At 46.5% G+C, this 998464-nt stretch overlaps 21 protein-coding genes, 5 long non-coding RNA genes and 1 other non-coding gene across 59 annotated transcripts; 15 read left to right on the top strand and 12 right to left on the bottom strand.

Moving 5' to 3' along the window:
* Window positions 1–2382: 2382 nt before the first annotated feature.
* Window positions 2383–30864, bottom strand: LOC140701733 (uncharacterized). The gene is made up of 3 exons (XR_012080674.2): window positions 30767–30864; window positions 13126–13194; window positions 2383–2560 (listed from the first exon to the last, which is right to left on the bottom strand). It is a non-coding gene; the product is annotated as an uncharacterized LOC140701733 (long non-coding RNA).
* An 8536-nt stretch (window positions 30865–39400) lies between these two features.
* LOC144584072 (uncharacterized) lies at window positions 39401–148605 on the bottom strand. Its single transcript, XR_013538104.1, has 2 exons — window positions 148460–148605; window positions 39401–39607 (listed from the first exon to the last, which is right to left on the bottom strand). It is a non-coding gene; the product is annotated as an uncharacterized LOC144584072 (long non-coding RNA).
* Window positions 105561–107278, top strand: LOC144583998 (uncharacterized). Its single transcript, XR_013537976.1, has 2 exons — window positions 105561–105843; window positions 106839–107278. It is a non-coding gene; the product is annotated as an uncharacterized LOC144583998 (long non-coding RNA).
* Window positions 148606–234042: 85437 nt separating the features above from the next.
* On the top strand, window positions 234043–252990 carry LIG3 (DNA ligase 3). Of its 2 annotated transcripts, none has more exons than XM_078379353.1 (21): window positions 234043–234182; window positions 235013–235089; window positions 235500–236077; window positions 236958–237101; window positions 237569–237766; window positions 238878–239029; window positions 239797–239963; window positions 240622–240699; window positions 242403–242571; window positions 242864–243019; window positions 243850–243981; window positions 244205–244284; window positions 244722–244809; window positions 245949–246026; window positions 246392–246515; window positions 247432–247574; window positions 247799–247873; window positions 249216–249362; window positions 249760–249934; window positions 250813–250904; window positions 252308–252990. In XM_078379353.1, exons 3-21 carry the CDS (start codon window positions 235525–235527, stop codon window positions 252542–252544), a joined length of 2988 nt encoding a protein of 995 aa, XP_078235479.1. In that variant the 5' UTR covers window positions 234043–234182; window positions 235013–235089; window positions 235500–235524; the 3' UTR covers window positions 252545–252990. The 2 variants fall into 2 exon arrangements, with proteins under 2 accessions (XP_078235479.1, XP_072834435.2); XM_072978334.2 differs by having other exon boundaries at window positions 234055–234148.
* Window positions 252991–254775: 1785 nt separating this feature from the next.
* RFFL (ring finger and FYVE like domain containing E3 ubiquitin protein ligase) lies at window positions 254776–280674 on the bottom strand. 2 transcript variants are annotated; one of them, XM_020803923.3, is made up of 7 exons: window positions 280538–280674; window positions 265515–265699; window positions 261745–262131; window positions 259507–259587; window positions 258786–258993; window positions 258323–258346; window positions 254776–257908 (listed from the first exon to the last, which is right to left on the bottom strand). In XM_020803923.3, the coding sequence occupies exons 2-7, from the start codon at window positions 265692–265694 to the stop codon at window positions 257718–257720; spliced, it is 1071 nt and encodes a 356-aa protein (XP_020659582.3). In that variant the 5' UTR covers window positions 265695–265699; window positions 280538–280674; the 3' UTR covers window positions 254776–257717. The 2 variants fall into 2 exon arrangements, with proteins under 2 accessions (XP_020659582.3, XP_072834436.2); XM_072978335.2 differs by lacking the exon at window positions 280538–280674 and adding an exon at window positions 266856–271183.
* A 3474-nt stretch (window positions 280675–284148) lies between these two features.
* On the bottom strand, window positions 284149–297534 carry RAD51D (RAD51 paralog D). The gene is made up of 11 exons (XM_072978332.2): window positions 297074–297534; window positions 295753–295878; window positions 294634–294695; window positions 293343–293461; window positions 291953–292034; window positions 290267–290401; window positions 288295–288390; window positions 287082–287172; window positions 286309–286379; window positions 285294–285461; window positions 284149–284438 (listed from the first exon to the last, which is right to left on the bottom strand). Exons 2-11 carry the CDS (start codon window positions 295829–295831, stop codon window positions 284355–284357), a joined length of 987 nt encoding a protein of 328 aa, XP_072834433.2. The 5' UTR covers window positions 295832–295878; window positions 297074–297534; the 3' UTR covers window positions 284149–284354.
* Window positions 297535–300112: 2578 nt separating this feature from the next.
* UNC45B (unc-45 myosin chaperone B) lies at window positions 300113–326140 on the top strand. The gene is made up of 20 exons (XM_072978324.2): window positions 300113–300244; window positions 306326–306512; window positions 308244–308280; window positions 309279–309454; window positions 310486–310575; window positions 311635–311802; window positions 312774–312942; window positions 314202–314372; window positions 315139–315310; window positions 315853–316153; window positions 316940–317034; window positions 317767–317908; window positions 319328–319468; window positions 319641–319768; window positions 321033–321099; window positions 322064–322177; window positions 322433–322548; window positions 323619–323736; window positions 324293–324448; window positions 325017–326140. The coding sequence occupies exons 2-20, from the start codon at window positions 306351–306353 to the stop codon at window positions 325281–325283; spliced, it is 2790 nt and encodes a 929-aa protein (XP_072834425.2). The 5' UTR covers window positions 300113–300244; window positions 306326–306350; the 3' UTR covers window positions 325284–326140.
* A 557-nt stretch (window positions 326141–326697) lies between these two features.
* On the top strand, window positions 326698–328901 carry LOC140701730 (uncharacterized). The gene is made up of 2 exons (XR_012080672.2): window positions 326698–326852; window positions 328767–328901. It is a non-coding gene; the product is annotated as an uncharacterized LOC140701730 (long non-coding RNA).
* LOC140701814 (Z30 small nucleolar RNA) lies at window positions 328439–328535 on the top strand. The gene has a single exon (XR_012080794.1). It is a non-coding gene; the product is annotated as a Z30 small nucleolar RNA (small nucleolar RNA).
* Window positions 328902–329702: 801 nt separating the features above from the next.
* On the bottom strand, window positions 329703–334726 carry PEX12 (peroxisomal biogenesis factor 12). 2 transcript variants are annotated; one of them, XM_072978323.2, is made up of 4 exons: window positions 334594–334726; window positions 333169–333342; window positions 332144–332706; window positions 329703–331637 (listed from the first exon to the last, which is right to left on the bottom strand). In XM_072978323.2, exons 2-4 carry the CDS (start codon window positions 333292–333294, stop codon window positions 331235–331237), a joined length of 1092 nt encoding a protein of 363 aa, XP_072834424.2. In that variant the 5' UTR covers window positions 333295–333342; window positions 334594–334726; the 3' UTR covers window positions 329703–331234. The 2 variants fall into 2 exon arrangements, with proteins under 2 accessions (XP_072834424.2, XP_078235476.1); XM_078379350.1 differs by having other exon boundaries at window positions 333169–334594.
* AP2B1 (adaptor related protein complex 2 subunit beta 1) lies at window positions 334655–385622 on the top strand. 6 transcript variants are annotated; one of them, XM_072978325.2, is made up of 23 exons: window positions 334655–334762; window positions 342984–343041; window positions 345122–345227; window positions 345881–346016; window positions 346282–346527; window positions 350914–351104; window positions 351290–351511; window positions 351707–351827; window positions 352535–352630; window positions 354191–354306; window positions 355871–356036; window positions 357808–357906; window positions 360396–360655; window positions 362203–362395; window positions 369714–369911; window positions 370407–370448; window positions 371396–371542; window positions 372281–372426; window positions 372934–373063; window positions 374518–374602; window positions 375694–375780; window positions 381119–381273; window positions 382976–385622. In XM_072978325.2, exons 2-23 carry the CDS (start codon window positions 343005–343007, stop codon window positions 383048–383050), a joined length of 3054 nt encoding a protein of 1017 aa, XP_072834426.1. In that variant the 5' UTR covers window positions 334655–334762; window positions 342984–343004; the 3' UTR covers window positions 383051–385622. The 6 variants fall into 6 exon arrangements, with proteins under 6 accessions (XP_072834426.1, XP_072834429.1, XP_072834430.1 ...); XM_072978326.2 differs by lacking the exon at window positions 334655–334762 and adding an exon at window positions 334926–335083; XM_072978327.2 differs by lacking the exon at window positions 334655–334762 and adding an exon at window positions 335194–335260.
* Window positions 385623–390275: 4653 nt separating this feature from the next.
* Window positions 390276–407685, top strand: RASL10B (RAS like family 10 member B). 2 transcript variants are annotated; one of them, XM_078379444.1, is made up of 5 exons: window positions 394553–394753; window positions 396429–396480; window positions 398508–398882; window positions 402538–402662; window positions 404083–407685. In XM_078379444.1, the coding sequence occupies exons 3-5, from the start codon at window positions 398667–398669 to the stop codon at window positions 404351–404353; spliced, it is 612 nt and encodes a 203-aa protein (XP_078235570.1). In that variant the 5' UTR covers window positions 394553–394753; window positions 396429–396480; window positions 398508–398666; the 3' UTR covers window positions 404354–407685. The 2 variants fall into 2 exon arrangements, with proteins under 2 accessions (XP_072834421.1, XP_078235570.1); XM_072978320.2 differs by lacking the exons at window positions 394553–394753; window positions 396429–396480 and adding an exon at window positions 390276–391207.
* A 2264-nt stretch (window positions 407686–409949) lies between these two features.
* Window positions 409950–421545, bottom strand: GAS2L2 (growth arrest specific 2 like 2). Its single transcript, XM_072978319.2, has 6 exons — window positions 420566–421545; window positions 419206–419444; window positions 417991–418098; window positions 417081–417177; window positions 414432–414726; window positions 409950–413258 (listed from the first exon to the last, which is right to left on the bottom strand). Exons 1-6 carry the CDS (start codon window positions 420921–420923, stop codon window positions 411485–411487), a joined length of 2871 nt encoding a protein of 956 aa, XP_072834420.2. The 5' UTR covers window positions 420924–421545; the 3' UTR covers window positions 409950–411484.
* Window positions 421546–433258: 11713 nt separating this feature from the next.
* On the top strand, window positions 433259–448259 carry LOC140701719 (intraflagellar transport protein 22 homolog). 3 transcript variants are annotated; one of them, XM_078379345.1, is made up of 6 exons: window positions 433262–433709; window positions 435294–435373; window positions 437212–437301; window positions 438497–438699; window positions 441117–441217; window positions 443851–448259. In XM_078379345.1, exons 1-5 carry the CDS (start codon window positions 433671–433673, stop codon window positions 441131–441133), a joined length of 429 nt encoding a protein of 142 aa, XP_078235471.1. In that variant the 5' UTR covers window positions 433262–433670; the 3' UTR covers window positions 441134–441217; window positions 443851–448259. The 3 variants fall into 3 exon arrangements, with proteins under 3 accessions (XP_072834396.2, XP_078235471.1, XP_072834398.1); XM_072978297.2 differs by having other exon boundaries at window positions 443179–448259; XM_072978295.2 differs by lacking the exons at window positions 441117–441217; window positions 443851–448259 and adding an exon at window positions 439472–441059 and having other exon boundaries at window positions 433259–433709.
* A 1721-nt stretch (window positions 448260–449980) lies between these two features.
* On the top strand, window positions 449981–464764 carry LOC140701718 (intraflagellar transport protein 22 homolog). 2 transcript variants are annotated; one of them, XM_078379347.1, is made up of 6 exons: window positions 449981–450182; window positions 451768–451847; window positions 453700–453789; window positions 454985–455187; window positions 457605–457705; window positions 460341–464764. In XM_078379347.1, the coding sequence occupies exons 1-5, from the start codon at window positions 450144–450146 to the stop codon at window positions 457619–457621; spliced, it is 429 nt and encodes a 142-aa protein (XP_078235473.1). In that variant the 5' UTR covers window positions 449981–450143; the 3' UTR covers window positions 457622–457705; window positions 460341–464764. The 2 variants fall into 2 exon arrangements, with proteins under 2 accessions (XP_078235473.1, XP_078235472.1); XM_078379346.1 differs by having other exon boundaries at window positions 459667–464764.
* A 1732-nt stretch (window positions 464765–466496) lies between these two features.
* On the top strand, window positions 466497–472739 carry LOC144583073 (intraflagellar transport protein 22 homolog). The gene is made up of 5 exons (XM_078378820.1): window positions 466497–466675; window positions 468257–468336; window positions 470188–470277; window positions 471473–471675; window positions 472457–472739. The coding sequence occupies exons 1-5, from the start codon at window positions 466637–466639 to the stop codon at window positions 472609–472611; spliced, it is 567 nt and encodes a 188-aa protein (XP_078234946.1). The 5' UTR covers window positions 466497–466636; the 3' UTR covers window positions 472612–472739.
* A 1626-nt stretch (window positions 472740–474365) lies between these two features.
* RABEP1 (rabaptin, RAB GTPase binding effector protein 1) lies at window positions 474366–541183 on the top strand. Its single transcript, XM_072978316.2, has 18 exons — window positions 474366–474682; window positions 508080–508205; window positions 509717–509920; window positions 515364–515524; window positions 516523–516642; window positions 521435–521570; window positions 522303–522481; window positions 523147–523269; window positions 525585–526049; window positions 526273–526377; window positions 528441–528557; window positions 529856–529954; window positions 532302–532442; window positions 533891–534080; window positions 535733–535788; window positions 536980–537078; window positions 537185–537301; window positions 537653–541183. Exons 1-18 carry the CDS (start codon window positions 474622–474624, stop codon window positions 537752–537754), a joined length of 2601 nt encoding a protein of 866 aa, XP_072834417.2. The 5' UTR covers window positions 474366–474621; the 3' UTR covers window positions 537755–541183.
* A 403-nt stretch (window positions 541184–541586) lies between these two features.
* Window positions 541587–556260, bottom strand: NUP88 (nucleoporin 88). The gene is made up of 17 exons (XM_020810737.3): window positions 555886–556260; window positions 554388–554557; window positions 553518–553643; window positions 552573–552659; window positions 552252–552428; window positions 551257–551446; window positions 550011–550161; window positions 549521–549619; window positions 548066–548156; window positions 547196–547297; window positions 545702–545860; window positions 544917–545042; window positions 543815–543880; window positions 542809–542889; window positions 542553–542679; window positions 542209–542327; window positions 541587–541772 (listed from the first exon to the last, which is right to left on the bottom strand). The coding sequence occupies exons 1-17, from the start codon at window positions 556159–556161 to the stop codon at window positions 541709–541711; spliced, it is 2211 nt and encodes a 736-aa protein (XP_020666396.3). The 5' UTR covers window positions 556162–556260; the 3' UTR covers window positions 541587–541708.
* Window positions 556261–556809: 549 nt separating this feature from the next.
* On the bottom strand, window positions 556810–601402 carry NOS2 (nitric oxide synthase 2). Of its 2 annotated transcripts, XM_072978314.2 has the most exons (27): window positions 598385–601402; window positions 594054–594226; window positions 590050–590131; window positions 588558–588671; window positions 587906–588054; window positions 586584–586743; window positions 586015–586106; window positions 585784–585925; window positions 583734–583873; window positions 582320–582494; window positions 582078–582179; window positions 581431–581625; window positions 580503–580585; window positions 578510–578654; window positions 576120–576224; window positions 574490–574539; window positions 573422–573596; window positions 572223–572355; window positions 570867–570945; window positions 569899–570077; window positions 568098–568261; window positions 566979–567189; window positions 564271–564358; window positions 561690–561811; window positions 561040–561188; window positions 560380–560574; window positions 556810–559671 (listed from the first exon to the last, which is right to left on the bottom strand). In XM_072978314.2, exons 2-27 carry the CDS (start codon window positions 594170–594172, stop codon window positions 559543–559545), a joined length of 3477 nt encoding a protein of 1158 aa, XP_072834415.2. In that variant the 5' UTR covers window positions 594173–594226; window positions 598385–601402; the 3' UTR covers window positions 556810–559542. The 2 variants fall into 2 exon arrangements, with proteins under 2 accessions (XP_072834415.2, XP_078235469.1); XM_078379343.1 differs by having other exon boundaries at window positions 594054–601402.
* A 9515-nt stretch (window positions 601403–610917) lies between these two features.
* On the bottom strand, window positions 610918–660017 carry LYRM9 (LYR motif containing 9). Of its 12 annotated transcripts, none has more exons than XR_013538101.1 (8): window positions 659885–660017; window positions 644116–644192; window positions 630819–630923; window positions 625515–625653; window positions 624252–624344; window positions 613210–613304; window positions 612792–612852; window positions 611148–611281 (listed from the first exon to the last, which is right to left on the bottom strand). XR_013538101.1 is itself a non-coding variant. In XM_078379339.1 (6 exons), exons 4-6 carry the CDS (start codon window positions 625638–625640, stop codon window positions 623216–623218), a joined length of 237 nt encoding a protein of 78 aa, XP_078235465.1. In that variant the 5' UTR covers window positions 625641–625653; window positions 630819–630923; window positions 644116–644192; window positions 659885–660017; the 3' UTR covers window positions 622623–623215. The 12 variants fall into 12 exon arrangements, 5 of the variants coding, with proteins under 5 accessions (XP_078235465.1, XP_078235467.1, XP_078235466.1 ...); XR_013538102.1 differs by lacking the exon at window positions 659885–660017 and adding an exon at window positions 651586–651694; XR_012080667.2 differs by lacking the exon at window positions 630819–630923 and having other exon boundaries at window positions 625515–625656.
* Window positions 660018–662004: 1987 nt separating this feature from the next.
* NLK (nemo like kinase) lies at window positions 662005–770211 on the top strand. Its single transcript, XM_020810729.3, has 11 exons — window positions 662005–664182; window positions 720929–721058; window positions 727374–727429; window positions 746347–746453; window positions 747836–747921; window positions 749066–749275; window positions 753000–753101; window positions 761230–761316; window positions 764374–764572; window positions 766811–766904; window positions 768230–770211. Exons 1-11 carry the CDS (start codon window positions 663731–663733, stop codon window positions 768282–768284), a joined length of 1578 nt encoding a protein of 525 aa, XP_020666388.1. The 5' UTR covers window positions 662005–663730; the 3' UTR covers window positions 768285–770211.
* Window positions 770212–775359: 5148 nt separating this feature from the next.
* On the top strand, window positions 775360–781609 carry TMEM97 (transmembrane protein 97). Its single transcript, XM_020810716.3, has 3 exons — window positions 775360–776472; window positions 778904–779048; window positions 780850–781609. The coding sequence occupies exons 1-3, from the start codon at window positions 776290–776292 to the stop codon at window positions 781098–781100; spliced, it is 579 nt and encodes a 192-aa protein (XP_020666375.3). The 5' UTR covers window positions 775360–776289; the 3' UTR covers window positions 781101–781609.
* A 452-nt stretch (window positions 781610–782061) lies between these two features.
* Window positions 782062–789332, bottom strand: IFT20 (intraflagellar transport 20). 2 transcript variants are annotated; one of them, XM_020810717.3, is made up of 5 exons: window positions 789186–789332; window positions 786809–786955; window positions 784133–784218; window positions 783427–783530; window positions 782062–782288 (listed from the first exon to the last, which is right to left on the bottom strand). In XM_020810717.3, exons 2-5 carry the CDS (start codon window positions 786933–786935, stop codon window positions 782207–782209), a joined length of 399 nt encoding a protein of 132 aa, XP_020666376.1. In that variant the 5' UTR covers window positions 786936–786955; window positions 789186–789332; the 3' UTR covers window positions 782062–782206. The 2 variants fall into 2 exon arrangements, with proteins under 2 accessions (XP_020666376.1, XP_020666378.1); XM_020810719.3 differs by having other exon boundaries at window positions 789169–789325.
* Window positions 789333–789865: 533 nt separating this feature from the next.
* TNFAIP1 (TNF alpha induced protein 1) lies at window positions 789866–809843 on the top strand. 4 transcript variants are annotated; one of them, XM_078379336.1, is made up of 7 exons: window positions 789866–790268; window positions 794325–794637; window positions 795256–795425; window positions 796701–796790; window positions 798888–798940; window positions 801261–801456; window positions 804530–809843. In XM_078379336.1, the coding sequence occupies exons 2-7, from the start codon at window positions 794418–794420 to the stop codon at window positions 804749–804751; spliced, it is 951 nt and encodes a 316-aa protein (XP_078235462.1). In that variant the 5' UTR covers window positions 789866–790268; window positions 794325–794417; the 3' UTR covers window positions 804752–809843. The 4 variants fall into 4 exon arrangements, with proteins under 4 accessions (XP_078235462.1, XP_072834414.2, XP_078235463.1 ...); XM_072978313.2 differs by having other exon boundaries at window positions 789924–790260; XM_078379337.1 differs by having other exon boundaries at window positions 790124–790264.
* A 14164-nt stretch (window positions 809844–824007) lies between these two features.
* SGSM2 (small G protein signaling modulator 2) lies at window positions 824008–926712 on the top strand. Of its 5 annotated transcripts, none has more exons than XM_072978305.2 (25): window positions 824008–824783; window positions 837159–837234; window positions 873274–873436; window positions 876096–876176; window positions 880307–880471; window positions 884027–884094; window positions 885034–885179; window positions 886542–886676; window positions 888477–888601; window positions 889090–889157; window positions 890942–891105; window positions 892591–892726; window positions 895514–895624; window positions 900428–900557; window positions 902248–902312; window positions 904981–905126; window positions 906214–906342; window positions 908243–908419; window positions 910789–911154; window positions 912753–912877; window positions 913845–913927; window positions 915473–915582; window positions 919508–919604; window positions 921544–921711; window positions 924644–926712. In XM_072978305.2, the coding sequence occupies exons 1-25, from the start codon at window positions 824727–824729 to the stop codon at window positions 924730–924732; spliced, it is 3180 nt and encodes a 1059-aa protein (XP_072834406.2). In that variant the 5' UTR covers window positions 824008–824726; the 3' UTR covers window positions 924733–926712. The 5 variants fall into 5 exon arrangements, with proteins under 5 accessions (XP_072834406.2, XP_072834405.2, XP_072834408.2 ...); XM_072978304.2 differs by having other exon boundaries at window positions 895490–895624; XM_072978307.2 differs by lacking the exon at window positions 895514–895624 and having other exon boundaries at window positions 824009–824783.
* On the bottom strand, window positions 913881–916381 carry LOC144584071 (uncharacterized). The gene is made up of 2 exons (XR_013538100.1): window positions 916081–916381; window positions 913881–914020 (listed from the first exon to the last, which is right to left on the bottom strand). It is a non-coding gene; the product is annotated as an uncharacterized LOC144584071 (long non-coding RNA).
* Window positions 926713–936459: 9747 nt separating the features above from the next.
* Window positions 936460–981360, bottom strand: MNT (MAX network transcriptional repressor). Its single transcript, XM_078379332.1, is given in 7 exon segments — window positions 936460–937349; window positions 937351–937450; window positions 938362–938554; window positions 958989–959100; window positions 961408–961449; window positions 964646–965219; window positions 981188–981360. Coding segments are annotated over 7 exon segments (1764 nt in total). The 5' UTR covers window positions 981261–981360; the 3' UTR covers window positions 936460–936679.
* Window positions 981361–998464: the final 17104 nt, after the last annotated feature.

The following is a 998464-nucleotide window of genomic DNA, read 5'->3' as shown; positions in this document are numbered from 1 at the left end:
CAAGAGAACACAGAGTCATCTTTTAGAGTTTCCATTCCACCACAAAACCAATATGGGAACATAAAAACACCACTAACTAGAAATCGGTCCTCATTGACTGGAATTAGACCTTACAATTAAATAATAGTATATTCAGTTGGTTTTTTATTATTATTATTATTAAGGTCGTCAGTTTTCTTCCGGCTGCTCTTAGAAGAAAGCACAATGTGGACAGATCACTCTGCCGCTAAGTCCCGTGAGAATGAGAGGGATGAAGGGAACCCAGGAGGTCATCTAGTCCACCCCCAACTCAAAGCAAGATGTAACTACAGCAGACTCCGATGGATGGCTTCCAAGCAGTAGTCACTGCTGCCCGTTGTGAATGAGGTGGTGGTGAAGGATGCAGCCTGGTTCATGGAGCTAGAGCTGATATGCAGAACCAGGTGCATATTCACACACTAGCAAGTGTTCTTACACACTGTATACACAACAGGAACACAAGGGGGTTCCTGAACTTCAGCCCCTAGTAAGGAGCCCAGGAGGATCTGGTGGGCTAGTTTGACCCTGAATTCAGACAGTAGACCATGTGGGCTCATGGAGACCAGCTACTTCTGCCCCCTGGCTTCTGCTGGCTTCCCTCTGGGAGCCAGTGGTTGGGAGTTCGATTCCCCCTTGTGACACCTTGATGGGCTGAACTCAGTAATCCAGAGGGTCCCTTTCAGTTCTGCAGTTCTAAGTCTACTTTTAAGTCTGTTATTAAACATAAGGAGAAACCTCTTTACTGGAAAAGTGATTCACCTCCATGAGCTTCCCTTCGTAGCTCCTACCATTACAGCATTTCCTCTAATGTTCAGCCCAAACTTTCCATCCCCACCCCTTCGTTTCAATCCTTTCCTCTGAACCGGAGTGACAGAGAATGACCCCTGCTCCATCATCTTCCTGACCACCCTAAAAACACCGTCAAGGCCCTTAACCTATCTCCTCTTGACTTTCTTTCTTCCAGGGTCAATATTTCCAAACTCTCTTGTTCTCAACGGTCCTGTTCAGCTCTTCTGAACTCAAGGTTATGGCTTCCTTTAGGGAGCCAACCCATCCCATCTTTGGTCTTCCTCTTTTCCTGCTGCCTTCAACTTTTCCTAGCATTATCGTCTCTTCCAGCCGAGTCTTGCCTTCTCACAATGCGTCTCAAGTACAACAGCCTCTGTTTCATCACTTTTTTTTTTACCCCAAACAAGTACTAATTATGTACAAATTTCAGGAGACCCCAGTGCTATGGAGGGCCTCGGGGAAGTCCTTTACTCAGCTCCATCACTCTCTAAGCCCCACATGTTGCCGTAGGCACGGAATGTCCACGGTTACCTCCCATCGCTTGTGGAAGTTGGCAGATCCCCCCTTCCGATGACGCACGGCTCCTTGCCCCTAAAGCCATCGCTTGGCACACAGACCCTCCGTATTTTGCACCTATGAACCAAAACGCTTCATCCCCATCAAGCTGAAAAAACAGTGCATTATTCGCAATTGCCATGGCAACTACGGGATCCCTCTCTCCCCCTCTCTCAGGCGCCAGGCAACCCACGCAGTCAGTTGGTTGAAAATCTCAGCCCGATCTGTCCCAAAGGAAGACCAGGGGATGTCTCCCCGAGCTGTTCGGGCGAACCCTCAGTCACTCCAAATGAGGGCAGAAATTGCCGGATTTGAGGAAGGGAAAGGGAGGCTGAGGAAGTCCAAGAACGCAAGCTGGAAAGGGGGAAAATTGAGTGTGTGTGTGTAGGGGGGGGAGAGAGAGACCAACATTTGGAAAGAAGTACGACCATATGGCGAATCCGTGCCTGCAGGCTGCAAACACATTGCCCATTAATCTCTATAAATAATTTTAGCCACAAAGCCTCTTACTGAGGGGTTTGTCAAAGCACAGCTTTTTTTTAAAGAAAGAAAGAACCACACATTTGCATTTCCTTCCCCCCCCCAAAAAAAAAGTAAGAGAAAAATCACACACACACAGGCACAGGGAGTGCACAAGGCGAGGAAAAAAGGCTGAGTGCGGGACTGCAATTAAAAGGCATGGCTAATTAATATTGAACAAACAGTAATCCCTTAGGGAGGCAGAGGAGGAGTATGAGGTGGGGAAAGGGTGCAATTTATTCTTCATTGCAACTGATTACTCATTATCCTGGCTAGACGAAGATTCTTCACTCCAGGCCAGCTCAGGGGTCAGCTGAGAGTTTTCCCTGCGATCTGTCTTTCCCCCCCGCCAATATATTTTGAACCGGAGGCCAATTCCCAGACCTGGGGTGCCAGGTGAGCTCACCTCAGAACACACTGCCCTGAGTGCGATTCGCTCATTCCTTTTGGCCGGGAGTCGCTCAGCGCGGAGCAACCCAGCAGACGTACCTGCCTCACGTAAACAGGCCTTGAGAGCGTTCCAACTTGGCTGCCGATCTTTGCAATTATCGGACTTGGAAAGTCAGTTCGTCCTGGCGGTAATGACGAGCGAGGCACGGCGTTTCTTCTTCCAAACCCCTTTGGCTCAGGACGTAAACCAGTGCAGGGAATCAAAGCACCACGGGGGCCTAATAGGTACCTGAAAGAGACAGCGTGATGGGGAGAGAAGGGTTTAAACATTGCACCTTCTGTTTTCTAAGTAATCACAAATCACTACCTTCTGCCTTTCCAACCTCCCTGCGTTCTCTCTCTCTGATGTTGCTTCCTGTTCTCTTCCACCTCCTGGTCACGGAGAGGCTCAGCTTCTCCATAATAGCTGAGCAGACCCACAGACACTGAAGCCAGCTTTAGGAGCGTCTGCAGCTAAGTCCAGGGCTCTCTCTCCTGCACTATCCTTACAAGAACTTCTCAAACCAAAGAACTGAAGTTTCCTTAGGTAAAGGTCCTTAGGTAAATTTGTCCAGTTGTGTCCGACTCTAGGGGGCGATGCTCATCTTCGTTTCCAATCCATAGAGCTAGCATTTGTCCTAAGACAATCTTCCGTGGTCACGTGGCCAGCGCGACTAGACATGGAACGCCGTTACCTTCCCACCCTGTTTATCTACTCACATTTTGCATGCTTTTGAACTAAAAGGTTGGCGGGAGCTGGGACAAGCGACGGGAGCTCCCTCCGTCGCATGGATTCGATCTTACAACTGCAGGTCTTCTGACCTTGCAGCACAGAGTCTTCTGTAGTTTAACCTGCAGTGCCAGGATAACTTTATCCAATTACACACTTCTAGCGTAGTAATTACACATTTGTAGAGTAGTTCCCTGGAAAGGACCCTGATGTTGGGCAAATGTGAAGGCAAGAGGAGAAGGGGACGACAGAGGATGAGATAGTTGGAGAGTGTCATCGAGGTGACCAACATGAATTTGACCCAACTCCAGAGGAGGCAGTGGAAGACAGGAGGGCTTAGCGTGCTCTGATCCATGGGGTCACGAAGAGTCGGACACGACTTAACGACTAAACAACAGCAACAGAGTAGTTATTCTTGTTTAACAGCCATAGGCTAGCCTACATATAAATGCCAAATATGTTCATGAGCAAGCTGAGGGAGGGCGTTAACACACAATCTGGAGATAGGACATGGACACTCATCGCAGGCTGTCTCTGCCAGGACCTCTGTCTTTTCCTGGTGTCCTTGAACGCTGCCAAGGCACAGTAAAAACAAAACAAAACCCAGGGAAATGTTGGTTCTGGCTCCTTCTTCTGGAGAGCATGCGCCTAGGAAATGCCACATCCCTTAATTTTCTGCATGAGGATGCTGTTGGGAATATGCCGTTGCTTCCAGTTGGCCTGGTCCCAGGTGCAAGGTCTGTTCAGGTGATGGTATACGGAGCAAGAGGCAGCCAGACTGGCAGAGTCCAGAATCAAGATCGAGAGACAAAGCAGAGTCTAAGAAACAGAGTCATACCAGAGAGTCAGGTACACTCAATGCAGAAGAGCCAAACCCCAAGTCACGCCCGTTCAGTAGCCACAGAAAACAAGCCGTGGTGGTCAAAGACACGGAAACAAGCTAGTTCAAAAGCTAGAGGATTCAACAGCAAAAGTCAAGAACTCAGCCTAAGGGTTATAAGACCATCCACACTTTTGTTTTTCTGATCGCCACGTATGGGTGTGAAAACTGGGCAGTAAACTGGGTTTGTTTGAAATGCGGTGCTGGAGGAAAGCTTTGCAGATACACCGGACAGCCAGAAAGATGAGCAAGTGGACCCTAGATCAAATCAAGCCTGAACCATCTCCGGAGGCAAAAAACAAACAAACATGAAGCTGGGGGTGTCCTACTTTGGGCACCTCATGAGAAGGCAGGCTTCTCTGGAATAGGCCATCATACTGGGAAAGGCGGAAGGGAGCAGGAAAAGAGGAAGATCAAAGAGGAGATGAAAGCTACAGACTTGAATCTGAAAGAGCTAAGCAGGGCTCTGGAGGAGAGGGCTCTGCGGAGGTTGGTTGTTGTGGGGTTTTTTGGGGCTCTTTGGCCATGTTCTGAAGGTTGTTCTTCCTGATGTTTTGCCAGACAGAGCATGGACTGAGTTCCTACTCCAGTTCTCTGAAGATGCCGGCCACAGAGACTGGCGAAACGTCAGGAAGAACAAGCTCCGGAACATGGCCAAAGAACCCAAAAAACCACAACAACCATCAGATCCTGGCTGTGAAAGCCTTCGAGAATACCTTTCTGGAGCTTGCTCATGCCCAGAATCACCATCAACTGGAAACGACTTGACAGCACATCACAAGGTTTCTAGAACTGAGCTGCTGAAGCTGCTGGCAACCAATCAGCTGGTAGAGGAGCGAAGCTGCCAGATTTGGTCCGCAATTCTACCCTGGCTGAAGAGCTTTCTCCTGAGGAGGACCTCTACCCTTGAGAACCTCTTTTCTCCTAAAGAGCCTTTCCCTTTGGTCCAAGCACCCTCCGCTCAGGTATCCACCCACAGGCACCATTCATCCTGAGGCCATTCTTGTGGCTGGAAAGAAGTTTCTGATTTCTTCCCCAATGTGGGCACGGAGCCATTTTTCACCTGGGGTTCAAGACCCCAGATCCCAGAGGGGCAGAGAGATCCCATCCTCTAAGGGGTCAGCCTCTTGGGCGTCGGAGGGTCCCACGGGCAGATCCTGCCCACAAGGAGGGTTCAGAGTTTCCAGCGAGTTCATGCCAACGGACTCGCCCAGTGAGCCCATGTCCTGTTGCACGATTTGAGACTTCTAGGGAGAGGGCGCGAGAGAGGTGGCCCCTCCACAGCCTGGTATGTGGGAAACAGAGGGCTAGAAACTTGTTGGAAGTTGCATTTTGTTTTATTCTGTTTAAAATATTCGTACTCTGCCTTTTCTCAAGGCAGCTTACCTCATTAAAAGAGAATATTTAAAAGTTAACAGTAAGTCTAGAAATAATTTTAAAAAAATCAAACAAATACTGCACAAAAATGGTAATATATATACATTGAAAAACACCTTGTTTATATATATAAAAAAACACAAAAAACATATTGAAAAGCAACAAGGCACAATATTGAAAAATCTGGCCAGTCACTCGGGGAAAGGCAGCCTGAAGAGAAAGACCTTTGCCTGCTTGCAGAAGGACAGCCAAGATGGGGGGCGGTCTGGCCTCCAGTGGCAGGGAGTTCCAGAGTCTCTGGGAGCAGCCATAGAGAAGGCCCTTCTCCTGCATCCCTACCAGGCATGCCTGCGAAGGTGGAGGGATCAAGAGAAAGGTCTCCCCTGATGATCTTAATGCCTGGGTGGACTCACAAAGGGGGATGGGGCCCTTGAGGCAGCTTGAACCCAAAGCCGATTAGGGCTTTATTAAGTGAGAACCATCATGTTGAATTGTGCCCAGAAACGGTGACAGACTCCGTTCCGAGGACACCTGATGATAAGCTGCAAATGTCAGAAGTGGGCCTAAAGGGTGAGGATGGCAGCTATTTTTCGGCGCTTTTGAGAACAGCATTTCTTCCTTTGCCGCAGTGAGGCGGGTCGGTCCCTTCTTGCCAGCTGGGGTCCTCCAACCCGACGTGCACGGCAGGAATTCCAGGATAATGAAAAAAAAAACCTTCTCCAATCAGCCCACCTCGCTGTGCTCGGCAAATGAGAATTTGGTTCAGACGGCAGCCGAGCAAACGAATACAAGCAGCAGGTTGTAAAAACATGATATTAAGAAGTTCTGATGGCAATTATCTCGGGTGGGGGGGGAGGAGAATGGATTTGTGTGTGTGTGTCTGTGTGTCTCTGTGTGTGTGTGTGTTGCTGTGCAGGTAATACCGTGTAGGACAGAAAAGGGAAAGGAGCGGGTGAATCAGCAGACAAGGAGCTTCTTAAGAGACAAGCTGAACCTCTCATTAGAAAGCACCTTGTTTTATTTAATCAGCAGCAAAAGAGAGATTTGCCTTGTGAATATTCACGTGCAGATCAAGCCTGTGCCCAGGTATTTACCTCCACCTTAAAGGAGCACTCTCCAAAATGCTGGATCTATTTCGGGATGTGGGATTCAGCACCTCGGAGAGCCTGGGGTGTGGCTGTCCTACCCAGGCACGTGAAAAGCGGCTCCAGTCTTCCCCCACCTTGCCCCAATTCAGTCCATTTTGGGCACCCCTTGGCACATGCAAATCTTTGGCAGGCGCAAATAGGAGAGAATCTCATTTCTCATAGTAGGGCTTCTTTATCTGCCACATCATTATCCGCTGCTCCAATTATCTATGGCCTGAAAACATTAACAATATTAAAAGAAAAAATCCTAGAAATATGTATTTCCTGGATACATTACCAGAACTGGCCACCAGAGGGAGCCAAAGCCCATGCTGTGTATAGCACTGGTTATAAAAATGATGTTTACTATTATCTGTGTTTTTCAGCATCCACGGGGGGCTTGGAACCAATTCCCCATGGATTCTGCGGTCATCCTGATGTATTTCTAAATAACTCACCCAAGTTGCAAATTCCGTTTTCAAAACAGTGTTTTTAAAAAAATCCAAGCACAGAAGAATAGAAAAGAGGCTGATTTTCAACACTGTCGGAATCTGGGACTCCCAATGAGCTAGACCCCATCTTCTGTGGGCAGAGCATCAAAACAAAGCATCCAAACTAATCAGATCATTCATTATGACTGATGATCTAATCCTTCACCCATCTAATCGTTCGTTCCTCATTCCGTATAAGTCTCTCAAGGAATGTAATCATTCGCTAATCTAATCAGACATAATCTGATCAAATAATAATTATCAAAGCTAAAACAGAGGAGGGTTTGCCGTTTGAGAGAGCATCTCGTTCCTAAAGGACACGTCTTCCTATAGAAACCTGTATATTTTGATTGGAGTTACTCTTCCATTATCTGGGTTCATTCCCTCGCTGCTATTGATACCTCCGGTTTTACTTGAAGAAAACTCCACAAAGTGGTCTCATAACCCAGGGCAACTGTAGGACTATCAGACTCTTGGTTAATAAATCGCCCGTTCCAATCGTGTCTGGACAAGGATGATTACCTTGTTTGTCGATTTATTGACTGCTTGGCCTCGGTGTGGATCATTAGGGGGTTTGGTTGCTTACTGGAGCCTTCCCCCAATATGCAATATCTGGCATCCAGAACAGCTCGCTTTGCTTGTTCCGTAATCAACTCAGGTTGGATTCTGGGTTCATAAGGTTTTATCTCAACTCCAGTATATATTTGATAGATGGCTCCAAATAAGAGATGGGTTGACTTAGTAAAGGAAGTAACAGCCTTGAGTTGGCAAGAGGTGGAAGAGGGCGGTGGATAGCAGGCCCGTTTGGAAACCATGAAATTCATACGTTCACCATAAGTCAGAAATGACTTGATGGTAACACAACAGCAACACCTTACTGACCTCTAATGGTGACTCACCCGGGAGAAAGGCCTTAAATGGAAGGCTTCAAGGCCTTGCTAGGCCTAGCTTGACTCAAGCTTCCTCTTCCTGCCTCAATGCTAGCTGGGGTTTTTCTTTCCGAACAGGAAATCGCTCCAGCAATTTAGTTGTTGTTGTTTAGTCATGTCCAACTCTTCGTGACTCCGTGGACCAGAGCATGCCAGGCCCTCCTGTCTTCCACAGCCTCCCGGAGTTGGGTCAAATTAATGTTGGTTGCTTCGATGACACTGTCCAACCATCTCCTCCTCTGTCGTCCCCTTCTCCTCTTGCCTTCACACTTTCCCAACATCAGGGTCTTTTCCAGAGAGTCTTCTCATGAGATGGCCAAAGTATTGGAGTCTCAGCTTCAGGATCTGTCCTTCCAGTGAGCACCCAGGGTTGATTTCCTTCAGAAGGGATAGGTTTGTTCTCCTTGCAGTCCAGGGGACTCTCAAGAGTCTCCTCCAGCACCACAGTTCAAAAGCATCAATTCTTCGGCAGTCAGCTTTCTCTATGGTCCAGCTCTCACTTCCATACATCGCTACAGGAAAAACCATAGCTTTGACTATGTGGGCCTTTGTTGGCAAGGTGATCTCTCTGCTTTTTAAGATGCTGTCTAGGTTTGTCTTCGCTTTCCTCCCAGCAACTTAGAGAGCACCATTAAATTTCACACCAAAACCTGGAGCGGTTTAGAGTTGTCAAGAGAGATGGTTGGGAGTCAGAAACGACCCAGAGGGCTTCCAGTCCAGCCCTCCACCAATGCCAAAAATCCCCGATCTTGCTTCTTTTTTTAAAGCTCAGGTTGTAAAACCTCTTGGGTCAGCCTCAACGTCTCGCCTCAGAAGGCAAAAACAGAGTATATTGCATGGGGCTGCCGCCTGCCCGCCAACGCGGAAGCGGATTATGTTAAAAGCTTTATGGGGCATAAGAATTCTGACTTGACTTTTGAAGGACAGGAAAGAGATCTGTGAAGGAGGTGGGAAAGAGGACGTAGAGACAGGAGGAGACTTTTGCTGTGGACTTTAAGGAAAGGTAGATGAGCAGGGGGGGGGGAACACACCATGCTTTGAAAGCCAGGACTTCAAGAGAAGAGAGAGCTACGCTCACGATTTCTACACCCCACCTCTTCTCTCCCCAACCTCTAACAACATATCCTCAATCCTCTCGCCTAGTTCTAAACCTCAAACGTCTGTAGCCTAAGCCCAATCAAGGCTGCTTACTGGCGAATTACGACTTAAAGCTCTTTCGGGGAGATTTAGGGCGATTTGGTTCTTTTTTTAAAACCGCAGAAGAGCAACGCAACCGTCTTCGCCGGCAGAGGGGGGAAGCGCTCCCCACTCTTCATTTCCTCTAGCTGAGGGGACCCCTCTAGCCACGGTTTAACCCTTGCAAATGGGCTGGGCTAGATGCAACACATGAACTTGGGGCTGCCCTTGAAGACTTTCCATTTTTTTAACAAGCTGTTCTTTTTCCCAGTTTGGGGTGAGGGCAGGAGGACGGCTTCCTGGGGGCTGCTGTAGGTTGCACACAGCATTCGCGGATGCGCGTAACAGGGCAGAAGGGACAATAGCCACCCTGTAAGGTAGGCCAGGTGAAAAAGAGACACCTGGGCCAAAGTCAGGCAGTGAGGCTGGTGACAGTACAAGGATTTGAACCCGGGTCTGCCATGTCCTCGCAAAACACACAGAGGATCTAACCACTACACCTCCCTGGAACCTTCCTCAAATGTCTGGAACCCCACATTCTGGAGGGCTTGGGAGAGAGGGCTCCAGGGTTTAAAACATCTGGGCAGCTGGGAGGCAACCCCATCCTCTCCTCTCCCAACTGGTTTAGGGATCCCTTCCGTCCGCTTTGAACCCAGAGGACAGGAGGACAGAATGGAATGGATAAAAGGGGACTCCAAACTCAGGCAGGGCCAGTGAGGGACCTGGATGTGATGTGGTCTGGAGATCCCGACAAAGAAGCAAAACGGGGCGCAGACTAGAGGCTCCCCCCTCCTTCCTCTAAACTACATTAGGTAGCACGGTTCTTGGTCCGAAAGGTGGCCAGAGAGCAATTCTCCTTTGAAGAACACGGCAGACCCAGGTTCAAATCTTGGCATGGCTGGATGCCTCACTGGTTGATCTCTGGGCGAGGCATCTTCTTCACAGATTTCCTGTTCCACTCCTGTCACGTGCCTCTGTGAAAGCCATGTGTACATCACCTGTGATTACAGGAGGGCCCTCCAAAGGGCGATTAAGAACCTTGGAACTGTCCATCATCCACACCCAGTCGATCAATTCAGCAGGGACACTCAGGTCCTATTCTCGATGCAAAGTTCTGAATTTCTGGTAACATTCCCTTTCGTTCCATTGTGGAAGGACAGCGACGCGCAGAGAAGAATAGCGACAAGTTCTGCAAATTGTCCACCCCTTTCTCATGGAACTGACACTTCCAAGTCTCAACAACTTCCTCAGAGAAAGAATAAAAACATTTCGTTGCTTACAGTTGGGAACAGATCAACAGCAAGCTAGCCACCTGACTTGCAGCAGAACTAAAGAGAGGGAAAAGAACACTTAGCAGGGAGGCGGGGCTCTCTTGGAATTCAGAGGCGGGGAAGGAATAGATTGGTTAGTGCTGGATAAGATTGAGAACAACCCCAGCCCATAAAGGTCCCTCCCAGCCACATCTAATATAGGCAGCATGCAAGGTTGTAAAAAGCCCAATAATTTGTCCCCCCAAAATGAGATGCATTCTATTTAAGTGGCAATCATACAAACAAATTCTAAGTGTGCGGCCATACACAATACTAGACAAGTTGGCCTTCTCTCCTGTCTTCATTTTGGCGACACAAGAGCACCTCTCTGTTCTGGGGAGGTGGAAGTGGCCACCCATCCTTTGCCGTTCTCCATAGGGGAAAGCGACAGCCCCCTAACCTCGTCCCTGCTACGGTTTTTTTGCATTGCATGTACTGCGCTGGGAGAAAAGACAGCCTGAAAAGGCTCCTCGCACGTCCCTCTTGCCGCTGGTTCTGGTGGCCTTCAAACACTATAATCAGGCGCAATTAGCATTAGGCGCATTCTCTCTTCTAGAGGTGAGGAACAGGTGGCCCTCCAGATGGAGGCTGGCGGGGTGGAAAAAACCCTGTCACAATCCCTCGCTTGCTGGCTTGGGCGGCTGAGAGATGCAGGCCAGCCTCTGGAGAACGGCAGAGTCCTCACCTCTGATCCATCAACCTTCCAATCAGAGACACATGCCCATAGTGAATAATTTTGGCACTGATCATCCCCACAGCTTTCCCTGAGGCTCCCTGCCCTCTTTCTTTGGGGTACATACCTGCCCCCAAGACACCATGGCTGCCTTTTGCTCTTTCTTGGGCATGGCACATAGGACACATGAACCCAGCAATGGGGTGTTTTTGATTTCCTGGACTACACATGCTATCATTCACCATTCTGGGAGTTCCACATACTTTCCAGGCACCTTACAAACACCTCAATGTGAGCACCGGGGAGAAAAGCCTAAACTGGAGGGCCTTGAGAATGAGCAAGGCCACGTTCCGCTCAGACTTCCTGTTCCTGCCCCAGTGCTAGCTGGGAGCTTCCTTTCTAAACAGGAAGCTTAGGTACAGCTAGGCCTAGCTAAGACCCAAAGCTTTCCTATTTAGGCCTTCCTCCCAAGCGAGTCACACTGAGATGTTGCTAAGGTGCCTGCAAGACAGGTAGCAATTCCCTGAATGGAGAATGATGGTATTTGTAGTCCTGAAAAATCCCCAAATCCCATTCTCTACGAGCCACAGCTGGGACCTTCCCTCTCCTTGTCTGGTAGAGCAGAAGACGGCCATGCGGCTCTCTTTCCTCTCTTTGAAAGCATGATCTCTACTGTTCGAGAAGACGTCACAGCAGGCCAGTGTCGGAGCTGGCAGAGGTTGCTATGTTTCGTGCCTCAAGAAGTAGGGGGAGCTTTGGCCACTCCTGGGAAAAGTGACGCCAAAAGTAAATAGCAATAGGGGACATTTGCCATTTTCCCCCCTGGCACTCTCCAGTTCACAATCCCCTTTGCATCTGGAACTTTTCAAAGATAATTGAGTGTCAGGAAAGGTCACCGGAGGCTAAAACCAAGATCATCCACACTCCTGTATTTCCAGTCCCCTCGTCTGGGTGTGAAAGCTGGACAGTAAAGAATCTAGCTGGCAAGAAAAGGCAAAAAAAAAGAAAAAAGGTAGTGCTGGAGGAGAGCTTTGTGGATGCCCTGGAAAGCCAGAAAGACAAACAAGTGGGTCCTCAATCAAATCCAGCCTGAACAATCTTCTGGAGGCAAAAAAAAAAATAATAATAATGATGATGAAACTGAGGCTGTCCTACTTTCACATCATGAGAAGGTAGGATTGTCTGGGAAAGACCATCATGCTGGGAAAAGTGGAAGGCAGCAGGAAAAGAGGAAGACCCAATACGAGGTGGACTGACTCCCAAAAGGAACCACAGGCTTGAGTCTGCAAGATCTGAGCAGGGCTGTTGAGGACAGGACATTTTGGAGGTCGCTCATAGGGTCGTCATAGGTCGGGGTTGACTGGACGGCGCAGAACGACAACGACAGATATTTTTGGCACCCTGGAGCAGAACCCGGCGACCGCTCTCTTATCGCTACCCGGACGCCTCATCCTCCCCCTGTTCTAAAAGTGCGAAACAGGGTTACAGATGCATGTCTGTTTGGAAGTCAAATACACACACATTCCTTCTGCAACCTGCAGGGGACTAATGAATGGGTTTTTTTTTCCCCCACCCCACCCCTGACCTTGTGATTAGCAATTTCCCCTTAATTGCTGATCAAGCCGGGTCTCAGCCCATCTTGTTCCACTCGGGACCCGGAGAGCCTCAGGAGAGACAGCTCAAGCCGAGAGAGAGGGCTGGTGTTCCCTGCCTCACTGTTTTCCATCTTTGTGCTTGTTTCCATGTCTTCCCCATTATGCACCATATGCCAGACTCATTACCAGGCTAAATTTAAACTCATAAATAAAAATAGTGGCGGCTGGGGGGGGGATGCACATGGGGGCAGGAGGGTGTAATTTCTCGGGCTGGATTCGGGCCAAGGCATGGCTGCAGGAGAGGGACACAGGATCTTAATTAGCAGAAGTGGGCTGCTCAGGGTGGAAAGCCATTTCTGAAGGATCAGCCTTTCCAGAAAGCTGGTCATGCGCTCCTGGGCATCCCCTCTTGCGGAGTGCTTCCTTGAGAGGCCAGAGGTGAAGATTCCCATCTCCTGGTGCCCCTCTTCTCTGCAAATACACCTACCCACCTAAAGACATAAACCTAAAGAAGTTTGTATACTCACAAAAATCTTCCTTCTCCATTGTTCTGAAGAGACACCTCAAGGATGAATTTTCTGGATTCCTCCCCTCCCCTGCAAACAACAGGAAATAGAGAATGCTATTGTTTTTTTCCTGATCAAGGTCTCTTTTGTTTGCCAAAGCTAAGGTCCATGCTTTCCTTCGTTTATTCGTTCATTGATGAGATTTTAAATCCACCTTTCTCTTTAAAAGGGACCCCAGGGCACTTACAGCAATCAAAAGACAGTACAGTATTTAAGTCAGGAATAGTGAGTATGCAATACGAAAAGGATCAATGAATACAAGATCAAGAAACAAAAACAACACCAAAACACATCCAAAGCAGGATGGTTCAAAAACAGAAACCCAAACACTCAAGGCTGCCTGTCACTAAGGGAAAGACGGCCTGAAGAGAAAGGTCTTTTATCTGCTGGCGGAAGGAGAGCCAAGAGGGGGTCAGCCCGGCCTCCAGTGGCAGGGAGTTCCAGAGTTTCTGGGAGCAGCCACAGAAAAGGCCCTCTCCTGTATCCCTACCAAATATACCTGTGAAGGTGGACGGACTGTAAAAAAGGTCTCTCCTGGGGATCTTTACTCTCAAACAGACTCATAGAGGCAGCCATTCGGCTGCCGTCTTTTGGACCCACTGAAGTTTCCAAGCACTTTCCAGAGGCCGCGCCAGGCAGAGGGCATTACAGTCATCCAGCTGGGATGTCACTAAAGCACAGGTCCCTGTGGCCAGATCAGACCTCTCCAGGAACGGATGCAGCCGGCGTTTTAACTGTTCCAAGGCACTCCTGGCCACCGCCAAAACCCTGGGCATCCCGGCTCAGAAACGAATCCAGGAGTAAACCCAGGCTGAACACCTGGATTTTCAGGAGGAGTACAACCCCTATTCCTTGCTCTGCCTTTCGACTCACGAGGAGCACCTCCATCTTGTCTTGGTTACATTTGAGTTTTCCCACCCTTGTCCCCTTGGAGAAGCACAGCAGCCACCCACGTTCACAGAGCAACTAGAGAACACCGGATTGACTAAGGGTGGGATTTGGGGTATTTTTCTTTTCCGTTTTGTTACTACGATATCCTAATTCTCTGTTCCGGGAGTTGGGCCTCGCTCGCAGGCACCTTACAGACCCACCTCTCTGTGGCTCACCTGGGAGAAAGGCCTACACCGGAAGGCTTAGCCTTTGAGGAGGGGCTAGGCCTAGTTCCACCCCAACTTCCTGTTCCGAAACAAAGCCCCCAGCTACAAATCAGGAAGGAACAGGAAATTGGGGTGGAGCGAGGCCCAGCTAGGCCTCGGAGCCTTCAAGCTGAGGCCTTTCTTTCATTTCGGTCTTTGAAAGATAGGCTGAACTCCCAAGAACTGGAGAATTAATAATAAAATGTTTTTTTAAAAAATCCCATCTCTATGACTAACCCTTTTAAAAGCCACTCCCCCCCCCCTAATTGTCAAAAGACCGTGCAATGAAGCTGCCCCCACTGCCCTGTGCTATTTGCATAATTTATCTTAAGGCATGATTTGCATTAGAAAGCATTGTTTGCACCAAAAATGTGTCTTGTCTCTTCACCTCTTGACGAATACACCGTCAAAATACTTTGCCCTTGCCAGGGCCAAATTTTAAGGTTCACCTCCTTGCATGCAGAGGTGAGAAAATGAATTAATGTTAGATGCCTACTGTTGGAAGAGACCCCGCACAATGCATCTGCATCACTGGAGAGTAACTATCTCCCACGGTCCAGAAGAGGGAAGAAAGGGATGGGTACGTTTGAACAGGGATGTTGGCAAGCCTTTGGGTCCAAGTCTGAGTCTTTGGTACCAAGTCCTGAGTTTGAGTGTCTATTAAAAACAAGCCTCCCCCCCCCGAATAAAGGGAGGGGTGGGTGGCTTCCGAGTCAAGTCTGACTCATCGGAAAAAACAACAGCAACAAAACACCTGAGTTAACTTTAAGTCAAGTTCCCAATGCGAATTAAGTCCGACTCGACAGCAAGTCCCGCAACTCGAGTCTTGAGTCTTGCATTTGAGGTCCTCCACGTATGGTCAGAATGCAGCCCTTTATCGCTCTCCATCTGCTGGAGGCAGCCATCTCCCAAACCAAATCTGTTCCGGGTTTTGGTCCGAACATCGACGGAGCTTTCCACAGTTCGAAAAGCCCAGCTCTCCCACTCTGTTTCAACACCCTGGGTGCGATACTTCTCTCTCTCTCTCTCTCTCTCTCTCTCTCTCTAGCTTTGCTTTTTTTGTTTTGTTTCACGGAAATGGTTCAGGACGGAGGGACCGAGCGACCCTTGAAGAACAGCAATGCCAGCAAAAGCTCTTCTCGCTTTCGCCAGGTCCTGCATCTCCCCACAAACAATAAATGATCCCCCCCCCAGTTCTACTTTAATTTCTTTTCGAATCCTGGAATGTTCCAAAGTGCTAGAAGGCATCCCTTTTCTCTCTTGTTAGCCAGTTCTAATTGTGTCATTAGTAATTAATGACTTTTTTAGTGGAGACATTTTATTTTTTAATTAAAAGAAAGGAAAAGCAGCGGAGCGGGCCCATTTATGTCGTGGGTTTTCTTGGGATGGACTCTGTAACTCCTCCGCGTTGCTGGGCAGGTTGGATGCTGCCCCCTAGTTAAGGAAAAAAATAAAAATAAAAGGAGGATATTGCAACATTCTCAGTTCTAAAAAGAAACGGTTGTGGCACATGCCACCCAAAGCAGGCTTTGAAATATATTCAGAATTTGGCCAGCTTTTCCATCTCATGCACCCAAGGCTCAGATGGAAAATTTCAGATATGAAGTCTGAATGCTGTCGGGTCCAGTTTGTGTCCGAAGATTTGAGAAGTTGTGTTTCCGTCGCTTTAATTTCCTTTCAAATCCTGGAATGGACGCATCCGTTGAAGAGTTTGTAATTCCTAGCAAAATTCCTCTCGCTATGCAGCAGATGGGCAGGGCTCACAGAGTAGACTCCCCAGATGAGTCTACTCCTTTCTCATGAACTGGCATTGACACTCCAAGTAACTCACTCTGAGACATAAGTAGAAGAAAGAATAAAAACCTTTTTTTTCTTTACTTACAGTGGTGAACAGATCAAACAGAAAAAAAAACATGACTGCTTTCAACCACAGACACCAAAAGACTCAAGAGAGGGAAAGGAATCCGTCAGAAGAGAAGTGGGGCTCTCTTGAAATCAGAGGCAGGATTGGTTAGTGCTGGATAGACGGACAGGCACTCCAGCCCACAAGAGCTCCTCCCAGCCACACCTACTAAAGGCAGCCTGCGAGGTTGCAAAAGACTCCAGGAGCCTCTTGCTCCAGACAATGATTTGCTCACTTTCCTAACCAGGAGGTGGAGAGGTTTGGGAAGGAGCCTCCTCCAAATGGTTTAGGAAGACCAGATTAGGGCCCAGGGTTTGTGAGTCTAGGACATGAGTTCAAACACATAAAAAGCACAAATACTCCAGTCCATGGTTAGCTGAGATCTCCTCACTGGAAGCTTTGTTCCCACAATCTCTACCCATCCTGATGATCTGACCCTACAAAGTGGCAATCTTGAAAACCCACATGAATGCAACTTATAGTCATGAGAAATCCCCCTTCGCTATACAGTAGAAGTACACAGACCCACAGAGGAGAATAGCTACCAGTTCCTCAGATAGTCCACCCCTTTCTCATTAGCCAGCATTTCACATTTCAAGGACTCACTGAGAGAGATTTGCAGGAGAAAGAATAAAATACACATCTTTGCTTACAGTTGCTTGAGGTTACAGACTTGCGTGGGCTGCTTTTATGTCACACGTAGCAACCAACCGGACTGATCAACAGCAAACAAAAACAACTGCCACCAACAGACTAAAGAGAGAGAAAAGAACACTCCACAGAAGGGCAGGGCTCTCTCTGAAATCAAAGGCTGGAAGAAACGATTGGTTAATGCTAGATAGATGGACATTCACCCCAGCCCAGAAAAGTCCCTTCCTGGTCACAAAAACCACAGACGGCATGCAAAGTTGCAAATAAAACTCCAACACAAAAGGCCTGTGACTTAGTAACTGGGAGGCAACTCAAGACTGGTTCTGTCGTTACATCTGATTCTGGAACTTCTGCCCGCAAGGGGTCATTGCAGAATCCTGGTGGCTCTATTTTGAGGCAACATCTGATCCGGGAAGGGGGGGGGGGACTGATCTGATTCACTCTATGCCGTTATCCACACCTGCACTTGTTTTTAAGTAGGACGCCTCATTTCGTTTTTAAGTGAATGCCAAGCCAAATCCATCAATTTTATTGGGATCAACCAGAAACTCACAAAAAAAAAAAAGCATGCTTTTGAGATCTCCAGCATTTGCATGAACTTTCCCGCAAACACAGAGAAAGCCAGCCGGCCATACCTTTAAAATGCTGTTCCTGGAGTGCTTTTCAAGGCTGCTTGTTTACTGAAGGCTGAGCTGTCCCTAGAAATTTAAAAAAAAAATGTTCAGACTGAGGTTGTTCTACTCTGGGCACATCCTGAGAAGGCAGGATTCTCTGGAAAAGACAATAATACTGGGAAAGGTGGAAAACAGCAGGAAAAGAGGAATACCGAGCGTGAGATGTATTGACTCCCTAAAGGAGACCACAAGTTTACAAGAGCTGTTAGTGATATGAACTTTCAGAGTCTGTTTCTTGGTCTCTAAGGGGATGATGGTCAAGGGGTAACTTGTATGTTCATGGATTCTTATTCCCATCGCTCTTGACCAGTGGCTCTACTTTCTAAGGCACATGGGGTTTATAGTCCCATTGCATGTACTGTAGAGGACTACTTCAGGTTCTTAACAGTTGGGACATGATTTTTGCTATTAGCTATGTTATTTCTTTCTGATTTGGTTTGCTAGTCTGTTAATTGCTTGAATTCCAGGAAAAGCAATCTGTGGTGTAAGAAGTAAACAAATAAGGAATATAAATATTTCACACATAGCAGCTGCTGAGATTTATCGTACCGCACTAACATGTCACGGGGAAACTATATTCTCTCTCCCGCATCTCAGATGTAAGAACCACCTTTAAATAAATATTGGACTGAAGTTCAGGTTGGTGTCAGCCAATTTTTAACATTTACTTTTATATAATTTTGTTTTTAATCTTGGAATTCTTCCTTGCTTCACACGAGGAGCTGCAGCCGATAAGCAAATGTCACAAATCCAATTAAAACAGGAAAAACAAAGCTTGCAATTTAATAAATGTTTAAAAGGAGCAAGAAACAAATAACCAATAATGAGCTGAGATGGATAGGAAATCTAAGATCAAACAGAGTCACTAACGAACAAACACATTCAGTGTGAAAGAAATCTAAGCCATAAACAATTACTAAAAGATATTTGTTAGAACAACAGTATTTTTGCCATTGTATTTATGTATCTGCTTTATTTTATTGCAACCTTCTTTGAAGGTAGTGCCGGCTGGATAGCTCAGTGGTTTAGATCTCCGGCTGTGGAGCCAAAGGTTAGGAGTTCGAGTCCTACCTGGGTCTTGCAGGAGAAGAGCCTGCCTGTGTGGCCTTGGGCAAGCTGCACAGTCCCAGGGCGCCCCTAGTGGAAGTGGAGGGTAAACTACTTCTGAGTATTCTACAGTACAATACAGTGGTGCCTCGCTAGACAGTTACCCTGCATGACAGTTTTTTCGCTAGACATCGGCTTTTTGCGATCGCTATAGCGATTCTCAAAACAGTGATTCCTATGGGGGAATTTCGCTGGACAATGTTTGGTCCCTGCTTCGCAAACCGATTTTCGCTAGACAACAATTTTGACAGCTCCCTCCGCGCTCGCAAAACAGGTGTTTTGGGGACCTAAGCTTTGCAAGACAGCAATTTAAACAGCTGATCGGCGGTTCGCAAAGCGGCTTTCCTATGGCCGATCTTCGCTAGACAACGACGATTCTTCCCCATTGGAACACATTAAAAAGATTTCAGTGTATTCCAATGGGGAAATGCTTTTCGCTAGACAATGATTTTGCTAAACAGCGATTTCAGTGGAACGGATTATCATCGTCTAATGAGGCACCACTGTACTTGGAGAATTCTAAAAAGGGTTGCCATAAGTCAGAATTGACTTGATGGCACAAAATTATTATTATTTATTAAAAGTAGTACATCCCTCCTCCTCCTCCTGGCTTTATTCTGAGAACAACCCTGAAAGGGAGGACAGGCTCAGAGGGGCAATGATTAGCCGAAGATCATCCAGCGAGTGAGTTTTATGGCTGAGTGGGGATTATAACTGAGGTTTTTCAAGCCCCAATCAAATGCTTTGAATCAAGACTCCAAAGGACATGAAGTTCTAATTTCCTCTCTATTCAGCACCGGTGAGGCCACATCTTGAGTCCTTTGGTCAGAGGAGGGAAAGAAGGATGATGAGGGGACCAGACACCAAGCCCTAGGAGGAAAGACTGAAAGCACGGCATGTGTTTAGCCTTGAGAAAAGAAGACAGAGAGGAGACAAGATAGCCCTTTTGAAAGACTTGAAAGGTAATCCTACAGAGGAGAGGCAGGGTCTGTTCTCCATCGTCCCAGAGTGCAGGACACGTCATATCGGGCTCCAGCGACAGGAAGCCAGATTTAGGTTCAGCACCAGGAAAAACTTCGTAACTGTTAGAGCAGTAGGACAACGGAAGCCATGACCTCAAGGGGAGATGGTGAGCTCTCCAGTGTTGGAGACCTTCAAGAGAAAACTGGACAGCTGTCTGTCGGATCTGCTTTAGATTCAGTTTCCTGGCTCGAGACGGGGGTTAGACTCAACGGTCTTAGAAACCCCTTCCAACTCTGTTATCCTATGGTTCTGTGAATGCCTTCCGACTGGACATACCCAGGGCCATGTGCTTTGCCCTCAATGTCTCGATTCTGGGGTGGCCTCCCTGCTTCCGGACTCCGATGCTTGTTCCTGAGAATCGATTTCTCTGGAGATCAAGGAACTCCGCAGGGTACCACGACGGGGTTCTCTTCTCTTTCCTCCCCCACACCCCCACACCCCCTACATGGTTTCCCAATTTTATTTTCCGATTCTCCGTGGGAAGCCCACATTAGCTGCCGTTGGAAGGAGGCAATCAAGCTATTTTGGTGAACAGAACTAATTTAATGCATGGCTGGTTTTAGCTCAAAAGGGGAAAAAAAAATAGGGACAATCAGAAATCCTCAGGGAAGAGAATAATGGGGTAATTTGCACAGACCGACCAGGGAGGGAGAAAGAAAAGAGACTGGTACGTCTTTTGCATAATCTTTATAAATCTTTCTGCAGTTCTCCTTTCCTAGCTGGTTGAGGGTTTATGTAATTTTCAGGTGGCCTGCAAGGAAGACACGGTCTGATCCCACCACCGGATGGTCGGGATAGGAGCGTGATTTGCTTCGGGCAGAAGCAGGGAAGGGAAAGTCTAAGCATCCACGGTGCGGCAGGATCAGAAGAAAATAAAAAGAAGAGAGGAAGAGGAGGAGGAAGAGAAGGAGGAAGGAAAATGAGGCAAGCAAAGAGAGAAAGCAGTAAAACTGAAAAGAACCGGAAAGGCATTTAAAAATTAGAATTATGAAGAAAATGCCTGAGGAGAGAGCGTTTCTTCAGCCTCCTAAGATTAGACTCCTAAATTATCCCAAGAATTCCAAGAGTTCTTCGGAAAAGACCATCGTGCTGGGAAAGGTGGAAGGCAGCAGGAGAAGAGGAAGAGCCAAATACGAGATGGACTGAATCCCTAAAGGAAGCCACAGGCTTGGGTCTACAAGAGCTGAGCACGGCTGTTGAGGACCAGAAATTTGTACCTCTTTCCACTATCAGTCAGGCTGAGGGCCAGCTTGCCTCCCTCCCAGCCCCTTCCTATGATCTCTTAAGGACCCACGTCTGCTATCAGGGCTTCATCCCGAAATCTCCAGGCACAGGACACACCTGAGCTGGCAGGACAAGCCATCTCTGTACAGATTTAAAAAACAAAACAATTAACAAAACTCTGATAAGCTTCCAGACATCTTACTCGCTTCCCCATCTCTGCATGCATAAACAGCCAGTGTCTTCTCTACCAAATAAATCCCCAGATATTTATAATGCATTGCTACTGTTCAACGACACAAGCATCCAGGGCTTGCTCTGCATAACTCAGCATCATGTGTTTTTGCACACAGGGTTGTGTGTGTGTGTGTGTATGTTTGCAAGTAGTCACTTATTTACGGTTTTCGTTTCCTTCCATTTAGGAAGGGGAAGAAACCCGAGAGACGCACGTGTTCTCCGTGAAGACCTTGGTAAATAAAACATTCCCGATTTGCTGAGCTTGCTTCGCCAGACCGGGCTTGGCTGCCACTGTAGGGGAGATTCAAGGAGTCTTCCGACAGCGTCATCATAATAAGCAATAAATAAGAACCCAAAGTACAATTTGATACAGCCAGAGCTTGGCCGTGCTTCTTCGAAGAAGGAACCTATTAAGTTACTCTTTGCTTCAAGGCAGCCAGAGGAGATTTTTTTTTTATTATCTGTGCTCGGTTGGTAAAAGTAGTTCACTGCAAAACAGTTATCAGCAAGCCAGAAAAATTATAGGGAATTATTCTCTGGTTCCCTCTAGTGGCCATTTCTGATATTGTACTTTAGAAAGGCGAAAAGGTAAAAAAAAAATAACAAGCAGCTTCGCTTGCCACTTATAGGAATCAATCAAACCTTCGTAAATTCCCATAAAAATGCTTCTAAGTATGCCTTGACGTTAAATTGCAGTTTCTGGAAGTAGCTAGAAAACATTACTCATCATAGCAAAATGTAACTTTGTAGTGATACAGGGTGTAATTTTTGAAATCCACCTTAGTTACCTCCTTGTTACAAAAAACTAACCAGTTACTACCTTACTTGTAATTAGTTGCCTGCAAGTCTTATCAATCAGCAGCCACTATTCATCAGTACCATTCGTCCTGATGTTTTCTTGATGGGAGGAGTTTCTCCACTGCTCTGTAAAATCCTAAGAGGGAATGTCCATGGATAACTGGGTTGAAAGCGGGACAGTGCGGAAAGTTGACAGGAAAACAATGGATTTGTATGAGATATGGTTCTGAAGGAGAACTTTGCAAATACCCTGGACGGCCACAAAGATGAGCAAGTGGATCCTATACCAAATCAAGCCTCAACTCTCTCTGGAGGCAAAGATGTTGAAACTGAGGCTGTTCTCTACTTTGGGCCCCCCAGGAGAAGACCAGATGCTCTGGAAAAGACCGTCAGGCTGAGAAAGGTGGAAGGCAGCAGGAAAAGAGGAAGACTAAATACGAGATGGACCGACTCCCTAAAAGAAGTCTGCAAGAGATGAGCAAGGTGGTTGACGATGGGACATTTTGGAAATGGCTCATCCAGAGCGTCGCTGTGAATTGGAGATGATCTGATGGCACACAAGGCCAGTAACTTCAAGAAATGATACAGAGTGAGGTCGATTTGGATTAAAAGACGAAGGCCATCTTTCCCTGCTTCCTCCTTCAGGCAAGCCTGGCCAGTGTGATTCCTGGGTTGAGGAGAGAGTTCAAACAACGGCAGACGGGGGAGGCTGGTGTTTTTTCTAATTGGGATTCTTGTCCTCCTCCGATGGCTCTCCTCCCTCGGAAGCCCTTCACGACCGTCGGCGCCTAACGAAGGGCTCTCAAGACAGCCTGACTGTTCTGACAGAGAGGCTCGCTCCTCGCTCGGCGTTTCCACGCACCCCAGATCCCTCCATCGGGTTCCGAGTTCGGGGTCCTTCTCTTTCATCCCAGGCTTCCGGCATGCAAGCCACGAGGGAAGATGGGCGAAGAGAGGACGCAGCTTCTCTGTCCGTTTGCTCACAGGATCAAAGGGAAGCAGCAAGATTTCTGGAGGGCTGCATTATCTGGAGCCTTTCCCTTCTCCTCATGCTGCTGTGCATAAAATAATAAAAATAATATAAAAAGCTCTCAGCTCTCCATCCTGTTTGAAGGCAAAGAGATTGGGGTGTGTGTGTGTATTACTGTGGCACAAAATTTCTCCTGACTTATATGGCCCTAGCAGGGTTTCCAGATGATCAGAGACATTCAAGCCATGGTTTTTCCAGTGCAGCTTCCTTCCATAGTGAATTTCTGTGGCTGATCAGGATTCAAATTCAGTTCTCCTAAAGACAGATACCCTACCTTCTATGCCACACTGGTTCCTGGAGAAAGAGAGGGACCATTTCACACAATTTCCCCAAAATTTTGTCAGGGCAAGGAAAAAAAAATCCTCCCAAAGTTTTCTCAAACAAGGTTTGCCGTGACCGGCTCGTGTTGTTGGAACAGCTTAATTCACTCTGCACTTGTTTGTCTATATCTTCCAACTGGCTTAAGAGAGGGGAAAGGGGCACTGAGCCGAGAGGCGGGACTCTTTGAATTCAGAGGCAGGGAAGGAACTATTGGCTAGTGCTGGATAGACTGACAGTCACCCCAGCCCAGAAAAGTCCCTCCCAGCCAAACCTACTAAAGGCAGCCTGCGAGGTTGCAAAAACTCCAACACCTTTGAAGTCTGAGCAGAAAGAGTTGAAGCACAGCTTCGGGAGGGCTTCCTCGGTCCTGACTCTCCATGTTCAAACCTCATCCATCCTAAATGTTTCTCCCAGCAAAAGACGAAATGAAAGTATCGCTTTAATGTGTTGCTCTTCTTTCTCTTCTGCAAGAGAAATTAATTTTGCCTCTGCATAAGCACCTGTCACAGTGAATTAATGTCTGCGATAGGGAAAATGATGAAGAAGCTGGGTCATTAGGCAAATTTTAATTAGAGGCTCAGATGTCCTTTGCTAATAAGATGCTACATATATTTCATTTGTGCCGGCATTTCTCACTGGCTTTCAAAATTTCTAGCTGGACAGTAGACATGTTATCCGTCATGTGGACTGGCAGAGAAATGAAATGGAATGCCTGAACCTCCCGCTTTTCAACTAAATTTGGTTGTTTTGTAACATTGGAGAGAAAGGATTAAAGGGCAGGGCAGGAACAGGAAGCTTAGGTGGAACCAGGCCTAGCTCAGCCACAAAGACTTCCTATTTAGGCCTTACACCCAGGTGAGCCACACTTAGGTGTCTGTAAAGTGTCCGTCTGTCAGGTGGAAAGGAAGGAAGGAAGGAAGGAAGGAAGGAAGGAAGGAAGGAAGGAAGGAAGGAAGGAAGGAAGGAGCTGATGATGGACAGAAGGAAGGAAGGAAGGAGCTGATGGACAGAAGGAAGGAAGGAAGGAAGGAAGGAAGGAAGGAAGGAAGGAAGGAAGGAAGGAAGGAAGGAAGACAAAGCTTCTCAAAAGTTATTTTTCTTTTAAAAGAAGAGCTCCTGATGCTTTTTTTTTAAAAAATGTATCCCATTTTCAGAATTCAGATCTGTTCAGGCCTTTTCTCCCAAGGGATCTACATTTAGGCATCTGTAAGGTGTGTGAAAGTCAGGTAGAACTCTCAGAATAGAGGATGATGGGATTTGTAATCCAAGGCCCTAATGATGAATTACTTTTCTTGAAGTAATGGCCAAGAAGGAACAAATCACTCTTTTTTTTTTAAAGCATCATTCCAGTATCTGGTTCTCTGCCATGTTGGTCTCCTCCACATCTCAGGGAATTCTTCTCCCATCATCTCTCTGCCTCTGGAGGGGAGTGGGAGAGTGAGTTTTTGATCCAGTATCACATTTTGATTCCTGTGTAAAATGTATGCCACTTTCATCAGTGGATTGGGTTTGCATCATTAATCAAATGAGTAGAATTACTCAGCTCAGATTTCTGTAATCAGGCAGCAGCCCTAATTGCTATTATTATTTTTATTAAGACAGTATCATCAGTGGGAAAACAAAGACAGTGTGCTTGACACTACGAGCAAGACAGAAGGGTCTCTACTCTAGGGAACAGACACCGGGGAGAATGACATCAAATCTCTGTATGGAAGGGAGAATGAAATTAACATATTGTCCTATTTTGAAGTTATGTTAAACCAGCTAGAATAGCAGCATTGCTGAATAATTGTCATAATTAACATGTCGCCTCCCTTAAAAAGTAATCTCCACCATTCATTTTTTGGGGGAATGAATATGGAAACATCCCATCAAGCAGAGAGTGCCTGCTGTATAATAAAATACAATAAACACAGACTGGGAGTCTATTAGTTACACCCACAGGCGGAATTTTGTGGGTATAAATCTCAGCAACGGCTCAATGTGAGTTAAGAAGTCGGTGTCGCATTTGCTGTTGTATTTACTGAGTGGTGCGGCTCAGTGCGCACCAGCTCATGGCTCCGCAGACTTCTAAATTCATGGCTGTTTCCTACAGAGATTAGCACCCATTGAATCAACGCTGGCGGAGATATGTGAAAGGATCTTGGCCAGGCAAACAGAAGTTGGAAACAGGGATATTGGTAAGTCCTGAGTCTCAAGTCCCAAGTCCCTATTAAACACAAACCACGCACGCCCAAATAAAGGGAGGAGGGTTCTGAATTATGAGTCGAATCCGAGTCACTGAAAACAACAACAGGGTTGAGTGTGAGTCAAATCACTGGGGCAACTTACCGCATTTTTCTGTGTATAAGACTATACTTTTGTCTAAAATCTTTAAAAATTGAGGGTCGTCTTATACACGGAAGTAAGCTGAGGAGAGAACAAAAACAAGTGGAGGGGAAAGCAAGGATCAAAGCGATCCTGCACCACTTTGATCCCTTCCCACCTACGCTTGCTAAGCCCCACTTAGATTTCTTAATTTTGGATTAGAAAAGTGGGTGGCGTCTTATACATGGGGGCGTCTTATACATGGGAAAATACAGGAAATCCAACTTGACAGTGAGTCTTGTGACTCGTATCCCCGTTCCCATTTCGAAACAAGAACAACCAGCCCGAGGCAAAGTCAAGGGTCTCCAAGATGCAGTTCTCAAACCACACTGCCCATCCAATTTGGTTAACGAACAAATCAACCAGGCAAGACGAATACTCAAAAGGAACCTCCGGGAAGACAGATCCAAGAAGAGAAACTGACCTGACCTTGCTGGTGGTACCTTTAAGCCCACAAAGGAGACCATTCGCACAGGTCATAAATGATCTCCAATTTCTCTTTGACAAGAATACTTCACTCTCCCAAGCTTTTGGTGGCAGGTCTATGCTTGCTTACACAATCCCACAATCACTCACAACGTCTGACACACAACAAGCTAGATGACACTGATCAAACAATGGGGACAATGCCCTCCTCCAAATCCAGGCGCCAGCTTGGCTGCCGTTTTTACTACAGCAACATGATCACAGGACCACCACTGACGATTAGTCGCAATTAGCCACAATTGTGGAAATGAGGTGGAAATAGCCATCAGACTCCCACCGCTATTTCGTTCTCACCTGGGGAGTAAGAATCTTGCAAAAATTAAAGATCTTACTGAGTTGAGGCAGCCTTCAGTCAACCAGAAGGAAGAGTTTGGTGGGCATTGTTTACTAGCAATGGGACTTTCAGGTTAACTAGAATGGAAAGACACATGAAAGAGGCCATATATTTTCTTTTCAGAGTCTTTGGGCGTTTAAGACAGAAGGCCTCTGAAAAATAAAAGATCTGGGATTCTGAAAGGTGGGAGAGGCAACGAAAATTATGGACTTCTTGTGTAGCTCACATTTCGCATGACCTGCTTTGGTTTTTGAAAGGAAAACACCTTGCTTCCATTTTCTTTATTGTTGCCTGAATTGCCAGACAGCCAACTCTTCACCTGTTGAACTACAGCCTGCACTGCTGGGCTGGAGCTATCAAAGTGGCAGGAGGAAGATGTGTCCCCCCCCATGTCTCTCATATTTTGGGGTAGGGTATTTCATTAGATTGTCATCAATATGTGGACTTGTGTTTTCTTTTGATTAAGATCATGATGATGATTTCTGTTTATCAGGTACAGTATAGTGTTGCCTGTTGATGAACCGATGAAGATGAAAGAGTGATGACGTGATGAACTTTCAAGTCCTGTTAGGCCCTGTAGAGGTCTGTGGATGATCGACTTTTTGTTTCTCGTGAACTGTTATTCTTGCCCCATTTTTGGAGTAGATGCTTGTCCGTTGCCTCGCCCCTGCCTTTTTGGGCTTGCTCTGAGGGTTCTGGAGGGGTTTCATCAGCCTTCAGGCCAGGAACCAGGGTGAGGAAACTGTAACGGAAGAACCCGAAAGATCCAGGTATTTCTGGATTTAGGAAAAGAATCCAAAACTGAATGAGGAGCCCGTTAAACGACAGCCAAATGAAAGCAAGATGGACGTTTTCCCCCTTCTTCATAACTCTATTCTGGGGCATAAATGGCTTCCACCTCAGGGACGATCCAGGACGTGGGATCCAACGGAAGCCTATCCATCGAAACCAAAAGGAAATTCTCGATCCCTCATCATAACATGCGATAACAAGCATCTAACCCTTAACCTCCTGAGGAATACACAACTTCTAAAGTATGCTAGCCTTCTTCTCCATTAGCGTGCCTCCTGTAGGGTAGATGTTCTCATTTTCATAACTAATTCCCTTTCGCTGAGTGCTGGCCCTAGACTTAATTACACAGAGGTCAACGTCACCATCCCTTCAGCTGGGAAAGACCCTGCTGGCAATCACACACGGCCCCTTTCCTTTTAAATCTATACACTAACGAGTGCTACGGGGGTGCTTCGTATAGAAACCGAGTGTAATACAACTAATTCAAAAGCCCACCAACCGTCTGCATGAAATGGCAACAGCAAGCGTGAAGATGGACGCTGCCGAACCAAAAAATAATGTTTCAAGAGAGTTCAGATCTTGTCTTGTTTTAGATGTATCAATTATGGCTGCGATGGAGTGAGCCAGTCCGGGCTCAAATAGTTTTCTCTATGACTCTGATGGTTATTCAGGGCCGCTCACAGAGAAAATTAATCAGCTCCCTCTTTCCTAAGCCCCTAATTTGCTTTCCAGTTGAGCCCTCAAGCACGGAAAGGGTTTACAAAATACAGGGGACAATTCCGGCTAGCAAATCTTGGTACCCACCTTGGGTCCTTCTAAGGAAAAACGAGAGGTCACGGTATTTCAAGTAAATACATTTCAATAATTCAACGTTCCCTGGTTCTCCATCGATGCAAATTTCAGCTCAAAATCGTGGCAACTTGAGACACCGGCGAAAGCATTCAGATACAGAGCCGCGGAATTTGATGCGTGACACATTTCACCCTGGTGAGACTGAAACGGATGGAGTCACACGGGTGCAAATATGTGATAGGATTCCAGTCATGGATCCATGAGGAATGAGGAGCGGAATTAGACATTTTGCTGGTGGAGAGAATGTCAGAGATTTAGGGTTTTGGGGACGAGGGACGAAAATGGACATGTTGATTCATCTGTTCCTAGAGTTTGGTGGAAGGGGTCGTTCTTAAAAATCATACAGTGGGGTCTTGACTTCAGAACTTAATCCGTATTGGAAGGCAGTTCTCAAGTCAAAAAGTTCTCAGGTCAAATCTGCATTTCCCATAGGAATGCATTGAAAACCATTTGATCCGTATCTGCTCTTTTCCGTCCATAGAAACTAATGGGAAGCTGCTATTCCGCCTTCGACCACTAGAGGGGGGATATTTTGTTTCTTTTTTTCTTAGGTCAAGAAAGGTTCAGGGAAGGCAGGGAAAATACAGTCCACGCAGGACAGTACCAGGCAGTCCGAAGACTGTCTCCCAATCCACTCTCTAAACGCTGGGAGGAGGGAGGAAGCAGACAGGCACCCTTTTCACTGGCCGACAGTTAACTGAAAGTTCAAAATTTGCACTTTCCTTGCCTCCCACGTGGTTTTTTTCCAGTTCTTAACTCAAATCTAAGTACTTAAGTCAAGTCAATATTTTCCTATGAGAGTGGTTCTTAAGTCAAAATGTTCTTAATTCAAGCCATTCTTAAGTCAAGACCCCACTGTAGATAAGGAAGAAGGTCTCTGCATCCTGCCAACATCAAGGGGTGACTCTGGGTGCAGCAGCCATTTTATTTCATCACCTTCACCCTCATCATCCTCATGGGCTGTCAAGTCAATTCTGACTTACGGCCACCCTTTTTCTAGGTAGAGAATGCACCCTCCCTGGCTGCGGAATGCTCAACCCATTTGGGTTTCAGCCTGAACTTCCCAAGAAGCTGATCCTATATGAGGAGATAGGCTTCAGCAAGACAGAGAGTTCTTGTAAAGTTCAGACCAAAACCCGGCTTTGCTGCTTCATGGACATTCGAGGCCCTGCTCTTAGCCAAAGACCACACTGGCTTCCATCCAATCACAGTGGCTCAATTAAGCATCAGCTGGCTCTCAGGGGGTGCAAACCCGCCCCAGAGCATTATGGGAAGTGATGGGGTGGCACCCATTGTTGAAGGCGGCCATTTCAGTTTCCCACAATGCCCTGATGGAATGTTTCCTGGGGGGGGGCATTATGGGACATTCCAGGGATGGACTCCAAAGGAGAAATACCACCTGATACTGGATCTTTCTCAACAGACATCCAGCAAGTAGTTAGAGATAGTTACTTCTAATTAATTATCGCCCCCACTTATAAAAATGCAACATTATAAGTCTAATCAAATTATGTTCCTTTTGCACAAGTAACATTTAGTTACTACTGTAGTTCCCAGCCTGTGACCTAATTCTAATTTAATTATGTTTCTTTTGACCAAGTACTGTAACTTTTAATTACTACTGTAGTTCCCAGCCTGTGACCTAGCTAAGGTCACGAGGCAGGAATTTCCCACAGTTTTAGCATCAGTACTGAGTCTTACAGTGTTCAATTGATGCTCAGGTATTGAGGAGCCAGATGAGAGGTACCTTATTTGGTACAACAACTAATATACTGTAGCATTCTGATGTTTTTGTATAAAGTAACTAGAAGGAACTACATTACTGTTGGAGAAACTGGAAAGTGAAGAGTTGCTTTTTTAAAAAAAGTTACTGTTACAATAACAACACTTCTCCTTTGAGTCGCACGGATCTAGGCAGCAGAGTTTTTGTTACATACAGATTTTTCAAAAACTTATAAATATTTCAATAAAGAAATACATATTCAATATATAAGTACTCAATAAATTCTCTTTTCTGGAAGGAAAACTTTGAATGTATTGATACACACCGTGGATTGAGGTCTGATTGCAACTGCATAGAATCTTTTTTAGAGAAATGAAAAAGCAAAACTTGGGGAATTATTCCAGTAATTTCCCCACGCAACCTACTCAATATGACGACAGTGAGCATAAAGACTTTCTAAATATGAATGGTAAATATAGTACAGTATTGTAATCATCATCCTGTTTGTACAATTGATACAATAAACTCATCTGCTCTCTTGCTCTCTCTCCCTGTATCAACTGTTTATGCTTTTTTAGTTATGTTTTTTTGAGAGAGGGTATAAGAGTTATACACAGATTTTGAACTATGTGGGGGTCTGGCGCCCTTAACCCCAGCGTTGTTGAAGGGAGAATTTGAGGATGGCCTTGGTACCAGAACAGTAACACATTTATTATAAACATTTCCAAAGCTGCTTCTTAAAATAATAATAATAGTGGAAAAAAACATCTTATGTACGAGGCTCCCAAATGCCATCTGTTATTATTGGCTTGACGAGTATTTACAGTCATCAGGACGCAGAAGGCAAGGAGGGGGAGACCCTCCGTATGAGTAATCCTCACACTTTCTCTCCCGCCACCTTCTACCACTTGGAGAAGAAGACGAAAATTAAGACCGACGCCACTTACAGTCTGGGTGGCTTTCCCAGCCCGCTGAAAGAGGAAAACGATAATCACGCTGGGGTCTCGAGGGGGGGAAGTTGTCACAGTGAGTGGCTGGAGAGGAAGACAGAAGGGGGGAAATTTGTCCTCAAGTTTCCATGGTTTCTATGTTTATGCCATATCATTCTTGCTTCTCTCCGTCTCTCTCTTCAGACATCACACGCTCTCATCCTCCTCCTCATCATCTTAGAACGGCAGAGCTAGAAGGACCCCTCTAGATCATCCAGTCCAGCCCCTGACAAAGAGGCCCAGTGGGAATTCGAACTCCCAACCTCTTGGCTCCCCCACCAGAGATCTAAACTACTGAGCTATCCAGCAGTTCTTATATAACGTATTTTTCTGTGTATAAGACTATACTTTTGTCTAAAATCTTTAGACTCAAAATTGAGGGTCGTCTTATACATGGAAGTAAGCTGAGGAGAGAACAAAAATAAGTGGAGAGGAAAGCAGGGATCAAAGTGATCCTGCAGGGCTTTGATCCCTGCTTTCCCCTCCACTTGCTTAGCCCCACTTAGATTTCTTAATTTGGGTTAGAAAAGTGGGGGTGTATTATATATGGGGGCATCTTATACATGGAAAATACAGTATGAGGATATCCAGCCTCTCTCTCTCTCTCTCTCTCTCTCTCTCTCTCACACACACACACACACACACACACACACACACACACACAGAGAGTGACTTTCAGGGCAAAGTGCTTGGCCCTTGAAATCTGCTCATTGGCAAACCTTTGCATGTATTTCCAAGAAGTTAAATATGCACACGCATACAAAAATTAAAACTCCGCCATATGTTTTACAAAAATGTTAATGGCTGAAATCTCTCTGCCGCTGAAAGCAAACACAGAAGCAAATATTTGTCAGAGAAAGGAAGCCACGGGGGGAAAATGTGTACATTCGGGGTGGGTGCAGAGAAAAAAATCCATGCGCTAGGGAGAAGGCATATGAAAAATGCATATGGAGGTTCATGTGGGAAGGAAAACCAGAGTCTCAAAACCTGAGGGGAGCAACGGCTAGGATGAGCACAGAAGTGAATCTGGAAAAACAACAAAATCAAGGCAGATTTTTCCCCCATTTGTGGCTGTCCCCGGTTTAAGAGTCAAATCCCCACAAGATGCTCTATAGCCTCCCAAACTCTCAACAGATTCAGATTTCCCTCCCTCCCTTTCTTTTCGCATTTGTTGCCCCATGAATGATCAGAAGTAACAAACTGTAATTTTTGTGTATTCAGTTTCTTCATTTTGATTCGTTCCCTTTCGTCCTCCTTTGTGGGGCGCCTTCTCGATCTGAGGAATTCTTGGCAGATGGCAATAAACCCACGTTTCAAATGCTTCTCTCGTTTGTTATTGTCACGTGTGGGGGGGGGGGGGAACCTGTGATCCTGTGCCATAGAGTAGACTCTGCAGGAAATACCTGGCAAAGCCAATTTGATGTTTTGGTATATACAGTAGAACCCATGTATTCATGGTGGATTGGTTTCAAGCCCCACCCCCATGGATGCAGAAAAAACACAGATTATAGTGAATACCATTTAAATAGCAAACACTATATATCCCTCTATTGGCCAGTTCTGGCAATGTCATAATTAAAGATACATATTTGAGGAATTTTTAAAATAACATTTTAAATATTTTTAGACTGTCGATAAGTGACTCAGAGGATAGTGATCCCGAGAATAAGGGGATCAATTACAATATTCCCCTTATTTAGAGAAGATGGTCTGAGAGGGGAATTTGCTCATAATTAATTTGGAGGGTTTTTTGTTTTTAAATTGTGTCATTAAATTGTGTCTACTTTTTGTGGACCAGAGCACGCCAGGCCCTCCTGTCTTCCACTGCCTCCTGGAGTTTGGTCAAATTCATGTTGGTCGCTTCAATGACACTGTCCAACCATCTCGTCCTGTGTCCTCCCCTTCTCCTCTTGCCCTCAAATTTTCCCAACATCATGGTATTTTCCAGGGTGTCCTCTTCTCATGAGATGGCCAAAGTATGGGAACCTCAGCTTCAGGATCTGAAGCTTCCAGTGAGCACTCAGGGTTGATTTCCTTCAGAACGGATAGGTTTGTTCTCCTTGCAGTCCAGGCGACTCTCAAGAATCTCCTCCAGCACCACAATTCAAAAGCATCAATTCTTCGGCAGTCAGCCGTCTTGATGGTCCAGCTCTCACTTCCATACATTGCTCCTGGAAAAACCATACAGTAGCTTTGACTATGTGGGCCTTTGTTGGCAAGGTGATCTCTCTGCTTTTTAAGATGCTGTCTAGGTTTGTCATCGCTTTCCTCCATGAAGCAGGTGTATTGTAATTTCGTGGCTGCTGTCACCATCTGCAATGATCATGGAGTCCAGGAAAGTAAAATCTGTCACTGCCTCCATATCTTCCCCTTCTATTTGCTAGGAGGTGATGGGGCCAGACATTTTACACAGATAAGGGTGCCTATAACTATGTGCAAAGTGCTTTTCCCTCATGGTTTTTACTGCAACCGGTCTGTCAAACAACAAAAATGAAAGGAAATGCTACCCCAGCATATGCTTTCGAGCTTTCTATTCAGTTATGGTGCACTTTTCCTTCATATTAAGAGTCAGGCCATGCATGCGTGCAAATCAGGGATTCCCCACCCTCACCACCCCCCCGCCAAAGAGAAAATTAAATTGAACTCTAAATATCCAGGACCTTCATGCTGTTCAAATGGTAATGAATTAAGCTTTCGCTGGCAGTTATATTGCAGAAGAAATAAGTACCGGTTGAAAGTACTTTTAGAAAAGCATACCTCACGCAGAAAAGTGCTTCCAATTTGCATGTATTTAATCCTTCCATTTACTAATTTTCTGCTGCTGCTCAGAATTCACTCCAGCAGACAGTTGACAGAGCCTCTGACTCATGCGGACTTCTGCCGAGCAGAGAGGAGAAGGAGTCTGAGGACTGAACTGTCCCAGTGCGGACGTTACAGGCTCCCGGTCCATGGGGGCAGTGAATCCATGCCAGGCTTTCACCTGAACTTATTTATTTAAAATAATTTTTTTACTCCTCCTTTCTCTTTCAAAAGGACCCCAGGCGGCTACTATCAGTAGAAGTCAAGGTTTAAAATCTTAAAACAGTATGTGAACAAATTTTTTTTTAAGAACCAGAAAACACCACACTAAAAATGGTAAACAAAACCATCACCAAAAGCAGATTCAAAGCAACAAGTCGCAACAAGCTGTTTGAAAACCCCTCTCAGCCCACTTGTTATTAAGGGAAAGCTTGCCTAAAGAGAAAAGTCTTTGCCAGCAAAGAGGGGGAGAGCCTGGCCTCCAGTGGGAGGGAGTTCCACAGTCTGGGAACAGCCACAAAGAAGGCCTTGTCCTGTGTCCCCACCAAATGTACCTGTGAAGGTAGCGGGATTGAGAGAAAAGGCCTCCCCTGATGATCTTGACACCCAGGCAGGCTTATCAAGGGAAATATGGTCCTTGAGACAGCTTCCAACCAAGCCATTATACATTAGAGCAGTGATCCCCAACCTCGGGCCTCCAGATGTTCTTGGACTTCAACTCCCGAAAATCCTGGCCGGCAGAAGTGGTGGTGGAGGATTCTGGGAGTTGTAGTCCAAGAACATCTGGAGGCCCAAGGTTGAGGACCACTGCGTTAGAGAATCAACCACTTTGAATTCACAGGCGCTCTCCATGGTGCTGAAACCATTTTGGTGCTCCAGTTCACCACTATGGGCAGCTTCTGAGAATTTCCAGCACCTTGACCCTCCACCACATGATATGGGATGCACAAGTCCTTTCCAAGGGTATTCTGAGGGTACTGGGCAGAGGAAGCCCTGTACAACCTCATGAACTCAAGCCAAGAAAAGTAGAATATGGATTCATTTTTGTACTATCTCGTCGTAGGGTTTTCACTAGTCGTTTACCATTGCCACCATGGTGGGGGCTCCTTCCTCCTGATCCTGGATTCTTTCTGGAGGCAAAATTGATGAAATGGAGACGGTCTTCCTTTGGGCACCTCCTGAGAAAGCAGGATTCTCTGGAAAAAAGACCATCATGTTGGGAAAAGTGGAAAGGTAGCAGGACTATGCCTTCAATCATTCCCAGCATGATGTTTTCTTTTTCTAGAGGATCTTGCCTTCTCACGAGGCGCCCCAAGTAGGACAGCCTCAGCGCCAACCTTTCTGCATCCAGAGATCGTTCAAGGCTTGATGGATTTAGGGCCCACTTGTTCACCTTTCTGGCCATCCAGGGCATCCGCAAAGCTCTCTCCGGCACCACATTTGAAATAAATCAATTTCGTTTTTCTCGATTTTCTTTTCTTAAATGTTGCTTCCCTTGCTTTCTAGTTTGGCCTTTTGCCCTCTTGCTCCTCTCCCTGGTCTTTTTATTCCTCCTGGTTTTCATCTGCTCTTTTTCACCCGGCTTGCGCAGCACCGCATAGTCCCTGTGGTATTTATGATGTTCTTACTGCAAATTGCCCTGAGGCTGGTAGTGAAAGCTGGAGTATAAATATTTTACAGTATTTGAGGCATGCGCCTGGGTGTGAGAGTGTGAGTGTTTATTAGTTCATTTACAACAGAATTTTTCTAATTCAATACCAAATGCTTCTAATTCTGCATTAAACAAAGTAAAAAATAAAATAAGGTAAGATAATGAAGCAGAGGAAGGAAAAGAGGGCCTCTCCTCAGGTCTGCTTTGGATTTAAAAACAATGTTTTAATTCAAGCAATGGTTGATAGCAACATCGTCTACAGTGGGTGTTTATAACCAAATCTATTCTTCCCTAAATGAAAAGCCAGGTCCAAATTCTAGCAATTGGTAGGTGAGGCCAGTACTAAAAACAGCCACCAGCCTGTTTTTCCACCCTTATCTTCTGACACTGCTCCCAGACTGTGGAACTCCCTCCCACTGGAGGCCAGGCTGACCCCATCTTGGCTGGCTTTCCTCCGCCAGCAGTTAAAAGACCTTTCTCTTCAGGCAAACTTTCCCCGAGTGACTGGACTGTCTGAGTGGGGTTCTTTAAATGGACGGTTCTGCCTTATGGCTTTGAATGCGTTTTGGGTGCTGGTTTTGTTTACCTTTTTTTTTAGTGTGACATTTCTTTGATCCTTGTAGACTTACTATTTTTTAGCTTTAAATATTGTCTTTTAAGGATGTCAGCTGCTTTGGGTCCTTTTCAAGGAGAAAAGTGGGGCAAAAAATAAATTTTAAATAAAAAATAAAAATAAACATTAGCAGGCCCCCTTCCACTTCGCCGTAAATGGTCCGATTCTTTCCTCCTGTCCTGATGAGCAGAGAGGAAACCTGCTTCCCATGGCCTCCTGGAAGACTTCAGTCAAAGTCCTCCACGTCTGCCATCCTGGAGAAAACAGGATATTCCTGGGTGCTACCTGTTACAGGAAGAGGCCATGATCCGTTTTCCTGCCGGCTGGTGTTGGGAGCCCCTCTGAAGCTGTCATTCAGCCATTCCAAATTAACATCAGAGTTAAATCCCATACCCCACTTATAATCCTGTCCTCTCTCACTGCCTCTGGTTCCAGGGTGGGTGAACATAAGATGCCCTGTAAAAATCAGCTCATTGTTATTAGTCGTGCTAAACACAAAAGGGATGCCTTTTCTTCTGACAGTTACTCCCATCCCACAATTTTACATTGATCCATTTGCATAGAGGTTATAGGATATATTGCTCTGTGATTCCTGACTGGCTAGGACTACATCGCAGAGAAAGCGTGACACTCATTCTAGCCGGGAGTCATTTGCTCGTCTATAATTATTCATGCACATATGTTTAGCCCACCATGTATCTGCAGATCTCATGCCTGGGTGCAATCAAAGAAGCCACTTCAGAACAATGTAAAGCAATTTAAAACTTTTTAAAATGTAGTGGAGTAGAAATTCATCTGTAATTAAACATCCCCCACGACGCATGGAAACATCTGAGCGGTTGGTGGAAATCCTTTAAAATCTGTGTCATGTGGTTTCCAACCGGGTTTTCTAGCCGCTGTATATTGCATGACCTCCATCTCATCTTCAAGGTTAGCCCCATGAAGAATACAGTGGTGCCTCGCTTAGCGACGATAATCTGTTCCAGGAAAATCGCTGTTAAGCGAAAATATTGTAAAGTAAAATTAAAAAGCCCATTGAAACGCATTGAAAACCATTCAATGCGTTCCAATGGGCTAAAAACTCACCGTCCAGCGAAGATCCTCCATATGGCGGCCATTTACAGTGTCTGTATAACAAGGAATCCATTTTAAGCACAGCGGGGAGCCATTTTAAGCACCTGGCGACCATTTTGAAAACCCGACAATCAGCTGTTTTTGATCGTCGTAAAGCGAAAATCGGTTCCTGAAGCAGGGAACCGATCATCGCTAAGCAAAATTCTACCACGGAATTGTGGGGCAATCATTAAGCGGGGCACAACTGTACCCTGCAGTCATCTAAACAGGATGTTACCAGGGCTTGAATTATTGTGGCCAGGTTAAGAAAAATGGAGCCGATCCCCAGGCCCATCAAGCCACGGAATCCACTTGGGTTGATGATGATGGCTCAAAGGGTATTCCCAAGATATGCACCAGCTTTTTCAAGGGGAGTCCAGCCCCTTCTTGGAGAGAAGAACCATTGATCCACAGAGACTCCCTCTTAGTGGTGTATAGCTTTAGTTTTCTGACCTTCCTCCAGACACCAATCCCAAGACCTGCACAACCTCAAGGAGACATAGAGCTGAGTGGCCACGATCCCCATGGCAGCCAACTCCAAACCTTCTGGTGACCTGATCCAACCGTTCCATACACATATTGAAGAGCATGCAGACCTACCGCGGCATAAAAGCACAAAGAAGGGGCTGGACAGAAGTCTCCTTACAACTAGCCCTGCCGGTAGGAAAGGGAAACAGCTGGTCGCATCCACCTCACCAAACAGCTCCCAAGAGGAGGACAAGATGAAGGCTACACAGGAACCACGAGAGAAGAGGGGAAATCAACAGGGTTGGGATCTTCAACCTTCTTTCCAAAGCTTATCTTCCTACCATCAGGTCAACCAAGGCTGTTTCAGTTCCCAAATCCAGCCCTGAGATCTTTCCTCCAAAAAAAGATCTCCTGCTGCCTTGCCACCAGGATTTGATCTCAGTCGGTTCGGGATGAGGAACACTTGGCCTCCCAGAGGTTCTGGACTACAAACCCCAGAAGCCACTGCCAACAGGGACCAAGGGTGAGAGATTCTGGAAGTGGTCACCTTGAACATCTGGAGAACCACGGGTTCTTTCACAGTATGAGATCCCTGATGGGTTGGCATCGACCAAAGAGGAATAAAATAGAGAATTTGGAAAAAAAAGATGAAGAAACTATGAGCTGAGGTGAAGAGCTATAGAAGTCGGGTGAAGAGAATGGGGTGGAGCACATTTTCTAAAGCCAGATGCCCGTAAATTGCTGGTCTAACAAACACAAAGCTTATTTTAAAAGGCTAGCTCTCCAAAATCTGGCACGTCTCCACCAGATGTGGACTCCATCATGTGCAGGGTGAAGGCCATCTGGGGGGGGGGATGATCAACTCCTCCACCTATAGGCTACAACAGTGGTTCCCAGGTTGGGATCCCCGGATGTTTTTAGACCAAAACTCCCAGAAGCCTTCACCACCAGCTGTACTGGCTAGGATTTCTGGGAGTTGTAGTCCAAGAAGGTCCTGGAGACCCCAATTTGGGAACCCCCAGGCTAAGTGAGTGGAAAATCAACACAGCGGCTTCTCCATCAGCACAGCTGAAGAGAAAGCCTTCCTGGCCCTCGCTCCCTCGTTGCACCTGGCTGCTCTAATGTCTCCTTGGAGCCATTTCAGAGGCGTGTGAATCTTCCCCACCCACCTATTTATTTTTGTAATAAATGTGGGCTGCCTGAGCAGCAACAGGGGATTTAAAAGAACATTTCCTCCATCCTTTATCACACATGCAGTAATGAACATCAGTTTGCCCAGAGCGTGCTAATTGGCCTTCTTTCTGCAAGTCATAATTCTGAGCTTTTTTTCTTTCTTTTATTAACATCCCGAACATGGAAACAGAGCAGCAGCTTTATCTCACCACCCCACTGTTATCCAATAATGGGAGAGAGGGGGGAAAAAACCATCATAGAGTCCCTGGTGGTTCCAAAACACCTGATAACGTGGCCATCTGGAAGGACGGCTAATAGCTTTTAGAAGGGTGCGTGAGACTTGACGGTCTAATACGGCTGGCAATTTGCGTGTCCTGAGGCCCGGAACAACTATTTTCAACACGAACCGAGATGTTCCAGGAGGCACGAGAAGCATTATAGGGCAAAAAGCTTCTACCAAATTACAAAAGAGACAGAGCTGGGGAGGGGGAATAATATAGCGGTTTTGAGTTTAACACCAGAACAAAAAAGCTGTTATCTTTTAGGCAGAGAAGGTAAACCGGTATCTGAGTTTGGGTGGTCTTTGTAAGCCCCCGAATCGTCCACCTAGGGAGAGGAACACTTAGGGGGGCTGTTCTGTGCCGTCACATTGCTTCGGAGATGTCTAAGGAGGGGTTTAAACTTGCCACTCCCCAGTTTGAGCAGGGATTTGAACCCAGGTCTTCTGGATTCCCAGCCCGGCACCCTACTCACCACCCCACCCTGTTCCTCTGATGACGTGTGAGAGGTGGATAAAGAAGACCACAAACTCACCAGGCTTAGGATGGTCGAATGCAGGATTGTCAAAAAAGAGTCTGTCGCTGCTCACAGACTTTGGAACTCCCTCCCACTGGAGGCCAGGCTGACTTCATCTTGTCTCTCCTTCCACAGCGAGGCGAAAACCTTTCTCTTCAGGTTGGCTTTCCCCTTAGGGACTGGCCATCTAAAAGACAATAAATGGGATGGATTATATTTTCTTGCTTCTCCATCTGTTTTTCGTCATGCTTTTACCTAACATTTTTAAATGCAATGCCAATAATTCTTCTTTGCTGTTTGAATTATTTACTGTTTTTCACTTTGAAGCTTCTGTTTTTAAGGAGGGTCCCTTTGCAGGAGAAAGGCATGTAGAAATAAAATAAAATAAAATACCAGGTTTTTCTACACACATGTCTACAAAATGGGGGTGCAAACCACGTCTCTGTGGGACGTCATCAATGCTCTGTATTTTTTGGTAAGGGAGAATTCGACACCAACAGAAGTATGAATGAAAAAGCCTGCTGAAATCCATTCCGATAGGAAAAATCAGGGTTTTTTAAAACACACATGCATGCTTATTCATTCTGAGATTTCCACCGTCCCAATCATTCTCCCTCCCTCTGTCTCTCTCTCTCTCTCTCACACACACACTCATTTTAAATATGCCAATTTCCTCCCCCATCATTCCATCTGATTGACTGCCACGGATCACATCTGAGCTTCAAACCAGCTGTGGAGAGAAAGTGGTATTTTAAACCGGCATAAACGTTTACCGTGAAGGGGGCTTAGCTTATTTCATTCCTGCCTCTTCTAGCTTTTTAAAAATAACTATTCAAAAATTCAATCAATTCAGCTGTTCTGGGCAAGGGGAAACCTGTTGGATATTTTTTTTTTGTTTGATTTTTTAAAAATGGAAGCTGGCTGGATGGCTCAGTGGCTTAGGTCCCTGGCTGTGGAGCCAGAGGTTGGGAGTTCGATTCCTCCCTGGGCTGCCTGCAAGTTGAGCCAGCCTGTGTAGCCTTGGGCAAGCTGCATAGACCCAGGGTGCCCCCTAGAGGAAGGGAATGGTAAACCACTTCCAAGTTGTACTCTTTACATGGAAAGCCCTAGAAAGGGTTGCATTAAATCAGATTAGATTTGATGCACATCATTGGGAGACAAGTTCTGCCAAATATGGACCTTCCATGAAATTCCTGGCTTGTGTGGCTAATAATTTTCTCCTATGAAAAGTGGAGGAAGAAATCAGAGAAGTACTTATCCTGGAGTCAGTCCTAACCAACAGAGATGGCTTGGTGGAAGGAGTGGCAGCAAGAGGAACTCTGGTCAAAAGCGACCATGTTCTCCTTGAGTTCAGGGTTTCAAGTGAAACAAAAGCGGAGCTGCATGTATTCACTGGACTTTAGGAAAGCCTGTTTTAATAAACTCAGAAGAACGATAGGCAAAGTACCGTGGCAAGGAATCCTAACAGGAAAAGGAGTCCAAGATGGGTGGGAGTTTCTCAAAAAGGAAACGCTAAAGGCACAACTGCAAACCATCGCAACCAGGAGAAAAAAAAAGATGGAAAATGGCAAAAACGACCAACATGGCTTCACAAAAAGCTCAGAAAGGACCTGAAAAGGAAAAAGGGAAAAAAATGACATTTATAGGAAGCAGAAGGAAGGCTGGACCTCGAAGGAAAAGTAGAGACGAGTAGCAAAGAACTGCAGGGAGGGTGTTAGGAAAGCAAAAGCCGAGAATGAGCTAAGGTTAGCAAGAGATGCTAAAAGCAAATAAAAAGAATCTTCAGGTACGTGCCTAGCAAAAGACAGAGGAAAGAAACAGTGGCTCGTGGAGTAGCTGAATCCCCAAAGAGTTCAGCTACTCCATAGGGATGAGAAAATTGTAACAGATGCCAAAGAAAAGGCAGAAGATGACAGAAAGGCAGAAAGTGACCACGTTCTCCCAAAAGACAGTCTATGCTTCTCCGGGCAAATGTGAAGGGAGGGGAGGAGGGGATTCCAGCTTGAGAGTGATAAACAAATAATCAAGGATACTTTACTACTTTAAATGAGTTCAGATCCCCGGGGGCCAGATGAACTGCATGGAAGGATGTTGGAGGAACAGGTGGAAGAGATCTCAGAACCACTATCTATTTTCTTGAAATCATGGAGGATGAGCGAAGTGCTGGATGATTGGAGGAGAGCTAACACTGCCCCCATCTTCAGAAAGGGCAAAAAGAAGGAACCGGAGAATTACAGACCGGTCAGCCTGACATCAATCCCAGGAATAATTCTGCAGCAGATTATAAAGCAATGGAACCTACGACCTCGGAAGGCGAGCGCTCCAACACTGGAGGCATTTAAGAGAAACCTAGGCAGCCAGCTGGCAGATGTCCTTTGATTTGTATTCCTACACCTGGGGGGGGAATCAAAGGCTCAGTTACAAGATGGGGGCTATTTGCTTCAGTAATACTAAGAGAAAGAAGGATCTTGGAATTGTTGTGGATTGCAAGCTGAATATGCGCCAACAATATGATGTGGCTAAACCCCCCCCCCCCCCAATGCTATTTCAGGCTGCATGAATAGAAGTCTAGTCTCCAAATCCAGTGAGGTATTAGCACACCTCTATTAGGCCTCATCTAAGAGTCCTGGGTCCAGTTCTAGACACCGCACTTGAAGAAGGATGCTGACAAATTGGAAGAAGTTCAGAAGAGGGCGGCCAGGATGATCAGCGGACTGGAGAGCAAGCCCTAGGAGGAAAGGGTGGAAGAACTGCGAATGTTTTGCCTTGAGAAAAGAAGACAGAGGGGAGAGAGGACAGCACTTTTCAAAGACTTGAAAGGTTGTCGTTCAGAGGAGAGGCAGGATCTCTTCTTGACCATCCCAGAGTACAGGAGACACAGCAATGGGCTCAAGCTACAAGAAGCCAGATCTAGGCTGAATGTCATGAAAAACTTCTTAACTGTTAGAGCAGTATGACAACGGAACCCATGGACCTTGGGAGGTGGTGTGCACTCCAATACTGGAGAAAATTAAACAGCCACCTGTCAGATCTGCTTTGATTTGGATTCCTGCATTGAGCAAAGGTTGGATTTGATGGCCTTAGATGGCCTCCAATTCCATTATTCTACGATTCTATAAATAAACTTGGAAGGTTGACTATAAATAAAAACATTTTATTTAGACCATTAACTTCTTCTGCATTGTGGCTCTATAGCAGAGAAAGGGTGGGGGGAGAGAGAAGGACCCTGAGCGTTACATTCTCTGTGTGGGAGCAAGGAAATGCTGAATTTCAAAGGACACCACTACGGCAGGATGCAAGCAAGAGGTGAAGTCTTGAATGGTTGGGTAACTTCTGAGTCCTGCATCCGAAACCCAGTTTGAAAATCCAGCTAACTCCCTATTTGTAATTCACCAAAATGACACCCTTTCAGGGTGTGTGTGGGTGTGAACCTGGTGTATTGTTTGAGCTCGCTGCTGGGGTCACAAAACCTGCTTGTTCAGGAGGCAGAAATTATTCAAAGCAATGAGGATCCAGCTTCCCATCATCCCCTCCCCAGTGGCTATGCTGATGGGACCCATAGTCCCAAAAGCTGGGGTGGGTCACAGGTTTCCCACCTATGCCCTGGATCATAAGATCTATTTATTTAGTATTTATATACTATTTTTAACTTATGCACGGCTCCATAGCGCAACACACTCTCCGGGCGGTTTACAAGAAAGGATAGAAACAAAGACAGATATAAACAAAGATATAACAAGCAATATATAAATACAAATTAAGAATAAGTCAGTCAGTTGATAAAAGCACTGACTAGCTAACCTATCTTTAGATAAGGAAACCATTGGACTTTGGCCATCGCTTAGACGATAACTAATAAAAAGCCACTTAAACAGTTCTGTTTTTAGTAACTGCTTAAAGGCAGGGAGAGAAGCTGCTTGGTGAACCTCTGCCAGATGTTTATTTCAGAGGTGTCGGGCCATATCCGAGAAAGCCCCAATTCCAGATGTTCAGTCTTCTGGCTTCCCTCGTTTTTAACATCCTGGACTGCAAAGGGCGGGTGCGATGGGTTACTGCTTTGTAGGAGAGACATTGAGACAGGTTCAAGGTGCTAAGCTGTGTAAGGCTTTAGAGGTGAGGACCAGCACCCAGTGTTGAGCACGGAAATTAATTGTTATTCATTCACACACACACTTTTTTTTTTGCTTTACGTCTCTTATGAGGATACTAATAAGGAAAATGCAAATTCCTCTCCCTCTTTCCTCAGTATCTTTAATAATCTGAATCAATGGGCTGTGCGTTTGTATATCAACCAAAGGGTTTGAGGAAAATCACAATTTTTCTGGCTTGGTCAGCAGCAATGTGCTCTCCACCCCCCCCCCCATCTTCTCTCTTCCGGTTTTCGTGAAAACCAAGGGGAAACAGGAAACATCTTATTCCCCAAACTCAGAACTCAAATCTGTAGTCTGATATAGCAGCAAACGTAGCCCACGGGACAGGTGAAATTCAAAAATTTCCGTGTCTCTCCGTACTGGGTCTATCCCCACAAAATACAGGAATAGGAAGGAGACCCCCAAGGTGGCTTACAATATTAAAAGCAAAGAAAAAAATTATTAGAACATGTAAAAGAATAAATGGAGAAGAATCTTAAAAACTGGTGGGTAAAAACAGTTTGAAACTGTTCTAAAAATGCAACGAAATGCATAATTTAATGAACAAAATGAAACCAAGCAGCCCTGTTTTTAAGAGCTTAATGAGTTAACGCTGTGGAGCCAGAAGTTGGGAGTTCGAATCCCCACAGTGCCTCCTGGGAGAAGAGCCAGCCTGGGTGGCCTTGGGCAAGCTGCACAGTCCCAGGGCTCCCTCCAGAGGAAGGGAGTGGTAATACACTTCTGAGTATTCTCTACCTAGAAACACATCATCGTCATTATTAAAAAGAAGGAAGGAGGGAGGGCTGGGGTTTCATTCACATCGCAGCATTCACTGGGCCACAACCCTTCATGGGTGATCTTGGGCCTGCTGCTCTCTGTTTCCCAGTCTGGCCTACCCCACAAGGTCGTTGGCTGGATAAAGTGGTGATAAACAGAACCACGTGCACAGATTTGGTTCCACTGGAGAAAAAAAGGATGAGAGAAAGGTAATTTTTTTTTTTTTTTTGCACCACATAGTTCATCTTCCTTTGGAAAGACTTAGGTGGATGAGCAATAAAAAGGAGAAAGGTGTTGTGACAGATTTACAGAACAGTTAAAGATGGGTCTCTTTTCTTTCCTCTGCCATGAAAATATAATGATGATACGCCCTGTTATGTCAGCGGTAGTGACCTTCAAAGACTTGTGCTGTTCATAATTCATGCTTTCTAGCTTCTCCAAGGGATCTTACATGCAGGTCATGCTTGACTCAGGCTACATTTCCAGGTGACCCTGAACTCAGTTTTTATTAAAATTGCTTCTTCTTTTTTTGAACTATAAAACTCAGATTCTTGTTGGGGTTTTTGCAATCTTGCATATGCTGCCTTTAGTAGGTTTGGCTAACAGGGACCTTTCTGGACTTGGGCGACTGTCAATCTATCCAGCACTAACCAATTGTTCCTTCCCTGCCTCCGAATCCGAAGAGAGTCCCACCTCTCTGCTCTGCGTCTCTTTCCCTCTCTAGAGTCTGTTGAAGTCTGTTGTTGAAAGCAGTCATGTTTGCCAGTTTGCTGTTCCATCTGTTCAACTGAAAGTAACTGTGCTTTCTTATTCTTCCTACTACTGTCTCGGAATTATTGAGACTGAAAGTGCCCGTTAATGAGAAAGGGAGGTGAACTAATTTGGGGAATGCAAAAGCTATTCTGCTCTGTGAAACCCAGCACTTCTGCTGCACAGCTAAAGGGATTTCACCAAAAATTCGAATCTCTGCAACGATACTCCCAGTCACTTAGAAGTATCTAAAGCAGGTGGCTCTTAAATCCTTTTTTTGAAAAGTGCTAAATGCTATGGGTCTGGGGTGGAGAAACTATCGTCCTTCAATGCCTGAGACAATAACATGGAGCATAGCCTAAGCTGGCTCCTGAAGGCGGAAGCCTTTGCACAGAAAAATATGTTAGTGACTCAAGATTATTTTAACGAACACGACACCAAAAATACCAGCATGTTCCCCCCATCCATGACAAGAGCATGAACAAAAGAGAAACTTGTCTTTTTTTTTTTTTTTTGCATTTTGCACAAAATTGCATTTTGCACAAATAATCTTATTTTGCTTAAAAAAAAACAGGTTGGCTGAATTTTGGTGGGCCCCAAAAATATGCCAAGAGGCAAAGCACAAAACCCACCCATCCACCCCAATTCCATTGCATGGAGTGAAAACACTTTGCCCTTCATATTCTTGCTGACGGGAGCAAAAAATGAGTGAAGATTTACATCCCTCCTGGAACGGGTGGAGAGGAAGTGGCAGAGGGCGGGCAAATGGCAAATGAAGGGGGATTGTTTTTGCCCAGCCCTATTTATACGCATCCTTCCCCCCCCCCAAGGAATTCTGAGCAAAGAGATCAAGGTGTATAGGTGTCTGTTAATCACCCTCTCTGGAGCCACTGAACTGCAAGAGTCAAATGCTGCCTTGGACAGACGGAGATACTTGAAAGCAACTCCAGTCTGGCTCAAGCTGGTTATCTATCCCTGATTTGCATAACGATTATGCAAATGGCACTTTGCATAATGCCATGATGATCTATCGTCACATTAGACTTTTTTTTTTTTTGTTATTGTGCAGAGAGCAATCCGAGAAACTGCCCGTTCTCCTGCCAACAACTTAAGTCTTGCTTTCTCTGCCCCGGAGGAGGCTGGGAAAATAAGGATACCTCGCCTCCCCGCCGGTAACACCTTTCCAAATGGTCTCGGCTGCCTAAACTCCAAGGTGTCCAGTTTTCAAGGTTTCAGCGCTCTCGGCTAAGGACGTTTCTCCTAAAAGAGGGGATATGGCCATGTTGATCACTGGGTTTCCTATGCAGCTGGCTGGATAGCTCAGTGGTTTAGGAATCTGGGTATAGAGCCAGAAGTCGAGTGTTCAATTCCCCCTCCCTCCCATGCCTCCGGCAAGCAAAGCCAGCCTGTGTGGCCTTGGGCAAGCTGTACAGTCACAGGGCACCCACGGAAGAAGGGAACAGTAAAGTTCTTCTCTTGTTGTTTAGTTGTTTAGTCATGTCCGACTCTTCGTGTTCCCATGGACCAGAGCACGCCAGCCCCTCCTGTCTTCCACTGCCTCCTGGAGAGTTTGGTTAAATTCATGTTGGTTGCTTCAATGATACTGTCCAACCATCTCGTCCTCTGTCGTCCCCTTCTCATCTTGCCTTCACTCTTTCCCAACATCAGGGTTTTTTCCAGGGAGTCTCCTCTTCTCATGAGATGGCCAAAGTACTGGAGCCTCAGCTTCAAGATCTGTCCTTCCAGTGAGCACTCAGGGTTGATTCCCTTCAGAACGCATAGGTTTGTTCTCCTTGCAGGCCAGGGGACTCTCAAGAGCCTCCTCCAGCACCACAATTCAAAAGCATGTATTCTTCGTTGGTCAGCCCTCTATATGATCCAGCTCTCACTCCCATACATTGCTACTTGCAAAACCATAATTTTGACTATGTGTACTTTTGTTGGCAAGGGGATGTCTCTGCTTTTTAAGATTCTGTCAAGCTTTGTCATCGCTTTCCGAGGTTTTCCTATGTATGTAGGGTTTCCTACATACCTAGAAAACCTTGAAAGGCATTTGTTTATTAAGGGTTTGCTGTAAGTCAGAATTTACTTGATGGCGCATGACAATCATTTGCTTAGACAGGCTATGATGCACGTCTCTGTGCAAAGACTCTGGAAGCCTTCAAAATCTCTGTTCCAGAGCCGATATGAACTCTGTCAGCCTGTAAGCTAACCCAAGATGGATGCTTAAGGGAGAGGAAGGCGGACTAGACTCCCCCTCCTTGAGTTCATCAGTATCTCAACTGGAGACCCTGCGGAAACACAGATGTTCAAGGGCTGGTGTTGTTGCTGAATGCACAGATGGGGTTGAGAAAAAAAATCTGCCCGATGGATTTCTGCCTCCCGTGAAGATGTTCTGAAAGTCCAGGAGTCCTACAAAGCGGTGGGGGCGGTGGGGAGGCAGCCACCAAGAGCCCAGGTTAGATGATGGAAGCTCTGAGAATCCTAGGCCAAAATGATACTGCTTGGAAAAACTGTGCATAGGACATAAGCCCTCATGAAGTTTAAAAATAGCTCCTGATCTGTATATCTTTATATCGCAGGAAGCTCTCCCTTGAGATGTCTTGAGGTGTGACCCCCTCGGGTGTTTGAATGTGAGAATAACATTTTATCTATCTATCTATCTATCTATCTATCTATCTATCTATCTATCTATCTATCTATCTATCTATCTATCTATCTATCTATCTATCTATCTATCTATCTATCTATCTATCTATCTATCTATCTATCTATCTATCTATCTATCTATCTATCTATCTATCTATCTATCTTTATGCAGTCCCACCTTTCTCCTTTAAAAAAGGACCGAAGGGGGCTCACATCTTTAAGAGGACCAAATTTAAAAGATGAAAACAAGAGGTAGACAAATATTTTAAAGGAACCGAACCTGTGTTGGATTAAAAATTGCAAATCAAATCAATAGTAAAAACACATTTAAAAGCAACAGAGCGCATTCAAACTGGATCTGCATGGCAAGTGGGTGTGTTTGTAGCGAAACCACACTGTTTCTGAGTGTGGACCCCTTTCCCCACGAAGGTGAAGAGAGGCCAAGATCAGCAGGAGAAAAAGAGAGGAGTAGAAGGAAAGACGAAGCCAATGTGGGAGGATTGGTGGAAAGGAAAACCTCTTAACTGTTAGAGCAGTATGACAACGGAGCCCATGACCTCGGGAGGTGGTGAGCAGTGCTCCAACCCTGGAGGCCTTCAAGAGAAAATTGGAGAACCCTCTGTCAGATCAGCTTTGATAGGGATTCCTGCCTTAAGGAGGGTGTGGGACTCAATGGTCTTGTAGGCCCCCTTCCAACTTAGTTATTCTATGATCTCACAGAGCTATTCCACCCCTTTCTTCAACTCTGTTAGCCTCCCTGTCAATTCTTCTTCTAAAAAAAAGAACTGGTCCACCAGCAAGCGCCCTTCCGGCGACTCTTCCAAATGGCGCTGAGCGATTGATTTGAATGGCTTCATTTATGCTAAAACTGCAACATGGCCCTTTCTAGATTTGTTAGTCAGCGCATTTAATGCACCTCGTAATTGCAAGAGCGGGTGAGTCATAAATACAGACACACACAAAAAACCCAAGCAAGATGGAACAAACGTTCTGGCGCTAATGGCTTTCTGGCATCAACATTTGTCCAGGGTAGCAACATTTGGCTTCAGTAGAGCAGCTATGCTTTCCTGATGACTATTTCTCCCATTCAGAAATGCACTTGGCGCTAAAAAGGTACAAGAATTCAGGAGGATGTTTCCGGTAGTGTTAACAAGCGCCTGACCATTCACTGATATTTCAGAATTTATTTATATACATGCCAGACTGTATCCTCTCAGCCCATTGGCGTCACGGCCCTTAGAAGCATCCTCCTATAGACAAAAGTTGATAAGATTGCACAGGTTAAGGCAACACCTCTTTATTACTTGTCCTGAGATAAGTACAGTGGCCAATTAGTTAATGCGATGCGTCACCACTTGTGATCCTCTGTGGCTCAACCATGCAACTGGCATATGACACAGGAGACAAATGGCTTGTTCACCAGGGTCAATGTGCTTCTGCAATTTCTACCATTTCATTTACACCGGAGGGGCTAATTATTGCCCTGTCCATTAGGATCCCTGATTAGCTGGGCTCACCCAATGTAAAGGAATCGCCATAATTTGACCATAGCGACTCAACAAAAAGCCAATTCTCATTAGCTATCTAGTGTTATGAAGGCACACTACGATTCCTTATTGGTTGTTCTCCTTCGCCCTCAGTGACATCCAGCTGTGTCAGACTTTGTTAGAAACAAACAAATTAGTGGTAGTGGGAGGGAGAAGAGATGGACTTCATGGCTAGACACCCAAAAGAAAGATTAAAAATGCTAGCAGATATACTAATTCATATTAAGGGTCTGTTCTAGCAGATTGCATGTTGACTAAGAGCAGGTTTTTTGTAAAATTAATGGACCTTTAATGTCCATCAAAGACCATGGCGCCCACTGCATTCAGCATTGAATTAGGGATATCACACATCAATACCTTACTGCTAGAGAAAGCTGTCCCACATCACCTTGAAATGGTGAGCGCAGCAGCTAGTCAAAGAGAGAACAGAGAAGCTCAGAGGAATGGCAAATGGTATAATCATCTTTCCATGCTTGGGTCCTGCAACCTCCCGGTTTAACGACACCACCGTTCATCTCCGTGAAACAGACAAGCAAAACGAGAGAGTTCCATGCCCCATTGGACTCTGGAGCAAAGAGTCATGTCGCTCCCTTGCCGATGTTGACACCCAGCAAAGGTTTCAGCACGCCCTATCTGGGAACCTGCGCAAGCTGACGGTTCCAACCTTAGGCCACCGCTCTGCTTTCGGCCTGAACTTTACTGGAGCTCTCCAAGGTCCTGCACCCTGCTCACCAAACAAGTCCAGCCCTTTGAAAACCCAGGACGGATTCCCTGCCCCGCTGCCATCGGAGCCGCCTGCCTGGGCTGCTGAGAAGCCCTTGGGGGAAGTAGGCAGCAGGCTTTATTACAAGATCAAAACTTCCCTTTCCACATAAATTCCCAGCTAATTGGCTGTGACGGAGAAAGGGACTCCTGCCCAAGTGTTTCTGAGTGACAGGCTCCTTCGCTTGGACAACTTCCACTGGAGAGAAAGACTGTCAAGCCCTGGTTATCATATCATCTTTTTGCTTGTTGTCAGTCTGTTTCTGAAGCCCAGAATATATCTTACACTCGCAGGCAGATTTCTGGCAAGCAGGAGCTAGTAAAGGAGTTTTTCAGCAGATTGAAGGTTATGCCAATTAAACAGCATGGATTTCAGAAGGCATGGAGGAGGTTAGGGTTTTCCTTTCCCCCTTCTCCCTCTCTGTGAGTTTTTATGGCACAGTTGGAGTCTAGAACTGGGAACTTCCAAGTTCTAGCCCGAGCTACTCTAATCGCCACATCAAAACCATCCTCATCTGTCCACCCACCCTGAACTACCGTATTTTTCCATGTATAAGACTATACTTTTGTCTAAAATCTTTAGACTAAAAATTGAGGGTCGTCTTATACACAGAAGCTGAGGAGAAAAAAAAAACAAGTGGAGGGGAAAGCAGGGATCAAAGTGTTCCTGCGGGACTTTGATCCCTGCTTTCCCCTCTCCTTGCTAAGTCCCATGGGGCTTAGCAAAAGGAGAGAGGAAGGATCAAAGCAATCATGTGGCTGTATAAAGGGGAAAGGGATCAAAATGATTGTGCAGTCATTGAATTGCTTTGATCCCTTTCCCCCTCCTTTTTGCTAAGCCCCGCAAGGCTTAGCACAAAGGGAGAAAGCAGGGATCAGAGCCATCCTGCAGCACATTGATCCTTTTTACCCTACATTTGCTAAGCCCCACTTAGATTTCTTAATTTTGGGTTAGAAAAGGGGGGGTGCCTTATACATAGGGGTGTCTTGTACACATTAAAAAAATGATATTTTCTGTTGCTCTTATTGTTGTTATGTGCTGTCAAGTCGCTTCTGACTTACGGCTTATGGCCCTCTGAATGAGTGATCTCCAAACTCTCCTTTCCTCAACAGCCTCGCTCTGCTCTTAGAAACTCAAAAGCTATGGCTTCCTTTAGAGAGTCCGTCCATCTCCTATTGGGTCTTCCTCTTTTCCTGCTGCTCTCCACCTTTCCCAACATTGTTGTCTTGTCCAGACAATGTTTGCTTTTTTTCCCTTCTCATCAGGTGCTCAAAGTAGGACACAGACTCAGCTTCATCATTTTTGCCTCCAATATAATTACTCTCCAAAAGTTTAATTTGCGGACTCCAAACCTTCATCCGTTGGAAGTCACAAGCTTATCAAACCCTGTCGGTTCCTGTGGAGCCCACCTCTTGCAGATGTGCTGGTTCTTTAGAAACTCTGGTTCCGAGGTTGTCCTTATAATTTTTGCTGCTGCTTTTAATCTTCATTTAATGTTAATTGCATGCGGTTCAATTCATGTTTGTTTGTGTTTTATTTTCCAGAGGGGGTTGTTAGCTAGAGGAAGATTGTCCTATTTTGGGAGAACCGAAGGCATGATCCAGAGGTTTTAATAAAGAGTAAGTGCCATGAACAGTAACACTTTAAATCGATTTGAGGATGAGGGCTAAGTGGAATAATTTGTTAAGCAAACAGCCTGAAAGCTGAGAGCACCCTAGCTAATTGCTTTAGGTTGCTCTGCCCATTGTGTGCGACCATGATAGAGACTAAAAACTTAATTATTCAGGATAGACTTCCTATTTCATTAATGATTCAGGCTTTGGTGCCTCCACTTATAAATAAATTCAATGGGATTTATTGCCAGGGAAGTCTATATAGTGGGGCAAACGACCACTTTGGCCCAGAGAGTGAATTCCACTTTGGAAAGGCTCCATTTTGAAGGCGATGTTCCGGGATTGGTCAGGATTAAGGGCGGAGGTGGGTGGGGCTGAAGGCAAGTGGGTGTGGCCAAGAGCAGGGGGCAGGGCTGCTGTGAAGTGGGCGGGGCCAGAGAAATAGGAACACCTCCGCTACCAAACATGCAAACCACATGCCTGTTTATGAGTAATCCCAACAACTCTGCAGGTTCCAAAGCACAACTCAATTCTATTCTTGCCTTCTCAGGAGTAAACCTTGGTGAGGCCGCTTTCTGGGCTACTGCAAGTCAGAATCTCAGTTTGCATTCCAGACAGGGTATGATGATCAAAATCTCCTTCCTCCCTCCCTCCCTCCTTTCTTCTATTCTGATTTTGGAAATTGTTGCTCTAAACAACTACACTGCATTACATTTCCATAGGCCTCTCAGGTTCCTCTTCGCAAGAGTTCTGCCTGTACCTCTTTCTGCAGTTGGGGTGATCTAGAACCTTTTTTTTTCTTTCTCAGCCTGTAGCCAAAGAATCCCTCCTTTCTGTATTTTATGGTTTCTTCGTCTTGAGTCATTCACTTTAGTTCTTCTTTATCGGCCGTCCTCTCAGCCCGAGAAATTCTTCACGTCTGCCTTGCCTTTTAAAAATGCAGTCTTGCATGAAAGTCCACAAGCCCGTGTTGTAAAATACCAAAATGAAGATAAAAACCCTCACGGGCAATGGTCAGCTATCCTGAGATGTCTTTAACTCAGATCCTCCTGCGCGATCCATCTCATCGTTCATCCTGAACCCCAGATTGGCTTGTCCAGGCCTCTTCCTCCAGGCTGCACCTTCTGCTTTGTTGCTAAAAATACAGCCGACTTCAAAGCTTTGCAAAAAAACAGACCGTAAAAAGCTCCTTGGGCTTCAAAAGTCATTTCTGTTCCTTTGTGCCCTAAATTAAGAAGCCCCATCGGGACAGCTTCTAAGGAAACGACTTTGAAAGCAAGTTCCTCCAGAAAGATCTTTAAAAAAAAAAAAAAGAAGCACCCCTTAGAAATATGAAAGAAAAATCTCGACTTTTGTTTCAAGCTGGAGGAACTTGCTTGTGACATGGCTGGATGGTCCCGAGAGGGTTCGTGCTTCCACGCTGGGGGAGATGGCGGAAGCCCCTAGAGAGGAATGCCAAAGGTCTAGCGAGATCTTGGGTTCAGTGAGTGGAAACCCGAGGTTCTCAAAGAGATGTTTTATCCATTCCATGTTTTATTCATCCATGGGGTCATCGCCAGAGGTCAGCTCAACTCCCAAGGAGCCACCGAGACCCCGGCCGATTGTGTCACGGAAATGAAGGTTAGCGGCTGAGGTGAGTCCCTGCAGGACCGGCACAGACAGGCTGACTTCAAAACAGGCCCCTGAGGGTGCCGGATTCTAACTTTATATTTTTTTGTGTGTGGCTACTTTTTACCTGTAACTGAAGGAGGCAGAAAGGCTCAGGGTGTGTGTGCGTGTGTTCCCTAGTGGCAGGTACATAAATCCTGCGGGATCCTCTTCAGGAGAAAGTTGGAGGAATAAAGAATGACACGAAAGAAACAGGTGCAGAGCAGTGGAGACTCTGATTTCTTGGGGAAAGGCGGTGGCGACAGCAAACCCGCTCCGGGTTTGAGCCCGAACTTTAGAAGGGCTCTCCAAGCAGTTGGACCTAATTTAGGGGTTAGGATTCAGCACGTTGGAGAGCTCCTCCACAGCATGAATGATACCATCATAGAGTAAATTCAGGACTTCTGTGGCATCAGTATCCCCCGCCCCCCCAACCTTCACTCATGCAGACCACTAGAGGTTGGTAACAACCCCATCCAGACACTGGGAAGGAACCAAAGGAAACCATGGAGCCGAGGCACATTGCCCTATATATGACTCCTAATGACTCAAGTTCCTTTTCAAAAAAGATTGTTTCTTTGAACACAGGGCACAAGCTGGCCTCCCAGCGTTAGGGAATGGGACGTTTGGATTTCCTGGACTAGCCGTCCCATCATTCTCCATTCTGGGAGTTTTGCCTACCATAATGGACAGGATACGGACACCTAAATGTGAAGGACCTGGGAGAGAAGCCTGAACTGGAAAGGGTACAAGGCCCAGCTAGGCCTAGCTCTGCTCAAGCTTCCTGTTCCTGCCCCAGTGCTTTCTGGGAGCTTTCTTTCTGAGCAGGAAGCTTGGAGAGAGCTAGGCCGAGCTCAGAGCAAGTTCCAGTTAAGGCCCTTTAGCCCAGGTGAGCTACATTTAGGTCTCTACTAGGTCAGTAAAACTCTCAGTATGGAGAATTATGGTATTTGTAGTCTAGAAAATCCCTAAATCCCATCCCAAAGGATTTATTTCAATGAACTCAAGCCCAGGTCCATGGCTCTCACCCTCCCAGTTTCTCCCCTCAGGAACCTTATGAGGTAGGCCTGGGTGAAAAAGTGCAACAGGCGGAACACGATGACCTGTTGAGCTTCCTGGAGATTTGAACCCAGTTCCCAGTTCAATTCTCTGCCCACTGTGAGGCACGGCCTCCAAGTAAACTTGTGAGGAAGATATGACTCGTATACACCCCACCCCCAAGTTACAGTGTGGCCACATAGCCCTCCTTACTTGTTTACCCCAGCCCATTTTCGAACACCATCGTTCGTAAAGCATCCATTTTCTCAGCTCATAAGACGCGTCGGGTCTATCTTGCATGTGGCCAACAGGAAGTCTTGCTCTCGCCTCGCCTGGGCCACCCTCGCTTAGCCCCAGACCGCCTTCTCTGCTAGGAAGCCTTCCTCGATCTGACAAAGGCCATCTCCGTTCCTGGCCCCGCCATGCCATTCGGGGCCCCCAGAGGTGACAAGAAGTCGGCAGCAAGACGCACTGGAAGGAGATGTCTCCGATCGGGACTGACAAGGCTGCCAGGGCCATCATGTCACTGTGCGCGACAACAGACCCCCGCGCCCAGACTGCCCTTTTGCTCCGCGGCGCAGAGATCATGTGTCTCGGGCGGCACAGGGATGGGAAGATGCTCCTGGAGGAAAGAGAATCGCATCATCACCCAGCTTGAGCGGAGTTCTTAGTTGAAAGACTGCACAGAAAGAGGGGATTAAGTGAGAAGGCGTGACTGACGGCACTGGTAAGGAACGTGGGGTGTAAGGAAAAGGGTGCCCGAAAGACCTCCACCAGTTCACCCCAGTTGTTGGAAAGTTTTCAGGGCTACCTACGGAGCCCCTTCTCTGGCACCACTCATCGTGAGACTGGTCTCCTTGCCTTTGAGACCCACATCTTGGGGATGGAGAACTTGGTTGAGACAATGGCCAAGTTGCTCTACAGAAAGCACAAATCCCCCAAGTTCCTTGGTATCAGGTGAAGTTTCGGATTTTGGTCCGAAGGCTCTTCGATAATTTCTCTCCTCCTCGTTCTACCGCTCAGGGATGGTACTTGCCACCAGCAAGAGCAAGACAATCATTTTATTATTTTTCTTGAACTTTTGCAACCTCACATGGTGTTTTTAGTAGGTTTAGGCTGGGAGGAACCTTTCTGGGCTGGGATGACTGTCAATCTATCCAGCATTAACCAATCATTCCCTCCTGCCTCTGAATTCAAAGAGAGACCCGCCTCTCTCCTCAGTTGTTTTTTTCCCTCTCTACAGGCCTGTTCCAAAAAAGCAGTATGTTTGTCATGTTGCCGTTTGATCTGTTCAACTGCAGGTAATAAAACCTTTTATTCTTTCTCCTACTAATATCTCAGAGGGAATTATCGAGACTGGAAGTGCCAGTTAATGAGAAAAGGAGCAGACTGCTTTGGGGACCTAGAAGCTATTCCAGTCTGCGAATCCCTGCTGTGCAGCTAGAGGAATTTTGCCAAAAGTTCAAAGCTCTGCAACAGTGTATAGGTAGTGGTGCAAAGGGTAAAAACCTACCAGCCATTCAGCATTATCCCCAGCTTTCTTGCATCATTCTCTGTCCCTATGTGGAATTAAAATGGCAGCTGGCAAAAAACATAGTAGAAAGCATTTGAAGCAGATTCTGAAGCTGCACCCTCTATACTGTATCTGGCAACCAGGGAAAATAAATAAACACATTGCAGGCATTTTCCGGAAAAAACATTGTCTGAGAAATTTGGGCTCGGCTCCACTTGCAGCACATGGTGATTACTCTAGATGGGTTTCCATTTGTCTATTTTCCATCTCCCATGATCAGAAAGGGGACATGCCTTCAAAAGCCATATATTTCTCAGATTTACAACGCACCTATATGTACATTGTGGTTGCGATGTGCCATCAAGTCACCTTCGACTTATGGCAACTGTAGGAATAAGCAATCTCCAAAAGGTTGTGTCTTCGGGACCGCTCAGCTCTTGCAAACGTTAGGCCAAGGCTTCATTTCAGGAGTCTGTCCATCTCGTATTGGATCTTCCTCATTTCCTGCTCCCTTTCATCTTTCCCAGCATTATGGCCTTTTTTGCAGGGAATCCTGCCTTGTCAAGACATACTCAGAGCAGGACAGCCTCCGCTTCATCAATTTTATGGCCTCCAGAAGATTGTTCAGGCTTGATTTGATCTAGGACCCACTGGTTTGTCTTTCTGGCCATCCGGGGAATCCACAAAACTCTCCTCCAGCACCACATTTCAATTGAATCCTCTCTATATAATTAGCAGCAAAATCAGAGATGCATGGAGGGAAGCGCATATTTATCAAATACACGGTTTCGCTGTTTTCTCCAGACCTCTCCAGACCATCCAATTCTTTCCCAGTTCTGTACTGAATCGCAACCCTCTTTTTACCTTCCTGCACAGAAATATATTCATTTCTTTCTGCATATTTGAAAGGTAAGTCCCCTCCCCCCTACTTAGTTTTGGAAAACAGATGCACGTTTTCTTACATTTGTCTCCCGTCAACGAAAGCGCATTTTTCTCCTCTCAGAGAGGTGCACCGTTTTGCATGCGCTGCTTAACAAAATGCCTCATCAGCCTGAGGAAGATACAGCTTTGGAGGAGCAAAATGCACTGCCTGCTTCCCCCCCCCCCGCCTTTGCGTCGTCGGAGGTGAAAAATGAATATTTTGTAGACAAATGGAAACCTAGACATCTCTCTGCAGCCCCTTTTAAAAGGGCAGTGCTTTCGTGGGTGTGCGTGCTTTAAACAGATTTCTGGAAATATGTCCTGTAAGCCAGGGGTCGGATTGAAATGTACAGTTTGTCTCTTCCTTTTTTAATGTCAACACCCCTGTCTGGGACCCTGGCATTAGAAACAGCGGTGCCATTTTGCCGGGCTAGCAACGCTCTTCCGTGATGGGAGACTGGCGAAACCTAGTGTCGGCATGGAAACTGGTTTGGCGGAGAGAGCTTGGCCCCGTGGAGAGCGCCTCCAAAAGTTCGGACCCAAACCCGGAGCGGATGCCCCAACTCCACACAGCCCCCGCCTCCTTGCAGGCTTCCATTTATCTCCAGCCAGTTTGGCCCATCTGGGAAGCTGCTCAGACGGACAAACTGCTCCCTGATAACCTTGACGCTGCTGCTGGGATAGAGAAGTATGGAAAACGTACAAATCAAAAGGTGAAAACCTGCAAGGAGAGATCAGCCAGGACTATGATGAGAACTTTATTCCTCAACCAAACCAAAGAGTTCTGTAGACCCGCTCGTTCTGGCTTCTGGTAATCACACATTTCCGGAACGCTTAGTGGTATATACCAACTCCCTGTTGTTTGCCCCCCTCCAAATCTGGCGCATTAAGATATACTGCTCCTGGATATGGAGGCTCAATTAAATTGTTAGGGCAAAAACAGCCACACTCATGAACTTCCTTGGTTTCAGGCCCATCGTGACGGAGCTTCCAAAAAGCAACTCTCTACCAAGCCACTGGAATTTGGGGGCATGTGGCTCAGAAAGGAACTTTTCCAAGCCATCCCATGTGTTGGCAGGGCGGAGGGGCCTTTTGCTTCTCCCTCGCCCGACGGATGCCAGGGCATGCCGGAAGCATTCCCATGAATCAGCTAATGATTTAATGGATTCCGGTCTTTGGAAAGGTTGGGTTTCAGGCTGGGTTCACAGTAGGTACCGGCTTTTTGGGGGGTTCTTCACCCCTGGCAGCACATCTGGTGAGATTGCCCGTCCTCTTCTAGAAAGCTGGCTCCCGGCTCCAGCCTGTGAGTGACAAAATTATCACTTCAGAAGGAGGGTGTGTGTGTGCGCGCGTCCCATTAATTACACACACAGCCGGAAACCTTTTGACTATGTGGCCATTCCTAAGTGCCCTCCGAGGAGATTAAGTGGCGGCAATTAATCTTAGGAGCATGGAGGAGCAGCAAACCAGGTGATGCGGACCGTTTGTTGGGGCTGGGAAGGCAGAAGGAAGGCAAGGCGCCTGCGGATCCGTCCGCTGAAAATTAATTATTTACTCGAGTGTCGCTTAGCGTCAAAATGATCCCTTACAAAAAATACTAAAGTATTTAGCCACACCAGAAGGGAGGTGTGTCACCAAAGCATTCACCAAACCAGGACCGCAGAAGGACTACACCACAAGGATGTTGGTACTGAAGAAACGCAAACAGTGAAAGGGTTTTGTATACCACGGTTCAATCATCAATTCAATTGGAGATGGTGGACAAGAAATCAGAAGACGACCAAGATCAAGGAGAACAATGAAGGGATTAGAAAAGATCCTCAAATGTAAGGATGTCTCACTGCACACCAAGACCAAGATCGTTCACGTTCTTGTGTGGGTGTGAAAGCTGGACAGTAAAGAAAGCTGGCAGGGGAAAAAAAAAACTGGAGGAGAGCTTTGTAAATATCCGGAACTGCCAGAAAGACAAACGAGAAGGTCTTAGATCAAATCAAGCCTGAACTATCCTTGGAGGTCAAAAATGATGAAATGAAGGCTGTCCTACTTTAGGGTACATCATGTGAAGGCAGTAACGGAAAAGACAATAATGCTGGGAAAGATGGAAGGTAGCGGGAAAAGAGGAGGACCAAATGCCAGATAGACTGACTCTCTAAAAGAATCCACAGGCTTCAGCTTGCAAGAGCTGATCAGGGCTGTTGAGGACAGGACACGTTGGAGATCACTCTTTCATAGGGTTGCTATAAGTCAGAGGTGACTTGATAGCAAGCCACCAAAACCACAACTAGCCATTGCTCTCAGTGGTGTAGAAGAGGGCTGTATAACAGTAGCGCTTCCTCCCTTCCATCTTCCACACCTTGTTGAGATGAGGTCTATTTGTGTTCCAAGCAGCTGACTTTTCCTCCCATCAGTGCAAACCAAGCCTACAGATTAACCCCTCTTTGATCTCCGGTTCACACCACAGCTCCTGCTGCAAGCTCTCCATCCCCCACGTTCAAGCCCACTCAAAAAGAATCAGAATAACAAGCCCATGAAAAGGATAAAAAAATTAAAAACATTCCATTGCTTACAGTTGTGAACAGATCAACAGCGAACAAACACCAGACTGGCTGCTTCCAATAGACTGAAGAGAGGGAAAAGAGAACACCCAGAAGAGAGGCGGGGCTCTCCTGGGATTCAGAGGCACCTAAGAACCATTGGCCAGTGCTGGACAGATTGGCAGTTACCCCAGCCCAAAAAGGTCCCTCCCAACCACACCTACTAAAGGCAGCCTGTGAGGTTGTAAAAATATCAGATGTTAGGTTCCGTGTGTCTGAAGAAACGGATGAAAAGTCATGTACATATGATCATTAAAAGCCATGTTAATGGCCTCAGAGGCAAGACGGATTTTCCCACCCTCTCCTCTCTCTCCCCCTAAGATAAGCTTTCAGGAGATGAAAGCGATTTTCCAAAGCAGAAGGCTTCCTTGGAATAAATAAATTGCAACACTCATCCTCTATTAACAGGCTTTCCCCCATTTCTGATGCTTGTAATGCAACATAAGTGAAGGCACCCACATGTTTTCGGGGCGGTTGCATGGGGGTGGGTGGGAATCTTTTATGACTTGCCACTTATACCGTTACAGCACTCTCTTCCCTTCCAACCACCAAGTTATGAATTAATATTTTAAGACGCTCCAATGTTTCTCCCCTGTCATCCTGCAGCATCTGTTTCTGTGGCATCGTCAGGCGCGGATACGGGAGAGTGATCACGTTCGTGTTGCCTTTTAAAGCCCTGTCGTTGATTTATGTAGATGCCTGGCTGACAAATGCCGTGGCCGGCTCCCTTTGCTTTGCTTTCCTTAATGTTTAAGACGCCATACCCAAATAATACAAACCTCTTCGTTCTTAATGAAATATTATCCTTTGGTGTGATGGGAGATTATTCATTCTTTGGTTCTCTGCACCGCAGAGGCCTCGTTTTCTCCTGGCAGAAAATAAAACCCCATTCATAAATGGAGAGAAATGATCCCTCCAACAGGATGCCCTCCCCTGATCTCAGCAGAAGACAAGTGATGAACAAGAGCAACAACAAAAATAGGGAGGAACCTCCACCCACAAACATCTTTTGCAGTTATCTTTGATCAGGGTTCGGGGAGAATCTTTAAACACCTCGCATGGCATCAAAACCATCCACAGAGATCTTCTAGCCCCTGTAAGACAGCATGCCGAGCTTCTGTGGAGTGGGAAAGTCCATCCTGGCTTTCAAGGCCATTAGCACCGCTTTTAATCATCACGGGTACATCACTTTTCATCCCTTTCTTCAGACACACAGAATCCAACCTGTTGACATTTTTGCAACCTCGCAGGCTGCCTTTCATTTCTTTGGCTGGGAGGGACCCTTCTGGGCTGTCAATCTATCCAGCACTGGCCAATTGTTCTTGCCAGACTCTGAATTCCAAGAGAGCCCCGCCTCTCTGGTCAGGGTTCTCCTTTCCCTCTCTTGTAAGTCTCTTGGAAGCAGTCCGTCTGCTGTTTGTTTGCTGTTGATCTGTTCACAATGGTAAGCCATGAAATGTTTTTATTCTTTTGCCCACCAATGTCTCAGAGTGAATTACTGAGAACTCAGTTGCCATTTAATGAGAAAGGGGTGGACTATCCGGGAGCTTGAAACTATTTCTCTTCTGTGAGTCTCTGTACTTCTACTGTGTAGCACAAGGAATTTTACCGTATTCAAAACTCTGCAATAACATCTGGGCTACAGGTTGAAATCTAGGAACCAGAATCCTAGGAGTATTTGTAGACAAACTGTGTAACTTTACCATGGCAAACTGAAACTTATTGGTGAGTGCCAGGTGCATGATCAGGTGGCACAGCCAGGCATGCAACCAAGAGGGGCCCAGCCCCTTCTCAATTAACTGCATTTAGCTGTGATAAGTTGCAGGACCTCTCAATGAGCACTGATAGGATTCCAGCTGGTGTGAAAGCCATGTGGATGGTTGAGGCTGGAGTTGAACGGAGATGCAAAGACCGAGTCTTGGACCAAGCGAACTGTCATCCATGAAACTTCACACTTAAAATCAATATGGGCTTATCCACATGGTTTTGCACTCTTTCTTCTTGCTGTTTTCCCAGTTCACCAGAATATAAAAGCCTGAATTTGATCGGATCTGTGTTTTTTCTGTTTGACTTCCCTCCTTTTTGGGACACCCCTCCCCACCCTGAGAAAGCTTGTATTCTTTTGTACCAGGCTTCACTGTTGGCAGGAGTTTAGCGCTACAGCGCTGTTGGCAGGAGTTTAGCGCTACAGCGCTTCCTGAGTCATTTTCATTTCTATGTCTGAGTCTTCCACTACAGAAGCCTTTAATTTCCTTGTTCTTAGCTTCAAAAAAATGAGGAAAGGAAGAAAGCTCCAGGGGCAAAAATCAAGGAAAGAAAGAATTTATAAGGGAGATTTTTCCCCCTCTTTGGAAAGTCTAGAGAAAGAATCTCTTCGTTATTGTAGTGTGCCTGGATTAGCCCTTTCCTTTCAGTTCTGGTTTGAGTTGTTGCTGAAAGAGACCAAGGTCGTTCCTTCTTGGAAAACCAGCAAAGGCTGTGCTGTACAGGCAGGAAAGCAGTTGGACGTCCCTCAGCTGTGCTTTGCAGATATAACTTGCTCCTGAATACACAGCACGTGTATAGACTTGGTTCCTGTGTTTGGTAAGCTTGAGGGGGAAAACAGCAAAATTTTGTGGCCGAATTTCGCTGTTCCTTCCTCTCCAGGGCAGCTGTAAGCTTCGGTAAATAACAGGGAAAGGGCCCACAACCCTGTCCAGATGTCCAAACATCTGAAAGTTAGAGCCTGCACATCTGTGGATCAAATCCCAAGAAACCAGAAGCTGTTGACATCTGGAATTTGGGGACCGAAAAGCCCCTTTCCAAATTTCGTATCACTCACTCCGGCTGTTGATTTATGATAAGAATGAAGCTGTTTTCCAAAGATCTTCTCTCGGAGAGAAGTGTGTGTGTGGGGGGAACACTGTGTTGATGCTGAGCCTTCAAAGCTGAAGATGGAGCTGAGAACATCTGTCTCACCTACTCATCCATCGCTTAGCAGCCTTTTTGTAGTTAATTAACAAATGCGCTGTCTTGGTTTCATCGCTTGCCTCATTAAGACTTGCCCCCACTTCCCCTAAGGGCTCGCTTTTTTTGTAAAACCCTCCCAGCCTCTTGGCCCCTTCCTGCCCTGTCCCATCATCCATAACTCAGTGTCACATGGGCACTGGGGTAGAATAGCTGTTAGTCAATCACAGTCCAGGTCGTCCATAAACCTCATCTATTTATCCCATCTGTGCCAGAGACTCTTGGAAGGCTCTGTTTGGCTGGTGGACAGAAGTCCTGATTCCCTGCTGGAAGTTTGATGGATCGTCCCAGTTACAGTTTGTCCCCGGCTTGGATTATATAATGCTTCACTAATAGCAAGAATCAGAGAAAAGCAAACAGCTTATTATTAGTCACTTCTGGAAAGAATTAAGGAGGTTGTACCTCCTTTACCACTACCTTTTCTCCAGTTTGTCCGATGGAAGGGAATTGAATGCAACATTTGCCATTAAAACAGAAGTGAACTCATTCAACTGGCAGCTGAGAAATCTCCCAGATACTTCAGCTAGTTATCCTACTTTGGCACGTCATGAGAAAGCAGGATTCTCCGGAAAAGAAACGGATGCTGGAGAAGGCAGCAGGAAAAGAGGAGGACCAAATACAAGAGGGACAGACTCCCTAAAAGAAGCCACAGGCTTCAGTTTGCATGAGAAGAGCAGGGGGGTGGAGGGCAGGAGATTTTGGAGATAGCTCATTCGTAGGGTTGCCGTTAAGTCGGGGACGACTTGACAGCCCCATAAGAACAACAGAGGATAATGGGAGGTGCAGTACAGGAAAGCAGTGTCACTCAACTTGCTTCTCCTTGCAAGCCCCAGCCATCTACCACTGAGCCAGCTTCCTCAAGGCAAACACCCCCCCCCCTCCGAATAGCCCAGATTAAGGGATTCCTAGGAATGCAATCCAATTTAAACTCAAACCAACTGTCGTTGATCCACCCCCGGAAAAATAAGTTTGCGAATAACCTCTCCTGCATCCCCTTTTCGGCTAAACTCTAATTACAATATTTAAGGCTCGGTGTTTTGGGGGCAGGTTGGATAAGCCATGGCTTAGTAAACCAATAAACTGCTGCTTGGGGGGAAATTACATTGGGGGAAAAAACATTTTGAAGTGATTATTAAAACGCTCAAACTCAGAACAGCTCGTGATATTTGCCGGGAGCCATCCTGCCTTTCGAAATGTGTGTTTTCCTCGAATTTACCCTTTTCAAAATCCACCTGCCCTCTGATTTCAAGGTTTCTAATTACCAGTGGAACAAACATATTCATTCTTTGGTCTGCTGATGGGAATATGGAATATGTGCCATCAGCCAATGGTGGAGGTTTAATCTAGACCCTAGAACATGCCCCAAGAAGGCTCAGGAGTCACGGTCCTGGAGCTCCCCTCCCTGTTTTGCCACCAGATGGCCTAGTGGGCTCACATTCCTGCAGCCACTGCTCCCAGACTGTGGAACTCCCTGCCACTGGAGGCCAGGCTGGCCCCATCTTGGCTGTCCTTCTGCAAGCAGGCAAAGGCCTTTCTCTTCAGGCGTCCGTTGCTGAGTCAATTCATCTCACATTATTTCTTCCTCTTTTCCTGCTGCCTTCAATTCTTCCTAGCATCATGGACTTTTCTTATGAGTGTGGTATTCCCTTAAGATGTCCAAAAGTAGAATAGCCTCCTTTGGATCGGGTTTTGCTCCCACTCAATTATTGGCCTTTTAGGTGGCCCTGGATATCTGTCACACTCCCCCTCCAGAGCTGCATTTCTACTGCCTTAGTTTTTCTCCCCACTTCACGGATTGCTGCCTTGTCGTGGCGAAGGGGCTTGAGTCATTCAGAGAAGCTATGGGCTATGCCGTGCAGGGACACGCAAGATGGACAAGTCATAGTGGAGAGTTCTGACTAAACGCAATCCACCTGGAGCAGGAATTGGCAATGCCACTCCAGTATCTTTGCCAAGAAAACTCCATGTACAGAAACAAAAGGCTAAAAGATATGACGCTGGAAGATGAGCCCCTCAGGTTGGAAGGCGTCCAACATGATACTGAGGAAGAGCGGAGGACAAGTAGGAGTAGCTCCAGAGCTAATGAAGTGTTTGGGCCAAAGCCGAAAGGACGCTCAGCTGTGGATGTGCGTGGAAGTGAAAGGAAAGTCCGATGCTGCAAAGAAAAATACTGCATAGGAACCTGGAATGTAAGATCTATGAACCTTGGGAAGCTGGAGGTGGTCAAACAGGAGATGGCAAGAATAAACATCGACATCCTGGGCGTCAGTGAACTAAAATGGACGGGAATGGGCGAATTCAATTCAGACGATTATCATATCTACTATTGCGGGCAAGAATCCTATAGAAGAAATGGAGTAGCCCTCATAGTCAACAAAAGAGTGGGAAAAGCTGTGCTGGGATACAATCTCAAAAATGATAGAATGATGTCAATACGAATCCAAGGCAGACCTTTCAACATCACAGTCATCCAAGTTTATGCACCAACCACCATTGCTGAAGAGGCTGAAATTGATCAATTCTATGAAGACGTACAATATCTTCTAGAACTGACACCAAAGAAAGATGTTCTTCTTTTATAGGGGACTGAAATGCTAAAGTAGGGAGACAAGAGATAAAAGAAACAACAGGTAAGTTTGGCCTTAGAGTTCAAAATGAAGCAAAGTAAAGGCTAATAGAGTTTTGGCAAGAGAACAAGCCGGTCGTCACAAACACTCTTTTTCCAACAACACAACAGGCGACTCTACACATGGACATCACCAGATGGGCAACACCAAAATCAGATTGATTATGTTCTCTGCAGCCAAAGATGGAGAAGCTCTATACAGTCGGCAAAAATGAAGAACAGATTTAAGGAACTAGATTTGGTGGACAGAGTGCCTGAAGAACTCTGGATGGAGGCTTGTAACACTGGACAGGAGGCAGCAACAAAAACCATCTGAAAGAAAAGGAAATGCAAGAAAGCAAAGCGGCTGTCCAACGAGGCCTTACAAATAGCAGAGAAGGGAAGGGAAACAAAATGCAAGGGAGATAGGGGAAGTTACAGAAAATTGAATGCAGACTTCCAAAGAATAGCAAGGAGTGACAAGAGGGCCTTCTTAAATGAACGGTGCAAAGAAATAGAGGGAAATAATAGAAAGGAAAAAACCAGAGATCTGTTCAAGAAAATTGGAGATATTAAAGGAACATTTTGTGGAAAGACTGACATGATAAAGGACAAAATGGGAGGGACCGAACAGAAGCAGAAGACATCAAGAAGAGGTGGCAAGAATACACATAGGAATTATACCAGAAAGATTTGGATATCCCAGACAGTGTGGTTGCTGACCTTGAGCCAGACATCCTGGAGAGTGAAGTCAAGTGGGCCTTAGAAAGCATGGTTAACAACAAGGCCAGTGGAGGTGATGGCATTCCAGTTGAACTACTTAAAATCTTAAAAGATGACGCTGTTAAGGTGATACATTCAATATGCCAGCAAGTCTGGAAAACCCAACAGTGGCCAGAGGACTGGAAAAGATCAGTCTACATCCCAATCCCAGTGCCAAAGAATGCTCCAACTACCGCACAATTGCACTCATTTCACACGCTAGCAAGGTTATGCTCAAAATCCTACAAGGTAGACTTCAGCAGTATGTGGACCGAGAACACCCAGAAGTACAAGCTGGAATTTGAAGGGGCAGAAGAACTAGAGACCAAAAGGAAATCAACCCGGAGTGCTCACTGGAAGGACAGATCCTGAAGCTGAGGCTCCAGTACTTTGGCCATCTCATGAGAAGAGAAGACTCCCTGGAAATGCCCCTGATGTTGGGAAAGAGTGAAGGCAAGAGGGGAAGGGGATGACAGAGGACGAGATGGCTGGACAGTGTCATTGAAGCTACCAACGTGAATCTGACCAAACCCCAGGAGACAGTGGAAGACAGGAGGGCCTGGCTTGCTCTGGTCCATGGGGTCACGAAGAGTCGGACACGACTTAACAACTAAACAACAAAAACATGCGCAGTTCTCACCGTCTAACTTCCTAGGTCTTGGTTTCTAGTCCACTGATCTTCTTCGTTGAAGCCTTCACATGAAGACACAGCAATTGGGAATCCCATGACATGGATAATGTTGACCTTGGTCTACATAGCTAGTGGTTTAGGTCTCTGGCTGTGGAGGTCTGGGGTTTTGTGTACAGTAATTCTATAGTTTAACCACTGTGCCCCATCCTGAGACATGTCTCCCTACCAGGGGACCTGGAAAAGTACAGGAATTTCACGAGATCTCACCTGGTGCTCTAAGACCTACCAAGCTGGACCCACCCTTGAGTCACAGTGACTAGACCTCCTTCTCAGGAAAGCTGTTTTGGCCCCCATTTCTTGTGATAAATGAAATATCCGGATCCAACCCATCAGGAGGAAGGGAAGCCATGGACATCTTAACTCCTCTATTGATTCTGCTGAGGCCAGCAGATATGGCGCGGCCCATAAACGGCGCGATTACATTTATAGCCGTGTTCCTATTAATGGAGAGAAACGCAGTGAAGATTAATCACATGTGTCCCCTTCCAGCCGTGGAGGCAGGGCGGGCGATGTCAAAGGCAGGATCCTAAATCTACAGAAGCAAATAAAGCCAAGGACCTTCACAAAGGAGTCTATGGGAAGCAGGGGGAGAGACAGAAAGAGAATTGGTGTACAGGAAGACATGAGCGATAGTGCCGCTGACTCAGAGAGAAAAAAGATCTGTTTGGCTCCCATTAAAGTTTGGACTAAAACTGACAGTGGGTTCACTGCCCCAGTGAAATCGTAACAAGCAGCCTCCACTGGCCTAATATGATTGAAAGATACCAGTTTGCAAGTAGACAGAGATATATGTGCATGTATTTCTAAATCCAAGCATCCCCGCGTCATTGTCCTTGACGGCATACAGTATCAAAAACAAGGCAAAATGAAGAATATGTTGGCCCAAAGGACACCCTCCCACTTTCCAGTAGATAAAATAGAGCAAGAAGATCGGCCATTTCTCATAGGATGTACAAAACTCCCATAATTAGGGATGGGTTTTTCTTGACTAGAGATCCCATAATTCTCCATTCTGGAGTTCCACCTTATAGATAAGACATCGCTAGGACTAGTTTAACCCAAACCTCCTTTTCCTGCCCCAGAGCTATTTGGGAGCTTTCTTTCTGAACAGGAAGCTATATGGAACTAGGCCTAACTCAGTGTCAAAGCCTTCCAGTTGAGGCCTTTCTCCCAGGCGAGCCACACTGAGATATCTGTCTCTCAGGTAGAACTCCCAGAATGGAGAATTATGGCATCTGCAGTCCAAGAAATCAAGAAAAAAAATCCATCCCTAAATTTCAGCATGTCCTTTCGCTTTGGAGCGGCGTCCTTTTTATTATTATTATTATTATTATTATTATTATTATTATTATTATTATTATTATTATTATTATTATTATTATTATTATTATTATTATTATTATTATTATTATTATTATTATTATTATTATTATTATTATTATTATTATTATTATTATTATTATTATTATTACTACTACTACTACTACTACTACTACTACTACTACTACTACTACTACTACTACTACTACTACTACTACTACTACTTTAAACTCTTCTTGAGGCCAAATGAAAGAAGATAGTGGGCACCTTCACTCCATCCCAACCAATCTACAAATTGCAGCGTTCCTTTCTTTTCATCTGTTCCTTCAGTAGAAGTTAGTGTTTCTGATTTCACAGACACCATGAAACTCTTCCAGATTTTGCTTCAAACATTACAGGAGCTCTCCAAAGTGATGGGGAGCCTTAGCCCCCCCCCGCACCTCCTAGATTCAGCACTTTGAGCAGATCTTCTAAAGTTCATGCTAAAATGCGAAATGGTTTCACAGCCTTTGCACCAGACTCTGCAAGGGCGCTCCCTACTTTGCTCTCCAAACCCAAAAGGTCTTTCAAAATAGCTCCTGGCTCTGCTATTGAAAGGAAGGGGGGGGGGGGGAACCTGGCGGAATCTTGTAAAGCATCGACAGACAGCCGTGACAGGGGCTTAAAACATGTTTAAAAGCCACTAAAAGCACGAGATGGAATTGGCCTTGCGCGGAACATGTCAATAAAGAAAGGGCGCCTGTTCTCACAGGGTGACCCACCGCTTAGGTACCTCTACCAAAACCATCCATTCGCCTTTAGCCTCTTTGCTAAGGCAAGAAGGCAGGAGGAGAAGATAAATGGCTCACGATAAATGGGAAAGCATCCAGAGAAAGAGACATATACTGGCACTATGAATAGTGGATCTGGGGTCCTTAATATCTTCAGTAGGGCTGCGAAGACATCTGCTAGGAAACTCTGGGTCATGTCGACTTGGGGGGATTTTCACCCCATATCTTGACCAACTAGATATCATCTCCAAGGGTGGATATGGGTAAGGTGTTGGAAAGGGTGTTCTCCAAAATATAGGCATGTACCAGCTTAAGCCAAAGCCCAAATGAGTCACTGAAGCATCTTGATGTGGCCTGATCCATAAACGATCAAGATCAAAGAGGAACAGCCAGAAATGTCTGCCTACTTGGTTGTTTGGTTTTATTTCAAAGAAGCACATCTTCAGTGGGTCTGCAACATATTTTAAAAATCCTACTCTGTCATACTTTGGGCATACCATGAGAAGATTAGGCTCATGCTGGGAAAGACAGTCATGCTGGGGAAAAAGCAGGTAGACAGCAGGAAAAGAGAAAGATCAAATCTGAGATGAACTTCCTAAAGGAAGCCACAGGCTTGAGTTTACAAGAACTGAACCGAGCAGGGCTGCTGAGGGCAGGACATGTTGGAAGTCACTCATTCGTAGATAGGGTCACCCTAAGTTGAAAGCAATGTGACCAGCATGTAACAACAACAACAGACTATTTTGAGGAAACGGGGAGGAGGGTGAGACAGACATTGACCTAGTCTTCATAAAAATCAGCTTTATCAGTCTTGGTCCCCAGCTGACCCCAAACACTCAATTTATTGCTTGACTATCCACTCCTTTTGGGTAAGATTGAGCTCACTTTTTCAAGCGGTGGGTGGGTGGAAAGGGTCTCCCAAGGTACCATCTGCCGGGGCCCTCGCTCCAGCGGGATGAGAGCTGATGCTGAAAGCTGCTTTCAAGATAATAAAGTCATGTCATGCGAGAGGCAAGGAGCACTGTCTGTTTTGCTGATTAAGCCACCAGAAGCTTGCGATACACCCTGTTTGCTAGGAGAGACATGGAGGAGGTAAGCCAAGCATTGAAAGAATACCTAATGGTGGAGGAAGCAACAGAATAAAAATCCTAAGAATGCAAATCAGCAGTAGTAGATTGCCAGATGGATTACAGTACCACACTCTACACCTGATGATCCTTTCTAATTCCTTCATTGCTGCCCCTCCAAAGTCCCCTTTTGATTCCTTGGCTGCAGTCTCCCTTTGGATTGATGGCTGAACCAAGGTATATGAAATCTCTAGTATCCGACTACTGTATTTCAATTTCTTCACTGCCAACATTAAAGTTGTGTCATTCTTCTGTAGTCATAATTTAGGTCTTCTTCATATTCAACTGCAATCCTTCTTTGGCGCTTTCTTCTTTCATGTTCCCTAACAGTCATTTCAAGTCTTTGCTACTTTCTGCCAGGAAGATGGTGTCATCTGCATGTCTTAGATGACTGATGTTTCTTCCATCCGTTTTCACTCCTCCTTCATCTGAATAGAGTCTGGCTTTCCATATGAGATGCTCTCCACACATTGAACAGGTGAGGGGATAAAATGCACCCTTATCTGACCCCTTTGTCCACAGGAAACCATTCTGTCTCTCCATATTATGTCTGAACAGTTGCTTCTTGTCCACAGTACATCAGGAGATTCAAGTGCTGAGGCTCACCTCTTCCTTTCAGAACAACCCACAGCTTCTCATGATCTACACAAAGTTTACACAGCAAATATTAAATTAGATCAACCTTGTACTCCATGTATCCTTATATCCTTATAATGATTAACAATGACATTCCGTCAAGTTGTTCTGACTTACAATTACCGTTTTCTAGACCTGAAGTCCTCAGAGGGGGGTTTACCATCAGGGTCTCCCTCTAGTGGTACTTCCAAATGGCTTGTCATTTCAGCCACACATGCTCCTCTTCGGGTGACCTTGGCTGACCCCTCTCTCAGGAAGAACCTTAGGGGTCAAAATTCTCAGCCCTAGCCCTGCAGCTCAGAGCTCCAAACACAGAGCTTTACCTTAGACAACATAGCTTCTATTAGATTTGCGGGTTTTTAAAAAACAAATAATTAATTTTCATTTTCAAAATAAACTCAACACAGCTGTTATTTACTGTTGTTGTCATATATATTTTAATGTTTTATCATTTCTATTGTGTAACTTATAGATGTGCTATTTTATGATTTTTTTTAATTCTAATTTGATTTTGACTTCTGTTGTTTGTTTTCTTATGTTGTAAACTGCCTGGAGTGGCTAGATGGGCAGTGTATGAATCAAATACAGTGGTGCCTCACTTGACGATGTTAATTCTTCCAGAGAAATCGCTGTAGAGTGAAAACATTGTCAAACGAAACGAAAAAAAAACCCATTGAAACGCATTGAAAACCGTTCAATGCGTTCCAATGGGCTGAATGCCTGCTTGTCCAGCAAAGATCCTCCATACGGCGGCCATTTTCGGTGCCTGTAAAGTGAGGAATCAGCGGGGGGGAGGGGTGTTTTCTTCAGCTGGCGGCCATTTTCAAACCCGGCAATCGGCTTTTTGCTGATCGTCGTAAAGCGAAAATCGGTTCCCGAAGCAGGGAACCAATCATCGTTAAACGAAAAACCCCATCTAAAACATCATTTTGCGATCGCAAAAACCTAATTGTATAGCGATTTCCTCGCTAAGCGAGGTAATCGTTAAGCAAGGCACAACTGTAAACCGAATGAATGAAATGAATGAATTTGCAACAATTTGATGCTGCAATTTTCACAATAGCACTTGCACTGGTGTCAATGCCTAGTGTCACCGTCCCAAGATATCCCAGGCGGCCTCTCACCAGGGGCGAGGGCAACGGGACCTGGTCCGCCGCGCAGAGGATCGAGTCCAAAGGCACTCATAGCTCTTCCCTCCAGCTTTCCAAGGGAGCCTCATGAGTGGCCCAGCCGCTGCTACACAGGCCAGGGCCTGAGTCTGCAAACTCCAGGCATCCCTGGGTCAGGCTGGCCCCGATCCTGCAGCTGCCGGGGCAGGTGCAGGCCAGATCCTGACACCTAGCTGGATTCTGGAAACAATGCTGCTTTCCATAGCCGGGATGGTCCTGTGGCTCAGCGTGTTAGAAAGCTGATAATCATGCAGAATGAAAGCTGAAGACAGAATGTGCAGCTTTTCCTCCCAAATCAGGGTTGTGGTGGATTTTTTTGGGGGTGGGTGGGGGAGAAACAGAGCCAGCAGGAGGAGAAGTTAGGGGAGGAGAAACTGTCTTCTAATCACTGGGTTTCTGCTCTCTAATCCTCTCCAGAGTTGTGCTGGGTGACCCACGGACATGCTGTGGAAACCTTTTCATTTATTTATGGCAATTATTACAGCTCGACCGATGACTCCGCAGTGGCCTTCAAAGATGGTTATTAAAGCTTTTAGTCTTTTCCAACCCCCCAAAAAACACACACATCAAGACCTTCCCTTGTGAGTTCCCCTTCCTGGGCAACTGAAGCTGAAGGCAGGAGGAAGCGGTGGGAGATGCTGCAGAGAGTCCTCATTAGGACGATTAAAAGCGGTCTGCGGTTGCAGACTTCAGACGTTTTCCTTCAGAGAAGCTTCTCAGAAGTCTTTAGGACTTCCCCAGGGCTCCCCCGGAATACACAAGCCGACTGTCAGGAGTTCAGTTCATGTCTGGGAGATGTTTTTCTTCCTTCTCCACGAGGGAGCCCAGAAGGTCCACAGAGTTGCACAATTTCTTGCTTCGGCTTCGGGACGCTGGTGTAACGGCCTCCCTCAAGACTCACAAAGGGAGGTCATCACGTCACTTTAAAACCCTTCACTCTTCTTTACTGCCACCAACCATTCCTTAATGAATAAATCATACAGCAGGCCAGTATAACTTTTAAAAATAAAAACTTGGTTTATTGAATACAAAAAAAAAAAAAAAGGAATGGTAAATTACTGTTAAAGAAATAATCGATTACTGTTTGTCAGGCACTAGCTCTCACAGACTCTTTCACACTGACACTAAGATTACTTTAACTTGCAGCTCAGACACTCATCTCTCATCTATCTGCTATCTCCTATCTTATCTGACCCACTCACACCTCACACACACCTTATATATCACAGCTCCTCCCGCCTCTGCACCACCCTCCGCCATCTCATTGGCTGAGATTTTCCCTCCCAGCTGTGACGGACAGGTAATGCTATGGCTGGTTTGGGGGGGGGTCTTCCTTTCTCCAGCTCTCAGACTTGGGATCTGAAATTTCAGGGCATGAGATGCTGCCAGCCTGGCAACCTTAGGCTTGGGGGGGTCCTTCCAGACATGCTCAGAAATATGTATGTCTTTTTCACCACTTTGCCCGCTTGAGAGCTCTGGATGGCAATCAAAGAACGGCTAAATTTCCTATTGAAAAATTATGGCCAGCTAAATCCACAGGGAGTTGGCTGGTTAACTAAGTGGTTTAGGTATCTGGCTGAAGAGTCAGAGGTTGCATTTCCCACTGGGCATCCTGGGAGGACAGCCAACCTGGGTGACCTTGAGCAAGCTACACCTTGATCCCAGGGTACCCCTAGAAGAAAGGGATGGCAAACCACTTCTTAGTATTCTCTCTCTGGAAAATTCTGAAAGGGGTTGCCATAAATCAGAATTGAGCTTTAAAAATGTACCTTCGCTTCCTCCCTCTCACCACTCCACAGAGGAACAGAGGATGTTTTTAATTTCCCAATATCATTAAGTGGCTAAGTTGTCTGCTCAAGCCACTTCAAGATATTGGGAAAGTCAATCGGAAATGGAAAACAGTAAACCATCCCTTCGGTTCAGTCTCTGCAATCCTATATGCTGGAAGTGAACTAAAACAGAGTGATCCTACCCACACACAAAAGAAGAATAGCTCCTGAAAAGGACCCCAAAAAGATGAGGGTAGGAATGCTCTTGGGAAAGGCCAGTTCACACTGCTACTCAGAACATGTGGTAGTTGGAGAAAAGGAACGAGCCAGGCCATCCACACAGTGGACCAAACAGTGGAACGAATGCTGGTATAGTCACACCTTTATTTTCAGGGAAACATACATACCTTGCTATTTTGGTGCAGATATATTGCTAGTACTATTATTTGCTATTAAATAGTAATTGGGGGAGTCTGGAGACTCGGTCTTGGACTGAGGAAACTGCTCTACATTTTAGTCAGAATATTAAATGACTTGTCCAAAACGCTGGATCTCTTCTGAGGGTTGGATTCAGCACCTCAAGGCAGTCCAACAAAGTCTGGACTAAAAACTGGAGCAAATTGCACAGCCCCACAGCACTGGAATCATCAGCCTTTACTGAAGGTAAGAACAATCACCAAAAATAATAATAAATATTTAAATAAAGTCCAGTATATAGTCTGTTCAAATAATCATTTGGCACACGTGTCACAATCAACACAACAACCCTGCAAGGTAGGGTAGTTCTTATCCCACATTGTAGGTGGGAAGGGAGCCAATGAGACTTCGTCAGTACATTGGATGTGAAATTTCAACCAATTCCATTAGGAGCATTGCTAATTCCTGTTTCTCTCTCGCCACCTCCATCATTACACTAGCAGAAATCCCAAACCACCCAGGAAGGCTTCTGAAAATTAATTAGCCCAATTAACACTCAAATTGATTAAAGAGCCTGCCTTGCAACCCAATGACCTTTTCTTTCTCATCTTGGGCTGTCACAGGGCTATTTACAGTCAAACTGCCTTTCCATCATGCAGGTAGAGAGATTTTCAAGGCCAAAAACATAGAGGAGTTTTATCTGTTGTGAGGTTAACACGACTCAGGAAACTCAGAGGAGAAAAAGCCAGCATTGTGGACAGCTTCTGACAAAGATATTATTCCAACAAACCTGGGCTAGGTGGAAACCATGTGTTTTTCACCTGAGGCTGGTGGCCAATGTCATAGAGGTGGCAATTTTTGTCTGAACTTTACAGGAGCTGTTCCCAGTGCTGAATCCAGTTCCCTAAAGAGCCTCTGGAGGAGACTCTTGGGAGTCCCTTGGACTGCAAAGAGAACAAACCTATCCATTTTGAAAGAAATCAACCTTGAGTGCTCACTGGAAGGACAGATCCTAAAGCTGAGGCTCCAATACTTTGGCCATCTCCTGAGAAGACTCCTTGGAAAAGCCCCTGATGTTGAGAAAGTGTTAAGGCAAGAGGAGAAGGGGACAGCAGAGGACGAGATGGTTGGACAGTGTCACTGAAGCAACCAACATGAATTTGACCAAACTCCAGAAGGCAGTGGAAGACAGGAGGGCCCGGCGTGCTCTGGTCCGTGTGGTCACAAAGAGTCGGACACGACTTAACGACTAAACAACAACAAAGGGGTTCAGAACTCTGGATAGTTACTTTGAAGGTTAGTCTAAAATCTGTGTCAGTTCACTGTCCCTGACACTTTGAAGTCACACGTCTTCACAGTGCCAGGGTTGGGTCACTCTTCCCAAGTTCTACCATTTTCTTGAAAAAGGGAAGACCTGGAAATGTCTCTTGTTAAGACTGGAGCACAACCATCCTTGGACAAATTGCTTCACGTTTTTGCCCTACGGCCAGTATGGAGAAGTGGATTCACTGAGTGGGAAGGTCCTCGAAGAGGAGAGAAGGGGCAGCTTCCAAGGGTATAGAAACCAGTGGTTCCAGGTCATACTATGAAGGCTAAAGTCTTCTTCTGTCACCAGCATTTCTGGTGCTGTTCCCCACCCCTGAAGGATCTGTCTACCTTGTCCTCATCAGAGATGGGAACAGGACCCCATGCTGTGCCCAGAGAAAGTGCCTTGTTACTTGTTTCTACCTTAAAAACCAACAAAAACCACCAGGTCAGCTTTGTGGTATTGATAAATACAGTAGGACCCCCTATTCCATGAGCTCCCTTCTCCTCAGAGGCTGAAAAATGTGGATTATAACAAACACGAATAGCAAATACTATACACAGCATAGTCTATGGCTCCCTCTATTGGCCAGCTCTAGTAATGGCACAATGGAGCTTGAGACACTGACATTGCTTTGGCTTGAATCTTCTGAGCCATCAGCTTTCTTTTGGGCAAATGGGCCTCCCTCTTGCTAGGCTCTCCTCATTATGAGACATCTCACTAGCAGAACTGGCCTCAGCCCTTCTTTGCAAGGCTTCCCCAGTGATGCTGTCAGCTAGACCACCAGGTTCCTGTTCACTACAGCTGCAATCATCTTCGTTTCCTGAAGATGACTGATTAAGGTGAGACACGACATCCGCAGTTTTGGATCTGCTCCAGGCTCTTCTCCGAACTTTACAGGAACTCTTTAGAGTGCTGGAGCCCATTCCCTAAAATAGATTCAGTACCTTGGAGAGCTCTTATGAAGTTCAGTCTAAAACCCAGAGTGGATCCCATCCCCTCCTGCAACAGATCTGACTTGACATGAGACAGCTTACATAGGCAGTGATGGAGCTGCATAAACTAACGATCTGGTTTGTTCCAAATCCACTTCCTCTGTTCTAAGTTCTCCAAAATGCTGGTGCTGAAGCAGAGGGGAAGTAACATTCAGGACCCAGCGAAGAACGAGCCTTTGAAAATGAACTTGCCGAGCAAACTTTCAAAATAAAGTTCGGACATCTCTCTGGCACAAAGTGAACTCTCTGTCTTCCTTCTGTATCTCAGCTAATAAAGCTCCAGAGTAGCCATGGCAACCAGACAGAGCTGCGAAGGCAACTGCGGTCACTCCAGAGGAAGGGAAGAGGAATTCAGCTACAAAAGTCTCCCTGAGTTTTCTTCCCAAGACCCGTCAATCAATACAAAATGAATCTGAGCCTGAAAGGATTCACTAGGCATGCTTCTGAAGGCAAGGAGCAAAAGGCTGAGCTTCTGCGGGCACGTACATTAGGGTTTGCACCCCTTCCAGATACAAGTACCCACAGGGTACTTAACAACTGCAGTTTAGGGACGCATCCCTTAAATCTTGGTGCCTGGAGCAAAACCCAAGGTGTCCCGCCCTCTACATGGCTCTGGGTAGAATTTAGTTTGAAAGAACACCTGTTGTTTGAAAGCTGCATGAAAGAGAGAGAGAGAGAGAGAGAGAGACTGACAACTCTTTTTCATCATTTCAGGTTTTCCACCATGTCAAGGAGGGAGAACCTGTTGGGGATTTTGATGAAAAGGAGTTGTAGGGATTTGGAGATTCCGCCCAATGCGGAAAAATACAGTAACCTGAAGAGATGAGCCCCAGGCTCACTGCCCCCTCCCTGATTATGCATGAATACCTAGCTCTTTCTGTAGTAAAAGCCCTTCTAGAAGAATCTTAAAGTAGAAAAAAGGGACCTTCACTCACAGTCATCATTTGCAGTTACAATCAGAAGAATTTTTTTAAAAGTACAATGGAGTTTCCTAGAAGGGGGGGAAACACCCTTTTTGTCTGGTTCTCAGAAGATGTTCAGGTGAAAAATAGAGCCACACTCAAAAATACAACAGCATTCCAGGAAGAAAAGCCCTCCTCCCTCAAATGCCAGAGCTGGAAGGAGCTCTGGCAAAGAACATTCGTATTAGACTGTAAAATCCCTCTAAGTGATCCTTAGAGTTCGCAAGATTGCTAGGTTTTCCAACAGAACCTTCAACCAGTTGGCCATACGAGGTCCACAAAGGCTTTAGTAAAAGCCCTTCATCTCCCTTGATGGCCTGGTCTATGAAGCATATTCAGCTAGGGAAGAAGAAGCAGGCCCGTGTCCTAAGAACGTAACTCTTGTGTTATTATGTGCTGTTGCCTCCAACTTACGGTGACCCTATGAATGACAGATCTCCAACTTGTTGTGTCCTAAACTGCTCTGCTCTTTCAAACTCCGTGCTGTGGACTTTTTTTATTGAGTCAATCTATCTCACATTTGGTTTTCCTCTTTTCCTACTGTCTCTCATCCTTCCCAGAATTGTGGTCTTTTCCAGAGAATCCTGCCTTCTCACAATGTGCCCCAAATATGACAGCCTCAGTGTCAATTTTTTTTGCCTCCAGAGATAGTTGAAACTTGATTTGATCCAGGACCCATTTGCTTCTCTCTCTGGCAGGCCAGGCTATCCACAAAGTTCTCCTCCAGCAAGATATTTCAACTGAATCATTTCCCCTCCCACCCTATTATTACATCTCACAAGAATCTGAGAAAATAATCCACCTTGTCTTCTCACAACAATACTTTTCTGCTTCAGGTGCTTGCTCACCTATGCCAGAAGTCTTGTGGTATTTCTCCTCTGTTACAAGGTCACCACTCCCCCACACCCCCAAATTATTGTAATTCCTGCCTAAAATGAGATATCATCTGCCCAAGATTTCCTGGAAAAAGGGCATTGAGCATGCACGGAATTTGGGGATTTCATACACAAAAGAATTCCACACCCGTCACTGGGAAGACAATGCCAGGGGTCAGATTCTCCCAGAAAGCTAGACCATGTCACTGGTGCAGGGACACATCTTAGCATGGTGAGACTCAGAAAATCCCAGAGAGTAAGGAATCATCGCTTTGTCCCTAACATCTGCATCTACGCCCGGAAGGTCACACATGAAAGAGTGGGTTGGCTCACCCACTTTGAGCCAAAAGGGCACTGCTGTAAAAAAAATGCATCATGGGGAACCCATCAACAGGTCTAAAGCCAAAGGTTTCCAAGAAAGGAATTCATTCATCTGCATTTAAAATATCTTGCTAAAAACGGTAGCTATTTTTGGTTCGAGACATTTGGCTACAGGCGAGCTTAGGATGGGCTGGAAAATGGCAAATTCCCACAAGAATCTGTACGGAGCAGGTTCTTCGAAAGCAATGACTCCAGGTTCTTCTCTTATACTAAGCCCCTTCCTGTTCTAATTCTCAATATCTCTCTCTCCCCCCCCCTCTCTCTCCCCTCTCCCTCTTTCTCTCCCTCCCTCCCTCCCTCCCTCCCTCTCTCTCTCTCTCTCTCACACACACACACACAAGGCAAACACCAAAACTTGCACCGTGCCCCACTTCTCACATGCCCTGGCTGCTTGCAGTTCGGTTCTGAAAGGCTCATTAATCAAAAGGCAATTAATTCTCTATCATGGGGTAAATAGCAAATAGTCTCATTCACCAGTCTCGTTCTCAGCCACCTTCAGATGCAGGGAGATTTCCTCCATTCCTTCAGAAAATGTATGATTAGACACTTCATTTGTTGTTTTGTTTAGTCGTTAACTCATGTCCGTCTCTTCGTGACCCCATGGACTAGAGCATGCCAGGCCCTCCTGTCTTCCACTGCCTCCCGGAGTTGGGTCAGATTCATGTTGGTCGCTTCAATGACACTGTCCAACCATCTCGTCCTCTGTCGTCCCCTTCTCCTCTTGCCTTCACACTTTCCCAACATCAGGATCTTTTCCAGGGTGTCTTCTCATGAGATGGCCAAAGTACTGGAGTCTCAGCTTCAGGATCTGTCCTTCCAGTGAGCACTCAGGGTTGATTTCCTTCAAAATGGATAGGTTTGTTCTCCTTGCAGTCCAGGGGACTCTCCAGAGTCTCCTCCAGCACCACAATTCAAAACCATCAATTCTTTGGCGGTCAGCGTTCTTTATGGTCCAGCTCTCACTTCCATACATAGTTACTGGAAAAACCATAGCTTTGACTATGCGGGCCTTTGTCAGCAAGGTGATGTCTCTGCTTTTTAAGATGCTATCTAGGTTTGTCATCGCTTTCCTCCAAGAAGCAGGCAACTTTTAATTTCATGGCTCTTGCCACCATCTGCAGTGATCATAGAGCCCAAGAAAGTAAAATCTGTCATTGGCTCCATATTTTCCCCTTCTATTTGCCAGCAGGTGACGGGCCAGTGGCCATGATCTTAGGTGTTGTAAGTCTTCATAGAATTGGTCAATTTCAGCCTCTTCAGCAATGGTGGTTGGTGCATAAACTTCGATGACTGTGTTTTGAAAAATCTGCCTTGGATTCGTATTGAAATCATTCTATCATTTTTGAGATTGTATCCCAGTACAGCTTTTCCAGGTTCCTATGCAGTATTTTTCTTTGCAGCATCGGACTTTCCTTTCACTTTCAGGCACGTCCGCAGCTGAGCATCCTTTCGGCTTTGGCCCAACCACTTCGTTAGCTCTGGAGCTACTCGTACTTGTCCTCCGCTCTTCCTCAGTATCATGGTGGACACCTTCCGACCTCAGGGGCTTATCTTCCAGCATCATATTTTAGCCTTTTGTTTCTGTCCATGGAGTTTTCTTGACAAAGATACTGGAGTGGCATTGCCAGTTCCTGCTCCAGGCGGATCATGTTTAGTCCGGACTCTCCACTATGACCTGTCCGTCTTGGGTGTCCCTGCATGGCATAGCCCACAGCTTCTCTGAATTACTCAGGATGATATATATGGTTCCTTCCAGCTCTGCAGTTCTATAATGATCTTGATGATGTGTGGCCCGGGGTCATGTGAGAATGACGAAAGGGAGCCATAGAAGGACCCATGTGTGAACACAGGAGAAAGCCAAGGAAGGGCAGAAATGTCAACTGTTGGAACTACTCATGCCAGTCAAGGCCATGTTTCTGAGAGATGAAGCCAAGGCGGCCCAAATTCTCTTTCCGCCTGAGGCAAAAAGCAAAGTGCCAAGTTCTGCCAAGGAGACAAAGCTACTATTCTTCTAGACCGTCCAACCCAACGGCATTCTTCTCAGTTTCTAGAACCTTGCACGGAACCTCAACTGAAGGAGAGACTCCGATGGGCTCAGTAGCCTTTCCAAAGAGCAGGCCAAAATCTGGTAGCGTATTCCCTCTTGCCTAAGGCAATTGGTGCAAATCCCACCAGCGAATTTTTGCACGTTAAGAAGTCAGCACAGGCCTTTGCTACCAGACACAGAGGCCTGTCGGTGTAGACGAAGAGGAAGAGATGGGCAGATTGAGAAAGATGTAATAGAAATGGATAAACTCAATACACAGACAGATGCCTCCCGTTCCTGATTTTCCTTCTACCAGGGTCCATTTTCCAGCTTGCTCATGTGATCTTCTTAAAAACTGTTTTAAAACTAACTCTTAGAACCTCCTTATCTAAGGAATCGGTATCTACTGATTCATTTATCCATGGTCTAAAAAAATCAAAAATATTAACAGAAATACTCTAGAAGTATATATTTCTAAAGATGAAGTTACCAGAACTGGCCAGAAGAGGGAGGCAAATACTACGCTAGGTATAGCATTAGTTAGTGTTCACTATAATCCACGTTTTTCAGCATCCGCGGCGGCAGGGGGCAGGGGCTTGGAACTAATTCCCTGCACATATGTGGTCCTACTGGACTTTTCAATTCCTGGCCTTCTTAATGTCATTGTGGCCACTATTGTATTCTTTTACCCAATAGTGGGAACACAATCACACAAAGGACGACTCCATAAACCTACCCCTTCCCAAGTCTGTTCTGCATGCCCGATCTCACACCACATGTGAGACTTTTTGTGAAACCAGTCATGTGAGCTGTGACACAGCAGGAGACCTGATCGAACAGGGGAAATGCTTCTGAGATTTCCCTTACAATCTAAATAGAATTCTGGACAATGTATCTATTTGATTTTAAAAACCATTTTAATCACTTGCTATTACTTAATTATGGGGGAGCCATAATTACAAATGAAATTAATCACAACCATAATTCTAATCATCAGGTTTCCTCGACATCCTGATTTTGCTGGTAGATTTAAATTAGGAGTGCTAGGGCGTGATCAGATCGCACCAGAAAGGGTCACTTTAATGGGCACAATCTCCCTCAAAGCCACCCTTCCATCTATTGCATAGAACTGAATTTCTGGCAAAATCCCTCATGCTACACAGTAGAAGTACAGCAACTCATAGAGGAGAATAGCTTCAAGTTCCCCAGACAGTCCACCCCTTTCTCATTAACTGACACTTGAAGGTCTCGGTAACTCACTCTGAGATATTTGTACAAAAGAGAATGAATAATTCCATCGCTTACAGTTGTGAATAGAAAGACAGCCAAACAAATCAACCATCTGACTTCCAACAGGCAAAAGAGAGGGAAACAGAACGCACAGCAGAGAGGCAGAGCTCTCTTTGAATTCAGAGGCAGAAAGGAATGATTGGTTAGTGATGGATAGATTGACAGTCACCCCAGCCCCTCCCAGTCACTCAAACCAGAGGCAGCACGCGAGGTTGTAAACATTCCTACATCATCTGTCAGGGAATCACTCTTGCCCAGAACAACAAAGCAAAAACCCTTCATCTGAACTAAGAAGCTTCACCCTGAGGATGGATTACGGTGGCCTATGTCACAATTGTGTGATCCCTGGGGAAACAACATACTGTACCGGATCTTTCCAAATCACAGCCTTTATAGCAATAGAGATTGTTGCAAAGATTGCACTCTTTGCTCCAAATCTGTTTTCATGCATTCGTCTCAGTCTCAAATGCTGTGATGCGGCTGGTCTTGGAAAGCTTCCTCCGGGCTCTGAGACGCTGTCAAGAAAAGTGTGCGCACAAATGCACACACACCCTACAGACTTCAGGCGCCCATAATTATATATTAGTCACTGTCAAGTTGCTATGAGGGCATGGAGACCCAAGTATTTCTCAGATGAATTAGTCCGACAGCGGGCAGATTTTCACACGGTACAGCTGCTAAGCCAGCTGCGCTGGCCCGTGGCTGACACACGTCTATTGCTGCCCATGTACTGTAAAAATCTCTCACTAGGAAGCTGGTTCCTGAGTCTATTTACACTTATTGATCGCCAAGTTGTCGGGTGCAGGGGCTTACTGACCTGGAACACAGATAAGAGGAGCTGACAGGGAGGTTTCTGAATGAGGAGGCTGGGAAGGGAAGGCTGAGGAGAAGCCACCGTGAGAAGACAGGGGGTCTGCATCTGTAATCCCCCCCCTCCTGCTTCTCACCAAGAGAATTTGGAAGAGGTGTCAATGGATGGGGGAAGCCAGTCAAGCGAAAGAGCTGAACGCGGGAGACCGTGGATCGAGGACAAACCATCCCCGATGTCACCCAGGAAATGGGCTGGAAGAAACAAGGATGACAGGTAAATGGATCGATGCCAAGAGTGCTCCAATGAGGGAGAACTTCCAAAACGTTTCTCAGAGTCAGGAGTCGGCAACAGGCAGCCTTCCAGGCCAAATGAGAACTGGCTAAGGCTGTTTCTACAACCTCTATCACGCCACCTAAATATAGTTCTCCCAAGGGAGGGAGGGAGAACGAACAAAAGGACGGACAGACGGATGGACAAGGAAGGAAGGAAGGAAGGAAGGAAGGAAGGAAGGAAGGAAGGCTGCTAGTCAACCCATCTCAGGTCTAATTTGACCTCTCATAATTCCCCAGCACAGCTCAGACCCTATACTACGAATGAATGAATGAATGAATGAATGAATGAATGAATGAATGAATGAATGAATGAATGAATGAATGAATGAATGAATTTATTACGGTCAGGTGACCAGCTCATAAAACATATTTATGGCTAAAATATACAAAATGCAGTTTAAAAATGTGCAGTCGGTTCATAAAACATATTACAGTATATGGTTAATATATACAAAATGTAATTTAAAAGGTGTACAAGAACTAATTCATTGTGTGCTGCTTGTAAAATATGGGGTGAATCAAATACAGCATTTTTATAGCTATCCTTTCAACCATTGGATCGAATCAATGTCACTTCTCTCCCCAACGGCTTCCTGTTAACATGAGATTCTGTGCACAGATTGACCACCAAGAGTCTCAAATTCCCTCTTTCACAGATGCTGCCCATGGTGCTGAATTCTACCTCCAAACTAGCTTCAGTACCACGACTATTATGTGCTGTCAAGTCACCTCCGACTCATGGCAACCCTATGAATAAGTGATTCTCAAAACATCCTGTTCTCAATTGCCCTGCTCAGCTCTTGCAAACTCAAGCCTGTGGTTTCCTTTAGAAGGCCGACCCATCTCCTGTTTGGTCATCCTCTTTTCCTGCTCCCTTCTACCTTTCCCAGCATTATGGTCTTTTCCAGAGAATCCTGCCTTCTCAGGATGTGCCCAAACCAGGACAGCCTCAGTTTCAAGTTTTTTTTCCTCCAGAGATAGTTCTGGCTTGATGTGATCCAGGATCCATGGGTTTGTCTTTCTGGCTGTTCGGGGTACGTATCTGCAAAGCTCTCCTCCAGCACCACATTAAAAAAAAAAATCTTTCTTTCAGCTTTCCTCAGCTCTAACAGTTAAGAGGTTTTTCCTGATATTCAGCCTCAATCTGGCTTCCTGTAGCTTGAGCCCATTCTTCCACGTCCTGCACTCTGGCATGATGGAGAACAGACCCTGCCCTTCCTCTGTAGGACAGCCTTTCATGTCTTTGAAGAGTGCTATAATATCTCCCCTCAGCTTTCTTTTCAAAAGACTAAACATGTCCAGTTCTTCCAGTCTTTCCTCATAAGGCTTGGTTTACACTCCCCTGATCATCCTGCTTGCCCTCCTCTGAACTTGCTCCATTGTGTTGGCATCCATCATCATCATCATCACCATCATCATAGTACTGCAGAGCTGGAAGGGATCACTGAGTCCAGCTCCTGTCAAGAAGGTCCAGGTGTTAATTTAACCCCCAACCTCTGACTCTGCAGCCAGATGCTGAAACTACTGAGCTATAAAGTGCGGTGCCCAGAAAAGGACACAGCACTCAAGATGAGACCTAACCAGTGCCGAATAGAGGGGGACGAGTACCTTGTGGGATCTGGAGATCATGCTTCTGTCCATACAGCCTAAAATAGCATTTGCCTTTTCCCCAGCTTCACAACACTGCTCAATCTTCCCTTGGAAGAATGAAATTTACACTCCAAATCAGTAAGGCCATCTTCGTGTGTCTCTGTGCATCTGTCTGTCGGTGTTTGTAATTTAGGAAAATGTTTTAAGATTGCATGTATTACATTTACTCTCCAAACTCTGCATGCAAGTAGATGAGACCAGAATTGTAACCAACACCCTGACCCTTGCATTCAATATAGTGATCAGAGCGTATGCTTGTCAAGAGTGAAAAACCCAGATTTTCCTCAAGTCCCCGTTTACACTAAATCTTTTTTTTTAGGAAGCACCCCAACATTGCTCAAGGATTAACTTGGTTCTCCAATCAGCTGAGGTTTGTGAAGATAAAAATAAATAAATAAGATCCCCAAATGCTTTGCCTCCTTCATTAATCACTGGATATAAGTGGAAATAATTGGGGATTATTAAAGCAATTACGGCATAATCATGGGCCCTAGCAAAACCCCATTAATCTTTATTTGGGCCTCTTGGCATTTACATCCTTCAAGGCCAATTGGGCTAATTTGGATTACTTAGAAGGGGATGAGTTATTCAGATGAGCCCATGGACAACAGTTTTTTCAGCCAATGTGAGCAGTCCCAGCATTAAAGAAACAAAAATTTTGGTTTAGGTGCCGGAAGAAGATCAGACTTAACAGCCTCGGCTTCAGCTGCAAAAGGGCACAAAGAGCTTGGAAATGCCACTTTTAAACTACCACTCCCCAAATCCCCAGACACTGTGGCTCATGGGGCCCACAGTCAAAAGAAAGAAAGAAAGAAAGAAAGAAAGAAAGAAAGAAAGAAAGAAAGAAAGAAAGAAAGAAAGAAAGAAAGAAAGAAAGAAAGAAAGAAAGAAAGAAAATGTTCCCAAGATCTGTGCAAAATAACCACCATGAGCAGATGCTCACCCAAAATAAATAAATAAAAAGTGGAATCTGGCATAGACTGGCTGGTTACATATATTCCAACTTTGATGTTTTTCCAATCACTTCCAGTGATTGAACAAAGAGCACAGTGCAAGGCCTTCTTAGAAGAGATTCTACAGATCAAACTAGAGCCAAGAGCATGTGTAACCCCAATGAAACATTGGCTCAGACCAAAGGGGTGGGGCTAAGAAACAAGCAGGGCTGTGAGTAAGAGATTTGAATCAGAAAGACCAGGAGAACTGAAGAGGCCAGAGCTCTTCAGTTCTCCTGCTAAATTTCATTATTTACAATTGAACAGATCAAACAGCAAACTAACAAACATGTCTACTTTCAGCAACGGAATTCAACAGAGTCACTGCCTGCTCCCCACAGGAGAAAGAGATGGAAGGAGAACTGAGCAGATTGGTGGGTCTCTCTTTGAATTCAGAGGCAAGGAAGGAACAATTTGCTAGTGCTGGATAAAAATAATAATAATACAGTGGTGCCTCGCTTAACAGGCGCCCCGTTTAACGACGAATCCGCATAGCGATGAAGATTCTGCGATCCCAAAAGCGATCGCATTGCGATGTTTTAGATAGGAAAAAATCACTTTGCGATGATCGGTACCCTGTTTTGCTTACCGATCATCACATAGCGATGATTTTCCAACAGCTGATCAGCTACTCCAAAATGGCCGCCAGGTATTAAAAAAATGGCCGCCCGCTGTGTTTTTGCCTGGATTCCTCGCTTACCGGGCAGCGAAAATGGCTGCCGTATGGAGGATTTTCGCTTAAAGGTGAGTTTACAGCCCATAGGAACACATTGAAGGGGTTTCAATGCATTCCTATGGGCTTTTTAAAACCGCATAGCGACGAAATCGCTTTGCAGCGATTTTTGCTGCACGGATTATCGTCGCTATACGGGGCACCACTGTAATTTTAGAACTGAAGAGCTGGAAGGGACCCTATGGATAATGAAGTCCAGCCCTGTCAAGGAGGCCCGGGGGGGGATTTGAACTCCCAACCTCTGGCTCCCCGGACAGACACATCACTCAGAAGGCTCCCTCCCAGACAAACCTATTAAAGACAGCATGCAAGGTTGTAACAACTCCCACATATATTTGGCACCGATCCTTTCAACAACTGCGAACACAGCAAGCACAGGGGGACTCCTTCACCAAACAACAGATGCACCTAGCCCTCTTTGAGCCTTAAACAATGAAACATTTTAAAAAAGAAGAAGCTTATCTGGTTGGGTGCAGTTAAATCAAACAAACTGCTGTGTTTTGTGCTAAAAAACAAAAAGGAAAAATCTTGCAGTTTAGAAAATGTTTCAAGAGAAGCAGAAAATCACAGTCAGGGTGAGGGAGAGAGAGTATATAATGTGGTCATTTCTCACCTGCTTCTATATATGTCTTCCACCAGTTAAGCATTTTAAAGGAATTGAATGGGGGGGGGGGAACGGGGAGAAGCCTTCCTAGCTTTTCTGTTAAAGCTCTGAAAGAAAGAAAGAAAAATAAACACTGCATATTTGGCAAGATCTCCTTCCTGCAGGTAGAAGTGTTTTCTGAAAAACGTAGCAACCGTATCTAAAATTTGCTAATTGCGTCTGCCTCCATCAAAGTAGACAATAGCAGGGTTGGTGGGTTCCCCCCCCTTTTTTTTTAGGAAACAAGTCTTTACGAAGGTGTGTTTTGGAATGATAAATACAACGTGAGTGCCAATCCGTTTGGTCTCATCACTCCAACCTGGTATTTTGGAAACATTCCTGTATAAATATTATTGCACTTTTTGGAAGCTTTCATGTATTAATGTAGCAGCGGGGACACGCATTGTTGTAAAAAAAAAAAAAAGGCCCACAAAAGCGCAGAAACAAAAACTTTTTTTTTTTAAAGACACTCGTGAGAAAAATCACATCCTCTCTGCCAGCAGGGCCTAGAATTCACATGACGGGAAATTCCCAGCTAGGAATGGGGCAACTTCCTTTCTGTACAGGAAGTCAGGAGGGAGCTCGGCCTAAACCAGGCCTCAAAGTCTTCCCAGCTAGGCCTGTTCTGCAGGAGAGCCACATTTAAGTTTCAGTAGGTGAGGCTCTGACAGGTGGAACACCCAGAATGGAGAACTGTGGGATCTGTAGACCCAAAAAATGACAATGATTTCATAACTTAAAGAAACTGGCCACCCAGAGTTAACGCTGTTTGTGTTATGTCAGGGTAACTAAGTATGAGAATTTCAGCCAATTAATTCAGTGATTCGTTCAGTTCAGTTGCCTTTGCAAGTGATAAAAGTCGGATGGTCCAAAGAGATTAAAAATAAGTGCCTTTTTGTTTAGATAGCACACTTCTGCTAATGTCATTTTAGAAGAGGCATTCCCTAGTCTCACATAAAGGAGAGAATGCCTCTTCTAAACATGATTTCGATTTATTATTTCGTTTTTACAGCACTGAAGAAAACTATGGATTGTTCTAAAAGAAATGTAGAATTGTGAAAGTTGGACAAATGAAGAAAGCTGACAGGGGAAAATTATCAGCTCATCTGCAGTGTCATGTTAGAGGAAAACGTTATAGATGCCATGGCCTACCAAAAAGACATACAAATATGTTCTATATCCAGTCAAATCTGAGCTCTCACTAGGAGCCAAAATGACCCCATTAAGGTTACTGTGCCTTGGACGTTCATGAAAAGACAGGACTCACAGGAGAAGCCAAAAGTGTTAGAGGAGGAGAGGTAGAAGGCCGTAGGATAAGAGGGAGAACGCACACAAGATGGATTTACTCAAATGCAGAAGCCACCACCTCAGGTTTGCAAGACATTAACAGGGCTGTCGTTACAACCCTCCAATTGAAAAAAAAATTAAAAATTCAAATTAGCCTATTGTCTAATGACCATCAGGCCCTCCAAGGCTGCCCATACTGATATAACCAATTAAATGGCAAAAAACTGCTCTTACACTCTTGTCTCATGTCTAACTTTCACATTTCCCTCTTTTTCCCCCCTCATGCTGTCTTTATCCTCCCACTGCATACTGAGAAGTCCGCCCTCAGCCAGAGACTCTTAAGTGTCCACCATCATAACCCTCAAATGTAATTCATTCTTTCTTCCTTCCATCCCAAGTGGATATTTTTGGTGGTTGCTGTTGACTTGCTCTGCCGTGCTGGGAGCAATAAAATCCTGCTTGCTCTAAACCTCGTGAGTTACAAAGCCCTCAATACATCACAATCAGAGGCGTGCTGGGTGCTTTATGGCTACAAACTACAGCAAGCAATTAATTTTTTTTTTTTTTAAAAAAAGACCCGTCCAATCCCTATTGTATTAGAATCCCGCAATGGCCCTGGGTTGAATTATTGAGGCAGAGGTAACCATTTTTCAAAGGAAAAGCCCAGACCAGAAAGAGAGGTTTTTGAGCTGGGGGGATGGTGGTGAATTATGCCCCCAAGCTGTTCCAAATGTAGAACACCATCTCACGCCGACAAAGGTCTGAATCATCGACTCCCAGAACATGGCCACGAGGAGCAGTGTGGCGGAGTAGTCTGATACTTATACCAAGTGCCAGCTGGGAGCTTTCTTCCTGAACAGGAAGCTCGGCCTAGATCAGCCTCACAGGCCTCCAGCTAAGGCCTTTCTTCCAGGCGAGCCACATTTTCGCACCAGTGGCGCTGTGGGGTAAACCAAAGAAGCCTCTGTTCTGCAGGGTCAGGAGACCAGCCGTCGTAAGATTGAATCCATGCGGCGGAGGGAGCTCCCATCTCTCGTCCCAGCTCCTGCCAACCTAGCCGTTCGAAAGCATGTAAAAATAAAAGTAGATAAATAGGGACCACCTCAGTGGGAAAGTAATGGCCTTCCGTGTCTAGTCGCACTGGGCACATGACCACGGAAACTGTCTACAGACAATCGCTGGCTCTATGGCTTGGAGACAGGGATGAGCGCTGCGCCCTAGAGTTGGGCACGACTGGACTAAATGTCAAGGGGAACGTATTCACAAAGGCTTTCACGGCCGGGATCTAATGATTGTTGTGCGTTTTTCGGGCTCTGACCAGAGCACAGAGTGCTGTCCTCTGAAGATGCCGGCCACAGAGACTGGTGAAACATTAGGAAGAACCACCTACAGAACACGGCCAAAGAGCCCGAAAAACCCACAACAACCGTCCAGGGGAACCTTTACCTTTTTAAGGGTAGGCCGAACTCCCAGAATGGAGAATTGTGGTATTTATAGTTCAGCAAAACCAACAAACTCCATCCCCAGTTCATATGTATTTACTTTGTAGTTAGGGCAGCTAATCTAATACGGCTAAGTGTGGGTAACACAGACAGTGTCTCGCCAGCACTAAATGCGACTGAATCAGACCTCCTGAAGGAAATCATCTTCTATCTTTGATGAGCTACACAGCGGAGCCTTTCTTCCCAAAACCTCCCACCGAAGATTTCTCATCATTTATTTCTCAAGCCACTGTGAGGCCGGAAAGAGATACCGCTTTGAAGCCTCTCTGTGAGGGGTGAACGCAAGTGTTGTTGGTTTACCACAGCATATTTCTGGACTGCTTTACTGACAGAAGGTCGACACCTCCCCTTCTCTTCCTGATATCCACACACAGAGCTATGCATGTGTGGATCTCTTTGATAAACATTTAATTAATTTATTGACTGTCCGCTGTGTATTTAATTAACTTAATGCCCAACCAAGGAAGCCATGGCAGCTTGCAAAGTATTTAAAAACAGAAATATTGTAACATTTGAAAATATAAATAGGAGGTTCAACCTGACTTACATGTACCGAAATGTGGCTCACCTGGGAGAAAAAGCCTTGACAGGAAGACTTTGAAGCTTAGCTAGGCCTAGCTCTACCCAAGCGCCCTCTTCCTGCCCCAGTGCTACCTGGGAGCTTTTTTTTTTCTGAGAGGAAGTAAGGCAGCTTCCTTTCTGAACAGGAAGTTGGATGGAACTAGGCCTAGCTCAGCCTCAAAGCCTTCTAGTTGAGGCCTTTATCTCAAGTCAGCCACGTTTAGGTGCTTGTTTATCAGGAAGATCTCCCAAAACAGGGAGTTATGGAATTTGTAGCCTGAAAAATACAAAAATCCCATCCTGGTTGCTGCTTTCCTTCTCTCTTGGATGCAGCCACTTCGGATGTCCATTGATGCAGACATGTTTGGATGAGAGGGAACTAAAGGGTGGTACCTCCTAGCTAACAAAATGCACCTTGCTGTCTACCAGATATACCCACGCATTCCACAATTCTTTGTGTCCATGTGCACCCGCTGTGCTATCAAGTTGAAACTGACCGATAACAACCCTAATAGGACTTTCAAAGTACAGTGGCGCCTCGCTTAACGACATTAATTCGTTCCAGCGAAATCGCTGTAGAGCGAAAATGTCGTAAAGCGAAATAAAAAAGCCAATCGAAATGCATTTAAAACCCCTCAATGCGTTCTAATGGGCTGAAAACTCACCGTCCAGCGAAGATCCTCCATAGGGGCAGCCATTTTCGCTGTCAGTAAAGCGAGGAATCCATCTAAAAACACAGCGGGGAGCCATTTTAAGCAGCCGGCGGCCATTTTGAAACCCGACGATCAGCTGTTTTTGATCATCATAAAGCGAAAATTGGTTCCCAAAGCAGGGAACCGATCATCGCAAAACGAAAAAACCAATTTAAAACATCGTTTCGCAATCACAAAAACCTAATCATCAAGCAATTTCGTCGTAGAGTGTTAACTGAGGCACCACTGTAAGTAAGAGAGTTTTTACCAGTTCCACCCTCTTAGTGAGTTTCCATGGCTCAGTGGGGATTTGAACCCTGTTCTCCAGAGTTGTTGTCTATCACTCTGTCCACTCTAGACCACACTGGGAATCCAATGCAGTGTAGTGGACAGAATCTGATACATAGATCATACAATGGCTTTCTTTTAGGCCTGCTATTCTCCCCCTCTAGTGTAGTGTAAGTGGGCAGAGTGATGGAGTAGGAACTCAAGAGACCTGAGTTCGAGTCCCTGCTCAGCCATGGACACTCAGATGAAGGAGGTTGAAAAATGGTTAAACCGTTTCTTAAATACCTCACTTACCTTGAAAAGCCCTGTTAGAGTTGCTAGAAGTCAGTTATGACTTGACAGCACATCACACACATAGCATCCCCCCCACACACACACATACTGCTGTTTACCCAAATACATTTTAGTTCATACTCCTCTCCCTTGGCTGTGGCTGCATGTTGTGTTAATTATGTATGCTAAGTCCCCATCGAGGACCTTGGTGGAAAGACGGAGTGCTCATCTCTTGAATAATAAACCAATACAACATACTATGCTTTTAAGTTCACCATGGATATGGGGCCAGAAATTCACTGAAGCCTGCCTGTCGTCATTTGTCACTGGGTTGATCTGAGGCCAGTTTGTAGAGGCGCCCTCGGTGCAAATATGGCAGTTTGAAGCATGAGACTATCTGGTCTATGAGACTTGTGACAAAAACCGTAACCAGAGGAAGACAACAGAGGGGTGCCCGAAGCTCCTGTAAAAAACCTTCTGATGGAATGGCACAAACCCAGCCTGGTGGTACATGAATACTAGGGATGGGATTTTCAGGGCTACAAATATCCCCATTCTGAGAGTCCTTTCTAATTTACTAACACCTCCTGCGTGGCTTACCTGGAAGAAAGCCTCTAGGCCTAGAAAAGCTTTGCTAGGCCTAATTCCGCCCAAACTTCCTGTTCAGAAAGAAAGTTCCCAGCTAGCACCAGGGCAGGAACAGGAAGCTTAAGTGGAGCTAGACCTAGCTAAGCTTCTCTGTTAAGGCCCTTCACCCAGATGCATTACATTTAAGTGTCTAGATTCTAGAAGGTCGGTAGAACTCCCAGAATGGAGAATTTTGGCATTTGCAGTCTAGAAAATCCAGAAACGCCAACTCTAATGAACACACCCATCTCACAGCCATTCAGCCCTGCAGCTGCTCCTTCCTAACCAGGATAAAACACAAAAGAAAGGGGTTCAGCTCTGCACCAAAGTGGCTACTGCATTCACAGACTAGGCATTCCTCCTCTTTCTTTCCTGCACCCTTCTCTCCTTGTAAGCCATTCATCTCTTGTTCACAGAAGAAAATAGCCCTGCCACCCACCACCCAGGTGCTCCCAACATCCAGTTGGTCTTTGTAAGGAAGAGGGAAGGGCCAAACGGGCTCGCTTGTATGAATTAAAAGGTCCTCAGATCCAAGACAATGTCATGAAGATGAGCACGGCCTCAGCAGCGTTGAGGAGTGTTTACAATCCCGCATGCAAAGGTAAGACAGGGTCGTGGGGGAAGCAGGAAGGACTGTCACTCAAGTAACTTGCTTGCTTGCTTGTTCTTTATTGGCCAGTTATCAACCCCTTTGTGTTCCCAGGCTGAAATGGCCCCTCCTCTGGCTTCGCGGGATGGAAAAATCCAACCGCCCTATAGGAGAAGATGAAACCTCCCAGCTGACTTTGCAACCTGAGTTTGAACTCCTCTCATACAAACAGATTGCCACAGGCCTCTGCTGTGAACGTCTGGGATTCTGACCCACCGTTTTTCTGCATTATCCATGAAGGGAGGGGGTGCCCAGCCTGAGGACATGAGATTTTACCCACGGGAGCTTGCCATTGGTTTGATCCAATAAAGTTCTCACTTTCCTCTTGCATTTGTGAAATCCTGAACCACACGACCCTTTCCTAATTCTTTCTAGACCAGTTAGAATATTTCGAGATGATCTCAGCATGACCAGGAGCATGGCAGCTAAGTAAAATGCTCTGTGCAGGATAAACCCCGAGGATGAGAAAGAAATATTGTTCCTTTTTACTTATTTTAATTTTTTTTTGTCTCCCCTTCTACTCACCTCTGATGCATTCATGGAATCTACAGAAAACAGTGAGTAAACATATATTTTCTTTTCTCTTTAAAGCAATATTTTACTGATTATTTGGGCTGGTCAGTGCAAGGAAGTTGCTGGGAACTTGTTCTGTTCATTCTAACTCCTAGGTTACCGGCTTTCCACAGTGCAAAAAAAGAAAAGAAAAAAAAGGAATTACTGTACAGATATTCCTGCTGCTACTACAAATCTCAATCCAGTACATAGAGCATGTGGTTCCCCCACCTCAAACCAGCCTCTGAATTATGCTCAAAACAAAACTTCATGGGCTTCTCAACTGCCTTTAGGAACCTGGGACAACTTTGGACAAACTTGTGGGAAGGTGTGAAATGAAGTGTGTTTGAGCTGGGATGTTCAAGTGTTTCTGACTCATCCTCACTAGAGGACGTCTCCGATGGAGGCATAAGAACCATAGCATCCTCTTCATACTATACAGAAGTTAGAAAGGAGAAACAGCAGAGGCTGAGGAAACGAATTTTGCAAGGAAGGGGAACCCAACCAAGCTTTAGATGCTACCGTACAGGAGCTGTCCATGGTGCTTAGCTTTAATCCACCAAATAGGTTCAGTACCTTGGAGAGCTCCTTTAAAGTTTGTGCTAAGCCGTGGAGCGGATTTACTGCCCCATGAAACCGGAGTCACCATTTCTCATTGAGGACCAGCCGGAAGGATAGAGGATACAAGAGGCTTGTGTGGGTTTTCTGGAGTTAGCTCAGGTGCTCCTGTTTTTCATCAGCATATCTTTAGCACACCACCATAGGATGATGCAAAACCACTCCTGGAAAGTGACTCCGCTGCCCACTCCCAGTTTAAAGCAAACACACAGAGATGGGCTTCTGCATTATCCTGATTGTGGAGAAAAAGGATTTCTCTGGTGAGGGTACTTTGTCTTCAAAGAACGTGCTGATCAAAAAGCCACTTCTGATCCACCCAAGGTATGCATCCCTGTGTCTTGATTTCTCAGAACAGCAGCTCAGCTAATGGATCCTCAAAGCGGGAGGGTTCCTTTTCAGTCTGAGACGATGATCGTTTAAAAGCAGGCTCCAGACTTCATCAGAATAAAATCGAAGGCCGTCTGTATCTTTTCTGGCAGACTGGAGGAGAATTCTTTTTGATGTCCACTGTCCAGCAGTGGCCTAAGATCCTTGCCATTTTTCCCCTCACATTCTTCCACCTGGGAAGAGAAGCAAAATTGGACCATCCCAACATTTCTGTGCATCTGGTGTCCAAACGACTGACCAGCATGGATGCAGACAGCTGGCCGGGCAGATAAGCAATGGAGCATGGACCTTTCCATCCTGTGGCTGCCGGTTTGAATCCAACCCTGCCTTGGCAACAATGAGAAATCATGACTCAGTGACAGTTGTCTAATGACCTATTGTGAGTCCCCAGCCAGTTCCTTATGAACAAGCGTCCACCCCTTGGATGGACGCCGTGGCGTTTCACTTTTATTGATACCCTTCCTTGGCTGAGAAGCATGGGATGGAATGTCAAGCATCTGTGTGTTCCTCATTTGGAAACTGAACAAGCAAACACAGGAACCTACCTCCCTCAGCATCAGCCTAGCGGGACCTTTTCTATCCTGGCCTGAAATAAGCTTTGTAGCCTCTCAGACTGAGCTCTTCCTGGTTGTATTTAGAAGCAGGTAAGCCTTCTAAAGTCCCAACCTTGCTAACTCAGAGATTTTTTTATGGAAGCCAATGGCTTTCTGGTTTTCTAGGTGGGTGGGTGAGGCATTGCAATAGCCCAGATAGTCTTCCCCATGCCAGTCAGAGGGCCCAAAGTAATCAGAAGCCTCAAATCCCCTCCAAAGGTGGCTAAATCTGACAGAGGGTAGACGGCCCTGTTGCAGTAAGTCTTCCCCGTCTCCATTGACCGGTGACTCCGAATCCACTCAGGATTTTAACCCAAAGGTAGCAAAAGCTATCATCCATGGTGCAGAAGCTAGGGCATCAGGGGTTCTGTGATGAGGATTTTTAGGAAGTCACAATAAATAAAAAAGCAATGTAACCAGTAGCTATGAAACTACATGCTGTAAGGAATAACTTTTCCTAGTTAATTTCATGTTAAGGGTATTTCAAGTCATTTTCAGAGACACGGTAACAGGAAATGGTCCAGTGTTATGCCCGCTGGTTTGCAGGACCTTCTAAAAGACACACAACCGCAGGCTGATGGGGGGTGGCTGATCCTCCAGTATCCTGCTCGTTCTCCACCTCCTAAGGTCTGTTTGGCACGTTGTGATTGGTGGCTCAACCCTCAGCCCAGCCTTGTAACACTGACTTCACAATCACTTCCCCAGCAGGTCATTCCTGCCAAAGACACCCCAGGCCAGAGCAAATTTCACCCTTCCCTTCCAAGAAGTATCTCCTGTGTTGGACCAAGCAAAAAGTGAGCTGAGATGTTGGTAAGGGCCAAGCCAACCCTTTGGATCTCTCCCCCCCCCATTTCTCTTGGTCCAAATTATATCCAGTGGTCTCCGCACCCTGACCCCACACATATTTCTTCTTCGAAGCCAGGCATCGTCACCAGACAACCTTCCATTCACTGGGAAAACATAATCATGATGAGAAAGGTAGAAGGGCAGCAGGGAAAGAGGAAGACCAAATCTGAGATGGATTGACTCCCTAAAAGAAGCCACAGACTTGGGTTTGCAAGAGCTGAGCAGGGCTGTTTAGGAGAGGACACCGTGGAGGTCCTTCCTCCCCTCTTTCTTTGGGAAACTGGACCCCAGCATGGCTATTTTCCTGTTGGAAGGAAGTAGCAGCTCTGAACTGTGATGTCATGATCCATCTCAGCCCGACTTCCAGGTTCTTTGGATGAGAAGCCCTCCTCATTACTGCTTTCATCTTTTCCCATCCGTTTTTTTACCCAGAACGATCAGCTTCTGCTACCTGTACTTTTCATTCCTCATTTGGGGACCCAAGTTTGCTAGCCTTCTGCCCTGTCTTGGTTCTTGGTCTTGAGTCATTGGCCTTGGCATTTCTTCACTGAGTACCCTCTCAACTCAAGAAGCTCAGAGAGGAGCCAACCACTCACAGCTTTAAAGATTACCATGGTCCTTCTAGAGTCGCTGGCTTCAACCCCCCTCTGCCCCAACCAGTAAAAACAATTTGATGAGAACAGTAGTCTAACTAATCTAGAACTGGACAGCTGAGTGGTTTAGGTCTCTGCCTATGGAGCCAGAGGTTGGAAGTTCGATTCCCCACTGTGCCTTATTGACAGGGGCTGGACTGGATGACCATTAGGGTCCCTTCCAGCTCCACAGTTCTAAGATAATATTCTAAGACTATATTCTCTCTTGAATTATAGGGTGTCTGTGCTCTTCTTTTTCTCTCTCTCTGCTGAAAAAGCCACAGATTCTGTGGCTTGTGTTGCAGAGAAACTCTTCCGAGTGCCTGATCCTTTTAATCTGTCCTCCTCTAACATCCTGTCAGAGGCAGGGTGACCGGATCTCCACATTGCGTTCCAAAGGCGCTTTAGATTTATATAATGGCATTGATGCCTGCAATTTTATTTTCGGTCTGTTTCCTAATAACTCCCTATACCAAGCTCCCATCTCATGGATGCTGCTGCTTGCTAGTTACAGCCAATTTCAACTCCATCACTGCATTGGAAAAGGGAAAATTATTATTATTATTGAGCAGCTGGTACGTTGCCATGCGTTCTCCCTGGCCAGATCTGGTCTGTCACTCTGTCGAGAGGGCGCCCACATTGGGAGAGATCCTGCTGGAGCTTTTTTTTTCCCCCAGAGTGTTTTTCGGCACACGCTTTCCCAATTCACTTTGTAAATATTATTTTTTTAAAAATCTACACATCATCTGCAAAGGCTGGAGTATGTATCTGCTCTCCTTCATCATCCTAAAAACGAACAAAGGAGGTAAAAATGCTTCTGGTCCTCATTGCTTCATTCTTAGATCTGTGCCATTCGAATTCCTTTTCAGTTTGCATTGATTTGCAATTATTATGGTTTTTTTTTAAAAAAGGGACAAAATTTATGTGCTTTTAAAGTCATTTATCTCCAACAAAATGTTTCAATTTGTGGGCATTTTGCCTTTAAACATGCATTTGAAGCAAATTCATCCTCAAATACCTATTCATCCTTTGAGTGGTCACCCTCCACAGTGCATTTTACACCCTTTTTCTTAAAGGCGAGCTCTGTATATCCCACAATCTGGATCTATGAAACATGCCAGGACTTAAAAGGAAGCACTCTGGATCAGATCAAAAATCGGCCTGGCTGTCATTCTGTTTCCTCTTATTTTTGACATGTTGAGACCCACCCATTTTTTTTTTTAAAGGCCAACCACTGCAAGATTTGTTAGTAAAAAACTCCAGCCTTGGTAGGGTGAGGAACCTTGCTTCTTTCTCCCCCCCCCCCCAAAAAAAGCTTATATTAGCACACCCAACAAATCTTGTATTTACACACCAAAAAGCCTGGTTTTTGTGTGGTTTTTAAACAAGCTTGCATTTTCTGCACCATCCGAGGGGTTTTGTGCATAATCCAAGACGTTAATGCAAAATCCAACTTTGCTCATGCAAAAACCCATTCCCGCAAACTGTTCACTAAAAAGTTGCCTAAATTAACAAAAACACACAAAGATTTCACACTGGCAGCGATGTTTATGGATGTTTTGCTAAGTAGTAAGTAACTGGAGCACGCCCACTGAATCCATGGAACTTACAGAGGAATAGACTCGCCAAATTCCCACTGATTCAATGGGCCTACTCCAGCTGCAATTTACCGCTGGCTTTCAGCCTTTTCATCGCTCACCAAGAGGAGGCAGGAGCAAACCAAAGCAAGGCGAAAAAGCAAGGTGAGGTCAGGAGACAAGACTAAGACAGGTCAGGGAAGAGAACCATCCAGCAACGTTGGGGAAGGGAGAGAGAGAGGGGAGGTGGGAAAGAGATGATGATGAAGGCCGGCTGCCTTTCTCCTCCCACCTTGGGAGATGGGAAATTTTGAGCCACCGTTGGGTTGATAACAACCCTAATAGGACTTTCAAAGTACAGTGGTGCCTCGCTTAACGACGTTAATTCGTTCCAGCGAAATCGCTGTAGAGCGAAAACGTCGTAAAGCGAAATAAAAAAGCCAATCGAAACGCATTGAAAACCCCTCAATGCGTTCTAATGGACTGAAAACTCACCGTCCAGTGAAGATCCTCTGAGGAATCTGTCCAAAAACACAGTGGGGAGCCATTTTAAGCAACCGGCGGCCATTTTGAAACCTGACGATCAGCTGTTTTTGATCGTCATAAAGCGAAAATTGGTTCCCAAAGCAGGGAACCGATCATCGTTAAACAAAAAAACCCACTTAATGAGACAAGATTAAGTGATCAGAGGAGCCGCCAGGCCGCTTATCTAGAATCTGGATTTGCTTTCAACTGAGTGATGACAATACCATGGGGGTCATCATAAATGGCATATCCAGGGTGATTGTTAAGTATCCCCCACAAACACATTTTCTAAACACCCTGGTCTCTTTGTAGGGGAAAACCGCAGCCATGCCGATGTCCACCCCACAGAGACCGAGGCAGGATGCGTTCTACTATCCATCTGGGTGTCAATCTGAGCGGACACTCTTCCACCCCACCCGGGTCATCAAGTATGTCTTTCTGGACGGGAGTCAGAACATCGTGCCATCATTACACACTTCTTCTTCTCCTGGCTTGGAGACCCCCGTTGGGTACCTGGAGTCGGCCAAGCGCTACTATTGCCCTCTTGCCTGCCCGGACCACGGCCTGGCCAGCGCTTACTGGCCTCCCGACCTGGAGCGCCTCCCCATCTTCGTCACGCTCTCCAAGACCCAAGAAAGAAGCAGCAGGAGCTGGGGGCGGCCCCCGCTTTCTCGGGACCGGCTGCCGGTTTTCCGGAAGTTATGCAGGGAGGCTGCTCTGCGGGGGTCCCAGCGCCACGAGGACTCGGTGGGTCCCAAGACCGCCAAGGATGAACCAGAGAAGACTGGGGAGATGAAGGGACTTGGACTTGGGGGAAAACTGGAGGCTGAGAAAGAAAAGGAGCCGGACAGTTCTGTGTCCCAGCTGACACTCTAAGGGAAAGGGGAATTCAGCTCTTAGGGGATTTTTTTTCCAAACTCACAATGAAATCTGTGGTGCTGAGCATCCTTTTGAATTGCTTATCCTTGCTTCACCGCCTCCAAAGATCCAGAGACAACGTGTGCTTCTCCTGGGATTCTGGATGTGGGCAGTATCCTCACAATCTACAAAAAATGGTTGTGGGGTTTCTGCAAACAGAAAAAGCCCTTGAATGACAAAAACATCTAAGGTTTAGAAGGACACCCCTGGAGTTGAAGATGAAGTGCTGTGGGTTTTCTTCGTAGACTAGAATCGACGGACTAGCTGATCTTTGGGGTCCTTTCCACTTCTACATTTCTATCGTTCTACCAGAGCGGTTCCCAAGCTTGGGTGCCCAGAGGTTCTTGGACTAAAACACCCAGAAGCCTTCACCGCTAGTTGTGCTGGTCAGGATTTATGGGAGTTGTAGTCCAAACGCTAGTCCCTCCACAGAACATAGGGAGGTCGACCAACCTACAGACCCTCCATTGACATGTCCCATCTTGGCCCACTGGCAGTATATGCGCGCGCGCGCGCGCGCGCGCGCACACACACACACACACACACACACACACGAAATAAGGAGCAATGACTCTCCTCTGAGCGGCTCCATTATGTAAAGCAAACTAAACCTCCGGGAACGTTTCCAGATTGCTCGTTAGCTGATTAACTGTGCTTGCTGTCTCCCTGCCCCCACAAGGACCTGAGGAGGAGCGGTGGCTCGCGCCGCAACCCGAAGCGTTGGTCGGGTTGGGAAGCGCAAACTCTCAAGATGGAGGGAGGCACGCTGGCTGGGGCCCAAGGCTGGTTCTGATCAGCGGAGGGGGAAAGGGAGGGAGAGATAATAAGGAAGATGCCGAGAAAGATAGAAAGCACCACCGACTGAGGCTCTTTATGCATTTCCTTTTGCTGAGAAGGCAAGGCTCAAGTGCAAAAGGGGTTGATCTGTGAACAGACCAGGTGACCTTTCTTAACGGAAACCATTTAAATGTTTTCAGCAATTCATATAGAAATGTAACTTTGGAGAGAACGTGGGTTCTCCTCTTCCGTTCTCCTTCCCCAGTTCACTCCTCCCAACGTTTTCCACCCAAGCTTCCTCACTGTGCCCCAGTGCTTGCTGGGAGCTTCCTTTCTGAACAGGAAGTTGGGTGGAACTAGGCCTAGCTCAGCCTCAAGGTCTTCCAGTCGAGGCCTTTCTCCCAGGTGAGCCACATTTGAGGTGTCTGTAAGGCATCTGAAAGTAGGCAGAGCTCCTAGAATTGAGAATCATGGCATTTGCAGTTTTAAAAAAACTATTCCAAAATCACATGCCTAACCCTAACCCGTGAACAGATTCTTGAGCTATAAAATCCCCAACCATCCTTCCGTCTAAGAAGAACAAGGCCACCGAAGAACCCAACAAACCACTACATATCAGGGGTTAGTCATGGTAAATCACTTGGCTATCTGCACCCTGAAAGGTTCATTTTGTTCCATTAGTCCCATAAGAAAAGTGACAAGGAGAGAGGAAAAAATCTCGTCAAGCCTAGGTAACTTGATTTTTTTTTTAAAGCTAAGCCTGATTAGGCCTTTCTCCAAGAGGCATCACGTTCATGTTTTTGCAAGATGCCTGCAAAGTAGAGAGAACTCCCAGAATGCAGAATTATGGGATTTGCAGTGCCGAACATCTGAAAAGGCCATGCTTAAGACAACGTCAATTTCACTTTTCCCATTTGCCTGTTCCTAGCAGCGTCTCATGTATGAACATTCAGATATCACCGCGAAGCTCTCTTAGGCATGCTTGCGAGAGAAACACCACCTTCCAAATGCCACATTTCAACCTGTTCTCAGTCCAAGAGGAAGGTGGCCACCAAACGCATAATTAGGTAAGGGCAACCTCTCCTTGGCTTGATTTCATTCACCCTTCGCGCAAACAAAATCTGATCCTAGGTAATGTCCGCAGAAGGCCGTTCTTGTAAATCCCGGTGTCAGACTATTGCAGATGTTTGCTGCTCTGTTACTCGACATGCAACCACATATGGCGACATTGATGTCTTAATTTCCAAGCTGTTGTTCAATGATTTTATTTAAATCCTCCAAAACCAAGCCAGTTCATTGGCCCACCTCTTTCCTAACCACCATGACATATATTACCCGTGGGATGCAGAAGTTCTCTGGGTAGGATGCTGCATGTTCATCACTATGACTGAGAAAAGAATGCAGGGAGAGGAGAGAGCCCTTTTCAAATCCTTGAAAGGTAGTCCTAAAGAGGAGGGGCAGGATCTGCTCTTGATCATCTCAGAGTGCAAGACACGTCATAAGTGGCTCAAGCAACAGGAAGCCAAATTGAGGTTGAATATCAAGAAAATCTTCTTAACTGTTAGAGCAGTACAACAACAGAACTCGTGGCCTCAGGAGGTGGTGAGCGCTCCAGTGTTGGAGGCCTCCAAGAGAAAAATTGCACCACCCTCTGTCAGACCTGCTTTGATTTGGATTCCTGCCTTGAGCAGGGGGTTGGACTTGATGGCCTTCGAGGGGCCCCTGCCAGCTCCATTATTCTATGATTAAGGATTCACTGTCCATCAGTCCCCAGGTCCCGTAAAGCTCATTACCGCAGAAATCCAGGCAGGACAACGCAAAGTTGCGGTCTGAGAGGCATTTCACATAGTCAAACCAAGTCCAGGCAGTCCAAGGGGGCAAGGGATTCAAGAACAAGATGGAGGCTTTCAGACAAGTTCTTTCCAGAAGCTTTTTGAACCCACACTGAGGGTTTCTGTTCTGTAGTTGCGCCGCTGGAGATCCACCCGGCACTCAGCAGAAAGCATTCAGGTGTCAAGGGAAGACCTGAACTGCAGGGCTCGCCCCCCCCCCCCCGAGTCTCCCTGGGAGAGCACTTACTCATGAGGAGACCTCCCCTGCAGCCAACCACGCTGCCTTGGGACTTCCAATGAAGGGCTGTGTCTTCTGCTTTCTTCACGCCCGAGAGCTGGGAGGTCATCTCCCGCCCCTCCCCAGAATCAGCTCCTGAGGCCCCAGCATCATCCACAGGCTCGGGTTCCAGGACTAAGCAGGTCTTCCGACAACCCCTTAAGGCTTTGGAGTCTCCAGTTCTTCAGGCTCATCCTTGATCCCGTCCTGAGGTCATGACAGTCCTCTTGAAATTGGGACGTACTTCCCACGATCAGGAATTCACCACTGATGGCTCTTTGTCACCATGCCAACAGTAACTCTGGACACTCTGTGTTTCTCCTAATTGCCTGTTTTTGCCGACTGAGAGTGATAAATATAATAAGAAAACACCACTCTCCGTAGACATGCCCTTCTCTGAAATAAATCAATAAACCAATTAATCAAAATAACGGGCTCCGTGTTTCTATCGCATGGAGAATCCGATCCTTTGAAAGTGAGATGTGTGTGATGTAAGGCACATTTCCCACTAAGAAAGTGTCCTGAATTCATCAAAATGCATGAACACGGCAACACTAAGTGGGAATAATTCTGCAAAGGCATCAAATCATGTTATTGCCAGGGAAGTGTGAGGTTTTTTCCCCGGAGTCAATCCAACTCTATCCAAACCACTCTGCGTGAGATCACACAGACAGACAAGAGAGAGAGAGAGAGAAGAAGCAGGGGAGTCTTCTCTGGCTTTGAGCCGAAACTGGCAAGGAGGTGCTCTCCAAGGTGCTGAACCAATCTCAAGTTTGGACTAAAACCCACTGCTTCCCCTAGAAACGCTGAAGTTACTCCCTTCCCCTGGTTGGGTGTCATATCAGGAAGGGTAGCATTATCAGCACTGCTGTAGCTCCGTATAGTTCCAGGAGGGCACGACATAAGTTCAGGCCAAGAAAAGGAGACGACCCCACCCAAATGAATTTTGACACCCTCTGGGAGAGGCACTTTTCTTTTCTGGCAAAATTGCTACCTCCTCTTCACAGGAGGAGGAAGGAAGCCCATACGGCCCAGCAATACACGAGTGCCATTTTCTCCCCCCATTACGAAGCCCGACGTGGCTCTCTCCATTCCAGGAGTTAATGGTGTAATTGCCACTACGGCGGCGTGAAGCTGTGCGGGAGACAAGCTCCATCAATCGTACTCATGGAACAGGAGCCTTTGATTGAAGGTCGCAAGGTTAACGCTTTTCCTTTCGCTGCGCCACAGCTGGGAGGCCGCAGCCGAGAGGGAGGCTGCGGCGCCGGATTGCTTTAGCGCCACATCGGGCGGGTGCAGCTATCAAAAGCTTGGCCCCGTGGCCCTGCAGAGGAACGTGAGCCACTAAGAGCAATGATCTCGGAAAGCCAGAGTCAAGTAGGTTAACAGCAGGGCAGAGGAAATTCAATGAGGCAAGATTTCCGCCACAAAAATCTCATCCAGGGCCTCCTCTCTGTTTCAGTCCCCATCATCCTCCCGCTCTTCTCCCAGCAGATATCTAGAGGCTACATAAGAAGCCAGCATCTCAGAGCAGCAAAGAAGAATTTCATAGAATCATAGAGCTGGAAGGAGTCTACAAGGCCATCAAGTCTAACCCCCTGCTCAAGGCAGGAATCTGACTCAAAGCAGATCTGACAGAGGGTTGTCTTAATATTCTCTTGAAGGTCTCCAGTGCTGGAGCGCTCACCATCTCCTGAGTCTTGGTTCCATTGTCGTACAGCTCTAACATTTCCCTAAATCTGGCTTCCTGTAACTTGAGCCCCTTATTACGAGTCCTGCACTCAGGGATGATTGAGAACAGATCGTGCCCCTCCTCTTTAGGACTACCTTTCAAGGATTTGAAAAGTGCTATCCTGTCTTCCCTCAGTCTTCTGTTCTCAAGGCTAAACATCCTCAGTTCTTTCAGTATTTCCACATAGGGGTTGGTTTGCAATATCGTGATCATCCTTGGTGCCCTCCTCTGAACTTGCTCCCATGCAGCATCCAGAACTGGGCACAGGACTCAAGATGAGGGCTAACCAGTGCTGAACAGAGGAGAACTGGTACCTCATGGGATTTGGAGGTTGTTGTTGTTGTTTAGTCATTAAGTCGTGTCCGACTCTTCGTGACCCCATGGACCAGAGCACGCCAGGCCCTCCTGTCTTCCACTGCCTCCCGGAGTTGGGTCAAATTCATGTTGGACGCTTCAGTGACCCTGTCCATCCATCTCGTCCTTCTCTTGCCTTCAAACTTTCCCAACATCAGGGTCTTTTCCAGGGAGTCTTCTCTGTTCAAAAAATGGCCAAAGAATTGGAGCCTCAGCTTCAGGATCCGTCCTTCCAGGGAGTACTCAGGGTTGATTTCCTTCAGAATTGATGGGTTTGTTCTCCTTGCAGTCCAGGGGACTCTCAAGAGTCTCCCCCAGCATTTGGAGGCTACACTTCCGTTAATGCAGCCTAAAATCACGTTTGTCTTTTTTGCAACCACATTGCATGGCTGGCTCATATTCACTTCTGCCACCATCTTCTCACTCGTAGCATTACTGAGCCAAATATCCCCCATCTTGCAGGTGTGCACTTGGTATTTGCTCAGGTTTATCAGGGTTACGGTTTTGGCCATACCTCTGGAACGTCCTCCACACCCAGCATGCTAGGGACCGACAACATACCAAGGAGAACAGATACCACCCTGAATCCACCAGATCACGGCTGATTTTGGAAGCTGGACAACATTGGCACTGGACTCATACTGGGCTGCAAATCTACTAGAGAATCTTGACAATCACAAGCTAGGAAAAGGTCCAGCCTGAAATCCTGGGGGACCCATGGCTGTAAACCAGAGTTGGCAATATTAAGCTAGATGGACCGAGGGCAGCCACCTTAAATCCCAAGAGAAATGTCCTAGTACAGAGGAGCAGTCTCTGCTCTGCATTGCAGAAGGTTCCAAGTTCTGTCCCCACCACAAGTAGAAAGGCCTAGGAAAGGATGCTGCCCCCCCCCAATAACTGTCCATCAGAGTTAAAGAGATCAAGGCCTGATTCTGTATCAAGCATGTTTGAATGTTCCTATGCCTCCATGTTTAGGAGATAAGCAAGCCAGAGTAAGTACAGGGATGGGGGAACCAGCATGGAATCCCAGGATTTCCAGAGGCGGCTAGGACAGAAGACTGTTTGGAACCTACAAGATCTATTGCTTCCAGTTAGAATTCACAAGACCGGACTAAGTGGATCTGATTCAGGAGATCTGACTCAGCAGAAGGCACCTTCTCGGGTAACGTCCACATGGTCCTCAGATCTGCTGCCTAGCCATAGCAAGAGAAACAGACCATCTCTCCATCAATCCGTCCCAGCCAAAACGCGGAGCTCTGTGTTGCCTGGTGCCCCCAGTCCCCTGGCCTCCCACCCGTCACTCCACCGCCGTTGTGTTGAGCATGCATTGCTGGCTGTAGCGCCCACCTGCATGCTGGGAGCAAGCCAGCCTGTGTTGTGACACACGGGCGGCGGTGCAGAAGGAGCCCTGCGGAGATGTAAGACGGCGCCCACCTGCAAGGTTGTGTTTAGCACTCAAACAACCAGGAGCCCTCGAGGTTTCTAGTGGGCTCGTGTGGGATACTAGTGACACCCAGTGGTCCTGGCAGTGTTGTGGGGGAAGATCCTGCTGGATTGTGTGTGTGTGTGTGTGTGCAGTTGTTTTTTTCCATCCAGGAGATCTGCTTAGAGAAGAAAAGCTGAACAACCCCCCTCCCCGCCCTCATGCCTCTGTGAAGGACCAAAGGCAGATGAACAGATTTAAAGGAAACACATACCAGCTACAGAAAAAGAGGTGGGTGTGAAATTTCCATTTGGTGTACTTAATTTTCTGATAAGTACAACATCCCAGGGTTTGCACATTATGATCAATAGGATTAAACAACATTTAAATGCAGAAGAAAGCAAGCAAGAAGGAGCAGAAAGCTTTTGGGCGCTTAGCTCAGAAGATGTGGGATTTTCCTTGTGTACATCAGTTATCTTTCCAGGGCTGAAATTTTTTAGCGCTCCTGCTTTTCTGATCGGCTCTTTGTTATGCAACACAGCAGATCATCACAAGAAGATGTTCTTGATTCCAGGAATAGTTATAGCTCTTAGCCTGGCTGAGACAAAAGGTGGAGAATTTCCTTACGAGTCCTCTGTGTGGTGTGAAGAGTGAATCTTCAAGAAAGCAAAACTAACAAAAGCCCATTTATTAATAGGGAGGAATAGATAAGGGTCTTTTTTTAAAAAATTGTAGATAAACAGGTTTAGGGGCAGATGGTCAGTTCAGGTAAATGAAGCATTGGCCTGACTCAAAATACTCCCAGATGTCTCACAGCTGTCCAGAGATAGCTTGTGATTCCAGGTTTTCAGGGGCAGGCAATCTGCTCCGGGTTTTAGCTGGAACTTTACTGGATTTATCTGAGTATAGAGACCTGTTGGCCTGCTAATCAGAGATGAAGGATCAGGCGATCTCTGAGTCCCTTCTGCACTGATTCCATTTAGTATCTATAAACTTGCTGCGTTTTTGTTTTAAATGTCGTCTTTGAATGATGTGAGCTGCCTTGGGGGTCTTCTTAAGGAAGAAGGTGGGGAAGAGATGTTTCAAATGAATACAATAAATGTGAAGATTTATTATCCATGTTGGGCGGGGGGGGAAGAATCCATATGCTTCACTTAGGGCCGATGTTTCTATGCACGGTCCCGAGGACTAAGGCATGCTTGCATTTTAGAAAGGGAAGCAGAGTGTTTCATTGCATTTTTCAAATTTATATGTTGCAAAATAGTTTTCCTCTTTTTTTCTGCCAGGGATGAACATATCACAAGCCTGGAAGTGGACAGGCTTCTGATAACAAATGGCATCATTTTTCATGAGACAAGCAGATCAAGTAAATCCTTTTTTTTAAAGAATAAGAACCTTAGTGGAGTGAATTTTTCCCCACTCGTCAGAGAGAAAAGGAGACTTAGCTTTGGTTTCCCCTCACCCTTGATCTCTTCTTTTTGTGAGCAGGGACAGAGGGCGGGCTGGCCGGCAGATGTGAGCCAGTGGAGATGCTAGCCTTACCACCCTCCAGAGGTTCTGCCCCTCGAATGGCTTTTGTAAAGTACATCTTTAAATCTGGAGTAAATTCCGTGCTCCTATGGGTCTGGAGTCTGCACCGTTCACTTGTTCTGGGTTCTGCTGTCTAAGTTCTGATTGGACCACAAGCCATGGGAAATTTGACCCGCCTATTAAAGGCCTTGCCTCATGACATTGTCCATGGTGATGTTCTGGGAAGCTTAGAAGGAGAGAATAAAGGGGAAATTGCTGATTTAATATCTCGTAACCGTTCCCTGGCGTAAACTCTGTCCGGTTGCATGAGAGCTGCCATTATGGATGACCTTCTGATCAACTGTGCCCATGGGCCTGCATAATCATCACACTCCAAATTCCTCTAAGCCCAGGGCTGTCATGGCAACAGGTGCCGACCAATTCAGCTCGTTAACTATGCATTGTATCAAAATGTCCAAGACACCCGTTCTTTTCCTCCTTCTCTTCCACTGTCTATGAAACCAATGGGCCCATCACTCTCCATCCATTGGCTTGGACCCAGACTTCGTCCTGCATCAAACTTGGTGGGACCTACTCCCTGACTAACTAAAGTCCTACCGATTAAGTCCCAGTGACTTTTCTGCAACCGAGCTGCAGGGTGGACACAACCCTTTGGAAAACCTTTATGACAACTCCGTGAATGAGTGATCTCGAAAGGGTCCTCTCCTCAACAGCCCTATGCCACTCTTTTAAACTCAAGGTTGTGGCTTCTTTTAGGGAGCCAATCCATCTCGTATTTGGTCTTCCTCTTTGCCTGCTGCCTTCTGCCCTTTTTTTTTAGCATGAGGGTCTTTTCCAGAGAATCCGGTCTTCTCATGTGGTGCCCAAAGTAGGACAGCCTCGGCGTCATCTTTTCTTGCCTCCAGAGATCGTTCAGGCTTGATTTGATCTAGGATCCAGTTTGTTCATCTTTCTGGTGGTCCAGGGTATCCTCAAAGCTCTCCTCCAGCACCACATTTCAAACAAATGAATTTTTCCTCTAATCAGCTTTCTTCGCTGTCCGGCTTTCACACCCATACACGGTGACTGGAAATTCAAGAGTGTGGATGGTCTTGGTTTCCAGTGAACATATCCTTACACATATCCCATGTTTTCTAATTCCGTCTTTGCTCCCTTCCAAGTCTCAGTCGCCTTCTGATTTCTTGATTGCAGTCTCCATTTGGGTTGATGGTTGAACCAAGATATACAAAATCTCTATTTCATTTTTTAAAAAATATCTTAGAAACCGCTGTCCCTGTGCAGTACAGTTCTAAAATCTCCTTGAGAGTAAGTCCAACAGGTCTCTAGAAAGTTGGACACAACTGAATAGAAGGAACAAAAAGCAAATGGACAGCATTTTAGGATCCTCGCGGATGTTGGCAAGTGGATCGTGGCTATTTCAGCTTCCTGCCCAAGTCAAGAGCAATGGAGGCCGGCGACCCCAGTGTCATAGGGCAGGGGGAAAGCCCTCCAGATCTCTGCTTACAAAGGAGCCGTCTGCTGGGCTGATCCAGTTTTGGGGAATAGGTTGAAGCACCTCAGACAGCTCCTGGAAAGATCAAATTCAAACCAAGAGCGGATTTATTGTTTCAGAGTGGTGGGAAAATTCAGGGTGGAAAAAGGATCTCCAGAACCATGGTGGCCCTTTGGAATCCATTCTCACACGTGGGCTTGGGAGTCACCTGTAAGGTGGTGGGATCCCATCTCATCTAGCTCATGGACTACTCACCCCAAGGAAGAGATGACCTTCTCTCTTGTTTTCATATCTGATGCCTCATGCGCTCTCACAGAGAGCTCTTAATATTGACCCTATTATCATCATCCCATCAGCAGGGGCAGGTTTTATCAATTCCAGATCAATGCCACAAAGCAGGGCATCAATTCTTGTGGCCTGACAGCCAAGGGTGGCTTTCATCTCTGCGCTCATGACATTGACTCCTGGTGGACACAACCAGCCACCTGCTAGGTTTTAGCCATCTCCCTTTAGCCTGGAGGTCCAACCAACCATCAAACCTCTTAGCGGAGGAGGGACGCCCCATATTTCATTATTATTGCATTCTATATTAGTGCCGCTCTGAATAGTCTATCGTTGTGGTCATCGGCTAGAAAACAGAAATGACGAGAGGTCACCCACCCTGAGGGATGGGAGGAACATATCCCAAACCTCACCTGAGACCTCCCCGTCTTTCAGTTTTCTTCCTCCATGGAAACTCCTGCCCCTGAAAAATATGCTTCCATGGAAGCTCTTGACCTCATCCCTCCTGTTATCACTTCCCTCTCTCAAACAACGTCTATACATTCACCCTATCCCATCCTTAATGTTAGGAAATCTCCACCAAACCTTCAAGGTAGTACTCTAGCCCTGCTCCTTCCCTAATTTCCATTAGCTTGAACATGTGGAGGATAGTTACGCAGGGCAGCTGATCCTGGCCAATTAGGGAATCCTAGCTAATTAGGGGTTCTAGCCAACTAGGGACCCTAGCATAGTTGGGATCAGATAGCAAGTAGGACTTCATGACTTAGCAAACCAGAATTGGCCTACATTGGCTCATCAATGGAACTTATATGAATCATGTTGGCAATCTTACCACATAGCTAATGAGAATTTATTGTTTAGCAAGTGACAACACTTAGGTAGATACGGTTGACTAAAAGAGACAGCAAGAGAACAATGCCGCCCACCAAAAAATAAAAAACTAATTTAAAACATTGGTTCCCCGCTCTTTGACCACCACTTCTACTGGAAATAGTCACCCGAAATTGTAAGTAGTTTGGGATCAGTGTGTTCCAGGATGCGTATTCCATGTTTTAAGGTTCAAAACTTACTCCTGATGTCCAGGCCTTCTCTGATCTGGTATACTCTACCTGTGTTGGGGATACAGGACCCCAAAATAGACGCGGTCTGGAAATTTCTGGGTTTGTGTAGCCCAACGCCAAGAGAACAGGAGATTGGGAGAAACAGATGCACAGATCTAATCCTGAAACTGATGCATCTCAAGACCCAGCAGGATTCAGATGGAAGAAAAACCTTCTCAGAAAAGGAAAGGAAACCTTGTGTTGACAGATGAGAATTTTTGAGATTCAAGGACTCCCAGCCTCACAATTCAGCAGGAACGTCCCAGGGATGATGAGTAGTGTTTGGGTCCAAGTCCCAAATCTGAGTCCCTATTAAAAATAAGCTCTCCTCCCCCCCAAAAAAATGGTAGGGGATGAGTGGGTCCTGAGTCACGTCCAAGTCATTGGGGGGGGGGAAACAAGTCAGGTCACAGGTGTGACTTAAGTCCGACTTGATAGCGACTCAAGTCCCCAATCCTAGAACCCCCAAGGCTGAATTATGGGACTGGGGGCCTTCAACCCAGCAGTGGGGAGAGCAGCCCCTTCGAACATTGGAACAGCATGGAGGCCAAGGGGGTTCCCTACCTCCTGCCAGTTTGAGGGAGCTCCTGCTGAATGGTGGGACTGGGAGTTCCTGGAATCCCGAAGATCCCATCCTTACTGAACACTGGAAGGAAGAAAAAAAATTCCGAAACCACTCTGACTAAGATGTTCAAAGAGGGAAACTCAGAGCTTAAATGCAAGAATTAGCATTTCATGTGGCTGTCGGGTAATGAGAGGCCATCGGCAGCTTGACATAACTATCTCTCCCCTGGAAAATCCCAATTGCTAAAGCCAGGAAGCCAACAAAAAAAAACCTCTTCAGTTGAGAGTCCTCTTTACAGCTTGCCAGGTGTGGTCTTTATTTCCTCTTCTCTCTCTCTCTCTCTCTCTCCCCTCATTTTCTGAAAAGCTCTCAGAGAACTTGTAAATTTGTTTTAGGATTAGATTAATGGGTTTTGTGATTTGTAAACCACCGCCGCCACGACATCGCAAAGCAAAGCCTCCCTGGCTGAATCCAGAGGTTTAGGAAGTAATGATTTTTCTCCATCAGTTCGACACAAGTCTGGATCTATGCACCAAGAATTTGGGAGTGGGGGGGGGATCGAAGGAGAAGGATTTAGAAAACCGTGGAATTATAAATGGACATGACGGACAGGGAGAAAATCTACCACTTTCTTTTTCTCAAGCATTCAACTCTTTTTCAACCAGAAGGGTTCCCCAGCCCTACCCCAGGGGGAGTGCAACCCTGTCTAGGGCAGGGAAATGGCCCTCTAACCTATCTGGTGGAGCACCTACCAGCAGCACTTCCGACTTGTCTGGATTGAGCCTCAGTTTAGTGACCCTCATCCAGTCCATTATCGAGTCCAGGAATGAGTTCAGAATGGCGACTGCCACACCTGGATTGGTAGAGAATGAGAGGCAGAGCTGGGTGTCATCAGCATTTTGCTGACTCCTCAGCCCAAACCTCCTAATGACCTCCCCCAGCGGTTTCATGTAGATATTGTATAGCAGGGGGGACAGTACAGAACCCTGAGGAACCCCATGATTCAACTGCCATGGATCAGAGCTACTGTCCCCCACCACCACTTTCTGGACCCAATCAGCCAGGTAGGAGCAGAACCACCATAAAACAGGGGCTCCCATTCTCGTCCAGAAGGACCCCATGGTCGATGGTGTCGAAAGCCACTGAGACCATGTTGTTATGTGCCACCAAGTCACCCTCAACTTATAGTGAATACTTGAATATGCAATCTTCAAAATGTCCCGTCCTCAAGAGCCTCTCTTGCAGACTCAACCCTGTGGCTTCCTTTAGGGAGTCAGTCCATCTTGTATTAGACCTTCCTCTTTTCCTGCTGCCTTCGACTTTTCCCAGCATGACGGTCTTTTCCAGAGGAATCCTGCCTTCTTGTCATGTGCTCAAAATAGGATCGCCTCTGTTCCAACATTTTTGCCTCCAAGGATATATCCGTCTCTCTCTCTCTCTTTTTGGCATCCGAGACCTCCACACACAAACACACTTCAATTGAAGATCGGTTGGCCCTTTCCAAGGATGATTGAACACCAGATCCCCATCAGTCTGGCCAGCAGGAAGGGACGATGGGAGCTGTAAGTCCATTGGTTTCTGCAGGAGCACAGCCTTTTCTCCACCCTTTACCCTCAAGAAACGGCTCAGGAAAAACAATTCCTCTCTTGGAAGCTGGGGAGTGATTACAATGCCACTCCAAGAAAGACTGTTCCTGGACTGTTAATGAATTTAAATGCTGGGGTTTTTTTCCTTTTGATGCTCTGTTGCAAATGTGCCTCTTGTGTAGATCCTAATTAGCCTCCCCATCCCAAAGCAGCAGTGCATGGGTGCGGAGAGGTGCAGACCGGGAGCGCGTATCTATTGAGTTGGCTGGCAGTATTATTCCTCGACTCTTATCAGGCTCTGATAAATGATACACGGAAGGGAGTTAAATAGGCTTATTCCCAGGGTGGACGGAGACTCATCGTTGTGGTTTCACGCTGGAATCTAATTACTGATCTGACTTCCAGACATGAGTTAAATTGGCAAAGGATGCTCTCTTTATATACACACCGAGACGTCTCATTCTTCCGCATCCTCTCTGGCCCATTTGAGATTCTCCTGAGTTAGCTTCTTATAGCAAGCTGCATGCTTAGGAAGCCAAATTCAGGGTGCTGATAAGGTGCTAGTTGGCCCATTCCCTTCGTAGTAGAGCTTCTTCACCATGTATGGACCTGTACCAGGAGCTGAAAGAGCACATGAGCAGGGTGTGTGTCACAATTTCTTGAGGAGTTCTGAGTGAGCACTCTGACATATCATAATACTGTACTTCTGAATTTTGCATCGGGTTTAGCATGCTTGAAATCGATTTAAAATTTTCCACCTACACAACGTACAGCTAAGCACACCTTTTTTTGGGTCAAAAAGTGAGTCATTTTAAACATCCATGAAGGAGTTGTTTATTTTAACTTGATTGCTGGTGCGGCTTATTTTGCATCGTCTTGGCATGTGTGCTTGTCTGTGTTTAAGTAAACTGAGTTTGTGGGGTTTCTTGAGTATTGGACATCAGGATCATGGGTTTCAGGCGGCAGAAAAACCTTGCAGTCTGATCTATTTTTTTCTTTCCCCCCTATCTGTAATACTGATCTAGCACTATGCCACTTAGGAAAAATTAAAACAAAGAATAAAAATCACACAGAGCAGAAAAACATGGCGTTGGACCTTGCCACCCATGTCATCTCAACACGGGGTATTAATTTTTTTGGGGGGGGGACAAGTGGCTGTGAGAGGCAGCTAGCCCAGGGGCAGATGAGCGCAGGACAAAACCCTTGAAAGCAGTTACAGGACGATGCACCAGCAACTTCACACTGCCCTGTAGATACAGCAGCATGAGGTTTTCACTCTGGAAATGCATAGCCTTGGGAGGGTAAAACACAGGGTGCTGGAGTCTTGTGGTGCCCATTCGCTCAGAAATGAAACAATTTTAAAAGCCCGTGTAGCTACCAATAGATAACACAGCTTCCAAAGGAACTAAAAGTTGTCCCGAGAGGATGCACGCAAGAGTCCCCAAACCCTGTGACTTTAAACTGAGTTCAAAAATCCCGTTTCGTTTCCAAACTGTAACTGCATCCATGGTCTATTAAAAAGGATGTTGACTTCTCAAGGTTGATTCAGGAAAGACTGAAAGAAATGGGTATGTTTACCCTTGAGAAAAGAGAACAGAGGGGAGATAGGATAACCCTTTTCAAAGACTTGAAAGATAGTCCTACAGTAGAGAGGCAGCGATGTGTTCTTCATCACCCCCAGAGGGCAGGACACGTCATAAGGGGCTCAAGTGACAGGAAGCCAGATTTTGGTTGAAAATCAGGAAAAACTTCCTGTTAGACCAGTACGACAAGGGAACCCATGACCTCAGGAGCAAGTGAGCGGTCTGACCCTGGAGGCCTTCAAGAGACCATTGGATAACGATCTGTTAGATCTGCTTTGATTGGGATTCCTGCCTTGGGCTCCATGTCCTTAAGAGGCCCCTTCGTGATTTTATGATTCTATGAAGTTCTTCTTGGCAGCTCTGAGATGCTGGCTTTTTAGATAGCCTTTGTTTTGTTGTGGATTCCTGCACTGAGCAGAGGGTTGGGCTCAATAGCATTACAGCAGTGGTCCCCAACCTTGGGCCTCCAGATGTTCTTGGACTACAACTCCCAGAAGCCTTCACCACCACCTCTGCTGGCCAGGATTTCTGGGAGCTGAAGTCCAAGAACATCTCGAGGCCCAAGGCTGGGGACCCCTGCCTTACAGGACCCTTTCAACTCAATCATTCTATGATTCTAAGGTGCTACGACAATTATCCTGGTCTGGATCGCTCTTGATCATGCTATGGGGTTGTTTTGAGGTGCAGTATGCTATTTGGGCTGATCCTTGAATTCACGGCCAGTCCCTCGTCCCTTAAACGCACACACTTTTTAATCAGGAGAAAGAGGCTAACCAAGATAAACAGAATTATATCCATTTTAGCGAAGGAGAATTAGCATTCGATAGGGATTTAGACCCCAAAAAACACAACCCCCAGCATGGGCCTTACATCTTTTCATAGGGTTATCAGCATGGCTCACTAATTTCCATCCACAGCAAGACTGAAAATGGGATTTGGCGTGCAGATGAAGCCATGACACTCATATTACTGTAGAAAACGTTGCGGTCTGTTCCTTAGATCTTTAGATATTCCGTCTGACACAGTCACACCGTTATGCCATCGTTAGTGTACTTACCCAACTATTTTACAGCCTTTCAATTTTAAGATTACAATGTACAGTATATTTATTTCAAATCTAATCATGAAAACCTACCCCTGCAAAAACTGTATCTGGAACAGGAGGAGGCGTTAGTCATAGGTGGAAATTCAAGAGGCCTGCAAAATCTTTGTAAAGACAAGTGAGGAGAACTAAAGTAGGACCTTTGAATCCATGGGGGAATCAGTTCCTAGCGCCTCCCTCCCCGCAGATACTGAAAACATGGATAATAGCAAATGCTATACATAGCATGGTCTCTGTCTCCCTCTAATGGCCAGTTCTGGTAATGATGGTGTGGAAATCTATTTCTCCAGTGGATGCTATACATAGCATGGTCTCTGGCTCCCTCTAATGGCCAGTTCTGGTAATTTCATTCTCAGAAATATATATTTCTAGCATTTTTCTTTTAATATTTTTAATCTTTTCAAATTGGATAAGTGAATCCACAGATACCGATTCTGTAGATAAGGACTCCTATGGTATGATTACAAATAGATCGCACTGGGTAAATCCTGGATAGACAAATGGGCTGTTCTGTTCCTGTTGCTTCTTCTAGATTTTACTTTTTGGGGGTGTGGGGACCCGAAACCCCCTGTTCCTTCTACCCCAAATGTGAATACTTGTACACTTTTTGAGAAATCTTGATTTAAAATGATCCGAGATAAAATTCTCCGTTGTCATCTGTGGAACGTAGCAGATGAAAATTTTGATGGACTTGCCTGGGGGACCTCATAAGATAAACGACTTGCGTCTCCATGTTCATGTTCTTCCTTTGCCTCCCCTTTCCTTTTGTGACACATCTCTGGCGTCCTGTCTTGTCTCTTCATTTTAATGAAGAAGTGTGTCGCTCAGCGAACAATCCGAGCTGCAGATTATAAATTCTATGAATAAATAACATAACCCTTCCTGTCCTTTCCAAGTCGGAGAAGATATTCTGGAGAAAAGGATGCTTTGTAATATATCTAAATATGACAAGCCAGATGAACACTAGGCTGCTAAGATAATTCCAAACGTTGGTCATTTCTCATGGGTTTGGCTCTGGAGAGAAACCCAGAAGAATACAGTTTACACAATTTTCAAGCAAGCTGAGATTTTCTCTTGCCTCTTCTAGATTTTCCTCTTTTTGGGGGGGGGGGTGCAGATCCCAAGCCTCCTGTTATTTCTAAACTCAAATGTGAATACGTGTGTGCCTTTTGGGAAACCCAAAATCTGTAGAAGGAGCTGGTTTAGTAATAACAATGCAGGAATTGCTCAGGGCTGCATAGCTGGCAGGCGATATGAAGTCTGGTAGCCTATAATAAAGAGAATGCATTTGGGTATGTACAGCATGGACCTTATTTGTTCCTGAGTAGCCACAGACAGGAGTATCTCCAAGGAGTGAGAGCCAATGCCCTCAATGGCTTCCAGAAGTGAATCAGGCCATTACAAGCTTTGAATTCCAATCCCTCAGAAAAGTTCAGCACTTAGAGAGCTGCTGCAAAGTTCGTATTAAAACCCAGAGTGGAATTACCACTTCCAGGACATCAGAATCACCACCATACGACGTCCGTGGGAGGAACGAGGAGCCCATTTTCTCCTACATTGCTGAACTACAACCCCTTTCATGCCAGATCCAGAGACCCAAGCAAACTGGGGTTGATGAGCATAGAAGACCCACAACATGGGTAAAGCCGTGCATTCCCTCCATTGCAGGTCCAGGAATGGCCAGCGCCAGCAACTTCTGGGCACGATTCAGGCTTCACGCTTCCTTTAATTTAATATCGAGTGCAGCCATCGTGACCTAATGTCTCCTCATTTAAACCTGAAAGGCAGGATTCATTCCACATAAAGAGGGGATAGGATCTCAGATCGGTAGAAGGTTTTGCTGTCCTGCAAGAGGGGAGCGGCGTCCCTCACCTGATGCCTGGTCCCCAGGAGGCGAGCCGTCCATCTGTCACCACCGACCCTGAAGGGAACAAGCCATCTCTCCGCCATCTCTCTCTAAGTGCACCATCCACAGGAAAACACTGAGCCTTCTCATTTTGCTGGCTGGAAAGTTCTCCTGCCAACGCTCCTTAACATGCGCCCGTGTCATCTCACTCCTGAAGTGCACCTAATAAATGTTTAACTCTCATTCGGAGGGGAAGAAAGCAGTGTAGAGCCGGCTGACAGATCCGATTCCTCGTGCCAAACGAGGCTTGGCAAAGTGGCATCAGATAGAGCTCATGTAGCTTCTCCACGCACACCATGGAGTCTCCTCCTGCACCAGCAGCCAAGACTTAAATGCAAGGATTCTTGACCCAAACACTGCAGCTTCTAGCAGGAGGAGTCCTCCTGGCATATGTCTACAAGAGCGGTGGATCACCGGTTCTTCCATGGGTTGCCAGATGCCTCCAGTCTGAACATCTAGACAACAACTAAACAACAGCAACAACATGAAGGCAAAGTGGAAGTAGTCAAATGAAAAGGAACCACTCAGATGTCAAAAAAAGAGTCTGTCATGCCTGTCTGCCAGTTGGTGGCTCCTCCATCACTATTTTCATATTTCCTCTTAAAAATCTCTCCTGATATACTGAAATGACATTGTTTCCTTAACTCGGGGAACCGGGAGCCATTTGGACAAAAGCATAACTTGGCTGGAACCTTGCAGGCAGAATTATTGGAATTTAAGTCCCCAAACCAGAAGGAATAAGAGCAGCCTTCGTGTATGCCACTTCTTTGCAAAGGAAGAAAATGTATCTATTTATTTTTAATATTTTTTTATTCTGCCTGCAGAGTTCCAGCCGAGTTATGGGAGAGGAATTCCAGAAATCCCATCCTCTAGCCTCCACTTGGGAAGGGCGACATTTGAGGCTTGGCTTAATTGGCCTAATGAGGTTCCTCTTTTCCTTCACGGAGTGCTGGAGGAAACCTCTCAGCTGCGAAACCCCAGCCCCACAACACGCCATGCCAAAGAGCAGCATCCACTTATACTCAGGAAAAATTTCCAAAGTTTTGTCCAAGGCCTCCCCCCCTCCACTCTTCTACCCACAGTTCTATTTACACTTGAGATGCCAGGTGTTGAAATCAATCTGGGCTTTTCTACCCAAGGAGATTAAATCTAATTAGCATGCCAAAGAGCTTACTATTTTCACTGTTTGCCTTAATTGCCGGTTTCATTGTTTAGCAGCCTCCATGAAGGCAAAGTGGAACTAGTCAAATGAAAAGGAGCCACTCAGATGTCAAAAAGAGAGAGTCTGTCACGCCCGTCTGCCAGTTGGTGGCTCCTCCATCAATACTTCCGTATCTCCTCTTGGAGTCCACCAGCACCTATGTTTGTCTGCACCCTCATTCCACACCATTGGCAGGAGAGCACCAAAGGAAAATGCTTTTTCAGTCGTCTCGCATAGAGCAACCATCTGCTGTTGGAACACTGTTATGAAGAAGCAAAGAATCCACATTGGCCAAGGCAGTTCAACATTTGAAGAGGGTTCCAGAAATAAATCCTTCACATTTTAACTGCAGGCTAAAACTTAGCTGCATCCCTTTGACGAGAAGGAGGCCAAGAGGTCACCGGATTAACGCATCTAAGAACTTTCAGTGGATGCCAAAGAGGTCTCAGGAGTCACGGCGTTGTAAGACAAGTCGTAGAATCAGGGGAAGAAAGACCAAAGGCTGGGAGTTAAAACAAGGGAAATTAAGGTTACAGCTGACCTCTGCGTGGTCTTGACAAGAGGGTTAGTCTGGGAAAAGAAGTTAAAGCCTTTGACAGGCAACTGTTTCTCCTTTGTCAGTCAGCAAAAGAGAAGCTGATTTCTGAGTTCTCCTACTTCCTGGAAAGCCCGTCTCGTGCAATGCTTTCCTCCATCACTACCAATCAAAGTTTCTGAGTCGATCAGTCCTGGAACACTCTCTAATCCTCCGCAAATAAGGAAGTATTCGATTTACTTTGAAAGGTCTCAGGAGATCAAGCTGTTAGAAAAGGAGTCCAGAATACACGCTGTGAGAGATGCACCACCTCCCAAATCTGGTCCAGAAAAAGGAAAACAGCAGGAAGAACCTGAATTTCTCAGGTTACTCTTAGGTGGGTTGAATCACAAGGAAGTTGGGCATCATAGATCAAGGAGATGACCAGATCTGTCTTCTCTCTTCTCTCTTCCTTTGCACTGTTATATTTCCTCAAGCAGAAATGGGGGTGGAAGAGGCTCATGATTGGATACGTGTTCAAACCACCACCATGGATGTAACTAATTACAGGTTATATAGCGACAAGTGACTAGTTACTTTGCGTAATGGTAGCAAAACTAAGTACCAATTCAAAAATAATACAAAGTTTTGGGGTCGGGGTTTGAAACTAATGAATAGCATTTATAACAAGGATCTCTCCGGTTTTCAAAAGATGCATTTTAAGCCACCCAGAGTGACCTTGTTGCCAGATAGTGCGGGGTATAAATAAATAAATAAATTTCCTCACGTTTTCCCTACTTTTGTGCTGTTCTCTTCTTAATCCTAGGTTACAAATGTAATATTGTTCCCTTTAGTCTTTTTAAAGCATTTTCAAGAGGCAATATCAGAACTGGCCACTAGAGGGTAATAGGGAGTATCTTCCACTCCTTTTCTGGCATTCTAGTAATGTGACTCATTAATCGTGCCCTATGCAGTAAATTACTTTTGCAGTCAGAGTAAGGATATACACAGTAGGACCCCCATATCTGCAGGATCAGTATCCATGGTTTTACTTATCCACAGCCTGATAATATTAAAAATATTAAAAGAAAAAAACCCAGAAATATGTATTTCCATGCTGTAACTACCAGAACTAGCCACTAGAGGGAACCAGAGACAAAGCTGTATATAGGGTTCGCTCTTATCCAAGGTTTTCAGCATTCGTGGTGGAGCTTGGAACAAATCCCCCATGGATACTTCGGTCACACTTTATTTACAGCATCTCAACCAAGGCAAGAGAGAGAGAGAAAGAGAGATAATGACTGCCCGGGAATAGGGACCAGAGAACTGTAACACTCAGAGTGAGTTGCCGTTTAAGCATTCACCTGATCGCCACTGGTGATGAGGAACAGTATGAATGTGGGTGAACAGGCAGAGAGAAGATAGTGTAGTCTATCTCTTGTCTTCTGCATGTACACGGGTCATTCCAATCCCCAAATCGGATATGGAATTATCTGGACCCATTTTCTGCACAAACCTTCCTGGGCTAAAGCTCTGGGCTGGAACACATGAAACAGAAGCCAATCGAGCATGCATCTGAACATGGGCAGAGGGCTTCCCCTTCTTTCTAATGCCTATCGAAAAAGTTTTGAGGTGGGGGGAGTGTGATGAAGTGGCTCCCCCACCCCACCAAAAAAAACACAACCCTTTACAAGTGCAAAATCTGTTTTCAGGAGAGGGATCAGCCCTTTGGAGAGCTCCTGTAAAGTTCAGGGCAAAACCCGGAGTGGATTCCTTTATGACCTGGATGATCGAGCCACCAGCCAATACCCTTTCTTCACCTCTTGAATCTTGAGGAGATGTCTGGAGATGTCCAGAATTCCCAGGAAAGTTTGAAATTGCCATCCACCTCTCTCTCTCTCTCTGGCACCTCTATCAGTGGGTCATGCTCCACCATTTTCAGCAACATTGTTTTGTGAAATGCGGTCTTCTTGGATATTTTTCCAGTTACTGCTAGATTCCCTTTTCTGGTGGTACTTCTGCCTTTGTCCAAGTGGCTCCTGGTTCCCTGAGTTACAGATGAGAAAGCAATTATCCCGCAGTTACTTGGAAGTTAATTGCTGCTTTTAAAGACCTTTGGGAAGCGCCTTTCTCGATTTGAACTGTTTAAATCCCTCCATTAAAGAGCCAAGGAAGAGCAAAGTATTTGGAAAGTTCTTCTCTTCTCCTAACTGATGTCACCTTTCACTCTTTCCCATCACATTGCGAGTAATTTATTTGTCACAACAGAGCCCGGGAGGGTGGAGGGTTTTTAAAAAGAAGGGTAAAACAACAACAACAACCACCAACTGGAAAACCAAATTGGATTATCTTGTACTGTGAACAGATACAGTGGGATTCTGACATCCCCTGAATGGAAGAGAAGGCACGGATTGATAGAACCCAAGAATTAATAAAAGTGTTATACTGAGTGCATGATAAAACATTGTATGTAAATAATTAATTCACTGTAAATAATAAATAGGCATTCTTTGTTTGCCAAGGCAAGAGAGGCGGGCTCGGGAGATGGTTTCTCAATCGGCTCTCGACTCCTCTTCAAAGATTGAAGAAGATTTTTGAAATGCAAAGCAGTTAATGCAAATTTCATGTTTTCCGGTGGCAATCTGCCATAGCGCTGGTTTAGCGGGGTAGCGCTTCATGCTTCCCAAATGGGTTTCACCCACCCACCAATGTTTGGAATTCTGGGTTGCCAGGCCTTCCCCTTGAGACGCCTTGTTGTCCCATGCAGCCACGGTGTGGGGGGGCCCACGAATTTGCCCCACGGCGCCACACTGCTGCCATTGGGTGTGGGGATGGGAAGCGTCCTTCCACAGTCCCTCCACTTCAAAGATTTGGACGAGATCTGCCTACTGAGCCAGCTCAGCAAGGAGTCTGACAAATGAACAGCACCCCTGAGTGTCAGCTTCCTGAGATCAAAACAAAAACCCGAGAGCCACTGGGATGCAGCGAAGAATCTTGGAGTTGTTTTAGATCACAAGCTGAATATGAGCCAACAGTATCATGATGCGGCAAAAAAGGCCAATGCTATTTCAGGCTGCATTAAGAGGAGTCTAGTCTCCAAATCATGTGAGGTACTAGTTCTCTTCTATTCGGCACTGGTTAGGCCTCATCTTGAGTCCTGGGTCCAGTTCTTTAAGAAGGATGCCAACAAACTGGAGCAAGTTCAGAGGAGGGCAAGAAGGCTGATGATCAGCATGGAGAGCAAGCCCTAGGAGGAAAGACTAAAGAACTGAGCATGTTTATCCTAGAGAATAGAAGACGGAAGGGAGATAGGATAGCACTTTTCAAATACTTACAGCTAAAGCTGCAAGAAGCCAGATTTAGGCTGGATGTCAGGAAAAACGTCCTAACTGTTAGAGTAGTACGACAATGGGACCCATGGCCTCGGGAGGTGGTGAGCGCTCCAGCGCTGAAGGCCTTCAAGAGAAGACTGGAAAACCGTCTGTCATACCTGTTTTGATTTGGATTCCTGCCTTGAGCGAAGGATGGATTTGATGGCCTTATCGGCCCCTTCCAACTTCATGATTCTCGGATTCCGTTCTAGGAGCGTCCGACTAAACGCCAGGAGACGTCTCTTGTGCTATGCCAGGCGAGGCCATCCCATTATCTGGCTAGTAAAGTCAACAAACCATGAAAGGATGGATCAAGAAGCACAGGTCTCGCACGGCTCGCCGTAGCAGACAACCTGTCAGGGGCAATTTGAGATCATAGTCCAATAGGGTCAACATAGCCTCAAGCAAGGGAGCCAGGAACAAAGCAGTCGGCTACCCAGGCAAGAGACTGCCAGGGCTTGGCTGTTCCACCCAACGATTGTTTCATAATTCTGCTGGTGGAGCCCCATCCAGCACATGGCTGCAGGTGTGCAGGGAGCAAGAGGAAGGGATCAGCCACAGGGCCTTGTACTGGGTCTCCTTGGGAGGAATAGCCGGTATGTGGAGACCTCACTTGGAGACCACCTCTTCTTGACAAGCTCTCTTTCTGCAGCTAAGCAATTTCCCTTGGGGCTTTCTTTGAACTGGGCTCATGTCTTCAACTGAAAGGGAAAAATGACTTTTCATCAACCTCCTATCTACATCTCCTCTTCCTTCTGGACCTTCTCTTGCCAGAGCCTTTGGGACCGTCTTCATTTTGGATTCAGCAGCTCTGAACAAGGGTATTGTGTTGTCTTTGAACAAAACTAGGTTGTTTTCAGTTTGAATATCAAGAAAAACTTCCCAACTGTTAGAGCAGTACAACAATGGAATAAATTATCTTCAGAGGTGGCAATTGCTCCAGTGTTGGAGGCATTCAAGAATAATTTAGACAACCACTTGGTAGATCTGCTTTGATTTGGATTCCTGCTTTGAGCAGGAAGAAGGACTCGATGGCCTTATAGGCCCCTTCCAAATCCACAAGTCTGTGACTCCATGTTTCTCTCCCCACTGATTTTTATATCTCCAGTGGCTTTTTTTCTCTCCCCCTTTAACACAGCCTTCTTCAGAATACACAATAATCCTGATGATGATCCTTGGATTAAATGGATCAGATTCCCAGCCACACTTTGCACTGAGATGAAAAGCATTCGTTTTGATAGAGAGCAGCAAGAGAGAAGGCTTGCCAGCGTCCCTTGAAGTGGCCTCAAGAAACATGAAGATGTCACAAAAAGAGGAAATGCAGGCTCTGATTTCTTTACTAGCTGAGTTTACACTTTGAACACACATGTCAACATGTCATAAGACCTGTCAAAAGTGCGACATCCCACTTCTGGAAGAAAAGGTTTCTGAAAATCCTCCCGTCGACTGGCAGCTGTAAGAACAGAGTGAATCTTCAGAATTTTTCTTGTCTCGGGTGGAAAAAAAGGATCATAACACAGTGAGATGCCCCATCTTAAAAAGGGAGGGGGGGGGGTTCTGCTGTCAGATATTTTGCTGCTACAGAGAGTGCAAAAACAAGCACGTTTGTTAAAAAGAAAATCGATAACTGCATTTGCAACAAATAAGAATTTTTTAAAAATCTATGCCTTTGGGTGCAAAATCTGTCACTTGAATTGAAAAACCTACATTTTGCCAAAATTAAGAGCCCCCCCCCTGCAAAAAGCGAGTTTTGAGTTGCAAAAATACGAGGCATGATGATGGTAGTTTGAGCAAAGTACTTTGACACACAAAGTCAAAATATGAAAAATGCAGAAAAATGCAGCCCCCAGCAGGGAGGAAACTGTTGAAAACGTTTGTCCTTAATTGCAACCATGGAGAAAGTGGAGATTTAGCTGCCTATATGGGAATACCGTGCCTCCTTTCTACTCCTACCCTACAGTTTGATTTTAGTTTTGCTGCCATCATAAGCGACAACCACAACAGAAAACCTGGTGTTTTCTACCAGCTATTTTGGAACCCCAGGGCTGCAAAGCTAACACCCTTCTGGAGGACAGAAGGTGCGAAGAGTGGAGAAAATAGCAAGGGGAAGGGGGAAAGGGGAGGGGAATCAAGAAAGTTGTGGGTTTTTTTATTCCTCCACAAAGAGGAGTCCTCTCTAGAGGCAGGCAGCAGTTGCGCTTCGAGTCAGAATTGCAGGCTGTGGTCTTTGACAACCACACAGACCGGAAGCACAGATCCAGTGTGAGGTTCTTAGGTTGGAGGTTCAACCATAAGGGAAGACTCTTCAGGAGTAGAGGGGTTTCACAGGAGTAAGGGGTCTCTTTGAGGGAAGCTCTTCCTCCTACGGAGATCAGCTGCCTACATGCTCAGCGCTAAGTTCTCCATGGGGCCCAGGAACTCGGCCACATAAGCCTCAGCCTTGGGACTGTAACACTGCTAGGAAAAATATCCAGCATCGTTTGCATCCAGGAGAACATTGGATTGATCTGCTTGGACTTGGATTCCTGCCTTGGAGCAGGGTGTTGGACCTCTGAGGCCCCTTCCAAATCCATCTCCAGGCCCTCTCTGCTGTTTTCCTTGTAGCCTGACCCTGATGTGGATGATCTTGGACTAGCCGTACTTTGCCTCCCGGAATCGCCCTGCCTGTTTGATATTTAGACCTTCCTCAGGGTTAGAGCAGTACGACAACGGAACTAATGACTTTGGCCTCTTCTTGAGCCCCGTGTCCAGTTCCGGATACCGCACTTTAAGAAGGGTGCTGACAAACTGGAACACGTTGAGAGGAGGGCAAGAAGGATGATCGGGAGCCTGGAAACCAAGCTCTAGGAGGAAGGACGGCAAGCACTGGGCATGTTTAGCCTTTGAGAACAGAAGACTGAGGGGAGATAGGATACCACTCTTCAAATATCTGAAAGGTATCCATGCAGAGGAGGGGCAAGATCTGTTTTCGATCATCCCAGAGTGCAGGACACGGAACGATGGGCTCAAGTGACAGGAAGCTAGATTTTGGTTGAATATCAGGAAAAAACATTCTAACTGTTAGAGCAGTATGACAGCAGAACCAATTGCCCCGGAAGCTTGAACACTCGAAAGCTGGAAGTATTCAACAGAACATTATAAAACTGCCTGGTAGATATACTGTGGTTTGAATTCCTGCATTGAGCAGGGGGTTGGTCTTGATGGCCTTTTTGAGGCCATTTCAAACTCCATTATTTTATGATTCTATGAACCAGAATGGCTAGAACCTAGACTGCTACCCAACGTTGACTGGGGGGGGGTCTTCCTTCTTTGGCTTTCATGCATGTCTGGCGGGACTCGACCTTGGTTCCAGTTCTCCTTGCCTGGCGCAGCTACTTGTGGTGCAAAACTTGCAGCTGAGACTCAACCCCCTCCCCATGGACAGAAAAACACTTGATGGTGGTTTATTAGCAGAAGTTACAGGCCAGACTCCACTAAGACCTTCTTGACTACACAGCTCACAATTCCCTTATTTAATTTAAAAGAAATTTACCCCCACATTTCCCCACTGGAGTTTGCAAACGTCAGTGGTGAGATAGCTCCCATCCTCAGGATTACTTTCTAAAAGACATTACACATCAAGAAAATGGAAAGAAGCGAGGAGAAGACAACCAACCAACATAGGTCGCTGTTCTCCTCATTGCTCTGTGTCGGGTAACCAGCTGGGATGAAACAACACAAGCACCCTGGTGATTTATTTCTTCCAGATGATTGACAGCTGGGGAGAGCCAAAGGCAGCTGGTATCTCAGCGCGCAGAATGGAGTGTCTGCAGCTCCTCTTGCTTCCTCTTAAGTTTGATGAAACAGTCGGTATTTGGGGATGGCCGAGGGAAGCCAAGACAGCTGGTGCTTCAGTGGATGAAGTGAAAATAGTCCTGCTTCTCTTGCGTCCCTCTCTGGAGTTTCATCTGAGCTTTAAAGGGAGGTGTCCATGGTGCTGAAGTTTGGAGAGCTCCTTAAAGTTCCAGTCAAAACCCTGAGGGGATCCACTGCTCCTGCGGCACTAGAGGTCACCAATCTCTACTGCTCTGGAGCTACGGTAGGTCACACATCAGTTGGGAAGAGATAAAGGAACTTCTGTGTTCAACAGGTATCTTTCTGGAGACTTGAGGCACACAGAGAAGGGGACCTTGCTTTCATATCATCTCCTGATCTTGAGAGAACTCTGCCTGAACCCTGCTGAAACTGGGCTTTGAGTGAGATAAAGCAGTTGCTGGATCCGACCCAGCAAGCCCTTCGCATCCAGACACTCCGCCTTCCCCTATTCTTTGGGCTTGAATCGTTTCATCCCTTTCTGCTTTGTTCGTTTCAGAGACTCGAGCCAAAAAACTCGAAGAAGAGAAAAAGGCAGAGCAGGAGTTGAAGATAGACTGATGGAAAGGGGTAAAAGGGGGGGTAATGAACAGGAAGAAACAGATCTATAATTGCTCGGCATCGTTCCTGGCCGTATCTGCTTTCCCCAGCATCTTTTTTTTCCCCCTTTGGAGAAAAAGAGAAATATTGCCTTTGTTATGCTAATATGCCACTTGTCAGCACAAACTGGAAAGGTCTCTTTCCACACACCACAGCCACCAATTGTGTGAAAGATCCTTTTGGATGAAGGGGTGGAAGTGAAAGTCTTGCAACTCAGCAAGAATGTCTTCTGTGTTCTTTCTGACTCGTCAGCAAAGGTAAAAACTACGCTCCCCGCAACCCTACTCCAGAGTCTCAGGGAGGAAAGTTGTTCTGAAGCTGTTCTAAGAAATCCAGTAATAATGTGGAGTTCACTATACGCTCGGAGCATCAGAAGGCGGTTCCTGGAGGCCTGTTCGTCTTCCCTTGAAGTCTTCTTTTTTGGCTTCCACCCAAGCCCAGTTCTTCCACCAAGGGGAAGCTGGCAGCTCGGAGTGTCGGTGGTGGGATTGATCCTCTCCGGCTTTGTCTCTGAACTCTTGCGACAGCTTTCCAAGGGGGCCAAACCAGGCCTCCAAAAGGGATTCAGCACTTCGGAGAGCACAGGCGAAAACCTGGAGCAGAATCACCCAGTCCAAGGACATCAAATCGCCTGCTTCTGCCTCTTCCACTCCAACCACCCAATCCCCGTCTTTCAAAAAAGTTTCTTTTAAAAAGTAAGGAGTTACCAGCCCATATGTAAAACAGTGGCTAGTTACTCTTAGAGGAACAACGTTTAGAAAGGCAGTCCTTTTCCTTTCACATTTGGCCAAAGCTACTCAACCTACTTTTTAAAGACAAAGAGTGGAAAGAGGTGACCACTTGGCCTTCATACCAACCACATATACCATTCCTTCTCCAACGCTTAGTTATGGCCCTGGAGCAATAATGGAACTGCCAAAGATCCTCAAGTGTAAGGAGACCCAGGCAAAGACCATCCACACTTTTGTATTTTCAGTCGCCTTACAAAGGTGAGAAAGCTGGACCCTTAAGTAAAGCGGGCAGTGCTGGAGGAGAGCTTTGAGAATGCCCTTGACTGCCTGAAAGATAAACACGTATGTCCTTGATCAAATCAAGCCTGAACAGTCTCTGGAAGCCAAGGGATGACCCTGGAGCAGTCCTAGACAAGGTTCACAAGAAAAGACAATCGTGGTGGGAAAAGTAGAAGGCGGCAGGAAAAGAAAAAAGCTGAATAGGAGATGAATTGACTTTATAAAGAACCCCATGGTCTTAAGTTTGCAGGGCTGTTAAGGGTAGGACCTTTTTGAGCGTGTGCATTTACCTCAGCTATTCAGACCCCGGTTTGGTGCTTTGGAAACTCACACTCCTCACCTCAGACAAACCTGGAGTCCATCTGATTTGACCCTGGGTCCCAAATCTAAACCGTGGCTTTCACACGTGGCTTCTAAGGTTGCCCTATCCAGATCATTCGTCATCCTGCACCTTCTCCCCCTCCTTGACAGGGAAGCATTAAATACCAGACTGATATTTCTCTGGTCTATTTTTTTTCCGTTGGTGGCCCTGTTTTAAAATGTCAGCATGTCCTCTCGGTTTCGTGAAAAACCCCACTCAAACTCTCCTGGGGGGGGGGAAAGCCTGTGAGTTTTTAAAGAACGGTTTGGGGAGGGAGAGACAAGGAAAAACTATTTTGAAGCTTGGGTTCTTCCCTTGCGTATTCCGGCTCCTAGTCTCTTCTGCGGTGAACTTTCCATCTCAAGGACAGGACTCAATCCCAAGCTTTTAGCGGCTGTCGGTGGGGTGGTACCTCAGAGCAAAACCTGTTTATGCTCTTACTATTTAATGGTGCAAAACAATCCATTTTACAGCAATGATTAGCCGGCTAATGGTCTGCCAGGGCTCCTCATATCAAAGAAGTGACAGATGGATCTGACAGCATAATTAAGTCACTAAGAGTGTCATAAATTGCCTTACGGCCATAAATAATGGGAGCCTGACAAAGAAGGCTGATCAACAGAAATTCCAGCTGGCCAGGGGTTCGGGCACAGGACTCAATTGAGGCCATGATCTCCTGGGCATCGACTGCATGATGAGACTCCCATAGCCTGAAAAAGAACACATTTAGGAATGGGATTTTGAAATGTATTGGACTACAAGTCCCATAATTCCACATCCTAAGATTTCAGCCTGACGTACATACACCTTACAGACCTAAATGTGGCTCACCCGGGAGAAAAGGCCTAAAAGTTTTGAAATTTAGCTAGGCCTGGCTCCACTCTTGCTTCCTGTTCAGGGTGTTCCCAGCTAGCACTGGGGCAGGAACAGGAAGCTTCTGGTGGAGCTAGGCCTAGCTTAGCACCCCCCCTCAATAGCATTACAATTTAGGCCTTTTCTCCCAGGTGAGCCACATGTATGTGTCTGCAAGGTGTCTGAAAGTCAGGCAGAACTCCCAGAATGAAAAATTGTGGAATTGGTAGTTCAATAAATCCAAAAATCTTACCCTTAAACGCACCCTGTCCCTTAGATTTGCAATAATATACCATGATTCAGTGATGATCAACAGCAGTGTCTGTTGCTTAAATGATTGTTTCCAAAGGGATCATGACACACCGCACGGCACCCCAGCTTTGGCCAAAAACAGATAAACAGAAAACCTGTCATTGATGGCAAGGTGTCATTGATGGCTTAGGTGGAGCAACTGTGGTCTTGCTGCAGGGTCCCCAGATTTAGAGGGCAATAAAACCTCAGGATGAAGCTACTAGGGAGTGTTAGGAAATTAAACATTTTGCGGCATTATGTAGGTTCATATTCCTGCAAGCATAAGCTTTTTTTTCTTTCTTGGGGGTGCGGGAACGTCACCTTAGAATCATAGAATAGTGAAGTTGGAAGGCGCCTCTTAAGGCCATCAAATCCAACTCCCTGCTCAGTGGAGGAATACAAATCAAAGGAGATCCGCCAGGTGGTTGTCTACATTTCTCTTGAATGCCTCCAGTGCCTCTGAAGGTCCCGTTGTCGTACTGCGCTAACACTTCAGAAGTTCTACCTTCTCTTCCTCTTTTTCCATGGGAGCTTCGCACACCTATGCCCCAAGGCAGAGGAAGCAGGAGAAGGTACCACTGTCCCCAAGTTCAACGTTGCTAGCCACATCTCTGCTTGGTGGGGCCCATCAGATGCCACACAATGGCCCCAAATCTTTAAATAATAAAAAAGAGGAAAGAAACTACAGTGGTGCCTCGCTAGACAGTTACCCCGCGTGACAGTTTTTTTGGCTAGACATTGACTTTTTGCGATCACTATACCGATTCGCAAAACAGTGATTCCTATGGAGGAATTTTGCTGGACAATGTTTGGTCCCTGCTTCGCAAACCAATTTTCGCTAGACAATGATTTTGACAGCTCCCTCCATGCTCGCAAAATGGGGTTTTTTGGGACCTAAGCTTCGCAAGACAGCTATTTAAACAGCTGATCAGCGGTTCGCAAACCGGCTTTCCTATGGCCGATCTTCGCTAGACAATGACGATTCTTCCCCATTGGAACGCATTAAACAGGTTTCAATGCATTCTAACGGGGAAATGCTTTTCGCTAGACAATGATTTTGCTAAACAGCGATTTCAGTGGAACGGATTATCATCGTCTAGAGAGGCACCACTGTAGATATTTTGGCATTCTCTTGACTAGCCTCTATCTTAGTCCATGTTTTCCAACTGTGCTGCTCTCCAATGCTCAGAGGAAGAGTAGGTTCATTCGCTGACTCTGGGATTGATCCTTCCCCTTTACAGGGGTGTAGTATTCTCTACTTCTCCCTCAAAAGGCGGAAAGTCTACAGCATCAGCCATGACAAAAGGATTCAGACTCATCCTCCTGAGACGGTCATGACACTGACAGACGTTCAAGTCTATCCCTTGATTCTCAAGATTATTTTTTTCCCCTCACTCCTCGTCAACAGAAATATACGTTGCCCAGACTTGTCAAGCTGACCTTCTTGAGGATGACGGGAACATGTCGTGACAGTCTCATGAAGCTTGCTGGGTAACCTTCGCTGTTTGGGGGCAATGCCAATAAACCAAGGTCAAGTGCTTGACAGACTTCATGAGAAGCCAAGAAAAATCTGGAAGACGCAGCCAAAGGGGGAAGCCACTTAAGATAAGAAGCATCCAAGAGGGATCAGACCAAACACTGGTCTTCTTCAACCCGCTGATTTCTAAAGCTGGCCAAAACAAAGGCTCCCCAGAAAACCAAAGTCTGGATATGAAATTTATTGCTGTTTACTCCCCACCAAAGTGATCACCAGGGCTGTCTCCGTTCTGTAGAGGTTTAGAACTGCTGGATAGCTCGGTGATTTAAGCATCTGGCTGCAGATCAAGAGGTTGTGGATACAGGAGTCCTACTGTAATTGGGGAAAAATCAGCTTCCATCAGTGATATTTTCTTTTCAACTTCCAGTTTGATGTCCTAACATATGTCACAACAAGAAGAGCAGGAAAAGTAGTTTAGCAAACCCACAGTCCCTTGCGTGTCACGGACTTTGGCTGGATTTTTCGGCAGATGAACCAAGGAGGGGTGCAATTGGCCTTGAAAGAATTGCAATGGAGTTACTTGGAGGAGGGAGAGTCTTAAGAACAGGGGAGAAACTGCAGGAGATAACCTCGGTTTTAGCATGTCTGGGGAAAAACCTTGGCTGGCGGAGAGGGGAAAAATGAAGCATTGCATCACAGACTGGAAGGGACAGCCACGCTCTCTATGGCACTTGGAAACCATTCTGGGCGAACACAACCAGCCAGCTCATTTCATTAGCCCCCCTCCGTTGACGTGCGAGACTCAATATTATCTCAGCCAGGGAAGGACGGATAAGTTGTCAGCGGGCAGACAAATTACCGAGCCCATATCTCTGGAAGCTTGTTAATCAGGCAGGAATAATGGCAAATATGAGCGGCATTGATGGATGCAAACACCAGCGATTGCTACTTAATAGTCATAATGAACTGTTTACATCGGGGCTGAGTCCAGTGAGCTCCAGCTGAAGCACAAAGGGCTGCTGGAGGTTCTGCCAACAGGAAAGGATTCTTCATTGATTTGACATGAGCAGGTAGCTACAGACTCGTGGGATTTGTAGTCTTGGGCTGAGAAACAGCGGGCTGTCTCCAAAGGCCTGTGTGTGAGTGTGAAGGATGTGATCATCACACAGGTTTTCCTCTGTGCTCAATGGAAAATGTAATGGGGGTATATTATTTCAGATCTAGGTTTATTGGGCTATGCCACGTCCATAGCCCAATAAAAACATTCTTTAAAAAATAATTGTGTCTGAGCTGTTCATTTAAAAAAATGTTATCAGCCACTAAGGACAGGATTTTCATATTTCTGGGACTACAGATCCCATAATTCCCCATTCTGGGAGTTCTACCTGATTTGCGCACACCCGAATGGGACTCACCTGGGGAAAAGGCCTTAACCGGAAGGCTTTAAAGTTGAGCTAGGCCTAGCTCTGCCTAAATTTCCTGTTCCTGCCCCAGGGTTAGCTGGGACAGGAAGCTAGACTCTTACGGGAGAGCTATTAGGGCAGAGGGAGGGAAGACGATAGTCCCAGGATGTAAAAAATACTGTATAATGATTTCCATTCCAGGATAAAATGCCCAACATGTTTCAGCCTATCAGCATTCTTCAAGGGTGTGTTTATTCAACTCTAATTAAATTATTTAACTCTGATTCTTTTTCTGTTTATCTGAGCTGTGACCAGCTCTACTCAATCAGTTTTGGAATCATCATCATCATCATCATCATCATCATCATCATCATCATCATCATCATCCCTCATGTGGGACAGAAAGGTAATGTGTTACCTATGAAAGCTGAGATGGTGTAGCAGAGGATAGAGTGAGAGGATTCAGAAGACTTGGGTTCAAATCCCCACTCAGCCATGGAAATTCATGGAGGGAGTGGCAGTGGTAAAACCACAGCCCTTGGGCCTCTCACATGCTTCTGGGTTGCCTAAGTTGGGACCGACTTGATGGCACAGAATGATGATGTCACCCCCGTGTGAACCATGCCAGTCAAGTTCAGCTGAGATCAGACCAGTCCAGGTTGTAACCCAAGCATTAAAGGAACTTGGGTTCAGAGGACAGAGTGCTGTCCTCTGAAGATGCCCATGGCCACAGAGACTGGCAAAATGTTAGGAAGAACAACCTTCAGAACACGGCCAAAGAGCCCAAAAAACCCACAACAACCATTAAAGGAACTGTCCAGAGTGCTGAACATCTTGGATTTCAGGAATGTTTGGACCAAAATCCAGAAGGAGACCACCACCTCCACAAAAGCAGGGCCACCAACACCAAAGGGTCAAGGCAGGGAACTCAGAAAGCACCACAGATACCCTCCACCCACTTAAAAGGTAAAAGGTAAAGGTTCCCCTTGACAATTTTTGTCCAGTCGTGTTCGACTCTAGGGGGCGGTGCTCATCCCCGTTTCCAAGCCATAGAGCCAGCGTTTGTCCGAAGACAATCTTCCGTGGTCACGTGGCCAGTGCGACTTAGACACGGAACGCTGTTACCTTCCCACCAAGGTGGTCCCTATTGATCTACTTTCGAACCGCTAGGTTGGCGGGAGCTGGGACAAAGCGACGGGAGCTCACTCTGTCGCGTGGATTCGATCTTACGACTGCTTGTTCTTCTGACCCTGCAGCACAGGCTTCTGTGGTTTAGCCCACAGTGCCACCACGTCCCTTAAGCCCATTGAGCATGGGCAATGTTTTGGAGGACATGGCAAAGTCCCACCTGACACTTGACGGCGTAAAGCAAACACTCACAGCTTGTGAATTCAGGACCTGAAACACACCTCTCTCTCTCTCTCTCTCTCCTGCATCACTTTACCTTTAGAAGGTTCCCTTGCCATTTTTAATGTGACTGGCAGGGGGCATTTATTTAAAAGGCAGCACATTAAAAATATGCAAATAAGTCCAGTAACTGCATCCCCATACTCTGAGGGCTAAGCCCTAAATGTCATCCTTTTTATGTACTACAGTGTTTTACGGCTTTCTTTAGGGGAGGAAATACTTTAACTAAAGAGCGTGGCAAATCTTTAATCTGTAGATATATAAAAAAAATAACTGCAGCAATCATGCTTGTTTTATTGGGTTAAAATATGTCCTGATCTGGGTAGGAGGGAAGCAGAGGAGAAATATCAGGAAACAAAAGAGGAGTAGCAGTGAAGATGTGGACCATAATAATATTTAGAATGAGGATAAGACAAAACTGCTCACAGTGTTTTCAGTATTGTTCTGCCTCCTTTTGACTGCTTTCCAGTACTCCTTTATTGCTCATCTGTCATACTGATCTGGCCTTCATAGGCCTTTCATAATGTCACTGTATCTATCAAACCCCATATAAACAGCATCTTCTCCTGAGCATACATAGTTCTTTCTTCTCTTTACCAAAAACATGGGGTCCTACATCCCACTATTTTTTTTCTGGAAGCCAAGATGGTAAAATGGAGGCTGTCTTATTTTGGTCACATCATGAGGGGATAAGATCCTGCAGGAAAGACAATAATTCTAGGAAAAGTTGACGGCAGCAGGAAAAGAGGAAGAGCAAATACAAGATGGATCAGCTCCCTAAAGGAAGCCACAGCCTTCAGTTTGCAAGAGCTGAGCAGGGCTGTTAATAATACAAACATTTGGAGGTCAGTCAAGAATAAGGTCATCCTTAAATAGAAAGAGCCATAACAGGCTATAACAAGTTTGTTCATTTGTCTTCAAAAGGATGATGGTCAACTGATAAACTGTATGTTGATGGATTCTTATTCCCATCACCCTTGATCAATGGCTCTACTGCTTTGCAGATATCCTGGAGTGCCAGAATGATAAGTTACACATGCACTGGTAACATCCCATATAGATTACTGCAATGCGCTTTACGTGGGGCTGCCTTTGAAGATGGTCCGACGACTGCAACTGGTTCAGAATCGAGCGGCGCGGCTGGTGAGTGGTGTGGCCGCCAGGGAACATATCAAGCCGATTCTCTTTTAAGTTACATTGGCTACCAGTTGCTGCCCGGGCCCAATTCAAAGTGCTTGTTTTGACATATAAAGCCCTAAACGGCTTGGGCCCTGGATACCTGAAGGACCGCCTCCTTCCATATGAGCCTACCCGGCAGTTAAGATCTAGCCAGGGGGCCCTTTTGAAAGAGCCATCCCTCAAGGAGGTAAGAGGGATCGCTTGCAGACAAAGGGCCTTTTCGGCAGCTGCCCCCAGACTATGGAATGCCCTCCCGACTGAGATTCGTCTGGTGCCGACGTTGATGACATTTCGGCGCCAGGTCAAAACCTTCCTGTTCCAGAAGGCTTTTAACTGAAATAATATTAACTGGGGGTCTGATGGCAATTTTATATATATTTTAATTGTATTTTAATTGTACATATCTTTATTGTATTTTAAATGCTGTAAGCCGCCCAGAGACCTTTGGGTAGTGTGGGCGGCATATAAATTAAATAAATAAATAAATAAATAAAATAAATAAGCAAGTGGGTCCAATATCAAATCAAATCAAGCCTGAAGGTAATTAGGATGAAACTCAGGCTGAGTGAGGGTAAATCATGAGACAGCAGGATTCTCCGGAAATTCTTCCACGATGCTGGGAAAGGCAGATAGCAGCAGGAAGAGAGGAAGACCCAATACGAGAGGGACTGGCTCCCTAAAGGAAGCCACAGGCTTGAGTCTACTGGAACTGAGCAGGGCTGTTGCGGTATGGGACATGTTGGAGATTGCTCCTTCATAGGTTCTCCATGTGTTGAGGGCAACTTGGCAGCATGTAACAACAACAACAACAACATGCTCCCCCAGGCATCAGGATTGAGGGATAAGACTGTCCTGCTCACTCAGCGCATAATGTGAGCAAGGTTGGAGTGCACGCCTGTGCAACATGTTCATAAAAAGATGGGTTCTTGGTGACCAGAATCATATCACAGCAGGATCCCTGCATCCATGGGAGACACTATCACGCTCACGGATGCTGAAAAACACAGATTATAGCAGACACTATTATAATAGTGGAGGAATCCAAAACTGGAATTAAGATTGCTGGAAGAAATATCAACAACCTCCGATATGCAGATGATAACCATTCTGATGGCAGAAAGTGAGGAGGAATTAAAGAACCTCGTAATGAGGGTGAAAGAGGAGAGTGCAAAAAACAGTCTGAAGCTCAACATCAAAAAAACTAAGATCATGGCCACTGGTCCCATCACCTCCTGGGAAATTGAAGGGGAAGATATGGAGGCAGTGACAGATTTTACTTTCTTGGGCTCCATGATCATTGCAGATGGAGACAGCAGCCACGAAATTAAAAGACGCCTGCTTCTTGGGAGGAAAGTGATGACAAACCTCGACAGCATCTTAAAAAGCAGAGACATCACCTTGCCAACAAAAGTCCAAATAGTCAATGCTATGGTTTTTCCTGTAGTGATGTATGGAAATGAGAGCTGGACCATAAAGAAAGCTGACCGCCGAAGAATTGATGCCTTTGAATTGTGGTGCTGGAGGAGACTCTTGAGAGTCCCCTGGACTGCAAGGAGAACAAACCTATCAATTCTAAAGGAAATCAACCCTGAGTGCTCACTGGAAGGACAGATCCTGAAGCTGAGGCTCCAGTACTTTGGCCATCTCATGAGAAGAGAAGACTCCTTGGAAAAGACTTTGATGTTGGGAAAGTGTGAAGGCAAGAGGAGAAGGGGACGACAGAATGAGATGGCTGGACAATGTTACTGAGGCAACCAACATGAGTTTGATGCAACTTTGGGAGGCAGTGGAGGATAGGGGAGCCTGGCGTGCTCTGGTCCATGGGGTCACGAAGAGCTAGAAATGACTAAACGATTAAACAACAACAAATATATATAGTGTGGTCCCCCAAGTGGACAATTCTGGTAATGACATTGTAGAAATATATTTCTCCAGCAAATGCTATCCATAGCATGGTCTCTTGCTCCCTCTAGTGGCCAGCTTTGTGGAAGGCATTATTAAAATATATATTTTGGGGATTTTTCTTCCTTTCTTTTTTTAACATTTCCAGACTGTGGATAAGTGAATCAGTGGATACTGATCCTGCAGATAAGGGGGTCCTACTGTACTCTTATAACCAAACCATGTCACTCTTAGTGGTATGTTACCTCTAGCTAAGACGTTGTCGTTTACATTCCTTGTCGTGTGACAGCTGCGTGATGTGGTACATGCGGTGAAATACACGCATCAGCATCTTCACTAGGAGAAATTAACGGTTGCCGTTTACAGCATTTGACTTCCTCTGGCATGTTCAATAAATAAGATTTCCATTGGTATTTAACCAAGAGAGCCACAGAGTTCATTCAAAAACACGATTTCCTGGCTCCTTGGAGAAAAAATTGAAAAGCGAAGACCGCTGTTTATAAAGATCCCCTCTCTCTACCCTTGCTGTTTCCCGCAAGCATCTGAAGCGTAGAATATTGCAATGTGTTCCGTCCAGCTTCTGAGCCCCTGCAAATTTCCGTTTTTCTCTATCTACAGTTTTCCTTCACGCTCAGTGTGCGGCAACGAATCGTGGGGCTTCCAGCAACGTTAGGCTTCACGCTTAAGACATCGAGACCCCAAATCTCTACTTTGAAGCTTGTCCGGTAGGTTCCCTCAGGCAGGCAGAAGCCACGGCGAAGCAGCTGTGGCCAGCCCTTAATTCCAGAAAAACTGCTGCTATCCCGTTTTTTAAAAATCTCAAATCTTTCCCTCAACGCAGACCTTGAGGGACGGAGCTAATTTTCTCTTCCTCTCTCACACAAATCTACACTGACCTTCAAGCTTGCAGAGAGCGCATGCAGCAACCAAGAGCGAAAGGGTAGAAAAATGGAATTGCGGTGTCCGCCCAAACGAGAACAAAGGCACTAGAAATTAACTTGGGCTAAAAGATCAGGGTGGGACGTGGTGGTGCTGTGGGCTAAACCGCAGAAGCCTCTGTGCTGCAGGGTCAGAAGACCAGCAGTCGTAAGATCGAATCCACACGACGGAATGAGCTCCCGTCGCTTTGTCCCAGCTCCTTGCCAACTTAGCAGTTCAAAAGCATGCAAATGCGAGTAGATAAAGGTAAAAGGCATTCCCTAGTCACACTGGCCACCTGGCAATGGAAACTGTCTTCGGACAAGCGCTGGCTCTACGGCTTGAAAACAGGATGAGCACTGCCCCCTAGAGTCGGACACAAGTGGACTAAAAATGTCAAGGGGAACCTTTACCTTTACCTAAAAGATCAGGGTATTTATTTAAATTTAACAGGACTTTCAAGAACAGGGTAACTAACGAACCATTTTGGTTTCTACCTTACAGATCCCTAAACGTGGGTCCCCTGGGAGAAAGGCATCAACTGGAAGACTTTGAGGCTTAGCTAGGCCTAGCTCTGACTAGCTTCCTGTTCAGAAAGGAAATTCCCAGCTAGCACTGGGGCAGGAAGAGGATGCTTGGGCAATGCCAGGCCTAGCTTAGTCTCGTCTTTCAGTTGAGGCCTTTCTCACAGGTGGGCCACATTGAGGTGCCTGTCAGACGGGACTCCCAGAATGGGAACTTAATAGGATTCGTAGTCTAAGCAATCTGAAAACCTCGTCTCTCATGAGTGCCTCAATGAGCTCACGCTTCGTTGGTTAAAGAACATTGGCACACATTTTAGAAATTGATAAAATGCCTTTGCATCTTTCTCAGACAGGGGTGTCCTCTCCAGTGAATCGTTCGCCCTTTGATGGAAAACATCTCAAGACTTGGAAATGTGCAGATTTCTGGCATCCGATCAACTCCAGTTCCGTGATCCATCTGGGAGTCAGTTTGTGGTTTTGTTTGCAAACCCTTAAACGAACGAATTGTCGCACATCGCCATCATCATCACCACTGAACTATCCAGCAGTTCTATAATAATCATCACCTTAGAACAGCAGAGCTGGAAGGGACTCGACAGAACATCAAGTCCAACTTTTGTCCCAGTGGGGAATCGAACTCCCAACTTCTGGCTCCGGATACCTAATTCGTGGAGTTATCCAGCAGTTCTCATGCCTCCTTTGGTCATGTGATTTGGGCTGAGCCGGTCGCTGCCATTCTAGCTCTTGACTATTTCCATGGGTGGCAATGAAGCCCTTTTCTATGCCCCCCTTTTAAAAAACAACACAATGCCGAGCAGAAAAGAAAGGAGCTTCAAGAGGAGCCAAGAATAGAAAGAGGGGATGCGAAAGGTCATATTACATCTTTGTTGGTGCTTTTCCCAAACACGTTTTTGAAATCGGCCTCTCTAAAGGAAGCAAGTCGCTGTTGAGCGGCTTTTGACCCTGCGAAGCGCGTGCAACTTCAACCCTCACCTCCCTGGTGTTCACAGCCTATATTTAGGCATTTCTGTACAAGTGGGATGGCTTAGATGAGCTGCTGGTGTCAACAGAATGTGTCTGTGACCCTTTCGAAGCTCAATGAAAAAACACAGCAGGTGGAAATCGGCAGCTGCCTCTCCTGCGATCAAAAACTCTGAAAGCATTTTGATAGGTGCATCATTTAAAAGGGGTGAGCATAGCAGGAGGCTTCAAATTTTTACATTTTTTTTTAAAAGGACTGTGGGATGGAACAGCCCGGGGGATCTATTTACCTGTCGATTTGGGCATTTTGTTTGGGAAGAAACGAGAACTGTAAATTTATTTATTTTATTCCACGGATACTCTGTCCTGGCTCAAAGCAGAGCAGGCAGCCATCTTTTCTCCCCCTATTTGGCCCTGATGAGGGAGGTTTCGACAGCCTTCCTAGCTCAAGGTCCCCCAGTGAATTCCACGGCAGGTGGAGATTTGAACCCAAGTTGCTTGAGCCCTCCCCTATCCTTTAGCCACTATGCTGTACTGTCTTTCCAGCATTCTAATGTTAGGAAGGAAGGGTTTAGGGAATACTCATCCATTTTCTTGTCTTCTCGCCAAACAGAGGTGATTTGACACTGGAGAAAATTAAGATTTTTCTCTGTTGTTCGTAAACAAAAAAAAATCAGTACAGTTCAGGGGTGTAAGCATCTGGCTTTGGAGTCAGAAGTCAGGGGTTCGATTCCCCCATTGGGTCTCTTTGGCAGGGGCTGGACTTGGTGACCCGTAGGGTCCCTTCCAGCTCTGCCGTTCTAAGATGATGATGATAGAATTGCTAGATCACTCTGTGGTTTAAGCATCTGGCTGTGGAGCCAGAGGTTGTGAGTTCGAATCCTCGCTTTGCCTCCTAGGAGAAGAACCAGCCTGGGTGGCCTTGGGGCAAGCAGCACAGTCCCAGGGCTCCCCCTTGAGGAAAGGAACGGTAAAGCACAACTAAGTCTTCTCTACCTGAAAAGGACCGCATGTGACCGGTAACCCAAAGGGTTGCATTTGGGATCAAAGCCCTGGGCCTACCCCCAAACGTCAACTCTCTACGGGGCTTTTCTGAGCCTCAAAAAAGTTTTCCCTTGCAGTTGCTCTTTTTCCTCGCTAACTCAGCCTCTCACATAATTGCTCTCGGTCTCCGAGGATCTGAGCGAGGATTTATGTAACACGCCAAGCAAGAGAGAAAGCAGCTATTTGAAAGGCTGCATCCGGATATAAGAACTTAATGCGACACCAGCCTTGGGGAAAATGAATTGAAATCCTCCGGTGATGTTTACGCAAAAGTCTCCGGGTTGTTGCACGAACCTCTACTGGTGTCCCCCCCCCCCCCCCGTTTCCTTCCTGATAGGGAAAGGAACCTTGTCTTCCGGCAACTGGCTCGTTCCTTCTCTTTCTCATTATGCTTTCCAGTTTTACCTTGAGGGGGAATTTGAAAAGCAGCTGGTACATCTAAGCAGTTAGGAGATGAAGTGAGGATCGGGAGAGTTTTATATGTCACACGTACACACACACACACACCCGCATACACACCTCCCATCTGCTGGCAGTGGCGTGAGGTTTCCACAGAGATCTGAGCTCCCACACCTGACAGGTTTCAAGAAAACGTCTCTCGGCGGTTGTCAAACGAATGAGGTTGATGGAGTTTTCTGGACCGGCTGGGATTTGGCGTGATTTACTTACAGAGAGTAAGAGGTTTTAGGAGCGCTTTCTATTTTCTGTTCCTCCTGGGGAAGATGGCAGGGAGCAGGAGAAACCTTCTGTTCTGCTCACCCCAGAGCTACATCCATGCTGCCTGAGAGCTGTCCTTGGTCCTGAAGAATGTGTGGCCTTTGCTGGATAAATAACAGACAAAGGTGTGAAGGGTCGCCTTGAAACTCATAGCTCTAGACCAGTGCTGAGGGCAGAGGGCAGGTCCCTCGGCCGTGCAGAATGTCATGTATCAGGTGGAGAAGGCAGAGCAAATGAGGAGGAGATTCCTACAGGACCAAGGACAGCTCCAGGCTGATACAGACGTTGCTCCAATAAGGCAAATCAAAAGCAGCAAGAGAGGGGCCGACCCAACCATGAAGCAAGAAAGGGCAGAACCTCAGGTAGCCGGTCTGAAGCATCCCCTGAGAGCAGCAAATCCTTAGTTCTTTATTTTGGCCCTGTTTTCGTGTCACAACCAGGCATTGGGAGAGGGTTTTATTTTATTTATTTGGTGGGATCTTCTTGTGCCAAAACAATGGGGCTGGATTGGGGTTGGTCTGCATGCCAAAAAAAAAAGTGGGGTAGGCTCCGAGGAACACTTAAGAGCCACAAGGTTTACAAAAGATCCCCCTCCGGGTGGAGACGGGAAACCGCTAGAACTGGCCTGCTGGTGTGGATCAAGGCAGCTGCCTGCATTCCAGAGCTCTCCTTGGGTGTGCCACCCATATTCTAAATTTATCAACACCGTTTCTAAAATATGCTGAGCAGGAAACTCCTCCAGCCCTATCAAGGCGTCTCCCCACCACCCAAGCTTCCATCATTTCATTCCCACCCCTTCCCTTCCCCTCCATGGCCAATGTGGAAGCTGCGAAGTCTGCGCTCTGCCCCACTCCCAACTTGCCACCTTCAAAGCGAGGGGGGGGACCCGCCACTCGCAGGATTAAACCTCAGCTGGCCGGGTGCCGATAAGGAGAGGGTACTAGCAACCTTTCTGTAGAGAAAGCTCAACAGGCATAGCTTATATGATAATCTCCATTTCCTGGTCTTCTCATAAACTTGCTTATTAAAGCTCGGGTATCCTAGACAGAAGGGACGTGGTGGCGCTGTGGGCTAAACCGCAGAAGCCTGTGCTGCAGGGTCAGAAGATCCAGCAGTCGTAAGATCGAATCCACGCAACGGAATGAGCACCCGTCGCTTGTCCCAGCTCCCGCCAACCTAGCGGTTCGAAAGCATGCAAATGCGAGTAGATAAATAGGGACCACCTCGGTGGGAAGGTAAACAGCGTTCCGTGTCTAAATCACACTGGCCATGTGACCACGGAAAGATTGTCTTCGGACAAAAAACGCTGGCTCTATGGCTTGAAGAGTGGGATGAGCGCTGCCCCCTAGAGTCAGACACGACTGGACTAAAATTGTCAAGGGGAACCTTTACCTTTACCTATCCTAGACAGACGTTCTTTTCTACAGGAGCCAAAATAGGGTCAGGGATAGACACTTGGGAGGGCCAGAAGTGGTCCTCTACAGAGCTTTGCTGGGCAACAGGTGGTCAAGAAGAAGACAGGCTGGCTGTTGAGAATGAGGGCTTCCAGAAAGACCCAGAAACACCTGGTGCTGAGCTCTTAAGGTTCTTCCTTGGGTACTTTTACAACCAGGCATTGGGAGTGGCTGCAGAATTTGCCTGTGCTGGAGCCATACAGTTGGCCTATATGGCAGTAGTTCCCACTCTTGGGTCCCCATATGTTCTTGGACTAAAACTCCCAGAAGCCTTCACCGCCACCTCTGCAGGCCAGGATTTCTGGGAGTTGTAGTCCAAGAACATTTGGAACCCAAGGTTGGGGGCCACTGCTCTCTGGCCACCTCGCCTACCAGCTGCCTTCCTCTAAAGGAGGACTTCTGCGTGGCAGGAAAACAGAGGGCTAGAGAAGTAGAGGTTGGGGGCCCAGCAGAACTGTCCACCTGCATCAGAAGAAGGGCACCTTTGCCCCCCCTTGACCACCCACCCCACATCTTCAGGTGTGTCAGGCCCTTCCAGGTGGCTCTGCAAGGTTTCCATGAAATTCTGAAACATGTTTCTATGAGGGTTCATGTCAATGCTCTCAAAGGCTTCTGTGTAACAATTAAGTGTCCCGTCCCCCCAATATTAAACCAAAATCTGGCTTCCTGTCACTTGAGCCCACTCTTACTTGTCCTGCACACTGATGCTTGAGAACAGATCCTGCCCCTCCTTTGTAGGACCTACCTTTCAAGTATTTGAAAAGTGCTATCCTGTCTCCTCTCTTTCTTCTTTTCTCAAGGGTGCACATCCCCAGTTCCTTGAGTCTTTCCTCCTAGGGCTTGGTTTCCGGTCCTCTGATCATCCCTTCTTGCCCTCCTCTGAACTTCTTCCTATTTGTCAGCATCCTTTCTTAAAGTGCAGTGTCCAGAACCGGACACAGGACTCCAGACGAGGCTTAACCAATATCTAATGGAGAGGGACTAGAACCTCGTGGGATTTGGAGACTCTGCTTCTGTTCATGCAGCTTAAAATCACATTGGCCTTGTTTTGCAGCCACGTCACACCGTTGGCTCATATTCAGCCTGTGATTAACGATTCCAAGATCCTTCTCACTCGTAGTATTAATGACCCAAGTATTTCCCATCTTGTAACAATGTTTTCCCCTCTAAGTGCAGAACTTTTCAGTTATCCCTGTTCAACTTCATTCTGTCGTTTTCAGCCCAGTGCTCCAGCCTATTGAAATCTTTTTTGAATTTTGTTCCTGTCTCCCAAGGTATTCACTGTTCTGCCTGGTTTTGTGTCATCTGCAAATTTGACAAACATTCTCTTCATGCTGTTTTGTTAGCCAGAAAATATTTTTTATGTTTCAAAAGGCCTTTTGCTTCTCCTATCCTTTTTTTTTTTTTTTGTCCTTTTTATCTAATGTTCACCATTTGTCGTTCTCGTTTTACACTGCTGTGTTAAGCCGATAATGATGGTGCTGTTAAATTTTTCACTTATGTTTTTATGGATGATATTTCTACCTTCGTGTTTGAAGCTGCTTAATTTTGTAATTGAATCAGATGGCGGTATTGTTTTATTGCTGAGCCTGTTCACTGCCTTGGACAGAGTATAATTTAAAGTATAAATCAATACTAATGTGCACTAGCCAGCTGTTTCTGAGAAGCTTTAAAATGCTCTTTAAAAGTAACTTTTTAAAGTAATTAAAACATTACTCAGTACACCAAAAAGTAACGTTGCAATTGCTTGTTACTTTTCTTCCATTGTGAACTTTGTCACAACCTATTACATTACAGAAACAGTAATCAGTTACAGATAATGGGACTATTTCTAACTAGTTACTACCAAATGCAAAGCAGGATTTTCCCTATAGGCAGATGATTGAAAGCGTTCAGTTCTGGATAGTATTCTTGAAGCTTTCCTGTTTGCTGTTGCAGGTAGGTTAATGCAATAAATGAACAGCAGTTAATACAATACTGTACAGTATTACAGAAAGGAAACCTGTTTTCTTGAGCCTTGTGGTGCAGTGGTTAAACTGCAGTACTTCAGTGAAAACTTTGCTTACAACCTGAGTTTGATCCTGGTGAGGCTCAGGTAGCTGGCTCGAGATTGACTCAGCCTTCCAGGGTTGGTTAACTCAATACCCAGCTTGTCAGCGGGAGGTGTCAATGTGTACCGTGCATAATTAAATTATAAACCACTCAGAGAGAGCTTTAAGCATTTGGGGGCAGTATATAAGTAGCACATTTTGATTTGCTTTTGTGTGTGTTCCTGACCTGGAAAACATGGAAATCATCCCGACTTGTTCAAAGTCCTAAACAGAACTCTTGACATGTTCTGAATCTGATTCATGGGAAGGGAATTCTGATCATTCTCCCTTACTGAGTGTGTGCGTGCGCAAGAGAAGGAAGGGATCAAAACCTCCAAAACAAAATCTGTAAGTGGATGAGAGAAAGGATTTTTTTTAAAATTGGATTTGCTTCATTTTTATGGATGGCAGGACACCGGGGGGGGATATTAAAATACAAATTAGCAGCCTCATAATTCAGGTCCACTGAAATCACACTGAAAGATAATCAGCTCTTGGAAAGCGAGCCACCTTTCACTGGCTGTGCTGGTTCTCACAGGAAGCCAGCCAGGGTTAGACCCCATGTACACAGGTTCTGTACAGAACCTGTGCAGAGACATCACCTTGCTGACAAAGGCCCGCATCGTCAAAGCTATGGTTTTTCCAGTAGCGATGTATGGAAGTGAGAGCTGGACCATATAGAGGGTTGACCGCCGAAGAATTGATGCTTTTGAACTGTGGTACTGGAGGAGACTCTTGAGAGTCCCCTGGACTGCAAGGAGAACAAACCTATCAATTCTAAAGGAAATCAACCCTGAGTGCTCACTGGAAGGACAGATCCTGAAGCTGAGGCTCCAATACTTTGGCCATCTCATGAGAAGAGAGGACTCCCTGGAAAAGACCCTGATGTTGGGAAAGTGTGAAGGCAAGAGGAGAAGGGAACAACAGAGAACGAGATGGTTGGACAGGATCATTGAAGTGACCAACGTGAATTTGACACAAATCTGGGAGGCAGTGGAAGACAGGAGGGCCTGGTGTGCTCTGGTCCATGGGGTCACAAAGAGTCGGACATGACTTAATGACTAAAAAACACACAGGTTCTCTTGACAAGTCAGTGGAGTGAGTTGCAAGGTGGTGGGCACTGGGGTGTCTTTGGGGATCAAAGGCTTTTGTTCACACCAAGGGAGACCCCATCCGGTCTCAGTTTTAGCCTAACTTTTGAAGGAGCTTTCCAATGTCCTGAAAGTCATGCTGAATAGGGTTCCACTCTTCCCAGCTTTTCGGTGTCACGTTTGGCTTGTCCCCTTTGCCTTTGCCCAAAAAAGTAAAGATAGGACTTGGGCGGGGGGAGAGAAGGACCCGACTGTCAAAGCCATCCATTTTATGAGTACTCCGAAAAGACACCAGGCTGTCAAGTTGCTCTCCTGTCTAGGGAATTTTTATATTCATGTGGTAAATAAAAGAGACTAATCAAGGTGGCCACATGTTTTCAGCTAGAAAGGGCAACCCTCAGTTTGAAAGACTAGGCCGTCCACATTTGACTTACAGAGAAAAACATGAAAAGGAGGAGGATCAGAGACCTGGAGGTTACCCATCATCCATAGTGAGAGCAGGACCCGGACAGCACACTCAGACACAGACACATGGGTTACCAGATCACTCTTTCCCCCACTCAAGGGAAGCACATTGGACTTCTGCTTAAATTCTTCTTTAAAAAAAATATTGTAATGATTTGTTTGCATATATAAATCGGTGCACGTCAGTTTCGAAATCTCACTGCCTTCTTTGACCTCATTTTTTTGTGATGTGGAAACAACCACCCTCATTTCTATAAGCACCCATGGATCTTGAAACGTCCAATCTCTGAGTGTCTCCAGAACACACCACCCTAATTAATGCTCAGTGCTAATTGCTAGTAGGTACTGTTGCACTGCCCAAAGAAACCCGAGGGTCACAGAAGGAGGAGGAGGTGGGAAAACCTGCTCAGACCTGTCCTGCTCAAGAGGATTTTCTACGTCTGGGATCAGAAAATAGAGGGCAGGGTTCAGTTGCCTGTCATCTCAGGAAGGAGTCAGAGCTGACAGGCGCCCCTGGTTCTTTTCTAGACCACAAAGCTGCTAACCCTAATTTTTTAAATGAAGCCGTCAAGACGATTTGACGGCGTGTCTGCACCGCTCGGGAGAAATCATGTGGAAAAATTGTGTAATTAAAATAATCAAGTGTCAAAACGGGGGGAGGGGGTGACAATCACAATCCGTTGCCTGGATCGAATCAAGAAGGAAGGCTTTCTCTCGCACTCCCTCTCACGCACACTCACAGTCTTGAGCGATGTCTTGCTGAATGTGAGGGGAAAATACAGGTGCTTCTTAGGAGCAGAAATGGGTATCTATAAAATCATAAAATAATGGCGTTCGAAGGGGACTCGAAGGCCACAGAATCTAAACACTGGCTCAGCAGAGGAAATTAAATTGAAGTACATTCCACTCAGCAAGATCTAGAAAGAGACTTCCCAAATCCAGCTATTTCTCACCAAAAACGGAGAGCCAATGCTCAGCCCAGTTTGCTTTGGAATCTCTTGTGCTCCAGTGTCATCACCAATGAAATGGGATCTGGATGCATCTTCTGAAACAATATGGGGATCCCTGATGGGGTGGCTAATTACATATGACCAAACAGGAGGGCATCACCCATGCGTACGTGCGCACCCACACTCAAAATAGGAACAGACAAAGCTTGAAACGGGGGACACCGTCAAAGCAAAAAAATAATCCTTTGAAAGGAGGACTGTTCTCCCTAAAGAAGGACAGGTGGAGGTGAGTAAGGCCACATGTGGTACCTTCTCAGGTATTCTGGACAGAGACATAGCCGGTAAGCTGGTTTTGTCCCTACTATATAAGTGATCAACTTCTGCAGTTTTACTGAACAATTCTGCACCTCGTTCCAGGCACAACAAAAGCCATAGACTCTAAAAACATGTTTTTCTCCCGTCCTTTCCTTCCTTCCAAACAAGAGGCCACTTGAGGTCTACCCCAGTTCTCCAAAAACACAGAGGTTGTGGGACTTCCAACTTACACAAGGCCCAACCAGCATGGTCGAGCGTGAGGAATTCTGGAAAATCTAGTCAATGTTGGAGACACACAGACATACAGACACAGCTTAGGAACGACAATCTACTTCCATATTATAGCCAGGAAAAAAAAATTTAGACAATTTTGTTGATATGTCCATTCCTAAAGGCAAACGAGATCAACAAAACCTTGTGAATTGTTCAAAGGGAATATTTTACTCCATTTCCTTTGAGGTTCATTCTGATAATCCTGAGGTCCCTTCTTTAAATGTTCTCCCTAATTGTCCTTATTTTCCCCAGTCAGATGTTCCTGAGGAATGCTGAAAATATCAACCCAACAAGAAGATAAGGAATGGTTGCCTGGAGGTCCATCATGAAGTTTTTCATGCACATCCTTAACTTGGGAGTCCCCTCTCCTCATTTCTGTCCATCTGTTTGCTCTTAAAGGATGTTGATTTCCAGTCCCACTGGCATAAAAGACCATTTTGGAGCCGGATTGAGACAAGACAAACCCAAGTGATATGTAAGAGAATGGTGTTCAAATTGAGGTGGACCCTCCACAAAGGAGCACCCTTTTCCAAAATGTCCAGAGGAGAATTAAAATAAACCACAGGAGACAAAATGCACCATAGTTTTTATAAATCAAAAACGGCAAGCCCAGTGCAAGCCCAGTCTAGCTTCTGTTGCAGAGTTTTGAAGTTTTGGTTAGATGCTTCTACTTGCATAGCAGAAATGCATGGATTCACAGAGAAGAATTAGCTGCAAGTTCCCCCAGATTAGTTTCCCCCCCCCCTTTTCTTCTCCTCAACTGCCACCTACGGTCTCAACAACTCACTCTGAGACATTCACAGGAGAAAAAATAAAATAAAATAAATAAAAGCCAGTTTCTTTACTTAACAATTGAACAGATCAAACAATATACTGTGCAGCCACAGGCCTCGACATTTACTCCTTTCAACATACTGACTCCAACAGACAAAGAGAGGGAAAGAGCTCAAAAGCAGAGAGGCGGGACTCTCTTTAAAATCAGAGGCAGGGAAGGAACGACTGGTTAATGCTGGATAGATTGACAGTCACTTCAGCCCAGAAAAGTCCCTCCCCACAAAACTTAGTAGAGGCAACATGCGAGGTTGCCATCACTCCCAACAGTTTCTCCAGGTTGGGGCATCCCATCGAATCCAAGCAGAATGAAATATTTTTGCTGGCCCCAAAACTATACATGTTCAGCTCCCTACAATCAGCACATTTTTTAAAAATATTGATATTCCCTGGGGAAAATCTAGCCTCACCCAATGCGGAGGCGACGACCCTTGTATCAGGATAAAACAAAAGTAGAGGATGACCAAGGATACCCCAAGTCATGAGATGGACTTCCCCAGGCCACTTACACAATTACTCACAACCTACTTCCAAATTCCTGCTTCTTACTTCCCAGCCAACATCCTCGGTGCTGCATGGATCTCCTGCCCAAAAACAGCTTCTTGACCGAAAGCCCATTCCATTCCCTAAGTTCAAGACTTATGTACACATAACACATCCTGGGGAAAAACAGAGACTATCCTCTTACCTTTGGGCGGCTTGGGTTCACCTCTAAAGGCATCCACATTCAGCCCTTTAGCAGGAGGGCTGTGTCTCACGGGGCCAGCCGAAAGGTTCCCGGGAACTGTGACGTTTCTCCAGGTCTCGAAGACATAAGCGAAATCTCAGGGTAAGTGGTACTAAAAAAGAAAGAAAGAAAGTTTGGTTTCAGTAAGTGAGGTGGGCTTTCACATCTGGACCTTCACCTCCGGCCAGGCCCAGCTGGCACAAAGACTCATTCTTTACACGTATTTTGCTCATTTGCCTCTCCAACCCTTGCCTGCTTCTCCCCTGCGTCATCACACACACCCTCTTTCTGGTTTCAGCCAGGAAACGTACAACTAATGATTGTGTGCCTTCGCGTCAATTCCAACTTCTAGTGACCTTAGGAAAGACTGACCTCCAAGAGGTTCTTCTCCTCAACAGCCCTCCTGAGGTCTTGCAAAGTCAAGGCCATTGGATTCCTTTGTCAAGTCAAGCTGTCTCGTATTTGGTCCTCCTCCTTTCCTGTTGCCATTGGCCCTTTCTGAGCAAGTGTGATCTTTTTGTGATGTCCCCAAAGTTATGCTAGCACATCGTTTAACTCTAGAGAGGATTCGGGATTGCTTTAACCTAGCAATCCACTTATTTCTCTTCCTGCGGGCCCACAGTAGCCATAACACTCTCCTTTGACTCCACATTGTGAGTGTATTTATTTCCCTTCCCCCTCCCGCAGCTTTCAGAACTGTAGGTACCGACTGGGAACACCATAATAGGAAAGATCCTGGCTGTGGTTTCTAGTGACTCATCCTTTACACCACATGTAGTAAGGCTGATAAATTGGTCACAACGCCTCTCCTTAAAAATCAGTGGTCTATTTGATTCTTTTCTTGAATTCTATTTTTTGTATGGTTTTTCTTTGCAACATTGAGGAAAGCCCTTTAGTGCTAGCTATGAATACTGATGCTTTCTTGAGACTCTTTTGTTCCCATACTGCTGTTGCCTAAAATCATGGGGAGGGGAGAGAGAGAGAGAGTGAGCAAGAATGCCACTAAACTAAACAATCTTTCTCACCTCCCAATTTCGGGGTGTAGGCATCTGTCTCTTTTGTATGAGCTCTCCAGAAGACATTATAGCAACACTGTGGGCTCAAGATTTATTTTTCGTTGCCACCCATGCCAATTATTGCCTAATTAGGCTGCCTTCATTAGTAAATGAGATTAAAATTAGCACCGTTAATTGCCTGCTACATTAAATCAAGGTAAGCATTCAGCCAGGGTAATGGAGATGCGCCAAAGGTGGCTGACAGAGCAAAAGGACCAATATCCATCCTTCCATCCATCGTCTTCTTTCCATTCATGGAGCAAAAAGAGCAGGGAAAAGGCTTTCCCCCCAATTTAATCCACACCCTAACCCTCTATCAAACAATAAGCTAACCACAGACCCAACCCTAAAGCCAACCTTAACCCTACCCTGGCTTTAATTCCCACCCTAATCTTAAAGGTAACCCTAACCCTTTACCCAACCCTTACCTAACCATAAAACAAATCCTGAAGCCAACCTTAGTCTAACCTTAATCCTGATTCCAAACCGAAAACCAACTCTGGCCTTAATATTCACACTCACCCTGATCCCAACTTGACCATAACCCTCTCCTCAACCCAAACCTGGCTCCATCCTAACCTTAACCCTACCTCTGGCACCAACCCTAATCCTAACCCTACTCTAATTGAAGCAACACGATCACTCATTCAGGCCCACCCAGACCTTCAACTTGGAGAAGCAATCAGGAATCTGATCTGATCCTTCATGCTCCGTAGTATATCAGAGACCCTCATTGATTGGAAAGTTCAGGAGAGGTCTTGAACTTCACTGATGGCAATGAAGCTGTCAATCTCCTCCTGCGGCACTGACTCAGCTTCTTCCTTATAAGGTATCAGTACTTTCTGTTCCCCTTTCCCCCACTTCTAACCACCTGGTGCCTTTTTAAAATTTGAACACTTTTCACCCCATGAACGCCCAAATTAACACAACAGAGCTGTGGTGAGGGACAGTCTGCCCCTTGAGTGCCCTTCTGTCTTTGCTCCACCCATGATCACCACAAGGAGGTGCCGGTGGCCCTACCTCCATCCATGTTTACACATCCATCTGAAGAGGGCACACGTCCCCAGTATTCAGAGACTTGAGGAAGGCTGACCTAAGCCCCAAACTGAAAAATAAAAATAAAAATGGAAGTCTAATTACTTGCTTGTTTTTCTTTCTGAAACAAGGTCAACAGAGCAAGGAAGGCTGTGCACAAAATCTGTGAGGTTTTGTGTGTGTGTGTGTGTGTGTGTGTGTGTGTGTGTGAGAGAGAGAGAGAGAGAGAGAGAGAGAGAGAGAGAGAGAATCTGGCATCATCACCAGCACCTCCTCCTCTTCTATGTCCTCCCACTCCTAATAATTCATTAAGCGTCCTCACCAACTCCTTTGCCAGATCGTACATTCTCGTCTCCCCCAGCAACAAACCGATAGCTCATGTTCACAAATTATCACTTCATCAGAATGACAAATTAGTTTACAGTGTCCTCAGCTCAGACCTGCATTTTCCTTCCCTCTTTCTGCCCAGGCTATTTGGGAGGGGGGTGTCAAGTGCGTGTGTGGAGAGGGATCTAAGCCACGTGAGACAGTGGGGAGAAGTGGACTCCAAGGGGTGCCAGGTGAAAGATATCGGACCTGAACAGTGACACGTTGCATTGATAAGGGGGCAAGAACGCATAAAAGCAGAGGATAGGGTGGAGGGTTTCCCACCCAAGCCCTTTAGAGGAGCAGATCAGGAATCCTTCACACTGTGTGTTGGAAGAATGTGATGCTAACAAGGCTTGGGAATTAGAAAACAAGAATAGCTGTATGTGAGCTACACCAGTGGCGCCCAACCTTGAGTGCCTAGATGTTCTTGGACTATAATATAATAATATATAGTCACTTTCAGCTGAAAAACAATGGCTTCTTTCAGGCATCATGAAGACAAAGAAAGTGGGTGGTTGGGGCTAAGCTCTCTGGGAACTGCAAGGCATTATGGGTCTAGTAGTGTCCTGAGAGGCATGCTGTACGGAGCATAATAGACCGCCAGACCCTTAATGCCTTACAATTCACAAATAATCTAGCCCTACCAAGCTACTTCCTTCATCTATATCCGTGGTTCCCAATGTTGGGTCCCCAAATGTTTTTGGAATAAAACTCTCAGAAGCCTTCACCACTCACTATGCTGGCTAGGATTTCTGGGAGTTGTAGTCCACAAGCTACTCTAGTGTAGCATTATCTTTCCCTAGTGTCCAACTCAACCGCTTCATGCCCAAGTTTCAAGCAGCCATCCGAGGTGCTGATTTTTTTTCAGCACCTCGGATAGCTCCTTTAAAGTTTGGACACACTCTTAGTCACTAAGAGTAGATCCAGGACCTCACTGTGATGATGGACTCACCAGTCTCCCCTGGAATCAGATGCCTGAATGCAACCCACTAGCAAAACACAACTGGAGCAATACACCCCATGTTGTGTCCCCTACCATCTCCAGCTCACATTCCTGGCATATTAAGTCCTCTCACACCTGGTCCAGGGGTGGAACATCTCTCCCAAACAAGAGGGCTGTGTGTGTGTGTGATAGAGAGGAGTAATGCCTTGATCCAAACGTTCTAGACCAGTCCTCGCCGCTATTGTCAAATGCAGAAAATATGTGACTATAAGGATGTCTCTCATCCAGCAATTTCTGAAAAGCAATCACACAGCACTTGACACGCTGATTAAAATGGAAATGATTCAGCCAAGAAGCAAACAGATGTGGCTAAAAAGTTACAAAAACATCAGAAGTCATTGTGTTTTTTTCCTTGTCTTTGATTTATAATAGCAATAATCTGACAGAGCTGGAAGGGGCCCTCTGGATCGTTAAGTCCAGTCCCTGTCAAGGACGTCCCCAAGGGGGGAAAGTCAAGCTCCCAACCTCTGGTTCCACAGCCAGAGCCCCAAACTACTGAGCTATTCAGCAGTTCTAATGTTATGAGCGGTCAAGTCAGAACTGACCTATAGTGACCCTGACAGGGATTTTCAAGGTAAGTAAGATTTTTAAGAAGTGGTGTTACCAGTTCCAGAACCCAGGCCTCCTGAGTCTTAGTCCACCACTCTATCCACTACACCAGTGGTCCCCAACCTTGGGACTCCAGATGTTCTTGAACTACAACTCCCAGAAGCCTTCACCACCACCTCTGCTGGCCAGGATTTCTGGGAGCTGAAGTCCAAGAACATCTGGAGGCCCAAGGTTGGGGACCACTGCACTACACCACACTGGGTCCTCCCGATTAACTGGGGGCATCTTATGCTCAGCCTATTTCATGATGGGTTGCTCAACGCATGATCTTCCATACTTCTGACCAGCATCTCTTTCCCAACATCCTCTTTCCGAAATGAGTCTCAGGGAGAGGGTGGCTTGCAAACCACCTTCCTCTGGTAGGTACAAGTTTGGTTAAGTCTGGATCAGCTGCACACTACAAAGACCATACAAAAGGAAGCCACCGTCGGCAGTCCCTGTGAATCGCCCCAGAGATCGGAGATGTTCCCCCACTTCCTCCGCCCAATACATAGGCACTTTCACATCTGGATCTCTTGTTCAGACATGATTGCTGTTCGCCAGCCTCCCAGGCATGCAACAAAAACCGAGACCCACACCAGGGTCCAGGCGAGCGATAACGCCAGCCACGGGGCTGATTTTCATTCACCTGACAGCTCCATTAATAACAATGCCTAATTAGCAAAGCTTTTAAGCCTCCGTTACATTAATTTAACATGAACGCTGTGGCACGCTGGATGGGAATGTCCCCCCCCCCCACTTTCCCAGAAAATTAACCCAGAGGGCTCCGTACACATGTTTTCATTAAAAATGTTAAATTTGAGGAGAGAAGGTCATTGAGGCCTTTGAATAATAACCTTGATCTTTGTGCTTAATTCCACTCTTCCCTCTCTTTCCTAAGTTATTATGATTAAAGAAGCTTCAGAGGATGTATACACACACACACACACACACACACACACTAATAGCTCAAATATATGAGTCTTTTGGCTTCAATTCTGACTTGGGAATAATTACAACATTTCATTTCCTGATGGTTTTTTTGAATGATGTCTCAGAAAGAACACCGTCTTCTCCTACATGCAACAACACATGCATCCTATACCACCTTAACTTTTCACAGAATCCTAGAAACATGGAGTTGGAAAGGGCCTATAAGACCATCAAGTCTAACCCCCTTGCTCAAGGCAGGAATCCAAATCAAAGCAGATCTGACAGATGGCTGTCCAATTTTCTCTTGAAGGCCTCCAGCACTGGAGTGCTCAACACCTCCCGAGGTCATGGGTTCTGTTGTTGTACTGCTCGAACAGTTGAGAAGTTTTTCTTGACGTTCAGCCTGAATCTGGCTTCCTGTTGCTTGAGCCCATCATTATGAGTTCTGTACTCTGGGATGATTGAGAACTCCTCTGTACGACATGGTAGCGCTGCAGGCTAAACCGCAGAAGCCTGTGCTGCAGGGTCAGAAGACCAAGCAGTCGTAAGATCGAATCCATGTGACGGAGTGAGTGCCCGTCGCTTGTCACAGCTCCCGCCAACCTAGTGGTTCGAAAGCATGCAAATGCAAGTAGATCAATAGGGACCACCTCGGTGGGAAGGTAACGGCGTTCCGTGTCTAAATCGCACTGGCCATGTGACCACGGAAGATTGTCTTCGGACAAAACGCTGCCTCTATGGCTTGGAAACGGGGATGAGCACCGCCCCCTAGAGTCAAACACAACTGGACAAAAATTGTCAAGGGGAACCTTTACCTGTAGGACTCCCTTTCAAGTCTTTGAAAAGGGCTATCCTATCTCTTCTCCTTCTCCTTTTCTCCAGGCTAAACATGTTCAGTTCTTTCAGTCTTTCCTTCTCAAACGGCTTGGTTTCCAGCCCCCTGATCATCAGCCTTGTCGCCCTCCTCTGAACTTGCTCCAGTTTGTTCACATCCTTCTTAAAGTAAGATGTCCAGAACTGGACACAAGACTCAGGATGTGGCCTCATCAGTGCTGAATAGAGGGGAACTAGGGCCTCCTAGGATTTGGACACTATACATCTCTTAGAGCATTTGGCTTTTTCTTTTTCTTGTCAGCCACAACACCCCATTGTTCAGCTTTTGATCTACAACAATTCCATCCAACCATTTCCAAACAAACTCGAGTGGTTAGCCAGGGTGAATTGATTATGGGGTGCCATTCTCCAAATTTCCAGCTGCTTGCTCTCATTAAAAAGAAGTTAAAAGTTGACTTCTAGCTCAATAGTTCCCAAACTTGAGTCCCCAGATGTTCTTGGACTACAACCCCCAGAAATCCTGGCCTAGAGGTGATGGCTTCAGGGAGTTGTAGTCCAAGAACGTCTATGGACCCAAGGTTTGGGACTACTGTTTAGGTTTGCCTAAGTGGTCCCAGCTAATTGTAGCTCATTGAAGAGTTGCCAGTCCCGCAGCTGGGCATGTGACACCAATAATGGCGCCAATGAGCCGCAATTAGCCACAATAAGTTACAGAAGCTTTACCCGATCACCCATAGGACTGTGGACACACATTTTCTTGTCCTTGGCAAATACGGATTTGATTGACTGCAACACACTCTTTTTTTTAAAAAAAAATGGTAAAGCTGTTTCCCTGTTGCACGAGGGTGAAAAGACCACCCTGTTTCCATTAGTGGTAGAATTAGCCAAAAGGAAAGAAAAAAAATCTCTATGCATTTTGAGGAAAACACAAGAGAGTGTTTTGTTGTGGCGGTTGTTGTTTTGCTCAAAATACAAGTCTTTTGATGTCCTTTGGAAAACTCTGCAGCTTAGTTCAAAGGGGAGAGATCTGCCTAATTACAACCCACCCCCCATATAATCTGGATTCTTGCTTCCCGACGGAACCCAGTGCATCTATTTATGATGATTATTAAACAGCTTTTCCCACAAAAAGACTTAAAACACTCCCTTGCTTTTTATGACCCCATGCCGTTTTATTCGCACACACACTAGAGTGACACCATTTTAGATCCCCCCTCCCCTCCCCAAACACATGATCTGGTTCGCCTCTGTTTCACTGCTCGTCTGGGGAATTTGTTTTCTGCCACATAATTATTAGGGATAATAGTAAACATATCTCTCTCTCTCTCTCTCTCTGACCCATATTTTATCTTCTCGCTTTGGTGCCCGCCTTCCATTTATTTACTCCTGCCTCTGCTCCCTGGAATCTGTTTCACGGTCATGAATGAGGATGAACACGGAGGTAACATCACCAAGCAAAGCAACAACAACCAGTTTAGGGGGCTGGGGCTTGAGGGCCCCATTGGTTAAGTTTGGGTCTTGGGAGGTCCCTATAGAAGGGGAGAGAATGGAGAAAAGGGGGCAGTGGCTGGTCAGAGTCCATGAAGGCCATATCTATTTTGCAATGTTTCCTTCCACCCTGGAAGGTGTCGTCCCTGTTAACGTTCATGCCCGTCTTTCAAGAAATACAGTAGAGCCCCCTTATCCACGGGATCAGTATTCACTGATTCACTTATCCATGGTTTGAAAAGCCAGAGACCATACTTAGTATAGTGTTCACAATTAAAACAGCGCTCACTATAATCCATGTTTTTAAGCATCCGTGAGAGGGGCTATGAAAATGTTGGATCATACCCTTTCAGTAATACAGTCTTGCCTGCTCTAAGTTTCACATGAAACAAAAAAAATTGATTTGCTTGAAATGTGCTTTGCGGATACCCGGGACTGCCAGAAAGATGAACAAGTGAGATTAAATCAGGCTTGATTGGAAGCAAAAATGTTTGAAATGGAGGCTGTCCTACTTTGGCCATCTCGTGAGAAGACAGATTTCTCTGGAAAAGGCCATCAGGCTGAGCAAGGTGGAAGGCAGCCAGAAAAGAGGGAATGTGAATACGAGATGGACAGACTCCTTAAAAGAAGCCACAGACTTTGCAAGATTTGAGCAGGGCTGTTGAGGACAGGACATGTTGGAGATTGCCATAAATTGGGGGCAACTTGACAGCACATAACAACAACAGTTCACAGGCCACTGCTGTGGTCCTGCCGTGCAAGGATCTCAAAGTTATGTCATCTGTTGGTTTGTACGTCTGTCTGCCTACTTATCTGATTTCAGTTTTCCTCCAGTTTGGTATTCAAAGTGTCTTACCACGTCATGAACCAAGATATTATAAATCTTAAAAGCACCATTAAATCTACGATCGGATTAATATTGAATGCAAAAGAAAGAAAGAAAGAAAGAAAGAAAGAAAGAAAGAAAGAAAGAAAGAAAGAAAGAAAGAAAGAAAGAAAGAAAGAAAGAAAGAAAGAAAGAAAGAAAGAAAGAAAGAAAGAATAGATCTCAGTTAAAAGCAGGCATTCCAGTAAAACAGGGGAAAAGTCCAGTGAGTTGGGATAGTTGATTTTTCAGGACTCCGGGCGTTCCTGGAAGAATAATTTTCTTTCTTTCTTTCTTTCTTTCTTTCTTTCTTTCTTTCTTTCTTTCTTTCTTTCTTTCTTTTCTTTCTATTTTCTTTCTTTAGTGGGGAAAAGGTATTCATCCCATCTTCCTGAACACAGAGAACGTCGGAGTGTAGAAAGACTCAGCCTCCCCACGGCTTCAGGTCATGCCTGTCTCCATCTGATAAGGCCTTTGCAGGAAATAAAAAGGAGACAAGATAAGCGCGGAAGGAGTCCCGGGTTATTTCATGCCCTCGGCTGAGCCTGGTCTCGTCTCTTGCATGCTGAACATGACAGAACCCGCTGCCGTTTCGCAGTGGGAGATGGTCTCGTCTTTGTTACCTGCTGTTGTCAACTGAGTGACAACACGACACACACAGCAGGGGAAGCTCTCAGCGGTGGGCCTTGAGGTCCAGAGATCCTCCTAATGTCTCTACGGTCTTCTTTATCAACTCACCTTCCTCCGCGTTGTTCCTTATTTTTGTCAGGATGATCTGGGTTGCCTCTCTTCCTTTGCTCATGGTTAGAAGCAGCCGGTGCAATTAATTGCCCTCTCCAACAGACAACAGCCTCAGTTTTACTATATTTTGCTTCTTGAGAAAGGTCACAATTGGGGAAAACAACAGCAGTTGGAACGTTGTTGTTTAGTTGTTTAGCCGTGTCCGACTCTTCATGACCCTATGGACCAGAGCACGCCAGGCCCTCCTGTCTTCCACTGCCTCCCGGAGTTGGGTCAAAGTCATGTTGGTTGCTTTGATGACACTGTCTAACCATTTCATCCTCTGTCATCCGCTTCTCCTCTTGCCTTCACACTTTCCCAACATCAGGGTCTTTTCCAGGGAGTCTTCTCTTTTCATGGATGGATGGACAGTATCATTGAAGCTACCAATGTGAATTTGACCCAACTCTGGGAGGCAGTGGAAGACAGGAGGGCCTGGCGTGCTCTGCTCCATGGGGTCACGAAGAATCGGACACAAATTAACGACTAAACAACAACAATATTACAGTGTCAGGGCATTGGATGTTGTTGGTAATTTCTCCGAAGACAATGAAGTTGTCATTAGAGTCGACAAGTGCTTCTTTAAAGATGTTCGTGGATAAAAATTGAAAAGTAATTATGAGAGTGTACATCCTTGTCTTTCCTGTGTTCCCTTTGTATCTCTATGCCCTTCATCATCTAATACGAAGAGCACACAAGGAGAATAAGGATGTACACTCTCAACACTGCTTTTCAACCAAAGTCAATCCAAGCAATTGAGGAAAAAAACAAGCTCACAAACTGAAATGACCACAGAGTGAGAGAAGAATGCAGGTAGAAATTTGAAAAAAAATGAAACAGAATCAAGGTTGAGAAGTTTGCTTATCCCGAGGTGGCTGTTAAGACTGTATTAAAAAATAGAGATGCATCAGAGAACATAGTTGAGTTAATGTAACTGATGGAAATGTGAGAAGGGCAGGAGAAAGACAACGCAAAAATGAAATTACCGAGGAGCAATCTAAACACCATCTGAAAATCAAAGGGCAACGTCTCAACGCAGCCGGGGAGAAAAAGGGGGTGTGCAGACTATAATGTCAATGAAAAAGAGAGCCTTTTATGCACCAATGCTCAGCAAGCCTGGAACCGTGGCATAGCATCAGACATGACTCAGAGTAGCCCTTGGCATCGAGCAAGGGTAATTTGAACAAGAATGACTCTGAATGGAGTAAGACAGGAAAGAATCTAGGAGGCAGCCGTAAGAATCTCAAAGGAATTGTGTTTTTGCTCACCTCGGTAATTAATTCTCAGCGATTAGCGCTCACCCCGGGGAAAACAGCTAAACAACAAGAAGGAATTTATGCCTCGCTGCGATGCGGATGGAAGGACGGCAAACCATGTGCCTGAGATAAGAGGCAAAGAGACTCAGCTTTCAGTAGCAGCGTTTCTGGGGTGGGGCTGACACGCTGGTCACACCTAACTGGGAGGGTTCCCGTCTTGCTGGAAGAACACTCGCTTTTGCAATCTGCCCAGGGTTTTAGTCCGAACTTTAAAGAAGATGGCTTCCACAGTGTGGATCACTCCACAACACTCTGTTCAAGAGTTGCTGTCCTGATGATCTTGGAACCCTCTGCCTTTGTGCTGTTCATGGTTGGAAAGATGGCAGATTCAATGTGCTTTCCCGAACTCGGTACCTTGTGCGGGGAGGGGAAATAACAACTCTGCTCACCCACTCCTAGAGGCTCTGGCAGCTAGGGATGATGAAAGTTGTAGCTGAAGACACCTCTAGAATCATCCCATTTTTTGTCCTTCAAGGAAAGCTTACATTTCCAGCTTTAAATCTGCTTTCATTGTGCAGAAGTCAGGTTTCATGACTCCAGCAGCAAAAAAACAAGGAGATTTTTTTTTCCTCTTTTGCTTCCTTCTTTTTTTCATAAAATCACAGAATCACAAAGGGGGACGAGGCCTCTAAAGCCATCGAGTCCCACCTCTTGCTCAGTGCAGGAATACAAATCAAAGGATATCTGCCAGGTGGTTGTCTAAATTTCTCTTGAATCCTGCAGTGCTGGAGCACTCACTACCTCGTCATACTGCTCTAACAGTTAAGAAGTTTTTCCTGATATTCCCCCGAAATCTGTTCTCCTGTAGCTTGAGCCCATTATGACATTTCCTGCGCTCTGTAATGATCGAGAACAGATCTTGCCCCCTCTTCAGTAAGACTACCTTTCAAGTCTTTGAAAAATGCTATCGTATCTCCCCTCAGTCTTCTTTTCTCAAGGCTAAACATGCCCAGCTAGATTCCCTCTTTCCTCCTAGGGCTTGGTCTCCAGTCCCCTGATCATCCTTCTTGCCCTCCTCTGAACTTCCTCCAATCTGTTGGCATCCGGAACTGAACACAGTACTCTAGATGAGGCTTAACCAGTGCTGAATTTGTTCGATTTAATTCTGTGGTTTTCAACCCATTGCTCCAGCCTACCAAAGTCTTTTTGAATGTTTTTCCTGTCTCCTAATATATTAGCTATTCAACCCAATGTCCCGTCATTCTTTTTATTGCAACGACAGATTTACTCCTTCCTCCCCCAAATTTTGAAAATAGGTAAAATATAAGGAAAAGTTACTGTTCCTTTCCCACCCCTCTTCTTCTCAATGGACTCTCCTCCTGATTTATACAACCGAGACAGTAACAACAGGACAATTTGTGCATAAAATATAAAATTCACTGTGACCTCCTGAAGGAAGTTGGAACTAGAGAATGCAGTCAATAATGGTTCAGCAGAATTCATTCCATTAAAACGAGAAAAATAACACTCCTCCAGATTTCATTCTTAATAATAATCACATCATGTGCTGTGTTTTTGTTGTGTGCTTCTCCATCAACGCAACTGGGCAAAGAGACAGTTTTTCAAGATGGGCTTATTCAGAACCTGCTGGGATAGCAGAGACGTGTCAGGGCCCTGTAGGAAATCTATTCTTTGAGAAGCATGTTATGTTTGCTGTTTTAAAAAAGAAGGAAAGAACAAGGAAACTAAAGCAGAAAGAGACATTATAAAGAACTGAAAGGACAGTAGTGTTGGAGAGACTCAATCGAGGAAATCTTTCGAGTTTGAGAAATCAGACTTCAAGATTTTCCCCGGAAAATTTTCTGTGTCCCCAGAAGACAGAACACAAAAGAAAGAAAATAAGTGAATAAAGACAAAAGAATAAAGACAAAAGCGAAAACACAAAAGAAAGAATATAAGTGGGGGGGGGGAATCTGAATGTGACATTCACATATAATCAGCCCTCAAGGATTTCCCTCTGGGCTATCTATAACATCTGTTTCCACCCAGAGGCCGATAAGGACTGCAACATTTTGGAGACAGTAAGTATACAGAAGTCAGCTGTTTGGTGATTAGTTCAATTCGTTCACACAATGGGAGAACACAGCTGTATAGATAGATCTATAGGATCAGTAAGGGACGTTGTGGTGCTGCGGGTTAAACCGCAGAAGCCTCTGTGCTGCAGAGTCAGAAGACCAACAGTTGTAAGATCGAATCCATGTGACGGAGGGAGCTCCCGTCGCTTGTCCCAGCTCCTGCCAACCTAGCTGTTCAAAAGCATGTAAATGCGAGTAGATAAATAGGGACCACCTTGGTGGGAAGGTCACAGCGTTCCGTGTCTAGTCACACTGGCCACATGGCCACGGAAATGGTCTACGGACAAACGCTGCCTCAACGGCTTGGAGACAGGGATGCGCACCGCCCCCTAGAGTCAGACACAATCAAACAAATTGTCAAGAGGAACCTTTACCTATACAGTGGACCCTCTACTTACATAATTAATCCGTATTGGAACGGTGGCTGCAGGTCGAAAAGTCTGTAGGTCGAGTTTCCATTGACCTACAATGAACTGAATACCAATTAATCCTGTAACCAGCCGTTTTTGTTCCCTTTTTGTTCCATTTTAGCTTTTTTCTAGTCTGTAGGTCGATTCTCTGCTGCAAGTTGAACCTAAATTTTGCGGCCAGAGAAGTCTGTAACTCAAAAAGTCTGTAAGTCAAGCCGTCTGTAAGTTGAGGGTCCACTGGTAGAACCAGTTATTTCTTTAGGGAGGGGGGAAAATGCTGGTTTAAAACTAGAGTTAAGACTTTGTGACATCAGACTGCATGCTCCAAAGCCAGAAAACTTGAAGCTAAAGCTGATGTCTTAATGTCTTAACAGGCATGCTTCGCAATTGGAAATATGGGGTACCATGCCATAAACTATGCTTGCTGGCAACTAAAGGTGGAGCCAGCTGCTATTCTGCAGCATCATGTCGCTCCCAGCTTGTGGCAACCCAACAAATGGATGACCTCCCAAAACTCCTGCCATTAGCAACCCTGCTCAGATCTTGTAGACTCAAGGCTGGGGATTCCTTTATGTAACCTATCCATTGCATATTTGATCTTCCTCTTCTGCTGCTGCCTTCCAATTCTCCCACCAGGGAAACCTGCCCTCTCATGCTGTGCCCAAAAGACAACAGCCTCAGTTTTACTATGTTTTGCTTCTTGAGAAAGGTCAGGCTTGATTTGAGCCAGCAGCCCAGGGTTAACAGAAGCGAATGCACTCCACAAAAGCTAATACCAAATAAAACATGTTAGCCTTTAAGGTGGCTTCCAGATGTTTTCTTTCTTTCTTTCTTTCTTTCTTTCTTTCACTCGCAACAAGATCACACTTGAAAATTAACAAAATGTGCAGGGACAAAAGGCTATGTCACCTGTACACAGCTAAGAGTACTGGCCTCGCCAGTAGCTGGGCAGGATAGATAGATAAACAAACGAACAATGCAGCTGAAATGTGGTTGGGTTAAAAGAAGTAGTCTAGCCATAACTTTCTTTGTTTTTTGGTAACTTTTACAACATCGAGAATAGACTGCTGTAAATATGTTATCTATAGGGCAGCCATTGAAGACTGTTCAGCAACATCCTTGAGTTCCGTCCACCATTCCCAGACTACTGACTGGATCTGATAAGTGGGACCATTTCTCACCAGCTTGGAAGGAATTTACAAGTTTCCAGCCCCTTTCCAGGTGCACTTCAAAAGGACTGGAGCTAAGTTTTAAAGATCTACACGGCTGAGGATCCAGTTGCCTAAAAGAATTCGGCTTCCACCTTGCACGGAGAGGGATAATTTGCAGCTCAGAACGCAAATCCACGAAACTTTTAGTCTCTTGGGTTGCTTGTTGACGGTTGTGAAGCGTATCCTGAAAAAATTGCTTGGGGGAAGAAAAAAACACACCAAAGTTTTCATTCTTGACTACTTTCACCCTCTATTTTCGATCATTGAGCTCTGTTAGCAATTTGATGAGTTCCTTCTTTTTATTTTTAAATAGATGGACAATGTGGAGCAGGGCGAAAAAGCTCGGGGAAGGCAATTAAGTGCCGAATTATCTCTCCGCTTCTGAATTGATAGGCAGCTCCCAAATTGAACCAGATGTTCCCCAGAATCCATTTACTGCTCATTCAAGACACATGAACGGTTGGGAAGAATTTGATGGATGTTTCCCAAGTTTTGAATGAAACGCTGTGATTTCGGAAGAACAATTAGACGGGCGGAGACAGGCGAACCCTATTACGTGTAGGACAGAAGCTGGCAGTGCTTGCCAGACACGTCTTCAGAGTAGCTGTCCTTCTCTCCTCTTTTTATGGTGCTTCAACACTCCCAGTAAAATTACCCACTTGCTTATTTATCTCTCTTCCAGGCAGATTTTTATTTAAGACAAAATACTGCATTGAAATTGAGTAATTGCTACGACATTTTTAACTGCACAGAAATTCCAGGGGACAGCAGGATAACATAAGGGTTAGAAGTGATCTTACAGTTAGGGCTCAAGTTAGTGGGTCATGTATTCCCTGAACCCATTAAAATTCCCAGTGTCCCCTCAACTCCTCAATGGGGCTTCTTGGCATCACTGTTCACCAAAAACCAGCACGAGACATTGTTGGGTTCAATATATTACACTGGCTAGGATTTTAAAAAAAAGCAATAACCATGGGATCTGCAAAGCACTAGGGGACAGGAGTCTCTCTGTTCATTAGGCTCTGTATGGGGTGACCCTTAATAAAATTGCCAGTCCCCTAATGCTTTGCAGCTCCCATGGAGCTTAGAAAGTTCCACTCATGTCCCCCATGCTGTAATGACCATCACTGCAGAATTTTTTTTAAGCAAGGAACAGGTCTGTAACCTGAAATTCCTCTGAGAACTTGGCATTTTTGGCTAAGCTACCAGAATTCTAGCTGCGGGAATTCTTCCTAAACTGTGGTAGCTGTAGGTGAAAATAAAACCAAAAATCCCATCAGCTCGCTTATGCTAGGCTTCCTCATAATCAAGAAAAATATCATAACCAGCCATGTTCATTCTCCTAGCATCTTTGCCTAAGCCCATTCAGGCAGAACAGAGCTTTTCTGGTTCCAGATCATACTTCAAATCTAAACCGCATGTGATCCTGATTCTTCCCGGACCTTCTTGTCCATTCTGCTATCTAATATAGCTGCTCAAGAGTGCTTCTATATTATTGTGCAGCAGAGCAAATCAACGTTCTGCAAGGCAATTCTAAAAATAGGGGCAGACCAAACAAAACATTATAATGTTGAATCTGGACTTTGGAGCAGCACCAAATTTGGCTCAGCTATAGCAGAAAGTTTGCTCTTGGTCTGAGCTGAACGCGGGGTGTGTGTGCTTGGACCAAGGGGTTTTTTGAGTTACGATTGTTTAAAAGTAAAACTGTTTCAAATAAACCCACACAGAAACAAACAACCCTAAACGCTCCCTGATTTAAAATAGGTAATAGAAAAAGAGCAATCTTGCTTATCCACAAAGTGATTCCAAGCAAAGAAAAATCCCGGAAGCTGGCTCCTTAAAACAAAAAAATCAATTAACTGCTTCTCACCCAAACTCAATGCAATTGCCAAGTTTGTTTTTCGAGAAGTGTGAATGGTAATCAGCACAAGAAGGTATCCCCAGATGTTCTAGGACTACAACTCCCAGAAATCCAGCACAACTAGGATTGTGGGAGTTTTAGTCCAAGAACATCTGGGGACTCAAGGTTGCAAACCTTTGCCGGAGACCCTCTTGACTTGTGGACGCTGGTGTCGTCAACATTCAGGCTGCCCTTTGCTATATGGTCAAGCTTGGCACCTTTTTTTTTCCTGCTAGCAATGCAGGCCAGATATAGTGCAGCCGTTTCCTGGCGTTTTGAGTCACGGACATCCCACATTTGTAAACCTGAGGTTTTCGAAAGAATCAAATTATCTTCAAGAAAAACCGTAAGCCAATGGCTCGTTGAGCTTATTGTTCTACCGAAAGCTTGAGCACGTTTCCCCGCCACTGGGGGGCAAAAAAAAAAACAATCATGCAATTACCTGCTGCTAAAAATAAGTGTGGAAGATTTCCATACAAGCTTTTCAATGAATAGATACCATACGCTTAAACGACGTTATCAAGATTTGATATTTTGCATGTGTAGGGTGCTAAAATACTGTAATGAAGAGAAGTACGGTATAGAAAATGCATTTTTAAGGACATCCCTTAGTGGCTAATCCTTTACCAGGGCCAGTTCTGAAACTTCTGCCACTCAGGACAATCAGTTTGGTGTAAGGGATACAGTGTTGGCCTAGGACTCAGGAGATCCGGGTTCAAATCTCTGCTTAGCCACAGAACCCTCAGATCAGGGTATCTGACATGGCCAATCATCCACACTTAGCTGGACCTGGACAGCAGGCTCAGCAACAGGCACACAAGTTCCTCATCACTCTTCTCCCATTAAATGAGTCTGCCACTCCTACTCCAATTATAAAAATATTACTAATTTTGTATCTGTGGTTATATAAATCAGCTCACACAATGTCCTAGAAGTGAGCCCTTCCTTTTACCCTGTTTTTGGTGATAGGTGAGAGATGCTAGTTGATCCAAGTGTTGGAGTTTTTGCAACCTCGCATGCTGCCTTTAGTAGGCTTGGCTGGGAGGGACTTTTCTGGGCTGGGGTGACTGTCAATCTATCTAGCACTAGCCAATAGTTTCCTTCCCTGCCTCCGATTCAAAGAGAGCCCCGCCTCTCTGCTCTGTGTCTCTTTCCCTCTCTTTGAGTCTGTTGGCAGTGACTCTGTTGGAGCCTGTTGTTCAAAGTCAGACATGTTTGTCAGTTTGCTGCTTGATCTGTTCAGAACTGCAAGTAGAGAAAATGATTTTTATTCTTTCTACTTTAAATAGCTCAGAGTGAGTTACTGAGATTTTAAGGACCAGTTGAGAAGAAAAGAGGGATGGACTACTCTGGGGAACCTGAAGCTAATTCTTCTTTATGAATCCCTGCACTTCTGCTGTGCAGCTAGAAGAATTTAACCAGAAAATGAAAAACTCTAGAACACTACAGTCACGTGCTTGAGCTCCGTGGCCACCCTAGCCGTAAAGTGTAATCACACCTTATGAAGCCACTCAGCTCCTTGCAGACTAACCTTCCTTGCAGGTCACAAAAATATTATTGGAGCAATAAAATATCTGTTGGTCAGAATGCTCTCTGGAAAGGGTGGGATAGAACCCACATCGTACAGATAGACTTTGGGTGTGGAAGATTTATGGATACCCGAGTCGGTGGAGGCCCCTTCAAGGCTGAAAAATCAGCACCCCTCTTACTTGCTACTTCCAGGCAATCAATGGCCATTCTCTCTCTCTTTATGGATGAATGAGTCTCAGATTATTCATTCAAGACCAGGAGAAACTGCACTACTCAAAGCCAGGTATTGACCTTTTAAAGACAATAAACATATCAATGAACACTCGCCAGCTTCTGGAAAACTGAACAGGTTGGGGGCAAGTCCTGCATTCATGACTACCTAGGACTTCTTGAGGACATGACCTGCCTTGACCCTCCCAGCCAAGCTTGCTGTTATTCAGTCACGCCTCCTCAACCTCTTCCACCGTGTTCATTTTAGCAGAGATGGGAACTCAAAGGAAAACTAGAAGTTCCCAGTGTTTTTTGGAGGAATCCAACTTCATGAGAATCCCACAGAAAACGTTTCCAAAGTGGTCAAAGAATGTTCCTGAGCCACCAAAATATGGCCCAATGTGGATTCAAGGACTGGCCAACCCGATCCCACCAAAGGTTGGGTCAATGTCTGTGGTCAACAGAAGCCAGGATGTCTGCCATGAAAATCATCTTTTCAGTGCTCACCAGAAGAGCCTCTGAGGTGGTGGGAGCAAGGAAAGACCTTAAGAGCCAGATAGTCACGTACATAGGGTTGCCACCTTGGAAGCTTCCCATTTCTTGTGATTTGCCAAGCAAAACTTGAGACGAAGAGGTGGACCCTTGCGAGGTGGGCCCAGAGCAGCGTCAAACAGTGGCGGTGAACCTTTTGCACTCCAGATGTTGTGGGCAACAATTCCTATTATCCTTGGCAATAAAGACTGGGGATTCTGGGGGTTATGCCCAACCCATCTGGAGTACCACAGGTTCATCACCTCTGGTCTAGAACTTTGCAAGTCAGTCATAACTTTTTGGTCCCTGGCACCGGGATATTTTTGCCCATCAACATCTGGGGAGCCTTCCATCTACCTAGGAGTGTGAGAGGAATAAAATCCTTATTAAAAGCAGCTTCCTCCCAGGAAAGGAAAGGGTTACCTCAGGGTTGGAACAGAAGCTGTTCTGCAGAAAAACCTACTCTTCCTATGCTCATGAATGTCCTGCTATGCCATACCAACCCTAGTGCTAGGAACACTCATGATCTTGGCTAATTTTAGAAGCTAAGCTAGGAAAGGCTTGGTTAGCAATTCCATGGGAGACCAGCTGGAAAGACTAAGGATCTCTATGAAAGCCTAATGGAAACTCAGAGAAGACAGCTATTTCAATAAAACAGAGGAGATGGATTAAGGACACTAACTTAGGAAATGCCAAACTTCCTATTTTTCTATAATCAGTAAGAGTAACTGTGTGCCGTCAGGTCAATTCTGACTTATGGCAACCCCTTTTTCAGGGTTTTCCAGGTAGAGTACACTCAGAAATGGTTTCCCATTCTCTTCTTTTGGAGTGGGGGAAAATCCCTGGGACTGTGCAGCTTGCCCAAGCTAGCTTTTCCCCCTGGGAGGCATAGTGGGTCATTTAATGTACGTAATTCTTAACCTATGGCTCTGCAAGCCAGATAGGTAGCTATGTAGGTAGGTATAATAATCATGTGCCATCAAGTCCATTCTGATTTTGGTGATCCTTTCAGGGTCTTTTAGGTAGGAAGAAGTGGGTTTTTCATTCCCTTCTTCTGGAGGGAGCCTTGGGAACACTGTGCAGCTGGCCCAAGGCTACCCAGGCTGGCACTTCCCCCAAACGGCACCGTGGAGAATTGAACTCCCAACCTCTGGTGCCTCAGCCAGATTCCTAAGTCACTGAGCTATCCAGCCAGCTGTTCTGACTTAGGGTGACCTTTTTCAGAGTTTCCTAGGTAGAGAGTATGCAGAAGTGATTTACCTTCTTCTGGGGGAGCCCTGGGAATGTGCAGCTGGCCCAAGGCCACCCAGGCTGGCTCGTCTCCGTGGTGGAACTTAGGCCGGCTTTATTCAGAGGGCAAAGGGAGCATTGGCCCTGGGTCTGTAGGGGCCCGCATGAAGGAGGGGAACTTCTTTTCTTATTTTCTTTTGCCCTCCATGCCTGTTGAGACTTTGCAGTCTGATGTGCACTGAGGTCCTATGACGGGACCATGATGCGCAACTTCCCACTCTTTGATCGCCGGTGGCACGCACAGCCTTTTCTCCATCCACCCGCATCATTCAGGACCACCGGCCAGCAGACTCTTATTTTTCCTACAGATTTTACTTTGGATACACTTTTTGTTTCCATTCTAAAGGCTCGCTTATGGTCATAAACGAGACTTTCTTTTCACTGTTATGTTGTGTTTTTGTTTACCTAAGCACTTCTTCACTGCTACCAAGAGCATCTTATTTATGTTATATTACATTGTTCGTGGTGTTTGACCTATTTAGGTGGGAGGTAAGGGAGAGGGAGAGAGGGAGGAAGCCCCCCCCCCACTATTATATTTTTTTGCCCAGGGCCCACCAAAGCCTTGAATCAGCCCCGTTGGCGCTGGAAGGATTTGAATTCCCAACCGCTGCACAGATTCAGCAGAATGAAGCATGCAACACAAGCATGTTTTTTTTAAAAAAAGCAATCACCTTGAAACCAGCGGCACCATGTCCAGCACTAGTGTTCAGAAACCATTATTATTTACACCTCCAGCCTGCCGCTGGCCCCCTGCCCTCCCCTCAAAGAAAGAAAGCCCCAGATCTTTTAATCATCTCCAAGAGCTTTGAATGAGCCTTTGAGAAGATGGAGCCAGCACGTCCCACCCTGGCGTTTTTTTCCTTTCCCCGCTCAATCAGCCGTAAAGTGGATTTTATGCTGTTTTTATTATCTTCTGTAGTGGTGTTTTATGCCAACCTCTCGGGAAGCTAGTTTAAAGTCATCGCCTCCATTCATTATTTATTAGGGATGCCCTCAATATTCATCCAGGGGCAGGTTGTAAGCAGAAAGAACGTCCTAGGCTTCACCTGGCTGGGATTTTTTTTTCCCTGTACCTCTTCCCCGTCTCTCTTTCCCGTGACTCTTTTCATCCCCGGTCGTGGTTTCAGCAGCACATCCACCGTTATCCCTTTCTGGAAATGATCTGATCTTGAACGAGCTCAGCCAAAATCAAGGGGTCACATCATGATGCCCTGAAGCAACCAATCTGAATGGACTCCAAAACATGACCCACCAGAAGCCATTTGAGAGAGAGGGCAGGATACACTGCCCCTCACTCTGAACTGGCTCAAGGATGAAGCCACACAGCCCCCCCCCCAGTTTGTAACCAGCCTCTCTTTAATGATGTCGAAATGGAAGGCACAGTTCACAAGGACAGCAAAAATATTCACAAAAAACACCATGCCTCTGCCTGCCCTCAGTTCCATTATTTCTTGCCATTCTGTCTTTCTTATTCACTGTGTTTGACTATGGAACTCCCTGCCAAGAGGGGTTATGACAGCCTCCCCCTTGCTGTCCTTTGGCTGGCATGTAACGCCATTTCCTAAGAGGCTTCCTGTATGGGGCCTAAGAGACAGAAAGACTACCAGGCCCATAATGCCTTGCATCTCTCATAGAACCTCAGCCCCACTCACTTCCTGTCTCCTCATCATGCCTAAGAGAAGTCATTCGTTCTCCACTGAAAGTGATAGCAGACACCTGAAAGGGCAGACACCTCAAGCCCACCCACCCCAGGACTTTGCATGGGGGTCCCCTGCAGACTTTGTAGGGCTGTAGTCCATGAATTCTGATAATCCCACAACTACAGGGAAGCATCTTTGCACTGATTCATTCCAGGTTCCCCTTGATTGAAGGATTCTGGAAACTGAAGTTGAAAAACAAGGAAGTCCGCAGCTCTGGATGCATCAAAACCTCTCTTTGGGGGCACTTACATTTCCCCGGGATTGAAGAAGCAAAACCTGCAAGCCGACTGCTGAAATTTCTACCTCTCTGCATTGCAACTTAGCAGTGCACGAAGCACAGAAACACATTTGCAAACAGGAGGAGAAAGTGAGTTAAGAAACCCACGGGCTGTGAGGTTTGCTGATGCCATGGAGGCTGCGTTGGAAAATAGCATTCAGAAACCCTAGTATTAGAAACAGTGCTACTGTTTCCAAGGCAGCATTCGTGATTGCTTTAAAAACATGTTTGTGTTGCACGCTTAGTTCGGCTGAATCTGTGCAGAGGTTGGGAATTCGAATCCTCCTAAGGTCTCCCAGGGGAAAAGCCAGCCTGTGTGGCTTTGGGCAAACTGCCACCGCTTCAAAAGAAGAGAATGGGAAATCACTTCTGGAGAATCTCTTCCTGGAAAATCCTGGAAAAAGTTGGCAGAAGCAAGAACTGACTTAGATGGCACCCAAGGGAGCTGATGCCCAAGTGAGTTTTTCTGGTAGCCTTTTTGCTCTCCAAACAAATCCGCATTCAATGGGAACATTTATGGCCATGATTAAGCTGCTGGAGAATGAGGATAACGGCGAGATCAACAAGGCAGATTGGAAAATGTAACAGGGAGAGAATTTAGGAGACTCCCAGTCACACTCACCAGAATTAACAGCACCCATAAACTTCTAGTCAATGTTGTGCTGTTATTCCATGAGGCTGTACAACACATTTTACCCGAGGAGACCAATATACCTACCAGTTACTAACTTGTTCTAGCTGCCACCTCCCTCTGAATGCTTTTTAGGGTATTTAATTGCACTGTTAATTTTGTTTCTACTTTTGGTTTGTCGCCTTCGTGTGTTACCGTTATTATGGTTATTTTTATTGCTGTAAACTGCCCGGAGTGTCCTCTGGCCAGATAAAGTGGCATAGAAGTCAAATGCTTGCATACAAACAAATAAAATTATTGTGGAGTCAAGTCTCCTTAATGCTCTCCTTGGTGTGGTCCCTGTTGTGGTATAGTTGGTAATTTTAAACTCATGACGTAATGGCATTACTGGAGAAAAATTATTACAAATAATAATATGCCTTATTCCTTTTCCTGCCTTTATTAATTAAAGGCTCTGTGACTGGTTGGCCTTACTTGCAAAAGGAGGCAAGGCAGGAAGAGAAGCAACAGTGCAGAGGAAGAAGGATACAGCAAAAAACTTAAGCTTCAAACCCAAATCTGCTTTGTTCCCACCACACAACAAAACTGCCCTTTGTTTTTTACATGCGCTTAGGTTGCTTCTGACTCACAGCAAATCTATCAAGGTTTTTAGGGAAACTGAAAAGTTGAAGAGTGGGTTTAGCATTGCCACACAGCCCTGTGGCCAGCCAGAGATTTGAACCCAGGTCTCTGAGTTGGAGACTCTGTCTGCTATACTCTGCTGACTCGAAGTGCTACGTAAAGTTTAGGGAGTCGGTAGAAACCAGAAGGGAAGGAAATCCTGTAATCCTTTGTGCCTCCTTTGTGATAACACAAGATGCCCAACCTCTTCCCCCTTGGGCGAGGCTGTGGAGATGCAGGTCCCCAGAACAAGGAAAGGAGCAAGAGAACTGTGGAGCTCACCCTAAGGAGCGGCCAGGCGGGACATCCCAAAGCTGTGGTCCGGGAGGCAGTTCAACTGGTCAAACCAAGTCCAAGAGATCCGGAGCGAAGGATTCAGGAGCCGGGCACAAACTTTAGGACAAGTTCCTTCTGGAAGCTTGGAGAACCCCCAGGAAGGCTGTGGGCTGGAGCTCCACCCGATGCACAGCTGTAGGTGTTCTGGTGATGAGCCCAGCTGCATCCATCTCCCTGGGAGAAAGGGCCCTCTTGTGGGAAGAGACCAACTACTCCCAAGGAGACCTCCCCAACAGCCACTGGGTCAACAGGGCCCCAGGATCTGCAGCGTTAAAGCAGGTCCTCCACCCCCGTCAGGCTTTGCTGGTAGACTCCGTCACGGAATTCATAACACCTTGAGTTGTTGTTCTGAAACCTTTAATGGCATTTACAAGTTACAACAACACAAGCAAAATAGGAAAAGTAAAATTACACAGATTTCACAAATTAGGAGCGAGAAGCAGGGGACAATTTCAAAATTGCAGATAAGAAACCTGCAACAGCAACGGTCAGGGCATTACATTCATCGCTCATGAGTTTGTCTGTTTGCTTGCTTGCTTGCTTGCTTGTTTTGGGGGGTGTGTGTATTTTTTGCCATTTTTCTCCTACACTGTTGCCGAATGACTCATGACAAGATGGAGAGGAAGGATTTTCAATAATTTGTTTTTAAATAATATTTTCTCCTAGGTGTCGATCGGCCACCTTGGGCAAGGATAATATCAGCTGTCAACAATAACAATAGTAGTAGTAGAGGAAGGGTTTTCAATACTTTTTTTAAAAAGTAATATTTTTTTTCCCTAGGCGGTGATTAGTCACCTTGAGCAAGGATAATATCAGTTGTCAATCACCATGCATCATCATCGTCGTCGTCATGTGCCACGAAGCCAATCCTGACTGATGGCAACCCCATTTCAGGATTTTCCAGGCAGAGAGTGCTCAGAAGTGGTTTTCCATTCCTTTCTCCTGGGAGGGATCCTTGGGACTACTGCGCAGCTGGCCCAAGGCCACCCAGGCTGGCTCTACTCACGGGAGGCACAGTGGGGTATAAAACTCTGAACCTCCAGCTCCACCAAAAGCCAAGCAAAATGGTCACTTCCTTGGGGAGGAAATAACAGTCCCTCCAGAAAAAAACGAAAAGGAAAGGAGAAGTAGTAATAGCTAAAGTCAATGGGGACAGGATGAACTTTCAGGGGACTGCCCCCTTTCTCCAGGTCTCCAGGCAGGGAGAGATATTTCCAGGTGAGCAATGATGGAGGGGGAGAAAAATGCTCAGGTTAGAGCCTAGGTGCCTATCTCTCACCTTTCCCAGTAGGCGCTAAGGCTCACTCTCTCTCCACACAAAGGTGTTCATTGATGCCGTGTGCTTGCTTCTTTCTCGGCCATTGCCTGCCCTGCCTCTGTGACATCACCAGGGCACGCCCCTCTTCTTGGATTTTGGCCCTGAAGTCTCACAGAATGGGAGGCAGCTGACCCGGAACCCTAGAAAAGAACCCCACTCTTGGCTGCCTCGGGACTAACATCTTCCTCCATCCTTTCAAAGAGTCCAAAAGCTAATTTCTGTTGCTTTCTTGCCGGTTCTAGACACGAACTACCCTGTATCGCCAGAAAGACAAACAAGGGGGTCCTGGATCAAATCAAGCCTAAGCTTTCTCTAGATGCAAAACTGACGAAACGGACGCTGTCCTACTTTGAGATCATCATGGGATTCTCTGGAAAAGGGAATAATGCTGGGAAAGGGTCAAGGGAGCAGGAAAAGAGGAAGAGCAAAGACAAGATGGGCTAACTCTCTAAAGGAAGCCACAAGCTTGACTTTGCTTAGCAGGGCTGTTAAGGAGAGCACCTTTTGAAGATCAGTCATGCAGACACGGTCACCATATGTTGGGGGGAGAATTGATGGCATGTAGCACCTAGACCATATGGAGCAGCCCTATTCTACTGAAATTTTATTGCCACAGATCAACAGTCCCATTCCTTTCGGGCTGCTTATGTTGGGTTATGCATTATACAATCCACAAGCAAGAAAACCTTAATCCAACTGTGCCAGGAATATTTCTGTGTCTCCAGCCGTGTCCAAGCATTGACTGGTGTGTGTTTTGAAGGAGCCAACCTGACGGGGGGACTTGAAACATCTTAAAACTTGGAAGACGCCTTTTTCTAATCAGTTCATTCAAGTTGCTCTCCTGATGGCTACAAAGATAGATATATTTTCTAAAGGATGCTAAACACAAAACCCTATTCTGTGCAATGTACAGATGTTTCTTTCCACCTGTGCTTGAGACTTCAAAGAACACCCACACCAAAGTGTTCGGCTTTCACACCTCTTGAAAGACCTCCATCCCCACCTGCCTGGCTTCGTGACCTCCAGGTCCCAGGCAGAACAACTGAATGTGCCTCGGCCCCCTCCTTGTCCCCTGGATTTCCTGTCTCACAAGTTTGATTTGCCACGGAGAAATATTTGCAGATGGAAGGTGGACGCAGGTGGCTGGCCTCCGGCTGGGGCCAAAACATTGCCTTCCACCTCAAACCAGCTTCCATCTAAATCAAGACAAATCACTTGGCCTGGACCACGAGTATTCTTGGAATATCAATAAGGCTTCTCCTTATTATTTCGTCCATTCTTTCTAGAATCGCTGGTGCCCTCTTTGACTTGAGCAAAGAAAGTCACAGCCAAACTTGTTCGGCGGCTAGCCGTGCCTGTTCTGCTCTCCTGCTAATGTTACTTTCTGTTCCCAAGACAGGCTGATTCTTAAGGAAGCTACAAAGCAGGAGCCAGGAAGAAAGAAACCTGGTGTCACCTATTGTGTTTCAAGTTGTTGTTGTGTGCTGTCAAGTCTCCTCTGACTTCTGGTGATCTTATGAATGAGCCATCTCCAAAATGTTCTGTCCTCCACCACCCTGTTCAGGTCAAGCCTGTGGCTTCCTTTAGTGAGTTAATCAATCTCATCTTTGGTCTTCCTCTTCTCTTCCTGCTTTCTGCCTTTCCCTGCATTATTGTCTTTTCCGGAGAACCTTGCCCTTTCATGATGGGCCCAGAGTAGGCCCCCATTTTAACATATTTGCCTCCAGAGAGAGTTCAGGTTTGATTTGATCTAGGATCCACTTGTGTGTCCTTCTGGCAGTCCAGGGTATCTGCAAAGCTCTCCTCCAGCACCACATTTCAAACAAATAGTCTTCCCTCTTTGTTTCAACAGGCTGGCTTTTTACAAAGTGGCTATATTTCCTCTAAACCTTTATGCCTTCCATTTCCCCTGCGCTGACCTCTACAGCGGGGAGAAATATTTCAGACCACATCTGATGTGAAATACTGAGTTTCCAGGGTCATGGGATGAAAGCAAGGTGTTAATCTAATGCACCCTTGGTCACTGCCAATAAATGCTGGGCTTTCCATTACTTTGGCTCACGGACTTCAAGAGCAAGTGGTTTCCCAAAAAGCAACCAGGGAATGGAGGTACAGAAGTGAGATTTTACAGCTTCAAGTGTTAGACTGTAATTGAACATCCAGTTAGAATCCCCAAAAAGTTTCTGAGTCCATAGCTGAAATCCTGTTCCTTGACGAAGTAAGTCTCAACTAGAGTTGCTCCCTTCAATCCATGGAGTTTATGGAAGAGATGACTCACTAATTCCCCACTGATTCAATAGGCCTACTCTAGTTGAGCCTTACTATGCCAAGGAACAAGATTTCAGCCAGTGACCTGCATGTTGCAAATGTAGAGAAAGTTCATGTTAATTCAAGCAGATTGTCAAGAATAATTTCCTAACCTGGCAGAACAAGGTTTGTGTTAATGAGCATCTATGATTGTACAGGTGTGCAAGAATGCTGAGTAATGCTGAGTCATGGTTGATGCAACATATGCTGAATCATAGATGATGCAACATCTGCTATGATTGGTTATATGCTAATATGTATAAGTATATATATGTGAAGCTGAACCAATGATGTATTTCTCCACCACTGATCCATTGCTTAATGCCATGCTGACAGTTGGAACTGCTATATATATATTGTAAATATACTGTGGTGTCAGGAGAAGCTGCCTGTGTATGTGTGAGTTATTTGGACTGCCTGGACTGGACAAGACTCTGCGCCAGAGACGTCAGCTTTATGTGTTAACACAGATGAGCTGCTTCAGGTAGGGCACCCACCTTGCACGCCCACAATGCAGCATCAAACTAGAGTAAATACTTGCCTCATCAGAATTTCTTCCTGAATTTCCAAGCTTCAAATCACCCAGTCTTTTTTTTTTCTGAAGTCAAATGTTTGCCTTAAGAATCCTCTACTCTTGTGTTTTGGTTTGGTGATTTCCACCACATGCTTTCATTCTTTTGAATGCACATGTCCCTTTGAAAGCTTGGAAATGTTCTTTATCGGGGGGACTACAACTTCCAGAATGCTGACTAGGGATTCTGGGAGCTGTAGTAAAAAAAAAAATCATAATGTTTCAATGTGTGGATCTTTTCTAGTTTCTTTCCACACTTACTTCCAAAAGATATTTGAAGGTGTTTTTAGTGGCAACATCAAAATAAGCCACTAGAGGGCACTAAAGAGTGACTTAAGTTTAACCAAGCAAAGATCAGAGGAGTGGAACTGTTACTGTGTTTCCCCGAAGATAAGATAGGGTCTTATATTAATTTTTGCTCCAAAAATGCAGTATGGCTTATTTTCAGGGGATGTTTTAATTTTTTTTCATCTACAACAATCTACATTTATTCAAATAAAGTCATGTCATCTTCGGATTGCTGTACAAGGGTGAAGGGCGGGGTTTCACTTTGGGGTGGGGCTTATATTACGAGCATCCTGAAAAAATCGTACTAGGTCTTATTTTCAGGTTAGGTAACTTATTTTCAGGGAAACAGGGTACTTACACCTCTGATAGAAGGTAATTCTGCAGAAATGGGTGTAAAAAAGGTTCACATGTGGGGCCTTTGTGTGTGCGTGAGCACTTGTGCACATGGGTGTGGATAGTTCATGAATGAATCAGTGGAGAACTGGTAGCTTCTATTTCACATGGGTAGCGAATCTCGCCTTGGTTTTTTGTCCAAACTTTAGAGAAGCTCTCCAACCCAATCACTAAGATTCAGCACCTTGGAGAGGTCCCTTATAGTTCAGTCCCAAACCTGGCTTGGATCCACCATCACCCCTTATGAAACGGAATCACCCTCCTTCGCTGACATAAAAAGATAAGAGAGAGCGTGTGTAACAGAAAAGACCAAACGGCTCAGTTCAACATCTGTTTCATTAGACCTTAGCCACAGCTCCATAAACTGAATTCTCATTATAGGGACAAAACCCTTCAGTTTCAAGTCAATTTATTTTTCCGTTCGCAAGTTTTTTTAATGGCCTGTTTTGTTTTAATGTTTGCTGTTGTTATTATTATTGGTTTCAATTTTATACAGCATGTTTCATTAAATTTGAGTTACGGGGTCTTGGGAGAAGAAATTAGCCCATTAAAATGACACTGATAACCTCTTCAGAAAGAAATAGTCATTTGGGCTGCCAGTCCAACCAAGCTGCATTTTTTTTTTGTACAAGATAGGGCTACGGATACTGTGTGCAGGGTGATCGCAACGTAGAAGAAACCGAATCAAATTTATAACATAAGGTGACAATGGTAGTGGTGATGGTGAGGGGAAATTGAAATAGAGAGAGAGAAAGGTATAGTGAACCACAAAAAATGACTTTTTCTTTAGTCTTTCTAGGAGAAAGAGAAGGAATTTTAGCCTATAAATATGGCCAACATAGGATTGGAAGCTATCTACAGGCTATTCAAGATTCTTCTTTATCCCCAAATGATATAACACAGTTTACCCTGCATGCGGTTTACATCCCACTTTTTAGAATCCTAGGATCACGAAACTGGAAAGGGGCCTCTAAGGCAGTGGTCCTCAACTTTGGGCCTCCAGATGTTATTGGACTTCAACTCCCAGAAATCCTGGCCAGCAGAGGTGGTGCTGAAGGGTTCTGTGAGTTGTAGTCCAAGAACATCAAGAGGCCCAAGGTTGGGGACCACTGCTCTAAGGCCATCGGGTCCAACCCCTGCTCAAGGCAGGAATCCCAATCAAAGCAGATCTGATAGATGGGTGTCCAGTTTTCTGTTGAGTGCCTCTAGTATTGGAACACTCACCACCTCTCAAGGTCATTATTTTCATTGGTGTACTGCTCTAATAATTAATAAGTTTTTCCTGGTATTAAACCGAAATCTGGATTCCTATAACTTGAGCCCATGGAGTGTCGTGTGCTCTGGGATGACGGAGAACAGATCCCGCCTCTCTGTTGTAGGGCCTACCTTTCAAGTACTGTATTTGAAAAGCGCTATCATGTCTCCCCTCCTGAGTTCATGGTTCCATTGTTGTACTGCTCTAACAGTTAAGAAGAGTTTTTCTGATAGTCAGCTGAAATCTGGTTTCCTGTACCTTCAACCCCTTATTATGTGTCCTGCAGTCTGGGATGATGGAGAACAGATCCTGCCCCTTCTCTATAGGACTACCTTTCAAGGGTTTGAAAAGCGCTATCCTACCTCCCCTCAGTCTTCTTTTCTCGAGGCTAATCATGCCCAGTTGTTCCAGTCTTTCCTCCTAGGGCTTGGATTCCAGTCTCCTGATCATCTTGGTCCCCCTCCTCTGAACTCATTACAGTTTGTTGGCATCCTTAAGTGTGGTGTCCAGAATTGGACACAGCACTCTAGATGAGTACGCTGGAGGGTCAGCTAACCCCACGGGGGGGGGGACAAGAATCCAATTTTGCTTACTTCTCCCTCTTTTTCCACAGGATCTCAACCTGCTCAACTTAGCTACTTTGGAAGGCAAGGATGTGGGAGAGAAACACTCTTTTGACTTATCTCTGGCAACACATAAAAAACAAGGACACACTCTATGGCAGAGGCTGTCAACCCCCGGTCCGTGGTCTGGTGCTGGTCCGTGGCCTGAGCCAGGCCGCCTCCCGCCTCCCGCACGCACCCACCTCCCCACACCTGGAAGGAAGGAAGACCTGAATTTGCTAAATGTTTTAATTCATATATATATATAGGGTAGCTAGAGTATAAATTTTATTTTCTGGTCTGTTTCCTAGATGTAGTCTATCCAGTATATCAAATATTCCTTTGCCTCTTTTTTGTGGGGGCCTTCCCACCCCCTTTTTTTAAAAGAAAGCAGAAATTCGTTGTATTTTTACAGAAGTCTCGTCACTAAGATGGCTATAGCGGGCAATCCTCTCCTAAAAGGAAAGAAAAGGTCACTTTTGCTGAAATGGAATAGATTTGAAAGCTGCATGTCAATTAGGCCCATACAAAAGGACCTAATAAAGATAATCCGTTCAATGGGGGGGAGGAAAGAATGATAAAACAACCTCGTGGGATGGATATAAAAGAAGGTGGAAAACAGCCGTGGAGGAATTTAAAGAACAGATAAAGAGGAAGCCGCCGAAAAGGAACAACAGAATAAAAGCGAACGGAGGGGGAAGATAATATGATACTCATTTATGAAAAAAAATAAGAGCAAAAGTAAATGAAAAAGGAGATTAGAAAAAGGACGCTGCCGAAAGAACTTAGATGGGAAATTCAGAGACGTGCCTGGTAAGATTATTGGGTTGAAGGAAGGGAGGCAGCAGGAACGAGCATGCATTATTTGGGGGTTATTGTAGCTACATGCTGTCAAGATGTGCTCGACTTATGGGGACCCCATTGGCAATCTCCAGCGCCTCCTGTCCTCAACAGCCCTGCTCAGCTCTTGCAAACTCAAGCCTGGGGCTTCCCTTAAGGAGTCAGTCCACCTCGTATTTGGCCTTCCTCTTTTCCTGTGGCCTTCCACCTTTCCCATCATGATGGTCTCTTCCAGAGAATCCTGCCTTCTCATGAGCTGCCCAAAGTAGGACAGCCTCAGGTTCAACATCCTTGCCTCTGGAGATAGTTAGGGCTTGATTCGCTCTAGGACCCACTTTTAAAAAAATCTTTCTGGCAGTCGAGGGCATCCGCAAAGCTCTCCACCAGCACCACATTTCAAACAAATCATTTCCCCCCCCCCCCATCAGCTTTCTTTGCTGTCCAGTTTTCATGCCTATACAGGATGATCAGAAATACAAGATTGTGGATGGTCTTGATCTCCAGGGATACATCCTTCCACTTGATTTTCCTTTCCAATTCCTTCATTGCTGCCCTTCCAAATTTCACTCCTCATATGATGGGGGTCGCTGGATCATATGAAGGGTGTCCTGCTCTTCTGGCTCTCTTTCCGCTCCCTGAGCCGGGCAGTGGCCCCAGCCTGATGCCGAGTCCCGTATGGCCCAAGAGCCCTCCCACTTTAAAAATTGTTGTAGTTGTTAGGTGTTGTTAAGTTGCCTCCGACTCGTGGTGACCCTATGAATGAGCCATCTCCAGAATGTAAACTCAAGCCTTTGGCTTCCTTTAGGAGTCGGATCATCTCGTATTTGATCTTCCTCTTTTCCCGTGGCCTTCCGCCTTTCCCAGCATTATTGTTTTTCTTTAAAACGTACTGGTCTAATAAAACCTTTGTCTATCGAATTTTCCACATGAATCAAACAGCTTTCCCCCCCCCTTTTTCTTTTACTTCTGCTCTACAACATACCTCAAGGCAACTCTGCAACATATCCAGGGCATGTACCTCCTTCAGGTCTCCCATGTGAACGATCAATAAAAATATTTTAAAATAACCTTCAGACCTTTACAGGGGGTGGGTGGGAGGAAGGTAGCGAAAGAAGAAATGGGGAATCTTTTGGAAATCCTCCCACAACTGCTCAGCCCTTCCTTTCGGTGTCTCTGCTGTTTCTCGGCCTTAAGTCTTGTGCGGTTTTGTGCCACGGCAGTTAACAATCCATGTCCTAAGCAATAATCAATACAAAAAAAGAAACGCTCAAGCGCTTACAGAGGCAGGAAGGGGAGGCGCCGATATACTCCTCATCGCAATTTATGGCGGACTTCCGCTTGGCCTGGTTGGGCATGAAGAATGAACTTATTGTTTCATGAATCAAGGGAGGCAATTGGCATAGAAAGCCGGAAAAAGCCACATGGGGCCAAGAGCTGCGCATAGGTGTTCATTTCCTAAGGACTTTATGGATGCATTCATTAAAACCCGAGCGAAGGAGAGCGAAGGGACTTCTCATCCATTTGCAATGGACCGTTGCAATGCTAGAAAGCAAGGTAAGGTTTGCTGGGGAGCTGCCCATTGTATCTCTCGGGGCCGGCTCTGCCGTTAGGTAGAGGGAAGCAGCCGCCTCAAGGAACAGAGAGGCTTTTGGAGCAGAAATAGCTGTGCCTTGACTTTTGGTCCTGAATCAGAGGGCCAAGTTTTATCGGGATGGCCGCATTGTAGCAGTCAGTCCTTCCGCATCCTCCTTTTCCTGGGGTGCCCGGTTCAAGATCAAGAAGTACAAATACTTTGCTATTCCCCTCATGAGTTTTCTTTCTTCTCGTGCAGGCTTGGCCTGCTCGGAAGGCAGAGTTAGGCTGTGGAGGTAGACGATGCCGATTTTTGTGTGAGCCATGAGTCCACTCCGTGTCTGCATCCAAACTACAGAGGCCCTCTCCAGGGTGCAGGACCTATTTGGATTCAGCACCCCGGAGAGCTCCCTGAAAGCGCTGCCTTCCATACGCCTTGCCTTGCCAGTTCCCCAGTGGGGAGACTGCCAGGAGTGATTTTTAAAAGGGTCAAGTTCTTAGTCCTTTTGCCCTCAAAATTATTCATTTATTTATTCAAAAATATTTTGGCCCTACCGTTCTCCTTAAAAGAGCATCCACCATCCATACCTCAGGCAGCAAAATGTGTTGGGCTACCCTGTAGTGTATTAGATTGTTATCTAGCCTGCCTACACAGGTAGCCGCCTCCTCTCAGATTCATTCATTCATTCATTCATTCATTCATTCATTCATTCATTCATTCATTCATTCATTCATTCATTCATTCATTCATTCATTCTTCTTTCCTTCCTTCCTTCCTTCCTTCCTTCCTTCCTTCCTTCCTTCCTTCCTTCCTTCCTTCTCTTTCTCTTTATATTTTTATCAACTAGTAGCAGAACCACTGATTTATTCTATTCTATTTAAAAGATTTATTCAATTTATTATTTCTTCTACATCTGAGTACCTAATTGTGAGTTTTTCCAAGGCCTGCGAGGTGTTTTCTCCACTCCAGAAATCAGCCCCCCCTCCCCTTTTATGGTATCCGGCAGTCTATAGAAAAGCAGATATTTGCTTATGCAAATATCTTCTTTTTACACAATTTATTCAGCTCTACATTAAACCATCTTCGTTTTTATGGAAATAAATGCTATCTCTGTGCTCTCCCCCCCCCCCAAAAATACCTGGCTGCTCTCAAACGGCGTTAATTGCCTGCAACAAGCATAAAAAACCCTGGATTTCTCCTGTAGATGCACGCATCTCTTTCATCAGCTTGTGCATTTATTCTAAAGCGCTGGGTGTCTCTGTCTGCAGGAAACCGGAGGGGTGGCGGAATGCTGCTCAATATGATTGTGCCTCACAGTGCACACATTTAAGCAGTCAGACGCAACAAAATATGCCTTAGAGTGGGGGGTTAATGTACCTAATTTCATCAGCAGCACAATGCTGCCATGATAACCATAATCCAGTACAAATAGAGAGCTTTTTGGCTTCAGTAAATACATTATTAGAAAGAGATGCTTAAGATCGGAGCACAGCTGAGCCTCCCGACATTATCCCACAGCTTCACCGGCATGTGTTCGACGTAGAACAAGCATCCATATTGGAGGAATGGGTTCAAAATGTGAAGAGTCCATACGAGAAGTAGTAATGCAGACACTTGTCCTGCTTTGGTGTCATCTTTCGGAAAGGTTGTTAAGAGTCCAGGATCTGATTTTTTTAAAATCTTAATTATAAACTGCAGAGGTGTAGGTCTTTTGGAAGGGGGCGTTAAATAAGATTATGTCCAATGTTTGCCTTCTGAAGATTATGGTCAAACACATCAATAAGTAACATAACTAGCAAAGTTACTTTTTAGATGTAACTAAAAGTGTAACGCTTCAGTGATTTAGAGATTGGGAGTTCAATTCCCCACTGTGTATCAGGTCCCTTCCAGCTCTGCAGTTCTTAGACAATCATTATTATTGTGGTATTAACAGCACTACTACTAGTAGTAACGCGTCGTGATCAACCCTAAGCGATAAAAAATGTATTTTTTGGCTTTGCCCTTTGTATCTGTTTTTTTAAATGTCCAAGGTGCAATATCAAAATTGGTCACTAGGGGGAAGCAAAGACCGATTCCCTCTATTTTTCCTGCCTTAGTTAACAGCAAACTAATCCAAAGAATTACTTGTGAAACTGGAGTACAAGAACAATTGATCTCCTGCAGAAAAAATAATAAAATCAGTAGGGATCTTATGAGGCAACTCCTCCATAAGCTCCATTGATTCAAACAGGACTATTCCTGCTGTAAGTTGCAACCGAAGTAGACCTATTTTAATCAATGGAACTGACAGAGGAGTTGGCTTATCACATCCCCATTGATTCAGTGGGCCTCCTCTAGCTGCAACGGACTACTCTAAGCAAGAGAATTTCAGTCAATGAGTAACACAACACAGAGGACATTTTTGAAGTCCTGAAAGAGCTTCTTCCCACTAACCATTCCTGTGTCTTTCAGCCACATCCATCCCTTCCAACCATATCATCGTTTCTAGTTCCATCAACATCTTGACCAGCCTTCTCTGGCAATGTTCAAACTGGCCAACGTCCTTCTGAAAATAGGCTGCCCAGCACAGATGAAATATTTCCAGTCCTAAAGAAGGAGAGCATCTACAGGAGAGAACAGCCACCAACAGCTTCATCAGCCATTCTGAACCTTAAAAACCATAAATAATCATCATCCTGTGCCGTCAACTCAATTCTGACTTACGGTGAGCCTTTCCATGGTTTTCTAGGTAGAGAATGCTGAAAAACGTGTTACCTTTCCCTTCCACTAGGGGCAACCTTGGGAATGTGCAACTTGCCCAAGGCTACACAGGTTGTCTCCTCTCCCAGTAGGGGAATCGAACTTCCAACCTCTGGCTCTACAGCCAGATGCTTAAACCACTGAGTAGCTGGGCTTTTCTAGTCTAAGTCTCCAGCGCCATCCAACCCTGTCCCTGTCATTTAGACCCCACATTCAGAAACTCTGGATATTTCACAAACGTCTCAGCCATTCAAGAGGCACATTTTTCTTTACGATACCACCACGGCTGCTTGTCAACCTGGGAACGAGACAGGGACACCTGCCTGCTTATTTGCGGAACTAAAGATGGATCAGACCCCCAGTCCCCTGGGTCCGATGAGAGAAGGCAAATCCTCTCAACCACGCAAAAACTCTGTGCTGTGTTTGAAGGACAAACGCAGGGCTTTGCAACGGCTCTTTGGCAACAGCCACTATATCACAAGCCCCGCCGTGCCCAGCTTGTCACCTTAAATAGCTCTGTTTGTACAATAAAGAGGTCTACAGGAACCAGTTATCTGGGGAATGGAGAAGCCATTTTGGTGTAGCTACGAGCCCCTGGATTTATGGCTTGGACGCTGGATGTTTCTTTTGCTGTGACAAAACAAGGGAGAGTGTCGGAGGTGAGCTGCGTAAATCAATATGAACCCACCAGCTAAATCTTCCCCATTTTTCACAGTCCCTAGATGGTTTCTTGCAGTTGATCTTTCAGAAATACAGGAGGCTGGGCTGGAAGAAGACCTGCCTTTTGCAAAGGGAAACCCGGTGGCGCATAAAAGTTAAGTTAGGGTTTGGCTACACAGCGAAACAGGGCTACTTAGGGGTCGGGTAAGCCATTTGGTGGGATCCTTGCATCCACATGCACCCTGCAAATGAACCAATTTAGCCTCCCTCCCTTAAGGAAACTAAGAACACATACACACATATTTAAAAAAAAAACCAACCCCTCTTCTTGCCTCCTCTTCCTCCTTCTGGGAGGAAACTTTTCGTTTTTAAAAGTTTTATTCTAAATAGTAGAGCCTGTCAGCTCTCTTCTAAAAGGCTTTTTAAAAAAATGTGCAGAGGAAGATTTTCATTTCCCGACATCGTGAAGTGGCTAAACTGCCTTCTTAAACAACCTAATGATATTGGGAAATTTACAGCTAGAAGATCCATTTCGATCCTGTGTGCTGGAAACAAGCTAAAAGATCCTATCCACACCTAAAAAATGGTAGCTCCCATCAGGAGCCCAGAAAGGAATGCTCTGGGGCTGGTTCACACTAGCATGTACGTTGTGTGGTCACTGGCATATATTAGAGTGCCCAATTACACACACACACACACATACACACACACACACGACCAACAATGGATTATAGACTAATGTCTGACATGTAGTAGGCATCCTTCAGTCTCGAAAGACTATGGTAGCGTGCTCTGTATGGAGGACTTGGAACAGCGTCTAGTGTGGCTGAGGAGGCCAATTCGAGAGTGACAATCCCTTCCACACTGGAGACAAATCCAATCTGTCAGGGTAAGGTGTCTCAAATGCATGTTCGGTTTCTGTGCGGTACTGCCAAACCTATTTTAACCAGGGGTGAGAACTCTTGCTTCTTAGAACTATGTTGGCTCTACAAAATTTACACCTGCAGTGGATTAATAAACTGTATATCACACCTAGAATTTAAGCTGTATTAATTACCACCTGTCCCTGAGAGAAGCTGGCTATGTTCTTGAAAAAGAAATGCTGTTTTGAACACAGTTGCCAAGTTGCTTCATACAGATAGAGATGGTGGTGGCTGGTAGCTCCATCTTGGGGGTGCTGTACATCCACTCTGGCTTGATGATTTATCTTTTTTTTATTATGTTAAAATGTATTTATTGCTGAAAAAAATATTGATATAAGATATTTATATATTATTTGTATCCTGTATTTTAAGAGAGCTGGCCAAAATGGTGAAGCCAATCCCCCCCCCCCCACAATAGTTTCAGCACACTGGAGAGCTCTTGTAAAGTACAGGCTAAAACCCAGAGTGGATTCACTCCACTCCCCAAAACTGGAGTCACTAACTGCCACCAGTTGCAGCTAAATAAGAGAAAAAGACCTATAAAAATAGACACCCCATTCTGAGAACTGTATTATTTTATTAAAACACAGAGGCAAGCACAAGTTCCACATGGCTTCCAGAACCAAAAGTCAACTCTTCCAACAAAGCAAGAATTCCTAGCAGCTAAACAAATTTAGTTTTTGCATTTCTTGGACTACAAATACCATAAGCCTCCATTCTGAGAGTTCTGCCTGACAGAGGGGACAGACATCTTACAGACAACTGGGAGAAGCGGCCTAAATTGTAAGGCTTTGAGGCTCAGCTAGGATTAGCTCTACTTAGCTTCCTGTTCAGAAAGGAAGTTCCCAGCGAGCACTGGGGCAGGAACAGGAAGCTTGGGCAGAGCTAGGCCGAGCTCAGCCTCACAGCCTTTCAAGTTGAGGCTTTTCTCCCAGGTGAGCCACATTTAGGTTGCCTGCAAAGTAGGTAGAACTCCAAGAATGGTGAATTATGGCATTTGTAGTCCAAAAAATATATATCCCCAAATCCCATCCTTAGTTGTTGCCCCAAATGCTCTCCATTTTTTAATTAATTAATTAATTAATTAATTAATTAATTAATTAATTAATTAATTAATTAATTAATTCAGTTTTTACCCCGCCCCTCTAGACAACGTCTACTCGGGGCGGCTTACAAAAATTAAAACACATTTTTCTGGCTAGTCAGCCAGTATTCTACTGTTTGCCCCATATACAGCTGACTCATTAACTCCATGGGATTTCGGTAAGGGTTGAGGTACCATTCAGGAAGTGATTCAATGGGTCTGCTCTGATTAGGGCCAGCATCGGATTAGATTAAGTAGAGGACTATCCCCTGTAAAGTGGGAGACCCAGCCACACGAAGGGTGTCCCCTCTTCTGCCTGAGAGTCATGGATTTTGCTCACACTGGGCAACTGTGTGGTTGCCTCATAGCTCTCAAAGCTTGGTCTCCTTTTCTCTCTTTCCCAGACTTCACATGGAAAGTATTTATTACATGTCAGGATGATAAATGAAAAGTCATATTTTACTGTGAATTATTCTGGCCTGGTTCTGTGGCCTCGGAGAGTTATTAACTGTATAGCACAAAGAACTGTAAAAACCTCATTCTTTTTCCCTCCGGGTTGCGTTTCTGTCAGGGAGGAAGGAAACAGCCATTGGGGAAGTAGGTGTGGATGTTGGGAAAGTGAGAAAACACATTCTGCATCCTATGGCTGAACCAAAAGAAATCCTCTAACCCACTGGTTCTTAACCTTGGGTTACTCAGGAGTTTTGGACTGCAACTCCCAGAAGCCTTCACCACCAGCTGTCCTGACTGGGGTTTCTGGGAGTTGCAGTTCAAAAGCATCCGAGTAACAAAGGTTAAGAACCACTGCTCTAACCCAGTATTTCCCAAACTTGGGTCCCCAGATGTTCTTGGACTACAACTCCCAGAAATCCTGGCCAGCACAGCCAGGGGTGGAGGAGAGTTTTAGTCCAAGTTCTGGTTTCAGACACAGCTTTCCTTTTGCACACACACAAAAAAGAACAAAGACTTGCGCGCACGCGCGCGCAGCGCGCACACACACACACACACACACACACACACACACACACACACACACACACACACACACACACACACACACACACAGTTTCTGGGCACAATTCAGTGTTGGTTCTAACCTATAGAGCCCCAAAGGCTTGGGTCCAAGCTATCTAAAAGACCGCATCTCCCTCTATGAGCCTGCCCGGGTGTTAAGAACATCAGGGGAGGCCCTTCTCGGTTCCATCACCCTCACAGCTGTTTGGTGGGGACACACAAGAGGGGGCCTTCTCTGTGGCTGTACATGTTGCTACAAAACATCTTCGCGAACTAATTTTGCTGACTGCGAAACAGGTTTAACTTTTTAAAAACTTTTCTTTAATGGAGAAAAGCCCTCTTGTGCCCTCTAGTGGTGAAATAAGTTTTTTTCAAATTAATACTGGGGGTCTGGGGCAGTGTTGCTGGGGGCCCCTCAATGCATGGCAAAATTGCCTTCATGCCCCCTTGAGGGCTTAAAAGTCCTTTTGAGCCCCAAAATGTTTTTCAAACAGATTTAATTTGGGGTATATTGGGACGTGGTGACACTGCGGGTTAAACCACAGAAGCCTCTGTGCTGCAAGGTCGGGAGACTTGCAGTTGTAAGATCGAATCCATGTGACGGAGTGAGTGCCCGTCGCTTGTCCCATCTCCTGCCAACCTAGCTGTTCGAAAGCATGCAAATGCAAGTAGATAAATAGGTACCACCTTGGTAGGAAAGTCACGGCGTTCCGTGTCTAGTCGCGCTGGCCACATAACCATGGAAACGGTCTTCGGACAAACGCTGGCTCAACGGCTTGGAGACGGGGATGAGCACCGCGCCCTAGAGTCGGACACGACTGGACTCAATGTCAAGGGGAACCTTTACCTATAGAATCAGTTATTTCTTTAGGGAGCGGGGGAAAGAGTTAAGACTTGGTGACATCAGACTGCTTGCTCCAAAGCCAGAAAACTTGGAGCTAAAGCTAATGTCTTAACAGGTATGCATTGGAACTGGAAAGATGGGGTACCGTGCCATAAACTATGCTTGCTGGCAACTAAAGGTGGAGCCAGCTGCTATTCTGCAGCATCATGTCGCTCCCAGCTTGTGGCAACCCAACAAATGGGTGACCTCCAAAAACTCCTGCCATTAGCAGCCCTGCTCAGGTCTTGTAGACTCAAGGCTGGGGCTTCCTTTATGTAACCTATCCATTGCGTATTTGATCTTCCTCTTCTCCTGCTGCCTTCCACTTCCTGCCCTCTCCAACAGACAACAGCCTCAGTTTTACTATACTGTACTGTATTTTGCTTCTTGAGTAGATAAGTAGGTACCACCACGGGTGTAAAGTAACGGCGTTTCGTGTCTAGTTGCGCTGGCCACGTCACCACGGAAGATTGTCTTTGGACAAAACGCTAGCTCTATGGGTTGGAAACTGAGATGAGCACCGTCCCCTAGAGTCAGACACAACTGGACAAATTGTCAAGGGGAAGCTTTACCTTTACTATATTGGTCAAGATCCTGGAGGGTGAGGCTGAAAGGCCACATTTTTTGGCCACTGAATAAGACTCAGGAAACCTGGGTTCAGTTCCTCGTTTGTCTGTGAAATTTTCATGGGTGACTCTGAAGAACAGCCAAGGGTTGGTAGAAATACAGGTTATAACTGTGACAAATTAAATCTGTAAAATATCATAGGCATCCCTGACAGGCCTTATGTGGTTCAAACCATCTGCTCTTCAAGATAGAATAGCTATGAACTTGATTTCATTGTAAAACTGAAGATAAATTCCATTTCAAAGAAGTGCATTTCGCTTTCTTTATTGATTTGAAGCCATTAATCTCATAATAAATGTGCATTTTTTAAAATTAAAAAAAATCTGTTTTCCAAAATTTGGCTGGAATAGCAGCTGAAAAGTAGCAACGGGTGTGTGGGGAATAAAGACACCATCAATAACTCCCCAAGCAATTTGTAGGTCTCTCCTCTAACCTTCCAAATCGACCACTGGGGTCCTTAAGTCAGACCTGGTGAGAGTTTATTTCACTGGGATTTACAAGAAGCTTTGGAATGGATTACGGGAGGTTCGTGGCGAAAGCGCCTCAAGGACAACATGAAACTTATTTGGAAAACGATCGCGGCCAGAAGACAAAAGGGACTATAAAAATTTGCCTTGGTCTGGCCAGCAGGTTCATGCACTGAATTTGCACAAATGCCTTTCCTTCACACCCATCTTCAAAAGTACAAGGACTAGGATATACATGAGGATGGGGTTTGGGGGTTTCTTGGATGACAAATCCTATAATTCTCGATTCTGGGAGTTAAAAGTGTCCGATACACACCTTAGAGACACCTAAATATGGCTCGCCTGGGAGGAAGGCCTAAACTGAACGGCTCTGGGGCTGAGCTAGGCCTAGTTCCACCTAGCTTCCTGTTAAGAAAGAAAGCTCCCAGACAGCACTGGGGCAGGAACAGGAAACGTAGTGACTTCCAAAATGTCCCGCCCTCAGCCAGGCTGCTCAGCTCTTGCAAACTCAAGCCCGTAGCTTCCGTGATGAAGTCAGTCCTTCTCATATGTAGTCTTCCTCTGTTCCTGTTGCCTTCAACTCTTCCTCACATAGAAAAGTTTACTATGCATATAGTGAGAGGAGGAGCTATCCTGAACCCAGTTGTTATTTTATTAAGCCTGGAAGAAATTACTCTGCCTAAAACTAAGCCCTAAAGCTACATATATTCTACATTTGCATAGCACTATGCCTTCTAATTGGCATAGTACTATGCATTCTAGTATGAAGTTTTTTTTAAACCCCCCCCCCCCAAATGCAATGGAAGGGGAAGGGGTGGAACACAGAAAGCCTGTGCAAAATGTAAAGCAATCCTGAAGCATAGCCGATTTCCCATCTTTATGCAAATATAAAATTAGGGAACTTTAAAATGCAGACCAAGCAAACGCATCTTAACAGAGGGAGGTACCAGAGTCAGGCCAATGGGTTCCATAATTAAGAGAGGACATCAAGTCAGCAGAGGTACTTTTGGTGTTTGGGGGGGGGGGGGGGTTTCTACTCAGCACAATGTGGGAAATGATCTGCCTGCCAGTTCAGGACTTGCGCGGAAAAAGAAAAAGAGGCAGGCAGACAGAGAGGGAGACCTTGAGAAGCACACCTGCGTCTCCAGATAAAAGAAACAGCACGGCCCCCAGGAGAAATCATCAGCTCAGCACCAGGAGAAGAAAGCTGAAATGACACGGACGCCCCTCGTTCTTACTGCTTGACAACCAGTATAAAAAGCATGGTAGATCTACATGCTCCATTATTTATTTATTTTTTATAGAAAAAACAGTTTTTTTAAAAAAAGAAGAAACCTTTTCCTAATAAGGGGGGGGGGGAGAGGAAGGATGTGATCATTCTTCAAAGAACTTGCTGGATTAGATCACTACAGGAGGATCCCCCTCTCCATGGGGGATCGGTTCCAAGCCCCAACCTCAAGACCTTCTCTGATCTTGGTTTCCACCAGCTCTAAAGAGGACTCGGCCATGTAGGGCATGACAGGTTGACTTCCCCATAGGGGTGGCAGATGGTTTTGAAGTCACATGGCCCATATAGGACTACCTTGAAACACACTGCCGTCCTTCACCTTCTGCCACTGGAGGCCAACATGGCTGGATAACCACAGCACCGTTTTTATTTAAAATCCCCCTCCTCTTGCCCCCAAATTAATCCAAAAAGGGGTGTTGAGGGTGTGCGCCTTCTGAGCTCAGAAACAAGAAGATCTCCAAAGTTGCAGGGAAGTTGAAGGGATGACCTTTTCGTGACTCCTCTCTAGCTTTGGAAGAAATATTCCCCATCTCCAGCAAAACAACCCCCCCCAATCCTCTCTGCCTCAATGCCTCCGTGCCCTCCCTTTCCACCAAGACGGATGCGCCAGACTCTTGACTGCTGCGATCTGAAACGGGTGATAAATACCTTAAGTGCTGGCGAGGAGAGCTGTGTAATGGAACCGCTGACAGAAGCTTAATTAGTGCTGCGCCAGAGCTGCTCAGCAAAAGATATGCTGCCGAAGAGGTATGGCGGGGGGGGGAGACACTCTGAGGATAATACGCTCAGGTTAAAATAAACATTTGTTCAAAGCGGAGGTGAAGCCTTGGAGGGGGTGGGTTTTCCTTCTGAACAACATGGGTAGCTTTCACTTCCAGCCAGTCTTAGATGCTCACTGGGGGGCTCCCATGAGCTATGGAGGAGAGAAATGGCTGTGTTGCCCAACCCCCACTGAGATCAGTAGCTTTGGGGCGTCCCTGAATGGTGCTTGGCAACATCAGCACTGCTGGAAGGAAACCACACATCTGCTCCGGATTTGTGCCTGACCTGTATGGGCATTCTCCAAGGTGGCAATGTTGGGGATATGGTTCAGCACCATGGATAGCTCTTGTAAAGTTCAGACAAAGATCAAGATCCTCCAGCTTCAACGGGCCCTTTCTCAACACCTAGAACACTGGTTCTTAACCTTGGGTTACTCAGGAGTTTTGGACTGCAACTCCCAGAAGCCTTCACCACCAACTGTGCGGCTGGGGTTTCTGGGAGTTGCAGTTCAAAAACATCCAAGTAACAAAGGTTAAGAACCACTGACCTAGAAGATACCTAAACCATTTTCTTTCAAATTGATCTATATTAGAACTGGACACACATCTCCCCACTTTTCCTTCCTTCTCCCTTCTCCCTTCTGTCTCCACTTTAGGTTGCAAGATATAGGGGCTTTCATGCTACAGTATGGCTGCTGTACCTGTGGGGGGATCGGTTCCACCACCCCCTGCAGATGCTGAAAACTGTGGATAACAGCAAATGCTATACATAGCATGCTCACTGGCTCCCTCTAGTGACCCATTCTGGTAACCTCTTCCTTGGAAATACATCTTTCTTGGATTTTTCCTTTAATAATTTTAATATTTTCGGACCGTGGATACGTGAATCAGCTCATATGGATCCTGCAGATACAGGGATCCAACTGTACTTGCTTGGGAGTGGTTTTGAGAATCTTTTGAACAAAAATGTGTGGCATAAAATGTTCAAATAGAGCAGTGGTCCCCAACCATGGGTCCCCAGGTGTTTCTGAACTAAAAGTCTAAGCCGCCCAGAGTGGTCGAATAGACCAGATGGGCGGGATATAAATCAAATAAATAAATAAATAAATAAATAAATAAATGAATGAATGAATGAATGAATGAATGAATGAATAAATAAATAAATAAATAAATAAATAAAGTGCCAGAAGTCTTCACCACTAACTCTGCTAGGAAGGATGACTATATAACAAATGCTATTGCACGCCAGAGATTATTGCATGTCAATTTTCAGCTGCTGTTGTGTGTTTATTAAACACATCAATCAAATGAAGAAGTAAATAAGAATATGAGCACTTTCTAAATAAATAAAGGCATTGCCTATTTTAAAATCAAAGTTACTGGACACGGATAACTAGGAAGAGATGGAATACAAACAGAGCTGTTTCAATTGACAGAAATCATTTTCTGAGAACAGGCCAACAATAAATATGTAGGGTGAAAATGTCAGATGTTCAAGCTGAATTGAGAAAAGAAAGAGGCCCTAGAGATCATACTGGAAATATATGTTGGCTACTCAGGCATGGCATCTCCCCTCATCAGGAGAAAGGCAACCCATAGATGAGAACTGAGAAGAAAGAAAAGAGAGAGAGAGAAGAGAGTAGAAGGAAGGAAGGAAGGAAGGAAGGAAGGAAGGAAGGAAGGAAGGAAGGAAGGAAGGAAGGAAGGAAGGAAGGAAGGAAGGAAGGAAGGAAGGAAGGAAGGAAGGAAGGAAGGAAAATAATCTCAGAAGATACCAAAATACCTAAATGTGATTCACCTCAGAGAAATGCATAAATGGAAAGGCTTTGAGGCTTAGCTAGGCCAAAGATTCACCAGAAGCTTCCTGTCTTTGTCCCAGTGCTAGCTGGGAGCTTTCTTTCTGATCAGGAAGCCAGACAGATTTGTAGTCCAGAGAATCTGAAAATCCCATGGTAGGTGAAAAGAAGTCAAAGGTGGAAATCAAGATGGGAGACTATGTTTTTCCTTCGAAGTCCCTAAAGAAGATGGAAGAACAGTGCTCAGCATATATACACTGGGTATTGGACATTATTTTTAAAAAAAGTTTTTTGCCGTGGCCTCTTTTTGATAAAAGCGGTATTTAAAATGCATGATTAATTACCTGGCACAAAGAACCTTTTTTATGGGACCTGTAAAAAGTAAATGATTTTTAATGCAGCCGAGCGGGCTGTGTTCATTCTCGTCCTCCCTTTTAAACGATTAATCTCTGTGCTGAGGTGCCATTTTTCACGGGCTAGATTATTATTAGGTGCCACCGCCACGAGAGGCACAGGAGCTATTTGTTAAAATATTTACCAGCAGTTTTATCATGCGCAGAAAAAAAATAAAAACTTCAGATCGAGCTCAACAGGAGCTAGGCGGGAGAGGGAAAAGCTACAGATTCTTTAAAAAAAACCCATATGGTGGTAACCTTGTGTGTTTACAGTTTTGAGCAGTTTCTTTCCTCTTCATTATCATCATCATCATCATCATCTTAGAACTACAGAGCTAGAAGGACCTTATAGTTCATCAAGTCCAGCCCATCAAGAGAGCTCACAACCAGAGACCTCAGCCACTCAGCTATCCAGCAAATCTATAATAATAATAATAATAATAATAATAATAATAATAATAATAATAATAATAATAATAATAATAATAATAATAATAATAATAATAATAATAATAATAATAATCTTAGAACTGCAGAGCTCGATGGGAATCCTATAGATCAATGGGGGAGCATATGTCCCCCTGCGGGAGGATTTGAAGGGGACAACAGACTGGAAACAGTTCTTCACAACATGGTTCGTTGTGTGACTTATACCATCCTGATTTGGCCTTTTATTTCTTCCATATTGTGTCAATGGCAAAACAAAAAATAAAAGGTTGAGAACGGCTGCTAGATCATCAAATCCAGCCCCCTATCAAGGGAGCGCAGTGGGGAATCGAACTCCCAACTTCTGGCTCCACAGCCCAATGACCCACTGAGCTATCCAGCAGTTTTTCCTCCTTCCATAGGCCCCCAAACCCTGGGGTCAGTCGCTGCCACTGCTCAGCTGTGTCTTCTAAAGGGAGGTAAATCCCAAGGTTAAGGAAAAACAGTGGGGGGGGCTGGACCCCGCCGCTCGCATTATCTGCTGTCTGAGGACAGGACCTCACTCTTCCTAAGATAGATCTGTCCACGTGTGGATCTTTTTACCAATACAAAACGAAGAGGTAGGGAACTGCTTTCCACGCTCTCGTCCCTTCTGAGTCCTTACAGATCCTATTAAAAAGAGAGGAAGAGGGTGTGTTTGCCGTCAGGAGTTTGAAAGCATGCTTTTACGGTGGATCAAGGACACACAGATCATACGGATCAATGAGCTTCTGTCGGGGAACCTAACAGGGGCGGCCACGGGCACTCTTTGAAGAACCAACACAGCTAATAAACCTTTCCTCCTTCCTTCAGGTCTGACCTTATCTATATGCAAATATCAGGAGTTTTCCTCTCTCCCTGGAGGTAGAACACGCTGGTTAAAATACTGCCGATAACAGATTTGCATTACATTCTGGAATGAACTGAAACTTTTGATCCGGAGGACGGCTGCCTTCGTTAAGCCCTCCCTCCCTTCACGCCCTGTGTGACCGCAGCATCAAGGTACGGCCAAGTCACAACGTTCCTGGGAACGTTAAGAGTGATGGACAAAGGCTGCTATAGCTCAGTGAGTTGAAGTCTCCAGCGATGGAACCCAAGGTCAAGAGTTCAAATCCTCCTTGTGCTTCTTTCAAGGAGGAGGGGGCAGCTGGGATCACTCAGAACCTACGTGGCTGATGGAGAGACAGCCCAGGGGGCCGCCAGAAGGAGGGGCTGAGAAGCCGCTTCTGAGTACAGTAAGGACCCCCGTATCCAAACGGCCAGTATCTTTAGTTTCACTTATCCTCAGTTTGCCAGTTCCTATATATAATATATAAAGGGCACCCCTTGTGGCCTTTATCCCTTCCCTTTGTGTGTATGTGTATATCATCATGAGCCATCAATTCTGACATATGGCTACCCTTTTCGAGGTTCTCTAGTTGGAGAATACACAGAACTGGTTTACCCTTCCCTTCCTCCAGGGGTGCCCTGGGATTGTGCAGCTGGCCCAAGGCTACACAGGCTGGCTCATCTCCCAGGAGCCACCGTGGGGGAATCAGATTCCCAACCCCGGGCTCTGCACCCAGAGACTTGCTCAAACCCTGAGCTACCCAGCCAGCTGGGCAGGATTGAGGGGCTTAATAATCATTTTAGTTTAATATTAGCATCCCCTTTTCATTCCAGAGAAGCAGGATGGATAAAGGAAAGAAAGAAAGAAGGGAAGGAGGGAGGGAGGGAGGGAGGAAGAAAGAAAGAAAGAAAGAAAGAAAGAAAGAAAGAAAGAAAGAAAGAAAGAAAGAAAGAAAGAAAGAAAGAAAGAAAGAAAGAAAGAAAGAAAGAAAGAAAGAAAGAAGGGAGGGACAGAGGGAGGGAGGAAAGAAAGAAAGAAAAGAAAGAAAGAAAGAAAGAAAGAAAGAAAGAAAGAAAGAAAGAAAGAAAGGAGGGGAGGGAGGGAGGGAGGAACGGAGGGAGGGAGGGAGGAAGGAAAGAAAGAAAGAAAGAAGGGAGGGAGGGAGGGAGGGAGGAACAGAGGGAGGGAGGAAAGAAAGAAAGAAAGAAAGAAAGAAAGAAAGAAAGAAAGAAAAGAAAGAAAGAAAGAAGGGAGGGAGGGAGGGAGGGAGGGAGGGAGGGAGGAAAGAAAAAAGGAAGGAAGGAAGGAAGGAAGGAAGGAAGGAAGGAAGGAAGGAAGGAAGGAAGGAAGGAAGGAAGGAAGGAAGGAAGGACCTATAACAGATAGGTGAAAAAATCACAGTGCAGGCGCAGTGGTGTATACAGATGGCAAGGGGTAGATGAAACAGTAATTAACCTATCTTTGAGTGTATCTTCATGTCAGTGCTGTTAAGAGAAGATGGACTGATTAGGAAGATCTAATACAGTACATATTAAATACTAAAGCATACAAACCACAAATGGGTAGCTTTTTGGCCACGTAAGACGTAAGGCCTGACTCGACAGGTGTTTGTTTCTTCCCCAATTTAAAGGAAGCAAACACATTGTTCCTTTTAAAATTTAACTTGGGCGCCTGTCTGCCCGCAAATGGGGCTTAGCGCTCGAGAGCAGAACAATGGAAATGAAACCATTTCATAAAGCTCGCCTAATTCTGTTGGAACAGAATTTTAATTTAAATGTTCAGTACCGCTTGGGAGGCCCTTTAAAGATGAGGTACAAAGGCCGGAGAAGAAAGGAAGGCAGAAGAAGCACATGCAAATCAGGCTTTATTACCTGCCTCAGCTTTCCTCTTTAAAAAAAAAAATTAAACAGTTTGGATAATCAGACATTTAGCGGAAAATTCAGCAAAGGAGGGTTTTCAAAGACCAGATCCTCAAACACCTGTGAATTAATAACATTATTGACTTGTTTGCTTGTTTCTGGATTAAACCTAAGGAAGCAGTTGTGTCTGCCTTTCCACCTCACCCAAGTCACTTAAAAAATTCACAAATAAGCCTTGATCTGACCAACATTTACATATTTGGCTAAAAACAGTTCAATACCAAAACAGCATGGGCCCAAGCTATCTCCAGGACTACGTCTCCCTTTGTGAGCCTGCCTGGTGTTAAGATTGTCAGGGGATGCTTTTCTTCCAGTCCCACAACCTTCACAGATGTGCTTGGTGTGGACATGGGACAGGGGCCTCCTCTGGTGCTGCTCCCAGTCTTTGGAACTCCCACCCACTGGATGCCAAGCTGGCCCATCTTGGCTTCCTTCCACAAGCAGGCACAGTCCTTTCTTTACAGGCAAGCTTTCCCTTAATGACTTCAGTGGGTTTTGTTAATTGATTGATGTACCTTACTGCTTTGAATATATTTTGATGTTGCTTATGGTTTTTAATGTGATATTTGTTTGATCCTTTTTAGTATGTGTACACTTACTGTTTTCAGCTTTTATATATTGTCTTTCAATGATGAAAGCTGCCTCGAGTCCTTCTTAAAGACAAAGGCAGGGTAAAAATATTTTAAGTAAATAAAATTAAAAAAAAAATCTCTCTAGCAATAGGTAATTGGTCCTGGAGCTCTCCGTGGTCCTGACGAAGCTTCCACAGAATGCAACAGGAACCGTACTGGATGCCAAATAGCTTCCAAAATCTGTATACGGAAGACATCTATCTCACAATCCTACCAGCTGGCGTTTATTTGCATTAAAAACCAGACACATTTCAGTTCCAACCATATTCCAAGGCTTTCTTCCAGGGGCTATAAAAACATCTCAAAGACAACACATAAATACACTTCCATAAACGTCACGGTGAATAAGGAGCCTCCAGTGATTCCCACATGGCTTTATATGGTGATCAATAAACATCACTAAGTTTGTGTAAGTGTGTTCACGTATTGTCGTGTATAAGTATCTTACACATCCTTCGAGACATGGTTGAGCGGAAGCGCATCAGCATTTTCACATAAACCAGCCTCTACTCAGTTGCCGTCATTTTGAATTAGCTACAACGCCAGGTCTAAGAGCTTACTCTTGCCTTTTAAAGCCCTAAATGGAGAGCTGTCCTCTCTAATAAAATATACACAAAGCCACCCACTCGCTGCCATCAGCTAAAGACCCTTTATTTCCCCCAGCGGTCTTCTGATCCTTAACCTTTTCTGTGACACTAATGAGATATTTTATTTTTTCTTGGTTAGCAAATTATTCTTTTGCTGATTGGCTTTATTGGGTTCCATTGTAAACCGGCTTTTATTGTGCTTCGCCGTTTCAGGATTATTACTGCTTTGAAACAAAAAGCCCTATAGAAACATTCTTAATAATCATCATCATGTGCCATGGAGTCAACTCGTTGTATTTTATTTCTTTATTCAGTTTCTCTACCGCCCATACGACCGACGGTCACTCTGGGTGGTGAACAGCCATGGCAATAACATATCATAATATCAGCACAGTTAAAGGTGAGGAATTAAACTGAAATTAATTCTGACTTACGGCAACCTTTTTCTGGGTTTTATGGGTAGAGAAAACTCAGAAGTGGTTTACTTTTTACTTTTTCTACAGGGGATCCCTAGGGCAGTGCAGCTGGCCCGAAGCCATACAGGCTGGCTTTACTTGCAGGAGGCATAATGGGGAATCGAGCTCCCGCCCTCTGGCTCCACAGCCAGATACCTAAACCACCGAGCTATCCAGCTAGCTAGAAATATCCCTCGTTCGTTCATTCGTTCGTTTAGTCGTGTCCGACTCTTCGTGACCCCATGGACCAGAGCATGCCAGGCCCTCCTATCTTCCACTGCCTCCCGGAGTTGGGTCAGATTCATGTTGGTTGCTTCGGTGACACTGTCCAACCATCTCATCCTCTGTCGTCCCCTTCTCCTCTTACCTTCACACTTTCCCAACATTAAGGTCTTTTCCAAGGAGTCTTCTCTTCTCATGAGATGGCCAAAGTACTGGAGCCTCAGCTTCAGGATCTGTCCTTCCAATGAGCACTCGGGGTTGATTTCCTTTAGAATTGATAGATTTGTTCTCCTTGCAGTCCAGGGGACTCTCATGAGTCTCGTCCAGCACCACAATTCAAAGGCATCAATTCTTCGGCGGTCAGCTTTCTTTATAGTCCAGCTCTCACTTCCATACATCACTACAGGAAAAACCATAGCTTTGATGATTCGGACTTTTGTTGGCAAGGTGATATCTCTGCTTTTTAAGATGCTGTCAAGGTTTAATATTCAATTTTTTTTCAAGCGTTGTAACAACAAAAGGTACACAACTGGTTCATAACCTCAATGCACCAAGAGGTCAGAATTGTCATCACGCCATGATTAAAAAAAACACAACCCCCCCCCCCACACACACACATACGGAAACAGTTACAGGATACCAGAGAACCATTCTGGCCCTCCTTCTCCTTTTGCTATCCCGCCTGCATTCGAGGAGCCACAGTCGAACTCCCCAAGGATCAGAGCTAACACCAAATGAAGCCCAAGAGTCACCCGAACCCTTTCAGAACATGGGAATGCTGGTTGAGGGGAACCTCCGTTCCCATAATATCCTTGCCAGCACTGGTCAATAGGTCTAATGTGGGGGTTTAGGCCTGAGCAGAAGAGCAAATTAAGCTACCCAGCTAGGGAAAAGGGAGAAGCCACTTTGAATTACCAAAGTAGTAGAAAGCAGGGGCGTTTCACCAAAGGTAGATGAAGTGTGGTACATGGGCATGCACTCACTCTGATGAGACCCAAGGGCAACCACCTAGCATCACCCAAACCCCAAACATTTAACAATATAGTTGTTTGTTTGTGAAACAATCATGCTTGCTGCACTGAAGTCACCACCTAAGGATGGGAGTTCTGGATTTTCTGGACCACAGATGCCATAATGCTCCGTTCTCAAGGGTTCTACCTACCTGCCTTGAAAACATTTTACAGACATCTCAGGTTGGCTCACCTGGGAGAAAAGGCCTAAACTGGAAGCCTTTGAGGCCGAACTAGGCCTAGTTCCACCTAACTTCCTTCTCAGAAAGGAAGTTCCCAGCTAGCACCTGAGCAGGAACAGGAAGCTTGAGTGGAGCTAGGTCTAGCTCAGCCTTCCAATTTAGGCCTTTCTCCCAGGTGAGCCACACAGAGATGTCTGTAAAATGTCCCCCAGAATGGGGAATTATTGTATCTGTAGACAAGAAAATCTAAAAATTGCATGCTACCAACACTTGTGAGATGAGCATGTTGTATTTGGCTTTTTGTAACTGCAGCCCAGATGAGTTGTACTTACTGTGTATATTTGTTTTTTGCTGGAAACCAAACCCCCCCTCGCTATATAAGAGGTGCAAATAACTCTTACAAAAAAATTAAAGGAAGTGGCCAATTAAATCTAAACATCTTAAAGGGCATAGAATCAAAAAGGGGGGGGGTGCTGGGTTAAGAAGAAGCTGTGACACAGACAAACACAGGCAATGCCTTTCCGGAATGGGAACAACCCACAATAATTATGCTGAGACACATTTTGAAAACAATGTCTATGAATCAGAGGTGGAAGAGTTGTTCCAAAGCCCAAACTAGACTGGTTCAGATAAAGCCGATCCTTTATATACTGCAAATCTGGAAAGATTTGGGCTTAATCCTGCCCAGTCCATATAAATGTAGCCCCTGTCATAGTCCTGACAGGAATGGAGCAGGATCCAGTCTTGATTAACTCACCTCCCCCATCTTCCAAAATATTTTAATTGCTAAGAACAAGCGGGTCCTAGATCAAACCAAGCCTGATCTATCTCTGGAGGCAAAAATGTTGAAATTGAGGCTATCCTACTTTGGGAACATTAAGAAAAGGCAGGGTTCTCTGGAAAAGACAATAATGCTGGGAAAAGTGGAAGGCAGCAGGAAAAGAGGAAGACCCAATACGAGACAGACTATCTCCCTAAAGGAAGCCACAGGGCTGAGTTTGCAAGAGTTGAGCAGGGCTGTTGAGGACACAACATTTTGGGGATCCCTCATTCAGAGGGTTGCCTTAATTCTGTGGTGACTTGACAGCAAACAACAACAGCCTATGATAATAAGCATTCTTGCAAATTATCTCTCATCGGTGAGGAAAAGGTGAGAAGCCTCATAAAGGTGAAAAAATGGCAACCCAAATTCAGTGCCAAAAGGCTAGCTGAGAACATGGGACTTTGAAAAAAGAATTGTCCTGTAATTCTTGTTAGGATGGTGTCCATTTCGGTTTCCCCTAGAATCATTTAAAAAAATTCTTTAAATTCTTCCCATCCTGAACAAGAATGTGTGGATTGGTGTGGACTCTTCTAAAAAAAAAACGAAGCAAAACTAAATTCTTACCTATCCACAGATGTGGGAGAACCCTACCTTTCCAAGAACCTGGGGGAAAAAAAACCTCCATTACTTCTGTTAAATGGAGCAGGACTCCCTTGCTAGTAATCTGTCATCTCATATAGGTAGCGTAGGCTACACCGATTAATTAACACCCACTTGTGTTTGATGGTTTAATTGTCTTCGGCGAGGCACATTTCTTGACTTTGGTCGGGACCCAAGGAAAACGGCGGATCGTGCGATCTCGGAAGGCAATACAAGTTAATTGGTTTCTAATCAAAGAGCAATAATAAGAAGTGAATGTTCTTCATCTTTTTACTGTTTAATTGTAGGGAATGATCGCAGCTCTGCTCCTCAAGGCAAGAACACCTGTTCAGAGGTATGCGAAAAGACAAGAATTCGGCAAGGAGTGGAATTTTTATAACCTTGTGTGCTACATGTGCTTTCAGTGATGGGCGGGGGGCTTTTCAAGGCTAGGGTGAATGACAATCTATCTAGCACTAATCAATTTTTCCTTCCCTGCTTCTGACCTCATAGAGAGGCCCCACCTCTCTGCTGAGAGGTCTATTTCCCTTCCTTACATCTGTTGACAGTCAGTGTATCTTGTCAGTTCACTGTTGATCTGTTCACAACTGGAAGCAATTCAACTTTTTTTTATTCTTTCTTCTACAAGTGTCTCAGAGTGAGTTATTGAGACAGTAAGTGCCAGTCGATGAGAAAGGGGGGAAAAACCTATCTGGGGAAATTGTATCTCCTCTTCTCCTTTGTGGATCTCCGTACTTCTGCTATGTCGCAAAAAGGAATTTTAACCAGAAATTCAGCACTTTGTGATGAGAGGAATGTCACATGAATTTCCAAGTACTTTTCTCTGCACAAGAAATCTCTGAAAACCCTGCAAGAAATATTGCTAGATCAATAGACATTTTGGGCTTAATCCAAGTTTATCTGATATTTTGTTTGGAGAGAAACCCTCCCCCCAAAAACCAACCTAGATTTTGCTGAGGGCAACATTTAGAGGAGAGCTTCACAGAAAACATGGATTTCAGAGCAGTATCGCTTTGTTCTGAGTATGTGATTTCAACCATGAATTGCCTTCCCGAATCCCTGTACCTATCATGACCATGAATGTGAATTGTCACTCCTTCCTTTTTCATCCATAGAAATGAAAAGTTCTCTCTTCCCATGGTGCTGAAAGTCCGAAATATTTTTGTGCATTCTTCATATCTGACACTGGATTTTGGGGGGAAAAATCAAGGAATTGCCCTCCTAATTTTTTTTTAAAACTTTCATTCTTCATACACACACATTTTTGCTTCCAGAGAAAGTTCAGGCTTGACTTCATGTAAGACCCACTTGTTTTTCTTTCTAGGGGTTCAGGGTATCTGCAAAGCTCTCCTCCAGCACCACATTTCAAACAAATCAATTTTTCCCCCAATCAGCTTTCCTCACTGTCCAGTTTTCACTTCCCTACAGATGAATCACGAACATCATAGGGCAGATGATCTCAGCCTTGGTCTCCAGCAACCCACCCTTTGGCTTCAGAATCTTTTTTTAGTTCCTTTACAGCTGCCCTTCCGAGTCCCAATTCTCATTTTCGAGAGAAGAGTGCCTAATGAGACATCAGGGTATCTGCAATCTGCAGTCGCAATGTATGAAGCCTACAGTTCTTTTTCGACAGTCAACGCCCAAGAGTCTTCGCTGCCTGAGGCAGAACAGCCCATGGCACCCTGCCGACTCATCTAAATCAAGATGGATAACTCACAGCCACTTGTCTTGCATTCCTGGCAAGAAAAATATATATGCAATAATGGTGAATGAAATAACCATCTTTTTCCTGCCATTTTCTGATACCTAATATTTAGCCTACGTATAAATACTGAAAAGACCAAGCTTATGCAGATTGGAGGAGTCCCAGATAGCACGCCTATAATTGCCCACGACCAGGCTATAGAGCAAGTCCAACAATTCATTTATCGTGGCAGCATTATGTCTGCTGACGGAGACAGAGACGAGAACATCGACAGCCCAGCTGGAATGGTGTTGGCTGTATTTCAGCACAGGCGTTCGGTTTGGTCAACAGCAGCCATAAGTATCACCACAAAGATAAAACTCTTTTAAAAGTATGGTTATACCTACTTTAGATGTCTGTGAAACATGGAAATGCACAACCAAGATGATGAAATGATTACCGTATTTTTTTGCTCCATAAGATGCACCTTTCCATAAGACGTACCAAATTTTTAGGAGAAGAAAACAGGAAAATAATAATCTGTTTTCTTCTTCTAAAAATTTGGTGAGCCTTATGGAGAGGTCCGTCTTATGGAACACACCCTAGGACCCTTTGGAGGCTCACCCTGCCCCCCGGGGGCCAGAGGGGGTGAAATTGCCTCCTTCAGGGACTCTTCTGAAGCTTCCCAAGCCTCAAAAGAGTCCCAGAAGGTGGCGATTTCGCCCTCTTTGGCCCGGTGGGGCAGGGTGAGCCTCCAAAGGGTCGTAGGGTCTGTTCCAGGACCCTTGTGAGGCTTCCTCCACCCCCCACTGGGCCAGCGGGGGCAAAATCACCAGCTTCTAGGACCTTTTCTGAGGCTTGAAAAGCGCTGGCCCCGTGGGGGGTGGGGAGAGCCTCGCAAGGGTCCTGGAAGGCTCACTCGGACCCTTGCGAGGCTCCCTCCATGGGGCCAGTGGGGGCGAAATCGCCAGCTTCTCTCCATAAGACGCACAGACTCCCCCCCCACTTTTTTTGGGGGGGAAGTGCGTCTTATGGAGCAAAAAATATGGTAAATGTTTTCCAACAGCGTTGCCTTAGAAAAATCCTCCGCCTTTCATATTGTGATCATATCACTAATGAAGAAACACTGCAAAGATCAGACTCGAAATATCTGTCGACAACTGACAACAGACGTCAGATGCAATCTGTCAGCCACATCCTACGAAGGCCCGAAGATCAGCACCTGAAAACGATGCACTATGGTGGGCACCTCTTGAAGGAAAGAGAAAACGAGGCCGGCCTCGAAAAACCTGGCGCCAACCACTCAAGGATCTTGAAACCACGAATGTTCCTTGGGACAATGCCGAAAATGTTGCGAACGATCGAGTTCATTGGAGAACGCTTTGCTGCCCAATGTGCTCTGCCCAGGACTTAATGATGATGGTGAATATCTACCATTTGACGCATTGGCCTCACGCGCCATCCTTATTTTGGAAAGAAGAGGATATCTGAAATCGAAGAAATACCAAAAAAAAAATGGGGGGGCAAAATATAATGGGCAAGCTGCCCCCATCTCCCACTCTGTGGAGATACATCAATCAGAGTCCAGTGGGCAACCGTTGACACCTCTTGTAAGATTATGATCGGACAGCAAGAAAGAACCGTGTTTGACCACACTGGACCGAGTTGTTTAGCTGGGAACAATCTCTGTTCAAGCAACCCATCCCTACAAGAATCATCATCCCTATGGATCATCAAGTCTTGCCCCTATCAAGGAGGCACTGTGGGGAACTGAACTTCCAGTCTCTGGCTCTGCAGCCAGATGCCTAAACCACTGAGCTATCCAGCAGTTCATAATCATCTTAGACCTGCAAAAACTGGAAGGGACCCTCTAGACCAGTGGTTCTCAAACTGGGAAACCCAGATGTTGTTGGACTGTGCTGGCCAGGATTTCTGGGAGTGGCAGTCCAAGAACATCTGGGGACCCAAGTTTGAGAGCCACTGCTCTAGATCAGTGGTCCCCAACCTTGGGCCTCCAGATGTTCTTGGACTTCAACTCCCAGAAATCCTGCCCAGCAGAGGTGGTGGTGAAGGCTTCTGGGAGTTGCAGTCCATGAACATCTGGGGACCCAAGTTTCAGAACCACTGCTCTAGATCATCAAGCCCAGCCCCTATTAAGGAGGCACAGTAGAGAAGGGACCGCACAGATCGAGTCTCAAGTGGAGATTTGAATGTCCAACCTCTGACTCCACCGCCAGAGACCTAAAGCACTGAACTGTCCAGCTAGGTCCTACCACTGGACCAAAAAGTTTATTTTGGGGGGGCAGAGTAGGGTCGGAATGATTTGCAGTCCCCTGTACATCATTAGATCGCTGGAAAACAGGTTGTACCAGACTATGATGCAACATGGTCTCAACCACAAGCTATTTCCCTGTCTACTTGCACCCTACATCACCCTAAACAATGGTGCATCAGACAGACAAAACACAACAAACGCAATGTTTAACCAGAGAGAGAGAGAAACACACCTCAGTTAACCCCAGCAAACTGAGTTAAGCCACTTGAATTCCTTCCCTTTTTTGAAACATATTCTTGATTCATTAAGCTAAACTCTTTTAATCGGTCAGGGAAGAGTGGGAGGGGAAAAATAATTAATTTTCTCTTGAACTAATTCTTTTGCCAAATCAGCCCTTTCCATGAATCATCCAGACCCATTTTCTGTTCAACGTGTTTCACGGCTAAATTTTTCTTCTTCAAAAAATGCACTTAAATCATGCGCGGACACCATCGCTCCAGTCCAGCCTTCAGCACATTTCCCTTGTCTCTGCATTTCATCATCCTTGCCTCACCCTCTCTTGCTTTTTTAATAATTAAAAGCCGAGATCTGAATTAGGTCACTGGATGAAACAATTTCCTGTTGCTTTGGAGGAACTCCAGTGAGTGTAAAGGAGGTTGGAATTTCCTGCACTCACAGAAAAGATTTTTAAGTGTCTCCAAAAGTTATTTCATAAGGGCATTTGGGAGCCATTTTATCAGAAAATTTCCAGTTTGAATGCCATTGTTTTATCAACACAAGGGAATTATTCTTTGGTTTTGTTGTTCGCATTTCAAAAAACATTTCCAAGTTACAGTATCAGATTTGGCCACTAGGGGGAACCAAAGCAGTCATTATGTCTCTCGATTTTTCTGGTCTGTTGATAAGGACCCCACCACATGTTAACTGCACAAGGAAGAATCAATGCGAGCTGAATAATAAACTGCAACCCAGCTCCAAAGAGTAACAAGTGAAGTAACACAGTCCTTTAAAAAAAATTAACTCCAGATGTTCCTCAGAGAAGCAGCTTCCTCCCATCTCCAGTTCTGACCACTATGCTTTACAACCATGGAAGATGAAACCAAACAACTCATACCTGAATCGAATCTAGAGGTTCCTGGAACATCACAGTTCAACCATTTTATGAAAATAAATGCAAATAAAGGAATATGCCAATTTTATTCTCCTTCCATTTTTCATGTTAAAATCTATTTTATCTCAAATTTTTCTTTACATTTTTCTTTTAGAAAAAACTGGAAATGAAGTAGGTTAGCATTTTTGTTCATGTTTCCATAACACTGAATTCCCCCCCCCACCGTTTTGTCCTTGCATCTCTACATTTTTTTTGCTGGCCGCTTTTGTTACATAATGCCATTTTAAGTATGTTTTGCACCAATCCATGCAATCTGGGAAGCCAATTTTCCAATAAAAGGCAGTTTTAAGCATTGGGTTGACCAAAAACGGTATTGTTCCAAGAAATATTCAAGGGAACCCTCTCTGAAGTCAAATCCTATCTGTGTTTCCCTGAGTCCGCCATCATTTGGGGTTATAAGGATTTATTGCATATGTTCATTTGGGAATGTCTCAATGTGGGTTTGCTGGGTGGTTGGTTATTGTTTTATTGTCCTGTTGTAAACCTATTAAAATAATGCTTTGTACTACACCAGCAGCATATCAACCAACCAACCAACCAACCAACCAACCAGCCAGCCAGCCAGCCAGCCAGCCAGCCAGCCAGCCAGCCAGCCAGCCAGCCAGCCAGCCAGCCAGCCAGCCAGCCAGCCAGCCAGCCAGCCAGCCAGGCAAGCAAGCAAGCAAGCAAGCAAGCAACCAACCAACCAACCAACCAACCAACCAACCAACCAACCTCTGTGTTTTGGGAAGCACTTTCCCCTCATCCTGAGATATTTGCACACTGACCAATCCACTGCTTGCAATCCGCATGTATGTGTGGCATGCCAATGGTGGGAGAAGGCTCCATGATACGAGGAGGGGCAAACCAGGCACGACCAAGCACAAGATCAGCTCCAGTAGCTTCAGCAGTTGGAATCCTTTATAAATAAAAGTTGCAGAGGATCCTGGCCACTGATATATTTCAAGTGATGAACTCCAACGCAAAACAGGGAGGTTTCATAGGATAACTCAGTTCACATTTCTATTCAGAAGTCCAACATTCGATAGCTCAGTGGTTGAGGCATCTGGCTGTGGAGCCAGAGGTTGGGAGTTCAATTCCCCCACTGTGTTTCCTTGACAGAGGCTGGGCTGGACGATCCATAGGGTCCCTTGCTCTACAGTTCTAAGATGATGATGATGAGGTTGGTTCATATCAGAATCTGGACTAGGCAACGTTCTGCCCAACCGCTTATTCTTAATCCAGTTGGATCTTTGAAGTCTCCACACCCATCTACTCCTCCCAAATATTCAAAGTTTTTCCCCCAGTGCCACCTTACTTCAACCCCTCTCACTTTGGAAACTGCCGCTCCAAACACTTCCAGCTTTTTCAAATTTCTAGACGGCCCTCGGCAATTGCTTCATATCTCATTGACTGTGCCGTCCTTTTATCTTGGAATCCCCGCTGCCATTCTTTGGTGTTTGCCAGCTTTCCGCTCCCCTCACTCCCCAGCATGTGTACTTGAAAATGCTTTCATTGTCAGCTTGAGATACTTGCTGCTAATTGATGCTTATTATTCCTTTTGAGCCTGTAATTGCTTTTTTCTTTCTGAAACTTAAATTGCCTTCCTGCGCTCCCCTAATCAGTTCAGTTCCATTCCTGGTCTTTACCCGGACGTTCTGAGCTTCAAAACACTCTTTCTTTCTATTTATTTGCCAAAAAGGAGAGCGCCACTAAAATACGGAACAAGTTACCTTTGCCAGAGATGCTGGGTCTTCTGCCAAGCTTACAAAGCGACCGTCAGCCAGGTATCAGTAGATCCAATCACTGGTGTTATTCTGTTTGATCCCGAGTAATAGATTATTCAGACTAAGTGCAAGTCCACCAGAAATGTTGGCTTTTATAGGCCGGGTTAGAACCTTACTTGTCCCTGGCACTTTATAGAATCCCTCTTGAGTGGATAACATAATTCCACCATTTAGTCACTAGATGGCAATGTAGACACCAATCTGGTCAATGTGGGTTGTGTAGAGCAGTGGTCCTCAACCTTGGGCCTCCAGATGTTCTTGGACTTCACCCTCCAGAAATCCTAGCCAGCAGAGGTGGTGGTGAAAGCTTCTGGGCATTGTAGTCCAAGAACATCTGGAGGCCCAAGGTTGGGGACCACTAGTGTAGAGTGATGAGTTTATTGTAGCCAGACTGGTTCTTGATGGAGATACACAATAAAATCTTCGCTGGTTTTCTGAACATTGTATTTTCCAAACCAGCTGGGACAGCCATGTTCTTTTGGGGTGGGGGGGCATTACTGGAGTTTTCTCCGGTTTCTCGTTCTCTTCTAGAGGCCCGATGAGAATGTAATCTCAAAGTTATGCTGCGGAAGAGTGATATCAGCAGCACTTTCTAATTAACCAAATTGTTATCAGAGGGCGACGCAGCAAAACCATGCCTGAAGAAAATCAGTCAGGTTTGATTAATTGAAAAGGAAAGGAAGAAGGGGAAATGCAGTAATATTAAATGTACTATTCCCCTCAGGCTGCTCTGACACTCAAATGGAAACTTAGTGAGTTTGAAAGCATGAGCTGATCTTTCAAAGTAAACAGAGTATGATGGTGTTGTCATGTTTATTAGGCTCTACAGAAAATGGGCCTCCCCCCTCCCCTCGGTCATACCTGCCAATTTTCTCCTTTTGAAGAGAAGGCAATGTACTTTAAGATTAATCTGTGGCGCCTTTCTTCCCAAACCTGGTAGCTTAGATTGATATTCACTCCAGTTTTTTCCAGCCTCATTGAGAGATGGAGAATGATACATGCAGCTTTTTATATTTCTCCACTGGAGAGGCTTGAGGTGTATTTCGGAGAAATAAAATGCACACAAAAACTATGAACAGGTTTTTAAAAAAACAACCCAAAGTGCTAAAAGAAAAAAGCACACTATTGAGAAATGCATACAAAAGTGTGTGTGTGTGTGTGTGTGTGTGTAATACAGAGAGTTTTTAAAAATGCAAAAAATCAATATGTGTGCATTTTCTTGAGAAAAATTAAAAAATCCATCATAGTATATAACAAAATATGAATGAAAAGCAGAACAAGAACTCGGGCAATATATGATGAAATACAATGCAATAGAGATGTACTTTTGTCATCTAGCAGCTCCGTACAGAATAATGGGAGTATAATGTTTATTTCTCATTCTTAGGCCATTCTGTACCTTTTTCATATTGTGCTGACTTATTAAACATTCCTGAATTTTGTGCACCTATTTGTCTGTGTGTGCATATGCTCACAGACACATACAGTCCTTAAAATTCATCCTCAGTTTATCTAGACAAGCTATTAATCCTGTATATAGAAGTAGTGCTCCCTCAACTGCCAAAAAAAGGTTCAATTTTGAACGAACGAGTATGACTGTCATGGGAATAACCATTTCAATAATTATTTATTTGCAACTTCCACTTGCTACCAATTGAGGGAGCACTCCTTCTAGACTTGAGATCAATGGTTTGTCTAGATGAGTGGTTCCCAACCATGGGTCCCCAGGTGTTCTTGAACTACTGCTCCCAGGAATCCTGGCCAGCATAGCTAGTAGTAAAGACTTCTGGGAGTTTTAGTCCAAGAATATTTGAGCAATCGAGGTTAGGATAAACCTAGGTTGAGCTGTGAATGTGTGTGTACACGTGGAGACATGTGTAACAGAGAGGATTATATTACTGGAGAGAAAAATAAGAACATAAAAGATAGGGTCCTCCCAAGCTTCCTCTTCCTTCCCCAGTGCTAGCTGGGACTTTTCTGAACAGGAAGCTGGGAGAAACTAGGCCTAGCTCAGTGTCAAAGCTTTCCAGTTTAGGCCTCTCTTCCAGGTGAGCCACATTTACATGTCTGTTAAGCATGTGCCTGACAGGTAGAACTCGTAGAATAGAGAATTATGAAATCTTTTCTCCAAAAATTCCATCCCTAATGGCTAATATTCTTCATTAGCTTGATATCTGCTTCTTCTTTTTAATATAATTTGGGAGGTCACAGATTTGGAAGAACAAATCTGATCCTCAAGTTTCAGGATACAGGAAAGCAAAGAAGAGTTAGAGCTGTGAGTAGAGAGTCCCTTGGAAGTAAAGGACTCCATGCACAGAAGTTCGGTACTGACAGCCGTACAGCACGGTATGGATGTCAACCCGCCAGCATCTGCATGAGAGCACTGTTTGCTATCTAGATACATCTTTCGCTCTCCTGACATATGGCTTAATAACACACGTTGTCCCTGTCTCCTTTACATTAGGCTAACCCACAACCTGGGAGAACTTCGTTTGTTGGGACCTAGCCTTGGTTTCTTGGACTCTGTTCTTGGGCTGCTCCTTACCTGATGTGTTGGTTACTATGGTTTTAACTTACCGTATTTTTCCATGTATAAGACGCCCCATTTATAAGACACACACCCCTGACTTTTCTAATCCAAAATTAAGAAATCTAAGTGGGGCTTAGCAAGTGTAGGGAGAAAGGGATAAAAGCACTGCAGAATCTCTTTGATCCTTGCTTTCCCCTCCACTTGTTTTTGTTCTCTCCTCAGCTTACTTCTGTGTATAAGACGACCCTCAATTTTTAGTCTAAAGATTTTAGACAAAAGTATAGTCTTATACACGGAAAAATAAAGTAACCTTGGCTTGACTTCACAGAAACAGTGCTGATTCCTGCTGCTTGGCTGCTCTGTCCTGCCCCGTGGGACTTCTCCAGCCTACCTTGGTGACCCTGTGTTTGGCATTGGAACTACAGGGGTGCCTCGACTTACGAATATCCCGACTTACGACCATTTCGAGTTACGCCCATCTCCTAGAACGGATTATGGTCGTAAGCCGAGGCACCACTATACTATGGCCACTCCAACCTGTCTTCTTTGCTTTGAGCTCATCCTCTTGGCCCCGCCTTCTGTAGAAATGTGGCCTGGAAAGTGACCGCTGGGTAGATAAAGGGTCTCCATCCTCAACCAGATTGACCAGTGCCACAGGGCTTTCTGTGGAACAAGCTGACAGCAGACTCATCTATCATGACCTGCTGCTGGGGTGTGTGCGAATGTTCCAGCTCTGGGTTAACCACATAGGATCTAAGCATGATATCGCCCCATTCAGAGTGCAGATTGTGGGGGACTTTGCCGAGAAAAAACAGTGGTGGGAGTTTAAACATCCCTTGTTGTGGTTTCTCATCTGGTTGGGATAACATACATGGACGAGAAGGGAGAACTCGCCACATGTTCTTTGCCATCTGAGGGAGGGCATGGAATACCAGTCGGGCTTTGGGTTTCATCCTGTGATCATGCATCTGGTTGACTCTCTCATCTGGATCCTCCGTTCCCAGATCTCTCTGCCCTGCTCCAGTTTGCGGCCGGCGGCTCCCAACAAGAGAGGAATCTGTTGCTTTTGTGGCCTGTGGGTTAGCAGCCTGAGAAGAGAAAACGGAGTCTGTTGGGCCAGCAAATGCCCTTCTGATGTTCTTAATACCTCCTCCCAGTGCACAAGGACCAGCTCTTCTCCAGACCACAGATGACAGCCACGGAGGCAGGGTTGGAAAGCAGAGGATGCTTTAATTTTGATGCTGCAAACCTTCCACATCACTACCGCCCTTGTGCTCCCTTCTGGCACGAAGCACTCCGTCCGACCAAGATCCATACAAAATATTATTTATTCATCAAACAACGGTTTGGGCAACACAGACTTGAATACAAATTTCTCCAGGAAATTCCGAGGGGGCGGAGGATTTAAGTTATTTATAAAACCAAGAGCAGCCTGATATTTGTTCCTAGCCTTTGCTTAGGAGGCACGAAGGAGGTTTTTCTGAAGAAGAAAAAAGCAGAAAAGTCCATTTCTAAATGAGGTTTCTCCCACAATATTAGAATGAAAGGGTTAGGGTTAATACTTCCAGACTGGGTATTCATGCCCCTTTCTTCCACCTCCCTTTTCTGTGGCTCAGTGCCAAAAGACTATCATGTTTATCAGGTTTGAGTCCATCCTGCTGTCTATCAGACTGCAAGTGGCATAGCGCTAATGAGATATGGGATTTTCAGAGTTCACAGCCTACAACCCCGAGAAGACTGCAGGAACTCCTCAGCCGGGATCCTGTAGGCTTTAGTTGGGGAGGGAGGAAAACAACCCTTTCATGTATCTGTAATACTAATTACTTTCAGCTGAGAAGTAATGGCTTCTTTCAGACAGGATGAAGACAGAGGGAAATGAGTTGTGGGGGCTAAGCCCTATGGGAATTGCAAGGTGATATGGGCCTGGTAGTTTCCTGAATAGAGCATAATAGGCTGGGAGTCTATGAAGCCCATAATGCCTTGCAATTCTCAAATAACCTAGCCCTAGCAAGCCACTATCTCAGTGGTTCTCACCCTTGGATCCCCATATGTTATTGAACTAAAACTCCCAGAAGCCTTCCCCATTTGCTGTGCTGGCCAGGATTTCTGGGAGTTGTAGTCCAAGAGCAACAGCGGTCCTAAGATTGGGGACTACTCTACATCATGTCTAAGAGGTGATGTAGACATGATTGCAGAAGTGATTGCAGACATCTAAAAGTGTTGAGATTTTTTTTTCTCCCACCACCCTTCAAAATCTGATTGGGTGAATTCCTGTGGACTATTGGATGCCTTAATCCATGAATTCAGAAATGCCCTATGCCTGGCACTGATCCATAAGGCAGTGAGCTTTCTGTAGGAGGCTTAGGGCTGCTGGACTGTTTTCCTACTTCTGTAGCTCCCACGCCAACATCAGTGAATTCTCCATTAAAAGCTAACCATGAGTATAAAGCTTCTGATTTGGGAACGGAAAGCTTCCAACTGGGAGACTCCTGCCATAGACAGCCATAACAGAACAGATGCACCATAGCTCTAAATGCCACACTAGGAACAAAGCAATACAAAGCATAAACTAGAGACTCTGGAAAGATCGGGGGGGGGGGGGAATGTCCAGAAACTTATGAGAAAATAATAGTATAAAGAGAAATAAGAGGAGAATATCTGTTATGGGTAATTTGATGGAGTGCAAACACTGAGCATGAAAAAAACCCAAGGTCACTATTGCCATATTCAGACATTTGCTGTATGGGAGAGTGCAAAAGCTAGAAAGAGGGGGTAAGGATGACAAGAGTGTGAAATTCTGAGGCTTAAAAACCTCTAACTATGCAGCAGAAAAAGAATTAGCTTCAAGTCTCCCCAAAGTAGACCACCTCTTATTGCTTTTGTTCTCAACTGGCACTTACTACCTATGTATTTATTTATTTTATTTACTTTAAAATGTTTGTTGTGTTTGTTGATGCCACCCATCTAGCTCAACCATAGGTTGCAGGAAAAAACATAGCATGTCATACAAATCCAAATTTTACTACAGTACTAATAATTACTGTATCTGATAATGTCATTACATCATGAGTTTAAAATTACCAGTTACACCACAACAGGGACCAAACCAAGGAGAGTGTTAAAGAGATTTGGCTCTACATTTTGTCTCTCTCTCTCTCTCTCTCTCTCTTCTATACTACCCATCTGCTACTCTGGCCAGTTTCCAGCAATACAAATAATCATAATAACAAAAACACACAAAGGCAACAATCAAATAAATTTATTGTCATTGTAAGTATATACTGTACATAGTACACACATACAATGAAATTAACACAGACACCCAGAGACCAGACCCACATGCACACCCATAAAAAAATCCCCAAACACTCCCTATCCACTAAAAATCCCCCACTAAGAACACAAACATCTGCACCGCAGGCTAAATAACAAACCAAACATTTAAGTAAAAAACAAATTAACTGTGCAATTCAATCCATTAAAAACATTATGAGGCAGGTGTCCGTTAAAACAAGTTAAGAGCAAATAGATCCAGAAGTCTCCTCAGGTGAAACATGCTGCATGAAAGCCTGCCCGAACAGCAGAATTTTTAATGTTTTTCTTGAAAAATCACCTAGAGGATTTCAGGTGGCGATTCGTTCCAGAGCGGAGCAGCAACCGCCGAGAAGGCCCCGTTCCCTGTTCTCTCCCTCCAGGCCTGGCGTTATAAGAATACAACGAGCCAAACTTGTTGGAAACATTTTTACCTTGCCTTTCTCCTTAAAAAGGACCTGAGGTGGCTTACATCAATAAAAAAAATTTAAAGCTAAAAACAAGTATATAAAAACATTGAAAAGGATCAAATGAATGCCACTCTCAAAAACAGTAAACAAAAGCCACGCCAAAACACAGTCAAAGCAAAAAAAGCACAACCACTCATTAAAAAAACCCAAAAACCACACGGCAGCCAGTCATTAAGGGAAGGCTTACCTGAAGAGAAAGGAGTTCGGATGCTTGCAGAAGGATAGCCAAGATGGAGCCAGCCTGGCCTCCAGTGGGAGGGAGTTCCAGAGTCTCTGGGAGCAACCGCAGAGAAGGCCCTTTCCCGTATCCCTACCAAACACACCTGTGAAGGTGGAGGGAGTGAAAAGAAGGCCTCTCCTGGGGATCTTGACCCCATAACCAACCCCTTGAATTCATGCCAGAAATAGATAACCATCTCAATAACTCACTCACAGATTCTGGTAAGAGAAAGAATAAAATTGTCTACTCACAGTTCCGAGTACTTCAAAATAAAGAGTGTTGTGAGGAAAAATACTGACTTGGTTACGGTACGAAAAGAGCTGAACTAACTAGCTTCCTACGGACGACTCAAACTGACTAGCTGACTCCTGACTGGAAAAAAGGAGGGAAAAGACTTCCCAAGTAGAGAGGTGGGCTATCTCAGAAATTCTGAGGTAGACAGGGAATGATTGGTTGGTGCTGGATTGATTGACAGTCGTCCCAGCCCCAGAGGTTCCCTCTAAGCAAAAACACCTCTTAATAGCAACACAGGAGGGCGCGATCATTCCAACCGACTTCACAATTCCCCTTTTGATACGTTCCATGTATTGTGAGAAAATGTCAGCAGCACAATGTCTTTGACATCTGCGCGCCTTTCCTGCGGTTTTCTTAAAAGCAACAAAAAAAAAAGCCTACCTCAAATATCATCCAGAAGGCAGGGGATGAAAGACATCTCAAAAGAGGCTGACATATCAAAAGTACGCCTCATATTTCACTTTCAAATGTGGAATTTAGACCTCATCCTCAGAGATGATTTTGGGGACTTTTCTGGACTACAAATCCCATCATATTCTGTTCTGCCTTACAGGCAGACACCTTACAAACACTTAAAATTTGGCTCCCCTGGGAGGAAGGCCTCAACTCTGAAGACTGTGAGGCGTGGCGCTGGGAGCGGGCAGAGATCCATAAAATTCCTCATCGATTTCCTGAGTCCCGCCATGTCAAGATCCCCAGTGAGACTTCCAGCAATCGCATCGAGATTCCCAGCTCCCCATAAAAATAAGGCCCTGATCTTAATTCCCCATCTTTCCATCCCATTCTGATGTTTTGTGCCAGAAATAGCTAAATCCTGTACCGCTTGTGGCCCTTTCTGGTGAAAACTAGGCAGAAAATATGCCATTTGGTGTGTGTTGAGGGGGGGAAGTATAGTAGTTCTGCCTGGCTTGGCCACAAAACTTTGAATCCTATGTGGGTTTCCGCTAGATTTCTCCGAGGAGGAAAAAGCAATATTGTCCAGAGAAATCCCGTTTGGAGGAGAAAAGAGGATTTTTTCCCCTCCCCACTCCATTTCCCTCTGTGAGCAAAAGGCTGCGAGATTCGCACATCGAGAGAAAATATTGTTCCTTTATGACCAAATATTTACCCTGTTTCCCCGAAAATAAGACCTAACCTGAAAATAAGCCCTAGTATGATTTTTCAGGAGGCTCGTAATATAAGCCCTATCCCCAAAATAAGCCCTAGTTAATTGAAATCCTGCCCTCCACCCTTGTGCAGCAACTAGAAGAAGATGACATGACTATAAAATAAAACATCCCTTGAAAATAAGCCCTAATGCATTTTTACAGCAAAAATTAATATAAGACCCTGTCTGATTTTCGGGGAAACATGATATACACAGACACAAGGTACGGGACACAAGTTTGAGGCATGGAAACCCATATTCCCAGCAAGCATCAGATCTCGGCTTCTCTTCCATAAATTAGAGATCAGACCCAAAACCAACATCCAACCAGGTATCTCTAAGGCCCGGCCTCCCAAAACTTTAAGCCACCTTGGAGAGCCTTATTTTTAAAAGGATTTCTGGAACAGAAACAATCCTATAGGACCCACAGGAGCTGCTTAGCCTGAGCCAGCAAGAACCAACACAAGAGCCTATAAACAGCATCTGTTGAAACATACAGAGACGGGTTGTGGTGGAAATTAAATTTAAATGGAACCCGAGTGGGTTTGGATTGGTGTTTCCCCCCCCTTGGGGGGAAAAAATAAAATAAAATAAAAATAAGCATACAGCGCTTCCTGTTGGCGGCCATTTTCGATTTACCGCAACCTGATTTGGACAGAGATGCTCCCTTATATACAGTATTTGTGTCTCTCCTGTGACAGAAGTGTTTGTGTGTGTTAAACACACACACACATGTACACACATGCAAGATAAGCTTGAGCAGATTTCCTTTGTAGAATTATTATTGCAAACCGTTCTTAAACAATGCCCTGAGCTTGTTTCCAATTCCCGAGCCTCCCTTTCTGATTTCAAATCAGATTGTGTTGGTGTTGTTTTTTTAAAAAATCTCGCTTGGGAGAAAAAAAAAGGAAAAAGAAAACAGCTTTGTTACTGATAAACAAGGTGTGAAGAAGTGAGAGGGTTTTCCGCCTCTGGATCCTTTGGCTCGCCAGCTGCCATTTGGGGGATGAGAGGAAAGGAATGGAGCGAAACAAGCATTTCCAGATGGCTTCGGTTTTCATTAGCATTGCAATTAATAATTGCAAGCTATCAAGTCAATCATGGCTTTGGATGATCCTTTCCAGGGCTTTCTGTGTGGGGGGGTTGGGGGGTGAAACCATTCAGAATCGGTTTGCCCTTTTCTCAGAAGCCAAGATAGTCCTCAACCATGTCCAGTTTGAAAGAGGTTCTACCTCATCTCCTTCAGATCCATCCTCCAGTAGGGTCACACAATTGTGTTTGAAGGACAACGTTCTCCAAAACCAGCTGTTCTTTTACTGCCATGGTCCAAAGACCTGCCAGAGCCTCCCTCTCAGACGAAGGAGAATTTCCTTCTGGAAATATTCGTAGTAAGTCTTTCAAATACTGTACAGTGGTGCCCTGCATAGCGAGGTTAATCCGTTCCGGATTAACCACCGCTATGGGGAAACATCGATATACGGGACAAAAAAGCCCATTGGAATGCATTAAACTTTGTTTAATGCGTTCCAGATGGGCCCAAAACTCACCGTTATGCGATGTTCCTCCATAGCACAGGCATTTTCGCGCCCTCGGTAAGCGAGGGCAAGGCGTGAAAACGCTGCGTGCGGCCATTTTGGGTGTTCTGGCGGCCATTTTGGAACCGCCGAACAGCTGATTTTTAAAAAATGCTATGCGAAGATCGGTAAGCGAAACGCTTATCGATCGTCGCAAAGTGAGTTTTTGCCTATCTAGGCATCGGTATGCGATCGCATTAGTGATCCCAAAAAACGGATCACTATGCGAATTCATCGTTAAACGGTGCGCTCGTTATGCGAGGCACCACTGTAACAACAACAACAACAACAACAACAACAACAACAACAACAACAACAACAACAACAACAACAACAACAACAACAACAACAGGGTCTAAGAGCCGCTCAGCACTGAGAAAACATTGACTCCAGAAAGCTACCCAAAGATCTCTAGAATGATCAGGATGATGCATGGATGGGGAAGTTTATTGCTTGAGGTGGCCACCTCACTTTGGCTAATACCAGGACCGGCCCTGGGAGCTTTATGGAATCATAGAACAGTGAAGTTGGAAGGGGCCTATGAGGCCATCGAGTCCAACCCCCCGCTTGAAGCAGGATCCCAAATCTCAAGGTTCCATTGTTGTACTGCTCTAACAGTTAGGAAGTCTTTCCTGATATTCAACTGAAATCTGGCTTCCTGCAACCATTTGTTGCATCTCCTGCACTCTGGAATGATTGAGAACAGATCCTGCCCCCTCCTATGTACGACAGCTTTTTACGTATTTGAAAAGTGTCCAAGGTAACTACCTTTAAGCAATAAGTTAATTACAAGTCATTCCTTTTTTGAGAGTTATTTTGGAATTGAGGGTGGATTTGTGTCTTCTTGAACCACTGTCCTGTAATATGTACCAGTAAGGTACAGTATTACAGTTTAAAGGGAGAGGCGCTCATGCCAGGAAGTACTGGCAGCAGCAGGAGAAGAGGCAGACTGCATGTGAGATGGATTGACTCACAAAAGGAAACCACTTCCTTGAGTTCGCAAGAGCTAAACTGGGACCTCAAGGACAGGATCGTTTGGAGGTCAGGAATGCATAAAGTCATTGTAAGTTGAATTGAGGGCACACAAGGAGAGCAGTAGCAACAACAAAAGTGATTTTTCAGAGGTGGAAGAGTAAAAAGGTAACAGTAAAAAATTATAGCTGTAATAGTAACTAGCTACTTTTCAGAGGTGCAGAACTGTTATTGCAACTAATTACTTTAAAAAGTAATTGCACAAGATCCGTGCAGAATTTGGGCCAGCCGAGCTCCTGTTTTTAAATCTGTCACTCAAGGAGAGACAAAGCCTTCTCCAGATGTGACAAATGCAAGCTTCGGAGTCTGCTGTCCTGCTGTCATGATGGACAAGTCTGCTTTTATGATTTGTTCCTAATTATCGCTAACCTTTGTCCATGAGAGAGGAAGACAACAGCCCAAGGCCTACCAGATCTCACTCCTCGTTAGCTTTTAATTGATACGTTATAGGCTCTGATTCTGAAACTCTGGGTCCGTCTTCTTTTGGAGGGTGTTTACACGGATGACAGCCCCCTTCCATCAGCTGAGAGGCGTCTCCTGCCCTTTCGTTGTCCTTCAGCATCAGCCGTCATTGAGAAGACAAATTGGGGCATGCTGGGGAAGCCAGCTTTGTTTTCCTGCAGAAACTGGGGTGAATGGGAGGGAAATATGGGGGTGCCAGAGGGTGGGGGAAGGAGAAAAGAAATGAGAAAATGGAATAACAGGGCCAGGAGGAAAGCAACTTAAGCTTCTGAGATGGGACTCTGCAGGCTTCATTTGACCTTAAAGGCTTTCCCCAATCTGCCATTTCCATATCAAACTGCAGCCACAGACCTCGGGCTGTTACCAACCTGTTCTCCGTTTTGCCGATCTTCGGGTTTTCTTCGGCTTGTGACAGAGTTTGGTCTGAGCAAAACCGAGTGTCGTTATTAATTAAACGAACTTTCCTCCTTGAAGATGGGTCTCTGGAAGGCACAGTACATTTCTGCTGTTCGAAAATGATCACTGACTCACAATGGAAGCTGGCGCGGCCAAGGGCACGGGCGTGCGGGAATCCGTTCTGGGTTTGAGTCCGAACTTTACAGCAGCAACCCAAGGTCCAAAACCCTCTTGTCAAGATGGGTTTAACCCCTTTAAAGGTCCAAATAAAGCCTGGAAGGACTTTCCCCCAATGCAACAGCGGGGTCCCCCGTCAATATGGGAACATCACCCTTGCTCGCAGATAGAACCAAAGGAAAGAGACTAGGCAGCCCATCATGCTGGACAGCATCTCAGCAGCAGGCAGATGGGCTCCCCAGTCATTGCCTTCCTGACTGTGCCAAGACACACTGCCGTTCTACTTGAATCCTAAAAAGCATTCCTGAGCTTGCATCGGCACCTATAAACTAGCCATTTGCACAAACCGAAGTTTCTTTCTATTTCTGCCTGTGACCACCACGAATGGTCCCTTCGGCTGGTGCTGGATGCTTCTATTTCTGAAAGGCCATTTCTCCTGAGAAATGTGTTTGTTCTATGTTGGGACGTAATAAATAGCCCCTGGCAGATCTTCAGGGAGAAGAGCAGAAGGAAGAGACCAGTCATTGGCTCTCACAGTCCCCATTTTTTTTGGTTTATGGAAATCATCTCTCTTAAATCCTCTAGCTGGGACCAATCAGCATATAAGTATTATCATTATTTTTTAAAAGCCTTCACATGACCTGAAGCTGCCATGATAATTCACAACCCCCAAACAATGTATTTTTTGAATAGAAAACATCAATCCAAAGAGAAGTAGCCTCGAGAAGCACACCTCGTTTAATCACCGGCTGTAAAGAAGGGGAGGCTAATTTTTGATAAAAGCAGAGCTCCTCAGAGCCACAACTGGAGCTACCTTCATTTTTTTGCAGGGGACGACTGGGAGGCAGACACCCAGAAGGGTTGGTTGGGGGAATACAGGGCAGAAAGCATCATTTCCCTGTTTGACGTCAGATTTTGGAACCTTGGTGGATGATTGGAAGAAACTGTATGGACAGAGAAATTCCAGATATGGTAAAATATTGGACTGTTGAGATCTCTGACATAACTAGTAGCATCATAGTTACTAGTATGTAGTTACATTACAGGCCTGGCATAGTTACAAGTAACATAATTTCGGAGTAAGAAGTAATGTCATAGGTGGTTATAAGGACAAGAAAAGGTAATGTAACAAAGTAATTACATTGATTTGATAGGCGTGTCGAGTAATGTTTTAAGTTACTTTCACAAGTTATTTTAAAATGGCATTTTAGGGGCCTTTTGAGACGATTTCCCCTCCACTTTTCATGCTGTTGTGTCATCGCTCCTAAGTGGCAAGGGATATATTCTTTGGCTGGGCATTTCCGAAAACATTTGCAAGGTGCGATATCAGAATTGGCCACTAGAGACAGCATCTTAAAAAGCAGAGACATCACCTTGCCAACAAAAGTTCGCATAGTCAAAGCTATGGTTTTCCCTATAGTGATGTATGGAAGTGAGAGCTGGACCATCAAGGCTGACCGCCGAAGAATGGATGCCTTTGAATTGTGGTGCTGGAGGAGGCTCTTGAGAATCCCCTGGACTGCAAGGAGAACAAACCTATCCATTCTAAAGGAAATCAACCCTGAGTGCTCACTGGAAGGACAGATCCTGAAGCTGAGGCTCCATTACTTTGGCCATCTAATGAGAAGGCTCACTGGAAAAGATCCAGATGTTGGGAAAGTGTGAAGGCAAGAGGAGAAGGGGACGACCGAGGATAAGATGGCTGGACAGTGCCATTGAAGTGACCAACATGAATTTGACCCAACTCCAGGGGAGGCAGTGGAAGACAGGAGGGCCTGGCGTGCTCTGGTCCATGGGGTCACGAAGGGTCGGACACGACTAAACGACTAAACAACGACGACTGTATAGCATTCGCTATTAAAACAGCATTTGCTATAATCAATGTTTTTCAACATCCCAGGAGGGGCTTGGAACCAACCAACCCCCCCGTGGGTACTGGTGTTCCCCTGTACCTAACTCTCCAGTAGCATAATGGATTAGCAACACCCAGCACAACACATTTTTGGCACAATATTTTCACCCATCCATAAAGCAGCGAAGTATTACAAAAAGACATCCGCCTTGTCTCTTGAGCCTGATGATTAAGCAAGATAAGTCCCTTCCCTGACCCCATGATGGGAGGCCAGCCCCCTACTTGTCCTCTCTCGTCATCTCTCTGGGCGATAACAAGTCCCTGGCCATTAGGTAAGACTTAGTTTTCTCTGTTGCTGAGGCTGCCAGGAAACATAAAGGGACGACTCTTTCCTCGATGAGTTCCCAGCTTGATTGAACTGATCGGCGACAACGGGGCCCTTTGATTTTTATTTTCATTTTAGCAGCATGACTAGCACCCTTTCAGATGCTCGCATCAGGTTTACTCTTTAATTGCGCAGGACGCACTCAGGAAGAAGCGCAGAAGCCCTGAAGCTGTTCAAAAGACAGAGTGGAAAGAAGACTTTGATCTTTTTTTTCGGGTTCATCCAGGTCTTACTCTCTCTTTTTCACTCGCTGGCTCGCTCTCCGTCTTTAGGTTTCTTTTTGTTTCATTTTCAGATCACCACAAGACCAAATTGGATAGGTGGGAAGGATAAAGCAGATAACATTAAAGCCAGCAACGTTGTGGAGGGCACGGATTCTTATCCGGGTTTTAGTCTGAACTTTCAAGAAGCCATTTCCAGGTGGAAATGTGCAAAGGGGGTGGTGGTGGTTTGCTTTTATTTTGAGGTCTTTGCGGGGGAGGGCATCTCTCAGTTTTGGGTTCTTTCAAGCAGAGGTCCTTTCGGTGAACCAGAAAACACAAGAATCTTTGAGTTCTTTCATTTCCTTTGGGTATCTATCCTTCCAAGGTCGGTAAAATGAGTACCCAGCTTGCTGGGGGGGCAATGTGTAGCCTGTATAATTAAAATTGTAAACCGCCCGAGAGTGCTTGTAAATAAATAAATAAATAAATTGCAGCAAATTAATCCTACGGAATGCTCAAAGATGGTTCAAAAAAAGGGAAGGGAGAAGTCAACGGAGAACTATCCACTCCAGAAGTAAGCAGCAGCAGCAGCAGCACAGAGCATGGACAGAGTTCCTACTCCAGTCCTCTGAAGATGCCCATGGCCACAGAGACTGGCGAAACGTCAGGAAGAACAACCTTCAAAACACGGCCAGAGAGCCCGAAAAACCCACAACAACCATCAGATCCCGGCCGTGAAAGCCTTCGAGAATACCAAAAAAATCATTCGTAGGTCCATGGGGTCACAAAGAGTCGAACACGACTTAATGACTAAACAACAACAAAAACTCAAAAGGAGGCCTAACCAGTGCGGAATAGACTAGTTGATTCTGCCCCTTGAATGTCCCTATTGAAATGGAATATCCATTGTATTATCTTGTTGGGTGGGAACTGTCCTGCCGCTATCAAAATATTTGGGGAACTCTGTGCTTCTTCACACTGTACTTCCAAAATTGCACCTGATCAGCTCCGACTGAGAGTGTTGATCATCAAAACCAGGGGAAGGATCACATCCCGGTCAACAGATGGAGTTTAATGAAGTTGCTGAAAAGAGAGAGAGATACCGAGTCGTGTCGAGGTGTATAAAATTTGAAGGTGATCAAAGGTAGCGCATCGAAAGCAGGATTAAAGATGTTTAATACAGCTTATTTTCCCAATAAGCCGAAGCAAGATGAAAGAGCTGCCACCAGGCACGGCTGGAGGCGCAGAAATTGCTCTGCGGAAAAAAAATCGACTGTAGTTGATAATTAAAATAGGATCCTACCGGGGAGGGGGAAGGGAGAGGAGATGCTTTTGAAAAAAAAAAGAACTTCATCACGACTCACGACAGGAGAAGAAGTAATGTGTTTTTTTTTCCCCTTTACAATGAACAGAGATTTAATCAAGATTTCTCTACCCTCCGTACAAACCTGTTGGCTCGTTTTTTTTAGGGTGTTGCCACGGCTGGAGAGCCCGCAAGCCAGCGTGGAAGAGTGGATAGAGTGTGTCAGGCTGAGACTCAGTAGGCTTGGGTTCGAATTCCCTCTTGGCTACAAAAACGCACGTGGAGAAAGAGGTTGGGATGGTAAAACCACTCCTTGAACCTCTCACATACCTTTATAAACTCTACTACGGAGCGGGGTGTAGCAGGGACAATGTCAGACGGGGACTGAGGAGACCTGAGTTCGAATCTCTGCTTAGCCAGGGAAACTTTTTGGGTTTGGGGGGGGGTAGCCATGGTAAGTTAAAGGTTCTCCATCCTCACTGCAAGAATCCAAATCAAAGCAGATCTGACAGATGGCTGTCCAATTTTCTCTTGAATGCCTCCAGCGTTGGAGCGCTCACCACCTCCCAAGATCATGGGTTCCATCGTCGTACTGCTCTAACAGTTAAGAAGTTTTTCCTGATTATCATTTAAATCTGGCTTCCTGGGGGCTTGAGCCCATTGTCCGTTGGTTTCCTAAACCCTAAATATGATTCCTTAGCGAATGGGCCACCTAATAGTATCCCATTTTCCATGCACACATTGAGGTATTATTAATTCCATCCGCCGGCGTTCGTCCCGTTAGAAAACAAACAAGATATATCCAACCGCTTGTTTTCTCCAGGGAGGGAATCCAAAAGGAGGAGGAAGGGGAGGGAGGGAGTCCGTCGCGGCGGTGGCGCAGGGAAGCAAAAGACAAGCACACGCAGCAAACCCATTTAATGCCTTGCGGTTCCTTGTAGCGTTTTGGTAAATTAATGGCACAGAACCGGCCTCCTATGGCGTCTGCCTCGAATTCTATTATCACCTAATCGGGTGTCATGCACAGCACTGCGATCGGAGGCAATTTGTCAGATTAAGCCTTTACATGTTGTGTTTGCACGACTGTACATTTTACAACGCACCAGGGCACCCGTGCAAAATGCAGATAAGACAGCAGCCTGGGGCTGCCCTCCAAAGTCGATGGAAAGGAGGGGTTCCACGACTGGCTAATTGGCATGCTTAATTTTGATTTTTTTTTAAAAAAAATCCATGGGTTATGTTCTATAAAGGCTGCTACAGTAGGCTCTCATTAATGGGAATGTTTAGCATGGATAACACAACACTTGAGAGGATACATTTCCTTTTTTTTCCCTGTTTAATGTGCGCTTTTAGTTTCTCATCATGTGGCTTAAGTGTTCTAATTTTTCTGCATTTGATGCAAGTTTAGGATTTCTTAGTCTTTACTCATTTACCTTAGTACCTCTTCAATGATCACCCTCTCGATACAGGAAATTTCAGTATTTTAAATTAAATATATATTTTTAAGAAGACACGAAACTTTGGTCTGATCAGCGTTTGGATGAACAGGTTTTCTGTCCTACAACCCGTTTCCCTTCCTTGAATTCTGCTAATTCCCAAAAGTAATTTTTCCAAGCTTCGAACTTAAACCGGCATAGCATGGCTTGCAACCCTAAGTCTACGATGGTCCCATATACTCCTCACTCTTGTCCCGTGATTTTACAGTTCCTTGATATTACAGTGATAACACATGCCATCCTGTAATCAGATTTAAGCCTTCAATGAATGGATTAATTGATTAACCAACTAATTAATGCCAGAGGGGGGTAACTCTATGCGTACGTTGCATGCGTAAGGATGCTTCAACCTGCTAATGGAGAAGCTCGGGAGAATATTGTAAGAAAAGCAGATCTGATATGCGATCCCTTCGGATCCGAGACTTTTTTAATATTAGGATTTACAAGGGATGAGTTTTTATCAGGAAGGCAGGGAATTTAATCATCACGGCTCTCAATTTCGTGGCTGCCGGAGACTGGCGACGTGCCAGCGAGCTTTTTGTCGAAGAGTGCTTAAGAATATCGGGAAGATTAGGGTAAATGATAAAAGCTGGCACACTCGACTCTGCGGAATGACGGTTCTAAGAAGCTGTTTTGGGGGGGATCCTCCCGCCTCTTCTGATAGGATACTTGAGCTAACAATACACTTTGGCTTTTGGGAAGGCTTGAGTTTGTTGTATTTGGTTTATTTCCACTTTCTGCTCTATACAGTATTTTATTCTTCGATTTTTTTTCCGTGGCTGCCCCCATGAGCTGGGTGATCCACGGGTAAGGTTTCTTCTCTTCCTAGGAGGTAAGTCTGCAAATGCACTAAAATTAGAGACGGCCACGGAATCAAACCACCAAATTAAAAAAAAAAGTGAACTGGGCTGGTTCAAGGCTTGTTGGGTGGCAGTCATCTTCCTGTGGACTAGTCTCCTTAGGCTAGCTGGAGTTTCAGAGGATTGTTTATACTTCATAGCCTATGTCCTGTTTTTCTTTCTTTCTGATCAACAGGATAGGTGCAGGCACAATACATGATAGGTGCTCTCTTATCTCTGGTCCATGATCACTGATACGAGAGTGTTTAAACTCTCCATAGAATGAATCACACTTGACACGCAGCAACGGCTGTTGCCATTAGGACTGGCCTAAGAGTTTTTACTTCTCAAGCTTAAATCCTAACACCAGCACCACAATGAGGACGAAAGAAGCAGCCAGCACCCATGTGGAAGAACAAACACATCTGTAAATTATTGGGCTTCCATCATTCAATTTTCTCTGCTGTCGAATGTTTTAGCAGACAATAGATTCCTTACAGTTCCTTTTGCTTAACGTAACTGTAAAGAGCATTTATGAATTAAGCGTAATGGCATCAGTTAATTGCTCCTACGGAATAAGTCACGGCTTGCACTCGTAGCTGTGTGCCAGTCCTACGACTTGGCGCAGGACTGGACATGCAAGTGGCAACTTGTTAATGAGTGTAAAATCCTTGCTGCAATTTACACTGGTAGATTTCCACCAGTGTAAATCTTCAATAGGATTCCCACCCTCAACTGTCAGGCTGCTCTTACAGACTTACTAAGTCATAAGAAACAGCTCCATCCAGCTGGTTATAGATGGATTTAACATTCAAGATACTGTAAAACTCCTGTCCAGGGAAAATTAGAAATGTTATTTCCCCCCCTTAAAATAGGGGGTTCTGTAATTTGGGGTACTTGCATGGTTATATTTAAAAAGCATATACCATACCATATACTTATTGCAGGCGGGCACATTTTATATTCTTTTTATTGCATCTATAATTCTCCAAGGCAAGAAGAGAAGGGGATGACAGAGGACGAGATGGTTGGACAGTGTCATCGAAGCGACCAACATGAATTTGATCCGGGAGGCAGTGGAAGACAGGAGGGCCTGGCGTTCTCGGGTCCATGGGGTCACGAAGAGTCAGACACGACTTAACGACTAAACAACAACAATAATTTTCCAATATGCTCTCTCTCTTTCTCAAGGGGGGAATTTTTGAGCAGAACATCAACATCTTATGGGGGCAGATTTATGCGTAACACCCAGTAATATATGGGGTCTGTCTATTTACGAACTAGGCTTAAACAACCATTCCCTTTTCAGCGTGAGTGGGTGTGGGTTCTTTAGAGATCCATGCAGAAGTGGATGGTAGAACCTGCTGTGATCTTTACAGTGAACCCACATTAATAGGTTGCTACTTATTTTTGGCCTTTTTGATTTATACGAAGGCTTTCAATACATGACATTATCTTAGGTTGTGCATTAAAAGGCAGTCTTTGTTTTCTCAGCAGCGGTGTGTATTTGTTCCTTCACTTCAAAAAGCAAGACATTTCAAACACAGGGGAGGGGAGCCTTTCGGGGGGGGGGAAGCAAAAGAGTTGTATGGCAGAGACGATATGTTAAAAGGCAAGGGAATTTTGAAAGCTGATTTATGAACAGCTCAATATGTAAAAGCAGCAAAGGACTAGCTCTTCTTGATTCTTATTGCACCATCATTTTAAAAAAAATCAGTGCAATATAATTACGAGTAAAGCTTAAATGTTGTCCTCAATTTTTTTCCAATCAGACGTCTAACCTTTAAATCTCACCATTCTTTAATTCACTTTCTGTTCGCCGACAAGACCCAGATTGGATTTCTCATGTAACGCGAGCACCTCCTGGTGGCAGAAAGACAAAAACGGAACATTTCGTGGCCTCTCCGGCAGATTTTCTGTTCTTAATTCATGCAAGATGCCTTTAAAGCCCCTTCAGTTTCCTCTTGCTCCCTGGGGTCTGGAAAATACCCCCAAAGTGGGTTCCCCGATTCTGCCTGGAGTCTCCTAGTCCTTTACAAATGTGATACAAATCCATCTTTTGAGGTCTCGGAGCGGCCAAGAGCATTCAATTAAGTGAAGACGGGAGGGGGGAAAAGAACAGCTGTAGGTTTTTTTTTTTAATTAGTTAACTGGTTGATTATTTCATAGAACTGGGGAATCACAGAGTTGGAAGGGCCTGTAACGCCAGTTAATATAATGAATTAACTATTTGGTTTATTTGTTTACTTAGTTAATTGCTGCTGTTGTTGTTATGTGACATCAAGTCACCTCCGACTTGAGGCAACTCCAACGTGTCTTGTCCTCAACAGCCCTGCTCAGCTCTTGCAGACTCAAGCTTGGGGCTTCCTTTAGAGATTCATTCCATCTCACATTGGAGTCTTCCTCTTTTCCTGCTGCCTTCGACTTTTCCCAGCATTATTGTCTCTTTCCAGAGAATCCTGCCTTCTCACAATGTGCCCAAAAGAGGAATGCCTCCGTTTCATCCTCTTTGCCTTCAGAGAAAGTTTGGGCTTGATTTGCCCCGAGACCCCCCGGTTTTGTGGGAACACAAATATATATGTGCCTTCCATCTATAGCTCTCACTCCCCCCCCCCATTACCCAGGGATGTTGGACTGAATCCTAAGTCTTTGGTACCAAGTCTTGAGCCCTAAACCTGAGTTCGAGTCCCAATTAATAACATACTTTTTTCCCCAGAAAAAAAAGAGAAAAGGTGGGTATTTATTTATTTATTTATTTATTTGATTTATACCCCGCCCATCTGGCCTAAAAGGCCACTCTAGGCGGCTTCCAGTGAATACAAACAGTAAAATAAAACAAAGAGTTACATAAATCATAATTATAACATACACAATACAAAAGTAGAACTAAAATAAATAAAGGAGAACAAGAGAAAATCAAGTGTTAGCTGGAGGGAAGGCCTGAATATATAGCCATGTTTTTAGTTGTCTTTTAAAGGTGCCCAAAGTGGGGGCTGCGCGGATCTCAGGAGGGAGATTATCCCAGAGGCGAGGAGCCACCACCGAGAGGGCCCAGTTTCATGTCTTTTCCTTCCGGGTAGGGTTCACCTTAGTCACAGTCTCTCAACCTGACCCACCTCACAGGGGTGTTGTGAGGAAAAAAAAACAGGGGGAGGCGTTCAAACGCCACATAGGCCACGTTGAGCTCAAAGGAGGGAAGAAGGGATAACGGGGGGCGCCAATAAATCGTTGAAAAGAAACACGTCCTAACACAACCCTCATAAGTAAATTATCATCTTAAGTAAATTGATTCAGGGAGTCTATTCACCACCCACCCACCCTCCCCGTGAAACCATCCCAACCCATGAGGGGATGAAAAGCTTAGCCGGCGCTCATTAGAAGGAACGCAACCGTGTTTTGTAGTCTCACCGGTACATGTTTTCAGGCCAGGCTCGGCGTTGTTTCGCAATTTATGTTAAGCAAAGCTGAAAATATTTGAAAGCTTTCAGAGCCTTTGTGTAAAAACACCCCAGGTTTGTACCGGGACATGCTACGCTAGAATGGAAGCTTTCCAATTAATTGAGGCAACAGCGAAGATAATGGGTTTATGGAAATGGAGGATTCCGGCTGGAGGCTGCCGATGCCGCCACTTTAATGGGATTTTCTCCTTCCTTTCCACTTACTTTTTTGCTGAGAGGAAATTATTTGACGCTCTCAGGCCTTTCGGGTGGCTTTGGAATGGCGAGCGCGGGGAGGGATGTAAGCCGTCCAAAAGGGCAAGGTCCGCGGGTGGAGACGAGACGTCCCCAATGCCGTGTCCACCAAAGGTACAGTGGTGCCTCGCTTAACGATGTTAATTGGTTCCCAAAAAGCATCGCTATGGGAAAACATTGCTAAGCGAAACACCATTTCCCATAGGAATGCATTTAAAACCGGTTAATCCGTTCCAATGGGAACGGATTACCGTCCTTAAGCGAAAATCGCCATTGGAAACATCGCTAAGCGAAACAATGTATCCCCCATTGGAATGCACTGAAGCCTATTCAATGCATCCCAACGGTTTTGAGATGTCCGTTTTTGCAATTTTAAGTGTGTCTTAAAAGGTTCAAAAACGGTTTTTAATGCTTTGGATCGTTAGTGGTCCTAACCAACTAGATAGGCGGGATATAAATAAACAAACAAACAAACAAACAAACAAATAAATAAATAAATAAATTAGTGCACCTTCTAAAACCTTTGCAAACTTAATTTGGCTTTGTTCTGAATCTTTGTTAATTTTTGGTGAAATTTTTTCTCCCCCATTGGAAAGCACTGAACTGCAGGTTTGACAGCTGTCAAATTGACAGTTCAATGCTTTCCAATGTGGGAGAATAAAATTCACCAAAAATTAACGAAGACTCAGAACAAAGCCAAATTAAGTTTGCACAGGTTTTGCAAGGTGCACCAATGAGCCCAAGCATTTAAAACCGTGTTTGAACCTTTTAAGACACTTAAAAAATAGCAAAAACGGAGCATCGCTAAGCGAAACAGGGGACCTAAAACTGTCATCGCTAAGCGAGGCAAGGTCCCGAACATCGCTATGCGAATTTTCCCCATAGGGAACATCACTAAACGGAGTGCAAAATTGCTCCAAAAACCTCATCGCTAAGCGAATACATTGTTAAACGAGGCAATCGCTAAGCGAGTCACCACTGTATTCCCAAATCCAGGAATCGGCGCGGGTCTGGATCAGTGAGCCGGTTTCTCATCTATCTCCCCCTGGAGCAGGTCTTTTGTAAAGCTAAGGGTTTTAAATTGCCCATTCAAAATCCTGCACTCCCAACCCATACAAAAACATATTTTGTACCAGGGATTCATCACAAACCTGACTAAATCGTGTTGCATCATTACACAACATTAAGACATGAATTGTTGCATCTTAGGAAAACCGATCATCATGTGTGGGTGTGAAAGCTGGACAGCTAAAAAGGCTGACAGGGGAAAATTGGATTTGTTAGAAATTTGGTGCTGGAGGAAACCTTTTGTGGATACCCTGAATGGCCAGAAACACAAACAAGTAGGTCCTAGATGAAATCAAGCCTGAACTCTCTCTGGAGGCTGTCCTACTTTGGGAACATTAAGAAAAGGCAGGGTTCTCTGGAAAAGACAATAATGCTGGGAAAGGTGGAAAGCAGCAGGAAAAGCGTAAGGCCAAATACAAAATGGACTGACCTTCTAAGGAAGCCACAGGCCTGAGTTTGCAAAAGCTGAGCAGATCTGTTGAGGACGTCAACTGAGAACTTCCAACATGCCTTTAAAAAAAAGAAAAATCCACTTTTAGGGGATATCCAGAAAACTGGCCCTTCGCATCAACTGAAACTGCCTGCTTCTGGAATGAATAAAAATAATTTCCTCATTCTAACACAATCAACTTTCTGAGATGCTCAGCAGTTTAAGTCCCTGGCTGTGAAACCAAAGATTAGAAGTTTGATTCCCCCACTGCACCTCCTGGGAGAAGAGCCAGCCTGGGTGACCTTGGGCCAGCTGCGCAGAGATCCCAGGGAGCGCCCCCTCCCCCCCGGAAGAAGAGAAAGGTAAATTATTTCTGTACATTCTCCACCTGGAAAACCCTGAAAAAGGGTTACCGTAAGTCAAGGTGGACTTGACAGTGCATTATTATTAACACAATCCATCGATCAGTCAGTCAGTCAGTCGAGCCTGTACAAATGGTTAGGATAGTGTTTGTCGTTGAGACTCTGGACTCATGACCTGAGTTCGAAACTCACGGATCCAGCTCAAGGTGGAGTCCTTCCAAGGTTGGTCAATTGAATCAATGGGGGACAAAATGTAGCCTCCATAATTAAATGGTACTGCATTAAGCCCTATGGGGGGGGAGTATATAAGCATCACCGTTTACTTTCTAAACCCCGGATATCTCCTTTGAAGTTTATATCTGGAGAAGACGGACACGCACGTACTCACTCCGGTTGGTTTGCGGCCACTGGCTTTTCTGTGGTGGCCCCCCAAGTTACGGCATTCCCTCTCTGGGGGTGTCCATCTCTCCCTCTTTCCGTGGTGGTTTTGGACAGCAGGGCAACCCAGTAAACGCCCTCCACCGAAACATCGGCCGCAGGGACTCTCCCCGGTTGTCTTCAAGGGCCAAATTTATTTATTTATTTATTTATTTATTTATTTATTTATTTATTTATTTATTTATTTATTTATTTATTTATGTATGTATGTATGTATGTATGTATGTATTTATTTATTTATTTATTTATTTATTTATTTATTTATTTACCCCATCTTTCTGCTTGTAAAAAGGACCCAAGGTGGCCTCTCAGGTAGCCAGGTATACTGTGGGGAGGCCCCACTGCACCCATGTTGAACTTAAGATTGACAGGTGCCAATCTAGATGAGAGAGAGCGAGAGCAAAATGAGGGGACAGAAGCAGAGAAAGAAAATGAAGTGGCTTTAAAAAAAAATTTATTCAGATTATGCTCTGGGATCTGCTGCCTGTTACACCCCCATCTACGCATGACCAAAAAAACCAGAAGGACCAGTGAGGCCAGCTCTGAGCAGAAAATGTGCTGTGTTAATACATCCATGCAGCTAAAGCATTAGAAACAATGCTTTTATTTTACTCTTACAAAGCAGAGCCCTCTGCTAGAAAGCAACCCTTTGTTCGAAGGGTTATCAAGTCTATTTGAAGGGTAAAGAAGCATCAGCGGGGAAAACAAGAGGGAAGGGAGAGCTAAGAGGTTTCGTGGCTTGGTGGGTATGTTTATATCTCACTTTTCCTTTTAGAAACAGGGCTCTGCTTTTCACAACAAACCTGTGAGGTAGATTAAGCTGGTCCGGGGGCGGGAATCAGTAGCCTGAGGTCACCCAGGGTGACATCATCATCATCATCTTGGTACTGAAAAGCTGGAAAGGGACCCTGCGGATCATTGAGTCCAGTCCCTGTCAAGAAAAAGACCCGGTGTGGGAATCGAACTGTCAACTTCTGGCTCTGAGACCTAGCCCACTGAGCTATCCGGCAGGCCAGATTTACGGCTCCCCAAAGTGTCTCGAACCCTGGTCTCGGGGTCCCGTGTTCCAACCACTATACCAGACTCCCTAGCAACGCTGATGTGTGACTGAGCCTCCCCCCCCATGACCGTGCTTGATGTTTTTATTTCAGTAAAAGTTTTTAGGCCAAGGTATGTGCCAGAGATGCAATCATCACCCAGATTGCTTCTCTGCACAGACACTGATTGCGTGTTAATTTTATGCAGATTATTATTTTGCTCCAGGGCTTGGAGGGGCTGTGTGTGTGTGTGTGTGTGTTGGGGGGTGGCAAAGAGGGGGCGACCATACAGGTACTTTCCAGGAAATTCACTCAGTAGCCATTCTCCTTTTTTGCCTGTTTGCATTTATGATTGTATTTTATTTATTTATTTATTTATTTATTTATTTATTTATTTATTTATTTATTTATTTATTTATTTATTTGATTTATTTATTTATTTATTTATTTATTTATTTGATTTATATTCCGCCCATCTGGTCTGGTCGACCATTTTGCATCCAGAATTTTTTTATTGTTACTATTTTCCCTTTTTTTCCCCTTTTTGCTATTGGTTGATTTATTTTTAGAGATTATAGGGGTTTTTTTTGTACGCTGCTTTATTGGAATTTTATTACTGCTTCATTATATGTTTATACTCTTGTCATTTTAATTTGTTCGCCACCCACAGTGGCGGCCCTGCCACTAGTTGGGTGGGCTAAAAAATATAATTAAACAAATCAATAAAACAAATAAAGCTTTGCACTGTAGTATAATAAATCTATAAATTGAAATTAAAATGCAACTAAATAAAATTTAATTATGAATACAAAAATAAAACATTTATTCATTGATTACTATTACTATTAGGATTTATTTATTATTTGTTTCTTTGTTTTATTTACAGGCCGTCTTTCTCCCAAAAAGAGGATCCAAGGCAGCTCACAATATTAAAAAGAACAGAATTAAAAATCTTATAAGTTAAAGAGTAAAAAATGTAATTAAACTATATACTAATTAAAATACAGTTAAAAGCAAGGAATCCATTACCTGACACATTATTTTTCACCTTAACTTTCTGGCACCCACGATGTTGAAAAATAAGTGCAAAGTAGTCGTAGCAGCAGCAGCATTATAATAATAATAATAATAATAATAATAATAATAATAATAATAACAACAACAACAACAACAACAACAACAACAACAACAACAACAACAACAACAACAACAACAACCAGCACCGGCCAGCAAAACTTAACGAAAGGCGTAGCTAGTTTGGCCAGGGGCGGGGCTCTAGCTGCGGAGGCGTGGCTTGCCTTCCTGCATCCGTCACGGGAGGGGAACCAATGGGAGATGAGCGGGCGTGGCCACGGGGATGGCGGAAGCGAACGAAACGGCGCAGGGGTTGCAGAGCTGCCATTCGACGGAGGGCGCGTGCGTGGTGCACATGCGTCGCTTTGTCCGTACGTCCGTACGTGCGGGGGAGGGGTCTGTAGCGTGGTGGGAAGATGCCTAGATGTAAGTGGAGGGACGCCGTGGCAACGGGAAGGAGGTATGTTTGTGTGTGTGTGAAATAGCAGAGGGGATTTTTTTGTGTGGGGGGGAAGTAGCTCAGCGACCGGAGAGAAGGGACCGCCGGTGACCGGGGTAAGCAAAGGGGTGCTCAGGCCCGAGGCGTCGGTGGGGGTGGCGGCCCTCAGACTTGGGGTGCAGGTGGGGGCTTCCGATCTCCCCTCAGAACCCCTCATCTGGAGACGGTCTTGGGGCGCTGAAAACCTCCAGAGCTTGGAAAAGGTGCCTTTTTGGGGGGACTACAACTCCCAGCATCCCCTAGCAGGGCGGCTGGGGGATGCTGGGAATTATAGTCTCCCCCCAAAGGCACCGTTTCCAAGCTCTTCTTAACGAGGCCCGCTCGACCTCGCGGTTTTCCTGAGGCTAAGAAGGTGGGCGCCCCCGTGTGTGCTGGACTACAGCTCCCATCATCCCCAGCCTGGCTGTACCCAGGACGTAGGGAAAGCTGGGAGGTTTCATTGAGCTAGGCTTACCTTTTGGTCACGAGTCTAAGGGGAGAGGGAGGTCTTCCCCACAACGACCCTCCAAGGTAGGTCATGCTGACAGAGGAAGAGGAGGAGGAGAGGATCGGCCCAAGGTCACGGGGGGGGGGGGGAGGCTGCTTTTTCATGCACGTAGGAGGTGTGAATCTCGACACAATTGTAATTTTTAAAAAAATCAATCTAATGGATATCTAAGGCTTTTTTCTTTCCCCCCAAAATATAGGTGGTCCGGGATGGAGCAAAAGTAGTGAAGGGGGGGGGGAAGAAATAATTTAGCACTGTCTATTTATCGCCTTTTTAAATTACTCTATATCCTTTTTTTTTTAAGGTCCTAAAGGGAGCTCAGCCGCCAAGCACAGGCTGTGCCTGAACAAGGTCTGAGAGTCAAGAGTCCGGCGTCTTCAGGTAAACTGGATCGCGAAGCAGCTCTCTTGCTTCTCGGCTGCCAGTGGGGTGGGTGGGTGTGTGCTCTAGGGGGGTAAACCTCTTTAACAAATTTGCCTCCACATTGGGTGAAGTGGTGTGCCCAATTTCTCTTCCCCAAGCGGGGGAGGGGGGGAGGAATCCTTCTCTTAAGTTGTAGTGTTCCAAGAGTCTAGCTGCCGAGCGACTGCTGGAGAGAAGAGAAAGGCAAAGCTCATTTAAGGGGTCCTTCATAGGGCTGGTGGGTGGCTCTGCCTTCCTTCCCTGCCTCCTGGAAACCTCCTTTGTTTGGGGGGGGCGCGCCTCCTTCCCTTGCTTGGGTTCGCTGCCACAGACTAAGCCAGCTCTCCTCTTGCAGCTGAGCTGCAGTAACGGGCCTCTCTCTCGCACAGCGCTGAATAGAGCTCTGGAAGCTGTATGCCTTTCCCTCTCAAGGCACTTCTGCTACACACTGCCAGGACCTTCAGCCGACGGGAGAAATCTGGATTCCTGCGGACACAAACCACTCCAGCACACCCGGGCCTTCTCGGTTGCCCAGATTGTGCTCTCCGCCCATTCTTTGGCCTGCGGCAATATACTCCACCGCCTTTGGCTAGCCAGTGGTACCGGCCTCGTCCCTGTGCCTTGGCTCCACCCGCACCGTTGTATGCCAGCTGTCAGGCACCCCTGTGCACAGCCTCCGAGATGGCAGAGCAGCGGTACTGTGTGGATTACGCCAAACGAGGCACCGCCGGCTGCAAGAAGTGCAAAGAGAAGATCCTGAAAGGGATGGTGCGCATTGGGAAGGTGGTGCCCAATCCGTTCTCGGAGTCCGGCGGGGACATGAAGGAGTGGTACCACGTCAAGTGCATGTTTGAGAAGCTAGAGAGGGCTCGCGCCACCACTAAGAAGATCGAGGACGTCACTGACTTAGAGGGATGGGAGGAGCTGCAGGAGGCCGAGAAGGAGCTGATCAACCAGCACATCTCAGGTGAGCAAAGAACGGGGGTGGAGGGTTTTAGCCCAAACATTTGCCCACTTTAAGAGTCCAGAGCTCCACACAACAACCAGGTGAGGTAGTCTTAAGAGCCACAAACCCTGATCTGGACCCTTGATTTGGTTTACAAACCATGGCTCACTTAAACTGTCATTCGTTGTGACCTCTACACCTCCAGCTGGTTCTCGTCCCTCATTCTTTTTCTCAGGTGCCCCTCCACAAAGAAGAGCAGGCAAAAGAGAGGGCAGGGACTCTAGTCAGGAATGGGAAAGACTAGCCATGGTTTGTCTTGTTAATTTTCATCTGAAACGACAAACCACCACTTTTGGTGACATGCAGACAAGTTCATAGGATTTCCGACTTTGCTATCTTTGCACCGCAGAGTTGCAGCGGTTTTGAAGGTTTGGTATTTGGTGTGGTTTTTGGAGTTGTGTGATAGAGAGCCTTAATCCGCCCCCATCATCCACCCCAGAACTGCAGCCGGGAATTCTCAGTCCCACCCCAGACTACAGGATTCTATGGGAGAGATAAAGCTGTAACAGGAATAAAGTGGGATCAAACGGCTATAACCATGTTGTGTGGATAGATGCCCTGTTTCCAAAATTCCATTGTTCTACCAGTACAGCCCCATTAGAGGCTGCCTCTGCTAAATTTTTATGACTTGGCACGCTTCAGAATGGGTTTGAGCCCACTGAGGTTGAGAGCCTTGGTTGGCTGCTTCTAAAACATTTCTCACCATCTTAAATAGAAGTCAGAGATTTTGTGGATCCCTGTGTTTCTATGGCAGACTTGTCGAGGTGTAGAAGAAACTGCACGTTCGGAAGCCTTGTCAGGCCAGTGGTGTGACTCCGGTTTCCTCTCTCTCTCTCCACAGACCTTGGCTGCAAGCCCGCAAGCACGCCAAAGAAAAAGGCTGTCGTCCAGGCCAAGATTTCTCCCGGTGGACACATCACATCCCCCAAGAAAATGCCGGCAGCTTCTTCTGACCCATCACCAAAGAAATTTTCTGGTTTCACAGGTGAAATGGAACACGGCTTGCTTTTACTGGTCATGTATATGACTGGAAGTTCAGTTCACAGTTGTTAGGCTGGGGAGTGGGGAAATTCTGTAGTATTCTTCATATAGTTGATGGTTCAGGTCTATAGTTCCGTAATTCAGGACTGCAATGGCATTGGGGTGTGTGTGTGTGTGTGTGTGTGTGTGTGTGTGTGTGTGTGTGTGTGTGTTGTAAATACTGCCTCCCTCTCTCCGTAATTCAGGACTGCAGTGGCATTGGGGTGTGTTTGTGTGTGTGTGTGTGTGTGTGTGTGTGTGTGTATGTTGTAAATGCTGCCTCCCTCTCTGCCTAGAATCTAAATAACATAAAGGTCATGTCTTCCATTCTCAAAGATAAAAGCAGGACAAGTGTTAGCATGGGAAGGGGGGGGTTAAAAGACACCCCCCCACCCCACTGATGCCTCACCAGAGTTCCGTGTCTGTTCTCAGCAAAGCCAGGCAGTTCCGAAGAAGGCTCCCCCAGCTCTTTGCACAAGCTGAGTCTGTCGGCCGAGAAGAGCGACCCCAAACACAAGGACTGTTCTCTGCGGGAGTTCAGGAAGCTTTGCGCCATGGTGGCCGAGAAGGCCAGTTACAACGTGAAAACCCAGATCATCCAGGACTTCCTGGAGAAAGGAACCAGTGGAGGTGCAGACTCTTTCTCTCTCTCTCTCTCTCTCTCTCTCTCTCAAATTCATCTTTAGCATTATTACTATTACTGTTATTATTTGGCTTTTATTAAACATGTTGCCCCGAGATTCCCGGGCCCACAGGTGGCTGTGCTGTCTGGGGATTCTGGATGTGCATAAGCTTCTCAAAGCAACTCATCAGTTGAATGAAAAATGGTAAATGGTTGGGGGCGTTTGTTCATCAAGAGAGTAATCTCAGTTATCAGTGTGTCACTAGATGAGAAGCAGAGAGAATACTGTTAGCTGCCTTCTTCCTGACTTGGGCATCCTGTGTTTAGAAGCCTTCTGTGGATTCCAAAGATGATTCAAGTCATCTTTTCTCGCTGGACTAATTTAGATCTGTTACTCATAGGTTATGTTTATATTGTACTCCTCTTGGCTGCCGCCGAGCTTAAAGCAGCACATGTGGCTCTCCCACCACCTTACTTTCACCTTCTCACCAACCTGATGAAGTCGGTTAGGCTGAAAGACAGGGACCAGCCCAGGGCAAGCTCACTGAGTTTCGTGCATCAGGATGGTCTGGAACCAGAGTCCCTCAAATCCCGGATCAACTCTCTAATTTGCAAGCATGCAAAATGCGGCCTATGGCAGGCCCTCACAGTTAATTTTTGGAGGTTGGGAGGGGCTCCCAGAGTCTCTTCGACCCCCCTGCTTTGAGATTCCCCCCTAGCAAAAAGCAAATGGGTGCCTGCAGGAGGCTGACCGGGACCCCTGCATAATTGAACCCTAAAAAATCCCATTCCTTTCCTCCACCCCATTGTCTGGCTTTCTATTTGTGGGCATGATATGGTGGTCCCTGCGGTCTCCAGAAGTTCCTTGGCCTGCCAACATTTCCCATTCCTGCTCCAGGCCCCACAACACACTTTATCATCCATTAACAGACACTTCTGGAGTTTTAACTTAACTTAAAAAAAACCAAACCCACATCTAAGATGGGGGTTCCTTGGCAGATAGCATTAGCCTACAGCCATGATTGTTCTGATCAGGGAACACAGGAACCAGCAGCCTGTGGCAGCAAGACCCAGCTTCTGTCTGCTCACAGGCCCCAAAGATTTGTTTTTTTGCTTCAGACGGCTTCCGTGGGGATCTCTACCTGACAGTGAAGCTGCTTTTGCCGGGGGTGATTAAGAGCGTCTACAATTTGAACGACAAGCAGATTGTGAAGCTCTTCAGCAGGATTTTCAACTGCAGCCCGGAAGAGATGGTCCGAGATCTGGAACAGGTGAGGGCGACGGAGCAGGGCTGGCCGGCCGAGAGCTTCTGTAGGTCGCCTTTTGGCTCCCTGTCCCATTTGGTTGGGGGTCGGCAAGTGGCAGCCCTGGGGGCTGCACGTGTCCCTCCCAATGTGTCTTTTCATTTTGGCCACTTGCCTCCACATGGGGGCCGTCTGTTTGGGAAAGAAAAGACGACACCCAAGGGAGTTTCAGTTCCCCTTTAAAACCAGTCATAGCCCCCTATTGTGCACAGCTAACCCTGCAAAATTCAAAGGTTTTAAAACCTTTGACTTTTAACTATGGATTTCCAGCTTCAATAGCAAGGGGTTGGGTGACTTTTGGGGTCCCTATTGTACGATTCCATGAGAATTTAGTTGAACATCTTCTTAGTGTGATGAGGTTTCTCAACCTGGCAGAACAGCTGTTGGAGAGGAGCAAGCCTGCGGAGCTGGTTTCCTGGGGAGAGACGGCAACCTAGCTTTTTCTCCCTCCCTCCCATGAAGGAGTCCCACATACTTTACTGCAAGCAAAAAACTGCCCTTAAAAACACCAGACTGCCATCTGGGTTTGCCTGTTGGCTCAGGTGTGAATGGCCTGCTTGGATCAGGCCCTCATTCAAACTTCCTTCTCTTGCCCAGTCAATTAAAAAAAAGGAGGATTTGTTTTCAATAACTGTCTCCTTCTGTTTCATTATTGTTGCTGCTGCTGTTGCTGTTCTTTTGTTGTTGTTCCTGTTCTTTGTTGTTATTGTTATTATTATTATTATTCCAACAAGGGAGATGTTTCCGAGACGGTGCGGATCTTCTTTGAGCAAAGCAAATCCTGTCCCCCTGCAGCCAAGAGCCTCTTGACCCTCCAGGAGGTGGATGAGTTTCTGACGCAACTGGCCAAGCTTTCCAAAGAAGATGACCAGCAAAGCCTCCTGCAGGATATGGCTCGCAGGTGGGGGGGAAAAGAGAGAGGCTGCGTGAAAGTCAAATTGGGGGGGGGGTGTCACACCTAAGATTGGGTCCCTGTGGCCCTCTTGAGGACAGAACCATGAAAGCCACAGGCCCCCTGTCTCCAAGTCTCCAGAACAGCACGTACAGTACACCCTGAACAGGGTTGGGAACCAGGGATTTTTCCAGTTTGTTCTGTGGGGGTCTAGTCATGGACAGTCCCCCCAAAGTCCAGGAGGTGGCAAAAACAAGGCCTGCCTTATAGTGTTCTGTTCACACATGACGTAGAGATGTAAAATTTTGGAAATCTTGAAGCCATATAAAATGGCTTTGGGGGAAAAATTCTGTTTTTCCCCCAATTTTTCCAGTCCCCCCCCCCCCCGGGCCTTCCCATCTCTACTCATGGTTCCTCCAGAGTCAGGGTTATGTTATCAATACAGATGTCAACACCTGTTGTGGGATCAGCCGCCTGCAGCATAGAGGCCAGGTTTCAATGGGGCCCCTCCCGTGTTTGGCGCCTTGCTTTCTTGGTGTGCCCTAAAGCCCCTGGAACAACCCAGTGGATTCCTTGCAGGCTGCGACTTTTTTGGCTGCCGAGACCTTTTGGGAAAGAGCCGTCCAGCCCACATTTTCCTGCCTCACCAGCCTCTTTTCTTTTCCAGGTGCACTGCCAATGACCTGAAGTGCCTCGTCAGGTTGATTAAACACGACTTGAAAATGAATGCTGGAGCAAAGCATGTGTAAGTTGGAGTCCTTTCCAGGCAAAGAGTGCATGGAGGAGGAGGGGGAGAGTTTCATGCTTATTCTGAAAGAGATTCATCCCGCTGCACACCGGTTCAGAATTTATCATAAAGAATTGGGGTAGAAATAGCCACGGATGAAATATTTTCATAGAATCATGGAGTTGGAGGGAGCCTCTAAGGCCACTAGGTCCAACCCCCCCCCCCCCCGGTCAAGACAGAGATCCACATCAAAGCAGATTGGACAGATGATGGTCCAGTTTTCCCTTAAATGCCTCCAGTGTTGGAGCACTTGCCACCTCCCGAGGTCATGGGTTCCACTGTTGTACTGCTCTAACAGTTAGGACGTTTTTTTCCCTGAGATTCAGCTTAAATCTGACTTCCTGTCGCTTGAGGCCATGATGACATGTCCTGCAGTCTGGGACGATGGAGAACAGATCCTGCCCCCTCCTCTGTAGGACAGCTTTTCAAGTAGTCCTACCTCCCCTCAGTTTTCTTTTCTCGAGGCTCAACATGCCATTTTTTTTTCCAGCCTGTCCTCATAAGGCTCGGTTACGATCATCCTCCTTGTCACCCTCCTCTGAACCTATTCCAGTTTGTCAGCATCCTTCCTAAAGCATGGTGTCCAGAACTGGACTCAGGCCTCAAGATGAAGCCTCAGCAGTGCTGCATAGAGGGGGAATGAGTAGCTCATGGAATCTGGAGACTAGACTTCTGTTAATGCATCCTAAAATTGTTAGGACAACCCAAAGCCGTTCACACAGTGGATAGTCTGACTCTGGAACTCCCTGTCACAAGAAGGGGAGAAGGGCTGTCATTAAAAGAAGGACAACCCGCACGTTTCTTTCTGTGCCTTCCATCAGATCCATCGATACCAGAGTGGCCCCTGCGGTCGGAAATCACAACGATGTTGTTAAGAAACGCAGCACGCAGGAAACGTGTCTGTTGGTGGGCTGTCGGGACCCCCTTTTGGCTGGGGAAACCAAGCATAGCTTCAGCATGCCCGGTTTCCCTGCGGCATTGGTGGGGTTTTAGAGGCGGTGGGAGGTGCAGCTATAGGTTTACACTGTGAAGCTCCTATAGGATTCTGATCACAGCAACTGTTAGCATGATTGAACTTCCACTTCCAGGAGCAGTATACCTTTGCCTACTAGTTGCTAGGCTGGGGAAAAAACTGAAAGAGGCCATTTCCTTCCCAGTGCCACTGGCAAGCTTCCCAAGAAGCATTTGTGTCGTCTGTTGGGGCAACAAGGGGCTGATTCTTGGGGAACCCTTGAGTCTCATCCTGCCAAGCGCTTTTTCTCTGAAACCGCATGTGAAATGTTTTGAAGGATTTTGCGGTGAGAAGAACACTGGCACTCTTTTTTTTGGAAGTCCGGCTGCAAAGGGGGACGCTGCTCTCTTTGGAGGTGGGAGGGCTCTGCCTAAAAAGAGCCACAGCGGCGGCCATCTAGCTGCATTCCCGAGACCAGCCAGCCTCTGGCTTTGTAGCTCTGCACGCTGACTCCCAGCAGCCTCAGCCGACATGGCCAATGGTCAGGGATGATGGTCTTTGTGATTCATAAAATCTAAAGCATTACGAAGATTGGGGATGGCCACTCGAGACAGATAAGTAGAATCCAGCAAGGGTGTGCCTGCTTCCTTCTTTCTTGCTCCGTTTCACAAGCGTTTCTTCTTCTTTTTTCCCCCTTGTCCTCCTCCAGCCTCGATGCTTTGGACCCGAACGCGTACGAGGCGTTTAAGGCATCGCGCAACCTCCTGGACGTGGTGGAAAGGGTGCTTAGGAACCACCACGAGTCCCAGAAGGTGCCCGGCATGAAAAGAACGCTCAGCGTCCAGGCCACCCTGATGACCCCAGTTCAGCCGATGCTGGTAAAGAACCGCTGCTTTACAGGCGTCCTGTGTAGGGCCTTCCTGAGGGTGGTAGCCAAGCTCTGGGACCTCCCCTTGGAGCCTTGCTCAGCCGCCCCTCTCTTTCGTTCTTTGGGCTGCTTAGGAAGACGGTGATGTTCAAACATATTGGCTGAAATCATCTTATTCATTATAACGATCGGGGAGAGAAGCGCGGACGGGGAACCAAAGGTTCTCGCCTCCTCGGGTCACACATTTTGGCGCTCGAAATGTCCGGTGGGACTTCCCTCCCCTTCTCCGTTCTTGTTTCGAGGCGGAAGCCTGCAAGTCCATTGAGTACGCCATGAAGAAGTGCCCCAACGGGATGTACTCAGAGATCAAGTACGACGGGGAGCGTGTCCAGGTGCACAAGAAGGGGGACCACTTCAGCTACTTCAGCCGCAGCCTCAAGCCCGTCCTTCCCCACAAGGTGAGTGGAGCCCCTCCCGGCGGCTCACCGGCAAAAGCCCAGGCTGGCATCATCTCACACCTCCCTGGTGGCTGGTGCTTGCGCGCTCTCTCTCTTAGTCCTAGGGATAAGGGGAAAGCCACTCTTTACAATATTGATATATAATACATATAGAGAGAGATTCATTGCATCCAACTCATGGCAGAGCCACTAGTGTGGACAGCAACCAAAAAAAATCACAATAATACAACAAGTACACAGCAAACCCCACAACAACTAAAATCACAGAAACAGCAAGCAGGGGACGTAATGTCTAAAAATAAAATAATACAGAATAGTGGCTATAAAATGGATAATATTGAATGCAATAATAATTTGGTACCAAAAACAGGGCAGTGTACCCGGTTATCCTCCCATCTCCCCTTTTATTCTCCCAACGGCCCTGTGAGGTAGGTGAGACGAGAGGCGGAGGCAGAGACTGACCCGAAACCGCCCAGGGAGTAAAAGTTGAATGGCTCTGTGGGGATCGGGGTCTTTTGAAGTCTCAGTTTGGCCCTGCAACCACTACCCCAAACTGCCCTTCTCCTTTAGTGCAGGAGATTATCCAGGAATGAGGGGCGCCTCCCACTTCTGGGAAGCCCAGTCTGTGTCCAGGAAGCCAACGTGGATGGCGCCGCGTCATCCTTTGTCTCCAGGCCTCCTCTGGTGGGTCTTGGGCATCTTAAGAGAATGGGCGGCTCTGCCCTGGCCTAAAAAGGAGGGGAGGGGGCTGGACCACTCCAGAAGGGGGCTGAGCGAACTCCGCCGGAGGGTCCGAGGTCAGCTGCCTGTGTCCGCTTGCCTTCCGCCAGGTGGCCCATTTTAAGGACTTCATCCCCAAGGCGTTTCCAGGAGGGCACAGCATGATCCTGGACTCTGAAGTTCTCCTGATCGACACCAAGACCGGGAAGCCACTGCCTTTTGGGACCCTCGGGGTGCACAAGGTAGGTGATGGGATTTTTTGTCTCTCTTTCTTCCCCCCCGCCCCCAAATTCCTCAGCAGAAGAAAAACTGCACAACTGTGATTTGTCCCTGTGGGCTTTGTAAGATGGAGACGGGTTGTGGCCGAAGGAAAGTAGCCCGAGGGTGCCCGGAGCCTCCGGTGAGAGAGTGGCTTAGGAAAAAGGGGTCGTCCCTCTTTCGTGGACTGCTATTTCTCTTTTGCAGAAAGCGGCTTTCCAAGATGCCAACGTCTGCCTGTTTGTCTTTGACTGCATCTACTTCAACGACGTCAGCCTGATGGACAGGTGGGTGGGGAGGGCTTGGCGGAGGGAACGGGAGCCTCTTCCGCTCGCCCTGAGAAGTGGATCACCCGGGAGTGTGAGACCAGCAGTTCCTCTGGTGCCCTGGCAGGGGAGGGAATCCGAGACCTCTGGCCTTTATCCCCATGGCCGTGGGGAGAGGGGCTGTCTTCCCTCGGGCCTTCCGTGGGTTCATTCCGCTCAGAACTTGGTCTGATCCTCAGCATGCTGGGTCACATCTGTAGAGGCAAGGCGGTGTGTTTGGAAGAGGCATAAAACCTGATCCCCACAAGTCTTGGGCTCTCGTCTTGGGCCGTTCTGCAGAGAATCTCCGTCCAAACACAGATCTGTTTGATCCTAGAGGCCTTGCGTGCTTCTTTCTCCTCTCTTTCTCTTCGTTCCCTCCCCTGGGGCCGCTTGTCCCGTGCCCTTGCCTTCCTCAGGCCCCTCCGTGAGCGTCGCAAGTTCCTCCACGACAACATGGTGGAAATCCCCAACAGGATCCTCTTCTCGGAGATGAAGCACGTCACGGTTGGTACCGTTCTGGGCGGCGGCCGGGCAGTGACTCTCCAGCAGGGTTGACTCCCGAAATCCATGTGCGCTCCCACCTCTCCCAAAGGGACCGAGGAGGGAGCCTCTTTTGGGAGGTGGGCAGAAGAGGGGAACAGCATCCTTCCAACTTGTAAAAAAAAAGGGGGGCATCCTGTCAGGATTCTGCTGCTCACCGTCCATGATGTGACCTGGTTCAGGAAAGTAATTTGCAGCCTCTGTGGCAGTAGAGTGGCAGCAAATGGTGCCCCCAAAACACACACACACACGCACGTGTGCACACACAAACACAAAAGAGAGAGAGAGGTGCACCATTCACAACTCAGCTCCAAAAAAAAGGGAAGAAAGTCCCTTCTCTGGCCAGGAGAACATGTCGAGGACCGGGATGATAGGCTCAGATACTCCCGGTGCAATCGTTTCTGACTATGTCAGAATTGCTGCACTTGTCATCTCCCTCCCCACATGGATCCCCATAAGGCGGCGAGATGATTGGTTGCATGCAGTGAATTTCCCATCCAGTACAAGTGAACCCTACCTCTCCCCCCCGGCTTTAACCTTTGACTGCCCAGGCCCTGTGGGTGACACGTCTGACTTGGAAAGGGGGCAGCTCCCTTTGGGCCTGCTTGGAACACAAGACGCTTTAGAGGGAGGAGCTTCCCCGTGAAACCTCTGGCAGCCTTTCGCCAGTTCTGGAGGTTCTTGGGGGTGGTGGATGATGTTTGGGGCAGGGGGTTCCTTCTGGGCCCAGCCTGATGATTCTCCCCACCTTCAGAGGACTGGGCTCAGGAGGCAGAAATGATGATGCATGAGCTGGCCGTGTCCTCAGAGCCTCTGCCCGTGTTGTAAAATGCCAGGGCAGGCCAAATCTGCCTCTACCAGAGCAAAAGTGGCTCGTTGTCCTAATGTCAGCTTCTCGTTTTTGACACGGGCTAAATAACACTTTTTAAAAAGAGGGCCTCCTAAGGCAAGTGGTGCACAAGAGAGCCTGATTTTTAGGCTCTTCTCGGCTCAGTCCCTCTCTTTGTTCTTTTCTAAGAGATGCATACCCTATGGACCATTCAGTGGGTCCCCCTCTTCTTGCCTCTCCTTTGTAAGCGGGCATTTCCTTTTCTCTGTTTCAGAAAGCCTCGGACCTCGCCGATATGATCAATCGGGTGATCCGCGAAGGACTGGAGGGATTAGTGCTGAAAGATGTGAAGGTAAGGAGGGGTATGCACCATGGCCATGTAAAAACCAGGTGGTTTTCAGCAGGAAAGGGTTCTTCCTCGCACCCACCCACCCTGCCCTCCAACTTCAGAGATACCAGTGGGGCTTCTCTGTGCGCTTCCATGCATGCGTCTACAGCCCCTCAGAACTGGAGCAGCTCACTTGTTCGTCTTCGATAGGACACAGGCGGAACCCAGAACATGATAGACACTAGTTGAGCCTCGCTGGCTGAGCATGATGGGCGCTGTAGTCGAGCGCATGATGGGGGAGGGCCTTCCTGCTTGGAGGAGGGCTTTGATCGGGGGTTCATGTTTCTGACCCTTCTCTCTTTCTTTCCTTCTCATTTTGGGACATCTAGAGTACCTACGAACCCGGAAAGCGCCACTGGCTGAAAGTGAAAAAGGACTACCTGAACGAGGGCGCGATGGCCGACTCGGCCGACCTGGTGGTCTTGGGTGCCTTCTACGGCCAGGGCAGCAAAGGTGGGGGGGATCTCGTGAAACCGGAGTGAGCGATCCCGTCACAATGGGCCCCCTTTCTTTTTTGCCCCTCGGAGGAGGAACAATCCCCCCTCCTCTGATATACTCTGTTTCTTGTTTTTTTTTCTGCATGGCAGGGCTGCCAACATTGGACTTTAGGAGTCCTTTAGGCAAGGGGTTATCCCAGCTCTGTCTGGGAACTGAACCCGGGACCCTTACTTTTCTTGTGAAGCAAGGACTGTGTCTTTGAGCGTTGTGAAGCAAGGACTGTGTCTTTGAGCGATGCCCACAACCCGCCCAGTGTATTCGCCATCCTTGGATGCGTATTCAGTTTTTGAAGGATGCCCTTTGCCTCTCTGCCCCCCATATGAGCGATTCCTGGAACTGTATCCACAGGTGGATCGAAGTGATCCATTCTCCCCCTCCCCCCTTGAAAACAAAGCTGTCATTTCCAAAAGTTGGAAGCCACGGATGGCTCAGAGTGAATAGCAAGGCTGTTGGGAATAACCTCGTGGTGTGGCTGGCCCATAACGGGAGTTGTGTGCTTCTGGGGGAAAAAAGCAGATTTTGTAGAGTGCGGCTAGTGTGAGCTCCGATGGCCCAGTGGTTTCTGGGAGGGATAGTCCCCAAATGTGCCTTTCCCAAGCTTCGGCTGAGATCTTGACATTGAGAGAGTCTTGCCTTTCACCAAGAGACTCGCGGAGCGACCTTGGATCAGACAGGCACACACAGCCGAACCTACCTCGCAGGGCTGTTTTGAATATAAAAGCAGGGTGGGGGATCCCTGTGTGCTCCTTGAGGAAGTAAGCAAGATCACAATTTAATACAAGCCACGCAATCGGCGAAGGACACGGCGGTGATAATTAATGCGAGCTCTGAGAAACCAGAAGATCTCAATCGCTTCCTTTGTGGGTCCTAGGTGGGATGATGTCCATCTTTCTCATGGGGTGCTACGACCCCGACAGCCAGAAGTGGTGCACTGTGACCAAGTGCGCGGGCGGACACGACGACGCCACCCTCGCCCGGCTGCAGAAGGAGCTGGACATGGTGAAGATCAGCAAGGTGGGCCTCTGAGAAACGTCTCCCACCTTCCATCCTCCATCAGGGGTGTGCTCTGATTCCCATCAGCCGTGTTTGGGCAAAGCGGCCAGGGCTCCCTCGAGGGTCCCGACTCTCACTCTTCGCAAGCATGCATGCACATAGCAGTGCATCGTCTCACTGTTCCGCCTTGCCTGCTTGTCTGCTAGTGGATTGCTACGGTCATTCCTCTGTGTTCTGTTTCATAGGATCCTGGAAAAATTCCAAGCTGGCTGAAGATTAATAAGAATTATTATCCGGACTTCATTGTTCCAGATCCAAAGGTGAGTCTGCCTTGGTAGGACTGGAGGACGGGGGGCGGGAGTGTCAGTGGAAGGGGCCTTTCCTCTGCTCAAGGACTCGGCAAGACGTCTGTGAGCATTGGATGCTGCAGGCTTTCCGAAGCAGAGCTAGATGTGGGTCACTTTGGCCGATTACGGCGATTTAACGGGGCAGGCGGCAGGTCAAAGGACCTGGAAAAAGAAAAGTACCCTCCCGAAACGTCTGTATCCTTCTCTCTTCTTAAAATCAGAGCCTGCTGTTCTGCTACCTCTGTCATTAGAGAAAATTTACTGTATATACTTGAGTATAAGCCTAGTTTTTCAGCACATTTTTTTCGCTGAAAAAGCACCCCCTCAGCTTATACTCAAGTCAATGTCAAAATTACACGTTCTTCCCTGCAGTGCGGGTGTTTTCCAAACTCCCCCGCTCATTTATGGGCGCCTGCAGCCTCTGTGGGTGATCCGATGACCTGGGTTAAGTACACTGCATTTCTGCTTCCAGGACGCTCCCATCCTCCTCCTCCTGCTTCGTCTATGTACCCACCTTCCTCCTCCATCCTCCGTCTCCCTCCATCTTGTTACGCAGCAGTAGATAAGCGCAGCATCTGGTATGAGTCCTCCCTCCACAGGCAGTGAAGTGTGTCTCGCAGCTCAGAAGGGCAGTATCTTCAAAAACATTTAACCTACTGATGCCTTAATTAATGTAATTTTATTGGTATCTATTTTTATTTTTGAAATTTACCAGTAGCTGCTGCATTTTCCATCCTCGGCTTATACTCGAGTCAATAGGTTTTCCCAGTTTTTTTGTGATAAAATTGGGTGTGTCAGCTTATATTCGGGTCAGCTTATACTCGAGTATATACAGTAAGCAAAAAGAAAAATTGTTGGGAATGTAAGGCAATAGAATCCCTCAACTTAAAGGAAGATAGCCTGTCCACATACTAGTTTTTGTGTTTGATACATGTATCTGATTTTATATTGGTGCTACGATAACCAGAATTGGACCTGGTATGAATTGACGCTGACCTGCAAGCCCATCTTTCTAGCTGCAAGGGTTGGAAGGTGGTTAGCTTTCTTCTGGCAGCAAGCAAACACAAAGAGGCTGAGAGGCTGAGGATGGGAACAAGGATACATTTTCCCCCAGAGGTCGTTGGACTACAGGCCCCATCAGTTGCAGCCTGCAAGAAGAATGGGAACTGTAGACCTCTGAAGGTCCACGGATACTTCCTGACCCCGAGATCTCACCCTGAGCCATTAAAATTAATGAGCGACTCAGCTCAGCCAATCCGGGGTCACCGAGGGTGTTCCTTTGCTTATTCGGGTGCTGGTTGCCCTTCTCTTTTAGAAAGCCCCTGTCTGGGAGATCACAGGGGCCGAGTTCTCGAAAGCGGAGGCACACACGGCAGAGGGGATTTCCATCCGCTTCCCCCGGTGCACACGGATCCGCGACGACAAGGACTGGACAACGGCCACCAACCTCCCCCAACTCCGAGTGAGTGTCACATATGGCCAGCCCTGCCGTTGGATAGAGAAAGGAGCGGTTCCCCTCGGGCAGCAGAGGCCAGGAGAGAGCAGCCTAAGGGTCGGAGGGGAAAGTTCTGGGCTGCGGAATCCATCCCGAGCAAGCCCACTGTCTTTGGGGAAACGAGGGACGCTGCTGCGCTCTCACTCTCTCGTGCGGAAGAGGGGATGCTGTGGCAAACCTGGGTGCGCGTTTTCTTTTTAACGAGGAAAGCCGGGCGGTTCTTTTCCTGCCTTTTGCACAGAGGCACGTACGGCCTCCGGAAGCTGCACGCTGTGTTCAAGGTTGCCTCGGGGGGTGGGGGGTGGCTCGCTGTTAAGGTTTTGGCAGGTTTTCTTGACGAGGGATCCCTGTCGTCCGAGGACAGGAGCTCTACCAGCTGTCCAAGGTCAAGGCTGACTTCACCGTGGTCACCGCGGAGGAAGGGGACTCCCCCGCGGGCAGCAGTGGGGACAACGAGGGGCAGCCAGCGGCGTCCACGCCACGCCGGCCTGCGAAGCCCCAGGCCGGCAAGTCTCCTGCCAAAGTCAAGAAGCTTGAAGGTGAGGTTTGATGGGGAGTGGAGGAGGGAGGCTGTTGGGAGTTTTCGGGGTTACCCGCCTGGCTCTGGCTTCGCCCCGCTCCTGGTTCTAGCGCTCGAGACGTGCGGAAGCCAGGCCGAAAGTTCCAATCCTTCACTTCGTTTCAAGCCGGCTAACGGGTGTGTCCTGAGGAAGGAGGTGCCCTTCTGGAGTGGCGAAATGGCAGCTGGCACGACCAATTTTAAATCGTTTGCCCTTTTATTTTGATGCTTATTAACGGGCATTTCCGTAGCCCTAGTTATTACTTCTTTCCTGCCAAAAACAGGCCAAACTGTCGTTTGGAAAAGCTGCACAGGCCTTTTAAACAATTCTACCTTGCTGGACCATGTTAAGTTTCCCCTCCGACACCTCCCAGTTTGCTGTTTAGAGGTGATATTATAAAGGGCAATATAAAAGATGAGGCTCTATTAGGATTATCTTTCTGTGACATGGGAAAAGGAGGAACTGAAGGTAGCAAAAACGGTTGCAATAAGATTTTAAACTGTCATTCAACCTCAGTCTTTAGAATAAACCAGGCTGTAAAAATATTTGTTTTATTAGATTTTGTTAATAAGTGTTTTCCCAGTGGAAAACAAACAACCCACAACCTCTGTTTTATTTTTAAAAGACTTTTGGAGAGCTCAGGGGTTGAGGTCTCTGGCTGCAGAGCCAGAAGTTGCGAGTTCGATTCCTCCCAGTGTGCCTCCTTGTCAGGGGCTGGACTGGATGACCCCACAGGGTCCCTTCGAGCTCTGCAGTTCCAAGGCTATTATAATTATTATTATAGAAAAGGATTTCTTTGTTTCTTCCTCAGTACATCCAGAACCTCTGTTTTTCAGAAAATCTTTCTCTTTTTCTAGTGAGCAAACCAGCTGAAAAGGCCCTGTTAAAGAAAACAGAGGAAAAACGAGGAGAAAAGAGGAAAGCGCCGGAGCTGGAGGGAGACAAGAAGGTAAGAACCCTGAATAAGTTGGTGCCACGTCCCCCACCCTTTTCTGAGTCCAAGGACTACCCTCTTTCCCTGAAAATAAGACCTAACCTGAAAATAAGCCCTAGTCTGATTTTTCAGGATGCTCGTTATATAAAGCCCTACCCCAAAAATAAGCCCCAGTGAAGTGAAACCCCACCCTCCACCCTTGCAAAGCAACCAAAAGGCGATGACATGACTGTAAAATAAAACATCCCCTGAAAATAAGCCCTAATGTGTTTTTTGGAGCAAAAATTAATATAAGGCCCTGACTTATTTTCGGGGAAACATGGTACCCTGGCCTCTGCACTAGGGCTGAACACCTGGTAAGGTCTGAATTAGAGGTAGGGGTATTTGTATATGAATATCGCCGTACAGGTGGCGATCGCGAGGGTCCAGCCCCATGGGGCCGGATGGTCCACTCACCGATCTGCCATGGATACACAATTCTGCCAGTGGCTCCGCAGCACACAATACACTTGCCATTCCTGGCAAGGAGGTGGGAGGACAAGTCTCGCTGCAAGGTTGAAGAGTGGCGAGCGGATTGTGTGCTGCGGAGCCATTGGTAGAATCGCGCCGTTCGTGGCGGATCGGTGAGCGGACCGTCCGGCCCCATGGGGCTGGACCCTCGCGATCGCCACCTGTTTGGGGATATTCGTATACGAATATGAATACCCCCATCTCTAGTCTGGATGGTTCTTGGATTTTGCCACTCCCATCATCGCTAGCCCAGATATGTGATGATGGAGGATCCTAAGAGTTGTCTTCCAAGATCTAAAAAGGGCCACAAAATTCCCAAACCCCTGAGAAACATAAACTTTCTAAAATGTTTTGCCCACCCAGCTTCATCCAGATCCTGCACACCCTGCCGTGCAGGAGTCAAAGCGCTTCGTTTCTGCCTCACCAGCCCGTTCACAATCTGTGAGGTCAGCAAGACAGATTTTAAGTTGTGCCTTTTGGTTTTGTTTTAATACTCAATTCCTGTCCCACCTTCCGATGGTTTTGTTTTATTCGGCAGTACCGTGAGCCCCCTTGAGCCCTGTTTTGGGTCCAAGAAATGCCCAATTTAAACCTAAGAGTTTAGATCCAACAAGCAAACCCAGAAAGGTAGATTCCTCCATGACTTGGGAGCTGATGGTTGCTTCACCCCTCCGGTTTTCTTTTGTAGTGGCAGTGCAGGAAACGATTCCACAGCCGTACTCTTCTGCTGACTCTCCAGGGCCCCTGCGGTGGTGATTCCCACTCAGGTTTGGCACGGTGGAAGACCTGGCCATTTCCTTGGCGGAAATGTTAGGTTAGATGTAGCTTCTTCCTAGCAAGGACTGAATCTTCCTCCAAACACACACACACCCTTTTTCCTTTTGTGGTGTTTTCTTCTTCCCAAACAGCAAATCCTACTGGACATCTTCACTGGGGTGAAACTCTACCTCCCCCCTTCCGTCGAGGGCTTCAGCAAGATCAGGCGGTATTTCATCGCCTACGACGGAGACCTGGTTCGGGAATTTGACATGGCCTCGGCCACCCACGTGATGGGCGAGGCGGAGGAGAACCTGGCAGCGAAGCAGGTCTCCCCGGACTGGATTTGGGAATGCATTCGGAAAAGGCGGCTGGTAGCCCCCTGCTAGATTCCATCCGGACCTGGGGGGGGGGGTGGAGGCAGGAGCTGGTCAAGGGCGGTGAACCAGGCAGTGGAAAATCAAGAACTCCCAATCTTTTGGAAGAACCTTTCAGAAGCTCCGCTCGGACGGGTTAGCTTCTTTTTCTGAAAAGAACCCGTGTTTTGTAGAATGAAGTGAGCTGTGGAAAAAAACACACTAACGTTAAAATCAGCTTCATCAGCCCAGGTTAGTGTGGCTTTTTAATGATACTTTTAAAATACAGGAATAAAAGAGGACAGTCTTTTCCTGCTAGATACGCTATTATGTCCAGGCCGTTCTAGAAGAGTTGTCCATTTCCTGTGGTGCTAAATTCGGGCGTTCAGATGTGTAACCTTCAAATTCAGTTCTGTGCTGAATGAACTTCTTTGTATCGCATTCCCTCGATCCTGGGAAATTAAACAGGCTGAAAACTCCTCCAGAAGGCATCGCCCGAATGCCCCAAACCCCCTTTGCTTGTTGACCTCACCTGTATTTGTGTCCTTTGGTTTCTGTTTTTTTTTTTTTTTTTTTGAGAAAGAGAGTCTAATATCCAGGGAAACAGCTGGGAGTGGCCACTCACCACTGAGTGGGACCTTTTATTCATTCATTCATTCATTTATTTATTTATTTATTTATTTATTTATTTATTTATTTATTTATTTATTTATTTTGCTGCTTTCAGATAAAATGTGTAGAGGGCAACTTCGAATTTTGGTTGCAGGGGCTCCAGGTGTGTACTGGCAAGAAGGTGGCACCAGAATTCCCTTTCACAGGTCTGAAAGAAGGGCCTTGGCTCAGTTCACAGGACTTGTTCAATCAACTGTAGTCAGGAAGCAAACTGGAGGTAACTCACCCAGCCCTACCTCCCCTGAGATTTCCTGCATCCCCCATATGTTCATCACAAGCGTACACTTTTTGTCCAAGGATGCGCAGCCGTGCTTAGTCTCATTCTTGCACGGACAGATGAGGAATTGCACCACATGCCTCGCTGCTGAGGAATTATTATTTGGTGCTTTCAATATAATTCTTACCATAATGCTTATGGATCTGCTTAAGAACGGGAAGCAGCGGATGGTTTGTTTGAATCCTGTTTAATGGTCCTCCAGTCTTCCTGTGCACGTGTGGTTTTTGAGAAGACGGGAGAATACAGATGTTTTGAGCAAATTACAGGGAATTTTTAGGGGAAGGAAAAGCTTTGGTGACTCGCTCTTGGTGGAGAATTTTGCAAGGTTTTTAAGATTTCCTCACTGAGCCGAATCTTCAAGAAGAGATTTTTCAGAGGGATCCATTCCGTCCCTCCCTCGTTCTGGATCGATTTGGACGATTTTGAGATGCGGAAATCTCGCTTCCCACCCCACAACATGAAGGATCTCTGATCAAGGAATAAATTCCATTTCAATGTATTCTCAAAGGCTTTCATGGCCAGGATCTGATGGTTGTTGTGGGTTTTTCGGGCTCTTTGGCCTTCAGAACACGCCCAAAGAGCCTGAAAAACCCACAAAAACCATCAGATTCCATTTCCTGTGGACCGCAGGCAGCTGCCCCCAGCTGCACAGCCAGCGGTAAACGATGGGAAAGTGCAACCCAACATCATCTGGCAGGTTACAGGCTCCCCAGCCCAATCCTAGCTGAATTTGGAGACAAGCTGTACCGCCTTAGAGAAATCAGCCTCCCATCGTGTAAAAGCAGATGTCTCAAAGCTCTCCTTTGTCATACAAGGCTCACCCGCGCTATTTGCACAATCTAAGGTGGTTTGGTTGCCCACTGATTCAGATTAGTTTGACAGATCGGCATGACCCTCGTGGAGACTTGAATCAGTCCCTTTGCTCCTTCACCCCCATTTCAGGTTTATGACTCCCCCCCACACACTTTTGGGCCGCCTGGTTTCTTCCAAATCCCTTGCTCCCCAGATGAAATTGCCAAAGCCCACTGACTTTAGGAGATGAACAGAACAGACAGCTATGGAAGCCGGGAATTATCTTTGGGGGTGGGAGGGAAAGGGACTACATCAGTCTGAGCCCCACATGCCATGTGATTGAGCCTACGGAGGGTTCCTCGTTTCGTCCAAAAGTGGAGACGGTGGCATTTCAGGAGCCCATGAATACAACAGGAAGGCCTGCTCACGGTTACCAGATGCGAGCAACTGTGTTCTGAATGCTTCGTGCCCAAAACTTACCCTCTGGGTGTGGATTCCGTTGGAAAAAAAGCACAGGAGCTGGTTTTAGGACACATTTGCATTTTATTATAAAATTAGAAAGCAAGAACCTGTATGAAGAGGGCTGCTTAAACCACACAGATCCTCACAGACTGTAGTTACTCCCACAAACATATATTGCTACGTATTTTTAAAAGGGACGGCGGGGGGGGGGATGGGGAAAAATTATCATCTGAAGCTTAAAGGCAACAGCAGTTCCCTCTCTGTCAAGGAACCAGTATCTCTTTGTTCATATGTTTTGCTTCGCAAGCGCCTCTGGGTCACCCACCACTTCACCATGAAAGAAGGTGGAGTCTTAATTATGAGATCTATTAATGGGTGACATCTTGTGACTTCTTATGGAGCAAGAGAGGAAACAAACGAAAAAGATCGCCTTTGCTGTCCTCTTGCTCTATAGCCTGCCTTATTTTCCAGATTTCACTCCAGAACGAGGTCGGACGGTTCTGGTGACATTGAACCAGGCAGGGCAGGACCTATCAGGGTGGGCCAGACCCAATGAATGGTTCAACAAGCTCGCCTCTAAAACACCTTGGGCAAGACTGGTTTAAAAAGGCATTTCTGTGCAGATTATTCTCCTCTAAGGAGGACTAAAAGCCTTTCCTACAAAAGGCAAGGAGATTTTTTTTAAAAAGTGTTTACAAACCAGCACAGACAGCTGATAACTTCAAGCAAACAGAAACCGAGGTTGCTGAGAAACCAGGATTAGGGAAGGTTGGTTCTACCCCAAGGGAGACCCCGTTGGGCAGGGAACCTGGGCTACTACATGCCCACAGTGTCATCTAAACCCTGGTTCTTTGGAAATACTAATGGGGGGTTGCAATATTGTAAATTTCTAGAAAGGCTTTCCAGCAGGTACCTCTGGAATTCACAGTTTCCTACGTATGACTGTGCTTTTGGGGTGGGCGCTGGCTACCACAGTGAGGATGTGGCCAACGTCTTTGCAATCTCTAGGACCCATGCCACAGTGTGCTCCTCACCTGGTCGGATGCGCCACCTGGCCTGCTCATACCATACACAAGACACAAAACACTAACTCTAAAAAGTTTTAAGGCAAGCGAAAGCCTGAAAAGGTGCAAGGCATTTAGTAATTGAAGAAAGAGAGGCCGTGTGGCCGAGACGGCCACCAAGTCTAGCTGATAATTAAGACACGAGCGTGAAAGAAGCAGCTGATTAGAAAGTACCCTGACGTTTCAAGTTTTTTGAACCACACGGGACAGGATAAGAGAAATGAGCATCTCTCAGCCTGTCCCTGAGAGACTGGGGTGAATAAGGCACCCCAGCTTCTGCACTTCATTCCTCCGTCTTTGTCAAGGAGGCGTTTATTCCCTCCTCTTAGCCCTTGCTCGGCTGTGAAGAAAGCACAGGGAGTCTACACAGGCCGGGGAGAAGGGGCTCATCTCACCTGCTCCAGCATCACATTGAAAGCAGAAATGTGGTCACCTACCTCCAGGGAAGCTCGGGCACCACCATGAGAACCAACCAACCTCCCTCAGAATTGGGATTCTGGCACCAGCAGGGAGGTATCCTGAGTTGAAGAGCCTCCCCCTCCTCAGATGACCCCCCCTCGCTTGTGTTCTACGCTATGACACACAAGGCGGATATTCTCCCCTTGGCAGGCGTGGGCTCCATCACATTTCCTCTACAGTTGAATCGGGTCCTCTTGTGAATGTTGGCCTCATCCTGAGACCCCTTCCTCCACAGGAACGTCTCAACTGTAGTCTGATGGCCAAAGGGAATGGCTGATCTTTGTGGATAATAGGCAGAATCCCCTCCACACCTTGCCCACCAGTGGCGGATTCAGTGCTCTGTCCAACCACGGGCCTCCAACTTTGACTGTACCTCAGTGTATGCCAGACAGACTTTCATTCTCAACCAAGTCAAACTTTGGCATGTTAAGGCAAAATAGTTGTTGTTAAGTCGTGTCTGACTCTTTGTGACCCCATTGACCAGAGTAAAATAGACACTGTGTCTTATTAGTCTGTTTACAGCAGACTAGTACACGGTCTATGGCCAAGGGATGGTTTGTTCTTCCTGTTAGGAGAGATCTTAGCGGAAAGTCACCGGATATCAAGAGATCCCAGAACAATCAAATGAACGGACTCGTGAACCGAAAGACAGATTCTGACCCGTCATCACTAAGCAACCTTTCGGAATTGCATGAGTTCCCAAGCCTGCTCTCTCCATTTTCCTCAAATCGAGCAGCACAAGGAAAATCCAGACCAGGTTACTGGAGACCTCTCAAAAGTTACTGAACCTTCTACGTGTCAAGAGTTACCCAAACAATTTTTAAAAAAATCTAAAACTACGAAAAGTGACACCGGGACCGCCCCCCCCCCCCACGGCTGCCTCGAATCCAACTCAAAATCTCCTTTCACATTTGCAGATTCCCACCTCACCCTCCGCCCTGTGGGTGTCAGAATGGCCTTTTCCTCCACAGCCGTCCTGACCTTAGCGGCCTAATCTCGAGAGGCACCCCCAGTAACCAACAGAACAACCTTCAGCTTGACCCGCAAGACGAACTGAGAAACCAAAGAGGTAAAAAACAACAGCTGAATACTCGGAACGCGTTTCAGAGGCGGGGCGTTTCAAGAGCCCCCATCTGATAGAGGAAGGACGTAGATAGCAGCGACTCTCTCTTCCTCTATAGACTTGGTTTTATTCACTGCAGAGGAGAAGAAACTCTCCATGTCCGGGCAAGGCAGAGAGCGTCTTTTCTGCCCCATCGCAAACAAGGCAAGGAAAGGCTTGTCGGTCTGCGGAGGACTCCCTGCTTTCCAGGCACTGCGGTATAATGCACGGTCATAAGGCAGGGGACCCAGCCAGATCCCCGCCAGAATCTCCATCCCACCTCTCGCCGGCGGCTCAAGAGCTTCTTGGGAATGGCAGCTAGCTAGCCAGGGCTGTCTCACCGCAGTGGATGCATCTTCAAAGACCACCATTGCTCCATTAAGTCCTGAAGACATGGACGGCCCTGATCACGTACTGTCGGCAGATGGGGCATTCGTTCATGCGCTTCCCGCACTTGGTGCAGGTGACCATGTGGCCGCATTCCAGCAGGACACAGTCGATGACCGAGTCCATGCAGATCTTGCAGAGATTCTCTTCTGAGCCCGGGAGCGAGGTGTTGCCGGATGGCGCTGGAAGAACAAGGAAAAGAGAGTTTGAGGGAGCTCCAAGGAGCATCGTCCCCTACTTTCTTAAGACGCAAATTCAGAACAGTACAGACAGAAGAGGATCTAAGGGTTAGTTAGACCAACCCTCATGGAGGGCTCAAAACCTTCCCGGTCCAAAACGGTGACCAGTTGGCTGAGCCGTGGAACCATGCAAGGTCAGCTTCTGAAAGGATCTGCAGGAGGGTCTCCCGTCAACAGATTACCACACTAGGATGTTCAGGACACTTCTGCTTCTACAGGACCAGGCACAATTCTGCTAATCTGGGGGAGATTTTTTTTAAAGCCCCTCTGACTCCCAGAAAAGAACGCACGGCAGGGAAAGGGGTTTCCCCTCCCCAAATAACTCTAGTTTTAGAAGGAGGTGGAGAAATGGCTTACCGGGTTGGTCGTCTGTATCGGTAACTGGAAAACAAAGGGAGAAAGCGGTGAGTCGAGGGGGTGAGCATTTGTAGCAGGGTGCCAGACGATGCTGGTGGCAAGGGGAGAAGGTTGGGGAACCATTTCAGGAGGAAAAGGAACAAGGCGGGAAGGAAAGAGCAAGGCCACCGTGTGACCCGCCAGATACTGGGAAACACATTCAGAGAGAGATAGAGAGGGAGGTAGGGCTGTTTGTCTGTCCCTCTTTCTGCAGGGCCCCTGAAGAGAGGCTATTTGTCTCTGGCAGGCTATCCAAGGTGGGGGTTCTGTTCTCGGAGCCCCCCAACCGCTTTCAGCCCCAGCAGCCTTCACCTTGGGACCCCCTCCCCTCCAGGGAACCTTAAGTGCCCAAAGCAGCCCTCTGAGGTTTGCTTTCGCGAATGTTAACATTCGGTGCAACCCCTTCCAAAGGAAGAGACCGTACCGAGCTGCTGGAGGTCCTTCTCTTTGTAAAGGCGGGTCACTCGCTCCATCAGCTCCCACTTTTCGCAACAGCCCTTATAGTTGACGAAGTTACGGGCCAGGATCTCCTTCAGCTGCCGCACTGAGAGGGCGCCGATGTCTCGGACGCTGGTGAGGTCGGACAGGGAGGCCCTCCGCCCGGCAACCAGGTTGTCCTCCAAGTCGATGGACTGAAACGGGACACGGGGGAGAAAGGAAAGGGCCAAGTAAAGCATCACGCCGACAGAGTAGGCTCCTTTGAATCAGCAGAACTTATGGCGGGGTTGGCTCCCCAGATTCCTATAGATTCAGTGGGCCTACTCTAGTGCAACTTGCTATACTAAACCACCGGGTTTCGACCCGTGTATTATTACCAGCACACAGAAAAACCTAGGGGTGCTGCTTGCCAGTGCCCCCTACTGACCGATTCTGAGAATGAATTTTGAAAATACAAAAAAAATGACACAAAACTTTTCCTTTGCCACCTAGGATGGATAAGAAGGGCGTAACTATTCCCGTCAAGCAGTGTTTGAAAGCAACACAACTCACTACATACCCAAAATATAACCTTGTTCTACTTTGCTACGTTGCTTTTAAGAAATGTCCTTGGTTACTCCTACCACAACCAAGTAACTAGTTACAGGCAACTACAAGCACCTTCCCTGTTTCCAGTTTTAGTCCAGAAGGCAGCACCTTCGGCTTACCTGCGTCTCGTCCTCCATCACGTTCTCCCCTGCGTTCTCGATGTCCGCCATGTCCCGGTTTGGCAACACAGGCCCATTTGCCTGAGAGGAGAACATGCTGTTGAATCCCCAAGAAAACAGGGAACAGAGAGAGAGAGAGAGAGAGACCCACCAGCTTTCTTAGGCCCCTCCTGCACTCCTCAAGGGAGGCAAAATTGGTGCATGAGGAAGGACGGGAGTCAAGTCAGAGAAATGACCTAACCTATGTCCCATGGGGGCCCAAAAATGTGGTCTGACACTCACTTTACAGCTGCTTGAGTCCCGTTAGGACTGCCCGCGTGCAAAGAGGGAGGCCTGGGGGTGGGGTCTCCAAGGACATTGACTGGGGACGGTCATGATTGAGCTCCAGAGAGCTGCCGGGAGATTCCCCCCTCTGAAGGCAGGCTCTGGGGACTTCCATTATGACACCGGCTGACATCACGGAGAATGCCCGGGCAAGTGGCCGGCTCTTTGGGGTGCCCAGGGTTGCAATCCCAGGGACATGCTCCAGAGCATGGCTGAGCAGTTCCCCGCCCTCGAAGGAGGGTCTCAGGCATCTCGCCTCAAGCGGTACCCTTCTGTTCTCCCACCGGGAGCAGCTGGATCCCGCTGAGATGCTCCGCAGCCGCAGGCACCCTCCAGAAAGGACAGGATTTGCTGTGGCTTGGCACAAGGAAAGTACCGCAAAAATTCATCCCCTTGGTGGTGACAGTGGGAAGAACAACACACAAGGGACTCCCGACCGTTTGCTTCGGGTTCTGCCTGGTGAGGCGGAGAGAAGGGAAAGGACTCCTTCCACCATGGAGCTGGGATCCGGCTCCTTGGCTTTGGAGTCTACTGGCAGCAGCTCTAAATCCCATCATCCAGTCAAAGAAGACATGAGCAGAAGCCCCACCAGGCAGATTTCCCCACATCCTGAATTATAAGAGCTAGGCAACTACAGTATTTGGATGATGGGGAGACTGGAGCCTTTGGTTCTTCTCATGCTTTACATTTCATGAGCCTCCTTGGACCCAACAAAACCCCCTAAACTGGTTTGGAACAGCTGCAGGGGGTGATGGAACTGTGGTTTATCCCCTCCTGATCTTCCACGGGCCCCTCAAAACCTCTCCCTTCAAAGAGAGAAGTCTGTTCCGCAAAGACTTTCGGAACGGGAGGCTCAGAGAAGTTCTTGTCTAACATCTCTTGCCGAGACCCACTGAGCGCACCTAACCACCCTTCCGATCTTGGGCCATGCTGGGGAGAAAGAGCAGCTCTGAGATAAATAAATGTCTTTAAAAAGCCTAAAGAAAGCCTTAAAAATGTGACAGACCTCATGACCTGGTCCCCTCGGGTCATTTGATCCATGCTGGTATTATCCGAACACCTCTGCTAATGGAGGACGGACCCCTTTAAAAGTTCGCCGAGGAGGTTGGAGGGGAAGCAGCTGAGGGCTTTCTGATTACCGCATGACCTGTATCAGCCTCTCGGAGATGGTTAAACCAGGGCATCTACTATCCAGAGCAAGGGGCCGGAAGGAGCTCCAGCAGCTTGATCTTGGCAAGTAATTTAGGGATAGGGTCGTCTTGTGAGCACATGCAGGGACCTGTAATATGCCAGGAATCTCTTGCATAGAAATCCACTCCTGGTTTTCTCCTTCGGTGTTCTTCTGTTTCAACACTTATACAGTGGGGATGGATGGAAAGGAGACCTTTAAGCTGCTCTTGTTAAGATGAATTAAGTTGCTGTTAAGATTAATTAGAAGAACCCTTTGCTCTCTAGAGATCTGCCAGGAGATTGCAAAAGAACTTCAGCCCCCAATCATGGTCTACCTGCTGGGGTCTATCAGTCTCGCTCAGGTTCATCCTGACTGGGGCTAGGATGCACCTTCCCAGCACTCATACAGGATGAGATCCCTTTCGGTTGGAAGATGCCAGAAGACTCAATTTAGGATTCTGCATTTGCTCCAAATGCTGCATTATATTGCCTGCCCCATGTGTTCTCGTACGATTATTGTAAACCCTGTGTTATTTCAGGCACTGGAGTGTTTCAGAGGCCTTAATCTCAAACCGGCAGACCCGTGCCCCCGCAAACCTTTAAAAATGCAGGTAGGAGACGTGCGAAGTCACTGCAGAATGAGGGCAAGCCATCGCAGAGTGAGGTCAAGCCATCACAGAGCGAGGGCCAGCGAGCAAACTTTTGACAAAGAGACCGGAATGGGCTAGGGTGTACAGCGAATACCTGTGGCTCCTCTTCGGGCTGCGCGGCAGGATCCGTCGAGGGCTGCTCAGGAGGAACACACTCTGGTGAGATGGGCACAGGCTGGTCCTGAGCGTTGAGAGCGGTGGCCATCGGAGGGACCCGAGGCGTCCGGTCCCCTTGAGGGGTGGTCAGCGGCTGCTGGCCAAGGATCAGACCCACCAGCTCGTCCTTCTCGCGGCACAGGGCTGTGGAGATCCCCCGGAGTTCGAGGTAATCCCTCAAGTCCTTCACCTTCATTTTCAGCAGCTCCTCCCGCCGGAAGCCTGTGGCGCGGAACCGCTCACAGAGGCAGCAGAGGCAGGGCCCGCCTTCGGGCTGGTACGAACAGGCAGGGCAGAAGATGTTTTTGCAGTCCAAGCATATGCACTGCTCAAGAAAAAGAAGGGAAACCGGAAACGTCAGAGCTGTCTCCTAGATGGTCTCTTAACTTTGCTCCACTGGCTTGTTAGCCCAGTGGTTTAGGAATCTGCGGCTGCGTAGACACCAGCGGTGGAGCCAGAGGTTGGGAGTTTGATTCCCTCCACGGTGCCTCCTGCAAAGAAAGCGAGCCTGGGTGGCCTTGGGCCAGCTGCACAGTCCCAGGGATACCCCTGGAAGGAGGAAATGGGAAACCACTTCAGAGTATTCTCTGCCTGGAAAAGCCTGAAGAGGTTTGGCATAGGTCAGAATTGGCTTGTTGGCACACATTATTATTTTTCCCTGCACCCACACAGATTTTGCAAGGGTTTTGAGAATTTTAATGGTCTAATAACAGTATTGGTGCTGGAGGAGGTTCTTGAGAGTCCCCTGGACTGCAAAGAGAACAAACCTATCCATTCTGAAGGAAATCAACCCTGAGTGCTCATTGGAAGGACAGATCCTGAAGCTGAGGCTCCAATCCTTTGGCCCTCTCATGAGAAGAGAAGATTCCCTGGAAAAGACCCTAATGTTAGGAAAGTGTGAGGGCAAGAGGAGAAGGGGGTGACAGAGGACGAGATGGTTGGACAGTGTCATCGAAGCGACCTACAGGAATTTGACCCAGTGGAAGACAGGAGGGCCTGGTGTGCTCTGGTCCATGAGTTCGCGAAGAGTCAGACATGACTTAACAACTAAACAACAACAATAACAGTATTACCCACCCTTGTATGGGGGTGTTGAACAAGGCTCGTATGTCTCCCCACCCCACCCTCCATTTTTATCCTGCCTCCTCCCTGTGCATCGTCTAAAAACCAAAGAAGAATTCAGTATTTTCTTCTTCTGAGTTAATTTTGCTTTACGGGAAGAATGTCAGAAAATAATTAGCCGGTCCAACAAAACTTCATACAGTGGTGCCCCACATGATGATTACCTCGCAGAACGACGAAGTCGCATAACAATGACTTTCTAGCTTTGAACAAAACGATGTTTCCTATGAGGGATTTTCATTTGACAACGATTAGGTCCTTGCTTCACAAACCGTTTTTTTGCAAAACGATGATTTTTCCGGCTCCACAAAATGGCTGCCCTGTGTTTTCCGGACCCATGCTTCGCAGGGCAGCCATTTTAACAGCTGATTGGCGCTTGGAAAATGGCTTCCCCTATGGCGATCTTCGCTGGACGACGAGGTAATTTCCCCATTGGAACGCATTAAATGGGTTTCAGTGCATTCCAATGGGGAATTGTTTTTCACATGGCGATTTCGCTTAACAGCAATTTTCCTGGAACGGATTATCGTCATGCGGGGCACCACTGTACATTTATGATTGAGTAAGATTTCCCTAACGGCCCCCAAAATAGCAGAAAAATCACAAGACTGCATTCATTCTCCAAAGAGCCGCGTGCAGGTCACACAGAGCAGCAGAAAACCCACTCTCCATTCCCAGATTCCCAAATGTTTGGCTCAAAACACGGCAGCAGCTGCACTGGAACCACAGAGAAGAGAAAGATGCAAGAGGATCCACTGATGTTCAATGCGCCTCCCTGTGCGCCACGACCCAACGACGCCCTCTCTTTGTTTATCCACTGGACTGAAATTAATGGTTGCATTCATGCTCGCTCTCCCCACTTTAAATAGCGCCTTGTTCTAGGATGACCCCCCGCCTTGTAAACAGAAAGGAAAGCTTTCAGCAGAAGCTGGAGCATCGCAGCAGAACACAAGGTCACCACCCAGCCGATGGCCAATCGTAAACGCTCACAGGGGAACTTCCCAGAAGGCTTCTCCTTTTCCAGGAAGTCGAGAGCAGCGTTTTTAGAACAGGGGACCAGGGGATCAACTGCTGGGCCTGGAAGATTATTTTTGAACAGGAATTGATTAGACAGCTGATGGCTTTTTACACAGCAGTCAAGGCTCCTTTTCCTGTTGCCCCCTGGGTGAGAGTAATTCACAGCCCTGGGCTTTATGGACACACAGTGTTGCGTGTCATTATCATGCCAAAGGGCAGCCTGAAGAAGAATCCCGCTGGACTCAAAAGCCTGCCTCGTTTGGCTATGTTGGGGAATCTAATAAAGACACAGCCCACTCTTGCAGGCTGGAAAACCGCGGCGTGTGCTCTTTGGTTCCCTCTAGTGGCTGGTGTTGATACTGCACTGTGGGTGTATGCATGGGGTCAACGGGCGGTTCCCCAGCCCCCAATTTAATATCATTTTTTTGCCACCACAGTATAGGTGTGCTAAGTTCTCCAGCAACAGCCAGGATATACGCAACCTGCTTTGTCAATACACCCTGGGCGCCTGTGTTGTTCATCTGGGCCACCAACTTAGGGTGATCCCACCTGGGCTTTTCAGGTATGTGAGATACAAGAGATGGTTTACCCTTGACACCTTCCAGTGAGCAAGATAAATGCATTCAACGAACACAGCAGTGACTCTGGAAATTGCTTTCACTGACCTGGATGCCAGTTTCCCCACGTCTGGGAACCCTTTGTGAATCTAGGAAGGTCTTCTCCTCCATTCTCCAGAAAGAAGACAAGAGAGGCAGAAGCCGCACCGGTGACATACCGGGTATTGGTTGTTGTGGGTTTTTTCGGGCTCTTTGGCCGTGTTCTGAAGGTTGTTCTTCCTAATGTTTCGCCAGTCTCTGTGGCCGGCCTCTTCAGAGGACAGCACTCTGTGCTCTGGCACCCTCAGCCAACTACACCAGAGCACAGAGTGCTGTCCTCTGAAGATGCCGGCCACAGAGACTGGCGAAACGTCAGGAAGAACAACCTTCAGAACAGGGCCAAAGAGCCTGAAAAACCCACAACAACCATTAGATCCCGGCCGTGAAAGCCTTCGCGAATACATACCGGGTATTGCTTACGGCAAAAGGGCAGGAAGACATTCCAGGTGGGACCCCAGAATCCTAGAACGATGGCGTGGGAAGGGGCCCCTAAGGCCATCGAGGGGAACCCCCCTGCTCAAATGCAGGAATCCCATTCATTGTCTCTCTGATGGTCGTTCAGTTCTCTCTTGAATTCACCAAAATGCAATGAAATCCAGAGAGATTATCACACCCCCCTCAGCTCTGCACTCCCTTTGGCCCACTTCTGCCAAGAACCTGTTCAGTCTCTCTCTTTTGGAATCTAAAAAGATCTGCCCTACGACGCCGCGGCAGAACAGATTTTTGAAGCACTTCCAGCCCTTGCTTTTTGGGAACTTTTTCACCCGGTCAGGGCACCCTCACCATTTCTGCTGAGCCACCCCCGTAGGGAAACACCCTGTTCTCTGGCCATTCTAGGTTTGCAATCCGCTCCGCGGCAACCACACAGCGGGGATCTGGAAAAAACATGGTCTGGCCCCCGGCCCTCGCTTACCTTAAGAGAGGCACTCTGGAAACGCACCCGGCAGGCTCGGCAACTCTGCTCCAAACCGGTGGGAGAGGGGAAGGCACTGTAGCCGGCGTTGGCGTACGCCCGGGACCCCGCTTGCGGCCGATGGGGCAGGTCCTCCGGCTGTCCGTTCAGGCAAAACCAGTTGCAGCAGGCCGCCCACATGATCGCTGTAGGAGGAAGGAAAAACACAGGTCATCCCCACTGGCTTTTGACGGCCAGAGAGAAACGGGTTTGGGAGCAGGAAGAGAGGAGGGACAGGACAAAGCGCAGGTTCCCACTGTACACAAAGTAGACCCTCCAGGGTATCGGCTGAAGTCGGACGGCGAGCGGTCTTGCTTTACAGCGAGGTCAGGTTGTCTCAGTTCTCAGAGAAAGAGGGTGCAGGTTCTTGACCAGGCCATGGCTATTGATTATTGATTTATTTAAAGTATGTTTACTCTGCTTTTGTCCTTAACAGGGACCTAAGACAGCTTTCATCATGGAAAGACCATGTTCAAAGCTAGAAATAATAAGTATACGCATAAGTATTTCTCACACTTTTGAGAAACGGTAAACACAAGCAGGACTAAAAACACAATCAAAGCAGGAAGACATAACCATCCAGTTAAAAAGCCCACAGTTAGTCACTCAGGGAAGGCCTGCCTGAAGAGAAAGGTCTCTGCCTGCTTGCGGAAGGACAGCTAAGAGGGGGCCAGGCTGGCCTCCAGTGGGAGGGAGTTCCAGAGTCTCTGGGAGCAGCCACAGAGAAGGCCTTGCTCTGAGTCCCCACTAGACGCACCCTCGTGACCTTAAGAGCCGATCAAGCTCATACAGAGAGACACCGTCCTTGAGAGAACTCGGACTCAAGCCATTTAGGGCTTTATAGGTGAAGATCAGAATTTTGAATTGTGCCCGGAAACAGATCAGAGGCCAGTGGAGCTGCTGTAACAGGGAGGGGTAGAGTGGGCGGCATATAAATCAAATAAATAAATAAATAAATGTGATCCCTGTAACTAGCGAGAAGGTGCAGAAAAAAGATTATTTTTTTTTAAAAAAAGAAAAACTTTAGTGGAAAAGTTGGGAACTTGGTGAATTCTCGAAAAAACACTCGGAGGCCCGCACGGACCGAAATCCAAGATGGCGCAATGGCTGCTTCCTGTCTCATGATGGCAAAGGAATTCTTGTGTACCTGCTTACTAAGTGCCACGGAGAAGCGATTCCAGAAAGAAAGAAAGGAGGCCCAGCCATCTCTCCCGGGGGTGAAGCAAAAAGAAAGACCCTTGGTATGCAATGCCTTGTGAGCCCCTTCCCTCTGTGAGGTTTGGGTAAACCTGATTTGCTTACAAAGACACCGGCGGTCACCTTCACACATTCCCTTTTTTAGACGTGCCCTGGAGGTGGGGGACCAGGGTGCCCTTCGTCCCTCGCCCCAGGCGTTGGAAGGCTGCTAGATTCTGATCATGTTGAGGATCGCGGGCTGGCTGTACCCCCAACGTTAACGCAGTGCTCCTGCAAGGAATGTGCGATTCTGTCTGAAGTCCAGCCTGTACAGGAAACATGGATACTAATCTTAGAATGGCCGAGCTGGAAGGGATCCTCCGGATCATCCAGTCCAGCCCCCTGTCAAAGAGGCCCCATGGGGGAATCGAACTCCCAACCTCTGGCTCCGGAGCCAGAGACCGAAAAGCGCCGAGCTGTCGTTCAAATACGGGTGTCGTCACCACTCTCGCCATCAGGAACTCTGGTTAAGGCTCAGCTCCTGAACCCGGGTCCTTCTGCCCAAGCACAGCAACTCCTCAAGCCTTTCCCACTCACGGCACCAAGACCCTCATGGGCTGATTTTGGCAGGCAGGGGTGCCATTCATGCCCGTCCCCCATCTACCCTCCGGCCAGGAGCCTTCCACTCTTTGGGGCCATAACTATACGGGCACGGCTGATGTTTGGGGCAGCACCAGGCAAGAGGACAAGAAGAGAAGGATCTGTTCTCCATCATTCCAGGGCACATCAAAACGGGCTGAAGGGCCAGGAAGCCAAGATTTAGGGTGAATATCAAGAATAACTTCTTAATGGTGAGAGCAGTACAACGACGGAACCCCATGACCCCGGGAGGTGATGAACGTTCCAACGCTGGAGGCCTTCAAGAGAAAAATGGGAAAACCCTCTGTCCGATCTGCTTTGATCTGGATTCTTGCCTTGACCGGGTGTGTATGTGTGTGTGTCAGACTTGATAGTTGTATTTCGGCTCCTTCCAACTCCACGGTTCTACGAAGAAAGCCACCCCCTTCGAGCAAACAACTCCCCGAAAAGTCATCAAGGCAAGCTAGAGAGCCTGCCAGCTTCCGCTCGCCCTTGAGCCAAAGTCTGTTTCCTTGAAAAGTTGGAGAGGGACTCCCCGTGTTCCTGGAAGAAATTGTGTTTCTTGGTTGTTGTTTTTTAAAAGGTCTTCCCACCCTGCCAGCCCGCTCTTCTCAGGGCAAGGAGGCCAAAGTGAAAGCAAAGGCAAGACCACCTCCTCCTACCTTGAGCTCCGGAAATATTTTCAGTAGGGAAAACATAATTGTGCAGAAAGGAGAAGTGACCCAGCCGGCAACGCACAGGAAGTTGGCGGCCGGCCCAGAAAAGGAGCGTGCCCTCGGCCTGCGTGATAGAAGCTCAAGGCTGTGGGTCCAAGTTGAGGCTTTAACCTAGCCTGGCTGGCTGCTCAAAGCAGAAAACAGTGGTTGATCTTCCCGATGAGCTGTTTGGTAGATCACTATACCTGCCTTTCCTCTCCTTCAGCGCATAGACACTCTCTCTCTCTCTCTCTCTCTCTCTCTCTCTCTCACTCACACACACACACACACACACACAAAGAGAGAGAGAGAGAGAGAGAGAGGTATTCCATTTTGAGAAGCGTCCTCCATAGGAAAGAGAAAATGCAGCAGCATAAAAACATTAACATGGAAACTGAACTCCGAAAGACAAGCAGAGAAGGATTTTTTTATATATTGGTGGAACTCAATTGGCGTAAAATTTTGTTGGAGAATCACCAGTTCAGTTACTCGAGCAGGTTTAACTATAGTTGTTGTTGTTTAGTCGTGTCCGACTCTTCGTGTCCCCATGGACCAGAGCGCGCCAGGCCCTCCTGTCTTCCACGGCCTCCCGTAGTTGTGTCAATTTCATGTTGTTTGCTTCGAGGACACCATCCATCCATCTCGCCCTCTGTCGTCCCCTTCTCCTCTTGCCTTCACACTTTCCCAACATCAGGGTCTTTTCCGGGGTGTCTTCTCTTCTCATAAGATGGTCAAAGTATTGGAGCCTCAGCTTCAGGATCTGTCCTTCCAGTGAGCACTGAGGGTTGATTTCCATTGCACCAACTTAAAATAAGAGAAGATGTATCAATGCAAGTCCTTTTTTTCCCATTCTGGAACTGAAATAATTGATCTTTGTGCTTATAAACACCCATAGGTTGTCCACAGAGAGCGCTGGCCCTGGGAATCCTAAATGGATTGATTATTTTAACAACTCCGAGCCACACTTTCATTGAGGTGGCGTGTGCTTTGCGCCGGAAGCCCGTGAATGTGTCCGCTCTGCCATTTTGCCCCACCCTGGAGAAAGTCCTGCAGACGTCCTTGTAAAAGCCGGCGTCCATTTCTCCAGCATCCCCGTTATGGAAGCATCTTCTTTCGACGGCACTCTTTGCCCTCCTCGCGCTAATAAAAGGCTTTCATTTACGCAACTGGATATAAAACAGTGCTCGGAGGCTGAAGCGTCCCTGCCCATAAAGGGAAGAGCGCCCTTCCCCTGGTTTCTTTGTAACCCGCAAAGCCCAAGCCGGCTCATTCTCCCCCGAAAGGACGAGACCTCCCACTTCAAAAAAATAAAAAGAGCCGCCCGAAGTATCAACAATTCGGAGGGCGAAGAGAAGGTGCCACTTGCAACTCGGAGGGAAAAAAAACAAGTCTGGTTTCTTCTGGAACTACGGAAGTGTTTCTCCGCCATGTCTGAACCTGGGAGTAGTTTTAAACCCTACCCTACCGACAAGCTAAGATTGCAAAAATGCATTTTCATCAGGGCTACAAATACAGGCCGAAACACTCTCGCATCATCAGCCCGCGCAACGGGGTGATGTCACCGTTGCAGATAGTTAACCATGGATGGGAAGATCGTACCGTACCTGTGAATAGAGAACACAAGGAAGCCAGGTGTGCTTTTACACACCTGCATCGGCTTCTGCCAGTAAACCAAACCCTGTCCTGGAGCGGCCTTCACTCTGAACACCGTGGGGTTCTCCTGCTCAAACGACATTATATTGCATTTAAACCTGACAAGGTGTGCAGGCAGGTGGACCTAAAATCATGCAGTGAGAAGGAGCCCCGTGGCTGTTTCAGCATGAAACCCAGGTTCAAACACGTTGACGTTGGCCAACGTCAACGAGCAAGAGGGATCCGTTTGGAAGCCGATGACAGAAAGCACCACAAGTAAAACTTCGGACTGACCCACACCATGTGTGTGCTCCGCATTGTACAACCAATGGGCTTCTCCACACCTGCTCTAGCAGTTACAGACGCTTCCTTTCAGAGAGCATCATGAGCAGATACAATGCAGTCATTCTTCAGCGTAAAGTCTATTCCACTCCCCCCCGCCCAAACTCTCTTTGACGCCCAGCCTCTTCGCCGGGACCCACCCCAGCTTGCATGAACTGCCAAAACAAATGCTCATGGAAAGGGGATGGGGAAATACATATGCATGAAGTTTGCATTTCCTGCAAGAAGATCCACGTTGTACCACCCAACCACCCCCGACTCTGACAGACGTATCTCGCTCGCTAGCGCTGTAAATTCCCAGATTTCCAATGTCTGCTTTGGCAAAGAAAAACGAAAAAAATGCACGCAACTTTTAAAAGCAAACTCTTCCACAGATACTCAAAATCCGTGCACACACATGCTTCAGTCAATGAGAAAAAGATGTGTAAAAATTAGTCCATTTGGCTAAAACGTACACAAATCTCCACGAGACAAGGAAAATTCTTGCGACCAGGGAGAGAACTAGAGTAGAATGGGAACTCCAGGGACAGTCTGAGCAATGGAGGCAAAATTAGATTTTAAGGCTTTCATCATAAAGGATCAAAGCCACTTCTGTATGAGTCTGGCACCATCCTATAAGGCACCGTGTTTTCTACAATTAGGAAACATCAACGAGTTTCCTTACGCATTGCGCCTGATTTCAACGTTCTCCTCCTTCTGAAAACCAGACTCCTGTTCAGATTTTCAGGGGATTTGAAAGAAAATACAGGCAAATCCTCACACATATGGCACTCCTTGCCACCAGAATTCTGACTCCCGCACTTAAACCAGTCGGGTCTTTCAGATACCAATTTAAAAAACCGTGTTAGGACAAGCTTTCGAGGAATAAGCTAACATACAACGATTGCTCTTATCCTGATCATCTGATGCATTTTAAAGCTGTATTTCTATTACCAGCGCTTAAGGCAGCAAGCAATTAATACTGACCGTAACAAAGACAAACGTCCGATACAGAATCATTCAAATACAACCGACAATTCATATCAAAAAACCTTTACATGAAATATTAAATTCATTTAATATTAAATGAAATATTAAATTCATTTAATATTAAATGAAATATTAAATTCATTTAATATTAAATGAAATATTAAATTCATTTAATATTAAATGAAATGTTAAATTCATTTAATATAAAATTCATTTAATATTAAATAAAATATTAAAATAAAAAACTATTAAAATGATTTAAAAACCCATTAAAATCGAATCAGGCTCGTAAGTAGAGTTAATTGCTGCCACCAAAGGAACAAACTTTCACGATATTCTCTAGTAATTCAGCCCTCTTAGGTCCTCTAAAGGTAAAGGTTCCCCTTGACAATTTTTGTCCAGTCGTGTTCGACTCTAGGAGGCGGTTCTCATCCCGTTTCCATGCCATAGAGCCAGCATTTTTGTCCGAAGACAATCTTCCGTGGTCACATGGCCAGTGCGACTTAGACACGGAACGCTGCTACCTTCCCACCAAAGTGGTCCCTATTGATCTACTTGCATTTGCATGCTTTTGAGCCGCTAGGTTGGCGGGAGCTGGGACAAGCGACGGGAGCTCACTCTGTTGCATGGATTCGATCTTACGACTGCTTGGTCTTCTGACCCTGCAGCACAGGCTTCTGGGGTTTAGCCCGCAGCGCCACCATGTCCCCTCTTAGGTCCTCTAAACCAGAAGAAAGTTGGTGATCCATACAATAAAATAAAACAAACAGAACACCCAGGTAATATATGTACTTGAGCAAACATTTGCAATTCATTGTTTCAGGTCCTTGCCGTCCGTGGTTCGGAAGGGGGTGTATTCCCAATAGATTGTTCACCTCCCTGCGTTTTCTGTAAGGAAAGGAAAGGACTACGCCGGATAAATAGCAGTGCCGTCGGCTGCTATTTATATTCTGGCAGGAATGCCTCTAACAAGAGACGCAACGCAAGAGACAGGTTGCGTAGCATCCTCCGGTTTGCACTACGGCATCCATAGCATCAGCGGTTCACCCTGCCCACCCCTGGAATCCATGGACTCGGGGGGGGGGGTTGCGGAAGCAGGGCTAGGTAATTTGAAGAGGAACAAGGTTCCTGGGAATATGAAAGCAGACAGGAGACACGATGCAAGACCACGGAGCAGAGATCCCCAGGGAATTCTGGGGGAGAGGAAAAGGGTGGGGAAAAAGCAAGATTGCAACCCCACCGGGAGAAATAAAAACAATAAAACAGTAGAAATTAAAAGCTTCTGGCTGTCGAGCCAGAGGTTGGGAGTTCATCTATAGGAATACGACAAAAGCCGGACTCCAAAATCTGCCTCTGGGCAATTCTTATCAAATTGTAAAAGCGGAAGATGCACAAGATTTGGGGTGTTACTTGACTCTTCATTAGGCTACAAGCTTTCTTTTAAAAAGCCCCAAATCCTGCTGCTCGGTAACACTACCCTGTTTTCCCGAAAATAAGACCTAACCTGAAAAGAAGCCTGAGTAGGATTTTTCAGGATGCTTGTCATATAAGCCCTGGCCCCCAAAAATAAGCCCCGGTGAAGTGAAACCCCCGCTCTCCACCCTTGAATCAATGTAGATTGCGGTACATGAAAAAAAAATAAGACATCCCCTGAAAATAAGCCCTAATGTTGTTGTTTGGAGCAAAAAGTAATATACGGCCCTGTCTTATTTTTGGGAAAACATGGTAGGAAAGGAACGGTCGCGTAATGGAGTACTGCGTCATCAACTGGAAGCCCTTGTCGCACCTCAGTGGTGGATGGCTCAATGCACAACCAGAATTTCAGGCTGTGATTTGTTAACAAGGGGCAATTTGCTACCATGAGTTGTGCCCATGGGGGCGCAACAGGGTTTGGGCAAAGAAGGGCAGTGTCAGCAACCCTGTGTGTGCCCCCTGGCTCCACGGTGGGCATCCCTAGTGGTCCCCAACCTTGGGCCTCCAGATGTTCTTGGACTTCAGCTCCCAGAAGTCCTGGCCAGTAGAGGTGGTGGTGAAGGCTTCTGGGAGTTGTAGTCCAAGAACATGTGGAGGCCCAAGGTTGGGGACCACAGATTAGTTCGGTCAGGAAGGGAACATCGAGGACCCTGATTCTGATGTAAAGACAATGCCGTGCAAATGAGAAGCCCAAGATCGGGTAGCAGGATCAGGGCCATCAGCGCGTGACTGCCACTGAAGGCAAGCAGGGCCGAAGAGAGTGCGATGGTCAGAGTCGAACAAAACAGCTGCTTATCAGAGACTGCGTTTGGCCGATGACAGGTTTTGGTTTCATCCTTCGGCACCTCCTGTTCAAGCCAAAAAGGAAAACGTCAGCCTGGGGACCTCACCCAGCCGGAGGAGAGCTGGGATCCAGTCTGTCCGTCGTCCGCCAGAATTTTTAGCAAGGAGCCAAGCTGGAAGAGACCCAGCTAGCACATGGACCAGTTTGCCAACGCAGTGTGCAAGCGTGCATGGAACTGAGCGCCCGTTTTGGATGAGCACCGTTTTTTCCTAATGGGGAGCTCACACTTGCAACAAAGCCTGGGGCCAGAGTTGGCTCCAGCAGAACCCCCTTCCTGCTTTCTTCATGGCCACAGCACCAAGCCACCTCTTTCCACCTCGGTTCAGACACACGGCCTGGCTTTCGGCTCCTTTCCCAGAGTTTCTGAAACTAAGGATATCCAGCCTGGTGGTATCAGCTTCTGGCTGTCGAGCCAGAGGTTGGGAGTTCAGTTCCCCACTGGGCCTCCTTGACGGGGCTGGACTGGATGACCCCACAGGGTCCCCTCCCAGCTCTGTAGTTCTAAGGTTTATTTAGCCAAGGTTGGGCGCTAAAACAGGGACTCAAATGGTTCTCAGCCCAAGACTGCAGAAAATAATTCATACAGAGGAGATCTGGGGTCTCTTCGACTTTTCCTTTTAATTAAAGCTGCCCCTCTAATTTCCAATAAGAAATTCACAGAATATTCCAGGTGAAGGGTCTCGACAGACATGTTTTTCCTGATTTTCAACTGAAATCTGGCTTCCTGTTGCTCTAGCCCTTTATGCCGTGCCCTGCACTCTGGGATGATCAAGAACAGATCCTGCCCCTCCTCTATAGGACCACCTTTCAAGTCTTTGAAAAGGGCTATCCCATCTCCCCTTTAAGGGGGGGGGTCTTATTTTTTTCAACATTAAACATGCCCAGACCTTTCAGTCTTTCCTCCTCGGGCTTGGTCTCCAGTCCCCTCATCATCCTTCTTGCCCTCCTCCTCCAATTTGTCGGCATCCTTCTTAAAGTGTCCAGAACTGGAGACAAGACTCTAGATGGAGCCTAACCAGTGCTGAATTGAGGGGGAACAAGTACCTCGCGGGATTTGGAGACTCTTCTTTGGTCAATGCATCCTAAATTCGCACTGGCCTTTCTTGCAGCCGAATCGGCTCCTATTCAGCTTTGGCTCTACCACCATTCCGATATCCCTTCACACTTGTAGTATCACTGGGCCAAGTATCCCCCCCCCCCATCTTGTAACTGTGCATTTGGCTTCTGGTTTCAATCAGACATGGGATATTTTTATTTGTATCCCTGGGAATACAAATAGTGACATCACATTCGTTCGTTCGTTTAGTCGTGTCCGCCAGGCCCTCCTATCTTCCACTGCCTCCCGGAGGTCTGTCAATTTCATGTTGGTTGCTTCGCAGACACTGTCCGGCCATCTCATCCTCTGTCGTCCCCTTCTCCTCTTGCCGTCACACTTTCCTAACATCAAGGTCTTTTCCAAGGAGTCTTCTCTTCTCATCAGATGGCCAAAGTACTGGAGCCTCAGCTTCAGGATCTGTCCTTCCAGTGAACACTCAGGGTTGATTTCCTTTAGAATTGATAGGTTTGTTCTCCTTGCAGTCCAGGGGACTCTTTATTCTCCTTGCAGTCTAGGGGACTGACATCACAGTTGCCTGTAAAGTCCAGTCTCTCTCCCCCTCCCCAATCAAAAACTGGCAGGTTCAATTACTGGTCACCGCACGTGGGGCGTGCAGCCGGCCCCGTTCCCATTGCACCAATTGCAGAAGTAAACCGGCCGGCACTTCCCCGCCTCCCCACACATCTGACCGTTCAACAGCTGAGCGTGGAATCTTGTCATCCCACCTCCATGCTGGAGTAGTCGGCTCTGCCGGGAAGAAACCAACCAGGGTACTTCCGGGACGGGAATGACACTGGTTGCATGCGCTGTGTGGTGAACAGCCATCAAACCTGCCGGTTCATGGGGAGTGTTTGTTGGGGGGGGGGGAGAGAGAGACTGGACTTTCCAAGCACCTGTGGTGCAGATATTCACATCCCCCAAGGATATTAATAGGAATATCTCCTGTCTAGTTTCAATACATGGGGAATGGAAAGCAGTAGATCATCAAGGGCCCCTTAAACTCTTAGCGATTACAGGTAACAATGACCAGACTCTTTGTCCCATTTCTCCTGAACAATTCCATCATCAACTGCAAACATCAGATTTTGGGTGCGATGCATGGCATGTCTCTTACAATGCCTCCTAGAGTTGGTTCATCCCACCAAACCAACAAGCAACTCAACTGCTTCCTCCTTGGGGGAATCTCTCACCTGAGTGAGGAGCTCGGCAATTCCCCCCACCCCCCACCCCCGAGGAAACAAACGCCGCATGTGCCAGGCTGCCTCCCGGCTAAAGATCAAAGTTGAAACGAAAGAGCCCGGCCTTCCCTCCTTCCTTATTTATGTGACACCGAAACCCAAGGAGGAACTCGACTTGATCGTTCGGAGGGCAAAGCTCGCAGCAAAATTACACCACGTGCTCCGCAACACGGATACGTCGTAAACATGTTCGGATCCTGGGGGAAAAGGAAAGACAGAAAGGCACCGTGCTGTTGCTTCGACTGTGCAAGTATTACCAGCTGCGCAGCTTCGTGTGTCCCCAGCCGGGCTAAAACGATAAAGCATGATTTTTTCAAAAAAAAGACAAAAGCCCTTCCAGCAACACTCTTTTAAATCTTTAGCTCTCGCATCCCTACACTTTCCGAGTAAGGAAATGCAGCCCTACAGCCTTCCTGTCTTTTCAACTACAATTCCCATCCTCTCTGAGCCAAGAGTCCCGCTCACTGTGGCTGATGGGGAGGAAGGGGGTCCAGAATAAGAGGGGGGACGGGACCGATTACAAGCTGAAACAAAGACCAGATTGGCACCTTTGGGTGGGATATTATTACTAAAAGCGCTCAGCACAAGGCGAACCGACCCACCCCTTGCACAGAGAAGGCTTAGCATCTAAAATTTGACACGAGGAATAGGGGGCAGGATAAACCAAACGGGAATTTTTTGACTGCATTCGTGACACACAAGCCAGGCAAAACGTCTTCCCGGAAAAAAAGTTAAAAAGGAAAAGAGGTGGAAAGACACAGGAAGTAATGCTATGCAACAGCCAGTTTTTGCTGGCCCCGAAACCAGGTAAAAAGCTGGCACAGAGATTTAAGGAGAGACATCCCACCATTTTTATTTCTTGTGTCCCAAGGTGGATTTTTGATTTAATTGAAAAAAATAAACCTGGATTTTCTGGGCAGCGAGCTAAGCAGACGTCTACAGATATGTTTAAGAATGGGAAACAGCGGATGGGTGGTTTGAATCCTTTTAAACCCTTCTTTTTTTAAAAAAAAAATTACTTTTTAAAATTAAGACTTTGGGACTTTAATAAAAGCACATCATTTTGGAACCGTCCCCAAGAACTCAGTGCTCAGCCTGAGGACGATGAATTATCATCCAAAGCTCGCTGTTTCTTTCTTTTGTTTGGTCCCATAAAGGTATCACCTGCTCCTGCATTTTTTACTGAAATCCTGATGGAAATCAATTTAATTTTTCTTTTTTAAATCACTGATTTTTATCCACTCTGCTTAGTGCAAAGGATACAGAGCCGTGCAATGTCAGTTACACCCCCGGCCACTCAATGCCGAACTAGAAAATATTAACTCTCTGCAAGCACAATTTAGAGCAGGATGACTCACCCAAGGCAAGGTTTCACCAGTTCCTGGAGAAATCGTGAACCACTTTTATTCAACTCTTACTTTCTGAAACCTCCCTCTCTCACTCTGAACAAGAGGCTTCCTTCCGGGCCCCAAAGCTTGTGTGAAATCAAACCCGGTGGCCGAAAGAACGGCTGGGCTTCTGAACGGAAGCCCATCGTCTTTTCTCAAACAGTATTTCAACCGCAATTAGAGGGCAGTGGCAACTAAATATGCAGCAAGAAAGATCCTGAAGTCAGATACCGGCACAGTAAGAGCAAGTGGACCAGAAGGAAGGTGGGCTGGGCTGTTTCGGCAAAAACAATTTTAAAAAAAGAGAGAGATCAAGAGAGAGAGAGAAGGGAAGTACCTTTAAGAACTGTGGCATCTTTAAGGCTAACACATTTATTCAGAGCACCCCCCTCAAACTCAAATCCTTCAGAATGAAGTCGGACTAAAAACATGACCATCATCCAACTTAAATATATGTTTTCCTCTTAAAGGTCCATACAGTATTTTTTTGGGGGGGGAGGGTTACGGCCGTTTCGCTTTTGCAATAATGGAAAGCCAGACTCGACCAAAACTTCCTTCCTTTGCAGGAAACGGGGCCGGTTGAAAATCCCAACAGGCCAGGTCTTCGCTTCCCAAAAACACCCAGTGCTCTCTTGTCAGCGCTGGATCACAACCCCCATCGCCCCCAGCCAGCAAAACCCACTCACCAGCCTGCCAGCTGAGGATGATCGGCCTTTGAGGGTACCAGATTGGGGGGAAAGGTGGAGGAATTTGCCTACAAAGCAGTCCTTACCCAGGACGAAAAGAATTTCTCTAATCAATGTTTGCCTTGAGTGATATCAGAGCAAGAGAAACACGAGACAAAAGGGGGTGGGTGTTTTTCCCCCTTACAACTCACTATAACCTGATGAGTCACACAGCCACACCCCTCCTCAAAACTCCCAGGGCGCCTTGATGGGCTTTCTTTCCTTTTTTAAAGAAGCTCATTTCTTCACCGGCTCCTGAAACGGAAATGGCAGCAAAAATATTTTCATTTGGAGCCGGGGACTCATTCTAGCAACTAAAAACATAGTTTGAACAGAAGAGCGAACTAGAAAGTTTTCACAGTGGTTTCCAGATGAGTCTGTTTCTTTAGCAAGGAGAAAGGAAGAAAGAAAGAAGGAAAGAAGGAAGGAAGGAAAGAAAGAAGGAAAGAAGGAAAGAAAGAAAGAAAGAAAGAAAGAAAGAAAGGAACCTTAAAGACTTAATTCACTGTGAAAGTCCATGGATCACAAGCCAGGTCTCTCAGATGCAATAAAATAAGTGTCATATCACATATGACAAGCCACACAAAGGCAGCAGGAAGCTGAACCAACCAGCACCGGGTAAATAACAAGCACTATCCAGCTGTTCCAGGCAATGCCAAATCAGGATTTCACACGTCATTCCTTAACCCACCCGTTTTGACTGTGTGTGTATGTGTATTCGGCAACACAACAACAAGCCAGGCCCCCCAGGGGCCATTCAGATCACCCTGATGCAAACCCAGGCTGCTGCAGCAGCCGGGACACAAAGCAGACGTACAACTTCGGACCCCCTCCTTGCACGTTGTCAAACTTTTCTTTCTGGCACCCGGAGGCCGAATGCTCAGCTCTCTGGAGGTGGAAGTGCCGCGTGGAAGAGGGGAAGGCAATGAAAGCTGGCATCTCAGGCCCTGCTCCGGAGGGTTCGCGCCTGCCAAGAAATACACACACACTGGATAAACACTTCCTTCCAATGTCACAACATGAATCATCTGAAACCTTCCCGGTGCAGCACATAAAACGGCCAGGGATCCCCGGGAAAAGGAGAGAGGAGCTAAACCTCCCATCGATATTTCTGCCTTCCTGGTGGTTCCTTTTCCTGCCCCCCCACTCCAAAATTCCTGATTTAAGCCCTGATTGAATGGGCTTCTCCCTTAACTGGGGTTCTCTCGAAGCCCCCTCTCCTGAATCCGAGCCTGACGATGCTCCCAGGGGTAGCTTCCATAGCTCCTCGCATCTCTCAGGGTGCCTTTTCCTCTTGGCCCCAAATCCCGGCCTGGGTTTCCTCGCTCCTCACCCTCCCGACCCCTTCCTAGGCATCTTTTTTTTCTTAGCCAGGATTTTTTTTTCCCGCTACTGCTTGCAGCCCCTCCAAAAAAAGCTCTGCCGTGACCAGCCTGGCGAAGAGTCCTGTCGGATCTAAAAGATGGCCCTACTTAATGACATTTTAATGGTTCCATAAAGTAACCGCTTGTATTTTCCACTTGGATTGAATACACAAGACGGGGTACCTCTTTCCTCTGTTTAAAAAAATTATCTGGCTGTCTGCTTTCTTCTATTCCCAAATCTCCCTGTTCAAAGCAGTGGTTCCTATTTTGTCCGTAAACCTCTTCCTTCGCCATCCTTAATGATCTTCTGTTCCCCAATTAAAAAATAAAATAACATTTACTCCCCCCCCAAAAAAGGGGGTAAAATTTAACTTTTTCCTGCAACAAACTTCCCAGCTTCCCCACCCTGATTTAGCACAACTAACCAGACAGTTTCTTCAATGCCACCCCATAACCCCAGCCCCATAAACTCTGCTCAGCTTTTCCCCTTTTCCAAGGAAAGCTTAAACCTCCCTAAAACCTTCCATAGAATCACACACTCTTTCTGCCTCCACCACCCCAAAACAGAAGGATTCCCCCATAAAATAGAAATATCCATAATTGCATCACCCCTCCATATTTCCTCAACGTTATTTGCCGCTTTATTAATTACACTGATAGATTTGCACCTCCAAGCAGCACGGTTACGCCCCACTATCCTCTCTTAGCTCACAACAACTTGACAAGGCGGGACAAGGCCAAAGTTTTGTGCGGAACAGAAGCAAAATTCTGGACTGATCAACAAGGCAGTTGTAGCCTTAACTGCTACACAACACTACCTATCTGACATAGGAGATGCTCCCCCAAAAAGAGCACCCAGTTCTAATTAGCCCTCTCCCTTAATTACCGCCTTAATTCACAACCACAGCAAAACAGATTTTGAAGTCTCTCCTCATGAGAACAACTCGGACGTTAAAATAAACCCACAAATTTCAAACTTCCTCCAAAAAACAAACCCACCCATACATAAAAAAATTTGATTAGCCTTTACACCTACCTCATTACCACGGGCATTACTATGGCCCTACACACCAAAGACAGCTGAACTACAACACCCATGTGCCCCCCTCCAAAGTGGCCAGCAGGAAGGCTGGGGTTAATGGGGGGTTGCAGTCCAGCCCTGCCTGATGGGACAGCCCACCATGGCCCTCCATGAAGCTTGCCATTTGTGGCCGCAAGGAACACTGGGACTACAACCCCCACAATCCCCCCACAGCAGGGCATTCTAGGAGTTGTAGTCCAGAAAGCAAATTTAAAGCCTTCTCTTCGCCTGAACTTGTCCAGTTTAAGAACCCTCTCTCCAAGATCCCCCCCCAATAACACCCCTTTTAGGGCAGCAACCCTTACCCCACCCCAAAACTCACCCCTGCTTCCCCCTCCGCGGCACCAGGCCGCGCGTCCTCCTCCGCCAACGTCTCGGCTTCCACTGACCCAGCGAGCTACATGTAGGGGCGGGGCTTGAGGTACGCCCCGCCCTTTCCCCGAGCTCCCGCCCCCTCCGCTCTCAGCAAGCGGCACCCGCTGCTGTGGCAACGAAGGGGACGGGGCTGTCCGGAGAGGGGGGGGGAATGAGGAGAGAAAAACGAAGCGGCACCTCATTGGAGGAATCCTCCTCACCGCTACCATGGCGACGGGAGGCAGCCATAGAGTCGGGAAGGCTAGCAAGGCGCGCGAGGAGCGGAAGTAGCGGCTCCCCTCACCTCGGAAGAGGGGAGATGGCGGGAGGGAAAGTTAAGAGGTCGCGAGTTCGAATCTCACCCTGAGGGAAGGAGCACTAGAAGTGCAAGAAAATAGAATATCGATGTTATTTGTTGGAAGTATGGCTGCTGCGCTCCTCTGCCTGACCATGATTCTTTAAAAGCTCCCAGAGCGGCTGGCATAGAAGGAATAAAAACAAAAAACACAAAGCCCTCCCAGCCCCTTCCTGGGCATCTTTGCCTGCAGGGTCAGAGTGGTATAAATATACCAGATGGGCGGGATATAAATCAAATAAAAAATTAAAAAATAAATAAATAAATAAGGCGCCTCACAGAAGGGACCAGGCGGGAAGAGGTCGAAGCAAGCAAGCAAGCACACTCAGGCCCACCTTTACTGCTTCAAGATTTATTTATTTATTTATTTACAGGCTTCCTGCCTTCAGCGGAAATACAGTGGGGCCTCGACTTACAAACTTAATCTGTATTGGAAGGCAGTTTGTAAGTCGAAAAGTTTGTAGGTCGAATCTGCATTTCCCATAGGAAGACATTGAAAACCATTTAATCCATATCTGCTCTTTTCCGTCCATAGAAACTAATGGGAAGCTGCTATTCCACCTTTTGCCACTAGAGGGGGATATTTTTTCTTTTTTTCTTAGGTCAAGAAAAGTTCAGGAAAGGAGGGGGGAGGCGGGGAACAGTTTTAAAAGCACTTTTGAAATCTTTTTTTTCCAACGAAGCCAATTTTAAAGCATGTTTTAAAGCATGTTGTGCTGACTGACCCAGGCTTTGCAAGCCAGAATGCCTCTCCCACTTTTTTTCCCCCTTTTCGGTTCGTCCCGTGTGTTTTTTTCGGTTTGTAACTTGAATCTAAGTTTGCAAGTCGAGTCAATATTTTTCTATCAGAGCGGTTTGTAAGTCGAAATGTTTGTAACTAGAGCCGTTTGTAAGTCGAGGGTTGACTGTATTTCTTTCCTTGTTGCCACTCATACCCACCCTCAAAAAAGGCCCCGGAGAGAAAGAGAGAGACAGGGAGGCCAGTCATTAAACCAAAGTATTGTATTTTGTCAGCTTAAATACACACCAAACTGGCAAAAACTGAGAAATAAAATAATTGCAAGCTAGTAAATATGGAGAGGGACTTAATTTACAGGCTGGGATAAAGGGTAAGATATTATGAAAGATATATACACACTTCCCATGTGTATGTATATATCTTATATAAAACTAATAATATGTGTGTGTACACACACACACACACATATGACTGGCCTCCCTGTGTCGAATAGTTTAAAGGTTTTATAACTCATGTAAACTCCAAAAGGAAATTATATCTATCATGGAAAGGGAGCTGTAAATAATCGTGAAGGGATTACATAATAATATGGAGGGTGGAGTCGAAACTAATGAACAAGTAGTAAAGACAGTTTAGGTTTCACGCAAAGACAGTAGCACTGGGTCCACATATCCGGTGTGTATCCACACAGTCCTCTATTTCAGCAAACAGTTTTGCAAAGATGGTTGTAATAATGGTGGGCATGTGACAATGAAAGAAATCATTAAAAGCTTACTTCTTCATTTCCCTTCTTCTCCTCCTAGACTATGGCTTCGTTCATACGCGAAAGGACGCAGATTTGTAATCAGGGGAAACTCACAGGAAACGCTGGCCAGGATTTATTTAAGGTAAGATTTCTGTTTTTCTTCTTTTCATTCCTCTTGTGCTGGAAATCAGGCATCCTCGTGGCTATTCCAACTCCTCAGCCAGCAGGATTAAAGAAAACTGTGGCTGCTTCCAAAACGTCCTCGAAAATATTCCATCTCAAAAAGTTCATCCCTCCCTGTTTGTCTTACCTTTCACTGTCAGCTCATTATTATTATTATTATTATTATTATTATTATTATTATTATTATTATTATTATTATTATTATTATTATTATTATTATTGATTGTATTTATACCCCGCCTATCTAGTCATTTCGACCGCTCTAGGCGGCTTACAACACAAAACATAACAAGTTCAAGAAAAATTTATAACAATTAATTAATTAAATGATTTTGCAATGGGAAAAATACAAAATAAATCAAATAAAGAGAAAAAAAAGGAAAGAGGACAGGAATTAACTGGAAGGGAAGGCCTGCCTATACATCCACGTTTTTAGTTGGTTCTTAAAAGTACCCAGCGAGGGTGCAGCGTGAATCTCCAGAGGTAGGTTATTCCAGAGGCAAGGAGCCACCGCCGAGAAGGCCCGGTATCTAGTTCTTTCCTTCCGGGCCTCCCTTGGCGTCAGGCTCCTCAGCCTCATCTCCTGGCTAGCGCGGATGACACGGGTAGAGCTAGTTGGGAGTAAGCATTCCGCCAAGTATCGAGGTCCTAAACCGTTTAGGGCTTTATATGTAAGCATTAACACTTTGAAGTGGGAATATTCCAGCTTTCTACACATTAGGTGTTTCATGATTTCTTGGTCTTTGCTTATTCACCTGGAATATCTGCTAGCCAGCCTGCATGGTCACCATGCTGGATAACAGAATCCAGAAATTGTAATCTACAAAATGTAATTTTTCCTGTCTGCCCTCACCGGTGGTTCTCAAATAGGGGTCCCCAGATGGCAATCTAGAGATCCCCTTCTAAAAGAAACTTGGATTTTATACCTCAGCCACATAGAAAGGGAAAACATAAAGTCTTTCCCGATGTTGAGAAATCTAATAACTTTGATTTCTTCCGCTCCATCTGGCGAGCTCGTCCAGCATGTGAAAGTTAGATTTGGGCACAAAACGATAATTAAATACCCAGCACATCCTCTGGCTTCTCATTTGGTGGATCTGTAAACAAATACAGTGGTGCCTCGCTTAGCGACGTTAATCCGTTTCGGGAAAAACGTTGCTAAGCGATTTCATCGCTAAGCAATATTAAAACACCCATAGAAACGCATTAAAACGCGATTAATGTGTTCCTATGGGCTAAAAACTAACCTTTAAGCGAAGATCCTCCATAAGGGCGTCCATTTTCGGTGCCTCTAAAGCGAGGAAACACAGCAGGCGGCCATTTTGTTTTCCCAGTGGCCATTCTGAAAGCGCTGATCAGCTGTTAAAAAAGGGTCGCTTTGCCATGATCGCTTCCCCGCGATCATTGCAAAGCGGGAAAAACCCATAGGGACTATCGCAAAGCGATCGCTTTTGCAATCGCAAAAACTCAGTCGCTAAGCGATTTCGTCGCTCAATGGAGCGATTGCTAAGCGAGGCACCACTGTACATATTTTCTGGTGACATAAATACACAGACATATTTCTCATGTTTTAATTTATCAACAACCTGTGTTTTTGACTTGAACAAGAGGCCAGCTGCCAGCTCTTCCAAAGAGGATCACCAGATTGGAATCCACCAAGAACCAGTCCCAGTTTCCCTCTTTTTCCCAAAAGTCCGACAGGTGTCTCCACTTCAGTATTGGCAACCTGCTGCATAGCCAGCTACACCCACCAGCATCTTCTGTTACGGCCCCTCACAGGAAATGTACTGAGTGTCTTCTGTCTGGTCCCGCATCTCGAGATTCAACACCACCTGAATCCCAACAGGCTGTAAAAGGCAAAGGCAGAAGGCCGTGAGGTTACTTGTTTCTGCCAGGGCCGGTCCTATCATGATGGAGAGCGGAGCAGCCACATTAGGTAACAAGCCGTGGGTGACAACGATGGCGCCAGCCCCAATGGGGCAGCACTTTCAGGTCCCCACCCATTTTCCTTTATTGAGGAACAAAACAGGTCTCTCTCCTGCACCCCATAAACTGCCCTGCAAGCTAGAAGGACTGTCTATGACGCAGCCCTTGAGATTGTCAGGGAGAAAAATCCCCTTGTCCTGCCAACCTTACAGGTAAGGTTGTGGAACTCCCTTCCACCACTGCTGGTTCCTTTCCATCAGCAAACAAAACGTTTTCACTGAGTCTGGCTGGCTTTTGGGCCCTGAATGTCTATTGGGGAAAAGGTCTTTTTTAATATTTTGGGGTATGAGTGTCTACATTTTCTCTTTCTCTTCCCGTGCTTCTAAAGGGCTTAATTTTAATGCTCAATTTTAACATGGTAATTGTCTTCTTAGCAGCATCTGTTTTTAGCGCAGGTTAAAAGCAGCTACCTTTTCTCCCCAGTGAGCCATATTTAGGTGTCTGTCAGGTAGACATCCCATAATGGGGAATTACGGGAACTGTAGTCCAAGAGACATGAAAATCTCATCTTGACCTATCAGATGCTGAGTTGCAAGTCTGGCTGTGCACTCGGTAAGAAACCTTGATCAGCCTTACAGGCACATGAAATCACCACCATAATTTTTAGGCCACCCATAACTCATGAGCTACACAATGTTTTAACCAAACTGCCTCCATGTTGCCCGGATTGCACTTAGATCTACGCAGGGGCACCAAAAATGGCCACCCGTTCTTACCTGCCGGGGGCTTTTCATCAAATAGGCTTTTCGGAAGGTGGTGGCTTTTCCAGCAGAATCCTTGCTGCCCTCCAGCAAAATTCGGGTGCTGGGCACAAAACTCCAGGAGCGCCCCAGGGCCGGCTTAAGGAGGCCGTCGCTGGCGTCTCTGGTCACGTAGTTTGTCAGCTAAAAGCAGAGCGGGCAGGTTTGAGTGACCCCCCCCTTTCAGGATGGCTGCCTGGGATGGTCCAACCCTCAGGATGAACCGTCTCTCGGCTTAACCTCCTCTGCAGGGCTGTTGTGAGGGAAAAGGGGAGAACGGAAGCCGCCAGAGCTCCCTGGACAAAAGGGGACTCGAAGTAAACAAGAAATGAAAAGTCCTCTGGTTTCATGGAGCAGGTTGGCCGCTGCGTGGCTGAAACCCTTAGCCCCCCAACCAACAGATCCCATGGTAGGGGCTGATGGGAGTTGCAATCCATGAACATCTGGGCAAGTACAGTACAAGCTGCCCCCTCTGACACAGAGACCAGCAGCTCCTATGTCAGTGTGGTGACGAATCCACTCCAGATTTTAGCTGAAACTAGATACCGTCATGAAGCTTCAGATGAATCTTTGGATGGTTGGTGGTCCCCAGCCCTGCCTCCTCCAGCAGGCACCCACTCAGAGGCAGTGCCCTGAATTCCCCGCCCCGCCTCCTGAGGCAATGCCTCTGATTGGGTGCCTGCCAGAGGAGGCGTGGCAGGGAACTCCTGAAAGGCGGTTCGCGCCCATTTCTAGCTGAAACATTTAAAAAAAAGCTCTCCAAGGTGCTGAAACTGTGGGGGGGGGGGGGAACAGTGTTCAACAACCTGAAGAGCTCATCTGAAAACCAAACTAAAACCTGGAGTGGATCCACAGCCCCACTAACACTGGAGCCATCCACCTCCACGACTGCACACCAGGGAAGACACATACCCTCCTCTTCCTTATCACTCCATTCCGTACAGCTAGGCCAAAGGTAAACATAATGCAGTGATAGCTCTCTGACACTTACCACAACTGCCATTCCAAAATCTTTGGCCAGCATTTTAAGGTCTAAAGCCAAATGCATCATGAGGGCCATGCCTAGGTTTGGGGAGTGGGTGGAGAAAGGAGAGAGAGAAGTTAGAGTAATAATCCAGGTTTTGTGATTAGCTCACATTGCATGTCACTTACACAGCCCCTTGCCAGTTGTTAGAAGGGGGGACACACACGCCCATCTCTGGACCTGAGGAGAGCCCACGCCACTCCTACACAACCCACAACCCCTTAAAAATCTTACAAAAATAATTTTTTTCCTGAAAAAAAGCCCTCTTGCCCCATCTAGTGGCCAAAATGAGTATTTTTTAAAAAACTTTTTGAGAGCAAAGATGTTGGGAGGCCTTTAAAAAAATTGCCTACCATGTCATTAAAGCCTCTATTTAAAAGCATAATTAATTGGAGGCGGGGCCTGCATTTTGGGACAACGGGGGGGCTGCACACAGTCCCTCGGCCACACGGTTGAACTAGAGCTGGGCACATTTGGGTTTAAACTCAATTCACTGAGTGACCTTTAACCTTCTCTCGCAGCCCGTCCTACCTCACCAGGATGTTGTGAAGATATAGTGGGGCACAGGAGAGCCACGGGAATCCGTGGGTCACCTTTCCCTCTCTCTTTCAATCCACATTTCCTGCCTCCCCCTCTTGAAATGTGAGATCAGCTGTCTCTGGCACAGCACTCTCCAAGGGTTTGGACTACAGATCCCATCATCCAAGACCTCTGGTAAAGACGGGCCAGGTGCTCCTTACCCTCCGGCTGCCGGCTTCCCAAGAGAGGATAAACGACTGCAGAAATAGAGTCAACCACCAGAACCTTGGCTGGCGTTGATGCATTCATGATCTGTGGGGGGGGGGGGGAACACAAAGGAAAAAAGAAGATAAAGCAAAATTTAATTTAAAAGAGACAGATGTGCCCTAAATGGAATCTCATTGGCAACATCGGGGGGGGCTACAGGAGGCATATCCCCCCCCCAAAAAAAACAACTTAGCTGTACTTGGCACTACATGCAGTTTGAAACCCCAGTGGCAAAAATCTGAATTTAACACCGGGAAAACATTGTTTATTTCTTTAACTCATTGTTAGACTCATGGATATTCCACCTTTATTTCTAGAACTGGGACTCAAGGTGGCTCCAAATGAGATTTAAAAGGTTTAGGCAAATAAAAATGCAGTCAGTGACAAAAGCAGAGCATAAAAAGAGAAATTAAAAGAAAGGATTCAGTTTAAAACATTTTAAGATCACAACAGAGGCACTACAGATGTCTTTAAGCGTTCTTTTTAAGGAGAAAGGTGAGATGAAAATATTCAAAAATAAATCTTAAAAGGTGGTCAGTTCTGTTGTTTTGATGAAAGCATCTGGATCTGCCACAATAGCTGGAAAATCTTACCATCTGATGAGACTTAAAGCACATACGTAGTTTTAGTGCTCAATTATTTTGGGTCCCCCCCCCCCCCGTTTCCTTTAAGGAAATCTTTAAATGGCCCCAAAAGACAGAAAATGGAGAGAAACAGAATGGGAGAAAGTTGTGGCAAGTGGATCCAGCTCTGGAATCTGTTTCTCAGGTCAGATTTCAAGGGATGCACGGCTGCAACAGAAAAGAGTGTGGTTGAGCATGTACCGAGTGCTGTTCCTTCACCGCTAAGAAACAAAGCTAGGGTTATAGAGAAAGGCATTCCAGGACAAAGATTAGAACTAATACGGCTTCAAAAAAGAGATTGACTGTCTTCATATCTTCCCATGAGCTGAAGGCTCATGAAATTACATAGCTTTTCTCCATCTCATTTCAGCCCTCGAGATAACCTGGTGAGGTCACCTGGTCAGTTTCATGGCAGCCTGGGAATTTGAATCTGGATCTCCCGGGACTTCAATCCAAGCCTGAAGCACAATCTCCCCAACCCCTACATCATGCTGGCTTTCTTGATCTCTGGCAAGCGGGTATGATTTGAGAAGCCCCTCCTCACCTGCTGGGCTACGTTGCTTCGAAACTCCTGGAATACAACTAGCATTTTGTACGCGTCGAACACACGGACCACCTGAATCCGCCGTAGCGCTTCCGCCTGCAGTGTCAGGAGTGGAAAAGCCAGGTAAGGCAGAGACGCCCAAGTCCTTGTTCTAATGTGTACAGAAAAATACTTTCGAAGGTTGACTTTTGAGATCGCCCAAAACTTCTCATTGTTTCATCAATACTGTATTATTTTTGTTTCAGTGCTAACAACCCTAGAAGGTAGACTGGTGGAATCAATGTACGGTAGGAACACACACACACACCCCAATATCCGCAGGGGATCAGTTCCAACCTCCCCACAGATGCTGAAAAACGAGGATTATAGTATTTTAATAGTGAATACAGTACTACACATAGCATGGTCTCTGGCTCCCTCTAGTGGCCAGTTCTGGTAAATTCATCTTTAGAAATATGTATTTCTAGGATTTTTCCTTTTAATTTTTTAATTTTTTTTCCAGACTGTGGATAAGTGAATCAGCAGATACCGATTCTGCAGATAAGGGGCTCCTACTATAATAATGCCTAGAATTGTAGAATAATGGCAAAGGGGCCTATAAGGCCATTGCATTCAGCCCCCTGTTCAATGCAGGAATCTAATTTAAGTTCCACACCCCTGAGAAGCACAAGAAATAAGCATGACTGGCCCAAAGTCACCTGGTGATCTTCATCACTCTGTGGGAACTAAAAACCCCTAAAATTCTCCTAAATTCAAGTCTCATTAATAGAGCTGGCCACTAGAGGGAGCCAGAGACCATGCTATGTACAGCACTCATTATGATTACAGTGGGGTCTTGACTTGAGAACTTAATCTGTATTGGAAGGCAGTTCTCAAGTCAAAAAATCTGTAGGTCAAGTCTCCATTGACCTACAGTGCATTGAAAACCCATTAATCCCGTAACAGGCCGTTTTTGTTCCATTTTGGTTTTTTTCTGGTCTGTAAGTCAAATCTCAGTCTGCAAGTCAAACCTAAATTTTGCGGCCAGAGAAGTCTGTAACTCAAAAAGTCTGTAAGTCAAGCCGTCTGTAAGTCAAGGGTCCACTGTATCATAGTGTTAGCTATAATACAGTGGTGCCTCGCTTAACGATGTTAATTGGTTCAAAAAAACCCATAGCTATGGGAAACATCGTTAAGTGAAACACCATTTCCCATAGGAATGCATTGAAAACCGGTTAATCCGTTCCAATTGGAACAGATTAACGTCCTTAAGCGAAAATCCCCATGGGAAACATCACTAAGTGAAACAATGTTTCCCCAACGGAAAGCCATTCAAAAGCACTTCAGTGCTTTTGAATGGCTTTCCGATGTCCGTGTTTGCTCATTTTTAAGTGTCTTACAATGTTTGGAACATGTTTTAAATGCTTGGAATAGTTAGTCCACCTTGTGAAACCTATGCACACTTAGTTTGGCTTTCTTCTGAGTCTTCGTTAATTTTTTGTGATTTTTTGTTTTTTCCCTCATTAAAATCCATTGGACAGACAGTTCAATGGATTTCAATGAGGGAAAAAACAAAAAATCACCAAAAATTAACGAAGACTCAGAACAAAAACAAATTAAGTTTGCACATGTTTCAGAAGGTGCACTACCGAATCCAAGCATTTAAAACAGGTTTCAAACATTTTAAGACACTTTTAAATGAGCAAAAACGGACATCGTTAAGTGAAATTCCCCCATAGAGAACATCATTAAACGATGGGGAAATTTCCTCAAAGAAATCCATCGCAAAGCGAATACATCGTTAAACGAAGCAATTGCTAAGCGAGGCACCACTGTACTCATTTTTCAGCATCCATCAAGGTGGCAGGCTTCAAACTGGTTCCTCGCAGATACAGGGTCCTCTTGCATGATCGAAACCCATCAATTTCTGCTTTGGGGGAGGCTTCCAAGAAAAATACATTTAACATTTTAAAAAAAAGTAAAACATCTGCACCTGCTCTTCCTCATTCTCAGTCTTGCCCTGAAGCAACTGTAGTAAGCGGGTGGCCGTGAAGCCACCGGTGGAGTCAACATACAGGACATCTTGCTGGAGACTGTGTGTTACGTGGGCTGCTATGTTGAGGCAAACCTGGAAATATAACAATAGAACAGAAAGGAGAGAACTTGTGTGTGTGTGAGAGAGAGAGAGAGAGAGACTCTTCCAAAATGGTTTCTATCAAATCAGCATAGAATTGCATTCAGGTTTTTTGCTGCCGCATCACCCTGCTGGCTTTTGTTCATCTTGTCATCTACTGGGACTTCTAGATCCTTTTATCCATTCATATGTGGTGGGAATGCAAACTGGTTAAGAAATTTTGGGAATTAATTTTTAAGGAAATGTGTGATATATTTGGTAAAGATATTGATTTTAATGCTAAAATCTATTTTTGATAACATAGATTTGGATTATTACTCGAAAGAATTGGTCACTAATTTTATGACAAGTGCTAGAATATTAATAGCTAGGTTTTAGAAAGACAAAAATGATATTAAATTAGACGATTGGTATAATGAAGTCTGGGACATTGCATTAAATGATAAATTGACTTATTGAACTCAAAATAAAAAGAGGGGAAATAGGTTCTAACAATTTTTATGATATTTGGGGTAAATCTGTGGAATTTGCCTTAGTGAAAGGAAGGGGGAAAGTCTTTAAAGAATATTTTATACAATTTTGGGAAGGTAGTTTGTAATAAAAATATTGTTAAATGGGGTCCCGTGGCTATGGGGTGCATGTTAGAATTTAGTATGTAATAAGCAATATTATTTGGATTTTTTGGATTTTTGTTGTTAGCCCAATTTTCTAATCTGTTGCAGTCCTTTTGAGCTGGCTGAAGAGCTCTGTGGTTTAAGGATTTGGCAGCTAGAGCCAGAGGTTTGGAATTTAATTCTCTACTTAGGCGCCCAAAAAAAAAAAAAAAAAACAGCCAGACTGGGTGGCCTTGGGCAAGCTGCACAATCTCCGGGCTCCCCTGGAAAAAAAAAGGACACAGCAAACCAATTCTGAGTATTCTTTTCAGGGAGAACCCAGAAAAATGTCACCATAAATCAGCATTGACTCAATGGCACATATTTATTGATTAAGGTCATTTTGAATCCTGATTCTCCCTTCTCAAGGAATTAACTACCCCTCTCAATGTGAGGTCCTCAGCAAATTTGATAAGCACCCCATCCATGCCCTCATCCAAGTTACCTGTGAAATATAAGCACCTTGCTTATTGTTTTTAGTGTGGTATTTGATCCTTTTAAAATATTTGTCTACTTACTGTTCTTTAGCTTTTAAAAACTATCTTTCCATGCTGTAAGTCCTTTTTTAAGCACAAAGGCAGGGTAAAAAAAATAAGTTAAATAAAGAAATAATATGAATCAACACTAAGCCCAGGACATAGCCCCTGCTCTCTGGGGAGGAGGAGAGCCACTGATTTCAGCTTCATACAGACATGGCGGCAAGCAAGAAGACGTTCACCGATATGTACAGCAGAAACAGAACACACGCAAGGGCTTGACACTTTTGATAGGGATGGAGCCCGTGAGGCCTGCCTAGGGTTAGCCTGAGCAGAAGGTGTGGGGGTGGTGACCCCTTAGAGACCAGCCGCCCCTGGCTGTTGGACATCTTACCCCAGATCTCAGAGAGACCTACCTGAGTTTTCCCACTGCCAGGTGCTCCCACGAACTCGGTCAATTCCCCAGTATACAAACCGGAGTCGAGCAGCTTGTCTAAGCTAAAACAGATTCCCCAGTGGGGAGAAAAGGAAATTTCAGGACACGTTGATTCTCGTCGTCTCAAGAATGATGTAAGGGTCAATTCAGAAACGTCAAGGGCTCATGGTGACATTCCCTGTAGCCACACACACATTCGGAAGAAGAGTTCAATTATGCCAGCTGTTGAATGGGGCCATATCCGTTATTTAGGAGCAGGTCTTTTGCAAGGCTCATGGCTCTTCACTGCCCACCCAGGAGCAAACCCCTCACCCATACTTTGTCTGAAAGCCGTCTCAGTTTGCAAACAATACCCTGTTCTGGAGGAAACTCACTTGCTTATGATTTATTTCCTTAAATCATTTCTATCCCACCTTTCTCTCCAAAAGGACCCACACCGGCTTACATCATTAAAAACAGGATTGAAAAGCCAAAAACGTTAAGTACACAAATATTTTGAAAGAATTCAACATTCTATTAAAATGGCAAATAAAATCAATGTTTAAAACACTTTTAAAACAACTGGGCACAGCCCCTCTCAGACCACCAGTCACTTCTCTTCTGGCTGCTGTGTGGTTTATAGTGAAGTCTGCAAAAACATGGGGTAGGGGCCATCCACCCTGCTGCTTAGAAAGTCTCAGCATGCCTGGGCTCCTCTGACTTCTCACTGCTCACCTTTGTCATCATAACTGCATTTTAATCGCCCTTGTCAACATCCCAAACGCTCCAGAAGTGAAACTGCAGCTTCTCCAAACCTCCAAGCACAGCGATTCATCTTTTAAATACATTTCACTGGCGTGTGACTCGTTTCATACCCCCCCCCCCAAAGACATGCCTTTTCCAAAACTGGAAGCCCACATCCAGCCGCTTCTGGGTTCACGGACGGGTGTGTGTGTGCCCTGTACCAAATGCAATATTTTTTTGGCATTTTTCCCCGCACAACAGTCTGGGGAGGGGTAAAACCCAGGCCCCTGGCTCCACCAACCTTCGCAAGTCCCGAATTAAAAGAAGCAACAAACAGGAAGCTAGAATGAATCACGGCCGTTTGCTAGAGGGGTGAGACACCTCTAATGATCTAGTCAACAGCTTGCACGCCTTCTCAAGGCTAGTCCTGCTGAGTGGAGCTATTTTGGGGGGGGGGGGGTTGGGGAGAGAGAAAGAAAACAGCAAGCCAAACAGCACCCTTGCTCCCTGGGGGCTGAGGATCGAACATCTTGAAGGCCCACCATTGCTTTAGTTACGAGCCCTCCCAAAACTAGTAACCAAAGCACCATTTTAAGTTGGAAGACACCCCACCCCATAAGACCTGCTTTGGGACTGTAGCCCCTTACCTCAAGATCCCCGTAGACAGGATGGCCACGGAGGTCTTGAGCTCTTCGTAGAGATCGGCCCCGTTGATTGGAAAAGAGGAGAACTGGGCCAGCAACACCCGCCTGACCGCCACCAAGCCCTGCAACAAGAGCAGAGGAAGAAAATGCATCCTAAACGTGGGGCAGATTCAGCCCAACCCTCCGGGGGGGGGGGAGAGGCCAAGAGGATCTCCCCCCCACGGCCCATCTCTACCCACTCATCCACACAGCCCTTGGATGGCTGCTCTCCAAGAGAAGCAAACCTGGCTGGGAAATGTTCGTTTCTGTGCCCTACAAGGTTCTAGCACCCTTCCCAAGCTTCATGATGCTCTTGGTAAAAAGAGATGCTCCCGGGACAGCTTCTCTAGAAGAGTTTCAGTGGTGGATGGACCGGCAGGAAGCCGTGTTAAGCTGGTGTGGGGTGGGAAACAACAGCCCTGATACACCTGAAATGTTTTATTTGGTCTATGTTTTCACAAACACAGCTCACGGGCTTTTAAAACAATACCTATAGCCCACGAAGGCTTATTCCAAAAATAGATATAAAGAGACCTTGTTCATGTTTAAAATAACACAAGATTGTTTGAGCACATCTTGAGAAGGCAGGGTTCTCTGGAAAAGACCATCGTGCTGGGAAAGGCGGAAGGCAACAGGAAAAGAGGAAGGTTAAATACGAGATGGACGGACTCCCTCAAGGAAGCCACAGGGTTGAGTTTGCAAGGCTGCTGAAGACAGGACATTCTGGAGATTGTTTGTTCATAGGGATGATTTGATGGTTTATAACAACTTACAACGCAGTGCGATACACCAAAATCAACTGTATACAACGCAGTTGTATTTTCAGTTATTATGTGCAGAAGTGAAAGCTGGATAATGAAGAAAGCCAGATCAAATCAAGGCCAAACTATCCTTAAGAAGAGCAAGATCGTTTGGGCTAGGAGAGGGTCCCATTTAGTTGCTTAAAGTCACTGCAACTTCTTAACCCAGCCCAAATCCCTGCTCCCGTTCTCAAAAAGATGGCAGGTTCAGAAAAGACAAGCAGCTTTGGGATCACCAAGCGAGACGTGGATCGTTTATCACCTGTTTTGTGCGCGGAAAAGAAAAGCCACATGAAATCTGTCTCTAGGCATGCTCTCTGCCTCCCTTCATAAGAGATTACTCTTTAGGAACATTTAAAAAAAAAATAAATTAATGCACAGTATAGTGGGGGGGGGGGGGATGGAACCAAGAGGAAACATTCAGTATTGATCACCAGAAGAAATCAAAAACTCACCTTGTAAGATAAGGAGCACTTCTGAGCAAGTTCTTCTACATCAGAGGAGACAAAATCCACCACTAACAAAATATTTGAGAGACAAAATATTTATTTACCAGCCAGCATTCACACACTGCATGTCTCACTAGAATCTCAAATAGAGAATTCCCCTGCTATGGTTAAAAAAAATTTTGTTCTTTTCAATCCACCCCTGCCCTCTTGAGTCTATTAAAGATGCTTTTTATCAGACTCCAAGTGCAGATTTATGGTTGGAGAAAGGAAATCGCACACATATTGCTGGCAAATGTCCATTTATTAATGAGGTGCCGGTTGTATTCTTGGTTATGTGCACGGATCGACTGAGCACACGCCCAGGAATGCAACCTGTGCCTCAATACAAGCAATAAATGGTAGCCTGCCGTCAAAATTACCAATTTTCCTGGGAATCGGTTCCAAGCACCACCAGCAGATGCTGAAAAATGTGGGTTATGGTGAATGCAATTTTAATAGCATGGCTCCCTCCAGTGGCCAGTTCTGGTAACTTCATCTTTTAGAGATACATTTCTAGGATTTTTCTTGTAATATTTTTAATATTTTCGGACGGTAGATAAGTGAATTGGTGGATATTGTTGTTCTCGCAGATATGGGGGTCCTACTGTACTTTATTGCTTTATAGACAACAAGGCTGCACACAAGAGCACAGATGAAACAGGTCTTAAAAATAGTAGTTGGCCTCTAAGTGCATCGGAAAAGCATAAAATAAGAAAATAGTAATAATAAAATAATTTGCCATCAACTCCCTCCCAACTTCAAGTTGGGTCGCTCAGTTTCAAGACACAAAAGTAACTTTTCTAAACTCTGCTGCAGGCCAGCGAGCAGCCAGCCACCTTCTCTCTCTCTCTCTGTGTGTGGGGGGGTGAGAACCACATTCACAGATAGTGTCACAGAGAAAGAATTCTGTGGATCTTGGGTGACCTTACGGATCGTTTCCAAAGCCCCATCTCTACAGAGCAGCCATTCCCTTATTTTAAGGCTCTCTCGGTCTGCCACGCTTGGAAAGGTTCAACATTCACCCTAGGACCCTGCACAATGTCGCTCTTCCACCCCCCCCCAACCCAGTAGAGGGGCAGTCTTTACCTGTCTTGACGCCGTGAGTCTTCAGGAGGGCCACCATCTCCTCTGTGAGGCCCGGGCACAGCCCGACACGCAAGATCATCTCAAACCTTGGAGGCTAGAGCAAGACAAGAAGGCTGACTCGCTTTTCTGGGTGGAAAAAATAAAGAAGCAAAGACAAGCCATCACATATTTGGCCCAGTGGCCCATAAACGAGCACTTACCAGATCTTCACTAAAACACCACAAGGAATCCGGACTTAATTCATTCAAATGTTACGAAACTGCATCCCCTTCCTCAATTCCTCACGAAGAATGCCACGCTGTAGCTATAAAAAGGTGCTGATCCACCAAAGGTCGTGATGGCAGTTCATGCTAAGCGATATTTTCTATTAGCCCCCCCGTGTTGCTGCAGCACCATGTACGGGTGTGAAAGTTGGGCAGTCAAGGAAGCAGACAGGGACAAAAATGATTTGTTTGGGGGGGGAAATGGTGCTGGAGGAGAGCTTTGTGGAAACGATAGACAGAAAGAAAAGCAAGTGGGTCCAAGATCACATCAACCTTGAACTCTCCCTGGAGACAAAAATGTTGAAGCTATCGGACTTTGGGCACATCCTGAGAAGGCAGGATTATGTAGCGGGGGGGGACAATCATGCTGGGAAAAGTGGAAGGCAGCAGGAAAAGAGGAAGCCCAAATGTGAGATGGACTCACTCCCTAAAAGAAGCCACGAGCTTGGGTTGCAAGAGATGAGCAGGGCTGTTGAAGGACGGGACCTTTCGGAGATTTCTCATCCATGGGGTCACCATAAGTCAAAGACTGTTATGTCTGTTATGTGTTGATGGCACATAACAACTACAATCCACTGTAGCCACCTGCTATTCTGCAGGTGACAAAAAAAACACAGTTTATTTTCTCCACTGCCAGGCTGCTTTTCTCCCATTTCTTTCAAGATTCTGGGTTTGGCTGTAACAAGCCGTGATTTAAACAAGCCAGAATTCATGCTCCACTAATGAAATCGTGGTTTAAACAAGCCAGAATTCATGCACCACTAACAAAATCACAACTTCTTAATTTTGCTTATTAAATTATGATAATGAACTGCAGAGCCGAGTGCTGGATGTATATGGGTTACTGGGCCTTCACGGATTTCTAAGAACCCAGTTGAAAGAAAAAGAAAGCCCCAAAACAAGTATACTTTGGGGTGAAAGAATGGAAATCCCAAAGCAGGTGGGAATGGAATGAAATAAATAAAAAGACAGCCACATCCGGCGGGATGGAATGCTGAACAAAAGCACTCATTTCTGCCACAGCGTGTGCTTGCTCCAGGTTAAACTGCGGAACTCACCGCCACAAGACAGAGTGAGCTGCGAATCAAGAGAGCTGGAACGATTCACAGAACATGGATCTCCTCCCAGGCCGGCTCCTGCTCAGGAGGATGTCTCTCCCGGTCTCAGGATGCTGGACTCAAGTTGTTTCCGCGACAGCAAAACCAAAGTAGTAAAAATAAAAACCATCGGCAACCGAAACAAAAACCTGGCGATGTTCAGGGAGCCTGAAATAAATATTTTCGCTTCCAAAGGGCCCCGAAGGCTTGCACTTTTTGCATCCTGGTTGCTTTGGGGCAAAAATCAGGCACAGCGGTGCAGTGAATCCTTAGCGAGGGAGGGGAGGATGCACGGCAATGCACGGCCAGTAAGAACATTTCCCGCTTTGACTTACGCCAGGCGTGCAAAAAAAAACTCCGCTTGCAGCGAAGTCCCTGGGATTTCTCTCTGCTTTTTTTGGTCTCCTAGAGCGGACGGATCCTCCGCCTCTCCTGAATCTGCGCTTTTGCTCCACCTGCTGGCTGGACCGAGAATTTATTGGTGTATTTGTTTCTTCCCTGCCTTTTTCCTTACGTCATTAAAAGACAATATACAAAAGCTAAAGAGAGCGAGCACACAAATATTTTTAAAGAATCAAAGAAGCCACGCTCAAAAAAAAAAAAAAAAGGCAAAGAAAATCATCACCCAAAAACGCATCCCAAGCAACAAGGCAACTAACCAAAGCTTGCCTGGAGAGAAAGGCCTTTTATCTGCTTGCAGAAGGAGAGCCAAGAGGGGGGCCAGCCTGGCCTCCAGTGGCAGGGAGTTCCAGAGGCTCTGGGAGCAGCCGCAGAGAAGCCTTCTCTCCCAGGTGCCCAGGTGGCGGGACCCAGAGAAAGGCCACAAGCCAGATGATGGCCACAAACGATTTAGGGCTTTATAGCTTAGAACCGGCACTTTGAATTGTGCCCGGAAATGGATCGGCAGCCAGTGGGAGCTGCTGTAACAAGGAGGGGTTTCTCTGTGATCCCTGTGACCCACCCCGGTTAGCAATCTGGCTGCAGAATTTCGGACCCACTAAAGTTTCTGAACACTTTCAAAAGGCAGCCCCACGTAAAGCACTTTGCAGTAATCCAGCCGGGATGCAATGAAGGCATATGACACGGTGGGCCGGATCACACCTCTCTAAGTTACTATTTTTTAAAACTAGAAATAGGCCTTCCAGATGTTGTCTTACTCCAGCTCCCATCATGCTGGCTCAGGCTGATGGGAGCCAGAGTCCCTCAAGATTTGCAGGAACACTAATATAAAGCATTCGTTAATCGGACGGTGGATCTTATCGCTGTCCCCACCATTTGAACACGTGGCCTATAAAGAACAACAGTAAATGGGTACCTGTATTTAGTCATCTTTTATGGAGATTTGTGCCCAGGGCGATATTGGGACTTTATCTGCTATTACGGTACAGTAGGAGCCCCTTATCCACGGGATCAAATATCCACTGATTCACTTATCCACAGTCTGAAAATATTAAAAGTATTATTTTTAAAAATCCACTCAAAATATATTTTTAACGATGACGTTACCAGAACTGGCCACGAGAGGGGCCCAGAGATCAGGCTATCGATATAGCCTTTGGTGTCCTCCAGCATCCCTGGAGGTGGGGTTACTTGAAACCCATACCCTGCAGAAAGAGAAAAACATAATAATTTATTATGATCAATGACCAGGAAGATAAAAATGTATCTTAGATAAAATCACGTAATATCAGAGACCTTGGGGTCAAGTGCACCCTCTGGCACTTTTACGACTTTAAAAGTTAAAAAATAAGTTCTAAGTCAGCCAGTGGCGTGGAAGGATATAATAGTTTTTGAAAACATCACGCTATGAGATGAATTTAGGAGACACGTATAACCCTCAATCCCCCCCCGGCTCTCCTAGAAAGTAAAGTTAAACAAGACCTCTCTAACCTGGGCAGGGGGACTCAGAAGACCTCACGGGGTCAGGAGACGGTGGCACGCTTCTAGTGGCAGTGCAGGATTTGGCCACTTCACTAGGAATGTAAGAAATCTTATCGGGGAGCAGCAAATAGAATATCCAATTCGTTGGATCTCCTCGGACATTTTTGAAAAACCTGGTCCGTTTCTCTCCAAATTGAGATTGTTTGCTTCTCTTTGGAGGGGAAGGTGTCTCCTCACCCACCCCCATCTATTTCTGTGCTTTATGTCACCCCACTCAGGTGCAAAATTTAAAGAATGGATGGAAAAATAAAATAAAAAGAATATAATTTTAGAAAGCTCTTTCGCTAAGTCTCCTCTAGGAGAAACCTGTTAGATGGCAGTAAGTACTGTATAGCAACCTTTTCCATGGTTTAATCATCATCATCGTTGGCAGCGTACTTCTGTAAATAACCTTCTTATATAGATATAAAGGTTTTTAACCTGCCAAGACATTTTAATGTCAACTTGCTTCCCCCCCCCCCATGCGATGGTTTTATCTGCCTCCTGATTTTTATTTTTATTTTTTGGTCGCTTTCTTTTTCTATCACTTGAGCTGGTTTTTCTAAACCTTGGCATGCTTTCGTCTTAATTTGACGTGTTGCTCTGGGGTCCGAGGGGGATAACGAACACCCTGCGATTATGATCCATAAAGTAAACAAAGAAGGAAAGCGATTCTTGAATGGTATCGCAGCTTCTGGAAGTTACTGGAGGCGGCCCGTCTGTGGCAGCTGGTGCCAGTTGTAGGTCTCTGGAATAAAACCACTTGTGGCCGAGTTTCAAATGCCTGACACTTCCTTAAATAGAAAAGGGAAGGGTCTTGGCTATTCCCCAGAGTGGGTCAAGGCTCTTTGATTTTTTTTTTCAATTAAAAAAAAATGGTTATCATTCAACTTTGCCCAAGGATTCTTGCAAATTCCGAATGTGGGGTTCAGTGGATTTTTTAAAAAAATACTTGGTCTTCATGCCCAATCTAAAACCACGGACCCCTTTCAGACGTCCGACCTCCACACCCACCCCCCTGACATCTTGTCGCTAGTGCTCCGGTCCATGGCTCGTGAGCATTTCATTGAGCTATATATATCTTGGTATCTAAAGCCGAGCCAGGCATAAGAGTTGGTTTGTCTGGAGAGAGAGATTGGAGAGAGATCAGCCCATCGAAAGGAAGAAAGCACCAAGCTGGTGAACATCTCAAGAGCTTGAAGACCACGAAAGGTACGGCAAGCCGGGGCCCCCCACGAATCAGGATCTAAGAGCTAGTGGGAAAATGAAAATAAATATAAAGTTTTGTTTCAGAGTTACCCATGTATGAGTTCCCCCTCCCCTCTTTCTCATCAGAAATGACAGGTGATGGTGACATATGCCAGAGGCATTGTAAAATTCCCCAAATAGGGATACTGGAGGTAAAGGCATGTCATTCTGTGACAGGATTGGTTGGTTTCTTTTTTAAATTACCTCTTTGGACTCTGATGTCCCAGGCACATGGGAGTGGTAGTCCTGAAATGGAATGTTTCCAAAATCTAACCTGTCTCAGTCAAAAAGCTGATGTGGCAAACAATAGCTATACACTTTGGGAGGTGAGAGTCAAAAACGCAGACTCAGACGGAAACCCTACCCCATTTCATTGAGGTGGAGAGGGTGGCGGATCGCCCCTGGGTACATGGAGGCCGCGGGCTACTAGTTACTTACTTACTTAAAACCTTTATTGGCATTAAAAGGGGATAAAACAGCAGTAACAATTTATGTCATAGTGTTACAAACCAAGAAGGACGGGCGTGAAGGTAAGAACTGGGAGGGTGATGCGGGGGGAGGATGGGGCAGGGGTTTTGACTTGGAGACCGCTAAAAGAAAATCCGCTACCACGCTAGTAATGGTCGCCGAGTAATCGCTTAAAAGGGTGGGGAGGGGGTCAGCTAGGGAAACAAAAAGGGACGACAGAAGGGGTTCAAGGTTGTTGTTTCTTAAATGTTGATGAGTCGGGCAGCGGAATAATATGTGGTCTAGGGTATCGGGCTCAGATGAGCAAGAGAGACAGAGTCTATTGATGTGTGGTATGTTTGCAAATCTTCCAAAGTGAACAGCTGATGGGAAAATGTTTAGTCTTGCTAGCATAAAAGCCCTCCTTTTACTTGGATTAATTAATTTACTAAAATAGTTTGAGGGTCTACCGAGTGAAGGGGAAAGGCCGAAGAAGTGAGGGGAACAAATAGGATTTAAATTGGGGAGTAATAAATTGAGTTCCTGTTGCCAGAGTTTAGATTTGATGATTTGATGGGCTCTGTGAAGGGTGGTGTCTGAAAGAGATTCAGGGGAGAGGTCCAAGGATGCGAGCTTAGCATCAAGAATATTGAACCACTTGGATGAAAAGGGATCTTTTAGTAGGTCATTGAGTATGGAATCTGGTTGGGTATTGAGGTGTAGTCTAAGCCAGAACTTGAAGGTTAGGGACCAAGCGATAGTAGAGGGAAGGTGCATGCCTAATTCGAGTATCAATGTGGACAATCTAATTAGGTTTGGGACTCCAAGAATCCTTCTGAGAAAGGAGGCAGCGACTTTATCAAGGTCTTGATTAGCAGCCTCGATCCAGATTGGGGCTCCATATAGCAGCTGGGAGAGGATTTTGATTTGAAATATATGGAGAGCAGCCGGAATGTACTGGTTGCCACTATTGAAGTGGAAACGGGCGACTGCATTTAAATGTGGCATGGCAGACGAAATGGCAGCTTTACAATGGTGAGTCCAGCTGAGTCGGGAGTGGAAGGTGATCCCCAGATATTTGAAAGTCTGGACTTGCTGGAATGATAGATTACCAATCTTCCAGGCTGTCGGGGCCCAGGATTTCGAGAAAACCAGGATTTTTGTTTTCTCGGGATTGATTGATAATTCATTGGAGAAGCAGTATTCTTGGAAAGAGGATAGCAGAAGTCGGAGGCCAGGTTTAGTGACAGACAGCAGCACTGCGTCATCTGCATAAAGAAGAATAGGTACAGGGACACCATTGAGAGAGGGAGGGGAGGTTCCAGAGCTAGGAAGAGCGGGAGGCAGATCTGCAAGGAATAGATTGAAAAGTGAAGGGGCAAGTATACACCCTTGGCGGACTCCTTTGTTGATAGGGATTTCGTCGGTCATGGAGCCTGTGCCATCGAGGCGAATCCGGCACGAGTTGGAAGAGTGGAGGCATTGGATCAGGAAGAGAAGGCGGGGGTCGATCCCCCAATTGGACAGTTTCTTCCACAGTATGTCCCTATTGATTGAGTCAAACGCTCCTCTAAGATCAATAAAGGCCGTGTACAATCTAGCTCCATAATGAACGGAGTATTTTTCTGCGAGAAAGGATAGTGTGAAGGCGTGGTCAAGTGTGGAAGCACCTGGGCGGAAACCTATTTGTTCTCTGCCCGGGAGGGCTTTTGAAACTGCCCAGGTTGTGAGTCTGTTGAGTAGTAGTTTGGAATAAAGCTTCCCAATGGATGAGAGGAGGCTTATTGGTCTGTAGTTATTCGGTGAGGCAGGGTCGCCCTTTTTGTAAATGGGTACAATAATTGAGGATAGCCAGGCGTGAGGGAAAAGACCTGAATGGTTGATTAATGTGAATAGGTTGGATAAAGGCCCCGACCACCATGAGGGGTTGCTTATGAGGATTTCGGATGGAATGTCATCAGGACCTGGCGCTTTCCCAGTTTTCAAAGTATTAATAAGTTCTTCCACCTCATACGGGGTGACCGGTGGCCATTCCGGTAGGTCTGGGGGATGCAGGATCGGGTCGTTATGTGTAGTTGGAGCTGCAAAGATTCTAGAAAAGTGAGTGGTCCAAGTAGAGGCAGGAATGGGAGGTGAAACATTACGAGCTAAGGGGGAGTTAGTGCGGGAAACCAGGGACCAGAAAGCTTTATGGTTGTTGGAGTGGATTGCATCATGGAGTAAATTCCAGTTGTGTTGGGCAAATAAGTGCTTCTTTTCTTCTAGGAGGAGTCGGCAAGTTTTCCTCAGATGGAAGTATGATTTTAAAAGGGCCGGAGAAGGGTCGTGGCGGACTAAGAGGAAAAACTGCCTGACACACTTCTTGGCATTCAAGCATTCTGTGTCAAACCAGGAAGGAGGGTGTTTATGGGAATTGGTAGAAGAGGATGCTCTAAGGGACTGGACGAGTGCCTTGGCAAGGGACTCGTAAGTCGCAATCGCTGTAAGGGGGGAGTTGGTCTCAGTCAGTTTCAGATTAGAATTAGTAGAGTCTGTCGTACTCAGCCAAACGTTGAAAGCTTCCTCCATCTTAGGGGACCATTTGAGACGAGGTGTAGGTATTGGTCGAGGGTCCTTTGATCTCATGTTGAGGATTTGAAAACTTAAGACGAGATGAATGGGTAAATGGTCACTTTCAGAACGAGAGTCAATAGTGAAGTCTGAAAGGTAAGGCAGGACGGCTGAAGAGGTAAGTGCATAATCAAGAACGCTAGACCCCCTAGAAGAGAAGTGGGTTAATCTGCCTGGGATGTCGTTGGCGGTGGAGCCATTGAGTATGGTTAAATTGAATTCAAGGCATAAATCAACCAATTGTGAGGTGTAGTTGTTGAATGCGGAGTCTAAAGAAAGTCTAGGGCCTTGGAACTCAGGTGGAATCAGCTCTTCTGAGTCCCAATTCATATGTAGAGACAGGGCTGAGTTGTTGGAGCCCATTCTAGCGTTAAAGTCGCCCAAGAAAAGAAGGGGGATGGATGGATCGGACACCAGGTATTCTGTTGTAAAGAACTTGACCTCGTCCCAGGGGGAGGGGGTATCTGTATAGGATGGGGGAACGTATATATTAAAAACTAATATCTTAAGGTCCTTGCATGCAAGCAAGAATGCTTGGAAGAACCTAGATTGGGAAACAATGGGAGTTAAAGAGTACCCAGAAAAGGGTCTATACAAACAGCAGAGGCCGGCACGAGGGCGGCCCATTTGTTTAGATTTGAAAGCTGGAAGATGATAGGGAGTGAACCCTGATATGTGTGGAGGGGTTAGGGACCAGGTTTCTTGAAGAAAGATGATATCGAAGGACGAGAGATAACTGATGAGATCGGGATCCGTTGTTTTTTTCCCCCAACCCGCAATGTTCCAGGAAACTAACTTAAGACAGGCTGCTGGATTTAAGAAGGTCTGCGAGAGTGCAGGTAGTCAACAGGGAAGGTTGGAGTTAGATGAGCAGGAAAGGGAATCGATATGGGTTGGGTAACTGGGGTCCCCATTGAGAACTTGATTGTTGGCTAAAGAGGAAGCTCTCATGTGTGTTCCGCCTGATAGGTGGGAGAGAGATTTGGCAACTAAGGCTGGCGAAGAGTCAGGTGGGGTTAGTGATATGGTCTCGGGCTCCTTGGTGCAGACCGAGTTATCCCCCTTGGGGTCGGGGTTTATGAGATTAAAGTTAAGAGGAGGGACAAGTTGTGTTGAGGCATCCACTGAGAGGAAGGAGCCATCAGGGGAGTGTCTATTCACAGTACAGGTAGGGAATAAGGAGGTGGGAAAACCGTTGTTATCAGGGAGCAGGGGAGGGATTGGGTTTTCACAGTCAGGGAGAGTCCTTGGGGGGCAATTGGGGATCCAAGGTTCAGGTGCGGGTTCCAGAGTGAGGGGGTGACAATTAGAGGTAATTCCAGTCAGCCGGTCGACTGGGTTCATCTGTAGCTTTGTCTTGCAGTCAGGGTTCACATTGGCAGAAATCGGAGGAGAAGGAAGGACGGTTGGAAAAGACAAGCCCAGAAGACAGTCCCTGGAAGCGGGAGAAGTATTGGGACCCAGGCCAGTATTTGAAGGAGGTTCTGGTGCAGGGGCCGGCGTCATGTTGTCTTGCAATTTAGGCTTGACCGGTAAAAGGCTCGCAATGGTAGTGTTCCTAAAATGTCTTTTGGGGAAAGATGCCGGCTCTTCTCAGGATTCCTGCACGTGAGAACAGCAGACCCGGGATGTGCTTGGAGTTGAAAAACAGCAAAAGACGGTCCATAGAGTGAGCAGAAGGTAGTTTCTCAATTTTAAGCAGGTCAATAGAAGAGAAGGCTACTTTTAGTAGTATAGCCAGATAGGTTTTGGCCTGCTACTAGTTTAGAAGTGGGGTTGCCCAACACATATTGCTGCCTGAGGCAGAACAGCCAACAGCCCCTTCTCCGTTTAAAACACAGAAAGTACCAACATCATGCTCCTTCTCTTTTAGCACGCAAGGAAAGGAAATCCCACCATGATCTTTCTTTCAACTGATCAGTGAACAAATGATTTACTGTATTTGTTTCTTCTTTTTGTATGCTGCTTTTCTCGTCACCAGCAACCTGAGGCTGCTCCCAACAACTAAAATTATAGATACTGTATACTGTGTACATGATCACTGTGTTTTCTTTTTCTTATTACTTTACTGTTATTTGTAGGTGGATGTGTTAGTTAATGTTTTGCTTATTTGTTATTATATTGCCGAAAACTAATAAAAATATATTTAAAAAACAACTAAAATAAGCATCAATTCTAAACATACTATGTAAATATCATATTTTAAAAATTTTAACATACAGTGGGACCCCCGTATCTGCAGGGGATCAATTCAAAGGCCCCCCTGCGGATGCTGAAAAAATGTAGATGATATTCCTACCCTGAGACCTCTGGGTAGAGTGGTTGGCATATAAGATAGATAGATAGATAGATAGATAGATAGATAGATAGATAGATAGATAGATAGATAGATAGATAGATAGATAGATAGATAGATAGATAGATAGATAGATAGATAGATAGATAGATAGATAGATAGATAGATTATTTATTTATTTATTTATTTATTTATTTATTTATTTATTTATTTATTTATTTAAATAGCCAACACTAAGCAAAACATGGTCTCTGGCTCGCTCTAGTAGCCAGTTCTTGTAACTTCATCATTGGAAATATACTGTATATTGGATGGATTTTCCCTTTAACGGTTTTTAATATTTTCAGACTGTGGATACGTGAATTGGCAGATGCTGATCCCATAGAAAGGGAGGCCTACTGTATATAGAGATTAAAGACTGAGATTAAAAACAATTTTAAAGCATTTAAAAACCATTAAAGCCTTCCTGAGACACTTCCCGCTTAGAAGCCTCCTCTGCGTTTTTTTTGTTTTGTTTTGTTTTGTTTTTGCTTTGGATGAAAGCAAACGGCGTAATTCACCGAATTTACAGGTCATGAAAACCCAAAGGGTGGAAGCATTCTCGCTTGGAATGGCCTCCATCCATAAAACACGAAGGTTAGAAATTCTGTTGATGTGATTGTCCCTCAAAGGACCTGCTGTTCTTCCTCCAGGGGAGACCTTGATTTCTTTCCCAAGATGGACGACCCGGTCCAGTTGAAAGAGGAAGGGAATAAATATTTCCAAGCCAAGGACTATGACAACGCCATTCAAACTTACTCCAAAGCTCTGAAACTCACCAAAGACAAACCCCTCCAGGCTGTGTTGTACCGAAACCGGGCGGCGTGTTTCTTGAAAAAGGTGAGCGAATAGGGCGGGATGGGTCCCCGACAGACAGGCTAGGAAAAAAAAGAGAGATGCATTTATGCTTCCTCTGAATGGATCATTGGGGTGGGAACCGCTCCTCCTGCTTCGTTCTGTTTTGGTGGATCCATTAGAAAAGGCAAACCCAAGGGTTTTACGGAAGAATGGACAGCTATAGGGGGCTGATCACCATCACCCTCCTTCCCTCTTAACAGTAACGTGGGGTGTTGAGTGCCTACGGTAACTGAGGCTATGGAGAGATAAAAGGGAGAAGCTAGCATGTTTGGGAGAACCATGAAATTGGCCAAAGTACACTGTTTTTTAAAAGAATGGAACTAAAAATGCACAGCCAAGGCTGGGAGACAGGATGACTGAATTAGGTGAAGTCTAATATCCCGTTGAAGGGACGTGGTGCTGCTGTGGCGGGTTAAACCGCAGAAGCCTCTGTGCTGCAGGGTCAGAAGACCAGCCGTCGTAAGATCAAATCCATGCGACGGAGTGAGCTCCCGTCGCTTGTCCCAGCTCCTGCCAACCTAGCAATTTGAAAGCGTGCAAATACGAGTAGATCAATAGGCACCACCACGGTGGGAAAGTCATGGCGTTCTGTGTCTAGTCACGCTGGCCACGTGGCCACGGAAAGAGTCTTCGGACAAACGCCGGCGTTATGGCTTGGAGACGGGGATGAGCACCGCGCCCTAGAGTCGGACATGACGGGACTCAATGTCAAGGGGAACCTTTATCTAATATCCCGTTGACTAAAATCCTGCTGCTTAGCCTAGCATATTGCCACTAGACTAAGCTCATTGAATCAGTGGGGATTTAATGAGTCGTCTCCTTTGTAAATGCCATTGATTCAATGGGCCTACCTTAAGTGGGGAAACATCCTTTCAATCAATCAACCAATAAATACAATGGTAAGATTGATAACAAATGACAGTGTGGGAAAACACTGGTAGTGCTTAAAGTTACAACATCAACATTTCAAGCTAACATTTTAAAATTCACATTTGCATCTTAAAGACTTAATTGAGGTCCAACTGGTTTATTCAGTTATTAGTCAGTTACATTGCATTCTTCTCATGAGAAAAAACACACTATCCTTGGGTCTTTTCACCTTCTCTGCTTTCTCCTCGCAACAGCCCTGTAAAGTTGCTCAGGGTGAGGCCCGGAGTTACCCAGAGCATATCGGAGCTTGGTGGAGAACTTGAACTCAGCTCTCCCCAAAAAATGTTTGAGTATTCCACCTACACTCTGCCAAAGTGGCTCTCAGACTTTGAATAAAAGGAGTCCCACTTCATTGAGCTGCAGAATCAAAGAGTGGGAAGGGCATCAAGAGATCATAAAGTCTGCCCTCTTGCTTATGAAGCATGTTATTTTTTGATACAATTTTTGCTTTCCAAGCCAGGATAGTTTATTATTGAAGCATAAAGTAGGGTAAAGATTTGCAAGGTAAAGAAATTCAGGTCTTGTGGTCCTGTTGCCAACCTTCTTAATTGGTAACACAAACGTTGTTTGTTGTTGTTGTTGTTGCTGCTGTTGTTGCTGCTGTTGCTGTTGCTGTTGCTGTTGCTGTTGCTGTTGCTGTTGTTGTTGTTGTTGTTGTTGTTGTTGTTGTTGTTGTTGTTGTTGTTGTTATTATTATTATTATTATTATTATTATTATTATTATTATTATTATTATTATTATTATTATTATTATTATTATTATTATTATTTCCAAATACACAGGAGAGCTACGCTCAGGTGGCATCGGATGCATCAAGGGGTGAGTTAAACAACAGTTCCAGCTTTTCTCCCCAAACCAGAATGTGCTCTGGTGTGGTTTGGGCTGCAATGGTGGGCATTCACTACAGTAGGACCCTCCTATCCACAGGATCAGTATGCATGGATTTACTTGTCCACTGCCCGAAAATGCTAAATAAAAAAAGCCAGGAATGTGTATTTAAGCCTATTTCCAAGGTGAATCTACCAGAACTGGCCTCTGGTAAACAGGTGTATAGTGCTCACTACTTCTGCATTGTTTTTTTGGCATCTGCAGGGATCTTGGAACTGATCCCCCACGGATACTATGGGTGTATTGTACAAACGATGGCTGGGATGTTGTCTGTCACGCAGGGCTCACCATCAGAGGAGATTGCGGGCAAAGGAAAAGGTGTGGGATGTGGGTTGGGCCAGGAGCTGGCGTTTCAGCCACCATATCTCTGCCTCTGGCTTCCATCCTTAAAATGGACCGGAGGACCTTCAGCCAAAAGATCTCCCAGATCAGCTGACAATAACAAATAGCCAGGTTACAACCTTAAAAGATACGGCACAGAAGGAAAAACACAAGAGGAGGGAAAAGGAAGACACAGGCACGCATTGCTATGCCTCCCAAGTTCTTGACACAGCCTGGTGAGATGGGACAGGCTCTCCTTCTCATCTGTGCCATAACGCCATGGATTGGCTATTGCTGCTACTAGATCTACCACCCCCCAAACCTCTACTTTTAGTTGGCCCTAGGTTCCTTAAATTAAATTGTTTTTCCATGCAAAAAAAGGGGATGGGAAATTATCCCCCAGGAATATATCTTAGTCCTACTGCACATGTTATTGTATGAGTCAAACACATCCTCTTAACCTTCTACTTTGCATTTGGGACCTGGCAGCTTGCCCTTTTTAAGCAAACTGCCTCACCTGCCCCCGTGGGCCCCAAACATCCCCCTCTGGCTGTTGGGTGAAACCTGTCGTTTGCTGAAATTGTGGTGTGTTTTTCCTCCAACCCCAGCTATTGATATCAATCCCGCGGATGTCAAGGCTTTGTACCGACGGAGCCAAGCTTTGGAGAAGCTGGGCAAGCTCGACCAGGCCTTCAAGGACGTCCAGAGATGTGCCACCATCGAGCCCCAGAATAAAAACTTCCAGGAGACCCTTCGGCGCCTGGGAGCCAACATACAGGAGAAGGTACGGTAGATCTAAGGCAGGATCAGTGCATTGAGTTGGATCGTCAATTATTGTCACAGGAACGGAAAAAAGGGGGGACATCAAAGTTCTTGGAATCCCCAACCAACCCATAAATCAACTTCTGAAACAGTGCTAAGCCCCAAATGCATGCATGCTTTCTGCCCGTCGTTAGGGTGAACTGTTTCCCCTTCTCCTGGCAATCTCATCTCTGGCCACGAGTGGGAGGAGACAGGTGTTCTTACCTCTGGATTTCGTCCACCATGAATAATGTTACAGAGTTTTGGATTTGCGTTAAATCCTTCTAGCTCTGATGCAGAAGTGCAGGGGTTCACAGAGCAGAATCACATCAAGCTCTCCGGAGTAGTCCACCCCTTTTTTCCTGCATGAACTGGCACTTACAGTTTCAAAAAGTCACTCTGGGATATTCGTAGGAGAAAGAATAAGAAAAGGCTTCAATTATTTACAATGAAACAAATCAAACAGCCAGCTGGCAAATGTGACTGCTTTCAGCAGCTGACTTCAACAAACTCTAGAAAGGGATAAAGCAGCCAACAGAGAGGTGGGGTCCTCATTGAAATCAGAGGCAGGGAAGGAGCCATTAATTAGTACTGGATAGATTGACAGTGGCAGTGGAAGATAGGAGGGCCTGGCGTGCTCTGGTCCATGGGGTCACGAAGAGTCAGAAACAACTGAACAACAACAACAGATTGACAGTCCCTCCAGCCCAAAAAGGGCAGCCCGTACCTAACCTATTAAAGGCCTATTTTGTGAGGTTGCAAAAATTTCCAACAGATAAGAGGTTGCATAGGGTAGTCAACAAAGCCCCACCAACCTCTGATTTTATAAACACAAATCCTTCTTTTAATTGGGAGGGGGAGAGAATCTTTGGCCTTGAACCCCCAGAAAGCCCCAGATATTGTGTCCAAAGGATTATGGGAACTGTAGTCCAATAACCTGTCAGACCAAGGATTCCCCACTCCTTCCTTAGTTGTTCTAACCCATGCCTGTATTCTCCACCTTTCCCATCAAAGCTCCGTATCCAGTTCTCTACCGATGCCCGGGTCCAGAAAATGTTTGAAATCCTTCTAGATGAGAACAGCGACAAAGAGAAAAGAGAGAAGGTGAGAATCTCGAAACGAGACTCCTGGTAAAGATTTATTTGAAAAGCAGAATACAACAGGCAGACGTCTCTTTAATTCTTCCTTTCCTTACTCCTGGATCTTCCTAAAAATTTTCAGAAGGCAAATTGGGGCTTTCAGCTTTCTGCCCAAGCTTTCTGTTCCTGCCCCAGTGCTAGCTGGGAGCTTTCCTTCCGAAAAGGAAGCTAGGCCGAGCTGAGCCTCAAAGACTTCCAGTTGATGCCTTTCTCCCAAGTGAGCCACATTTAGGAGTCCCTAAGCTGTGTGTCTGTTGGGTGGAAGTCCCAGAATGAAGAATTGTGGGATTTGTAGTTCGCAAAATCCTGTCCCTATCATTTTCCTATCGGAAAACTAACAGGGAACACTTTCCCTTATTGTAGCCGATGCTGCAAAAATAGTTCAGTGTTTCTTTAACATGTTATTACATTATTTAATGGTTCTTTAACCACTACATTTATGTGAGGACTGGCTAGAATGTCTATTGAGGATTTATACCAGCACAAATATCATTGCATACACAGCAATTAGAAAGTTGCTGCTAATTCATGAGCTGCTCCTCACATCCTTGCCTATGTGCAAGTTACGTGGTGTGTTTCTTGACCAGAAAAGTGAGCAGCAACTTGACAACGAGTGGCCCTTTGCTGCCACGATTTGCACAATTATACTTATGCTGGCACAAATCCCAACAAGTCGCTTTTCTTACCCCTCTGGTTGAAAACCAAGATTCCTCTAGTCAGCTAGCATGGCCATCCAGTATGTCCGCAGACCCTCCTGCGCCGATCTTCTGTAGCACCTCCTATTATGAGATAGACTAGATCTGAAAATGGAAGTCCTCTGAAGTACAGAAATTGACAAGCCAGTTGGTTTGCTGTAGATCATTTTTAAAAAATCTTTCTTCAACATGGAATTCTGTGTGCTTTGAAAAGTGTGGTTTATAATGTGACTTCTCCAAAGGGAGGGACCAAACAGTTTCTTCCTGTCTCCGCACCTCCAGTCCGGCTATCACGAGTTCCTCCTTTTTTGCTCTCTCTTTCGCATCAGGCTGCAAATAATCTGATCGTTCTCGGTCGGGAGGAAGCCGGAGCGGAGACAATATTCCAAAACAATGGCGTGAACCTGCTCTTGAGGCTGATAGACACCAAAACCCCCGAGCTGATCCTGGCTGCAGTGCGGACGCTTTCGGGGATGTGCACGGGGCACAAGGCGCGGGTAAGCGAGAGGGGGCTTTCCGGTTCTCCATCGGACCTTCGCCGCACCTCGACTGTCACACTACGTGTGGCCTTCAGACCATCCTGGACTAAAAAGCAAGCTCAGGTTCTCACCTGGAATTCAGAGCATGGTAGAGACCCACAAAAGTGAAAATATATTTAGACAAAAGATATCGGAAACCAAGCCCTTCGAGAAGGGAAGACGGAAAGCACTTGGCATGTTTCGCCTTGAGAAAAGAAGATGGAGGGGAGATAATATGGTAGCACTTTTCAAAGACTTGAAAGGACTGTCCTACAGAGGAGGGGCAGGATCTGTTCTGCTCCCTTCCCACTCCGTTGTTCTATGCCACTGTGATTCTGTGAACAGTTACAGTAGGATCCCCTGTATGGATCAGTATCTGCTGATTCACTTATCCGCAGTCTGAAAATATTAAAAATATTAAAAGAAAAATCCTAGAAGCATATATTTCTAAAGATGAAGTTACCAGAACTGGCCACTAGAGGGACCCAAAGACATGCTATTGATCGTGCTTGCTATTAAAATAGCGTTCATTGTACAGTAATCCACTGTCATTTTCAGTATTTGCTGAAGGGTCCTGGAACCAACCAATCCCCCTGGAATACAGGGGTATGACTGTATAGCACTGGAGAGTGTAACTGAGCTTGCCCTCTTGTTTAAAAATAATAATAATAAAAGAGCCCCAAGTCTCTAGACCTCATGGTTACTAAAGTAGTGGCGAAGGTGAGAATCTTGGGAGCTAGAAGAAGACGGCTCCCATTGAGAAAAAGGTGGCTGGGTAATTTTATATTGGATCCAGCCTTCCTTTTGACTTCGGGTAGAAAAAGGGGGGGATTTCGGAAGAATCCTTTGGTCAATAAAACAAAAGGTTGGATGCAGTCGTCCTGCTAGACAATCAGACCCCCAACCCACCCAAAAAAAGATGTGTCTTTCCCTCCCACTTTTGATGATAGGCCACGGCCATCCTCCACGCCTTGGGCATCGGCAACATCTGCCTCTGGATGTCCATCAACCACGAAGAGATTTCCCTGGCCGTCTCCAGCCTCTTCCAGTCCATCATCGACTCTTTAACCGGGGAGGGCAAGAAGGAGGATCACGGGAAGGAGGACGCCTTGGTGCTGGGTGAGTCTTGTGGCCGATGGACGGGCAGCTGCGGTTCGTCAGGTGGACTCGCAAACGAGGGCAAGAACATGGCACACACACACCCCGGTGCCACTGCAAAGCATGGGATGTTTTCTGTGTCCTTGGGGATAATCTATCATGGGGGAAGCCAGTGGTTTGGGGGGGGGCATAGGAGCAAAGTTGCAAGCAGTCACAGACAGTCTTTCCTCTTTCTCTGAGTATTTCTCATTTTTTGTTTTCCTCCTTTTTTTTTTCTTCTCTCCCTTTGTGGCGTCCCTTTTTTAAAATCTCTTTCTCTTTTATACAGTAGGACACCACTTGATCAGGACCCACAGGTTCACTTAGCCGCGGCCTGAAAATATAAAATTTAACACGCAAGAAAATGTGTGTTTCCAAGGTGTATTAACAAAACTGGCCACTAGAGGGAACCATATAACCTGCTGAGAGAGAGAGGGAGGGAGGGAGGGAGAGAGAGTTTGCTATATCTTTTAAGCATCCATGGGGGCACCTGGAACAAATCCGTCGTATATATACCACAGTCCTCCTGTATTTATATTTTTTCCTTCCACTTTTGCTGCATTTTCTTTCTCTCTCCCGCCTCCTTCTCTCCAAAATAATACCCCACTTTTTTTCCCCATTCTTGCCTTTCCCTTTTCTCTTGGGGTGTGATCAGACAGCCAAATTATCCTGGGCCAGTTCTATCTATCTCCTGCTAAACAGGGTCCTGGGCAGTAGGTCCCCCTTCAAGGATCAACCACATCACACTACAAGGGACCAGTTGACTGCAATCAAGACTTCTTTCCCCTTAATAAAGAGGAAGCTTCCTGTTACTCAAAATCATTCAGCCACTTAGGCAAAGCACAGAGGAAGGAGCTGGTTAACGATTTTGAGAAACGGGGAGCTCTCCCTTTAAACTTTCCTTGCTGCTCACCTTTGGAGAGGAAGGTTTGCCTTTCTTTTGAATTCTTGCAAAACCACACAGTGGCTCAGTGATGCTTTGGGAGGACTTTTTTTTAAAAAAAAGCATTGCGGAGGCGCTTAGCTACAAATTAAAAGAAGCACAAAACTTCCTCTCTCTTGCCCTAGTTAAATGCCTTCTGAAAAGGGCTGGCCCAGCCTCTGCAGTTCGACCCCAGCGATCGCAAACATGGGGACCAAATCCAAATGCAGCAATCCTGTTTTGCACTTTTAAAAAATTGCTGCAGCAATTCAGCGCCTCTTCAGATCTCACCCCCCCATTGCTTTCGTCTTTTGTCCAGATCCAAAGAAGGATTTGAGAGCCATCACCGTTCATCTCCTGGACATGCTCCCCAGTAAAAAGGTGTCTGGACATGGCCGGGATCAGGCGCTCAATTTGCTCAACAAGAACATCCCAAGGAAGGACCTGAGAGACCATGACAACAGCCGCACCCTGTTTGTGATCGACAACGGTAACCACAACCATAATGGCTGAAGGTTCTGCAAGAGGGATCGGCCTCTAGAAGGAGCCCAGGAAAAAGCTCGTGGCCGTCTATGGGTTCCCTAAGAAGGACAGCTCGGTGGTTTTGATCTCTGGCTGCAAAGCCAGAGGTTGGGAGTTTGATTCCTCCATTGGGCTTCCTTGACAGGGGCTGGACTGGATGACCCCACAGGATCCCTTCCAGCTCTGCCGTTCTAAGGTGATGATGAAGATTCCTGTGGAAGAGGGTGTGGGTGGTCAGTCTTCAGGCCGGGAAGTCATTCATTACAAGTAATGTAGTAGTTCCAACTACTTATCATAACAAGCAATTCAGCTATCTAGTTATAGAGTTACTTTTTAGGCAGAATGAGCAACACTTAGTTGCTTTCAAAAGTTACCATTGTGTGTGTGTGTGTGTGTGTGTGTGTGTGTGTGTGAGAGAGAGAGAGAGAGAGAGAGAGAGATTAAAAAAACTATGAATTTCCTGCACTACATTCTAAACAAATATTATGAAAGCAATGTGCAAAAACTGGTACAGTGAGCCAGTGGGTCCTGTTACCAGCGGGAAAGGGGCAGCTAGACATTGCAACTACACAGACCTACACACATGCAATGAAGATGAGCGTTGTGCTCCAGGGGCACCCCTCATGCTGAAACGGGTCTCCCCAGTCGTAGGGAAGCCCAGCAGCTCCCTGGAATTTCAGCCGAGGCTCAGACCTACTGTACTTTGCTGATCTCCTCCCTCTGCAACCCCACAGGTCTGCGAAAGATCTTAAAAGTGGCCAGCCAGATTCCTGACCTGCCTGAGTGTCTTCCCTTGACGGAGAACACCCAGCTGACAGCTTCAGTTCTCCTGAACAAACTGTACGACGACCTGCGTTGTGACCCAGAGAGAGATAATTTCAGGCTGATCTGTGAAGATTATATCAAGTGAGCCTTGTTTTGGGGGTTTCCGCTCTAGGGCCGTAAGCGCTGCTGCCTTGTTTGTCCTTTAGATAAGAAAGAAATATGACATGTCAAAAATGGTTTTCTTCCACCTAAGGAACCGGTTTCAGCTCAGGCTCCCTCTGAAAACTCTTTGGTAGGATTCATTTTGACCCACGTTTCAGCCCTGACCAGGAAAGCATTTCCACACTTAAAAGGATGAGCCGCGGCTGTATCCATTCCTTGAGAGGTCTGATCTGGTGACGATATAGCCCGTGCTTTTGTAACGTTAGATTACGGTAACACTTTAGTAATGCTTAGACTACTGCGACTGACTCTCCTTGGGGCTGCCCTGGAAGATCCTTCCCAGCCAAACCTGCTACAAGCAGCAGGTGAGGTTGTAACAGCTCCCATCAAAAGATGCATGGATTGCAGGTCAACACTCCCGACCCATTGAGTTGCAAGAAAAATAGGATCCTCGTTTCATCCTGAGTTTTCCAGGTGCTCTCCCTCTCTCTGATCCTTCTCCGGCTTTTGTTGGCTTCTAGGAGCAAAATCGACCCCCAAGACATGAACAAGACATTACAGGCCATCCAGATGGTGTCCGGGATCCTTCAAGGCCCCTTTGATTTGGGCAACAAGCTTCTGGGCATGAAGGGCGTCATGGAGATGATGGTGGCCCTCTGTGGCTCGGAAAGAGAGATCGACCAGCTGGTGGCCGTAGAAGCTCTCATCCACGCCTCGACCAAGCTCAGCCGGGCCACGTTCATCATCACCAATGGAGTCAGCCTGCTGAAGGAAATCTACAAGAAGACCAAGAATGAGAAGATCAAGATCAGAGCTTTGGTGGTGAGTGGTGAACCTCCGGGGGGGGGGAGCCTTAATTACAGCTTGCGCTACGGCCAGGTTACCAGGTGGCCTGGCAGGGTGGCCATGAGCTGGTGGCGTTGTATGTGAACCTCTCGAGAACACCCATTGGATTCTGGCCAATGAACTTAAAAAGTGGGGAAAGGGGAACCGTAAGCATCAATGCCTTATTAAGAGGTTTTTAAAGAATGGATTCCTGGAGAAAGTGGAGTGAGGATCTCTCTCTGCTTTTGCAGGTGACAGAGGAGAGTATTTTTGGAAGGGGAAATAAATCCTTGGTGTTGGTGATGACACAGGCCCAAGGGCCTAACTATACATGACAGGCAGTTTGTTCTAAGAAGCTGACATCTATTGTTGTTCTAGGGACAGCATTTAGTCTGGCCTTCATGACTAAGCATAGCTCCCAGAGGGCAATCACAAAACAAGGCAGACTGTTTTGCAACCACAGGAGGTACAAAAAACTGTGATAATTAGACGTCTTTCATCCGTTGAGGAATTTCTTTTCTAATGACAGCTTGTCTATAATGTATAGTTATTTTTATAAATGGGAATTTATTCAAAGGAAGGTAATGTCTTTATCTCCCACACTTTCTTACTACCTCAGACCATTATGTTGTAGCAGGAAAGCCTATAGGGCTTTTTAAAGTTTCAGAGTGGGTGGTAGTGCAGCCATAGACATCTAAGTGAAGTTTCAGAGTAGCGTGCCACACCTCTTCTGCAGTATGGAGCAAACACTTCCCCTCTTGATTCTCTTACCCCCCCCTCCAGGGTCTTTGCAAATTGGGCTCAGCCGGGGGCACCGACTATGGACTGCGGCAGTTTGCAGAAGGATCTACAGAAAAACTGGCGAGGCAGTGCCGGAAGTAAGTGGAAAAAAACAGGGAAGCGAAGGAGTTAGGGCTGGAATGGCATGGTCTCTGACTCCCTCTACTGGCCTGTTCTGGTAATGACACCATAGAAACCTATAGCTCTAATCTAATGAATGCTATACACAGCATGGTCTCTGGCTCCCTCTACTGGTAACTTCATATTTAGAAATATATATTTCTAGGATGTTTCTTTTAATGTTTTTAATATTTTCAGACTGTGGATAAGCGAATCAGCAGATTGCACAGATAATAATACTGAATTAACTTGTTTTGACTGCTGCTTCTTTGCATGGCTTTGATCGCATTATTCTTATGACTACTAATACTGTATTAATATCAATCGGACTCTGTTGGATATCTGTTGTTTTTCAACATGTTTATTGTGTCATTTCACATTTCTGCTTTCTTAGATCTTTTGATTTTAGAGATTTCAAGTGCAATTTTTAACTGCTCCCCAGCAGCCTTTAATAGTTCTTGAAAGCTAAACGGGTAGCTCTGAATTGAGCTTGTCACAATTGAGCTTTTAACACATCTGTTCATCATGGCTGTTCATTAATACACTTTATTCTGATCAGACCTTTAAATTACCTTGACAAAGATCACCATCCTCTTCCTCACCGCCATCATCATCCCCATGGAAACAGCCCAGAAATGCAAGGGGGGGCAATACACCCACTCTGGGTTTTAGTCCGAACTTTACAAATTTTACTCCTCTCGTTTGTTCAGATGGCTGTGCAACCCAGCCATAGACACCCGTACCAGGAAGTGGGCTGTGGAAGGCCTGTCGTACTTGACCCTGGATGCTGATGTGAAGGATGATTTTGTGGAGGATGAACCAGCCATGCAGGCGATGTTTGAGTTGGCCAAGGTAGGCTCTCCAACGGCACCCCACCCAAATGGCGCCCCTGAGATGTTTGATGCTACGGCTCCCAGCGTTGCAGACCTTTGTTCCTAACTAGGGGGGACTTCTCGTCAGGCTGAGCATGACTATCCGGCACAGACACACAATCCCACTCCTAGCTAAAAGTTTACCATCACACCCAGAATAGCTGTGCCACTTTTTCTTTCTTTATTCAAATCAGAGCATTGCACAATTTAAAATTACTGATGTAGATAAAATACAGTAGGACCCTTGTCTCCATGGGGGATTGGTTCGAGACCCCCCACCCGCAGATACTGAAAACCATGGATAATAGTACAGTGGTGCCCCGCATAGCGGCGATAATCCATTCCGAAAAAATAATCGCTATATGGATTTGTCGCTGTGCGGGGCAAAAAACCCCATAGGAACGCATTAAAACACGTTTAATGCATTCCTATGGGGAAAAAACTCACCATTCTGCGAAAATCCTCCATGCGGCCGCCATTTTCGCTGCCTGGTAAGTGAGGAAAGGGCGCGAAAACACTGCGGGCGGCCATTTTATTTACCCGGCGGCCATTTTGGAACCGCTGATCAGCTGTTTTTAAAACATCGCAATGCGGAAATCGGTAAGCGAAATGCTTACCGATCATCGCAAAGCGATGTTTTACCATCTAAAACATCGCAATGTGATCGCAAACACGATTGCAAAAAACACATCGCTATGGGGATTTGTCGTTAAACGAATCGCTCGTTATGCGGGGCACCACTTTAAATGCTGTACATACCACGCTAAAAGGAAAATCCAGAAAAAAAGTATTTTCACATGTATTACCAGTACTGGCTAGCCAGAGACCAGGCTATGTAATTTTCAACAAGAAGAATACATAGCATGGTCTCTTGCTCCCTCTGGCGGCCAGTTCTGGTAACACATCTTGAAAATATGGATTTCTAGTTTTTTAATATTTTTGGACCACAGATAAGTGAAATCACGGATAGAGATCCCACGGATATGTGGGTCCCACCATGTAGGTCAAGTGAGCTACTTCAGTCGTATTCTCTCAGCCATTTTCTAGATCTTCTTTTGTCCACATCAATGGTATGCGCGTAAGTGCTGCGTTGATGGAATTTTTCCACAATCCCCCCAAAATCTGCCCTGTATCCAAGTAGCCTCATTTTACTCGATTATTCTTGGCTCTCCTTCCTTCGCTTTGCAGCCTATTAACCGGTGGCCCAGCTAGAGTCTTGTCCTTAGGCCACCGTGAACACACTTGAGCTCAACAGATTTCCAGACGCATCGATTCTTGTCTTATTTTAAAGCGGATCTGAAAGGGCGGCTTTTCACTCGGACATGCCGACGGCTTTTGAAGTCGCATCGCCTTAAAAGCTTTTGCTTCTTCTTCTTCTTTCTTTTTTTTCTGGGTGCAGACGAGCGATAAGACCATTTTGTACTCGGTGGCCACCGTCCTGGTGAACTGCACTAATAGTTATGACGTGAAGGAGCTGGTCCCGGAGCTGGTGCAGCTGGCCAAGTTTTCAAAGCAGCACGTCCCTGAAGAACATCCGAAAGTAAGCCGGTTTGGCGCCCTTCCTCTCACCGCGAGCCAAATCCTATAGATAACTCTACAAAGGTCGTAAAGTCACTAAGGCAGAATACAAAAGCTGAGCTTAAGGCCTTCCACCATTTTCTCATCCCCTTTTTCTCTTCCCCGCTTTTTCGCTCCCTCCCTCCCAACCTCAGGACAAAAAGGACTTTGTCGTCAAGAGAATAAAACGCTTGATCAAAGCCGGTGTCACCTCGGCCTTGGTTTGCATGGTGAAAGCGGACAGCGCCATTCTGACGGATCAGACGAAGGAACTTCTGGCCAGGTAACTCTGGCTCGGTCTGTGTGTGTTTCCTCTGAAGCCTGAAGGATAACAGGACACAATGGGAGAACTATGTCAGTAAAGGCAGAAACATCAAGTACAGTGGTGCCTCGCTTAACGAGGATAATCCGTTCCAGAGAAATTGTGTAGAGCGAAATCCTCATTAAGCAAAATAAAAAATCCCATTGAAATGCATTGAAAACCCATTCAATGCGTTCCATTGGGCTGAATAACTCACCGTCCAGCGAAGATCCTCCATAGGGGTGGCCATTTTCGGTGCCTATAAAGTGAGGAATCCATCCAAAAACACAGCCATTTTACACAGCGGGCGGCCATTTTGAAGCCGCCAATCAGCTCTTTTAAAAATGTCATCTAGCGAAGAATTGGTTCCCGAAGCAGGGAACCGATCATCGGGAAGCGAATTTTGCCTATTAAAACATTGTTTTACGATCGCAAAAGTGATTGCAAAACAGTCATCGTATAGCGGTTTCGTTATTTCACGAGGTAATCGTTAAGCGAGGCACCACATAGATCTGTGCCGGTTGGGTGTTTGGGATGGCCAATGTCAGAATTCTCCAAGAATTCTCCAGACAATTCTGGCCCATTTTCGTTCGCCTGGGAGAAAGGCCAAGTCTTCTTCCTCAGCCTGCCTCTAAGCCTTCATTTCCTGCTGCAATGCATCCTGGGAGTGGTAGTTCTTCAGAAGGTGCTCCCTGCAGAGCATAAAGGGCAAAGCAATTACCACCTCCAGGAAGCACTAAAGCAGGATATAAAGTCACCACATCACGTGTGAAGGAACCAATGTATGTGTGTAACAAGAGCAACGATGACTGCAACCTAGCAGCCATGGAGCAATGAGTAACATAACAAGTTCCTTTCAAAATCCTGAGATTCTGGTCTAAAATTTAACCTCCTCAGAGGGCTAGGCAATGTGTCACCTTTCTTCATTACTCCGTAAAACACCGTGTACATGCATGACACGGCGGAGAGTGTTATTGCTGGCTTCTAATGTGATGGCTAAATAGAAACTCCAGTTTCAGGAGCACTCTATCTCAAAGTGCCAACCGCTGGGCCAAACAGCCAGAGGGGAGTGTTGTATTTATGGCTCCTCGTGGGTGCTTTGGGAAACCTGATGTCAGACTAAAGAAATGCTTCTCCTGCTCCAGCCGGTGTCTTCGTATGGGACGTCATCATTGTAACCGTATTAACTGTAGATGTCAAGAATCACGAACCGAATCCACATTTCTCCTCTCTCTTTTTTTGGTAGAGTTTTTCTGGCTTTGTGCGAAGATTCGAAGGACCGTGGTACCATAGTGGCTCAAGGCGGCGGAAAGGTAAAGCCACCTCCCGGCTTTCGAGCCTGAAACATTCAGAAGCACTTGATGAAATTAATCAGGGTTTTATGGCTGTTCTTTAGGGGAGCTTGAAAGCTACGTTTCAGAGGCTCGCTCTGCCATCAGAAGCCTTTGGGAGCACTTTTGTAAAGCCCACCGACTTACATCGCTTCCCAGAGACTGTGGTTTAATTACGTTTACACCCATGGATGACCTGTGGCATCCCAGGGCCATTTTTGCAAGTCACCCCAAAGTTGTCCTGTTAAAATAATAATAAAAAAACTGGGTACATTGGATCAAAATGCCCTCGGTATTCCCACAACATTATTGATGCCCGTGAGGATGCCAATATATTGTGCGGACTGCAGGACTCAACATTCCAGGAGCCAACTCAAAAAATAGGCGAGCCCAACAAAAATGTATAACTTGCTCCACTTGTTGACAAGCAGCCCTGGCAATTGCTTTGTGTTTGGGTAAGAAGTGGTGAAACGGTGAAAAAAGGAACTCCGCTTCTGGGACCTTCCCTTGCATGCGGTCCCTTTGTGAATGGCAGTGAGCACAAGAGGCCATCCTGTAGAGACCATCTTGACGGCTGCCATGGGTGTTGTCAATATTCAGGCTGCCCTTTGCTAGATAAAGCTTGGCCTCCTTTTTAACACTGGCCATGCGGGCACGATACGGCGCAGCCCTATCGGGCGATTTCTTGGCATTTTGAATCATGGATGCAGAAGCACAATATCCCACATTGATAAACCAGAGATTTTTTTAAAAAAGAACTGAATGTTAAGCCTATGTCTCAGTTTCGCAACAGGTCATAGCGAATGCACATCACGCTTCCCCCTTCCATGTGGTGGAAATGTCTATTTTCAAAATAATCAGGAAGTGTTTTGTTAAATTCTAGTTCAGTTTGGTCAAACGATGACTGTGATCCTTGGGTTTTGTTCCTTTTCCTGGTCGTCTTTAGGCGCTGATACCCCTGGCTCTGGAGGGGACCGAGGTGGGCAAGATCAAAGCCTCCCATGCTTTAGCCAAGATTGCCGCCATCTCTAATCCAGACATTGCATTTCCGGGGGAGAGGGTGAGTCACGGCAGGCACCCCCGAGCACCTTCGGGGGTGGTGGAGGGCATTGGTGGGGGCCCCCCAGAAGCTGCTCAGGCCCTTTGAGGTTGGTGCATCGAAAGGCACATCAGCCAGTGCTGGTCAGAGTTTGGGTGATTTATTGGAAGACTAGACGCTTAACGTGTGGGGTAGAACAAACCAGGAAACGAGATCAGGCTCCAGTCCCTGGAGATGAGATGAACAAACCATCTTCCTGCTCTACGCCTGTCGCAGGTCTACGAAGTTGTGCGGCCTCTGGTCAGTCTGCTCAACACCGAGCGAGACGGCATTCAGAACTACGAAGCCTTGCTGGGTCTCACCAACTTTTCAGGAAGAAGCGACAAACTCCGGTGAGTTGGACAGGCAGAGTTCGCCTCGGTGCGTATGTCACGGTGTAGCTGGTTTTTGTCCCTGATCTCTGTTGTATTGCTTACGGCTATATTACGGTTGTCATATCGGAAAGAGGTTGAGGTCTAGCAGCCTTTTTCCTTTGTCCCTATTTAGCCTGATGACCTGCATACATCATCGTATTAACCCAAAGATTTTCTTTTATGTACTACAGTAGGGCCCCCGTAACCATAGGATCAGTATCCCCTGATTCAATTATCCATGGTCTGAAAATATTAAAAGAAAAATTTCGTAAATCTAACCATGGTATTATCGAAACTGGACACTAGAGGGACCTAGAGACCACACTATGTATAACGTTTGCTACAATCCGTGTTTTTCAGCATCCACTGGGCCGGGGGGGGGGACTTGAAACCAATCCCCTGTGGTTATGGGAGTCCTACAGTATTCAATATTCTCTCTTTTTTCTCCATCTCTCTGTTATACCTGAGCATATATGTGCTAAAAAGATTTGCTTTTTTTATATTTAATATTCTTTCTTTCAAACCCAAAAGCTCATGCCTTTTTCTGGGCGCGGGGGCAACTTTATTACATTTTGGAGCCCTTTGCATTTATTTTCCCCATACCATTTTTAAAAAATTACTCTTATTATTATTATTTTTGGGGCCCAGGGCAGAAGCAGGCTTCTCCGACCAAACCTTTGTTTCCTTTTCTTACAACCTTATCCCTTCTGGCATGTAAACCTTCCAGAGCTCTGTGCCTGAGGAACCAGACACAGAAACAAAGCCGTCCTTGCTTCCTGGTGGCCAGTTATACAAAACGAAAAAGGTTGATTGGCTCAAGGCAGACTGAGGCCAACTCACGTGAAAACAAACAAGCAGCCCTTCCTTCATCAGGGAAGGTCTGTTTCTAACGAGGTGCTCCCTGAGTTGTTTAGTTCAGTCTTTAGAGGCTGATTAGGGTTCTTGTTTATCTTCGTCACCTTCTCTTTACGGAGGAAACCCAGTAAGATGAACAACACTATACTAGCGTGTGTTGCCCTGTGTCCTGTAATCATCCCGCTTCTTCTCAGAACAAAAATCATCAAAGAGAAGGCCCTGCCGGACATTGAGAACTACATGTTTGAAAACCATGATCAGCTCCGACAGGCAGCCACGGAGTGTATGTGCAACCTCGTCGTCAACAAAGAGGCAAGCGGCTCCTTCTACTGTTGTGGGAACCCGTGGGGTTGGTGGTGAATCTGGCACTGCAGGCTCTCATTTGGCTTGTCCCCGTAGCTATAGCCCACCTTCAAAAGGCATCTGGATTGGCCCATAACTGTAATAGAGGGGCAGGTCTTTTGTACAGTGAATGGCTCCTGTTTGCTGATTCAAGAACAAGCCATCCTCAAAATATTTCACAAGGGGACAGGGGCAGCTTGCAAGTGTAGGCTGTTCTTCGGAAAATCCGTCTCTCTCTCTGCCATCGTGAGGCTAAACTGGGGGGGGTGGGGACAGGGAAGCCTGGAAGATTAAGGTTGGGTGTGGATGTCATAGTCTCTCCTGCACAGAAAATCCCAGATCTTTGACCCCCTGAGGACTGGTTCCACTACACCATACGTCGTGGAATCTGTTGCTTTCCGGGGGGGGGGGGGGGAACTAGGCTCCGATTCTCAGGGTCCCAGTGGGGAAAAATGAGGATTCATCCTTGTCCGTCTTTTTGACACTTCCGTTTAACTCCTCCTTGTCCCCCGTCTCCCCGGTGTAGGTTCAAGAGAGATTCCTAGCTGAAGGGAACGACCGACTCAAACTGGTCATCCTGCTGTGCGGAGAGGATGATGAAAAGGTCCAAAGCGCCGCAGCAGGAGCTCTGGCGATGCTGACCGCCGCACACAAGAAACTCTGCCACAAACTGACCCAAGTGGTAAGCTCCTTCCACCCTTCCGTCCACAGCCGTGTGCCTGCGGGAGCCGAAGACCGAGGTTCCTGAAACCGCTGGTTTCTGAACAACTTTTGTCAGAGGAATCTCAAAAATATTTTTCATAACTGCAAGCCCTTTTTATGGAGTCATTCTAGATCAAAGAGAAGGGCGGGTTTTGCAGACCCCAGAGAGATCAGAGACACATACCTTGGTTTCTTCCTGCTTGGTTACTACAAAGCACTTCACATGGGGCTGCCCTTGGAAGCTTCAGACTCTCCAGTGAAAGGCAAAGATGGCTTTTGTACAGACAGACCTTTGGCCACTGACAGGCTAAAGCTGAAAGACCTTTTAAGGGGGTGTTGCGTTTTTTTACACTGCTTTTTTTTAAAAAAAATACCTTTACATGTATCTCACATAGAAGTAAATCCCTGTCATAAAATCTGTGTCTTAAATGTTTACTGTTCATTCTCATACATCTCTGTTAATGAGAGCTTCCTCAACGTTCACATGTAGCAGATGTTTGGTGTTTTTAAATGATCCAGACCTATCTTATGGCATCTGATTTTTGCAGACGACTCAGTGGCTGGAGATTCTGCAGCGACTTTGCCTCCACGACAACCTGGACCTACAGCACCGTGGGGTCGTGATCGTTTCCAACTTAATCAACGCAGACCAGGAGCTGGCAAAAAAGCTGGTGGAGAGCGAGATGCTAGAGATCCTGACTGTCCTTGGCAAACAGGCGGACAACCCGAAGAGACAGCACATCATCAACGTGGCGCGGGAATGCCTTGTGAAGTGCATGGACTACGGCCTGATCAAGCCGCTGTCTCAGACCTAATGCTGCTAGAAGTGGGGAAAGCCAGCAGGCGGAGCTGATCTCAGCATGGGGTGCTCCGCTCCAGATTTTAGTCCAAACTCTATGGGTGCTGCCCAAACTTGCTGGATCTGATCCCCTTATACGTTTAGGCTTGGTTTAGGTTGAAAATCCGGAGCAGATTTACCGTCCCCACTGATCCTGGAAAGGACAGAAATCTAAAGCAAAAAGGACTAGAGGAATGTGGGGGAGGAAATAAAGTAGGACCCTTGTAGCCACGGTTTCTTTTATCTGCAGTCTAAAAAGATTAAAAGAAGAAAAAATAGAAAATGTATTTTCATGGTGTAGTTACCAGAAGTGGCCATTAGAGGGAGCCAAAGACCATGCAATGTAATCTTGTTGAAGAAAATACTAGTGAAAATATTTTTTATGGTGCTATATACTGTATATATATAGCATTCACTATCATCTATGGTTTTCAGCATGGACAGGTTTGGAACCAATACCCCGTGGATACAGGGCTGCTACTGTAACTTTAGTATTCACAGAATGCCTACAGGAAAATCTAAGTGCCATCATTGAAGCTGATGTGCTCACCTGTTTTTTTATTTGGAGAAATACCTACCTAATTTCCCAAAAGTGTTTTGTGGGTGTGAGTGATTTTCTTATTATTTTAAAGTAATTGTCGATTAGGGTTCAGTTGAGCACAAAAGATTTTTGCTTGTCTTTAATACACGTTTCTGGTACTGTATATCTAAACTCATCTGCCCTTTCAATGTGTTTAGTGTCAGTAACTCAGATTTTTCTATGTAGATTCACTGATAATTATATGTATGTGTTGTAGGATGATGGTTTACGAATTAAAAAGTGTCTAGAGATTCTTTGTATGGCTTGTATGGAAGTACCTCTTCCTAGCTCATGTTTTAACATATTAGATTTTTTTTCAAAAAATAAAATAAGACCACGCCGACGGCAGGGTAACAAATAAAATATAAAGATTTCTTTTCTGCCATGTTTCCAGGCGAGTCTCAGAGTCCTCCGGGTCATGGAGGAAAGCTTGAGAAGGAAAAGGAATACTCCAGTCTATGATTTATTGATTATGTTCCTGGAGCGGAATATCAGGGCTGCCCCTTTGGAATTTTTAAATTTATTTTTTAATGTGCTTGCATCATAAAAAGAACAGAAGCAGAAGTACATAGATAGATGGGGTGTGTGTGTGTGTGACCCCCCCCAAAGGGTGCAAGGAATAAAAGAAATGCGTTAAGATGTGTCAGCCTTGTGCCTTCCACGTGTATGACGACAACACCCATCATCCCCTAAGCTAGCCTCTTCGTCTCCTCCTCCCTCCGTGCCCCGTTTCCACTCTTGCGGCGTTCAAATGGGAACCGGAGGCGTCGCTGGCACTCAAGCGCTTCTCTTCCTGATCTTCTATACGAATCGCAAGCGGATCGTGATTGGGCAGCTGCTCTCAGTCTCACGTGGTCTACCAACGGAGAGCTGCGATTGGCTGGATGGGAAGAGGGGGCAAGACGCTGCGGCAGCTGTTTTTCCAGGGACCAAGATGGCGGCGAAGAGCATGTGGGGAGCGAGCGGGTGAGTCCTTTTGGGGGCGAGAAGGGGGCTGGAAATTAGGGTTTTTTGGGGGGACCCTTTTGTCGTGTGGGGGCTATGGGGAAGAAAGGGACGAGAGAGCAAAAGAAAATAGTTAAAAATTGAGTTGGAGAGGGGAGAAAGATTTTGGACTACAACCCCCAGTACTTTGCAAGGGGCTGATAGGAACTGTAGTGCAATGCTTTAAGGAGGCAAACGAGTTTGGAGAGACAGTGTGGTACAGTGGTTACAGGGGTGGCCTCCTGAGGAAACCTCCTGAGCTGTGGACCCCTCTGGGTGCCCTCGGGCCAGGCCTGCTTACTCTCACCTGGACCTACCTGGCAGGGTTGTTGTGATGCAGCAGGAGGCAGGGCTGCGTTTGGCACCATGAAGATCTTGGAGTTGCAATAGAAACATAATAATAAGCAATTTTTGGTGAGGGTGTGAAGTAACAAATGAACATTGAAGAAAAGATGCAAGACACCAGGGAGGCATCATGATTGATAAACAAAGCCCCCCATCAATAAGTCAATCAATCTTGCATTTTTCCTCCAAAAAGTTCAAGACAACAGGTCTCTGAAAGAGACTCTGAACAGCCCAGGAATGCCCTGTAAATTTCATCTTTCAGTAAGAACTCGAACCCAGATCTCCAAAATCCAGCTCCAATACTCTTTAACTATACAAGCACACAGGCAAGATATTTTAAACCACGATTCGGGCACGCTCCTCTCTCATCCCTCGCGGGCGGCTAAAGTCTGTAGAAACAAAAATATTCTATTTTTTACTGCTGGGCTTTCGCCTGCCTTTTTCCAGTTAGGTGTGGGTGGTCAGTTTTGCTCAGTGGAGGTGGAGAAGAGGACTAGGTATATGTGGTAAAACTGTTGAATGCTTCTGGAAAGTGCCTGGCTAATCCTGACTGCGATGCTAATTTTCTGATGATGCAGATAGATTTGAAATGTTATCATTTCTTACTACAACAATAGAGGAGAGAATGTCTTTCGCCTTCTCCCCCTGCTCAGTGTTCATTCCTGTGATGTTCCAGGTTAATGGGGTTGGAGATTTTCCCCCTTTCTCAGGGCATCATCAGCATTTCGGAGCCAAGCGCCTCTATCCTCAGTTTCTGGAAAACCCATTTCCAGGAGGCTGGAATGCAGCTGAAGGACAAACGCAAACTGTAGTTTTCCATTTATAAGACTATACTTTTGTCTAAAATCTTTAGACTAAAAAGTGAGGACCGTCTTATACACAGAAGTAAGCTGAGGAGAGAAAAAACAAGTGGAGGGGAAAGCAGGGATCAAAGTGATCCTGCAGGGCTTTGATCCCTTTCCCCCTACACTTGCTAAGCCCCACTTAGATGTCTTAATTTTGGTTTAGAAAAGCAGGGGGTGTCTTATACACAGGGAAAATGCAATAACGTCTCGCAGCTAACAAGGTGCACTGCCCGGTGGTGCGATTGAGCATGAGGCCAGGCGCACAACCCAGCGTCTCGTCAGCTGGCCCCAACACTTTGCCCCAACCTCATTTGAACCCAGTAGGATTCCAGCTGTTGAACTGGATTAACTGAACTAAAAAAAAAACATTCCCAGAAAAGGCAATGATGAGCGAAGTATAGTCTGACCTGGTACTGCCATGGCGTCCGTTTTGGCACTGACCAGGGTGTGATCACGCAATCTTCTCTCTGAGCTGACGTTGGCTGCCGCCACCGAGGGCAACCAAGGGGAACCCAAAGGCCTGTGGATAAAGCCGTATGAAACAGAAGCTCCCTGATCACCCCTTGAGGCGCGGCCCCAAAGCCCCTCTCCAGCCAGCTTGGCTGAGGATTTGATTTCCCCCACACCCCGACAGACTGCGTTTTGCAAATACATGGCTTTCCCAGGAGAAAGAACCACCAGCGTCTCTCGTTTTCATGTTTTGCAGGTCCGTGTTTGGTGGATGGAGAACGAAAAGCATTCAAGAGGAGCCTGTGACCTGCTCCTAGAAAAAAATGCTGCTGTGGTCAGGTCTGCTGAAAAAGAAAATTATTCCCATAATAATAATGTGCCATCAAGTGAATTCTGATTGAAAGTGATGTTTTTCCAGGTAGAAAGTACTCCGGGGTGGGTTTCCCATTCCCTTCTTCCAGGGGTGCCCTGGGACTGTGCAGCTTGCCCAAGGCTGCCCAGGCTGGCTTTACTGGGGCACAACTTAACCTGCCAGCCTCTGGCTCCACAGCCAGAGCCCTAAACCACTGAGCTGTCCAGCCAACCAGAGTATTCTCTTAAGGAGTCCTGCTTTAATCCCAGGGCCCTAAGCAGACTCTCGTAACGGGGTGCAAGGTGGGGTGGGTGACAGGAGAGGCAGTGAATATAAACAGGAAGGAGATCAGCGTTTGAAAGAAGCCCTTCAAAGTTAATAGGCAGCGGAGAAATACTATCCTGTGTTTTAATCATGGCTAGCAAAGGTGGGAGCCTCCCCCCCGCCCCCCGTTGTGACTACGATGAGCTTCCTTCCACCCGATCCGAAGCCACTCGGGCATTGCAGAAGCCCATAGGTGGTGCAGGACATTCAAACATTTACCAGGTCTCGCCGGTGAAGCTCTGCGGTGACTTTTAGATGTGAATCCAGCAGGTCTTGCCCGTGCTCCTTGTACGGACAACAACTCTCAGACTCCCCCACCCACTGGGGATTCGGAGCACTGTATTCCAGCAGAACATCTTTTCTAAAGAAGCATTCATTCCGGCTTGGATTCAGACAGCATCTTTGGTCAAGCAGACATTTTTTTAGACTACAATTCCCAGGCAGAAACCATGCCAGGTATGGGGATTCTGGATTCTTGTAGTCCCCCTCCCCTCAAACATGTTTGCAAACCCAGGATTTCTGCAGAAGTATTTTATTTCAGACTTCCAGCTGCGTTGGGCGACACACCTCCCATTCTCTTTTTGCCTCTGAGCCTCTGGCATCGGGGGGGGGGAAGCAGGAGGGGGGAGGGAGAGACAGAAAATGGCCACCACCCTTCTGCATAACACTAGGTAAAATTGAATTACCAAAGGAGCCTTTTATGGAATGATGGTGTTTCCACAACCGTTGCAAATAAATCGACGGGAATTAATACGTGAGTATTGATGGTGCTGTATTGACACAAAGACGTGGCTCAGTTATAATCAGAAAAGTGGGGAAGAACATGCCTTTTCATTTCTTTGTGGATTGGGATTTTAGAAAAGATTACCTCTGTCCCGTCTTGACAGGATTAGCAGAGGAGGACGGGTCAGTAAAAAAGGGAGCTGGCTCTTTTTCTCCTCCTGTGCTTTGGAGCATCATCCTAGCTCTCTTGACTTTGCAGTAGCAGCTTTAAAGAACATAGCTTTGCAGCACCCAAACCATTCTCTAAGATTTTTCTCCTCTTTCCTCCATTTCTCGCATTCCACCTAGAATGGCTGGCTGTAACAATCTCAGTTTTCTGTTTACCCGTTACGTAGTCTGCCTTTCTGCATGTCACACTTTCTGAGACTGGACTTGTCCCCTTTAGTATTTCTTCACTGGCCACCCTAGGGAGCCCAGAAATTCTTAGTGTTCTGAAGTAAGTCTACATTTCAAGAATGTCTGTCTTTCAGGTAGCAGCATCGGGGAGCAAAGTCCCTCGCCTTTTGCCTGCTCTCTGCATTTTCATCTTGCGGGATGCATTTGAAGGTGGCAGAGCCCTAAAAGAAATGCCTTCATCCTTGCGGTGTCTTTTCCAACACCCTGGGACATAAAATTCCTAGAGCCACCTTACATGCAACCCCCCGCCGCATGAACAGTAGCTGGCTCACCCAGAAAACGTTTTCCCAGCAGCTGTGGAACAGGAAAAAAAAGTAGCTGATTGAGACTCTAGTACAAAAATCACATTCTTTGTGATATTTATTCCACAGCCTTTCCTCAAGGGCGGGAATCCTACACTAGGTTTACGCTGCTGTTACGCTGATCATGTTATCAAAGCAGCTACGAATGCGAGGAACAACTTGCGAATCGGCACTCGCCAAGGGCAGCCTGTGACCTGATTTGACCTTCTGGTTTCTCCCTCCCATTTTAAAAACGGTCCATAGAAACATATGAGAAATGGCCCTGCTGGATTTAAAGGGTCACCCCACATTGGAAATGGCTTCACAGGATGTAATTACATGGGATCAAATTAAGTGTGCAGTGGGGGGGGAGAGAGCTTATTTTTTTCTTGGTTTCCCCCCATTTAGGAAAAGAAATAGGTGGGTTGATCTGGAACAGGGGTGAGTTTCAGAACAGAGGTGATCTGCTGGCAGAACGGGTGAAAATGGCCGGACGCTGCTGCCTTAATCTCATCACCAAACTGGCTGTGTGCCACTGGCAGGCACGTGGCTTCCGCACATCAAGACCAAGGAAGCCGGAGGTGCCCGTCAGTTTTCAGGGGTGTATAATTTCACCAGGTGTTGAAGTTCAGTGGCGTAACCGGTGACGGGGCACCGCTGGTGACTCTTGACGTACGTGTAGGCGCATCGGTAGCAGAAGACGAAGCCAGAGGTGGAGAGGGCGGTGTCGTTGGTGCGAATCCTGCGGCACAGCGGGCAGATGGTCTTGAGCCTGGGCAGGAGAGGGGAGGAGTCCGTCTCGTGGTCCAGGTGGATGGGGGGTGGCGGGGCGGGCAGGGCGGTCAGCAACTTGACGGCCTCCTGGTTTTCGGAGGAATGCCACCATTCCAAGAACTGGAGGAAGAAGACCCCCACAGAGAGGCCGGTGGATAGAGAGAAGGCCAGGCCGCCCAGGGCTTTCTTCGTGGTGGACCGAGCCCATTCTTTGACGCTGTGGCAGGTTGAGAAGAACAGGGAAAACACTTAATATTGTCTTTCACAAGAAACAAGAGCGTTCAAAATTAAGCCCCAAAGGAAACAGATCCCCTTTCCTTAACCCCTGTTTCCAGCAATGCTTAGCCTGGGAATCTCAAGAAATGAGTGCCAAGGTTTCCTCCCAGCTTGTTTCGAACACTTGGGTATTTAAAGAGAAACTATTCTTGGTCATGGAGGCTCCATGTAACAATCATAACAGACAGGGGAACCTATCTTTTAAGACACCCCACCCACGAAGCTGCTCTCTTAACTATCCCTTTTGTTCTGCCTTGACCTAGCATTAAAAATCGAGGGCCCTTGCCGATCAAGGCACTCTGGTTTATATGTACGCTTTCCCCACTAAACAGTATCTGTGATGCTGAGCATGCTTTTTGAAAACGATGTTTTGAAACACCATAAGCAGGGGATTCGCTGGCATGGCAGTGACCCTCAGCTTGCTGGTGCGTTTCCATTTCAGCTCACCTGCTGGGGGACCGCAAGACTGAACCGGTGGTGGTCAATTTCTCCTCCATGGCCCGCAGATCTTCTGCCGTCAGCCGGCTCAGCTGCACGCCTGCCAAGCGCAACAGGGGGGAATGGTGCCGGGCCTTCCCCAGGATGTAGCCCAGCTGCTGGCCCAAGATCCAGCCTTCCCAGGCCAGGTTCACATAGGGGTAGGCTGCCAGGAATGCCTTGTAAAACCTCTTCCAAGAGGACGAGGGGAGGTGGATGGAGTAGTCGTCCTCATCCCGGAGACGGGCGACCAGTTTCTCCAGTTTGGTTCGCAGGTAAGGCACAAGGACCAGCAAGCCGAGCGACCTCCAGTGGTGCCTTTGAGGCAGGCCGGCCGTGGCCAGACGCACCTGTGGCGGGCGGCTGCGGTGGCTTCTCGGGACCACCCTCTTCAAGCCGTAAAAGTTTTCAGAGAAAGAGGCGCTGCACCGGGAGAGGTAGTACTGCTGGAGGAACAGATCCAGGAGGGTGTAGAGTTCGTCAAACCAGCGCCAGAGGAAGCCGTAACGCCCAGGGTTCGACTCCGCCAGGACCTAGATCACAAAAGACAGACAAGGCTTAAGATCCGGAGCATCGCAGGCCAAAACCTGGGACAAGAGAGGAGTTTTCTACACCTGGGCAATCAATTCCAGATAGGCTCCTGAAGTACATTTTCCATCACCAGGCACTGAGGGGATCCACGCAAAAGTGTCGTGGACTGCAAAGCACAGCTTAGTTTCCCGGCTTCAAAGCACAGTCCATGATCAATCATTTATTTAGATGGGGGGAAAACTCCAATCCCTTGGACTGTTTCATCCTGAACTGAGATGTCGACAAAGACATGCACACACCATCCCTAGAACTGTTCTGTTTAGCCCAATTCACAAAAGCGACGATAAATGACTTTTTCTGAACTGCTGCCTTTCCCGGCTGACACAGCCACTGGTCATCCCGAGAGCCACAGAGAGAGGGAACGACAGCCCTGACAGTGGCTGCTCACAGACCTGATGTCTTACCTTGGCCACGTGTTGAAGGGCGGGTCTCACCGCCGACATCAGACTATCTTGGGCCACCACCTCGAAGATGGAAGGCCTGTCCTCGTAGCCGGAGGCCGCGGCGAGATGAGCCCCGCGCTCTGCCATGGCTTCCTCTCCAGGAGGAAAAACCTAGCCGTTGGGCAAAACCTTTTGCTGAAAACACAACAGAACAACAAAAGCCTTTGTTACTGAAACATTCAAAGAGTTATTTCTAACAAAAAGGAATGCAAAACATGGGGGCCGTTCAGATATTGATGACCTGAAACACTGTCCATTGGTTTATTTTATTTATTTATTTAATTTATATCCCGCCCATTTAGACCATCACAATGGTCAGAGAGGATGAAAGGTTCTGCCTAACAACACCAGGTGGGCCAAAGGTTCCTCACTTTTAAGGTAGACTCTAGAAGTTAGTAGGGTGATGCTTGCTTTGCAATCCGATAATGAGCAGGAAAACAGGAGATTCCCCATAAAGCTATGTTTTTAGCCATAGCAAGTGGCTAGATCTCAAGAATCCAAATCCTGTTTGCTGCCCTTAGAAATGTTGCCTTTCCCCAAACTGTCCAACAGTCTGCAAATATTCAAATCCCAGACTTCCAGTAAAGCAGAGGATGGTAACTTCGATGTGTCAGGGGCTTCAAAGATAGGCCGTTTGTTCTTTTTCCCACCCCGAGGGATGGCAGGGGCAGAAAGCAGAGGGGCCAGAGGCCACCAAAATAGCCCCAGAGGAGGGGTGCAGGTTGACACACTAATTGACATCCTAGCTGACCCATCGTCTGCTACAGGAAATGCATTGCAGTACAATTTTGTCTCGGGCCAGGAAAGGGCTACTGGGCCCCATAGATGGAAGGTGTCGGTTGATGGGCTTTGTTGTAAAAGTGCTTTGATGATGATAAGGATGAGTCGAGAGACTGCCTCGGCCAGTAGCTTGGTCTCATACAGTACTTGCAAGGATGATGCCCCAGAATGCCTTGCACCAACACACGGGGAGTCAGTCTAAACACTCTCTGGCCCCAAACCCCTGGAAGATGCTGCTCCCAGAGATCCAGGTGGGGTGGCTCACCACTCGCCTGCCCATGGGCTATGCTGGGCAGGGGATGATGGGACTTGCTGCCTGACCACATAACAGGAGAGCCACCGGCCAGCGCTCCCCAGAGCACTACAAAAAAAAGGAACATGTTAGGTTAAAAACTCGACAAATTTTTCTTTTTTGAAATGTAATTTCGTTCCACCCGCGTTGCCTGCAGGGAGTAACGACGTTCCTCGCACAACTCGTTACTGCCCCGTTCTTCGAAGAAAACCTGGGTTCAGGTTTGGAAGGGGAGGGTGCGGAATATGTGTGTCCACCCCACAACCGTATTAGGGGGAATGAACCCCCCCATCCCGACAAGCAGCCCCACCTACCAGCCCAGCCAGGAGCCCCTCAAGTCCAGTGCTGCAGAACTCTATGGTGCCATAGAGAGGAGAAGGAGGAAGAAGGACCCCAGAGGGGAACTTCCGGTGAGGAACGGAAGTGTGGAAATAAACCGGCCGGCGCGGTAAGGGATTTCGGTCGGGGCGGCCTACAGAACAGGTAAGGTCCTTTCAGACCCGTTGCCGGAGCAACCTGAGGGCCAGTCCTTCTAGAACGTGTCCGAGGCCTCTCTTTCCGCTCCGCTTCCGGGCTACGGCCGGAAGTGGGTGAACCGGCGGGGCGGGGGAGGGACGCTCTAGGCCGGAAGGCGTGGCGGGCCTCTGTGGTCGGACCTCCCTGACCGCCCGGTTTCCGGTCGCCTCCCGAGCCAGGCGGTTGCTCCGGACTCGCCGCCGTCGCCGCCGCCGCGGATTCGCTTTCTTTCTCTCCCCCCCCTCCCGCCCCGCGCCTCGTCCTCCTCCCTTCTCCTCATCCTCGCAGGTGAGCGGGGGAGGGGAGGGGCCTGGACGGAAGCTCCGCCCCCTGGAAGGGCGGGGTGGGGTGGGGGGAGGAAGGACCCCTCCCTTCCCTCACAATTGGGGGGGTCTTCAAAATTGGGGGGGCATTAAGAGGTGTGGGGTTGAAGAGACATGCCCTTCCCCAAATGGGGCCTCCAAGGTGGGGTAGTTCTGAAGGATGAGGGGGGTTGAAATTGGGGGGGGCGAGGAATAATCTTTCTTTCCTCGGTGGGGCTTGAAATGGGGGGGCATCATAAGGGGGGGAGGAAGACCGCCATGCCTTCCCCCCCTCCAGTGGGGCTTGAAAGCTGTAGGGTTTATTGGGGTGTGTATGTAAGGGACGAGGAACAACCTGCCCCCCCTCCCTAGGTGGGGTGTACGGTTGGGGGGGGGTTGTGAGAAGGAGGAGGAATGACCCCCCCTCCCTTCCTGCCCCAAATTGGGGCTTGGATGTGTGGGTGTTTGGGCCCCCCGGTTAGTTCAGAAATAGGGCAGGGAGGATCCCCTTTCTGGCAGGTTAAGAGCTGGGAATTGGGGGGTGGGGTGGGGGCCTCTTTTGCAGCACTTTCTTGGGGGGGGGAGACACCAGTCTCCATGTGGGACCCTGGAAATAATAAGGGGATGCCCATGGCAGGAACTTGCTTTCTCTTATTTTTCCCTCCCTAAATGGGATGGGGACTCCGATTCCGGGGTTATAGGATGGATGGCTCAGTGAGTTGGCCTCCTGGCTGTGGAGCCAGAGGTCGGGAGCCCAGTTCCCTCTGCTGATGCATGGAAAGATGCGTTACGTTCACTAGTAATACCAGTGGATATGCTTCCTGAGCAGAGTAGGATGGATTATAACTCTTTTATGCTTTGTGCGTGGTGGTATCTTATTAATTTTTAAAATTAAATTTGTTGATTTATTGAAAATATTTTTATTCTTCCTTTCCCCTTAAAAAAAAAAAACACCCAGGGCGGCTTACATCATTTAAAAGACAATATTTAAAAGCTAAAAACAGTAAGTATTTATTGTAAGTAAGTGAATTTAAGGAAGGCCACGTTAGGGGGACATTCCTTGGAAGGACCAGAATATGGCATTTATTGCTTTGTCTCTTCTGTTTATATTTTGCCTCTTGCTAAACCCGGGGACCAGAGAAAGAGACAAACCCAGAGGATTCTAGACCCAGAGTAAGCCGCCCTAGAGAAAGAAATGAGGTGGAAATCTGGGGGTGTGTAGGATGAATAATAAGAACTTGCGGGGGGTGATGCAGGTGGCAGAATATTTTCTTTCAGCGCCCTCCCCCCCCTTTCAATCTGGGCTTTCCAAAGGACAGTAATCTAAAATATGAAGGGCGGTGGATTAAGAGAGTGAGGATGAATGTGGGTCGATCTGGTTGAGGAGAAAATCTTGGTGGTGGGGGGAACCAGGGAGGTACAAAGGGGTGTTCCAGGTAAGGGAGGGGTCATCAGGATAGAATTTGGGAGTCAGAACAACTCACACCCCAGAACTGTTTTATCTGTGGGAGAAGCCATATTTTTCCAGAGGAGAGACATGCTTTTTTTTCTCTTAGCAGACAGTAAGGGATATATTTTGGATGGTTTGGGGGCAAAGGTGTGTGTGTTTGGGGAGGGAGGTCTTTATGGTACAGCATTTGCATAGGAGCCCCCAAAATCAGGTGAAGCAGCACACCGGGGGGGGGGAAGGAAGGTGAAGGTACCATGTCAGTTTAACCGTGAGCAAGCTGGGATGATTTGGATGGCCCCTTTGGATGGGGAGAGGGCCGTATCATCAGTGGCCTCTACGGCAAAACAGCCCAGTGAGTGAACAAAAGATCGAGAAAAGTATGACTGTTTACAGAAGGGGAAAGACCTATTTGTTGGCTGGTTGGTTTAAAATATTTTTACCCCATCTTTCTTCTTAAGAAAGACCCAAGGCAGTTTTCATCGTTTTTAACTTGGCTACCGAGGGCAGTTAGGTGGGAACAGAAAATATGTGAAGTTCTGTTTTTTTTTTCCTTCACTGGGGTGGGGTAAATCAGGGTAGGAGATTAAAGTGAGGGGGGCATGTGATTCTTGTGATCACACCCAGAATGGATGCTCTGTGGGGTTTTTTGGGGGAAGGGGCAGCAGGTGGGTAGGGTGGGACGATCTTTACAAGCTTCAGATTGTGCCATCTTTTCTAAACCAGCCCCCCCCTTCATTTTTCAGGACCCCGGAGCGGGCAAAGCTTCGTCCGAAGCCTCCCGGGCCCCCTTTTGCTTATTTAGTCTCCCCCCCCCCCCGCACTCTTATTTTTGGATGGGAGAGCATGAACCCACACCACCGCTGTTTTGAGCAGATCCAGAATGGAGCGTGTTCTTCTCCGGTTCTGGCTGTTCCTTAGAAGCGGCGAGATTCGGTTCTCTGCCCCCCCATCTCCCTTTTCTCAGCTTAGAAGCATAACCTGAGAAATAGGTGCTTTTCTGCTGCTTTAGAAAGCAAAAAGATTTCCTTCATGGGTGCCAAAACCCAACTCAAAACAGGCTAATTTGGGTCAATGCCTGTCATTTGAAGTTTGCTCCAGTTTCTCTCTGGACTTTCGTCCGAGATGCACAGGACACACCTTGCGTTGCTAGCGTCTGGAACATGTCGTGGGTACCAAATGGCATGATGTCACTCTCTAGCTTTGTGTAAAGCCGAAGAGGTTCATATCCACCAATATCCGCTTTAATCTCCAGGATGGATGTTGGTTTCCACCTCCAGGTCATTCATTTCATTTATTTAAAATATGTTCACTCCGCCTTTCCCCTTAAAAGGACCCGAGGTGGTTTTGTTCTGAGCTCACGGATCCCTCTTTACAATGCTCTGTGTTTCTGTTCGCTTGCGTGCCTGATGTGAACGGCTGTCGTACACAACAGTGGTTCGGAAAAAATCTTTGCATGTATTTTTTTCTTCCTCTAAAATGCAAACAGAGTAAACGTCTTGGAATAAATGCAGGGTTTATCTGGGGGGGGGGCAGGTTTCCCTGTGCTGCTGGTTGTTTGTAATGGCAATGTGTCATGTTTGCATTTGGAGGATAAATAATAATTTTTTAAAAAAACAGCTGCAAAGACATTTCAGTATGGTTGGAATTGATTTTTTTTTTTTTTGGCATTCAGTCTCCATATGGAATCTTTGCAAACATCCCCACCTTTCGTCCTGCAATAATCCATGCGTGCAAGTTCATGATCACAATAAAATCATCATATTTAACCAGAGGCTCCCCTTCCCGTCAGGAGGAATCCTGAATCAACAAACCATTCTCCTCGCCCTGCATTTTCCTAGAAAGGCACTTTGGCGTTGATACGCTCGGCTTTCCCGGGCACCAGGGTGGCACTGCCCTCATTTGTATTGTTAAAGCTTTTCGGGAGAGATGAATCTGAGATTAGAAGCCACATGGCGGGTGTTTTTCCACCTCTCCCTGGGGAGGGTTCCTGAACCAATCCATTGTGGAGTGTTATTCTGCTCTGTTTGTGTGTGATTTTGTGTGTGTGTGTGTGTGTGTGTGTGTGTGTGTGAGAGAGAGAGAGAGAGAGAGAGAGAGAGAGAGAGTCAATCAAAGAATGAGGAGGAAGACATTTCTGAAGCCATGACTGTTCCCGTCTTCCTGCTTGTCTCCTTGAATCAGAGGAGGGCCTTGCAGATTTTAAGCTCGAGAAGAAGAAAAATCTACATTTATTTCTTTACATTTTTGCTAGAACCCTGAGATTCACCAGCAGGATCTGGGTGCAAAAGGCATGGAGTCGGTCTTAGCTTGGACCGGACAGGAATTAAGTATGTCATTCTTAGCTTACGTCCCTTTTATTCAAGATCGATAAATAATAATAAGAAAGCAGGTTCAAAGACTTTTCAGTATGATTGCAACTGTTACTGACTCAATTTTTTTGGCATTTACTATGCATCTGAATTTAAATCAATTTAAATTATTAAGTTATTTTGATTTAAATCAAATTGATTTAAATCACAATTTAAATTTTGAAAGACTAGGTTTTTGATGATTTTAATTTTTAAATCTCTTTTTTTAAATTTTAAATCAATTTGATTTTAAAAATTATTTATTTTTCACCTGCTCTGCTTTTATTTTAAGGGGCCTGGTTTTGTGTCTGGCTGAATCTGGATCCACCCCATCAGGTCGAACTCTTCTAAGAAGTAGGGGCCTGAGTCCTGCAGTTGGTCTCAGCTAGAGTAGACCCATTGAACCCATGGAGGTTGCACAAATGTTGCCTTGCCGGCTGCCACTGATTTGATCCCTCTGCTTTCGTTCGGACAGACGGTTGGGGGTAATGCTTGAATGTTGTTGATGATACATTTCCGAGCCTCAGCCCATTTGCTAGTTTTACACATACCCTAAACAAGAGTTTGGGGTTTTGATGCTAACAATTTCAGGAACATGTTTGAGCTCCCCACTGGACTTTTGGAAAACATACAGGGATCTGCTGTTCGTCCCTTCTCTTTCTGTCAATCCCTCAAAATCTGATACAGTGGTGCCTCGCTTGACGATGTTAATAGTTCCAGCGAAATTGCTGTAAAGCAAAAACATTGTCAAACAAAACAAAAAATCCCATTGAAACGCATTGAAAACCCGTTCAGTGCATTCCAATGGGCTGAAAAACTCACCGTCCAGCGAAGATCCTCCATACGGTGGCCATTTTCAGTGCCTGTATAGCGAGGAATCTGTCCTAGAAAACAGCGGGGGGCCATTTTGAAAGCCAGCGGCCATTTTGAAACCCGACAATCAGCTGTTTGCTGATCATCATAAAGCGTAAAATCGGATCCCGAAACATGGAACTGATCAACGTGAAACGAAATTCTCCCATTTAACACATTGTTTTGCGATCGCAAAAACGTTGACGTAATGCGGATTTGTTGTAGAGTGGGGTAATCGTCCAGCGGGGCATGACTGTACTCCCTCTTTCTCACTTTTGTGATGTCTAAAACTTGTGATGTCTAGAACGTAAGTTTGGCAGGGAGCAGCCACATTTTCGTACTCCCCGTGAAGAGTTCCTCTTGCAGGCCCAGATCTAATGTGAGAGACTGTGCTGTCTAAGGGTTGAATGGGACTGGAAAATGCCAGTTCACTGGGTGAAGCTGGGCCAGTCCCTTTTTTCTAAGCTTGGTCTACCTTGCAAGATCATTGTGAAAGCTAGGCAAAAAAAAAAAGCCACTGAGATGCCAGCTTTCTAGCCATGGGATTTTTCAATATGGTTTCTCCACTTACAGCTACCAGAATTCAGCAGGAATCCCCACCGCTAGAATTTCTGGAAGCTCTCGCCAAAAAAAATCCAAGCATCAAGATATCCAGACTCACCGTGGTTCGGTTGAGTAGGTGTCTTTAAAATGATGTAAGTCGCCTTCAGGTCCTTTTTAAGAAGAAAGGAGGGGTTAAAAATATTTTACATTAATAGATATTCTCGTCTGAATTGGGGCACTGCTGTGCCTACAAACGCACCACCCAATACAAATCTCCGTAGACTTTTTTTTACCCCTTTGTGTCCCTAGTCTCTTGGGGATATTTTCTCCTGCGCGCACATCGATTCTCCTTCTGCTTCCACTTTTCCTCCGAAGGGGACTTTTGAGGAGGGACGGCTCGCTTTGACCTAGGAATCTAGGGAATTAGTCCATATCTCAGAAAAGTTCTCAGTAGAGACAGGTGGCTCCAGTTTTTCACGGTAGAGAATCCACGCCGGGTCTTAGCCTCAACCGGAGCTCTCCCAGGTGCTGACCCCTGTCCTCCCATAGAAGTTCTGAACCTGGTTTGATCTCCTGCACAGTACAGATTAAAACTCGGAATGGGTTCGCTGGCCCTGTTGGGTTTGCGGCGCCAGCTTCCCCGGGAGCTGGAGCTCCCAGGTCCGCCCGCCCACCTCCACGCCGCATGTCCCGTGCTGGCTAGAGGATGCTGGGACCTGTAATCTGAAGAAGTACAGGATGGCTGAGGTCTTGTTGACTCCCTTTAACTTTGAAGGTAGATGCTGTCTTCCTCATTAAAGTTTCTGTTGCAGCAAGTGTATTTTTCAGGATTTAAACAGGAGTGTCACTTAAACTAGATCTGGTTAATTTGTTTGATGTCTGTGGGTATGGTAGCAAATGCAGTGTTTTTTTCCTTCCTGTTCCAACCTTCTGACAGAGTGCCTCCTAGACTCTGGAACTCACTGCCACTGCATGCCTGGCTTGTCCCTTCTTTGCTGGCAAAGACCTTTCTCTTCAGGCGGTGATCGGCTGCCTTAGCTGGGTTTTTAAATGGATTGTTGCACTCTGTTGCTTTCAAATGTGTTTTTAGTATTGGTTTTATTTACTGTTTTTAATACAATATATGTTTTGTTTTATTTATTTATTTATTTATTTATTTATTTATTTATTTATTTATTTATCTTTTTGCTATCTGTTTTACTTATTGTTTTTAGCTTTTAATTATTGTCCTTTTCATGATGTAAACCGCGTTGGGTCTTTCTAAGTAGAAAGGGAGGGTAAAACTAAAGAAAGAAGGAGATAAACAAACCCAAAAAAACTCAGCTTATTTTATCTTAGGAATCCTTTGGAAGATACTTAAATTCCTTTCTTCTCTTCCATAGTTATTTTGGGAAGGAGGGGTGTTTGCGCACTGGATAAAAGCAAAAATAACATTTCTAACTAGGAGGCCCTCAGCATGGAAATGAGTTTAAATGAGATGCATGCCAGTGCTAAACTCTAGCCTCAGAAACAAACCAAAACTAAAAATAAACCATCCTTATAAGGGGACTGGAAAGCATATCACTGGACTAACTACTAAAAGGAGAATTTCGTATGGATGGCAAGATCAGATATATTAAGGAAAGTAATTGTTCTTTGTGGAAAAGGCCGGCAGATAAGATAATAATGTGAAAAGGAGTCACTTCACTTCCTTTGCTGTGTTTAGAGCTGTGATGGTTTGTGGCCAGGCTGTGTGTGTAAATGCTTTGTACCAGGAGACCTTCTACATTCTGGGGTTTTTCAAAAATTAATTGAAGTTATTATCTCAGTTACTTTTTAGAAGGATTTTTTAAAAAAGTAACTAAAAAGTAACTGTTTGGCAATGCGAGTACAACTGTGACAAACTACATCAGTGTCCAATGTCTAGATTTAAATTGAAATTTTTACATTTTAAATTTAATTTTGTATTTTATTTCTCTAAGGAGTTTCTTTTGGAGTCCAGTGCTGCCAAGGTAAACCCCAGTTTACCAGGTCAACGTCAGTTACGTTTGGGCTCATAGAATTAATGTCTCGTTCTGACCCTTCACTAATTATTGAGCAGGTTGGCACCGGATTCCCATCTTCCAGGCTTCTAACCTGTCATTGGTTCTTCTGAAAGAAAGCAGAGCTTGGAAATGAGGCGTTTGATTTAATGCTTGAACGTTAACATGATGAACTTCATCCTGAACGGGGAGGGATGCCTCAGACCTGGAGAAAAATAATATTTTGAGAGCAGTGTTAAAAATGTCTTGGCAGCTGCTTTTAAAAAGGTTGGGTATTGGATACATCCTGTAAGGCCAGCTTGTTCTCCTGTTTATCCTTCACGTGTTATTTGCGCTTCTGGAATAAGTGGACCTCTAAAGCAGGGGTGGAGAGATCCTGTGGTCATCACAGTATGGAGGACCGGCTGTTCCCCAGGTCCTTCTTCACTGGCCAGTCCTCGGGTCTTCCTGGACTACAACTCCCAGAAGCCTCCCCCATGGGCTGTGCTGGCCAGGATTTCTTGGGAGTTGCAGTCCCAGAACATCTAGGGATGGAAGTTCTGGGGAGCTGTGTCTTTGATGGCCTTCAAGACTTCAAAAAGCTCAGCCCTATCCCTCATCTGGGTTTGCGTCTCGGTTGGCATGGAAAGCGAGGCGGCTCCGCTCCCACTGATCCGTCGTTTTTCCTCCCAGGTGACCAGAGGGACTGCAACCATGACGGACTCTAAATACTTCACCACCAATAAAAAAGGTGAGCGGCGTGACGTTGGGGGGGTCCCGGCGGCCGGTGGGGAGGAGGAGAACGCTCGCCCTCTCGAGGCGCCTCTTTTTCAGGCGGCACCTGGGCTGAATACAAAGAGGAGGGAGGAGTTGGGGTTCAGAAGCCTACGCAGGATGCTAGATCTCAAGGAGGTGCTGCTTCTTGTAGCAGATAGCTCGTGTCTCGAGTAACCAGGACGGCTAGTCTCTGAGGAATATCTCCTGCCCCTCGGAGGACCATAAAGCTGAGGAGAAGCCTGGGTAGTCATCATCATTATTGTTATTTAATGATTAATATTCGTTGTAATAATAAGCAACAGTAATCAGACCGGGTCGAAATCCTCTCAAAACCCAAATCTACTGAAAATGAGCGTTGGCGTGGAGTCCGTAGTGTGGCTGGGGAGACAGCACCCACCCCACTATCCTCTTGGTCTCCGTTTCCTGTCATCCCTGGCCGGTGGGGATGATGGAAGCCGTCACTCCTCACTGTCCGAAGGCCCGGCTTCCCTTCCGAAACAGAGATTGGCCCTCATCTAACGTGCTTCTGTGCTTCAAATCCACCCTGGGACATGATTTAAATTTTAAAAACTGGATTAAATTTTTTTAAAAAAATAAATTTAAACTGTGATTCCAATCATGATTTAAATCAATTTTTTTCTATAAAAAAACAACAATTGTCATCCAGTGATTACCCTATATTCCTGGGGCCAGGTGCCCGATCATCTCTCTTCTGCCGCAGGGGCTGCTTCTCCCTCTTGGGATTTGTCCCGTCCAAATTCACCACCCCCCTCCAGAGCCTCTTCCCTGCCTCGTAATGGTACACCTGGCTTGTGATCTTTGTCGGTTTTTATTTTCTTTTTTTATTTTGATTTTTGGCTGATCTCCATTGACTTCCTGTGCTGGGATAATTAAGATTCTCGACATCGAGCGAGGCTGTTTACCGCCAAGCCCTGACAAGATGAACCTCCATTAAGTGCCTCAAATCTCTGGTGTGCTAGCCTATCGAGTTCCTCTTTCTCTGCCATTTAGCCAGAGACCATCTTGAAAAAATAATGATTTTTGTAGGCTTGTGAGAACGAGAGACAAGCTGTTTCATGGCTGGAGGCCCCTGACTTCCGTCTTTTTTTTTTTTCCGTAGAACCGTAGAATAATGGAGCTGGAAGGGGCCTCTTAAGGCCATCAAGTCCATCCTCCCCACTCCAGGCAGGAATCCAAATCAAAGGAGATCTGCCGGGGGGGGGGGGTGTCTAAATTTCTCTTGAAGGCCTCCAGTGTTGGAGTGCTCACCGCCTCCCCCTCAGGTCATGGGTCCCGTTGTCGTACGGCTCTGACAGTTAAGAATTTTTTTCCTGGTATCCAGCAGAAATCTGGCTTCCTCTCCCTTCCTTGAGCCCACGATGACGGGTCCTGCACACTGGGATGTTTCTTTAGCCTCATACTTGAAATTAGATGATGCCAGGGCGAGAGAATGACCTGATTGATTGATTGATTTTTAATTATTAGCTTTAAGCTACTTTGGGTTTGTTTTTTAAAATCAGTTGAGGAATGGGGCAGAATATTCGAAATACACCAGTGATCGATCAATAGCGAGTGAATCCCCATGGAATCATGGTGTTCTCCTCTCTCATACAATTTGTATCTGGTGGCTCTGTGTCCATCTGTGGGTGACACTCAGCGCTAACACGTGCCGGAGAAAGTTGGTTAGTTTTCCAGGGGACACGGAGCTCCTAAGTCATGGGCCATTCAGATTCCGAAGCTTGGAATCGCCTGATAGATTAGAGCGCCAGGAGATTCCGGAGGGACAAATTTATGCTGCACTGTTAACCGGTGGAACTCCTTGCCACAGGACAGCAGCTTTGAGGAAAGGAGAGGACTCCCGTTTCTGAAGAGTTGGCCTGATTGGTTGTCATTGTGAAGGGGGGTGCCGTATTCAGGGGCAGCTTACCTGAGAGGACCAGATTCTGGGAAGGGAAGAGTTTTTACTCTCTGGCCACTCTCGTCGTCTTCCTGGCTCGGCTCCGTGGGCCTGATCCGGTGTAGGATTTTTCTCACCACCCCTTCTTCCTCTCCAGGGGAGATTTTTGAGCTGAAAGCGGAGCTGAACAATGAGAAGAAAGAGAAAAGGAAGGAAGCCGTGAAGAAAGTCATCGCGGCCATGACGGTGGGGAAGGACGTCAGGTGAGGCGCCTCTCCCCGTAGGACAGGCATCAGGCTCTGCTCGCTGGTCTTCCAAGGTGCCACAGCAGGCCAGGCCAGTTGCCCCACTGGACACTTCAAGCCGAAGCCGATGGTTTGTCCAGGCATGGCCTAGATTCTCCCCTTAGAAGGGCCGGGAGCAAACCGGAGGGAGCAGATATTTGCCCTGAGATTCGAGAAGGGCCAATTCGGCGATTTGTGCTGGTTCGTCCTTCGAACGAACAGGGGCTTGGCAATTCCAAACCCCGCCTCCTCCAGCACATGCCCACTCAGAGCAGTGCCCAGAGGAGGCGGGGCAGGGAATCCAGGGCACTGCCTCTGAGTGGGCATGTGCTGGAGGAGGCGGGGCTGAGAACCGCCAAGCCCCTTTTCATCCAAAACTGGCACGAACCGACGAACCGGCAGTTCGTACCCATGTGAGACACCAGGGAGGCGGCTGTCAGTCAAGAATCGCCTTCCCTAAGCTTGACACCCTTGCACCGGATAACAGGTCCAGTCAGCTTGTTCAGTGGGATGATGGGGGCTGCGTCCCGGCTCATCTAGACCCTTGCTGGGTAGGGGAAGGTGGCCCACTAGGAACCAGCCGGCCAGCCTGACCGTCTCCCCCACCCCCACCCCCGTTCTCGCTCGCCTAGCTCTCTCTTCCCAGACGTGGTGAACTGCATGCAGACGGACAACCTGGAGCTGAAGAAATTGGTGTACCTCTACCTCATGAACTATGCCAAAAGCCAGCCGGACATGGCCATCATGGCCGTCAATAGCTTTGTGAAGGTCAGTCCTCGCGGGGGTGGGCCCCCGGCTCGGTGGTTCCCCTGAGCCTTCCGTAGAACGGCTTTTTCTGCGGTGTGGCATTTCCACCTCCTTCTTGGCGTCCCCCTCCATGCCGGCCCATGCCTGTGGTTCCTCCTCTCGTTCGAGAGGGCTCGTCGTTTGGAGCTCAGGCGGCACGTCCTCCTTGCAAGAGAGGGGAAGGGGAGCCACGCCTGCACCAAACAGCCGCCCGTCCGACTGTCCCTTCCTTGCTTGACCCCTCCAGGACTGCGAGGACCCCAACCCTCTCATCCGCGCCCTGGCCGTGCGCACGATGGGCTGCATCCGTGTGGACAAGATCACCGAGTACCTCTGCGAGCCGCTCCGCAAGTGCCTGAAGGACGAGGACCCCTACGTGCGCAAGACGGCGGCCGTCTGCGTGGCCAAGCTCCACGACATCAACGCTCAGATGGTGGAGGATCAGGGCTTCCTGGACTCCCTCCGGGACCTCATCGCCGACTCCAACCCCATGGTAAGGCTCTTCCCCTATGACGGCCAAGAAAGACCCCGGGGGAGAGGTTGGACCCCTCTTACGGGGGGGGGGGGTGGGGAGGAGCAGGCGCTCAGGACGGAATGGGAACCCTCCGCCACTGCGAATTTCAGGTCCGTTCCCCGGCACGGCTCAAGTGGAGAGAGGTTCCACAGGGCAGGACTGAAACATGCTTGCTACGTGTGCATTTTTTGCGGAGCAGGTAGAGAACGGAGGACACAGGACGCCTTGTTTGCTTGAGAACCACCTTTATTTGTTTGTTTGTTTGTTTGTTTGTTTGTTTGTTTGTTTATTTATTTATTTATTTATTTATTTATTTATTTATTTATTTATTTATTTATTTATTTATTTATTTATTTATTTATTTATTTAACAAATGCCACCCACACAACCCAAAGGTCTCTGGGCAGCTTACAATGATTTAAATACAGTAAAAAAAAAAGAACAGTTAAAATACAATTGCGTCGCATGAAAGCTGTGTGCTTTTTTTTTGAACTTCGAACCAGTCCTGTGCATTGTGATTAGATGAATTGTCCTGATGGATCTCCTTATGACTTTTTGAGACACACCAACCCAGAAAAAAAATTGCCTGGCTTCACTCTCTTTTTTTTTCACCACCATCTCCTTTTTCTCTCTCCCCCCCCCCTTTCCACAAAGTAACGAGACGCCCATCAGGGCTCCTGCCGGGCACCTTTTCCAACATGCCTTTATTTAGACTTCCGCGCATGAACACGGATGGCTTCTCGGGAACGTTGTGTTCTCACCGGAGCGGACGGGCCCGCCTCATGGTTACCGAGCGGGAGAGCTTTCTTTCATGTGCTTCGTTTTATCTCCCCCTCGTCAGAACTGGAGCTTAAAAAGGGGGGGGGGGGACAGAAACTCAGACTTCTGTTATCTCTGTGGAAAACAACTGATCCTGTTAAAGGCGGATGTGTTTCTATTTTGATATTCTTCTAAAGAGCAGTTTTTCTTTAAATAGCAGAAAAATGTAAGAAGAGTTCAGAGTAACCAATTAATGGGTTATATCCATGAATTGCTGTGATCATCTTCTGTTTTTAGGCCCTTGTTCATCATCATAGCTATCCTGGTGCTGTAGGTGGGAGTCCTAAATAATTCCAAACAACCTTTCTAGGTTCTTTACCGGATGAATTCTGTTCCTTCTTTGTTTTACCTTGAATAATCTGCCTTTTTGTTTGCAAATAGTCTACCTTTTTTTGCTTTATTTCCCCTTCTTCCTTAGTCTTTACTCAGTATTCTAGTGTTCCTTTTCTGGATGAAGTATTAGAACAGGTGTTGGCTTCTCAGCGCCAGGTGTTCCTGGATCCATTCCAGTCTGGTTTAAGGCCCGGTTATGGGATAGAGTCTGCTTTGGTGGGTGACCTATGCTATGAGCTAGACCAGGGGATCCATATCCCTGTTGGTTCTGCCGGACCTCTCAGGGGCTCTTGATACCACCGCCCATGGCCGCCTTCTGGGCTGTCTCTCTGTCTCTCTCTCGGGGATGGGACTCGGAGGCCCCCTTTGAAGGAGTCTCCAGTCCTTCCTAGAGGAGAGAATCCAGGAGGTGGGGCTGGAGGGGGGGGATTCCTCTTCGAGACCCTGGCCTTTTGGCCCGTGGGGTCCCTCGGGGTTCTCTTTTGTCCCCTACGCTATTTAGCATCCACAGGAAACCGCTGGGAGAAGCGGTCTGGAGTTTTGGGGTTCGGTCCCACCAGCATGCGGATGACACCCAGCTCGGTCCCTCCTTTCCACCTAAATCCAAGGAAGCTGCCTCCGCTCTAGATCAGGGTCCGGTGTCAGTAACAGACTGGATGAGGGCGAATAAACTGGCACTTAATCCAGGCAAGGCGGAGGGCCCCCCCGCTCAGTCGGGAGGCGGATCAAAGCATAAGGATGCTGCCTGTGCTGGATGGGGTTATGCCCCCTCTGAAAACACAGGCGGGCAGTTTGGAGGGGGGGTTGCCCTTTCTGGCTTCGTCTCTGAGCCAAGATGCCCAGGTTTCAGCAGTGGCCAGGAGTGCCTTCGCCCACCTAAAACTAGTGCGCCATTTCTGATTCAGCTATATAATATTTAATATCAAATTTAGGGGTAGCTAGCTACCCTAGGCTTGCTGCCAGTCCTTTTTAATCTGCTTTTAAAACACTTTTATACACTTCAATCTCTTTTTCTACAACGATTTTAATATCCCCACATTGATTCATTTTAAATACAGCTTGCCTATTGTTTTTACTCCTCCCTTTCTCTTATCAAGATGCGACCCACCTTGCGTCCTGTCGAGAAAGGCAGCGCATGAGTGCAGTAAATAAATTAAAAATTAGTCATTCACTTAAGTACTTTTCCATTGCCGTCATCTTTTTAAAAATGCATATATTTTTGCATCCTGGAGGAAGTTTGCATATACGTATCATGTGCTTTTGTCTTTGTGTGTGTGTATGTGTGTGTGTGTGTGTGTGTGTGTGTGTGTGTGTGTGTGTGTCCTTGCTTGCATTAAAGTCTGTGATTCCATCCCACGCGGTAGGAACCGAACGTACAGTGTGCCGTACAATTAAGGCCTCTGCCGATCCTCGAGATCTGTCCTGCGTCATTTTCTACCGAATAATAATAGGGCCCCTTTCACTGAAACTTACCCCTGTAATTTTTTTGCTCCTCCTGCTGGGCTGCCGCTGGCTACCTTTTTTATTTTAAAATTTAATTTTAGCACACAGCGAAGGCTGATCTTTGACTCGCGGGCTACAGTTCTCTTCCTTTCGCTCGCCTCGCGTCTGCGATCGCCCGCTGTGAGTTCCCTTCCTCAAAAGAGTTTCTTTTCATTGCTTCCTTTCCAAACGTGGCCTTCACTTCCTCCGCTTTCCTGGCATTCTCGATGCAAACGCTTTAGAAGCGTGTCTGGTTTCTGCGTTTTTCAGTCCCCTAAATTTTGTCTTAAGACGGAAGAGGACAAGGGTGGCATAATGGGTGTTAATAATAATAATAATAATAATAATAATAATAATAATAATAATAATAATAATAATAATAATAATAATAATAATAATAATAATAATAATAATAATATTTCTGTGACTTCCTCTTGCTAATCATTAAACCTCCCCCAATAAAATCCTAGCAGCCCCAGAATATCACCAGAGGTGTTTTTGATTGCCCTCCACAATTCCAAAAGATCAAAAATGTGATTTTTTTTTTCTGTGCAGAGTCTGGAGTGTGCGATACAGATTTAAAAAGAAAATTGTAAGTTCCTTTGTGCCCTGCTCAGTTCTTGCAAATTCAAGCCTGTGGTTTCCTTTAGGGAATCAATCCATCTCACACTGGGGCCTTCTTCTTTTCCTGCTGCCTTCCACCTTTCCCAGCATGAAGGTCTTTTCCAGAGATAATCCTGCTTTCTCATGAAAGTGCCCAAAGTAGGACAGCCTCAGTTTCAACCTTTTTGCCTCCAGAGATAGTAGACCAGTTAATAGGGTGATCTCTACATGTCGTCGGGCCTGCTCTGCCCCCTTTCTTGCCAGCTCAAGACTCCTTCAGAAGGGGTTTCATTTTTATTTTATTTATTTTATTAGATTTCTACCCCGCCCATCTAAACCAAAGGTCTACAGAGGCACCCTTCCCAAACCAGATGTTTCAGTCTTACATTCCTATGACATAAATGTAAAATGAATCAGTAATAACAAAAAGCAGAAGCAGGGCCGTAACATTTTATGGAATTAGTTTTTCTTGTTTTAAAGATTTCAAGACGCCCAGTGGACTCGAAAGACGGCTTTCGCTAGCCAAGATGATCAGAGACTAGGCCAACAAGCAGCCAACTATCCAAACCCCGTCCTCCTTGCCAAAGGATTTTGGAAATGATTTAAGAATACCCTCCCCTTGGGCCGACTCTTGGCACAGGTGCCGTGTCTACGGGTTGGCGGGCGTCTCAGACCAGGTCCGGCTCAGACCCTCCCACTCCCGAGCACAGCTGTCCCGGCAGCAGATTTGGGGGGGATAGACCTCAGCCGGCCAAGACTTTCAGTTGGCCGATCATAGTCCAGTGGTTCCCGATCTTGAGTCACCCAGCTGTTCTTGGACTGCAACTCCCAGAAATCTGGCACAGTGGGGTGTGTGTGTGTGAGAAGGCTTCTGGGAATTGTAGTTCAAAGAACACTTGAACCCCCAAGATTGGGTACCGCTGAGTTAGCAGATCCATAAGAAAAGGAGGTTTGGCCAGCGGGAATGGGCTTAGCCCTTCTCACGGATCCCCTACCTAATTTCATTTTCCCCCCCCGACGGTGGTCTTATTCCAAGGGGTGTGTCTGCCTTGGTTTCCCCCCCCAAAAATTTCCAGCATTCAGTTCCACCGCTGGCTAACAAAGCCCTGTTCCCCCCCCAACCACTAGGTCGTGGCCAACGCCGTTGCTGCCTTATCGGAAATCAGCGAGTCGCACCCCAATAGCAACCTGCTGGACCTGAACCCCCAGAACATCAACAAGCTCCTGACTGCGCTGAACGAGTGCACCGAGTGGGGCCAGATCTTCATCCTGGATTGTCTCTCCAACTATAATCCCAAGGACGATCGGGAAGCCCAGAGGTAGCTCAATTTCGCCCTTTGGTTCGGGATGGCACCGCTTTGGGGTTGTTGTTTTTTTCTTTCTCCTTCTCGGCTTCTGAAATCTAGCCGATAACCCTCCCAGTAAAGCCCAGTATATTTTTATGAAAACTTGGAAACCCCCCCTCCTTATAGCTTGACCTTCTTTCTGTTCTCTTCCCCACCAGTATCTGTGAGCGCGTGACGCCCCGCCTCTCCCACGCCAACTCCGCCGTGGTGCTCTCGGCTGTCAAAGTGCTCATGAAATTCCTGGAGCTCCTTCCCAAGGAGTCGGATTACTACAACATGTTGCTGAAGAAGCTGGCCCCGCCGTTGGTCACCTTGCTGTCCGGCGAGCCCGAGGTCCAGTACGTCGCCTTGAGGAACATCAACCTGATTGTGCAGAAAAGGTCAGAAGCTGGGGGGGGGGGGGAAGGGGCCTGTGAAGCTTTCGGGCAAATGACGTGGGCCCAAAATAGGTTCAGCGCCTGGAACAGAACCCTAGAAAAGTGAAGTTAAGAAATGCATAACAAGCCAACCTTTGGCTGGAAATAGAAGATTTCTAGGGACTTGCTGGCAATCCTGGGTGTCTTTTCTTCTCCTAGACCTGAAATCCTGAAGCAGGAGATCAAGGTGTTCTTTGTGAAGTACAACGACCCCATCTATGTGAAGCTTGAGAAGCTGGACATCATGATCCGCTTAGCCTCCCAAGCTAACATCGCCCAGGTAAGTGCCTCAACCGGTCCTGTCTGCCTTCTATGAGATGAGAAACATGGGAATGAAACTGGCATGAACTATATTTTTTAAAAAAACAAGTGTCTTCATTTTACTCTATGGTATAGTAAGCATACATTTCCGGGGTGTCTTTTCCCCCTCCAATGAGGACTAGAAACGTTTGGGTTTTTGGGTTTTTTTAAAAAAAGGAAAACTGCTTTCTTTTGATTAAATCAAAGCCAGGACATTCCAAGGAGAAGATGCACCTATAAATACACTAGGACCCCTGTATTTGTGGCGTTGGTGTCTGCAGTTTCACTTATCCACAGTCTGAAAATATTAAAAATATTAAAAGAAAAAAACAAGAAATATGTATTTCCATGATGTATTTACGAGAACTGGTCACTAGAGGGAGCCATAGACCATACAATGTATTTTTGTTGTTGAAGAATTCATAGCATGGCATGTGACTCCCTCTAGTGGACAGTTCTGGTAACACATGGTGAAAATAATTTTTTTCTGGGTTTTTTGTTCTACTGTGCTATGCATAGGGTATGCTATTATCTGTGGTTTTCAGCATCCATGGAAGGCTTGGAATCAATCCCCTGTGGATAAAGGGGCCCTCCTGTATTGGAAGAGTTTTTTAGCTTCATTTTGTTTTTTCTAACACATAAGATAACTGCTACAGCCCGGTTAAATCTCTGATGTTTTTTGCACAGGTCCTGGCAGAGCTCAAGGAGTATGCCACAGAGGTGGATGTGGATTTTGTCCGCAAAGCTGTGCGCGCCATCGGCCGATGTGCTATTAAAGTCGAAGTAAGGAACACTTTCTCTTTTTCCTGCCTTTTTCTGTGCCTTGTCCTTTTCAGCTTTCTGAAAGTCAGAGCGATTTGATCAGGTTTGGATGCGGTTTGCAGTTAGACGAACTCTCTGGAATCCCCATTCTTTACAACAAGGGACAACCTTAGAGAGAATGAGCTGGAGGATCGTAACCAGGAGGCCACTGTGTCTTACGCTGGTATATCTGAAGCGCAGTACGAAGCGACCCGGCCGTGTTTCTGGGTGTCCAGCAGGAGTCAAGCCCTGAATCACGGAATTTTTACTGAGCTGCAGCCCGTCCTCTAAAAATAGAAATAAGAGTCTGGTCCTCATTGAATAAATCGGTGCTAAAAAGGGAGATCATAGGTGTCCTCCTCTGTTTTCCTGCAATACTTATAATATTCATCCGTTCGTTCATTCATTCATTCATTCAGTTTGTATCCTGCTCCCATTAATGTCACAGCCCTACTCTGGGCAGGTTACAGTCTCATGAAATAGAAAACACAAATGAAAATAGAAATAATTAAAACTGATAACAAACACACACACACACCCCAAAAAGAAAGAAAAACAGTTTCAATGTCTTCTCGAAGGCTTTCACGGCCAGGATCCGATGTTGGTTGTAGGTTTTTCGGGGTTTCTGGCCGTGGGGAACGTCGGGAAGAAAAACCTCAAGAACACGGCCAGACAGCCCAAAAAGCTTACAACAACCAAAAAAGGCTATTTCGTTAGAAGAATTATAATAGTAATAACCTTAGAACAGCAGAGCTTGAAGGGACCTTATAAATCATGGAGTCCAGCCCCTGTCTGGGAGGCCCAGTGGAGGAATCGAATTCGCAACCTCTTGACTCTGCAAGCCAGAAGTCTAAACCACTGAGCTATCCAGCCATTCAGTCTAGCTATGGCCCTCACCCTGTTATTCCCAGCAACTGTATATTGCAACCCCGGATGTCATGGAATGTGCCTGGAAGCTGTCGAAATCTTTACAAGGAGCATCATAAGGCTCAGCGGAGCTGTTCCTGGTTTCGTTGATACGGGATTCTCCGTGGAGATATTATTGACATTTTGGAGGAGGGTTTGCAGGCCAAATTTGGAAGCACCTACAAGGAGAGATGTGCATTTTTCTCACCCTATTTAAACATCTCAGATACCCAGTGCTGTGTTAGGGATAGAGTAATGGACCAAGACTCGGGAGGCCTGAGTTCGAATCCCCACTCAGTCATGGAAACTCACTGTGTTGGTAAAAGCACTCCTTAAATGTATCACTTATTTTGAAAGCCCCGTTAGGGTTGCTATAAGTCGGTTCTGACTCCATGGCACAGAAAAACAGGAAATTTTCAAGGCTCACCATTTGTGACATTGAGCGGAAGGCTTCTTCGGGATGGCCAATAAGTCCAATAAGTAAATAAATGGCCAACCCAGGTTAGGGATGTTCTGTTGGGCATAAAACTCGGGATGCAGGAAGAATGATTTGCGGAGTCGCGAGCTTGGATCCTGAACTGAGCCTCCATTTTAAGGGGTCGCCTCTGTTTTTTCTCTCTCTCTCTCTCTCCCCAGCAATCCGCCGAGCGCTGCGTGAGCACCCTGCTGGACCTCATCCAGACGAAGGTCAACTACGTGGTCCAGGAAGCCATTGTGGTGATCCGAGACATTTTCCGCAAATACCCTAACAAGTAAGAGACTGTCCCCCCCCCCAAATGGGGAAACCTTGCACCGTTTTATCTGAATTTGTTGCTGCAGATGTGACCATGCGCAGAGCGCAGGAGAATTCACTTCTCGGGTCTCGCTCTCACAATCCTGGTAGGAGCGGTGGTTCTGGGAGGAGGGACTCCCCCCCCCAAGGAAGTAACTTTTCCAAGCTCCCACATCGCTGATACTACTAAAAAAGGTGGGAGTGCTGGACGTTGCCTGCAGTGAAGAGTTTGGAGAATCCAGAGCTGGAAGAGGAGAAACGAGCAACAACCGTTTGATGTGCTTTGTGTTGTTACAGCAGGAGCCTGTATCGGCGGGATCAGTATGCACTGATTCGCTTATCCATGGTCTGAATATATTAAAAATATTAAAAGAAAAAAATCAAGAAATACATATTTATAAAGATGAAATTACCAGAACTGGCCCCTAGAGGGAGTCAGAGACCATGCTATGTACAGTGGGGTCTCGACTTAAGAACTTAATCCGTATTGGAAGGTGGTTCTCAAGTCGAAAAGTTCTTAAGTCGAATCTGCATTTCCCATAGGAATGCATTGAAAACCATTTAATCCGTATCTGCTCTTTTCTGTCCATAGAAACTAATGGGAAGCTGCTATTCTGCCTTCTGCCACTAGAGGGGGATATTTTCTTTCTTTTTTCCCCTTAGGTTCAGGGAAGGCAGGGAACACTAAAGGCAGCACTTTAGAACTCTTTTTTTTTTAAACAAAGCCAATTTTAAATAATGTTTTAAAGCATGTTATGCTGATTTTTTCAGCACAAAGGCACTCAGGCAGGCTTTTTAGGTGCTGAGCAAGCCTCCGGAAGCCTGCTCAGAGCCAGCCGATCAGCTGTTAGGCGGGGGGGGGGAACCACAAAATGGCTGCCAGGCTCTTTCTGGGTGTCGGCTTTTAGCTCTTTCCTGCTCTTTTTCCTGTGGTTTGGGGGCTACCAAGGCCTGGTAAGTGACTTTATTTAACAGTACAGTGTTTATTTTTAAGTTTCTGACCCTTTTCCCCCCTCCAGAAGCCTCTAAGGGGAGGGAGGGGGGACTTTTTTCCCTGTTCGTAACTCGAGGGAAGTTCGCATGTCGAGTCCTTACTGTCCCTATAGGGCAGGTTCGTAACTCGAATTGTTCGCAAGTCGGGTCGTTCGTAAGTCGAGACCCCACTGTATAGCAATCACTATAATCCAGATGTTTCAGCATCTGCGAGGGGTTTAGAACAAACCCCCATGGAGATGGGTTCCTACTGCAGTCCTGCCACAGGACCGAAAAGCTCCAGTTTGGGCACAGATCAGAATCCAGCTGGTTCCCCATCTTCCATGTGTCATGTGATTCCCTAGGAAACAGCTCGCACCGGCTGATGCCACGAGCAGTCCGAAATGCGAGAGGTTTCTGCCTCCGGCTGCAACCTGGGTAGAGAGTTCAGGGGAGAGGCTTTTGAGCCTGAGAACTAGAAACATGGAAAGGCCTTCCGAGGTGGTAGAAAAAGTGTCGCCCAGTGAGGTCCGAGGATCAAACCCCAAGCTTCTTTTAAAATCTGCCTTTAGGTACGAGAGCATCATTGCCACCCTCTGCGAGAACCTGGACTCTCTGGACGAGCCCGACGCCCGAGCCGCCATGATCTGGATCGTGGGCGAATACGCGGAGCGCATCGATAACGCGGACGAGCTTCTGGAGAGCTTTCTGGAAGGATTCCATGATGAAAGCACTCAGGTACCCCCTCGGTCTCTCTCTCTCTCTCTCTACAGAAGAAAAAGGATGATCTGTATTTTAGCTACTGGCTGTGTCCGGGTAGCTCCGGTCACAGGGCTGTTCAGTGGGGGGGCCCTTATCCACAGGATCAGGATACGCTGATTCACTTATCCACAGTCTGAAAGAAGGATCCTAGAAATATATATTTCTGAAGGTGGCATTGCTAGAACTGGTCACTAGAGGGAGCCAGAGACCACGTGATGTAACAGCGTTCGCTGTAATCTACGTTTTCGAGCATCTGCTGGGGGCCTTGGAACCAATACAGGGGTCCTACTCAAATGCAGACTTTCTTGTTCCTTCTGATTTTCCACCAATTCACCAGATCAAGACACCAAGCCTGAGGTTCTTCACATGTTAGTGGACTCTAGTTCTCATTATCCCTAACCAGCCTGTCCGGTGCTGAAATATGATGGTAGTGGTAATGGTAGCTCATGAACAGCTGCGAAGTTCTACAGTTCTCCCTAGCGAGTCTAAAGACTTAAGTTTATTGTCAGTGGCCCATCTGTAGAACGGTGAGAAATATTTATAGCTTCAGTATAAAGAAATACATAAACGTTGTGTGACCTTTGTTTTCCGTAGCGCTTAAGGACAATCCGGTAAAAAAATATCAAAATCTTGTTTTGTAGGTGGCCCTTTTAGTCACTGGATAATCATCCTTTCTGTGGCAGTCATTGCCTTTTTGGGCATTATTTGTGTGTTTATAGAGACAAGCAGAGGAATAAGACTGATCTTTCTCATCAGCTGTCAGTTTTCGGGTGGACTAAAATAACCAGTTACAGTGGTGCTTCATTTAACGATGTTAATTGGTTCCAAAAAAATTGCTGCTAAGCGATTTCATCGCTAAGTGAAATGCGGTTTCCCATTGAAATGCATTGAAAACCAGATAATCTGTTCCAATCGGAACAAATTGCCATCCTTAAGCGAAAATTGCCATAGGAAACATCGCTAAGCGAAACGCAGTTCCCCAATTGAAATGCATTGAAACCTATTCAGTGCATCTCAGTGGGGGGAAAATACAACAACAAATTAAAAAAGAGTCAGAACAAAGTCAAATTTGGTTAACAAAGGGTTTATTAAGTGCTCTTTATGATTTTAAACATTTTAAACAGTAAACTTTAACTTTATAAATAGCAGAAAAACATTTAAAAAACAACAAACATGAGGCTGTTTAAACCATCGTTAAGCAAAACAGGGGACCCAAAATTTAATCGCTATGCGAAGCATGGTCCCAACCACCGCTAAGTGAAAATCGCCCATAGGGACCATCGTTGAACGAAGCATAAACACGCTCCGAAAAAGTCATCGCTAAGCGATTTTGTCATTAAACGAAGCAATCGCTAAGCGAGGCACCACTGTATATCCAAATGGATTGAACCTAAGAATACTGTTGCCAATTTACTTGTGAATAAGGGAAGTCACACAGATTTTTTCAGCCAAAGGCTGGTCACAATGGAGGGCCTGACTGTGTTTCCAGTGCGCACTGAGGACGGCAGCCAGCACCTTTTGGACAAGGGGCAAATTGCCACTCAAGACTCAGTAGCAGGATTCTGGCTGATCAATCTTTTTTGTCTACTCTTTTCAAATTGACTTTTCTGGGTTTGGGATCCTGGCTGGTGCTGATGAAGGAGGACTCCCCTATTTTTCGGCTTCCTGTTGCTGGATTTTAGGAAGGCGGGTGGTGGAAGGATCAGCCGGAAGCCTTGATCTCAGTCTTCTCTGGGTTTTATTTTAGGTCCAGCTCACTTTACTCACTGCAATTGTGAAACTGTTTTTGAAGAAGCCCTCGGAGACGCAGGAGCTGGTCCAGCAGGTGCTCAGTCTTGCCACGCAGGTAAGCCAGACTTCGGAGTCCCTCTCCCCCTCCCAATGCCCGGTCTTGGAAAAGGAAAGCTGTAGAATTGTCAAATTAAGACCCCCTGCAACAGTGTCCTGACAGGGCCAGCCAAATGTCCATGTTATTCGAAGAGGTGGCCGTGTTAATCTGTGCAAAATGGAAATAAAAGGTTTTTTTAAAGGCAAAAACGGGACGGCCCCTTAAAGACCTAACTTTTATATTTTTAAAATGTGAGCGAACGTGAAAGTTAACAACTCAGAAAAAGCTGTGTTTGGCGAGAGACCCAAGGATCTTAAGACATGGATGGTAGATCCTTTTAGCCGTTTTACGGCCAGTGAAATTGGCTCTTTGCTCCGTGGGTGCGTGAAAGGGTTGAATGAGAATGACTGGGGTGTAGCCGCATCACCGCCCCCATGTGCCCACCCCCCAGAAATTTAACCCCAAGGGAAGGGACGTTTAAGGCACGCATTGCCTTCCTGTTTCCCCCGCTGTTATCGGGTGGTCATTGCTCTTGGCGACGGTCAAGCTGATCATGCCCAGGGACCTCTTATCTCGGGGGCCTTGACTCTTCCCCTTAAGCCCCCTCCTGGGGAAAAACCCTTCCCGTTTCCTCAGATTTTCAAAGAAGGTAAAAATGTTGCCAACAAGTTGATCTCATCAGCCTTTCAGTTTTTGGATAAAAGCCTGAAAAATATTTCCCACTGTGGCACGATGCATGCTGACCCATTACATAAGAGGCTTTTTAAAAAGAAAAGGGGATTACACAGCTGTTAGCCAGGCCTGAGGCTGCTTTTCAGAGGTGACCTCTCTCCGATTACCACGGGCGGCGAGAGTCCGGGTACGAGGCCGTTTATGCGCCTGCAGATTCTTTCACGCTTACCGCCTCCTGCTTGCCGGGAATTTGGCGACGGAGATTCGGGGTGGCCGAACCTCTCCGGCTCTCCTCGCGCAATCGGAGCGATAGTTTAGAATCCCCAAGGCTGGATGGGACGCAGGCAAGAGATGCCGGCGGCTGTGTTGTGCAAGCCGACCGATGCGTCCCATAAGGCTTTGCACCCTCAGCTCAAAAGTGCAGAATAATTTAGGGTTCAGGGGGTGGGTCTGACAGCACTTGTCCCTGCCCCTGCTCGTCGGCGCATGAGACGGGCGTCCAAACCCGTTGCGCCTCACCTCCCATGCCCGCCATTGCTGCGGAGTGCTGTGATCAGCTGCCTAGTTTCACCCATAGAAATCATTACCCAGCCTGTGTTATTTTATTGAGTCTCATGGATTTCCTGCTTTTTTTTTTTTTTTTTTTTTTTTTTTTGCACAAAACCTGCAGAAATCCCACTTCGACCCCCTTCCCCGACCCTTTCCACCTGCCCGTTCCACTTTAGATTGCAGGAATCTCCAGGGCAGAAGCCCCATCTAAGACGATTCTCCTTTTCTTCCTTCTTTTGTTATTCGGAGAGCATCACTGTGGTAGACTGCTCCTGGCACATTACCTTGGGCCCTGTGGTTGCTCGGTTGTTCTGCCTTCAATGTTTTTTTTCCTACGGCTCTTTCCAAACTTCGAAGTTTTTCCTTTTTTTGGCTGACGGTTGCTAAACTGTATGAGATGCAGACAAAAAAAAAACAATTATCAAAATTAGCTACACTGAGCCTATCGTCCTTCAAACGTAGATCATGAAAAGACAGAGACTCCCAGAAACAGACAGGAATGCTGGGAAAAGTTGAAGGCAACAGGAGAAGAAGAGGACCAAATGTGAGATGGGTGGACTCAGTAAAGAAAGCCACCACCTTGGCTTTGCTGAGCAGGGCTGGTAGCACCTTTTTAGAGTTGGCCGAAGTCGGAAACGCCAACGTGTCACAGCAGTTAACGAGTGACAAGACAGTGGGGAGAGCAGGATGGCTGGAAAGGAAAGCAGAACAGAGAAGCACCCAGGCTGTAGCAGTTGTCAGAGAAAGCTAGAGGCCAGGGGTTGGGCCTGCAGGGCCCTTGACTACATTGGAAAGGTGCTTTGGTGGGACAAAGAAAGGAGTCTGTTCTCTGTTTCATTTGGTAGTTTTTTTTTGGGGGGGGGGTTTCAGGAGGAAGCTGCTTCCTTAGTTCTGTCCGCCCGTGTGGGCAACTTCCCCAAAATCAAGCCGGGAAGGTGTTTTTTTTCGCGGGGGGAAAAGTTGCCGCTGTGTCTACTAGACCCGGTTCAGGTCCAATTCTGTTTTGTAGCTTTGGAGAAAGGAGATTTGCGTCCTCCGAGACACCCCGCAGACACCGGTGGCTGTGATCTGGGATATTTTGTTGCCCGTAGGGGGATTGTTCCCAAGTTTGGGTGGACTACAGATCCCAGAATCCTTGGGACTGGGGCTTCTGGGAACTGAAGCCGGACCAGCCCCTGGAAACCATGTCAGCTTTTCAACCAGGGTTGCAGGGATCTTGTTGGAGCAAAGAAGGTGTTGCGTCACGCAGGAGGCGTTGACGGATCGCCCTGTGCTTTTGCCGGCAGGACTCGGACAATCCAGACTTGCGTGACCGTGGCTACATCTACTGGCGCCTCTTATCCACGGACCCGGTTACTGCCAAGGAAGTGGTGCTGTCGGAGAAGCCCCTGATCTCGGAGGAGACCGATCTGATCGAACCCACCCTGCTGGACGAGCTGATCTGCCACATTGGGTCTCTGGCCTCCGTGTACCACAAGCCGCCCAACGCCTTCGTGGAGGGCAGCCATGGCATCCACCGGAAGCACCTGCCCATCCACCACGGGAGGTAGGGCGTTCGGTATGGTCTCACCGAATCAGGGAACCTCGGGGTGTTCGATTACAGCACAAGCAGACAAGTGTGTGGGCCCCTGGCTGTCAAAATGTGCCCCCCAGCACCATACGAAAAGTACGGTAGGACCAGTATCCACAGTTTCAATTATCCATGATCTGAAAATATTAAAAGATAAAAACTAGAAATAGGCATTTTTATAGTGTATTTACCACAACTGGCCACTGGAGGGAGCCAGAAACCATGCTATGTATGCATGATGTTGTACAGTGGTGCCTCGCTTAATGGCGATAATCCGTTCCAGGAAAATCGCTATTAAGCGAAAACATCGTAAAGCGAAAATAAAAAGCCAATTGAAACGCATTGAAAACCGTTCAATGTGTTCCAATTGGCTAAAAACTCACAGTCCAGTGAAGATCCTCCATACGGCGGCCATTTTTGGTGCCTGTATAGCGAGGAATCCGTCCCTAAACACAGCGGGGAGCCATTTTAATTACCCGGCAGCCATTTTGAAACCGTTGATCAGCTGTTTTAAAAAACATAATTTTGCGAAGAATCGGTTCCCGAAGCAGGGAACCGATCATCGCAAAGTGAAAAAACCCTATTTAGACCATCATTTTGCGATAAACCCTATTTAGACCATCATTTTGCGATCGCAAAAGCGATCACAAAAACCTCGTGAAGCGGATTTGTCGTAATGCGGGGTAATTGTAAAGTGCGGCACCACTGTAATTCGTAACATGTTCTTTGGCCAGTTCTGGTAATACATTGTGAAAATATTTTTTTCTGGCTTTTTCTTTTCTTTTAGCATGTGATGTATACTGTTCACTGTTATCCACAATTTTTAGCATCCGTGGGGGCCTTGGGACCACTTCCGCCTTTGGATACAGGGGTCCTACTGTATTTTAAATTTCAGGGACGTATCCTTGCCTTCTTTCAGTGAAGTCAAGCCAGGTTTTCTCTGCCAGCATGCCAAGGGGGTGGGAAAAAAAGAAGTGACTAGGCAGTGATGTGTTTTGGGATATTTTTAAGTCTTTAATAGAAGCCTGTGTGTTAGACGCTCTTCTGTTTTGTTTTTCCTTTCTTTAATCTTTCCCCTCTTTTTTGGCAAATATCATTTGGTTTCTAGGCCTCTTCTGTAGTACAGCCTCCTCTAGGATCAGTATCCGCTGATTCGCTAGTCCGTTGCCCGAAAATTATTAAATTAAAAAACCAGAAATGCATATTTATATGTATTTCTATGATGCCTTTACCAGACCCGGCCACTGGAGGGAGCCAGAGGCCATGCGGTGTATTGTGTTCGCGGCTTCTACGTGTTGTTCCGTCATCTGGGGGGAGGGCATCGAACCAATCTCCTGCAGACACTCTAATCCCACGTGATTTCCATTTGAGCAGTTAATGTGTTTTTTTAAAAAATATAAGTATTTTAGAATATTTTTTTGATGCCTAAAAGCAGTTTTTAACGAGTCTTTCTAGGAAGAGGCCTTCTCTGCAGGTAGGGTGTCTAGCCGCGGTACAGGGCTGATTCTCCTTGTCTTTTGCAGCACCGATGCTGGAGATAGTCCCGTGGGGACCATGGCCGCCCAGAACCTCGAGCAGCCTCAGGTGATCCCCTCCCAGGGCGACCTCCTGGGCGACCTTTTGAACCTCGACCTTGGCCCACCCACAAACGTCCCCCAGGTGTCCTCCATGCAGATGGGCGCTGTGGACCTCCTCGGGGGTGGCCTGGACAGCCTGGTGAGTCGACCGCGTCCTTTCGGTGCCGATGAGCGGCTGAAGCCCGTGGTTTCTCTTGCACACGCTTCTGGCCTCGAACCCTGAGCTTGGTTCTTAGATGGCGCAGGATCTGGCCACCAGGATCCAGTTGCCCACCTCCTGTCCTTTTTCATGCTAAGGAGAGAGAAAACACACACACACACACACAAAAACAAGGAAACGTGGGGTCCAATCTGTGGCAGAGGGGCAGGAGTTCGCAGAGCAGAAAAGCTTCAAGCTCCACTAGTCCACCCCTTTTTCCTCCTCCACTGGCACTTACAGTCTCAATAACTCACTCTGAGACTGTCGTAGTAGAGAGAATTTTAAAAAGGTGCTGTTCCTAAAAGGTCAAAGAGCAAACTGGAGTGGGGTGGGGGCTAACGACACATGACTCTAGAGAAGGAAAAGGCCACAGAGCGGAAAGGTGGGGGGAGTCCTTTTGAATTTAGAGGTCGGGAAGGGATGATTGGATAGTGATGCTAGGGACGGACCATCACCCCAACCCAGAAAGGTCCCTTGTAACCAAACCTACTAAAGGCAACATACTAGATTGCAAAAAACAAAAAAACCTCCCAACGCGATCACCTGCCATTGAGAGGACCCCAGGATTTTTTTTCCTGCTCCCTACCTTTCTTTCCACCTTCCACACTGGGAGCCAGAATGGTGTCGTCTGGAGAGTTTTGAACCGAGTCTTGAAACTGGCTCTGGGCTAGTCGCTTTCCTTCCTTCCTCTCTCGCTCAGCCTGGCCTACCTTGCAGGGTGGTGGTTCTATAGGGAAGAGAAGCTGCTTCTGCGACTGGGGAGAGGTGGCGTGTAAGTTTAACCGATAAATGAAACTGGAGAGAAGAGTCCTGTCCCCACCCCTCACCCCCCCAAAAATGTTACTTTGCTCGTGGGCAGAAAATGGTTCGGGGTGGACCCACACCTTAAGAGAAGTGCCTCGGGATCCCTCCCTCTTTAATCGCACGTGGGGAGGCGTCTTTGGGACGTGGATCACCCCTTCCCGGCACAGGACAGGCGTCGTGCGGATGGTGCCATTGTGATAAACCTTTGTAAAACCATGTGCTCTCCGAGAGAAGAGAAGGGGGTGGGAGGTATCATCCCCTCCCCAAATCCCTGGCCAGCTTAGGCTAAGAGACCACCAACCTGCTTGGGTTTAGGCCAGCTTTGACTTTCTCTGCCTTGCTTGCTCCTAGGATAGGGCTGAACTTCCCCCTCCTCCCCAATTCTGCCAACCTTGGAAGGTTGAGGTCTGTGATGAAGGCTAATTTTTCTATGCACAAGGGAACGTGTAGTGTATCTCTATCTCGCCCTGTATCCCATTTTGCTGTGCTTGTTCCACTTCTGTTTTATCGTTAAGGGTTCCACCGAGCAACAAAAGGCCAGCCTGCTTTTCCCAGCTGCTAGAAAACCAATATTTCCCTTTCCGGCCTTTAAGATAGCCATACGAGTCGCCTGTACATTTTTTTTTAAAATGCATTTTCCTATTTCCATGGCCAAAGAGACTGTGGAAGAATCACTATCATGCCCAGATGTTTTTGAGAGGGGGGTGTTGTCCCCCCCGCCAGACATGAGGACTAGCAACTTTAAAAGCTGTGGTTTCCTAGGAAGGTGAAACTGTCATGCCCAGTCCCATCAGGGGGAATCTGCGGCAGAGTGATTCACGTAGGTGCTGCAAAGAGGGTGACATTTTACGCCGTAGCCCTGGTCTGTTTCTGCTCAGAGAAAGGCGAATTATTGCCTGGGGCTGGATCATGTTCCAGGTTAGGTGGTTCTTTCACTGGTGACACTCTGCTTGCAAATAGATTACAGTCTCTTGGCGCTGCATAAAAGCCCCCCAAGTTTCCTCAATCACTTCAACCCTCCTCCCCTCTTCTCTCAGCCAGGACATGGGATGTTCCACGTCCCCTCGTGCGTAGTCTTGCAGGATCTCGGCCGCCCCTTGGCAGGAGAAAACCTGCTTCTCAGCACAAGGATACTCAGGCGGACGCCCGGTGCTGTCAGGAGCGGACGGGTGCGGGAGTTTCAAACAAGGATCTGCTCTCCTGGGAATCCGCCGATGAGGAGCCGGGCAGGCTTATTCCTGAAGTATTTGGCATCTCAGTGGCGGCAGAGCATGGCGGGGGTTTCACCCCCCCTCAAACCATGTGCCCCCCCCAAGATGCCCACGCTCTCCTGTGCCCTGTTCCTCGGGCTCTCTTCAGCCTTGCGTGGATGAATTCTCATGCAGTCCTGACCTGCTAGCTTTCATTCGGGGATTTTGATCGGTTCCTTATTCCAGGGGTGCTGACAGTTCCTGTGCCTCATCAGTCTCAAAACAAAACCATCCTGGCCTCGCAGGACGACCTCACTCAACGTGACAGACGAGGTTTCTAGGTGTCTCTAAAGCGGAACGCGGGTCTCCTTTGTGCTTCAAGGATCCAGACGCTGTGATGGGCAGCGTCGTGCAGTGTGGAAGACTCCTCTCCCCCAAATCCAGGGTTGAACTACAACACCCAGAATCCCCCTGCCAGCCCCTAGCTGGGGGTGATGGGAGTTGTTAGCCCAATAAAATCTGGATTAGGAGAGGCAAAACTATCCTGATCTTTTTTTTCTTTTCTTATTCTTCACCAGATCTTTAAAAAAAATCTCTGGTCCTAACAGACTCCACACTTGGGGGGGGGGCAGAGGAGGGCTCTGGAGGAGCAAATAAAGGGGGAGAATCACCCCCATTTTCTCTCCCAGTGCAAGGGCAGTTTTCTAAATGGCAGTCCGTCTTAAGTTCTCCTGCTCCCTACTTTGTCTTACTCTTATTATTCACTCATTTTAGTTCATTTCCATTCCACCGTTCTCCCGGTGTAAGGACTGAAAGCAGCTTAGAAACACGATGTCTTTAAAAGAAATGTGTAAGTTGTAATACGAGAATGCAGTTAAACTTGCAAGAAAAGCCAACTACATCTAAAATATTTCAGAACTTAGGGGGTGGAAAGAATAATGACGCCTTCTGGACTGAAAGCTCCTTTTTCTGACCTTGGTTTAGTTGCTGAAATCCTGCCCAGGGAGGGACGTTTTTGCTTGCCAGACAGAGGAGGGCAGAGAGCTTCTTGTGGCAGTGAGTTCCAGAGCCATGTCAGCAGCCACCGAAACAGCTCTATTTTGTCTTCACCAGATGTGGCACGGGGGGGCAGTGGGAGAGAGAGAGAGAGCAGGGTCTCCCTAGAGGTCTTCGAACCATAGAATCATAGAAAAATGAAGTTGGAAGGGGGCCTACGAGGCCATCAAGTCCAACCCCCTGCTCAAGGCAGGAATACAATCAAAGCAGATCTGCCAGGTGGTTGTCTAAATTTCTCTTTATTACCTCCAGTGTTGGAGCGCTCACCACCTCTTGAGGGCCACTGGTTCCACTGTCGTTCTGCTCTAACAGTTAAGAAGTTTTTTTCTTGATACTCAACCGAAATCTGGCTTCCTGTAACTTGAACCCATTGTTATGTGTCCTCCACTCTGCGATGATGGAGAACAGATCCTGCCCCCTCCTCTGAAGGACAGGCTTTCGAGTCCATTGAGTGGTCTGTCCACCGCCTCGGTCTTCTTTTCTCAAGGCTAAAGATAGCCAGATCTTTCAGCCTTTCCTCCTAAGGCTTGGTTTCCAGCCCCCTGATCATCCTTATCGCCCTCCTCTGAACTTGTTCCAATTTCTCAGCATCCTTCTTGAAGTGTGGTGTCCAGAACTGGACACAAGACTCAAGGTGAGGCCTAACCAGTGCCGAATAGAGGGCTAGCACCTTGCAAGATTTGGAAACTGTACTTCTCTTAATGTAGCCTAAAATAGCATTGGCCTTTTTTGTAGCCACATCACACGGTTGGCTCCTGTTCAGCTTGCGATCCACAACAATTCCAAGATCTTTCTCGCTCGTAGTTTTGCTGAGCCAGGTCTCCTCCCATATCTTGGAACCGTGCAATGGGTTTCTTTTTCCGAGGTGCAGGACTTGGCACTTCTCCCTGTTGAATTTCATTCTGTTGCTTTCGGCCCAGAGCTCCATCCTATCAAGTTTTGAATTTTGTTTCTGTCTTCTAGGATAGGAGCTTTTCCGCCCAATTTGGTGTCATCTGCAGATTTGACAAGCATTCCCTGCGCTCCCTCAACCAAGCCATTAATGAAAATATCGAAGAGCATCCCATTCATTATGGTGGCATAATTTGGGATGAGTCCCAAGGAGTTGGTTTAGGCCCCCGAAAAATGGCCTCTGAGTGCCCTGGAGGCTGCTGAGTCAGCGGGGTCAAAGATATGCCCTCTCAAGCCATGCAGGGGGCCAGATCCAGAAGGTGTCACCTGCCATCCATGGACCTCTTTCTGCTGCCCCCAGGGATCACCTGGAGCAGAAGCAGAAATCTAGGTTTTCAGCTCCGTGGATCAAAGAGAGGGCCGTGGCGGGGATGAGGATGCAGAAAGATGGTGTGGGGGGGTTCCCGTGGCCCAAACTAGGCAGGAGGGGATTTCTGTGGTGGTGGTGGGATCCACAAATCCAAGAGCTTAGGACCCCATGTTGCCGATTCGCCCAGAAATAACGCCGTGCATGTGGTCACTGTTTTCCCACAATACTCTTCCAAACTCCGAAGTCCAGGCTCCTCCTAGGCAGAGCACCGCACTCCGCCTGCAGACTTCCATACGTCTGCCATCTGCACTAGCGGAGGCCACCCCGCTGGGAAGAAGAAGGCTATTCCTTGCAAGCTGACTTCCCGGGAGGGGGCACCGTGTAGAAGCTCGCCAGGCGCCCCACCGCTTAAGCAACAAGCGAATGTGTGAATCGTTTGGTCAAACAGACTTTCGGCCCCAATCCAAAGCCTGTAAGGTCCTTCTCCGTCTTGAAACGGGGACAGGGCGCTGCCTTGGTGCACGCCTTGTTCCCAACATCCGCGCAAACCATCGGAGGAGGCTTCCTTGCTCCGTTCTGCCTTTGGCCCCATAGAGAATCCAGGACCAGATCTTAATAATCCCCGGCTGTAAGTTGGCGAGGTTTCCCATTTCCCCATCTCTGCCCTCCGGATTTCATCGTGATCCCCGTTACCACGGGCAGGAGAAGGCTTTTGTGTGTGCGTGTGAGAGAGAGAGAGAGAGGTTAAAATCATCAGATCTTTGTCTTTCAAGGTTGACTTCCCAGCCGGTGGCTCTTTTCGCGATACACTTGGCGAGGCGCCGAGGAAAGCAGATTAAAAACATCTGGCTCGATTATGCAGAGTTATTCCCAAGCTGTTTCAAGGCCGTTTTATATAAGATGTTCGCTCGTCTGAGAGCCGCCTCTTCTCCTTTCGAGAGGAAAACGCTCCCCAAAGCCTGGCGGGAGAGCGGGGGGGGGCTCTTGCCTCTTGGACGATCTAGAGCGTTGAATCTGGCAGGGTCGGGCTTTGGCTTCTCCATGCCACCTGGGCACCCGCTTGGCTGGCAGAGAGAGCGATAAATTGCAGAAAGACAATAGCCTCCCGGGGTTCCCTTTCAAATTACAGCTCTCAGCTGGATGGAAAGAGTGGGAGACTGAGTATATTTTTTGGGCAGCGGGCTTGGGCGATAGGAGATCTTAGCTGACACCAAATCAGTTTTTAGTTGTGTTTTGGGGAGCTCCGACAGAGCTCTCGTGATGTGAACAAATTGATCCGATGAAGGAAAATACACATTTGTTTCCTTTTTTTCAGAATCTACCATTCTAGCCACTGTGATAGAAAAGGAGCTGTATTCACCCCACTGATAATTCTGAAATGTAACCATCGACATCCTTAAGGATATTTAACTTCACTGCATCATGTGATGGTCACTCTGAGCGGATTGCAGCAATAAGTGACTTTAAAAAAAAAAAAAACCACACATCCTAAGATTACACAATCAGTGCAATAAAATAAAATACTGGTAGCCTCTCAAAGCCCATTAAAAAAGGCGGCCATTTGCTAGGAAGGGCCGTTGCTCTCCGAGGCTCTTAGGTCGGGAAGTTTTGTAAAGCCTGCCAGAATAAAAATGTTCCTTTTTGTGAAGCATCAGAAAAGTAAAAAAAAAAAAAAAATTACATTTTTAATATCCATTTTTCACATCCCTGCAGTGCATTGGAACATTTTCCTTTTTCTGGACAAAAGAGACTTTATGATTCCTCCCTTTCCCAGAAGTTAGATCTCAATGCAACCGGCTGTTGAGTTTCTAGAAGGAGAAGATTGCTCTCGGTCTTTCACAACTGCTTAACTGCTGGCAATTGATTCAGTTTGGGGTCTTCTTAATAGGACAGCAGAGCTGGTGTATGAAATGTGCCTGTCTACCAACATTTTTTTGGCTTCTCTGTGTCTTTGCTCCATCCCAAACTTCTTTTGCTATCACCTCTCCTGACGAAGCGTTCTGCAGAACCCAAAAGCTTGCACCGTTTGGTAACCTTCTGGTTGGTCTTCATCAAGGCAGGGGCTACCTCTGGAGGGTGGCCTTCTCCCTTTCCAGAGCACCGTGGTTGGTGGTTCATTTGGCTTGTCCATCCCTTTTTTAGAGAAAAGGTTTCACTCGCATCCATGCTTAGGTCCTGAGGTCGAGACTTGGCTACCCACAGAAGCCTGGGAGTGAAGGTTAAGGGGTTAGATGAAATGAAACGGGGTGCAATAGTTCAGGATCCCCCAACACTGTGCTTTTGGAGCGGCCCTGCTAGTATTTTTGGTAGCTTTTTAAGGGCGTCACTGCACACAACTTACCGTATTTTTCAATGTATAAGACTATACTTTTGTCTAAAATCTTTAGACTAAAAATTGAGGGTTGTCTTATACATGGAAGTAAGCGGAGGAGAGAAAAAAAGTGGAGGGGAAAGCAGGGATCAAAGTGATCCTGCAGTGCTGTGATCCCTGCTTTCCCCTCCACTTGCTAAGCCTTAGCAAAAGGAAAGCAGGAGTCAAAGCGCTGCAGGATGGCTTTCATCCTTGCTTTCCCCTCTGCTTACTAAGTCCTGTGGGGCTTAGTAAGTGTAGGGGGAAAGGATCAAAGCAATTCCATGGCTGTATAAGGGGGGAAGGGATCAAAACAATAATGCAGTCAGGGGATTCTTTTAATCCCTTTCTCTCTCCTTTTGCTAAGCCCTGCGGGGCTTAACACAAAGGGAGAAAGCAGGGATCAAAGCGATCCTGCAGGGCTTTGATCCCTTTCCCCCTACACTTGCTAAGCCCCACTTAGTTTTCTTAATTTTGGGTTTAAAAAGTAGTGGCTATCTTATACATGGGAGTGTCTTATACACGGAAAAATACGGTAAATGCGACTTGGCATCAAGTTTTTTACGGCCAACTCTTGTGGGACTCATTTTGCATTAGGCAGAGAGAAGTGATGGCGCAGCTGCGATCTCAGTGCGGTCCCTGCCACCTCAGAATAGAGCCCGGGCCGAGAGAAAGGAGCGGATAGCTTTCCCACGCCGGAGGTACAAGCGTAATGGCCCGTTCCGAGCCGCTAGCGCCACCCCACTGCACCGCGTTGGGGCAAAGATCTGGACATGCAGAGGAGGCCAAACCGAGGTGGGGACGGGTTTGTGACAGCGGGCGACTGCCCGGCCTGCGACACGCGCGTCTTGAGTGAGGTGACGGTGGCGGTTTTTTGGGGGAACCTTGGCGGTCACCCTGAACCGACCGAGGCTCAGTCCTTTAAAACGGCAGCTTAGGAGAGAGTTCTTCCTGGCTGTTCGGGCGACACAGCTCGACTCGAAAGGCAACACGCTGTGCATCGCTCTGCTTTGGACCGAATGTGGCACTTCTCTCTTCTCTCCCCCTTTCCCTGGGGGCTTTTGGGGGTCCTATACTGGGGGCTCTCTGTTCTGGCTGTGGGGCTTGTCCTGCTGGGCAGCTGCTCCCTACCCCGGGGAACAGTGGGGGCCACCTGGCGTGGTGGCCCTCTTTCGGGCACCTCTCTGAACTGAATTTTTACCCTCTCTCACCCCCCACTCCACTCCACTCCCACCCACCCCTTCTCTCCTGCCTTGTCTCTCCCCCCTCCACTCGTTTCTCTCTTTGCAGCTTGGCAGTGACCTTGGAGGGGGAATTGGTGGCAGTCCTGCAGTAAGTGGCCTTCGTTCGTTTTTCTTTTGATTTGGTCTTACACGTCATGCTCTTCTTTCTCCATTGGCACTTTTCCCACCTCTTCCTGGACCCTTTCCGGCACACATGCAGCGGTGAGGCTTTGCATCCCTACGTGGGTCAAAGCGTCGTTGGCGGAGCGGAGACCACGCAGTCCGAGCTTGCGTGGCCGGGCCACGCTGGACCACGGAAGAAGGAAAGAGGGGCTGCGATAAGCCGAGTTCCAACCTGTCAGGATTCGGAGAAGCCGGAGCACAAGCCGCTCGTGGGATGAATCGGGCTGGGGTTTGAGGGCTTTCTGGGCTACAGAGTCCCCTGCACCGATTCATTATTTATATCTTCATTGGTTCGATCCCTGCCCTGCCTTCCTCCCATGTGGAGGGAGTCAAGGCAGCATCCCAGTGCTTGCAAGATGTAGAAATCACAGGATTGCAAGCTGCTGACGGATGTGAGCAGTTAAAAGGCAGAAGGTGGGTGCCCGGTAAAAAACAGTTTGCAAGTAGAGATGATTGCACAGGGGGTAAAATTAAGTTGCCTGAGTTCATTGGCATGCTGGTGGATTTTTTTAGCTTCCTTGATCAATCCGCAAAATGCCGAGTGAAAAGCTTTAAAAAATCCGGAATACAGTAGGATCCTCATATCCACGTGGATCGATTCCAGCGCTTTCCCCCCCGCTTAAAAAAAGTGGAACGCTATACATAGCAGGGTGTTTTTCTTTATATATAAAGATATGGGTTTTGCTTTGAATCATTTTAATACTTTTGGACTGTAGATGAGTGAATCAGTGGATACAGATCCCCCGGATAAGGCGGTCCTTCTGTATTGCCGGCATTCACTGCTTATAGAGTTTTTTAAAAAGCTCCCGCAGGGCAGAAATGATGTTAACTTCATCCCCATTTTTCTCTCTCCCTTTCTGTAACACCTCCCAGGTGGGGCAGACCTTCATCCCTTCCTCCGTGCCGGCGACTTTTGCTCCCTCGCCGACTCCGGCCGTGGTCAGCAGTGGCCTCAACGACCTCTTCGAGCTCTCCTCCGGTATCGGCATGGCGCCCGGCGGATACATGGCCCCCAAAGCGGTAGGCAAGACGTGGCTTGATCGTTTCCCCCATCCCACTTTCGAAACCACCAAGTTTGGATGGATTACAGGATGTAATCCATCGGAAACGGTCTCACCCGTGGGCCGAATTTGTCCCTCTGAGACCCAAAATCTGGCCTGAAGTGGGTCCCTGGCCACACTGTCCTCCCCGTGGCCTCCTCCTCCCCCCTCAAAAAGAGAATCCTCTCCCCATGGACCAGGCACCCACTTTTCTCCCACCTCCCCACATACAGACACCGTGGGGGCACCAAAGCAAGCAGAATCAGCTCCCTCTGGGACTTCTTCCAGGCTGCGGCACCGATTTGCTCTTACCTGGGAGTTTGGGCAGCGTGGGGATCCGGCCTGTGACCTGAAATCCCGTGGAAAATCGGGGCAGGGGGGCAGGCATCCGGGCCTTTGCCCAGTTTCAGATGGGGCGCCGACCTCTTTCTAGGAAAGATGGAACTGCCCAGAAATCCTGCAGCTCTCGTTTCATCAAGGTTGAATTAGCAGGAGATGTTCAGTATTCGAGAGAAAAGCTGCTCGGCGGGTCTGGAACCCCTGGTCTCCTGCACTGAGGTCGGGGTGGGGCTAGATGACCTTGAAGGGTCCCTTCCAGCTTCATTTCTGGAGTTCAAATCCACCTGGCTTGCCTCTTGTCAGTTGGGAGTTGGGGGGGGAGGTCAGTTTCTTTGGTTTCCTCTTCATAGGCTCCCCCTGTCTCCCCCCTCCCCCCCAGGTCTGGCTGCCGGCCGTGAAAGCGAAAGGGCTAGAAATCTCCGGGACCTTCAGCCACCGCCAGGGCCACATCTACATGGACATGACTTTCACCAACAAGGCCCTGCAGCACATGAGCGACTTCGCCATCCAGTTCAACAAGAACAGGTGAGGTCTGGACACCCATCAGCGCCACCGCATGGCCCAAGCGGTTCCCCCACAAATCAGAGTCAGTTCCACCCTTTTAAGTGATTACATACAGTAGGAACCCCCGTATCCACAGGATCAGTATCCACTGGTTCATTTATCCACCGTCTGAAATTATTAAAAGAAAAATCCCGGAAATAATACGTATATTTCTAAAGGTGAAACTCCCTGAGAGAGCCAGAGGCCATGCTGTGTATAGAGTTCACTGTTATTATAGCGTTCACCGTAATCTGCGTTTTTCAGCATCCCTCTTAAATATGAAAGCAAACTATAAATGCCAGCGCTTTCTCACCCGTCCTCCCTGCGAGATCTTCAATTCGCAGCTTTTTCGTAGAACAGATGGTAAAAATGCCAGCCGGGCCAGAAGTGAAACGGAGTCGTGGCCCGAATCTGTTTCAGCAGACGGACGTGCTTTGGCCTGGTTCTCAGCTGAAATGATCCTCTTCTCTCCTCCTCCCCACCCCACAGCTTTGGGGTCATTCCCAGCACCCCGCTGGCCATCCACACACCGCTGATGCCCAACCAGAGCATCGACGTCTCTCTTCCCCTCAACACCCTGGGGCCCGTGATGAAGATGGAACCACTCAACAATCTCCAGGTATGATCCATAGAACTGGGGGCCCGGCGGAAGGCCGGGGTGGGTACCTGGAGGAGGCCCTGCCCAATTCTGAACGGTACACGCCCCTCCAAATCTGACTGGTTCTGTTCGGAATTTGTGGCCGCTCCGAATCTAGTGCGCAGACCTAACGAGGACTCGGGTAAAGACCTCCCACGTGGATTTGAACTGTCAAACCAATGGGAACACACGCCCTAGTTACCTCTCAGCTGGACTACTGTAACACGCTCTACCTGGGGCTACCCTTGGAGAGTGTTCAGAAACTGCAGAAGATCCTAAACACAGCTACCAAATTGCTGACGGGGGCTGGTTACAGGGATCAGATAAATCCCTCTCTTACAGCAGCTCCACCGGCTTGCCAACCTGTTTCCGGGCACAATTCAAAGTGCTGGTTTTAGCCTATAAAAGCCAAGCCATCTCAGAGACCCCATTTCCCTCTACGAGCCTGCTCAGGTGTTAAGATCGCCAGGGGAGGCCTTTCTCTCGGTCCCGCCACCCTCACAGGCGCCCTTGGTGGGGACGTTGGAGAAGGGCCTTCTCGGTGGGTTCTCCCAGAGATTCTGGAACTCCCTGCCACTGGAGGCCAGACTGGCCCCATCTTGGCTGGCCTTCCACAAGCAGGCCAAGACCTTTCTCTTAAAGACTGGTGGTCTGAGAGGAGTTTTTTTTTAATGTTGTACTCTGTTGTTTTTAAATGTGTTTTCCCTACTGGTTTTATGGTCATATTGTGTATCTTTTTTATATATATAATACTGTGCTTGTTTAAGTCTTTTAAAAATATAGGCAAACTTTCAGCTTTTAAATCTTGCCTTCTCATCATTGTAAGCCACTATGGGTCCTTTTAAGGAGAAAGGCAGGGTTAAAATATTTTAAATAAATGATCTCATATTGCCATATACAGTGGTGCCTCGCTTAGCGAGTGCACCGTATAGCGATGTTTCCGTATAGCGATCCCTTTTTCAGGATCGCTGTACGGAAACATACCCGATCTTCGCAATGGGGAAAACCCGCATTGCGAAGATCGGGTATTGCGGCGGCCATTTTGGAGCCGCCGAACAGCTGTTCGGCGGCTCCAAAATGGCCGCCGGAAGCCCGGAAATGGCTGCCGGCAGCTGTTTTCACGCCCTGCCCTCGCTTAGCAAGGGCGCGAAAATGGCTGCCGGCAAGGGGAATCCTCGCTGAACGGGTAAGTAAGCAAGGTATTGGAACGCATTAAACTAAGTTTAATGCGTTTCAATACCTTTTCCCTACCCGTTTAGCGACGATTCCGCATAGCGAGGGTTAATCCGGAACGGATTAACCTCGCTATGCGGGGCACCACTGTATATGGCAACAGGGCATATAGGAGTCACGAGATTTCCATACAGGGAACTATTATGATCCCTTGTTAAGTCTAAAAGGAAACACATTGGGTTTTTCTCTCTCTTTCGGGACAGGTGGCAGTGAAGAATAACATTGACGTCTTCTACTTCAGCTGCCTTATCCCCCTCAATGTCCTTTTCGTGGAAGACGGGAAAATGGGTGAGTCGGTGCCTTGCGTGGCAGCGTGTTTGTCCTTCCGTAAACAGCCAGTACGACGGGTCGAGATCAGCGACGTGAAAGGGGACATGAAAGAAGGGCCAAACGTGGGCAGTCCATGGGACTCGGAGCACCGAATGGGGCTTTTACAAGTTCGGATGAAAACCCTGAATGGGTTCATTGCCTTGTCACGTCAAGGTCCCTGGCTTCCCCTGGCAGAGGGGTGGTGGTGCCCTTTCTAGGAAGCTGGAGCAGCCTACAATGTTGCGCTGCTTGAGGCAAAAGGGGAAGACATCATCATCTCCATCTACACAGACCCTTCCTAGTCCCTCAGACAGAAGCCCAGTGGATGGGCCTCGGGTTTTTCTTCTGCGCAGCTATGGGGTGGAGGCTGGGGGTCCTTCAAGCTGATCAGTGTATGGGGCACCAGGCAGAGTGGCGCAGGCACCACCGGCTGCCCCCCCGTCCCCTGCTGCCTGGGGCTGAGGGACAAGCTATTTCGGAGGGCTGCGCCCACGATCTTCTCACGTTTCCCCCAAATTGCTGTAAAATGGGAACCTCTCCCCTTCCAGCTCCCCTTCCAGCCTGCAAGGGGGTGGTTATCCTTTGCTGTGTGGGTCCCGTCCTGTCTTCTCTCCCTCCAAGGCCTCTTTTAAAAAAGGCCTTTCAAAACGAAACAAGAATGGCAGGCAATCATTTCAGGTTCTCCTTTTTTTTTAATAAGGGTTTCTTGGTCTAAAATGTGGAGTGACGGGTAAGAAAGCCTTTAGTCCTGCAACTTTCTGTTGTAGCGGGCAGCCCCTGGTCTCGGCGTAGCGTCCAAGAAGCACACGCATGGGACTACGCAAACACACACTATCTGTGGCCCTCCAGGAGCTCATCCAGATCCTTGGGACGGTTCTTTGTCATAAACACGCCCGCCTCTTCCGGAGAAAGCTGGTGCTTCCCTGTTTGGTGGCCTCCGCTTGGTTCTCTGGAGTGCTGGGTTTCGGAGTCCCCCGGGACTCCCCTCTGCAGACGTCTGGGAGGTTGGAAGCCGCAGTGCAAAAAAAGAAAGCCAGAAAGCTCACATTCCTCTTTTTTTCCTCTTCCAGAGCGCCAAGTCTTTCTCGCGACCTGGAAGGACATTCCGAACGAAAACGAACTCCAGTTCCAGATCAAAGAGTGTCACCTGAACGCCGGTGAGTGCCAAAGACTTTTTTTTTTTTGAGGAGCTTTCCTTGTAGGATGCGGTTGGAGGGGTGGCTGTCGGGTTCTGCGTGCGAGACCCAGCCGTTTTGGTACACCCTCGTGTTCGTCTCCGCTCCCTGACCCTAAGCCCCACCTCGGTCGTGGCTTTATTCCTTCCAAGTTTGGGAGCGGGACTCTGACCCTCTTCTGCCCCAAAGCTCTTCACAGAGTCCTTGTCGCTCCGGGTGCTTCATATGGGAGGACCAGCACGACGCACTTCACTGCCCCTGAGGGATGTTCAGTTATCTCTGGCGAAGCTGCTTTGGTCATACAGTCCAGTGTTGATAAACAGGCGTCCTGTGACAACGAGGGGTCAGGGTGGGGGGAAAGAATCTGTTTGGAATGTGGAACTCACCACCACTGTATTTTCTCTGGCACATTTTGTCTGCCTTGTGACCTGTCAGTCTTAACTATTTTATGAAGCCATGCTTTTTTTCCCTCTTGCTATGACCGAGGGGGACACTGAAGCCATGAGAGAGCCATTCCCCTAGGTTGAATGAAGGCATTGGGGGGGGGGTCTGGATTACGTGGAACCCCCTTTTCTTTCTGTTTCCTGTCTGCACGGTTATCTCTTTTAAACCAGCTCCTGTGTGACTCCGTAGGGAGCAGGGATTAAAACATCCCTGCAGGGTTCCTGTGGACAGGGCCGTCCGTGATCAGCAGCCCAAGCAAGGATGATGATGCAGGAAGAGCAGTATGGTATAGTGATTAGAGTGTTGGAATGAAGAAACCTAGACATAGACCTATAAACAAAAGGCTGAAGCTTTGCACTACGGCCCACTGTTGATCGGAACAATTCACGACTGTAAAATTTCATACCTTATATGACCTCTTCCCCCATGTTTCCATTTCTATACACCTTCATTTCTATTAAGAAAGCCCTGTGGCTTTCATAACAGAGTTTGTCCATCTGTATCCCCTCCCTGCCCGATTATGTGTTTTCAACTTCAGGCTTCCTGCAACCTTTTTTTTACTATCCCCCCCCTCCTTCCAATGGATTGGAGTTGTTTCTGTATAATTTTTCAAAGCTTACTGGGTCCCAGTTGCGTGCATTTATTTACGCCGAAAATCAAAAAGGGGAAAGGACGCTCGGGTCCCTAGTTTTTCCTCCTGCAAACAGGAACACAAGCAGACGGTCGCGTTCACAGCTTCATAGGATCCAAGCTGGGGATTTTAAAAGAAGTATCTGTTCATGTGAATTCCTTTTCCGTCCCGCTCGGATCTCCCCGGTTCAGAAAGCTGCGCCTCCAAACCCCGGTTTGCCTCTTTTTGCCAGCCTGGGGAGACATCCTGATCTCAACCGGAGCAACTATCATCCTGGCAAGTCTGATTTCCAGCAGAAAAGCAAGGGCAGGGGATCCACGAGGAAGGGCCGGCTGCCTTTATAATGGCTGGGAGAGTGAAGCATCCACTCCAGAGATCAGGGGAGCCGATAAAACGAAACAGGATCTTGTTTATCAGAGATGACCCACTTTCCAGGCACGCAGAACCAAGAGGGAGCACTCTTTCTTGGCAGGATCCTCCCTCTCTCCCTCCCTCTCTCTCTCTCTCTCTCTCTCTCTCTCTCTCTCTCTCTGCCCCACCTCCCTATAGATCTACTGTGTTTCAAGGGTTTACACCAGTATGACCTCCAGAGAGCATTTCCATTGCCACTACAAACAGCCTTGGTTTTGCCTTGTGGGTCCCCGTCCTGCTCCCTGTATTTCTGAGATGCAGTAGGGCCCCCATATCTGTAGTCGATTGGTTCCAGTCCCCCATCATCATCCCCCCCCACCTAAGCCTCAAATGTGAGTCCTCTTAAAAACAAGTTTTTCCTCCCCAGAAAAAGAGGAGAGGTGTGGGTGGAGGCTTCCAAGCTGGGAATCGAGTCTGGGTCATTGAAAAAGAAGTCGTCAGTGCAATTTAAGTCCGTCTTCTGACTTGAGTCCCCTGCCTCTCTCCCCCCCCCCTCCCTTTATCGCTGTGCACACACAAACACCCACACGAGGGCAGCAGTGGTTGAGATGGGATGGCCACACAACCTGAGCGGACCCTGGCTGCCATCTGTACCTGCCGATGTCCATTTGCTTCCCTTTGGGGCTTCCTGGTGGCCTGCTCTTTCATCCTTCCCCATCACCACCCCGGATCCCGGGGCCACCCACTTCCTCCGTGACAGGGTCCCCCATCCGAGGACCGCCAGAATTTTTGAAACGTTGCCCGCAAACTGGGCCCGTAGCCCTCCGTGGCCGGTGGCTGGCCAACGTTTCTCTGCTCCGCGTCGGAAAAGCAGCCTCTAGCCGGAGGGAGTCCGGGCAAGGCTGTGTTCGAAAAACCCCACCGGGTGGCCGGTGGACCCGGGGGGGGAGGAGGCAGTTGTGTTGTGTTCACTCAGAGACTTTGGAACAGCTTCCCACTGTAAAAGGGGAGGCTGGAAATGAAGAATGAATCCGCGCTGGGGTCTGGCCACACCATACCCTGTTTCATATGCAGGAGGGTCCCTGGAGCTGAAGACGGAATGAGTCGGACCCGACTTGGTGGAGGGGAGACAGTTTTTAACACGTGGCACTTCCTGAGTGGGGCGGAAAGTCCAGAGTGAGGGCACCGGGAGGGCGACGGTCCGCGAGGGTGTTAGGCGGTCCTGTCTCGGCCCCTGTGGGTGCTTGTAGGTGAATGCCACCAAGCCTGAGCCCCGATTCTTCTCCGGTGTTGGCGCCTACGTTCGGTCCTTACCCTCGTTCCATGTTTGAGTGATGATTGATCGCCCCTGTTCCAGCGAGGCGACAAAGGTCAAGCCCTACAGAGGGAGCACCGTTTAAGGGTTAGAGCCTTGGGCGATCTGGGTCCCAGTCCTTAAAACTGACCCGTGTCCCCCCCATACGTCAGAAGGTGGTTGTGAACAGAAAAAAAATGGAGAGGAAGCATACCTAAGCAATAAATACAAGCCAGCAGATTTCTGAAAATTGCTGTTTAGAGTCAAGGGGAGGGAAGCAGAGAAACAAGCCGACAAAGAACCGGTGTTTCTTTCCTTTTTTTTCCCTTTTTTTTTCTTTGTGTGTCAGGCACGGCTGGGCGACGTTGCTTAGCAACTTGGCTCCTTCCTGACGGAGCCGCCATCAGCCTTGGCATGGGAAGGGTGATGATGGGGAGGCGAAAGGCTGGCCTCCCTGCCTGCGAACGAAAGAGGGGGAAGTGCCAGCTCCCCAAAGCAACCCCTTTCATTGCAGGAAAAAAAAAGAGGAAGGAAATGGAGGTATGGAGGAGGTGAGGTCTCTGCCCCGGAGAGCCTACAATTGACACTAGGCTAAGTGGGCAGTTTACCTGGCAGAACCAGCCCGGTTGAACCTGCAGGATTCCCTCGGAGGCAGTGGGGTTTTCCAAGTTAGCCCACGGACAAGAAGGGTGGTTCCTGGGACACCACGTTCCCCCAACTGCTGGGTCGAATCCCCAAAGGGCGTGTCGGCCAGCGTGCCCTAAATCCCGCACAAGCTCCACCAGAGCCTCCGGGTGCAAAATCAGCACCCATCCCAAAGCGATGGGGATTTGAAGATAGACTGCCTTTGGATAGGGCAGCTCCACATAGCCCCCACAGTCTGTATCGTGGCTGTGCCGAGTCTTAAATAAGGAAAAGTCCCCATGTTGAGGTCTGTTAGCTCAGTGGTAAACCAAGGGAGAGACATCGTCTCCGGATGCTGTGGCCGTTTGAAGCTTTCGGAGTCGAGCCGAGCGCCCGGACCTTACTGGACTCGGCTTGCGCAGCCACGGAGGACGTGCCCGTCTGCTTGTCAGGTCTCGGAGCCGTCTTCTGAGTCTTTCGAAACTAGCGGATGGGCTGAACCCAGAATTAGTCCTGCTTAGAGGAGAATTGAGATTGATGGTCGAGCCAAGTGAGAAAGGTCCAATAAAACCTATTAATCTAAAACTCTTGCCATTTAGTGAAATATTATTGTGAGCTGGTTTTGGATTTCACTCTCTGGATTCTCTCTGACTGTCATTTCCCACCCGCTTTGCCCAGTCCACCTTCTGGGATAAAATGATAACGGGGGACGACGGTATTTTCTGCCATCACTGTTTTAAAGGTGTCTCGGAAGTCTGCTTTTTTGTTTTGTTTTTGTAGGAAACTAACATAATCACTGTTCCGAAAGTTAAATCTCTTTTTAAACTATTATCACAGTAGGACCCCTCCCATATCAGCAGAATAATTGGTTATCCACGGTCTGAAAATATTAAAAATCTTAAAAGAAAAATCCCAGAAATACATATTTCTACAATGGTCTTACTAGAACTTGACACTAGAGGGAGACAGAGACTGTGCTGTGTACAGTAAGGACCCCCATCTGCCAATCAGTATCCACTGATTTACTTATCCACTGCCTGAAAATACTAGATACTAAATACAGTGGTGCCTCGCATAGCGAGGTTAATCTGTTCCGGATTAACCTTCGCTATGCTGAAGCATCGTTAAACGGTACAGAAAAGCCCATTAGAACGCATTAAACATGGTTTAATGCGTTCCAAATGGGCCAAATACTCACCGTTCAACAAAGCTTCGTAATGGCCGGCAGCCATTTTCGCGCCCTCGCCTCGCTTAACGAGGGCGCGAAAATGCTGCGCGCGGCCATTTTAGGCCATTTCCCGGCTTCCGGCGGCCATTTTGGCCGCCGAACAGCTGATCGGCGGGGGTCGTTTTGCGAAGATCGGTAAGCGAAACGCTTACCGGTCTTCGCAAAGCGAATTTTTCCCTATGGGAACAACGTTGTGCGATCGCATTAGCGAGCCGAAAAAACGGATCGCTATGCGATTTAATCATTATACGGTGCACTCGTTAAGCGAGGCACCACTGTACAGTAATACTAAAAATACTCCCAGGGATATGTATTTCTGTGTATTTGCCAGGGCTGGCCACTAGAGGGAGCCAGAGACCATGCAGTGTAGTGTGTTCGAAATGTCTGTGTGTGTTTTTTAAAAAAATCTGTGGGAGGTTGGAACTGATCTCTCACTGCGGTGCTACTGTATAAGTTTCATTATAGAAATACATATTTACACGATGTCATTACCAGAAACACTACTAGAGGGCACCAGAGACCACGTTATTTATAATGTTCACTATTATCCACTGTTTTCAGCATCTGCGGGGGGCTTGGTGCCAATCTTCCCACAGATGTGGCGGCTCTGCTGTATTTTATTTGATCCTGCTTGCCCCAATCCTGGCTTAAATATGCTCCAGCCGAAGCTGTCCGGGCCAGCCATCCCGAGCCATGCATGTTCTGGCATTAACATATCATCTCACAATGTTCCTTTCTTTCCTCAAAGACACAGTTTCCAGTAAGCTCCAGAACAACAACGTGTATACCATCGCCAAGAGGAATGTGGAAGGCCAGGACATGTTATACCAGTCGCTGAAGCTCACCAACGGCATTTGGATTCTGGCCGAACTGCGCATCCAGCCGGGCAATCCCAACTACACGGTATGGGTCTCCTGGGGAGGAGAGGGCAGCGGGGGAGAAGGAAGACGTGGCCTTGAAGCATCTGCCTTTACTACACATTCCTGGGTGAAGACTTTCTCATGAGGAGAAGGGGTGTCAGCCGTTGCGTTCCGATCCGAAACCGATCCTCTTCAAAAGGCCATAAATTGTGTAAAACTCTGCTCCCCTTGGGGCTGTGAACCGGATTCGGGTGAATCGCATATTCTGAACCCGCTTCGCCCACCTGGAGTCAATTCAGGTGTCAAAATGGGAGTGGTTCGTTCCAGGGCCAAACGACGTGAATTCGCACACCGGTTCGGATCTGGTCTTCGGGTTTGATTGGGATCAAATGGGTTTGATCAGAGCCCAACGGATTCGGCCGCTTTGGTCGTTTTCCCAAACATGAACCTTTAAAAGTGGCTCAGCCCTCCAGTTTCCCAATTTTGGTCGGCCCTTGTGTTCAAAGCCGTTTCTAAAAGGGAATGCGACCCATAAATGAAACGGTCATGGGTCCCTTTTAAGCATGCTGACCCTAAGAACATATTTTATAAAGTCACTGCTACTAAATCTAGTAGGACCCCCTATCCACGGCATCAATATCCGCGGACTCACTTATCCACTCTGTGAAAATACTAAATAAAAAACCCCAGAAATAAATATTTATAGCTATTTCCAGGGTGTAATTACCCAAACTGGCCATGAGAGGGTGCAAGAGACCATGCCAAGTATAGGGTTTGATATTTCCACATTTTTCAGCATCGGCGGGAGGGTGTGGAACCAATCTCCTGCGGGCACTGTGTTCCTATGGTACATAAATGTATCTTCATCCCTGTACCCATCTGCCATTGTGATGGACAACTTTTAAAAGACTATCTGGGCTCCAGTTGCTTGGAGCTTCTGGAAGAGGGCTGCTTTATGGGCTGAGCGCCTTCGGCCTTGAGGAATAGCCGGACTTTAGATCATACTCAGATGTTGGGAAGGAGGAAAGGGAAGCAAAAGAGGGGAACGACAGCGCCTGCTTCAGCCATTCCCACCCAAACCTCACTGATACGGGGGCAAAGGGCCCCCCACCTTGCAGGCAGCGCAGATAAATCTTGTCCACTAGAATTAAGAAAGTATTTTTTTAGTTTGGCCAGTAACGAAAAGACTAAGGATCTGCATTTTATTTTGGAATCTCTGTAGGAAAAATAAAATAAAGGATGATTGCTTTCAGGGGTTGGTGGTGGGGAAGATGCTAAGCCTTCAATGCTTTAATTTCGCGTTGCTTTCATTTTAAATTATGTTCCATATCTTATGTTTTAATACAGTAGGACCCCCTTATCTGTGGGCTCCATATCCGCTGATTTGCTTATCCGCTTCTCAAAAATACTAAATAACGCCCCAATACATATTTATAGGTTTCCATGGTGTAGTTATCAGAATTGGCCACCAGAGGGAGCCAGAGACCATGCAAAGTATAGCGTTTGATTTTTCTGTGTTTTTCGGCCTCTCCAAGGAGAAGCATTGGCACCGATTCCCCCATGGATACTGTGGTCCTACTGTATTATTTTCACAGTTTTGCAACCCACCTGAGATCCTACAGCGGAGGGCGGGCTATAAACCTTCAAATAAAAACAAAATAGCGAGGCCTGGATGTTTCCTCTCATACCCTCTCAGGGGTGCATGCCATCCTCTCAAAGTAACTTCCTCTCTTTCTGTCCTGCAGCTTTCTCTCAAATGCCGAGCCCCGGAAGTGTCCCACTATGTCTACCAGGTTTACGATGCCATTTTGAAAAACTAGCCCTCCGGAGCCACCCGCCACCTCAGCACGGAGGGGCCAGAGGGAACGGGGCCAGCTCTGCACACTCCACCTTCGCCTTTCGTTTGGTGCAGGCTAAGAAAACTCTCTCTCTCTCTCTCTCTCTTTCTCTTTCTTTCTGTGGGGGGAAAAATCCGCTCTGTTATTGTGTCTAAGGCCCCCACCCCACCCCGCGCGGGGTTTCCAAACCGAGGTAGGAAGTCCGTGTCCGTGTGCTGGTGACAGTAGGGGAAATGTCTCGTCCGATCCGTCTAGCATCCGTGAGAAGTCTGTAACCACTGTGCGTCGCCCGTTTCCCCATCCCCCACCCCTGCGGTCCCGCCACCCCGCGGCAAGGTCGCCCGTTGGCTCCTGTCGTCGGCTGTTCTCCGTCTCCTGTGCCAACCGCTTCGTGTTTTCTAAAACCACTGTAGGATTCTAGTCGATATTTTGCAATCTGCACCCTCCGTGGCAAACACACCGATGCGGCCGGTCCACACACAAACACTCTCTCGCTGCACTTTATTATTATTATTGTTGTTGTTTGTTTTTGTATTGGTGTACTTCTGGTTTTCTTTTCTTGATTTGTCGTGAACCGGCTGTTTGAAGGCAGACGGGGCTCAAGGCGGTTGAGGCACCCCCACAGAACGGATCTACTCCGCAGGTTGAACGGAAAAAAAATAGCGTTGGGTCTCTTGCTTTGGGCCTTGAAACGTCTCCCATCTGGTACCTCTTCTTTTGACTCGCAAACCTGGCTCTTTTCCGTGCGTGAAATCCCACCAGCTGGGGGAAAAGGGGTCTCCCGTCTTGCGGGTTCCGTGGAAGCGGCCTCCGGATGGCCGGTGGGACTAAATAGGTTGCCGATCCTGCCTTGCCCGCCCAACCTGTGTCTGCATGAACCACAGATTAATTGCGGGCACTGCGCCCGTTTGAGATGGTTGGCCAAATTGGGAACCCGTGATGTGAAGAGGGGAGATAGAGGAAAGGTGGGAGGAGGAGGAGGCAGAAGGAAGGGGCCTGAGCCTATGCCAGCAGCTCCCAAGATGTGTTTGGGGAGCCCCCCAGAAACCCCCGTGGGCTGATTGTTCCCTGTGTCGTCTTCCCCACTCATGGGTCCAAACCTCCCTCTGTTAGGGGACGGCTGGTTTCCCATCTTTCCCCTCTTTCTGGAGACTCCGGACAACCGTGTTCACAGGAGGCTTCCTTCCTCTGCCCTTCTGTGGTTTCCTTCCTTTAAAAATAGGAAGATTCCGCCTGGTTTTCACGACAGCCCTCCGAGGATGTGCAGGACGGAAGTCAGGCATGCGTTTCTTGTGGCCTTTCCTCCCCCCCCCTCTCTCTCTCTGGAAGGTGGCTGCTTCTTCTTCCCCAAGGGCGGTTAAGGTGCAGCCCTTCTAACGTGTTGGACTACAAGTCCCAGCACCCCTCGCCACCGCCTCTGCTGTCAGGAGCTGATGGGGGTTGTAGTCCACCGACACGGAGACCGCCCCCTCTTCCTACCATACAGCACCTCGGCGTTCTGCAACGAGCCGGATCAGGCGGTGCTCCCCATGGGAACAGCCACCCCCCGCGGGAGTGTTGTCCACCTGAGACCACCATCCAGACCGGCATTTTTAGCCCTCCAACTCCTGTGTCCACACCTTGAATTTTTTTAATGTGCCGGAAGCTGTTGGGGTGTGTGTGTGTGTGTGTGTGTGTCCCTGCCATGATGCCAGATTCCTTGTTTCGATCGACCACCCTGATCAGAAGGTCTCTTTTGCCCAAGGGCTTTTGGCTTGTCCTCTCCCAAATTTTGCACCGCAAATCTGTCGGCTGTGCCCGGCGCCGTGGAGTGCCACGAATCGGTGGCTCCCACGCAACTGAGTCAATAAGGTCTTGTGGCGCAACTTCAAACTGAGCTGCGAGGTGGCCGAAGGCTGCGTTTTCCAGCGAGGAGGAGAGTTGGCACGCTTGCATTTTCCACTCGGGACGGGTCACTCTATGGCATCAGGATCTGTGCGCTTGGATCCAGGTGATTCGCTTTTTCTGCGTTTCAGGGGTCTGTGTGTGTGAGGGGGAGAGAGAAGCAGGGAGTCCCCGTTTCTCCCTTGGTTGAAGGGGGCCCCTTCCGGCCCCCTGGAATCCACATTTTGGAGATAAAGCGGCTTGGAGCGGGTGGCTCTGCCCCCTCCGACTTTTGTCCCGATACCTAAGAACGTTGAAACAAACTGGGAAAGTGTGGCCTTCCAGATGTCAGACTACAATCCCCATCGCTCTCTGCGACGGCTCCAGAATCGAGGAGAGGCCGTTCGCGTCACACCTAACGTTGGCTGAGCAGTTGCAGCCGGAGTCGGTGAAAACGGCAGGGGTGGGCTCGGATCGCTCCGAAATGTCTCCCGTGTCCAGTGGTGTGATCTTTGCATGCTGTGAAACGGGCCGGAGGGTGCTCTTTCTTTCTCTTTTCTTTGCTCACTGGGGTTGTCATTCTGTCATTCAGAGCTCTTTTGATTCAGTGGGGTGGGAGTGGGTGGGGGGTGTCAGGGGAGAGGGAAATCCAGCTTTGCCTTGTCTCACCAATAAATGTAATTTACATGAATCAGCAGCCTCGTTTTTCCTTCAGAAATGGGGGAAGCAAAAAAATGGCTGGAAAAATGGGGGGGGGGGGGGAGGTTTGCAACACTCTCCTGATCCTGAGATCTCCACACTCCCCACTCCCCCCGGGAAGCTGGACAGACCATCGTAATTGGCAAGAAATGATATAAAGTCCACTTTGGGGTTTGACAAAGGGGGTCTTCTTAGTGCCAAGGGACTCAGAGCAGAACTGTCATTGGTGTGCCTTTGAACGGAAAGGTACACAAAGGTAGGGACACCCCCCCCCCTCTGTGGGATCAGTCTCCACAGTGGCACTTATCCATGGTCTGAAAACATTTAAAATATGAAAAAATCTAGAAAAACAATCATCACATTTATTACCAGAACTGGCCGCTAGAGGGAGCCAGAGACCATGCTATGAATAATCATTAGTGAAGAATACATAATGCCCTCTAGCGTGCTCTACTGGCCAGTTCAGGTAATGCATGTGAAAATAATTTTCATGTTTTCCCCCCCTTTTAACATGCTATCTTTCCTATCTATCCAGTGTTTGCTATTTTCTGCGGTTTTCAGTATCTCCAGGAGCTTGGAACCAATCCCCCGTGGATATGGGGGTCCTACTGCATACAGATTCATTCTTTAACAATGTCTGTGCGGGACTGGAAAACTCTTTACCCCGATATCTTTGGTCCCAGTGCTGGCTGGATAGTTCAGTGGTTTAGGACTCTGGAACCAGAGGTGGGGGTTTGATTCCCCCACTGTGCTTTCTTGATGGCTGGATTTGATGATCCATGGGGCCCCTTCCAGTTCTACAGTTCTAAGACAATGGTGATGATGATGATTATAGAACTGCTGGATAGCTTGGTGGTTAAGGCATCTAGTCAGGAGTTCAATCCCCCCCCCCTCTTTGATGAGGGCTGGACTGGATTGTTCCTCGGTCCCTTCTAGCTCTGCAGTTCTAAGATTTATTATTATTTTGGACTTCTCCAAGACTCTCAAACCCAAAGAGGAACTGGAATGCAGCCCTGACCGGGGGAAAGAAAAAGCACTTTCTGGATCCTATTTTAATCTCTTAAATCTTTTTTTTAATGTGAGCAGAAGATTACATAATTTACAAGGCACACAAATAAAAATCTGGTTGCCTAGAAGGAATCAAGCACACCAATGCAGGTTTTCGGGAAGTGGAGGACCGGAAAAAGCATGGATGCTTCACACACACACACACTCACAAATAAAATGGGCTTATGAACGGGCTTCATGGACCATACCTCCCTGGTTGCCAGCCATATGCCTGTTGAAATCCCACTTTCAGATATACTTCCTCTGAGCCTGGAAGTTCTACTTAGCAGCTGGCAATTTGCTCCGTGCTGGAATTCAGCACCAAAGACCCACCAACTGGAGGCAGATGGGGGGGGGAAGTATTTTTAAATGAGAATTCAGTAGTGGGTTCACTGGTAAATCTGTCAGTCGTTGGTTTAAATGCCGGAGCAGCTGGCTTCAGATTGCATTCCGCGCCGTCCGGTTTGTTTTCCGGGGGATAATGGGTAATGTTTAAGAGTGTTGGACTGGGACGTCCAGGTTAAACTTGGATCATCATGCTGGACTGGAGGGTTGAAGTGTGGAAGCCACAACCCTTTGAGCAGCTTTGAGGACAGATGGGCTATAACGCCCCCCCCCCATTTGAATGAACCTCTGTCTCATCCCGTATTGCGAAGCTTTCCTCTATTCTAGGAGAAAAAAGGCACGCAGCTGCTGTCAGGGCCTCGGAAATGCTTCCTTGGTTTGAACCCCAGGGAGTAGCCCGAGAGAAAAAGAGAGGGCTGGGAAAGGCTCTCTGAACTGATCGTGCTACCTATAATTTCCCCGCCAATAAATGAAACCTGTCCCGGAAGGCAGTGCATTGGAATAGATGGTTTGATCCGTCACCATTGCTGACAGTTGCTGTGAGAAGGGAGGATCGCACAGAGTGGGCAAGAGGGCAGGATTCATGACACCGGGGTGGTCGGAGGCCGGCCTGTGCGATCCACACGCCCATTTGTGCCCGCTTGGCACCGGGACTGGCCTTCGGCTTCAGAAGCTGTTACCCATCGGCTGCCCAAAGACCTCCTCCCAATAATCCTGATATGCCGTCTCTGCATTTTTTAGCTTAATCCCCTCGTCTACGAGACTCTGGCTGTCACAGCCGGTTCCAAAACCTTGCCGTGTCGTGCCGAGGTGCTGTGTGATTTTTATAAATTAAAATGGCTTAAATTCGCCATTGGTCAAGGGCTGATGGTGCCGTGACCCACCAGTTCGTGACATTTGCTGGGAATCATGGATGGGAGGAGAAGCTGGAGGCAGTGGGGAAAGAGGAAGGCCGCCAGGAACAGGGACGGACCAAATGATGAAGGAAGCCACACAGCCCTGGGCTGGGAACACCATGGGAACGACAGGTCCCCGGACTCACCCGTTCGTAGGACGGCCATCATATTGAAAGCACACCTCTAACGCAGGTGGGGAAATGGAAGAAAATGATCAGACGTTGAGAATGCCTTCTTTACAAACTCCGGAAACACACTAAGGGGTTAATTCTTGACTGGTACAGCCTCTAATAAAAAAAATATATATGCTTTTAACAAAATGGGCTTTAATTTGCAGATGGATGTCCTAAGAATGTTGCATTGTGTAGGCGAGAGGGTTCTTCGAGATGTAATTTCCAGGTTGCTTCTCAGCCCGAACAGAAGCCCTCCTGCAGTTGAGAAAATGCCTGAAATAACCACTAAAATTGATAAACCGACATGAAACGGCCTTAGGCACCCTTAGAAATTAAAACTACCTAAGCACTCTACCCGTCGGCCGGGCATCACCCTGGTCTAACCTCTTCTGCAGAACATGGAAAGCGCTCTGAAATACAAAGTCCAGAATCCACCACGCCCAAGCCTGCTTGGGGATACTGGGAATCGTAGTCCACAGAAGCAGCTTTCTCTTTTTTTTAAAAGGAGAGGATTCTGTAACTAAAGAGGCCCTCAAGCGACTGAATCACAGCGGAACAATTTCCCCTGCGGAAACCGGGAGGTTTTCTAAAGAAGAAAGTTTAATTAAAAGGACCATTTATATGTTTCTTTTTTTAAAAAAAGGAGAATGGCTTGCTAAGGAAAGGGCAAAACGAAGTTGCAGGTTTGCATAAAATTTGCACCGAATAACAGGTCAGAATGCAAACGGAGGATGAACCAGCTATTAAATGAAGTTGCCATCAGCCTAAAAGTACGTAGTAAGAGAAGAGGCTGATGGATGGAGGCGTCCTGCTTATGCAGTGCCGATGAGCACCTTCAAGGCCAGTATGGCCTAGTGGTTAGAGAGCTGGCTTCTGACTTGAGAGCCAGATTCAAGTTCCGACTCAGCTGGGAAATTTATTCGGGGATGTTGATGGTTCATCCTCCGCCGGCCTGGCCTACCTCGTAGGCTTCTTGTGAGGCTGTAACCAGGGACAGAGAGAGAGGGATGTGCCCTACTGTAGTATAGGGCAAGAGTGCCTCTCTCTGTGTTGTATAAAGACTGTGGCGGGTTCGATTCCCACCATCTCCGGGCCTGATTGGAAAAATCCCTAACCCAAACCCCTGCATCTGGGTTAAAACGAACCACAACCTCCTGTTTTCCAGAATGATGTTCTGGGAGCCAGAGCATCATCCAGGCCACGGTTCAATGGACGGCTTCCGCAGATCGCGATGGATCGGCTGGCAATGCTGACAATCACGGGAGTGGGAAGCAAGCCGGCTCAGGTTTTAATCCGAACTGCAGAATGGTCTCACACCCTTGAATAGCTCCTTTAAAGTTCTGTTGGAAACCCGGTGTGCGTCCAATAACTGCATCTTCTAAAAAATGACTTTCTAGAGTCAATTCACAGTTTTACGTACTCCGAGGACAGGTTTACTCCACAATCTGACAGAAGGAACTTGGTTTTAAAAGAGTTGGTGGGGGAGGGAGCATTCCTATCTTTCTAGGAGCTGTTGATTGTCTTCCACCCAGGACGAAATGAGTTATTTAAAATGCAAGTTATTTTAAAAGGGCAACTGTGAGTCATTTCTGACCTCCGGTGGACCTAATTAGGGTACATGACATTTTCAAGGAGGGTTTTACCCTTGCGACCTGGGCCTCCTTGACAGGGGCTGGACTGGATGATCTCTATAGAGTCCCTTCCAGCTCTGCAGTTTTAAAATGATTATTACTATCACAGAACTGCTGGATAGCTCAGTGGTTTAGGTTGGAGGTTGGGAGTTCGAATCCTCACGGCGCCTCCTGGGAGAAGAGCCAGCCTGGGTGGCCTTGGGGCAGACTGCACGGTCCCAGGGCTCCCCCTAGAGGAAAGGAATGGTACACCACTTCTGAGCATCATCTTCCTGGAAAACCCTGTAAAGGGTTGCCATAAATCAGAACGGAGAGCACATCATCATCATCATCATCATCATCATCATCATCATCATCATCATCATCATCATCATCATCATCATTATTATTATTATTATTATTATTATTATTATTATTATTATTATTATTATTATTATTATTATTATTATTATTATTTCACTGTTTTTGTGCTTTGACATAGCCTGACGACTTGTTCAGATCTTAAAGAAGCCTCATTTTCATTCCCAGATCTATCGCCCTTGGGATGTTCTCAGAAGCTCCTGCCCAGTGTAGGCGATGGTTAAGGACGATGGGACCTGTAGTCCAAAGGGTTGAGAGAAATACAGGTTTCTATCCTTGTTTAGTAGTTCTTGGTTAAGAGAAGGGGAGCTTTCAGCAGCTAAATATTCAAAATGAACTCTCTAATTTGAAAGGCAGGGTTAAAAAAGAATCTGGGTGGGGGTGCCCCGGTTTGGGGGGGTCCTCTCTCTCTGTCTCTCTGTCTCTCTGTCTCTCTCTCTCTCTCTCTCTCTCTCTCTCGGCTCAGCATCCTTCCCTCTCTCTCCGGAGATGCAGGGAACACGTCAGGCTCTGTGACCCTGACGGTTTCTCAGAGGCAGGAGATTTCCTGACACCCCCCCCCAACGCACACACACAAGCCTCGATCCTTCCCTTATACACACACAGAGAGATACACAAACACATAGAGGCACCTCATCTCTCTTTCCTAGCCTGCTTCGCTGTCTTGGGGGGTGAAAAAAGGAGAGGAAGACCACTCGTTCCAGGAACAGCCGGGAAATCAGAGAGAGAGTGAGAGAGATTCTTTGCAAATCTGAGCAAGGATGCAAAATCTGTTATTTTAACCCAGCGAGAGAGCGGCTGTCGCTTCCATCACTGGATCCCTCTCCAGATCCCCTGAGCAGAAATAGCAGCAAAAGCTGCCCACCTCCGGGCTTCTGCAAACACTGGGATCTGACAGCAGCAGCCTCCCCCCCCAAAAAAAGGACACACACACACACAAACATCTGCACGCCGTACCCCCTCAAGGGCCGAGATCTGGCAAGCTCTGGGGGGGCTTACTGGATGGAAGATTCTCCTGCCTCTGCAGCCAGCCGGCCTCCCCGATTTTCACACGGATTCGGGAGACGTCACCCAGCCATTTCGCTCGGGGGAGACGGCGTCCTTGGCCAGCCGCAGCCCTGCCAGGTAAAATTTTTAAAATCGACTTCTGGGAGGGGTGGGGTGGGATGGATCCGGGGGGGGGGAGCAGGAGAGGTGCAGGGGGTGGAGGAGACATCTGGACACATCTGGGATGAAGTGTGAATGGGCACAGAAACCCGGGGTGTGTGTGTGTAAGGCCTGAGGCCAAGCCTGAATGAGGAGCAGGATTGGACCCAAGGGTCAATGTGAAGGCCATGCCTCTGAACATAAGATGGGGCAGATGTTGGGGTGGGTGTCTCCAGTCAGGAAGACCCCTGGGCACGGCTGGCTCTTCCCTTTGGCCGCAGACGCTCTGGGGAGGCGCCGGGCTGGGTGGCCCTGTGTGGAGGGCAAGAGGATGATGCCAATGGGGTCCAGATCCAGCCCTCAGCCTTTGTACAGAGACCGTGGCCTGGGGGGTGGGGGGGACAGTATAAGGCCATCTGGACTCATGAAGGGATTCCACTGGAGGGAACGTGAGGTGGTTTCCACACCGGGGGGGGGCTGTTTAGCTGGGACTTCGGACCTCGGGGTGGACCCCCCCACCTGCCCCACAGATCATGAGGGACACCGCAGGGTCGGTTTTTAGAAGGGAGGCCTCGTCCAACCCACCCGCCCCCCTCCCGAAACGACCCCAGATCCTGAAATACTAAAGGGAGCACAGATAATTCAGTACGGATAACGCTTGGTATCCTGGCTGGCTTTCGATGCTGTCCTGATGGGGACCACGTGGTCGTTTGCATGTGGCGAGGAGCACTCTTAGCATGCTCACGCACGCCTCTCTCTCTCTCTCTCTCTCTCTCGTTTTTGTATTTACACCACTGAGCAGAAATCCACCCCATGCGTTTTAGGGATTAGAGGGCACGGGGGAAGGAAGGGCAGTGTGGCGGAGAGGTCGAAATCTCGGGCAAAGACCCCGGAACCTGGGTTCGAATGTCCCCACGATCCATCCGGGGGGCTGCCAGGTCCTCACAAACCCTCGGGTGGTTCTACCTTCCAGGGTCGTGGGGAGGTTCTAGAAGAAAGCCAGCCCCCCCCCCGGAAAAGAGAGATGGGGGATATCGAACTGTTGCAAAGGGGATAGGGTGCGGATTACGACCCATGAAGGGGGCTAGGTGTAGGCCACCAACACCAATTCCGGGGGGGCAGTGAATCCGCTCCAGTTTTCAAGCCGCACTTTAAAAAGCAAATCAAGGGTGCTGAGTACAGGTTGGGGAAAAGATTCAATACCTCCGATAGCTCCTTTTCACAGCCACCTCTGAACATCACGATATTATAGAGGGTGCATTTCGGGCTTGCCCAAGATAAGCCACAAATCATAATATCTAAGCCATGTACAGACTGGCTCGCTGACCTGAGCCGTTCGAAGCAATGGCCCTAGGCAGACTTCTCCATGGAGCCATGGCCTGTGTTTCTTTTTTTTTTTAACCTCTTGCGGTAGGGGGAATGCTTTGATTTGGGAGCTTCTGTATACATTCATCCAGCAGAGGTGGACCCCATGGGAATATGTGGTCAGGTTTGGATAAGTCCCGCTTCTCATCCCATCCTCACCCCCCCCCCCCAAAATCTCAAGTATACTTTCTAACCAAACCGGGGGTGGGTGGGGGGTGGGAGAAGGACACACATTTTAAGCAAATTCCTCCTATTCACGGCTCGATAAGCCACCCAAGCTCCGTGGGGCCTCAGAGGGCGAAAAATCTCTAAACACGGTCAATTCTTGTAGATCGTCCGAAGTTCAGGTTTTACATAAGGAGTTCGAAACGAAGGAGGCAAGGAAGGACAGACCCTCGGATCGTCCTTAGCCTTCCGGTATCACAAAGGTGCCTTTAATGGCTGAAGACGGCTTGTCATGTTCTGTTTATAAATCCATGCAGAAATGAGTGTATCAGAACTGAATATAGCCACGTATCCATTAACTGTGACAATTATGGAGAAGAATGGCCTTTTTTGTATAGTTAAAGTCTATTATTATTATTATTATTATTATTATTATTATTATTATTATTATTATTATTATTATTATTATTATTATTATTATTATTATTATTATTATTATTATTATTATTATTATCATCATCATCATCATCATCATCATCATCATCATCATCATCATCATCATTATTATTATTATTATTATTATTATTATTATTATTATTATTATTATTATTATTATTTTATTTTATTTTATTTTATTTTATTTTATTTTATTTTACTTTTTGGTTGACTTAGTATGCATTTGAGGGTAATATTATCAGGTTGTCTTTCAGACGATGGCGCCCAGGGTCTTGTGATCCAGGCCTGTAGCCATGCGCCATCCAACTTTGTTGGCACCAGGAGCTTTGGAGGGGCGGGACGGGGGACAGATGTGCGTGTTTACAGGCTGCGCATGCTGGCCAGACACGCACATGATTTCTGGAGATGAGCGGCTGCCTCCCCGTGGGAGCGTTCACGGGCTCCTGGGGTGTGCTCGGTCTCCTTGCCCGAAGGGGGTCCCCTGGCACATAAGACCCCATAGATGGACATGCTTGGCACATGCGCCTGCGCATGCCGAGACCGGACGCCACACGGATGTGAGGGTTGGCTGAGCGGCTGAGCTGCGTTTGTTTCCCAAAGTCGCTCTTCTCTTTAAAGTTATTGTCAGGGAGTCACGGATGGATCGAGGCCATCCAAAGCTGACCTTTCCACTTCCTTCTGAACTACGTTTCCCAGCATTCCTCAGCCCTGGCTGTGCCCACTAGAGGTGATAGGACCAGTCTTCTGAAAATGTTGTGTGTGTTTTTTTACAGAGCTATCAAAGATCAGACTGGAGGGTGGGGGGGTGGGGGGAAGCAAATGGACTCACTATCACCCTTGCGCCTGATGCTCACCAAGTACATGCTCCCACTCCGAAGAGTTCAACATCTGTTATTTGATTTAAATTATTTATTGTTTCTACCTGTATCTTTTTTTTTAAAAAAAGAGAACTCCAGGCAGTTTATGACAACATCATAGCCCAAGCATAGGTATATGTAGATACAATATATGCATATAATATAATATATTCATTTTATGAATGATTGTCTTGTATCTAGTCTTGAATGCATATCACAAACACACACTCAAGAATATATCCAAGACAATCGTACATAAAATGTATATGTAGGTAGGTTTTTAATTGGAATAATATCAACTGTGGGTCCTGATGGCCATTTTTAGAGCACTGTATTTTTAATGGTTTTATCTTTTTATTGCATTTAAATTGTTGCAAGCCGCCCAGAGACCTTTGGGTGGTGTGGGCGGCATATACGTTAAATAAATAAATGTAGTAATATATGTCTCTCTCTCTCTCTCCGTGTATATATATACGGAGAGAGAGAGAGAGACAGACAGCGTGAATGTCACTATTTGGGGCAGCTATAAAATGGAAAAGGAATGTGGAAATGTATTTTTTTTTAAATTATTTTAAAAAACTACAAATCCCATCATCTCCTGGTCTTTCCCAGCTAAGGGATTATCGGAGCTGTCCCTTGAAGACCCAACATGCACAGCTTTGAAGTTCAACAGTACCTAAAGGTGTAATCTAAACTTTATTTTATTTTATTTCAAACATTTATAGACCGCCTGACTTAGAGCCAGTCATGACTCTAGGCTCTCGTTTACATTCAAAAGAAGAAGACATTAACTCATAAACCCACCCCTCCAACCCAAGATTAAACAAATAAAAAAAATAGAACTACGAGGACGTACATAATGAACATCACAATAACGAACAATTAACTAAAGCCTAATGGCGGGATCGGATGGCTTTCTGAGAAATGGACTCGGGAGAGGATGTCCTTAAATGCTTCTCTAAAAAAAATAATGTTTCCAACATCTTTTTGAAGTTTGGGAGGAAGGAGGCCGGATGCAGCCTATAAATAAAACAAATAATAATAGTTATAATAAATAGAGCTACCATTTATGTCTAGAGAAAGGGGAAACCTATTTAAAAGGAAAATGGGAAAGGGAGAACCTATAAATGCCTCAGAAAGATCCTTGGTTGTGTTCTGTGCATCGAGTCAGAGCCTGGATAACAGAGCTTTCAAGATAAGTAAGATATTTAAGGAGTGACTGGATTTGAACCCAGGACTCCTGAATCTTAGTCTGTTCCCACTCCACAGAGTGTGGAGATGACGGTAGTCTGACGTCAGCAAAATCACCTGGAGGACCGACGGGCTGCGTGATTCCGACCCATGAAAATATAGCTTGGAAATACAGCTAGTCCCGGGAAAGCTGCGGAGAGAGAAAGAGAAATTATAGAAAAATCCATTCTTTAAAAAGTCCTTAAGGGCGGTTTTTGTGTGAGTGTCACAGCGGGAGCCTCAGGTCTTCAGCAAAGAGTTCCTAGAGCGATGGGTTTCTCAGGCGCAGGAATCTCCCTGAGCGACGTCTCTCCGACACTTAACATGCTTTCGGCTTGGGAAGACGTTTATTCGGAAGCTCTCCTTCTGCCTTCCGACCCAGACCGCCACGGCTTGAGTTTCCCCATTGTGTTCCATGGGGGGTGGGCAGGGGTTTTCCTCTTCCGATGATTGCTTTCCATGTGAAGGGAGCAACAGGGAAGGGATGGGGGTGTGTGGTGAAAGCTGTTGGCTGCCATATCACCGGGGGGGGGTGTGTTTAGTGGATCCACTTTGGGTTTTCGTCTGAACTTTATGGCCACTGTCCCAGGTGCTGAGCTTAGGTTCTGTGGCTCAGACAGGCTTCTGTGGAGTTCGGACTAAAATCCAGAACGGATTCGTTAGTCCCATCAGCCTCTCTTCCTTCTCTCATACTCAGACAAATCCTTATTTGGTGACCTAGCTTTGGTCACATGGAAGCCCATCCTCCATCGCCAAAGGAGGATTTTGATGGATAGAGGATCAGTCTGATTTCCTCTCCTCTTGTCTGTTGGGGAATTCCATCTTGTCCCCAGTGCTGAGGTAAGAATCATCTGCCATCCTAGTAGGCTTCAATATGTGGAAACAGAGCTTAGAAGTAACTAATTCCAAGTAATTCAGTTCCCTGTCTGCAGTTACTCTGGGATAATGAAAAGTGTAACTAATAATTTCAAAATTACTTTTTAGGTGTAACAAGAAGCAAATAATGTCTGATTTATTTCAAAAGTTACTTTTAAGGGGTATTTTGGAACATTTTTAGAGAGACATTTTGGTTTTTCTGGCCTTTTCTCATCAGTTCTAAGTGGCTTTGTGTTTTCTGTCCTTTCCAGTTACGTCCAAGTCATAGAAACTGTAGTAGCTTTTCAGCGGGACAGATTTAAGGTGTGTTTCCTTTGGTAATTTTTAAAACCTCTTTCCAAGATGCAGTATTGGAACCGGCCACTAGGAGGAACCAGAGGCTAATACTCTGTGTTTGTGTGCCCTGCTGGCAATGATAATGTAGGGCGTTAATAAAGCGTGATGTGTTGGAGAACTCCGATAACGATAATGGCCACCTGGGTGCTGAAAAATAATGAGCACTGTAATTAGTTCCTTTTAATATGCCATGTGCCAAACGGGTATGGAAGGAAGAGATGGCATTTTTTTTTTGCCCTTCACATCAGGCCAGCCTTCCTTTCAAACGCCTACAACAAGGGTAGGAATGGAGAGAGGAATCCCACTTTCCCCCTTCAATGCTACACAAAGAATTTACACCGAGGTAACTAACTACTTGGCCTTAGACTTTGTACTCTGAGATGCTCTTGAGCAAAGGGAGCGCCTAGAAGCGATGGCAAGAAAAATGGATTTATGCCAGTGGGAAAAAGAGGGGAGCGAAATCCTGCCAGCCGCGATCTAAATTAACAGGTCGTTGACTTGATTACGCGGAGAAAAATCTATCTGTAGAAACAGATTGCATTAGAGACAAACGGCAGTGAAGTACTAGAGGGCTTAATGAACTCCAGTGCCGACTTAGATTTCCAGAAGCGAAGCCATCCATGGCCGGAGGGGAGCAGAAGCGAGGAGGCAGCTGAAAAATTGCCACTTCTTTTCTCAGCCGGGGCTCCTCTGCCTCTAACAAGAGAAATGACAGGCCGATGCTCCACAGCGGCTTGCCCTGCAGCGAACAGAGGGGTGGCTCCCGCATTTATTTCTGTATCTTTTACAGCTGTTTCACAGCAGGTTGAAGTCAGGCTGCAGAATTCCTCCACATTTTGTTGTGAGAAATCACCGCGGGCTTGTTCAGATCTTTTTCAAAACGACATCGGCCTCGTTTTTGTTTTTTTTAAAAATCATTTGGCAACAACAGCTTTCTTTCAAAAACAACAACTTTCATAATTATCATCATCCTCATCTTAGAACGGCAATGCCGGAAGGGATCCTGTAGAGATCAAAGAGGCTCCTCAGGGGAATCGAACTCCCAACCAGAGACCTAGCCCACTGAGCTATCCATAAAGACAGTCTCTACTCTGCTCTGAACAAATTCTTTTAATAAGATTTATGTTGTGATACATCCAATGTCTAAGTCAGTCATCGTAGACTACGATTCCCAGCACCCACCAGATAATGGGAGTTGTAGTTGAACATTTCTAGAGAGGGGCAGGCTGGAAAAAGCGAATGCTGGTTGTCCTGCTTTTTGCTTCATTGGTTTTCCACACTGAGGATGCTGCCCACATTTTTGAGGACACAGACTTTGATATAAAATGGCCTTGGATCCATTTGAGGATTTACCCCCTGCATCGTATAACTGCATAAACCGTGGCAGCTAATTGCCATGAATTAAAGAATGGCTGCTCTCCTTCTAAGTACGGTGTTTGCTAGAGATATGCCGTATTTTTCTGTGTATAAGACTATACTTTTGTCTAAAATCTTTAGAATAAAAATTGAAGGTCGTCTGATACATGGAAGTAAGCTGAGGAGAGAGAAAAAACAAGTGGAGGGGAAAGCAGGGATCAAAGTGATCCTGTAGGGCTTTGATCCCTTTCCCCCCTACACTTCCTAAGTCCCACTTAGATTTCTTACTTTTGGTTTAGAAAAGTGGAGGGTGTCTTATACATGGGGGCATCTTATACACAGAAAAATACAGTATGTTTCCATTTTGTTCTTACTAGAATTGGCCACAAGAGGGAGCCAGAGACCATGTAGTGCTTGCTATTCTTTTAGCATTTGCTATAATCCGCATAGCTCAGCATCCGTGGGGGGTTTTAGTCTGAACTTTATGGCCGCATGCTAGGTCGTATTTGCTGTTCTATTAGTGCTTGCTATCTTCTGCATATCTCAGCATCCGCAGGGGTGTGTGTGTCTTGGAACCGATCCCCCGTGGCTAGAGAGGCTTTATTGTAACTCTGACACCCTCCGTCTCGGTCCCCCAGTGACAGGCTGAGCCGGTGGCGAAGCGATGGTTCCTGACTGTGGCTGATTCCACCGCTGCCGGAATATGCAGCCCGGGGGCCTTCCTGGCAGGGCAAAGGCAGCGGGCTGCGCCGAGGAGCCGATCGCCACGTCGCGCACGGGGGCCACGGCCGGGAGGCATGGTGACAACGTTCAAAGTGGCTGTGCTGGGTGCTCAAGGGGTCGGGAAGAGCGCCATCGTCCGCCAGTTCCTTTACAACGAGTTCAACGAGGTCTGCGTCCCCACCAAAGCCCGACGGGTCTACCTGCCCGCTGTGGTCATGAACGGCCACGTCCACGACCTGCAGATTATGGACTTCCCACCCATCACCTCTTTTCCGGTAAATACTTTGCAGGTAAGTCGGTGTGTCCTGAAACACCTGTGTTCTCTCTCTAAGATTCTTTGTCTAGTATCCTGTGAAAGAGGGTTCTGGATTCTTTCCGAAGAATCCTGTGCAGGAAAGATGCCATCCTGAGCAGGACTCTTAACTCTCCTGTGCAAACTGGTGTTTCTACTACCGTCTCCAGGGGAATCCTGTCCCAGAGAGATAGCACTGGGCCCACAATCCTGGTTTGGTTTGGCTTTCTACCCAAATGGATCTCACATCTGGTCTTCCTCTTTTCCTCCTGCCTTCCACTTTTGCAAAAATTATTGTCTCCTCCAGAGAATCCTGCCTTCTCAGGATGTGCCCAAAGTAGGACAGCCTCAGTTGCATCATTTTCTTTTTTACCTCCAGAGATAGTTCAGGTTTGGAAGCTCAGAGAGGTGGAGGGAGATGAGGTGATGATGCACTCATGTTCGAGTTAGGATCCAACTTTCAGGATATGGAAAGGCTGGAGCGTTGTCTTATCTTTTTAAAGACTGCCATGCTGGTGGCTCCCTTGCCAGTGGGGCAAGGAATCTGTACCGGATTTTAGTCCGAACATCACAGAAGCTGTCTGCCATACTGAACCTCCCTCCCTCCAAATGGGCTTGGCACTTCGGAACGCTCTCACAACCCTCAAAATAAATCCCATTTCCCCTTCACCACCTCACTGGCAAGGCAGCCCCCCCAGGCCTCACCCAGGGCTAGGCTGGGCAGCCCCAGGCCTCCCCCAGGGCTAGGCTGGGCAGAGAATTCTGAGCTTTGTAGTCCTTGTCTGTACATTTTTATTATTGCCGTGAAGAGAGGGGGTCAGTGTTCCTTGACTCAGGCATTTGCGCGTATGGTTGAGGGCTTTCTTTTTCCATCCTCGGGCAGCGAAATGTCTTAGCCTGCATTGAAGGGGGACGGTTTAGAGAAAGATATCTCTGTGCGCCCGCGTCCTCTGTCCAGGGTCTGGGAAGGTGGATCGGGGGGGGGAGGAGAATCACTGAACAGCCCTCTGGAAAGGAGGAAGAGGACGGCGCCACTTTGCGTGCGGGAAAGAAAGGTCAGTGCATGAGACAGACGGAAATAGCAAGGGATAAATTGTCATCGCCGCCATACGGGTGGTGAGGCACTAAATTGGGCCCATGCCTTGAAAGGCGGGAGGTGGGGGTGGGTGGGTGGGAAGGAAAGCAGATGGAGGCCGCTGGAAGAAAGAGGGGGGGGAAAATAACTAGAAGGATGGGTGAGAGGCAGAATAGAAGAGAGCAGCGGGAGAAGGTCACATTTAAAACCCGGATTTCCTCCGATGGGCTAGGCAGCCTAGCGGTCTGGCAACATCAATAATATAATTATTATATTAATAATAATTTTAATTATATTATTGCTGTTGTGTGCTGTCAGGTCGATTTGGGCTCTGGTGGTTCTCTAGGCAGAGAGCCCTCAGATGTGCCTTTTGTGAAAAGTAGTGGCATGTAGTGGTTATAGCTTTGGATCGCTCAGGGGGTGAGGTCTCTGGCTGCGGGGCCAGCGGTCAGGAGTTCGAATCCCTCACGGGGCCTCTTTGATGGCCGGGACTGGATGATCATGATATAGGGTTCCCTTCTAGCTCTGCAATTTATTATTATTATTATTATTATTATTATTATTATTATTATTATTATTATTATTATTATTATTATTATTATTATTATTATTATTATTATTATTATTATTATTATTATTATTATTATTAAGTAGTAAGAACCATGAAACAGATTAAGTGACCCTGGGCTTGTCTGTTTTTTGTTTGTTTGTTTGTTTTTTGCTTTTCTCTCCTGGACCACACCTCACAGGGCCGTTGTGAGGAGAAAGGGAGGGAAAGACGACCATCTTGCGTTGTGCCTCAAGTCTGTGGGCGGGAAGATAGCGGACAAATGGAATAGAAAATGAAAGGGTCTTCATTACGTTGCTACTGTCAGCAAAGGAAATTTAGCAGCATGTAACTTTACAGGCATTCTCCACGTTGCTGGACCAATTTTGGGGCGGGGGGAACAGGCTTCAGTACCTCGGACAGGGCTTTGGTGAAGATGCTGGCGAAGAAGGTTGGGAGTTCGAATTAGGCCACGAAAGTGCCACCCATTTGGTGACTCAGGAGGCCCGGTTAGGCAGGGCTGTTGAGAGGAGAGGAGTTTAGTCATTCATAGGGTCACCGCGTACGTTGGAGGTGACTCTACCGTGCTGAACAACAAATATTCCATTTTTCTGTCAGTTTTGTCATATCTGAGTAGGACGGCCGACAGAATGAAAAACAGGATCGCTCCAGGTTTTCCGTTTCCCCTCGGGACAGTGTTTCAATTGAGAACTTAGTTTGAGGATGAGCAAAATTCTCTCCCCCCTTCATCCCCCAGTGAAGAAATGGGGTTACTATGTTGGGGTTTGAATCAGAATCCCACCCAAGAGGTCTGTCTCTCCTTTCTCCCTCTGGTGACTCCCAATGTCATGGGGGCGGTGAATCCATTCCGGGTTTTTGTCTCATCTTTAAAGGGAGTCTCAATAGGGTGGAGCCTGTTGGAGGTTGGGGACACCGTTCAGCATTTACTAGACAGCTCTTGTAAGGTTCAGTCCAAAACCCGGAGTGGATTTGTCACCTCCTTTGACCTCTCATAAGAGCAAACAGCTGCCCCCAAGCCCTAAAATATTAGCTTTTATGATTTTTGTTGTGGCCTTGCTGTTAGGACCAGTGTGAAAACTGCCTCAGGTGGCAATACTGATGGGGAGGGCAGCCACAAAGCTCCCTTAACCATTCCTTTTGGTCTGTCTTCTTTTTCAATAGCCAAAACCATGGGCACCACCAAGCCAATACTATGTCCTCCATAGGAAGACCCCAGAGAGTCCCAACTGTGATTGGGTGGCCTTCTGTGATGTCACTTCACATCCTGTTGATCATTGGTTTAGCTTCTGTGGTGTCACAGATGGGGAGGGAACCTCGGGAGGAGGGGAGGGAGGCTGGAAGAAGCAAATGCTGTTGCCTTAACAACGCCCGGGGGTTGGGTCCAAAGCGCTCTGTCTCCTTCCCAGGAAGTCAGTGATGGAGACAGCAGGCTGGTTTCCTATCATTTTTTTTAAACACGGAATGATCAGTTGTGACAATCCATGTTTTGGATTGCTGAAAACCACCCAAAATACAGTAGGACTCCATTATCCACGGGACCGGTATCCGCTGATTCACTTATCCACGGTCCGGAAATATTAAAATAGCATTCGGTGCTTTGAAGCATCTGTGGAGGGCTTAGGACTGATGCTGCCCAGATACAGAGGCCCTACTGTAGTGCATTGCACTCATGGGGCGGCATATGAATATAAGAAATAAATAAAATATTTTTTTTTCTTTTCTTTTCCTCTTCAAGGGTAAAATCTGCCGAGAGAAACCAGGAGGGTGTGGGTTTTTTCTGCTGTTTCTCTTTCCCCTTCATGTTTTTGGCTAGTTAAAAGCACGGGGGGGGGTGCTTTGCAATCTGACACGTGCATTTACCCTTGCAGAACTGGGTTTCTGAAAGCGAGCGAGCACCTTTTCTCGGACTGAAATCCGGGACGGGGGGGGCAGGGAGCCGCTCAGCCGCTGTGTGTCGTCTGTCGTCCCCCCCCCCCGATCCATCCCGGTCTCTCTGCCATGTCTTTTCAGGAGTGGGCCGATGTTTGCTGCCGAGGCCTCCGGAGTGTTCATGCCTACATCCTGGTCTATGACATCTGTTGTTTTGACAGCTTTGAGTATGTCAAAACCATTAGGCAGCAGATCTTGGAAACAAGGTAAGAAAAAGTGGCGTCTCCTCACTCTTTTAAAGTTCGGACTCGATCCCGGATCGGCTGCCCCTTCCCTCTCCCCCCCACTGAATGGGAGTCCACAGCCCCTGCTCATCCACCCTGGACCTCTGCAATCCATTCTTGCAAGAGTGAGGACAAAAAGCAAGGCCGGCCCTACCACAGGGCAGAGTGAGGAAACAGCTCAGGTAGCAGATGCTGAGCGCTGGGGGCTCTGGGATTTTTCCGCTATGCTCCACCAAGTAGTGCTTGTGAGAAGCTCTGCTTTTTCAGAGCTACACAATCTGACCTGAACTTTCCGGGAGCTCTCCGAGGTGCTGAAACCCTGCCCTGAAGCCCAGTTCAGCCACAGCTCCTCTAAAGTTCGGCCTCAACCCCGAGGTGGATTGGCCACCTGCCCTCCAAGCTTGGAACGGTGTGTGCTGCACAGCTTTGAAAGCAGATGTTCTACTGCTCCTAGCTGTCCCTACTGTTAGGCAAAGAAAGCTGATTTCCTCATGCGCCCATACGTCCGGGGGCAGCTGGCTTTTTCTCCTGGATTTCATAGCCGCCCCTCTCTATCCCACCATGTATCCCCGGGCTCTTAACAACCCGACTGTTCTTACCTTGAAGGATCAGCTGTAACAATCTGCGCTTTTCCGCTTCTCAGGGTGTGACCAAAACCATCTAGCTGTCGGATTTCCTGGTTTTTAACTCATTTGTGTTCGTACTTCTCCATCAACCCCCTCTCGGGCTCAGCTCATCGTTTGCTGATACGAAGCTCCAATGCACCCTCAGAGCAGGCTTGTGGGGGGGGCCAGGGGCCTGTGGGTGGACACGTCTCTCAAAGTGTAATGCTTCAGGGGCTATAGATTAAAACAGGATAGAGAAAAGGAGACAGTAAGACTTCAGAGAATGAGTCACGAGGTCAATCCAGGAGCCAGAACAGAGGACAGAAATCATGTGACCTCCAAGGTTTTTGAGGGGAATGGGTCCCACAACTCCTTTTGTAAAAATCCCACCATCAAAAAGAGAAGACTTGCCACTCCAGAATCCTCTAAGAGAGGGGGCAATTTTCCTTTTAAAACAGACCCCAGTTTTGAGGGTCATTCAACAACTAGTTTTTATTGAATCAGAAGTGGACTCTGTGATCATGGGAGCTGGGGACTCTCACGTCACGGCCACGATGGTCTTCCCGGAAGCTCTCCATGGTGCTGAAACTCCATGGTTTTCAGCACCATGGAGAGCCTGTATAAAGGAGGAGTAAAACCTGGTCTGGATTCCTCGCCCCCAAGAACCCGGAGTCGACACCAACTACCGCTTGTAAGAATAACCAGGTTCTCTTTGGGGTTATATTCACCAAATCACTGGTAGGGTTCTCTCCCCTTCTCCCCCTCACCCCCCCATTTTTTTCTACCCCCACTGGCAGGGTAATCGGCACCTCGGAGGCACCCATCATCATCGTGGGGAACAAGCGGGACCTTCAGAAAGGGAGGGTGATCCCCCGCTGGAACGTCTCCAACCTGGTGAAGAAGACCTGGAAATGCGGCTACATCGAGTGTTCGGCCAAGTACAACTGGCACATTCTCCTGCTCTTCAGCGAACTCCTCAAGAGCGTCGGCTGCGCCCGCTGCAAGCACGTGCACACCGCCATCCGCTTCCAGGGGGCCCTGAGGAGGAACCGGTGCACCATCATGTGAGGCCCTCATGACTGACACACACACACACACACACACACCCCTTTGTATGGGGGGGGGGATTTCCTTCAATCCCTCCCGACCCTTGCCATTTGTATATGGACCTTCTTGCGGTTCGAAAGCGCAGGGGAGCCACCCCCGAGCGCCCCCCGTCTTCAAAGGAAGCACCTGCTGGTCCCACGGAGCCCATCTTGGGTATTTTCTTCCCTCCATTTTGGTTCCATTCTGGTTTCTGTTAGCTTTCGGGAGCAGTCCGCCCAGAGAGGAGAGCCTGGGGTGTCTGATTGCTTGCTTGCTTGCTTGCTTGCTTGCTTGCTTGCTTGATTGATTGATTGATTGATTGATTGATTGATTGATTGATTGATTGATTTCCTTTCCCAAATCCGAGAGGCCTTTTGCTCCGGCCTGGATCACGGATCAGAGGATACTAGGAAACCTTTCCAAAATGGATGTGGATGGGGGTGGTGGTGGGGGGCGCCTCTGGATGTGCTCCAGAAATTTGCCAGGTGGCACAAATAGTTTGGGAATAAGGAGAAAATGTGGAGGTGCAAATGAGGACGAGAATTTTAGAATTTCTAGGTGGAATTCCCTGCGGTTTGCAGTCACTTGCGTCCTGGCTCAGCGATACCGATGACAGAGCCGGCCCTATCATAAGGTAGAGAGAGGCGGGAGACGGCACATAATCTGTTCCTCTCAGGTTCCTCTGCTGCCTGAGCCGGGTTTTCGAGGCACTGTCCCATTGAGGAAAGATTTGCTTACCAGCCCAGTCAGGTTTCACGTGTGGAAAAGGGGTGGGAGGTTGTCCTTTGTGTCAGGCAGCAAAATCTCTTTCTTGGGCCTACACTTGCCAAGGGGTAGTGGAGGGTTAGAGGCAGATGGCGTTGTGAGTCCTTTCCGGATTTTAGTTCAAACTTTGAAGGAGCTCTCCAAAACTCTGGGACTCTTGAGCTATTGAGAAAGTTTGCCTCGCCTCCTGTCAAAGTGGGAGTAAAACCCGGAAAGGTTTCACTTCCGCTGTGGCTATATCGGGATCACCAGCTTCCAGGGTTCGGAGGGAATATGATACGTGAGGGATGGAGAGGGCTTTTGAAGGCCCAGGAGGATGGGAGTTAGATTGGGGGGGGGGGGAGAGAGAAACCTGGACCAAGCGAAGAAGCCATAGAGATGGTAGAAGCTGCAAGCGGATTGGTTTTGTTTCTGAGACGAAAGTACATTGAAGTTTTTCCTGGAGGTGTGCACTCTGGGGTTGTCCTTGGCCTAACACAACAAATCACCGCAGCCCATTTTGAGCACACAATAAAAATATATGGGCGAGGCATTAGAGATGGGTTTTGTTTTGGGGGGGGTTTTGGGGGGCTAGAAAGCTCATAATTCTCCATTTTGATGTCTCTACGCTTTCCGGCATGTAAATAGGAGCTCGCCTGGGAGGAAAGGCCTACATTGAAAAGCTTTGAGGCCGAGCTAGGCCGAGCTGCGCCCAAGCTTCCTGTTCCTGCCCCAGTGCAAGCTGGGAGCTTTCTTTCTAAACAGGAAGCTAGGCCTAGCTAGGCCTCAATGCCTCCCAGCCGAGTCGAATGAGATGTCTGCCTTTTTGCCGGGTAGAACTCTGATAAAGAGAATTATGGGCTTTGTAGTCCAGGAAATCAAAACATCTCACGTTTACAAGGCATGCTGGCTGTGTCTGCATGTTCTTCCCGTAAAACCTGCTGGAGGCATCTACTGTTACCCTTTAGGGGGGTTTCCCAAGGGCCAACCTCTACAGCGGTGGTGACCCTCTTTGGTTTTATCGTCCGTTTCCTATTTTCCTAGTTTATTGAATTATTTCCCTTTTTATTTTCCCTGGGGCAGTCGCTGTGTTAGCTTGGGGCAGCCAAAGGAACCAAGAGCGAACGAGATCGTGGCCTCCATCCTGGTGCTTGTTTGGACTAGAGTAGACCCATTGGATTACTTGTGGGAAGTTGAGCCTTCGGCAAATACTACTTTTTCTTATAGGTTTATTCTTGTGAGACAATCAACAGCTGGATTCAACCATATTGTCCTCTACTCTAGCACAGTCTTTTATGCCCTGCAGCTCATGGTTGTAACACGGTTGAGTCTGTTCCGATCCTGCCTGCCCCCTCGATCCACATCAAGGCCCACACTTCCCATGGGCTTGCAATGGGAAACAAAAGTACCCCTGTCTTTTTTTATTTTTCCACCCATCCGGGGGCGGGCGCACGGAGCACCTTGAAAACCTGCTTTTCAAAAGGAGGAGGAGGAGGAGGAGGGAGGGAACCGAGCCAAAATAATTTATATCCCCATCCAGGTTGACTCGGGCTCTGGATTAAAATAAATTTGCAAATGTGATTTGCTCCACCTTGAAATCAAAGCCGGCCATTCCACTTCGCTCTGGATCTCCCCGGATGGGTCCCAATTAGGCTGACTGCGCGAGTCGTTCAGAATCTGTCTAAATCAAACACACCGCCCTGATTTGCTCCATTTAAGTTCCCGAAGGATATTTTTTGTCCACGACCCCTCCCCCAAAAAATGCATTTCTCCTCTCCCCCCCGGGAATTCTATGTACCATTCCATGCATCAAAAAAAAACACAACCTCATTCCACAGAAATTCACAAAACCTATGAACCGTTATGGTGTCAGGGGGAGATATGGATGTTCTTTTCTGTACAGCACCACCTCATCCCCGAGGGCTTATGGTGGGTGATGGAAAATACAGAACCTCCCACTGAATCCCACCTGGCTTTATGCACCCTATCTCCAGCCACCGAAAGCTAACCAGACCACACAGGCTCAGCTTTTGGGGGACCTCCGTGGCTGAAGGGCTGCAGCGAAAGACAGCTGCCTTCACCACTAGATGGTCTTCCTTGTTTGATGTATAAGACATAAAGTGAAGCCAGCGTTCCTAACTCATTTTAAGAGACGGGATGGGACCTAGGCATCTTAACCCTCTTTGCTGCCGAGGTATAAAGGCTATATTCCGGCTCTATCGAACACTGCAGAAGGGGCCCTTATACAAAAGGATCTCCTTGTCCATAGAAAACTAGCTTGCAAGGGAGAAAAGGCTATCTTCCAGCTTTCTCCTTGAGAGACTAACTTTCCAGATGCAGGGATGTATTTGTTTATTTTTTTAAAAGTTACACGAGTCTCCGCCTGCAGAGGGGAGGGGGGGGGTACGGTTCAGGCACACAGGTTTACCAGCAGAGGCTTTGACCCAATAATGGAGCGACTTACCCGGCTCTTTCAAGAATGCATTTGGATGATCTGATATCGGTTTCCTACTACATCATAGATGAATTATTTTCTGGTGATTCCGAATAAAAGTGACTGATTAATTTTGCTCTGGGCTTCCTGTGTGGGGTTCTTGCTTTGGGGTTCACACCCCCTGAAACCATTCCCGCTTCTTCATCTCTTAAGGTTCGCGTGATTGGAATACGTCCCGTTAAATTGCCCCCCCCCGCAGATGTGTGGTTTGTACACAGTTCTCCCTAACAGGTTGGCAAAGAATTTGATCCTAAGCCGAACCCTGACCCCCCCCCGAACTGTAACCACAACAAAAACCCAACGCTAATCCGACTCCTCGCCCCAGCCTCAATCCATCCAAACACGATCCACGCGTCTTTCCCTGTCTCTGCTTCCATCTGGCCCTTTTCCCTCCAGAGTCATCCCAGCGCCGTCTTCTGCAGAGCAGGATCGGGCCTGGCAGTGACTCACAGAGGATAAGAGGAGAGCTTTCAAAGTTACCCCTTTCAGAGTCACATTTCAGCACAGATTAAAGGAAACGGTGAAGGTATTAGAGCTGACAGCTGACACTGAAGACATGAAAGCTTGCTGCCTGGAGAGAAAATCTTCAGTCCTGCATCTGGAAAAGCAAAGGGGGGGGCACCCTTTCTCCCTGTTGTTTTATGTCCTTGCGAATCAATGCATGAAGGATGGGCAGGAGGTAGATCTCAAACTGTTGTTATTCCCCTGGGGATCAGTCAGAAGGACGGGCCATGGTGAGCAAAGCGTTTGCTGTGCACTCAGATGCTTTCAACCATTAAGGAATTATTTCTTCTAATGACAGATTGTCTATAATAGGAAGGTGCACTGCCTTTGGACAAATGGGTAAAAGAGGACCAAATTCTAAGGTGTCTCCATAGCAAGTCAATGAGCTACTGGTTAAACAAGGTGGAACAATACCCTTATAGATTCTTCACATCCCATTCACCATTAGTGGGGTTTATAAGCCTTATATGTCCTGTGTTTTGCAGTGAGGAAATGGACATCAAATGGGTAGCTTAGTGGCTTAGCCATCTGGCTATGGAGCCTGAAGGTTGAGAGTTTGATTCCCCATTATGCCTCCTTCACAGGAGCTGGACTCGATCCATAGCATCCCTTCCAGCTCTGCAGTTCTAAGATTATGATGATGATGAAACTGCTGGCACAAAAGGAGAAGGTGAGCAACAGCTGAATGGAGACCTAGATCTTCTCCCCCGGACACACCAGCTACTAAGGCATTAAGGAGGGCTAAGACCATTCTCCACTAGCCATTTTGAGGATCTGTCGGGAAAAGTGAAAGAACTGAATAATCACTGCTACCTAAGATACACGTTCTTTAATTTTCTTTTCCCTTCCCTTTCTTCCCTAGCTTCACAAGCCACCTCGGGTCCTCTTGAGGAGAAAGGCATGGTACAGACATTTTAAATACAGTAGGACTTCTATAACCACGGGATCAGTATTCACAGTTTCACTTATCTGCGGTCTGAAAATAGCGAAAGAAAAAAATGTAGAATCTAAAATATTTTTTAAAAAAATCGAGAAAAAGGGATTTCCATGATGTATTTACCAGAACTGGCCACCAGAGGCAGCCAGAGATCATGTTATGTATTGTTTTGTTGAAGAATACATAGCATGGTCTCTGGCTCCCTCGGGTGGCCGGTTCTGGTAAGACATGGTGAAAATACTTTCTCATTTTTTTCCCTTTTACCATGTTATGGTACTACCATGTTTCCCCGAAAATAAGTCAGGGTCTTATATTAATTTCTGCTCCAAAAAACGCATTAGGGCTTATTTTCAGCGGATTTTTTTATTTTTATGTACAATCATCTACATTGATTCCAATGCAGTCTTGTCATCTTCTTCTGGTTGCTGCACAAGGGTAGAGGGTGGGGGTTTCCACTTAACCGGGGCTTATTTGGGGGGGTAGGGCTTATATTACGAGCACCCTGAAAAATCATACTGGGGCTTATTTTCAGGTTAGGTCTAATTTTAGGGAAATGGTATCATCCATCGTTTTCAGCATCCATGGGGCGAGTGGGGATTGGAACCAATTTCTGTGGATATAGGGGCCCTGCTGTATTGTAAGAGTTTGTCCTTTTTAAGCCTCATATTGTTTCTTCTAACACATAAGTTGCCTTGAGACCTCTTGAGGACAAAGGCAGGGTGTAAATATTTTAAATAAAGAAGCAATAAACAAACAATAGTCCCGGATAAGTATGCCATGATTATTTCTTTGTCAGGGCATAAATCCCAAGACCAAATCCAGAACAGCTATATACCCCACCTCTGTAACAACCCTTTCACCCATCCCAAGATGTCATCAGGAGACTTTTTAAAAAATACTTGCAATATAAAAAGTGTTTATTCCATATACAGAAGATCTTCCCCGCATACAAACATGAAAAAAAAATTATCTGAATCGTCATAACAGGCAAAGAAAATAATCAACAAATATACAACTATCTGGGCAACCTTTTGTTGTTGCTACAAAATGCAGATTTAGGAATCAACAGCACCAAAGAAAGAAGAGGTTGCATCTGCACTATATATGTAAAGAGCACCTTGGTCCCGCCTTGACTGTCGTGGGTCCAACTTCAAGGGTTCTGCTGGCTTCCTATGAGAAGGCTATTGGCAAAGAATCTTAAGGCTGCCACCAACCTACGAACCCTAGGACTCCATAGGACCGTTTGACAGGTTTTGGCAACCTGAAGAAATTGTTGAATGCAATTCTATAAGTAATATCAGGATCAGAGCTACAAAGAGATGTGTAACTAAAGGCAATACAGCTGAGCTGATGAATACAGCTGAGTAAGGACCAACATGATTGGTGAAACCTAGAATAAAGCTAGGAGAGCTAGCATTCACACTTTGTTGGTTGTGGGGTTGGTTGTTGGTGATATATGCTGTGTCGGAGTGCTGAAGAAAATTGCTGTATTGGAAGAATTGCTGTTGCTGGAGAAGATCCTGAGAGAAGCCTATCTCCGTGCTTACTGGGAGAGGAACTTGTGGCTTCAGGACTACTCAAACTGGTAACAAACTCTGGACTATTTACCAAAGGACTGTACCTGTGATTTATCCATTGTAACTGCTGGACTGCTGTGTATGACCGAGGACTGTATGACCAAGAGTAAAGCTGTGTATATATGAAAATTACTGTAAATAATACAAGTTATACTTCTGACAACACTACAAGTGGCCTGCTGTGTTCATCTCAGGGAAGTTTGTCTACCAATAGCGCCCCCTGGTGTACCCTGGAAACGCCGCGCCTCTGTCACCGTTAAAGTGCTGTCAAACCGGTATCCTTACGTAGAGCAGAGACACTTCCGATAACTCACATGGAACCTTGAGAACTTGAGGTTTAATTTCTGAAAAGGTTTCTAGACCTCATGATTACAGGCCAAGGACTCGTGACCAGTTTCCCCCAGGGGATCAAGCAGATGAAGACGTTTAAGGAGAAGGTGTCTCCTTAACTCCTGTATTGCAGAATTTCAGGCGCACTCCCCCCCCCCCTGCAATTTGAGACTGAGACACACACACCCTGAAATTTGGGGCTGAGGCACCCTTCCATTCCAGCCCCATAAGCTGCCCCGACCCTGGATACAACACATCACGAGTTAGCACAAACCAGCAAACACACAATGCAAATAATATCTGGAACAGATCCTTTTCATAGAGGCTGAGGTTGATGGCTTTAGAGTAGTGCTCCCGAAAGCTTTCTTCTCCAGATGTTCTTGGACTACAATGCCCAGAAATCCTGGCCAGCCCAGCTAAGGAGGGAGGCTTCTAGGAGTTGCAGTCCAGGAACACCTGGGGGTCCCCCACAATCAGGAAGCACCATTCATGTTCAAAGACCATGAAGAACATCATTTCTGGAACCGTCACACCCAGGATTCCTCGTCGTCTGACACTCCAGCTTCCTCCTCGGCCGTGGTCCTCTCCTCACAGTGTGTGGAAGAGACCTCATTTTGCCCTTCAGCACTAGAGTTCAAAGTTTCCTTTTCTCTCGGCTTAGCCAGGCTCTTGGGGGGAGGTTTAGGCTGGCTTTTGAGGCTGGAGGTCCTTCGGAGATGCCTGTAGGCCACCGGGGTAGGGATCTTTGAAGGCTTCTTCTCTGGCCGGTGGTCTCTGCGTGGTCGAATCTTAGGACGCAGCTTGAGCTTGTAAATGGACGGAACGCGCTCTGGTTTCTTCAGCGACCGCCTGGGTTTACTTGGGAGCAGTTCCACGCTTTCTAGAGTGGCAAAACTCTCTGCGGAACTGGTGGCCGTACTCAATGTGGCTTGAGTGGCATCACCATTTGGTTCGCCTTCATCCATCGAAGGAGATGGCTTGTCCTCTCCTGTTTGGGGGGACCCTTGCTTCTCCTCACGAGGAGGGTCTCTTTCCAGAACCTTTTTTGGCATGGATTTTCCACCCTCCAGAGAGGAACTCGGTGTGGGCAGAAGTCCTTCCCTCCCCACGTGGTCCTGGTGGAGGGCCATGGAGAGCTCTCGAATGACAGCCTCATAGCATGGTCCTGCAGGGTGCCATTTTGTCTCACTTTCAGGGACATAGACACCACTCCGAGGGACACCTTCCCTGTAATCCAAGACCTTTGTGGCGTTTGACCAAAAGGGGAGGGATGGTGTAGACAACCTTCGGTCATTACAGTCTAAGGCAGCCGTGCCTCTTCGTGAGTCACGGTCCATTCTAAACCCTCTCAACTGGCTCTCTTTGGAAAGGTGGTTCTCATCCTCGCCGTCTTCCAACTCCTTGATGTTGGCCATGATTTCTTCCTCCAGACTCCTATACAGAGCCTGTTCTTCAGCCACGTTAATAGGCAATGGAGTGTAGACACGTTCCTTCTCTACTGGAGGCTCCTTGATGTCTCCATGGCCGCTTTGATCATTCTCACAAGGGCTATGCGGAGCACCTCTTTGATCAAGGTTTGTCTGGACATTCTTCCTTTGATGTTCTAGGTTTACCTGGTTGAGTCCAACCCAGGATCTCTCAGGAAATCCATTGCTTGCCTTTCCCTCTTCCTTCTGAGGACTAGCCCCACCCTTGAGCACCCCAACTTGGGTCATAAGGCCCCCTCCATTTCTCGCTTCGTAGTTTTTGCTGGGGGTGGGAGGCCTGGAGAACGTCAGCCTGACCTTGGCTGAACCCTTTGCACTGCTCTCCTCTTTTTGAACAGAGTGCATCTGTTTCACTGGGGAAAAAGATCTCCCTGCTTTGGGGGCCTTTCTCAATCCCTCAGTAGGAACCCCTTCTTGATGGGCCACTGAGCTGTGGCCACTGGTTGGGACCTCCCGAGTCTGCTGAACATTAGAATGAGTTGGAGTTGATGGACGAAGCTTTAGCATTTGCTGGAATCCAGAGGCCAAAGATGCCCCGGCCTTTTGGCCAGGAGTTCCAGGGGATGTGGCATTCTCTGGTTTTTTAATCTGAGAAGCAGCCGTCATCTGGATACTCCTTGCCGTTCTCCCAGGTCGTAGCTCTGGGACACCTTTTGAGCCGAGCAAGTGGTTCTCCATGTTTCCATTCTGCTGAGAGGAGAAGGACCCACAGAACATCCCTCTTCTACTCTGTGTCAAGAAGGTCTGCTTGGATCCGGGCCTGTCGTCAGCAGCTGAAGACCTCCTCAAGGGAGTCGCCGACTGTTCCTTCCCCCTGAAACGGAAAGAAGAAGTGAGCATGAAAACACAAACACACAACAAATCCCGCAGAACAACAGCCTCGGTTTACACAAACCTGTTCTTCCCCAGCCTGGTGCCATCTGGGCCTATTGGAATGCCACTCCCATTATCCACACAGCCAGCATGGTTAATGGGAGCTGTAGTCCAACATAAAGGCACCAGAATTGAGAAGGTGGATTTAACCCAGGGTCCCTGATAGGACAGAAAGCTTTCTTGCAATGATCAGGATTGAATTTATTTGGGGTTTTGATGTCCCATCACATGAGCAGGAGGGTTGGACTCGATGGCCTCATAGGACTTTTCCAATTCAATTATTCTATGATTTTAGGCTTGCTCTGACTTGACATGGAGTCATCACTTGCCCCATGAAAGCACAGCATCTTTGACCTTGGGACATCTCTTTTGGGAAGACTTAAACCGGTAGCTCTGGTTGAGTAAGGGATTACCATACTCGCGAAGGCTGTCGACTAGGTGGAACATGTTCAGAAGAGGATGATTCAAAGGAGTAAAACTAGCCTTATGAGGACCAGTCAAGGGAAGAGAAGATGTAGAGATGCAGACATAGTCATCTTTAAATTTCTGGAGGGAGCAAGCTGCTCCCGAGAGCAGGACAAGAACCAATGATTTCAACTGAAAAGAAGGGAGATTTGGACTAAACATTAGGAGGAAATTCCTGGCAGTAGAAGCTGGTTGATAGTGGAATGGGCTACCGTGCAAGGTGGTCGACCCTCCTCCATTGAAGAGTTTGCAACCAACCTCTCCAAGATGTTTTCACCTTCTGGATGTCCCGCAGCAGTCGGACGTTGGATCCGATGGAGAACCGGATCTTGTCCAACCCTAGAGTTCCATGATTCAACGCAAGGGGCTCCATGCATCTTGAACATTAAGTTGAGAGAACCCCAGCTGGTTCAGGATGAAACTCAAGGTCCATCTGGTCAACCCAGCAGAGAAGCTCATAAGCCAAGAATGAACCGCCTTCCATGCTTGTTGTTCCCAATTGCTGACATCCAGAGGGTGCCACATCCAAAAAAAAAAACCTGTCAATTTTTGGCCCCCAGATATTCGTGTGGAGTAGTGTTTACAGCCTTGGGCTACCACTTTGGAGAGCTGGGTTCTAATCTGGGTTCTAGAATTATTTTCTGCTCACCTGGGTTCAGAGGGATCTCGGAGGTTGCACTGGCCCTCCATCTTCCTCCTGCTGTTGCTGCTATTCTGGTTGGGCCCCTGGGATGATGGGACTTTCCTCCCCATGCTGACGCTGTGGGGTACGTAGGTCCTCCACTCCACCAGGGGCAACGGACTTTGGGACCGCCGCACGATGATAGCCGGCTGAGGCTTGGAGGGGTGATCCGTCCCGGGCGTTAAGCGAGTCGTGATCTCATGCTGGACCTGAGTAGCTTGCGTCTTCTGAGAACCCGCCATCTTCAAGGCCTGCTTGTGAGCTAAAGAAAAGATCAGGGGGAACAAACATGACCAAGAGACTTGTGCCACTCTGAAGGCTTACACACTTTGGAATGCAATAAGCTTTCACAGAATAAAGTCACTCTCAGTTCAGAACCAAGCAAAAGATGGCCCTATTTCAGGTAGATTGTGTGGCCTTCCAGTTTTCCTGGGTGGGGGGAAGGAGTAAATTGCCTTTTTCGAGGCCTCAAGAAATGGTAATCCCTCTTTAAAATAAAGTAGGACTCTGTGGCATCAGTATCCGCTGATTCGCTTGTCCACTGCTTGAAAACACTAAATAAAAATCCCCATAAATAGGTAAGGTAAAGGTTCCCCTTGACATTGAGTCAGCCGTGTCCGACTGTAGGACGCGGTGCTCATCCCTGTCTCCAAGCCATAGAGCCAGCGTTTGCCCTTAGACAGTTTCCGCGGTCACGTGGCCAGCGCGACTAGACATGGAACACCGTGACCTTCCCACCGAGGTGGTACCTATTTATCGACTCGCATTTTGCCATGCTTTCGAACGGCTAGGTTGGCAGGAACTGGGACAAGCGATGGGAGCTCACTCCATCGCGTGGATTCGATCTTACGATGGCTGGTCTTCCGACCTTGCAGCCCAGAGGCTTCTGAAGTTTAACCCGCAGCGCCACCCACATCCCTTGTATATCAATAGGTATTGATACACATTCCCAGGGTGTCATCACCAGAACGTACCACGAGAGGGAGACAGAGAGCATGTAATGAATCATGTTCAATCCCTCTGCATTTTTTCACCATCCCTGGGGGAAGTTGGACCCGATCCCTCACTGATATCACAGCCCTCCTGTATACATCTCGCCCACAACATTTTTAGCAAGAGTCAAGATCATTAGGTACATAACAATATACGTTTAGAATAATGGAACAACATCAACAGCAAGTTCATAACGATATACATTCATAATAAGTTCATAATAATAGATATTTATAATAATAATCATGCATATATTTATTTTTAAAATAATGGGGGTGACATGATGATAGAAAAAAATAAGTGTGTTCGTAATCATAATCATTTTATATCTATAAATAGACTAAAATTGGAGGTGGCATTTTGTTGTGATCCCAACTTTTCTCCAGCGAGTTCAAGGCAGTGTCATGGGTACACACACACACACACACACACACACACACACACACACACACACACACACACACACACACACACACACACACACACACACACACACACACACACACACACACACACACACACACACACACACACACACACACACACACACAGAGAGAGAGAGAGAGAGAGAGAGAAAGAGAGAGAGAGCACAATGTCCCTGTGAGGTAGGCCTGGCTGACATGGTGTGGCTGGCTGAAGGAAACATAGGGAGTATTGTAGCTGGAAAGGGATTTGAACCCAGGTCCCCTGAGTGTAACCACTACCTGCTCCAACTATTAGATCACTCTCGGCTTCCTTTGCCAGTCCCTGGAAGCGTAGAGATTCATGTAAACGGCATTTACTCCTGGACAAATCCTGACCCAGGAACACTCATGGCAGGGCTGAGCTGCCCCCTAGTGGAGAGTAGCTCCCGTGGCAACAGATCAGCATCTCGTTTGTTGTTTTGGGTTGTTGCCTAACTGGGATAATAACTAGGTCTTGTGGTGCAGAGCTTCAACTGCAGGACTGCAGTCAAGATTCTGCTCAGGACCTGAGTGCGATCCTGGCAGGCTCAAGTGGTCGGCTCAAGGTTCACTCCGCCTTCCGTCTTTCCGAGGTCAGGAAAATGAGTACCCAACTGAGGGGGCAACGGGCAGCCTGCATGATTCAATGGAAAAGCGCCCAGAAAGCGGTTGAAGTGCTATGGAGTAGTAGACAAGGAGCACACTTTGTTTTTCATTCGTTTTATACAGTTCAGGTTCTAGTCCTCATTGAACCATGATACCTACTAAGCAATCAAGGGCCTATCTATCTATCTATCTGTCTATCTGTCTCTCTGTCTCTCTGTCTCTGTCTCTGTCCGTCCATCCGCCCGCCCGCCCGCCCGTCCGTCCGCCCACCCACCCACTTACCCATCTCTCTCTCTCTCTATATCCGTCCGTCTATCTATCTACCTATCTACCTACCTATCTACCTATCTACCTACCTATCTACCTACCTATCTACCTTCCTTCCTTCCTTCCTTCCTTCAAGGGTTCTTGTGTAAAACCCTTAGGGGAGAAGAAAGGAAACCATTATCATTGCCTTGAGCTGGCTGGAGGAAAGGCAGAACATAATCAATTGATCAATCAATATTGGTATTTTAAAAAAAGAGACCTGCTGGCAGGACAGTGCAACATGTGGAAGAAGGAAGGAGGGACCTACATAACGACGTGCACCGGCAGGGGTCGTGTTTATCCAGATAATTCTCCAAGGTATCCCAGCCGCCACCCACGCGGACCATCACGTGTTTCCGCAGGATCTGAAGCAAGCAAAACATGCAGGTAAAACATCATTTAGAACCTGCCCACCCACCCCCCCAAAGGTACTCTTTCTTTCCAGCTGTCCATTCCATTGCGTTTCCTTTTTCTTCCTCTTCCCTCCTCCCCCCTTTTCCTTTTGTGCTGTGACGTCCAGATTGTAAGCTTGCAGCCAGGGCAACATTTCTGACTCCCGATCTTTGGAATCCGTTCTTTCTCCAGCCGAAGACGGGAGATAAAAATATTTCATACAAAGACAGGCCTAATTAATGCTTTTCACCTATACCTGAAGAATATGCGCACCCACTTTGTGTACTAATTCATTTATTGATGTACGGGCTGCCCTTCTATGCAAGATTCTAGAACGTAGAACAATTTAAAACAAAAGGAAAAAAATTATGTAGGACCCCTGTATCTGCAAGATTCTTTATCCATGGTTTCACTTCTCTGCAGTCTGAAGAATATTAAAAATATTAAAAGAAAAACATCCTGGGAAAAAAGTTCACATGTTTTACCAGAACTGGTCACTAGAGCGAGCTAGAGACCACACTATGAATTCTTGTTGTTGAAGAATACCTACCATGCATACTAGTGGCCAGTTCTGGAAATGCATGTAAAAATACTTTTTCTGGATTTATTTATTTTTTTACCATGGTATGTATAGCGTTCACTATTATCCACAGTTTCCCACATCCACAGAAGGGTATTGGAACCAATCACGTGCAGATACAGAGGTCCTACTACAAATATAAGAAAATGATTAGTTCTTCACAAGAGAGATTCTCTCCCCCCACCACAAAAAAAGGCTGACTCACCCGAACAAATATGAGTGTATTGGAATCACCCACACGGTATTTCCCCTCTGACACTTTGGTCATGGAGAATTGGACCGGACATGTGCAGCGGCTGACGAAGTGCTGAACCTTAAGGAGAAAGAAACAAGGGAACAGCAGTTGTAGAAACATTAATCCATGGCCAGATCCCTGGCTTTTCCACCCTAAAAATGGGCAGCTGTCAATAATAACCATATAGATAAAAACCAAAGGCTGCTATCCTGTTGCTTAAGCACAGAGCAGAAGAGAAATTATGTAAAACTCACTCCCTTGCTGGCAAACTATTTTGAATTCCTGGTAAAAATTCTTTTTGCTGAGTAGAAGTGCAGAGAGCCACAGAGGAGAATACCAACAAATTCCTTGGATAGTCCACCCTTTCTCGTTAATTGGCACTCAGTAACTCATTCTGATACATTTGTAGGAGGAATAATTAAAATTACAGTGGTGAACACATCAACAGCAAACTAACAACCTGGTTGCCGCAGACGAAAGAGAGGGAATAGGACACTCGGCAGGGAGGCGGGGCTTTCTTTGCATTCAGAGGCAGGGAAGGAATGATTGGTTAGTGCAGGAGAGATTGACAGACACCACAGGAAGGACAACTGCATCATTTCCCTTCCACTCTGCGGTTTAGGCAAACAGGATGGCTAGTCGTCGGCTGAAATCCTGTCGTGCAGTTACGCAAATTTTGGAGGCAAATTGCCGAACATTAAGAAAAATGCCTCAGCACGATGTATTGCATGCCGAGTTGACTCAGCATGCCACTGCTAATGTCTAAAGAGAGTTCTTAGCTTTTAGTGCCAATTGGCCAGAAAGAATTAACACTGTTTGCGTAACCGAACAAGAAGATTCGGGCCATTTTCTTGATCCGAAGCATTACACCAAAATAAGTGAGTTGCGAAAAGGATGAAAATGGAGAGCCAGCGTTGTGCCCCAACCAGACAGTACCAATACTGGGGTATCAACGTACAGGAAATTGTACACTCTTTATAATGCGGAGAGCTAGAATTCTTCGACCACATAACTTTAACAAATATGGGGAAAAGGTGAAGGGAGTCCAAAAACAGGGCCTTTGGGGTTATAAAATTACTCTGGGACATTGAGGGGTTCCCCTCAGCCCCAGGTTGCCTGGCCCGGTTCAAAGATTCCAGTCTTCCCCCATCAAGTTCGTCTCCCCACCCGGAACGGTGTCTGTACCATCTGGTCTAGGTTCTTGAAGTCCGGCGCCTTCCTCTGAGGCTTGGGCAGGGGTGTCTCTTCCGGCGGCAGCTTCAGTTCCTCGCGGATCTCGTCCTCAATCTCTTCCTCCATCTGGATGAGGATGGGGGCCTGCATGCCGAAGCGGGAGGCTCGGCGTGCCACCTCCAGGAGGCACAAGACGAAGTTCTTCTCGTTTTTACGCAAAACCAGGTCATCCGTCTCGAACATCAAGACATCTGAAATAGAACCGGGGGGAGGGAGGGAAGAGCCACTAAGAGATGTTGTGCCTTTTGGACTACAAAGCTCATTATCCGCCTCTCTGGAAGGCCAGCAGCCTCTTTACCAAGGAGGAAGTGAGGAAGGAGATGAAAAGAAGGGAAACTATAGACAGGGAAGTGTGTTCACTTGGACATCCGTGATTTCTCTTCTCATGAAAGCGAGAAGCACGGCCAGCCTCCCTTTCCAACGGTGAAGCATTTGGAAGGGGATCAGAAAACCAGTGCAAGGGAATCAGATGCATTCTAACAGTCAAGGAATCGGACACGCTAGCTATAATGTGCAGAGGAGAAAAGCAACAGCACCATGTCTCTTGCAACAAATATATACAGTTAGTGAGATCCCGACAGCTGGGGAGATTTTTTTGCAAGCCTCTGAAGTTAAGAGTGAGAAAGAATGAAAGTCAGGAACTGAGAAGGTCTTCTTCCCTGCATTTTTTTCAGTTTGGACTTTCTGGGCCTCTTTCTTTTTTTCTGATGTTTTCCTTTACTTCACATCATTTTGTACATGGATGTTGCAATAAATACAATGCATGGGAAGGCAGGCAGACAGAAAGGAAGTGTTGGCAGTGGAATATCTGTCTCTGTTTCATCCAGCATAGTAAAAATAAAAAAAATAAGAGTTATCTCTTCTTAAAGAGTCGTAGGTCTACATGAGCTACCGTGGTCGATAGACATCCAGGAACACAGATTACAACCCACAAAAGCTCACGCTAAAATAGATGGGTTCCTCTCTAATGGGACACAGCTCTTTTATAGTACAAGCCCTGTATCCACATTTCCAAGCCCTCCTGCAAATGCTGAAAAATTTGAATTATATATAGCAAAAGCAAGAGAGAGTGCGAGCAAGCATGATCTTTGGCTCCCTCTTGTGGCCTGTTCTGGAAATGACATAGTCATAGTCTTGCTCCCTCTGGTGGCCCATTCTGGTAAGTTCATCTTTAGAAATATATAGTCTAAAGATGAACTTTAGGATTTTCTTTTAATATTTTGCGACCACGGGTAAGTGAATCAGCGGATACTGATTCCGCGGATCAGGGAGTCCTAGTGTATGCTTTTTACTTTGCTTCACTCCCCTGTACCTTGAATGGCCATCTCCTGACGGCACCACTGAATGAAGTTGGAGACATTATCTCGGGCTTGGAAGGTCCCCGGCTGAGCAAAGTCGTTGCAGGTCACTCCGTGCGTGGGGAGTTGGATCGCGTGGGATAACCCGGGGTACTCCTGGCTGAGGTCTCGCGCCAGCTGGGTGATGGTGTTGGCATGGTGGCAAAGCAAGACTCCGGTCTCCAGGACATCCAGGAAGGACTCCACCTGGATGTTCAGATGGTAAAGGTCCTTCAACCACTCTGCCAGGTCCTCCTTCATGGCGTAGAGGTACTGCTCGCTGGTCCTGTACGGGCGGATGCTTTTCATGCTCGTCTCCTGGCTCCCCAACATCTTCTCCTAAGGTCCCGAGTTCCAAATCTGCTGGTCTGCTTTCCCAGTGTCCTCAACCCATTCCCAACCCTCTACAGCTTCAGAAATTCACGCCAACTCAATCTTTGCAAGTAAAAACAAATTGATCACACGTGCAGTCCATAACCTGTTCTCCAAAAAAAGCCCCTGAATCCGTTAATTCCTTGAGAGAACAGTGAGAAGAAAATAAACCTGTGGGATTTCTAATCGCTGGGCCAAGATGTTTGATTCCTCCGTTCCTTGACAAAATAAACCACAAATCGTTCCCTCCCCCCAATCCACCCACAATTTTGTGTGGAAATCTTACAAAAATTTCAGGTAATCAGAAAGAGACTTTCAAAAAAAAAAAACCAACAAGGAAGAATTAAGAGCACCTTTCAGTTCTGGCTGCTTGAAACAATTCCTAGGGCTCAATTTTTTTTAAAAAAGTGGGATTTTTCTTCTTCTGGGTACCTGGATTCAGGACTGTATTAGAAAAATAGGCACAGATCACCAAAGCATGGAGTCAACCGGTCCTCGTCTTAAGCAGCAAGATCGAAGGGTGTGTCTTCCATCTCATGACCTCCTTGGTCCCAGGGATCTTCTCAGGATCTTCTCTGTGTCCTTCTCCATCACGCCAGGGACCAGCTCCTTGAAAGAATGTTTTCCTTTGGAATCTTTCTCTCTTTCTTTGGAAGGAAGGTCAAGATGAAGCATTTTGTTCTCCATCCTCCGTCCTGGAAACCCGCTCTTTCATTCCCGACTCAAAGCAAGGAGCTTCGGGAGGTCTTTCCACCTCACCCCGTGGTGACTTTTCAGGACGTTCTTGGGCTCCACAGCTGCAGGATCCGAGGGACTCCCCTTGCTGAAATGGGGCCTGGATTTTCTGTGTTGTGTTGTGCTTCCTTATTCACCGGCCCTGTTCTCCTTGGCGACAGGCGCCCTCGACAAAACACTCCCCGGCAGATCGGATGTCGGGCACCCGCCTCCTTTCGTCCCTCAAAGAACCACACTCCCTGTGAGGCTGTGCAGAGAGGAAATACTAACCCGATCAGCTGGAGGGAGTGGAGAACCCCCTTGATGGTATAGGCCAGCCACGGTGTTACTGGGCAGGGTGTAATATGCTGGCCCTGGGTCTTCTTTCAGCGTGGAGCCTGGGGCAAAGGAGGAGAAGCAGAGAGACCCTCAGGAGGGGGGGTGGGACAGGAGGGCTAACCCCGGCTACCTGCTCCCTGTACGCCGAGTCCTTTTCCCCAAGAGGGAAGGAAGCCCAAGCCCCCTCCCTGGGCTGAAGGTGGCCGGCCGGAGGGTGTCCAGGTCTGACATACCAGGAACCCACCCCTTGCAACCTCGCTCCCCCCCCACAAATTGCAGGGGACACCCAGGGAGCCTCCCCTTCTCAGCCGCCCACCTGCCTTTGGCTTTCCCAGCCCTTACAAAATTGGGGTTCCCGTCCTGCAAAGGTTTGGGCCGGCTGAGGTGCTCTCTCCTCCAGCAGGAGGCCAGGGGTGGTGGAAAGGGCCTCTGCCCCCCAACCGGGGTTGAGCGCTCCGACCCCCTCCCTTTCCTCACCTGGTTTTACGAGGGGCTCCAATCCATGGGCTCCTCCTCATCATAGATGGAAGGAGCCCAATCCATAGCCTCCTCGTCCTCGGTGGACGGGCTCCACTCCATTTCTTCAGCTGTCAGAGAAAGAAGTGTACGCATTCTATCAGTGGAAACTTGACTGGATAAGTGACCGCCCTTTGGCGATCGTTTGGGTCCATGGGATCCTTCCACCCCCCCATTCCAGGCTCCCAGGATAGGGACCGTGGATCACGAGGGGGCCCAATGAGTGTGGGGTCTGCCAGTGTGGGGTGGGGGCCCCCACTTGGCCCATTCCCACTCGGGCACCGACACACATGCGTGCCCCCTCCACCCTCGCCCATGGGGCGGCCAAAGGCAGAGAAGGTCCCAGACCAAGCCTCTAGGGCGCCCCACAGCCCCCCCTCCGGAACGACAGGGGAGGGAGCCCAGAGCCTTACAGGGCACCCATCCTGGTTGGGCAGGGAACCCACCGAGGCAGGGCCCGAGGAGGCACCCACCGGGAGACCCACTGCCTCCACCTGCCCCACGGCCCAGGCGGAGGGAGACCACCCCTGACCCCCCTGCCCAAGGCCGTACCTGGAGGAACAGATGGGGCCTGGCTGGAGACGCTGAAATAGGCCAGATGGATTGGGGCCTGAGATATGGGGGCAGGAGGGATCGGGGCAAAAAAGGCTGGGGCAGGAGGGATCGGGGCAACAAAGGCTGGGGCAGGAGGGATCGGGGCCTGACGGGCACGGGAAGAACAGAGCGGGGCCAGAGGGGCAGGGGGAGGAAGGAGAGGGGCAGGAGGGATCGGGGCAGGAGAACCAAAGGGAGGAGGAGGCGCCTCCAGGCAACGCTGCAACCTGTGGGAGAAAACAAGACCCTCAGTGAGCCAGAGGGCAAGTAAAGCCGGAGGGTCCCGTTTCCCGTTTTACAAAGGGAAATTGGAGGATCAATTTGGCAGGGGAGATTTTGTCTCTTGTCCCTAAACAGTCGCCAGAACTTAGAAGAGTTTTTCTGTTTTGCAACTAAAATTATTTCCTCCCATAGGGAATGAGTGTATTCTTTTTTTCTTTTGATAAATTAGATGTTTGTATGCTGCTTTTTGAATCCCAAGCTTCTGTTGGATTTCCTGTCTTTGTTTGTTGTTTGATTTTTTTAAACAGGTAATAGAAAGCTGTAAGGGCTTTTCTTGCTCCTTGACAATCTTTATCAAACCAGGGTTTGGACTTCCTAAAGGATGTGAATGGGTGGTCTTTAGGTTCAGTTAAATTTATTTTTAATTCCTGTATTAAACTACAGTGGGGTCTTGACTTGAGAACTTAATCCGTATTGGAAGGCGGTTCTCAAGTCAAAACGTTCTCAGGTCAAATCTGCATTTCCCATAGGAATGCATTGAAAACCATTTGATCCGTATCTGCTCTTTTCCGTCCATAGAAACTAATGGGAAGCTGCTATTCCGCCTTTGACCAGATATTTTGTTTCTTTTTTTTCTTAGGTCAAGAAAGGTTCAGGGAAGGCAGGGAAAATACAGTCCAGGCAGTACAGTACCAGGCAGTCCGAAGACTGTCTCCCAATCCACTCTCTAAACGCTGGGAGGAGTGAGGAAGCAGACAGGCACCCTTTTCACTGGTCAACAGTTAACTGAAAGTTCAAATTTTGTACTTTCCCTGCCTCCCACATGGTTTTTTTCCAGTTCTTAACTCAAATCTAAGTATGTAAGTCAAGTCAATATTTTCCTATGAGAGTGGTTCTTAAGTCAAAATGTTCTTAACTCGAGCCATTCTTAAGTCAAGCCCCCACTGTATTATAGATCTTAATGGGGTCAATCTGTATATTATGATCCCGCTCTTCACATTTATGAATACTGTGATCTTTGACCTCTGTTATTTCTCTAAACCTGGATTGAATTTGTGCGGACCATCTCACTCTATGACTTAATACTTGTGGGCCTTCATAAGAAGGCTGATCAGTCATAATTTGGGTTGTAAACGAGAATTTAGCCTGAAGCAGTAGGGGGAAATGGTCACTCTCTAAGTAGGGTAACACCTGGAAGCTGGTTATGAGTGGGATTAGAGAGGCACAAACTAGCATATAATCAATAGTACTAGATCCTTGGCCTGACATATAGGTGAACTCCTTTCAAAAGGTACAGATCCAATTTGGTGGCTACTTTGGCCAGATACAATCCTGCAAGGTTTGAGGTTAAAAAGCCTTGGGGAAGGGAGAAATTTATAAGAGTTATCCGGATCATTAAAAAACTCCTTGTACTCAAATTCAAGTCTGGCATCATCAGAGCCAAGACGTGCATTAATCTCCTAGAAGTATCACCTTTGCTTTTGGGTGATCTACTAATAGGTTTGCTACATATATCTCTAGAGAATTCCAGGCTTCGGTTATTTGTTGTTTTAATGTGAATGGGGGAATATATACGTACATTTATTAAAATTAGACTATCTTCCCCACTTTTCAGAACTACAGTGGTGCCCCGCATAGCGACGATAATCTGTGCAGCAAAAATCGCTGCAAAGCGATTTTGTCGCTATGCGGTTTTTAAAAGCCCATAGGAATGCATTGAAATCCCTTCAATGTCTTCCTATGGGCTTAAAACTCACCTTTAAGCGAAAATCCTCCATACAGCAGCCATTTTCGCTGCCCGGTAACCAAGGAATTCGGGCGAAAACACAGCGGGTGGCCATTTTTTTAACCCAGCAGCCATTTTGGAACTGCCGATCAACTGCCGATCAGCTATGCGATGATCAGTAAACGAAACAGGGTACCGATCATCGCAAAGCAATTTTTTCCTATTCAAAACATCGCAATACGATCGCTTTTGCTAGCGCAAAATCTTCATCGCTATGCGGATTCGTCATTAAACGGGGCGCCCGTTAAGCAAGGCACCACTGTACTGCCATAGCCCTTGAGTCAGTGGCCCCTGCACGATGGTCCTGCCACTGAGTAACACATTTGGTGCGGGGGGTGCCACCACCTGCCAACCTGGAATGGTGGTGAAAGGCTGCCCCCAAGTTTTAAATACTTAGGAATATGGGTAACAAAAGATCTTAATCAATTAATCTACAGAAATTATAAAAATCTATTTAAATTTGCAAAAGAAAAAAATGACAAAGTGGGTCAATTTGAACCTATCAATGCTGGGGAGAATTGCTTTGATTAAATCGTATATATTACCAAAATTTCAGTTTCTATTTCAAAATATCCCATTACAGCCAGATACAAAAAAAGCAAAACTATGGCAAGGAAAGCTAGAAAATTTTATTGCAGGAAAAGGAAAGAAGGTAAGATTTATAAACAGTGTCAAATATAGACACGGTCAAAACGGGGGATTAGGGATAACACAGCTTCAAAAATATTATGACGCTTTGCAAATAAACCCAATTATTAAACTTATACAAATTGACGAGACTTGTAAAAATTCCGATTGGGTCAAAATGGAAAGTGAAATGAAAACGGACGTAGTAAATAAGTATATTTATACTACAAAACAATTGGAAAAGGAGAACAAATACAGAACCCATTCATTTCTGAAACATTAAGGATATGGAGAAAACATAGTAAAACATTGTCCCCCCCCCCCCCAGTATCCCCTTTATGACCCCTCATGGATCACCCAGATTTTAAAGAGAAATATGCACAATTTAAGGAATGGAAGCAAACTGGAATATATAGAATTAATGACTTATTCGACTCAGGGGAACCACTTACTATCAGGCAAATAGAAAAAAAAAGCAAATAAAAAGCAATTGGCTACAAATAAAACAAATAAGAAGTTTCGCGACTCACTTACAACAAAAAACTGGCCATCTAAGAACATTAACTGAATTTGAACAATATTGTATACAAAAAGATAAAAATAAAAAGAGAGGACTAACCTCCCTAATATATAAAAGCATTATTGAGAAAGAATATGGAAAAGGTGGGGGCTCTAAAACAGTGTGGGAAACAAATTTAAATATTAATATACCTAAAGAAATTTGGACAGGAATCTGGAAAAAAATATCCATATACATCTATTTCAGCAAGTACAAAAGAAATGGTTCTAAAAGTAGTGCATCGATGGCATCTATGCCCTACAAAACTACATAGAATTAATAAAGATATATCTGATAAATATTGGAGGAACTGCGGACAAAAGGGAACTCTGGAACATACTGTATGTGGATCTCTTGCCCCAAAATAGGAAATTTTTGGCTGGAGGTAATTAAATGGATAGAAACACTGACTAATCAAAAATAGAGATTAGTGAAACATTATTGTTATTTTCATTATTCACAGGGGGAAATGAGAAACTACAATATAAAGAATTAGTTGCAAATCTTATAGGCACCGCAAGATCTGAAATAGCTAAAAATTGGGAAAAAGCCCAAGATCTCTCACTGCAAGCATTCACAAGTAAAATGTGGTATACATTGCTGATGGAAAAATTACTGTACTAATAAAGTTACAGCACATAGAGCAGTGGTCCTCAACCTTGGGCCTCCAGATGTTCTTGGACTTCAACTCCCAGAAATCCTGGCCAGCAGAGGTGGTGGAGAAGGCTTCTGGGAGTTATAGTCCAAGAACATCTGGAGGCCCAAGGTTGGGGACCACTGACATAGAGGACAAATATGCCATAGTAAATTCACGAAACATTGGAAGCCATTATTAAAATATGCTGATAAAATAGACTTTGAGACATGTGGTTTGAAAAGAGACTTATACACTGTTGGTCAATATTTCTTTAAAAGGTGATGGGGAAAGGTATATATGTGATTTGGAGAAATGTGGGGGATAGTTTTGTATTTAATATTTGCAATATGGTCGATTGTCTTTTCATTCTTTAGAAATAGATAAATTTTTAAAAAATAAAAATAAATAAATCATAGCATTTACCAAAAAAAGAAAAAAAAAAGATAGGGAGCGGAGCTCACTACAGACGCTGCCTTCTCCCTCACCCTCTCCCTTTTTTGCAGGGCCCTTCCTTACCAGATCTGCAGGGGACGGAAGAAAGGCTCTTGATGCCCACAAATAGGGCAGATCCGCATTGCCTGGCCTTCTGGTGGCTGGTCCTGATGGTGGGGCCAGCGGCCCAATCGGCCCAGCGAGGGCTCCTTGGGACCCAGGGCGGCAGCGATGGCCACGCTGGCGCCAGCGGCCACGGTCACCGAGAGGGCCAAGCTGCAGGGCCCCAGCCCGACCAGCATGGAAGAGACTAGGAGTGTCCCAGCGAATGCAAGGGACACTCCCAATGTGACGATGCTCCGCCGTGCCAGGAGCCGGTGGCCCCTGCACGACGGTCCTGCCACTGAATAAAGTTTGGTTGGGGATGCCAACACCTGCCAATCTGCCATTGTGGCGAAAGGCTTCCCCAAAGTCGCCGGGGGAGGAGGACGAGGGGGAGGAGGAGGTAAAAGAGGGCCAGGAGCAGGGAGAGGAGAAGGAAGAGGAGCAGGATTAGGGGCAGGAGCGGGACCAGGGGCAGGAGCAGAAACCGGAGGAAGACGAGGAGCAGGAACAGGAGAAAAAGCAGGAGGTCAGAGGAAAAGCAGCTGGACGGCAAAGAGGGTCCGGCGACAAAGAGCAGCTAGCAACGGTCCCCTCGGAATCCCCCAGAGAGTTGGCCAATAGGGGCAGGTTGCCAAGCGGAATGCCTCAGACAGCGGGGGTCACCCCAAGCAACGGTGGAACCCCCTGTCCTGGGGGCGGGGCTTCGCTTAGGCCCCGCCCCAGGCTGTGCACACCTGGGTGCTCTCTGGTCCTGCCCCCTGGGAAAGAAGCGTGCCCACCTGGACTAGAGGAGGGAGGTGGGTGTGGCCGACAGGTGGGCCCCTCCCTCGGCTGAACTGAGTTCCTGTGGACGGCAGAGAGAGGCTCCTTGGCTCTGTGGGGTCCATCCTGAGGATGACCCCTGACCTCTGAAGACCTATAAGGCCATAAGGTCGCTGAGGTTTGTGATTTTCTAAAGGGATCTGATCAAGGAATCCCCCATCCTTGCCTCCAGGTTGGTATACTGGCTAGCGATAGCATCTGTTCTTGATTTTTCCTGCTCCAACCCCTGCTTTCTGTGGTTTTCCCACGTCTACCTATTGAAGCGTTCTGTAAAATCCAGAAGCTTGCAGCCTTTGGTTCAGTAGCGGTTGCTACTAAGATTTGCCACTTATAGAGTTCGGTTTGGTTCAAAATGTAGAGCTGCCTTGTGCTCGCTTTCCTCTGATTCTTTGAAGGAATTTTTGGAAACATTTCCACGCCAATTTTTCAGGTTTGATGCCATTCTCTCATCAATATTAAGTGGTAATTTGAGGTGTTTTTTTTTTATTCCAAGGTACAATAACAGAATTGGCCACTAGGGGGAACTAGATTTTTTTTATCTCTCCCCCCCCTCTGCTACTACAATGCTCCGAGTTAATAACATGGGGTGTAATGAATGAGTTACTCAACAGGAGTAACCGCAGCAATATGGGAAACGTGGCTACTGGAACATAATGATGAATAAATTTAGTTTGAAATGGAATATTCTGAGTTTGGGCTGGCCCTGGTTCATCCCACCTGCACCCCGTTTTGACTCCTCTCAGAAAGCTGGGGAGGGGAGCCGTTTCCCGCCCAGACCACCGCAGGCTTCCTTCACCCATCATTGCAAGGGGGGGGGCATGGCTGTAATTTACAAGAGGGTGGTGATTGAGCCTTTCCCAGAAAAAAAAATTGAGCTAGGAAGCTGTAACCACCACATTATTCTACGTATTCCCCCAGGAGGTCAATGTACTTGTGACATCTGTCCTGCAGCTTCTTAAGTCCCTGCAAATAAAATTCTTCCGACTGCTGGTGTAACCACTCGTTTGAAGCATTAGTTGCCTCCAGAACACTCCCAAATCGTTGTCCCTTTAGCTGTTTTTTTTTTTAAGTTTGGGGAACAGATAATCGTCACAGGGAGCCAGATTGGGAGAATAGGGTGGATGGGGCATCCCTTGAAAGCCTTTAGGACGTCAGTTTTGCCATTGTTTCACCTGCAGTGTGTGACGAGGCGTTGTCATGCAACAGGATGACACCTCTGGAGAGCTTTCCTCGACGTTTTTCCTTAAGGTTTTGCCTCAACCGTCAAGAAAGCACAGTAATATTTTGCATTGGTGGTTGAACCCTGTTGGAGGTCGTCCACCAGCAAAACTCCCTTCTTATCCCAAAAAGCTGTGGCCATTTGCTTCTGCACCGACCTTTGCACTCGGAACTTCTTCGGCCTGGGGGAACCCCTGTGCCTCCATTCCTTAGACTGTCCCTTCGTCTCAGCATCATAACAGTGGATCCATGTCTCATCACCAGTTGCCAGTTTGCCCAGAAACTGTTACTCATTTCTTGCAAAATGTTCCAAAATAGCCACCGAGGACTTCACGCGTTTCCTCTTTGGTTCGGTTGTCAAAAGTTTGGGGATCCACTTTGCAGCCAGCTTTCTCATTTCCATGTCGCTGTGGATAATGGCCCCGACTCTCTCACGTGACATTCTCAGATACTGTATACAGCAATACTTTTGGCTGATATTCGGGGGTCCTCCATGATCATGTCATGGATGGCTGTCACATTTGCAGGCACAGAGACAGAAACAGGCCTTCCACTGGGCTTCTCACTTTCAACACCGAAACGGCCAACCCAACGTTTAGCTGTTGCATAGGAAGGGCCACTGTCACCCCTAGTTTGTGACATTTCATCATGGATCTGCTTTGCACCTTTCCCTTGGAGGAACAGGAACTTGATTATGCTCCTGTGCTCTTCCACACTGAACTTTTCTGGAGGTGCTGCCATGTTCACTTTGGACCCGAACATGACAGATATGTTAAAATCATAGGTAGTTGATTTTTGCACCATTGAATACAGACAAATTGGCCAACACACACTGCAATTTATAGCTTCCTAGCTCAATTTCCTCTGGGAGAGGCTCAATACTTATCAGCACCCCCTGGTATGTTTCCCTTCTCTTCCCCACTCAGCGCCTCTCTGATCATCTCCTGGAAGGGTGACCTCATTGAAGAAGGCCGCCCGCCGTCTGGCCTTGATCCCTGTCTGTGCCACCCGGCCTTGTGGGGAGGTGAGCGGCCGGCCGTGGGTTTGTTTCCTGCTTGCTTTCTTTATTCATTTGGGCCAAAAAGGGAAAATGAATCAATCCAGGAAGATCGCGGAAGACAAAGCGTTGCAGAGGCCGGGTGTCGAGTTATTGAAAGCAGTGAAGCCCCCCCCCCACGGTCACCAGACAGCTGACTTGCCTCCTTGAAAAGGAGATACAGGAGAGAGAGAGAGAGAGAAGCACATTCGGAGCATGGATGCAACCAGCCAGGAAGTTCCCAGCCCATCCAGTCACTCCCGGATGGGGGTCCAAGCAAGCAGCCGGCTCAGCATCCAGCATGCTCCGTGTGTGTGTGTGTGTGTGAGGGGGGGGGGAAAGGACATGAATTGGGGACCAGAGAGAGAGAGAGAGAGAGAGAGAGAGAGAGAGAGATCCCATTCAGCTCTAGTCGTTTCTAAAGGGCTGATGACGGCACAAGCATCACACCAACCACCTGTGGCACCTGATTTTAAAAAGAATGCAAACCGTGAAAAAGTTTTTCCAAACAAAGCTGCAGATTCCTTAAAAGACTCCATGAGGCTGAATGATGCAGACAGCACCCCTGCCTTTCCATCAGGCTTATCCCTTTCAATTTTTTACTTTTTATTTTGGAGGAAAAACAGCTGGTTTTGGCTGAGAAGGTCCCCTTGGGTTTTCTCATGGTGCAGGGGAGGAGATTCTGCCCTGGTTTATGAGTCTCCAGCACCCTGAGCCCTTTCCTGCATCATCTTGATGATATTAGCCAGAAGCTTGTTTAGTTATTTAAAATATTTTTAGCCCTCCGTTCTCCTTCAAAAAGAACCCCAGGTGCCTTACATCATTAAAAAGACAATCTTTAAAAGCTAAAAACAGTTGGAATAAAAAAAATATTTTAAAAAGAATTAAACGAGTATTACATTAAAAAAACAGTAATAAAATCAATAGTAAAGCACATTTAAAACAGCCAGAGCACAACAATCATTTAAAAAAATCTAGTGAAAAACAAGGTTTTCAGGGCACATTACAGGGTGCAAAAGATAAAAAACAGATAAAAATGCACAGGCAGTCTCAATTTAAAAAATATGGCTTTAAAATCACCTTTTTCTACTCTTGCTTCATAGAGAAAAGGGCGCCTTAAAAGCTTTGTTGTGAAGTGCCAAAAAATTGAATGTCTGCAAGTTTTCATGTATGTGATAAAGTTTATACTGTATGAGCAGAATAATAAAGAACCATGTGCTGTCAAATGAATTCTAACTTATGTCGACCCTTTTCAGGGTTTTTTAACATAGGGAACACACAAAACTGGTTCACAATTTCCTCTTTCTGGGGGTGCCCTTGGACTACTGTGCCGCTTGCCCCAGGCCACCCAGGCTAACTCTACTCATAGGAGGCACCGTGGAGATTCGAACTCCCAACCAAATGTAAACCACGGAGCTATCCAACCAGCAGTGTATGAGCCTACCCTGTTCAAAAATCTTAAAAGATCACAGAGCTGAAAAAGACTGCCATGCGGTGAGGGTTCGAGTTTAGGCTCCACATTCAATTTCAAGAAACCGGTAGATCTGTGTTGTTTCAAAGCAGGTGTGCGATTTATTGGGGCATTAAACAAGAAACAAGTGTCTGGAAGAGGATGGCAAGTCCTTTCTCCTTCTGCCAACGGGTCCGGAAGGAGCTTCCATTCGTCAATCAGGAATGGGTTTCTATCACTGTTGTTGTCCCATGGTTTCGGGAGATCCGCGGGGACCCAATCCATATGGTTTCCTCGTCCAGGTCGTCATCCGACAGGATCCGTCCATCGGGGTCTTGGTTCTCCCAGGGCCCTCCCTGTAAACTCCTTCTCTTCCTCTCCCTGTCTCTCCATCCCAACCTTTCTCTCCTTTCTCTCTCTCTCCTTGTTCCTTTTCTTCTCTCCATCTCCTCCTCCACTCCCTCGCCTCCGCGTCTCCCCAGTAAGAGAGTCTAGGGGGGAACCTCCGCTCTCCTCCTACAATCTGCCTCCTCTTAACCTCTCCCATAATCCAGTCCAAGGATCCTGCCTCCACACCCATTCCCAACTGGTATGAGTGTGGATGCAGTAACTGCACAAAAGACCAGTTACTACCAAGCGGTGACTGGTCTTTTCTCCTCTCTACCTCTCCGGCCCCTGCTTCAAACGCCACCCTCCTTTTCTCTCTCTTCCCCCATTTTCTCCCTTTCTGTAGGTCTTCTGTCAGCTCCTCTATGCCTGTCTCCTGCTGAGGTACCACTGCAGGTTCTGGTGCTGGTTTTTGGGGGTCCACGTCCTTGTTGAGGAGAGACGGCTCTCCAGTGAGTGGGGTACCCCCTCTCGCCCTCTGTTTCACACATGCCTGACTTCTTGGGGGGCAGGGGGGATTATATGTATGTATGTATGTATGTATGTATGTATGTATGTATGTATGTATGTATGTATGTATGTATGTATGTATGTATGTATGTATGTATGTATGTATGTATGTATGTATGTTTTCTTCTCTCTTTTTTTGCAAAAGAACTGCCCTTTTCCTTGGAGCAGGTATTGCTCCATGCTGTTGGGGGGGGGGTGTTAAATTAGGAGGTTGCCCTTTATTAGAGGCATGTTTGAAAGGCTGGCCTGAATCTGCCTGAATCTGGTCCCTCAGGGAGGAGAAAAGAGGCAAAGAGGATCAGCCAGGGATTCTTGTTGCCATGCCTGAAATATATGGCTCACCTGTTTTCCCCCCACTCTAGAGCTAGGGAAAATTTCTGTCCTTGGTTTTCCCCTTTCTGGAAATGGCAATTCCCAGAGCATCCTATCCGATGTCGGGAACTGCTTCTCCCCCCCACCCAAAAAAAGTAAATTTCCAAAGCTCTACTTCCAGCATCAGAAATATAAGCAAATAGGTCAACAGGGAAGGCTTCTCGTCTGCGAGAGGAACAAGCTTCTCCTGTTGAATTGAGACCTAGCGTGGAGGCCGCCTCTCCTCCCTCCAGCTTCTCTCCGCCCCTAGCAACCGTCCCTAGCAACGCGGTGCCGCTGAGTTGGGCGGAGCCGCGGGGATTCTTCGGCCCACCGTTCGACCCCTCACATCGGATTCTCTCCCTACGCGAGGCCGAGGCTTTGCGGCCTGGTCCGGAAAGGGATGCTGAAGGTGAAAATCCTCTTCGTTGGCCCCAGCGAGGTGAGTCTGAGATGGGACACACGCACACACCTCAGTTTTTTCTCATTCCTGGCTACCCTTTAGATCTGACGAAGAGGATTTATCCTGTCTCCCCCGTTAGCAAGCCAAGCGCTGGAACGTTACTACAAACGATGCCTCGCTGGAAAAGTCGAAATAAATAAATAAATAAATACCTAAATAGATCCATAAAAAGCCTCTCAGCAAAGTTGCTACTTCGTGTTCCAGAGGAGGAGACAGAAGGGAGAACTAGTAGCCATCAGACTATTTATACATTTATGTATATAGCCATCCCTTTATTTGTGCATTCATTTGTTTATTGCATGTATTTATCACCAGGATTGCAAAGCGAGTTGCACTAAAATTAAAATAAAGCAGAGGGAGAAGTGGTGCTGGCATGCACAGGAGCTGTAAGTAGGCTGAAGGCATGCTTCCCTGGGCTGATCTCTTCAAATAGTGTGGACTACAACTCCCATCAGTCCCAGCCAGCGGTGCCAGTGGCTGGGAAAAGATGAGAGAGAGTGTGCTAAACATTTCAGGGGAAATGTCCTAGGAATGAAGCATTGCAGATTGGGGCTGATGGGAAATAAGAGTGCACCCCCATCCGTAGGGTCTGCTGGTAAGATCCTGAGCTGGGTGAAAACGAGTTGTAAACATGCACCCCTTAGCCGGCCCCAGCTTTTAAGCACTTTATAAGGCAACTGGGGGAAGATTTTTGGAAAGGGGTGCGGGAGGGGAATAACCTGTGCAAGCATCCACCAGCATTAGAACCCTCCCTTTTCCACAGATATCCTCTCTGTTAGGTGATAGTCATGTTTCTCCAGAAGGAAACATGATACTTGGAGCTGGTGATGGTAAAAGAAGACTCATTGGAAAAGGCAATCATGCTAGGAAAAGCTGAAGGGAGCAGGAAAAGAGGAAGCCTGAATATGAGATGGACTGACTCGGTGACAGAAACCACAGCTCTTCATTTGCAAGAGATGAGCAGGGCTGTTAATGGACAGGACCATTTGGAGGCCACGAATTCAAATAGGGACATGGTGGCGCTATGGGTTAAACCACAGATCCCTCTGTGCTGCAAGGTCGGAAGAACAGCTGTCGTAAGATCGAATCCACGCGATGGAGTGAGCTCCCGTCACTTGTCCCAGCTCCTTGCCAACCTAGCCGTTCAAAAGCACATAAAAAATGTGAGTCGATAAATAGGTACCACCTCGGTGGGAAGGTCACGGCGTTCTGTGTCTAGTCTCGCTGGCCACGTGACCACGGAAACCGTCTTTGGACAAACACTGGCTCTATGGCTTGGAGATGGGGATGAGCACCGCGCCCTAGAGCCGCACATGGCTGACTAAATGTCAAGGGGAACCTTTACCTTTACCTAATTCAAATAGTCACCAACTTGATGGAATATAACAAGCTGCTGTTTGCCGTTAGATTGTTATGGGTTTTATATGTGTGTGTGTGTTTGTGTGTGTGTGCGTTTAAATGAAAGTAATAAATAAACCAGTCACTCAATTAATTAATGCTTCACTGTAGCTCCCAGCTGCTCAGATAAATGGTAAATCATGCTTCTGTGCTTATTTATGGCAGGCTGGAAAATCTGTTTTAGCGAACTTCTTATCAGAAAGCACGGAGGGGATTGGCACCTACATCCCAACCCAAGGAGTAAGGTATGTGTGTGCTGCCCGGCCGCAATGCCTAGTCAAAAAACAGGCTTTGTTCTATTCCTGTGTAGCACGGCTTGTTAAATGCAAAACCTCACAAGCAGGTGTTTGGTTTTTCTCCCTCTGCAAAGCCATCTGGAACCCTACAAACTCTGAAAAGTACTTCTCCAGGAAATTGTGCATTTCAGCTTTGTAAATGAGCCCAAATAGGCTCTCACAAGCTGGCTGAGTAGCTCTGTAGTTTAGGTCTCTGAGTGCGGAGCCAGAGGTTGGGAGTTCGAATTCTCACTGCGCCTCCTGGGAGAAGAGCCAGCCTGGGTGGCCTTGGGCCAGCTGCCCAGTTCCACAGATTTCCCCCTGGAAGAAGGGAAGGGTAAATCCCTTCTGTGTATTTTCTACTTGGAAAACCCTAAAAAAAGATCACCAGAAGTCAGAAATGACTTGACAGCACATGGTTCTTACAATAGCATAACAGCTGGCTGGGTAGCTCCATGGTTTAGGTCTCTGGCTGCAGAACCAGAAGTTGGGAGTTTGATTCCTCACTTCTGGGTACCCTCTGCCTGGAAAACCCGAATAAGTCAGAATTGACTTGAGGGCACATGAATTATTATTATTATTGTCTGTTAATATTGGCCTTAGTTTTCTCTCAAATTCCTTCCATTTCAGAAGTTTGGTTTTTCTCTTTCAGTAAATAAGCTACACGGTATCTTGAAATACCATCAACAAAAATTAGGATATATTGTTTCCACCCACCTATGGAACATTAAGCGGTCCACACAGGTTTGAACTGTTTCGATGTTGCATTTCTTTTGTACCGTATTAATTTGCTCTTATATTCAGTTTATAAACATGGTCTTTCATGGGTGTTTCGACCCCTCCCCAAAAGGCCTCTCTTGGGGTTAGCATCCTCAGTTGGCTTGCTTGAGATGCAAGTCCTTCCTGTTGGAAGCAAGGCTTTCTGCCAAGTAATGAGGTCCCAAACTGTTTAGGGCTTTATAGGTTAGAACTGTCACCTTGAAGCTGGCAAAAGAGGGGCACAGCTGGGGCAATCTGCCTCCGGTGGCAATCGGTGGACGCTATTTGAATGTCCACAGACAGTGTTGGGTCCAGTAGGACATCTGAACTACAAATCCCATTCTTCGCAGCGAGAGTTGCACCCTCTTAGGAGAGGGACATCCGGTCTGCAGACAGCCAGAGCACCCACCTGAAAGACCTCCATCTTGTCCAGGTTCAGCCTCAATCTGTTGCCCCCACCCCCGTCCACTCCAGTACCGCAGCCAGGTCGCATTCAAGGGATGGGAGAAGGCTGGAAGGAGAGAGAGAGAGCAGTGTGTCCGTCGGCATATGGGTGACCTCCCCCAGTGGCCTCTGATATTAAGCAGCAACAAGGGAGATGCTGAGCCCTTGAGGGACTCTCGCAATTGAAAGTCAAAGAGGTGGAGACCGTCTCTTCCAAGTTGCACTCTCTGGGGACGGTCTTCCAGGAAGGACTGGAGCCAGGACCGAGCCAGGTCACCGATCCCCAGTCGAGAGAGCCTCCCCAGGAGGATACCGTGGTCAATGGCATCAAAGACCCTGAGGGTTTGAGAAGGACCAGCAGGGACATTTTACCCCTGTTGGCCTCCCTCAAAGGATCATCGTGCAGGGTGAGCAATACCTCTTGTGCCATGACACAGCCTGATCCTTTGTTGTATTTATACAATATTGTATTGAATACTTGTATTTTTTGCATATATGACATTGTGGTGTTAAAGTTGCTCGTACATACATGTATTTCTTGTATTTTTTGCCTTTATTACGTGGGGATGTTAAAGTTGCTTGTATCTGTATTTCTTTCATTTCAGAATCCTAGAATATGAGAATCCCCAAATTGGTGGAAACGGCAAAGGAGCCAGGTGTCGATTTGAACTGTGGGATTGTGGTGGGGATCAAAAGTAAGTGGGCCTGCCACGTACTTTGCCACCTCTCTCAGCATAGGTTCAGTTCAGATGCCCAACGATGGTTCAAGGAACTTTCCCCGGTGGTTTAAATTATATATCTTTATTTTTATTTAATTCACTTAGTGACCAAAAATACCAATATTTTTAAATGCCACAAAGAGATTCTAAAATGTAACATGTTCACAGCAGTGACTGATTGACTGATTGATTAATTGATTGATTTACTTATTCATTTGACTTATCTCACCCAGCTAGTGATAGTATGATAACCCTCACAGCAGGGTTATCATATTATCCATTCTACTCAATAATTAAATACAGTAGTCATTAATTTAGGGACCTATGGAATAAATGTAAAGAACAGAACTAAAGACACAATATGCACACGGTGTTGAAAGATGGGCTTTTAAATCAACTCTAGCCAATTTCAATGAGGAAGCTGCATTTGTTTGTTCCTGCATGTCTAGCAAAAATAAAAACAGAAAAGTATTGATCTCTTAAAGAGTAATCAGTTTATTTCAGTGCCAAGGTGCATGAATTCGAATTCACTTCCTCAGACTTTGCTAACGAAAATGCTCCCTTCAGCTCACTGACCTTCATCTAAACATATCCTTGGTGGCTGAAATCCTGTTGCGCTGTTACCCCAAAGACATAATGTCTAGAACTGAATTGCCCCGAGTTAACAAATCATGCTGCTCATTGTGCAACGGAAAATTTTTAACTTGCATAGTGGCTCAACAAGATTTTGGCCCATCTAGGATGAATAATGACAGCCACTATGTGCGAGTCCTAAATGTTCAAAATTGAACCTGTGAGGTTAGAGATTGGTCAGGCAGCCACCAACACGCAGGGCTCCACCACAGAGTAAAGTCTCTGTTATACCCAGATCTTTATTTCATCCAAAAATGAAACATCAGATGAGGCTCAAGTTTGGGGGGGCCTCACTGAAGAACATTCCCCACAGTATTGTCCTGTGCCAGAGTAGATAATCAGCAATGATTTTAAAAAGTTAAATAACAAAAATTGATTTTTCAAAATTTAAAATAAAAAACCCCTATTTTTTAAAAAATTAAATGTTTGATTTCAATCAGATCCAACTTGATCTGTGCATAAAAATCCAGCTGCAGAACCTCAAACTGGAAGTGCCTTCTGTATTTCCAGCCATGGGGTGTGCCTGTCTTGCTTCCAGATTCGAGACTTGTTGGCCAGCTCTGGTGAAGGATGCTCATGGGGTCGTCGTGGTCTTCAACCCTGGCTTGCCCAGCCACGTGAAGGAAATCGAGATGTGGCATTCATACTTTGTCCAGCAGCAGCAGCTGCTTGAGAGCCAGTGCTTGCTCATTGCCCATCGCAAGCCAGGCAGTGGGGGAGACCCAGAGAACCTCAACTTGCGTAAGGCCATCAAAGTTTTTATTCCTTAACAATGTATTGGGTTGTTTCCTAAGAGGTAACCTTTTTAGTTTGTTTTGGCATGTTGGAGAAGAAGAAAAAAGAATGGACAGGGGAATGGACAATATATTGTGGGATCTTAAAAGATTAAGTTCTGTGTGAGCTGCTGTGGATATACAGTATAGGGTAAATAAAATCAATACTAAAAAGACGTTCAATGCAGTTAAGGTACAACAATCCATTTTAAAAACCTCACTCAGGCAAGCCAGTCACTCAGGGAAAGCCTTCCTGAAGAGAAAAGTCTTGGCCTGCTTGCAGAAGGACAGCAAAGACTGGGCCAGACTGGCCTCCAGTGGGGGGGAGTTCCAGAGTCTCTGGGAGCAGCCACAGAGAAGGCCTTGTCCTGTGTCTCCATCAAACACAACTGTAAAGGTAGTGGGATGGAGAAAAGGGTCTCTCCGGATGATCTTAACACTTGAGCAGACTCATGGAGGGAGATGCAGTCCTTTAGTATTAATGATGCATGTGCCTTTGTCCATTCCCCATATTCCCACTGAGTCCTGACTTTGCCATAATGGGGGAAATGGACAAGCGCTCCATGAGTCTGTGGCAGTGCATTTTGACCCGCAAAAGGTCACACACAAACAAATCTCTTCCTCTTCTAGCTGCCATTGTAGTTTGTCCATTTCTCTCCTGCCTCTTTGACAACACAGGGGGTGTGGCGTGTCTCTCCGAGCAGACCTTCTAATAATGCTTTGGCTCTCCATCTTTGAAGCTTCCCCACTCAATAGGTTGCAGCTGGGCAGGGTGTGATTTGCTGGCCCCAGGTCTTCTTTCATTCAGCGTGGAGCCTGGGGCAAAGGAGGAGAAGCAGAGAGACCCTCAGGAGGGGGGCTGGGACAGGGGCTAACCCCGGCTACCCGCTCCCTGTACCCCGAGTCCTTTTCCCCTGAGAAGGAAGGAAGCCCAAGCCCCCTCCCTGGGCTGAAGGTGGCCGGCTGGAGGGTGTCCAGGTCTGGCACACCAGGAACCCACCCCTTGCAGCCTCGCTCCCCCCCCCACAAATTGCAGGGGACACCCAGGGAGCCTCCCCTTCTCAGCCGCCCACCTGCCTTTGGCTTTCCCAGGCCTTACAAAATTGGGGTTCCGGTCCTGCAAAGGTTTGGGCCGGCTGAGGTGCTCTCTCCTCCAGCAGGAGGCTGGGGGGTGGGTGGAAAGGGCCTCTGCCCCCCAACCGGGGTTGAGCGCTCCGACCCCCTCCCCTTCCTCACCTGTTTTACGAGGGGCTCCAATCCATGGGCTCCTCCTCATCATAGATGGAAGGAGCCCAATCCATAGCCTCCTCGTCCTCCGTGGACGGGCTCCACTCCATTTCTTCAGCTGTCAGGGAAAGAAGTGTACACATTCTATCAGTGGAAACTTGACTGGATAACTGACCGCCCTATGGCGATCGTTTGGGTCCATGGGATCCTTCCTCCCCCCCTTCCCAGCTCCCAGGATTGGGACCATGGATCATGAGGGGGCCCAATGAGTGTGGGGTTTGCCAGTGTGGGGTGGGGGCCCCCACTTGGCCCATTCCCACTCAGGCACCGACACACACATGCGTGCCCCCTCCACCCCCGCCCATGGGGCGGCCAAAGGCAGGGAAGCTCCCTGGCCAAACCTCTAGGGCGCCCCACAGTCCTCCCCTCTGGAATGACAGGGCCGGGAGCCCAGAGCCTTACAGGGCACCCATCCCGGTTGGGCAGGGAACCCACCGAGGCAGGGCCCGAGGAGGCACCCACCGGGAGACCCACTGCCTCCACTTGCCCCACGGCCCAGGCGGAGGGAGACCACCCCTGACCCCCTGCCCAAGGCCGTACCTGGAGGAACAGATGGGGCCTGGCTGGAGACGCTGGAAAAGGCCAGAGGGATCGGGGCAGGAGGGATCGGGGCAAAAAAGGCTGGGGCAGGAGGGATCGGGGCAAAAAAGGCTGGGGCAGGAGGGATCGGGGCCTGACGGGCACGGGAAGAACAGAGCGGGGCCAGAGGGGCAGGGGGAGGAAGGAGAGGGGCAGGAGGGATCGGGGCAGGAGAACCAAAGGGAGGAGGAGGCGCCTCCAGGCAACGCTGCAACCTGTGGGAGAAAACAAGACCCTCAGTGAGCCAGAGGGCAAGTAAAGCCGGAGGGTCCCGTTTCCCGTTTTACAATGGGAAATTGGAGGATCAATTTGGCAGGGGAGATTTTGTCTCTTGTCCCTAACCAGTCGCCAGAACTTAGAAGAGTTTTTCTGTTTTGCAACTAAAATTATTTCCTCCCATAGGGAATGAGTGTATTCTTTTTTTCTTTTGATAAATTAGATGTTTGTATGCTGCTTTTTCAATCCCAAGCTTCTGTTGGATTTCCTGTCTTTGTTTGTTGTTTGATTTTTTTTAAACAGGTAATAGAAAGCTGTAAGGGCTTTTCTTGCTCCTTGACAATCTTTATCAAACCAGGGTTTGGACTTCCTAAAGGATGTGAATGGGTGGTCTTTAGGTTCAGGTAAATTTATTTTTAATTCCTGTTTTAAACTATTATAGATCTTAATGGGGTCAATCTGTACATTATGATCCCGCTCTTCGAATTTATGAATACTGTGATCTTTGACCTCTGTTATTTCTCTAAACCTGATTGAATTTGTGCGGACCATCTCACTGTATAACTTAATACTTGCGGGCCTTCATAAGAAGGCTGCTCAGTCATAATTTGGGTTGTAAACGAGAATTTAGCCTGAAGCAGTAGGGGGAAATGGTCACTCTCTAAGTAGGGTAACACCTGGAAGCTGGTTATGAGTGGGATTAGAGAGGCACAAACTAGCATATAATCAATAGTACTAGATCCTTGGCCTGACATATAGGTGAACTCCATTCAAAAGGTACAGATCCAATTTGGTGGCTACTTTGGCCAGATACAATCCTGCAAGATTTGAGGTTGAGTCTTTAAAAAGCCTTGGGGAAGGGAGAAATTTATAAGAGTTATCCGGATCATTAAAAAACTCCTTGTACTCAAATTCAAGGCTGGCATCATCAGGGCCAAGACGTGCATTAAAATCTCCTAGAAGTATCATCTTTGCTTTTGAGTGATCTACTAATAGGTTTGCTACATATATCTCTAGAGAATTCCAGGCTTCGGTTATTTGTTGTTTTAATGTGAATGGGGGAATATATACATTTATTAAAATTAGACTCTCTTCCCCACTTTTCAGGAATATGGGTAACAAAAGATCTTTATCAATTAATCTACAGAAATTATAAAAATCTATTTAAATTCACAAAAGAAAAAAATGACAAAGTGGGTCAATTTGAACCTATCAATGCTGGGGAGAATTGCTTTGATTAAATCTTATATATTACCAAAATTTCCATTTCTATTTCAAAATATCCCATTACAGCCAGATAAAAAAAAGTAAAACTATGGCAAGGAAAGCTAGAAAATTTTATTGCAGGAAAAGGAAAGAAGATAAGATTTATAAACAGTGTCAAATATAGACACGGTCAAAATGGGGAATTAGGGATACCACAGCTCCAAAAATATTATGAAGCTTTGCAAATAAACCCAATTATTAAATTTATACAAATTGACGAGACTTGTAAAATTTCCGATTGGGTCAAAATGGAAAGTGAAATGAAAACGGACATAGTAAATAAGTATATTTATACTACAAAAAAAATTGGAAAAGGAGAACAAATACAGAACCCATTCATTTCTGAAACATTAAGGATATGGAGAAAACATAGTAAAACATTGCCCCCCCCCAGTATCCCCTTTATGTCCCCTCATGGATCACCCAGATTTTAAAGAGAAATATGCACAATTTAAGGAATGGAAGCAAATTGGAATATATAGAATTAATGACTTATTCGACTCAGGGGAACCACTTACTATCAGGCAAATAGAAGAAAAAAATAAAGCAAATAAAAAGCAATTGGCTACAAATAAAACAAATAAGAAGTTTCGCGACTCACAAAAAACTGGCCATCTAAGAACATTAACTGAATTTGAACAATATTGTATACAAAAAGATAAAAATAAAAAGAGAGGACTAACCTCCCTAATATATAAAAGCATTATAATATATAAAAGCATTATTGAGAAAGAATATGGAAAAGGTGGAGGTTCTAAAACAGTGTGGGAAACAAATTTAAATATTAATATACCTGAAGAAATTTGGACAGGAATCTGGAAAAAAATATCCATATACATCTATTTCAGCAAGTACAAAAGAAATGGTTCTAAAGGTAGTGCATCGATGGCATCTATCCCCTACAAAACTACATAGAATTGATAAAGATGTATCTGATAAATGTTGGAGGAACTGCAGACAAAAGGGAACTCTGGAACATATGTGGATCTCTTGCCCCAAAATAGAAACTTTTTGGCTGGAGGTAATTAAATGGATAGAAACACTGACTAATCAAAAATAGAGATTAATGAAACATTATTGTTATTTTCATTATTCACAGGGGGAAATGAGAAACTACAATATAAAGAATTAGTTGCAAATCTTATAGGCACCGCAAGATCTGAAATAGCTAAAAATTGGGAAAAAACCCCAAGATCTCTCACTGCAAGCATTCACAAGTAAAATATGGTATACATTGCTGATGGAAAAATTACTGTACTAATAAAGTTAGAGCACATAGAGCAGTGGTCCTCAACCTTGGGCCTCCAGATGTTCTTGGACTTCAACTCCCAGAAATCCTGGCCAGCAGAGGTAATGGGGAAAGCTTCTGCGAGTTGTACTCCAAGAACATCTGGAGGCCCAAGGTTGGGGACCACTGACATAGAGGACAAATATGCCATAGTAAATTCACGAAACATTGGAAGCCATTATTAAAATATGCTGATAAAATAGACTTTGAGACGTGGTTTGAAAAGAGACCTGGACTGTTGGTCATTATTTCTTTAAAAGGTGATGGGGAAAGGTATATGTGTGATTTGGAGAAATGTGGGGGATAGTTTTGTATTTAATATTTGCAATATGGTCGATTGTCTTTTCATTCTTTAGAAATAGATAAATTTTAAAAAAATAAAAAAAATAAATCATAGCATTTACCAAAAAAAGAAAAAAATATATAGGGAGCGGAGCTCACTACAGACGCTGCCTTCTCCCTCACCCTCTCCCTTTTTTGCAGGGCCCTTCCTTACCAGATCTGCAGGGGACGGAAGAAAGGCTCTTGATGCCCACAAATAGGGCAGATCCGCATTGCCTGGCCTTCTGGTGGCTGGTCCTGATGGTGGGGCCAGCGGCCCAATCGGCCCAGCGAGGGCTCCTTGGGACCCAGGGCGGCAGCGATGGCCACGCTGGCGCCAGCAGCCACGGTCACCGAGAGGGCCAAGCTGCAGGGCCCCAGCCCGACCAGCATGGAAGAGACTAGGAGTGTCCCAGCGAATGCAAGGGACACTCCCAATGTGACGATGCTCCGCCGTGCCAGGAGCCGGTGGCCCCTGCACGACGGTCCTGCCACTGAATAAAGTTTGGTTGGGGATGCCAACACCTGCCAATCTGCCATTGTGGCGAAAGGCTTCCCCAAAGTCGCCAGGGGAGGAGGACGAGGGGGAGGAGGAGGTAAAAGAGGGCCAGGAGCAGGGAGAGGAGAAGGAAGAGGAGCAGGATTAGGGGCAGGAGCGGGACCAGGGGCAGGAGCAGAAACCGGAGGAAGACGAGGAGCAGGAACAGGAGAAAAAGCAGGAGCTCAGTGGAAAAGCAGCTGGACGGCAAAGAGGGTCCGGCGACAAAGAGCAGCTAGCAACGGTCCCCTCGGAATCCCCCAGAGAGCTGGCCAATAGGGGCAGGTTGCCAAGCGGAATGCCTCAGACAGCGGGGGTCACCCCGAGCAACGGTGGAACCCCCTGTCCTGGGGGCGGGGCTTCGCTTAGGCCCCGCCCCAGGCTGTGCACACCTGGGTGCTCTCTGGTCCTGCCCCCTGGGAAAGAAGCGTGCCCACCTGGACTAGAGGAGGGAGGTGGGTGTGGCCGACAGGTGGGCCCCTCCCTCGGCTGAACTGAGTTCCTGTGGACGGCAGAGAGAGGCTCCTTGGCTCTGTGGGGTCCGTCCTGAGGATGACCCCTGACCTCTGAAGACCTATAAGGCCATAAGGTCGCTGAGGTTTGTGATTTTCTAAAGGGATCTGATCAAGGAATCCCCCATCCTTGCCTCCAGGTTGTTATACTGGCTAGCGATAGCATCTGTTCTTGATTTTTCCTGCTCCAACCCCTGCTTTCTGTGGTTTTCCCACGTCTACCTATTGAAGCGTTCTGTAAAATCCAGAAGCTTGCAGCCTTTGGTTCAGTAGCGGTTGCTACTAAGATTTGCCACTTCTAGAGTTTGGTTTGGTTCAAAAATGTAGAGCTGCCTTGTGCTCGCTTTCCTCTGATTCTTTGAAAGAATTTTTGGAAACATTTCCATGCCAATTTTTCAGCTTTTATGCCATTCTCTCATCAATATTAAGTGGTAATTTGAGGTGGTTTTTTTTTTTAATTCCAAGGTACAATAACAGAATTGGCCACTAGGGGGAACTAGATTTTTTTATGTCTCCCCCCCCCTCTGCTACTACAATGCTCCGAGTTAATAACATGGGGTGTAATGAATGAGTTACTCAACAGGAGTAACCGCAGCAATATGGGAAACGTGGCTACTGGAACATAATGATGAATAAATTTAGTTTGAAATGGAATATTCTGAGTTTGGGCTGGCCCTGGTTCATCCCACCTGCACCCCGTTTTGACTCCTCTCAGAAAGCTGGGGAGGGGAGCCGTTTCCCGCCCAGACCACCGCAGGCTTCCTTCACCCATCATTGCAAGGGGGGGCATGGCTGTAATTTACAAGAGGGTGGTGATTGAGCCTTTCCCAGAAAAAAAAATTGAGCTAGGAAGCTGTAACCACCACATTATTCTACGTATTCCCCCAGGAAGTCAATGCACTTGTGACATCTGTCCTGCAGCTTCTTAAGTCCCTGCAAATAAAATTCTTCCGACTGCTGGTGTAACCACTCGTTTGAAGCATTAGTTGCCTCCAGAACAATCCCAAATCGTTGTCCCTTTAGGTGTTTTTTTTTTTTTAAGTTTGGGGAACAGATAATCGTCACAGGGAGCCAGATTGGGAGAATAGGGTGGATGGGGCATCCCTTGAAAGCCTTTAGGACGTCAGTTTTGCCATTGTTTCACCTGCAGTGTGTGAGGAGGCGTTGTCATGCAACAGGATGACACCTCTGGAGAGCTTTCCTCGACGTTTTTCCTTAAGGTTTTGCCTCAACCGTCAAGAAAGCACAGTAATATTTTGCATTGGTGGTTGAACCCTGTTGGAGGTCGTCCACCAGCAAAACTCCCTTCTTATCCCAAAAAGCTGTGGCCATTTGCTTCTGCACCGACCTTTGCACTCGGAACTTCTTCGGCCTGGGGGAACCCCTGTGCCTCCATTCCTTAGACTGTCCCTTCGTCTCAGCATCATAACAGTGGATCCATGTCTCATCACCAGTTGCCAGTTTGCCCAGAAACTGTTACTCATTTCTTGCAAAATGTTCCAAAATAGCCACCGAGGACTCCACACGTTTCCTCTTTGGTTCGGTTGTCAAAAGTTTGGGGATCCACTTTGCAGCCAGCTTTCTCATTTCCATGTCGCTGTGGATAATGGCCCCGACTCTCTCACGTGACATTCTCAGATACTGTATACAGCAATACTTTTGGCTGATATTCGGGGGTCCTCCATGATCATGTCATGGATGGCTGTCACATTTGCAGGCACAGAGACAGAAACAGGCCTTCCACTGGGCTTCTCACTTTCAACACCGAAACGGCCAACCCAACGTTTAGCTGTTGCATAGGAAGGGCCACTGTCACCCCTAGTTTGTGACATTTCATCATGGATCTGCTTTGCACCTTTCCCTTGGAGGAACAGGAACTTGATTATGCTCCTGTGCTCTTCCACACTGAACTTTTCTGGAGGTGCTGCCATGTTCACTTTGGACCCGAACATGACAGATATGTTAAAATCATAGGTAGTTGATTTTTGCACCATTGAATACAGACAAATTGGCCAACACACACTGCAATTTATAGCTTCCTAGCTCAATTTCCTCTGGGAGAGGCTCAATACTTATCAGCACCCCCTGGTATGTTTCCCTTCTCTTCCCCACTCAGCGCCTCTCTGATCATCTCCTGGAAGGGTGACCTCATTGAAGAAGGCCGCCCGCCGTCTGGCCTTGATCCCTGTCTGTGCCACCCGGCCTCGTGGGGAGGTGAGCGGCCGGCCGTGGGTTTGTTTCCTGCTTGCTTTCTTTATTCATTTGGGCCAAAAAGGGAAAATGAATCAATCCAGGAAGATCGCGGAAGACAAAGCGTTGCAGAGGCCGGGTGTCGAGTTATTGAAAGCAGTGAAGCCCCCCCCCACCCCACGGTCACCAGACAGCTGACTTGCCTCCTTGAAAAGGAGATACAGGAGAGAGAGAGAGAGAGAGAGAGAAGCACATTCGGAGCATGGATGCAACCAGCCAGGAAGTTCCCAGCCCATCCAGTCACTCCCGGATGGGGGTCCAAGCAAGCAGCCGGCTCAGCATCCAGCATGCTCCGGGTGTGTGTGTGTGTGGGGGGGGAAGGACATGAATTGGGATTTATTTTCAGCCACTAGGTTCTCCTGGTGGTCCATGGAATTTTATGTTGGCCATTGCTTCTCTGTGAGGGACCAGAGAGAGAGAGAGAGAGAGAGAGAGAGAGATCCCATTCAGCTCTAGTCGTTTCTAAAGGGCTGATGACGGCACAAGCATCACACCAACCACCTGTGGCACCTGATTTTAAAAAGAATGCAAACCGTGAAAAAGTTTTTCCAAACAAAGCTGCAGATTCCTTAAAAGTCTCCATGAGGCTGAATGATGCAGACAGCACCCCTGCCTTTCCATCAGGCTTATCCCTTTCAATTTTTTTACTTTTTATTTTGGAGGAAAAACAGCTGGTTTTGGCTGAGAAGGTCCCCTTGGGTTTTCTCATGGTGCAGGGGAGGAGATTCTGCCCTGGTTTATGAGTCTCCACCACCCTGAGCCCTTTCCTGCATCATCTTGATGATATTAGCCAGAAGCTTGTTTAGTTATTTAAAATATTTTTAGCCCTCCGTTCTCCTTCAAAAAGAACCCCAGGTGCCTTACATCATTAAAAAGACAATCTTTAAAAGCTAAAAACAGTTGGAATAAAAAAAATATTTTAAAAAGAATTAAACGAGTATTACATTAAAAAAACAGTAATAAAATCAATAGTAAAGCACATTTAAAACAGCCAGAGCACAACAATCATTTAAAAAAATCTAGTGAAAAACAAGGTTTTCAGGGCACATTACAGGGTGCAAAAGATAAAAAACAGATAAAAATGTACAGGCAGTCTCAATTTAAAAAATATGGCTTTAAAATCACCTTTTTCTACTCTTGCTTCATAGAGAAAAGGGCGCCTTAAAAGCTTTGTTGTGAAGTGCCAAAAAATTGAATGTCTGCAAGTTTTCATGTATGTGATAAAGTTTATACTGTATGAGCAGAATAATAAAGAACCATGTGCTGTCAAATTAATTCTAACTTATGTCGACCCTTTTCAGGGTTTTTTAACATAGGGAACACACAAAACTGGTTCACAATTTCCTCTTTCTGGGGGTGCCCTTGGACTACGGTGCCGCTTGCCCCAGGCCACCCAGGCTAACTCTACTCATAGGAGGCACCGTGGAGATTCGAACTCCCAACCAAATGTAAACCACGGAGCTATCCAACCAGCAGTGTATGAGCCTACCCTGTTCAAAAATCTTAAAAGATCACAGAGCTGAAAAAGACTGCCATGCGGTGAGGGTTCGAGTTTAGGCTCCACATTCAATTTCAAGAAACCGGTAGATCTGTGTTGTTTCAAAGCAGGTGTGCGATTTATTGGGGCATTAAACAAGAAACAAGTGTCTGGAAGAGGATGGCAAGTCCTTTCTCCTTCTGCCAACGGGTCCGGAAGGAGCTTCCATTCGTCAAACAGGAATGGGTTTCTATCACTGTTGTTGTCCCATGGTTTCGGGAGATCCGCGGGGACCCAATCCATATGGTTTCCTCGTCCAGGTCGTCATCCGACAGGATCCGTCCATCGGGGTCTTGGTTCTCCCAGGGCCCTCCCTGTAAACTCCTTCTCTTCCTCTCCCTGTCTCTCCATCCCAACCTTTCTCTCCTTTCTCTCTCTCTCCTTGTTCCTTTTTTTCTCTCCATCTCCTCCTCTACTCCCTCGCCTCCGCGTCTCCCCAGTAAGAGAGTCTAGGGGGGAACCTCCGCTCTCCTCCTACAATCTGCCTCCTCTTAACCTCTCCCATAATCCAGTCCAAGGATCCTGCCTCCACACCCATTCCCAACTGGTATGAGTGTGGATGCAGTAACTGCACAAAAGACCAGTTACTACCAAGCGGTGACTGGTCTTTTCTCCTCTCTACCTCTCCGGCCCCTGCTTCAAACGCCACCCTCCTTTTCTCTCTCTTCCCCCATTTTCTCCCTTTCTGTAGGTCTTCTGTCAGCTCCTCTATCCCTGTCTCCTGCTGAGGTACCACTGCAGGTTCTGGTGCTGGTTTTTGGGGTCCACGTCCTTGTTGAGGAGAGACGGCTCTCCAGTGAGTGGGGTACCCCCTCTCGCCCTCTGTTTCACACATGCCTGACTTCTTGGGGGGCAGGGGGGATTATATGTATGTATGTATGTATGTATGTATGTATGTATGTATGTATGTATGTATGTATGTATGTATGTATGTATGTATGTATGTATGTATGTATGTATGTATGTATGTATGTATGTATGTATGTTTTCTTCTCTCTTTTTTTGCAAAAGAACTGCCCTTTTCCTTGGAGCAGGTATTGCTCCATGCTGTTGGGGGGGGTGTTAAATTAGGAGGTTGCCCTTTATTAGAGGCATGTTTGAAAGGCTGGCCTGAATCTGCCTGAATCTGGTCCCTCAGGGAGGAGAAAAGAGGCAAAGAGGATCAGCCAGGGATTCTTGTTGCCATGCCAGAAATATATGGCTCACCTGTTTTCCCCCCACTCTAGAGCTAGGGAAAATTTCTGTCCTTGGTTTTCCCCTTTCTGGAAATGGCAATTCCCAGAGCATCCTATCCGATGTCGGGAACTGCTTCTCCCCCCCACCCAAAAAAAGTAAATTTCCAAAGCTCTACTTCCAGCATCAGAAATATAAGCAAATAGGTCAACAGGGAAGGCTTCTCGTCTGCGAGAGGAACAAGCTTCTCCTGTTGAACTGAGACCTAGCGTGGAGGCCGCCTCTCCTCCCTCCAGCTTCTCTCCGCCCCTAGCAACCGTCCCTAGCAACGCGGTGCCGCTGAGTTGGGCGGAGCCGCGGGGATTCTTCGGCCCACCGTTCGACCCCTCACATCGGATTCTTTCCCTACGCGAGGCCGAGGCTTTGCGGCCTGGTCCGGAAAGGTATGCTGAAGGTGAAAATCCTCTTCGTTGGCCCCAGCGAGGTGAGTCTGAGATGGGACACACACACACACCTCAGTTTTTCTCATTTCTGGCTACCCTTTAGATCTGACGAAGAGGATTTATCCTGTCTCCCCTGTTAGCAAGCCAAGCGCTGGAACGTTACTACAAACGATGCCTCGCTGGAAAAGTCGAAATAAATAAATAAATAAATAAATACCTAAATAGATCCATAAAAAGCCTCTCAACAAAGTTGCTACTTCGTGTTCCAGAGGAGGAGACAGAAGGGAGAACTAGTAGCCATCAGACTATTTATACATTTATGTATATAGCCATCCCTTTATTTGTGCATTCATTTGTTTATTGCATGTATTTATCACCAGGATTGCAAAGCGAGTTGCACTAAAATTAAAATAAAGCAGAGGGAGAAGTGGTGCTGGCATGCACAGGAGCTGTAAGTAGGCTGAAGGCATGCTTCCCTGGGCTGATCTCTTCAAATAGTGTGGACTACAACTCCCATCAGTCCCAGCCAGCGGTGCCAGTGGCTGGGAAAGGATGAGTGGGAGTGTGCTAAACATTTCAGGGGAAATGTCCTAGGAATGAAGCATTGCAGATTGGGGCTCATGGGAAATAAGAGTGCACCCCCATCCGTAGGGTCTGCTGGTAAGATCCTGAGCTGGGTGAAAACGAGTTGTAAATATGCGCCCCTTAGCCGGCCCCAGCTTTTAAGCACTTTATAAGGCAACTGGGGGAAGATTTTTGGAAAGGGGTGCGGGAGGGGAATAACCTGTGCAAGCATCCACCAGCATTAGAACCCTCCCTTTTCCACAGATATCCTCTCTGTTAGGTGATAGTCATGTTTCTCCAGAAGGAAACATGATACTTGGAGCTGGTGATGGTAAAAGAAGACTCATTGGAAAAGGCAATCATGCTAGGAAAAGCTGAAGGGAGCAGGAAAAGAGGAAGCCTGAATATGAGATGGACTGACTCGGTGACAGAAACCACAGCTCTTCATTTGCAAGAGATGAGCAGGGCTGTTAATGGACAGGACCATTTGGAGGCCACGAATTCAAATAGGGACATGGTGGCGCTATGGGTTAAACCACAGATCCCTCTGTGCTGCAAGGTCGGAAGAACAGCTGTCGTAAGATCGAATCCACGCGATGGAGTGAGCTCCCGTCACTTGTCCCAGCTCCTTGCCAACCTAGCCGTTCAAAAGCACATAAAAAATGTGAGTCGATAAATAGGTACCACCTCGGTGGGAAGGTCACGGCGTTCTGTGTCTAGTCTCGCTGGCCACGTGACCACGGAAACCGTCTTTGGACAAACACTGGCTCTATGGCTTGGAGATGGGGATGAGCACCGCGCCCTAGAGCCGCACATGGCTGACTAAATGTCAAGGGGAACCTTTACCTTTACCTAATTCAAATAGTCACCAACTTGATGGAATATAACAAGCTGCTGTTTGCCGTTAGATTGTTATGGGTTTTATATGTGTGTGTGTGTTTGTGTGTGTGCGTTTAAATGAAAGTAATAAATAAACCAGTCACTCAATTAATTAATGCTTCACTGTAGCTCCCAGCTGCTCCGATAAATGGTAAATCATGCTTCTGTGCTTATTTATGGCAGGCTGGAAAATCTGTTTTAGCGAACTTCTTATCAGAAAGCACGGAGGGGATTGGCACCTACATCCCAACCCAAGGAGTAAGGTATGTGTGTGCTGCCCGGCCGCAATGCCTAGTCAAAAAACAGGCTTTGTTCTATTCCTGTGTAGCACGGCTTGTTAAATGCAAAACCTCACAAGCAGGTGTTTGGTTTTTCTCCCTCTGCAAAGCCATCTGGAACCCTACAAACTCTGAAAAGTACTTCCCCAGGAAATTGTGCATTTCAGCTTTGTAAATGAGCCCAAATAGGCTCTCACAAGCTGGCTGAGTAGCTCTGTAGTTTAGGTCTCTGAGTGCGGAGCCAGAGGTTGGGAGTTCGAATTCTCACTGCACCTCCTGGGAGAAGAGCCAGCCTGGGTGGCCTTGGGCCAGCTGCCCAGTTCCACAGATTTCCCCCTGGAAGAAGGGAAGGGTAAATCCCTTCTGTGTATTTTCTACTTGGAAAACCCTAAAAAAAAGATCACCAGAAGTCAGAAATGACTTGACAGCACATGGTTCTTACAATAGCATAACAGCTGGCTGGGTAGCTCCATGGTTTAGGTCTCTGGCTGCAGAACCAGAAGTTGGGAGTTTGATTCCTCACTTCTGGGTACCCTCTGCCTGGAAAACCCGAATAAGTCAGAATTGACTTGAGGGCACATGAATTATTATTATTATTGTCTGTTAATATTGGCCTTAGTTTTCTCTCAAATTCCTTCCATTTCAGAAGTTTGGTTTTTCTCTTTCAGTAAATAAGCTACACGGTATCTTGAAATACCATCAACAAAAATTAGAATGTATTGTTTCCACCCACCTATGGAACATTAAGCGGTCCACACAGGTTTGAACTGTTTCGATGTTGCATTTCTTTTGTACCGTGTTAATTTGCTCTTATATTCAGTTTATAAACATGGTCTTTCATGGGTGCTTCGACCCCTCCGCAAAAGGCCTCTCTTGGGGTTAGCATCCTCAGTTGGCTTGCTTGAGATGCAGGTCCTTCCTGTTGGAAGCAAGGCTTTCTGCCAAGTAATGAGGTCCCAAACTGTTTAGGGCTTTATAGGTTAGAACTGTCACCTTGAAGCTGGCAAAAGAGGGGCACAGCCGGGGCAATCTGCCTCCGGTGGCAATCGGTGGACGCTATTTGAATGTCCACAGACAGTGTTGGGTCCAGTAGGACATCTGAACTACAAATCCCATTCTTCGCAGCGAGAGTCGCACCCTCTTAGGAGAGGGACATCCGGTCTGCAGACAGCCAGAGCACCCACCTGAAAGACCTCCATCTTGTCCAGGTTCAGCCTCAATCTGTTGCCCCCACCCCCGTCCACTCCAGTACCGCAGCCAGGTCGCATTCAAGGGATGGGACCGCATCCACTGGAGAAGGCTGGAAGGAGAGAGAGAGAGCAGTGTGTCCGTCGGCATATGGGTGACCTCCCCCAGTGGCCTCTGATATTAAGCAGCAACAGGGAGATGCTGAGCCCTTGAGGGACTCTCACAATCGAAAGTCAAAGAGGTGGAGACCGTCTCTTCCAAGTTGCACTCTCTGGGGACGGTCTTCCAGGAAGGACTGGAGCCAGGACCGAGCCAGGTCACCGATCCCCAGTCGAGAGAGCCTCCCCAGGAGGATACCGTGGTCAATGGCATCAAAGACCCTGAGGGTTTGAGAAGGACCAGCAGGGACATTTTACCCCTGTTGGCCTCCCTCAAAGGATCATCATGCAGGGTGAGCAATACCTCTTGTGCCATGACACAGCCTGATCCTTTGTTGTATTTATACAATATTGTATTGAATACTTGTATTTTTTGCATATATGACATTGTGGTGTTAAAGTTGCTCGTACATACATGTATTTCTTGTATTTTTTGCCTTTATTACGTGGGGATGTTAAAGTTGCTTGTATCTGTATTTCTTTCATTTCAGAATCCTAGAATATGAGAATCCCCAAATTGGTGGAAACGGCAAAGGAGCCAGGTGTCGATTTGAACTGTGGGATTGTGGTGGGGATCAAAAGTAAGTGGGCCTGCCATGTACTTTGCCACCTCTCTCAGCATAGGTTCAGTTCAGATGCGCAACGATGGTTCAAGGAACTTTCCCCGGTGGTTTAAATTATATATCTTTATTTTTATTTAATTCACTTAGTGACCAAAAATACCAATATTTTTAAATGCCACAAAGAGATTCTAAAATGTAACATGTTCACAGCAGTGACTGATTGACTGATTGATTAATTGATTGATTTACTTATTCATTTGACTTATCTCACCCAGCTAGTGATAGTATGATAACCCTCACAGCAGGGTTATCATATTATCCATTCTACTCAATAATTAAATACAGTAGTCATTAATTTAGGGACCTATGGAATAAATGTAAAGAACAGAACTAAAGACACAATATGCACACGGTGTTGAAAGATGGGCTTTTAAATCAACTCTAGCCAATTTCAATGAGGAAGCTGCATTTGTTTGTTCCTGCATGTCTAGCAAAAATAAAAACAGAAAAGTATTGATCTCTTAAAGAGTAATCAGTTTATTTCAGTGCCAAGGTGCATGAATTCGAATTCACTTCCTCAGACTTTGCTAACGAAAATGCTCCCTTCAGCTCACTGACCTTCATCTAAACATATCCTTGGTGGCTGAAATCCTGTTGCGCTGTTACCCCAAAGACATAATGTCTAGAACTGAATTGCCCTGAGTTAACAAATCATGCTGCTCATTGTGCAACGGAAAATTTTTAACTTGCATAGTGGCTCAACAAGATTTTGGCCCATCTAGGATGAATAATGACAGCCACTATGTGCGAGTCCTAAATGTTCAAAATTGAACCTGTGAGGTTAGAGATTGGTCAGGCAGCCACCAACACACAGGGCTCCACCACAGAGTAAAGTCTCTGTTATACCCAGATCTTTATTTCATCCAAAAATGAAACATCAGATGAGGCACAAGTTTGGGGGGGGCTCACTGAAGAACATTCCCCACAGTATTGTCCTGTGCCAGAGTAGATAATCAGCAATGATTTTAAAAAGTTAAATAACAAAAATTGATTTTTCAAAATTTAAAATAAAAAACCCCTATTTTTTAAAAAATTAAATGTTTGATTTCAATCAGATCCAACTTGATCTGTGCATAAAAATCCAGCTGCAGAACCTCAAACTGGAAGTGCCTTCTGTATTCCCAGCCATGGGGTGTGCCTGTCTTGCTTCCAGATTCGAGACTTGTTGGCCAGCTCTGGTGAAGGATGCCCACGGGGTCGTCGTGGTCTTCAACCCGGGCTTGCCCAGCCACGTGAAGGAAATCGAGATGTGGCATTCGTACTTTGTCCACCAGCAGCAGCTGCTTGAGAGCCAGTGCTTGCTCATTGCCCATCGCAAGCCAGGCAGTGGGGGAGACCCAGAGAACCTCAACTTGCGTAAGGCCATCAACGTTTTTATTCCTTAACAATGTATTGGGTTGTTTCCTAAGAGGTAACCTTTTTAGTTTGTTTTGGCATGTTGGAGAAGAAGAAAAAAGAATGGACAGGGGAATGGACAATATATTGTGGGATCTTAAAAGATTAAGTTCTGTGTGAGCTGCTGTGGGTATACAGTATAGGGTAAATAAAATCAATACTAAAAACACGTTCAATGCAGTTAAGGTACAACAATCCATTTTAAAAACCTCACTCAGGCAAGCCAGTCACTCAGGGAAAGTCTTCCTGAAGAGAAAAGTCTTGGCTTGCTTGCAGAAGGACAGCAAAGACTGGGCCAGACTGGCCTCCAGTGGGAGGGAGTTCCAGAGTCTCTGGGAGCAGCCACAGAGAAGGCCTTGTCCTGTGTCTCCATCAAACACAACTGTAAAGGTAGTGGGATGGAGAAAAGGGTCTCTCCGGATGATCTTAACACTTGAGCAGACTCATGGAGGGAGATGCAGTCCTTTAGTATTAATGATGCATGTGCCTTTGTCCATTCCCCATATTCCCACTGAGTCCTGACTTTGCCATAATGGGGGAAATGGACAAGCGCTCCATGAGTCTGTGGCAGTGCATTTTGACCCGCAAAAGGTCACACACAAACAAATCTCTTCCTCTTCTAGCTGCCATTGTAGTTTGTCCATTTCTCTCCTGCCTCTTTGACAACACAGGGGGTGTGGCGTGTCTCTCCGAGCAGACCTTCTAATAATGCTTTGGCTCTCCATCTTTGAAGCTTCCCCACTCAATAGGTTGCAGCTGGGCAGGGTGTGATTTGCTGGCCCCAGGTCTTCTTTCATTCAGCGTGGAGCCTGGGGCAAAGGAGGAGAAGCAGAGAGACCCTCAGGAGGGGGGCTGGGACAGGGGCTAACCCCGGCTACCCGCTCCCTGTACCCCGAGTCCTTTTCCCCTGAGAAGGAAGGAAGCCCAAGCCCCCTCCCTGGGCTGAAGGTGGCCGGCTGGAGGGTGTCCAGGTCTGGCACACCAGGAACCCACCCCTTGCAGCCTCGCTCCCCCCCCCACAAATTGCAGGGGACACCCAGGGAGCCTCCCCTTCTCAGCCGCCCACCTGCCTTTGGCTTTCCCAGGCCTTACAAAATTGGGGTTCCGGTCCTGCAAAGGTTTGGGCCGGCTGAGGTGCTCTCTCCTCCAGCAGGAGGCTGGGGGGTGGGTGGAAAGGGCCTCTGCCCCCCAACCGGGGTTGAGCGCTCCGACCCCCTCCCCTTCCTCACCTGTTTTACGAGGGGCTCCAATCCATGGGCTCCTCCTCATCATAGATGGAAGGAGCCCAATCCATAGCCTCCTCGTCCTCGGTGGACGGGCTCCACTCCATTTCTTCAGCTGTCAGGGAAAGAAGTGTACACATTCTATCAGTGGAAACTTGACTGGATAACTGACCGCCCTATGGCGATCGTTTGGGTCCATGGGATCCTTCCTCCCCCCCTTCCCAGCTCCCAGGATTGGGACCATGGATCACGAGGGGGCCCAATGAGTGTGGGGTTTGCCAGTGTGGGGTGGGGGCCCCCACTTGGCCCATTCCCACTCAGGCACCGACACACACATGCGTGCCCCCTCCACCCCCGCCCGTGGGGCGGCCAAAGGCAGGGAAGCTCCCTGGCCAAACCTCTAGGGCGCCCCACAGTCCTCCCCTCTGGAATGACAGGGCCGGGAGCCCAGAGCCTTACAGGGCACCCATCCCGGTTGGGCAGGGAACCCACCGAGGCAGGGCCCGAGGAGGCACCCACCGGGAGACCCACTGCCTCCACTTGCCCCACGGCCCAGGCGGAGGGAGACCACCCCTGACCCCCTGCCCAAGGCCGTACCTGGAGGAACAGATGGGGCCTGGCTGGAGACGCTGGAAAAGGCCAGAGGGATCGGGGCAGGAGGGATCGGGGCAAAAAAGGCTGGGGCAGGAGGGATCGGGGCAAAAAAGGCTGGGGCAGGAGGGATCGGGGCCTGACGGGCACGGGAAGAACAGAGCGGGGCCAGAGGGGCAGGGGGAGGAAGGAGAGGGGCAGGAGGGATCGGGGCAGGAGAACCAAAGGGAGGAGGAGGCGCCTCCAGGCAACGCTGCAACCTGTGGGAGAAAACAAGACCCTCAGTGAGCCAGAGGGCAAGTAAAGCCGGAGGGTCCCGTTTCCCGTTTTACAATGGGAAATTGGAGGATCAATTTGGCAGGGGAGATTTTGTCTCTTGACCCTAACCAATCGCCAGAACTTAGAAGAGTTTTTCTGTTTTGCAACTAAAATTATTTCCTCCCATAGGGAATGAGTGTATTCTTTTTTTCTTTTGATAAATTAGATGTTTGTATGCTGCTTTTTGAATCCCAAGCTTCTGTTGGATTTCCTGTCTTTGTTTGTTGTTTGATTTTTTTTAAACAGGTAATAGAAAGCTGTAAGGGCTTTTCTTGCTCCTTGACAATCTTTATCAAACCAGGGTTTGGACTTCCTAAAGGATGTGAATGGGTGGTCTTTAGGTTCAGGTAAATTTATTTTTAATTCCTGTTTTAAACTATTATAGATCTTAATGGGGTCAATCTGTACATTATGATCCCGCTCTTCGAATTTATGAATACTGTGATCTTTGACCTCTGTTATTTCTCTAAACCTGATTGAATTTGTGCGGACCATCTCACTGTATAACTTAATACTTGCGGGCCTTCATAAGAAGGCTGCTCAGTCATAATTTGGGTTGTAAACGAGAATTTAGCCTGAAGCAGTAGGGGGAAATGGTCACTCTCTAAGTAGGGTAACACCTGGAAGCTGGTTATGAGTGGGATTAGAGAGGCACAAACTAGCATATAATCAATAGTACTAGATCCTTGTCCTGACATAGAGGTGAACTCCATTCAAAAGGTACAGATCCAATTTGGTGGCTACTTTGGCCAGATACAATCCTGCAAGATTTGAGGTTGAGTCTTTAAAAAGCCTTGGGGAAGGGAGAAATTTATAAGAGTTATCCGGATCATTAAAAAACTCCTTGTACTCAAATTCAAGGCTGGCATCATCAGGGCCAAGACGTGCATTAAAATCTCCTAGAAGTATCATCTTTGCTTTTGAGTGATCTACTAATAGGTTTGCTACATATATCTCTAGAGAATTCCAGGCTTCGGTTATTTGTTGTTTTAATGTGAATGGGGGAATATATACATTTATTAAAATTAGACTCTCTTCCCCACTTTTCAGGAATATGGGTAACAAAAGATCTTTATCAATTAATCTACAGAAATTATAAAAATCTATTTAAATTCACAAAAGAAAAAAATGACAAAGTGGGTCAATTTGAACCTATCAATGCTGGGGAGAATTGCTTTGATTAAATCTTATATATTACCAAAATTTCCATTTCTATTTCAAAATATCCCATTACAGCCAGATAAAAAAAAGTAAAACTATGGCAAGGAAAGCTAGAAAATTTTATTGCAGGAAAAGGAAAGAAGATAAGATTTATAAACAGTGTCAAATATAGACACGGTCAAAATGGGGAATTAGGGATACCACAGCTCCAAAAATATTATGAAGCTTTGCAAATAAACCCAATTATTAAATTTATACAAATTGACGAGACTTGTAAAATTTCCGATTGGGTCAAAATGGAAAGTGAAATGAAAACGGACATAGTAAATAAGTATATTTATACTACAAAAAAAATTGGAAAAGGAGAACAAATACAGAACCCATTCATTTCTGAAACATTAAGGATATGGAGAAAACATAGTAAAACATTGCCCCCCCCCAGTATCCCCTTTATGTCCCCTCATGGATCACCCAGATTTTAAAGAGAAATATGCACAATTTAAGGAATGGAAGCAAATTGGAATATATAGAATTAATGACTTATTCGACTCAGGGGAACCACTTACTATCAGGCAAATAGAAGAAAAAAATAAAGCAAATAAAAAGCAATTGGCTACAAATAAAACAAATAAGAAGTTTCGCGACTCACAAAAAACTGGCCATCTAAGAACATTAACTGAATTTGAACAATATTGTATACAAAAAGATAAAAATAAAAAGAGAGGACTAACCTCCCTAATATATAAAAGCATTATAATATATAAAAGCATTATTGAGAAAGAATATGGAAAAGGTGGAGGTTCTAAAACAGTGTGGGAAACAAATTTAAATATTAATATACCTGAAGAAATTTGGACAGGAATCTGGAAAAAAATATCCATATACATCTATTTCAGCAAGTACAAAAGAAATGGTTCTAAAGTTAGTGCATTGATAGCATCTATCCCCTACAAAACTACATAGAATTAATAAAGATGTATCTGATAAATGTTGGAGGAACTGCAGACAAAAGGGAACTCTGGAACATATGTGGATCTCTTGCCCCAAAATAGAAACTTTTTGGCTGGAGGTAATTAAATGGATAGAAACACTGACTAATCAAAAATAGAGATTAATGAAACATTATTGTTATTTTCATTATTCACAGGGGGAAATGAGAAACTACAATATAAAGAATTAGTTGCAAATCTTATAGGCACCGCAAGATCTGAAATAGCTAAAAATTGGGAAAAAACCCCAAGATCTCTCACTGCAAGCATTCACAAGTAAAATATGGTATACATTGCTGATGGAAAAATTACTGTACTAATAAAGTTAGAGCACATAGAGCAGTGGTCCTCAACCTTGGGCCTCCAGATGTTCTTGGACTTCAACTCCCAGAAATCCTGGCCAGCAGAGGTAATGGGGAAAGCTTCTGCGAGTTGTACTCCAAGAACATCTGGAGGCCCAAGGTTGGGGACCACTGACATAGAGGACAAATATGCCATAGTAAATTCACGAAACATTGGAAGCCATTATTAAAATATGCTGATAAAATAGACTTTGAGACATGTGGTTTGAAAAGAGACCTGGACTATTGGTCATTATTTCTTTAAAAGGTGATGGGGAAAGGTATATGTGTGATTTGGAGAAATGTGGGGGATAGTTTTGTATTTAATATTTGCAATATGGTCGATTGTCTTTTCATTCTTTAGAAATAGATAAATTTTAAAAAAATAAAAAAAATAAATCATAGCATTTACCAAAAAAAGAAAAAAATATATAGGGAGCGGAGCTCACTACAGACGCTGCCTTCTCCCTCACCCTCTCCCTTTTTTGCAGGGCCCTTCCTTACCAGATCTGCAGGGGACGGAAGAAAGGCTCTTGATGCCCACAAATAGGGCAGATCCGCATTGCCTGGCCTTCTGGTGGCTGGTCCTGATGGTGGGGCCAGCGGCCCAATAGGCCCAGCGAGGGCTCCTCGGGACCCAGGGCGGCAGCGATGGCCACGCTGGCGCCAGCGGCCACGGTCACCGAGAGGGCCAAGCTGCAGGGCCCCAGCCCGACCAGCATGGAAGAGACTAGGAGTGTCCCAGCGAATGCAAGGGACACTCCCAATGTGACGATGCTCCGCCGTGCCAGGAGCCGGTGGCCCCTGCACGACGGTCCTGCCACTGAATAAAGTTTTGTTGGGGATGCCAACACCTGCCAATCTGCCATTGTGGCGAAAGGCTTCCCCAAAGTCGCCAGGGGAGGAGGACGAGGGGGAGGAGGAGGTAAAAGAGGGCCAGGAGCAGGGAGAGGAGAAGGAAGAGGAGCAGGATTAGGGGCAGGAGCGGGACCAGGGGCAGGAGCAGAAACCGGAGGAAGACGAGGAGCAGGAACAGGAGAAAAAGCAGGAGCTCAGTGGAAAAGCAGCTGGACGGCAAAGAGGGTCCGGCGACAAAGAGCAGCTAGCAACGGTCCCCTCGGAATCCCCCAGAGAGCTGGCCAATAGGGGCAGGTTGCCAAGCGGAATGCCTCAGACAGCGGGGGTCACCCCGAGCAACGGTGGAACCCCCTGTCCTGGGGGCGGGGCTTCGCTTAGGCCCCGCCCCAGGCTGTGCACACCTGGGTGCTCTCTGGTCCTGCCCCCTGGGAAAGAAGCGTGCCCACCTGGACTAGAGGAGGGAGGTGGGTGTGGCCGACAGGTGGGCCCTTCCCTCGGCTGAACTGAGTTCCTGTGGACGGCAGAGAGAGGCTCCTTGGCTCTGTGGGGTCCGTCCTGAGGATGACCCCTGACCTCTGAAGACCTATAAGGCCATAAGGTCGCTGAGGTTTGTGATTTTCTAAAGGGATCTGATCAAGGAATCCCCCATCCTTGCCTCCAGGTTGTTATACTGGCTAGCGATAGCATCTGTTCTTGATTTTTCCTGCTCCAACCCCTGCTTTCTGTGGTTTTCCCACGTCTACCTATTGAAGCGTTCTGTAAAATCCAGAAGCTTGCAGCCTTTGGTTCAGTAGCGGTTGCTACTAAGATTTGCCACTTCTAGAGTTTGGTTTGGTTCAAAAATGTAGAGCTGCCTTGTGCTCGCTTTCCTCTGATTCTTTGAAAGAATTTTTGGAAACATTTCCATGCCAATTTTTCAGCTTTTATGCCATTCTCTCATCAATATTAAGTGGTAATTTGAGGTGGTTTTTTTTTTTAATTCCAAGGTACAATAACAGAATTGGCCACTAGGGGGAACTAGATTTTTTTATCTCTCCCCCCCCTCTGCTACTACAATGCTCCGAGTTAATAACATGGGGTGTAATGAATGAGTTACTCAACAGGAGTAACCGCAGCAATATGGGAAACGTGGCTACTGGAACATAATGATGAATAAATTTAGTTTGAAATGGAATATTCTGAGTTTGGGCTGGCCCTGGTTCATCCCACCTGCACCCCGTTTTGACTCCTCTCAGAAAGCTGGGGAGGGGAGCCGTTTCCCGCCCAGACCACTGCAGGCTTCCTTCACCCATCATTGCAAGGGGGGGCATGGCTGTAATTTACAAGAGGGTGGTGATTGAGCCTTTCCCAGAAAAAAAAATTGAGCTAGGAAGCTGTAACCACCACATTATTCTACGTATTCCCCCAGGAAGTCAATGCACTTGTGACATCTGTCCTGCAGCTTCTTAAGTCCCTGCAAATAAAATTCTTCCGACTGCTGGTGTAACCACTCGTTTGAAGCATTAGTTGCCTCCAGAACACTCCCAAATCGTTGTCCCTTTAGGTGTTTTTTTTTTTTTTTAAAGTTTGGGGAACAGATAATCGTCACAGGGAGCCAGATTGGGAGAATAGGGTGGATGGGGCATCCCTTGAAAGCCTTTAGGACGTCAGTTTTGCCATTGTTTCACCTGCATTGTTTCACATGCAACAGGATGACACCTCTGGAGAGCTTTCCTCGACGTTTTTCCTTAAGGTTTTGCCTCAACCGTCAAGAAAGCACAGTAATATTTTGCATTGGTGGTTGAACCCTGTTGGAGGTCGTCCACCAGCAAAACTCCCTTCTTATCCCAAAAAGCTGTGGCCATTTGCTTCTGCACCGACCTTTGCACTCGGAACTTCTTCGGCCTGGGGGAACCCCTGTGCCTCCATTCCTTAGACTGTCCCTTCGTCTCAGCATCATAACAGTGGATCCATGTCTCATCACCAGTTGCCATTTTGCCCAGAAACTGTTACTCATTTCTTGCAAAATGTTCCAAAATAGCCACCGAGGACTTCACACGTTTCCTCTTTGGTTCGGTTGTCAAAAGTTTGGGGATCCACTTTGCGGCCAGCTTTCTCATTTCCATGTCGCTGTGGATAATGGCCCCGACTCTCTCACGTGACATTCTCAGATACTGTATACAGCAATACTTTTGGCTGATATTCGGGGGTCCTCCATGAATAAATTGAATAAATAAATAAATGATCATGTCATGGATGGCTGTCACTTTTGCAGGCACAGAGACAGAAACAGGCCTTCCACTGGGCTTCTCACTTTCAACACCGAAACGGCCAACCCAACGCTTAGCTGTTGCATAGGAAGGGCCACTGTCACCCCTAGTTTGTGACATTTCATCATGGATCTGCTTTGCACCTTTCCCTTGGAGGAACAGGAACTTGATTATGCTCCTGTGCTCTTCCACACTGAACTTTTCTGGAGGTGCTGCCATGTTCACTTTGGACCCGAACATGACAGATATGTTAAAATCATAGGTAGTTAATTTTTGCACCATTGAATACAGACAAATTGGCCAACACACACTGCAATTTATAGCTTCCTAGCTCAATTTCCTCTGGGAGAGGCTCAATACTTATCAGCACCCCCTGGTATGTTTCCCTTCTCTTCCCCACTCAGCGCCTCTCTGATCATCTCCTGGAAGGGTGACCTCATTGAAGAAGGCCGCCCGCCGTCTGGCCTTGATCCCTGTCTGTGCCACCCGGCCTCGTGGGGAGGTGAGCGGCCGGCCGTGGGTTTGTTTCCTGCTTGCTTTCTTTATTCATTTGGGCCAAAAAGGGAAAATGAATCAATCCAGGAAGATCGCGGAAGACAAAGCGTTGCAGAGGCCGGGTGTCGAGTTATTGAAAGCAGTGAACCCCCCCCCCCCACGGTCACCAGACAGCTGACTTGCCTCCTTGAAAAGGAGATACAGGAGAGAGAGAGAGAGAGAAGCACATTCGGAGCATGGATGCAACCAGCCAGGAAGTTCCCAGCCCATCCAGTCACTCCCGGATGGGGGTCCAAGCAAGCAGCCGGCTCAGCATCCAGCATGCTCCGGGTGTGTGTCTGTGTGAGGGGGGGGGGAAGGACATGAATTGGGATTTATTTTCAGCCACTAGGTTCTCCTGGTGGTCCATGGAATTTTATGTTGGCCATTGCTTCTGTGTGAGGGACCAGAGAGAGAGAGAGAGAGAGAGAGAGAGAGAGAGATCCCATTCAGCTCTAGTCGTTTCTAAAGGGCTGATGACGGCACAAGCATCACACCAACCACCTGTGGCACCTGATTTTAAAAAGAATGCAAACCGTGAAAAAGTTTTTCCAAACAAAGCTGCAGATTCCTTAAAAGACTCCATGAGGCTGAATGATGCAGACAGCACCCCTGCCTTTCCATCAGGCTTATCCCTTTCAATTTTTTTACTTTTTATTTTGGAGGAAAAACAGCTGGTTTTGGCTGAGAAGGTCCCCTTGGGTTTTCTCATGGTGCAGGGGAGGAGATTCTGCCCTGGTTTATGAGTCTCCAGCACCCTGAGCCCTTTCCTGCATCATCTTGATGATATTAGCCAGAAGCTTGTTTAGTTATTTAAAATATTTTTAGCCCTCCGTTCTCCTTCAAAAAGAACCCCAGGTGCCTTACATCATTAAAAAGACAATCTTTAAAAGCTAAAAACAGTTGGAATGAAAAAAATATTTTAAAAAGAATTAAACGAGTATTACATTAAAAAAACAGTAATAAAATCAATAGTAAAGCACATTTAAAACAGCCAGAGCACAACAATCATTTAAAAAAATCTAGTGAAAAACAAGGTTTTCAGGGCACATTACAGGGTGCAAAAGATAAAAAACAGATAAAAATGCACAGGCAGTCTCAATTTAAAAAATATGGCTTTAAAATCACCTTTTTCTACTCTTGCTTCATAGAGAAAAGGGCGCCTTAAAAGCTTTGTTGTGAAGTGCCAAAAAATTGAATGTCTGCAAGTTTTCATGTATGTGATAAAGTTTATACTGTATGAGCAGAATAATAAAGAACCATGTGCTGTCAAATGAATTCTAACTTATGTCGACCCTTTTCAGGGTTTTTTAACATAGGGAACACACAAAACTGGTTCACAATTTCCTCTTTCTGGGGGTGCCCTTGGACTACGGTGCCGCTTGCCCCAGGCCACCCAGGCTAACTCTACTCATAGGAGGCACCGTGGAGATTCGAACTCCCAACCAAATGTAAACCACGGAGCTATCCAACCAGCAGTGTATGAGCCTACCCTGTTCAAAAATCTTAAAAGATCACAGAGCTGAAAAAGACTGCCATGCGGTGAGGGTTCGAGTTTAGGCTCCACATTCAATTTCAAGAAACCGGTAGATCTGTGTTGTTTCAAAGCAGGTGTGCGATTTATTGGGGCATTAAACAAGAAACAAGTGTCTGGAAGAGGATGGCAAGTCCTTTCTCCTTCTGCCAACGGGTCCGGAAGGAGCTTCCATTCGTCAAACAGGAATGGGTTTCTATCACTGTTGTTGTCCCATGGTTTCGGGAGATCCGCGGGGACCCAATCCATATGGTTTCCTCGTCCAGGTCGTCATCCGACAGGATCCGTCCATTGGGGTCTTGGTTCTCCCAGGGCCCTCCCTGTAAACTCCTTCTCTTCCTCTCCCTGTCTCTCCATCCCAACCTTTCTCTCCTTTCTCTCTCTCTCCTTGTTCCTTTTCTTCTCTCCATCTCCTCCTCCACTCCCTCGCCTCCGCGTCTCCCCAGTAAGAGAGTCTCGGGGGGAACCTCCGCTCTCCTCCTACAATCTGCCTCCTCTTAACCTCTCCCATAATCCAGTCCAAGGATCCTGCCTCCACATCCATTCCCAACTGGTATGAGTGTGGATGCAGTAACTGCACAAAAGACCAGTTACTACCAAGCGGTGACTGGTCTTTTCTCCTCTCTACCTCTCCGGCCCCTGCTTCAAACACCACCCTCCTTTTCTCTCTCTTCCCCCATTTTCTCCCTTTCTGTAGGTCTTCTGTCAGCTCCTCTATCCCTGTCTCCTGCTGAGGTACCACTGCAGGTTCTGGTGCTGGTTTTTGGGGGTCCACGTCCTTGTTGAGGAGAGACGGCTCTCCAGTGAGTGGGGTACCCCCTCTCGCCCTCTGTTTCACACATGCCTGACTTCTTGGGGGGCAGGGGGGATTATACATATGTATGTATGTATGTATGTATGTATGTATGTATGTATGTATGTATGTATGTATGTATGTATGTATGTATGTATGTATGTATGTATGTATGTATGTATGTATGTTTTCTTCTCTCTTTTTTTGCAAAAGAACTGCCCTTTTCCTTGGAGCAGGTATTGCTCCATGCTGTTGGGGGGGTGTTAAATTAGGAGGTTGCCCTTTATTAGAGGCATGTTTGAAAGGCTGGCCTGAATCTGCCTGAATCTGGTCCCTCAGGGAGGAGAAAAGAGGCAAAGAGGATCAGCCAGGGATTCTTGTTGCCATGCCAGAAATATATGGCTCACCTGTTTTCCCCCCACTCTAGAGCTAGGGAAAATTTCTGTCCTTGGTTTTCCCCTTTCTGGAAATGGCAATTCCCAGAGCATCCTATCCGATGTCGGGAACTGCTTCTCCCCCCCACCCAAAAAAAGTAAATTTCCAAAGCTCTACTTCCAGCATCAGAAATATAAGCAAATAGGTCAACAGGGAAGGCTTCTCGTCTGCGAGAGGAACAAGCTTCTCCTGTTGAACTGAGACCTAGCGTGGAGGCCGCCTCTCCTCCCTCCAGCTTCTCTCCGCCCCTAGCAACCGTCCCTAGCAACACGGTGCCGCTGAGTTGGGCGGAGCCGCGGGGATTCTTCGGCCCACCGTTCAACCCCTCACATCGGATTCTTTCCCTACGCGAGGCCGAGGCTTTGCGGCCTGGTCCGGAAAGGTATGCTGAAGGTGAAAATCCTCTTCGTTGGCCCCAGCGAGGTGAGTCTGAGATGGGACACACGCACACACCTCAGTTTTTCTCATTTCTGGCTACCCTTTAGATCTGACGAAGAGGATTTATCCTGTCTCCCCCGTTAGCAAGCCAAGCGCTGGAACGTTACTACAAACGATGCCTCGCTGGAAAAGTCGAAATAAATAAATAAATAAATACCTAAATAGATCCATAAAAAGCCTCTCAGCAAAGTTGCTACTTCGTGTTCCAGAGGAGGAGACAGAAGGGAGAACTAGTAGCCATCAGACTATTTATACATTTATGTATATAGCCATCCCTTTATTTGTGCATTCATTTGTTTATTGCATGTATTTATCACCAGGATTGCAAAGTGAGTTGCACTAAAATTAAAATAAAGCAGAGGGAGAAGTGGTGCTGGCATGCACAGGAGCTGTAAGTAGGCTGAAGGCATGCTTCCCTGGGCTGATCTCTTCAAATAGTGTGGACTACAACTCCCATCAGTCCCAGCCAGCGGTGCCAGTGGCTGGGAAAGGATGAGAGAGAGTGTGCTAAACATTTCAGGGGAAATGTCCTAGGAATGAAGCATTGCAGATTGGGGCTGATGGGAAATAAGAGTGCACCCCCATCCGTAGGGTCTGCTGGTAAGATCTTGAGCTGGGTGAAAACGAGTTGTAAACATGCACCCCTTAGCCGGCCCCAGCTTTTAAGCACTTTATAAGGCAACTGGGGGAAGATTTTTGGAAAGGGGTGCGGGAGGGGAATAACCTGTGCAAGCATCCACCAGCATTAGAACCCTCCCTTTTCCACAGATATCTTCTCTGTTAGGTGATAGTCATGTTTCTCCAGAAGGAAACATGATACTTGGAGCTGGTGATGGTAAAAGAAGACTCATTGGAAAAGGCAATCATGCTAGGAAAAGCTGAAGGGAGCAGGAAAAGAGGAAGCCTGAATATGAGATGGACTGACTCGGTGACAGAAACCACAGCTCTTCATTTGCAAGAGATGAGCAGGGCTGTTAATGGACAGGACCATTTGGAGGCCACGAATTCAAATAGGGACATGGTGGCGCTATGGGTTAAACCACAGATCCCTCTGTGTTGCAAGGTCGGAAGAACAGCTGTCGTAAGATCGAATCCACGCGATGGAGTGAGCTCCCGTCACTTGTCCCAGCTCCTTGCCAACCTAGCCGTTCAAAAGCACATAAAAAATGTGAGTCGATAAATAGGTACCACCTCGGTGGGAAGGTCACGGCGTTCTGTGTCTAGTCTCGCTGGCCACGTGACCACGGAAACCGTCTTTGGACAAACACTGGCTCTATGGCTTGGAGATGGGGATGAGCACCGCGCCCTAGAGCCGCACATGGCTGACTAAATGTCAAGGGGAACCTTTACCTTTACCTAATTCAAATAGTCACCAACTTGATGGAATATAACAAGCTGCTGTTTGCCGTTAGATTGTTATGGGTTTTATATGTGTGTGTGTGTTTGTGTGTGTGCGTTTAAATGAAAGTAATAAATAAACCAGTCACTCAATTAATTAATGCTTCACTGTAGCTCCCAGCTGCTCAGATAAATGGTAAATCATGCTTCTGTGCTTATTTATGGCAGGCTGGAAAATCTGTTTTAGCGAACTTCTTATCAGAAAGCACGGAGGGGATTGGCACCTACATCCCAACCCAAGGAGTAAGGTATGTGTGTGCTGCCCGGCCGCAATGCCTAGTCAAAAAACAGGCTTTGTTCTATTCCTGTGTAGCACGGCTTGTTAAATGCAAAACCTCACAAGCAGGTGTTTGGTTTTTCTCCCTCTGCAAAGCCATCTGGAACCCTACAAACTCTGAAAAGTACTTCTCCAGGAAATTGTGCATTTCAGCTTTGTAAATGAGCCCAAATAGGCTCTCACAAGCTGGCTGAGTAGCTCTGTAGTTTAGGTCTCTGAGTGCGGAGCCAGAGGTTGGGAGTTCGAATTCTCACTGCGCCTCCTGGGAGAAGAGCCAGCCTGGGTGGCCTTGGGCCAGCTGCCCAGTTCCACAGATTTCCCCCTGGAAGAAGGGAAGGGTAAATCCCTTCTGTGTATTTTCTACTTGGAAAACCCTAAAAAAAGATCACCAGAAGTCAGAAATGACTTGACAGCACATGGTTCTTACAATAGCATAACAGCTGGCTGGGTAGCTCCATGGTTTAGGTCTCTGGCTGCAGAACCAGAAGTTGGGAGTTTGATTCCTCACTTCTGGGTACCCTCTGCCTGGAAAACCCGAATAAGTCAGAATTGACTTGAGGGCACATGAATTATTATTATTATTGTCTGTTAATATTGGCCTTAGTTTTCTCTCAAATTCCTTCCATTTCAGAAGTTTGGTTTTTCTCTTTCAGTAAATAAGCTACACGGTATCTTGAAATACCATCAACAAAAATTAGGATATATTGTTTCCACCCACCTATGGAACATTAAGCGGTCCACACAGGTTTGAACTGTTTCGATGTTGCATTTCTTTTGTACCGTATTAATTTGCTCTTATATTCAGTTTATAAACATGGTCTTTCATGGGTGTTTCGACCCCTCCCCAAAAGGCCTCTCTTGGGGTTAGCATCCTCAGTTGGCTTGCTTGAGATGCAAGTCCTTCCTGTTGGAAGCAAGGCTTTCTGCCAAGTAATGAGGTCCCAAACTGTTTAGGGCTTTATAGGTTAGAACTGTCACCTTGAAGCTGGCAAAAGAGGGGCACAGCCGGGGCAATCTGCCTCCAGTGGCAATCGGTGGACGCTATTTGAATGTCCACAGACAGTGTTGGGTCCAGTAGGACATCTGAACTACAAATCCCATTCTTCGCAGCGAGAGTTGCACCCTCTTAGGAGAGGGACATCCGGTCTGCAGACAGCCAGAGCACCCACCTGAAAGACCTCCATCTTGTCCAGGTTCAGCCTCAATCTGTTGCCCCCACCCCCGTCCACTCCAGTACCGCAGCCAGGTCGCACTCAAGGGATGGGACCGCATCCACTGGAGAAGGCTGGAAGGAGAGAGAGAGAGCAGTGTGTCCGTCGGCATATGGGTGACCTCCCCCAGTGGCCTCTGATATTAAGCAGCAACAGGGAGATGCTGAGCCCTTGAGGGACTCTCACAATCGAAAGTCAAAGAGGTGGAGACCGTCTCTTCCAAGTTGCACTCTCTGGGGACGGTCTTCCAGGAAGGACTGGAGCCAGGACCGAGCCAGGTCACCGATCCCCAGTCGAGAGAGCCTCCCCAGGAGGATACCGTGGTCAATGGCATCAAAGACCCTGAGGGTTTGAGAAGGACCAGCAGGGACATTTTACCCCTGTTGGCCTCCCTCAAAGGATCATCGTGCAGGGTGAGCAATACCTCTTGTGCCATGACACAGCCTGATCCTTTGTTGTATTTATACAATATTGTATTGAATACTTGTATTTTTTGCATATATGACATTGTGGTGTTAAAGTTGCTCGTACATACATGTATTTCTTGTATTTTTTGCCTTTATTACGTGGGGATGTTAAAGTTGCTTGTATCTGTATTTCTTTCATTTCAGAATCCTAGAATATGAGAATCCCCAAATTGGTGGAAACGGCAAAGGAGCCAGGTGTCGATTTGAACTGTGGGATTGTGGTGGGGATCAAAAGTAAGTGGGCCTGCCACGTACTTTGCCACCTCTCTCAGCATAGGTTCAGTTCAGATGCGCAACGATGGTTCAAGGAACTTTCCCCGGTGGTTTAAATTATATATCTTTATTTTTATTTAATTCACTTAGTGACCAAAAATACCAATATTTTTAAATGCCACAAAGAGATTCTAAAATGTAACATGTTCACAGCAGTGACTGATTGACTGATTGATTAATTGATTGATTTACTTATTCATTTGACTTATCTCACCCAGCTAGTGATAGTATGATAACCCTCACAGCAGGGTTACCATATTATCCATTCTACTCAATAATTAAATACAGTAGTCATTAATTTAGGGACCTATGGAATAAATGTAAAGAACAGAACTAAAGACACAATATGCACACGGTGTTGAAAGATGGGCTTTTAAATCAACTCTAGCCAATTTCAATGAGGAAGCTGCATTTGTTTGTTCCTGCATGTCTAGCAAAAATAAAAACAGAAAAGTATTGATCTCTTAAAGAGTAATCAGTTTATTTCAGTGCCAAGGTGCATGAATTCGAATTCACTTCCTCAGACTTTGCTAACGAAAATGCTCCCTTCAGCTCACTGACCTTCATCTAAACATATCCTTGGTGGCTGAAATCCTGTTGCGCTGTTACCCCAAAGACATAATGTCTAGAACTGAATTGCCCTGAGTTAACAAATCATGCTGCTCATTGTGCAACGGAAAATTTTTAACTTGCATAGTGGCTCAACAAGATTTTGGCCCATCTAGGATGAATAATGACAGCCACTATGTGCGAGTCCTAAATGTTCAAAATTGAACCTGTGAGGTTAGAGATTGGTCAGGCAGCCACCAACACGCAGGGCTCCACCACAGAGTAAAGTCTCTGTTATACCCAGATCTTTGTTTCATCCAAAAATGAAACATCAGATGAGGCACAAGTTTGGGGGGGCCTCACTGAAGAACATTCCCCACAGTATTGTCCTGTGCCAGAGTAGATAATCAGCAATGATTTTAAAAAGTTAAATAACAAAAATTGATTTTTCAAAATTTAAAATAAAAAACCCCTATTTTTTAAAAAATTAAATGTTTGATTTCAATCAGATCCAACTTGATCTGTGCATAAAAATCCAGCTGCAGAACCTCAAACTGGAAGTGCCTTCTGTATTCCCAGCCATGGGGTGTGCCTGTCTTGCTTCCAGATTCGAGACTTGTTGGCCAGCTCTGGTGAAGGATGCCCACGGGGTCGTCGTGGTCTTCAACCCGGGCTTGCCCAGCCACGTGAAGGAAATCGAGATGTGGCATTCGTACTTTGTCCACCAGCAGCAGCTGCTTGAGAGCCAGTGCTTGCTCATTGCCCATCGCAAGCCAGGCAGTGGGGGAGACCCAGAGAACCTCAACTTGCGTAAGGCCATCAAAGTTTTTATTCCTTAACAATGTATTGGGTTGTTTCCTAAGAGGTAACCTTTTTAGTTTGTTTTGGCATGTTGGAGAAGAAGAAAAAAGAATGGACAGGGGAATGGACAATATATTGTGGGATCTTAAAAGATTAAGTTCTGTGTGAGCTGCTGTGGGTATACAGTATAGGGTAAATAAAATCAATACTAAAAACACGTTCAATGCAGTTAAGGTACAACAATCCATTTTAAAAACCTCACTCAGGCAAGCCAGTCACTCAGGGAAAGCCTTCCTGAAGAGAAAAGTCTTGGCCTGCTTGCAGAAGGACAGCAAAGACTGGGCCAGCCTGGCCTCCAGTGGGGGGGGGAGTTCCAGAGTCTCTGGGAGCAGCCACAGAGAAGGCCTTGTCCTGTGTCTCCATCAAACACAACTGTAAAGGTAGTGGGATGGAGAAAAGGGCCTCTCCGGATGATCTTAACACTTGAGCAGACTCATGGAGGGAGATGCAGTCCTTTAGTATTAATGATGCATGTGCCTTTGTCCATCCCCCATATTCTCACTGAGTCCTGACCTTGCCATAATGGGGGAAATGGGCAAGCACTCCATGAGTCTGTGGCAGTGCATTTTGACCCGCAAAAGGTCACACACAAAAAAAACAAATCTCTTCCTCTTCTAGCTGCCATCGTAGTTTGTCCATTTCTCTCTTGCTTCTTTGACAACACGGGGGGTGTGGCGTGTCTCTCTGAGCAGACCTTCTAATAATGCTTTGCCCCTCTCCATCTTTGAAGCTTCCCCACTCAACAGGTTGCAGCTGATACACTCCAGCCTGGAAGAAGACCCGGAGGACATCCGGATGGAATTCATTAAGTACCTCAAGAACGTTACCAACTTGGTGAACGAGAACAGAGACCGTGAGGAGATGCAGATTATCAAAGACAAGTAGGAGAAAGACAGTAAATAAGACAAGAAGGGGGAAACCCCCACCACCACCCTGATCTCTCTCTTTCTCTGTTTTTTTTAAAAGCATGAACTTAACATACCCACAATTAAACATGCCGTTTTAGCCCTGTTTGTCTTTGGAAGATATGAATTGTGGAAGTGGTCGTGTGAGGGGACGCAAGCATTCAAATGTCCTGCATTCTGGGAAAATAGCTAAGGACAGGTCTTCTGCAGTCTAAGATCTCACATGGCTTGAGAAGACCCAATAAAGGGTCTTCCCCCCCTGTCAGGGGTGCTCCACAGGCAGTTCATTCAAGGTGAGATGCCTGCCCTCCCAAGTTTGGTCTTCAGTCCACCACTTGGTGGTGCTGAGCACCAAAATGAAAAGCCATCTCCTTCTGCACTCCTCCTACGCCGCTTACGTTCCTTGCAACGAAGTGGGCAGAGAAGGCTTTGCTTGGCCGTAAGAGCTGTTGTCTCCTATGTGAAGCCCTCTAAGAGCCTCCCATTCAATTCTCCTTTTACATCATTCCATGCGCTTGGTCCAGCGGCATCTGGATGCAGAAGGACCATGATGCTGGGGGCCTTTCTCGTCGATTCCTAGGGGGCAGCAAGAGCTGAAGAAAACCTTCCGGCGAGGGGACTGTAAGAAACAAAAGAAAGCTAAGAAATGGGGAAGTCCACAAAGAGGCCGCCGTGGCCAAAAATATAGTGAAGGCAGCAAACCAAAGACAGTTGCATCGTCAATGGGTGGATGAGAGTAGCTGTTCTAGAGACCAGTGGTTCAGTATCCGCTGATTCACTTATCTACGGAAAAATTTCCTAAAATATCAGTGTATTTAAGCACTTAACTGCTGTGGTATGGGAACCCTTGAGAAAGGGTGCGTGGGTGGGAATTTGTACAAAAAGCCAGGAAAGAGCCAAGAAGGCAGGGTGACCTTTTGAGAACCCCAGTGGTTGTTCTGAGGGGACCCTGGATTCTCTGTCACATTGCACAGAGTTGAGAGCATGTCATCCTGTGCGCATTTACTGAGATCTCCTGTGCACATTTACTGAGATCTGTGTGCATTTACTGAGATCCCACAGAGACTCGGGACCAGCAGCCTGCAGCCTTAATGTCTTTGGCGGCTCTGCTACGAGGCACGCTTTGCTTGGAGTAACTGGGGCGCTGATCTGGAAACGCATCCGCCGAACCCGCCCGAGATGCATTGCTGGGTCTGAGCAAAGGGCATCGATGGCTTGACCCTAGTATTGACTGAGCTACATTTCCCCATGAAGGTGGGGGCTGTCTTCTGAGGTTTAAACCCCGGGGGGGGGGCTTTAATACTCTCACCCCGACAACGCACTGCCTCTGGACAGGGAGGTCAGTATCATCCATCGACCCATGGATTCCTGGGGGAACCCCAGTTCTTTATGGGTTCCCTCCGAAGCAACATCCAGTGACTTCAGTCTCCCCACCCCCACCCCCGCCGCTGCTGTCTTGGGGTCCCTTCAACCCCATACTTGGTTTGCATCCATCGGGTTGCTCCAACCCGGGTTGCTCCCCTTCACGTCAGGACGCGCCGGCCTGAAACCCCACCACCACCACCACCCCGGCCTTCCTCAAGAGGTCTCTTCGCGTCACGTGTGGACCCCTTCTTCCTCATCCCTAGGCGGGGTGGGTGTGGGTGGGTGGGTGTGTGAGAGAAAGACGCGTGTCATCCTCGGGTCGCTCGCTCCCTCCCTCGCTCCCCCCCTCCCCTCCGCCGGCCCGGCGCATGCGCAGCGCCTCCCCTCTCCCGCCGCCTGTCAGGATGAGGCGGCCGAGCGCGCGGGGCTGCTTTGCGCCTTCGCCGCCTCACGTCGCGGGCCCGGCCTGGGCGGCCTGACCGGCCAGCAGAGACACCCCCCCCCACACACACACACACGACCTCCCTACGGGAACCGGAGGAGGAAGAGGAGGAAGAAGAAGAGGAAAAGGAGGAGCCGTTGCCCCCCCCAAGGAGCCGGAGCCGGCGGTTCGGCCTCCTCGGCCATGGCCCAACCCGGGCCCACCGCCACCCCCGGCCCCGGCCAGGCTCCGGAGTCCGCCGACGGTGAGCGCCAAGGGGAAGGCCCGGGCTGGGCTTGAGGAAGGGAAGGCCGGAGGAGGGAGGGGGGGCCTTCAGAGAGGGAGCCCCCCCCGTCAGCTTCCCCCCTCCCCCGGCGGCGGCTTCTCCCCCCTCCCTTGCAAACCCCCCTCCCCCGTTGCTCCCCGAAGTATGCCGCTCCTTCCCCCCTCCTTCGCTGCACCCCTTTGTCATGCTCCCCCTTTTCCCTTCCTCCCCCTCCCCCCTTTGCACCCCATTCTTTTGGCCTCCCCCTTTTTTCTTCCTTTCTCCCCCCTTTACAACCTCCCCCTTTTTTACGCTCCCCTCTTCTTCTTCCTCCCCCCCCCGTGCAGGCCTCCCCAATGCTATGCTCCCACCTCCTCTCTCTGCTCCCCCTCCCTCCTTGCACCCCCATTATTATGCTCAACCCCCCTTTCCCATCTCCCCCACTTTGTAGCCCACTCACCCACCCAATTTCTGCTTTCTTTCTCCCCCCCCCCAAATCCTCTCCCTCTCAATGGTTCTCCCCTCCTTGCGTTTGCCTTCTCTTCCTCCCCTGTCTCCCCGCCACCCATAATACCTACATCCTATTCATCTTTCTTTCTGGGCGTTTGAAACACCTTCCTCCCCATATCTCCGTTATTTCTTTCTCTCCACCATTTTTAGGCAGCGCTTTCAGTCCCTTTTTTGAATATAAAAGGATTTTGCATGCTCCTAAATAAACAATGAACAAATTGTCACCACATTAATCATTTATTTTAAGGAGTGTCTTAATCTTACTCCTAAATAAAAAAAAACGAGGATGATAATTAATTCTGCCCTCACACCCCCAACTAGAAGTCTCTTCTGTCACAACCACTCTCGCCATAATATTTTCTTCATAATAATTTCAAATATCTTCTGTTGTGAAATAATACTTTATCTTCTTATAAAGGACCCTTATTTTCCTCCTTCATAAAATCTGATCCTCATTTTATTTCCATCATAGAATCATAGAAAAGTGAAGTTGGAAGGGGGCCTACAAGGCCATCAAGTCCAACCCCCTGCTCAAGGCAGGAATACAAATAAAAGATTATCTGCTAGGTGATTATCTAACTTTTTCTTGAATGCTTCCCGTGGTCCTTGGTTACACTGTCGTACTGCTCTAACAGTTAGGAAGTTTTTCCTGATATTCAGTGGAAATCTGACTTCCTATAACTTGAGCCCATTGTTGCGTGTCCTGCACTCTGGGATGATGAAGAACTGATCCTGCCCCTCTGTATTTCAAATACTATCAAGTATTTGAAAAGTGTTTTCATATCACTCCTCAGTCGTCTTTTCTCAACATCCCTTACTTCCTCTGTTTCCCTTCCTCCATTCCCTCCTGCAGTCACTTCTCCCTAAGTATTAATGGGATATTCATCTCCATATTTATTTACTTTGCTAACTGTTCTCTCTTTCCATCCCAGATTTCTTCCACACACACCCTTGCTTTGATTTGCTGTTAAGCACTCAGTGTTTTCCCTTATTCTCTTTACTCATCACAGTCTGCACCCCAAGAATATTTTATTCCTTTCTCAATGCCCCCTCTTTTGCATTCCCACCACAGCTTCCCTCTCTCAAATCACTAATTTGCTTCAGTCCCTCTTTACTTAGGGAGGGATATTTCTCACAATTCTTTTTTCCCTTGTTTGTTTCCCAGCCCATCCACTCAGATTTATTTAATTGCCCACCTCAGTTGTTTTCTGCTCCTCTTTCTTTTCTTACTTCCTAGTTGCAACCCACCCTCTCAATATTTTTGCTCACAATTTCCTAGTGATGCTAATTTTGTCCCTTGCTTACACAATACCTTGAATCATAGAATCATAGAATAGTGAAGTTGGAAGGAGCCTATAAGGCCATTGAGTCCAGTTAAAATGCTCCCAAGTGAGCTTTTGAGATCCTGGACACATTTTAGCAAGCTGAGTAGAACGAAAAAGTAGGGGTCCTGAAAGTTTGCACACTTCTGTGGTGTCCTGCATGATCCCAGTAAATAAGGTTGAATCCTATTGTAGATTATTTCTTCTCTCATGCACCATCTATTGTTTGTGATCTGTGGGACCTTAAATACTATGATTTGTCATGCTATCAGCTTTTGTGATGCTCTATCAAGTGCATAGATGGAGTTGTTCCTTCATGCATATCTGCTTCTTAAGATAATCACAATTATTAAATAAACCCGACATAAACAATATGGCTAACTGTTATAAACACACCCTCCTACCACAGCTATGGAAATATTTTCCTCCCCCCCCCTTGTGGATTTTTATCTCCGGTTTCTTTTAGCCTGCTAAACTATATGCAGAGAGAAATCAGAAATCTTGTAACACCTTTCAGGCTAACTCGTTTTTATTTTTCTTAAAAGCTTTTGTGCATCCAAGCACACTTCTTCCGAAGACTTCTGGTTTCTCTTGTGCTACGACAGGCTAACACAGCTACCGGCTAGATTACTTTATGCAAAGATGAATCTACTGTAATTTTCTACAGAGTGAGCAGTCCTCCTTCAGTTACCACAAAATGGGCAGCCTTGGGGTTTCCGTTTCCTTTAGCCTCCTGTTGCTTCCTTTGCACTGGCATTTTGATGTCGACCTGTGAGTGGGAAGGAGAAAGCGTGCGCCTGCGTGGAAGTTCCATGTGCTAGGAGAGAGGCTCATTCTGTGAAATGAAAGGCTAGTTATCTTGAGTGGATGTAACAGCTCTGTAGAAAGGTAATACTTTACTGTCTGGGATGTGTTTGTGTGTATACAACTCTAAAAGTTGTATATTGTGGCAAATCATATTTTATTTGTTGTAATAGGCCGTAGAACACTTCATGTATTAATTAAAGTCAGTGTTTATCTGCTGCTTAACCACCTCAGTGCTCTCTCAGAGCAGCTTATGGCAATAAAGGTAAATGAATCTAAAATGTGTAGATGTGAAACTAACAGGTGGAACAAAAGATGTAGCTTGATAGAAGCCATCCTTGCTACACCCAGTCAAAATTCAAGGGAGGGTTTTAACAGTTCTTCTGAAGGTTGGGAGTGGATTAGGCAGGCTTCCTGGAGGTGGGAATTACCAAAAGCACCAAGCTCAAACTTGAGAAAAACCTTACTTCTCAGTGCTGCTGTATATACTTCAGTTAAGTGAACTCATATATGAGTGGGTTCTACCTCTACCTCTACAGGTAAGAATGGGCATGGGGCACATTTCAGCAGTTTGAGTGAAGGCTGGCTGGGGCTGTTAAGGTCAAGAACACTTTGTGTTAAGTACAGAGGCTGAACAAGGCTCCTTAAGAATCGGTGTTTTGTTCTCACTGGCTGTCACACTGGATTGGCGTCACCCTGCTACATCCTAGACTAGCTGCAAATTCTTAACATTTTCCAAGCAGCCTGCTTGGTTTCTCCACTCAGTGTGGAAGAGGGACTTACTTGGCTTCAAAAGATTTGCACGCAGGCCAGTACATGGTATTCCTTGTTGCCTGTGGCTACCAGGTGAGGACTTGAGCCATAAGCTGTTGTAGTTTCAGTTTCTTCTAAAAAATAAATAAATCCAAAAGGAAGCATGAAAAGCATCTAGGGTTCAACCATGATCAAAAAGAAAAAGAAAAACCCTGATGCATTCCTACACTGTTTCAGTATTTGCATCCTGTCTAGATCAGTGTTTCCCAACCTGGGGGCCGTGACCTCGAAGGGAGTCACAAAGTGTTTTCTGGGGAGGGGGTTGTGGGTCACCTTATATGTGTTATAGCCTTTGTTAAATAATTTCTTCCTTGACCTTTCGGAGCAGGATGTTACAGTGAGTGTGTATACAGTATCTATGTAACAGAAACACGCCCTTTAGGGCAGTGGTCCCCAACCTTGGGCCTCCAGATGTTCTTGGACTACAACTCCCAGAAGCCTTCACCACCACATCTGCTGGTCAGGATTTCTGGGAGTTGAAGTCCAAGAACATCTGGAGGCCCAAGGTTGGGGACCACTGCTTTAGGGGAACAAGAAGCCTCTGCTTTCTGAGAATGGATGCCTTTACCCCATTAAAAATGCCTTTTAATGCAAATGCAATAGGAAGGTGTTGCAGGTTACTTAGTTATTATAAAAACCTTTATAATAACTTTATAAAAACCAGTGGTTCCCAACCTCCAAAAAAGGTTGGGAACCATTGGTCTAGATTAAGTGAAGTAATAATACATCTCTGTGCTGCAGTTTTCAGATATTACCTGGAATTCTGTGCCCATTTCTGGACACCAGAGTTTAAGAAAAGTATCAACAAGTTTGGGACATTTCTAGAGGAGGACGAGCGTACATGGTCTGGAAACCAAGCCTGATAAGGAATGGTTACCAGATTTTTGTAGGCATACCTGGAGGCGAGAAGACAGAAATGATATGATAGCTGTTCTTCAGTGTTGGAAGGATGGTCATGTGGGGGAGGGAGCTGGCCCCTGTGGCTCAAGGAGATGGAAACCAAAGTAATGGATTCAAGTTACAAGAAAGGAGCTTTCAATGGAAAATTAGTAAGGGCTTCAAGCAGTAAGACCTGTTCAGTGGAATGGTTATCCTTAGAAGGTGCTGGAGTTTCTTTTACTGAAGGGTTTTAAACAAAGATTAGATGTTGGGTTGCTTTAGGTGTAAATGTTGTGTTTTGGTTGAATTTTGTGATTTTTACAACTCCCTACTAGCATTACATTTTATGATTTCTATGGTTGCAGAGTGTTGCTTATAGAACTGGTCAAGAGGAGCTCTTAAGATATTTGGAGAGTGTTTTACAGAGCCCCACCCCCACCCCCGTTGCTTAGATAAGCAAGAGAGAAGGGGTGTGGAAAAGGATGGCATTTAATATTTTTCCTGATATTTTCTGAGTTGTAGAATGTGAATTAATGAGGGAGGACAAAGAAGATATATCTATTTAATAAATAAATATTTATTCACATATGCTGTCTTGGGCATAAGAAAGGTAGACAAGTTCTTACCCTATTGATCATTTGTAAGTGCTATCATTCTATCTTCATAAACAGTTATATACATCTTCCAACTGCAGTTAGATTGAATTTGGAAGACCTATCTGGTTCTTTGAGGTGTTCTAAACTCTGTGCTAGCTTGCAATCTGATTTAATAAGTAATTATAATTTATTCCATAAAAACCTTGCAGTTCCATGTTAATTCAAAGCACATGTTTTCTGTTCATACAATGTGGGTTTTTCTAATAAAACAAATGTAATAAACAATATGATAAAACAGATCCAGTGATTCAACTCACTTAGAATCTGTGATTTGTTCTAGTAGCTGCAGCAAAAAAACAAAACAAAACCCTGAGTTATATTTTAAGAAATAATTTGATTAATATCAGCTATTAATACTGAGTGGCCAGAACTTCCTGGGAATGCAAAGCAGAGGGAAAATAAAATGAGCTTTGTTGTGCTGGTAAAAATTCCAGGGCAGAAAAATGTGACATAGTGTTTCAATTATACCACTTCTATAGTAATTGATATTGAACCCTTTACAGGGGAATAATGTGGATGGAGCCAAAACATGGGATTTAGTCCAGTTATGTTGCCAGCTAGAGTAGACCGATTTAAATGAATGAGACTTATTCATTCACGCTAATGTAAGTCACATTGATTTGACTGGCTCTCCTATAGTAGGAGAAAGCCAGAGCAACATAGCAGATGGAGTGATGGTCTGGGTTTCTGAAAAACTTGGCTCAAATCCCTGCTTGGCCATGGAAAGTCCCTGGGAAATGGCAGAACTGGTAAAACTACCTGCTAAATACAGTACCTCTCATACCTCGGGAGGCCTGCTGGGGTTGCCGTGCAATGGAGTTGACTCGATGGCACATTGCAGGGACTAGCCCATTTCCAAGTACTTGTGTGTCTCTCTTGTATCTTATTCTTTCTAATGATATTGAAACATAAAATGCAGCCTATCTTGTAAATCCGGTAGCAACCAGCAAAGACCACTCCAGGACAGAACAGCTGAGATGTCAGTCCAAAGCCCCATTGGATAAATCACTGGCAGTTGTAACTCTTTTAACAATAGAGGGAAAGGCAGGATGATCCTACCCTTGTGTTCTAGATAAATGTGGTAGCCCAGATGTTTTCTGTGAAAGTATGCTGAGTCAAAAACAACTGGTCATAGGTTTGTTCGAGGAGTTGTTGAAATCTTGTGGAGGATTTACTGGCATAGGGGAAGAACAGTGGTGAAAGTGCTGTTGTGAGTTATTTATTTGATTTCTGTACCCCCCCCCCAATCTAACCAAAGGTCACTCTGGGCAGTTCACAAAAATGACTAGTTGGGCAGCTTGTGCAAGGGTGTGCTCACATATAGAAAAACTTTTGGGATTGTGTCAGGTTTAGCATACTTGAAATTTTTAAAATATCAGTTTGCACAATGTACAGCTGAGCATGTGGGTGTTTCTTTTTTCCCAGGAAGCATGTGTTTTTGTTCAGGAAGCGCCACAAACTCATTGCACTTGTGGCTTTGTCCCACGGCTGCCCACACTTGCACTGGTTTTCTCTCACAGCCACTTGCGGCTGCTATTGCCACCAGTGTCATGTTTAATAGTTGCTTCGTATTTTTTCTTTCTTTCAAAGTGGGATAGCACTATTTCAGTATTGCGCTTGGGAGAAATACCAGATTGGACTCTAAGGTTTCTCTGCAGCTTAAAGCCTAGAATCTTAGCATCCATGACTTGCCAAACCCCACACAGTTGAGCACATATGCCAGTGCGAGGATGGGCAGTCATAGGACAAAGCCTCAAATCCAACAATTTTTAAAGCCCACATAGCCCCCTTGGCCAATATATAGCACAGCTTCAAAATGGATTAAAAGTTGTCCCAAGAGGATGCACACACTGACCCAAAAACCACTTTATTGGCATGTGACTTTAAACTAACTTCAAAAACCCCAACCCACCACCCAATTTCAGTAGTATAACCACACCGCAAGACACTTATCAGCCTTGCAGAAATTTACTGTTCGGACTACAGGAGTTTATTGCGGCTGGAGGAGTTTAGATATCCCCTTGGGTATAAGGTGAAGAGATTCTTGAACAATTGTGGTTGGGGGGGCATTGACAGGAACAAAGACAACCCAAATCAAAACTATTCTGTAGCACTGATAGTGTTGGCTATGTCGGATATCCTTGAGAAAAGATAGCAGGATAAATGGACTTTGTGTTGATCCTTGATATGTTTAAAGAATGAAATGTAAACATTCTTATTTGAGGAAGGGTTTTGGATGAGCAAATATCTTTATGGAATGTTGCATGGATGTTTTGAAAACTGTGTTGCTTTCCTTTAAAGGTGTCCCTGTATTTTGAATTAAATGTTGAGCAGGACATCAAAGGTGAATGGAAAATTGAATGAAGTCACCATTTTTCCTGAACGGTTACAGGGTTTGAAGTATTTGTTGAAAAACATGGTTATTCCTGCACTGGAAATGGATATTAAACACTTTCAGTTTATTGGCAGAAATCGTGTTGTGTGGCTCCTGTGCCCAGTGGCTATGATGATGTCATCATCAGCACCAAATCAAAACAGGTCAAAGGCAAATTGCTACTGATTAAAGGCTATTTCAGGGTGCATGCCACTCATGCACAGGACAGTGGTACTTTTGACTGACTGCAACTGGAATGGGTCACAAAACCACATCTGAGAAGAGTCTTTACAAAATGTTTTTGTTTCTTTGAGGTTTTGCGTCTTAAAAGACAAGGGAAGAGTAACCTGCTTGTTGTTTGACCATACCATTGCTTATTCTGTACTGTAGCCTCTGCCACTCTGTATAGCTATTGCATTTTCCTTTATAATTTTTGCTTCTTAGTATATTTTATTTAAAGACCAGACTGTGTATAGCTCATTTAAAAGACATTTTCTTTGATAAAGTGGAATTGAAATGAGGAAGCCTGCAATCCCCCCTCCAAGCCCCAGGGAGGACACAGCTGTCTAAAGACTACTGGTTCAGAGAGATCACCCAATTTCAGCTTGCCATTATGTGAGTGAATTTGGGCTTGTACTCCCTTTCCTCCATGTTTTCACTTTTCACAGCCTGTTCGTTTCTTGTTAATCCTTAACTGGCAAAACTATTGTTTAGGCTTGTCGTTCCAGCCAGAATTGAACCATGGTTAAATGGTGGCTTACAATTTAAACTTGAGAAGAAAGCATAGCTTGCCAGTTTAAATGTAGCAGCAAATTATAGTCTGTCGTTGTGCATAGGATGGAATTTGAGGATGTGAGGCTGGAGGGGGGCTGCAAGATTCCCAAGATGCTCTCTAATGGATCTTGCCCCTGTGTTGATGCTGTGGGGTGGGTTGTTCAGCTTGAGAGACCCTAGAGAGGGAATCTCATTAGCATCTCTTGACAGTATGTTAAGAGTAGAAGGGTTTTTAATCTGTTTTTTTTTGTCACTTTTCGAGCATTGGTTTGGATGCCCAGACCTCCCTCTGCTAGATTTTGTGTCTTCTATATTTAACAACCTAAAACTAAGATTAGGAAAATATTTATGGTGATTATAGTTTTTCTTAATCCTAGTACTTGTATTTAATCCAGATGGAAGTTGCTATTGTAATGGTAATATTTTGTTTCCTCTACCTGATCGCACATACATATTGAATAGGTTACCAAGTCTGATGTAGGGTGAAACTGGAATAGTCTTTCTTATGACTGAATGAGAAACAGGTCAGGCATGTAATACTGTACGGTGTATGTCATGTTTTAAAGCAGGTTATACTCTGTGCCTTCGTGTAGAAGGCAGTTTCTGTTAGCTGGAACACACATTTATTACTGTTTATACTATACGGTCACATAAAATGTTATCATAATAATATTTGTAATTGCTGTGACATGTGCTACTAATTTGCTTCCCAAAACTGTGGAAAGAACATATTCTTGAGTAATTCCACTAAAAAATCCTTCATTAAACTAAATTTTGAAGATAGAATAGTAAAGCTTTAACAGAGTACTTCAGATAATACAAAATGATTTGCATAAATCCAGCATGTATTTGAAAATAAAATACTAAACATATATGTACACCTAATGAGGACTTTGAAAAATATTTTTGTAATTCTACTATGGATGATGTACTGTAACTAAATTATATAATATAGTTTTGGCGAATGCAAAATGAAAACTGATAAAAATGAAAAACTTAATTTAGGTCTTGAAGTGGCACATTTACAAAAATATAAGCAATTACCTTGAGTATTATATTAGTCTAGTCACACAGTGGCACATTTACAAAATAGTTAGTGAGGTTGCACAAGCCTTGGGCTAATGCTATTCCCATGAAGTTTATGTAACTTATGAAGACCAGAAATGTGTCTGGGAGAATATTTCACCACACATTGTGTTTTGAGGTTTGTCTGGCATGGAAGAATGAGGTTGGACGCTTCACACTCTAAACTTTCTTTACAGGTTTTCATTTATTTCTTTATTCAATTTTTAATACTGCCCATCTAGTGAAATTGCTACTCCAGGAGGGACAGAACAAAAACATGTAAAAAATAATAATTACAAACTCCACTATAAAGCACTAAAACTTTAGAAATAAACAAACAAGACAGGTGGCCAAAAAAACCCGAAAGCAGTTTCACATCATAAACTATTCCTTTTCTCCTGCTTCTGTCCCAATTAACTAGGTAGAGCCTCCTCAAAAACTTCCTTAAAAGAGCTTTTTATAGGTGCAAAGAAAGACTAAATAGAGGTGCAAATAAGGAGGGCACCCCACTGCTGAGAAAATACAGTTTCTACTAGTTGACATTTTGGGGCTTTCTTGATGAGAGGTCTGTGAGGATTTGGTCAAGACAGACAGACAACCGAACTTGGAAGAAGAGCCTTTAAGGGCCTTCTGTCTAGATAATGCTCCTGTGTTGTTTCCAGATTTCTGGATTAAAAGTTCTTGAATTCTGTTTTGGTGTCTGGAAGAGGAGCCTCTTTATTCTCCCCCCCTCCACCCCAATCTTCCATAAAGGTAAAGGTTCCCCTTGACATTGAGTCCAGTTGTGTCCGACTCTAGGGCGCGGTGCTCATCCCCGTCTCCAAGCCGCAGAGCCAGCGTTTGTCCATAGACCGTTTCTGTGGTCACGTGGCCAGCGCGACTAGACACAGAACTCCATGACCTTCCCACCGTGGTGGTACCTATTTATCAACTCACATTTTTACATGCTTTCGAACCGCTAGGTTGGCAGGAGCTGGGACAAGTGACGGGAGCTCCTTCCGTTGCGTGGATTCGATCTTACAACAGCTGGTCTTCTGACCTTGCAGCACAAAGGCTTCTGCGCTTTAACCCGCAGTGTCACCTCGTCTTTCATAGGGTCTTGCGAAAACAAGACATGGCCCAAACCTTCTATTGCAGACCCCTCGCTTTTATAGCTGGATACATGGAGAGCCAGTGTGGCGTCTGGATTCCTAGGATGCAGGAGATCTGGATTCAAAATTCTACTTGGCCATGAAGCTCACTGGGCATAGCCTGTAAGCAGGGGAATTAAATATTTTCAAGCTTCTCTGCCAGCCATGCTCCATCAGTCTGACTTACAGGGTGGTAGTGAGGATAAAGGTGCAGGGAGAGAGAGAGAGGAGGAAAACCAGATATGTTCATTTGACTTATTGGAGGAGATGATGTTAAAAATAAATGAATACTGTAGTTTTTTCCCCTTAAGGTATCTATATTTTTCGGTGTGAAGGAGCAGATCCCATATTCATTCAAATACAAAAATTATTATAAGTCAGTACAAGAGATCCCATTCTGGCTAAATAGCCCAATAAAGGGATACCCTTTGTGGGTTTGTTTCTTCTTAGATGTTTGTGCGCTAGACGTTCAACTCAGAAACCACCAAACCACCTCCTGCTCTTTGAAACTTTCTTTGTGCCTGTGTAAAGACAGAACTCGCCTCCAGAAGTACTGCACAAATATGCGAATTATGCTAACACGTTTTTTCCCCAGGGTCCGTGGTTGGGAGAGCAGTTGGGGCTTGCTAGAGACAGAGAACCCATTCACTGTGCAGAGTAAAACTGCAACCCCCCTTTTGTTTTCCTCAGTCTGCATCTGAATGACAACGATGTGTGTAGAACCTTGTGCGGTCAAAGGTGTGTGCTCTAGCTCAGCGTTTTAGGTATCAGGCTGTGGAGCGAGAGGTTGGGAGCTGCTTGATGATTCTCCACGGTGCCTCCTTGATGGGGGCTGGGCTCACTGATCCACTAGATCAGTGGTTCTTAACCTTGGGTTACTCAGGTGTTTTTGAACTGCAACTCCCAGAAACCCCAGCCAGCACAGCAGGTGGTGAAGGCTTCTGGGAGTTGCAGTCCAAGAACACCTGAGTAACCCAAGGTTAAGAACCACTGCACTAGATCCCTTCTAGCTCTGCAGTTCTAAGAGGGTGAGGATGATTCAAGAGGAAGATATCAGCTGGCTTGGAGGAATCCAAAGTTTTGTGGAAATCTTTGTGTAGGGAAGGAGGAAGCAAAACAGCCTGGTGAGAACTTGTGGCGTTCACTAGGCACACACTGCTGGCAGGGTGTCGGTGGTGGGAAAAGCGAACAGACTGCAGTGTTGCGCAGTTGTGTGTGGGCGGCCAGCTGGAGGAAAAAGGAGGCGTCTACACTGCCACTGTGGCAGGCCTTTCTTATTTTCCCAAATTGTGGTTACCTACAGGGAATTGAGCAGTGGTGCACAAGAGCCAAATAATAAAAACCTGCCACACAACTTGGCCCTAAAATTGCTTTCATGGCCAAAGCAAATTCTTTGGTTAAATTTTTCATAGAACCAAGGAGTTCGAAGGGGGCCTTTGAGGCCATCGAGTCCAACCCCGTGCTTAGGGCAGGAATGTTACGTCAAAATAGATCTGATCGATGGTTGTTCCAGTTTTTTCTTGAATGCCTCCAACGTTGGAGGGCTCACCAGCCAAGTCATGCTCTTCTTTTGTTTTGAGAAAAGAAGGGAAAGACTTTATGTTGCTTTTTCGTTGTTTTCGTAAAGGAATGGTAACATTTTGTTTGTTGAAAGACCTGTGCTGAGAGAGAGATAGTACAGTATATATGTATACACTCACACACACACACATATATATATTGTAGCCTTTTTTCTAAACTTCCACTCCCAAGAACAGTATCTTTTTTTTCTGTCCAGCAATTTTCAGTGCAACACAATGTTTTGATAGGAGAAAAGATTCAGAGCCAGATTGCTTGGCCTCTTCTGCCAGGGTTTCTCTCTTGTAAGACTGACTAGCTTGGAAGGGGTACTATAAAGACAGGGGTTGCCAACTTCACCGGGTCAGGGGGCCAAATCTGACTCACAGCAGACTGCAAACCCATCATAATTGAGCTTCTAAAAAATTCTTTTAAAGTGGGAGGTTTACTTTCTGTTTTGAACCCCTTCAATCCTTAGTAAGGAGCTACCTGTTGCTTTAGTGGAGAACCACCATTCTCTTTATTTTGAAACAAAATAAAATGATTTTAAAAAAATGTATATATGGTAGTGATGGAAATATGTATCTCGCTTTCTACAACAGCTGCACTGGCTACTAATTTATTTCCTGGCACATTCGAAGTGCTGGTTATAAAGTAAGTCTTATGTGACTGATGTTGAAGCAATCTGGAAGACCATAACCTCCCATACAAGCCTTCTCAGGCTTAAATATTTGCTGGAAAGGCCCTGCCCTCAGCACCCCCACCCCCCAATCTTCAGAGGCTCATTGGGTGGGAACATGAGACAGGATCTTTTTGGTGGTTGCACCTAGGCTTGGAATTCCTTTCCAAGAGCTGACTTTCTCCCTGTTATCCTTTTGGCAACAGGCAAAGACCTTTAAATTCAGGCAGCCACGATGCAGAAGATAGAAGCAGCTGCACAATATGCACTGCAGTATTCTTTGTCACAAGCAGTAACTGCAGGGAAACAGGGATTAAAGTGGCTATTAAAATTTTAACCCAGTGTACTGGTTCTTCTTTTAAAGATAAACTGGTGTTAGTATTTTTAGTTCTAATATTATAATGAATTCAATTCTATTTTTAATGCCTGCAGTTCTATTGTATTTTAATTTTCTCTTGTTTCTAGCTGTTTTGTAAGCCGCTCTATGTTCCAATTCTGAGAGGAAGGTGGAATATAAATACAATAATAAATACGTGTATTTATAGATATTCAGTGGGATGTAGTAGATAAAGTGATGGACTAGGATTTGGGAGTGGGTAATAGTATCAAAATGCATTCCATTATATGTGTTTTGTGTATATAAGATGGAGGTTGACATGTTTGATAATCCTGTGTGGGAGGTTTTGCTCTACCTTAACCGGTTTTCTTGGCCAAGAAAACCTACCCAAGAAGCTTACCCAGGAGTCCTGTTTTATCCTACGAGACAGGTGTGAGAGCGAAATTATTGCTTTCATTTCCAGAGGATGTGCAGGCTATGCATTTAGCAATGATGTGACAAATGTCTAAATGCAAATAAATGCTTTCAAGAATGGAAGTCAAATCTTCACACAACAAAGCCGTAAATAAATGACAAAGACGAAGGTAAATACTGCTGAGTCCTTATTTTTTTCTGGGCTGCTTATTTTCTTCCTCTGTTAATGGTGTTGCAGCTGGCATGTGTATTTATAGACCTCAAAAGCGGGAAGCGTTGCCTGACATTTGTTTTCCTTGCACTTCAGATCCGTGGCTTCTTACCAGCTTTCCTTGTGTACTGCTGTCAGAGTACCTTTTTTTTTTTTTTGATCATCCAGTCATATATTTGGCTTTTAGCAGACAAGATGTGGTGCTGACTGGCTTCTGGTTTGGGGCTGTGATTTGAGAGATGTCTTCAAAACAACTAGAGATTGCTCAAGCACTGAGAAGTGGGTGAAAGGTGGGCCTGCTCTCATAAATCCCAGGAATCAGTCATTCTTAGAATCCTGTTATCTTGGTTACATCTCTCTTCCCCCCTCCCCCCCCGCACTATCCCATCTTCAAGTGTGCTGCCTTAAAGTTAAACTTAAGGCTTCTAGGGCCTGGCTATGGACTGGTTACAGGGATCACATAACCTTCTCTGTTACAGCAGTTCCACTGGCTGCCAATCAGTTTACAGGCACAATGCAAAGTGCAGGTTTTAACCTATAAAACCCTAAAGCTTGGGTCCAAACTATCTCAAATGTTGTATCTCCCAGTATGAACCAGCTCGAGTGTTAAGTTCATTGGGAGAGACCTTTCTCTCGGTCCTCCCACCACCCTCAAAACATGGGTCAGATGGGGACACAAGAGAGGGCCTTCTGTGTCACTGCTCTCAGATTCTGGAACTCCCTCCCACTGGAAGCCAGACTAGCCCCATCTTTGCTGTCCTTCTGCAAGCAGGCAAAGACCTTTTTTCTTCAGGCAAGCCTTCCCTCAGTAACTAGCTACGTGTTGTGTTATTTTTAGATGGATTGTTATGCCTTATTGCTCTGACTGGATTTTTAGTACTACTTCCGTTTTCCATTTCTCAGAGTGGAATTTTAAAAATATGTTTGTGTAATTGTTCTTAGCTTTAATATTGCTTTTTAATGATGTAAGATGCCTCTTTATGCTTTGTTTTAAATGTTGCTTTTTTAATATTGTTAACCACTGTTGTATACTCATTGTTTTAAGCTTTAAATAATGTCTTTCATTGTTGTAAGCCACCTTGGGTCCTTTTCAAGGAGAACAGTGGAGTAAAAATATGTTAAATACATTTTAAAATAGACTCACTATGTACAGAAATCTGTGTTCACAGTGAACATCTGTGTGACTTAACTCTGTTTTCAAGATTCAAGCCTTCCCCCCACTGACAGGTTAAGAGGAAAGACATAGATTGGAATGGATTAGTGGTAAAGAGAAGGAGGAGATACTAAATGTTGAGAAAAAGAACAGTGAGCCCTGGTAGGGATAGCTGGTTTGAAAGAGTTTAGGAGCTTATTTCCCATCCCTGAGAACAACTGGCGCTCTGCACCAGCACAGAAAATGAGCAAGAAATGTTTAAGCTGAAAATTGCTGAAGATTAAAACTTTTATTTTTGTGGGTTTGGAGGCATTCGGGGAATGCAACACTCTTCCTTTGTTTGTTTGTATGGTTTTGCTTTGCTTTTTGTTTTACAAAACCCATCGCTCCTGAAGGATTTAGGAATGGGAAATGACCCAGTTTTGATAGGGAGTATCTGGAGGCCACAGAAACAATCTTGAACTGCGTCTGCTGGTCTGTACACTTGGTCAGTGTTCTGTGACAGTTGAGTTATTGCTTCATTCTGTTCAGGAGAAGCCTAAAAACCTTCTCCATAGCATTGCCCACATTAACACGGTCCCCTATTACAAGGGTGAGTATGAATGAGTGCCACGGAGAAAAAGGTTTTAGGGTTCTCTTGATTGGCTTGTCCTACTTCCTGTGTGAAAATCATTAGTTAAAAAAAAACCAAAACAACCCAAGGCGTATCAGGAACAGTTGGGTAGGTGCCAGATTCTCCTGCTAGAGAAACAAGGACTGAGTTGCTGATCCTTAAACTAAAATTTCCGAACTCATTTCACTCGCTTTTTAGCCTAATTATTACATGGTTAAGGAAAATATTGACTAATAGAAGCCCCTCCCCATTTATTCAGGTCTTCACAGTGTACAGTTTAAGGTGATTGTGGTCATAGTTGCTGAAAGACTGATCCTTTTTTTTTTTAAAGGAAGGCATTGGTGGCTCACCTCTTTGTCTGGAGGCCTCATAAATACACAAGGCAATGCAATCCTTATTTTTTTCTTATCTATAATTAGTTTGCCTAATGACCCAGGACAGTACAACACAGTTTGTACTGGCACAGTTCAACTGACCTGTGCTTCCCGTCATTAGTTCCCATTGCAGGGCTAATGGGTGTGTGTGTGTGGGGGGGGTCAGAACATCTGGACCTTCCCTCCTTTCTCCTTTCCCCATGTTTTGAGTTGGGCAGTCTCCATACCAGATCTCTACGAACAGTTACAAACAAGGGAAGTTTTTGAGTTCTCTTGAGGATGCTGAAAGAGGTGCAGGTGCCCCTGTTCGCAGGTTGCCTCATTTTTACCCAATACCTGTGGAATTAGGCACAATGAGTTCCCCTGTAGACCTGGGTGATGCCCACCTAGCAGACAGCTTGTTCCTCCATGGCGGCCCTTCTGAGTCACAATCTTCTTTGGATTTCTTGTCTGCCGTCTCCCATTTGGATTGAAGATTAAACCGCGGTATGTAAAATCTGATCATTTCAATCTTTAATTCTCAATGTTGAAGTTGTGTAGTTCTTCTGTCGTGATGGTTTTGGTCTTCTTAATGTTCATCTGCAGCCCTACAGTTCTGCTCATAGATCCCACTATTTTTTTTCCTTTTTTTTTTTTTTACCCCAGTCGTTCTCAAGCTCTGAGCTTTGCCATCTCAGTGTGTCTAAGGAGGCTGGGATTTGCAAGATGAAGTAATATAAAATTCATAGTTGGTTTGACATGTTTCTATACTGCACAGCCTTTCTGCACATGACTCCCTGTGGTAAGAGAGGAAGTGTTGCTTTCTTTTCGTGCAGTCTCTGTGGAATATGGTTCAACTTCTTTGCATAACTTTTCCAGACCTCAATAATTACTGTTTTCTCTAGCACACTTATACATTGAGCTTCCTAGGGAAGTGTTGCGGTCTTAGTGAAAGTCTTTCATCTTCTTAGTGTGCCCTGCGAGATTTAGAAGTTGAATTGGGGTAGGGGCTAGACCTCTAAATGTTCTGAAGACTGGATGTCTGCATCACTTTTTGCATGGAAAGAAGAAAAAGTATTTGCGAAACACTTCTTAAGTTGCAGAGCCGTTGTATTGTTCTTTTTTATTGTATTTACAAAAAAATTCAAAAAATTAAAAATCAAACATGCTGGCAAACTTTAACCATTGTTCACCAATCCATTACCTTTATTTCTTTTATTTATTTATTTGATATATATTCCGCCCATCTGGTCTATGCGACGACTCTGAGCGGCTTTATGCTCCCAAACAGAGATGGGCATGAACTGCCAGTTTGTGCCGGTTCACTTACTGGCTTGAACAGGTGTTCCCAGACCCACCTGCTCTAGCAGGCACTCACTCACCTTGGCTTTCCTGCCCTGCCTCCTCTGGGTTCCACCTCTGAGTGGGCACCTACCAGAGGAGATGGGGGTGGGAAGTGCTGACGCCCTGTTTGACCGGTAAACGCACTGTTGAACCAGTGGTTCATGCCCATCTCTACTCCCAAACATAAACTGATCAACTTTGTCTTGGAAGATCATGAACTCAACAATAAAAAGATGAAGGCCATTTTTCTCTAAATTGGCTTTAACGCAGGATGGTTTATGTAGGTCACTTGATTATGCGATGCGTTGCGGGTCTGTTGTGGAAAAGCAAGTTACAGATTTATAGACAGGGCTTGCTAGAGGGAGAAATAGTGTAGAGCAAACTGATTTGGAAGCAAAGCACATCTTTACTACACACAGTCATATCCAGTGCACTCACTCTTTAATTCTGATCATGTTTTTCTCTAGCTGTGTTTATCTCTCTTAGTTAATTAGGCGGAGCAAAATTGCTTCAACGTTAAACTGTGTGTTCATCCAGACCTCTGATGTGATTTCATTCCATATCCTTAGTTAATCTAGGTTTATTTCCCTTGTGGATGGGTTTTAGTTCTCCCATTACCTGTTAGAAAACAGATGGCACCAAGTTACATGCCTTAAAAAATCAATTTTTCTTGTACTCTTTGAAGAAGAGATAGAGTGAGCTGTAGTGACAGATCATAGATAAAGAAGAGAAAAGAGACCATACTTTTTAATGATTGTGTGTAGGTAGTCCTTGTCATTAGGAAACAGTGGAGCAAAAATGAATGTTCCGTATAATAACAAGACTTGTATTAGCATTGGGATTGGGGTTTCAAATACCTCCTCCAGTTACTGTTTCCAGCAGCTGACATAGGAAACTGTCTTTCCACTGAGTCAGATCCCCAGTTCATCTATATTGTCATTTCTGACTGGCAGGACCAGGAGTTATCTGTGGTTTTCAGCAAGATTCTTTCTTCGCTATATCTGGGGATGGTCATCTCTGTTTGGTACCCAACGGCCCCAAGCTTGTGTCACTTTTAAAATTAAATGAGAGAAGTTGTGTTCAGAGCGGTGATGGCATATTCTAACTTTATTAAGTGAAAAACTCATTGAACAAACATCTCCGTGAAGGTTACGATTTTTTTTCTCCCACCGAGGTCATCTTTTTGGTTAAGAGGGTTGTAACGTGTGTTAAGATTTATTTTCCTTCACTTTTGAAAACCTGCCTGGTAACACCACTGAGCTGTGACAGTATTTCTTACGGAAAGGTGAACATTGGGAATATCCGATGATGAACTCTGATCAGCCTAAATAATAACCAGATCTTCGTGGTAACTTACTTCTATCATCAAAGAAAGATGCAGCTCAGGAAATGAAACTCAGAATGGGCGAATCAGATCTGCAAGGCCAGGATTCTGTGGAGTCACTCCACCAAGTGGGAATTTCTGTCAGCATTGTAACAAGATCCTGCTTTGTGGGCTAGCCCAGTGTTCCACCGTTAACAAGCAGAAAGGCCAACTGCCCCGTTAATCTTGGTAACTTACTAGAGGCTATAGCTTCAATGCTATTGTTTGTACATATGTTGAAGTGATATACATCGTCATGAAGTGGTGCATCGGGTGCAAATTTACTTGGAGCGTGAATGGCTCAAACCGAATGTGAGGTTATGAGGGAGATGCGGCTTTGGCGAAAAATCAGAGCCTTGGTCCCTAGGAAAGCCAATGAATGATGCAGAAGGCGTCATTTATCAGCTAAGTTGTTGTTAAAAAGGGGTTAGCTGATGGTAAAGGAGAAGTGTGAGGGTTTCTCAGGAATTAAAAATAAATAAAGGGGGGAGGCATGATGCTGAAAAGTTTGGGAATTCCTGACAGAAACCATGGTTTGCCATGATTTTAGGGTGTTCCTCAAGTGCTTCGCTGCCTCATATCTGGCACAAAGGCAAGGGCAGCTGTGGAAATGTTTGTGTCCTTTGGTTTGTTCCTAACTGACTGAAGTATGGATTGTTTGAAAACAGCCCATTTCACATAGTGAATTACAACTTCATGTAATGTGTTGTGTATAATGCTGTACAGTGGTGCCTCGACTTACAAACTTAATTGGTTCCGGAACTCCGGTTGTAACTCGAAATGGTCATAAATCGAAGCACCATTTCCCGTAGGAATGCATTGAAATGCAATTAATCCATTCCGACTGGAGGAAAAAAATCACCAAACAACAACACTGCAAAATTCATCGGAAATTAATCCGTTCTGGCCAAACGGGGGGGGGGGGGGGGGAGAAAAGCAAACAAACCATGCAAGACCCTTTGGAAATGGAGAAAAAGCAAAGCAGAAAGCAAACAAAACCCCGCAAGACCCGTCGGAAGTTGGGGGAGGGACCCAAAAAGCAAACAAACCCTGCAAGACCCATTGGAAATGGGGGGAAAAACCACCCAAAACAAACCCTGCAAGACCCATCACAGCACAGAAACATAACCCACCCGGCCCAAAACCACGCTGCAGAAACACCCAGAACAGTTTTTAAAAAGCAGAAAGCAGCACCTTACCTTACTAGACAGTCTGAAACTTCCTCCAGTCTCACTCACTCTAACTGCTGGGGCGAAAGAGCTAGAAAGAAGCAACCTCTTCACCTACCAACAGTTAGCAATTTGAATTACCCGCCTTTTCCCCCTGCCTTTTTCTGTTCATAACTGGAAGTTCCGTCCGCAAGTCGAAGCAAAATGTTACGGCTGGAGCTGGTCATAACTCGAAATAGTCGTATGTCAGGACATTCGTAAGTTGAGGCAACACTGTACTGTGGATTGGTAGGTAAAAAACAAATACATTTATTCAATGTGTTCACAGGTTCAAACAAAATTAACCTAGGGCTGCAGTGTATATTGAGCTTTAATATCAGATTTTTTTAAAAAAAATCTTGTATTAGTGATATTATGCTTCTGGTTATGGAAATACTAATTACTGAATTCATTTGTTAGACTCAAGTAGAACAGGAACGTTGAATCAGTAGGACTCCACACTTACGTATGTAAATACCTGTGATTCCTTGAGTCTCCTCTTGTTTGAACTACCACTTGGCTTTTAAGCCCAATAATTTTAATACAAGTACTTCTTTCAGAATTGTAGGTGGTGAGTGCCAAGTTTAGAAGCAATGCTTCCTTCTGTCTCAAGAGAAAGGCAGTGCCACTTCTGAGATGGGTCTGCATTGCCTGAAACCAAAATAGTTCTTCAAATTAGATTTTTGGAACTCTTTATTATTTTATTTAATTTACATTGATATTTAATCAGGTCTGAATAGGAGATTGAACTCATTGGCCTTATAGGCCCCTTCCAACTTCATGATTCTATGATTCTAACTGAATTATCAATGAAGCCTTTTATCCTACAACCTAGGAGTAAGTCCCATTTGTTCAGAGTGTGGGGTTGCTCCTTCAGTAGATAATGCTATAGAATAATGCTGTAATATCTTTGAGTGACATGGACTATGTCAGAGAGTGCCATCAAGTCAATTCTGACTTAGGGCAACCCTTTTCATGGTTTTGTAGGTAGAGAGTACTCAGAAGTGGTTCACTGTTTCCTTCTGGGGCCATTTTGGGAGCATGCAGCTTGCCCAAGGCCACCCGGGTTGGCTCTTCTCCCTGGAGGCATAGTGGGGGAATCAAACTCCCGAGTTCTGGCTCCACAACTAGGTACAGTGGTACCTCGCTTAATGATTACCTTGTTAAACGGCGAATCCGCTTTACACTGAGGTTTTTGCGATGTTTAGATAGGGAAGGTCGCTTGATGATGATCGGTTCCCTTTTTTGCTAGACGATGATTCTAAAATAGCTGATCAACGGCTCTAAAATGACCGCCTGCTGTGCAAAATGGCTCCCCGCTGTGCTTTAGGACGGATTCCTCGCTTTACAGGCACCAGTTAATGGTGCCAGCTTTATGGCCGCCCTATGGAGGATCTTCACAAAACGAGCAGGTATTTAACCCATTGGAATGCATTGAACGGTTTTCAATGCATTTCAATGGGTTTTTTAAATTCACTTGACGACGATTTCGCTTAACAGCAATTTCAATGGAACGGATTATCATTATCAAGTGAGGCACCACTGTACCTAACTCACTGACCTATCCAGCCAGTTATTGAGGTGATGTTAATTCATTCCGCGAAAAACGGTCTTGCAACTGCAAAAACCCATCGTCTTGTGGATTAATTGTCTCGCGAGGCAATCGTCTTGCAAGGCACCACTGTAGTTTGAAGTTCTTCAAAAAAGTTTGGGTGGCTGACTGTCCAGGTCCTTTAGCTGTTTGTATCTTGCTTCTACAGCAAGTAAGCTCAATAAGATTGGGACCTCTACTTCTGTGCTTTTATGGCAGCCCTGCGTTAAGATTTGCCCCAATCATTTAAAGAGTCTGAACATCAATAACTCTGTTGAATTGTGATATTGTCAGATAGAAAAAGGCACTGGAATTCTTTCCCAAGAGACACCAGTGTTGCCCCCTTCCTCCTTCTGGAGGCAGGCAAGAGCCTTTTCGTTCAGGCAGGCCTTCGGAAATTAAGTGCCTCATATTATAAGATTAGGTGCTGTTTCTCTATTGTTAAAGGCAAATCAGTGTTCATATTTTAAGGTGTTTTAATTATAACAAACTTACTCATACAGTGGTGCCCCGCTTGACGGCGATAATCTGTTACGTTAAAATCGCTGTTAAGCGATATCGTCGTCGAGCGAAATAAAAAACCCATTGAAATGCATTGGAAACTGGTTCAATGTGTTCCAGTGGGCAAAATACCTCATCGTCCAGCGAAGATCCTCCATAGGGGAAGCCATCTTCGGTCACTGTCTTCCGGAAACAGGTCCGGAAAACAGCGGGTGGCCATTTTGAAACCCGATGATCAGCTGTTTTTGATCGTTGTAATGTGAAGAATTGGTTCCCGAAAAAGGGAACCGATCGTTGTAAAACCGATTTTCCCCATTCAATCATCAGCGTGAAGCAGTTTCGTCGTGGAGCTGGGTAATCATCAAGTGGGGCACCACTTTACTGTTCTATTCTGTTTTCCCCTCCATAAATTATTGTTTTTAAAGTGTTTTGTGGCTTTATTGCCAATCCAGGGAGAAAAGCAGCAAAGAAACACAACGAATGAACAAATTAACAAACATTGTACAATAGCCATAGGTCACATCAGAGCTTTCCATACCCCCAACCCGCACTTTTTGCTTGGAGGTATATATGAGTGCACAGGGATGTGGTGGCGCTGCAGGTTAAACTGCAGATGCCTCTGTGCTGCAAGGTCAGAAGACCAGCCATCTTAAGATTGAATCCACGCAATGGAGTGAGCTCCCATCGCTTGACCCAGCTTTTGCCAACCTAACCGTTCGAAAGCATGTAAAAATGCGAGTCGATAAATAGGTACCACCTTGGTGGGAAGATCACGGCGTTCTGTGTCTAGTTGCGCTGGCCACGTGACCACAGAAACTGTCTTCAGACAAACGCTGGCTCTATGGCTTGGAAACAGGGATGAGCACCGCGCCCTAGAATCGGACACGTCTGGACTAAATGTCAAGGGGATGTTCATAACCTTACCTATATGAGTGCAAATGTTTGTTTGGATGCAAACAGACTCTTTCTCAACTGATGATTTAGTCCGGGTTCGATAATGACATTTGGATTTAAATTGATCGGCTGCTCTCTTGTTTCCTGCATATCTCAGTTGGAGCTTCCCCATACAACTTGAGAAGCATCTAGCTTTCAGGAAACAGTTTTTGGCATCTTAATCAGTCTTAACAATTCAAGTCTTCCAGCCAACTGGCATGACCAAAAGTCCTTTTTCTGCCAACCCAGATGTTTGAAATCATGAATCAGTTCCTCAAATTCCTGATTTTAGGGGTTGAGTCAGCCACTGTTTTTTGCAGACCTAGTATTTTACATTGCAAGGAACTGTCTCAACTTCTGCAAAATCCATGCTGTCCAAAGCTTGTTGGAAAGGGGCTGTTGGAATGATGGCTTTGGGCATTTAGTGGAATTTATTTGTATCCTTTGTGGCAATGTTTGAATGTCAACTTTTATGGGAAAATGTATAAATGTGTACCCCAAACCAGTGTGAAACACACATGGATTTACATTTACCTTTTGCAAATGTGTGTTGGTAGTGGTTTGGTTTGGCTGTCAGAGAGGCAGATCAGGTTTGAGGCTGTCATAGATAGACAGATACACAGAAATGTCAATTTTTGTAACGCTCTTCATAGCTTTATAGTTTACCAGGACAGCTTCAAGATGGTTAGTAAAGTCAAGAGCAATATGAAGCAGCAGTAAAAACAAACCCGGGGGGGGGGGGAGCTAAAAAGTAAAAATAAAGTTGTCGCATAAACACATTTAAAATGATCTTGGGTGCCGTTTAAAGCCATTAAAGGTGTTGTCCTGCTTTATCCTGATCAACCTTAGGGGTAAATGTTAGAAATGAATGAAATAGGCAGCTAGTTCCTTCTAGCTCACCTCATTATGGCCCAGCTAGTTCTATATGTATTTTTCTTTATATAGTATATGCTGGTTTTTAAATGGAATACGTGAAAGAAAAAAAATCCAAGGTGAGGCCTTCTAGTGTATGATACGGTCACCCTCATGCTTGTTTTCATGTACAGTATCTGTTTGATTGCATGTAATTGATCTTTCCTCCAAGGAAGGTAACCCTTTTTTACAAAGTTAATTTTTTAACTTAGTAATTTTGGAGAATTATGTGTAGCTGTTAAAGGCTTGGACTAAGACTTGGGTTCAAAGGCTTAACACAGTTATGAAATTCACAGGGAAACCTTTGGCAAGTCACACTTTAGAAGCCTATTTATTTAAAATATTTTTGCCTTGGTTTTCTCCTTAAAAGAGCCCAAGGTGGCTTACAACAAATAAGACAATATTTAAAAGCTAAAAGAAAAAAGGATAGAAATATTTTAAAAGAATTAAACAAGAATTATAGTGGTGCCTCGACTTATGAACTTAATTGGTACTTAATCCAGTCGTAACTCGAAATGGTCGTAAGTCAAAGCACCATTTCCCATAGGAATGCATTTAAATGCAATTAATCCGTTCCGGCTGAAGGGGAAAAGAAAAAAGAAAAGCAAACAAACTGTTCAAGACCCTTCAGAAATGTAAAAAAAAAAAAAAAAAGCAAACAAACCATGCAAGACTCTTTGGAAATGGGGGGGAACCCAAAAAGCAAACAAACCCCGCAGGACCCATCAGAAACGGGGGAAAAACCCACAAAACAAACAAACCCCCCAAGACCGATCACAGCATAGAAACATAATCCCACCACCCAGCCCAAAACCATGCTGCAAAACCCACCCAGAACAGTTTTTAAAAAGTAGAAAGCAGCACCTTACCAGGCAGTCCAAAGCCTCCTCCAATCGCACACTCTCTCACTGCTGGGTTGAAAGAGCTACGAAGAAGCAGCTTCTTCACCACCAATGGTTAGCAATATGAATTCCCCGCCTTTTTTCCCTGCCTTTCTTCTGGTTGTAACTTGAAGCAAAATTTTGTGGCTGGACCTGGTCGTATCTCAAAACGGTCGTATGTCGGGATGTTCATAAGTCGAGGCACCACTGTATATCAAAAACAATTAATAAAATCAATAGTAAAAACACATTTAAAAACAACAGAGTACAACAGTCCATTTGAAAAGCCCCACACGGCAGCCATTCACTCAGAGAAAGCTTGCCTGAACAGAAAGGGTCTTTGCCTGCTTGTAGAAGGACAGGAATGAGACAGGGGCAGCCTGGCCTCCAGTGGGAAGGAGTTCCAGAGTCTTTGGGAGCAGCCACCAAGAAGGCCTTCTCCTGTGTCCACACCTGTGAAGGTGGGGCTGAGAGAAGGGCTTATCCTGATGATCTTAATATTCGAGCAGGCTCATCAAGGGAGACGCGGTCTTTGAGATAGCATGGACCCAGGCCATTTAGGGCTTTATGAGTCAAAACCAGTATTACCGCACAAGCTGGATAAAGTAGGGAAGAGGAGAACCAAGGATACTGGCTTGAGCTCGCTGGAGGAGAACTAGGATTTATTTTTCAATTAAATAATTTTAAATAATTGCATTTTAATTTAATAATTTAATTCATTTAAGAAATAAAGTTGCAAAATTCTCTTCCAGAGGATGCCAGGCCAACCACTTCCCTGTTCCTGTTCGGGTGGTAGGCCAAGATACTTTTATTTGGGGCAGCTTTGGGGTAGTTGGGGGGCAGAGAAAGGACTTTTAATGGGTGGATGTTGAACTTTTAAATTATAAGCGTTTTTCTTTATTTGCTTCTTAAAACACGAATTTAGTTGTGTCTCTTTTTTGGGGGTCAAAAATTATACCTTAACTGTATTTGCATTAAAAAAAAATCATTATGCAATTTGTCTTCTGTGTCCCAGTTCTGGGAAAGAGGCTGGATTTTAAGTTGGGCAAAGTTATTCTCATAACAGGGGAACACTTAGTTGGGCAAATGACTCGGGCGTCTCCTTGGGATGTCAGGTGACCTAACACGGATCAGTACTCGTGCGATTTTTTAAATATATTTGCTGCCTAATTTCAAGGCCGTTCTTGTCCTCTTCGTTAAGATCGCCTGGCGGGATAAAAGCTCAAAAGGTTATTCCATGTATGAATAACCAAATAATCATTTTGTTGAGGTTTACAACAAAAGTTCAGCCAAATCCCTGGAGTCAAATACTGCACATTATGCTCTAGGCCAGGGGTTACCAACCTTGGGTGACCCAGGTGTTCTTGGACTACAACTCCCAGAAGCCATCCCCACTAGCTGTGCTGGCCAGGATTTCTAGGAATTGTAGTTCAAGAACACCAGGGTTACTCAAGATTGCGAAACGCTGTGTGTTGTATGCGTGTTTTTCTTCCAAGGTCGCAACAGAACTCCTGGTTTTGGAACCAATCTGTGAATCTAGATTATTGTTTCTGTAGATGGTTCTGTGATCTTCAAAAGTCCAGCTATACTTGTGTTAGTCTAAACTTGTTGCTCGCTCTGTTTTTAATGCATTCAGGAAAAGTTTCTGTGTTGTTAATCTATAAATAGCCTTGTTGCGTTTACCCCGTGGCCCTTGCTTGTTTCACCAAGCACAGAGCTCACTCGGGTACTGGATCCCAACATGCCCTTTCACAACGTTGCCACCTATTGATCTCTTTATCAACGTATATTTCCTATGAAAGACTGAGGTCCGTTCAGTACTGAACTTTTAAACAGAAACAGGTTTATTGATTACAAGTTGTTTTAGGAATAGTTCTTAAGCACATTCTTAAAGTGACATCAAGCTTCAATATTTTACTTTAACCCCTTCTATCTTAATTAATCCAGGTCACATTCTGACTAATCACTCCTTAAGCACTCTCTCTCTCTGCCTCAAACCCCAAAAACTTTATTCTCAAAACTCTGTCTCTGACTGAACTGACTAGACTAGAATCTGACTTAGCCCTCCCTTCTAGTTTCTCTGGCTTTGCCTCCCGACAGCTCTCATGGATGGGTACATGCCAATAATCTTCTACCTGAGCCAAAGCAGGGTGATCGCTACAAGCCTCTTGTGCTAAAAAATAATCTTTCTGATAATCAGCTTTGCCTTAATTCTGGAGCGGTCACAGTGCATAGTTCGTAGAGGCCGAACGTTTTGCATGGTTGCCGTTGGAAACATAGCCTGTTACAAAGGTGTGGGTTTTTTTTTTAATGGTGTGGAATTAACATTGTCCTTGTGTAAATAACACTTTCCCTAGGTTTTCTGAATATGAATGTGAAAGGCGACTTAAAGGAATATCTACTTGTTTTCACTGATAAGGAGAAATGGGCCCAATAAATATGTTCTCATACTTTTCCCCCTAGGTTACTATTAGGGTGGGTGGATTTCTGAAGAGGTGGTTTGAGGCTTAGATATTGGAAAGGGTGGTGCAAAGGAGCATGAATAGGGGGAGGACACGCTTGCATGTAGAACCTGCTGAGAAATTCATAGCCCTGCTTTTGGTTTTTCATTGGTCCTGTTGGTAGCTCACAGTCCTTCCACCGGGTGTAAAAATGAAGAACATTCCATTTCAGAGAGATGCTTGAAACTGACTCAAGCTTTAGAACAGTGGTTCTTAACCTCGGGTTACTCAGGTGTTTTTGGACTGTAACTCCCAGAAGCCTTCACCACCAGCTGTGCTGGCTGGGGTTTCTGGGAGTTGCAGTTCAAAAACACCTGAGTAACCCAAGGTTAAGAACCACTGCTTTAGAATAAGGCGTTTTCTTTGGCCCTCTCAGTGAAAGGGCAGTGGCAGAAACCAAATTCCAAATTTGTATGTCGAATTGAGATTTAAAACGTAGATTTGATGAGCTCCACCTGTCATCCTCACTCCCACCTTGATATGCTGAAAGCAATAAATATGGGGAAGAGACACCTGGGTCTGAATGCACAGCGGCCATAGTAAGCCTTCCCAGAGCCCCGTCTGGCTTGTGTTCTGTCCAGGAAGGAGCAGCTGTAGGAAGCATACCTACACAGAGAAAGAAGGTTTGTGCGCTCCTGGCTCTAGTTATGGCAGCATCTTAGCAATAAGGACAGTGAAACAGATAAGAGGAAACCTGACCACCTGCTCTCTATTCAGGTGCAGCTTAGAGGCACACCCGCTCACTGTCGACAGATTTTTATCATGGAGCATTCAGCTTGCTTAACTGATCTTTCGTAGTTTTCAATTTGGAAGTGTGTGTAGTTCTAATAACGTGCATGGAAACGGGAAATAAACTTAATGGTTGCAACATCAGTAAATCAGTGGTGCTGCGCTGTACAGTTCCACCATAAGGAGTTGTTTTTGAAAGAGCCCGTCACCTTCTGTTGAGTTTGATTTATGTTAATCTGTGTTGTTGTTTTTTCTGGTCAGATCCACCCACATTCAACAAGCTGGCATGCAATGCCAGTTTGTGCAAGGCAAAAGTGATGGATTGCTAAAACGGGAATGCGTTACTGTTAAATGTTTATTTCCCGGGTTTCTTGCTCGTATCTGCAGCCTATACGCAAGCATGAACTTCTTATCTCCAGGCTCATCGCTTCCCGTGTAGCTTTGTTATGTGGTTCTGGTACATGTACTTCAGGGCTCCTTTCCGCAGTCAGAACTGATAATGTGGTCATAATTTTGGACGTATGTGATGAGTTTATTCAAGTTTGCGGTAATCATTAACAAACAAGCTGCCCGAGAAAAGCAGCGTAATAGTCATAATCAGAGTTTGGAGCATGTTGTCAAATGCAGCTACCTTGAAATGTGGATTTTTCTGAGCCCAGGAATCGTTGCCCTGCAGTAAGGATGACCTAGGGCGGCTTTAAAAACCTAATGCATGCAAGAAGGACTTAAAACCAGTTTTGAGAATGTGCACGGTACAGTTTTGTACGTCCTTGTTTCTCCTGGATGGTGAGAAACTGGGGAATGTAACATCAGAAAGGTAAAAAACATTTGAAATGTGGATTTATTGCAAGATGCTAACAGTTTGTTGGACTGAGAAGGGCCACCAGGGAAGAAGGACAGAAACAGATGGATAAAGACCCAGAAACCGTAAAAAAAAACTGGTAAAAATAGAAAACACTGGAATAATTTGGTGAGATGATAAGTGAGAAGGGTAGATTGTTGCGATCTGTTATGGAATGTAACATAAATGGGAAAAGAAACGCCGGAAGAAGAAAAACGCACAGGCGCAAGAACTTTGGAGACTTTTTTGGTGGCAGCACAACATCATTTAGAGGTGTGCAGGAGAACAGAAGTCTGTGGTAGAGCCCGTGCCTTGAAGATACTTTAGGGAGGCGAGCCTCTGCTTTTGGAGAGAAGCTCAGCCTGGTGGTAGTGGAAATCCCTCTTTTTTCCTCAAAGCAGAATTTCTCTGTGCCATAAAATTTTCCCTCTCCCCAGCAAAGGTTGTGGGAAAACTCACAGGTTTTCTTGGATATTTGGAGGTGTCAATTTTTTTCTTCCTGAAAGCTGTGGCATGTTGGGCAGGATTCTTATATTTCTTGTGCAGGAAGACATCTTACCTGAACAGAATTTCCTAGAAAAGATACTAAGCTGCACAGTTTCCTGATCAGAACAAGAGATGAAAAATGAGCCACTGAGAGAGTGAGAGCGAATGAGAGAGGAGTTTTTTTTAAAAAAAACCAAGACATTTGGGTCTCGTTTTTGCAAAAAACAAGGAAATTTCCCTTGTTTGTGGGGTTGAGAAGTTATGCAAGTGCTCCTTTGGTCTTTTTCTGATTGTTACTCCGATTATTTGTCAGCTACAGAAAGAGTGTCTTTGCAGAAGGCCTCTCTGCTTAATTGTGAAACCTGCTGTTAATAATGCTACTTTTTAAAAAAAAGTTTAATTCTTAAGAACAAAGACCAGCAGGAGTGAGTAAAAGTCATGCAGCAATAGGGAGCCCCCATGAGCTGTGAATGAATTTCATGTCAAAGAGTAAATGACAATTTCTTCAAGGAGAACTGTGTTAAGAGTCATATTGGGGAACAGGAGGAATATTTTAGCAGACTATGGAGCCAGCTACCCTCCTCATTGTGAGCTTCTCTTTGGTGGATAGAAGCGCTCTTGGAAAGGCATATGAAGTGATTGATAATGCTCATTTGAGTGGATAAATGAGGTATAAAGATGTCCCTCTTAAAGATGCTTGCTTAATGGACTTTTCTCTGATTTGAATGGGGGCTGATGTACAGTAAAGGAGTCAAAAGACAGTTGCTCAACTGAAGTAACTTCAGTGCATTCGTTATGCTCGGAACAGAAACCGGATATTAGTTGATTAAGTTTTGCGGTTATTCCAGTTGACTGATGTGGTTTGATAACACCTCAGACTTTTTGAACAGTTGTTGCAAATTGTGTGCAAGTGTATTTCTTAGTAATGAATACCACTTTGGAGAACTTTTCTCCAAAATTAGGATGTGAGCACAGCACAGAGCATTCAGAGATACTATCAGAAGTATGTACATTTGTCTGTCTGTCTGACTTCTATACTGCCCCATTAGTGTTATCACTGTCTGGGCAGTTCACGTTAAATCATAGAATAAAAAGACAATATCATAGGTACAATAAAAACACAAAAATTGCAACAAACCTTGTCACTAGCTAAAAACAATGAAACTACCTTTAAATAAAAATACACAGATTAAAACCTTTTGAGTATCTCAAGTCAATATTTGCTAACAGAAAGCCGCTTTTTATCATTCTGTCTTAATTAGCTTCATAAGGGACTGAGAGAGGTGGCTGCTGGCGAACCTCTCTAGGAAGCTTGTTCCAGAGAGAAGGGGCCATGAGTGAGAAAACTCAAGTTTCTAGTTTTGGGTTTTTTGGCCTCTTTAGGTGTCAACAGTTCTTAATATCAAGGACTGTAAAAGGTGGGACTGTTAAGCTATTTTATAGAAGAAACAAAATTGACTGATGTCCTAAACAGTTAAGAGCGTTATAGGTTGTGACCATAATGTAAAATTGAGCACAGAAACTAACAGGGAGCCAATGAAGGCATTCCAAGATTGTTTATTCATACCAGCGGCTACCTGTAGTCAGTTTGGCCGCCGCATTTTAGACCTGCTGAAGTTTCTGTTCTGACTTCAAGGGCAGCCCCTACATAGAGGGTACTGTATTACGGTAGTCTAATTTAGAAATTACCAATGCATGAACCACTGTTGTTAGGCATTTCTTACTCAGGAAGGGGCTCAGCTGGGCAATTAACCGACGCTGATCAAAGGCACTCTTGGCCACAGCAGGTATTTGTGCCTTCATAGAGAGAGCTGGCCCCAAGAGTACCCCCAGGCTGTGAACCTGATCCTTCAGGGGGTGCATACGCCCATTGTGGCCAGGTAAATATCCCTCTAACTGGTTCAACGATCCTCCCAGCAACAGGATCTTCATCTTATTTGGATTCAGTTTCAGTTTATTGGCCCTCATCCAGTCCATTATTGACTCCAGGCAGCACTCAAAGACCCACATCATCACTTGCAGATGGAGAAGGGATAGTGCTGTGCATCATCCACGTATTAATGACAACAAATCTCCATATGACTTCTCCCAACATCTTCTTATAGATATTAAAGAGTACTGGGGAAATGGGGGGGGGTCACTGTGGGACCCTTTAATGGAGGTCCCATGGGGTGGACCACACCTCCCCAAGTTGTATCATCTGGGATTGCCCCCTTGAGGAAGGACTAAAGCCACTGAAAAAGAAAGCCCCTAAGTCCCAAACTGGGTAGCTATCTCAGAAAGCTGACGTGGTTGACAGTGTCAAAGACTGCAGAAAGATCCAGGAGGATCAGCAGGGTTACACACACCCCTGTCTACCTCCCTCAAGAGATTGGCTTGCCAGGCAACCATTTACGTTCCAGTCCCTTAGTGCAGCCTGAAGCCGACCTGAAATGGATCTAGACTCTCCGTTTCCTCCAAGAACACCTGCAGCTGGTCAACCACCACCCTCTTAATCCATTTGCCCAGGAATGAAATGCTGGCAATGGACCTGTAATTGTTAGGATCACCCTTTCTGAACTGGATTTCTTTGGAATGGGCCTTATAATGGTTTCCTTTAGACAGGGAGCTAAATGCCCTCCCATAGGGACCCATTAATGATGTGAGTTGCCCATTCCACAGTCACTTCCTTTCCTGATTCTAAGAGCCACGATGGGCCAGGATCTAGAGAGTTACCGGTGGCTTTGCAGTGTGCAAGTATCTTGTCCACATCCTCAGGCTATATTAACTGAAACTGATCCAATTTAACTTGACTAGACAGTAGATGGGACATCTCTATCAGATCTGCTGGTATCAACAAGAAGTTAAGGTCCCGATGGAAGCTTTCAGCCTTAGGTAGACTGCCTAAGGTAGGCTGCCAGTCACAAAAGTACATTTTTTACTTTTTCATTTGTCAGCAGTCCAGACAGAAAGCCTGCAGTGAGAGATCAAATACAGACAATCACAGCTTGAGATGTGGTCAATCTATGGACCTTTCCCCCCGCCCCCCTTCTATTCAAAATGTTCCCAGCCTGCAACTCCACTCAATGCTGGCAGAAGCATGAAGAATCTTGTGAACCTGGCAGGACTCATAAGCAATTGCAATAATTGCATTATGGTGCCTGGAAATATTCAGTTGTCATCTGCTGTGTCTTCTACTGTGTGCCTCTTCTGTTCTTTCACCCGCACTTAAGAATAAAGCAGGCCACTTTCTACTGAGTCAGTTGGCCCTTGTAGTCTAGCCTCGTCTGCTCTGAACAGCACCGTCCCAGGATCTGGTACAGAGGGACCTTTCCATCTCTTGTTCTCTGATCTGTTTAAATCAAAGTTGGGCAAGGTTTCTTTTGGTGGGGGGCGGGGTGGAAGGATTAAAACGGGTCTATTCAAAATCCCGGAAGATTCCTGGAACTGGAATTCGCCATTTTGTTTGGAATAAAAATAGGAAGCCAGGGAGAAGTTGCCCCCTCCTCCCCCCCAAAAAAAACCAGCTTTACCCATCCCTGCCTTAAATGGAGATGACAGGATTGAACTCAACTGGGCCCTTCTTCATGAAAAGGGTGAGCTGTGAGCATAGAAGGTTATCAAAAAAAATTGCACCAGGTGTTGCTGTTGGTTGCAAGTGTGTGCAAACTTCTGCTGGGGGAAGTTCCATCTTGCAGATCCAGTCCTTCGCCGGCTTCCAAGTGAAGGGTGTAGGTGGACCGTAACACAGGCAGAGATGGTATTCTTCTATGAAGATAAATTCCCTTCCGGTCCCAATGGGGAAAATATGAGAGGGTGGAAGTTTGCCTTATTTATTTATTTATTTATTTATTTATTTACTTACTTACTTACTTACTTACTTACTTACTTACTTACTTACTTACTTACTTACTTACTTATATGCCGCCCACACTACCCAAAGGTCTCTGGGCAGCTTACATCATCCAAAATAGAACAAAAATATGCAACAATTAAAATACAATTAATATATATATAAAATTGCCATCGGACCCTGGTAGTCTGAAAGAGTGACTTTTGCATAAAAGCTCCCCCCCCCAAAAAAAGTAGTATCTGATGTCTATCCAAAAATGCTAAACTGGCTGAGGGAACATCTGTGATGGAGACGGTATTTCTCTTTCTTGTATTCTTATTGGATTTATATCCCACCCTTCTCCCAGAACTGAGATCCAAAGTCACTCAAAAGAGAATTGCAACAAACAGTTAATAAATAAATAAATTCCGGTTCAAACCAAAGAATCTTGTCACACCATAAAGACCAAACCATTTTATTTGGCATAATCTTCCAAAAAAAAGTTATTGAACAATTTTTTAAAGAACCATTGAATGTAAAAAATAAATAAAGTGATAGAGAGCGATTGCATTCATGAGCCAGGTGATGATATAGAATGTTCTGGATTAATAGGCTGATGCATTTTTTCCTCACTTTTTCTTCTTTTTTTTAGCTCTCCTCCAACGAGTAGCAGAACTGGAAAAAACCAATGCCGAATTTTTACTTACGAAGCAGCACCTTGAGCAAGAATTTAATCAAAAGAGGGCAAAATTTAAAGAGCTCTATCTAGCTAAAGAAGGTAATACAGTACTTAAGTATTCTAAGTTACTGAATCACACTTTTGGTGCGGTCCTGGGAGTAGCTGGCTGGCTAGGAACCTAATATGTTAAACATGAGAAAAGGAAGGTTTTCTCTCGTCATGAGTCCTCAGGGGCTCCTTCCTGTCCTCTGTGGTATGACGAAGACCTCCTGTGAACGCAGGACTCGGCAGTGAGTCGCTTCCAGAACACAAAAGGACCCAGAACAGAATATTTTTTAAAAGACAGTATAGCATTTGTATCAGAGACATTTGTTGATGGCCACGAGCCACCAAACACCTGCAGATTAGGTTGGCAACTCTAAGTCACACAAGCAGCTATCTTTAGCACAGTCTGCTTTGTGCATAAGTTTAGCAAACCTCTCAGGAAGTGGCGACTGACTGGAAATCTTGATGCCTCTTCCACCTTGAGCTGAAGGTCCCGTTTTTGTTTGTTTGTTAATGGACAGAGAAGCAAACACCTGCTAAGGAGTCTCTAGATTGTTTTTGTGTTCATGTGAGGCCTTATCACGGTGCTCAAGAGAAGAGATGACCCATGGCCTTACTTGTGCCAAATAGAGAGAGGACCTTTAAAATGTGTGAGGTCATAGTCTCCAAATTTTACTGATAAGGATTTCTCTTCAAGTGGCAGAGCCCATGAAGCTTAGTCAGAGAGATTGACCGTCTGTGGGCCGTTAGTGGCCAGTCTGAATCAGACGCTGAGCAGAATAGGGGAAAGTCCAGCTGAGTCATTTAAAAAGAGCTTGTTGTATCCAGATTCAAGGAGGGGGGAGAAGGGGATCCCTCCCTTCATTCCTGGGCTCTCTTGCCCTCCGTACCAGTGGAGGCTGACTGTCTGAAGTGGAGAAGCTTGCTGATTGTAGGTCCACACATGCATACCCCCCTCATAACCTGAACCATGTTTTTCTAGGCCTACAACTCAAGATGGAAAAAACTTTTTTTCTCCATATGTAGGGCAGTACCAGAAAAGATGACTGATAGGGCTAGAATCCTATCAGTCATCCATACAGACGTATTTTAGGAGCAAAACTCTTAAATAAATCCCAATGAAGTTTGAGTCATCATATGAGTGATGATCATTCCGATGTCGTTTCATAGGAGAGTCTTTCATTTTTAATTTTTTTTTTGCTACTCTGTGCTCCCTGCTTCTTGAGAGGTAGGAAGATCTGGAAAGCTTTTATACAATCAGTTCCTTTGGAAGAATGCAGTTATTCTTCTGTGGGTCATAATACTAGGAATGAAGCTGTCTTTAAAGCGTAGCTGTAGAATAAGGGTATTATTTCACTTCCACTGGTCATGGTGGTGGGTTAAGCAAGTGGTCGGGTAAAGTCATAAAACAACTGCAGAAAATTGCACAGAATTGTTTAAGAACAAGAGAGTATCAACAATAGCATAAATCTGTTCTCTTGAACTCACTGACCCATATTCCTTCCGGGGATCAGAGTTAGGCTGTGCTTTTTAATGGGAACCGTGTTGTTTTGGAAACTCCACAGAGGACCTGAAGAGGCAAAATGAAGTATTGCAGGCAGCGCAGGATGATCTGGAGAAGCTGCGGACGCAGCTCACAGAGGCCCAGGCGGAAATGGAGAACATTAAAGCCGTTGCCACGGTGTCTGAAAACACCAAGCAAGAAGCCATTGACGAGGTGAAGCGCCAGTGGCAGGAAGAGGTCGCCTCCCTGCAGGCCATAATGAAAGGTAAGACGGAAAGAACGGAGTGGGTTTCAGAATTCTCATGAAATAGAAACGCAGGGGGTGGGGAAGGTATGCGGTCCTTGTACACCCTCCAAGGGAAAGGGTGCATGTTCATGTTCAGTAACAATAATCTTGTACCGTCAAGTCATTTCTGATTTAGGGTGAACCCTCTACAGGGTTCTCCAGGTAGAGAATACTCAGAAGTGGAGAATCGAACTCCCAGCTTCTGGCTCCGCCTCCAGAGACATAAACCACAGAGCTATCCAGCTAGCTGTCATCCTATTATAATAATAACATGCTGTCATTTCTGAGTTCTGGTGATCCTTTTGCAGGGTTTTGCTTGTATCAGATGCTCAGAAGTGGTTTGCCATTCCCTTCTTCTGGGACTTCCCTCGGTTTGTGCCGCTTGCCCAAGGCCACACAGGCTGGCTCTTTTCTCAGGAGGTACAAGTGGGGGAATCAAATTCCCAACCTCTGGCTCCACAGCCAGAGACTTAACTGACTGAGCTCTCCAGCTGGTTTCGACCCATACAGGTCTTTGTCGGCCTGGGCACCAGAGACCTGTGGGTGATAAAAGCAAGTTTCATATTCAGCAATATGAGAGAGGATTAAGATGTATGTGGCATCTTAAAGAAAGCAGCTTTGCTTTCTTTTTCCAGACCCTGGCTTGTCTGTATAGAAACCACATCTTTCACATAGCTTTTGTGAAACGGACAGTGCGTTTAGACGGCTCACCGTGATATTTGAGGTCCTTTTTTGACCTCTCGCGTGGCTTTCTTTATTTTTGCTGTCCCAAATTATAGGTAGCTATCTTGAATTCTGCTTTGCTGAATTCACAGTGGGTTAAAACAATATACAGTGGTGCCTCGCATAGCGATGTTAGTTGGTTCCAAAAAAAAATCGCTATGTGAAACCATCGCTATGCGAAACACCATTTCCCATAGGAATGCATTGGAAACCGGTTAATCCGTTCCAATTGGAACGGATTGCCATTGTTAAGCGAAAAAACCCATAGGAAACATCGCTAAGCGAAACAATGTATCCTCCATTGGAATGTATTGAAGCTGACTCAATACATTTTAATGGCTTTGCGAAGTCAATTTTTGCAAAATTAAGTGTGTCATAAAAGGGTCAAAATGGTTTTAAATGCTTGGATTAGCTTCTGCACCCTCTAAAACGGATGCAAAAGTTAATTTGGCTTTGATCTGACTTTTCATTAATTTATGGTGAATTTTTTCCCCCCAACTTTTGACAGCTGTCAAAATCTGACAGCTCCATTATTTCCTATGGGGGAAGAAAAAATTCACAAAAAATTGATGAAGACTCAGCAACTGTTCTAAATTCTTGGGTTCGTTAGAGGACCCCCTAAGTTGTGTGCAAACCTGATTTGGCTTTGATCTGAACTTTCGTTAATTTTTTGTAAATTGTTTTCTCCCCCATAGGAAAGCATGGAGCTGTCAGATTTTGACAGGTCCATTGGTTCCTATGGGCCAAAAAAAAAAATTCACAAAAAATTAACGAAAAGTCAGATCAAAGCCAAATCAGGTTTGCACATGACTTAAGGGGTCCTCTAACGAATCCAAGCATTTAGAACCATTTTTGACCCTTCTAAGACACTTTTTTAATTGAAAAAAAAACATCATTAAGTGAAGCAGGGGACCTAAAATCGCATTCGTTATGCGAAGCATGGTCCCAAACTTCGCTAAGCGAAAATCGCCCATAGGAAACATCGTTATGCGATGCATATTATTTTCTAAAAAAACATCGTTATGCGAATTCATCGCTAAACGAGGCAATCGTTAAGCGAGGCACCACTGTATATAAAACAGTATAAACAGAATCAATACAAATAGAAACAAAGCATCTTAACTACAGATTTTTTTAAAAATGAAAAAGGAGACCCATGTATAGTTAGTAGGAAAAGAAGTCTTCACTTTGTTTTTACAGGTGAGATTATGGAAATTGTTGTAAATTTTTCATGGGTTCCCCCCCCCCAATTCAAAGAAATACTTTTCCCCACAAAAATATATTTCAGGTGGGAAACATGTTTTGTAAAAACCAGGTTTTTAAAACAGGAAAATCAGTGTCATTTATAGAAAACCATTTTGGGAAAATACAGTGATGTTTTTGCTAATGTTGCTAGTAACAAAAAGGTGTTTCTCTTTTTGCTGTCATGCTGGAATGAAAAAACTTGTAGCGGTTGACCTTTATTTCACTAGGATATTTCCATTTATTGACAAAAGTAAGGGCCAGTAGTCTGAAAAACAGCAGAGCCTGGTGAGAAAATGAAGAAATTTATTTATTTATTTAAAATATTTTTAATCCCACCTTTCTCTTCAAAAGGACCCAAAATTAAAATAAACCTCCACCAAGTGTCTGCTGTTATCATTAGCACAGTAGGACTGCTCTACTCATTCATTTATCTGCCGCCTGCAAATCCTAAGTAAAACCTTCAGAAATACATATTTATGCCTATTGAGAAGGAGCCGGAGACCATGCAGTGTGTAGCGTTTTAGTACTTCCATATTTTGGGGGTGGGATTTGTGGGGAGAGGGCTTGGAATTGATCCCCCACGGAGGGGGCTGTTTTGACAAAGGGCTGAAAGAGGGGCTTCCCTGGGGAGGATTTCCTATCCATTTGGCACTCCATTTGAAAAAAAAAAGTATTCCTTCCACCCGCTGCTCCAAGGGAACTGGCTGCAGAACATCTAATCTTACCTGCATTGTGCAGGGGAGTGTATACATAAGAAGGCGTGCCCAAGTCCTAAGCCCTGTAGAGCATCAAAGTTGATAACCAGTTCACTCTAAAAGGCACCCGTGTTTGAAAATACTATGTCATGTTCATTTGTGACCTGGTAAAGGCAGCAGACACAGGGAGAAGGTAACATAAATAAAGCTCAGTTTATCGCTGTGTGTAAATAGGAGAATCCAGCTTTATGGTAAACTCCCAGTCAGTCTTCAAATAAACCAACTTCACCAGGAGAAAGGTGGCATAGAAATGAAATAAAGCAATATATTTCTAAAATACAGTTTCTGGAGCCAGCTTCTTAAACTGTCCAAAGTTTGTTATAAACCCAAAACCCTACCTGGAATAATAAGCTGAGATTCAGGGGAACTGAACAGCGTGCTTTTCTCACCCGAACTGGAGTAATGAGAACGGTGTGCGGGCCTGAGTCTTGCTCCTTCCGGCTTCATCTACGTAGGACTAAATACTGGTTTAGAAGGACATGAAAAGATATCCAGGGAGGAAACTATGCTTATGTGGTAGGAGAAATGGACACATATGGCAAAGAGCAGGATGCTCTTGCAGTATCATCGACTCACAGAATCATTGATTTGGAAGGGGCCACCTTGAGTGCATCCTGTGTTGGAGCACTAATCACCTCCCAAAGTAATTGGTTCCATTGTTGTACTTCTCTAACAGTTAAGAAGTTTTAGAATAGTACGGCAGTGGAACCGATTAATGGCATGGAAGTTAGAAACTTGCTGTGTGTGTGTGGACAGGAGGGGTGGAGAATGTCCCCGTGATCAACTGGATATTTGCTGAACACCATGCTAACTATCTACTAACACCTACTGCGTCTTTCTGGGAATTAGGGTGGTCGCATAGACCAGATGGGCGGGATACAAATCAAATCAAATCAATCAATCAATAAAATTAAAGGCGGCCATTTGTCATTGCTGTGGGAAAATCAGGGAGCTGGAGAGGGGACAGATTGTATTTGTCTTCAGTGTGGAAGGGGATGGTGACTCTCAAATTGGCTTTCTCAGTTACACGAGACGGTGTTCCAAGACCTCTATTCAGACCATGTTACCCTAGTCCCTCAAGACTGAAGGGTGCCTACACGGCTTTATTTACTTATTTAAAGCATTTCCATCCCACTCTTAAGTGAATTGCAGATTAGCTTTTTATAAGGAATCAGATCGTCGTAAGCTTACTTCCATAAATAATTATATCCTGTTTTTTCTTTGCGGTAGTAATTTTGGGCTTGGCTGTGCCACAGCCAGGTGGGGAGTCACCCGATTTTTCCATGTTGGGTGGGTCTCCGTTTTCCTGCCCCTCTTTTTATCCCCAGATTCCATGTGCCTAGAAAACCACCCTTGCCAGCCATAAGGCTATGATAAACACCTTTTGGCTCAGCATAGTGATTTTCTATGCACATGAGAGTCCAGGAGAAAGAGCACTTGGTCACGAGACTCCCCTCCTGCTCCTTACGGTGGTGCAACCAAGGAACACATTTATCACCTCCTGATAATCAGGCACAGGGCTTCCAGCATTGAGACGACTCTGAGCAGATAAGAAAGGCTGGCTCATGACAGCCTCTATCTCACCCTGAATTCAGAACGCTTGTTAGGCTCTAGACACATGGCGCTTTCATTGCACCAGAGAGTGCACAATCCTTTGGGATTCTTTGCATCTCCTTCTGCTGGTGCCTTCGAATCAAAGAGAACCCTTTTGCAACTTCCCTGGTCTCATGGGGACTCCGGACACGTACTACACTTCTCTGGAAGATACTGTATACCGTGCAGGAAGGAGACCCATGCAGGGTTCGTTGTTAGAATCCGTGCAGAACCACTCTGGTCACATTCACATTAACTGTGGGTCTTAATGATGGCAATTTTAATTGTATTTTTAATTGTATTTTAATTGTATTTTAACTGTATTTTAATCATTTTGTTTTACTGCATTGAATTTTGGTTGTTGTGAGCCGCCCAGAGACCTTTGGGTAGAGTGGGCGGCATATAAATCAAATAAATAAATAAATAAATAAATAAATTCTCTGGCCTGTCTCTGTATGCAGCTCCTTTGGAAAAGTAGTTCAGCAGGAGGTTCAGTGGATGCCAGCCTCCATTCTCTCCTGGCAGTTGGAAAACTAGTAAAAGCAGGGCTTTATAAAGCAAAAACCAAAAAGAGAGAGAGAGAGCAGCCTTTAAAAACATATCCCCGGATGTTATCAATATCAGTTTTTAAATTAATATTAATTTTATTCTTTCTTTAATATCAAAATTAAAAATAAAACATTTAAATTAAGCCTTTTAAAAAACTTTGTGTTCAACTTTGTGTATGGTTGTATTGCCATATTATTTGTGTTATTATATGGAGGGGGAGTTGCTGAGGTTTTGTAATAAATTTTACTCTGTAAACCTTCCAGAGTACTGGGTTTTTACTCATGGGGCAGTATACCAACCAACCGAATGAATGAATGACTGAACAAACCAATCAGTTAATTAAAAGAAAAGATGAGGCTGTCATCAGTCAGAGTCCACTGCCTTTAGCTTATTGAGGCTCTGGTTCATCTCGCGGTTAGGCAGCCTCTCTGGATTTTAGCAGGGCATCATTTGATAACTGCAGGTGGGCCGTCGGGCGGTCCGCTAGATTCCTCAGGAAGATGCGGGGCCAGAAAAGCAGCCGTTTGCAACTTGTTATTGTTGTTGTTATTAAACAGAAACTGTCCGTGACTATGAACTCCAGTTTCATCACAGGCTGGAGCAGGAGCGGGCTCAGTGGAACCAGTACCGGGAAAATGTGGAGCGGGAAATACTGGAGCTCAGGAGGCGGCTTTCGGAAGGCCAGGAAGAGGAAAACCTAGAGAATGAAATGAAGAAGGTAAGTCAGAGCCTGAGGTCCTTGAACTGGGAGCCGTGGCTGATGGGTTGGCTGCCCGTCGGTGTCTCTTTTCTGCCGCTTTTGTTTCAGGTACCAAAACATTTCTCTAAAGATTTAGGTGTGTGTCGTGCAGGCCCCTCCCCCTTCCCCTGGTAACCAGGTTGGCTTCCCATTTTACCTGTTGTCAGATCATCATCCACTGTGCTTGCCAGGGATTCAAGCATGGCATAGTGATTGCATGGTCAGATTATGATTGAGGAGACCTGGGTTTGAATTTTGCCACCTAGCCTTCCTTAGGGCGACCTTGGGCCAGCCACCTTCGTACACCCCGATGTTCTTCCTTATGCGATGGTTAGCCTTGGAGAGCCCCCTCAGGGGGTGTGATAAATGAGGAAGCAGGCATCTTGGCTTCCAGCCTCTTTGGCCCTCCTCCTGTGTGTAGTTAGAAGCTCAGGGTCCATGCCTGGACATGGTGTTTTCCTGTGTGGAGCTGTGCTTCTGATCTGTGATGCTGATATGGAGGACCTATTACACTGTTTTTCCAAAAAAATAAGATCTAACTTGAAAATAAGCCCTAGTATGATTTCTCTGGATGCTTATAATATAAGCCCTACCCCCCAAAAAAACCCCAGTTCAGTGAAACCCCGCTCTCCACCCTTGTGCAGCAACCAGAAGATGATGACATAACTGTATTTGAATCAATGTAGATTGCTGTACATGAAAAGAAATAAAACATCCCCTGAAAATAAGCCCTAATGCTTATTTTTGGAGCAAAAATTAATATAAGACCCTGTCTTATTTTGGGGAGAACATGATAGGTCCCATATCTGTGCTTCTGGTATGAGAGTAACCTGGCAGCGTGTTTTTTAAAATGATTTTTTAAAAAAATTTAGTTTCAACTTGTGAGCCATCCAGCTAAATGTCAAGTGGTAGGTTAGTCAATGAGCTCCTCACCTCTGTGCTGACTCTCAGTGCCTCCTTTTTAATGTCGTCGTCAGGCCCAGGAAGATGCCGAGAAGCTTCGCTCCGTGGTGATGCCCATGGAGAAGGAGATCACAGCTTTGAAAGAGAAGCTGACAGAGGCTGAAGACAGGATAAAAGAGCTGGAGGCTTCAAAGGTGGGTGAGAAAGGACATGAAGGACCCATCAGAGCAGAGAATGGACATCGTCAGTGTATCAGGTTGGTCTGTCTTTGCACAGGAAACCAGAACTTGCTTAGACAGACTTCACTGTCTTCGTTAAAGCAGCCAAGGAAGTTTTAAGGTTTGGACAGATGCTTTTTCTTTTCTTTTTTAAGATGGCTTTTCCCAGAATTCTAAACCTTGCATTTTCTGTGTGGTTGCTCGGATGGAGTCCAAAAGAGACTTAAAGAAACATATGGATTCCCTCTATTCTTCTCATCCCTTCCTTCCTTCCTTCCTTCCTTCCTTCCTTCCTTCCTTCCTTCCTTCCTTCCTTCCTTCCTTCCTTCCTTCCTTCCTTCCTTCCTTCCTTCCTTCCTTCCTAAGTAACTAAGTAACTAAGTAACTAAGTAACTAAGTAACTAACTTACCATGATGTCAGAGGTCCAGGGTAGCACCGAAGTTTAAAACACATGGAAGTCCAAACAAAGTTGATCACAGCAGTGGAAAACGATTGAACATGAAAAGTAGTGATTTAAAAACACACCATTAAAAAAACCCATAATGGATGGTTTTATTGGAGGAAACCTGTCAGGGGAGTTTAGAAGTTTGTGTAGATCTGAATTTCTATGCCATAGATTGGCCTCATTTTGACATTCCGTAGCATGCAGTCATGTTATGTCTTCAAGACACACACACAGGCACACACACTAGACTAAAAGCTGTTACTCAGTCCCTAAGTCCGTGTCTCCCACACCTTGTCGATGGGCGTGCAGCATCGCCCTGGCATTCTGTATCTTACAGAAAATGGAGTATTCAGTGCTTCATGGATGCTTTATTTCTTCCGGCGCTTTTTGCAAACAGAACTTCTCCTGCATCATCTTCAAGCTATCCAGCAACATTTTTTCCCTACTGTTGAAAGGCTTTGGGGAGATTTTTGCTGGGTTTTTTTTAAGAAGAAAATCTTGTCAATGGCAGATTGTGAATGATAAGCAAGCAGCCTGCATTACCTGTGAGAGTGTGCCTGGGTTGTGTTTTGTTTTCTTTTAACTTGCACAAAGCACAGAGGTAGATGAAGGTGAGCCTTTCCCGCCACCCCTTTCCCAAGACCTTTAGAACCAGCAGCCCTAGGAGCAAGATAAAAGGTGGAAGAATCATCTCTCATCGCCACTGCTTTAAATAATATGATTGTCTAACTGGCGTATGCTTAGAAAACATGAATAATAAATAATCACAGTGATGCCAAATGGATCAGAGCTGGGCAGGAGTTGTAGCGGATGGCAAGCTTCCTTCTACAGGAGAACACATGAGCCCACTCAGGGCCTGCTGTGAATCACTTCCTGAGAGCTGTTCTACTTTGTAAGAAGGAGAGATGTAGACACCACATTACGCACCTCCCCGATTCCTTTTCAGATCTGAACATCACTCACTTTTGTTGATGTTCAGAGGAGCATTTGGTTTCATGGTGCAATCTTTGCTGTGATCTGAGCCTCAAACTTCTTGTTGGCTGATGATGGCCTCAGCCTGAGTGTTATTGTTACCCTCCCGCCCCCAGCTACTATATCATAGCACCCAATGGGGAAGAATCATCGTTGTCTAGCGAAGATCGGCCATTGGAAAGCCGCTTTGCGAACCACCAATCAGCTGTTTAAATCGCTGTCTTGCGAAGCTTAGGTCCCGAAAACACCTGTTTTGTGAGCGCGGAGGGAGCTGTCAAAATCGTTGTCTAGCGAAAATCGGTTTGTGAAACAGGGCCCAAACATTGTCCAGCAAAATTCCCCCATAGGAATCACTGTTTTGCGAATCACTATAGCAATCGTAAAAAGTCAATGTCTAGCGAAAAACTGTCATGCGGGGTAACTGTCTAGCGAGGCACCACTGTATTCACTGCCCAATATGCTAATTTTCCAGCAGTACACTTCTTTTCTATTTTTCATTACAGTAGGGCCATGGTATCCATGGGGGGGCAGTTCTAGACCCTCAACAGGTGCTAAAACTGCAAAAGGAGCAAATGCTATTCATTGCATGGTCTTTGGCGCCTTCTAGTGGCCAGTTCTGGCAAATACACCTTGGAAATACATATACAGTGGGGTCTCTACTTAAGAACGTCCCTACTTAAGAACAATCCAACTTAAGAACAGCTCCATTTGCTAAATTTTGCTTCTACCTGAGAACAGAAATCCAAGATAAGAATAGGAAAAAAAAACCCTTTCCTGCTCTTTTTTTAACCTCAGGTCATCTTAGGTTAAAAAGAATTCTCCCCCTAGTGGTAGAGTACGTATTAACCAGCTTTGCATTAGTTCCTATGGGAACTAATGCTTCAATGTACGAACGCACCTCTACATAAAAAAAAAACAGCCAGAACGGATTAATTGGTTTTCAGTCCATTCCTATGGGAAATTTTGCTTCAACTTAAGAACGTTTCAACTTAAGAACACCATTCCAAAATGGATTAAGTTCTTAAGTAGAGGTTCCGCTGTAGTTTCTATGGACGGAAAAGAGCAGATACGGATTAAATGGTTTTCAATTCATTCCTATGGGAAATGCAGATTCAACATAAGAACTTTTCAACTTGAGAACCACCTTCCAATACGGATTAAGTTCTTAAGTAGAGACCCCACTGTACTGTACTGTACAGTCGTGCCTCGACTTACGAACTGAATTGGTTCCGGAACTCTGGTCATAACTTAAAATGGTCGTAAGTCGAAGCACCATTTCTGATAGGAATGCATTGAAATTCAATTAATCTGTTCTGGCCAAAGGAAAAAAAATCACCCAGAAACACCATGAAACCACCACAAGACCCATCGGAAACACGATTAATTCGTTCTGACCGGGGGGGGGGGAGAGAAAAGAAAACAAACCATGTAAGACCCTTTGGAAATGCAAAAAAAGCAAAGCAGCAAGCAAACCGTGCAAGACCCTTCGGAAATGGGGGGAAAGCAAAGCAGAAAGCAAACAAACCATGCAAGACCCATCGGAAATGGCAAAAAAGTAAAGCAGAAAGTAAATAAACCGCGCAAGATCCTTTGGAAATGCAAAAGAAGCAGAGCATAAAGCAAGCAAATCGTGCAAGACCCATCGGAAATGCAAAAAAAAAAAAAAAAAAAGCAGAAAGCAAACAAACCATGCAAGACCTATTGGAAATGCAAGAAAAGCAGAGCAGAAAGCAAACAAACTCTGCAATACCCATTGGAAATGGGGGGGGGACCCGAAAAGCAAGCAAACCCTGCAAGACCCATCAGAAAAGGGGAGGAAAGCACCAAAAAACAAACAAACCCCCCAAGACCGATCACAGCATAGAAACATAATCCCACCACCCAGGCCAAAACCATGCTGCAAAACTCACCCAGAAGAGTTTTTAAAAAGCAGAAAGCAGCACCTTATCAGGCAGTCTCTGATCGCACGCTCTCTCACTGCTGGGGCGAAAGAGCTACGAAGAAGCAGCCTCTTCGCCTACCAATGGTTGGCAATTTGAATTCCCTGCCTTTTTCTGTTCGTAACTGGAAGCTCCGGTCACAAGTCAAAGCAAAATTTTGCATCCGAAGCTGGTCGTAAATCAAAACGGGCGTATGCCAGGACATTCGTAAGTTGCGGCACCACTATAAATACATATTTCTGGAGGGTTTATTTAGTATTTTTAGCCAGCGGGTAAGTGAATCAGTGGATACTGATTCTGCAGATAAGGGGGGGTCTTAGTGTATATCCCAATGAATTATGTCCGTGCATTTGTGAAAATGGTGGTGGGATGGATTGCTCTTTCAATTTGGAAAAATGCACAGAAAACATCTCCAGCCACTGTTAAGCGGCCAGAATCCAGATCTTTTTCATGTTGATGAGATTGACACCTGGTGGTCAGGCATCAAGAATCTGGAATATTTTTTTAAATCTGGGAGACCCAGGGTTCCATAGTTCTGCTGCAGCAACACTAACAGGGTTCACCCTTTTTATTCCTGCTCTGTGAGACTACAGGACATCGCTTTGAAGTGAGATGTCAGGGCAGAAGATCATGAAAACAGACTCCTAATATTCTCAGTTCTGAAACTGTGTTTGCTTCTGTTGCTGAATTCCTTTCTTGTTTACTGTAAACAAGGGAAGAAAATATATGTGTTTGTAATTTGGGATACGTACAAACGTCATGTTTGGGTATAAGCCTTCAAGCTGCTGGCATGTAGCCGGTATCTGTGGTATTATAAATAAACAAAATGTCCTAAACCTGTTCAACGTGCTTCAGCCCCTGCAAGTTAATTGTGTTCACGAGTCTCTAAACGATCTGTAGGCAGTTAATTCTCAGCTTCTTGAGTTATATTATTAGTTTTAACACTTTTCAGTTCCACTGACTAGCTAATAATGAGGCAGAATAGTTAATAGTGGTGGTGCCGTTTTTTTAAAAGCGCTGATGTTGTTGCTTTGTGGGGTGTGTACACTGCTGTCGTTTTCCCATTAGAAATTATTTTATTTATTTATGTATTTATGTATTTATTTATTTTATTTATTTACAATATTTTTTAGCCGCACCATTGCCAGTGGCTTCTTACAATTATGGTCTTACAGCGTTATAATAGCCGCCCAGAGACCTTTGGGTAGTGTGGGCAGCATATAAATAAAATAAATAAATAAATAATGGGCTGGTGGTGGAACAGCTTGAATGAGGAGCCCATCCTTTTTTATAGATGGGCCTGAATTCACGAGACGGGTGTAAACCACAGCGCCTCTGCTGCGCAGCAGACGACACTCTGGTGGGATCATTAACCACGAGCCCTCTCTGCTGCTTTGAACTATTTCTCAGGTTAAAGAACTGAATCATTATTTGGAAGCTGAGAAGTCCTGCCGGACCGATCTGGAAATGTACGTGGCTGTCCTGAACACCCAGAAGTCGGTTCTGCAGGAAGATGCCGAGAAGTTGCGGAAAGAACTTCATGAAGGTAAGGGCTGTGCTCTGGGGCTGAACCACCGGGGAAGGGCCCTAATGCTCACAACCCCTTGACGAAGAGAGGGAAGGGACGTGGCTCGGACTCAGCGATGGTTCCACCGTGGTCTCCACCACACCCTGCCTACGTGCGGCGAGAGCCTTGCATGTTGCCAGGGCTTGGGACCGAGCATCACTTCCAGTTTCCCTGCAAGCAGGTTGTGGCCTGGGCTCAGCCTTTCGGGATCCTGATCAGCCAGGCGACTGTCTGTAACAACCACAATCCCGTTGGTTTGTTGTGCTGGTGCCATGGTGTAACTTGGAGCAGAGAATTGTGCCCAGTCAACAAGTTCCTGCTTGTATCCTTCATTGTGCACGCATTGTGGGAGGGTTTTTTTTGGGGGGGGCAGGAAGGATACAACCGAAAAGTCATTCACTAGCAGCAGTTCGCCCGCTGCCATCTGTCCTGCTGTCCTTGTGCCGACCAACAAGATTCTGGCTAGTGTCTTTAAAAACCCCGGGAAAGATGGCTGTCAGTCTGAATCGACTGGGCGGCAAATCATTATTAGGGGAGGTGTTGCGAAATTAAACCTGTAGGCTTTGCTAGGGAAAAAGGCTCTGACGTGTTAAAAGATACGCGAGTGATGGGGAAACAAACGTCGTTGCTATTCGTTAGGCGAGACGTCGGCAGCCACGATTTAGGAATTTCATTAGACCCCGCTGGTCTCTCTCTTTTTTTTGGACGCAGTTTGCCATCTGTTGGAGCAGGAGCGTCAGCAGCACAACCAGCTGAAACACACCTGGCAGAAGGCCAATGACCAGTTCCTGGAATCCCAGCGCCTGCTGATGAGGGACATGCAGCAGATGGAGATGGTGCTCACCTCGGAGCAGCTGCGGCAGGTGGAGGAGCTCAAGAAGAAAGACCAGGTGAGGGTTTTCTGGTTCCAGCCCAGTCTTTTTCACTTCGTGGAAAAAATAACGGTAATTTTTTTGGGGGCGGGAGAAAAGGTGGATTCCTAGAGATGTATGATGACTAGATTGCTATACTCTTAAGGCAAGAGCTGCTTCAAGCTGGTTAGAAGTGCTCGGATGCGTATGTTCACAACATGCCAGAGAGTTTGTGCGTTGCGAGTAGAAAGACTGGAATCCAGGCCAAGAGAGAGAGGTGGCTGTTCTGTCTTCTATGTTGCTGTGATGGTACGCCATCAGGGGAAGACCTTCTTTCAGTCCCACCACCTTCACAGGTGCGCTTGGTGAGGACACAAGAGGGGGGCCTTCTCTGTGGCCGCTCCCAGAGACTCTGGAACTCCCTGCCACTGGAGGTCAATCTTTGAGATTCTGGGAGTTTAGAAAAGAAGCATTTATAAGCTCTAGTTAGTGAACCTTTCCGCTCTGGTTTTTTAAAAAAGCCCATCAAGCCAGCCTGTAATCATAACTTTTGGGGGAACCTAAAGAACCCTTTCCCCCCCCGCACACACACGGCAGGAGAATCCAGCTCACATATCTGTCACATTTAATATACAATAGAACAGGGGACCCCAAAGACATGGGGAGGGGACCACAATATTTTGTTTGACAACTTGCCTTTCTAGGAAGATGAAGAGCAGCGACGGATCCATAAAAGCAAAGCAGGGAAACATCAAGGCTCTGAAGAAGAATCCAAAGTAACGTGTTCCATGGCACAGGATGAATCCCTTCCGCAGTTCCCTGAAGAGGTAAACCCAGGGGTCGAAGCTGCCGATATGAAAGCAAAGAAGCAAAGGCAAAGTGTGATGCTTATATGCTGTCTCATTGCACTTAAAAGCACTCTCTGGGTTGTCCACAATTTAATTATGCAGGCTTCACACTGCCCCCCCACCCCTGTGAACTGAGTACAGTGGTGCCTTGCTTAATGGGCGCCTCGTTTAACGACTAATTTTTTGCGATCGTTTTTGCGATCGCATTGCGATGGTTTAGATAGAAAAATATCGCTTTGCGATGATCGGTACCCTGTTTCGCATACCGATCATCGCATAGCGATGATTTTCCAACAGCTGATTGGCGGTTCCAAAATGGCCACCGGGTAAATAAAATGACCGCCCGCTGTGTTTTTGCCCGGATTCCTCGCTTACCGGGCAGCGAAAATGGCCGCCATATGGAGGATTTTTGCTTAAAGGTGAGCTTTTTGCCCATAGGAACGCATTAAACGGGTTTTAATGCATTCCTATGGGCTTTTTATTTCCGCATAGCGATGAAATTGCTTTGCAGCGATTTTTGCTGCACGGATTATCATCGCTATGCGGGGCACCACTGTACTCAATTTACCAACCTCAGAAAGATGGAAGGTTGAGTCCACTTCTAGCCAATTAACCTTGGCCCTGTTGGGATCAAACTTGGGTCATGAGCAGAGTCTTGACTGCAGTACTGCAGTTTAGCTGCTGTTCCACGGTAACGGTGTATAGTAACTTGCATATACATTTGAATTGGTAAATGCAGGTACACCCAATAATTTGGTTGACGGTGGAATAGGCTCTGCCCTCCCAGCCACCATTTTGCATTGGGCTCCTCTGGACTTCCTCCAGAGAGAAATCTTACAAGCTTGAAGTTTTCCTGTGTTGGTTTAAATCAGGCAGGTTTAAGGTTGTTTGCAGTAGACACTGATATTTAACGTAGTCCCTGTAGGTTGTAAATGCTGCTTTTATTCAGACAGGAAGCTACAAAACGCTGAGTGCCACGTGCTATTCCAATATTAATTTCTCCTAGAATAACCTTTAAGGAGTTTGTCCCTGAAGGTTAGGCACCGGAGCCTTTTAAGATGTTTCACCCAAACATGCCACACCATTTCTTCCAACAAGAATGAAAGTCAACTAGGAAGCTAGTGCGTGCAAGGTGACAGTAAGCAGCTTAGAATGGCATGTTGCAGACACTTCTTGGAAATTAGAAAATGTGCCACTACAGAGATTCTAGACAAGTATTGTGAGCTTCTTCAGATAATCAAGGAGGCTCAGATTGTCTTCTTTCACACCCCAATGCTAAAGGAAGGGCAGGTGAATTTAAAAGGGTATTAAATTTAAAATAATACTCAAGAGTGATCTGAAGCATGTGCAAATGCTTGACAACTCAGCCTGACAACTGAGCGGGAAATACTATGGGTTTTCAGGTGGGCTGATTTGCATTTTTCATCTCCATTGATCACATGACGCAAAGGGAAATGCGAATCGCCTTGGCGTCCCCCACCCTGCCCCACCAAAATCTGCAATTATTCCCTCTGCCTCCGGGACTTCTACTTTTTTAAGCAACAGATTGATTTGCAACAGTTCAGGCATGTGATCACAAGAACTGATGCAGAAAAGGCACAATCAGGAAAGGCAAGCAAAGCCCTTTGGCCAAGATCCTTCCTTCTCTCCCTCAGAAATCAGTTTCCAAAGCCAGCAAGGCTTTTCAAAAAGGTAGCTTGTTGCCAGCGCTGATCTGCTAGCTCAGTGGTCCTCAATCTTGGTCCTCCAGATGTTATTGAACTTCAGCTCCCAGAAGCCTTCGCCACCACTTCTGCTGGCCAGGATTTTTGGGAATTGAAGTCCAAGAACATCTGGAGGCCCAAGGTTGGGGACCACTGTGCTAGCTAGAACACCTAAACTTGGGGGGGCGGGGAGCTAACCAGAGTAGAAAACAATAGGAGAAAAGCCTTTTTTTAACAGCTTGTTGAGGCAGTTCCTTTGAGCGCCGCCACCTACAGAGCTGCAAATAAGATGCAGAAAGGCTTTTCTCCTGGTTATGTGGTCACTGAAACCAAACAGACTCTGGTGCATCTTCACAGCCAGTAAAAAGCAAGTGAATTTGCATTTCCCTTGCTATGTAATTGGATCCAAAGTTACAAGGTAGCAGTTGTTTTTACTATGTAAGTAGTTCATGAACCAGTTCATTCCCTTGGTTGGTTTCAGAGTGGCCGTCAAAAAAATGTAGGCTGGGCCAGTGTGATTCAATCAGTAAATGGCAACTTATCTTTGAAATACCCTGCGTTACCCACGGCATGTTTCCCTTTGAATTTTAGGTACATCTAAACAGCACTCATGGTTCAGTCCATTCGCTAGACACGGATGCGCTGCTGTCTTCGGGAGAATCTCTCAAGTCAGACAACGACCTGTTTAAGGAGGGGCTGCGCAGAGTGCAGTCGACGGACAGCTTGGGGACGTCGGGATCCTTACAGGCCAAAACTCTGGGCTACAATCACAAAGCCAAGTCGGCCGGGAATCTGGATGAGTCTGACTTTGGACCTCTGGTGGGAGCCGACTCTGTGTCAGAGAACTTTGACACGGCCTCTCTGGGTTCCCTGCAAATGCCTGGCGGTTTTATGCTCACCAAGGACCAGGAGAAAGCCATTACAGCCATGACGCCGGAGCAGGAGGAGACGGCTTCCCTCCTTTCCAGCATCACGCAGAGCGTAGAGAACGCTTACGTCTCTCCGAGTGGCTACCGCTTAGTGAGTGAAACGGAATGGAATCTCCTTCAGAAAGAGGTGAGTGAGCCTGGCTTTCAGAAACCTCCTCCTCCTCCTCCTCCCGGGGATTTCTGTGGCATAGGAGTGGTTCCGTTGCCATCTGAAAAAAGAGAGAGAGCTGTTTTTCCCAGTGCAGGATACTTCCCTTGCCAGCCCCACTGTCACTGTGGATCCCATGTCTTGCTTGGGCAGTCTTTTGAACGCCTCTGCAGGCAGGTCATGGCTTGGTGATGTCCTCCAGGTGCAGAACGCCGGGAACAAGCTGGGACGGCGTTGCGATATGTGCTCCAACTACGAGAAGCAGTTGCAAGGCATCCAGATCCAGGAGGCGGAGACGAGAGATCAGGTGAGAGCACGCGGATCTGTCACGTCTTCCTTTAAAGTTAAAAGCAACTCGGGACGCAATCCTGGATCGCTAGAATTCTGGGCTGCCTGGTCCCCTTGCAGAGGCGAAACTGACCTCTCTCCCAGTGAAAAATTGGCTTGGTCCTTGGAAGAGGATAGGCAGAAGCAAGCTACTGCAGGACTCACTGATCCACATGATCACTATCCACTGATTCACTTATCCACGGTTTGAAAATATTAAAAGAGAAATCCTAGAAATGTACCTTTCTAAAGATTAAGTGACCAGAACTGGCCGCTAGAGAGAGCCAAGAGACCCTGCTGTGTCTAGTGTTTGCGAGATCTGTTTTGTTTTTTTTCCAGCATCCGTGCAGGTTAGCTTCTTCCTGGCCTTCAGGACTTCTCATCCCTCCCATCTAGGCCTCTTTAAGCGCTTTCTTCCCAACAAGCCAAAAGAATCTCGCTCGCCTGGCGGGGCTCAGGTTTCACCGTAACTCCTTCCTCTCCTGCATCGGCAGCCTTGGTGGCGGGGGGGGGGGGGCGGCGCTTTCTTTTAAGTATCCCAGAAGGGAGGCGCATAAACCTCCTTTCTGTTGGGAAGAAGGGCGGGCCGGGCGGAGGCAACTTGCGCGAGGCCAAGGCCCAGAGGGGGGTGCCCTTGCAGTCCATGGGGGAGCGCCCTCTGCCTCGGGGGCTGAACCTTCTTTCAGCAGAGCCAAAGGCGGTGGGTTTCCTTAGCCACGTGCAGGGAAGCCTTCCCTCTCTCCTCCTGACCCCTTCCCGTTGCCCCCTCTTTATCTGCTGCCCTCGTCTGTTTTTTTGTCTGCTCCGGTTTTGGTGACCCTCTTGGTGCTAAAACAGCCATGTTGAACAAGGCCTTCCTTCACAGCACAGCCCTCTTTAAAATGCCCTCTGCCTACGTGCCTTTCTTCCTTAAGCCGTTGTTGTTCCTGCCGATTTAGCGGCCTTCCGACCCGCGCAGGTCTTCTCCAGGGCTGGGGCAGAAGGAGCATCAGAGGCCCTGTTACACACACTTGGCTGCTGTCGCGACAAGTGTGGTAAAACGCACACCATGCTAGGGAGCAACAACCCGAGGTGGTCTGAGCAGCCCACGACTGAACCCCTGAGGCGCTCTGTCGTCTCCAGGTCGTGATTTTTTGAAGGATAGGTGTGTTCACCGCGTAAAGGCTCGGTGCTTCTTTCCACCATCAGGCATCGCCGTGGAGTCTTTTTTACACCAGCCCGGTCTGCTGAATTAAAAATCCTTCCGTGACCCCCCCCCCGAGGGATGGCGTGGTGTGTCCATGGTTGTTCAGTTTTTCATATAATTCACAGGTCACACGTGGCTGCAGGGGATCCCGCCCTCCACCCATCTCTCCCCACTAGTGATAACAATTCTGTTCTTGTTTTCATGAGAGTCCAGAGCATCCCGACCTCCATCCGTCCACTCTCTTCCTCTTTTTCAACTCAGTTCTGCCTCTGATTTAGCCCTCGTGCTTATTGGGGTTGTTATCCCTTTGGCGACTCTTCCCACAGACAAGCCCTCCGAGGGATCTATTTCTCAGAGTCCCTCTAGTGGCCCTGATTGAACTTTCCTACAAAGATCTTATGTTTTTTTTTAATAAGGGTGTCTTCAGCGGCCTTATATGCAGCTTACAGCAACAGCTAGCAAATTTCACATCGTTGGGTTTTATAGTCTTTACATAAACTATTTTTTAATTGAAGGAAAATGAAATTGTGTGCTGTTTCCATGGTTGTTCCACAAGAGAAACATGTATTTCACACTTTTGAAAACTGGAAGAGCTGTCCCCTTCCAATGGGGGTGTGTGGGCATTTTGAAATTCCCTGCTCTTCTTCCATTCTGGATCCCAAGAACTGGGTGTTGTGTGGTCTTGGCCACCACAGAGTTCCCCTCGAAGCACCAGCAGTGTGCTAATGAATTCCCTTGTGCTCCTCTTCCATGTCATTGCTTATGGCTTTCGGATGTATTTCGTGCCTTTTGTCCGAGAGAGGAACTGCCCTCTTCTTGGGATGCTTATGAGGGTGTCCTCTGTCCTAACCATGCAGGTGAAGAAGCTTCAGGCGATGCTGAGACAGGCCAATGACCAACTTGAAAAAACCCTGCGGGAGAAGCAGGAGCTCGAGGAAAGCATCCAGCAAACCACGGAAGACTCAGGAAACCAGGTAGAGGGAGGACAAGCGGGGCTGGTAGCTGGGGGGGGGCGCAGGCCTGAGTCAGGGTCTCAAGGAGATTTCTCTCTGGGCAGCGTCCTAGGAGTGCACGCCTGTTTTAATGCAAGAGGCTTAACACTTCCCCGCGCATGGCAGGGCCCTCACGTGCCCCAAGAATTATAGGAAGGTGCCTTCTAAGCTCTGGGGTACCTTTTCCACCGTTGAGGGATTTCTCTTTTCCATGCGGAAGCTCTGAATTCACCAAAATTTGTTTTGCTAAAAAGGGGGTGGGGTGAGCGGGTTTGCATTAAAACGTGACAGCCACGTGGCTTTTCCAAAAATCCTGGCATGGGAGAGCTTTCATTTCCCCCTCCTTTTACTGTGAGGTGCTTCGTGTTCCTTGGTCGATTCAGCAGGTGGTTTCTGCAAGTCTGTTCTTAGTTGAGACCGGCAAGAGGATCGTGGCCCTTGGATTGTTTATGGGAAAGCAAGAAAGCAAAGCAAAGCGCGCAGCTGATAGACCGCCTCATAGCGCTTCAAGCACTTGCTGGGCGGTTTACCACTTAATTACACAGACTACACATTGTCTCTCCCCCCCCCCCCCGAAGCGATCTGGGTACTCATTTTATCAACCTCGGAAGGATAGAAAGCTGGGTCAACCCTGAGCTGGCTCCTTGGGATTGAACACCGGGTCGGGAGCCCAGTTTTGGCTGCCGTGCGGCCATTAAACCCACCGCTTCTCCTCAAGGGAGGGGGCTCTCTTTGAAACAAGCTGCAGGCTGCCCCGCACCTTTGTAATGTTAAAAAACAAAGATTCTTACCAAACTGAAAGCCGCCGGTCTCTCGTTTGGGCTTTCCTTCTGTTTCTTTCCTCCTCCTTCCCCCCCCCCCCGGTTTTGGGGGAGTTCCTTGTAGCTCCTGGGGGCAGGTAGTCGCCACTAAGCCCCCCCCCCGAGCTTGCCCTTGCCCAGAATAAACCAGCTGCAGGTCACAAGCAAGTTTTTGGCTCTGGCGTCAAAGGGTGGAGCCTGGTTTCAAAAATGAGAACTTCTTCTGTGTTGCCCTTGGGTTTCCTGAGAGGCTCCCCATGATGTGTTGGGCACAACTTTGCTCTTGTATCGAGGAGGCTGTTCTGTAGCCATCGGTTAGGCTCACGCTGATGAAGAAACCTAGTTTTACAGAGCTTTTACATGGGACACAGTTTGAAGAGATCAGGTGAAGCCGTGCAGGGGCCAGAGCACCTCCCCTGCCGCCTGCCTCCCTTCTGTTTCGCTTGGTTGATAAGATGATGGTATTCCCTTCTGTGACAGATCTCATCGCTTCTTGCCAGAGCCCAGGAGTCCGAGGCCTTGCTGGGCGTGCTGCAGCAGAACTTTGCACAAGCCAGGAGAGACGTCCAAGACCAAATGGTAAATAAAGAAAGGCGCACACTTTATCTGTCGTTACTTTAGTTTTTCTCTGTCTGATTCTCCAAGGAGGCTGGTTGTGTGAGCCTGTTGGGGCAGAAACAGCAGAGTCCTGAAGACTAACGTGGCTTAATGGTCACCATTTTTTGCCGAGCACCTCCCCGCCCTATCGGAGGCATGGGGCATCCAGTGAGTAGGTTACATGGCTGGGGAGCCAGAGGTTGGGAGTTCGAATCCCCACAGTGCCTCCTTGATAGGAGTTGGAGTCGGGGGGGGGGGGGGGGAGAGGCCAGAAACATCCTTAGGACATTTCTGTGCTGGGAGACTAGCCATGGCTGGGCATAGGACTGCTTCTAGGAACGCAAAGGTGATGGTGTTCTTTACACAGTGTTCCCCCATCCCTCACCCCCCCGATGCATCTGGCAAAGCAGAGTGCACCCTGCGAACACCTTCTGTAACGTAGGGAGTCTTCAGGATCCCTCGAGGTGCCTATATGACTACTCTTGAAATAATAACCCCTTATGTAAAGAAGCCCTCTGCTAGTCCTGACGGTGGAGGGAGGGTTGGATCCAGACCAGTGGGGTGCCACTGTCCCTCTCCCGGTCCCTTTGGGGCAAGCGAAGGAGGCATCTGTGTCCTGGCTCCCTCTCCTGCTGAGCTACAGGAGGTGATCGGTGCTCAGGAAAGGAGGAGTAAAGGAACAGGGGTGGGTGTGTGGGTTTGAAAACGACAGTTCTCTAAGGAGGCAGGGTGACAGAAATGGGGGGGGGGGTTTGGACAGGCAGTGATATCACAGGAAGGACAGCAGAGTCACAATTGGTGGCTGTTCCATGACCAGAGGGACAAAGCAGGATTCAGTGGCATGGAGAGACCACGAAGGTGAGTTAGTCTGCTCCTCTTTGCTCCACGTGGCTTGTTGTGGGAAACAAGGATGGGGGGGACATGGAGCAGCTCTGTCATGGCCTCCCACCCCAAAGGAACACAAAGGCAGAAGAGCTCTCTTAAACAGGGAGAGGTGACAACTCAGGCGTATGTTTTTTTTTCTCATCAGTTTAACGGCTTGGTCATTTCGAGTGCTTACCTGTTGCAGAAGGGCTTAAAACGGTTAATTCAGGCACGAGACCCGTGGAACGTGCGGCGGTAGGAAAGAGCAGCCTGTGAAATGATTATAAAACTGTCCTTAAAATTCATTCAGAAGCTGGCCAGAAGTAGAAAGGATTTTAGATTTTCCTAAAACCAGTAAAAGGAAGTTTAAACTTATCCAAAAGGACAGGAACGGGCAAACCTGAGAATAATAACTCTTGAAGGCATAACTCAGCCCAGCTTCTCCGAGGTGTGTCTCCATTTTGTTCACAGCCGTGTTTGCTTACAGCACAGACTTGGATCGCTTCTGTGACTTTGGATCCCCCTGCTTGCGTGGGTGGAAGAAGTGGGGGAAATGGGCTAAAGATACTGGGTTGAAACTTCAGCTTCATGAGCCCCCCCGCCACCCCCCCAATAGCTTCCCTGCAAGCATGTGCCTTGTTTTGTTGGCACCCAACAAGTAATAATCTTAGAACTGCAGAGCTGGAAAGGGACCCTGTGGGGTCATCCAGTCCAGCCCCCTTCAAGGACTCCCCGTGGGAGGAATCGAACTCCCAACCTCCGGCTCTGTAGCCAGAGACCTCAACCACATACACACACACAAATCCCCCCCCCCCGTTTTTATAACCAATGGTTCTCTCCGTCCATTCCCTTGAAGATTGGCTTCTTCATTTCTGCACCTCCAATGTTACGCAGTAAATCCTTGTGTCCTTCCTGGATTGTGCTCTTGTCAGGTTTTCCATTTCATGCCATAAAATCCCTTTGGGACGCTGGTCAGGAGGAGTTGCTGTTCAAGTGTGCGGCTTTTAATTTATTCTGCCTGTCCTGTTAAACCTGTTAAGGGGCTACGCTGTTTGAGGAAATAAGATAATTTTGACCTTGAAACGGGAGAAGGACCGAGCAAACAGGTCACCGATACCCTTTACTGTGTTGCTTCTGGGAGTAAGCTCCTTACTGAATAGCTAAAAAGTAAGACAGATGTCCTTTGGGTGGATGATTGAGAATACATAGGCTTTGATTCACCCTGGCCCCTTGCATGATGCTTAAAATGACTTATTTCCCACTCTAAAGTGGAACAGGAGGTAAAGGCAAGGAGAGAACAAAGGCGTTAGCCATACTGGCCTCTGCCTTTTCTTTTTCCTAGCAGTTTTATTTCCCTCTTTGTGCGCTTCCAAAAGGTTGAGGAAGAAAGATGATTTTTGTAAGAAGGATAAATTCTGAAGCTGTGATTGTAAAATGGTCTTGCTTTTTGTTCCCCATCCTGAAGGCCGTCCTGATGCAGTCGAGAGAGCAAGTCTCGGAGGAGTTGGGGAGGTTGCAGAAAGAAAACGAAAGCCTTCAAGGGAAACACGGCCTCCACGCTTCTTTGCAACAGGCTGAAAACTTCATCTTGCCAGAATCTGGAGAGGTAGGAGACTCCTGTGTTGATTTTGAAACAGAATAATTGTGTGGTTAATTAATTGGGAGGCATTATTGATAGGAAGGTTGTCAAAAAGGTAGCCACCACAGTTGTGGAGTGTAGTAGGACCCCAGTATCTGTAGGGAATCGGTCTGAAGCCCCTCCACGGATCCTGAAAAACGTGGATTATAACAAACACTGTTTTAATAGCAAACACTTTACATAAGGTGGTCTCTGGCTCCCTGTAGTGACCAGTTCTGGTCATATCTTTGGAAATATATATTTCTAGGATTTTCCTTTTGATATTTTTAGTATTTTCAGACCGTTTATAAGCGAATCAGCGGATACTGATCCCGCGAATATGGAGGTCCTACTGTAAAGGGGTGAGTGGGAATCAACAGTCCTGTTTCATGAACCTGTTTGGATGCCAAACACCAAAATACTTTTAAACCTTTCTTTGTGGGGATGTTTTAGTTCTCCATGGTGTCTTTTGGCCCCAGATTTGGGCCGATGGGCTAATAATATATAGAAAGACCTGTGAGTAAAACGCTCCTCTTCCTCTTTCACATACTATTATATCAGGCAGTGACCCAGCTTCCTCACAGTCTAGCCACCTGTCACTTGAGACTCCAGCATCCTCCCAGTAGTCTGCATCCTCTGTCTGCAAGCTGTCCTGACAGATTTTGAAAGCTGGGCAATTTGTGGTTTGGTAAACGGGAGCCCCCGTGATCTCCAGCTGGCCTGAGTGAAGCTGAGCGCCTAGCGAGTCAGTGCTGCCGGTCAAAAGCAGACGATACTGGGCTTGGCCTGACTCAGCCTAGGCACCTTCTCACGCATTTGGTCCTTTCTTTCTTTTGCTTCTACCCGCTTGCTTGCTGGAAGGGACCGGACGGGGGCTGACCTCTCCGCGTCCATGCTGTGTAGGCCACATCCAAAAGGTCAAAATTCTGGCCCTACCCGGTGGAAAGATTTGTTTATCCCATCAGCCTCCTTCCCTGATTCCACAGTGTTACAAAATGGGGGTTACTCTCTATTGGGGCAGGGGGGAATCCTACTGAATATATTGTGGCTGATCCATCTCCCATGTCCAAGAAGATTGGGATTTGTTGATCGGATCGTCTTAAGTTTTTACAGAGTAAACTAGAGGTTAGTTTTTAATGGCAGCTGTTTCCGCTTTTTATCCCTTACCTCTCAATCCAGAGTCTCCCCTCCTTGCATGCACACACACATTTACTCCTTTTATGAGATGAAGCTATGAATTTTCACAGTCTCAGCGCTTCCAAGCGATTTGCTGCTCATGTCCCAGTTTATTCTCCTCTCCATCCGTCATGTGGACAGTCCGTTTCAAATTCATCCTCACCCGTTTCAACACCTTAGTGGCACCGAGGGCTCTCGGGTGACCTACGTGACTGAGAAAGCAGCCTTGTTCTTCAAGGTGGGAACCTTTCTTCCTGCAGGAACTCCGTGACCTGGCCCTCAAGTACCGCGAAGACATCATTAGCGTGCGGACCGCCGCCGACCACCTGGAAGAGAAACTGAAGGCGGAGATTTTGTTCTTAAAAGAACAGATCCAGGCCGAACAGTGCTTGAAGGAGAATATCGAGGAGACCCTGCAGCTGGAAATTGAGGGCTGCAAGGAGGAAATAGGTGAGAGAGAAGAACCCGCTCAGCACTGGGTGCGAGAGGCATCAGCCAGGTGCTGAGCATCAGGGCGGAAAGAGGCCTTGAGCCCCTCTGGTCGGTCGGTGCAGAAAGATCGTGGTTGTTCGTTGTGTCCCTCCTCACAGCGTGTTTTGAGTTGCTCAACCTGCTGCGTAGAAACTGTGTGTGACTCTTGGAAACAAACCTGTAAGATGTGTGTGATGTGCCCTTCTATTGAGAAGAACATGCCAATAAAACTCTCGACAGCAGGGGCTCCCAACCCTGGGTCTCCAGGGTGTTCTTGGACTTCAACTCCCAGAAGCCTTTGCCTCTGGCTGGGGTGGCCAGGATCTCTGGGAGTTGTCGTCCAAGGACACTCTGGAGACCCAGGTTGGGAGCCCCTGCTCTACAGGGTGGCACCGACACTGTTCACTAGAAGCCTCGAACCAGCCGTAAGATGGCCAGACCTTGCCTTCAAAGAAGTGCCTGGTTAGGTGAAGTTGAATCCGATCCCTTGTTCCCTTCCCGCTCCCCGTGGTCATCACCACTTCTAGACACTCACCTGCCACCTCGCAGTGGCCGGTTGTTCTGCTCCACTGGGACTCGAGACAGGACAGAAAAAGCTCCTCTCAACCTTAACTTCTACGAGGTGTCTCTAGAGGCCTCTGTCTCCTGTCTCAGCTCCTTGTCTTCCCTGTAGTTTCCCACCAAATGCCTTCCTCTTGGCCTGCCTTTCTGGCATCTTCTTCTTCTTTAGAGCCGTATGCCACCTTCACCAGGTCTTTCTATTTCTAGGGTTCACCGTCCTTCTGTGTCCCTGCAAATAGGCCTCGTCCCCAGTCCTCACCTCTCCCATGCAACCATTGTTGTCTTCGGTGCCTGCGCCACACCTTCCTGCCAGACAGACAGAGAACTTTTACCTCCCTTTCTCACGGAAGCTGCTTGCTTTAACTCCTTGGAATGTTTGTGAATATTCTGTAACCACCGGCTCGGCCCTTGCGCCTGTAGAGGCTTCACCACCCCAAAGGCCAGTTCCGGATAGATAATTTGGAGAGCTACCCTGCAAGGCACGGGCCGAGAGGAGCCCCTGCATTTCCACTGCACGTTGGGTCCCCAATCATGGTCCTCTTTCAGATGTGTGCGCAAAAGCTCTGCAGTTAACAAACCGTCCTGCCTGTATCTTCCAGGAACCTTTCCTCCCATTTCCACAGACAGGAGCCCTTCCCTCCTCCTCAGAGGGGCTTCCCCACCAGAAACGGTCCAGAGAGAACGGCAGGCCGCCTGGGTGGGCCGGGAGGTGGACCTGCTTGAAGGGTGTTTTCTGTTTCCCTTGGGGGGAAGACTGATGGCTCAGCCCTCCTGAGTCAGTTGCAAGGAGAAGACACCTGACTGGAGGGATCCTAGGAAAAATTGGAGGAGACAGACAGACAGACAGACAGACAGACATAGATAGATAGATAGATAGATAGATAGATAGATAGATAGATAGATAGATAGATAGATAGATAGATAGATAGATAGATAGATAGATCAAACTAGTTAATTAATTAATTAATTCATTCATTAATTCAGATGAGTTCTGTTCTGGCTCAGCTTCCCAATTCCTGAGGAGGTCTGTCCTGATTCTTAAGATGAAAATTTTTCCCCTTCTTTTCTAGCGGCTGCCTCCAGTTTAAGAGCAGAACTGGAGCGGATAAGAGGGGAGAAGGAGGAGGTAAGTGTTGCACCCCCAACCCCTTAGGAGGTGCTGGACATGCTGTCTCAACTTTTCTCCAGGGGATGGCCCTCCAGATGTAGCTGTGCTGGCTGGGGAGCATGGGAGCTGTAATCGTAATGTCTCAGATTGAGGCAGGTTCTTCTGAAGGAAACAATGGCCCCTCCTCCCATCGTGTTATAACGATCCTGGGCTGTGGTGGATTTCTTTCATTTTTTGCCTAAGGGGAAAGGACTTGGGTTTCGGAGCACACGGGTGACGTTCCCTCGGTTACACCCACGCCTTCTTGGTCTCAGAAACGACCACGTTGGGTGTCCAAGATTAGAATGGATCAGCTGAGGCTGAGACACCTCGTGTTTCACAGCCTCGCAGCCAGGTTTTAGGTGAGAGGGGGGCTTACAAGCGATGCTGTTTTGCAGGCAAGCGGTTCTGTGGACTGGCCTTGGATTTTGCTCTTGGCCCCTCCTTCCTCAGACCTTCCCAACCGATTGGGCTGCGGTTGCCTCCTTAGCCACCCTAGAGCAGGGGGTGGTTCCCAACCTCAGATCCCCTAATGTTCTTGGTCTGTAACTCCCTGAACCCTTCAACGCTGGCTAGTTGGGCCGCCCAGGACTTCTGGGAGTTGTAGTCCAAGAACCTCTGGGGATCCGAGGCGCTTGCAGGTGAGAAGCAATATCTTCTAATGCTATGCCTCAGCGTAATTCTTTGGCCCAAGAGACGCCCCTTTCCACAAGGAAAGCAAAAATTGAAAATGGACATGAAGGATAGAGCAAGTCCTCATTCTTGGTGGTTTTCCAAGCCTCGCCGTGCCATAGATGCTCCACTGAAGCATCCACTTTTATCACTGAGATTTGCTAGCTTCCCGATGAAAATGAGACCCTTGTCTTGTTCTCCCTTTTACTTCTCTCTTTCTCAGTATTTTCCTTTCTTTGCCCCCATTTATGTGCAGGAAAGTTGCCTTTCTCTGTCGGCGTTAATGGCCACAACACTTCCAAGAAAACCCCATGAGATTTCTCGGGTGGGGGTGGGGGAGATAACTCATGCAGAGAAATCTTGTGACTTGGAGAAAATAGTGATTTCCCCCCCCCTCTGCTCCTCTCCGAGAGTGAGATGTTGTGAGATTCTTTTCCTTTCGTTTCCCTTCTTTTTAAGGGAAGACTTAGGTGGTTGTTTCTGCTTTCATCCTTGCAGCTGGAATCCACGTTAAAGGAGAAAACGCAGCAGCTGGAAATCTACCAGGAGAGGAAAAACGGTCTTGAAGAGCAGCTGAAAAAGGAGGCAGCCGCAAAGGTAGCTATTTAAGGAAGCGCGAGTGGGGTGTGGGTGCCGGCAATCTCTACTCGTTTCTGCCCCCTCCCCCTTTGGATGCAAAAACCAAGGCCATTTCTTCTGCCAGGCGGCCCTCGAACAGCTGATGTTTGAGGAGAAGAACAAGGCGCAGCGGCTGCAGACGGAGCTGGACGTCAGCGAGCAAGTCCAGAGGGACTTTGTGAAGCTCTCCCAGACCCTCCAGGTGAGGTTGCCGGCGTTGGGTCGGAGGCCGCGGGGCACAGTGCCCCCCCGGGTGGGGTGGGGGTTCAGAAGAGGGACACGGCCGCCCCCCCCCCCCCAGGTAAGGGCTTCATCATGTCTGCTTAGAGCCGTCCTTCCTTGACCTCTGGTGAAGGAAGCATCCGTCCCCGGGGTCTGTTTTTGCGCTCCACATTGATTCCTCGCGCCATCTCCTCTCCCCCCCACCTCCCAATTAGAGGTAGGGCGGTTTTCCTGGCTGCTTGTCTTTCAGTTGCTTTTCAGTTAGCGCTTGGGGAGGCACGCTGAGCCGCCCGCATTGATTTCGCTTCCCTGTGGCTTGCCTTCCTTTTAGGTCCAGCTGGAACGGATCCGGCAGGCCGATTCCCTGGAGAGAATCCGCGCCATCCTCAACGACACAAAACTGACAGACATTAATCAGCTGCCTGAGACATGACACCCTTGACGAGCGGGGCTCTTAAGGCGGTATTTGGGGGTTTACGAAAGAAAGAAAACAGAAACCCCATCTTTATAACGAAACATTTAATAATTATTATTTAACTCTAACCGAAAGAGTGGAAGATGACACAAGGGAGCTGTGATCCAGGCGGTGTTTCTGGAAAGGAGGACGAGAAGGCTTTGCGTGGGGCACGAGGAGAAAGGGTCAGACCCAGAACAAGAGGTGCAGGACACTTTTTTGGGGGGGGGCAGGGGGATTCTGTTGTCTCTTGGAATGACCGCCCTGTCTTTCCTGTTCTGCCTCTTCCCCACCTCCAGTCACTTTTTGCTTAACCCAGCTCTGGAAAAATGCCCCCCCCCCAGTTTAAAGAAAAATGCTGCAGTGGGAGTCCAGATCTCATTCCCCCCCCCAACAGTCCCCCTTTGTGGAGTAAAGCTCTTGAACTGACCAGCATGTGTAGCCGGGAGCAGGCGGGCAGAAAGGGGATGAACTGTGTGAATATTTTGTATTAAAATATGAATTCATTTGCAGGCTGTTGCAAGACGCTGGGGGCTTTCCATACCTTACCGGTCAAGCTAAGGGAGCCTAGTTTCCACTTGGAAAAAAACACACACCATAAACGGGAGTTGGGGAGGAAGTAGTGAAGGCAGCTACGGGTTGTCAAAAGGGAACTTGATTTGCCAGGAATGGTGGGTCCCTAGAATATGGGAAAGAAGGAGTCAGGCTGTCTTAAATTCATGGGGCAGAGGGCGGCCGCCGTGACATTGTCCAAGGAACGCAATGGCCGAGGGGATCTGCCTCACCCACCCCCTTAGTGAAAAGTGGAGCGGTTTCAATGGGAAGGAACGTTTGTCTAACAAAACACAGGCACACAAATTGTGAGCTGCAGGGGAATATTAATGCAGGCTTGCACCCAACTAAGTCCTGCTTTCGTCTCCTTGAAGCCAACAGGCCTTAAGTAAATCATTTCCGAGTCCTGTTGCTCCTCAGGGGGACTAAATTTGGCCAGTGAGGTCTGGATCCACCTCATATCAAAGAGGCGCTTTGCCGCTTTCACACCGATTTTGGAAGTCCTGCTGGAAAACGGTGCCCTTTCATGTGTGTTTGGCTGAAGACGCTGGGCCCTCTGGGACGAAAATGCTGCATGAAGATCCCGACGCCGCCACCCATGGGCAGGAGGGGCTTGTGCCAGGACATCCGAACCAGGATGCTCCTCCTTGGCCAACAGGCTGCTTGTGGCGCAGCACCCAGAGGGACGTCTGGAGCAAGCCAGGCACCTCTGGAACAAGCCCCCCCCCTCCGCTTTCAACATTTGGATCAAGGCGAGAAGTTTATTGAAGTCCGGCTCTTGTACTCTGGCTCCAACAGCCCTTAGAGAGGAAGGGGGTGACGTTGCCTGAAGGCTAGGAGTTAAACCAGCGTGATCTGTCCTTCCTTGTAGAACCAGCCGTGGCAAGGGTCACCTCATGCGCATGCCCTCCAGTCCATGATCCTCTTGTGTTCCAGTAAGAGCTTTTAACTTCCTAGAAAGCCCGTCTTTGGAAAGGAAGGTTGCTCGAGATAACGGGATTCCTGTGCCAACGACCACCGGCGCCTCTCCTGCACCCAGCCTTTTGCCCCATGATGGCAACAGAACAGATGGACTCGAAGCCAGGGTTGCAAGCAGCTGCCGTTCCTTGAAAGAGCCTGTTTCCTATGAGTGTAGAATAGTCCTCCCTAAGGAAATCATGCCTCCCCTGGATATTTCCCCCTGACAACGACTCTTATTCGCTTAAATCCCCAATATATGCATCTTATCATTGCAAATAAACAACGGAGCCGTCTTAGGGCATCCACAATTCTGCAGCCGATTCCAGCAGTGTGGTTTAGGATGGGGGGGGGCGTTTGATGTCAGAGGTTCCTCTGGATGAACCTCCTCTGGCAACATGGGGTTCAGTGCAGATGCCTGATCTGTCACTACAATGTTAGAAGACACACCATGGGATCCAGTCTCTTTAGATCTGCTACTCTGGGAAAGATTTCGGCAGCAACCGACACCGAAGCAACAAGGCAGGGAAGTTCCCAGAGGTGGAAGACATTAACGGAGTCTAGTATTACTGGAAATGCAGAAATTATTCTACCAGTTGGTGCCGGTAACCTTTTTTCCATCCCTTTGGGGGGGGGGGGGGGTTAGTGCTGAGAGCTGTCAGGTGAAGGCTTTTCTCAATCTTGGTCATGGCATTTCAACCTTACATATTTTTTTTGAGTAAGAGACAGGGGTCAGCATAAATTCTTCAGTTTCCTGTGGTGAAGCATCTTTGCAGTAGCACACCCCCCTCCCTGCTCCTCTTTATTTAAAGTGCTGGTCTTGAAAAGCTGCTAAAATCTAGATGAGCAGGAGAGGACGTCCAGACTGGTCTGACAGTACTGTGGCAAACCCACTTTTATCCTTGGAACGGCTGCTGAATGAAAGGACGAGAGCGTGTGAGGTCGAGGGCTTCGCGTGGCTGCTTTGGCCACCTCATTCTGCCCCCCTCCCCAAAGTCTAGACGAATTGCGAAGACTCCTGGTGAAGAACATGTCCGGCTCCTGGAGCAGTCAGAGGTACTAGGTTTAAAAGCATTGTGTTTGTAACTAAACTTTAATGAAAATTGACAACATAATGCATACCATTCACCAGAATTTAGAATCCCGCGACACACAGGAGGAATGATCTGCGGCTACCCATGCACAGATGATTGCCTTTAAAAAGGGAAAGTAATTCTGCTTAATGACGGGAGGTCCTCGAAAGGAAAGGTGAGCCTCTCGTCAAGAGAGGACTTAGAAGCATTTCTTCTGCAATGAAGCTTTGCGTTTGATTTTCAAAGGGAAGATGATGCCCATCTCATCCTCAAGCTGCCGGCTCTTTTGCTGCTAGGGGCTGCTTGATTCCCACCACCGGCTCTTGTTTCAAACCTTGGCTGCAAGACACCAAGCCGTGTGGCTGGGAGAACAAGGGATGGTGTGCCGAGCCCAAAAGGGAGCGTCTGCAAGCGTTAGCTCTGTTCTGTATATGTGTACAGTCTTAATAATGTGCAAAATAAGTTCTTACAGCATGTATAAATGGTTCCGTGTCCCTTCTTTTATGCCGGTGGCTCCTGTGACATCGCTGTGCCACTTCTCAAACCAGGGTTTGGCCAAGGATCAGGGTGGGCAAGAGGGAAGTTGGCTACATCATCCCTTTTATTTGGTTTCGAACACAGTACCTAGCCTTTCAAAGCCACACAGGAGCCGTCTCTAGAATTACAGTATACAGCGTTCCAACAGGCCAAGCCACTGGGTGTCCCGTGAAAACCGTGGGTGTCAAAATTCTCCTGTCTACCGAATTCAAAACTGTAACCATTTGTTAACTGTATTGGAGGTGTATCCTTAATTAAAGGAGGTGTTCCGAATTAAAGAAGGAAATAACCGTCTTCTGTGGTAATTTTGACCTGCTTGGCTGAAAGCAACAGCATTAAGTTACAGGAGGATTCCCGATTCTTTTCTGACGGACTCCGATTTAAGGAGATGGTCCTGATTCTTAAAACATTCAGGCCCAGAGCCTTGCCATGATAAACCATATTTATGCCACTTCGTATGAAGCTGGCACAAGGCCTGAGATCAACCAGGGTGGTGAGTAATTACCTGCTCCTTGATAATAACTGTAAACTACCTTCTTCCGTTAATCTGCATGAGGCCAAGTCCACAGGGATGGAGCTCCTCTTACACAACCTTTCTTGGCATGAATAGAACTTCCATGGAAACCTAAACATTTAGATATTTTCTTCTCAGAAAGCTATCACAAGTGCATCTTAGAAGGAGACACATCAGCTCTGTGGAAAAAATGTATTTATTTAAACAACAGACTTAGTAAAAATTATGCAAACATGAATTTAACTTATAAATTAGGAGAAAGGCGGCTCATTTTCCACGACATTCTACCCAGGGTCCGTTTTAAAAAGTGACGTGGTTCCTGATGTCGTTTATCTGTTTCACCATTTCCTGGATGTGTTCCCCCCTGCAAAAAAAGAACACGTCTTGTCTTTGGAACTGGCTTGAGGAGAACAAGAAACAATAGCTACGGTGGCTGAGTGAGGCAAGAAAGATTATTAACGAAAGCTTCAATCCAAAACCTCAAGCGGTACAGAGATAGGCGTGTCCCCCATCCCACCCCCACCCCAATTCAGTAAGAAACCACTTTGTGGCTGAAATCCTGTAGCCAAGCACATCGTAAGTAGGCGAGGCGCCTTGAAGGAATGGGGACTGGGTGAGTCAACTCAGTAAATCCCACCAATTCTTTGGGCCTACTCCTGGTGCAACTTAGGCTTGGCAGCTAGATTTCAGCCAATGAGTGTACAAACTGGAGAGTACTGGCCCACCCACTTTCACAAGAGCAGGCCCTGCCACAGACAGGCGCAACACAGATGTGTCGCTCAAAAAGGCGACCCACTTACTCCTCTTTCAGAACTGCCTGGATGCACTTCCTCTGATGGGCGCTGAGGCTCAGGCTGGGCTTCCGAGGGCTGGTTCCTTTCTCCATCTTCCTGTGCTGATAATCCTTTTTCATTTTGACCTGCAGGCAGGGGGAGTGACCAGTCACAACTCCCAAAAGCAGAAGCCGGGGGGGGGGGATGGGGACGTGTGGCCCTGTGGGTGCCAGGGGAACCATCCCACACTCTGCTCAGGAAGGTGATTCAGAAGTCTTAACTCTTCTGCATTTTGAGGGAGGGCGGGGACCGTGGTTTAACTGGGAGGGGAGCACCCCCGTTTCACCCACTGCACAGAGGCGGAGGCAAACCTGTTTGATGGCGCTCCCCAAGTGCCGCAGCTGCTCCTGGATGGTCTGCAGTTCTTTCTTCATGTCCTTCTCGCTGTCCGACAGGACAGGCAGCTGAGCGTGGAAGCTGCGCAGGACCCTCTTCATCCTTGAGGCACAGAAAGATCATCATCAACCTTCTGAAGAGGCTGCTGAAGGGGGTGGGGGCTTCTGCTTGCTGTCTAGAAACCTCCCCTGCGGGTTCTCCAGCCTCCTCGGGGGAACGGCGCGTCCTCACCTGTTCACAATGTCGTCCTGTTTCTCTTTGGCTTCCTCGTACTTGTCGGCCAAGCGCTCGGCCATCTCCCGTAAGCTTTTCCTTTGGGTAAAGAAAATATTGGGGGACCGGGTTGCTGTGCATTTGCTCGCTGGACGTCAGGTTACAAAGAGGGGAGCGGATGCGCTTGCTAATAAAGGCCTCTGTGCCCTTCTCTGCCTACCTCTCCGAGAAGCAGCAGCCGCCACAGCAGCACCCCTGCCACCCTGTTCCCTGGGAGCAGCTGCCCGAAGGAGAGACGCCAAAGAGGAGCCCTGTTCCCATTCAGTCACGTCTTCCTAAAACTCAGTCTTGGACATCAGCAGCTGCTGCTGGTGGGTGGGTGGTCCGTGAAATGCTTTCAAAGGTTCTTTTGGTGATCCCAAAGCATGTGCGCATACAACCCATGCTCCATTTGCTGCTGCCGCCACCAGCCCAGTCAGAACCCGAGTGGTATCCCACAGATCTCACACTTGAGGAAGCCCCGAGAGCCGCCGCACCCAGAGAGCTTCTGTTTCTCAAGAGGAGGCCAACGGGCCATCCAGGCATTCCAGAGCAGCCCAGTTCAAGGTGGTGACACGCTCCTCCCAGGCGACACAGCAGAAGGACAGAGGCCAGAAAAGGGGGGGGCTCACCTCCGTTGCTTCTGCTCACAGACCTGCTTCTCCTTGGCCTGCCTTCCAACTCCCCTCGATGCCCAGGTGGGCAAAGGGGGTCTCCTAGCACATTGCTGGGGTCTAGCAAGACCTTAAAAGAGCTACACGGACCACCCTGGGCCTCAAGGCCACTGGGGCTCCATCCCTTGAGGAACTGGGGGGGGGCAGGCTTTTCTGACCCTCTCCCGCCCTCTTTCTTTTCCCCTGAATGGGTTGGGTCTCCTGGATGTCAAGGCTGGTGGCTAAGAAGCCTTGGTCTGTAGGACGTTCTGGAAAGAAGGTGAAACGGCTTGGAGGGGGTGTCAGGAGAAGAGCAAGAGGGCCCCGCGTACCTTTCTTCCCGACAGTAGCCAAGGTCTTCCAGCTGCTTCTTTTTCTGCTCTCGCAGGAGTTTCACTCTGAGGAGCCGAGGGGAGAAAATGGCAATAAAGCACCAACGTTTTAAGAGTGCAAACAAAGCCACCCAGTGGTAACCCCCACCCCCTCCGCTTCCTCCCCCTCAATTGATTCTTGATTCTTGCCCAGAATGACAAATAGGGAAGGAAAGCAAACCTTCTGCAACCCAGACTCGCACACAGAACAGCGACAAGCAAGAGAAACGGTGGTTCTGCCCCAGAGGCACGGGGACAGGTAATGAATGGGGTGAATGCCCTGGGTGGGGGTGAAGACTAGGACCATTTTCATTTGAATTATTTTAAAAATGGGTTTTAATAGAAAAGGGGGGGGGTTAACTGTGCCCTCTAGTGGCCATGAAAAAGAATTTTCTTCTAAAAATCATCATCATCCATAATAATAGAAGGGTATGCAGGGGTACCATAAAGATGGCCGCACACGGAGACCGCCTGTGCTACAAACCCTGAGTTCCAATCCGCCCTTCTGAGCCCACCTTGTCTGCCCCCCCCCAAACGCACACACACAATATCAAAATTTGGTAGCTTTCCCCGGCTTTTGTCCCAATCTGAGAGTTGAAATCTCTCTCCTAAGCCTTACTCATAACAAGGTCTTTTAAGATAAAAACCGGCAGATATTTTTAGCCCTGGCCTTTTGACTGTGCCTCTCCCCCCGCAACCACCGCCACTGGAGTTTGGGACCCAATAAATTATCTGAAATGAACTGGATCCTTGGGCTAAAAGAGATTTGTTCCCCTTGGCTTAAGGAAGGTGAACCGTGAGCGAGACGAGGCCTTCCCTCCACTCAAGACTGCTCCTTTCATCAGCCCTTTGATAAAACAAATTAGGGAGATGTACTTTGGAAGGGGGAAAAAAGCCAAATATTCCAAAGGGTCCGGAATTCTACTTGCTAGAGATGCTTGTTGGCGTTGGTTTCTGGTGAATTCAGCCAACCCGTTCACTTCTCCAGAGATCTGACCCGGTGAAGTGTCGCTGGAACAGAAAGGTGCCAAGCAGGGCGAACGGTTTCAAAAGCCAGTCATACCTTCGCTGGATTTCTTCTCGGGCCAGATCCTGTTTCAGAATGTATTCTTCCCTGAATACCTGGGTGGCTCTGCTGAGGAGCTGAAGGCATTCTTCCGGGGGAGGAGAAGAGTCTCTGTCGGCGGCTCTGAAAAGACCAACACGGACAGCTGTCTTGGCGTACGGAGTGGCCCCCTCCCTGATCAGAGCCACCACGCACGGCAAGCAGAGGGTAGGGGTGGGTGGGTGGTCCGTGAGATGCTTTCAAAAGTTCTTTTGGTGATCCCAAAGCATGTGCGCGTACAACCCATGCTCCATTTGCTGCTGCCGCCACCAGCCCAGTCGGAACCCCAGAGTGGTATCCCACAGATCTCACACTTGAGGAAGCCCCGAGAGCCGCCGCTAAGAGGAGATGGGGTGTGGAGGAGTTTGGATCACAGAGAAGGGGAGAAACGGCCCACGGTGGCCGCGCTGCATCCTAAAGATGACCGGGAGGTGAGCCACGGACCGGCAGGAGGCCTGTCAAAAGAGCCACCTGAGGTCTTCCCTGGGCTGGACCACATGAATCCAGTCCCTGCAGGTGGGCAGGATCTGTACGGAACGAGGGGCCAATGCCTTTACGAAATCCCTCCACCCTTAACAAGAGATGCTGAGCTGGTGTTAGCTCAGTGAGCGGGAGCAGTTGGCCACAGGGCCTGAGGGTCAAGGACTCTACCTAGAAAAACCCATGAAGGGTGCCCACGAGCCCGAAGGGGGCCTTGTTGTGGCCCGGGAGGGTTGTTGCTACTACAGAGAGAGAGGTCGTACTTCAGCAGCAGAGGGTTGGCAGAGCTTCGGGACAGGATGCTCCGGATCCGTCTCTCGAAGGAGTCCTGCGATTCAGCCAGGAGGCGGAGAGGCGAGGCCGTCGCCACGGAGTCCTCTTTCGTGCACAAGAGCGGAGGGCAGGGCGGGTGGACGGCGGGACTGCCAAAACACAAAGGTCAGGAGTCTCTCCAAAGGCCACCCTCTCTCGACTCTGTCCTCTCCTGCCTGTTGCTTTATTCAAAAAATCAGCACCTCTTGGCTTTCTCTATACCACCATATACCCGTTAAAGCTGACAGTAAGAGACCAAAGAAACCGGAAAGTCTTCTTTTCTCCCTCTGCCCTCCCCCGGTCAGCTTTCTGCAAGACACAATGGCAAGGCGCACTAAAAGCAGGTGCAACGTGAGATGAGAAACTTCACAAAAAGATTACTGCAATGGAGGGATTTATCACACGATTTATCACCCATTACTAGAAGAACAGGCTTGAGTTATTCATCCCGTGCCGTCCAGGAGCTGTAGGAGAATTAGCTGGAAAAAGTGGGACTCCCCAGCAGCTCTTCCGAGGGAAAGTGGTGTGTTTCTAGGACACACTCTCTCTCCCAGCCCCCCCCCAAAAAAACCTGTTCCTCTGATTTCTGTAGGTACAAAACTAGAAAATGCTACAGTTTACAACTGAAGCTTAGTTGGAGACACGGCAGGGAACTATGATTAAGGAAGTTCACAAGCTGAGTCCAGAGACTGGAAAGCCTTAAGTACCATTTGCAGAAACAAGCCGGCTTCATGAACTGAGGTTTGAAGTTGGCTTGTTCCAAGGAACCGCAGGTGCAGTCTGTTTCATTTTAGATGTCACAACAAACCACGGTTCACCAAAAAGTGGAATGAAAACTTTTGATCTCCTCCTGGCAGTTGCAGCCAAGGAGATGAGGGGAGAGGACGGAAGCCAAGCCCTCCGGGAACAATCACCCCACTTTATGGCTGTATTCAGCTATAAAGGTCCTGCGTCTTTAAGACCGAAGAGCCTACCATAAGGCAGAGAAAGTCTATGCCACATGACTTTTGAGGCCCCGTTCGTGACATAGAAGTAGAAAACAGAGAAATGGCTTATTCCATAGGGCCCAATCCACTGGAAAATTCTGCAAGAGCCCAAGTGAAATGAAAAGGAGCTGCAAAGGGGGTGTCACAGTATGTAGGTCTCTATGCTAACTAGCATAAGGGAGGATTGTGGGTTTTCTGCTTGAGGAACCCAAAGAAGCAGTGTTGGCTACTTTGGTAGGTTCTATTAAGAACCAAGCATTCAATGCTGCCTTCTTTAATCTGTTTGGGCCCCCAACAGAGGAAAGGACACCTCTGAACCCCAGCAAGGCCCGGACACAGCCGCTGCCTGGGAGCTGCAAGACAACATCCTCCTTAGACCAACCCCTTCCACCTGCCGGAGACCGGCAGGCCAGAGAAAAAGCAATGCCTGAAGGCAGACGGGAGTGACGGGATACCTACAGAAGAGGCTTGGTGACACATTCGTAGTTCTCCGTGATGCAGATCATTGTGGGACCCAGGATGTCCGAGACAATCGAAAACCCTCTGATGGACGCAGGCTGCCTGGAAGGAAAACGACGACAACCGTTTCCATCGATTCGAGCAGGGCTGCTTGGGCAGGGCTGAGGGCAAAAGAGCCTCCCTGTCGGCCAACCCAGAAACCAAGGGTATCCTGAAAATTCAGGTGAGCAAATCTTTCACCAGCCCCTGACAGGTAGGTCATCGCTTCCCTGGCCCTCCTCTTCTTGCTGACGGCATCCAGGCCAGGCAAGGGCATTCCACAGGCACAACCGTGTCGCCTCCCCAGCCCAAAGCAAGACTCCTCTCTCTCACGCTCCGCTTTCCCATCGGAGGCACCGGGAGGCTCAAGAGGACCAGTCGCTAGCTTCCAATGGGCCTCCTCCTCACGAGTGCCCCTCCTGACCGGGGACCTCTGCCAAAACTTAAGGGTGTGTGTGCGCGCGCGGTGCAATGTTGTGCAAAATATGGAGTTGGGGAGACGTGGAACAGTTGAGGAACTGAACAGTTTCCATGCCTGTATCTAAAGAATTATTTTTTTGGCAGGGGGAGGTAATCTTTTCTAAAAAAATGTTGTAACTCCTGCCTGGGGGTGATGGGAGTTGTACCCATCAACTCCTAAGGATTCTCTCTCTCTCTCTCTCTCTTTGTGTGTGTGTGTGTGTGTGTGTCTGTGTACGCGCCTATGAAAGCTATCCATCTAAGATGTTTAGAGAGAGCTACCGAATGAAAAACACTGAGGCCCAGCTTCCCAGGAAGGAGAGGCAGGCCTGGGGAGGACCCGGGGGGGGGGGCAGGGGGAGGGAGGCTCACCTGCAGGGCAAAGGCTTGGTGCAAAGGAGGTGCTCCGCAAAGCACTTCTGCTCTGCTCCCAGTTCTTGCAAGCTGTCTTTGTCTTCCTCGTCTGAGCAAGAGAGAAAACTGTTATGGGCCAGCAGTGCAAGCCAGGTCACTGGGCGGCCACAGCGCCAGGTCTGAGGGGCAGGACTTGGGGGGGGGCTCTTCCTCTCTGTTGGCATTCCCCCCCAGGTGGAATCTCAGAGGGGCCACCTTCTTCTTTTCTCTCCCCCTCCTCCACAGGGGCAGAACGGACCTCCCTCGTCTGAGAGCTGAACCGATCTCTCGGAATGGAGGCCGAACGCCCCAGCTGCTCGTCCCTGCCATAAAGGTTCGGGGTTCCACACGTTCCTGACCCCAGCTTCAGCACCACACACCACACACAGCAAGCAGGCCTTTGGCTGTGCGTGCAAAGGCAGGCAGGCACGCCACACCGTCCACAGTGCAACAAGACCACCGAGGGGCAGCTGGCATCCTTTCCAGCAGGAGACAAGGCGGGTGATTTGAACTGGCAGAGCACCAGAACTGCAGGCGGAAGGAAAACTTGGTGGCCCACCAGTCCTTGGGAGGCCACTCAGCCCCGCCATCTGGGGGCAGCTGGTTCAGGGCCACCCAAGCCCACAAAGGCTTCTCCTTGCAGCACAAAGCAGCCCCTGTCAGCACGCACACCCCTAACCCCCTCGATCGCTATGGCCGCAAAGTGGAAGGACACGCACCACGTCCCTCCCTTTCTCAGCGGGTCTCATGAGCCACCCCTCTTGTTCACTTTCCAAAGAGAAGAAACCAGGGTGAGGTGAGACAGGGAGACGCCACACCACCAGGTGAGCCAAGAGACAAAGCGTCGCCAAGGTTTGGGGACCTGAAACGTACGTGCAAGTACCTGGGGCCGACCAGATCAAGACCCCGTCCCCATGGAGAAACCACGGTTGCTTCCCGAGGGCCGTCCTGCCGCTTCCCCTCACAGGGTCCCCTCCCCTGCCCCACCTTCTTATTCTGAAGTACGGCAGTTGCCGCTTGGAAGCAACGTGATTTCCAAGGTTCAAAGATTGCAACAAAGCGAGTCGGTGCCAGCCTTCATTCCCAAATGGTCTATCCATATACAACAGCACTCCTGTATCCACAGGATCAGTATCCACGGTTTCACTTATCCACAGTCTTAATCATATTCCAAGTATTAAAAGGGAAAACCCAGAAATACGTCTTTCCATAGTGTAATTAGTAGAACCAGTCGCTAAAGGAAACCAGGGGTAATGCTCTATATAGGGTTCCTTGTTATCTGCAGGTGTTTGGGATCCATGGGGGTTTGGAGCCGATTCCTTGTGGATCCTGCGGTCCTACCGTACATGTCAAGCCGAAGGCAGCTGGGATCTGCAGAAACCAAGTGGGTCTTCAGGAGAACAAAACGCAAAGCTGGAAGGCATCCTTACTCACCAGAGCCAAGAAACTTGTGCAGTTTGTTGATCCAAGGGAGGCCGATGCTATGCACTCCAGCGTCGTGGGTGCAGTGGTACCGGGAAGGGCATCTGGGGTCTGAAAGCACAAGCCCACCAAGGCATGAGGGTGCTTCTAAGTGGCTCAGTCATATCGCCGGCAAGGCAGGGGACACTCACAACTCTCAGGCTCCCCAACAGCCCCCAAGACTTTTCTCTTGCCCTGATCAGAACGGCCGAATTCACTTTGGAAAGGAGGAGAGCAACAATTTGGGCAACCGCCTGGCAACGCAGGGCTCCGGGGGCTGCACAGAAGCAAGCAGTGTGCCCCGTCTGCCAGCTGAGGTTACCCGGTGGCATGCCACCACTTGCAATCAGATAGCCAGGTAGCTTGGTACTTGGTGCTGCTTCCTCACATTGACCCCAAAGCAGCTTTAACCGGAGGTGGAAGAGAAGGGGCAGCCGGCAAAGCAGGGACCCGAGACGCTCACCTCTGTGCAATTTAATGGGGCAGGAGAAGTCCGACTCCAGCGGCTCCTCCCCTTCCCGTGAGGCCAGTCTCAGAGCGAGCTCCAGCTCAACGCATTCAAAGACGTAGAGGGACGGGATGAGGTCCGTTCTGGAATCCCAGGACTTGAGGGACTGCAAGGAAGGTTTGAGGGGTTTTATTTTCAACCACGTGTAGCTAGGTTCCTTCGTAAGTGCACGTTTCAGAATTGGGGTTTGGAGCAGAAGCAACCTGTGGCCCTCAAGAGGCCCTTGGAAAAGCGACGATGCCAGAGTCCAGGCGAGAGCCAGCGGTCTTCCTCTTGCAAGCAATCAAACAGGACAGAAAAAGAAAGGGGAAGGGGCGGAACAAGAGGAGAGCGAAGGCTCCTTTGGGTTCTGGCTGAGCTAGCATGTACCCCCCATGACCTCTCGGGACTGTGACTCCCGAGAGAAGAAAAAAAAAATCTCTGCCTGATCCCTCAAGGCCCCTCAGAATGGGTTAACACATCAACCTTTTACTGGCTAATTTGCTTTTATAGCCCTTGTGCTATGCCTCCCAAATATACGAGGGTCCACCTCTTGACATTGGTGATCTTCAGGCTGGTTTGGCACTACAAGAATGCCCTCAGCTTTCCCTGTAGGGTTGCATGCCCTCCCCAACTCCCCAGGAACCACTGCAACAGGTCTGGAAGAACAGTTTTGCTTCTGTCCTTGATTAATCAGTTTGCCCTTTCATCACTAGTTGGAAAAACTGAGTTAGTCCGGATTATCGTTAGTCACAGTCTAGACTGTTTCAACAAACCACAGTTAAGATTAATCACAGTTTTGGTATTTGTACAACACATTAAAAGCTGGTTTATCGAGCAAAGAAACAAAAGCCTCTGATCTCAGGGCTGCACTGAAAAAGAGATATAGCCTCATAATCTGAAAGCTAGCTTTGTATCAACCGTGTTCAAACATTTCTCCAAGCAGAGCAACCTTGGGGAATTCTTGGAAGTCCAAAACCATGTCCCTCTATTAGCTATGCCAACAGCTCTACTGGTCCATCCAACCCTTTTTGGCTGACTTGGACAGAAAACACCTTCCTGGGGGGTTCTGGTAGAAGAAGGTGCTCTCCAACCCCTGTTGCTCAGATCCGTTTGCCCTGGGGGTGCCGGGGGCCAAAGGCAACCCCTTCTGCGACTGGGCTATGGGACCCAGATTTGGGGAAGGTTTCCCAGAAGGCCCAGCAGTAAGAGCTGAACGTACCGTCTGGTCATCGTCGTCTTCTCCTTCCAGCACGACACAGTGATACAGCATCCCCGATTCGGTGGCGATCACCAAGATGTTCGGAATGCAAGGCAGGCAGAGAACGGCACAAGCATCGTAGCCGTAATTGTCTTCGGCGGCAGGATACATCGGCAGGGGGCCCAGCAGCTTGCCTACAAAACTCCCAGTGCTACGAGAAACCAAACGTACGTAATGGCAAAGCAGATAAAGAGCCTGGCTCTCCCTCAGCCCCTGCCGCCACCCAACAGATGCCTCTGGGACGCCCACCAGCACCCCCTGAAGGCAAGACTCTCCCCGCCTTGGCGTACGGAAGTGTCCAGCCTTAGACACGTCTTCTGTTGATTGATTTACTCCCCTCTTGGTCAGATCTTGAAAAAGTAACTTGGACATGGACAGACTCTATGGCTCTACCCTTTCCTAACTAGTAAGGATGGTGGCTAGTCCGACCCTGAGGGTCCCAAGAGCCATTGAGCCAAAGACATCACTTTTCAAAACTCTCTTCTCGAAGGAATTTAAACCCACGGGCCTGCCCACCACACGCCATGGTTTCATGGTGGATTTCATGAAACACACACGACAGGACACTGGACTGGGTCTATGCTGGCTCTGCCATCCACTTCAGGGACACGGCCTCAGGGCGCTGGTTCCTGTTGGAGAATGACTGCCACCCATGCAAAGGCCAGGCAGGGCGACAAGAGGCACCCAGTAAGGCTCGCCAGGCTCAAAACTTTTTAAAACGGTTCAGAAATTCTTCTGGGCTGCCGTGCAGCAAAGTAAACCGCTTTATTGTTCAGAAACTCCAGGTTTCCTAAGCCTTGGTTTTCCTCTCATACTGGAACTCCAAAGACAACCGTTTTATATATACCAGGACAGCTCTCAGAAACCCCTGCCGCTCGTTAGCTCTAACCTAGCATTGGACAGTGAAAACAAGCCACGTGTTCAGGGTACCCCAAACCTGGCCTTCGGTCCTTTACCTGGACGGGAGTTTGAGGTACGTCAGGAAGGTCTCTCCGTTTTCATAGAGGATGTACAATGGATAGGCCAGGGCTTCCTCTTCCTCTTGCTGCCCGCCAACATTCTTGGGAACGACTGCCAGGGGACCAAAGTCAAAGGCCACCGCTGTCTCTCCTATCAACGCTGTGTAGCCTCTCCTGGAGGAGGGAAGGGAGACAGGCCAAGCCCGCTGGTAGTGACCTTCCGCATATTCCTTTCATCCAGCAACGCAAAGTGATAGGAAGGGGTCTGTGTGTGCGTGTCTTGTGCAGGACACGGACGAGGAAAGCTTCAGACCTTACCCTTTATTAAGCCTCAGAGTCTCCTCGTCTGCCTCTGAAAGAGCGATCACTTTCACGGGTGTCTGGGGGGAGCTCAGGCTGTAGATCCTAACAGGCAAAACAATTTTCAAAGAGAAATAAAACACATCTAGCTTTTCGCATCACAAAAACGGGAGTAAAAGGGACCGGATGTATGGGCAAAACGTTTGTTTGTATCTCAGTTCACAACGTAAACCTATAATCATCTGAGCACATCCCCTGCCTCAGTAATTACAACAACAACCATCAGTCGGAAGGCTGCATTTCAGGGGGGAGACGGCTCAGTGGCAGAGCACCTGCAGAAGGTCCCACATTCAGCACCCTCCATGTCTCTCAGTGAAAACGACCAGAGAGCAGCTGAAGCGCGAGTCCTCCAGCCCAGGAGGATCGATGAGCAGACCATGCTGGGCTAGATCAGTGGTTCTTAACCTTGGGTTACTCAGGTGTTTTTGGACTGCAACTCCCAGAAGCCTTCACCACCAGCTGTGCTGGCTGGGGTTTCTGGGAGATGCAGTTCAAAAACACCTGAGTAACCCAAGGTTAAGAACCACTGGGCTAGATAATCAAACAGCCTGGCCCAGCTTCCCTCTCCCCCTGTAAAAATAATTCATTTTATGCCACAGGCTACATGGCTAAGCCAGGATATGAACCAGAGACCTAAAGATTTGCAATTCCTGCTCTATGCCATGACACTGCACCAACTCCCACAAAACGAGGGATGAACAAACGCCCTACGACACTCCTGACACATTGTAACTTTACAGGGAAACCAGGCTCCTTTAATTGACCTGCAACTCTTCTTAAAGCAGCGTCAAGAACAGGACTGTTTCCCAACAACAGAATAAACAGAAGTACAACGAATATGAAGAGCCCAGCGCTCGCTATTACCTCGGCTTAAAAACAAGCAACTCAGAGCAAGGGCGTTACCTTATTGTGTTGTCCGATGTCAACAGCACAACGTGGGGCTCCAGCGTCTCGCTCGGGAACCAGGCCGCGTGCTTCAGGGTCAGGGAGGTTGAGCTTGTGAAGAACCTTTCCGCAATGGGTACAGTGCTGGAAAAAGAGATTGCGCCGGTGAACCCAACAGTGGCTCAGCTGCAGGAAAGGCAGCCTGGCGACACCCATGCTGTGAAAAGTTTCACTGGCTAATTCTTGTAAAGGAACAGCCGGAGCCCTACGAGACAGTGGGCAACCCTGTCCCAAGACACACCATGCCAACGTTTTAGAGTCCTGCTCCTCCGGGTAACTCCAATATTCATTCCCTTGCTGTCCCCTGATCTCTGGGGAACCTGGGAGGCTCCTTCTCTCTTCAGAACCCCCCATGGTCCATTAAACATTTGATAAAAAGACCCCCACCTCCCCTAGTCTACTTGTGACACATCACGGAAAAAGCCCACAGCTTTTCACTGCCTTTGCTTCCTTCCTCTCCCTCTGTTGCCTCTCCTGTCCTGATATGTACAAAGCTCTGTGAGGTCTGTCCTCTCAGGTGTAATGTTACACGAGGTTGCACTGAAGAAACGAGTAACAGAGACTAGGATTCAGAGGTGGAGCCTGTGGCTTCTCTAAGTGCCGCTCTTTCCTCCTGCAACCTTCCAGCACCCTAAAATCCTTCTCCAGATGGCTTAAGGGACCCGCTGGGAGCAGACTTCACATAGACCTGGGCATCCTGGCAGACACTCCTGTGTCCTGACCTAAAACGGCGGTGAGAGGAGACTGACAGCAAGGGCAGAAATGAAGCAGGGACCCCTTGCAACTCCAAACCTGGTCAAGAAGACGAAAAAACAAGGTCCCGCTCACCTACAATTAACCGTCGCTTTTCCACCTTCAAACTCCGAGTTCTTTCCCCAGCGTTTGGGTAACTCCACCAACATCAGCCCTTTCGTTCCGATCAGAGCCACGTGCTGCTGCGTAGGGCTCAGCACCGTCTGGTAGACCTCGAAAAGGGGCGAATTTATGCAGAGCAGGGTCTGGAAACGAAGGCGGGCATCAGTTCGTAGCAAATGATTGCAACTTTTCCGACGATGAGCGTGTGTCCTTTTAAAACCAGTTCAGACTGCAAGGACCTCACCTGGTGCAGGTGTGAACATGCAACTGCCCTGCACTTCGTTTCCTGCCATCCCGCTGTAGGCTGATCTCATGGGCCATGTGATGTTGCTCTCAACGTACAGGGACCGGGTGGATGAATGGCCTCCAGAAGTCCCTGCTGTTCACAGCCTTGCTCTGGCTTTCTTTCTCTCACCTCCTTATCCCATCAGGGTGAGGCCACCCCGAGAGGTCAGGGTTCACCCTACTTCATGCCATCCGCGCAGGACCTTTTGGGGTGACTGCGGCTTCCCTTCTCAGCCTGGGAACCCAAGAGAAACCTCTGGGCCCCAAATGGGACCCCCTCCACCCACCGGAGGAGCAGCTCCTGCTGTTCGAAAACCTTGGGTGGCCAACATTTTCGCCTCCCAGGAGCAGGTCCCAATCTAGATCTCGTGGCCCAGACACGCGGGTTTCCTCTCTTGCAGGGAAAAACAGCTTCCTTGGGGTGCTTCTGCAGAGCAACATCGGCAAGTAGCCCGAGTGACCTAAACCGGCGGCGAGAACCGAGCGTCCGCCTTCGCCGCAGCCCTTAAAAGCATGGAAATGTTTGCTGGGGTGGGACTACAAACCCTATTCTCCCCTCCCTGTCCAGAGATCAGGCTTGTTCCTACTTTATCCACCTGCATTTCCACAAAATTCCTGCTAAAACAGCCGCTTGCCGGAAGCTTCTGGGAAGGGATCCCTTAACTAGGACAAGCGTGTATGAATGAATTAAGGAATAAGTAAACAGACAAATAAATAAATGTGGATGTCTGTCACTAGGCCAGTCTAGGAGGTTATGAGTGTTGCAACCCCTTCAAAGGAATGTTTCCTTTGGATTTATTTTATTTATTTATTGTTTCGCCCTACTGGTGCTTAAGCGCCATCCTAGGTGGTTAACCACGTTATAATAAAGCCTCTAAAAAGTTAAAAGCAACTCATGAGTCAGATAATAACAATTAAAAAAACCCCAAATACTGTACTTCCCAGCATCCCTCACCTAGACGGACTTCAGCTTGGGGATTCTGGGAGTTGTAGTCGCGCCCCGAGCAACGATTCGGACTACAACTCCCAGCATCCCGAGGCCCTTCTGGGAACTCGTAGCTTCTCTCTCCTCCCCCTGCAATAACGTTTCCTTTGGACTAGGGCTCCCAGCATCCCCTGGCGAGGAGGGGATTCTGGGCTTTGTGGTTCTTCCCCCCCCCCGCAACCTCCCCACCAACACACACACCTGGTAGCGTCCGAGGGCGTCGGGCTCGTCGCCCCCCAGGCGGCGGAGGCTGAGGACGGAGAAGGCGCCCCGCTCGCCGTCCCACAGCAGCAGCTCCGCGCCCACGGCCAGCAGCAGGTCCCGCGGGAGGGCCGGCCGGGCTTGCTCGTCCTCCTCGGAGGGGCCACAGCCGGCGGCGGCAGAGGCGGCGGCCTGGGCCTGCTCCCTCAGGCGGCACAGCACGGCGTGGTGGGGCAGCTCGGCCCACCACCGCTCGCCCAAGGCGGCCGTCGCCATAGCCGGCCTCGCCTCGCCTCCCCGCGCTTCTCCCGGCCCGCGAAACCCCCGGTCGCCTCAGGAGCGCCGAACTACCCTTCCCGTCAGGCCGCTCGGCCACGGGGCGCGAGCGCCTCCGGGCCCAGAAGGCACCGCGGCCGCCTTCCGTTCCTAGACTTATACACTGAAAGAGGAGACAAGAGCATAGAAGGGGTGTGTGGTTGCGAGATGGAGGGGGCGGGAAACCACCACACCTTGTTTTTCTCCACTAACGTGGGAAAAGGGAAGGAAGGCGTTCTTCTCTTTCTCCACTACCACTCCCAACATCCCCCAGCCAGCCCGGGGGAAAAAGTCTGCAAAGTTAAAAATAATAACCTTTTCAGTTTTCATGTCTTCTCAAGGAAAGAAATTGAATTTAAATAAATTTAATTTACGGTCTCATTTCATTTCATTTAATTCCATTTAAGCTGCTGGCCTCTTCAGTGGAAAACTTATTTAAATCCAGAAAGGCTGGATGAAAAAGGAAGGGGGTTCCCTGGGGCCACCCCATAATAAGGATGGCCTCCTCTTTCCGCCTGGCCAGTTCTGTCTATGGCTGCGAAAAAACATTACACACCATGCTCAGAACCACAAGAGAAGAGAAAGAACATGACAAACCAGGCAGGAATCTCACAAATCAGAACAATTTTTTTATCATATAAAACAGCGTACACCATAGGTTAATTGGTCAGTATAAAACCCCGCCCGCCCCCATCATCTGCAATCCAAAGGATGACTCCCAAATCAACTTGTCGCATAAATGAACCATAGGTATAAAATGTCCTATTGCACTGACACAGTTCTTTCCGTCCTTGTGTTCTTGTTGCAGGAAGCGGCGGCTGTCACGCACCCACACAGAGGCAACAAACAAAATGCTATTTCAAGTGCCTAGTCCCCATTGTTTAATTTAATATGGCTGCTGTAGGGTTGACAGGCCCTGCAGAGCCGTGGTCCTGCAAAGATTCAAGAAGGAACATCAGATAACTTTCTGTGCCATATTCTTCTGGATAGGCGTATTATTTACACAGCAAAAGGCACACAGTGAATTCTTCCACCTCCCAAGGAATGATGGAAACTGTAGTTGTTTGTCAGGAAAGGAATGGTGGCTATTGTAGTCCTCATACAGAAAATCCTCATACAGTACTTGTAAGATGCCAGGACCATTAGCATTGCTCAGACGTAAGCAGAGTTCAGAATGCTACACTTTAAAAGGAGCTTGTTGAGTTGCTCATTACTTCTTGGCAGCCAGGTTGCTGTTATAGTCACTCATATCACACTCAATGTGTGTTGCATTGCACATTATTAATGCATTGTACTGTATGACAGCTGAGAACAATAAAGGGAAGTTCTCTCTGGCTCCCCCTACTGTCTGATTTTCATATTGCACTCCAGAAACACAAAAAGACAAAAGACTATTTCCCTTCCCATTTAGGATTGGTAACAGAAAGGCATAAAATCCCCCCTAAGAAGATCCTACAAACTGTCTCTCAAAATGCCCACGAAAGTAACTAGTTATTTCTCATTACTCCTAAAGCAACTGAAGTGTTCTATTAATTCCACCTAAAATGAAACTCTGTAGATTCTATTCCTTGTTACCAAAAAGTTGCTACTTACAAGGAAATGCATTTCTTATAAATAGTTCCTTTCACACTCTGGCCAGAAGTTATGTTTGTCATGTAATGATGTTGTGTAATTAAATTATGGTTGTAACTCATAAATGCCTGCCAACTGATCAGAAGCGAACTACAACTTCAGATCCCATCACTTTGAAGGATTTCCCCCTCCCCATTTTGGGGGGAAAAGCTTTTTCTAGTTGTTCATGTGAGGTGGTGGTGGTTGTTTTTTAAAACAAGACACATCAGGCTTATTTTCAGACTTGTGAAGAAAGTTCCAAGACCACAATCAATGTGGAGTTACGTACCATTAAGGCCTGAGAGCTGAATTGCGCCACAAATCTCATCATTGACAGAATCCTAGTGTTGTTCATGTACGGTTTCTATCATTTGCCCCGGCTAATTGCAACTCATCGACAAGGCGCTGGGGTGTCCCACAGCTTGGTGCCTGATCACGAGATGGCCTGTGAACTGAGATATGCCCAGGCGCCTCATTAATGAGCTGCAATTAACTGTGGTGAATTATGCAAACCTTACATGAACAATAATGCATGTGAGTTCCATAGGTTCTCTTTCTGTTGTCTCATTTCATCCTCCCAAGAGCCCTGCCAGGTAGGCCAGCCTGGCAGTGAATGATTGGCCCAAAGTCAACCAATGAGCTTCGGGTCTAATTCAAGTTTTCCCCGATGTGGTCTGCCACTCAAACCACTATGCCACGTTGCCTGGGGGAGTGGGAGGGGGCTTCGTGGATATGCATGCACTTTTATATGTGTATAAAAGACCCTTTTCCATGACAGGCCCCAGGTTGTGAAAGAGGCAGAGAGCAAGGATCGGCCCCCGTCGGGAAATTTAAGGTGTTCAGAAATTCGAAAGAGGGTCCAAACAACCCAACCGATGGGCTTGATTCTGTGATGCGAACATATTGGCCCTTTTTTCGACTGAGGTTTTAAAAACAGGACAAGGTCTGTGTGAGAGGCTGATGGAAAGATGGCCAAGGAGAGACTGGTCACTGGAACCCCTTCACCTCACAGAATAAAGCCCATTCATGTTGACTTTCCAAAATGTGTTCTCCCTTCCCCCTTCTGGCTTTCCAAAACCTGCCAGCTTTGGTTTATCTTGGTTTGAAAATGGTGCAAATTTTGTGACTTTACTGATGACCTAATTCGGCACAGAAGACCGAGGTTTTGGGGAGGCGGAGGGACCTGACCAGCCTCAATTAACAAACTCACATGTGGAGGAATGGCTCACCTTTGTCCAGACCCAACATGGATAAAGGCCACAAAAGTGAAGTTTTTGTGATATTCTTTACACTTCAAACAGGATATTAACTTCAATCATGAATAACTACAAGGGGTGGGGGTCAGGGCAGAAAACTTTGACTAAGTGCCAATTCCTTCTAAGCAGTAATTTTTACAAAAAAATTTTTAGATTGACTTCTGATTCATCATTTAAATAAAACTGCAAACGGGTCAAGTCAGCTCACCGATGGACGATTATTGATCTGGTACTACCTTCTTTAAATAAACCTTTAAAAAGCAACTGGCCTCTCTCCAGTTTCCCATAAAATAATATACAGACAAAAAAATAAATTGCTAGAATAAATAGAATTAAATTATAAATAGATTATGTCGTGTGTGTTTTTTGGTCTTCTCCGGGCCCAAATCTTGCTTGTTCTCATCCAGAGAGAAAGCAAAATTCACGGGGCCTCCCCGCTGGGGCCCGAAAGCAAAAGTTACGTGCAAAATTATGGCTAAATAGTTAGCTGGGCTTCTGATCCAGATTGGCTTAGGTCCCTTTCTTGCTTTCGTTCGCTGAAGTCTCTTTGGTTTTCGTGTGCAAATACAGCCCCAAAGATGTCCTCGTGGTATCGCTTTTGTCGCTGCAAAAGAAGACCAAAGAGGTCGAGGATTAGTCGCCACGATGTTCAAATCTTGACGCATCTGTTGATTTGATCCCTCATTTCAAAACCTATTTTTAACCGCAGGAAATTGGATCCACAACTAACTGGACAATATTTTCTTCCCAAGTTAATTATTTTCAATACCACCAGTTAGAAATACAGCGTGTGTGTTTTAGGCTCTCAAGTTGCAACCGACTTATAGTGGCCCTATATAGTGGATATTTAAGGAGAGGTTTGACCAGTTCCACTCCCCCCAGTGAATTTCCATAGCTCAGTGGGAATTCGAACCCTGTTCTCCAGAGCCCGAGTCCATCACTCTATACACTACACATCACAGTGGGAATCTACACAGTAGGAACCCCCTTATCCATGAAGGAATTGGTTCCAAGTCCCCCTGCCAAAAAAATCCACAGATCATTGCAAACCCTAACCATAGCATGGTCTCTGGCTCCCTCTAGTGACCAATTCTGGTAACTACATCATGGAAACCTATTTCTGGTTTTTTTTTTCAGACCACAGATAAGTGAAACTGCTGATACTGATCCCGTGAATATGAGGGTCCTACTGTGTGGAGAAAAAGGTTGGCTCTATCTGATGAGAGACAATACCAGTCATTTTCAATGAGTACATCTCAGCTTGCCTGGAAATTTTCATTAAAAAAATGAATAAGGGCTTTGGCTTGCTTACTTTCAGCTGGAAGCAGTAGTCTTCTGCTTGTTCCTCCGTCAAGCCCAGCTGTCGTGCAAACATTTCCTTTACAGTCCTGGCCACTTCCCGGGCCATGCGGACGTCTCCGCAGACGTAGAGGTGGCCCTCCTCCTCGTGCAAAAGTCTGCAGGCTTTGGCCTCCAGCTTGTTCCGAAGGAGGTCTTGAACGTAAACCTGGGGACGCAGAGAGAGGAGCCAGTTCAGACAATGGACAAAGTGCCACGAGGGGTGCCTGCCAGCAGAACGCAACTCGCACAAATCCCATTGGCGAAGGGAAGCCCACTGACATCTGGGGAGCCCAAGCCAGGAGCCGTCGATCTCGTCCAACCTAACGCTCAAATGCAGGAACTTTCCAGCAACAGAAGCTCCAATTGATGGGCCCCCAGGCCCTTCTCCAGAGAAGACACACTCTGTGTGTCAGGCCAATCTACTGCTTAACCCCCTTTTTGGGGGTCTTCCTTTTGAATCAAAGTGGACGTGCTGGGGACTCAACCGGGGACCTTTAGTGTGTTGTCAACCGGGGACCTTCATTGTGTTATCAATGGGGGGGGAACCTTCATTCTGTTGTCTCTGCTCTCATCCACTGAGATGCAGCCCCACCACCACCACCAACGAAGGCAATTTGACGTGGAGGCTTACTTTGGGACAGCCGGGCTCTCTGGAGTAAGCTGCGTAGACCTCCTGAAGGACCCCTTTCCTGTGCATCTCCTGCATTTCCTCTTGGTACAGGTGATCCAGGCTGGCATGGCGACACCCAAACAGCAGCATCATGCCCTTCCCTTTGATCCCTGAAAATTAAAAGCATACACACCCCAAATCAGTTTGTCTCCTGAATTCCAGAGCAGCCGCCCAGAGGATCTTACACTATAGCATCCTGATACTTCAAAAATTAATCAATTTCTCACACTGCTAAGAGCTTGCTTGATCAAGAATTAAAATCCAACCTTCCCCATTCTTCACTAGGTCGCTTCGAATAAGGGTCAAATCACACATCAAGAGAAACATAGATTTCCTGCTATTACAGCGTTTTCCCCCCAGGCATGCATTTCCTTCAAAGCTCCATGCCTGAGCAAACAAGAGTTGCAAATAAAGGATGTGTTTACCTCCTGGTGACCAATCACAAAACAAAACCAAGCAAATTTGCAGAGGGAAACAAGGTTATGCTGACATGAACAGATGTCTTCTATCTCATCAAGGGGATTCCCTCTCTCACAACTTGCTAGGCTGACTTGTCTAATTTGAACGTAATTTGCACGGTAGTTCTGGAGACAGAACGATGCTCTTTTTACCTTTCATTTCCCGATCATAGAGGCGTTGTTGCCAGAAACTTCTAAATGGAGCAATCCCTGTGCCTGGACCAATCAGGAGGCATGGTTTTTGTGGGTCTTTGGGAAGTCGGAACCCCTCAGCACTAGAAAACACCAAACACAACACACACGTGTGCAAAGAAGAGTTAATTGTGGCAAAAGAAGGATACATGCAGAGGTGGGATTCAGCAGGTTCGCACCTATTCTATAGAACCGGTTCCTAAATGTACTATTGGTTCGTAGAACCGTTTGCTGGCCTGAGAATGAAGGAGGAGGGGCCAGGTGACCAGCAACGAGCGGGGGGGAAGGGGCCACAATTAGCTGCCTCCCTTCCTGTGCCACACCGAGCCATCTGAGGTGGGGTGGGGGTGAGAGAGATAGAGCCCTGGAACGAGCAGAGGCATCACTGGGGGGAAAGGGGGGAGGATGACTCCTTGAGGGGGGTGATTGACAAGGCATGAGGGCAGGACACAGAGGGAAAAAGTTTTGGAGTGAGACCGCTTCAGTCAAACACCCAACCATCCTCGATTTACTATGATTTTTTTCAAGTTAAAGGTACCACATAAGACTGTTGCTCTGCCTAGAAACAGTTTTTTTAAAAAATCTGAGAGAATATCCAATGCATGAAACGGTGATGGTCTCACTGATCCACGCAAGCAAGGTATGCAATAGAAAAGTCACTCACACCACAAAGAGATCGAACCTCCAAGCTTCATTTAGAATAACAAAGAACTTTTCCTACTGCCCCAAAATGACAATTTCGGGAGACAAATGGCACACATATGGCCCACTCTGTTAGAAGGAGGAAGACAGCTATCAGTATTTTAACACTAGTAAGATTTACTATTCTTGAAGGCCATATATCCAGGTCCAAGAAAGGAAAACACATAAACATATCAATAGATAAGGGGAATCGAAACTCTTCTCTTGGAAGCGGCTGCCGAGGGTGAGTGTGGGAGGTGCAGCCTGCCAGGGCTCTGAGGGAAGCCATCATCACCACCAGCGCCTCCACCAACACCAACACCAAGACCCCTTAAAGCGACTGGCGAGGAGAAGCAGTGGGTGCGGGGTGGAGGGGAAAGATGGAGGAGGAGGAGATCTCAGAGGAGTCAGTAACTGAAGGACTGATTGAGGTGGTGGGGTTGAGGTGGAGTGGTGACAGATTGAAAAGAGACCATACAAGCAAGAAGAAGCGGGGGGGGGGGGGAATAACTCCACAACAGGTGCATAAAGGCGTCCTCCAGGTAACAACAAACAGGGCTATCAGTCATTTCAGGAGCAGGAAACGGGAGGGATGCAATTTTTGCTGGTGAGCTATAGGGCGAAATAGGAGGTAAAGGGAAGGAGAGATGTGTCAGTTCTCTGTCAAACTTGGTCATAAGCACCCACTGTGAGGTGTGTGTTTGTTTGGCACATGCCCATGGTGAGGGTAACAGCAGCGGTATGCCCAAACAGATACACTGTTTGCGCATGCCGCTGGGAGACCACTGTGGAAGAAACCCTCATCGGATCCCACTGTCCTGAGCATTTATTTATTTATTTATTTATTTATTTATTTATCTATCTATCTATTTATTTATTTATTTATTTATTTATTTATTTATTTATTTATTTATTTATTTATTTATTGATTTATTTGTCATTAGGACATAGAACCTGTTGTTAATTTATTTGAATCCCACCACTGGATACATGGCTCAATGGTTCAAACACAACAACAACAACCACCCTCCTTGCACTTAGAAAAATATCAAGGAGAAAAAATTGTATGCTAAATCTTCATCATATGCTAGTTTTATACATGCAGGGTGGATTATGAGCATGTGCTTTAGTCCGAAAAGGCATCAAATCCTGTACTTGGACTACATGTATGTCAGAACTGAGTGTGGGCTTCCTAATTTGTTTTGTTTGTTTGTTTTTTGTTTGTTGTGTTTGTTTGTTTGTTTAAAATATTTTTATCCTGCCTTTCTTCTTAAAAAGAACCCCATTTATTTCTGAATCCAATTCTGGGCTTCAGAAAAAGCTTCCTATTCATTCCTGGGCAGTTTCTGACTTCCTGAATTTAATCTACAGCCCAGATACTACTTAATATTTAAAGTCTTTTTTCCATGGTTAACCTAAACAGCTGTAAGTTTTCCTTTTTCCTCCCCCTTTCTTTTCTGTTTCTTTTTCTTTTTGTACAGTTCAATAGGAAATTCAGAGGCATGACAGATCCTAAACAGGAGAGTCAACCCTGATGCATTGCAAACAGCTGGCTCCGGAGGTTGGCATTTTAAATGTTTGCTTTAAAAAAAGTCTAGAATAAAGTGCACCAAATCATAAGGGGTTTTTGTGGTGGTTGTTGTTCCAGACCCCGATGGGGTTCGATCCAGGCCAAACTGATCTAGATCAAGTCAATTCAGTTTGGACTGTAGATTTTTGCAGCACGCTTGAGTGCGTAAACAGTCTCGGCAACCAGTCCGTGTTTCAAAATATGTGGTTCTGCCTCTTGGATGTCCTTTGGGGGCCAGGAATTCAGCTGGCCTTTATTTCCCTACCCGTCTCTCCTTGGCCCTCTCGTTACCTGCGAACAAAGCATGGGATTGTCTCGTTTAGGTCAACGGTGTTCAGCCAGGTGCTGCAGACGCCATGGTGTACTGGACCTGTTCCATCTGAAAGGAGGAGGAGTGAAATAAGACAGCGTGGATTAAAACATAATTATTTGGGAGACAACGGGCTAAACTTAGTTCTATCATGTCTTGACTACTGCAATCAGCTTATTGTGAAGCTCCCCTTGAAGATGGTCTGGGATCTCCAGTTACTGCAAAGTGTGGCAGGCCAGCTGTTAACATCTGTATACTGCAAGAACTGCCCTGGTGGCTTAAATGGGTTTGGCTGGATATTTAAGGAACCGCCTGTTTCATTACGAAGCCATCCAGATGTTAAGTTCTTCAAGAGAAGCCCTTTTACAAAGACCAACAGTTTACAGCTGTGTGGGAGAAGGCGTTCCTCCCAGGTGGCTCTCCGACTGTGGAGGATTTTAATGGTGGAATTGGTTTGACTCCATTTTAATAATTTCAGGATTAATTTTGGTTCTACTTGTTGCCGTTCTTTTATGAAGACCCACCTTGAGCAGTACTTTACAGTGGAGAAAAGGGATAGATAAGTCATGAATAATAATCAGTTTCAGCTGACTCTGCCAAAAATGGGGGGGGGGGTCTGTAGAATATATAACGGGTAGGTTTTTAATGTAAAGGGACCCTTGAAAGGGGCCTTATTTCCATTGAGGTTATAAATCCATGTCTGGGATCCAAAATGGTTTGTTTCCATCTCCCAAACTTAAGGAAGGGATTTTTTTTTAATTTGCAATCCTTCGTTTCTCCCTATTATGTGACATTGCTTAAGGATACTGTATACCAAACAGGCATTAAAAAGTGCATTTTTCAAGATAATGTCTCAAAAAAGTACACAATCATAGAATAACTGAGTTGGAAGGGGCCTCGAAGGCCATCAAGTCCAACCCCCTGCTCAAGGCAGGAATCCAAATCAAAGCAGAACTGATAGAGGGTCTGATTTTCTGCTGAATGCCTCCAGCACTGGAGCGCTCACCATCCCTCCATGCGACTGGTTCCGTTGTCGTACTGCTCTAACAGTTAGGAAGTTTTTCCTGATATTCAACTGAAATCTGGCTTCCTGTCCCTTGAGCCCATTGTTGCATGTCCTGCACTCTGGGATGATGGAGAACAGATCCTGCCCCTCCTCTGTAGGACCACCTTTCAAGTCTTTGAAGAGTGGTATAAAATGTATACTGTATGATAAAATGCATGTAAATTTTTAGGTCGATTCTCCCCCCCCCCCTGCACCCTGCTGATGATTATTACAGTGGGCTCTTGACTTGAGAACCTAATCCGTATTGGAAGGCGGTTCTCAAGTCAAAAAGTCTGTAAGTCAAGTCTCCATTGACCTACAGTGCATTGAAAACCGATTAATCCCGTAACAGGCCGTTTTTGTTCCATTTTGGTATTTTTCTGGTCTGTAAGTCAAATCTCAGTCTGCAAGTCAAACCTAAATTTTGTGGCCCGAGAAGTCTGTAACTCAAAAAGTCTGTAAGTCAAGCCGTCTGTAAGTCAAGGGTCCACTGTATTACAGAAACAAATGGAATGGAGGAATGGGGTTATGAAGGAACACCCCAAACTACCATGGATTGAAAATAAACTCATCCAGCCAATTCTAGCCTCTGTGATTGTAGAATGATAATTCAGACTCACAGGGCTGAATTTTCTGCCTTTGGGGAAAAAATCCCTGCATGTAGACATCTAGCATGTCAGGGGGAAAGGGCCTCAGCCGCTTATGCCGTGTGGCTGTGGCCACTCTGCTGTAGAACACCCGCCTCTCGGAGGCCCCGCAGGCGTTGGGTTTGACCTTTCCTCCACGTGGGAACCTGGCTCCTCGGCCATGGTTTTCAGGACCGATAAGATGACAGCTTCTTGAGCTCTGTCCGTGGTCTTTGCCACCATCTACACACCCACGGGCACATCACCGTGGGGACTGGACCCTAGAGTGTCGGGGGTCTTCCACACCTCTCCTGCCACCCCTGAGGGCCGTGGGCTCGCCAGCTGAGGGATTCTGGGAGTTGTAGTCAAAAGAGAAACCTTCTCAGCTCTAGAGACAGGAATCCCTATTTTACGGGGCCACAGAGCCAGAGGTTAAGAGTTCAATTCCCCACTGGGCCTCCTGACATGGGGGGGGGGGGACTCCATGATCCATAAGATCTGCAGTTCTAAGAGGATGATGACGATGACGATTCAAAAACACCAGACACGGTCAATCAAAATCATAAAAGCATTGACTGGTATTCTATAACAGATACAAGTTTTAAACAAAAAACTAAGTATCTGTTAAATATGGACGCAGGATGTAGGCTGTTCCTAACATTGCCGTTTTTTTGTAGCTCTGTTGGTGTGATATCTGAGATCTGCAACCGCTTATAGTACTGCGTGAAATTTCTTGATATTGTTCCCACAGCCCCGATGACAACGGGGACCCCTGATGTGTGTTTCATCCCCAAGAGAGATGTTTCAATGGCCAGGTCTCTGTCCTTGGTTTCTTTTTCCAATTCTTTTTCAACTCTGGCATCCCCTGGAATGGCCATGTCAAGGATCCGGACCTTTCTTTGCTTTATCACTGCTATGTCTGGGATCATCATCGTCATCATTTTCCAAACATGGCCAAGGATTCTTCTTCCAGACATGGCATCTCACCGGGGGGAAGGGGGAATGACACATCCATTACCTCTAGTCCTGTAGGTCACCACAGCGACCGTCAGATGAAGCTCCCTGGGTTCCAGATCTGGGGAAGAACTGATGGAGTAATACCGGGGTTTCAGCAGCGGCAGCTGGGAGAGCAAAAAAGCCGTCGAGACCTGGACGGAAGGGAACTCCTCCAAGACCTCCGGGATGGTGGGGCTGTTAGAAAACTTCCACCGGTTGTACTCTTCCAAGCTCTACCAGGCAAAATAAAAACACATGGAGAACCACATGATGCATGGATGGTGAAGAATGGACCCCCTTCACAAACATGACAGAAGATCTCCCCTTTGAGGAAGATGTCAGCCTCTCTCTCTTTCTCTCCAGCCCCCTAAACTGATATTCCGGCATCTCTCAGAAGCATTTATACCCAACATTGCAGATAGTTTTCTGGACTTAGTACCAAAGAAAAGCCATTTAAGACTTGAAAGCCTAAGGCAAGTGGCCAATTTCATCCCTCCCATAAGGCTAAATAGAAAATAAAACATTTTTAAAGCTGTCTTAGAAAGGGAAAGAACATGTAATGACTAGTTGATTATATCTTCCCTGTTCAGGCCAGTCCTTCCTCTTCCTGAGTCCCTGAGTCATCTCATTAACTATAGATTTAATAGAGGATATCCTACAGAGGATAAAGTGGATCCTGTGATTTTTCTGTAACCAGATTGCACGTGTGTTTGCTTATGAGTATCACAAAAATTTTCTATCTCTTGGCATGCAGGAAGATTTTTCTTTGGGACCAGTCTTGGCACAGTATAAAATAAAGAGAACTCATTTATGAATAAAGGAAGGAAGATGATTTCTTATATGTGTGTTCAAATCTAAAGACTAAATTACAATAGCTGCAGTATGTGGTTGTCTGGCCTTTTAAAAACCAGAAGCACCGAATGGTTTGCTCGCATGTTTTTGATCCATCCAATCAGTCCTTCTGGTCTTGCTGCGTGTGTCAGCATAGCCTCCCGCTGCAAACAACTCAATGAAAAAAGTACTTCTTGTCTTGCTCTCGCGCCGCAGGAATTGAATTTTACTAGGGTTAATGGATTCTAAACAGGCTGTCGGTACATGTCGAAAGGATGTGTCTGGACAGGAAGGTTGCTGCGAAACTTACATGACTTAAGAGCTCAAGTCTCTGCTTCTCACTTCCTTCTTTCGCCAGCTGAGACAGCATCCTGAGAAACTGCTGTGATGGAGGAGTAGTGATGTCCAGGAAGTGACTCAAGGCCTGAGCAAAGGTGCAAGCTGGAAACTTCTGGTCAGTGGTCCAGTAACCACCTGGAATCGAAGAGGAAATGGATTGGGGAGGGGGGGGGAGGAGAGAAATTAAATAAAACTTCCAAAAGAGGAAATCGACGGACGAGTGTCTTCACACAGCTCGGAAGGGGAGCAATAAATAGCCTTGACAGTTTTCCTGCCTCAGTGGGGGTCATTTCCAGGCTTCTGTTGACCTCCGCTGCTAGTTTTGCAGTCTATTTCAACCAAAAAAGGAACTGTATGATTATTCCCCTGCTTTGTTTTAAGGGGCTACATATTCATCTGGGTGGGTCAGTTCTTTCCTAGAAAATACAGATAGATGGATATTTTAAACCCTTCTTAAACTGTTCCAACATTGTTCTGAGACACGATGGGGTGGGCTGGGGGTATTACTCAGGGCTTGGAAAAGGGGGTTTTCATGGTCCGCAGAAAATATTCAGTCAGGACACTGACTAGGGAGTTTGAGCGGGGTGGTGGGGGTGGTGGGGTAAGTAGCCTCTCGAGTCAGGGATTCTGGGAGCTGAGACCTGTTTGGACCAGCCCAATTTATTTTGCTACCTGAGGCACCCCATGCCATCTCTTCAAGACAATATGGAACCGACTAAATTATTTCTGGAACAACAGGAAGTGTGTGTGTGTGTGTGTGTGTGTGTGTGTGTGTGTGTGTGTGTGTGTGTGTGTGTGTGTGTGTGTGTGTGTGTGTGTGTGTGTGTGTGTGTGTGTGTGTGTGTGTGTGTGTGTGTGTGTGTGTGTGTGTGTGTGTGTGTGTGTGTGTGTGTGTGAGAGCCTCGAAAACAGCTCACCCCATTCCTAGCAGGAAAAATGCAATCACAATGGCCAAAATCCTTTTACTTCGCTTGTAAGTTGCACTAGAGTAGACACATTGAATCAGTGGGCATCTGGTGAGTCAACTCCTCTTTAAGCTCCATTGATTTAAAGGGGGTCTGTGACTTACTTTGGCGCAGTAAGTTGCATATAAAGTAGGCCCATTTGAATCACTGGAATTTATGGAGGGGTAGACTCACTAAATCCCTATTGATTCACTAAGCCTTTTCTACTGCAGTTTATTACATGGAACAGCAGAATTTTGACCAATAAATTAAACAGCTAACAATTTGCACCCCCTTTTATGACACCCAGAATTTGCTGCCTAAGGTAGCCAATTCTACTCAATCGGCCTAATAATAGGGCCAGCCCTGTCCTTTGATCTCTGCTTGGCTCCTCTTTGCATTACAACCCATTAAATCCCTCAACGTCATTTGCGAATCACCCCTGGGTCATCCAAACAGCAGGTCTTTTCTAGAGCTAATGGCTCTTAATTGTCCATTCTAGACCATCTTTGGCATTATGGCCGGGACAGCTTGCAACGGCTATCTTGTGAAAACTCTCTATCTAGCTCAGAGGGAACCGAAAAGCCTCAAGAGAAGTTTCTGGGGTTTCACTCTCAGCGCCCCCAGAGCCTGTCAATCATGTTTTGCATAGTGTCAAGCGTATCCTGCCTATGGCAAGATATTTTAGTGGAAGGAGGGTATTAAAGGTAGAACATAAAAGCAACAAGTTCTGTTCTTCTGTTGCATTATAACTTGGTTCAAAGGCCATTCGCTCTATCTAAAGACAAGGAAAGATCAAGAGATAAGATATAGGTTAAAATTACTTACGCTCACTACGCGTTTCCAGCCGAATGATCTCATCGGACGACGGAGCATCCGCCACCCGAGCCAGGATGGCCTCGACGAGGGCTTTCTGGTTGCTGGGGAAGATCCCGATGTGGTCCCCAGGGAGATACTTGGCTTCGTCCTTCCTCTCACAGGAAAGCTTAATTAGGATGGTAGCTCGCCTGAATCGGAAAGGGAAACACAGGGTGGTTTTTTTTCAAAAGCAGCCCTCCTGGGATGCGCTGGATGAAGCCATCAGGTGGGACCCACGTCAAGCTTCTGGCAGGGAAAACGACTGGCCGCCCCCACCCCCCGGTTTCTTTGATCTGGAGAAAAACCTCTTGACTCTCTTGGCCCTTTCTGGGAACCTTGATCCCAGCCACAATGGCCAAACCTCCCTTCCCATCCTTGACCAAATCCTTTAGAATTTAGTCCAACCTGGGGAGGAGAAGGTAGCACCCTTTAAATATCTGAGCAGCCACAGAGAGCAGAGCTGATTCCTTGATGGTTCCCCCCCTCAACTCACAAGGATGGACAGGAACGAACGGGGGGGGGGGGGAACTGGAGAGATCCGGGCTAAGCAAGTGTTTGAAAATATTATCTTTTCAGATACCAGCTCCGAGACCCACCAGGAGAATGTTGGCGGGGGGATTTTATACACGTTTGACCTCTCTCTCTATTATTATTATATATATAACAATAGGCAATTACATTTACTATATTTTAACACTGTTGAGTTAGAAAGCATAACAGGGACGCTTTGTAACCAAGTAAAAACCAAGAGGGTTTGGGGTGTGTTCTGTTTGTTTGTTTGTTTGTTTGCATTGAAAGAAACTGCACGCATACTGGATCAGAGAGATTAACTGCAGAAGTCCACGTGACCTCCGTAACAGGTTAATTTTTTTTAAGTAACTAAAAGTCGTTAAGTCTAGACTCTAGAGGTAAACACAAGACTGCTTAGAGGATAATACCTGGATTTTGCTGTTTGCAGATTCGCTCGGAAGATGAGATTCATCGGCACAACGTGTTTTCCATGGATGTCGCTGAGAGCTGTAGGGAAAAGCGAGATATATTTATATGTCTGTATGTCTATCTTGAGACAGACAGACAGACAGACAGACAGACAGACAGACAGACAGACAGACAGACAGACAGACAGACAGACAGACAGACATTGTATTTGTGTGCCATCAAGTCAATTCTGACCTATGGGAACCCTTTGCTTGATTTTCCAGATAGAGAATACTCAGAATTCGTTGATCTTTCTCTTCTTCTGGGGGGTGGGATCCCTGGGACTCTTGTGCAGCTGGCCCAAGGCCACCCAGGCTGGCTCTTCTTCCTGAAGCCATGGTGGGGGAATTGAACTCCCAGCCTCTGGTTCCACAGCCAGAGACCTCAACTATTGAGATATAGAGCCAGCTAGTGATATACTGTATATATTTTCCCACAGCTAATCAAAGCTCAGAACATCACAAATGAAGCCTTTGCTTCAGTTATAGTTCACCATTAGGGGAGCTGTAAGAGTTTAATATTCACATCAAAATGTCACAACATGGAATCCGTGTGCAAACGAGATCCGGGGGAAATCATCACATCAGAGATTAAGGAGATCATATCCAAAAGTATATTGTGATGATCTACCGTTTCAAGCAATAAAGCTTGTTCTGCTCTGTTCAGTATTCAAAAGTCTGGCTCAGGGCTCCAGTTTATCCTACTCACAAGGATCCTAACCCGGGGGAATTGGGGGACTCTTAGTTTTGGGTCCATGTGTATGTACATGAACTTGCTGCAGGTTTTAGTCTGAACTTTACAGATGCTTTCCAAGGTGCTGAAATCCTGACTCTAATATTCTTCATGCCTTTAGGTCAGCGATAAGCCTTGGTCTTTAGCTGCTCTTGTGTAATGGGAGAGAACAACGTTCCCAAGGCGTTATGAAAATCATCAACACCAAAAATGCTGCTTTCCATATTATTATTTTCACCACTAATTTTTAATGCTTTCTAGTAATTCTACTATTCATCCCCTGCTTTGTTTGCTTACTTCACTGTTACTCTCACGGTACTGTAAAAACAAGAGTGGACAATCTTTTATAGTTTATAGTTTATATATACTGAGGGGAGGATAGTGGGCCTCAGGAAGACGAAGGGAAATTTTGCTGTGTTTATAGGGGGCCTTAGCACCCGAGGTCTCCCCAAAGGGAGCTTTTTTACAGATTTTATACACACACACACACACACACACACACACAAACAAATTGGGATGCAAACAATAATATTTAAAGCAACGACCAGCGCATTGCATTGCAAGAGGAGGGCAGAAGAAGGTACCTCTCCTCAAATCCAGGGGCTGAGCATCGTACACGATCCGAAAATCTTTTGGTTCCCAGGTTTCTTTGCATGTATAGGTTTTGGGTAACTGAATCCGGTGCTTCCCGCGGATCTCAAAGATTTGACAGGCGGCCTTTTCGAACAAGGAGGAAAGAGAGCAAGGGAGAGAAAAAGATAACAGTTGTGAAAAGTGGCAGGCTGTAGGTCCTTAAACCTTTAGGTTACTGTACGTAACTTAATTCATTACTCGTAACCCTTAAAGCCAACTTTTTCTGGGTCTTTAAACCTGACGGTGAGGGTCTGAGCTGCAGGTTTGTCGGTTCATTGAATAGATACATGCAGTGGTAAGCTTTCCTTCCATGAGACAAGCTGGCAGCCCATATTATCAGTTGAACGTTCGCACCCTCCACAACCGACAATCCATACCCTCCACAGGGAATGACTGCATGCAGACGAGACCCCCAAGGCCATCTAGTCCAACCCCACCATAATCGAAGGCTGTCGTTTAGGTCGCCAGCCGGCCATGCCCAGAAAGTGGAAGGAATGAGTGGCAAGTCCCCTAAAACTCGTTACGCAGAATAACGATTGCGCTGTATAAGGTAATTACATCTCAAAAGGAACATAAAGGGTGGGATTCAAATTACTTTACTGGCATGAAAAATCATGCTTTCAATTTCTTTTAAAAAAATCAGCCTCAATTTAAAGGGCCATTTTCAAAAGCTTTACTTATTTATTTATTGATATTCATTATATTATTTTAAGTTTTACCCAGTGTCTTACCAATCTTGCTGTGCAGATATCAAAATCTCAGAAATAAAATATTTTACAAAGTGTGTTTTTTTTTACCCCTAAATTCCAGCCACATGGTCTTTGTGAAAATTTCATTCCAGCTTGGTTGAGTTTTTCCACTTCTCTGGTCTGTAACCACTGGTGTCTCCTGCCCCTCCACACTATGACTATATAAATTCCAGAAACTGTGGAACCTGGGAGGTTCAGGGCCACGAGGCTAGCAAATCCACTGCGGGGTTTAATCCAAACTTTACACCTGCCATCTAAAGTGTGGAAACTATTTTGAGGGTTTGGAGAGCTCCTGTAAAGTTCAGGCTAAAATCCGGACCGGATTTTACTGACCCACTGAAGTCACTAGCTTCCACACTGCCCAGAAAACGTGGTGCCCCATGGCTCTTGTAGTTGATTACCTTGAAGGCCGTGACCGCCCAGGCCCGGAAAGCTTCTTCCTGCCCATTGAGTTCATCCCCTTCACCCATGGAGGTCACCGGAGACGCCCCCAGCTGCGTCAGCTTTTGGTAAACAGCCCGAGCGAAGGCACAGAACTCTGGATACATGCTTGAACCCAAGCCAAAGACTGCAAACCTGTTCCAAGGGAAGAATCGCATTGAGAAACTCTCTCTCGGAGAAATTATCAAAAGATATAACACCCAAAGGTGGTTAAGTGGTTCGGGAAACTAAGCACCTGCAAAAGAGATCAATAGCCACTCAAACACCAGATGGGATATGGGTACAATAAGCTTAACACTGTACTGCTTCGGAATAGCTTTTTCCTCTACTTTAAATAAACAATTAATTAATAAAGAAGCAATTTATTTAAATGGTTGTAGCTTTATCTAAACAAATGATTACTAATCTGAGAACTATTTAAATAGCTGTAGCTTTAAATAAACAAGGCGTGAATAAAGAAACTAAATAGTTGCAGATTCGAATGTCCAATTTATTAATAAAGAACGAAGTTGTTTAAATAGTGGCAGGGCGGAAGGTACAATGTATTAATAAATAACTTATTTAAACAGTTGGAGCTTTAAGCAATTAATTAATTAATTAAGAATTTATTTAAAGAGTGGGAGTGTTAAATAAGCGACCTAATTTTTTTTTTAATCTGGAGATTTCTTCCACGATATCATCCTGGGATATTTAGTATTTCTAATATTCATGAGTTGTACCCAGAGCGAAGTGCCAGGGAAACCAAACCAAATCCTGCCAGCTTCATTCAACTTATGTTACAGCTGGCATAACACGAACACATGAGCACAACTGGCACACTGACGTGCTTATAGCGCATGGATTTCCTGCAACTGGATTCTGGCCTCCCGGAAAGGCAGCTTGTAGCAACATGCTATGCCAGTCACCCCTGACATTGCGCCAGCTTTCTGCATTCTCACAAAGATCTGTGGGCACCCCATGATGTCAGAACAGGAAAGGCCAGGACGATCCAGACCTTGCGGTCAAGGACAAGATCCCAAAATGCTCACCTGAATGGGTTGCTCAGCTTCTTCATCGATAGGAGAGCATTCTGTAACGTCTGGAAGTGAAAGAAGGAGAATCGTCAAGAGATGCTTGTTAATTTTATTCCTATCCTGACTTTTTTTTTCTCAGAAAAGGGAGCAACGATGACATGACATTTTAGGTCCTAGAACTGCAGAACTGGAAGAGGCCCTATGGACCCTCAAGTCAAGGAGACTAGTGGGGAATCGAACTCGCAACCTCCAGCTCTGCAGTTAAATGCCTAAGGCACTGAGCAATCCAGCAGTTTCATATACAAATAAAATCACGATAAATTACAGTACAATACAGCCCCTGTATTTGTGGGGTTTTTATCCGCGGTTTCACTTATCCACGATCTGAAAGTATTTAAAATATTAAAAGAAAAAAAACACCCCAGAAATACATCTCTCCATGGTGTGATTACCAAACCTGGCCACTAGAGGGAGCTAGAGACCATGTTATGGGTAAAGTTCACCATTATCCACAGTCTTCGGCATCAGCTGGAGGGGCTTGAAACTGATGCCTCCTGGATAACGGGAGTCCTATTGTACTAAAATTAAATTAAATCTATGCCAATATTTTAAAGATACTGATAAAAACTAGTTTGTAGAACAAGGAAGTATACTGCAGTCACCACCCCAAAGAGCGAGAAAGGAAAGATTTAGCTTGAGCACGGATCGGGGTTGGGCTAGTTCACACTCACGGTGCGCGTGCCATAAAACAGCTCATCCTGGACTGTCTCACAAGCAATTCCAAATTTGGTCTGTTTCCTCCATCTGTCCGCCCCTGATCACACCCTGAAACTCATTTCCCACCAGGTAAATTTGTTTCCCAAAGAAAACCTGCTTTAAAAGGAAGGGTTTTCTTGCCCATTGACAGAGGAGAACAGAAAGGAGAGTAAACTAGCCTTACTTGGGAGGGAGTTCCGGAGCCTGGGAGCCACCACCGGAAAGGCCGTCTCTCCTGAACCTCACCAAACAGGTCTCTGAGCCGGCAAGGGCCAAGAAGAGACCCTCCCTTGAAGGTCTCAAAATCCCAGGGAGGACGGTCTTTGTTCTAACCCTATAAAGCCCTAAAGATCTAGGGTTGAAGCTGATTCAAGGACCGCCACTCCCTTTATGAGTGTTAAAATAATCAGGGGAGGCCTTTCTCTCAGTCCCATCATCTTCACTGGTGCGTTTGATGGGGATTCAGGAGAAGGGCCTTCTCGGCGGCTGCTCCCAGAGACTCTGGAACTCCCTGCCACTGGAGGCCAGCCTGGCCCCCTCTTTGCCATCCTTCCGCAAGCAGCTAAAAGGCCTTTCTTTTGAGGCCAGCTTTCCCCTCAGACACTAGTTGACTTTAGTTGGGTTTTTTTCCCCCCAAATGGATGGTTGTGCCTTACGGCTTGGAATGCGTTTCTGGTTTGGCTGTTGCTTGCCGCCTTTCTGTGCGGTCTTGGTTTCATCCTTTTTAGTGTTCGTATATTTCTGTTTAAAGCTTCTAAATATTGGGTTTTCCGTGAGTCCTTTTTTAAGGAGAAAGCTGGGACAAAAAATACTGTATAAACGAATAAATAAAATAAATATATGGGGAAAACCGGTCCTTCCAAAGCCCTAAAGCCTGGACTTCAGTTACCTTTCCGTTGCTTGGGGAGTCCCCATTTCCAAAAGTGCTGGTGACGACTAGGACGAGAGTCTCTTTCTCCAAGTCCGCTAGATTGTAATCCTCCATACAGACGACCTAGAAAAAGGAGATTTTCTCAGAATTGACCAGAGGTGGAACGAGGAAGGAGAGAAACGTGCAACTCAGCCTGCCTTATCTATTTCGAAATCTTCTCCAATATGTGGGGCCCTTCTGATTTTCTGAGAACCATTCCCATCATCCTTGACCACAAGCCTGGATGAGGCCGATGGGACATGTAGTCCCTTTAAATGGGGAACTCTGTTGTTCTTTTTTGTTCTTGTTCTTTAAAAATGATTTCCAATGCTACTGATTCAGTACTGTAGGAGCCCAGTATCCACGGAGGATTGGTTCCAAGCCCCCACTGTGGATACTGAAAAACGCAGATCAAAGTGAACGCTATTTTTATAGCAAACGTTATACAAAGGATGGTCTCTGGCTCCCTCTAGTGGCCAGTTCTGGTAATGACATGGTGGAAATATATATTTCTAAGATTTTTCTTTTAATATTCTTAATATTTTCAGAGTGCGGATGAGTGAATCCGCAGATAAAGGGGTCCTGCTATTTCAGACCGTTTTAATCATTTTTAAATATTATTTTTTGAAGCTGCATCTGGTGTGTGTTTGTTTGTTGTGTCTCTCTGTGTTATAAATTTATGCTGTAAGCTCCCTTGTTTCCTGCAAAGACAGGCGGAAAATAAATTAATTAAATAGAAATAAAATAAATTTGGACAGTGCCAAGATAAAGATGAAGGGGCAGGGAACCAGTGGCTCCCCAGATATTCTTGGACAATAAATCCCAATCTCCCTGACTATTGGCTATGGCTGATGGGAAACGGAGTCCCACGAAAAGATCAGAGACATCTTTCAGAGAAGTGGCCGTGTTAGTCTATCTGGTGGCAGTGGGAACAAAAGAAGAGTGTGGGGCGCCTTTAAGCCCTTTCACCAGGAGAAAGGAGGCATAAAAATAAAATAAATAACATAAAATACAGTGGGGTCTTGACTTGAGAACCTAATCCGTATTGGAAGGCGGTTCTCAAGTCAAAAAGTCTGTAAGTCAAGTCTCCATTGACCTACAGTGCATTGAAAACCGATTAATCCCGTAACAGGCCGTTTTTGTTCCATTTTGGTTTTTTTCTGGTCTGTAAGTCAAATCTCAGTCTGCAAGTCAAACCTAAATTTTGCGGCCAGAGAAGTCTGTAACTCAAAAAGTCTGTAAGTCAAGCCGTCTGTAAGTCAAGGGTCCACTGTAAACATAAGTAACAGTAGCAGATTTATTTCATGGATTGCAGCATCCTTTCTCAGATACACCATCTCCAGTCATTTCCCCTGTTCTGGGGTTACTCAGAAAGTGATCTGTTTTTCTGAAGCAAGAAGGTCCACCATGGTAGAGAACTTTCCTCGAAAGGTAGCTCCACAGATTGGCAAAGTACCGCATTTTTTTGTCCGTGTATAAGACGACCCACACTTTTCCAACCCCAAATAAGAAAATTTGATCGCTTGCTTTCCCCTTCCTAAGGTCGCTGCTTTCCCCCCCCCCCACTTCCATGAAAGCAGGATCAAAGGGCTGTGGAAGTGGAGGGGGAAAGCAGCGACCTTAGGAAGTGGAGGGGGAAAGCAGAGACCTTAGGAAGTGGAGGGGGAAAGCAGCGACCTTAGGAAGTGGAGGGGGAAAGCAGCGACCTTAGGAAGTGGAGGGGGAAAGCAGCGACCTTAGGAAGTGGAGGGGGAAAGCAGCGACCTTAGGAAGTGGAGGGGGAAAGCAGCGACCTTAGGAAGTGGAGGGGGAAAGCAGCGACCTTAGGAAGTGGAGGGGGAAAGCAGCGACCTTAGGAAGTGGAGGGGGAAAGCAGCGACCTTAGGAAGTGGAGGGGGGAAGCAGCGACCTTAGGAAGTGGAGGGGGGAAGCAGTGACCCTAGGAAGTGGAGGGGGAAAGCAGCAACCTTAGGAAGTGGAGGGGGAAAGCAGTGATGAAAGGGCTGCAGGATCAAAGGGCTGCGATCCTGCAGCGCTTTGATCCCTTCTCCCTTATTTCTGTGTATGACAACCCTCAATTTTTAGCCTAAAGATTTTAGATAAAAGTATCATCTTATACACAGGAAAAATATGGGAACTTTTTGGGACCCCAACACCTATGATATCCAAGCTAGGTGAGGAAGGATTCTGGGATGTGTAGTCCAGTTCTGATGCTTCTTGCCTGTTCCTGCTGTGCAAAGCCAGTGGCCAAGACAATCAGACCGAGTGTCTGGTAAAGTTCTTATATGCTCCCTCTTCCGCTTTGCTTTTATTTTTTTTTAAAGAAAGTTAATTAATCTTCATAAGGAGGTCAACTCCAAGACTCTTACCTTGGTTTTGAAGGCACAGTTGAACAGATCACCCAGCTGGTGGGCCAGTGTTTCCGACTTTCCTGTTTCAGTAGCATATAAGACCGTAACAGGCACTCGGAGAGCCATGGCGCGCTGGCTGAGGATGGACGCAAACAGCACAGCCCTGGGGAAAAAGGAGGAAGCCATGACTTCCCTATCTTTGTGGTTCCCGACAGTTGCTGTTAATGAAAATGATTTAGCCATAGGGCAGAGCCTTGTCTGCATCAAGTTTGCAGAACGTGTTGTGGTGCATCATCACAAATCCCTGGCAAGGTGCCACCAGGGTACCTCGGTGGCACCGTCTGGTCATGCACTGGATGCTACGAAACAGGCATGTCTCGTCCGTTAGTTCTAGCAAAGTTAGACGAGTCTGATGAGAACGCCAATGAGATTCCAATCACTGCTTTTCAGTCCTGTTTATCCGGGATGCTGCCACGTCTTTGGGCCTGGGTCCCCGAATCCAAGCCTTTGGTACCGAGTCCCGGGTCCCTCTTAAAAATAAGCTTTTTTTCCCCCCCAGAAAAAAAAGGTAAGAGCTGGGCAGATTCCAAGTTGTGAGCCGAGTTTGTATTTCGACCCAACCCGTGTGGTTGTCTTTAAGCACAACCCAGTCCAGTCGGCGGCCGGAGATCATTCTCATCCGGGACCCCTCTAGCTGGGGCCTGCTGTTCAAAGCCCAGCGTGAGAGACGTCTTGCTCCCGGGCCAAAGGGCTCCCCGTCCCGCAGGGCTTAGCATTTTCATCCATGCGGGCCAGCAGGGGCTTCTCCAACAGGCGGTAGCTTTCCGGGGTATCAGATGGGGGATCCCCAGCTTCATCCGTCTACTTAAAAACCCCTGAATACCAGGATTAAACGCTCTGCCCGAGAAGCATGGCCTCCGTCGCTGAAATGACACCCCAGGATTGCCCAAAACTCCCCTGCCTTGAAGGAGAACAAGAAATAGCTACGGAGAATTTCAAAACTGTCCTTTCAAAAATGAGTTAAAGCTGTGCGTTGCTTAGCCTGGATGTTTTCGTTTAAGGGCTACACTTTCAGTCTTCTATCCCACACGGCCGACTTCCGTCAAGAGTAGGGGATGATGGGAAATAAACTCCCCCCAAAAAATAACTTTTCTGAGCTGGGCAAACTACACCCTCCTCCTGGCCACCTGGCTAAATGCCGGGGCAGAACCCGATCCTTCCAGGAACGTCTGTGGACGCTTGATGGCTCGAGGAACCCGGGCTCCAGTTGGTAGCCAAGATGTGTTTCATTCCTAAGCTACATTTCCATCTTACCATTCCCTCAATGAGCTCAAGGTGGGACCCACGGCTTTTCTACCTCCTCATTCATCGACACGACAACCCTCCAAGGTAGGCCTCGGAGTGAATCGCCGAGTCACCCGATGAGTCGGCAGAGCAGAACGGAGAACTGCAAAGTGCCCGGCCGAAATACTAATTACACCTCATACTTTTTTTTTCCTGAGCAGGTCCTTCAGCCAGCCCTGGGTTTGAAATAGTGTCAAATGATGTGCTGAATTTCCTTTGGCATCCAGCTATCCAGGAGCAGCACAGCGATGGCAATTCGGAAGAGGCCAGGCGCTCCTCACGGCGATCTCCGTGGCCCAACCTCCCAACCACACACAAAGAAGAGTCCAAAAATACAGAGGGTTGGATACGCTGATATCCATAAATTCAGGAGCAGGTCTTTGGGGAAGTTAACGGCTCTTACTAACCAATTCCAAACAACCTACCAGGACTTTACATTATAACCGGGGAAACGTTGCCAGCATATTCGGGAAAATCTTTTTCCCTCTCAAGTATTGTAGGGAGGATTTGCATCAAAGGTCAGATGGAAGCACAAGAATGAAGGCGGGAGAGGTCAAAGTCCTTCCTATACAGAAGGTCCCAGCACGTTGACCCTGTGAGCCCCAGCACCACTACACCCCAGTGAACGAGTGGGCAGCCAGAACGGGACAACATCCTTAGCACTTACTTGGCCCAAGTGCGGAATTTGACCTCCCTTTTTCTGGGCTTCCGTTTCTCGTCCTTCCAGACGTGCGTTTTCCAGGCCTCCACCTTGGGAAAAATTGTGAGTTGGGGGTTTATTAAATATTTTTAGGGTTAAGGTCACCATAATGCAGTCTCTCAACTTCCTTGCAGCCTCGCCATGGACTCAGAGGAGGAGATGCTGTGCAGTTTCTCCTTCCCCTTTTTTTCACAGAACTTGGAAAACTGTATTTTTTTGGCGGGGTGGGTAGTGGAGTGGTCATTTTTCCAAGCTTTCTGCCCCCCTCCCCCTTCCCGCTGGCTTCATACCCTCCTCCCTGCTTTAGGATTTGAAAAACCTCTAATTTCCCTGTCATCTTTTGTCCATTTAGGAAGTCTGGAAGACTTTGGTCACTTCTTAGACAATAGAAGGGCAGATCTGACAAATCTTGGGAGGTATTTTCTCCCCTAAGCTTCCATGGACCAAATAGATCATCCAAAATGCCCCAAAATACCAACCCAACCCAACCACCCTCCCTTCCACTTTTTTGAAACAGTGCCATTTGGGTGTAATAAATGTTGCAGGGGACATTTGTAAGCCAAAAACAAGCCGAGCTACCCAGTCCCAGAGCCCACCCCCAGACGAAAGGAAAGGTAAACCACTTCTGACTATTCTCTAGTCAGAAATTCTGAAAAGGTCTGCCATACATCTGAATGGACTTCATGGCATATGGTTGTTGTTGTTACTAATGGCCTGTTTCAATCGTCATCATCCTCTTAGAACTGCCCAGCTGGAAGAGAGTGTCTACGGAGCATCGGCCCTGGTACCGGAGGCCCCATGGGGGGAATCAAACTCCCAACCTCTGGCTCCCCAACCAATAGGGTTTGCATCCTGGCTCCCATCGACGCCCAATCCCTGCCCAGTTTCTGCTCACCTGGTAATAATAGAAAGGCGACAGGATGTAATTCAGCATCTCCTGGTGGAAGACGGGCGTGAGGCTGCCGGAGATGGGGGGCACCAGCCAGACCCAGTCCGCCGGACACCCTCCGCGAATCCGGTATTCGTTCTGCATGTATTTCATGAACGACTCGGTGGCCGAATGGTGGTCCATGATGGTGATGTTTCGTTTCTGGGAGAGTCATGGAAACGTCCGGTCAAGGCTTGGAAAAGTTACTTTTTTGAAGCTCAATCCCACGACTAGTGCCAATGAGCGTGTAGAACAACAACAACCAATGAACCCATTGCCATAGAAGGCATCAAGGTGTGTGTCAATTCCATGGAGTGAATGGGTCTCCTCTACTTTAGAGTGCCCAGTGGATCTAGGGCTCCGGACTACCAAGCCTAGGATTCTCTATTGGCTCCCAAGACCTGGGAGTAAAGTGAGCCCAGCCAGTCCGGTATTATGGGGGCTCCGCTCCAGTTTTTAGTCCGAACCTTACAGGAGCGATCTAAAATACAACCCATTCAATAGCTTCTGTGGCTTCAGATTAAATCCTGGAGCAGGTTTGCCTCCCCCCACAGAATTACAGTCACGAGTTTGAATCTCAGAGACCCTGTTCCTTCTCTTCTCCTCTCGCTTACCTGAAAGCTGTGCAAGACGGCGACATTCACCTCAATTACCGCTTTGTCTTTCCACAGGGAGGAGATTCGGTTTGTTTCCAGGCCCATCCGTCTCCCCACATCCTGCAAACAAAGCCAAGATCCTGGGTTTCAAACACTGGGGTCAAGCTAGCCCACCCTCCATTTATGGGAACAGTGTGATGACACGGAATAGTCACTAACATTCTAACTCATGCTGGTTGAACGACTTGGGGACAGATTACCTGAAGGACATTGTAGCGCTGTGTATCGCAGAAGTCCCGCACCCCAATCTCGGTCCCCATGTACCAGCCATTAAAAGGACAAGCTGGGAATTCCAACCCTCCGACTTCAAGAAGCATGTTAGAGACGGCCGGGAGTGCGTACCACTTCAAGTCCAGTTCCTCAAACCACTCGTAGCTGTCAAAAAAAGAAAAAAATCAGACGGCATTCTCTTAATCCTTTTTTCCCCCGCTGCATACAAGCTGTCAAAGTTGGTTTGTTATTTCTCCACTTATTGCTGCTTCTCCACTTACGGGTTCACATATTATACAACACTGTATTACGCGGTGAAGTATATAATTTGGAGCTGTCTGTTGCTTTATAATTGGTGTTGATTGTGATTGTATTCTCGCCACTTAACGGAGATGAAATGTTTTCCTATTACATTGTTAATTGCTGGAGTGTGATCTCTGGCTGCAGAACCAGAGGTTGGGAGTTTGATTCCCCACTAGGCCTCCTGGATAGGAGCCAGGACGGCATGATGATTCTATAGCCTCCTAAATAGTTCATAAATCCCTGTGAAATGAATTCAATATATGCAAATAAGACGCTCCAAGTGAAAAGAAGAAAGATGGGTGCTTGGAAAAATTTCTTAAACAATCTTTGCTTGTTGCTTTTATGAGGAACAAATATATTGAGATAACGGGGAATGTTTTTTGTAACCTGCTAACTTAATTTGAACAATCGTCTGTACGATCCTAAATTACAAAACAAAGAGTAAGTGTTGGTGAAACTTGGGAAAGTTATATTTTCCCGCCCACCCCTACCCCCGGGAAAATTCTGGACCCTGCACTCCCTAAAAGTAACTCTTCTAGGCTCAGAGCGCCACGTCTAAGCACCCGTGGGCCCCTTGCTTCATTGCTCCGCAGAACCAGGGGCTGGCTGCCCTCGTTGAAAAAATGGTGGTTTGGATTAAGCCAGAATTCCTGGTTCTTTCCAAACTCCCAACCTCTGGCTCTGCAGCCAGATGCTCCAAACCACTGAGCTACCCAACTGGGCGTTCTCCAACAAGCATGGGGAATCAATTAGAACAATGGCCCAACCGAGGTGCAGGATTTGAGCCCTGTGGGTTCATTCGTAGTGCAAGGTGTTCTTATCCTCTTCTTTTGCAGTCATATTTTTGGTGGGGATGAAATCAGAAAGCAAGCAACCAAGCCAAGAAAACAGGCAGTTTTTTGCCGAAATAGAAGGCCGGGAGGCCAGGCAGAGTTCTGCTCACAGATTCCTAATTTAATTTCACCCCAGCCAAAGGGGGACGGAGCCCTCCCAGTCCACGGAGCAGCAGCGAACTGTTTGGCTTCAAATTGACCTCATGCCAGTCTGAGAAAGGGGGGGACGGCAGCTCTGGATGCTGTCATCCCGTGCCAAGGGCCTTACGTGGGATGCTCAATCGGTACTTCGAGGACAAGTTCTGGAGGCAGTTCAAATAGCTCCGGATCCTGGCCGTCGACTTGGAGGACGAGTGGAACCACATCAAAGCGCCCGTATTTGGGCTTCCAACCAAGCTGGACGCAAAGCTGGGAGACGAGAAAGAAATAATGTGATTATTATCGGACTTTTTTCACTCTCTCCCTCTGTCTCATTTGGGGAGGGAGAATTTTCACTCCTAGGGAATTTCTGGGGACCCTTTGGGGCAGATTATTTTTCTTGCTCCTTCTACTTCTTTTTAAAGGCTACCTCAGAGGGGTTGCCCCTCTGTAAGACGGAGAAGCCATAACGAAAAGTCTTGGCCACAAGACTTTTCCTTATGGCTTCTCTGTCTTACAGAGGGGCAAATTTTATTTGTCATAAGGTTTCGCAGATAGCAATCGGCAGAAAAGCTTCGGATTTTCCGAATTTAGGGACTATAGGCCTGAGAAGTCTGCAGGGGTTTCCTCAGCACTCCAAAATCCCAGTCCTTCCAGGGGTGTGTAATCATGGTTAGCTGAGATTGAATAGCTTCTCCCAAAAATGGCTGGAGAGTGAGGAAAAACCAAGGGCGAGCTAAGGTCCCTGGGACATACAAGGCATGATGGGCCTGAGAGGCACTCTGTACCAAGCATAAGAGGCAGAGAGACTACTAAATCCATAATGCCTTACACGGCCCATAAAATTTAGCCTCACTTAGCCGCATCTTCCGTCTTCATCATAACAAAGAGAAGCCATTGTTCTCAACTGGATGTGATGACAGAGGACTGAAAGGACTGGGGGTTCCTTCATAAAGTCACTGAAGTCAGTAAGAAACACAGCCTGGAAATGAATGTTAAGAAAACTAAGTTCGCATGACACATAAAGATCCAGTTGAAAATACAGTAGGACAATAGGATCTTTGGGGAATCACTTCCAAGCCCCCCTGCAGATGCCAAAAACTGTGGATAATAGTGGATCCTATAAATAACATTAATTCTAGTTCCTTCTAGTGGCCAGGTCTGGCAATTACATCATAGACATAAATATCTCTAGGTTTTTCATGTAAAATTATTAATTTTTTCAGACCGTGGATAAGTAATACTGTGGATACCAATCCTACGGACATGAGATGTCCTACTGTAAGGAACATGTTGGCAGTATAAATAAAAATAAAATAAAAATTGAACAGTGGAGTCATAGCCTGGCCACAGAGGTCAGAGTAACAATGAGCCAGAGTGGGCTTGCTGAAGATTAAGAATTTAATACATCAGAAAAATGGTTTTGAGAATGTGCACTGTACAATGCTCAATACAGTAGGGGCCCCTTATCTGCAGAATCAGTATCTGCAGATGCACTTATTCAAAATCTGAAAGTATTAAAAATATTAAAAGAAAAATCCTAGAAATATATATTTCTAATGATGAAGTTCCTGAAACTAGCCACTCGATGGAGCCAAAGACTCCTATACATGCTAGGTATATACATGTATATACAGTGGTGCCTCGCTTGACGACGATAATGCGTTCCAGCAAAACTGCTGTACAACAAAATCGTCGTCAAGTGAAAGTAAAAAACCCATTAGAATGCATTAAAAACCGGTTAATGCGTTCTAATGGGCAAAATACCTCACCATCCAGTGAAGATCCTCCATAGGGTGGCCATTTTCTGGTGCCTGTAATGGGAGGAATCCATCCTTAACATAGCAGGGAGCTATTTGGCACAGCGGGGAACCATTTTGAACCCCGATGATCAGCTGTTTTCTGATCATCGTTAAGCAAAAAATCAGTTCCCGAAGCAGGGAACCGATCATCGTCAAGCATTTTTTTTTCCTATTTAAACATCATTTTGCGATCACGAAAGCAATCGCAAAAACATCGTCGTGAAACAATTTCATCATGGAGCAGGGTAATCGTTAAGTGGCCCACCACTGTACATGTTTTTCAGCATCCGGGGGGGGGGGTTTGGAACCGATTCCCCATGGATACAGGGGGTCCTACTCTAACTTGGTCCTTAATCATTGCTGCTCTTTGGTCTATACCTGCGTGAACTCCACGTTGGTTGGATCGCCTATGATGGAGCCGTCTGGCATCTGGTAGCCTGCATATCGGATGAGCTGGCTGTTCCATATCCGGAAGTCATGTCTCCCGTCGGTCCTCTGGGGAAACACGGTGATGGTCGACCTGTTTCGAAAGGCAGGGTGAATGAACAACAGCCTCATTCCAGAAAGCATTCAAGGAAGCCACGAAAGATGCAAGGAAGCAACCCCTACCTTATGTTCCCTCCATTGGTGGCGTATTCCACATGACGACAGATGTGTTCAAACATTTCCTTAGGAGTGGCACAGCTCCGGGCATCAAAGACCTAAAGGGTGTCCATTTGGGAGCAAGAACAGGGCTGTTAGTCAACTACCCCTCTATTTTTCTGCCTGCCTAAGCTTTGGGACTTCCTAGAGACCCACCTCCTGGCTCCCACCAATGCAATATTGAAGTGAGCAATGTGTGGCCAAGGGGGGGTGCCCCACATGGGTCTGCCCCCAGCATTCATGGGGTTCCCTCCATTAGCTTGCTAAACACAAATTGTAAATAGCAAAGAGCAAAGCCTCTTGGGTCTGGATTTTGCCTGACTAGATGCCAACTGATACCTTACAGATGACCCGTCATAAGAATGCTAAAATTCCTTAACTCTAACAGCATGTGATTCTCATGCAAAGGTTTTTCCCCACGTTGTGTAGCTTGTTTTCGAGACCCTTCAAAGCTCAACCTTCCAGATGTTCTTTGGGCAAAACCTGCTTAACAAGAAAAAAAAGCAGCAAGTAGAGGAAACGGAGAGACTAGCCACCTGTAAGTTCGACCACTGGATCCTGCCGATGCATCGCGGGGCGTTTCTCCACGCCTGCTTCGTGGCAAAGACCAGCTCCTCCCGGGTCAGCTGGTAGGTTCCGGTTGTTTCGATCTCTTGAGCCACCGCTTCCAGACGTGCCTGGTGATCTAATTTGGGCCTACAGGAAAAGGAAGCAGCAGCCACGGTGAACCGTGAACAACACCTGGGACAGATGTAATGCACAGCAGCCGTTTACAAAAGCATCCTGGGGCTGCGTTGCCCAGATTGGGGAGGGGGGTTTCCACCCAGATGCCACTCAGGAAATATGATTTTCGGCTTGGGGCCCACTGGAGAAAGGCAGAGGAAGAGGAGGAGAGATGACAAGGGAGAAGACACAACTTTTTTTACATTTTGTGCTGCTTTTTTGTACTGTGAATAAGCTGAGGACACTTTGCAGATTTTCTTTCGAAAGAAAGACAGAAAGAGAGAAAGAAAGAAAGAAACAGAAGGAAGGAAGGAAGGAAGGAAGGAAGGAAGGAAGGAAGGAAGGAAGGAAGGAAGGAAGGAAGGAAGGAAGGAAGGAAGGAAGGAAGGAAGAGGTTGAAGCTATTTATGTGTCATCTGACTCCTCCAGAACAGGATGCAGCTTTGATCCGGACCTCAAACAAATCAGACAGAATCAAGTAAATTTGGTTCAGGATTTGTCCAATTCCAGATTATAGTCCTAATTTCAAGGTGCTTTTTCAAGGCAAAAATAGGAAGAGACGTACAGGCTAAAAGCACCCGTTTTTGGTTTCTGATATTTAGTTGCAAGCTCCCCTCTTGCGATTTGAATTGTTTTCTGCTGCTTCACACCCTGGAACCCCAAATGGGTTCTAGGGTGTGAAGCAGCAGAAAACAAGTTTCCTTTATTTTCCATGTGAAATTACTTCAGATACAGTGGTCCCATTGTATCTGTGGGATCAATATCTGCGGTTTCACTTATCTGCGGTCTGGAAATATTAAAAGACAAAACCCAGAAAGATGTATTTCCATGATGTCGTTACCAGAACTGGCCACTAGAGGGAGCCGCAAATTGTGCTATGTATAAGATTCACTAATATCCACAGTTTTCGGCATCCGCAAGGGGGCTTAGAATTCTCTGCAGATACAGAGGTTGTTCTGCCGTTAAAGAGGGTTCCCACATTACTTCCGCAGTCTTCTTCAGGGTAAGCATACCCAGCTTCCTCACCCATTCCTCGTGGGGTTTGGTCTCCAGACCTTTTTCCCCATCCTGGCCACCCTCCTCTGGATGCCGCTGGTCCTGCGGTACACAGACAGGGTCAATGAAACTGGCTTACCCTTTCGACGAACTGTAGAACAGATTGATAAACTCAGTTGCTTGGAGTAATACTTCACTTCTCGGAATGGGTTCCTCTCGGGGACCTCTGACCAAGGCCGGGGCATTCATGACAGACCCATGACAAACTTTGGCCCTGCAGTTCAGAAACTGAAATGAACAAACCACATGAGAGAGAGAAAAAGAGAAAGAGAGAGAGAGAGGTCACAGAAGGATCTGTGCCCGGAAGAAATCTGGTTGAACCCACTGGGTCCGAAGGACACGTTAGAGCTTTTCCTTTTGCAAAATCCATTTTTATGCGTGTTGACACAGAATGCCGGCAACACAACGGTGGAGCGCTCTTGTTCAGGGTTCCAATCCGTGAGCTTAGAAGTTGAAAAAAAATTACTTTTGGTTGGCTGCGGCTCTCAAGCACATGGGCTCTGCTGCTTTGCTAGAAGAATTCCAGGAACTGGGAACATCCAACCAGCCGTTCCATCCCCCTCCCCCCCTCCCTTCATTTTGTACACACACACACACACACACACACAGAGAGAGAGAGAGAAAGTGCCACAACCTCTCTTCCGAATGACTACTATTTGACAACACAGTGAGCATAAGAAGACGGATTGTGAAACGTATTCCTGAAGTGCAGAGCCCTCCCTTACCCTTACCTCTTTGGCCTGGTGGTGCAAGGAATCTTGAAGGCTGGTTCCATTTTCCCAGTTTTTAATTTTCAAATGCCTTGGGCACCCAGAGGTTTGCTTGGTGTTACCTGGGAGACATTTCTGCGCAGCAAAGAAGTCAAGAAGGGAAAATAACGATTTGGGTTACTTATTTGCTCATTCGATTGCAATTCCTGCTGGTCCTTCACAGATCAGAGATCAGCCTTTACAATGTTGTCTCCTTTTAGTTTCACAACACGCTTGCTAGGTAGGCCAAACTGACAATGGTTCGATCAAGGCTAGCTGGAACCAAACCACACAACATCATCTATTTTTCTCTCATCATCCCATGTACTCATCCTATTAAAGAGTGAGGCAAAGTAATGTTTTCTGATAAATATTATAGTGGCCGCTTAAACCGAAAAAGAAAAAAAAATACAGGTTTCAAAATAATCTAGATATACAGGAACATTTAGGAGCTAAGCCAATTGGCATGCTCTCTTGATCTTTCAATCATTTATAATTAGTCCTGTCCAAAACAGGAGTGGCCCGAGATATTTTGCCCCATGAGACAGAGCAGGAAATCCACTCTGGCACAGGGTGTATAATATCCAAAGCTGATCCAATAAATGAAGCCTCTCTGTTTATATGGCAATGAAAACATATCACCATCACTACAGTCCTCAAAATAGCAGACATGAGATTCCGTGTCAACTGCCTAAAGGCCTCAATGGACAAGATGCTGGATTCCTTATCCAGAAGCAGTGCTCCCTCAAGTAGCAAAAAAAGGTCTAAGTATGAAAAGATATTATTCACATTTTATAAGCAGGAGCGTGGATTCTACTGGAATTATCACTGAAATATAAACACAGGCTTCTGGGAAGTCATGTTTCTGGGAAGAAAGAGCATGTCCAGTTTTATTGCTAGTTACAGTGGCTACTTTTAGGAGTAAATTTTTATTGAAGAAGTCTACAGACCACTCTATCAATTATTCACCATATATAATAACATTATTGAATTTCATAAACTTACAATGAAAAAAGAAAATTGGATCACATATACCTCATATATAAACCAAATACTCAAAATTATATCAGTCAGGTCCTCAATCTAAGATAAATTACAATCCTGTAAAGCCTTAATTTAAAATCCTTACAGAACTCTGCTATGTAGTTTTTAAAAAACCACACATTTCTTTTCATCATCCTCTTTCTTTCTTAGGGAGGTTGCCTTGACCACATAAAGAGCAACCCTCTATGTTATGAACAGGCCGGATCCATGTAACAAGTCATCTATTTTTCTCTCATCATCCCATGTCATCATCCTATTAAAGAGCGAGGCAAAGCAATGTTTTTAGATAAATATAGTGGCTACTTAAGCCGAAAAGGAGAAAAAAGGATACAGGTTTCAAAATAATCTAGATATATAGATGTCCCCCCATAAACATACAAATAATTGCTACATGGCATGATATGATATGATACCACAAATTCAGACTCACTTCTTTTGCTGCTGCAGCGTGGATTATCACCTCTGGTTTCTGACTTAGGCCATTCGATATGCTTTCCTCTTGTTTTTCACGGCTAGGACAGGAAGGAATGGATCATTACAAGTCACGAAGGTTTTGAGCTTTAAAAGGCAGTATGGCCTAGTGGTTAGTATTTGAGCAGGGCTTGGGAAGGGGGGGGGTTCTAGTTTCTAACCCCCACTGAGCCATGAAACGCCCTGTGCAAACCGACTTCAGACCACAGCATCTCTCTGGGAAGAAGCATGGCCCCAAAGTCACAGAGACGTTATCAGAAGAAGCCCAGATTATTAAAAAACGCGGACTGTTTCGAGGTGCGGATATGAGGCTCCATCTGCTTCACACCTTTGGGGATCAGCTTTTTCGGGAAGCGCCCAAGCACACATTTCAAAGCGTCTTTGAAGTTACTCTGTTCCGAGGTTCCCCAGATCCCAGACCAAAATTCCTGATTCTCCCTCTCTCTCAGCTTCCCTGGCCTACTTTAAAAGGTCGTTGTGTTGCTCTGACAGGAAGGAGACCCGTGCAAGAGACACTTAATTCAAGGGAAAACCAGTGAGGTAGCAAATGAATCCAGAACTCAGAACAGGATCCTAACCACTCAATCGCCTACTGTGAAAAAATCTGCATGGGATTTTCCAAACTGAGACATTCCCCTCTACGACGATTTAAAAATTATAGCTGAGACGAGTCCTGTGGATGTAATTTTGGCCCCTTCTCAGCCTGTCAGAATGGAATCATTCCCATTCATGCGGCTCTGCTTTAAGAAATGGCTTAAAATATTTCGAAAATCTGTCAGAAACTCTTTTAAAATGACCTTCTCTGATGCACATTTTTTCCCCTTTAGTAGTGCTAAATTGAAGGTTTTTGACCCAAGAAGGTCTTTCTGCCTGAACCCTGCCCCAGGGACAAAGTGACCCAGACAGGCAGGAGGGGCCTTCAAAGGAAACCAGGGGTTGGGTTCCACTTTCTCACAGTTTGGACCCATTTAAGGTTTGTGTCTTCAATTTGTGATGATTCATTTAACACTAACCACTCTCAACAATCACCCAAGCATGTTCATCAGCAGGTGTAGGGGGCTGGAAACCCTTACCACCATTCATGCCCAAACATGTAGAATCAAATTTCTTAGGAAATTCAAATTCAACAAATTCATCCGAGAGTGAGAGAGAGAGGGGGAATGGAAGCCCAGCTATTTCAAACAAAGAGAATACAGACTCCATTTGCCACCTCCCATTCTGCACACCAGAATTTGGAAGGTTCCTTTTTAAAAACAAATCACTTAAGGAACACATTACAATGTAAAGCAAGTCACTTGCCATTTTACCAATTTACTTTTCATTACCTTTCTATTACTTTTTTTTTGTAAGACCTTGGAAAAATTAGTTTTGGGGCCTCAGTTGGGTAGAACTGAGGTTTGAATGCCATTGCCCCAGAAAAGGAACTTTCCTAAATTCAGTTGTTGTTGTTGTTGCAAGTTAAGCATACAAATGCAAACCCCTTGGAATGGCTAAGAGAACAGCACAAGCCCCCTCTCTAAATGTCTCTTAGAATTCCTTTAAGAGTAACTTTGAAAAGTAACTTGAAACGGACCAAGGATGAAAGTCCTCACTCGCTTCATTCTAGCACCGTTCATGAGAAAAAAGGAGGGGGGAATTCCTCAGTCGGGAGAAAACTGTGAGGTTTCCAAAGAAGCACAATTAGATCAGGAAGGTTAAATGAGAGATCCCAGGGGTGCCAGCCCTGCTGCAGTGGATGCAAAGACTGAAGAACCCAACCCAAAGGCCAAACAAAGAGCTTGCGTCAAACCGCTTCAAATATAAACTTCTAGCGAGCTGGTCAGAGTAACAAAACAAAAGCAGAGGATGCAATTGACAGAACTAAATTCTTGGGGGAATTCACTAGATGGATATTTCAATTACACCTCAGCTTGGCAGCTTGTTAAGAAAACAGCGGTCTTTTCCTTAAATCTCTGGCATAATTATGACTTTTTAACCCAGCTCTCTACCTTTGGACACTAACCAGGGAATCTGAGGTTTTAAAAACGTGTGTATCACATTCCCTCTCATTCCATTCTTCAGCCTCTTAGGGTTCAGTGAGCCTCTCTCTCTTTTCCCATATTAACTGCACAATGATCCTGTGAGGTAGGCCTGAAGACACCCCCACCCACCCCCACAATATTTTTTATTTATTCCACGCATGCACCCTGTCTTTCTCCAAAGACCAGGCTCCTGGCGACTCATAACATTCAGTTATGGTCGAATCAGTTTTAATATTGGTCAAGATCCTATTACTGGGGTAACACAAATGACATATCTAAGGGGGTGAATTTTCACAAGATATGAAGTCAGCCCTAGACACAAGGATCACATCTCACTTCCCTGTTACAGCAGCTCCACCAACTGCTGATCTGTTTCTGGGCACAATTCAGAGTGATGGTTCTAACCTATAAAGCCCTAAATGGCTTGGGTCCAAGCTATCTCAAGAACTGATTCTCCCTTTATAAGCCTGTCGGGGTGCTAAGATCATCAGGAGAGGCCTTTCTCTCAGTCCCACCACCTTCAGAGTCGTGTTCGGTGGGGACCCGAGAGAAGGGCCTTCTCTGTGGCTGGTCCCAGAGACTCTGGAACTCCCTCCCACTGGAGGCCCGCCTGGCCCCTCCTTTGCTGACCTTCTGCAAGCAGTTAAAAGACCTTTCTCTCCAGGCAAGCCTTCCCTGAATGACCATCTGCCTGAATCAGTTTTTTAAAGGGTTGTTGTTCCTTGTTGCTTTGTGGCATTGTCTTGATCTTTTTTTAAAAAGTGTTTATACATTGTTTTTAGTTTTAAACGTTGTCTTGCAATGACCCCTGGGTCCTTTTTTAAGGAGAAAGGTGGGGTAAAAATACTTATAATAAAATTAAATGGTCACGTATCGAACAGTGTGACAAAATGGCTATGCTGCATCTTGCAACAACTGGCCACCAAGAGTTACACCATTAGAGTCACACCAGCGCTAGGATTTTAGCACAAATGGGTCAAAAACGGGGCAGAGAGGTGGGTGGGGGGAGAGAGGAGCCAAATTCTGCCAGAGCCAAACCTTTTCCAGCCTGGAGGGGCAAGCAGAAGGCAGACACCCAGTTGAGCCCAAACGATTGTAAGTAACTTTCCACGATCTGAGCCTAGAAAAGGTTTGAAGTCAGCATAACCTAGCATGGAACCCAGTGTCAGTTCACCTGGCCCCTGGGTACCTTGGCCAGGTAGAAGGGCATTCAAAAACTACATTAACCCCTGATTTAAAAAAAAAATCAAAAACCAAACAACCCTATCGCTAAATAGCTCATTAGTTGTTGTTGTTTCAACTGCTTCAATAAAAAGAGAAGATTGATGAGTCATTTCGTAGTTTAGAGAATTTGAACCCACCATCTTCTGATGCTGGATCACACATGGATGTTTTCTGGCTCTTTTATAATCCCAGCTTTAAGATCTGAATAGGGTTCTCGGAGGTTCTCGAATTGTGTTCAACACATCCGTGTTTACCAAAGAAGAATAACCCACAGGTGTAGACTATATCATGTGCCATTTTCTTATAGGTAACGAACATTATCATGTGTTGGCAAGTCAATTCTGACCGATGGTCACCCTTTTCAGGATTTTCCTAGGAGAGAATATCCAGCTGTGGTTTCCTGTTTTCTCCTCCTGGGAGGGATCCCTGGGACCGTATATGCAGCTGGCCCAAGGCCACCCAGGCTGGATTCGAACTCCCAAACTTCGGCTCTGCAGCCCGAGACCTAAACTAGTTTGCTCTCCAGCCAGCTTTCATGAACCCCTTTCAAAGCCCTCTGAACCACCGGATTAGGCCGTCTTACCGAGAGGTAAATGGGCTGGTGTGGCCCTCGAGGGGTCTTTTCTTTTCCATTCCATTTAATCTTTTCGGGAGAACACCTTTCTCCCACCTGAGCTTTTCAGAGAAGGAGGGGGGGAAAAAAACCCAGCGGCCTCACCTGCAGACGCGCCTGGTCGCTTTTTCCATGTTGTTGTTGAGGTCCTTGCCTTCTTGGGACTTGTTCTTACCGGTTGGAGGCTTGAACAGCAACTGCCAAGGGCACATCATTTTCTGCATGTTACGTAGGGGGTCGTCGGGCGGCTCTCAGATCCAAGCCTGGCGGAAGCCCTCCTGCACAAGAGAGAAGAGGACCGTCCCCGAAATGAAGCAGAAACGTTCCTTTTGAAAAGGGGAGAGGGAACTCCTTCGGCCGCCTTGGATCAGAAAGGGTCTTTAAATATCTTCCATTAACACATCATGCGACTCGGCCTTTGTACCTGCCCACTGGTGCAGTTCGCTAATTTTAGGCTCTGGACTTAATGGTCTTCTGCCTCGGCACCTCCTGAGATGGGCAGGGAAAAAAAACCTAGAAATCCACTAGACACCCATCACTCCTGCGACTCTGATACAAAACCCCACTCTATTCGCCCTTCCCATTTTTTTCTTGCAAAAAAGGAAGCATTCATAGTGAAAAGGCCTCCTTGTACCATCTACTAGCCAAATATACTTTAATAATAATAATAATAATAATAATAATAATAATAATAATAATAATAATAATAATAATAATAATAATAATAATAATAATAATAATAATAATAATAATAATAATAATATAGTAGGACCTCCATATCCACTGGGGATTGGTTCCAAGCCCTCTGTGGATAGCGAAAACCATGGATAATAGCAAACACTATCTATCTGTCTGTCTGTCTGTCTGTCTATCTATCTATCTAATGGTAAAAGGAAAAAACCCCAAGAAAAACTATTTTACAAGCATTACCAGAACTTGCTACTAGAGGGCACCAGTTCTTCACTGACACGCATGGTCTCTTGCTCCATCCAGTGGCCTGTTTTGGTAATACAGTGGTGCCCCCGTTTGACAATCACCTCGTTAGACAAGGAAACCACTTAACGATGAGTATTTTGCGATCGCTATAGCGGATTATCCTTGTCAAGAGAGGCACCACCGTACATGTGAAAATTGTTTTTTTCCTGGATTTTTTTTTCTTTTAAGGCATTTAATACTTCCAGATAAGTGAAAACTATGGATACTGATCCCGTGGATACGGGAGTCCTATGGAGTTTTGGAGCACCAGGGAAGTGGGAAATATATTAAAACATGGCAAAATTGCTCTCCCCACACCATGTTTTGTCAAGGGCACAAGAGAATCTTCTGAGACAAACGGGGGGGGGGGGGGGAGGGAGATGGAAAAAAATTCAATAGGAAAAAAATGACAATTTGAAAAAAGAAATTAAATCAGTTCTGGATATGAGGATACCAGATTGGGGCACCTCGAGGCCTCATCCAAAGTAACTTATGACCTCAGTTTCTAACTTTAGCTAAAACTATGGTCAGTCAACCCTGATGCTTTGGGGACCTGCTCTCTTCATTCTGTGGATCAGGGCCCTAGATCTTTGTCTCAAAGTCTACTCATGTGGCACCACTGATCACTGGTCTTAGTTAGATCAGTTTAGAGTCAGCACTTTAGTGATTCCCATTTTTAGATTATAAGCTCTATTATTCACTGCCATTGTCTGTCTTTGCTGAGTTTGGGGCTGCTCTTGGCCCGTCTTGCTGAATTTGGAAATCCACATTTATGCCCCAGCCCACACCAGTAGGCTTGTGTTGTGGCCACCAGAAACAGACTGCCTTTCTGTACCTAGAAAGGTGCTCAAAATAATCAAACTTTTACAACATCTGGGTTCAAAAATCAAAAAACCCTTGATTTTGGCAGTTGTTTTGAACAACGGAAAGACAGAGAGGAAGGAAGGAAAGAAGGAAGGAAGGAGCTGATGAAGGAAGGAAGGAAGGAAGGAAGGAAGGAAGGAAGGAAGGAAGGAAGGAAGGAAGGAAGAGGGAGAAAGTAATATCAAAAAATATTCTAGTCCTCTTGAAGGTTTTTGCTTAATTGGAATGGACAGAATCTTACGTAGACCTGTGTGAGTCAAAGGGTATAAACTGAGTCAACAGATAGCTATGAGTTGAGAAAGCTGACGCTTGCATTCCTGATCACACACCAGTCACTTGGTGTGGCACACAACAAGGGGTTTGAGCATCAACAGCTTGACCTACATCTGTGTACGCAAGTAGGAGGATTCACGCCATAACGGGACTCCAGAATGGTTACGAAAACACCATGAATTATGCATGGTAAGGGGGAAAATTATTTTGTTCTCCCTCTCCCGTGGCATGAAAATCCAGGGTCATTCAATGAGCAGATGGTTCAAGCCGAAGAAAAGCCCCAGTAGCAGAACCTCGCACCCTGTACACACCAACTCCTTACTGGGTTCTCTCCCCTCTTGATTTTCCAGCACTGAATTGAAGGAATGGGAGGTTTGGTTTGGTTTGGCTTGTTTCTAGAGGCACGCAGACAGAAATCTCCCTGTGATCTCCAGTGTTGCTTCAGCTAGATCTACGGTTGCAGAGCCGGTCCTAATATTGGGCAGGGTGAAATCTGAGCTGGTGCTCAAGGGGAAACAAGGCTCTGGCCAGACTCCTGTGGGTAGGATGATAAAAGAAGAACCTAATTGATTGCCCCGAACGAGCACTCATTAACGAGGTGCCAGTTGCTTTACAAGGCGTTCACTCAGTTGCACAAGTAAACCCCCATATCTGTGGGGGAATCAACGGAAAACACAGAGGGGTTGACTCACCGAATCCCCATGGATTCAATAAGACTACTCTAGGAAGACTTCCTATGATTTGAGCCGATTTCTCAAGATCTTTCTGTCCCCCTCCCCACTGCCGAGCATGGTCAATGCGCTGGATCGGGACCGGAGACAGTTTTTTTTAAAAATCCTTTTTTTAAAAGTTCACAAAGTTTAAGATTTAAGGATTGTAACAGGACAGGATCAATCATCTTACAATCCTAAACCCACCGACACCCTAAATTCCCCATCGGAGAGGTACCGGCATCCAGGTAAGCCCAGCATCCTACCGCAGGGGCCTCAATCATCTCCTGGTGATCTTGACACATTCTTAAAATATTTTTGAAACATCAGAAGGAGAGATTGCTTTGATCTTCCAATCATTCACCAAAGACACATCCCATGTACCACAACAAAGCCCAATCTCATTTATTCCAGTGATGGGAGGATGATTAAGCCACAATGCTAGAACTCACTGTTATAAACCAGGCGTTTAAAATGCTGGCATGCAAACACAGGATGGAAATTCATCGCTGGGTAACGGACTTCAGGATTGCAACCTGACTTTGGCAGCATGCAGGCTGCTGTTTGATCCTTGTAATCATCGTCATCATCATCATCGTCGTCTTAGAACTGCAGGGCTGGAGGGGACCCTATGGATCATTCATTCCAGCCCCTTGTCAAAGGAGGCACAGTAAGGGAATCAAACTCCCAACCTCGGGCTCTGCAGCCAGAGACCTAAACCACTGAGCTATCTAGGAATTTTAAAAAATAAAATCAAAAGCTAAAAAAAACCCCAAAATTACATTAGTTTATCAAGCAAGAACGCAAAACTGGCCTTTTAACTGGCTTAAGATTCGGATAGAAATAAATTCCCTAGGATAAAAACCAACCACCCCTCCCCATCCTAACCCCTCCCACCACCCCCCGAAATGGGGAAAGGAAAATATAAATGATTTTTTTTCTTTAAAAACATTTTAAATGCCTTACTGCTTTGAAAGAAAGGGCTATTTTTGAAAGAAAGCGTCCGTTTCCAATGTCCACTCCCTAACCCATTTTTACTCTCCTGCAAGCACCACCACCACCACCTCCAGGACAGCGGTTGGGACGCGATCCAGGCTTCCCTAGGAGTAAGTCCTGCTGAACTTTGCGAATGAATTCTCAGCAGGTAGACCTCAGATCCCTTATTCTTAAAACCCTGCCTGCAAGAGCTTTTAGAGCTTCTATGAGAGTCCCTCCGCCCTTCCCAAATATATATTTTTAAAAGGCCGTTTAACTTGGGTTGGAGCGTGGCCGTGAGCTTTAAACCCCAGCTGGATCCTGAGCAAAATGAAGCATGCCAAGGAAAGCGCCCGGCCAGACGTTGCAATGTCCACATTTACGGCTTGGCCAAACCCCACTAACCTGGCACATCTCACTGCTCCCAGACCGGTGCATGCATGAATCAGCCTCGTCTCCCCTGTCTCCGAAGCGCATCCCGATGAGAAATCCTTTCCTTTCCCTGAATCTCGCCCAGATGCCAACTCTTTGCAGAGAGCAGACGGGCCAGATTTTGTGACTCTGGTATTTTGTGACCCTGCCAAGGGGTGCCAAGGGCTGCCTCTTGCCACCGCTGGGCGCCGGGAAGACTAAACTTACCTTGAGCAGAGTTTCAAGCTGATTCTTTGCAGAAGGTCTTCTCCACCCAGCCGGCTTGCCCGTGGCTCTCTGAGAAGACCCTTGGGAGATGTGAGCAACGGGCCGGACCAAAGCATTTTTGTACCTTCTCCGTATGCAAATTCAGAGATGACTAGCACCCAAAAAGACTCAGAAAGCATGAGAAAGCGGGAAATCCCTTTTTACTACATGAGCACCTAATGGGGCATGGGGCATGTGCTACGTTCTCCCAAACATGTGCCCCCTCTTGATCTCCCTCCACCTCTTCTTCCTCCTTCGACACCACCCTCATCTCCTCCCCTCCTGGTTGCTTCCACGTTTCCTCTTTAAAAAAAAAAAAAAGGAAAAAAAGAATAAATCAGGAAATATCTGTTGCTGGTTTTGCGGCTATTTTGGGAGCGATGAGCCAACCTTTAAAACGGGTCTTGTGAAGTATTCCAGGTCCCGATGATGCTATCCTGCAAACCCAGCTGGCCAGAGTCAGTGTTGGTGAATGGAGCCCAAGGACATTTTGGGGGTGAAAAGAGGGGGGAAGCTGATCAGCCTTGTTTCGGACAACCCCGATCTTTCTTTCATCTGTCCTGGTTTGGGCACTGCGTGAGAAGACAGGACACGCTGGGAAAGGCGGACAGTCGCAGGGAAGGAGGAAGACCCAATACGAGATGGATTGACTCCCTCAAAGAAACCACAGGCTTGCGTCTACAATTGCTGAGCAGGGCTGCTGGCGGCAGGAGATTCTGGAGATTGCTCATTCATACGGTCACCATGAGTCAGAAGCGACTTGACGGCACATCGCAATAATGTTTTTTTTTTTAAACAGAGAGATGCTTTAGTGGTGGGCTTCATGCACTGTTAGGGGGGCTGACTAGATGATCCTTTAGGGTCCTTTAGCCCTGGCAATGATCCTATGATTCTGCCATTCATGTGATAAGGCAGGTCACTCACTGCAGCTTCTCCCACTTTTTAATTCTTTATTTCATCGAGATCCAGTCTTTCTCTCTACCTGGGTACTAAGGTGACTTGCGTGGTTCAAAAAAGAAAACCCAGGTACAAATAAAAACCATAGTAAGGAGGGGGTGTCTTCCAGTGATCTGGCCAAGCACAGCTCTCCTACAGGATTCTACCAATGCGATCCATAATTCCCCCCCAACATCTGGATGATGTTCTTTCTAAGGCTGCTTAGTAGGCATTTTCTGTGAGTCTCTGTGCTTTTTCATCTCTTCTGAGTTTATTTGTTTTTTGTCTCACTTTATTCCAGATATACTGTTTGTTTATTTATTTATTTAACAACTTTCCTCTTTTTTTAATGCATTTTTCTTTCAGAGAACTTGCTTTTGAAAGGTTTGGACGTGAATAACAGGAAACACCATGTTTTTTTCATGACCAGGTGTCGTGGGGGGGGGGGACAGATTTTGCTGCAGCTGGGAAAACCCTGAGTCACAGAGAGACACAATTGCACAAATGTTCATATCAATTGCTTGCTGGTTGTATGAACGCAGCTGTTTTCAACAGCACGTCCCATGGTGTCTTTTCCTTGTTGCAAAAGTGCCGTCTCTTACGTTACTCCGTTGGGTTGCCCAAGCACTGGGCATCACGATTTTTTTTTTTGCATGCCAGTTAAGATACCTGTCATGGAAACCAATGCTGATGACCAGCTCTGTTCAAGCGACTCACCGGCTATCGCACTGTGATCAAGTATCGTTGGACTGCAACGCCCATGGGCCTGAAATATGGGTCACACTGGCCAGGCTGATGGGAGCTGGCGTTCAGCAACACTTTAAACTTTGGCAAGTTTCTGGCTCCTCGTCCTTCCTTTGGTAGAGTCTTCCCTGCTGCGATTTCTTATCCCTTGGGGGGGACCCGGAGTTATTTGCACAGAAGCTCAGCTGGACTGGTGATGAACCAAGGCGTCTGATGAAGCGATTCTGCAATGGGAAAGCTTGTCAGAAGAGATTCCAGACTAAAAAAGGGTGGGGAGGTAGAACGGTTGCTAAACTTAGAACCAGGCCCCAAGAGTCTAGAAGGTCAGTTTCAGGGCAAATGAAGGAGGTTCATCTCTTCATCTTGGTGTGATTTTTTTCCACATAAGCTGCAGCCGTTTCATAAAGCATACCTTATACTCAGGCACAACTAGAAACGGTCGTTCCAGGTGAACGGTGTCCTTCCTTAAGCGTCTTCTTTAACTTTCTTTTTCCTGCCCAGCCACGGTGACATAAAAACACCAGCGGACCACTATATTCTTACTATGGACTAGAAACTTACCCTTTTGGAATCCCCACCCCCTTGTTATATGATAAGGGGATTGTAACTTGTTTTTTAAATCACTAATAAAAATTAAATGAATAAAATGCAAAAAAAAAAAAACCACCAAAAAACAAACAAACCAAGTCTTGCTTGCAATCGAGAAAGGCCATTGGTACCTTCGATCAAAATATTCTGCATTTGACCCACTGACGTTTTATGATGCAGAATTCAACTTCAGACGGCATCTGGCCATCAAAACGAAGGCTTTGCAAATTCACCTTCGAAAGGCACCGGAGTTGCAAGATGGTACCTTTTCAGCATTTGGTGGAACGGCTGCGAGCGCGGTCAGTTCTTACCCTTCATCTTTCGGCCTCTGCCATCAGCAGACATTCAGTCTGAGCAACGTCTGTTGAGAATATGAGGGTCCTCCAAATGGCATATGGTTCTCCCTCCTTCTCTATCGCTGAACGAGGGAAGATTGCAAGATTGATCACATCATAGCTGAGAACGGTTAAGCCTGGACGATTTAGCACTTCAGCGCTGGAGTTGCAGCTTTAAAACACGCGACCCACCAACAGTGTCCAGCAAACATTCGGTCTCACTGTCTACACCCGGGGTGTGATGTGTTTTTTTTCCACCAGTTTGAAGGAGCAGCACGAATGCTTGGGAAATGCCATAGCGCTACACTCTTCTCCTGGTATAAGTCCGTACATAAAAAAAATACACGACCCAACCCTTTGTTTCTGGTCATGATGAAAAGGTTCGGAAGCCTTTAAAAAAGGTCTGGACACCGGACACAGTGCTCAAGATGAGGCCTAACTAGTGCCGAATAGAATCCTTTTTCTAAAAAAAAGAAAGTGAAATAAGGGGAATGTTGTTCGGAGGTTAGGAAAATGTCCAATACGAACGTCTCTCTGAATCATGTCTCTCAAACGCCAATGTGCTTCCAGCAGTAATCCTAGGCTAGCCGTAATTTCAGTTTCTGCCCTGAACCAGCCCCGAGGGTCTGGCGATGGCCATGATAACATCTCACTTCTCTTAATCCACATGGATGAGGCATTTCATGCAAGAAAGTCAAAGGTGTTGTTATTGGGCAATTTCTAAGTTAGATAAAGCCGTCCTGGCTTGGACCCAGGCTGTGCTCGAAAGCTTCATCTCCCCTGGCAGTTAAATGGTCAGTTTTTAAGGGGCTGTGAGAAAGCTGTCCTGAAGGTGACAGACGCTCTTTGCCGGGAGTTTTTCGGGGAGCCAAACAGGTTGAAACTGAGGCTGTCCAACCTTGGGCATATCATGAGAACGCCGGATTCGTAATGCTGGGAAATGCAGCAGGAAAAGAGGAAGACCCCAATGTGAGATGGACCGATTCCCTAAAGGAAGCCACAGGCTCGCGTCTACAAGAGCTGAGCTGGGCGGTTGAGGACGGGACACGATGGAGATCACTCGTTCATAGAGTTGGAGATGCATCGCAGTAACTGTTTTTTAAACAGGGGACCGGGGGGGGCACCTGCTGGGATGCTTTAGTGATGGGCTTTGTGCATTGCCAAGAGGGTTGGACTAGATGATCCTTGAGGTCCCTTTGGCCTGATGAGGATCCTATGATTCTCCCGTTCATGGGATTACGGCCGGTCACTCTCCCCAAAGTTTCCATTGAGCCCTGTAAGAGCAGTTCCGTCGGGCTTCGTTCTGCGTTGGGGTCCTAACAAGGCAGGGCCGTCGGCAGCCTGGCTGGGGATTCTCCATCCCTGATGACGGCTACACGACGCGCGCCCTTTGCGAGAGACAAAACAAAGGCGGATCCGGGCTGTTCTGGAAATCGGCCGCAGGGAAAGACTCTTATCGCACGGGCAGCCTTGAGATAAGAGCCTCCCCAGATGCCCGCGGCCCTTCGTTCAGCCATCAGTGGCGAGAACTCTCCTCTAAGTGGCACCAGGCAAGGCCCTCGGGAGACCCAACGTTTTCCCACCCAAAATACGGGACATTCCCCCCCCCCCCCCCCGGTTATCCGTTTGCCAGTCTGAGGGTGACGGCTGGATCTATCTTTCCAGGCGACGCCTCTTTTATCTTTTCCGCCTTTCCATAGATCTTCAGCCTCTCCTTTATAGGAAATACAGGACATATGGAAACAAGAAAAGAAAAAGGCACAAATGGGAAAAATAAAGAAATCTCAGCGATCCATGCATTGCATCGATAGCCTGTTTGAACTCCAGGCAATGCCCAGGTCCCTTCTCTCCAGCGTAGCAGAGACTTTTTCAGAAAGGCCAACGTTAGGAAATGTGGCGGTTCCACAGTTGGCAGCATCCAGCAAGATTCACACCCCCAGCAGGCACTTACAACTTGGATTTCTCAAAATCTCAGACCAGAGCTCTAACCGCTAGGCCACACAATCCTGCATTAACGATAAGCATGTGCTGCCAAGCCAATTAGGGCTTATTCTGGGGACCCTTTCCAGGGTTTCTCCAGGCACTCGGAAGTGGTCCATCATTCTCGTCTTCCGGGGGGGGGAGTAAATCTGCGGGATGGGGCAGCTTGCCCAAGGCTTACACAGGCTGGCTCTTCTCCCAGGAAGCACGGTGAGGATTCGAACTCGCAACCTCCGGCTCCGCACCCAGAGACCTAAACCACTGACCGCTCCAGACAGCTCCTGGCCCCATGACACGACTCGTCCTCCTTTCGTCAAAGAGGACGTTGTGCTTTCTTGACAGGGGGCTGGACTGGATGATCCCACGGGGTCCCTTTCCAGCTCTGCAACGATGTTGACGATTTTCACAGCAGTTTCTCATTTTTCTTTTAAAGTACTGTAGCTTATTCGTATTGCTAAAGGGTGGTGCCTTATCTTCAGTTATTTTTTTCCTGTTTAAAGGGGCACTTAAGATATTAAAAAAAATAGTCACATCATCCTGTGTAAAACTGGGCAGGCGGGCGGAGATCTTGCTGCGGTACCTTTTTAAAGGCCTCCTTCAAAACCAAACATTTTAGGAGTGGGTAAACGCTATTCTTTGGAAAATCTGGACAGAAATCCTATTATGTTTTGTCAAAAACGACTTGTGCCTTCCTTATTTCAAAACACAGCGCATGACTGATAACATTTCTGCTTCTCATGCACTCTCTTACGTCCCAGGAATCAAGGATCAGAACTTCGCCACGGCTCCGATGAAGGCAAAGCTCTCTAAGGTAAAACAAACACTGGGTGCCCTTCATTATTCCTCCCCTCTCCGCCCCAGTTAAAGCAACCTTGCAGGGTTGTTGTGTAGGAAAGAAGCTTGGTCTGTCTTTGAAAGAAAGAGAAGATAGAGACTTAATAAATAAGCAGATTGGCATCGGATTCGAAGGGGCAGAGTTCAGGAGACGTGTATAAGAGTCCACCAAACAACAAGCGGACTACAGTTGTAACTGGAAGCTTGGAAAACCGCTTGAGGGAACTACAAATCCCATAATCCTCCAGCCACCCTGGCAGTTGCACACACAAAACACACACAACACACACCCAAAGCAGCTAACACGCTCAGGCTTCTCAGCCCTTCAAATGTAAGGATGCAAAAGGAAAAAGTGTCGTGTTTTCCATTTGACCACGTGATGATCCAAGCCCGGTCTACTCTCGAGAAAAGCCATCCACGGGAAGGTTAGGAGGAGATGCTGAGCACCCCAGTGGCCTGGCTAGCATCACTTTGAGGAAAATGAGTCAGTTCCTTCTTAGATGTCATGATTTTAAAACACCAAGCTTTCGTTTTCACTTTTCCAGTGGTGGATCGTGCTGGCACACCATGCTTCAGAATTTCCAGAAAGGTTCCTGGGGTGGAGAAGGAGGGCCAACATTTTTCCCTTCCCAGCCCTGCAGAAATGAAACCACCGCTTCTAATATCTTGACAGAGAGTTCACGTATCAGGATGTGAGTCTTGAAAATAAGAAAATGCAAGGGACAGGATGGGGGGAAAGGATTAGGATCAGAAAGACATCTCTCTCTCTCTCTCTCTCTCTCTCTCTCTCTCTCGCACACACACACACACACACACACACACACACACACACACACACACACACAGAGACACAGACACAGACACACACACACCACACAAATGATGTGTATCACTGCTCTTTCTTCCACCACCCCCAACACTGGCTCTGTTCACCCAACCTTCCAGACGCCACCAATTGTAAAAGGTTAATAAAAAACAATATTCTTCTCATTGTTATCCTCCTCAAGGAAGCAAAAAAGGCTTTTTTTTCTTTTTTTGCAAACTCTGCCATTCAGAACTGAGGACGGTGGATTTGTCAAGATCAATTTGCGGAGTACCTCTGAGCTTACGCAGAGCGCTGTTCTGCACAAGAGAGCGGCTGCCTCCTCGCTCACTTAGAATCAAGAGCTGGGCGTGGGACGTCTCCCGAAAAACCGGCTCTTTCTGGAAGGGCAGGGCATGCCTGCTTTTATCTGGCAAGGGGTGGGCTAGATGACCTCTGAGGGTCCTTTGGATGCTACCGTTCGATGACTCTATGATTTAGCCACCCACCCTTTTCATTGGTTATCTTGATAGAACCTAATCACCATCCTAGAATCATGGAGTTGGAAGGGGCCTCTAAGGCCATCAAGTCTGACCCCCCTGCTCAAGGCAGGGATGCAAACCAAAGGATATTTGCTAGGTGGCTGTCTACATTTCTCCTGAATGCCTCCAGCTCTGGAGAGCTAACCAACTCCCAAGGAAAACTGGTTCCATCGTCGTACTGCTCTAACAGTTAGAATGTTTTTCGTGATATTCAGCCTAAATCTGGCTTCCTGCAGCTTGAGCCCATGGTTACATGTCCTGCATTCTGGGATGATGGAGAACAGATCCTGCTCTTCCTCTGGATGACAGCCTTTCAAGCCTTTGAAAAGGGCTATTCCGTTCCCCCCCCCAAATCTTCTTTTCTCCAGGCTAAACACGTCCAGTTCTTTCAGTCTTCCCAGCCCCCCTGATCATCATCCTCGTCGCCCTCCTCTGAACTTGTTCCAATTTGTCTGCATCCTTCTTGAAGCGCAGTGTCCAGAACTGGACACTGGACTCTTGATGAGCGCTAACCTTTGCTGAATAGAGGGGGGGCTAGCACCTCATGAGATTTGGAGACTGTACTTCTGTTAAGGCAGCCTAAAAATCACATCAGTCTCTTTTTTTCCAGCCACATTGCACTTTTGGCTCACATTCAGCTTTTGATCTACACAGCCTTTCCAAGATCCTTCCCACGCGCAGTATTACATCATTTGTCGAAGCATCCAGGACTCCCTGGAGAGAAGATGCAAGCCCAGAAGTTTGGAAATTTGGACTACAAACCCCAGAATCCCCCTTGAAAACAGAAACAGTGTGCCATCGCTCCCCACCCCTCTTCTCATGCCTCGGTGCCACGGAGCGTCACGTCGCCCTCCACTTCTTGACCCAGTTTCGTCACATGTAGACAGAAACATCTAATATTGTTCCCGTCTGGAATGCGGGAGCCGGATGGAGGTGGCTGCTGGTTGCACAAAGTTCCACTTCTCCCCCGACCTCGCTTCTTGGCCATGCAAAACTAGACATTTCACAAAACAGCCGCATCCGATTCCCCGACTGGAGCTCTGCATGCAAGAACTGGCGACAGGATTCTGCCCACGGATCCCCCGATAGCAGCAAGAAATGGTTGCTGAACTTTCTTTATAGTGGCCTGGGCAAAGCTGAGTTTCAAACGGAAAATGCAGGCAAATTTTGTTTAGTCTATATTTTAAAGCAAACTGCCCTCCTGCAACAGACGAAGGTTGGAACACAACGTTTTGCTTAGATTTCTCATTCCCTGCTTTATTTAAAAATTTCAGGATGGTGTGGAAACGGGAATACGTAATACAGTAATAGATTTATGATTGAAGACACGGCAAACGGGTTCAAATATTGGCTGGTCCATCTTTGAGTCTCACTAGATTTCATATAAATCCAGTACCTAGAAAGAGTGCTCCTTCAAGTGGTGAAAAAGGTATGATTGTGGAAACACGTGAGAAACACCGCACACTGATGTAGAGAAAACATTGTACAGAGAAGGAATGACACAGTTCTCTGAAAGTGCAGACAGGGTTAAAAGTTGGGGGGGGGAATCGGTTTATATTTCTTTACTTCCTGGGTTAATATTCTTATTCATCATCGTTTTCCCCAGTTGCTTCATAGATAAAGGGGAATAAAAGCAAAGTTGTTTCATATGATCTGTCATGCTCAGTCGGTGACAAAGTTTAATGGGATTTCGTAGCTCACACTCTGCAAACTCTCTCTCATGTACACACATAGAAGCTCATTTTTTCCACTGTTGAAGTGGCAGGAGCAGCGAAGCCCTCTTCGCCCTCGCGGCTTCATCTTTGGCCCGAAACAGACCACTGGGAAATCTTCCCGACATTTCTCAGAGATCGCCGTGAGCCAGACCCTGCAGCCATACTTCAGCCGGTTGCATCAAAAGTCTTGATCAGCAATGCCACGGAATAGCCATCATAAAAGAGGGGAAAATGCCCTTGTTTATATAATACGATTTGTTGACCAGGTTTTATGAAAGAGCTGGAAAATTCCTGCTTGAACATCAGGTGTCACCGACAGCAAACCGAGGCAGGGCGGCCGACAGTCAATCAAGTAATTTTAGACTCTGGACTTCAGAACCCATTGGGAATTTAACTCTCATTATACAGCAATGGAGATAACTTCGTTTCACTTCAAATGCGATCAGGAAACTATGCTGGAAAAAGTCCCTCTTTTTTTCTTTTCGGACTACAACCCCTGAAGGGAGATATGATAGCACTTTTCAAATACTTGAAAGTTAGTCATCCATCGTTATCATTTTAGAGCTGCCGGGCTGGAAGGGGACCCTCTGGATCACGACGTCCCGCCCTTGTCAAGGAGGCCCAGGGGCGGACTCGAACTCCCAGCCTCTGGCTCTGCAGCCAGATGCCCTAAAAACCACTGAGCTACCATACAGAGGAGGGGCAGAATCTGTTCTCCATCATCCCAGAGTGCAAGACACGTCATAAAGGGCTCAAGTTCCAGGAAGCCAGATTTAGGCTGGGCATCAGAAAAAACTTCTTAACTGTTAGAGCAGTACGACAACAGGACTCATGACCTCAGGAAGTGGTGAGGGCTGCAACGCTGGAGGCATTCAAGAGAAAATTGCTTTGACTTGGATCCCTGCCTGGAGCAGGGGGGTGGACTTGATGACCTTAGAGGCCCCTTCCAACTCCATGATACTAGGATTCTAGAATCCTCCAGCTATCATCGGTGGCATTTATTTCACAGTTATTTCTGTTTCCATTCTTGTTAGGCGCTGCCAAATTGCCTCTGACTTACAGCAACCCTACGGATGATGACCAGCTTCCAAAATGTCCTGTTCTCAAGGCAAGGCTTCCTCTGTGAATCCAATCCATCTCATGTTGGGTCTTCCTCTCCTCCAGCTGCCTACAACTTTGCCTAGCGTTATTGTCTTCTCCAGCAGTTTCCATATCAGAAGAATGTCCTGTTCAGATCCCCCCCCCCAAAAAAAAATTTTGGTAATGCTTATTCAGCTATAAGGCAGGGCACCCACCAAGAAGAAAGACAGAGCTTGAAAATGTTGGGCCAAGAATTACCAGCCAGCAGGACTGTTTCCTTGTTTACACAATGATCGCTCATCCCAATTCCTCTTATGTTTCATTTCTTGGAGTGTTAATATTACTGGCTGCCTGAAACTTACCGCCATTGGAAAAGCCCATTGTTGGACTGGCCTCACCCCTCCAGAAGTACGCCAAGAGATGCCAGCAAATTACAAACGAAATTAGGTAATACAGCACCAAACTTTTCCACTTCGCGGGCACCAACTCCCAAGGCGATGGCTAAGATGGAGGAAAAGTTTCCTGCAGCTATCTTCAGCTCTAAATATTAGAGCAGAAGAGGCTAGTCTGAACCTACGGACTGCCTGAAAGTCATTTTAATCGACTTTGAAGCAAAGTAGGAAGAGGAAAGTATAATCAAGTAAAGTGAGGCTACCTGGATATAGGACACATTTCCTGTGACTGTGGGGAAGTTCAATCCATGCAACAGTCACGTACCTGCAGTGTATGCCCCACCCCACGGACGAAAGAAGAAGACCTAGCAAATGGTTGGGAGAACGCTATTAATGTATCCCATTTCTGGTCAAAAACAGCCTGATCGTGCTAACATTTTAATTTGTTCTTCAATTTTGTCAATATTTATAAACGTCCATCATGTTAAATTGTGTTGACGCTCTGGAACAATTAAAGAAATGTTCTTTCGGCGGGCTGGGAATGGGTATTTCCAACGACTCACCGATGGGAGGTCATTATTTTTATAAATATTTGGAGGAAGAGGGGGGCGGAGATGAGATCAAACCGAGCCAGAACCACAGGGGGAAAATAACACTCACTTTGCTGGAACAACTCAGCAGGAGTAAGATTTTAAGGAAAATCAAAACAGTGGACGGTGCAATTGAGGATGATGGTTGACTCGTCCTGGAAAATCCAGCGGCGTTACCATCCCTTGGGATCAGAGCATCATATACACCAAGTCAGTATTTAAACCCCATTTAAAAAAATAATAATCATATCGCAGGAGGTGAGAAAGAACTCCCCCCAGAGAATGGCTGTTAAGTCAGAAGGGATAATCCCAAATTTAATAGATTTTCTCATTCATGTTGAGCTCGGCTGCTGGGGAGTTTGTCTGGTGTTGGCTCACATTTCCCCACCACCACCCCAAATCTTAAACCTGGTGCTTAAATTTTTAAAAAATGCATTTGGTGACTTGACAAAACAGCTTTCTGGCCTTAATGGAGAGAGCTACGATGTGCTAAGCAGTTAGCAGTATTATGGAGGATTGTGGCTAGAGTCAGCCTTAGGGATGTTAGCAAGCGAGGGAGAAAAGGGTGGGTGGGAAATGAGGACAACATATAGTGACCCTTGAAAGATGAACATTTATTTCAGTGTGAATTTTTGAAGATCCAAAATGTGTTGCTCCAGACCTATAGCCACAGGTCTTCTTGAGATATACCTCCTCTGGCCACTTCTCGATCTATACCTCCTTAATCTCTCTTAGGGTTGTTATAAGATATTGTGGTGATGGTCCTGTGCTGTCAGGTCCCTCCCGACTCATGGTGTTGCCGTAGATGAGACCTCTCCAAAATATCCTGTCTTCAGCTGCTCAGCTCTTGCAAACTCAAGTCTATGGCTTCCTTGAGGGAGTCAGTCTGTCTCGTATTGGGTCCTCCTCTTTTCCTGCTGCCTTCGACTTTCCCCAGCATATCTCTTCCAGGGAATCCTGCCTTCTCAGGATGTGCTCAAAGGAGGAGAGTCTCAGTTTCAGCATTTTTTTACTCCAGAGAGAATTCAGGCTTGATTTTTATTTAGGACCCACTTTTTTTTTTCATCTTTCTGACCATTTTTCAAAGCTCTCCTCCAGCACCACATTTCAAATGAATCATTTCCCCCCCCCCCGTCAGTTTTCTTCACTGTCCAGCTTTCACACCTATACACGGCTGATCTGGGTCATGGACTCCCCCCCCCCCCCCCCAGGCTCCATGCAAGCCTCTGGCCTTCGCCACCGGCGAAACACAGCGGTCCTCTTGTACATTTTCACAGAGGAGGACAGCGATGACGACCGGTCTTTCCTGGTGGACTATCCCAATCTTGAATTGTTCTCACATAGGGATTGTCTGCTCCCTTTGGGATTTTAATCCAAACACCAGGGAAGCTGTCTCAAGTTGCTAAACTTCTTGTAGGGAGAAATGTTCAGCCCTTCGAATAATTCCCGTAAAATGTAAACTTAAGCTTGGACCTAAAGCCCACCCCCAAAAAAAGTTCCTGTGAAATCAGAAACACCAGACTTCTCTGATGTGACATCACTCCCTCTCCCCCGCAGGAACAAAACGGAGAACAGGGCTAACTGAAAGGAAGCCAGATTTAAGATGGATATCAGGAAAAACTTCTTAACTGTTAGAGCAGTACGACGACAGAACCCATGACCTTAGGAGGGAGGGGGTGCTCCAAGGTTGGAGACATTCAAGAGAAAATGAGACATCCACCTGTCAGATCTGCTTTGGGTTGGATTCCTTCTTCGAGAGCAAGGGGTTCAATTCCACGGCCTTATGGATGCCCTTCAACACCATGATGCTACAGTACTATAAAGCAAAATTGGGCTGCATATATAACACCCCTTAGTGCTTTAAACACTCGCTGGGTGGCTTACAATTTAATTATGCAAGCTACAAGCTGTACTCCTGTAGCTGCATCGTACCGGACACAATAAAATGGATGGAAGTTCAAGGACTACGTTTTTAATTCACGTTGCAAAAGCCCTTGGCTGAATTAGAGTTTCTTGTGAGTAAGCATTACAGAAGGGTATTGGTGACATGGACGTTGAATAAAATGTGCGCTATATTGAAAGCTGCAGAGTTTGAAATTTGTTGAGGGAAAACCACACCTCAGCAACTGAGGGCAAAGCAGTTTCACAGCCAAGAAAAGTTAATTCTTTGACTACAACTCCCATAATCCCCCCTGCCAGGCCATGCTGTAAGCAGTCATCCAAAAAGTTCACATTCCCAGACTGTAAAATCTAGTGACAGTACTTCATTCTTTCTTCTCTTTTCAAGTCCCAAAACTGATTTGCCATTTTTATTCAATACCTTTGAAAAGAAAAGAAAATAACTCTGTCTAGGCAACCTACCATAGGTTAGAAATATAAAATATTTCAGCACGTAAAAAAAATCAAACGCTGGCACAAGAAGCCGGTTGCAAAAGTAAGGTTCTGAAAAGCATTAAATCATAACAAAGCCCAAGGTATAAAAGCCAAAGCAAGACCAGCAGCTGGATAAAAATGCAAAGTGTTAAGGAAATTTAAAAAGAAAACACAAAAGCAAAACAGATCAAGACACCTTTCAGATGCAAACCAAAAATGCCACATAATCGCAATGTTATGTAAACAGAAATTGCTCAATCCCAGTCGAAGCACCGCCTGATGGAAAACTAGCTCATCAGGGTGGAAGGGAGTCATAATCTTTGTGAACAGGAAGTTACTTTCTGGGTGGTTAGCCAGGAGAAAGTCCCATGGCACCGATGGGCATTTTTCTTGCTTGTTCTGGGCAGTGACTCGGCTTCTGTCTGGTACTCTCTGAGCATCGGTTGCCAGCCTTTCACCATTTGGGTTTTCCACTTAAAAGTGAAAGTGCTGTTCAGACCTTGCCCGACCGATCGGTAGAGGTGGCTAGCGGCCCTCCTGTCCAGCTGGACAGCTTCCCACGGCCACGGGGAGGACAGAATGCCAGCCTTCGGACGGCTTCACCAGAGGTCATTAGAAGGCAGGTCTAAGTCACATTCAAGCCTTCCTGGGTAGGAGAAGTCTATCTGAGATGACTAACTGCGGCAGGAAAGATGGAAGCGTTGTCTCCAAGCCCCATCTGGTTGGCCACCGTACACACTGAATGTTGGGTGAGACTGAGGTGGGGAGTTCGATTCCTCACTGTGCCACCCTGACTGGACGGAATGATCCATAGGGACCTTTCCAGCTCTGCAGTCCTAAAAGGATGAGGATGATGATGATGGTTGGCCTTAGGTCTGATCCGGGAAAGTTCTTACTCTTTCAACCCCCTTCAAGGCCAAGGATCTATTCGGGAACGACACCTCGAACTCCGTGACACAAATGTGTGGCTTACGAGATTTCTGCCTGCCTCCACACGTGGGGGTGGGGATGTCTGAAATGTTCCTGGTTTCGTTTAATTTGTTAATTTAATTTAATGCACTTGATTAGGCCTCGTTTGTTTTTGTTGTTACAGCCTGTGAACTGCCCAGAGTGATCATCTGTCAGATGGGCAGTATAAAACTCAAATAAATAGAATAGAATAGAATAGAATAGAATAGAATAAACTCTAATCCAGTCCAACTTTCACCCTGACTGTAAAATTACATTTTCCCTTGTCCTTTACCATGAGCATCCCTGAGAGATTATTCAGCATAATTACCATCCATCTTGGCGTAAATCAGGCCAGGGCAAACTGTTGTGGAAATCGTAGCCACCCACGGCGCCTAGTCCACCTTAACTGACAGGGAGTTTAAAAGGGAGTGACGGGGAAGTAGCACCAAAGGTTGCGTGCTTGCGGTGCAAATCATGCAATGCAAGGAAAATAAGATTTTACTGACCTTTTACATCTTTATCTGTTTTGATAAGATGTTAAGTCATCTGCCATGGTGCTAGGAAAACCTGAAAGTAGCAGGAAAAGAGGAAGAGTGAATATGAGATGGAGGGACTTAATAAAATAAACCTTTAGTGTGCAAGAACTGAGCAGGCTGGTACATTCTGGAGGTCATTGGTCCATAAGATGTCCATAAGTCAGGAGTGATCTAGCAGTGCCTAATAATTTGCAGGGCTGGAAGAATTGCTTTTCAATGGCAGTTAGTTATGGTCAGAGAGTAACAAAGTAGTTAACTACCACAAGAGTAATTTTTAAAAGTTACTCTATTTCCCTTCTTTCTCTAAAGTAACTAAATTGTTTACTTCATAGTTACTTTTTAAAGCTACAACATCTGAATACTGGGCTGTACTATGAAACACACTCACCTCGCATTCATCTGTTTGTAATCTCCATGACAAAATACAAGGCACAAGCCATCTCTGGAACCGTGAAGTTCTTCCACTGGTAAGTGAAGGCATGCCTGTAAAAATAAAAGTAACTTCAAAAGTTCCCATTACCATACAAAAACAATGATCTTTTTTTATAATAGAAGTGTAATATAATTAGGGTTGCAGAATCAGTGTCAGAATCATGGTTTATGAGTTGACTTGTTTCAACAAACCACCATTAGGATTAACCACAGAAAGTAAGGTTTGGATGTAACACTAAATCATGGTTTATTGGAAACAGAAACCAAACCTAAGTGTTGATTATTGGAATAAAGATTGATTAGCCACCTTCCTGTAAAGACTTCAAGGCAATGCATGTGGCAGGGTCAAGAGTTTTCATTGGCAGGAAAAGTGAGCATGAGTACCCTATTTCCCTGAAAATAAGCCCTAGTAGTAGGATTTTCAGGATGCTCGTAATATAAGCCCTACCCCCAAAATAAGCCCCAGTTAATTGAAACCCTGCCCTCCACCCTTGTGCAGCAACCAGAAGGTGACAGGATTGCATTTGAATCAATGTAGATGGTTGTACATGGAAAAAAATAGAAAATCCCCTGAAAATCAGCCCTAATGTGTATTTTGGAGCAAAAATTAATATAAGATCCCATCTTATTTTGGGGAAAACAGGGTAGATTCTGTGACACCTTCACCAGTAGACATTGGGCTCCTGCCACAGGCCGATGTGGCACCTTTAGCCCCAGATGAGTAACTCAAATCCAGGAATCGATCCATGCATGCTTGTGAGCATATGATTTATTTTATGCCCCACCAGGTGGACGCAAGAAGATCTAGCCAAGGGCCAAGAGAAGGCGATCAGAGGAGCCTGATTCTGGTCAAAAACAGTTCAATTGTCTCCACGTTTTCATTTGTTTTTAATTTTACCTATATTTCATATAGGTCCATAATTTTAAACCGTGCAATGCTCTGTAGATGTAGAAAGGAGCACATGAAACCAGCGCCCCAAACAGCCCTTGTCAAGGAGCGCACAAGAGGCCTTTTTCTCTTTCCTGGGCCTTCCTCCCTCTCTCTCCCTCTCTTGGCACGCATTACGATCAGCCAGCCTTTCAGCTTTCGTGTTATGGGATTAATTTCTTTTTTTAATCTCACCTGTCCATCACCTAAGCTTGTTTAATGAAATGGCGTGAAGTGATGCGCACCTGAGTCATTTGCGGCGCTCCTGAGCTGGCATCGCCTCCACACACCCTAAAACCCCTTCCTCTCCCGGGCGGGGAGGGGGGAGGAGGAGGAATGTTTAAAAACCTTCTTAAAATAGGGACATACCGATTCTTTCACCCTTGTTTGCACTGCGGGGGGGGGGGGGACATGGGCTTGTTTTCTTCGCCTCACATTCCGGAGACAAGACTCGGGGAAGGGGGTGAGCAAATGCCATCGGGTTTTGGAAACGTTGATTTGGGGAAGGGCTGCCTCTGTGTCTGGTAGCTCCTAATTAGTTAAATCCACTGAATGTTGTGGATTTGATATCCATTCTCTCTCTCTCTCTCTCTCTCTCTGTGTCTTCTTATAATCTATATATCCGTCCGTCTGTCTTCTTATAATCTATATATCTGTCTGTCTGTCTTATAATCTGTCTATCTGTCTGTCTTCTTATAATCTGTCTGTCTACCTATCTACCTATCTAACTACCTACCTACCTATCTACTTTGCCTTTTTCCTTAAAAAGGGAGCAAGGCAGCCCACATCACCAAAAAAGACAAGATTTAAAAGCCAAAAACAGTATACAAATACCTTGTTTCCCTGAAAATATGACCTAACCTGAAAATAAGCCCTAGCAGGATTTTTCAGGATGCTCGTAATATAAGCCCTACCCCAAGAATAAGGCCCCAGTTAAGTGAAACCCTGCCCTCCGCCCTTGTGCAGCAACCAGAGGACAGGTATGACGGCAAAATAAAACATCCCCTGAAAATAAGCCCTAATGCGTTTTTGGAGCAAAAATTAATATAAGACCCTGTCTTATTTTCGGGGAAACATGGTATTAAAAATAAGTGAGCAGATCTAGTATGAAAAACAGTAAATGGAATCAATACTAAAAACATCTTTTAAATCTACAAGGCACAACCGTTCCTTCAAAGGGTTCCCTCAGGCAGCTGGTTACTAAGGGAAAGACAGCTTGAAGAGAAAGATCTTCCTCTGATTGCAGAAGGCCACCCAAAACTGGAGGCCAGCCGGGCCTCCAGTGGCAGGGAGTTCCAGAGTTTGGGAGCAGCCACCGAGAAGGCCCTCTTCCAAGTCCCCACTAAACACACCTGTGAGGATGATGGGACCGAGAGAAAAGCCTCCCATGATGATCCATCAACAGGAATGACCACAGACATTCTAATGAAGTCTTTAGCAAGAGATCGTCTTCAGAAGTAAATGGAACATGGTTAGTCTTCCTTACGAGGGTATCACAGTGAATCACTGAGACTGTAAGTGCCAGTTAATGAGAGTGGGGTGGATTATCTGGGAACTAGCAAGTAGCATTCTGTAAGTCCTTGCACTTCTGCTGTGCAGTTGGGGAAAGTGAACTGCAGAATTTCCAAGCTGTGCAACAGAACTTATCATCCGGAGACACAGTTCTTGAGATAATTCAGATTCACTTTTCAGCAAGCCATTCAATGGGTCTACTTTAGTGGTAACTGGTGGAGGCAAAGACAGGGAGATGTGAACGGTGGACGGATGTCCTGCGTGGGTGTGTCTACTTTCATAAAGTGCAACAGAAATGCCTTTTGCACTACATATCCCAGCATCCCTGATCGTGATCCATAAACTTCTGAAGGTGTCTAACCGGGGAATTTCCCGTCCAATCTTTCTGCATCCCCCAGGCGACTCATTTCCGTCGGTGACTTGCTTTGCTTCTCTTCATCTTCAGATGGAATTTTTAAAAAATGTAATGAGAAAGATTCGACTCAAGCGCAGACAGATTTCCGTCGTGCAAAATCAGGAAAAATAAAAATGGTCAGACTAAAAATTGGGTAGGTGGGAGAGACTCATACCCAAAATATCTGTGCTGATTGTCCGGAGCGGGACTTAATTAAAAAAAAACCAACACATGCCAGCCTATTTATTTTATTAAAGTTATATGTATAGGTTGTTGTTATGTGCCGTCAAGTCAACTCCAACGCACAGCGACCCCATGAATGAGCGCTCTCCGAAATGTCATGTCTTCAGCTGGAGTCAATGTATCTCCTATCTGGTCTTCTTCTTTTCCTGCTTCCTTCCACTTTTCCAAGCATTATTGTCTTTTCCTGCCTTCTTATGCCCAAAGGAGGATGGCCTCAGCTTCAACAGGCTTGGCCTCCTGAGATAGTTCAAGCTTGATTTGATCTCGGGACCACTTGTCTGTCTTTCTGGCAGTCATGTATATATACCACTGCTTTATCCACACAAGTTTTGTGCCACTGGAGAAGTTGGTAAAAACAAAACAAAACAAACAAACAAAAAACAGGCCACCTGCTTCCAAAATGTTACTGATAACATTCTGAAGCTGAAAAGGCGGCTCAACCCTCTTTTTCATTTCCCTCTTAATTTTGGGGGGGAGACATGCTTTTGATATCCTAAGGTTCCCCCAACTTCACTGATCTGCCCCCCTCTTTTATTTTCTCATTGGCCTTCTTAGGCATCCTGTGGTAACATGCTCTGAGCTGGAGTGTCCTCCCCAGAGCACGAAGCCTGGGTAAAATCATATGGAGGATAGGTTGTTACCCAAGCAGCAAATCCCCCCTCTCCACGTCGCTGAAATAGTCCAGTGGAAAGGCAAGAGCCAATACGACTGGTTCCAGCAACGTCGCAGGAGTTGACAGAACGACACGAACTGCCTCCGGGACTCCTGCTCCGGATTTTGCCTCGAGGTTTACTCCTGAAACCTTTTCCATCAGTGGATCTAGCCACAAGGCAGTGGAGGTTTGAAATCAGAGTTTTCCATCTCCTAGATGGGCTGCCTTCCAAGGCTGATGAGCCCCACCTACCCGGGTACAGTGGTGCCCCGCATAGCGAGGTTAATCCGTTCCGGATTAACCCTCGCTATGCGAAATCGTCGCTAAACGGGTAGGGAAAATGTATTGAAACTCATTAAACTTAGTTTAATGCGTTCTAATACTTTTCTTACTTACCCGTTCAGCAAGGATTCCAATTGCCGGCAGCCATTTTCGCGCCTTCGCTAAGCGAGGGCACGGCGTGAAAACGGCTGCCAGCAGCCATTTCTGGGCTTCCGGCGGCCATTTTGGAGCCGCCTAACAGCTGTTCGGCGGCTCCAAAATGGCCGCCGCAATACCCGATCTTCGCAATGCGGGTTTTCCCCATTGCGACGATCGGGTATGTTTCCGTATAGCGATCCCGAAAAAGGGATCGCTATACGGAAACATCGCTATACGGTGCACTCATTAAGCGAGGCACCACTGTACTTGGAATTTACAAGATGTATTTAAAATGAATTTGAACAGGTTAAGAAAAGAGAGGTGAAAAGCCATCTTGAAGCAAAAAAGGCCATAGTACAAGGTCGGTCTGACCCCTGGCTTCATGGGGGTGATGAATCCACCCTGGTTATATCCTTGCATCGGCGTTGTCATGTTCGGGCTGAAACCCAGAACATCACCATCACCTTTGTGAAATCGGAGCCGTCACCCCACCCCACCCCCGGGGTGATCACTGAGAAAACCCACCCAGGGGTGAGCTTTATAAAATTCCCCAGAACTTTTCATGTGAAAATATGCTATGAAAATTAAAAGTATAGGTATATATGGGACGACCCAGAAGTTCAAACATCTGGCCCCATGGATCTGCTATCATACGTCAGTGTCGCTACGAGATGGAGGGTGACTGAAGCAGAGAAGCTTTAAAGCTCTAGTTTTCAGCTTTTTAGGATGCCTGGTTTATGGTTTCTCCACATTTCCACCAAGATGGATCACAGGTCTAGCTGGGACTCCCTGGACCAAGTCTTTGTCAAGTTCAGGCAAAAACCCAGAACAGATACACTGCCACCTCCTCCATGGAATCAGAGTTCAGTGGTAGACTCTGTTCATTTTGAGCTTTTTCAAAGTTCCCAGACCTTACAGGAGTTTGCTTTAGTCTTACAATTGCTGCACTATTCTGTGTCTTCCAGTGGTCTCTGTGGCTCATGGCCTCCTACCGCCTGCGACCCTTCTTGTTCCTGTAGAGAGAAGGGGGTGGAAAGATTCCTCTTCCCTACAAAGGTTTCTTATAAAGGATCTGGAAATCTGGACTGGAAGCAGAAGAATGAAAACGGGTGGAAGACGCCTCGGTGAAAGTAAGAGATGCCGATGACACCATCTTCTTGGCAGAAAGCAGCAACGACTTTTAATAACTTTCATTTGAAAGCGAAAGAAGAAAAGTGTCAAAGCAGGACCGCAGTGGCACACGAAGAAGGCAAGAATCATAAGAGCAACACAACTTGAAGGTTGACTATGAAGAAATTGAAATTGTGAAAGATTTCGTAAACCTTCCTTCAATCATCAAGCTAGAGGTAGATTGAGGCCAAGAAATCAGGAGAAGATGGAGACTCAGAAGGACAGCCATGAAGGAATTGGAGATGATCATCAAGACAAACAAGTGGGTCCTCGATCAAATCAAGCCTGAACTCTCTCTGGAGGCCAAAAATTTTGAAACTGAGCCTGTCCTGCTTTGGGCACATCCTGAGAAGGCAGGATTCCCTGGAAGAGACAATAATGCTGGGAAAAGTCGAAGGCAGCAGGAAAAGAGGAAGACCCAATACGAGACAGACTGTCTCCCTAAAGGAAGCCACAGACCTGAGTTTGCAAGAGCTGAGCAGGGCCGTTGAGGAAGGTGGGACACTTTGGAGATCACACATTCATCGGGTCACCATACGTCGGAGGGGATTTGACGACAGGTAACAACAACAACATAAAGGATCTGGGGGGGGGGGAAACTGATCTCTCCCCAACCTTATCGGTGACTGTGAACTTTCTGCAGCCACTGCAGTCTTACGCAACCATCTTTTCGCTCCCTCGTGGGACCGAAGGGTGTCAAGAGTTGAAGACCATCAACAACTTTCCATTTTGCCCCAGAGCTGATGGCAACCTAAAGTGTCAAGTTTTCATCTCCTTCGTGCGTCCTTCTTGGGTTAGAGAGAAACAAGAGGAGTCATCACCAGGTCACCCTAATTCAATTAAGCAGAGACAATGCAGGGATAGGATCAAGCCACAGGGTTTAGCGGCACGCAACTGATGCCCAGAGAGATCACCCTCCCAAAAACCGACAACTCGCTATTCAAGAATGTAATTATTGCAATTAGGATACTTTGATCCATTCCCACGAGGCAGGCTTGGGCACATTAACTCTGGTGCACACCAAGTTCTTAGTTCTAACGTGAAAGGTGCCCGTTTAAACCCTGTGCAGTTTTTTAGTAGTTTTCAAAAAGCTTTTTTTTGGCAGGGGGAATCGTTCCCAAAACTCCCACAAACATACCTACGCGTTCAGCATGGATCAGCTGCAGCTTGAAAAAGCAGCTATTTCAAGCGATGGTTTTGATACCTCGTAGAAAGGGAAGCCCGATTGAGGACCAGCTGTCTGCAACTTTCTCTGGGCCCTCGGTCCTCATGCGGGACATTCATAAACATTCCACCTGCTCAGGGTGAAGGATGAGTCCTCGAGGGACAAAAAGCAAGGCCAGTGTAAGGAGGGGGAAAGGAAAACTTACCTGGAAGAACAGAAGAGTCCGGCCAAGGTGGACTCAGCCGCATTTCACAAACAAACATTTCACTTGCAGTGCAAAGACCAAAGCTCTTATCCCTCTAGCCCATTCTACCACCCCCATTCCCGACAGCTACGTTCCATCTTCCTTACATGCCTCCCTGGCTGAGGCTACACAGACCCACCGGTTTCAACTCTGTCCTGAGCTTCTTGGATTTCCAGACCCTTCACATTCTTCTGCCGGTTGTCCTCCTCTGGAAAACGCTGCCAATCCATGTCCTTCTCCGAAACTGAGCATACTCAGCGACTCGGGTCCAAGCGGTCACAAGGACCACGTCTCCCCCCATGAGCCCGCCTGGACCTTCAGATCATCCGGGGAGGCTTTTCTCTTGGTCCCGCCACCATCACAAGTGCCTTCAGACCCAGGAGAAGGGCTTTCTCTGTGGCTACTCCCAGACTGTGGAACTCCTTCCCACTGGAGGCCAAGCTGGCCCCATCTTTACTGTCTTTCCCCAAGCAGGCAAAGACCTTCAGGCTGGCTTTTCCTTAAGTAACTGGCTGTCGAGGGTTCTTTTAAAATGGAATATTGTGCCCTGTTGTTTTCAAATGTGGTTTTGGTGTTGATTTTGTTTGCTCTTTTAGTGTGGCATTTCTCTTTATTCTTTTCAGTCTTTTACTACTTCCTGTTTTTAGCTTTAAATGCTGTCTTAAAATGATGTGACTTGCGTTGGGTCTTTTTTTAAGGAGAAAAGTGGGGTAAAAATTATTTTAAATGAACTTGTGTCCTGGATATATTTTGCCCCCAAACACAGAACTTTACCATCATCTTTCCTGAATTTCGCTGCGTTGGCCTCACGGCCCTGAGTTCCAGACTCCTGCAAATTCTTATTAATCTCTCATATAAGGGTGACGCCTTTATGTTCTATAAATAGAAAGCCCTTTTCTTATCGCATGAATGAAGTAATCCCATCGTCCATGGGATCAAACTTGCCTCCTACTTGCGCAGGAGACATCCAAGTACCGACGTAATGTGGTGGAGATTGTGACAGGCCGTGTTCCCATCAGAGAAGAAAAAAAGAAAAAAAATTCTAGCCAGGAGTGAGAAATCCAATTTATAAATATAATAATATATTAGAGATGGAAAATAGGATGTGCTGCCCCCTAGAGGGAGATGGAGGCTATTACCATTGAAGTCACAAGTGCTGAAGTCGTAATAAAATGGAAAACAGAAACTTGGCCATAAATACAGTGGTGCCTCACTTAATGGGCGCCCCGTTTAACGACGAATCCACATAGTGATTTTTTTGCGATCGTTTTTGCGATTGCATTGCGATGTTTTTAATGGGAAAATATTTCTTTGCGATGATCGGTAAGCTGTTTCGCTTACCGATTTTTGCATAGCAATGATTTCCCAAAAGCTGATCAGCGGTTCCAAAATGGCTGGCGGGTAAAAAAAATGGCCACCCGCTGTGTTTTCGCACCGATTCCTCGCTTACCGGGCAGCGAAAATGGCGGCCGTATGGAGGATTTTCACTTAAAGGTGAGTTTTTTGCCCATAGGAACGCATTAAACGGGTTTTAATGCATTCCTATGGGCTTTTTTTCGCATAGCGACGAATTCGTATAGCGACGATTTTTGCTGCACAGATTATCGTCGCTATGCGGGGCACCACTGTAAAAGCAAAAAGCAAAGATAGGTAATGCTGCTATTAGACCACGAAAACACCCTTCAAAAGATAAGCTTTTCCCTGGTGTTTATGATCACCCCAGAGTGCAGGAAACATAATAATGGGCTCAAGCTACAGGAAGTTAGATTTCGGCCAAATATCAGGAAAAACATCTCTCTTAACTGTTAGAGCAGTACGACAATGGAACCAGTGACCTCAAGGGGAGGTGGTGAGCACTCCAACGCTGGAGGCCTTCAAGAGAACATGGGACCACCATCTGTTAGATCTGCTTTGATTTGGACTCCTGCTTTGAGCAGGGGTTAGACTCGATGGTCTTAGAGGCCCCTTCCAACTCCAGGATTCTGATTCCAAATTAGAGCACATGTCAAATCAATCATCTGGATGTATTGCCAATCCTTAAATCTAATTACAGGTTTATTAACACTTCTGCATGTAGCAGCAAGGCCAAAATTGGTCTCAAAACGGGAAGATAGTTAAGAGCTGTTTTTAAATATCTGTTATAAATGGGTTTGCTCTTTCAAAGGCTTAAAATGATAATATGAAGAATTAAAGGGCTAAGAGATATTGAGGATTTTGATATAACGTGTCACCCACTTATTATATTTATGCAACAGAAGAAAAAAATGGAGAACAACCTCAGCGTTCACATCTGTCTGGATAAACCATGGTTTGTTGCTTAAACCATCAACTACACAGCAGGCACCAAATTAAACCATGGTTTGTCTTCTTGCTCTTTTGGTTTCTGGCTATTTGTTCCCTTGTGAGCTCCTGTCTTGAGCAGATACAACAAACCAGTCATAAACCATGGCTTTTTAGGATTTGAATGTCACAACAAACCATGGTTTAAAGCAGCCAAGAGCCTGTAATCCAGCTGGCCAGGGATTGTAAGGGAACTGCGACAGACTTTAATTTCTGTGGTGTTATAAAGAAGCACAGATACAGAAGATCACGTCATCTTTTCATCATCTTTGGGCTGCCACAAATATCATGCCATACAGTATAATTTGGTACATGTTTATTGAAACTGGAATAAACGGCACAGTGCTTGTTTGTACAGGCAGTGGATGTTTAGTTTAAAATCCGCAGTGGATCCATGAATCGTTTTTGTGTGCTAAATTCAGCTCATGCCTTTGTTGTGAACAGAAGTAAGGTGACCGTATGCCGGTTTTTAAAAAAGACTTCTCAGTCTTTACTAGCCATTTCTAACCTAACGCTGACTTTGTGAATTCTAGTCACCCATTCATTACATTCGTTGGAAGATCATAAGCAACCTGTTCAAACCATTTGAAATGCCCTGAGTTGCCACCATTATATCCCGGAAACTCTGACTCCATTGCTAACGGAGCCCAGCATTTAAAGTTTTTAATAAAATATTGGTTGTCCTTAATGATGGATCAATCGCTTGCGGAATAACCAATGATAGCAGACAGTGTTCCTCAAAGGAAGCCAAGGTAGTGTCGAGAGAGCTGACTACCTTCCATTTCCTGATCCGTGAAGGAAAGGCATGGATTTTGTTGAGGAAGTCATCAGTTCTCATGTGGTCTACTCCATCCAGTCTCTTTCATTGCTCTCCAGCGGCTTCTTCCCCCCGCTTCACTTCTGTTTCTTATACTAAAAGAAAGACAAGCAACAGACAGAGAGACAACAACCAAGAAAAAAGCAGGAACCAAATTATTCTTCAAATGGATTCGACCCTTAAAGCTGATCACAGAATCATAACATGCTAGAATGAATGAAATGGAAGGGGCCTGCATGGCCAGAGGGTCCAAATCCTTGCTCAGTGCAAAGGATCCAGGTCAAAGTCGATCTGAAAGAGGGTCGTCTAATTTTCTCTTGAATGAGTTGGAATGCTCTCCAGCTCCAAAGTCATGTGTTCCATTGTTGTACTGGTTTAACAGTTAAGACGTTTTACTCCCTGTTGCTTGAGCCCATTATTGCATGTCCTGCACTCTGGGTCGATGGAGAGCACATCCTGTTCCTCCTCTGAATGATTACCTTTCAAGTACAGTGGTGCCTCAACTACGAACTTAATCCGTTCCAGAAGATGGCAGTAACTCGAAAAGGTCATAAATCGAAACACCATTTCCCATAGGAATACACTGAAATGCAATTAATCCGTTCCGACAGAAGGAGAAAAGATCACCAAACAAACAAACAAAACAAAACAAAACAAAACACCACTGCAAGACTCATCGGAAACTCGATTAATCCGTTCCAGCCGAAGGGGTGAGGAAGCAGGCAAACCGTGCAAGATCTATCGGAAATGCAAAAAAAAGCAAAGCAGAAAACAAGCAAACCATGCAAGGCCCATCGGAAATGCAAAAAAAGCAAAGCAAAAAGCAAGCAAACCGTGCAAGACCCATCGGAAATACAAAAAAAGCAAAGCAGAAAGCAAGGAAACCATGCAAGACCCATCGGAAATGCAAAAAAAGCAAAGCAAAAAGCAAGCAAACCATGCAAGACCCATCAGAAATGCAAAAAAGCAAAGCAGAAAGCAAGCAAACCATGCAAGACCCATCAGAAATGCAAAAGAAGCAAAGCAAAAAGCAGCATCCAGAGAAATGTTAAACTGGGACACAGCTGGAAAGCAATAATTCGCTTTTAGATCTGGACCTTATGCGGTACTCACTTTCTCCATGACCCAGTCAGCATCCTCAATAGATCGCTTGATTATCTGCCGAATCCTCTCTGGATTGTCTTCATCAGCATGAACTTGGAAGCTCTGCAAAACCATTAGTGGTCAAGTTAACAGCAATGGCTGGTCCAGTTAACTAAAGTTGCTACACAGCTTGGCCAGGACAGGAAGTCGGCCATGCTGCCTAGTGGATTCTGAGAGCAGTAGTCCCCCCAAAATACTCAGCAACTTGGATAGCTCCAACATTTATTTTACTATTTTATTTATTTATTTTAATGTATTAACATGTGGGCTAAAGCCCAAAGCAGATTCACTGCTCTGGTGGAATTTGTCTGACAAACCGTAGTTTGTTGAAACAAAGAAGACTGTAGTAATAAGCCACGGTTTGTTGAAACAAGCATTGTCATCAGTGTCTTTCCATCTTCTTCTCCTTTTCCCGTCACAACAGAAGAGTTCTGGGATTAATAAGCAAAACAGCAACAAAACAAAACTCTGACCCTAAGTCTCCTTTCTAAACCAAAATCAAACCTTGGTTTGTTAATCTTGGCTTGCAATCCGACCTTAAACCACAGTTTCCTAGTTTAGATGCTAGCACAGCTATACCGGAATTATAAAACACCTGAAGGTATTTCATTGTTGTGTAACACCACAACTATTTGCATGTTATGAAGCTTTAAAATCAGGATCTAGGGATTGTCCTTTGCCATTGGTCAGGGAACGGGCGTGGCCTACCCTTAAAGGGGCAGGTCTCCTCATACACTGAGGAAAACAGCCATGGATTCCAAGGGACCTCGAAGAGGAGTAAAGTGCCTCACTCCACCCACCGTTTCACCTTCATAACAACCCTGTCATGCAGCCTAAGTTAAGGGAGAGTGTCTGGTCCAGGGTCACCTGGTTAACTTAACAGCTGACTTGGGATTTGAACTGGAAGCTCCTGGGTGGTGCTCCAGCAATTTAAATCAAGGACACCCAAGCTGATGCCTTCCAGATCTCTGGACTACAACTCCCATCCTCCCAAACCATTGCTCGACAGGTTGGAGAGGATGGTGTACGCAGGACAAACCCTCAGGAGGGCCCCAGCTTGGCTGCCCCTAAAGCCATCTCACTTGAGCATTCCCCACTGGTCAATATCCAGACCCCCATGCCCTCCACGGCTGGCTGGCCAGCCTCCGATGCACCCCCCCCAAGCCAATCTGCTCTCCCCTGTCGGAAAACGAACACAGAGCCTAGGATAACTTTGGGGAAATGTTTCAGTACCTGCCGGACGGTGTGCTTATAATGTTCCTGGACGTTTTTCCCCGGCAGCTTCTTGCAACAGCGAAGCAAATAACGGTACAGCTGCAAAGGCTTGGTCACCAACTCTGCTCCTGGGAGAGGAGTCATTGTCTCACCTCAGCTACTTGAAGGAAGGAAGGAAGGAAGGAAGGAAGGAAGGAAGGAAGGAAGGAAGGAAGGAAGGAAGGAAGGAAGGAAGGAAGGAAGGAAGGCAGGCAGGCAGGCAGGCAGGAAGGCAGGAAAGTAAGAAAGAAAGAAAGAAAGAAAGAAAGAAAGAAAGAAAGAAAGAAAGAAAGAAAGAAAGAAAGAAAGAAAGAAAGAAAGAAAGAAAGAAAGAAAGAAAACAATTAGGCACATAAGATACTGGAAAATGCCATTGCATGCATCTGGAACACATCTGTTCAAAAGCATGTCCCACTGAGTTCTGTGTGTCCTCGTAATGAGGGCCTGAGAACCCCTCTTTGCTAAGTGTAGTGTTTAGAGACCCGGGTTCAAATCCCCATTCAGCCACGGAAGCTGATGTTGGGGTGGCCCAGGGCGAACCACTTCTTGAACACCCCTTGAAAACTTAATGACAATCGCCATACGTGGAAGCAACCCAATGACACAGAACAACAACAGGAAGGTTTTGAGGTGGCAATCCAGGGCTTCGTGATCAGGGGAAATCCATAGCTCTCACATAAAATTTCAGTAATCCCAAAGATTGATTGATCTCGCAAATTTATATGCTGCTGACTTAGTGTTGGACACTACTTAAGTGGTTTACAAAGATAAAGTCAACAATAACTGCAACCACCCAACAAAAGCAAATAAATAAATAAATACCTCCCTCAACAAATACTGTACCTTTGGCAATGCACGAAAACCTTAACCCTTAAGTTATTTCTGACAGGTTGCCATCAAACCTATTTAAAATCTCCAGCAAAGGTGATCTCTCCCCGCCCTTGGGATCACCTGCCCCCCCCATCAGACACCTTTTAGTCCAATGATCTCGGGAGATGATGAGGGCTCTAGCGTTGGAGGCCCTCAAGAGAACATTAAGACCCCCCCTCTGTTGGATCTGCTTTGATTTGGACTCCTTTGGATTGAGCAGGGGGTAAAGAGGGTCCTGATGGCCTTCGAGGGCCCCCCCGTTCCAACTCCCTTGATTGTAGGATTCTACTTTCAGCAAATTCACAGCCTGTCTCCTTGCAGGGTGGATGCGAAGATGCAAGAGAAGCCTGAGGAACCCTTCTTTAGGAAAGGATGGAAATTCAGATCTACTACAGAAAAGAGACACAACTCGTTGTGATGAACACAACCTGGAAATGAAGCGTCTTAGGCCTTCGGCTCCCTCCCTCACCTTTGGAAAGCAGAACGCCCCGACGTGCCAGGGCTCGGCCGCTGCCCTCCAGCCATTAAGAAGGAACTCGTCAAGAGTTTCAACTTATTATGTGGTTAAGATTTGCTGTTGCCACCGGTTTCACATCTAAATACGAACCAACCAGAGGTGTGATCAAAAACAGCTACTGATTCTGTCCATCAGGATTGCACAGGAGGGGAAACCACCTCCGCCCGGGGGGCCTGCAGCTCTCTCGCTGTTTTTGCAGCACACAGATGCAATTCCATGCGCTCCGATGCACCCTCGGCCAGCTGTGGTTTCTGGGCAGCAGCCCCCTCCACCTCGGGCTTCGTTTGCTGCGCTAACGTGAGACCCTCTGAAAACACGGGGCTGCGTCTCAGCTTGGGACAAATTATTACACATGACGGGTGACTAGATTCCGGGTGACGATGTGCCAAAGGAGGGGTAAGGCGTGCCTTTCGAGGGCCTGGCGGAAGCCACGCATTCAGGTGACAAGCCACTGTAACAGTTAATAGAGAGAAGCCGGACTCACTGATGTGCGTTTTCTCAAAGGAAGCATAAATGAACCTTCAGGTTAAATTTTTTTTCACTTGTTTTGATGATAAGCCCTTTGACCGCTACTTTGTAAGGGGTTTATAAATGTAGTTAACAAGAACAATCACCACACTGCGTTTCAGCAGACGGTGGCTGCTCATTTGTATGGCACATGCTCTCCACGTGGAAGGTCCTGGGTTCAAATCCTAACATTTCCAGATGGGGCTCAGAAGCACCCTTACCTGAAACCCCAGCCCAATGTGTTATTGTTACTGTTGTTTCAATTTACCGTATTTTTCCATGTATATGACTATACTTTTGTCTAAAATCTTTAAACTAAAAATTGAGGTTCGTCTTATACACGGAAGTAAGCTGAGGGGAGAACAAAAAACAAGTGGAGGGGAAAGCAAGGATCAAAGAGATTCTGCAGTGCTTTTATCCCTTTCCCCCTACACTTGCTAAGCCCCACTTAGATTTCTTAATTTTGGATTAGAAAAGTGGGGGGGCATCTTATACATGAGAGCTTCTTATACATGGGAAAATATGGTACATAGTGCCTGAGGGCTTTAAGCACTTTCTGATTGGTTTGCAATTTAATGATGGAGGCTACATGCTCAAATTGACCAGTTTCAAAAGGATGGAAGGCTGAGTGAACCTCGAGCCGGCTACCTGAACCCGGCCGGATCAAACTCAGGTGGTGAGCAGAGGCTGGACTGCAGCACTGCAGTTTAACCACTGAGCCACAGGACAGCTTCTGGAGGCCCCAAAGGGTCCTTCTAAGCCCCCCTAGACCTCCACCACCAGCAGCCACACATCTAAAAATGGAGTTTCAATATTGTTGGGGGGGAAAATATGCCAAGAATCCACATGAATGTTTCCATTCACACCCGTGCATTAGCGTAACTCGGAGGAATGAATGGCCGCGGATTAACTCGTACAAGTCCAAGGGATGGGCTAAACCAAACAACTGGGAATGCTTTCAGGAACTTGTTCATCAGCAAGCTATTTGCCACTTCGCAGTGCGTACACAGGCATAAATATCTTCTTGGATTCCAGACAGTAAAAACAAACTAATTATAGCACCTTAAAGACTAAGCCATTGCTTTGATGTACGGCCAAACTTTGTTTTTATTTTTGTGACGCACGATGAAACTGATTAACACGGCTCTCTGTTTAAAAACAAAACAAAACAGCTACACAGAGAGGAAAAAAGGGGCTCCAAAGGTTTTCTTGTCTAGTATATATTGAAGGGGAGGTGATTTTGCTCTGAGAGCCCCCAACACTGCAGGATTCTCCCCCTCAACCAAAAATATGGTTGTTGTTGTTTTAATTAAAAAACTTTTTGGCCACTAGAGGGTGCAAGGGGGTCTTTCCAGTTTAAAACAATTTATATAAAACATGGGCTGTGTGTGTTGCGATGGGGACAGCCATACGATGATCTCACGGTTCAGGGATGGGTCTGACCTCCGGCGTTGGCCCATCTTGTTGCAAATCCAGGGTGAAAAGCGCTTTCAGCTTGAGAGATTTAAATTGCTGAGATGTTCTCAATGGCTTTGACTCCTTGGTGGGTGGAATCACCGAGGAGTCGGGTGGGGCCAAAAATCCAAAGCTCGCTGTTGTTTTTCATGGGCACCTTATAACTTTGAGGTAGGCGAGATACTCAGGGTCTGATTTACCACCAACACACACACACCCCTGGGGTTTTCATGGCCAAGCGGGTTTTGAAACCAGGACTCCTGGGTCCTAGTCCAACGCTCTGTCCACTGAGCTCTCTCAAAAGACCCTTGGTAGGCAAGGAGTACATTCAAGCGCAGATAAATTCGTTTCACAACCCAAAGCTGGGGGGGGGGAAGTCTCGGGAGTCCTGTAGGACAAGCAAGAACCAGCCCCAGTTGGATGGGATTCAGTTAGTAAGATTTAAAGACAAAGTGGGTCCCTTCTACCTTCATAGAAACCAGCCACCATCTTAGAAGATACAACACTAGAATAGGCGAGACCTTTATTTGACCACTCAAGAAATCATACAATCTACTCTTGGGTTGTTTTGGCTTTTAATTGCCCGTAAACTATTCAAAATTATCTATCTATCTAATAATAAAGACAATGATAATAATAATATAGTAGGACCTCCATATCCACTGGGGATTGGTTCCAAGCCCTCTGTGGATAGTGAAAACCATGGATAATAGCAAACACTATCTATCTATCTATCTATCTATCTATCTATCTATCTATCTATCTATCTATCCATCTATCTATTTATCACTTGGGAAATGGACGGCCTGCGCTCAGAACTCCATCGTCCTTGTATGTACCCTCGTTTACTCTGCAACCACAGCACCTATCAAGCTGTCAAACCCTTCCAATAGATGGGATTTAAAGACTTCCGCCATCTTAGGTGTTGTGGGTTCATCTTCTTGATCTGTGCTTGCTGAGAAGGCCTCTGGAACGACGTGGGGCCACCACCCTTAAGATCTCTGCCTGCCTGCCTGCCACCTTCAAGGACCCACTGGCTCTGTGACTAAGGCGAGTCTCTCACCCTCCTGTTATATTTCTCGGTGGTTTCTGGACACCCCTCAAAAGTGCGCCCGCCCTCAAGGTCCACCAAGACTCTTGGCGGGTTCGGCGGCAAGCGACCCATCTCGGGTCTCCTTGGAATATCGTTTGGGGTCGCCCTGTGGGGTGGGACCATACCCAGAACCTCACAGCAGCTGAAGCCACACGGACTCAAACTGTGTTTTTTGGGGTCTGATGAAGACCAGAAAAGGGGCCTGCAGCCCATCATCATCATGACCATCATCTTACAACACCAGCCCCACTGGCCGTCCTTGACAGGGGCTGGACTGGACAATCTAGCCAAGAAGGTCCCTTCCAGCTCTGCAATTCTAAGATGATGAGGAGGAGGTGAAACATGCAGATGAGGGTTCAGCAATTTAGCTGGGCTGGATTGCTCAGTGGTTGGAGGTCTCTAGCTGCGGAGCCAGGAGTTCGGTTCCCCCACGGTGCCTCCTTAAGAGGGGCTGGACTCCTGTGTTCCATAGGCTCCCTCCCCGCTATGCAATTCTGAAAAAGGTGATGATGATGATGATGATGATGATCCAATTACATTGCGTGTTGACTGCACTTCCAGCCGGCCAAGCAGTCCGGCAGTCTCCTTCTCCTTCCCCGGCCAGAGCTCGCCCTCCAAGCCTCTTGCATTCCCCCCTTTCGGGCTTACGACTAGCGCCAAGGCCCCCAAAGCACGCACACCCCCCACCAGAAAGCCCCCTTCTCTGCCCTGCTGGCTTACCAAAGAAAAAGCCCAGACCTCCTCTGGCGCATGCGCACTCGGCTCCTTCCCAGGCGCCTTGCCTTCGCCCCCCCCCCCGCCCTTGCCGCTGGGTTCCCCAGAGCCACACAGAGATGAGAACCTTGTAGAGGTGTGTGTTCCCCCTCGGGCAGCAGAGCGCTTGCAGGTTTGCTTTCGTGCTTTCTCAAACCTCTGTTCAGTTTCCACCAGGATCAAGCCAACAGTCCTAAACGGAAGCAAAACCAAAAACACATGCAAAGTAATGAGGCTTCTCAAGCTCCCCCCCCCCGCCGTCCAAATCCTGCTCCCAGTTGCAAGCAGTAACTCTTATGCCCTACTACCTTCTTTTCTAGTGCAAAGTGGTTGCTGTCCTGTAGCTGCGGAAAGCATCATTCGAACATTTATAGCTCTATGTTGCAGTCATTTAACAAAGCAGAACTCCTTGGAGGCCTTTAGGTTGGGAAAAGGGCGCCTCCTGGTGGGCATATTGCACAATTGACTGCAATTATTTAGAGAGAATAAGAATCCTTTTTTTAAAAAAAATCCCAATTAGAAGTTTTATGCCTTTCTGGAACTTGGCTCTGTGTGAGGCCAGCAGATATTCAACAGGAGGGGAGCTCATCCTGTTGGATGTCTGCCTGATGCTTCACTTCCTGATGGGGAGTGTGTGCATGCATACGTATGGGGGGGGGGGGAAGATTCTTACATCCTTGTAGGAGGGTGAACTGTGGCCACTTGGTGTTGAAGGGAAAACTAAGGCACTCTGCACATGCTCACAAGCACGCTCCTCTTGGTTCCATTTGAATGTTTTGCTTCCAAAGTCCGCCTGACAGGTTATGTTCTGAGTTCCTGACTAGGTTAACCATGAGGAATTCGTAGCTTTTCAAGGCTGAATGGGGATGATGGAGCCTACAGTCCAAGCACATCTGGATGGCCACTGTTCCCCCAATTCCGTATTGGAACACATGCATCAAGTTCGACGTCCATCTTCTGACCATCAGTTTCACTGGTGTTCCCCCTTCTGTTCCCCTATTATTCTTAATATTAATATTTTGTTATCCATCATGAGAGCTAATGTACATCATTAAAAAGAAATCAAAAGGAAAGAGTAAATTAAGGAACTTTTCCCAAGATCAGATGAGTGATGCCTCTGTTCTTACACAGTAGCACCCTCCTATCTGCATAATCAGTATCCACTGATTCACTTGTCCCCCGGTTGGAAATACTGTACTAAATTTAAAAAACCAGAAATACTTATTTAATACTGTGTGCATTTCCAGCATGTATTTACTAGATCTGGTCACTAGAGGGAGCCAGAGACCATGCAATGTATAATGTTCAATTCATTCACATTTTTCAGCGTGGGGGGCACTTTAAAAAACCAGAAATACTTATTTAATACTGTGTGCATTTCCAGCACTTAGAACTGATTCCCCCCCCAATAGATACCACGGTCCTACTGTGCACGGCTGGGAAAACGGGCTATCCAGATGTAGTTGGACTCCAGCCCCCATGATCCCCAGTCAGCACTGATTTCTTCATGGCTAACCTAATCAGTTCCTTACTGTATAACATACGGTCAAGTTGACCTAAGAGGTCAAGCTTTCAGCTGGAACCAAGAGGAGCATTCCCATGAGCATGTGCAGAGTGCCTTGGGGTTTTCCCCTCATCCCCCAGTGGCATGTCACCCCCAGCATGTTTGGCATGGGTCATTTAAATTTTCTGAAAGGAGAATGCCCATTCTAAGTTCTCGGAACGTCAGGAAAATGCTGAATGAAATGCCATTAAATTTGTTCAACAGGTGGGCTGATCTCTAGTTTGTCTCTACAGACGTAAGAAAAGGGGAATCGCCTCCTCATCAGATCTTGGGGAAAACCACTTTTTGGTGGGAGGGAGGATTCTGGAATCTGTAGTCCAGAGAAAAAATAACTCCCCCCCCCCCAGGCTCTGATCCCAACCTCCTAGGAGGAAGCCTTTTGGCTCAGGATTCTGACCAGCTTTATCTGGGGGAGGGCCAACGGCAGCCCTCTGGAAATGTTTGTTTGGACTACAGCTCCTATACCTATTGCCCGTGTGGTCTGGGGCTGATGGGAACTGTAGTCCTGACACGAAGCTGTGTAACCTAGGAAAAGCAGGGCGTATTTTTTAACGTGACTGGCAAGCAACGAGCAGCACAGACCGAACCCGGGCACTCCTGCCTGGGTTCCCCCCTCTCCCCGTTTCCCTGCTGGCATTCTTTGGCTGGTGCCCTGCCCCTAATGGCCCTGTTAACGATCCAGTTAATTATAGCAGCCCCTAGCATTCGTTGCCTGGTTAATAGAGACCCTGCTGCTACAGATTCCGCAAACTTTGCCTTTAATGATCAACCAAGCTGTGCTGGCTTTGGGGGATTTCGGAAGGAGACCCGTTTACCCCAAATGCAAGGGATGTTTTCAGGAAAAAAGGAAGCAACAATCCCAGGTTATTTGCACACAAACTCAGGACTGGAGCAATATTTAATGAGCTAATTACACGTATATCCTTCTCCTCCATAAGCTCAAGGCCTCATAGGTCTGGCGCAGACAGAAGGACTGGCCTGAGATCTGCCAGTGAGTTTTATGGCTCCAGGGGAACTCAAACCTGTATCTCCCTCATTCCAGCCCAGTGCTCTAACCACTACCACACGGAGTCTTTAAAAAAAGGATCCACCCCAAAAGGAAATTCAGCACACTCACAAAAAAAACCCTCTGGCTTTCGATGCATCCTGCCAACTCCACCTCTTCCTAGTCCCTTCCTGCTTCATTGCTCAGTATCTTTTTCCAGAACTTGGGAGTAACTAGTTGCAAGTAATTTAGACACCTGTCAGTCACAAAGCTGCAATCAAAGCAATCAGCTTACAAGTTAACTGTTTGGTGCAAGAAAGAAATGCTTCAAAAGTTACTTTTTCAAGGACATCTTAGCGCCTTCTTGCAGACCGCTTGAAACCAATTTTTCAGCTTCTGTGCCATTCTCTTAACAACCCTAAGGGAACGATTCTTTTTTTGTCTTTTACATTTTCATACCTTGGAACAGCAGCTTCTTAAACCATGATTTAAAACTGTCTGGTTTCAACAAGCATAACTAAGACGAAATTACAATGCAGAGAGTCAGTGATACTGAGATTTGTAGTGCCGAAAAATAATTCCGTCCCTGTTCTGTATCCTTGTAAGGCTAAATTGCAGTTTAAGAGTACACCAGATTGAAACAAAGGATTTCCAGTACAGTGAGACCTACGTATCCACAGAGGATTGGTTCCAATCCACCCTGGCACTGATGCTGAAAAATGCAAATTATAGTAAATGCAATTATAATAGCTAATACTGTACATACTGTACTATACATAGCATGGTCTCTGGCTCCTTCTAGTGGCCAGTGCTGGTAATGACATGGTTAGAAATGTATAATTTGGGAATGTTTCTTTTAATATTTTTTAAGACTGTGAATAAGTGGATCAGCAGATATTGATCCCACAGGTAAGGGAGGCCCAACTGTACTTTGAAGCATATGCCCATCAACAAAACAGACCTCCACTTTGGGTGGCAGTCTACCTCTGAATATCAGTTATAAGGAAAGACCCACCTCTCTCTCTCTCTCTCTCTCTCTCTCTCTCTCTCTGTGTGTGTGTGTGTGTGTGTGTGTGTGTGTGTGTGTGAAAGAGAGAGAGAGATTAACCACTTGTGTGCCATCATTTAGTAACATCAGACACCTTGTGACATAAATAGCGATCAAGGAGTAACAAAGAGTATTCAGGACTCTCAGATTTTTTTAAAAAAGGGATTTGACTAATTGAGCAGTTTCTGGGATAGGTGACGATATAACAATGCCCTCCTCCTCGGCAAGCCGAAAGGGCATTTGGGACTTAGATAAAAAGCTTCCGAGTCTTTCCTTGAAGAAGGGAGCATCCACGAAGCCATCCTGCCGTCCCTGGTGGCCTCCTCCAGCCGGCCTCTGTAATCAATCGGGTGCGTTTCTGATCAGAACGGCGGTCACGCTGTGACGCCCGGGCCGTCGGAGCCCCGTCCATCTTTGCTCCCCCGCCTTTGTCAATGGGACAATTCCGTCCAGGGGCCGAAGGGGCGCGGCTGTGAGAGACGACTCTGTTAGGGGCCCGGAGCCTTCCCCTCACGGAGCCAGCTCTGGGCCTTTGCCATCACAGCCTCATTCCAGCTCGACAGCCCCAAACGCAAACCCACTGGTAGGAATGATGACAGAGGTGCAGATTTCGGTTGAACGATGGACTACAGTTCCCATTATCCATCAGTCAACTAGGCCGCTCACTGCCTGTATGACAGTCTGCCTAACCTTTTGGACTGCAAAGTTCCTGAATCCTCCAGCCCACACACCCGTGGTCTAGTTGACCCTCCACCACAGAGCTTGGAAAAGTTACAGGCTTCAACAACAGCTCCCAGTATCCCCTTGCAAGCCAGCAAGCAGGCAAGTGCGGGCAGTGGGTGTGCTGGGTTAGGGACTCTGGCAGTTGTAGTCCTTTAATCTTTGCTCTAGCTTATAACACAACAGAGTGTCCATCAGCACACTTGTTTAAGCAAACACTAGGCAGCCATGAGAGGCAGCGTGCTCTAGTGGGTAGAATATTGGATGAGGCCTCTGGAGTCCAAATTCCTCCCCAGCCATGGAAACTCACTCTGTATGTGTGTGGATGGCAATCCACACCTTGAATATCTTAGCACATCTTAAAAATCCTGTTAGAATCCCTGCTAGTCAGAAGCCATGACGCCACGCCACGTTAGCGGTCTCTTGCAGCAGTTCTTATCGTCTGCAGAAGCGGTCCTAAAGGCATGCGAGGGGTTGGAGGAGATGACCTCTTAGGGACCCCCATTGTTGTGATTCCCTGTCTGCTCAGAAACAAGTTCCACACACCGGCCAGGCAAATGGGCAGAAGACTCGAGCAAACAATCCGAGGCTTCCAGACCCGCCCCCCCCCCAAAAAAAGGATAAAGAGAACCAACAATAAAACCCTGGCCATAATAAAACTTGCACAACAGCTTTTGCTCCTCAGCTGGAGGTTGGGCAGCTTCTGGATCTTGTGTGGCAGATGCTGGATAGCTCTGTGGTTTAGGACAGTGGCTCTCAAACTGAGGCCCCCAGATGTTCTTAGACTGCAATTCCCAGAAGCCTTCACCCCTTGCTGTGCTGGCCAGGATTTCTGGGAGTTGAAGTCTAAGAACATCTGGGGGCCCAAGGTTTAGGCATCTGGCTGTGGAACCAGAGGTTGGACATTCCCAGGGATATGGAAGTACGACTGTATTATTATTTGAAAACACCAGGCACAGTCAATCAAAATTATAAAAAACATTGGCTGGTATGGTATAACAGATACAAATTTTAACCAAAAACCTAAGTATCAGTTAAATATCAGCGCAGGATGTAAGCTGTTCCTAACACTGACGTTTTTGTTTTTGTTGTTCTGATGGTGTCCATTCTGAGATCTGCAACTCAACAGCATCCTATTCCATGGGTTGGAATAGATGACCCTCAGAGCCCCCTTCCCGCCATGAGGCTCTGGTGATTTCAGTTCCATCAGGTGGCCAGCCATCCCAGCTTCCCTCAAAGTGAAATTTCGGTAGGGACTTTTTCAAAAAAAGGAATCAAAATGCTTGCTTTTAAATCTAGTGGGGTTGGGCAGGGTGGAAGGCCCTGCACTGTTCCAAAGGAAGCCGGGAACCGATCCAGGAAATTACTGGCAGGTCTTCCCACACTTGCAGATCATAATCCTGCAATTAAACGTGGCAGATGCCAAGCAGGGCTTGATTATAGCATCAGCAGCAGTCAGTTGAACTGGACCAGAAATCCATGCCCCACTGATTCCCTTAGGTTTGGGAATGGCATAAATGGGGTGAACCGTCTACCACTATGTGACCCTTCTCCTACACCTTGCGCCTCTTAAGTTCCATCCATCAACTAAACTGGCCTCTCTCTCTCTCTCTCTCTCTCTCTCTTTTTTGCACAGTTTAGCTCTTCCAATGAAGCCAGAAAAGAAAAATGTCAAAATCCTACACATTCTCAGCCGAGGCTATAAGGCAGGAGGAGACCTTTTAGGATAGGAGGGCTTTTCTGGGTCCCCCCCCCTCCCGCAGCCATCACCTTGGGCCATCCAAACGTATCTCCTGGACTGTCAGGTCTCTCCTCCCAGTGCTACAGTGGAGCCTGATCGGCAGAGATGATGATGGCATCATCTGCCAGCTACCTCCAGTTATAAATAACAGCTCCTGCTAGCTGGGAGACCAACTACAATAAGTATAACCCAATGCCAGGATTGGACCTTCTCAAGAACATGAATAGAGACTCAGGTCTGAAGAACTCCCTGTCGGTTGCGTTCCTCCGCATTACTCATCAGAACCCGGGAAAAGGCTGGGGGGGGGGCTTGATGGAAATTCAAATATGTACAGAATCGTAGCTTTTCTACATACTAGTTATCAAACTGGTGGTGAGACTCACGTCTGGTTGTCTTTTTAATGTCCTACTTGTGGATGTAATCCTGTTGCACAATTTACACCGCTTAAGGCTGAGGACATAATCAGCTGAGCGGCCTCCAATAGCTCCCCAACAACAAAGAAGCTTCCGAGGGGGTTTGAGAACCTTGTGGGGATGAGGGTGTCAGAAAATTTGAATTTCCCCCAAAATTGCTGGGGCTAATGACATCCTCAGCCTTAGGTGGCATAACTTCCAGCAACAGGATTTCAGCATGGATGTCTTTGCTCATCACATAAGCTTCTACTGATCCACAATTCCAATGCCTGCATTTTGAAACGCCTCTCCCCGCCATTGACTAAAGCATGCTTGTGCCAAATTTAGTTCTCTTTGTGTGTATTTCCAGCAATTTTTGAAAGGGATGCCTGGTTCTGAGCATACGAAACAGACCCCCCCCCAAGTCTTGGAAAAGCAGAGGTACAACGTGGTGGATCATTCGGGGTGGGGGAGATCTGGAAACCAGCAAAATCTTTTTTCCGACCCTCCTCGTGGCAGTGAAATGAAAATAATGATTCGGGGCATTTGGGGAAGCCCCCCCCCCAATGGATCACATGAGACAGGACTCAATTTGATGCTCGTTCAGAGGAAAACAGGGTTTTGTGAATGTCTTAACAGCCGTCTTTAACCACTCAAAATCTCTCCTTTTATTCCAGTCTGAAATGTGTAGTTTGATTTACGCCTGCCCCAAATCCCAAGAGACACCAAAGAGCTGTCCAACCTTTGACGGGGTTTCCATTCCTTACAAAGAACAGAGATGTTAGACTGGCGCCAAGAACAGCTGGTGGGTTCTTGGCTTGTCTGCAGGAAATGCCCTTTTCCTGACTTGACAGGCAAGGAAGAGAGTGTTGGGTACTTAAGAGGCCAAATCAACACCAAGCGTCTGGGGCTTCTGGAATGGTTATTGACAGTTGCCTTCAGAGCTTGTTACACCTTGCGCATGTCAAGCGTCAAACTGGTTCTATCCCCAACTTTAACTCGTGTCTTTATTTCAAGATATTGCCTTTATGCCCTGTGTGAGTGGCAGTGTATGCACTAGAGGAATACAGAGAGAGATCTATTCTACTGGAAAAAGTGGGTCGCTGTAACAAAATGTCGCAGCAACGAAACCCTATTCATGAAATCCTCGTTCCCTGCCAATTTATTATGAAAATGCTGTGCTGTCTCTAGGTTTAGAATCTTTTTATGATTTGATTCTGTCTTGATGATTTTCACTCTCCTTGCCTTGGGTCCTAGGTTCAGTCTTCTTCTGATTTCTTGGCTCCAGTCTCCATTTGGACCGAGGAATGAACCAAAGGAACAATTTCAATTTCCTTACTGTCAGCCTTAAAGTTACGTAGTTCTTCCATAGTCGTGGATTTTTGTCTTATTAATATTCAACTACAGTCCTGCTTTGACACTTTCTTCTTCAACCTTCACTGGCAGTCTTGTCAAGTCCTTGCTGCTTTCTGCCCGTCAGAGGGTGCCATCTGTATATCTTAAATTATTTATGTTTCTTCCTCCAACTTTCCTCCTTCACATTGATACACAATGCAAGAAAGGCTACAAGATTGGGACAGTCAGATCCACATTTTCCCCCTGGGCCACATGATGTAAAAACCAATGTGAATCAGTCTGAACTTCCGCCACCCCATTTTGTAGTTTCTTTCCTCCACTGCTGGGGCTTCTACATTTTTGACATCAGATCATTTGCACCAGTCCAAGTATTGCGATTGATTCAACCAATATAGAAAAATGTGTCCAGGGGTGCAGATGGCACAATGGCGTGGTGGCTGGGTTTGTCAGTGTTAAAACACCAGGAAGGCTGGATCTTTGAAATAATGTCATATTTTAAGGGTTTGATGCCAGTGTTGTTAGGCTATATGGCAAAGGGCAAGGGGGTGGGTGGGAGAACGAGAACATAACATTGAAAGGATTATTGCCACTTCATCCTTCTTTAAAGATTACTTCTCCTGTAGCCATGCCTCCTGCAAATTAGGAAGGCTACTTTAACAAGCTGCAAACAAGGCTGTGTAGTCAGTTTCCTCCTCTCTCCCTGTGTGGCCAATTAATTGAATTCACCAGAGAAAACCCAATTCCCCAGATGCAACTTCACAGAGGGACAGTTTGAATTTTTCAAACAGAATAATGAAGTTGGAGGGGGCCTCTAAGGCCATCAAGTCCAACCCCTTGCTCAAGGCAGGGATACAAATCAGAGGATATCTCACAGTGTAGAACAGTCTCGGTGTGAAGAAGTACCTTCTACTGATCCATTTTCCCAGTCAGTGGGAGAGAAAGAAAAATAAAGCACTATAGGGCTCCTCTCACTCTTCCTGAGTCGGCTGAACCTGTCTCCAACTGGCTTCGAAAAGTCATCTTTCCCAGCTCAAGAGCCTCATGACATTCAGAACTCGGGCCCGAGTGGGGTTTCCTTTTCCTTTTCCTGCCTCATCTCTTTTTTCCTCTTGTGCAATGTCTATTCAGTCCGCAAACCCAAACGGATGGGGAAGGTCTTGCTTTTCCTTCAACGGCTGCTACGAATATAGAAGTTGCAATTTTTTGCTCTCAAAATAGCATCGTCTTGTCGCTTCTGATAGAAAAGGAGGAAAAGTGAAAAACAGTTCAGAAAGGGAGAACGCCGAAGTTCGGAGCACAGACGTTGCTGGATATGGAAAAGTGAAGCGTAACGTCGAACTTGCAAGTATGGCAAGGTCATTGTGTTATTTCCTTGGCGAACTGACAAACGAAATGACAAACTTTCTTTGGCCTTTTTCTCTCTTGTTCCATTTTTAAAAAGTCACCATTTTACATGGCCACCACATAAGGCGAAACTTAAAACGTTCTTAGAGATAGAAACATCCCTTTTCCACATGACGAGGTCTTTTGGTGGAACTCAAAGGAAACAAATGCCCTGTCGTTTCTTCTCGACTGATCTTGCGATATAGTTTAATTAACCGGCGCTCTCGCAGGGCAGCAATTCTACAGGAGAACAAAGTGCCAGAGTTGGAAAGAAAGAGATAAAAGGCCGACCAAGTCGCCATCTTTTACGGAGTTGGCACGACTCTTAAGGTTGTTTCTTGAGGAGGCACAAAAATCTTCTTCTCCTATTCTGGTTTTTTTTTAATGCACTGTATTTTTAACCAACAATGGTTACAAATATCAGAGCATTGCATAATTTAAAATTATGGATGTTATGTTGGTAAAATTAAAACCACATTAAAATGTTAAGCTTAATTAGGCTGTTTTTGACCTGAAATGGGATACTTCAGTAGCGTTCACTCAACCATTTGCTAGGTCTTCTTCTTTTGTCTATGGGGGGGGCATACATTGCATGTACATGAGTGCTGCATGGATTGAATTTCTCCACAGTCATGGAAAATGTGTCCTATATCCAAGTAGCCCCATTTCACTCGATGGTTTTCAAACTTCCTACTTTGCTTCAAAGTCTACTAAAGTGACTTCCAGATGATCCAGCCAGAGTCTTGTCCTGCTGGAAGACGCTCTTCAACATTCATCCATTTGGCAAGGTGTGTTGTTTCTGTTCTCCACAGAGAACAGCCTTACCTCTTCTGGTTTAATATTTAGCGCTTGAGAGGCATACAGAAAAGTTTTCCTGTTTTAGCTACTCTCCAGGGGGGGTCGGTGTCCAACAGATATTGCACTGTAAACCTTGTGAATTAAGTCATCAGAGCATGTATCCCTCTTTGCTCAGACCCAAGACAAGGAAGCCCCGTGCCTTCAAAATCAGTGCTTCCCAACCTTTTGTTCTTGTTGTTTCGTCGTTAAGTCATGTCCGACTCCTCGTGACCCCATGGACTAGAGCATGCCAGGCCCTCCTGTCTTCCACTGCCTCCTGGAGTTGGGTCAAATTCATGTTGGTTGCTTCGATGACGCTGTCCAACCATCTCATCCTCTGTCGTCCCCTTCTCTTGCTTTCATATTTTCCCAGCATCAGAGTCTTTTCCAGGGGGTCTTCTCTTCTCATGAGATGGTCAAAGGATTGGAGCCTCAGCTTCAGGATCTGTCCTTCCAGTGAGCACTCAGGGTTGATTTCCTTCAGAATGGACAGGTTTGTTCTCCTTGCAATCCAGGGGACTCTCAAGAGCCTCCCTCCAGCACCACAATTCAAAAGCCTCAATTCTTCAGTGGTCAGCCTTCCTTATGGTCCAGCTCTCACTTCCGTACATCGCTACTGGAAAAAACATAACTTGGACTATGGTCGGTAAGGTGATGTCTCTGCTTTTCAAGATGCTGTCTAGGTTTGTCATCGTGCAATACCCTCTTATAAAAGCCAAGTAACCTCTGAGGCCCCCCCCCACTACATTTGCATTAAATAGTGGGGACACCTGGATGCATTATGTATTCTGAGTTTTGGTTTGAAATTGAGTTTACGATTTTGTGGTAAGTTATTTTTTCCCTTTCTTTTCTGTCTTATTATTGTTTCTTATGGTAATAAACAAATTTTAAAAGGTATTTTTAATGGGGTACAGTCAACCCTGCTCAGAAAGTAGAAGTGTTTCCCCCCCAATGCCTGTTTCTCATACATACACATGAACGTTGGTCTCTCACTTAAGGGGGAAGAAGTTGATTAACAAGGGGTGTAACACAGAGAAGGTGAACCCCCAGATTCGAAAACACTGTTCTCAATGTTTTTGACGAGGATTCCTTCCATCCTTTAACACTAAGGGAGGTTGTAGTCCAAACTGCCGGAGAGCAACTGGTGCTTTTTAACACCCTTTTAATGTATGAGCCATTGTCTCGTATGAATCCACCCAGGAGATCTCACAACAACACAAAGAGAAAGAATATGCCGTACACCCTCTGTTCGACACTGATCAGCCCTCATTTACAGAGTCCTGTGTCCATATTGGACACCACACTTTGAGAAGGAGGCCAACAAACTGGAGCAAATTCAGAGGAGGGCGACAAGGAGGATGATCAGGGGGCTGGAAGCCAAGCCCTCGGAGGAAAGGTGGCAAGCACTGGGCATGTCTAGCCTTAAGAAAAGAAGATGGAGGAGAGAGACGACAGCACTTTTGAAAAGTTTTGAATAGTGGTCCTACAGAGAGGGGCAGGATCTGTTCTCCATCATCCCTCTAAGCTGGGCGTGCACAAACACATGTCTCGCTGCCTCCCTGCGTGCAGCTGCCTTCTCCGCGATCAACCTGAGAATGGCAGCCATTCACTCAGAGAAAAGTTGCCTGAAGAGAAAGGCCTTTGCCTGCTTGTAGAAGGACAGTAAAGAGACGGGGCAGCCTGGTCTCAAGTGGGAGGGAGTTCCAGAGTCTCTGGGAGCAGCCACCAAGAAGGCCTTCTCCTGTGTCCACACCTGTGAAGGTGGGGCTGAGAGAAGGGCCTATCCTGATGATCCTAGCATTCGAGCAGGCTCATCAAGGGAGACGCAGCCTTTGAGATAGCATGGACCCGGGCCATTTAGGGCTTTATGGGTCAGAACCACCATTGTGCTGAAAGTAAATTTCAGAAAGAGGGACACACATTAGAGGTGTGTCGCTTCAGAAATATATCCTCAGTCCAGTATCTAGAGTTAAATGGCTTTGCTCAGCTGTGGCTGGCGATTTAGGATATCTTCCATAATAACCATCATGCGCCATCATATCAATTCTGATTGATGGTGATCCTTTTCAATGTTCTCCAGGCAGAGAATACTTGGATGTGGTTTCCTATTCCCTTCTCCTGGGAGGGATCCCTGGGACTGGGCAGCTGGCCCAAGGCCCCCCAGGCTGGCTCTTCTCCCTAGAGATGCACCGTGGGGGGAATCGAACTCCCAACCTTTGGCTTCGCAGCCAGAGACCTGAACCATTGAGCTCTCCAGCCAGCTAAATTTATAAATGAATGGCAGTAAATAAATAAACAGGGTGTCCAAAATTCAATTAAGTAACAAAGGCATCGATTCCTATTTAAACCCCTGGATTTGGTTTGGAAGTTAATCTAAAATGAGTGCGGTTGTGAAAATTATGGAATTACACAAAATAATGGCCTTTTTAAAATAAAAGTTACAGAACCGTGCAGCTTCATTCTGCCAAGGATCTCAGCATAGTAATATAATGTAAATTTAAATACCAGTTTGATTGTTGAACACGTCACTCTTTCATAAACATAAGCTAATTAGATTGGGTCCCCCCCCATACTTAATAATTAACTTAATGTGTTATTCCTTTCTCAGCATCTTTTTCAATTCTGGTCACTCCCACACCTTTTTTTTTTTACATAAATTCCATCTGGATTCTGCTCTTAAAAGAAAATCTTTTCCAAAAATGTGTGTTTATTTACATGTGTGTATCTGCTCACAAATGTCAGTGTTAAAACGAGGATTTTAATGTGTTTGAACGGCTCCCAACAGACACGGTGGCATCCGGACATCCCCAGCAGGGAAGTGAAACTCCAGGTGCCAAAGTTGCAAATTGTGGCCCGGTCACTAACCAGACTAGGTGGGGGATTTTGGGACCTGTAGTCCAATGGAACACCCTCCCAAAACTCTTGCTTACAGTTTCTTTATTTGTATATAGTGGTGGCCACTGGTCAAAGCTTCCAAAACTGTACACAGCAGAAGAGGTAAAAAAGAATTCTTTAAATGCAAACATTTAACCCTGGCAAATACTTTGGTAATACGAGACTTGACTTTCGCTTCCATTGGATTTTTTTTTTCCTCTGCTACTGAGGCTTCTCCCTTTTTTTGGCAACAAATGCATCAACACTGGCTCAGCTGACCTATACCCTTTGATCCCTCTGTTGCAGAGCTTTGAATTTCCATTAAAATTTCGCTAGCTGCACAGCAGAAGTGCAGGGATTCACCGTGTGGAATAGCTTCAAGTTCCCCACAAGCAGACCACCGCTTTTTTTCATTAAACGGCACCCTCCATCTCAATAACGCACCCTGAGACATTAATAGAAGAATGAAATGTTTCTTTACTTACGGTTGGACAGATCAAACAGCAAACTCAGAAGACGACTGCTTTCAGCAACAGTCCTCAACAGACTGACTTCCAGCAGGCTAAAACATAGGGAAAGAAAAAAACCTGAGCAAAGTGCGGGGGTGCTCGTTGAATCCAAAGCCAAGGAAGGAACGATTAGTTAGTGCTGTATAGACTGACAGTCGGGGCTAGCCCACAAAGGTCCTTCCCAGCCACACCTACTAAAGGCTGCATGTGAGGTTGTAAAAAACAAAGAAACCAACCCCAACATTTTCTATGGAGTTGTTTTGTTGCAGGTCTATTTCATGCCATTCCAACAGCCGTGAAGAAGGGCAGCCAATGGGAAATTAGCTGCCGTTTGAATCCTCTCTCGTTTCCCTCTTCCCTTCCCTTCTTTTTGCCTCTCTCTCTCTCTCTCTCTCTCTCTCTCTCAATATTTTGTGCTGTTGTATCAGGGGCAAAGGAGATACCAAAGGGGCAAAAAAAATCAAGGAGTCAACGGCCAGGAAAGAGGAAATTGCTAATCAGCACTTATTCGCAACTGTTAAGGTAGCTCTGCTGCAGCCATGCATCCTGCATATCTGGACAGCCATAGCAGAGTTACCTTAACAAACTGCAAACAAAGCCAGCTGCCAATTTCCCGCCCTCTCTCTTCGGTCTCCTGTGTGATCAGATAAAGTGGATTCATCCAGGAAAATCTGAGTACCCGAGAGTGACTTCGCAATAGAGCCATTCACATTTTTCCCCAGTGTAGTAGCACCCCAGCTGGCTGATTGGGCTAATTAGGTTAATCTGTTTCTAGGGTTGCCAGCTAGAATAGTTCCAAGTTTCCTGGTATCAGACCACCCCTTTCTCATCAACCGGCACCCTCAGTCTTAATGATTCCCTGGAAAGGACAATACAAGAGAATCAGCATCTGCAGTTTCACTATCTGTGGTCTGAAAATATTAAAAGAAAAAAGTAGAAATAGGTACAGTATTTTCACAATGCATTTATCAGAACTGGCCACTAGAAGGAGCCAGTTCTGGTAATACAGGGTGAAAATACCTTTTTTTTCTGCATTTTTTCCTTTTACCATGCTATGTATAGCATTTGCTATGAAAGTGCTACTGTAATGCTGGGAAAAACTGAAGGCAGCAAGGAAAGAGGAAGACCAGCTATGAGACAGATTGACTCTATAATGAAACCACAACTTTTGAACTTGCAGGAGCTGAGCCGGGCTGCTGAGGACGGGTTATTTTGGAGATCGTGCATTCATGGATGGGGTTGCTGTCTGTCAGAAGTGACCTGATAGCCCATCACAAGAGCCACAATTAATAAAATAATCATTTCAGTTTGCTGCGCTCCGCCTCAAAACGAAGACAGAAGGCTCTACTTTACGAGCCAAATGACCCCCATAGATAGAAAAGCAGACTACAGTAGCGTGGAATAAAAGCTCGCCTGCGTGGCTTTTTGCCCTGCGTTGACTGTGTGAATGGCGTTGTTTGAAGAGATACGCAAAGGCCAGATCAAGGCCAGACCCCTCTCGTCGCCCCCCCGACTTCCCCCACCTCCTGAAAGAGTTAATTGCCGTGACCCATATATGGAGGCCCATTTTAAAGTTGCTGGAAATTGCTTTTTAATCCTCGCTCTTGAGGATTGTCTCTCCAACCATCTGCCGGCAAGCCACCAAGGGTGGACGGGCCGGATTGTTGTGATTATCAGGAGAGATGGACGTTCTTCTTCTTCTTCGGGCTTGTCTTGCGGGGAGTCAAAAGCTCTCCCAGCAAAAATGGCAGAGGATACAGCGATGGGGCTGTTGCATGGGGGACACCCCCCCTCCCCATCCACTAAACACAAATAAATAAAGTGAGGTCCCTCCCCAAAAACTAGACTCATCAAGACCCAAACCGGTCTGTGTTCTCCTTCTTTTCTACTTCTCCAGTTATCAGGGAAACAATAAATAAATAAATAAACGGGTCAGGGAGCGGGTGTGCATGCAGGGTTTGGAAATGCTATTTTGGGGGACTACAGGGCCCAGCTTCCCCTAGCCAGCTAGGCCCTGTAGTACAGAAATGAAATGCCTGCACCACCACCCCCAAGTGTGTTTTTGTGATGCATGGTGGTAGACCAAGAAATGACGGCAGTTCTTCCATGGAACACTCTCTAAGGAATTTCTGAACTTTTGACGTGCCCGGGGAGGTGCGGCTTTGGAATGGAAATACCCCCATTCCATTGTGGATAATTGCTTCAGGAGGATTTCCCAGTTGTGCCAAAGGCTACAGGGTGGAGGACAATATGGACTCATAGTTTAGCAGGTGTAGCCGGCGGACTGATGGACAATGACTCAGGAGCCCAGGGTTCAAATCTCCGTTAAGTAATGGAAACCAGACCCTCAGGTTGGGAAAAGCAGAAGGAAATACAAAATGCAGGGACTGTGGAGCGTTCTGGGGAGGCCTTATTTCCCATTATGGGAGTCCTTCCTGACAGACACCTCTGTGTGGCTCACCTGGGAGAAAGGCCTCTAACTGAAAGGCTCTGAGGCTGAACTAGGCCTAGCTTCCTGTTTGGAAAGAAAGCTCCCAGCTAGCACTGGGGCGGCAACAGGAAGCTCGGGCAAAGCTAGGCCCAGCTAAGCATCAGCCCCTTAACATTTAGGCCTTTCTCTCAGGCAGGCCACACTGAGCTGTCAAGTGGAAATCACAAAAAGGATAATTATGGGATTTGTAGTGCAAAAAAATATATATTCCCAAATTATATCTTTACTAGAGGGTCAAATTTGGTATACAGGCCAGACTTTTTGCCAGGACTTGAGATCCCTCACCCTTTAACGGCAAAGAAATTGGCGTGGTCTTATTCCATCCCATAATTCTCCATTCCCCACCTGCTCCTGCAGACGTCTCTTGCAAATGCCCCCTATCTCCCTTTTTAATGGCTGTTCTTCTTCACCAAGACCAACAGCTGAGCAGTTTCCCGTTCTATGAGATTTCAGTGGAAAAATGCCATTTTCGCACACAAAGTCCTACCGAAGGCTGGGTCACAACGCCCACCTCCCCTGTTTGACTAGAGATACTGGCCCAAGGTGACCTCCAGATCTAGGGGCCACCAGCCCCACCACCCCCATAACTTCTTGCTCCCACCTACTCATAAGATTCCAGAAGCAACAGATGTATTTAATTCACAATGGGGCGTTTGCAGCCTGGGGGTGGATTCTGACACCTCCCCACCGCCAACAGACATCAGGGAACAGGAGAAAGACTCAGCATAAAAGCCAGTATTTTTTTTTCTTTTGCTAATGTTGAAAACAAGGCCTTTGATGGGAGATTATTATGGGACAAAGGAAGCTAGTAAAAAAGCAAAATGAAACAGTGGCACCAGTCTGGATGAAAGCTGAAAGGAGTGGTAATTTCGCATTGATTGCTGCCTGGCAGACTTCTCTTGCCTTCCCCCCCCCCACACACACACACTAAAAGCAACACATCTGTTCATCTTCCCCCCCCCCCAAGCATCTGCTATTTGCTGAAACAAAATTTTTCGCTTGCATTTTTGCCCCACATTCTCTCCCCCCCCCATATTTGCATGAATCTCTCTTTTTTCTGTGTGTCTGGTGTCATTTTATTTACAGCACTGATTTTACAGCCTTGTGCATTTGTGGAAAAGTAAAAACAGAGGAAACGGGATTTATTCTCATCCTTTGGTTTCAGCTTGAGCATAAAGCGATGTTGTTTCCAGATAGGATACGGGTGAACCCACCACAATTCACGCAGAAATACCTCATCCATGTTTGCTGACATTTGTTCACATAGAACAACAACAACAGGCTTGCCGCTTGAACAACACTTCTTTAGCGGTCTCCCAGATGTGGTTGGACTACAATACCCATCATTCCCAAGCAGATGATGGAAGTTGTAGCTCTCCCCCATATTGACAATTCAGAAATGTGACTTTAAAAACAACAACACCTGATCACTTCCCAAATTCTCTTGCCCAGTGTGGCCAGCCTTAGCCAGCATATCCTAGGGTAAAATGTGGAAAGAGGGGAACTATAATCCACCAACATCTGGTGGGCCATATGTTTCTCATATGCCTAGTTTAAACTTTCCTAAGGTTTCTTCTTGGGAGGAGAGCGATGACAAACCTCGATAGCATCTTAAAAAGCAGAGACATCACCTTGCCAACAAAAGTCAGACTAGTCAAAGATATGGTTTTTCCTGTAGTGATGTACGGAAGCGAGAGCTGGACCATAAAGAAAGCTGACCGAAGAATTGATGCTTTTGAACTGTGGTGCTGGAGGAGGCTCTTGAGAGTCCCCTCGGCTGCAAGGAGAACAAACCTATCCATTCTGAAGGAAATCAGCCCTGAGTGCTCACTGGAAGGACCGATCCTGAAGCTGAGGCTCCAATCCTTTGTCCATCTCATGAGAAGAGAAGACTCCCTGGAAAAGACACTGATGTTGGGAAAGAGTGAAGGCAAGAGGAGAAGGGGACGACAGAGGGCGAGATGGTTGGAGAGTGTCACCAAAGCGATCAACGTGAATTTGATCAAACTCCGGGGGGCAGTGGAAGACAGGAGGGCCTGGCATGCTCTGGTCCATGGGGTCAAGAAAAGAGTCGGACACAACTTAACGACTAAACAACAACAACAACAAAGGTCTAACAGCCAAGATCCTACTGACAATTTATTGTTCCTGTAAAGCCGTGGTTCCCAAACTTGGGTAACCCAGGTGTTCTTGAACTACAACTCCCAGAAGCCTTTACCACCAGCTGTGCTGCCCAGGGTGTCTGGGAGTTGCAATCCAAGAACACCTGGGTTCACCCACGTTTTGCAACCAAAGGATGCATGACTGCCCAGTGAAGAAAACCAATAGGAGGGGAAAATGGATTCACTTGAAATGTGGTGTCGAAAGGGAAACCCACAGATCCCACGGACTACCAGGAAGAAGGAAGGACTCCTAGAGAAAACCGACCCTGAACGTTCTCTAGAGAGGTAGAAATTATTAAGCCAAGGCTGTCATACTTTGCACATATCATGAGAAGACTCTCTGGAAAAGACAATAATGCTAGGAAAAGTCGAGGGCAACAGGAAGAGAGGAAGGCCAAGCATGAGATGGCTTGACTCCATTCAGAAACTCCAGCCTTGCGTTTACAACAGCTAAACAGAACAATGAATGAGAGGCCTTTTTTTGGAGGCCAGAAATTCAGAGGGTCATTATAAGTCAAAATACAATACAAACTAAAACTGGCACAGGTTAAAGAGCAGCAAAAAGCTATAATGCTAAAACACTGTTAAACAAATTATCATCTCAAAACACTTCCGAATGTAAGACCAAAGACTGATGTGTCTGTTTTAAAGATCGTCTTATCGTGGAGCCCTGGATGTCTGTCCTCCAGATGTAGCTGGACTACATCTCCTGTGTTCCTCAATTGTTGGCTGGGACTGATGGGAATCGGAGTCCAGTAACACAGGCACCAGTTTCTCCATTTCTTAAACAAAGAAGCAAAGAAAGAGCAAAGACCTAATCAAGGCAGAGGCTTGGTGTCTTTCTCCCCCCCCCCCTTTCTCAACACAGCCATTGCGACATTTATAACTGCGTCAGCTGAATTTATGAATAAAATATAAGTGAAGCATTTGAATTTCTCTGCAGCTCTGCTGTGTGAGAAGGACCGTCTGGGAGGGAGGGAATCTGGGCAGCCGCAAGATAAGCGTCTTTCCCATTCAACCACTGGCCCGCCTATCTGTCAACCTTGCTCCAAGCATCTGGACACTGGCTTTTTAAAAAAAAGTCCCTGCTTGTTCCGCAAGGGTATTGTTTTTTTTTGGGGGGGGGGGTTGTTTTTTTGTCACGCCAGGCTTGCGATCCTGGGGTAGGCATAAAGAGTCAACAGCCCTTCCCTTGTGGTTGTTCGGCTTGGGAATGATGGGTATTGTAGTCTTGAAAAGACATTTTGCTTTGCAGCAATAAAGGATGTCATCCAGTCAATCCTTTGCTCGCAAGAAAAGGGGGGGAGAGTGCAAGCTTTGAAACTCTACAGAACTCTTCATCAGGCGAGGCATCAATGTAGAAGAGAAGGACCTTGAGCACCTATGCCGAAGCTGACCCCTCAAGCTGGGGCTTGGGATTAGACCTCTCCCAGAACCCCGACACCCTCAGACGTGGCCCCTCAAGAGCGCCATTTAAGGTGGCAACAGCCAGCATTACTCCTGTTAGCTATTTTCCCAGTTGGTGAGTGGAGCAATGCAAGCCTTCATGATCATCATCTTAAAAATTGCTGAGCTGGAAGGGACCTCGTGGATCATCAAGTCCAGCCGTTCAGGGAGGCCCCATGGAGAATCAAACTCCCAACCTCTGGCTCTCCAGCTAGGGACCCAAACCACTGAGCGATCCAGCAGCTTGCACCCTTGAGGTTCTGGCTGAGCCCATTCAGTTTGCTGCTTCCTCTTAAACAGCTGATGTGGCTCCTGCTGCTGTGTTACGTGTGAATTTACAGAGGTGGATGTGAGCATGCACAGTGGAAAAGTCTTCACCTACATCTGTCCAAACCCTCCAGCTAGCTTGACTGATAGCTGTCCACTTTAAGGCATAGTTCCCACCAGCATTGATTGGTATATACCAGCAGAGTACAGATGGCTATGCTGAACTTATGACTAGTCAAGAGAACAAACACCCTGGAAATTGGCATCAGTCAACTGTTAAGAAAACTGTAAGCCCAAAGGCAAGCTGTTTCTCACTTGGGAAAATCCATTTAGATTGCAATCTCAAAGATTCTAAATTTTCCGGATAACAGAGGTAGAAAGATTCTTACATTCAAGTACAGAACCAGCAGAGCTGTGTTCCACGTGCGCTGATTTCCTCCGTAACTCAGCAAACAATCAGAAAAATTGCAGGAGAAAGAAGAGATAGGAGGTGACCTCAGAGAGAGAGAGAGAGAGAGAAGGAGGAATGAAGTTTAAGAGTACCAGTCTACATGGAGATCTAGAAAAGAGAGAGATGCATTCAAGCTGTCATCTAAACGGCTTGGGCCCTGGATGTAAGCAGCCCCTTATCTCCAAAGAGATTTATGGGGGTGCCGGAGACTGGGATGAGTCCGAAATCCAGACAAACCTCTGACTGCTGAGCAGAGCCCTTAGGTCTCAGCAAGGTCCTGTCTAAATTTCTTCCTCAAAAGCCAATCCCCTTTATTAAGAAAGCAACACACACAGACAAATCCATGAGTTATACTCAGAATAATCTGGCTCTAAATCTTTGGTAGCAAACACACATGGCCAATTAGACATTCAGCTAGTCTGTCCAAGAACCAATGCATGCAGATCAAAATCATTACTGCTTTATTGAAAAGAATTGCTTTAGTAAAAGTTTCAGTTGATAGTAAAATATTTCAGTAGGTACATTTTCATATCAAGACAAACGGAATACTCCCCTCCCCACTCCAGCTGGAAAAATAAAGAAATAGAATTATGCTAACTAATAAAAAAGCATAACACAGTCCATCTCACGTGTCTTGGGTCTTCATAGGTTGATGCTAGATGAAATCCAGTTGACTTCCATCAGTCCATGGTAGGAAAAATAGTCCATAGCAAAGCTACAAACCATTATGGGAAAAAGCACGTGTCTGACCTTTCTCAGTCCAACTCCATCTTTTTCCAACTTCTTACCAACTTCCTTCTTCTTCCCAGAATTCTTCATAAGGAACACCCCCTCCTGGGTCTTGTTGTCCCGCCTAACTTTCTCATGGAGCTTCAGTTGTTATCAAGTTTTGTGGCAGAATTATTTTGACTACGAAAGTCTCTGCTCTCTACTCATCTTAGCAATGAGATAATCAGAGAGCGAGGCTTCTCTGAAACAGCATGAAAAACTTTCCTACTACAGAGCAGACTTTAAATCAAGATGGATGCTATTGGGACAATCTTAGGACTACATATCCCATTCTAATACACATAAAAACACAAATCATCACACTGGATACTTGAAGGACCGCCTCCTTCCATATGAGCCTACCCGGCAATTAAGATCTAGCCAGGGGGCCCCTTTGAAAGAGCCATCCCTCAAGGAGGTAAGAGGGATGGCTTGTAGACAAAGGGCCTTCTCAGCAGCTGCCCCCAGACTATGGAATGCCCTCTCAACTGAAATTCGTCTGGCACCGATGTTGATGACATTTCGGTGCCAGGTCAAAACCTTCCTGTTCCAGAAGGCTTTTAATTGAAGTAACATCAACTGTGGGTCCTGATGATGGCAATTTTAATTGTATTTTAATCATTTTATTTTTATTGTATTGAATTTTAATTATTGTAAGCCGCCCAGAGACCTCTGGGTAGAGTGGGCGGCATATAAATAAAATAAATAAATAAAATCTGAATTAGTGGAGGATGCACTGGGCAGTTGACTTGCTGTGTGCCTCGGTCCTTTAATTGAAACAGGTCTCTTACCTCAACCCTGGTATTATATGAAGCCGATTAAGTGAGGTAGGGAGGTGAAAAGCTGGTTTTGGCAGAGTTTTTGGTGCTGGCCACGCTGGTTGGGGGATTATGGGAGCTGTAGTCCAGAAAATAAATTCCCCCATCCTCTGTGTTTGGGTTGCACTTAATAAACCCCACACCTGTTCAGGCTGTGCGTGGGTCAGCTGGTGAGTTTAGCAGCAGGAAACAAGGGTGAGAGATCTTGTCAAGGACGGAGCCAAGAGAAATAAGTCGCTTTAGGAGAGTGGCCATCTTTCGCCGTAGTTTTTGATACCGCTCAGTTGGACAGCAGAGATCAATGCAGCAAAATGGCTTCTTGTCCACTTTGTGGACGCGCGATGGAGCACGAGGCCCTATGACCACGCAAAGCACAGCGTGGAGGTTTTGAAACGCAACACGCTATTCATTACAGATAAGAGCCCTCCTTTCAGCTCCACTTTTTAATCTGTCAGCCTCCACGCCCGCACAAAAGAGGCCCCCTTTGAGCCGGAACCGTGTTGTTATCTCCATTTCACAGCCGAATGAAAGGGTCCTGCTGTGTCTTGCCAAAGGCCACGTAGTAAATCAGTGGCACAGTCAGGAATCGGAGAAACACGGCTCTCTCTCAGCAAATACCAGCTGCCGGATGTGCAGACACTTGGCAGGGGAAATAATTCAAAATCTATTTCCCCGAGAGCTTTGGGGGGGGGGAGAGAAATTACAACGTAATGACTTCCAGAACCCTTCGCCAGTGGGGTGAATGCCACCCCAAGCTATGTTTTGCATGTGCCTTTGATTATATTCCCAGTTTTACCCAAAGGGACAGGCTGGCTTGATGGTGAAGCATGGATCGTAGCATGCAGAGAGTTTGCATTAAGAGTTCTTGACTCCCAAGATCCTTGTTTGCAGTGTGGGACAAACATTGCCAGTCAAGTATACAAGGCAGTTTTTGTTCTCCCGCTCCCATCAGCCCCTTACTTAAAACCATGAGGACTAGAATCTTACTTTAGGGGAAAGTGACAGAGTGGAAGAAATGATTAAAGTATGTTGTTTTGTTAAAACTGCTACTATTACGGCCCTTTGGGCCGTAAGTCACATTTTGATAGAGGCCAGGACGACATCTACGAGAAATCAGGCCGAAATCAGGCCTTTTGGGTTGTGGCACTATTCCTGTGGAATGGCTACCACCTACCTTCCTTCCCTTCCTCCCTTTAAGAGGATGCTAAAAACGAGGCTTGTTGAAGAAGCCTTTAAGGGCAACTGCCATTAAAGGTTAGCTTAGATTCTTGCCACCGCCGGGGCCATTGTTTAGGTTGAGTTAGTTTTCATATCGTCACTTCTTGTGTTTGTTTATTTATTTTAAATATTTTTATCATCCCGTCTCCTCAAAAAGAACCCAAGGAGCCTTACAGCATTAAAAATACACAATTTAAAAGCTTTAAGCATTTTAAAAAAAGAACTAAACCTATATTTAAACTTTTGTTTTTTAATTTGATGATTTGTCAGTTTTGCTGGTCTGTTACATTATATTTATGTTGCTTGTGTGTGTGCGTGTGTGTGTGTGTTTAAAGTAAACCACTCAGAGGGTAAGCACCCATCAGACGGTCTATCAGTTTAGGAAAATAAACAAATAAATGCCTAAGTGCATATTCCAAAGTAGTTCAGAGTATAAAGCCTTTGTATACTCATTCATCTACATAAACAGATGTTTATTTATAAAAAATAATTGTATTTCAGTTCCATGTTCTCAGTCAACTGGCATTTACTTGTTATTGAGATCTCCTTCTCTTATCTTTCCCTGGGCCCCTCAAAGTTCTGCATTTTCCCTGCATTTCCCTTCTCTCTTTCTCCAATTTTTTTTTTTTTACATTTCTCATAGGCGGCCGATGAGGATTTATTCCCTCTTTTTCTTCCCATGTAGACATAATAATAATAATAATAATAATAATAATAATAATAATAATAATAATATTGTCATTGTAAGTATATACACAGTATACCCATACAATGAAATTCATAGACACCCAGAGACCAGACACATGCACACACATAAAATTCCCCAAACACTCCCCACCCACTAAAAGTCCCCCACTAAAAATACAAACATCTACACCGCAGGCCAAGTAACACAGTCCAACTAATTATTCACTACTGGTGGTCTTTAAGCTCATTATTAATTGCAATTATAGCTCTGGGATAAAAACTATTGAGAAAACGTGTGGTCCGAGTCTTAATTGTTCTATATCTTCTGCCAGACGGTAACAGTTCAAAAAAGTTATAAGCAGGATGGGAAGAGTCTCTCAGGATGCTGTGCGACTTCCTCAGACAGCGGGATGTGAAGATGTCATCCAGGGTTGGTAGCTGGAGCCCAATGATATTCTGGGCAATTTTAATGGTTCTCTGTAGAGCTTTTTTACCGCTACAGAGCTACTTCCAAACCATGCCAGAATGCCATAGGTTAGGACACTCTCAATGGTGCTACGATAGTATGACAGAAGTAAATGCTGAGATAAATTTAACTTGCCGAGCATTCTCAGGAAATCTTATGTAGACAAACAGGAAAGGTCTGATGGTTGTGGATTTTTCGGGCTCTTTGGCCGTGTTCTGAAGGTTGTTCTTCCTAATGTTTCGCCAGTCTCTGTGGCCGGCATCCTCAGAGGACAGGAATCAAAACCCTGTCTGTGATCTGGTGCAGTTTGTTTGGATAGATGAGTATTTATAGCTGTGGGATCAGCTTTTGTCCTTTTCAGGAGATGGGTTATTGTGGTGATCAGCGTGTTTTTTGTTGTGGGTGTATTGTTGTGATAAGGGGGAGAGATGATCTGTCACTGAGATTCATGGGTGTTGTTAGCCAGTCTTTTGTGTGCAGTGATCAGTGGTCCTTGTAACTGGATAGTTCGTATACCTTTTGCAGGCTGTATTTTTCAGTGCTGGGAGCCAGGCTTTGTTGAGCTTTAAACTTTCTTCTTTTTTGTTGAAGCTCTGCTGGTGTTTGTGGATTTCAACGGCTTCCCTGTGCAGTATAACATAATGATTGCTGGTGTTGTCCAGTACTTTGGTGTTTTGAAATAGAATTTCATGCCCAGCTTGTTTAAGGGCATGTTCAGCTACTGCAGGGTCTCTTTACTCTTTGTTTCTGGTGTGGATGCTGCGTTTTGTGGTTCCAATATATACCTGGCCAGAACTGCTAGGTATCCAGTATACTCCTGAAGTGGTGAGGGGGTCCCCTTTGCTGACCGTAACATTTGTTGTGTTTTTGTGGTGGGGTTGAAAACTGTATGTTGTGGTTTTTCAAGCTTCCCCATGTGGTCCATGACTTCTTTGGTGTATGGCAGAAACACTTTATTTGTGGGTGGCTGTTTTTCCTCTTCAGTTTGGTGCTGTTTTCTTGGTTTGATGGCTCTTGTGATTTCATTGTTGGAGTAGCCATTTGCCTGTAGGGCAGATTGTTGAGTTAGGTGCTGAGAAATTGAGCTTCATAGTTCCGGCAGTAGCTGAACATGCCCTAAAACAAGCTGGACATGAAATTCTATTTCAAAACACCAAAGTACTGGACAACACCAGAAATCATTATGTTAGACTGCACAGGGAAGCCATGGAAATCTACAAACACCAGCAGAGCTTCAGCAAAAAGGAAGAAAGTTTAAAATTCAACGAAGACTGGCTCCCACCACTGAAAAATACAAGAGGAAGGAATTATTATTCTTTATTTATAACAACAGGGATTAATTACTTTTAAAAAGCAACATTCTGGGCTCTGAAGGAACTAGAGAGAACAGGGTGTGATCACAAAAGCATACAGCTTGCATTTTGGGCTGAGTTATTTCCTAGTGATCACACGCCATAGTGCTCCAACCCAATCAATGCCAATCCACACCTAAGACAGATCTTTTCAGTCCAGCAACGTGCCACCTGTTTTTTGTGGCTTGGATGAGCAGAAGGGCTGATTTAAGGGAGAGCGCTCCCAGCCAAGCAACCCTTTTTCCAGGGTGATGTGGCGCACACCTTTCTTGCCGTCTGATCACACCCAAAACTGAAGGAACTCATGTAGGTTACTCAGGTATCCATTTGGGTTTTAGATCACCTTTTTTTCCTTTGTGGTTTTTAAAGAGTGTAGTTTTTATCAGTTTTAGTCACATTAGCTTTCTACGTACTGTATTTGGGGTGGCAGGTTTTGCTTATTTATAGCTCTGAGTTGTTGTTGCAAACCAGATTGTGAACAGCTTCCTATTGAAAGACTAAAAATACACACATACTTTATATGTGTGCGTGTGTGCATATATGTGTGCATATTCGGAGGAGCTGATTCCAGCCATCGAGGATAAGAGGAGAGCTCTAGCAGCATACAAAGCCTGTCCTAGTGAGTACAACTTGCAGGCTCTTCGAGCTGCTCGTAGCCAAGTCCAACAGACTGCCAGGAGATGTTCCAATGATTATTGGCTTCAGCTCTGCTCTCAGATACAGATAGCAGCAGACACAGGTGACATCAAGGGAATGTATGACGGTATCAAGCAGGCTTTAGGTCCAATACAGAAGAAATCTGCTCCCTTGAAGTCTACTACAGGCGTGATCATCCAGGACCGAGCACAGCAGATGGAACGCTGGGTGCAGCACTACTCTGAGCTATATTCTAAAGAGAATGTAGTAACGGAAGAGGCACTAAATAACATTGAGTGCCTGCCTCTCTTGGAAGAGCTGGACAGTGAACCAACTTTAGCAGAAATAAAAGCGGCCTTGGATTCCCTTGCCTCTGACAAGACACCTGGAAAGGACAATATCCCCGTTGAAGTTTTGAAGTGCTGTAAAGAGATCATCACCACTGAGCTGTATGAACTCTTTTGTCTTTGCTGGAGAGAAGGTGGAGTACCACAGGACATGAAGGACGCAAACATCATCACATTGTATAAGAACAAAGGCGACAGGGGCGACTGCAATAACTACCGTGGTATCTCTCTTCTCAGCGTTGTAGGGAAGCTGCTTGCCCTTGTTGTGCTGAAGAGGCTCCAGGTGCTTGCAGACAGAGTGTATCCAGAATCACAGTGTGGTTTTCGAGCTAATAGATCCACCACCGACATGATATTTTCCCTCAGACAGTTGCAGGAGAAATGCAGGGAACAACAACAGCCACTCTTTGTGGCCTTCATAGATATCACAAAGGCCTTTGACTTGGTTAGCAGGGATGGACTTTTTAAAATACTTCCCAAGATTGGATGTCCACCTCAACTCCTTAATATCATCAGGTCCTTTCATGAGGAAATGAAGGGCACTGTAGTTTTTGATGGCTCAACATCAGATCCCTTTGACATCTGAAGCAGAGTAAAACAAGGCTGTGTCCTTGCGCCGACCATGTTTGGGATCTTCTTTGCTGTCATGCTGAAGCAGGCCTTTGGAACTGCAACAGAAGGTGTCTATCTCCGGACTAGATCAGATGGAAAGCTCTTTAATCTCACTAGATTGAGAGCGAAGACCAAAGTCCAACTGAAATGCATGTGGGACTTCCTCTTTGCTGATGATGCAGCCATTGTTGCCCACTCTGCTGAAGACCTCCAACAACTCATAAATCATTTTAGCAAGGCCTGCCAAGACTTTGGACTAACAATCAGCCTGAAGAAAACACAAGTCATGTGCCAGGGCGTGGACTCACCTCCCTCTATTACTATCTCCATGCAAGAACTGGAGGTTGTTCATGAATTTGTGTACCTTGGCTCAACAATCTCTGACACTCTCTCCCTAGATCTCGAGCTGGATAAACGCATTGGGAAAGCAGCTACCATGTTCTCTAGACTCACAAAGAGAGTCTGGCTTAATAAGAAGTTGACGGCATACACCAAAATACAGGTCTATAGAGCCTGTGTCCTGAGCACACTCCTATACTGCAGCGAGTCCTGGACCCTTTGTGCACGGCAGGAGAGGAAGCTGAACACCTTCCATATGCGTTGTCTCCGACGCATTTTTGGTATCACCTGGCAGGACAAAGTTCCAAATAGAGTAGTCCTAGAACGAGCTGGAATTTTCAGCATGTATACAATATTGAAACAGCGCCATCTACGTTGGCGTGGGCACGTTGTGAGAATGGCTGACGGTTAGATTCCAAAAGATCTCCTGTATGGAGAATTAGTGAAGGGAAGCCGCCCCCGAGGGAGACTACAGCTGCGTTACAAGGACATCTGCAAGCGGGATCTGAAGGCCTTACGAATGGACCTCAAGAGATGAGAAACCTTGATGTCTGAGCGTTCAGCCTGGAGGCAGGCGGTGCATCATGGCCTCTCCCAATTTGAAGAGACACTTGTACAGCAGACCGAGGCAAAGAGGCAGTCCCGAAACAAGCAAAACCAGGGAGCTGGACAGGGGACAGATTGGATTTGTCTCCAGTGTGGAAGGGATTGTCACTCTCGAATTGGCCTTCTCAGCCACACAAGACACTGTTCCAAGACCTCCATACAGAGCACGATACCATAGTCTCTCGAGACTGAAGGATGCCTACACACGTGCATATATATATGCATTATGTGTGTATATATGTATCTGTACATATACAGTCTACATCATCTATATAGCATGTGTGGGTGTCTGAGTGTGTATTCTCTCTGTTTCTTTCTCTCTCTCTATATATATATATAAACATTATGTTTTTCCAAATATATCTTTAATCTGAACAGATATCGTCACGCATGTGACAATGTTACTAATAATATTTCCAAGATCCAGGCAAAGCAAATGTCTGGAGAACTCTAAGCTATCTAACCGTCTGATTTACCTGTAACTTCTTCATCCAATCACTCCCTGCCATCTCACAATACTAAAAAAAAATCCAACTTCACTCCCAGGACCTTTCTCCTTAATTGTGTCCCAGTTATATATATTTTATAAGACCAACTTTTTTCTTTTGTTTTTAACTATAAAATGTTTTTATGATGTCCTGGGACGTGCTTTGTAAATTGATTCGACTCAGGAGGAATTAGGGGGGGGGGAACGGAATCCAATCCAAGCTGATGGGAAAACGTAGCAGGCCATAAATTTGGAGTGCAAGGCATAGAAAATTAGCATAAAATAATAAAGTCCAGCAGAAGCATGACAAATGACTGGCCTGACACGAATACATTGGAATGCAGAAAAAATGCCAGTCACAATTACAGGCAAAAATAAATAAATAAATACACAAAAAACAAATGCACTTCTTTCATCTAGCATTTCTCTTGCATTTCCTATTTTAGTCTTGACATCCATTTTTCAAATATCTTATACACACTCTTCGGAAGTGTTTTTTATGAACACAAAACCCATACTTTAAATAAAAATTCATATGAAGGATCGGGTCTAGAATTCAATAAAAAGACAGAGAAAAAATCAGCAACAATACCTTACTACTCTAGCTGGCTTCCTCAAGGGGCATAATTAACGCTATTTGTAGTTTTTTCTCATCAAACCTGCCTCACTGAGGTCTCTCGCCTTATAAAGTCCTTACCCCGCCTCACAGCTCAAGCCCCGCCCCCTTTCCCAGCAGGCAAAGCGCGACCGAGCCCTGCTGTTGACCCCTAACACCGCCTTTCCCAGTGTCCTCGCCTCACCCGCCTCTTATAGTGCTGATTGGCTCCCTTCACTGTTCATCAAGATGTCGTCCCGCCCTTTACTTAGATCTCTAATCCCGATAGGAGAAGATTTCCTGAAAGACCTGCCTCTATATTGGATATTCCCGTCTCATTGGTCATTATGGTTGTCTATTTTAAGGCAGTCGCCAATTGCTCTTGCCCCGCCTCACCCAGCCCATCAAGCGGACAAAGATCATAGAGATTGGTAGTTTTATTGACAGGCAGGTTCTGCCGTTTTAACTGTGCGGTAATTGTAACTTTAACTCCTATTTTATTTTCCTATGTGGAGCGTGTGTGACATTTAATAAAGCACTTCCGATCTCCTATTGGTCTCTTTACGGGAGCCGTGAGATTTCATTGGTCGGAGATATTTAAATCGGGGCGGAACCAACCAATCCAGAGCGAACCGCCCCTTTTTGCCCCCCCTTTCCTCAAACGAAATATGTAGGTGAAGGTTGCGTGAGGTGAGAGAGTCTCGCGGGGTCTCACTAGCCAAAAGGAAAAAAAAAGGTGAAGGGCGGAGCCAAGGGGTGAGAGATCCCCATTGGCTGGCAAGCCGCGAGGATTTACATTTCTCCTTAAACCCCACCCCTCTGCTTTTGATCTTCCCCACAGAGCCGCGAAGAAGGGGCGGAAGCCGGGGGGGGGAGGGGCTCTCTTTTCTTTTTTTCTTTGTGGGCGGGACTTTACCCTCTCATGATCAAGAACAGCTAGAAAAGACAGATCGTATTGGTGGAGTTGAAAAAAAAGGGGGGAGGCGTGGATGGAGACGCTGCGAGCGGCCAGTGTCAGGAGTGGGGAGGGGAGAAGAGCGAGGGCGAGAAAGAAAGAGGGCGCATGCGCCGGGGGCCTAAAGCGAGTGGGAGGGAGTGAGTGAGGGGGGGTTGAAAGAGCAATGCGAAGGCAGGCGGGCCAGCCGGGCGGGGAGCGCGCATGCGCGCACCCTCCCTCCCTCAGACCGCCGCTTCTTTCGCTCTGGGGCTCCCGTGAGGAGAAGGGGGTGGCGGCGGCGGTGGCGGCCGGTCCGGCGGCCTGAGGGGGACGACGGAGGACGACGACGAGGCAGCGGCGGCGGCCGCCGTGGTGGTGGTGGAGGAGACGGCGGCGGCGGCGGCGGCGGCGTTGGAGCGGGAGCGGCGGTAGTGGGGCGGTGGGGGGGCGCCGTCTTCGACGCCGGGGAGTGTCGCTGTGGGGCCTGAGGGAACCCCCCCACCCCCCCTGAAGGGCCCCCTCGCCCTCCCCGCCCCAGCCCGGCCTGAGGAGGAGGAAGGGCAGCCCCACTGAGGCCAGCTCTCTCTCCACCCTCTTGGCCCCACACGCCCCCTTCTCCTCGACCCCTCCCCACTCAGGCGGCCACGACCAGGAGAGGGAGGGAGGGAGGCAGAGGAAGCCCACCCACCCACCCACTCATTTTAGCTGCTGCCGAAATCCCCCCACCCCACCCTTTGCGGCCCCCTCCCTCCGCTGTGCACCCTGACCATCCATCATCCCACCCCTAGTGGCCTGGCTTAGCGCCGGGTCAGGCTGTCAAGAGCCCGGAAGGAAGGAGAGAAAGAAGGGGAGAGGTCGTCAAGGGGCGCCCCCGGGCACCGTAGACCCACCCAGGAAGGTCAGGGAGGGAGGGGGGGGACAGAGAGCGAGCAAGACCCCTTGAGAAAGAGCTTCCCCAGGGTGGCAGATCCGGCTGCTTTAGGGTTGTGGAGACCTCCTGGCTGACTCCTCTCTGGCCTTCCTCTATTACTCCCCCCCCAACACATAAAATCCACTTTTTTTTGCAAGTCCACCACATTGCCTCTCCCATTTTACTCCCATCGCTTTCGCACATTCCTCTTTCTCTCCTTTCGCCTGATACATTCCCAGCAGCAGCTACTTGCCCTTGCTAAGGTTTTGGGGTTTGTTTGTTTTTTGGCCACTCCCCCCCCAATCACCCCATTCCTCCTTCCTTCCCATTTCTCATTTCTTAACTTTTTGCCTTGGACTGGTTGTCTGAATCTTCTAATTGTCTAGTGCGACTTTTACCTTCACTTCCTGTTTTTTTTTTCATTTAACACCTTGCTTTCTGGACACCTGTATTTTTCATATTGTTATTCATTCTTCTCTTTTCTTCCCCTCTCAGGTATTACATCATCCCTCACCTCATCCCTGTAATTTTTCAATTTTAAAGGGAGCCTCTTTCCTCCATATTTATTATTCTCTTTGCAGTTTTGGACCTGTTTTTGCATATACTCCCACAAAGCTTTAGTCCACCTTGAAGAACTTTTTGCCCCATCCCTGAACACTTTCAGCATCATTATTTAGTCCTCTTTCCATATTTAGCCTTTATTTTTCCTGGCTTCTGAAGTCTATTACAGCTTTCTCTAAAGAAAGCCTATCAGGGTTGTTTTGCCCTCCTCCTCTTACATTTTAACATTTCCATCTGTAAAATTTCACAGTGGGTTTTTTTCTTCCATATTCTCAATCTTTCCTGCTTCCAGTTCTCCTTATCCACTGCATCATTCCCCAGCTTTCATCCTTTAAAAATAAAAACGTCTTTTTTGCCTTTTGTGACATTAAACTCTTATCTCTTTCATGCTGCTTTTTATTCCTTTCCTTATATAAAAGTCTCATTTTTTACAGTTCTCTTTTCTCTATGTTTTTTCTTTCATCCTGATTTTTTCTCAAATGTTTGATTTCCTAAGTTTTCCATTTACCATTTGATTGCTTCTCCTGCAGATTCCTTATTTGCCTACGTCATTCTTTTAGTTACACTGCCCTAATTTTTGCTTGATTTTCTTGTTCTTCTCTTTTCACAATTCTTAGTTATTTTCTCCACCACCAGGTTCTCTCATCTTACATCCTCTCTCCTTAGGTTTTTTAGTTTTGTATTTCTAAAAATTCTTGCAACCTCTTTATTCCTCATCCTTGACAGTTTCCACTGTCTTACTTCTCACTTCCTACACATCTTTTTAAAAAGTCTCTTCTGTCAGTTTTATTTGTTCTCCTTTAATTCTTCCTTCCTGTTCCATTTTAGTTCTGGATCACTTCAATCATTCACTTTCTTCTCCTTTCACCCTTCTCATTAATTTTCTGACATCTCATTCCCCACTTAACGTTCCTTGATTTATCTAGCTACTTTCCATGTCCTTCCAGTGAAAGTTGTTTGTATCCATTCAGATTTAATATTAAAGGTGGATGGATGTACACACAGAACAGAGTGAAGTAAAGTTGTAGAAGGATTTGTGGGAGCTTCCTGCACATACTGAAAGAAAACGATGTGGGAATGGAAGGGGTGGACTTGTCAGTACTCCTAACATTTTCTAGGGGGGTAAAGTCACATTCTTTTTCTGGGGGGGAGGGGGATTAACTTAAATTTCAAGACTGGCGCAGAAGAGGCAGAAGAAGGATGGCGTTCTAGTATCAACTGCACCAGCCATCTTGGGGGGAAGGGGGTTTCTTGCATGCTCACACGCACCCAAAAAAACCTCCATTTTTTCCGACTCAATGAAGATGTAAAAGACCTGTTGAGCTCCATGGTTTTGAAGGTGGGCAGCTTGCTTGTGAAAGTATAGAAAACTTCATTTCTGTGGCCAAATGACAGCTTGACCCAGTGGTTATCCAACGAGAGGGCATCATCTTGAATGTCTCTTTGTGGTGCCACAGCCAGCGCAAAAATGATGGCCGCTTATAATGGCGGTACATCTGCGGCCGCAGCAAGTCACCACCACCATCACCACCACCTTCCCCACCTTCCCCCTCCCCACCTCCATCACCACCACCACCCTCAGCACCACTTGCACCCAGGCTCGGCAGCCGCCGTACATCCTGTACAGCAACATGCTTCTTCAGCGGCGGCGGCTGCTGCAGCTGCAGCCGCCGCAGCCATGTTAAACCCAGGGCAGCAGCAGCCATATTTCCCATCACCGGCACCAGGCCAAGCCCCGGGACCCGCGGCAGCAGCCCCAGCTCAGGTACAAGCTGCAGCAGCGGCTGCAGTCAAAGCGCACCACCATCAGCACACGCATCACCCACAACAGCAACTGGATATTGAGCCAGACAGGCCTATCGGATATGGAGCCTTCGGTGTTGTCTGGTGAGTTTCCCTCTGCGCTCTGGTGGCTACTAAGCGGGGATGGGGTACTGACTCCTGGCCTGTTTTTCAACAGGTCGCTGTGCGGATCTGTAGTAGCTGTTTTGTGAAAAGGTTAGTTACGAATGTCTTATGATTGTGGTGGCCTTCCGTCAGCCTGTAAGTTTGGTGTGGCGGAATTAACCCCGAGGAAGCGTTTTCATTCTGGTGGAGGTGATCAAAATAATGGATACCTTGGCACTGGTTTTTGCAGCATAGTTATCCTGCCAAATGTGCAGTTTAGGTATTGCCTCTAAAAACTGGGGCAGGCCCTGAAGAAATTTTGATGCAGACTTAGCAGTTCTCAGCTGGCAAGCTAAATGAATTTCTGGTTTTATTCTGTTTGCAGTTCTTTAAAGGTTTCTGCATGTACTTATCTCAGTTTTATTTGAGAGCAGGAAATTTAACAACCGGTGGAAACTGGTGCTTTAATGTTTCCAGGTCTTTGACGGATGTGTTGTCTACTCTGGTGTAGCAGGAAGTGGTGTGCTTAATCCTATGCCTTAAATTCTCATTTAGAAGGGAATATCATGGAGTCCAGTGGGGAGATCTGTATCTCTCCTTGAATCCACTAGGACAGCGAGATGTAAGTAGGTGTAGAACTGCCGCCTAATCTGAGTTGGATTATTTCTGAAAAATCCTCCATGCTAGATGCTGATACTTTTCTAAATCATTCAGCTACTGCTTCTGGACTTTGGCTTTTCATGAGACCTCAGCAGACTAGTTTTATGTCAGAATATCAATTTTTGGGGAATAATAGAATTTCACTCACGCCTTTCTTAATTGTAAATGGAAAGACATGGAAATGACCTCTGGATTGAGTAGCTAGCTGGAGTTGGAAGCAGTTTCTGTTTTGGCAGGTGACTAGAGTCTGCATTTCCCCTGCAGTCTAGTTCCTGAAAGAATGATCTCAGCCCTTTGCACCTTACCCAAATGGATTTTTCCATTCTGCTCCTTTGATTTATCATGTTCCTGTCACAGTGATGTGGCCCCAAGAGCACTGAACCTTGTGCAAGAAACCTGTCTTTTTAAACAAGTTCTTGTTTGGCCTTAGGTATGGATAAGTCAGCTTTGCTGTCTCCTCATGTCTTGCATGTTACCTGTTGACATGAACCCAGAAATTCACATAGGCTTTCCAATCTTTGTCTTTTATTTTGTGATGTGTTTAGTAACTTGCTTTTTTGCAGTGAGATATTAAGCCAAACATGCATAAACAGTGTCACTCATGGAAAATCAAAAGTCACAAAATGGGTAAAAGGATTATTTTTCTGTGATCTCTCAAGTTGATCGAGTAGAAACCTTTCTCTTACTTGGGACTGTATTCATTTATACTGCAAGGTTAACTATTCTTGATTCAGCAAAATCCTTTTTTTGTCCTGTAAGCTAGCATTGCTAGCTTCAAATGTCATGCTGTAGTTTTTCACTACGCTGAACTGAAACTATTCTGCGTATTAATGTTGTGATTTACTGGATTAATATGCCCTGGAGTTGAGCACTTTGGAGCAGAGTACTTTAAACTGCTAAAGTACAGCTAGGCTTATACTAGCTACTGAAAGCATCATGCAAGTGTATTGCTTAAACAGGATCCCATGCAAAATGTTGGCAGAAATACTCTTGCTTAGCATAGTTATTTCTTCTAGAGTAGGCCCATTGAATCTGGGAATTTGTTAAGTCAGTTCCTTTGTAATCTCCATTGATTCAAATTGGCCTACTCTTGTTCCTCTGGTGTAGTAGTCAGTCAGTTTAAGTTTACAATATTGTATTAGCTAAAAGCCATCACAATTGTTTACAATACAAATATGTTCAAATAATATAATATCACAGTAGTAACTGCACGAGAGTAGGCTCATCTGTATCAGTGGAACTTACAAAGAAGTTGACGACCAGATCTCTGCTGAGTCAGTGGGCCTACTCTAGTGGGACTTGATTATACTAAGCAACAGAATTTCAGCCATCATTTAATCTGAGAGCACCCAAAAGTTTAAGTGGGGGCTTTGTTTTGTAGATGCTTCCAAGTCAGATTTTTTTTTGTCTAATGTACTTTCAATGTTCCTTGTTCTTCTTCCATAATTGATGCAAAATTTAAAACTAGGACATGTACCTGTTCATCTTCATTCTGGACTGGAGTTTATTGCTGGCTATGCAGTAAATGTTACGACTGAGAACTTCAGGACACTTATGTTGACTTTCATGAACTTTTCCATCAGTGGAAAAAGACTATTGCATGTTTTTCCACATACATAGTTTGGGACAGATTAAAATCTTACAGCCGCTGAGGGCTGTATTCACCGTGACAATAGCAGAAGGCATAACATTTTGCTGAAGTCACAAATGAGCTGCTTTTGCTCAAGTGTGGCCTTTTCAATAGTTGAGAATGATAACTACCACCAACCCAAATGGTAGTCCAGAATAGCTTGGAACCCCGCACATCAGCTACACTTGTTTTACAACAGTGGAGGAAATGTGATTCTCTAAACTTGTTGGACGGAGGTTTCTGTTATCTCTAACCCGCATGGCCAGTTGTGTGGATTATTGGAATTTCTGGCCAGCAACATCTGGAGGGCTACAAATTACGTAAAATTCTACATAATTTGCCTGAGCATCTTTATTCAGAAGTACTGGATTTGTAATGGGAACTTTCCATCTCATTGAAAAACTTAGTATTCAGCCACAGATCAAGATGTGGTTAAAATACTCAGGGGTTTCTTCAGCCCAATGTAAGTTGACTGTTAACCAAGAAAAACAAGTAGTATTGTCTTAGTATGCTAGTAGTATATATAAAAACGGGGGGGGGGGTCCTAGGCCTGATCCGTTACTAACATGGAAAAAATATGTGTCTGGACCTTACTACATGTTTGCTAGTGTGGAGTGTATTGGGCTAAGTGGTAGCTCATGTTCTGGAATCCTACAGATTTACATGGCAATCCTAAATGGCAAATAGCATATGGGGAGGATGTCTTCTCCCATAAATTTGCATTCTGCCATGCAGGGACTCCCTTGCCATCTGAAGTGGTAAATCCCAGGCACATACTGCTTTGAGGTTGTTGTTTTTTAAATTTTGAGCTAATCATCATCTTTGAACTGCAGAACTGGAAGGGACCCTGTAGGTCCCTTGTCAGGGGGGCACAGTGGGAGAATCAAACTCTCAACGTTTGGCTCCACAGACAGATATCTAAACCACTGAGTCGTCCAGCAGTTCTGTTATGTTTCTAACAAAGACGTGCCGTGTAACTTTGAGGCAACTGGTGAATCTCATGAAATCCATTTGAGTCGTTTATTTAGTTTCAAGGTTTTCTTAAACAATAAGTAAAGGGAAAAACATGGAAAGTGTTCCTTTTTTACTGTATATGAAGCAGGTTATAGAAGTTCTCTGTTATGTCACTGATGTCTGTGCAGCAGTACGAACTCTAATCTTTAATTTCCAAAAGTTTCTGCTGGTTCTGTAAGTTAAAGACTTCCTGCTTCTCCACAATGAAAGAGATTCCAAGACTGTCTTGGGACCTTCAGGAAGAATAAAAACTTTTTAATTTTCTTTTTTAAAAAACCACACTTGATTGTGGCTGAGGGTGTGTTAAACATTTCATCCTTACATGGCAGAAAATTGCACCAAGTTCTTTTGAATTCTTCACTGTTGGCCTATTTCATTAAGAACTTACGCTTTCTGATGAAGAGATACAGTATTCTGCTCTTCCTTTTCCTTCTGCCATCTATTGGGGGCGGGAAATGAGGATTTTGAAAAACTGAGCTAGATATTTCTCTTTTTCCTATTTTGCATGATGGTTAGAATGGGCAAAAGTGGCACAGAAGTATATCTTTTTGATGAGCAACATTGGATTTCAAGGTAATTTTGAACCTTACTGTGTGGGCTCCCTGACTAGAAATATAGTCTGGGGCCTTCTATTGTAGACTTTTAGATTGTAATTGAATGATTAACATTTGTAGTATTTTTTTAAAAAAAATAAATTATCAGGGTGTTTGTTGTTTTGAAGCAGTGATGGCAATCCAGTGATTTAGGCAGTAAGAGACTCCGGTGGGTTACCAGCAGTTTTAAAAAGTCATTTTAATTTTGTTGCTTCACGGTAAACCTAACGACATGCAAGCAGGTTCATTGTTAACATTTATCCTTTGATTTGTAACTGCTTTGTGAAGAGTGAGGAATTGTCTTAATACAGTATAACAGCTATGCATTAACAGTGCTGTAACAAGGGTCTTTGCCAATGTTCCAATTAAAATTACTAGAAATTCAGAATCTGGATTTGCTTAAAATGAAGTAAAGAGCTCATTCTTGGGCCAGTGGTGGATTTCACTGAATAGCAAGTGCTTCAGAATCCAGATTTCACAAGCTAGCCTGGTGTTGATAACTCTTGGATTGTTGGGAACTGCTGAAAAGCATTATTCACACTTTGCTCACACTTACAGATCCTTCCGAGTTCAGTAGAATGTATTTGTAAACTCCTCCCTGGGAATTAGCAAAAGGGGAGTTACTTGTGTTATACAGTATTGTTCTCTGGATTGATGAAGTATGTCTATTTTTAGTGGTGTTTAATCTCTCTTCGGGACCACAAGTAGGTTGTTGGCATTATGCTGTACACAGTATTCCCCAGTGAGTATCGAAAAGACATCCTTGGTCAAAATAAGTTCCAGGTGCACTGTAGAGCATGATGCTCTTTATAGAACATGAATTTCCACTGGGGAATTGCCTTCTGATCAGGTGCCTGAAAAAAACAGCATGCAGTTTTGAAATGATGGATGTTGCCGTATATAGCTAGGATGCATCAGTACTGAAATGTGGCTAGGCGAACCTCTTAGCGGCTTGGTTGCGAAATAAAAGCAGAGATCATATCACAGGCCCACTGAATTGTGGGAAAAAGGCCTAACAATTGGGTTGAGGTTATGCAGTATGGCCAATCTTTAGAAACATGAGAAACAGTTTTATATCATGCCAGACTCCTTGACCCTTCCGCCCATGTTATCAGCTCTGGTCAGTAGCAGATTTTTGGAGTCGGAGGATAGTATTCCTGTTAGCATCTCCCAATTCTTAACTGAAGAGGCCACAGTTTGAATGTTGGACTTATTACACACCAACCATTTCATCTGCCATTGTATTCTACCAAATGTCCTCTGATTTTGATAGCCAGAAATATGCCTGAGCAAGGAGAAATAATAAAATAGGTGAGTTATCAAGCCTCCTTTCAATTGAGAAAGAAATTACTGTATTCTTGAATGGCAGGCAATGGAATAGTAGCGTACTGGTGTTGGTTAAACATAAGGAGACAATTGATTACTTTGAGAGAAATAATTCTTGTTTTTGGTTGAGTAACTGGCAGAAAGCTGTCAGTTCTGATCTGGTGCCAGTTTGGTGACCATTAATGGGTAATTGCCTCTTAAAGCTTTTGTAGTATGAAGCGGATTTATGGTCACTTCTAAAATGTCAGATAATGCTGACAATGAAATGGACACAGAACTAATTAAGTGGAAGTATCTATATATGGTTTGGCTTTTCAGTTATGTTTTTTATTAGAGGCCTTGTGATGCAGTGGTTAAACTGCAGGACTGCAGTCAAAACTCTGCTCATGACTTCGATCCTGGGCTCAGGTATCTGGCTCAAGGTTGACTCAGCCTTTGATCCTTCTGAGGTTGGTAAATTGAGTAACCCAGCTTGCTGGAGTGGGGGCATGTGTGACCTGTTTAATTAAATTGTAAATTGCCCAGACTATGCTTGAAACGCTATTGGCATGGTAGATATACAGTATGTTTCTATGTTTTGTTTTGTTTTTTTATTTTATTTTAGTGACTATGTACATTTTATTTTTTCTGTGACCTGTGGTTGGAACACTTACCAGGAAGTCATTTTTCTGTTGGATGTCAGTCTCTCTCACCTCTCAGAAAGGTGAAGAAGTCCTAAATATTTGCAGTTTTGTGTTTTGTTAGGAGGGGCTTGCTAGAGAGCACTGAGAGAACAATTGTCCAATACCACTAACTATACTGTGCACTCGATTTACAGATATTGTAGACAGTGTTTTTCAGTATTAAAAAAAATCATCTGTTAAGATTAAGGAGCAGTCAGAGGTTGAGAAATTGAAGTTAAAAGCAGTACTAGACTAAAGCAGTACTAGACTACATGCCACCCTTTTAAACTGCAGTTTTATTTATTTTCTGTACCCCCTTTCTGTCTGGAACTCAAAACCATTTTGCTAACTTATACTTGGTGCTCAAATCTTCACAAATACTAAAGAGTGTTTTTTTTTTTGCAGTATGTTAAAGATAAGCAACTGATCAACTTTAGACAAAAAGCTATAAATAGTTTTGATGTTCAAAACTGTCCACGGGCCAGACAGGAGCAGTTCGCGGGCCATATGTGGCCTTTGGGCCGCACTTTGCCCAGGTCTGGTCTAAGTCAAAGGTCTGAAGAAATGGATGACATTCTGCAAACCCTGACATGAAAACTTAACAGTTAGTCTTCAAAGTGTCATAGGACTTTTTTCTTTTGTTTTTGTGCTTCTTGCTGAAATGCTTACACAAACACAGCTACAACTCTGAGCACTAAGCTTTTTCTGTGCCCCGTTTCTGATTGTTTAATTCTCTTAGCCTAGTGTTGATACAAGAGCTTAATTTTTATCAAATGTGTTATATTACGTCCATTAATACTTTCATTCCATGTTACAGTTTCATTGCAGTTAATCAAATGACACTTTTTTGAAAAGTCTGTGCTAACAATTCTTCTTTACTGTTACTGGCAGATCTTTCAACCTCCCCACTAAGTCTTAACTGGGACCAGTTGCTGGCCTAGATCCCGTAGCGTCCTTCAGTGTCCTGTGCCTGCAGAATTCAAACTTTGTTCGCCACACCTTCTACCCCCTCTGGTTTCCCACCTCTACGTGAACCAAATTTCTAGGGTGCGTTTCTTGGGAAAATGACAGATTCCCAGAGAAATACCCTTTGCTCATGCTTCCCATAGATAGTAACATCTGTGAGCTTTGCTTGGGGATTGCCAGTCCTTCCTGTGGATTGTGACTTAGTTTGTCTTGCCGTAAAATAAGGTGCCAGGCTGCTTGTACAGTTTGTGCCCTGGCTCAAACAGATTCACATACAGTGGTGCCTCGTTAGACAGTTACCCCGCATGACAGTTTTTTCGCTAGACATTGACTTTTTGTGATCACTATAGTGATTCGCAAAACAGTGATTCCTATGGGGGAATTCCGCTGGACAATGTTTGGTCCCTGCTTCGCAAACCAATTTTCGCTAGACGACGATTTTGACAGCTCCCTCCGCGCTCGCAAAACAGGTGTTTTCGGGACCTAAGCTTCACAAGACTGTGATTTAAACAGCTGATCGGCGGTTCGCAAAGCAGCTTTCCTATGGGCGATCTTCGCTAGACAATGACGATTCTTCCCCATTGGAACACATTAAACAGGTTTCAATGCATTCCAGTGGGGAAATGCTTTTTGCTAGACAATGATTTCACTAAACAGCGATTTCAGTGGAACGGATTATCATCGTCTAGTGAGGCACCACTGTACTTTTCTAAACAAGAACAGAGCAAAATTACTGGTTTGCTGGTCTGTGACACACTTCTCTTGTTTCAACAAACAGAGTTTGCATGAAAAGGAAGAGCAACTTCTGAATTAATGTTGCAGTTCTCTCGTTTCTCTAGAGAAAATTAATCAATAGTGTCATGCAGGGTGGATTAAAAATAAAATATTTATTTAAATCATAATTTAATAAATATTGATTTATTGTCAAAAACTTCAATTTTTAAAATTTAAACCATGTTTTTTAAATTGTTTGATTTAAATCAAATCCACCCTAGTGTCATGTGTGTTCTGTGTTGACAGGAAAAAGAAAACCAAGAAGGATAACATTGTCTGATTTGTGTAAATCAGGCAAATTGCTTGCGTAGGTGGGTCTCAGCCTAGACCAGTGGTTCTCAACCTCGGATAACCCAGATGTTCTTGGACCACAACTCCCAGAAATTCTGGCTAACACAGTTAGTGGTGAAGGCTTCTGGGGGTTTTAGTCCAAGAATATCTGAGTTATCCGAGGTTGAGAACCACTGGTCTAGGCTGAGACCCACCTACGCAAGATAAGCAATTTGTCTGATTTACACACCTCACAAAAACTTATAAATCACGTTGATGTTGTATTTGTGTCCAAATACGGTGGGTATACACAGTCCATTTGGGAAGTATTTCATTTAGATCAGGATTGACAGCTTGGAGCCCACCAGATTTTGTGACATCAGGATTCCTGTCACCCTTGCTAGCACATCCAGTGGGGAAGAGTGAAGAGGTCAATAAAATCTGGGGGACCCCATGTTGCCCATCACTGATCTAGATCAGCAGTCCCCAAACTTTTTGGGACCACGGACCGGCTGAGCCTCTGAGGAATGCGCCGGAGCGCCTGCATGCCCGCCCGCCCACCCCTTCGCTTGGGTGCATGCATGAAGGGGTGGGGGAGCGCTCATGTTGGCGCTGGCACGTGTGCACAAAGCAGCTGTGGAGAGGGGAGTGTGTGCAGGGGGGGGCAGGAGGTCTGATCTAGATGATCTGCTTGTCTGAAGTGCTGTGTCCTTGGCATGGTACCTTGAGGAAAATATATTAGAATGGGTTTAGAGATGAGTAGAGAAGATGGTAAGACGTATGGAAGACAATGCTGTGAGGGATCAGAGGGGAAAAAACACTCACAGGTTTTTCCCCCCACCAGATGTGGATAAGTAAATACTGCTTGTTTTCTTTCTCTCCAGCTGATCCATTTGCAGTTAACTTTAAAGTAATGAGCAGGAGCCTTTTTATTTCTGCCTTCCCACTAAAAAGTGATATGCTAATACCATTATAAATATATATAATTAAGGATAAGAATTAAAAAGTAAATATAAGTGAAAAATAGAACAGGTCAGTAGCTGTATCATCCCTTTTAGTAATAATAACTGCATGCTGTCAAGTAGATTTTGACTTATGGTGACCCTACTGAGTTTCTAGGTATAAAGTACTGGGAAGTGATTGACTATCCCCGTGTTTTGATGGTCCTCTGCCAACAACCTGTTGGCAGCTGCACAGGCTGGCTCTTCTTCCAAGAGGCATGGTGGAGAATCAGAATCCTGACCAGTGGCCAGATGTTCCAAGTCTGAGCTATCTAGCCAGTGATAATTACATGTGGCCAACTTGATTCTGACTTATGGCAAATCCTTTCTAGGTGTAGAGAGTATTCACCCTTCTTCTGCAGGCAGTGTGTGGGGGGGGGGGTCGTATTCCTGACCCCTCGCTCCTCAGCCAGTTGCTGCATTGCACTGACCTGTCCAGCCTCTTAGGCAGCATGAAACTGCAAGAAACAGAAGCAACTTCTAATAAGGAATTTTTTTTTGTCCTTTTACAACCTGGTCCTCTGTGGGATTATTGAAAATCCAGCCTTCCGTTTTCATCCGTATTAGGAGCAAGATAAATAATTTGATAGAAGGAAGCAGATTGGTGATGGAGGAAAGGGTGTATTAATTGGGCAAGAAATCCTGATCACAGAAATTGACATGTTGGGATCAGTTGCTGTACTTTACAACTACGTTTTTAATATAAAAAAAGCCATGCAGATATTTTCTCAAAAATAAATATTTCATCAGCAAACCCTATCAGGGACGATCAGACCATGCCAACTGAAGTGAAGCCTTGCACAGTGATCCCTGTGCAAATTAATGTATTCAGAAGAGATGCTTTTAAAACTTCAGCTCAGTGCAAGTAACCATTGCTTGAATGCCTGCCAACGATCCTGTGGAGCGATACTTCAGAACCAAACAGTTACGTTGAATATCTGTCTGTACAGCATCCCTGTATTTGTATGATAATATAGTGAGTTCCTTTGTTGTCAGCACTGGTAAACAGTGATTTCATCACTAACTGAGTGTGTCGGCTTGATCCCTCTGTTGCTTGGAGGGGAAACCATGGGGGTGCCAGAGGCAAGTGGCACAAGGCTCCTAAGTGGACACGTGACCGAGCAATGTATATATTGAACCTAATTTCGATGGCCGTGCTTGTAAAGATTTATGTGTGTCATCTTTTTGTGAGACTGTTCTGGTCTTCCAAAAGGAATGCCCTGTTTTAAATTCCTGTGGGGGTATGATTTACATCAGTTATCTCCTGCAAGGGAGATCAGAAGCCCATTTACCATAAATGTGACCTAATTGAAGCGCATTTACCCTTGCGCAAGTTTGTGCTTAATGAGCATTGGAAGCCTGTTTCGAGTACGTATCGCAATTCACCACAAGGTTTTTTCTCATGTGCCTTTGTTGAATAAATCAGCTGCTTTGTGCCTTGAAGCATATTAGTAAAACCATTTCCCCAGCAAGGTGGGGGGAACTGATCAAGCCACTCTTTATACTGTATATCTCAGTTACCTTGAAAGCCCTATTAGGGTCGCTATATATTTGACCGCACAGCACACACACACAACTTTTAAGAGGAGTGAACGGACAGTGGTGTAAATAGCAGGGGTTCTGAGAACTGGATATGGAACTCTTCATTATTGTGGCTGGGTTGTAGACGTTCTTAAATGGCAGAGGACCAAAGTGAAAACATGTGGGTGTTTATAGGGGGAAAAAGGCTGTGAGATGAATTGAAGTATTTGTGCCAACCCCATATGTACATTTTGAATATTGCAATCCTTTTCAGGCTAATGTTTATTCCCACAGAGCGACATGAGATATGTTGTCTTGCATATACATGTGCTTGCAGTGGGAAACCTTTAAAAAGAATTAAGAAGCCTGAACCACTTGAAAGGCTTTATATCCCCCCCCCCTCCACACACACACACCCAGTTTCTTTTTAGGGGCTGTAGTCAAAATGCTTCCAGTTAGTCAGTTTCGGAAAATTTTGTACCGGTCAGTCTCATGACTAACCTGATTGTTTTGTTCTGGTACAACTTTTTGATGTCTTGATATCGTTTGCATCTGAGTGGTTGCATGTTGGCAGCCCTCACAGAAGTGAGATAGAGTCCAGTAATTGTCTCAGCTCCTCTGTGCAAATGTTATAGCTGAACAGCTTGTAACTCTATTGGAAACCAAAATTAGCTTTTCTTGAGGTATTTATAGTTGGTCTTTTGGTCTTTTTTTAAAACTTTTAATACTCATACATTCTTTCTGCCTCTCACCCCACTCGCAGCTCACATTTTCTGATGGCACTTGTTGGGTTAGCCTGTTCCCTTCCCGTTGACACATTTAGGCAAAGGTTTTATAACTCTGATTAGCAACTGAATTAGGATAGTGTCTGTTTCAGGAGGGAACTGAGAATTTGGAGCCAGTGCATCAAGGCTGTTAGGATGTATTTGGTGTCTGTGTACATTGGCCCCAAACTCTCCATTGCTCAGCAATTTCTTCTTCCAAACACATTTCTCATAGACTGAGTGTTCATATCGGTGCTTTTCTGATCTTGTGGCCCAGCTAATTAAGGGAAGTGCTGGGCTCGGCCTTTATTTTCAGATTTCTGTGTTGAGTTGTAGCCTTACTTTTGCCGCATTATAAATTAACAAGTTGACAGAATTGGAAAGTTTTGGATGAAGCCCTTACAGTAGACACAGAATTTAGGACGAAAGCAGAACACAGACACACTCCGGGAACTTTGTTCCGCCCCAGTCACACAGGGCTCCATATGAGAGGATAACGTTGGGTTAAAGAAACTTCAGTGAGACTTTCAGGATGGATTGTAGAATGGCAGTGCTCTCCAGAGATAGGAATGTTGAATATCATTGATACATCGTGGAGCTCAACAGTAATAGTTCCTCAGCATGTCTTTTTATTCCAAACAAAATCAGTAGGCCAACTTTTCTACCTTTTTTCAACCGAGGAAAAAAGCATATGAACGTGTCTTGACTTCTTAGGATTGGGGTAGGGTGAGAGATCCAGAGCCCAACTATTTGCAGAGCTACCAACCTTTACAAACTTTTGGTTTTATTTACTATTTACATATTCCCTCCAGTCAACACTTGATTTTTCCTCTCTTGTTTTTCTTTTTCTCCATCTTGAACTGCCCCAAGTAGACTCTGTCTAGAGGGGCGGGGTAGAAATCAAATAATAAATAAATAAATAAAATATAGATGATTGACTTATTTCCCCCCCCCCAGCTACCTTGTTTCTAGGGTTTGGGAGAAAGGTGGAATGTAAATGACATAAATCATGCCATTAAAAACTTGTGTTCAAATGGATCAATCTTAGTCCAGACTTTTCCAGCTGCCTTGGGCAAAATCATTCACATAGATTTTCTACATTAATTTAGCATGTTTCAGCACAAAATGAAATGGTCAAAATAAACAAAGTTGTAGTTCTAGAATTAGATATATATAAGTTGCAGTGAAAATAGTGTAGAGGATTTAGTTTTGAACCATTCCGGTTGGGTTTTTTCCCTGTCTTGCCTAACTTATTTATCAAGCTGAAAATGTGAAAATGTGTTTGCTCTAAGGATTACCCTAAATACACTCCAGGCAAAAAATCAATTGGAAGAACTCTGGATTCTGATTTAAAAACTCCCTAGTACATGGAAGAGCAAATATAGTAAATATCAGGCAGTGACATGATTAAGTCACTTGAAGCTGGTGGGATGAGGTATGTGTGTCATCTCTAGTTCTTGTACTCACTCACTCATTCCATTGTTAAGCTCATTTCCCATAAATAAGCCATTGTTCCTGGCATAATAATCACTTGAATATTTATTGCCAAAGACATTATCTCATCCAAATATATGAATGTCCCATTATTTGAAAATTAGAACTCTTTGCAGTATTTAAACATGCAAATTCATTTCATAAATTATGATTTGGGCAGGCCTTGCATCATTACTGTTTCTACTGGAATTTATTGGGACAGTGTTCATTTGCTTGTGGAGGACATCAACAATTGCACAACCCCACAGTATTTTAGTCAGAAAAACCATGTTTTGTGGTTTGCCAGGTGTTTGGGAAAACATATGTATGTGGGTGCAGGTAGTAAAAACTGTTTGTTTGAGCTGCTGCCAAACAAGCATACATGTCTGATATGCTACATTTTTGTCCTAGTGCGTCATAAGCTCTTTGAGCAACATGACAGAAGGTCTGAAAACCGAGATCCACAAAGAATGGTTGAGAGAAGAAAAGATTGAGAGGGATTATGATAGCCATCTCCAGTCATCTGGAAAGCAAATATACTTATATTGTCCTTATAAAGCCAGCACGCCAAGGTTATTCAATGCTGACTTAAATGTGAATTCAGGCCATCTTGTTTCTAGTACAACACACTATCCAGTCTGGGTAATATAAATCCCTCCCTCTGCACTTCAGACTTGGGTGCAAATGTTGAAGTAGATTTGCTTTGACAAAGATGGCTTGGTCATAACACATATAAATTCTAATAAGATCTTCAGTTATATTTTTATGAACAGTATATAGCATTAAAAAAGAAACAAGCCAGTTCTTGTGACGTTCATTTCTCTAGTGGTCTGGCAGTGACTTGTAGTCTCAGTGGTCTTGTGTGCCTCTTTTTAAGAGGCATTTTTACGTTACCAGAAAGGCTTCCTTGTGTTGACATCATTAGGATCAACTACTTCTGTATGAAGGAAGAGGCTATCATACGTTTTTTGTTTGTTTTTTTACTGATCCTTTCCAATGTGATAGGTTTCAATTGTTGTTGGTAGTCTGCTTAAGGAGACAATGGCCGAAATCCTCTTGTTGTTCACATAAGGTTTGTATAACTTGCCATATCTAATCGGTGAGGTACCAGAGCACATCCTGGTTCTGCATTTGGGAGCATGACCAGGTGCATGATGATGATACACCCTGGCACCTTGTCAGAATTCTGGCAAATCTTGACAGAGGAGTGGAGTGTGAAAATACTTTACATGGGGCTTGCATGAATTAGCTCTCCATGGTTACCGACCTTAGAGGACCTTGAAATCAGATCATTAAAAATAAAGGTGGCTTTATTAAGAAACCAGTATATTTCATCTGTGGCAAAAGGCAGATGTTCGAGTTGCTCCTGGTCTTGTATTTTCAGAGATGGGTGAATACAGCATATTGTCTTCATCCAAGCAGGCATAGCTGATTGTCATACAATAACAGCACACCTACCCATTACTCAACAAGTTTGCTGTCTGCATCTTGGGAATGAATTTAATAGCACACCTCATCACTTAAAATATTTATCTAAATTTTTGGACTTCAGGATTCTCTTCCCTCAATTTTTTTCCATCTCCAGACCTGATGAAAAGTTTTGGAAGGTGAAAACATTGCATACTCTTGTGGAATTATAGTTGGTCCTAAGAAAGACATTGCCCACATGTGGATTTTGAAATTAAATGATGCCACTGTATGACTAAGACCTTGTATAAGCATCAGGCGTAAGTGAATATTGTCCAAGCCATGTTTCAAAAATGTAGCTGATATTCCCTGGGCACACGAAGTTGTAAAATACTGACATATTTGTTATGCCTGTAGTGATATAACATTTCTATCAAGTGTGGAAACTTTTACTGAATTTACTAGATAAGATACAATAATTCTTTTCCTCTTATCACTAGTTGCATAATAAATACCTTACCGGAGGGGGGGGGAGAAAAGCGATCCCATAAAAACCAGAGTTTAAAAAACACTACTTAATGCTTGCTTAGGGCTATAGACTACTCATGTCTTTATTTATTAGAAGCGCCACATTTAGCTTACCTTTATTTGGATTGAAAGGCATGTCGCATTTTCATGTCCTAGTAATGGTGTATGTGGCAAAGGGGTTGTTCCTTAATATCTTCTTTGTGTTTTGGCTTTGTTGTGATCACTTTTGTTTAGCAACATTTTATTAGCCCCCAACACTGAAATTTATTCTTAAAATACATGGCAGCTGTTAACCTCATCCCTGTGCACAACAGAGATGTAAAGCTCTCTAAAACTGCTTAGCTGATGAGTGAAGGATACCACTCGTTCCCACTTAATGGCTGAAGAATAGCACTCATTTCTTAGACTCCGATTCATGGGATCATTTCACTGTAGTGTGGGCAGAACTTTGTTCACAGTGATGGCTTTTTCCAGTCACTTGGCCCTGACAGTTTTCTTTCAGGATTTAGTCCTATGGCAACATTTTTATCTCTTGTGGGCTGAAAGCTTACCTCTGTCTGAGGCACATCAGGTTTGTCTCGAACTCCTGCTTTATGTACAGTGCCTCAAATGTTGTTCTGCTACTGATAGATTCAAGGATGAGAGAGCTGAACACAGATCTTCCAAATACAGTAAATAGGGTCTGGTCTGCTGCCATCAGCTGTTTGGTGATAAAAAATGGCGTGTTTTTGGTCCAGTGCTATGTGGTAGGCGTTCTTCTGCATTTTCTCCTCCTTTTGTTAGAACCTCTATGATTTTAAATGAGGAATAAGTGAGCCATCTAATGTTCTTGCATCTCAGCTCTTGCCACCATAGTTGATGGTGAGGGATTATGGGAATTGCAGTTCAATATCTAGAAAACTGTACATTCGCCATCTGTCTTTTTTTTTAAAGAGTCCCATGTTAAAGTGCTCCATTTAACGTCTCCTTTGTTTTTGTGTTGGGAGGAACCCAGTGGTGCTTCGGAGGGGAAGGGTCAGCTGATGGTGCTGTTGTTGCCCGGAGGATGCCCAGATGTGTTCAGAGTCTTCACATTCTTTCCTTCCATGTTCCCCAAATTTAACATAAGAATTGGTTACAGAACAAAATTGGGAGTGTAGCACTTCAATGACGTTATTTGGTCACTGGGAATCCAGGTGCCTCTTAACGGTAGATAAATTATATAGATAGATGTGTGTACTCCGTGCTAAGAGTTCCTTGAATGTACAGTATCTCCTGTATACTTGCTTAGTTTTGTGTCTTATTTTTTTTCTAGTTGCAGGGAAGAATAAGGCAGTACCGTATTTGTGTCAGTCACTGAACATGTTTTCAAGCTTACCTGTTCATCCATAAAATCTAGAACATTGTTTTTCTCTTTATTCAAATGGAAGCTTATTTTTCCAGATGCTAAAATCCCACTGCTGTTGAATGGTTTATGCATACAATCTGATGGCCACCTTCTGGATGCTTTCTTTATCAGGGGCATGCCATCTAGCAATAAAGACAGTACATGCTTGTGGGGCTTCCATTACTGTCAAACCTAGGAGGACTGACTGGTGCCTAAGTTGTAAACTTGAAAGAAGCTAAAACCTTCCTACTTGTTCTGGCATTGTAATATATTGTCAAATTTTCAATTGTTAGTTGTTTCCTTTTTCCTTTTTCTGTACTTTCTCTTTTTTTGGTCTTGGTTTCTTAGAAATTTGTATCTGCTTTACCCGTTCTGTACATCACTATAATATGAAAGGAGATAAAGAACTGTGTTAAATATATTCATATATCCCTAAAATAATAATAACTTGATGATAACAAATATTACCAAATCAGTTCCAACTTGTGGTAAAGCCCCTCTGGGGTTTTCTAAGTGTTGAATACTGGGACATGGTATCCCAGATATATCCTTGAGCGCACCTAGAAGTTTCTTCTTTTGCGGACAGTCTGGAGCCGTGCAACATGTCCAGAGCCACATAGGCTGACTCGGTCTCTGGCTCTTGAGCCAGTTGGCATATGGCAAAAAGCCACGAAGGCTTTTTTTTTGTACCCAGAACCCAGTTTTGTTCTGAGCTAGAGCTGAAAATATATATATTTGGGGGTGGGGTAGGTTGTTTTGTTGTTGAGATTGAATGTAGAACCCGCTGTCTAGATTGTTTTATCTGTTCTGCTAAATTGCTGGAATCTGCAGCTAGAGGAAGACAAAGAAGCACAAAAGGCTGCAGAGATGTGTTTGTCTTTTGTTCCTGAATTCTGGGTAAAAGGCCTCCCACTTGGTAAAAGTATTATGACTGACATTTGAAATGTCAAGCAGCAGGTCACCACAGACTTCAGTATGTTGAAGGCCCCTGCTGTCATGCAAGGATTTGAATTATTTGACTTACGGGGTTCCAATATGAACAGTATTTCTCCCCCTGGTCCCAGGAAGGGAGCAACGACCTAAAAGCCAGGGCTTTCAGGCCTTGACTGCCGAATTCCTGTGCATTTAATGGTTGAATTATAATTCGTTGGATCCCCAGCTGCATCCTAGAAGCTATTTATCAAGGAACAAAAAAGCAGCACGTTTCTGTTTTGCCTTCATAATAACATCTGGCCATCTTATGAGGTACTGTGCTTTAATCCCTTTAATATTGCTGCCGGGTCTACAGTTGGATTAAATTGCTTGTTTCAGATGTTGTCCATTGTGCTGGAATGATAAGTAACAGACCTCTTAATTTAATCATCTGCCCTAAAATCCTATGTTTCCAGGTTTCAAAATCCAGTCCCAAATAGTGTTAGGTTTAAAAAATGGGTTCCTTTCTTTGCCTGCCAGGCAACATGGCCATTGTTGAAATTTGGCTTGAAATTTTTGTCCAGAGGTGCACAATATGGCATTGGATCTGTGTTTTTATGGCCTGTGTTTCTCCACAGTTTCTAGGGTTGTTGTTGTTTTACTAATCTTGTGAGGTGCTGCTCCTGGGTTACTTCAGGAGAACAAGCCCCTTGCCACCATTTTATATTTTAAAAAACAAGCCCTCCCCAATTGTTTTTAAAAACACACAGATATAGACTTCCAACCAGTTTTGGTTTCATTGTTCTTTTTCTTCTGTGGCTTTGCTCGTTTTTTGCGGCTTCTTGAAAGAGGGAGGACATGGACTCCTGGGTCCACCAAAGTTTCTCACCTCCTTTGGTCCACAAACATACGTGGTTAGGGATGTTAGCAAAGGCGGCTTTAGTGGTAACCGCTGTTCTGCCTTGCAGTATTTTCCATCATTATAAGGAGAAGCTACTACAGCTAAGGAGAGGAAAGAGGTGCTATTGGCTACGTCTATAGATGCAATAGCAGAACCAAGGAGAAAGCTTTTCCTGAAATCTCTTGCATCATGGTTTGAATATGAACATATGAAAACTTCAACAAAAAGAAAAACCTCGCCGTCCTATAAGAATTCAGGATGTTTGGCAAGCGGTTTGCCCTTCTCTTCCCCCCCCCGCCCCATTGCTGTATTTTTGAATGAGGAAGTTGTTTCCCTTACAGCGAGTGAAGAGGCAACACCTCCCGCCCTACCTTTGCCTGTTAAAAAAGGAGGAAAGCAAGACATGAGACTTTTGAAATAGGAATTCTCTGATTTCACTTTATTACTGTTTTGAAGTATTTTTGGTGACCTTTTTCAACTTTGCCTAAGTTGAAAGTTGTAATTTCAGTCCGCCACTTGCAGGACAGAGATAATGCTACTGACCTGCTTTACAGGATTGTTTCCAGTGTTACAGTAAGGTAAAGGTCCTGTTCAGATGATCCTAATTGGATAGTTAAGTGCTACATGAATGAACCACCTTAAATATTCTTCACCCATCTTCTATCACTCACCAGAGGATGAGCTTAGAAGCATCCACTTTTCAGTTTAAGCCAATAGTAGTTTGTTTTTATATCAGAGCTGTGAACTGCGGCTTGTTCATATTCACAAGGTCTAAAGCCCCAATCTTATTTGGCCTATTTCAATAAACTAATCCTTAAATACATTTCTGTTTGTCCTTGCTGGATGGACATTGATTTTCTCACCTCCTCTGGTGCATGTCAAGGAATTAGTGTTCAAGCCCCAGTGTTTCAACAGACTTGATACTGCGTACTAGCAAAAAAAAATCATAATTTGATCTACTGTAGATATAATCTTGTAATCTTAGTACTGCAGAGCAATCCAGCATTTCCAGTAATTATGATTACTGAAACATTTTAAGCATCTCCACATACTGCTTAGTTCATTTCCCTCTTATATGTACTGGAATTCATGGCATCTGTACCTAGCTGTGGTGAATTGTAGTACTGTATCAGCTTAACTAATTGCAAAGAGAGGGCAGGAAGAAGAATCCATGTGTAGTGGTTGATCTGTTCTGTTGATCATACTATATGATTGTGGGGTCACCATCCCCATCTATCAGCCAGTAATCTCAGAATCAGCCAAGGATGCTCATGCAGTAAGACATCATGCTGACATCAAACTGTCTGATATGACACATTGGCTTGAAATTACATTGCTTAGTGTAGTATGTAGCACTAGAGTAGGCCCATTGAATCAGCAGGGATTTTGGTGAGTTAGCTTCTTTGTAGGGTCCATTGATTCAAATGGGCCTACTCTAGTTGCGACTTGCTGTGCTAAGCAACAGGATTTCAGCCATCATTTGACAGTGGAACAAAAACTACACAGGAAGGTAATGGACTTGTTCTCTTTATCAGAAGTTTTTAAAGAGAGGCGAAATAGCCATCTTTTGGGAATGTGGTAGCAGCAGAATTTCTTTTTTTTTTTTTAATGTAAGCTGGGATTGTGGTAACCTTCAGTTACCTTTAAGACTTTTACGATTCTGTATTTTGCAACAGAGGAATAGAAGTTATTATTGTAAATCAGTATATAGTTTTAAGTTGTTTTATCTCGCATGGTGACCTCATCTTTGTCTTCTACAGACAAGTTTTCCTTTTATTATATTCCTGCTGTTGTTGTACTTGTACTTCCCTGAGACTTCAGAAACAGATACTGTATCTTTGTATGCCAGATGGGTTACTTTTGGATTTGTGGACCCAGGCTTTATCTACTTTGTCATGGCAGATGGTTAATGTACCCCTTATCAGGAGCTCCTTAGAGTCCTTCCAAACTTTGCTTCTCACCCTGGGATTAGTTGATCTGCATGGGCTGCCCTCCATGTCCAATGCTGATTAGCCCTTCTGGAATTATGGAAAGTGCTTTGGCTTCAGCTCCCAGAGATTGTCATCTCACTCAGGGTTTGTAAACAAATCAGAGGTTGCACCAAACAATGGCTGTCAGTTTCTATAGTAATAGTAGTTGTTGTTACGAGATTGTGTGCTGTCAAATCATTTCTAGTTTATAAAATACTGTGCCGTGTTTAGAGGCATAATTCTAAACACAGTATATCTCCTTAAAACATTGCTGATGAGGATGAAACCTGTTTGCTAAATGTAGATATTGTACAGTAAATCTGTTGCTGGCTCCCAGTTACTATGTACTTGTACAGCACCCATATTAGTTTACCTTTGTATCCAAAACTAGAGAACTGTCCATGAGACTGATCTGTTTTATGTAAGTAAAAAATTAGGAGATGACTTTAAATAAGTTCACTGTCTGTCTCTAAAGCAGAAATGTCGTTGATTGAAGATGCAAAGGCAAGGGTCTGGGTAGCCTTGGGAAGGCTTATATGGGGGGAATGGGCTAGAGAAAGGCATGTTTGTGCTTCTAGGCATACACGGTATGCTTTTTTAAAAATCAGACTACCATTATGTCTTGTAGAAAGATAAACATGTGTACAATTGGGGTTATAGATAGAAGACGGGAGAAGATGATTTGGTACTGCCAGTTTGCCACGTTCTGGATAGTTATGGTATATAAGTAAGTGTCTGGGAGTTTAAGTGATGATTCCTTTGTTCTTAAATTGCTCTACTAATTAATGAAGACATGATTTTGTTTCAGTAACTTCTCAAATTAGTGAACATATAGATTGCACCTTCTGTTGTTATTGTTATGTGTCATCAGCTTGCCTACAACTTACGTCACCCCTATAAATGAGTGATCTCCAGAATTGTTCTGTCCTCAACAGCCCTGCTCTACTCTTGCAAACTCAAGACGGTGGTTTTCTTTATGGAGTTGATCCATCTTGTATTCGACTTTTGTCTTTTCCTGCTGCCTTTAACTTTTCCTAGTATATTTTCCCAGCTTCTTGTACTGTCCCACCTTCTCATGAGGTGCCCGAAGTCCAGCATTCTCCATTCTGTCATTGTCATTTCGAGAGGCAGTCCAGGCTTGTTTTTAGATTGTTGCTGCTTTCTGCCAGTAATTATAGGGTCATGCACCTATCTTATGTTGCACCCTTTAACTGAGAAACCATATCAGTCCCATAGTTAAAATCTTTCAAACTGCTTAGCACTTTAGGAATTTAAGTAAACAGGTGCTTCTCTGGATGTCGCAAAGTCCAAGCATAATCTAAAGCAAGTCAGAGATATATTGGTGAAGTGGCTTCAGGCTTCAACCAAGTTCTAGAATTTGGACACATTTTTAAAATATACTCAGGCATCAGGTGGAGACCTTTGAGATCTCTAGGGTCATGTTTTGTTGCAGAATCCATCCAAAACAAGGCCTAGAACAAAAGTCTGCATTTGGAAACAGAGTCAGTAATTCTCATTGTTTGCAGTTGCCTAGTTGTAAATACCTTCCCCAGGTGTCACCCACCGGCCATGTACAACACCCCTCCCCAGAGGAATAAAAAGGCTAGGACAAATCTGTTTATCTGCTGGGAACTTCTTTTTGACAACTGGTGTAGCATTAAGAGAAAAAATGGCCTCTCCTCTCCCTCTCCCCAAGAAGATCATGATGTGTCAAAACAAGTGACGCCTTCTTGTGACTAATAGGTTGTCCTCATTCAGGGGCAGTGGAAATTCCTCCACGAAGCAGACCCTGGACTTCATTAGAATGAGGCGATAACCGCCCAGCACATCAAATATGTATCTTATTCTAGTTTATCTTATTTTGCCTGTCTTCTCTTCCACCTAGTGTTTGCTGACTCTTAGTATTGTAAGTGGAACAGACTTGGTTATATGCACACCATCCATTTTTTTTTTTGATATGGTGTGTTTTTATGCTTTGCAATGCATGGGAGTTCTCAGTGGGATCAGAAAATGCTGAACACCTAATAAAATGCAAATTTAAAAAAAATCCTGATACAGTGCTTTTATTGGTGATAGTGTTTGTAAAACATACCAATGATAAGCCACATTCTTACTCTGGAGTGAGATCCAGAAGCATCCCAGTATGATAGTTAAGGGTGTTGAGAAAATGAGGGAAGATACATGCCTCTTTTGAACCACTCTTTTCCTTTGTTTGCATCACTTCTTATGCGGTACATGATACCAGCTGGATGAGACAGTAATTTGACTTAGTATTAAATTACATTGATTTATATGAGAATACAAGTAGATTCCCAAATGGGGTCATAGAGCCTGTTGCTGTGGTCACAATGATACCATTGCAGTATATGTTATGTTGGACTTTTGGACTACGGATTTGACTCTTCTGATTCCAGCCGAGTTTAAGGGCCAAAATGTCATCTAGCAGATGAAAACAGAAAGCCAGCTTTCCACGTCAGTCTAGTTTGTTAAAGCTAGTAGCCTGAAAAAGATGCAGAACTGCTTTTGGAAATAATAGGGAGTTGACAAAAAAAGAGAGGCCCTTGAATAACCTGAATCAAGGGTTTGATTCTCCCACTTCCTGGCATTCTCTGTCATGGCATGATCTCTCAGCGAGGGCAAGAGCCTTTGTCCACCTCTCCCTGGAAGTCTATGCTTCCTTTCAAACTAGGAACATGAAATTTACCATTAACGTTTGCAGAAGTGGTTGTGATTGGAAACAAAACCTTGGATTTCTCAAGACTCAGCTGGCTCCTGAATGTTCCACCTCCCCAGGTCTATCCAGAACATGCTGGCCTCGTGAATGTTGCTTCCACCTTGCCCCAGGCTGTGAGGGATAACATCCAAAGACCTTTGTTGATTACTAGGAATTTAAAGTAAACTCTCACTTGTATGTGAGGGCGGTGGGTAACACACACACACACCATACAGCTATTTTAAAATTTAGGAGGCCGCTTCTCCTTATATTGCAGTCCCTTGCAGTATCTACTGTGTCTGTGCATTGTACATTTTTCTTCTGTTTGACAGATTGTAAATCATGCTTAACTTCCCAATTTTGGGGTAGATTTGGTGTGCTGCTGCAGGAACTGGTGCTTTCACACTTTAAGGAGTTCCTTATTGGCCCAGTGTGTGCATTAAGTAGGCTATTCGGCATTGAGCATCAGGATTGTTTAAATATTGCCCTTCTCCTGAACCCCTGTTTTCTAAAGTATGGAGTAATAGTTGTTGGATTGAGAACAAAAGCTTCCTGGATGAATTGTTTGAGAAACTGGGGAGTACCAAATGAGGGGAACGGCATAGAGTCCAACTCCCGCCATGCGGGACATCTTGCTGATTCATAGGAATAAAGCAAAACTACGCTAACACCCCCCACCCATCTAAATAGGGTTAACTATGCACTGCATTCTTACCAGTGAGAAAAGGAAACCCTTAGCTAAATGTCCCTTTTCCTGCCTCCCCAGTTGGTTGCCATCTTGCTTCATGAAGGAGTTGGAGAAAACTTGAAAGCCTGCCTATATTGTTCATGATCCCAAGAAAGATATTGGCGCTTTGAGGATTGTGGGTTTTGTTTGAGAAATAGTCTCAGTTTAGAGCAAGGCTTCTTCCTTTGAAGCTTTTTGAACTTTGAATAAGAGGGATTTGAAGAATGTTGAAATGGTGTTAAGCAGCAGATTATCATTTTGATTTTGTTTGTTTGTTTGTTTTTCTGTCCAAAGCTCTGGTTGCTCCCAGACTCTTGCAGTGATCATATTGTGCTTTTAAGACTGAGGTTAGTTTTTTTAAAAATAAAGAATAAATGTTAATAGCAGAGCCCAGCCTTGAGGGATGGGATTAGAACACATCCTGAACATGCTTTTAAATGCTAGCTGCAGTTGAAAAGCAGTTCTGGAGATGTCTGCAGTTTGGCAGCTGAGTGAGATGTGAATGAAGGCTAGTGTACAGTAAGTAGTATGGTGTACAGTAAACATTGCTCAACCCATTCAAATGAAAATGTGTATCTCCTATTATGGTTGGCTTAATACTGTGGGTCTTTTTAAAATTCTTCATGTTCATGAAACACCTTTCCAGTCTATTAGTAGGTCCCATCCAGTCCTGCTCTATGAAGAAAATGGCATCAGTTGGATGCGTAGGAAGTAATTCCAAGTTTTGGAGATGGGAGAGCTTGTCAGGAGCATACAGCGTCAAATTAATATTTCTAGACAGTTTTAAATTCTGTTCTAGGGGTTATTATTTGAAATTGTAATGTAATATTTGTGGTGTGTTAATTAGGTCTGCTTTCTTTTAGTAGGCAGTTCTTTTTTAAAGGAGAAAAGGTTTTTCTTTGTAGTTCCTCGTGTTGGCGGCACTGATGGTGATCAAACAGAAATCCCATGGATTATAAAATTCACTTCAGCTTCCTCAATGGCAAGGAAAAAAATTATTTAGCTGGGGAAATGGCAGCATACAGGTCCCAGATGTCTAATTATAACTGCAAGACATTTTTTTTGCCTTTGTGTGTTAATGTGTATTCATCCAATTTCCAGTCTATAGGCAAGATATATAAAGAATGTATAAAGGCACTTTTTTGTGGCCATCTGCAGCTGGAATGTGGACTGTAGTTGCAGTGGAAATTAAGAGTTGATCTCCTAAGTGAATGAGGTATTCAGAGTCATGCTAATAGCGGGGAATTGAGTGCTGGGTGCTTTTCCTATTGAAATCAGTGCAAGGTAAGCAACTCTTTTGTCCAACTGCTTATCTGTCATCAATTAACAGAAAATGAAAGTTATGCATGCTTGGTGTCCTCTGGATTGTGCTCTCATTTAATATTTTGTTTTAAAGCACTACCGCAAGTAACAAAAATTAGTGGAACTGAAACATTGGAAGGGAAAAAGATAAACTACAACTCAGCTACTTTGCGTTTATTTTAAAGTTTTATTTTAAAGGTATCCTTATATTTTAATCATGGACATGGCCTTTCTCTCTCATTGCCTTTATTTTGTATAATTATTCACATTTTAAAAAACATATTAAATATGTAAATTCTAATGTCCCTGAGAAAAGTGTGCGCCTGAACTAAGTTGTATGCACTTTCTAGGAGCAATTGCCCACAAAAAAATGATCACAGCTTTGTGTTTTTGATTCCTGCTTTTTGTTGTACAACCCAGGGTAAGAAAATGATGGCTCTGTTTCCTGAGGCATGGATGTATTCCATCTCTCCAATATCCTTTTTATAAAAAGGTATAATCGTGTTGGAAAGATTAACACACAATTTGCACCAGATGTAAATGTTTCCCAAAACAATCTCTTCCCACTCTACTTCATCTAGTTCGTCTTTTAATTGCTATGTGCATCGCTTGGAGGCTGAAGATGTTGCCTGAGGTTTGCTTTCCTTGTCATCTCAGTAGCACTTCATTTCATGTCTCTGTAAGTAAAGCACACTTGGTCCCCAATGGCCTCCAAAATTGTCCTTTAACAGTCCCCTTCTGTGTTCTTGTGATTTTATCCAGAGCCCAGTTTTTATAACTAACAACCCAGTACGTTACTTTAAAAGGACTGCTGAAGGGGCACTACTTCTCTGTGGTGGGACATTTCACTTTTTAATGAGGTAGCTCTTCACTTTCTAAGCCAACAGGTAAATGGGCACCTGTTGTTATGTGCTGTCAAGTTGGAACCAACTTATAGCAACCATAATAGGGTTTTCAAGGTAAGTGAGATACTCAAAGAGTGAGTGGTTTTACCAGTTCCACTCCCCCCCTCCAGTCAGTTTCCATTGATTGATCTGGGATTCGAACCTTGTTCTCCAGAGGCCTAGTCTGTCACTCTATATGCTGCACCATACAAGGAACCTACCTTTCCTTTAAACAGGATTTGGGAGTGGTACGTGAATCTTTCCTTGTGAAGTCATGTGATGGTCTCCAGATTTACACATTGCACATGCTTTTATTTGCTGGGGGGGGGGAGAGAATATTGTACATTGGAGGACATGGCCATACTCACCTTCCACTTCAGCTGTATATGTTATAGGAGAAAGGGATGATCATTAAATTAGCCTTTTCAGTTTATTTATTTAAAATATTTTTACCCCACCTTTCTCCTAAAAAAGGACTCAAGGCAGTTTACAACATTGTGATTCCCAGAATGTGGCATTCTTTGGGAACCTTGCTATAGATCACTGCTCTTTCAACAAGTATTTCCTCTGTCTGCTGCTTAAGGGAAAATGTCTATGGTTACCTTGGCTCTTTGTCTTGTTTTATTTCCTGCTCTGTAGTTTATTTATTAAGAGTATGTGCTTAAAGTTCAGTCTCTTTGGTGGTGGAAACTTGAAGTGGAAGGTGGATGCAAGTTGTCAAAGTTGTTCTTCCAGAAGATTACAGAATGATCTGCATACATACTTCATGAGGAAAGAAATGGCTGTGTTCATGCATGGTTAGCCATCGTTGAAAATGTACAAGTGGGGCCTTTGGTTTGGGGCTGTTAGTTGAAGTCCAGAACACCTGGCGTGCTGGATGTTTCCCTCTCACAATTAAATGTGATATGCTCATAAGCGCAAGAAGGAACTCAAAAAGGCTTCTGTTTCATGCATATTTTATTCTCTTCTTTGTATCAAGGAAAATTGTTTTGGAAATGTTTGATTCATGGTTATCCATTATGTTATCTGGTGCTCCGGATATGGTGGTTAAAACAAACCATGATTAATTTTGAGCAAGACAGCTTCAAACCGTGGCTTCTGAACACTTAGCTATCCATAACTAGTGTTTACTGAATCCTAGTTCGGGAGGCAGGGGGAGTGCTTGTTTGTTTCTTTATTGTTTATTATTTTCATTTATATGTCTTTCTTCTGCCTGAAGACACCCAGAATGGTGCATACCACAGTACTAGTCCATTTAAATACAGTGGTGCCTCGCTAAGCGAGGTTAATCCGTTCCGGATTAACCCTCGCTCAGCGAATCCATCGTTAAGTGAAACAAAAAAGTCCATAGGAACGTATTAAAACTGATTTAATACGTTCCTATGGACTTAAAACTCACCGTTCTGCGAGTTTTCTCCATTGCGGCGGCCATTTTGGATGCCTCGTTAGTGAGGCAAAACAGCGGTCGCCATTTTGTTTTAGCGGCAGCCATTTTGGAACCGCCAATCAGCTGTTCGCTATGCTTTGATCGCGTCCGCGCGATCATCGCATAGCGAAAAAAGCCCATAGGGGCCATCGCTGAGCGAACGCTCCAGCGATGGCCCGGGACCCATCGTTGTGCGGTTTCATCGCATAGCGAAGCATTCGCTATGCGAGGCACCACTGTACTATTAGAGAAAATGTTGGTGTCATCACCCAAAGTGCCTGTTCACGGAATGATGGCTGCAGGGCCAACCACACACACACCCACACACCCACACCCACCCCCACACCCACACCCACACCCACACACATATATGCCTTGGGTCTCAGGAACTGATTTTCCCTTTATAAGCCTGTCGGTGTGCAACATCAGGAGAGTCCTTTCTCTCAGTCCCACCACCTTCACAGTTGTGTTTGGTGGGGACACAGGAGAGGGCCTTCTCTGTGGCTGCTCCCAGAGACTCTGGAACTCCCTCCCACTGGAGGCCAGACTGGCCCCAACTTTGCTGTCCTTTTGCAAGCAGGCAAAGACTGAATGGCTGCTGAGTGAGGTTGTTAAAATTGATTATTGTACCTTTACTGTGCTTTGGTGTTGCTTGTGTTTCTTTTTTATTCATTGATCCTTTTAGTACTGTATACCAATTGTTTTATATTCATTGTATTGTATTCATTGTATTTTTATATTGTATTCATTGATCCTTTTAGTACTGTATACTAATTGTAACTACCTTAAGTACTGTGTTTTAATTGTTGTAAGCCCCTTTGGTTCCTTTTTAAGAAGAAAAGCAGGTTAAAATATTTTAAATAAATAAATATCAGTGGATCAAACAGTTGAGGAGCAGTGCTGAGCTACATTTGCTGGGTAGGAGCTTTAAGCCTGAAGCTATGTACCTGTTCCATAAAACACAATAAATTCCTGTGAATGACCCTAGACAGGCATTGGGCTCAAAAGCATTTAAGGTGAAAGATGGCATGTATAACCACCTGCTTTGTAGCAGTGTCCGGCAAGTGACGGGGGGGGGGGGAAGTGTTTTGATGCATAAAACAATGAAAACCTGGCTGTGGGGCAGGTGGCCTAATAGTCACTAAGGTCTAGCGTGTCTAGTGATGCTGTGCTGGCCATGAGCACCACTCTGGGTACCCCAGCAATAAACAATGGTTCAATATGATGTGCACACATGGCTATTGTCATCAGTGACCACAGATGTTCCTAGAATTTGTAGAGCAGCAATAAATGCAGTAAGTTCATTTGTCTCCTTCTCCAGAAAAATTAGACTTTTCTGCCTCCAGTAAATCATAGTTTGATTTAGCTTTTTTAGATCATACTCGATGCAAAGAAGCTGCTGTAATTGCTTTTGTATTTTTGCAATGGGATCTCAAGTGACATGAATGTTCATGGCTCTCATTTTCAGAGGTTGGTTAATCTTTTTCAAGATAGCTTCCGACACTAGGTAGAAGGGTATATTTCTGTGCTCCTGTAGCAAAAACAGACTGAGTAGCCATGGAACTTTGCTTTTTATTTTAAAAAAATATTTAAAAAAACCAGACACAGCCATGTCTTTTAAATACAAAGGTTGATTCTTATTTTCAGCCATTTTTTGGACATCTTGTTATTACAGTATCTTGCTTCTAGTATCTGTTGTTTGCTTGGGTTCTGATTTAAAAAAAGAAAAGGCTGTGTTAGAAATGAGCATTTTGTAAAAGTCACTCTTTTTTTAGTAAAGACTTTGGGCACGTATGACCACCACCATCTTTGGTGAATTCCATACCACTTTTTAATTGTTGTGACTTGTAAGTATTGGGAGTTAATAAATAAAAATAGCCATCCATCCATCTATCTGTGCAGCCCTCCCTTTATTTGATTTATATCTCATCTTTCTCCCAATAAAGGTCCAAGGTAGCTTACAAAATATCTTTCAGTGAGCTGAAAATACACCTGCTCGCAGTATTAAAAAACAACCAAGCATATTAAAACTGTTATATAAAAAGAGTTTATAATATTTAAAAGCATGTTTTTAAAAAGATAAAAGGTATCCTGCTCCCTCTAAAACAAAAGCTCCCTTCTCTCACAACCAGTCACTTACTAAAAGCATGCTTGAAAAGGATCGTCACCTTTCAGTGAAAAAAAATGGCTGGGAGGAGAGCCACCTGGCTTCTTGTGGGAGAGAGTTCCACAGTCTGTGAACAGTTACTGAGAAAACTCATGTCCATACCGCGTGTGTCTTTGTGGACAATGCTACTGAAAGAAGGGCCTGCCCTTAAGGATCTGAAAACTTGAATAGGTTTGTATGACAAGATGTGGTCTTTCAGATAACCTGTGTCCAGGTTTATAACTTAACATCACTACTGTACTTTGAATTGTGACAGCTGAGAAGTTTCAGTTACTCTTGTAACCAGTTCCAGGAACTCTAGCTGCAGCATCTCAGTTTTCATTCATGATTTCTTGTGTCCTTAACCTTAGTGTTATTAGGGAGGTGGGTGGGTGTATAATTATTGTTTAACTTGGAGTATTCTCAGTTTTGCACAATTAGTGTAGCGGTTAAACTTACAATAAGCTCCTGAAGTCTTGAAAGAAGTGGGGGCGAAGGCCCACAATCTTGGAAATCTACGTACAGTATTCAAGAACTCAGTGTGGCTTGATAGTGGAGTTGCTGCTTTATATGCATGAAGCTTTGGCCAAGAGAATGTCTGATGACGTATAAGCGTCCTAGAAAGATATGGGCTGTGTAATGAGTAACCATTTTTGTTACTTGACCTGTGCATATTTTGGTATCTCAATATAAGCGAATAGATGTTGTTTGCTAAAAATGTCAGGGGATAGGTAAGTCGCTCCAAATATTCTCTTCTGTACTCTGAGAAAATTCTCCCACTGTTAATATAATTTTTTAATTATTGCCAAAAAAAAGTTCATGAACTTGCTTTCCTCCTAAGAGGCTGGTATTTCAAGCACTAAATGATGTGGATTATAGAAGCGGAAGGAAGAGAAGAGCCACAGTGGCACAACACTGCAGGGTTTAATTGCTGGCTTGACATTTTGTCATCAGCATGGCTGTCGCTTGAGTCTCCTGGGAGCCCTATTCCCAATTGTCATCTAAAATAAACCTAGGCTCTGAAGGCAGGGGGAGGGTCGTTTAAAGTGACTACTGACCCTGTTTCATTGAGCCATACAGTTTTCTGTGCAATTATATCCTTGAAAAGAAAGTGAGTAAGCTGCTTTAAAGGGGAACAGCAGTGTGAGACAGTGGTGGCTCCACCCTGAATCAGTCCCATCAGCCGAAGGCTTGTAAACAGACCCCAGTTCATTCTGCCAGGATGTCTTGCTGGGTTATTTCAGAGGTGAATCCTGTTGAAATCTCTGTCTAATTTTGAAATTTATTTAGCAAATATGACAGCTTTGAGCCTAAATATGTACAGTATTTGTTTTAATGGGGGGGAGTTTAGTCCACCTTCATATAATGTTGCCCACCCCCAACCCTGCGACAAACGAACAGTAATTTATTTATTTATTAGACTTATATGCCGCCCATCTAGACTTGGTGTACTCTGGGCGGCTCACAACAATCAAAGTAAAAACAATTGACATATAGAACAAATTTACCACAATTTACAACAATAATTATTCAAAATGGCTTTGTTTGTCAATAAAAATAAATTATGCAGTAAAAACAGCATCAAACTGAATCATTGTAAAGTTTAGCAGGAAATCAGAGTATTCAGATCCAACACTTGGAAGAATCAAGTTGTTCATAACTTTCATGTAAAAAGATAAACTGATAGATGTCAGCTAGAATTCATTTTTAATAATTGCATGCTCTCAGGTTGAATCTGGCTGATGGTGAGCCTTTCCAGGGTTTTGTAGGTAGACAGTCTTCAAAAGTGGACTAGGGTTGACTTTCTCTGGGAGCACCCTTGGACGTGGTGTAGCTTGCCCTTGGCTCCACAGGTTGGCTCTTCTCCCAAGAGGCAGACTCGGGTGGGGTGGGGAGAACTGAAGTCCCAACCTCTGGCTCTGCAGCCAGAGAGACCTAAACGGTTCAGCTCTGCGACCAGTGACGGAATTCATTAGTGAGGTATTTTAAAGATAAGGTGCCACTCTCAAAGAGTCTGTTAACCGCTTGCCACCCCAGTTCGTGGGTTTTGCAGTCCTCCAGCATGTGGGGCGGGGGACACTGTTATTGTCCAGTCGTTAAGTCGCGTCTGACTCTTTGTGACCCCATGGACCAGAGCACGCCAGGCCCTCCCGTCTTCTACTGCCTCCCGGAGTTGGGTCAAATTCATGTTGTTTGGTTAGATTACACTGTCCAGTCATCTCGTCCTCTGTCGTCCCCTTCTCCTCTTGTCCTCATGCTTTCCCAACATCAGGTTCTTTTCCAGGGAGTCTTCTCTTCTCATGAGATGGCCAAAGTATTGGAGCCTCAGCTTCAGGATCTGTCCTTCCAGTGAGTACTCAGGGTTGATTTCCTTTAGAATGGATAGGTTTGTTCTCCTTACAGTCCAGGGGACTCTCAAGAGCCTCCTCCAGCACCACAGTTCAAAAGCATCAATTCTTCAGCGGTCAGCCTTCTTTATGGTCCAGCTCTCACTTCCATACATCACTACAGGAAAACCCATAGCTTTGACTATGCGGACTTTTATTGGCAAGGTGATGTCTCTGCTTTTAAAGATGTTGTCAAGATTTGTCATCACCTTCCTCCCAAGAAGCAGGCATCTTTTAATTTCGTGCCTGCTGTCTCCATCTGCAGTGATCATGGAGCCCATGTATGTCACTGCCTCCATAACTTCCCCTTCTATTTGCCAGGAGGTGATGGGACTAGTGGTCATGATCTTAAGTTTTTTTTTTTTTAATGTTGAGCATGTTGGGGTGGGGGACACACTTTACCCAAATCTTCTTGGAAATAATAGCTGGGTTCCTACAGGAGAAGACAATCCTTGATTGTTTATTGATCTCAGCCAGTACTTGCTATTGTGTTTCTAAACATACCGGTTCGTTTCGTTGGACTAGATTGCTGTTAATAATTTCGCTACTGCGCTTTTTAACTGGTTGGACTTTTTGAACTATGTTCAAAGGCTGTGTGCATGTGGTGTTGCAGGAATAAGTACCTGAGCCATTCATGTACGGTTATTTAATGAAATATAGGCACGATGTAGCATTCCTTGCGGCCCCCAGGACAGATGTTTTTAATTAAACAAGTCTTACACTCTGTGACATTCGGCACACGGAGCAGCTCTAAAGCCCAGTTTCCCACACCTTTTGCCATCCCGCTCATTTCTCTTACGACCCACTCACTTTCCAGAATGGGATCCCATTGACTTAAGCAATCTGTTCTCCGTATATTTCTGTATCTCTGGACATGAAAGGCCAGTCTGAAAACTGGAGATATATAAAGATTATCCCATATAATATATGTAGAAGACTAAGGATTGATTTACTAAATTTTTGTGCAGCTTGTGGCAGGATGAATTTGAGTTAAATCAGATTGATTTAAATGATGATTTAAATAAGTGTCCAGGGCTTGTAGTAATAGATAAGGCAGTGAAAGGCAAGTTGGTGGTACTGTGTCTTGGATTTAACTACAGTTAATGTAGTTAATTTAACTACAGTTAAAGGGACGTGGTGGCGCTGCGGGTTAAACCGCAGAAGTCTCTGGGCTGCAAGTTCAGAAGACCTGCAGTCGTAAGATCGAATCCACGCAACGGAGTGAGCTCCTGTCGCTCGTCCCAGCTCCCGCCAACCTAGAGGTTTGAAAGCATGCAAAATGTGAGTCGATAAATAGGCACCACCACGATGGGAAGGTAACGACCTTCCGTGTCTAGTCGCGTTGGCCATGGAAGATTGTCTTCGGACAAAACACTAGCTCTATGGGTTGGAAATGGAGATGAGCACCGCCCCCTAGAGTCGGACACGACTGGACAAATTGCCAAAGGGAACCTTGACCTTGACCTTTACAGTTAATGTCATTCTAGACAATAAATGAGTCACTGGCTTCCAAACACTGAGATGTGATATTGAATTGGTTTACTAATTGTTTTGTGCAGCTTGTGGCAGGGTGGATTTGATTTAAAACACAATTTATTTATTTTTTAAAAAATCAGATTTAAATCAGCAAATTCATTTTTAAAATTTAAATCATGATTTAAATCAAATTGATTTTTTAAAAAAAATCATTGATTTTTATCCTGGTTCATGGCCGTTGTGTGTAGAGAATTTGTACTTTTTAAATATTCTTATCCTGCCTTTCTCCTTTAAATGGACCCAAGGCAGCTTACATACTAATTAAAAGCTAAAAAACAGTAAATTATTCAAATATTAAAGAATTAATAACATTATATTTAAAATGCTAGGTAGAAACATTTTACCTTATGTGGCTGTTTTAAAGAAGTTATCCTCATTTGCCATTTGATCTGATTCAGATGGGTCTGGAGGGAAGTACTGGTGCAGAATGTATTATATCACTTGGTGTCTAAAATCAAGGTTCATATCCCATCATTATTTATTGAGTGCAGACAGCACATTTATGTTCACTGTTGGAAAACCTTTCCCTTGTAACTTGTGGGAGAGCATTAAATGCCACAAGAGCTGAAGCTTCTCCTGGATCGTTCAGGAAGTACGACGATACTGGGGCTTAAATCGTTGAGGTTTGGGATCACTCCAGAACTGGAAGATCAGAGAAATGGTGGCAGGTACTCTTTATACAGTATTTTAAGCTATCAGGCAACACACCAGGCTTGTTTCTAGCATGCCTTTAAGAAACATTTCTGCAACCCACAGCACAGTAGAGCAGGAATGACAGCAATCTTTGATCAGTTAAGAAAAATCCTCATTTGCCCTCAAAGTGAACATATCTTAAATTGGATGGAATACGTGGCCATATGTTAACCTGATAGCCATTGGGAGTGTTGTGTATTTTTCTTGAACAGCTTTCTGTGTTACAATTATAGATGAAAAGTGTGCTTTCTTTTAGTTGTAGATGAAAAAGAAGGCTCACCTTTTGGAAAGTAAGCATAAAATATGCCTTGTGGGGAAGCTTCAGAAAGGAAATGTTCCTCATTTTTTTTTATATGACAGATAGAAGCCAGCATCACATCTAGGGACTGGTGTTGATACTGCGGAAAATAAACAAATGCTTCTCACAATGGGTAGAGAATGAATGTCTTTACAATAGAAAGAGCAGGGAGGGGGACTTGAGTCATGGGACTCGCTGTCAAGTCAGATTTAAGTCACATCAGTGGCGTGACTCAGCTTCCCCCCCCCCCCAATGACTTGGACTCAACTTACGACATGGACCCCACCCACCCCTGCCTTTTTTGAGCGGGTTGTTTTTGATAGGGACTCAGCCTTGAAACTCAAGGCTTGGTAACCAAAGACTCGGGCTTGGGACCCAGACCCAAAGATTTGGCCAACCTCCCTGAGAAGCAGTAACCGTTAATCACTGTGTTTAATTTTATTGGGTTTTTTTTTAATGTATTGAAAAGAGGAGAAGTGGACCATTGAAGGCTTCTGTGTCGGCTGCGAAATGAAATTGCTCCAGTCTTTAAACCCCACATAAGCCCCCGAAGGTTGGTAGACTTGATCTACCTGCACTGCTTTGCATCTCAGTCCTGTTGGAGGCAGGGAGGTGTTTGGGCTAGAGATCTCTCTCACTAGTGAGAAGGTAGGACTGCCTGTTGATCGATGGTTTTATGGGAGAGGTCCCCCCCCCCAGACACAATTGGACTGGCTCTGGGTACCACCCAGATCTTAATCTAAACGTTCATCCTATTTCATTCTAATTAATGAAATCCATTAATTAATTAATTGCCCTAATTAATGCCTTTATTTTGTTCTTAAAATAATTGCTACAGGCTTCTATTCTACACATGGATGTTGTTAGGAAGGAGAACAGCTAAGGTCCTTTTACCATCTGGTTCTCGGATGCATGGGTGGTTGGCTGAGAGTTTTCACCTCGTCCTTCTTTCTGTTTAGTGCTGCCTCAAGAAGGAGCCCCAGAAAAAACAAGGCGGAGACAGCAGTTGGCAGCAGTAACCAGTGCTTGCTCTTTCCTGGTCTTGAGGTTTCTGAACATGTAAAAAGGACAGGGCACAGAAAGCCCAGAGAGTTGAGTGCTGTCTTTTACGTCCATTCTCACCAGGCGAAGTTGCGTGGGAACCCCAGAGAAGGAGATTGGCAGAGCAACCCCATACTGTATTCTCGAAGGCTTTCACGCCGGGGATCTGATGGTGGTTGTAGGTTTTTTGAGGCTGTTTGGTCATGTTCTAGAGGTTTTTCTTCCCAACGTTTCGCCAGTCTCTGTGGCCGGCATCTTCAGAGGACAGGAATTAGAACTCTGTCTGTCCAAAACACAGAGTTCTGACTCCAGTCCTCTGAAGATGCCGGCCACAGAGACTGGCGAAATGTTAGGAAGCAAATCCTCCAGAACATGGCCAAACAGCCTGAAAAGCCTACAACAACCAACCCCATACTCTTTCTCCATGCACCCAGCTGAGCCATATATAACTCAGGGATGCAAGAGAATCATGCCCCATGGCTGTACAACTTTCTTCTGGCTCTGTGGGCAGGCCTCTTTTGCTGTGCTTTCTGTCCAGGCACAGAGAGAGGGTCTCTCTCAAGCAACACACCCCATCTGTGAATGACCGCAAAACTTTGCCTGATTTGGTCTGCATTGTTGCAAAGGAAATATAATGCAAGTTTAGATGTGCAACCAGCGCTGCTATATTTTGGCACATATTTGATGGGATTGAGGATTAAAATGTTCTTCATGGGAACACTGGAATATGTATGAGCTATTTTCTGTGGGCCTCCTTTGGAAACATATGCCTTCTGTGTATATGTAGACATACACATAGCTGTCCACGAGAAACTTTGCTTAACTAGCGTTGTAATAAGCGACATCCTCCTCCCACACACATACTAGTGCTTTGCTTTCTGTTGGGTCAAAGTATTTCATAGGAGGAATGAGATAGACTCTGCTCTGACTTTGCGGGGGGGGGGGGGATCAGGAAATTACCAAATAATTGATAAGTGCTTGCTTCAAAAAGTAGCTTGGTGTGCTTTGCACAGTTGCCTTTACATCTGGTTCAATACATGTCCAGACAGATTTCGACACAAGCAGAGCAGGATATTCAGTTTGGTGTAGTGGGTAGAGCAATGGACGTAGGACTCAGGGGAGACCTGGGTTTGAGCTCCCACTTGGCCATGGAAATCCCACTGGAGGAAGCGGTGCTGGTAAAACCACTCCTGAAATATCTTATGTATCTTGAAAGCCCTATGCAAGTCGCTATAAGTGGATTCTGACTTGACAGTGATAAATTAGGCACAAGAGTCATTCTGACCATTGTGGGAGTGAGGTTTTTGAAAAGAAATGGCCATAGCTGTAATCTCTGGCATTAGAGCTTAGTTTGCCCCCCCCTTCTTTTCAGTTGTAGCTCCTGATTTAAAATTAGTGTATTGAACATGTTTGTGTGGCTTTTATGTAGGTGGACAAGACTGTTTTTCTTGTCTTCAAACACTTCTCCCGAACCAACTGTAAGTTTCCTAGCATCGTCTTGAAGGAGCTGACACAGCTAGTGTTTTGTCAAACATAGTTTTGAGTTTCTGTAAGGCAAACAAAGACATTTAGGGGAAACCTAGCTCTTGTTCACATCCAGGTTTTTTAGGTTTTTGTCTTAACAAAATACATGTAAGTGTTCCCATGTTTTATTGATTGGTTTCTTGTACTCGCCAGTCATGCAAGGTAAACCACAAGGCGCATTTCCAAGAATAAACCTTTCTCTTCTCCCTTCTCGTGTTGCCCATTTTTGTAACAGCTCTAGCCCATTAGTTGCTGTGAAATGAACACCCAATTCATGGCAAGATAAAATGAGAGGATCTCAAATAGTTTATCTTTTTCTTGCCCGGCACTGCTGGACTATGTTTTGGGCAAAAGAGTGTGTTGGTTTCTCCTAATCTTTGTTCAGCAGACACAAGATAGGTCATCTGGGAGCCTGCCTTGCTTTTTTCTGATAAGCAGGTTTCTGGATCATCTTTCTGTCAGCTGCTGCGCAGGCCGTATTTCCTCTTGAACAAGAGGAATTTTGGCATACCGCTCCACAATCTTGTAACATCTAGGTTTCTGTTTCCACATGACTGCCCTTGAAGACTGTCTCTGGGAACTTGAGCAGGTGCAACACTGCAAAATCTTGCAGCCAATTTCTGGTTGAACATCAGAGATGGGAAGACTTTCTACTTTTATTTTGTCACCTGTACCAGCTGCTACAGCTCTTGGAGATCCAGTGTGGCTTTAGTATAAACCTCTACCAAGTCTGGGATATGTGTACCTTTCTATAGACTTCCTCCCTGTACCGTACCTCTGTGGCCATCTTGGTGTGTAAAATCAGTTCAGATCGTATGAATGTCCGTTGCTAAAAACGGATCCTTTAGAGCAGAGGCTCTGGGGCTGTGGAACAGCTTATACTCTCATAGGAAGGTAAAAGGTAAAGGTTCCCCTTGACAATTTTTGTCCAGTCGTGTTCGACTCTAGGGGGCGGTGCTCATCCCCGTTTCCAAGCCATAGAGCCAGCGTTTTGTCCAAAGACAATCCTCCGTGGTCACATGGCCAGTGTGATTTAGACATGGAATGCTGTTACCTTCCCACCGAGGTGGTCCCTATTGATCTACTTGCATTTGCATGCTTTCGAACTGCTAGGTTGGCGGGAGCTGGGACAAAGCGACGGGTGCTCACTCCGTCGTGTGGATTCAATCTTATGACCGCTTGGTCTTCTGACCCTGCAGCACAGGCTTCTGCGGTTTAGCCCGCAGCGCCACCACGTCCCTCTCATAGGAAGGACATGCTCTTTTTAGAAGGGAATTGTTTTTGGTCAAACCTTTGGAGTTTCTACAACCCCCTAATCTGATTGCTATTTTAAAATTTGTGATTGTTTATTATTGAAACTATCTTGCCCTTCCTTGTTAGTATGCTGCTTTGAACGCATGTTGGAAAACTGTAATATGCATATTTTAAATAAACACATCTGAGCAAACATTATGAATAATCCAGTGTCACTTTATGTTTTGCTCAATGTGCCTCTTAGTTCCTTGGCTAATCTTTTCTCCCTCCCACAAGTTTCCTAGATGGTTGTCAAGCACAACGGAATAATGGGATGGTTAAGCCACTAAACTTGTGTTTGTTTAGGTAGCTTCAGAAGGCCCACATGGAATTATTTTAAATCTTTGAATAGCCCACTTTAGGATGCTGAGCACAGGGGCAAATTCCATGTATTTTATTCCCTCAGTCGTAAGAAGGCTTTTGGCATCCACTTTGCATTTAAACGGTTGATCTGTGCATTGAGTTGGCAGAGTAATTCTTCTTTACAAGGTTGAGGATCATCAGTACAGTTTCAGCTCTGTTAAGGGCATCAAGATTTGATCCGGTTTTGTTCCACACCCAGCTTCTACATTTGTTCAGAAGGGGGGAACTTCACTGAATAAAAATGAAAGTGTCTCTGTCTCCTCAGCACATAGAGGGGGAGGGCAGACACATAAGCCTGAGGCTCACACAGACTTCTGTTTTCACAGTGACAAACTATGGCTTGTCATTACATTTGAACTAGGCCACTGTCACTGTCAAGTCTTTGCTGGAGGGAGAGAAGGATGAATGAAAATGCTATTTTCTGCAGTCTTCTTGCTGGGCGCATACTGAAAAAGTGAAAATGGTTTCACCACCACCACCTTCGGTGACGCTAGAGAGGAGTTAACTCTCAAATGTGATTATTTTGTGTTGGGACCTCTCTGATGTTCTTCGCTCACCATTGGCCACTCCATCAAACTCGACTGATTCCCTTTTCCTGTCTTGTGGCCTGCTTATTTCGACAATCCATAGGCCTAAAGCAGTTGTCTTCCTAGCTGTGAGACTGTGTGCTCTCCTGAGTACAATTATTACTGCAGCAGGCTACAAAAAAGTGATTATTTGCTTCCTAATAGGTTATCCCTCATCTTGTTGCCCAGGGATCTACACCAGTACTGTAATATTGCTAGTGTTTTTAAAATCTTCCCTGTAGTCCTACATCTGTTCCTTCTTTTTTACCCAGTCTTAACAAGCAAAGAGAAAGTTTTGGATTATTTCTCTGGGTTGTGTGGGCACTTAACACTCCATCATTAATAATAGAATAACAGTAAGATGCTCTGTTCTCTGAGGGAGGCATTTCCATCACTGACGAACTTCTGCTGGCAGGACAAGACTTCTTATTTGGTCAGGCTTTTGGCCTTGGCAGAGTAGATAAAAATTAGATGGGTTTTTACATTTAAAGTGGATTTTTCAAAACGTTCATCAGTTTTTTTAATTTTTTGTTAAAGTGCTTAAAAAAACCCAACCTATTTGATGATGATCATTAAAAAAGTGTTATAGCCCAAATATCTCAATATGAATTCTTTGATTTGGAGATTAGTCATATGTTGGCCAATCTTAGGTTGAATAGTATTCTGTACAGATTATTTAGATTAATCTTTCTCTTTCCTAGTGCTCAGTATAGTAGATACCATCAGGGAAAAAAATGGAGTTCTCAGACTGGGTTTGTGAATCCAGGCATACATACCATATTTGTTAACAGCAAAATATGGAGATGAAAAATAACAGATCTCATCAGCTCTATTTTCTAACAGATGATTAAAATTATTACTGGATCTCCTTTCCCCTTCAATATGGACATTTTTGAAAGCCCTAGGATTGTTTTCAATAGTTCCTTTGAGTGATGTTGATTCTTTTAGAGTGGCAGTCCCAGTCCCTCTGTGGCTGACAGTAGACAAGGTCAAGTCACTACCTCTCACTCTGAACATCCACATGTTCAGACAGTAGATGTGCCACTGGTGGGAGGATTACTGGAGATAGAGTCAATCTGGCTGAGGAAATTTCGAATAATATGCATCAACGTTACAAGCTTAACTTTTTTGTGTGTATGTATGTTGGGGGGTCATCTTATTAAATTAACTCTTTCTTAGTAGAGATTTAAATCATGTGATTTAAATCATATCCACCCTTGAAGCTGACTTATTAGTTGCTGACTTTAATTTTAACTGGTGGGTACCAAGGTTCTGCTGGGGTAGATGCTTCTTTTTATTTTTGTTTTTTATGTTCTTTTTGATTTGTTTTGATTCTAAATTTGCTTTTCATCTTGTTTTTTGTCGTTAGTTGACCCGAGCGTAGTTTGGTGTGGAAAAGTGAGATGGAAACAAAATTAATGTTTCCTTAATCCGAAGGTGATGAAAACCAAGTGCAGATGTGCCTTTTTTTAATTTTTAAAAAATGAGACTGAAGTTCGGAAGCTTTCATACATCTGTTGCATTTAATACTAGATTCTGGTTTGGTAGAGAAAATTTTGAAAAGGCTGCGGAAGATCAGATAGATACACTCTCTAGGTTTTATGTATGTTTGTCACTGTTTAGATCAGAACTTCTGGGGTTTATAAATTGGGTCTTAACATGTATTCTCTCTGTGGCCATAGTTATTGGCTTAATGTTTATTTCATACCTGTGTTGATTTTCAAAGTCTTCTTCAGGTTAAAACCTCTTAATCTCTTATCTCTGATCAGCTTAATTTTTGAAGCTCAGTAAGTGCAAAGCTTTTGCAGGCTTCTCTAGTGACTGAAAAGAGCCACCCCTTGTTGACTGTGGGCTGAATGAAGAATAAGCGTCCCATTTGCTGCCAGCAAAGGGACGTGGTGGCACTGCAGGCTAAACCGCAGAAGCCTGTGCTGCAGGGTCAGAAGACCAAGCAGTCGTAAGATCGAATCCACGCGACGGAGTGAGCTCCCGTCGTTTGTCCCAGCTCCCGCCAAACTAGCAGTTCGAAAGCATGCAAATGCAAGTAGATCAATAGGGACTACTTCGGTGGGAAGGTAACAGCGTTCCGTGTCTAAGTCGCACTGGCCATGTGACCACGGAAAGATTGTCTTTGGACAAAACGCTGGCTCTATGGCTTGGAAAGGGGGATGAGCACCGCTCCCTAGAGTCGAACACGACTGGACAAAAAATTGTCAAGGGGAACCTTTACCTTTACCTTTACCTTTGCTGCCAGCCACCTAGGATGCCACATCCTCACAAATCTAGGCAGGGAATTGAAATCAATGCTTCTGAAAACAGCAGTGACTAAAATTGTTCTCTCTCTGTATGTGTGAGTGAAGCTCCTTGAACATTTCCATACATTTGCAGCTTGCTTTTTGGTGTCTATGCTACAGTTTCTTCTATGCTACAGTTTCTTCTTTTGGTTCTATAAAAGAAGAAGCATTCCCTCTCCCTGGAATCACAGAACTTATAAAATGGCATCTATTTTTTTTTTTTTAAATTAAAAGCAGGTCCATCTCTTTCGGCTTCTGAAGTTAAAAGTTGTTGGTTCTAATGCCAGTTCATCTTTCTAAGTGAGGGTGTGTTTCCGTTTCACTTACTTTGTTCTTTTTAGGACTCAAAAAGACATACTTCTTTAAGTGCTGATTCCTTTGTATTCTTCTTCTTCTTCTTCTTCTTCTTCTTCGTAGTAGTAGTAGTAGTAGTAGTAGTAGTAGTAGTAGTAGTAGTAGTAGTAGTAGTAGTAGTAGTAGTAGTAGTAGTAGTAGTAGTATTCAAAAACACCAGGTGGCGTCAATCAAAGATATAAAAAACATTGGCTGGTATTATATAAAAGATACAAGTTTTAACCAAAAATCTAAGTATCTGTCAAATACTGATGCAGTATATATGCTGTTCCCTACATTGCTAGGTTTTGTAGATCAGATGCTGTTATTCCTGGAATCTGCAACTGCTCATAATACTGGGTGAAATTTTTTGATATTGTTCCCAAAGCCCCAGTGACTATGGGGATCACTCCACAAGTAAGATAATTCAGTTGCCAGGTCTTTGTATTTTGTTTGTTTTTCCAATTCTTTATATTCAACTCTGGCATCTCCTGGGATTGCAATGTTGATTATCCAGATATTTCTTCATTCTATTACCATATTCCTCTGAAAATAAGACAGAGCCTTATATTAATTTTTGCTTTAAAAAATGCATTAGGGCTTATTTTCAGGGGATGTTTTTTTTTCAAGAACAACAATCTATTCAATTACCATCATTGATTTTATTTATTATTATTAACCTTGTGCTTTGTTAGCCTTGCCTGGGCGCATGCTGGAGGGAGGGGGAAGCGTGCACAGTGCAGAGGCGTGAACCCCAAGAGCCGTTGGGAACGTAGCAGCCAAGAAGCAAGTTTCTGGTGGCACACAGCTCCTTCCTCCCTGGCTGCCCAGCCCCTCTGCAAGCGGAATTAGGAGAGAAGGGGAAGAAGTTTTTAAGTCTCTCTTGAGGTCTTCAGAGGATCCCGATGAGTCCCTGTTGGAAGGCGGGGTTTCATTTAACTACGGCTTATTTTCAGGGTAGGGCTTATTAAAATCATATTGAAAAATCATACTAGGGCTTATTTTCAGGGTAGAGCTTTTTTTCGGGGAAACACGATACTATTATGTCTGGTTTATTATGTTCAAGGTGTCTGTTTATCCCACAAGATCTTGAGTTCCTCATTTTCTGACACCTTTTCTACCTAATGTTCCCGTGGGGTTTTGGAGGCTGGCAAGTTATATTTCTTGCATAATGGCCAGTGCACTAATTTTGCCACTCTGTCATGTCTAATTTTATACTTCCATTAAAATGACTGAAATGAAAAGGAAAGGACATTTTAAAAATTCATGTTTACATCACCTTGGCAAAATCATTGTACTGTATAATCCTTTGGAATATCTTTTTATCAACAAATCTTAAGAAGCTAAGAAGAGCCCTGGGCTGGATCAGGCCAAGGGCCCCTCTAGTTCAGCTTCCTGTATCTCATAGGGGCCCCACCTGATGCCTCTGGAAGCACATGAGACCACGAGATCCCTGTCTCCTGATACCCCTCCCCTGCATCTGGCATTTGGAGGTACCTTCCTTTTAAGCGTGGAGACTGTACCTCCCCACCATGGCTTGTAAAATACGATGGACTTTTATTCCAGGAATCAGCCCAATCCCCTTTTAAAGGCACTTAGACCAGGTGTCATCACCGCATCCTATGGTCAGCATGTATTACAAAGCTGTACCCTATCAATTACTAATAGCTCATGGATGTGCATTTCTGAAAATTTGATTCTGCTTTCCCTTCTTTAAAATAAAGTTAGGTGACTATGATAAAGTTTGTTTTCTAAGGAAAAGAAAGTGTCTCAAGACAAATTTCCGACATAGAGACATGTAAAAGCCATTTATTGTTATTATGTGTGGGTATTGTTGGATTGACAGATGATAGCCATACAACTCATGAGCCAGGAGGGTATGAAAGGTTTCTTGAAATATGTACAGTAATCTTTTTGAAATAATTGTCACACAGACCTGCTGACCCACTTGTCGTCTGCCCTTCCCCTGTATTTGTGGAAAGCCATTCCAAGTTTTTTTTCCTTTTGCCTGTCATGGAAATATAGAAACATAATTGATTTTTCCATCAAGCTTTAGCACGGGTGGTACATTTTCCGTGGTGTCTGTAGAAATGGTGTCAGTTTACACAACAGCATAACTGTGTACATGGCACATTAGCTGTGAAACCCTTAACCCACAAGTGAGTCTGTTGGCTTGTTAATTGGCCAGTGGCTATCTTCTCTGAATACAAGTCAGGCACTGTTGATATAAAAATGTGCATTCCTGCATATTCTTCATAGTGTGTAAGCATCTATGAGCCTCAGTGCATCCTTTCTGTTCTCTTTTGAACCGTCTACCTGGCTCATGGCTGTAGGACAGACTGATGCCAGATTACCATGACGTGATTGCAGGAGTAAAATGAAGGGATTCACAGAACCCAAGTCTGAGAGTCACTGTTCCTAGAGGACTGCAGAAAGGGGTCAGTATCCTGTTGGACCCAGTCTGCTCAGTTGGACACAGTCTGCTCAGTTGGACCCAGTTTGCTCAGCTCAACATGACAATGGTTGTTTCCCTATTCTCAGTATAGTTCATTGTATGTAGATGCTTTGGTTTTACAGAAACAGACAACAGTGCTTTTGCTCTGTGTCAGGGTTCATAAGTTGTTTGACAGCTGTCCTGTGTGTTTCCACCTCCTCCTTTTCTAGCTCTCCATGGGTGGAAGTAGGGGTAAACTTATTCATGTGCTCTGGGGCAGGAAATATGCAGTAACTCTTTGTACATATGGCTTGGCAGTGCAGAGGTCATGCTTCAAAAGTGGGTAGAACACATTGATGTTGTGGCGGTCTAGATGTTGTACAGTACTCTGTTTGCAGATAATGTTAGCTGGGAATGGCCCCTTCTTGCAAAGTACTTTCAGGAGGGGATCTTTGGCTTCAGAAGAACGGGAATTGCTTAAAGTAAATTGAGGTTATCATACTTTATCATGAAGAGGCAGTACTCTCTGGAAAAAAAGACATTAATGTTAGGAAGAGTGAAAGGCAGGGGGGAAAGAGGAAGACATGAGATAAATCGACTCAGTAAAGGAGGCCGCAGCCTTGTATTTACATGACCGGAGCAGAGCTGTTCAGGATAGGACCTTTTGAAGGTTATTGATTTATCAGATCAACATACTTTGGAAGTGACTTGACAGCACATAACAACATAGCAAGCAGAAATCAGATCACACCAATAGCCTACGGAGCACATTATGGTCTGCACTGACTAGTACAGCCCTGTTTCGGTGATAGGTGTGTTCCCCCCCCCCCCCCCCGTCTGTACTGCCTAGAGAGGCTGGGAATGAACTCATGGACCTTTTCATAGTAAATACTTACAACACTCTGTTAACTTTCTTTCCCCCCCTTATTGACTCCTCAGAAACTTCCTGGAACAGGAAGCTGATCTACAGATACACAATTTCTGGAAATGTCGAATGCATAAAAATAACGTCTTTTTCTGCACCAGCCTTATTTGTGTACAATTTTATATTAAAGAGACAACTTCAAACTGTGGTATGCTCAGCGACCTCAGTACATATACCCTTAGTTTCCTATCATCTGAGATGTCAGGGAAGACAACAAACAGAAACTACAGATTTTGTACTAATCGAAACAGAATGGTATTATTTGGACAGAAACAAAATCTTCCTTTTCTGTGACTTGGACCACCAAACTAAAATAGTCTTGAGAACAAGGCACACAGCAAACCACAATTTCTCTCGCTCCTCTCACGAGACACCCCTGCTCACTGAGGGCAGAGACGCATCTTGAACTGTGGGTGAGACATGCACAGGAACCATCACTTTCTTATTCTCTGAATTGTCCAATGTACAGATCTTCCTACTTTGGCATTTGGGGCGTGTAAAGCTTTTTCTTAAAAATCTGATTAACAGGACTCCTTTTAATTACTAAACTTCATCCAGTGTGGGCCACATCTTCAGCCCAAGGAATTAATTGTGTGCAGTGCATTCCAGCGGGTGGGGTTGGGGGGGGACCAAGACAAAAGCGGGGAGGGGGAAAAATACCCATATATTTTAACTTAAAACTCTCACTGTCAGTTCATGACGCCTTAAGCAGTAGTTTACCTTTGTTTCAATTTATTAGTGCCCCTTGTTAACCGGAAGGAGGAGCCAGGGCTGCTTTCTCTGCAGCTATCAGGGGGCAGAAACAGCAGCCACGGGCCTTCCATTCACCACCTGTAGGAACTCCAAGGATCTTGCAAACAGGAGTGTGAGTCCTCATCGGTGTGTTTCAGATTAAAGCTGATAAAGAGTGTTCGCTCAAGAGGTGTTCACGTACACCCCCGTTCAGTCCATATGGTGAGTGCAGGGGTGTAAAGTGGAAGAACACCCCCCCCACCCCTGAATGCTTATGAGTAAACAGTGCTTAATTATTATTTTGCTTAGGCAAATCTTGCCTGAAATTATTTCAAGTTGTTATCGTAAGAGGTGCCTTAGCAGATTTAGAAGTTGCCTTTATTTACTCACATAACTGCAGCTAGCAATCTGTTTCTGTGACAGCATACATAGCAAGCAATATTTATGTTGGTCTAATCCAGGGGTCTCAAACATGCGGCGCGGGGGCCATTTGTGGCCCGCCGGATGATAGTTTGTGGCCCCCGCCTTGCCTGCCCCCCCCGAAGTGCCCACGTGTCCTCTGCTGTCAAGAGTAAAAAAAAAAAAACACCTTGCCTCACTTGCCGGCTCTCTCCCAAGACAGCGCCTCTGTTTGTGTGCGTGCGTGTGCACACAACTGTGGGGGACCCCATTCTGTTTAATTTCACAGGTACCAATGGGGGCTTTTCTCCTCTGGCAAGGCAATTCTGTGAGTTTTTTTAAATTTTATGTCATGCCCTCCCCCCGGCTAGGCAGTTGCTGGTGCTCCCTCCCTTCTCCGCTTCTTCATCCTGCTGCTGCTGGTAGTGAAGAAGGAGCCGGGGAGGGGATCGTGGCCGGTGACGAGGGCTCGCATACTCCTCCTCCTCCTCGGAGTCCCAGCTGGGCTAAGGAAACTCCTGTGCGGCTTCCTTGGGCTCTTGCTCCGCTTGGTGGAAAATCTGATGTGGCTCAGCCTCACCCAAACTCTGCCCCCAGCGGCCCCCTGATAAATTGAGTTTGAGACCCCTGGTCTAATCCAGGTAATGCTTTAAGCATCCTTGCCAGATAATGACTGGTCAATGCTAAACCTTTTTGACCAGTCCAATACTCACCTCCGTATGCATCCCACTTGTAACCCTTCTTTTATAATACTCTCAGGAACGCTGTTGTTGATTTGTGCATTTTTCTATAGAGAACAATTTTCTGGCCTGTCCTCTACTTCCAGTGCTCTTGTATCAGATTGTCAACCCTGTGCATGTGGTCAGAAATTCACAAGTGATGCTGTTAAAAATGCATATTCCATGCAGATTTTGCAACAAAAGTCCATTTAAACAGTCTTTCAAGGGTGGGTGGCAGTGTGAGAATAGTATGCAATCAGACCATTTCCATACTGCTTCTCATTTTTTTAAAAATCCAATTTTAAAAATGTTTTCATCAAATACTTTAATCTTTGCAGAACCACAGATGTTATCTCTGTTCACTTGGGAGCACATAAAAAATAGAATTATTCTTGTGATTGGTGATTTTTATCAAGATTTGGTACTTCCTGGAACTGATCATTTTTGCCAGGCTGAATATCTCTTAGAGCAATGGTCCCCAATGTTGGGCCTACAGATGTTCTTGGACTACAACTCCCAGAATCCTTTACCACCACCTCTGCTTGCCAGGATTTCTGGGTGTTCTGAAGTCCAAGAACATCTGGAGGCCCAACGCTGGGAACCACTGTCTTAGAGGCCTTGTTCAGGTGCAACAGAAATCTTGTACGCATGCAGTAGAGATACATGAACACACAAGCACATCAGGCTCAGCGTTAGTTCTATTAAATCCTGATTTAAATATGTTCAAACCCCCGTGAGCCACCAGTGCTGGACTGTAACTTCCAGAACCCCTCACTATTCTAGTTTTGGGGTTCTGGGAATTATGTCCAACTGTTTCTGGGGACTAGAATCTGTGAACGGCCAAGCGAAAATGAGTACCTGGGCTCACCTTTGCAGTCTGAACGTAATTAGTGGAACTCAGCAGGACTTCTGAATAGTCTGTTGGGTTGTGACTTCCAGCTGTGAAGGCAACCAGCTAGTGAAATTCTTTAAGTCTCACAGGCACCTACCTAGCAAAATACACATTTCAGAAGAAGCAGTTTGCAGAGGTTGACTAATATTTATATTTGTCATCGAAGTGACCAACATGGCTTTGACTCAACTCCGGGAGGCAGTGGAAGACAGGAGGGCCTGGCGTGCTCTGGTCCATGGGGTCACGAAGAGTCGGACACGACGTAACAACTAAACAACTCTTAGCCATAAACCACTAGCACCTTTCACTGTACAGTTGCCTACACACTTTTGCTAAAGTGTGTGTGTGTTGCACATGTGCGCATGCACACTCATGTGCACAAATGCACGCCTTTCTAGCAGATTGAATGTCTGTCAGTGCTCACTGTTGGGAATCTTGTTAGAATCACATAGAATCATTTGTATGTACTGTTTGGAACTTGGCCCATGTCCGCTGTTCACAGGATAGCCCTCAGTTGTGCTGAATCATTGGCTTTTAAACTAACAAGAAAAGCAAAGACATTGCTTCTCTTAAATGCCTGTGCCTTTCTCCTGAAGGCTGTTTGAACTTTGAGCAGCAACTTGATCCTACTAACTCTTTTCAACCTTGCATACTTTAGCAAAAGTGTGTAGGCAACTGTACAGTGAATTGTGCTAATGGTTTATGGCTAATAGTTTATATTGGAGGCAAGGAGTGTCTGTGTGAACAAGACAGTTCCTGGCCTACATTCAACTTGATTGTTGTTGTTAATTTATCAATGATCAGGAAGTTAAAAATACATTATTTAGATAAAATCACTTAATATCAGAGACATTGGACAAGATATGTCACCATCAGTGCATGGTCTGCCTCTTTTATGACATTAAAAAAGAAGTTCTAAGTTAGCCAATGGCACTGAAGGCTATAAAAGTTTTTAAAACATCACAGCAGTCACATGATATAAGATGAAATTAAGAGACACATATATCTATCAATATGCCACCTCGGCTGTCCTAGAAAGTAAAGTTAAACAAGAAAGCTCTAACCAGGGCGGGGGCACTCGAAGGCCTCATGTGGTCAGGAGAAGGTGGCAAGCTTCTAGTGGCAACGCAGGATTTGGCCATTTTACTAATAATGTAAGAAATCTTATCGGAGAGCAGCAAAATAATATAACGTTAGTATGGGTAAAATTAGTATGGGTAATAGTACTCAGGGATTAATTCCTTGCTGTTGCCTAGTAGTCAAACTGGTTAGAGAGGTAAAAAGCATGAATATTTCCCCTCCTCTTCCAGAGAGTGTTTATTGGTATTGCAGAGTTCCACAGTCGCTCGTATGCCTGTTGAAAAAGGAAGATCAATCCAGTTTTTTTTTTAAGTTTGTTATTTCTCATACATGAAAAACGCAGGGGTTTTAGTTCTCTGGTCAATTCAGCATTTCAGATAAAAGTATTGGAAATGTGACTGTAATCAATGTATTTTTTGTCTGTATGATGCTGTTTGATACCAGGTCTTGGATTATATAAGTCACGGTTTCGTCCAGCAGTGAAGAGGTTAGATGTATGAACCACTGATCTTGCTCTTGCATGTTACAAAAGACAAAATTCGTTGCAGCCGTCAATATTGATTGGGCTTGGTGCAGTTAAAAAATGGTAAATGGCCAAGATGTTGTGGAAAGGAATAATCTTGTTTGCTAAAGTGTTTTGAGGTAACAGGTAATCAGTTTTGATAGATCTGATTGAAAAATGGGCTCCCATTATTAATTCCTGGAATTTGTACCAATAAGATTGGGAAGAACTTACTTTTATACATATTCAGCCAATAAGTAAAATCAGAAATCCAAAGAAAAATGTTATTTTCAAGCCAAGGATTCTAGAGTTTTATGAACTCTGTGTTTGCACAATAAAACCATATGTGTGTTTCTGTACGATAACATTTTTGGGAAAGGACAAAACCATGGAATCTTGAGACATTCCCAAGGAGATTTCATTTTCCATAGCTGTTTCAAATACATGTTGCATTATTTGAAAGTTCTTTTTTGACTTTATAAAATTGGGTTCTCTAAACTAGTTTGTGCGGTTGCATACTTAAGGATTTTTAGGGACAATGAAAGAAATCCTGTTACTTTATCCATTGAAGCAGGGAGTCTAACCGATAAATTTTCCAGTTCTGGTTCAGCTGTGATATGGATGTTTTCCATTCAGCGTGAACAGAGCTGCGACATTTCTAGAAATTTAGAAACCATGGGAGGAAACGCTGTGGGGTGTTTTTTTAAGAAAATAATTTTATTAAATATATGACAAACTCAAAAAGAAAATTAAACTTTAAACATACTGTATACTAAAATATACTCCTTAGATTCACTATTCTTAAACAATCTCACTCTTAATATTTTCTCTCCACCCAATGCCAGTTCCCCCCCCCCCACAAATTGGGACTGAATTCCAATACTTCACAATTCTTGTCACCCCATTTCTCTCCAGAAATACATTGATTCTTCTTTTGGCCTATACCCCTGCCCTTTAGTTAGGACATGTTCCAGAAGTGGACTCCATATTCCTCTGAAATCATTATTTTTAACATACCTCTTCTAATTTTTTCAAATTAGTAGCCTTGCCACAGTTGCCATTATGATAATTAACTCCTTTCCCCTCCTCTCTTTATTTGTTCGTTATTCACAATGTTCAGTAAAGTGTCATTAGAGATAATCGTATCTCCGTTCCCATTATGTCTCTTAGTTCATCCCAAACCGAACTTTTTTTTTTTTTGCAAGACCACCATGTACGCATATACATCCCTTCATCTCAGGGAGTCAATCCACCTCACTTTTGGTCTTCCTATGTTCCTGCTGCCATCAGTTTTTCCTAGCATTATGTTCTCCAGCAAGTATTGCATCTTCATGATGCACTCAAAATACAGTCGCCTCAGCTTCATCATTTTTGCTTTTACTGAAGTTCAGCCTTGATTCGATCTAGGACCCACCAGTCTGTCTTTCAGGCCAACCAGGGCATCTCCAAAGCTCTCCTCCAGCACCACATTTCAAAGGTGCTTCCCAGCTGGCTTTCTTCATTATCCCGCTTTCACAACCTGGTTCTATTTGAAGTGGATTATCTACAGTAGATCTCTTTCAGTCTGGCTTCAGGGCTGGTTATGGAATGGAGTCTGCTTTGGTGGACGACTTACGCCGGTAACTGGACAGGGGAATTGTGTCCCTGCTGGTTCTGCTGGACCTCTCAGTGGCTTTTGATACCATCAATCACAGTGTCCTTCTGAGGCACCTTTCTGGGACAAGTTTTGGAGGTACAGTGGTTCTGATTCTTCTGGATGGCTGAACTCAGAAGACAGTGTGTGGGGGAATCCTGTTTGCCCCCCCCAGACATTGGCCTATGGGGTCCCCTTAGGTTCAGTCCTGTTCCTCCGTGCTACTCCGTATCTACTGTGTTTCCCCGAAAACAAGACAGGGTCTTATACAGTATTAACTTTTGCTCCAAAAATGCATTAGGGCTTATTTTCAGGGGATGTTTTATTTTATAGTCATTTCATCTTCTGGTTGCTGCACAATGGTGGAGGGTAGGGTTTCACTTAACTAGGGCTTACTTTCGGGGTAGGGCTTATATTACAAGCATCCTGAAAAATCATACTAGAGCTTATTTTCAGGTTAAGTCTTATTTTCGGGGAAATAGGGTACATGGAACTGCTGGGAGAGGTCGTCTGGAGTTTTGGGGTTCAGTGCCATCAGAACGGTGATGATACTGAACTTCCACCTCTTCTTCCAGTCTATTCCAAGGAAGCTGTTCTATGCCCAAACTAGTGCTGGTTGTCAGTAATGGATTTGATGAAGGCTAACTGGAACATAATTTAGACAAAACAGAGGTGATCCTTCTTGGTTGCAAGGCTAATCGGGATAAGGATTGACTTGGATTCTTGCATTGGGAAGGAGATTGGACTTAGTAGCCTTATTAGAACCCCTTCCAACTCCTTGATTCTTCTGTGATCTCTGAAGCATGCACAGGAATTAACACTTTCTGACTCTTATAGCAACCAACATGAATTTGACCCAACTCCGGGAGGCAGTGGAAGACAGGAGGGCCTGGCGTGCTCTGGTCGATGGGGTCACGAAGAGTCGGACACGACTAAACAACAACTCTGTATATAATTTAACTTGCAGATCTTGATACCGTACAATTCCTAGCATTTTGAACAAGGAGAACCTTTTCTCAAAAGCATTTTGCTCCTATTACAAGAGGAAATATTTCACTGAAATCTTTTCTGTGAACATTTCTGACTTGGTGACAAGCAAAATATGAGGCATGGAGGGAGTGGGAGGCAGATTTAAAGATTTTTAGCAGATGGCTGGTGAAGTTGTGATTGGGATTTTTTTTTTTACAGTGCTACTTGTATGCCATTCTGTAATAGAAGACACCTCTGAGCGGCTCTAATCTGAAGTGTTGCAGTATTTCGCTTTCTTATTACAGTAGTGTGGATTCCAGGCTGAATTCAGCCGTTTCTGGGCTGAATTCAAGGTGTTGGTTGTAACCTATAAAGCCCTAAATGGCTTGGGTCCAAGTGGACTTGAGGACTGCATCTACCTTTATGAGCCTTCTCAAGAGTTGATCGTCAGGAGAGGCCTTTTTCTCATTCCTGTCACCTTTACAGATGCATTTGGTGAGGACACACGGGGGGGGGGGGGCTTCTCTGTGGCTACTCTCAGATTTTGAAACTCCCTCCCATGGGAGGCCAGGCTGGCCCCATCTTTGTTATCCTACTGCTTTTTTACCACACATGAAAGGGAAATTGTGGAAGCGATCGTATCTAATTGATGAGTGCCTGTTGCATGCTGGTCATGCACCCGTCATGCTCCTACTAGCAATTTATGAGTTAGCAATGTAGCTTTCTGTAGTTTCCCTTCTATGCATGGCAAAAAGCAATAGGGTTCTGGTCCACATTTTGTTCTTAAAGGAATGTTCTAGATGTGGTTTTATGTATAATAAAGACATGTTCTACTTAGGATTGCCTCTGGAAAGTGTCTGGAAACTTCAGTGGGTCCAAACTGCAGCAATGAGATTGCTGACTGGGGCTGGCCACAGGGATCACATAACACCCCCCCCCCCCTTATAGCAGCTCTGCTGGCTGTTGATATATTTCTGGACACAACTCAAAGTTGTAACCTATATTCACTATTATTAGCTTTAGTATTGTATTTTAACGATGTAAGTCACCTTGGGTCTTTTTAAGGGAAAAGGTGGGATAAAAACATTTTAAATAAATAAATAGTTTCGTTGCACAAATCTTTTGAAGCCCACTGGTAAAATTACTACTTCTAGGAACCCTTTGGTTTATATTCCTAAACCCTTATTCTGCACAGAAACAAAACCAACAAAGTAACCCTTGTAGCTGAACTTGGCAGATAAACCTCTCTCCTTACCTTCACCCTTTTAAATGTCAGTGACCTCTGGTCTGGCTATTTGCATAAGTTAACTGTAAAAATACAGACTGATGACACAGTGTGAATGGGAACATTGCCCGAGCTTCGATGCGTTCTGTCTGACCGTGCAGTCTGTGGCCTGCAGATTATACAGTATGTGCCACGGTAAACCAATTAGCCTGCTAGGTGTCATGTTGCTTTTTGGTCCCTTTGAGCACGACACAAATTAATTTTCCATGCACCACGTGTCCTGTAAAAAAGTCAGAAGTCATTCTTCTCTTAACTGCAATCCTCCGTTTTCCCAGGAAGGATAATGAAGATCTCAGTCTGGTGTGATGAGAATAGTCCTGATTGCAATGCTGAAGTTTTAACACTTTAAAATAACACTCTGCGGGCTGTGGACTTGCTGGACTGCCCTTGTTTGAAAGGAGGCCTGGGGTGGTAATGTCAGAGCTGGCTGTTATCTTCATTGTTGTAACTCATTAGCTCATACAGACAGGGATAACTGGCAGAGGAGTCTGGTACAGCAAAAGCCTTTTTGCCAACAAAGAAAATAAAAGCATTCCTCTGTAACAGCCTTCATCACTTATCTCTGTTTTCTCCTACTATTTGTGCTGAACCAAAGCAGCTGCTAAGCCGGAGTTAAGAGAGAACAAACTCAACATGGCGTGAAATTACCACCCCGCCATTCCCATTCATTAGGGTTATATTGCTACCAGCTACAAGCCCGGCTGATCTTTGTACGAATAATTAAATGAAATGTTGCTTCGTGGTTTTTGTTTTCACCTCTAAAATATTGACATTCCCGGAGTCCAACATTTTGGAGCGTTTTGAGCAGCTGCCCCCATTAAAAATGGGGGTTATAGGTCTTAAGATATGAAAAAAAAACCTCTTCTTTCTAAAAGGAACAATATCTTTTGAACAAACACAGCTTAATGCTAAATGCTTTGGAAGAAGGATTTATTAGGATGATTGCCAGACACAGAGCTGTTGTATCATACAGTGGCTGGGATCCTGCTGCTTAGCATGGTAAGCCACAACTAGAGTAGCCCCACTGAATCAGTAGAGATTTGATGAGTCAGTTCCACTGATTCAGTGGGTCTACTATAATTATGACTTACTATGGTGAGCAATGTGATTTTTTTTAAAGCGTCTTGCTTGTCATACTTTGCTCACTAGTTTTATAAGCTGTGTTTATACACAGGTGGGAGATAGTAGATTACATGTGGTGAAGGAAGTTAGATTTTTAAGAGAAATATTTCTTTCCCAAAAATATTTAAGGGGTAAGCTTACAAGTGTTTGAATGAACTGGTCTTACATTCGAAGCTGTTCTGAAGTACAAAGGACATGTGCAGCAATATCTAGTCAGGGCGGCTCTATGTACAATGTCATAATTGCTGACAAAGTTTGTGTGTAGTGATAGCTCAATGTCACCCTTGTTATTGTTATTGTTGTTGTTGTTGTTGGGTTTTTGTTTTTTGTTTTACAGAAATAAATGGATATACATCAGAAGCAGGACATGATGGGTATATGTGGTGTATAGATGAGAGTATTGGGGTGAAGAGAGAGAGAAATTTAGTGTGGATGGGTGTTGATCCTGGGTGAAATCATGCCAGTGTGTATTGATAGTGATCTGGAGTGAGAGGTGAAAATTTTTGGATATTATTTGTTTGATGAACTGAGTCAAATAAATCCCTACACCTGGGTGACGGGGAAACTATAAATACACAGTTACAAGGTAGCGGATACTTGGGTAATTAATACTATGAGTGAGAAGGATCTGGAAAAGGTGCAGAAGAGAGTGACTCAAATGGTGAGAGCTGGGGCACCTCCCTTATGAGAAAAGGTTACAGAGTTTGGGGCTCTTTAGTCTAGAGAAAAGGTGCCTGAGGGGGGAATGTGATGGAGACGTATAAAATTCTGCAGGGGATGGATCAAGTGGATAGAGGGAAGCCCTTTCCCCTCTTACACAATACCAGAACCAGGAGACATCCACTCCAATTGAGTGGTGGGAGAGTGAGAACAGAAAAAAGATTTCTTTACCCAGCGTGTTATTAGTGGAACTCCTTGCCCCAGGATGTGGTGATGGGATCTGGCTTGGATGCCTTTAAAGGGGGATTGGACAGATTCCTGGAGGAAAAGTCCATTGCAGGTTACAAGACATGATGGGGATGTACAATCTCTACGCTTAAAAGGAAGGAAACTCCAAATGCCAGATGCAGGGGAAGGGGGATCATGAGACAGATATCTAGTTGTCTTGTGTACTCCCAGAGGCATCTGGTGGGGCCACGGTGAGATACAGTAGATGAGCCCTTGGCCTGATCCAGCAGGGCTCTTATGTTCTTAAGGATCTTGGGTTTGTTGTAGATTAAAAGCTAAATTTGAGCCAACTGTGCAATGTGGCTGCAAAAAAAGGCAAATGCTAGTTTAGGATGCATTAACAGAAGTATATAGTCTCCAAATTCTGTGAGGTACTAGTCTACCTCTATTTAGCAAATGGGAGGCCTCATCTAGAGTCCTGTGTCCAGTTTTGGACACCACGCTTGAAGAAGGATGCCAACAAACTGGAGCAAGGAGGTCAACAAGGAGGATGATCAAGGGACTGGAAGCCAAGCCCTTTGAGGAAAGACAGCAGGAACTGGGCATGTTTAGCCTTGAGAAAAGAAGACTGAGGGGAGATGGGAGAGCACTTTCCAGATACTTGCTCCAATGCTTGAGGCATTTGAGAGAAAATTGGACAACCACCTGTCAGATCTACTTTGATCTGGATTCTTGCACTGATCAGGAAGTTGGATCCGATGGCCGTATAGGCCTCTTCCAACTCCATTATCCTTTGATTCTATGAGTGGACACTTTGCTTGCTGTGAAACAGGCTTTGGTTGAAATACCCCACCTGTCGGTACACCCCTTCAGCTTTCAGGTTGAAAAACGTTCTGTTGTTTTGGGTTGAGTCTCAGAGTCCCCCCCCCCCCTTTGCCTTGTACTCATTCTTCCAACCAGGTTTATTTCTCTTCTGAGCTTCGCCAGCTATCCAATGGCAAACGTTTTGTGGTGGTTGTCCAGGACAGTTTCCTCAAAATTCTTAAATGGGGCCCTTGCGGCAGAAAGATTAGACATCCTTTGTATAGGTAGTGGGTGAGCTGGCTATGCCGAGGGACTGGCTTCATAATAAGGCAGCTGCTTCGGTTCCTGCAGATAATTTCCTTCAGTATTGCCGATCTTTTCTTTTAACAGTTCCCTCAGCCTGTTTGGTGCATTTTGCCGAGAAGAGCAAGCCAGCTGCTGAGAGACATGTTTTTTTCCTCTACATCACCGCATAGGAAGCCCCATTGGTCTTATGTCCCAAGGGCGCACGATGGGGAAAGGAGCTAGCTTATAAGAAACTTCCATAGTAAAGCAGTGTATTTCTCTGTGCTTCCTCACTCTTACCTTAATCCTAAAACCACATGCGACGCATCCCACCAGAAGGTACTCATTACGGTCTAATCTGCTGCAAAGGGAGTAACTTTTTCCAGATTTCCATACAAAATTGATCTTGTTAGCAAGTCAGCGTTGACGAGCGACACACTGTAGCGATTTAATAGTGCAAAGGCTTGTAATGGGCAAGGTGTCCTAGATCTAATGGATTAATTGAAGAGGAGAAAAATATAAGCACTTAATTACTGCTATTTATTGATCAGACGTCAAGAAGTAGCATTGTACAGTTGAGGTGAATAGGTTCCTGCTGAGCAGCATGCGGGGTTGTCATAGGCCTGAAGGGCCGTTGGCTTTCGCTTAATTCACAGAGAGAAATGCAGTGAGACTTGCTCAAGAATTGTGTTTCCCTCTCCAGATTTTGCAGCCTTGAGCCTCCAGCTTCTTACCTAGGTCATTCTCAGGGTGGGAGGAGGAACCCATATTTATGCTTAAATCTTCTCCTTTCTTCTTCTTCTTCTCCTGCAGGTCAGTAACAGATCCGCGAGATGGAAAGAGAGTTGCACTCAAAAAGATGCCCAACGTCTTCCAAAACCTAGTCTCTTGCAAAAGGGTCTTCCGTGAATTGAAGATGTTGTGTTTTTTTAAGCATGACAATGTGAGTGGACACATCCTGCTATTAACAGATACTGCTTGCATTCTTCTACAACTTGCAGCCAAAGTTTGAAACCTACCATGGGTATCTCTGAGCTGCTTGTCTAAAGCCAACTGAGACGAGCTTGCTGTATTAGAGACCCGTTAGATATAAGATATTCCCTCCTATTTTCAGGGGCTACTCCATTTTTTGTTTTTAATTTTGTCTGTCATGTGGCATTTTGCCTCCTGTGTTTCATTTGCATTTCTGAGCCAGGTGTCTTGAAATCAATTTAATAAACTGTGTCAGGCTTGTTTCATTTGTGCAAAGTTTATAAAATCATGGCAAGGTCAAATTTTAATTTATTTATTTAAAATACTCCCCCATCTTTCTCCTTAAAAAGTCCTCAAGGTGGCTTACATCATTGAAAGACCATATTGAAAGCTAAAAATAATAAGTATACGTGTACTGAAAAGGACCAAACAGATACCACACTAAAAAAGTAAACAAAAGCAACATCAAAAAACACATTCAGAGCAGTAAGGTACAGATCAGCGTGTAAAAACCCCTTGTAGATGGTCAATGAAGATTGGGCCAGCCTGGCGTACTGTGGAAGGGAGTTCCAAAGTCTCTGGGAGCAGCCACAGAGAAGGCCCCTCTCTTGTGTCCCCACCAATCGCACCTGAAAAGGTGGCAGAACCAAGAGGAAGGCAGAGGATCCTGAGGATCTTAACGTCCAAGCAGCCTCATAAAGGGAGATGCAGCCCTTGAGATAGCTTGGACCCAAGCCATTTAGGACTGTAAGTTACCCTGTTTCCCCGAAAATAAGACAGGGTCTTATATTCATTTTTGCTCCCCCCCCCCAAAAAAAAAAAAAAAAACATTAGGGCTTATTTTCAGGGGATGTTTTATTTTTTTTCATCTACAACCAACTACATTGATTCAGATACAGTCCTGGCCTCTTCTTCTGGTTGCTGCACAAGGGTGGAGGGCAGGGTTTCACTTAACAGGGGCTTATTTTGGGGGTAGGACTTATATTACGAGCATCCTAAAAAATCATACTGGTATAATGGGTTATGCGATCCCTGTAACCAGCTTCAGTCAGCAGTCTGGCTGCTGCATTTTGGATCCGCTGAAATTTCTGTACAGTTTCCAGAGGCAGCCTCACGTAAAGCATGCCCTTATTATACATAAATAACACGTAGAATGTTTCTTGGAAGAATGATATATGGGCCAGAAATTGCAGAAGGCAGCATTGCTAGCTCATAAAGTGCTAGTTGGAGCATGTTGGGTGCATGGCCAGCCATGTTCCCAGCATGCAATGGGCACATTATCAGTTAGATACACTTTCCCTTCCATGCATAGTTTAAAAAGCAGACAGATTTCGGTGGTGATTCCTAAGCTTGAAAACAAAATATCATATATATATATATATAAGCACATACTTAAACACCGTGTGAAAAATAGCTACATAGAATGAACACTTCCTGCAAAGCCAGAGTGGCTGAGGAAAGTTGAATTGTGGAATTTTGGTCAACAGTGAATGCAAGCAACAGAACACAAAATGGAAATCTAGTCACATTTTTAGGGTGAAAATACACACAGAGAGAATACAACTCCCCCCCCCCAAAAAAAAGGCCATCAGTGGTGTGCTTCCCTTCACATTTCTAGAAGAGGAACCCAGCCAGTGGTAACAGCAAGCCTCAAGCTAGCATCTAGCTAGGTATGGGCATGCAAAATTGCTTGGAGGTCTTCGCTTCTGCTTAACTGTAATCTGTTTTGTCATCGGGATCAGCAAATTCTTGTTACCACCAACTTGTAGTTATTTTGGACAAATCCACTCCATGGTGGCCTGTATACGCTTGTCCTATTGAAGATGAGCGGCCATTCCCAAGTCCAAATCAAATGCCAATCTGCATCTAAATAGAAAAGCAGAAGCCAAAATGTCTGGATTTCATCCTCAGGGCTCTGCAGGGATAAAGGAAGGGGAGAGCGGATAAGCCTAAAAGTTTATTGTGGCTTTTTCCTGCTCGTGTATGTTCCACTAAAGCAGCGTTTAGCAAAGCGTGGGCTCCATGCTGCTCTGTGCTCCGCAGATCCCCTCCAAGCTCTACCAGCCACCAAATGGGCCGTCACAACACCTAAGGCTGTGGTTCCCAACCTTGTGTCACCCAGCTGTTCTTGGACTACAACTCCCAGAAATCCTGGCCAGCACAGTGGGTGGTGAAGGTTTCTGGGAGTTTTAGTCCAAGAACATTTGGGGACCCAGGGTTGGGAACTACTTACTGCTCTAAGGGCCGTGGATAGCCATGTTGCCCTGCCCCCTCTGATATTTTATGCCAGGGGAGCATATTCATTTTCCAAAACTGGGAGTGACATTTGATCACTTCCGAGTTTGAATAAATGCCATTATGGGCTTAAAACAGGCTCACGGCGGATAAATAGGACAAAATAGTTCCTTGTGGCCCTTTCTGGAGGCAGCTGAGTTTTCTTTAAGAGGGGAAGGGGAAGGAAAAGAATAGGTGGTCAGGAAGGGTCCAGGGTGGGCCCTCTGAAGTCCCTGGGGAGGGAGTTTCCCTGGAGTTTTTGCTAAACTGGTTCAGCTTTGTGTGCAAATATAATCAGGATCATTCCAGAAGGAGGAATGGGGTGACATTGTACCAGGCTAGGGTGACACAGTATATAATAAGGTTGCAAACATTTCAGAAGGGGCCTGTTTGAAATGTTAAGTTTTTAAACTTTGCAATAGAGCTCCTGGATCCTCGGCTCCTGAAGAAACAAGGTTCCCCCCCCCCCCCGGTTTGGTGCTTTTCAGTTAATTTTGCAAGAGGCCGTTGCAGAAGGTCTTATGTTGCTGCGAGACCACAGCTGCTCATTCTTTTCAGAAGCATTTTTTTTCTTTCTCAATAGCTCTTTTCTGGCCTTGCAGGGTATGTGTAGGGCTGTCTTGATATACGGTGTGTGTGTGTTGTGTAGACCTTGGGCCTGCACCTCCCGATTTAACCAGTATACCTAGCCCCTGCAGAGTCTGGAGGATCTGTGTATTGCTGATAAAGCTGTCTCCTTCAAACACTGGTGGTCTCACAGGCCTTGCGTTTGAAGTGGAGAGTAAGAGGCGCCCCGATAACAAGGCCTTAAATAGCTGAGCATTTCCAGTGAAGATCTGTGTTCACAAGGATCTCAAGCTCACCTCCTCATTTGGCCCCCAAATTTGGTGCTAATTTGAATTGATCTTGCCCTGCTCCCCACAAGTGTCGCTCATTTGTGGTGTTTTCTTTATCCAGGGGGTCATTCCGTGACGTCTGAGCTGAAGCAGTGTGAAGAAAAACAGGATGCTAGGGGAATTGATTTATCTTTGCTTAACACATAAGAAAGCTGCAATTTTTGCTGTAGTTCTCAAATTGTTCCTTTTAGCTTTTTGCCGAATAAGGTGCTGTATCATGGCAGCTGTACTCTGAGTGAACTCCGTTAGCGGTGGAAATGTCTTGCTAATTTTGAAAACAACAACAACCGGGATTGCATACAGGAGAAACTTGTTTCTTTTGTGGAAAATTTATACCAAATGCAATAACCGTGGAATTTGATGATATCTTTATGAAAATTACTCACATGACAGTTAAACTCCCATCATTTGTGTTAAAAGAAAATTCCTAGACTTAATAGAACAGATTCTGCTCCTGTTCCCTGGGAGGGAGGGTGGGAGCAACTGAAAAGTCAGGAGCTAGTGTTCAAAGCCTGTAGTCCCTTTCTCTTTAAGCGGGACCATCAGTTATAGTCATTATTGAGACAAGCAAGGGTTACATGTAAACCATGGATTTCTTGTCAACATGCAGCATAATATGTAAATAAATGAGCAATCCAGTAAGCAAGGAATTTGCTCCACAGAGCTAGTGAGCGATAGGGGAGTAAATACACATCCCCAAGGTGGGCTTATTGTCTGCACAAGCGTTCAGTTTAGGGCCCATTCTAGTTTTGGAGTTCTGAGATTATTTTTTACGAGCTGCTGGATAGCTCAGAGGCTTTTGGTCTCTGGCTGCAGAACCAGATGTTGGGAGTTCAGTCCCCCCACTGGGCTTCCTTGACAGGGACCACTGATCCATAGGGTCCCTTCTGGCTCTGTAGTTCTAAGGTGGTGAGGATGATCATACGTATCCTAACTTTGTGGTTTTTAGCAATCTGTGCAAAACATGTTTGCTTTGGAAAAAGTGCATTACATTACTTTTGATTAGAGATTGGCACAAAGGTGGAAACATTGTGGTTTGGGATGGTTTGTGGAGCCCACGCCCCAGCTGATCTGGGTGATCAGCTGGGAATTGAATGCTTGCACAGAAGGCAAGCATCCTTGAAGGCTTCCACCACTGGAGCAACAATGAAAATGGTGGTGGAGGAGGAGGCAGGACAAGGTGGTGAGGGAAGCAGGAACGTGGTGGGAAGGCATCCATCCATTTTTCCAATGCAAACAAAGTCCCAAGATGAGGGGGGGCAGAAGCGAAGCACCAAGCGGAAAAAAGTTGGGTGTTTCATTTCGGCCGACAGGATCCCCAAAGTGGGCTACAATCTAAACCACAGACCAGCCCGGTTTGTCAGTTTTTCATGATTTGCTTCATGCCCATCTCAACTTTCGATGGCCCTAGTCTCACTCAAAAAAAAGAGGGAAGATAACTTGGAATGGCTTTTTGCGGGTCTTACAGAAGGAGTGCATCTGCTATTCCGAAAGAATACTCAGAGCATGTGGAAACAGTTGGTCTTCCCACAAGGATCAACAGACCCCCCCCCCCCCCCAGAATAACCACTGTCCTCAGTAAAGAAGAGGAAGTCAATCGTAGGTAGCAGAATGCTAGGCTTTTAGGACGGTCATGCTCAAGACCTTCAAAGCAAATAGATTGTGCATATAGAGAACTCGAATCTTTAGGAAAGCTGAACAAAAGAGACACACATACGGGGCTATGAGGACACACAAAACATTATGAGGGATCTACCTGAAGCTGGTTTTGTAATTCTTTCTTGGTTCTTTCCTTCTTCTTTCATTATTAATTAGAATTCATGCTTATCTAATTATGTCTCACCAAGTATGTGAACTGGGTGGTGTGTTTGAATGCTTTGTTTTCAGTGGGGCCTCTAGATTCTAGATATATAAATAGTGGTTTGCGATTGACATGAGTGGGCCTTTCTTCTTCAGATAAACCCGGCTGATCTTGTGAGTTTGAGACATTTTTCTGTTATTCCAAGCATGCTTCCTGCAATAGTTTGTCAGATTATCTCTTCATTTATTTGGATATCTAAGTTATATTTTACTTGTCCTTCAAGCTTTCCAAATGGTTTGCTGGCTGTAAATGTCCTCTGTATTGGATCATCTAACTAGCGCTGCATTTTTCACATCAGCGATAGGTTGCAGAGGCTGGATGCTTTAAAAGTAATTTGGGGCCATTTAGTTGATCAACCCGTTGGAGGAACAGAAGTTAGAAGGATGGAATAAACCCCGTAGACGGCTAGTGCTATTTTAGAGAAACATAAGTCTCTCCTGTATTTAAGAGGGAATGGATAATGTCTCTTCTAAGACAGCATGTACTGTGCTGTAAGCTTGCGTCATTTATAGCCAACCCCGCTTTTTTCTTTTGGAGTTTGTTCCTCCAGGGCAAACAAATGTAGAATTAATCGGTTGAGGAAGGCATTTGCTTACTGTCTTAACTGACTTAAACAGTACCACAGTGAAATCAAAGTTTGCAGCAGCATCTAAGTAAGATACGAAAATGATGATCTGATGGACACTAGCTAATTTCCAGTCACCCAAACAGGCTGCCGATCCTGCTTGCTATCTTGATCAGGTCAGCTGTTCATTGTTGATCAGAAGTGACCAAAGCTTGTACGCTCCATAGCTTGAGGGTGGGGTAAAATCTCTTTGAGGATTTGCTTTCCTTAAAAATACTTTTTTTTGTTGTTTTTAAAGGGAGAATTGATTTGACAAAAGGTCTCCTGTCAGCATGAACCAGCTAACTTCTTTTGCAGAGTTGAATTTAATTAGAAGCATATTTTCCCACATTTGAAGGCATGAAGCATCCCGCTATGGCAGGTTGTAGCAGCAGTTAACTGTTTTTGGCTAGCAGTTGTATCCCTCGCCCACCCACCTTGGACCCAATGAGATCTAAGCCTGAAGCTTTATCCCTCCTTTAATCCACTTTGATCAGATACCAGTAGCATCTTTTCTTTTGGGGAAAACTTAAAATTTTCATTTTCATTCTCTGGGGGAAAAAAATAACGATGTTTTGGTAAGGGTTGCCTCTCTTTGTTGATTTCCTAGTGTTTTCCAGTAACGAAATCCACTGTCCTTTTCTTTCCTAGGTGCTCTCCGCTCTTGACATACTTCAGCCACCACACATTGACTACTTTGAAGAAATGTATCCTAAACGTTAAAGTAAACAATCGTAATTAAGGTAGGCGTGATTGGCTCTAACCTGTAAAACATCCATAGTGGTTTTGAATGTCTAATCTTTGAGATGTCTGGCATCTAGAACAGTGGTAGGTAGGACAGCTGTCCTATTGCCCGTACAGGAAATTATTTGATAACTTGTCCCATGGCTGAGTGTGCAATGGAGAAGGAGCAGTGATGTAAGTACAGTACTTTACTCTTGGGCATTTCTCTACATCCTCTCCCCCCCCCCAAATATAGGTAAAGGTTCCCCTTGACATTGAGTCCAGTCATGTCCGACTCTAGGGCACATTGCTCATCCCCGTTTCCAAGCCGTAGAGCCAATGCTTGTCCGAAGACCGTTTCTGTGGTCACGTGGCCATCGCGACTAGACACGGAACACCATCACCTCCCCACCAGGGTGGTCCCTATTTATCTACTCGCATTTACATGCTTTCGAACTGCTAGGTTGGCAGAAGCTGGGACAAACAACGGGAGCTTCCTCCATCATGTGGATTCGATCTTACGACAGCTGGTCTTCTGACCTTGCAGCACAGAGGCTTCTGCAGTCTAACCCGCCGCACTACCACGTCCTGATTTTTTATTTTCCAGCATATAGGAAGTAGCTAGTAATGTTCCGACAATGGTGGCACTTTGGTTAAAGTGTGTTTTCTAATTGTTGTTTGTTTTTGCCCAGCAAATGATCTTGGTTCCTGAATAACACGGCTAGGTCTTGGTCTTCTGCTCAGTGCTGATCTTGAAGGGCCCCAACTCAATGTGACTCAGGAGGAACCTGGCCGTTTGGCTTTCTCATTGTTCCAAACAACAGCAACACATCTTCAGTGGCTACAGAGTGGGGGGGGGGGTTGTATTCCCTGCTGGAAGAGTTAGCCTTGTCTCACTGCCTGCTTCCTCAGCCCACCCCCATACCTTTCATGAATAACACCAGTGTCATCTGATTTCAGAAGCTAAGCAGGGTTTGACCTTCTTAGTACTGGAATGGGTAATTGCCAGCTAATACCACGGATCTCCACAAAAGTCTAGGAAATAATATTGCCGGAAAACCTTTGGAAGCCGCAGCTGATCACCATTGGCTCTGCCGGTCCCATTTTCTGCCTTTGAATATTGGAGAAGCTACCTGTGTTTCTTTTTTGAGGAGGAAATATTTTGCAGGGAACTAAGACAGAGGAAAAGGATGTGTTCTTGTCAAGGTGCCGATTGAAATCATGTTCTCACAGACCCACCGACTAGTCAAGATGGGTTGGTTGTTTTTTGTAAAAAAATGCACGCAGGAAGTCAGAATTGGGTTTAGTTGAATAACCAGATCTAGGTTGGCTTTCTATTTTAAGAATGTCCAGTTGAACAGATGTACCAGCAAAAGAATCGTGTGAATCCCCGGTGTTAGGAAAGGCTGCACGCTCATGTTTGAACCTCAGCTCCTCAAGTTAAAAGTCTCCAGGCATCTAAGAATGGGACCCCCTAAGCAGGATAAGTGGGGTGAGGATATATAATTGATAAATGAAGCCTGGCTGTTGCTCAAATCGAAGAGCACATCATTCTATGGAGATACGCTTTATGAGTAGAAGTGAGGCATTTCTAGCTCTCTCTCTTGCCTCTTTTGGAATCTTTCTCTGTTTTCACTTAAGTTTATTAAGCTTGCTTAGGTGTGTGAGTTCAAGGAGAGTTTGGGTGGAGTTTGCTCATCCAAGGACAGCGATTTAAATAAGAATCGTTCTGTTCCTTTTGGGTTAGGGAGTTTACCAGCTTATAGATCTAAAGGTCTTAATGGCAGCAGTCTGCCTAGACTCATCCAGCTAATCTATGACTATATTTAGAGCAAACGTAGAACTTTAGAGCTGATAAAAAGATAATTGTTGTTGCAAAACAGTTGGAAAAGTCTTACTCTGTTTGAAAGAAGAAAGTCTGTGTGGCCATGGCTAGATAGTAGATTTTTAGATAAAAGTTGTGCCTTTTTCTAGAAGGGAAAATTATAATTCTGAAACAGAAAGAGTATATTATATAAGACAACCCTCCCCCCCCCGCCTGCAAAAACAAAGAGAGAGACAGACAAAATCATTCGGGCACTTCTAAGACTGCCATATTTTCTTAAAATATAATTCAGTACTTTAATCATTTGAAGCGGTTAGCAATGGCTTCAGACCTGCAAAGGAATTGTGCCCACCAGAGTTTACCCTGGTTCTTTATTTTATTTTACTAGCCAAAGTGAAACTTCATTTGTCCACTGCAGGCAGAGCTGATAATACAGTGGTGACCCGCTTGACCACGATAATCCGTTCCAGGAAAATCGCTGTTAAGCGAAATCGTCGTCAAGCGGGGGGAAAAACCATTGGAATGCATTGAAAACCGGTTAATGCGTTCCAGTGGGGGAAATACCTGCTCGTGCAGTGAAGATCCTCCATAGGGCGGCCATTTTGCGATCCCTATCTTGCAGAAATAGCTCCGGAAAACAGCGGGGAGCCATTTTGCGAACCGCCAATCAGCTGTTTTTAATCGTCTTGTGAACAATCGGTTCGCAAAACAGGGACCTAATCATCATAAAGTGAAAAAAAACCATAGGAACCATCATCACAAAAAACTCGTCATCAAGCGATTTTGTTGTCAAGCGGGGTCATCGTCAAGCGGGCAACACTGTATCCTCTGTATCATTTAGTCTAGCCCCTGTCAAATAGCAAATGGCTGTTTGGTTCTGGAACTAAACTGAAGTTCAGAGAAGTCGATAAATGAAGGATGTGGACTTTTTGCTTATTTTGTTCTTGTGAGTGAGGATTGAAAGAGACAGGGTTCTTTCTCGACCATCTCTCCATATGGCCATCCCATGTTTTGATCCTTGATGTAAGGCATAACGAATCCAGGGCATTCAGTCAGAACAAAAGGGTTGCAACTCTTGGGGAAATTTATTTTGTAGCTTGAAAAATAGGGATTTGGAACTATGGATGGATGGTGAACGGTTGGATGTCTTCTTGTTCCTGAATATTGAGACTCTTTGGGCATACACTGTTCTTTCTGCTAGAGCTGATTAAATGAGACCTGGAATGCACAGAAGATAAGCAAATACTGTATTCAGTTCAGAATTAACCTCTTAAGAGTGCTAGTTAGAAATCTCCAGGAGGATCTGAAGAAGAAGGCTTAGAGAGAAGACTTCTAGTCACGGTGGACCAGGCGTGGGAGCCTATAAATGGGTTCCAGACCCCATCAGGTCCTTAGCCAGATTGACCAGGGATCAGCATCTGGAGAATACAGGGCAATGTCAGTGGAAGAGTGACAGTTGTACACAGTTTCCAGGGTTGTCCCGAGAGCTGCACAAAAAAGATGAGATGTGGAAGCGGGGAGAAATCAGGGTATCCTAAAAGACATTCAAGGAGCCCATTGACCTGCCACCTTCCAAGAATCTGGTCTTTGTTTGACTACAAGGCTGTAGGAAAATCATCCCGCAGCCATCCCCCCCCCTCCCCACATATTTCGGCCAAGGCAGATGATGAAAGATTTGTCACTACTGTCACAAATACTAGCCATGAGGAGTTTCTCTGGTGAAGGGGGGCAAAAATCAGCCGGATAGAAGTAATCCGTTTCACAGAGACCCTGGCTTTTTTCTTGCCTTTTTTTGTTTTTCACGTCATTGAACTACGCTTGTCAGCCATTTGTGGCATAGCACAAAAACCCAGTGTCTCTGCTGTAAGGCTTGGGATTGCTTTATCAGCCACATGTGCTAAAGGGGGAATCACAAATGCTGAGCTGTGCTGTATTGCCAAATGTGTCAGTTCAGATCAATGGAAATGCCCGTTTCTCCATTTTAAGTTGTCTGGAGGAAGAGACCTTTGCACGTTTTAATTCACGAAAGCTTCCTTTGCGAGAAGGATCAAGCGGTTGATCTGAGGCAGGAACCGAATGGTGGCTTATTTAGGCTTTTCTCTCCTGATGACTCAGAACGGAAAAGACACCAGATAAGCTCTGTTCCAGGCGTTGCTTTTTCGGGAAGGATCTCCACACATTCAGGAGGAGCGTTAACCGCTCGCTCTGTCCTCGTGTCCATCACTCTGAACATGTGGAGGGCAAGAAGCCTGAGCAGAACAGCCGCTGCTGTCTTCATAGGAACCAGAAGCCTGGTTTTCCACCGTTCCCATGCATGGGGACAGCCCCACAGAGAGAAAGTGTGCCCCTCTCAGCACGGAGGGCACAAAACTGAAGACTTGAGGGTGGTTCTAGAGAGCAATCTTTGGTGTCTTTTTTCCTACTATTATCACCTGATCTGAAGTATAATGATGCAGCTAACTAGGTAGGCCCTTCTTGGTGGTGGTTCTAGGATCCGGAACCCCTTCACCCAGAGAGGCTCAGTTCCATCCATTGAGCTGTCGGTCTGTGAGCAGGTTCAAGGCGTTGATTCCTATAGTGGTTTTTGGCAACGGACTGACAGATGGGATCAGCTTGTTAACAGATGTGAGATGTTCTTCTCCTAGAGGCGTGTGAATGTTGTTTTTGACGTAGCTTTTGATTTTATTCTGTCTCAGTAGTTCATCTTGTTTTGCATTTTAATGGTGCTCTTTTTTATATACGTTGGAGAAATGCAAGGTACAGTGGTGCCTCGCTTAACAATTTTAATTGGTTCAAAAAAAATCGCTATGTGAAAACATCGTTAAGCGAAACACCATTTCCCATAGAGATGCATTGAAAACCGCATAATCCGTTCCAATTGGAATGGATTACCATCCTTAAGCGAAAATCCCCATAGGAAAAAACGTTAAGCGAAACCCATTGAAATGCATTGAAGCCTATTTCAATGGGGGAAAAAAATTCACAAAAAATTCAAAAAGACTCAGAACAAAGCCAAATGAAGTCAACGAAGGTTTTATTAGGTGCACTAACTATTCCAAGCATTTTAAACATTTTTAAACATTTTAGAATATTTTAAAAATAGCAAAAACGGGGCTGTAAAAAAAACGTTAAGTGAAACAAGGGGACCTAAAACCGTCATCGTTAAGCAAAGCATGGTCCCGAAATCGTTAAGCGAAAATCGCCCATAGGGAAAATCATTAAGTGAAGCACAAGATTGCTCCGAAAAAGCCATCGTTAAGTAAATTTTTCGTTGTACGAAGCAATTGTTAAGCGAGGCACCACTGTATCTATTGTTGGATGGATGGATGGATGGACAGAGGGAGAAATAGTACAGTAGGACTGTAGTATTTGTTGGGGATTGGTTCTAAGCCTATCCCCCCTTGCAGATGCCAAAAACAATGGAAGTATTGAACACTATACAGTGGAACCTTGACTTACGAACTTAATCCGTATTGAAACGGTGTTTGTACGTCGAAACATTCGTAAGTTGAAGCAAAATTTCCCATAGGAATGCATTGAAAACCATTTAATCCATTCTGGCTGTTTTTCGTTCTTATCTAGAGGCACTGTTCACAAGTAGAAGCATTAGTTCCCAGAGGAACTAATGCAAAGCCGGTTAATCTGTACTCTACCACTAGGGGGAGAATTTTTCTTCTTTTGACTTAAGATGAACTTGGGTCAAAAAAAGGGCAGGAAAGGAGGGAAAGGGGAGGGAACACCTAAACAGAACACCTTTTAACCCAAGCACCTTTTAAACAAAACCTTTTAGCTTTAAAAAGGGCAGAAGAACACCTTTTAAACAGAACACGTTTTTTCCGTTCTTAAGTCGAAGCTCCATTCACGTTGAAGCAAAATTCGTAGGTAGGGACGTTCGTAAGTCGAGGTTCCACTACATTGCATGGTCTCTGCCCCCATCTAGTGGCCAGCACTTGTAACCACACCATGAAAAATGTATAAATATGTATTTCTGGGGTTTTTTATTTAGTGTTTTTGGGCAGTGGATAATGAATCAGTGGATACTGATCCAATAGATTGGGGGGGCATCTTATTGTATTCTAAGGGCTACGGGCCAACTGGATTTAGCCACAACAGTTTGGCTCTAATAATCCATACTGAAAACAATTTTAGTTCCGCTTCGATATGGGTGTGTAAAAGAGTTCTGTGAGGACAGGTTCTTTAATATTTTTTTAATAACTTGAAGGTGTATAAGTGCATAAAATGATAAAAGGTTTATTTCTCCCAATGCAACAAACCGCTGGAAGGTGTAAATGCAATAACTTAGTACAAAATGAATTCCGCTGGGATGATTACATTTAGGAAGCTAAGGATAATGAAGAGCCAAAACCTAACTCTTAACCAGACTGAAGAAAACAAAAGAAGGCAACTTTTGCAAATTTTAATGGTTATCGTTGTCTATTCAGCTATTCCCAGCATGCCTTCTGTTTTACACTGATGGACAAAAGTCCTTTATAGACAGGAAGTCCTTGCTTTTTTGTTCAGAATATCCATCTTTATATTTCTTTCTCCTTAGCAAACATATTACTATATATTTGTAAGCCTTAATATTACAGTGGCCTTGAGGATCATAGTGGAACCAATTTTTAAAAATATATATATATAAATATGTACCGTATGGCTGGATGGCTCTGTTACCTCTTTTTTTTCCCCCAACGGCCACAGCCTCGGTTTGTCTTCTTATTGTTTCTCTTCTGGCTTTTGTGGCTTTGAAATGGGTGTGATTTGATTAAATACGGGCAGCCCCTGTTGCTTCTTAACATCTGCTTAGTAATAATACTTGAACCGAGACAAGGCTTGGGCATCTTTGGGTATCAGGAGAGAGAGGCACCTTCACGAATATGAGTGAATGCTTTATCTCCTTTCTTTTTATACTTGCAGCGTTAAAGCCAAGTCAGGCTGGAAAATGCTCCGTGTTGATGTGCCAACCGAATGCACGTCTGAATTTTGCACTGCTTCTGCCATTCAGGTTTCTCCTCCTTTATATACCAATGGCAAGAATAAGAGATCCCCAGTGCACCTCTGTGATGTGGCATGCCTGCCTTTAGTTCAGTTGCTCAACATGGCTAGTCAAATTTCCTCCTGTTTTATTTTGCTGAAGAGCTAACTGGCACCATTCCGAATGCCCTGCGTTGTGATCCCATAGTCCCGTTCTTCTGCTTCCTTCAGAGAATCATGGGAGTTGGAAAGGGGCCTCTAAGGCCATCAAGTCCAACCCCCTGCTCAATCCAAAGGAATCCAAATCAAAGCAGATCTGACGGAGGGTGGCCTTAATGTTCCTCTTAAAGGCCTCCAGTGCTGGAGTGCTCACCACCTCCCCCTGAGGTTGTGGCTTCCATCGTCGTACTACTCTAACAGTTAGGAAGTTTTTCCTGATATTCCACTGAAATCTGGCTTCCTGTAACTTGAGCCCATTGTTGCATGTCCTGCACTCTGGGATGATGGAGAACCGATCTTTTCCCTCCTATGTAGAACTATGTTTCAGGTATTTTAAAAGTGCTATCATACATTCAGAGCTAGTTGGATACTAGAGTCCAGTCACAGAAAAAAGGACATGTGGGTCCCCATTGTAAGGGAATGTATGCGTAATTACATAGAAACCTGATGTGCATGCTTGTTTGTTTGTTTAAAATATTTATATCCTGCCTTTCTCCTAAAGAAGTGGCTTGCAATATTAAAAGAAAGAGTACAGTACCTTTTTTGAAGGAGAAAACAGCTTCAGTCAGTCTTACCCATGGATGTATAGTTGTGCCGTTCCTAGAAATTCCCTTTGGGAGCTGATGGCAGATGATGCGTAGATGCTCCTCAACATTGTACAGTTTTGATTTCTGCCACTCTGTGATAACCGAAGATAAATGTTGCTTTGCAGATGGTCCACAGAGCGCATCTTTTTATACAAGTGGCCAAGACAGGTTGGGCTCATGGAGCCTGCTAGCTGGTTTTGGACTGAGAGCGAATAGGCTGTTGTGGTTATGGACTGGAATATGGGAGATCCAGATTCAAATCCCTTGCTGCTCACAGGTGACGTTGAGTTGGCCAGCTCTTCACAGAGCTGCTGTTAGGGTGGGTTTGATTTCAACTAATTTGGTTTCAATCATGATTGAAATCAAAAATTGGATTTTTGACTTATTAAATTTTAAAAAAAACACACACACAGTTTAAAAAAATTAAATCATGGTTGATTTTTTTTTGTAAACAAACAGTGGTGTTTATTCACCCTGGTTGCTGTGGTGTGTAAGTAGGGAAGAGAACTACGCCTTCCCTGTACTGTAGTTCAAGGCACATTGGAAGAAATAAATGTATAACAAATGAAGAAATACACTCTCACAGCCCCTCATCTTTGGTCCTGCTGCCTTGGATTGGTGAGAGTTTGCAGGCCAGCAAATCTGGAGGGTTACAGGTCAGCAATGTACCGTTTTTGGAACAAATGTACATCTTCTGGACAGGTTGACTTGTGGAATCATACGTAGTTTCTCTTTTTATGGTGGGGTGGGAAGCTAAATACAGGTTATAACCTTCTCAAGGATCCCAAGTGGAGATAACCCCTGGCAATAAGGACTAATTATAATCTGATAACTGTGCAGTAAGACAAAGCACCCGTGATGGTAATTAGCCATGACTCCTAATAGGCTGTGACCACCGTCTGCGTTCCATTAGGAGAAATTGCAGTCCCGGAGTGACTGAAGGAGCTGATCCTTCTCCGTTCTCCTTCCAATCTACTTTAGTGTATGCCATTTTCTCTCCCCTCCCCTTTTTTAATGCATTTCCAATTAATGGATTGTTGAAAGGGTTTAGGTAGTTTTTGCGTTCTAATACTAAGAATTTCCAATAAGCCCTAAATGTTTAGGTGCTGTGGTCTTTTAGAAAGAAATGTGGTATTGATCCCAGCTGGCTCCTAATAATGCCACTTTGAGGGTTGGGTTTTTTGTTGTTGTTGTTGTTTTTAGATTCCTGTTACTGTTTGCCTTTTAACTCTTTTGGTGAGTATTCCTTCCTCCCTGTTAGCTCTGTGAATAACAGAGAAGGGCTTAGAATCCCTTGAATCTGTGTAATGCAATTTTCAGCTGTTGCTTTAAGGCACTGTCATGCTTAACATGCTTGATAGTAATTAGTTTCAACAGCACTGCTTTGCATTTACAGAGTAGCGTCTCTGATGGCTGTAGAACTGGGATGGTTTGGAAAATAAAAATGTAGTCAGAGAGTCAAGAAGCTTGTCCATCAACATTAAAACACGAATTGGTGACATGGATGAAATGCATCTTGCGCTCTGTGGCCGTGTACTTGTTCTTAGCACTTCCTCTGCTTGAAATATGCTTTGGTTCTTTGCATTTTTGTGCATTTCTGAATCCGGCAATTTCCAGGAGAGAAGAACACCGGGGCTCCTTGTGTGCAACTTTGTGTTTTGTTCTCCCCCTCGCCCATAGGTCTTATGGTTAGTCACGTACATCTGTCACAGCACCAGGACCTAGAGAGGTGAGCCAGGGTTTGACCGCTGGTTTTGGGAGGGAAATCTCACACAGCACACAGAAGGAGCCACCAGGAGAGGCTGCAGCAGGTTCGTAGAGCCACAGGGCCATGTTCACCTACTAAAAGGCTCCCATGTTAATCCAAAGGCGAACAACCCTCTTTCTTGAAGGCCTGCTTCCCCTTGTGGTGGTAGGGATAATCCGTTGTGGCGAGGGCCAGCGAGAGGTGTGTGTAGGGCCGCTGAAGCTGAAAGTGGGCCAGGCTACTCCCTGCTCCTGCTCCTCCTGTTTTCCTTTTTGTCTATCTTCCCATCCATTCACCATCTAGAGGGCTGCTGGGAAAACAAAGGAAAAACTGTCTTTTCCGAGTTCTGAATCGAGGGCTTGAAATCAGTCCAAAGCTGACCCTTCCAGACATACCGTCATCTTTGCCTGACCGTATGGAGGGCCCCACAACCTGTCAGGATCAACCAGAGTGCAGGCTTCAGGGCTCAGGGACAAGGAGAGAAGCTAGTTTTCTAGGGTTCTGCTTGGCGGTTTGGAGGTTGTTTAGGGTTTCAGAGGAGTGGCCCGGTGAAAAGTGTCCTGCTGTTAGGGAGTGAAGGCGAAGCCCTGCTCCCAAGCACATCTGCCTAGAGGGGCAGCCGGCAGAGGTGGGAGGGTGAGACCGATTGGCCGACAGGGGCAGGAGAGGTGGAATAAAATGACACGATGCAAGTTTTCGTTCAGAGACACTGAAACGGGAAGCTTTAAAACGAAGGGGCTGGGATCCTCCCAGGGTCCCACAGGAGATTGTTGGCTGGCTCAACAGCAAGGTACAGGTGGTGAGGGCCATAATGAGGAGTAGGTCTGACACAACTTAGCCCAGGCTGTTTCTTTGCAAGAGGGTCTGCCTCAGCCTGCTTGCTTGTGTTGAACCCAAGAGGTGTGTGCCAAGCCTAGCCTAGCCATAAAGCAGTCCGGCTTCACAGCCGGGCTGTGTCTCCAAAATTTTGGAGACCGAGCCGTACAATATTTTGCACACTCTTCTCACTTTAGCGTAACTCCCCCTGCCACTCCCCAGTTCTTGGCTTGTATGGTGGAAGAAGCTGTTTGCTTGCTTGTTTGTTTCCCATCACCCTCCCTCCCACCTCTCCCAGGTTAATCCGCATTTGATGGTGCGTCCTCCTTTACCACCGGCGTACAAAAGAGTTTCTGGGCAGCCTTCCAGCTTGGCTACAAACCTCAGCTTCCTAATACTTGGGCTTTGATGTGGACCGGGTTTTTCTGTGATGATAGGCCTCAATTCCCAGCCAACAGTCAGGGTGGCCTGCCACCCCTTTGCGAAGCGTATGGCCTTCAGCTTGGCCTTGTTGTTGCTTATTGACATGATTAGCACTACCTTAAGGTATCTATGATGGGTTTTGAGGGATGAGTTCATGGAAGGGGCTGCGTCCATCACTTACGGAGGGCTCTCACCCGTTCATCACAGGTCTCAAGGGGAGCGGAGCTCTTGCGATAACACAAATGTCTTCATTTTGTTTCCCGTTTTGTCTGTGTGCGGAAAGAAGAAACTGTTTTGAAGGCTTCTGCAGTGGTATCATATGGAACGGGATATTTGGAACTTGAATTCAGCCATTTTTCTTAACGTCTTTGTGAATCCCTTCTTTGGTAAAATATTATGTAAAAGGATCTTGCAGATGATCACAATGGTGCTGGCAGTGGTTTTCACACACAAGATGTGATGTTACTTGATGGCATGTGAACACGTGTGAACTTCATGTTCCTTGATGACATGTGAACACATGTTCAAGCGATGTACGCAGCCTTCTCCCGGCAACATGACGATTCTCAGTGTGCAGAAACATAGGTCGCCATGAGGGGAGAATGGAGTTTCTGTCTTCTCAACCAAGCCACGCCACACCAGCATGATTCGAGGTTGCCTGAACTACTTTGGCGCAGCCACCCTCGCAAATTGTACTTTGCCTCCGGTACAGTTAATAAGCGCAGCCGTCATTTTCGCTACATCACCAGGCTAATACTCTTAAGCAGCCATAAGCCTTCTGCCTCCTAGGCAGTGTGTTTAAGCTCCTGTTGTTCATGCAGGTTGCACCGTACGGTCTTTCTAGGCCTTCTCGTGTACCGAAGACTTAAATCTGGAGTGCAGAGAATGTCAGGGGATTGAACCTGTAAACTGAAGCGCAGGGCTGACGGAGGGCTCGCCGAGAGCTCGCTTTGTTTAAACTTCGCACGCTTGGGTCTCTTTGAGCAATGCTGAAACAGGGACAAAATGTGCTGATGAGGCCATTCCTGTGTTACAAAATAAAAGCATTTCTTCATACGCCACTGAACAAAAAGCAACGCAAGATTGAATCCCGGGGGTGCTGTTTGAGCGCACCTCCTACCAAAGAAAACAAACCAGGGACAGTTTACAGCTTCATGGCCAGGCACACCTCTTGTATGATGGTGACTTTGTTTCCCTTGTGGACTGTTTTTCTGATCCGCGCAACGCATAAGCGTTGTGCACAATTTGGATCTGTAGGGTGATAATTTAAGAATACCATAAAGAGATGCATTCGCTCCCCCCCCTCCGCCTGCTGAAATTCAGAAGACAGGCATGCTTCATCAAAAGAATGGTGTTGTCTGTTCTCTTAGATAGAAGCTGCCCTTTTTGCCCTTTCATCTGGCTGGATGGTCAAATCCTGCTGGAGAGCTGGGTGCCAGATTGAGACTGGCCTCATCCAGAGGCAACTGAAACCCTCCTGCTTGAGCCCAGTCTGCCTTTGGATGTATCAAAAATGCAGAGAGCGCTAGGTTGGAAAGCCGGTTTTGGATTCAGAGTTTGGACTCGGAGGGCTGTGGCTTTGGTACAGCGTTTATTTATAAATACAATGCTTGTGCTCTCCCAGTTTGAAGAGACCCTTGTCCAGCAGGCCGAGGCAAAGAGGCAGCCAAATCAGGGAGCCGGACAGGGGACAGATTGTATTTGTCTTCAGGGTGGAAGGGATGGTCACTCTCGAATTGGCCTTTTCAGCCACACTAGTCGCAGTTCCAAGTCCTGGACTGAAGGATGCCTAAGAAGTAAGAAGCTGTTCCCTGGGATCAGTGTTTTGCAAACACATCCCCCCCATGTCTCTAATTAAAACATGGTTTATCAGAAAGTCCCAGTTCTCAGTTAAGTGCCTGCAAAAGCCATACCCTTTCGCTCTGTCAGATCCGCCTTGTACTTTGGCTGCTTTGTGTGGCATAGCCTGTTAACTTCAGCAAGTCTCACCGTCAGCCCATATTAAGGCCTGCCTCTTGTCCCCCCCCCCCCCCGTTCCGCCTCTCGGTGATGGTTCAGAAGCAAATTGGTGCATTCCGTGCTTCCGTTTTCTGCTAATTATTCCTGTCAGCCGCATTTTCTCTCCGGGAGTCCTCTTCGGCTGGTGAGGCATCTGAACCGCAGCCAACCTCTCATGCCTTCTGGCCAAAATATTTATGGATCAGAGCGAAAGGGGGGGGGGGAGAGCGACCTCCATGGAAACTGGATTTTTTGTTCAGTGCCTCAGCTTCAGCTTGGGGTGTGTTAGGAAGGGATCTTGCTAGCATCCATCCACCCAGGACAAGTCAGAGAGTACGAACCTGTCCAGGCACCAGAAGGAGAGGCCGCGGCTGCTCTGGCTTAGAGGCCCTCGTTAAATTATCCAGAGAGACCATCATAAGAGAATTGCAGTTCAAGCTAATAACACCTCTGAGCCTTGGGCGGAAAGCGTTCACTTTTAATGCACAACAGACCAGGTGCCATTCCCGGCCCTCCCTTAATTTAAGCTGCTTTGGTTGGCATGGCAACTAGTTGAGACATCTGGGAGACATTATGCTCGGGATTGAGGTTGAGGGGGATTTAGGTGGGAAATCCCAGCAAAGAGGTTGTACATCAGCGGTAAAGGACAGGAGAGGATGCCGTCGCTATTCTGGAAGTGTGCGTGCACGAGGTGGTGGTGGTGGTGGGGAAGAGATGGTCGAGCAAGGGAGAAACTTAGGTAGAAGTTGCAAGAACAGTGAAATACAGAGGAAGGTAGCACGCACAAGTCTTTTGCATAAGGTCTTTGCATCCTGAATAAATAATGTAAGTGCTTCCGAATCTCCTTCGTATCGGACTTTGCCAAGATTTAAAGAAACGTGCGGGGAAAACCCTGCGAGGTCCGACCAAGGTCCTGTTGAGTTGAATGTCCTTTTCCCCCACGGTAGACTGAGACTAGCAGCACCCTCCCCGTTTCTGGTCCTCAGAAGCTGGTATTTTAGAAGACCTCCTCCTGATGGGGATATTACCATCATGACTACTAGCTGCAGTTGATTTTGTATTCCTAGCTTTTTCCCCTCCTCCATAACACATTGGTTTATAAGTCTTACATGCCACAAAGGAAGGGAAGTGTATGGGGTGATTGGCCGGTAATGGGACTAGTAAAAGTAACCACCAGATGATATCTTTGTTAGGGCTAATGGAGCTTTTTTCGCCGGGTTTTGAGCAATTTCAACAGAATTCTTCAGCCAACTAAAAATTAAGCAAAAGCATAAAAGAAGCAGGAGGAAAGGAGCTTATTCCTGGGAACAGGTGTGTGACCAGTTTGTACGATGGAGAGATGAACAGACGTTTTGTGACGTTTTATGGTTTTACAGAGCCACAGGATTGTAATGCTGGAAGGGGATCCCCCTCGGTCACAGAATCTTACTGCTTGCTGAAAGAGAAACTCCGTACCTGCAGAACCCCTGGCAGGTGACTCTCCAACCTCTGTTTAAAAAAACTTTTCCCTTTGTGGGGAAAAAAAATATATATTTCTGGGATCCATGAGTTTAAGTCCCGCCTTCTGGCATCACAGCAAACAACCGTGCTCTGTCTTCTACATGTGGCAGATCTTCAGCTATTTGAAGATATCTGTCATATCAGTAGTTCATCATCATCCTCAGCTCCTGTGCAGAGCACACTGGGCAGCAAGTGTTCTCCAGCGAACTCGATTGTTTGCAACATTTTCGGTATCTCCCTTGGGTGGTTGACGCCAGGTTTTTCAAGGCCACCCTCATTTTCTCTTTCCCTCAGGAGGTACCCACCATAGTGCAGTTTTCAGGTGCTGCTCTTCGGCGCATGTAAGATGTAGCTGGCAAACTGCATCCGATGTTCGTTCATGATTGTCGACAGATCTTTTGATTCTGTAGTAGTTCTTCATTAGTCATATGATCACGATATGAAACGTGGAGGATTTTTCGAAGGCAAAGTTGTTGGAAAACATTTAATCATTTAGTTGTCTTGGTTTTGCATTTCCCATCTCGCACAGGCATATATTGCCGAAAGGTAAAGGTTCCCCTTGACGTTTAGTCCAGTCGTGTCCGACTCTAAGGCACGGTGCTCATCCCTGTTTGTAAGCCGTAGAGCCAGCGTTTGTCTGAAGACAGTTTCCGTGGTCATGTGGCCAGTGTGACTAGACACAGAACGCCATTACCTTCCCACCGAGGTGGTCCCTATTTATCTACTCTCATTTGCATGCTTTCAAACAGCTAGGTTGGCAGGAGCTGGGACAAAGCGATGGGAACTCCCTCTGTCGCGTGGATTCAGTCTTACGACAGCTGGTCTTCTGACCTTGCAGCACAGAGGCTTCTGCGGTTTAACCCACAGCGCTACCATGTCCCAAGGGACTCTTTGTATATATTGCCGTAGGTATAACAATACTTTTAAGAGTTTTATCTTAGTGGCAATACTTATGGCTGCTGTTGTCCAAACTGAGTGCATGCGCTGAAATACAGGCAACGCCAAAATGGTTGTAATATCAATAGTTACAACTTGTTATATCTAAAAAAAATTTCAAGCTGCACCAACAGCTATGGAGTTAGAAGATGCTATGGAGTTAGGAGTAGTTGCATTGGAGGTTCTCCCTTCAAATGCGCAAAAGTCAGCATTTATGTGAGTCTCTTTCTTGTTTGGACTGATTTGCGTAGGGACTCTTCATATAGAGTTGCAAAGGCAAGGAAGGACAGCTTGGCTTGGTGAAAAGGATGATATAGAAGCTCTGTCTGAATCAGAGCTGTCATGGTGCGGTAGCTAGTGGGCTGGCTTGAGATTATGATGGACTAAATTAAAATCAGCATATGGTTTTAAAACTATGGAGCCTTTAAACAGATCTGCCTCAGCTTAGTATATCTCGCTGGCTTGCAAATTCATTTACAGATGAGGTACCTGGCTGTTTAGCAGAGGGAAGAGAAGCTACTGTAGTATGACTCAAGTATGATGAGGGTGTAGATGGGCAGCCTGGATTCATGTAGTAGAGGCATGTGCCACTAACCAGCTCACACTTGTACATATGATCTTCCTCCCTTGGAAAATACTCTTTTTAAAATCTAGAATGTCATCCTGACTTTTGATTGAATCAGCCACTTGCCAGCTTCACAACAGGTTGTAAGAATCCATGCCTGCAAAGTCTAGGCATTCCGACAGCTTTCCTTTCCTCCAGCTAAGATCAGAGGCCAGAATGTTCTCCTCTTCAACTCTGTATTCTCAGAGAAGTTGGGAGTGTTTTTTTTCTGGCAGAGAGGGGGGCAAAACAAGCTACTTATACAGTAGGACCCTTGTATCTGCTGGATCAGTATCCATGGTGTCAGTTAACCACAGTCTGAAAATATTAAAGAGTATTTAAAAAAAAGAGGGGGATTTTTTTACATGCATTACCAAAACTGACCACTAGAGGTAGGCAGATACCATGCTATGAATACTTGTTAGTAAAGAATACGTAGCATGGTCTCTGGTGCCCTCTAGTGACCCGTTTTGGTAATGCATGCAAAAATTCCCCCTTCTCTGTTTCTTCTTCTTCTACCATGCTATATGTACTATATATATAGTGTTCACTATTATCTGCAGTTTTCAGTATCTGTGGTGGGGCTTGGAACCAATCCCCAGTGGATATGGGGGTCCTGCTGTAGCAATCTCTCCTCCAGTTTCCCCAAGAACAAGCAAGGGAGTGCAGTGAGTATGTACATTCCCATTTATTCCTGTGGTTGTGACCCTGTTTTAAAGTTTATGTTGTTCAAATCCTCAAGGGACATCTCCAAAATTACCATCACTACTGTCTCAGTTTTGCTGTGGCATGCATAATCTGGTTCGATTAAAAAGGAATATTTAAGTGTCTGAATACCCTTCCTTTACGCAAAATAGCAAGAGTAGAAGCTACTACAACCTACATCAGGTTTGTGTGCAGAGTTGTGATCATAACCCTTAATTACAAACTCAGGAGGGTGGTTATTAATCATTTCCTCCATCGTGGTGATCGTGAAATCATGTGTGTTGGTTCAAGTCTGCCTCACCCACCCCTGACATTTGTAGAACAAGGAATTAAGGAACTTCAAGGGAATTACTTAAATCTGCCTGTCGTTTATGCACCTATTTTTTAATCCTACACCTTCAACCTAAATGTGTGGGGGTTTTTTCCAAGATAGCTGGCACAGTGGCAGGACACAAAATAAATGAATATATAATAGCAAAACTAAGCCTATGCACGAAGAAAGAAAGTCAAGGGTTACAGTGGACCCTTGACTTACAGATGGCTTGACTTACAGACTTTTTGAATTACAGACTTCTCTGGCCGCAAAATTTAGGTTTGACTTGCAGACTGAGATTTGACTTACAGACCAGAAAAAACCCAAAATGGAACAAAAATGGCCTGTTACGGGATTAATCGGTTTTCAGTGCACTGTAGGTCAATGGAGACTTGACTTACAGACTTTTTGACTTGAGAACCGCCTTCCAATACGGATTAAGTTCTCAAGTCAAGACCCCACTGTACTTCAGCTTTTGAAATTTGTTTGCTACCTGTTCGCCAAATGATGCTTGCATTAGCCAAGTGACTACAGTTTTTACTGCATTTTACTTACACTAGCTTGCTGAAAACCTGTGGGGCCGTCCAATTCAGAGATTCTCAACCTTGGGTCGCCCAGGTGTTCTGAGGCTGCCATTCCCAGAAATCCTGGCCAGCACAGCAGGTGGCGAAGGCTTCTGGGAATTGCAGTCCAAGAACACATCTGGGTGATCCAAGGTTGGGAACTCCTGCTCTGAGGCAGCAACTGAGAGATGGCCATCGTAATCACCAAATGAAAGGATTGCTTGCGAAACAAGTCACCTCTTGGCTAAAATAGGTAATCCTCACAGCTTGGACCATTTTTTTTTCTGTGTCCATCCACCCATCTGCTCAGATGTCCCTTGATGTCTTTCTGTCTGGGTGTCTCCACCACTGGGAATATGATTGGTCACATCTGGAGACCCTCTCCTCTCCAGACAGTGATGCCTTATTTCTGGAGTGCATTTGGAAACTGATGGAGAAACATTCATTCAGTTCATCAGTAGTTCTTAAAGCTGGAATGGATGGGAACACCTGGTGACCCGGGTACCCTTAGTGATAGTACAGGTGGTGCAAAGTAGACCTCCCTAGAGGGGAGGGCATTCCAGATGTTGGAGAGTCATCCTTGAGACAAGACACTATCTACAGTTACTGCCCAGCATATTTTCGATGTCGGAGACAGCCAACAAGGAAGACCTCAAGATATTTTCTTACCAAATGAGCGGGTTGACACAGAAAATGGTGGCCCAAACCTGTGCAGGTGAAAGCTTTTAAACCAGAATGAGTTGTCTTCCACCTCATTCCCCCCCCCTTCCTGTTCCATCGCTGTTACTTGAAAATCAAGAAGCCTTGATTTTGATTTAGGCTGTTGGTTTCTCCCTCACTTGTGTCAACAACCCACATCGTACTTCGGAGAGCTGGTGTGGCAATTATGTTGATACCGGGGGTGGATTTCAGATAGTCCTGTGTTCCCTCTCTCTTTCTGACTCTTTTATTGCTGACAGTGGAAGAATCAAGACCTCAGCTAATCACATATGACTCAGGCAAAGGAGCCACCGCTCAACCTCCCTTCTCAAGGTGCCTTTTAATCTTGCATTCCCACCCAAAGGATGAGTAAGTGAAGCCAGCAGCTTCTCTGATATGATTTCAGTTTAGCATATCGGGGGCTTACACCACCCCCAAATCTCTTTGCAAACGTTCTGTGCTCTTCTGGGGGCTAAATCGCAAGGCTGTCTTAAATGTCAGCAGGAAGAGGGATGCTGATTTTGGTCACATAGAACGACTGCTGTCTATCACCAACAAACAGGTGGATCTTCTATAAATGGCAGTTGATGAAAGGATGCTGTTTTGTTGTCTTTCCTCCCCATGAATCTGCAGCTTCAAAAGGAACCAAACTGGAATCTCAAAGTATGGACAGTGTGAATCGGCAATAAACGAAGAGGTTGTGCTGCCCTTCCCAAAAACCCAAAAACCTCACACGGCCCTCTGAACAAAAACACCTGGCTCATTCCTGCAGAGAGAAAAAAATAGTGATTCATTAATATTGACATTAATTATTCGTTCAGGCTTTTGCTGTCTCTCTAACCATAAACATATTAAAGATTCTAAAACATGAGCGAGAAGAGGCAGCTTCTTGGGATAACTTTTATAGCAACTTGAGGGAAATGTTAAGGGTTTACAGGGTTTCTCTGGTATGCTTCTTGCTTAATAAATTTCCTTAATGAATGTGATTGAAGATACGTTGTCACAGAACTGATGCAGAGTGACCTCCATAAGATTATTGTCTCTCCTCAGCCGCTCAGCTCAGATCATGTCAAGGTTTTTCTTTACCAGATTTTAAGAGGTAAGTTGTTAAAAAGTTTGTTTTCTTGATGTGGCAGAGATGGGATCAGGGCCCCTCACCTAACCACTTCCTCAGTGCCGGGTGCAACTCACTGCCCGGCTGCCACCCTCAGAATATAAACCTGGCCTTCTGGTGACAGAGGAAAGCAAAGTATGAGACTGTCCATAAAAGTGGAAGTCGAACCAAGCTGAAACAGAAAGGCTGCCACCTTGTTTAAAATGGAAAAGCCGGTTTCGAGGAGAGGTTTAAACACTTTTAGGAATTGTGATTTGTTCTGTGGATTTGTTGTGCTCCAATTTTTAATGCATTCATCTGTCCCCCTATGAATCATCTTCCAAAAATGAAAAGGTCACTTAAATTTTTATAACTTTTTAAATGTAAATTTATTGGGGGGTGATTTTTAAATTTTAATCAGGCCACTTATAAACACCAAGGCTCGGTTTTGGCATATAGAGGTAAAATAAAGACTGCCTCTGCTTCCCTAAAGCTCTCCTTATTCTGGTCCAAGGTCGTCAGATGCCCAGCAGATTAAGAGAATAAAATGTGGGTTTAATATCAAGCTTCAGTTCCTTTTGGGTCTGAAAAGCTTTCAGAAACGCTTACAAAATTGTTAGTGCAGTAAAGGGGGTCCCTTGTCATTTGTTGAGTTACGTGGTCAGCTTGTTGGATCTTCTGCATGGAATGATTAAGCACTGTTTACAAACCCGAAGACTTTGGGGTGGTGGGGGAGTGGAGTTTTTTACAAGGACAAAGCAGGTGTGAACAAGTGTTAATGTGGGGAAAAAACGGAGAGCATTGCCACGCTTCTGTAGAGTCTACAGGCCTTCTCTTAAGTGTCTGTGGACGTGGAAACACACCTGCTCCAGAGTAGTGGTTCCCCAGCCTCGTGTCTCCCGATGTTCTTGAACTGCGATTCCCAGAAGCCTCCCCCAGATGTTGTGCTGGCCAGGATTTCTGGGAATTGCAGTTTAAGAACATCTGGGGAACCCCAGTTTGAGAACCACTGCTCTTGAGTTCTGTAGGACTGTGGTATTTGCGGGGGATCAGTCCTAAGCTCCCCCTGTAGCTTCCGAAAAGCTTGGAAGTATCAAACGCTTTACGTTGCGAGGTCTATTTTTTTTTCTCACCTCGACTGGCAAATACATATTTCTGGGTTTTTTATTTAGTATTTTCAGGCACAGGATAAGTGAATTAGGGGATACTGATCCCACGGATAAGGGGGTCTTACTCTATTTATTAGCAGAAAGGTTCCTCTTTCTTTGCACCTCTGGTAAAAAGAAATCCATTGACAAACAGTATTGTGGCTGAGCATCATTTGTAAAAAAAATTTAACTTCTGTATGTTTATTTTGGATCTCTGCTTGTCTGTTTGTTTTCTTCTAGGTCTGAAATACCTACATTCAGCTGGTATTTTGCATCGAGACATTAAACCGGGGAACCTGCTCGTGAACAGCAACTGTGTTCTTAAGGTGTCTTCTTTTATGCCTGTATAAAATAATAATGCATGTGCCAGAGGCCATCCAGGTTTTGCCACTTCCTTTGGGGTCTGGGGGAAGAAAATATATATATTTGCACTGCAAATGCAGCATTAGTTAGCCACTATCTAACTGTGAAGTGTCCTCGTCAGATGACTCTGCCTTATGTTGACTCAAGCAGTTTCACTGAGTGGGAGATTGCAGAAAACTGTGCTTTTCATCCCTACTGGCTCTTGAAACAGACCCTGAAATGCACAAAAGCCAGGAGCACCTGTTACTCTCTAAATGTAATATTGCACATTTGTGCATCAACAAGTCCCACTGAGTTCTGCAGGACAGGCTCCCAGGTATTCTAATGACATCCCACCTATAATTAAAGGGGGCGTCTGAACATTACCAGGAAAGAGCCACATCATGGCTCATGGGCACCGTTGTGTTGTATCCTCTTCAGAGCTTTTACAAAAGGAGCATAGGAACACAATAACAACACAGTACAATAATAAAGTCATATACAGATTGTTAAATAGCTTTCACGGGGCAAACTCCTGTTCATTGTACGAAAAAATGCTCGTAAGTCAGATGGCAGAAGCTGAAATTGGAGCTGAAGAAAAGGAAATCTTGGGAATCAAAGCTAATTCCACTCCTGTATTGGAACGATTTAATCTCGAGCCAGCCATGGGCCAACTCAGCAAATGTAAAAGCTTGCTACCCTTCTGGCAGCTGTGGATTTTAGTTTAAGGCATTTGCTGAAATATTTTGGCCTTTGGTCATTTCCTCCATGGGATGGCACAAGAGATTACACCTGCCTCTTAACATGTGTAGATTTCCACATCCTTTCCGTACTCCAGTGTGTTCAAATGCACATGTAACTTAACGCTTCTTTTCCACCCCTGGTGGTGGTGAGCAATGCCAGCGTCTCCCAAACCCACATGTGCATCAAACCATAAGAGAGTCCTGGCTTGTGTTGGTTGTGTTGGGCATGAAATAAACTCATCCTGAGGTCCCAAATCACATTAAATGTCGTTTGTATACTCCTGTATGCCTGGAGTTGCCACCCATTCAATTTGCTGTTCTTATTTCTGCCTAAACATACCAAGCTTTTACATCTCTCCCCCCCCTTTTTTTTTAAACTCTCCAGATCTGTGATTTCGGCCTGGCCAGAGTTGAAGAGTTAGATGAATCTCGTCACATGACTCAGGAAGTTGTCACTCAGTATTACCGAGCTCCCGAAATCTTAATGGGCAGCCGGCATTACAGTAACGCAATCGACCTCTGGTCCGTGGGCTGCATCTTTGCCGAACTGCTAGGGAGAAGAATATTGTTCCAAGCGCAGAGTCCCATCCAGCAGGTATAAGAAGGGCTTCAGCCCTGACGTGGTCCATGCCCTTGATTTCTGGGGTGGGTGGGTCTCTGAATCTTGGGGCCGACAAAATTACTTTGTGTTGCCTTTTGGCTGTTCTGACTGCTTGGGAATCCATTTGTCTGAATGCAATAGCCTTGTCTTAGAGCAGTGGTTCCCAACCTTGGGTCACCCAGGTGTTCCCGGACTGCATGTCCCAGAAACCTCTGGCCAGCACATCTGGTAGTGAAGGTTTCTGGGAGTTTTAGTCCAAGAACATTTGGGAACCCATGGTCTTAGAAAATGCCTTGTGACTATGTTTTCCTAGCATGGGCAGCTTGGGTTGTCCATTTAACCAGAAACGCCTACTATTTCTCTCTCTGGGCAACTTCAAAGAGCCAGGTGCTATTTTACAGACCTGTGCGGATAAAATTCTTGATACAATTCAGGTAACTGTCAAGGGCTTAAATTGGGGCTGGGCACCTGCAACAGGTATGAAGGGGCAGTTTTCCCCTTCCAGGACCCACCATGAATAGCACCAGACCCACGCATTCCCATTCAGAAAAGGCCTTTCTGGTTTCCAGGTTCTGCTTCTGGTTTGGGAGGCTTGGGCAGTAAACAGTAGGGAGTGAAATGGACCAGTATAGCATAGGCATCCTTCAGTCTCGAGAGACTATGGTAACATGCTCTGAATTGAGGAGTGTCCTCTCCAGAGCATGAAGCCCGGGTAAGGTAATATGGAGGATAGGCTGTTACCCAAGCAGCAGATCCCCCTTCTCCACATTGCTGAAATGGTCCAATGGAAAGGCAAGAGCCAATACGACTGGTTCCAGCAACATCGCAGGAGTTGGCAGAACGACACGAGCTGCCTTCGGGACTCCAGCTCCGGATTTTGCCTCGAGGTTAACTCCTGAAGCCTTTTCCATGAGTGGATATAGCCATAAGGCAGTGGAGGTTTGAAATCGGAGTTTTCCTTCTCCTAGATGGGCTGCCTTCCATGGCTGACGAGCCCTACCTACCCGGCCTGTTCTTTAATAGTGCGAAAGTATAATCTGACACTTAAAACTTTCCTGCCTCCCAGGCTTATGCAAATCTAATTGGCTTTCCTATTTACCTGGGACACGCTCTTTTAAAGCAGAAAGTCCCAGTATTCCTTACGAAAAACACTGTTCCAGGATCATAAAGTAACCATTGTCCCCTCCTCCCATCACTTCTCCTTCTGTCTGTCTCTCTCACACACACGCACATACGGGACATGTGGCGTGGGAGAGCAGGGGCCTTGATAAAGGCCTTTAGGTTACGGGGGCGGGGCTGTCTCTGGTCTGAAACCCTGCAGAGCTGCAGCCAGCAGAAGGGACCAATAATGCTCCCCAAAAGCAGTGATTTATCTGCTTCAGCCATTGGCAGTGTTTAATGGCCAGAATCCTGTTAGTCCATACCTGCTCGCGTAACCTGATTGGCGTAAAGCTCAGCTGCCAATTGCCGCCAGTTGAGAAGTCAGTGCAGGTGTTCATAGAATCGTAGAATCAAGGAGTTGTAAGGGGTTCATAAGGCCATTGAATCCAACCCGATCTCTCTCTCTCTCTCTCTCTCTCTCTCTCTGTGACTTTCCTTCCCTTTTTGCTCTCTTTTTAACTTATTGACAAAATGTGTTCAGTGATTTGATTCATCGAGGCTTCCATTGATGAAAGGGTGGAGTGCACGGTGAGAGTTAAGTGGCACCCCAGCGTGGTGGGCTGGCGGCCTCTTTCCCCCCCACCCACCCCAATCATCCTACCTAGGCTCTCATCTCTCGCTTGAAAATAGCTAGGTTCCGGCTTGCTTATCTGGTTCCTACTCCCAGCAACCTTGTGAGATGGATAGTCATCCTTCCTGGGTAACAGATGGGGAACGGAGGCAGAGAGAATGAAGCTTGCCCAAGGCCGCCCATCTTGTCCGGGAGTTATGAGGACAAATGTGGGTGGTTGGTATGCTAGAAGAGCTTTCTAAAAAATCATGGTTCGTAAGAAAAGCGAAAGGCTGTGCTGAATACTTCCACAGAACGTTTGAACCACGGAGAAGGATGATGTATTTTGGTGGTTACCTTTTGAACTGGGCTAGTTTCTACTGTAGTCCGAGAGTCAAAATAAAATAAAATGTATAATGATTTGCCGATTCATGGGAAGAAGATCATGCCGTATCTGCCTGGATTTTCAGGTTTAGCAATGCACGCTTCTGGACGCGTGTTTGATAGTTGGACAGCCGTAAGAGTTCAGTGAGGCTCTGTATAAATAACGTTAGTTTTCTGAAGCTTAAAATCCTGGCATAGCATTCCTGTTCTTTCACTTTGACACATCTTGCCATGTCCTAAGGAAGAGCAGTTCTTCTGCTTTGGATTCCTTGACGGTTTAAATGTGGGGAACCAGCTACCTTTTGTGAGGTGATGATGCTCACTCAGGGAAGAGCACGTCCTTTTCTGATTCTCTCCCACCTTCCAGGAATCTTCAAGTTCACTCACTCCGTGTGCTGTTTACCTGGTAATTTTGTTGTTTAGTCGTTAAGTCGTGTCCGACTCTTTGTGACCCCTTGGACCAGAGCACGCCAGGCCCTCCTGTCTTCCACTGCCTCCCGGAATTGGGTCAAATTCACGTTGGTTGCTTCGATGACCCTGTCCAGCCATCTCGTCCTCCGTCGTCCCCTTCTCCTCTTGCCTTCACACTTTCCCAACATCAGGGTCTTTTCCAGGGAGTCTTCTCTTCTCCTGAGATGGCCAAAGTATTGGAGCCTCGGCTTCAGGATCTGTCCTTCCAGTGAGCACTCAGGGTTGATTTCCTTCAGAATGGACAGGTTTGTTCTCCTTGTAGTCCAGGAGACTCTCAAAAGTCTCCTCCAGCACCACAATTAAAAAGCATCAATTCTTTGGCGGTCAGCCTTCTTTATGGTCCAGCTCTCATTTCCATACATCACTACAGGAAAAACCATAGCTTTGACTATGCGGACCTTTGTCAGCAAGGTGATGCTTTTTAAGATGCTGTCTAGGTTTCTCATTACTTTCCTCCCAAGAAGCAGGTGTCTTTTAATTTCCTGGCTGCTGTCCCCATCTGCAGTGATCATGGAGCCCAGGAAAATAAAATCTGTCACTGCCTCCATATCTTTCCCTTCTATCTGCCAGGAGGTGACGGGACCAGTGGCCATGATCTTAGAGAGAGCTGGTTAAAGAATTTGGTAAAAGTCATGCTCTTGGTCTGAGTAATCTGGAAACTGAAAAGGCCTCTTTTCTTTGAGTTGCACAAATCAGGTGATGTTAGTTGCCTTGGCACCTCTTGGAGCCCAAAGATGGAACCAATCTAGGTAAATGAAATAAATAAGTAGATTCCAGTTACACTCCTTATCCTAATGATTTTGCGAGTTACAACAACATGTCATGACATAATTTCTTTGCTCCTCAAGTCCATAAGACTCGTCGTTTCTCCAGCAGCCAACTCACAGAGCTACTTTTCAGGAAAACTTATTTATCTTTGTGATCGGGTGCACTTTGCTCCTTTTACACTATAAGCCACCAAAACATATTCAGGGTATTTTTTTAAATGCCATATAATTTTTGCAAACAAGTGTTTGTACCAGCCTAGTTTCAACAGAAGAGCAAGAAAGACAAGGGGAAAGGATCACTGGGCAAAGATGTGCCTCTTTAAATAGAATTGTAGAAATATAAAATCAAGGATAACCCATTAATTTTTTTCCTCCATTTCCACAGCTGGATTTGATCACAGATCTTTTGGGAACACCGTCCCTGGAAGCCATGAGGACGGCTTGTGAAGGCGCCAAGGCACATATACTCAGGGGTCCTCATAAACAGGTAAGCTGAAGGGCCGTCCCTCTTGATTCTGCCAGAACCCCATCTCGCTGATCATTGGGTCTGGATGCAGGCTGGTCTCGTTTCGTCATTCACCTTCTGTGCCCCCCCTCGGTCCCATCCCCTCCCAGCAGGCGAGCAGAAGATGGGAGGAGACATGGCCAAAAGCTTGGAAAAGTTACTTTTGGGGATTACCACTCTACCAGTCTCTGTGGCCTCTGTTCATGGTGGCGGGGGGGGGGGAGTTGTAACTTTTCCAGACTCTGTCAACTAAGCTTTTCAAGGACTTTTAACTGGCTTGCAGTTGCAAATCCTCAAAGACAACTTTAATTGAATTAGTATCAAATCAAGAGATGTAAGCCCAGTAAACAGTTGGGGTGTAGTTCATCATAATTGCATCCTATCCTTCTTCCGTGATGGAGTTTGGTGTAACACAAATAAAGATCCCGGATGCTCTCCCTTCCGGAGACAGCTCCCGTATCAGCAGAATTGCTGCCCCATGCACCACACATTAGTCGTAACTTCATAGCCCGTCTCTGACACAAGATGTTTGGCCAGTAAAGCTTATTCCTCCCTTGGACCATTAGTTAATGTCACAGGGCCTTGCTTTTCTATGGTTCTTCTGACGTTACGAGACTCTTAAACAGATATTGAAAGGATACAAGAAGGAGACCAGAAGCAGTTCTAATTCTGTGTTCTGCTTCTCAAAGTGGCCAATCGCTTGCCTGCAGGAAGCCTGCTCGCAAATCCTGGGTGCAGCGGCTCTTTCTGTACTCCATTGACTAGCCACTGACACACCGTTCTGCTTCAGGTACTAGAGGTGATAACATGGCTCTCCTGCCTAGCAGTCATCGCTGCATCACGCAGCAGCCAGTTCCCTGTTTCCACAGTGTGTTTTCCGAGAGGCCGCGAGGACGAGACTTCTGGGTGGACAAAAGCCGTCGAGCATGGGCTTTTGAGTGTGGCATTCTGGTTCTTTGTGGAAGTCACACTATAGCAGGTCTTGAGAAGTCACACAGGGCTGACAGTGATGCCAAAGGCTATGACGAGGGCCAGTGAGCGAGGCAGAGTAAACGGGGAGAAGGTTCCAAGTCCGTATGTGACCATGGGAGGATATGAACCATACTTTTTGGCCAAATTAGGGTGAATGCAATCCAGTTGCTTGAGGCAAGCCACTTAACCTCAACTTCATTTACCATCGATGTGTTGGGTATTTCAGCAGAGGTTATAAGGAAATCAAGTGTAATATTTGGCGACTGTAAAGCTGACATTTGCATCTATCATATGACATGTGTCGAGGAACCCGTTTCTCATGCTGGCTCCAGGAGAGAACGTTGCTTCTGTGAAGAAATTGGATATGTACGATACCTAGAGAGAAAAAAATGCATCTTCTCCACTTGTAGACATTCCTGTCTCCCCTGTTTAAAGAATCGCTTTGCAGAACAATCAAGGACGGATCCACCGACAAATTTCAAACCAGTGCTGACAATATAAATATAAATATCTCAACGGGAGGCCTCTAGTGCTAGGAAAAAGAGTGCCTACTGTTTCATCTCCCTGTAAAATCCTGGCATGGCTTAAAAACTTTATGTAAAGCTGCCACTTGGCACACAGAGGAACAAATAAAATAACTGGAGGATTGTAAACATATTTTCTTAAAGGTTTGCAGGGAAAGTAGAATGCAAAACCTCCGTACATACAGTGGGCAATCTATGGCCTCCCCAGGTATTGTTGAATTGCTCTGTCATTTTATAGTCTTATAATCCTAGAACTGCAGAGTGGAAGAGACCCTTCCAGTCCCTTTCAAGGAAGCACCAGTGGGGGAATCGAACTCTCAACTTCTGGCTCCTCAGCCAGAGACCTCAAACGCTGAGCTATCCAGCAGTCTTCACCGGGAGATGTTTTTTTTTAAAAAAAAAACCACTGCCAGTCAGAGTAAAAAGTTCCAGGCTTAGACAGACCCACGATCTGGCCTGTTATAGTAAAGGGCTGAAATGACAGGAAGCCAGATATAGGATGAATATCAGGAAGAACTTCTTAACTGTCAGAGCAGTACGACGACGGAAGCCGTGACCTCAGGGGGAGGTGGCGAGCGCTCTGACAGATCTGCTTTGACCTGGATTCCTGCCTTATTTATTTATTTATTTATTTATTTATTTACAATATTTTTTAGCCGCACCATTGCCAGTGGCTTCTGAGCCAGAGGGGGTTGGACTGAATGGCCAGCTGATTCTATAAGAGAGCTTAATGTAGAATATTGTGATGGAAAGCAGTAGCCATCCTATTTTTGTCTACTTTCCCTGCCACTTTTATTTATTTTTCCTTTCCCCCAAAAAACGAGAGGAGCAAGCTGTGGCAGTTGAGAAAGATCTGCACAGGCAAAATGCCATGAAATCTTTTTGCACGTCTTGCCAGATTCTGTAAAGCAATGGGAGCACTTAACCTTTTCTATTAATATGGCCCCATAAATAGATATGGCAAAGGCTTGATGGCTTCATTATATTTTCAGGCAAAGCATGTGCTGGGCCTTGGTTGGCATATAGCATATTCCTCCCACATGCCAATAACAATTAATCATCTACTGCTAATAGGAAAGTTCTTACATAATCTTCCTTTCCCTGCTTCTGATGATTCCCCCCCCCCCCAAATAGCTGCCCATGCTATATATTCTGTTTTAGGCTTTGCTTCTAAAATTTGCATAGGAAAGAGCTGTATTGTTATAGTTAAAAACACCAGGCTAAAGAAACAGTAATGTAGAATAAACAACTTGGTAAGCTTGGAATTTTGAACCATGTGCCTTTTTTTCTGGAGAAAATGGCAGCATGGGCTTGCAGAAAGGGGTCGGGCCTATTTTTATCCTTGAAAATTACTTTTAATTTTGCAGCTTTTCCTTTGTTTCTCCTTAACCTATATTTAAGGGCCCCCTGCAGTCCTTTGGCAGGCTTCCTTGGGAGTAAATCTGATGGCATTCAGTAGGGCTTAATCAACCCGACTGTGATTCAGAAGCGTGACTGCAAAGGTTGTCCTGACTTTATTGTTGGGAAGCAGGACTTAGGGCTGACCTCCTGGAAGACAAGAGTGGGCCAGCATTCAAGATGTTTCCCCTCTTAGGGTCTCCAGAGAGCTGTGGCTCCACTTTCTCTGTGTTCTGCCATGCTCTAATAGGGAATGCCTGGTGGCCGTTAGCATGTGGGGTGGAGAAAAGAGAGGATCCACCTCTCTGAAGCCAGCCATAGGAAATGCCGGACTGTAGGGCCGAGCCCAACCCTTCAGGGGTCCCCCGGTGGCCAAGACCTCACGACTCCAGCATCGGTTGATTTGCTAGCATTTGTACAATTGTTTTATTCTCCCAAGGTTCTGCTTTTATGGCGAAGTGCTTTAAGCCAGTGGTCCCCAACCTTGGACCTCCAGATGTTCTTGAACTACAACTCCCAGAAGCCTTCACCACCACCTCTGCTGGCCAGGATTTCTGGGAGCTGAAGTCCAAGAACATCTGGAAGCCCAAGGTTGGGGACCACTGCTTTAAGTTATAATTCTCTGCTGTCTTGGCTTCCCACCCACTCCGGAATAGTGTCACTGAGGATTTTTACAAATCGGCTCCCAGGCTGAACGAGAGAGTTCTTACCCCTATCCTAAGCAGTCAGAGCGTGTAGAGGAGAGCTTGTTGAAAGGTTTAGCATGAAGATCTAATTGATGAAAAAGGCACAGAAGGAACAAAACAGCCGAGAGGCTGAGGCAGGAGCAAGGAAAGGGGGGAGAAAAGAAGCTGGTTTGTGAGCTACAGACACCCTCTCTTTCCCCTTGATGTCACGGGGACACAAACCTCCACCCATCAACCTGTGAACCTGGTCCTTTTGGCATGGGAGTGCGAGCACGCTCAGGTCTCCTCCTCAAAATGCTGGCTCAGTCTGCGGAGAAAGGCAAGCCACTGCATCCCCTGGCTGCCTGGAAGGCGCTCCAGAGCGTTTGTTAGGATGATTCTATCAAGGCCCCAACGCAATGTGGTCAGTTCCCACCTGTGTCTTTTTGCCCCCTTGGACCGATCTTTTCTGGCTGCTGGACTTCTCTTTTCGAAAAGGGACTCCTGCCCTGCTCCCATCTCCTGCCTCTGAAACATATTCTTATGCGGTTGCGGAGTATCCCGTACCCTTCGGAGTATCCCGTTACTGCTTTGGGTCATAGAACAGGATCTGGACAGACCAGAGGCCGCAACCTGACCGATGCTCAGTAGGACTGGAGGCTGATCAGGCCCTGAAGGGAAGCTTGCATCTCCGGAAGAGCACAGGCCATGAAATATTGCTCTGGCGCGTCCCACAAAATGGAGGCAAAAGGGACCGTCTTGTAAGGATTGTGAAGACATGTTGCTTGTGAGGCCGGGTGAGGGGGTCCCTGCCTCAGGCAGCAAGAGGCCAGGGGTGGGGAATTGTGCCATTCCTCTCCCCCCCCCCCCGGAAAGATGGAGAGGCTCCCCACCAGCAATGCAGACTCCCTCCCGGTCTACCTGGCTGGCCTTCCCCCCCCTCCATCCCACATTCGCTCAGTGATGCCGAGGGGCCTTGCGAAGAGGAGGTGAGCGGTAATGTTTCCGTTGCTGGGGCTGGATTACCGTAACGCCTCCTATGTGGGACTGCTTAGGGGTCACGTCAGGAACTTCTCAGCGGGTCCAAAATGCAGCTGCCAGGTGGCAGACTGGGGCAGGCCACAGGGATCTCATAAACCCACCTGACCTATAATAAAGCCCTACATATCTTGGGTCCCAGCGATCTCAAGGATGGCGTCCTCCCATAATGAGCCTGCTTGGGTGTCAAGGTCATCAGGAGAGACTTTTCTCTCAGTACCATCATCCTCACGGGTGCGTTTGGTGCAGACACAGGGCAGGGCCTTCTCAGTGGATGCTCCCAGAGACTGTGGAACTCCCTCCCACTGGAGGCCAGGCTGGCCCCGTCACTTCTGTCCTTCTGTAAGCAGGCAAAGACCTTTCTCTTCAGGCAAGCTTTTCCTGAGTGAATGGCTGCCTGAGTAGAGTTTTTTAATGGATGGTGGTGCCTTTACTGCTTTGAATGCAGTAAGGTGTTGCTTTTGTTTACTGTTTCTTAGAGTGATATTTGTTTGATCTTTTTTAGTATTTATATCCCTGCTTTTAGCTCATTAAATATTGGTTGTTCTGGGTTTTTCGGGCTCTTTGGCCGTGTTCTGAAGGTTGTTCTTCCTGACGTTTCGCCAGTCTCTGTGGCCAGCATCTTCAGAAGACAGGTTGCTGTCCTCTGAAGATGCCGGCCACAGAGAGAAACCCACAACAACCATTAGATCCCGTGAAAGCCTTCGCAAATATCATTGTTTTTTGATGACGTAACCCACCTTTTTAAGGAGAAAGGCGGGGTAAAAATATTTTAAATAAATAAATAAAATGTGCCAGATCATAACCAGAATCTGTGCCAAGGAGTCTACCTGCGCCTTTTGAGCAGAGACAGAAGGTGTTCTCAGAGTGCTTATTGCTGGCAGCTTTCCTAAAGAAATAAGAAAAAGATCTTTCTTGCTCACTCTGTAAACTAAATTTAATTATAAGTTAAGAAAGAAAAGAGGGAGGTTAATTTAAGCCGTGATGCATATTATTTCCAAAGCACAAATATGAGGAAAGCTGTAATAACTTTGGAGTGGTGCTTTATTTTCAAAAGCCAAATAGTTTTAATGAAATGTAACCAGAAACCATGCTGAAGAACCTTATGAATAACTCACGTGCTTGGAGCTGACATAAATGAAAATAAAACAGGTGGGGGTTTTTTAGGGGAGGGGGAGGTTCACTATATCCCAAAATATTTCCCTCGGACATCTTGAGAGGAGGGAATTCTGCTAAATAAGAAGCGATGCAGGCCAGCACCAGCAAAACGACCCTGGTTTGTCCCTCATGGAGTCCAGCGGGGAAGCCCTGCTTTAATACGGGTTAATAAACCAGGGGAAACCAGTCGAGATCAGAGAAGTTCTGACACACACACGCACAGACGCACACACACGCACACACCGTCGTCGGTGTCAGTGAACATTTGCAGAGCGACTCCATTTCAGAAATCCTGACTTAACAGAAGGGCTGTGGGAGACATTTGGGGACCCGTCAGGTTCCAAAAACACAAGAAGTGACAGAGTTTGGATTTGCAGCTGGTTTTGGATGGGGTTTTGGGGCTAATGCCCCAGAGAGCATGCTCACTTTCTCGATCTCGTCAACACGTTCTTCCCATGTGATTTTCATAGAAACGTGGTCAGTTTGTTGACCTCTCAACATCATACGACTCATCTTGTTTTGGTTTTACTTTCATAGAGCTCGTGACAGCTCCAAGAGAAGTCCGCCATCATTGTGTTGAAGCTTGCAATCCACAGTGGCGAAACCTTAGAATGTCTGTTGCGTTTAATGCCTTTTTGCACACCATGACTGCATTCCCGTGATAAGGCTGGCTTGACAAGAAGCCCGTTTGTCCTCGCTTTGTTTCTCTGCCGTAATGCAACTGCTCAACAACCTAAGTACAGTCTGTTTAGCATTATGATTCAGACTGGGTTTGTTTATTCCTTTACAAGCCAGGATTGCAAACCAAGGGTTATCCTGGTTATGAATCATGGCTTGTTTGGGTGTGGCAAGCTAGATTCCCTGATTCAAGTGGAGAACAAATAATTATTGGTTTTAGTGGTTGTGGGAAGGAAATGGACCTCCTACACCAGAACAATGCCATATCATTCGGTACAAACCCTTTGGATGGGATTCCGTTTTTAATCCGCAAGTAGAAAAGAAGCAGCACCAGTTTTTAATGAGACTCGTCGGTGTTAGGATCTCGGTGAGTTTGCTAAGTTGGGACTAAAGCCAGATTTCATTTTCTGCATTTTATAGAATGGGAGCCAGAATCCAATCAGTTAATGATGCCAGCATCAGTGCAGCAGCATTAATTGTGTCCTCAAAATCCTGTTAGTTTGACAAGGTGCCACTTGGATCATGTGACGGGTTCACAAGAAAGGATGCAAGTGCTGACAAGTGTCAGTTGGCCTTTGCAGTTGGTGCTCCTGCGTTTGCTCAGGCGTAAGCAACCAATAGGATCCTGGACCTAGTTCCCCTGGGAAAAAAGGGCCAGCAAGTTAAAAATAAAAGCTGCCCTCGTCCTACCCCAAACCTATTAATTTGAAAAGCTAAACGGGGTCAAGTTTGGTTAATACTTCAAAAAAAGATGACCAGGGGGAAGGGATCCTGCCTTAAAACCTGGAGACCTCTTCCTGTTGGAACTGATTATATTTGGCTGCGTGGTCTGCCTCTCCATACACAGGTTTCTGGGTTTTTCATTGCGTTAAAACAAAACCTTGAGATTTCTCGAGGATCCAAATTATGCTCCAGGTAACAACTCTATATAGGCTGAGCTTGTGTGTTTAAAAAAAAAAAAAACACATTAGGGCCAGGTGAATGACCCTGGTAGACTTCCCCAAGTTTACCCGGGGTGGTCACCCATGTTTTCCTCTCTCTGCCTGGCTCTGTAGCTACCTGGGTGTTGTAATCAAAAACCACAAGTCTGGATCTGTTGCCAACTTTGGAAAAATACCACTAGGGGGTGTGTTTGGACTTCATCTGTCTGTTAAAGCCAAAGGCTAGGTGTGCAAGAACCCACATGGTTTTTGCTGTGATGGTAAGGATGGCCTGGTGAACATTGAAAGGGGTCGTTGTAGGTTTTTCGGAGCTCTTTGGCTGTGTTCTGGAGGTTTTTCTTCCCAATGTTTTGCCAGTCCCTGTGGCTGGCATCTCCAGAGGACAGGAGTTAGAACTCTGTCCACAACACAGACAGAGTTCTGACTCCTGTCCTCCGAAGAGGACGGCCACAGAGACTTGTGAAACATTAGGAAGAAAAACCTCCAGAACACGGCCAGACAGCCCTGAAAAACCTACAGCAACCATCGGACCCTGGCCGTGAAAGCCTTCAAGAATACATTAAAAGGTTTGGTTTGATCCCGCAGAAACGGACTAATAGATGCCTGGCTGCTTTTACTCGACAAAGAGGTGGTTGAGTAGGTAGCATAGAACAGGGCGTTTGTGCATCTCAAGTGATTCCTGTTTGCCTGTGTGCACGTAGCATTGCTCAATATTTTTCTCTCTTCCTCATTGCAGCCATCCCTTCCTGTCCTGTACACACTATCCAGTCAAGCTACACACGAAGCCGTTCATCTCCTTTGTAGGATGTTGGTCTTTGATCCAGTGAGTCAGCTTTTTTGCTCTGTATTGATGATGGGGGAAGAGGGTCTGGATGGAAGTTAAATTATATGTGTGTTTACAGTTATCCTCGTTATCTCAAAATTGCAGAGCTGGACGGGATCCTGTGGATCACCGAGTCCAGCCCCATCAAGGAGGTGCAACAGAGGATTGGAACTCCCTGTTGTTGTGCCTGCTTGCTTGAAAATGGCATTTGTGAGATGCAGGACCGATTACCAACTCTGTGGTTGGGCAGAGAAAATAGTGCCAGCAAAATAGCGACGAGTGAAAATTAACCCACAACAATCCCGCCCACCTCTGCGGAAAAAAATTAGTCAAAACCGCCACTGCGTGCTGCTTCTCAGGTTGCCAAGCACCTATCCTGAGCAACAGAAGGCGTTACACAGAGCTTGGGAAATTTAACATTTCTGAGCTGTGACTCCTTCCATGGTCCCCTGGCTGGAACGGTGTAAGTTGGCATCCAAAAGGATACATTTTTCAAGTTCTAGCGAAGCCCAGGTCCTAGTTCTCACATGGAAGGCCCAGGGAATGAGTGTAGGAAAGGAGTAAAGGGTTGCCTACCCAATACTTTTGCCATGGGGTCGCTTTTTGGCCTGGAGAGGGGCAACTTCTCCCCAGCATCCCTTGAGAGAAGGGAAGAATGGGAAGGGGGTGAGTCTGTTGAAGCCCAGCCTTCACTCACTCACTCACACACATACACACACGCACATACACAACTGCATCAGCAAAGGGGAGCTGAAGGGGCTCTTCGCCCGCCCCATTGCAAAATCTCTTTTATTACAGAAACACCATCAACCCCACTTCGATGTTACAGCTTCCCCACCACAGACAAACTGTGCCTAGTAGCTTTATCACAACGGGAGCCCAAAAGGGCCTTGCTCTGCCCCAACAGAGCAGGTAGACTATGCTTCTCCACAGAAGCTCGTATGATTTTTTTAAAAATCTGTTCGTCCCAAAGGAGACACACATTGCAACCCCTTGTTATTACTGCATGACATACTAGTAGTTTAGACCATCTTTAACATGCATTTATTGTAGGAAGCTCTGCATTCATGCGTGGCAGGGGGTGAATTTTCTACACACACACACACACATATACACACTAACACACCTTGTCTCCCTCTGCCTCCCTTAAGCAAGACATTTCTCTGAACAATTCCAGTGGGTGAAATACATCCCAGCCATTCAAAATGTGCCCACCCAGCGGTGGATTCTGACCTTTTCCAAACAGCCGAGTGGGATCCTCTCCTCCGAGGGGGTTGGGTGACTCATCCTGCGCTCCTCCATTGATCGAGGTGTAGGTAGGAGAAGGCGGCCTGCCTTTCCCGATGCATTTGTCAGAATGTGGGCACCCGGCATGTTGTGGCAAATGTGACTCTCTCTGGGTGGAGGCTGGATCCCTTGCTCATGGGCAGCAAAGGGGACCCTTTGGCCCCGGAGCCTCGCCCTGACCCTTCTGCTGATGGCCGTCCGTCTTCGGAGGAACCTCGGCAGAACTGGCCGCATCTTAGAAATATGAGAAAAGAAATACGGGTGGAGGAGCGCAGTGGCCATCTGGGGAACACCGAGGCCAGAGGGCAAACTGAGGAGTGGTGGTTTATAAAGCCATTCTCCATTTCCACAGCTATCTTTACAGGACTCTGTGGAATTACAGTCAGACCCCCATATCTGTGGGGGATCAATTCCTAGTCCCCTCGCGGATGCTGAAAAACACAAAATGGTGTTTTAATAGCAAAAGTTATACTGTACATAGCGTACTCTCTGGCGCCATCTAGTGGACAGTTCTGGTAACTTCATCCTTAAAAATATTGGGGGGGGGAACAGGATTTTTCTTTTAATATTTTCAAGCCGTGGATAACTGAACCCATGGTTATTGATCCCGCAGATAAGAAGATCCTACTTTAATAATTTTATGCAGGGTCAGGTATTAGGTGATTTGAGAGACTTTTGCCTTAAAAAGGAGGGCCACTGGTAAGCAATTGGGGAAACTCGCAGTATCTAGAGGCGAGACACACGGATTGTGTTGCAGCTTCCCCTGAAGGATTCTGGGTTTCAAAATGTAGAATCCAGGGTGTTCCCCAAACGGGTGCCCTCCAGATCTTCTGGATTACAATCCCCCAACAGTTGGTCGTGTTTCCCGCAGCCCGGTGGAGGCTGCAGAACCTGCCCGCATCCAGGGTGGGCCAGCCTAGGGGTCGCTGAGTCAGGATTACCTATTACGGAAGTTTCAGGGGAGGCTGCAGCAGCTCATTCACGAAATGGCTTTTTTTCTCTTCCCCAAGTTCAGTTATCCAAATTCATCCAGGGGAAGGGACAGGACTGAGAAACCAGGCGCCACCACGGGCGTCCTCTTGGCCCTCCTCAGCACTGAGATGCGATGGCAGAGGACGCTTTGCCATGTCGGAGTGATTTATTGCAAATTGGTACCCAATTTTTAAAAAAAAAAAAAATCTCCATCCACTATAGAAATCTTTTTCCTTCAGTTGATCCTAGCCTGGTAGGAAAGGGAGACCCGAGTTAAACATCTCCCAGCAGCCTCCTCTCAAAGACTTGCGGGTCAATATGGTCTTTAATCCTGCAACGTTTCTGTGTTTTCTTGCTGCTGTATTTGATCGTTTTATTACCTGGTCGAAATGCAAAAGTAATCAGAAAACATACTCTGTGTAACTTCCAGCCTGCCTTCGATCAGCCTCGGGAGGCTGCCCTGCCAGTCCAACCCTACGGTTGAAAATCAGAGGAAAGCCATTTGTGCAAATCATAGCCTGCCACAGAGCTATTAAACGGAGTTGGAAATTCAGTGGACTGTATCGGTTTTTAACTGGGAAGGGCCAGAGGATAGCACATGACCCAAATGGAGAAAAAGTTGGTTTCTTTTTAAAAGCACTGCTGTTTTTTGCAAGCAAACACTGCCTCCTTGTGGTCAGAAACAGGGAAAATGTGATACAGGGAATTTTTTTTACAGATCTATGCGACTATCTGTGTGAGCAAATAGAATCTCCCCAGAAAAGTCCGTAAATTCGTTATTTCTCTCTTGCATTCTAGTCCAAAAGAATATCCGCTAAGGATGCCTTAGCTCATCCATATCTTGATGAAGGGCGCTTGCGATATCACACCTGCATGTGTAAATGTTGCTTTTCCACTTCTACGGGACGGGTTTACACCAATGATTTTGAACCCATCACAAATCCCAAGTTTGACGATACTTTTGAAAAGAACCTCAGTTCTGTCCGGCAGGTTAAAGGTCAGTATTTTGAGTTTCCATCCTTTGCCTCATTTGTTTGTTGAGGTCTCATTCAAATCATAAACACATGTGTGGAATAAAGTGTTTGCCTGTTTATTAATACAGTGGTGCCTCGCTTAGCGATTGCTTCGTTTAACGATGTATTCGCTTTGTGATGGGTTTCTTTGAGGAATTTTCAGCATCGTTTAACGATGTTCTCTATGGGGGAATTTCACTTAACAATGTCCGTGTTTGCTCATTTTTAAGTGTCTTACAATGTTTGGAACAAAAAATCACCAAAAATTAACAAAGACTCAGAAGAAAGCCAAACTAAGTGTGCATAGGTTTCACAAGGTGGACTAACTATTCCAACCATTTAAAACATGTTCCAAACATTGTAAGACACTTAAAAATGAGCAAATACGGACATCGGAAAGGGCTTCCTTCAAAAGCACTGAAGCCGGCTTCAGTGCTTTTGAATGGCTTTCTGTTGGGGAAACATTGTTTCACTTAGCGATGTTTCCTATGGGGATTTTCGCTTAAGGATGTTAATCCGTTCCCATTGGAACGGATTAACCGGTTTTCAATGCATTCCTATGGGAAATGGTGTTTCACTTAACGATGTTTCCCATAGCGATGGGTTTTTTGGAACCAATTACAGTAACATCGTTAAGCGAGGCACCACTATATAACATGTGCACTACACATAGACTTAATCTACAGGAACATTTAAGCGCTCGGCACATTTTCTTTACAGCATCTGTAAGATGTGCATTTGTTTCTGGGGAGAAAGACACTTGGCATGTGGAAGCTTTTTGTTATCCAGAATTTTATTTCCCAAAAAAAATCCCAAAACACACTGACTTTTTCAGGCTTCTGTATTTTAGAAAAAATGACGTAGACAAGTGTTTGCTTTTGAGCAAAAGGTATTCCTATGAGTTGGGAACCATTTCATCCAATGTCCTGTATCTCATTATATGTGCTTACTTTTAATGTAAGTAAAACTTATACTAAACACAGTAGTGTTCAGTTTGGTGAGATGCATTCTGTACAATGCAACTTGCAACCGATCAGCAACTTGGCTGTTACTGTTTTGAACCAGTGTTCGTCAAACGCTCCTTTCCATACATTGTCTTGTGGAACTCCCTCCACCCCCACCCCCCAAAAAAAGTTGCTAGGCACAGCTAATTGCAGCCAAGCTTTCTTGATCCGTGGGAGGTTTCACTGGGGCGTCTTGCCATCAAGACTTCTTGAAGCCCCTAAAGGCAAGGCTAAACTTAAGTACAGTGGTGCCTCACATTACGAAGTTAATTCATTCCAGTGAAATCGCTGTAGAACGAAAACATCATAAAGCGAAATTAAAAAGCCCATAGAAATGCATTAAAACCTGTTTAATCCGTTCCGATGGGCTTAAAACTCACCGTCCAGAGAAGATCCTCCATAGGGCGGCCAGTTTCGCTGCCTGTCTTGCGAGGAATCCGTCCCTAAACACAGCGGGGAGCCATTTTATTTACCCGGCGGCGATTTTGAAACCACCGATCAGCTGTTGGAAAATCGTCATTTTGCGAAGAATCGGTTCCCAAAGCAGGGAACCGATTATCGCAAAGCGAAATTCCCCCATAGGAAACATCGTTTCGCAATCGCAAAAGCGATCGCAAAAAGTTCATTGTAATGCGATTTCGTCGTTAAACGAAGCGATCGTAATGCGAGGCACCACTGTAGTATTCCCCCCCCCCCGGGTTGTGATCCTGGCCCTTCAGGGTGAGCGCAGCCCCTCTCCAGAACCCTCTCAGCAGCAAACCCCAGAGCAGAGAAACCACCTGCTGTCTCATCCAAGCCGTTCCTTTCTTGATCCTCTTTGTCGGCCTATTCAACGGCAAAGTATGAACGAGACTGCTTGACTTCAGGACTGCATTTCCACCTTATACAAAGTTTTGCAAATGTAATAAATGACTAAAACTCCTAGGATTGATCAGTTAGTATTGCTTTGATGGGCTTCTCATGCGATTGATGGTTAGGAGCCCTTTGGGAAACATTAGGAGAAACATTAGGAGAAAAATCAGACAGAATGAAACCTGGGCGCTTCTTAAACCAGGACACGCAGCCCCCCGAGCTGGTGCCGAAGAAATCCTCCTCCCCATGTGTTTGTACTGCAGGTAGATTTCCTCCCCAGTAAATAGTCTATTCTGTCTACCTTTTCCTGAGCCTGTGTGAAGCCAGGTTCATTTTCTCCCTCCTCCCCTCCTTTTTGTTTTCCAGAAATAATCCATCAGTTCATTTTGGAACAGCAGAAGGGAAACAGAGTTCCTCTGTGCATCAACCCACAATCTGCAGCTTTTAAGAGCTTCATTAGGTAATTGTATGGCATCGCATCTGATCGTTATTCTCCATTCCTCCTTAGCGGTAGGACAACATCAGGGAAAGCAAGCAAAAGCCCCACACTCCTGTATTTGAATGAATCGTTCTGAACTAACTTCGTCTGTGTGGCTGATTCGCTCGGAAGAAACCTGGAATTTCTCCGGGAGGGCGGGGGAATAGGTTTAGTCTGCCGTGAGTGGCTGGCACTCAGAAGCCCACGAGAAAAAACCGCAATAACTGGATGTGCTGTGACCTCCATGCGTTCCGCACGGCGGTGTCGGGCTCAAAGCAGCTGCTTCGCGGCAGAGACCTGTGGGTGTCTGTGGCTCTTTCCTTGTCAGTCACTCCATCCCCTGGAAGGAAAAGTCTGCTCTGCCTGAGCCAGATGCCGCTCCTTTCAAACCGTGAGTCCAGGCTGGTGGTTTTCAGGGCTCCTCCTCTGTCTGCCTTTGGGCCCCCCAGACGTTGTGGGACCACAGCTCCCATCCTCTCTAGCCAGCCGTGGTCCGGGCAGTGACGGAGCTTGCCGATCACAGCCACAGCCCCCCTTTTCAGAGTCTGAATCGGGTGGCGGAGAGAGAAGGGGACCTTTCTCAGCAGTAGAGCGGCTGCTTTTGCCTGTCCGAGGCCCGGCGTCTGTCGTTTGAGAAGGGCCGGCCATCTGTGACGGGGAAGATGCCGTTCTCCTCGAGAGCCATTTTGTGGCACCTGGTGGTGGATGGGCTAGTGGGTCACCTTGCCATAAGGCCACTTCCTGGGTTTTCTGTTGGCCGATGGCTTGTAGCGTTGGAGGAAGAAGGGAGGAACCCACCCCAAGGTCTGATGGCAAGGAAAGGAAGGGAGGTTGAGTCCTGGGAGAGCCATAAAGGGATCTGCCAGGGGTATGGAAATGGCCAGGAGACCAGTGGAAGGACACACGGAGAAGCGGCCAAAAGAGCGGCATGCAGACTCGGGGGGGGGGGGGGAAGAAAGGACCAAGATGGTTAAGGAGAAGGGGTTGAAGGCCAACCCTCCTGGATCAGGGCGGAAGGCAGCTACGCCCCGAGCCAGTATTTTGGCCAAAAGGTAGAAGGGAAGGGTCATCTAACTCCCCCTGAACCATTGCAGGCATCCTTTCGGGATTGGGGAGCAGAGCGTCCCTTCCCAGGTTGCAAAGGCTGACTCCCGTGGGCCTCTTGGTGCTCTCTTAACTCTCCCCCACAAGCGTGTGGGGCAGGGCAGGGCAGGGCGCTAGGCTCGCAGCCTTCGGGCCTTTCGGTGTTCCCGTGACCCCTTGCAACTGGCGGCTGAACTTGCTGTGTGTGTCGTGTTGCCTTCCAGTTCCACCGTCGCTCAGCCGTCCGAGATGCCACCGTCTCCACTGGTCTGGGAATAAAACGTGGAAGAGAGAAACGTACTACTGAAGACTTAATGTAGCTTTTCACTGGATTCTGGGATTTTCAATTCTGGAGGTTTAATCATGCCTGTACTGTACTTTTACTAATGACGTTTTAAATTAACAACCACTATCCTTGTATTATATATGACTAAGAGATGGGGGGGAAGCGTGACCTAGGCTTTTAAATCCTGTCGAGGGTGGGGTTGTGCTTTTAGAAGCAAAATATTTTATCCAGAGTTGCACATGGTCGGTTTGGGTCTGGGGGGGGGGTGTTTTGTTTTTTTAAGTGAATTGCAGTGCAGCTGTGATCTTGCTTGATTTTGGAAAAAAAGATTGAACCAAAATGGGTGGGGAAAGTCACTCCTTCCCTCCCTCCACTTTTTTTTTTTTTTGAAAAAAATTCCCCTTTGCTCTTCTTTTCCTTCACCTTAAAGCGAGAGTGTGTTAGAGGATTAAAGGTATTTTGATCCTGAGCCATTCCTGAAGATTTGGATATTTATTTATTTTTAATTATATCAAAAGAAGTTAGGGAATACAAAACTCAGCCGTGACCAATCATGCAGCCCCCCCCACCTGATGGCCGTGGCTACGTTTCAGTGGGCCACGTCACAGGATAGCCACAACCTCTACATAACTTCTTACTAGCGCTGTGGTGGTGATTGTGTGATGTTTTTTCCAATCAGGTGTTGTGAGTAGAGAGAATGAATCGTGCCTAGGAAAGATTAAAGTTTTTTTCTTTTCTTTTTTAACCCCCTGCCCCCGTATAAATAAATATATATAAATATATATATTTAATCTATTTTTATTAGAAGTTTTTCTGCTCTTTTCTTACATAAACCACCACCACCCCCAGCATGCATCTGCAAACGTGTGTAAATAAATCCATTTCTGGGCAAAGATTTTGAAGAATCTTCATTGCTGTGTATATATATATAGAGAGAGAGACAGAGAATGGGAGAGTGAAAAAGTCGTCTGCACATTTTTAGGTCTGTGAAACTTTGTGATTTTTTTTTTAAATCCTGCACTGGACAGTTGGGTGAAAAAGAAATGAAATGGGGGGGGGTGGAAAAGCACATAGGGAATTATGTTAATTGTATATGTGTCATTAGGCAAAGCTGTGGAAGTCTTGAAATGTCACAGTAGTAAATAACTTTTCTTACTTTGGGGCTAATTCCTTATTTTTGTGTGTTGTTTTGTTCAAACACTGAATTATTCTGTGCATATGTATATATATATATGAACACAAACTAAAGGCCTCCTACCTCCTGGAGTAGACAACTTGGTTTGTTTACCTCCACATGATTTTTTTTTTAAGTCCAGTGTGGAGACTTGAAACTTGAATGTCCCTTCCAACTTTTATATTTAAAAAAAAGGCAAGAAAAATTGAAGACTGTTTTTTTTTTCACCTGTACAAAGGAAAATAATGAATGGATGGTCTTAAATTTTGAACCTTGGTCTGGGATATTTAAAACAAATGAGAGAAACCTTGTTGTTTGTCACGGACAATTAACTGTTAAAGTTATTGTAAGTTATCTGTATTTAGCAGAGTATTTTCAAGAGGAGTGATCTGAGCTGGAATTGAATACAGTTATGTTTTTTGGAAGTTTTAACTTCAATGAAGTCATTATTTTGATGTGAAAGAGACAAAAACGTAGAATTTCTCAAACAAAGATGAGAAAATATCTTTGTTTTTTGTGTGGCTCCTGAGGAAATTTGAAAAAAAGAAAAACCAACTCGAAGCATTTCAATTCACTTGAATGAGAAGCACGATTTTTAACTTAAAACGAGCCCGAGAAGACACTGGTATGAAAGGTAAAATCTCAGAGGTTGGTCTGTTAAATGTGGCACAGTTGCGGGTCACTTTGTACAATGTAGATTTTGAAGTACAGTGGTGAAAACATTAAATGTGACATTTGAAACAAAACTGCGCAGAAACCCTTCGTCTTTTCTGCCCTTCCGTCCTTCTCCTGGGGAGGTGGGTGTGGATTTCCTCACAGATCCGACCCCAAGGAAATCCTTCTTGCCTTTCTGCCCCTTCAGGGAGCTGGCAGAATTTGAATCCAAGTCCTTCAGAGGTTGCGGGTCAGCCGCCAAAAAGCCCCGACCAGAAACGGTGGATGTCTCGAGATGGCAGAGATGACAGTGGCTTCCTTGGGCGCGAGATCCCATTCTGATGGAGCTCAGAATTGGGAAAGGGTGCTCTGCTGCCCGCTTCGAGAGCCCGCTTGCCTCCTATATGTATAGCAGAAGGAGCAACCGATTGGTCCCTGGTTAGATTGGTCCCAGGGGTGGTGGTTTGGGGGGGGGCTTGTCGGAGAGAGGTTGAGCCCCCAGATGTTTTCCAAAGTGCCCCTGCACGAGAGCCCGAAAAACAGCAGCTTAGAGGACCAGTTAAGTGTATGGGTTGGGTGCCTCGTGGGATCCACCCATAGCACCCTACTGCCAGTTGCCGTAGAGATCACATGTGTTTAAAAACACAAAACCTAGGGAGGGAACTAGGACCTCATCCCATTGGGACAGCAAGTATAAAATGCATGGATTCGGTTTCTCCACTTTTTAGGCGGGTGGTCCTCCTTTTAAGAGGAGCAGAGACTTCCCCCCGCTACCCGGGAAGCCAAAGGGACTGCTCTTCCCTCCCTCCCCGATTTTCCCAGGGGTGCTCCTCTTCCTGCTGCTCCCAGACGGACCAAAGTTGGTCGACCTTCCTTGCCGACGGGTGGAAGAAGCCGTGGCAGGAGGTCCCCCGGGGCCAAGGAGAGGTTTTCCCTTGCAATTCCCCCTGCCCGCCCCATGGGATCAGCCACCCACTTCCCTGGACCGCTAAGTCTCAGGACCACCCCCAGCCTCGTTGCTGGAGCCTCGGGTGGTGATCACAGTGGCGCTGGGCAACCACATCCAAACAGACTCCTTTCCTCACGCTGTGCCAAGACAGGGCTGACGGGATCTGTGGTCTCTGTGCACCAGCCAGCCAGCCAGCCCACCTCCTTTCAACCATTTTTAAAGTGAAATAACTTGTGAATTAATTAGTATTATCTGAGAGGCCAGCATGAGGGAAGAAGACCTGTGTGTGTGTTTATGCACCTTTAGTAGACATCCTTAAGTCTCGAGAGACTAGGGTAACGTGCTCTGAATGGAGGTCTTGGAACAGCGTCTAGTGTGGCTGAGAAGGGCAATTCGAGAGTGACAATCCCTTCCACATGGAAGACAAATACAATCTATCCCGTCCAGCTCCCCAATTTTGGTGCTTTCGTGACTGCCTCTTTGCCTCAGCCTGCTGGACAAGTGTTTCTTCAAATTGGGAGAGGCCGTGATGCACCGATGGCTTCCAGGCTGAACGTTCAGAGGTCAAAGTTTCCCATCTGTTGAGGTCCATTCCTAAGGCCTTTAGATCCCGCTTTCAGATCTCCTTGGATCGCAGCTGTGGTGTCCTTCTGGGGTGCTTTCTCTACACTAATTCTCTATACAGGAGATCTTTTGGAATCTGACCGTCAGCCATTCTCACAACATGCCCGAGCCAATGTAGACGTCGCTGTTTCAGTAATGTATACATGCTAAAAATTCCAGCTTGTTCTAGGACTACTTTATTTGGAACTTTGTCCTGCCAGGTGATACCCAAAATGCATCAGAGACAACGCATATGAACGTGTTCAGCTTCCTCTCCTGCTGTGCACAAAGGGTCCAGGACCCGCTGCAGTACAGGAGTGTGCTCTGGACACAGGCTCTATAGAATGGGATCTTGGTATACGCCGTCAGCTTCTTATTAAGCCAGACTCTCTTTGTGAGTCTAGAGAAAGTGGGAACTGCTTTGCCAATGCATTTATCCAGCTCAACATCTAGGGAGAGTGTCAGAGATCGCTGAGCCAAGGTACACAAAGTCATTAACAACCTCCAATTCTTGTGTGGAGATAGTAATAGAGGGAGGTGAGTCCATGCCCTGGCCCATGACTTGTGTTTTCTTCAGGCTGATAGTTAATCCAAAGTCTTGGCAGGCCTTGCTAAAACGATTCATGAGTTGTTGGAGGTCTTCAGCAGAGCGGGCAACAACAGCTGCATCATCGGCAAAGAGGAAGTCCCACATGTATTTCAGCTGGACTTTGATCTTTGCTCTCAATCTAGAGAGATTAAAGAGCTTTCCATCTGATCTGGTCCGGAGATAGACACCTTCTGTTGCAGTTCCAAAGGTCTGCTTCAGTACGACAGCAAAAAAGATCCCAAACAGGGTTGGAGCAAGGACACAGACCTGTTTCATTCCGCTTCGGATGTCAAAGGGTTATGATGTTGAGCCATCAAAAACCACAGTGCCCTTCATTTCCTCATGAAAGGACCTGATGATGTTAAGGAGTCGAGGTGGACATCAAATCTTGGGAAGGATTTTAAAAAGGCCGCCCCTGCTAACCAAGTCAAAGGCCTTTGTGAGATCTATGAAGGCCACAAAGAGTGGCTGTTGTTGTTCCTTACATTTCTCCTGCAACTGTCTGAGGGAGAATACCATGTCGGTGGTGGATCTATTAGCTCGGAATCCACACTGTGATTCTGGATAGACTCGGTCTGCAAGCACCTGGAGCCTCTTCAGCACAACAAGGGCAAGCAGCCACCCTACAACGCTGAGAAGAGAGATGCCACGGTAGTTATTGCAGGCGCCCCTGTCTCCTTTGTTCTTGTACAATGTGACGATGTTTGCATCCCTCATGTCCTGTGGTACTCCACCTTCTCTCCAGCAAAGACAAAGATTTCATACAGCTTGGTGGCGATTATCTATTTACAGCACTTCAGCACTTCAACAGGGATGTTATCCTTTCCAGGTGCCTTGCCGGAGGCGAGGGACTCCAAGGCCGCTTTTATTCCTGCTAAAGTTGGTTCGCTGTCCAACTCTTCCAAGACAGGCAGGCACTCAATGTTATTCAGTGCTTCGGTTACTACATTCTTTCTGGAATATAGTTCAGAGTAGTGCTGCATCCAGCGGTCCATCTGTGTTCAGTCCTGGGTGATCACGCCTGTAGCAGACTTCAAGGGAGCAGATTTCTTCTGTATTGGACCTAAAGCCTGCTTGATACCGTCATAAATTCCCTTGATGTTACCTGTGTCCGCTGCTATCTGGATCTGAGCAGAGCTGAAGCCAATAATCGTTAGAACATCTCCTTGCAGCCTGTTGGACTTTGCTATGACCAACTCGAAGAGCCTTCAGGTTGGCTGGCCTCCCCACCATTGTTCTTCTCAGGCCCCCTCAACCCTTCCGGCAGCTCAAGGGGACTGAGGCCACTGGAACTGCAGGAGCAAAGCATTGTTTGGGGCTGATCCTCGAAGATCTGACCCACCAACACCGCCACCCCTCTCCTGCCTGCCCTGGGAAGCTCTGTCCGCATTGCTCTGGCCCTCCAGCCGGGGTGGAGACCCCATCCCAAAGGACCCTGGCCTCAGCTCCACCCCAGGACCCCCATTTGGACATGCATGGGGGAGCAGACCCCAAGGTTTCTCTTCCTTCCCCCCCCCAAAAAAAATCCCTGAAAGGGCTTGGCCAGAAATTTCCCAGCGCCTTCTTAGATTCCTGTTTGGTTGTAAAGAGTCCCTTTCTCTATTTTCAACCAAGCAGGTCCGGCTTTGGATGTCACCATGAGCTGGGCTGGATCGCGCTGGGTGTGTGTGTGTGTGTGGAGACAAGGGGCAGCTGGCTGCGGAGACATCACGATGGACCATTAACCCTTGCTTTTCTTGGGAGGGGCTGCTTTGGCCAGAGGATGCTACAAGACAGGTGAAGTAACCGGAGTTTCTGTTCTCTAGGGGCCGGGTGGGAGCCTGGGGTCGGGGCTGGTGCCACAGCAGCAGAGTAAACATTTGTCCCAGGATGTTTTTTCGCGGGGGGGGGGGGCGGCTGCCTTGGAGCAGGGATGATGAGAGGCCCGCTCAGTGGAAGGAGGCCCCAGGCTCACCTGCCTGCCTGTCCATGGCTTTTCCCCTATTGGGGTCCCTTCACTTCCAGAGAGGCTCCATCGTGTGCGCCCCCCCCCAATTTCATGGGGTGGGGGTCAGTGTGGGGCCCTTGGTCTGGGACAGGAAAGGAGGCAGGACGGTCCTGGCCCCTCCAACTCGAGACCTGCGGCAGAGGGTCCCTCGAGGTCATCTGGTCCAGCCTACAGCCAAGGGCCCCTTCCTTTAATTCCTCCGCCTTGTCCAGATTCTCCACATCTAAAACCTGAGGGGGAGGGGAAAAACCTTAATCCACTATTTTTTCTGAACTAGGAAGCCCCCCCCCGGCTTCCCTCCTCCCCTTCTGGCAGGAAGAGCTCGTGGGCAGGGCTTGATCAGGGGCCGCCCCCCTGAGGGACCGGGGGTGGAACTACAGCCTATAGGAGGGAGGCTCTCGCTCCCCTCTAGGGCGGGGCAATGGGCGGAGCTCCTGCTTGCCCCGCCCCCTGAGCGCTCACGACGCCATTACGACACATCGGCTGGTTGCCCCGCCTACCTGGCCAAAGGCCTTCTGCGGCCTGAGGTGGCCACTCAGCCCCCTACGTTGCTCGGCTACCTGAGCACAGGAGGTGATGAGAGGCGCATGCGCAGCCCCAGGCACCCCACTTCACTCTCCTAGGTGGGCTCCCCCTTTTCACGGCTGAGCCTTGGGAAAGGGCCACATATTTCCTAACGGCTCTGAAGGAGTCTCCCTCCTTCCCCCCCCCCGTCCTGCCCAGAAGCCGGAAACTTGTATGTGGGAAAGTAACAAGTCCTCTCAGCCAACCCCTTGCCTCCCTTGGGCTTTTATCCCTCCCCTCCGGGCTCAGTGGCAGTTGGTTTTAGCATATAGGCATCCCATTGGCTCCCGTCCTGCCCGTCTGGATGATGGACACATAACCCCCCCTCCCAGGAGTGGGCGCGGCCTCCTGCTCTCCTTTTCTCGCCCACTCCAAATGCAGCCTTTCCTCCACTCTTCCGTAGGCTTTCCCCAAAGGATGCCTGCAACCAATCAGCGGCGCCCAGCATGTCGGCTCCAGCCAATCGCAGTTGGGGCCTGGTTCTGTAGGCCTGCAAACTAGAGGCTGTGCAGAGAGAGAGAGAGAGAGATGTGGTCCTCTGTGGCGTTGCATGCTGGGAAGGCAGGCAGGCCCCCTCCCCTGATACTATGTTGCTAATGAATGAATGAATGAATGAATGAATGAATGAATGGGCTCCGTCCGGCCCTTCTGGGGGGGGGGACCTGGAGTCCATGGAGGGCGGAGGGAATCGGGGAGCCCCACGGTATCGGTCCCCCCTATTTTTCCCCTCCCCTTTAAATTCCTATTATTTTAATTTTTTTCAAGAAAAACAACCTGGCAGAAAAACCAGGTTATTTCCCTTCCTCTGTTTGCATTCTCGTCTCCTCGAAGTTCCTCTCTCTTATTTTTAATTTTCCTTTTTTGAATTTTTCTCTAACATTTCAAGGGTTCCAAATTTCTTTCCTCCCCTCATTCCCCTCGCTTTCTCCAATTCTTGTATTCTGCATTATTGTGCACTGAAGTTGCTAAAGGATTCGTGATTCCTGGGCTGTCGTCTGTGGGCGTAGGCGGGATCTCTGGTTTGAGGGCGGGTTCGCAAGATCACCTTGAAATCGTTAGGATCCGTTCTTCCTTTCATAGACCCGCCTTTTACTTCTTAGCCCCATTTTTGCCTTCATTGGAAATTCTGCTTTTCCCCATCGTGCGGTTTTCCCTTTTTCCTGTTTTTAAGCTTCAAATACTGTCTTTTTCATGATGGGAGTCGCCTTACGTCCTTTTCGGGGGGAGAAAAGCGGGGGAGAAACTTATTTTAAATAAAATACAGAAATGAAAACAACCTGCCTGCCCCTCTTCCAGGCTCTTCAAGATTCATCAAAGCTGGTAAACAAAGCAAAACAAAGACACTTCTGCAAAAAAAACAACCAAAAACAAAAACCCAGAAGCGCATCAAAACAACTCAAACTTAAGGTTTTCCTTTAACACCAAATCCACCCAGGAAGGAGGCAGGGCGGAAACCCCGCCCCTTTTCACAGCAGCCAATGGAGGCTGGGTCGAAGCCGATCCCCCGGGTGGATCAGGACAAGATCCCAGCCGGGAACGAGCAAGCGATGGCGGCCACGCGAGTCCTGGAGTGGGTTTTTGCGCTTTACTTCCTCACCCACATCCCCATCACGCTCCTCATAGACCTGCAAGCCCTCGTCCCGGATTTTTACCCGCGAGGAGTAAGTAACACAAGGCAACCCCCTTTAAAAGGGAGGAGGGGGGGGAGTTGGACTACAAGCCCCATCATCCCCAGCCGCCTGGCTGGCTCGGGGATGCTGGGCTCCGGAGTCCACCCCCTGTCTCCAAGCTCCGTGCGCTCTACCTTGGGAAGGGTTTCCCTCCCTCTCTCCAAAATCTGCACCGCGTTTCCAGTTTTCCACTCGGAAAGGGGCGAATGGGTTAGGGTTTCCCCTCGTTTCCTCTTAGAGGAACGTGGGAAAAGTTACTTTTGCAGCAGCCAGAAGGCCACCAAACCGGAATGGCTAGCGAGCCTGCTGAGGAACCGTCGTCCAGTCGATCACTAACGAAAAAAGTAACTTCTCTAAGCTACTTCTTGTGCGGGGGTGGGGGGGGAACACGCAGACTAACGCATTCTGTGGCTGCTCCCAAACTCTGGAACTCCCCACCACTGGAGGCCAGGCTGGCCCCATCTTGGCTGCGGGCTTTCCCCGAGTGCCTGGCTACCTGAGAGGGTTTTTAAAAAGGGATGGGTATACAATGACTGTTTTGAAAGTGTTTCTACTATTTCATTTGTTTATTGAGGGATTTGCTTGATATTTTCCTCCCCTGTTTGTATATTTGCTGTTTTTAGCTTTCATTGCCTTTAGCCGCCTTGGGGGGGGCAAACTCTTTAAAATAGATAAATGATAAACCAAGCTCTGGTTTAAGATCCGACAGTTCTTCGTTTTCTTTTCCTGCTGGCTGGGTGGGGAGGGGGGGGAATGTTGGAAAGAATTGTCAGCAAAAGTAACTTCTTCACTCTCTGGTTAAGACCTGGCTGCTCTTTCCTCTCTGGTGGTGTTGCTTAAAGAATGGATTCTAAGAGTCCAGAAATGAAACGTTTCCTAGCACCGGGATGGACACATGTTTTCCCCCCACACAACATCTTTGTCCCGGCCGTGGGTCTGAGACAGAAAAAGAGGGGCTGGAAGGGGTCTCATGGCTTGATTCGATTTGTGGAGTTTCTGATCAAAAAGATCAAGGAAGGGTCGGTTTCAGGAAGTCCCTGGCTATGAGAAATCCCAGTAGCGCCCCCCCCCCCAGTCTAGACCACTGGCTCCCCACTTTGCCATCCCTGGACTTTAAGCACTCTCTGAGGTTTTCTGGGTGCCTTTCATTCATACATCTTTTTTTAATTTTGAAAATAGGGAGAAGCCATGTGGTGGAGCCCTTAAAGGCTTGAACTCGGTCTTGGAAGGTCCGGGTTCAAGCGCCCCATGAGCCACAAAACCTCCCTGAACGACCGCAGGCCACTGGTTCTCTTTCAGCTCAGCCTACCTCGGAAGGGTGGTTTTGAGGACGTGGGGGATTGATGTCACTAATTGATGTCATCAATGCACAGGGCATTGATGTCACTAGTAAGTAGTGTAACTAATAATGACTAATGTGCCCTATGACATCGATCCATATCGGTGTGTTTCTATTGCATCCTTCCTAGCAGAAAGCTTCCAAGCAGCTCATGGTTAATATGGTATAGCAAAAATAACCAGGTCCAACCTATTAAGTAAGCATTGACCAGACCCCAAGCCAAAGCGATAGTTAAATATGCTCAGAAATTGTGTCTCTGTCACAGCTTTAGGCATCCGGTCTAGGTCACCAGACTTGTTCTAGCATTTCTGCAGAAAACAGGTCTGTCTTCTTTAAAGATGCTAATTGTCCATTCAAGTCCAAAACATTTTTACTGTTCTAGGGCAGAGCAGAGCAACCCTTCAGAAGTCCAGGCACAGATTTCACCCCTTAGGCCTCCATTCCAAAATTATGTTTCTTCTAAAGAGCATTTTTTTAAAACATTCTTTTGCTGAAAAATCCCACTCTAACAGCCGTTTTTCTATTTAAAAAGTGCTTTTAAAAGCCTCCCCTGTGACCAATTAAAGAAAAAAAATCAGTCGGGACAGAATGAGGCTACCTTATACCCCATATACAGAGTATTTTGCAAATATTTGTGTGATGCCTGGAGAACTGCAATTTTAGACCTTGATGCACGTTGGGGGGGGGGTTGTAATATATTTTTAAGGTGCCTCTGGTTTCTTGCATTATGCTGAGCTATAAAGCCACGTGGAACGGTACCTTTTGACTCTGAACTTTTATCAGCATGGCTTCAAGGCGGAGTCCGGAAATGGCTCTGGGGTTTGTCACGTGATATTTTACGGCTTTTAAAAAATGTATTGATTGTAAAATAAATATTCCCCAAGAGTCGCACAACAGTTCGGCGCTCCTGTAGATACCACGGCCCGGCTGTATTCAGAAGGAGAGCCAGGTTGGGTGATACAGTAATTTACTATCTTAAAAAGTTAACTTTTCCATGCTCATATTCTGGGAATATATGAATAGCAGCGGCTAGCATTTTGGCTGCAGTTAATAACTGGCTGTTTTTAAAATTTTCTCCCCAAGCTGACCGAGTGGCTAACCTGGTACACGGCTGCCTTCAAGGACCCCCTGATGGCCGACCCTCCATCCTGGTTCCGGTCCTTCGTCTACTGCGAAGCTTTCCTGCAACTCCCTTTCTTCCCAGTGGCCGCCTATGCCTTCTGGAAAGGTTCGTGGTTCCCCACCCCTCTTTTTTTGGGTGGAAGGCCCCCGAGTGGACAGCCAGTCAGGGCCAGAAGTAAATTAAGAGGGAAAAAAGTTACAACAATCCTCCACGACCCTAGCATGAAATTCAGAATACATCAAGGTGGGAGAACTCCAGGGTCCAAGAGTCCTTCCAGGCTCCATCAGCCCCAGTAGGTGAAACGGGAAGTACCTGGAAAGTCACCTGTCTATTTAAAAAAAATCCTTCCCAGATTTTGTATATGTGTTCATATACTGGGGCACTTTGGAAGGACAATTTCCCCCATGGATGGAGGGGTACTTACATTTTTTACACCATTTATTTTCCGGGGGGGGGGGAGGGAAATGGCCCGGCTGTGGCAAAATGGGCCACATGGTTCCCGGGCTAGGGTAGCCAGAGGATCCCTGGGAAAGCCGCCCGTTAGAGGAGAAAGGATAGTATTTTGGGATGTAGCAGTAGCACCGGAGCTTTGCCGCAGAGAAGCATTGTATGCCCACCAGATCCCGTTGCTTTGCAGTGGGAAGAAATGGGCAGACACAGGCTCCCCACACCCCTTCCAGCCTCTGCAATCCTGCCCCAGATAGCTTGAAAACCCTCCAGAGCAGGGTTTTGGGGCCACAGAGGGCTGACTTAGGAGGGAGAGGGGAAATTTCTGTTATTGTTGTGTGCCATCAAGACATTTCCGACTGACAGCAACGTCATGAATGCGCAATCTCTGAGATGCCGTGGATTCAGCTGTTCAGCTCCTGCAGACTCAAGCCCATGGTTCCTTTACAGAGCTGATCCATCTCATATTTGGTCCTCCTCTTTTCCTGCTTTCTGCCTTTTCCAACACAATGGTCTTTTCCAGAGATGGGCCCAAAGGAGGACAGCCTCAGCTTCCACATGTATGTCTCCAAAGATCATTCAGGCTTGATTTGATCAAGGACCCACTTTTTTCATCTTTCTGGCAATCCAGCAAAGCTCTCCTCCAGTACCGCATTTCACACAAATCTATATTCCTCCCCCCTTTCAGCTTTTGTTAGTATTAGGATGTTTACATTGCCCTTTTCAATTCCCAAACAGGGTTGGGAAAGATTTTTGTTTGAAACTACCAGACAGCGACTGTCGGTTAGGGCTGGCAAAGCTGAGTGTAGACGAACCAGCAGTGCCAGGTGGCTTGTGGAAGGTGCTGGGTTCAAATTCCAAGCATCTCTAGGAAAGGCCTAAGAAAGAGTCCTGCTGGAAACTGCAGAGAAAAGGAAGGGGTGGAAATGCCCAGGGGCTACCCTTGCCAATCTGTGGGCTTTGGGCAGCTGTCACCTTCTGCCTGAAATGCTTGGGGTTTTTTTAAAAACAAAAAAGCCACCAAGTTACAGAGCACTTGGGGGGAGTTGTGGGGCAGAGGAGGCTCGAAACATAGCAAAACTGCACCATCAACACCCCACAAACCACAAGAGGATGGTGGGATCTCTAGTATTTCCTTGGACTTTTTTTGCGGGGTCTCTGCACCCCAGTCCTGCCAAGGCCATGGCCCGGTCCCAAGGGTTGGGGATCCCGGTTGCTATGCCACGCTGGGTATCCCTCAGTTCCCGAGGCCTTTCCTATTTGGGACTGGCCACTGGATGATGCCGAGCTTCCTTCTTTCTTTTTCAAATGGTGAAAACGGTGGGTTTCCCAAAAAAAGTGCTCGAGTTGCATCCAGGTGGGAGAGGTTCACTTTACATTTCCTCGACACAAAGTTCAGGAAGGGGGGCTCCTGGAGGCTTGGGAAGCTTTGGCTCATTTTGGGACTTTCCCCATGCAGGGAAGCGCAAGTGGATCCGGACACCGGCCATCATCTACGCGACGCACGTGGCCACCACCCTGATGCCCATCCTGGCCCACATCCTCTTCCACGACTTCTCCCACGGCAAGCATGCCGGCCCGGAGACGCTGCCCGAACGCCTGACCCTCTTGGCCATCTATTTCCCCTATTTGCTGATCCCGCTCTTGATCCTCTTCTCGATGCTCCTCGACCCGCAGTACAGCCAGGAGGAAAAAAGGAAAAAACGGTAAACTGACGGCGGTCTCTCCCTTTCGGAAATGCCACCCTTCCATTAAAAAATAAACAAACAGACAAAGCCATTATTTCTTTGTGCATAAGTGGCCCTCCTGGGAAGAGTCTTTTTCCTCCCTTAGCTTTGCCCTCCAGAATCACAGCTCGGTAGCTTCCTTGTTGTAGTTCTCTCAAGTCACATCCGGCCCATGGCGACCCGACGAATGAGTGATCTCCAGAACGCCCTGTCCTCAAAAGCCCTGTTCAGCTCTTGCAAACTTAAGTCTGTGGTTTCCTTTAGGGTGTTGGTCCATCTCACATTGAGGTCTTCCTCTTTTCCTACTGACTTCCGCTTTTCCCAGCATAATGGTCTTTTCCAGAGAATCCAGCTTAGATGTACTTAATAAGTTATAATTCTGTGTTACAATTTTCACTGTACATTCTATTTGAAGTAATTAAATAATTAAAGGTGCTTTCTGTTACTTTTTATAATAATAATAATAATAAAAACCTTTATTGGCATATTAAATTAACCTAGTCAGGCTAGTTTGTTAGCGTTCTGGATTCACTTTTTATAAAAAAATATCCACACACGATACAGCACTGCCTGTGGTATGGAACAGGCTTCCCTGCCTGTTCAACTTATCAGCCATAGATATTTCCCCTCGGCACAACAGATCGTGAGCTGCCGCATATCTTCCGACATCATCACCTCTCATCAGCAGGAATGTGTTGTGATAATATGGGTGGTGGTGGGGAGTTTTCTCCCTGTTCTTGCATAATGTGAATAAGATAGGTTGATGGTGCTTATAGACGTTGCCTGGCTGGCATAATTTCACATACCAAGCGTGGACCAAAATCAAACTGATTTCCATTGTCCAAAAAAAAAATTTAAATCGTGATTTAAATCAATTTCATTTAAAACAAGCCCACCCCTTGCACTTTCTGTAAGTGCAATTTGAAATGGAAACAAGGCATATGGAAAAAGGAAAAAAAAACAGTGTTTATTTCCCTTGGAATTTGCTTTCATGGAAAAGAGAAAGGGGAGTGCATAAACACAGAACTAGCTGATCATTTCCACCGCAAGGTTCCTCGGTCCGTGGCTGTCTGGCTTCAAATCCTCCTGCTACTTCTGGAAGATGAACTGGTCAATGAATTCGGTTTGGTCCGCTTCTATTTTGCATAGTGTTTGGTACTCGACCCGGTACCTGGAGGGGAGGGTAAATCACACCGTGAGCAGGCTGTACTGAATACACCGGGATGGGAAGGGAGTGTGTGTGTGTAACTCATAGAGGTTCAAAGAGAACGTGGTTTCCGCACCGTGGGAAAAGCTGTCCTTGGTGATCATGTGTTCCCTTTAGATCAAAAGTCCCATTTAAATTACTGAGAGGACAACAGGAGATAAAATAGATCTGGAATGGCGTGCACAGGCCTCTGCAGGATTCTGTACCCTCGGGTCCCCAAAGCTGGGCTCATTCCCCCACCCAAAGACCAGCATCTTTCGTGCCTTTTTATAGAGGGTCACACCCCACTGGCACAGCGCTCTGTGAGATCTGGAGATGGCCCTCTCGGAGCACATGATTTGTAGCTGAACCTTGTACACATCCAATCAGGCCTGCAACAGACAGTCATGCATGCAGAGCAGGTAAAAAGGATTGGGGCCTTTGATTCAATGCAGTATTTCCAAAGGGATCACCCCAGGAAGCCTGCGCTGGGACAACTCAGAAATTCACTGCAGCTCATTTCCTAGAAAGCATATGTTGCAGTAAACAAGAGAGACCGAGAGAGACTCACAAGTACCAGCAGATTCTGACATCCATTTTCATGGACGGGAATCCACTCCCTGGTCGTTGATCAGGAAGGTTGCACCTCTTGGTTCTCTGAACTCCGGGTCCTACCTGTGTTTTGGACCACCGTTCCCAGAAAGCATCGGCTGATCTGAGAGGAGTCCTTGTGGAAAGGATTTGGGGGGGGGGGGGGGTAGCAAAGCCCATGTTAACCTGAGCATGATGCCGTGGGGGGGGGGGGGAGGCAAATGATGTTCTAGGCATCATCCACAGAAATCCAGTGCCCAGATCAAGAGAAGTTGTCCCTAGATGTGCTTGGGCGGCATCTCCCAGAGTCCCTGGCCAGCCCAGCAATGGGTGAACGCTTCTGGGAGTTGCAGTCCGAGAACATCTGGGGACCCCAGGTGGAGAACACCTGGACGAGAGGACGTTTTGTGTCCCGACTCTCCACACTGAGGATAATGGTTGGGGATTCTGGGAGCTGAAGTCCAAGCCTTAGGGAGGGCCGCCGGCTGAATCCTGATGCCAGGAAACGGTTTGCCCTGAACTCACTCCCTACCTTTCGAGCTGCGTGGTCTTTTCCGCGATCAAGGCCTGGAGCTGTTGCTGCTGAGCCTCTCTTTGCTTGGCGATAGACTTCAGCAAGTTCCGGGCGCCGATCGCCTGCAGAAGGAGAGAAGGGCCTTTTTTTTTTTTTTTTTTGCTTGGGGGCAATAGAAAAGCACAGCAGCTATGAAAGCAAAGGTGGGTTTTTTTTGCAATGTGTACCGTAGGACCACAGTACCCACGGAGAATTGGTTTCAAGCTCTCCCCCGTGGATGCTGGAAAACACGCAAGTATGGAACGCTATACACTGCATGGTCAATGACTTCCTCTAATGGATAGCTCTGGTAAATACATCCTTGAAATAGGTACAAATACATATGGGGGGGGGGGTCATTTAGTATTTTGAGGCAACGGATAAGTGAATCAGTGGATACTAATCCCGCGGATAAGGGGGTCCTACGGTGTATAGCTCTAAAACAGCTGCAGAGCAAAAGAGAAACTGATTAAGAAAATACAGTACAGATTCTCCCCTTCTCATAAGCAGGCCATCCAGTGATTTTTAATCCATTAAAATAGTTTTAAAAATAGTTATTTAGTTATTGTTCTGTTTCTTTTCCAAAAAGTGGGAGGAAAGGCCCTTGAAATGGAAGATCGCACCATGCTGCGTTGTGGTGCCAACCCAAAACACATTTCACGCAGCTGCAGGGGCGGCGGCTTACCTTAATTTTCTCGCTTTCCGTCGTTTTTGAAAGTTGATCAACAAGTTCAATGAGGCTGCCCACTATTTTTTTAAATTCTGCAATTTCTGTTCAGAGGGAACAAAATGATCAAATATATTCATGCCCCAGATGCGAAAGCGAGCAAGGCAAACCACCACTGTCCACAGTTAAGCTAAAAGGATCCTTTTCACTTTTTGGTAATATTGTTGTTGTTGTGATGTGCCGTCAAGTTGCTTCTGACTGATGGCAACCCTATGAATGAGCATTCTCCCAAATGCCCTGTCCTGAAAGGCCCTGCTCAGCTACTCTAACTCAAGCCTGGGGTTTCCTTTAGGGAGTTAGTCCCTTTCCTCTTTTCCTGCTATCTTCAGTTTTTCCTAGCATGATAGTCTTTTCCAGAGAACCTTGCTTTCTATGGGTGTGCTCGAAAGCAGGACAGCCTCAGTTTCATCCCTTTTGCCTCCCGAGATCGTTCAGGCTGGATTTGATCTATGACCCACTTTTTTTCATCTTTCTGGCTGTCCAGGACATCTTCAAAGCTCTCCTCCAGCACCACATTTCAAATGAATCAATTTCCACCACCACCACCAGCAGCTTTCTTCACTGTCCAGCTTTCACACCCATACAAGGTGATCGGAAACACAAGAGTGTGGCTGAGCTGGGTCTTGGCCTCCACAGACACATCTGTACACTTGACAACCTTTTCTTCACGGCTGCCCTTGCAAGTCTCCGTTTTCTTCTGATTTCTTGGCGGCCGCCTCCATGTGGATTGATGGCTGAAGCAAGGTATACAAAATCCCTTAACTATTTCAATTTCTTCATTGTCAACACTAACATTGTGTACTTCTTCTGCAGTCGTGATTCTGTCATCTTTGTTACAATCCACTAATTTTTTTTCCTAGACTACATTAAGAACTAGTATTCCTTTCCTATTCTGCCTCCCATGGGCTAGGCCATATATCCCCCTTTTCCGATATCATGTATTTTGCCAGACACTTGCCTTCCCAAAGTCATGGAACACAAATTGTAAAATTCCTTTGTAATTTTTTTTGTAATTTTTTTTAATTGTAAAAAAATTATAAAAATCCATTTTTGCATATAATATTTTGGAATAGGATTCTGGCCACTGTTTTACCTGATAAATATCAGAAACATTACTTTTGAGTTACAAGTGGTGTTTGTTATTCCTTTAATTTGTTACTGGCTGCTTTTACTGATATTAAATGTGATTTTTATTCCCCTCCCTAATGGATTGAATGAAACACCAAATCTGCTTTGTAATATTCTAACAGTTCTCTTGAATTGAATGATGAATACATTTCCTTGAACAAATGCAACAGTGAACCAGTTAATATAAGGATGTGTCACTTGGAGACCGGAGCCAAGACTGTCGATTCTGTTTTATTTCTAGTTGCTACGCATGGATGTGAAAGCTGGATAGAGAGGAAAGATCGTATTTTACATTACATGAAGTAATGTAAAATATGGTATTGTAAGAGAGCATTGCAGACACTAGAAAGACAATCAAGTGGGTCCTAGACCAAATCAAGTCTGAACATTCGTTAGGTGCAAAAATTATGGAACTGAGGCTATTGTACTTTGAGCGCAACGTGAGAAGGCTGGATTATCTCTGGATATAACAATCATGCTGGGAAGAGTGGAAGGCAGCAGGAAAAGAGGAAGACCCAATACGAGATGGACTGACCCTCTCTAAAGGAAGCCACAGGGTTGAGTCTGCAAAAGCTGAAAACGGGGATGCTGAGGACAGGACACGTTGGAGAGTACGCATTCATAGAGTCATGCATAAGTCGGAAGGCGCACGAGACATAAAACAACAGCAAAAGTTGGCCCGAGCGCTAACGTTCCTAGAATCTACCAAAACCGAAGGTGGGGTCCGAGCAGACAACGATGCCTCGGGCAAAGTCAAGGCCTTCAAGCATCTTTTGAACCCACCGTTCTCAATGGAATAAAACCTGCATGTTATTTCAAATACTAAGTAACCCCCCCCCAAAAAAAAACACAAGGTGCATTGATGGGCACTTGATTTTGCCCAGAGGCACGAAACTGGCTCCCACATTTCTACTAAGAATGTGATGTCCCATCACCTCCCAGCAGCAGACAATTCAAACATTTACAATGCCCCTGCAAAGTGGAACAGTTGGTGGATGCCTGAAATCCCAAATAGGTAAGCAGTCTGACCCCCAACGAGGGAGTTAACAAGGAACCCCCGTTCTCTCCACCATCATCTTCCCACTCAGATCTTAGGGCAGTTATTTTTTTTGGAGGGGGGGTGTTTGACTCTCCTTCCCTGGGGATTTTTAAGCACCGGCCAGATACTTTAGCTATGGGTTCCCTGCCTAGGGAGGGGGCTGGACCTGATGACCTTCAGGGGTTTCCTTTCAGTTCAACCGTTCTGGGATTCTATGATTTGCTTTCTTGCCCACAAAGTTTGATTCCAGTCCTTTGAGGCTCAATCAAGATCAAGGTTCTCTTTTGAACTTCTGTGATGACTGGAAAGTGAGGCGGGACCCTTCGAATTCCAAAAAAAACGAATTTCACCCCCAATGGGCCCTGCTTCATAAGCAACGGGGGGCGCCGAGTCTCAACACGGTGGTCCAATGCATTGGCGAACCCGCCCTCCCGACCGGACGGGCTCAGCAGAGGGGGAAGACTTACTGTCCACAAAAACTCTGCATTCTTCTTTCAGTTCAACCGTTTGCTGAGCGACCTCCGGGTCCAACACCCTCAGTTTGTTCAGCTCGTCAAAATGCAGGCCTGCCTCTCCGAGGATCTCCTGGGCCATTCCGACTTCTCCTCGGACTCCTACGGAAATCAACCCAAGAAAATTAATTTAGTGGAGGGAGGGAGGGTTGGAGAAAAAGATGAGAACAGCCCGGCTCGCTCCTTCTTTCAAGGCACGGCTCATTATTATTATTTTTTAAATACTAAATAAGGCACCGTGCTTCAAAATCGTAAGTCAGCGAGAATCCTGGTTCCTAGATTGCCTGCAATGAGAATAAAAGTCTCCCTCCGTATTTGTTATTAATAATCTTTATGAACCTATGAAATGTACAGATTCATAATTTTTAAATAAAACTTCACTTTTTGATATTTATCCCCCTGAACGAGTGGCCAACCTTTGGCACGCTGGGATGTTTTGGACTACCATGCCCAAAATCCCCAGTCCAAGGGTTAAGAACAGTGGCATGGTGCTCCCAAACATCTCGGCTGCGAAAGGTTTGCCACCCTCGCTTGGGGGGGGGGGGGTCACTGTGTTTGGGGAGTAGGAAGAAAACAAAGCCCATCTACCACCTTGAAGAGGAACCGCCTAATCAAACTGAGCTCTTTGGGTGCTTTGGAGGGAGTTTAGTTCACACTGAAACAAATCTGGTGTAGTCTGTCAGGGGCTGCCACATTTGTGGTTCTTGTGATGGGCCCTCAAATCGCCTCCGACGGAGGGTGACCTGGCGAAGGAGCGCTCTCCAAAATGTTCTGTCCTCAATGGCCCTGCTCCACTCTTGCAAAGTCGTGGTTTCCTTTCTGGACTCAGTCTATCTCGTATTGGATTCTTCCTCTTTTCCTGCTGCCTTCGACATTTCCCAACATTATTGTCTCTTCCAGGGAATCCTGCCTTCTCCTGATGTGCCCAAACGAGGACACCCCTCAAGGCTGTCCTTTTTGCCTCCAGTGATGGTTCAGGCTTGATTTCATCCAGGACCCCTTTGTATCCGTAAATCTCTCCTCCAGCACCATATTTCAGATAAATTAGGGGTTTTTCCTTCTTCTTCTTCTTCTGTTAGCTGTCTTAACTATCCACCTTTTGCAGCCATACATTTTTGTTAAAGCTGAATTCAACGTTCTGGTTATTATCTATCAAGCCCTAAACCGCTCGGGCCGGGAGCCTCTCTGGGGGCCTGCATCCTCTCTTTGCATCATCCTCTCTTTCCGTTCTTGATCTGTGAGCTACCCGAGTGCCACGGCTGGGAAAAAGGCGGTGTAGAAATGCTATCCATGAATCTTTGAAAACCATGTGGAGTGTAATGCCGTGGGTCCTTAAAGTGCCACAACGTTGTTGGCCTTATTGATGCTTTACTAACAGGAACACAGAGTTATCTGAAGGTACTTGTGGGTGCGAATTTAGCTGCCTGGGCAGCTAATCCGAGCATTGGGCTAGGGCCAGGTAGCCCCTCCCCATTCAGGTCTGAACATCTGGCCTTCCAGATGTTTTGGACTACAGTTCCCAGAAGCCCCAGCCATTGACAGCCAATGGGACAGGGATGATGGATTTGGAGTTCCAAACATGGAGGGTCAAAGGATCCCCTGCCCCAATAGAGGAAAGGGTGCTGAGTTTAGACCAGTCCTTCCCAGTCTTGGGTAACGCAGGTGTTATTGGACTACAACTCCCAGGAATTCTGGCCAGCACAGCTAGGGGTGAAGGCTTCTGGGAGTTGTAGTCCAAGAACACACTGGAAGACCCAGGGTTGGTAATCCCTTGTGTAGCGCCATCTAATCCTGCCTTCTTCCCCCTCCTCCAGCCAGCCAGATGTCTCCCCTGCAAGACACGAGGACAAGAACTTCCACCCCCTTGTACTCCGGGGATACACTGCCACTGCAGCTGGAGGCTCTCTCCATGGCTACCAGGGTTAAAAAAAGATCTGAAGCCCAGCAGGAATGGGGAACGGCGGGTTCATTGAGCAAAGCCTCCCCAAATCTGGATCTTCCCTGGATGCTGTGGGACTACAACTCCCATCCACCCTGGTGGGACTTCCGAGTCCAAAACACACCAGTGGGTTGGGTACAGCTGGAGCCCTTTTGGTGCCTGGCCTTCCACAGTCGGCAGCTAAGCAAGCAGCACCCTCTTTCCCACCCCCCTCGTTATTCACTAAGTGAGATACACTACCTCTGGATAGGGAGGCTCTACCCAGCCCAAATGGATAACAGCTTTCTCTCTCATTCATCTACACACACACCCGAAGTCCCTGCCCCGCATCCCTCGCCCCATATCCGGGGAATTTCCACCCCCGCCCCAAAGTTACCGGGGGTCCCCGCTCACCTGTCCCTCGGCACCGGGCCGACGAGTCCCTCCAGGTCTCCCCTCCCCCGCCCGGCCCGGAGCGGTCTTCGCTGCCACGGCGACACCGGGCGCCGCCGAAGCCCCGCCCTTCGCCCCGCCCACTCGGAACGGGCCATTCCCTCCTGACGGAGGGGGGGGAGGAGAAGAACAGGAAGTGCGCGCTGGGCACCCTGGGAATTGTAGTTCCCAACGGGAAGTCTTATCCAAAACGGAGGCCGGGGGGGGGTCGAGGGGCGATGGGCTTTGTGGTTAAGCAGAGCTGATCACCCCGAGGAAAGGTCTCGCTGAAAGCCTCGGCTGGGGGGGGGTGTTGGTGGGGACTCTGGGAGTTGTAGTCCAGAGAAAGGAACGCCAAGGGGACTTCGGAGGCGCGTGGCGGGGCGAAGCCGCGAGACCGGCCTCAAATCGCTCGGGGGGAAAAGGGGGGCAACACCGTGGAGACGAAACGGTCTCGTAAATCTCCGATGGGAAAAAATAGGTGCCGCTTTAGAAACCTGATTGGAAATGGCAACATTCAGAGGTTGGGAAAGGGACTTTTCTCAACTCCAAGAATTCCCCGGCCAGCAGGCGCCTCAAAAAAAAAACATTAACTTTGGCCAGCTCCGGATCAGGCCGCCTTCCAAACTCGAAGAAGGGCGGGCGATGGGCTTTGTGGTGAAGCGCCGTTCGCGAAACTCGGAAAGCGATCGATCCCTCTGGCCTCGACCTCTTGGGCTTGGCAGGGAGGAGGAAGCGAAGCGCTGCACCCTGGGAAACGTAGTCCTCCGCCCTCCGACGGGGTGGGGGGCCCCGCCCTCTGACCGGTTGGGCGCGTGCGCGGGGCATGCCGGGAGATGTAGGCCGCGGGAGCCTGACTGTGGAAGGGCGGCCTGTTTCGGGGAGGTGGCCCGGCCGCTCCGCCTTTCGGCTCGGATTGAGAAGCCACCAGGGAGGGCACCGGCTGGCTGGGCTCGCTCGCTCGCTCCGGAGGCGGCTTCTTTCGGTTCCGCGGTCCGGCCCTCGAGCCTGGGCCAGACGAGGCGAGGCGGCGGTCGGAGACGCCGGAGGTCGGTCGGTCGGTCAGTAAACGGGCGCGGAGGGGGAAAGAACGAGGCGGGAGGGCCCGCCGGGAAGCACACAAATAAGGGTCCGCGGGGGTTTGGTTTTGTGGTTCGCGGGCGAGACCCCGAGTCAGAGAAAAGGCGGGCGGGCGGACTGACGACAGACGGCTGCTCGGAATGCGAGGATGATGGGGGTGGTGGTGGTGGTTCGAGCCATATGGGCGGCCGAGTAGATTTGGAAGGGCAGGAAGGGGCCAAGATATTGGAGAGCCAGCTCCCTCTTCTGCGCTAGGGCTTCTTGTACAGCAGCAGGTGGAAGTCTCACTGGTGGGGCTTCCCCACTGGGGAAGCGCATGAATCGGGCAACGCTGCACCTGTTGAATGTCTAGTAGCGGGAGAGCTATAGGATTCATGGAGCCAGGCGAGGCGGAGGAGTGTAATGGGTAGGAATCATACAGGGGAGGTTTTAGCCTATAGCTGGGGGTAGGGCGTGATGCGGGAAGAGCTACACCTGTTGAATGCCGCCTGGCTGGGAGATGGGGATCGTGGCGAAGCCCAGAGGAAGCAAAGGGGGTCACTTACGGTCCCTAAGGGTGCGGTTTTTACTGCCCTTGATTGAGAGGAGTGGTTTCCACCCTTAGATCATGCTTGGACTACAATTCCCAGAAAACCCACAGCCACGTGACACCTAGGAGTGAAGGCTTCTGGGAGCTGCAGTCCAAGAACACCTGGCTGATGCTAATGGTTTTTAGAGAAGGCAGGGCAGGGAATATGGGGGTATTTAGGTGTATTTTCCAGCATTGGCTACTTCCCTTCTCTCTCTTTCCATCTGTTGAGAGCGACGCTTGCTTCGTTTTCCTAACAATGGGCCGGCTTTGAGCGGTAGAGAAATTCGCTTAGTTATTTGAGTTTTATCCACCTGTCTCTCTCCTAACCGTGGGACTCGAGGCACCTTATGATGAGATTAAGAAAAAGGTATGGATGAGAACTAAAAACTTTAGGGTGACTGTAGAATCAAATGATATCAAAGCACGCCGGGGGGGGGGGAGGTTAAGAACAACTGAGAAGGGCAGTAACAAAAGACAGGAGGTACCCCATCCACAGGACAAAGTAAGTCACGTCTTTGGCATTAAAAAAAATACCTGCTGCGGTAGAATGAAATGGTCTTTGCTGTCTGGTTGAAGAGCAACAGAGAGGGGATTGTCCTGACTTCTAAAGCAGGAGAATTTTAGGGTATAAGAAGAGTAGGGCCCCCAGATCTGTGGGGGATTGGTTCCAAGCCCCCTGTGGATACTGAAAACCTCAGGTGATAGTGAACTATACTTGGTAAAAGAAAAAAAATCCAGAAATACATATTTTCACCATATATTACCAGACCTGGCCACTAGAAGGAGGCAGAGACCATGGTACTGTATGTTTTCTTCAACAACAAGAATGTGTCGGGTGGTTTCTTGCTCCCTCTAGTGCCCAGTTGTGGTAAATACATTGTAAAATTCGATGTACTGTACTGTATCTATTTTTTTTCTTTTAATATTTTTAACATTTTCAGACCCTGGGTAAGTGAAACTATAGATACTGATCCCATAGGTACCAGGGTCCTATTGCACCACTAAAAACATCCCCAGCAGCCCCCTGCTGAGAGAAAATGTTTTCTGAGGCCCTTGGGAATCTGGCAGCAAACTGGTCTCGGAAATGTTGACAGCTAGCGCCCAAGAGGAAGACACTGGAGCTGAACATCTACCAAAGCCACGAAAGCGTTATGCCTCGGCATGCTTTTGCTTGCAGCATGCTCACCATCTGAGGCATCAGCACTTTCCAAAAAAGAGAGATTATTCCCCGCCCCCCCAATTTCGAAAACCTCCGAGATGATGTAATGTTGTACTGGCATTTGTTCATGGTTACTGCTGAATTTTACAGTGTTCCCTCCTTTTTGTGGAAATGGAAAGCTTTCTGCATGTGTTTTGTCGGTGGCCATGGTGAGCCATCCGCCGAGGAGTGGAAAGGCCGACTCCCTCGAATATCAGATATCGGAGGCGAGCACCAGTTCGTAGCCAGAAGGGGATTCCTGGGGATTAGGATGGAGGTATAGGTTTGCCAGAATGAACATTGAGTGAAAGCGGGTTTTTTAAATCATGGAGAACCGCATAGAAAAACAGAGCATGGAGTGAGTAACGGAGGAGTGTAGTAGGAAATAGGAACAGCTCTGTGGACATCTCCAAACACTGATGATGCACCCTCTTTATTGTAGGCATTTATATTTCCAGTGTTTGTCCGACACGATACAGAGAGCTGTCTGAATCCCATAAAAAAATAGTTGGGTGATCAGCTGGATGCAGACACAGCAGGCAGAAATTGGTGGTGAAAATGAAGGTCACATTTGCCAACAAGAAGCCAGCCATCCAAACGTCTCAAAGATCGTATCTCCCAGCATAAGCCGGCTTGGGTGTTAAGTTCATCAGGGAAGGCCTTTGTCTCGGTCCCGCCACCTTCCTGGGTGCGTCTGGTGGGGACGCAGGGCAGAAGCTTCTCTGTGGCTGCTCCCAGAGACTCCGGAACTCCCTCCCACTGGAGGCCAGCCTGGCTCCATCTTTGCAGTCCTTCTGCAAGCAGCTAAAAGATCTTTCTTTTCAGGCAAGCTTTCCCTGAATGACTGGTGGTCTGAGATTTATTTATTTTTTTTAAAAAAGGATTGTCTTACCATACTGCTTTGAATGTTTTTTTAGTATTGCTTAAGTTTTTTTTTTAAATGGGATCGGTTTGATCCTTTTAAATATGTCAATACTCACTGTTGCTAGCTTTAAATACTGTGTTTTAATTACGTAAGCCGCCGCAGATCCTTTTGAGAGAAAAAAAGTCAGGCTAAAAATATTTTAAATAAATAAATACATCAAGGAAATGGGGCCGTACTTTACAGCTGGCTCTGTAGCCGGATCTGTCGGATATGCAACCCGGGGCATGTGGCCGAGTAGCTACACATTTCGGCATAGTTCAAGATTTGCCGTGTTGGTGCGTTTCAGCTTCTTAAGATCAGCCCTTAAGTTTTCTGGCTCCAGGAGGACTTGAACCGGAGCCACCCGAGTCCCACGCCAGCCCTCGAGCCGCTCGACCCCGTGGCTTCCTTTCAGCTGTGGCTCCCAGAGACCCGTGGGCCTGATCTTGGCTTTGCTGTGTCGGGTTAAGCAGTCAAAACAAACACACACACACACACACACACACACACACACACACACACACACACACACACACACACACACACACACACACACACACACACACACACACACACACACACACACAGAGAGAGAGAGAGAGAGAGAGAGAGAGAGAGAGAGAGAGAGAGAGAGAGAGAGAGAGAGTATAAAGAGCTGAAAATAGGGGAGAGTCTCCAGCGCTGGAGTTAAATCTGCAGTTATTTTGACCACATTTCCTCCAGAGAGAGAGAGAGCAGGGAAGAACGTAGCTGTGCAAATCATTCTCTTTTTGTGCTAATAATTATAATAAATATTTATCTTCCTTGGAAAGCCCAATAGCATTGCATATACCTGGAGGGGGGGGGAGGAGGAAGGTTTTAGGGGTAGGATCAGACTTCCTTTTTAATTCACTGACCAATCATTCGAGATGGAGCGTGCAGGATCTGTTGCATTTGTAACACCTGTGGTGTGTTGGTTTTCTTGCCAAATAAGGTGCGTGGGTAGAAATGCTTGCCTAAGTGTTGGCAGTCTTCTTGGAAGACAAGGTCCGGCCGCTGGAGGCCTGTGTTCTAATCTCTGCAGTCTTAGGGAGCAGGCCGGGTCGGTGGGGCTCGTCAGCCTCGGAAGGCGGCCCATCTAGGAGAAGGAAAACTCCGATTTCAAGCCTCCACTGCTTTGTGGCTATATCCACTTATGGAAAGGGCTTCAGGAGATAACCTCGAGGCAAAATCCGGAGCCAAACCTGTTGTATTGGCTCTTGCATTTCCATTGGACTCTTTCAGCGACGCGGAGAGGGGGGATTTGCTGCTTGGGTAACAGTCTATCCTCCATATGATTTTACCCAGGCTTCTGAGGACCCCCCCCACACACCCTTTCTCTCCCTGCAGCCCTCAACCCCGGCCGGTCCTCCCAGTCCCACCACCACGGCGGAGTCCGCCAAGCCCACCCGCTGCCGAGTCGTCATCTATTTGCAGAAGGAGATGTCCGGGGACACCTGCCTGGCCTCCCTCTGCCCCGCGCCGACGGCGGGCGCCCGGCCCAAGAGCTGCGGGTTCAAATCCGGCGCCCCGGGCAACAAGTACGTGCGGCTGAACGTCGGCGGCTCCCTCTACTACACCACGGTCCGGGTGCTGACCCGCCACGACACCATGTTGAAGGCCATGTTCAGCGGCAGGATGGAGGTGCTCTCGGACAGGGAAGGTACAGGCTTGAAACGGGGGGGGGGGACCGTGGGGGCCCTTTTTCTGCTCTCCCGAGCGGATTCAGTGAACAGCACCCGGGCACCTTCCATCAAGCTATGAATCTCTCCTGGGGGGGCCTGGCCGCTTCCAGCCATCCGGGACCCATTTTCTGTGTGTATAACCAGCCCCCCCAAGAAGATCAGAAATCTCTCAGAGGCCCCTTTGGGTTAAACCCGACCCTCCGATACTTCTTTTCTTTTTAAAGGGGGAAAAAGTTTTTTTTTTTCTTCCCTTTGTTCACAGAAAGGGTGAAAGGAGAAAAAGCAGCCGAGGGAGGGGGTGGTCTGCCCACAAGCGCCCCCCCCCGTGAAGCCCACCTCTCACCCGAGGTGGTGGTTTGGCGAGGAGAAGCGCCTCATGGGGACTGCTCTGATTCCCAGGGATTGGAAGAGGGGCTGTTTCCTGTCCTTTGGGGCTTAAAGAACCCATTCTCCGTGTCTCCCCCCCCAACCTCTGGAGGTGGCGATACGTCTGCTTTGGGTTCTTCCGTGGTTTGGCGTCGCGTAGGAGGGAGAGCGTGCCACCCTCTTCCCTTCAAGCTCCGCACCTTCCTCCTCTTCTCCCCCCCCCCCCCCAGGTTGGATCCTCATTGATCGTTGCGGGAAACACTTTGGCACCATCTTGAATTACCTGCGAGACAACACGGTGGCCTTGCCCAAGAACAGCCAGGAGATCAAAGAGCTGATGGCTGAGGCCAAATACTACCTTATCCAGGGTCTGGTAGACCTCTGTCAGGCCGCCCTGCAGGTAAGGGCCGAAGGCACCAAACATTGGCCTCGGAAGGGGGACCCTAGAGGTCATTTAGTCCGTCCGCCCCCCCACCTGATCTGGGAACAACTTTCAGAAGCTAAAGTGGTGAGGGATGATGGGATAGGGAATGAAAAACAGTTGTCCACCTCCGCTTGCCCACGTGCAGGGAATAAGATTCCACTTCCACTGGACGTCTCCTCCCCTGTTGTGTGTTTATTTATGACCTGTGTTATTTATGCTCTGTGTTTATTTATGACCACGATCTACATCCTGCTCCTAAAGTCACAGATCAGCTGTTTGTAAACCCCCCCCCCATCCTCATTTATTTATTTATTTATTTATTTTATTTAACTTATACGCCTCCCACACTACCCAAAGATCTCACTACACTGGTCCGTGTCTGTAATAAAGATTGAATTGAAATCGAAATTCACATATCCTTTCGTGCGTCTTCCAAAAAGATAAAATTTATTTATTTATTTGTTTATTTATTTATTTATTTTATTCTATTTATACCCCGCCTAACTGGTCGAAACAACCACTCTAGGCGCACAATCACTGATATCATTCTAATCAACAGCATTTTAAAAAAAAGAATAAGGAGTTAGATGTTTGATGTGATCATTTCGGTTTTGTAGGGGGAACAAGGGCCTCTGCTTGTCTGGGATCCGTCCTGGGGTGTGTGTCTGGAGGGGGGAGGTCATGGCGAGGGAACCTTGATCAGCCCAAGGATTCGGTTTTGGAGAAATCCACAGGTTTCGGAGAAATCCACAATCCTGGTTGCGGGTGGGGGCCAAAAGGCAGAACACAAAATCCTCGTGTGTTTTAGCACGTTGGCTGCTGGTAGACCTCAGCCTCAGGAGAGGCGGTTCAGCCATTTAGGAGGGAGGAACCCCCCCCCCAAAAAAATGATAGTGTCGTGGGGAAGGGCTACGGCCATCTGCCGAAAGGCCATGGTTCAGCCTGGGGGGGGCGGAGGTTCCCCACAGCTGTGGTTCGATTGCCCCCCTGACCCTCCCTGACCAGGGCTGGATTCGATGATCCATAGTTCTGTCGTTCTGAGATGATGATGGTGATGATTTAACTGCACTAGGCTCTGATCTGGCCAGTAGTGTGCCCCCCACTTCTCATTTCCCTTCAGGCATTCAGCGACCTAGGATATGTGCCGTGAAGCCAGCAGAGGGGCCTTCCAAAAAAACCTCCGATGGACGGCTCCTCGCTGTTGTCTTTCCATCCTGGGTCTCACCCTCTCTTTCTCTTCCCCGCTTGCAGGACAAGAAGGAGTCCTACCGGCCCGTCTGCAGCATCCCCGTCATCACCTCCCCCAAGGAAGAGGAGCGGCTCATTGAATCCGCCATGAAGGTGTGTGTCTTCCCTTAAAAGATACTTGTGCACAATAAGGAAAGATCGGCCTTGAGCCGCCACCGAATGAGTCTCTCTCTCTCTTTTTTTGGGTGGTGAATTTGAGGGTGGCGCTCTGCCCACCCCCATGCATAGGAAAAGGGGAAAGACAGAGAAATGGAGATTTTTTTTTCTCCTCTTCTGCAGATCAGTGGGTCTATGTCTCTGTGGGTTTATCCTATATTAGGGGAATCCAGTCCTCTCGGTCCTTTCTGAGAATCCCATCAGGTTGTATACCAGGGCCAGAAAGGGGTGCTTTTTTTCGTAAGTAAGTGCCACCTGGCTAATCGTTTTGGGGCCAGCGTGGTGGTATTGAGCGAAACCGGAGCTGAAATCGGGCCGTCCCCTATTTCAGGGGAACCCAAGGCTGCCCACCCTGGTTTCTCAAAACCCAGCTTCTTTGGTGCCGAGCCGGTCAGCGCCTCCTCGTCCTCCTCTCACGGTCAGCCCCATGAATGGTTGCTAAAACCCACCCGTCCGACACCAGCCGCTGTCTGTGCAGACGTGGGAGAGGCAGTCTCTCTGAGCAGAGCTGATCCCAGCCTAGGATTCGTGCCCGGACGGAAGGCCTCTTCCAACGTTTGAGAGCTCGGCGCAGGACGGTTTTGAACCTGTGTGGGAACTCCGGTGAGCAAACGGTCAGCCGTGTTGCAACCCCCAGGAAGGACAGAACCCAAGGCCCCCACGGGCCAAGAAATGAGCGAGAGAACCAGAGGGTCAGTCTTCTTCTCCACCCGCTGAGGTGGGGTGGGGGGTTTCCTCTGGTCCCCGTGGGCTGCTCTGTCGCACTTTCCCTGCTGAATGTGCAGGGAAATGTGCCGTGGTTTGCGCCCAAACCACTCTGGATTTTTGTCCACGTGAGAAAACGACAGGGAAACATCTGTGGGGGCTGGTTTGCCTCGCTCACCTCCTTCCTTCCTTCCTGCCCTGCATCCTGATCAGCGCATGACACTGGTCCAGAGAGAACAATAAGCATGACCTTGTTGCACACTGGATTTGACTTAAATCACGACTCAGATCCTGATTTAAATGTTAAAAATAGGTTTGTTGGTTGGATGTTTTAAATTTTAGAAAATCCATTTTTTTCTCATTTAAATCGTGATTTAAATCAGTTTGATTTTTAAAAAAACACACACTGATTTTTATCCACCCTGCCTTGTTTGTGGTCTGTACAAGGAGGACGCCTATAATCTTTTTCTCCCCGATCATCAACTGCTCCGTCCTCCGTCCTTGACTGTCTCCAGCAGGGGCCAGCTGGACGCCTCTAGGTAGCTTGGAAACGAAAAAAGGTCACCCGTTCTCCTCCTTTGTCCTTTCGTCACGACTGACCCAGATTGCCACAAAAACTGACTTTAAAAGAAAAGAGACTCCAAAAGCCGTTTCTATACTTTAGTGGCTCAGAAGGTTTTTCTTAAAGTGATGGGGTTTTGGAGGGACCCTCTAAACATGGCTTTTTAAATTAAAAAAAAATATATGAATGTGGCAGGGTTGATGTACGGGACACCCACAGTGGTGTCATGGACAGAGTGATGGACTAGGAGTCTGGAGGCCTGGGTTCGAATCCCTGCTCAGGATTTGAACCCTGTTCCACCCCACCCACCCACCCCATGGAAATCTCACTGGGCGTGTGGAACTGGTGAAACCGCTCCTCCAAACTGGGCTGAAAGACTGTGTCCTTGGCCAACCTTGCCTTTAAGCTTAAAATGGGTTTCGGGTCATGAGTGAGAATTTGAAGCACGCCCCCCCCTCCTTCTCCGGAGGCTTCCGCGGCTTTTGGGAGGCTGCCGGGAGCCGCTGCTACAGCCCCAGAGCTGTGAAACATTTTGGGGGATGATGAATCCCAGAATTCCCCTACCACCCTTGTCGCCGGCCTTCTGGCTGGGGAGGCCCGGCAGTGGCCACCTGAAACCCTGACACGTACCCCCCCACCCCATCCCCTGCCACCAGGGCAGTTTGCTCGGGGTTTACTCAAGGAAGGCCCGAGGGGAGTGTTGGTGTCCGGGTTCTTCTCCACCAAATTCCCTGAACCAACCTCTTCGCTTCCTTCCTTCCTTCCAGCCCGTGGTGAAGCTTCTATACAACCGGAGCAACAACAAGTATTCCTACACCAGGTAAAGGCTCTTCTTCTACCCTCCCTCTTCCCCCCCACACACCCACCTTGACGTTCAGCTGAAGAATGGAAGAACCGCAGGCCAGGCGAGAAGAACAAAGGCCTGCCTGACCCATCCTCCTTTTCATCCCTGGTGCCAAACCCAGGCGCCTTTGGGAAACCCCGGAATGTAGGGCTTAAGAAAGGGGCTCTGTCCTGCTTCTGCCACCAGCAAGCAGGTCTCTGGAGGCAGCCAGGAAAACAGAAAAGAATCAGAGAAGGCGCCCTCGATCAGTGAAGATCGACGTGCGGTACAGGCACAGATTGGTCTGCCCTTGGTGGTCAAGGATGGGTCACCCTGATGGGTCTGAAATTAACAATAACTAAGCAACCGGAAGGGTATGGCCAAAACAAAGGCTTGGGATTAACCTGGAATGGCAACGGAGTGCAGGCATTACCAAATATATGTCTACAGTGTCATTACCAAAACTGGTCACTAGAGGGAGAAATAGACCAACCAATGTATAGCCTAGTGGAGAAATTTATTTCCATGATGTTCTTACCAGAACTGGCCACAAGAGGGAGACCATGCTGTGGTCACCCTCTTAGCATCTGGTTGTTAAAGACACGGGGTTAGGCTCTGAATTCCTTTCAATCTATACATCTATATTTTTGCCTCCAGCTTAGGGATCGGGGGGGAGGGGGAACCCAAGTAAACCCCACGTCTGCTCAGCTGCATGAATGAAAAAAAGAGCTCTTGGCTCGGCGGGTTGAGGTCTGTGGAGCTCGAGGTTGGGGGTTCGATTCCCCCACTGGGCCAACGGGTAGAGCCAGCCTGGGTGGCCTTGGGCCAGCCACCCAGGAGTCCCAGAGCAAACCCCAGAAAGAAGGGAGTGATAAGCCACTTCGGATTATTCACTTCTAGGTGGAAAAGGTTGTCATAAATCAGAATTGACTCAACAGCACTGTTGTTGTTTTGGTGTTGTTAATAATAATAATAATCATAGTAGTTGTTAATAACAATAACAATAGTAGTACTAGTAGTACTAGTAGTTTATTATTATTATTATTATTATTATTAATATTATTGTTGTTTTGTTGTTGTTGTTGTTGTTATTTAATAATAATAATAATAATAATAATAATAATAATAATAATAATAATAATAATAATAATAATAATAATAATAATAATACAAAACCCAGAACTATCTGAATTGAGGAAATCAAGCCGTGTTTGAGATTTCTGAGTGGAAAAGACAAATCACTTAGCTTTTCAGGAAGTGCCAGCCCAAGCAAACACATTTTTCAGAGCCTTTTAAAGGCTGGGAGTGAGCAGAGACCTTTGGGTAGAGCGGGCAGAATATAAGTTAAATAAATAAATAAAATAAACTGGGGTGGGACATGTTTGTTGTCTCCAAGAGACCATGCCAGTCTTTCAAGACGAGAGCAGAAATGTCAGAACAAAAATGTCTGGGTCTTTTGAAAGACCCAAAAAAAGGAGATGGGGTCTTGTTGTGGAAGATAGCCACGCTCCCTAAAGGTGAATGTTTCCCCCCCCTTGTTTTTCAAGGGCAATCAGGTGGGGGAGGAATATTACAGGCCACCGCCATGTCCTTGCGCATGTGGGTTGGCAAGCCACGTTCCAGGCCGGCTCTCCATGCGAACGGTCCACGTTTGCGGTTGGAAATGCTGGTCCCCACTGGAGTTTCCCCTGCATCAAGGCTGTACCCATGTCCAGTTCGGCTGGCGTACAGCTGGATCTTTCCTTCGAGGGAAGACCCAGGGGGGTGGGAGGGAAGGTCCAGGAATGGCCGTCCTTGCCTAAGTGAGCTCAGCTGTCATGTGGAGTTTCCTATCTTCGTATCAGAATGTTGCACACTTTATACTGACGGACATATATGAAATACGGTGGCACCCTCTTATCTGTAGGATCCGTGTCCACTGATTCACTCATCCACGGTCGGAGAACATTTAAAAATATTATAAGAAACATCCCCAGAATATATATGTTTTCATGATGAGGTTACCAGAACTGGCCACAAGAGGGAGCCAGAGACCATTCTAGGTATAGCTTTTGCTTTGTCCCTCCCCTCCCGCCATGGTTGGGCTCTTCAGCTGGTGTAGTCAACGATGGGGTTAGACTTGGCCGGAGGGACCGGGTTCGAACCTTCACTCACCAACCCTGTACCCCTGGGCTTTTGACTGAATGCAATGGCGGGGGTGGGGAAACGACCCCCATGAGCTCTTTGGCGGCAGAACGAATCCAAAAGAGAATGTTTTCGGACATAACGAAACAAACGCGGCGTCGCTCTGTTCTTCATTTCTGCTCTCTCCTTTCAGCAACTCTGACGACAACTTGTTGAAGAACATAGAACTGTTTGACAAGCTTTCTCTCCGCTTCAACGGCCGAGTCCTTTTCATCAAGGACGTGATTGGGGACGAGATCTGTTGCTGGTCTTTTTACGGCCAGGGGCGGAAACTGGCCGAAGTCTGTTGCACCTCCATCGTTTATGCCACAGAGAAGAAGCAAACCAAGGTAGAGGAAACCTGCACCTTTCCAGACTCCCAGAGCAGAGAATTAAGACCCTCGGCCCCTTGCTGGCAAATATCAGCTCTTGAGCTCCAGGACTTTAGGTCAGCCCCATAACTAAGAGAAAGAAGGGAGATTATGCCTTACTCCGTGAAACAAAAAAAGAGAGTTCATATTGAATTACGGTAGGACCCTCTTCTCCGCAGGATCAGTATCCACTGATACACTTACCTGCCATCTGAAAATATTTAAAACATTATAAGAAAAAAAGCGCCAAAATGTATATTTTTAATGATGAAGTCACCAGAGATGGCCAGTAGAGGGAGCCAAAGACCATGTACTGTATAATGTTCGCTAGAGAAATATATTTCTACAGTGTCATTACCAAAACAGGTCACTAGAGGGAGAAATAGACCAACCAATGTATAGCCTAGTGGTCCCTGGAGACATTTACCGTATTTTTCAGAGTATAAGACTATTGTCTAAAATCTTTAGACTAAAAATTGAGAGTTGTCTTATACACGGAAGTAAGCAGATGAGAGAACAAAAACAAGTGGAGGAGAAATCAGGCATCAAAACGATCCTACAGCGCTTTGATCCCTTTCCCCCTACACTTGCTAAGTCCCACTTAGATTTCTTAATTTTGGATTAGAAAAGTGGGGGGGGGGGGTGTCTTATACATGGAAAAATACGGTGTTTCCATGATGTTCTTACCAGAACTGGCCACAAGAGGGAGACCATGCTATGTATAACGTTCACTATTATAATAGTGTTCACTATAATCCACATTTTTCAGCATTCACGGGGGGGGGGGGGCTGGAACTGATACCCGGTGGATTCAAGGCTCCTACCGTGCTTCTGTGTTGTTTTCTGATCCATGACAATTGAAACATATTGAGGATTTGCAGGGTTAAGGTTAAGAGGTCTGTGTTACCTGGGAATTCGGCTTCTCTTTTTCAGTCCCGATATACTGTATTACATCCGGACAGTAATATACTTAAGGGGCCAAAAGTGTGGCAATATGTGGCAGACCTGTTGAGATGATTTTTTTTGGTACTAGCCTTTTAAAAAAATAATTATTATACACAGCAAGTAGCTGAAACTTCAAATTGGAAGAGAACCCCAGGGGGCATCTAAGCCAGTGGTTCCCAACCTTGAATCCCCAGATGTTCTTGGGCTAAAATTCCCGGAAGCCTTCATCCCCAGCTGTGCTGGCTGGGGTTTCTGGGAGTTGGGGCCCAAGAACATCTGGAGAACCCCAGATTGGGAACCACTGCCAAAGCGGGAAAGACACAGAGAAAGCATCTGTCTAACGTCTGTCTAAAATGGAGAATACACCTTCTCACTGTGATGGAGAATCCACCTTCTTCAAAATTAGTCCTTCCGTGATCAAACAGCGTTTCCTGGCAGGAAGTTCTCCTTTGTGTTTAGGCGAAATCCCCTTTTCTCGTCTTATAAATCCATTGTTTTGGGTCCCTGCCCTCCGGAGGGGAAGGAAACAAGCTAGCTTGATCTGCCCTTCCGTTTGAAGATAGCTCTTACGTGTTCCCCTCCCGGCTTTCCTTGGCTCCGGCTAAACCGACAAGACTCCTTCCGCCGGGCCTCACAGGGCTTGGTTTCGAGTCCCCCTCCCTGATCCAAACGGGCACAGTGTCCCCCGCGAGGCAGGTGGTCACGTGACTGAACATTTGGGGAACCGAACCTTCCTCGACCTCCCGCCAGCTTAGCCCATCGGCGAGCCAGAGCCTTTGCCGGCTGCGGTGTGCACCGGTCGCAAGGTTTAGATTTCCACGGCTTTTTCACGCCATCCGGTTCTTCCTGTCGCAGGGCAAGGTGGCCATGATTCCTGATTTGAAAAGCGCCAGGCCTTTTGCCACGTCCGTTCACGTTCATTGGGCATCCAGAGTCGGACTGTAAACCACCCTTAAATCTTATTTAAATCTGGAGAGGATTTTCATAGTCCTCCCTTCCAACCTCAGTTCCTGAACGATTGCGCTTATTCGTTTCTTTTATTTAAATTTCTTACCTCTTCCGTTGTGCCTGACCGGAGTCTTCTGCCTCCGTTGTGCGTTTTAAGAAAGGCCTGGGGCTTAGTGGGAGTGATCGACAGCCCCCCCCCCCCCCGGAAAAAAGAAAAGAATCGCACCAGAGTCCCGTCAGATCTTGCTTTCCTTAAGGGTCCCACCGGGCCCACACTAAGCGAAACCTGAAGGTAGAGATAGACTGCCCCTGAACCTGGAAGTTCTGTCCCAAAGGGTCGCACCCAGAGCATGGGAAAGGAAAATACTACAGCGCCCTGATTTCCCCAGCCAGCCTAGGCAGTGGAGTCCAGAAAAGTAACTTCTGTGCGCTCTGCTTTTAAGGTTGCATAACTGTGAGCTGGGCAACCAGCAGCCCCTCGGAGATTTAGCAGGGGCACAGATAGATTCTTTCTTTCGGTTCTGTTCTGCTGATCGTGAGACCAGGCGCAGGGTGCTACGCCCGAGGCCGTAGAAACGCTAACCTCTTTAAACTGAGCTCTCAAGCAGACGTAGCAGACCCGGAAGGTAGGAATATTCATGCCAGAGGCAAGACAACTCAAGTTACCTTGACCTTTAATTCATTAATATTAAAATGCTTTGGGTTTATCCTGTAAAATTCACATTTCACCCTTAACATCCTGCAGTGTTTGTTGGTGATGCCACGTTTCTGCTATGGTTGAACCGTAGCATTATGTGGGTGAACACCCGTCCTAGATATTGGTGATCCTGTTTTACTGAAAGGGGAAGAACTGCTAGGGAGCCTCAGGGGCTGAGGCCTCTGGCTGCGGATCCAGCGGTTGGGAGTTCGAATCCCCCCCCCCCCACGGTGCCTCCTGGGCAGGGGCTGGACTTTCTGAATAAATCGGCCCGGCTTTGAGCAGTTAGATTCCACTGGAAGAGATTTCCAGGAGGTGAAAGGGCCGAGGGAGAAGGGTGAGCTCCTTGGGTCTGTAATGCAAGAAATGATGGGGATTTCTTTGAGGAGGGGTGTCGGTTTTTCAGGGGGGCCCGTGCGTGCCCTCACCCTTCTCTCTCTCTCTCTCTCTCCCCTCCTGCAGGTTGAGTTCCCAGAGGCCCGTATCTACGAGGAAACGCTGAACGCCCTGCTTTACGAGACGCCCCGGGTGCCCGACAACTCCCTCCTGGAGGCCACCAGCCGGAACCGAAGCCAGGCCTCGCGGGGCGAGGAAGACGACTCGGGCCTCGAGCTTCGCGACCGTGTCCGGCGCATCCACGTGAAGCGGTATAGCACCTACGACGACCGGCCGATGGGCCACTAGAGGAGGAGGCGCGGGAGAGGACGGCCCCCCGCTCTCCGGGAAGGCTCGGCCTCCGTGCGCAGCGCGACTCTCTCCAGGGGCCCCGCCTGGAGAGGCATCTTCTCCGCGCCAGCTCGGAAGCAGAGGGGAAGGTCAGGGTGGCTTTGGTTTTGGCAAAGCCGCGCCAGTTCGCTCCGTGGAAGGCCTGCGTTCCAGAGTGCCAGCCGTAGGAGCCCTTCTTCATTTTTAATCCTCTCTCTCTATGTTTGTTTTTTTGGGTTTTTTTTAATAAGTCTTTCTCATATTGCTGGGCTCCTTTTCCTGCCTTGAGGAAGAGGTTAGAAGTGTACCCCCATTCTGTTTTCTTTCTTCCGCTCTGAAAGTGGTGCCTGATCAAACTGCCTCAAGTTCTGCTTAGGAAGGACCTCCTTTGGGATTAATTCCTGCCAACCCTTCCTGATGCCAAAGGCACATGGAGGCTGCTGCCTCTTGGTGGCGACCCGTCTCCTTCCGTTACAAAACCCTCCCGGCTGCGATGACTTCTGTGTGGCGTGGCCTGAAATGGGGAGGACGTGAAACACCCACCAAGGCCCCCGCGGTGAAATATTTCACGCGTTGGTGCCAGGGGAGAACTGGACACTAAAAAGCACCTCCTTCTCTCTTCCTTCCACCCTGTTTCCAATTGGTGCAATTCGGGGGGGGGGAGCGGAGAGCTTGCGTTTCGGGGGGGGGGGAAGTGCCCTCTTCCGAACCTTCGTGCCGGTTTGGTCCGGGGCTGCACGATTTCTGGATCGTGGGACGGTTCTTACACAATCAACTTGCGTCAAGTTGCTATCACCAGCAAATTGTGGGATTTCGGGGGGAGGGATCAAGGGTTCCTCATGAAAGTGTCTGTCCCCAGGTCCTCTTGGGCTTCAAACCTTGCCAGAACAGCCTTAATGTTGACAGTTGCACCCAACCCTTTCGAGAGACGGGGGGGCAGCTTTGCATATCAGACACCTAAGATTGTCCTGCCGGTGGGGTGGCCGCGATCTTCTGCCTTCGGAGATCACGTGCTGGGGAGATGACAGAGAACGGTGGTGTGATGATGGATCCCTGCACTCACCCCTCTCCAATTTGGATTCAATGGGTGGTGAGTTTTGCACGTCATTGAGTCGCATCAGTATTTTTTTTGGAAAATCCAGTACAGTAGTGGCGTCTGAATGTACCTGACACTGAAGGAATAAAAAACATGCAGTATTACGTGGGCCTTTTCTTCCAGCTTCATAATACTGTATAGAATGACTCTGTACGGGGAGGCCCTTTGCTCTCGATTTCCCGAAATCTCACCTGGTCGGGCTACCTGGAATTGCCTGCCAGGTGAGCAAGGAGCCGTGAGAAGCGTGCTGCGTCCCTTCTCATACCCGGGGGGGAGGGGTGGACAGTGTGGGCCCGTCTAGAAACAGCACAGCTTATCACACAGGTTGCAAAAACCCACCCACCCCAAAAAACGAATGCTTAATTAAACAAACAGCTTAATTGAATTTGAACAGCTGGCCTATCCGATCCAAGTGGGAGTTTTGCCCAGCCCTTGCCGCACTTGGAAAAGCTGAGCTCTGCTTATAAGAAAAGAAAAATAAAGTCAAACTGTACCCATGAAAAACTCATGAGGGCCAGAAACTTGGCCCCTCTAAAGCCCTTGACCTTGAATACATTGAAGCTCATTACTATCAGCTGGTGCCGCCCTGAGCCACTTTCATTCTTAGGTCAGCATTAGCAAATAACTGCATTTTCAGCAGGGATGGGATGCAGCAGAGGGAGAAAAGCTGATGGGCGCCTTTGCTCTGAGAAGCCACCCCCAACATTTTTAGGAAGAGCTGGGTGCGGATCCTGAACAGCTGCTACGAGTCACGGGTGGCAGCCCTGACCTAGATCGACCCGTGGCGAAGTCAGCTTTGAGTGTTCCTTCCCCCACCCCACGTGGATGCTGTTCCTTCAGCCTTCCTTTTCAAAACCCATTACTTGCATAAGAACATTTTTTATTAGAACAGTTTCAGTTTTTAAGAAGCACTCTGAAGCACGCAGAAAGCAGGTGCGATGGACTGCTAGCGAGAATAACACTCCGCTGAAACAAAATTATAAAGCAATTCTTCTGTGCGCTGAGATGCTTTTGAGGGGGGGGACTTTTTGGGAAAAAAAAGGATAAAATTGCCTGTGGCGACATCTGTCATTTTGTGCACAGCGTTTTTCTTCTTCTTCATTTTGCATCACCCTCTAATTTGTGGACACGCAGGGCCAGCGTGAAGCTTCGGAACTCTGATTCATCCAGGCGGAACATAATTTTCTCTTACTCATAGTTTGAAATGGTGGGGGCGGCGGGGGGATTATTTTGGGTCGCATCTGGAGGGAGGGGTTGAGAAAAATCTCATGCAAGTCATTTTTTTCCATTAAGATGATGGAGATGTATATCCGATTCTCCCCCCCCCCGGGTTTAGGGGGGTGCTATTTTAAGTCTTTAAAAGCCTGTTTGTTTTTGTTAAAACTGGGGAGAAAAATGGTATTTCCTGTTTTTTTTTAAAAGGGCCCTTTGAAGCCAAAACAGGACCTAGAGAAAGCAAGCCTGGTGTAGCAGCAGACGAGAGAGAGAGATAGCTCAGGGCTTGTGGTCTCTGGTTGGGGGTTCGAGTCCCCCGTTGGGCCTCTGTAACGGGCTGGGCTGGATGATCCCACAGGGTCCCTTCCAGTTCTGCAGTCCTAGGGTGATGATATAAGCGGGTTGGGGAAATCAAAACATCATTAGAGGTGGTTTGTAGTCTGGTTGGACTGAAGCCACAGGCGGGCCAGAAGTCGTGGGAACTCCAGCACCCATCAGCTCTCAGGCTATGCTGGAGAAGGCTGATGGGTGTTGTAGTAGAATGACCAGTGGAGGGCCTTCAGCTTTCCGAACTTTTTCCTTCAGCTGTAGCTTGCTTAAGGTTGCCGGCATCGATCGCTTCTCGGCCTTGTGTGTCGTCCCTGACGGAGGCTGTGAAATAGCTCTGCTCCTCCTTCTGCGGTGGCCACTTGGCAATCCAGTGTGGCACTTACTAGCCCACCCGCTGTTGGGAGACATTTCCAACCTTCCTTTGTTGGTTTGGTGTTTTTTTTTTCCCAACCTGCCGACGTGTTGAAACCTAGGATAGCTTTCCTGGGATGCCGTCCCCCCGCCGCTTGATAAAGGCCAAGCCAAAAACCCAGAAAACATTTTAACCTTCACCCTGACATTTACGTTCTGGAGCCGAGACATTTATCTGTCTGTTACGTTCTGTTCTTCTGGCATTAAATTTTTTTTAAAACACTCACACACACACCACCATCATAAAAACTTAAATATCATCAGGAGGATAAATTAAAATAAAAGTGGTCAGTGGAGGGGGGTGGATATGTTAACCGTGGGCTGAGATCTGGAGAAAATTGGTTTTATTCCAGGTTTTCTTGTCGAAAATGCTGAGGACCTTCTTTGGAAAGGCAGGTTGGTGTCAGGCGACCGAACTCGTTTCGGACTTGGTTCGGTCGGGTCCTTGAGGCCCTGCTGGTAAGTGGGGGTCGCCCTCAAAGGCCCCCATATATGTTCCTCGTTGTTGGTCTCTGCGCTGAAGTCGGAAACAACTTATACTGACTCTAATAAGGCTTTCGAGATACCGCAGGACTGGATGTGGCCAAAGGCAGAAGTCTCTCTGGCTTCTAGAGACTCCACCTGGTAACTACACCGTGTTAGTTCTGGGAAATATACATATATTTATATGTACTGTATTTCGGTATACTTTAATATCATATTTTCAGGCCGTGGATAAGTGGATCCGCGGATGCGGATCCAGCGGATGGGGGTGGGTCCTACTGTATGTGAGATATTTAAGGAGTGATTTTACCAGTTGCACACCCCTAGTGAGTTTCCACAACTGACCAGAGATTTGTATGTTTTACCACCCCAAAAAATTCTGTCCCTACCGAAGGCTGACCGCCGAAGAATTGATGCTTTTGAATTGTGGTGCTGGAGGAGGCTCTTGAGAGTCCCCTGGACTGCAAGGAGAACAAACCTATCCGTTCTGAAGGAAATCAACCCTGAGTGCTCCCTGGAAGGACAGATCCTGAATCTGAGGCTCCAATCCTTTGGCCATCTCATGAGAAGTGAAGCCTACCTGGAAAAGACCCTAATGTTGGGAAAGTGTGAAGACAGGAGGAGAAAGGGACGACAGAGGACGAGATGGTTGGACAGGGTCACCAAAGCGACCAGCATGAATTTGACACAACTCTGGGAGGCAGTGGAGGACCCGGGAGGGTCTGACGTGCTCTGGTCCATGGGGTCACGGAGGGTTGGACGCAACTAAATGACTAAACGACAACAAAGGGACTCTGCGTGCACACAGATGCTCCCATTTTGTGGCATTTATGATGACATGGCAAGCTTTTGCTGAGATATTTTTTAAACTGTTATATGCGGTGCTTTCTGCCTCATGTGCTAAAACAGACTGATTCAGGTTATTGGTGTTATTTCCCAATAATTATTGGATATAGCTTGGGGTCATGGTTCATTCTGGGGCATAGCGACACCTTGTAATATCCCAGGTGGCAGTTGCAGACTTTAAAAGGTGGTAAGCAATTCAGATATGACTCACGTTGCTGAATAGACCCTCTTTTTTGCCCTCCGGAACAGTCTTTTTGTGTCTTCACCTTGAGCTTGGTGTACTGAATTTTACAGAAATATTCTTTGATGTGAGTGTGCGTATCATTGTAGAAGGACTGTCCCCGCCTGAGCTTTGAGTGGACAGCCCACCCCAAATAACACCCCCATTCATCAAAATTCGGATTTTTTTTATTTTTTATTTTATTTTTATTTTTTATTTTTGGAAAAAAGGACATTTAAAAAATTCTGCATGTCCAAAGCACGTGGATAACGTAACGAACCCGGGGACAGAACAGGTTGGAAAGGGCCAAGGGTGAGTCGGAACGGATTTGCTTGTCCTTTATTTATCCTTTATTCATCCACAGACCTGTTATGGAAATGTAATTAGCATTTTTTTTTAAAAACTTTCTAATTATTCTATGATGTTTTGAGTCTTCTTAACAAGATGGCTAATAACTTTAATAAACCAAACTCTTGCAAACGTCTTTATTCCAAAAGGTTGGGCAGGGGGGGATTTGCTTTCATTTTTGATGTGATTTTGGTTGGTTGGTTAGTTAGGTTTTTTTTTTGTAATAAAGGATGGAAAGTTTTTTAAAAAATTGTTCCTGTTTAATTTTAAGGAGATCATTTTCTACCTTGTCACTGAATCTTGGTAGTGGCGTGTCTTCCTTGCTTGTCTGAATCACTTTGGGAGCTTTCCTTGAACAATACAAATATGCTGGCATAGATAAAGAAATTGTTAAACAAACTGGGGTTCGTTGGCGCCTGTCTTACTCATCCTTAATGCACTCTCCTTGAAACCAACGGAACAAGTTAAATAATGATCAAACAATGTCTGGTTGGGACATTTTATGGCTTCCTAGCCAACAGGCTGTGTGCATGAGCGGAGATTAAGCCGGTCCGAGAAAATAGTATTTGGCGTCTCATATAAGTACATATAAACAATCGGAACAGCCTACAATGCTAAAATAAGCATTCTTAAATAAGTATCGAATTGTGAAATTAAATTGAAGGGCTTGTGAAGGCGGGCAGTGAGTTCCATCCTTCTAGGGCTCGAATTTAGCAATCCTATAGAATATATAGAAGTCTGTGTTAGGTAGCAGAAATAAAACTGCACAGGAAGGGCAATAGTTCTTGATCCCAGTTGTTCAAGATATGGATTCCTCTGCGTACAGAGAGCATCCTGTTAGAAAGCGCCTCACGTCCTCCATCTTAAAGCATCCTGCCAGCCAGTGTCTATCTGTACTGATTTTGGTCTGTGTAACGTCCCTGAATCTCTCTCAACTGCAACAAATTTAATTGTTATGGTTAACAACAGAGTCTGGAAGAGTTTTGTTGTGAATAACACCTAAAATGTTTGGGATGTGGGAGAGTGTCTGGCGAGGACGTGGGAGACCTGAGTTCAAATCCTCTCCGACTCATCTATAAAGCTCACCGGGTGACCTTGTGAGCATAAAACGGGGAGGAGTAGAGCTAATGGATGTCGCCTAGAACTCCCTCAAGGAAAGGCCAAGTAGAAAGTCACCAAATAAATAACTTTCTACAAATGGACTACGATTCCCAGAATTCCCTAGAGGGTCTCAAAACTGAACTTTCTACAGCCCTCCATTTAGAGGAGATGCTTGCTTTCTGGAGCCAGTTATTTCCCATCCCTGGGCCCCTTTTCTGGATGGGCAGCCAGTTTCAAGTCCCTCGCTGTCATTCTGGCAGAGCCAGTTCAACATCTTGGTCAAATAATAGGTCGGGTTCAAAGGCTTGGAGGTCGGCAATCCGATCTCAGTGGGGCGAGACGAATCCGGTCCCTGGTCTTTGGAAACACTGTCTCGGGTGCCAAGACTGTTTTGCGGATAGGGTTCCACAGGTGGGAGAGTGCCTCTAAAGTTCAGACTAAGACTCGGAGTGGACTCGTTACCCCCCGCCATTCATCACCCCCGGCAACCTTGGGCCATCACTTGTTCAAGAGTGTCAGGGAGACAAGAGTTTGCTTCCTGGTGGAAATCTGCAAGGAGCATTTGGATTATAGATTCACAGACTAGTAGAACTATAGGGAACCTCAAGGGCATCTAGTCCAACCCTTCTCCTGGTCATACACAATTTCCAACTATCGCCTGCCCAGCAGATGCCCTTCCAACCTGTGTTTCAGCTGGGTCCACCCTGGTGACCGTTCAAATTTTCTTCGTGGCTTGAATCCAGATTTATTTCCTTGCCCAAACCCCTTGTTTGGCCCGGTGACCTGAGGGGAAACCGGTGCCCGCTCAGCCCAGAATGGAGGAGGTGGAGGCAAATATTTAGGGCTTTTGAATATCCCATTAAAAATGTTACCCATTATCCCAGTGAAGGGCTGTTCTTCGCTGTGGCCCCAGAAGTGGTTTTCCCGTTCCCTCCTTCTGCAGACAGGGGCCATTCAGGTTTCCCGGATTCCCAATCCCAGAATTCCCCATTCTGGGAGTTCCCACCGACCAGATGCCATACCGACAGGCACCTAAATTGTGCTCGCCTGTAGGAAGAAAACAGGAAGCTCAGATTCTGCTCGGCCTGTTTTTCTAGGCCATGCAGCCTTCCAACCCTGTTTTTTCTCCAGGTGAGCAAAAATGAACGTATCAGTGGGTGTGGGCCGGGCAAGTGGAATTCCCAGCAGGGAGGATTCTGGGATTTGGAGTCCAGAACAGGAAGCAACTGGGGGCTTACAAAGGCAGTATTCCTCAAAAGCTCTTCCTGCTTACCAACCCCACTCCTTAATGCCTTCATGCGCCTTTATGTGTTCGTCTCTTTTTGCTGGGAAAGGATATCTGCAGAGGTAGATATGAGATTCCCAGTGTGGTGTTGTGGTGGACTAAGACACTGGGGACCTGGGTTCGAATCCCCACTCGGCCATGTAAACTCACTGGGGGTGTGTGGAATTGTTAAACCTGCTCCTTAAATCTCTCACATATCTTGAGAGCTCTCTTAGGATCAAGTCTAACTTGACAGCAGGGGGGGGGGACACAGAACACTTGATCCCATGAGATCTTTCCCCACCCCACCCCCACCGCATATCTACTTTGCAGAAATCGCTTCCCAAGAAAGCCGACAAGGACAACCCAAAAGTTGTTGCCCCATCTTGTGGCAGAGAGTACTGCAGATAAACTCACCTCCCTTTGGCCAGTAACCGGCTACCCTTCAGTCTCTCCTAAAGCCTCGTGCCGTTGCTGGATACGGCTGTCACACCCCACCCCCCCGGGCCGTCTGCTTGCATTGCTGGCAAAACAGCAGCTGTTTTAAACATCTCCTTCCTGGTGATGTTTGGGCAGGAGCTGTTGACAGGAAATGTAATTTATTTATTAGAGTTCGGCAGCAATGAGCACGGGGGGGGGGGGCCTTGATCGCCTCATTCTCGGAGCCTGGAGCAAATCGCACTGGGCTCTTTAATGAAATTTACTTGCAAGCAAGCTGGGTGCTGCCTCCCCCCCCCCCCCCCCGGTGTGTGGCAGAATCTTAACAGCAGTAACTTCCAAATGTTAATACGTTAAGACTGGCACCTAGGGGTGAGATTTTTGGATTTTGTGGACTACAGATGCCATAATTCTCCATTCTGGAGGTTGTACGTATCATACAGACCTCAGTGTGGCTCACCTGAGTGGAAGGCCTTGAAGCTGAGCTCGGCCTAGCTCGGCCTGAGCTTCCTGTTCCTGCTTCCTTGATAGCTGTTCTGAGAAGGAAGCTAGGCCTAGCTAAGCCTCCCAGTTTAGGCCTATCTCCCAGGTGAGCCACACTGAGATTTTTTAAAGGTAGATAATGTGACACATCCCAGTAGGTCTGGGTTTGTCACATTGATTACACACAGGGTAATTAAAACAATTAGGTGAATAGGATAAAGTAACGTGGCTTATTCTCACTCATACATACACACAGTTTGGTTCACACAGAACCCTTAACTGGAAGCACAGACCCTGAACCTTTCAGTTCTGGCTACCCAACAGACACCTGAACCTATCAGGTTGGTACTCTGACACACAGTAGTACCCTGTCTGACACACAGACTCCCACAACAGCTTCTTCTTCCCAGCTGCTGCTTCGTCACAACCCAGTGTCTCACACAGTGTCTCTCTCTCACCACACAGGCATCACATATTTATACAGTACAGCCCCTCCTCCTGATGTCCCGCCTTCCACTCCCCATAGGATGGAACTTTCCCTCCAAACCCATGACAGACAGGTAACATCAGTGCTGTATGTAACACCTCCCCTCTTTATAAGTTGTTTTGTAGGGGGAAAGCTAACGTGCTTTTCACCAAAAAAACAACCTGAATAAAATACACAACAACAGTTATACATACCATATTATACTTACTCATACTTACACTCTAAGTTAACCATAGCAAATAGGCATTTAAACATTTACCATATACATTACATCAATTTACCTTTATTCATACAAACCAAATTCAACAAACAGGTACATTTAACTTTTTGTCATCATTATATATACATATAGTCCATGTTTCTTTCGCCGTCTTCATTCTTCAGGTCTTCTTGATAAGGCGTCAGCAACACAGTTCACTGACCCTCTGACCACCTTCACTTCAAAGTCATAGTCCTGTAGGTTTAAAGCCCACCTCATAAGTTTGCTATTGTGGGTTTTCATTGTCTTTAACCATTGCAATGGTGAATGGTCAGTACACAGAATAAAATGTCTTCCCCAGATGTAAGGCTTGGCCTTCTGGATCGCGTAGACTATGGCCAAACACTCCTTCTCCACGGTTGCCAAATGTCTCTCACCTTTTTGAAGTTTCCTACTCAGGTAGGACACTGGATGCTGGTCACCATTCTCATCCTCCTGGCACAGAACTGCTCCTACCCCGCTGTTAGACGCATCGGTGTAGATGATGAACTCCCGGTCGAAGTCTGGAGCCCGCAGGACAGGATAGTTGATTAACGCCTCCTTCAACCTCTGGAACGCCGCCTCACAGTCGCTGGTCCACGGGATGCGGTCATCAGCCTTCTTCCTCGTCAGATCGGTCAGCGGGGCCGCAATCTCGCTAAACCTCGGGATGAACTTTCTGTAGTAGCCCACCAACCCAAGAAATGATTTGACCTTTTTCTTGGTGTTGGGTCTAGGCCAATCACGAACAGCTTCTATTTTGGCCTCCAGGGGTTTTATCACTCCTCCCCCTACCATGTGACCCAAGTATTTTATTTCTGGGCTACCCAGCTGACACTTGCTGGCCTTTACTGTTAGCCCTGCTGCACTTAACCTCTGCAGCACTAACTCCAGGTGTATCAGGTGATCTTCCCAGGTATTACTGAAGATCCCTATGTCGTCAATGTAGGCCACTGTAAAGTCACTGAGCCCTGCCAAGGTCTGGTCTATCAGCCTTTGGAATGTGGCTGGTGCATTTCTGAGACCAAAGCTCAGGACTCGAAACTCATAGAGACCAAAAGGGCTGCAAAAGGCAGTCTTTTCTTGATCCCTGGGATCAATTCTTAATTGCCAATATCCCTTTACCAGGTCCAATGATGAGATGAACCGACAACCCCCTATGGTTTCAATCAGGTTGTCTAGCCTGGGCATTGGGTAGGCATCAGGAGTGGTTACACGGTTTAATTTCCTGTAATCAACACAAAACCTAATGCTCCCATCAGGCTTGTCCACAAGGACTATCGGAGAGGACCAAGGACTAGAAGAGGGGACGATTATGTTCTCCCTCAGCATTTCGTCCAGCTCCTTCCGCACCTTGTCCCTATAGGGTCCCGTTACTCGGTATGGGGATACTGCCTGCGGGGGTGCATCCCCTGTGTGGATCCGATGCATCACTCCCTTCACTATCCCCGGCTTGTTGGAAAACACCTGTTGATATTTACTAAGCAGCATTTTTAGTTCTTGCTGCTGGTCTTGGGTGAGTGCAGGACTGATCTTTACCTCCTCTGGGTTGTATTTTACTTCCCCTCTACCCTCCCAGAAGGGTAACTCAGCTTCCTCGCTCTCAGCTGCTTTTATCGCGAATAAAACCCTCTGTTCCCCTCTGTAGTAGGGTTTTAGGGCCTTCACATGAACCACCCTCCTTGCTTGGTTCTCCTCCTGCTCTATTAGGTAGTTCAGGTCTGACATCTTGGAAATGACCCTATATGGTCCCGCCCATTTGAGCTGCAGTTTATTCTCTCTGCAGGGCCTAAGCCAAAGCACTTCCTCCCCTGGGTCAAAGTGCCTCTCTCTAGCTTTGTGGTCATACCATGTTTTCTGTCTGACCTTCTGAGCTTGCAGGTTTTCTGCTGCCAGCTCTAGATTTCTCCTTAGGTCATTCATCAAGGTGTCTATGTAAGTCACAACGTCTTGTGGGTCATCCTGGGTGATCTGCTCCCAATTTTGTTTGATCAAATCAAGAGGCCCTTTCACCCTTCTTCCAAATAAAAGTTCAAATGGACTGAACCCGGTACTGGCTTGTGGCACTGATCGATAAGCAAACAAAAGGGATTGCAGCTTCTGGTCCCAATTGTTTGGATTCTCTGCCAAGTAAGCCCTAATCATGCGCATTAGAGTCCCATTGAACTTCTCAGTTAACCCATTACTTTCCGGATGATAGGCAGTGGTTTCCTTGTGCTTAATTCCACAGATTTGCCATAAGCGTTTCATGAGCTTTGATGTGAACGATGCGCCCAAATCTGTGATTATCTCTGAGGCAAATCCCATCCTGGACATATACCCCACCAAAGCATCGGCCACTGTGTTAGTTTCAATGTTAGTCAAGGGTATGGCTTCAGGATACCTTGTGGCATGGTCCACAATGGTTAGAATGAACCTATTCCCCCTCTTTGTGGCCTTGGGCAAAGGTCCCACAATATCCACCCCTATGCATTTGAACGGAGTGTCAATCACAGGCAAAGGGCACAACTTTGCTTTGGTCCTGTCGCGGTTATTCCCCTGCCTTTGACACACATCACATTGTTTACAGAACTCCCTGATCTGCTTCCGTCTCTGGCTCATCATTACCCCCCTGAACTGTCCCTGTGGTGGCTTGTGAGCGTGTAATCACTAGCACCCGTTTCACATGTTCAGCCAGGTCATTTCCCACGAGCACGGCTGCTGGCAGAGTCGATGAAATCGCTAGCCGCCAATCTCCCCTCCAGCCTTGAAAGTTGACAGGTACCTCTGCTACTGGCAGAGAGATTACCTGCCCCTCAATCCCTGCCACCTTCATGCTCTCATTTGGGATTATAAACTCCCTGGGAATAATATCTGGATGGCACAGGGTTACCTGGGAACAAGTGTCCCGCAGCCCCCTATACTGACGGTCAAGTATTCCTACGTCCACCCCTGCTGTCTCAAACCACTGAGAATCTGTTTTTATCAGCAAGCAGCGCTTTACCTCCACAAGAGGACCATTTTCCTCCGCCTGATCAGCAGAGGTAGCTGTTCCAGACTGAGTAGCCATGGCAACAGGCTCCCTCTGTGACACTGAGCCTTGCTCTTTCTGGACACAGAACACAGCTTTTGGCTTGGTCCCACTAGACTCCTGAGGCACCATTCCTTTTAGCTGCTTCAATTTCTCACACTCTGAGATTAGATGACCCTTTCCCTGACAGAAATAACACTTTCTGGTGTATTTTGATTCTCTCTCATCTTGTTTTGGTTTTCCCTCCAAAATCTGAGGTCTTGGTTTCATGTCTGAGGGCTTCCCTTCACCATGGGCCCCTCCCCCTTGCTGGCTTTTCCCTGGTCCCTGAGAGTACTTGCTGTAGGTTTCTTTGGGTTTACCTACAGATTTCCCCTCACCCAAGGGCTTTCTTATTTGGGAAATAAAATCTGCAATCTCTGCGGCTGCTGCCACAGATTTCGGTTTCCTTTCCCTCACCTGGAATTTCAATTCCCCATGCAGGACTGAATAGAACTGTTCCAGTGCTATCAAGTCTTTAAGCTGCTCATAGGTCTCTGTTCCTTCCTGCGATAGCCATTTCTCAAGCAGCCTCACCAATTGGGCCCCCACTTGGGTAAAAGTCTGCTCTGGCTTCTTGGTGAGGGACCTGAATCTTTGTCTCAGCTGCTCTGCATTTATCCCATGTCTTGCAAACACCAGTTTTTTAAACTCTGCAAAATCTTTCATCAGTTCCTCAGGCATCTCGGCATAAACCTCAGCCAGGCTACCACTGATTAAAGACCGCATGATGGTCATCTTCTCAGTTTCCCTCACTGAGAAGTCCACAAACGCTCTTTCCACTAAGGAAAAGAACACCTCAGGACAATCTCCCTTGTGGTACACAGGGAATTTCTTCAGGTCAGCCTTAGACAATTGGCCTCCCTCAGAATCCCTATTGTTATTATTGTTCTTGTTCATCAGTTCCAATCTCTTTAATTCAAACGCCATTCTCTCTCTCTCCAATCTTTCCTGCCTCTCCCTTTCCTCCATTTCAAATTGCCTCATCCTCTGTTCATGCTGTTGGACTAGGATCAATTTTCTGAGTTCTGGGTTCTGCTCTCCTGTGCTGTCACCTTGCACTGAGCCAAATTCATCCTCAGAACCTTGGTCAATCTGGGGGTCTTTCACTTCACTCATGTCTGCTACTTGGCTTCGAGTCAAGGGCATACCCCCCCTCAGAACAGGCTGCTTTAAAAAGTCAAGCCTCAAAATAAAACGACCACTTTTTTCCTTTTTGCCTCAGAACCAGCTCTCCCTAGAGATTGCTGCTGTTCTTCAGCACTTAAATTGCAACAGTATCGAGTCAGAGCCTACCCCCCTCTGCTGGGCCTCTCAGCTGGCAAGCTAGCTCACTGTTACTACGCAGTTTTGCCTCAGCTTTTTCCCGCCAAAACTAGGCTGCCTCAGAGCACCTTAATCTAAGTCTCCCCAGTTGGCACGTTCTTCTACTAGCGCACCTCCCCGTGAGGTACACATAGAAGATTACCTACGCGCCTCAGACTGTCCCTGACTAGACCCCCCTTGCTCTGGGCACACTTGCCAAGGCTTTGCTGGACCACTGGACAACTGGACCAGTCGTATCCCACACGCTGGACACCAATCAATGTGACAAACCCAGACCTACTGGGATGTGTCACACAGTTACACTAAGCTGCCACCAACCATTCCCTATAAGAAGTCACACAGACCAGGGATGGATTTTTAAACAATTAACAGAATAAGGTTTATTTAAATACACACAGGGTAATTAAAACAATTAGGTGAATAGGATAAAGTAACGTGGCTTATTCTCACTCATACATACACACAGTTTGGTTCACACAGAACCCTTAACTGGAAGCACAGACCCTGAACCTTTCAGTTCTGGCTACCCAACAGACACCTGAACCTATCAGGTTGGTACTCTGACACACAGTAGTACCCTGTCTGACACACAGACTCCCACAACAGCTTCTTCTTCCCAGCTGCTGCTTCGTCACATCCCAGTGTCTCACACAGTGTCTCTCTCTCACCACACAGGCATCACATATTTATACAGTACAGCCCCTCCTCCTGATGTCCCGCCTTCCACTCCCCATAGGATGGAACTTTCCCTCCAAACCCATGACAGACAGGTAACATCAGTGCTGTATGTAACAGATAAGACCTCTGAGAATGGAGAATTATGGCATCTGTAGTCCTGGAAATCTTACCTCTAGTGGCTCCATTATGAAGATTAAGGCCTTGAGTACGACCAGGCCTAATGTTTGTCTAATTCCGGGTTGTGTTTGCAAGAGTGGGTGGCCAGGAAGCATAAAAAGTAGGAGGATAAAATATACCTTGCTCCTTCTTCCTTCTAATTAAAAAGCTATTGTGGGAAACAAAGCCTTGCTCTTGTTTATGTCAGAAACAAGTGGGATCAAATTAAATGAAACATTTAGAACAGCACTTCTCGTGCATAACAGGGACAAGAGGCTACTTATAGTTAGGGCAGAATACAGAGAAACAGAATGGTTTTCAATGGACCAAAAAAAAAAAAAAGCCAAACTATGATATATTTGACCTCCAGATCTGTTCAACCTACGTGGAGAACATGCCATGCAGAAGCCTGGATTCGATGGAGAGAAAAGCAGCAAACATTGGTGGAAAAGTCACCACTCGTTTCAGATCTGGAAATGAGACTTTGTTACTAGCAGGAAATACAACTACTGGTGAAAGTTAGAGAAGAAAGTACAAGAACAAGATTATAGTTGAACATTGAGAAGACAAGTATTAGGAGGACTAGAAAATAATTATATAAATTCAGTGTTGATGGTGCTGAAATTAAGATGGTTGAAGGTGGTCTGTACTTTGCTATATAGATGAGAAAACTGGACACTCAAGAAATGTGAGAAGAGAAAATAACTCATTTGAAAGGTGGTATCAGATAATAACTTTACAGATGCTACCAAGCTGTAAAGCCCAATAAATGAGTTCTGGAACAAAGCAAGCCTAAATTCTCTTCAGAAACAAACATGACTTAATTTGTGGCATATCACAAGAAGACCAGACTCGCCAGAAAAGCCAATAACGCCCCCTATGCTTGCTACGCCCCACTTAGATTTCTTAATTTTGGATTAGAAAAGTGGGGGGGGGGGCGTCTTATACACAGAAAAATACAGTTCCTCCACCTGTACCTCTATGCTTCCAGAGAAAATTAAGGCTTTTCCTTGCTTTAAGAGCGACTTCTGTCTTGCAAAGCAATGTCTCTACATCTGCATGTTGGTGCTATTTTTGTTTTATTACTTAGGATATTTTAGTGACTGCTTCTAAGTAGTAAATATTGGGCTTTTTCCAAAGGTGCCATGCTGGGCGTCTGTTGGCTCGTGACCCCCTTGGCTGCCTCTCTTTTTTCGGCAAGCACTTCGCTGGGGATAATGTGCGTACGATTCCTCCCCTTTTTCTCTGGCAGAAAAAGAAGTGTTAACATGTTTCTTGGAAAACTCCACACTCCCTGGTGTCTTTGGAAGCTAGAAAGGAAGTTTATGGCAAACAGATGGAGCCGCCTGTCTGCGGGAGGGAGGGAGGTTGAGTTTGCTCCGTGCAAAAAGCATTCGGCTTTGATTTCCGATCTGGGTATTTACAGAACTGAGGAGCACTTCTGGATATCTGGAACCAGGGTTCGGTATCATTAAAGACACGTTTTCAAGATCTCACCTCACCTGGGGTCAAGCTGTGCCCCCTGATTGATCTTATGGAACTCCTTGCCACAAGAGGTCACGTGAGAAGACGACACAACCTCAGCGGTTCTGAGGAAGAGGGAAGTTCTGGGTTCAAATTCCTGCACAGCCATCCACTTTATGGGGAGACCTGGGGCCAACCTACATTCCTCAGCTTAAACCTCCTCTGGAGGGTTGTTGTGAAGACAGAAAAGAACCCTTTAAGGTCCGTTGGGGAAAGATAAATAATAAAGGGAATGATATTATGGAGTTCAGCAGGCCAGAAGCCTCTCACATCTGGATGTCACCCACCAGCAGGAGGATTCTGATTCAAACTGTGGGGGGGAATATTGTATGCACTGTCTCCCCCGCCCTTAAAAAAAAAACACCCACAATCCAACACGTGTGCATGATGAAAAAGAAAAAAAAGGAGAATACGGCATCATCACAAATTTGAAGAGCTCCATTTTGTCGTTCAGGCAGAAAAACGGTGTGCTCAGCCCCTCAGGTGGAAGCAAAATGGAGCTTTCCCTCGCCTCAATTCCCCAAAGGGCCACAGGAACCCAGATGGTGAAGCGCGCAGGATCCGAGCTCACCGGACTGCTCGGGTGAACAATCATGGGTTTCCATGGTTACCGGCAGAAGGCCCATCACCTGAGCCATCCACCTGATTCCTCATCCACGGAGGCGCCCTCGTCCAAAATGTGCTCCGTGTGAATCTGGCACCTTTGCCTCCCCTCGTAAAGGGGTGTGTGTGTGTGAAATGACTCCAGGTCCCATCTACCCCCAACCGCGCAGGCTGGCGGCCACCAAGGAGGCGTGTTTTGTCCGACGTCCGGGACAACGCGGAGGCGGATCCTGCGACCAAACCATTCGATCCAATTTCAAATTCCAAGGCTGATGGGATGGAGAAACGGCCCTTTCGCCAACGAAAAAATGCTGAAGAATTCTGAATTCCGTCCAAGTGTCCAAATTTGAAAAGCAACAGAAAGTGGGCCGGCGTTTTATTCCCACAGGGCGCTCGTTGGACCGTACCTCCCCTTTCCGTCCATTTCCCTACTTCTCCTGTATTTGCTTGGCTGGGTCCTGAAAGCCTATATAGTATTTTATTTTATTTTAATTCTTTGATTTATATAACCACTCCTATGAGTGTCAAGGCACTGGTCTTTAGACCGACTACACATCTGGATCATGGCCAGTTCAAAAGGAGAAAACCAACAGAAGGGCAGAAGTTTCAAGTCTTGTGTTTTGAGGCTGCATGAAATCAAAGGTCATCATCATCATCATCATGGGTAATTTTTAGGAGAAAGGTGGGACATAAACAAACAAACAAACAAACAAATAATCCATCCATCCATCTTCAAACTGCAGTGCTGGAAGGGGACGCTTATAGATCAACATCCAGTCCAGCCCGTCTCAGGGAAGCCCAGTCGGGATTCGAACACCCAACCTCCGGCTCCACAGCTCCAGAGACCTAAACTCTTGAGCTATGAGGAAGAGGAATATTTGGTTCCAGGCAATATTTGAAGCATCATTTTGTTGGGAATCGTGGCTAGAATCCTCCCGGGTCTTCTCAGAAGCTGGTCCAATTGATTTCAATGGGTGTTGATGCCAAAGGCTAAAAGTGGCCACTTAGTTCCCAGTGAATCCATCCGAACGTCCTTTCACGTAACCAAAACCTGGGTAGATGGATGATTGTATTTTGCTCGTTCCCTTTTATCTGCCCAACAACCTTCTAAAGCAGGAGAGATGGGCCATTATCTGTTCTAAAGGGCAATATTCTGTGTTTATGCATGCAAGAGTGACTTTAAAAAAACCCACCATCTCCAGTGCCTTCAAATCAATTTTCAACATCCGCCACAGGCATTTATTTTTAAACTGACCGGGTTATTGTATGCCTCATATTTTGTAGCTGCCTGTTTTAACAGTTTAATTGAAGCCTGCTATTTATCTCATTATTTTTAATTATAATGCTATGTTTAACCTACCTCTGGAGCTTTTTTTGGGGGGGGCAGAGACATGGAGGCAAAATGTGTGTGATAAAAAAATAAAATAACATTATACTCAGAAGGTAGCAAGCGGCTGCAGTAAGTCAAGCCCTGCTGTCCTAAGTGAGGCTTATTTTCCCAATCCGCAGTCCTTCGCTCTGTGGAGTATGAAGTAAGTGACCCTTCCAAATTCAATCCGCCTGTTGGAGGTGTCCAGATCCACAAATCACCGTGTGGTGCACCAAGGATGTAGGGCGCCAGAGATCTGGATTCGAATCCCTCACGTGCCCCAGAATTCAATGGGTGACCTTCGGCCTTTGGGCTGTCCTTCAGCGTGATCCACCCAACAGGGCTATTGTGAGGAAAAAGGTGGATCTTAAGATCCAGCGCATACTCAGGAACACAACCATCCATGGGCAAGCAAAACATTTGCCGCCATTTTAGGTATAAAATAACCAGGAGGATTCAAAGTCCCTATGAAAACCAAGGTAAATCGGAATAATGCTAATTATTTCAGGCGCCTGTTTTTCTCCGACAGAGCTGGCCAGGTCATAGAGTGCGCAGCATTTGGAGCAAAAGTTACTTTAGGGACTGTAATGACCATAGTGGGGGATAATGGGAGCTGTAGTCCAAGAAAGCAAATTTCCCAGATTGCCTCTTACTTGCCTTCTTGGAGAGAGAGAGAGAGAGAGAAATTAAAGTTCCGTGTTATCTTCCACAGGTTTCTGAGTTTACCGAGTGGCTGATTTGAGGAAGGGAAAAGAGAGAGGACCAAATAAATCATAGATTTAAAGATGAGGTTTCTTTGTACAGAGAAGAAAATGACCAACAGCTTTTTTTCAGGGCTACACTGCTCCTGAACATGGAGGCTTTCTTTCTCTCACACATTGAATACCTTTAGAAAGAGCTCTTTTCTTTGCAGTTTGTCTTTTTCGTTTGTTTGTTTTTTAAGAGCACCAATGTGGCTGATTCAATTCAGATCCTTGGTCAATCCGCACATGTGGACGGAAGGAACTCAGGAGAAGTTACATTTTTAGATTACAATTTTTATTTATTTATTTATTTATTTATTTATTTATTTATTTATTTATTTATTTATTTATTTATTTATTTATTTGTGGCTGATGTGGCCACAAGAGAGAGAGAGTGACTGCAGAGGCCAAACCATCATCCTTGGTGGCCTCGTGGGAAGCCAGATCCCTGGCACTCTAACCACTACACCCGGCTGTCTTCCAGGCAATTCTCCCCCCCTTTCACCCTTTGCAAAGTGGTGCAACTGAAGGGCAGCGTGGCCCAATGGTGACCCCCCCCCTTTCCACGCCAGCTTTTGGACCGAAGGGAAAAGACGTTCCTGTGCCTTTAAGAGTTGAAACCACCACAGGTGCCGCTCGCCGGAGTCGCCCTTTCCTACACACCTATTTAAAGGGACAGGACGCCTTTCTCTCTCTCTCTCTCTCTCTCTCTTCCCCCCCCCCAGCTCTTCATGGCTACTTTACGCATAAATATGATGCCTGGGAACGGGGTGTGTTGGGGGGGGGGAAGAGAGCATCATTCCCCCCCCCTGCCCCTGCCTTGCCTCCCTCGCAGGGCTGTGGGGAAGGTGGAAGGAAGGTGGGGAACTTGAGGCTGTGCCCCCTCCACACCTGCCTTGAAGGCTTGGGAGAGAAAAACGACGCGGGGCGAGAAGCGCTCTGCCCATGCTCGGGAACCCTCTCGCCCCTGCTTTTCTCGCGACGCTGCTTACAAAGGAGCTGTTTCCCCCCCCCTTTTTTTTCCTTGCCAGGTGGGAGGGACGGGCAAGGGACCTCCTCCTCCTCTTCCTCCATCATCATAACGGGGGATTGTTACCAAATAACCTCTCTCCTCCCCCCCCCGCCCAGGAGAGAGAGGAGGAGGAGGGGGGGGGAAACGCTGAGGATGGACTGACGTCAATGAGGAGGAGGAGGAGGAAGAGGAGGAGGAGGAAGGCGGCCCATGGAAAGGGAGCTGAGGAGTCTCGCCCGTCCTCGCTCAGCGCCAGCCGGAGCACCACCAGCAGCAGCAGCAGCAGCAGCGGCGGCAGGATCGGGGCCAGCCGGGCCGAGGGGGAAAGCCGCTCCGCCGGGGCTTGGCCCCGAGGAGCCCGATCCGGGGGCCCCGATCCGGGCGGTCACGTTGTGTGGTTGGAAGCGGGGTTTTTGTGTGTGTGTGTTTTCGATTTAAACCCAAAACTGGCCTCAGGGTTTCCCGTTTGAAACCTTTCCAGTCAAACCCGCCCCCCCTCGACCCCCACTTCCCCCCCCCGGCTCATCAGGGACCATGAGCTACTCTGAGGATGCCGTGAAGGAAAAACTGCTTTGGAATGTGAAGAAGGAGGTAAGAAAACTATTTATTATTATTATTATTATTATTATTATTATTATTATTATTATTATTATTATTATTATTATTATTATTATTATTATTATTATTATTATTATTATTATTATTATTATTTTATTAGTGAGATTTGCTTTTTCTGCGCGCTGTTTTTTAGAAGAGGCTCCTGCAAAATTAAAAAAAATACTGTTTTTTTTCTTTCTTTCCCGCCAGTCTTCTTTTCCAGTGGGGTGGGATGCTGTCGTCGTCGTCCCTCCCCCCCAAAAAATTACCTAGAGGTTGTGTTTTGTGTGAGTTTGAAAGAGGGGGGGGAAGGGGGTTTGTGGTGGTGTGTGGATTTGTGACTTTGGTTTGGATCAGCAAGCAGGAGGGTTTTTTGGGGGGGGTCTCGAAAATCCATGGGCTTTTGGGGGAGTCTTTGAGGGAGCCTTGTTTTCTGGCTAGGGAGGGTGAGAAAAAGACTTAATTATTTTTCATCCCAGAACTGAGGAAGGAGGGAAAGAGGTGTGCCTGGGCTTAATGTTGATTGAAAGGAGTGGAAAGGCACTCTGTGCACGCCCAGAGGCTTCCTTGTTCTTCACCTACAGCAGCAGGAGGCATCCGGAAAACGGTGCTGGGTTTTGCAGGAAGACTGGGAAGACAGTGCCGATATATTATGTCTCTTTCTGAAAGCAACATCTTCCTACAACCACGAGTTCGGTGGCACATTTCAGCTTTTGTGGGGTTGTGGCCGATGCGGAATAAATCTCTGTCATCGTCTGCCACTGGATTCTCGGTTGCTTGTAGGGTGGCAGGAGAAAACCAGGGGTAGTATTCTGGCAACCTCTTGACCAGCGATCCTCCCGTTGTAGCACACTCCGCCATGATGCGACCGACTCTTAATTGAAATGTGCCCCCAGGTCTTAATTTCCAGGAGCTGTTTTACTCCAGGTCTCCCTCCGTGGTCCAAGCAAGAGTATCCAAGAGCATGTACAGAGTGCTTTCCTTCTCCAGCACTAGCAAACTGACCGCCAGGTGGGGATGGGGTGGTTTTTTCCTTTGAGTCTGGGCTTAGGAAATCTCCCATTTGAAATCTCTCTCCCCGGCGCAGGGCTGCGGGCGAGAATCGGCGCAGGAAGCTGGAGGGTGGCCGTCGGTTGCCCGCTTTGTCCCTAGAAGCCCCAGATTCCAATCCAATACCTCTAGTTTTTTTTAAAAAAAGCAGAAATTTCATTTCACAACCAGCATCTCTCTGTATCGGATGCCCTTTTGCCAGCCGAAGCAGAGCTGATGTGAAACATCTTTTTGATGTACGAGAGTGTCTCTGGGCGTGTGCAGAGAGCCCTTGCATTTTGAGGAGGCTTAGAAGGGACAGGGGGTCCCGCATCTTGTCTGAAGGCAAAACGAAACTTCCTCGTTGCTTCTTTGGGGAGCTTTTATTTTCAATATCGCACAGATTTTTTGGGGGGGTCAGAGAGCCTGAAGTCATGGCCTTGAGGGCTCCCCCCACATGTGCCCATGACACTGCCATGTTCTGCTGGGTTCTTTCAGCAAGCGACGCCGGCTCTTTGGCTCACCTGGATTCGCACCCAGGATGGCCTGCCATTGAACGCAGGGGCTCCTCGTGAGGTGCTGCGGCCTTCGCATTCCCCCAAACGAGGAGCCTGAAAACCTCCGAGGTGCCTTGTAGCCAAAGGGCGCCTCGGTGGGACCCCAAGCTGGTTTTGGCCCTCCGTTCCTGGGTCGTCTTTCATACGTTGGTGAGAATTTCTGGCTCCCCCTGAGTGGGTTGACCCCCCCACCCCACCCGCAAATTTTGCTGAAATTCAGAAAACTTGGGGATCACTCATGCTGGCCTTTGGTATCGAAGGATGATGGGTTTAAATCCCAGAAAGCAATATCCTCCGTTCAGCACTGAATCCAATTCTTAGAGGAGACCCATTGAAGGAGGGGGGGGGGCGCGTACTCCTTAACGTGGAGGTGATGGATCCAGCTGGTCTATACCTGAGTACGATTTGATCATCATCAAAGGTTTAGATTTTGGCCCTCTCATCTGCAGCAAGCAAACGTTAGCGCTGCTTGCGCCAGGCGCTGGGGGGGGGCAGAAACTCCAATCCTACTCCTGCCGGGCCCCACGTTTAGATGCTCCTTCTCAGCTTCTAGATCTTCTCTTGTTTTGGTGGATGTGGTTTGTGTTTCCTAGGGAGTGGGGCCAAAACTCTAGGGAGTTCAAGACGCGGGGCTGGCTGGGGGTGCTTCCTCTCCACAGATCAGGATCCAGGGCCCTTACAGCTGTAGGGCCGCTGGCTTCTGGGTGTCCCTTTAGATAGGGTTGAGGATGAAGCAGGTGCTGGGGAGCTCAACCTCAGCAGGATTGTTCCCCCCCCTTCCCTTGCCAGTTGCAGCTCTCATGACGCAGACGCTTCTCATCATCTTGTTGGTGTTCAGTGGTGGGGTGCAAGAATCCATGCAGAAACGGGGAAAGCTGGCTCCATGCCCATCGCATGCAACAACCTCACACCCCCCCCCCCGTTTTAGTTCCCTTGTTGCTGTTTTGCAGGATTCGGCCCCTTTGTGTGTGAAGCTGTCTGTTCCCTCGTTTCAAAGTGGCATGGGTTGGCCTCGTAAAGAAAGCCAGGGTTTTGAAGAGGGAGAAGGAACCATATGTTCTGGCAAGTGATTCGGAAGAGGCATTCCGGGGTGGGAGAGAGGAAGAGTGAGAGACGCCGAGAGACGCTCTTCGAAGGATCGGTTAGAAGGGTGGCCTTTTGTGAAAACCTGTGAGAAGTTGGGTTCTGTGTATGTGCTGGGTGAGAGCATTACCGTATCTTCCCATGTATAAGACCCCCCATGTATAAGACGCCCCCCCACTTTTCTAATCCAAAATAAAGAAATCTAAGTGGGGCTTAGCAAGTGTAGGGGGGAAAGGGATCGAAGCGCTGCAGGATCGCTTTGATCCCTGCTTTCTCCTCCACTTGTTTCTGTTCTCTGCTTAGCTTGCTTCCTTGTATAAGATGGCCCTCAATTTTTAAAGATTTTAGACAAAAGTATAATCTTACGCATGGAAAAATACGGCAAATCTCCGTCGGCTTGTGCTTATTTAGAAGAGGCATTCCACCCAGGTCGTATTTCGGAGAGGAGGAGAAAGTTTGGCTTTTATGACGACACATTAGAGAAGCGTCCCCCTCCTTTGGGTGTGTCCGTGAAGTCTCTCTGTCTCTCTCTCTCTCTGTGTGTGTGTGTGTGTGTGTGTGTGTACATACACACATACGCACACGTGCATAAGAAGAAGCACTTTTAGGAAGGTGTGGGAAGAGGCATTCTGGCCAGTCTGTAGGTCTGGAAGAAGGGAATGCCTTTACTTTTGGCAGAACGCGGCCAAAGAACATCTCCCTTTTGTGTGTCTGTATGCAAGTGTGAACAAGCAGGTGTGTGTGTGTGTGTGTGTGAGTAGAAATTTCACCCCCTGCCACACATGAATGCAGAGTTCCCTACAATAAACACATGTTTAAAATGGTCTAAACTATTATTATGTCATGCAATAATAACAAGGGGTTGCAATGTGTGTTTCCTTTGGTCCGAACAGATTTTTTAAAAATCATATGAGCTTCTGTGGAAAAGCATAGTCTACCTCCTCCGTTGGGGCAGAGCAAGACCCTTTTGGGCTCCCGTTGTGATAAAGTTACGAGGCTTTAAGGTGGCGCAGAACGTGGTCTGTTTTTTAACCCAACAAGCTACCCTCTGAGTACGGCGGTCCTGTGGCACCCTCGTGATTTCTCTTTTTCTAAGAGGCACTGTTTGAAACCATGTGGCGTGTGGTGGATTCCCACGGACTCCAAGGGTCGGGGAGGGGGCACAGAAGCCCGGCTCCTGGCGTCTTCGGTGGGTGGGGGCTCGCCAACAACCCAAACTCCCATTTTTTAACCCTACAAAACTGTGTTTTTAATGGAAAAGGTTTCTTTGCGCCCCCTAGTGGTGAAATTGATTTTTTAAAAAAAACTTTTGTTTTAAAAATGGGAGGAGAAGCCGGGGCCCTTAAACCATGGGGAATGGCCCCCCGGTTATCTCTCAGAGGGCTCAAAGGGAATTGGGGAGCCCCATGAAAAAACACACTGTTGTAGAGGCCCCTGTATAGGCTAAATGTGTAATTAATTACGTTATTTAACACCCCCCTTCCCGCCCCATCCCGACTTCCGAAACCCTTTCACTAGCATGGCCCCAGGGCGTTGCACTTCAAAAAAGCAATTTTTTTAAAAAAAAAATCCCATTTTCTGACTGTGGCCGGGTCCGCTAGGTGTTCCTTGTTTCCGATACTTTGCTTGCTTATTCCGGAATATGGCTTTAAGTGAACATCTGGGGTGGGGGGCATGTTTGCATTAAAAAAAACACCTCCTGGTAAAAATGCAACTAAAAAGTAGTACCTTGGTCATGCATTAAGCTTTAAATGCTGAATGGTCAAGATTCCTGAGTGACTTTTTACAGAAAACCATTGGTCATGACGTGGCTAAAAAATCCTGTAAACAGACAGACAGACAGACAGACACACAGCTGCCAATTACTTTTAGTAAATAATGGAATTGCATTTTGCAATTCTAGGCTCTGAAGCCGTGGGAGGACCAGATCCGCCCTCCAGAGCGAGCCTCGGGGTTTTTTGGTTCTTGAGAAAATATAATTGGTCGTTTATGAAACATTTCTTCTCTTTTCCAAATGGGTAACATGGCTGAAATGCGTCGCTTGGGAAAACATTTAAGAGCTGCTGTTTCCGGGGCCTGTTGTTCTCTTAGCTTTGTGGTTTCTACTGGTGAGGGATTTATTTATTTAGCTTTAAGGGCTCACTTTTAATTCGTGTTGAGCAATCTGACTGCTGTTTCATTGCTACGGTTCATTGGCTGGGGATGTGGGCGAAGCAGGGCCTTCTCGGTGGCTGCTCCCAGAGACTGTGGAACTCCCTCCCACTGGAGGCCAGAATGACACCCCCCCCTCTCAGCTGTCCTTCCGCCAGCAGCCAAAAGACCTTTCTCTTCAGGCAAGCCTTCCATGAGCGAGATCTTTAAATGGATTGCGGTGCCTTATTGCTTTGAATGTATTTTGGGATTACTTTTTACCATTTTTGACTGTGGTATTTATTTGATCCTTTAAGTATCTGTATACTTTCTATTTTTAGCTTTAAATATTATCTTGGAATGATGTAAACTACTTTGGGTCCTTCTTAAGGAGAAAGGAAGGGTAGAAATATTTTAAATAAATAAAAATAAATACGATTGCCTCGGCGCCTACATACCCAGCTTTTCCCCTCTTGGCAGGAAAAACCGAGTGCGATGAGAAAGATCTCAAAGCCATCTTGTCCTCAACATTGTGGGTTCCTTCCTGAAGTGGACGGAAAGCCGTTGGAGCCCCCGAAATGCCAGACTAATCGCCGCTGGCGATCCGCCTTTGTGTCTCGGCGACCAGTTGAGCAAAATGAGAGGCGTGAAGGGCCGAGAACCATCGATGAAGGCATGGTCTCCCTTCATGTTGGGCCGAGGACTGGGTCTAGAGTTCGGATTCCGAACCAGGTTCCAAGATCTGCAATACGTCTGAAGATTCTCTTTCGGTCTAAGAGCCAAATTCTATTGCCGGAAGGTTCTTAGGGTCTTGAGAACTCTGTGGCAGGTGGTACCCAAGGCTAAAACATTGGAACTAAAACACTAGCAATATGGGAAGAGACGGCTCTTTTCCCCCTTGGCAGGTCTCTACTCGAAGGGAGAGAGAACGTGAACAAGATGAGGATGGAGCCCTGAGCAGGGGAGCGTGGCCATTTACGAAAGCTGAGCTGGCCGGTCTCGGCTGTCAGGCTGTAGGGTTCCGACCCCTGATGGATGGAAAGTCCTACTGGTTCTAGGATCTGCTGTTTGACCAAGAGTGAAGGCAAGAGGAGAAGGGGACGACAGAGGACGAGATGGATGGACAGGGTCACCAAAGCGACCAACATGACTTTGACCCAACTCCGGGAGGCTGTGGAAGACAGGAGGGCCTGATCATGCTCTGGTCCATGGGCTCACAAAGAGTCATACATGACTTAACGACTAAACAACAAAATGGCGTCCCTCTTGTTGCTGAATGAGGGAGTAGGTGAGAAGAGGAGTCGGGCTTTTCAGTGGTGGTGTGCAGTGTTTGAACAGCGTTCCGTGGAAGGTGTCGGAGTTTTTGCAAACTTGCATGCTGCCTCTAATAAGTGAGGGACCTTTCTGGCTTGGGGTGATCGTCAGTCTATCCAGCCCTAACCGGTCGTTCCTTCCCTGCCTCTTAAATTCAAAGAGAGACCTGCTTCTCTGCTTAGTGCTTTCCCCCGCTCGGTGGTCTGCTGGTAGTTAGCCGTCTGTTGCTGAAAGCAGTCGGGTTTGTCAGTTTGCTGTTCGTAACCGCAAGTAAAGAAACCTTTTATCCTTTCTCCTGCTGATGTCTCGGAGTGAATGATTGAGAGGGCAAGTGCCGATGGCTCTTTTGTCGTCACACACAACGGTGGTGAGGACAGTGAAAGATCTGGAAACCAAGCTCTCTGATAAATGGGTGAAGGAACTGGGTAAAATACCAGGTGAAGTGAAGACGGGAAGATAGTAAGACAGGCAGATTCTAATATTTGAAGGCTGTCGAGACGTGAAATGAAGAAAGCTTGCGTTCTGCAGCTCCAGAGGGTCGGATTGGAATTGGAGACGGAAATTGCGAAAAGTGAGCTTTTGTCCAAGCTTTAAGAAGAATTCCTTGTAAGAGCGGTTTAACTCCGGAATGGATGGCCTTGGAGGGTGGTGGACTCTCCTCTGTTGTGGGTTTTTAAACAGAGATTTCATGGCCACCTCTCGAGAACATCATGCTGTAGATTTCCTGTTTTGGCATGGGGGTCAGACTAGATGATCCTTGGGTGTATTTTCCAAACTCTACAGATCAATGATTGTTTGTTTGTTTGTTTGTTTGTTTGTTTACTTACTTACTTACTTACTTACTTATTTATTTATTTATTTATTTATTTATTTATTTATTTATTTATTTATTTATTTATTTATTTATTTATCTGATGCCGTTGACACCCCCCCTTCCCGGCCTCATGTTATGCTGAAATTTGGATCTGGCTTCTTCTGGCTTTGCTTCTTGGTTTGTTATGCTGTCTGATTTTATTGACCGTCTCCCTCCTCTCGCTTTATTGCTTATTTATTTCTTGTGGCATTAAGCCCAGACACTTGGGTTGTGTGGGGCTTGCAGAAAGGCTGCGATATAAATATCGGAGTCCAATCCGTGTAAATAAATCAGGGCCGAGAAGCAGTGACGAGGAGGAAGGGAGGGGAAAAAAGCAATACTGTATGCAGCTTAAAACCTCAGTCTGTCTTGTCCGGCGTTGTCTCCATTGATGTCAAAGTATCCTACAATCCTGGAGTTGGAAGGGTCCCTTGAAGGGCATCCAGTCCAGCCCCCCTGCTCAAGTCAAAGCAGATCTGACCGAGGGCGGTCACATTTTCTCTTGAATGCTTCCAGGGTTGGATAACTGCTCACCCCTCCCAATGCAATTGATTCCATTGTCGTGCAGTTCTAACAGTTGAGAAGTTTTTCCTGATATTCTGCCTAAATCTGGCTTCCTGTCCCTTGAGCTCATTGTTGCGTGTCCTGCACTCTGGGATGATGGAGAACGGATCCTGCCCCTCCTCTGGAGGACTGCCTTTCCAGCATTTGTCATATCTCCCCTCTGTCCTCTTTGCTCAAGGCTAAACGTGCCCAGTTCTTTCAGTCTTTCCTCCTCAAATGGCTTGGTCTCCAGCCCCCTGATCATCATCCTTGTCGCCTTCCTCTGAACATACTGCAGTTCGTTGGCATCCCTCTTAATGTGTGGTGTCCAGAACTGGACCCAGGACTCAAGGTGAGGCCTAACCAGTGCCGAATAAAGGGGGAAATAATACTTCACAGGTATCCGTAAGGGATTTGGGCAGATCCCAAATTAATGACTGAATTAGCCTGATTCAGATCGATTTCCACTCGACCAAACTGCGATACATTCTGAAGCCCCCAAGTGGTCTCTAGATCAGATCAAGGGATGAAGTCTTTCCCTGATAAATTTATAATAAGATTCTGGTCCTCATGACTATAGATAAGAAGGGCGCTGATTTAATCGGAAACATAAGGGAGATATTTCCCCCCCCATACTCTTCTGATGATCTTGACACCTGAGAAGGCTCATCGAGGGGGACACAGTCTTTGAGACCGCTTGGACCCAAGCCGTTTAGGGCTTTTATCGGTCAGAACCAGCACTTTGAATTGTGCCTGGAAACGGATCGGCAGCCGAGCCGCTGTAACAGGGGGATTATGTGATCTCCCCGTGACCAGCCTCTGTTAGCAACCTGACTGCCATCTTTTGGCCCTGCTGAAGTTTCATGGCACTTCCCGGAGGTAGCCCCAAGTATAGAGGGGATTGCAGTCGTCCAGACTGGGTGTCACTAAAGCACGTGTCACCGTGGGCAGATCGGACCTCTCCAGGAACAGGCGCAGCTGGTGCACTAGTCCTAACTGGGCCAAGGCCACTCCTGGCCACCGTGGAAACCTAGGGCATCCTGGCTCGGAGACAAATCCAGGAGGAGCACCCCCCCAAGCGGCTCACTTGTGTTTGCAGTGGGAGCGTAACCCCATCCAGCATAGGCTGTACAACCCTATTCCCTGATCGACCTTTCGACGGACCGGGAGCCCCTCTGTCTGGTCTGGATTCGTCCTTAAAACAATGTCCCATCTGGAGAAACAGCCCAGAAGGACACCATTGAAAGGTCCACTCAGAGGGTCCAGCAGAACCACGAGGGACACATTCCCCCTGTCCAGTTCCCAGTGTTGATTGTCTCCCTCCCCCTCCAGGCGGCCAAAACTATCTCTGTCCCATAACCGGGCCTGAAGTCAGACGGAAATGAATTACAAATCCACCCAGGTCCTGAATCGAATGTCCCTCCACGTTGCGCCAAAAGGATCCACCTCCGATGCCTTGAATTGGTCTCTGTTGAATCTGTGCGAAAACCCTGCGATCGAGGAGATGAATCACAGCTTTCCAGATACAACGACGTGGAGTTTGCCATCGCCGTTGGCACCGAAGATAAGTGATGGATTTTGTGCTGCCACGGAGACGGGGAGCCTTCGTGATTAGTTGTAGCACTTTCCTTGACGTGAGCATTACATATTCATTCTGATGCTTTCCGGTCTCATCTTGACTGTGTCTGGAGGATGTCATGGTTATATTTCTGAAAATGTACTCAATGGCAAGCTGTGAGCAATTCCACTTCTATTTCCCCCCTCCCTTTTATTCCAACACTGAAAAATCAAGGCAGAATCAGATGTTAGGTTCTTCTGTTGAAAATGCTTGCTTTTATTCTATTTTAGTGCAAGTCACGAGCTTTGCATGAATAGAACAGCCCATAACTTGATGTACTTCGTGCCTCATCTAGGTGAGGCCACAGCCACTGTGCCGGTTAGGCATGCTTGCTGCTCTGTTGCACCATTGCATTGCCCCGTGGTAGGGTCTGCCCATCCTGTGCCCCTACTGAGGGCATCGTTGCAACATGGAGCAACTATTCCCCCTCTAAACTCTGTTGAGTGCAAATCTATGCGTTGGATAGACAAGTCTGCCACCTAGTGACTGGAGATGGTACAGTAGGCTTCCAATCTATGGATGTTTAAATCCATTAGAACTAAATGATGTGTTTCAAAAAGCCAAATAATTCCCATATCTGTACACCAAGTATAACAAGTCTTTTGTGGGTCATACATTCATGAGCTTGAACCTCTGACCTGCACAAACATGTACAGTTTTTCTGTCATTAGGAATATGTCCTGCCGCTCAGCCAAGGAAATCAAGGGAGCTTGTCCGGTTCCTGCGGGGATGGCGATTGGTTTGGAGTTGCCTGTTGAGCTTTGCAGCCGAGGAGACCCTCTGAACTAGCATGAGGATCCACCTCTCGTGCTGTCACTGGGGTGGCAGCAAGCCATGCTTGAATTTATGGTGGGAAAAAGGATGAGCTCTTAACGGAAGTATCCATGCCTCCCTCCCACGCCTGCGCACAAACATTCATGCAGAGTTTCTCTCACCCTTCTGTTGCTCAAATCACGCTTCGCCCTCTCAAAAGTTTCTAAAACTATGCCTGAGGCGGGCCACCATAGATCTCCTCCAGTAGGTAGTCCGTGAACCTATCTACGTAGGTTCCCGTTAATTAATAACAATGTGCTGTCAAGTCCGTTCTGACGGAGGGCAACCCTTTTTAGGGGTTTCTGGGTAGGGAGGACTCAGAAATGGTTTCCCACATTTCCCTGTTCTGGGTGGGATCCCTGGGACTGTTCAGCTAGCCCAAGGCCACCCAGGCTGGCTGTTCTCCCAGGAGGGATTCAAACTCCTCACCTCTGGCTCCGATGAGCTCAACGAAGCATGACATCATCATTCCCCTCTCTGCTATAGAATTAGGCCACCTCTCTTAGGGGGGCAGATCACTCCACGCTTGTTTGGTTCTGCCTTGGTCAAATGAGGCAGGTATACTGGGCAACTTTCAAGCGAGGGCCGGCTCTCGCGTTAGCCGAAGCGAGGCGGGGGCCCTCGGAGGATGGAGCGCGGGGGGCAGCCGATGGGCGGCTGGCTCACCCACCCACCTGTGGATAGAAGGGGTGTCATGTCTTTGCTGCCCCCCCCCAGTAGGGGAGGGTGGGAGTTTTCCTTGCCCGCTGGGGGTATTTAGAGAGATGCCCTTCGGGGCTGCTCTCTGAAACCAGCTTCTGAGACGGCAGGACAAGGGAGCGGCACTTTCCCACTACAGCATGAGGGCTGGCCCAGAATGGGATCCTGTTCATTGGCCGGCCGTGACAGAAGGACCGTGGAACTGGCCGTTTGCTTTTTCCCCTCTGACGCGTCGAGCCCTTCAACCTCCCCTGGTGAACCATGCATCACAATCCCGTTCAGCAGCAACTGAAAACATAGGCCTTTGGCCCTTGGAACTCCTTGCTTCATGATTTCACCCTGTGCGGGTGTTTTCCCATCTTCTGCTTTCTTTTCCCCCTTGATGTTTCCTCGGTGCCTTTGCCGAATCAAACAGAGCGAGTTTTGAGTCAACACCGCGTGTAGAGGGCGAGCAGGGAGGGGCTGCCTGGTGGGTCAACAAAGCTGTCCAGATGTTGCCATAGAGAAGCGGTTTATGGGACAATTTCCACTCCAAGGCGCTTCCTGCTTGGCCCCAAGCCAACTGGCAGCCTCCTGCTGCTTCTCTCTGGGCCAAATTGGCCGGCATCCCATAGGAACCTCCGGCCGGGGCAAGGGAGGCCAGCCATCCCGAGATCCGTCTTGACTGAGTAGATCTTTTTATTGGCAAAAGCTTGACTCCTGGCCTGGCTTGTTTCCTTCAACCCTGAGCCCAGGAGAAGATCTCGTCCCTGTTGTTGGTTCGTGCCGTGGATCTGCCGCAAATCCACCACATCCCGTCAACTCCACCAAGTTTGGTGCCAAAGGGGTCGCTCTCCTCCGTAAGCCCTCCACTCTCACAACGCCCCTACGAGGTAGGCCAGGTGAAGAGTGGGGGACCGGGTATAGTGGGCTCAGGGTTCAAGCCCCAGGGCCAGATGCCCAGCGTGGGAGTTTTCCTGGATTTGTCTCCGAGCCTGGATGCCCAGGTTTCGGCGGTGGTCGGGAGTGCCCTCTGAGTGGGCCCCCGCCGGAGGATGCCGGGCCGGGAAGCGCCGGTCACCTGTTCGACCAAAAAATCAAACTGGCGGCGAAACCCTAAACTCACGATCCGTGTCCTTCTGTAGGACCGGGTTAACCCCTCTGCTCCGTGGGCGGAACGCCGTATGGACGCCGCGGCACAGACAGAGCTGGGGAAAGTGACTTTCCAAAATATTTCTCTTAAACTGTTGACTATCTGCCCGTTCCTACAGAGCAGAGAAGGGGCCACTGTCGTTTCTTGGGTGTCAGGAGGTGGCTGACTCCGATCCTGGTTTGGGTCCAAACTTTACGGGCGCCTCTCCCCAAGGGTTGGAAGACCACCACCCACCACCCTGCTTTGCTCGAAACAGGGCCAGTGCTTTGAGAAGGGCTTCTTTCAAGTTCAGGCGACAGCCCGGAGCGGATCCTCCACCTTCGTGCTTCAATGATCTTGTGGGGGGGGGGGATTAGCCTGGAAAGGCCCAACGGCTTGAAGAAGGGCCCCGAGCACTTCGGCTGCGGGAGAATTAAGGGGGGGGGAAGAGGGAAACGGGTGACGAGGCGAACAGGTGCCTCTCTTGCCTAAGACCAGACTGGACTCCGGGAGGAAAAAGCTAGAGAAAGAAGCTGCCCCTTCTGCATTTTTATCCCCTGTACGGTTCTGATTTCCCTCAACAGCTTTAATTTCATTTCTTTCTTCTCCCCACGTGCAGGTCAAGCAAATAATGGAAGAAGCCGTCACCCGCAAGTTTGTTCACGAAGACAGCAGCCACGTCATTGCGCTGTGCGGTAAGTTGAGGCCTCATCCTGGCCCCCCCACATCCAGCCCACCTCCCCTCCGCCGGTTTTCATTCTGCTGCACAACTATGGTTTTTTTGGTACCAGAAGTTAATGGTTACTGCCATGGAAAATTGGGTCTTGGGTTCTAATGGCGCCTGTTTTTCAGCAAAATGTCTGACTGATCAACATTTTGACTTTAGATGGTTTTTGTTTCTTAGTGTGTCTCTCCTACTTTTATTAAAACAATATGATTATTTTTTTTTACTAGCTAATTTGTTTAGATTTTGTGGAACAGAATGTGGTAGACTGGTGATGTGTTTTCAGCTTAGTTGGTATTTCAGTGGTTTTGTTAAAGCATCACGTTTAAAATACGACAGGACCCCCTTATCCGCGGGATCAGTATCAGCGGATTTATTTATCCATTGTCTGAAAATATTAAACACATTAGAAGGAAAACCTTAGAAATACATTTTTCTACAATTGAAGTTATCAGAACGGGTTATTAGAGACAGCCAGAGACCACACTATGAATATGGTTTGCTAGAGAATTATATTTCCACCATGTGATTACCAAAACTGGCCACTAGAGGGAGCCAGAGAGCATGCTACCAATAGCATTTGCTCCAGAAATAGACTTCCACAAGGTCATTACCAGAACTGGCCACTAGAAGGAGCTAGGGACTATGCTAAGGCTCACTATTAAAATAATGTATGCAAAATATGACAATACGGTAATGTGTGAGAAATCCACATTTTTCAGCATCCATAAGGGGGCTTGAAACCGATTTCTACAGATACAAGAGTCCTCCTATTAAAAGTCAATTAAAAAAACAAGCCATATGAGAGCTTATGGTCATGAGAAGGAGCTGCAAAGTCCAGAGATGGCGTCTGGAGATTGCCCGCTCTGGAATAAACCTTTGCCATTCTGTTGCCGATGGGCATTATGCGCCAGCTCATACCTACGTCAGGGCCCACCCGCATCTCTGGCTTGTTGTACTCTGTGATTTTGCCCTCTGTCTTACAGGCCCATAATGTCTGTCTGTGCTCGGTTTTGCTCCTCTTTCCTTTTCCTTTCATTCTTTGAACTCTTCCTCTGAAATTGGGCTGGCTCTATCGGTCGTCAGAGCGGAGAGCCATAGAGAGCCACCAAAACTTGCCGCACGGCGCTAATGTGGTGCAGGGGTGAGTGAGGAGGACTCGAACTCGGGCCTGGCCAAAAAACAACAACAGGTTAGGTTATTTATCGGGGGCCACACACCCTACCTCCCAAGGATGCTGGTGAAATTAAAAGGGAGAGGAAGATGGCCATCATGCACTGAATGGGGGCGAGGGAGGAGATTTGGATGTAGAAGAAAGGGAGGTGGCTCTCGCACGTGGTGGATGGCAACCTCAAAGATGGGAGGGGGCGGCAGGCTTTCTCCTGCCTCAGGCGGCAGGAAGACGTGGGCCGCCCCCACGATGAAACCCCACACCTTTTCTGCCGAAATACATTTGCAAGATGTCTCGCGATCATGAATATTAAAATGTTCTTGCAGCGACCCAGCGGCTGTAATCACCTCCTTTCATGCTACCGTTTTACACATTCTCAGGTGGTCCCAACTGGGGTTGCCGGCCTGGATGCCCGGCGTGGCGTTCTCCGTTTGTTAAAGCTCTTTGCACGGTGCCTTCCCTCCCTGGAGGCCTGGAGTTGATCATTAGGATGGCTGCCGCGCGGAGCTGAGTGTTATTACCTCTGATGGGCGCCCGCTGTTTGTAGGTAGTGTTTTTTTGATTGATTCGTCATTTGAAGAAAATAAAAGCAGAGGCCCTGCCAGAGTTTGCTTTGCTTTGTTTTATTTTCCTGGCACAGAAGCTGGTTTACAGGCTTCGCGCCTCCTCGGCGGTGTGGTAACGGTTTGCTTGGCAGCGGGGCGGTGTTGCCCAGGCAAGCTCTTCGACTTAGCAATGGATCGCAAATAGGATATGATTTAAAGCAAAGCCTTTTAAATCACAATTTAAGTTGGAAACCAGACTTTTGGAGGATTTACATTTTTTTTAAAAAAAGCATTTTTCAAAATTGAAATCATGATGTAAATCAGTGACAAAACCTGGCATATTATTTTTGAAAAGGAACTTATTGCATCATTTATTATTTCTTGGCAAGCGGGTCCATATTGTTATCATTGCTTTGACTGGGCAAAGTCACTTGTTGTGTTGTGTATTGCATATGGGTTGAACTGACCTTTCCAGCAGTCCAGAAAAATACAGTATAGGGAAATCCTCTCTGGTTCCCTCTAGTGGCCGGTTCTGATATTGCACCTTCCAATAAATATCAACTATGCGCTCTCAGCCTTTCTAGCCTTTCTAGCCTTTCTAGTGTTACGATCACACGCAGCTACCAGAGTGCTGATTGCGATACTGATCACTCCCTGGTGTGTAGTAGAGTAAAACTGCGAACAAAGAAATTGTATCACACGAAAAAGGAAGGAAGACCACGTATTGACATCAGCAAGACTCGCGATCAAAGAAAAGTGAAGGAATTTGCCCAAGCACTTGAGGAAACCCTTCCAGGTCCAGCTAATGTAAATGCACCTGAACGATGGGAACACTTCAAGACCGCTGTGTATAACACCGCCTTGTCCACCTTTGGCAAGAAGACCAGAAAGATGGCTGACTGGTTCGAAGCCCATTCGGAGGAGTTAATGCCAGCCATCGAGGATAAGAGAAGAGCTCTAACAGCATACAAAACCTGTCCTAGCGAGTACAACCTGCAAGCTCTTCGAGCTGCTCGTAGCCAAGTCCAACAGGCTGCCAGGAGATGCTCCAATGATTATTGGCTTCAGCTCTGCTCTCAGATACAGATAGCAGCGGACACAGGTAACATCAAAGCAGTGTATGACGGTATCAAGCAGGCCTTAGGTCCAATACAGAAGAAATCTGCTCCCTTGAAGTCTGCTACAGGTGTGATCATCCAGGGCCAAGCACAGCAGATGGAACGCTGGGTGCAGCACTACTCTGAGCTATATTCCAGAGGGAATGTAGTAACCGAAGAAGCATTAAATAACATTGAGTGCCTGCCTGTCTTGGAAGAGCTGGACAGTGAACCAACCCTAGCAGAAATAACTGCGGCCTTGGATTCCGTCGCCCCCGGCAAGGCACCTGGAAGGGACAACATCCCTGTTGAAGTGCTGAAATGTGGTAAGGAGATCATCACCACCGAACTGTATGAAATCTTTTGCCTCTGCTGGAGGGAAGGTGGAGTACCACAGGACATGAAGGATGCAAACATCGTCACATTGTACAAGAACAAAGGAAACAGGGGCGACTGCAATAACTACCGTGGCATCTCTCTTCTTAGCGTTGTAGGGAAGCTGCTTGCCCGTGAGGTGCTGAAGAGGTTCCAGATGCTTGCAGACAGAGTCTATCCAGAATCACAGTGTGGATTTCGAGCTAACAGATCCACCACTGACATGGTATTCTCCCTCCGACAGTTGCAGGAGAAATGCAGGGAACAACAACAGCCACTCTTAGTGGCCTTCATAGACCTTACAAAAGCATTTGACTTGGTTAGCAGGGATGGCCTTTTTAAAATACTTCCCAAGATTGGATGCCCACCTCGTCTCCTTAACATCATCAGATCCTTCCATGAGGGAATGAAAGGCACTGTAGTTTTTGACGGCTCAACATCAGATCCCTTTGACATCCGAAGTGGAGTGAAACAGGGCTGTGTCCTCGCACCAACCCTTTTTGGGATCTTTTTTGCTGTCATGCTGAGGCATGCCTTTGGAACTGCAACAGAAGGTGTCTATCTCCGGACTAGATCAGACGGAAAGCTCTTTAATCTCTACAGATTGAGAGCAAAGACCAAAGTCCAACTGAAATGCATGCGGGACTTCCTCTTTGCAGATGATGCAGCCATTGTTGCTCATTCTGCTGAAGACCTCCAACAACTCATGTATCGTTTCAGTAAGGCCTGTCAGGACTTTGGACTAACAGTCAGCCTGAGGAAAACACAAGTCATGGGCCAGGGCGTGGACTCACCTCCTTCTATTACCATCTCCACACAAGAATTGGAGGTTGTTCATGACTTTGTGTACCTTGGCTCAACCATCTCTGACACCCTCTCCCTGGATGTCGAGCTGGATAAATGCATTGGCAAAGCAGCCACCATGTTCTCTAGACTCACAAAGAGAGTACGGCTCAATAAGAAGCTGACGACACATACCAAGATCCAGGTCTATAGAGCCTGTGTCCTGAGCACACTCCTGTACTGCAGTGAGTCCTGGACCCTTTGTGCACGTCAGGAGAGGAAGCTGAACACCTTCCATATGCGTTGCCTCTGACGGATTTTTGGCATCACCTGGCAGGACAAAGTTCCAGACAGAGTAGTCCTAGAACGAGCTGGAATATTCAGCATGCACACATTACTGAAACAGCGATGTCTACGTTGGCTTCGGCACGTCGTGAGAATGGCTGATGGTCGGATTCCAAAGGATCTCCTGTATGGAGAATTAGTGCAGGGAAATCGCCCCAGAGGGAGACCACAGCTGCGATACAAGGATATCTGCAAGCGGGATCTGAAGGCCTTAGGAATAGACCTCAACAGATGGGAAACCCTGACATCTGACCGTTCAGCCTGGAGGCAGGCAGTGCTTCACGGCCTCTCCCAATTTGAAGAGACCCTTGTCCAGCAGGCCGAGGCAAAGAGGAAGTCACAAAAGCAGCAAAACCAGGGAGCTGGACAGGGGACAGATTGGATTTGTCTTCAGTGTGGAAGAGATTGCCACTCTCGAATTGGCCTCTTCAGCCACACTAGACGCTGTTCCAAGTCCTCCATACAGAGCACGACACCATAGTCTTTCGAGACTGAAGGATGCCTAACTAAATGTGCTCTCATTGAATCATGAAGTTGGAAGGAGCCTATAAGGCCATAGAGTCCAACCCCCTGCTCAAGGCAGGAATCCAAGTTAGAGCACTCCCTTGTCATACTGCTCTAACAGTTAAGAAGTTTTTTTCTGATATTCAACTGAAATCTGGTGTCCTGTAACTTGAGCCCATTGTTGCATGTCCTGCACTCTGGGATGATGGAGAACAGATCCTGCTCCTCCTTTGTAGGACAGCCTTTCAGGTCTTTGAAAAGTGCTGTCCTATCTCCCTTTAGTCTTCTTTTTCCAGGTTTAAACAGGCCCAATCCTTTCAATCTTTCCTCCCAGGGCTGTCGAAACAATTCCAAAATACAAAAGATTCTTAGGACCAGTAAGAGAATGGCATGCATCTGGGAAAAAAATCTTGCAAAAATTCAACAGAAATGCCTTAAAATGTCTTTGAAAAGTAACTTTGGAAAATAACTACAAAAGATTGTTATGCTTGAAAAGTAATTACATAGTAACTTGTTTTATTACTTTAACTTTGGAAATTCTTGTGTAATTTGTTACCTCCAGATTTTTTGTAACTACATGATTTGTAACTAGTTACTTCCAAGTGATGTTGCTGGGACATGTCAACTGGTTACAAGATGGGAGGAATTTGGCAGAGTTGCTCGGAGGAGAGAGGGTCTGGGTGAGGTGTAAAAAGCTGATGGGCAGTGAGGAGAGGGCTGGAACAGGAGAGAAAACAGCTCAGGAGGAGATCCTGATGATTCAAGAAGTCAAACATCAGCCTTCCTTGCATGGGGATTAACAAGGAGCAAAGAGACCCAGAAACTGAATCTCTCTCACTGTGATTATCCTTGGAGAATCACTGCCCTACATGTCCAAAGCTGTTAATATGCCAATGCCGATGTGGCCCTCCGGAAGATCTCTCCAGCTCCAGGCGCTGCAAGGGAAGCATTTCGACAGAGGGAGGTAATGGCTAGCCCAAGAGTGCTAAGATAGATAGGTGGCAAATGGGAGTTGGAACTCCATTCTCTTAATCCAGCACCCTAGCTATTCTTCGTACCGTATCCCTAATGTTTTCTACCATATTCCTGAGCCATTGGCTGTGCTGGGCACAGCATTTTGAGGGTCCACATTAAGGGGGGGGGAGTCATCTTAACATTCAACTGTAATCCTGCTTTTGCATTTTGTTCTTTGGCTGTCCTCGGTAGTTGTTCAAAGGCATTGGCATTTGCTGCCAGTGATACTGTAGCATTTCCATTTAAATGGCTAATATCTGTGAAGATGCTCAGTCCTCCAGGTGAGGTTATTTAGACATTGAATCATGGCAACTGGACTTCTTATTAGGTTGAAACGGTTCTCTAGTCGCCCAAGGAGAACAGATGGAACAGAGAAGGGGATTAAAATGCACCCTTGTCAGATGCCTTTGCCTGTAGGAAACCATTCCGTCTCCATATTTTGTCCTAACAGTAGATTTCTTCCTGTAATCTGTAAAATGCAGGCTGATTTTCTTCTGAAATTGTTTGCAGCACGCCAGTAGTGGACACATGTTTGAAATTTGATCTGAAGTGCCACAGTTTTGGGGAAGGTTGAGCAGCTGGCATTCCTCACTCCATTTATGTAAACTTCTTTGTTGTAGTCTCTTGCACAGATAATGTGTTGAGCCTATATTTATTTCACTCTTTAGTGTCTCCTTCCTTTGGGATTTAAATATGTATTGCACATTTTGAATATGTGAGCCATTGTTTTTTCCTCCATATTTGTTGGCATATTCATGTTTTGATAGTTTCAGTCTTTCTATGTTAAAATATGTACAGTATATGGTATCCTGTTCTGGTGATTTATTTCTTCCAGTTGCTTAGATATTGTTGTTCACTTCACTTTCTGAAACTTTTTGAAAGGATTCTTCTTTAAAGGAATCAGTCGTGCTTGCTTCTCTTCTTATTTCCATCCTCCCTGATGAGATAATATATCGCCTTGTTGATCTTTCAGCCATGCTGAACTTGCTTTAAGTTTCCCATTGATTTCTTGGCTCTTAGGGAAGAGATTTCTTGTTTTTCTTGCTTTGTGGTTTCTGCCTTCTTCATCCCACCTTCCCTGATGTACTCAAACCCCATCACCATGCTAAGCATTTAATTTATTAAAAATATATAAGTGGTCAACCAGCTGAGAAAAAAAGCATATTCAACAGAAACTGGCAGCATCCTGATTGTGCAGCTGGTTGCAAAACTGGTCACACAAGCCTCAACCCCCAAAGTTGATTGATTGCTGATGCGTTCATGATTCATGTTTGGATTCTAGCATCTGTGTCATATCATCATCGTCATTTAGTCGTTTAGTCGTGTCCGACTCTTTGTGACCCCATGGACCAGCGCACGCCAGGCCCTCCTATCTTCCACTGCTTCCCGTAGTTGTGTCAATTTCATGTTGGTTGCTTCGCAGACACTCTTCAACCATCTCGTCCTCTGTCGTCCCCTTCTCCTCCTCTTGCCTTCACACTTTCCCAACATCAGGGTCTTTCCCAGGGAGTCTTCTCTTCTCATGAGATGGCCAAAGTACTGGAGCCTCAGCTTCAGGATCTGTCCTTCCAGTGAACACTCAGAGTTGATTTCCTTTAGAATTGATAAGTTTGTTCTCCTTGCAGTCCAGGGGATTCTCAAGAGTCTCCTCCAGCACCACAATTCAAAGGCATCAATTCTTTGGCGGTCTGCTTTCTTTATGGTCCAGCTCTCGCTTCCGTACATCACAACAGGAAAAACCATAGCTTTGACTATTCTGACTTTTGTTGGCAAGGTGATGTCTCTGCTTTTTAAGATGCTGTCGAGGTTTGTTATCGCTTTCCTCCCAAGAAGCAGGCGTCTTTTAATTTCGGGGCTGCTGTCTCCATCTGCAGTGATCATGGAGCCCAAGAAAGTAAAATCTGTCACTGCCTCCATATCTTCCCCTTCTATTTCCCAGGAGGTGATGGGACTAGTGGCCATGATCTTAGTTTTTTTGATGTTGAGTTTCAGGCCGTTTTTTGCACTCTCCTCTTTCACCCTCATTACAAGGTTCTTTAATTCCTCCTCACTTTCTTCCATCAGAGTGGTATCATCTGCATATCGGAGGTTGTTGATATTTCTTCCGGCAATCTTAATTCCGATTTGTGATTCCTCCAGTCCAGCCTTCCGCATGATGTATTCTGCATATAACTTATATAAGCCGGGGGACAATATACAGCCTTGTCGTGCTCCTTTCCCAATTTTGAACCAAGCAGTGTTTCCGTATCCAGTTCTAGCTGTTGCTTCCTGTCCCACGTATAGGTTTCTCAGGAGATAGATAAGGTGGTCAGGCATGTTACATACAGCACTGATGTTACCTGTCTGTCATGGGTTTGGAGGGAAAGTTCCATCCTATGGGGAGTGGAAGGCGGGACATCAGGAGGAGGGGCTGTACTGTATATATATGTGAAGCGTGTGTGGAGAGCGGAAAAAAAAAGAAGCAGCAGCTGGGAAGAAGAAGCTGGTGTGGGAGTCTGTGTGTCAGACAGGGTACTACTGTGTGTCAGTCAGTACCAACCTGATAGGTTCAGGTGTCTGTATGGTTAGCCAGAACTGATAGGTTCAGGGTCTGTGCTTCAAGTTAAGTGTTCTGTGTGAACCAAACTGTGTGCATGTATGAATGAGACTAAGCCACGTTACTATATCTTATTCACCTGATCATTTTATTTTCCCTGTGTGTTGTTTTAAATAAACCTTATTCTTTTATTTGTTAAAAATCCATCCCTGGTCTGTGTGACTTCTTATAGGGAATGGTTGGTGGCAGCTTAGTTAACGTGTGGCAGATCCCAGTAGGTCTGGGTTTGTCACATTGATTGGTGTCCAGCGTGTGGGATACGACTGGTCCAGTTGTCCAGTGGTCCAGCAAAGCCTTGGCAAGTGTGCCCAGAGCAAGGGGGGTCTAGTCAGGGACAATCTGAGAGCGCGTAGGTAATCTTCTAGGCTTACCTCACGGGGGGGTAAGCTAGTAGAAGAACGTGTAACCTCAGATTGGGGGCTAGATTAGGGAGCTCTGAGGCAACCTGTTTTTGGCGGGAAAAAAGCTGAGGCAAAACTGTAAAGTAACAGTGATTTAGCCTGCCTGCTGCGAGGCCTAGCAGAGGGGGGTAGACTCTAGCTCGCAACTGTTGCAAGTTAGTGCTGAAGGACAGCAGCAATCTATAGAGAAAGCTGGTTCTGAGGCAAAAGGAAAAAAAAAAAGTGGTCGCTTTATTTTGAGGCTTGACTTTTGAAAGCAGCCTGTTCTGGGGGGGGGGGATTATGCCCTTGACTCGAAGCCAAATGGCAGAAATGGGTGAAGTGAAAGACCCCCAGGTAGACCAAGGTTCTGAGGATGAATTTGGCTCAGTGCAGGGTGACAGCACGGGAGAACAGAACCCAGAACTCAGGAAAATACTCCTAGCCCAACAGCATGAACTGAGGGTGAGGGAAATGGAGGAAAGATTAGAGAGAGAGAGAATGGAAAAGGAGGAAAGATTAGAGAGAGAAAGAAGGCAATTTGAGATTGAGAGAATGGAAAGAGAAGAAAGATTGGAGAGAGAGAAAATGGCGTTTGAGTTAAGGAAATTGGAACTGATGAATCAGAACAATAATAACAATAGGGATTCTGAGGGAGGCCAATTGTCTAAAGCTGACCTGAAGAAATTCCCTGTGTACCACAAGGGAGATTGTCCTGAGGTGTTCTTTTCCCTAGTGGAAAGAGCGTTTGTGGACTTCTCAGTGAGGGAAACTGAGAAGATGACCATTATGCGATCTTTAATCAGTGGTAGCCTGGCCGAAGTCTATTCAGAGATGCCAGAGGAACTGATGAAAGATTTTGCAGAGTTTAAAAAACTGGTGTTTGCAAGACATGGGATAAATGCGGAACAGCTGAGGCAAAGATTCAGGTCAATCACCAAGAAACCAGAGCAGACTTTTACCCAAGTGGGGGCCCAATTGGTGAGGCTGCTAGAGAAATGGCTATCTCAGGAGGGGACAGAGACCTTTCAGCAGCTCAAAGACTTGATAGCGCTGGAACAGTTCTATTCAGTCCTGCATGGGGAACTGAAATTCCAGGTGAGGGAAAGGAAACCGAAATCTGTGGCAGAAGCAGCAGAGATCGCAGATTTTATTTATCAAATAAGAAAACCCTTAGGTGCTGAGTGGAAATCTGTAGATAAACCCAAAGAAACCTACAGCAAGTACTCTCAGGGACCAGGGAAAAGCCAGCAAGGGGGAGGGGCCCATGGTGAAGGGAAGCCCTCAGACATGAAACCAAGACCTCAGATTTTGGAGGGAAAACCAAAACAAGATGAGAAAGACTCAAAATACACCAGAAAATGTTATTTCTGTCAGGGAAAGGGCCATCTAATCTCAGAGTGTGAGAAATTAAAGCAGCTAAAAGGAATTGTGCCTCAGGATTCGAGTGGAACCAAGCCAAAAGCTGTGTTCTGTGTCCAGAAAGAGCAAGGCTCATTGTCACTGAGGGAGCCTGTTGCCATGGCTACTCAATCTGGAACAGTGACATCTGCTGATCAGGCTGAGGAAAATGGTCCTCTTGTGGAGGTCAAGCGATGCTTGCTCGTGAGAACAGATTCTCAGTTGTTTGAGACAGCAGGGGTGGACGTAGGAATACTTGGCCATCAGTATCGGGGGCTGCGGGACACTTGTTCTCAGGTGACCCTGTGCCATCCAGATATTATTCCTAGGGAGTATGTAATCCCAAATGAGAGCATGAAGGTGGCAGGGATTGAGGGGCAGGTGATCTCACTGCCAGTAGCGGAGGTACCTGTGAACTTTCAAGGCTGGAGGGGAGTTTGGCGGCTAGCAATTTCATCGACTCTGCCAGCAGCCGTGCTCGTGGGAAATGACCTGGCTGAACATGTGAAACGGGTGCTAGTGATTACACGTTCACAAGCCACCACGGGGACAGTTCAGGGGGGTAATGATGAGCCAGAGACGGAAGCAGGTGGGGGGAGTTCAGAAGCTGTGGTGGAAACCTTAACCACAGACAGCCGATTTGGCCAAGAGCAAAAGGCAGACGCCACTCTCCAAAAATGTTTTGAGCAGGTGACTGACGCCCAGCTAACACCTGAAACCCCAGTGAGATTTCTAGAGAAAAAGGGGATTTTGTATAGAGAGACCCTGAGGAATATCTCAAAAGGGGGAGATGGGATCCGAAGTCAGCTAGTGGTACCTGAAAAGTATCGCCCCATGATCTTACAAAGGGGGCACTCTGACATGTTTGCTGCGCACTTAGGGGTGAACAAAACACAGCAGAGAATCACACAGAATTTTTACTGGCCTGACATAGGGAAGCAGATCAGGGAGTTCTGTAAACAATGTGATGTGTGTCAAAGGCAGGGGAATAGCCGCGACAGGACCAAAGCAAAGTTGTGCCCTTTGCCTGTGATTGACACTCCGTTCAAATGCATAGGGGTGGATATTGTGGGACCTTTGCCCAAGGCCACAAAGAGGGGGAACAGGTTCATTCTCACCATTGTGGACCATGCCACGAGGTACCCTGAAGCCATACCCTTGACTAACATTGAAACTAACACAGTGGCAGATGCCTTGGTGGGGTATATGTCCAGGATGGGATTTGCCTCAGAAATAATCACAGATTTGGGAGCATCATTTACTTTGAAGCTCATGAAACGGTTATGGCAAATCTGTGGAATTAAGCACAAGGAAACCACTGCCTATCACCCTGAAAGTAATGGGTTAACTGAGAAGTTCAATGGGACTCTAATGCGCATGATTAGGGCTTACTTGGCAGAGAATCCAAACAATTGGGACCAGAAGCTGCAATCCCTTTTGTTTACTTATCGATCAGTGCCACAAGCCAGTACCGGGTTCAGTCCATTTGAACTTTTATTTGGGAGAAGGGTGAAAGGGCCCCTTGATTTGATCAAACAAAATTGGGAGCAGATCACCCAGGATGACCCACAAGACGTTGTGACATACATAGACACCTTGAGGAATGACTTAAAGAGAAACCTAGAGCTAGCAGCAGAGACCCTGCAAGCTCAAAAGGTCAGAAAGAAAGCTTGGAATGACCAGGAAGGCAGGGAGAGGCACTTTGACCCAGGGGAGGAAGTGCTTTGGCCTAGGCTCTGCAAAGAGAACAAACTGCAGCTGGGTAGCCCAGAAATAAAATACTTGGGTCACATAGTAGGGGGAGGAGTGATAAAACCCCTAGAGGCCAAGATAGAAGCCGTTCGTGATTGGCCCAGACCCAACACCAAGAAAAAAGTCAAATCATTTCTTGGGTTGGTGGGCTACTACAGAAAGTTCATCCCGAGGTTTAGCGAGATTGCAGCTCCGCTGACCGATCTGACGAGGAAGAAGACTGATGACCGCATCCCGTGGACCAGCGACGGTGAGGAGGCGTTCCAGAGGTTGAAGCAGGCGCTCATCAATTATCCAGTGCTGCGTGCTCCAGACTTCGACCGGGAGTTCATCATCTACACCGATGCGTCTAACAGCGGGGTAGGAGCAGTTCTTTGCCAGGAGGATGAAAATGGTGACCAGCATCCAGTGTCCTACCTGAGTAGGAAACTCCAGAAAGGTGAGAGACATTTGGCAACCGTGGAGAAGGAGTGCCTGGCCATAGTCTACGCGATCCAGAAGGCCAAGCCTTACATCTGGGGAAGACATTTTATTCTGTGCACTGACCATTCACCACTGCAATGGTTAAAGACAATGAAAACCCACAATAGTAAACTTATGAGGTGGGCTTTAAATCTGCAAGACTATGACTTTGAAGTGAAGGTGGTCAGAGGGTCAGTGAACTGTGTTGCTGACGCCTTGTCAAGAAGACCTGAAGAATGAAGACGGCGAAAGAAACATGGACTATGTATATATATTGATGACAAAGAGTTAAATGTACCTGTTTTTGTTGAACTTGGTTTGTATGAATAAAGGTAACTTGATGTAATGTATATGGTAAATGTTTAAATGCCTAATTGATATGGTTAACTTAGAATGTAAGTATAAGTAAGTATGATATTGTATGTATAAATGTTTTTGTATGTTTTGGATTCAGGTTGTTTTTTGGGAAAAAGCACGTTAGCTTTCCCCCTACAAAACAACTTATAAAGAGGGGAGGTGTTACATACAGCACTGATGTTACCTGTCTGTCATGGGTTTGGAGGGAAAGTTCCATCCTATGGGGAGTGGAAGGCGGGACATCAGGAGGAGGGGCTGTACTGTATATATATGTGAAGCGTGTGTGGAGAGCGGAAAAAAAAAGAAGCAGCAGCTGGGAAGAAGAAGCTGGTGTGGGAGTCTGTGTGTCAGACAGGGTACTACTGTGTGTCAGTCAGTACCAACCTGATAGGTTCAGGTGTCTGTATGGTTAGCCAGAACTGATAGGTTCAGGGTCTGTGCTTCAAGTTAAGTGTTCTGTGTGAACCAAACTGTGTGCATGTATGAATGAGACTAAGCCACGTTACTATATCTTATTCACCTGATCATTTTATTTTCCCTGTGTGTTGTTTTAAATAAACCTTATTCTTTTATTTGTTAAAAATCCATCCCTGGTCTGTGTGACTTCTTATAGGGAATGGTTGGTGGCAGCTTAGTTAACGTGTGGCAGATCCCAGTAGGTCTGGGTTTGTCACAAGGCACTCCCATTTCTTCAAGAACTTGCCATAGTTTGCTGTGGTCCACACAGTCAAAGGCTTTTGCATAGTCAATGCATATATATAATAATAATTGTGTGCTGTCACGTCAGTTCTGGCTTATGACAACCCTTTTAAAGGCTTTCTGTATCAAGAATAGAAGCGGTTCGCCCTTCCCTTCTTCTGGGGGGCAGTCCGTGGGACTGTGCAGCTGGCCCCAGGCTACCCAGGCTGGCTTTATTCCCAAACTCTCTCTAAACGATCCCACCAGCGAAATGACTTGAATATAGGCAATGCAAAGGAATCGAAACTGCTGCAGCTTGGCTTCAGATGGCCTTTCTCATCATGTCCCGAATGAGTTCACTTTTTTTGTCCATCCGTCCGGCATTGCTGAGCTTTCTTGGTTCATTTCGAAGGTTTCCCCACCTCCTGGCCCAAAACACACAGCAGCAGCAGGAGGAGGAGGAGGAGGGAGCTGGCTGCCTGGGAGGAATGTGTTTTTTTTAAATGGCAGAGGTGAGGTTGGGTGTTGTGATAACACCTGGACTAATTGCGAGGAGAAGCTGCCAAGCTGTTCCAGCAGGATTTGCAGGGGTGGCATTTCCACAGCCTTGGCTTACGGAGGTGCGTATTGTGTGCTTGTGTATATATAGCTTGTTTTCCCTCTCATCGGGCTCACGGTGAGGCTTGTTCCCTTTCTATTTTAGAAAGCCACCCCACGCCGAGTGTGAGTCACCTGCAGCAAACGCAGCACGTGGATACAAAACTGTTTCTACTTGGCACCGTGGAGTTGTTTTTGCCAACGGACATCCCAGTCCATGGGGCTTCTTCATTAGGGATGGGACTTTTTCTGGACACCAAAACCCATAATGCCTCATTCTGGGAGTTCTACCTGACCGTCAGGCACTTCACTGTGGCTCACCCGGGAGCAAGGCCTACATTAGAAGGCTTTGAGGCCTAGCTAGGCCTAGCTGTGCCCAAGCTTCCTGTTCAGAAGGAAAGCTCCCATCTATGACAGGGACAGGAAGCTTGAGTGGCGCTCGGCCTAGCTTAGCCTCAACCTCTTCCCACCGAAGCCTTTCTCTCTGGTGAGCCACACTGAGGCGTTTGTAACGTCACATACTTTAGGCATGTTGTGTGAAGGCAGGATTCTCTGGAGAAGGCAATAAGGCTAGGAAAAGCTGAAGGCAGCAGGAAAAGAAGACCAAATACATGGATCGACTCCCTAAAGGAAACCACGGGTTGAGTTGGCATGAGCAGAGCAGGGCTGTCGAGGACATTTTGGAGGTCACCCGTTCATGGGGTCACCACAAATCGGAAGCGATTTGAGGGCACATCCCAACGACAATGGGGTCTGTAGTCCAGAAATACTGAAAACCCCTGGCAAATATATCGTGACCCAAGTTTCTCTCGACAACGACCTACGCCATCCGTGGTTCGCCAAGCTTACACAATAAGAAAGCTTTACATCTTTTATGGTACCAAGTCTTGAGATTCTCTAATGCTTTACTGTCAGGAAAATCCCGACAGGCGTGTCATCCTGCTTTTAAGGAGAGAATGATGTACAGTAGTGTACTTTGTTTCTTAGTGCTGTCCAGGGTCCTGATCTGGTGATTCTCTGCTAAGTCTCTCCCACATCCTTTGGGCTTTTAAGCGGCAGCCATATACAGTGGTGCCCTGCATAGCGACGATAATCCATTCCGGATAAATCATTGCTATCCGGAATCGTCGCCATACGAGGCAAAAAACCCCATAGGAACGCATTAAACCCTGTTTAATGCGTTCCTATGGGGGGAAAACTCACCGTTATGCGAAGATCCTCTATCTGGCCGCCATTTTCACCGCCTCGGTAAGTGAGGAAATCGCGCAAAAACGCTGCGGGTGGCCATTTTCTTTACCTGGTGGCCATTTTGGAACTGCCGATCAGCTGTTCTGAAAACATCGCAATGCGAAGATCGGTAAGCGAAATCCGCATCGCTATGTGGATTCATCGTTAAACGGGGCGCTCGTTATGCGAGGCACCACTGTATGTCATTTCCTTTGGGGTTCGTTTGTTTAGAAGTGACCCATCTGTTCAATAACTCTTTTTTTAATTGTTAAAATATTCTGATTTTGGTTTTCCAAAATGGAAATCTCTTGTCTCAGGGATAGCGAACATCCTCAGATATGTAAATATCTGAGTAACAATGGCCTTTTAAAAAAAATGTATGGAACCTCAAACCCATGAAGCCTTAATACACACATAGATAATGAGGCTGTTGATGTTCCAGTGTTGGAAAAGTTACTTTTTTTCATGAGGCTATGAGTATGCTAAATCTTTCTGTGGCTATCTCACAGACTTTTGCTTCATCAAGATTTGCAATAGTTAAGCTAAAAAGTGTTTGGCAGACTCTTAAGAAACTTTGATTTAGCAGCTGTACGAAATCCGCAGGGCTTGGTCTAATACAGAGCAGCGAAATGACACACTCAGTTCTTGGTGTGTTTTAACTAAATACATCTAAGTCCCTTTGGTCTGTGGAGCAGAAAAAGGTTATAGGCAGCTTCCCTCCCTTTGGCAACAAACATTCAATCATCGCAAGGATAAAGAACCAACCAAAAATTGGCTACTTTACCATGAAAAATCTGCTCCTTGAGGTAAGTGGCTCCTTCTGCTCCTTCGTTAGGGCACAAATAAATGAAGAAGGTGAAATTGTTAAAGCAGTCCCCAAAGAATATTCAACAGGCTTGAAAATATCTGATTTTTTGAATCCAGGGACACCTTTAAAAATGAGTATATATTCTGGCTTAAATGGAGATGGACACCCGACCTCATTTTCTATATTCCGTAACATACATACACAACAAAGACAGAGAAATGTGTGTTTTTTAAACCACAAATACCGTATTTTTCTGTGTATAAGACACCCCCATGTATAAGATGCCCCCGCCTCTTTTCTAATCCAAAATTAAGAAATCTAAGTGGGTCTTAGCAAGTGTAGGGGGGAAAGGGATCAAAGCACTGCAGGATTGCTTTGATCCCTGCTTTCCCCTCCAATTGTTTTTGTTCTCCCCTCAGCTTACTTCCGTGTATAAGACGACCCTCAATTTTTAGTCTAAAGATTTTAGACAAAAGTATAGTCTTATACACGGGAAAATGTAGTACATAATTTCCCAGTCCATGCCTGGATTCCATGGAGTTGAACCCTGGCCATTCAGGAGGTATCAAAACATCTGCAACTAGGCAGTGTAGACACACTTGCGCGTCTTTCCAGCAGCCTGAGACGATTCCTCCGAACCTGGCCTGGCCCAGCTCTGCCATTCCCTCGGGCGCGATGTCGCCCCAGAAGGTTCTGTTGGCGAAAAGCTGGAGATCACGAAGTCATTTGAAATTGGACTTTTGGATGAACCCAAAAGGGGGAAATTGGGGAGAAAGGCCTTTTCGTTTTCAGAGTCTTTCGAGGCTTTACAGTCGAGAGCTTCTGAAGTTTTTGGAATCCAAAAGAGAGGTTAAGAGAAAGTGTGTGTGTTTTACTTTGATTATGATCGTCATGACGATTCCTCTTTCTCGTGAATACATTTCTCTTCCTCGTTTGCATTGTCTCCTGCTGAGGAATTCAGGAGAACGATGAGGTGATGAGAAATATGGACTTAAAAGTACTGTTACCACCTGTATAGGTCTGTGGATGACTGATTTTTCTTTCTTGTGTACTGGGGTTGTTGACTATTTTAGGACGGGTTGGTTGTCTGTTGCCTTGACTCTGCTTCTTCCCCCCCCCCCCGACTATGTAGTTTTGAAGATTCATAATTAGGTCTAGCACAAGAAATATCCAAAAGGGAAACCCAAAATGGAAGAACCGGAAAGATTTAGATGTTTTTAGGTTTTCCGAAAGGGCCTGTACCCGAAAGAACACGAAACTGAAAGAGAGGAGGCACACACCCCAAAAAATTCGAACCCAAGGAAATCCTAAAGAATGCCCAAGAAGCTGCTGCATTAGCTTCGTCTCTGTGTGATGTGACCTTTTTAGCGCTCCCGTTTGGCTGTGTTTCTCCGACTACGCAACCGGGATGACCTGTCCGTTCCTGTGTATCATAACAGGAAGCTCATCTTACTCAATCGGTGGCTCTGATGTCAGGAAAGGGAGAGGCCGATTAGCCTGCCAGGGGCAGGATGTATCTCTGCGCACGCACCTCCATGCGCCATCTCTGGCAGCCGACAATGTGCTTCTCCAGAGTTCACACCGCTGAGCAGATCTTTCCTCTCTGCTGGCCCACGAAGCCCTCTGCCTAGCTGCCGATCGATCGATCGTGCAGTATAACAACAGCACCCTATTTATTGCCCCGGCAAGAAGCAGGAAATGCTTCCAAATCTTTGGGTTTCCATGTGAGTTCAAGATAGAGAGGTTGGGGCTTAGGATGCTCTCTTCCTCGTGGGAAGAGGGTTCGCATCCTGTTAGGGAAAGGTTTGGAACGGGTGGGTGGAATCATGCACCCCTGGCAAAGCGTTGCGGGGAAGCAGCATTACTCAGAAACCCGTGCGTGAATTGTGAGATTTTTAGGGCCCCTTGTGGCCTCAGGGTCTTCCCCGTGGCCCGCAGAGCGGAAAGGCCCTTTTTCTATCTGGGAAGAGAAATCCCGCATCCCGGATCAAGCCTCCAGGAGCCACGATTTTCTTTTCAAAGCAAAGGGAACCCAGGTGTCCTTTTTTTTGCTGAAAAATCTGTTATTGAACACAACTGTGCCAAGGTAACCCATTGATTTGTTGTGTTCCCGACAACCATGGATGAGCATGAAAGCTGATGGGGATAAAATGGATTTATTTGAAAGGGGATGCTGGAGAAGAGCTTTGCGGACGGACAGAAGGAGGGGGGTCCTGCAGTACCTCCTGTTTTTAAGGTTGTGAGGTGTTTTCCACTGGCGGGATCGGTTGTGGCTCAGAAAAATCTGCTCCCGTACTCCTGGAGGTTGCTCATTGCTGTGGGGGAGTCCCAGATGGATGCTCCGTCTGGGGTAACACAGCTTCTTGTCTGAGAAAAAGATAAATACATTTCATTTACCAAAGTTTCCTTCAGAGCCCTTGGGCCGTTCTCACAGTGAGGCCTCGCGTGCCAACGATGATGTCTAAGGGCCTCGAATTTAGAATTCGGGTGTTCGCCTGAAGCGAATTCTGGCAACGTTTCTCCCCCGGTTTCAGGGCCAAGAGCCCCACCCACCCACCTCAGAGACGGAAAACCATCTTGTGGCAGGATGGGCCTCTCAAGAGGTTCTCGTCTTTGATGGATGATGAGGAAGGCCAACTTGCCAATCCACAGTCCCCCAGGAATCCCTCGTCCGAAAAATGTAACTTTGCCAAGCCTCCGCTTCTAAAAAACTGGATTTTTTGGTTGGGGTCTGTTTCTTTTTCCCCCCCTTTTTAAAAAAACTGTTCCTGTTTTGTCAGGTTGGTGTGGTTTGTAAGAAATTTGTGGCCTTTGAAACTCTCCATTAATTGCTCTCTGCTTCTGACATTTTAAGTCTCTGAACCTGTCACTTTCAAGAGCAGAGATCAGTCTAATTGTGGAAAAGGCGGGGGTGAAAAGCCAGTTTTCTGCCCGAGCACGAAAGCCTATTACCAGCAATTAAACTTGATTATATTTTTCATTGACGAAGCCATCGTGAGTAAATGGAGAAAAAAAAACTCCCACACGGGTCCCTGGGAAGGCTTACCTGCTCCAAACCAGCTTCCGCGATTTAAACATCTCGCCCAAGGAAAAGCGCCATGAGCGTCCCATTAGTGTTGCTATGCGAAAGAGGATGATGCTCACATTTTGGGGGTGAATTGTACAATGTATATGTGTGTGTGTGTGAGAGAGAGGGTGTGTGTGTTTCAGTGTTTGGGAATTCACAAGATCAAGCAGGAAAGGAGGAACAGATTGGGAGGCTCAGAGAAAGTGCCCTTTTTTTGACTGGAGGCATCTGAAGTTCTTGTCCAATAATCTTAGCACTGCATTGCTGGAAGGGGACCCTGTGAGATCATCCAGTCCAGCCCCTGTCAAGGAGGCCCAATGGGGGATTTGAACTCACAACCTCTGGCTCCACAGCCAGAGACCTTTACCACTGTGCCACCTTTCTCCCAGAATTAAATTCGGCAACTTACAAAACAGATAAAAAAGTTAAAAAAAAAAAGAATATAGCGCAGATTTACAAAGAGTAAAATAGGATTAAATCCTTCACTTCCCTGTTTCTCGTTTGTAACTAAGATAGTTACTTTCAGTTACTTTTTGAAAACCCACATGGATGCTGCAGAGCAGTAGCCCGCAATGCAAAACCATTCCTTTCCTTCTATCTTGCTGGCACTTTGACTTGGATATTCCTGAAACTTGAAATATTCTTCCTCTGCCATGGGGTAAGGATGACCCTTTGTAACTACTATGTTACAAACGTAATGTAATGCAGTTACATCTTCATTATGGAAGGGAGCTGAATACCCCAGTGTGGCTCCCAACCTTGGATAACCTGGTGTTCTTATACTACAACTCCCAGAAATCCTGGCCAACACAGGTAGGGGTTAAGGCTTCTGGGAGTTGTAGTTTAGGAACACTTGGTGCAGTGGATTGAGTGACTGGCTAGGATTTGGGAGGCCTGAGTTCGAATCTCCTCCCTTAGCTACACTGGGGGTGTGTGGAACGGCTAAAAGCACTCTTTAAATATCTCATTTCCTTTGAAAACCCGTGAGGGTGGCTTTAACTCAGTTCCAACTCGGCAGCTTGTAACGTAGCATAAAGGAATTAATTATCAGCCTGGCCGGGCCGAAGTCCCTCAATTCGATCTCAAGGCTGATGAATGGCTTTGGCAACGGAGCCGGGCTGCCTCTGGAGAAATATGCTCCCCGGATCACAACGGGTTGATGAAGTTATAAAGCTGGTGAACAGAGCTGCCTTAGAAAGCCGTAAGCCTGTTCTTGAACCGGCGTATCTGTCAGACGGAGATATGACGAGCCTTCTCAAATTCAGACAGCTAATTTCAGGGAACGCTGCACGACACGGATTCATCATCTGCCCTCCAATGAAGTCCAGTTTATGGCAACCCTTTCCAGGACGCGCTAGGGTCGCTCGGCGGTGGGGGTGTGCCGCTTGCCCGGCTCCACCGGTTGGCTGTCTTCGCAGAGTGCACTGTGGGGAATCGAACTCGTAACCCGCAGCTCCACAGCTGGATGCTCCAAGCACTGAGCTCTCCAGCCCGTGGATGGCCAAAGAGCTTGGCGCTTCAGTGGCGATCCAGATCTGAACCGGAACAAAATCTGGCCCCCGGAACAAACTGGACTTTGGTGTACATCGGAGAGAATCAGGGCGATTCCATCCGGAAATGGGATTCTGTCTGAATCTGGCCCACAACCTTAATGGCGAACGAATTGCGTCGAGTTCTTGCCAAGCAGCTCCGGCCTCGGTTTCACAGCCAGAAGTCCACCGAGGCTCAAGGACGAAACCGCTTTGTTTGAGAGGAAACCATGGCCCTCTGGAGCTGACCCCTTCAGCTCGTTAGCATGCCGTCCAGTTAATTAAAAGAGGGACTCAATTGAAAACGGGAAGGCATTTCTTGGCTGCAATATTCTAGTTTGCACCCAGCGTTTGGCGCGCTTCGCAGAGTCCGGGAGCACCTGAGGAGCCATTTCAGCTTTCCTTCCCTGTTGTGTGTGTGTCCGTGTGTGTGTGTGTGTGTCCCCGTGTGTGTCAGTTTCCATAGCAGCCACGGCTGCCCCTGAGGACGTGTGGGGAATGGTGTTGTGTTGTTGTGTTCTTGGACCAAAGAGCTGCTTATTGGTTAATTATTCTCGGCGGATCAGTGCGGCCTGTTTTTTTTCCGGGCGGGCTAATGACAGGATTGTGGTGTGCCCACTGATGAGAGAATTAGTGCCATTTACGCTTTGCCCCGCCTCCTCTGTGGGATTAAACGAGCTCGTGGGGGGGGATGGAAGCCCTCTTTGCCAATTAAAAATTGAACAATGGTTGCATTTCAACAAGGCCCCGGGGAGGAGATGAGGCCTGCTTAATCCTGCTGTTTCTTTTTGTTTCAGCGGGTTAAAAAAAATCTGCACACTGGCTTTGGATCGCACCCGCTGACCAACTGCCGCCGGTTGCAGAATCTTTCCGGGGGGTAGCGATGATCCGTGGCATGCTGTTCTCGTGGAATCTGGAGGGCAGCTTACGCAGCCGGGGCTGACGGCTCCGGCGGTGGCGATGAATCCGATCCAGGTTTTCGTCCGAACTTTAAAGAAACGTCCTCTGAGGCACTGGGCTGTTTTTTTGGGGGGGGGGGTTGTAGCTTGGCACCTTTGTGAGCAACGGCCAAGTTTGGGCTAAAACCCAGAGCGCATTTTTCTTCCTCGCCTCCCACTGATGGCGCCACCAAACCCGCCAACCCCCCATTGTTCTTGTGGCATCTCTGATGTGCGCTTCTCGTAGACTGCAGTCCACAGAAAGCTTATGCCCAGTGAAACTGGTTAATCCTTGAGGTGCCCCCAAGCCCTCCATTGCCTTTTCTGCCCACAATTTCTGTGCAAGCAGGAGAAACAAGAGAGGAGATCGTAAGTGCCCACTTTCGGTTTAATTAACTCCGTTTAGACAGGCAGTGTTGATGTCCGTGGCACAGGAGAAGGCTGTTGAAGTTTTCTTTGCAACCTCGCATGCTGTTTGTGGTCCGAGTGACTGGGAGGGACTTTTCTGGGCTGGAGCGACTGTCAATCTATCCAGTGCTAACCAATCATTCCTCCCCTGCCTCTGAATTCAGAGAGAGCCCCGCCTCTCTGCCGAGTGCTCCCTTTCCTTCTCTTTAGTCTGTCGGAAGCAGAGTTCGTTGCCTTGCTGTTGATCTGTTCACAACCGGAAGTAGTGAAATGTTTTTCATTACCGATGTAACTAAAAAAAAAAAAAGTAACTGAACGTTGTAGTTAAGCCTCAAAAGGAAGAAGGCACACCCTCCCTAAGTTACTGGTGTGTGACATTTGCCTTTGTTAAAAGAAAAAAAGGAATGCCCTTGCAAGTAACACTGCCCGTAAGAAATTCGGTCAAATTTCTGCACAGTAATTATTGATTCAGAGGCAAGAGTGGGGTGAATGTAGGAATAACTGTTTATCTGGCCATTGCTAATGATTAGCAGCCCCAATGAGGTCTCTCTCCCAATTCCATTTGATTATTATCCATATTGCTGTCTTGAAGCCACTGTGTGCGTTTGTGTCTGTGCGTTACTGGGGCAGATTTAATGCTGTCATCTCTGCCGAATGCAACATCAGCGGAGGCTGCCGTCTGCAGAAGGGAAGAAAGAGAGAAGATTGCCCCAGGAAGATAATTAGATCTCTCTGTTTCTGTCCTAGAAATGCAATTAAGAATTCCCGAGTGCTGGTTTCTGAAGCTGGCAGGCTGAGGGTGGTGGGAGAGGGGGTGAAGGACGGCGGATGTGTCTGCAGCTGCAATGGTGGAGTTCAGGTGGAAGAGGATGGGCGAGGCTCGAGGCTACTTGAGGGGGGCTCTTGTGCCCTCCCGGGGTGGCATGGGGCAGGAGGGAGGCCTGGTGGTCCTCCGCTCCCCCCCCCCTCTGCCTCTAGCATTGAAATGAAATCATCAGTGCTGGTTTCCTTTTTGTAGGGCATCATCCAGATGATACAGGAATGGCAGCTAGAGAAGGACAAGCATTTAATAGGAAGGACTGCTTTCTGGAGAGAGATGTGTGTGTGTGTGTGCGTGCGTGCGTGCGTGCGTGCGTGCGTGCGTGCGTGCGTGCGTGCGTGCGTGCGTGCGTGCGTGTGTGTGTGTGTGTTTGCAGTTTTTGGGAGAAGAGAGGGCCGGTGTCAATATTTTACATCTGAATCAAGAGCCTCCGAAGTGCCTCCCAGCTCCCCAAATATAGAGATCCCACAACAGATCAGCTCCCCCCAAATGGGGAATTGGGGGTCCCCCTCCCCACGCTTCCAGGGTCAGGCTGCCCCAAACCTGCCTCCCCTCTATTCTGTAGGCCCTAAATGATTGTTTTTAATAGAAAGGAAAGTAATTTTATGCCCATGTGTGGCCGGAGATGAAGTTACATCAGGGGTCTCGAGGTCAAAGCCCCAGGACTTTCTGGGCATCATCATCCCCCACCCCACCCCACCCCGGGCCTCTTTGCTCCCTACGTCCTTCAATGCTGCTGGCTAACTTAGAAATTCCTTTTAACTTTAATGGCGTAAAAGAGCCAGACTGATGGTAACAGGTCTTGACCAAATGCCATTATCTAAATTATGTATTCTTATCTTCCTGGTAATTGACCGTAATATGTTGTTGTTGTTGTTGTTGTTGTTGTTGTTGTCGTCGTCGTCGTCGTCGTCGTCGTCGTCATCGTCATTATCGTTATCGTTATCGTTATTATCATTATTATTAAAAATAGCATTTGTTATCATCCACGTTTCTCAGCATCCGCCCTGCTGATACTGGGGTCCTCCTGTATTAAACAGTGGAAGTTCCTTTTGGGAAGAGGAAATAGCTCCGTGTCGGAGGCAGATCCCCAAAGAGGCGAAGGCCGCGAAACGTCTCTGGTTCTCCTCCAGAAACATGGGCTGGACCTGCCGATCTAGCCCGGCCCAAAGTTGAATAATGGAAGCAAAATGCAGAGAGCAACATCTGTGCTCCATAATCATCACCCGGAGCAAGATTCTGCAAGAAAGTCCCCAAGCCGAGACTGGCTTTTGATATTACTTGGCCTTTTTCTTGTTTTTGAAATGCATTGCACCCATTTTCCCTGCTGACAATGGTGGCCCGTCGGTTGATGTACAGTTTCATTATTACTTCTGCCCGCCTAGGTGTTGTGCTGATCCTCTCTCGCGGCTGCCTGGCTAATTCTCCCCCCCCCCCCGGCTATTTGTTTTTTGTAGTTTTAGGTGGGTTCTTTGAGGTTGGGGCGCCAGGACAGTCCTATCAAAAGGGGGCCCGTGGAGCGCCTCCCGCCACCTCTCTCCTCCCTCTCCCCTTCCTGCGGATAGCTGAAGATCCAGAATCAGTTTCCCACTTCAAACAGCTGCTCAAAATGCACCCCCCATCATTCCAGGTCTTTAAAGATCATTTAAATTTTGTGCAGTGTGTCTTACCCGCCAGCGAGGCAAACCCAGGGTGCCTTACTAGCCAATACCTAGTGGTTAGAGCATCTTTCCTGGCCTTCATGCCTTCCAGATCTTTTGTAACAACCTAGCACGCTGCTCAGAGAAAGTGTGGCAGAAGAACTGCTCTGGGTCAGGGTGACTGTCAATCCATCCAGCACTAACCAATAGTTGCCCTCCTGCTTCTGATGTCAGAGAGCCCCGCCTCTCTGCTTGGTTCTCTTTCCCTCTCTCCGGTCTTTTGCAGTCTGTTCAAGGCAGTCATGTTTTCCAGTCTGCTGTTCGATTGTAAATAGTGAAATGTTCTATTCTTTCTCTTACAAACATCTCAGAGTGAATTATAGAGACTGTTAAGTGCCAGTTAATGAGAAAGGAGTGGACTCATCTGGGTGAACTTGAAGCTATTCTGCTGTGTGTACATCTTGTGCATAGCTAGATGAATTTAATCAAAATTTCAAAACTTTGCAACAGAATAACACTCTGGAAACTCACTGTGGACCAGCCCAGAGTGTGAAAAAGTTCATGTTCAAGTCCGCAGTTCAAAGAATTTCCCATATTTTTGGAGAGATCATTCAAAAAATATATTTTTTGAAAAGCTGTGGGCCAGCCACTCTCTGTTTGACCCTCCTCATGACACTGTAGTGAGCATAAAATGGCTTAATTTCTATAGCCTCTGCGTTCTTGATTATTTGGGGTTTTTTTCCCCTTCTCTTTTCAACGACTTCATAAAATTGCCTTTGGATTTAAACTGGGAGCAAATGAAAGCCATTTGCCTGGTGTGGAACATGCTTGCTGGATTATAAAACCCGTCAAATGACGGCATTTCTGTTTGCACCACTGGGGAAATAACTGTTTCTGCACCAAATCAATGGGGCAGAAAAGTATTTTTTGGAGGGGGGGGTCCAGAGAAGTGGGGGCCTTTCTCAAAGGTGAACCAAGAGAAAGCTACAAAACATGCCCTCAGCTAGCTTCCGTTTTGATTTAATGGATTGCTCTCTCTTCCAAATCACTTGCGTGGGTGGCCGTGCCTTGAGGTGAGTGAGTGGCCGGTCAAAAGCCCAAGGAAAACAGTTCACCTTTGCTCCTTCTGTCTGTTATGTTCAGGAGAGCTTTTGCTGCATCGCTTATTTGTTTTGTTGTTTAGTTGTTCTTGACCCCATGGACCAGAGCACGTCAGGCCCTCCTGTCTTACACGGCCTCCCGAAGTTGGGTCAAATTCATGTTGGTGGCTTCAGTGACCCTGTCCATCCATCTCATCCTCTGCCATCCCCTTCTCCTCCTGCCCTCACACTTTCCTAACATCAGCATCTTTTCCAGGGTGTCTTCTCTTCTCATGAGATGGCCAAAGTATTGGAGCCTCAGCTTCAGGATCTGTCCTTCCAGTGAGCACTCCGGGTTGATTTCCTTCAGAATGGACAGGGTTGTTCTCCTTGCAGTCCAGGGGACTCTCAAGAGCCTCATCCAGCACCACAATTCAAAAGCATCAATTCTTCGGCGGTCAGCCTTCTTGATGGTCCAGCTCTCACTTCCATACATCGCTATTGGAAAAACCATAGCTTTGACTATGCAGACCTTTGTTGGCAAGGTGATGTCTCTGCTTTTTAAGATGCTGTTGATGTTTGTCATTGCTTTTCTCCCAAGAAGCAGGCGTCTTTGAATTTTGTGGCTGCTGTCGCCATCAGTAGCGATCACGGAGCCCAGGAAAGTAAAATCTGTCACTGCCTCCATATCTTCCCCTTCTGTGTTCCAGGAGGTGATGGGACCAGTGGCCATGATCTTGGGTTTTGTTTTTTTGTTTTTATGTTAACCTTCAGACCGTTTTTTGCACTCTCCTCTTTCACCCTCATTAAGAGGTTCTTTGAGCCTCCACCAAACTGGAGCCGAGATATCAACAGGCGTCTCAGATGTGGAAGAGCAGCCGTGAAGGAATCAGAAAGGATCCTGAAGATTGTGGTTGTGTTGCCGGAGACCGAGGCCAAGAACCTCCGAGTTGTCAGGTTTCCGAAGGCTGCGTCCGGCTGGGAAAGTTGAATGAGGAATAAAGCAAAAAGAGAAAAGATGATTTTTTTTAAAAAAAGTCTCAGAGGTGGCTGTGGCAGACGCCCTGAGCCGTCCAGAAGGCAAAGAAGTGATTACTGCTAGCCCAAACCAAGCCGGGAACCCTTCTCAAAGCAAAGGGAACTTGGCCGAGGCTGTCTTACTCTGGGCGTATCACGAGGAGGCGAGACAATAATGCTGGGAAAAGTTGAGAGCAGCAGGAAAAGAGGAGGACCTCATGTGGAATGGATAGACTCCATTAGGGAAGCCACAGCCTTGATTCTGCAAGACCTGAGCAGAACTCTTTACGACAGACCCTTTTGGAGGTCTCTCATTCATTCGTAGGGATGTGGTGGCACTGATTTATGGCACTGATTTTTTTTACTCCAGCTGGGACCGGCAGTTTGACCGACCAGCAAGCGAGATTTTAGGGTCCATGGATCCTTTTCAAGTCCCCACTGAATCTCTTGTAGGCCAAAACAGCCCCTCCTAGAGGGAAGAATAACTAGAGGTGGCTAAAGAGTCACTTTTAGGTTCCAAAAAATTGAAGAGGTTGCGTATCTGCTTTCATTATTGTTATATATACAGTACAATCCTGTCTTTTCTCCAGTGAAAATAACGCCTTCAGCTCTACTTCTGACCATTTTTCTCCTGATGACAACCCCGTGGGGGTTAGGTGAGACGCACAAGGAGCAACCCAGGGAGTTGCCAGTGTTTTGTGAGGGGCTTCACGGTGGATTTCACCACGTCGCGCTCCAGAACTAGCCCCCCACAGACCGTGGACCGGCCAGAATCCCACACAGCTGGTTTGCATTTGCCTCCTTTAAATGTCATGAAAGGCGTCACTCATAGGGTGCTGGTGGCGTGTCGGATCATGCAAGAGAGCCTCTGGCCGGGAACGCAACCTGCACCTTGCTAAGGTAGAGTGGCTGGGCCACTGTGGCTTGCTCCGTTTCACGTCCGCCCACTGGATGCTGGCCATCAGCTTAATTAAGTTCACTCAGAAGAACCGATCGGTTCAATTAGAGGGCGGGGGGGGGGGTCTCTGTAGCTGTGGCTTTAGAGAGTGAGTCTCTGGGAAGACATCGGCCCCTGAATCCCCCCACTAAGCGACGGTTGACATGCTGACTTGCGAACGATTAAAAGCTTTGTTTCCTCTGACTTTTGCTGTATCTGTTTCATTAATGTTTGATGGGCCCTTTTAAAAGACTGAAGCGATAATAACAGCAAAACAGCCGTCACACCATGGCTCAGGAAGGCTGTTTTGCTGCCGACTCTTTTTTAAAGAAGCTTTGTGGAAAAAGTAGCTCTCTCACATTTTTTACCTCGGCCCGCCACCACCGAGGCCCTGTTTTTTCTTGTCTTAGCCGTCCTCCACCTTTGGGCACCTTGCTTTCGGTCGCAACGTGGGATGCTCAGGTCCTGTGGCTCTGTCGAAGCTGCTAATCCACACAGCCGGGGAACCGGAAACCTGGAATCACGGAATCATACAGGACTTGAGCTGGAAGGGGCTCGAAGGCCATCCGCTCTAATGCCCTGCTCTGTGTAGGAACACAAATCAAATCAGATGTCACAGATAGTTCTCCAACTTTCTCTTGAATGCCTGCAGTGCTGACGTGCTCACTATTTCCTGAGGCAATTAGTTCCACCGTTGTACCACTCGAGCGGTTAATAAGTTTTTTCTGACATTCAACCTAAATCTGGCTTCCTATCCGTTGAGCCCATGATGATGTGCCCTTCACTCTGGGATGATGGAGGACAGATCCTGCCCCTCTTCTGTAGCAGGGCAGCCTTTCAAGTCTTTGAAAAGTGATATCTTATTTCCACCCATTTCCACTCTTCTCTTCTCAAGGCTTAAACATGCCCAGTTCTTTCAGTCTTTCCTCCTCGGATTTGGTTTCCAGCCCCCTAATCATCTTTGTTGCCCTCCTTTGAACTCGCTCCAGTTTGTCAGCATCCTTCTTCAAGTGTGGTGTCCAGACATGGACCCAGGACTCAAGAGGAGGCCTAACCAGTGCCGAATAGAGGGGGACTAGCCCCTCACGAGATTTGGAGACTAGGGAAACGAGGGAAGCACCAGGGTGGTGACTCACGAGCCTTCTTTATTTATTTTTGCTGCAGGAACTGTGGCAGCCATTTTGCAGGGCCTGGAAAGAAGAAAGAAAGGTGCCACCCAATCTCGTATTCCTCTCTGTGGCCGGTAAACGGTAATGTGTGCTTAAAAAGTCATACTGTGACGGGCTCTCCTGCTCCCGTATTTTTAAAAAGGGAAACTGTATTGTTACTTTTAATTGAACATAAAATTAGCGAGTGACAGTAAAGCCTCTCATTTCAGATCTTCACCAAAAGATATTTTGTGTTGCACATAAAGAGAAGGGATCAGCAGGCATTTCCGGGAGAATGAAATATTTCAGTAGCTTAAAATTTACAAAGTCTCAGCTTATCTTTCTTGAATACCCGCTGCCCTAAAGTGTGCGTATGAGACGGGAAAAAACATACGTTTTGCCCTTCTTTTCCTACTCAGATTTTTAAAGCCAGTTTGTACACAGTAGGGAATCAAGTACACGAGAGTTTGTTTCTTGCTTTTAGGCAGTAAAGCTTACATTTTGCTGCCAGTCATTCGATCGCGTGCCTTCTTTTAATACAATCTCTGCAGTCTTGCATCCTGCTTAATCAAATAATTGTGTAGAATTCATCCTCTTTCTTTCCTACCTTTTTATCCGGTCTTATAGCTTGGTTTGAGTCTTGAGTCTTTCTCCTGGGTTTAGTGCAACATCTTTCAAGCAAAGTATGGCTGGCGGTTCAAATAAAATAAAATAAAATAAAGACTTATAGCGGCCACAACGGAAATGGTTGTCATTTAAAGCAATTTAAACAGATATAAACAGCCGCAATGCAGGCAAAAGATATGGAAAATGTTATTTTTGCTTAAGCTTTAGAATGTCAACATTTTGCTGATTTATTTTAATAAATCCCTTTGATGGAGTTTTTAAGCATTACCCCAGTATGGCATTTCAGAGGAATAATAAAATTAATAGCTCTTCATATGTCCCTGAAATGCTTTTTGTTGACACTCATTCACTTACTTCCTCTGATGGTTTGTTGCTTTTATTTTTTTCCAGGAACTTGTGGTCATATATGAGCTATTTTAGGATGTGTTAACGGAAGTCCAGTCTCCTACATAGTCCCCCTTTATTCGGCCCTGATTAGGCCTCATCTCGAGTCCTGGGTTCAGTTCTGGACATCACACTTCAAGTAGGAAGCCGAAAAATTGGAACAAGTTCAGAGGAGGGCGACAACACAAGGCTGATGATTGGGGGAAACCAAGCCCTAGGAGGAAAGACTGAAAGAACTGGGCAAGTTTAGCCTGGAGAAAATAAGTCCGAGGGGTGATAGGATAGCACTCTTCAAAAACTTGAAAGTTAGTCATACAAAAGAGGGGCAGGATCTGTTCTTGGACATCCCAGAGTACACGACACGTAGTAAAGGACTCAAGCGACAGGAAGGCAGGTTTTAGCTGACTATCAGGAAAAACTTCTTAACTGTTAGAGCAGTACAACAATGGAAGCAATTCCATTGTTGTACTGCTCTAACAGTTAAGAAGTTTTTCCTGATATTCAGCTGAAACCATGAGAGGTGGTGAGTGCTCCGAGGCTGGAGACCTTCAAGAGAAATTTAGACAACCACTTGGTAAATGTGCTTGGATTTGGATCCCTGCCTTGAGCCAGGGGGTTGGACTTGATGGCCTTAGAGGCCCCTTCTTACTCCATGAGTCTAAGGTTCTACAATTCTGTGTTTCACTTGCTTCTTTTTAGAAAGCCTCAGAACGATCCTGTGGCATTGGTTAGGTTAAAAGATACTGAAGGAGAGCATAATATAGCCCATACTCTTGGGAGAGCTGAGGTTGGTGAGGATTGGATGTGGAACCCCACTGCCAGGGAGGTCTCTTTTTAAATAAAGAGAGAGCTGTATAGTAATAAGTGTTATGTTGTTCTGTGCCATCAAGTTCAGACTGGCTTGTAACAACCCTAATAGGGCTTTCAAGGTGAGTACAGTGGTGCCCCACAAGACAATGTTAATTCGTTCTGTGAAAAATTGCTGTTTTGCGAAAACATCGTCTTGGGAAATGTGGTTCCCCATTGGAATGCATTGAAATCCATTTAATGCGTTCCAATGGGAAAAAATAGCCATCGTTTTGCGAAAATCGCCCATAGGAAAACTGTTTTGCGAAGCGCGGATCAGCTGTCAAAATCACTGTCTTGAGAAAAACAGTCCCGAAAGCACCCGTTTTGCAAGGCGCGGACCAGCTGTCAAAATCATCGTCTTGCAAAAAACAGTCCCCCCCCAAAAAAACAGTCTTGTGTAGCACGGACTGAAACATCGTCCAGCGAAAATCACTCATAGGAAACACCGTTTTGCGAAGCACTATAGCAATCACAAAAACTCATTGTCTAGCAAATAAACTGTTTTGCAAGGTAATCGTCTAGCGGGGCACCACTGTAGTATAGTTAAGGAATAGTTTTAATAGTTTAAAACCCTCAGTGAGTTTCCATGGCTAAGCAGAACCCAGTTCCTCACTCTGTCCTTAACTGGCTACACATAATAACAAATATGTGTTGTCAAATCGATTCTGACTTGTGTCAAATCTTTCCATGGCTTTCTAGCTATAGAGTGCTCCAAAGTAGTTCTGTGGATTTTGTGGAGTGTTGAAGAAGTGGCTGTAGGTTTGCGCACCGTACGTTTTAATGTTTCTTTCACATTGGGTTCTTCTGTGAGCGCCTTGTTCATTTCTCTTTCATTTTCGTCTGTTTGCCGATGGTTCTATAGCTTAACACGAAAGGGAACGCCTCGTCTGGGTTCCGCCATTTCAGATTGGCCATTCCTGCTTTCTGGCACCCCAAAAGTCTGGCATGATCTTTAAAAAAAGCTAATGGGGCAGGAAAAAAGCAGAGAGGCAAAGGCGACGGAGAATCAATCTATTCCAACAAGACCAAACAGTACACTCATCCTTGGAGAGGAAAAAAATGTCTGGTCTGTCACATCAGAAGCATTGCAGTACCCAATCTCTTATTAGATAAAGCTGCCTATCATATTTTATTATTCTCTTTCTTTGGGAATTCTTTATCTCTTTTTTTTAATGTGTTGGGCTCAGCAGCCCTGACAGCCATCCGTGTGTGGGAAGCCAAGAAGGTGAAAATGCCATGTGCTTTTTTTCTCCCACCTACACTGGGACTAGCTTCAATCTGGTGCCTGACAGGCATGGATGCTACGTCCAGATGCTATGTGCCACAGAAAGAGAATTTGAACATATGCGGCTTGGTTGTTTCCTGGCACAAATTGTGTTATTTCAGGAATACTGTATTTTTGTTTCAAAGTATGTTTTGGATGCAGCAGAGAGCTGATATTCTAGGGTTGCCATCCGTGATTTCATCTCCGTCTGTAATTGCCTCGTTTGACATATGAATCTACCCGGCTTGTAATGTTTTGGTTACATCATGACTTCGGCGTTACTCTTCTTATTAGTTTCCTCCCTGTTTTGGACTGGAAAATGGGATCCTATGCTATCAGTTTTCAACTGAATTGAAATTTCTTCCCCAAAGAACAGGAAAACCCCATTGACATGTGATTGTTTATGAAAACGAGGACATCTGAGGCACAAAACAAACTTCTTCTCATCCAAAAGTGAATGCATCCACCTTTATTACCTTAACTTCTACCCCAAGTATAAGACACCCCCATGTATGAAATGCCCCCACTTTTCTAATCCAAAATTAAGAAAAATAAGTGGGGCTTAGCAAGTGTATGGGGAAAGGGATCAAAGCGCTGCAAGATCGCTTTGATCCTTGCTTTCCCCTCCACTTGTTTTTGTTCTCTCCTCAGCTTACTTCTGTGTATAAGACGAGCCTCAATTTTTAGTCTAAACATTTTAGACAAAAGTATAGTCTTATACATGGAAAATACGGCATGTGTCACTGTGTTTTTTCAATATGTATTTATAAAGTGTTTTTAAAGTTCTTATTTCATCTTTTGCGAGTGCCTTAGATCCCCTTATAGGAAGAAAGGCAGGCTATAAATAATGTAAGTAATACATACATATATATTGCAACCCTCGTTAACCAGAAAGTCTTGAGATTTTGAATCTACAAGCTCTGGTTCCACTACACCACTGAGTGAACCTCCAGCCCCTCCATCGACAGAGGTGGGATCAGAAATCTACCTTTTGCAACTTATTTTTAACCAAGGGACCTGGCGCGTCGCTCTGGCTGTGAGTTTTGGGACTTTTCGTGGGTTTTCTGTGGATTCCTCAGCTCTGTGGTGTTCAGCCCGATGAAGACCCCTGTGGGATTTGAAAGCTGGCTCACATTTGGGATTTTTAGTGATCTCACCAAGGGATCACCCACCCTTGCCTTCCGATGGTGCACAAGTACGGCTCGGCTTTATTTCCTTAGCATGACCATGGTATTGTTAACACCTTTAACAATCGGTGACTGGGGGGGTGGGTGGGAATTATGTAGACAAGGTTATGCCAAGGTAGCTTATTTTCAAGGAAAATAACTTTTTAGTTACAGCTATAAACTTAAATTGTATACTAAAAATGTAACGAAAACTGGCTGGAGAGCTGAGTGAGTCAGGTCTCTCTCTGCCTGCAGAGCCAGAGGTTCTGAGTTCGATTTCTTCCCCCCCCCCCGGTGCATCTCAGAAGAGCCAGCCTGGGTAGCCTACCCCAGAGGAAGGGAATGGGGAGCCACCTCTGAGTATTCTCTACCTCGAAAACTCTGAAAAAGAGCCATTATAAGTCAAAGTGGACTTAACATCATGATGATGATGATGATTATAAACCTAATACAAGATGGATGGACTTGCTTATAGTCATTGACCCTCTGGTGATGTACAGTCATGGGTTTGGCATGTATTTGCAATAAACAGATTGTTGGCTTTGCCGAACTCAGCTGCTTGATATCCGACTTCCAAGCCAAATTTTCCAACAACATTTGGTCCTGCTTTGTTTCCTATTCTTGTGTTCCATTCACCTACGATTTATAAGCAGGTCTGGTTTTCGCGTGCGAGCCGTTTCCTTTTGGAAACTTGCCTGAAAGCTTTCAGGGTCGTGATCTTCAGCATCTGTAATTTAAGCATTGACTTGAACAATGGGTCGGAGCTCTGAACCCTCAAAGGCGGCTAAAACAGAATGTAATGATCCCCGGACAAGAAAGGTTTAAGAACTGCTGCTTTAGATCCCCCGGGAAGGAGCAATATTTGCGGATGCTCTGGTGCGAACGGGCATGCCTTTGTAAAAAGATGTGCCAGTTTGTCCCTTTACGAGAAGGTTTACGAGATGCTTGTCTCGTGGGTTTCCACAGAACAGATCCGCACCGCACCCTTGTTGGCCAAGGCCAACGGAGAGTTTCACGCGGAAACGGCCTCCTTGGACTGGCGAATCCTTTCCTCCCCCCCAAATCACAGAGAGCCTTTCTCCCCTTTTTGCACCAATGCCACGCACTCCTGACCCCATTCAGGGAAAAGGAGAAAAAGCAGCTGTTGATCACCGCTTTCTCCAGACGGCTCCAATCCCAAGAAAGCTGGCCTTCGGCAGCATCACTTAGGGTAACCCATCTCCCTGGAAGGACGTGGGCTTTTTGCCATTTAGAAAGATAATAGCAATAATAATGGAAAAGAGGAGCGATAATGGGCTGTAAAATATGTTTTCTCTTTCCCATTTAAAAATGATGGTGATAATCTTTCTCTCACACACCCACAGTTGTGCGCAGAGGGACCTACTCAAAATACCCCCTGCTAAGCGTTGCAAGCCCTTCTTGGCTGCCCCCCTGAACGTGGCAATGGATGGGGGGGGGGTTGAGTGGGCCAGAGTAGCCAAGAGCCAGGCCTGCAGGTGGCTGGACCCCTGCTATGAACCTGGACTCCCAGCAGAGTCACCCAAGGGGGAATGGCTACAGCGGAGAGACCAGACGGAGAGGTGTCTGCCTGCTTCACGGGCGAACAGCCAGATCAGCAGAAGAGAATGGATTGATTGCTCCGATGGGACAGAGATGCTTTGGAAGAGCAGAGGACACTGGTGGAGGGTCTTTCACAGACAGTGCCTGAAGGCGGCAACCGAAAAAACCCACTGAATCTTGAAAACCCTATGATGAGACCATCCAAAATGGGACAAGAGATAGTGCTGGCAGATGAGACTCCCAGGTCAGAAAGCACTCAAGCCAAATACTGGGGAAGAACATCGTGTCCTAGCGCTAAGGATGCAATAGATTAAAGCCCAAAGAGTGTCTAGTGGCCAGCGTGCACAGAGGTTGAAGTCTGGTGCTGCACACACCACATATATTTGTAACGTGAATTGTGAAAAGTATGCAGCAAGGTAAACTATAAACTGCAAAGCAAGAAATGAAACATTAAAACATTGCAGTGCTTAGTGGGCTAAACTTGATTGAAATGAGACGCATTTAGTCAGGCAACTACAACGTGTTCTACTCTGGAAATGACAAACCCAAAAGAAACAGAGCGGCTACAATACTGAGACAAGACATAGCACAAGCAGTAGCACAAGCAGTTCGGGGCTATGATGTATGGTCTGACCAAATAATATCAATCAGACTTCTAGGAAAATCCACCACATTGCAAAGAAATCTATTGTGTTGTTTTTTTCTTCCTGTCAGCTTTCTTCACTGCCCAGATTTCACACACGTTCACAAATGGATTTTAAGGCTGGCCTTCCTTGATTTTAGAGTAAAAATAGATTTTGTTTGTTTAAGGAAATTGGTGAGCTGCCTTAAGCGCTGTTTTCTAGGCCAAAGGCAGGTGATCGCTGTAGGAAATCAAGAAATAAATAAAGCTGGCTTTCAGGAGCTGATGTACATCTTTTCTCCTTTTTTGGCAAAGAAAACCTGGACTCTGGTGGCTACGGAAATGGCCACGTGTCCATCAACTCTGACTCTCCTAAATATTTAATATTTATTCATTTAAAATATTTTTGCCCTGCCTTTCTTCTGAAGATCTCAAGACAGCTTACATCCTTTAAAAAAAAAAACCAGTATTTAAAGCTAAAAAGAGCAAGAAAACTAAGAAAGGTAAACAAATATGACACTAAAAACAGTAAATAAAAGCAAACCCAAAAACACATTCAAAGCAGCAAATCATAACAAGCCGTTTGAAAAAAAAAAACCCACTCAGGCAGCCAGTCCTTTAAGGGAAAGCTTGCCTGAAGAGAAAGGTCTTCTCCTGCTTGAATAAGGACAGCCAAGAGAGGGCCAGGGTGGCCTCCAGTGGCAGGGAGTTCCAGAGTCTCTGGGAGCAGCCACCGAGAAGGCCCTGCTCTCCCGGGTGCCCATCAGACGCACCTGGGAAGATGATGGGACTGAGAAAAAGGCCTCCTCTGATGGTTTGGGATCTTTATTTTGCGTGTTTTTTCCCCCTCCCTTCTTTCCCAGGAGTGGTGGAAGCCTGCCTTCTGCATATGCTCAAGCGACGGGCGGCTGGCTTCCTGCGGACCGACAAGATCGCCGCCCTCTTCACGAAGGTGGGCAAGACGTACGACGTGGCGAGCGACATATGCCGGAAAGCCCAGGAGCTGCTGCAGCAGGTGGAAAGCAGGTGGGGCTACCTCTCCGAGCTGGGGAACATGGGTGTTGGAGTCCACCACGCCTCAGGATGTGTGTGGTGCAATAGAAATTAACCTAGAAGTGGCACAGGGTTGGAGGCGGGGAATCAGTTCTCCAGGGCTTAACATTAGATCTTGGAAATAATGTGAATTTTAATGTGTCCATCGTAAAATCCTCACTTTTGTGTTCAGTGGGGGAGGGTGTGCCTTGGAATAATAATATTTTGAAAGAAAAATCAGTTTACCTTTTAGAATGGTCATCGCTTCTCACATGAATGGCCTTTTCCTGTTTAACGCAAAAGCCACTAACGATTTCACCCTTAACGCAATGGAATGAACACGTTGTTTTTTTCAAGCTTCATTTTGGACTTCGGTTCCCATACGCCCCCTGCCAGCCCAGTCCACTGACGGTCACAGACTGTGGATGCTTCCATACACATGTCAGCCTCTTTGGGCCCCCCTTTTTTATTAGTCGTGGTGTGCCAGATCAAGGTGCGAATCCTGACGCCCCCAATACAATGTGCCGCAGCGTCACTGAATTTTGGGTGTGGCAAATACACCCAAAAACTTTTTGCATGTGACGAATACTATATCAGAGTCGTGCCGAGCATATTATCCCCTGCCACCAAGCTGTGCTAGGCCTGTAAATGGCCAAAATGGTGGGAAATATTTTTTTAAAAAACAAATAAATCCAGAAATGTCTTGTTGGGTTTTTGTTTTGTTTAAACGGGAGGGGGGGTACCAAGTGCTTAAAGCAGAAAATATTGCTACTGTAAATGTCCAAAAGCAGGGGGAAATATCTTTGGGGGACAGTGTGAGCTCTGTGACGATTTTTAGATATTTCAAAAATTGTCCGGAGAGCATATGCATCTCTTAACCACACACTTTGCCTACGTCTGTGCATGTAGGCATTCTGTACATAGTATTGCAGAGTTTTGAATTCATGGTAAAATTCCTTTACCTGTGCAGCAGAAGGGCAGGGATTTACTGAGCAGAATAGCTTCAAGTTTCCCCAGACTAGTTCACCCCTTTTCTGTCATTAACTGGCACCTACACTCTCAATAACTCGCTCTGAGACATTAGTGGGAGAAAAGAATAGAAGGTTTATTACTTGCAGTTCAACAGCTCAAACATCAAACTAACCAAACATGGCTGCTTTCAACAATATACCCCAACAGATTCTTAGAGGGGGTAAAAGCACTGAGCAGAGAGGCGGGACTCTCTTAGAATTCAGAGGCATGGAAAGAACGATTGGTTAGTCCTGGATAGATGGACAGTGACCACAGCCCAGATAGTGAGGTTGTAAAAACTCCACATTAGAAGCACTGCATTTGGTTATTTTAGACTAAGGGTAATAGATTCTATGAGGCTGTAGTTCTTTTTTTCCAGTTGGCAAATGGTTTGATTGCACTACTTTCAAAAGGGGTGTGGCCTAAGGGGAATGGGCAGAGCTTCACAAAGTTTAATCGATTTTTTTAAAAATTCACTCTCCCTTAATATAGAAACAGATGAAAGTGAAATTTATAGTAGGGCCTACTTTTATCTATATGCATGAATATTAAATATACATATATTTCATATTTTGAATTGCTTTTATTACGATAACGTTCCTTAGAATTAAGAATGCCAAAGGTCTCCCTCAGACGTAATGCACTTTTTGAAAGAACATTTTTCAATGCATTTAGTTCGTTTTCCTCAAGGTATACATAATTTTACAACATCAGAAGAAAATTACTTTTTAAAAGGGGGATAAAATACAGTTCATTAAAAATCATTTTATCATTTCCCCCTCAAAACTCACGGAGACTGCCTGAAAGGTTAATTAAAATTAATTAAAGGGTGCCTTTAACTCACTGTGGGATAAATTTAAATCGGTTCTCAGGTGTGGGTTTTAAATTTGGTTTCTGTGGGAAAAGATACAGTGGTGCTGTTTAAATGGCAAAAGTGAGCCCAGACCTTTCTTGGTTAAGAGGGGGAAAATAAAAATAAAGCAGGCTTTCAAATAGGACAGAGCTCTTCATCATGGATGAAAACTGATGTTCAGGTGGAAAGCACAAATACTGAGCCAAAAACGGTCTGTGGCTTATATATTCAGGAGGCCAGGAAGGCAAAATGAAATGTTTGATTCTACACGAAAGAGAGATAGCAAAGGCATCAATTTATTTATTTTAAAATAGTTTTACCCTGCCTTGATCTTTTAATGATCTCGAGGCATCTTACATTGTTAAAAACGCAATATTTGGAAGCTTAGGTGTACAAATACTGTACAGTACTAAGAAAGGATCAAACAAGTATCAAATACAAAACCATAAGCAACACCAAAACACATTCAAAGCAGTGAGGTAAGACAATCCATTAAAAAAACCAATTAAAGCAGCCGGTCAATTAAGGGAAAGCTTGCCTCCTTGCCAAAGGACAGCCAAGAATGGGGCCCGGCTGGTCTTGTTTTCCATCATCCTCGTGGTTGGCGCTAATGTCACTGGGCTGTGGCGAGACTGCTCTGGATTTTAGTCCGAACCTTACATCCAAGGTCCTCGACGCTCATCCTGATCCCGAGGTGGACAATCGCCATCCGCATCACCCTAACGAAGCCGTGGAAGTAAAACCCACCCATCTTTATGCCCTTCCTCTTTTTTTCCCCTCCTTTTTCAGGTCACCTGTCAAGAATGGGGAAAACGTAGGCAGGAGATTCAGCCATGGGACAGCCTCTCTTCCCTTGTTCAGGTTGCTAGTGTATGTCGAAAATAAGATGTGTTAGACAATATAAGACGTTGTAGAAAAAGTAGCTGTGTTTGCCTATGCAAGCGTTATAGGTAAAAGCAAAATAGCAATAAAAAAATAAATAGAGAGAGTGAGAGAGATAAAAACGTAGCGGCACCTTAAATACTAACTTTTATATTTTTAATACATTAAAAAAATATAAAAGCTAGTCTTTAAGGGGCTACCACGTTTTTGTTTCTTTTTTTTTTTTACTCTTTGCTGCTATTTTGCTTTTACCTATAATATAAGAAGGTTCTCTTATTTCCCCAGAGCTTGGTGAATTTTCGCAACATTAATTTTTTGACGGATTCCTTTTCCTTTTCTCCACGTCCAAGCTCTCCAGTTTTCACTGGAGTTTTCCCCTCAAACCTGTCTTTCCAAACAGTCGCCTTCCAAAGATATTGCACTACAACACCCATTGCCCCCAGCTACCGCAGGGGCTGGAAGCAATAGGAGTTGTCATCTCCACGGACCGGCCTGGAAGGGATTGGAGGAAGCAGGTTGATCTCCAGATGCTTGGAACTCCACATCCCATCAGCCTCTGCCAGCAAAAGCCCGTGACTCGGATATCAGTGGAGTTGGGGACTCCGCTCCAGATTTTAGTCTGAACTTTGCAGACACTCTCCAAGGTTGCTCCTGCCAAAGCCTAGCCCCGAAATAATTTCAGCACCTTAGACAGCTCCTTATAAAATCTGGACTCAGAATCTGGGGAGGATCCACCGACTCACTGGTGTTGAAACCATCAGTCTCCATCCACATGGGTTAATGGAAGTCAGTGTTGAGAGACACCACTCCTCTCCTGCCCAGCTTTAATCTTAATTGATAGTGAGGCCTAGAGGTTAAATCCATGAATAAAACTTGATTGAGGAACCAATGATGGTGAGGCTCACTTAGGAGCTTCTTTGCATGTGCAGAGTACAGTGGTGCCCCGCATAGCGACGATAATCCGTGCGGAAAAAATTGTCGCTATCCGGATTCGTCGCTATCCGGGGAAAAAACCCCATAGGAACGCATTAAAACACGTTTAATGCATTCCTGTGGGGAAAAAACTCACCGCTATGCGGAAATCGAGGTAAGCGAGGACAGGGCGCGAAAACGCTGCGGGTGGCCATTTTTTCTTCCGCAGCCATTTTGGAACCGCCAATCAGCTGTTTTCAAAACATCACAATGCGAAGATCGGTAAGCGAAATGCTTACCGATCATCGTAATGCGATGTTTTCCCTACCTAAAACATCGCAATGCGATCGCAAAAGCGATCGCAAAAAACGTGTCGCTATGCGGATTCGTCGTTAAACAGTGCGCTTGTTAAGCGAGGCACCACTGTATATTCATTTCAGTTGGGACACACCGATATTGGCCAATAGGGTCCTCTCACCTCTGCAGTTCCAAGATTATAATGGTGATTAAAGTTCTGTTACTTAGTGTGATCACATAAATACACTTGTATTTCTGATCACCATGTGTGAGGTGTGAAAGATAGAAGGGAAAGGAATGTGGTTTGTTTGAAACGGGGTGCTGGAGGAGAGCTTTGCGGATGCCATCCATCTGCTGGGGATCATGGGAGTTGTCGTTTCCACTTGGAAAGCATCAGATCAGGGACAAATGTTATCTATGATGGCTAAGATGAGAGAAAAATGATTGATTTCTTTTAAATGCTTTGCGAGTCTCCTATACTGCCAGAAAGACAAACAAGGGGGGGGGGAATGTCCTAGAGCAAATTAAGCCTGAACGATCTCCGGAGGGCAAAAGTGTTGAAACTCACCAACCCTGCCTGATTCAGTGGGTTTACTCTAGTGCTATTTACTACATGAAGCCACAGGATTTGGTCCAGTGTATGAAGGAGTGAGGTGATTGTAATTGCAGAGAGCAGCAAGAAGGAGCTGGGAAAACCACTGAAGATCTCTGTTTTGCCAGGTCGTCATCATCCTCTCCGCCCCAGATTTGAGACTTCCAGCCAGGAATGCCCCCCCCCAAAAAAACAGTCTCTATCCTGCACAGGCAGATCCTCCAGAGATGGAGATAAATTTCAAGGACCACGTGTGAATTCCAGTAGCCAGAAGCAGGGAAGCTGATGAAAAATAGAAAAGGGTGCTTCTGAGCATGTCTAAAGGGCCCATTCTGAATGCTAGAGTTTCCAGCCACCTGAATCACTGAGATTTCAGGCCTCTGCCCTGAACACTGCCGTTTCGATTCCAAAAGCCTGTATCTCAGGGCTGAACCCAGAGACCGAGCCGACCCTAACCACTAGGTGCTGTGCCCGGCCTGACAGTCCCTGGACGCCTAACCGGGCAGGGCTTCCGGCTACACTCCAAAAATTCAGAAACGTAGGCTTGTTTAATACAAAATCGTGGGAGGGAGGGAATTAAGCCCAGGGCCCATGATTCAGATGCAGTCCCTGGGGGGGGGGGCTGCTAAATAAGATAAAACTGCATGGAAATTAGACTTTTTTTTTTTTGAAAGCCCACTTTAAGCTGCTTCTGTGTTCTTTTCCACCCCCTGCAGAGTCTTTGCTGGTTCAGAGGCTTGTAAGCCTTGGCAGGCCTGCATAGAATTGATTTTCCCCTTAGTTGTCACCTGTCAGATGCAAAAGGAAGGGCTCGAGAAACATCATCCTTAAAGCGTTCACCTAGTCACATAACTCTCCCCCCCCCAAAAAAAAAAATCCCCTCAGCTCTTTGCTCCAGGGCTCAGGGCCGTTGGCTGCCTCTGTTTCTTCCTCTTTTAAAAGCCCCAATGTTCGGCAGAAGTCAGGAGCGGATGGGGCTGCCCGAGCAGAAGGGGTTTGAGAGCACGATCGAGGGAGGCCTGTAAGGCCATGGAGTCCAGCCCCTTGCTCAGAGCAGGAATCCAGAACAGATGGTTGTCCAGTGTTCTCCAGCGTCAGATCACTCCCCACCTCCCGAGGTCGCTGGTTCTGTTGTCGTACTGCTCATACAGTTAAGAAGTTTTTCCTGAGATTCAGCCTAAATCTGACTTCCTGTCCCTTGAGCCCATTATGAAGTGTTCTGCGCTCTGGGATGATGGAGAACGGATCCTGCCCCTCCTCTCAAGGGTTGACAGATAGAGGAAATAGATTGGTTTGGACCAAGATTCCCAGAATTCCTTCAAAAAAAAAAATCCAACCAAACACTGCCCCAGTTCTGGGACTGGTCATAAGCTACGCGGTGTAAAGAACTTGTTGTTGCTCTGTGCTCTCACGTCGCCTCCGATTTAGGGTGATCCCATACATAAACCATCTCCAAAATGTCCTGTCCTCAACTGTGCTCTGCTCCGCTCTTGCAAAGCCTGTGGCTTCCTTTTTGGGAGTCGATCCATCTCGTATTGGGTCTTCCTCATTTCCTGCTGCCTTCCACCTTTCCCAGCGTGACGGGTCTTTTCCACAGATGATCCTGCCTTCTCAGGATGGGTCCAAAGTAGGACAGACTCAGCATCAACATTTTGGCCTCCGGAGATCGTTCAGACTTGATTTGGTCAAGGACCCACTTGTTTGTCTTCCTGGCAGTCCAGGGTTATCCACAAAGTGCTCCTCCAGCGCCCCATTTCAAACAAATCAGTTTTCAACCCCACCCCGTCAGCTTAACCGTCATAGAGAAACCTCATCCCTGATCTGGTGCTTTCCAAGTCGAGACTACAACTCCCATCATCCCCAGCAGGTTGATCAGAGTGACATTCCAACACATCCCCAAAAAAAGGGCCCCTTTGTTGGCGGCTGGTATCCTGAATTTATCACGTACCATGTTCTTCCCTGCTCTTGTGTCTTCCAGTTGTGGACTCCAGAGCCTATTGTCCCCTGCAGGCAGAGGGGAATATGCCCTAATGCAGTGGTCCCCAACCTTGGGCCTCCAGATGTTTTTGGACTACAACTCCCAGAAGCCTTCACCACCACCTCTGCTGGCCAGGATTTCTGGGAGCTGAAGTCCAAGAACATCTGGAGGCCCAAGGTTGGGGACCACTGCCCTAATGCATCTAGAGGCTGATAGAGGGACGGTGTGCTATATTTTGGAGAGATGGGTTGTAAAATAACAAAATAAAGCCGTGTAGAAAAGACGGAAACTTTAGGCCTGCCCATAAGGAGTTGTGTTTCCCCCCTTTCTCTTTGGCAGTCGGAAGGGTTTCCCGGCCAGCCAAGAATCTCTCAAGAGGGAGAACTCGACCACGACCAGAACCACCGCCCTGACCCCACAGGTCATCAAGCACATTTGGGTCCGCACGGCTTTGACGGAGAGAGTACTGGACAAGATTGTGCAGTACCTCGTCGATAACTGCAGGTAAGGCCACAGAGAATGAACAGGGTGTGCAGCATCATGAAATCCTAGAATCATGGAAGTTGGAAAGGGGCCCTCGAAGGCCATCGCGTCCAATCCCCTGTTCAAGGCAAGGGATCCAAGTCAAAGCAGAGGTTGGTCCAGTTTCTCTTGAAAGCCTCCAGCTTTGGAGAGCTCACCACCTCCCAAGGAAAATGGGTTCCCTTGTCGTACTGCTCTAACGGTTAAGAAGTTTTTTTTGTGATATTCAGCCTAAATCTGGCTTCCTGTACATTGAGCCCGTGGTTGCGTGTCCTGCACTGTGGGATGATAGAGAACAGATCCTGCCCCTCCTCTGGAGGATTACCTTTCAAGCATTTGAAAAGTGCTGTCCTATCACCCCTCAGTCCACTTTTCTCAAGGCTAAGCATGCCTGGTTCTTTCAGCCTTTCCTCACAAGGCTTGGTCTCCAGCCCCCTGATCATCATCCTTGTCGCCCTCCTCTGAACCTGTTCCAATTTGTTAGCATCCTTCTTGAAGTGTGGTATCCAGAACTGGACACAATACTCAAAGTGAGGCCAGAAGGGGACTAGCACCTCACAGGACTGGGAGACTATCCTTCTCTTAATGCATCCTAAAATCACATTGGCCTTTTTTGCAGCCGCATCACCCTGTTGGCTCACATTCAGCTTTTGATCTACCACCATTCTAAGATCCTTCTCACTCGTTCTATTTCCAAGCCAAGTCTCTTGTAACAGGGCATCTGGGGTTTCCTCCCTTGATGTAGAACTTCGCGCTTCTCCCTGTTTGGTTTCATTCTGCTCTCCCTCTTGTTCCTCATTCTGTAACCACCTTCGTGGTCCACAGCAGAATGTCTGACATTTGAGAAGGGAAACACGCGGGCAGATTGAAATCTTGGGGAGAGTTCTTGGTTTGAGGGAGGCGGAGAAAGGCCAGGTTCAACCGGGATGGGTACATGGCAAGTTTTTACAGCTGCGCTCCTTTGGGTTCAGTAATCGCTCAAGTACCAGAAGAAGGAGTTGCCATTTCAGTTTCAAAAGCCCGGGCAGCCGCTTGTCTGGGACGGCCAGTGCGTGTCTGAGTGGGTGGCCTTCTCCGACGTGGCGCCTCCCAAATGCCTTGGACTAGAACTCCCATCGCCCCCCAGGGGGCGCCACCTGTCCTGGGGTTGATGGGTCAGACCAGCAACATCTGGGGATGCTGCTCGACCCTAGTTGTCTAAGCTCAGCTCATGAATAATTTTTTTGTAGCACTTGGAAGTGCTCATAATCTCAGGACAGCAGAAATGGGAGGGTCCCTGTGAGATCATCTAGTCCAGCCCCCATCAAGCAGGACCAGCGGGGATTCGAACTCCCAACCTCTGGCTCTATAGCCCGATGCCTACACCACTGAGCGATCTGGCAGTTGGGCCCTATCTGCTCTTAGATAGCTCCATGGTCGATGTCTCTGGCTCCGGAGCCAGCGGTTATGAGTTCGATTCCCCCCACTGGGCCTCCTTGACCAGGGCTGGATTCAATCTAGGGTCCCTTCCAGCTGTGAGGTTCTAAGATTATTCTAAGATTATTCTTATGCTGTAATTTCCCCCGACGTCTCCTCCTCCTCTTTTTATTTTTGTAATTTCAAATGCAATTACCATATAGCACCTGGCACAAGCTGCTGTGCGTGCGTGCGTATGCGTGTGCACCAGCTTACTTCTATGTGCATGCACCAACTTGCTTCTTTTTAAAGCAAGATGCTGGAATGACATCATCCTTAGCATCTCTGAACACCCCTCCTTACGGAAGGAGCTAAGCTTTGGAGCGCTGGCCCCATCTCGTGGTCGAAGGCCATATTCCACCACCCGCCACCCTCAACTCTCACTTTAAGCTTATGTCTTTTTATAGCAGCGTTGGCTCGCTGGTCCATCTCAGTCCTGTAACCTCAGGAGCAGAGGTGGGAAACCGGAAGCCCTTTGGGCCAGATCAGCCGTGGGCCGGTATAATGGGTGTCGCGGTTAATTTGGAAGACTCCTGGAAGTCTTCTGCAAAAGGAGAATCCAGAAAGGCAGGATGCCTTGGTCTGCCTCGACCTAACAGGAAGGTCTTTTGTAAAGCCAACGTCTCTTAATGGCTCATTCAAAACCAAGCCCTCTTCTTAGGGCTGCTTGGGTCTGGGAACAATCCTTTTCTCTCCCAGCTCCTGGGAAAGTGGTGGCTAAGGCTGGAGGGAACAGAGAAGCCTGAAAAGGTGGGTGGTGGTGATGGTAGATAATCCCAAACTCTCTGCTGCTCAAAAAAAGTCCTGGGATTTCTACCCAGTGAGCCCTGGCTTCCCTACGCCACTGGTCCTTTAAGGACTTCACTCCTTCATGTGTCCTTTCCTTGGAATTGCGATAGGCAGAAAATGTGTTCAGACGGTGTGCCTTGGTTTTGTTTCCCATATTTGTTGGTCTGTTCTAGTTAGTATTTTAATGGCTCCAGTTCCTGTAGCTGAGTTGGAATCCCTTCTATTCTTCGTGATTTATTTCTTCCATGGGCTTTGTGAGCAGCTTTCACTTTGTCTTCTAAAATTGCTAGTTTTTCATCAAAGGGATCCGTCAGTCTTGCTGCCCATCTGTGTAGTTTCTTCAGCATATTGTTTCCACCTTCTCATTATTTTATCCTAATCCAATATTATATTCCGCTTTGGGCTTTCTGCGTCTCTTAGCTTGATTTAGATTTCAGTGACTTTGTGGATCATATAGATCTCATATTTTTCATTTTTGTTGTTCTCTTCTATTTCTTTGCACTGATTATCATAAGTGTCTTTGTCCTGATGTAAAACTGCTGAAACATTGTATTTAGGATTCCTAACCCTATTTCTGTCACCTTTTGCTTTTACTTATGTTTCACTGACAATTATCGGTCAGCCATCAAGCTTTTTTTTTTTACATTACCCCTGGTAATACCTCTAGTATGAATCAACTGGTATTCAGATTCTCAGTTAATTGAACTTAGTGATGCAGATATCTTGTTTACACAGTCTTTAAATTCTTCAGGGACATTATTTAAATTATACTTTGGAACAATGATAGTGTTAGTGTTCTTCTTCAGCTCTCCCCTAATTTTGACATTGGAAGTTCATTGTTTGTTATAGTCTGCTCCTGGTCTTGTTTTTGCAGAAGGAAGGAAGCTTCTCCATCTTCTCTTTGCAATTAATAGCATCTGCTTGATTGCTGTATTGGTTAACTGGTGATATGCATGTATACAATCATCTGTAATGTCGTCTGAAGCCTTGAGATGGGCAATCTCCCCCCACCCCATGTATATGCCAACACATCCACAGCATTTTTGTCTCTTAAATCGGTCATTGCCAGTAGACTATGCTTGGCTGGAGAAGGGGATCTGCCATCTTGAGATGAAGAAGCTTCCTACAAGGGAAACAACACCTTTTGGTCCTTGATTGCTTTGGGGTGACTATTTTGTTTGAATGGGATGGGGGGGGAGAGATAACACTGTTTTCCAATTGCTACGAAACACATACGTGTTTTTGCTTCTTCTTTTAATTCAACGTTGATTCCTGTTTGTCAATCTTTTCCAGCAAGTATTATGAAAGAGAAGCTTTAATAGCAGATCCGGTCTGCGGGCCCATTTTGGCCTGCCTCCTGGGTAAGTCTCCTTTTTTTTGGTGTTATTTCTGTGCGCTTTCAGGATAAGCTCGGTTTTGACAGTCTCCATATGGTGGCTTTCCCCCCACTCTAAAGATGTTTGCAGAAATGATGGGGGCAGGAGTCAGAAATTTGATGCACCAAAGGAAGGGAAAGAGATTCGGCAAAACAATGGAGCCTTTGCACATTATTTTTTTTTAAAAAATTACTAATAAAAGTTATTCCAAAGCTGCGGTTTCTGATGCATGGGGCCTCTGTATTATGTCATGCATTTTCTTTGTGATAAAGGGGAAAGTGTCTTCCTCTGTCCAAGAATGAGACGAATTTTGTACAATGGCCCTCAAAGGCAAGCTGCTCTTGAACTCTGGTACCCATTATCCCCAGACCTAGCCTACCTCCTAGGGTCGTTGTTGTGAGGATCAGACAACATTGGGGCCAAGTAGGGGAAGTTGAACGCTTGACATTTGGAAGCAGAACAAGCACTTTTTAAAAAAAAATTACGCAGGCTACCCATTACCCCCACCTCCAGCGTGCAGAGTCTTGACTGCAGGACTGCAGTTTAACCTCCGCCCTACAAGACTCCTAGAGCAGCCTAATCTAATTTTGGGCCAGGAAAAGGCGGGGACAGCAATGAATGAATGAATGAATGAATGAATGAATGAATGAATGAATGAATGAATGAATGAATGAATGAATGAATGAATGAATGAATGAGCTTTCCAGGCTAGGCATCCCCATGTCGACTCTATATCCTGGAATCCCTAGCCCTCCTGCCCTCTGGGTGTGGATGCTGGGAGTTGTAATCCAAACTCTCCTCCTGCTCTCCTGCAAGCCCTTAAGGGCACGAGAAAGGTGTCTTCCCCCCCCTTCCTGGCTTGACGACCAGACTCCGTTGCCCATCCTTTTCTCCTTCCCTCTCTTGCGCTTTCCGGGTTTCCAGTGGGACCTTCCGCCCTCGAGTTCACCAAGCTGAAGACAGCAGACCATTTCTGGACCGATCCGTCCGCGGACGAGCTGGTTCAACGGCACCGGATCCACGGGACGCACGGACGCCAAGATTCGCCCTCCAAACGGCCGGCGCTGGGGGTAAGCAGCTCCCGGGTCCTGAACCCGGCTGGCTTTGAAACTTGAACGTATTTAACACACACACACACATATATATATTTCAGGAGATAATAAACCAGATGGTTTCTATTTTGTTGCTTCTAAATCTGTCTTTTGTACTGCTTTTGCCGAACATTTTTGTGTGTTTAGTCGTTTAGTCGTGTCCGACTCTTCGTGACCCCATGGACCAGAGCACGCCAGGCCCTCCTGTCTTCTACTGCCTCCCGGAGTTGTGTCAGGTTCATGTTGCTTGCTTCGCAGACACTGTCCAGCCATTTTTAATGCAACGTTATTAACTCTTCTTTCCTATTTGCATCACTTACTCTTTTTAGCATTTAATAATGTATTTTTAATTATGTAAAGCTGTCTTTAGGTCCCTTTTTTGGAGTAAGGCAGGGTAAAAATATTTTCAATCAATCAGTCAATCTTTGGTGTAAGGTGTTTCTTTGAAAGCTAATGTACTTGGGATATATTTGTTAGTATTTTTCTCCTGCCAATAAAGTACAGCGAAAAAGGTGTCCAACTGTGAATGAATAACTTATTAAACTGGAGATAGTTCCCACTCACAATAATTTCATAATTATCTATCTGTGAAGTGTTTCTAATAGTACAGTAGGATTCCCTCATCTTCTGGATCAGTATCCACTGATTCACTTATCCACTACCCAAAAATACTAAATAAAACCGCCCAGAAATTGATATTTATTTCCAGGGTGTATTTACCAGATCTGGCCACAAGAGGGGGGCAGAGACCATGGTGTTGACAACATCCACATTTTTCACCATCCACGGGGTGGGTGGGACTTACAACCAATCCCCCATGGATACCACAGTCCTACCATAAAAGCAAATCAGTAATTTTTTGATATAACTGTAAAATTAGTCTGGAGAGTTGTTGTTCTAAAAATGCAACCTTTGCCTGGTTGTAAAAATTAAGATTATACTAACAAGAATGAGTCTTTATGTAGAAAAACCGTGATTTAAATGTAGTCGTACTGATGAGTGATTTAAATTGTGATTAAAAGCAATTTGATTTAGATCAAATCCACCCTGTATGTTTCCTTTTTAACATTTGTAGACTAAACTGTTCTTAGCTTTTAAATATTGTCTTTTAAGGAATCATTTTAAAGGAGAAAGGCGGGGTAAAATACTGTATTTTAGATTAGACTAGATAGATAGACAGACAGACAGACAGACAGACAGACAGACAGACAGTTCCCCCCCCCTCCAAGCTCTTGTCACGCTGGTTGCAGGATGCTGGGATCTGTAATCCAGGAAAGGAAAGTAAGTTTTTTCCCCTCAGTTATGCCTTGATGCCAATGTCCGGGCTCTTCTCTGTCCTAGATAAGGAAGCGACACTCCAGCGGAAGCATGTCGGAGGATCGCTTTGCCACGTCGGCCCGGGATTACGTGGCGTCGCTCCACCAGAATTCAAGGACGCATTTGCTGTACGGAAAGAACAACGTTCTGGTGCAGCCGGTGGGTGTCCGGCGTGGAGCGTTTCAGGGCCCATCCTGGATGGCACAGCGAGGCTCAAACGCACCCCACAAAATGTGGAAGATGCTGTTGAGCACAAGAAGGGTGGAGGACCATAGATCTAGAAACCTCTGAGGGTGTGTGTGTGTGTGTGGGGGGTCTCCTCTAAAACAGGGCACAGGGAGAATCACATTTTCTGCGACTCCTCGAGCGAGTCTCTCCCCTGCCTCTGTGTTTTGCGGTTTTGTAAGCCATGGGAGTTGGAAGGGGCCTCGAAGGCCATCCAGTCCCACCCTCTCCTCAAAGCAGGGATCCAAACCAAAGCAGATCCGGGCAGAAGGTGGTGCCGTTTTCTCCTGAAGGCCTTCCTGTGTTGGGAGCCTGAGGTCATGGGTCCCGTTGTCATACTGCTCTAACAGTTGGGAGGTTTTCCCTGATATTCAGCTGAAATCCGGTTTCCTGTCATTTGAGCCCATTTTGACACGTAATTCTGGGAGGATCGGCAACAGATCCTTCCCCTCGTCTGTAGAGCAGCCACTCAAGTCTTTGAAAAGTGCCATCCTATCACCCCTCAGTCTTCTTTTCTCAAGCTTGACCAGTTCTTTAAGACTTTCCTCAGAGGGCTTGGTTTCCAGCCCCCTGACCCTCCTTGTTGCCCTCCTCTGAGCCTGTTCCCGTTTATCCACGGCTGAGCCAGCATTCAAACCCAGGTCTTGGTATGACCCTCCGCCCATTACACCATACTGCCTCACACTCCCTGCCAACGACTGGGCAGGTTGTTCTCCTGGGTGCCAGATGGGAGGGACCACAGCAAGGGCTTACAGGCATGATCCTGTACCCCCCCCCAACCCTGTTAGCTCTCTCTCCACGATTTCAGATACAACACCGAGCATAAGGATCCAAAACGGTTTGAACTTTGTTCCTAGTCAATTCCTTTCCTGGTGGATTTCTTTTCTTTTTCTAAAAAGCTTTGAACGAAACCCCAAACGGGCAAGGGTGTAACTCATCTCGTTAGCCCGATTCACGATTCCTTGGGAGCCAAGGCCTTAACAGCTTTACCAGCCCCTGCTGGAACACACGGGCTGCTTATCAAAAGGAACACGAGGAAGCAGATCTTGCCGAGCGAGATCGTTTGAGGACATGAGTCTCGGGGTGGGCGGGGGGAACAGAAACCGTTGGGATGAGTCACTGATTCATGCGAGTCAACGAAGGAGGAATGAAATGACAGCTTTGAGTACATCAAACAGCCTGGGTCACAGAGACCCCAGCTTCAGCGTCAAGCTTTTATTTTTTATCACTGTATTGAATTCGGCCTTCAGACTTCACTCTGCAACCATCCACATTTCGACAGTGTGACTGTTCTGCATAGAGAGCTATCCTTGCAATAAGGCCACGGGTTTTGTGTAGACCACCACCAGTGGCTCCCGGTTTTTCTGGGGTCCCCGTCTGGCCCTTTTGGCTTCCCCCCCCCGATGGCTGCACCCTGTTTCCCGTGACATCATCATTTAGACACTTTCCATGACTTCCCTCCCATTCATAAAGGCTGCACCTTTGGGGTTCAGAACCTTCCCTCGTAACCTTAAAGTGCGGACAGAAACCCGGAACGGATTCGCAGATCCTCCGAAACCAGGGTCACCGGCTACCCGTCTTCAAAACGCTTGTTCATAAAACTTAGATCTTGTCTCTAAGTGAAAAATATGCTTCACCTTTTATTTTTATCCTAGAAAATTCCGTTCGCATTCCCTTGCTTTCCTCATCCTCCCGTGCGGCTCCTTTATTTTTTATTTTTTATTTTTTGAACAGAAAGATGACATGGAGGCCATTCCGGGCTACCTCTCCCTTCACCAGTCCGCCGAATCGCTGACCCTCAAATGGACCCCGAACCAACTCATGAACGGGACGCTGAGGGATTCAGAACTGGAGAAGAGGTATGAGGTGCTGTGTCCAAAGTGGTGGGGACAACCCTTCCCCGTATTTATTTTTCCCAGTCTGAGATTTTTTTTCCTGATCTGAGATAGACTGCCCCTGTCTGTGGAAGATCTGTTTGGCTCTCTGGTTTGACAGCCGTAAGAAGGGCTCTGAGGCTAAATCAACCCGCAGGCTTACTAACACCGCGGCCCACCGTTGGCCTGTGGGACCTATGTGTAGTTTTCCCCAGGGGCACCTTGACATTCTAAGGGGGGTAGCCGCTAAAGGCCCCGACCTCCGAGAATGTTATCCGATCCCCTTTTCAAACCTTCTGGGTCAGCAGCCATTGTGGCATCTTGTAGCAGTGAGTTCCACAGTTATGTGACCACGTGAAGAAATGCTTCCTTTTATCTTTCCCGAGCTTCGGTTTCAGAGTATCTTGGATTGGGGACCCGAAGCCTTTTCGGAAGCACTTAGTGTCCCGCATCTTTTCTCTCCCCCTTTTCAGCATCTACTGGGACTACGCTTTGATCGTGCCCTTCAGCCAGATCGTTTGCATCCACTGCCATCAACAACGTAAGCCTTTTGTTCTATGGCCGCCTCACGTTCCCCAACCTAGAGCCTTCTGGGTCTGTAGGACTACATTTCCCATCATTGCTCCCCGCTGGGGACAATGGGAAAGTGGAGCCCAACCCGTCGGGGGAAGCACCAGGGCGGGCCCACACGGCTGTATGAGGTGAAGTTTCCAAGAGTGTTAAATAACGGAGGGGCTGTTTGGCTGAGTTTCCTTCACTCAACAAAAGCCAACTTTCAATTCCCAGGCGAAAAATCTGTTGGGTCATTTACCAGTTGGCGTAGGTCACGACGACGCAACAGACGAGCCCAAATCTTGTTGCGCAGTTAAGCCAAATGCGTAACTTTTCTTGGCAAGTGGCCATGAGATACCAGACATCTTTATAAACACCCTCTGTGGCAGGGCAACTTGCGAAGTTCGTTATGCAACAGAGAAGATCTGTTTCTTAATTGATGGCGTTTTTATGGACAAAATGTGTGCCTTTTGCGCAGCAAGGTGGTGGGACTTCAGCCCACATCTGTGGTCATTTCTGAATAGGGCCCGGTTCAGCTCCCAAACGTATACCTTGCTTAACGAGTGCACTGTTTAACAAAGAATCCGCATAGCAACGCATTTTTTGTGATCACTAATGCGATCGCATTGCGACGTTTTGAATGGCAAAATATCGCATTGCGATGTTCTAAAAACAGCTGATTGGCAGTTCCAAAATGGCTGCCGGAAGAAAAAATGGCCGCCTGCTCCGTTTTCGCGCCCTGCCCTTGCTTACCGGGCGGCGAAAATGGCGGCCGGATGGGGGAATCTTCGCATAGTGGTGTGTTTTCGCCCCATAGGAACGCATTAAACAGAGTTTAATGCGTTCCTATGGGTTCCCCCCCCGCATAGCGACAAATCCAGTTAGGGACGTTAATCCTGGAACGGATTAACGTCGCTATGCGGGACACCACTGTACTTATTTTCATTACAATTTGCCGGCCATACTCATCTCCCTTGTTCGTTATTGGGGGCGCTCTTATTTTTGAAGGTGTGATATAGGATTGCGTCTGATCACACTGGGAAGAGTTGCTTCACTAGGCGTGACCTCCCTTGATCATCATCATCTTAGAATGGCAGAGCTGGAAGGGACCCTCTGGATCATCGAGTCCAACCCTTCTCAAGGAAGCACCGTGGGGAATCGAACATGGGTGTATGCATGTAATAGCATAAATCGCAGCCGTGAATTGCTGCTTGCTAACATGTCACCACTTGCATCTTCATGTACCGGTTGTGTGAGTTGTTTGAGTTAGTGAGTGACAAGGGTTAACAAGTAGCACTTCACTAGCAGCAATAATCTAGCAGCAATTCACCAGTAGTAGCTCACTAGCAGCAATTCACCAACAGCAACAAACTAGCAGCAATTCACTGCTGCAATTTATGCCATTGTACTTATGCCACCGTAACTAACTGATAAGACTTTATTTATAGTATACCAAGTTATCACGTGGGCTCTTATCCAAGGCTTGCCTAGCTTCAGCAAAATCATTGCATCCATGGCTGCCAAGTTTGGGATAGGGAAAGGAAGCTCAGGCTGAATCCAGCTCCTTGAAACTACCGTCTGTCTTCCCCGGGCAAAAATGTGCCACTATTGGTGGCCCTCCAGTTTTAACCTTGTGCCACTAGAATGTGGAGTCTGAGACTTGGTCCAGAACGGAACCCAGCTCTCGGGCCGAAAGGGGTCCCTGGCCATCGTACAGTTCTGTCTGCCTTCTGTTTGCAAAGAGCTAATGGCCTGGCATATCTACTCCTGCAGCCGAACGAGGAGGGACTTTGGTGCTGGTGAGCCAGGATGGCATCCAAAGGCCCCCGCTTCATTTCCCACCTGGCGGACACCTCCTGGCCTTTCTCTCGTGCCTTGAAAACGGCCTGCTTCCCAGAGGACAGCTAGAGCCTCCACTATGGTCGCAACAAGGAAAGGTAAGGCCGCCGGAAAGAATGGGGTCCCTGGATGGACACGTTAGGCAAACTGGTTTTGTTGCTTGACTACGGTTTCCATTGGCCTAGGCCATTGGCCGTGTTGTCCAGGAGGGCGGTTTGCCTGGCAGCTCCCACGCGCTAGAGTTACCTGAAAATCTCTCTTCAGGCAGAGAGCTTAGGGGATTAATTTCTGAAAGTGATTTGCTCTTGTAACTGGTTACGGTTTTGGGAAAACACCTTGTTGACCTTGATCATTGCATGTTTGAAAAACATTGGCCCAAACCCTATTGCTTAGTGTAGTAAAGAGCACTAGAGGGAGCCCATTGAATCAATGGAGATTTAGTGAGTCAACTCCTCTATAAGTTCAAATGGGTCTACTCTAACTCTGATTTAAAGTGCACATCACAGAGTAGACCCACTTGAACACGTAGAAGTCTTGACTTACCAAATCTCTGTTGATTCAGTGGCCCTGCTCTAGTGCAATTTACTATACAGTGGTGCCTCGCAAGACAAACGCCCCGTTTAACGATGAAATCGCATTATGACGAACTTTTTGCGATCGCAAAAGCGATCGCTTTACGATGGTTTCAGTGGGGGAATTTCGCTTTGCGATGATCGGTTCCCTGCTTTGGGAACCGATTCTCGCAAAACGACGATTTTTGGCCAGCTGATCAGCAATTTAAAAATGGCCGCAGGGTGAAAAAAAAAGGCTCCCCGCTGTTTTCTGGGACGGATTCCTCGCTGCACGGACAGCAAAAATAGCCACGCTATGGAGGATCTTCGCTGGACGGTGAGTTTCAAGCCCATAGGAACGCATTAATCGGGTTTTAATGTGTTTCTATGGGCTTCTTTATTTTGCATTGAGACGTTTTCGTTCTACAGCGATTTCACTAGAACGAATTAACGTCGTAATGCGAGGCACTACTGTACTTAGCAATAAGATTTTGGCCATTATGTGTTACATTACTTTCAGGTACTTAAAAACACAACCCACTTAGGGTTCATAAGACCCATGAGGGCTGTCCAGCTTTCCCCTAGTGCCAAGAAAGAGGTATATTTTTAAAACCAATTACGAGAAAGCCCTGTATCATAGTCAGGTATTAGAAGTAAAAAGTTACAGGCAATGCAGTTATCTGTAACTAATTACTTTTAATAAGGCAGATCTAAAAGTTACATTTCAAAAGGAATGTAATGAAGAGGAACAGTGTGAGTGATTTTCTAATTACTTTCAAAAGTGGCTTTTAAACACATTTTCTGGCGGTTTTCAATTTTTATGCCATTCTCTTAGCAATCCTAAGGTCTCCTCCCCTATCCCAAAAGTAACAGAAAGTAATAGAAAAGTAATGAGCGGGTGAAAACGTACAAATGGCTTGCCCTTGTTTGATGTTGTAACAAATAACGGCAACCGGCCTTGTGAACAAAAAGCAGGAAGAGGTTTCCTTTGGAAAGTTACTTTCAGTTTCCTTTACCTGCTTCGCCTTCCAGGGCAAAGTGTTTCCCAAACTGCGAAAGCGAAACAGTCACCACCGGTCGATGGAGGTGGAAGACGTGCCAGCTGCGCTGGGAGCCTCCACCGACTACGTCTTCAGGATCATTTATCCGGGCCACCGGCACGACAACAGTAAGGATCTGAGTTGTTTTTGATTGCACGTCTTTTGCGGGCAATTGTCCGGGAGGGAAACGCTCCCGGTTTGTTTTCAAGAGTTGCACTCTGCGCGTGGCTCAGAGGCCGCTTAGAAGCAGCAGGTTGTAGCCATTTGGGGAATGGCGTTGGTCTCCTGGGGGGCGTTTTTCTACCTGGTTTCCACCTTTGCCCTATTCACACTGTCAACCTGAAACCATACCCACAGATGCCCGCCTCCCCCATTCATCTTTTTTTTTTTATCCCACTACCTTGAAACTGCGTTTCCCATGTCTGTGCAAAGACTTCCACGGATTTGCGCACATACAGTGGTACCTCGACTTACAAACTTAATCCATATTGGAACAGCGTTCGTACGTCGAAAAGTTTGTAAGTCGAGGCAAAGTTTCCCATAGGAATGCAGTGAAAACCATTTAATCCGTTCTGGCTGTTTTTCGTTCATATATCGAGGCGCTGTTCGCAAGAAGAGACATTAGTTCCTATAGGAACTAACGCAAAACCAGTTACTCCGTCCTCTACCACTAGGGGGAGAATTTTTTTATTTTTTCTTCTTTTGACCTAAGATGAACTTAGGTCAAAAAAAGAGCAGGAAAGGGTTTTTTTTCATTCGTACGTCGAGGCTCTGTTTGCAGGTCGAAGCAAAATTTTGTCACCAGAGCCATTCATAACTCAAGATGTTCGCAAGTGGAGACGTTCGTAAGTCGAGATACCACTGTACGTGCGCAAGCAGGTGCACCACCGTGGTGTCTCCTGGCTGATGGGTGGCCAGGTATCTTTAACTTAGCCGTCTGAGCATCCCTGCCAGATAGAGTGGAGCAGAGCTACCGCTTAGGGTCTTTAATTCAGAGAAATTCACTACATGGATGTGGAAATCGTGTTTACGAGGACGCAGTAGGAAAAGAGGACTGCCTAAGATGAGATGGAATGACTCCATTTAGGAAGCCACAAGCCTTCGTCGACAGGATCTGCGCAGGGCTGTTGATTGGAGGATTTCCTTTGGACGTAGCTCATTCGTAGCATCACCGTGAGTCAGCGGTGGCTTGTTGGCACGTAACAGCGTCAAGATTTGCAGAAAAAGTGCCCAAACAAAACCGCTCGAATAATAATAATACTACACATTTCTCCCCTAATATTGTGAAAGGAGTGCACGCCGTTGGGAAGGAAAGGAGTAACGGTAGCTCTTCTGGTATATTTCACCGGGATCGGAGGCTACAAAGTCCATCAGCCCTAGTCAATAGAGTTGAGGCTGAAGGATAGTAGGAACTGTAGTCCATAGCGAGAATGGTGCTGGCACATCCCCATCTCGTGGTCTTTCTGTCAGACAAGGAAAGGCCAGGCTGGTCTGCCCTTTTTTGTGATGTTCAGCCTGACGGAGTGCCTCCCCGTGGCCCTTGACGCGTGACCAAAGCCTACGGCAGGCTTCCCTGGAGTTCTGAGGCCACGTGATTGATGATAGGAGCATGCAGAGACCACTGATGTATCTTAGGTTGGGAGGTAAAGCATGTCCACAGAATTCCGTGATCTTCACAAGTTCGGTCGTTTGTCACGATATTGCGAATAAGCCCAGAACTTTTGGAATTCGTGAACTGCAGAGCACAGACGTCTGCAGCCAGAATCCCTCGGTCCTTTCAGGCATCTGTAATCACTTTAGGCTGAGAAAGAGTGTCTTCTTTAGGACATGACGACGGAAGAAGTAGCCGAGCAAGGCTAAGTTCTACAGGAGACGCAAGGCATTATGGGCCTGGTAGTCTCTCTGCCTTTTATGCTCCATACACGGCGCCTCTCAGGCAACGACCAGACCCATAATGCCTTGGATTTCCCAGAGAGACTGAGGGAATTCCTCCAGATTTATGGGATCTGTAGTCCGTGAGTTTGGAAAAACCTCATGTCTAGTCGCTCACAGAGAATTCTTAGTCCCTTTATCATCCTTCATCTCTGGAACGAGAGTCAGAGGGCTGGCCTTCTTCTCTTTTGAGTCTTCCCGTTGAGGCTGGAAAGATTCAGAAGTCTAGACCCCTTTCATAAAGTAAAGGACACACAAAAATTTCACCTAAAACACATCCGTCGGTTTCTCCACTTCTTTTACAACCTGCCTTTGCTAATAAAAGCCCACAGGGACCCTGGTGTAAATAAATAAACAAATAAAGTCTGATATTTACCTACAAAGCAGGATTCCCAGCACATCTTCCACTTTAAGAACGTTTCCTGCTTGAGCATCTGTTGTAATGGCGAAAACATGTTTTGTTCCTTGTGCCCGGCTGGATAGCAAGGGATTTATGAAAAATTAGCTGCATCCTGAGTCAGTTTTCCTAAGCTTTCTTCTCTAGGGTGCTTCGGACCCTCGCCTTGTCAGTGGCATTTTGAAAGTGACAAGATTACTGTAGTAGGTTGTGCCTATCGTTGCGTTGAGGAAGCCTTAAAAAAATAAATCAGAAAATAATTGTTTTAAATCCTTGCATTGTACAAGAGCGTAGAGATGATCATCAGCATCACCTTTCGTTTGGCTCCTGAGGGTTGAGAGGTGTGTGCATTTGCATTCTGACGGGTGGGAAGAATGCCCGAAAGCCTTTTGTGTTGACCTCTTGTGTTGATCTAAGTTCCATGGAAGCTGCAAGGCACTACCGGCCTGGTAGCCCCACAGGACAGGCTCCCGTCTGCTTGCCTTAACACGTGTCCTTGATTGTCGATCCCAGCTCCCGTGTTGTCTTCTTATGCTCCTCTTTCACTATTTTCTTTGAGCAGTAACTATTAACTACCACCACTTAGCTGCCAGCCGCTCTGCCTCCGTCGACGATGATGAAGAGGAGGAAGATAAGCTCCACGCCATGCTATCCATGATCTGCAATCGGAACCTCACAGATCCTAAAAGGATGAAAGGTTTTTATCCTTCCCCTCACCTGACTTCCAAACCTACTTCCTCTCCATTCTTCCAGTGGCACTGAATCCTCACCCACACCCGCACGCATCCCGCGTACAACAGTGTTGGCATCGCTTTGATGTTCGCACCTCCGAGTCAGAGGAAAGGCAAGGGATCTGGCTTGAAACCAGGGGGGAACAGAGAGTCTGGGTGTCCGTGTTTGCTTACTGTCCCCCCCCCCTTTCCATCTCTCATGACAGCTAAGTTGCAAACTCTTTCTTCCTGCTTCTCGTCAGCCTAAGGATGGGCCTGGGCTGCCAGCTGGGGGCCACGTGTGACCTCGTTTTTGCAAACGGGACAGTGCAGTGGTTGTTTCTTTGTACAGTGGTGCCTCGCTTAATGAGGATAATCCGTTCCAGCGAAATCGTAGAGCGAAATCCTTATTAAGCGAAATAAAAAATCCCATTGAAACACATTGAAAACCCGTTCAATGCGTTCCAACGGGCTGAAAAACTCACCATCCAGCGGAGATCCTCCATAGGGGCGGCCATTTTCGGTGCCTGTAAAGTGAGGAATCTGTCCAAAAACACAGCAGGGAGCCATTTTACACAACCGGCGGCTATTTTGAAACCGCCGATCAGCTGTTTTAAAAACTTTGTAATGTGAAGAATCGGTTCCCGAAGCAGGGAACCAATCGTCACAAAGCGGATTTTGCCTATTAAGTCATCGTATAGTGGTTTCGTCGTTTAATGAGGCAATCGTTAAGCAAGGCACCACTGTATTAGTTTTTCCCTCCCTCCCTCTTTTTAATCTTATTTTATTTTTTGCATTTTTAAAGATAGCTGTGACCCTCTCAGGCAAAGGGAAAGCAAAGGATGCTGCTTATATTTATTTATTTATTTATTTATTTATTTATTTATTTATTTATTTATTTATTTATTTATTTATTTATTTTATATGCCGCCCACTCTACCCAGAGGTCTCTGGGCGGCTTACAATAATTAAAATTCAATACAATAAAATGACTAAAATACAATTAAAATACCATTAAATTACAATTAAAATTGCCATCATCAGGACCCACAGTTGTTATTTCAATTAAAAGCCTTCTGGAACAGGAAGGTTTTGACCTGGCGCCTAGTGCTTAAAGCTCTCTCTGGGCGGTTTACAATTTAAATATGCAAGCTACACATTGCCCCCTCCTCCAGCAAACTGGGGGGCTCCCATTTACCAACCTGAGAAGAATGGAAGGCTGAGTGAACCTCAGGCCAGTTGGAGGAATCCTTTGGGATTAAGCCCAAGTTGTGAAACAGAGTCCAGACTGCAGTACTGCATTTTAACCTCTGTGCCACAAGACATGTACAGAATGCCTAGCCTCCAGCTTCATCAGAGCTGGCTGGCCTTGGCTCATATTTAATATGGGCAAAATTTAGTATATTTTTCATCCTGGGGCCCTCAGGATGCCCGAAAATGGAAGCAAGATGAATGCCCCATTCCGTTTCTTTTTTTTTTAAAGCAAAGAAACCCAAAAAAGTTTCTTTTTGAGCCAATCCTGGCATTTCTTTTTTTTCGGAGGGGGGGCTGCTCCTTGTTGTAAAAAAAAAACAACAAAAAAAAAACCCCAGATCTTCCAAGGGACTGCAAAACAGCCCTTCGCTTCTTCCTTATTAGAAGAGAAAAGTTTTGTGTGTCCAGGAGGCTCTGGGGTTACCACACGTGGCCTACGTGTTTCCCAGCCACCGTTATCTTTTAAAAGGTGATTGCTGCCTTTTTTGGGATGCTTAAGGGCCTCATCTCCTAGAGGAAGTTAGGGATGTGAAAAATGTTGATATATTTTTAAGCCTCCGAGCGGCTTCCTTGTCCCTTCGGAGTTCCTTACTGAGTCATGAAAGTTTTTAACGTCAGCATCCCTGCATGAAAATGGGTGTACCTTTCAGTAAGCATCTTTTCTTCCCGTATGCATTTTAATATTTTTTGTTTCATCTTCTTGGCACCTTTCCCTGAATCAACTAAAGCATGTTTGCGTTCATTTTCCAGTCATCTCTCTTCTCAATTACATGCATTTATTTCTGTATGATTGAGTGGGGTTGGGTGGGTGGAAGGACTCTGAGTCTCACAACTCCCTCGACACCAGAGGTGGGCCCTCCAGAGACGACCGGCTGCACGCAGCCCTCGGTTGCCCACGTATGGCCTCCCAGCAGCCACATATCTACCATCCAATTTTTGTAAAACTTTTGCCAGAAAGCCCCAGGAATTCATGGAGGCCGTGGGCCTCTGTAGGTCACCTGTCGTTGCTTAGATGACAGGGGACTGGAAAGAGAGGTGCCTGCTTTCATTAGTAATTTCCCGGAGCACGCATTCGATAAATTTCATTTTAAAAATTTCGGTGGATGCGAATTTGTTTTCCCTTCCCAGCTGACAAGACTGTGAAGCGCCCTCTGCAGGCCCACAGAAGGAATTACATTTGTAATATCAGCCCCTGCAAGGTGACTGCTGGGAGGAGGCAGTGTGGAGTGGCGGGGAGTGTTTTAAACTGGGTCTCAGGAGGCTTGGGTTCAAATCTCTGCTCAAATCTCTGGGGGAATAGATGGTCCTCCAGATGCCCAAGTCAGCATAGCCTAAGATCTGACATGCTGGGAGTCGTACGCCCATCAGCCCCAAATATAGAGCAGGACTCAAGTTTGGTCTGTCTCTCTCTCTCTCTCTCTCTCTCTCTCTCTCTCTCTCTCTCTCTCTCTCTCACACACACACACACACACACACACACACACACACACACACCAACAAAATACCAGCCAGCTGGACCAGTCTCTATTAACAAAGGAAGGGCTGGTCTTTTGTAAAGGCAATGGCTCTTAATCGACGGGGAACATATTCACCCTGAAGGGTCAGAGAAATTCCCATCCGAGGACCTTAGAGAGCAGTATCTTCTATGACCGCCTGCAGCTGGAAACCTGTTGTGATGGAAAGGGTGGGGTTTCTCTTTTACAAACTAGAAAAGCCCCCTCACTCCCTGTAGTGGCCAATTCTCTCTCACACACACACAAACACACACACACGAGTTTTTGAGCCCTCTCAAAATAGGGAAAACTGACCCCCACACCCGCTAGGGGGTTTTGTGAGCTAAAGAATCGCTTTAAAAAGATTAGCAGGTATTGGAAGTCCTAGTGGGGGGGGGCTGGGGCTGTACAGGCCACCCGCGGGCCACCCTGATCCACGCCTGGCTATATGCACGGCGCCGCCCGTCGACGGCATCATGACGACACTGTTGCACCCGGTTGGCTCTCCCCATTTTGCTTGATTCCCTTTCAACCTCTTTCGACTCTTTTGCATGCGAGACCGAAATTTCGGGCCGAGACTCTACTGCCGCAGACACACAAAAATAACCCAATCAAAACCTCATTCTGGAGATGCTGTTCACTCTAATTCTTCACCGGTTCAGGTACCTTTCATCTGAATTCTTAGGTTCTGTGGGGTTCACCATTAACAAAATAGAGAGAAAGAAAAAAAGGACGCTGTTTCTTTAAGATACCAATGAAATAATACAATATTTTCTAAAGTTTCATTTTTTTTTCCTTGTCGACGGAGGGAAAAGACAGGGGGAGAAAAGGGGGAAAAAAGAACCATACTCCACTGCCACTTTAAGATGGGTTGACTTTAGGAGAAGTTGCCATAAATACTGGCTGATTCAGCTCCTTCCTGAAGAATTAAGGTGAAGAGCATTTGATGTGGCTGCTGTGGTTTTGTGTCTTTTCTGTTTCAGTTTCTTTGTGTTGATTGGCTTTCCTAGCATGATCGTCCTTCCCACTCCAGTATTGGCCTGTGAATGCTCTTACTTTGCAGTAACGACGGGATCTCTTAAGTAACCCTCTGCTCATTGTTCCTTTTTCTCCTCCAAAATTTTCCTTTTTTTGGGGGGGGAAGGGGGATTAAAAACTCTGCATCCATTGACCGGAGTCATTATGTGGAAGGGAGCGATGCAGTCATTTTGTGGGTTTTTCTTTCTTTCTTTAAATCCCTCTCTTTCCTACCCAAAATTTGGAAGCCACATCGTCAAACAAGACCCCCCCCCTCCGCCTTTTGCTTGCGCGTTTTCCGTCCCGCTCGCTCCGTTGCCTTAATAGACATGGTGGATGAGCTGAAGGCCAGGCATTTATGAAAGGTGTCATTTCTGTGTTTATTTTATACAGTAGAAGTCCCCTTATCTGTGGGGATCGGATCCAAGCCCCCCCCTCCGCGCCCGCAGATACCGAAAACCGCAGATTAGAACAAACACTATTATAATAGCGAAAGCTATTCTCTGGCTCCCTCTAGTGGCCAGTTCTGGTAACATCATTGCTAAAAATATATATATTGGGGAGATTTTTTAATATTTTCAGACCGTGGATAAGTGAATCCGTGGATACTGATCCAGCAGATAAGGGGATCCTACTGTACTTAAAAACAGATACGAAGCAGAGGTGATAAGAATTTTCGGGGGGGGGACACAATGTGCACCGTGGCTGCCTTTGGTCCATTTTGATAATAATAATACTGTAATTTTAAAATTTTAAGAATGAAATCAATCAAATCCAGTAGAACAGTACGGGGGAGAGATTGGGTGGGGAGTGGTGTTTGGAAAATCAGCCTTCCCAAAATCCCAAAAGCCGCCCCTCCCACCTGCCCCCCATGTTCTAGGGGGCCCCAGAAATCTAATGTTCTTTTTTTTTCCTTCCTCCCCCCCTGGCCTCGTCCCAGTTCCAGCTGTGTGAAACAACTTCTGAGAAGGGGCCTGAAGGCTTTCGGCATCAACGTTAACGGCCGTCCTTTCCTCTCTTCCTCAGATGCGGGGGACATGTCAGAGAGCCAAGGCGCCGGCTTCTTCTCCTGGCAGCTGGATCCGTGCGGCGTCTCCTGCTCCACAGGTGGCTCTCCTTGGGACCTGCCCAGCTGCTGTAGCTGCATCCACGACAGGTGACTTGGGGGGCTTACGAGGGAGTCTCTTTCCAGATGTGTGCTGATCTGTCTCCGTCCCCAAGTTGTGCGTTTCTCCTTCCCCAAAGAAGTTCTCTCTGTCGGGGTCGTTTCCGGGGACGCTAGTGGAACTTTTCCCAGATCTGAAAAAGAGGAAGTCTTAGAGTCAGACTACATTGGAAAGAAATGCAGGAAACTCTACAGCTTTCTCCCTCCACCCCATTGATCGCACAATACAAAGCGAGACATGAATCAGTCCAGAGCCACCCTTCCCAAATCTGTAGTCCCCTCTCCCCGTTGCAGCTTCTACTTTTTCATACAGTAGATCAATTCACATCGGTTGAGGCCGGTGATTGCTTGAACCAATGCGGAAGAGTCGTTCCGCCAGCAAAGCCCATGGGCAAGATTTCCTTCCTTCCTTCCTTCCTTCCTTCCTTCCTTCCTTCCTTCCTTCCTTCCTTCCTTCCTTCCTTCCTTCCTTCCTTTTTACAGTTATAGGTGAAGCAAAGCTTCTCTTAGAAAAAATATTTAAAGAAAAATCCTAGCAATGTATATTTTTAAAGTTGAAATTACAAGAACTGGCCACCAGGGGGAGCCAGAGACCATACTATGTCTAGCGGTTGCTAGAGAAAATTGTTCCACTGTGTCATTATCAGAATTGGTCACTAGAGGGAACTAGAGACTGTGCAATTTAGAGTGTTCACTATTAAAATAGTATTTACTCTAATCCGCATTTTTCAGCATCCGCAGGGGGAACTTGGAACCGATCCCCCACAGATAGAGAGTCCTACTGTAATTTATTTTAAAACACCTTCGTGCTGCACTCTTGTGCTAGAGCACTTAGACAACAAAACATCAAAAGAAGAAAAAAGCTAACAAGAGGAGGAAACCAGAGGAGGATAACCCCTTATTGCAGCTTGTGAAGACACTTCCTTTTAACTTTCCATGCTACAGAACAGCAAACAAGACTTTTCTTGTTAAAAGCACTTAAAGCAAAGAACTTCCAATTTCCTGCTCCGACTTCTTAGCAAGGGAACACACATGAATTCGTATTTCCCTTGTTTTCTAGTTGCACACTTCCTTACTTGTGAAACTGTCTGTGTGTTGAAGGTACAGAAGGCTTTTCTGGCATCCGCCTTGTGGCAGCCTCAACGCTCGTGACAGAGCGCAAGGCAGCGCTTGGTGATTGTCCCCCTTCAACATTTCATTCAGGGCACACCCTGCTGCTGGTAAAAATAACTAACAGGTTATAGTTACATTTGATAGATGTCTACATGGTGGGGCATAAATTGTATGTGTGTAAGTGCTGCCTTGATTGAATTTCTCCACAGTCACAGAAAATTTGTCCTGTATTGCGGGGAACTCCTAGGGAAGGGCTTGGTGTCTGGCTATTTTTTTTAAACTCCAGTGCCCATCCTCCCCATCTGGGGTGCTGGGACAGGTAGGCGGACAGTCATTGGAGGGCCAAGTGTCAAGTTAAGAGCAGGGGACACCCATGTTGGAGACACCCACGTGGCCACAGAGCTGACCAGGTGGTGTTAAGTTGAAAGAGAGTGGTTGGCCTACCTTGCCGGGTTGTCGTGCAGATCGCGTGCCAACAGAGCTCAGTTTGTACTATCCTGACTCGCTTTTAGGAAAAGTGGGGTAAAAGGGATGATGTATTTAGCATTTCGGATATTTGTTCCAATAGGATGCCACTGAAGATGCTGTGCCGAAATATGAAGAGACAAATTGTTTCCAGAGCCTTCTATGGATGTAAGTACCTCTTCGGGGGCGGGGGGAGGCTACTGAGAGAGAGGGCTGCAAAAATCTGATTCTGCCCCCCCTCAATTTCTGGTTCCTCTAGCAAAATCATCTTGACTTAGGGCCTGGTTACACTGCTGATTTGTAGCAATTTCAGCTCTGCAGTATTTCAAATCCATAGAATCATAGAAAAGTGAAGTTGGAAGGGGGCCTGCAATTGCGATTGCAAAACAATGGTCTAAGTGGGGGAATTTCGCTTAGCTTAGTGATGATCGGTTCCCTGCTTCGGGAACTGATTTTCGCTTTACAACGATGAAAAAACAGCTGTTGGGTTTTCAAAATGGCCGCTGGGTGCTTAAAATGGCTCCCCGCTGTGCTTAGGGACAGATTCCTCACTATACGGGCACCGAAAATGGCCGCCGTATGGAGGATCTTCGCTGGACGGTGAGGTTTTACCCCATTGGAACACATTGAACGGTTTTCAATGCATTTCAGTGGGGTTTTTATTTTCGCTTTACAATGTTTTTGCTTAACAGCGATTTTCCTGGAACGGATTATCGTCGTTAAGCGAGGCACCACTGTATTATAGTATGGTAAAAGAGAAAATCCAGAAAAGAAATAGTTTCACCATGTATTACCAGAACTGGTCAGTCGAGGGAGGCAGTGACCATTATATGTATTGTTTGACAAGAATACATAGCATTGTCTCTGGCGACCTCTAGCGACTAGTTCTGCTAAATATTTCTTTTTTAATGTTTTTTATATTTTCAGACTGTGGATAAGTGAAACCGCAGATAGCAATCCCACAGACCCAGGAGTCTGACTGTATTTTTTTAAAAAAAGCCACCTCCCTCTCCCCAAAAACTTACATTTTGACCAAAAAAACTTGGGCTTCGTGTGTTGTGTAATCAGGATTTTTAAAATTGATTTTATTTATGCAAACCCTGATTCTTATTGTCCATTTTAACCATACCCTTATTTTCAAACTGCTTTTTCTCAATTTTACCTTTGATCCAGGCCTTGAGTGGGCGGTTTGGAAACGTTAGTTTTAAAAATGGAGAATGATTGGTGTTAGAAGTGACAAAATCAGTTTTAGCATCTATGAATTAGTGAACATTTTTTTAAAAAAAATCTTGGAAACATTATCGACTCACCCTTGAGTTGTTTTCGCAGAATAAAATGCTTCAATTTAATTCAAAACTCTCTCTTTCTTGATGGACATTATTTTTGAACCTTGGATGAAACCAGCTGCCAGTACTTAGTCAGGAGGTACATTTCAAGGTAAACTTTTAAAGAGCAAGTGCAGAGTTGCTTTATAGGTTCTGATGATGACCACTTTGTGGGTACTTCCAAAAATTGCTTTTAAAAGGCAATTTAGAGGCTTTGTGAGAGAAATTCGTCAAATCTGTTGTTTTGAGCCTTTTCTCAATCGGCGAAAAGATTGCAATACCTTAAAGATTACAGTGGTGCCCCGCATAGCGAGGTTAATCTGTTCCGGATTAACCGTCGCTATGGCGAAACATCGCTGTACGGGAAGTAAAAACCCATTGGAAAGCATTAAACTTCGTTTAATGCGTTCCAATGGCTTCTAAACTTACCGTTCAGCTAAGTTTCTCCATAGCGCAGGCATTTTCGCGCCCTTGTCCATTTTGGGGCTTCCAGCGGCCATTTTGGACCGCCAATCAGCTGATTCCCAGGCATCACAATGTGAAGATCGGTAAGCGAAACGCTTAACGATTATCGCAGAGCGATTTTCGCCCATAGGGGCCATCGGTATGCGATCGTGTTTGCGATCGCAAAAACCTTGGTATGCGGATTCGTCGTTCAACGGTGCGCTCGTTAAGTGAGGCACCACTGTACTAAATTGTATTTTGGCCTAAGCGTCTGTGAACGGTAGCCTAGTTGGCTAAACTCTGTGGCAGCTTATTTTAGATAAAACTAGTAGTCTTCGCTCTTTTTTGCTTTATCAAGAAGTGACTTCCAAACTTGGCAAGGCTGTCTGGAGCCAGACACATCTGGAAGCCCGGGGTGGGGTGGGGTGGACGGGCTGAATTGTGAGCTTACAATTGAATTTCCCTTCCAGGCCCAACTGTGCTTGACATTCAATGTCTATAAGCAGGTCCTTTTAATCCATAAAGACCCCCTGTATCTGTGGGATCCGTATCCACAGTTTCGCCTATCCATGGGCTGTGAACGTTAAAAGAAATAACTCAGAAATACCATATTTTTTCCATGTATGAGTCTATACTTTTGTCTAAAATCTTCAGACTAAAAATTTGGGGGGGGGGGGTGTAGTCTTATACACAGAAGTAAGCTGAGGAGAGAACAAAAACAAATGGAGGGGAAAGCAGGGATCAAATTGATCCTGCAGTGCTTTGATCCCTTTCCCCCAACTCTTGCTAAGCCCCACTTAGATTACTTAATTTTGGATTAGAAAAGTCGGGGGGTGTCTTATACATGGGGGTATCTTATACATGGAAAAATACGGGTATGTACTTCCTGGCTGTAATTACCAGAACCGGCCACTAGAGGGAAACAGAGACAATGCAATAGATAGGGTTTGCTTTGTATTATCTGCGGGGTTTTGGCATCCACGGGAGGGGACTTGGAGCCAACACATTTCAAGGCAGGGAAATGGGGAAAACCTTCCACGTTGGAAGCTGTTGTCTTGCGTCCCCAGGGCTCGCGTACTGCCGCCACCTGTCCACCGTCCGGACGCACCTCTCTGCTCTCGTGAACCACACCATCATCCCGCCAGACAAACCCACCAGCGCCGTGGGAGGCTTGACCAAAGAGGTCTGGAGCAAATATCAGAAAGATAAGAAGGTAACGTGGGTCTGTGTGCGCCTGCCTTTGTCTTGTCTCCTCGTGTTTTCTACCCGCCGCCATAACGTAGATACGCACAACCGCAGCCATATTGCAGTTGCACCCACACGTGGAGAGCCACGCATGCCAGGCCACAGAGGCTTGCCCACAAATGCACAGCCGTGGACACACCGCCACAGCCACGCACTCACCTCCGAAGATGCATGGCCTTTACCGCCAAAGAAACTGAGCCGCACACGCTCCTGTGGGGTTGCAGCTGCGGGTCCCTGAGCACAACCACATGGTACGCAACCCCGTAGACGCTCGCCACACCTCCCTGCAGACGGATACACTTATCCGTGCAGGCCAGTGCAGATCCGTGGATGCCTAGCCACGGTCACACGGCTGCTCACATCTGCGTGCAGCCAAAAAAAAACCTAGAACACACTTTGCTTTTTTTAAAAAAAAACTTCTCTCAGTGGCCCGCACCAGGATCGTCTGCTCGACAAAACCGCCTGCGTTTGCAAGAAAGGGTGTTTGTGCCGACAGAAATGGCGTCCACGTTCTCAGAGGCTTTGTTTCTCGAAGGGTTAAGGACCAGAAGCGTGGGGTGGGTTGTGTGTGTCTTTTTCAACCCTCCACTCGTCCCCCTCGGCTTTCTGCAGGGCATCCCTTTTTTTGCTTTCCAAACGGAAACAACAATCCTTTACATGCACAGCGGGAACCATGAGGGATCCTGGGGGGGGGGGGCTGAACCAGGGGGTCTCGGCGCCTTAAATTGCTAGGAGTACGAAACTGAGGCAAATAAGCCACAGATTCTCCTTTTTAAGAGGGCCTGCCCTAGAGGTTTATTTCCCCATCTTTTTTTTTTTTCTTTTAAAGGAGAGTAAACTCAGAAGCGGTTAGGCGAGGCTGAGTCTCCTTAAGGAGAGCCTCTTGGTGGCCGGCTGGCACGCCAACAGATCCAGCTGGTTTTGCCCAATCCTAACAGTTTGTTGGGGTGGATGGATTTGACCCTGGATGACCCCCCTCTCCCACCACCACCACACCTTCCTTCCCCCCACCCCAGAGAAAAACCCCTTTGCCTCTTTCTTGTTTCCAATCTCAGAATTACAAGGAGCTGGAACTGCTCCGGCGCGTTTACTACGGCGGAGTTCAGCACGAAATCCGGAAGGAGGTGTGGCCATTCTTGCTGGGACACTACACGTTTGGCATGGGGAAGAAGGAGATGAGCCAGGTGAGTTGCGCCTTCGGCAGGCGGAGGAAATCAGATCACCCCCACCCTCCACGGGGGTGGGTCTTGAGCCCAATGGCTGGTGGGTGTAGTGGTTATGAATTCATTTTACCGCAGGACTGCGGTCTCCGCATGGGGTCAGTTCCAAACCCACCCACCCCCCAGTGGATGTTGAAAAATGTGGAAGTATCGCACACTAGACATGGCATGGTCTCTGGCTCCCTCTAGTGGCCAGTTCTGCACCATACAGTAGGACCCCCCTATCCACAGGATCAGTATCCGCTGGTTCACTTATCCGCTGGCTGAAAATACTGTACTAAATTAAAAATCCCAGAAATGCCACTCTATAGGTGTTTCTGGGGTGTATTACTAGAACTGGCCCCTAGAGGGAGCCAGAGGCCCTGAAATGTATAGCGTTTGATACATCTGCTGTTTTCAGCATCCGCTGGCAGGCTTGAAACTAATCCCCTCCGGATACCACAGTCCTTCTGTACACCCTGTAAGTACATACATATATATACAGATTTCTGGTGGTTTTATTTAGTATTTTCAGCCAGCAAAGAAGTGAATCAGTGGATACTGATTCTGCAGATAGGGGGATTTTATTATATATCTTCCCTGCCTCATGAAAGGTCAGGGTAGCTGACCCTGTATGGGACTGATCCCTCCTTTCCAGGGGAGATCTCCTTAAGGTAGAGGCAGAGAAGGGATCAGGTTTTTGACTGGATGGTGAGCACATAGCAACTTGGCTCGGTAATAGCATTGAGTGAGAAGGATCTTGGAATTGTTGTGCATGAAAAGCCGAAGATGAGCCAACAGGGTGATGTGGCTGCAAGAAAGGCCAATGTGATCTTAGGCTGGATTTACAGAAATCTCCAAATCCCAGCAGTGGTTGAGGCTCATCTTGAGTCTTGTGTCCACTTCTGGACACCACGCTTTAAGAAGGATGCCAACAAACTGGAGCAAGTTCAGAGGAGGGCGACAAGGATGATGATCGGGGACTGGAAACCAAGCCCTGGGAGGAAAGACTAAAAGAATTGGGCCTGTTTAGCCTTGAGAAAAGAAGACGGAGGGGAGAGAGGGCATCACTTTTCAGGTACTGTACTTGAAAGCCTGTCCTACAGAGGAGGGGCAGGATCTGTTCTCAATTATCCCAGAGTGCAGGACACATCAAAATGGGCTCAAGTTAAAGGACGCCCGATTTAGGCTGATTATCAGGAAAAAGTCTTAACTGTTAGAGCGCTACGACAACGGAATCAATGACCTTAAAGAGATGATGTTGAGCACTCCAACACTGGAAGCATTTGAGAGAACATTAAGACAATCCTTTGTCAGATCTGCTTTGATTTGGATTCCTGCACTGACCAGGGGATTGGACTTGATGACCTTTGAGGGCCCCTTCCAATGCTGTTATTCCATAATGCTAAGGCTTCCAAGGGCATCTTCATGGGAATTAGACAAACTGCGCGTTCCCTGCCCAGTTACGGTTTGATGGTCTTGATCTGTTTGTCTTAGGCTATTTTAACTTATTGTTACTGCATCTGTTTTCATAATAATCTTAGAACTTCAGAGCTGGAAGGGACCCCCACAATCCCATTCAGCCCGTCAAGGGGACCCAGAGGGAGATTCGAACTCTGAATCTCTGGGGCTCAGCAGCCAGATGCCTAAATCACTGTGGATAATCTAAATGGTGGGAAATGGCTCAGGGCCTCCCGCTGTGATTTTACGTGCCTCTTTTTACACTGGTGTGGGAAATGGCCGCTCACTCGCAAATCGTTGCATGGAGTTGTCCAACGCAGTGCGAGGGGTCCCCGTGCGGCTGTGATTTTTTTTCTTTTCTTTTCTTTTTGGTTCTCCGGGTTGACCCCCTTTCTTTTCCGTCCTTTCCTTTTTCCTCCTCCAGGTGGACGAGGCCATCGCCCTGCGGTACCAGAAAGTCATGGCGGAGTGGAAAGCCTGCGAGGTGATTGTGAAGCTGCGGGAGAAAGAGTCCCAGACGGCCACCAAGTTTTCCTCCGGGAGCAGCATCGACAGCCACGTGCAGCGGCTGCTCCACCGGGACTCCACCATCAGCAACGATGTAAGCGAGAGGGGAACGTCTCCGCCCGAGGGGGGGTTGCAAACCTCTCTGGGGCTTTGAGAAGGTCCGAAAAGCCGGGCTGTTTTCAGATCACGTGTCCCGTCCAGTGGAGGAGAAACTGGTGCCTTATAGATGTTTGGGACGATAATGCCCACCATCCCCAGTTGAAGGCCATTCCATGCAGCCCAGTGAGTCCCAGGTTCGCAAAATGGCGGGAATTATTTTATTTTATTTTATTTTATTTTATTTTATTTTATTTGTGTGCCACGAGTCTTCCTAAAATGAGTCACGAGGAAGTTTGCCGGAAGGGGGGAGAACGCCTGAGAGGAAACGAGAACCTTGCAGATGTTAAAACTGGACTAAATGTAAGATGGAATTGTTACGAGTCCAACCCAGATGGTCAGCTGTTCGACGTGCCGAATCCCGCCCCCGAATGCGAATCCGGCACCCCTTAAAGTTCTGACTGAAACCAGGGGCGGCGTTGCCAGCCTCCCCTCAGGCTCCGAGCCCCTGCAATCCACAAAGTGGCCTTGACTGGCTGTCTAATAGAAGCCCAAATTACGAGGACACAGAGGCAAGAGTCGTTTCCCTTTGCTGGAATCTATGGGTACTTCTTGGGGGATCTCTCCCCGGCTATAGTTTTTTTTTTAATGCATATGTATTTTTTGCCACGGCACGCAGCACGAAATCATGGGCCCTACAGATCATGGGTCACTGCAGGAATATGATTTCTATTTCCTTTTCCCCACCCCAAACCCCAGCATTGGAAATGGGCTCCGCCGAAGGATGTGCTTAGGGTGTAACGTGCGTGGTCCCTGTGTCGTTGTGTGCCCCTTCGGGTCTCTTCGGAGAGAAGAATGGGATATGAAAGGAAATAGAAAATAAAGGAATTGTAAGACGGACAGCCCTGTGGGGAGGCAAAAACAGTTTTGATCTCCTTTTTTAAAGGATAGGTAAGGGTTATCCATTGTGTTTTTGTGTTGCTGCTTCTGACCTGGGACAAACCCATGAATCTGTGGCCTCCAAAAAAATCTTGTTCAGCTCTTAACAACTCAAAGTCATGGCTTCCTTCATTGAGTCAGTCGATCTCATGTCAGGTCTTCCTCTTCTCCTACTGCCTTCTGGTTTTCCTAGCGTTCTTGGCCATTCCTAGCAGCCCCGTCTGTGAGGTTGGCTTTGTATATTGGTTGGTCTGTCTAATGGTTTTGTACAGTAGGACTCTCATATCCACAGGAGTCCTGCAATCTGAAAACTATAAAAATTAATTAATAATTAAAATGTATAATTAATTCAATAATTAAAAAGTAAATGAACTAGAAATATGCTTTCACTATGTATTTGCCAGAACTGGCCACTGGAGGGGGACAGAGACCATGCTATGTATTCTTCGTCCTTACATAGAATGGTCTCTTGATCCCTCTAGTGGCCAGTTCTGGTAGTACATGGTAAAAAAATTTTTTTTTCTGGATTTCATAGAATCATAGAATCATCACAGGGTTAGAAAGGACCTTGGAGGTCTTCTAGTCCAACCCCCTGAGGCCCAAGGCAGAAGACCTCACACCATCCTAGACCTCAGACCATCGCGGACAGATGGCTGTCCCATCTTTTCTCGAAAACCTCCAGCCATGGGGCACCCAGAAACATCGGGAGGCAAGCTCTTCCACCACTTCATGGTTCTCACCGTCAGGAAAGGCCTCCTTATTTCCAGATTGGGTCTCCCTCTGACGAGTTTCCACTTTGTTGGTTCTTGTCTTACCCTCAGGCGCTGTGGAGACTCAATCGGTGCCCTCTTCCCTGTGGCAACCCCTCAGATATTGGTAGACGGCCATCACGTCTCCCCTCAGTCTTCCCTTCGTTAAGCTCAACATACTCAGTTATTTCAGTCGTTCCTCATCGGATTTAGCCTCCAGTCCCCTTATCATCTTTGTGGCTCTTCTCTGCAACGCCTTCCAAGGCCTCACAAATCTTTTTTTGTATTCTGGTGACCAGAACTGGACACAGCTCTCCGAGTGCAGCTTCACCCATGTAGCATCGAGGGGTCCTCTCGCTTCCCGTGGTCTTGACGCGACCCCCCCCCGTCAATGCAGCCTAGGGTGGTGCGGGCTGTCTTGCCAGCTGCCGCACATGGCTGTTTTCCCATACTACGTTTAGCGTTTGCTATTATCTGCGGTTTTCAGCATCCGCCGGGAAGCTTGGAGCCAATCCCACGCGGATACAGGGGGTTCTGCTGTATATAATTGGACCTTCCTGCGTCGCTTCCACTTTGCTTCTGCCGAATCTCCTTTCGCCGTCCTTCTGCTGAGAATCCACCGTGCAGGCTCATTTAATCTGTCCCTCCACCTTCCCGACCTGTGTTTTTTTCTTGTCAGGTGTTTATCTCCGTCGATGAGATGGACTTGGCCGAGCAAGATCCGAAGGCCCCGAAAGACCCCTCTTTGACCGACGTCGCCCTCGACGCCCCCACAGTCCTGGCGGCCGCCGGGCAACAGCAGTCGGTCGAGTTTGATTCTCCGGACTCCGGGCTTCCGTCTTCACGGAACTACTCGGTCACCTCGGGAATCCTTTCCAGCATCGACGATGGGCAGAGCCTTTGCTTTGAGGACGGGGCCGAGGAGGAGGCGGGCGGCGACCCACCGAGGCCGGATCGAGGGGAGGCCGACCCCGTCAAAGCCTCTGAAACCCAGAAATCGGCCACGGAGGAGCCGAAGCTCTCTGTGTGTTCTGCTGCTTACACGGTAGGTGGTGGCCGAGCTTCGTGGGGCACATGAGTTGTGGGTGTTGAGCGTCCGGTTGAAGGAAACCTTCAAGAGGTGCCCATGTTACGGGTGTCCCAGTGATCAGACCCGTGATGGAAGTGGGTGTTTCCCTTCCGCTGACCAATCGCGCGGCTGCGTTCGTGTGCCTTTGTACTCAAATGTCCTCAGATAGTGGAACACTGTCCCTCAGGAAGTCAGGTTCACCTCCTCTCTTTTATTCGTCGGTTGACAGTTAAAGACTTCCTCTCGGGTAGATTTTTAAGGATGACATTTGTGTCTCCATGCTTGTTTTTTTGGTATTCTTTTAAACCTGTCTTTTAAATTTTTTAAAAATGTTTTGATTTTTTATCGTATAATTAATTGGTGGATTCGGATGATTATTGTACGTGTAATTGTTTCTGGGCTGGCTGGAGAGCGCAGGGGTGTAGGTCTCCGGCTGCAGAGCCAAAGGTTGGGAGTTCGAATCCCTCACTGTGCTTCCTGGGAGAAAAGCCAGCCCGGGTGGCGTTGGGCAAGTGGCACAGTCCCAGGGTGAGCCCCCCCAAGAGGAACATGGTCAGAGGGGCCCTTGTCCAGCTGATTGGTCCTCTGTGCAGGAAGGCTTGGTTCGTATACATATTTCTGTTGTGTAATTACTAGAACTGGCCACTAGAGGGAGCCAGAGGCCATGCAGTGTATAAAGTTTGCTTTTATCTGTGGTTTCCTGTATCTGCAAAGGGGCTTAGTAACGATCCCTCGTGGATATAGGGAGCCTCCTGTACTCATACATTTTCTTGTCCTCAACAAAAATGGTCCCTTGATGCATCCAGACATCCCGCTGAAAACCCGTGTCATCTGCTTCAAGATCTTTCAAACGACAAGAAATGGGGGGGAAAACAGCCCTTTTTTCATCAGGGAACAGTATTAAGGGAAAAAGTGGTTTTTGAATAAAAGCAGCAGATTTTTATGTGAAATACAAGAGTTTTGTGTGGGGCAGAAACAAAACCTTGCATTTCACTTTAAAAATTTTTTTAACAGATTTCTGTTGTTGTTGGCTAAGATGTCTTAAAATAAGAAAAATATACAGTGGCTCCTATAATCTCACCCAGCAGACAGAACACTTGGAAAATGTCATTTTCACTTTTGACAACAATATAAGAAGAGATTTACATCCTCTGGGTGTATACAGGAGGGCCCCTGCATCTGCGGTCTCAGTATCCACTGATTCACTTAGCCATAATCTAAAAATATTGAAAATATTGAAAAAAATCCTAGAAAGATAAATTTCCAAAGTGGCCACTAGAGGGGGACGGAGACCATGCTCTGCATTCGCTATTAAAATAGTGTTTGCTATAATCCACGTTTTTCAGTATCCACGGAGGGGTTGAAAGCGATCCCCCGCGGATATGGGGGTCGTGCTGTACCGTTTTATGAAATTCTGGTTAGTTTTGTCGTTTTCTGGCGATCTCTTTATTGGAAGGTGTTTGTGTTTACAGAAGCCAAACGTCAAAATCTGTCGCTCTTCTCGTCTCAGATGCAACAATTTGCCACTGCTTTGTCTCATGCCTAGTTTGTGACTCCTCTGTGTTATCTTCTAGATAGAAATGTTGGACACTGTTGCTTTAAATCTGCATAGGATAGATAAAGACGTCCAGCGGTGCGATCGGAATTACTGGTATTTCACCGACGAGAATCTGGAGAAACTTCGCAACATTATGTGCAGGTCGGTTCGACCGGGACCCTGCCAGATCCCAGTCCTGAGGGGCAGGGGCGGAGTCTGGGGGCTCAAGGGGTGGGGCTTGGTAGAGCGAGGCGGAGCCTCAGAGCTGAGGGAGTGGTCACTGGGAAACAGGGCGGAGCCTGGCATCTGTGAAGTGAGGGGCGGGGCTTGTTGGATCAAAGGGTGGAGCCTGGTGGAGTGTTCTTGTTATTATTTCTTGTGGGCAAGCTATGTGTTTGTGTATGCGTGCATTTTTAAAAATATTTCAGTTTAAAGTGAAAAGATACATTTGAATTAATACCATCCATCCATAAGGAAAATTCAGGCTAGACATCAGCCTCACTGAAAACATAGGTGCACGTCTTCTCTGCCTTAATGCCCACCCCACATAAACATGACAACATTGTCCAGCTTCTTCTCTAGTGTCCCCCTGGTGGTGTGGAAGGAGCTGAAGCGAAGCAGGCTTGGATTGTACCCACACCCACAAATGGCCAAGATGCAGCACACAGGGAAATCATTTTTGCTAGCTCAGATCCCATTGAGCTGTACTGGGTGTAGAAGGTTTTGTTGGGTTGAATGGCGAAAGTGTGTAGATTCCAAATTGCCAAGCTAGGAAGAAGTGCACTTAACATATAAAGCACACCTTCCCAATTAATATAGTTCCAAAAAAAAGAGCCCTTTCTTAGCAGAGGAAGCCCTCTCGGTTCTCTGCACGACTAGCTACAAGTTCCTCAGACAGTGCACCCCTTTCTCACTAGCTCAGAATTTTTAGAACCATGTGTGTTCTTTTTTGGAGGGGGGGAATTGCTTGATAATTTCTGGTCTGCTCACCCCACTGCAGTTCAGTTTGTTTGACCAAGATTGGTAGCGGTCATCTTCAAAAAAAATAAGGTGTTCAGAAGGATCAGGGCCGCCTTCTGATCATGAAATGTTTCTCGGCTGTGACTCTTCCTTCCTCTTTCTGTTTCAGCTACGTTTGGGAACATTTAGACGTTGGTTACGTCCAGGGCATGTGCGATCTTTTAGCGCCTCTCATGGTTATACTTGATAAGGGTAAGAAAACCATCTGGTCTCTTTTTACTATCCTTGTGCCGTCCTGCATCAATTTCACATGAAGTGTCGTTTTGTCTCAAGTAATCGGATTTTCTGTGTGTAAAAAAATAAAATCAGTATCACGATGAATTAAAACCAGGGCCAATTCCCCGAGATGTTAGCCTTCAAATAGCCATTCCTAGGCATGTTCAGGGAAAACAACTGGCATCTACTTTATAAGACACATTTTTCTGCCAAGACATATGCAGGTTTTTTATGCAGACATAAATGGACAATAGGGTGCAGGCTAGATTCTGCAGAACCTAGACGGGTCCAACTGGAAGACCATCATTAGATTTTGATTCTTGATTGAGGCCTTTTCTTCTAATGATGCAACTTCTACAAGGTAAACTCGGACGTCTCCCAAAAACAAAACAAAAAACAAAAAAAACCCAACGAAAACCTTCTGGTAGAGTTCAGATCCAATCATCGCTTAATTGGCCGAGTTGGACTGGAAATCTAAATGTGCCTTATACCCAGAATTTTGAGTGGTTGCTTTCTGAAGACCAAAATTCTCTGAATTCTACCTGGAATGTAGATTTGGGGAATTGTAGTAAAAGGGGAGGAAAATCGCCACCTTTTCTACAGCTCTGCTTCCGTTGTTTCCACTGGTGTGTTTCAACTGGTTTGAAACAGGGGAGGTTGTTTGCAAAATGAGAAACCATTTCATTGTGTCTTAATATTATAACTCGTTGGCCCAAATCCGGTCATGCAAGTACGCTTAAAGGCATAACTTTTAGAAGTCATTTGCTTCAAGATGAGAAATTCCAGGCTTAATATGCAACAGATAAAGTCTACAGTATTCTTAATTTGCTTCTAAAAAGTTACACCTTTTGTGTAACCGCACAACAGGATTCTAGCTGTTGTGTTTTCCATGTTAGCATGCTTTTCAGTCTGAGAAAGCAGACTGTAATGCACAGAATTTCACCCCCTGCGATGAATCCGTTTATACTTAAGGAGTTACAGCTCTTGGGGCTTTTGCTGTGATCGTGTTGTGAGCAGGGTTAACTCCTTTGTCGCGTGAAGAGTTGTGTATGATGATATAAAAAGAAAGAAAGGAAAGCAGGACTTGCTTTTGTTATTTGTCAATGGAAAAGCAGATTAATGTAGAGTAGGACTCCCATATCTGCAGGGTATTGGCTCCAATTCCCCCCGCGGATGATGAAAAATGTGGATTATAGCAAACACTATTTTAATAGTGAATGCTATACATAGCATGGTCTCCAGCCCTCTCTAGTGGGTATCTCTGTTAATGACATGGTAGAAATATATTTCTTTAGTGACATTTATAAATAGAATGGTCTCTGGCCCCCTCTAGTAGCCAGTTCTGGTCACTTTAGAAGATTTTTTTCTTTTAATATTTTCAGACCATGCATACATGATCAGTGGATACTGATCCCGTGGATATGGGGGTTCTACTGTATTTTAATTTTTAATTTTTTTTAAGATTGACAACTCACAAAAGCAAACTGCGCTGTTGCTCTCTCTCTCTCATTTTCCTTTCAGATGAGCTGGCTTATAGTTGCTTCACCCAGTTAATGAAAAGAATGAGCCAAAATTTCCCAAACGGAAGTGCCATGGACACCCATTTTGCAAACATGCGATCCCTTATCCAAGTGAGTCTTTTCGAATTTATGTGTGCATTTTAAAAAAAGCTGGGTGGCTCTGTCTTTCCTCTGAAATCTGCACACCCAGACAAGAGAGACGAAACTTTGAGTTAGTGTTGGCATTTCCGGGGAACTTAGTGTTGGAGTGTTTACAATCTCGCATGCTGCCTGTAATTTGTTTGACTGGGAGGGACCGTATTGGGCAGTGGCGACTGTCAATCTGTTCAGCACTAGCCAATTACTCCCTCCCACCTCTGAATTCAAAGGGAACCTCGCCTCTCTGCTGAGTGTTCCATTCCTTTTCTTTAGTCTGTTGGAAACAGTTTTGTTATTTGCTGTTGATCTGTTCGCAACTGTAAGTAATGGAACACGTTTATTCTTCCTCGTTCAAATCTCTTGCAGTGAGTTAGTTATGGGGGCTCTTAAATGCCAGTCAATGAAAAAAGGGTGTGTAGCTCTGTAAGCAAAAGGAATTTGATCAGAAATTCAAAATTCTGCAACACTTACATTGTCTAGAAAGGACAAGCTGGATTCCGAAGGGGCAGAGTTTGTCTGGTGGGCTGAAAATCTCTAAGACCCGTTTCTGTGCCGCGTTTCTCCCTCGTGACCCCCCTGAAACAACGGCAGATGAAAACCACTTAACCGTTTCTCCTTCCATTCAATGTGTCTTCCCCGCTCTGCCTGCATTGTACGCAATGTTTTTTTCCTGGTAGGGTTCGAGACGGTGGCCGGAATCCAATCCACATTTGTGTAAGGTTTTCAGGATTTTCTGCGGCTAATTATGACTAATTTATGAGGCAGATCTTAGCCATTCAGTTTAGCAATACAGTGGTGCCTCGCTTAACGAGCGCACCGTATAACGATGAAATCGCATAGCGATCCGTTTTTTCGGATCGCTAATGCGATCACTCAACGTTTTTTTAATGGGGAAAAATTCGCTTTGCGAAGATCGGTAAGCGTTTCGCTTACCGATCTTCGCAAAACGAACCCCGACGATCAGCTGTTCGGTGGCCAAAATGGCCGCCGGAAGCCGGGAAATGGCCCAAAATGGCCGCGCACAGTGTTTTCGTGCCCTTGTTAAGTGAGGCGAGGGCGCGAAAATGGCTGCCGGCCATCCTGAAGCTTCGCTGAACGGTGAGTATTTGGCCTATTTGGAACGCATTAAACGATGTTTAATGCGTTCCAGTGGAAATTGCTGCCCCGTTCAGCGATGCTTCAGCATAGCGAAGGTTAATCCGGAACGGATTAACCTCGCTATGCGAGGCACCACTGTAGATCCAGGTAGATAACAGAGACTCGCTTGGGAGCAGGGTGGATAAAAATCAATGATTAAAAAAAAATCAATGGATTTAAATTATAATTATAAATTATACCCGCCTAGAGTGGTCGAACATGACCAGATAGCCGGGATAGAAATGAAATAAATAAATAAATAAATAAATAAATATAACTTAATATGTTAAAAACTGGATTTTTTGACATTAATTGGTGGTTTAAATCAAAACCACCCTGCTCAGGAGCTTTGTCCGTTAAGAAGCCAAGCACATTAAGGAAGACTTTCCACAAAACTCCGGTAGGGTTTCCGACCCATCCGTTCAAGAAACGTTTGCACGCCGGGGTTCGCCCGGATGCCCCTTAGGATCTGCCTTTTTCGTTTGGCCTATAAGGCTATCACCTCCGAATGGCGTTTAGAAGGCAAAAAGTTTAGAGTTGGTCTCTTTTGATTGTTCCCAGTAAAAGAAAAACCCAGAGACCCTTCTGTCCATGGAGGAATTGCTGCAGCTGCCCCCCTCCCGGCGCCGCCCCGAAAAGCTGAGCTTCGGCACGAGTTCGAGATCAGACAGCCTCCTCTCTCTCCTGTGCAAGGGGAAGACGGCCTGCTGGATATTGCTAGGCTCCCTCTTTCAGGATTTCTTATCGTCGGCTTTCCTTGGCTGGGGATGATGGGAGATGTATTCCGACTCCCCTCCTCCCCACCTGGTTTGGAACTGGTAGAAGCCATTCCTTAAATATCTCACTGACCTTCGGGTCGCTCTGAGTCAGTGTGGACTTGATGGCACCTCACAATGGCACACATAATGTGGGTTTCGGTAGGGGCACCGGTCAGCTTTTTTTGGGAGGGGTGTCCTGAGGTACTTTTTTTGGACTCCTGCATCCCTCCAAAGCCCCTCCTTTCTGAGGGGAAAAAAATGTCCAAAAAAAGGCCACCATCCGTAGTGAGTTGGAAATCAATACCCCGCCCCCAGGCCAGACATAAAACTGAAAGTAAATGTCTTAGAAAACAAAAACATTCCTTTTTCCAGTTGTGTTTTTTTTTTTAAGAGAGTGTTACGTTTGCATTTTGGAGGCCTACTAAACTGGGGTGGTGGAGGATACGGGCCTGAACTCCAGAGCTTCCTTCAAGAAGCTTTGTGCTTCCGTTGATGCTCGAACTCAAGCCCGGCTAGTGGATGAAGATGAAGACTGGGAATTTCAGAGTTGACCAGAAAAAGGATAATATACAGTTGAGCTAAGCGCAGTAGGATCCCCTTATCTGCGGGATCAGTATCCGCGAGCTTGCTTCTCCACAGTCTGAAAATGTTAAAATTATTTTTAAAAAAGGGCTGGACATGTATAAAGCCACCCACAGTAGCGGCATGTTCAATAATTGGGCGGGGTATACATCTAAATTGTTGTAAGGCACCCAGAGACCTTTGGGTAGCGTGGGCGACATATAAATAAAATAAAATAAATTTCTAAAGGTGAAGTTACCAAAACTGACCACAAGAGGGAGCCAGAGATCATGCTATGTATAGTGTATGGCCAGTGGTTCCCAACCTTGGGCTTCCAGATGTTTTTGGGCTACAACTCCCAGAAGCCTTCACCACCACCTCTGTTGGCCAGGATTTCTGGGAGTTGAAGTCCAAGAACATCCAAGAACATAGAAATATATTTCCATTTTGTCATTACCAGAACTGGCCACTGGAGGGTGCCAGGGGCCACATTATTTTAGAGCGTCCATCCTTAAAATAGCATTTGCTCTTTAAATACTGTTTGCTGTTATCCACGTTTTTAGGCATCCACTGGGGGGCTTTGAACCGATCCCCCATGGATATGGGGGTCCTTCTGCAGTGGAGTTGTACCTAACATCAGTGCCCCGGCGCTTTCTGATTAGCAGGGTCTGTGGCATCATCTGCTCCTCTGCCCCCAGGCCTCCCCATTTCCTCTGATTTTATCTGCAGCCCTGACCACAGCTGGGAGATCAACGGATGGTTCAAGAGAGAGTCCCATGCTACAAACGATCCCTGTTATAATCCAGATTATTTGAGCATGGATCTGTTTGGGATGTGCAGTCGAGAGCCGTCAGATGTACAAAAGACCTGCTCCCCACCCCATTGGTTGAATTTAGACCCATCCGTGCTGCCTTTGAGTTTTGGACCTTCTGCCGTAGAGGCCGGCAAGGAGGACCGTCTTTTCTAAATCTACCATGAGTTAAGCTATGGAACTCACCACCACAAGATGAGTCGATGGGGACCATCTTTGACATCACTGTGGGAGAATGGGATAAACCTCTAGACATGTGTCAGTGATGAGTATATTCTAAAGGGTTCTGCGTCACATTCAGTCTGAGAGGCAGCACTCCATGATAGATCAGATGGAGAATCGTGCAGGATCCGTGCTTGCGGCTTACATTGTGCTTTCCCATTTTCTGACACCGTGCGAACCATGTTTGGTCCCGGATCGGCCTGCCGTTAGATCCAGGAAGACTGTTTGCATGTCCTTACCGGTCTTTTGTAAACCCAACGGCTCTCGGTTACACATTCACGTCGCATACTGTGCTAAAGTAAGTCGCAATGAGAGTTATCCTCATTGGGATCCGTGGAACTAATCAGAGAAATGCCATTGTTTCTCCTTTCTACCTTCATCTTTCCTTGTTCTCGATTTTGTCCGAAAGATTCTGGATTCGGAGCTGTTTGAGCTGATGCACCAGAATGGAGATTACACTCACTTCTACTTTTGTTACCGCTGGTTCCTGCTAGATTTTAAGAGAGGTAAGTTTTTTGATCCTGTTTTTAGCCGAATCAGTGGCCCGAAAGCATCTCACAGCACGTTAAAAGTCTATTCTTTTTAGTATGTGGATATTTACTCTCTCTTTTTAGCTTTAGATACGGTGTTTTAAAGATGTAAGTCACCTCGGATCTTTTTTAAGGAGAAAGGCGGGTTAGAATTATTTCAAGTATATAACTAAAATATTTTGGCCTGGAGTGAACAACACACGGTGGGGCTTTTTGCTCATGTTCTGTATTGCAGAATGCTCCACCTCAAGGAAAACTTGATATTTGGGGATTTTCTCAAAGGAAAGGAAAGGAACGGTTCGATCCTCTGTGTGTTGGCTCACATGGAGGACCCAGCAGTTCAGAGGGATGGGCTCCTAGATAAAATGTGTCCCGGATCCCTCAGTTTCTCTTTTTTTCTCCCCACTCTTACTGTCCTGCTGTGAGGAGCATTGAGCACTTCCATTTTGGAGAGTGGAGAATAGGAATCAGAATTTTACCTTAACCCTTTTAAGATAAATGTTATTAATTTTTCTTCAACATTTGAATAAGCTACTGGTTTTGTTTTTGTTTTTGTTTTTTGTTTAGCTTTTAATAAAAGTAGGAACGCAGTCTCTGCAGGAGATCCGTTCCAAGCCCCCCCCCAAGTGGATGCCGAAAAATGTGGAAGTAACAAACACTAAACATTGCATGGTCTCTAGCTCCCTCTAGTGACCAGTTGTGGTATATACAGCATGGAAATGCATATAAATAAGTACATTTTTCCGTGTATAAGACAACCTGATGTATAAGAAGACCGCTACTTTTCCAACCTCAAATAAGAAAATTTGATTGCTGCTTTCCCTTTTCACTTCCTAAGCCCCGTAAATGTAGGATCAAAGGGCTGCAGAAGTGGGGGGGGGGGAAGCAGCGATCAAAGAGCAGTGGTCCTGCAGCACTTTAATCCCTTCCCCCCTTACTTCTGTGTATAACACAACCCTCAATGTTTAATCTAAAGTTTTTAGATAAAATCCTTGTCTTATACACAGAAAAATACGGTATTTTCTGGGAGAGGTGTTGTTATTTAATATTTTCAGCCCGTGGATAAGCGAATCAGTGGATACTGACCCCATGGGGAGTGGGATCCTGCTGTATTGTGTTTTTAGTGAGGGTAAGAGGCCTCCTTTTTTAAGGAGAATCATGAGGTAAAATGTTCTAAGTCAATAAATAAAAGAAATAAGAGGTGCGGGGCGCTGGCCCTTTGGCCGAACAGGAAAGCCGTGATGGAAGCCTTTGTTTAAAAGCCTTTGTGGAGGAGAATCCGCCTCCCTCCGAGGTGTCACAGCACTCCTGCACGCGAGGAGTCCTCTTAAGGTTTACTCAAAATTGCTGCTCTTGAAACTCTCATTGGGGGGGGAATTAAAATCATGTTTGGCACAGAGAGTGATTTTGGAGCAAAAGGGGAGCCATTTGGTCTCGATTCTCAACTGAAAACTAAAGACATAAAACGTGCCCCCTTTGTAGGGTGTAAAGAGGCAAAAAGGACACCCCCCCCCCGAGGTCTCTGGAGTTTGCCTGTGGGTCACCTCAGTTTTCTGATCCACACAAGCCTGTATTCCCTGCTCTGACCGGCTGGTTTTCTGCCCAGCTTTTCTGCCACTGGGGGTCCTTGTTAGGCAATTAAACTAAATTAAATTATTTTGTTGACGCAGCATAACAAAAAGGATGCATTATGATTGCAACCCAACTAGGATTCGAACCCGTGATCTTCGGCATACCAGCTTGTGTTTTCTTCAAAGCGGGCGTTGCTGTGGACTCCTTGTGTATTTTTTTTAAATTTGGGGTGGGGAGGTGAAGGAAATGTTATTGAGAAGGCTGGGGGAAATGATGGGGGATGATGGATGCCCTGGATTCATGGAATGCTCTTTGTCCTGTTTTTTTCCTCCCTCCCTCTAAGAATTGCTGTACGAGGATGTATTTACAGTCTGGGAAGTGATTTGGGCGGCGAGAAGCATCTCCTCCGAACACTTTGTCCTTTTCATCGCCTTAGCGTTGGTGGAGACCTACCGGGAGATTATCCGCGATAACAACATGGACTTCACAGATATCATCAAGTTTTTTAATGGTAAGTTTGCCAAAGGCCAGTAAGGTGTCACTAAGGTTCAGAATTTTGAATGTTAGGTTTAAAAAACCCCTCTAGCTGTGCAGCAGAAATGCATGGATTTACAGAGCGGAATTGGCTTCAAGTCTCCCATCCCTTATTGTCTCATCAACAGGCACTTACAGTCTTAATAACGGATCATGAGACATTGGTAAGAGAAAGAATAAAACGGTTTCATTTACTCACAGTTCTCAATGCACAAACACGACAGCTTACGGCAACGGGTCTCCACCAACTCGCAGGCGGCTTCCAGCAGATGGTTGTAAACTACACTCTCATGGCACACACTAACTGCCGGCAGAGAGATGAATAGCCACTAGGTGTGGGATTTTTTTTTTTTTTTGAATTACAACCCCCAAATGTCTGCAGTAATTCCCCCCTCAGCCAGTTTTCTGTGGGCTTGATCCAAAAAAAAAAAGGAGCCCTTTCAGATTTCTGTCATCACTTTCAGTTGAGAAATAATGCTTTCTCTCAGACATAATGAAGACGGAGGGAGTGGCTGGCTGGCGGCTAAGCTCTCTGGGAGCTCCAAGGCATTATGGGCCTGGTAGTTTCCTGTCAGGTACCCTGTATGATGCATAAAAAGCAGAGAGACCCCAGGCCCATAATGCCTTGCAGCTCCCATAGCACGTTAGTGCCACTCAGCCACTTCTTGACGTCTGAGAGAAGCTGTCGTTTCTCAGCGGAAAGTGATCTCAAATGTGCGAAGGGACTGAGAGAGTTTCTGCAGATTTCTGGCAGCTGTAGTCCAGGACGTTAGAAAATCCCATTAGCGGGGAAGGAAAACGGTGACATGCTCAGTGACCCAGACTCCTTCGCTGGCCAGGTCAGCTTGTGACCACCCGGACTTGAGAAGCTGCTCTGAAAACGAGGCACGGGTAAAGCCAGGGTGCAATGGGGGGGCGGGGTTCTTTCCATCGGCATGACACCCACGACGTGGGTGATACGCCATCCGGGGCCAAAATCCCAATTTAATAATTAGGCTGGCTAGCTCTTCCGTCATTGTAGATCACAACCGGAATATAACCCAACAGTGCCATGTGGCGAATGCTGTTTTAGGCTGCATTAATGGAAGTATAGTTTCCAGATCCCGCAAGGCACTAGTCCCCCTTTGATTCATCAGTGTTTAAGCCTCACCTTGTGTCCAGTTCTGGACACCGCATTTCAAGAAGGATGCTGAGAAACTGGAATAAGTGCAGGGGAGGGCGAGAAGGATGATGATCAGGGGTCTGGTAACCAAGCCTTATGAGGAGAGGCTGAAAGAATGAGGCATGTTTAGTTCTCTCAGTCTTTCCTCCTCACAGGGCTTGGTTTCCAGTCCCCTGATCATCATCCTTCTCGCCCTCCTCTGAACTTCTTGGTATCCCTCTTGGAGTGCTTATTAACCAGCAGCAACTCCCCAGGGAGAGGTATAGCCATGGAGCCACTGATCATAAAGGAATCGTGTTCTGTAGCCACTGAATGTTCTAATGCAAATTTCCAAATCCTCTCTATCTCTCCTACTGTGCAAGACAACAGACCAGCTTGGTTTGGTTTTTCAGGAAAGAGGGCTCTGAACCGGCCATTCATAACACGCCCCTCGACAGCCCAAACGGTGGAAAAGGAGAGTCACCAGGCACAAGAAAACAGCAGCAAATGCAATTTTTCTGAGTGCATTTTAAGTACTGCTTACGCAGAACCCTATAAACTGAAATCCACTAGTAAGCTGCAACTAGAGTAGGCCCATTGAATCAGTGGGAGAAGAGTTGACTCATCAGATCCTCACTGATCTAATGGACCTTCTCTCATGGTGGATTTCGGCCATAATATTTGAAATCCATGCTGTCTATGAGCTTTTCCCTTAGTATAGAGGGGTGTCCTTGTACATATTGTTATACGTGTATAACACCTTGACTGGGTGTCAAGAACATTCTCTTGGTCCTGCTACTTTCACAGATGCATTTTGACATGGGAGAGGGCCTTCTTGGTGGTTGCTCTCGGAGACTCTGGAACTCACTCCCACTGGAGGCCAGCCGGACCCCACCTTAGCTGTCCTTCCACAATCTTTTCAAACAAGCTTTTAAGGACTGGCTGTCGAGTTTTTAATATATATATTATATTAAATATATATATATAATATAAAAATATATAATATATAATATAAAAAATAAAATATAACTCAACAGCCAGTCCTTAATACAGTCCTTAATACCCCGCTCCATGATGAATCTGCTTAACGATTAGGTTTTTGTGATCGCTTTTGCGATCGCAAAACGATGTTTAGATAGCAAAAAAAAAAGCTTTATGATGATCGGTTCCCTGCTTCGGGAACCGATTTTTTTCGCTTTACGACGATCAAAACAGCTGATCATCGGGGTTCCAAAATGGCCGCCCGTTGTGCAAAATGGCTCCCCGCTGTGTTAGGGACGGATTCTTCGCTCTACAGGAAGCAGAAAATGGCCGCCTTATAGAGGATCTTCGCTTTACAATGAGGTATTTCACCCATTAGAACGCATTAACCAGTTTCTAATGCATTCCAATGGGCTTTTTACTTTCGCTTGACGACAATTTTGCTCTACAGCGATTTCGCTGGAACGGATTAACGTTGTCAAGTGAGGCACCACTGTATGTATATATGGAATGTGTTGCCCTGTTGCTTTTCAATGCGTGTTTTGGTATTGTTTTCGTTTGCTGTTTTAATGTGGTATTGGTTGGATTCTTTTGTAGTATTGGTACACTTCCTGTTTGTGACTTTTAAATATGGTCTGATATAAGCCTCCTTGGGTTCTTTTTAAGGAGAAAGGCCTGGTAGAAATAAAATTCAAAATGAAATAATGTTTAATTAAAAAATATATTTTATAAATGAAATTAAATAAACATTTGCATTTTCTGCCTCCTCCCCCCCCCCCCGGTGCAGAAATGGCTGAACATCACAACGTTCAGGAGATCCTGAAGATTGCACGAGACCTAATCTGCAAAGTCCAGACGCTGATTGAAAATAAGTGACCGGAGATGGGGGGGGCGTGGGGGAAAAGCAATGGACATTTCCTGCAAAAAAAGAGAAGAAAAGAAAAAAAAGAAGGAAAGAAGGGGAAAAAAAAAGCTTCTTGGACCTTTTTGGGGAGGGGAGGTGGGAGAAAAGAGAGCACTTTAATTGCACTTGAAACAAGATGTTTTAACGGCATCTTCCACGTAATGCAGTAAATACTTGAGAAGTTTCTGAAACTTTTTATTTTTAAGAAAAAAAAATACGAAGGAGGGAAGGGTGTCCCTCACCAAAAAATTTTTTAAAAAAAATCCAGGCAAGGAAGTTGAGAGCCCTGAACGTCAGAGGGGCTGCTCCGTTTTTAGTCCGTGTTCTCTTTCGTGTTTTTGCACTTCCCAAACAGTGGACCAACCCTTTAGCGCTGGAGAGGGCCTGCAATGGGCTGTGTGAGGCGTCCCGGCCATTCCTGGCTTTGCTGCTGTCATTTTGCAAAGCCTCTGCCCGTTCCTTCAGTCCCATCCTGGCCGCCCCCTCTTAAGAGACCCTCCGGCTGCCCTCCGGAACCCCACAACCGCCCGTGTATTCAGCTGGGAAGGGTTTACTGTCCGTTTTGCTGGATCACACCCGTTGTGGGGCTGGGCTTATATGTGCCGGGTGGGGACCCCCCATCCCTACTCCCAGGAGAAAGGCTGCAGAGAATGAAATGCCAAAGGTAGGTTTTCCCTTTTCCTTCGGCGTGAGATTTCACCTGTCTTCTCTTTTTGGGAAAGATCGGGACAAACTGTTGTTATTGTTGTGGGGGGGGGCAGGAGACACACACACACCCCAAAATCAAATCCTTGTCGTCATCTGACGAAGGATCTGGGACGGCGGGCCTCCAGGGAAGGTATTCCCAAACTTTTCTACACGGCCCTGAGGACTAGAACCTTGAAGGGGCGGGTGGCTCTGAATTCTCTGGATGCGTGGATGATTTTTGTACTGGGCGGGATGAGGGGGTTATGTGAGGGACACCTCCCCTCTCTGGTGCCCATTTGAGAGGTTCTCAGGCTACTTTTCTGTTTGCTGTGAAACATCGTCATGACGGTGGGGCAATGTTCCGCTCCCAATGACAAACCCCTGAGGCCCATTTTCCTGGGGGTCAGGGGCACCTGTTCACACAGGCATGCGTTCTTTAGGGGACCGAATTCTGCAGCCATCGTCCACATGGCCTGTGCACAGGACGATGGTATACAGACTCTACCCAAAATGGACCACGGAGGTCGAAATGTTGAGTTATTTTTTTCTTCTGTTTGCCTTGGAATGCAAAAAAAACCCCAACATACAAACATATCCTTTTATCAGGAATGTTAACTTTGTGTGTGTTTGTGTGTGAGTGTGAGAGAGAGACAGGGAGAGATAATGCTGGCATGCTTGCTGTTTTCCAGCTACTGTTATTTTGGTCTGTTTTACTTTATTGTGGGAAGATTGTGCGATCCTTGCCGTCGTTCTGCAGGACAGTCTCATGACGACAATAGAGAAGGTTTCTTAATTTGTGTCTCTTTTCGTTCAGTTGAAATGTGATGTCTTAACGATATGTGTACACACACACACACACACACACACACACAATATCCCACCCATGGGCGTTCTTACCATCTGCAATTAATGTTTCATAATGAAAAAAAAAAGTCTAAAAGCTGCATTATGTTTTTGGAGAATGTATTATGCGACACTTTACTGTGTGGAAATGAAAACAAAACCATCACACAAAGACCCATCCTATCCTATCATGCAGCCATGCAACCAAATGAAATGGATCTAACTGTGCACACTTTGTCGTTATCTGTTTATTCTACCAACGTTCTGTATAATGGTATTTTATGAATATTGTGTCCTGCCTTATTTATTTTTGTCACGAGCAGACTCTTTTCCTTATTGCTCGAGAGTTTATTTATCTTTAAAATGCAACCTATGTATAAAAGGAAAATAATAATAATAATACATATTGTCGACTGCTTTTTCTAACGTGTACAGTGTGGCTTTTGTCACTGGCCGATTTCCCAGCTAACGTTCCGTCCTGGCTCGCAAAATTGGTAAGAGAAATCTTTGCCGGCACAACACGTTGCCGATAATCCTGGCTAGCTCTGTGTTTTAGGTCTCCAAGTCCCGTTTCTGCTACCCATTGCAAATTTACTTATTTGTGCATTTGTTTAATGAGAGCTCGGGAAACCTATTAAACTCACAGCACATTTTGGCAGCCCTGGAAACCCCCGTCAGCATGCCGTTGGGGTGTCTTACACTCCTAAGCCTTAAAAATTGAAATTGGGGCAATCCTGTCCTCCACGGGTGAATCAAGGGATTTTTTTTTCCCCAGTTGGATTGTCGCTCCTTTTCAAGGTGCTGGTTGCGTTCCTGGCCAAGCCCCCCGGCCATCAACCCGCACTTCTGTTTTAAGATGCAGCCGTTGGGCCTCGAACCTTAACACCTTTTTGCTCACTGTGAAGCAGCAAGAGGATTGTGGCGCAGAAGAGGATGTTTTCAGAGGCGTATTGACGAGTGGAACAGCCCGGATGGAAAAAGGTGGTCTAATGATAGAATCCCGGAATGATGGAGTGGGAAGGGCCCCTCGAAGGTCATCCAGTCCAACCCCCTGCTCAAGGCAGGGATCCAGATCAAAGCAGATTTGATGGAGGGTTGTCTAAATTTCCCTTGAAGGCCTCCAGCGTTGATGCACTCCACACCACCTGAGGTCATTGGGTTCTCTTGTCGTACTGCTCTAACAGTTAAGAAGTTTTTCCTGATGATTCAACTAAAATCTGGCTTCCTGTCACTTGAGCCCATTATGACACGTCTTGTACTCTGAGAGGATCAAAAAACAGATCCTGCCCCTCCTCTGTAGGACCACTTTTCAAAACTTTTTAAAGTGCTGTCGTCTCTCTCCTCCGTCATCTTTTCTCAAGGCTAAACAAGCCCCATTCTTTCAACCTTTCCTCATAAGGCTTGGTTTCCAGCCCCCTGATCATCATCCTCACCCTCCTCTGAACATGCTCCAGTTTGTTGGCCTCCTTCAACCCAGGACTCGAGATGAGGCCTAACCAGTGCCGAATAGAGGGGGACTAGTACCTCACGGGATTTGGAGACTATACTTCTGCTAATGCAGCCTAAAATCGCATTGGCCTTTTTTGCAGCCACACCACACGGTTGGCTCATATTCAGCTCGTGATCTACGACGACTTGCAAGATCCTTCTCACATTTGGTTTCTTTTTTCGAGGTGCAACACTTCGCACTTCTCCCTGTTGAATGTCAGTCTGTTGTTTTCGGCCCAGCCCTATCTGGATCACTTTGAATTTCTTTCTGTCTTCCAGGGCATTAGCTATTTCACCCAATTTTGTACCATACGCGACTTTGATTAGCATTCCCTAGTCATTAATAAAAAATATTGAAGAGCACTGGACCCAGGACTGAGCCTTTGAGTATGCCACTTGTGACCTCCTCCCAGTTAGAGAAGGAGCCATTAATCTTCACCTTCTGAGTACGATTCTGTAGCCAATTATGCATCCACCTGATAATTGCTCTATCCAGCCCACATGCTATTAGCTTATTAATTAGGAGATCATGGGGCACTTTCTCAAAAGCTTTGCTGAAGTCAAGATATACTACAGCTACAGCATTCCCTCGGTCTATCAGGGAGGTGACCTGATCAAAAAATGAGATAAAATCAGTTTGGCAGGATTTGTTCTTGACAAATCTGTGTTGGTTTCTAATTCTTACTGCCTTGTTTTCTAGGAGCTTGCATAATGAGCACTTTAGGATTCTGTTCTGGAATTTTTAGGTCCTCCCTGAGCTTTTTGTAAAGCCATTCTGGCGTCTCTCTCTCTCTCTCTCTCTCTCTCTCTCTCTTTTTTTTTTTTTTTTTTTTTTTTTTTTTTTTTTTGCTGTTTCCCACCTTTTTCCCCCCTTGTCGGAATTGTTTTCAGTTGCGCCTTTAGAATTTCCTGTTTTAGAAACTCTCACCCTTCTTGGACTCCTTTTCTTGTTAGGATCTCCTGCCATGGGACCTTCCTCATCTTTATTCTGAGTTCATTAAAAATTATTGTTTTTTAACATCCAGCATATCTATATGTGTGTGTGGCTCCCTTCTGCTCTGGTTTCCTTGGAAATGAAGAATCCTAGGAGAACAGAGACCCTCTCGCCCAGAGTTCCCCTTCCTGCCACTTCCTCCACCACGTCGTCTCTGTTGGTTAGAATCAAGTCAAGGATAACTTGATTTAGTTTCTCAGGTTTCTTTCTCCGCCTTTTGTAGGGGAAATGATCAGCCACACAAAGCCAGTAATTTATTGGAAGGGCCAGACTTGGCAGAATTTCCCTCCCAACAGATTTGTTTTTTTCTGTCCTGGATTGAGAGATCATTAGCAAACTCCAACTACAAAGTTCCTTTTTTCTACTTCTTCGCCCCAACGACATTGATCCAGATGCTTCCAATGGGACAACCCATCTCCTCCTCCTGTATTTCTCTGCAGAAATGCATATTTTTGACACAAACTGCTTCACCTCCCCTTCTATTGTTTCTGTTCTTTTGAACAAATTATCCCTTTCAATTGCTGTATTCCAGTGATGGGAGTCGTCCCTCCAAGTTTCATTTATTCCGATCAAGTCACATTTATGCTTCTGAACTAAGATTTCTCATTCTTCTTTGTTTTCCATACTCCTGACATTCATATATAGACACCGGAGAGTGTGTGATTTCTGGCCTGCTTTTTCTATGAGCATTTTTATGAATATTATTATGAAAGTTAATGTTAATATTGATCCCCATTAGAACTGATAAGTCTCTAAGGCTTCATCTCCCCTTAACTCTCTGCTTGGGTTTCCCTCTCGCTTCCCGTTCAGTTCGAAGCCCTCCTGATGATGCTCTTCATGCTGTGGCCAAACACATTCTCCCCAGTCCTTGTGAGGTGTGAGTCCGTCTTCTAAGAAGCTTAGCCCGTGATCCCAAAAACCGAATCCTTCACTTCGACACCACCTTCATAGCCGGTCCTTCACCTGGAGAATTTACCTTTCCCATTTTATTCCTCTTCTGAGTACGAGTAGGAGGGATGAGAAAACCATCTGAGGTCCGAAACTGTAGAGTTTCCTTCCCGGAGCTTCAGAGTCTGGTGAGATCTCTTCAAAGTTTCTCCTGGCTGTTTCGTTGGTTCCCACGTGGATGAGACGAAGGAGATGGATCCCTGGCTTTCAGGAGTGATGGCAATCCTTCTGTCCCATCCCTAGTCTGTGCTCCGGGGAGACGGGCACGCCCGACGAGGGTCCGCTGATCTTCCGGACATACTCATTCCCATCCCACGCAAGAGGGGGGTCTCCTGGTGCAACTTCTCATATTTTTTGTAGGGTGTGGGTTCAGGGCCTCGGCTGGGCTGAGTTTCGGTCCCTCTCATATCCTCCTGCGAGGTCTCCTCTTGGGCTTCGTGAACTTGCTGCCTGCCAGAGTTCTCGCCGAGAAGCTGAAAGCGGTTTCCCAGTTCCACCGATGAAGATCATCTCCTCCTTTAGCTCTTCATGGCGGCTCTTTTCCATGGCGCTTCCTTCTGCGGCGGCTGCTGTTCAAGAGTTCTGCCAATCTCTGCTTCGTCTTCCCTTCTAGCCCTATGTGTGGCTACTCGTTGCCCTGGTCCTCTCAAGTTGCGCTTGCTGCCCGTGTACGCCATGTTACCCTCCAGGCACAAAGGCAAACATTGCACAGCCTTTGCAGGTCGCCACAACAGAAGAACTCTCTCTTCCCTCCATACTCCCTGTTATTTTTTTTCGCTTTGATCTATTGCTCTACGAATACCCTTTCCCCCTTTTATTTTGTTACCCTTGAGCATAGCTGGGAAAGTCCACTAACACAGAACTATTTCCAAAAGCCCAAACATTTTTTGTTAAGGGCTTTCCCCTTAGCCAACCTTGTGGACTGGAATTCAGAATATAAAGATTTCTCCCCCACCCCTTGGGTTCATCAACGCACCACGATGGTTCGTGCATTAATAGTGCGGTTCTGTTATTTGATGCTTGAACACTAGGTGGCAGACTGATCCCGTTGCGAGAGGCGCATGTCATGCGCCCGGTCAAAGGCCGGCTGGCCAGCCCTGCCCTTTTCCAGCACACGGGATGCTCTCCTCTGGGTTTCCTTTATCCAGCAAACAGCCACTTAGCCTTCCCTGAGCTTTGAGACCCTCCCTGTATTTCCTCCGGGGTGAGCTTTTTGGTCTCAAGGGGTCTCCTGCCCACTCATCCTCTGCACCAGAACACTTTCCCAAGGCACCTGCAACTTCGGAGCCCTCTGTGGCCTCTCTTTAGCGCACGGCGGGGAACTCCAGGCCCTCCTCCGGCTGGTGTCGGAACTGGAACTCCTCCCCTGCAGCCCCAGGTGGAGGATCATGGGTGGTGTAGTCGTCCCAATGAAGCACCAGGGGAGTACGACGCGTTTCAATGATTTGGGCAGGCACAATGAAAACAAGCTTTCCCACCACACCTCCCGTGATCTCCGGGGAGTCGAAATACGCCGCGCCGCCGGAAGGCACACCCCGGAACAGCCCACGGGGTGTTTTGGAGGAATCGTTAATGCGTGCAAAGCAGCGCCTTGTTTTCACAAAGGGCTCAAAACGGTGAGGGCTCGCTCGGGAAAAGAGGCGTCCAACTTCTGTCAATAAATGCACGGCTGGGTGAAAAACTGTAGAAGAAGGTGGACAGAGGTTTACATTCACACACGAAGACCAAAAAAGCAAAAAAAAAAAACAAAAAAAACCACCCACCCACACATACACACACACACACACACAAAAAACACCCAGGCCTTGTGGCATGTAAGAGTCTGGCCCCAAAGCGCTTGCCGGACCTCCACCTCATTTCCACTGTAGGATAAAGGTCTGTTTTGCAGACTTCAGAAGGGCCCGCGGCAGAATGGAGGGGGTGAGCCCCTGGAAGGCCAACCTGCTGAAGTCCCCCCCACACACCCCTGAGATGCAGGAAGGGAAGCAGAGGGAGGTTTCGGAGACACGGACCCCCACAGCAGATATTTTCACAGGCCTGCTAGGCATTTCTGCCCAACCACTACTAATAGCAAGGAGGACTCATGGAGGGTGGGGAAGAACGCTCTGCCCCATGGGAGCCCTCCTTGGCTGAGGTAGCTTTCCCACGGTGTATGCTCTTGCCCCCAAGAGCTTTCAAACAGACAAATTGGGTGGGGGTTTGGCCCCATCTGCCCCTCCATCCCAGAATAACCCTCCCCTCAAGAGCATCTCTAAAATTAAATTCAGCTCTTCAGCTCCAAGAGAATCATTGTGTTGATTTCATTGACCTCGAGTCAATTATATCCTTCAATGGCTGATAAGAAGTCTAGGTGTTGTCTAAGAACAGAGGAAAGATAGAAATCCCCCCCCCAATCTGAGAAGCACCACATCTCCTGCCCAATCAAGTAGGGCTTGGAAGATCTGCCCCACAAGTAGGAGCTGGCATTCAATGCCCCTCTCCTGTTCTGTATTTAGGCCGCTGGCTCTTAGCCTCAGCTTCTCAACCCAACATGACCCTCTCCTTAGAGAAGGAATGAGTGCCTGGGAACCTTTACGTGTTGTTGAACTTCAGTCCCCTGCACTCTTTTAACTGGCAGCACAAACGGTGGTGGATGATGGGAGTTGTAGCCCATGTGCGGTGTCCATGCCTGCTTTACACTGGCAGGGGCAGCCTTTTTTTAGGGGGGGTCCCATGACGACAACAGTTTGGCTTAATTAAGGCAGTTTAAAAAAAACCATGTCTCCTTATGCTGCACAGTCCCCCCCCCCAATTTGGTTTGGGGCCTGATTATCAGCTCCAGAGGGTCTCCTGACTGAAGCCAGAGCGACTCCAAATCCAGGGACCGATTCTGAAAGCCAGCGCATCGCCGTGCAACGGAAAACCACCCAGGACTGGAATGTTTCTGGGTGGGGACATGAAAATCTGGAGATATAAAAAAATCCTTGAAATGCAGGAAGGGACCCTGTGGAGTCCTCCAATGGGAAGCAAAATGGCCAAATCTAGGGTCCCCCCCCACACTCCTGGCACGTTTTGGGTCCACTTCCACCAAACGGAAGAGATTCGTGCCCAACCCCATTCCATTTGCAAGCCGGCATGGAAACAGTTTTGTCAAATTTGCTTGATTTCACACACACACACCCGGGTGCCAAAATCGGGCCCATCGCTTTGACCCCGATCCGTCTGAGCGAGGTCAGGGTGTCATCCTGTCCTTCAGCCCCAGACGGCCGTGGCTGGTGTGTCTGGCCACCGATTTCTCCCCTCCTAACTCCTGCCTCCCAGCTCCAGTTTGCCCGTTTCGCCGTGTCTTAGCAAAGCCCGGAAAGCCGGTTGGGGGAAGATGAGAATCCATTTCTATTAGAGCCGCTGCAGGAAGTGGCGGGTCCCATCCATGCCGCCGTGGCTGAAGAAGCCCCAGGTTCTGGTGCAAACGGACCACCCCTTGTCCCCAGAGCTTGGAAACATTGCCCTGACACTACAAGGCCTAGCATCCCCCAGCTTCACATACGGTAGCGTCCCTTGCTCGCTAAGATCACTAATGGCTGCCTGGGGCTGCCTTTATTTATTTTAGGATTAATCGAAAATAGGTTTGCCTCCCCCTTTCTCGCACTCAAGGCAGCTCACATCCTTCAACGACCATGTTGAAAGTTTAAAACAGCACGTATACTCCACACGAAAACGGATCAGACAAAGGCCACAGTAAAAGATGGTCAACAAAAGCAGTACCCAAAAACGCATTCAAGAGCAGCAAGGTACAAACCATCCATTCAAAAACCCCACTAAAAAAAAACAAGAAATATCTATTTACACAGTGGGGTCAATTCCAAGCCCCCACAACCTCGCAGATGCTGGAAAATGTGGATTATGGAAAAATTCTTTTAATAGCAAACACTATACAGTACAGTACATGGTATGGTCTCTTGGCTCCCTCTAGAGGCCAGTTCTTGTCATAACATCATGGAAATGTACAGTACAGTATTTCTACTAGTTGTGGTCCCCAATCTTGGCCCTCCAGATGTTCTTGGACTTCAACTCCCAGAAATCCTAGCCAGCAGAGGTGGTGGTGAAGGCTTCTGGGAGCTGTAGTCTAAGAACATCTGGAGGGGCAAGGTTGGACACCACCAGCCCCTACAGTGCCCAGTTCTGCTAACATCATCTTTAAATATAGTATTTCTAGGCTTTTTCTTTTAATACTTGTAATATTTTTGGCTAAGTAAGTCAGCGGATATCAATTCTGTGGATATGGGGGTCCTATGGTACATATTTCCACAATGTAATTACCAGAACCGGCCACTGGAGGGAGACATAGACCCTGGTATATATCAGGTTCTCTATAATTTGACTTTTTTTCCACCGGGGGGGGGGGGGCATGGAATGGATCCCCTACGGATACCATGCTCCTACTTAACCAAAGTGAATCTTGTGTCTTGCATTTTACTGTGAGAGTTTAAAATAGTTTTGATTAACAATTACACGGAACAACATTTAAAGCCATTCCATACTTACCGGGCTGCTGTCTTCCCCCAAAAGGCAACAGATTGGCTTGATGGCAAGAACTGATGAAATCGGGCAAGAGTGATGGACAAACCCCAAGAAAAATACTGTATCAACAGACTGAGGTATCTGTGTGCTGTGTGCCCTTATCTTCCTCTCTTTGGTCAATTATTCAGTTCTGGTTCCCCAAAACTTTAACCCCTCCACAGCGGTAACACGCCCAAAGCAGCTTCCATGTTTTCATTCTTGGACCCCATGAAGTCTAAACTCTGTTCCAATGTTCACCTTATCCAGCTACATGGCATTGCGGTTAAACCGCAGTACTGCAGTCAAGCCTCTGCTTATGATCCCCAATGGGCTCAGGTAGCTGGCTTGAGGTGGACTCAACCTTCCACCCTTGCGTCTACCCTAGAGTCTCCTAAATGATGCAGTGGTATTAAAAGCAAAGTGAAGTGTGCTGCTTATAAGGTAGGACTCCCCCGCATCTGCAGGGGATCAGTTCTAAGAACCTCCGCGGATGCTGGAAATTGTGGATTGCATGAAACGCTATGGGAACACCAAACGCAATACACAGCATGCTCTCTGGCTCCCCCTAGTGGCCAGTTCTGTGTAACCTCATCTTTATTAGTACCTATTTCTAGGGTTTTAAAAATATTTTTTATATTTTCTGGCCTTGGATAAATGAATCAGCAGATACCAATTCCGTGGCTACACAGTTCCTACAGTAGGCTGCCCCATAGTGCCTAAAGCATTATTTTGGAGGCTTAGAGGTTAGTAACGCAAACTACATATTGCCACCACCTTTCCACCCAGTGAATTTACTGACCTCGGAAGGATGGACGTCTGAGTCAACCTTGAACCGGCTCCCTGGATCGAACTCAGGCAGTGAGCTGAGTCTTTGCTGCAGCACTGCAGTTTAACCTCCGCACCAGAAGGCTCTTTTGAATTGGTTAGCACTTTTAACCACCTTGCTTGCTTTCCTATGGATTCCTGGAATTCGTAAATCAGTGGGCTACTTAGAATCTCAGCACCCCGATGCTTCCGATTGCAGAAGATTTTAATTTGCTCCCCAAAATCCTGTAGAAAGGGGTCACGGGAACAAAAACGGCATCCAACAGGGAGGATCCGCGTGGGTCCAGGTGCCGCCACAGCCACGGTGGAGATCTTTCCACCAGAACTGAATCCAGCAGCCTGCCCAGAGGGTGCTTCGGTGCAACGCTGACCTGTAAAAAGCAGCATTATTGCACGATCTTACCTTTAAGTGAAAAAGAAATTACAAAAAGGGGAAAAGAAACTGGCAAACCCATCATCACGCCCCCGAACCACCTACAAAATGCGGGACACAACGTGGAAGGATGAGAACCACAAAAGCTGTGAGTAGTCGGGTGTGTTTGTTTGTTTTAAAACCTTTTATTAGACAGAGGGTTTCCTTAAAATGCCGCAACAAGTCACAGTGATCAGATGTTTTTCATGGTTTTTTTTTTAAAAAAACAAACAAACTGAAATGTAAATATATTTGTAAGGAAAATGCGTCATGTTTAGCTGTTGTTTCTTTTTTTCTTTTTTTAAATATGGGTTTACCCTGGTCCACCAAACCATCTGTCTTTGAAAGATGCTTTTTTTAAAAAAAAATTTTTTTTTAAAGGATGCTCTGTCTTCTTTTCACGGAAAGGAAAAGAATCTGTGTTAATGTCGTGTCTAATATTCCTGGGAAGGAGAAAGAAAAAACAACGAACCCAAAACACAGCCTCATCAAAGGCCTTCCTTGATAACCATATTTATATATATATGTAGCTACAGGCAGGTAGATAGATATATATATATATTTCTATGATTTCTTCTTTTTCTTCTTCTTAATCTAGACAAAGTCTCAAGAAGGCGATCAGCCGTTTAAAAAAAAAACCCTACAAAGAAGCGACACATCAAAAAATAAAAATAAAAAGGGGGAGGTGACGGTAGTGGAAAACGATACTGAAAAGTCTTAAGAACGTTATTATAGACGTGATTTCACTGATTACATGTAAAAGGGGGGGGGAAATAGTAATAATCAGGTGAAGGACTGTTTGTGAAATGTTTTTTTTTTCTCTGATTGAGGGGAAAAAATTCAAGTGCAGAAGCAGCCCCGGGTTTTTGTAAATTTCTTTTCCTCCTCCATGGCCAGGTTGCTTAAAATATATCAGAAAAAAAGGGGGGATAAGAATGGGTGGATGAGGAGGGGGAGAGTTGATTTTTAATTTAATTTCGTTTCTTTTTTTTTTTTTTTTTGGCGTGTCCCCCGCAACCTCCTGCGCGGTGTCCTCGGCAGGATCCTCCTCCTCGCTCGCTCGCTCGCTCTTTCAACGCCTTCGAACGTCTCGTTCGGAAGGCTCGAGGCCGTCTCGCGCTCGACGCGGAGACCCAGGCTGGAATGTATGGCGTGGGAGCCTTTGGGCGCCTCGGGCCCCCTCCTAAGCCAGCTTTAAGGTGCTCACCGGGAATGAAGGCATGGTGACCATCGTCACCGGGTTCAAGACTGTCTGGCCCACCAGCTGCGGGTGGTGAACCACTTGTGTCCCGACGGGCGGCTTGGCCATGACCGCCGGCTGCCCGAGGCCGGCGGTGCCGTTGACCTGCTGGTGCGACAGGGTGTGGGCGATGTGGCTCACCGCCGGCTGGCTCACGGCCACGGGCTGCGGGTAGAGGGGGAGATGCTGGCCCAGCTGGGCCACGTGGTTGAGGGCGGCCGGGTGCACGGTGATGTGGCCGATGGGTTGCCCCGCGGGAGTCAGCTGGACCGGGCTGGAGGTGGACGGGGCAATGTGGGCGATGTGTTTGGCCTGGGGGGCGGCCGTGGCGGCGGCCGTGGCGGCCCCGTGCAGGACGTGGTTGACAGTCTGGATGACGGAGGCGTGGGTGGTGGCCGTGTGGGCGATGACCGTCGATTGCACGGTGGAGGCCGCCACGAGGTGAGTCTGTGCCGGCACCAGCGCCTGGGGCTGGAGGGTGGCGGGCTGGCCGTGGTGCAGGGAGGCGTGCTTCTGCCCCAGAGGCAAAACCGGCGGCGGGGGATGATGGTGGTGGTGGTGGTGGTGGTGGTGGGGTTGCACGGCGGCGGCAGCGGCAGCAATGGGAGGAGGGGACCGCTTTCAGGAGCTCCGGGGGCTGTCGGTGAGCCAGCTTTGGCAGCGAGTGGACCGGCGGGTCGTCCTCCATCTCTTCGTCCATGTTGTCCTCGCCTTCTGCCGTGGGAGGAAAGAAGAAACGAAAGCGGGTGAGCGGGCGCGAAAGGGGGCCGGCGGAAAGAAGCTGGGGGGAAAAGAGAAGGTTCCTTCCAAACATGCGGGAGGAGGAAATGTACGGATGGCTAGGAAGACAGAGGAACACGTGGGCCCTAGAGGAAATCAAGCCTGAACTCTCTACGGAAAGAAAAGTGGGGGGGGGGGAGATGGAGCAGGGCACGTCACGAGAACAGGCGCTTCCTTGGAAAAAAAAGACCCATCAGGCTGGGGAAAAAAGGGGGAAGGCTGCAGGAAAAGAGGAAGACCAAATCCGAGATGGACCGACTCCCTCGAGGAAAGCCGCAGGCTTGTTTTTACAAGACCAGCTGACCGGCTGACCTTTCTTGAGGCCACTCCTTCCTAGAGAAGGGAGGTAAGCTGGAAAGAAGCGGATAAAGGCAGTCGGGGAAAAAAAGAACAACAACACCCCAAGCCAAGCAATAAAAAAAAATATATAAAAGCCATTCATCAAAAAAAGAATCAAAAACTTTTTCAAAAAGCATGAAAGCCTCCAGAACTGGCTTTTTTTGGGGGGGGGGTTGACTCAAAAAGTTACTCTTCTGAATCTCAAAATCTTTAAAAAAAAAAAAAAAAGGCAAAAGAGAAAAAACTGGAAGTCGCTTCTCATTTCCAGTTTTCGATTTTTAAAAACATTGAAAAAGGGATTTGAGCCATTTTTGGATATTTATAGCTTGGCCACGGCCAGGGGAAAGGCGTGGGGAGGAAAAGCTGGCCACCAGGTGTGCCCACGTGAGCCACCCCTTCTGAGTGCCCGCCAGCTTTTCTGGGATTAGCCAATTGGAGGGGGGGGGTCTGTCAGAGTCAGCTCCTCTCAACCCATGGGGGGCAGCCCAAGGATGTTTCTGCGGTACCTGATGCTGTGGAGGTAGACGCTTGATCATCTTCCGGCTGGACCGTCTGCCGGATGATCCGGTCAATCTCCAAGACGTCCATCCACTGGCTGAGCTCATTCTTCAGATCCGCCAGCCGCTGCTGAGTGGCAATTTTTTCTCGCGCCAGGCGCTCCATCTCATGCTCATACTCCTTCTCTTTGCGTTTTAAGGTCTGCAACGAGAGCCCAAGAAAAAGAATACTGACACACAGCAGAACTCCACTATCCACGGGGGATCGGGTCCATGCGGCATACATGGATGCTGGAAAATGTGGAAGTAGAAAAACCCTATACATTGATTGGTATCTGGTTCCCTCTAGTGGCCAGTTCTGGTAAATACACACTGGAAATATATGTAAGTTGCATTTCTGGGAAGATTCATTTTGCATTTTCAGGCAGCAGATAAGTGAATCAGTAGATAATGAGCCCATGGTCGTACAGCAATTTCTCGAGTTTCTACGGTAAGCAATATTGTGGAAGCAAAAAAACAGTCAAGAGCCTAGTGCACCTTATTCATCTAAGTTTTATTGGGCAGGAGATTTGGAAGACTGGACTTCTCCTTCAGATGTATTAAAAATATTTATTTCACTGCTTTTCTGCCCACTGTGGCCTTCCAACGCAGCCTCCCTCCCAGCCACACCAGAAAAAACAACAATAATGCTGGGAAAAGCTGAAGGCAGCAGGAAAAGAGGACGACGGGATATAAGATGGACTGACTCTATAAAGGAAGCCACCGCTTTGACTTTGCAAGATGATCAGAGTATCATCCAATTGACAATAGAACAGATAAAAGACGATTTATCGGATCTGTGAAAATTAATTGGGCCACACCTGTGATTTTTGCGCAAAGTGACAGATTTTTGTGCAGTTGACAGTTTAAACCACAGCCGTCGTCTTTGGAAGACGGGGCTGTTATTCCTGTACCAAACATGTTTTGGGGGTTCAATTTTGGTAAATGAAGGGGGGGGCAAGCTCAGAACATTGTCTCCACACCACACGGTGTGCGGTTTCGTGGAAAAAAGGGAAACAAAACAGACTTCCCAACAGGCTTGTGAAAAAAGCAATGGGTCTCAGGGCTCTGGATTTTACCCATGCTCCCGAATTCTCTCATTCCAGACGAAAAAAGGGTCACACACACCCCCAGGGGGACACGGTGTTGAAAGATCAACCCACAGCTGCCATGGTGGATTCCTTAAGCGCTTGATTTGTCTGGCGCAGGAGCCTTAGCAAAAAAACAAAAGCAAAACACAAAACACACACGCACACACAACAACAACAACACCCAAAACAACCCCATAGGACTTTGCATGAAAAGGCACGCCTTTAAACCTTAAAATGAGCAGCCAGCCTGTGTTTCTGTGTTCATTTTAAAAAAACAAGACAGGCCACCGGTGGGGGAAAAAATCAGAGAAAAGCACTCGAGTCTGTTCGGAGGGAGTCACACCGATTTCCTCTGAGCTTAAGCAGAGTATTGATGCCGGAGCCAAGGTGCCTTCCAGAGAATCACACCGCTGGTGCTTGGACACACAGATATTCAGACTGGCAAGTGTTGTTGTTTTTTCCCGGCCGGAAAAATGGGGCAAGGGTTTTTCTCGGCTCCATCAGGAATAGCCGGGATTCGAATTCAAGTCTCTTGGCATTCAGAGCAAAACTCCGGCCCTCCGCCCTTCAAGCAAAGGTAGGCAAATTCTGGGAGCCTAAATTCCCTCTTCTTCCAGACCCTGAATCAACAGTCAGGATGATCTAGTCACACACACCCCACGGCAAAATCCAAAACCATTAACAGCTAAACATGGAATTCCTTAAAAAAAATTAGCAATGGGTTCGGTGGGTCGAAGCAAAGCCTGGGGAGCAGGAGTGGCTGTGTTTATCTGAGCGGGGTGTGTGTGGCTGCGACGACACGCCAAGCACGCAGACGTGACTTCTCCGGACTACAGAAAGGAGGAGTCACAGCGCCTCCTGAGTCGCACGATTCACACAAATCCTGTCGCGTTGTCCCACCTGCAAAGGGCGTCGCGTCCGCACCAGCATCCGGCTGCAACTTGAGGATCCCCGGCCTTGCTGGTCGAGCGGCTGAGTGTGCCACAGAAAATTCAAGCTAAATCACTCCTTTATAACCTTACTAATAACAATCTTTAGAACGGCAGAGCTGGAAAGGGACCCTGTGGGGTCATCCAGTCCAGCCCCTCTCAAGGAGGCCCCGTGGGGGGGGGATTCGAACTGCCAACCTTTGTCTCCGCAGCCGGAGATCTCCCTCCCTGACCTCTCCAGCAGTTTCACAGATGGCATCCCCCACAAGTCCAATGGGGAGAATCCCTGCCAGACGTCCACAAATTCTGCAAATTTCAAGGCCAGTAATAACAGTCTGCAGTGCGAATGTTATTCCGGGGAGGATGATCACGTGACTGTCTCTTCCAAAGACAATCCCCCTCCTAAAACCACCTGTAAGTGGCTTCTGTTCTGTGCCATCAAGTCAGAACCAACTTATAGGGACCCTAAAAGAGTTTTTTAAGTACTGTACAGGAGATATTTAAAGGGTTGTTTTTTTTACCATTTCCATTTCCACGCCCCCAGTGAGTTTCCAGGGCTGAGTGGAGATTTGAACCCTGGTCTCCAGAGTCCTTGTCTGTCACTCTAGCCACTGCACCACATATAGAATATCACTATATCATCGCTATCCAGAATGAAAAACCCCATAGGAATGCATTAAACGCCATTTAATACGTTCCTATGGGGAAAAACTCACCGCTATGCGGAAATCCTCCATCCGGCCGCCATTTTCGCTGCCCAGTAAGTGAGGAAAGGTCGCCTAAATGCTGCGGGTGGCCAGTTTTTTTCCAGGAAGCCCTTTTGGAACCGCCAATCAGCTGTTTTCTAAACATCGCAATGTGAAAATTGGTAAGCGAAATGCTTACCGATCATCGCAATGCAATTTTTAGCCATTAAAACCATCGCAATGCGATTGCTTTTGCGATTGCAAAATCCACATCGCTATGCGGATTTGTCGTTAAACGGGGCGCTCGCTATGCGGGGCACCACTGTGTGTGTGTGTGTGTGTGTGTTGCCAAGTCTCAAGACCAAGTCTTTGGTACCGAGTTCTAAACCCCAAGACCAAATCCCCATTAAACACAAGCTCCCCCCCCGGAAAAAAAGGGTGGAGTGGGTGTGTCCTGAGTCACAAGTTGAGTCCAAATCATTGAAAATTTTTTAAAAAGTAACCCATTATTTCATGCCCATATAGTTAACAGGGGTGGGGGCAAGACTGCGTGAATCTGGGGGGGTCCTTAAGGTCACTTAGACAGGTCAAAGCCTAAATCACATTCAAACGGTAGCAGCTCAGCTGCCACGCTCCACCAGCAGTCTGTACTCAATGGGTGACACATAATGACGTTGGCTTATTTCACCCCCAGATATTACATATGGGACGGGGTGGGGAGGGACGTGTGGTTTTTATGCAATGCAAGGAGAAAAGCACAAGCGACACTACTGAATTTGTCCTATCAGCAAACAACTGCCTGGCTGAGAACCACCATTTGTTTCTGGGGAAAAAAGGAGCTAGTCCTCATGGGTGCAAAAAAATAAAATTAATTAGCTGTAGTCCTTCCCCTTAGAGTAAGATTTTTTTTAAAAAAAGGGTAAATGTTATTTTCATCTCCTATACATGGACAAGGCATGATGGCTCTGTGGTAAAATGGAATCTATTCCATCCCACTGCAAACAGGAAAAAATATCCAGGAAGTATTGTAGAAACTGGGGTTCCTGCACCCCTACTTTTTCACCTTTGGGGCAGCACTGCTAATGACCTGGGATGGGTCGTGGGAGGGGGCGTAAAGATCTGTTCCTCTGACATGCATCTGAAATCATCTTTATGCATGCCTTCATATATTACAACAGATAAAATAAAATAAAAATGGGAAGAAGATCATGGTACGTAGAAGCATTGTGGATATATTCTTCCAGGCTGAAACCCTGTTGAGCTACGCACAAAGAATCCAGAATTACCGCATCGCATCATAGGAAAAAGGTTTCCTTCTTCTCCCCCCACCCAGCTGCCCGGGAAGAGAGAACAAACACTTCAAAAGAGAAAATAAAAGGCAAATACGTGAAACAAGAAAGGGATACAAGTCCGTCTCCACCACCCCCCAAACATACTCATGATGGGCCCCATCGCAAGCAGCCTCAGAAAGGGGAAAACTTTAATTAGAGCATCTTTCTTTCCCCCTAAAAAAGGTTGCTGATGTTGTGGGCTCATTTAAAATACAGTTGTATAATTAAAAGGAAGTAAACATTAATGATACTCTTAACTTTAAAAAGGTATTCTGGGACTTATGACGAATCGGTGTGGCATACAAGTTAGTTAGTTGACAGACAGACGGACGGACGGACAGACAGACAGACAGATAGATAGATAGACAGATAGGAAGAAAGATGGAAGGAAATAAAGAAAGGAAGAAAGATAGAAATAAGGAAAGAAAGAAAGAAGGAAGGAAGGAAAGAAAGAAAGGATGGAAGGGAGGGAGGGAGGGAGGGGGGGGAGGAAGGAAGGAAGGAAGGAAGGAAGGAAGGAAGGAAGGAGGGAGGGAAGAAGGAAGGAAAGAAAGAACGAAGGAAAAGAAGGAAGGAAGGAAGAAAGAAGGAAAGAAAGAAAGAAAGAAAGAAAGAAAGAAAGAAAGAAAGAAAGAACGAAGGAAAGAAAGAACGAAGGAAAAGAAGGAAGGAAGAAAGAAAGAAGGAAAGAAAGAAAGAAGGAAGGAAGGAAGGAAGGAAGAAGGAAAGAAAGATGTAAAGAAAGATGTAAAGAAAGAAAGAAAAAAGAAAAGAGGACGGAAAGGAAGGAAGAAAGAACAAAGGAAGGATAGATAGATAGATAGATAGAGAGAGAGAGAGAGAGAGAGAGAGAGAGAGAGAGAGAGAGAGAGAGAGAGAGAAAGAGAGAGAGAGATGGGTGGGTGGGTGGATGGATGGATGGATATTGATTTTGGAAGACCTGGTCAGGGGTTGAGTAAGGCAAGTGAGGGGTGAGCAATGTGTGCCCTTCCAGATGTTTCGGCCTCCAACTCCCATGAGCCCCCAGATGGAGGTCAAAGGTCAAAAAGGAGGGCGATGTTCGGGGGGGGGCAAAATAGGACATGCTGTTGCGCGTCTATGGAATTGACTGGTTGCTCACACTCAAACCCATCTGCTTGAGGTGTGCCGATCTCTCGGCCGCTTAGGGGATTCTGGGCGTTGTAGTCCAAGAGCATAAATATGCACACCCTCAGCGTCTGCCAGTCTCTGAAGGAGGAAAATCTCTCCCTGAGGAAGGATGCAGCATTTTTTAAAAAAATTAAATAAGTGCGCACACACGCACACACAACCCGTGAGGCAGGCTTCCTGGAAGGACAGGCTGCTATGGCAACCACACACCTAACAAGCTCGTGGTGCGGGAGCCACACCCCTAAACCGCATTTCATACCTAGCTTTTTTTTTGGGGGGGGGGGGAATGCTATTTTTGCTCCGATGACCTCAGAGCTGCAGCCGACCTGAAGGACTACCGTCGCAATTTTGCACTGTTCGGGAAACAAAACACGGCAGATGGAAAGGGAGGGGAGACGCCGACTTGTGGGCCGGGATCCTCGGGATTCACTGACACCTGCGTAAAATGCAATGGCGTCGTCACCTTTGGTGGCAAAACCGCCACGGTTTACATCGCTCGCACGTATGTGGGGTGCAAGCACCCATCACGATTCTGGCCAATCTCTCTCTGAATGGATCCCCGGAAGCAAGAAATCCAGAAAGCCCCCCCCCCGGTGCATTGCCACCCCTGCCTTCCCCCCCTCCCCATGCGCAGGGCCGGATCAAGACCCGCACGGCGGAAGCAAGCCTTGCATTTTTGTATTCTGCACGCTTTGGGTGGAGGGGGGAAAACACTCTGCTGGGGTTTCCAAGGGAATGAAAGCTAGGGTTGCTATGGCAACGCTTTCGTGCAAAACCCGGGCTCTTTCAGACCGGGCAGCGCGGCGCGAGGAGAGTGCAAAGGTTGCCACCGACTCCGGAATATTTGAGATATGGAGGGTTGGTTGGATGAAATCCCTTCAGGATCGCCTGAGTTGCATGAATGAGAAAGGAAGAAAGGGGGGGGGAGGAGATCCGTCAAGAGAAGAAAATGTTTAATTATTATGGGTTTTCACGGCTTATAAACCAAGCAGAGCAACACAAATAGCCATTCATAAGGATGATACATGTGAAGTCCAGCCTGCCATGAGAAATCAACCCTTCCAATGTCTTTTTTAAAGGTATAAAGTCTTCAGGTGTCACTTCCCAGTCCCTCCCTCTGGTGGCGCTCTGGGATTCCCGTGCATCATCATCATCATCATCATCATCTTAGAACTGCAGTCCTGTGGATCATGGAGTCCAGGCCCCCCCATCAAGGAGGTGCAGTGGGGATTCGAATTCCCAACCTCTGTGGCCAAATGCCCTAAACCACTGATTTATCTAGCAGGTTGTCCAAGACCATACCGGGGGGCAGGGATTATGGGATGCCATCAGCCACGCACAATCTGTCTAGATGGTCTCACCAGACCCCTTCACTCGGGAGGCACACATGGGATGCAAACGTTGGGCACCAGGTGCCTCAGCCAGGGGCTCCAAGCCACTGAGTGGAAGCAAAGCAAAATCTGCTGCTTATATCCCACCCCGTAACACTTAAATCTATCTTGTGTGTGTGTGTTTCCAATTGAACTATGCAGGCTACATGAACCCGGAACTCAATTTACCAGCCTCAGAAGGATGGCAGGCGGACTGAACCTTGAACGGTTGCTGGGGACTGGACTCAGGTCTAGAGCGGAGTTTTGACTGCAGTCCTGCGGTTTAACCCCGAGGCTATGCATCAAAATACAATATTCGTGAGATGGCGGGTAAATCAGATGACCAAAAAAGCTTACCAAAATGTTTTATTTTGAAAAAGGGGTTGTAAAATGCAAAAAAAGAGAGGCACTAAAAAAAAGTAAATTATTCTGAAATGCTGACCAAAGGGAGTTCCAGAAATTCGGGGGGGGGGGGGACATCATTCTACAGGCCTTGCTCAAATAATCATTTATTATATTCTCCCTTAATCCCAGCAACATCCATGGGTCCCCTGCCTCATCCTTTGATCCTCACAACAACCCTATTGGGGGGGGGAGGTTGAAAAGAACAACAGGCCCAAGGTCCCTCAGTGAGTTTTACGGCCAAGTGTGGATTTGAACTCAGGTCTTCCCACCAAACAAGTTATCTAAATTGACTGGGGGGGTGTTGGTGAGTGTTACAACTTCTAAACAGGGTTTGGCTACTGTAAAATATTTCTACAGAGCATATACAAGGAGGTATGAAAACATGACATTTCTTTTTTTAAAAAATAATATACGGTTGGATTACAGCGATTATTTGAACAATTTTAATTATGCAAGGATTTTCTTGGTTTTATCGGCCAGTATTTTATTGCTCATCCAGCTAGAGTAGACCTGTAGACTCAACAAGATTTTAAAAAGTGTTGACTAACTCAGCACAGAAAGTTCAATCCTTCATGAGGACTAGAAATAAAATATTTTAAGTGGCATCCGCTAGAGATAAAAATGCAACAATGAGCCACGGAAGCTGTGAAAAGCTAGAGATAATGTAAACAGTATGCATAACAGTTTATGAATAAGAACTTTATTATTATTGTAATATAATAGGCACTGTTCTGTTACGCTATTTTGAATGGACTGATAAAATAAATTTTTATATCTTTTAAAAGGCTAGAAATAAAATATCAGCCAGCATCTAATTTGTTTTTAATCAGATTAGGATAACGTTTGCTAGCTGACATGGGTGGACGAGCAGGATAGACAATAAATTATACTTACAATTTAGAATCATCATCATTATTATATACCCATATATGCATCTAGGTACCACTCATTTATGTTCTTATCTAGATATGTAAATCCTTCTACATAATTTGCATAAAATGCAGCCGCTACGGCAAGTTTCCTGGTCATTTTCCCTGCAACGGGCCAGCATAAAGTTACTTAAAAAAAAAAATCTTTATTGAAGGAACATGGAAACAAAATAATAGCACAGGTCTTTCATTAGAAATATATATTACCCAATTCAAAACCTGTCTATTTCCTCTTAAACGCCTCCAGCGTTGGGGCACACACTAACTCCCAAGGAAAAGTGATTCCATCATCGTACTGCTCTAACAGTTATGAAGTTTTTCCTGATATTCAGCGGAAATCTGGCTTCCTTTAACTTGAGCCCATTGTTGCATGTCCTGCACTCCGGGATAATGGAGAACGGATCCTGCCCCTCCTTAGGAACACTAAAAAAAATATAATAAAAGGAAACCATGTGCTGAAAAAGCCATCTCAGAAATGTGTTTGGTTTAAATAATTGGAAAATGGTGTGTTAATTTTTTTCCATTAGGGCCACAAGCCTTGTTCTGTTTCTCTCTGCACATAATGATAAAACGGCGAGTTCCCTTCTAGTTCCTGACAATTTCCAAACAAGCTGACACAGAGGGGGGGAAAAAATCATCCGCTGTTTATGAATTAGCAGGTCGCGATTGCCTGAAAATAAGGACAAGGAGCGCTTGATCTGGCGACCTGATTAATTCTATTTCTGTAAAAAAAAAAGGAGCAAAAATTACTTTTAACAAAACCCTTCCTCTAAAAATAGGTGTTTTAAATAAAATAGAGAAAAATAAATAAATAACAGCAATCAAGTGCTTTGGAAAGCGTGAGAAGCGGAGACCGAGAACTGCTCTATCCGTATGCCTTTTTTTTGGGAGGGGGGGGAAGGGAACTTCTCAAACGGCTGAAATCCAGAAACGGAGACGGATTTCGGAAAGACGTGCTCAAATCCACCCGGCCACGTGGGAGCCTTGAGATGCAACGAATCGCACGAGCTGTTCCCAAAAGTTCGTGCCTGGCGAATGACCAGCGAAAATCCCACCCACCCCCTTCCTTAGGAACGCCCTCCCCCCTCGTTTGGGTTCCAGAATGAGGTTTCCATAGAGGCCTATTTTTAAAAAAATCTTTCCAGGCCTATTTAAAAAATAATAAAACTCTCTCCGGCAGCCGGCTGGGGTTCTCTTGACCTACTTTTTTCACTGTTAAATGTGCCAGGCCCAGGTGATGGGTGGGAAACAAGGATCCCTCTACAACAGGGTGCCCATGTGCGCGTACAAAGTGCACCTCTTGGATGGCATGCATTTTTTTTTGCTATCCCCCAAGTTCAACCCACCACCGCCGTAAGAATCATTAACAACAACATGCAGCCGTCACAACGCTGATGCTGGCATTGGAGTCTTTTTTTCTTCAGATCCAAGGTCTGATGGCAATTCTTCCCAGGTGGATCGGATATAAAGCACTCAGAAATGGAAATGTTGGAAAGGAGGTCTTTGAATCCAAGTCCCTAGTCCCTATTAAAAAATAAGCTTCCCCCTCCCCTTCCTGGAAATGGCTTCTGAGTACCTCCTTGGTCCAGCTTGCTTAATAATAGGGTTTCCGGGATCCGTGAAATATTTAAGGAGTAGTTTCACTCGTTTAATTCCCCAACTGAGTTTCCATGCAGGGATTTGAACTCATGCCCCATTGAGTCCTAGTCTGTCACAGTCGTCCGTACTCTGGGCAATCCTAAGATGCCAAGAAGGTGCGTCCGCTTTTCCTAGTCCGACACAGAACACTGGTGGCAATGGCAGGATTTGAACTCAGAACATGAGTTCCACACAAACAAAATAGGGGGAGGGGAGTTACTAAATCTTCATAAAACCAACAGCCGACCGTGTTGCTGTTCATTAATACTGCCTGTTGAATGAGGTAAGATGCCTTTTTATTCATCGTTTTAAACGCTGTCTTTGAACTATGTTAAACGCCATTGCATGCTCATGGATTTCAACTTTAAAATATTGCCTTCCATGGCTATAAGCCGCCTGGGGTCCTTTTTCAAGGAGAAAGGTGGGGTGAAAAAATATTTTAAATAAACAAATAAAATCTAAATAAAGACAAACCCCTCCTAATTCACTTTGGCTTTCAGTTCGTGTGTGTTTCAGAACTCAGCAAAATGAAATACAGCAAAGGATACCCTTGGGAGCTGTATAAAAACAAGAGGGAACAATACGTTTTTTTTCGCTCCGGGCAACTGTGTGACCCCCCCCCCCAGCCAGCCAAGAGACCCCCAATTTAAAACACATCGTAAACTGCTTTGGGGAGGGAGTCCAAAAAGAACGATTCCTGCATCTGATGCCCTCCAGTTGCCAACGCCTACGACTTTTATTTTTATATAAAAATAACGATATAAAAATAAGAATAAAAGAAAGCAGACACCGAAAGTCCGTTATTAGGCCCTCATTTATCTAACCATTGACTTAATTCATCTTTTGCTGCTTTTTAATTGTACTACGGCGTAGTAGACAGCATGCTGGATCAGGAGGCCTGGGTTCAAATCCGACCTCGCCATGGTATCTCACTGGGAACGAAGCCCTGACAAAAGTTATTTTAAATGCTGTCAAAGTCAGAACCGACTCATAAGCAACCCTGACCGGACTTTCAAAGGGAGTGAGATATTTAAGGAAGGGTTTTACCAGTTTCCCCAACCCACCCCAGTGACTGAGGGAGGATTCAAACCCGCGCCTCCAGCGTCCTCGTCTGTCGCTACCTCGTCTGACCACTCCTTAAAAAAATCTCACACGCCTTCGAGAGCGTATTTAGGGTAGCCCAAAAATCGGAAGCTGATTGGTGGCAGAAAAAAACAAACAAACCACAATTATTCGTCTCTTCGGGAGCCAGGCACAAATCCTCCCCTCCCTCCGCCCCTGATCTGGTGTCGGCCACCTCGACGGATCCAGGTTGCCAACAACTAGAAAGACGTCTGCGCCGTGCGGCGAAATCCAGGTCAATTAAACCGAACGCTCTGAATAGAGCCGGCCAGGTGAACAACGTGAGGGTCAGGCACATGGTCCCTGTGGAAGGAGGAGCCACCGACCGACCGGCCCGTGTGTTTTTCAGGAAATGCTTTTCGCTACCTGGAGAGCAGCTGCTGTGTGATGCTCCCAAGCTGCAAAGGGGAAGAGCACAGACCGCCGGGAAGATTCGGAAAAGGGGAAGGGAGAGGCCAGGAGAGGCCACGGAAAATCCAGCTCTCCGCCCCAACGGTGGGAAGGACTGAGCTGTCATGCGTCTGAAACCCTCCCTCTCTCTCCAACCATGAGGGCTAGAAGCTTAAGTTTAAAATACAGATCCACAGGAACAGAGCCAAAAAAGGTATCATTTTTTTCGAAGAGGCTGCTGTGTTCGTGTGGTTGAGGTTTCGGTGCTAGAAGGAAGAGTTTCCCTGGATTATTGGGTTGTTTGGATTGGGTTTTTTTTTTTTTTTTGACCTATTTATTTCGTAAGCGTACAATTGCACCTTTCCGGTGCCAGACAAGGTGAGCCTCTCCGGGGCAGCTTCCCGTCACAAAATGTAATAATCATAATAAAAAAACCTTGTCAAAACAGCTTCGGCCGCTGTCAGGAAAAACCAAGGAAAAGAATCCACGAGCACAAAAGCGATAGAAACATGGGGGGAAACTCTAAAATTAAAAGAGGCACATCGTCCGAAGGAGCTCAATGCGAGTTAGAGAAGACTTTTCTTTTAAAGAACAGCCACAAATAAACCAAACCAATAAAGAAATGGATAAATTAAACATACCAGGTGGGATTTCTCCCACCAAATCTAACAGGCAGAAATAAACAAGAGATGGGTGCCGCATATGCCACTGGCGCTGGGGAAGACTGGGGTAAAGATCTGGCGGCGTGAGAGGCAGTGGGCACAATCCTGCCCTAGCTGAAGTCCCAAGCGCCTGGCGCAGCAGCCCCCTGCCTCTCCCTAAGACTGCTCAGGTGGCCTCTTGCAAAGCAGCCATGCTAAACCCATACCACACATTCCCCAGGGATTAAACGGAAAGCAGCGGGTTTGCGGATCTGTGCTTCCGGACAACATTTATATTTCTTTATTAAGTGTATATACTACCTTTCCTCTATTGACCTTATGGCGGTGTACACCGCTCTTCTCCCAGCTGTGTTTACTGGGCTCCGTGGGGATTCGAATCCGGATCCTTGAATCTCAGGTCTGATCCATCTCACCACACCGCACTGGCGGTCTTTACAAACTTTCAGATTTGGAACGAACCAGGTGCTCCGGATAGGCATAACTGCACATGTGAATACATGAATTACAGGAAGGAACCCCCTTATCTGCGGGATCGGTATCCACGGATTCACTTATCCACAGTCTGAAATTAAGAAAATTCCCCCAAATATGTATATACTATTGTTTTTAACAATGAAGTTACTAGAACTGGCCACTAGAGGAAATGAGAGACCGTGCTATGCACAGCGTTCACTAGATAAATATATTTCTATGATGTTATTGCCAGAACTAGTGGGAGCCAGAGAGAACACTATGTATAGCGCTCACTATTAAAAGAGCGTTCACTAAAATTCACGTTTTCCAGCATCCGTGGGGAGGCTTGGAACCGATCCTCCGTGGATACGGGGGCAACCCAACTGCACATTAAACTAAAAATCAAAATTCCAAAATCATGTCTGGAAATAATGTTGGCCAGAAGGGTCTTGTAAAATATGATACTAACACTACTAGCCCCTCTCCTAAATTGTAACGGCTCACAAAGATTCCCAGCACGTATGAGCTTATGTCGGGATAGGCGTAAACAACAGTGCGCCCAAGTGCGTGCAGAGTGCTTCCGAGGCACTGCGGGCGCCAGCGCAGCCCAGTCTGAGCCGTAGAAGCTCATGAACAGTCCCGCCCAGATTCAAGAGGGTACGCGCGTACCAAGTTGCAAAGAGAGATTTCTAAAAGGGAGGAGTGAGCCACTATTATGGGATGGCATACAGAGAGGAGCCCAATCAAGCCACAGTCTGCCCCTGCTGCTTTCGGGGGTGTAGGGTGGTGGTGGTGGAGATAAATGATATGAACCATTCCTTCCGTGCAATTAAATGCACATTCTGCAACATCTGGATATTTTATTTACCGTATTTTTCCGTCTATAAGACGACCCAAAGTATAAAGACGAACCCCCCCCCCTTTTTAACTCCAAATTAGAAAAAGCAGGGATCCCTTCCTTTTTGCTAAGCCCCGTGCCTTGGCAAAAAGGAAGGGCAAGCGGCTGTCAAAGTGACCGCCGCTTTTCCTCGCCTTTTGAGGAGGCACGGAGCTTTGCAAAAAGGAAGGGAGCCAGGATCCTTTTTCGCATTGGGACACTCGCCGTTTTTAACGTTCAATATTGTCTTTTTCATGATGCAAGCCGACCCCTGGGTCCTTCAAAGGCGCACGCGGGTGTGTGTGTGGATATTTCAAATAAATAAAACGCAAATCAAAAATCAACTCTTTTTAAAGAGACCAGATTTGGTCTTGGGAACCTCAGCCGGCGTCTCTCCTTCCTGTTTGTAGGTTTCAAATCCCTTTCCCAAGCCAAGCCAAGAGGCCGGCATCCACTGTATAAATACGGAGGAGTGAAAGAGAGGAGGAAAAGAGAAGGGGGAGGGAAGAAGATCGATGGGAAGCTGGCACAGCGGCCAGCCAGAAGCATGAATAAAGCAGTGGAACTGGCTCCCCAGGGCCGGATCCTGCCCGGCCGCCAGGGCCGTGTGCAAGCGGCCTGCCTCCCCCTCCTTGGCTTCCCTGGCACACTCTCCGGCAGGCCGGCAGCTGCGCGGCTAACCTCGTGTGGCGCTTGTTCCAGCTTGTCTGGCTGGCTGGGCGGGCAAACCCCGGGGGTGACGTCACCAGCCTGGAACTTGCCATGTGCTCCCTGTACACGTGGAGGAGCTGGCGCAAGGCAGAGAGGGAGGGAGGGAGGGAGAGACGGCGGCAGAGACAGAAAAAGCAGAAAAGCCACCATGGCGGGCACAGAACCAGACATGGAGGCCAGGGCAATTAGGGGGGGAGGAGATTCCCCTATTCATGCCCCCCTCCCCTTTTATGCACCCCCCCTCCTTGGTGCACGCACACACACACATACACATTTCCTCTGCAGCCACAGATCCTGAGCCTGATGCACCAGGGGGTGACGCTTACGCCCTGGCGCACATGGCACCTTGGAAAACAAGTCCATGCGCACAGAGGTGGCGCATGGCCAAGCGCCGAGCATGCCCCCCGCGAGGGCTGCCAGAGCTGCATTTTTGCAGGGTTGGGTGGGAAGGAGTACTAGCGCTGGGGCGGGCGGAGAGAAAAATAAGCCAGGCAATTTTTTTTTTGGGGGGGGAGAGGTTTTGACAACTGAGCATTTATTTCTGCAAGCAGGGTAGGGACCGTTTTTTTCCCCCAGCCGGGCACGCAGCTGGACGGGCTTTGTTTGCGTGCCTACCCAGGCACGCACGGGCACTGAAGATTAAAAGGCAGGATTCCACCACCACCCCCAGGCAGGGAGACAGAAGGACCTGGTGAGGGGGTGGGGGATACCTCCAGCTCCAAAATGCCCCCATCCCAAACATGTCCTGCATTTAACATCTTATTGATCATTTGCCCTTGATTTTTGGCCACCTCCTGCAGGCAAGAAGTGGCCAAGGTGCAGGTTCTTCTCCATGCCACGGAAAGCTGACAGAGGTGAGCCGAGGCCAATGGGCATGGCTACCAAGCCCTGGGTTCATCCCTGGTCAAAAAGGTGTGGAGGCGAGCTTCAGTATCAAAATAAAAAAAGGACAGGCCTGCTTTATAGGGTGCCCGAAATCAGAGATTGTGCGGGCACCAGATGAGATGATGAGATGCTGATGTTGTGTGTGGAGGTGGGAAATGGGGTTTCTATACCCATCAATTAATAAATCAATAATGATTACAATTTCTACTTCTTATTGAAAGTTTCAGTAATGAATGGAAGAATGGTTTTAGACGGTCTGAATTTAGTCCCGATGTAAATGACACCACTTTTTAAAAAATTTCCCGAAACAGCACCGTAAAGGATAAAACAGTATATAGTAACAGGAGACCGCATATTAAAGAAACATGAAAATGTCCCCTTTTTGGAAGAAAACACAGCCTTTTCTAAAACTTTCTAGGATTTTTAAGAGAGCAGCAGGTATGGGAAAAGTGGGAAGGCTTCCTATTTCTGCGATTCTCCACATTTTTCTCCACTCTGCCTCTCCGCCACCTTAGAGGTTAAGAGTTTTAAGATAAACTGGGCTGGAATCTGGAGGTTCAATTCTTCTGCTAACACATATCCAGCCGAATGCACGGAATCCGGTCTTCCCTTCTGCCCATTTGCTTATTGCGTGTGTCAGGACGAGAACGGAAGGTGCTAATCCTTTTTCACACACGGATGGGTATCAAACTCCAAAAGCTAGAGAGAGAGAGAGGCACCGAGACCTTGTCATTCCCAAAGGGTGGAGAGAGAGAGAGAGAGAGAGATTCCTACATCCTGGGAGACCATCCTTGGTCACAAACACCCACCTTTGAGGAGAGACACCCACGGGGAGCCATAGATCACACCCGTCATCAGCCTCACCAAGGGACTTCTATAATGACATTTTTACCGTCACAAGGACTAGCCACTTGATTTTTTTACATGTATCTATCCCAACAACGACTCCGAGGGCCAGGAAGCCAATCCAGGTGCCCAGCGGCATTTCTGGAGTTCCTGCAAAAGCAGGCTATACCCCTCCCAGGCGTGCTGAAGTCAAGAAATGTAGAAGATCAGGGCAGAGCGTAAATAACTGGCAGGCGTTCATACGGCTGGTCCCTTGTTTCAAACTGGGAGAGAAAAAGGGCTCCTGGCGTCTTTTTTTACCAGATTCGGTTGGCACAGAGATTTCAACACGGCGGCTCTCCTGATGCGAAGGGACTCTAAAACCCATCGTCCCCAGCCAGCACAGCCCAGAGGCGCCGGGAGTCGGAGATGGATCGCCGCCGGAAGGCCACCGATTACCCCCTCGGGGGGGGGTCACAAGGGAAAAACCCAGCACCCAAATGCCCAAAGAGGGAAGCCGGGCGGAGGACAGAGAGGGGTGGTGGTAAAAACCAGCCAAGAAGCGGAGAGCACGGGGGCGCGCGAGGATGGAAAAAAAACGGCTTTTCCTGCTGCGGGGATTATATCCCTGCTCACCGTACATGCGGATTACGTCGGCTGGGCGCCCGAGGACACGGCTTTGAACTCCGCCACCCGTTCTTGGCTGGCAGAGAAGAAGAATCAGAAGAGCGGGTCGGGGAGGGGAGGGCTGGCGCTCGGAGGCACTTCCCCCCCCGCAAAGACTGGGAGGAGCCTGTTAATTAAGCCGAAAGGAAGAGGGGGGGGTAGCCGAGAGCCAGAGAACCAAAGCCACCCCCACCTCCTACCCCCCCCACCCCAGCCAGGGTGGCTGTGACTTCTCTGCAAAAGTGAGGGTGTTAAAAAAGGGGGGGCAGGACACCCCATGACCCCCCCCCCAGCCTTGCACTTTGGATGCTCAGACCTCCCACTGACACCGGATGAAAAGAATCCATTGACTGGACGTTATTGATAGAGTTATTGATGGTACCACCCAACTTCAGGAGATATACTCCAACAGAAAATAACTTTCCTAAATTCTGATTCTAACTTAGTCTCTTATTTCTTCCATGGTCACCAACCAGGGGCTTCCAGGAAGGCAACGCACACGGACCGCAGACAAACGGGGTTGCTTTTCTACGATTCTACAGCCATCTCTCTCTCAGTCGCTCTGTCTCCCGCATGTATAAACTCGGCAATCTGTAACAACGGATTTTCCTTAAAATCCTACCTCTCGTACAAGTTTTTCAAGCCACCTTTGATCGGAGAAGGCAGGATACCAATAAAAAATAACCAAGAAAAGCCAAATAACCACCACGCACTTACAGGCCTTTCCTCCACCCGTCCTCGGCCTCACCAAGGGACTTCTATAATGACATTTTCACCGTCACAAGGACTAGCAACTTGATTTTTTTAAAATGTGTCTCTATCCCACCAACAGCTCGGAGGGTTCAGACATTCCACAGCCGAGCTGGGAAACAAGGCACGTTTATAAGCCGTTTGGATCTGAAGTTTTCAAAGTGATACGCAATGGCAATAAAGCATGTTCACCGGCATCATTCGAACAAGTTTACATTATTTGCAAAAGGAAATGAGAGCTTGATCTACCGGGGGGGGGGGGGGGGGGGGGGTTGGAATGAAACACCCGAGTTTTGGACCATAAAAATACATGTGCCTCGATCCGGCGCAAAAAAAGCAGTGTGCTGCTTATATAACTGTCCCATAACACTCTCTGGATGGTTTACAATTTCATTATGCAGGCAACACACTGCCTCCACCCCCAGCAAGCTGGGGACTCTAATTTTACCAACCTTGGAAGGAGGGAAGGCTGAGTGAACCTCGAGCTGGCTACTTGGGATTGAACCCGAAGTGTTGAGCAGAGTGTTGGCTGCAGGACTGCAGTTTAACCTCTGCTCCATGAGGTGCCTTGCACCCTTGCAAGGTAATCGAGGCACAGAGACAGACAGAGAAACGAGAGGGACGTCAGGGTTGGCATACGGTCATCCAGTTCTTGGCTACCATCCAGGTGGCTCAAATCCCAGGCCACTGCTCAAACCTCGACAACCACACTCCAGGATCACAAAGAAAACATTTTTTTGTCATCTGCTAAGAGATCGACAAGAAGCATCCACGCAGCCAGGGAACACCACCACATCAGTAGCCCATGTTTCCACGTGGGCAAAGCCAGATGCCCACCCCCAAGAATAGGAACAGGCTTTTCCTCTTAAGGATGCCCTACCCAGTCAGTGGGAACCAGCCACGGCTGCAGATCAGAACTCTCTTGCCCCTGTGGCCTCCTCTCCGTGGCTCAACCACGGCCAATCACTGTGTCACGTTCTCAGCCAAAAAAAAGGACATTTTAGAATCTAAAATGGCTTGGGGATGATGGGACTTCGTATCCCCCAAATCCGGCATGCTCTGGTGCAGAAACACACCCTTGGACCCAAACAACTTCTCCATCCACCAGACGTCTTTGTGCCCCTTTTACCGAGCCCTGTAGTACATTAGCAACACGCCTGACTGCCCAGTTTTCTAGAAGCACTGCCACAACTTAAAAAATATATATATATATTTTTCCAGGAAGATTTTGCTGACTGTTCTTCGCACGGCGAAGTCTTTCCAAGGGGCTCCGCTAGAGATGTCAAATTTCCAAAATTTTTCTTTTTCTTTTTTTTGCCGCAGGGGGGAACGGGAAAAATGGAAATTGTTGGAAATCTTACATCTCTAGTTTGCACACGAACTCCGGGAGGCAGTGGAAGACAGGAGGGCTTGGTGTGCTTTGGTCCACGGGGTCACAAAGAGTCGGACACGACTTAACGACTAAACCAGTGGTTCTTAACCTTTTTGAAAGAAACGCCCCCTTGAGCCATTGAGGAAGTTATCATCGCCCCCTCCCCGCGCTGATATCTTATTTTTTTATTTATTTGTTTGTTTGTTTGTTTATTTATTTATTTATTTGAGACACTTAAATCCAATGACCCCTGAAAACAAAATTCAATTCCAAGAAAATGAAATGCCCCAAAAAAGTAACATTTAATGATTTAGTTGCAAGTGAATTTTAAGACGGAAAAAGAAATATAAAAAGGGCATAAAAACAAACTGCAATGCAGGAACTAAAAATTTGAAGACGAAAACTCTGAAACTAAATTAAGATTGGAGGAAAATATATATTCATGCACACTGTAAAAAGGCTGCAGCCATCTTCACAGGTTTGGCTTGCTCCAGCGCCCCCCTACCGCCCCCCTTCTGCTCCAGTGCCCCCACACCGCCCCTTTTTGTTTTACCACCCCCCTGAAAAATGAAATCGCCCCCTGACTGCGTTCCAACGCTACGCGATGGAACCTTTTTTCCCCCAGTGCAGCTGAAACGACGGCGCTTTTGGCAACGGATAGGTGCCAGTCACAAAGTCAGGGGATACGTCAGTTGAAATCCTTCTGTTTTGCATTGTAACATGCATTAGAGTAAACTCTCTGTGGGAATTTCATGAGTCAACTTTTCCGTACGTTCCACGGATTCAAATGGGCCTTACGGCTTAGGTTAGTGTGCTTAAGCGACTGGAGGACACCCGTTTCAAACCACTGACTCACCGAATCCTCACTGATTCAGTGGGTTTACTCTAGTGCAACTTGCTATGGGGGAAAAACAGGATTTCAGCCATTATCTGTCATGGGCTGAGTTGCACGATGCCAACAACCAATCTCATTTCTTGCCTTCCTTCGCCCCCCCCGCCCCGCCCCAGCGAAGTTACACCAGCAATAAGACTTCAGTTTTTCTCAACAACAAGAAAGCAGATCCTCCACATGGAGAAACGCAGTGCAAATGTGCCAAGCAAAAGACCACAGGTCTGAGATAAATACAGTAGAATAAGGATGTTCTGAGACACGGATCAGCAGAACTGTGTGCCTGAATTGAAGCCAAGCATGGTTCACAGTTTAATCAGAAAGCAAAAATAAAGCTTCAGACTCCTTTCCAAACCACATTGGATACGATCTGCAAAATTCAGCACAAGCCGCATAACTTCATAACATCACAGTCGCGCTGTGCCTCGGCCTCCAGAAGCGGATGCATCAACCTCACTCGATAAGAACATCGAAAGGAAAAAAAATCACACACACACAAAAGGTCAAAAAAGCGTGGCTCAAAGGTCCAACATTTCGACTCTCGAGGTCAGCTTGACCGCGTGGGAAGCTTTTTGGTTTTGGACTACAGCTCCCATAATTCCATGAGCAGCTTGTCCATGATTTGCTGGCTGGGGAATTCTGGGAGCTGTAGTCCAACGTAAATGAAAGTAACTTTTTCTGAGCTCCAGCACACGCACGGTTTCGAGTGCTGCCCCATCAAAGCCTACACCATGATGTCCAACAGGCACGCTTGAAAAGGAAGTCTTTTTTTAAAAAAACACTTCCTTACTCTCCGATGGAAATCCTGCTCCATCAGCCTAGTCTCGTCTCCGGTTTCTCATGGCCGCAAGACAGGGCCCCTTCTCTGCCGTCCGCCCCTCGAGAACCAGAATTAAGGGGGTACAGTGCTACTGAACATGGAGGTTCTACAGACCCACCTGTTGATCGGCCGCTCCTCCATAAATCTGAAGCGCTCTTAACGCCAGTGGCCAACATCTTAAGCAAACGCCCATTGATTCAATTACGCACAGCGTGGGTCCATCTTTCTTTTTCTCCTTTTTCAATCTAGGAAGGACCGCCGGCTGCCACCCAGAGCTGGCCATACTGGCCTCAACAAATCAGGGACGCAGCTCAGTTAAAAAAAAAAAAACTTCCCACGCATGCCGACCGAGAGATGCAAAAAAGGATCAGCATTTGAAGGAAAACGGGAGTTTACACAAAGAGCTTACACACATCCCTGCACGTGATCATTTCCAACACCCAGTGCTCTTGCGCCCCCTTTTCTCCAATTTTCCTCAAGCCTTGGAAGCAAAGAGCCCAAACCAGCGTCCTCGAACCGGATCATGCCCGGCATGTGCAATTCGAGCCGACGCAGAACCGAGAACAAGCGGGAGTCCCAAAATCGGCGCAGAAGCCACTCCAGACAACAGCACCGTCCATTCACCGACGAGGGGGTCAAGGCCTTACCTGGATGTATCTTAAGGCACTCCTTAGGACGCTTAAGTTTGAGGTTTTCTTGTCGTCGACGTTGGGGATGTTTCGCTTCAGGGTCTCAAAGCATTCTTTCAAGTGGGCCCGTCTGGAGAGGCAAAACCCAAAACGTCACCCCCTTCGGTCGGAACTTGAAAGGCTCAGCTCGAGAGCCAGGATTTCGGGGTTTCGGGCACACGCGTTGAGCAGAGTGGCGAGGCAAACCCCAGGCAGGCTTCGAGGTGTCGCTCCCCGTGACACCCTAGGGTGGGTACACGCACTCCGCTGCTCCTATACCCACCCTAAACTCCCTAACCCTTTCCCCCCCCAATCCTAAAAGATGAAAGCGCTTCTCCAGGGACTCAAGTCCAGGAAAGGGAGAGTTTTAATCTTAAACTTGCTGGCATTTGGGGGCCAAATCTTTAGCCTTCAGTCTGAGATGCACCTGATGAAAGTGGGCATATCATGTGTTTTCATTCCGCGCCCTAGAAAGCCCCCTTTTAAGCCAGGATGGGGGAATTTCCGAGCCCTCCAAATGTTTTAGGACTCCCCATCTGTGCCAGGATGATCTGCTGTGGCCAAGGAGGATGGGAGTTGGAGTCCAGCCACACCAGGAAAGGCTACAGGTCTCCAGATCTCCTCTTAAACACAGTTTGGTGGACCATTTTTTTAAATATATATATAAAGCCCGGTTTATATTTTTTTAAAAAACCCAACATGGGAACATTGGGCTGTGGTGGCAAGAGCTAAAGCCAAGAAGCTGGGGAGGAGGGCAAAAAATTACGAGCAGCCATGCATCTGGGGCATGTAGCTGCGCAGTCAGAACAAGTGTAGATGGTAAACCTAGGATTAATCAAACTGGGCCATGGAAGGGAGCAAATTATTGAAAGAAAAAGGAATGCAGGAAAGACCTGGGAAGGATGGGAAGTGGCCAACGCCCATTCCGTCTCGAACTATGATTTTTTTTCTTTTCTTCCCCCTTTCTCTCATTATTATTATTTTTACTGTTATGATCAGGCAACGATTTTCAGGAATTTTTTTTCCTGCCTGTCTAGGAACTCTGGCAGATCTATTACAGAAAAACCTGCACGCCGGAGAAGACCTACAGACTTGGTCCAAAAGCAGGAATGGAGAAAACGCGGGCCTGAGTGATGAATCTAGATCTCCTTGGACAGTCTGAGAGGAGTGGCCCCGATCCCATACCCCCACCCCAACATCTGGGGGTGTCCAAGCTTCTAAAATGTCTCATTCCAAAACGCTGGAAAGCGTCCATTAAGGATTCTTGATTGGCAGCTAAGCGAAAACTTTAGCAATCTTTTTGGCCCCGCCCTCTTCTCTATGGCTCCACCCATGTCTTCCCCCACCCCAAATATCTCTGAAATGGAATCCGGCCCTCGAACCGAAAGCGCTTCCCCAACCCATGGTTTACGGAGTGCTCCGAATTTCTCTAGGTTTCAAGCAGCCTATGTAAAGTGTGGGAGTTATTTGTGAGAAGACCACAACATTTCGTTTGCGCTGCAGGAGAAGATCGGTTACGGCGGAGTCCCTGCTCAGACGTGGCTCCAAACTGCAGAAGATTATCCTGACCTCAGAAGGGACAAACAGTGGGCTGAACCCGAAGACGAAAATGCAGATTTCAAAGTGGATCTGCAAGCCGCTAAATGTGGCGAGGAGCCAAATCTGGAACCGACCAAACCATGGTTGGAGCACAGACAGCGAACGGAAACTAGGGTTTGAAGCAAACCATGGTTTGCGCTTGTAACATCTCAGTGCCACAAACTCGCTGGAAAATGAGAGGTTGAAAAAAAAAAGGCTGCTGTGAGGAGAAGACTGGGAAGACGGGAGCCATAAATATTGCCTTCACTGCAGAAAATTAGGATTTGTTCACTGCAGAAAATCAGGATTTATTACAAAACATGAACGGGAAGACCCAGTTTTAAAAGGAAAAGAGGGGACTGGATAAAAAGTATTCCTCCGTTTCTTCCTCTACATTTTCCTCAAAGATTTTGATTTCTGTTAGCCTCCCACGGCCCCAGACCTTCCCATGTCTGTTTCCGGGGCCATCATCCTTAAGGACGAGCAAAGAAAAAGGAGATCCGAGCAACCAATCTGACATACAGATTTATCGGTGGTACTCCTGAAAAAGATGAAACCATTGTCTGTCTCTCAACACCCCCCCCCCCAAGCCAGCACGAGAAAGCAACTTTTCCCCCAAACTCTGTCCCAAATTTGGAGCCAAGTCTGAACTGAGCTTTATTCCATTGTTCTACCATCGCCGATCCTCCCCGGAAGCCGAGGGATTTGGGGGGGGGGAGAACGACAAGCAAGCTCTTGTAAGGGCAAAAATGGGCATTCCCATTTCCAAGCTGTCGGGTTTGGGGGGGTTGCTTTTTTTTTGCTTCTTAAAGCTACATACCTGTTCTTCTCCAATTTATTATGGACTTCCCTGGTGCCAACCCTAAAATCCGAAAAAGGGGAAGAAAAAAAAAAAGACATGATCAGCATCAGATTTCAGAGAATCCTCTCTGCTTAGACGCAAGATATATCCAAACTGGGGGAGGAGGGGGTGTTACCCATCTCGTAGAGAACGCCTTACGCAATGGGTTCTTACAGAATTTCAAGGTTTTGTTTCTTGGTTAAAGACAAGAAGCAGTGAGTGAGCTGGCCCTGTACGCCACCACTGGCCCGCCTCGGCTTAAATCCATTTGCTAATCCTAAACAAAGCAAACCTACGGAAATCAACGGCTCAATAAGAATTCTGCTTACAGGTTAAACACCAGTCCAGACACTGGATTCAGTGGCGTTGCTCATGCGCTTCGGGAGTATATTCACACCGGTTGTAGAACCTGCATCTTTTCCAGTGGCAAATGCCGGATCCCACCCCCACCCCCACCCCCTGGGTTTTCACGCACTTCCAAATTATGGGGGACCCACAAGACTGTGACATGAATGGATGAATTTGGAGCAGAAATGAAAAAAAAAACCCTGCTTATCCATGCAACTTGGGCCGCGTGGACTGGATTGAAATCAAACGGACTTAAATTGCCATTTCAATCAATCACAATTTCAATTTTAAAAATTGGGTTGGTTTGCAATGTAAATCGATTTAAACCAAAAAAAAAAAATTAAATCGTGATTGAAATCAATTTGATTTTTAAAAAAAAAACACACTGATTTTTATCCAGCCGGATCCCAAGGTTGCCAGGGGACATCACTGGGAAAAGCTCAACTAGCGGGGTTGCCCGTGAACCCCCCCTCCCAGTCGGGAGGAAGGGTGGCATGCACCCCTCCGTGAGCCAGATGGGGAAAACGTGGTGGGCTGGATGAGGCCCCCCAGCCGGACAACCCCTTCTTCTGGTTCTGGTGCCTGCACGTTCACAGATTCTCAAAAAGATGGCTCCCAAAGACAATAAAGGCAGCCAATTTACCTAGGATGGAAATCAGGACTCAATTCCAGCTGTTCCCCGGTACACATGCACAAGAACAACGCATGAGCATTTACTTAGAAAGCCCTACTGGTGTAGCAGAGGCCTGGAAGCAATTCTTAATAGTGTGTGACATCCCTCTCTCTCACTCTCTCACACACACAGAGAGCCCTGCCTTCCCTGTTCCCTTGTTGCAATCCTCACCACTGCAACAAGAGAAACGGCACAATGCTTTTTTGTAAGCCGGTTCAGAAGGCGGTTTCATCTTCCATGGGCAATTAAGAGCCATTACGCTTACAAAACACTTGCTCCTGATATGTTCACGGGGGCCTGATCCAAAGGGGGAAGATATGATTACGGGGGTAGGTGGGTGGGTGGAGGCTGCCGTTATGGGTTGTAGGCACTTCCAAACTTATTCCTACATCACTCGACATGGCTCTCTGGAAGATATTTTTCCTACGAGCCAACAGGTATCTAAAACGGGAAGACCGTAATACACCTCCTACATCCTTAGAAGACCAAAATCAAAAGCGGAATGAATCTGTAGGATTCTGTATGAAACTAGAAAATAAATTATTTGAAGAAGGGCACCCTTCAAATCCTTCATTCTTGAAGGTCACATTCTGCTAGGGCTCTACTAGTTCGCATGGCTTTTAGGCCAAGCTCTGTCCTGCTATGAAAGAAAGCTCCCAGAGTGCACTGGGGCAGGAACAGGAAGCCAGGTGGAACTAGGCCTAGCACTTCCTGCTTACGCCTTTCCTTCAGATTCTCCCATGGTTTATTCCTGCCATAACCCACCCACCCCCCCCGCTCTTCCAAACCATACAAAAACAAGCACCCTTGGGTGACCTACAGGGGCTCAGCTAGATATTTAAACTAGGGATACAGAAACCCTTAATTTTTTCTTAGATGCCATGGAACTACAGCACCCATCATCCCTGGCCACGTAGAATGCAGCTGACAGAACTCAGAGTCCAGAAACATCTTGGAGGGTGATGAGCTGCCAAAATCCTTAAAGCCACCCTTCTGGAGCCCACGGATGGGGAAGAGGCTACATCCACTTAAGTTTTTATTTAATCGTTTTGTTTTTGCTCACCCTTGTCTCAGGCCCAAAACTGAACTCAAAGATCGAGGCTAAGCAGAAAAATGTGGAATCCAGTGTATATGGAGGAAGCTCACTCCGCTAGAATAGGCAGTTTTTCCTGCTTTCATGGGGCCAAAAACAGAACTGGGAAATGTTCGTTTTGGAACCCAAAATAATAAAAAAGAAGAACCTGGTGTAATCCTGAAGATGTCTATTTGGTGCCAGCCCCTCCTGGGATGAGGTTCGCCTCTCCCACTGCAGCCTAAGAAGTGGGCTAGAGCAACCCTCAAAAGTTTACACCCAAGAAAATGTGCTAGCTTTCTGGGTGGCAATAAGATTCTTCATCCTTTTCTTTCTGCAACAAGAGTACGGACCAACGAGAAGGGCCTTTTGGGATGACAAAACCCAGAATCCCCACTCCCACCATAGGGAGTACCATTAAAAAAAAAAAAAAACGTAACTCCCAGAATTCTCCAAGAATTCCCCAGGCAGAATTCTGGAAATTGAAGTTTTTGAACACATACCAGCAGACACTTCCATTTTACTCACCTGGATAAGGCCGAGGTCTCCTTCTGGGTTTGGTTTCCATTTCCTGCTGCAATGCTTCCGGGTGGGGTGGGGGGTTTCTCCAGGAGAATCAAGGGCAACGGAACTACCACTTCCAAGAAGCAATGCAGCCAGGAAATGAAGGCCAAAAAGAGAAGGCCCAGAAAGCCACCCGGGCCTCGTCCAGGCGAGTGAAATCAAAGTGCCTGCAGGTGTGTCTTCGAGGGTCCGAACTCCCAGAAATAATATGAATGAAATAATGAAACAAAAAAAACCATAAAGAACTTTCCCAATTTTGTGCTAAGATACAGGTGTCTTCCCCTGGCTGAGAGAGAGGATGCACAGAAATAAAATAAGTAAATAACAATAATACAATCATCTTAGAACGGCAAAGCTGGAAGAGAACCTAGGGAATCATCAAGTCCAACCCCTATGAAGGAGGCCTACACCACTGAACCCCTTCTTTGAATTTTCACCTTCCTCGCTTTTAAAACCAGCACTAAAAAACTACGGGCATTAAAAAGGGCTTCGCGAATTTTTTTTAAAAGTCAGTAACTCTTCCAACTGAAACGTCGGCCGCTCCCAGCCCCGCCACTCACCCTCCGGGCCTCTTTTTCTGCTCGCTGGGCTTGGCATCCTCCGAGGGGACCATCTTGACCCCAAGGGGGGGCACGGGGGGCGCCGGAAGGACCTGCGGGCCCGGGTGGGGGGACGGCTGGGGCTGGATGGGCTGGGGGACCACGTGGTGCTGCGAAATGGCCAGGACGGGGGCCGGGTAGTGGGTCATCTGGCCGGGGCTGCCCGACGAGGGGGTGGGCGCCTTGAGGTCCGGAAGGAGCGGGGCGGAGTTCTTCTGGATCACGGGAGCCACCAGCGGGACGTCCTTGCCCAGGGGCGGGTGGCGCGGGAGCACGGGGGGAGGGGACAGGGAGTTCTGGGCCACCGGCAGGGCCGGGCCGGTGACCACCGGGATGGGGATGACCGAGATGGGCGCGGGAAGGGGTGGCGGCAGGGGAGGGGGAGGTGCTGGCGCTGGGGGAGACAAGGGGGCCGCCAGGATTTCGTGGCGCGGCGGTTCTTCGGGCTGAACGGCATGATTCACCCGCGGCACGCTGGCTTTCTTCTGTTCCTGCTCGTGCTCCAGGCACAGCTTTTCGTGTCTTTCGTTCTCCTCTGGAGAAAAGAGGGAGGAAGGAAGGAGGGAAGGGGAGGAAGACAGAGAGAGAAAACCAGGCCCGTTAACCACAGCTTTTCAGCATCCTGGCACAAAACCAATACCAGAGGTGGCTCCCCCCCCACAAAAAAAATCCGGCTGGACTCTCAACTCCCATCCTCATCCTCTTGGAACTTCAGAGCTGGAAAGGACCCTATGAACCATTACGTCCAGCCCTGGTCAAGGAGGCCCAGTGGGGGATTCGAACTCTCAACTTCTGGCTCCACAGCCAGAGACTGAAACCACTTGCCCCAGGCGACCACAGCGGGGGAGAAGGGGATCACGGGAGTACAAGTCTTCCACCCCAAGGCCCATGAACTGCACAATCTCTGCTTCCAGGAGTAACACAAATAAAAGAGAAAGAGCCAGCCTGCTGTAGAACGAGATCAGGACTTGCGAGACCTGGGTTCAAATCCTCTCCCAACCATGAAGCTTACTTGCGGAGCTTGCGAGAACCGTACAATCATCTTGTCACTTCCTGCCTTCCAACGTTCTTGAGGACACCCAGACACCCTCTCCGGCCAAGCCCTCTGTGAAGACTGGGAGAAAGCTGGAATTATTCTTACCTAGCCCTTGCCAGGGATTGAGAAAGATGGAGCATAGCCGTGGAAAAAAGAGGAAGCTGGTTTGTGATCACCTGTACGTCATGGGAGTCGTTGGGAATGATATTGAAAAGGACTGTCCCAAGAGAGGGACAAAATACATAACAATTGCACTGTAGCCACCCCTGAATCAGATTCAGGTTTCTAGTCCTCATTGTGGAAGCACTGTTTCTTCCCCAGACCATCCCTTCGGACTCCTCCCATTCCAAACAGGCCCCTCCCCCTGCCGTCAGCCCCTCCCCTGCCTTCCCCCATAATATCTCTGCATGTTCAGCAACACCGACTCACCCAAGGGCCCATCTTCCACTCTCCCTCTTTCTCCTCTGTCGTAGGCTTCCCAGCAGGAAGTTACAGATAAGTTACCTTTTTTGGACTATGATTCCCAGCAACCCACGTGACATTGTGTGGGACCATCCGGGAACGGCTACCTCAACCAAGCTAACTTTTCCAACATCTGGCAACCAACCCACCCGCCAGTCGGCTATAAGTTTACGTTTGACACCCGCCAGATTGAATTTGATATACGGCCTGAGTTGCTACAGAAAACCTTATATTTCAGGAGATTCGGGAGCTCCTGCTCCTTCGTCGCATTTCGGAGCTGCTTTAAAATGACCATCATACAATGCAGGGCAATTAACATCTTAACACTGAAACCATTAAAAAAAGAGAGACCAAGGTTTTAAATCTTATAAAATAACAGCCAAAAAGTCTTTGTCTTGTACGCTCGATTCTCCTGTGGCCACTGCCAGTTCACACCACAATGCAGGAGTCCTAAAACAGAGATTAGAAGTTCCTTGGTAAACTGGGGAAAGCTGACGGCAGTAGGAAAAGAGGAAGCCGAAATGTGCGATGGATTGACTCCATCAAAGAAGCCACAGGCTTGAATATGCAAGAGCTGAGCAGGCTGCCGAGGGCAGGAACCCTGGAAAGCCAGTCCGTTCATAGGGTCGCCGTGGGTCGGAGGTAACTTGAGGGCATGGAAAAACACAGACCTAGAGGGGTGTGTTTGCGCCCCCATGCAGGTACCACCTCTAGCGGCTTCTCCCCAGACAGAAGGAAACAGGAGGTGCAGAAATGAGGTGGCCGTAGGTGTGCTCAGACCCAGGCCTCCCCCCCCACAAACCCCCTTCCTCCACCATCTCCCCACACAGGCCGACATCCCATAACCCAAACTTGATCAACGAAGCCACGGGTGTCGAGACGGCTCAATGCCGAGGGACGTTCACGAGCCAAAAGGCCTGCCTCGCGCCGGCGGAGGTCGCTGACTGAGGGAAAACGTCGCCCACACCTCTGTTAAAAAAAAAAGGGCGAGACAGAGTGGTTACGAGTGCGAGACCCGTTCTTATGCAGAGGATGAGAGAGAGCCAAGCGTATGACCTCGACCTCACCAGAAAGATGGAATATAAATGTAATGACTCTCTTTCCCCGAAAATAAGCCCTAGTGGGATTTTTCAGGATGCTCGTCATATAAACCCTCCCCTCCCCCCCAAATAAGCCCTACTTAAGTGAAACCCCAACTCTCCACCCTTGTGCAGCAACCAGAAGATGATGACAGGACTGTATTGGAATAAATATAATTGGTTGTACATGAAAAAAAAATCCCCTGAAAATAAGCCCTACTGCATTTTTGGAGCAAAAATTAATATAAGACCCTGTCTTATTTATGGGGAAACATGATCATAAACACACATTTTGAAAATGAGGTATTTTATTTTATTTTATTTCCGTTGGCTTCGAGGACTCTTCCTAAGTACGTGCAAGTAGAAGTCTCTTCCCAGTTCGAGGAGAAACGAGAAACTTTAAATCAGAGGTGGAAAAACCTTTCCTTCCGCTACACCCCGGGTGTTAAACGCCACTTAATACTATGCACAAGAAACACAGGTGTTTTTTTTTTAAATGTACCGCTGGATCCATCAAAAGGATCATCTAACCCAGGAATTGCTTTCTCACCAAAGGCCAGCAGGAGCATCTCGCTCATGCCCCAGCACAATTGCTCCTCTCAGATAGACTGCCACTGAACATGGAGGTTCCATTCTACACCACCATGTTCCTAACAAGCAGGGAAAATTGGTTGTGGTTTGCTTGGTGGGTTTTTTTTTTTTGCCCATTATTCACTATGATAATGAAAGTCACTTGTGCGAGTACAGGTGTCACTCCTTACTTTTGTTATTTTTGGATTTATTTTTTTAACGTATGATGGATCAGAAAATGGGATGGAACGTCAAGCCTCCCTGCCCTTTCCCGGTAACTTTCGGAAATAAACTAGAGAACGTGACTTTTGACACCAGCAAAGTAGCTTTCATCATACTCATTTAACGCCGCTTTAGAAACGCACCTTCGTTTCGCCCACGCGACCCCAAAGTGACATTTGGGATCTAAAACGATGTTAACTTCACACCGTGGCCGGGACGGACCTCCATGCCATGAAACGGTCCTCACCCTGTGGGCATGAAAGCACAAAAACTAGGGGAAGGAACCGGGAGCTGTCCAGAGGCCACGGACTACCACACCCATCATCCTTGGATAAGAGTCGTCTAAGAACTGCGGTGCTGGGAGGGAGCCATCCAGTCCAGGAGGGCTGGGGGGGAGGATTGAACTCCCAACCTCTGGCTTCGCAGCTATTGAGTTCCCCGGCCTGCTGGGACTTGGAGTCCCTCTGTTTCTTCTTCTTCCTGAAGGCTTGGGTTCAAGGAGCACAATGGCGCCGGCGTCACCTAGTTTCTCGCCTCCGACCGCGGCTCGCCGGATTCCTAGGTATGCCGTTATCAGCAGGGGCAGGAAGGAAGCGTCCCACCCTTACATGCTCCAAGGCCCGCATCCGGTAAATTTGGGACGCCCGGCTCCCAAATATGGTGGAGGATTGTGCTTCCCTCATCGCTGGCTCTCCCAGCCCGGTGGCGCGCCGAGCAACGGCTCACAAACAAGACGAGGGCCCTCCAAAAATCCCTGTCGGCTGGAAAGCGGAGGGAAGGCGGCCCTGCCCGCAAGCACGTGTTTTCCTGCTGCAAGGTGGCAGGCAGGTCAGCTGGACGGCAGCCAGCCGCCGCCCGGCCATTCCCTCCCCGGCGGCCCAGAACACCCAACACGTCACCGGCAAGGCCCGCGCGGCCCCAGTCACCCGGATCCCACGCGCACGGAAGCCGCAGAGTTTGCAACGTCCCCTCCCTTGGCAGCTGGGGGAACTGACACCACCAAATTTTGGAGCCGCGGGGAGGGATCGGTCAAGGGGAGACCGAGACAGAGAGCGTTTAGAAAAAAAGAATAACGGTGACAAGCCCAGTTCTCGGGCACGCTTAGGCGACCGACCTCGGGCCAGCCAAAACACAGCGACTCGTCAATACATAATCTATTCTGCAAGACACCGATACCCGAACTTTATACGTTTTTCCCTAGCTTTTGCCTTGATGCCTTAAATGTCATACCACACACTTTGCAAGTCAGACACTTTAGTACTTTCTTTTCTTTAAATCCTGAGAAGGCAGGATAGCAAAATTCAAGATATTCCTTAACACTGGGTCGTGAACAGCCAAACTCTGGAGCTTCCGTGCAGGAGGAAAATATAGAGAAGCTGGCAAATCTTTTTTTTTTAGGGGATGCTCCCTCAAGGACGAAAATAAAATCTGCTGAAAAAGGCCAGCTTTGTTAGCTAACGACCATCATCATCTTAGAACTGCGGAGCTGGAAAATAACAGTATGGATCATCAAGACCAGTCCCTATCAAAGAGGTACAGTGGGGAATCGAACTCCCAACTTCTGGGTCCACAGCCAGATTCTTAACCCCCCCCCCCAAGTGATCCAGCAGCTTGTTTATAAGCATGGTGTAATCCTGCTGGTCTGCTCCACCAGGAGTTGGCTGCTGTGAAAATATGTGTGTATTTTGGAAGAGGCAACCTTCAGCAGTCCGTGGGCTACCCACACCCCATCCCTCGGCTGTGGAGGGACACATCTCCCCGATGAACACTTGCTAAAAAAATTCTTTTAAAAAAGTGTGGACTTTTTTAAAAATGGGAAAAAACTGCTGCGCCCTCTAGTGGCTAATAAATTTTCCCCCAAAATTAAAAAGTGATGTTCTGAAGAGCGGGGGGGCGGGGTGCCAAAGCAACAAACAGAGAAAAACTGTTCCCACAACAACTAGCAAGCACCATGCCACGTTCTCCCAGATTTTTTAAAAAAATTCTCATTTCCAAAATTGGGAGCTGGGGTTCTGCAGCCCACGTCGCCCATCCTTATGTAGACAGATCTCTGTGTGTATATATGTCAAAGCATGTACAGATGTGTGTGTATATTTGTGTGTGCTTGTGTGCATACGCATCTGGAGAATGGCATACTTTTTATCAAACCAATTTAAGAAGGCAGAAGCCAAAACATTTCGCTTTAATACTTCTATTTGTAATCACTTGTATAAAATCTCTCTCTCTCTCTCTCTCTCTCTCTCTCTCTGTGTGCGCAATGCAGACCGTTTCTCTTTCTCCCATTCTAAATGGCTTCTTCACATCGCCAGAGGCTACCAAAAGCAGCTCACCACACAATAATAGAAACTATGATCAATAATCCATAGATCAGACTAGACAAAAATGAAACATTAATCTACAAAAATTAAAAAACACCCCTCCTTCGAGTCAAAAGCTCTGGTAGTTCAGATAGGCGGGGTATCAATCAATCAATCAATCAATCAATCAATCAATTTTTAAAATGCCTGCCATCACATGGCCTGAATCTCCACCTTGGGTAGCCCAGGTGTTCCCGGACTGCAACTCCCAGAAACCCCAGGTGGAACAACTGGTGGCGAAGGCTTCTGGGATTTGCAGTCCAAATACACCTAGGTTCCTCAAGGTTGGGAATCACTGGCTGAATGGATCTGTTTAATAAGAATTCTATGCAACACAGATATGCCACTACCAACAAGGCCCCGTTAGAAGGATGATGCTACATCTCCCCATCAATGGAACCCAGAGGTACGTCTCTCTCTAAATCAGGCTTGTCCAACCCGTGGCCCGAGGGCCTCATGCGGCCCAGGTCAGCTCGTAATGCGGCCCAGCGCAATTTTTTATTTTTAAAGAAATTCCAAAGTTTCAAGTTACACTGCCAGCGCTTGCGGCCGGAATGCGGCTGGGGCACGTCACAACAGTAGAGGGGGAGAAAGGGAAGGAAGGAGTGGGAGGGGAGGGGACAGGGGGGCTGCGTGACTGTATTGCGCCGTCCCCGTCAATAGGTGGATCCCCTCCCGGCCCCATAAAGCCGCCAGAGTTGAAGCTGGCAGCCTCTGCTGTCTGAGATCGCAGCTACCGGTAAGCGCGCTTGGAGCGGGGCTGCGGAGGATGGCTAGGGCTGCCCCCCCCATGTGGCCCAAACCAAATGTATGTGCGTCCCAAACCAAATTTTCATCTTCTAATGTGGCCCAGGGAAGGTGAAAGGTTGGACACCCCTGCTCTAAATTATCTTAAGGGGGGGTAGGATGTATAGCAAGACGGCCCTCTCAAAACATCTGGGCTATTCAATATGCACAATCTGGGTGTTCCTAACGAGCGTTCACCGGCTCTCCGATGCTGATCGGCTCAGAGAGTAGGGAACAGCATCCTCTCTTTCCCCAAGCAAGGACATTCACGGAGGGGAAAGCGGTGGAGAGGACAGGGGGTATAATCCTGTCCTCTTTGGGCTCTGATCTTATCAAAGCCAGCATACCCAGACCCAAAACAGAAAAGCACAGTTTTAAAGATCGGGAACCGCCTTGTGAATTTGGCCCCGGAGAACAGAAAGAAAACCTTCTGACACTTTGCAGGCGACACCATCAGGCTCGCTAGACTACCATGTGTTTAAAGCAGGGGACTTGTCTACGAAAGCTCACATAGCTCAGTGGCTTAGTTATGTGGCTGCAGGGACAAAGGTTGCGAGTTCGATTCCCACCCCGGCCTCCTTGGCAGGAGCTGGACTCAATGATCTTTGAGGGTCCCTTCCAGTTCTGCTGTTCTAAGATTATTATTAAATATACCAGTTAGTCTTTAAGGAGCTATGGGGTTGTCCCTTTTTTATTTCTTTGGGGTTTTGCCTGACATACTTCTACAGACGAATATGGCTACCTCCTCCTCCATCATCTGCTCTGGTTTGAGGTTGGCTGGTCTCCATTCTAAAACACTTCTTCTAAAGCAGCAGTTCCCAATACTGGGTCCCCAGATGTTCTTGGACTACAACTCCCAGGAATCCTGGCCAGCACAGCTGGGGGCAGAGGCTTCTGGGAGTTTTCGTCCAAGAACACCTGGAGACTCAAGGCCGGGAGCCACCGACCTAAAGCTTGAGCGATGGATCGGCTCCATCAAAGAGGCCACAGGCTTGGCTTTGCAAGACCTGAGCAGGGTGGTTAAGAAGAGGGCCTTCTAGAGATCCCCAATTCATAGGGTCAGCGTACATCAGAAGTGCATTGATGGCACGCATGCACAAAAAGCTTCGGAGTCAACATATGGTTGGATTTTGGATTAGAAAGGATTGGAATTAGCTGTGAACAGATCCGGGGATCCTGCCAGGTCAGAGAAGCCCAAGGTACCAGAGTGTGGCCATTTTGCGTGCTTGACTGGCCTCTGCTTCTAGCACAACAACCCTGCAAGGTAGCACTGACCAAGAGACAGAGAAAGACAGAGAGACATAGAAGGTTATCTTGCGAGTGTCGTAAGACAGTGCAATGACCAAGCTTGAAATAACGCCCGTAAGAACATTTAAAACGCATGCCTCGGGAAGATCGGCAAGGAAGCATGTTTCCCAACAGCTCCGCCGCCTTTCCTGCTCCGATTTCAGGGAGCTGGCAGGAGTGACTCATGGCTCATAGGAGAAGGAAACTCACACCTGTCCGGTCGGGCTGCAGAAGCTCCGGCCCAGTTCACGGAGGTGGCGCCCAACCGGGATGAGAAACCTGAACCCGAGTCACCTGCCACCCCTCAAAGGTTTCTTCCCACTTCCTGTTACACAAACAAACCCCAAAAGTTGACTCAACTTGGGTTCCTAGAGTGACCGGGCAGTGGTTAACTGGAGTTTAGGGCGGCCACCTTCCTGGATGACAAAGCCCAGAATCCCCTGCCAGACGTCTTGCGAGTCTGGACGGGGTGTTCTGGGACTTCTGGTGTATAAAGTTTACTTGGTCTTATATTCCACTCTGACCACTACTCCAAATCAGACCTTTTTTGACCATTTAATTTAAAAAAAAATTTAAAAAAATTAAATTGTGGTTTAAATTGTGGTTTGAATCTATTTGCTTTTTTAAAATTTTTTGAATCCACCCTGGTTTAGGATCCTGATTCAGCCACAGCTATAGAGAGGAGCCTCCCTCTGCTCCTTAAATCTGTAAAACGGGAGTAGCTGTTTACCTTAATGTCAAGGCTAGGATGGGCAGTTTAAAATCCTTACTAAATCTTTTAACACAGAAGGTTCAGCCCGCTGTGAGTATATTATACGAGAAAACTTTCTAACAACCCTCTAAGATAATACTAGCATACGTACCTATTATTTATTGAAATGTTTCTAACCAGTCATGAGATCTCTGGGTGAGAGGCAAACGCTACGACCGTCTTTAAAATTAAATTCAAACTTTTCAAAAGACTAGAACGCTTCTGAAAACACAGTACGTAAAGCAACGACAGCATTGCAGAGGATTACAATCATCTTGACACTTTTTACAGAGGGCAGTGCTGCTGAAGCTTAGAGGGAGCGGCTCGCCTAAGGTCACCAAACACAAGTCTTTGTGTCTTTGTTTACTGCTCCAGTCCGGAGGAACAACACTGGTAAATTCAGAAGCGTGGGTGCTCAGGGTGACCCTTGTCTCATCGTCCGACATGTTCTCAAAAACACTAAAGCTGGATTTATCCACATCAGCAAAGGAGGAGCAGGTCTTTTGCAAAGTCAACAGCTCCTAATAGCCCATCCGAACCACTCAAAGAAGCTATCCAATACGGCGTTGCAACAGGAAGAGCTTGAACCAGCCCCTGGTTCTTGGGGAGGAGAAAAAAAAACTCTTTGCACCCGGGCTACCGCAGGGAAGCTCAGAATAAGCAGCAAAACCTGGCGGTAGGGTGGGTAGAGAAAAATGTCACCACTACTCAGTCCAACAACCATCGTGATGAATGGAGCCTGGTCAGCTCCCCTGATTTTGTCTCAAAAGAATGCACTGACACTACACACTTCCATCCGTTTGATATCAGTATAACAGGCTGGATCCTGGGGATAATGGGCTTTGGTGCAGCTCTTTTTCCATACAAAATATATTAAGCACTTCACCAAACTGCAAATCCCATGGCAGTGAAAGTAGTATTAAGTGACTTGGGGGGGGGACTATGTCACCCATAGGTGGGTGAGTGGATTCTGACAAGTTACTTTTCCCAACTCTGCAAAAGGAAGGTGGCTTCATTTCTTCTCATCTGTGCCACGAAAGGGCGGTCCTAACTTGGCAGCTCTCTCGACGGCGTGGAACTGCAGCGCCCATGATCCTCAGCAGGACAAAACGAGAGTGAAGCGTCGCACATCCTAGTGGGCAGGGTTGAGAAAGGCTGCTGGACAGGACTGGTTTCACAACCACCCTTCAAGGTAGGTCAAGGCCAAGGAAGGAAGCAGTGACCAGATTAACCTGGTTATGTTTCACACTCGGTGCCCAACCAGGAAGCAGGACAGATCTACCAAAAACATAGTATCTTGTTTTCCAACAAGGCCGGGGAAACTGGGATGAGTAGACAAAACCACACGCTTCTCATGCGTGAAAACAGAAAGCCATTTTACTCTGTGGCAGGATCTATTAATCCAGACCCATCTTTTGCTGTCAGGGCTGGCAACCTCAATCCCCCGAGGGGGATCTGGCCCTCTGACCACTTCCCTCCTTACCCATGCTATCATCATTACGTAGCTATCCAGCTTTTGAGACAAGTTACCAAACTTTAAAAAACAACAACGCAGCAAAGAGCTAGGAAGGGTGGGAATTGGCCAGCATCCATTCTGTCCGAAGAACTGACTTCATGCTTGTTTTTTTTTTTCAATCTAACATCACAATTTCAAGCAAGGCTCCAGTATGGCAGCTTTTTTCTCTACTGCAGAGGCTTGAAAAAAAACCTTCTGCAAATCCTAAACCAAGAGACACATGGAACACAGTTTAAGGTGGTTAACAAGGAGCGCCCCGAGTTTTATATGTTCGAATACCCATTAGGAATCTCTACCCTTGAGGGCTTAAAATATGAGATCATACAAGTCTATAGAGCAGGAAGGTCAAAATTTGCGCACATTGTATTTCTGGACAAGCTCACAGGTAACTTTTGCAAACTCTGGGGAAGGTTTATCAACGCCACACACAGGAAAACTACACAGAGCCTCCAGTCCAGGAACAATGTACCTTGAAATGCCAGTTGCAACTAAACAGAAGGCAGGCATCCTTCACAACGCATGTACACTTCCCAGGGCCAGTTTTGGTGAGTAGAAGGATCAGATCACGGGGAAGATTCCTCTCTCTGGAACTCTGGAAAGTCACTGGCCAGCAATACAGGGGGTTCAAAAGCCTGATCGGCCACACACAGGGTCTGCTTTACACAGATCCCAACTAAGCTACAGTACAGAAAGCAGGGTGTCAGAGAGGGTCCCGATCCACCAGGAAACAGTGCAGGACTGGAGCCAACGGGCTGCTCTTCCTCTCCTGAATGGAAGAGGCAACCTCTCCTTCCACGGCTTTGATTGACTAGGACCAATTTTAAAAATGCAGAACCTCCATGTAGAACAACAGTGTACCTCTGATCTTCGTAGTCCGCCCATGAAACACGAACTCCCATTTTCAGCGACCAGCTTGCAGGCTTTCTGGCTATAGCTGGATCCCCTTTCAGGACACAACCACCATTCCCAGAGGGATTTGGGCCAACCTTATCCTGCAAACTCTGGAGATCGCATTCCCCAGGAGACACACTCGTGTGGCCGGAATCGGACTTGTGTCAAGCCTTCGCCAGCCCAATCCCGGGCTGGCATGACGGGAGATGTAATCCAAGAACATCCAGAGGGGCCCTACGTTCCCCACATGCTTGAAAGGAATAACAGATTGAGAAAGGGGTTGGACTTGATGGCCTCACGGGCCCCTTCCAACTCCATCATTCCAGGATGCTATGGAATCAAAGGTGTGTATGACAAGGGTTCCCCCCACCTTGGGTCTCCCGGGTGTTCTTGGACTGCGACTCCCAGAAACCTCAGAAACATAGGTATTCCTTTTCAGATGCTACAGTGAAGACCTTCGGAAACAAATCAATAATTATTTCCTGAAGGTAAGAGATGCTTAGCCTTGTGCCACTGAAAAAGGCAGGCCCTCTGTCGTCTCTAAGGAGCTTTAGGTAGAAACCTCTTCTGAGGGGTCTGGACCGAGAAAATCCTGGGAAGCTCGCCGCAGAATCCTAGAATCATGGGAGTTGGAATGGGGGGGGGGCTCGAAGGCCATCGGGTCCCACTTACCCCCTGCTCAATCCAAACGAATCCCAATCAAACCAGATCCGACAGAGGGAGGTCTTAATGTTCTCTTGAAGGCCTCCAACGCTGGAGCGCTCACCGCCTCCCCTTGAGGTCACTGGTTCCCTTGTCGTACTCCTCTAACAGTTAAGAAGTTTTTCCCGATATTCATCCGAAATCTGGCTTCCTGTCACTTAAGCCCATTCTTACACGTCTTGCACTCTGGGATGATTCAGAACAGATCCTGCCCCTCCTCTGTAGGACAGCCTTTCAAATATTTGAAAAGTGCTATCCCATCTCTCCTCCGTCTTCTTTCCTTAAGGCTAAATATGCCCAATTCTTTCATTTTTTCCTCCTAGGGCTTAGTTTCCATCCCCCTAATCATCCCTCTAACGAACTTGATCCAGTTTGTCAGCATCCTTCTTGACGTGTGGTGTCCAGAACTAGACACAGGACTAGTTTAGATGATGCCTAACCAGTGCTGAAAAGAGGGGGAATAGAGAGGGACTATTAAGTCATTAATTGGGGGAAAAATGGAGAGCCACCTGTCACTGATGAGGTAGCGTCACATTTCCTGCATCAGCAGGAATTGGGTTAAATGACCTCTGAGACCCCTTTTCATGCCTCTAGCAAGCTCACAAGCAAAAAGCTCTCTCCCATTCAGCAACTGACGTTGAGCGATAGACTGCGGCTGAACATGGAGGATCCATTTCACCACCACAGATAATCACCACTGACAAAACCAGCCTTCCATAGATTTACCAACCAGGCAGCACTCCTGCTTTGTTCTGCTTCTGTGTATCTTTCCCCCCCTCCCGGCTTTTTTTTTCTCCTTGGGTGCAACATCAATGCATTAAATTGAAATGCTGAATAAAAGCCATGACATCTGGGGTGAGAGAGAGAGAGAGAGAGAGACTTCAAGAAGTAGTGCATATTTTTCATCTCGGCTGTTTTGCAGATAATGATGGCTGGCCATTATTATATAAAAACGAAGTTAATGTTTTATTAGGAAAAAAAACACAGCAAGCTCTGTTTAAACATTAAGCTTCAGCAGCTGTTCTCTCTTAAATGCACATACAGACACACATTAAACCATGGATTAAAATGGGGAAGAGGGACCACGGGCCAGGTTCAAAGAAGGTGCTCGGTCACAAACCTGCCCAAGATGAGCAATGAGGATCATTATTCTCATTATTAATCCGATCTATATCCCACCTTTACTCAGAACCGAGATCTACAGTAGTCCCCAACATAATTAAAAAACAGGCGCCCGTAAAACAACAATAAGCTATAATGTTATGATGCAAGTAAACAAGTGAGGACATTAAAATGGAACCGACAAGCCACTCTTCTGAAAAAGGAATCCATTAAAATAATAACATCTATAAAGTACAAAGTCACTCGTTAAGTGCCCGGGCCCTCCCTCATCAAAAGCCATCACGAGAATTCTTTTTTTATTAATATTAAAGGCAGCTCAACTGGAACTAACTCCACGGATATAACTGTTGAACCGTAAGCCACAACAGATAAATTAAAAGGAGATCTAGAGTTAAGATGAGGGCGCATGAGAAAAACCGGACGGCAGTGCAGAGGGCATTATGGGGTTCAAGGCAGTCCCTGTACACACCTTAATTTATTAACGAATTTCTAGAAGACGTCATTATGATCCGAGCCCTCACTCCGGCCTGCCCCCGCCTGCGATTATTTTAAATGTAAATTTAGTAGAGCTGGCAGACAAGCCACCTCTCACGCAGCTAAATTTAAAATTAACTCTGCAGATTTAAATGCTGCGGGTGGGGGGGGAAGGGTGTTGAGGCGCTGTCAAGGGTAAAAATAAAGACTAGAAGAGCGCTGGTAAAATCAAGGGAGGAAAAATGGAAAATAAAAGGGGGGGAGGAGAAATACAGCACTCTTAACACCTAACAGATGCATTTCGGTGCGAGCTTTTTTGAGGAAATGGAAAGGGAGTTCCCGGTTTTGAAATAATAATAATAATAACCATAATCATTTCCTGGTTTCAAGCTCTCCTCTTAAAACTTCTTTCTGTGATTAAAGAGATCGAGATAACGCTATTATTCTTGGAGCGCGATGCTTCGATCCGCCTTCAGCAGAAAATGCCGCTCGACCAGGAGCCACCAGCGCATCGAATTAAATTATAATTATAAACAAGGGTAAACCCGTGTGGCTGTTTTTGCAGGCGAAACTAAAGGCACACAGGAAGCCGCCTCCGAACATCATCCTCCCCTGCCATGCACTTTCCTTGTGACTTGGGAGGATGACACCGCACCGGGCACGCGCACCTCGAGAGCGCGCCCCCCCCCCCCCGACACGACACGCGGACCGAGTGTTGCAAGAATGAAACCGCAGGCAGAGGGGAAAAAATGAAGGGGAGGGAGAAGCAGGAGGCAGAGGGCGTGTCCCCGGTGCACGTGGTCGGGGGCGGGGCCTCTACGTCACCCGCCCGCCCCCCAGCCAATGGGACGAGTTTGGAACGCCGAGCAGACACGCAACGTTCCAAAGCTTGCGGGGGGGGCGAGGAAGGGGAAAAAAAAAAAAGATACACGCGGTGCCAACGTTCCATTGTGGCCTTTAGAATTCCAGGCCACGCGCCACCCGCGGGTGGAGATCAAAGGGCCCCCCTCCCCGTGTAGAACAGGCCCTTCCCACGCACAAACGGCCTCGGGATCTCGCCCAGCAGATCTCCCCGTGAAGGGGCAATGGAGGGGGGGGTTAGAAGAAGGAAACGACGAGTTCAAATGCTCGTGTGAATACCCGCCCCTCCCCTCATTAAGGGAAGCGCGGAGGGGGGGAAGAGCCGTACTATGTTCGAACGAGGAAGGGGGCATCAAAGGGAGGAGGAAAGCAGTGAGACGTGTATCGTGTGAACGCCCTGCAGATTTTCCCCCCCTGGAAGCGGGAAGAGGAGAGGCGGGCCACGATCCGAGGGAGGAGGGAAAGGAACACAGTTGAAAAGTATGTCGGAGGAATCGCTACCCCCCCCCCCCCATCATCACCACACGCAACGCAATTTTCCCCATGAAGGAGGAAAAATGCCAAGGCGGGTCACGATCCAGCGAAAAGACAGCGGGGGAATAAAGAGGGACAAGTTGAAATCGTATGAATCCTCCCATATAAGGAGGGGGGATTCTCAAAAAGGGGGGGAGTAAGCAGAGCTACACGCGTAGCCTATGAACTCCCCCCCCCTCTGTCACCAGCAACGCGCCTCCCCTTTAGCTGTCATTATGCAAATAAAATGGAATTAAAAACAAGGTCTGGAATGCAACAGCGCCGCCGCCCAGGGAAGCCGCTTCGCCCTCCCACCCACCTCGAGGAAGGGAGGCGATTCTCCCCACCAGGAAGGAAACCCGAGCATGATTTCGGCTTTATTGGTTATTTTCCTTTCCTACTTGGGGGGGAGGGCGATCCCTCCCTCTTTCCCGAACCCCCACCCTCCAATGCCATCATCCTCATTTTTGGGGTGGCTGCGGAGCGACGCCAGGGGAGGGGGAGAAAAGGGGTCTCCTTTGCATGATGTAGCCTTTGCACATTTTCTTTTGGCGCAGCCCGACATGACATCGTTCAGACGACGCCCCTCTGCTCCTCCTCCCCCCCCCCGCGCAGTCCCTCCCAGCTTGTGACACGCGTCTCGCCAACGCCGTGGCCCCCGCGATAAGAAACGACGGGGTGCCCTTCAGGACCCCTCGTTTAGAAAAACCAAAACCCGGATCGTGTGAATGGGGAGGCACGGCTGAGGGCTCCAGACGGCTTGAGCACGCGGAAACGCGTTAATCGCCCTTAATTATGCTTATTACGTGGGTCGCCATGGGTGGACGACGTGACAAGGGATCGCAGAGGTGTCTGGAAAGCCCACCCCAACTTTAAAACAGATTTATTCTTTATCCTGCGAAACCGGGAAGTGATCCGGGTTGGGGTTTCGAAAGGGGAGGGGGAGATCAAAGCAAAAGATCAAAGGACGCCCCGATCTGCAGGAAACAGCATTTCGTAGCTTGCATTTTTTCCCCCACCTCTTTCTCTCCCCCCCCCCCCCGCTCGGGCAACCGTGTGTCAGCAAATTCCTCCCCAACGTCTGCCTGGAGAGCCTCCCCGTCTGGGAAAAGGCTTCCGATCGCCGGCACAAGCCTCCCCTTTTACTCGGGAGTAAGTTCCCCCGAACCTCGTCGGGGCCGCCTCCCGAGGAAACTTGCCAAGAGGACCCGGGGACGGAAGCTGGAGCCTTGCACGCCCGCCTTATGCAAGCGTGCTTGAACCGCGGTGCACACCCTTGCTTGCACACGCACACGCGCGCACACCCCGCCCCAATCCCCCCTCCTTTGCAGTAAATAAAGAAACGAAAGCTGGGGGGGGAGGAGGAGGAGGACAATGGGAAACTCGCTGGAAAGTCAGGTGACTTCCTTGCAACACCCAAGCCAGCCAAAAAGACAAGAAAGAAGGAAAAAAAATTGAAATAAATGCAAAGGCAAGCCTCAGCCCCTGCTCGGGCCTGATCCCGTGCTCCTCGGGAGTCAGCCCTTTCCCGCCCTCCGGTGTCAGCCTCCGGAGAAACTGGCAGCGCAGGAAATCCCAGAGCTGGGGGGAAAAAAACCAAGAAATAGCCGCAGCAGGAGAGGATCCCAAGCACGCCGAGGGAGAGGAAGGGGCGAGGCGGGCCCTGCGGAACTGCCCGAGACTTGTTCGCCCAGGGCAAAACCCGCCCCAAATCGCCTCTTTGCTGAAGACGAGAAAGGAAGGAGGGAGGGGGGACCCCCGGGACCCGTGATTTTGCACGCGGACCCTCCTCCTCTTCCTCTCCCCCCCTCCCCACCCGACCCCACGATCCGGCTGCTCCCTCTCCCTTCTCTCCCCCCCCCCAGTTGGCTCACCACGTGTTTTCTGTTGTTGCTGGGCTTGCCATTCTAGGAACCTGGCCGCTTCTAACAACGTCTCAATGCTCATCTCTCGGAGACGGCGTCCCAGGAGAGGCTCCGAAGTCCGGGGGGGGGGAGAGGGAGAGAAGGTTTGCAAGCCCGACACGGATTTTTCCAAAAAGTGAAAACTAAAAAAAAATTTTTTTTAAATCGTGGAAACAACGGGAAAAAAATCACACAGACATATATTTATATATATATATATTTAGACCTATATAATTAAATATATATATATATATTTTCCAGGCTGCTTGTGCTCCCTCTGCGGCCCCCACCCTGCGCAGGATCTTTCTCTCTCTTTTTTTTCTCCTCTTCCCCGGGGGCGTAAAGGAAAAGGGAAAAAGCCCCAGCGATCACCCGCCAGCTTCTTCCAGACAAGAAAAAGGCTTTGTAACAAGATGGCGAAGTGTAACAGAAACACAACAAGAAAAAAAAAAGAGAGAGGCAGTGACACGGCCCTCGGCTACTACAGGGAGAGAGGGCGGCAAAACCCGGCGCTGGATTCCTGGTGCGCTCCGGACGGGAGTGCTCCTGCGGGCTTGTCTTTTCCCCCCCCCTTCTCTCCCTTCATTTCTTATTGCACAGCCGAACCGCTTGCGTCCGCACCGACGAGCGATTTAATTAACCGCCCACGAGATCCAGTCGAAGAAAACGTCTAAAATGCAATACGATCTTTCCAGGGAGGCGCGGCCGGCGGGGACCACCAATGCACTGATTTGCTATATATCTCCCCCTCAATCAATGAACGAGGCAGGATGATTGGCATCCGATCGCATCCGTCTCACTCCGGCGAGGCACAAAACTGTACCCTGTCTCTTGAGTGTCAAACCCGGCTCATCGGAATCAGGAATCAAGGCATAAATGGAGAATATTTTGCCAGCGGAAGGGGGAGTGATTTCTAATCGATAAACCCATTGATCCTCGTGCTCCCTTTAAAGAAGGGACTCTTTAATGTTATTTTATGTATGAGTTGGTAGCACACGGCTAGTGCCCTTCCATTATTCATGTACTGTGCAGAAACAAATACCAAAAATAAAATAAAATAAAAATGGAAATCTGGCCCCTGAAAGTCACCCTATAAACACCTTTCTAAAGTAACAAGCCAATTAATTGCATCCGTTTCACTTTGCTCTTAACGTGTCATGCCCAGCACCTGGAAAAAAGTTACTTTATTGGCTTAGAACTTCCCCAAATCCCTTTGTGGGGGTTACATCCCTAATTTAACATGTCACTATTTTTTTATTTAAATACCTACTGCTAAAAAAAGAGAGATCTGTCAACACGACTTTTTTTTCCTGGGCCAGAACGACAAAACCACAGTGCCTGGGTGAGGAGGACCAACCCTGACTTCGGATCTGGCGGTGCAAGGTTGGGGGGAGTCACAGAACGCTTCTTCCAGGTTGGTCAGCCTCTCCTATGGGTGACCCACACGCCCTGTTAGACTTCGCCAGCAAAACCCAAAGAGCCCGGGGTTACCCTGCCAGGCAAATGCATTTAATTACAGAGAAAGAGACTCGCGGGGCCTCTAAGTCTTCATAGACTTGAGGGGGGGGCTGGGGGGTCCCCCATATAGCGTTTAATATATCTGCCATTCCGTTCTCTTCCAAAGGGGGTCAAGGCGGTCTTGTTGGCTTTTTTCTTTTGTCTGACCCTAAGCTCTGTCTTGACAGCCGGGCGGCCCTAACTTTAGCAGAATTTGGGGAAGGGGGGGGCGGCTATGACCTTCCATGGTTTTGCAAAACGATCATCCTCCACATACCTCTGTTGCATAAAAGACTGGGTTGCTGCAACTTTCCTTTAAAATAAAAGAAACATAAACGAAGAGATTTGTGTCACCTGAAAGATGACAAGTTTTTTTAAAAAAAATCTCTTTCTTAATCTGAGTGCTGAGAACCAAAGCCGAATAAAACGGGGCACCCTTGCAGATGCCACAGGGCTCCTGGGTAGTTTTGCTGCGAAGGAAGGAGGACCGCTAAGCCTCCCATCGCTTCAGGCCTTCACTTGTTTGGAAGTTTTACTGAGCCAGATGCTAAAGAAGACTGCAGGTTAGGAAACCAAGGCAAACGGGGTCATCTTCCAGGTATCACAAGACTCTTGGTTTTGAGATTCGTGCTGTTTAAAGGAGAACTAAAGTCTTGCGTGTCACGGAGCGGAGAAAATAATAATAATAAAGGCACGCTCCCAGTTTCCTCCCGTTCTGTAACTCGCTCCTGCGGCAGCCTCTTTCGTGCGACCTCCGGCGCGCCGGGTTTTGCGGCCGACCGCACCCCCCGCAGTGCGTTCGCATGCTGCTCAATGACGTCACCCGGGCCCCAACCAATGGCCTCGCAAAACAACAAGGCATGGAGCAGCTCCACATGGGCACTCGGCGGCGGGTGGCTCAGGCGGCGCCTCCTTTAAAGGGACAGGCACCCGAGCCCGCCGTCTCGCCCCCGCCCCGGGGCTGTGCGGGAGGGGGGGAACGGGAGGGGCACGTGGTTACCCCTGGTGAACCCGGGACGGGGCTCCATCTGTTTGCCTGCCAAAGGCGGAGGCGGCGGCTGATGATGAGGATCAGGAGAGAAACCCCGCGCTATAATAATAATCTAATAATCATCATCATCATCCACCGATTTCTCTTTGTAAAAGCAACCCTCAAGACTTGCAATACAACACGCTGTCGAAATTCCGTGCAAGGAAGCGGGCTTTTCCTTTGCTACGATTTTGAAAAGTATGATTGCATTATTAATACTACCGTGCATGCGATTGAGACTATTATGCATTCTTTCCACGAAAGATCTGGATCCAGAGCCACGCCGGTGGCTCGCTGGAGACCTCCTTCGCTCCCCTCAATGAGTGTCTGAGGGGGAGGGCACGTTTGGGAAGGTGTGTGGGGACTACAAAGCCCAGAATTCTCAGGCTGCCAAAAAATAAAATAAAATTACGGCCTCCAGCAATTGATGATTAGTAAATGGGTGGTGAGTAGACGCATTGCGTAAATAGGGTTTACCTACAATAGGGCAGCCGTGTTGTAGGTAAACCCTTGAGCCATCCGTGGGTTCCCCACAGCGGAAACAAGAAACTGGATCGAGGCCACCTCATGATGACAATGATGATGACGACGATAGGGAGGCACAAGGGTTTCTAGCCCTTCTTCCTTCCTGCGTGGCCCTCCACGTCCAATAAGGTTTACTCATGGGAAAATCTGCACACAGTCATCCTCTCAGGGAGTTAAGGTTGTGTAGACTCTAAACTCCATCAGCCCCAGCCAATCGGCGGCGACGATGGGAGTTGTAGTCCAAGCTGGGAGGGAGCCCTCAAGGAAGCCCATGGGACTGACTCTGAGGAGACGCACTTCCCAGCGTGGCTTACTCGCGAGCAAGCGGCCACTGAGAATTTTTTGCTCCTTTGGCAGGCAGGCAGGCAGGCATTCAACCTCCCCCTCTCGCTGCTGCCCGGCGCTTCTAGGGTTAACTCGAAGCGCCCGCCCCCCTCCCTCCCTCTACATTCTTGCACAATGCAAGCCTCAGGCGCGCGTGGTCTGGAGAGGCGGGGCGTGCCCAGGTTCCCGCCCACCAGCCTGATGGGGCGGGGGCGGGGCTTCACCCGAACCTCGGGGTTGGGCAGGGGCGGAGCCAATTATCTGGGACAATCTGTCTAGTCATGGCCGGGTCGGCGCGTGGAAGCGGCGGCGGAGGCGCCCTTAAAGGGGCCGCGCCCCATTTCGCCCCAGCAGAGGAAACGTGTGAATCCCGAGATTCGTGATAAGCGGGAAGCAGGCAGGACTTGGAAGGGGTGAATGGCGCTGTAGCCTGCCTCTTAGCCCAGCGTGCCCAAAGGCAAGCCGTGCAACCTAAGCATGGATCGTCTCTGTAGGAAAACAGTAGCTTGGAAAAATTACTGTTTTGGAGTAAAAAACCCATCATCCCCACCTAGGAATGAAAAGAAGAAAAATTCCTCTGGCCAGGTGCTTGGAAAGGATAACAAAAACTATGGATATTATGGCTCTGGCTCTCCTGCCTGGAAGAGTCTGGGCATGGTCCCCCAAAAAAGTAACTTTTCCAATTTAGAGGAAGTTATGGGGAGATAAAAGCAGTCTTTCCTCAGGAGGAAGCACTGCAGGAGTTTTGGTTTGTTGGCGTAACAAGAACTGGTTCCCCAGGAATACAAGCTTGAGAATCAGCCTGACTCCAGAGTTCAGGTGGTGGGCTGGACTACAACTCCCATCAGCCCCTTGACGAGCGGAGCTGTAGTTCAAGACGTCTAGAGAGGGTCAAACAAGGCGGACTTGTATCGGGGAGTAACCAGGACAGCTTAGAAGCGAGCCTCCATGCTCAGAAGCACTATACCTCTGAAATATCCACGGAATGGGTGTAGAAACAGCCGTGAGAGGCTGTCACCTTCACGCCCTGCTCGGATATGAATATTTGAAGACAGGATCCTGGATGACAGAGGCTTTTTGGTCTGATCTAATAGGACTTTTGTCATCTCTTCTTCCTGCTCCACCTTCTCCTTCGTGGCCCTCCAGAGGCCTCAAGCGACAACTCCCATCATCCCCAAACGATCCTCGTGGGCCTGCTGGGAGTGTAGTTGTCCTGCCCCTCTGGAAGTCCCCAGGCTGAAATGACTTTTTTTTGGATGATGGGAGTTGTAGTCACGAGGCGGAAGACAGTGGCCTAGGGTACTGTGAAAAGGTATGCAAAATTCTCTCTGCGTCAGGACAGGACGGCTCTGTAGTCCCAAAATGACTTTTTTTTGCCGCAGTGCTGAGCAGGACAAGAAAGCCGTTTTGATCCCAACACAAAGCAGAGGAAGGCCAAAAAAAGAGAAAAAATGAGACTTTTTTTTGGGGGGGGGGAGAGGATAGCAAAAAATAAATAAAAAAATCTGATATTGAGAATATGATTCTCAGAGGGCTGTTTTCCTCCCCTGTCCCCTTTTCCCCAGCTGCGATGTCCTATCAATGAAGGGCCAAACCAGCCAAGCCCGCTGCAGCGCTGTGCTGGATCCGGCCGCACAATAGCCTGTTTGTTTGGTTTTGCAAATGACTTACCACGTTCGGATTCGCGCCCAGCTCCCCATCCACGGGAACATAAAGGCGATGGTTGATCAAGCCTGTACAGTTCCCAGAGAAGCTCAAAAGAGCAGAGGGGAGGGCCGCGGGAAACGGAGGGGGGGGGGGGAGAAAACGACGACTATTCAAGTTTTGAGACTCTGGCCCACAATGAAGGAGCCGTTTCTGGAAAATCCAGTGCTGCATTTAAATATACAGCCTTTTGTCCTTTCATAACCCTGGTCTTTCCCAAGGCTTCGGTTCCACAGGGAAGGGAAAGTAACATGAAGAAATCCAGTGTACAGAACACGCTCGAAACTTGATCTCGCCACCATCCCCTTGTGGTGTTTCTTTGGAGTGAGAACCGCCAATGCTGAGCAAAGGCTGCAGATCATTAGTAAAGAAAAAAGTGGAGAGTTTGGAAGAATTTTTAAATATTATTTATAGGGAGAAAAACCAGAGTTTGAGAAGTTCCTTCAAAAAAAAAAAAATGACGAGGTCTCATCCTATTCCTTCAAGGGAATTATCTTCTCATGACCTTGGCGGTTTTAGAAAAGGACTTCGTTGCATTGCTTATTCCTTTGGCTTTCAGAAATGGATACTTTATCCTGTAGGGCTTTGGCTGGGTCCCCAAATGTTCTTGGACCACAACTTCCAGAAATCCCGGCCAGCGAAGCCAGTGGTGAAGGCTTCTGGGAGTTGTAGTCCAAGAATGCCCGGGGACCCCCCCCAAGGTGGAGAGAGCCACTTCTGTTGATGAATCAGCTATGGTCCCCTGAGGCCACAACAGCAAAGAGAGGTGGGCATCATGGGATAATATGTAATAATCTTAGAACGGCAGGGCTGGAAGGGATCCTTTGGGATCATCCAGTCCAGCCCGTCAAATAGGCCCCATGGGGGAATCAAACTCAGCCACTGAGCTACCCAGCAGTTCTGCTTCATCCCACTCCACACCCAAACAGCCCAAGATACAGTCAACGTTGATTAACCCATGGACCTGCGTGACCAGCTGTTGCAGGCACGTCAACGGCCTCGCCTTGGGCAAGCCACGTGGCTGAGTTGGGGTGGATTCAGTCCTTCCTCTTCCCCTCCAGGATGACTGCTTGATGATGCTTGATCTAGGTTGGGTCTCGTCCAGCGTCAGAGGGTCCTCTGGGTTTAACCCTTTCAGCAGAGAGTAAGGGAGGACACCCTTACTTAACGATGCTCCCCACCTATATTGTACGGATCTGCTTCTCCTCCTCCTCTCTAGTCCACTCCCGAGCGTTGGTCCAGCCTTCAGTCTCGTTCGCCTGCTCTTCCCCGCCAACTGCCCCGAGGTCTTCCTCATCCTCCTTTTCACCCTCCTCTTATGGGCAAAACTCCTTGGTGGGTTCTTCCCCCCCTCCGTCCCCTTCCCCCTCCTTCTGACCCATGCTGCAGCCTGGTTGCAGGAGAGCAGTCACACCAGGCTAATACCCAGGAGGATGATTTCTGGCTTGCATCAAGGCGTGACCCAAACTGCGGGCGCCACAAGGCAGGGCGCTCCACCGTGTGCACCTCCATGGACCTGGGAGAGCCAGGAGGGTCTCCGAGGCTCATCTGGTCTCCGAAACCCTTCTCAATGCAGAACGTTTAGAACTCAACCATACCGGACAGAAGGCCAACCGGCCTGTTTCAAAACCTCCAGCGAAGAAGAGTCGACCACTTTCTGAACCGCTCTTAGGGTCAAAACATCCCTCCTAATGTTGAATCAGAACCGCTTTCCTTATCAGTTGAGCCAGTTGGTTTGGGCCCAACCCTGCAGAGAAGATTCCTGTGGTCGTCCGTGGGATCCAGGCAGGTGAAACAGCGGAATCAGAAGGCAGGATTAAAAGACTCCCGGTCGTCGGTGGGATGGCTCATCAAGGGTGAAAGTGGCCTAAACGCTTAGAGATGTGATTTTTTTTAATAACAGCCCTCGTGAGCTGTTCATCATCTTCTTTGTCGGTTGGCTTGCTCTGAGATTTTCAGCATCATTTTCCTTTTTTAAAAAGTGAAATTCAAAGCACGCCACGGTGTTTGGAAGAGCTTTGGCCAGTTGGTCATAAACCTTTCCCCATATCGCTGCACGAGTCTTTGGGCGCATGATGCACCGAGGTTGCTCCCAAAACTGTGCTCAAAACTGTATCGGCTTGATAGGATCAGCTCATGTCCCGCTGGTGTAGCCTGGGAGTGCCCAGGCTCACCTCTACCCCACGGAGAGGCAAATGGGTAGAACATCATGGAAGGTTGCCATCATCAAAGAAGGCGCACATGGACGTTGGGCATTGTCTTCTCCTGGTCCATCTTGCAGAGAATGGTCAACGCTGAGGGCAACTGTGGCTCTCTAATGTTTCTTCGAGGGTGGCTTTGGTTTTCCCCAGTGGTCTCCCCCAATGGAGAGTCTGGTGGTCTCCCCCATACAAGTCGAAGCCAGTGCTAATCCTGATGAATGGCACACACATAACCAACATATAACAGCTCAGCATCTGGTGGGCCCCTGCAAGCCGAAGGAGTTATATTTGGCCTTGGCTTTTGGGGGACCCCGTGGGACAGCAGGCTACCCACAGAAGTTGACGCGAAATCAGACGTGTTAGTGGTGGTGGTAAAACAACCTGTTGGCCATTTTCCATACCTCGAAGACCCTACCAGGGCTCTCATCGGTTGGAAGCAATTTATTCATTTAATATTATTTGATTTATATACCGCCCCCTCTGGCAGCCAGGGAAACTCGGCGGTGGACAGCTGATAAAACAACAGAGTAACAAAATAATACATAGACTAATAATAATAATAATAATAATAATAATAATAATAATAATAATAATAATAATAATAATAATAATAATAATAATAGTTGTTGTTGTTGTTGTTGTTGTTGTTATAATTATAATTATAATTATAATTATAATTATAATTATAATTATAATTATAATACAATTGGGGCATAAATTAAATATCATAAAGTGCAGAATACAATACAACTTGATGGCACAGACCGACCCAAACCTGTTAACCAACATTGCAGAAGGAGGTCTGTTCCAGGAATAGAGGACCCCGTGACCCGCCAGAGGCAGAACGACTGCAGCTCCCATCATCCCTGCCTGCCTGGGGATGATGGGAGTTGTCATACACCAAAAGATCAAGGGCTACAGGTTCCCCACCCAGGTCTATAATCTCCCCTTAAGATTTTATACAGTAAATAGTGAAAATCAGAACTGCTTGGCATTATGGTGGGCTTTTTTCCTTCTTAAGAAAATACTTCCCCCTGACCCAAGAAAACAATATTGTCCCCTTCTGTCATGAGGTCTAGTCACATTGCAGCAGACCAAATGCTACCAAAGAGGAAGAGAAAATGAAGATACGAAGCAGACCAATATATTTTTATTCGGTCAGGGCTTTTGACACCTTCGTGCCTGGTGATGAAGGGGCTTTTAAAGAGGAAACGCGGCTCTCTTTTGCTGACGGGTTTAAAATGGCTCTTTTTTCAAATGTGTTTAAATATTATAATTTGTCATGGTTCGTTTTTCCATTTTACTGTTTTTTTTAAACTAGGATTCGAAGCAAACCCAAAGAAAAATGTGTAATGTGATTTTAGAAATAACTACTGCCATTGTTTTATTAAATAAAGAAAGAGGAAACTGAGTTCTAAGATGATCAGGTAGTATCTGAGGCTGCATTATTGTGGTCCCGTCTGTTTTTCATCTGGATGCAAATCACCCTGATACTCAGTTTTAGAAACAAAATGGGGTTTATCTCAAAAGAGTACAGAGTGTCACAAGAAAAAAAGATAGTGACCAGTTACTGTGGGGAAGGCTAACTGCACTTGACAGAGGTTTGCAAAATGAAGGCTTTCACAGCTGGGATCTAACGGTTGCTGTGGGTTTTTTGGGCTCTTTGGCCGTGTTCTGAAGGTTGTTCTTCCCGACGTTTTGCCCGTCTCTGTGGCTGGCCTCTTCCGAGGACAGGAGTCGGAAAAGGCTGGCCACAGAGACTGGCGAAACGTTAGGAAGAACAACCTTCGGGACACGGCCAAAGAGACCGGAAAACCCACGACCGCCATTTGCAAAAGTTACTTTTTCCGAACTACAGCTTCCAAAATGATAGTCCAGAATCTTGTTATGGACCAACAAACGGCCTTCAGCTTATGAAGACTCTATGACCTTCAAAATGCTTTAAAATCAACAGCCCTGCTGAGCTCTTGCAAACTCAAGCCTGTGGTTTCCTTGAGGGAGTCAGTCCACCTCGTATTTGGCCTTCCTCTGTTCCTGCTGCCTTCAACCTTTCCCAGCATTATTGTCTTTTTCGAGAGAATCCTGCCTTCTCATGAGGTGTCCAGTGTAGGACAGACTCCGTTTCAACATTTTCACTACCAGAGAGTGTTCACTGAGGGATAGCAAGAGCCAACCCTTCTTTGAAAATCAGGCTAGCTCAGTGGTTTAGGGCTCTGGCTGTGGAGCCAAAGGTCAGGAGCTCAATTCTCCACTGTGTTTCCTTGGCGGGGGCTGGACTTTATGATCTACAGGCCCCCGTCCAGCTCTGCTGTTCTACAATGGTGGTGGTGGTGGTGATGGGCTCAAATATCTTTTTTTTAAAAAAAGCTAAGCAGGTCAGGCCACATGGCATAGTGGACAGAGGACGCCGAAGACCCAGGTTCAAATCCCTGCTCAGTCACAGAAACTCAATCCGGGAAGTCAAAATGGTCAACCGCTTTGGAAACAGTTGACATGTCGCAAAACCCTCTCGGTTCCTTCATGAGTCAGAAACCACCAGAAGAGATGCAAAACGAGAAAAACACACCTTCCTGCTGAGCTTCTGAAAGCAAACTGGGCTGGATATGGGCCGGGTGCTACCCTGGGTTATTTTTCATTGCTTGGAGCTTACAAAGAAACGGGTCAGCATTCTCCTTGTTACATTACCATTAAAATATGACTTAGTTTCACTATGTGTTTTTTGACACCAAGTCAGAACTGACTTAGGTGAACATAAAGGTTCCCCTTGACATTGAGTCCAGTTGTGTCTGATTCTAGGGCACAGTCCTCATCCCAGTCTCCAAGCCGTAGAGCCAGCTTTTGTCCATAGACTGTTTCCATGGTCACGTGGCCAGCGCGACTAGGCACGGAACGCTGTGACCTTCCCACCGAGGTGGTCCCTATTTATCGACCTGCATTTTTACATGCTTTTGAACGGCTACGTAGGCAGGAGCAGGGACGAGCGACGGGAGCTCACTCTGCTGCGTGGATTCGATCTTACGACGGCTGGTCTTCTGACCTTGCAGCACAGAGGCTTCTGCGCTTTATTTTATTTATTTTATTATTTATTTATTTATTTATTTATTTATTTATTTATTTATTTATTTATTTATTTATTTATTTATTTATTTATTTATTTATTTATTTATTTCTGACCACTCTGGGCGGCTTCCAGTACATATACGTAAGTTTAAAAACATAAACACATAAAATATAACATAAATTAAAAATTAATAAATTATTCAAGATGGCAAAAAAAAAAAAAAGAAGAAGAATCATGGGTTAACTGGGGGGAAGGCCTGCACAAACATCCAAGTTTGTAACTGATTTTTAAAGGTACCCAGTGAGGGGGCCGCGTGAATCATCGGAGGGAGATTGTTCCAAAGGCGCCGAGAAGGCCCGATTTCTAGTTCTTTCCTTGCGGGCCTCTCTCGGCGTCAGGCTCCTCATCCTCACCTCCTGACTCACACGGGTGATACGGGTAGACCTTTAACCCGCAGCGCCACCCCGTTCTACTAGAACTGACTTACAGTGACCCTAATAGGGCTTTCAAGATAGGTGAGATAATTTAAGCAATGGTTTTATCAAGGGGTGAGGTATTTAAGCAATGGTTTTATCAATGGGTGAGATATTTAAGCAATGGTTTTATCAATGGGTGAGATAATTTAAGCAATGGTTTTATCAATGGGTGAGATAATTTAAGCAATGGTTTTATCAATGGGTGAGATATTTAACCAATGGTTTTATCATGTCCACCTGGGGCATGAGAGTCAATGCCTGAGCAAAGATTCGAACTCAGGTCCGCTAAGCTGTAGTTCATCACTCTACATCAGACATCACAGTTATACCTTAGGTATTGCAAACATGTCCTTTTTCTGATAATATCTGCATATTAAGAGGTGGGGTAAGATCAGATGAGGGCAAGAGAAGGGGACAACATAGGATGAGATGGTTGAACAGTGTCATCGAAGCGACCAACATGAATTTGACCCAACTCCGGGAGGCCGTGGAAGACAGGAGGGCCTGGCGTGCTCTGGTCCATGGGGTCACGAAGAGTCAGACACGACTAAACAACTAAACAACAACAAGATCGGGTGAACTATCTGTGAGTTGTTTCTCACAATGCAAAAACGGTCAGCTTGGTTGCTTCAAAACTGCGTATTACCCCACATCTCAGAGATTAAGAAAGAATTTAAAAAATAAAAATAAAAGAACCAAACAAAGGAACAAGTCAGAAAAGGTAAACAGAAAACTTTCAGCGCAGAAATATCTGTGATTTGAAAGTGAACCCTGCCACCTACTGACCATGATAGGAATTACAAGCACATGGTTTTTGAGTTAGTCCTAATACAGGTACAGTACTGTAATTGGAATACCCCTATCGCAACCAGTTTGGGATTTTTGGAGTGGTACTCCCAAAAGTAACAATTTCAAAGCGCCAGGCAGGTGCTCATTAGGCCTGGGCAGCGGTGCTCAAAGAATTTTGGCCTCTGGGATCAATGGGACTTATTCCTCGGTAAATGAGTGTAGTCAAGCTGGATTCTGAAAAGGAAGAGGCACTAGAGATCATATTTCAAATATCTGCTCGCTATTGGAGTGCACCAAAGAATTTCAGAAGACCAGCCTATGCTTTCTAGACTACAGCAAAGCCGTTAACCATGTGGATCAGGGGGAAACTGTGGGTTGTTCTGAAAGAAATGGGTGTTAATCGGCATTTAATTGTCCTGATAACATGTACTGTGGACAAGAAGCTACTGTCAGAACACATATGGAGAGACCAAATGGTTTCCTATAGGCCAGCAGGTCATTTTGTCTCCTTCTCTGTTCAATCTGCATTTGGAACATATCATGCGGAAAGCGGGACTGGATTCAGATGAAGGGTGGGTTGAAATGGGTGAAAGAAACATCAATAATCTAAGACAAGCAAATTGCACTATATCACTGGAAGAAAACAGCAGTGACCTGAAATGGCTTCCGATGAAGGCAAAATTAGGAAGTGTCAAAGCAAGACTGCAACTGAACATTCATTTAATTTAATTTAATTTAAAATATTTTCATCCCACCTTTCTCCTAAAAAAGGACTCAGTAAAAAAGAAAAAAGTCATAACCATAGAAGAAGTAAATAACTTTGACGTTGACAATGAAGAAATTGAAACTTGTTAAGGACCAGGATCATCCAAATTCTTGTATTTCATGCAGAGGTGTGACAGCTGGACAGGAAGAAAAAGCTGACGGGAAAGAAAATAGATTCATTTGAAATGTGGAGCTGGAGGAGAGCTTTGCAGATGCCTTGGACGGCCAGGAAAATGAACAAAAGAAGAATCAAGGCTGAATTCTTTCCAGAGGCAAAAATGTCGAAACCGAGGCTGTCCTCCTTCGGGCCCATCACAAGAAGGCAGGATTATCTCTGGAAAAGACCGTCATGCTGGGAAAGGCGGAAGGCAGCAGGAAAAGAGGAAGACCCCAAGGTGAGATGGATTGATTGCCAAAAGGAAATCACAGGTTTTGAGTTTCCAAGATCTGAGCAGGGCTGTTGATTTTAGGGCATTTTGAAGGTCATAGAGTCTTCAGAAGTTGAAGGCAATTTGTTGGTGCCTCACAAGACGACAACAACAACGTTTGGGGCTGCCGCCTGAGAACTGTTGGATAGCTCAGTGGTTTAGATCTCCAGAGCCGCGGAGCCAGAGGTTGGGAGTTTGAATCCCCACCGGGCCTCCTTGAGAGGGGTTGGACTGGATGACCCCACAGGGTCCCTTCCTGCTCTGCCATTCTGAGATCAATCCAGATTCCTTCCAAAAGCTTTTCCTACTCATCATCAAAAAGCATCTTGCCACTCTTCTGTGTTTCCCGTTTCCATCTGGACTTCCGGGAAAGCTTTTTCTGAATCAGGTGATCCGGACATTTCCCCATAAAACCGTTGCCAGGAACCGTTGGCTACCATTGAATCAGTGGGGATCTGGCCAGGCATCTCCTCTGTAAGTTCCACCGAATCAATGGGCTTATTCGAATTGAGACTTACTATGCTAAAAGTGGCTAAATTTCAGCCGCTGTGTAGATGGGATATTCCGTTGTGGGGACCAGCCCTATTTCAATCCTAGCTGAAAACACATTTGTAGGCAAAAGGATGGACTAAATCATCATGCAAATGTCCCCTCTCTGTGTCTCATTTTCCAGAGCTCAGAGCCATAGAATGTCAGGGACTCCTGAAGGTCATCCAGTCCAACCCCTTGCCAAAGCAGGAAAATCCACAGCAAAAGGATCTCGGACAAGTGGCCATTTCACATTTGGAAATCTCAAGGAAGGAGAATCCCTGCCAACTTCAGATTATCCATTATTCCACCAGTGAAAGTCCTCTGTCCTTTCAGGGGAGCCGATTAATTAATATGCACCCTACCTCTTTAGCATCAGAAAAATGGCTCACTCCACCTTCCCCGGGATGGCCCTTCAGATACAGTATTTTGAGATGACTTTCTTATTGCTTCTCAGTCTTATTCAGACTAACCCCCCCCCCCAGTTCCTTCGGTGGTTCTTCCTAAGCCTTGAGTTCTGGATCTTTGATGCTTCCTCTGAACATGTTCCAGATTGTCAATATCCTTCTTAAATCGAGGGGGTCAGATCTGGACACAGGATTCCAGGGGAGGTCTGAATAATGCACAAAAGAAGGGTACTGCTACATCTCTTAAACCAGATACTAGTGTGGAATCAGTCTAGTATTGTATTAGCCTTTTTTGCTGCAGTGTCACACTGCTGACTCGTGTTGACCTTGTGATTTACTGAGACCCTGGATCTTTTGCATGTCCAGTGCTTGTAAGGCAGCTGTCATCCGCCTTATCTCTCGGCATCTGATTTTTCCTGCCTGAATTCTATTGGTTTCCCTGTTGAACTTTGTTTTGGCTCAGTTCTTGAACTTGAAGCTGCACAAAGCCTGTCACTCTGATCTCTCCAGGCACATGATTGACTCTGTTTGAGGCACAGTCTCTGCCCCAAGGATCTTCCAAAGCCTGTCTCTTTCTCTCTCTCTCTCTCTGTGAAGATGATTCTCCCATTTGAACACCAGGTGGCACCATGTTCCCACCCCTTGGCAAAATGTATTTCCTCACTACAGTATTCCTTTTCCCAGATTCCAACCCCTGGAAAGGAAGGAAATTTGGATCTTAATTTCAACCCTCACTGGAATAAGTTGGACTTCAGTGTCAGGGGTCTTAAGATTTGGGCAGTCCTCTTTCTACAAACACCCAAGAAGGCTGGGCTGCCCTTTCGAGGACGGGGCACATAGGATTCTGGATAAATTAAGATTTAATGATTTATTTATTTAAGCCTTGAAAAGGGCGAGTGAAGGATGTCGCCCACAGGGAGGATTCACTGGAGATGATTTGTGTCCAGTCTCCAGAGCTGTTTGATCCGGCTTTAAGTATCATGGCTCCACTGTGTGGAACTGTGAGATTTGTCATTTGCTGAAGTCCTCAGGTAGGCTGCCCCGGTCCAAGGGAGCTCGCTAGATCTCTCTGGCAGATAATTTAAATGAGCTGACCAAAGGACATGCGGCCCAGGATTCTGGAGGACGGAGCACCAAGCCACTGAAGTGGGATCCAGCTGCTGGGACTATAGGATGGAAATGATCCACAGCCCTGCCTAAGCAGCATATAAAACCCACAACGTCTTCAAATGAAAATTAGGATAGGGTGTGTGCCCTGAGAGAGGAAACCCACAACTGAGCTGAGCTTTAAATAGGGCTTCATAAATAGAGAGACCAAAGGATCTGGCCCTTTGGTCTCTCTGGGAAGGAAATCTTACCTCTAATGAGACCCCTACTCCAGAGGAGGAACTTTCCCCTGGAAGCCAACAATGTTTGGGAGGGGGGGGGAGAGACAGGTTTTACCTTGCAATCAAGAGGAGACCCATGCTCTGCTCCCTGACAGGCTGGCTTCCAAAAATGAGGCCTGTTGGGGGTGTTTGGGATCGTCTGGCGTGAGATGAAACTGAGTGTGGCCTTAATTAAAAAATAATAATATGCTTCTTCCTATTAGGCAGCAGATAAAAATGGGTCTGGCAGGACCCTACAGAACAGACTGAATTTAGTAGACCATCCCTTATTTGTTAGTTTACCTCAACAGGTAAACTAACAAATGATACATTCACTCAGAAGCTCCGTGAAATTAGAAAGAATAAAATGTTTCTGTTTACTCACCGTTCTTCTTATATAAAAAACAAACACCATATTTTGTGGAAATGTTAACTTGTTACATTGCTGAACTTAACTGCTTTGCTTCATGACTGACTGACTGGTTACATTCCTGACAGAACACATTGCTCTGTTTGCTTTTGACTCCGTAACCCAAACCTCTGACAGAACACAAACCAAACCTTGACTGAGTGTGAAAATAAGAATTTAAAAAAAGGGGGGGAGGGAACAATTGGCTTCAACTAACTTGACGGACAGCAACCCCACCCCAGAGAAGGCCCTGCCAGCCAAAAAAAAAAAAAACCTCTTAAAGGTGTTATACGAGAGTGCAATATACCCCACCAGGTCTAGGCAGGCCCAGCCAGAGAAGCCCAGAGTCAGGGGCAGAGGAGCATGGGGTGTGGCAACCGGAATCCCACCTGCAATCCAAAAAGGAGCATCTGGACTGCAGTCCAGGGCCAAGCCAAGCCAGGCCCGTTGGAGACAAGCAAAGAAAGAAAGGGCCTTGGGTGACATTCCAGGAGTTACAGACCGTAAGGAATCCACGGGGCGGGGGTGGGGGGGCTCTCCAGACGGCGAAGCTGAGATCTGGATCTAAGGGAAGTGATGCTTCCATAGGAAGACTGAAGGTGCTTCTACCAGGCCTTTGGGGCCCCATCCACCACTCAGCGGCAAGACCTTGGCCCGCTGAAGAAGGGTTCCACCCACAGGGTTTGGTCTCCCTGGGAGGAGCAGCTTTCCTCTAAGGAGACTCCTACCCCCAAGGAGCTTCTAAGGGCAGCCTGGTATTTCACCTAGCCCAGGGGTCTCAAACTCAATTTACCAGGGGGCCGCTAGAGGCAGAGTCTGGGTGAGGCTGAGCCACATCAGATTTTCCACCAAGCGGAGCAAGAGCCCGAGGAAGCCACCCAGGAGTTTCCTTAGCCCGGCTGGGGCTCCGAGGAGGAGGAGGAGTATGCGAGCCCTCGTCGCCGGCCACGATCCCCTCCCCGGCTCCTTCTTCACTACCACCATCAGCAGCAGGACGAAGAAGCGGAGAAGGGAGGGGGCATCGGCGGCCGCCAAGGTGGGGGGGAGGAGGGCATGACATAAAATTAAAAAAAAACCCTCACAGAATCGCCTTGCCAGAGAAGAAAAGCCCCCACTGGTACCTGCGAAATTAAACAGAATGGGGCAGGGGCCCCCACAGGTGCGCGCGCATGCACAAAAACACGCACGCAGACATGGAGGTCCGGCAACCTTCCTCTGAGTCCCTCTCTCAAAAAAGACGCACTCAGCAGCAGCTACCCCCACCACGACAGAGGAGCAAACTTCGTGAGGCGAGCCCAGGCAGCCTCCAGAGCCAAGGCGGCTGAAGCAGGACAAGGAGGAGGAGGAGGAGGAGGAAGCACTGTCGGGTGCTGAAGTGGCCGCTGGCCAGGCTGGTGCTGGGGGTGCCGAGAGAGAAAGATAGCCAGAGAGCCACTTCCTTGGAAGAGGCAGCTATGGCTGCTGTTGGCGGGCTGGCTGCAGTTCTGGATGGAGGGCGCAAGAGGCGCTTGTCTTGGGAGGGAGCTGGCGAGCGAGGTGAGGCTTTTTTAAACTCTTGACAGCAGAGGATGCGTGGGCGCTTCAAGGGGGGCAGGCAAGGCAGGGGCTGCAAACTATCATTCGGCGGGCTGCAAATGGCCCCCGGGCCGCATGTTTGAGACCCCTGACGTAGCCGCTTATTTCTAGATTTGTACCGTCAGCCTGTGTCTCTCTCCTCAGCGGACGGGAGGGTCCAG

This window comes from Pogona vitticeps, chromosome 7 (assembly GCF_051106095.1).
Source record: "Pogona vitticeps strain Pit_001003342236 chromosome 7, PviZW2.1, whole genome shotgun sequence".
NCBI classification, from domain to species: Eukaryota; Metazoa; Chordata; class Lepidosauria; order Squamata; family Agamidae; genus Pogona; species Pogona vitticeps.
Note: the sequence above shows the minus strand (reverse complement) of the source record. Positions and strands in the feature narration are given on the sequence as shown.

Excerpts from the sequence above, each read along its gene's own strand:
- LIG3 (XM_078379353.1), top strand. The coding sequence starts at position 235,525 with ATGCCTTTCCCTCTCAAGGCACTTCTGCTACACACTGCCAGGACCTTC. Across the intron at positions 239,964-240,621 it reads CTGCAGGATATGGCTCGCAG|GTGCACTGCCAATGACCTGA; the intron begins GTGGGGGGGAAA and ends TTTCTTTTCCAG. Across the intron at positions 247,874-249,215 it reads TCATTGTTCCAGATCCAAAG|AAAGCCCCTGTCTGGGAGAT; the intron begins GTGAGTCTGCCT and ends CTTCTCTTTTAG.
- RFFL (XM_072978335.2), bottom strand. The coding sequence starts at position 266,883 with ATGTGTGAAGGTGACCGCCGGTGTCTTT. Across the intron at positions 258,994-259,506 it reads TGATGGAGGACGAGACGCAG|TCCATCGACTTGGAGGACAA; the intron begins GTAAGCCGAAGG and ends GTCCCGTTTCAG. Across the intron at positions 258,347-258,785 it reads GAAGGACCTCCAGCAGCTCG|TTACCGATACAGACGACCAA; the intron begins GTACGGTCTCTT and ends TTTGTTTTCCAG.
- RAD51D (XM_072978332.2), bottom strand. The coding sequence starts at position 295,831 with ATGATCTTGCGTGTCGGGCTGTGCCCGGGCCTCACAGAGGAGATGGTG. Across the intron at positions 290,402-291,952 it reads CTGGCAGTGGGAAAACTCAG|GTTTGCCTCAACATAGCAGC; the intron begins GTAGGTCTCTCT and ends TTATATTTCCAG. Across the intron at positions 284,439-285,293 it reads TGATGAAAAGCCCCCGGCAG|CCTGTTGGGATTCAGGTGGT; the intron begins GTAAGAACGGGT and ends TGCCTTTTACAG.
- UNC45B (XM_072978324.2), top strand. The coding sequence starts at position 306,351 with ATGGACGACCCGGTCCAGTTGAAAGAGGAAGGGAATAAATATTTCCAA. Across the intron at positions 308,281-309,278 it reads GGCATCGGATGCATCAAGGG|CTATTGATATCAATCCCGCG; the intron begins GTGAGTTAAACA and ends CTCCAACCCCAG. Across the intron at positions 314,373-315,138 it reads CCTGTTTGTGATCGACAACG|GTCTGCGAAAGATCTTAAAA; the intron begins GTAACCACAACC and ends GCAACCCCACAG.
- PEX12 (XM_072978323.2), bottom strand. The coding sequence starts at position 333,294 with ATGGCAGAGCGCGGGGCTCATCTCGCCGCGGCCTCCGGCTACGAGGAC. Across the intron at positions 332,707-333,168 it reads CCCTTCAACACGTGGCCAAG|GTCCTGGCGGAGTCGAACCC; the intron begins GTAAGACATCAG and ends TTTGTGATCTAG. Across the intron at positions 331,638-332,143 it reads GTCTTGCGGTCCCCCAGCAG|CGTCAAAGAATGGGCTCGGT; the intron begins GTGAGCTGAAAT and ends AACCTGCCACAG.
- AP2B1 (XM_072978325.2), top strand. The coding sequence starts at position 343,005 with ATGACGGACTCTAAATACTTCACCACCAATAAAAAAG. Across the intron at positions 372,427-372,933 it reads ATCCAGTTCAACAAGAACAG|CTTTGGGGTCATTCCCAGCA; the intron begins GTGAGGTCTGGA and ends CCCACCCCACAG. Across the intron at positions 375,781-381,118 it reads AGAGTGTCACCTGAACGCCG|ACACAGTTTCCAGTAAGCTC; the intron begins GTGAGTGCCAAA and ends CTTTCCTCAAAG.
- RASL10B (XM_072978320.2), top strand. The coding sequence starts at position 398,667 with ATGGTGACAACGTTCAAAGTGGCTGTGCTGGGTGCTCAAGGGGTCGGG. Across the intron at positions 398,883-402,537 it reads TTCCGGTAAATACTTTGCAG|GAGTGGGCCGATGTTTGCTG; the intron begins GTAAGTCGGTGT and ends ATGTCTTTTCAG. Across the intron at positions 402,663-404,082 it reads CAGCAGATCTTGGAAACAAG|GGTAATCGGCACCTCGGAGG; the intron begins GTAAGAAAAAGT and ends CCCCACTGGCAG.
- GAS2L2 (XM_072978319.2), bottom strand. The coding sequence starts at position 420,923 with ATGTTGGGGAGCCAGGAGACGAGCATGAAAAGCATCCGCCCGTACAGG. Across the intron at positions 417,178-417,990 it reads ATACACTCATATTTGTTCGG|ATCCTGCGGAAACACGTGAT; the intron begins GTGAGTCAGCCT and ends TGCTTGCTTCAG. Across the intron at positions 413,259-414,431 it reads CGAGATCCCTCTGAACCCAG|GGGGAAGGAACAGTCGGCGA; the intron begins GTGAGCAGAAAA and ends TTTCCGTTTCAG.
- LOC140701719 (XM_072978295.2), top strand. The coding sequence starts at position 433,671 with ATGCTGAAGGTGAAAATCCTCTTCGTTGGCCCCAGCGAG. Across the intron at positions 437,302-438,496 it reads GATTGTGGTGGGGATCAAAA|ATTCGAGACTTGTTGGCCAG; the intron begins GTAAGTGGGCCT and ends TCTTGCTTCCAG. Across the intron at positions 438,700-439,471 it reads CCCAGAGAACCTCAACTTGC|CTTCCCCACTCAATAGGTTG; the intron begins GTAAGGCCATCA and ends CCATCTTTGAAG.
- LOC140701718 (XM_078379347.1), top strand. The coding sequence starts at position 450,144 with ATGCTGAAGGTGAAAATCCTCTTCGTTGGCCCCAGCGAG. Across the intron at positions 450,183-451,767 it reads TCTTCGTTGGCCCCAGCGAG|GCTGGAAAATCTGTTTTAGC; the intron begins GTGAGTCTGAGA and ends TATTTATGGCAG. Across the intron at positions 451,848-453,699 it reads ATCCCAACCCAAGGAGTAAG|AATCCTAGAATATGAGAATC; the intron begins GTATGTGTGTGC and ends CTTTCATTTCAG.
- LOC144583073 (XM_078378820.1), top strand. The coding sequence starts at position 466,637 with ATGCTGAAGGTGAAAATCCTCTTCGTTGGCCCCAGCGAG. Across the intron at positions 468,337-470,187 it reads ATCCCAACCCAAGGAGTAAG|AATCCTAGAATATGAGAATC; the intron begins GTATGTGTGTGC and ends CTTTCATTTCAG. Across the intron at positions 471,676-472,456 it reads CCCAGAGAACCTCAACTTGC|CTTCCCCACTCAACAGGTTG; the intron begins GTAAGGCCATCA and ends CCATCTTTGAAG.
- RABEP1 (XM_072978316.2), top strand. The coding sequence starts at position 474,622 with ATGGCCCAACCCGGGCCCACCGCCACCCCCGGCCCCGGCCAGGCTCCG. Across the intron at positions 508,206-509,716 it reads GCTCTATCTAGCTAAAGAAG|AGGACCTGAAGAGGCAAAAT; the intron begins GTAATACAGTAC and ends GAAACTCCACAG. Across the intron at positions 537,079-537,184 it reads AAAAGGAGGCAGCCGCAAAG|GCGGCCCTCGAACAGCTGAT; the intron begins GTAGCTATTTAA and ends TTCTTCTGCCAG.
- NUP88 (XM_020810737.3), bottom strand. The coding sequence starts at position 556,161 with ATGGCGACGGCCGCCTTGGGCGAGCGGTGGTGGGCCGAGCTGCCCCAC. Across the intron at positions 542,680-542,808 it reads CAGGACGACATTGTGAACAG|GATGAAGAGGGTCCTGCGCA; the intron begins GTGAGGACGCGC and ends CTGTGCCTCAAG. Across the intron at positions 541,773-542,208 it reads CAGGCAGTTCTGAAAGAGGA|GGGGGAACACATCCAGGAAA; the intron begins GTAAGTGGGTCG and ends CTTTTTTTGCAG.
- NOS2 (XM_078379343.1), bottom strand. The coding sequence starts at position 594,172 with ATGCAGAAAATGATGTGCCCTTGGCAGTTGCTGTTCAAGCCTCCAACC. Across the intron at positions 578,655-580,502 it reads AAATTCCGCACTTGGGCCAA|GGCTGTGCTGTTTGCGTCCA; the intron begins GTAAGTGCTAAG and ends CTTTTTCCCCAG. Across the intron at positions 570,078-570,866 it reads CTGCAAACAGCAAAATCCAG|GCGAGCTACCATCCTAATTA; the intron begins GTATTATCCTCT and ends TTTCCGATTCAG.
- LYRM9 (XM_078379339.1), bottom strand. The coding sequence starts at position 625,640 with ATGACTCCTCTCCCAGGAGCAGAGTTGGTGACCAAGCCTTTGCAGCTG. Across the intron at positions 624,345-625,514 it reads ATAAGCACACCGTCCGGCAG|AGCTTCCAAGTTCATGCTGA; the intron begins GTACTGAAACAT and ends ATGGTTTTGCAG.
- NLK (XM_020810729.3), top strand. The coding sequence starts at position 663,731 with ATGTCTCTTTGTGGTGCCACAGCCAGCGCAAAAATGATGGCCGCTTAT. Across the intron at positions 664,183-720,928 it reads GGAGCCTTCGGTGTTGTCTG|GTCAGTAACAGATCCGCGAG; the intron begins GTGAGTTTCCCT and ends CTTCTCCTGCAG. Across the intron at positions 761,317-764,373 it reads GGATGTTGGTCTTTGATCCA|TCCAAAAGAATATCCGCTAA; the intron begins GTGAGTCAGCTT and ends CTTGCATTCTAG.
- TMEM97 (XM_020810716.3), top strand. The coding sequence starts at position 776,290 with ATGGAGGCTGGGTCGAAGCCGATCCCCCGGGTGGATCAGGACAAGATC. Across the intron at positions 776,473-778,903 it reads CGGATTTTTACCCGCGAGGA|CTGACCGAGTGGCTAACCTG; the intron begins GTAAGTAACACA and ends TTTCTCCCCAAG. Across the intron at positions 779,049-780,849 it reads CGCCTATGCCTTCTGGAAAG|GGAAGCGCAAGTGGATCCGG; the intron begins GTTCGTGGTTCC and ends TTCCCCATGCAG.
- IFT20 (XM_020810717.3), bottom strand. The coding sequence starts at position 786,935 with ATGGCCCAGGAGATCCTCGGAGAGGCAGGCCTGCATTTTGACGAGCTG. Across the intron at positions 783,531-784,132 it reads CGGAAAGCGAGAAAATTAAG|GCGATCGGCGCCCGGAACTT; the intron begins GTAAGCCGCCGC and ends CTCCTTCTGCAG. Across the intron at positions 782,289-783,426 it reads AAGACCACGCAGCTCGAAAG|GTACCGGGTCGAGTACCAAA; the intron begins GTAGGGAGTGAG and ends CCTCCCCTCCAG.
- TNFAIP1 (XM_072978313.2), top strand. The coding sequence starts at position 790,030 with ATGCCGGGAGATGTAGGCCGCGGGAGCCTGACTGTGGAAGGGCGGCCT. Across the intron at positions 794,638-795,255 it reads GGTGCTCTCGGACAGGGAAG|GTTGGATCCTCATTGATCGT; the intron begins GTACAGGCTTGA and ends CCCCCCCCCCAG. Across the intron at positions 801,457-804,529 it reads CAGAGAAGAAGCAAACCAAG|GTTGAGTTCCCAGAGGCCCG; the intron begins GTAGAGGAAACC and ends CCCCTCCTGCAG.
- SGSM2 (XM_072978304.2), top strand. The coding sequence starts at position 824,727 with ATGAGCTACTCTGAGGATGCCGTGAAGGAAAAACTGCTTTGGAATGTG. Across the intron at positions 884,095-885,033 it reads CATTTTGGCCTGCCTCCTGG|TGGGACCTTCCGCCCTCGAG; the intron begins GTAAGTCTCCTT and ends CCGGGTTTCCAG. Across the intron at positions 906,343-908,242 it reads GGAAGAAGGAGATGAGCCAG|GTGGACGAGGCCATCGCCCT; the intron begins GTGAGTTGCGCC and ends TTCCTCCTCCAG.